This window comes from Harmonia axyridis, chromosome 1, assembly GCF_914767665.1.
Source record: "Harmonia axyridis chromosome 1, icHarAxyr1.1, whole genome shotgun sequence".
NCBI lineage: Eukaryota > Metazoa > Arthropoda > Insecta > Coleoptera > Coccinellidae > Harmonia > Harmonia axyridis.
In genome coordinates this window covers 80,699,350-81,852,782 of record NC_059501.1, presented here as the reverse complement: position 1 = coordinate 81,852,782, position 1,153,433 = coordinate 80,699,350, and the positions used below count along the sequence as shown (strand labels likewise).

General features: G+C 35.5%; 46 protein-coding genes, 4 long non-coding RNA genes, 3 other non-coding genes and 1 pseudogene across 93 annotated transcripts in view; 18 read left to right on the top strand and 36 right to left on the bottom strand.

Moving 5' to 3' along the window:
- The window catches only part of LOC123671426 (neural cell adhesion molecule 2), a 412,137-nt gene extending 188,682 nt beyond the window's left edge, over nt 1-223,455 (top strand). The window contains exons 3-14 of the mRNA XM_045605279.1: nt 25,793-25,925; nt 119,537-119,745; nt 149,144-149,491; nt 153,535-153,680; nt 157,362-157,506; nt 169,717-169,847; nt 182,422-182,581; nt 201,491-201,790; nt 201,925-202,224; nt 215,779-216,036; nt 221,771-221,937; nt 222,788-223,455. Of these exons, the coding sequence (XP_045461235.1) occupies nt 25,793-25,925; nt 119,537-119,745; nt 149,144-149,491; nt 153,535-153,680; nt 157,362-157,506; nt 169,717-169,847; nt 182,422-182,581; nt 201,491-201,790; nt 201,925-202,224; nt 215,779-216,036; nt 221,771-221,937; nt 222,788-222,970 (2,480 nt within the window). The 3' untranslated portion in view covers nt 222,971-223,455. The remainder of the gene's footprint in view (nt 1-25,792; nt 25,926-119,536; nt 119,746-149,143; nt 149,492-153,534; nt 153,681-157,361; nt 157,507-169,716; nt 169,848-182,421; nt 182,582-201,490; nt 201,791-201,924; nt 202,225-215,778; nt 216,037-221,770; nt 221,938-222,787) is intronic.
- Nucleotides 223,456-226,852: 3,397 nt separating this feature from the next.
- Nucleotides 226,853-230,481, bottom strand: LOC123670634 (mite group 2 allergen Gly d 2.02-like). Its single transcript, XM_045604148.1, has 4 exons — nt 230,235-230,481; nt 229,564-229,674; nt 227,267-227,445; nt 226,853-227,042 (listed from the first exon to the last, which is right to left on the bottom strand). Exons 1-4 carry the CDS (start codon nt 230,341-230,343, stop codon nt 226,953-226,955), a joined length of 489 nt encoding a protein of 162 aa, XP_045460104.1. The 5' UTR covers nt 230,344-230,481; the 3' UTR covers nt 226,853-226,952.
- A 1,519-nt stretch (nt 230,482-232,000) lies between these two features.
- LOC123689086 (NPC intracellular cholesterol transporter 2) lies at nt 232,001-240,886 on the bottom strand. Its single transcript, XM_045627885.1, has 4 exons — nt 240,714-240,886; nt 235,790-235,897; nt 232,788-232,987; nt 232,001-232,178 (listed from the first exon to the last, which is right to left on the bottom strand). Exons 1-4 carry the CDS (start codon nt 240,802-240,804, stop codon nt 232,092-232,094), a joined length of 486 nt encoding a protein of 161 aa, XP_045483841.1. The 5' UTR covers nt 240,805-240,886; the 3' UTR covers nt 232,001-232,091.
- An 8,081-nt stretch (nt 240,887-248,967) lies between these two features.
- Nucleotides 248,968-252,177, top strand: LOC123689071. Its single transcript, XM_045627873.1, has 4 exons — nt 248,968-249,209; nt 251,322-251,509; nt 251,606-251,790; nt 251,926-252,177. Exons 1-4 carry the CDS (start codon nt 249,033-249,035, stop codon nt 252,021-252,023), a joined length of 648 nt encoding a protein of 215 aa, XP_045483829.1. The 5' UTR covers nt 248,968-249,032; the 3' UTR covers nt 252,024-252,177.
- Nucleotides 252,178-253,412: 1,235 nt separating this feature from the next.
- LOC123689060 (glutamic acid-rich protein-like) lies at nt 253,413-255,755 on the top strand. 2 transcript variants are annotated; one of them, XM_045627866.1, is made up of 4 exons: nt 253,413-253,562; nt 253,623-254,206; nt 254,453-254,836; nt 255,301-255,755. In XM_045627866.1, exons 2-4 carry the CDS (start codon nt 253,643-253,645, stop codon nt 255,532-255,534), a joined length of 1,182 nt encoding a protein of 393 aa, XP_045483822.1. In that variant the 5' UTR covers nt 253,413-253,562; nt 253,623-253,642; the 3' UTR covers nt 255,535-255,755. The 2 variants fall into 2 exon arrangements, with proteins under 2 accessions (XP_045483822.1, XP_045483813.1); XM_045627857.1 differs by having other exon boundaries at nt 254,453-255,058.
- A 1,008-nt stretch (nt 255,756-256,763) lies between these two features.
- On the bottom strand, nt 256,764-267,332 carry LOC123689051 (zinc transporter foi). The gene is made up of 8 exons (XM_045627848.1): nt 267,110-267,332; nt 266,152-266,659; nt 261,594-261,912; nt 260,617-260,858; nt 260,425-260,557; nt 259,860-260,213; nt 258,988-259,191; nt 256,764-257,899 (listed from the first exon to the last, which is right to left on the bottom strand). Exons 2-8 carry the CDS (start codon nt 266,656-266,658, stop codon nt 257,673-257,675), a joined length of 1,986 nt encoding a protein of 661 aa, XP_045483804.1. The 5' UTR covers nt 266,659; nt 267,110-267,332; the 3' UTR covers nt 256,764-257,672.
- Nucleotides 267,333-268,368: 1,036 nt separating this feature from the next.
- On the top strand, nt 268,369-272,318 carry LOC123683998. Its single transcript, XM_045623057.1, has 5 exons — nt 268,369-268,768; nt 268,865-269,040; nt 269,101-269,294; nt 269,352-269,582; nt 270,637-272,318. The coding sequence occupies exons 1-5, from the start codon at nt 268,530-268,532 to the stop codon at nt 271,021-271,023; spliced, it is 1,227 nt and encodes a 408-aa protein (XP_045479013.1). The 5' UTR covers nt 268,369-268,529; the 3' UTR covers nt 271,024-272,318.
- A 497-nt stretch (nt 272,319-272,815) lies between these two features.
- LOC123683994 (sulfide:quinone oxidoreductase, mitochondrial) lies at nt 272,816-275,014 on the top strand. Its single transcript, XM_045623041.1, has 6 exons — nt 272,816-273,125; nt 273,218-273,548; nt 273,625-273,822; nt 273,887-274,096; nt 274,198-274,384; nt 274,616-275,014. Exons 1-6 carry the CDS (start codon nt 273,058-273,060, stop codon nt 274,918-274,920), a joined length of 1,299 nt encoding a protein of 432 aa, XP_045478997.1. The 5' UTR covers nt 272,816-273,057; the 3' UTR covers nt 274,921-275,014.
- A 1,788-nt stretch (nt 275,015-276,802) lies between these two features.
- On the top strand, nt 276,803-279,915 carry LOC123676202 (guanine nucleotide-binding protein G(f) subunit alpha). Its single transcript, XM_045611955.1, has 7 exons — nt 276,803-277,030; nt 277,531-277,702; nt 277,798-277,895; nt 278,686-278,887; nt 278,952-279,082; nt 279,250-279,436; nt 279,498-279,915. Exons 1-7 carry the CDS (start codon nt 276,855-276,857, stop codon nt 279,681-279,683), a joined length of 1,152 nt encoding a protein of 383 aa, XP_045467911.1. The 5' UTR covers nt 276,803-276,854; the 3' UTR covers nt 279,684-279,915.
- Nucleotides 279,840-280,985, bottom strand: LOC123676207 (coatomer subunit zeta-1). The gene is made up of 5 exons (XM_045611969.1): nt 280,839-280,985; nt 280,541-280,786; nt 280,353-280,486; nt 280,176-280,266; nt 279,840-279,987 (listed from the first exon to the last, which is right to left on the bottom strand). The coding sequence occupies exons 1-5, from the start codon at nt 280,854-280,856 to the stop codon at nt 279,940-279,942; spliced, it is 537 nt and encodes a 178-aa protein (XP_045467925.1). The 5' UTR covers nt 280,857-280,985; the 3' UTR covers nt 279,840-279,939.
- A 111-nt stretch (nt 280,986-281,096) lies between these two features.
- LOC123676191 (serine/threonine-protein phosphatase 6 regulatory ankyrin repeat subunit C-like) lies at nt 281,097-292,272 on the bottom strand. Of its 2 annotated transcripts, XM_045611940.1 has the most exons (3): nt 291,639-292,272; nt 287,691-288,034; nt 281,097-283,179 (listed from the first exon to the last, which is right to left on the bottom strand). In XM_045611940.1, exons 2-3 carry the CDS (start codon nt 288,019-288,021, stop codon nt 281,978-281,980), a joined length of 1,533 nt encoding a protein of 510 aa, XP_045467896.1. In that variant the 5' UTR covers nt 288,022-288,034; nt 291,639-292,272; the 3' UTR covers nt 281,097-281,977. The 2 variants fall into 2 exon arrangements, with proteins under 2 accessions (XP_045467896.1, XP_045467900.1); XM_045611944.1 differs by lacking the exon at nt 291,639-292,272 and having other exon boundaries at nt 287,691-289,794.
- Nucleotides 292,273-296,185: 3,913 nt separating this feature from the next.
- Nucleotides 296,186-297,694, bottom strand: LOC123676213. The gene is made up of 2 exons (XR_006746877.1): nt 297,348-297,694; nt 296,186-296,536 (listed from the first exon to the last, which is right to left on the bottom strand). It is a non-coding gene; the product is annotated as an uncharacterized LOC123676213 (long non-coding RNA).
- Nucleotides 297,695-300,556: 2,862 nt separating this feature from the next.
- Nucleotides 300,557-301,252, bottom strand: LOC123674087. Its single transcript, XM_045608957.1, has one exon. The coding sequence runs from the start codon at nt 301,250-301,252 to the stop codon at nt 300,557-300,559; it is 696 nt and encodes a 231-aa protein (XP_045464913.1).
- Nucleotides 301,253-303,263: 2,011 nt separating this feature from the next.
- LOC123676137 (serine/threonine-protein phosphatase 6 regulatory ankyrin repeat subunit B-like) lies at nt 303,264-309,037 on the bottom strand. Its single transcript, XM_045611865.1, has 2 exons — nt 304,885-309,037; nt 303,264-304,593 (listed from the first exon to the last, which is right to left on the bottom strand). The coding sequence occupies exon 1, from the start codon at nt 306,729-306,731 to the stop codon at nt 305,376-305,378; it is 1,356 nt and encodes a 451-aa protein (XP_045467821.1). The 5' UTR covers nt 306,732-309,037; the 3' UTR covers nt 303,264-304,593; nt 304,885-305,375.
- An 8,313-nt stretch (nt 309,038-317,350) lies between these two features.
- Nucleotides 317,351-321,883, bottom strand: LOC123676131 (annotated as a pseudogene).
- Nucleotides 321,884-322,026: 143 nt separating this feature from the next.
- Nucleotides 322,027-367,086, bottom strand: LOC123676148 (knirps-related protein-like). Of its 2 annotated transcripts, none has more exons than XM_045611871.1 (2): nt 365,823-367,086; nt 322,027-324,437 (listed from the first exon to the last, which is right to left on the bottom strand). In XM_045611871.1, exon 2 carries the CDS (start codon nt 324,026-324,028, stop codon nt 322,907-322,909), a length of 1,122 nt encoding a protein of 373 aa, XP_045467827.1. In that variant the 5' UTR covers nt 324,029-324,437; nt 365,823-367,086; the 3' UTR covers nt 322,027-322,906. The 2 variants fall into 2 exon arrangements, with proteins under 2 accessions (XP_045467827.1, XP_045467836.1); XM_045611880.1 differs by lacking the exon at nt 365,823-367,086 and adding an exon at nt 324,496-325,596.
- On the bottom strand, nt 326,234-343,237 carry LOC123676177. The gene is made up of 2 exons (XM_045611912.1): nt 343,224-343,237; nt 326,234-328,960 (listed from the first exon to the last, which is right to left on the bottom strand). Exon 2 carries the CDS (start codon nt 328,910-328,912, stop codon nt 327,971-327,973), a length of 942 nt encoding a protein of 313 aa, XP_045467868.1. The 5' UTR covers nt 328,913-328,960; nt 343,224-343,237; the 3' UTR covers nt 326,234-327,970.
- On the bottom strand, nt 329,362-330,410 carry LOC123676184 (uncharacterized protein C7orf50 homolog). The gene has a single exon (XM_045611926.1). The coding sequence runs from the start codon at nt 330,315-330,317 to the stop codon at nt 329,610-329,612; it is 708 nt and encodes a 235-aa protein (XP_045467882.1). The 5' UTR covers nt 330,318-330,410; the 3' UTR covers nt 329,362-329,609.
- On the bottom strand, nt 332,050-346,070 carry LOC123681458 (protein PALS1-like). The gene is given in 10 exon segments (XM_045619774.1): nt 332,050-334,232; nt 335,493-335,806; nt 336,435-336,541; nt 339,868-340,170; nt 340,706-340,823; nt 340,826-341,011; nt 341,196-341,466; nt 342,094-342,384; nt 345,414-345,545; nt 346,020-346,070. Coding segments are annotated over 10 exon segments (1,956 nt in total). The 3' UTR covers nt 332,050-334,049.
- LOC123676169 (craniofacial development protein 2-like) lies at nt 338,059-339,838 on the bottom strand. Its single transcript, XM_045611902.1, has 2 exons — nt 338,406-339,838; nt 338,059-338,356 (listed from the first exon to the last, which is right to left on the bottom strand). The coding sequence occupies exons 1-2, from the start codon at nt 339,834-339,836 to the stop codon at nt 338,192-338,194; spliced, it is 1,596 nt and encodes a 531-aa protein (XP_045467858.1). The 5' UTR covers nt 339,837-339,838; the 3' UTR covers nt 338,059-338,191.
- LOC123676162 (poly [ADP-ribose] polymerase tankyrase-2-like) lies at nt 354,597-363,104 on the bottom strand. The gene is made up of 4 exons (XM_045611891.1): nt 362,789-363,104; nt 361,970-362,095; nt 361,558-361,903; nt 354,597-356,623 (listed from the first exon to the last, which is right to left on the bottom strand). The coding sequence occupies exon 4, from the start codon at nt 356,609-356,611 to the stop codon at nt 355,448-355,450; it is 1,164 nt and encodes a 387-aa protein (XP_045467847.1). The 5' UTR covers nt 356,612-356,623; nt 361,558-361,903; nt 361,970-362,095; nt 362,789-363,104; the 3' UTR covers nt 354,597-355,447.
- A 15,889-nt stretch (nt 367,087-382,975) lies between the features above and the next one.
- Nucleotides 382,976-413,932, top strand: LOC123676071 (far upstream element-binding protein 1). 11 transcript variants are annotated; one of them, XM_045611765.1, is made up of 13 exons: nt 382,976-383,168; nt 383,325-383,400; nt 383,517-383,711; nt 386,690-386,929; nt 395,729-396,174; nt 397,593-397,760; nt 398,404-398,674; nt 399,912-400,129; nt 400,823-401,074; nt 402,592-402,804; nt 404,721-404,835; nt 407,464-407,599; nt 411,193-413,932. In XM_045611765.1, the coding sequence occupies exons 1-12, from the start codon at nt 383,082-383,084 to the stop codon at nt 407,586-407,588; spliced, it is 2,406 nt and encodes an 801-aa protein (XP_045467721.1). In that variant the 5' UTR covers nt 382,976-383,081; the 3' UTR covers nt 407,589-407,599; nt 411,193-413,932. The 11 variants fall into 11 exon arrangements, with proteins under 11 accessions (XP_045467721.1, XP_045467746.1, XP_045467729.1 ...); XM_045611790.1 differs by lacking the exon at nt 411,193-413,932 and adding an exon at nt 407,878-409,045 and having other exon boundaries at nt 404,721-404,790; XM_045611773.1 differs by lacking the exon at nt 411,193-413,932 and adding an exon at nt 408,330-409,045.
- On the bottom strand, nt 388,216-389,257 carry LOC123676126. Its single transcript, XR_006746848.1, has 2 exons — nt 388,709-389,257; nt 388,216-388,636 (listed from the first exon to the last, which is right to left on the bottom strand). It is a non-coding gene; the product is annotated as an uncharacterized LOC123676126 (long non-coding RNA).
- Nucleotides 413,933-417,135: 3,203 nt separating the features above from the next.
- LOC123676064 (nucleolar complex protein 3 homolog) lies at nt 417,136-422,289 on the bottom strand. The gene is made up of 11 exons (XM_045611735.1): nt 422,161-422,289; nt 421,783-422,093; nt 421,415-421,578; nt 420,944-421,333; nt 420,691-420,824; nt 420,435-420,635; nt 420,059-420,247; nt 419,820-420,001; nt 418,742-418,995; nt 418,315-418,684; nt 417,136-417,350 (listed from the first exon to the last, which is right to left on the bottom strand). Exons 1-11 carry the CDS (start codon nt 422,167-422,169, stop codon nt 417,155-417,157), a joined length of 2,400 nt encoding a protein of 799 aa, XP_045467691.1. The 5' UTR covers nt 422,170-422,289; the 3' UTR covers nt 417,136-417,154.
- Nucleotides 422,290-423,409: 1,120 nt separating this feature from the next.
- Nucleotides 423,410-424,921, top strand: LOC123676034 (GPN-loop GTPase 1). Its single transcript, XM_045611683.1, has 4 exons — nt 423,410-423,702; nt 423,761-423,955; nt 424,013-424,406; nt 424,564-424,921. Exons 1-4 carry the CDS (start codon nt 423,543-423,545, stop codon nt 424,889-424,891), a joined length of 1,077 nt encoding a protein of 358 aa, XP_045467639.1. The 5' UTR covers nt 423,410-423,542; the 3' UTR covers nt 424,892-424,921.
- A 477-nt stretch (nt 424,922-425,398) lies between these two features.
- Nucleotides 425,399-435,805, bottom strand: LOC123676041 (retinaldehyde-binding protein 1). Of its 4 annotated transcripts, none has more exons than XM_045611722.1 (5): nt 435,648-435,805; nt 429,300-429,476; nt 427,246-427,658; nt 426,413-426,529; nt 425,399-426,353 (listed from the first exon to the last, which is right to left on the bottom strand). In XM_045611722.1, exons 2-5 carry the CDS (start codon nt 429,469-429,471, stop codon nt 426,099-426,101), a joined length of 957 nt encoding a protein of 318 aa, XP_045467678.1. In that variant the 5' UTR covers nt 429,472-429,476; nt 435,648-435,805; the 3' UTR covers nt 425,399-426,098. The 4 variants fall into 4 exon arrangements, with proteins under 4 accessions (XP_045467678.1, XP_045467653.1, XP_045467669.1 ...); XM_045611697.1 differs by lacking the exon at nt 435,648-435,805 and adding an exon at nt 435,289-435,346; XM_045611713.1 differs by lacking the exon at nt 435,648-435,805 and adding an exon at nt 434,398-434,443.
- Nucleotides 435,806-444,023: 8,218 nt separating this feature from the next.
- LOC123676000 (ubiquitin carboxyl-terminal hydrolase 20) lies at nt 444,024-453,521 on the bottom strand. Of its 4 annotated transcripts, none has more exons than XM_045611636.1 (9): nt 453,324-453,521; nt 452,936-453,016; nt 452,758-452,877; nt 452,071-452,311; nt 451,718-452,017; nt 449,808-450,167; nt 448,234-448,443; nt 447,321-447,544; nt 444,024-445,526 (listed from the first exon to the last, which is right to left on the bottom strand). In XM_045611636.1, the coding sequence occupies exons 2-9, from the start codon at nt 453,005-453,007 to the stop codon at nt 444,210-444,212; spliced, it is 2,844 nt and encodes a 947-aa protein (XP_045467592.1). In that variant the 5' UTR covers nt 453,008-453,016; nt 453,324-453,521; the 3' UTR covers nt 444,024-444,209. The 4 variants fall into 4 exon arrangements, with proteins under 4 accessions (XP_045467592.1, XP_045467600.1, XP_045467608.1 ...); XM_045611644.1 differs by having other exon boundaries at nt 451,733-452,017; XM_045611652.1 differs by lacking the exons at nt 452,758-452,877; nt 452,936-453,016; nt 453,324-453,521 and adding an exon at nt 452,602-452,741.
- Nucleotides 453,522-453,805: 284 nt separating this feature from the next.
- LOC123676025 (cilia- and flagella-associated protein 45-like) lies at nt 453,806-457,236 on the top strand. Its single transcript, XM_045611671.1, has 10 exons — nt 453,806-453,973; nt 454,037-454,232; nt 454,605-454,751; nt 454,816-454,968; nt 455,027-455,148; nt 455,283-455,532; nt 455,650-455,823; nt 455,882-456,034; nt 456,832-457,064; nt 457,122-457,236. Exons 1-10 carry the CDS (start codon nt 453,903-453,905, stop codon nt 457,183-457,185), a joined length of 1,563 nt encoding a protein of 520 aa, XP_045467627.1. The 5' UTR covers nt 453,806-453,902; the 3' UTR covers nt 457,186-457,236.
- Nucleotides 457,237-457,702: 466 nt separating this feature from the next.
- Nucleotides 457,703-498,716, bottom strand: LOC123675975 (unconventional myosin-Va). 2 transcript variants are annotated; one of them, XM_045611594.1, is made up of 20 exons: nt 498,515-498,716; nt 477,221-477,548; nt 475,173-475,426; nt 473,814-474,033; nt 473,160-473,398; nt 472,408-472,893; nt 470,312-470,535; nt 468,713-469,336; nt 468,476-468,650; nt 468,138-468,424; nt 467,356-467,903; nt 465,105-465,533; nt 464,031-464,274; nt 463,691-463,974; nt 461,654-461,858; nt 461,453-461,598; nt 460,403-460,596; nt 460,128-460,316; nt 459,829-460,065; nt 457,703-459,109 (listed from the first exon to the last, which is right to left on the bottom strand). In XM_045611594.1, the coding sequence occupies exons 1-20, from the start codon at nt 498,539-498,541 to the stop codon at nt 458,987-458,989; spliced, it is 5,463 nt and encodes a 1,820-aa protein (XP_045467550.1). In that variant the 5' UTR covers nt 498,542-498,716; the 3' UTR covers nt 457,703-458,986. The 2 variants fall into 2 exon arrangements, with proteins under 2 accessions (XP_045467550.1, XP_045467543.1); XM_045611587.1 differs by lacking the exon at nt 498,515-498,716 and adding an exon at nt 479,455-479,688.
- A 5,465-nt stretch (nt 498,717-504,181) lies between these two features.
- On the top strand, nt 504,182-693,184 carry LOC123675919 (probable nuclear hormone receptor HR3). 11 transcript variants are annotated; one of them, XM_045611531.1, is made up of 11 exons: nt 504,182-504,361; nt 512,282-512,591; nt 672,297-672,524; nt 674,672-674,837; nt 678,247-678,428; nt 681,315-681,614; nt 685,388-685,660; nt 686,525-686,749; nt 686,827-686,980; nt 688,576-688,742; nt 690,167-693,184. In XM_045611531.1, exons 2-10 carry the CDS (start codon nt 512,573-512,575, stop codon nt 688,691-688,693), a joined length of 1,665 nt encoding a protein of 554 aa, XP_045467487.1. In that variant the 5' UTR covers nt 504,182-504,361; nt 512,282-512,572; the 3' UTR covers nt 688,694-688,742; nt 690,167-693,184. The 11 variants fall into 11 exon arrangements, with proteins under 11 accessions (XP_045467487.1, XP_045467479.1, XP_045467496.1 ...); XM_045611523.1 differs by lacking the exon at nt 504,182-504,361 and adding an exon at nt 511,619-511,747; XM_045611508.1 differs by lacking the exons at nt 504,182-504,361; nt 512,282-512,591 and adding exons at nt 601,563-601,841; nt 611,502-611,933.
- A 4,931-nt stretch (nt 693,185-698,115) lies between these two features.
- On the top strand, nt 698,116-741,462 carry LOC123671006. Its single transcript, XM_045604634.1, has 15 exons — nt 698,116-698,550; nt 702,702-702,837; nt 702,921-705,103; nt 728,418-728,556; nt 731,267-731,697; nt 733,099-733,701; nt 735,931-736,069; nt 736,126-736,295; nt 736,510-736,648; nt 738,471-738,676; nt 738,906-739,053; nt 739,318-739,529; nt 739,601-739,796; nt 740,294-740,612; nt 740,916-741,462. Exons 1-15 carry the CDS (start codon nt 698,439-698,441, stop codon nt 741,432-741,434), a joined length of 5,652 nt encoding a protein of 1,883 aa, XP_045460590.1. The 5' UTR covers nt 698,116-698,438; the 3' UTR covers nt 741,435-741,462.
- Nucleotides 710,885-710,968, top strand: Trnal-uaa. The gene has a single exon. It is a non-coding gene; the product is annotated as a tRNA-Leu (tRNA).
- On the top strand, nt 737,886-737,969 carry Trnal-uaa. Its single transcript has one exon. It is a non-coding gene; the product is annotated as a tRNA-Leu (tRNA).
- Nucleotides 741,463-742,673: 1,211 nt separating the features above from the next.
- On the bottom strand, nt 742,674-773,893 carry LOC123671007 (transcription factor CP2-like protein 1). 2 transcript variants are annotated; one of them, XM_045604635.1, is made up of 10 exons: nt 773,318-773,893; nt 767,276-767,381; nt 766,586-766,830; nt 766,106-766,329; nt 765,570-765,782; nt 759,608-759,871; nt 759,462-759,520; nt 747,255-747,432; nt 746,005-746,204; nt 742,674-744,473 (listed from the first exon to the last, which is right to left on the bottom strand). In XM_045604635.1, the coding sequence occupies exons 1-10, from the start codon at nt 773,649-773,651 to the stop codon at nt 744,188-744,190; spliced, it is 2,109 nt and encodes a 702-aa protein (XP_045460591.1). In that variant the 5' UTR covers nt 773,652-773,893; the 3' UTR covers nt 742,674-744,187. The 2 variants fall into 2 exon arrangements, with proteins under 2 accessions (XP_045460591.1, XP_045460592.1); XM_045604636.1 differs by lacking the exon at nt 773,318-773,893 and adding an exon at nt 767,529-767,583.
- An 83-nt stretch (nt 773,894-773,976) lies between these two features.
- LOC123671008 (probable inactive tRNA-specific adenosine deaminase-like protein 3) lies at nt 773,977-780,012 on the bottom strand. 2 transcript variants are annotated; one of them, XR_006746035.1, is made up of 2 exons: nt 779,748-780,012; nt 773,977-774,307 (listed from the first exon to the last, which is right to left on the bottom strand). XR_006746035.1 is itself a non-coding variant. In XM_045604637.1 (2 exons), exon 2 carries the CDS (start codon nt 779,119-779,121, stop codon nt 778,135-778,137), a length of 987 nt encoding a protein of 328 aa, XP_045460593.1. In that variant the 5' UTR covers nt 779,122-779,204; nt 779,748-780,012; the 3' UTR covers nt 777,589-778,134. The 2 variants fall into 2 exon arrangements, 1 of the variants encoding a protein (XP_045460593.1); XM_045604637.1 differs by lacking the exon at nt 773,977-774,307 and adding an exon at nt 777,589-779,204.
- On the bottom strand, nt 776,518-776,590 carry Trnar-ccu. The gene has a single exon. It is a non-coding gene; the product is annotated as a tRNA-Arg (tRNA).
- A 559-nt stretch (nt 780,013-780,571) lies between the features above and the next one.
- LOC123671610 (neogenin) lies at nt 780,572-893,247 on the bottom strand. 5 transcript variants are annotated; one of them, XM_045605577.1, is made up of 23 exons: nt 892,985-893,247; nt 794,812-794,977; nt 794,041-794,177; nt 793,773-793,986; nt 793,321-793,545; nt 793,114-793,258; nt 792,334-792,494; nt 792,161-792,276; nt 790,681-791,152; nt 788,989-789,271; nt 788,722-788,931; nt 788,349-788,640; nt 788,120-788,278; nt 787,849-788,054; nt 787,365-787,515; nt 787,124-787,282; nt 786,818-787,012; nt 786,680-786,718; nt 786,200-786,571; nt 785,928-785,996; nt 785,375-785,591; nt 783,500-783,678; nt 780,572-781,913 (listed from the first exon to the last, which is right to left on the bottom strand). In XM_045605577.1, the coding sequence occupies exons 1-23, from the start codon at nt 893,067-893,069 to the stop codon at nt 781,669-781,671; spliced, it is 4,497 nt and encodes a 1,498-aa protein (XP_045461533.1). In that variant the 5' UTR covers nt 893,070-893,247; the 3' UTR covers nt 780,572-781,668. The 5 variants fall into 5 exon arrangements, with proteins under 5 accessions (XP_045461533.1, XP_045461531.1, XP_045461534.1 ...); XM_045605575.1 differs by lacking the exon at nt 892,985-893,247 and adding an exon at nt 880,408-880,468; XM_045605578.1 differs by lacking the exon at nt 785,928-785,996.
- A 526-nt stretch (nt 893,248-893,773) lies between these two features.
- On the bottom strand, nt 893,774-896,144 carry LOC123688738 (aurora kinase B-like). Its single transcript, XM_045627381.1, has 6 exons — nt 895,898-896,144; nt 895,469-895,660; nt 895,276-895,410; nt 894,939-895,189; nt 894,662-894,801; nt 893,774-894,109 (listed from the first exon to the last, which is right to left on the bottom strand). Exons 1-6 carry the CDS (start codon nt 896,020-896,022, stop codon nt 894,032-894,034), a joined length of 921 nt encoding a protein of 306 aa, XP_045483337.1. The 5' UTR covers nt 896,023-896,144; the 3' UTR covers nt 893,774-894,031.
- A 208-nt stretch (nt 896,145-896,352) lies between these two features.
- Nucleotides 896,353-898,991, top strand: LOC123688739 (AP-3 complex subunit sigma-2). The gene is made up of 5 exons (XM_045627382.1): nt 896,353-896,489; nt 897,986-898,163; nt 898,214-898,305; nt 898,362-898,653; nt 898,708-898,991. The coding sequence occupies exons 2-5, from the start codon at nt 898,095-898,097 to the stop codon at nt 898,828-898,830; spliced, it is 576 nt and encodes a 191-aa protein (XP_045483338.1). The 5' UTR covers nt 896,353-896,489; nt 897,986-898,094; the 3' UTR covers nt 898,831-898,991.
- Nucleotides 898,992-899,428: 437 nt separating this feature from the next.
- On the top strand, nt 899,429-923,135 carry LOC123676547 (ral GTPase-activating protein subunit alpha-1). Of its 2 annotated transcripts, XM_045612535.1 has the most exons (24): nt 899,454-899,724; nt 899,852-899,962; nt 900,613-900,630; nt 901,009-901,195; nt 901,653-902,047; nt 902,188-902,388; nt 904,163-904,512; nt 904,567-904,727; nt 905,784-906,018; nt 906,074-906,376; nt 907,815-908,103; nt 908,831-909,142; nt 909,202-909,479; nt 910,131-910,298; nt 910,365-910,664; nt 915,373-915,708; nt 917,290-917,652; nt 917,704-917,962; nt 918,237-918,409; nt 918,591-918,854; nt 919,082-919,240; nt 919,351-919,478; nt 920,148-920,401; nt 922,177-923,135. In XM_045612535.1, exons 1-24 carry the CDS (start codon nt 899,619-899,621, stop codon nt 922,365-922,367), a joined length of 5,541 nt encoding a protein of 1,846 aa, XP_045468491.1. In that variant the 5' UTR covers nt 899,454-899,618; the 3' UTR covers nt 922,368-923,135. The 2 variants fall into 2 exon arrangements, with proteins under 2 accessions (XP_045468586.1, XP_045468491.1); XM_045612630.1 differs by lacking the exon at nt 900,613-900,630 and having other exon boundaries at nt 899,429-899,724.
- Nucleotides 910,988-913,763, bottom strand: LOC123676642 (katanin p60 ATPase-containing subunit A-like 2). The gene is made up of 2 exons (XM_045612756.1): nt 913,160-913,763; nt 910,988-911,946 (listed from the first exon to the last, which is right to left on the bottom strand). Exons 1-2 carry the CDS (start codon nt 913,689-913,691, stop codon nt 911,057-911,059), a joined length of 1,422 nt encoding a protein of 473 aa, XP_045468712.1. The 5' UTR covers nt 913,692-913,763; the 3' UTR covers nt 910,988-911,056.
- Nucleotides 923,136-923,659: 524 nt separating the features above from the next.
- On the bottom strand, nt 923,660-924,846 carry LOC123676479 (putative OPA3-like protein CG13603). Its single transcript, XM_045612415.1, has 4 exons — nt 924,570-924,846; nt 924,351-924,519; nt 924,152-924,294; nt 923,660-924,087 (listed from the first exon to the last, which is right to left on the bottom strand). Exons 1-4 carry the CDS (start codon nt 924,709-924,711, stop codon nt 923,738-923,740), a joined length of 804 nt encoding a protein of 267 aa, XP_045468371.1. The 5' UTR covers nt 924,712-924,846; the 3' UTR covers nt 923,660-923,737.
- A 492-nt stretch (nt 924,847-925,338) lies between these two features.
- Nucleotides 925,339-929,275, bottom strand: LOC123682487 (centrosomal protein CCDC61-like). The gene is made up of 7 exons (XM_045621125.1): nt 928,922-929,275; nt 928,788-928,870; nt 928,592-928,731; nt 926,908-927,069; nt 926,580-926,852; nt 926,211-926,396; nt 925,339-925,738 (listed from the first exon to the last, which is right to left on the bottom strand). The coding sequence occupies exons 1-7, from the start codon at nt 929,064-929,066 to the stop codon at nt 925,414-925,416; spliced, it is 1,314 nt and encodes a 437-aa protein (XP_045477081.1). The 5' UTR covers nt 929,067-929,275; the 3' UTR covers nt 925,339-925,413.
- Nucleotides 929,276-930,003: 728 nt separating this feature from the next.
- LOC123678900 (pinin) lies at nt 930,004-932,515 on the top strand. Its single transcript, XM_045616170.1, has 3 exons — nt 930,004-930,645; nt 930,858-931,152; nt 931,232-932,515. Exons 1-3 carry the CDS (start codon nt 930,127-930,129, stop codon nt 931,786-931,788), a joined length of 1,371 nt encoding a protein of 456 aa, XP_045472126.1. The 5' UTR covers nt 930,004-930,126; the 3' UTR covers nt 931,789-932,515.
- On the bottom strand, nt 932,207-936,211 carry LOC123678910. Its single transcript, XM_045616181.1, has 4 exons — nt 935,886-936,211; nt 934,468-934,655; nt 932,787-932,980; nt 932,207-932,491 (listed from the first exon to the last, which is right to left on the bottom strand). The coding sequence occupies exons 1-4, from the start codon at nt 936,048-936,050 to the stop codon at nt 932,394-932,396; spliced, it is 645 nt and encodes a 214-aa protein (XP_045472137.1). The 5' UTR covers nt 936,051-936,211; the 3' UTR covers nt 932,207-932,393.
- An 81-nt stretch (nt 936,212-936,292) lies between these two features.
- On the top strand, nt 936,293-956,860 carry LOC123678933. Of its 2 annotated transcripts, none has more exons than XM_045616220.1 (4): nt 936,293-936,364; nt 953,239-953,388; nt 955,450-955,629; nt 956,657-956,849. In XM_045616220.1, the coding sequence occupies exons 1-4, from the start codon at nt 936,362-936,364 to the stop codon at nt 956,819-956,821; spliced, it is 498 nt and encodes a 165-aa protein (XP_045472176.1). In that variant the 5' UTR covers nt 936,293-936,361; the 3' UTR covers nt 956,822-956,849. The 2 variants fall into 2 exon arrangements, with proteins under 2 accessions (XP_045472176.1, XP_045472168.1); XM_045616212.1 differs by lacking the exon at nt 936,293-936,364 and adding an exon at nt 952,998-953,181 and having other exon boundaries at nt 956,657-956,860.
- LOC123678919 lies at nt 939,368-942,684 on the bottom strand. Its single transcript, XM_045616191.1, has 4 exons — nt 942,480-942,684; nt 941,961-942,148; nt 940,164-940,348; nt 939,368-939,526 (listed from the first exon to the last, which is right to left on the bottom strand). Exons 1-4 carry the CDS (start codon nt 942,651-942,653, stop codon nt 939,429-939,431), a joined length of 645 nt encoding a protein of 214 aa, XP_045472147.1. The 5' UTR covers nt 942,654-942,684; the 3' UTR covers nt 939,368-939,428.
- On the bottom strand, nt 945,399-950,283 carry LOC123678927. Its single transcript, XM_045616200.1, has 4 exons — nt 950,047-950,283; nt 948,085-948,272; nt 947,185-947,369; nt 945,399-945,572 (listed from the first exon to the last, which is right to left on the bottom strand). The coding sequence occupies exons 1-4, from the start codon at nt 950,221-950,223 to the stop codon at nt 945,478-945,480; spliced, it is 645 nt and encodes a 214-aa protein (XP_045472156.1). The 5' UTR covers nt 950,224-950,283; the 3' UTR covers nt 945,399-945,477.
- A 5,011-nt stretch (nt 956,861-961,871) lies between the features above and the next one.
- On the bottom strand, nt 961,872-979,456 carry LOC123679941 (pantetheinase-like). Of its 2 annotated transcripts, XM_045617525.1 has the most exons (9): nt 979,223-979,381; nt 977,236-977,349; nt 976,211-976,216; nt 975,680-975,790; nt 973,272-973,402; nt 968,670-968,878; nt 966,511-966,743; nt 965,461-965,630; nt 961,872-962,307 (listed from the first exon to the last, which is right to left on the bottom strand). In XM_045617525.1, exons 1-9 carry the CDS (start codon nt 979,295-979,297, stop codon nt 961,935-961,937), a joined length of 1,422 nt encoding a protein of 473 aa, XP_045473481.1. In that variant the 5' UTR covers nt 979,298-979,381; the 3' UTR covers nt 961,872-961,934. The 2 variants fall into 2 exon arrangements, with proteins under 2 accessions (XP_045473481.1, XP_045473490.1); XM_045617534.1 differs by lacking the exon at nt 976,211-976,216 and having other exon boundaries at nt 975,680-975,784; nt 979,223-979,456.
- A 9,826-nt stretch (nt 979,457-989,282) lies between these two features.
- LOC123688697 (orexin receptor type 2-like) lies at nt 989,283-1,028,238 on the bottom strand. The gene is made up of 6 exons (XM_045627326.1): nt 1,028,030-1,028,238; nt 1,022,968-1,023,110; nt 1,022,356-1,022,673; nt 1,009,322-1,009,416; nt 993,819-994,139; nt 989,283-990,005 (listed from the first exon to the last, which is right to left on the bottom strand). The coding sequence occupies exons 1-6, from the start codon at nt 1,028,197-1,028,199 to the stop codon at nt 989,871-989,873; spliced, it is 1,182 nt and encodes a 393-aa protein (XP_045483282.1). The 5' UTR covers nt 1,028,200-1,028,238; the 3' UTR covers nt 989,283-989,870.
- Nucleotides 1,028,239-1,120,612: 92,374 nt separating this feature from the next.
- On the bottom strand, nt 1,120,613-1,127,193 carry LOC123686488. Its single transcript, XR_006748470.1, has 3 exons — nt 1,127,058-1,127,193; nt 1,121,100-1,121,529; nt 1,120,613-1,120,811 (listed from the first exon to the last, which is right to left on the bottom strand). It is a non-coding gene; the product is annotated as an uncharacterized LOC123686488 (long non-coding RNA).
- Nucleotides 1,123,776-1,124,716, bottom strand: LOC123686469. 2 transcript variants are annotated; one of them, XM_045626644.1, is made up of 3 exons: nt 1,124,439-1,124,716; nt 1,124,325-1,124,387; nt 1,123,776-1,124,031 (listed from the first exon to the last, which is right to left on the bottom strand). In XM_045626644.1, the coding sequence occupies exons 1-3, from the start codon at nt 1,124,512-1,124,514 to the stop codon at nt 1,123,832-1,123,834; spliced, it is 339 nt and encodes a 112-aa protein (XP_045482600.1). In that variant the 5' UTR covers nt 1,124,515-1,124,716; the 3' UTR covers nt 1,123,776-1,123,831. The 2 variants fall into 2 exon arrangements, with proteins under 2 accessions (XP_045482600.1, XP_045482592.1); XM_045626636.1 differs by having other exon boundaries at nt 1,124,325-1,124,716.
- Nucleotides 1,127,194-1,127,442: 249 nt separating the features above from the next.
- On the top strand, nt 1,127,443-1,133,624 carry LOC123686481. Its single transcript, XR_006748469.1, has 2 exons — nt 1,127,443-1,127,616; nt 1,127,716-1,133,624. It is a non-coding gene; the product is annotated as an uncharacterized LOC123686481 (long non-coding RNA).
- A 10,893-nt stretch (nt 1,133,625-1,144,517) lies between these two features.
- Nucleotides 1,144,518-1,145,452, bottom strand: LOC123670585. Its single transcript, XM_045604089.1, has 2 exons — nt 1,145,215-1,145,452; nt 1,144,518-1,145,159 (listed from the first exon to the last, which is right to left on the bottom strand). Exons 1-2 carry the CDS (start codon nt 1,145,309-1,145,311, stop codon nt 1,144,528-1,144,530), a joined length of 729 nt encoding a protein of 242 aa, XP_045460045.1. The 5' UTR covers nt 1,145,312-1,145,452; the 3' UTR covers nt 1,144,518-1,144,527.
- Nucleotides 1,145,453-1,153,433: the final 7,981 nt, after the last annotated feature.

Below are 1,153,433 nucleotides of genomic sequence, written 5' to 3'. Positions count from 1 at the left end.
GTTGTTATAAACTATGTTTGCCACTGTGGGATGATATAGGTTAATCCTAGACTCCGTGGCCCCAGGAATCATTCCACATTACTATTATCGATTGAATTATTTTATATTACATTACTTGATTTTGGGCACATAGCATTACTGCTGAGCCCAACTCATATTTTGGTCCACAGTGGGGGTTTACACTGCCCAAAGTATGGTACTTTGAATTGAATGAATGAATTATTTCTTTGTATCAAGTACCATTCGTGAATACATTCTACAAAAGTACTTCCTGTGCTGTGCTTCGGATAATGTTGGGACTGCTGCTGAACACTGTTGGTGCAAATACCTTTTGTACCACATGGGTAAGGCAGTAGATAAGATCTGCAGACTCTGTGGAACTGTTCATATGAAAAAGTCAGTTCTAGATACTAATGAAGTAAAAGCCAAGGCTCCTAAGGATGTCGTCGGTTTCGTTAACCGTAACGACGGCCTACCTGGGTTTGTATGAATAGGTAGGGTTAAGAACAAATGATCAACTTGGTCGCAATTCCCGGCAGGCTAACAGAGTCGTAACAATCCCCGATTCGAAAGAATTATTGAGACTTCCCGGTTCAAAATTTGGTGCAATATCAGTTCTTTCTGAATATCATTTGTAGTTATTTCCTAGCATATCCATATTACACAAAATATTTGGTACGTTACCAGTATCGACTGTCACTCTAGAAAAAATGCATTTCACCCTGAGGAGACAAAAAAATTATTTGAGAATTACAATGGAAAATTAGAGTTTGACTGGGTTCGCTCTGTTGACTATTTATTATGATTTTGAATTCGATAATGTGAAGGAATTCAATATCTTAGGAACATCTGAAAAAGAACTGAATATTTAAAATGAGCCATTTGTTTTATCTTCAGTAGTAGGTATTTACTTCGAGCTCTAGTTCAATTTCCGAATTATGGAATTGATTTTTTCTATTTACTTTTTTATACAACCGATAACCTACAGCCAAAGACCCCTCGCTGTCGCTCAATTCGTTCGATCTTATGTTAAGCCACCCCCAAAAACAAAATCCAGGCTACGTCATTGGTGGACGGACCCATCCAAAACATTATTGCTATTATTTTAGGGGCATACCTGTTTTTCCTCGAATGATTTCAGAATTTCAATATGAAAAAGATCAAACCAATATAAAACATCTACAACCCAGAAGATTTCAAATTAAGAAAGGGAAAGAATATAGGCACAAGTAATAGCTGATAAGTTTCAAAATTTGAAATGCTAATTCAGATAATCGATTGGAGAAGATACTTGTATAAGGAATAATGAGATCCTGTATCTCCACAGTAACGTAATAGAAACCTCTTACAACTCGTTGGAAACATCGATTTCGTTAAAACCATTAGGAACGAAGGAAGAAAGAACCTATAGAGCCAAGTCAAATGGGACTTTTTCTGCATAAGCATCGGTGAATTACATGCCGATCGAGCGCTCGTTATGAACCACTCGGGTATTCCGAAGAAAAATAAGAATGCGAGCTAGGCTGTATTGGACTTCCATTAATTCGTAACTCTCTTGTTTTTCCATTTCAATTAAAAGTGATTGAGTGGTCTTCAGGTTTCCAGCTGATTGAACGTTTTTCTGGTTATGTATAGACGAATTTCCATCGCGTTTTGTTTCATCGAGCGCAGTAGATGGCGTGGATGGAAATTGGAAAAATCAGGATGGGAGTTTGTTTTCATCGTGGAAAATTTGGAAAATGAAGCAATAACTTTCGACAATCAATTTGGGCAATGAACTTATAGAATAGAATAGAAGTTTATTGAGCATAAACTACAATATTAACCACAGAGTTAATGACCATAAGTGGCTTATCTTCAATTTACAGTTTCTTAGTTAAGAGAACTAAAGCAATTTTTATTCTGAGCAAAACTCAGAATAGAACAAAGTGTCACAATCGGTAGTGAACATCATAAGGTATGGATATTGTAATGAGTGAAAATAGAGTGGTGGCTCCAAAAGACACTAGAAATCTCGAAGCTGAAATTTCCCAAGGTAGTGTGCTATCTCCTCCCCAATATCCTATATTCTAAATTCAAGTCAAAAAGTAGTTTTTCAATGTTAAGTCAAGTACTCAATAAATAAATACTTGACAAGACGTTGAGAAACTACGACTTGACTTGAACTTGTGTTTATTTCAAGTAAAACTCAAACAACTTGAGCTACTTGAATATCAAGTCAAGCTCAAGCAACTTGAACTACTTGAATAACAAGCCAAGCCGTGAATCCCTAGTGAGAAAAGTGCAGCAACTGGCTAATCAAAGTGGTGTTAACGTGATATATCCTGAGAATTCCAGTGAAATACTTGGTACTCTTTTTGGATAAGAAACTCATATGCAACTAGCACCTAAACTATAGCGTCCGAAAGGGTAAATCGTGGTTGTCAAATTTACTTCGCTGCTTTGTCGTCGCAGCAACATGTCTGCCCAGAACAAGTTGATCTTGTCCAAAACTATTGGCCGTCTCAGTGTAACCTACCCTTCAACGTGTTGGACTTTGGCGCCGTCAGCGACTAGGGTTATAGATCATCCAAAATGAACTTCTCAGGACTACCTTCAACGTGCCTTGGTTTGTTCGTAATCCACCGCGAGGCGAATCTTCCATTGTTGAAGAAATTCTTTCATAAAATATCAACCCATTAGTCAAACCCTAAACTAAGACGAATCTTCCACCAGAAACAAGCTTTAAAATTTTTTTAGTTCAAAGCAAATCTTTCGACAACCGTCAGAGAAAAGTGCACTGTACTTCTGAAGATTCCACCAAGAAGGCTTTTCAGCCAATGGTTCTACTAAAGGAAACCGGCCATCCCAAGTCCCAGTTTAACCCTTCTCAGATTGGGATAAAAAAAATCGAGGGCTTGAATATTGCAAACAGTAAGTTAGGTTTAGTGTACTTCAAATGTGGAGTCCTAGACTGTCTTTGTAACAGAACATTGTCCATGCAAATGCGAAGTAGAATATAGGGGTTTCATATATGGTTTTTCTCCTTTATGGTTGTGAATTTTATTTGAGTGTTCGCCAAATACTATAAATTTCATGTATGGATAATTCCAAGAATTGAATTTGCTAGTTATGGGGTTTTTTTGATAGATATTATTATCATAGGGTTATAGTATAGAACGGACAAAAATTAATTTCATTAATATTGTTTCCCCAATTCAATAAAGAACTAATCGTTTCAAATGCAATGAAGAAATTACAGATAATTGCTCCAATCCATCAAATTATGGTTCATGAAGGCAATCCCATTATTTTCGTATCTATCGAAGTTTTCATGAATAAAACACAAAGTTACGTCAATGTTGAATGCCATTGTCTTTTTGGATTTAATGATATGGTCCTAGTTACTAGATCACTTTAGTAAATTGGTTGCCTACATTTCGATTTCGACTTCTGGTGAGTTCACCGATTAGAACATAGCATTTGAAAATAATTTGGGCGATTATCTTCATACTGACTGAATAATTACTATCTTCAAATTACAATATACTCATTACTGAGCGGGTGTTCACATGAACTCATGAATATCTTCTTTTATATGAATAAACTAATAAATCAACACTAGAATAAAATAAGCATCGTAAAATGTTTGAATTTGAATTGGGATTATATTGTAATGAGTTTCTTGTAACTAAATTCACGACAGAGCTCATGGATAAAATCTTAGCTGTACGAAACATATTCTCACGTGAGCTTTGAATGATTTCACAGTACCATAGAAATATGAAGATGATAACATCAATGAAATGCTACAATATATCTAAAGTCATTTGAAGGAAAACAAAATATTTCAATTAGACAAAGGTTGTCCTCTCTGGAACCCGAATATGTCGATTTGGTTGAATCTATTGGCTAATATAGTCAACGTTCCACTGCATGCCGATTTGTTTATTTTCATTGGCTGCAGTTGCGCACATCTATCACTTCTTAATTATACTTTTTATAATACGCATGATCCATTGCATTCCGTTGTGTCGATTTGGTCACTTTCATTGCTCCAACTAGCCCATTTTACTACCTGGAAATTTAATCCCTCTTTATAGTGGGAGTTGTACTCATCTTCCAAATCTTATCAATAGAAATGGTTTGGGTAGTTTTTTGGAGCAATTAGAGAAAATTTAATCAAACAGCGATGTAGGATTCTACACTATTCGAGAACATGAGAGAAGTTTTCAAGTACGATTACTTTTTACTTAATTCTGTGGCACATGTTAAAAAAAAATGATGATTCTTCAATCAAATGTATTCCACCAGTTATTTTGGTCGGTAATGATACGTCGATTTCTATCCTAAGAATCATCATACCGATCGTCAAGATGAAAACAACAACAAAATGAATCACGTTCATAACCACAAAACATTTATTTCTATCAAATTAATTCTTTATCGTTTTTGGTCAATCGCCAATGTTTAAATATCGATCTAGCTGAACATACGATTCGAGAATCTTAATATATTCAATTTGTCGACCCTGACAAACAATTGTATATTCCTTTGCTGAGAAAGCAGCCAGGAATTGTATGAAATAGTACCTATCTCCCAGAAGAATCGATGTGAACCGTTATTAGGGAGGTAATTTACATTTAGAAACACGATATTTTATTAAATTATAGCCTAAATTCTGAGAAAAAGATAACCTACGGGGAAGAATTTGATATTTGCATGCTGAATCTGCAGAATAACTTGTCATTCCAGCTCGATGTAGAGACGGAGATATTGAAAGTGCACAAATTGCTTGCTTCCTCTTCGAAATGAGTCGTATTTCAAAGAGTGAACCCCATTTTTTTTTATTTACTTCAATTTCTTTTTCACCTTCGATCTGACGGACAGAAGAATTTCATACAATGCAATATTGACCGTTGACTTCTTTTTTACCTCAGTGTTTCATTCCTTTGTTGTTTAATTTTATAGCAGCAAACATAAAAAGTTACCAAAACGTTTGGTTTAACACTTGTATGGTTTCCTGTGTATATAATCTGTGAAAATTCGGAAGAATATATGTAAAGCCACACTATTATGAAATAATTAAGATTTTCCAGATCTAATTTGCTGGAGGATCCAGATTCTTTTTGTTTCAACGACAACTAGATTGATGGTAAAGGGGATTCATGTTGAGTGGAGGCTGTTCCTCAATTGAAGGTACACATGAAAATGAGAGGCACCTTGGATAAAGTCCCAGATACATTGGCCTGCAAACACTACGTTTTCGAGGAACAGGGTGTTTATGTAGTTCTATTTGTTTTTAATGATTATACGAATCAATCCGATCTTTATTTATCTTCGTTACAGATAAGGTAAATGTGTACCAAACCTTATAATTAGAACTTCATCATAGCTTATCAACTGGATCTTCATAATTCTATGATTTTTTTTAATTGGTTGCAGATACGATGAAACTACAAGGAACTAAAAAGTGTAATACTGGAGCAATTTTTTTTTACGTTTTTCTTAACTGCCAGTGGTTCGCCAAAAAATTTTCTGGAGGAAAGAAGCGGTCAATGTTTCAGAAAAAATATAACCCTGTAAATAAGCGTTCAAAATAAGCATATAACCTGAACGAAACTTCAAATTGAAATATCTATGTCCAATTAAAGTTCAATATCTTCGGAAGTCAAGGTTCTATGAAAAAAAACTCGAAAAAAATCTAACTTCAATACCCTGTTACTCAAATACAAAGGGTTTGCGAGCCCATGTTCATAAGACTCTTTTTTCTTGAAATGATCCAAGGAATCTGTTATTTCCGGTCGTACCTTCAATTTAGGATCACCCTTTATAGGACTTGTACAATTTCGGAAAAAATTATTCTCTACTAAGAAAACAATCAAGTCAATCATACTCATCTGAATGAAGTCCTCGATGAAGCCACATAATGTTTTTCTGAAAAATGATCCGAGAAATCTTAAATTTCTGATTGTGCCTTCAATTAAAGAATACCCTGTATAGCATTTTTCGAGAGACATTTTTAAACGATTTCGGAAAAAAATACTTTTTCGGCAACCGTCGGGGAAGTGCTTACTTCCCGGACGCTTTTTCTCTGAGAAAGTAGCATTACGTACTTTCCGGACTAGGCCGGAAAAGAATCATAGAATCCATAGCAACCGAGATAACGGCTGACAGTTCATATGAAATTAGTTGTCAAAAATTTGCATGTTTTTTGAACGCAATTGCAATAAAATTTGGAAAGCAGCAGCGATAGTGCTATTCTACATGGTTGCCGAAAAAATATTGTACTCAACACGCCCGAAAATGGTTTTTTTGGACTCACAGACTTCCAGAATTTTGCCTATTCGTCCAAAAAAACCCTATTTTCTGGACTTGTTACGTAAATTACTATTTTCGGCAACCGTCCGGGAAGTGCTCACTTCCCGGACGCTTTTTCTCTGAGGAAGTAGCATTTCCTGGCCTAGTCCGGAAAGTACGTACTTCCCGAACTAGGCCGAAAAGAATCACTTCGTTTGTATCATTGTGAATATGAATATCTTGGTAGGTATATTTTCAATAAATGAAGTTGATCATTACCATAGCAACCGAGAAAACGGATGATAGTTCATATGTGGTTTTTTCTGTTTTGTTCAATTTAAATAAGAATTAAAATGTATATGAAAGAATTCGAAATTATCGATTTATGCTCAAAAATAGATTACAATGTGATTTATTCATTAAAATTCTATCGTGTTTCAAAAGGGTCGATGTTTTTTTCAGTTTAATGATTAAGTATTGTGGAGTTATGAAAAAAGGATTCCTGATAAAGCATTCAAAATTCAAATCAGGAATCTCCACCCCTATGGTTCGCACACACGATCGGCTAGCTCGATTGTGATTGGCGACACTGAACACTCCATCTCTCTTGTATTCGGGATCGAGCACAAATACTAATTTTTCTTTCCTTCTATCTATATTCTAATGAGAAAATAATAAATCAATCAAGTCACTTATCTAAATCATGTCACAGAATGTTTTTCTAAAATAAAACTCACCCGCCCCGACAACCACCCCAATAAAAATATAAATTCGGCAAAGCTCGATAACCCAAAAGGCAGAAATAGCGGAAAACTCCTATTTACGTCACCTGCACAAACATCATCCGGAAGGGAATCCAATAATTCCCCAAGTGCATAGACCAAGTCCGCCGATAGCAGGCCGATCGCATCGAGTCCAACAAATGGAAGGTAAAATTGAGCTACCGTCTCTATTAAATTTCCGCAGTCGACCAGATAATCTGAATCCATTATGCATTTATGACATATCCGAGTCTGACGGACGTCGCTGCCCGCTCAATCCGAAAACAGACGTCGATTTCGGTCCAGGCGAAACCATAAATATGCAGTTCCGATAAATCACAGACTATTTTCTCTTCTTTTGTTGGCCTGCGCTGCGGAGTGCGGATACGATGATTAGTCTATGGACGAAGGGCGTCTATTGTCGGTTGGTTGCGTTCGAGTGGCTGGGATGAAGGCAGTCGTGATGTTTTTTCAACTTGCGATATCTGCCATTTGAATTCCAGCCTGAAATATTCGTTCGAATTCTGGTTTGGCTCGCTACATTTGAAGTTCACATTGATTTATCAAATAGTCAATAAAATCACTCAAATTGAATTACTAAAATGTAATCGGGCCTGTCATGTGGCAAAGATGACGGACTAGAAAAATTCTTGAGTGGCGATCAAGACAGGAATTTTTCAGAAATAGAGATCACCTAGTAGGTGGATGGAAGACATAAGGAGAGCAGAAGGAAAATGAACCTCAGCAGCAGCAGAATTTCAGAGACATTCAACCTGAGCATATCTGTAAAGAAAACTGCATCCCTTACAACAAGGCGTTGTGAATTAGCTGTCTACGGTCAGACAGTGAATCAGGTAACGAGTTTCAATTACCTAGGCGTCTACATTAATAGTAGCAAAAACCTGACAAGGAAAGTAAAGAGCCAGGTGAAGGCTTCTATGATATCAAGGTTTTTGAGGGACATCATTTGAAGAAATAAGCATATGTCAATTAACAACAGAATAAGAATCTACAAAACCTGTGTGAGACTTATCATTACACATGCTATAGAAACAAGAACTGAAACAGTTACAGAACGCTTACTCCTGATTGCTGAGATGAGAATACACCATACTTTGGGGTCAATGGATTCGAGGTAGAAGGAGAGGCTTGTGAGATCATGTGGACAGGATGGCTGAAGATCGGATAGCCAAAACTGTCAAGGAATGTGTACCGAGCAGGAGAAGACCTCCAGAAGAGTAGGTACGAAAATTCGAGAGTCACTCAGAAAGAGTCTTGTGTCAATCGGTGCAAGGAAATACTGAAGAAATGTAAAAGCAATGCTTCAAAAAAAGTGCCGAATCATATGCATATGAACGTAAAACTAAACAGCACTCAACGAAATTGGTCTTCCAAGATAAACGAAACGCAACAAAATTTGTAACTCCGCCTGGGGCGTTTTGGTGGTGGATTGAGTAGCTATCAAGCGTCACTGCCGGTCCCAAGCCCGGATAAAGGAGGAGGGTTGTCAGGCGAGGGTAGCATCCTACCTGGCGTAAAAACTATCCTTGCTCACAGATCCAATAATCAGCCTCGGAATAGGACGGATGCAACGGTAATGAACATGGCTAGAAATAGGACAACGAATACGGTTTTGAGAGAAAAGAAGAGAAATTGGAGGAAGAGAATTTTAAGGGTTGCCTGCTGGAATATCATGTCCTGGAATAAGAGATGCCATGAGATACTTCTAGAGATGAGGCAACACAAAGTTGACATCTGCGCACTGTCTGAGACTAAGCGGAAAGGCAGGGGCACTATGAAGCTTCCTGGTTACATCTTCGTTTATAGCGGCGTAGACCATTGTAAGAGAGCATCAGCAGGTGTAGGAGTCTTGATTGCGGAAAAATACGAGCCATTCATCAACGATATCCGATACATTGATGAAAGAATCCTTGTGATGTCATTAAATGCAGAGTCCGGAAGAACACATATTATAAGTGTTTATGCCCCAGACAGTAGTCGGAAAAAAGAAGAAACAGATGCCTTTTACGAAGTTATTGAAGCAGAACTGAGAAAAATACCGCCAACCGAAAGAATAATAATTTTGGGAGATCTGAATGCACGAGTGGGCAACAATGTGCTGCCAGGGATAATGAATCGATTTAACGAAGATCAAATCAACGATAATGGTGAAATTCTTGTCGACTTCTGCGCACGTCACTCTCTGAGGATAAACAATACTTTTTATCCGCACAAACTTCAGCACAAAATAACATGGCAAAACTCCCGAGGTCAGCACTCTATGATAGATTATGTCATATCAAACAGAGCCATACATCCATCCCAGGTCTTAGATATCCGAAGCATAACATCAGCAAATATCGGCTCGGACCACAATCTTGTTTTGTGTAAACTACGAATGAACATGCAGAGAAAAAAACAGGATAAAAATAACATCATAAAAACTAAATTCAACATCGAATCTCTCACCAACGCATCAACAAAAAGCCTGTACCAAACACGTCTCCAACAGAAAATTGAGATAGATGGGATTGAGGAAATAGATGACGTAGAAACATGCTGGATAAAGATTAAGAATAACATCAAAGCAGCGGCGATAGAAGCAATGGGACAGAGACAAATAAAAACAGTACAGAAATCCAACAACAAAGAATGGTATTGCCCAGAAATAAAAGAGTTAGTGAACGAGAAAAGGTCAGCCTACGTCAGATACAGAAGCAAGAAAACATCAGAAGAGAGGAGTCGATATATAGAAGTCAGAAATCGGGTCAACGAGGAGATAAGAGACATAAAGCGGAAATACTGGGAACAATTCACTTCGGAGATGGAACACGACCTTTATGGAGCTCAGAAAAAAATCTGGAGCGTGCTGAGGAGAAGAAGGAAAGAGGTGGCGGAATACACTAGAACTGAGCAGATTGAGAAGAAAACGTGGGAAGAACACTTCAAAGGGTTGCACTGTGCGTATGAAGAGCAGGATGATAATCGCTACAGTGAAGATGCGGAAAATACTGGCATGTCTGAGATCACGAACCAGGCAGTGAATGAAGCGATTGAAAAATTGAAGAATCGTAAATCCCCAGGTCCAGACGAGATACCAAATGAACTCCTTAAGTATGGAGGGCCCGTACTTGGCAACGAATTAAGATCTCTCTTCAACAAAATACTCAACACAGGAAAGGTTCCAGAGGAATGGAAAAAGAGTGTAACAATACCCATTTTCAAGAAGGGGGACAAAAAGAAACCCGAAAACTATAGGGGAATCACCTTGCTGGATTCTACTATGAAGCTGTTTACCAGGATTCTGACGGATATGATACAGCGGCACATGGACATCTCTGAAGAGCAGCAGGGGTTTAGGAAAAACCGATCAACTCTGGACGCCATATACATAGTCCGACAGCTAATAGAAAAGTCCATAGAGTACAATAAGCCCATGTACATGTGTTTCATAGACCTGACGAAGGCTTTTGATCGCGTCCAACTGAGAGATGTCACTCGTATCATGAAGAAGAAACATGTTCCCAGTGATATTGTAAGGATTGTAGGGGAACTAAATCATGAAACATCCACTAGGATTATGACAAACAACGGTCTCACAAAAGAAATACCAACACCAACAGGAATAAGACAAGGAGATTCCTTGAGTCCCCAATTATTCAACATAATAATGGACGATATAATAGAAGATTTGAAGAATACAGCAAGAGGATACAAGCTAACAACCGGTGAAATAAAGATAATCTGCTACGCCGACGATGCAGTAATTGTGGCTGAGAGCGAAGACGATCTACAGAGGCTCTTGTTTAAATTCTACACAAAGGCAAAAAAATTGAACATGGAAATATCTACCACAAAAACCAAATCACTCGTCGTTTCAAAGGAACCAATTAGATGTAAACTTGTAGTTGAGGACCGACCAATAGAACAGGTTATGAGGGTTGCATATTTGGGCGTGCAGATCTCGTCCAATCAGGACAGAACTCGGGAAATTAAAGAACAAGCAAATAAGGCGGCAAGAATATCGGGTGCTCTTAGAGACATTGTGTGGAACAACAAACACATGCGCAATCAAACCAAGGTCAGAATATATAAAACTATTGTGAGACCAATTATGACATACGGTATCGAAACGAGAGCCGATACTAAAGTAATGAAGAACGCACTGCGAACTGCTTAGATGAAGGTGCTCAGAAACATCCTGGGCCTCACATTACGAGACAAAAGAAGAAATGAAGATATTCGCAGCGAATGTGAGGTTCCGGATGTAGTCCGATGGGGTCGCAATAGGCGAAGATTATGGAATGCCCACGTGGAAAGAATGGGCGATGGAAGAATTGCGAAGATTGTGAGAGACGGAACACCGGGAACACGCAGACCGTTGGGGAGACCACCAAAACGATGGAGAGACTCATGGACTTCGATCTCACAGGAGGCATAATAATTGGAGAATACAAGCCACAGGCTTAAAATATGAAGAAGAAGAAGAAGAAGAACAAAATTTGTTTGTATTCAAAGCCCTTCTTGGTTGCCTGTTTCTTCACAATAACCGGACATGTAACTACTGTACCATTAGAGCAACGTTTAATTATGAATGCTAAGTAATAAACGATCATTTGTTTCCTAAAGTGGAAATCATCCATCATCATGACAACGCGAGCTGTCACAATTCAGCTCGAGGTAGTGAATGTCTAAGTGGTCGACACATCGAACTTCAAATACAATTCAAATACGACGGGATAGTATTTCAGAGACAAGATTGATTTGAACTACGTACTATTCCATATATGGGAGGTTCTTGTTGAACAACAAGGGAGGTGCGAGAATCACAACACAATTCTCGCCGATAAATTGAATTTCAAATCTCAAATTCAGCTAGTATTGGCTGAAATCTGAAACAACATAGGTACGTATCTGCGTTGCAAGTCTTAATTATTGGAAATCTTCCAGAAAATTCTCTCTGTCCCTCTCTCCAGCTAAGCGTTTCTGTAGCCCTTTTCATTGACCACCAATAACATACGATGAATGGACAAATTACCGCGTCTTTGCGAACTCCAGTAGCTTAACATGAATTAGGAGCGTAGAAAATTGTTGCGGCATATAGAAAAGTCTTGAAAGAGAATATTTTGAAAAGCTACTGAGCAATTCTGAAATATAAACAGCCACCCTCGTAGCAGAAGGAATTCCAATAATTTCGACGTCGAGATATCTCCACTCATCTCATTAACACCAACACAACCCTTTACTATAGAACCCCGGACCTAAACCCCTGAAACCACCTGGACCCCAACAACGACGCCCCCTATCACATCATCATAACACCATCACCTCATCCCGGACGAGATCAGGCCACTCGAGATAACTCCGCATCATCCAACTACCGGAGTTGTTATTCCCTAACAGAATCCCTGCCTACGACCATCTCCAATCAACCTCACCGTCGAAGAGGACAGTCGATAAGCCTACCCGAACAACGAATATCTCCGGGCATCAGACTGCTCGCACTTTGTTCCGATCGTACATTACCTAATTAGTTTTGGCGGCTCCCCAGCCTCCTGCGCTCAGGATCACCGAAGCATGCCGCGTTATCGGCTTCGGTTTCCATCCCGACCGTGGATCGGTTGCAGGGGAATTGTAGTTGATTTCATTGCGACGGGAAAATCAAGATTTATTTCTATTAGGCCGCAGCTCTCGTGCGCCTTCATTGAATAACGGTGATTTGTGCTGGGTTTTGCCCGGTTGGTGTGCACCGGTGGAGGATTTAGGCCAAATAGAGTGGATTGACGTAGAGGGGTTTCATGTTGAGTAAAGGGTGTTGCTGAATTGGAGGTACAAATGGAAATTATAGATTCTTTGGTTGATTCTGAGAACAAAAAGTGCCATGAACATGGACCAGCAAACGCTTCTTTTTCGAAATACAGGGTGTTTCTTGTAGTTTTATTTTTTATGATTAACCAATTATTCGAATCTTTTATTATTTTTGGTACAGATTGGGAAAATGAGTACCAAAATATATACAGCTTATCAATTGGATCTTTATAATTGTATTTGATTATTATACCTTTCCTCTTCAACAAGTTTTCTTCTTTTTCTCTTCATTTCGTTATATTGGGTCTGTCGATTGGTTATGTGGGATAATTTCTACAGGTATATGATTTCCTGTTGGAGATTTCTGTGTAGTATTTAAAAAGCCTGTCGCTGGTATCCACCATCATCGCAATAATTTTTCATTAGTACCTACATGATAATAATTATTTCTGTTTGATTCGGATTCTAATAAATTGAGACTGCAGTACAAGAATTTCGTGTTATCTGCGTAAAAGTAATGTGCTCCTGAGCTCAAGCGACGAGCCACTAATTTGGTTGAGGTAACATTGCAATTTCCACTGATTCAGAATTTTTAAATTTCCTTAGCATCAATATTTGACGATTTATGCTATTCGAATGTGCTGTAATCTACTCTAATTCATTCACATTTTGTTTTTTTGAAAATTAACAGAATCCACAGAAATAATTGAGTTAAGGGATAAGTATCCAACGAGACTAAAGTAATTCAAATGTGGCAAGTTTCTATTTTGGATGGAATTAGGCCATTTCTTTCATATAAATCATCACCATATTCTGTGATACATCTCAAACAGCTAAAACCTACAGAGCGAAAGAGGAAAAATTCTGCATAAACGCTTTTTCGGAGGATCACTTTCACTGATATTTTTCCTTTTTTTCTCCATAAATAAATAGAATCAGATAAATCAAACAGAGAGAAAGGAAGACAAATAGAGAGAAAGAGAAAGAGAGAGAGCAATCAAAATTAGAATCTAGAGTAAAGGAAAAAATGAAGGTAAGAGTGTACCCAACTGAAGGGTGAGAGTACGAGGTAATTACTGGAATTATTTGGTCTGAACCAATAAAATTGGACAAACAAGGGGTGAAAGGTATTGTGCTTTGTAGGTGTGTAATTATTGGAAATATTATGTATGAATATGGGTCAGACGCAAATGACATTTTCTGATTTATTGCTTTCAGGATTTTTTTATGGCTTCAATAGACTTTTACCATAAAAATGATCGGAGTTGGGATGAAGACAGGATTTTCAGTTAGGATAATTAATGAGGCTTTCTTCATACAAAGAATATCAATGGGCTATTCGTGTTGATTCAAAAATGGTAAACTCCGTTTCTGGGCACTAAAGTGGATGAAGAAAATATTCTTGTTTTCCATGCTTTAAGGATAACAATGGATTGTGATGTAACGGTGTTTACACGTCCTTCAGTAAACATGTTGCAATTAACAGGATTCACAAAAATTGGCTCTCAAAAGATGTAAAAACGTAACCAACCAAGCCTTGATCATGAGAGCAGAAATATTTCTTCTGACTAGTTAGGATTCCTGAAGCAATTTTTAATCGAGAAGGAAATGGTTTTGGGTAATCGTCAGATAATTTTCCAGGGAGTAGAACGCGAGAACTAATAGCCGGAGTAATTGATGATCCTCAAATGAAGCAATTCGTTAAAGATCCACAATTCATCACATCAAGAAACGAGATTGGATCTAATGGTTGGAGTCATTCGTTCAACTAGTACGAAATTTCATTGGGAATCATAATGTACCAAATTGCATTTTGGAATTTTCGGTGGTAACAATAGAATTAAAGTTCCCAAACCACCTAGATCGCTTTCCAAACAACTTGTAAGCAATTTAGTGAAGATTGAGGGAAAAAATTCCATCAGAACATAAAAACTAAGGAAGGACGATGGAATATGCCAAATTTTTTCTCAGAAATAAAAAACTTCCAACAGAAGAAAAGTTCAGCAATATTTCGAGAATGAAAATTTGCGGAAAACACCCGATTACTATGTAATGGTGAAGTCATGGAAATGCGGGTTTCACAAATGATTTCCTCATGAAAATTGACCCTCAGAAACCCACAACAGTTTTCGTTTATCTAGAATTGAAATAGGACTTCCTTTTCAAAAGTTTCCAATTTTGCCCAATCTGTACCAAGAGCAATTGAATAATCGCTTGCACCAAAATGTTCATTGGCCAGTGTATTAAAAATTGAAGGGAGTATTGTTGCAGTATTACCATTGATATTTTGTAGAGAAAATTTTTTCTTGTTGATATTTTTGTTTTAACCCAACTGAAATTAATACCTTCAATCATTTCCCTTGCTTGAAATTAGAATTTTCATCTTCTTCAACCAAAGGTATTCCCTACTATTGCAGAACAGAATCCAGCGTAACCACTCTTTCCTGCCGTCTAGAATAATGAGCTAACTAGAACTTCCATCTGCAGGATAAAACAAACTTCTTACGGAACTTTTCCGCATTCGCGTTCTTTCATTCCTGCGGAGATAGTTGCCGTCCCCGAAGCCACTTTGAATATTCTATTATCGGGTGAAAATGGGACAGATGTTCGAATTATCCCCTCGTTAGAGACCGCGTAAAGTGACAGGAAGAAGCCGAGACCGGGAAATCCAGTTTTTCAGAGATGGAGCAACGGTTTTCCCGAGAGCTCGCATAATCCTGCTGGATGAGATGGAGATTTGGCGACATTGAAGGATATGAACTTCCAGCGTTCAAGCTGATTTGGAGATGGGCGTTGAATATTGAATGGGGATTGGAAGAAAGGTTTATTATCTTCATTTAACCCCATTCTCTTGTCAAAATAGTATTCAGATAATCATCGATTTCACCATTCAAGTGTAGTGAAATATTTCGGATAGATAAATGGAAAATGTTGCGTCGATGATAGCTTTAATTTTCATTTTCTTTCTTTCGAAAGAAGGATTGACCTTTCTTATTGGAAGGGGCCAAAGAAACTGCAACACCCAGAAGAAGCTGTTTGAATTCAATTTTTTTTTTGGTGAAACATCGACAGTTTAGCAAGGAGTGAATGATTAGAATTTGGGAAAAAACAATTACTTTTTGTTAATGATGTTTTTGTCCACTGCGATTATCTGCGCCAATGTCTGTGGGGGATGGGGTAAATTTCCAAGTCATCTACTCATGATCTCCCAAACAAACATGCTCTATAGGCGAAAAATACGGGGATCTGGGCGGCCATGGTAAACGATTCACATGGGTCGCTTCGAAAAAGTTTGAACTAACTCTGACAACATGAGGTCGGGCATTATCTCACTGAAATATTGGATTCTCGAGCCAGTTAAGGTAGGGGAGAACATATGGTTCCACTATTTCTTGAAGGTAACGCAGCGAGGTCATGTTATATTGAATGAAGACTAAAGGTGACCTACTTGCATGTGCAAAGGCACCCCATACCATAATACCTACTAAGTTGTACATGACGCTCAACATCAAACTGAGGTTCACGTCTTTCTTCACGACGTCTTACTCTTTTCCGGTCATCATGTCCACCCAAGGAGAATCAAGATTCATCAGTGAAGACAACCTGATGCTATTACACACTCCAATGTAATCGTTACCGGCGATGCTCAAACGTCAGAGGTAACACAAGATGGAGTCGATAATGCTCCAGTCCGAAAGACCTTATCCGGCGGTAAACTTTTCTGACAGTTACGGATGGCCTTGTTCTCCTAACCACTCATCAGCCAAAGATCGAGTTGTCACAAATCGGTCTCTAATGGCCATAATTCCTAGACGTCGATCTTGAACTTCATTTGTGCCTCTTCGACGTCCGGTGCATACTCTCCTTCGACTTTGGACATTTTCAAACCACGCTTGACAATATCTCATAAGAGTTGTTGGATTTGTGTTTGAACGGTTAGCGATTTTTCGAAATGACAACCCCGCCTTCCGTAGACTAGTAATACGACCTCTTTCAAATTCAATAACCTAGCGATAAATTCCGCGTACACGTGCACTAGGCATTTTAACAACAAGTAACCATCGACTTTGGAACTCCTAAAACAGCAGATTTGTTGTAAAATTTGAAAAACTTGCAAAAAACGACAGAAATCTTCAAGTAACAAAAATTGTTTATATCAAAGAACCTTCACTATTCATTTCTCCGAATTCAATCATCAATTGACATTTGAACAGCTTTTTCTGAGTGTTGCAGTTTTTTTGTCTATTAGTATATTATATATTGAATTTGTAGGATGATCATCGCCAGCTTCAGTTCCAGAGACACAATTTTTTTAATGTGAACTTGACATTGCTGAAGAATCTCATGAGGTAGTTTTTCATCATTGCTGCAGATTTGTAACCATCTTATAGAAGCTTCACATTTTGATTTTGTTATTCTCTGAATAACCATTTTTCAGCTTGGATATTTTGAATATTCAGGATGTAAGAAATCTGCAGAGTCCACTGTGCATAATGAAGTTGGATCAATTAAAAAGATATCTACCGAGATTTCCTTAGGTTTGAAAATACTTCTACCATTTCCAATATCCTAAGATTTTCAGCGTCCAATTATTTTACCAAACCAACTCAAGTCCTCCTACAGAAAAGGGATAAACACAAGGAGAAATACCATTATTAAATCTACGGGTCCCATAAATCCCCAGAAGGGGAGTATAAACAACGAGGCCAATTATCGAGACTTGGAATGACTGAGATATAAAAGTAAACAAAAGTGTTCATCCCACTGTTTGATGAAAGGATTGCTATTGCCATCATCTCTCTAGATTTATCGCCGCTTGAATAATTAAAATGCTGGCCCGAATTCATAACAATCCCCGTTCAGACGCTACGAAACTTCGGAACGACTTCAAAATGACCGAATTTAATGCCCGGTCTCGGGTTATGAATCTGCAGAAATTTCTTAGATGAGTGGGCAAATCCCTTTAATGATTGCAATTCTTAATTGAAATGAAAACGGTAATGGTCGGGTATTCTGGTATATCGGTTGTTTTCTTCGAGATTTATATGTTCGTGGAAAATAGTTTCATTATTTCTTTTTCCAAAACCCAAAGATTTTTTTTTATTTCAAATTGACATTTTTTTGATTAGCTAAAAGAACAATCTTCCACCGTACATCCAATTTGTGTAAACATCAAACAGAGAATCAAGTGAAATTCAATGCTTTCTCTCTACTACAGACGTATCGTCAACTGAGCTGATCAATTTTCATATAACATATTTCCATCACAATCAACAGGAGCAGGCAAATGATAAAATTGAGAGTTTTTCTGAAGAGCTCGCAGCGCATATGATGAATTTTCAGAATAATTCATTGTCTAACACTATAACTACGACTTTTTGGTACAAAAAAAAACAAATATTACACTCTAATGTGTGAATGGATAAAGTTTTCATCTCCAGAAAGTGTGGAATTCATAAGAGTTTTCAATAGTAATCCTGGAATCGTACTGCCAGGGATCTCTGTTGAACTAGGAGTGCCGGAACACCATAAAACAACTGGCCAGAGGCAATAAAGTGACTCTGCTATGGGTACCAGGGCACTATCGTGTTGAAGGAATCGAAAAAGCCGATAAACTTGCAAAAAATGCATCAAGATCAAAACCTGCTGGACCTGAGCCTTTCTGTAGGCTAGAAAAGACTGATATTAGCCAGCGGTCTAGCAATGGGAGTTGAATAACAGAATAACCCACTAGAAAAACATTCCTGAACTTACTCAGGCCAAGAAATTCGTGATGATTTCACCTACCTACGCCAGTAAGCTCTTGAACGAGCCGAGCTCCGGGTGATGATGAGGCTGCTGACGAGCACTGTCGGTACAAATATAATCTATACCGTATGGGAAATTTAGCAGAAACAGCTGAACACATGGTAAGCAAGTGTCCAGAGCTGGCTGGCCTAAAAACCATTCATATGGGGTAGCCGGTCCTGGATAGCCGAGAGGTAACGGCCATGTCCCCTATGGAGGATGTCAGATTTATCAACGCCATTGACGACCTCCTTCGGTTTCCATGAATGAGTAGGATAGAGAACAAAAGTCCACATGGTCGCAGTACCCGGAAGGCTTACCGAGCCACAAAGACCCCAGTTCAAATAATAATAATAATAATACATTTTTCATTTCCGGAAGGTCTTTCAATTTTCCTGGCTGGCTATTTATGTCAAGGGGAGTAGATACTTTCGTTTCTTAGATTCGTGAGTTCTCTGTTGAAAATACTAGAAATTTGACCCTACGCATTATTTTGTGTTATGTTTGATTCGAATTTGTTCAGACCTCAAAATTTGTCAGAAGTGTAACTTAAAAGCTGAAAAGATTTTGATTGAATGAATTTTTTCAATGTTCATCATTTTATATATACTGCGAAAACTCATGAGCTCCTCAGACACACTCATAAATATTAAAAGCAACCGACATAAAAAACAAATTAAATCAAAATAAAAATTATGTGACTCTTTCCTCAAAAACTCAATTCAATCAATTAACAGTTTCAGAACTTCTGAACTTATCTAACTTTAGGTCCCTAAAAAAAACGAAATAATATGATTACAACTAAACTTGAAATAGTTATTGAAATTTTGAAATTTGTCGAGGTTTCCACCTTAGTTGATAATTAAAGGGTATATGTAAACACACCGTTGCTTGCATTTATTGGCAAATTCCCATTCATTACCTCTAATTCGAATGAAAATAGTTCAGACCCATAACTTCCATCATTTCATCATTTCAACGGTTCCCATTGAACTGGACATTTTGAGACAGATTATTACATAAGGTCCTCTTACCAAGACAGAAAGGACACTCCCAACTCTAGGTAGGGATGAAAGTGGCATCAATCCTCAATTAAAACTTAACATCCAATCTGAGGTACATGAAAAGCATTCTCATAATACCTCCGAAGAGTTCAAAGTAGTATTTCAGCAAGGGGAGCCCTACGTAATTGAAAACGAACCTGAATTTCACGAACTTTGACACAGCAGCATGTAGTACATTGATGTGGCTGTCGATCTTTTGTCTCCAGATCTCAATTAACTTCACCTAAATACCTCACAAGTTCGAGCAATTATGGGAGAGTATGCTCGTTTGAGTTTCAGATTTTTAGCTTTGATCTTTTAGACAACCAGACTTCGTTCCATATTTCTGCGATGGAATTTATTGTTCTAATGTGGTAACAAAATTATGGTCCCTGAAACATGATCAATAAATAAGAGCAGGAGCCATAGACCTGTCATCGAATTCAGCGTATTGTGCAGTGTTATGCAGTTTGAACTGCCGGAAATGGACTTTTACACACAAAAATTTACATGGAAGGTAATAACTGTTTTGAGAATTCTGAGATGAATGAAAAAATCAAAGCAAAATTAATCTAATTTGCCATTAATCACGAGGCCATGACAAAGTTATGATACAAGCACATTTATTCCTAGTGAGAGCCACGAAGAAAATATCGTTGTACCATTCCTCCAAAATATTTAACCCTTGCTATGGAGGCCATCTTCAAATTGCTACAGTGGGAAATAGAAAAAATAAACATCGATGAATCTCACCTAAATCATCTCCTATTTGAAGCTGATACCGTCCTGTTTAGCAGCAAAAATTATCTGTTGAATGAGGATTCACGGCTTGACTTGATATTCAAGATACTTGACTTGTGCTTGACTTGAAACCAACTCAAGTTCAAGTCAAGTAATAGTTTTTCAATGTCAAGTCAAGTTTCGATTAATGAATACCTGTCTTGACGTTGACTATTCGACTTGAACTTGAGTAGATTTCAAGTCAAGCCCAAGTTAATTAGCTTGAATATCAATTCAAGTAGTTTGATCGTCAAGTCAAGCCGTGAATCCCTAATGTGGAATGGATCAGCCGATGCTGCAGAAAAGTTTGGCTTAGAAATGAATATTTTGAAAACCCAGATGATTAATCATACTAAAGAAGACATTTACTAACAGACTATTGAGCTGTAAAAAGTAGCAGAATATATTTATATTGGACAAACAATAACTAAAAACAGTCATACAGTGGAGACGAATGAAACTAACATGAAAGGCTTTTGAAAAAACGAGATCCATTTAATTTGTAGCAGTCCTATATCCAGGAGTGGAAAAACAATGACTAAAGAAGAAGAAGAAACCCAACGAACATAAATTGTGTACAGTTGATATCATGCAGAATATCGAAACGGAATCAGAACAGTTCGTATGTGAATTAATTGATTAGTGGTAAATGTTAATGAAACCTTTTCCGTTTGCAACAGCTACTCTTGAAATAATAGGCATTCAGCATTGAAAGACGTGACTCTTGATGTGATACAACTGAATCGTGCAGATCAATTGAGTAATCGAAACTCGATATTTAGTGAAGCAGTCTTAGAGTCATGTTGAAAAGTAAAAAAGTAGGAGGGCATTGACGTGAAGACAGGAGACTATGAAGATTATAGGACAGTACCTGGGTCAGACATTTTTCTCGATCCATGAAAAAAGGACACTATATTCTTATGCAATTGCTCATTCACCGTTTCTTTTTTGAATTCATCCAATAGAATAACTGAGGAAACATAAATTTATGATTTTCCAATAATGAAATCAACATAGAAAGTAATGTATCATTAATTTCAATCAGGCTAGCCCCAACATCTAAATGATCGAATGATATAGAAAAATTGTGAGGTGTGTATTATCAACTCGAATATCATTTACAGAACCATCAAAGCAAAGCTGTATTCCGGAAACTTTTCATTATTAATAAAGTCTCACATCAGGAATGTTAGAATAACACATCGGTATACAAAATAGGAGCTTCCACACAATTATGGCATTTCTTTATGTGGAGGCCATTAGCGTTTGTGGGAAACGTGATGTACATAGTTCTACACTGTTTGTATTGTGTTGCATAGAGTTGCCACAAAATCCATTATTTTCTGAAGGAAATCTGATATATGCTTTGTGCGGTAATGAAGTATCAGAATTATATATTCTCGTTGTTTACTATAGTTTGCTGTGTGCCAAAATATATCAGTATTTCGGTTAAGAGAATGCAAGATTGATATTTCTTTTGAGAGGAGGAACTTTCAATTATTGAATTTGTACGGTAATCATCGCCAGCTTTAGTTCCAAATTCACTAATTTTTTATTATGAATTTGACATTGCTGAAGAATCTCATTAGGTAGTTCTTCATTAGTACCTACTGCAGATGAAATCCTATCGCACAAAAGATTCACATTTTGATTGAATTATTATCTGAATCATCATCATCCATGATATTGCATATCTTCAGAAATGTAACGTCATCAGAAACTCGGATTTTGTATTAGTTAATATTAGAGGTTTTCAGAATCTGCTATTGTCTATCTTGCAACTCTGTTGCACTGACTCTACTATAATTGGACCATTCAAGATGATAGAAAATCATATTTGAAACTTTGAAACAGAGTTAACCAACCAGTCATCAACTCTCTGGATATACTTTATCAAATAAAAGAGAACAGAGGATTTGTTTTCCATCCGTACTCAGACAGTGAATGGTTGTCCTCTCCTGGGGCTATTCCTGAATTCCAAACGAACCGAACTGACCAACGCTACTTCAACACCATTGCCGTCCATCCAGTGGCGGCTACTAGTGGTTATGGGTATCGAGGTTATTACGTCTTGATGTTTTTTTTTTCTCTGGGAATTACACATCGTGAAAACATAATATTATAGAACTTTCATACAGAATTAAAAGCTTAATATTTCAGTAAACTAGATCTGTCCGAGTTAATATTTGGTGTGTTGATATAGAAAAACAAATCAAAGCATAACTATAGAAAATTCAAGGAAATTATCGAAGAAGAACGAAGACATCATTGAGGGAAACTGGGGAGCTTTTGAGAAGTTGTTCATCAATGTGTCAATTGTCCATTGGAGACCATGAGGATAGAAGTGTATATTTCAGGGATCACTGTTTTGCAATACTGATCATTTCATCAGCGTTCCAGGTGTAAAACCAAGGTACCATCTGGAGGTTAACGCAGTCTTAGAGCTTTGTTGATGAATTTTTTCTTGATGGAAAAATCCTGTTTGATATTCTAACAGCACCAGATCGTAGTGAATGATATACTTTGGAAGGATGATATTCTTGTTGAAGTATGTGACGAAGAAGTTCATCTAGAATTAGTAATGTGCTATCTCTTCGAAGGTAGGATGGGATCATGAGATGAAGTACTGATCCAGTTCTAAATCAATGCAACGCTTTATGTGCGGCTCTAATCCAGTTCGTCTAGCTTGTCCTCAAACCGAGGCAAATCTTGTTGTCAACGCAGACACCTTGCCTTATTGTCACTATGCCCATAATTACGACACTATTATTATTATTTGAACTGGGGTCGTTTTGGTTCGGTAAGCCTTCCGGGAACTGCGACCATGCAGACCTTTTGTTCTCTCCCTACTCATTCATCGAAACCCAGAGATGTCGTCAATGACGTTAATAAAACTGAAAACCTTCTTAGGGGCCTTAGCCGTTACCTCTCTGGTATCCAGGATGGGCTTACCCATGTGAATGATTCTTAGGCCAGCCAGCTCCGGACACTTTCATACCAAGTGTTCGGCTGTTTCTGCTTTCGATCCACAGAGCCTGCAAATCTTGTCTGCTGACTTTCCCATATGGTACAAATTTTGACAGTGCACTGTCAGCAGTCCCACCATCACCCGAAGCTCGGCTCGCGACAGTTTCAGGAGCTTTTTGGCGTAGGTGGGTGAAATCTTCACGAATTTCTTTGCCTGAACAAGTCTAGGAGTGTTAGTCCTGCTGTTCGTCTCCCATAGCTGGACCGCAGCTTCATATTGGTCTTTTCCTATCCCACAGAAAGGCTCAGGTCCAGCAGATGTTAACCTTGTTGCACTTTTCGCAAGTTCATCAGCTCTTTCATTTCCTTCAACCCCACAGTGCCTTGGTACCCATAGTAGAGTAATTGGGACACTTAGTCTTTTACCAAGTTTTTTGGTGCCTTACATTGATGCAGAGGGACTGCTCCAGAGCAGTTTTGACGATGTTTCGTTGCATATCTAGCTCACATTGAGGTAAAAATAATATATCTCAATAGTAACAACCAAAGATTGAAGTTTATCCCATAATATTGTGATGACGGTATATTTATGATTGAAAAAAATGACGAAAACCTAAAAAGTACACTCCTTTCACAATGAAGAAGAATATCAATCATTTGGCAATTCTCTTCAACACTACATGAACGAAATTTTCAATAGGGACATTTCGATACTTTGTATTCTTGAACCTTGATCCGTAGCAATGAGATCAAGTGTACCCTTCCCTCCAGAAAGTCACGTGCCGCCACTGGGACCACCCTTTGCGCATCCGGAAATAAACAAGTCGAAAGAGTAGGAAATGCAAATTCTTGACAGTAACCGTCCTAGACCCGACGCGCGAATTCAATAAAGGCAACCCACAAATAAAAAAGGGCCCAGATATTCGAGGACGTAACGTGAAACGTGCACCCCTTTCCCCCCCATGTTGTAAAAATGCGCAATTTCGCGGTCTCTGGTCCTCGCCGATGTCCCTGTGGCCATTCCGTGTTCTTTTTTCTATGCGCTTTTGGTGACGTTCTCCCCCTCCCTTCGTTTTTACGGCTTATCACATTTGGCATTCTCGCCATTCGGTTCGGAAGGAGGGGGGGAAGTTCGGTGATAGATTGAGTTGCTTTGTTTTGACGAAATTCTATGATCACGCTCCGATATTATTCTGTGGTTCGAGGCCTCTGAAGAAGTGTTGAGCTCTTTACCAATTCCTTGCTTTCTTTTATGAAAATAGCCCTTTATTTCCAAATTGAATTCAAGTAAATGTAGCTTAGATTAGCTAGGAAATAACCTTTCTCTAATTCTGTGGTTATTCCGTTCATTCTTCCACATCTTGTAGAACAAAATCGTGCGAGAATATATCAGAAACGCACTGTTTTTATGGTTATATTTTATTATTCTATGTTGGCACTCCGAACTTTCCGCAACGGCTTTATCTGTCAATTCATCAATCTGCCTTAAAGAAATCAGTTCTGCCAACCAACATTTTTCAATGCAAAAATCACTAAATGATACTTATGGAAACATTTCATTAATTTCAATGAAAATGCAATGAATTAGAGAAAATAATGTATAATACTCGTACAGAAGGCTCATTCTACCACTCGTTCATTCCAAAACTCGCCACTTCGTGGCTCGTTTTTGAATTTTGAACTCGTGGAAGAATATCAATGCCTTCTGCACTTGTATTATAAATAACTATTCTACACTGCAATGATTAAGTCTTTTTTGAGCGATCGTTCACTGCACTTCCTCTGCAAATCTTCGTCTCTGGTAACACGGCTAGACCGAATAATTTCGAGCTCGTCTACTTGTATCCCCATACCCTCAAGGCGATGTTAGAATCGTTATTTATAATACAAGTGCAGAAGGCATTTCTATTCTTCCACGAGTTCAAAATTCGAGTTTTCGAATGAACGAGTGGTAGAATGAGCCGTCTGTACGAGTATTATACATTATTTTCTCTAATTCGTTGCATTTTTATTGAAATTGATGAATTATTTCCATAAATATCATTTAGTAATTTTTGCATTGGAAAATGTTGGTTGGCAGATCTGATTCATTTAAGGCCAATTGATGAATTCACAGATAAAGCCGTGGCAGAAAGTTAGGAGTACCAACATCTAATAATGAAATATAACCATGAAAACTGTGCGTTTCTGATATATTCTCGCACGATTTTGTTCTACAAGATGTGGAAGAATGAACGGAATAACCACAGAATTAGAGAAAGGGTATTTTTCAGTAGACCGCATTGTCCTCTCTTCATTAAAGTTATGCGATTTGATATCTGTGCATTTTGTAGTAAGTTGTATGCTCATAATATATTTTCCTTTCAGCTGGAGTCACGGAGCACAAACAGGCAGTTGAAGGAAAAAGCATAGAATTAGACTGTGACGTGAATCCACCTGGCCATGACAAGGTCTACATGGTGTTCTGGTTCGTCCAAGGATCAGGTTTTCCGATATACAGGTGAGAATTTTCATGTACAGTTCATTCAGGAATTATTGACATCGAAGTAGGCCATGAACGTCTAGTCGCGGCTTTATTTCTGGTTACAAAAATATCACTAAAAATTGCTATGGTTCATCATAGAAATAACCAGTTTAAATTTTTTCATCATTTTTGTATCCAAAAGATCCTGAATTTTCGAAATTACGATTATTACGAAGGGACGCATACAGTCATGATTTCATAAATTGAAATTCAGATTATATAACGTAAAAATATAGTGAAATGCTATCTCATTTCAAGGAAAACCAATGAAAAGATATATATTCATTTAAGAGTCGCCCATGAAAGATCCCATTGAAGATCACTAAAATATGCATATTCCTTTTCACCAAAGGCTCTTCAAAAATTTTTGCATTACTGATGGACACTGGATACCAACCTGCTTGCAAAATTGTTATCAAATAACTCTTATGGATCATTTTAACTGTGGTGTCTAAACTGGTGAAGAAAACAGAAAAAACTGGTTGATGAATTTAAATAGTGTAGCTTAGTGAATGGAAAAGCCATATCATAATAAGACAGAAATAAAATTCAAAGAATCCATTTAGTATATGAAAAATTTTGACATCACAGTTGTACTGTAACTTTCAAAATTGAAACCAATTTATCAGCCGATGTGTAAATTACTTTCTGAAGTCACTATTTATTGAAACTGTTCATGACATGAATGATTGATTTATACTAGTTTCTATTAAATTACATAAATTATTTTGCCCATAACAGCTTTAACTCACTCACTAAAAGCATTTTTGCATGAAATTATTTTTAATTTGTGAATTTTAAAATTTTATTGCATTCTATTATTATCTTCAAGTGGGTAAGAGGTGAAGAAATTCTTGAAGTTACTCTTCTGAATATATTTTTTGATTAAATACTCAGTAAAAATTCTATAAAGCAATTGGAATTTATTAGATTTTTGGATTAGTCTTTGAAGAACAAAAAACAGATATAACAATACTTAATTTCAATATAGAATATAAATAAACTATAGATGCAATGCCAAGACTTTGTTTAGCAATTCAATTATAAAATAATTCTCTCTCCATAGATTTATATAATCCTCATGATCACCACTGTTAAAACAAAACATCCAGGTAAAAATACAAATATCCAGCATTCAAAATAGTGCTTCTTCTACTTTTTCCCTTGAATATACTTGAAAAACATTTTGTTTTTTCTCTAGAGTCCACTGTTGAATAATGCTGGCATTTTTCACATTTTGTTGCAAATATTCTCTGTATTCACCATAAAATCGTACTCAACTTATTATATTTTTCGGTTTATCAATAAGAATTTTCCTTTTATTAACTGTTTTGAACTTGTAACCAATTAAGTTTATGTAATGTTTTCTTTGATTGATTAAAATCCAGATGCTTTTTGGTCAAATTTCATCCCGGCTGATATATTGGTTGCTTTTGGCTCGGCTTATGGTAACAATCAAATCATTCAATGATTCTTTGAAGGTGAAATCGTATTGCACAGGTTTTCTTCCACTTATAATCCAGGTTGTAATGACTTGCCATCTTCTTTTTTCAAACAGTACTGTGGGAAATACTCAAATAAACTAATCAATGTGTGTTTGAAATTGATACAACTTTCAAGTTTCAAAATTTCTTCGATCAAAACCAATAACACAAACAAACTGAAATCTAACCTCCTGTCAATGACATTTCCAATGCCAACCCGAAATCTGCAATTCAAAATGTTACTGAATGAGCCAGTACCAACTTAATTTCGATTTTCCAAAGCCACCCGGGATGTCAATAATTCCTGAATGGACGTATTTGAATATCAGCTATATCCATGCTATTCTATGGTTCTGCGGGGACATTATGTATTCATAAAATTACCTACTAACGAACCGGTGACTTGTGAATAAGAACAGATTTCCCTACTACTCAAGCTAAGCAGCAACGAACATCGACCGGTGTTGCAAAATGCTTAAAGTATATTCCCTACATACCAAATCATTTAATAAATCCAAAGATAACCAGTAAAATCCATACTCTTCTTATTAATTCGACTTTATTGGTCAATATAGTGACCTTCAAAAGTTACACATGTACTTCAACGCACTATAGCTTCAGAAAACTTTTTCTGTAGAAATATTCGTGTTTTTTTTGGAATAGGCTTCAATCTCAGAGAAAATTTCTTCATAAAAGCCAAAGTTTTTTTTCTGAAGTGTTCTTTTCAGGCCAACAAATAGCCTGGGAACAATATTTGGAAAATGAGCTGGGTGATCAAGTAGTTGGAGGCGCAATTCATTCAATTTGACCAAGGTTCTCATCGATTCGTGACAAGGAGCCTTGTCTTTGTTGGAAAGAATTTTTTTTTGCATTTTAAGACGTTTTTCTAAATTTCTTCACTCAGTAGATCAAATGATGTTGAGTTTTTAATGTAAGTGATATTCACTGTTGATGGTTTTACTTTTGTCAAGATAGGCAGTAAACAATATACCACATAAAGGGTGTTTTTTTTTCGAGGTATCTAACTTTAAGTTGGCATTACTGTTCAAGATGCCGACCGATTTTACAGCTGTCAAGTGATTTATTCTCAGTTTGGTTTGGCAATTCATCATGAATAGACTCACGCCTGAACAACGCTTGCAAATAGTGCAATTTCATTTCGAAACTAATGTGCCGTTGTTCCTGATTTTCATGAGCGAATTTTGTTTAGCGATGAAGCGCACTTCTGGTTGAATGGCTACGTCAACAAACAAAATTGCCGCATTTGGAGTGAAGCTAATCCTCAAGTGTATGTCGAAACACCGTTACATCCAGAAAAACTGACTGTTTGGTGCGCTTTATGGGCTGGTGGAATCATTGGTCCGTTCTTCTTCAAAAACGATGATGGCCAGAACGTTACAGTCAATGGTGATCGATATAGAGCCATGATTACTAACTTTTTCATTCCCGAATTGAACAACCATGATGTTCAGGAGCTGTGGTTCCCACAAGACGGCGCAACATGTCACACAGCTCGTGCCACAATCGATTTATTGAAAGACTAATTTCACGTTTTGGACCTGTGAATTGGCCTCCTAGATCTTGTGATTTAACACCGCTAGACTACTTTCTGTGGGGCTATGTAAAGTCATTGGTCTATGCGGATAAGCCACAAACCCTTGACCATTTGAAAGACAACATTCGCCGTGTTATTGCCGATATACGGCCACAAATGTTGAAAAAAGTCATCGAAAATTAGACGTCCAGATTGGACTACATCCGAGCCAGCCGTGGCGTTCATATGCCAAAAGTCTTATTTGAAATGTAATGCCACAAGATTATCTTGCGGATAAATGAAGTTTATGTCAATCAAATAATTCATCGTTGTTTTATTGCAATTAATAGTTCTATAGCTCTAAAAAAAACACCCTTTACATCTTACAATACGGATTCCATATCCTTGCTAACTGATATTTGAGATGTTGGTCGCTGTGGACGGCTTTAGCCGATTATCTACCACTCAATCGATACTCTCTTCGACTCAGGAGTCTAGTGACGAATCACTATTGCATCCACTGTCACATATCGATACAAAAAACCCTATTCATAATAGACCATATGCGTTATTGCTTTGGATCAGAGGTGAGGAAGCGCAGCGCCTATTTCGACCAAAGCTTCCTCATAGATAAATATTCACGCGAAATAGTCGATACACTACCTCCTGATATCTTCAACTCAACATCTATCACAGACAACTTCAATTTACAAACGATCCAAGCCATACCTCAAACTTTTTATATATTTTCTGCAATTACTCATACTCACGGAAATATTCAGCTGTACTGTTTCTTCTGGGCCAGCCTGTATGTTAATTTCGTCCTATACTATCTTCTGTACCGATCATCCAATATCAGAAATAAAATCCATACAATCAAAAAACCATGAATTGGTTTCCACAAAGCCTCCCTAATGAAACTGTACTCAATGCATATTTCTAAATTACCGAACACATTAAAATATCATCATCAATCCATTTCTATGGTGTTATTGTAATTCATAACAACGCGTATACGAATGTATTCAATATTTTAAACAGTGTAAAAGTGCCGTGACACCAGTAAATAATGTGCCTCAATTACCCTCTATCGTTATCACAATATTTCATTCTGTATTTACATAATCACTCATTATTTGCTCTGTTCATATGAGACACCGTTGATTAAAGTCGAAAAGACACCTGTGGCACTGCATTACGTTAATTTCATAGCCGTTTTCCACAACTGTTTCTGTCGTTTATTGTGACAAATTGCCCTTGTGAAAAGTTCATGACTTATTTTGGGCTTGAGTTATTATGTGACTTGGATCGGGAGCCTGCTAAGTTAATTTCTTAAGGCTGTTTCGTTTTATATGACGTCGTATATGAGTTTTATTCGATGCTGGCAGTTTACCAGCAGCTTCTGTTGGTAATGCAATCTCTCTTTCTCTTTAATGTTAATTAAGGTTATTTGTTATATGATGAATTCGGTCCATATTTGATGAAATCGGTCACTCCGAAATTGAAGGAACTGAAAAGGCACTTGTCAGAAAAGAAGCACAAGCTCCTTTCATTGGCCCAGAACCTTTATGTGGTATAGGTAAAGGTGCCTATAAAAATTGTTTCAGGAGAAGAAAAAACCGAAAGAGAAACACCCTGGTGGAATCTTCATGGATTGGATGATTTCAAAAAGTTTCTTCGCAAATTCGATACTGCAAGATCCTAGAAGTATCTGGATCTAAGCAAGAATATGCTACACCTCCTCATTGGATTCCTTGAAGGGTATTGCTGCCTCAGGTAGAACCTCATGAGAATGAGTCTAGCAGAAAACGACGAGTGCAGATTCTGCGAGGAGGAAAAAAACTCTACATCACAAGGTGACTGACGGAATGTCTCGCCAACGCTAGTTATCGCAAAAAATGTTTTGGACAAGAGACTTATAGAAATAAGGAAGTAACATCCTTGAAGCCATCCCTAAATCTAAATCTAATACAATCGATGAAAATTCATTATAACCTAAAAAAAGTATCTTCACAACAGTTCGGAGAAAGTAAAACGTACCTCAATGTACTCGCAGAAAGAAACCAGCTCATCCTTATTTGGGTGCCTGACCACTCTGGGATACCCGACAATGAAACACCAGACCGACTAGCCAGGAAAGGAGGGTCAACCCCCTTCACCAGTCCAGAGCTATTTTGTCGCTTCTCAGCCAGTCATCAAGCGATGACAATTGGAGAATGGGAACGAAAGAGGAAGCTTGCGTTCTGACGGACGATTATTGGTCAACGATAGGCCAAATCATTTCTCTCCCTCTCGATGAACTGGTTTGAAAAATTATCTCACTCAATAGGGAGGAGCTGAGGTAACCGACAGAAGCACTCACGGGACATTGTCCCATGAGGTATCATCTGAAAAACATGGGTGAAGCGTCTGAGGACAGATGTCGCTTCTGTCAAGAAGCCACTCAGCCAAACACTTGCTATGCGAATGTGAAGCTGCTCACCGGAAGAGTCTGCAACACCTTGTCTCTTGGTTTTTGAAGCCAGTTACAAATAATGGATGTGGCCCTCAAAAAAGTGGCAAAGGTTGCAACGATTTTGCATGCATCAATTCATGTTGCGCTACTGGAATTTTCAAAGACGCGGTGGTTTGTGGATTCGTCGTGTGTGGTTGGTCGCCGATGAAGCGCCAACGGAAGCCAAAACACCCCTAGCAATCAGTCTTAGAGTTTCATGGGCAATTGTAACGTTACAAGGTCATTGAGACACTATTGCCTGACAGGTAAACAGCGCAAGGATGCACAATAGATCTTTGTGTGAAGGTGCTTGCAAGGTCAAATGATCTTCCGCTCTTTCTCTGGAATAGATTAAATTAGAATCTAATCTACAGGATGAGTCTTTTTTTATTTGAATGACTGATAATATTTGGTATACCTTTTCTCATATTCAATTTGACTCTAAACATATTCCTCAGCAAGCCGAACAAAACGATGTGAACCTCCCCAACTAAAACATAACCAACAAACCCATTCAACAACTCGCCAACTCATGCAGTCTTAATCGAATCAGGCTACCTAATTAGAATGTCGACCTCGGAGATATTCACGCCAGAACCTACAAGACGGGAAAGCCGGAAAATTACCGTTTTATTTATATCCATTATTCCTCCTCGGTGGAAAACGGGCCCAAACTTTTCCCGGAATGACTTCCGACCTGTTTTTTGTTTATCGCGACTGCCGCTGAAGTTGAGAAAGTTATTAGCGGCGTCGAAGCCCACTGCAACTTCAATTATTAAGGGACAATTCTGCTTTAGCTTAAAAATTAAGGCGGCGTCTCAGGAATTGAATTCTTCGGTGTTGTCAGAATGGGACGATCAGTCTATTCTTCTTCGTTTAGTTCTATGCTTCTCGGAAAACTTATTGGAAATTAATTGGTGTTTGTTGTATTGTGGTTCACATAATTATAGAGCCAGAATTACGTCAGAGCATAGATGCTGAAAGTTTATATATGCAATGTCTTCATTGGAGTGAAGTAGAAATGGCTACAACAAATTTAGATCATCATGGCTTTGGTAGATTCTGGTTGATAAAATGAAGACTTAATTAGGTTAAGGCCAGTTGCACCATTTGCCTTAACATTGATTGAAAATGTAAACATTGATTACTCTCTGATTTCTTAAGAAAAATCAGAAAATAATCGATATTTACATTTTAAACAATGTTTAGCCAAATGGTGCAACTGGCCATTAGAATCCATGTGAAAGCTGAAATTTATATATTGTAGATTGTTCATTGACTATCTGGACGAAGGCAAACCATCAAAAGTGAATATTACTTAATGTTATTGAATCAATTTAATGCAGAAATTCAAAAAAAGCGCCCTCAAATACTGAAAATCACTCTTTCTCAAAGACAATGTTCCTGGCCATAAATCGATGAGAACTATGGTCAAATTGAACGAATTGCTTCCAACTGCTGGAACACCGAGCTTACGGTCCACATATGGCCTCAATATGGATTTTTGAAAACCTCAAAATGATGCTGCAAGAAAAGAAATTTCGATTTAAGAAAGTTATTGCCAAAGCTCAAGCCTATTTTGAAAACAAAGACGGATCTTTTCTAGAGAAACTACTATGTTGACGAATAATATAAAATTTGTTGAACAAATTCATAGGTCAAGCCCAGGACTTATTAAGTGATATTTTAGTGAATACTGATCGCAGTGTTGCGCTTCATTTGTTGTTCGTTCAAAATGAATGAAAACCGGTTACTTGCATTGCTGAAACACTGTTATTTTTCAAAGAAAAATAATTGTACAATAAGAGCAAACGACAACAACAAAAATGATAGGTTAAATTTGGCTTTAATGAAGAATTGATTGCCGAGTTTGTAATCTATTCCCGAAGCAAAGACAAATCTTGCTATATATATAAAAGCTGACTATGCTGACCAATGAAGTCAAATTTTCGAATTGATTTTAACTCTTTATGCCTAGGATTTCTTGGATGAAGTGGTGGCTCCTCATTAAAATGAAAATCGGAATTAACATAACCTATTTATGAATTAAAACTCACTCCTCATCCATTAGTACAACCACAAGCAATTTATCTATACCAACTGTGCTAAATGAAATATTTCATCACGAAATTAAAACCATTCTTTCAGTCCACAACTCCCTTAATACCCTCCTCCAATCAAGCAAGCGTGGGATCTCCACCGACCGAATTAAATGCAAATCACTACGCCACTGCTCTGCAGCAACGATGCGGCCCGGCTATGCCTCCACCTCCAAGTTTTCAAACCTCCAAACCCCCCTCGGATATATAATATTCCGGGAAATGTTCGAACCACATGCGCCAATCCTTAAAATTAATTAAGTCGTTGGCCGTAAAAAAGCCACGGTGTGTGTACTCCCTTATCGTTAATGATTGAAAACGTTGCGGAAGTTTCGTTCGCGTCGTCTGGGAAAACGACAAACCCTTAGATCTCGCCGCCGACTTGATGAATAAAACAGGTATCGAGCTGTTGTTAACCTAACGTTGGTCGTGAAACTTGGGCTGTTGGGAAATTAAGTTGAACTGATTTAATAATTCAGATGTTATGTTCCGAGTGTTTCCCGATTCGATACATAATTTCGGTCTTTATTGGGTTTCATGTTTTTTGGAGAACGAGAAGGCGAAGAAAATTCTGGGATTATTTTAAACTGAATAGTATCAGAACTTTATGCTCCGATCAGGTGCTGAAACATAAAATAAAGCATACGTATAGCCTATTGGATTGGTTGCACTAATTTAAAGTAATTTTCTGCAGTTGCGGTCAAGCATCTAAAGCGATAAATGTTCCACTAGTCCTAGCAGCTGTTCTTTGACCTCAGATGAAAACACTCTATCGAAATGAAATGACATGATCATAGTTGGCTCTAATAATTTCTGCAACTCCTAAATTGAGTAAGGTTCGTGTTCAGCTTTGATTTCTCTTTTGGGAATGAAATAACAATCATTGCTGAAGCGTTTGTCAAATGATGAAGATTTTTTTTCAAAATTCCTCATAAAACTGTAGTTTTCATCATAACTTTCAATTCTGAAAATGGTTGACCAAAAACTGTTTCCAAAGATTGTGATGACTCTGCTACTCGCGATGCCACACCAGCAACCTCAACAGATGCTGCAGATCGCTCTTCTCAGTTTTCATATCTGCTATCTTCTTTCTCATCAGCCAGATAGCCTTGATAATCTTTCCAAATCACCGTGCCTCTTTAGTGTATCAATTGGGGCTTTAGAATCTGCCAACAAGGTCACGGATGATAGTCTTTCACAATACGCTATCGAAATGTCCTAACCCAAACATTCAACAATTTTACTCGGAATCTTTCAGAAGGTATTTTTCCAATGGGCTGAAGAGTATACTTCTCATTGCCTTGCGGATGCTACGCCGAACATTCCCTCACCAAACAAGCAGCATCCAGATCTTCTTCAGCACCTACGATCTTCCATATCGGAAGAGAGAATTTTCACCATATCTAGGTTTTTGTCCCTAAATTGATGCGCTAAGCATTCCCCCTATTCGGAAATGGGTGAAAAAGTTGGAAGAGAGTGTTTCAACATAGATAAACCAAATCCTGGACGCCCAAGATTGTTGAGAACGGTATAGAACGTGAGGAAGAGAACGTGGAACGGGTAAATTGGTATGTTCGTGATGATCCCGACCTCTCCATTCAAAAGCGTGCAAATGCTTTGAATGCGTGCTATATTGTGTAGAGTGGTTTTTACGTTTCAAGAACGGTGATTTAGACATGGGAGACCAGCATGACGGAGGAAGAGAGAAAGTTTTCAAAGATGCAGAATTGAAAGCATTACTTGATCAACACTCGTGTCAAAAGTAAAATGAATTGTCAGGATCATTGAGAGTAACGCAGCATGCCATTTCAAAACGCCTGAAAGTCATGGGAATGATTCAGAAACAAGGAAATTGGGTGTCGTACGAGTTGAAGCCTAGAGATGTTGAACGGCATTTGGTTGCTCCTGAATAGCTGCTTGCAAGGCAAAGAGGACAGGGATTTTTGCATCGAATTGTGACTGGAAACGAAATAGTATGTTGTAACAAGTGAGGAAAGTCCAACTTTTTTCGCGAGTGTGAAAGTTTGTGGCACGAGCCTGAAAGGCGAGTGCCGCAAACACACGAGCGAGAAAAGGACTTTCTCCACATGTTGCATACTATACTTTCCCTACAATTGCACAAATTTCAATAATTCAAGTAATGGACTTGATTCAGATCAAAATGGCCTTCGTTGACAGTATGTGCCAATTTATCACGTTTCCATATACAAACGACTCAAAAGCCAAATTTCATTGGTCTACCAAGCGAGGTGTGGGCAAAGTGCCGTAGGGAATAATATTTCCCACAGTATGAGCAAACATAGTTTTGAAATTGAGTAAGCTGTGAAGAATACGCTACTTTCCATAGCAGTTGTAAGAAAGATATAATCATATTATACCAATTTTTAACGTAACAATCAATAATAAATTAGTAGGATCCAGACTCTGAAGTGATTAATACTTTTCTATGAACGAAAACAACAACGAGGGAATCAAACTCAATTGCTCTCCCTCTGGGGAGAAATTCTCAGGTGATCACTCTCCCTCCGCGCGTCCCTCGACTACTCCAAACTATATTACGAAGAAATTAAATACAAAAAGCCAATTTAAGTTCTGTAATAGTCTGTTTCGTTTTAATCTAATAAAACGGTGAAATTACAATACGGGATAAGCCCTGCAAATGGGATTAAAACAAGCCGTATTGGAATTAATGTTATTTTGACGGTCTGACAACGTTCCCCTAATCACTCTTGAATCGTATTGTTTGCGAGATTTTTATTGTTGCTATTTGAAAGTTGGTAATGCTGGATTACGGTCGTTGGCGTCCGGTTTGAAGTTGGATAGAGAGGAATATTTGAACGAAATAGTCGAAATATAATATAAATTTATCGGTTTATCAAAAAAACACTTCATCACTCTGAAAACTTGACAGGTTACATTTTGGAATGTACCAAATTCAAGAATTCATAAAAGCAATTGAAGTTAAGAGCTACTGCGCTAATATTGTCCTAGTTTAGTCGGATCTTTAGTCAGTGAAATACAAAGTTTCTGTTTTTTGAAATCCTTTCTGAGTGTCTAGCTGAAATTGTTATCATAATACTAAATATAAATGTACCTGCATTAGTTCAATAATGGTCTTTCGTGGTACTTTTGCATACAACTTTATCATTCTTAGGGTTCTCAAAAAGATACAATAAAGAATATCTTTCCCCTACCATAATTGGTGTGCAGGCACCATGATACCATTGCGCAGGCATACAACTTAGAGAATAAGAAAAGGAAGAAAAAATTCACGGTGTGGAATATGATTCAATGTTTGTCCCCCAAGTATAAAACTGGGAAGAGGAGAGTTCAGTAAAGTAAGTTACGAGGTGATGACCAGTTGAGTTAGTAGAGTGTTCAAGGATGTTTTCAAGTGCTGTACCACAATAAAGTTCTCGTCGTGAACGGTGTCGACGAACATTTTGTGCTTGCGTATAATGAAGATTTGGTTTGTTCATTTTATTTCAAGTTCTATTGGTAGTCGCAGAAATATTGACTTCGAAAATATCAGTAGGTTATACTATATTACGGTAACTTAGGCTATTAATTACTCAATATGATTTAGATTATCAACTTCCCAACTACCACAGAATAAATTCTCACTACCCCATCATGTACATCCCGACAAAACGTTTTCCGCGAAACGAGAAAAAATTAAACACCACACCAAATTACTATTCCCAACGTATGAACCGGACCAATCTACTACGCCACCTGTAAAAAAAATAACGTTCTGAACGAGACTCACGCTGTTTACAAATTAACAAATTTTATAACCCTTGCGGTTCATCTCACGTCTCGAGCGCCCCCTACCCCCGTCCATCTGAAACCTAAGGGTAGGTACAATCTGTACAGGCCGGGAATTTTTCGCTTGATTAATTAATCAAGGGTTTTTATCTAAACGAGTTTGCTCGACGAGGGGCGGTCGAGATGAATGTCGCAATTCGGCCGCAACAATGGAATTTTATCAGGTCGAATTCATTTTTATCTGGCGAGAGAAGAAAACTCTGTGGGTTGTAGGCGGGGTCGGCTGCTATTTCTATGACTGATAGTTGTGTCGCGGACGCAGGGCTGGAGTTGAGGATATTCCGAAAATAGACCTTACGAATCCTGGTATGATTCAAGTTGGAAAATAATATTTTGGGGAGTGGACACAACTGTGGGAAGCATTTTTGTTGAGCAAAAAGAGGTACTGAAAATCATATATAGGATGGATTTCACACATTTATGCAGGGGACTTTTCAGAGAGAAAAGGATTTTTACTGTATGATCGATCCACTGACATACACTATCCACAACATCGACTTAGTTTGACTGAAAAAAAAATCCATCTTATATGTGTACCTATACAAATATTGAATGAACTACCAAATATTTCCAAATTGCTAGAAAATCAGAATCTATTCAAGACAAAATCAGAAAAATTGCTCTAGATCTGGAACCGCAGAGTCTAAATGACTATCTGCACCATGTTTCTGAGGTGTGCTAAACGGTGTAACGATGTAAGTAAACCTCATTGCTCTATTAGGTTTTTGTATGTTTGTTTATATGAGGTAAATTCAGAAATGAATGAATATAATATTATAATATTTTTATTATTAATGATAAACAAGGCTTAAATTAGCATAGTTATAATGATCCGATTTAGGACAAATATGCGCCGTTTTGTTTCATAACCTTTTGCCATTTTGAAGGTAACATAATTTTGTCTCACCCATAAAAATCGTCGTCCCCATTGACAAAAAATTGAGTCAGTCGATTTTCACAAGCCTCTGTCGAAGCTAATTTTTCACAAGCAAAATTGTTCCCAATGGACAGGAACAGATGGTAATCACTTGATGCCAGGTCCGGAATACTAAATGGATGCATAAAAACCTCCCGCCAATCAAGCTGCCGGAGCCTCTGGCAAGTCATTATCGATGTTTGTGGCCTGGCCTTGTCCTGATGTAGCACAATTCCTCTCCTATTGGCCAAAGATGGCCAATTCTGGATGATTGCCTCCTGCAGACAGTCCAATTGTTGATAGTACAGTTCCGAGTTAACAGTTATGCCGTAGAGGAGCAGCTCACAGTAGATAATTACCAGGCAATCCCACCAAACACACAGCTGAACATTCCTGACCGTCAATCCTAGTTTGGCCACCGTTTCCGCCGGCTCATCTTGTTTCGTTCTCGACCGTTTTCGCTGGACGTTGTCGTAAGTGATCCATTCTTCATCACCAGTCATCAATGTTTGAAATTCAGTAGCGATTCGCAGATCGAAAGTAGGTCCATGAGATTTTTTTGCGTTAATCATTTGGTACCCATACATAGAGCTCCTTCTAAACACCTCCTTTCTGAACAATTGGTCTTCCAGTGCGTGGTGTATCATTGACATCGAAATTACCGGGACGGGATCATAGGAACTAAAATTGTACATGATCGGCTGTTACAGTATAAGGAATATTAACCGTCATTCTCACATTTTCAGCCAACTGGCTTGAATTTTTGCCTTCAATGAAAAAAAAAACTGTAAAATATAGCGTATTTTCTCTCTGCTAGTGTCCATCTTCGACATGCGATCAAACTAAACTGAGTCAACTAATTACAAAACTGTCAAAAAAGTTTGTAAATTACGAAATTTCATCTTTTTTACGCCATCTAATGGAAACCCAGCAGATAACTGAAACCGTCTATCGAAAAATGAATTAATTTCTATTTACTACACCTAATATTTGATTTTATGTTATTTGAGAGCTTGATCATCTTACATGTTTCTAGTTTTCGAATGTTGAATGGTCTCAAACGATTTTGTCTGTTGTTCGATCGTCTGGTTGTCGTTATTCGATAACGGTAACTCGATACTTGAAATAGTTTAGGTTCCGATGTTAAATGAACCCGACTGCGGGTTCCGTAATTACGAGTAATAATGTAGAGAAATTTATGGCTCCTATTGATTACGAACGAGTTTTATTCTGTCTTCATCATCTCAAATAAGGAAAACCGGGACAGTGCATATTCATAAGACCTCAAATATTGTTCTTTCCACAAGCATAATCACTGAAATCCCTATATTGTCATCTCCAACCACAGTTGCCCGTTCCAGTCAACTTTCATTCCAATAAGACGACATTCTTCCTGTTACGCATTTCATTCTACATTCTCAACGAATTCCTTTTCATTTTGAACGAACTTTTGTCATTTTGACCGTATGCTTCCAATTCCACCAACTTTTAATTTCCGAGCTTTTCTTTGATCATGTCTACAGTGAAATAACGTGACGTATATTCAGATATTCTGCACAGATACAACCCAGATTATGAGATGTATCTTCATTTTCTCCGAGTTTCACATCAATGTCAAGGAAATATTTTATGTTCTTCATATTTTAACTGCTACCGACTGAATATAATAATATCATACCGAACAGACAGAATTTGAAATCCTCTTCTATAATGTTGAGGGTTTTCCCTTAAGAGGTTTCATTCTGAATAGACCGCTATCTGGGCAACTGTCACTTTTGAAGCTGAAAGTGGAACGATGTAAAATTCAAGAACGTATACAAATTGTTGAAATCACTACAACAATGGTGAAAATTTCGCAGTAACAGTTCGCAAGAATAAAGAACATTTGGGTTGTTGTGAAGCACCTTATCAGCCAGCAACAGTGAAACTGGTGTGAAAATTTGAGCTGTTTAGACAAGTTACTGCCCGTTGTGTTAAGTTTTCAGGCATTAAAAATTCATCTAACACAAGAACTGAAGCTGGTCGATCACCAGCATTATCGTATCTTCGCTGATTGGGTGATCGAAATGCAAAAAATTGATCCCGATTCTCATGGAAAAAATAGTGATGAGGCCCATTTGCACTTGGGGGTTACGTTCATAAATGATTGTTAAAAAGTCTCTCCATCCTTAACCCATTGAGGGACCATACTTATTCGAAAATGAGGCTGGTGCTACTGTTACAGTGAATGGGTTGTGCTATCAAGCTATAAATAATGATTTTTTCTCCGATTGACAGCAAATATTGATTTTGCAGACACATATCAATCAGCAAAGGATTCCTTCTCCTGCCTAGGCAGCAAATTGATTATTCTCAATGGGAATAAAACATTCGACATTTTCTGAAAATCAATTTTTTTTTTTGCAACCCCCCTTATTTCTGGAGGAATAAGTACTTCTAAGTCGCTATCATTGTCCATTATATGGATATATCCAATATTTTCACAAAAAAACTGTCGGATATTTCGTTGTCAAACTATAATTATTATGGACATATACATTTCAATAGCAACCATTTCAACAATTGCGATTTCAATCAAATTTCACTCCAATTTGTCACTACAGGAAAAATAAAATTTGGAAACGTAATGATTTTTGAATACAATTTACTACATTTATCATTATAAACAATCGAAGAAAAAATTATATATTCCACTTGGCTGCAAAGAAGGTTGACTGCTTTGACTGAATTCCTATGAACTATCAGCCGCAGCAGTCAATCTACTACTTTTCTGTCTAGTAAAACAAATGACTTTTTCAATGCCGAAGTTGGAAGATATTGACGTGGATGACGACAATTATTTTCAACAAAACGATTCCAAATTACGTAAGATAAGATTCCTGTTCGTAGAGAAGAACACAATTGGTCAACTTTTCAATTTAACCTTTTTTGATTTTTCCTTTGGTTCTATATCAATACTTCACAATCATTAGCATTTTTGAATCAAACTAGAAAATCCTTTTAGGTATCATGGCGTCCACTTATAGCGTAAACTTTTGAATAAACATTCATTATATATTATAATTACTCCTGAAATTGATTCACTCTCAGTGACCACGAGTAAACATCAATCAAAAAATGCAAAAAATCAATAGAAACCCCAGAAGTATTGATAAAAAATTTAAAGCAATACGAGGTACGGTTGATCATAGATAGCAAATAGATTGCTATTCTACGTACGACTAATGGTGTCTGTGTTTATCTTCGATACAATCTTGTATCTATTCAAACACTATTGGCGCCCAAAGTGTAACATTTCCAATACGTCATATAGCCGGAATCAGAAAAAAAAACCAATTTGAAATATACAGATCCTCCATATCAAAAAACCCGAATTTAAAACAGTCAAAGTACCCACTCAGAAGGTATGAAGAGAGGCTGCACAGAAAGGGAAAGACGAAATCATCGTGATGTCCCCTCCCGCAAAATCTCCATTGTTCAACACGGTCGGTGCAGTCACAGGTAAAACGCGAAAGCATTTCCCTCAAATCTCTCATTTACCGACATAAAAAAAACCAGCAATATATCTCTCGCCTTCAAACAAACCAGGAACTCGAAGTAGTTGTGCCAAAACATAATAGAAAAGCTCTCTCTCTTGCGATGCTGCAAGGAGCCGAGAATAAATCTGCAGCTTTGCGATGCAGGGACAACGGTGAAAAAGCATATTCCAGAAAAGAAATAACCGGATACTAGCGTGTAATACACTTTGTCCTGCACTTCGTAAGCGGAAATGGAAGTTGTGAATGGGAACGGAACGCAGTATTTGATTGGGGCGGTAAAGAGGGGATTGAAAAGGATTGGGGTCTATTTGGGTGAAGGTTTCTACAAGGCGATCAAAGTTGGGAATGACGGTTTCAGTACTTAAGATCGCAATTTACAAGGTCTCATACAATAAGTGTCATAAATAAGTATAAAATACGAGGGTAATAGCATATTGTGCAACAACTGGGGAAAGTCCAACTTTTCTCGCGAGTGTGGAAGTTTGTGGAACGAGCTTGAAAGGCGAGTGCTGCAAACACACGAGTGAGAAAAGGACATTCTCCACATGTTGTACAATATACTTCTCCTACAACTGCTATAAAAAGTAGCGTTTTCTTCTTAGTTTACTCAATTTCAAAACTATGTATTGCTAATACTGTGGGAAATATTATTCCACACGGCACTTTGCCCACACCTCGTTTGGTAGACCAATGAAATTGGGCTTTTGAGTCGTTTCTATGGAAACGCAATAAATTAGCACATAATGTCAACGAAGGCCATTTTGATTTGAATCAAGTCTATTACTTGAATTATTGAAATTTGCAAACACACGAGCGAGAAAAAGATTTTCTCTATATGTTGCACACTATACTTCTCCACAACTGCAAAAATTTCAATAATTCAAGTAATGGACTTGATTCAAATCAAAATGGCCTTCGTTGACAGTATATGCTTATTTATTGCGTTTCCATAGAAACGACACAAAAGCCCAATTTCATTGGTCTACCATGCGAAGTGTGGTCAAAGTTCTGTGAGAAATAATATTTCCCACATTATGAGCAATACATAGTTTTGAAATTGAGTGAGCTATGAAGAATACGCTACTTTTCATAGCAGATGTAGGAAAACGTCCTTTATTTACCTAATTTCAACACACGAATCATAATTCCATCCTTCCTGTCGACTTGCCAGCACTGCATGTGGATGTCACATAATGCCTGTCAACAATTCTCACAGTCAATGATCAACCAGTGCTCCTTGTATGCACAATGTTCATTTCTACGATGACCTTGTTATTGATATCTGTACACCCAATATAATTTTATGGGACTGTTCCGAATTCAATCTGCCAGCATAGGAGAGAAAACTTCTCGTCCCTCTGCCACCTTCGTCCTTGAGCCTGCCTTTCGCCTTCTAGGAATTTTCTTACGTCCTCTCTACCTAACAGAACATTTTTCTAGGTTATATTATAAATATGCTTACAAAGTTCTAGCTTCTTGCGATTTCTCTCGAATTTTTCAAGTATTACGCCCATGCTTGAAATCATAATTGAGATAGTTTTCGTTGAATAAAGTAGTTCACACGGTCGCTTCGTCTAAATTCGAGGATCCCTTTTCAGAAAAAAATTCGATCTATTTTTGACGTATGTTGTTGGTATTTGAGATTGATACGTCGATGAGTATTAATACCTTCGGATTTTTATCAGTGAGAACCCTTAGGGTATTTTATCATGCTCATTCACCAGAATACCTTGCGATCTGTACTAGTAGTATGGCACTTTTTAAGGATATCAATGGCATCAATCGCCAGTGACGGTTGATACTGTTTGCAGTAGTACTTTGTTGAGATTACTTGACCTTGGATAGCTAGAAGAAGGCCCTCCTACCTGGAGATTTTTCACCTGGTTCGAGACAGTAGTTTGACTCTGCAACGTCGGTATGATCCTACTTCAAGACGTTGAACCATACTGGGGCTTCTCTCCAATTTTTGCAGTTTTTCTGAGATTTTCTGATGGTCATATGAAATATTCTTCCTGTGTTGTTGTAGAGATGTTGATTAATTTGCCTCACACAATGCTTGAGTATCATAGACCTCTGATGTCTGAAATATTTGCGTAGTCTTTCTATTCTTCCTTTAGCTAGTTCTTTGCTATTCAACAGTCCTCTGTCGCCAACCTCCGTTGAGGAGACGGCACAAGAAGAAGAAGAGAGTCCTCTGTCTCATTTGTTTTTTTTTTGCAGAGTTGTCTCCTCAATGATGCCTTTTGGTTAGTGTCTGTCACGAGAGTCTTCATTTATTAACTTGATTATGATCTATTTCCCTCAATCAAAGAACTCGATAAATTTTATGTATGAGGCTGTTGTTATTCTGAAAGAGATTCTGGAACTGATTGAATAGCTTGGAAACCACCATGGAATTTATAAATTGTACAATTATTCACCAAGTAGCCAATGGTTACTTATACACCACACTCACATACTGGGCTATCAATAGAATGCCACTTGAAGAGCATACTATTACAACGACCACGACCAGTCCTGAGTCGATTTACAATACACCACCTCGAACTTTCTCTGAAGATCAAAGATTAGTCTTTTGTTGAACACATTACAAGAACTCCATTCTGAACGCCCAATTTCCTTGTCTCTTTCATTGGATTGAAGAAAGGTATTAATCCATAAAGGTTTCTCTGACTTTAATCTGGCAGTTCTAGTATCTGGGAGGTAAGATACAATTGGAAATAAGTTCGGGTAGAAATGAACTTTTTCCCAAGATTTCTTGACTGAGACCTGTCTTCGAATATGAGGCGGAAGTATATGTGATAGCATCACTCATCATAGAAACACTAAGCTGTGCATCAATTATATGAACATGATCACTATTGAACCAAACAGAACAACAGAATTCAGCAGCAGAAAAACCCAAGGCCAAAGCTACCGTACGAAGAGTGCTGGCATCAGCACCCCATGAAGAACCAGCTAATTTTCGGAGAATATTATTGCATGTACTAGCAGCAATTCCGGTAATATCAGCATTTCTGAGCGTGCCTGTTCGGAACGTGTCACGAAATCGAGTTTGATGTAATGTGGACGTGCGATATTAACGGCGATAAGAGGTTTAAGGAGAACCGACCAAATTGCCGTAGGTGAACCTAAACAGCGTGTAAGTCAAGTGTTTATTGGCCCCCGCGGTCCCTTTGGGAGACATCGTCGTTGGGGCCGCCTTATCTAACCTAATATTCCATTATCTGTTCGCCATTTCTATATTTTGCGTCTGACAGGTGGTGACCTCCTGGGTGTATTTAGCATTTTAACGATCCGCTTTAGTTTATAGTTTGCACGTGTATGATCACCTTTAAGCCAGTAGTTGGTGTAGAATTTCACCCTGGATGGATGAGAAATGTTGGGCACGTCCTGTTGAGGAATTGTTGAGCTATTCGCAACGATGAAACTGGTGTTGAATTCTAGATAACGACAAAGTGTAACGCTTTGGGTTAGGTGATGAACTCAGCTACTATCTAATTTCATCATCTTCTCCTCTGATATTCGAAAAGATCTAATTTTTTTCTTCTTTCTCTAATTAAATGTATTTGGAGATCCTGTCCCAAACTACTCGAAATTTTTGGCTTGTTAGATTTTAAGTGCGAGTTATGTTTGAATATCATCTCGGAAAAGATAATAGTTCTCTTTTGTCCTCCAATAACTACAGGCTATGTTGAAAAAGAATTGTTATTCTATATATTCTGAATTTCATTGCTACTTCCAAATGTAACTTTATCTTCATCCTGTTGGTTTACACTCGAGTCGTTTATTTGTTTTCTTAAATTGTTTTTGTATTTGAATTTGAAACTGCTTACTAATTTTCAGAGTGTTTACTTTGTTATATTGGATTTTCAGTTCTTAGATTTTGTAGATAAATATTGCAATCTGATAAAGGGTCCAGCATATTTACCCGAGTATTAATCTCTGATAACTTAATTTCATTAAGGTTCCCCATTTAACATTATGTTCTTCATAAAATTAACTAGATTCAATTCTCGAAAAGTTTTTGGTCTTACCAAGAATGAAGGAGTCAGTGTGTGGGTATTTAAAGCACATATATTTCCTCGACTTAGGTATCATGAGATTTTTCGTAGTTTTATATTTCTTCAATTCGTAATGAAATTTTTTATTGTTTCATTTCGTTTTTACTGTTCAATTATATCGTTATTTAGGGATGTGTAATTGTACCCAAATCGTGTTTGCTTGAGGTTCCTTAAATTTCACCATTGTATTGATGCTCTTTTTATATATCCACTTTTTTGATTCATATATCTGGCTGCAGAAAACTCAGACACAGGATTCAGCTTCTGGGCAACGGAACAATAGATCTTCATCATACCTTTATTTTCTCCTCTTCATGTTCGTTTGTTATCTAATAAATATCACAATATATCAAAAATAATGTCACGAAGAATGATCTCAAGATTTATCCCATTGTTTGAAACCCAATCCGGGTGGAAGGAAGCCACTCAGGCAGTAAAGACGTTGGAGGGGTCTATAACGGAAGGAAACTTGTTGCAGCAGAATTCGAGGAGGATCTATAGTATATGCGATTTATTCAGAGTGGGGAAAAACCTGAAAAAACAAAAAAAAAGCTTATATTGAATTAAGCATTGATAGTCAAACAATAATCTACGTTGTAATATTACAATATTTCTAATTTGCGATCGAAACAAAAATAGTGATTTCTATAACTTTTCATAATTGTAATATGGTATAACTAGAAAGCATCAATGTATTTTAAAAATATCCGTAGGAAAATCCAAAAAAAAATATATACAAAAATTCTAGAATGACTCGTAAATTACTTCTTTCCCTAGAAAGTTAGAAGCATTGTAATATTACTAACTTCTACTGATCATTCAATCCTTCTGGCACCAAACCCCTTTTTGTTCTACCTCCTCTTGACAAATATTGACAGATCATGAGAATGTCACGTTGAGGTGTTCCCTCTTAAGAAATAAAAAAAAAATATTCTAATTCCGAAATTTTTTAAATGAAGATAATATTTCTTTCATTTATTGTTTCAAACTACACTTGTGTCAAGCAAATAGTAAAAACAAGTAGCATTCAAGTACAAGATTAGAAGATTACTGAGATGTTTGAGTGAGAGAAATTCAATGATATGTTCGAAATAAAGATTTTTCGTCTGAAAATAATTAAGAATATTTCCCTCCTGTCAAAAATTTTACGTATATGGAGAACAATTATCGAAAATTACAGCGATAATTGCATTGTAGGAAGCGAAACAGCACTGCGATAATTGTTCTGTTCATAGATGTATAGTTTCTATGCATCTTACTCAGTTCGAATCTATGGCAATTCCATTCTAAATTAGTTTGACAAGTAATGTAACAGTTCATTCGGGAAATATTCTCCCGAATTACACTCGTGCATCAAAATGACCGGATAATTTCGCATTCCAGCTTATTTTCTTTCAGAAACTGCAATCGGTCATGAATGAACTCATGCAGTTTTTATAACAACACGCTGTCATGCAAAATTATCGGTAATTTTGATGCACTTGTGCAATTACTTACGAGAATATATAGGTATATTTGCATGACAGACAATTTTTAATTCGGGAAAAAGTCCCTCCTCGAGCGAGAATTGAACCCGCAACCCTCGAATAACTAGTTCAGCGCTCTCACCAATTAGCTACCGAGGAAGCTGAAAGTTCCAACTGCATAAGAGAAACCGCTTCTCCTAGAATCAAACGATGGTAAGAAAATAATGTTGAAAGGGAACTAATTCATTATCGGTGATCATCACGATTCATTCAACTGTCAGATGTCGCTATAAGTTCTCTTCAATAATATAATTTCATCTACTCCTATTAATCATATCTTCATTATTCAACTGCTTTAGAGCAATTAATAGTATCTATCAACAAACAACGTGAGTTATAATAACTAACTGCTATAAATCACTATTATAAATTGGAAAAGATGGCTCTGTGCTTCTATTCGGTTGGCCGAAACGGAACATTCCATTGTTGTTATTGAGGGGAGGAACGTCACTTTGACAATGTTGAAGTTTATTGGTAAATATTGAGGCTTGTCAATAAAGTTCTTTCTCTATTCTTGTATTTTAGTATTGATTGTTATAGTCGTAAATAAAGTATAGTCCTCAAGTTGCAGTAATGATCATAACTCACTTGATGAATAACAGCACTCGCCTGCGGCTTGTGCTGCAACTTCATCTGCGTGAGTTATGACTTACATTACCGATCGTTGAATAATATATTATTCTTTTGAAAAGTAAAGGAACAAAAATCTCAAGAGTGAAAGGTTTTTTGATGAAGTTGAGTTCCAATATTTCCTTCAAATCTTTCTACCCAGTATTTCCGATAAATCGCCTGCTCATGCACCCCGTAAAACGTATTCGAATCTCGAATAACGTCAAAAAATATAACGAAAATTCCATCACGATTTGAAATATCGACACGATGAATGCGGAAAACGCATAAATGTTGCCCGTGTGTAATAAAGTGTTATATTCCTCGAAACCATAACTCTTAGCGATCCGCTACAGGACGTATGCGTCAATGGAACGCTCACGTTCGACAAAAAAAAAACGCGCATTCGACATTGTGTCGATGTATGAATCCAGAAACGACTGATCATTCGAAATTAATGAATTGTTAAATTGAACAACGCTACGCGCTGTGAGAGGCCTTCTGTTTTAGTTGGTGTGAAAAGCGTCAAGCGCGCGATATGCGACACTATTTCCGGTAGGAAATCGCTTTTCAAGAGATCAGGAAACGTATTTACAAAAGTTTGATCGGAAAACGAAATTTTTCGAAGCCTTTTGTTCGTACGCAAACGAGAATCGGTGTTGTTAACGTATGAAATGTGTACGCTGTTGGTTATGGTTTATTAATTGTTTTAGCGTTGTTTGGAATCGTTTTAGATGTTGGAAGTTTAAGGTGCTACGTATTTTTATGGCAGTTTACTCATTTCAACCTTCAGAACACACCTCCAACGAAATAAACTCACTTTCTATACATTAAATTACAATTGTTCGAACTATTCCAATATTTTAAGCCTAATTTGGCAAGACCATGAAAGAAATATTTTGATAATTCAATCCATTTGAATTTATTTTTCGCTTCTGCAAAAAATATTTTCTACCATGACATTTTATTCTCGCTTCAATGACCTCGTTAACATGGTAGTCTTTTAAATTTTGAACTCAGTGAATGCAACAATGACCCATGATCCGAAAAAGTTCCATTTTTTGGAGTATATTGTGATCAGTATTATAATAAGCAAGCCAGGTTTCCTCTATTGGAAATACTGATCCGGACAAAAAGTGGTTACAACTTAATGGCTATAAAAGCAGGAGTTTTTAATGAATCTCCCTCCGCTTCCCTTTGATCTACTGGTTCTGCGACAAGAATTGGCCAGAACGCCATCGTGATTTGTCACCTTTAGATTTTTTGCAACTACTAAACACCTGAGCATCAACGTTTTTAAGTCCTAAATTAGAAGCAGTATCAACGAAAAACAGCAACATGGTAGGTTCGTTTGCGAAAAGAGTTGCTCTTTACATATTTCACAGATAATCTTACCCTATAAATATTACAATTTTTCGCTAGAGAAATCTTCGAATGTTGACTCTCAACTAAACATTAATCAGAAATATTTCTCCAGAGATTTCAAAGGTCTTAAAAGGTTATAAATAATAAGTGATGCGAAAGTTAATGGAAGGGTTTAGACGATAGACACGCTTTTCCAAATACGAGTCGTTTATATATATCCAAATTGCTTTCATTAATCATTTGAGAGAGCTGCCTTTGATGTTATGCTGAAAAATTAATCCTCGTTTTTATAATCAGAATATAAAAAGAAATTCCATTTGAAGGCGAATACATACCAATAATTTGTGATTGGAAGAGCGTGTTTATCATCCTGACCCTCCAAATACTCAGAGGACTATCGGCCCACCTTTTATAATAATCATATCGACCGAGGCAGCACAAAATATCGGGATCGACAGCGTCTCCGATTCAATTTCGACGTCCCACGCGCCAGCAGCCAAAAACCCATAAATTCTCAGGCAAATTAGTTTTGGACGGCGTAACCTTAACAGGGCGACAATTATTCACCAAGCATGTATCGACCTTTGAGGAAAGGTCGTCTCCTAGGAAGGGCCATTTATCATAAAGGCAATATCTGATCCTCCCACTGATCGCAAGCAGAGCTTGGCAGCGGACTTTTTATCGATGACTAGCCAACGTACACGTGACTAGTCGATCGACATGCTGCTGTGAAGGTGCCTAGTCACGTATCAACGACCTGTCGATCAGAATTATCAGAATATCAGATCGTCAGTTTTTGTAGATTATATACGAAGTGGAAAAACTTGAGAATATTCTAAGGAAACCAGACATTCCTTTAAAACTAAAGAAAAAGTATCCAACTTCTGTATTATTCCGGTTCTCACCTATGGCATGGAAATGTTGACAATCACAGTCCAGCGAAAAATATTTCGTTGAGACTCTGTTGGTCGGAGAGGTGACGTTATGGGCGTTGCACCACACTCTACTACGGCCTCCTATCTTTATGAGGGTCGCAGACTCACCTCTCCACTATGGTGAGATATAGTGTCTCAGGCAGAGATTGCTGAATTGCCTTACTCAAGAATCTACCACGATCTCAGGACGAAACACTCATAATCCTCAGGGAGAGTGGGCACCTTCCAAAATCACAATTCAAATCTTGACTTCTCATCTCGAGATTGAATTCTGTAAATCTGTTGGTTCCTTCTATATTCAGTAGAAAACATCAAAAAGAATGCACAATGGTTATTTGCTTTTCAAATCCATTGATTATTTGATAAAAAGCAAATCGAAATGGAAAAAACCACTTCTGTATCCTTTCACATGTTCTCCTTTGAATTGAAAAAATAATGCTTAGGATCAAAGAAACAATTAAAATATCAATAGAAATAGTTTATCCGTACAAAAATTGAATACAGCTATAAGTAAATAGAACCAGAGACGTGTGCCAAACAAAAAAATATAGAATGAAACAATTATTTTTAAATGAGATTAATTAAAATCAGAAGCCATTTGAAATAATCGTTATATGACAAGTTTGCTCCAATATAGATATGAATAATCCACAGATTTCAGAGTGACTAATTGAGAAAACAAATTGTCTCTGCTCAATCAAATAAACCCACCTTCAAACTCTTCGTCCTAAGATGCAGGAAGCTCCCTCTGCAGCAGTACCAATTTCTTATCATATTAAGGATAACCCCCGCCCTGTCTCCTCTCCCCTCCAACAGTCTAACCAGAGGAAACTTCTAAACTCCCTCCGCGAAAGCCACAATCTAATCGTTACAGATACTCCTTTGGATCCGTCGATATACGAGTGTTCTTGGTCCAATTCCTCCCGTTCTGTATGTTTGACTTTCCTGTATGGAAACACTGAACACCTATTTACCCGATTAAGGTCGGATTTGGATCTTCCACTGTCATTAACGCTCCTTGTTTATGTTGGACGTGGTCGATTCGGAAGCCAATTATGTCGATATCAGGACCGGTTCAGTGAGGATTTCGGTTATTCATCTAGATATTTCCTTGGAACTTCATGAGTTTATCAGAGATATTGCTATAACTGAATTGAGTACAAGTTACTGAAAACGACGTAATGATTCCATATTATTTCAATTATTTACTTCATTTTTCAATTCATCAGTGTTACACATATTTATAACGGGTGTTTTTTTTTCGAGGTATATAACTTTAAGTTGGCATTACTGTTCAAGATGGCAACCGATTTAATAGCTGTTAAGTGATTTGTTCTCAGTTTGGTTTGGCAATTCATCATGAATAGACTCACGCCTGAACAACGCTTGAGAATAGTGCATTTTTATTTCGAAAATAATGGTTCTGTGCGGAATACGTATCGCACACTACGTCCATTTTATTTTGTTTAGCGATGAAGCGCACTTCTGGTTGAATGGCTACGTCAACAAACAGAACTGCCGCATTTGGAGTGTAGCTAATCCTCAAGTGTATGTCGAAACACCGTTACATCAAGAAAAACTGACTGTTTGGTGCGCTTCATGGGCTGGTGGAATCATTGGTCGGTACTTGTTCAAAAACGATGATGGCCAGAACGTTACAGTCAATGGTGATCGGTATAGAGCCATGATAACTAACTTTTTCATTCCTGAATTGAACAACCATGATGTCCAGGAGCTGTGGTTCCAACAAGACGGCGCAACACAGCTCGTGCCACAATCGATTTATTGAAAGACACGTTTGGTGACGGCCTAATTTCACGTTTTGGACCTGTGAATTGGCCTCCAAGATCTTGTGATTTAACACCGCTAGACTACTTTCTGTGGAGCTATGTAAAGTCATTGGTCTATGCGGATAAGCCACAAACCCTTGACCATTTGGAAGACAACATTCGCCGTGTTATTGCCGATATACGGCCACAAATGTTGGAAAAAGTCATTGAAAATTGGACGTCCAGATTGGACTACATCCGAGCCAGCCGTGGCGGTCATATGCCAGAAATCATATTTAAAATGTAATGCCACAAGATTATCTTGCGGATAAATAAAATCCAAGTCAATCGAATAATCCATCGTTGCTTTATTGCAATTTAAAGTTCTATATCTCTAAAAAAACACCCTTTATAAGAAAAAAGCAATACTGGTATCTTACAAATAAGCTGTTAGAGCAATAAATGGTTTGAATATTAGCCAATTTTTTCGAATATAAAATCCTGACCGTGACTGCCGAACACATAGTTAATAAGTGATTGAAGTTGCTTAAAATAAGAGAATATATGGTAAGGATTCAAAGTGTCAATAATATAATTTGAGATCCAGAAGAGACCTCAATATAACAGAAACGCGGAAGGAAATTTTATTGAACTAAGACTCTACAGCAGACTTACTCTAGCATGGTGGCAGCAGAAGGTGAAGTGTCTGAAAAAAGAGAGCACTCATTCTCATCTGAACAGATCGTATTTTTGTCAGAATTGAGCCAGGCATAATCGCAAACGTGAAGGCTCAATTCACTGAGGACGAATCCATCCTCAAAACAGAAACAATAGAAACTTGTAATATTCTCGATAGGTTCGAATCTCAAATGCCGCTGTTGGGTACGTTGAGAAAATATTGCCATATATTATGCCTGTATGTACCCTGTACAAACATTATTGTAAATTCAACACGATTTACCCGATAGAATCGATTCGCCATCGACACAACTCGCTATAAACATCAATAACAGCATCTAAGTTATGAATAGCTCGTGATCAGCACGACCTGACCCAGTTCGTATCTGCGCTCTGTACCGAGAATAATGCTGCAAATTCAAATTAGCGAATTTCAACAAATAACGCGATGGAGCTACACTAACTCCAATCGAGTCCTGCACACGGTTACAGTTAGCGAACGTAATTAAGTTACCCACGATCAGGCCAATATGTGGATAATTTCCCGAAAATAAGAATCCATGCAAAGGGTTAAATTATGCAATTGCGGCACAGAACCGCATTAGGGAATATGCACTCCTGGATCCAGTTCGATTCAGCACAGGAAACACAATCATTTCAAGTATTTGGTATCAGATTATTGTCATACTGAATCTTCAAGAGGAAATTTCATTTTATACCCTCATAACTGTAATAATTTTCTAAAGAAAATTGAACGTGAAATTAGGCGGTCACCAAACGTGTCTTTCAATAAATCGATTGTGGCACGAGCTGTATGACATGTTGCGCCGTCTTGTTGGAACCACAGCTCCTGGACATCATGGTTGTTCAATTCAGGAATGGAAAAGTTAGTAGTCATGGCTCTATACCGATCACCATTGACTGTAACGTTCCGGCCATCATCGTTTTTGAAGAAGTACGGACCAATGATTCCACCAGCCCATAAAGCGCACCAAACAGTCAGTTTTTCTGGATGTAACTGTGTCTCGACATACACTTGAAGATTAGCTTCATTCCAAATGCGGCAGTTTTGTTTGTTGAGGTAGCCATTCAACCTGAAGTGCGCTTAATCGCTAAACAAAATTCGTTTATGAAAATCTGGAACAACGGCAATCTCATTTTAGGCCCATTCGACGAATCTACGCCTCACTTGATATCGTTTGGCTTCAATGCTTGCACGAGTTGGATTTGTAAGCACGCAAACCTAGATCCTTCCGCAAAATCTTCCATAAAGTGGATGGACACAGATCCAATTCCTGTGCTCGATGGCGGATAGACTCATTCGGCTCTTCCTCAATGCTACGCTCTACAGCAGCAATAGCTTCTTCTGTACGCACCGTACGGCGTCTCCGGAGATGCGAGTTATCAATGAGAGTAAACGTGGTGCGGAAACGTTCCATGGTTAATCGAAATAACTGCTCTGATGGACGATTTTGTCGACAATAAAATGGACGTAGTGCGCGATACGTATTCCGCTCAGAACCATTATTTTCGAAATGAAAATGCACTATTTGCGATCGTTGTTCAGGCGTGAGTCTATTCATGATGAATTGCCAAACCAAACTGAGAATAAATCACTTGACAGTTGTTAAATCGGTCGCCATCTTGAACAGTAATGCCAATTTAAAGTTTTATACCTCGAAAAAAAACACCCGTTATAAGACTAACTCACTACATAACTTTAGCCACAACCGAAATCAAACCTGCCTGACGATCATATAAATTTCTCCAATTCCACATTTCCGTAAACATCGTCGAAATTCTGAGGCAACACATCCAGAATGCCGTTATCCTATATCTCATCACCGTTATTCGCCTAATTCTCCGAACCGTCCGTTTTTAACCACAACTCCCTCGACCAGTATTCGAACGAGGGAATTATTGCCGGAATGTTTCAAATATTGGAGGTGTAATCCGAGTGGAGAGTTGGAATTTCTCAACTCGATATCCCCACCCCCCTCCCCAGAGTCCGTTTATTATACCTCGGGCGTGGATTCAGCTCTCAAGTTCACGTTATGGTTTCAATTTTCAATGGTGGTCGCTGATTTTGGTGTTGCGGTATTAGCTTCATCCCCCGACTCGAAGTTATGCTCCGATACCACCCTGAATATTTTATCGTTGATGCGCATCGCTTTCTTGTTCGTATCGGTGTTGGTATTGGAGCTAGGGGTTTGGTGTTTCGTGGAAATGTGGAGGTGTATTGCGGAATTGTGTTATTGGTGTTGTATAATTACAGTTGTATTGTGTTAACTCTTCAAATCTTTGAATACCCTGCTTACCCCCAACTGTGTTATTTCATTTCATTATGAAGAAGAGATCTATTGCGCATTCAATACTGTGCAAAGGATTAGATACGTGGAGACCATGTGCTTATTCTTTAAAGCATCAATATGACATTTCAAGCTTTCATCAAAAGTAAAAAGTAATTATTTAAAATAAAAATTAAATATAGGCATTTGAAATTTGAAGTATATATTTCGTTTCCATAGCTCTGAAGTCTGATTGATTAGTTAATAAAAGATAGCTATAATTTAATCGGTTCAGAGTAGAAGTCAACAGCGAAAAAATGAAAAAAAGACCCCTACTTACTTCATATCTGTCATATCATATTTTGCATTGGATTGGTTGTACAAGTTATCCTAATGATTTTTCATTGGAATCGCTTGAAATTCTTTCAACCGTTCATTTTTTAACATGACTCATCCTTGTCTTCTAGATTTTTCATGTTCTAATACCAATTAGAAGAATGAGGTTTCACACCTGCTCTTGATTTTTCATCAACATCGTATTGACTTTTTGAAGACATTCATTTTTCTGCCGTCTTACTCCACAAGAACATAGGTATATAAGCATAAATGACGACGGCTAAGAAAAAAGTACTAGCTGGCGCAACTATCGTTGGCGACTGGCAAAAATGGAGGAAAACCCACTTTCAAAAAAAGAACTTCAATCTCCTTACGAAATTGTGTTTTGATACCCTTAAGGCAGGTTTTTCTCCACCTTCGTCAGTCGCTAACGACTGCAACTGAGTAACATCCAGCACCAACAATTCTTTACGTTCATTTCCACAAAAGCCTACTCAACAGTTACTGCACCACCTTTGAACGTATGAACTTCTCGAACCGATCTGCGATTTCTGGTCAACAGAGGATGGATCCATACTCATCTGTGAACTCTACAGACCTATATTAATCGTTCCAATTCACTTACTCATTGGCACATTCCATTCGCAGTCACATATGATTTTGTATTAGTGGAATCATTCTCAAAAGTCGTCGAGAATGAAAGTTGAATCCTCGAAATCTTCGACGAACTGTTTCAATCGAAAAAGGGGCAGACCATCAACAGCGATCATTATATAGCGATATCGGATCGTTTTAAGGATGAAATCGTTGGAAACGGCCCCATTTGAAGAGAAAAAGATGCTGTTCTATCAACACAATGCGCCGTGTCACAAATCAATGAAAACAATGGCAAAATTGCATGGATTGAGCTTCGAATTGCTTCTGCATCCACCGCATTCGCCAGATCTGGCCCCCAGCGACTTTTTCCTGTTCTCAGACCTCAAAAGAATGCTTGCTGGAAAGAAATTAAGCGCCAATGAAGAAGTAATCGCCGAAACTGGTGCCTATTTTGAAGTGAAAGACAAATGGTACTACAAAAATGGTATCGAAAAGTTGGAAGATGGCTATAATCGCTGTATCGCCCTCGAAGGCAACTATGTTGAATAATACAATCGAATTTTGCCAAAAAAAACTACGGTAGATCGGGGACTATTCAATTTACCTGTTAAATTAATGAACGTTCAAAAAACTCCCAATCGATAGTTCTCTCCAAGACCCTTTACAATATGTAAACTATTTGTGTTGCGCCCTGTAGATAGATGAGCTCAACCTATCTTTATATTCTAATGTAAATATATGTTTATCGTCTCATATTTTTCCATGTATCCACAAAATAAGAAGAGTCTTTTCGCCTTGCTAATCACCTAAACCCACCTCAAAAGCTCCTAATTACATCACCATCATATAATAAACTCTTTTTCCGTTTAAATAATGACACAATCATCTCTCTGCGCCCCGCTTAATTTTCGAAAACGCTCCCCGCCGCAGAGGATCCGCCATTCGGCCTCGGTAAATAGGGTTTATTAAGGGTTTAATTAGAAAAATTGCGGATATTACTTTATGAAGAAAGCCCTAAAATCCATTAGGGCCTTAACGGAACCATTAAATTTCTTAAAACCCTTTTTATAAATGCGGCGAATACACTTCGGCTAATGAAAACGGTGGCCATAAATCGAGGGAGGGAACACCGGGCAAAGCAGCGGAGATATCCAGAGAAAAATCCTAATGTGTTTTTCGAGGTTATGAATGGACCCGAAGACGACCTCGTTATGGACCGCAGCTTCACTCCTGTTTATGGGTGGCGGCAAATTTTCAGGGGTTGGGTCTCGATGTGGACAGTCGAAACCGGTAAATGCATGTTGGTAACCCTGAGATATTCATATGTTGTATTTTACAATAGCTAGGAAGTGAAATCAATCGATATGTAAATTTCTTGTAGCTACTAGAAGTTTGTATTTAGGGATTCACGGCTTAGCTTGATCTTCAAGCAACTCGACTCAAGCTCAAGCTCAAGTAGCATGAGCTTGACTTGAAATCAAGTCAAGCTATTACTTGACTTCAAGTCAAGTAGTAGTTTTTCTTTGTCGAGTAAAGTATTTATTCATTTAGGACTTGACTTAACATCGAAAAATAACTACTTGACTTGAACTTGAGTAGATTTCAAGTAGAGCTCAAGCTACTGGAGCTTGAGTTTGAGCACAGTAGCTTGAATATCAAGCCAAGCCGTGAATCCCTATTTGTAGCACAGGTTGGGCTTTTTAAAACGAAACAGACGAGATAACATGTGGAATGAACACATTTCGAAAAATGCTTGGACACGTCAATTTTTTCTCGAAGTGGACAACGTTACAATTCAAATTCATATACATATCGTTCCAGCCCTTAGTATTACAACCCCAACCCCTAAATTTCGAATGGGGAAGATGGAATGAGTGAAACCTAATTTGAAAGGTCTTTCTATCCAGAGTTCTGCATATACATTTTTTTCTCTCATTTGATCCATTGGTTCTCGAAATATTCATATTTTAAGTTTGAACAATACTCGTTTTCCCGTCAAGCACGCTATATAATCAATCGAATTCAATATTAATTTATTTTCCAGTTTTGATGATACTCCGTAACTGTCATACACCAGATATCAAAATACCGTTAGTTTATCTCATTTTATGCTTATGTTCATAAAATTGATGCACAGCTTAACGATTCTATGAGAATTATCAGTGGACGTATTAGATCTACACCTTCACATTGGTTAGGGCTATCACTTCTGCCTCATATTCGTAGACAGGTCTTAGTCAAGAAATCTCAGAAAAAATTTCATTCTTACCCAACTTATTTCCAATTGTGAGATTGAAGTCACCCAAACTTTTATGGATTAGTGGATTTATGGATTACCTTTAATACAAAAGAAATATAGAGTTCAAACAGCAAAGCATGTGTAGATTTAATCTCAGTACTAGCAGAGGAAATGTAAACGATGTGAAAATTTCAACGTATGAGAGTAAAGATAAAAACTTCAGCGAAAACTCTTCCCGAATAGGTGAAGTGCTTGGTTTTTGTATTCGTTCACAGAATCAGTTGACATATTTATATTGAAGGGCTTCCTCTCGTCATCCAAACAGAAAATTCTTCATCCTTTCTCTTCACCAACGATTGATGACTTTATATAATCAAATCTGAAAACAAAAAAAAAACCAGAAAGGAGTAATGAATGTTAGTTCCCATCACATTGATTTGAAGTTAACAACCTACTAAAAAAGAATCTGAAACTGAATGGACAGCTTGGGAACCATTCAAATGGGATGCCATCTGAAGATCATACTATTACAACGACCATAACCAGTTGATTTGAAATACACCAAATTTTCCTAGGGAAATTGAAACCTTGAACTTTCTCTGAAGGTTCAACGATTAGACTTTTATTGAAAATATTACAAGATCTCCAACGCCAAATATCCTCGTCACTTTCATTAGATTGAAGGAAAGTATTGATCAATAAAGAAATAGAAATAAAAACCCTGTCTGCATGAATACATTCTTTCCATTTCAATAATCTGTATGTGAACAAATGTAGGTAATTGAACTTGTTTGTACTTTTCCTTCGCAAATAAAGAAAATCCCAAAGTTCACCTTATCCAAATACCATTCGAACAAACTCCCCCTTGTTTATGTTTACATACCAGCTGAAACTCATTCTTCACAAGAGTTTCCATAAAATCCGAGACCTCCAACTTCACCAGCATTTCGCGCTAAAAACCAATCCCGCGATCTGCCAAATATGAGACGGCCCTCGGATGAAAGTACAAAGTTGGAAAGTTCTATGACTTTGCATTTTCCGAAATCCGAAACAGCACTTAAAGCGCCATCCTAACCAGGACATAGGGTTCATTATTGGGAAGCTCATTCTTCGGCGTTTTTGGGGAGAAAAATCGAGCCCAAATGGATTTATAGGGTCATAAATCTGAGGGCAACTATCAAAACTCCGAAAATAATTCATGGAAGCGCAGAGTTCGACGGCAGATATCAAGGAGCGAGTAGATAAAATGCTTAGGATTGTGATCTTCGACTAAGAGACTTTTTTCCGTTCGAAAACTATGTATTTTTTCTTGAGGAAACACCATCACGTGACATTCTGGTGATTTGCCAATATTTTCCCAGAAGAGGTGGGATGAAAATAATGTGTGGTGTTGCCAGAATGATTGAATGATCAGTGGAAGTTAAGAATATTACAATAGTTCCAACTAGAGATTCATGGCTTGGCATGATTCTTAAGCTACTTGGCTTGACCTTGACTTGATTTCAAGTCAAGCTCAAATCAAGTATTAGTTTTTCAATCTCAAGTCAACTATTTATTTATCAAGTACTTAACTCATATCAAGCTACTTGATTTTTAGCAGTTTTTTCATGTAATGTGCACATCACTAAAAAAAGATTAAATGAGAAGGAACAATGCAGAAAAAAATTTTATTCATTAAACTTATTGTATAGAAGAACCGAAAATATCATAATTTTTTAAATAGAAATATGAATTGAATCACTGTAAATCATAACAAAATTAAAAATAAAAAAAAATTAAGTTTCTTGATATTGAGAAACCTCCAGGCTTTGTTTGATTTCACAATTTTCCATCCAGAATCTAAGATGAATGAGGCATCTTATAGATTTGTCGCCTAACCTATTTCGGGGTTTTGTAACTGTAAGAGCAACTTTGGAAAATTGTCTTTCAACAGGAGCTAAAGATGCTAGCGTTGATAAAATATCCTCGACCATTTTGGTCAAGTTTGGAAAGGTATTTCGGAAACCACCAAAATCTACCAATAGATTTCATGGAAATGTGAGAAAACTACTAAAAACGTCACACTGGCGAATGCTTCAGTCTCTCGACCCTCGAGGATTCCCCTTAAGGCGGCCACTCACGAGGCTCCCATAGTCGAGCGTTCGGATAATTTTACAGTCAGGCAGCTCGGGACACGGCCGCACGACTGTAAATCAGAGAATGAACTCGACTGCCCGACTGGAATCTCTTCGACGCCTACTTCCAAACGCTCGAAAAAACGCCTCGTGAGTGGCGGGCATTATTTAGTCTTAGCGCGCACGAAACTGCAGAAATATATGCCGTGCGACGCGTGCATATCAAGCTCAAATAATGTCAAGTAGCTTGATAATAAATCAAGCAATAAAGATCTTAAATCAAGTCAAGTCAAGCTGAAGTATGTAATTTTTTACGAGCTTGACTTTCAGGTCGAGTATAGTTGGTTAAAATGTCAAGCTACTTGGCTTGATGAATGAATTGAGGTTTCAACTTTCGTTGAAATCTTTTTATAAATTTCCACAAAATTACAGATATTTTCAACTATCAAATATACTATCAAGATGAACTTTCGTGAAGTACCTATATACCGAAACAAGCTAAAACTAACGTATATACCCAATATTTCTCTCTGAGCAGACCCAGTGGAAAGGTAACTTACAGCACGTGGAAAACGTTCAGCCGTTAATGTCGATAATCGGTTAAATTTCCACAGAATCCGGAAAGCTTTTCATTAAAAACAGTGGTTGAGCCGATGATTCGGGAACTATCGCAACTAACTTCTGGTAGTTGAAGGTAATTGCCTTAGTTGGAGGGTTTTTGAGTTGAACTAGGATAATTTATAAGCCCTCGCAGCTGATTTGGTTTATTGCTCGACTTTGGAATTCTGAACACACTTGAAAAGTTTACTGATCGCGTTTTGGTTAATACTTTCTGTCAATGCAGTACGAGGTTTTGTTGATTGATAAAACTTGATTTGACTAGTTTTTCGAAAACTTGGTATGGAGTTGAATCCACAGCAGGAGCAATATTATGCTGGTCTGTTGGATAATATTTCATAGAAATGGAATAGAATATTCTGTATCAAATGTGCAAGAAATAACAAAAAACAAACAAAGAAATCGGAGGCAGGTGCCGCAGCAAAGGAGTAAGAATTGTAGTTTTTGTGCATGTTGCAGAACCCCCAGTGGGATTTCACCAATATCGTATTCAAACGCGGCATTCGAGATCCGAAATATTAACCCTAAAAATTTAGGGTTGGTGCAAAAGTAACTTCGAACTTTCCCACACAGCATACACAATATTGCAGTGAACCAATTCATAATATTTTCCTGAAAAATTTCATTAAAATATTTACCAGAGGTTAACTCAATATTCACGGTATGTTGAATTTTCGATCTATTGTAGGAATGTTTCCCAGAAATTATTGGTGTACAACTTTGCTTCCGCCGTTTTGCAATAGGTGGCTGTAGAGGTAAGTGGTAGTCGAAATGAATAGATCGTAGAAGTCAAATAATAAGCTTAGGTATTTGTTAACATAATGCCATCGAAATATTAGTCGATTTGTTTCTGTATCATAAAGTTATTCTCGATTAAACATATCAGCTTACAAGCCAAATAATTGTCATTTGCAGGAGGTTTTAATTTTCTGCTTCAATATTAAGATATCTACGACAGAATGAATGCTCTCAAATACCCAGGATGAGGCCACTATTAGTGAAAGAAAGTGGCAAGAGTGATTTAAACGCCTCAAGAACGGTGATTTTGACGTCGAAGACCAGCATGACGGTGGAAGAGAGAAGGCAGATGCTGAATTGAAGGCATTACTTGATCAAGACTCGTGTCAAATGCAACGAGAATTGGCAGAATCAATGGGAATGACGCAACAAGTCATTTCAAAAAACCTGAAAGTCATGGGAATGATATAAAATAAATGTATAACCAGTTTTCCACAATAAAGCCTCGAATTTCGGAAAAAACTCACGAAGCGGAGTTGTACGCCTATGTAGTTAGTCGAGAAAAAAGGCGCCAAATACGAAATTACTTTTTTGAATCTAATATCAGTTTTCTGAGTTTTTTTGTTATCTTTACCGGCTGGCAGGACAGAATTACTTAAAAACACGAAGATCGCAGACATTGTGACGAAATGGTAGAGCCATCTTTAAGGAAAACGAGCTCTCAAAAAGCCTTGTTCTCAGCCTTAGAATCAACCTCCAAAAGAATGAAATGTACTAAAACATCCCTCTACACTACACTGAGACTGGGAGATACCTACTCGCTAAAACGAATCCATATCTGACTCTGACACCTAATAAAACTGACTTCGAGACGTTTAATTCCAAGAAGAACTCGACATCATCGCTCAGTCTTCTCATTACAATCCCAGAGTCGTCCGCACAGCCTCCTTTCTCGAGAATATCCCTCGACTACAACCCACGAACGAAGAATTATGTTAATGAAAGTCATGATCATCATTCAACGGCCAGAGATAAAAATAACAATGGCTGGCAAAAGTCTATTTTAATTAAAAACATTTCCTCGGGTCCGCTTTTTCCTCTGTTTCCCGCCGATTTCCCCGTTTTTCCGGGAGCGGCCGGAAAAAAATCTATCGTTATCATAATAAAGATTAAAAGGCCCCTCAGAACGTTGTCGTAACACCGTTCAACGCAAAGAAAATTGCTCACTTAACGTAATGCAATATAATTTCTGATGGGGAACTCTGTGCTTCGACGGAGTTCGATGGTCTTATCCGCTGTTTCTAGTAATTGGAGTGGGGATGATAGTTAATGAGGAGAATTGGGCTTTACCGAGAACTTCGAATATTGAAACGGGGCTTCGGGATGGTTCTGTGCAGGAGTTATCCGGGATTACGTAGAGGTAATTATACTGGGTTTGGGGGAAAATGAACGAAGCCTCTTTCTTTTATCAAGAGCCATTATTATTTTATCGCCTTTGAGTACTTGGAAGTATTTGGGAAAATTGCTGAAGTCTGAAACTTGTGAACTAGTTCATTCGGATACTTACCAATCCTGAACAATGTTGAACTTGAAAGATGGAGAAAACACTGGATTATACAGTATGGTAACGGGTGTTTTTTTTCAAGGTATATAACTTTAAGTAGGCATTACTGTTCAAAATGGCGACCGATTTAACAGCTGTCAAGTGATTTGTTCTCAGTTTGCTTTGGCAATTCATCATGAATAGACTCACGCCTGAACAATGCTTGCAAATAGTGCAATTTTATTTCGCAAATAATGGTTCTGTGCGGAATATGTATCGCGCACTACGTCCATTTTATTTTGTTTGGCGATGAAGCGCACTTCTAGTAGAATGGCTACATCAACAAACAAAACTGCCGCATTTGGAGTGGAGCTAATCCTCAAGTGTATGTCGAAACACCGTTACATCCAGAAAAACTGACTGTTTGGTGCGCTTTATGGGCTGGTGGAATCATTGGTCCGTACTCCTTCAAAAACGATGATGGCCAGAACGTTACAGTCAATGGTGATCGGTATAGAGCCATGATTACTAACTTTTTTATTCCTGAATTGAACAACCATGATGTCCAGGAGCTGTGGTTCCAAAAAGACGGCGCAACATGTCACACAGCTCGTGCCACAATCGATTTATTGAAAGACACGTTTGGTGACCGCCTAATTTCACGTTTTGGACCTGTGAATTGGTCTCCACGATCTTGTGATTTAACCCCGCTAGACTACTTTCTGTGGGGCTAAATAAAGTCATTGGTCTATGTGGATAAGCCACAAACCCTTGACCATTTGGAAGACAACATTCGCCGTGTTATTGCCGATATGGGGCCACAAATGTTGGAAAAAGTCATCGAAAATTGGACATCCAGATTGGACTACATCCGAGCCAGCCGTGGCGGTCATATACCAGAAACCATATTTAAAATGTAATGCCATAAGTTTATCTTGCGGATAAATAAAATGCATGTCAATCGAATAATACATCGTTGTTTTAAAATCTATAGCTCTAAAAAAACACTCTTTTTAATGAATTTTCATCACTTAAGGTCTAAATCCATTAAATATTTTTTGAAATAATGAATTCACCAGCAACTGACCCAATTCACGTCCAGCCGAAAATGATGGCATTAAAATGGAATTTCATCTCTTTCCTCTCGAAAAGAATATTCGCTGTTGAATATTCAGAAAATGCCGGCGAATATTCAGGATAAAATGTTGGAAAAAAACTTCAACGCTGAAGTCGAAAGGAATCTAACCTCATGAAATGTTGTTGCAGTTGGAGTTTCCCGTGAAAGTGGCTGTTGGTTGCATAAGCTTCCACCACAATATTATTTCAGACAGGTAGCTGAAACTTCCTAGTTTGGAAATGCAAATGATGAATAAGGATAGATTCTAGGAAGAAACCGCAAAAAAACTTGTATATGAAGAGTTCTTGTTTCACTCGAAATTTGTTTTGAAATCTCATTTAAAACCTAACTATTCGAATATTGATTATAAATATACCTCCTCATTGCCTATGGTTATGTTGAAAAATCAATGGAAATTCGGCAAAAAGCTGAAATCTTCCAACAAATCGAACAACAAAATGACGAAAGTAATATTGTTTCATCATCATACAAAATATCTACCCAATCATTATATTTGTCATTTGTCATATTGAATTATCCTGATTTTCTATCGATATTCTTGTCGAAATTTATTTGATTCATGAGAAATTCTGCATATAAAGCTTGTAATGAATACCTTACTTCTAAATACAGAATTCCACTAGATTTCCGAAAGATTTCTTGATGGATTTTGCTAATTTACGAACTCGTCTGTTATAAAGGGTGTTTTTTTTTCGAGGTATATAACTTTAAGTTGGCATTTCTGTTCATGATGGTGATCGATTTACCAGCTGTTAAGTGATTTATTCTCAGCTTTGTTTGGCAATTCATCATGAATAGACACACGCCTGAACAACGCTTGCAAATAGTGCAATTTTATTTCGAAAATAATGGTTCTGTGCGGAATACGTATCGCGCACTACGTCCATTTTATTTTGTTTAGCGATGAAGCGCACTTTTGGTTGAATGGCTACGTCAACAAACAAAACTGCCGTATTTGGAGTGAAGCTAATCCTCAAGTGTATGTCGAAACACCGTTACATTCAGAAAACCTGACTGTTTGGTGCGCTTTATGGGCTTGTGGAATCATTGGTCCGTACTTCTTCAAATACGATGATGACCAGAACGTTACAATCAATGGTGATCGGTATAGGGCTATGATTACTAACTTTTTCATTCCTGAATTAAACAACCATGATGTCCAGGAGCTGTGGTTCCAACAAGACGGCGCAACATGTCACACAGCTCGTGCAACAAACGATTTATTGAAAGACACGTTTGGTAACCGCCTAATTTCACGTTTTGGACCTGTGAATTGGCCTCCAAGATCTTGTGATTTAACCCCGCTAGAGTACTCTCTGTGGGGCTAAATGAAGTCATTGATCTATGTGGATAAGCCAGGTCCGAAACGTGTAATTACACGTTTCGGACCTGTGAATTGACCTTCAAGATCTTGTGATTTAACACCGCTAGACTACTTTCTGTGGGGCTATGTAAAGTCATTGGTCTATGCGGATAAGCCACAAACCCTTGACCATTTGGAAGACAACATTCGCCGTTTTATTGCCGATATACGGCCACAAATGTTGGAAAAAGTCATCGAAAATTGGACGTCCAGATTGGACTACATCCAAGACAGCCGTGGCGGTCATATGCCAAAAATCATATGTAAAATGTAATGCCACCAGATTATCTTGCGGATAAATAAAATTCATCTCAATCGAATAATCCATCGTTGTTTTATTGAAATTTAAAGTTTTATAGCTCTAAAAAAAAAACCCTCTAACCTATCCTAAAATTTAAAATTTCTAGGTTTTCCGTTTGAGAATTGTCACATTCACGACTGGACAGGACCAAAAGAAAAGATCAGTTATGTCAGGTTATTTTGTAAATGAATACATAAACCAATTACTACACCTATATGGGAATACAGAGTTTTGCTGGGGTTTTTATCTGTTCTCTTGTATTATATGTTGAAATGTATGATGCCGAGTTCAAATTTCATTTGCTAATACTGAGATTTATCAACACATGCTTCATTGTTTGATATTAACAATTTTTTTGTGTTGCTCTTTCTCCATAGAACCTATTTATCTTCTCGTCATAATTCCAAATGCTCAATGAATGAACTTACAACTTTGATGCAGTTCTTTCAGTCTTAGTTCATTTGGAAAGTTACCATTCGAAAGGTTTTATATTTAATTTGCACGTCGAACTCAGTTTTAATATTCAACCAACATCCTTTCAAATTCAAATTTGACGAGGATCCAATAAAGATAAAAATACGACCTCGAATTCATATTCTTTCCCGAAACAAAACTCGACGGCAAGAAAACCAATGAAACCTGACATGCACGAGTATGTACATTATATGAATAAAGTAGAGATTTACTCTCCTCCTGTAAACACTAAAAGTGCCTTCGAGCTACGCACTACGGAATAAATAATACCAACTTCCCAAGCGCAAAGCCCACTATTCTCGACTTTGTATTTAATCTCCGAACTTTATCCAGGTCCTGAAATATCATGAAAGTGTGTTTACCCAGCGTCCATCTTAAATATTTGAACGCGTCTGGCAGCCAGCGTTCGTTTGATCATCACGAAACGGGCTTTATGAAGTCAGCTCGTTATCTGGGGGGATGATTTGCTCTGTTGAATGGATGAGGGTTGAAGATAGCTGGGATGTTGAATGGCCACAACTACCAGATAAAATCTGCTAAGGTTGTAGGAGGTTGAAACGTCTTTTTTTGGTTCAATGGAGCTTTTTAGTTGTGGATGGTCTGGTGTGAAGTTGGACCAGAAGATTTCGATTCATAATAATGATAGGCAATTGATAATAAAATGATTGAAAAAAGACGCTGAACCTCCTAGTGAGTATAGAGGATAGACGTGGTAGCTAAGTGATAAAAGTAGCGAAATTCGTCAAATAATCTTTTTTTCCTACAACTGTTATGAAAAGTAGCGTATTCTTTATAGCTTACTCAATTTCAAAACTATGTATTGGTCATACTGTGGGTAATATTAATTCTCACGGAACTTTGCCCATACCTCGCTTGGTAGACCAATGAAATTGGGCTTTTGAGTCGTTTCTTTGGAAACGCAATAAATAAGCACATACTGTCAACGAAGGTCATTTTGATTTGAATCAAGTGCATTACTTGAATAATTGAAATTTGTTCAGTTGTAGGAAAAGTATTGTGTGCAACATGTGGAGAAAGTCCTTTTCTCTAATTCTGTGGTTATTCCGTTCATTCTTCCACATCTTGTAGAACAAAATCGTGCGAGAATATATCAGAAACGCACAGTTTTCATGGTTATATTTTATTATTCTATGTTGGTACTCCGAACTTTCCGCCACGGCTTTATCTGTCAATTCATCAATTTGCCTTAAAGAAATCAGTTCTGCCAACCAACATTTTTCAATGCAAAAATCACTAAAATATATTTATGGAAATATTTCATTAATTTCAATGAAAATGCAATGAATTAGAAAAAATAATGTATAATACTCGTACAGAAGGCTCATTCTACCACTCGTTCATTCCAAAACTCGCCACTTCGTGGCTCGTTTTTGAATTTTGAACTCGTGGAAGAATATCAATGCCTTCTGCACTTGTATTATAAATAACTATTCTCGCTCGTGTGTTTGCGGCACTCGCCTTTCAGTCTCGTGCCACAAACTTCCACACTCGCAAGAAAAGTTGGACTTTCCCCACTTGTTGCACAATATACCATTTCTACACTTGTTGCCTAATATATTTTTCCCATTTTTTGCACAATGTACTATAGTCTATTTAGATTTGAGCAATCAATGTACATAATTTTATTCAGTCTTTGACGAGTCTTCCTCGAGCCAAGTTAAGAGGTGTGCCCTCTCTCAGAGGTTTGGTGTTTTGCCCAATCTGTAGCCAAGATTGAAAAAGAATCGATAAACTGGCATAATCGCCACAAAAAGTAGCACTACAAGGAACACCCTGTATCTGGACAACACAGCTCTCATTTTCCTCTACACCTCCAATTTAGGACCAATGTCCCAACCCAGTAATTTGATTTTCATTATATTAACTCAAGTACTTGAAAGGAGTGAATCCATTTTTAACTACCGCCAAGAATCAACCTACAAAAGCAATAACCGTTTTTATAAATCTCCTTTGGCTTTTTCAGCACGTCTGCGTCTGAAGAATGATAGAATCCAAACAAGGTTATCTTTTATTGCAGTTTACGCGTTATCAAAACGTCCTATTGTATGAATATAGCTGACCATTAAATTTTTACTGTTGGAATTATGTACCAGAAGATAAGCAACCGAATGAACCTCTAGCTATCGACAGAAGGGTCAGCACATTGTGCCTGTTTTACAACATAGATCATAACCCCATACTGTCATGATACTTCAGTTTCCAATATCCTCCAAGCTCTAGCATCCTCACTGCGAATCAGGCTACATAAAAAAGGAGAATGGAGTATTTATTGCTTACGCAGTGATTGCCAATGGTGATAACAAAAAAGTTCCAGCCGATGAAGCCTATGAGAATAAGATATTTTTTGTAGTGATTCAACTTTTTGTGGACAACGCAGTTCAATATTTTATGCAGGCACTTTCGGAGAAAAATGTAAAATTGTTGGCTAATAAGCATGGAAAATTTCATAAAAATATTTCTGAAAAACAATGAGGATGCGACAGAATCTTCGACGTGCTCTTTGAATAGAAGTACTAATAGAATTTTACTGGCTAAACTCAAGAATACGATAATTTTTTGGTCTGAACTTGACATCGGTTGCTTCTCTCATTATCTTTGTGTACCCATTTTAAAGTCACATGTCAAAATGATGACGTTAGAGTGAGATGCATGATTTTTGCATTAGCTGACTGAGGTTACAACATAGGTTTGATTGGTTCTACATATTGAATCAATCAATATTATTTCACCATTCGTTAAAATTCATACTTCTTGATCCCTTCTAATGATCAAGTTACTGTAGGCTCATTCATTATCTCTTTAATGTTTGAGTTGATGCACTACACTGGACGATAGTCCAAGGATGAGTTATCTATTATTAGATCGTTTATTACCATTCATTTTAATGATTAAATTCATATTCATTTATAACCATTCATGAATCATAATAGGATGGACAGATTTCCATCATCTTTGATTTTTTGAGATCGCTTTCGTTCCCTTATAAAAGAATAATCCAAAAAAAATTAGAACAGTCGATGAGATTATCAAAAATTGAGAAATAGTGGAGTTGTTCAAACGTTTTTTGGAAATTCTGATGATTAAAGAATCTGGATTGATAATTTTTCAAGGATTATCAAATTTTGATCATCGGTGGTAACTTTCAAATTATTGGATGACGTCAATTATGACATCATTATGTTATGAAGGGTGCTTTTTTTAAAGCTATAGAACGTTAAATTGCAATAAAACAACGATGGATTATTCGATTGACATGAATTTTATTTATCCGCATGATAATTTTGTGGCATTACATTTTAAATATGATTTCTGGCATATGACCGCCACGGCTGGCTCGGATGTAGTCCAATCTGGACGTCCAATTTTCGATGACTTTTTCCAACATTTGTGGCCGTATATCGGCAATAACACGGCGAATGTTGTCTTCCAAATGGTCAAGGGTTTGTGGCTTATCCGCATAGACCAATGACTTTACATAGCCCCACAGAAAGTAGTCTAGCGGTGTTAAATCACAAGATTTTGGAGGTCAATTCACAGGTCCAAAACGTGAAATTAGGCGGTCACCAAACGTGTCTTTCAATAAATCGATTGTGGGACGAGCTGTGTGACATGTTGCGCCGTCTTGTTGGAACCACAGCTCCTGGACATCATGGTTGTTCAATTCGGGAATGAAAAAGTTAGTAATCATAGCTCTATACCGATCACCATTGACTGTAACGTTCTTGCCATCATCGTTTTTGAAGAAGTACGGACCAATGATTCCACCAGCCCATAAAGCGCACCAAACAGTCAGTTTTTCTGGATGTTACGGTGTTTCGACATACACTTGAGGATTAGTTTCACTCCAAATGCGGCAGTTTTGTTTGTTGACGTAGCCATTCAACCAGAAGTGCGCTTCATCGCTAAACAAAATTCGCTTATGAAAATCGGGAACAACGGCAATCTCATTTTGCACTATTTGCAAGCGTTAATGAGGCGTGAGTCTATTCACGATGAATTGCCAAATCAAACTGAGAATAAATCACTCGACAGCTGTTAAATCGGTCATCATCTTGAACAGTAATGCCAACTTAAAGTTATATACCTCGGAAAAAACACCCGTTAGAACTGGGTGGATGAACATTTGGTACCCAAATATTGTTTTTAATATAATAATAAAACTTTATTTATTCGAAATAAGGCATTCAAATTCAGTGAAATAAAAGCAAATTTCAGTGGTGAAAACGGCTGCTGCGTTCATTTACGAAAATTCAGAAATATTCATCCATTCCTTGGACAGCTTGAAAGAAATTTCCAAGTAATATTTTTTTTTTCGACTGGAGCAATATTCAAAGTTTCTGGATCTTTTTAGTCAAAGCATTTCATGTTTCTTGACTGAACGGAGGAGAATTATTATGTTAAGATTTTTATCAAAGACAAAAACATCCTGAATCCTCTGAGTTTAAGGGAATCATCTCCCCACAAAACAGAATGGAATTCGATGTTTATCGTTTCAGCTCTTTGTTCCTCCGTGTTTTCCCAAATATTTGGAACCTGCCCATCCCGTATTCACCAACTCTGTTGGTCCACTCTCTTCGATAAAATATTTTGAAGGCAAACAAACGCCCTTTGTTCAAGGCCCAGTATTCGATTCGAATAATGCATGTTAACGAACTGGGACAGAGACGCCCCCCATTGTAGAAATGAAGCCGATTTGTTTGTTGTTTTCGGTTTTGTTTTTGTACGAAACAAATTCATTGTCGGGTCGTAGAAAATTGGTGTACTTAGCGGATTTGTCGGTCTGCTGATTTGCGTTTCGTTATAAGGGGGGAACGAAGGGATTTTCCGGTGGAAATAAATACACTCATCGTCAAAAATTTTGCCCCTCCCCTAGGTTTCTCAAGAAATAAACAATCTATATTCTGGAAATGTAAAGAATATTCACCACTTTTTCGACTGCTATATATTTGTTAAAAAATCTTTGATTGTTACTCTTTGCTTTATGCACGATGGGACAAAGTAGCAAAAATTTCAACTCGAAATATGAAAAGAAACCTTAGGAACGTAAGATATACCTTTAAATAGTTATATATTCTAAAATATTTTCCACAGCACCCTCAAACGAAATCGTTTCTTATATTTCGAGCTCTGATCAAGTTCATATCAGAGATTCAAGTCCGTATCTTGCCTCTATAAGAATTGGCAGCTTCCAGAAAATTCTAATTTTTTTTTTTTAAATTTCAGTTTTCAGCTTATAACGGGTGTTTTTTTTCGAGATATATAACTTTAAGTTGGCATTACTGTTCAAGATGGCGACCGATTTATTAGCTGTCAAGTGATTTATTCTCAGTTTGGTTTGGCAATCCATCAAGAATAGACTCACGCCTGAACAGCGCTTGCAAATAGTGCAATTTTATTTCGAAAATAATGGTTCTGTGCGGAATACGTATCGCGCACTACGTCCATTTTATTTTGTTTAGCGAGGAAGTGCACTTCTGGTTGAATGGCTACATCAACAAACAAAACTGCCGCATTCGGAGTGAAGTTAATCCTCAAGTGTATGTCGAAACACCGTTACATCCAGAAAAACTGACTGTTTGGTGCGCTTTATGGGCTTGTGGAATCATTGTTCCGTACTTCTTTAAAAACGATGATGGCCAGAACGTTACAGTCAATGGTGATCGGTATAGTGCCATGATTGCTAACTTTTTCATTCCTGAATTGAACAACCATGATGCCCAGGAGCTGTGATTTCAACAAGACGGCGCAACATGTCACACAGCTCGTTCCACAGCCCACAATCGATTTATTGAAAAACACGTTTGGTGACCGCCTAATTTCACGTTTTGGACCTGTTAATTGGCCTCCAAAATCTTGTGATTTAACACCGCTAGACTACTTTCTGTGGGGCTATGTAAAGTCATTGGTCTATGCGGATAAGCCACAAACCCTTGACCATTTGGAAGACAACATTCGCCGTGTTATTGCCGATATACGGCCACAAATGTTGGAAAAAGTCATCGAAAATTGGACGTCCATATGGGACTACATCCGAGCCAGCCGTGGCGGTAATATGCCAGAAATCATATTTAAAATCTAATGCCACAAGATTATCTTGCGGATAAATAAAATTCATTTCAATCGATTAATCCATCGTTGTTTTATCGCAATTTAAAGTTCTGTAGCTCTAAAAAAACATCCTTTAGTAGATTGACTGCCGCGTCTGATTCATAAGAATTCAGCCAAGGCAGTCAATTCACTTTGCTGCCGAGTGGAATATATAATTTTTTCTTCGATTGTTCATAATGATATATGTAGGATATTGTATTTGTAAATTATTAAAATTCCCATTGTTGTTTTATTGCAATTTAAAGTTCTATAGCTCTAAAAAAACAAACACCTTTTATAAGATAGAAAATGAAGATTCCACACTCAAAAAATTGTTCTGTTATATTCAACAAGTTAAGATTTGCAAGGGTTGCCAAGATTTTTGACGATAAATAATTGTTTAACGTCTGTATATCAACAAATTAAATTAAATTAGTAATAATAATAATTACTATTGAATTTTTCAGAATTGAAAAATTGTCTGAATGCCGTGAAATTAATTCAATATTTTTGACGATGTTTGTAAGTCCGGATCACGAGTGCCGCGTTCAAGATCGCCAATGAGCAACGTCAGCAACGATTTCAACGGTTCGTTATTAAAAATGAAAAACCAAAACTCTTCACATATCTGTAAGCACTGGACTTTCCGATCTGCCGATCCGTTATTTCATCTGAGGGGGTCCGTACCCATCGAAATCGCCATCATTCATCTGCGAATGTCAAATTAACCGAACAAACGACTATCTAATGCGTAAGCAATTACCGTTTCGAATTAAACCTTGATTTGTTATCGGCCACCGACCGAAATGGCTTTCTATTGACGGAAACGCCTACATGATTTGTTGCCAGAGTTGTTGATGGTATTCTACGAGCCAGAAATGTTTACCCGGACCTGCACATCCTGTATGCCGTGGTTGTTTTCGTGTGTGTTAACTCCCTACTGATCTCGACCAAAAAAGGTGCTTAAAGTTTTTTATTTCAGGCAGTTGAAGCCAAACCGGTAGCGAAAGAGAATGAACAAATAGTACAAGAGATAAAATTATTATAATTTGAAATTGAAGTCGAAAATTTATATCCTTCAAAAATTAGCTGGTTCTTCATATGGTGTGCTGATCAATATATGTATATACATTTACAATAATTAATTTGATTCAAACTGAGCTCAATTCATGTTTCAGCAACCACTAAACTTAATTCGGAAATGAATGATTCTAAACGGTTTTCTAGTGCCATTATATGACCTGTATGATGCCAGCACTCTTCGCACGGCAGCTTTAGGCTTGGTTTTTTCTGATGTTGAATACTTTTGTTCGGTTTGGTTCATAATATTGATGCACAGCTTTACGTTTCTTTGAGAATTTTTTGTGAAACTATTAGATGTACACCTTCACATTGATTACCAGTTCTATTACATAACGGGTTTTTTTTTTCGAGATATATAACTTTATGTTGGCATTACTGATCAAGATGGCGACCGATTTAACAGCTGTCAAGTGATTTATTCTCAGTTTGGTTTGGCAATTCATCATGAATAGACTCACGCCTGAACAACTCTTGCAAATAGTGCAATTTTATTTCGAAAATGATGATTCTGTGCGGAATACGTATCGCGCACTACGTCCATTTCATTCTGTTTAGCGATGAAGCGCACTTCTGGTTGAATGGCTACGTCAACAAACAAAACTGCCGCATTTGGAGTGAAGCTAATCCTCAAGTGTTTGTCGAAACACCGTTACATCCAGAAAAACTGACTGTTTGCTGCGTTTTATGGGCTGGTGGAATCATTGGTCCGTACTTCTTCAAAAACGATGATGGCCAGAACGTTACAGTCAATGGTGATCGGTATAGAGCCATGATTACTAACATTTTCATTCCTGAATTGAACAACCATGATGTCCAGGAGCTGTGGTTCCAACAAGACGGCGCAACATGTCACACAGCTCGTGCCACAATCGATTTATTGAAAGACACGTTTGGTGACCGCCTAATTTTACGTTTTGGACCTGTGAATTGGCCTCCAAGATCTTGTGATTTGACACCGCTGGACTACTTTCTGTGGGGCTATGTAAAGCCATTGGTCTATGCGGACAAGCCACGAACCCTTGACCATTTGGAAGACAACATTCGCCGTGTTATTGCCGATATACGGCCACAAATGTTGTAAAAAGTCATCGAAATTGGACATCCAGATTCGATTACATCCGAGCCAGCCGTGGCGGTCATATGCCAGAAATCATATTTGAAATGTAATGCCACAAGATTATCTTGCGGATAAATAAAATTCATGTCAATCGAATAATCCATCGTTGTTTCATTGCAATTTAAAGTTGTATAGCTCTAAAAAAAACACCTATTATTTACTGATTTTTCGAAAACTACCTGAAAAGATCAAATATTGTAATAATTATAGAAAATTCAAAAAATGTTTAATGAGTTATATTTAGAAGAATTTAATTAAGTTAGTGAATTACATTTGTATTGTTTTCAATAGCCGAGTGTTAAATAAAGTTTATTATTATTATTAAATGCATATTCTACCAACTTTTTTGCAGATATTAAGAATTTTTCGTGCATATTTCAAGCTTTTCGAGTTGCTCATATAGGACGGTCTTTAATAAACACAATTCTATAGTGAATGCTATCATGCTTGAGCAAATAGATGCATTACGAAGTGGTTCATGCATAAACTACTGAACACAATACAATAATATCCGAGTTTCCGGACTTTAGGAAACCGATGTCCGGCAATCACCCGGAAAGTTAGAATAGATCGAGAGATCCCCAAAATCTCCTCGTCCCTCCCTGATCCCCATTCCGTTCCGTGTTGAAATGCGGTTTCGCCGAGCTACGTAATTATAATTACTGGGACTGGCGCTCGTGGGGCCCCCAATTTCCTACTCTCTATATATGTATATGCTGAAACTTCAACAATTGTAACCTATTATCAAGTATCGTCGGATTTATTGGAGCTTATTGTAGACCCCCCCAAACCCATTATAATTTTCCGCCGTTTCGGGGAGGGCGAAATTGCCATTTTCCGAATGGATCCTCCTCGAGGTTTACAACCATTGATAACACGGGAGTTTGGCCTCTCCTTTTTCCAACAATTTTATGGGATTAACCGGTGTTTTTGGAATTGACTTGGTGTTATGATTGTAGGAAATGAAGGGGGCTGTGTTGGAATTATCTGTCATAGTGTTTGTCATTATGACAGATTCGAGGGTCACATATGGAAGTTGGTAAAGTAAGAGTGTAACCTGATCGGATAACCCTCTCACAAGACGTACCTATCCGAAGATTTCGAGAACAAAAGAGAAATTAAGGATAGCACCCATAAGAACTTAATACTTATATGAGATTGGAATATAATCCTATCACTTTCCTCAATACGTCCCGGGCCAATCCAATGAAAACAAATAATTTCTTGAAAAATAGACTTTATTCGTCGACATAGTCACCTTGAATAATGATACATGTTTTCCTCTAAGTGTTCAATACCTCAACTTTAGGAAAATTTGTCTTAGCTTTGGAAGAGGCTTCATCCTCGGAAATCACTTCTGCATTAGAGCATTTCCTTTCCAGTTTAAGTCTCCACAAAGCTAGTAATCACTGGGGGTCAGATCTAGAAAGTAAACTGAAAGGTCAAGCAGTTGAAAGTGTGTTTTGCTCTATTTGGACAGGGTGTTCATCAATTTGTGACAAGAAATATTGTCTTGGTGAAAGAAAATTCCTTTTTTCTGCATTTAGGGGCGTGTTTTTTAATTTTGTGTACGCGATCGATCCGATAACTTCTTCTATTACTCACTCACAATCGTTTTAATTAGCAAGAAATGAAATTTATCCCAAAATGAGGATGTCACTCGTGATATCATAATCGAAATCTCAATCATCATCTGGTGATGATGATCGAGATTTTGGTCTCTTTGGAGTGTAGTGATAGTCATGTTTCATCAACTGATGCCATAAACCCTGTTCATTCAAACAGCGTTCGGAATCAACGATGCAGCATTACTGCTTTTGATCAGCGGTAAGCAGGGCAGCAACTATTTGGGGCTAAGATTTTTTATCAACAAGTATTCAAGCAGAATAGAGCACTGTTTTTTGATATCTTCAACTCCACCGTTTTCCCATGCAGCTTCAATTTCCAGTCCCTCAAAATCATTTTGTGGATTTTTTTTCAATGTTTTTTGAAACAACACCATTAGATTCGGATGATCAGAGCATTTAGCATCGTTGGTGATTCTTCGATCACATCTTAAGTCAGGATACTAACTTTCAAATTGCTGTTGATGCAGCAGAATCTTAATAATACTCATTAATTCATTGCTTCTCTTGTAAACCATATCTTTCCATGAAAAACAGCGTTTTATCAATACTCCATCTTGTTTCTATTCATCTTTCAAACGATAATCCATTCAGCGTTACCTAACCTTCTATATCTCGATCCAGACTCAACTTTTTGTTCCAAAGTTTTGAAACGTACGTTTCAGAGCTTGGTACTAACAAGAAAAAAGTAATACGGCACTGGCGATACCAGGTACGGAATTTATTGGGATACCTTTTTAGAGCACAACCTCTTTGACTTTCATAGATAATTCAGGGTTCAACATTGCAGGAAATATGTAATATCAGCACGATGGTAACCTACCACACAGGTTGAGATAAATAGATGCTTAAATGAAAATTTCTCGAATGAATGTCAAGCGGGATCAGTTCCATTGCCACCTCGTTCGACGGATCTCAATCCGCTAGATTTTTATTCGTTACCGTAGAGCAGCTCTCTTATCATGTTGAAATCACAACTCATCAACAATTACTTGATAGAACCTTCAGTTCATCGAAATAAGACTTATATTTAAGCCAAAAGTGAAAACTTTGAATACTCTCTATAATCTCAAGAGTTTTATTTCCATTCATCATATTGCTTGTTGATAAGGTGTTCAATGTCAAGACTTTAACAAGAAAATATAGTTTCAAAATGCAGAACGAATGGGATATATTGATAGGAGAAATATGTTCAGAATGAGTGCAGCTATCATCTATCAAAATTTTTCATGTAGCTTGTAGAATATAGAAATTCCGGCAATTTCCATTTTCACCCCCCGAAAACCGGACCGTAAAGTTTCAAACAATCGACGAACACAAAGCTCGTAAACAGTGGAACAACGGACACAGAATTTCATTCGTCATAACTTGCAATAACAGAGAACCATTGCGCACTTTAATTAGGAAATTAATCAGAAAATTTAATGGAACTTCTCGAACCTAATAATAGCGAATTTCACCAGCGAGATCCGTTCGGAATTGCATTTATATCCAACCGGAAATAATCGGAACCGGAAACTGAAAACAAAAAATAAAAACGAGGTGTTGTAAACGAAGGGGTTAGAATGCCGCAATCGCCCTGTCTAGAATTTCCGTTTTAATATCCCCCGGCTGGGTTGGTTTATCTCGAATTTTCCAATATGAGTGCGGGTAAGCAGTAAATCTCACCGGTAACAATTATCAAATATCGCCGGCGACGACCTGGTGAAATCTAATATTTGATATCATTATCCAGGTCCCTCCCAACCTATTTGGGGTTTCTAATATCCACACACTGTTCCGGGCCACGATATCCCGGTATTCAGAGCACAAAAGACGGCGGGAATTGCTGCAATGCTTCCTGCTAGCTGGTTCGGCAGGAGTGGACTAGAGTGGATTTGCATTGAGACGTTTATATTTGTGTTTATTTGCTGGGAAAGTTCTCACGGTTCCTAATTTTTTTTCGTTCATTATTTCAAATGTTAGCAGGTTCTTCATAGGTTGCTGATGCCAGTACTCTTTGAACAACAGCTTTGTCCTTGGTTTTTCTCCTGCTGAATACTGTTGTACTGTTTGGTTCAATAGTGCTCATGTTCATTAAATTGATGCACAGCTTAACGTTTCTATGAAAATTATTAGTGGAACTATTAGATCTACACCTTTACATTGGTCACCAGTGCTACATATAAGGTGTTTTTTTTTCGAGGTATATAACTTTAAGTTGGTATTACTGTTCAAGATGGCGACCGATTTGACAGCTGTTAAGTGATTTATTCTCAGTTTGGTTTGGCAATTCATCGTGAATAGACTCACGCCTGAACGACGCTTGCAAATAGTGCAATTTCATTTCAAAAATAATGGTTCTGTGCGGAATACGTATCCCACACTCCGTCCATTAGCGATGAAGCGCACTTCTGGTTGAATGGCTACGTCAATAAACAAAACTGCCGCATTTGGAGTGAAGCTAATCCTCAAGTGTATGTCGAAACACCGTTACATCCAGAAAAACTGACTGTTTGGTGCGCTTTAGGGGCTGGTGGAATCATTGGTCCGTACTTCTTCAAAAACGATGATGGCCAGAACGTTACAGTCAATGGTGATCGGTATAGAGCCATGATTACTAACTTTTTCATTCCTGAATTAAACAACCATGTTGTCCAGGAGCTGTGGTTTCAACAAGACGGCGCAACATGTCACACAGCTCGTGCCACAATCGATTTATTGAAAGACACGTTTGGTGACCGCCTAATTTCACGTTTTGGACCTGTGAATTGGCCTCCAAGATCTTGTGATTCAACACCGCTAGACCTCTTTCTGTGGGGCTATGTAAAATCATTGGTCTATGCGGATGAGCCACAAACCCTCGACCATTTGGAAGACATCATTCGCCGTGTTATTGCCGATATACGGTCACAAATGTTGGAGAAAGTCATCGAAAATTGGACGTCCAGATTGGACTACATCCGAGCCAGCCGTGGTGCTCATATGCCAGAAGTCATATTTGAAATGTAATGCCACAAGATTATCTTGCGGATAAAAAAATTCATGTCAATCGAATAATCCATCGTTGTTTCATTGCAATTTAAAGTTCTATAGCTCTAAAAAAAACACCCTTTACATATAACATACATATACTTCCGCCTCATATTCGTAGACAGGTCTCAGTTAAAAAATTTAATTTCACCCGAACTTATTTCCAATTATATCTCACCTAACAGATAATAGACCAACCTTCCTTCGAGACAATGAAATTTGGCGTTCGGAATGGAGTTCTGGTAATGTCTTCAACTAAAGTTTAATCGTTGAGCTTTCAGAGAGAGTTCTAGGTTTCAATCTTCCTAAGAAAACTTGGTGTATTTTAAATCAACTCAGGACAGGTCATGGTCGTTACAATAGTATGTTCTCCATTCTATGGAAAGCCCACTATGTGAGTGTGGTGTAAAAGAAACCATCGACCACTTGGTGAATACCTCTACAATTTATAAATTTCATGGTAGTTTTCAAGATATTCATTCATTTTAGTTTTTTTAGAATGGGTAGATTTCATATAAATTTGAACCTCACACTTCCTACAGCTTATACAAACCCGGTATACTTAGCCGTCGTCAAGAGAATTGCTTTTTTTAATTGTTCTTATGCAGCTCATGAATTGGATTTTTCATTTTTCTGATATATATACATCTGAACTATACATTTCGAAGCTTATACAAACCCGGTTCATTGAATCATCGTCATGAGAATTGGATATTCATCCTTTCTATGATAAACCTAGCAGTCATCATTAGTCTTAACCACATGGAGTTGACGGTCAGGAGAGATCGATCAGTTGCGCTCTTTTTAGAGCTCATCAGTATCGCATAATCATGTACTCCCACAATTATTCGAAACTCAGCTCATGATATCTGTAGGAGGTTCTTTGTGTAGGCTAGAGAAAATCCCACTAGTCGTTATTAAAAGCTGTAGCTTTTAATGAAGAGAATTTTCGAATTCAACACGTTGAAGGTGAAAAATCACATCCATTTTAAATTCAATAAGTAAACAGAGTGGGCTCGTACCTCTTTCAGTGACGTAAAACCGCTTCGAAAAATACATCCTCCCTCGAAATTAAGGACGAAGTGTGCCAGCAACAATGAATATCCCACGTGCCGCCCAGAGAAGGTCTTTCATCGCCTGTGGCGTTGAAAATATATGGCGAAGGTTTAGGAAAACATTGACAAATTTCGGACAAAGGAGGCAGTTTTTCTGGAGACATTCCTCCGATCGCACTGGGGGGATAAAAACCGCTGGAGGCAAGGACAGCGAAATATCGAGAATGCTTTGTCAGGGGGAAATCCGTGTGAGGGCGTCAAATAGGCATCATTTGCCACATCATAGACGCACGTAAGGGATTTTACTTCTGTCCCTGTGAGAATATTCAGCGTGATTACTGGTCCTGTAGAGAATATTCTACAAGGTAGATATTGCTAGATTTCTACTGTGTAGCGATGTTGTTTGAGAATGCAAGTTTTGGTGCACGAGATTGAGATTGATAGATTGCTCTCAGAAATTTAATCGATCTTTGAACATGGAAGCTAATATCGGACATTCGCTATTTAAAATATGTCCTTCATTTTTTTTTTCAGTTTCTTCTGTAGAGAGGTTAGGGAATTCACTTGACCAGATAATTTTGTTTCTAGCTGTAGTCAAACCACGTCATCAGGTTCTGAAGCCAGCTTGCTCTTCGTTTTCTTCTTGCAACTCTTTTACCACATGTAATTTCTTCCAATATCAACTGCATTAGCCTATATTTCTCTCTGCGCATGAAATTAACAAAGTACAGCAATTTTCTTGACTTGATGGTCATTATTTTCAGTAGTTTGACTTTTTTAACGCTTTTTAATTTGCCACTTCTCAAACTTTCCATATATAAATAGCATCCCAAACTAAAGGCTTGATTCTTGCCTTCTTTATGGTTCAGGCATTCATTCTATAATGAAACGTTTTTTTGACACACAGGATGTTGAAGTTTGATACTTTTTTCTTCTCATAGCACTCTTCCTTGATAAGATAATAAATTAAAATTTGGCATAGATATTCCAATTTGAAGTTGTCATCATGCGATATGCTAATTCTGAATGGGAATCTATGGGCTTATATTTCTTTTCACTAAATCGGTTGAAGTCTATCCCGATCTTTCTGCCTAATTGCATCGTAACCAGGAGTACAGATTTCACATTCGGATTTCCCTTAAAGCCGTGAAATTCCCACTGGAATATTATCTGATAAAAGACACCCGGATAGTTGATTTAACGAAAAGTTTCGTAAATTGTTTGGACAAAAAGTCATCCAAATGGTTCACCGATAGATCAAAATAAACGGAAGAGGTACTGGCATTGAGGTATATGGACCTTAACTGAGGATCTGTAAAGCCCTGAGAAGTTAGCCCTCTATTTTACAGACTGAGATACTGCCTGTTTACTTATGCTCTCAGGAGTGTCTTAAAATGAACCTCGAGGGGGTGCATGTCTACATCACCACGTACAGTCATACCACGCTGAGATCCCTGGAGTGATGCTGCCAGAAGTCTCTGTTGACATGGGAGTGCCGTAACTCCATAAGGCAACTGGCCAGAGGCAATAAAGTGACTCTACTGTGGGTACCAGAGCACTGTTGTGTTGAAGGAAATGAAAAAGCTGATGAACTTGCAAAAAGTGCATCAAGGTCAACACCGTATGGACCTGAGCCTTTCTGTGGTTTAGGAAAAAACCAACATAAGGCAGCGGTCCAGCCGTGGGAGTTGAACAACAGGATTATCCACTGGACTAACACTCCTGGACTTACTGAGGCCAAGAAATTCGTGATTATTTCACCTACCTACGCCAGAAAGCTCTTGAAGCTGTCACGAGCCGAACTTCGGGTGATGGTGGGACTGCTAACAGGACACTGTCGATACAAACATGATTTGTACCGTATGGAAAAGTCAGCAGATGAGATTTGCAGGCTCTGTGGATCAGAAGCAGAAACAGCCGAACACATGGTATGCAAGTGTACAGAGCTGGCTGGCCAAAGAACCATTCATATGGGAAAGCTGGTCCTGGATACCCGTGAGGTAACGGCTATGGCCTCTAAGGAGGTTGTCACTTTTATTAACGTCATTAACAACCTCCTTGGGTTTCCATGAATGAGTAGGGTAAAGAACAAATGATCTACATGGTAGCAGTTCCCGGAATGTTTACTGAGCCACAACAAACCCAGTTCAAATAATAGTAATTTAACGAAGTTAAGGAGGAGTTTGGATCCACTAATACCTAGTAACAATGAACAACAAAAATTGATATGAAATGAGATTGAACAAAACCTTCCCAGAACATGAAGCCTGCTACATACAAACATGTAAGTCAAATTGGTTTGAATAGACTAAACTCTCATAGAACACACAATAAGACTCTGAGAGATCACACAGAGGACTGGAGGGGCCATGTCCGCCAGTTTAGTTCAATGATGTTTCATGAATAATCCAGCGTTTCTAACGTATAAAGGTAAAAACTCCACAACTCCTACCTTTCACACCAAACTAAAATAAAACTCCCTTCACCCTCCACCAGCAAACTCCCGGCAAGAAACCGTCAAGACGTAAAACAATATCATGCTAATTCGAGGGGAGCTCGGGGATAGAAGCCGGCAGCATCAAATTTCCCCCCCCCCTTCTTTTTCTCAGCCAGTCAATCCGCCGAACTGTCTGGCTTAGGCGAATTATCCATCATGCCGAGTTGGAACGCGCCCGAAAAAGAGGTGGTATAATATTTCCATCCCGAATTATGCTAACCATAAAAGTGCTCAGATCTGCTCGCCGGGTTCCGCAATAAGAAGGGCCGGGCTGAAGAAGAAGGGGTTGATATATGTCGCAGTCAGTTTCGGGGCGCTGGAGACTCCAAAGAATTCCAGAAGGTTATCTTGAAAATTTTATATGCAATTTCTTAGTGAACGGGTGGGGGGGGGTGTACAGCTGAGTTCTCGGAGGGCTGGTTCAAGTCTAGATTCGAAGTGTTGGCAGGGGTTATTTATTTCTGCGAATGGTCTTCTTGAAATTGTAAAATTGTCAGACGGTTTCGCAAGATCGTTCACTGATTATTTCATGAAATTTTTCAAGTAAGTAGGAAAAAACAATTATCCTCCGAATCATAAGGTCCTTTCAATATTTCGTTTGTTTAACAAGTATACTATTGTCGAACTACCTAGAGTCAGATCTCAATTCAATAAAAATATTGCTTACATAATTCTACACATTCTATAGATTTGGCACTCTTAATGAACTTCCTTTTTGGCGAAGCTATAAGGTTATTTGCTAAGATGCTGTCATATATTATTGTTAGAACTCTCACCTTATACTCTGACTAATAATAATACCAATTGCGATTAGGAGATTCAAATCTCCTGATCCAAACCTGATCCAAAAACGACGAACAATATTTTTTTAGGGATTATAATAGTAAGAAGCAGTCCACCATTTACTATTTATTAACCAGAACAACGTACATCTATCTGTCAACAAACTACTGACACACTTGATGCATATATCAGCAATTGTCTAAATTAAAGAATAATATAAGAAAGAAGGTTTACCAACCAACTTATATACTGAAATGAATGAAATTTTCCAGGAAGATTTTTTGAGCCCTTTATAGTTCTGCTTGACGCTGAACTAACCCCCTTTCTCAACAACTGAACGCTACTGAAAGAATGTTTCTCTAATTCTGTGGTTATTCTGTTCATTCAACAAAATCGTGCGAGAATATATCAGAAACGCACAGTTTTCATGGTTATATTTTATTATTCTATGTTGGCACTCCGAACTTTCCGCTACGGCTTTATCTATCAATTCATCAAATTGCCTTAAAGAAATCAGTTCTGCCAACCAACATTTTTCAATGCAAAAATCACTAAATTATATTTATGGAAATATTTCATTAATTTCAATGAGAATGCAATGAATTAGAGAAAATAATGTATAATAGTCGTACAGAAGGCTCATTCTACCACTCGTTCATTCCAAAACTCGCCACTTCGTGGCTCGTTTTTGAATTTTGAACTCGTGGAAGAATATCAATGTCTTCTGCACTTGTATTATAAATAACTATTCTACATCAGAGACAGCAGTAATACCATCATCCTGAATTATCTGCTATACATGGAAGATTTTTAACTAAAAACAGACATGTAGGAATGTATTCAGTCTGGACAAGAGTGGTACTCCCAGCATAGTGTGAAGAAGAATTTGAAGTCTACCAATCGCTCTCTCAAATGGACAAACAATGAAATCGAACGGTCTTTACAAATACCTTGAAATGAAAAAAAAATTAAGAATCAACCATCAAAGAATAAAGGAAGACTTAGCTACTGGATTAATCCGAAGAATCAGAATAAATTTGAAAACAAACTCAGCAGCAAGAACATGATGAGAACCATCAATAGATCTGCATATTCAATCCTTCTATTAAGGTTTGTTCATGGATATCTAGAACCTGAAAATGACTGCTTTAATGATGAAAGCACACAAGAACCATCCGAAAAACAACATCGAGAGGACGAGAGGACCCCTGCCAAGGAATAAAGGAGGCAGGTGTCTGCTGGATATCATGGAATTTGCTCATGGGCATCTGGAAAACTTAAGACTGCAGAGACCAAGGAAATACGTTAGAGGTCTACCAATCATTGTGAGGAGCTGACAAGTTAACACCTTCGCAACGGCACAAGCAGCATGTTTCATATGACCACCAGGCAAACTACAGAAAAACTACAAAGAGGAAACAAGAAGCTCTTCATGGACTATTTCAATGAAGTAAACCAGGACTATGTACCTATAGACATTGCAGCGACGAATTATTGGCTTACATCTAACGGAATTTATCCAGAAATATTTTCTTCAAGACGTGTTGGTACAGTTATGAATAGGGAACGTCATCCAGGATCCTTCGATATTGTACAGGTTAAAGATGCTAATGGTCATACCTTCGCCACCAGGTTGAACAATGTTTTCATCATTGGTAAAGGAAGCAAGGCCTTCGTCCCCCTTCCAAGAGGAAAGGGTATCAAATTGTCTATTGCTGAAGAAAGAGACAAGAGGTTAGCCTCCAAAACCCATTAATTATGGATTTATTATTAAAGCTTCCAAGATCAAGGGATCTTAAAGAGAAACTACTTCTAACCTTCCAAGATCAAAGGATCTCAAAGAAAAACAACTTCTAGCCTTTCAAGATCAAGGGATCTCAAACACAAACTACTTCTAGCCTTCCAAGATTAAATGATCCCAATGAGAAACCACCTTGAATATCCCTTCATTATTATTCCTCCCATTATCCCTCCCAAGAAAGAAAGATCTAAGGCTAGATTTCAACATCATTTTAATCCTGTGCGTCATCATTTCCCCCTGACCTTCACCAGTCGAAAAAACAAAAACGGTAAAACATCAATTCGTTCCGACCAAGAACCTTTCAAATCGAATCGCTCAAATCTAGATGGCATGGCAATTGTTCCCAGCTCGAAGAGACCAACATCTCGCCTCGAATTCCGACCGAATAATGTAATTCTGTCATGTGTAGGACGCATTAACATACATGTTTTTAATACGCCGGCCCAACGAACGAAATTACGGAACGGCCCCCTTGATAGAAGCTTCGCATGCCGGAATAATATTTGTCAGATTGCGTCAAATTACGTCGAATTAAATTAGAGGACTGGAATGACACAAATGGCTATTTATTTCGGAAATTATGTTTATGTATTCGGCAGTTCTGAGGCGTATGCGGAATAATGACGTTTTTTTTCTTTTTGTTTGCGAAAGTGCCATTCACGTGATGGAATTATCGTATGGAATGGTAATGGTTTCAATAACTCTTTACAAACAGTTATTGGGCGGTAATAAAATGATATCTATAAAAGTTCGTTGTTTCTTTTGTATCCACCATGATGATATTCATTCGGCTTTATCAGCATATCTAATTTTTATGGTTTATTCGTTTCCTTCAGAAAATCTGAATGGCCAATAGATTCCTGCTTTTTATAACACCACTACACCTTTTCCAATTGTAATTCAGATATCGTAAAATGTAATTCTCAGAGAAGTAAATTGAATTTCATGAGTTGGAAACAGGAAATTGTAATTCAGAATTGATTACATGTATTTTGAGAATCAATAAAAATGAGAAGTCATATCATTTATTAATAATACTATTACTGTATCGGGGTTGTTGCAGCTCTGATAGCCTTGCGGTAACTACGTCCAAATTGATCTTCTGTTCAAACAAACCCAGGGAGGCCGTCGATGCTGTTAACGAAACCGACGACATTCTTATCATTCTGAGTAGCCAGAATCTACTTTTCCATTTGAGTGGTTCTTAGGCCATTCAGCATCTGACATTTGCATACTATGTGTTCGGCTGTTTCGACCTCTTTTCCACAGAGCCTGCAAATCTCATCTGCTGGCTGAACCATGCGGTACAAAAAGTGTTTGCATCGACCGTGTCCTGTCAGCAGTTACACTATTACCCGAAGCTCAGCTCATGGCAGCTTCAAGAGCTTCCTGGTATAAATCGGTGAAAGCACCACAAATTTCTTTACTTGAGCAAGACCAGTTCCTCCAGATAGTTATTGTATTATTCAATTTCCATTGTTGGAACGTTGCCTTACATTGGTGTTTTCCAGACTCACAGAAAGACCTAAGATCAACAGGTGTTTACCTTGATTTTTCACAAGTTCATCCGCTTTTTCGATTCCTTCAATACCACTGTGGCGACAAGAAGCAATTAGACATAATGTCTGTGTCTAGCCATATTTGTCGTCACAATACTTAATATAAATGTACTTGTATTAGTGTAACAAAGGTCTTTCGTGGTACTTGTGCATACAACGTTATCATTCATATGGTTCTCAGAAATATATAATAGAGAATATCTTTACCCTATCGTAATAAGATTGCAGGTGCCATGATACTATTGCGTAGGTATACAACTTAGAGAATAAGAAAAGGAAGAAGAAATTCATGGTGTACAATATGATTTGATGTTTGTAACCCATATATAAAACTGGGAAGAGGAGAGTGCAGTGGATTAAAGAACGAGGTGATGACCAGTTGAGTTATTAGAGTGGTCATAGAGGTATCCAAGTGCTATACCACAATAAAGTTCTCTTCTGCCGTCCATCAGAGTTTTAATAATTTCCACGAGAACGTGACACCTTAAACCACAATGCCCTGGTAGCCATATCTATGTTAATACCTGTGTTGCATATTTTACTGATACCTCATATTCGGTACTGTTCTGACTTATATACATTTTGGTACTTTATCTGAAATTAAATTGATAACTTCTGAAATTCAATTCACTATTTTTAATTACAACTTCGATTTTCTGAATTCTTTAGTTTTGATGTAATTGAATTAACTATTCAGAAATCCAAATTTTTCTTCTCTGACTCAAACTAAGAAATTAGAACTTAAATAAGAAGATTCGACCAAGAACTCTTGTAATATCCATAAAATGAAATATTTTTTCTAAACCTGTACAGACTTATGCCTGGTTGTCATAATATTTTTGATCTCAATGCCAAAAGTCAACATAAATATGGAAATAATTCCACAGAGATCCTCTGAGAATAATTCAACATTCAAACCTCCCCCCCCTGCTGTCATTCTGAATAGGTTATACGCACTAACAAAGAATTTCATCTGGAATAACGAACCATAAAACAACTCGAAACGTCTGGCCTTTCAGCTCCTCCTAATTTTGTTTCAGTCTACGTCTTCTGTTCCACCTTCTTGAATATTTCATCGATTTACAAGATAACGACGGCCGAAGTTTTCTTTCAATCAAAATGCAGAATAGGACACGCTCAGACCTTGCATTCGTTATGTAGGAAAAGCAACCGTTGACGGGACTAACCTGTCACTTTGAAGGGTCGAATAGGCTCTTTACAGGGTCTTCAAAGGTTGATTGACGGTTGCTAACTAGCTTATTGATGATGCTTAGTTACGTTGAAATTGATGCCCCAGAAATAACTGAAATAGGGTTTGAGGTAGTTTGAATATTGAATTATATTCTCATGGTGAATGACCTTTTACTCAATTTTTAAGTATCTACCCGGAGTTGAGGGAAAAACACTATAATCTCCAATAACTCTACAAACGTGTAACAAACGAATCATCAACGATGTTGAGGTCTTCAGAAAATGAAAGGTATAAACTGGTAGTTATAGTTAGATACTACCAGTTCCTAACTATCAGTTTCAAACCACCAGTTGGTAACTTTGGGTTGTTAATATGACTAACTTGTCAAACTGGATTCAGGTTTTTACAAAACTCAATGATTTCACATAACAACTGAATAAAGTAACAATTTATTTCACAATTCTGGCACCAGCCAACCACTTGAACAAAAAATAAAAATGAATTTCAAATTTGCATAGCTTGACTCGATATTTTTGTGAGGTGTGTTACATTGTTGAATTCGTAATTTTAACTTCATCACTCCATAAGGATAACCAATATGGCGTTCATAAGAAAAAATTTACTATCGTGCTTCTAAAACAATGGAAAACAGAAAAATTATAAACACAGAATTAGAATTCATCAGTTATTCATCTTTTAAATTGGAAAAAATTATAATTGGAAATAGCAGAACGGTATCAACTACAATGAGTCGTAATTTCCGATTGATGACAAGAATTGCTGCGAGGAATGCAATATTGAATTCTTAATATACCTTGACATGAACCATTCGAGCATAATCAGAAGAAAAGGAGGAACATGAACATTTCTGCAATTGACACAAATGAAAACTTTTATTTCATTTTCTCCATTCCAATTCAAGAAGATCATAATTGGAAATAAGAAAACTGATATTCCACCCCTCCCCTCTACAATCAAGAGAATTCAAAAAGAGCAATAAAAGCTGAGCAAACTGCAGAATTAACGTGAAAATAATTTCCCTCCTTTTCAATTTCTCCCTCAGACCTAGGGGTGAGGAGGGGAGAAATATTCAATACGCGTTCGGATAGGAATTTCATCAGTATTCATTCCGTTCGTCAATCAATAAACTCCAATTTCCACGACAACGCCAAAACAAAATCTCATCATCTTGTTCGCCGCCGTGTTCGTAGCGACGGTGCCACAACAGAAACCGACGGTAATAAAATTATACTTTCATTTTGAATATTGAAAACATGCAAATCACGAAGCCCAATAGATGTCTGGATGGAGCCGGGAGTGGCAAATTGGAAATTTGGACAGGGAAGAAACACCACAAATTAACCTTTTCTTATGCAACAGCGGCTGGTGAGATCGGTTGTCGTATCGGATCTCGGATCTGACAGTTTTTTAGGAGTTGAATCGATAATGATATTGTTTTGGCTGCACCTGGAGAGTTCTGAGGGTTATTTCGCATTCCCAAATTTTATTTTTCAATTATACAGGGCATTGAAGAAGGCAGCTCATAGTTTTTCAGCTTACTGCCTGAACGAGAGAACGTGGAACGGGTTAATCGATCTGTTCGTGATGATCCCTACCTCTCCATTCGAAAGCGGAAGTGCTTTGAATGTGGATAGTTGATATAATTTTGAATTCAATTTGTACAAGAATTGGAACCCCAAATTATTTTTCATAATATGTTGGGTTTCATATACAGGGTGGCCATTTGAAAACGAAACAGACGAGATTACAGACGAAATAAAGATTTTCGATAGAAATGCTCGGACAGGTCGATTTCTGTTTCGAGGGGGACAACTTAAGATGTAGGTTACGGACGCATAGCGCTTCAACCCTTGCTACTACAATCCTCACCCCCAAATTTTGAATAGGGAAGATGGGGTGAGTGATACCTCATTTGAAAGGTATTTTTATACTGATTTCAGCACAGTAATTGTTTTTTCATTTTATGCATTAGTTCTCGAAATATTCTTTACTAAGTATTTGAAAATGAAGTGGTGTTTTCATGGCACTTGTAGTGTTTTGTGAAAAATCGACATTTTGAGCTTCAAAACAACCATGACTGTGGCTTCCTTCCTAACTAACTAACGCATGAATATTTCGAGAACTAATGCATAAAATGAAAAAACAATTACTGTGCTGAAATTAGTATAAAAATACCTTTAAATTGAGGTATCACTCACCCCATCTTCCCTATTCAAAAATTGGGGGTGGGGGTTGTAGCAGCAAGGGTTGAAGCGCTATGCGTCCGTAACCTACATCTTAAGTGGTCCCCCTCGAAACAGAAATCGACCTGTCCGAGCATTTCTATCGAAAAACTTTATTTCGTCTGTAATCTCGTCTGTTTCGTTTTCAAATGGCCACCCTGTATTGTGAGAAATATTATTCCTCATGGCATTTTGTTCTCATCTTTTTTGATAGACCAATAAAATTGAGCTTTTAAAAGATCGTTTCTATGGAAATGCAAAAAATGCATTTTGACGAAGGTCATTTTGACTTGAATCAAGTACATTACTTGTATTCTTTAAATTTGTGCATTTGTGTTTTTTTCTACTCGGGGGAATAAGTTGAATAGCATTGTTAGACTTCGCCCCTGAGTGGACTGGATCTATCCAATAAAGGCGTTTATTATTATTAAATATTATAATGTGCAAAAAGTGGGGAACGTATAACTTTTCTCATGAGTGTGGAAGTTTTTGCACGAGCCTGAAAAGCTTGTGCCACAAACACACGAGTGAGAAATAGTATATTGTGAAACAAGTGAGGAAATACCGCAAACCCACGAGTGAGAAAAGGACTTTCTCCACATGTTGCACCCTATACTTGTCCTACTGAACAAATTTGAATAATTCAAGTAATGTACTCAATTCAATTCAAAATGGCCTTCGTTGACAGTATATGTTCCTTAATTGCCAAGTTTCATTGGTCTATCAAACGTATTGTGGGCAAAGTGCCGTGTTACAGTATGAGCAATAAATAGCTTCAAAAGTCAGTAAGCTTTGAATAAAGTTTTTTACAAATAATTTTTACAATCTCCAATATTTCATCGTATTCTACACATCTTCCTAGATAATTCAATAATAGTTAGGAAATGTAACAAAAACCAGACATCAGCTTGTTTCAACTATTCTGAAACCCTTTATGTTTCACAATTTTCAAAACGTGTACATTTCGTGGGTAGTATTATATCAGGCTCAAATAGGCTAATTCCTCCGCTTAAGCGAAATGAATCGATCAATGGAAACAGGAAGAACACAGAATCGAACCCTCGCCCCTCCACAGACGAGGAATTTAATTCGTTTAGGTCAAACAAAGCGTTCGGACGCTTCGGAAAACTTCAAAGGCTAAATTCGAAATTGATTAAACAGCATTTTAAATAGTGGCTTTCCTCTGTCGCTTACATAGATTCCCACTAATCCGACTTTAATAACTTAAAAAGGCGTGGACTTGGTCGAAATCGAATCAGAAATAATTGCTTGATGAAATTAGCTTGGGGTTTTTGGGTCGTTAGCTTTCTGTTGGTTGAATTCGTTGGGAATGATACATTTACATTTGGGATTGCTTTCAGAGCTGGGCTTTTTATATTTTGCCCGACGCATATATCATAAGCTATTCTACTGGAATAAAGTATTTTTTACTCCCTTGAGTAAAAAAGCATTGCCAACTTTTTTCAGATTTTTTATCACGTTTATTCGATATTTGTATTTACATCAAACTTCTAACCACCGCTGATACTGAATGAGGATGGTAGAACCTATTCTCAGCAGAATGAAAATAATACTCCAACAAGCGGTTTTATTTTGAATATCTCTCTATCTGAGTCGATGTCACATTTGAAGCTGTCATCTTTTGAAATTTGACAAGTGAAAACTACGCTATTACAATAAATAAAACGCTATACCTATGCTTCAACAGGGTAGTGATATTGTTGAAATTCTCTACATAAATGATAGAACTTTGTGGTTCAAGTTCACAAAAATAAAGCAATTTTGGGTCGTCGCAAAGCTTCTTCTTGGCCAGCAATGGTTGAAACATTTAGTGATTTGAAAAAATCGAGATCGGCTGCGCAGCACAAGAAAATTTGAGAATGTTGCTGCTGTTGCCCGTGATGTTGACGAAACCCAGGTTTGTCAATCTTAACAAGGCCAACACACTTCCCAGAAAAAGGGCACAAGTCCCTTTCATTAGCCTTGAACCTTCAGATAGTGAAGGTAAATGTACCTACAAGCAAGAGTTTCAGGATAAGGAAAAACCAAAAGAGAAACACTCTGGCGGAACCTTCCTGAGTTGGATTTTTTCCAGTTCCGATCTTCAATACTTTGACACTGCCAGATCCAAGGAGTATCTAGATTTCAGCAGGAATTTACTATACCTCCAAACTGGATTTCCACAGGGCATTGTCGCCTTAGGAAACACCTCATGAAATTGGGTCTAGCAGAAAATGACGAGTGAAGATTCTGTTGGAAGGAGGAAGAAACTTCCAATCACCGGGTGACGGAATGCCTCGCCATCACTAGCCAACGCAAAATCTGCTTTGGACAGGAAACTTTTAAAAGTGAGGTAGTAATCTTCTTGAAGCCATCTCAGCTTGAGCTGAAGAGTACGTTATGGAAGAATAGCTCTGATCGTGGGCACAATAGATTGCTAGGTCACAGTAAATATTATCTAAACAATATTACACCGTTTTTTGTAAAAAAAAAACTTTTAAAGTTCAGTTTGCACAAGAACTCAAGCCTGTCAATGACTAGCATGAGTCGTTGAAATGAATCAAAATGGGCAACAACCAATATCACTTCGTGGAAAGCTATACCTACCTGCATGGTGATGTTGGTTGTTGCTCGAAACCCATTGGGTCTTCCTGCGGAAACCACAAATGGACGGCTGGCTTCTGTTGTGGACTCCGTTTGTTTGTTGTTTTTCTTCAAGTGTTGCTCATCTAACACTTTTTCACCGAAATGATGACCCTCGATAACCTTTCCACAAATGTCAAGTTGTAGCTTATTTTGAAATGAAATTTAACGGGTGTCAACGTTGCATTCTGTCATACTTAATGTCATATAAAATGCGTTGAAATAACATTGCAGACATGTTCTCATCCATTTATGTTTAACCAACAAACATCATGCTAGAAATCATCCCACTCCCTTGGGGCTGCTAAAAAACACAAATTCTCGCTGCAAGCCGATAACTATCCTTCATAAGTGCCGAAATAATCTGCGGAAAAATATTCGCCGGCCATAAAAGCCAGTAAGTCATAAATCGAGGATATTTCATTTATGGCCCGATTTGAATCTAATGCAGAGAACGTAGTTTTATATTTTCATTACTGCTGTTTGAATGTCGGGAAATGAAAAATTGAAATCGCATTAAAGGGAAATATGGAGTTCGATTTTCGCCCGTTCAATTCAACACAAAACAGATGAATAGCGGTCAGGGCCGGCGGGTAAAATTGGCGGTACGATTTAGAATACCAAATAGTGATTTCTAGAGAGCCCCCTATTGAATAGCAGGTATTCATCATAATTTATATGGGATTACAATATATAATTAATAATTTCAACAATTCGAAGGACCAATTGGACATTCCTGAAGAACTAAGGCGTTTTTAGAATCTGAAAATTATATTGATGTCTTTTGCCTACGCCTCTGTTGCATATTTCTTGAAGGTATATGGACATATGATATAGAAGAAGCTAGTGATGAAATTAATCCTGATAATGACTATATATCAATGCCTGGAAAATTGTAGAAGTTCCTGAAGGTGCCAGTGTAGTGGACCATAACTGGGTGTTTAAGAAAAAGCTTAATAGTGATGGTTCGCTACAGTATGCTCGAGAAAGACTCGCCAAAATTCCATCTTGAATCATGACTATAAATAAATAAATTTGATTTTTCTTTGAATTTCAAGGTCCACTTGGAAAATTCACGTTTGAAATTGAAGTCAGTCGAGGAATAATAAACTTCAAAAATTAGATCGTTATTCATGGGGTGCTGATGCCAGCACATTTAGTACAGCAGCTTTGGCCTTGGTTTTTTCAGCTGCTGAATACTATTCTTTTGTTTGGTTCAATAGTGCTCATGTTCATGAAATTAGTGCACAGCCTAACGTTTCTATGAGAATTATCAGTGGAATTATTAGATCTACACCTTTACATTGGTTACCGGTGCTATCACATATAATATCTATCACATATAGTTCAGCCTCATATTCGTAGACAGGTTGCAGTCAAGAAATCTTGGGATTAATTTCGTTTATACCCGATCTTATTTCCAATTATATCCTACCTCCAAGATAGAAGAACTGCCAGATAAAAGTCATGCAAACCTTTATGGATTAATGATTTCCTTCAATCTAATGAAAGTGATAAGGAAATTTGGCGTTCGGAATGGAGTTCTTGTAATATCTTCTACAAGAGTCTAATCGTTTATCCTTCAGAGAAAGTAACAAGTGCAGATTCTGTGGGGAAGAGAAAAAAACTCCGGATCAACTGGTAACGGAATGCTCGCCATCACTAGCCAGCGCAACGCAACGCCTTACTTGATGATCGTTTGGCTTCAATTCTTGCACGAGTTGGATTTTGTAAGCACGCAAACCAAGATCCTTCTGCAAAATCTTCCATAAAGTGGATGGACACAGATCCAATTCCTGTGCTCGAAGGCGGAGAGACTCATTCGGGTCTTCCTCAATGCTACGCTCTACAGCAGCAATAGCTTCTTCTGTACGCACCGTACGGCGTCTCTGGGGATGCGAGTTATCAATAAGAGTAAACGTGGTGCGAAAACGTGCCATGGTTAATCGAATTAACTGCTCTGATGGACGATTTTGTCGACGATAAGATGGACGTAGTGCGCGATACGTATTCCGCACAAAATCATTATTTTCGAAATGAAATTGCACTATTTGCAAGCGTTGTTCAGGCGTGTTTCTATTTATGATGAATTGCCAAACCAAACTGAGAATGAATCACTAAAACACCCGTTAGAAATTAGTTTTGAAGATATCGAACTCCAGACAATTTTCAGTCATGGACAAAGCTATCAGAGCACCATATCAATCGCAAAACATTTCCTATGTTGCACATAACCGAGCCAATCCTGATCAAGCCGGCAATGTCAAACGTTTCCTATAATTCAATCGCCCGGATTGCAATCCCCCTCAATATACGTGATCGTTATATTGCAATTCGACGTTTCGTCGAATCGAATGGACCATTCAAACTTCGAACATCTGCCTGTTCTCGCGTCGATCAGACATAACCTCAAAATTGAGTGATTAATCTGTCGGCGAGGACATCAAACGGCGCGAAGCACCACCGTGACCCGAATAATGCCGTGTTGTAGAGGACCTTGGATCGCTGCAGGGACATTTGTCATTGTCGACGTGGCAAAGGAGCAATTCTTGGAGTGGGAGGCTTCGACGGGGGGATTTTTCCGATCAGGGGAGAAAGGAATAATTGAATTTTGGTCTTTTGTATCAGGTGTGTGAATAAGTCTTTCCCGTTTTTTTTCAAATTTTGAGCCTTTATTGTGAAAAAATGAATTATTGAAAGTATTGGCCATCGCTAGCTACAACTTTTCCCCATCTTTCTGGCAACATACGAATCCCGTTGCGAAAAAATTCGACCGGTTTGGCCTCTATCCAGTCATCCACCCATTTTTTGGCTTCCTCGTAGGAATGGAAGTGCTGGTCAGCCAGGCCATGCGTCATCGATCTGAAGAGATGGTAATCAGACGGAGCAATGTCTGGACTATACGGCGGGTGGGGTAGGACTTCCCATTTGAGCGTTTCTAAGTATGTTTTCACAGGCTGTGCAACATGTGGGCGAGCATTGTCATGTTGCAAAATAACTTTGTCGTGCCTGTCGGAGTATTGTGGCCGTTCTTCTCGCAGTGCGCGGCTCAAACGCATCAATTGTCGTCGATAGACCTCGCCTGTGATCCTTTCATTCGGTTTCAGAAGCTCATAGTAAACCACACCTAGCTGGTCCCACCATATACAGAGCATGAGCTTGGCGCCATGAATATTTGGCTTGGCCGTCGATGATGATGCATGGCCGGGTAGTCCCCATGATTTTCTTCGCTTCGGATTATCGTAACGGATCCACTTTTCATCGCCAGTCACGATACGATGCAGAAAACCCTTTCTTTTATGTCGCTGAAGCAGCTGTTCGCAAGTGAAAAAACGCCGTTCGACGTCTCTCAGCTTCAGTTCGTACGGCACCCAATTTCCTTGCTTTTGGATCATTCCCATGGCTTTCAAACGCTTGGAAATGGTTGTTCGGTCAACTCCCAATGCTTCAGCAAGTTCTTCTTGCGTTTGACACGAATCTTCATCAAGCAAAGTCGCCAATTCTTGATATTCAATGATTTGCGGGCGCCCGGAACGCTCCTTGTCTTCCACGTCGAAATCGCCACTTTTGAAGCGTCGAAACCATCCGCGAACACTTGAATCATCGACACAACCTTCTCCATAAGCTTCCTGAAGCAACCGATGCGCCTCGGCAGCAGATTTCTTCAAATTGAACCAATAAAGTGAAAATTCCCGCAAATGACGTCGACTCGGCTCAAATTTCGACATTTTCACGATTTCAAAAATTTATGATGCGAAAAAATTTCAACTTATGTGTTAGTGTGGAATTGTTGACAGATGAATAAGCTTTGATTATGACATATGTAACCATTAAATACTCGCACAGTATTGGTGGCGCCATCTCTTACAAAAAACGGGAAAGACTTATTCACACACCTGATACTTATTGGAGTAGGATGGTGATCTGTCGGGTGGTAATTATTTATTGATACGTCTTGTCTTCAGTTTATTTCCCTCTTTCTTAAACTTGATCTCTCATTAAATTTGAATTGTATTCTTCTCTTATTTTCTCTTTTTATAGTTTTCTTTGTTCATTGACGTCGGGAGTTTCGAACGACAGTGTATGAAATTCAAATTCAAGCATACAATTGATTTTATAGGGTTTTAGTTTCTGAAAATATTGCGAAAAAGTATGAGGTCTTCCAACAAGAGGTTTCATTTTGATATTTCAAAAAACCGATTATAGCCTGAGAGCAATCGATGGATGTTTACTTCATTGTGAAAAGGAAGGTAGGCCATTAATGGTGGAAAACGACTTCAGCCAAATAGAAGCCACCACTACGGTAGCTGCATCATATCCTGTTCATGAAATTTGCCTGGACCAATTTGCATATTTGCGGCTGAACGTTCTTGATTACGAATCCCATCTTTAGGGTCTTGAAAGGATTGTGGAGCATTGGAATAGACCTCATCTTTAACGTGGTCTGAAAGAAAAAGTAGCCAATTGTGATCATATCTTCTAGAAATCACACGACTTAGCAACTGTTCTTGATAAATTGGGAATGTTTCATTGTTTGTGTGTTAGCAACGTCTTGTTGAAAATGAACATCATCCCATCAATATCTTTCTATTCTAGCCATGAAAAAATAATTTATTATAGCTAGGTAGCGCAATCTATTCACAGTAACATTTGCAGCAGCCTTATTATCGAATAAGTAAGGTTCAATAACACCAACAGCCATAAAACAGAAATAAACAGTGACGTGTTAAGGATGCAGAGACTTTTCAGTAATCATTCTTGGATTTTCTGAGCCCAAACGCAACAATTCTACTCATTCACGTAGCCTCCGTGTTGAAAATGGCCCTCATCATTAAAGATGGTTTTTCGATGAGAAACCGGATCATTTTGATGCATATCAAGGACACAATCAGCAAAGATACGGAGTTGCTGGTTATCGACCGGCTTTATTTCTTATGTTGACTGAACTTTGAAAGTTTCAAACCTAGGTATCAGAACTAAATACGGCATAATGTAGTTTGTGAAATGCCTAATTGTCAAGATCGTCGGGAATCGATAAAAATGTTATCTTATGAATAATTCGAGTATGAGAAATTCTTCTTGCAGTTTATAAATATGTTTTTATCCTTTGTACCCACCTGTGCGATAGGATGCCGATAAAACCATTGACTAAGACATTGCCTATAAACATATGATGAAAAATTCCTATATCTTAATATGTAGTAATAATTTGATTGAACCGTCAACCACTCAATGCTCTTCATCAATCATTTCCCTGAGTTTTTCACACCTGAATGAGTGTACATTTGATATTAGTCAATATTCTACTCTAGTTGTTGTAACCACACCCTTATCCATATAACCTTTACAAGCTTTCCAGAAACTTGAAGTGTTAAATAATCATGCTGATAACAACACTCTACATAGCGTACAACTGGCAATGTCTGTAGAAATTGTTCTATATAATTTAAAAAACTCGAGTGATGGTTTCACATAACAACTATCAACAAAGTTTTCTGACAAATCTGGTTCCAGCCTACTAACCAAACAAAAGTTCAAATTTGCGTTGGTAGGTTCAATATTTTTGTAGAGTGCGATACATTGTTGAATTCGTAATTTTTTTCTTCATCGCCCCATAAGGATAATCAATATGGCATCCATAAGGAAAAAAAATTGACAATCGCGTTTGTGAAACAATGAACAAAGAAAAAATCTGAAGGTACCATTAGAATTTGTATATTGAACAATGACTACAAACCGAATTTCGTGAAGTTACCTCCAAAAACAAATGAGTTATACAGAAAAAAAATCTCGATTTTTTTTTCGAGATATTTCGGGAACCATAGGAGATATTTTGGATCTGTTCACACCAACACACTCATCCCTAAATAACGCAAATTTTTTATAATTAAAGCCACCCTGTATTCCTAACTGTTTTCCATATGCCTTAAGTGCTACTCTAAATAGTTCTAACTCTGTATATTGCAGAAAGATCATAGCTATAAAACTAATTTGAATTCGGATAAGCTGAATTGCAAAGATATTACGTACACTGGAACCTATGCAGGAAATATAAATATCAGAAGCAAATATATTCAACAACCTATGCAGATGAGAAACAGAAGGCTAGAGAGAGGCAGTGTAAAGACTCGAATATTCATGAAAAGTATGTTTATAGAACATCAGAAGTATACGTAGCCGGTATGCATAAGCTTTTACTTTAAAACGACTGGATAGTATTCGCCTTTGAGTATAAATGGCCAGTTCAAGAACTATGAAAATCAACTGAAACTCTTTTCATGTTCGAAAGTCCGATTGAAAGATTGAAAAGGATTTTTTTCCGTTTACTGCTTCGTTTTTAAATACGTATTCCGTTTCAACCAATTTAGGTTTCCATTTCTGATATGAATACAGATATGGATGTGTTGATTCGGTAGCGTTATTGAAGATGTTTTATAGGAATTTGAGAATCATATTGTAATATTTATTTTTGTTCCTAGGACTGGAAGTGAATGGTGTTTTTTTTAGAGCTATAGAACTTTAAATTGCAATAAAACAACGATAGATTATTCGATTGACATGAATTTTATTTATCCGCAAGATAATCTTGTGGCATTACATTTCAAATATGATTTCTGACATATGACCGCCACGACTGGCTCGGATGTAGTCCAATCTGGACATCCAATTTTCGATGACTTTTTTCAACATTTGTGGCCGTATATCGGCAATAACACAAATGTTGTCTTCCAAATGGTCAAGGGTTTGTGGCTTATCCGCATAGACCAATGACTTTACATAGCCCCACAGAAAGTAGTCTAGCGGTGTTAAATCACAAGATCTTAGAGGTCAATTCACAGTCCAAAACGTGAAATTAGGCGGGCAACAAACGTGTCTTTCAATAAATCGATTGCGGCACGAGTTGTGTGACATGTTGCGCCGTCTTGTTGGAACCACAGCTCCTGGACATCATGGTTGTTCAATTCAGGAATGAAAAAGTAAGTAATCATGGCTCTATACCGATCACCATTGACTGTAACGTTCTGGTCATCATCGTTTTTGAAGAAGTACGGACCAATGATTCCACCAGCACATAAAGCGCACCAAACAGTCAGTTTTTCTGGATGTAACGGTGTTTCGACATACACTTGAGGATTAGCTTCACTCCAAATGCGGCAGTTTTGTTTGTTGACGTAGCCATTCAACCACAAGTGCGCTTCATCGCTAAACAAAATAAAATGGACGTAGTGCGCGATACGTATTCCGCACAGATTCATTATTTTCGAAATGAAATTGAACTATTTGCAAGCGTTGTTCAGGCGTGAGTCTATTGAAGATAAATTGCCGAACCAAACTGAGAATAAATCACTTGACAGCTGTTAAATCGGTCCTCATCTTGAACAGTAATGCCAAGTTAAAGTTATTTACCTCCAAAAAAAAAACCTGTTAGATGTTTATTCTCCGAGGGTGGAAGGTGACCTTTTGAGGTTGGTTGCTCTACAGAGAATTGATAGCCAGACAATAAAACAGAATTGATGCAGTCAGTCATTCACGGAATGTTTTCAAAATGGCCAATTTGATTTCAAATCGGAAAACAACGATAATTTTCATAATTTTCTTGATAAACCTTGTATAATAAAACTGTTTACATTATGCTCAAGAGATATGAGGTAGTTAGGAACATAATTTACTCATTAATTATATTAGTAATTGAGCAATAAAATCAAAATTACAAACTTATATGAAATATAAAAATTAATAAAGACAAACCGTTAATCATGAAATTTGAAACAACTGCTATTGTGCTCATACTGAAGGCAATATTCTTTCTCTAGAAAAGGAAGTTGAGTAGTTCACTCTCTAATAATAATGTTGTTAACATTTAATTCAATTTTTCAGAGTTCGAAAGTTCCGAATGGAGTTTTACAAAACATCAGCTAAGTTAAATGAACTTTTGAAGTAGATGAACTTCGCGTAGGACTGATTAACAGATTTCTATGAAGCTTTCGTAAAGAATTGAGTAGTGAGTTTCTAAAACATGGGAACAGTAAAAAATCATAAATGGTTTTTTTTGTGGCAGCATATTCTCTGGAGTATTTGAATTTGAATAAATTCTTAATGACCTTTCAATAATGGGCTATACCTATAAAATGGACCATTGTTCTGGCAGGTTCAGTTAAAACTGAAGATTTTGATTTATAAAGGTTTAATGAGTCTACTTGATGAAGGATATTCAATGTGAATATCAAAAAATCGCGGCAACTTTGTGTCTATTCCTTCACAATTATATATCTTTATTGAATATTTGATTTATTTTTGTCTTGGAGTAAAATTCAATTCTAAAAATGACAAAATTATCAACTCAATTCGAAATATCCCTATAAAATATTCGGTGGAATGTCTAGTATTTTCTTGAATCAAATTTTTCGAGAATGTTGATTTTGATTCAATCAACATCAGGTTGAGAGAATATCGATCACTCAAAAAGTCCGCTTGAAAAAATTAGCTATCAATTAATTGTGTCGTTGAGTTTACAGTGCTTCATGTTATTCGATGATCCCAAGTGAACCAAACCTATGATTTCGAAGTGGATATGAATATCGAATGAAATTTCATTTATATTAACTCTTCATCATCAAAACCTGTTGTTGTTTTTGAAATACTCCCTAAAATGTATTGCCATTAATAAATCTGTCTCTAATAAATAAAATCAGTTCAACGAATTCCATAACCCAGAGGTATCTGTTTAATATTTTAATGCATCATCGACGTTATTAAAATGCTCTGTGTCATTTCCTGAAATTAACCGTTGACAGTGACGAAACCGCTATACAAAATAGCAACATCAAAGCGCTCTCATTTATATGAGACAGGAAATTAATTCCAATTTCATTGATTACATGTTATTTTCATTATTAAACTATGCGCTAATATATTGTTATCAACTCACCCTACTAATGCTGCGCTACCGAATGAAGCTAGTATAATATGTTGATTTCCTTAGGGCTGTAAGGATAAATTATTTCATAGAAATGCGTACCAAGATGGCGTTCCACACAGGCTCTATCTGCAGTAAATTAATAAAACACAGTAGCGACAATACGTTCAAATTGAGCCTAAAAATGGCGAACCATATGGCTTAACCATAGAACTCCAGAATACAATTGACTGAACTGAACTGACTCTTTGTCAAAATGGAAATTATTGGGCCTGATTAATTTATTGTACTTAAATAGAACAAATTTATTCAACTGAAAAATACTACAGCGCCTTGATAAAATGTTCCTTAATTTTTGAATAAATTTCAAAAATAAAGTAAACAGAGAATGTAAACAAAAAGCAGCCATGTTTAGGCTCAGAAACTGACAGCCAATCAAAAAAGAGACCAGGACACTGTGTTTTATTGTGGAAAGTCACTGTAGCTCAGATCAGAGTATAGCTAATATTACCACTGATGGATTACATATTTCCCAAGGTATAAACTTCCAGTAGAGTATGTTTTCATATTTTCTGTGTTGATTTTTCTAGTTGAAATAATATTATTTTGAGAGTGCAAAAATTATGGATTGTGAATTTATGACTTTATCGGATTGTTTACGTTGCTGAAGGCAATCCTATCCATAGAGTTCAAAGTTTTTTGAGTGCTCGTTCTCCTAGCAGATCGTCTTTTCGACATAATATCTGTAATTCCGAATTTTGATACAAGCATAGTCTCAAACGCTAAGGTTCAACTCACTGATGAAGAGTCAGTACTTCCTGTTAACACGATAACATTCAAATGGCAAGTTATAGAAACAAATTTTGAGGCTAGGTTCAGACTTAGAATGTCACGGTTAAATTTGTTTACGAACAGAATCCTATCTGAATATCATAATTATGATATCATTGTACTAACACCTTCACTATATGATATATGTCTTAAATTTATTCCTTTTGTATAGAAATGCAATTTCATCTGAAAAAAGAAATTGAAAACCAACCAAATTGCATATCCTTTTCTCAGAAGAGTAAGAAAAAGATATATGACTTCACATGTTGAGATTGCTACCTCTCTTAATATTACCAGACTAACTTTCCTTTCAGTTAGCCTAAGGTACGACAGTAAACTAGCAAATGTTATATAAATATGCTAAAGGAAACGTCGTTCTTGAAAATAGTGGCAGAATAGCATAAATAGCATAAACTGTACGAAATTCATTGCACTCCAAAGCTTAGTTTCTGCTGCTTTGGATATGCAAGATATTATTTTTCAATTATGATTTTCAACTCCTTGATATTTTCAATTGATAAACAGTTATTATTCATTTCTTAATTCATCAAATTGATTTCGCGAATTGCATTCATTGTCAATTTGAAATTGACAACTGCCAATTCGGTTATTATTAATGTCAATTTAAAGTCGACTAGTGCGAATATGGTTTCGGTTATTGACAGTTTTCTTTTGACTTAAATCAGTTTGCAATTGTAGTTGCTAATTCGATTTCGATTTTTGCCATTTTCATTATGATTACCGTCAATTTGAACTTGAAAAGGTATAATAAATTTCGAAAACTGTCTGCCGAACATCCACGAGCCGCCACTGACACCCTAATGCCGCGTCATTTCGGCCGTACGGCCAAATTAAAACAACGGCGAACGGCCCGTACCGCTGACGCTTTCACACGGAAATCTCGTGCGGAAAAACGCTGGATAATTCTCGTGGAAACCCGTAAAGCCCCACAGGCGAATATGGGCAGGTTTACGTGGCGTTTAAAATACGTTTTTCGCCTTGTTAAGCCATTTCAGGTGGGCTAATTCGTTGGCCGGTGTCGGAGGCACTTTTTCCATTCCCGGACGTGTGTCCGACCTTCACCTCCTTACGAGCGTTTGCCGTTGCCGAGAGGAGAATGGAACGAGAAGGGAACGAACTGAAAACTGATCAAATGCGGAGGAAAAATGTAATTTATGCACAAAAATACTGGAGCACTAGTTCAATCGTTCATTTGCCAATAATTGCACTTCTGATGCATATTTCAAAACAACTGCGGACCTAATACTAACCTATTAAAAATAAAGTTCAAAATATTGAAGTGACTCTTTGCTTCCCCTAGAGATGATGTGGTGTGCTGCTCATATCTCGGAGGCACGGCATCGTTTGGGACATAACCCGACAGTTCTACGGCAAAGTCACCATGCTCCGCTTGATTGTCTTGGCTTGTAGGATGATGAATAATGAAACACTAGATGATTAACATTCAATTTAATAATCCTCCACGTTACAAGTCTTGACATTCACTGCCAACATGTCGGGCATCTACCCTGAACCCGACTACACACAAGAGTACGCAAGACCAAAGTAGCACTCAAATTCAAATACATTACAGTGATGAAAGGTGTATGTAACGGGTGTTTTTTTTTTCGAGGTATATAACTTTAAGTTGGCATTACTGTTCAAGAAAGCAACCGATTTGACACCTGTCAAGTGATTTATTCTCCTTTTGCTTTGGCAGTTCATCATGATTAGACTCACGCCTGAAAAACGCGTGCAAATAGTGCAATTTCATTTCGAAAATAATGGTTCTGTGTGGAATACGTATCGCGCAATACGTCCATTTCATTCTGTTTCGCGATGAAGGGCACTTCTGATTGAATAGCTACGTCTACAAACAAAACTGCCGCATTTGAAGTGAAGCTGATCCTCAAGTGTATGTCGAAACACCGTTACATCCAGAAAAACTGACTATTTGGTGCGCTTTATGGGCTGGGGGAATCATTGGTCCGTACTTCTTCAAAAACGATGATCGCCAGAACGTTACAGTCAATAGTGATCGGTATAGAGCCATGATAACTAACCTTTTTCACCCCTGAGTTGAACAACCATGATGTTCAGGAACTGTGGTTTCAACAAGACGGCGCAACATGTCACACAGCTCGTGCCACAATCGATTTATTGAAAGACACGTTTGGTGACCACCTAATTTCACGTTTTGGACCTGTGAATTGGCCTCCAAGATCTTGTAATTTAACACCGCTAGACTACTTTCTGTGGGGCTATGTAAAATTATTGGTCTATGCGGATAAGCCACAAACCCTTGACCATTTGAAAGACAACATTCGCCGTATTATTGCCGATATACTGCCACAAATGTTGGAAAAAGTCATCGAAAATTGGACTTCCAGATTGGACTACTTCCGAGCCAGCCGTGGCGGTCATATGCCAGAAATCATATTTAAAATATAATGCTACAAGATTATCTTGCGGATAACTAAAATTCATGTCAATCGAATAATCCATCGTTGTTTTATTGCAATTTAAAGTTCGATAGCTCTAAAAAAGACACCCTTTATATGACAAGCAATACTGAGTGTTACACTGATGATGATCTCGCGAAAATATCATTGAAACAGAGTGCTAAACCCGACGTCTTCAGATGGAATCCCCCTTTAGGAACCCGTCACTTAAATCTGCCAGAACCTAGCGCAACGTCATATCGACAGCTCGCGCGATCGAAATGGTCCACAAATTCGGGCCGGTCGTTCGAAAGAAATACCGTCGACGATAGGTGGGGAGACAATTCGCGTCGAAAGTACGGCGTCTTTAGCGTCCCCGGCGGCGAGATAAATGTGTACACACATAAATTTCAGGACGGCGTAAATGAGAATCTTCGTGCCGTCTCATCGATTCTCTCAGGTTTATACATAGGGGAAACGGATGCGGGAAATCTTGTGAGGCCGTAATTCGGAAATCGGAAGAGATTTTTTCATATATCTGGAAATTACTCAGTCGATAGTTCATTGATTTTTTTCCGCAATAGTTATTTATGAATTCACAATGTTTTGTATTACAAACGCTGAATTATTATTACCTCTTCTGACAATTCCAGGAACTAGACATTTCATCCAACATGGTCAACCTAGTTAATTCATAGTAAAGGGTGCGGCAGAGCCGATTGACGAGTTTTAACAGGTCATTGCTCGGGATGTGGTAGAGGCAGGTAGGTTTTGAAGGGGTCTGTATGTTCCTTAGAGACAGTAGTTTTTAGTCAGCATCATGATTTGGACCAGAGTGCATCGATGTTTTGCGTTTGCACGTTTTACGAAAATAACCGTTTTGTGATAGCGACCTAGCGAGCATTTCGACTCCATTTCGGCATTTCGTCAAAGTTGCAGTACCCTTTGCAAACACAATCAAAATTTGGTCTCGTCAACTCGAGGAAACAGGAAGTACACGACGAGGGCAAGGACGTGGACGACCGAGAACGGTAAGAACACCTGAAAATTTGCAGGCTGTTCGAGTAGCAGTCGAACATTCACCAAGACGCTCTGCACGGAGGCATACAATAACTTTGGGAACGTCACACTGATCTTTGAGGAGGATTCTGCATGAGGATTTATCATTCCACCCGTATAAAAACACGCTTGTTCAAGAATTGAGTGCTGCTGATTATGTGAACCGCAAAAATCGTTTTGAAGAAATGATTCAGTGGATCTCCCCAAGAGCAACTTTTTTCAGTAGTGATGCGGCACATTTTCACCTTCCTGGAACAGTGAATAAGCAAAATTTCCAGTTCTGGGCTGCATGTAATCTTCTTCAACTACATGAAAGACCATTCCATTCACCTAAAGTCGCAGTTTGTTGTGCTGTGTCTCAATTCGGAGTGAGAAGCCCTTATTTTTTCGAGAAGGAAAAGTCAGCGTCACAGTTACTTTCCATCGTTATGTGTCAATTTTGAAAACCTTCCTACGGTCTGAATTGGAAGAACTTGCTGACGAACATGATCTGGGTGACATGTGGTTCTAATAGGGTGGCGCTACAGTCCATACAGCTCGAACTTCATTAGCTGTTTTGAGACAGATATTCTATTCTCAGGGATACTGGTCTCACTGAGAATGGACGTGGGTTGACCAGCGTGCTAACTAGATTTTAGCCTCTGCGATTTTCTTTGGGGCCACCTCAAAGATGAGGTCTTCAAACATCGTCCACACACCCTGCCTGAACTCAACCTGCGAATAACCGAAGAAATCTGGCCATACCACTCGAGATATGCCGAAAATCGGTCGTCAACTTCCAAAATCGAATGCATTAGTGTGTCGCTGCTGACGGCCGCCATCTTAGTGATATTGTTTACAAAACTTGAGCAGAAAAACTTCATTTCCTACTGCTTCGAATGAATACCACCGTTTTTCCCTAACGCTTACCATTTTTTTTTTAAGTAGCCCTTTGAAACTCGTCAGTCAGCTCTGCCGCACCCTTTAGTATTGGACAGTAAACGTCGGATTAACTATTCTTCGACAAATATGAGACTTTTGAAATCGTCAATTATTTACAGAATATACCTCGAAGTCAATTTGACCCACAAGTCGCCAGACGATCACAAAAATGATGGAGTTGTTACAAAGACACGGATGTCAAAATTCAATACCGATAAGTTGTAGAATCCAATTGAAAATAAAATCATGCAAGTTCATTCAAGAATAGAAATCTCATAAGAAAAGTCCATTGAAATTTTGATGATAACATTATCTTCATTATTTCGATTGTCTCATTGAAGCCCAAGCTAGATTTGGGGCATTTCTGACTCGACTATTTATTGAAACTGTCGATTTACAGAAGATTTATTCAATACTTCCTTGATTCTAGGCAAAGCTATAAACATCCTTTCATCAAAATTCCCTACTTCATTCCGGAACAACTGAAAATTAAATGGAAACTCTGATCGAAAATTCCTCTAGCAACTTTCCTCGAGCCCGTAAACCTCGTCAACATAATGGGAAACAGGAAAACCCGGAGAAAATCCACCTATTAACATCCAATCGGAAAAAACTTTTTTCGACATCCCTAACGAAGTTTATGGAGTTCCCGCTGCCATTTCAGGTAGGCCATGACCGCACCGTTTGGATCCATCAATTCTCGTTCAATACATTAACACGTCCGTGTTAATTCCGATGAGATATCATTCCGGATCCAGTCACCGATATTTGTACGGTGCGATGATCACACGACCGTATTCCAATTGAAAGTTTATTCATTCTTTTGACGTCCAATGGGACTCTGCTTTTCACTTTTGAGTTTGCATTCTGATCGCGCAGTTGGAGCCTTGTTTTGCAATCGTGAAATACTGGTTGTTGGGGAGAAGTGGAACATTGAATGTTTTTATATGCCTTTTTGGAATATAAGAGGAATTTCAAGCACTTTTGAAAGGGTTGGGGTACGCCGAAAAATATGTAGGCTTTTTCTTATGAACTTATGTCCGGCAATGCTTATTAAGGGTAATATAAATGAAACGGCTGATATTTGGAAAAGAAAATGAAGTACAATTTCCAAAAGTGTAATAACAGCATACGATATTAATTATCTATCTGGTTAATGTATCAGTGAAATGCCATCAACATAACCATTGTCAGACAGAAGATTTCCACGCTATTACGTAGGAATCATAATCGAAAGTAACCTAAGGAGAATGTATGTCATCGAGGGAGAATAGCGATATACAGGTTTCACCCTTATTAGAGATCATCAGTACCGCATAACTCTACCCAAGATGACAAACAAACGAAATAGCAGGCACCTTATTGCCTTATTATATCATTTAATTTGTAACATACCTTGGTAGTGTCTTCAGCATATCTATCTGTTCAGTTTCGACATAATATCAAAGATATTTCTATATCTTTGATATTACGTCGAAGTGGAAGATCTATCTTCTGATAGATCTTCCACTTGCTCTCGTTTTCTCTTAATTCCTGTCGACAATGAGTAGGTCACAACCATTCATCTTGACTAAGAATGAAGTCATTGTTCCAATCCGAAAGCCTATCCAGAATCCCATACCTTATTCAGCAAACATCTAGAACTCCATAAATCATATCTCAGCGACGTGAAAAAAAAAATGTTGTTACTTCATTCATCCGAGACCCCTATTTCTTTCTTCTCCAGTTCACTTTCCATCCCCTGGACGACTATTTACCCCCAAATTCGGTTTAACCTGACAGCCATGCTCTGTTCTCTGAGATCACACGAGTTGATTTATAGATATTGAGCTTCTTTTTCAGGCCATCTGGGTCCCTGAGTAAATACGGGACGTTCGCAGTCTTAGCTCTCGGTTTTCGCATCAGGATCGATTTGTTTATTCATTTATTCAGGAGGTCAAAGCCGGGGTTGCTTTATTTGCGAAGATACAGATGTTTTGTAACGGGATTCGGGGTTGCAGAATGGCGAAGGCGTCGGTTTTCGTTTTATTGCTTAAATGAGTAACGCTCTGTCTTGTTCTCTCGATGAAATTCTATTTTATTTTTCAATATAATTGCCTTTGAGGATGATACAACGATTATAGCGTCATATTATTTTTCGATGCTATTCTTATAGTTCGATTAATTTGCCTTTAGCCTGTGAATAGGCCTCAGTTTCGGCGATAACCTCTTCATCAGCGCTAAATTTCTCTTCAGCGAACATTCTCTTGAGGTCTGTGAACTTTTTATAGTTCTATTTGCCTTTAGCCTTAGAATAGGCCTCAGTTTCGGCGATAACCTCTTCATCAGCGCTAATTTTCTCTTCAGCGAGTATTCTCTTGAGGTCTGTGAACAGGAACAGATCTGGAGAATACGGAAGCAATTTGAAGTCCAATTCATGCAATTTCGCCACCGTGTTCATTGATTTGTGACAAGCAGCACTTTATTCTTCTTGAAATGAGGCAGTTTTCTTTACGCTTCGTAGTAATATTCGCTATTGATGGTTTTTTGCATTTCAAGATGAATATTACACCATGCGTATCTCAAAATACTGTAGCATAACCTTCCCAGCCGACTGTTGTTTCTTTCCACGCTTTGGATCGTTTGAAAATAGTGCAGAATACTTGCTGTACACTCGTCAGTGGCCTTTTAAAGTTTGAACACATCTCTCGTGAGTTCTCCCAGACTAAGCGATCGAGTGATGCTAGCCTGTTCCTTTTTGACTCTTGTTTTTGAGGTTGTCACTACTTCATCCTCTCAGTATCTCAAAGATAAAGTAATTTGAGAGAGCGACTATGCATAGCAGGACTGTCAGAAATTTCAACATTTTAGCCATACCGCGTCATTTCATATCGTTATGTACAATAGCTTGAACACGGACCTGAGACAGATATCGGCTGTTAGAGTTTTTAAGAGTAGGTTGATAGGGTTTCTTTATTATATTTGTTAATTATTCTAGATATGTATTTTTTTGTTGGTAATTTGTATTGAGCTTAGGTGTAAAAATAGCTATAAGCTAAACCTCGCCTCAGTAGATGTACCAATTATGTACAAATGAAGATAAGTTATTATTATCATTATTTGGAGTCAGCTCATCAAGTGCAGTCCACACGGCTGAATCTCGATTAGACTTCGTTGTGAAATAATGGAGCCATATTTCATCCATTGTTACAAATATCATCGCAAAAACTCTGGTGTATTACGATAGAACAGCCTCAGGAGCCTTGGCTATTTCTTCGTCAGTATCCAGAACTGACTGTCCCATATGAGTGGTTCTGAGGCGAGTCAGCTCCGCGCATTTGCACCCTACGTGTTCGGCTGTTTCTGCCTTCTTTCCACAGTCAGCAGATCTCCATCTGCTGACCACTTACCCACAAAAGATATTTGCACCGACAGTGTCCTAACCACAGTCCCACCATTAACCGAAGTCGGTGAAAGCACCACAAATTCCTTTGCCTGAGCAAGAGCCGGAGTATTCCTCCAGAGGGTTTTTCTATTGTCCCTCCTTCATCCATTTTTGGACCGCTGTCTTGTATTGGTATTTTCCAAGCCCACAGAAGGGCTCAAGATGAACAGATGTAAACTTTGATGCGATTTTTGCAAGTTCATCAGCTTTCTCGTTTCCTAAACCACAATGCCTCGGTACTTAGAGGTACTTCATTGCCTCTGGCCAGTTGCTTTATTGTATTACGGTACTCCGTAGAGACAGTCTAGTAGACACCCCTGGTAATATGATTCCAGGGACTTCAGTGTGGCCTGGCTGTACGAAGTGATGTAAATATGCATCCCTTTGAGGTTTCTTTTGGGATACTCTTGGTATGTGTAGGTAGATATACGGGATTAATAAAGATTGAATTTTATAGTTCTTATTACCCAATCAACATGAAATTTTGAACTTTATGGTCTCAGACCACGCCTGCCTGAAAATAACAAAAATACAGACATTGCACCTAAATGAACGTTCTGAACACAAACATCTAAAAATAACCCTTACATCACACATTCAGATGCAAATTCTACCGGTCGCCCTGTTACCAAATAATTTTACAACATCATATATAGGACCCCCGTCTACAAATCGGCAATAAATATCCCCAAAAACCCATTCAACCGACCTGCATAATAAACCGAAACACCGGACCACTCCAAGCCACCTTAATGTCCATCATATTTGCATGGCGTTATAAACACGCCATCGGCTACCCCCCACCCCCTTGGCTCTACCCCTACAACCCCCCTCCAGCCCCCGCACTAGGCCCGCCGTCCTTTCGCTTTGTAATAATTTTATCGCGCAAAGATAAGGGTAAGTGCCGGAATTATTGTTGTTAGTGGGGGGCTTAATTCGTCCCTGATAAATTCAGGGCTTAAGTGATTTTCCATCGGGCGGCGTTTTAAGAACACGTGTAGTCGATTCTTATGCGGAGTCGGGTTATTGAATCGATTTGCATAATTCGCGAACCTTTCATTTCAGCGTTCGAAATCGGGGGGTTGTTCGGGGTAGAAATATCGGTTTGATTGCAGTATATTGGTCGGATGGTTTAGGTCTGGTCCGGGTAATTGTGAGGTTAGGTTGTGGGAGTGGTTGCAACTAACTAGGACTGAACACGAAACATCCGGTTGAGACTAGCCTATAGTTTCAAATGAAGATTATTGGGAATCTCAGAAGATTTTCATATTAGATTGCGGAAAAAGTAAGATTGTATCTGTATCGCGCCTATTTTTTGCAACTACGTATATGTCATTCTTTATTGGTCACATCGAATCATACGATACGACGTTGTGAAGATGTGAGTGTATACTACTAACGCTTCTTTAATACTTCAACCATGGACTATCGTGACAGGCGGGAATACTGGCCACTAAATCCCAATTCCTAAAAAAGTACCATCAAATTGTACCCAGATGGTTCCAAAACCACGACGGGGACTGGCGCTGGTGTATTTGGGACTGGTACCAAATGCTCAATATCGTTAGGCCGATGTCTATGTGCCTTACTGGCAGAGATACTTGTAATAGAAAGATGTGTAGAAATTAAACTAGCAAGAGACTATAAGAAATGTGATAAAGCGTAGGCAAACTATAAGAAAGAGTTTCAGGAGAAGGAAAAAATCGAAGGAGAAACACTTTGGCAGAATCCTCCTGGTTGAAAGACTCCAAAAAGTTCCTTCTAAACTTTGACTCTGCGATATCCAAGAAGTATCTGGATCTTAGTAAAAATACACTACACCTCCTCACTGGATTCCTCACAGAAAATTGTTGCCTTAGGAAACACCTCATGATAATGGGTCTAACAAAAAATGACAATGCAGATTCTGTGGGGAGGTGGAAGAAACTCCAGATCACCTGGTGACGGAATGTCTTGCCATCGTTAGCCAACGCAAAACGTGCTTTGTACACAAAACTTGTAGAAGTGAGGAATTAGCCTTCTTGGAGCCATCCTAGATACTGGAGTTCATTGGGACTCTGGAACTGGCAGGCGAGCAGTAGAATACCTCATGGAGAGAATAGCCCTAATGGAGGGGACAATAGGTCATTGAGTTGCACTGGAACGAACTCCTTTAGTTGAATCTAATTTAGTGTTGAGCATAGAGGTCTCGGACAAATCAATTCTAAATTTTTACTATCTGAAAGGGAACAACGCAACAAAAGCGACCAAAACAATCGAAGATGTATACAAAGCTCATAATCTTCCAGTTCATGTTGCACAACAGTGGTTAAAGCGATTACATTCTGGTGTATTGGAAGTGAATGATTCACCACGCTCTGGTATGCCCATCGTCGTAGATGTAATCATGGTAACTATGGAGATAGACCATCATGTTTGTCGTCGTAGCATCTTCCAGGATCAGAACATAGATCATAAATCGTTTTAAACCATTTGCAAAAATCTGGATTGAAAAAAAAGTTACATATGTTCGGGTGCTACCCATTCGGATGCAAAGAAGAACTCATGGAACGTATTTCCATCTGCGAATCGTGGATGGTGACTCAAGATGAAAAATGGGTCACTTACAACAATATCAAGCAACAGAGATCGTGATGGACACCAAAAAAGTGGCTCATACCGTGACCAAGCCAAAACCGACGGTCAAAATGATGTTACTGAGTGTTTGGTCGGATTTGTAGGGAATACTCTACTATGAGCTGCTCTTCAATGTTGAAACGTTCAATTCTGCCCACCATTTGGAGGTCTCTATCGAACAAAAGAGGCCATCATTGACGATTAGGAGAAGAACCGTGTTCAATGAAGACAACACCAAGTAACACACATCTTTGATGGCGCACCAGAAGCGATCTATGTTCCTATCTATGGCCAACGTAACCGTCCTTAATAGAGCCTTGTGAAATTTTATTGTCTGAGTTTTCTGCCAAAAAGTGCTCTCACGGCCTCTGGACGACAAAGGGAAGATGTTTTTCATATCATTCATGTTTTTTGCATACACCTCACAGCAATCTACGAGAACTTCATCTGAATTCGCAGCCCGTTGGTACTCAACAAAATATTAAACCAACCAAGCATCTCCATAAAAATTCATCACCAGCCATCTATAAAATCACCCCTTCACCCCCTCAAGATTCCTACACGACGTGCAACGCTTCCTCACACACCCCTCCCCTCTTATTCAACCCGATAAAACAGAACGTTTACGACGACTCGACACGAACGGCGTCGAACGTAAAACTACTCGAGGCCTACGTGATTCGGCCGCATATTTGGCCGCCGCTATGCATATTAGGCCTCTCGGGATTGGCCCTTCTCGGACCGGGGGCCTTCAAAATTTCATCGGGTCCGGCAGTTTAGGAATTCCGATATATCGGCCGGGGCAGACGTGGCCTACTTTGGCGGATGGACGTGTCGGTTTGCCCGCGGGAAATTGGCCTTGTTTAGGTCGGGAATACGGGATGTGGCGGCGATTTGAGAGGCCTGGATTTGGGGAAAATGAAAGGAGGCTATGCTCACTCTGTTTCGTGTTGTTCCTGGAATCGATAGAGGGGTTTTTGTAGGTCAGGATTATGTTTGATGATGAGCGAAGGCATCGCCACCTAGACATTCGGGAATAAAAGGGAATGAAGAGGCTAACACACTCCCCAGATGAAGAGAAGAAACACCTTTCATTGGCCTAGAACCTTTCTGTGGTATAGACAAAAACACCTCCGGAAAAAATTCAGAAGATGGAAAAAAATCGGAAGAGAAACACTCTGTAGGAATGTTCCTGGTTTGGAGCATTCCAAAAAGTTTCTTCGAAACTTTGATACTACATGATCCAAGAAGTATCTAGATCTTAACAAGGATATACTATACCTTCTAACTGGATTCCTCACAGGGCATTCTCCCCTCAGGAAACACATCTTGAGAATGGGTCTAGCAGAAAATGACCACTGCAGATTCTTCGAAGGTGATGGAATGCCAGGCCATCGTTAGCCAACCCAAAATCTACTCTAGACAAGCAACTCGTATAAATGGGAAAGCCTCTTTGAAGCCATCCTATCTAGGATGGCTTCAAAGAGGCCATTGGAGTTCATTAGAACTCTGAAACTGAAATGCGAGCTGAAGATCACGTTATGGCGAGAATAGCTGTGATGGGGCACAATAGACCATTAGGTCGCAGTCCTATGGAACCCAAAATTTATTCCTCACTCATCACGTAGTGAAACATAAGTCAATATCAATAGAGAAAAGGAACTGAGACACTTGACTGTACGTTTCACATTTCTTAATAAAAATATATAAAATCTTGTTGACATGCATGTTCCATCGTATTCTCAAAACTGAATATACAATAATATACATATCAGTACATATAAATAACTAAGTTACAGATTTTATTTACTAGATTTTAAAAGTGAAGAGAGGCGGAAATCGAATTGATCATTCACAATTTAGAATTTTGTTTTTGAGCTGAGGATATTTCCAAGAACTCCAAGAGATCTAAACTTCTACTTTTAAAACCTTTGAGTTCTACTAAACTGAACTCCAATATCTGGAATGGCTTCGAGGGGATCACTTCTTCCACTTCTACAAGTTTCTTGTTCAAAGCTGATTTAGCGTTGGAAAGTGATGACGAGGCTTTCCACCACCAGGTGATCCAGAGTTTCTTCCCTCTCTCCACAGAATCTGCACTCATCATGTTCTGCTAGACTCATTCTCATGGGGTGCTTCCTGAAGCGACAATGCCCTGTAAGGAATAGCATACTCTAACTGAGATCCAGATACTTCTTGGATCTCGCAGTGTCAAAACTTTTGAAACTTTTGGAATGATCCAACCAAGGAAGATATCACCAGAGTGTTTTTTTTTTCGGTTTCTTCCATCTCCTGAAACCCTTCTTATAGGTATATTTACCAATACCACAGAAAAGTTCCGAGCCAACGAAATAAGTTTATGCTTTTTTTTGCCAATGTGTTGGCCTCTTCATCGAATTCGAATACATTCCTATTGATAGTTCTACGGTCTCGAACAGAGCAAGAAAGAAGTATCATTAAAAAGCTCCTGGCTTCACGCAACGCTCTTCTAATTTTCTTATTCTATTTCACAGTGTACTCATCAATTATAAATCATCGTTTTCGTCAGATAGATTATTGCCTCCGCGCATTCAGCTGCCAATTGAAATTTCCCGCCTAATTAGAAGCCTCGGTCTCGGAATCCCCGGATCCAATCAACGTCGTAGTATGAAAACATAAATATCTTCCGTTTCCAATGATAAGCCCGATGGATAAGCTGTAAACTACCGTTATTTACGACCCCTGCACGTGACGGGGATGCAGAATGAGCCCTTCGCTAAATTAGAACATCGCATAGCCTCCGGTTTTTCCGGAAGAGAAAGGATTGCGTGGTTGCAAATATATAAATTTCGGTTGGCGCCTCATAGCTGTGGAGAACTGGCGTACTAAGGAAATCAGTAGAATTTCAAGGGAGATTAACAATAGAGGATACCGCTCACTTCATTAGATGAAGTGGCCTTCTGTCAAATTGACTGAATTTTTGATGTTATAGTCCGGGTCATTTCAAACAAAAACTTCAGTAGGCACAAATTTTTTTTTTGCTAGTTTTGACGATAGTGGCCTTTGAGAATTCTCATTTATTCATTGGAGAACATATAAGAAATTTCAGGGGCGTCTAGCTCCAAAACTAGTCTAAACTTTTGCTTATTGAACTTTTTGGTCAGAATGACTTGGACTATAACATATCAAAAATTGCACTCAAAAACAACTTTTCGAATTATAGCAGTGAGGTGTGGACGGAAATCCACCATATACACTCAATTTCATAGTATTAGTTAGTTCCAGAATCCATAAGAAAAAATAGAAAAAAAGAGACTTTTCTTTTCTCATAATTGGAGCTATCTACGTTATATTTGGAATTTGGAAGGAATTACTTTCCTTGAATGAACTTACTACCTATAATAATTGTTCTAAGAACTCACTGATGGCTTTATTCTTTAACGTGGAAGAGCTTTTCGTCATTATAAACTTCAATTCGTTTCGATTCATTCTTTTCCTAGAACTTCGATATCTTTTCTTTTCAATATCTCTCTTATAAACTATAACAGAGATAATATGAATCATATAATCAATTGTAACTTGTATGAAAAATTTGCATGAAATACCTCAAAAATGACTAACAAGTATCTTGAGAGAAATTAATTGATTCACGTGAATCCCATATTTTTGAAGTGTTAAAGACTACTAATAATTCAGTTCACTCACAATATACAACATATAATAATTATTATTCTGAGTACTCACCTATGGCTACATTCCTTAACTTTGAATTTCATCATCACAAGTAATTGACTCATTAGACATCATTTATCTATAACGGAGTATATATTTTGAATCATCAGCACCATTTGATGAAATGAACATAAAATCAAATGTAAATGTTATGAAAAATGTGCATAAATACCTCTAAAATTTCTATCTAGAGAAAAATTGCTTCTTTGAATCTCGTATTCTTGCAAGTCAGTCTCATAGACTAATGAATAATAATTCAATTCACTAAAAATGTTGGATCCTCGAACTCCGTTGGCTTTCGAATTTCATTATCACTGCTAGCAATTGACTGATTGGACATAATAAATCTATAATAGAAAACATATTCAGAATCGTCAACACCCTTTGGTAAAATGAAACATAATATCAAAAGTGAAAAATACCTTCAAAATAATTATCTAGAGAGAAATTGATTGATCTCGTATTATTGCAAGTCAGTCTCATAGACTAATAATAATTCGGTTCACAAACAATCATCGACTGGTAGGCAGGGCTTTGGTTTTTCTATAGTCAAGAGTAACAAGAATAGAGAAAATAATTGAGAACCATGGAAAACAAGCAACACTGTGGTTGAAGTTCTTTGCCATATCATCGAATGACACAATTATTATCGAATCGAAGTGAAAACATGCAAAATCTATAAGAAGATTAGGCACAAAATGGATACATTCAATAAAAACGATATTTTACTTTCCCTATAGCTACGCCCATCTGATGGAGAATATTTTTTAGTGGTAATTTCCATTTTTATTCCTGCTGAGTCTAGGTGAGTGACCTTCATCTGAAATGAATCTATTCCCGGGTCTGTTGAGACTTTTTAAAGTTTCTATAAATTCAAAATTTACAATATATGTATAAGGTTCTGGATTCTGCAAATTTAAATGCCATTTTATTAGTTCTCTTAGTGAATTTTGGATTAGGCAGTAATTCCTTACAGTCCTAAGAGGATAGATCGTTTTATGATTTTCAGAATGTCTGTAATTTACATATAATATAATAATAATAATAAACTTTATTTAGCACTCGGCTATTGAAAACAATATAAATGTTATCCACAAACTTAATCAAATTCTTCATAAATATAACTCATTAAACATTTTTTAAATTCTTTATAACTATTGCAATATTTGGTCTTCTCAAGTAGTTTATTGAAGATAAGTAATCCCCTGCTAAATGTGGATTTAGTATTAACTTTCTCTATGTATGCCTAGAGAGTGTTCCCCAAAGCATATAACCTCCAGATTTTTAAGTAGAGCCCCAATTCTTCACTTTTCTCTATGATCCCACTATGTTCTCTGAACATTACAAGATATTCCCTTTCGTGAGAACAAAAACAAAAAATCCTTTCTTCCGAAAATTCCTGTATTTATTGATTAATGAAAGAACAGAATTGAATTTTATAACGATTTTCATCTGTTAGGTTAATCTAATAGTTTGAAATGATTTTTCAATCCATAATTATAGACATTTATACTAGCAAAAGGACCTGTTTACAAAAAAAAGATATCTGAACTATTATGCCAAGCTACATCGAAAAAAATTGCTAAAATTGGCCAAATGGTTCGAGAGACAATGAACTACCAATTTCGATGAGATTTTGCCCATTCCCCTAATTGTGAATCAGTCGAAAATTTCGAAAATGAATATATTTCAGATGGAAGGTTGGTAATTTTGAGGGGGAAGTACACTTATGCTAGAATCTCTTTCATTTAATTTCCCCTTGTGGAGGTACGGGAGTTAACTTTGGAAATTCAAATGCGATCTCCTGTTTTTTATTGCAGATTCGTAGTTTGCAGAACATTTATCGTTATAGGTACAAGAGACAAGTCAAAGACACTCCCCATATATTAAAAAAATTTCTAGAAAATACTAGAGCACTCAAAACTAGTTGGTTTTGTTACGCCAGTGGTTTAATAACGAGACAATCCCCATTCACACGCCACAACTCCCAACATACCGATTTTTTCACTAACCCCTCTCCTCCACCACCCTGCCACCTCCAAAACCCCAAAATCCCATAAACCTCCACCATCACTCCAAACCACCAATTCATCTTAATAATAATCGCATAGCAGACCCCCTTGTCCCCCCCCCAAACGACCATTCCCCCCCTCCCCAGCTCCCCGCTCGCACCGGCAGCGCGCAATAATTTATTTATATTTCCCCCAGATTAAATTTTCCATCGGTCGGGCGGCCGGTTCATAAAGGACCCCGCCCGCCATATATAATTCCTCTTTGTTGTCCCCGCTCACTCCGAATGAACCGCTGACCATCGAGAGAGCGACGACAATGGCGCTAACAATGCCCCCCTATTGTTCCAGCTTCGACGTGCGGGGCAAGCCACTCTCGCAGGCGAGACACTGGTCGGCGCCGGAAGTGTTCGGGAGCAGGGCTTACTTCCGGACCGGCTCCAGCCCGGCCAAACTCGTCATCGACGACATCCGCAGGCACGACGAGGGCGTCTACCGGTGTAGAGTGGACTTCAGGAACGCGCAGACCAGGAGCATCAGATACAACCTCACCGTTATTGGTAAGTCGGTTTTTGAACGTTCTTTACAGCTGCGGTTTAATGGGTTTAACTGACAGAGTGAAGTTAGCTCCTGGAATCATCGCGGTATTGACGGTGATGCGCAGCTGACTTCACGCTGTCAGTTAAACAATGTGAGAAGATTGGGCCTGATTTTTGCTATTATCTTGGCACATGCTATTACATAAAGAGTGTACAGGGTGGACATACGTGGGTACGCGTGGTAAGCAGCTATATCTCAGGATCCACTCATCGTAGAGACTTGCGGTAAAAAATTTTGCCACTAAAGTGTACAAGAAAACACACTGTAAATTGTTTTGAAGTTCATATCTCTACTGCTAGGGGCGTAATAGCTACCGTCAACTAGAAAAATGAATTTTACTCGAAAATGTTTCATATGAAGTTGAACAAAATATATCATCACTGTAATCCTTGGAAAATTCTCTATCTTTTTGAATTGCCACTTTTGATTTCACGACATCAAATAAGGGTAGGTGAAAGGGAGAAATCTGACTGATTGAAATGCCTGTAACTTCAGTTTGGCTCAACATTTTTGAGCAAATTAATCTCATCTGAAGGATAATATCTTGTTGATTGAGGACAAAATATACTCATGATAAATTTGTTTCTGCTGCTTTCGATGGGGGCGCTAAGTCATTGTTTTGTTCATTTTACTCTTAAATTTCAAATGTAATGATAGGATTTTCTCAACAGAAACAGAAATTCCTTCAAATTTGCATGAAAAAACCTACAGGTTGCAAAGCGATAGTTTCAGGCGTTCTGAAGTTATGGCCGAAAGAATATATTCTTCAACTGATGCATTGCGAAAAACCGAATTGTGTCTTTAGGTTCTGACAAAAACAGAAATCCCATCAAATTTGTATGAAAAAACCTGCAGGTCGCAATGCGATATCTTCAGGCGTTCTGGAGTTATGGCCGAAAGAAGACACAATTTAGTTTTTCAATGCATCAGTTGAAGAATATCTTCTTTCGGCCATCACTTCAGAACGCCTGAAACTATCGCTTTGCAACGTTCAGGTTTTTTCATGCAAATTTGATGGAGTTTTTGTTTCTGTTAAGGAAATCCTATCATTACATTTGAAATTTTGGGCCGAGACAATAAATCGACTTGATTGTTTTCAACGTGATACTGGATGTCGATTTTTGTAAAAATGATTTCTTGGGTGTCCGTATGTTAGACAGAACTTTCAGCACCTCCTGAATATAGCAGATGATTCCTGATGAACACCAAAGCTGACCTACTACCATGAACAATAGTTCCAATACTATGATTCCATCCCAGTAAGCTGCACAAACTTTCTCATAGAAAATTGGGGACCTGATCTTTCACCAGCCTCTTAAGACTTGCAGGGCCATCATTCATGCTCAAACAGAATCTGGTGGTTCCAGTTCAACAGCGCAAGAATTGAGAGGATATTTTATGGAAGACTAGATCCACCTTTGAGATATTAGTTCAAATTTCGTCCTTACTTAAAATTTGTAATTCTCATTATTATTATAAGCATTATTATTTGATGATCCATGTCATTTCGAAGACCTCTTTATGTATTTTCTTCAGTTGTGATTCCACTCTCGACACAAAATTTTCCATGAGGCTTGAAATGCTGTGCCAAATTTCGAGTTAATAGGATCTGTTAACATAGAGATATTGAATTTTTTTTTCTTAGAAACATTATTAAGGGTGGGATTCCACTACCAACACAAAATTAAACACAATGTATGAAGTTCTGATTCTAATCACAACGTGCAAAATTTCAACCTAATCATATGTGTAGTTACTGAAATACTAAAAAAAAAACATTCTGGCCACGATTCAACAGCAATGAACCAGCTCGTGGTCAGAGGCTTTACACAATCAATGCAGGTACCATTCGACGTTCAAGGAAAATTATTCACAGGTCACTTGGCTCAGCGTGCTTTAAGAGCTCACTCATACACTTGTTTCATGACATATTCTTGTGAAGTTGGAGAAAAAAGTACAGTGCATCCCATTTTGGGTCAGACAGCCAGGTTTCTCGCTTGTTATTTAAGATAGAGCCTTGCGGTTTTCACGTTCCTGTCCTACTTTTTCGTGAAACTCAAGTTGGTCTAATCAGATTTTGCATAACTGTTTCCGTTCAAGAGATACAGGGTGATTTTGGAAATTGATACTTTTCGGACCCTCCTTTTATCTCCGAAGTTATTAGGAATAATGCTGAGCTGAAAACTACGTCTGAATCAGAATTCTGCGTAGAATCCAGTGGCGTACTCAATATTTTTTTTCGGGGTATGGTTTTGAAGATTCAACACAAACCTATATTTTTTTTAATGGAACACCCTATATATCATTACTCCGTTGAATTCGTAATTTTTTTCCCTTCAAAATGATATATGATACTATGTAGGTAGGATGTTCAGAAATGTTAAAAAAACACTAAAACGTCAAATAATGATGATTTTTTTGTAAATGGGCCATGAATTTTCTATGTTTCAATAAGAGGATTATTACTTTCGATTTTTAAAATCAGTAGGTCATTGATGACACAAACATCCTTGTTGTTATTATGGCTACTATGCATTTGGGAGCATTGTTTTATCAAGTAGGCATTGGAGGGAAAAAACCAATCTGATCTAGCTGTCATCGCTATAAATTATTGTTATCATTATTGATTCTTCTTTTCCATGAAAAATCCATTGCCCATTAACAAAAAATCATCATTATTTGATATTTTAGTGTTTTTTTAACATTTCTGAACATCCTTTCTACATAGTGTCATATATAATTTTGAAGAGAAAAAAATAACGAATTCAACGAAGTAATGATACACATGGTGTTTCATTAAAAAAAAACATAAGTTTGTGTTGAATCTTCAAAACCATACTCCGAAAAAAAATATTGAGTACGCCACTGGATTCTACGCAGAATTCTGATTCAGACGTAGTTTTTACCTCAGCATTATTTCTAATAACTTCGGAGATAAAGAAGGGGTCCGAAAAGTATCAATTTCCAAAATCACCCTGTATCTTTTGAACGGAAACAGTTATGCACAATCTGATTAGACCAACTTGAGTTTCACGAAAAAGTAGGAAAGGAACGTGAAAACCGCAAGGCTCTATCCTAAATAACAAGCGAGAAACCTGGCTGTCTCACCCAAAATGGGATGCACTGTACATTCCTCTAGAAATCAACATTTTTCTCCATTCCAGACACTGAATTACCAATATCAACAATATTAACATTGACCAAGTACCCTTAAACAATTCAACGTACAGCGAGATGCTAAACTAGTCCAATCTAACTCAAAGTTCAGCCCAGCCAATCAGAACCGATCGTAATTACTACCGAGCCTCAACAATCGACTCGATTAAACGACCTTGCAAGAACCCCAACTACCATAACCTCAAAGGAACACCCAAGGCCTACCCCACACGCTTTTTGCATCGATTATTATCGCATTAATACCGAAATCTAGCGGGCGAACTTCGTATCCAATAAGGGGGCGCACACACACACGCTCCGGCCCGAAATGAACACGTTTGCGATTTCGTTAATCAACTCGCTAATGTTGTAACACGCCGAATTTGCACAGCCAAAGCTTCGGCAAATTGAGCGAGAACCAGCCCACTGTATCCGGAGATAGGAAAACTGAGACTTGTTTTTGTTCGGTATCGCATAAGGATTTCCTTGGAAATTTGTTTCTGGTCCATTAGAACTGACGAGGAGCAAGAAGAAGGTTTCTGGTGGAGGTTGGTTTTGTTGCTTCGGGTTTCTTGTTCGTGCATGCATCTTGCGTTATCGGGTAGGGGTAGGATGGATTTAGTTCAGGGTGACGGGAGAGATGGCGAGATCATCAACATCTTCTATGAAGTTGTTGGGTTAAGGTTTTGTTGGAGGTTTTTTGTTCTATAGTCGGTGAGGTGGAGATTGTAGATTGTGTTCTAAAACCTAAATTCACAGCATTAAATAAAATCCTTTGTGATATACATACCATTTCAGTCCTTAAACTTTTCTACTACATATGCGTACAACTTTGCTTCCGACGTTTCTTCCAAAATTCGAGGCTTTAGTGTAAAAAACTGGTTATACATTTATGAATCAAAGTATTGTCCATCGCTGGCCACTACTTTCTCCCATTTTTCGGACAGCGTATCAATCCCGCGTTGAAAAAAGTGGTCATCTTTTGAAGCGATTCAATTTTTTACTTCTTCATAAGACCGCAAATGCAGGTCATCAAGGCCTTGTGCCATTAATCGCAAAAAGTGAGAGTCTAAGGAAGAAACGTTTGGAGAATACGGCTGGTGGGGTAAGACTTTTCATTTTAACCTTCCCAAGTATATCTTGACCACTTTCGCAACATGTCCCTTATTGTATTGCGTCCGTTTGTCTTTCAGTTCTCGGCTTAAACGCATCAATTTCGTTTGATAACGATCGCCTATGATTGTTTCATTCGGTTTTAACAACACATTATGCAGAAATCCTTTACATATTCGCCTTGCAAGCAACTGTTCACAAGCAAACTAACGCCGTTCAACATCTCTCGGTTTCAACCCGTACAGCGCCCAATTTCTTTGACTCTGAATCACTTCCATGACTTTCAGGCAATTTGAAATGGCTTGTTGCGTCACTGCCAATGATCCTACCAATTCTTGTTGCGTTTGACACAATTCTAGATCATGAATCCTTCTGAATTCTGAATCTTCGAAAACCTTCTCCCTTCCACCACCATGCTGGTCTTCGACGTCAATATAACTGTTCTTGAAGCGTTGAAACCACTCTCGACACGTTCTTTCACTAATAGCAACCTCACCATAGGTAAATACCTATCGTAATCCATCATCTCATATTGGAGTTATAACAAGTTGAAGGAGGAGAAAAACCCTCTTTGTCGACTCCAAGAGACCATCTTCAGACCTTACTAATTGAAAAAAAAAACAGAGCAACATTGACAAGATTTGATAACATATTTTTAGATATGTAAACATTATTTCATTACAGAAAAGTATCTACAGGTTTTCTCCAAATTAATATAAATAGTTTATTGTTTTATACAGAGAGGAGTGGCTTGACGATAACTTCAGTCGATCTACAAGTGCTTTTCGGTTAATAGAAAATCATATGTTCTTCTTCTCGTGATAGAATTGATACAATTATCCAGAAGAGATAGATTTAAACGATCGCAAGACTTCATTTCTTTGGTTACTTCTTCAATTGATAGCTAAAGTAACCTTATTCAAGAGAATCTTTACCTGTTTTTCAAATTACTGAGTTATTATCATCGGATACTTCAGGTTTCAGTAGTTTCTAAAAGTTTAGATGCCATAGGATATAATAAATAATAGATCTAAATTCTAAAAATAGTGAAATGGACTATCGCTCCTCACCTTCGATGGCAGCACATTTCCCTTCGTAATCTAAATAGAAAACAGAAAATAATAATAATAATAATAGCACATTTTCCGACATAACTTCAACTAATTCCACAAATAGTGTGAAATTTTGACTAGGAATTTGTTAGTTTTAATATTTTTTTTATGATCGATTCCACTTTGAGGTAGCTGGATTTTCGCAATGGGTTATTCCTAACCTAAATTCTACTAGAGTATTGGATTTCCTTCTACTATATGGTTGGATTTCCTTATTATCATTACCGACACATTATCCGCAAAGTGCAAAACTCCATCGTCCTAAAAATAATCCTGCAGATCGCATAGCCAGGATCTCCGCGAATTCCCGAAATCCAACGTCCAAACAATTCAGCGCGTCCCCAATTAACACGTTGAGGTTGCATGTCTTTTTCCCCCTAATGAGAACACAACACACTGAATGAACAAATAATTGTTTCACAAATATGTTGATTGCTTCCACTCTAATTGGATGCGATTATTATCTTTCGTGTGTTTTGGAGCGGGCGGAATTTGTCAGATATTCAATCGCTTAAACGCGGTTATGGAACTTGCGAGTTTAATTAATATTTACTTGGATCTCCGGCGAAATGTTTATCTAGTTCAATGTTTCAAATTCTGGATGAAATAACCCAGGGCTGTGAAAGCTAGACTGTAAGAGAGGTGGTATATTGTTTTACAATCTAGGATTTGTTGGATTTAGAGGTGAATTGATTACAGGAGGGGTAATTACATCTGAGGAAGTCTTAATTAACATGTTTCGAAGTGTGGCTTTGCAGTAAAAAGCTCAAGAAAGCGCTGACTTGGCTAATATCATCTTGACATTCTGCTTTGCAAAATGAGCCTTAAAAGGCAACTCACCGCCTTTCAAAACTGGTATTACAGACATGTGCAGGAATAAGACACAATGTCACTTGCTTGAGACATGATTAATTCAACATCTTTATCTTCAACTCATGTTTCATCAACTTCTTTATCTTCTGATTCTTCAGCAATTGGTGCCACAGAAGTGATTGGATTGCCTGTGGCTTCTTATCAGCAGGAGTTACTTCCTTGAACTTTTCAGCAATTTGTTGTGGTTGAGACAAATCTTCAATCTTATCCTCACCAAACACAATATATGTATCACTTACAGGGTTTTTGTATGCACCCCCTTTTTTAACTCCTTTCAAAAAGTGATATTATACATATACATATGCGGAGGTAAAAGACAAGTCAATGTTTCAAAAGACATCAGAATATCAATATCGAATTCTTGAATCTTATTGAAGAAAGACGGTAGAAGATGGCTGGAACAATTTTTCTCAGAAATCCTTGCAATTCATAGGCCAATTGATGTCGTTTAGCAAAAGAGCAGTCTTTACAACTGCTACCAATTTTTTATTTTGTCTTTCCTCTGCTTAACAATAATTCCCAAAAACATCATCTGCAATATTGACAATTTCACAACGTCGATGGATGCCTTGGTTATCATTTTGAGTCATTTAGATCTGCCCTGAAGTATGCTCCTTAGTTTGAACAGTTATAGACATTTCCACAGTATGTGTCCATAGTTCTCATGTTCGATTCACAGTAACTGATAGCAACATTGTCCCAAAGAAGTGTCAAAATAATACAAGATAGAGGACATCACACCGTGTATTTCAATCAGAGTGATGATATTCCTGAGATCCCATTTCCAAACTGTTCCTTGTCATTTTTTTTTTCCAATCCCATAGAATGGCTAAGATCCAGCTGGAATCCTTGATGATCCCTATGTAAGTGTTGCTCATTGTCTTCAATACCCAAATAATTTGGCATAAACAGCACAATAACTTTGCTAATTCTTACCAGATGTTCAAAGGTATTACTGCAATAACAGACTATAGCTGTATGATTTCAAGTTTCTCAGTATGACCTTACTTTTTTTCCTACATTAAACCTTCAGAGGTTCTACCTACAATAAAAATGGTTTCAAGAAGTTCACAGTACCCTGACGATCACTTATGATTGTTCTAAAGGTTATTTCAAAATCAAAATTTGAATTTGAAGCTTGATCCAATTGATTCTGTATCATTATGTGTCTCATTTAGGCATCATTCAGGATCACTCAAAAAGACTTTGTTCAATGGTCTTCTTCTTCATGTTCATCTTCTAGTGAAGATTAGTGATAACCATGGCAAATTCTTTCCTCTTTTGAGTGGTGTGAACCAACATTTGGACATTGATTTCTGTATAGTCTCTCATATTCTTCATCCAGTTTGTATCCTTCCTGGTCATCTTTTTCCCTCTGTTCCACTCTTTATGATGAACTATCTTTGAAACTCACGCTCTCATTGATGCACTTTTCGAATCTCACCATCGACGCTAAGATACTTCCGTTACTTGAATAGAATTGAAAAAAAATCTCTTCCGGTTGAAGTCATCTATCCTTCCGTTCAATTTCTATGAAGGTTATCGCTTTGAATGGCCTCCAACCGCCTCACAGCTGCAACCCAAAATCCCCTCCATGGCAGGACTCAATGAGAGATTGATGGGAAGAGCAATTTCGAATCAATTAGCTTCCCACTGATTATCCCTCTTTTCATCCTGTTCGACTGCACACCTAGGAGGAAAAAATAATAAGCGGAAGGATTATCCTCTTTCTACCAGGGCTGTAAGAATGGGAGAAATATCGAGCAGAGCCGAAAGGCGGTACACGGGAATCAATAAGAACTTCATTATATGATTCTGAGGCTCCTGCCTTAGCGGATTTGCGGTCCTGCTTGCAGCCTCATTCTTCTCGTCAACTGGGTAAGTAATCCCCGGTCGCATCCAATATTCTGATGGATCAGAACCTGAGCGCCGCCATTTACTGCTCGAGCGGTTCGGAGAGTGGAGGGGGGAGTAGTGCTGAACGTTGCCGATATTTTCGTGTTTTTCTTTATCTTCGGTCTTAGAATTGGATGGACGGATGTGTGGGTGAGATTGAGGTTTTTGCGTTTGTTGTTGTCCTCTATTTGCTGATGATAATATTTTTTCCAGTTTTAGTTGAAAAGAGTGGTACGTTCGAACTGAAACATGAAGACATATCTACGCATAGAACTTTTTACGTAATAAAGGGTTATTTTTTAGAGCTATAGAACTTTGAATTGCAATAAAACAACGATGGACTATTCGATTGACATGAATTTTATTTATCTGCAAGATAATCTTGTGGCATTACATTTTAAATATGATTTCTGGCATATGACCGCCACGGCGGGCTCGGATGTAGTCCAATCTGGACGTCCAATTTTCGATTACATTTTCCAACATTTGTGGTCGTATATCGGCAATAACACGGCGAATTTTGTCTTCCAAATGCTCAAAGGTTTGTGGCTTATCCCCATAGACCAATGGCTGTACATAGCCCCACAGGGTAGTCTAGCGGTGTTAAATCACAAGATCTTGGAGGCTAATTCACAGGTCTAAAACGTGAAATTAGGCGGTCACCAAACGTGTATTTCAATAAATCGATTGTGGCACGAGCTGTGTGACATGTTGCGCCGTCTTGTTGGAACCATAGCTCCTGGACATCATGGCTGTTCAATTCAGGAATGAAAAAGTTGATAATTATGGCTCTATACCGATCACCATCGACTGTAACGTTCTGGCCATCATCGTTTTTGAAGAAGTACGGACCAATAATTCCACCAGCCCATAAAGTGCACCAAACAGTCAGTTTTTTTGGATGTAACGGTGTTTCGACATGCACTTGAGGATAAGCTTCACTCCAAAGGGGGCAGTTTTGTTTGTTGACGTAGCAATTCAACCAGAAAAGCGCTTCATCGCTAAAATTGCTAAAAAAAAAAACAAAATGAAATGGACGTAGTGCGCGATACGTATTCCGCACAGAACCATCATTTTCGAAATAAAATTGCACTATTTGCAAGCGTTATTCAGGCGTGAGTCTATTCATGATAAATTGCCAAACCAATTTGAGAATAAAACATTTGACAACTGTTAAATCGGTCGCCATCTTGAACAGTAATGCCAACTTAAAGTTATATACCTCTAAAAAAAACACCCGTTACAAAGTAGAATCAATCAATGAAAGGACACAATATTCCCATGAAGGAATTTTTATTTTATTCATTAAAATCATTCGTCACAGACTCCTCAAATACAAACGTTTCTCAAACATCAAGGTCCGATACAAAACATATTGAGATTTCAATTGTCTTAAGGTTAGGTATGGAAAATTTCACGAAAATTTTTCGACAAAAAAGTATTTCTGGTTAGCCAGACGGCGAAATTGATTTCGAGCTCGAAGCGAGCAAAAAAATTATGATAAGACTTTAAGGCAATAATTGCGCATATTTCCCCTAATAAAAAATAATACGGCCTGTGTAAACCAGTCTCCAACCCAAACATGTCATAAAACTTTCCTTTACGCCAATCGTATTTCACTTTATTCCTTGCCATCAAAGCCGTCGACCGAATCGGCCGGTTCGGAACGAAATTGCCGCATAAACCGCGATGATGCGCGTCATCCCGACGCGTCGCGACGCCTAGCCGTCATAACCCTCCAAAACCACGACGTCCGGTCGTCGACCGAGACCCGGTGCGAAATTTCGAACTGCAAACGACGCCAAATAGAATTTTTCTGACGCGAGCGCCGCCAAATTTGGACGTCCCAGGGTTGGCGTCCCGACGGTACGAGAGGCGTCGCAGATGCCCCGACGCGATAAATATCACTCGGCGTATATTGCCGGCGTCATTAGGAAAATTGGGAGTGTTGGTATTGTTTGTGAGTTTGGAGAGGGTTTTGTATGGATGCGGCTGAGGCCAAATGGTAGGGTGTAAACGGAGTGAATTGCTCACCTTGTATACGATTGACGTAAGAAGACAGATTGACTTCAAGTGTCATAATCTGGATATCACTATAAACTTTACACAGTGATTTATCACTCAATGAAGTATTAGCAGAGGCTTACGATTAGATTGATTATAAAAAAAAAATTCACATAGGTGTATAACTTTGCTACCGCCGTTTTTTTTTTTTAATTCGAGGCTTTATTGTGAGAAACTGGTTTCACATCCATGATTCACAAAGTATCTTTCAACGCTGGCCAATACTTTCTTCCATCTTTCAGGCAGCGTACAAATCCCGCGTTGAAAAAGCTGGTCATCTTTTGTAGCGATACACGAATCGATCCAATTTTTACTTCTTCATGAGACCAGAAGTGCTAGTCAACCAGACCGTTTGCTATGATAGTCGAGCATTCTCATGCTGTAAGATCAATTTACCATGTCTATCGTTATTTTGCGGCCGTTTGCCTTTCAATGCTAGGCTCAAACGCATTAATTGCGTTCGATAACAATCGCCTGTGATTGTTTTGGACGGTTTTAAAAACTCATAGTACACTTCGCCGAGCTGGTCCCACCAAATACTGAGCATGACCGTGGAACCGTGAATATTCGGTTTGGCCGTTGACATGGAAGCATAGCCGGGATATCCCTATGATTTTCTGCGCTTGGGATTATCGTAATGAAACATTTTTTTTCTCCAGTCACAATGCGATGCATTCCGTCTTTGCTTGCAAGCAGATGTTCACAAGCAAACAAACGACGTTCAACATATCTCGGCTTCAATTCATACAGCACCAAATTTCCTTGTTTCTGAATCACTCCCATGAATTTCGAGCGTTTCAAAAAGGCTTGTTGCGTCACTGTCAATTCTTCTTGCTTTTGACATGAGTCTGGATCAAGTAGTGCCTCAAATTCTGCATCTTCGAAAACCTTCTCTCTTCCACCACCATGCTGGTCTTTGAGGTCAAAATCACCGTTCATAAAGCGTTGAAACCACTCTCGGTACGATATTTCTCTTAAAGTGGCCTCACCACAGGTATTTGAGAACTTTCGAAGAGCCCCAGCTGCAGCAAAATGGTACAGCAAAAGTAGATCATAATTTAAGAAAACATTCATAAATCTTGGGAGATTTTGTTCGTTCGAAGTGAGGTAAACCCCCCATGAGTCAACTCTTATTACGCCACTGATCCATAGAATCATTATAAGCATCTAATGTCACTTTCCCTGCCTGAACATGACAGCATCGCTGTCGAAATGTTCATCGAATGGTTATGAAAATTCTGTGTGGTTACTATAAATCGATGAAAACCACGGTAAATTTGAACGAATTATGATTCCAACTTTTTGACCAACCAGCTTATTCTCCAGATCTGGCTCCTAGTGTTTCCTGGCTTTTTGCAGACCTTAAAACAATGCTCTAGGGAAAAAAATTTGCCTCTTGTAAACAAGTAATGCCGTAATTGAAGCATATAACGAATGCAAAGATGGATCTTTCTACAGAAAAAGTATTGAAAAGTTAGATGACCGTGAGAGTACATGTATCACCATTGAAAGTGACTATGTTGACGAATAAAATCAAATTTTCAAGAAAAAATTATCATGTTAATTCTTGCTGCGTTTGACACGAGTCTTGATTAAGTAATGGCTTCAAGTATGTAAGCTTATTGTAAGACATCTACGATCTATTTATTTCCACTACCACTACCACTTACCGTTACAGTCGTCTATTGCAAAACGCCGGAAGCAAAGTTGTACACCTGATAGATTTATCGTATCTGCTACTGATGTCGAGATAAAAATTTTAAAAAATTCTCTAATAATCCTCAGGAAAATCCTTATTATTAAAAAGATCCAGTAATTAAACTGAAAAAAGTTTAATAAAGATTCGATAAACTGGTATAATCGTTATAGAAATAGAACCACCCGGTTTCTCGAAAACAAAGTATTTGCAGGCCCATGTTCATAGGACTTTTTTCTTGATAGTATCCGAGGAAACTCTTATTTTCCTTTGTACCTCCAATTTAGGAACACCTTGTATATTATTTGAAACTGAGGAATTTCTCCATTCGCTTCAATATTGGGTTCGTCATAACATAAAAGGATCATAATAAGTGATGATACGATAAAATTTATGTAAATGGACTATTATGTGAAGGCTCTTGTCGTCACATAAGTGTCATCATCAAATATCTCAGCGTCTACCTGGATTGAAAGATATTACAATTTTCTCGGACTCAATCAATTAAATTTCCACATGAACATTCGATACTCGAATTCTACTAAAACTGAAACGCACAAATCAGGTTGCTATTTTAACCGGCAATGCCCGAAAATGGCACAGTTATGGCAACGCGGCACGCAGGTCGCGGCGTCCACGTCCAAATAGGAGACACGCAACTAAATCTCATTCACGTCCAGCGAACCGGCTGAAATCGCAGCCCCATGTAATCACACTATGGTCCCATTGCATAATAGCCTCCCGTCTGTAATTAATCATTTTGTTTAATTACACTAAGTACAATTAGAACGGCGGACATCAAAGGTAGATGATAACTTCATCAGGAACGGAAGAGAGATCGGAATTTAATCACTTAAGGATGGCTCAATGGACCCCGCAGCATCTATATCAGTCTCCCGCCCTGATCCAGAGATGAATATTTGAGTATAATTTTTATACGATTTGTATAACGAATGATACTTTAACCCTCATCCTGGATAGCGAACCGTTTTTTGTGGGAAAATTGAAACGACGGCTTAGATCAAAAAGACTGGCTTCGTTTAATCATTCCGCGAGTCCATCATACAATTTTGTCTCCGTTCTCTTCGAGTTTATCAATTTCAATATTGGCTAGAATTAGTGATACATACGTTCTTCTTAATTGCTTAAGTCTTCTGAGGTTGTAGATACCACATTCTTATCCAGAGAATCTTCAACAGGCGTTGTTGTCATTGTCAGAAACAGAAATCTAGAGAAGTATCTAGTTTCAAACTACTTTCTCTACGTAACCCTTTACATGGATCTTAGCAAGACTATGCTACAACTCCTCACTGGATTCTTTACAGCGGCGTTGTCTCCTCAGGAAGCACCTCATCAGAATGGCATAAAACGACGAAAGCAACTTCTGTAGGGAGGAGGAAGAAACCTCGGATGACCTGGTGACACGCCATCACTAGCCAACGCAAACAACGCTTTTGACAAGAGAGTTTTAGAAGTGGGAAAGTCACATCCTATATACTGGAGTTCATAAGAACTCTGGAACTGGAAGGCGAGCTTTAGATCATGTAATGGCCCAATAGATCATTAGAAATCCCCCTAAATCAAATCTTACCAATCACATTACTGAATAAGTCTCTACTTAGACTAGCTTGATCTTGATCATTTCAATACCTTCTGTATTGCCTTAACACTTTCTATTTGAGTTATTCCATATTTTCAAAGAAAACATGTTCTGCCAATGCAGATTTATTACTATAAGGATGGAGTATTCACCAGGTACAAAGGCATCAGAATCCTAGATGATGTCAGGTGCTATACGTTCTTTCGGAATGAGATTTCATATTCAATAAGAAGAGAGAAGGCTTGTTTTTTCAAATCTGGCTGAGGCTCTGGGTTCTAAGCATATCTGGAAGGTTCTATCAGATTCATGGGCTACAGGTATAGAGGTAATGTCTCGAAGTATTCATTGACTACTTTTTATTTGTTTTCAATCTACCTAACGAATGTCCTGAAATGAAAAATTACTATAAATCTAATATCTTCCACTCAAGTGCTTACTTCTCCAACAAACTTACAACACCTTAGGAGGTGAGATGACATGTACTGGGTTTGAGGTCAAACACTGTGGTTGTGATGACATTTTCACCGAAATGCCGCAGTTCTCAATTCATGAGTGCACTTCCCTATCGGCTTGGAAATACTACGTGCTAAAGCCACTATTCAAGGTTAAGGATGATGATAAGTTCAAGTAGTCTTCTCTTCTTATCGAATGTACTTTCGTCTGTTTGAATATATAACTCCCAAGCAATCATATTCAGGAAAATGTCAGTACTACAAACCATTTATTGGATGGAGATCCGTTCATTGTTTTAACCCTTTAAGAGTTTACTGAGGCATTCGAATTATTACTCGTATGTAGTAAACTATCTTATTACGGCTTTGAAACTCTTTGGATCTTACCTTGAAGAACAACCTGGTGTCCCACAGTGTTCTATACTGAGACCTATACTTCTTTGAATTCATGTAGCGGAATTGTATGAAGTAGAGTGATTGCTAACATGATCATAATATAATTTTATGCAGATACGCCTTCCTTTTCAACCAAACAGCAAACATGAACTAACTGAACTGTTGAAATATGATTCATCTGGATCAGTTGAGTACTCGCATGAACATAATTTGGAATTGAGGGTTCTTTAGTGAATTAAGATGTTATTTTTTCTGAGATGTATAAGAAACATAATTCTCAGCAGAACTTTTGCAGAAACCTCGGTATAATATTCGATTGCAGATTGAGGTTCATCGAATCACCGAAGTCGATATGTTTTGAACTTTATTATATATAGCAAATAGCTTTAATAGACTCTGCTGTTCCTGAGTTGCACTAAGGTCTCACTCATAACTACCCTTAATGGATTGTGTTAGGAAATACAAAATTCGTGCTGTAGGTTCATATTGGGAATACGATAAGACGATTTGGTCTTTAACAAAATCAATGGCCTTCGGTGGTTGAGCCTTAATAGTTGGATGGCAGTGTTAGTTGGTCGAGTGCTTGCCTCATCTCAGCCTCCATATTTGCGGGATAAATAAGTATTCCGCAGTGGCGTGCTTGATGATTTTGTTAGATATAGTGTGATCATTCAATTTAAATGTAGATACAATTTTCAATAGCTTTTCTGGATTTTTCAAATTACAGTCTCTATACGAGTTGAAGAATAAGTTCAGTGTGGAATGGGCTCTCTACTTAGCTCAGATGGTTTTATTTCATTTGGTTCTAGTTTTAGGATTAATGCCATCTGTTCGCCAGGCCCAGGACTTATTGAGTCAAGTGGTATTACATTAAGGATAAATGAACGACTTTCTTACAGTGAACTTAATCGAATTACCCAAGTTTCTCCGGAATGTCTGTCATCTTCGGGGACCGGTTGATCACTATCGACCTAGCCGCCTAATCGGGACGATAAAAAGTGCAGACATCCATTCATGTGAACTCGAGGCGAGATATTACCTTTCGATATCTCTCCGTAGCAGTTTCGTGGAAGTTGGGGAAGCCCGACATTTATTGCTCCCAATTTATCGTTCACTTACTGCTGCATTAAACTTCCTCCAATGCCGCTTCTAGCCGAAGCATCCGGTACAGAAGTTGCCCCATCAAAGGAGGCGGTTCGTATCTTCATATTGATGTTGGTTTATTTTCTTCGGGGTTGAGCGGAGTTAAATCTTTGAGTGAATCAGTTAGCTTGAGTAATATGCTAGATTTGTAACGATGAAAATCAATATCTTCTTCTCTTCATCTTCGTCAGCCCTCCTTTATCCTCTCGAATTCTAGATATATCTGGTTTGAACCAGAATCGTATCAATTATTTTTAAAAAATGGTTTATGTCTGTATATAATATATCAAATTAATTTTTTAGGCTTGTTATGTTGAGGTTTGTTCGATCTCAATTTTATTTTTTTTAATAATCCTTTCCCACTATTGATAAACCTCTGGCCTAACGAGTTGAAACTAATTTTTTCTTGAAAATTTGATTTCATTCCTCAACATAGTAACTTTCAAGAGTGATACATGTACTTCAACGGTCATCTAACTTTTCGACACTTTTTCTGTAGAAAGATCCATCTTTGCATTCGTTATATGCTTCAATCACGGCATTACTTCTTTACAAGAGGCAAATTTCTTTCCCTAGAGCATTGTTTTAAGGTCTGCAAAAAGCCAGGAAACACTAGGAGTCAGATCTGGAGAATAAGCTGGTTGGTCAGATAGACGGAATCACAATTCTTTCAAATTTAGCATAGTTTTCATCGATTTGTACTATTCCCACAGAATTTTCATAACCGTTTGACGAACGTTTCGACACCGATGTTGTCATGTTCCGGCAGAGAAAGTGACATTAGATGCTTAAAATGATTCTATGGATCAGTGGCGTAATTAGAGTTGACTCATTGGGGGTTTACCTCACTTCGAACAAACAATATCTCCCAAGATTTATGAATGTTTTCTTAAATTATAACCTACTTTTGGTGTACAATTTTGCTGCAGCTGGGGCTCTTCGAAAGCTCTCAAATACCTGTGGTGAGGCCACTTCAAGAGCAATATCGTACCGAGAGTGGTTTCAACGCTTTATGAACGGCGATTTTGACCTCAAAGACCAGCATGGTGGTGGAAGAGAGAAGGTTTTCGAAGATGCAGAATTTGAGGCATTACTTGATCAAGACTCATCTAAAAAGCAAGAAAAATTGATAGTGACAAAAGAAGCCTTTTTTAAACGCTCGAAATTCATGGGAGTGATTCAGAAACAAGGAAATTTGTTGCCGTACGAATTGAAGCCGAGAGATGTTGAACGGCGTTTGTTTGCTTGTGAACAGCTCGTTCCAGGGCAATTGTGATTAGAGACGAAAATTTGGTTCATGACGATAATCCCAATCGCAGAAAATCATGGGGATATTCCGGCCATACTTCCACTTCGAAGTCCAAACCGAGTATTCACGATTCCAAGGTCATGCTCATGGGACCAGCTCGGAGTAGTGTATTATGAGTTGTTGAAACCGACTTGAATAATCACAGGTGATCTTTATCGAACGCCGTTAATGCGTTTGAGCCGAGCATTGAATGCTAACTGTCGCAATACGAAGAGAGACATGATACAGTGATTATACAGCATGATAATGCTCGACCCCACGTTGCGAAAGTGACCAAGACATCCTTGGAAACAATTAAATGTGTCCTCATTCTATTATTGAAATTATACCAAAATTCCATCATCAATTAGGTACTCAAGTGATATTATCCCCAAACCAGCAATAGCTTACTTCCCTCGCTTCCAACGAATCGCCCGAAAATTGAGGAAATAAGCGATTTGATGTGAACAAATGGCCGGCATCCGGCTCATACGATGATCGTTTAATTTCTTTCTTCGAACGAACACGTCGGAAACCCCTGCGATGTTATTAAACAAGATGCGAGGGATGCGATAATTCATAACTGGCTTCTGAACTGGCATACACGACGGCACATATCCGTATCTGGAACTTCATTAAACGCGTTATGTAACTCCGGTTAGACCGGAGTTTGGCGGAAGAGCAGGAAAGGATGTTAAATGAGGATGATAGCTTGCGGAGCGGATGGGGATTGTTTTCCATACCTGTATTGAGAATGGGAAAGGTTGAGGTCAGTGTTTTAAGCCATTGTTTCCTCAACAGAGCATTATTTAATTTCGTCACGAAGTTTGATAGATCTGCAAAAAGTAGCAAAGCCGTAGAGAAAATTTCTAAATACTTAATTACCACATATCTACATATGTCTATATAACTTTGCTTTCGCCATTCTTTCCGAAATTCGAGGCTTTATTATGAAGAACTGGTTATACATTCATGATTTGTCCATCGCTGGCCACTACTTTTTTCAATCTTTCGGGCAGCGTAGGAATACCGCGTTGAAAAAAATGGTCATCAAATGAAGCGATCCATGTCACTTTATCATGTCTCTCGTTGTATTGCGGCCGTTTGTCTTTCAATGCTCGTCTCAAACGCATTGCGTTCGATAGCGATTGCCTGTGATTGTCTCGGTCGGTTTTAACAACTCATAATACACAACGCTGGACTGGTCACACCAAATACTGAACATGACGTTGGAACCGTGCATATTTGGTTTGGCCATCGACGTGGAAGCATAGCAGGGATATTCCCATGACTTCGCTGCTTGGGATTATCGTCATGAACCCATTTTTCGTCCCCAGTTACGATACAATGAAAATCCTGTGTTTGCCTTGCTAACAAGCAAACAAACGCCGTTCAACATCTCTCGGCGTCGACTCGTACGGCACCCAATTTCCTTGTTTCTGAATCATTCTTAGGACTTCCATGCGTTTTGAAATAGCTTGTTGCGTCACTCCCAATGATCCTGCCAATTCTTGTTGCGTTTGACACGAGTCTTAATCAAATAATGCCTGCAATTCTGCATCTTTGGACACTTTCTCTCTTCCACCGCCATGCTGGTCTTCACCGTTTAAGATATTTGAGAGCATTCGATCAGCCTTAGCCGCAGATTTCTCCATATTAAAGCTGAAAATCAAATAAACCTCCCGGAAATGACGAGAATTCTGCTCGTAAGCTGATATGTTTGATAGAGAATGATTATATGATGCAGACACAAATTAACTAATATTTCGTAGGAAATTGAAAAAATGCCTGAAAGGAGAAGCAGAGGCTTCTTCAAAGAAAATTATTTAAATCAGGCCAAGCAGGGCAGTGAAATTTTATTTTGTCAGGGCACCAAAATATCTAGCGGCGCCCCTGAATTCAGCAAATTTTAATGAAGAAGAGTTATTATAGGATGATGAAATTTGTCATACAACGTTCTAATTTCAATCTATCCTGCCGTATAACACATTCATCAAGGGACTTCCGCCATCCTCGCCTCGTCTACCAAATGAAATTCTCCCCAAGCTCGCAGGGAAGATGCCACTTTCTTGTCGCGGCTCATAATATTGTCCTTATTGCTAGGCAGGTATCCGTCTCCTCATTCCGATCTAATAACCTCATTCGTCAGATTCGTCGTGTTCGTAGGCCCTCTACACATCTCTCGTTACAATTACGAGAGGAAATGAATCAACGAACCCCCACCAAAATCCCTTCCCCCTCGGAGTTGGAAAATGGAAATGCGATTTCGAGCAATTTCACCGCCTGACAGTAACAGGCCAATTGAAAAGTCCCCGGTCTACCATAGTAAAACACTTTTTTTTGGAAAAATTCTATTTTATTATTCAAATAGTTGCCGTCGAGGGCGATACAGCGATTATAGCGATCTTCCATCATTTTTGTGGTTCGATTTTTCTTTCGCTTCAAAATAAGCCTCAGTTTCGGCGATTACTTCTTCATTGGCGCTAAATTTCTTTCTACCGAGCATTCTTTGAAGTCTGAGAACAGGAAAAAGTCACTGGGGCCAGATCTGGCGAATACGATGGATGCAGAAGCAATTCGAAGCCCAATTCATGCAATTTTGCCATTGTTTTCATTGATTTGTGACACGGCGCATTATCTTGATGAAACAGCACCTTTTTTTCTTCAAATGAAACCGTTTTTTAACGATTTCATACTTCAAACGATCCAATAACGCTATAGTATATTTAGTATAGTATATTTTCAGTATAATGTATGACATAAAATACAAAAGACATATAATGATCGCTGTTGATGTTCTGGCACTTTTGGAGGTAATCAATGAATATTATACCTTGCGCACCACAAAATACAGATGCCATAACCTTGCCAGCTGACTGTTGTGTTTTCCTCGCTTCGAATTCGGTTTATCGTGTGCAGTCCACTCAGCTGACTGTCGATTGGACACCGGAGTGAAATGATGGAGCCATCTTTCATCCATTGTTACATGTCAGCGCAAAAATTCAGATTTATTGAACTTAAACAGCTTCAAACACTGCTCAGAATCATTAACACGTTGTTGATCGATTGTGAGCTCACGTGGTACCAACAGCTTTTTAATGTACAAATATTCGTTAATGATATGATTTACACGTTCAGATGATATTTTCACAATGTCTGCTATCTCGATCAACTTCACTTTACGGTCATTCGAAATTATTTTGTGAACTTTTTTTATTTTTTCGTCGGTGACAGCTTCTATTGGGCGTTCACTGCGTTCGCCGTCTTCGGTGCTGATTTCACCACGTTTTAACTTAGCATACCAATCAATGATGGTTGATTTTCCTGGTGCAGACCCCGGAAACTCTTCATCAAGCTTAGATTTTGCTTCAAATTCATTTTTCCCCTCAAAAAGCAATATTTTATCAGCACACGAAATTCTTCCTTTCCATCTTTCTTCAAATAACAAAAGTAGCTACACTCACAATGCAATATCTCACAAACTAATGATCGGACTGCTGTCGAATTTTGACACGTATCGTTTGAAGGTTGTTACTAACTAAAATCATAATTATGGATTACTAGCACCGCCTGCTGTGCATCAGACCGGGGTCTTTTCAATTGCCCTAATAGTCCCTTTACACATCTCCTGTTACAAATACAGGAGGAAATGAATCAACGAACCTACCCCCTCCCTTAGGAGTTGGAAAATGGAAATGCGATTTCCTACAATTTCTCCTCCTGACAGTGTTCGAAACGTATTCCACTTGCGCTGATTAATTGCCGTTGATAATTCTTCATAAATTGCTGGGCTCTGGCGGCCTACATGTGTTGCACTTTTAAAAAAAACGACTTAGCCATTCGTTCCGATTCGCGCTCAAAGCGTTGATCTATGCGATTTTTCATTAATTTCGCAGTTTTTCATTGAACGGGAATGATTTCAGGGTTGTTTCTTCTGTTGGATGTGGATGAAGAGATGGGTTTAATGAGTTTGGTCGAAGGGGGAAGTTGTTTTCAATGAAAAGATTCGATGTAGTCTGTCAGGTATTCAATCAACAATTTTTTATCGCTAGATTAGTATATGGACTAATTTCTGTCGAAATCAATGAACTGTTCCAAACGTCAAATACTCTATTTGCCGATGGGTTGTTCGAAATTTCTCCTTCAAAAGTTTATAACTGAAGAGTGTTTTTTTTAGAGCTATAGAACTTTAAATTGCAATAAAACAACGATGGATTATTCGATTGACATGAATTTTATTAATCCGCAAGATAATCTTGTGGCATTACATTTTAAATATGATTTCTGGCATATGACCGCCACGGCTGGCTCGGATGTAGTCCAATCTGGACGTCCAATTTTCGATGACTTTTCCCAACATTTGTGGCCGTATATCGGCAATAACACGGCGAATGTTGTCTTCCACATGGTCAAGGGTTTGTGGCTTATCCGCATTGACCAATGACTTTACATAGCCCCACAGAAAGTAGTCTAGCGGTGTTAAATCACAAGATCTTGGAGGCCAATTCACAGGTCCAAAACGTGAAATTAGGCGGTCACCAAACGGGTCTTTCAATAAATCGATTGTGGCACGAGCTGTGTGACATGTTGCGCCTTCTTGTTGGAACCACAGCCCCTGGACATAATGGTAGTTCAATTCAGGAATGAAAAAGTTAGTGATCATGGCTCTATACAGTCTATACCGATCACCATTGACTGTAACGTTCTGGCCATCTTCGTTTTTGAAGAAGTACGGACCAATGATTCTACTAGCCCATAAATCGCACCAAACAGTCAGTTTTTCTGGATGTAACGGTGTTTCGACATACACTTGTGGATTACCTTCACTCCAAATGCGGCAGTTTTGTTTGTTGTAGCCATTCAACCAGAAGTGTGGTTCATCGCTAAACAAAATTCGCTTAGGAACATCGGCAACCCCATTTTGGGCCCATTTGCAAGCGTTGTTCAGGCGTGAGTCTATTCATGATGAATTGCCAAACCAAACTGAGAATAAATCACTTGAACAGTAATGCCAACTTAAAGTTATATACCTCGAAAAAAAGCACCCTTTATGTCCTCTGTGATGATTTGAGTTTCTCTTAAACGTGTCGCAAATCTCATATAATCGTAACGAATACCAACTCGATTATAGACAATATATTTCGATTATACGAACCTCCTCACTCGACATAGTTCTCTTGACGCAGCTCTCTTGATGTTTCAGCGAAGTACGCCTCGTAAATCGTTGTATAATCGAATATTGTCTATGCTCTTGTGATATTATAACGAAATATTCATCAAATAGATTCTCGTAATAGGTACTTCAAGAGACCTCTCAATACTTTTCCAATCAAGAAAACAGATTATGAGCTGCATTTGCTCTGTTACTGTATCTATCCTCTACCTTAACTGGGACACTGTTAGCATCGAACAGATAACAAAAAAAGTAAAATTTGACGAAAAAAATTCCGCCTCCTTCAAATTCCCCACATTTTCCTATTGAAAATCACCCCATGGATTTCATTACATCGGCAAGAACCTCACAATGGACTCACGTTTGTGCCCGAAAAAAAAAACAGATGGAAGGTTCAAAGGGAAATATTCCAATATTCGTCATTTCTATTCATGGCGTTCCCATTCAATAATCTCAGATGCAAGGCAGGCTGGTTCACGTAGGGAAATACCGTAAGTATCTAGCAAAGCCAGGAAAGCGTATGTCGATTCTTCATGCGAATATGAGCAGACGAAATGTTCAGTAGCGAACTTGACTGAGAACTACGACAATTGAGTGGTGCAATTTTTTTTTAGCGACTTCAAACGCATAGGGAACATGTCAGAATGCGGGTGGTTACAATAAGTTTCCACTTTAGAGTATCGAAGACTGGTTGTGGAGAGAATTCATTTCTTGTATATCGAAATCAATTGACGTTAATCTGTTTTCACTTTTTAATTATATAAATGAAAATTGTTCAGCTAAACAGAAGCTTCTGTCGATTTTACTTTTTGAATAACTCTGGCTGATAACTAAAAAAAATCCTGTGAATAACAGAAATGAAAAGCCTCAAATGTGTAGCGGGCTACACTCTGAGAGATATGAAGCGAAGCAGTGCTGTTAGTTTGGCGAATTGTTCTCGAGCCATGTTACGAGGTGCGCCCTCTCCCAGGGGTTTGGTGTTTGGTCCCGAGATCGCTGGTGGACTCATCAGTTAGGCTATCCATCGATCATTGCCTAAAACACACCTTCTTACATCATCGTGGAGAAGTGACTCTTTTGCAACGCGACGACCCCTTTGAATCCGCCGGGGCCGAAGTAGTGAAGCGCGAACAGCCATAGCGCCATCTGTGAGCAGACAATAGAATAACAAGCCTCTGTAGGAACTATTTTTGTTCTTTGCTCAGGAAAAGAATTTTGTGTTGGTCCAACCGACCTATACCAGGAAGCTCTTGAAGCTGCTACCAGCTGAGCTTCGGTAGTGGTGGAACTACTGACAGGATAGTGTCAGTGCAATTATCTTACCGCCTGTGCAAATATCCTGGGTTGACTGGCCTAAGAACCACTCAAATGAGAAACTCAATCCTGGATACTCACGAAGTATCAGCCAAAGCTCCTAAGTATATCGTCAGCTTCATTAACAGTATCGACAGTCTCCTTGGCTTTGTGTGAATAGGTATGGTTAAGAACAAAAAATCAATGTGGTTGCAGTTCCTGGAAGGCTCATAATGCCACAACCATCCAGATTTAATAATAAACTTTCTGTTGAACTTATTACGTATTTATTTACATTAAACAAACTGGATTATCGATCAAGAGAAGGACTCATGAACACCAAAGGAATTGGTGGTGCTCTTTCGACATAATATAATTTCGAAATTCTTCATCCAGAAAGTAACAGTAGATGATCAATGCTCTTGAAATATTTTGAAATGAATCGTTATAATTCCCAAAACACGCACTTTTGAATGAACAAATATATTGAAAAATAAGTATCGAATAGGATCTTATATGAATTATTTTTAATTGTTTACATATTTGTAGAACACATTTCTCTAGTCTGGTTCATTACTCACGACTCAACCCGTATATTATTGTTACTCGTAGATTAATTGTTATCCAATTTTATACTATTGAAGGAGATTCAACCATTCGTTATTCATTAAAAAGTAATTCAATACCCTTGAAATCAATTTTTAAGGATTAAACAAACCCCTCAGATGCAAACTCCGACTCAGTTGAGACAAATAACGAATTCTCCAACAAACAAAAGTGAAAACCTACAAAAGGAGTCGAGACCGACTTCAAGTTTCAAAGGAAAAGCCTTCTTTATCGCTCTGATGAGGATGGAGTGCGGAATAATTCGAATGAAAAAGATTTAACGATGGCGTTTACAATGGCGGCAGAAGTATCAAAACGAAATAAACAAAAGTTCTCACTGCGCGAAATTTCTAGCCGTTAAATATGGAGGAGATATAGCTTTGCATAAGCAATAAAAGGAGTATCCTTTGTGCAGGAAGGGGCCTTCGTGATAACTCGCCACGTTGGGTTTCATGCGAGTAAAGATTGCGGCCCTGATAACGCATATCGGGCCCATGTCTGTAACCCTTCGAGGGTGGCGATGAAATATGAGCTTACGGTTGAGAGACAAACGAGTCAATTTTCCTGAAATGAGTCAATTGTAGGGTATGGAAATTAATGAAGAAGGTTGTTTTTTGGCAGTATCTCAATCATTCGTCTTCAATATACTACACACATCATCAAAAGTCAAACCATCCCCACCCTATCAACTCTTAACTTGTTTAATGTAACATGACAATTTTTTTTGTGTGAGGAATCTTCACTATCTTACCACTTAAATGAATACAATAAACCAGCAAAAAATGTTTCTTGTTCGGGAGAATACACTCGTATTCGAATTTAATATGTTTTCAGTGAAAATGAAAGTTGTTATATTGAGAATATTCCGTGGAAAATGCCGGTACATCCAATTTCTCAGTTTGACCGGGCAAGAATAATGGCCCTACATCAAGAAGCTTTGTCAAAGCACTAGATTGCGCAACGTTTGAATATTCCACGGACTTCAGAAGGGCGCATAGAGGCCCTTTTCCTGGAAACAGGCAGCGTAGCCTGGAGACAGGTGATAGCAGAGGTACTTTTTAAGGTCCTCTTGCCCTCAAATTTGAGGAATGAGACCGTCTGCTTATGGTACTGGTTGAGCCTACCCGTCTATAGCGATATGATGGTCTTCCAGTGCAGACCTCTGGGTCGACCAGGCACCGGTCACCAGGCTACGCTGCCTGGTCGACCCAGAGGTCTGCAATGGAAGACCATCATATCGCTATAGACGGATAGTCTCAACCAGTACCATAAGGAGACGGTCTCATTCCTCAAATTTGAGGGCAAGAGGTCCTTTAAGAATACCTCGGCTATCACCTGCACATAGAGCTATCCTTCGACAATTGGCAGAACACCGCCAAGACTGGCTTTGTAGCCAGTCTTGGTGGTGTTCTGCCAATGGGGCAACGAACTTTTTCTGGACGAAATATAATTGGATTTACAAAGTGATAGTCGAGAAAAAAGAGTTCGGAGGGGTCCAGGCAGACTAGATGGACTCAATTTCGCCCGAGAAGTTGTGCCTTTTTGAGGCTGATCAATAATGTGCTGGGGGTATAATGTTTGGTCGCCGTACCCCCTTTTTTTATCGTTGAATGAACAATGACTGCTGCCACCTAAGTGAAAACATCAGTGAACCAATCAATATTTCTCTTCGCAACAAATTTGGTGATAATTTCATTTATCAGGATGATAACGCTCCACCGCACTGCACTCGAAGGGATCAAAACATTCTTCAAAAGAGACAATATCCAGAGAATGAACTGGCCAGCATACTCGCCAGACATGAATCCATCGAATGCGGTTACTTAGGGAGAGCAATATCCAATCGCTAACACCAACCTTCAACGCTTCAGGAATTGAGTTCAGCCCTTCAAGAAGAATGGAACGATATACCTGAAAAGTGCATTAGTGACTTGATTCGTGGGATGCCTAGACGTATTGTGCAATTGATTCAAAGACGAGGTGGTATTATGGACTATTGGATTTGGATTCAATTATAATTATCAAAAATAAAAAATCGATAAATACAGATTTTTTCTCATTTTTACCATTTTGTCCCATCCTGCATGAAGCAAAGAGTGACAAACAAAGATTTTCTATCGGACATATTGCAGTTGAAATAGTGAAGAATATTCATGTCATTTTCAAAACATAGATTGTTTATTTCTTGGTAAACCTAAGGAGGCCAGACTTTTGACGTGTGTATGTATATATAGAGGGTGTTTTTTTCGAGGTGTATAACTTTAAGTTGGCATTACTGTTCAAGATGGCGACCGATTTAACAGCTGTCAAGTGATTTATTCTCAGTTTGGTTTGGCAATTCATCATGAATAAACTCACGGCCGAACAACACTTGCAAATAGTGCAATTTCATTTCGAAAATAATGGTTCTGTGCGGAATACGTATCGCGCACTACGTCCATTTTATTTTGTTCAGCGATGAAGCGCACTTCTGGTTGAATGGCTACGTCAACAAAAAAAACTGCTGCATTTGGAGTGAAGCTAATCCTCAAATGTATGTCGAAACACCGTTACATCCAGAAAAACTGACTGTTTGGTGCGCTTTATGGGCTGGTGGAATCATTGGTCCGTGCTTCTTCAAAAACGATCATAGCCAGAACGTTACAGTCAATGGTGATCGGTATGGAGCCATGATTACTAACTTTTTCATTCCTGAATTGAACAACCATGATGTCCAGGAGCTGTGGTTCCAACAAGATGGCGCAACATGTCACACAGCTCGTGCCACAATCGATTTATTGAAAGACACGTTTGGTGACCGCCTAATTTCACGTTTTGGACCTGTGAATTGGCCTCCAAGATCTTGTGATTTAACACCACTAGACTAATTTCTGTGAGGCTATGTAAAGTCATTGGTCTATGCGGATAAGCCACAAACTCTTGACCATTTGGAAGACAACATTCGCCGTGTAATGCCGATATACGGCTACAAATGTTGGAGAAAGTAATCGAAAATTGGACGTCCAGATTGGACTATATCCGAGCCAGCCGTGGCGGTCATATGCCAAAAATCATATTTAAAATGTAATGCCACAAGATTGTCTTGCGGATAAATAAAATTCACATCAATCGCATAATCCATCGTTGTTTTATTGCAATTTAAAGTTCTTTAGCTTTAAAATGTTGACGAATAAAGTCGATTTTAAAAAAGGAGATATGTTTCTACTAGCTAGACCTGGGACTTATCGAGTGAAATGCTAATCGAAAACGAAACCAAAACATCTCCTCCAAACCAGATCAAGCCACCCATTGTCCGAACAAAGGTGTCGTAGAGGGCGCCACGCGTCCTCTCTAATTATTTACACACCCGAAAGATTTCCACCGCATGAAACAATCGGACGCCGCCGTAGAGCAGATGGCCGGACCGATGCAAGAACGGATTCTGCAGAATAATTGAGTAGAATTAGTTGGGCAAATAATCTGTATATATGGGTCAGCCGGCCCGAAAGGCGCATTGGTCTGTTCTGTGCGCGATCCGGCTAACTGGGACCAGTGTGTTCCATTTGTTCGTCTGAAATGGGGTTTCGTGTATAATTAACGTTGCGCCCAGACTAGAGCGATCCGCAAACACTCTTGTGGATCGATCTGAATGTTTGACATTCAATCTGGTGCAGGGGTAAATCGAAACGGTTCGAATTTGTCGGTTCTGTGTGAAATAAGGTGAATGGAAGGGTTGGGAAGGCTTATTTGCCGAGTTGAGAGAGGTTAGTCTTGTTTAAACAAGCTAAAAGGTTCCATATTATCTGCAAAAAGTAATAATTATATTAGTTCAACTGAACGCTACTGAAAAAGTTTTAAACATCAGAGGCAAAAGAAGTACCATTTTCCTCAATCATGGATGGTTTTAAACCGAGAACCACCTGTAAATTATGATCAAACTAGTGGAACATTTTTCGTAGGATGTAGGAATGGCATTGGGTGTAGACTCATACTCTCAGCAAAGTCGCTCTCAGTTGATTCGACGTCCAACTCTCATACCATCTCTTGATCCGCCTGAAGGTCTTTTCCTTTGCAATTCTGTTATCATCTATTCAATGTACGTGATCTATCCATTCTTTTCTTCTCGTTCTCACCCACGTCACCACATAATCTACCTGTCGTTCCTCTTTTATTCGGTCCCTCATTGTTATCCCCCTTATTGTTCGTAGCGTTTTTATTTCGGCATCAGTTGTTTTGTTCTAGATGTTTCAGCTCTAGTTTCTGATGCATATGTGAAAATAGGTCTAACAAAGGCCTTGTAAATTCTAACTGAACTATCATTTGGTGTACACACATCGTCAAAAGTCTTGGCTCAACAGGTTGAGAGTTGATAGGGGGGGAGAGTGGGTTGGCAAAACTTTAGATGATGTGTGTACTTCAGAAACCAAGCAAGTTCAACAGAGGTTTGTCAAACATTGTGTGAACCAGACAAATCAACACCTTTACAATTGCAGAAGGGACATGTTTTATACAACCACCAAACAATCTCAGAAAATCTTCAAAGACGGGGTAGAATCCCCTAGATGGAAGACAATTCTACGAGGCGAACGTATTGCAGCGTCGAACTATTTGCTCACATTAAGTGGAATATTTCCAAAAATGGAATTTTTTCTTCTTGCTTATCAAGATCAAGTGATCTCGACGGGAAGTACAGCAAACACATCATAAAAAATGACTGACGATAGATGACAATATGGGTGTCCAACCAATAGGACAACCAAACCTATTTCGGATGGATGTCAAATGTTTTGAGGTAATGAATATAAAGAAAGTCACGATGCAATAAGAAAGTGATTTTACCAAGAATTGACAACCATATAAGGAGTAATGCAATGTGAAAAAGTACAGTACAGAATGAAAACCATCCTGGAGAATGAACGCTTTGAAATGTACTGGGATCGTCCTATTTTCATTGATTAAACAGTTTTTGACAATAGATCAGTTATATTATTAGTCAAAATAAACATCAGAAGACAGAAATACTCATCCAAAGAGTCCAAAGGAGGTAGAAAAAATTTCAAATTATATTCACCTCGACTTTTATATAAAGCGCCAGCAAGTAATGAATTCAACAAGACTATGCCAATTATAACTTCGAGATCTATGATACGCGTTGAGAAAGGTTTTCCTTGAAAATTTACACGAAGTGATATCAGATACAGGCGCATTCGCCATTTGGCCACTTGTTTATGGTGTAGTGGTTCTGTTTGCTCGAGAGATGCGTTGTGGACTGCGCACATCTCTCTCAATCGGCACTGCTGGAGATATAACCTTACCGTGCGACGTCATAGTCACCATGTATTTAGCAAGATCACTGATTGCCAAACTGATGTTTCCATCAGGATCCCGGGATGAAATACTGTAAATGTTAAAATCAAAATTGATGTTATTATATCGACTTTCCTTCATTTCGTGTTCTTAAGATGAAGCAACGCAAAAACCAAATGATCATCACTCACATAATTCTTTTTTGTTTCAGTTCCTCCAGAGCAACCCACAATCTTCGATAAGTGGGGCAGACAGCTCAACTCAACAGTAGGTCCACACGAGGAAGGCGATGACATAATCCTGACATGCCGAACTGTGGGCGGCCATCCACAGCCCGACGTTTGGTGGATGGTGAGGGAGAAGAATGGCGTCCACTCTTCGGACGTCAAATACGTCCCCATAGATACCAATTACGAGCACAACGCCGGAGACGTCATAGAGAACAGACTCGTCTGGACCAAAGTGAGCAGGGACGACCTCAAGGCCACCTTCGTTTGCATGGCCAACAACACGAACATGACGTTGCCGAAGGTGGCTGCAGTGACCTTGGAATTATATCGTGAGTATTTTCTATGATTTTCGAAAATAAGGAGGGAATGTGAAGAGAAGGAAAGCAAATTTGTTCCATGGAAACAGCAGGCTATTATTTTACTCAAATGTGTCTAACTACCAAGCATCCGTCTTTTGAAATGTGAGTGGTATTCTGTCCATTGACTTCCTCGATGAAGGTAAAACCATCAAAAATGAATATAATAAAACGTTATTCGATTAAGGTCACAAATTAAAACCAAACGTCATCCAAGTCAATTCTCAATTCCCAAACCGTTGGAAACATTGTCAAATTGCACTTTAAACTTCTTGGCCACCCAGCTTATTGTCCAGATTCTGCTCCCTGTGATTACCGCCTTTTTGCAGACGTCAGAAGAATGCTCCAGAGAAAAAGATCTAGCTCTAATCAAAAAATGATTGCCCATTTCAAAAGCAGAAAAAAAATCTTCCCACGTAGGACATGAGTCACTCTTGAAAGTGACTAGGTTGAAGAATAGAGTCGAATTTAAAAAAAACGTGTTTCTAGTGGTTGACTTTGGAACTTAAAGAGTGAAGAATTTATATACAGTTCTGTGATTTCCAAGGAGGTATAGATATTAATAAGCTTCAACTCTTCCCGACCAATGATACATACTTTGAATACTAAGAAGCCACATATCTCCCTATAATGAGATAGTATTTTCATGCGTTTACTCTCACGTTGCCGCCACTGATCCAGTGTTCTATTTTATCATCGATATTCACTATAGCGAGGATAACAAACCGAAAACCCCACCTGATTTGCTCCTTTCACAGCAACATTCATCCCAACAGCATAATAAAAATCTCCATAAAAATTTTCATATAAAATTGATGTCGTCAATCGAACCGTGAAACCTCACAAACGAGTCAACAATGGACCGTCCTAAAACTTTCGAAGAAAATACTCGTGGAATTCGGTGGGGGAATTGTTCCGCTGATAATATATAGAGTCGGGTTGTCTTGGGATGGATGAACCACGTCGTTTTATGGACGAAGGTGATTCGTTATTTTTGGAACGAGAAGAATTGTTTTTTTTTCTTATTTTCATCGGAGACTTCTACAACTATTCGACTACAAGAAGTTATAAACAGCTGAAGGATCAGCACATTCAATCAATTTTGGAATGGTTGGAGCATCAATTTTTGGTAAGCCTATACAATTTCTAAAAATTCTGAGGTGGTGCACTCCTTCAACACGTTAGTCGTGCCTCCACTGTTGCTTGTTTGGGTGAATATGATCTCCTCTTCTTTAGATTTCGAAGATTTACCTCCTGTGATGTCATCTTGGGTGTAGTATGCCTATTTTCTTCGAGCAAATCTGCTTGTGACTGGCACGATCTCCATGTGATGTTCAACCCAGGTTCCAGTCTCATCGTACATGCAGGGTGAAAATATGACACATACTCAAGGGAATATCAGAAAAAGTTCATTCACAGAATCTCCTATAATACTGAATAAAAAAGTGTATTTCAAACTTTGGTGAGTTGTTCTCTACCCAAGATTCGAGGTGCGCCACTCCCAGGGGCTTAGTATTTGTATGATTTCACATATGCCTACTTATGCGTTTCGTCCCTAGCACACACACCGGACTCATCAGTGTGACTTTGGTATATTTGTGTGTGCCGTGTCACAGACGCTTGGGGAATTTATTATTATTGGGAGCCGCCGGGACTCGAACCCGGCACCTTGTCGCATCTCGGTGAGTGAGTCTACTTTCTTAACCTCTAGGCCACCGAGTGCTGTGTTTATTGTTGCTATGTGGAGCTTTATGTGACACCGCCACATGACTCCCTCCCCAGGGACGGAAGAACGAAACTTATGCGTGTTACGAGGTCATCGGTGCAGCCGGGTGATTGCCGCCTAATCAGAGCTGCACCTCACGGCATCGTGCGGACGGTGAATGCCGCCTATTCAGGTCCGCTATACCGCGGCAGACCAAGGAGCACGTATTGCACATCATGGGAATGGGCGTCTAGAGTTTCGTTGGAAATTGCAGATATATGGGAGCTACGCATCAACCTTCTGCTTTCCAGGACACATCGTTGAGACGGTCATTCCCATCATGTCGGGGTCACCAATGTAGGATTTCACATATGCCTACTTATGCGTTTCGTCCCTGGCACACACACCGGACTCATCAGTGTGACTTTGGTATATTTGTGTGTGCCGTGTCACAGACGCTTGGGGAATTTATTATTATCGGGAGCCGCCGGGACTCGAACCCGGCACCTTGTCGCATCTCGGTGAGTGAGTCTACTTTCTTAACCTCTAGGCCCCCGAGTGCTGTGTTTATTGTTGCTATGTGGAGCTCTATGTGAAGCCGCCTCATATTTTTTCCGAAATCACTGGTGGACTCTTCAGTTGGGCTATCCAGTGATCTCTGCCCAAGACACGCCCTCTCACACTATCGTGAGAGGTGACTCTGTTGCAACGCAACGACCCTTCCAAATACGCCGGGGCTGAAGTATCCATAGCGCCATCTGTGACCAGACTGAGTCACTACAAAACTATAAAGTTTTTTCAGATGTAAAACCCATCAAAATACCTTGTATTCAATTCAACTTTTATATAAGATATCGTTTTATGACTGCCTTATCAGCTGATGGACCATAAAATACTGATCCAATCACTCTAGAAGATCCCGAAAAAGACAGCAAAATCGCTGGTCGTAATCTGCAACAAAACGGCCTGATCTGCGTTCCGTGTTTGATAATAATTAACGTCTAAAACGGAGGAGATGTATGTATTCGCCGTTCTAGAGGCATATATTTACCCATTTGATGTTTTCATTCTATTAATCAGAAGTATACGACGCTCTGAAAAATTCCAGCCCATAAATTACCTCTTAAGAGCTTCAGCAATTAGCCCTGATTTATAATTACGTTTCTGCCCAATTAAGGGGGGATTCGGCGAATGGGGGTTGGAGGGTGGTTCTGCCGGGGGTTTATTTACACCACCAGTTATCGGCGGAAAGATGGGCTTTATCGGATTTTCCTGAAAATGAGATGCTTATTCGTTTCGATTTAAGTCATTGTTAGAGCGAATTTTTTGAGTTGGTTGAAGGAAATTGATTGCTATAGAGATAAAAAAAAGGGAAGAACTGACGTGAAGTGATCAGTTTTGGAGCAATTGCGGCTTTGGAGACCATAGATCTGTATGTAGGAGTCTACATGTTCTCCTTCCTTGTTTTGAGTCATTCCCATGACTTTTAGTCGTTTGAAAATGACTTGTTGCATCACTCCCAATAATCCTGCCAATTCTTGTTGCGTTTGACACGAGTCTTGATCAAGTAATGCCTCCAATTCTGCATCTTGAAAAACCTTCTCTCTTCCACCGCCATGCTGGTCTCCGACGTCAAAATCACCATTCTTGAAGCGTTGAAACCTTTCTCGGCACGTTCTTTCACTAATAATTGCCCAACCATAGGTATTTGAGAGCATGCGATGAGCCTCAGCCGCAGATTTCTTTATATAAAAGCAGAAAATTGAAACCCCCCGCAAATGACAAGAATTTGGCTCTTGAGCTGATATGTTTAATCGAGAATAACTTTATGATGCAGACACAAATCGACTACTATTTCGATGGCGTTATGTTTACAAATACCGAAGCTACTCATTATGACATCTACGAACTATTCATTCCGACCACCTTTTACCGCTACAGCCATTTAATACATAACGGAGGAAGCAAAGTTGTACACCTTATACTATGGTTCTTTGGAAATTACACAGCAATCATCACAAGGAGCTAGCGCACTGAAACTCTTCAAATTTTTCACAAATTGAATTACACCTTTCATTTATGACTGCTGCATATAGAAAGGCTGATCAAGTTGTTCTACTGTTCATTCAACAGCAATCTGAACTCAGTTTAGAATTTACCGAAAACGTTTCTTTGTTTTTTAATTTTCAAATACGTTCATTTACTTCTCCGATCGATTCTTCATCAGTTTCTTATTCAAATATTTTGATTAATGTATTTGAGGAATATCATATCAATTAAAAAAAAATGCTGATTTCCTATTTTTTCACAGTGAAGCCACTGACAGCTGAAATAGTGAACTCCGTCAATCCTCTTGTGGCTGATAAAAGATACGAAGTGACATGCGAATCTGCTGGATCTAGACCTCCTGCCATTATCACGTGGTACAAGGGCAAAAGGCAGCTTCGAAGAACTAAAGTAAGTCTTAAAATACAGTAAGGAAATTGGAATTTTGTTCGATATCAAATTTCAAGAATGAGAAATTTTTTAGACTCCTTTCAAGATATATTATTGTAGGGTTGTTATATCGTTGTCTAGGGGTTATAATAAAAAAGGCCGCCGGTACTTAACTATTGTTTATTCACACTAAGTACAATTCAATGTCAATTGAATGTATAGCCACTGAACTTTCGTCTATCGAACTATCGAAGTTATTTTATTTCGTATAATTCTTAATCGTCTAATTGATTATTCGAGTTGATCTAACTAGCTGCGTCTAATATATTTCACGTCGAATCATATGCGTCTATCACGTCGAATTCTAACTATGTCCGTCTATTCCCTAACGTCGAATACCACCCTCGTTCCTATATATCGTACTCCAGTCCCAGTCTTCAGTCTCAAGAACCTCTTTCCCTTACGTCTCCCTATATCGATAAAAACTGCATGGTCCACCGTTTTAGGATCGATCGCGTAGTTTTCTTATAGTCAAGTCAGTAGCGTATCATTCAGTTGGGTGTTAAGAATTCGAATCCCACATTATTTTCTTTGGCAATTAATTTTTGTAATCTTTATAAGAGTTGTCTACCCTATTCTTTGCAGTTACTGTTTCTGCTTGAAAAAGTTCTTGGAATCTTGGAATATTTCAATCAAATTCTTTTGTCAAAAGACACAATGCTCTGTTAGTCGATTTGTTTCCATGAATATTGGAATTTCTGAAAGGAAAGCTTTCCGGTTTTTGAAAAAAAAATCGATATTTCAGAACATCATACAGAAAAGTAGCTCATGATTATAGAATTAAAAACAAAGCATCATCGATCATCTTCAAAGTTATCTAAATACTAAAACTGAAATTGAAATTCAATCAAGAGACAACATTATGTGAAAAAAAAAGTTACAAAAAACGTTCGTCACATTTCACATCTCTTTGCAGAAAATCGCCATTTCGAGCAAGAAATGAGTATTACGATAAGCAGTAAAACGTCCGCACATTAGGACTCACTTTATCGAATATCGATTCTACTAACACCCTCTCGCGCTGAAAATACAACCTCAATTTCCTCCAGATTTTCACTGCTGCTCCCGGGAAAACTAACGGAGAGACGTATGCACGTCTCTGACGTTGAGTCCGAAGCTGTTTTCATCATTTTTAATCCATTTTACGGCAGTCGTAAGCAATCTTGTCGCAAAACGTCCATTACTTTACATCGCTAACGGTACATTCAACAGCCAGATAGGGAATATTCGTCAAACGGCTGCTCTAAATCTGCATTTATATGCAGTGGAGTTAGTGGATCTAGAAGGTGGACGAGATAAAACAGGCGATTTCTGGAACGCCTTCGCGAATTGTAGACGTATCACTTGTTCTTATTTTCACTCACTATTATTTTATCATCGTGAAACATAGGTTATCAAGGTGAATTCTGATCATTCTCAAATTATTTTGATATTTTTTTTAGGTAATTCCTATACAGGGTTGTCTATAAGACCGTTTATGAATCTCTTCATTGTTTGAAAGAAATAATTTGTATTGCTCTTTCTCAAAAGAATATATATATATATATATATATATATATATATATATATATATATATATATATATAAGACCGTTTTGAAAAACGTCATAATTTTGTGCTGAAAATTTGCATTTTGTGGTTTCAGACAATGATTTTCTTCCTAAAATATTTTCGGATCACTACAACTTCCGGTTATATCAGAAACAAACTACTACTTCCTTATTTCAAATGGCACATCCAGTAATTTATTATCTCTTTAAGAACCTTTTTTGATGGCAATTTCAGCAATATGCCAAACCTTGGTTATGGCCGTTACTTGGTGGTAACGAGAACTCGCATTTTTTTGAATATTTCTGCAAGGAAAGTTTTTCCCGAGAAAACCTTTTTCATTTTCGATTCTGCAAATACGTACTATTATAAGAATATTTGCGGTTTGAACCAAAAAAGTACAGAGTGTTTATCAGAAGATTATAAACTTGGATAACTCAAATTCATCAAAACTTGAGATTTTCAAATTACAACCTATATTTTTCATTATTTCAGTCAATTCTACATATTAAAAGAGGTGGTTATTCAAGCAAGCTATATTTATAATGAATACTTCAAGAGTTATCGAGGAAGAACTTCATATGAGGAAAAACCGCAATTTCTAAATGTGTGACTCCTGGAAAACACAGAAAGAAACTAAAATTCGATGTTTGATAACTCAATTTGGCATTTTATGAATTGCATTTCATTCTTTATTGTTATTGTTGAGAAATCAATAAACCAATAAAATTTTCAATTACGAATAATTGATAACAATTCATGAATGTTAAATTCAGTTATCGAAACGTTATTAATTTAGTAAATGAACCTGCACTGAAAAAGGTAGTATTCAGTGTATACCAAAATCGATGCTCACTGAAAGCATCTCGAGAACTATATAGGAAAAAATCTTTGAGGACCTCCGAGATCCCTTTTCTCAAAATAATAGTTTTCAGAAAGCAGATCATAGATATCTTGATCCGTTCTCGAGTTGCAGGAAAAATGACCGTTTCAAATATGTCGCTATATTCTGGTTTCTGTTACGTTTGTTTGTAATGTTTATGGTTTATATGATACTCATAGATCATAGGTTTTGCAAATAAAGTATTATTATTATTACTATTATTTGTATCAATGATGACTGTTTTAGAGATATAATGGAGAGTTGGTGTTTTCCGAATGGAACACCCTATATCTTTCAACGCAGTTTTTCAGCCTTAGATTTGTCGGAAAACATTTCGTTATTGGTTCTCCATAATGACCGTTTCAAAGATAATGAGTATTTCGAATTTTTTTTGAAGAGACACCTTATATAAAAATATTTTTCATTTATTTCGAGATTTAATTCATTTTGTATCTATTGTATAATTGTTATCCAGCCATATAATTTCTAATTAAATGGGATTGACATATATGATTAAAATCATACAATGGACACATTATGAATCAAACCAAGAAATAAATTGAAATATTTATATATAAGGTGTCCCATCACAAAAAGTCAGTCGAAAAACTGATTTTCTTTGAAACGCATGACAATATCGAAAAAACGATGAAGGGATGCTTTGTGACAAATCAGCTGCTAAAAAATTGCGTTGAAAAAAATAAGATGTCAACTATTCCCGATATCTCTCAAACGATCATTGATTTCTATGGACTGTTATGAGTATGACATGGCCATAAAAATTACTGAAAAAAAGGTTTAGAATTTTTTAAATATCAAACAAGAATACAAACCGAGACATAGCGAAATATTCGAGACAGTTAGTTTTCAGAAACGCCCTGTAACTAGAGGAGGAGTTAAGATATCTATGATCTGCTATCTGAAATCTTATTATTTCGAAAAAAGAGATCGGAGGTTCTTGAAGATTTTTTCTCTTACTTTTATAGTTCTCGAGATGCTTTCAGTGACCATTGAATTTGGGACACCCTGTACACCCTTAAACAGAGATCAGAAGACAATCCAAGACATAAAGTACGCAGTTTCCAACTGACAATTGTTCTGGCCTGTAGAATGCCCTAGTGTAAACGGTCCCCCATATCGTTAGTAGTACAACTTTTCCGAACGACCTTGAACCATGCCCTTCTAAAAGGTTTTTCTCGTTATTATTTCCAGGAGGAAACCCAGGAGAACGTGACGATAAGCGAGCTCAGTTTCGTTCCCACTACAGACGACGATGGAAAATTCATAACCTGCAGAGCGGAAAATCCAAACGTAACGGGACTTTTTCTGGAGACGTCATGGAAAATTGATGTCGTTTGTGAGTATTCAAGCTTTAACCGCGTTTTTTCAAATGGAAAAACGTCTATAATTTCCCTGAAATCCTTGTAATTTGCGAATTTCGAGCCGATAATCGATTTGGTAAGATGCTCTGTATTCGTTGGGAAATTCAATGTTGTGTTTTCTCTGATATTTTATGAATGTTTAGATAGAATTTATTTCGATATTTAGTTAAGATTGAATTAATTTCGGTGATACATAATATACAGGTTGTTTCCAAATTAGACGTGAAGCTTGGAGAAAGTATTTGTATGACTCATTTGATGTCGTTTGAGCAATATTTAGTGATAACCAAAAAATCAACAGTTTACGAGATATTTGAGTTCTTGTAATTTTCAAAAGACTTCTCACCTTACTTCATTTTTCGTCAATTTTCCCTACGTTGATCAAATTTGATTATAATTTTGGATTATTTTCGTGTCCAGCGAGAAGTACGGATCTAACTCCGTTAGAGCAGCGAGAAGATTTAGAGTACATTTTAGGAGGAAAGTAACAAATAAAGAAATAAGAAAGAGGGCGAGTGCTTGTATAAGGAATGATGGAGGTTGTTTCAAACATAATTCATGAATACATTTTCTACTGAAAGAATTGTAATAAAAAAATATTTAATTCATTACTTTCCTTTCTTTGATTCTTTCCCCTTTCAAATCAAAATCGGCTGAAACAAACTAGCGCATTGTGACGAAAACTTTTTAAGGGAATGAATATGGAATTTGGCAAGTTTTTAAAATGATTTTGTCATATATAAATTGTGGAAGTTACAGGCAAATTTATATTAGAAATTTACTATTCTCCTCTTCATATACCAACTTTCAAATCATACTAATTCCTATTTAACATATTATATAGCACAGTTTCGCTTTTTCGATACATATAATATCCTTTTCTGCGGAAAATAATCCAAACCTCGAATCAAACTTGGACAATGTACAAAAATATGACGAAAAATGAAGGTGAGGAATTTCATAAAAAACTCAAGAACTCAAATATCTCGGAAACTGTTGATTTTCGGTTATCAATATATATGGCTCAATCGACAGCAAATGGGTGATACTAACACCTCCTTCAAAGTTTTCCGTCTAATTTGGAAACACCCTGTATAATTTTCTTGTGAGTGAATTCACCATGTAGGGTAGCTATTGATCTCGGACCGGGAAAGAAATTTTTTGGTTACTAGAGACCGTCCAACCATTCGCTGTATGGTAAAAATTAACAATGCTTTGCCTGAAGTGGCGATGGGACATATTAAGAAAGCTACACAGAAGACAATCCGGATCATTTACACGCACCAGATCTATGAGCTTCTGAGTGGTCTTACAGAGGTCTAAGAGTCGGAATAGAAAAACATAAACATTTGACCAAATTCGAAATTATATGGAATTCAGAAAAGCACTGACTTCAAATCAGAAAACTTGAATGAACTTCACATATTAAGGTTTCGAGTACGATAATCTTCCTAGTTATAAAGTCTCCTGAAATAGTACCAAGGATGAAAAACGTTCTATTACAGTCGAGAATTATTATGAACACTTATCAGACTACAGTCTCAACCAAACGTTGAGTCTGGCGGATTTCGTGAATAAATAATAATAATAATCATAATAACTGATCTTTATTGATATGTTATCAACAGGCCATCGACCAAAGTCCTTCAGCCCGTGAATAAATAATTTAACAGCAGTAAATGACGAACCAATTCGCTGTGATTACTTATATGATACGTCACCATCTATCATAGTAACCACAGCGGATGAATAGAGTTTGCGGGCAAAAAGTGTTTACGGACAAAAAGTGTTTGCGGACGAAAAGTGTTTGCGGACGAAAAGTGTTTGCGGACGAAAAATGTTTGCGGATGAAAAATGTTAGCGGACGAAAAATGTTTGCGGATAAAAAGTGTTTACGGATGAAAAATACTTGCTTTCAATAATAGATGATTTTTCATTCAGAAATTGAGACGTAAAATGTTACTTTTCTTAGAGGTAGACGAAAAAACTCATTTTCCATTCCTGTCGGCATCAATATTCGGACAGTTGCCTGCTGCAGATATTTAGAGGTATAACTCACGACTCGAAACCCCCAGGGTTCATTTTGAACACAAACGAGAAGACGAGCGAAAGCTCGTATTAACCCCAGTTCACTACACTCTTCGTTTTTTTTTCAAAGATCCGAATTTCGCCATGTTGCCGCTTTTTTCGCATCTATTCGCTTTTATAACGAAGGCCCCTTATGTTGGGATTGGTCATTTCTGGTCGGTTGTATTGAAGATGGGTCTGCCCTCAACCTGTGCGTTTTTCGCCTGAATGGATCCGTTGATTCGATGCGGGGAGGTTGGGGGGAGATAGAGGGGAAACGCGATGCTCACTTGGATTTTTTCGAGCGCCCTTCTACCGACCGGATTTTGTTTGATGGTCAGCTTCCGGTTAGGGGGAGACTTTCGCACAGTTGTATAATTCGGGCATCAGTCGAACTTATACCGAAATCTATTTCGAGTAGGTTATGGAAGTTAGTGGTATTATGTTTGTGGTTTTCTATCCCGATTCAATAGAATCATGTCATATGTTTCGGAATTTATGATTTTATGTCGATCCTCCGAACCGATCACTTTGTTCATTTACATTTTTCAGTATCATCTGGCCGTAAACACCATAATTCTTGAACACAGAAATAGTTTACAAATAAATCTAGTTCTCAATGAAAAAGAAACATATTTTCGCAAGAAATTTCATGCTCTTAATCTTAAATCTCAAATAAATCTGAAGGACAGTTAAACAACTTAGAAATTGTGAGAAGAGTAGATATTTCTTATATGTAGTCTGTGAATCAACTGAGAAAAATTTTCAACTTGTGCAATCATTATTACCATAAAATGTGAGACAGTAGATACATAGCTTCAAAAAGTAACTGCAGGGTCTGCAAGCTATGTAGAGGGTAGGTTATATTGGAAATACAATAACGATTTCAGTAGTCACCATGCAGTGGTCAGGTGAGCCCAGAGGCTCCGTTTCATCATTGGGGGTGGTATTTTTCCAATCTGTTCTGGCCATATCAAAGCAACGGTGTTACTGATCCTTAAACTATTCGGAAATAAATCGATGATCTAAGGGTTACAAAACCTGCAGAATGTCGATCAGATTATTCATAGCTTTCAATATTTCTTGGTAAATTATTACATCAATCTCACTTTCATTAGTCTGAATTGTTTTAGTTTCTGATTTATTGCTTAGGTTTTTGTCTATTACTTATGACAATCAGTTGTGAGTGAATATAGACATGACATATTTATCTGATAATCTTTGTTATTACGGTGATTTTCGCCTTCTTCTCATCAATTTACATCGTACTATTCACAGAAAGTTTTAAATTGTTCTAAAAATCATTTCAATTACTCAGAAGATGGTGCTATTATCTGGTCATTGTCATCATAATGCAAATTGTTGACAATTTCAAATCCACTTGTTTCATCTGCTAATGCATTGCTGAATGCTGATTATTTATCTTACATACAGGTTGTTCCTAAATTAGAGGTAAAAACAAAAATAACATATTCTTTTGATCATTTTAAGAAAAAAGAGTCCTATAAACATAAATGCGAATCTACAGAGTGATATTTTTTTGGAAAAATGCCTCCTTCTTTCCTCTCGAATTTTTTTTGGATGGACTACTGTTACAGATTAGGCAATTGTAAAAAAAACTTCGGTCCAGTACTACACGTTTGGTTTGCTCGTAGTGTTGTCATATCTGCTACCGATTTCAAGAAAAAAATGTCAAACAATTCTCTAGTACTCCCCAAAAAAATGAAATTTTTGTAAAGATCCAGTAAGTTATCGGTGATGAATGAATTTACAATAATTTTTGGTACTTATTTACCCAATATGTATTGAAAGTTTCGGTAAACTGGTATAATCATCTCGAAAAAGTAAGACTACATAAAACACCTTGTATTTCAAAAACAAAGCGTTTGGGAACCCATGTTGATAGGACTTCTTTTCTTGAAATTATTCTAAATTTCTCTCATTTTCCTTCAATACAGGAACATATATATGTTGAATCTTATACGATAAGAATACAATCTTTCCTAACTATAGATAACATAAGCATTGAGAAGGTGGAACAATATGTATATTTGGGGCATATGATTATAAATGGAAAAGAAAATCAAATATTGGAAATTGGGAGAAGACGCTTAGCATGGGCAAACTTCTGCAAGCTGAGTTTCATCTTTAAGGCCAAAAATATTCCTCTACACTTAAAACGCAAAACCTACGACAGCTGTATATTACCAGTGACAACATATGGTCTAGAAACTATGGCAATAACGAAAAAAGTGGCAGAACAACTGAGAGTAACTCAAAGGGCCATGGAAAGGATTATGCTATCATAGGTATAAGCTTGAACACCAAAATACGAAAAAAGACCAGGGTAATTGACATCATGAGTAGAATAGCGAAACTTAAGTGGCAGTGGGTGGCACATGTTACAAGGCAGAGTGTGGAGAGACTGTCACACAAAGTGACTTTTTGGACACCTCGAGAGACATAAAGAAGCATAAGAAGATAGAGAAAAAGATGGATAGACGACATAGTCGATACATCGACTATGCCGGCAAGCAATGGATGAGAACAGCAAAAGACAGAGAAGCATGGAAAAAACCTGGAAGAGGCCTTTGTCCGACACTGGATGAAAGAGGGCAGAAGAAGAAAAAGAATGAAATCTTTCCTAACACCTTTCTCAATTAATGGAATCCACATTTTGTTTATGCTTCGCCTTTCTGATACTAATGAAAACTTCTATCTCATTGATCAATAAGAATCTCAATGTTTTTCTTTATAAAAGATACTTCATTTCGCTTATCCCCAAACAGTAATGAGAAGATCGCAAAAAATTCAAGAAACACGCCTTAATTATCCTAACAACTCAAAAAAAGATTTCCCCCAAAATTCAAGGGATATTCGGACCCTAATATCACCCCGGCCTAACTTCCAAGAAAAGACAAACCTCCCCTTCCCTCATCCCCAACTTCAAAGTTTCCAATTCTCCTCCGAAGAAAAAAAAAGTGAGCCAAATTAAAATGTCGCATGAGAAGTGTACGCGGGTAACAGCCGTAGAAAAATCATGTCCCGACAATTACCGTCGTATGGAAGTAATTATTACGACGCCCCTCTCCACTATTAATCTCGCCTAATTAAAAAGTCCCCGGTTTCACCCCCCCGCGAATGCAACTCACCCCCCGGTTCGGCCAAGTCAGCCAATCGGGGTGCCAGACGAGTCCTGCAAGTTGAAGGAGGGCTTTGTCTTGAGAACTTGGAACTTTTTCGTGTCTCGACCCGTTCCCGGATGAGAAGCTGCTTGTGCAGCTTTTTGGGGGTGTTGTTTGACTTACTACACGTAGATGTTTAAAAATTTGATTCAAGGGACATAGATTTGTCCGGTATTTTCTTCCCAAGTTGATTCCGTTGATGAATCTTCAAACTTTATGCAGGGAGAACATGAGTACGTTAAAATATTCAAGTGACGTGTTCCTGGGATAACTTTAAGAAAAATAGGTCTATATTAACTTGTGTCCGGAAATGTTTCGTTTCGGAGATACAGGGTGTTGAAGCTTGATTGTTTTTTCAAGTTTTTTTCACATAGCACCTTCCCTTCACAAGATATTCACAATTTGGTAAAGATATTCCTATTCAAAGTTCTCATCATGTAATATACTTGTAGTGACTGTCTGCTCACAGTTGGCGCTATGGATGTTTGCGCTAAATATTTGTAATGCAAATATTTTTATGGAATAGTACCCGCTTCTTTCCTCTAGCCTTTTTTGTTTTGATGGAGCACTGGTAGTTTAGAAAAATATAAGAAGAATCTTTGGTTTAGCACTACACTTTTTGGTTTCTTGTTTTCGTTGTATCTGGTACCGATTTCCAGAAAAAAATATTTTTAAACTATTCTCTAGTAGTTTTCAGGATAATCCAACTTATTATAAACATCCAGTTAGTAAGCTGTGATGAATGAATTAATTATAATTTCACGTAGTCTGTAGCGAAGATTAATGAAGATTCGATTATTATTATTAACAAAAAAGTTTAACGGCGTGCAGACAAATTTTCAACTCTGGAAAAAGTACCTCCCCAGGCGGTGCTCTGTCAGCACTCCCACCATTACCCGAAGCTCAGCTCGTGGTAGCTTCAGGAGCTTCCTGGTATAGGTCGGTAAAAACACCACAAATTTCTTTCTCTGAGGAAGATCAGGAATGATTCTCCAGAGGGTTGTTATTCTATTGTCCCACTTCCATTGTAGGAGCGCTGCCTTATATTGATCTTTTCCAAGCCTAGAGAAGGGTTCAGTACCATCAATGAAAATTCGATAAACTGATATTATTATAACTAAAAAGTAGAATTACAAAAAATTATCCTATATCTCGAAAACAAAGCATTTGCAGGCAAATTTTTGTATAGACTTTTTTTCTTAATAATGGTATCAGGAATACACCACTTCAATATTTCAATCCAATTAGGTTACTCTCTGTATTGTCTTCTCTCAACAGGTATGGATTTCCATCTGATAATGGTCTTGCAGAATATTTGCCGCTGATATGTCTGAGCATTCCCTTAAAAGCTTGATTAAAATGACGTGACAACACTGACTGAAACGTTATAGAGCCAGGAAAAGCTTTTTATTGATTTACAAAATCAATATTTGAAAATTACTGACAAATTTAGAGGAGAGGAAGATGAACAATAGTTGCAGGTATATCCTGATTAAACCACTGGATTCTACAGAAAAAATGCCTGTATAATGTTTTTGTTTCATGTTTATAACGCCAGTAATAAAAAAGTTATGAGAATTTTTCATTTGACGCCATTTTTCAATTTTCTCTTATAGCTTGAAAACAGTTTAATTTATGAGGTTGCAGTTTTTGCCAAAATAATTCTCTCAAAACTCGAGCTCAAAAATGTGGCATACATTTTTGTAGCTCGTTGGTATGCTGAAATTCACTCACTAGACAACGACTTTGGGACACCCGATACAATAGATGGCAATAGAACATTCACAGCTGAAGTGATGTTATAGAGATCATTATATGTACCTACTACAATGTACCTACAATATTTAAAACAGTAGTGTGCTCACTTACTCTTGAAAAACCTCAATATTTAATCGGAGATTTCTGAATGAACCAGCCTTTTTGTATTTCGATAGTATTAGTTCCTTCTCCCTTGATTTCCGCATCGTTTCTTTTGGCGCTCACATGGTTTTTTATCGTGTTTTGAGGTTAAATCAACAATAATAACAAGATCAACGTCTATTGACAGAAAAAATGAAAATTTTATAAATATGCCGTTGATTGCTCAATTCCTCGTTTATCGCCACCTCAAGAAAGAAGAGGGAAAAGGGACCTATGCCATGCCGAGTTGCCAAATTTATATCAAACGAAATCTAATCAGTGAACACACCATTAAACATCTTATATGTAACGTAACTTCCTCAGTAGCGTTACACAAATGGTGATGAGCGATATCGTGATTTTAAAATCACGTTGTGAATCGTGACTGTGATTTTTTTTATATCAGTGATTTTAAAACGTGATATTATCACGGTTTAAAAATAACTTTTTGATACAACTACCTACGGTTTTGATTTCTCAACATCTCAGTTATTTTCAAGCAACCTCAGTGCTCATAATCAGACTCTACACCCTGACGACTGCATCAGAACCGCATCCAACGTGATTCCGTCGTTTCGAAGTGAATAAATCGGTTTTGCAAAAAGGTGCCGCGGCGAAATAAATAGTTCTTCGTTTGGCTGCGAAGGTTGCCGGCATCATTTGGAGTCTCTCCATAACATTTTTCATGCAAATTCGTTCTCGTTCGCGGCCGAGATAACGGAACGAATTGCAACGGGAACGGATATATTTTTCCCGGATAATATGCCCCCTGCTCTGCACACCTCTGCGGTTCTCGGCGATGTGGAATATTCGATTCCGGGTGACTCTGAAACGCACGATGTCGATCTTATGCGATTCGTAAAACTCGCTACCTGGTTTTACAAAGTTATTCACTAAGTTTTGGGTTTCTATAAGAAAATAACTAACATTACGTAACATAACACATAACAAAAAACATTACATATAACGTTATATTACACATAACATTACTCGAGTTGTGTACTATATTTTTTCTACGACCGTAATCATTTCGATGAAATCAAAATCGATCAAAAAACTGTTGGAAAATCGCAACACAATCACGAAACGTCAAAAGGTTATGAGCTACGCGGGCTGTTATTTATTCCTTTCCATGGCAACTAAAAAGGTTTTATCTTATTGGTTATTCGCCGTGCGATGTTCTTTATAGATGCTACCGTATTGGTTGTTGATCGTGCATTCTGTTTAGGGTGAAGTAAATCGCACAGTTTTACGTTGCACAGTGCTTTAAATAGGCAGTTACTTAGTTGGCGAGATGTACGAATTTCATCACTTTCTGTTGGGGCAAAAGAAAAACACAATTCAATGTTTTGAAGTACACTTTATTACTCAGTATATTCTCTCTGAATAGTACACACATAGTAAATTGGAATTTCGAAATTGATTCCTCGCATATCTCTTGGCAAAACATAGTTTCAATATCAATAAAAGAAAATAAATAAAACACTTGACTAATACGTTTCACAATTTTTTAGTAAAATTAGAATCTCGTTGAAACGTATTAGTCAAGTGTTTTATTTATTTTCTTTTATTGATATTGAAACTATGTTTTGCCAAGAGATATGCGAGGAATCAATTTCGAAATTCCAATTTATGAGTTTCATCCCTGAAGAGAGAATCTGGAAGGGTTGAAAACTACGCTTCTACAACTATTGTTATCACCTCATAATTTGATGAAAAACGCTATCCACGCATGAATTTATAGGTTTGGAAACAGTTGGAAGTCGCTAGAGGCCAAATCTGGTGAATAAGGTGGATGCTCAACAGTTCGAACTTCAATTCATAGATTTTCTCCATTCTCAAAATGTTGCTGATGAAAAAGAGTTTTTGTCTTCTGCATACCGATTTTCTTTTCACGATTTTCTTTCCTTCAGCTGGTCTAAATGATTTCAGTACTATTCAGAATTCATTTTTTGAATTTTTTCAAGTAATCCACAAACAAGATTCGTTTCGCATCCCACAAAACTGATGGTAATGCCTTCTTGGCCGATTTCTGGACTAGAACTCGTTTCGGACCCGAAAAATCAGACTCACATCACTCTTCAGCCCCTTGTTCTGATTCAGGATCATGGTGATAGATCCAAGTCTAATCTATAGCGATGATTTTGAAGCACAACATCCACTTAATTCTTTCGAAAACGCTCTAAATGTTGCAGAGAAAGTCGCATTCGAATGTGTTTTTGCTCCATTGTTAGCGAATGGGCCTTCTGAAACCCAATACTTCAGTCAAATTATTGCTTGCACTGCCCAATTTGATGCCTAAGGCTTCCAATAAATATCTGTCATAAATAACTCAGCGATTTTCCCAATCGAGATTGTGTATTTTTTCTACGAGTTCTAGTGTTGCCATTTTTGGATTTTCTTGACGTGGATTGTCTTCAAGGCTTGTACGACCACGTTCAAATCCAGTAACCCATCATTCTACTGTACTATAGAGTCGTGCCGACTGATTTTTTGTTTCCAAAAATTAATCAGCTAAACATCGACAACATTTGGTTCCAACAAGACTTGTAATACATTGCACTTAAGTTTCAATTTATTTCAAAATCAATTTGCTGACAATTTCATTTCCAGAAGAGGTCCTGTCAACTGAACTGTTACCTTCTGTCGGTAGAAGACCTCGATCGTCCTTCAGACTTGACTTCTGTTAGGTTGACAATTTGTGTCTCTGCATAGGACGGCTGTTTGGCTAGCGATGGCTCTGTAATTACTTAATGGAAATTCATTATAGATAAAATAATAGAACAAAGTAGTTTCTATTTTTATCTTAAGATTAGTCAAAATTACTCCGTTTCATCACTTTACATGGAACATGGAGATGTTGAAATCGACGTATAAAGGTTCATACGACGAAAATCTCAACGTAAGACGTACAATATGAAGCTGCAGCGTGGCAGGCAAGCAGCTTTTCTCGTCTGCAGCCCTTTGTTCGTTCCTCAGAGACAAACATCTCCGAGACGTATTATTCTCTATCGATGATTTATATGCTACAAGCCCTGAGCCCGTTTTTACGCCATCTAAGGGTCTAAGACGACAATCCGTGACTCAAGTCACAATGGAGCATTGTTTACAGGATCCCCTTGCTTTCGTCGCAGAATCGGGTTCGGTGTAAGAGAACAGTGACGGCGACTGCAGGGGATTGGTTCGCATAATCTATCTTCGAAATGCAATCTGCTGTTTGTATATTTTTCCTAGGGCTGGTGGAAGAGGTGTCAGTTTTTGGGGGAAATCATTCATAGAAATTGATGCCAACCAGGTATCAATCTTCTCACAACAACCCGAATGCAAAATAATAATGATAATGAAAGAATATCTGTTATTCTAATTTCAAGTTACTTTTTCGGTTACTCAGACTCAGAATGTTTTGTAACAGAAATACATTCTCGTGTCAGCTCAACCTATAAAACTAACATATAGTATGTTCAATTCATATTTAACATATTGGAATATTAGTTAGAAATTCCATTGCAAAATCTATCTAACGTACCATACCAGTACCATAAAGAGATGGTTGAATTCCTCAAATTTAAGAGCAAGAATACCATTAAGTGTACCTTAGCTATCACCTGGACATAGAGCTACCCATCGGCAATAGGCAGAACACCACCAACTGGCTTTTACCACAATGGTGCAATATACTTTTTTTTCGTCGAGTCACGATTCGGTTTACAAAGTGATATTCGACGAGAAAGGGTTTGAAGAGGTCCAGGCAGACAGGAGAAATTCAATTCCGCCCAGGAAGTTGTGCCCTTTCAAGGCGGATCAATAATGTGCTGGGGTATAATGTTCCGTCACCGTACCCCTCTTATTATCATTGACCGAACAATGACTGGTCCATCTACGTAGAAAACATCATTGAACCAATCATTGTCCTCTGCGCAAAGAATTTTGAGATATTATTATTTATCAGGGTGATAACACCTCATCACACCGCACACGGAGGGTTTAAAACATTCTTCCAGAGGAGAATATCTGGAGAAAATGAACTGGCCAGCAAACTCATCAGACATGAATCCAATTGAGCACGTATTGGATTACTTAGGGAGAGCAATATCCGATGGACGAAAACCCACCTCCAACTTTACAGGAATTGAGTATAGCCCTTCGTGAAGAATGAAACGATATGCCTGAAAATATAATATATTTTCAGGCATATCGTTTCATTCTTCAATAATAATAATAATATTATTATTATTATTATATTTTTTCTCATTCTTCCTATTTTGTCTCATCCTGCATAGAGCAAAGAGTAACAAAGATTTTCTATCAAATATATTGGAGTTGAAATAGAGGAAAATATTCATCTCATTTCCAGAACATAGATTTTTTATTTCGCGAGATTCCTAATACGGCCAAGACTTTTGACGATGTGTGTATACTATATAAACTATAGTTATTTACTCATTATCATTAATTCAAATTAGCAACTCCTGTCTTGTACACAATAAAATATTCAGAGAGCACCGCCTGGTACACTTCGATTGTAGTGGATTTACCCCTCTGCAATTGATTCAGGAAGATCCTTGATCTTCCTGAATAAAGAAACTCTACAAATTTCGGAATTCTGCACTGCTATTTCTACGGATCTACAACCTACCGAGAAAAGCAGAAACGTCTTTTGAAGACTTAATCTCAAAAGGTACAAGTGAACATAATAACTAGAAAATAACGCGAATAAAATTGCTTTTTCTCGCATTCTCAGCACAAAGATCATCCAAATATTTATCTAAATACCTACCAAGTTTCCTCAACCTAATTAATACTTCCCTGAGTCTAACTAAAGCAAGATAGTCATGCCTAATTATCCTTTTATAGATTCTCCAATATTCTCCTCAAGACAAGTGGATATAACTAGATAATGAAGCGTCCAAAAATTGCACAGCACAGGGCTCATCAAAATATTCATTTGAACACCCATCAAATTTCCTCAACGTAATTAATACATCCCTGAGTCTAGCCAAAGCAAGATAATAATGCCATATTATCCTCTTACAGATCCTCCAATAGTCTCCTTAAGACTGGGAAGCACCCTGAACGCTGACGACATCAAGGAGGGCGACGACGTCTACTTCGAATGCCACGTTAAGGCTAATCCCTTCTGGAGGAAATTAACATGGCTGCACGACGTAAGTACCATCTGTCATAACGGATTTCCATGGAGAGACTTGATTTCAACTCGCTTCGTCGTATACCTACTATGAGTCATCACTATTGATCAATGGGCCCATTAAATAACTGTCAAACAATCAATACGCTCTGAACCTACATCAACTTCGAAAACTGGCGGCTTTTTTCGGTCCGGTTTTGGATTACGACAACCGCAATTGATGATGGTGATCGGACCTGTCCACCCTCCTCAATTTTTTTCAATGCCGGGCTCTGGGGTGGGGGTTTTTGTGGAAGGGTGTTGGATGTTACGTTTCAGAGGTTTATTTTTTTTATACATTCTCGTGTTTGTTTGATGCTTCTTTCGTTATTTTTTTTTATCATTCCAATGCCTACTGCAGAGATAAACTGCAGGTAAATTCAGTTGTTGTTACACATATTATTTACTGGTTTGACCCATATTTGATTTCGATAAAAGGTCGTGAATTTTAGTTCAACATATTTCATATTTAACATATTATTGAGATAAGACAACGCTGCTCCTCTGGTGATCCCGCAAAGTATATCCTGTTATTGCCCTCATTATTCTCATCTCTGCTGTCCGGATTAAACGTTTAGTAACTGTTGTTTCAGCTCTTTCTGCAGCATATGTCATTATAGGACTCGCACAGGTTTTGTAGATTCTTATTTTGCTGTCAATTGTCAAATGTTCATTTCTCCGAAAGCTCGATATCATAGAAGCCCTGGGCACCTGGCTCTCCACTCCCATTGTCAGGTTTTTGCTTCTAGTAATGTTGACGCCTAGGTATTTGAAACTCATTACCTGATTCACTGTCTGATCGTAGACAGCTAATTTTCAATCCCTTTGTTCTTTGGATGTTGTAAGGGATTCCGTTTCAAAGTAACAAGCAGGATTAATCAGTGTGAAAGTTGAATAAATTTGGACAAATAAAGATTGGTAATAAAAAGCACCAAGCACCTGAATGTATAAAAAATGGTGACCTGTTGATTTCGAATGTTTGTATTGCATTTTCTAGATCTTCATGGCTCCAGTAAGAAGAGCTGATCAGAAAACTCTCGTCAACGCTAGTTCCCAAGTCATAGGGTGTTCAAAGTAGACATAGCGATAAAAGCTACAAATGTAATAATGTGTTATCATAATTTTTGATCCTGGAAATATATTTCAATGGTTTTTCGCTACTTTGCACTCTAAAAGGCAATTCCTCATGGATCGCTAAGGTTTTGTAATTTTTTAAGGGTATTTATCGTCTTTATAGATACGTTTTCCGCCTTTTCGTGTAAGTAAAGACTATGAATACCTCCGAAAAATTAAAAGATTTCAGCGATCAATGGAGAAAGGCATTTCTTAGCTGCAAATTATCAAAAAAAACTATTTGAATGTGTCCACTGGTTCAAAGGTAAAATAACATTTGTAGCTTCCTTCATAATATGAGAATATTCAGTGTGAATTTCACTCTATAAAAGAACGAAGATTATATTGGATTTTGACAACTTACTTGACCGTTACAGTCAGATTATTCGATCGAACTGTCATCGTGACCGCCTAAAAATATTCAAGTAAAAACACAGCCACCCTCAAACGACATCAGATATTCCCGATGACGTCCCTGTCAACCATCTGCGATTTCCCGCAGCTTCTCCTGCAAATGAAATCAAAAGCGGGCAGATTATAATCTCCGGCCGGGATAGAAAAACACTTTGCGAGCCGTCAAAGTGACGGCGCCGGGACCAGGACGGATCCCCATTGAATTCGTCCCGGTCCCCGGCGTCTCCTGTCCCTCCCCTACCCCGAGATTATCTCCCTGCCACGACGACCTCACTTGAGTTTGAGGCATCGCGACGATTCCATATCTGAGCGACGTTTCCGTCCGACAAAGGTATCTTGATTTCGGGATCGACTGGAAACGACGTTCCTGCCGCCTTTCATCGGGATAAAGGCGAGAGGATTGGGGAGAAATTATCGGGAATACTAGGGGGAGAGTATTGGGGGAGATGCGCTTCGTTGGGTAGTTTTTCTGCTGTTGACGACGAAGAAAAGTGGGGTTTTCGGGATGAGAGAGGGATGCTAGACAGAATGAGGTGTTGGTCCTTCGAGGTGGATACCTTGGACGAGTTGTGACGAGAGACCTGTTTTGTGGTGTTATGCGTAGATGTCTCTGTCAAGTGGGATATTAAGCATCAGGCCTGAAGAAGACTCTACTGTCGCGTCGATGTTCAGATGATATACCATCGCCATTCAGTAGGTCTCAGTCCTGGCGCAAAGATGGTACCGCCAGTTACATGCCACTTTTGTTTGTTAGTTCCATGCTTCAAAAGGTCTAATGTGATTGAAGCTTATTCATAGAACAAAAACGAATTTTTGTCGCTCCAGAAAAAGGAATGAAAAGTTAGAGAGACATTGATATACTTGTATCATCCTTGTAGGTGACTTTGTTGGTTAAGTGGCGCTTTTGTCAAACTCTCAAAGGATAAAAACTAGTCTCTTGTATTCATAAAAAACTGTTTTTTCATTGGAAAAAAAACTATGAGTTTTCAAAAAGTGGAAAGAGGGTATGCTGACTTTGAACGTGGTCCAAGAACCACCGACCATGCTGAAGGCTTTTGTCGCCCGAATTTGACAGTCGTTTCAGAAAACACGAAAACTAGGTTCTTGAGTTTGGGCGGTTTATCTCTGTGTTTAACACCACCTTCTGACGGTAAGTTCAATATCACCTTATTTCGTTCGATGGATCAAAATCAGAGGGAGGTATTAGCATTGGGATATATGGAAACTGAGGATCTGTGAAGCCTAGGGAAGTGAGCTCTATATTTTACAGACCGAAATACTGTCTGTTTACGTATGCGCTCAGGAGTGTCTTAAAATGAACCTCAAGGGGGCGCATGTCTACATCACCACAGACGGCCAGACCACGCTGAGATGCCTGGAATCGTATTGCCAGGGGTCTCTGTTGACCTAGGAGTGCCATAACACCATAAGCCAACTGGCCAGAAGCAATAAGGTGACTATATCATGGGTCTTCCCACTGGATTAACACTCCTGGACTTACTCAGGCCAAGTAATTTGTGATGATTTCACCTACCTACGCCAGAAACCTCTTGAAGTTGTCACGCGATGGTGGTACTGCTGACGGGGCACTGTCGGTACAAACATCATTTGTACTGTATGGGAAAGTCAGCAAATGAGATTTGCAGGCTCTGTGGATCAGAAGCAAAAACACATGGTATGCGATGTCCAGAACTGGCTGGCCTAAGAACCATTAATATGAGGAAGCCGGTCCTGGATACCCGAGAGGTAACGGCCAAGGCCCAAAAGGAGATTGTCAGTTTCATTTACGTCATTGCAACCTCCTTGAGTTTCCATGAATGAGTAGAGTAGAGAACAAAAGATCTACATGGTCGCAGTTCCCGGAAGGCTTACCGAGTCACAACAACCCCAGTTCATATAATAATAATAATAATAATACATTATTTCGTGAATGGTGAACCGATTTTAAACGTTCCCACTGGGTTGTGCACCGAACATAAATAACTTTCAAACAAACCGATATTTGACATCCCTTCCTTCAAAAAAATGTTGCGGGTTGATGCCATCTTCATGCGATGGTTTTTTCGGAAGAAAATGATTATGGAAATTGGTGCTCCTCAAAACAGAAATTGATCTGTATCTTCTTGATCTTCAAAAATTCTTCGTTTCTGAGTTCTGGGGTGGAAGTCGAAGTTTCGTTTGGACACCCTGTAAGAAGTTATGTAGCGCATGGATCAATGAGTACTCAGAAGCTCCATCCCTAATTGTTTTCCACTAATTCAAAGTCATATGACTCCCTCACGCTCGACAAAACCAGAAAATTCATACACCCCCAAAATTCAATATCCAAAAAGCAGGAGGAACGACGTCCTCAAAGATGACCGATATCCTCACACATTCGAGGCTATGGAAATCAGACAAAACTTTTAATTGGATCACGCCTGACGGATTTCAATTCGGGCGAGTAGCGAGGCCTCGCGACGGGGCAGTAAAAAAATTATGCCGGCCATATAAATATACGAGTGTAAGGAAACGGTCAACAGAATTGACTTTTATTAGTTTCGCACTGGAGGAAATTCTGTTTCGCCGGATTAAGAGGGAGATAAAACGGGGCGAAATCCGATAAGGAAAACCATATAATATCGCGCGAATAGAGTTCGGGGATGGTCCGGAATTTTATGGCGTTCGGAATTTTCGGGAGATTCTTTATGGCATCGGTTGGTTGTTGTTTATTGTTTTCGATGATGAAACGTTGGAGTCGTTGGGTGAGAATTCGATAGAAGCAATGACGTGAGATTGAGAGCGCATTTATACGCTGAGAGAGAAGGAATACCACCATGTGGCTTTCCGCGTACCATTTCGTTCATTTTCTCTCTGGCGCTCCTGCGATGACCAAACTTCGTACGACATATGAAGTTGTACATTCACTTTATCTTTTTTTCCTTACGAAGGATATCAGTGGATGGCAGCACTGTACGACGGTCTATTATTCTTTTCTCAAAATCATAGTTTTGCTTTTTTGTATTGATTTTTTGTGGTTTTTTTCACGATTATTTCGAAAATATATCAGTGCTTTGTACATTACGAAAAGTAAAACGAAAAGTTATCAATATTTTTGTTTGGTACCATTTACAAATTAAAATTATTGTCATGTCTTATGTAGATTATTGTTGGAAGAAATTATGTAAGAACCATATAAAAACCGTTGGTTGTAAGAGGAAAAACCTCTAGTTTGGTTTAGAACTGAGCAGTCACGTGGTTATCAACAGTAGGGGAGACTGGGGAGGGTTGATACAAGGGAAGGTTGTAGACCATCATTTATCAAGAATCGAATACTTTGTTTTCCTTGTATTTATATATTTAATTCCTTGCTGTTCATTCGTAAGAATATACATAGCCTAAAAAAGTGCTCTGAATATCACAAGTATGATACCAGACATAAGGAAATAATCTGCTTACCAACTCACAGAACCACGAAATTTCAACAATCACCCATGTATGCTGGTATCAAACTTTTCAATCACCTACCAGAGCGAATTAAGCATCTTGAATATTTAAGATTTAAAAAAATTATCAAGGATTTATTACTAGAGCAGTGTTTCTATAGCAAAGAAGAATATTTTTGTTTCAGGTTGATTTGAATATTTAGTTTGATTTTTTTCCTGTTTACTTAATTTCTGACCTGTCCTATATAAATGTAAATTTGTCTTATGGGATGCAATAAATGATTATGATTATGATTATGATCTATTTATTTCGACTACCACTCACCGCTACAGCCATCTATTGCAAAACGGCGTAAGCAAAGTTGTACACCTAATATCATTTTTGGAAGACCATCCGGCCTTCATGACGTATCGTATAAATTCCACATTCCCATCAAAAACTACTCAAACTTTTCCGTTTAGCTGACACCACCAGCGGCACCGGAAGTAATATATCAAAGCAAAATCGAAATCATCAACCGTTACACCACCACCACCATCAGCATCGAATTCAATCAGTGAGAATAAAAATTACAAAAAACCATAGAGCAGCAGCAGCCGGCAGCCAAACTCGGGGCAGGCAACCTAAGCAGAATTCACATTTACGACCCTGTTTCGCCTTGTTTGTCGAATGGAAATGAAATATCTGAAGCCGTCCCCTTTGATAAGCAACATTTTTACAACGAATATAACGAATATCGATTCCGCTTTTATTAAAAGTCCGGATCCGAACAGATGCCTCGCTCTTTATTAAATTTTCGACCTGGAGAAGATACGTCAATAGGAAGTTCGGAAGTATGATAGATTTTTAATAAAAAGTTACTCTGTGCTTGCTACTGCAGGTCTCGCAGATGAGTGGAATTCCGACATACCTCAAGGCAGAGTGCTGAATAAATCTTTCTGTAAACAGCTTGAACCGATTACGAGGATTTGTTATTGAAGTATTTGAACGACTTGGTCGTTGCTTGCTGGAAATCTATTTAATTGATATTGTTGGGTATACAACTTTTCGTCCGCCGTTTTGCAATAGAGGAATGCGGTAAGTGGTAGTTGAAGTGAATAGATCTCAGATATCATATAATATGCTTAGGTATTTGTGAACATAACACCATCGAAATATTAGTCGATTTGTGTCTGCATTATAAAGTTATTCTGGATTGAACATGTCAGCTTACTAGCCGAATTCTCATCATTTGGAGGAGGTTTTAATTCAATTTAAATCTGCGGCTGAGGCTCATCGAATGCTCTCAAATACCTATGGTGAAAGAACGCGCCGAGAGTGGTTCAACGCTTCAAGAACGGTGATTTCGACGTCGAAGACCAATATGGCGGTGGAAGAGAAAAGGTTTTCGATAATCCAGAATTGGAGGCAATACTTGATCGAGACTCGGGTCAAACGGAACAAGAATTGGCAGGATCATTGGGAGTGACGCAACAAGCCATTCCAAAACGCCTGAAAGTAATGGGAATGATTCAGAAACAAGGAAATTGGGTGCCGAGAGATGTTGAACGGCGTTTGTTTCTGCTTGTGAACAGCTGCTTGTAAGGCAAAGTCGGAAGGGATTTTTGCATCGCATTGTGAGCGGAGACGAAGAATGGGTTCAGTACGATAATCCCAAGCGCAGAAAATCATGTGGATATCCCAGCCATGCATCTACGTCGACGGCCAAACCGAATATTAATGGTTCCAAGGTCATGTTCAGTATTTATTGAGACCAGCTCGGCGTAGAGTTTTATGAGTTTTTAAAACCGACTGAAACAATCACAAGCGATCGTTATCGAACGCACTTAATGCGTTTGAGCAAAGCATTGAAAGACAAACGGCCGCAATACAAAGAGAGACATGATGAAATGATTTTACAGCATGACAATGCTCGACCCCATGTTTCGAAAATGGTTAAGATATACTTGGGAACGTTGAAATGGAGAGTTTCGCCTCACCCCCAGTGATGGACAATACTTTGAAACATAAATGATTTCCACAATAAAGCCTCAAATTTCGGAAAAATCAATTTCATTTGGTTATGGTTATGGTTTATATTTAAAAAAACACAAATTTGAATTACTTATAATAATAATAATAATAATTATTTATTCATCCTGTAAGACATTTCAACTTATAAATAAACTGATGGTAATAAAAATAATATTATTATACCAATGGATTCTACTAAAATAAGTGTACTGATATTAAAGAAATAACTTTTCATTTCACGTCATTTTCCAATTTTTTTTTATAGTTCGAAAACAGTTGAATTCAAGAGGTTGCGGTTTTCACCGAAATAATTCTCTCAAAAATCGAGAGTGAAGATTTACCATTCATTTTCTACTAACTGAAAAGAGTTCTGAGATCCTTTCACTAGACAACGAATTTGGGACACCCGATACATTTATCATTGAACTACAAAAGAAAGAAACCGAAAACCGTATGTTGGTATTTCCATTTATTTTCGACAAAAATTGGAATTTTCCATTTCCAAATTCAATCAGCTAAGATGTAATGATAAACCATTTTGTGAGATTTACAATGTTTTCCTTTTCCGATGCAAGAATTGGATTGCGGATTGAAAACGGACGCCTCAGAACACAGAATGGTTTGACCTCTTGCATTCAATTCGTGTAATGGGCCGTTCAAACCTCCTCAGCAGGAAGTGTTATAACCCAATTCCTGCCATGCTCTACAATGCAGTCCTTCATTCTGTAATTGTCACTTAAGATTCCGGGGCTTTCGTGGAATCGAACTTATACGGTAGTTCAAACGTACTCTGAACTTTGACCTGGCCCTTCGTATATACTGAGTGTGAATTTGCTGAAACACAACTGACTTTCTCCTGAAATAAATTATAGTTACAAAAATTGTAGAAAATGAATGCATTCTTGTGAAAACAATGGCATAGAGTTCGGTCTGGGGGTAAATTTAAAGAAGACTGCTTAATCTTATTGATAAGAATTCAGGGTGTTCTACAAGCACTTTGAAAAACTATGACAGTTGTCTAAATTTCTTTTCGTATGAATGAAGGGACGATTAGTTTTGGTTTACAAGGATTTGAATTAATTTATATTCGTGTTTGCATTAATAGCAGGCTTACTGAATAAAATACCAATTGACAAGACAACTCTTGTCGATGGTTTATTTAAAATAGTCAGAATAATAGATTTATTTCGCTTTTCACATGAACTGACGTCAGATCAAAAAATGTTTTATATACAAATCTGCATTTAAATCCTTCACAGAAAAACTTGGCTGAAATCGTCTTGGTTTGATAGCTTATGAAATTTGGAAGATATCCGTTGATTGTTGTTTATAGCGTCCTAATTAGGACGTATTGATATATTTTTTTTTAATTTTCTTCCTTTTTCTCTTCTAAATTTCTGACAGATATTGGTATTAGTTAATGATAAAAAAGGGTAACCATTCGCTTCGATTAAATATTGTTTGTAAAAAGTATTAACAAATCAGAATCACAAAAATTATTAATTATACCACTTGGAAATATATAATAGGTGTACACCTGAGGTTCACGGAATACTCACAAATATCTATGGTGAGACCATTATTAGTGAAAGAACGGGCCGAGAGGTGTTTTAACGCTTCAAGAACGGTTATTTTGACGTCGAAGACCAGCATGCCAGTGGAAGAGAGAAGGATTTCCAAAATGCAGAATTGGAGGCATTACTTGATCAAGATTCGTTTTAAAGGCAACAAGAATTGGCAGGATGATTGCGAGTGACGCAGCAAGCCATTTCAAAATGCCTGAAAGCTTTGGGAATGATTCAGAAACAAGTAAATTGGGTGACGTACGAGTGGACGCCGAAAGATGTTGAATGATGTTTGTTTGCTTGTTAACAGCTGCTTGCAAGGCAAAGACGGAAGAGATTTCTGCATCGCTTTATGACTGGAGACAAAAAAATGGGTTCATCACGATAATCCCAAGCGCAGAAAATCATGAGGATATCCCGGCTATGCTTCCAGGTCGACAGCGAAACAGAATATGTACGGTTTCAAGGTCATGCTCAGTATTTGGTTGGACCAGCTCGGCGTAGTGTATTATGAGTTGTAAAAAGCGACTGAAACAATCACAGGCGATCGTTATCGATAGCAATCAATGCGTTTGAGCCGAACATCAAAAGACGTCTTGGCTCACCAGCACTTCCAGTCTCATGAAGAAGTAAAAAATTGAATTGATTCGTGGATCCCTTCAAAAGATGAACAGTTTTTCCAACGCGGGATTCGTATGCTTCCCGAAAGATGGGAGAAAGTAGTGGCCAGCGATGAATTTTATTTCGAATCATAAATGTACAACTAGTTTTTTACAATAAAACTTCGAATTTCGGGAAGAACAGCGGAAGCAAAGTTGTACGCCTTTGTATATTTTTTTTTAAATTTGAATTAAATAAATGCTGATTCTCTTAAGCTGTAAAAGCCTAACCAAGCCCTCACACCCTCCATTGCTACATCCTTACTCAAACCATCAAAAATTCCACCAATCTCCTACTGCAACCCTCCCGGCTCATCAACCCCACCACGTCCCTAATTAGACCCGTCGCGGCCAACCCAGATATCGAACAAATAAGTCTGGCACGCCGACCGTCCAGATTAACGTAGTCCCGATATTAAAATCTCCAAAACTCGGCGCCGCAGTCACGATACAACCCACGGAGGCACGGATCCAACGCAGTACCCCCCCTTCCCCCCTCGCAGAAAACTTTATCGGCTCCCTTTGTTTTACCTTGGCGGAGAAATCTTAGCGGCAAGTTCCCAAACTATCGCGCGGAATAACCCATTACGACCATTGTTGGTGGAAATGCACAGAAGGGAGTTTTGCCCGAGACATTCCAATCTATTCCAGGCAGCCAACAATGCAAACGAACTAATTAAACGAGTCGGCTTTATCATATCAGCCTTAATGCCGAGACATCTGACTCGCCCCGCTGAGCAGAGCAGAGCAGGGAGAGAAGGGGTTCTGTATAGGCTGCTGACACGGTTTTCTGGTGCAGCGGATTACGGTAGGATGGAATGTTGGAATTGGGTTAAGGTTGATGTACGATTCGGTGTGGATGGGAAGTTTGGATGGGAATAATTAGTAAATAATGGGAAGCGTGGAAGTAATGTGTTTTTGAATAAGTGAAATAAAAAAATTAAAACATACCAAAAACCAAAAACCTAGAAAACTTTCTAAGGATTCAGATAACATGGACCACCAGAGGGAGCTATCATACTCCAACCGAAAGAGAAACATCCTCATCATCATCATACAACCCTTTGCGTCTATTGTTGGACATAGGTCTCTCCCATTTTATTCCACTCGCTTCTGTCCTGTGCTGTTCTTTTTATGTCGTCCATCTATCGTGTAGGTGGTCTTCCTCTACTTATCTTGTCTGCTCGTGGTCTCCACTCCAACAATCGCTTTGTCCACTGTTCCCGTCTCATCTGTGCGACATGACCTGCACAGCTCCATTTCAGTTTTGCCATAACGGTGATAACATCTTCTACGCTAGTTCTCCTTCGTAGGTCTTCATTTCTAATGTGATCTCTAAGTGTTACACTCAGCATAGACCTTTCCATCCTTCTTTGCACCACTTTAAGTTTTCTGGCAGTTGCAGTTGTCAATGTTAGGGTTTCGGCGCCATATGTTAAAACTGGAAGCACGCATTTATTAAACGCCTTTCTTTTTAGGTGTATAGGAACATTACCCTTGAAAATATCCTTTAGTATTCCATAAGCCGCCCATGCGAGAGTGAATTTTTTATTCAGTTCAGTTGTCTGATTATCTCTCGAACTAGGAACTTCGTGACCAAGATATATATATATATATAGGCTTCGACCCTTTCAACCTCACAACCATCGATGTCGATGTTAGAACTGGGAACCAGATTTGTATTGAATTTCGACTTACTCATATTAATTTTTAGCCCAATTTCCTCGCATGCCTTCATCAAGTCAGATATCATTTCTTTCATTTCCCCGAGGTTATCAGAAATAAGTACTATGTCATCTGCAAAGCGCAAGTTATTAAGGTATTTTCCGTCAATATTAATGCCTTTTTTATTCCAATTCATCTGTTTGAATGCTCTCTCAAGGACTGTTATGAACAATTTCGGGGACATTGTGTCGCCTTGTCTCACCCCACGTCCAAAGGGTATGCGGCCAGTGTTCTCAAACAATTTTACCGTCATTAAAGCATTTTCATATATGTTGTAAGTTGTAAATAAGTTTGGAGTATAGCCCCCTATTCTTGAAATGCTTGCATAACTCAACTGTATCGAAAGCCTTGTGGAAATCGGTGAACGCCAATACCAAGAGTCTATTATATTCATTTGTTTTTTCAATGAGTGTTTTTATACTTTGGAGGTGGTCATTTTTTCCGAATCCGCGGCGAAAACCCGCTTGTTCTACAGGTTGATAGAGCGAAGGGAAACACTCTGTAGTAATCTTTTTGGGGTGGATAATCCCGAAAAGTTCCTAAGAAACTCTGATACTGCAATATCTGATAAGTATCTCGATCTCAGCGAGAAGATTCCCACCTTCGGAAACATTCTTCAATACTTCAATCCAAGCTTAACTGAATGTTGCATTTCATTATGTATATTACTCATTAGACAACGCACCTCTTGATCTTGTGATAGACAGATTAGCCCAAGAGGCCAAGGTACCGGCAATGGACAAATTAGAAATCTCTAGTCCTCTCTGACCAAATACATACCATCAGCATACCCCTCCTGTGACGGGGTGACAAAGAAAACTATTGTAGAGAAAACCTTCACTTAGATACTAAGTAGAAAAAAAGGTTGGAAATTCCGAGATCCGAACGGACCTCTGCTTCCTATCGATCAAACTCCGAGCAAACTCGAGGTCGGGGTCCCGTACCCGTTTATTACATCCATCATCAAACCCCCATCCCCTCCCTTCCTTATCGCAATATCCGAGTTGTAAAGAATTTATTCCCCGGCGGGAGGAAAAAGGCATTAGCTCGCCGAGGGGACATCAGATGTCTCTGCGCTCGAGGAATTTTTTGCGTGTTCTTTACACGCTTTTTGCCCTGTCGGAAGGAACCTCATCGGACATCCAAGATAATTAGAGATAATCCGTCTTACCCGCCACTGTTCTAAGGCGAAGGAACGGTGGACTGCGGGTTTTTATCGAAAACGGAAATACAAAGGTGGTAAATTTTTTTATTTAGTCCTGTGGGATTACTATTGAATATTAAGATCAGCAGATCCCATAAACTTAAGGAAATCTTTTGAGTAACTGCTTTGTTGAACTGTTTCAACTGAAATTTCTGAGCTGGCGCATAAAAACTTTTTGGGAATTACTTCTCAGCAATTTATATTTCATCTAGCTTTCATAAAAAAGAAAAACACTGGAAATCTTAGATCCCATTGTCTGAAAAATGTATTATAAAAAAATACGGCTTATGGATTTCCACAGGGGTAGGTTCTAGGGTCGATTGAATCCATTCCCACATGAAATCATTGAATATCACAACAAACTCATGTTAATATTCAATGGAGACTATATGTAGGTTTTTATGAATTAACACTGTTTTCTTTCTTCTCTTTCAGGGAGAAATTTTGCCGCACAATATGTCTGGACGTATCATTCACAGCAACCAGAGCTTGGTACTGCAGAAAGTCACCAGGCAAAGTGCGGGCCAATACATCTGTTCGGTTGTGAACAGCGAAGGTGAAACATTGAGCAATGAATTGTTCTTCAGAGTTCAATGTAAGTATCAATTAGAGGACAATTATTTTGCTATTATGTTTCGCATCAGCGCCGGGGATTCACGGCTTGGCTTTATATTCGAGCTACTTGACTAGAGCTCAAGTAGTTTGAGCTTGACTTGAAATCAACTTAAGTAAAGTATTTATTCAAATAAATACTCGACTTGACTTTGAAAACTACTACTTGACTTGAGTTGATTTCAAGTCAAGCTACTTGAGCTTGAGTCAAGTAGCTTGAATATCAAGCCAAGCCGTCAATCCCTAATCAGCGCTAATTGAATACAGTCTGTAATGAAATTTTATAGTTTTAAGGTGTCCCTCTTCTATTACAATATTCTTTCAACTTATACAAGCGTCGAAAACTCGAACAGACTTATTTTTGACCGTGCATCAGCCTTTAAATTCAATGAATTTTCAGATATATTTTCAGATAGGGGGGTTGTCTTTTTTCTAGCCCAGAATCCATGACACAATTGTTGGTTGATAGGAAAAAAGTAAGGTTTTTTTAGAACGAAACCCATTTTCAAAACAAGGCCGACTAGTTTCGATTTCATTCAAAAATCATCTTCAGGGGTACTTTCAAAATGGCTCAAATGGTCTTAGTCATGTCATGAAAAGATGAGATTAAATAAAACACTGCACAGTTTCTCAAGAGGAAACATTCAGTTGTTAGTTGTTTCGGATCGTTTTTCCTTGATTTGTTGTGAAGTGTTTTCATTTTCATTATTCATTCTTTTTTCTTTATACCAAAAATTGTAGTTTTACAAAGGTCTCAAATCTACTTTTGTTTCATTGCATGAAACGTTTGTAATAGTATTTATGTTTTCCCTAGGATTTATCCGGCAGAAAATTCCAGTTGATGTTTTCAGCGGCATAAACCAAATCTGGGTTGTGTCACGAACATCTGAACTTTATCACCATCAATTTCAAATATTTTGGAAGATCTATAGATATTAAACCGAAATAAGTTATGATTATCTGAATTCTATCACTACAATAAATGGAATCGTCACTTTTTCTTCCAGCCAAAGGCTCAAAATCTCAACTAGACGAAACTGCCATCAATGAAATTATCATTTTTCGACATTCGCGCATTAAATGAAATTGATACACCCTGTAATATTAACTTGGAAATAACTTGGAACCGCAAAACGCACAATTGATCATAAAAAAAGAAAAACCCAAATCCATACCTCAACAACCGTCATTACTCCAAGATATTCAGCTCCTCCCCTCTCAACCCACATCGCCCCTCCACATAAGATTAAATTCGATGATAAATCACGTGGAAATAATACCTTTTTGTTAATGTTCCGCATTACCCATCTCCGATATGAACCTGCCAAATCCCCTCCGCGCGCACCTGTCGCAGCGTAAAACGACATCTTTCCACTTCACACGGGTGATTTATCACGGCGGGTCCAAATGTTGGCTCCCCCTACGGCTCCCGCGAAGTGGATAAACACATTCCCGAGTCGAATAAAATCCAATATTTAGACATACTGCGCTCAGTCGGGCGAACTTTGAACCTGGTCTGAAGCTACTTCATCTGCGAATGGAATGGTTGATCGTCTTTCGAAATTCTACTTTATTCGGGAGAAGCTTTGGATTTTTATATTTTGTTCTGAAATTCTAAGCAAAGTTTAATATTTTGATGACCAGCTATGAACAGCGATAAGAAAATAGAACCTTGTTCGGATTTCTATGAACAATGCTCAGCATTCACTACTAGCAATACTCAATAGTTTATCTGAATGTGCTTCGAGTTCCTACTTTCATTTCTGATACATTACAAACCAAAAAGTTACAAACTGAGTTCAACCCCTTATTGAGTTTTTCCATATGAGCTTTCCATGATAGAGTTATGTTTATGGTTATTCCTAATTCCCGCCACTCACGAAGCGTTTTCTCGAGACTTTGGATGCCAGCAACCAGGAGATTTCAGTCGGGCATAGTCAAGTTCATTCTCTGATTTACATTCGTGCGGCCGTGTCCCGAGCTGCCCGACTGTAAAATGATCCGAACGCTCGAACATGGGTGCCCCGTGAGTGGCCGCCTTAAGAGCATAGTTTCAGTACTTATTTTAATCTCATAATCATTTAGGTTTATCAAAGGTAGGTGATTCTGATCAAATTTCTTCATTGCATCATCGATCTTGATTCAGCCATTCAGAGTATATAGGGTGTAGAGTCCACTAGAGAGAAAAATGATTCCTAAACGCACAGAAGGTATATAATGTGGTCCAAAGATATCAAGTTCTTCAGTGATTTACAAAAAATTGAGCGTGGATTTTCATTCATTTTCAGATATTTTATGGAAAATCAATATCAATTGCGATTAAACTGACATAATATCTATTATGTTTGCTGCCATAGGTAGAGAGAAGGACGTAAAGACAATTTTCCATGGTTTTTAGTTTTGTACTTGTTTCAGACCTTGGAATAGTGAATATTTGGTTTGGCTTTCGACCTGGAAGCATTGCCGGAATATCCTCATGATTTTCTGCGCTTGGAATCATCGTAATGAACCCATTCTTCGTCTTGAGGCAAAATTCGATGCCGAAATCCCTTCCGTGTTTGCCTTGCAAACAGCTTCTCACAAGCAAACAAACGCCGTTCATCATCTCTCTGAATAATTCCCATGACTTTCAGGCACTTTTAAATGGCTTGTTGCGTCACTCTAATGATCTGCCAATTCTTATTGCGTTTGACGCGAGTCTTGATCAAGTAATACCTCCAATTCTGCATCTTCGGAAAACTTCTCTCTTCCACTGCCATGCTGGTCTTCGACATCAAAATCACTGTTCCTGAAGCGATGAAACCACTCTCGGAACGTTCTTTCACTAATAGTGCCTTACCATAAGTATTTGAGAGCATTCGATGAGCCTCGGCCACAGATTTCTTCATATCAAAGCAAAAAATTGAAACCTTCCGCAAATGACGAGAATTTGGCTAGTAAGCTGATATGTTCAATCGAGAATAACTTTATGATACAGGCACAAATCGACTAATATTTTGAGGGCGTTATGTTTACAAATACCTAAGCTCATTGTATGACATCTTCGATCTATTTATTTCGACTACCACTTACCACAGCCATCTATTGCACATCGGTGGAAGCAAAGTTTTACACCTAAGACATTGAATAAATGTATGTTTCGATATGAGTTGGTTTTAAACGTGAATTCACCTACTATCCAATAGTTATTTATAATACAAGTGCAGAAGGCATTGATATTCTTCCACGAGTTCAAAATTCAAAAACGACCCACGAAGTGGCGAGTTTTTGAATGAACGAGTGGTAGAATGAGCCTTCTGTACGAGTATTATACATTATTTTCTCCAATTCATTGCATTTTTATTGAAATTAATGAAATATTTCCATAAATATTTAGTGATTTTTGCATTGAAAAATGTTGGTTGGCAGAACTGATTTCTTTAAGGCAAATTGATGAATTGACAGATAAAGCCGTGGCGGAAAGTTCTGAGTACCAACATATAATAATAAAATATAAACATGAAAACTGTGCATTTCTGGTATATTCTCGCACGATTTTATTCTACAAGATGTGGAAGAATGAACGGAATAACCACAGAATTAGAGAATAGTAATTTACGTAACAAGTCCGGAAAATAGGGTTTTTTTGGACGAATAGACAAAATTCCAGGACGAGCGTAAGCGAGTCCTGGAAGTCTGTGAGTCCAAAAAAACCATTTTCGGGCGTGTTGCGTACAATATTTTTTCGGCAACCATGTAAAATAACACTATTGCTGCTGCTTTCCATATTTTATTGCGATTGCGATAAAAAAACATGCAAATTTTTGACAACTAATTTCATATGAACTGTCAGCCGTTATCTCGATTGCTATGGATTCTATGATTCTTTTCCGGCCTAGTCCGGGAAGTACGTACTTTCCGGACTAGGCCGGGAAATACTACTTTCTCAGAGAAAAAGCGCCCGGGAAGTGAGCACTTGCCGGACGGTTGCCGAAAAAGTAACTTTTCGGCACTGAAAACATTCCAGGAAACTTCGTTGCAAAGTGACGGATCAGAATACTGGATTAACCTTCTTTTTGGTCTAAAATTGTCCCAAGAAAGTAGGCATTCTTCAACGAGTTTCCTTGAATTTCCGATATCCAACAAATTCCCCCCCTACCACATTCAACTCAGGTGTTCCCAGAAACCTTTCCCGAATTGTCGACCCTCCCCAACCCTTCCCGAACCCGGTCCAGGGCGATAAATCCGGCAAAAAGCGTCGGAGGCAACATGTGTATTTTTCCATGCGGCCTCGAAATTAAACATCGCTTAAAGGGCCATAACAGTGTGTAGTTTGCGCTGCGGCCAGAACGGTTGGCTGGAATTAGGGTGTAATACGGGCCACTAAAGTGCCTCTAGTGGTAATCAGGAGGGATTAATTGCATCTAAAACAGCCATCCTCCACCGGCGATCTATCAATAATGCAGGGGACAGCCCAGGGTGGTCTTTAGACGACGTCCGACGGTGTGTGTTGCGTTGTCCAGTTGCACTTGTCCGGTGCCGGTTGCGTTTGACGTTCGACATTTGACAGGTGACAAATGACGTGTTGTGTCTCTCGTGTTCTTGCATGCTTGTTGCAGGAGAACATTCTTCCCAATTGTGTGTAATTTTAAGCCGATGGATGATTTGAAACAGCTGAAATGTCCCATACACTAGGGTGTCTTGAGGGACCAATAAAGATTATTATTATTATAAGTAAATGATCAGCAACACACTGCGCAAAAAAATTAACGCACATTATGGAAATCTCAAATTTATTCGACAACTGAAGGTGTTCTCAATGATAATTATTTTTATCAGAATTATGCATGCATATGTTAACCACTTTCAACGTTTTTCTTCAATACAGATGTTTTTTCCCAGCAGGAATAAAAAAAGATTATCAGATTATGAATGTATTGGCTCCATTCTGAAATCAGTTGTTCTCGATCAATAGTTTTTCTTTCGTTTGATTTTCTACACTCGATCGCTATGTAACGCGAAACACGCAATGTGCCCAAGCGGTAGTTTCGCGAGAAGAAGGGTGGACATACACAAGAATTGCAGAAAGGTTTGAAGTCCCATACAATTGTGTCCAGAATGTTGCAGCGATGAATGTCCGAAGACCAGGACAGGGTAGACCACGGGTAACAACTGCCATTCAAGAACGTTACTTGAGAGTTTCTTCGTTGAGACAACGGTTTGCAACCGCTCGACTCCTTCAAAATCAGCTTGAGCAAACTCATGGGGTGCAAATTAGCACTCAGACAATAAGAAATCGCCTCAGAGAATATGATTTAAGGCCTCGTGTCGCGGCTCTTACCCCAGCCCATCGAAGGGCGCGTTTGGATTTTGCGAGAGAGCATATCCATTGGGAAGAGGCTGATTGGGAAAGAGTTCTCTTCACAGAGGTGTCTAGATTCTGCCTCTACCATTGTGATCGACGTTCCCTTGTATACAGACGTCCACATGAAAGATATGCTCAGTGCAATTTCTTGAATACTACTGGTTTCGGGGGAGGATCGATTATGGTATGGGGTGGAATATCTTTGACTGCTCGCACAGACCTAGTGGTCGTTGATAATGGAGCTATGAATGCTGATAGGTATATAAGGAACATTCTTGAAGAGCATGTAGTGCCATTTGCACCATACATTGGTGAAAATTTCATTTTTATGGACGATAACGCCAGACCTCATAGTGCACGCATCGTTCTGGAGTACCTTGAAGAGATTGAAGTCTCTCGAATGGAATGGCCAGCAAGAAGTCCAGATCTCAATCCGATTGAGCAGGTTTGGGACAACCGCAATAGAAGGCTGAGAAGTTCAGAAAATCATCCAGCTACTCTTAATGACTTAGAAATCTGGGAAGGATTAGATCAGAACATTTTAAGATCACTCATTTTGAGTATGAACCGTCGTTGCCAAGCTGTAATTAACGCAAGGGGTGGAAATACCAAGTATTAAATCACTTATCAGCATTCCAGTATTTTGAAAATTGTTTATTTCTCTTCTTTCACATAAGATTCGGTGAAATCCTGAATTTTTCTTCCATTTAATGTGTCTTGTTTCGTTTAAAACCTTCCCGAGAGAACATAAAAAATAAGTTATAAAGCCAATGTAGAGTTTTTTTTCATTAAAATTGAGATTTTCAGAATGTGCGTTGATATTTTTGCGCAGTGTATATCACAATCCGACAACGTAATCTAACCATGTTGAGGACATGTGAAAATTGCGTATTCTCCCTCTATGTATGTTTATTATATATAATTCCAAATATGTACAATTTTTCACACTGAAGTCCTAGCTCTTTAAGCTCTTGAAATGTTCATTCCAATTTCAAAATAAATGATTCTGGTTCCGAATCCTGAATCCTAGATATTCGTTGAAAGTTTTTTTGTTCACAAGTAGATTTTTCATTATTCACGAGGAAACTCAGGCGTTCAATAATATCCGAACCCAACACAGAAACTTAACATTAAAACGATGTTATAAAGGAAGTAAAGAGATAACGATGGTAACCCCCCAATTTCCGATCTAACGCTGCTCCTTACGTCCGTTATAATCCCCCAAAACCGCCCCTAAGATCACCATAACAGGCAACAATTACCGTTTCAATTTTCCATCATGGCCTCATACAGGAAATTGTTATGCATCCGCCCCTTCTCAAAAATGAAAATATATTTATATATCCCCCTATCCTGATGATTGAACGTCGAGATATGCTGAACACGTAGGTGGGATAATATCTTTGGGGGTAGTTGAGAACAACGTGTTCTCGAATTGGGTATTAAGGGGTTTCTTGTGGGGCTATGAAGGTAGGATGAAAGGGGGCAATAGGTGAGAGAAATATTTCTTTGAATATTGATGGTTGATCTTTCGAAGTCGTTGTAACTTACTTTATACGAGTGTATTATCTGCCACTTTTCAAGCTACTCTGCACATAATTCGTTGCTAATGAAGGATTATAGATAATTTATTTATGTATTAATTGATTCTTTATTTCATTAACTCATACATTATCTTACTTTTCATTCTTATATTATATTCATATTTATGTTCTTTTATCTTTATTTATGTTTTCTTCTTCTCAACCAATTCCACCTCTAACTTTTCATTCTTATATCATATTCATATTTATGTTATTTATGTTCTTTTATCTTTATTTCTGTTTTCTACTTCTCAACCAATTTCACCTCTAATTTTTTCCAAATGTATTTGATTATACGCACATTCGATTATTTATGTCTACATTTCGATTTATCTAAATATTAATTCATTACCTAGATTTTTTTGTTTAGTGATATTTGTGTTTTTATCTCTATTTATATTTTTTTTTGTCAGCCAATTCCACCTCTTATTATTTCCTTATGTATTTGATATCAATACATACATATTTTGATGTTTAAAATAGTGGTTTATAATACAAGTGCAGAAGGCATTGATATTCTTCCACGATTTTAAAAACGAGCCACGAAGTGGCGAGTTTTTAATGTTCAACGAGTGTCAGAATAAACCTTCTGTACGAGTATTATACATTATCTTCTCTAATTCACTGATTTTTTTTTCAATTATTGAAATATTTCCATAAGTAAAAAATTTTTCTGGTTTTTCACTTCTCCACATTCTAATGTTTTGTCAGAAAAAAAAAACTTTCGTGAGGTTATTACTGATGTGGCGACAAAAAGCAATTAGACATAATGTCTGTTGTCGTCACAATAGTTAATATAAATGTAACTGCATTAGTGTAACAATGATCGTTCGTGTTACTTGTGCATACAACTATCTCATTCATAAGGTTCTCAGAAAAATACAATAGGGAATATCTTTCGCCTACCCTAATTAGTGTGCAGGCACCATGACACCATTGCGCAGGCATACAACTTAGAGAATAAGAAAAGGAAGAAGAAATTCACGGTTAACAATATTATTTTATGTTTGTAACTCAGGTTTGAAACTGGAAAAAAGAGAGTTGAGTGAAGTAAGTTACGAGGTGATGACCAGTGGAGTAAGTAGAGTGTTCAAGGATATTTTCAAGTGCTGTACCACAATAAAGTTCTCGTCTGTAGTCCATCAGTGTTTCAATACCCACGAAAACGCGATAACCAAAACTGAATTCATTCAGGATTCAGATTCATTTTGGCAGTAGATTTATCGGTATGGAATATCTTATGATATGTACCAAAAGAGACACTAGTTAGTTCGGTTAAAACTCTGGCAGAAGTTCATGGAGCTTCTTTCAAGATATCTTCAACCCTATTAATCAAGTCTGTTGTCCTTGTTGTTTGTCGACCAATTCCACTCTTTCTTTCCACGCTGCCGGTTCCACTGAAAACACTAGCGCACCGTGAAACAGTGCATTGGAAACATTAATAATCAATGGAAACATCTGGTTACTCAATCCTGAATTCCATTAGACATTCATATATAGAATATTTCCATTCGCCTTCAATCTGCTGTCCATTTCTGTAGTGAGATTAGATCATGAATGCCTTTCGGACGTTGAAAAACCCCATTTTTTATTATTTACTAATACTTTTCTCACAGATTTCAAAATACAAATTCTGAATATGGCAGTTTCAAGTGAAATAGAAAAATGACCAAATAATGACATGATACAAGCTGAGCGTTACTTGTTATCACAGAAAATCCACTCTCAATTTTCCACAGCAGTCTTGACCATACATTTAAATGAACGCTCCTTAAAAAAAAAGATATATAATCATGAAATCTATGTAAAACTGAAATATTCCCGCACGATTTGTTCTACAAGGTATGGCAGAATGAACGGATTTTCCACAGAATTACTCACAGAAAAAACATTTTGAGCCCATAGCAACAAGGGTTCCCGATACAATGTTTACTCACAAAGATGTGAGAAAGCAATAACCCCAACTCGAAACGAACTGTCTCCCATTCTTCTCGAGTGCAATTGTCCTCGCACAGATCCACATGAACAAACACATAAATTCCAAGATGAAAACCTACATTGCTGCCAATTCCAACAGTATAAATGGAAAGATAACCGCGTTACGAGGAACGTCAGCTGACCGCAACACATCCACCAATTTCTCCCTGGAAAGAATTGAGAAGAACGTTCATCTCTCGTATAACTCAATAAAAGGATAACATGGTCCCGAAACTTGCGATTCTGTGGTGCAATACCAGAGGGGTCTGTTGTTGTCATTTAGCAAATTACTTTTTAGGATATATAATCGCGCAGATGGTTGATATTGCTATTTGTGACGTATGTCATTTCTCATCCTTGACTGAGGTTATGTTTCTGGTTGCCAACATTGTATGAAATGGGAATGGTCTGGATGCAAGCGTATTGATGTCTGTAATTCTTTTCGTCTCACGTGGACTTGTAGTGTTAATAAGGTTCAGCTAGTTCTTTATTTCTACAGAGATTTTCAGTATACCGATACTGTGACGATTGTAATAATGTCTTGGAGCACATTGATTCATTTTAGCTTTAGGTTTATATATTACCCAATTGCTAAATAGGGTATGAATATAAAGAATGTATCAAGCAATACCTCTATGAAAACTTAAGTACCTCAATAAAATAATTCTACCAAATGTAGATCTTCAACTCATAATTCAAGGAGAAACATTAGGAAGAAGATCCTTTGGAAGGAGAAGAATACTCAGGCTTGAAAACGTGTAAAAATTGTTCAATGTCACTTTATTTGACTCATTAGTGGCTATAGCTCCCAGAATCAAGATATAAATGATGATAGTCAACCTACGCAATGAAGACAGTACATGAAGAAGAAAATACCAGTATATATGAAGTAGCTGCAAGCGACACCTCTGTAAAAACTTGAGTACCAAAATAAAATACTTCTACCAATTCTACCACTCCCACATTTCAAAAAATCATGATAGTAGAAAGAGTAATTCCTAAAGGGCGTTGAGTTGGACTAGTTTTCAGTTTTTATCTTTTTATCAACTAAGACTGAACAGTTGTGAAGCTGATGACAAGCTTTAATACCATCTTTTAGGTGATCTGCCAGGTAGTCTTTTCTAGTTGGTTTTTTGATATTCAGCCCATGTTGTCCATCTTTTCTAAATTTACCAGTCTATGTTGTTTTTCCAACATCGTCTTCTCATTCTTCCAAACTGGAGTTCTTCTCTTATGGTCTCACTCCTAGTTTTATCTCTTAATGCCACGACCTTAAGGGAATTCTAATTTCAGTTGTTCGGCTGATGCTTTTTGTTTACGCCGTTTGTGCTCTTGATCACACGACATATTTTAGTACAGGCCTCTTATATATTATGGCTTTACTCTCATATAGTAGTTCCTCCAGACTATGTCTCTCGGATATCCGGCAATTTTTGAGGCTTCGTTACTAGCATTTGAGTTTCTGTGAGAGGGTTTTTGTAACTACTTGTTATCTACACCCAAATAACCTCACAAACTTTGTTGTATCGATTTGTCGTTTGCTGCGAGTTAACATCTAATGACCATGGATTTCGTATGGAGCTGTTTAAGGGAATTATCAGGATTTTTTGAATGGATGTGTGACGGTGGTTGAAACATGGATTTATCACTACAAACCTGAGCCGTAGAGTGTGAATGATAAGAAATACAATTAGTAGCTGCAGCTAATGAAAGTAAACAAAATCACCCTCAGACAGAACGTGGACTTTTTCAGCCAATAGAAACAACCATATCGACACATTTTGGTTCCAGAGACCACCTGCTAAATACCGGGGTTTATTTGAAAATACTGTTAGGCAATGAATTCACTTGGCCTAAATAAATTTCTGGAAACTGGAGAACCCTTGTTTAAGAAAAATATTCTGGCATCCCCCAAGTGACTTTTGATATACTATAACAAGCCCTAGTTTTCGTATCTGCATTTTACTTCTTAGAAGACTCTCTCTACGTCGAGGTTCATAGATTCCACATGTCAACGAAAAAAACATAAACCTCGTTATTTTTCATCCAGTAAGCGAGTTCATCATTTCTCCACAATACCGATATAGCCTTCCTTTCCAATAAGCCTGGCAACAAGCCTCATCCCACTGTCCTTTCGCCGCAGATTTGCTCGAATAGGTGAAGCCGCAAAGATATGAAATTCGAATCTGGAAATATACAGCGTTAGGACGGCCCGTTCCATTTTCCGAGAAATTGCCGGTGTCGAAAATCCATTTGTAGGAAGCCAATGTATAAATTGAAAGAAAGCCAGATGTTGCGTCGGCACGACAAATTGCAGCATCAAATATGGATCGAAAACTTCGGGGGAGATCGATCAACGTTCAACTCCATCACTTCTTCATTTTCTGTATTCATGTCGCCTCCGAGCCTGATGTCGGGATTCGAAATGGAGATCTGAAGAAGTCGCTTTGATACATATTGGAGTGATAGAATTTTTTCTATTTGTTTTCCGTATAGGTAACTTCCGCGTGAATTTGGAAAGAGTAAGCGTATGGCAGATTTTTGACATATTGTGAAGATTTGAAAGGGGTCTCAATAGTTATTTATAATACAAGTGCATAAGGCACTGATATTCTTCCATGTGTCCAAAATTCAAAAACGTGATACGAATTAGCGATCTTCTGAATGAACGAATCTAAGAATGAGCCTTCTGTTGCATTAACAAATGTTGTTTGGCAGAATTGTTTTCTGTATCATAAATTTGGCAGATAATAGATAAATCCGTGACAGGAGAGGTCTGAAATATAACCATAACCAGTCTGTGCACTATTTCGTTTTACAAGGTATGGCAGAATGAACGGATTTGCCACAGTTTTAGAGAAAAAAAACATGTCGTCCCTGTTTCAAAATGAGAGCAATTTAGAAAAGCACAGTTTAGGTCACAGTAGTCGATTGTTTTATACACATGAAAAGTTCTGATGAACATTCTAGTAATTATTTCACATTTTTCAAATGAATGTTGTTACAACAATATTTAGCAATTTTTCGATATTCTGCTTAAACTTTCTATGGTTCTGATGACGCGATCTTTAAGAAATTTTGCATGGAGATTGAAATTGTTATGTCATATACAGGATGTTTCGCAATTGGAGGTACAAACAAATATGAGAGAATCCTTGGATGATTTTTCAAAATATAGAATTCCTATAAACGAGCAAACGCTTTTGTTTTCGAAATGCAGGGTGTCAAAATTATTTTTTTTTTCATGTTTTTTTCCTTCGTAAAATAAACTTCAATGTAGCATATACAGGGCGATTCAAAATTCAGTATCAAGATTTCTGGGTTGTATTTTTCGGGGCATAATGAGACTTTTTTTCCGTAAACATGTATCCGCAAACACTTCATTGCCGAATCACAGAGCGTGAAAATTTCAAGATTTTTTATTATTTCTTCATAGCTGTTTCACTTTCTGAGATATTTAGTTTTCATTTTTTCGAAGAATGTTATAATTTATATCACAAATCAAATACGTAAAGTTTTTTGTTTGCCTTGTGGTAATATGTTCTTACCTTTTATCAAAAATTTCAATTAAATGTAGCGAATTACAAAAAATGATTTCACTTTTTTCTTGATAACGATCACAGATGCGTAAAAACCACTAGAAACAAAAAATTTATGAACAAAATATACATTTCATGTGTTGAAATCTACCAGCAGAGTACTACAATAAAGTTTATGAGGCGAAAAAGGGCTCAATCCCTGAAAAAATATATTTCTGCAGCTATATTTCAAATTTAACTCGAAAACCGAAAGAGCTATGGAATAATAATGAGAAAAGTTTTGAAACTTGAAATAGAGGTCTAATTTTGACCTGGAAAATACGCTTTTGAAATATTGATACTGAATTTTGAATCACCCAGTATATTCCTATTTGAAGTTTTCATCATGAGCTACTTTTGAATGCCAATTTACAGGGTAATATTTCTTCTGGAACTAGAAAAAAAATCAAACTTAAACATTCTGTATCTCGAAAACAAAGCATTTACGACCCATGTTCATAGAATTTTTTGCTTTAAAGGATCCGAGGAATCTGTCAATTTTGTTTTCGCCTCTAATTTAGGAACATCCTGTACACAGTGTTCTTCAAATGTGCAAATAGTTTAATTAAGTTTAATTAATTAAACTGGTGGATGAATAATCGAGCACTGAAAAGCTCCCGACTTCAAGACCAATACTCTCCTCATTACCTGACCTACGATTTGTACCCATTCCCACTCTGTATACAGAAACTATTCAGCGGACCACACTCGGCCAGCTTGAGAGGGAACACCACTACGTGACTGCTCAGTTCGAAATGAAATCAGAGATATTTCTTCTTACAAATCAACGATTTTTTGGGATTTTCACATAATTTCTGTGATCAGTAACCTACACTGTAGTATTCCAATATTTTAAATTTGCAAATGAAAATAAAAATTGTAATTTTGGTAACTTTTCGTTTTTCATAAAAGGATTGATGATATGGCCTTCCTTCAAAGCACTGATGTATTCTTGAATTATTCGTAATAAAATCCTCAAAGAAATCAGCACAAAAGAAGCTAAATTCATAAAAAAATTCGTGAAGTATTTCCTGTCGACAGATAGTTGGAACTATTGTAATACTCCTAACTTCTACTAATCATTCAACCGTTTTGAGAAAACAGCACATTACTTTTGCCCCTCCTGATCTAAGAGGCATATCAGGAGAAAGCCACACGGTAGTGTCCCCCCTTAAACCGCAAAAACCCTATGCACAATCCGGCAACCCCGACGTTTTAATCCGGAAATAAAAAGCCCGACGTCACGGCTCAACAGAAGAGCCGTCCGAAGATTCCAGGACGTAGGTGAAGTAATGCCTTGCAGCAGCGGAACGACGCAATTTTCCTATGTATATTAGCAAGATTATACGAGGACCGGGCTAACAACACGGCCCTAAATTGATCATGCTCCGCTGGATGGCGCTCCGGAGAAGATTCATTATCGCCGCCGCGCTAGACGGTAAGCTGGAAAACGTCAACGCCGAACTTTAGCCGGGTGATTTATCTTGACGATAGTGTGTGTGCGGAATCCAGCGGCGGCTCGTGGATGTTCGGTATGCAGGTGTTGCATTTAAAAATTGCATACGTCTATTTGGCACCAAGCGCAATGCCGTTGGTCAGATTTGCATTTGAAACCAATCACAGTTCCGGTGCGCGCCTATGGAAGCAGTTTTTGTATGCAGATGAGCCTTATGCTATACCTGAAGTTGCTGCAAAAACTCACGAATATGCGGAAAATACGTAGAATATTTAACTGTGCATGGTTAGGTGCAATATGCTGTTCTGGCAAATGAAAATAAAGAAGAAAATCGAAGGTGCAAATGTGTTTATATGTGTAGTAAAAAAAATCTATTATTTATGCATAAGAAAAAGTCTTTGATTACCATAGTTGGAATGATCCTATGTAGGTCGAATGTGCGCCGTTTTGTTCGATAACTTGTTGCCATTTTGAAGGTAATATCATTATGCCTACCTCATATAAACCCTCATCTCTATTGGCAAAACATTGAGACAGTCGATTCTCACAAGCCTCTGTCAAAGCGAATTTTTCACCAGCAAAATTGTTCGCCATGGTCAGAAACAGATGGTAATTACTTGCTGCCAGGTCTGGGCCATAAGGTAGAGGCTAAATAACCTGCTTACTAAGCTCCCGGACATTCTGAAGAGTCATTTTCGGTGTATGTGGCCCGGCGTTGTCCTGGTGGAATACAATTCCTCTCCTATTGACCAAAGCTGGCCGCGTCTGAGCGGCTGCGTAGATGGATATGGTTTCTCTTGTACATAACTAAGGGTCAGGAGGAGTATAAAAATGAATTGCATGGTATGTAGCAATGAGATCACCTCTCTCAAGTCATGTCCAACTGGCGAAATCATCATGTTGAATAGCATCCATATCATCCTTCAGTGAAAGCCACCAAGTGGGACTAGCAAACTCCAGCATCGGGCGAAGATTCGTTAGGTACAGAAGCTAACATATCCGTATGCTGCATCTATAAAAAGATCGATTTAATGAGTAGCATAGATGTTTATCTATGTTACATAGAGATACTATATGGATGAATCAGGAAAGATTCGATGTTATTATCAATTCCAAATCAAAGTGCTCGTTAACACTCTCCAACAATCTATTGTCAATCACACGGCTAATGGCCCTGGTAGTCGAAGCCGTAGAACTTAAAACTTAACTTAACTTAACTTATTGTCAATAATGAATTGTATTGGAAGTTGTCCCGCCTATATAAGGTATGGCTAATTTGTCCACATTCAGAAGTGAAATACATTGCTATATCAGATGTTTAAGGTATGAAGATCATGTTTGAGGGTGTCAACTCAAGTTAGAGTATAATTTTGAAGTTTCGTGTCATCGACACTTATACTAAGTCTTCTTCTTCCGTCTCCATATTAGGCGAGATCGCCTTGCCTACTGTACGCTCAGGTTTAGGGATTCACGGCTTAGCTTGATATTCAATCTAATTGACTCAAGCTCTAGCCAAGTGGCTTGACTTGAAATCAACTCAAGTTCAAGTCATGTAGTAGTTTTTCAATGTTAAGTCAAGTATTCATTTATAAAGTAACATGACTCAACATGAAAAACTACTGCTTGACTTGAACTTGAGTTGATTTCAAGCTAAAGCTACTTGGCTTGAGCTTGAGTCAAGTAGCTTGAAAATCAAGCCAAGCCGTGAATCTCTACTCAGGTAGTCGCTCCATCTTTTTCTAGGCCTACTCTGATCTCTATGGCCTAGTGGAGATTTGTCACCTGCTATCCTGGCAATTCTTGAATCGCTCATTCTCTCTATGTGGAAGTTCATATCAATATTTTTCTTTAGTGGCCTCTCATTGATGTTTCCCGCTTCACAGGTTCTTCGTATGTTTTCATTGGTTTCCCTGCTGAGAATTAATTTTCCAGCAATCCTTCTTAGCACCCTCATTTATGTTGACTCTAGTAATTGTTTGGTTTTTATAGTATCTGGTCTTGTTTCAGTATGTCATAATAGGCCTCATCGTCGTTTTATAAATTCAGGTTTTGGTTTCAGTCAAGGTAGATAATATCCACAAAGACATCATAGTACCAAGCCTTGGTACAATCATCAATACAACAAGGTAAAAGACAGGTTAGGATCGATCGTCCAAGTAAAAAAACATGCTGCTCCCTAGGGATTACTTATTATTATTATTTGAACTGGGGTCGTTTTGCTTCGGTAAGCCTTCCGGGAACTGCGACCATGCAGATCTTTTGTTCACTACCCCACTCATTCATAGAAACCCAGGGAGGTCGTCAACAACGTTAATAAAATTGACAACCTCCCTAGGGGCCTTGGCGATTACCTCTCTGGTATCCAGGACCGGCTTGCCCATGTGGATGGTTCTTAGGCCAGCCAGCTCTGGACACTTGCATATCAAGTGTTCAGCCGTTTCTACTTCCGATCCACAGAGCCTGCAAATCTCGTCTGCTGACTTACCCATACGGTACAAATGATGTTTGTACCGACAGTGCCCCGTCAGCAGTCCCACCATCACCCGAAGCTGTGCTCGCGATAGCTTCAGGAGCTTTCTGGTGTAAGTAGGTGAAATCTTCACGAATTTCTTTGCCTGAGCAAGTCTAGGAGTGTTAGTCCAGTGAATTGTCCTACTGTTCAACTCCCATAGCTGGACCGCAGCTTTGTATTGGTCTTTTCCTAGCCGATAGCAAGGCTCAGGTCCAGCAGGTCTTAACCTTAATGCAATTTTTGCAAGCTCATCCGCTCTCTCATTTCCTTCAACCCCACAGTGCCCTGGTACCCATAGTAGAATATATTTGTATTTGTGTGTTTTCATTGGTTTCCCTGCCGAGAATTATTTTTCCAACAATCCTTCTTAGCACCCTCATTTATGTCGACTCTAGTAATCGTTTGGTTTTTATAGTATCTGGTCTTGTTTCAGTATGTCATAATGGGCCTCATCGTCGTTTTATAAATTCAGGTTTTGGTTTCAGTTCAAATTCTTGTCAAGGTTGATAATATCCACAAAGACATCATAGTACCAAGCCTTGGTATAATCATCAATACAACAAGGTAAAAGACAGATTAGGATCGATCGTCCAAGTAAAAAACCATGCAGCTCCCTAGGGATTAATTAATGGACACATGCGTTTGACTTATAGACTCACAATTTTTCGGATCGAGTTTATGCCAGTGTCCGCTTCTTATTATCACAATTCATTCAAACATTTGTTGGTTAGCATGAGTCAACATATTTATGTGTTTCAATTCTTAAGGTTGCAGTTATTTTAAAACCGCCCCTGTTCGTCAGCCTTCCGTTAAATCCACCCGGACTGCGCCAGTTACTGCAAATCCAAATTGAATGCCGAAGTAATGGCCTGATTATTTTTCCTCGTTTATCATTTCCCCGTATGACTTTGTGATTTCGAGTGATGTGCCTGCTGGGGTAACGAACGGTCTGGCTCGTTTCGCACGCCGGGCCCGCGATCAAGAAGGCCGGGCGCCACGAAAAGTGCCGTTATCGGCCCCTTTGCGTTCCGTTTGAAATGCGAGCGTTTATGCGTGATTGTCGTAATTTTCATCGGATAAAAAAAAACGTTTCACTACGACCATTAGTGTAATGATTCCGAAATCGTTTTGAATAATGCGCAATGTGAAAATGTTCAGTTTTTCTAGATGAAAAAAAAACTTTAATCATTGATCCATTACCTAAAAGGTGCTTGGCGTTCTTCTGAGAGATGCGCAACATTCGGCGCCATCTCTCGAGATAAAAGTGAGTTACTTTCTACTGCCAGTATCCCTGCCAGTACCGACGACATCACAGAAGAGGAGGTATGAAGGTAACGGGTGTTTTTTTCGAGGTATATAACTTTAAGCTGGCATTTCTGTTCAAGATGGCGACCAATTTAACAGCTGTCAAGTTATTCATTCTCAGTTTGGTTTGGCAATTTATCATGAATAGACTCACGTTTGAACAACGCTTGCAAATAGTGCAATTTTATTTCAAAAATAATGGTTCTGTGTGGAATACGTATCGCGCACTTCTGGTTGAATGGTTACGTCAACAAACAAAACTGCTGCATTTGGAGTGAAGCTTATCCTCAAGTGTATGTCGGAACACCGTTACATCCAGAAAAACTGATTGTTTGGTGCGCTTTATGGGCTGATGGAATCATTGGTCCGTACTTCTTCAAAAACGATGATGGCCAGAAAGTTACAGTCAATGGTGATCGGTATAGAGCCATGATTACTAACTTTTTCACTCCTAAATTGAACAACCATGATGTCCAGGAGCTGTGGTTCCAACATGACGGCGCAACATGTCACACAGCTCGTGCCACAATCGATTTATTGAAAGACACGTTTGGTGACCGCCTAATTTCACGTTTTGGACCTGTGAATTGGCCTCCAAGATCTTGTGATTTAACAACGCTAGACAACTTTCTGTGGGGCTATGTAAAGTCATTAGTCTATGCGGATAAGCCACAAACCCTTGACCATTTGGAAGACAACATTCGCCGTGTTATTGCCGATATACGGCCACAAAGTTGGAAAAAGTCATCAAAAATTGGACGTCCAGATTGGACTAGATCCGAGCCAGCCGTGGCGGTCATATGCCAAAAATCATATTTAAAATGTAATGCCACAAGATTATCTTGCGGATGGATAAAATTCATGTCAATCGAATAATCCATCGTTGTTTCATTGCAATTTAATGTTCTATAGCTCTAAAAAAACACCCTTTATATACGAGGAAAGAGCGTGTGTGAGTTGTGAGGGTTGAAAAGCAAAGCTCAGAGTACCAGCCAATTGAAGACACTCTCTACTCATACCTGGACAAGCTATCCTTAGCGGAATTTGCCTTGACATAAGAGTTTTTCATGTTCTACAAAAATAACGGCATCCTATATTTTTGAATTTTTATAATTTCCTATTTTTTTTCCTTTTCAGACGCTCCAACCTGCAAAACCGACAGAGTAATCGTGGTAGGGGCCTCTAGAGGTGAGAGTGTTGACATAACGTGCGAAGTAGAAGCTGACCCACCTGCCAAGACATACAGGTGGAAGTTCAATAACTCAGGCGAAACTTTGGACGTCGCTGCGGAGAGGTTTGCAGGTACAAGTAATGGTACCGTCAGCATCCTGAGGTACACTCCAGTCTCTGAGCTGGATTATGGTTCGCTTTCTTGCTGGGCCTCCAACGCTGTTGGGCATCAGATCAATCCCTGTATATTTCAGGTTGTAGCGGCAGGTAATGAAAATTGCATTTATTCATGAAGCACCCTGTGCAGCTTTTCATTCCTCAAAAGATGTAGATAAGAGAGCAATATTCAAATTGAGCATATGATTTCATCCAAACTCCAAACCCATTCCTAATGATTTCAGGCAAACCATATGGCGTCAGAAACTGCTCCTTGACCAACCAAACCACCAACTCCGTGGAGGTCTACTGCCTCCCTGGATTCGACGGTGGTCTTCCCCAGTACTTCGTCCTGGAGTTGTATTCTGCAAACGGCAACCGACCAAGGTACAATATGACGTCCTACGTGGAGCCCTACTTCTTCTTGGACAACTTGGAACCGGACATCACCTTCAGGATTGTTGTGTACTCCGTGAACGCCAAGGGGAGAAGTCAAGGAGTGATTTTGGAGGAGGTCACCTTCAGCGATGCTGAGAAACACATAGGTGAGTGTGTTCTTTTTTCTGGGATTTTTTTTCCACAGAACATGCTAGTACACTTTGGGGGCTTCCAAAAAATTTCGAAATATATTAACCAGAAGGCACCACTAAAATCGAGACTAAAATGTAGTTTTTCAAAGGTATCAGATAATCCAAAAGAAAGTCTTGTAAGAACCAAAAACGGTCGGGGTCATGATCTCCACAGAATTTCTCGATTTGGTAAGGCCCCCATCTTCAGAAAAATAAGTCGCAGTGATGCTCCTGTAAAAAATTGGCTAGTAGAGAAACCCAGACAATAGGTGCAACAGTGTCTTGATGTCCTGTCCTCGTTGTTTCATTTGGTTTATCTGTTTCTTCAATTCATTATGTAGATTGTTTATCATTTTACAGCTTGCTCTATGATTTTTCATTCATATAATGAACTCATTATAATATATATTCTGTTTTTTTTCTATTTTGTAAATTCACTACTGTAGTTTTCATATTACTTTTTCTCATCTCTTCACATGTAGAATCATTTTGAATGAAAAAAATGAGTCACATTCACGCCATAAGCAGATTCTCTCTTTGTTCACTATTGTTTTCGCTGAGGGTTGTAGATATAATTGTTATTTCTATGAATGGAGTTATTATTATCATTTTTCTTAAAGATTCAATGCTATTCTGAAAATTGCAACTTTCTGAGTTCTCTTGTTCGAGCATTATCGTGTTTTTGAACGGACAGACAGACAATGAATCTTTCCGTGGAATAAGCACTCAAAAACATTTTTTGAGAATTAGCGATCTACCAATCTATCTCCTCATGGTCTAGATCAAGATCCCTGCAACAGAACAAGGCATCAAGTGCTCTTTGAAATTCAGTCCTTCGCCTTGCAACATCCTCCGAAACCACTCACGTCTAGATTGCCGCTAGATAAATACAATAAAACACCGGAATCAAAACAGAGGATGCGATAAGACAGGAAATAAAACGTCACTCCCGGATGAAATAACAGATAGCGGGCAATCCAATCACGGTAATCTGGAAATGGACCAGGGATCGGCAGGGATTCAATAAGGCTCAGGGAGAGGACACCTTGACGACCCTTACAGCAAAAGGAAGCAAGGTTGTATCGATTCGGCGGTAAATAAATCTGCAGCGGTGATCAATCTCATCTCGAATAATCAACGCGATATTTGATGGCAGCTCCTCTTTAGGCTGTTTTCACACATTCGTCCTCTTGCTTGTTTTCTGTGGTACCATCCGAACGTCTGTATTCATCCATTCGTCAATTTTTATGTGCGAAAAAATTCTCCAGTTGGTCATAATACCGCATGAGGATTCACGTGAAGTTCTGACGTGAAGTCAGGAGCTTGTTCATTATGGTCCCAATTCCAACCTAAAAAAAATTGTTGATCATAGCTGAGTAAGCTGAGTAGCCCAATCCATTCACAGTTACTCGAGCCTCATTTTCGAATAAGTAAGGTCCAATCACAATACCAGTTCAAAAACCGCACCAAACAGTGATACGTTTAAGATGGAGGGGCTTTTCAGCAATCATTCTTGGATTTTCCGAGACCCAAATGCGACAATTTTGTTTATTAACGTAGCTTTAGGGGTGAAAATGGGCCTCACCACTGAAGAGAATTTTTCCGCATCATGACTGCAAAATATTCACCGTTATTGTAGTGAATGTTAACAATTCGAATGTGTTTTTGAAGCGTGTATCGTTTCATTTCTAGTGATGGTCAAATTCCTAAAGATGACCATTAGCGTACCCAAGGGGGAGATAGGTTGATATATCCCCCCAGGAGGAATAACCATTATAAGTCACAACGCTCAATAATTCAATCGTGCAAAAATTGAACCAATGTATTCATGAACTAGCGGTTATATCAAAGAGCTCTATCTGTAGTCGCCACAATCATTATTTACATGCGGGCTATAAATGCCAACTTGATTATTTGGATTTGGAGCAGAAAGCTGTCGGGAGGTATTAAAAAAAAAAGGCTTGATCGCCATAACCTCTGCCTATATTCTTGCCCCAGTAAAATATGTGCACCAACATCTGAAGCAGTATCCATCGGGCTCGAATTACCAAAACACTAGAAGAAAAAGCTCACTGGTGATACCTCACTCCAGGATCAAGAAGACTCAACAAGTCCAAACTACACTGCGGTTAACGTTTATAATAGACTCCCTCGAGATTTTAAAACGCTTCCATTCACTCAATTCAAAGGGAAGGTTAAAAATTTGTTACTCAAGGAAGCAACTTGGAGGAATTTTTATCCTGAAATGTTATGAAATAGTTTACAGTTTGTATACAATACGTTCTCTGTTATATCGGGTGTCCCAAGCTCGATGGCCTATTAGACGTTTCTGGAAAACTAATCATAATTTTGAGCTGAAAATTCGCATATTGGGGTTGGAGACAATGATCTTTCTCCCTAAAATATTTTCAGATCTCTACAACTTCCGGTTATACCAGAAACAGACTACTTCTTCCTTATTTCAAATAGCATACCCTATATATTATTGCATCATTAGATAGCTTTTTTTATGGCAATTTCGGCAATATGCCATACCTTGTATAAAAATTCAACGGTTCATGAGTTATTGGGATTCTTATGAAAAAAAAGGTGGCGATGAGGACTCACATTTTTTTGGATATTTCAGCAGAAAAATGCCTTTTTCCAAAAAATTTGTTTTGTTTCGTTTACGCAAATACGTAGTATTATAAGACTGTTTTCGGCTTGGACCAAAAATGTACAGGGTGTTTATAAGAGGATCATGAACTTGGACAACTCAAATTCAACAAAACTCAAGATTTTCAAATTAGAACCTATATTTTTTATTATTTCAGTCGATTCTACGTACAAAAATAGTGGAGGTTACTTCAGCAAACCCTATACCTAAAATTAATACTTCAAGAGTTATCGGGGAGGAACTTCAAATGAGGAAAAACCGCTATTTATAACTGTGGGAATAACTGTCTGTAACTTCCGTAAAACACAGAAAGAAAATAAAATTCGAAGTTTCCATAACTAAATTTGACATATCAAGAATTGTAATGAATTATTCGTAATTGAAAATTGTATTGGTTTATGGATTTCTCAACAATACCAACGAAAAATTAATTAAAATTCATGAAATGTAAAATTTAGTTATCCAAACATCGAATTTCATTTTCTTTCTGTGTTTTACGGAATTAACAGACAGTTATCCCCACAGTTATAAATAGCGGTTTTTCCTCATTTGAAGTTCTTCCCCGATAACTCTTGAAGTATTCATTTTAGGTATAGGGTTTGCTGAAGTAACCCCCACTATTTTTGTACGTAGAATCGACTGAAATAATAAAAAATATAGGTTCTAATTTGAAAATCTTGCGTTTTGATGAATTTGAGTTGTCCAAGTTCATGATCCTCTTATAAACACCCTGTACATTTTTGGTCCAAGCCGAAAACAGTCTTATAATACTACGTATTTGCGTAAACGAAACAAAACAAATTTTTTTCAAAAAAGGCTTTTTCTGCTGAAATATTCAAAAAAATGTGAGTCCTCATCGCCACTTTTTTTTCATAAGAATCCCAATAACTCATGAACCGTTGAATTTTTACCCAAGATATGGCATATTGCTGAAATTGCCATCAAAAAAGCTATCTAATGATGCAATAATATACTGGGTGTGCTATTTGAAATAAGGAAGTAGTAGTCTGTTTCCGGTATAACCGGAAGTTGTAGCGATCTGAAAATATTTTAGGGAGAAAGATCATTGTCTCAAACCCCAATATGCAAATTCTCAGCTCAAAATTATGATTAGTTTTCCAGAAACGTCTAATAGGCCATCGAGTTTGGGACACCCGATATACCTATTTGTAAATATTTGCTGTTGTGACTTACCATGTAATATTGATAGTGCATTTTTATGCTTGTATCTCTACATGTCATAAGTAAATAGTCAAAGCAGGGCGGCGAAATTTTTTTTTGCCAGGGCGCCAAAATATCTGTCGGCGGCCCTGGTATAGATAATCCAAACGGAATTTGATAGTCAGCACTTGGGAGCCCCGCAACCTCTTGCACCTGTGTAACTGTGCCGCTGATCCAAAGCAAACAGACGAAGCCAAACCCCGTTCCCGACAAATCTGCCTACCTCTCCCTCTCCAGTCACTAATCCCTAATCAATTCAGAGCTCGTTTAACTTGCCGATAATTGCGGCGGAATTGGCGCCGATATCGGACCTGATCCCCGGCCGAAACGATAAAACTGAGGCCAATATGCGGGTTCGCGCCCATAGAATTGTGGACACATTCGTTTGCCCGTCCGCAACGCGGCTTAGACTAATGGCCTTCTTGAGCTCATTCCTATTCTATTATCCCCGATTCGAATTGTTCCCGTCCGGACCGGCCGTACCGGAGTCATTAGGCGCTTCTGCTCGCTTCTGCCCGGATTATTTAAGACTCCGGGGCGTTGATTTTGGTATTAGATCGCGGAGGTGATGAATAAAAACCTGGGGCGTATGCCCGAGTAATATGGGAAGTCGTCGAGTTGGCGGCGGCTCGTATTCGAGGAAATTTCTTGATGAAAATTCTATAATATTAGGTGTAATTGAAAGAAATCCTTCATTTTGCCAATAGATAGCTTTAGTTATCTGTATCTCGGGTTGTATAAGTCCGATCGGGTTCCATTGGATGCCGTTAGATAGATGTGATTTCGTACTACAAAAACTTTTCTGACCGTTTTGTGATTAGTTGACTCAGTTAAGTTTGAAGACGAGTCAAAGATGGACACTAGCAAAAAAACGCTTTATTTTACAGTTTTTCTTCGATAATGGCAGAAATGCAAGCCAGGCGGCTGCAAATGTATATAGTATTTATGGTCTTGATACTGTAACAGCCAATGATTCGCAATTTTGGTTTCGTCGATCCCGTTCTGGTAATTTCGATGTCAAATATACACCACGTACTGAAAGGCCAATTGTCGAAAATATCGATAAAATCATGGACATTGTCGAGTCCGACTGTTAAGTAAACACTGTTTCGATTGCCCAAGAGCTAAAGATTTCAAAAAAACCGTTTGGAATCATTCGCTGCTGAATTGCAATAAACGGACCCATTTTCGAAGCGGTCGATGACTGGTAATGAATCTCTTACGACAACGTCAAGCAAAAACGGTCGTGGTGAAAACGCGGTGAGCCAGCGAAAACGTTGGCCGAGCTAGGATTAAAGGCCAGGAAAGTTTTTCTGTGTTTTGGTGGGATTGGCAGGGAATTGTCTACTATAAGCAACTCCCCTATGGCACAATTCTCAACTCGGAACTTCTAAGGGAAGCAATCGCCCAGAAGCAGCCAACTTTGGCAAATGGGAGAAGAATTATGTTTTATCAGGACAACGCCAGGCCATACACATCGATAGTGAGTCGCTAGAAGCTCCGAAGCTTGGTTGGGAGGTTTTTATGCATCCACCTTATAGTATGGACCTGGCACCTAGTGATTACCATCTGTTTCTGTCCATGATGAAAAATTCGATTCAAAAGAGGCATTTGAATATCGACTGTCTCAATTTTTTGCCAATACGATGAGGGGTTCTATAAGAGAGGCATAATGATATAAGCTTCAAATTGACAACAAAATATTGAACAAAACGGCGCATATAATTATAGATGGTGATTGATTGAGAGTAAATGAAAAGTTATTACACCTCTGGAAGAAGAAGTAATGAAAATGAAAACAAAAAAAGACGTCCAGAAACACAGAAGTGTTACGCCAAAGTGTTCTCTCCTAATCATCGAAGAAAAATTAATGATAAATAAATACGATAAATTAATATGAAGGACGAAAATACTAACGTGAAGTCAGAAGATTTTGAGCGTTCATTTGATCAAGTGCCATTAGCTCTCTTGGATACCACACAATTATATATATAATAGGCTGAAAAGTAGTGCTCATTTGAGGATAACCTAAAAAAGTAGTACCCCACAGGTTCAGTGTTGTCAAGTTACTATTCTTTATAATTGTTACCGAATTGTTATCGACTTATTATGCAGATTAAAATATTTGTAAATTCGTTCGTATAAATACAAATCTTGCATTTTCATGTGAAAACTCAAATCATATACAGGGTATTCCTAAATTGGAAGTACAAACGAAAATGAGGGATTCGTTAGGTAATTCAAGAGAAGTTCTATAAATATGGGTTCACCAATGCTTTGTTTTCGAGATGTAGGGTGTTAAAGTTTGATTTTTGAGTTTTTTCATTCAAGATATTCAAATAAAATTTGGCATAAATGTTTTGATTTAGAGTTTATATCACCTATACTCTGTTTGATTTTCATATTTGTACTATTGGTGACTGAAAAGACCATACAAAATCGTGCAAACATTCAACCTCAAAATTCACCGCCAAGAGGTTCCATCTAAAATCATCATATTTTCAAGTGCTCTCATTTTTAATATCACGTAAAACTCTCCTACCCATTATCCCCCCTCCAGAAAATCATAACGCAGTTACCGACCGCCCCCCCCCCACTTAACCTAATCCTACCCAAATTGAAGTAACTAGATGAATTTCCCTTCTCATCAGACAGTCCCTTTTTTTCACCTTCCGTTTCGCCTCGAGATCTTCCCGGCTCCAATCTCTCCTTTGCGTGATAAATGAAAATTGTGACCTGATAAAAAATTCAATTCGGATGTACCAAACGATTCAGTTTCACGGTACGGCGATCTCTGAAATAAACTCACCTTCATCAGGCTGAAATTGCAGGATTACATTCGAGATTTTCTTGTTTTGAGTATTGTTATCATCGGCTGTGACAGATGCTCTTGAAATGGAAATCCGGTATGAAATCATGAATATTTGAATTCGTATTTTACATATCATTATGTTTTTCGTAGAAGAACTTTTTTCCAAAGACAAAAAGACATTATTAATGGCAAATGGCAAATAAATGGAGGTATTAATAATAATAATAATAATTTGCCGGTACAATCATTTACCTAACGGATTGAAATCGTTAGATGATAAAGCATTCAAGAAGAAGATCGAATTAATACTAATTGAAAAATGCTCTTATTGTACAGAGGAATTTTTCTCTGATTCTTTCAGTTAGTTGTTCATTTTCGTTATTTTATTTTTTATACTGTTTGAATTATTATTATTTTATTGTAAATTTTAAAGTAATTTGCTTTTTCTTTTATTGTAATTATTTTTATGTCGACATGTCCTATACATTATAATATGTCTTAAAGTATTAATAAAGATTGAATTGAATTATTATTATTTATTTTCAAGGATAGTTGTATCGAACTATAACTAATTCGTTAATTCAATGAAGAATATCTCATTAAAACTGATTACGATAAAAATATTCATATTATTTGTTACATAATATTATCTCTAAGAATAACTTCATATTGCATCGAGCTTCACATATCAACAATTCTGCTTTTTGCAATTTCTCGTTTCAATTGTTCTGTCATTAAAGGATTTCAATAATTGGTTTCATTTTAAATAGCCCACTTACTGTGCAGTTCTGCAATCTCATGCGCGCTCAGACTAAACAAGGAGATTCCTCGAGTGCCGAGAGACTGAAGCATTCGCCAGTGTGACTTTATTAGCAGTTTTCTCTCATTTTTATGAAATATATTGGTAGATTTTGGTAGTTATATCTTTCCAAACTTGGCCAAAATTGCCAAGGAGTTTTTGTCAACGCCAGCATCTTCAGCTCCTGTTGAAAGACAATATCCCACAGCTGCTCTTACACTCACAAAAAATCGCAATAGGTTAGGCGACAAATCTATAAGATGTCCTATGTGTCTTAGATTCTGGATGGAAAATTATGGATCACAGCCTGGAGGTTTCTTGATATTAAAAAACTTTATTTTTTTATTATTTTCCTTTTGTTATGATTTATAGTGATTTAATTGTTTCTATTTCGAGAAAGTTCATTTTTTCGGTTCTTCTACACAATAAGTTTAAAAAATAAAAATGTTTTGTACAAGGTACCTTCTCATTGCATCATTTTTTTATTGATATGACGCTACACAATACAACTGCTAAAAATCAAGTAGCTTGATAGCATTCAAGTGCTTGATAAATAAATACTTGACTTGACTTGAGATTGAAGAACTACTTCTCGACTTGAGCTTGACTTGAAATCAACTTAAGCTCATTAGCTTGAAAATCAAGCCAAGCCATGAACCCTAGCCATAACTGAAATTCGTAATATGGAAAATCCAAAAAAACATCAAAAAAAGAGTCGAAAACAAATCGTTTTCATGTTTTTATTTCAATGGGGTCTCTTGAAGTATTTATACTCACACGACATGCATTCTGTTTCATTGCGAAATTCTTGTTTTTTTCAAATCCAAATTTATTCCGTGAAAAAATTTTTATTCCACTATCTACATCAACAAAAATCTCAATAAGTAAACAAAGAATCTAAACCTTAAACAACAAAGCTAATGTTTCAAATTTTACACAAAAATTATGCTAAAAATATTCATGGAACAACAATATCACGACCAAGGCAAAACGTGAACATCATAAAAAAATTCCCCATATCTTCAGAATATAAACTGTTATCATCAGAGAGCAATTCCACCACGAAATATCGCCTTAAGGATATTCATCTGCCCTCACGCTCCATTGGCTATCCAACCAAATGTTCAGTTGGAAAAAGGGAAAACGTAAGAAAAATTCTTTGTGCAAGCGGCTGACATTAACATGGCGAGGACTGCTGGTCTGACATAATAGCGATAAAGCGATAATGAAAGTTGAGCAGACGTCTAGTACTCGTTTCCTCCTTCTGCCTTCAGATGCTGCAAGAATATGCCCTCACCAGATAGATCTTATTTTGATATCCGTTCTCCTTCGGTAGGAATTTTCTTATTACGGAAACTCGAGAGACAATCTGACAAATAGACTTTTCTTATTATTAGTCCAAATAAGAGCAGGATATTATTTGGGGTATAATTCTTTTATTGTGTCTCCGGTTCCTTTTCACCAAAACTGATTACACGATCAATGATTTGAATTAAAAAGCAATATTCCGGTAAGATACCAAAAAATTATTATTATAACGTGTACTACTTTGCTTCCGCCGTTTTGCAATAGTCGAACGTCGAAATAAATAGATGGTAGATGTCATACAATAAGCTTAGGTATTTGTGAACATAACGCCATCGACATATTAGTCGATTTGTGTCTGCATCATTCTCGATTAAACATGTCAGCTTACGAGCCAAATTCTAGTCATTTGCGGGAGGTTTTAATTTTCTGCATCAATATAGAGAAATCTGCGCCTAAGGCTTATCGAATGCTCTCAAATACCTATGGTGAGGCCTCTATAAGTGAAAGAATCTGCCGAGAGTGGTTTCAACGCTTCAAAACCTGTGATTTCGACGTCGAAGACCAGGAAGAGAAGGTTTTCGAAAATGCAGAGTTGGAGGCATCATTCGATCAAGAAGACTCCTGTCAATCGCAACAAGAATTGGCAGGATCATTGAGAGTGTCGCAACAAGCCATTTTGAAATGCTTGAAAGTCATGGGAATGATTCAGAAACAAGGAAATTGGGTACCGTACGAGTTGAAGCCGAAAGATCTTGAACGGAGTTTGTTTGCTTCTGATCAGCTGCTTGCAAGGCAAAGACGGAAGAGATTTCTGCATCGCGTTTCGACTGGAGACGATGAATGGGTTCATTACGATAATCCCAAGCGCAGAAAATATGGGGATATCCCGGCCATGCTTCCACGTCGACGGCCAAACCGAAAATTCACGGTTTCAAGGTCATGCTCAGTATTTGGTGGGACCAGCTTGGCGTAGTGTAGTATGAGGCGAACACAATTAATGCGTTTGAGCCGAGCATTGAAAGACAAACGACCGCAATACAACGATAGGCATGATAAAGTGATTTTACAGCATGACAATGCTTGACTACATGTTACTAAAGTGGTCAAGACAAAATCGGAAACGTTGAAATGGGAAGTCCTATCCCACCCGCCATTTTCTTCAGACGTTGCTTCTTCGGATTATCACTTGTTTCGATCAATGACACACGACCTGACTGACCAGCACTTCTGGTCTTATGAAGAATTAAAAAATTGGATCGATTCGTTCAAAAGATTGCTTCAAAAGAAGACCAGTTTTTTCAACGCGGGATCCGTACGCTGCCCGAAAGATGATTTAAAGTAGTGGTCAGCGATGGACAATACTTTGAATAATAAATGTATAACCAGTTCTTTACAGATAAGCCTCAAATTTCGGAAAAAATTAAGAAAGCAAAGTTGTACGCCCATGTAGCTGAAACAAAGTTGCCATTCTCTAGTTGATGTTTTTCCGTTATTTGAGAAAAGCTACAATGAGAAGAGTATAGTATCTATAAAAACTTAATGATGATGAGTGGTTTTTCATATTCGTACTTTCCAGACTCCTCATTTCAGTGTAGTGGCATTATCAGTTTTATATTTCGACTATAAACTTGATGTAACCACAGTGTGACGAAACAATTGTTGGTTGTATTAAAAATTATGAGCATTTTCATTTCTTGACAAATAAAAATGTATTTTTTTTATTCAAATTAATGTGTCTCGACAACTAGGACAATGACACATGGTTTTTCCTTTATAATGAGTTGAGAGTATCGATATTTGTCGTTCCTCAGGATGTGGCCCAAATACAATGTTTTACGGATCTTTATAAGTTTGAAAATCTCTCTCTTTCCCTACGCAACCTGCTCAACACTTCTTCGTCGGTTGTATGTGTCGTTCATGATATCTTAAGAATTCTACGATAAGTCCACATCTCAAAAGCTTCTAATATATTGATGGTATCCACTTTGAGCGTCCATGTTTCGGATCCATACAAGAGTTTGGACCAGACATAGCATTAAGAGAATCTCAAACGCTGATGGTGAATCGGAGAGAAGCTTCCTTAGTCGCACAAAGCAACTTCTGGCTTGTTCTATCCTTGATTCATGTTAGGATACAATTTACAATTCACCCAACATCCCAACTACCAGAACCTATCTACCTGCTCCATAATTTAGCCTATGTACTGTATGCGCCATATGTACTGTATGTGCCATATATACTGGTTGCGGGACATTTTTTGATATTCTAATGATCATAACCTTGTTCTTTTTTACATTTATCTTCATTCCGAACTACTCACGAGCCTGACATAATACAGTTGAGAAGCAATGCACGGCTTGGCTTAATATTCTAGCTACTTGGTTCGAGCTCAAGCCCAAGTCGCTTGAACTTGACTTGAAATCAACGCAAGTTCAAGTCAAGTAGTAGTTTTTCAATGTTAAGTCAATTGTCTAATGAATAAATTCTTAACTTGACATTGAAAAACTAATACTTGACTTGAACTTGAGTTGATATCAAGTCGAACTCAAGAGACTTGAGCTTGAGCTTGAGCCAAATAGCTTGAATATCAAGCCATGCCGTGTATCCCCAATCAAGGCAGTATCGTCAGCTTATCTATCTGAGACGTCAAAGCTTTTCTGAATCTGAGATCGGAGTAAAGATTGAACAGCAATGGCGACAATACACAATCCTGTCGTACTCCTCTGTAAATCTTTATCAGGTTTGATGTTGAGCCGAATCTTGTATACGAACGGACAAAATTGAATTGGAGGACGGATCACAATCAGTGCGTCTAAAATTCGATCTGTTCGTGGAACAAGCGCTCAAAAACTCGAAGAATCGAGTCGATTCCCCAATGAACAACAAATTGGCTCCCATAAAAGTCGCATCTTGTAGTCAATCGATGCTCCCCACTCAGAAAAAACCTGCATGAACCGGTAATAACAAGCGCGGGGAATCCCCGTGCATCGGGACGTCGTAAAGTTCCGCGAATGCACCGTAGAGCGCGCTTTTATCGGCCCGTCGAGATCGGAATTCCGCTAATCTCCGGCTTCGGTTAACGATTAACCGGAAAATTCCGATGATGGTAACGGACGTTACCGCCGTAAAAGACCGGAAGTTCGTTTTTAACGACGCCGTCGGCTGCCGCAAGCCCCGCCTTCGCCCACCGTGTATAATTTTCGAAGATGGAACGATATTTTTATGCCGCCTGGTCGGTTTGTGATTCTCGTCAGGATCCGAGCGTCGTCGTTCCGGCGATTGTTATTAGATTTCGGGGAGTTTCCCGGAATTTTCCGGTTTTTTCTTTTGTGGGAAAATCGTCGATGGGCCTTCGTTGCTCTGGTTTTTGTGAAGGTGTGGAGAAGGTTGCTGGTTTTCACTGGAAATCCGATTCGTTCAGCTTATCGGATCTTAAATGGCAATAAAAGGATGATCAAAAAACATTTTTTATCGACAGTCTTCAATTTTGAGAAATTCATAATGAGTTGAACATCAGCAATAACTTGGAGGACATACTGAAGTATGAGGCTGAGTCTGAAAAAAGGGTACTGAAATTCCTCAATCGAATAAAATTGTTGAAAAAAATTTAACTTAATTACCCCCAAAATGAGTGTTGAACAATATTGCATCCTGTTCATACAATGTTTCGTGTATTATTTTCATGTTAATTTATTTTTTGTGCTTATTTTTATTCATTTATTTGATTTATCATTTCTTGGTTTATTTATTCATTCATTTATTCATTCTTTCAGAAATTTATACGATCTCCTATTTACGTTATTTTATTTTAATACTGTTAACTACTGTTTGATCTACACTTCTATAATTTAATCTTTATTTATGTTATAAATATTCATGAGTTTCCGTCTGTATTAATATTTTTTCAGCAATGGCTAATGACCTTAGCAGTCGATGCCGAAAATTCCTTTATAAAAGGGGATAAATGTTTTGAGGAAGCTATCGAACTATGCACTCCACTCAATAATTTGTAGACTCTGCGAATCGGACATGGAAACAGCTGAACACTTGATATGTGCCGGGTCTAACCAATAAAAACCAATTTTGTCTTGAAAATTCTACTTTATTCGTCAACATAGTCACCTTCAAAAGTGATGCATGTGTTCCAACGCCCCTTCAACTTTTCATTGCCTTTTCTGTAGAAAAGTTCGTCTTTGCTTTCAAAGAAGACTTCAATCTCGGCAATCACTAGTTCATCAGAGCCAAATTTCTTACTTGGAGAATTTCTTTGAGGTCTGCAAGAGGCAAGTTATCATTGAGGTCAAGATCTGGGGAATTAGCAAAGTGTTCAAGCAGTTGAAAGTGCAATTCGTTCAATTCGATCATGGTTTTCGTCCATAAAATAAATATACAGATAAATAAATATATGAATAAATAAATATGTGAATAAATAGATATATAGATAGAATATGAACGAACAAATATATAAATCAATAAATATGTAGAGTCATTAAAAGCAAATGATGAAGTTTGGATGAAATAAATCAAATTTTTGTCAATAGTTCAGTTCGTTGCAAGAACTGTAAAATCTTATTTTCAGAGTCTGGGTTTCTCTTTAAAATATTTTCCAAACTATTACCAGTGTCTAGTTCATCACGAGTTTCCTATTGTTTTCTTGTTTTTCTTCTGGACAAAGTTCCTTCCAAAACAATTTATCTTTTCGATCTGATATCATAACCCATTTTTTTTTTGCAGCAAACGATGGTGAGATCCCCTTCTCACCAGCCCTCGGTATCCTGATCGGTGCCATTTCGACAATAATAATTGTGATAATAATCATCATCATAAGTGTGAGAAGATCATCGGGTCATCGAAACGCCACAATGGAACACAAAGTCATCGGCGGAACTGTCACTCAGCACAACACTCTTTCTTCCACCAAGCCGCTGTTGAGGAGCTCATCACCAAGAGAAGGAGACGAGAAAGATCCAGACGTTATACCTGCAAAGTTTGGTAAGTGAAAAACCTGATACAATAATTGAATATTATACAGTCATCTTAGTAAGTTCTCCTCGGAAATTGACATACCCAAACTCGTATGAATTTATATTTTAACATCCTAAAAGTTCTCTAAAAACCTACGTATGAAGAGGTGTTTCGTTTACCATGGGTTTTTCGCTATTTGTATTTATTACCAGCTTTATAGATGATTTTCCACACCTGTTGCCTCAAAAATTATCTTGGTGGCGTGTCGAGTATGTATTACAAAGGCTGATTCAATCCTTACTCTCAACTCAGTCAAGTCAGCGGTTTGTTGTTCAAATTCCATGTCTTAGATTCTACCCCAGAGGTAGTAGTCACAAGGATTTAAATCTGGGGATCTCGGTGGCCACTCAGGGTTCCAGCAAATACCTATGACCATTTCACCCAATTATTCCCTCAATTACTCTTTGACTTTACTTGAAGTATGAAAAGGTTCAACATCCTGCTCGAACCAGTAGATGTCAGGATCTCGCAAGTGGTCAAGGGACTGTCGACCATTTATCCGATAAAAAAGAGCCTACTTAGCGCCTAGAGCCCGCTTTTCACTAAGGTTGGCCAGACTGGTTGGACAAAATGCATTGTCAACAGTACAGCGGGTACAAGCTTCTCAACCACCCTGGTGTGTTCATATTGCTTTAAAATAATGCATTTCTTATTTTGGCTTGTCCAACCGGGCTGGTCCAAACTAAGTGTAATGGGGACTTTAGGGTGGTAAATACCCAGGTTTCATGGTATGGGCTGGTATCTCCGAGATTGGAGGCTTGATAGGCCGGATAAATGGTCAACAATACCTTACATTAATTTTCCATGTAACGTGTATGGAAACTTTGAAATCGATTATATCCTCTTGAAAACAATCAAATCATGTATCTAAGACAATCAAGCACTAGTAGTTTTTTCTCTAGAAACGGAAAAAAATGTATTCTTATTGTTATCTTATCTTGGACATAGGGAAAAACCACTTTCTTGTCGAAAATTCAATTTTTTTATGGATTTCTGATAAGATGGGGCTTGTCTCTTATTTATAAAATAGAAAAACTTGAAGATATAAGGAATATTATGCAAGAAGTTTTAGCACTCTATAGCTCTCCTATCGAAAGTTATAAGCTTCGCAAATCTTACCATATGTAGAGAACTTTTAGAATGTTAGAATCTCAGAGTAATAAACATAGATAGAGGGAGCATTTATTATTTTCCGTAAGCAAATTTTGATTGATCAGTGATACGATATTTCACTCAATTCGCGAGTTTCTCCACAAAGAACGCACTTCTTACGTCCCATAGTGAATCAACGTTTCATATTAACTCAAAACATATTGAAATGAATACCTTAAAATATCAGGAATCCTGAAAACAAAATCCAAGCGCGCCAAACGACGTGAAACAACCGATAACACTTGAAGAACAAAAGCTGCCAAACCTTGGATTTCGGCAAGTAGATGCAGAAAATAATAAATAATCTAGTTATTATAAATTTGACAATTAGGAAAATATCGGATTCCGAATATTCAAATTTGCATATTTAATCGCGAATCTTTCTAAAATATATATTTCATTGAATATAATAAACACACATAACGATATAGTAAAATTGTGGATTTGAAAATATATCACAATCCGACAACGTAATCTAACCATGTTGGGGACATGTAAAAATTGCGTATACTCCGTCTATCTATGTTTATTACTCTATGGTCAAAATACAACTTTATAGCAGTTTATGGATGAATATCTCGAATACCGATATACGTATCTAGTTTTGACTTAGATGATTGGATTAATACGTTACATATTGACCGAATAAATAGCATTTGTAAGCCTTTTAGTGTCTGATTGAAATTATAAAGTAGTTACCCACCGCACGACGTTTCAAAACGAATCATCGAGAATCCGTAATTCCCGATCATCGAAAATCCACCCCACATAAAACGGACGCGTACGCGACTGGCGTATCTATCGAGCGACGGACGCGACAGTGTAGGCACGTCCCTCGAATGCCGTATATTCCGGGAGTCGTTCGAATTAGGGCGGTAATCCGAAACAAAACAGTGGACGGATCCGATTGTTGTCGGCGATTCCGAATGGCCGTTTATCTGACTGCATTCAGACGTTGTTCAGCGATCGGAAACAGCTGCTAGTTCCGATAGGGAATAACAATAACAATAACAATAAATTTATTTCAGAAATCTTGTACATAGAATCTGGTACAAAGAAAAGAAATACGTCAGTTAAAGAAAACAAAATCAAATATTCTTACAAAAAAAATCGAATTCTCTCATAGAATAGGGTTCACATTCAATAATAAGTGATTGAATCTCTCTTTTGAATAATTTAGGTTCCATATTATGAAATTTTCTAGGTAACAAATTAAACAATTTCAAACATATATAAGGTACATTAGACTCCGTTATACTCAGATGATGAGAAGGGTATAGGAAATGTGAGCTTTGTCTTGTTCTATTGATGTTTTTAAAATTCACAAAATAACTTGGATTCTTACATACAAATAATAAACATCTATATATATATATACCTCTAACAGTCATCAGTTTATTCGATCTGAAGACACCTCGACAAGATTCTCTGAAAGATAGACTGAACATTATTCTTAAAGCTTGTTTCTGTAAAACAAATAATTCTTGAATGCCATTGGTACCTCCCCAAATAATTATTCCATAATTTATTATGGATATGAAGTTCGAAAAATACAAATTTTTCAATATAGAGATATCAACCTGAGATTTCAATACTCTCAACGTGTAATTAGCAGATCTTAGACGATTTGAGATATGTTCAATGTGTTGACTCCACTTCAAACCTCTATCCAGCCACACACCCAAAAACTTTACACAGTTATTGACCGAGATTTCTGAACTTCCTACATTTATCTTCTCTGGAATGGTCAAATTTGATCTATCTGTGGTGAAAAAAACACATTCCGTTTTTTCGACATTCAACTTTAGCCGGTTCTCAGTGAACCACAATTCCATTTTCTGCATTTCTCTGTTAGAATCGCATATAAGTTGTCCAACATTTTTTGATTTTATAATTTTATTGGTATCATCCACATACATATATAAATTTTGAGAGCTCATATCATTATCTGGTAGGTCATTGACATAGATCACAAATAGCAGAGGTCCCAGTATGCTACCCTGAGGAACCCCATCTCGTGATACTTTCTCGCACGATTCAATCATTTCTGCTTCTATCTCCAAAGCAACACGTTGTCTACGATTTTCCAAATAACTCTTGATCAGCAGCAGTTGATTGTCTCTGATACCATAGCTTTCTAATTTATCCAAGAGAATTTCGTGCTTGACGCAATCAAAGGCTTTGGACAGGTCAAGAAAAAGCCCACATGTTGTTTCACCTCTCTCAAAACCCCCCACAATGCTCTCCACAAGCTCAAACATAGCTGTCTCCGTACTTCTGTTCTTGATGAATCCATGTTGTGATGTGTTGAAAATTCCAAATTTACTGAAAAACTTTACCATTCTATCTGCCAACAATCATCGAGCGACGTTCGAATGTAAGCGGGACTCTCTCTTGCGGATTTTCGCTTAACTAATGCGAAGTACACCGGGATGTTGGTCCTTGTTTCCACTCGAGCATTATGGGATTTTGAATCGATGTGAATTATTAAGGGTTTCTGATGTTTTTCTTGGGCTGAATTGGATGTCTTGAATGATTCTCTTAAAATGGAAATCGAAAAAAAACATTTTATCTTGTATTGAGAGACAATTTGCATTTGGTATCTTACCTTACTTCAATTCCAACCCTAACAGGGTTTTCCATACTTGGAATTCTCTGCTGGAAGAAGTAATATCAGCACACACCTCGATCACCTCCAAGTACAAGTTGGACAATTTTATGGATTTATTGTAGATTCAGTGTCTATTTTCATTTTTTGTTTCCTTTTTTTAATTTGAGCACTATGGAATAAGTCCTCTGCCTTTTCTTTGGTATAATAATAATAAAAAAATCTAATGAAAGTGACAAAGAAATTTGGCGTTTGGAATGGAGTTCTTGTAATGTCTTCAACAAATGTCTTATCGTTGATCCTTCATAAAAAATTTGTAGGTTTCAATCTTCCTAGGAAAATTTGGTGTATTTCAAATCGACTCAGGTCATGGTCAGGAGTGTCTCAAAATGAACCTCAAGGGGGCGCATATCTGCATCACCATGGACAGCCAAACCATGCTGAGATCCCTGGAATCGTGTTGCCAGGGGTCTCTGCTGACTTGTGAGTGCCATAACACCCAAAAGCAACTGGCCAGAGGAAATAAGGTGACTCTACTATGGGTACCAGGGCACTGTGGGGTTGAAGGAAATGAAAAAGCTGATGAACTTGCAAAAAGTGCATCAAGGTTAACACATGCTGGACCTGAGCCTTTCTGTGGGCAAGGAAAAGACCAATATAAAGCTGCGGTCCAGCTATGGGAGTTGAACAACAAGATAATCCACTGGACTAACACTCCTAGACTTGTTCAGGCAATGAAATTCGTGACGATTTCACCTACCTACGCCAAAAAGCTCTTGTAGCTGTCACGAGACGAGCTTCGGGTGATGGTGGGACTGCTGACGGGGCACTGTCAGTACAAACATCATTTGTACCGTATGGGAAAGTCATCAGACGAGATTTGCAGGCTCTGTGGATCGGAAGCAGAAACAGCCGAACACATGGTATGCAAGTGTCCGGAGCTGGCTGGCCAAAGAACTATCACGTGGGTAAGCCGGTCCTGAATACCTAGAGGTAACGGCCAAGGCCCCTAAGGAGGTTGTCAGTTTAATTAACGTCATTGACGACCTCCTTGGGTTTCTATGAATGAGTAGGGTAGAGAACAAAAGATCTGCATGGTCGCAGTTCCCGGAAGGCTTACCGAACCAAAACGACCCCAGTTAAAATAATAATAATAATAATAATAATAATAGGTCATGGTCGTTTTAATAGTATGCTCTTCAAATGGTATTTTATTGATAGTTCACTATGTGTGTGTTGTGTAGAAGAAACCATTGATCACTTGGTGATTACTTATCCAATTTATAAATTAATTATAAAGTTTCCAACCGTTGATGAATAGAAAGAATGAAGAAGATTTTGTTTTGGATGAAGAAGAAGCCTTTTAATATAAATATGTCAGCTTATTCTGCAAACGTATACACCAACCATTCACTACTCTTATACAGGGAGACAGAGTTTCTGCTGAGATTTTTATCTGTGCTCTAGTATCATACGTTGAAATGTATGATGCCCCGTTTACATTTCCTCTGATAATACTGAGATTACATCTACACATGCTTTGTTTTTTGAAGTTGATAATTCTTTGTATTGCTCTATCTCGAAAGAATATATATGATAATAGTTGATCGCTAAACAACATTTCGATGCATCTCATCATAATACCAAGGTTTTGCCAAAAGATCTGGATGCACATATTCTCCCATTGTTTTAATTATTTATCTCAATTATCTTCAAAATTTTTCAGACAAGGCACTATGTATATCATAAGAGCTTCCAGATCTTTTTACTTGCTAACTTATTCATATTGATACATATTCAACTCATGAACTAACTGAGTTTCAAACTAACTGATAACCTTTTTTCCCCGAACTTACTAAAAATATAGTGTTTTCATCTTAACAAATGAATGCGAGTGTTAAGTAATAATATCAAATTCAAAAACTTTCTCTACACATTCAGGTACTCCAGATGGTGGAAGTCTTAAACGCCAATCACCCAATGGTGCCAATATACCTTCAACACTAAGACACATGACTTCTTCAGCTAGCTACGAAATTGGAGGCGGTGTTCCTCCGGCCCAGTGGGTTAGTCCTGTGAGTCAACAAGCATCAGCCCTTAGTGAAAACGTAAGTTAAAGGTTTCTTTCTTACGGCTATATATAGGTTGGTCCATATTTGTATCTCGAAAACGAAGCTTGTTAGGGTATATATTCATATGAATTTTTTTCATGAAAAGAGATGTTCTATACGACGCCGAAGCGATTGAACTAAAATCTGGACCACTCTGTATACTTTTTGCTAATGGTCTCAGAATTGTTCCAAGATGGAGCACTCAATAAGATATTGTTTAGCCTTCTGTTGCAATTCGGTTTCAAACTACAACATTTCTCCCATTAGGAAGAGTCACAATAGTATATTGTGCAACAAGTGGTGAAAGTCCAACTTTTCTTACGAGTGAGGAATACACGAGTGAGAAAAAGGACTTTCTTCACATGTTGCACACTATACTTTTCCTACAACTGCATATCTTCTTATATAGATATAGCCCTTCCTCTAAGAATCCAGGTATGTAGGAATACAAAATCACAGCCTAAACGGGAGCATCTAGAGCAAAAATGACAAGAGTAAGACCCCCCTCGAAATCGTCTCGAAGCCCCAGAAAAACTTCCAAACCTTCGCTTTTCCTCGTGGTTTTCGAGTATACGGGGTGTTGCGGATTATTTTTACATTCAAGTGTCATTCCTTTGGCAATTTGGAAGTACCAAGACTGAAAATCTACTGTGGGTCACAATCTCATATTTGAATAGTCAAGTACGAGTAATATCATTCAATTCAAAATAGCCTTTGTTGGCAGTTTCTATGCATTTCTTGCGTTTCCATAGGAAAGACTTTTCAAAAACTCAATTTCATTGGTCTATCAAGCGAAGTTTGGGCAAAGTACCGTGAGGAATAACAAAAAAAAATTATTTCGTTCTAGTTCCACCAATATTCCAATCCAGTAACTGGAGTAGGCACCTTCCCAAGAGATTCCAGGCCTAAGGACTTGCGACTGGAGAATGGGAACTCTGCAACACTCCAAAGAACATCGGACGTCGAATTCAACGGATTCGCTATAAAGGAGAGGCTGATGGCCAACAGACTTCCAGAGAGTTGTGTCTAAGTCTTAAACCTTGCTGTGTCTCAAAGATTGGAGTTACTGTTCGCTGTAAATTTGTTCAGACCGTCCTGTTTAAGAGAGTGAGTGCCTGGACAGTGATCGCCAAAGTGATGTGAATACAAAACTTCAAGAGCAGAGGGTGCAGAATATTCCCTTGGGGTACACCATCTGTGGTTTCCATATCACTACAGAAACTTTTCCAATTTCGATGTAAATATGAAATTCCTTGCATCACTTTGAGTGAGTCTTTAAATAGACTCTTGATATACTGATTGTAGATAATTTTATTCAAATATCTAATGTGAATACCGTTCGATAAATCATATAAGTCTACGTTAAATTTTTTAAGAAACTATCTTGTCGTTCACAGATGATTAATTGATCATAGAAACGTTGTAGTCGAATCTGGATGTGTACATTGTAAATTTGCGATTTGTAGGTAATTGTTATCGATACTGTTGTAAATTATGAAGTATGTTTTTCATGTATGATCTTTGTGGTACTTATTGAAATGTTATTTTGTAAGACTATCAAACGGATGTCAATGCTTCTGATGCATTGTTGAGTGTATAGCTATAGAGTGTCTAACTTCATATCATGTAACGATCACACATCAATTTTAATTTTTCGAGTAAAGTCATTGGGTCATAGAATATTTTACAGCTTTGGCGTCTCAATTTTTCAAAATGCTTCTCAAATAACACACGTATATTGAAGCATGAATTAGATGGTTCTTCGAAAATTCAGTTCAAGGCACTGAAGTTATCAATTTAAAATTACCATTTCATAGGTTTCATTGAAAAAACAGAAAAAATATATTTTTAAAAACCGACATTAACAGTTTTAAAAACATCAACACAATCACTCTTTGTAAAGTCTTATAAGAGAATGAGTGATGTTCTTAAAGTACATTGGATTTTAGGTAAATCTATTGTGTCGCGTTCACTTTATTTGTTCAATGTTTTTCGTGTTCATTATGTTTTCAAGCAACATTTTATTTTTTCTGGTCTTCTGGTGAAAACCTTCAGAAAAAAATTCTACTTCAATTCCAAAAAAAAAATGATTCCTTTTTCTGAAATGTTTGTATCTTTTTATCCTTCTGGTGTCATTCCTCATTTACTGTTTGTATTGCATAATGTTCAATTTATGGCGATGATTTCATATCAATAAAAAAAAGCATATCATTTCATATCAACCACTTCTAATATCTGATAGTTTTCTTCAATCATCTGAACATAGTTGTCACTTTTTATCCTGTATCTCTCCAAGTATCGTTAAAGAAATCGTGGTTGTAATCTCCATGAATAAAATGTCTTCCAACTAAAATGCTAATGGAGATTTTTCTTAATTTCCAATTATTGAAAATTTTGTGGAAATCTCTCTTAAATGAATAAGAGATTTCTCAATAGTCATACAGATTGCGCCACAGTTAGTTCCCACATTTCAAATAATACTTGAGATTGAAGTTTTGAAGATACTGAAAAAATATTTATTTGCCAAAATGTTTACATGATGTTGTTTTTTGAAGATTTGAAAATAACATCATCTGAACGATAACCTCATCGGGCAATAGGCATACATACAGGATGTTAGTGAATACCATAACTTCGCCGAAATGAGATCAACACTATTTGCAAGCATCTGTTTCGCCCAAAATGATTTCTTTCAATGTGGGAGTTATCCATGGCTCACCCTGTATTATGTATGATTATCATAATATTCCTCAACTAAGGAAGTTACTTTCATTCGAATTTATTGGTAATTTAATTTTGTCGTCAAACTACGCTTACTGTCATTATTTTCATTGAAAATGATTGTGTGAATATTCGATATTTTTGTCTTCAATACTATCTTAGTATTAAGTCATGCTATCAATCATTGAAAATCAACACAAAATATTAAGAGAAGTGCATTCCAATTCTCTCAAATACAACGTTAGACATTTCATCTCTTTTTATGAAGAATCATTTTTGGACATAGTCTGCCTAAATCAATCTAAATGTACATATGGGTTTTAGAGGCTTCATCAAATTGACAAATACATTTCAATGTTTTGTACATATCTCAAGTGAAATAAACTTCGTTTGCTACTTACTGGTGTACAGGGGTTATTGAAATCATCGAAATAATCTAAAATCTACCTACTTAGATACCAAACGTTTTATCACAGAATACAATGAATGAAAAATGGAAAAATGGAACAGCTATCGAAACTAAAAAAATTATGTGCCCTCAATATCCATGAATTCGAAAAGATAGATTATGGATTATATGATAACCTCTGTTGAGCTAGATAAAAGGAATATGTGATATTTTATGTAGAAAAATTCAACAATAAGTATGTTTAGCATATAGATAGGGAATGATATTATTGAATGTATCATGAATAAAATCTAAAATTATTGTATCATTGTCACGTTATTTCATTCCCTTCCTTCTTATAACAGGCCAATTGAAAAGTCCCCGGTCTACCATAGTAAAACACATTTTTTTTGGCAAAATTCGATTTTATTATTCAACATAGTTGCCTTCGAGGGCGATACAGCGATTATAGCGATCTTCCGAATTTTCGATATCATTTTTGTAGTATGATTTGTCTTTTGCTTCAAAATAGTCGATTACTTCTTCATTGGCGCTAAATTTCTTTCCAGGGAGCATTCTTTTGAGTTCTGAGAAGAGGAAAAAGTCGCTGGGGGCCAGATCTGGCGAATACGGTGGATGCAGAAGCAATTCGAAGCCCAATTCATGCAATTTAGCTATTGTTTTCATTGATTTGTGACACGGCGCATTATCTTAATGAAACAGCACCTTTTTTTCTTCAAATGGGGTCGTCTAAACGATTTCATCCTTTAAATGATCCAATAACGCTATATAATAATCGCTGTTGATGGTCTGGCTCTTTTAGAGGTAATCTATGGATGTTATACCTTGCGCATCCCAGAATATTGATGCCATATAACCTTCCCAGCTGACTGTTGTGTTTTTCCTCGCTTTGGATTCGGTTCATCCTGTACAGTCCACTCAGATGACTGTCGATTGGACTCCGAAAATGAAATGATGGAGCCATTGTCATATATCGACGCAAAAATTCGGGTTTATTGCACTCAAACAGCTTCAAACACTGCTCAGAATCATTAACACGTTGTTGCTTCTGATCGATTGTGAGCTCGCGCGGCACCCATTTTGTAAACAGCTTTCTCTTGTACAAATATTCATGAATGATATAACGTACATGTTCAGATGATATCTTCACAATGTCTGCTATCTCGATCAACTTCACTTTACGGTCATTCAAAATTATTTTGTGAATTTTTTTTATTTTTTCGTCGGTGATAGATTCTTTTGGGCGTCCAGTGCGTTTGCGGTCTTCAGTGCTCATTCCACTACGTTTGAACTTTGCATACCAAACAATGATGGTTGATTTTCCTGGTGCGGACCCCGGAAACTCTTCATCAAGCCAAGATTTTGCTTCAAACTGTATTTTTTCCGTTTTTTATCAGCACACGAAATTCTTTGTTTCCATCTTTTTTCAAATAACAGAAGTAGCTACACTCACAACGCAATATCTCGCAAACTAATGGTCGGGCTGCTGTCAAATTTTGACAAGTATCGTTTGAAGGTTGATACTAACTGAAAATCATACGGATTTAATACTTTCACCACCATCTGTGCCTCAGAACGGGGACTTTTCAATTGACCTAATATTATTAAAAAGAACAATTTTCTACAATTAAACACGAAATACTGGAGACTTCAACATCTTTAGAAATAACTGCTTCGACTATACTGCTAACCTCGACCAATCGTATCGAATGAAATCATTTACGTCAAAGATACAGAAAACAACAATTTGCTACTCTGACGTTATTTCAAATTACACAATCATAAGTTAACATTTTTTTAATAGCAGCCTTCCTTAATTCAGTAGTGCTTATAATTACAAAAATAAGAAAAATATTCAATAAAGTGAGGGCACAAAATAAATTCAAGGCAGAATTTTCACTTGGAAGTTTACACACAAAAACGGATCTTCTTCAGTTTCTGCGAATCCCTTCCACCAAATTCGTCCTTCGCCCTAGAAAAGAAATAAAATGTAAATAGGTTGAAAGTAACTAGCTATCATGTTTTTCAGAATAGTCAGAAGAAAAAAAATCTGATAAAATTATAACCTTAGAGAACATTCGGTCAATTTCGAAAAACATGTATTATATTGATGTCCTATGTTGTTTCTTTTTCTAATTTGGATTATATATCCAAGACTTTCGTGTTTGTGACTTTTTTTTCGATGAATAAACTTACTGGCAGTATTCCTTGAGTTGGTACTGTGAAATTGGCAGCATATTGTACTTGAGTATTTTTAGATAATGGACATTTCAAATATTGACAAGCATCTATGGGAGATACATCTACTTCCTTCTTGAAACCCATGAAAAACTGGACTTCAAGCTTAGATTTTAGTTTGATTATTGCTGCTTGATCTGAAAAAAATATAGTGATGTAGTAAATATTAAAATTATGATTAGTTGTTTAATTGAAACGAATTGATATGTGCATTACATAGTACCCACTAGATTGAAGTTTTTCCAAACAGAGATATACCTCTTGAATGTGCAATCAGATAAAAATTATCTTTTAAAAATCACTCGAACAATAAATAAATTGTAGGATCATGTGCGAATTCTGATTCATTTAAACTTTTTGTCTGCAATCTCATCCGCCTGAAATTTAATTTTTTTAATAATGACAATGACTTTTTGAGCGATTAACCCATCATTTTATCACAAGTCTGCAATTTTCGAATTTTTTTGAGATGGAAATAGTTTCAAACGATGAGGTTCGATTCTCTGATTCGATTCTTTCTGACGGCCGTATACTCGATTACTTTCGTATGGAAGTAATATGAAATTTTAAGTTTGATAATCGAAATTCGACTTGGGGTTCCGTAAACACGACAGTTCGAGTTAATTTTAAAGCTACTCGATCGAGATGAAAATTGGCATTTGGATGAAGAACGACCATGGGCGCCCGCAGGGGGGGGGGGGGCAGGGGGGGCCATGGCCCCCCCTGAGATTTTGGATGCCTCATTTTTCAGCACAACACTCTCAATATTACTTTCTCAATCCAAAGGGCACGGAAAAAAGGAAAGTAATAGATTCACAACTATTTTCCGGTTTTCAATGGAATTACATACTATACATATAATCCATAATCGGCAGAGGTATTTTTTGAATTGAAAACTTTTTAAGGCGCGTTGAGCACTTCTTGGCTTAAGAAAAATCATGGAACCGAAAGCACTCCATGCGTGCCAATTTGTTTAAAAATTCATCTTATACACTGCGTCCGTAACCGTTAAGTATGGAACAAAATTCATTTTTAGCTGAACAGACCACTTTAAAAAATAATCCTGAAACACGTCGATTTTTTATTTTAATTTACCGTATTTTAAAATAATAATTCAATATACAGGGTGAATTACTTTCGAGTAATGACGTCAGCGTCATTTTTTTAATGGAACACCCATTTTGTCTCAATTTTCCGATTACTCTGGCTGAGCAGATTCCAAAAATGTATCACATGTTGATTCCAATTGGTACAGGGTGGACAAAAATACAATAGTTTTGTGTGTGCTCATAAAGTGACGCGTAACATTCTTTATTAGTTAAATTAACAATATGATCAAAAATACGGCAATTGGTTTGAATATAACACCCTGTAGTTTGTTACATTTTTAGATCAATAAAAATGTATACAAATAAGAAATAATTTCTTTCATATTCTGTCTGCTAGATCACAAGTACCAAACATGTTTGAAAACCGCTCATTTTTATTAATCTAAAAATGTAACAAACTACAGGGTGTTACATTCAAACCAATTAGCGCTAGACAATAAGTATTTTTTATAATATTGTTAATTTAACTAATAAAGAATATTATGCGTTATTTTATGAGCACACACCAAACTATTGTATTTTTGTCCACCCTGTACCACTTTTAGTGATCTTTTGAAATTCGGAGTAGACGCTGGTGATAAATATAAAAATCACGAAAATAACACAAGGGGGAGGGGGGTATAGTAAGATATCTCGTGTATTTATTTTTTCGTCAAACGCGCGATTTTTAAACAAATATTAAGGTCCTTTATTTCAGAATAAAATAAGATTATAGTTTATACCTGTATTTAAATTGAGATAATATTCAGAAAATTTTAAGATTCGTTGTAGGTACTAAAAATACACGTGCTGTTGAGAAGGGAGAGGGGGTGGTCTTAAACCTCACTACGTATCACCAATGGGAGAGGGGGGGTTGAAAAATGCTAAAAAAAGATCACGTGATTAATGGACAACCCTTTATGGCCAGTTACACCATTTGCCTAAACTTTGATTACTTTCTGATTTCTTTCAAGAAATCAGGAAGTAATCAATGTTTAAATTTTTAATCAATGTTTTGGCAAATGGTGTAACTGGCCATAAGTGTACTTAACAACTTCCTAATCTGTCATAATGACAATGATAAATATTGAAGTAATGGTTAAAAAACAAAAAAAACATTGTCCTTTTCAAATATGGATTAACATTGATCACATTCAGTTCTCTTACATGTATTCCACTTCACTTTCAATGTGAGCTCGTCTCCCATCTTGATTTCACAGATTTTATCTTCTTCACAACCTGTCAACCGAACACTTGCCATTTGGCTGCTATCACTTCCTAAAAAGATATTCAAAAGAACACTTTATGAATTTCGTTATCATTCCAATAAGAAAATATCAACCTTTCGAATATTCATCCAGAGAAGAATATTTTTTTAGTCTTTAAAGAGATTTAAATAAATAAATTTTACTAGATATAATGCTTTTTTTTTCAAAATTTATTTTTTTTAATTCATACAATATATTTTGCTAGCTGTTTATTACTAAGCTTTTGTCAATTATATGTATTTTTGTTTTGCACAACTTATAAATCATTAGAATAATCATGACATATCAAGGCTGGAAATTAAATTTATATAATGTTTTTCTATCAATTGTTGTTGACAAGCTCATCTACCAGTTCATATGATTGATAATTTCGAAATAGTTGCGATCAAGGGGAACTCTGATCCTTCGTTTAAGTTAGCTTATCAACCTTTGAAACAATCGATGTATTAATATTCAGATTTCGCATGCTTTTTAGTTCAAAGAAGAAAAGATTAAGATGAAGAAAATTTTCGAATAACAACTTAATTCATACTCAAGGTAGTTAAACTAAAATACACGAATACGACTTACCACCACAATCGTTATAGGGGATGTCCTCAGGTCCATCCTGTCCACAAATCAGGCTAGGCAACCCCACCAAGATGAAAACCGTCAGTAAAAAAGAAAAACAATATCGCATCTTCAGAACTGATTTTCTCGAAAAATTGTACGAAATATTTGTAGGCTCACTAGGAAATGAAGTTCATAGCACATCTCAGATTATATCAATCAAAAAGTATCAATTCAAGATCGATACCGCTATAAATAAACCATTGTACTACTGTACTCTGAGGATCAGTAAGATGCATATTGTTTATTGGAGCATTTTTATCTTCTTCATGCAATCTTATGATATTCTATAATGTTGCTATTTTAGCATATGCAAAAACCAAATCACGTTGATCTTCATGTTCAATTGTAGTGATTATTTATGAGTGATGATATTACCTAGCTACCTACCTAAATCAATTGATAACGAAAAGATAAAGATACGTTTTTCCCAATACCACTTATATAAGAAATGTGTCATTTTTTATAACAATTTTCTTATCTTTCTGTCTTTTTACTCTACCATTCGTTCATTAATTGAATTAATTTTGAGCTCTTGGAAAAATATCAATGTCTTTTGCACTTATATTATAAATATATAAATATATAAATATATTAAATATTATAAAATTAAAATGTATTTCAAAGAGTTTTTATCATATCTCTGAGCAGATTCGGTATAGTAGGTATTTTTCCATAAAGTTGAATTAATTTTAACCATAATTCAATTAATATTCGTCGCTCTATCAATCTATCTTTTTTTGACCATGAACCAAATTTATCAGATATCCCCAAAAAAAAATTGTTCATTCTGGTGATTTGGGGGACCATATGGTCATGCTATTCCCATTTGTAGCAGTTTTACGGTGCCGTTCTGCCGAGTATAGCACAGCGTGCGGCGCCATCTCTCGGGTTAGCAAGCAGCCACCACAATATATCCGCACTAGTGTAGTCTGAACAGGAAATTTACCAAAATTTTTCAATGAGTAGCTTGAAATGCTTTGTGCTTCATTGTTTCTATTACATTTTCAATCTTTAATCTAGGGTGACTATTGTAAACTTAATATTTTTAAGGCAAGAGGAAAACCAGTAGGAACAAATCCGTACTGCCTCATGGACGTTACCCTTTTGGAAAACATTTTTTACTGAAAAAATTCGAGCACTTCTGAGATATTGAAGGTGTGAAATGTTGTCCCGTTTCATTGAAACCAATATTTTCGCTTGAATGTCTGTTTGAATTGATTGAGTGCAAAAGAGCCAAGAATATTCAAGTTTTATAAGAATGAATCTTGAAGATAATTCACAAGCGCCATCTGTTAGCATTACACTGAAACTACTCTACATATCTAAAGCTTTCTAGAACTGATAATGGCCTGATTACTGGTCTCCTCCACATGCGATAATTACAATAAAATTGGCGGAAGTTCTAGTCGATAACGCTTTTGGGTTATGAATTTTGTCATTAAAATATATTTTCAGCTATTGAAAATGTTGAAAAAATTTGCCAGTTGAAGATTTTCAGTCGAAATGTAACTAGGTAAAGCCACATTGTTGGTGGAACAATTGTCACAAATATTAAAAGATAGGTGAAAAGTGGTAATGACCCACAGTAACAACCTTATTCCTACGCCCTTGATAGAAGGCTCTTACCGCATCATGGTAAATTAGTGGCCCACCTAATGAAAAAAAAACAATATTCCAATTGTCAAGCTTGTGTTGAACTTCAAGGTATGGAATGAAATGTAAAACACAATAAGAAATTTTATTAATATCACTGATGCATGAAGGTAATATTATTTGGACACGAAATATCTCTGAACAGATCAATTTCATCTAAACCTAATTTGTTATTCTGGCCGGCACTTCGAAGCAGACCACATTATCTCCAGTACTTCCTTCTAGGCCCCAATGCACCTCCAATTTGATCTAAAATATTAAAAATAATTTAATACAAGGAAGAAATTTAAATTGGGTCAAATATCTGCGAAATATCTTAGGAGAACAAACATTGTTCAAGAACACAGTAAAAAAACCCATAAGAATAATAGGTTTTGTTAGTGTGTCTTTAAACCATCTCAGGTACTTTTATATGCCCTTTTGTGAGGAATTGAAGAAATATGTAATATATTATTCTACCTTAAATTCTGTCGAATTATTGAAAAATATTTTGTGTCCTTATCAATTTGAACTAATGTAAATATATCATGAGATTGCTGTTAATAATAATCAACTAATAGAAAATTTAAAACATTCTTTCAAAAACATCTAAGACATCTGTTACAAAGATATTCGGACATCCAAACAGACATGAAAACAAAATTGTTCAGAATTAAATGAAATGCATTTTGTAAAAAAAAAGTTTCCAAGTTTCCAATTGGAATCCAAAAAAAAATGTTTTACTTTCCGTAGATTCGAAACCAAAAAATGATTTCTACTTTGGACATGAATGGCCATTTGGAATATATAAAAAATATTAAATATTTGGAATACCTATTTGGAATAAAATTATAAAAAATAATAAATACTGAATATTACCGAGGGATAGATGCTCAAGATATCGAACTGATCCTTGAAGACATACGTTTGGCCCTTCTTCAAAGGACATCCCACTTGCTTCTCTCCACTTTCATCGAATACTGTTTTACAAGCATCAGTACCATCCACACCAATGAATGGAAAAGGAATACCAACAATCTTAGCTGATACCCTATTCACAAGAGTCGGACTATCAAACGCTGAAAAAAATTATTTTTGATTCAAAATTGTGTAGGTGTATTTTTGATCGCTCAAGAAAGTTCTCAACAATTGAAGAAATAATTTCACGCAAGATATAGTTCTTTATGTAGCTCAGGCCGATTTCTCCTCTTTAATTTTGCTTAGAAAATTTTGTTACATTGATAATAATTAGGAATGATCGATATAGCAATTGTGGATGATTTTTTCTGTTCTATTACCTATCTGAATGAACTTTCTTTATTTTTTTATATGGCCAGATTTGAGAACATTTCCCGCTCAAAATTCAAAAATTACAAACATTGTGACGAAATAATGGAGCGATCTTTTGGAAAACGAGCACTCACAAACAAAAAGATTCAACTTGTCGAAAATCAATCTCAATATCAAGGTTTTTCGATGTTTATCACTGTACAACATCAGCAACACCTTATTTATCTGCATAAAAAAACAATAAATACACTCAAAATTTTCCACTATGGTTCATTATTTCTCTTGATGTCATAATAGAGGAGCCAGTACCCGTTGTCCTTCTAAAAATTAATCTTTTGTTTATGTGGCATAATTGATTTCAAAAATATGAAAAGCATGTTATAATTTTCACAGATTTAATTGCGATAGACTATCATAAGTAATTACATTTGCATTTTTATACAAATTTACATTTTATTCATTGAAAACTTGAACTCTCATTGAATTCTGATGCATGCAGCTACTGAAAATCGGAATTTCATAATATCGAAATTATAATTTCAATGTTCTCTCGAATGCAGATCAACCTTTCTAAGCCACTCGTAAAGGGTTTTCCAAAATGAATGATACAATTGGAAATGGTAGTAATGCCTAGAACTTGAATAATTTTTCGACATTTCCTATGTCATTTGTGTTATTCTATGAGGTGTTTTTTTTTCGAGGTATATAACTTTAAGTTGGCATTACTGTTCAAGATGGCAACCGATTTAACAGCTGTCAAGTGATTTATTCTCAGTTTGGTTTGGCAATTCATCATGAATAGACTCACGCCTGAACAACGCTTGCAAATAGTGCAATTTCATTTCGAAAATAATTGTTCTGTGCGGAATACGTATCGCGCACTACGTCCATTTTATCGTCGGCAAAATCGTCCATCAGAGTAGTTAATTCGATTAACCATGGAACGTTTTGGCACCACGTTTACTCTTATTCATAACTCGCATCCCCAGAGACGCCGTACGATGCGTACAGAAGAAGCTATTGTTGCTGTAGAGCGTAGCATTGAGGAAGACCCGAATGAGTCTATCCGCCATCGAGCACAGGAATTGGATCTGGGTCCAACCACTTTATGGAAGATTTTGCGGAAGGATCTTGGTTTGCGTGCTTACAAAATCCAACGCGTGCAAGAATTAAAGCGAAACGATCATCATCGCCTCCAAGATCTTGTGATTCAACACCGCTAGACTACTTTCTGTGGGGCTATGTAAATTCATTGGTCTATGCGGATAAGCCATAAACCCTTGACCATTTGGAAGACAACATTCGCCGTGTTATATACGGTCACAAATGTTGGAAGAAGTCATCGAAAATTGGACGTCCAGATTGGACTACATCCGAGCCAGCCGTGGTGGTCATATGCCAGAAATCATATTTATGTAATGTAATGTAATGCCACTAGATTATCTTGCAGATAAATAAAATTCATGTCAATCGAATAATCCATCGTTGTTTTATTGCAATTTAAAGTTCAATAGCTCTAAAAAAACACCCTTTATAAGATATCTAAACCTTTCAAAAAGTGAACGGTAGCAATGGAAGGAAGGATTTTCTCCATTGTACGGTTCATCATCGTATAAAAAAAGCTATGAAAAAAATGGTATCCAAGGAATGCATTTTAGTGAGTTTGCAAAATATGCAGCAAAAAATAATTCGAACAAATCGAATTCTGACGTTCGAACTTCCTAGATGATTCAACAGAACCTTTGACCTTGTTTAGAACAACGGAACTAAAAAAAAACGTAATCATAGTATATTCTGTTCGGAATGACAATCAGCTATTATCGATCTCTCGATAAATCAATAAAACAAATACTCATGAGATCAATGCTGATATACACATTTGAATTCTTGTATCATCCAGCATTACTAACAAAATTATTTCTGTTCACGAATTCCTTCTTGAAGATCTTTAATCGATTGTGGAGCATTGGCGTAGATCTTATCTCTCACGTGGCTCCTAAGAAAAAAGTCTAAAGGTGTTAAACCACAATATCTCGTTGGCCAATTCTGATAGAAATAACACGGCCAGAAACCTTTTCTTGTGTGGCACGTAGAGCCATCTTGTTGGAAAAAAATTCCTAGTTTGTGGAATCTGGAATACCTAATTCCCAAGATCGATGTGAAATCAACAAACCTGTGTTTTCGTCAGCACTACCAGCTACATCAGCAATATTTTCAATTGTTCTTGAGCGAGGCACATGGATTTGATTCTACTCATCACCTCGCTCATCACTCACTTGTCCCAAAACTGTGACTGCATATTCACCATTTTGTAGTGAATTTCAACATTTTCATTGCGTTGTTGAATCATGTGTCTTTCCATTTTTGGGAATGGCGTAGTTTTTACTTGTCAAATAGTGAAAGATGACAGCTTCAAAAGTGACAGCTGCACATATATATATTCCAAATGATACCTCTTATTGGAAAACCCTTCATTTCGAAAGTAACTTACTTCGATCCAAATTTGCATCTTATTAAATATTTGTATTTAATTGACCAATTTTCGGATACTTTTTTGATTAGTATACTGAATAATATAATTGAAACCTTACCTGGTTTGAACTTGAATTGAGCTTTAACAGCTGTACCCTTTCTTAACCTGCAGGGAACTTTTTTGCAACGTCCAATTTGTATTTCTTGGTCAATTTTTTCAAGACCCTCTGAAAAACAGAATGATTAGATGTTAATTTCGTTATTCTGCTAGGAAGTGAGCAATTTACATCTCAAACCTCATCAATTTGCAATTAACGGATTGAATGACACAAATGACACTTTCGAGATGTAAGATAAAAATCCAGAAAAAATTCATCATTAAAACGCAATTAGATGAAATTAGCACGTTATTAACACTCTAATTTATAGTATTTATTGGTGACATTGTAGCAAATTTTCCTCTTATTTCGTCTTGAGTAATGAACTGAGGATTTGAATTTTCGAAAGCTTACTCGATAAAAAATATTAAAACACGAACTAACGATGATATAATTTACTTCCAAGGTCATAGAGCGACAAGTCGTTATTACATCTAAGTTCAGTGCATCCTACTTTGGGTGAGACAGCCAGGTTTCTCGCTTCTTATTTTCGTGAAACTCAAGTTGGTCTAATCAGATTTTGCATAACTGTTTCCGTTCAAGAGATACAGGGGGATTTTGGAAATTGATACTTTTCGGACTCCTCCTTTATCTCCGAAGTTATTAGAAATAATGCTGAGGTAAAAACTACGTCTGAATCAGAATTCTGTGTAGAATCCAGTAGTGTACTCAATCTTCAAAACCATACCCCGAAAAAAAAAATTGAGTACTCCACTGGATTCTACGCAGAATTCTCATTCAGACGTAGTTTTTACCTCAGCATTATTTCTGATAACTTCGGAGATAAAGGAGGGGTCCGAAAAGTATCAATTTCCAAAAACTCCCTGTATCTCTTGAACGGAAACAGTTATGCAAAATCTGATCAGACCAACTTGAGTTTAAAAACCCTTTTGAAAAGACGAGCACGCCACTGGATTCCACTTAGAAAAGTGCCTGTATAATGTTTTAATTTCAGAGCTCTATCATCAGTATTAGCGGAGATATAGATGTTTTTCGATATCGCCATTTTTCCAATTTTCGCTTATAACTCGAAAACAAAAGAAGGTGGCCAAAAATGAATACTACCCTTGTTAGTTTCTCAAAAAAGAGACCGAGAAGTCAGATTTTGTCTATCTCCTCTGGTTTAAAAGTTGTAGTGCTAAAACATCGAAATTTGCCCACCCTGTACAAGGTGTCGCAAATTTGATGCTCACTGAAAGCATCTCAAAAACTATAAGGCTAAGAAAAAAATCTTCAAGGATTCCCGAGCCCTTTTTTCGAAAGAATACGATATCAGAAAGCAGATGATAGATATTTCGATTCGTTTTCGAGTTACAAGGGTGGTTCTGAAAAATGACTGTTTCAAATATTTTGGTGTATCTTGTTTTCTGTTCGAGATTAAAAAAATTTGAAATCGTTTTTTTCAATAGTTTTTATGGTTTATATGATACTCATAACAAATCATATAAATGAATTAACATTTCAGAGATACCTATAGACCTAAGTTAGTGTTTCTTAAATTTTTTTCAAAGCAGCTTTTAGCCGCAGATTTGTCGAAAAGTATTCCGTTATCGGTTCTTTAAAAATGTCCGTTTCGAAGATAACTTGATAGCGAATAAAGATATCTATATGATCTGTTTTCGGGTATCTGATTATTTCGAAAAATGAACTCGAGAGTCATTGAAGATCTCGAAGTCTTATAGTTTTCGAGATGCTTTCAGTGAGCATCGAATTTGGAACACCCTGTACATGAAGGGATATTTTCTTAAAGGTATAGCGAAAACGTAGTAGGTCGCTGTCACGTTTTGTTTGCAAAACTCGAATGTAAAAAAATACTCACGAAATGCCATTCCATTAACTCTTTAGGAATGCGTAATTCTGCAAATTGAAGATCAAAGAATATTTGCTTGCATGAAAGATCCCCTCAATTCAATATATTCGTCCCCTCATTTGGTAACACTCTGTATGTATCGATAAAAATGGAATTGAGAAACTAAATTATAAAATTTTCAGTATCTTGCATTTTGTTCGATAATCAAGACTTATTATTACTTTCACGGTTATTGTCAATGCCGTTTTATATGTTATTAGCTTTCCATTAAAAACTGAGTAATGAGTGAACATAAATATTGATCAAACACATAAAACTGCAGCACATTATGAATTTGAAAACCTGTTTTTCATTGCCAACCAATGTTAAATACCTAATTTCTATTTTACACACGAAACATCTTCATAATATTTATCTAGAAAAAAAATGGAATTTCCGCTTTAATCGAAATTCTATTGCATATTCAAAATAATTTATTCGTCTGGGATTCAGACGCAGAATCCCTATAACTTTAAGCATTGAATTAGGAGATAGTGTTTTGTGTTTTTGGATCTTTATCCGAGTGGTCTTAAATGTTTGAATTCGACTCACTAAATTTGAGGTTTACATCAACTATGTTAGTCTGTTTGGCCTTTGAGTAAACTATAACTCTCGATCATAATGTGCTAGAAACTCAAAATATTCTGTCAAGGTTCGAAAATCTCGATTGAGTAAGTAGATGGGCAAGATCCTTTTAAGGAGTTATATCCATATGACAATTTGTGGTCTCAATAAAGCAAAAAATACCAACCCAATCGAATTGAACCTTCGGAATCGGATGCAAAATGGTGAAAAGCATATTTATGCAAAATTCCGTAAGAATCTCATCGTTGGAACATGAAAAAAAAATATCTGATAATAATAATAATAAAGTTTATTTCATAAATAAACAATATCTCAGATTTGACTGAAAATTTGAAAACGGAAGATCGAAGAGATGACATGATGAAAGAATATACAACAAGAACGGAATTTTCGCAGAGTTCATAGTAGTAAAATGCAGCATTATTCTAAAAAAAAAATTTAATTTCAATAAAAAGATCGATTTTTTTCGAATTAGACAAATTTATACGCAAAATGTGCTTTTCTCTTGTTTTTGTGACCTCTCCCAGATTTATCTATTATCTGTCAAATTTGTGATTGAGAATAGTTCTGCCAATCAATATCACTCAATGCAACAATCGCTGAATGATATTTAAAGAAATTTTTCATTGATTTCAATGAGAATCCAATGATTTAGGTAAAATAAGGTATAACACTCGTACAGAAGGCTCATTCTAACACTCGTTCATTCAAAAACTAGCCACTTCGTGGCTCGTTTTTGATTTCGAACTCGTGGAAAAATATCAATGTCCATTGCACCTGTATTTTAATAGTTATTTATAATACAAGTGCAGAAGGCATTGATATTCTTCCACGAGTTCAAAATTCAAAAACGAGCCACGAAGTGGCGAGTTTTGGAATGAACGAGTGGTAGAATGAGCCTTCTGTACGAGTATTATACATTATTTTCTCTAATTCATTGCATTTTCATTGAAATTAATGAAATATTTCCATAAATATAATTTAGTGATTTTTGCATTGAAAAATGTTGGTTGGCAGAACTGATTTCTTTAAGGCAATTTGATGAATTGACAGATAAAGCCGTAGCGGAAAGTTCGGAGTGCCAACATAGAATAATAAAATATAACCATGAAAACTGTGCGTTTCTGATATATTCTCGCACGATTTTGTTCTACAAGATGTGGAAGAATGAACGGAATAACCACAGAATTAGAGAAATAACTATTCTCTAATTTGGTGTCGATATGATATACAGGTATTCCTAAATTGGAGGTACTAATGAAAATCAGAGATTCTTCCGATAATTTTAATGAAAAAAGTCCTATAAACATGGGCCCGCAAAACTCTTTGTTTTCGAAATACAGGGTGTTGATGTTTATATTTTTTTCTGAAGAAAGATATTTGTGGCTCTAATTGGGCATTTAGATATTTCAATTCAGATTATATATCGCGTGATATGCCATATTCCATTACGAATCCACAGGGTGATATATTTCCTGGAATTGTACCTGTACTTGCTCCAGAATTCGCTACCAACTTCGAGAATAAAATTTCAAGCAATTCACTGGAAATCCCCAGGAATAATTAAATTATCCAAAAATCTAGTAGTAAACTGTAATGACTGAATTAATTATAAATTTTGGTACCTATTTTCCCGATTTTTAGCAATGATTCATAAATATTCGATTTTGTGGCCACAGTTGCGATCAGAGTAGGTTGATTTTTTTTTTTTCATTTCACACTTTGATTTTTATTTATTTTTAGATTTAAGATATTTTTCACGTAGAAGAAAATTAAGCTTCACCTGAAATTTCCAGTGTTTTTCACCATATTCTACCGAAAAAAACGTAAACTGTAAATATTTCATTTTTTTTCCTCGAACGATTGCCAAGTTTTATCATTGAAAATTGTAAACTAAAACATTTTACCCCATTGATCCTGCCAGCTCAAAAATCATAAATTTCACAAGAAGGAACACATCGAAAAAAATTTGGAAAAATTCATAACTACAGAAAATTGACTGGCCAAAATGATTAATTTTCTCCATATGATAGTTGAATTTTCACGGTAGGTCAAATTTTTGTTTTATTATTGAATATGATGAATGAAGCACGCTGTATAATTATGAATTAATACAATTTTTTCCGCTATTTTTCATTTCATGACAATTGTTTCGTCATACTATGACTTTTTCGGGTCAGACAAACAATTATCATGAAATAAAAAAAGCGGTAGTAGAAAGTTGTTTTTATTTATAATTCCAAGATTAACTTGCGTCAAGTGAATACCGAAACAATCAAATAACCTCTATAATAATCAGGAAATTATGATTCCAAGGGTTGGAAATATTCACAGGAATTATTTGAAATTACTCGAAGACTAATCGTAGAAACTTCTAAACGTCAACCATTGAAACATTCAGATGATATTTCTTTCAAAATAATAAAATCGATCGGTAACTTGAACACTTACTTTCTCCATTACTGCAAGTATCTACTTCAAGCGCCGTGCCTAAAGTAAAATAACAAACAAAGCATGTTATGACAACAAGGACACTTCTCATTTTCACTTTCCAGAGATTCAAACCGCAGCTTCAACTGACTGATCATTGATGCAGGTAGTTGAGATTCTAGCACAGAATAGTGGAAGGTATCCCCGCCTCGTATTACATAGAAATTAATGGATCGATTAAAATACCTTGGTATAAAGTAAATCTGGCAACCAGTTTCGGTTTTAATGAGACTGATTGTTTTCAGAGTCTAATTGAAAAGGAGAGTTCGGCTCGGAGTTACAGTGTGATGCAACGTTGAGTGCATCAACTACAAAGCACACTCCGCCAATAAATTAACGCACCACTAAAAATAAATTAAAAGTTTAATATACAGGGTGTTTCATTGGGAAACGGAAATACTTCGCAGGTGCATAGGTGGCACCAAGGCGGTTCTGAAGATATCCCATTTATTGCGTCTTACTGTCTTCGTAGCCGAGATACAGGGTGTTTTATGAATTTGGCCCGTTTCTTTCTGAGGCCATATCAAACGAACCACCCGGTTTATTTTCTTCATATTTGGTAAATATGTTTCTAATTGGGAGCCCAAACGTATCATGCAATAACCGCCTTGAAAATGCAGGTCCGGGTTAACAAAAAATTATGAATCGTTTGAATCCTCGAAACAACACCCTGTACATCGGAATTTCGAAAATCTGTTTTGATATTCGGAAACACCACTAAAAACTAAACTGAGACGTGTACTTCAAATTTTCGCGCAGACAGTTTTACTGCACAAATTTTCAACTTAAAAGTGACATTTTTAAGAACTTGGATACCTGAAAGTGGTTTGAAGTGATTTTTAACAATGAATTATCAAAAATATTGAACCCATAATTATTTCAACAGGGGTGCCAAAAATCATTTGCTTCAGGCGACAACTTTTCAATTAGCCTAATATAGCCTGTTTTTTTCATCAAATTTGTAACACACTGTAGAGTCTAACAGTTAAATTATCAAATTGGAATTGAACGTACACTTTAGCCTTATCGTTTTTCATCATTTTCTTTTTTCATTCACCATTCACTTCATTATCTTTATCATTAGTCGAGAAACACAATTTTATAGCAGGACATGATTTTATTTAATTGAATTAACATTATCAGCACGGAAGTAGCAGGATGTATTTAGACATCTACACAAAAAGTACCAGTAATTGTTAAATGCAAATGCCTAGTGTAGTATTTTTTGCAAATTATTTTATTAACGAATGAAATATGCAACGGAAAACAATGTATCTTACATCCATAATTAATGAAAATGTTTTCGGCAAAAGGCTTATTGTTTTTAATTGCTTTTTTACATATATTTCATCTGAGACATCTTGTAGATATATTGAAATCTGATTCCTCTTTTTTTTATATATTAAAATTTGAATTTCGATGGCTTCAAATCGTGTTTTTCGTGATCCTTTTTCATTGGTAAAAAAGCTCCCAAAAACCATAGCGTGCATCATTCTTGAAAATCTGTGAGCATAATATATTTTGAATCTTTTTTTGATTTTGTAAGTTTTGATGAACTCTCACAGAATAACTACAACTTGCCAGTGATTTTGCTACCCCTTCAGCATAACGTATATGTATGAAAATTTAGAGCCCAATGCAAAATTCCATCTAGATCACCATATGAAATTCAAACAGAATTATTAAAACCTATTATTGTAGTGACAAAAAATGCAAGGGAGTCTAGGGGGCCCAGGACCCCCTAAAATTTGACATACAAGATCAGCAGAACTATAATTTTTCCGTTTTATTTCAATTTACCTTGGCCCCCCCAAAAAAAATTCACCTCCCCCTTGGCCCCCCCTTGGCCCCCCCTTGTTTTCGAAAGATGGCCGATTTAGATTTTTGCATATAAATGAATAATAAAAGAGATGAATAATTGAAAAATTTTCGTGAAATTTCATGTTATTCGCGTCACCAGAATCATAGAAAATTTAAGCAGAATATCGAAAAAACTATTCAATAGTTCTTCTACAATAGATAAGGACTTAATTGAAATGTTGTTTGTGTATGCGAAATATTAACTCGAATTTTTATGTCGGATCGTATCATAAAATCTCCTCATCTGAATTAAATAATGACATCATAAAAAATCCCATCTCATATAATATATGTGGTATCTAATACATGCATGAATTATAAGCGTTCAAAAGTTGCTGACACTTCAATAAGTGAATGTTTAGAATCACTCACGCAGAAATTTTCACACAGAATGCGTAGAATTTAGAAACCGAAGGATGGGAAGAACTTAATCTATTGTCTTCTCAAGTTTACTGGAAAACTTTCCAAAAAGTTCAGCATTCATTTCCTTTCATTAACTGTCGAATCAAAGTTCATCAATGAAAAAGACCTTGCGATCTGGCGAAACCAAAAAAACAAAATTAATTTCAATCTGTTACAGAATTATTATCTCATATCACGTTTCTATTGTTTCGTTTGAAATTATTTATTTCGCTACGACTATTTACCTACTGAGATTTCTGATAAGAAAGATATACGAATAGAAAATGATAATATGTACCTAATAGGAAAATAATAAATGTTATTTTCAAGATTCAAACGATTCATAAGTTTTTGTTAACCCGGACCTGGATTTTCAAGGCGGTTATTGCATGATACGTTTGGACTCTCAATTAGGAACATATTTGCCAAATATGAAGAAAATATACCGGGTGGTTCGTTTGATATGGCCTAAGAAAGAAACGGGCAAAATTCATAAAACACCCTGTATCTCGGCTACGAAGACAGTAAGATCCAATAAATGGGGTATCTCCAGAACCGCCTTGTGCCACCTATGCACCTGTGAAGTATTTCCGTTTCCCAATGAAACACCCTGTATTATACCCTCCACCTTCGGTGTCGGGCTCTTTCTCCAAAAATGAAAATGAACTCATGCAGTTTTTATGACAACACGCTGTCATGCAAAATTATCGGTAATTTTGATGCACTTGAGCAATTACTTACGAAAATAAACGTCGTCCATCTCAATATCTTCTAACTCTGGTAACTAAAAATCATTCATCATATCAGATCGACAAACGTGGGTTTTCGTCAACACTACGGACTATATCAGCAATATTCTCTGTTGTTCTTGAACGACGCACACGGTTTTGATGCTTCACATCCCTAATGTGTCCCAACAATTCGAATTTTTCCACCAGATTCACTTTTGCCGGTCGATAAGGTGACTCACGACTATCGAAATGTGGTTAAGTTTTGCAAACTGCAAAATTGTCACCATTTTCGTATTGAATTTTAACAATTTCATTGCGTTGTTGAATCGTGTATCGTTCCATTTTTAGTAATGGCGTAGTTTTTTCTTGTCAAATGTCAAAAGGTGGCTGCTTCAAAAGTGGCGACTGCCCAGTTAGCGGAAAACACTTTATACCTACAAATTTTCGTGCGTTTCCAAATTCATGAATAGATTCCTCCAACTTTTCACATAATAGGTTCACATGTCAACGTTTCGCAAATAATTTGGCTTCTTCAGGACTTTCCGAAGAATTACATCCTTTCTAGATATTCAATTCATTCTTCACCCATTTAACCACGGTATATTAGAAAAAAGATGACTTTGATAGATACTGCTCCTAGTCCAAAATTATCTGTTCAAGGTAGGTATATGGAAGAATTACGTAGCTAAAAAAAATTACCAGACTTCATGTACATCTGAGAACTAATATTATTTATTCTCTATCAAAGGCAATTCTTTATCGATATTATTTATAAGAGAAAAAAATCAGATTCTCTTTAATTAATAAGCAATTAATTGAAAAAGCAGATCCTTCTTGATTATTAAGGATCTGATTTTGCTTTTTTCCTCACAATAATATTAGTTCTCAGATGTAAATGAAGTCAGGTAACTTTTTTTAGTTACATAATTCTTCCATATACCTTGAGTAGGTATGATTCACCTTCTTCGACATGAACATCGTTATTGTCGAAAAAACACTGTACCTTAATAATAGATGATGGTTATTTATCAGACGAAAATGCACTTTTCTGAAAAAAAATATCAGTATAGGTATCGTATAATTTGGAATATAATTATATGAAATAAAATTTTATTATTTTCCTACATCAATATCGCGTGAAAACATAATAAATTACTTCACTGTTCAAATGAATATTGAGGAAGTAAAGAGCTGTTTCCTTTTTTTCAACGATTGTTCATCCTTTTTATTGATAATTTGATTCGTCCTTTTCCGGTTTTCTCGAACAATTCGAATGTCCAAACTATTCTAAACAATTTTAAGAGTATTTTACCCTCAAAATTCCAATTGATTCTGATGGTGATTTTTTTTTCATTTTCTTATTAAGAGTTTCATAGCTGTTGTTATAAGGATGTAACTTGGATCGGGTGTCCCAAATTCGTCAGGGATCTCAGAATCCCTTTGAGCTATAAAAAAATGAAGTCCCATTTTCGGGCTCGATTCTTGATATAATTAATTTGGTGAAAACCGCAACATTATGGGTTCAACAGTTTTCAAGCTACAATAGAAAATTGGAAAATGGTGTGAAATGAAAAGTTCTCATAACTCATTTGTTACAAGTTGTATAAACATAAAACAAAAATATTCTACAGGCAAACCTAGCATACCTAGTCTTATCAGGAAATTGAAAACAGATATTGCTTTGATGATTTCAAAATATTTTACCACAAAATCCTAACTGTTATTGTTTCGTGGTAGCGAATTTTTGAAATTCTGTTCGGATATTTGTTTAATTTTTTTTAATTGATATTTTCTCATTTTTTTTTGTTGAAATAGGAGATATGTAATAATAAATCATAGTGTAATATTTTTTGGATTTTAAACTTGCAAGATCGTTCGTGTCAACAAAAGAAATTTTTATCCATTGTATAATACCTATGTAAGGGGATGTCTTACGTGAAATTTTTTTGTGAAACTATTTCCTGTATGCATTTTCTTAAACTTAAACTACAATCGTACTCATTCACTATGATTTTATCGTTGCATATACATCATTCTATCTACAACTGGTGCAATCGTTTATCTATTTTTTTTCTCACAGAAAACAATTAGTGATTGAAGTGCTCAATAACAGTTCAGGTGTTTTTTAATCAGTATGTCGGGATCTTATTGGTATATTCAATAAAAACACTCGAGGCCTGCAGTAAAAACAAAGAAATGTGGAATTTCAGCTGATCCAAATCAAATCACGAATTTTTTAACATTCCTAGATATTTTATTCAAAAGGATCTTCTGCATGTTGCATCTAGATAAGATCAGAAGATATGTACCTATGCATTTCGGAATACAAAGTCCCAGCTCTATTATATGGAATGTCCTCGAAATCGGAAGTGTTTACTGAAGAAAATCGTTCTTATTTTGTACATCATTCTCAATAATGTATATTTTATAATAATTTTGGACTGACTGAAGTTGGTTTTTATATTCTAAAACTGATACGTAAAATTTTAAAATTCCACGAAAGACTTTTTTAATTACAGGGTGAATTATGAACTGAGCTAATTTCATTTTTTATAATGCTTGACTCACCCCGCATATAACAATAATTTTCATTAAAAAGCTGTCTAAAATGATTACCTTGGGGGTAAGCAATATTTGTCGAGCAAAATTTTTCATTCAAGATATTTTCCTACGATTAATGTCACTTTAAATAAATAATGGAGGAATGTTGTTTATTTCGACTCATCCTATATTGTATTATACAAGCGTTGGATTAATAAATTTATTTATTTATGTACCTGACAAAATTAGGATTTTAAATGATTCAAGGATGCCATAAAGCGTATATTAATTGAGAAAGCTTATTACAGTGTGGGAGAATATATGACAGATGGTCATTTCAGATAATCTTTTTTGACTTATTATGTATTAAGATTGTATTATATGTTTGTGTTCATTTTCTCTTAGAAATAGCTTATTATTTTGTACTTCATTATATATGACTTGTTCCTAATTTTCTTTGTAATGTCGAAGGGATCAATAAAGAATTTGTTGTCATTTTTCAAACTCGACACCCTGTAATCGAAAACTAGTCATATCATTGAGTTAGACCCATAGACTTTCTCTTCAGGAAGTCATATTCCACAAAAATTCAAAAGAATTAACCATTAATGTTTCCATTAAGCTGCTGCCTGGACCTTTATAATTTGTATTTGACATGACCTTATTGTTTACCATGCCATATATCATTCAATATCGTTTATTCTGAAATCTGAAGTTAAACCTGACAAACCTCAAAGATACTTAAGCACCTAATCGGTTTAGAATTGATGGTGTTCAATTGCGGTACCTACCCTCACCTTTTCTGAATCATGATGATTCAGCAATAACAAATCAGTCATTTTCGAATTCTACCGAATCGATCAAAGAAGAAAGTGAATTTTCTCTATTTACTACGCCATCAAAATGTTGGGCATATTGAAATATATTATTTATTGAATATAATAATAGAGAAATAGTTTGGTACAAAACCACTTTGATTTGAAGAAATAAAATCATATAAATCTCTCCAAATGAAGGCATAGGTATTGTCACAATACATAAAAAAAATTTGATGGAATAGAATTACCAAGATACACTGCAGATCGCTAATGGTATAAAATGAAAAAAAAATGATATTTGGAAAAAATAGCAATACTGAAACATAGGTCTCCCTATGCTTATTGCATATGCATATTGAAATATATTATTTATTGAATATAATATCTAATAGAGAAATAGTTTGTTACAAAACCACCTTGCTTTAAAGAAATAAAATCATATAAATCTCCCCAAATAAAGGAAAAGGTATTGTCACAATACATAAAAAAATGGATGGAATAGAATAACCAAGATACACTGCAGATTGCTAACGGTATAAAATGAAAAAAAATGGTATTGGAAAAAAATCAGAATGAAAATTTTTTTTTGAGTGGCATAGTAAAAATGGTATGTTCCTGAAAGAAAAAAAATACAGATTGCCGCGACGTCTGGCGTAATAATTTTTTTCGCCTACTCAACACGTATCTCAAGTCAAATTTGCACATTGAAGAAATAATATTCTGCCTTCTGCTCGAGAAAATTAGCGTTACCAAGATAAGTGGTATAATACTAAACTAAATTCGCGCCAACGATGTGCTTTTTTTACAAACAGAAAATTCATGAAAAATAAAATTTAAGGATACCTAAATTGGAAGTTTGTTGCCAAGGATTTCTGAACTTTTGATATTCAACAAAAGGAATGAGTTTGCATCTATTTTTTCATTCGAAAGAATATTTCGAGAATTGTACATATTTGTTACGACAGGTTCTTATCCTAAATATGATTATAGATAGTAACGATACAAAATAATTCCCAAAATATTCATTTGAATGAACAAATAAATGTAAACTCATTCCTATTGTTGAATATCTTTGGAAAGTTTAAAAATTTCATACTTTCAATTCACCTGTAGGTGCATTTTATTATGCCCTTTTAGTTCTAATGACTTTTCTGTGAACTTGAATAGCTTTGAGAAATATTGAGGCAATATTATTCAATATTTTCTTAAATTTTCGACATAATGTCTGTAATGTTCATTTTGAACACAAAAAAGTGATGAAATAAACGAGCAAATTCTTTTACATGATCTGTTGTTAGTCCTTTCCTGAAATGTTTGTTTTGATAAGTCATCACAGAATGAAAATGACTGAAAGTCTTAGTCATGGGTAACATTAAAATGTTCTACACCTGACGAATAGGGAAATATGGATTTTCTCAATCAAAGATCAAATAAGTTTGAGTTTATGATCTTAAAATATACAATGAGATAACTAATGCGTAAAGTTATGTATGCCTGCGATAAAGCTCACTGACCCTTAAAAAAATCATAATCTGTCTGAGATCAGACTTAATCCACCAAAGATTAGCCACCAAAATCTAACATAATCTAGATACCACAATACTTAGAAAGGATTAGCATAGATTTCGCAAAAAAACAATTGTTATATGAAATTATTACAAAAATACATAAAAGCAAGTTCTTATTAGGAAAACATAAAGAAAAAAGGAAGAAATCTGTTAAAAAAACGTGATTCAGCTAAGCCTTATCGATATCGATACATAAACAAAAAACGCACTTGTAGAATTTCCCATATTTCTGATAAAATAGTTTGATTATCTATAGATTCCGCTAGGAAAAATGTATATAAACTCGAAAGGGTACAATACCGGACAAATACATCATTCTAACAGTCATTTCACAATCGAAAAAAAAAAATTGCGATTAAAATGTTTTCGAAATCTGTTCTTTTGTTGATATGTGCGATATCCTTAAGGGAGGTCCTGGGACATGGAATGATGCTTGAACCCCCAAATAGAAGCTCTCTATGGAAATTCTATACGGCCGATAATGACAAAGTTGTTATTAACTATAATGATAACCAAAACTTCTGCGGTGGATATGCAGTAAGTAAAAATTTCTTTAGAAAAATGGATTTTTCCTATCTGATTACATTCCAAACTCTGCATGACGATTCATTTTATTGTTCAGATGGTAAAAATTCAATATTTTTGTCACCTCCAGAAAATTGGGTAACATTGTTAGGCAAAATGAAATAAACTTCCCAAATATAAATTTCAAAAATGGTTAGTTTAGTAAATCATCGTGACAATGATTGTTCCTTATTCCATTATTGTAAATTCAAGTTTTCAGGATATGATTCATTTTATTCAAATCCTCAATTTTTAATCTTTAAATTTTTCTTCGAAAAGGATGATCAATATTATGTCTTCGATTCTGTACCAATGTTGTTTCCATTGTTTCCGAGAAAATTTCAGAACACATTAGAACTCAATATAAGGTAAATTGTTTGAATAATTATCTCCAATAAGTAGATAATATCGGTTCAGTGGTATCTCTTTGTTATTTTTCTTTTCTCCACCAACTATAATTACTGAATATTTCTGTACACTAAGTCCTATACCTAGAATTTCCGAAATTAAGAATAAGTATATATTCTATATATTTATTCAACTGTGTTAATATTTATTTAAGTCATGAGTCATGCGTCATGATATTATTTACAATTTTCATGTTATATGTTTTTGTTTAGGTCATTATTGAACGTCAGTTATTATCTTTCTGCTTTTCAAATATATAAAAAACAATTGTCATCATTATATAAAAGACAAACTTGGAAATATAGCTAATAACTGTCATTTGATGTAGATTCAAACGAATTTTCATCAAGTGAAGACCGATTCAAACCAAATCTTTGTTTCAGTTGAAATATATTAGTATATGATAAAGGATTATTTTTGGATTTACGCACTTCAAGCGTAAACTAAAAAAATTGCATGAGGGCTGAATTTTTTCTCAAATTAAATAAGGGTTAACATAGAAAGGAATTCTTTCTCTCACCTTAATTATCTAAATTCATCGTTGAAAAAATTGCTTTAATGATAATTACCCAATTTTCTCATGTTAACAAATGAAAATAACATGAAAAATCAATTACCTATCTAAGGATTAAGAATGTAAAACTAATGAGCTACGGTATAACGAAAAACGTTGTTAAATAACGGTTCATAAAAAGCTGCAAATTTTGCGTAAATGTCCATTGTTTTTTCTTTTTAATTTCATTTTTATAGACCTTTGTCGATCTCTCGATGATTTATACAGCTTGAAGTAATTTTTTTTCAATCGTTTATTTCAGACCTCAGAACAGTTTAGCTAATAAATAATAACATGTATAAAACTATCAAATAATAAACAAATCAATATTATTCTTAAAATTAATCTAACTGTTCTTTAAATATATTTTTGAATTGTAACACACACAACCCTTTCAATTCCACTAAACAATTCAAGTAGTATGTTGCTATATGTATCAAATGGGAAATCAGATATTTTTTCTGAATATTATTACGTTAGGGATTGAAAGCTACAGTAAAAATTTTCATTTGAGGTTCTAATTCATGATTATCTATCATAAATCAAGATCAATTCCTAGTTGCAACACTGAATACAGTGTCTTCCTACTGATATGGATTATATTCTATTAAAAAAAAAGGTCCATACATCAAACCTATCAAAAAAATTCATAAGAATTTTCCAATACGTTTTTTAGAGGAAAGGACATCAATTATTTCCTAGAGTTCACTTCTCATGAAATATTTTTTTTCAAATTACCACATTTTTCTTGCTCAAATTGGCTTGATAATTGAAGAGGTTTAAATGAATGAACAGTTAGCTAATAAAAAATTAAAATGAACATGTTTTTGGAGAATTTTAATGTTAAAATATAAAAAACCTGTCGATGTGTCCTTCATTACCATATGGTTTCTATATCAATGAATTTTGCACCAATATTTGGAATTAAATACTTTTAGAATAACTCCAGAAAAAAATTGATAAATATGTAATACCATATCATAAAGATATAGGTACTATGACAATACCTAATCTTTCTTGAAATTTTTACAATTCACATATCGGATAGTATAAAATCCAAAAATAGTACTTGATCTATTTCTGGTTCTTTCTGGAAGTGTAGTTATATTGAAATACATTTCTAGACACAATGGGAAACTTTCAATGGAAAATGTGGAGTTTGTGGAGACGTTTACAACGCACCTCATCCCCAGGACAACGAAAACACCGGCTTGTATGGAAAATTCGGTCCTGTCAGAACCTACAAATCAGGTGAAGTTGTGAATGTTACAGTTCTGCTCACTTCAAACCATAAAGGTCACTTCAAATACAGGTAAAAAATCAATCCGATATGGCGGATGCGCGCACAGCTAAGAACTGGGTAGCGCATCCACCAATTTACGTCTTATTAATATGTGGACTTTTTTAGCCTTTGTGCATTAGAAGATCCAACCAAACCAGAAAGTGGAGAAGAATGTTTTCAGGAGTTGAGTTTGGAGAATGGAAGTCCCGCTTATATTGTTTCTCCCACTGATTATTACGTTTACAATAGAGTGAAACTACCTGAAAATTTTACTTGCAATAGATGTGTTCTGAGATGGCATTATACTGCTGGTAGGTTTTATCTGTGTAGAGAGTAACGATGATACAATTTTGTTAAATTTTAACAAAGTCCGTTCAAAAACCAGAATTTGATTGAATATACAGTCACTTTTCTATTACAGAATGACACTGGATTTTTTTTTTCAGGTAACAACTGGGGTTGGTGTACCAAATCTGTTGGAGCAGTTGGTTGTGGTCCACAAGAGACCTTCAGATCATGTTCTGATATTAAAATTGAAAAGTAATGATCATCAAATTGACGCACCAGATTATTCATGAGTAACGAAAATAAGAAATGAGTAAAATAATGAAGAAGTGAAAGTCATCTTTGATAAGCAGCAGTATTACATGTTATCGTTATTTATTCTTTCAACATAAATAAAATATATTTTTTCAATACATGCTTCAATTTTTTCAAATCTTCACACAGCCATTGGGTGTCAAATTTTAAGAGGTGGCAGATTAAGATCATTAATTTTTTATATTGATTGGCATAATTAAAGAAATATATATTAACCACACATAAAGTACGAATTTCGAATATTGGAGAAAAATTAAAATATTTAACAAAAATGATGGAGTACAAATCATAAAGCTAGAATTTTATTCAAAGAAAATGTAATTACTATGATTGTGAACTAAGGTATCGCAATTTGGAAGCGGCAAATCCGCCTTTGGGTGAACAAGTTCATATTGTTACTAACTAGCACTAACTTGTCATTATGAGCATAATTGTTCACACATCGTAAAAAATTACGAAAAAAAAAACTCAAAAATCACAATTAGCCAACAATTAACGGAAGAAACGAATGCATGTAACCATGGAATGGGGCCACATTAAACTAAAATAGAACAATATTATTATTATAACACTCATAAAATAAGAAATAAATATACACACAGCAAATGCATCATGATTATTCAACAGTAGAAAAAAAGACGAATGTATAAGGGCTTCAACTATTATTTTTTTATTAGTTCCCATCAATCCATATGGAAAGTTTCTATTGAGTTTCATTAAAAAACTTCAGAATACTTCACAAATATACTTTAATTAACAGAAGAAATATTCTCACTCAATTCAAACCGAATACTTTGAAAACTCCATACAATAGATAACTTTTGTACATTTAACAAAAATATGAAGTGATTCGTAGCAGACATGAAAAAAAATTTTATATGTACCTGATTTTTTTCAATATAAAAATTTAAGAACCTTTTATAATTAAGGTTTCGAAATGAACATCCAATTCTAGTTGTTTTGATAGTCACGGTGACAATTAGAATTCAATTTCAATAAATATTAATTTTTGTTGCATAATGTAAACTTGATAATAACTCTGAAATGAGTATACTATCCAGAGATGGCCCTAAGGGTAGTTCTAATTTTGGCCGAGTTAGCTCTGTAATCGCAAATTCATCTCAAAGCAATAATAAACAGCTTTTACATAATCGATCAATTCAATTACATCGTATTCACATTAGTCCAGAGATATCTCCTTATAAATATAATATAATAGAATATATAGAAATATAATATAATATATATATATTAAATATATTATATTTCTATGGATATCTCTGCATTAGTTAATTATGGCCTAAATATGAAGTGGTTATTGTAACACCAAGGAGAAGAAGAAAGATTTTTGAGAATATTCTATGTCAGTTACACCGAATTTTTGAATATAAACCAACGAGGTAAAATTGAGGTTAACCATTGCATTCACGTTGTTTCGGTGTGCACGTTCGTTCCTTGAAGTAACACGTTTTTCAATAAGTTGGTAAGTACATAGTAATTTGAATATATTTCCATATTTTTAACATCATTTATTTGTCTGTAGAATATAATCTATACCTAAAGATGAATACCAGTGTGAGTAAAAGCTCTAACAAGAGGAAATCTATTGGCGGTCAAAAAGGATCACCGGCGAAATCCGCTAAACTCGACGATAGCATGAAATCGCCCAAGATCGCTAAAGTTGAGAAAACTTCTGAAATTGTTGAATCGAAAAAATCTCCCAAAAAACAGATTAAACCAGAAAATGGTAAATCACCAAAGAAGCAGATTAAACCTGAAAACGAGGTTTCCAAATCTGAAAATGGCTTGGGACCTAAATTGAAAAAATTCAAAGGAACCAATTCTATTGAAGATAGTGAAAAGAAACCTGCAAGTTTAAACAAAAAAGAAAAGACAGCCAACAAGGCTAAGAAACCTAAAACGAAGAAACCCAAAACCATGGTATCAAGGAAACATTTCTTGGTTGAAAAAATGATGAAGAGAGTTGAGACTGAAGGTAAAGAAGCTACTATTCAGGCCGTCAATAAAATGATTGATTCCATTGTGTCAAAGCCTGAAATAACTAAGACCGCTAAAAAAACTCTGAGGGTTTATAAGCTTATTTTGAATAAGATCTCTGGAGGACAGGTAAGTTTCATTTTATTCTTTCTTATTTATAAATATTAAAAGTTGGCTATCAAATAAAAGTAACAATTTTCGTACTTTGGTAAAAATTTGTTTATTGCTCATTATATTTACAACTTTAACTGAATGCCACCAAGTAATTCAACTTATTTAAGAACTGTTAATTGCTCTTGCTTGTATACTAACCCTTTTTTATCCCCTCTTAACCCTTCATTAGCATTATGAAATTAATTAAAATTAATATTTTAGTCAGCACCTGCCGCTCAACAAACTAAAAAACAAGAAGCTAAAAAGCAAAATCAGAAAAAGGTTGCTGCCAAAGTTGAAAAAGTAACCAAGACTGAAGAGAAAGTAGAACCCAAGAAAGGTAAAAAAGCTGTAGAAGGAGAACCCAAAAAAGATAAGAAAACTGTCTCTAAGAAAGAGGTACAAGTAGAACCTGAAGAAGAAGATGATGATGATGATGAGTCAGATTTTGATGTAGAATCATCCTTCAAAGACGTTCAAAAGACTGAATCCGATGATGACGATGTAGAGGAAGAGAGTGACGATGAAGTTAGTGATGAAGAAGAGGAAACCGACGAGGAAGAAGACGCAAGTGACGAAGAAGAGAAAAAAGTTGACGCTGATAAGGTAATTGCAACTAAAAATGAGAAGTCTCAACCAAAATCACAAAAAAAGTCAAGATATGTCCTTTTCATTGGAAATATCGCTTATGACACAACAAAAGATGAATTAAAACAACACTTCAAAACAGTTGGTGAAGTCGTTGATGTTAGAATACCTACCGACAAGGAATCTAATAGGCCAAGAGGCTTTGCATATGTTGAATTAGCTGACGAAGCTGCATATCAGGTAGGTAGAATCCAATAAGGGATATTTAGCTTTCTGTAAAAGTTCATCATTGATAGAAGATAGTTTCATGTTAATTCTTTGCACTCAATTTTTCAATCCTTGCATTCTTTTATCAACCTTTTGGATTCTTATTCTGATGTGCAGCTTTTTGTTTGGATGTATTTTTTAATTCCGCTACCTCCATTTTATCAATATAATTTAAAGTTTTTGTTTCAAATTTTAATGATATCATTTATTTACAGAAATCTCTGGACTTGAATGGCTCCCAACTTAAAAATAGGAGAATCAAGGTAGAATATACCCAGGGAAAGAAGGAAGGTGAAGATAATTCGAAACAAATTAAAGCAAAGAACTTCAAACTCCATGCTATGCGAAAACAAGGACAAAAAGGAGGTTATCAAAAGGGACAAAATAAAGGCTCTCCTTTCAAAGGACAGAATAAAGGATCACCTTTCAAGGGAAAGAATAGGAAGTGAAAATTGAATTTAAGTTATAACTGTTGAGAATTTATTGTATTTGATATTTACGTACATTTTTTTTGTATCTCATTATGTCACTGATAAATTTTTGTCCTCAGTATAGTTTTAAGTATGTACATTACTTAAATTGTTTATATATTCTTCTTTATATTTCTCACCTAAGAAAATGTAGGTAGATGCCAATATTTTTAATCAGTGAAATAAAATTTATTACTTAATTCATTTGTTTGATTTTTTCTCTTCATTTTATGTTGAGCTCTAATTTCTTGAGATATGGTCCGTATATCTCCTTGGTTAGTAAGTTGGTGGTCCGTATATGTCAAATTCCTCAAAAACCTGTGACTAATTCCTCAAACTTTGGTGAGTTATTTGTCACCAGAGCAACTACTTTTATTCTGGTTAGGATCGGTAACCACGCCCACTCCGGTTGGCAGTTGTCATTTTAATTTACAGATTATTGTTTATAAATATTTTCCGTGACATCTGACACTCTAAAACTATTATTTCAATAATGAAACAAACACCCTTCAGAGCGATTAAGAACTATTAGTTATTTACAAATTAAAAGAAATTAACCACCATTTATAACCTTCAAAATTCTGTCAATCAAAAATTTAGTTGACAGGTGTCAAGTGGTCTGTAAATACAAAGCAGGTTACCTCAAACATTGAAAATCACTAGTAACCGCTCTGAAATTATCGGCGATATATGAACCATACCCTTAGTTGATACAAACATGGTTTGAAGTCAGTAAATTGTTCCCCTTTGGAAACTTTTTAATGTTTTCACAAAAATTTTGCAAGAACCATCAAACCCAGTTATTTTATAACCAGGACTACCTGCCATGAAAACAATGTTTTTTTGGTATCATTTGAACAATTTCCAATTTAGGAACACCCCGTATAAAAAATTGACTTCATCTCAGCAATAGTTTTCACAACGACCCCAACATTAAGAAATCCTAGATATTTAAATCTGGCAATTGAAAATTCCATGCACTATGCAATAAACAAAACCGGAAAAACTTAGAACTTGAGCCAAAATTTGTGTGGAGTCACATTCAAGGGTTGATTCATCCCACTCTTGAACATTTTAAAAAGTCAATTTGTGTTCTACCTCCGTTCGAAAAAAAAAAACACTCGCCTATGGAAACACCCTGTATTTAAATATTACACTTCGAACAAATGTGTCATTTGAAGGAATAAGGTTAAATAAAAACAGTTTCGAACAGTGAATTTCCATGTTCAGTCTACAAAATTGCTCAGGAACTCAATTGAATTTTCATTAAAACATAAAAATATATTAACCCTATTAAGTGTTCTGATATAAAATTACTTAAAATTTAAGTAAAATCAAAAAACAAACAGCTGATCAAAAACAAGCCTCTGTTGGCTAGGACATTCAATAGTTGATCCAATGTCTGAGCAGTATAGATTATTACCTACAAGCCTCTTTGTTATTAAAGCATGTTCAACAATAAAATATACTTAAATCGAAATATTTAAACATTAACAATTTTTAAAATATTGGTTTTCTGATCTCGACAACTGTTACAGAGTTATTGAAGTAACAAAATATGAACTTAATTCTATCGATGCACAGAACGAAATAATTCTCTGGTAAATAGTTGACTTGACCGATACCTAAAAATTCTGAAAAAAAAAAAATTGCTTCGAAACCAATGGGATAAATTCTATTCCCATCACTAACAAAATTCTAAATGCAAACTCAAATCACATAACACATTTTTGTTAATAATATATTTCTTTTTCAGTTATGAATAAAAAGTTAAGAATACAGATAAATTTTCCCTGAGGTCATAGGAATTCAATTCTTATAAAAAATATTAATTATTTCCTCAAAACAAAAATAGTCAATTTTCACTGAGGTTTTCCAATATAAATTTCTCACTGGATCAATTTGGCTTATTTTCGAATAAAACCTACAATTTCAGAACGCTCTTGAAAATAACATAACATCATATTCTGCATGCAAAATGCTGATATACTTTTGTAGAGATGCAAAAAAAATATGACTATCAAAAAACGTACAAATCATCCTCATCTGCTCCGAAACTGGACCATCTGTACACTTTGTAAAAAATGAAGTAAAAACTATTCAGTCTGTACCATTTATTACATTGGTTCTTTGAAGATCGACTTCAGTTCATCCTCGTACAGCGCTATCACTGCCATTATGGCAAAACCACTCAGCATGCCTCCCATATGAAGTAAGTACTGCGTGAAATTATTTTCGTCCTCATGCGAAGAACTCAACTCGGGCAGCATATCCACTAGAGCGATGTAGATGAACATACCCGCAGCACCAGCAAACACCCAGGAACTGGCGTACTCTGAATTACCTGTATAAATAATATTAAATTTTTAAAACCGAAATGTGTAGACCATACAATTGAAAAAACCGATGTAGTTTTCTGGAGTAGATAAAGGGTGTTTTTTTTAGAGCTATAGAACTTTAAATTGCAATAAAACAACGATGGATTATCCGATTGACATGAATTTTATTTATCCGCGAGATAATCTTGTGGCATTACATTTTAAATATGACTTCTGGCATATGACCGCCACGGCTGGCTCGGATGTAGTCCAATCTGGACGTCCAATTTTCGATTACTTTTTACAACATTTGGGGCCGTATATCGGCAATAACACGGCGAATGTTGTTTTCCAAATGGTCAAGGGTTTGTGGCTTATCCGCATAGACCAATGACTTTACATAGCCCCACAGAAAGAAGTCTAGCGGTGTTGAATCACAAGATCTTGGAGGCCAATTCACAGGTTCAAAACGTGAAATTAAGCAGTCACCTAACGTGTCTTTCAATAAATCGATTGTGGCACGAGCTGTGTGAAATGTTGCGTCGTCTTGTTGGAACCACAGCTCCTGGACATCATGGTTGTTCAATTCAGGAATGAAAAGTTAGTAATCATGATGGCTCTATACCGATCACCATTGACTGTAACGTTCTGGCCATCATCGTTTTTGAAGAAGTACGGACCAACGATTCCACCAGCCCATAAAGCGCACCAAACAGTCAGTTTTTCTGGATGTAATGGTGTTTCGATATACACTTGAGGATTAGCTTCACTCTAAATGCGGCAGTTTTGTTTGTTGACGTAGCCATTCAACCAGAAGTGCGCTTCATCGCTAAACAAAATAAAATGGACGTAGTGCGCGATACGTATTCCGCACAGAACCATTATTTTTGAAATAAAATTGCACTATTCGCAAGCGTTGTTCAGGCGTGAATCTATTCATGATAAATTGCCAAACCAAACTGAGAATAAATCACTTGACAGCTGTTAAATCGGTCGCCACCTTGAACAGTAATGCCAACTTAAAGTTATATACCTCGAAAAAAACACCCGTTATACTCATTTATTAAGTTGGTACTTCTGAAGTGTCAATGCAGCCACAAAAACAATTACATACCAACTAGAATTCCAACGTAGTTCCCGAATAAACTCAAAACACTGGACAATAGATTGTAGAAGAGTGCCTGTTTGGTCGTCATCCCAGCTTTCAGTAGCATGGCAAAGTCTCCTAGTTCGTGTGGTAATTCATGACAGAACACTGCTACAGTTGTGGAAAAACCGCCTGCCAAGCTTACGGAAAATGCAGCACCTATTGCTATTCCTGAAAAAAAAAAAGAGATGAATTTTGTCCAAAGTTTGTTAGTCTTCATTGTAGATTTTCACAATACACAAAAAACCATAGACTAACTGACAGATTTCTGAAATCCCCTCTAAATGTCCATCAATGTTTATTGAGCACATGAAAAGGATATTTTCAAGTTGCATAAATATTATTCAACAAAGTAAAATTCACACAAAACACAAAAGAAAAATGCAAATAAGACGTTTTACACGTTATAGCCCAATCCAGTTTGTTTCTCATCACGTGATAGTTAGTATGAAATATAGTTTTTGCACATTTAAAGACAATCCAATCTAATAATGGCAACACTGCCTACTTTTTTTGACATTTCTTTTGCCATTTATGTTCAGTAGATTATGTCATTCAATCATAGAAAGCTACTCCCTTCAACAACATTCAGAATTTGTTGAATTGTTTTATCATTTCTTCACAAATGAGCACTGATTTTGAGTAAACAATTTCTAAACATTGTTGAAGCGTATCCATGATTTGAGGACCTAACCTACTGAACACAAATGACATAAGAAATGTCAAAAAACCATACACAGTGTTGCCATCAAAACAATTTCAAATTCCTTCTAAAAAACCCTTTATATCAGAAAATGACCCTGATACATCAACATACGACAAAAATCAACAACACTTACCATCTGTGAAGTTATGGAGGCCATCACCCATGATCACCATCCAAGCTACGGAAGAAAGGTTCTGTGGTGCAGAATGAACGTGACCGTGAGAGTGAGAATGGCCATGATGGCTACTGCCATGTTCCCTTAGGATTATGGTGATATTATCGTTCTTGGGGGTCTTCTCGGGCAGCATCTTGTTCACTTCTGTGCAAGACGAGAGATTGTTCTCGTTCATACACCCTCCTATATTCTGATTGTCTTCGATGTTTTCAGTAGTGGCCGATTTGGACTTCTTGAACGATAGGTCCGATGTCATATCAACATCGTCCAGCATACTCGAAGCTGTCTTGTCATTTTCCAAGGGACAACCATCTGAAATCAAGTAGGCATTTTATGAGTCTCAAACCCCAACTTTTGATCGCAGGATTACAAAATTAAGGATTTTCAGTGCACACTTAGGTGTACCACAGGGAACAGTATTTGGGCCACTGTTATTTAGCACAGTGATATTCCACTGGTGATATTCTAACCTTTTCAACAACTATATCACCCAAATATTCCTAATGATCGAATGAAAACTTACGTAACTGATGGTTTATAATATCCTGATAACAATACGGATAGGCATTATATCTGTCTACACACTGTGTAGGATTGCTCTCGTTCATATCATCCAAACCATTCGAAAGGATTTTCATGTGAGAATGTCCGTCGGGCTGAAATAAGAAAACCGTAAATGAAATTATCTGTACGAGCAGGACCGATTCAACCATACCTTCTTCTGCTTTCCTTTTCTCCATTTTCCTATAATGAGAATTATCCTCTCCATGAAGAAGAGGAACATCAACCCTGTCATGGCAACGAAGCCTTTCCATGTGTTTTCTTGGTGGGGGTCAAGTTCGTTCCCTTCCAAGAAAACTTCCTCGTGGTGAACATGGTGACCGTGAGTCCCGTGAACGTGAAATTTAGTCATGGCATGAGGCAGCAAATGCAAAAATGCATCACCAGATAATGTACCTGAAAAAAGATAGCGTCACTTATTAATTTTCTGAATTCAATACTGAAAGACAATTAGGGAAGCACTGACGTGAAGTCGCGAGTTTTTCAACATACGTTCATTCATGCGCTGATTGCACCTTTGGATACTACATATATACATACATACTAATATCTATTTCAATGAACAAGCACCCAAAAGTTCCTGATTTCACCTCGATGATCAACTTTTTTTTTTGTTATTTCTTTTATTGTACGAAAAATAAAATAACCTCAAGAACAACGACAAGGTTTGCAGCATCTAAATAGTATATTATGTATTAGACGATATTTTCTCTATTTCAGTCAAGTTTTATGAAATATTGTCAAAATTCGATGAAAAATTCAGATTATATATCCTAGTGACTTTCATATTATATCTTGGTAGTTGGTGTTACGAAAATTGACAGAACGGAATTTGGATATGAATCGTACGTTTCAAATTTTGAAATAATTTACAATTAAGCATTAAATTCGTCAATTATGCCTGACGAAATCGATTTAACACCACCTGAATTAAGAGAAATTGCGAATAATGTTGCTAATAATTCCAATATATCCAAATTATATTATATAGACAATTATTGACGTTTGTTGAAATTTTATAGGATTGTCAGCATAGACAACCCGAAACGAAAAATATAACTGAAAACGATGCTGTAATGAGTTCATTACGATACTGAAATAGAAGTAAGTAAGTTTTCTGCATATGCTTACTTGCGGCTAAAGCAATAAGGTATTGTAATAGGGGCTTATAAAACTTCATCTGCATGATGGGTATCACCACCACCGCCAGAACACCACAGGCGCTGGTAAGAATGACCGCAATGGTTGAATAGACCCAAACGGCCAAGGTGTTATGTTCGTGTGGGCTTTCTTCAGAATGATCATGTTGCTCCTCGTTGCACTGGCCCACCATAAGCGTGTAGAGAATTGCCGGACAGGCATTCCGCAACATCGTGTCATTGATTCTGGCATCTGTGTCTGTGATGTCCGTTCCACTTAACTCTGCGAATATTTCCTTTCTGTCTATGCACTGTAAAATTGAAAATGTTTCGGCATTAGTTATTACCACCATTCATGCACCCCACAGTCCACAGTGCCACAGTGGATAAAAAGTTATGAGACATAATTTTTTTAAATAATTCATTTCTGATCCCAAAACAGTTACACAAACAACTGGTATTACGAGGGTTGCCTTTTATATTTTCGAAATTGGCAACCCTGATAACTAAACGTCAAAAGCGACATTTTTTAGCATAAACTCACTCAGAGCGTTTTATTCATTTGTATCTTTTATGATAGATGACTTTTCGTAGTTTTGTGTTGACCAGTTCAGTTAATGGCAATTAGCTTCCCCGCCTTAGTTAGAAGAATTCCAAGAGCAATTTTTTTTGTTTCTGGATAGTTTCTTAAAATTAACTTGAAAAAAGTTCGAAAATGCGCGATTGTACAATGTAATCAATATCCAATTTTATTGGTAGTAAAAACATAGAAAGTATGAAACTTGTTTTAGATTATAACTTCCTTTAAACTTTTTATTTAGATTATGTTCATCATAACAGATTTACTTCAGATTAGCTTTCGAAGTCAAAACAGAATATTACCATTCATGAAATTAATGTCAGCTACCAAATAAAGTTACGCACCGACTGAAAATTCTTATTAATTTTTGTCCATTATGATTCTAGTACGCATTCATGTAAAAATACTGAAGATTACTTTTCATTCATATTCTTTTTCAAAAGCACCGCAACTATATGATTTCTAAACAAAAAGTATTCCACTCAGCATTGAAGTTTTCATGAACTTTTTCATTTGATTTCCTGACTTTGAACCTTCGAAATGCATGGATCGAGCTCTTGAGCTTGTGTGCGGTATAACTACATTCAATTCACGTCTAAACATTGATCTACCTCTTAATAAATAAGCTCCTAAGCTATTCCATGAATTGTTCATAGAATTTAATACTGTAGTACTATTTCAAACTATTGCGCATACTTTAGGATTATAATTCAGAATTTTCTTATCAGCCAACCTATTGTCACAATAATGATATTACGACTTATTTTTTTCTCAACATCAGCAAAAACAATGCACGTATTGAATACTTATTGTTGTGTTACCATATAATAAAAGAAAGCCAGCTATGGTAAATCCATATTAAAATTGCTGAGACAAAACAAAGATAAAACTTGATGGCGCAAGTGTTACAAATCGTCGAATATAATGGAGACCATTATATGCGTTTATAAAAGAGGCAGCCCGCCATCATCGATGAAAAACACAAATTTTCACATAATATTTCAAGTCAACAGCTTTTGAGCGCTCGTTTATTCATGCGCACTTAGTGATTTGATATATTGGTTGAATTTTCCATGATTCCGATGACGCTAGCCGCACGAAATTTCAAATGAAGCTTGAAATGGTTATTTCATATTATATACAGGGTGATTCACCGCGATGAAAAATTAAATATAATTTTGTTCTGAAAATTTGCATATTGGGATTGGCATTGATCTTTCTCCATGAAATATTTTCAGTCCTCTACAACTTCCGGTTATACCAGAAACAGACTACTACTCTTTCATTTCGAATGGCACGCCTTGTATATTATTGCATCAATAGAGCTTATTTGATGACAATTTCAGCGGTATAAACTCAACGATTTATGGGTTTTTGAGATTCTTAAAAAAAATTAATTGCGAGGACTCCAAAAAAACTTTTTCTGCAGAAATATTAAAAAAGTGCGAGTCTTCGCAACAATTTTTTTAAAAAGAATCTGATTAACTCTTACCGTTGCGTTTATACCTAAGTTATAGCATATTGCAAAAATTGTCATCAAATCAGCTATCTATATATATAATCTACATCCATTTTTCGGTGTTTGGAATCAGCTCTCTAATGATGCAATAATATACTGGGTGTGCCATGCGAAATGAAAGAGTAGTAGTCTGTTTTTCGTATAACCGAGAGTTGTAGAGGTCTAAAAATATTTGAGTGAGAAAGATCATTGTCTCAAACCCCAATATACAAATTTTCAGCTAAAAATTTACCGAGAAAAGCTGTGTTACTTGTAAAGTGGATAGTAATAGGGATTTCTCCTTAATTTTTTTCATTTTGGATAGTCCAAAACGTTAACAGTGAAGTTTGAACAATAATAGAGGTTTCTTATTGGGAATGATAGAAATCTAAAAAGCTTTTATCGTTCAATAAATATTCATGGTTTAAAATGAAAATCACAACATGTTAGAAAGTTTGAAAGTCATGGTAATCTACTTAATTGAGGTAATTACAATGTCTCAAAATTTTACTGTTGTAATAAATAACAGAATTTTATTAGCCTAGGAAAGAAACAAAAGAAATTCCCCATTATTTTTGACTCCTTCTCATCTATTAAAGAAACTTTTTAAAACCTGTTCATATTTCGAGCGCAAATCAATTACATATTAAATTAACATTACATAAATTTCCACACGACATGAATAATATAAACTAATTTCAATTCTTATCATGAATTGTCAGAAATAATTTATTCCAACCGCATTTTAGTTAATGAAGACAATGTCCAAAATATTTTCATTGGATTCTTTCTTACGCCATTTATGTATTCCAAGAATAGTGAGTTCTTGAAAAATATTTGCGCAATACAAAATTGAAATTTTCAATTCGTCTTCAAACCTCAACGAATTTGGAATGAAAAACGAGGGGTTTAACTTTAAAGAAATATTGTTTTTTAAAAACTCAAAAACGAGAAATTGGAAAAATTTCGATTCAAAATGATCATCCTGTATTATTTTTCTACTTTTTGAGCGCTCGTTTCTCGAACATCATTCCGAATTTTGAACCGAAGATGGTCTCGAACAATAAGGTCCGTGCGTAACCAAAGTAACTTTTCAACAGAAAAATTTTAGAGACTCAAAATCTTCAGGGTACGTCCGAATCTCGAGATCGTACATATGGCCCTCGCAAATTTATTCATTTCTCAAAGAATCCTAATTACAGCTCTGTGGTCTCCAACGCGCAATAGGCACATGAATGCAGGCGGTCATGATCTCCTAACACCAAGTCAATGCTTTTATATATTTTTTTTTTATATTTCTAACAACAAAACATTGATGATGCATCAAAGTAGTATGATGGGAATCAACGTTGAATTCAAAGGTCAAATTCCTCTGAAACCTACAAAAGAATGAATCTCTAAAAACAGGAAACATCGGATTTCAATTTCACTCAAGCGTTAAGACCAATTTTCCAAAATAATTACTACTTCTGAGTGCACAATGTAGGTTTCATAGATGTTGAAATTAACTCTAGTTTTGTTCTCATCCCTAATTAAAAACCAAAAATTATTTACCAAATATGATGTTGCAGGGTTTGAACCTAGGGATATTCGTTTAAAAAAAAATTTTTAAAAGCAAAATTATCAAAGCTCGGATTTTGCATGAAAAAATTTATTATATTTATTAATTTATGATGTCAATATTTAATACATCTGAAAAATTACTTCAAATAATGATTTCTTTTTTTCACTTTCATTCGATTTCAATTGAACAAAGCTCAGAATGGAGCAATATATCTCCATTCTGAGCTTTATCTATCTGTGAAAATCCCTAATAAAATCCTTCCAATAGTTTTAAATATTTGCATCTGAAAATTTTAAAACTATTTTTTTATGTCTTGTTATTCATTTCTCAAAGCTCTCTCTAATTTTAGAATAAATTTATTGAATGGCAATACCAACAGTTTTCACTGCTTTATTTTATTTTCAAATATGTAAATACCCATAAATATGTGATCAATACCATAATTTCAAATTTTATTACAGAAATGTAGGTTTATAAGAGTTCACCAGAAAAACTGTATCAGAATTAGATACAATACTATAAAAAATAATTTTATTGGCTACATCCAATAAAATTAAGAAAATAATCTTGGAAATATCCCCTAACTCCAGTCAGAGCGGAACTTTCTGATTCAAGTTAATGAAGTTATACATTAAGTGAGTTTTAATTCCTAACAGTAAAACTAATAACAATGCAGTTTATTGACTACTAAAATGGACAATTGGCCATGCCTTGGACGTTTATTGGAAGCAGGAAAATTTAAAAGAATGTTTCCCCATTTTTTCAAAAACAGGAATATAGATAATTACAATATTCATTCAAGTAAATAGCAATATCCTCTAATGTCATTGAACGATGAATTATTCGAAATGTTTCAATGAACTGTTGGGGGAACGGTTAGCGAAGTAGATGAAATAAATGAAACTTACATTATTTTTTTTGTTTTCCTTTGGTACAGTTGAATTTTCTCTCCCACCTTCTTTATTTGTTTCACTTTCTAGTTGTTTGGATACAATTTGAACAAAGCCAAAACTTTCCAGAAACTTTTCAAATCCTTCCTTTGACATAGTATTTCCATCACCAAATGTCTCGAATATTTTATTTGCATAATCTTTTTCTTTAGAAATATTTGGGGTATTATCACTATTTTCAATATTAATACTGTTTCTTTTGAATAAACTAAGCTTTTTAATGTTTAATGAAGATACTTCATTAGTTATATTTCTAAATGTTTCCACAAACCCTTCTTCTTGTTTTAATTTAACCCTGGACAGGGTTTCTTCAGGAGTTAAAGATGGTGAGTTATTTGAATCTTTCAGGAATAAATCTTTTTTGATATGGGGCGATTCATGTTTCACTGCAGCATGAGAACCACAAGGAGAGTGTGTTGCACAAATTAAGCAAAATATACATACTGACAATACAGGATGAGACATTCTGAAAATAAAAATACTTTATGTAAAATGAAGAAATGAAACTAGGTCAAAACGAAATTTATCATTTACTAGGAAAACCACAAATAAAAGTGAATATTTGTAATTGGCAATCAAACAGTTTTCAACTATAACAAATGAAGAAAATTATTAACTCAAGGAATAAAATTCTGATAAGATCGAGTGGGAGAAGATACTAATTTAAACTAATAGATATATAATTATATCCAAATGAAATATACTTAAAAGGCAATTCTCCAAAATGAGACTGCATATAAATTCGAGAAATCAGCAAAATAGACTTGCTTCTGATCAGATAGAGACAATTTCGTGTAAACACTAGAGAATTTTTTGAAATCGCGGAACTTTGATTGTTAATACACCAAATATTAATTTACCCTAAAAGGATTTCAACAGTTAGGAAGTTTTTTCATATATTCACACTTAGGCTTACCTTTATTTGTTTGAGTTTTTAAATTATTTTATTTTCGAGTTTCGGCATACGAAAATATGATAGATGATAAATGTATAGTGGATGAACGATAGTGCTGCCTCCGTCACTGCATCTTGTGTCACCGACTAATCAAAAACTATCAATTACCCATATCAAAAATGGTTTTAAATAAATGGCAGACAGAGAAAGATTCAATTTACGACGGATATACTGACTGTTTCTTTCTCAATACGCATGCGAAAAATTTCAATTTATAGGTTAGGTGTTAAAATTCTTTATTTTAGAATTCATTCACATTTTTCGTACATTACTAAATAATTGATACAAAACGTTTTTTGTTCAAATTTTGAACCAAATCAAGATAATATAACCTTTTAAATTTATAAACCACATTAAAATGGTGCATCTAAATCTATGGTTGCATGACTTAGATTATTTTGCCTACTAATATTTTATTTGGCCTCAATCAATACTTAGATTCAGAAATCACAGAGTGAAATCCAAAGGAACTACGAAAAAAGCAAAGCTATTATTTTTCCAACTAAGTCAATTTTGTATTTCTATACAAAATAGAAAAATAATAACTTTGATAAGAAATAACAGATTAACTAGTCTCGTAGCGAATAATTTATTGTTTAGGTCTTTGCTTCACAGAAATTCATCTTGGATTTATTAAAAGTAAAATTACTTTATTTCCGCAAAATGTTTCCATCATTTTATCATCGTTGACGAAGCAATAGTAGTTTAAAATAAATTTTGTCGAATTTTACTTTGGATCAATCTAATTCACATCTACATAAATACTATTAAAAATTCTGTAATATGTTTACTTCGATTCAATTCTTAGGTACGGTATAGTTTTTTGGAGGGAGCAGCTCTTAAATACAATCAGCATTCATTATAGAGAAAAGAACTGCGTAACCAGTTCCTCCAACCAACCATTCAGTAAAAAATTAACAGTGCATGTCTGAAGTGGCGATGGGTCAGGTCACAGTAACAAAGCCTATACAAAACACAACCAGTTCTACTTACTCCCACAAGCTCTTGAGGTCTCACAAAGGCCTAGGAGAGTCATAATAGGATGACACAAACAATGTGTAAATTCAATGATTCATGCAGAGGCAAATTCAAGACTTTTTGCCTAAACCTAGTCAAATACTCAACCTAGTCCGATTCTCAACCTGGTCTCGACTCATAGTCAGTGATCACTATTATATTCTCTGCTCGTAGTTCAAATCGTTCTAGTGAATTAGTTCGATTGTAACCTACCGAAGCCTATGTTGATGTTGACAACAGAGGTTAAATTTGTTTCTGATAGATACAAGAATTTCAAGATACTTTAAGGCGAATCTCTAAAAACATTGGAAAATAATTAGACTTCATTATTAATTTAGAATTAACTTTTGTCAGAAAGTGAATCATGTCAGGATCTGGTAGAGGAAGAGGATGGTTAAGATTGGGGCCAAATGCCGTTTCTGTGAGACCAGGACTAGATCCAATTTCAAATGATCCTGTACTAGAGGATAAGAATGGTTATGATGATTTGATCAAAAAGTTCGAATTTTTGAATATCGAAGACGACGGTATCACAGTAAACAACAAAATATACCACATTAGAGACGAGTTCATGAAAAAATGTCCCACAATTAATTTGATAAGGTATTGAACTCAATGTTGTAATTTTTTGAGGTTTGAATACAAATTGAAACTTCTCTTAAAATAATGAAGTGACGTTATAAAAATTTCATTTTAAAGGGAGGCAATGGAAGCTATCCATGAAGAATGTTTGAGAAATGAAAGATTTTCAGAAAAATTTGTCCTGTTCATTTCTTCAGCACATTTTGAAAATAAACAAAAATCTGAAGAACAAATCCTTTGGAGAAATACAACTAGAAAGGAATTTATTTCATGGTTACAGCAGGATTTTGAATGTAAGTTAATTACTTACTTAGTTTTCTTGATTATATCAAGAATTTCTTTTTCAATTTCAGGTAGTGAGAAACGTAGGGATGAAGCTCCTTCAAAATTTTATAATGCATTAAAATTGTGCAGTAATTTTTTTTATAGCATCAAAAAATTTCAATCAAAAGGCTATCCTATATTAGAGGGAATAGCTGTAATGGGTTATATAAACCAGCTGTTGCATTATCGAGATGTGAAAGAAATTAAAACGATCATATATTTAGTGAGTATTTTTTATTATATTTCATTTGTAGCATATATTTTAATTACTTTTTTGCAGGCATGCCGTCATTCATCAATAATACTTCAATTGATGGAAGAAAACTCACCACAATTTGAAGATTTTCTTTGTAAACTTAAACTAAAATTGATCCAGAGCTCTCCAATACCAATGAACAACATTCTCTTATTTTTCACTTATGAATTGATTACTCACAGATATGAACTAACTAAAGAAGAGTTGGAATTTTATAGGAGGAATATAAATAAAGATGATTTCTCAGAGATATCGGTATGGATTTGAATGTTATTAGTAATATGTGTATTTGTGTGGCTTTGAATGTTTAAACAAATAAATTTAATTTTGGCTGTATATTTGTGCCTTATTCAGAATATTCCTTTTGAACCTTGAACAACCAGGACTTCAAAACTGAACATTCACTGGATAACATATAAAAGGCAATATTGTTCAAGAGAAGTATTCTATTTGGGTAATACTAGACTATTTCCAATAAATAGAGTAATATTTCATCAACCATCTAAGAAAAATATAATTTTGAATTTTTGTTGTTCATTGAATAAATTATTCATATATAATGTTTGCTTTTTATGGTAATTAGGCTTCTTCTGAAGTTGTAGTCACTTTCTGTAGTATTTACCAAATGTTTCCACATGATTGTTGTCATCTTCAGAAACAAAAAGTTACTCAGGCTTTTTTTTTAGGATGACAACATTGTTGTCCATATGTTTGTTGAAAGCTTATAAAGGTTTGTGGATATAAACATCCACTTCATAATTATGTTTTTTGCATATTTATTTGTTTATTTGGAATCAAAATGTTAGTATGCTATAAAGTAAATCAATGAATAATAATTATTTTTTAATTATAGCACACTAGCCTGCATATATAAATGCCATAATATTGCAAACTTTCAAGGCAGATTTTTCAACAGAATTATAAATATTTGGGCTTCGTAGTCGTGGTCTATTTGGCGTTTCACCTGATATTTCTCTCCTACAACTAAAATAGGTATCTTCAGAGGTTTCTAGATTGTAAGTGTAGGTGGTTCATATCCTCCATTTTTGGCTGGTTTAGTTCGAATGCGATCTGTTGATGGTAACCAGATGCTATGAACAATTGATGTTTCTTTTCTCCTCTGAATTTTATTGGAACGCTTATCTATTTCAATAGCTGAGGCAGTACGATTGGGAAACCTCTGAAGATGCTTTTTATAAAACAGTTTCATCAAAATACTGGAAAAGCTATTCAAAATATATGTGGAAGTAATTTTCATTGTACCTTTTATTGATTTTCTAGGTTCTCTTTAGCTATTATTTTTTTTCAGGTATTGTATGATGCTCTACCACAGCCATCAACTAATTGTCACGAACACGACACAAGAAAAAAAACAGAAGAACAAAGGGGATGTAAGTTAGAAATGAATGGAGTAGATAATTCATTTTTTCAACAGCCAATTGATCAAGTTAGATTGAACTCACCGGAAGAAAAATCTGTTTCCAGTTCCATATTAGAAAATTCGATCAGGCCTATGGCCCCAGAAGAGAAACTTGTTAATTACAGGTTCGTAAAATCCAATGGGTCATTTTACTCTGATAAAATAGACCGTCCTCGAGAACCTCTGAATTTAAATGGTTTGTCTGAAAGTCTGAATCCACCAGAAAGGGTTGGTAGGCCTATTTTAGGGGTAGGAGCAAGACTGAAAAGAAACTAATCTGTATTTTTTTTATGTGATTATAAATATACAGGGGGTCAATAAGTTCACAGTTGATGATACCTGCTCTGTTTCAAAATTTAAGTATATTTGTTGTGAATGTTAATCTACAGGTATAAACTGTAGATCAACATAATTTCATGCCACTTTTGAATTGAAATTTTTTTATCACCCTTTAGTGTAGATCTATACCAACTTTATTATGTCTTAAAATCTCTTGTTATCAGTTTTCATTTAGCCGCCCTGTATATTAAAAAGACAAAAAGTAATGACAAGCAGAAAGTGATTTTGATTTGACTGAAGATAATTTGGTTGAAATTTATAATTTTTCAATAATTGCTTCGTCATATTTAGAGATGTGTGGATATTTTAAGAACTCCAAACTTTTTATTGTGCACAAATTTTATTTACAAATCTAAGATAATTGTAATGATGCAATGGTTCAAGTATTGTATAAAGGATATCCTTTATACAATGGTTCAAGTATATTCGAGATCCAAGAACACTGACTAGTATAATTTACTAATTTTCGTCATTTTTCATTTCTTTTATCGTTTCATGTGCATTCACACCAATTTGCTTATTATTGAACAAATTATCATTTTCATCAGAAATCATTTCATTTTCAAGCAAGGAATATATTACGGAGTAAATATAAATATTTATACATGTTTATAATATTAAAAATAAACGGTAATACAATTTTATGATCAATTTTCATCTTACAACATATGAATAATTTCCTTTGAAATGATTTGTGATATATTTGCGATTTTATTTTCCATTGATTCGAAATTCACTATTCATGAAGCATCTATACATAATTTACCATAGAAGAAAAATAGTTATTAAATGTCTATAGTATACTATATAATTTTTTCTACTTAGATTTCTTTTTATATTTCACAGAATTTTATGAATGATTTCATTCAATTTATGTATTTAAATGGATGTAATGATTTTCATTATAATTAATTTATTGCTGTATATTTTTTTCGAAATGCCATTCGCATTGTTTTGTTTTGTATAAAGTTGCTACTTTAAATATTTAATTTTTAAGAAATTTACAAATGTCTTTGCTTATCCTTATATCCGGTATCATATGCTATTCAATATGTAGTTATAATATTAATGTAAGTACTTTACAATTTTTATAAAATTGTCATAAATAGATTATAGGATTTTATTGTGAATTGGTAAGGAAGAAATGTTTTGATACTGTTGGAATTTGATTGCAATCTCATATTGGAGTGTTGAATAAGTAAGGACTGATATTAATATAAGAGTATAAAATATTTCAATTGTTTCAATGAATCCCGAATGAATTTATTTTTTTAGCAGACAACTATCAACATTTAGCAATTAACTTTCTTATAAACACCTCGAATTGAATATTCTAACCTGGAAAACACTAGAACGAAAATGAAACTGTAAATTTTATACAATGATTTATTATTTCCCCCTCAATTAATATTTCAAATCCTGAAAATTTTCAGTAAAAAACGATTTATAAGATAAATATGAATATTCAACCCTCTCGGAATCGAACCTGTAGCCTCTAGTGTACTGGCTGAGCGTTTTAAGCACATATGCATATATTCAGAGAGCAAGGGTTTCATTTGTCCAACAATTTACAAAACGGACAAGCTCTAAGAGCCTCAGCTTTTGAGAGAACTCTAGGAGAGTTGGGATAGAAAACATTATTTAATACTCCTCTAACAGATAACTTTGTTGAAATAGGCTAAAACTTTTTGAGCACATCCTGTACATAATGCAAACAAGGGAATTTCACATGATTATCGTAAAGTAAACTGACATATGTGCCAATATAAATATATGGTTCTTGGAAAAATAAACAGGAATTATGATGATATATGGTTAATAAATATCGATAAAAACCTCAGTACTCTGTGATTAAATACGAAGTAATGATTAATAATAATAACAACATAACCCAAAAAGTCATAAAACTATGAATGATTGAAAATTGGAAGATAGCGAATCATTTCATAATAGTTTTGTTCTTGTGAAAGAATGTTGCAATCTTTCAATTTTTCTTTAAAAAAACTTTCATGTACATCCTATCGATTTGCACACCATGGGTAAGAGACGTTTTTCACTTCAATTGAAAATTATTATACCAGCAAAGGTTATCCCATTCTTTTCCACTTTTCAAAGAAATTGCTACTTTCAGATGCAAAGTATTGGTGGTAGGTGGGGGCACTGGAGGCTGTGCTGTTGCTGCAAAACTCTCAAAGATTCTGGGTAAAGACGAGGTTCTTATACTTGATCCCAGTGAAAGGCATTACTATCAACCTCTATTTACATTAGTGGGTGCAGGAGTTTATACATTGAATGACTCTTTTAAACTACAAAAAAATGTATTACCAGATAATGCCAAGTGGATTAAAGATAGTGCAGCAGAGTTTCACCCAAAGTCAAATCAAGTCATTACCACTATGGGCCATAAAATAAACTATGATTTTATGCTTTTAGCCCTTGGGCTCGAAACTAATTATGATAAAGTGAGGAAATTCAATGATTATATTGTTATATATTGCCCTTAGATATATGGTCATCTAAATCATAGTTAATTTACAGATACCTGGCCTGTTAGAAGGTCTTAAAAATTGGAGCGGAGTTTGTTCCAATTATTCCGACAAATATGTTGAGAAAACTTTCCAAGTACTGAAAAATTTTGAATCTGGTAACGCTATTTTTACATATCCCAACACCCCTGTGAAATGTCCAGGAGCTCCTCAAAAAATTTGCTATCTTGTTGATGATTATTTACGTAAAGTATGTTTTAATAATATGAACTGCAATCTGAGGTACATGTTGTATGTATGTTTGATTATTGTAGAATGGAAAAAGACAAAAGTCGAAGATTATTTACAATACTTCTTTGCCTGTGATATTTGGAGTTAAAAAGTACGCTGATGCTCTATGGAATGTGGTTAATAGTAGAGATATTGAAGTGAACCTCAGAATGAATCTTGTTGAAGTCAGGTCAGATAAAAAGGAAGCTGTGTTCGAAAATTTGGATAAACCAGGAGAAAAGCAAGTTATGGAAGTAAGATTAATAATTAATTTTTTCATGATTAAATGATCATAAATGTATATTTCTATACCAAAAGTTTATTTTGTATATATACAATATACTTTTTTATTAAGTATTCAATGCTTCACGTGACTCCACCAATGAGTACCCCATATGCTTTGAGGACTAACAAGGAATTGAGTAACCCTGCAGGATTTGCTGATGTAGATCCTGAATCTTTGAGACACATTACATTCCCTAATGTATTTGCTATAGGAGACTGTAGCTCTTCACCAAACTCTAAAACTGCTGCAGCAGCTGGTAAGTTTTTCATTTTTTAAATCCTTGTTTCCTTACTGATGATGACGACATCATTCTTGAAAGGGCTCTAAGTTAATTGCATGTTTCATTTGTTTCCAAATATTAATTTGGAAAATGAATTTTTTTAATTTTTATATGGTTTTTCTCAGTTATTTCTTTTTTAAATTATTTTGAATACCAAAAGTATCATTCAGAAATTAATTTTTTTCATTCTCACAAAATCATTTTCAGCTGCACAGAGTGCCGTAGTTTTTCATAATCTAAAAGCTGTAATGGACGGCAAAGATGTACATAAAGTATACGATGGTTACGCATCTTGTCCGTTAGTTACTGGTTACAATAAGTGTATACTGGCTGAATTCAATTACAAACTTGAACCTTTGGAAACATTTCCTATAAGTCAAGATAAAGAAATGACCTCAATGTATCTTATGAAGAAGTATTTGATGCCACCTCTTTATTGGAATTTAATGCTTTGTGGATACTGGAATGGACCAGCAACAATGAGAAAATTATTACATCTGTACATGAAATAAATAAGTGTTGAGTTATATGATTTTTTTTAATATATTTTATATGGTTTTATCTTGTACATACAGAGGGAAAAAATATATTTATTTTAAACAATAATTCAGATCTTTCTTTCATTATTTCTATCTCTCTGAGTAGTAATATACGAAATTTATTAAAAAACATGGTACGTACTGTTATCATATTATAATTATTATTATTTGAACCAGGGTCGTTGTGGCTCGGTAAGCCTTCCAGGAACTGCGACCATGCAGATCTTTTGTTCTCTACTCTTCTTATTCATGGAAACCCAAGGAGGTCATCAATGACGTTAATAAAACTGACAACCTCCTTAGGGACTTTGTCCGTTACCTCCCGGGTATCCAGGACCGGCTTCCCCCATATGATTGGTTCTTAGGGCAGTCAGCTCTGGACACTTGGATACCATGTGTTCGGCTATTTCTGCTTCTGATCCAGAGAGCCTGCAAATCTCATCTGCTGACTTCCCCATACAGTACAAATGATGTTTGTACCGACAGTGCCCCGTCAGCAGTCCCACCATCACCCGAAGCTCGGCTCGTGACAGCTTTAAGAGCTTTTTGGCGTAGGTAGGTGAAATCGTCACGAATTTCTTTGCCTGAACAAGTCTAGGAGTGTTAGTCCAATGGGTTATCCTGTTATTCAACTCCCATTGCTGGAACACAGCCTTATATTGGTCTTTTCCTAGCCTACAGAAAGGCTCAGGTCCAGCAGGTGTTAACCTCGATGCACTTTTTGCAAGTTCATCGGCTTTTTCATATCCTTCAACACCACAGTGCCCTGGTACCCATAGTAGATTCACTTTATTGCCTCTGGCCAGTTGCCCTATGGTGTTATGGCACTCCCAGGTTAACAGAGACCCTTGGCAGTAGGATTCCAGGGATCTCAGTGTGGTTTGGCTGTTTGTGGTGATGTAGACATGCGCCCCCTTGAGGTTCATTTTAAGACACTCCTGAGCGCATACGTAAACAGCCAGTATATCTGTCTGTAAAATAGAGGGTTCACTTAGCAGGGCTTTAGAGATCCTCAGTTTAGGTCCATATATCCCAATGCCAGTACCTCTCTCTGATTTTGATCCATCGGTGAACCATATGGATGACTTTTTGTCCAAACGATGTACGTAACTAATTGCACTAGGACGGTCATTTATGACCGTTTATAAGGGCTTTTCAAAATCTACTGTTTTCATATACATGGTATACAAATAGAATTAAAATTCAATATTTTTTTTGCTTAATAATAATAAATTCATATTATATTATATTATTTCCTCGTAAAATATCTCAAGTAATTAAAGAGAGGAGAGCGGTTAACAAAATAATTTAAAAGAGATGGGTTCTTGAACAATTCCTACGGTTTATTATTGGAAATGATGAACTAAAGTAATTGTGCACTATAGTTTTTTGTTTCCCCTCTAAACGTCAATTATTTGGAAAAGTGAAAAAACAAGTTAAATTATTTATGTGAAAAAAATTTCAACATCCACTGGCAGAATTCGAAATTTTTATGATAATACTATCACCGTGAAAATGAGCCTTTAAGTGCTAAGGATCTAAGGACCGAAGATATTCATAATAAATAAATCCAAACTAATTGAAAAAAAATTGTTAACAATTTATATTAACAAATTTTTGCGTAATGAATTGTGGTATTTGTGTAATAGAGAAAATAACAAATATTTGAAGAGTTTTTTAAGTCGTCAATATTCCAAAAATAGAATATTGAACTTAATTGGATCACCTATTGCAAATCTGGGAGTTCACAATATCGGCGGTTATCATTTATTTGCTTTCAAATCTTAATGAAATCGTTGGAATTAAGATAAGATTAACTTCTCTCTATTATCAAGATTAAATTGTATTGAATACCAATTTTTCTAATATGTACCTAACGGAATACGACAAAACAAACTATAGGTATCATGTTTCGATTGTCCCAAAATTTATCAAAAAGACTCTCCAGAAAGAAGAGCTCGAAGATCGTGGAAAAACAATTCAATGAAGTTAAGAAGATACTTCTTCTTGGTACTGGTGAATCTGGAAAGACCACCATCATCAAACAAATGAAAATTCTGCATATAAATGGATTTTCTGAAAGGTAGGACTACATTTTATACATGTCTCATACTACTTTGTCAAAAAATATCATTAATTTGCAAGATAAGATACTATTTAAACACATTTTCTGGAATCTACTTCATCAGTATTAACCGCGAAATCTTTTTAATGTCTGAAAAGATTGCCTATGAGCGATAATTCAAATTTTGAATGTACTGCACCAATTCGCAAACCTTACATAACATTTTCAACACTTCGCCACACGAAATTTCATTTTGAAATGCAAAATTTGAGGATAATTTTTCGTTAATATTTTCATCCATTGCAAAAATCACTTTTAACTCACAAATTCTAGCATTCTAAACAAACCAAATGACAGGTAAAGCTCTAATTCCGCGTGAGTATTAGTTTCGACTATCACTTCAAGAGGGGTTTTTTAATTTATCAGAGTCGATCCTTTAATTTCTTAAAAAACAACATAGTTTTCCAAAAATTCTAATTCTCTTGTGATGCATGTTTCTATTAGAAATTTTTTCACAGAGAGTTGAAAGAACAAATTCCAAACATCAGGGCCAATCTGCATGAGTGCATTTTTGTTATTTTAGACAATATGCCCAAAATATTTCCACCTATAGCTGTTGAATACGAATCATCTAAACCATCTGTGGTTTATTTATTAAGTCTTGGTCCTGATTACTGTTTATTTGAACAGGTAAGACTATTTTTTTCTGTATCTATATTATTGATCGTCATATATTACGTTTTCTCATTGATTATTGTATTTTTGAACAAATGAATATTTCGCAGGAGTATTTTGACCATGTGCAATTATTAGTATTAGATCCTGGAGTGCAGAAGGCCCTCAAAAGATCTAATGAATTTCAGTTGTTGGACTGTGCAGAATAGTAAGTATGTAGGTACAAAAAGATCTATTTAAAGTTTACATGAGGAGTCATTACAACTGACTCTTTTATACAGGGCGAGTGTTCAACTCATTTACACAGGAAAACTGATGGTCGATTAAAGGAAGACCACTATTTTGATATTACATTCTTACTATAGCAAATTGTTTCAGGTTAGAATTTAATGTGTTAAATACTATAATCTTACAGTCTCCAAAAATAACTAGAATATTTTTTGTAGAAAATATCATCAGATTTGTAGTAGTACAACACTAAATTCAAATGACACAAGCGTTTATTTCAAATTGACGTCAGTTAAGTTCTGATCAAGTGAGAATAGGTCTGGATTATACGAGTTTTTGTATTTAGAGCTTTTTTGCAAATTCAATAACCTTTTTTTTCGTCAAATTAATGTAATATAGTTCTGGGGAGTCTAATATACTTGGATGTTAATAAATAGGAAAATATTTTTTATACTGTTGAATAGTTTATGGTTAGAATTCCTGTGTACTAGCATAGTATACTATAGTACTAGTTCAGCTTCCACCCAGTATAAAGGAGTTTCAGTTGAAAGGATGCTTTCTTGAATAAAAAGTAATAAAGCTTTTAAAAAAATACGCTTGCTATATAAATATCGCAGTATATTTTAATGTATTATGTTGGTATAACTGATGTAAACTGCTGTCAATTTAACAAGTTCATAATAATATAATAATCGACGGCGGGAATATTTGAAAAATACAGTATCAGTACTTATTCTGTGTAATATGAACCTTAATTTTTACTTTAACAGTTTTTTAGGTAGAGTCGAAGACATAAGAAGAACAGATTATATACCAAATACGCAGGATATTTTGTTTTGCAGGGAGAAAACAACTAGTATTAACAAAATTGAATTCACTATAAGTAACGAGAAAAAATATGGTAACGGCCAACCAAAATTTTGGATGTATGATGTTGGAGGCCAAAGAGGTGAAAGAAGAAAGTGGATACAGGTTCGAAAAGAGATTTTTCATAAAAAATATTAGTGTCCAATTAGGAGGCAATGAACTATTCTAGGTTTTCGAAGGGATTGAAGCGATTTTGTTTCTAATAGCAGCTAGCGAATTTGATCAACAATTGAGGGAAGACCAAACGAAGAATAGATTTCAGGAATCCTTGACTCTTTTCAACGATATCTATGGAAGTAGGTAAGTTTACAACTATTCAAGTATAAAAAAAATTCATGGTGATATTGCCCATAACATGTAGTTAAACAACAATTCCTACTCCTTGGTACAAGATTGACTTTCATAAAAGACTCAAATAATTCAACTTTGCAATAGGACAAGGAATAATTTTTTTGTGTTTACAACAGATTTCTAAGAACTGCTGGTTTGATCGTCTTTTTGAACAAGCAAGATCTTCTGAAACGAAAGATTCAACAGGGAAAAAATTTGGGAGATTATTTTCCTGATTACAAAATGTATTATTCAAAAAATAAAAACACTTATTTCAACGACGAATATGATAAGGCTAAGAGCTACATGAAAGACAAAATTCTGGTTAGTAATATTAAGAAACAAACTACAGCAAAGAAAAGAACTGCAGTATATATTGTTTTAGGAACTTGTGAAGCCTCTTTCTGTAGAACATGTTGGATTTATACCGGGAAAATTTATCCATGAAGTTATACCAAAAAGAGACGTTTATATTCATTACACAGTGGCAACAGACACAAAGAACATCAGAACAGTATTTGATTGTGTTCAAGAAATAGTTTTAAGACAAACTATTCATCAATTATTTTGAGTAGGAATCTCCAACACTGAAGTTTCATAACAATTACTTTCAAATTAACAGCTTGAGTATGTTAATTTTTTAGCTATTTTGAATGAATGATTGAACAAATGTAAATTATTTTGAATTTATAATCACTTGATTAGGTGTTGTGATACTAGAAAAATCTTTTAACTTATATCATTTTATTACAAGGATAGTTTAAAATTGTGGAATACTTACAATAAATATAATTATATATAAACATTTTTTATTTCTCTATGAATAATTATTTAAGCAACGACCATTTTAGCTGTTCTTTTGCTGATTGAAGGACCTATAAAGGAAACATGCAGTAAGTTTCTAACTAAAATAAAATAACAGAAAATACTCTAAAAGAATCTTATTAGTATAACTGAAAAATAATACAAACTACATAAACATTCAAATCATATAATACAATTTCATTGGAAGAATCATATGAAACCTTATTCACCAAAATATGGAATGTAGTGCATTAGTTACCTGAGCTACAGTTTGCTCTCCTAAAGGAATGTCATCAGTTCGTAAAGCTACTCTAGATACAATTGAACTAGAATCAGCATCCATTATAATACTAGAACCAATAAGTCAATTAATTTCATATTTCTAAATATTAATTACTACATGATGAATTAAATATTTATAATAAATTTAATTTACCCTCCATCACATATTTCATCCATAGCTAACATACAAATATCCAAAGATTCTAGTACAGCTCTCTTTTCAACATTCTTTCTTAGGATTAAACTTATTGAATCATATAAAGCATTCAATACACTCATAAGAATCAACTGCAATAAGAGTCATGATAAAAATGCAACTAATTTCGGGAGTCATATAGATACCTCATTTTCTTGCGAACTTCCCATAACATAAAAGAACAAATCAACGTTGCTTCTATATACACATGTTAATCCATCCAACATTATTATTTCAGCGTTAGCTCTATGCGTTTTATTATACAGATTCTTTTCAAAGGCTCTCTGTTCTTTTGCAGTAGGAAATATATTTTTATCATAATATTTGGCCAATATTCTGTTTCCATCATTATCCAAAATGGCAATACCCTTGAGAGTATATAACGTTGGTTCCTGAAAATCCTTACTTATAATTTTCATAATTTACAAAGCAAAAACGACATACAAGAAGTGATCCTTCCATTTTTCGTAATGTTTAACTCAATACAAAAAGAAAACTTCAAATACGAGTTGGTGTTGGACAGACATCAATACATGCGTGGCTGTTTATATGACGGAAGATGTGACATTTACTGTCACTTGTCAGTGTCAAATATTTCGGTAAAAGTCATAGATTAACGAAGTATTAAAAGTTTCTTCTGATTTGAGTCCTTGCATTCTTCAATTTACATTTTGATCAAAATGTTTTCATGTCATCAACTATGGCTGCCCCATGTACCTCAATTGTCCTCATCTTTACGTTTCGGTGTTTTTTCAACGAACTGTGATGACTTTTTGCTCTCACTCCCACTCAAATTACTTTAGTATGGTGCATGAAACGCCCTGTATCTCGAAAAAAAAAACCGTTTGCGGGCCCATGTTTATAGGACTTTATTTCTCAAAATTAATCTCTCATTTTCGCTTGTAGCCTCAATATATGAACACTGTATAAGTATAAAGTACATCACATACTAAGGACAACACAGTTTAATTAAAGCTATATCTGAATAGGTACTGCTTTGCACTACTCACTTTTGCACTTGTATTCTGTTATTGTTGCAATAATTTTATTTTTATTAATTATCATTTAATGTATTGACATGCGTGTTTTGGTTTTCATAGACTCGAAGGTTTGCAAATGTTGAGAAGTAAACGAATAAAATATTTTTAAAAGTGCATATATTAAAAATATCAAATACTTATAACAGTATGTATAATTCCTTAAAAGCACAGAGTAAATATAATGAATAGGTATTGAATCAGATTTTCTTTGATAGTTATAAATATGAATTCCTATATGTACCTATAATGAAATATATAATAAATAACTATATTTATAGATAAGTAATATTTAGTAATAAATTATGAACTATATAAATAAATAAAAACTTTTTACATAATTCTACAACAATATATAAATATATTCACAATCAAAATATAAAAATAAAAATATCTGAAAAGCAGTTGTTCAGCTAAAGATGATTAAAATATTGAATATCAACAGATGCCGCAATCAACTTCCTTCATATATACAGCAGTATAAATTAACTATTCTTTGCATAGAAATGATAGAGAGTAATTTGATGTTCGAAAAATTGAACGTATTTAAAAATTTTTTTTACTTCCGAGAAATACTTTCAGATGTTCTTTTTTAAAATTACTCACTATCATTTCTATGCACAGAACAGGTAATTTATAATTTAGCTCTGTGTAAAGGAAGTTGATAGCGTTATCTTCAGCAGTCCTTATCCTCCAAGCATTCTCGTATGCTTTCATCAGGCTAAAACGGAATGCTTGGAAATTTTTGAAATTACTACTGATCTCCGATGAGGCATTCTTATTTTTTAAAACTTTAGCTAGTTTGACATCATCCATAAGAAGAACATTTTTAATGTTCAAGCCGAAAGATGATGTCACTTTAAGCTCTTCTGCTTTTCGATACTCATTTTGGCAGAGATTGTGAAGTTTAGATATACTAGAATAGAAGTCTGTGGTCCGATGGTAAGCCATCATCAAATCATTCTCTGGGCAATTTTTACGTACAGCAAACGAAAACATCATTTCTATTATATCTATGTTTTGCCCAAAAACAGCATAGTCCAATGGTCTCCTCCCTCGAATGTTTTTCGCCAGTAAATTTGCTCCTTTCGAAAGAAGAAGATGCACCAGGTCTTTGCTGCTTCGTGAACTGGTGTTCGCCGCTAAATGGAGAGCAGTGTTTTGCTCTCCTGATGTCTTCGCATCTAAGTCAACTCCCCAGTTTATTACTTCCGTAATCAATTCTTCTAGTTGTGAGTTGAATCGATTGCTGTGAACTAAGCGGTGCAACACGTTCAAACCGTGCTGATCTGTGAGTGTTAGATCAGCACCAGCACGGATGAATTTGCGAATTAGGTTATTCAAGGGTAAATTGGGGTTTTTGATGAGGAGGGCTAATGCAGTGTTGCGATCATTGTCTTTTATGTTGACGTTTGGGCATAACGTCAACACATAATTTATGATCAGTCTGTTGCAAGAGACGACAGCCAGATGTATGGGTGTTCTTCCATTCGGGCCTTCAAGGTTTATGTCTCCGCCATAATTGAGAAGGGTTTGAAGTAGGTGACACTTGAGGCTCACTGCTTCATGCATGGGAGCAATCCCTGTAGAGTTTTTTCTGTTCGGATCAGCTCCTTTCTCTAACAATTTGACCATGGTGCTTTCGTTTGCAATTTTTACAGCCAAATGTAATGCAGTATTGCCGTGCAGATCCAAGGGCTCATTGACATCTTCGAATTTCGACAGCATTAGGTCGATAAGGGACTGGTCTATAAAAAAAAATATATGTTACTTATTTGGTCAAATTAGCAGTAAATAAATTGGAATTGGGGTCTAACGACATATCAATTTAAAATTTGAAATATCTGTATCAATGCATGGAATTGTTCAATCTCAATAATTCAGTCGATTAATGTAAATGGAGAATCTTATTATACAGGGTGGCCATTTGAAAACGAAACAGACGAGATTACAGACGAAATAAAGTTTTTCGATAGAAATGCTCGGACAGGTCGATTTCTGTTTCGAGGGGGACAACTTAAGATGTAGGTTACGGACGCATAGCGCTTCAACCCTTGCTGCTACAACCCCCACCCCCAATTTTTGAATAGGGAAGATGAAGTGAGTGATACCTCAATTCAAAGGTATTTTTATACTGATTTCAGCACAGTAATTGTTTTTTCATTTTATGCATTAGTTCTCGAAATATTCATGCGTTAGTTAGTTAGGAAGGAAGCCACAGTCATGGTTGTTTTGAAGCTCAAAATGGCGATTTTTCACAAAACACTACAAGTGCCATGAAAACACCACTTCATTTTCAAATACTTAGTTAAGAATATTTCGAGAACTAATGCATAAAATGAAAAAACAATTACTGTGCTGAAACCAGTATAAAAATACCTTTCAAATGAGGTATCACTCACCCCATCTTCCCTATTCAAAATTTGGGGGTGAGGGTTGTAGTAGCAAGGGTTGAAGCGCTATGCGTCCGTAACCTACATCTTAAGTAGAAACAGAAATCGACCTATCCGAGCATTTCTATCGAAAAACTTTATTTCGTCTGTAATCTCGTCTGTTTCGTTTTCAAATGGCCACCCTGTATTTTAGCTACAGCACGAATAAGCTGATGCGTTTTTGATCAAATAAAATAAATTTACAGAAATGTGTGAATGAGTACGGAACGTCTGGTCAGATTTTATTTATTAACGGATTTACTTTCTCAATAAGAACCACTAATTTTGAAAGCCAAAAAAATGTAGATATCAAATTTTGTACGATTTATACCTCCGAAAATTAATTTCAGAACGTTCTTTGAAACCATTTTACCTATCAGATATAATATTCTTCAACACTATAAGTTCTAGCTCCAATAGTTTCGGAATTATAAATTTTTGAATATTACTATTTCAAAATAATTCGATTATGTATATGTTATATTGTCCAGACTGTATATGTTATCTATATTCATAGGATATGTATTATTTTGTATCAACACATGTTCATGTTCTGCTCTGAAATAAATCAGTATCAATTTAAATCTCGTATGGTTTACCCGAAAGTTATCACAGAGGCGACGAGGATATAAAAAAATTATTATAAGAAATTAAATTTGAAATAAACTAAATTTGTGGAATAAGTGAACATTTTCAAATCATGTCTTTCGGAAAATTTGAAGAATTCAAAGTTTACGAGAAAAACTGGAACACGTAGGTACATAACTCGTATCAAACAGTATTTCAAGGCGAATAAAACGGAAGCAGAACTTAAAACAATTCTCATCATTATCATGGGGGATGAAGCATTCGAATTACTGACCGATCTTTGCTCTCTGGAGTCGCCGGAAAATAAGAATTTCGAAGATTTAGTGAAAATCATGCAAGAACTTTCGCAACCATAACCATCTGAAATTGCAGAAAGATACAAATTCAGACAAAGCAAGCAACAAATGCAGGAGTCAATTCCAGAGTACATGGCAATTTTAAAAAATCTAGCAAAATTTTGTAATTTCCGAAATTCCCTGGAAACTAACCTAAGGGATCAGTTAGTCTTCGGTCTCAGAAATGGAATCATTCGTCAACGACTTTTCACGGAAACAGGTCTCACATATAAATCAGCCATAAATTTAGCCGTCAGCATGGAAAATGCAGAAAAAAAATCTGGATTGATAGAGGGAAATGCTATGAATAAAATCGAAAAAACATTTCTCCAAGGTCCGAGCCATCATCATCAGAAGCCGCCATTTTGTTCTTCACAACGAGGATCACATCAAAAATCAAGCAGTTGCAGCAATTTTGGAAAAGCGAACCACCTGTCCTCCAAGGTCCGAACCATCATCATCAGAAGCCGCCATTTTGTTCTTCACAACGAGGATCACATCAAAAATCAAGCAGTTGCAGCAATTTTGGAAAAGCGAACCACCTGTCCGGCAAGTGCTATTTTAAAGATGCGTAGTGTCATAAGTGCTGTAAATCAGGTCATGTGAGTACCTACATTGTGTAAATTGAAGACGTCAAAATCATCTGTTAAATTCAACAGGTTTGTTGATGTTTCTTGAAACATTATTGATGATGATTATTCTGAATGTTTATTCAATATAAATGATAAATTTAGTAATCCTTTCAAATCAAATGTATCTATAAATTCTAAAATTATCCAAATGGAAATTTACACCGGCGATAATTTATTGTATCTAGTTTTAGGAAGTTGGTGTTAGACGGAAAAAAACTTGTGTTCGAACAAACAATGCTCCAAGATTTTTGTGAGCCATTATTTTCAATGATGACAATAAAAAATTCGAGCAGAATATAAAAAAAAGCATATAATATTTCCGCACCAACAGATCGAGCTAGGTTGAAGTTCGGTTTATTTATCTATAGAAAATCGATCGAATTTTACAATTGTATCATCCGAAACCCCTTGTCTAAATAAAATACTGAACAACAATGGCATCATAGTAAAACATAATATCTTCATTGATCCATTAGAAAATGCATATACACAACCTAAGGGTAGATGAAAGATCGAGGTGCTTTTTTCAATTAATCATAACTTATGAACCACCCTTTACATTATTTTAATAATGGTTTTGTATATGTTTTTCGTCTGCAGTGGGTCTATTTAAAATTAAAAAGTCTCATCTCAGGTTCACCATCAAAAAATTAATAAGTAGGTTACCAGTCGAAACAATATCAATATTTTAATAAATATTTTATTTACTTATTTGGAGAGAAGAAAAAAAATAAGACTAAATGTATTTGGAGATTCCGCATACAACTTTTTTTACCTATTAACTTTGGTTAAATCTAGATGTTTCGATAATTAAGTGGCACAAAATTGGAACGAACAAAAAATTTTCTTCCTCAAATGTTACTCTTTCATAATGTCCGTATTCGAAAACAAATTTTTATCATTTATTAATGAATAAGTTTCACACATTCTGAACAACATATTACAACATTCCTTCATCGAAAAATGAATTATAAAAACGAGGAAAAATGCCCATTCCGAAATAGGGCTAGCTTTATTTTGAAAGAAAATAACGTTGCAACAAATCAACATTTTAACTGAAAATAAAAAAAAATATTAAATTATTATTTAGCTAGACTATGATCACTTTTCAACTATCCCGCTTCATTTCCGTTACGGTTTGTAAGAAACATTTTCTCTTTAATATTCCTCATTTGTTTAGGTTTTATCAAACAATTAAAAATGATGATGGTAGATCTAACATCTCAACAGAAGTCCTTAAAATTCATTTTAATTTGATTCCTGAATCAATGAAGATGGACAAAAAAGTACAGTTGAAAGAGTTTGTAATGTCGAACCAGAAAATTAATTTTAAATTCTGTTGAAAATAACTATACACTGTGTCCGTAAAGTATGGAACAAATTCATTTTTAGTTAAACAGACCATTTTGAGAAATGATGCTGAAACACGTCGATTTTTTATTTTAATTTACCGTATTTTAAAATAATAATCTAATATACAGGGTGAATTACTATTGAGTAATGACATCACCGTCATTTTTTTAGATTAGCTGAGCTAATTCCAAAAATGTATCACATGTTGATTTCAATTGGTACAGGGTGGACAAAAATACAATAGTTTTGTGTGTGCTCATAAAGTAACGCATAACATTCTTTATCAGTTGAATTAACAATATTATCAAAAATACTTATTGTCTAGCGGCAATTGGTTTGAATGTAACACCCTGTAGTTACATTTTTAGATTAATAAAAATGTATAAAAATAAGAATTAATTTCTTTCATATTCTGTCTGCTAGACCACAAGTACCAAACATGTTTGGAAACAGCTAATTTTTATTAATCTAAAAATGACACAAACTACAGGGTGTTACATTCAAACCAATTGCCGCTAGATAATAAGTATTTTTGATAATATTGTTAATTTAACTAATGAAGAATGTTTCGCGTTACTTTATGAGCACACACAAAACTATTGTATTTTTGTCCACCCTGTACCAATTGGAATCAACATGTGATACATTTTTGGATTCGGCTCAACTAGAGTAGGTAATCGGGAAATTGATACAAAATGGGGGTGTTCCATTTGAAAAAAATGACGGTGACGAATTACTCGAAAGTAATTCACCCTGTATATTAGATTATTATTTTAAAATGCGGTAAATTGAAATAAAAAATCGACGTGTTTCAGGATTATTTCTTGAAATGGTCTGTTTAGCTAAAAATGAATTTATTCCATACTTAGTGTATAGACTTTAGACATAGTGTATAATAAATCTAAATATTTTAACTTACCCTTTTTCTTAAAAAGAAAAGACGCTGGTGTAGTCCCATTTTCTTGGTTGTAGTATAAGAAATCTGCCCCATTTTCAATCAAAAACCTCGTCAACTCCAAATCTCTTCTGTGAAAGCAAGGATCACTGCTGACTAGATATAGCGGAGTTTGTCCAAATTGATTCGGAATATCCGAAGTACCGGTAGACTCAATAAGTTCCGATAATTTTTTGTAGTCGTATTCACTGACCGCCTTATGTATATCTTCCATGATCTCGATGTATTTTGAATTTTTTTCGATTTCACTATCAACAACTTGGGTACGTGAAAATTCATCAGTTGAGAAAGACATCTCTCTGCACAATCTGCAAAATATCGAAAAACTCGAAATGAACGTGAAATGTTTCAGAAATGACTGTGTCCCTATGAAACTTTGTCACAAATATATAGTAATCAAAGTCATTCAAGAATGGCAATTAGTTGAGTTTAATTGCTATTTAGGCATTATCTTCGATCAATGGCAAATCAAGACAGAAACTTATTATTTAGTTTGATATTATAATTCAATTTGGTAGGAATGTTCCAATTTATTTTGGTCTAGTAATGCCGTTAAGTCAACATAGATGTTATCATCAAGAAATATTCCAATAATTATTTCGAATCATCTTTAAAGTATACGAAGTATATCTCCCTTCTGAAATTTTCTGTTTTCGTTTTCGAATATGAGAAATTTATAGAATGAAAATAAGAAAAGCACCGACCTAAAATCAAGAGCTTTCGCGTTCTTGTTCAGATTCATATTCAAGTTAATTCTCGAAGAAATATCGCATTAACGAGTTGAACATGAAATTATGTTTTCGACACAACGTTATTTATAACTTTTTTGGTACAATTTTCTTGAGGAAACGGAAAAGCATATAAAAATGATAATTGTATGCTTAGGACTAATTTGTCCTATTTAGATATACAGTGTTTCTAAATTGAATGTCAATATTTATAGGGATGATTTTCGGTCCCATATTGAGAAAAAACTTCATATGAACATATGTCCTAAACGTCTTACCTTTTGAGATACAGTGTGATAAAGTATTCAAAAATAAAAAAAATTAATTCTGTATTCAATTATGAGAAACGGTTTTTATTTTTTTAAGAGAAAACCGTGAATCTGATGAAAAAAGTCAAGTCAACTTTGGTAATAAATGATTGAGAATTTCAAAACTATTTTTCATTTCGGGAAAAAATTGTGGCGTACTATGGCGTACTTATTCCAAATAATAAAATTTGCTACTTAATTAAAAATTAAATACAGAGTGTGCCATTTGGAATAACACCCAGTATGAAAAAGTATCAAAAAGTCAGTACATACCTCCGTTCTTCAAGAATTCACTTTAGAAATCACATTGAAATAAATTCATTCATTTCGAAGACATGTTTGGTAATAATTTTCAAACAATTTGAGAAAATATCTCTAATGGGACCTAATGATACTGTGCTTAAAAAAAATATAAATTTGGAGGAATTGCTTTCGCATTCAGCACTTTGAATTTTTGAACATGCACATTTTTTGTTCTTCAAGGAGAACCTCGTAACTGAATCTGGGTGCCCTCAATTTTTTAGTTTTCCTCCGGAGGGACACGTGCTCCTGTCCCAGGGGAGGCACTGTTACCCCGAAAACGTACCTGAAAGAATCACTGCTTTTGAAGAAAAGATCTAGGACGCAAATAAATGGCGAAGATCTTTTTTTTTCTTGGGGGGGAGTAATCGAAAAAATTTTTTTCGCAACAACGTATACTCATATCTGTAATGTGAAAAAAAGAGAGAAATTACCTAAAAATTTTTTTTTTTTACTCATTCGATTGTTTTTACCTTATAAGTATTGGGTTTTCCTAAAATGGAGTTACGAATGAAAACGAGAGATAATTTTAAGAATAAAAAGTCACATAAATATGAGCCCGCAAACGCTTTGTTTTCGAGATACAGTCTTACTTTTTACTGATGCTTATATCAGTTTATCGAATCTTCATTAATCGTCGCTACAGAATGGGTAAAAAAGTACCAAAACTTATAGTTAATTCATTCATCACATTACTATCTGGATGTTTATAATAATTTGGATTTTCCTGAGAACTATTTGGATTTTTTCTCGAAATCAATTGCAATTTGAAAGAAACACAATAAATTCGTTTAACAAAGCTCAGAAAATTTTTCGAAGCGAATTACTCAGTTCAGTTCTTTGATAACTACAGTATTGAAATTTTATGACGAGAATTATACAAAAAACCGAAAACAATGGGTCAGTGCAAGTGAAATTATGCAAAAATCACAGGTTCACCGCTCACCGATTTTGCGTAGACCCCACAGCAAATTCGAACTCGAAATTTGGGAAAAAATTGAATTTCCATCCAAAAATCGTTATATCTTCCAAATTATTCGTCATAGACTCTTCAAATAAAAACGTTTCTTGATCATCGGGTTCAGATCTGAAACATAATGATGTTTCAAGGGCGTAGCTTACGCCCAAGAGAAGTTATAGCCCCGGGAATTTCAACCATATTTTTTTCGAAAGACCTCACAGTTTTGAAGATATTCGAACTCGAAATTATGGAAAAAATTGACTTTCCATCAAAAATCGTTATATCTCCTAAAGTATTCGTCACAGACCCCTCAAATTAAAACGTTTTTTGAACATCTAGTTCTGATCTAAAACATAGTGAGGTTTCATGGGCGTAGCTCAAGTCCAGGAGAAGTTGCAGCCTCGGGAAATTTATCCATTTTTTGTTCGAAAATTCCGGTTTTTTACCTATAATTTCTGAAATAATGTTCTAATCGCCAAACTGCAAGCATTTTCATGATCTACATAAGCGAATCAATCAATAAAATGGTACAATAGTCCCATGAAGGAACTTTCAACTTTTTTCAATTTTCTAAGGGTTAGGTATAGAAAGTTTTACGAAAATTTTTCGACGAAAAATGTTTCAGGTGAGACCGCTTAATCAGGTATCGTCAATTCTGGCACGGCTCACCGATATTGTGTAGACCACTCAGTTTTGAGGAAATTCGAACTCGAAATTTGAGGAAAAATTAAATTTCCATCCAAAAATCGTTATATCTCCTAAATTATTCTTAATAGACCCCTCAAATACAAACCTTTTTTGAACATCGGGTTCTGATCTGAAACATAGTGAGGTGAGGTTTCAAGGTGAGATCGATTTCGGATAATCAGTGATCGTCAATTTTGACACCGCTCACCGATTTTGCGTAGACCTCACAGTTTTGAAGATATTCGAACTCGAAATTATGGAAAAAATTGAATTTCCATAAAAAATCGTTATATCTCCTAAAGTATTCGTCACAGACCCCTCAAATTAAAACGTTTTTTGAACATCTAGTTCTGATCTAAAACATAGTGAGGTTTCATGTGCGTAGCTCAAGTCCAGGAGAAGTTGCAGCCTCGGGAAATTTATCCATTTTTTGTTCGAAAATTCCGGTTTTTTACTTATAATTTCTGAAATAATGTACTAATCGCCAAACTGCAAGCATTTTCGTGATCTACATAGTCGAATCTATCAATAGAATGGTTCAATAGTCCCTTGAAGAAACTTTTAATTTTTTTCAATTTTCTAAGGGTTAGGTATGGAAAATTTTACGATAATTTTTGGATCGAAAAATTTTCAGGTGAGATCGAATTTCAGCTAATCAGGGATCCCGCATTTGCGGGATTTGATTAACTAACCGCACACTAAATGGGATCTATATATACAGAATTAAAAAATTTTCAACCTTTGAATTGTAGATTCTAGATCTCAAAATATGAAAGTTCAAGATGCATATGAGAAAGTATGGTTTTCGGTAGGAGACAAAGAGGCAGCATATAAGATAATTATTCATTTAGCTTCTCAGAAATTCAATTATAAAAGCACCAAATTGCCACTCGAATTTATAATTACTTCCTCTTTTCATTTTACTCACATTTCCAAGTCGTTTGATGTTATCCAAATATTCCAAATGCAATGATTATTATCTGTGCAGAACTATCATAATTCATTCAATTTATAGCTATTATCTCTTTCGTCTATGTCCAAATATTGGCAGTCATTACTTAGATTGTCAAAATTGAAGTTAATTGCGAAACAAAAACTAATATTTGACAACAAATTCAGTTAATGATTTGTAATTTCTGGAATAATATTGAAATCTTGACCTAAAGTATCACAATGAATATTTTAATTTTGTGTGGAAAATGTCAAATCTGTAAATTGCATTATTTCCACCCAACGAACTTAAGAATAGCTTTCAGATATTTCTATTTGAAATGTTTGTTTCATTATAGTATGCCTTTTTCAGGTGAGTTCTATCTTTAAACGTGAAATATACAAATGAAAACAGCAAAAAATCAGAAAAATGATGACGTTAAGTAAGGAGCATTAATTAAGTGCTTGTTCAAATTAACATTTTTGCTTCATTATAGTAAATTCAGCCGTCTGATGACAAACCTGATGTCAAAACTTCCTTGTTTATGACATGGCAAGAAAATGAGTGAGTTTTAGAATTACACAATATCATTTCCTTTTCGGAAGAATTTTCACGAGAAATGATAAACAGTACCTATATATAATTATAATATAATATTATATATAATAATATAAGGTAATAATAATAATAAGGTGAGATCTTCCGCTTTTGGAATTTTTCATAGAAACATTTTTGCTTTCTATCTATATTTATTTTGTTTTACACATAGCTACTAAAACGTAAACTGTGAAAATCTCGGGAAGGTTAGGTTAAAGAAAAACAGTTGTTCTTCCGCGACAATTCCAAAGGTTTTTCTTGAGAATATCGAACCTAATAATTCTATGAATATCCTTCTAATATTATTCAACAATACACGTTGAAAAAAAGTATTGAATATCATTGACTTTTATGGTATTTAGATTTTATTTTTTTTGGAACTATAGTTTTCATTAATTTGTTCGAAGAATTTGATTGTTAGACTTGAGGAAAAGAGCGTAAATGCTTCTCTGTTTTACTTTGCGAATGAATTCAACTAAAGTGTTCTTGAAAATGTAACATTTTTCCAATTTGAGAATTTTTTCGTTTTTTCAATATTTTCAACTGGTAAAAATGATAAACAGATGATACAATTAGAATACAAGTTATTAAAAATTATATCATGATAAAATATGAAGGGAATTCATAAATGAATAACTAAAATTAAGACATTCAATGTTTATTCAAGTATGGATAAATATGTCATTTACAATAAAAAAATCTGATTTATCTTAACACATAATGAAAATTATCAAGAACATTAAATAAAAAATGTCCAAATAGGGGCCAGTTTAAGAAACAAGTTTATTTGTGATATATGGACGAAAATGTGAATCATAACCTATTTCATTTTTTTCCACAGCGATGTGTCGAACTGTCTCTATGAAAAATCTTTTGCAATTATTTAATTCAAGTTATCTATTCATTTCTAACATTCATTTTGCTGATTTTCAATTCAATTTATCCCATAAGTATTCGTAATTCATTATTTCTAAATCCAAAATCAATTATATAATTCATGAATATTAACTCAAGGCTTCGAATTTATCAAATAAATATTAGATTGATTATATGATAACAACACATAATCAATAAATAGAATAATTATTTGTAAATGAATTTTTTGATTTTCAGTATCGCCCTTTCAATTCTTCAAAATAATTTGATGTATTTTTTCAAATTTTATTCGTATTAGAGTTTTTATTAATTACATTTTTTTCATGGGAAATAGTAGTTAACATGGAAATATTTCTTATTCTTCCAAAAGAAACATAAGCCCTTCAGTAACAGCCTTCAATTATATCTATAATATAATACAATATGAAATAAAGAGAAATATAATTTTAAAAATCTATCTTCCGTTTAGAATTCCAATGAATCCTCCTAAGTCATACTCATATAGCTTTCATCTTGACTTTAGTGGAGTCGTTTCAAGAAAATTAATAAAAAATTGATGAAATGAGCATTCTACAGTCAGCTCTCAACCGTTTACAAGATTTTCAAACGTCAACTCCTCGTTGGTAACAAATCAGTTCGATGCAGTTTGACATGTCGAAGCATAAATCTATAACAATAACAATAACAATATTTTATTGATTTCCCATATATACAAAGTAGAAAGAAAAACAGGTCATCCAAAAAAGAAAAACAAAAAAATATTTCAAATATTGACTACATTATCTCTACTTGAACAATAAAATTCTTCAATGTTGTATGGCTCAATATGTAAAAGAAAACAATAAAGAGACTTCTTCTTCAACTATCAACTTGCTGCATTGCTCCTTGCTCAATATCAAGAACTTGTAGTAGGTTAAAGGCCCACCACTTATATGCATGAACCTCATCTTCTTCAGTTGAAAATCGCATTTCGCGTACAGTGGCATCTTATGACTAGTCTTTCAGCACACGTTTGTCACTTTCTTTAACGAAGTTTAGTCCATTTCTCCCATGAAACCGTGAGTAAAGATTACTGCAACGTTGTACGCAGCCTTCCAATCGAAGGGTTTCATCTTACCCCAGTCAGTTCTTAGGTTAGCTCCGTTTACCAGCAAGATGTGCATCAACAGCGAGTTGTTGTGTCGGTTGTAAGCAAACTGCAAGGCTGACAAATTGCTGTCAAGAGTAACGGCATCCACATCAATACCGTAACTGATGAGATTTTTTTCCTTTCAAATGGGACAAAATCCCGTCAGTATCATCCTTCAATTATATCTATAATATGCCTATAAATAGAATTATAATTTTGAAAACCTATCTTCCCTTCAGGATTCCAATGAAGTCAGTCTTATATCGCTTTCAACTTGACTCTAGTCAAGATGTTTCAAAAAATGAATAAAACATTGGTGATTTCAGCTAACCCTCACCAGTTTACAAGATTCTCCATTTCTATGTAAGTAAGCCAAATCATCGTTGCTAAAAAAACTGAGTATATGCTCAGAAACTTCCGAGGGCAATTTGAACAAACAACTAGGGAAATCAGCTGCTTTCTTATTATCTTGGCGCCATTGGATCCCAGCATACAGCTTATCCAGAAAAAAATCGGAAAATTGCGGAAATATGACAACAGTCTTTGTGATTCCTTTGCGTAAATCATCATCTACGATCAACTTGCTGCAATCCTCCTTGCTCAACATCAAGAACTCGTAGTAGGTTAAAGGCTGACCCCTTATACGCTTGACCTTCATCTTCTACAGCTGCCTTTCGCATTTACTGTAGAGTGGCTGTTTTCACCAGAGAATGAACGCAAGTTTACCACTCTCTTTATTACAGAGTAGTCCAATCCTCTCATAATACCGTGAGTAAAGATTACTGCGTTGTACGCAGCCTTCAAATCGAAGGGTTTCATCTTACCCCAGTCAGTTCTTAGGTTAGTTCCGTTTACCAGCAAGATGTGCATCAACAGCGAGTTGTTGTGTCGGTTGTAAGCAAACTGCAAGGCTGACAAATTGCTGTCAGGAGTAACGGCATCCACATCAATAACGTAGCTGATGAGTGCCCTGGCCAATGCAGATTTGCTGATCGACCAATTATTGGCCAAGTGGTGGAGGCTGTTATATCCTGATCTATCCGTTAGGTTGGGATCACTGCCGAATTCAAGTAGCTTCAGTATGTCCAGGAGCCTGCTTGGTTACTCTCTGACGTAGTTTATAAGGGTGGGAGTGCCGAAAACGTCTTTCTTGTTGAGATCAGGTTTGCAGTCCAAGACTGCGTTCAAAAAATTAGGGTGTTTGGACAAGGATACCATTTGGAGGGTAAGGTAACAATCGCCTCCTATCCTGTTGATGTCCCCTCCAAATTTGACTAGGTGCTTCAACAGTTCCTCGTGACCGTATCTGACTGCTTCGTGCACTGGAGTGTAGTTCATGTTGTTCGCCTGGTTAGGGTTGGCTCCATTCCGTTAGAGGTGCAAGAGGCTAGTTAGACGGACTCCCTCATGTAGTGGCGTATCTTGGGGAAATCGATCCATGATTTATCCATTGATGGAATGAACTCGAAATCGTCATTCTGGTTGCTGTGTGGTTTCACTGGAGGTTCCAAGTTGGGGTTGAGAAGTGAGCTCAGAAATGATGTAGCCATTGAAATATTATATATATATATATAAAACTTTATTTTTCTGACCTTAAATCAGTACAGGTGTACTGGTACCAAGGCTTCAACTCATATAACAAATCTAAATTAACAAATCACTTCTATCGAAAAAAAACAACAAAACAAACAATTACAAACATTGAGGTTAATTAAGTTCTAGGTATTCTCTTAGATTACGGCACATCTCCTTTGGATTGTTTGAGTCAGTCACAGTCACAGGAATCGAGTTATAAGTCATTATGCTCCTATAGATGGGCGTATTTTGTGATTTCACAGTTCTTCTGTAATTGGTTCTAAGTTGATTCTGTGTTCTGATGGGGTAGGTGTGACATTCATTAACAAGTTGCAATTTAGTTTGTGTTTTAGGTAATTTTTTTTGATGTTATATATTAGTTTGACTTGTTCATAAGCTCTCATTTTTTCAATGTTAAATATTGATGTATTAGTGTATAGGCTGTCTGTCGATGTAAAATAATCTAATGCGTACACTGCCTTGACTGCTCTGTTTTGATACCGTTGGATCTGCTCCATTAGGTATTTTGGTGCGTTTCCCCAACAAACTATCATGTATCTAAGTTGTGACGCTATAAAACTTTCATATATCACCCTTCTGGCACGATCATTTAGGAAGTTGGCGCATCTCCTTACAGCACCTATCATTGGAGCAAGTTTGTTTTTCAGTTTTTCTATATGAAATCGCCAAGACAGCTTATCGTCAATCAGCAATTAACCTGGAAATAAAGATAGATTTTGAGGAAATGTCGTTTTTGGAACGCTTTGTCGAGGATGGTTTGTTTCCTCTACCTAAGATGTCTAAAATCACTGAAGACAAACCGTTACTAAACAAAATATCCAAATATACAGTAGAGCGATAAAATGAAAATAAAACTGTTTTTTTCCCTATAATAATCAAGTCCTTAACATATCATATCTTTTTGGAAGAGTGCTGCCCTTGGCAGAGACACATTTGCCTCCTCAACAAAAGTAACTCTACAGAATGAAAAAAATTAAAATTGACTAATCAGGAGAAATGAAAAAAAATTAAGGCAACTTTTTGAAAAATTTTGATATCATGGAGGAAATATTATTTAACATAAACTGACAATTTCAAACCTGATATAAAAAATCGGATTCATTTTTTTGATGCACCTTAGGTTTTATATCCCAAATTGATATTATCTTACTGTACCTATGCATATTACCCAATGAATCACCATGTTTATACCAATACATCCAATTTTGGATTCTACACATTTCAAGAAGCAACTTGCAAATTTGCAGGGAAATTTTTTTTTTTTTTTGATTCTCCATATTTGTTGTTGGTTGTATCAAACTATTAAAATTATGTCACTTGATCTGACATCTCAACAAAAGTCCTTAAAATTCGATCTAATTTGATGCGTGCATTATTCAAAATAGGCACGGAGAGTTACACGATAAATTATATATAGTACAATTTGGAATTTGGTATATCAAGCTGGGGAATTAATTTTTAATTCCGTTAAAAATAACTATGTAATGAATCTAGATCCTTTGACTCACCTTTTTTCTTAAAGAGAAAAGACGCTGGTGTAGTCCCATTTTCTTGGTTGTAGTATAAGAAATCTGCATTTTCAATCAAAAATTTTGTCGACTCCAAGTCTCTTCTGTGGAAGCAAGGATTTCTGCTGACTAGGTATATAGCGAAGTTTGTTCAAATTGATTTGGAATATCGGAATACCGGTACACACTAGTTCAGATAATTTTTTATAGTCGAACTTTCAGTTTTCGTCTTGGAATGTTTGAAAATCAACGAATGAAAATTATGAATGCACTGACGTAAAGTCAGAAGCTTTTACACTCTTGTTCCAATTCGCATATACTGGTTTCGAGAAATACTTCCAGAAATTTTGTTTGACTATTTCCCTCGTCGTAATTTGCACCAATCAGAAACGCGCAATTTTGAATTACAAATGGTTTCTAGGTGGAAAAACTGTTTGGTAGGACCTGTCAGCAGTTTATTCGCGTTTACCCGCGGCAAAACTTGACAGTTGTTGTCACCAAAAATTACAATACCTTTGAAAACAAACGTAATTATAATCTCCAAGGACACCAGAAAACGACGCTCAACAATTTTTTCTGATTTTATTGTCAAGTGCTAGTTAGTCAGCTTATATCGTGAAAATGAGTCGCTTTGGAAGCGATTCTTTGTCTAATATTGATCTGGCGATTGAGAAAAGTATACCGTATAATACCCTCAGAACTCATACTTCAATATGGAAACAGTTCGTGACATTCTGCAAAGCAAAGAACTATGAGCTTACGGAAAACACAACTTTAGAACAACTAAACCTAATTCTGAAAGATTGGGCGTGGAATATGAAGAAGGAAAACGGTGAAAATTACAAAGAACTAGTTGTGAAGACAATGTGGAACACCGTTGCAAAAAAAGGCATAAATGTATTTTGTGAAGTGGAAAATAATTTTTGACCCATTTAAATACATTATCTTTAAGTCTAGTAGGGAAGCTCGTAATGCGAAAAGAAGGAATTTGCAGACGTGTGCAAATAAAAGGAAGTGCAGCTCTACTTCATTGAAATTGGATGAGTATAATGCAATGGTTTCATTATGGGATGAAAACACTCCAGCAGGACTCCATTTGAAAACGAAACAGACGAGATTACAGACGAAATAAAGTTTTTCGATAGAAATGCTCGGACAGGTCGATTTCTGTTTCGAGGGGGACAACTTAAGATGTAGGTTACGGACGCATAGCGCTTCAACCCTTGCTGCTACAACCCCCACCCCCAATTTTTGAATAGGGAAGATGGGGTGAGTGATACCTCAATTTAAAGGTATTTTTATACTGATTTCAGCACAGTAATTGTTTTTTCATTTTATGCATTAGTTCTCGAAATATTCATGCGTTAGTTAGTTAGGAAGGAAGCCACAGTCATGGTTGTTTTGAAGCTCAAAATGTCGAACACTACAAGTGCCATGAAAACACCACTTCATTTTCAAATACTTAGTTAGGAATATTTCGAGAACTAATGCATAAAGTGAAAAAACAATTACTGTGCTGAAATCAGTATAATAGGTAATGCATGCAGAATAATCTGTTACTCAGGAAATAGTCTTGTCAAATACCATTCGGGCATCTAATTTTTCCTGTGAAAAAAATCGAAAAAACACATTGCAAAGTAATATTTTTTGACAAAAAGCATTCGTGCAGGTGCAAAAATCCTCGTCTTCGACTCGGATTTTTGTTGCCACCAGCACTCATGCTTCTTGTCAAAATATTACTTAGCAACGTGTTTTTTCGATTCTTTTCGGAAAAATTAGAAGCCCTTATGATATTACTTACGAAAATTACTCACTATCATTTCAATGCGAAGTACAGGTAATTTTTAGTTCAGCTGCGTATAACGGAAGTTGATATATGTATCTTATCTTCATAGCATTCTGGTATGCTTTCATCAAACGGAATGCGTGAAAATTTTTGAAATTACTACTAATCTCCGATGAGGCACTCTTGTTTTTTAAAACTTTTGCAAGCTGGACTTCATTCATAAGAAGTACATTTTTGATGTTCAAGCCGGAAAATGATGCCACTTTAGAAAAGATTTTCGATATACTCATTTTGGCAGAGATTGTGAAGTTTAGATATATTGGAACAGAAGTCCGTGGTCCGATGGTAAGCCATCATCAAATCATGCTCTGGGCAATCTTCACGTACAGCAAACGAAAACATCATTTCTATGATATCTATGTTTTGCCCAAAAACAGCATAGTCCAGACGTCTCCTGCCTCGAATATTTTTCGTCAGTAAATTTGCTCCTTTCGAAAAAAGAAGATGCACCAGGTCTTTGCAGCTTCGTGAACTGGTGTTGATCGCTAAATGGAGAGGAATGTTTCGCTCTCCTGATGTCTTAAAATATATGTCTACTCCCGAGTTTATTACACCCCTAATGAATTCTTCCAGTAGTGAATTGAAAAGAATGTATTGACATGTTTTGGTTTTCATAACCAGACTCGAAGGTTTGCGAATGTTGAGAAGTAAACGAATAAAAAATTTTTAAAAGTGCATATATTAAAAATATCAAATATTTATAACAGTATGTATAATTCCTTAAAAATACAGAGTAAATATAATGAATAGGTATTGAATTAGATTTTCTTTGATAGTTATAAATATGAATTCCTATATGTACCTATAATGAAATATATAATAAATAACTATATGTATAGATAAGTAATATTTAGTAATGAATTATGAACTATATAAATGAATAAAAACTTTTTACATAATTCTACAACAATATATAAATATATTCACAATCAAAATATAAAAATAAAAATATCTGAAAAGCAGTTTTTCAGCTAAAGATGATTAAAATATTGAATATCAACAGATGCCGCAATCAACTTCCTTCATATATACAGCAGTATAAATTAACTATTCTTTGCATAGAAATGATGAGTAATTTGATGTTCGAAAAATTGAACGTATTTAAAATTTTTTTTTACTTCCGAAAAATACTTTCAGATGTTCTTTTTTAAAATTACTCATTATCCTTTCTATGCACAGAACAGGTAATTTATAATTTAGCTCTGTATAAAGGAAATTGATAGCGTTATCTTCAGCAGTCCTTATCTTACAAGCATTCTCGTATGCTTTCATCAGGCTAAAACGGAATGCTTGGAAATTTTTGAAATTACTACTGATCTCCGATGAGGCATTCTTATTTTTTAAAACTTTAGCTAGTTTGACATCATTGAACATTTTTAATGTTCAAGCCGGAAGATGATGTCACTTTAAGCTCTTCTGTTTTTCGATACTCATTTTGGCAGAGATTGTGAAGTTTAGATATACTAGAATAGAAGTCCGTGGTCCGATGGTAAGCCATCATCAAATCATTCTCTGGGCAATGTTTACGTACAGCAAACGAAAACATCATTTCTATAATATCAATGTTTTGCCCAAAAACAGCATAGTCCAATGGTCTCCTCCCTCGAATGTTTTTCATCAGTAAACTTGCTCTTTTCGAAAGAATAAGATGCACCAGGTCTTTGCTGCTTTGTGAACTGGTGTTCACCGCTAAGTGGAGAGCAGTGTTTTGCTCTTCTGATGTCTTCGCATCTAAGTCAACTCCCCAGTTTATTACTTCCGTAATCAATTCTTCTAGTTGTGAGTTAAATGGATTACTGTGAATTAAGCGGTGCAACACGTTCAAACCGTGCTGATCTGTTAGTGTTAGATCAGGACCAGCACGAATGAATTGGTGGATTTGTTCATTTATGGGTATATTGGAGTTTTTGATGAAGACGACCTGAGCAGAGTTACGATTATTGATTCTGATGTTTAGGCTGAACGTCCCCACATAATCTAGGATTACTCTGTTGCAAGACACGACAGCCAGATGAGTGGATGTTCTTCCCTTTGGGCCTTTAAGGTTTTGCTCCGTCATAACCGAGAAGGGTTTGAAGTAGGTGACACTTGAGGCTCACTGCTCCATGCTTAGGAGCAGTCCCTGGATAGTTTCTATTGTTTGGATCAACTCTTTTCTCTAGTAATTTGATCATGGTGCATTTGTTCGCAATTTCTATGGCCCTATGTTTATGTGTAGAGAATTAATTTTTAATTCCGTAAAAAATAACTAAAGAACCAATCTAGATATTACGACTTACTATTTTTTCTGAAGAGAAAGGACTTCTTATAAACTCCAATCATCTTCGATGAAAGCAAATGAGGAACACTGCTGACTAGGTCTAACGGAGTTTTTCCAAATCTATAATTCCGAGAAATACTTTCAGATGTTCTGTTTTGAAATTACTTCCTATCATTTCTCCTTTTATTTCTATGAACAGAACAGGTAATTTATAGTTCAGCTGCATATTAAGGAAGTTGATAGCTGTATCTTCAGCAGTCCTTATCTTTGAAGCATTCTTGTATGCTTTCATCAAACTGTAACGGAATGCTTGAAAATTTTTGAAATTACTACTAATGTCCGATGAGGCACTCTTGTTTTTTCTAAACTTTTGCAAGCTCGACTTCATCCATAAGAAGTACATCTTTAATGTTCAAGCCTCAAGATGATGCCACACTAAGCTCTTCAGCTTTTCGATACACATTTTGGCAGAGATTGTTAGGTTAGGTTAGGTTCGTGGTCCGATGGTACGCCATCATTAAATCATTCTCTGGGCAATTCTTACGTACAGCAAATGAAAACATCATTTCTATGATATCTATGTTTTGCCCAAAAACAGCATAGTCCAGACGTCTCCTGCCTCGAATGTTTTTCGTCAGTAAATTTGCTCCTTTCGAAAGAAGAAGATGCACCAGGTCTTTGCAGCTTCGTGAACTGGTGTTCACCGCTAAGTGGAGAGTAGTGTTTTGCTCTCCTGATGTCTTCGCATCTAAGTCAACTCCCCAGTTCATTACTTCCGTAATCAATTCTTCTAGTTGTGAGTTGAATGGATTACTGTAAATTAAGCGGTGCAAGACGTTTAAACCATGCTGATCTGTTAGTGTTAGATCAGCACCAGCATGGATGAATTTGTGAATTTGGTTATTCAAGGGTAAATTGGGGTTTTTGATAAGGAGTGTTGCAGTGTTGACGTTTGGGCGGAACTTCAACAAATAATTTAGGTTCACTGTGTTGCAAGTCGTGACAGACAGATGGGTTGGTGTTCTTCCCTTTGGGCCTTTAAGGTTTTTGCTTCCGCCATAGTCGAGAAGGGTTTTAGTAGGTTATACTTGGGGCTGACTGCTTCATGCAGTCCCTGAAGAGTTTCTTCTGTTTGGATCAACTCCTTTCTCTAGTAATTGGATCATGGTGCATTCGTTCGTAATTTTTACAGGCGTATGTAATGCAGTAGGTATTGCCGTGAAGATCTATCGGCGCATTGACATCTTTGAATTTCGACAATGTTAGGTTGATAAGGGATAGGTCTGTAAAAAAAATATGTTACATATTTGATAAAATTAGCCGTAATTAAGTTAGATGTAGTTTATCATTATATTATTTCAATATTTGAAATATCTGTATCAAATAATCTCAATAATTCAGTTGATTGGTGTTAATTGATTGTTTTTTAGCTAGAGCATAATCATTTCTCGACTAGTCTTATGCATTTTTGATAAGATAAGTAAGGCTCTCTGTACACATTATTGAATTCAGTAAATAACGTCAATTAAGTTTGAATCCCAATTGTTACTACTACAGTTAAAAGTGTGAAATGTGGAACCAGAGAATCAAAATTTAATTCCGTTGAAAATAACTATGTAACAAATCTAGATATCTCGACTTACCCTTTTTCCTAAAAGAAAAAGACGCTGGTGTCATTTTTCATGGCAGTAGTAAGATAAATCTTCCTCAACTCAAGTCTCTTCGGTGAAAGCAAGGATTACTGCTGACTAGGTATAGCGGAATATGTCCAAACTCCAAATTGATTTTGCATTTCCGAATTACTGGTACTCTAAGTTCAGATAATTTTTTATAGTCGATATTTCAATTTTCGTTTTGAAAATCCATCCATGTGTGAAATCCATCAAATGAAAAAGATAAATGCACTGACATAAAGTAAGTAGCTTTTGAGATCTTGTTTCTATTCGTATTCACTAGTTTCGAGACATTCTTTCAGAAGTTCTGTTTCAAAATACTTAATATCATTTATGCAAAAAACAGGTAATTTATATTCATAGTTCAGCTGCGTTTAAAGGAAGTTGATAGCTGTATCTTTCGCCGTTCTTATCTTCATAGCATTCTGGTATGCTTTCATCAAACTGTAACGCAACGCGTGAAAATTTTTGGAATTATTTCTAATCTCCGATGAGGCACTTTTGTTTTTTAAAATTTTGCAAGCTCGACTTCATTCATAAGAAGTAAATTTTTGATTAACAAGCCGGAAAATGATGACTCTTTAGGCTCTTCAGCTTTTCGATCCTCATTTTGGCAGAGATTGTGAAGTTTAGATATATTAGAATAGAAGTCCGTGGTACTGAATAAGCCATCATCAAATCATGCCCTGGGTAATCTTCACGTACAGCAAACGAAAACATCATTTCTTTGATATCAATGTTTTGCCCAAAAACAGCATAGTCCAGAGGTCTCCTGCCTCGAATGTTTTTCGTCAGTAAATTTGCTCCTTTCGAAAGTTGAAGATGCACTAGGTCTTTACAGCCTCATGAACTGGTTTTGACCGCTAAATGGAGAGCAGTGATTTGCTCTCCTGATGTCTTCGCATCTAAGTCAACTCCCCAGTTCATTACATCCGTAATCAATTCTTCTAGTTGTGAGTTGAATGGACTACTGTAAATTAAGCGGTGCAACACGTTCAAACCGTTCTGATCCGTTAGTGTTAGACCAACAACAGCTCGGATGAATTTGGGAATTTGCTTATTCAAGGGTAAATTGGGGTTTTTGATGAGGAGGGCTAATGCAGTGCTACGATCATTGTCTCTTATGTTGACGTTTGGGCCGACTTCAACAAATAATTTAGGTTCACTGTGTTGCAAGTCGTGACTGACAGATGGGTTGGTGTTTTTCCCGTTGGGCCTTTAGGGTTTTTGCTTCCGCCATAGTCGAGAAGGGTTTTAGTAGGTGATACTTGGGGCTGACTGCTTCATGCAGTCCCTGAAGAGTTTCTTCTGTTTGGATCAGCTCCTTTCTCTAGTAATTGGATCATGGTGCATTCGTTCATAATTTTTACAGGCGTAGGAATATAATGCAGTAGGTATTGCCGTGAAGATCCATCGGCGCATTGACATCTTCGAATTTCGACAACGTTAGGTCGATAAAGGATAGGTCTGTAAAAAAGAAATATATTACAGATTTGATAAAATTAGCCGTAATTAAATAAAATAAATAATCTCAATAATTAGGTTAATTCAGTTGATTAGTGTGAATAAATTGTTTTTTAGCTATCATAAGATAAGTAAGGCACTCTGTACACATTATTGAATTCAGTAAATAACGAAAATTAAGTTTAAATCCCAATTGTTACTACTACAGTTAAAAGTGTGAAATGTGGAACCAGAGAATCAAAATTTAATTTCGTTGAAAATAACTATGTAAAGAATCTAGATATCTCGACTTACCCTTTTTCCTAAAAAGAAAAGATGGCGGTAGTAGGAGAAATCTTCCTCAACTCAAGTCTCTTCGGTGAAAGCAAGGATTACTGCTGACTAGGTATAGCGGAGTATGTCCAAACTCCAAATTGGGTTTGCATATTCGGATTACAAGTACAGATAATTTTTATAGTCGAATTTTCAGTTTTCGTTTTGAAAATCCATCCATGTGTGAAATCCATCGAATGAAAAAGATAAATGCACTGATATAAAGTTAGTAGCTTTTGCGATCTTGTTTCTATTCGTATTCACTAGTATCGTGAAATTCTTTCAGAAGTTCTGTTTCAAAATTACTTACTATCATTTCTATGCAAAGAACAGTTGATTTATATTCATAGTTCAGCTGCGTATAAAGGAATTGATAGAGCTTGTAAAGGTTCGATATAATAGAATAGAAGCCTATGGTCCTTTGGTAAGCCATCATCAAATAATTCGCTGGGCGTACAGCGAAGTCCTTCTGTCTAGAATGTTTTTCTTGAGTAAATTTGCTTCTTTTGACAGAAGAAGATGCACCAAGTCTTTGGAGATACGTTGAGCTGTGTCTGAAGGAAGTTGATAGCTTCAGCAGTCCTTATCTTCCCAGCATTCTTGTATGATTTCGTTAAACTGTAACGGTATGCTTGAAAATTTTTGAAATTACTACTAATCTCCGATGAGGCACTCTTGTATTTTAAAACTTTAGCTAGCTCGACTTCATTCATAAGAATTACATTTTTGATGTTCAAGCCGGAAGATGATGCCACTTTAAGATCTTCAGCTTTTCGATACTCATCTTGGCAGAGACTGTCAAGTTTAAATATATTAGAAGAGAAGTCCGTGGTCCGATGGTAAGCCATCATCAAATCATTCTCTGGGCAATTGTAACGATACTCATTTTGGCAGAGATTGTGAAGTTTAAATATATTAGAACAGAAGTCCGTGGTCCGATGGTAAGCCATCATCAAATCATTCTCTGGGCAATTGTAACGATACTCATTTTGGCAGAGATTGTGAAGTTTAAATATATTAGAACAGAAGTCCGTGTTCCGATGGTAAGCCATCATCAAATCATTCTCTGGGAAATTTTTACGTACAGCAAACGAAAACAACATTTCTATAATATCTATGTTTTGCCCAAAAACAGCATAGTCCAATGGTCTCCTCCCTTGAATGTTTTTCATCAGTAAACTTGTTCCTTTCGAGAGAAGAAAATGCTCCAGGTCGTTGCTGCTTTGTGAACTGGTGTTCACCGCTAAATGGAGAGCAGTGTTTTGCTCTCCTGATATCTTCGCATCTAAGTCAACTCCCCAGATTATTATATCCGTAATCAATTCTTCTAGTTGTGAGTTGAATGGATTACTGTAAACTAAGCGGTGCAACACGTTCAAACCGTTCTGATCTGTAAGTGTTAGATCAGCACCAGCACGGATGAATTTGCGAATTTGGTTATCCAAAGGTAAATTGGGGTTTTTGATGAGGAGGGCTAATGCAGTGTTGCGATCATTGTCTTTTATGTTGACATTTGGGCATAACGTCAACACATAATTTATGATCAGTCTGTTGCAAGAGACGACAGCCAGATGTATGCGTGTTCTTCCATTTGGACCTTTAAGGTTTATGTCTCCGCCATAATTGAGAAGGGTTTGAAGTAGGTCACACTTGAGGCTCACTGCTTCATGCATGGGAGCAATCCCTGAAGAGTTTTTTCTGTTCGGTTTAGATCCTTTCTCTAATAATTTGACCATGGTGCTTTCGTTTGCAATTTTTACGGCCATATGTAATGCAGTATTGCACTGAAGATCTAAGGGCCCATTGACATCTTCGAATTCGTACAACATTAGGTCGATAGGGAGATCTACATGAAAACAAAATATGTTACATTTTTGGTAAAATTAGCAGTATCGTAATGTATCACTTCAATATTTGGAATATCTATATCAAATTGTTCAATCATCTCAATAATTCAGTCGATGAAAGTAAATTGGGGCGAGTTCGTTTCATTTTTAGTATTATCGCAGTTTTCATTTGTCAAATATCAAAAGACTTTCAAGATAGGCTGATCTGTTTTTACGTAATATGGGGCCATTGTCCTAACATATTCTGCTTGAATTTAATATAATTTGGTGACGCGATCAACATAAAATTCTGCATTAAACTTGAAAAGGCTATTCTTTTGTACACATGTAAAATTTCAACACCATCAGATCTTTATTCTTCGTCAATTTTCCATCGAATTCGTAGTTTTGAAAATATAAGAGAAACAAGATCATATTTACTAAACGGCCAGTTGAATTTTGTTTACCATTTACAAATACATGAATGAATTTTTTCCTCGAATATTATCAAAAAATGTTGATGGCTCAAAACTCGATATATCAAATTTTGAAAAATTCAGAATGAAAACGTCTCTGAAACCATTTCACCAATCAAATAAAATATGCTTCAACACTAAGTTCTAGCACCAATAATTTCGAAATGATGAATTTTTGGATATATATTACCATTACAATATAATTTAAGTTTTATATTATGTTCTAATCAACTCCAAGATGTTTTCATTTTGTATGCCTTTTTTAATGAGATAATCGACGAGAATAGGTCAAAGGGTAAACTCGACACTGCTTTTAATCATTTTGTCACGTCATTCTTCAAGATATTTCACGCACCCAGTTGAAATTTTACGTGTAATATATACTAACAATTTCATGCTGTATGCAAAAATTCATGGAACCTTATATTTCAATTCATCAATATATTATCTACTTCATTGAGAGATGTAAGTACTAAAAGAAAAGTTGAGAGATTAAAATTAGTTTTGGTGGAGAATATCGCAGTTTTTATGGATTTGTTTTAGATTAATTTCCGACATCCCCTGCCTCACCTGCTTCTTGATTTCTCATTCCGATTTTTGTATGTTTTCATTATTTTATTAATTTAATTTTTTTTCACGCAATTGAACTTGCCTAGTGTAATTTTTTTGTGAGTTCATATTATTAGGTACTCTTGGACGAAGTTACACAACACAAGCTTGGCTTAGGTGTCTCTTCCAAATATTGAACTTTGTTTGTATTGTATTGTATTTCACTAAGAACATATCGGACCTAATTGAAATTTATTATGTAAAATGGCAGTTGCAATTCTACTAGCTCGGCCCAATATCGTGTTGACTGCATAACATTAAAAAACTAGAGCAGAATTTGAAAGAAGTATATTTCGATAATGAAGTGGCACTAAATAAAAAAAAAATAATAATATTCTTCCCCAAATGGTACTCTTTAATAGTGAATCTGAATAAGGATTCAAACCTTATTGAAGAACGAGTAATACATACATGTCTGTATTCGGAAAAAATTATTCATCATTATCCACATTATTTATCAACTTCAACTTTCAAATATTATGTACTCGAAAAAATATAAAACAACATTCATTCATTAACAAAAGTCCTAAAAATTAGGTCTAATTTGATGCACGAAAAAAGCATACTATAGTTAAAAGAGTTTGTTATGTTAAACCAGAGAATTTTAAGTCACTTAAAAATAACTATGTAACAAATCTAGATATTTTGACTTACCCTTCTTTTTAATGAGAACTAAGCCTGTGTGTACCGTTTTTCATGGCTGTAGTATAATAAATCTGCCAGATTTTCAATCAAAAACTTCGTTCACTCCAAGCAAGGATTACTGCTGACTAGGTATAGCGGAGTTTGTCAAAAATGATTTGGAATATCAATAAGTTCTGATAATTTTTTATAGTCGTACTCACTGACCGCCTTATGTATATCTTCCATAATCTCGATGTATTTTGAATTTTTTTCGGATGCACTAACAACAACTTGAGTACGTGAAAATTCATCTTCTGGGTGAGACATCTTTTTGCACAATCTTCTAGGTTTCACGTTGAGTTTTTCGACATCGAAAAGCTCAACGTGAAACCTTTCAGAAACGACTGTGCTCCTATGAAAGTTTGTCGGAAATATATAGTACTCAAAATCATTCAAGAATGGCAATTAGGTCAGTTCAAGTGCCATTTAGGCATTATATCCGATAAACGCCAATTAAGTCAGAAACTTATTATTTAGTTTGATATTAAAATTCAATTTGGTAGGAATGTTCCAATTTATTTTGGTCTAGTAATGCCGTTAAGTCAACATAGATGTTATCATCAAGAAATATTCCAATAAGTATTTCGAATCATCTTAAAAGTATACGAAGTATATCTCCCTCCTGAAATTTTCTGTTTTCGTTTTGGAATGTGAGAAATTTATAGTCAATATCGATGTTATCAATAAGAAATATTCCAATTAGTATTTTGAATCACCTGAAATTTTCAGTTTTCGTTTTGGAATTTGTGAAATTCATCGAATGAAATGAAAAAAGAACCTATCTGAAATCGCGCTCTTGTAAATTTTTGAAGAAATTTCGAATTCCATTGCTCAATAGAATACTACTTTGAAAACAACGCCTTTTTGGTACAATTCTCTTGAGGAAAAGAAAAAACATATAAAAATGATAATTGCAGTTATGGGCTTTAAGTTTTTTTATAAAGTGATCATATTGAGTGACTGGTGGTTCCATTTTGGAAGGGGTCATGACCCCCTTGACAACCCCCTCTCCCTGGGACCGCGCTTGATAAAAAGTCATATTGAAAATATCATCCTATACAGAGTGTTTTACCATTGACGCATCGCTCTTTTACGGTTACAAAAGAGATGAAATTTTAGAATTTTTTTCGACACAGCATCATTAGAGCTACATTCTTGAATTTTTTGAAAATACAGAGGATGACCCAAAACATTTAAAGAAACATATTTTTTCTTCATAGAACGGCTTGTCTTTCATTGATTGCGTATCTTCATATGGTCGAAACTATCGTTTTGAGATATTCAGATTTCTTATAATATTCATATTGACATTTCATTATCTTATTTTTATTCATCACCTAGTCTCTTGACTGGATGTGTTCAGCTTTAACCATATCCTTCAATTTTCCATAGAGGAAATAATCAAGTGGGTTAAGATCTGGAGATCGAGAAGGCTATGACACGGCTCGACTCATCCAAGTATTGGGATAAGTATTGTGAAAGTAATTCCTCTCTTCTAAACTAAAATGAGGTCATGTGGAAATATAATCCTGTTATAATACCTTGTAGCATGCCGGGTAAAATATTTTGTAAAAAGTTAAGTAGACCAGAACTTGCTAAGCGACCGTCAGAAATCTGACGAGAAAGTGTGAGAGACAAAGAGGCAACATAAGATAATTGTTTATGTAGCTTACGGAAATTCAAAAAATAAAAACACCTTAATTGCATCTCAAAATTATTACTTTCTCTTCTCATGTTACTTGCATTTGCAAGTCGTTTGATGTTATCCAAATTATCTATGCAGCTTCAGAAGTAACATAAATTATTCATTCAATTTATAGCCATTATCTCTTTCTTCTATTGATTTATATTTGACAAAAAATTCAGTCCTTGATTTGTAATTTCTGGAATAAAATTAGAATATTATCTATCTTATCATCACAATGAATTTTTCAGTTTCTGATGAAAATAGAAAATCTGTAAATTATTTCTACCCAACGAAACTAAGACACTTTGAATAACTTCTATTCGAAATGTTTGTTTCATTACCTATATAGCATTTATAGACTTTTTCTGGTGAAGTTAGGAGTATTAAGTGATTTTCATATTGATTTAAATTATTCACGAAATTTTGCTGATTTTTGCTTCATTATACTCAATTCAGTCGTCTGATCACAAATCTGGTGTCAAAACTTTCTGTGACATAACAAGAAAACAATGACAAAATATCATTTCTTTTTTGTAACAATTTTCACGAGAAATTAAAATCAAGTACTCATATAAAAATAATAAGGTGAGATCTTCCCCTTTTGTATATAATTCATAAGAACATTTTATTTGTATTTTACACATAGCTATATTAAAATTATTAATTTTTTCGAAGAATTTGGTGGTTAAACTTGAGAGAATCAGAGTGTGAAATATGCTCTGTTTTACTTTGTGAATAAATTCAACTTAAGTGTTCTAGAAAACGTTAGATACATTTTTCCATATAAATTTTTTTTTCGTTTTTTTATTTTATTTCAACTAGTAAAATTTATAAACTGATGATACAATTGGATTAAATGCTATTGAAAATTATATCATAATAAAATATGAAGGGAATAAATAAATGAATAACAAAAATTAAAACATCTAATATTTATTCAAGTATCGATTAATATGTCATTCACAATAAAAAAATACAAAATGATCTTAAAAGCAATCACTAAAATTAATAATCACTAAAAATTATCAAGATCATCGAATAAAAATTGCCCAAATACATGAGAAGTGTTTATTTTCAATATATGGATGAAAATGTAAATCATAACCTATTTCATATTTTTTCTCACAGCCATTCTCGAGCTGATCCTATCCTATGGGACAAAATCCCTTCAGTATCATCCTTCAATTATATCTATAAGATGCCTATAAATAGAATTCTAATTTTGAAAACCTATCTTCCGTTCAGGATTCCAATGAAGTCAGTCTTATATCGCTTTCAACTCGACTCTAGTCAAGATGTTTCCAAAAATGTATAAAACATTGGTGATTTCAGCATTCTACAGCCAACCCTTAGTAGTTTACAAGATTTTCAAACGTCTATGTAAATAAGCCAAATCATCGTTGCTAAAAAAACTGAGTATATGCTCAGAAACTTCCAAGGGTAATATGAACAAAGAACTGAGGAAATCAGCTGCTTTCTTATTATCTTGGCGCCATTGGACCCCAGCATACAGCTTATCCAGAAAAAAATCGGAGAATTGCGGAAATATGACAACAGTCTTTGTGATTTCTCTGCGTAAATCATCATCTACGATCAACTTGCTGCAATCCTCCTTGCTCAACATCAAGAACTCATAGTAGGTTAAAGGCTGACCCCTTATACGCTTGACCTTCATCTTCTTCAGCTGCCTTTCGCATTTATTGTAGAGTGGCAGCTCATCACCAGAGAATGAACGCAAGTTTACCACTCTCTTTATTACAGAGTAGTCCAATCCTCTCATAATACCGTGGGTAAAGATTACTGCAACGTTGTATGCAGCCTTCCAATCGAAGGGTTTCATCTTACCCCAGTCAGTTCTTAGGTTAGCTCCGTTTACCAGCAAGATGTGCATCAACCGCGAGTTGTTGTTTCGGTTGTAAGCAAACTGCAAGGCTAACAAATTGCTGTCAGGAGTCACGGCATCCACATCAATACCGTAACTGATGAGTGCCCTGGCCAATGCAGATTTGCTGATCGACCAATTATTGGCCAAGTGGTGGAGGCTGTTACATCCTGATCTATCCGTTAGGTTGGGATCACTGCCGTATTCAAGTAGCTTCAGTATGTCCAGGAGCCTGCTTGGATGCTCCCTGACGTAGTAGATAAGAGTGGGAGTACCGAAAACGTCTTTTTTGTTGAGATCGGGTTTGCAGTCTAAGACTGCGTTCATAAAATTAGGGTGTTTGGACAAGGGTACCATTTGGAGGGGAAGGTAACCCTCGCCTCCTATCCTGTTGATGTCCCTTCCAAATTTGACTAGGTGCTTCAACAGTTCCTCGCGACCGTATTTGACTGCTTCATGCACTGGAGTGTAGTTCATGTTGTTCGTCTGGTTGGGGTTGGCTCCATTCTGTAGGGGATGCAAGAGAGTGGTTTCGTCGTTTAGACGTACTGGCTCATGCAGGGGATTATCCTGAGGGGATTCGATCCATGACATATTCATTGATGGAATTAACTCAGAGCTCAGAAATGATGTCGCCATTGAAAGAGTAATCTGGAAATAAAGATATATATAGCTTTTTTGGAAATGTCGTTTTTGGGACGCTGTGTCGAGGATGGTTTGTTTCCTCTACCTAAGATGTCTAAAACTGCTGGACAGATGTGTTCATTGATTAGGTTTTGTTCAAATTAATACTAGCGACTACTACTTCCGTTTTCTTCCGTGGGTAGCGCTATGTAACGGCCATATTTCCATGGATTGAATCATATTGGAAAGGAAATAGAGATCTTTAAGGAGAGAAAAGAATGAAGTTCTCGGAAGATAGCTTGGACCTGTCAATTCTGTTCTTTACGTGGAATTTTGTTACATAAAAACTATAATCATATAATTTCATCCCTGTGAGCTGCTACCCCGATCCCCTCAAATTTGAATAGCAGATATAGATCGTGAAATACTTTGTTGAAAATTTTTTCAAGATCTGGTTTTACGCTTACATAATACTCGACTTTGAAAATGAAAAGCTATCCAATTCATCTGGACCAGTGATTCTCAAAGTATCCAGGTGGACCCCGGGGACCACAGAGGGCTCGAAGGGGGTCCACGGTGTCGTGAAGAACAATTGGGGGTCCACAAGTTGTTAAGGGGGGTCCACGAAAATTTTTCTGGTTTCGATTGTAAAAAACAAAAATATCGGCTTGGCTTCATTCACCAAGCTGTGCGCTACTGAGTAGTGCCACAATTTAATCCTGAAATTGTTAATATCCAACTTTATTGTGTTATTCCAAAATATTCAATTAACGTTTCAAAATAATACCTAGAATTTGCATGGACGAAAATGTTTTTTTCCGTCTTTATCGAATTTAATTTCATAGGTTGTAGATACCTACCTATATCTACAAGTATTGCAGGGGTCCACCGAAATCAGTAAAGCTTGAAAGGGGCCCACGAAAAAAAAAATTGGGAACCACTGATCTAGATCTTAAAACGTTTACCAATTTCAATTATACAAAGCAGGTGGGGAAAATTTGATGAAAAAAGCGAGATAAGTGTTTTAGTTGAACAAATTTCAAATTAGAAATTTATATTTAATTACTTGTATACTGAAAAAAATCACCTAATTCAGAAAATAACTTCATATGCACATAAATGAAAGCATTTAGATACATATTTCCAAATCACGGTTAAACTTTTTTCCTTCGGATTCATAATCCATTGATCATTCAGCAAGTATGGAGAAATATTATAAAATATATTTTGCAAGGAAAATTTTTCTGTTTCCTAGAAAACCGGAAGTCCAAATGAAGAAACAATAGGTGAGAGATTGTCTCAAGACCTCCTCATTTTGAAAACCAGTAAAGTTTGCAAAAAAAAGTTTTTTTGGAAAAAAATTTTTCCCTCAATAACTTTCCTTGCCTTGATTCGATAGTTTTTCCGATAACATATTTGGATAGCCCGTGAAAAATACAATCATTTTGATAGGTCACTTTTCAATATTGCTCAATGGATAAGCCACAAAATCCTGTGACCCGCTTACGTGAAACACCCTGTACATTGAAATATTTTCCAAACAAAAATTAATTTCAAAATAAGTTGATGGTTTGAAAGCAGAAATTCACAAAAACCTTTTTAAATACATATTATGTAAATGAAAATTGACATAAGAACGTTATCATCAATAAAAAAAAGGTCTTAAAGATATAAAGGTTTTCCTGAAATCATCTGAAAAATTTTTGACTTTGAAGTTATTTAGAAGAATATAATATTACTTTGTGGAACTAGACCTACCTAAATTTTGAAAATTGATTTGAAAAAACATATTTGCTAAAATTTTTATAATTCACGTATTCGATTGTACAGAATCGAAAATTCATATGAAAAACCTAACAAAAAAGAAAACATTTTAATTTTAAGAAAAATTAGGTAATATGAGTTTAAATAGAATATTTCTGACATTCGTTGAATGAAGAGTTATGGAAATTTGAAAATTAATAATAATTGAACCATGCATAAAATTGACAGATTTTGAATAAATGAATCAAAGTTTAACCTATATAGCATCAATATCACTTGTATTAATTGAAATTAAAAACTTTCCACAATATACAAATGAATAACTACGAATAAAAGATAAACAAACTAATGCTGATTGATAAATGTCATTAGAATACTAGATATCAACTAAATGGATTCTGGATTCTTATCAATGGGTTTCTTCCTTATTAATGAAACTCAACTCCCTAAAACATTAGATATTGTGGATTATCTTACAGTTCCCAACTATTCCTTCATTTGCTATTATTGAGAATTGTCATTTAACAATTGAATTCCCTAGTTGTAAATCGAAAAATATAAATCAATAAACACAATCTCCAAAATGGTGAAAATTACAGACGAAGCTTCATGATTTCATTCAGATAAATCTAACTTATTCAACATTTTATATGAACATTCGAAAAATATTTCTTTGTGCAACCACGGGATTAAGCCACTGATGTCAAATAATTACATGATTCCATACAAATCTTAGTGTTCCAAAGTATTATTTGGCACCATAAACTGAAAAAAGTCACGTGACTGAAGCATGCAGAGATACATTACGCTAATAAGGTAAAACACCTTAATAAATGAATGACTATGCTTGTGATGACTGACGTCTTCCTGTATTATAAGATGAAAACAACTCTGAAAAAAATCAAAATTCGACACTATTGAAGCTGAAAGGTATAACATTAAACGAACGAGATGAATTAATTTTTTTAATTTGATCAGAATTCATGGATTGTTTTTTACACCTAAAAAATCATCGAGGTTTTTCCAGTTATTTTTAACTCATTAAATTTTTTTCAGAAAAATTTCAAAAGATATTAAAATGATAATTTCAAAACATTAGACCCAAAACCAAACACTTCTCTTATTAATTGTATTGTAGTAATGAAATTACAATTAAATCAACAAACAAAAATTCAACCAATTTGTATCTTGCAAAGATATGTTATTCGATATAAAAATATACCTTTTCAACTGAAATTTTTCGCACTCATTAATTAACACTCTGTATAGACTTATCTCTGATATATTGTTATTTCTAATCAATAGCCTGTTGATATTATTTATGCTATGAATGCAATAAATTGCTGAACAATAATATGAGAGTTCAATTTTTTTATTTTCGGTTTTGTTAATATTTTTGACTACGTCGACCATAAACTTCCACACAAAGCTTTATTATCTCCACATTTATTCAACTCATTGAAATAGCACAACTTTGATTCCAAATTTCCAATCAGAAAATTATGATTAATTGATTCAGATTTGATTCGATGTATAAAATGAATGAAAACAATTTAAAATGGTAATCTTCAATTACTATAATTCTTAAAGAAATAACAGTTGTTTTACCACACAAATTATTCATTTAAAAGTATATGAAATATGATGGACACTTTATAAAATGAAAAAAATCTACATTAAGCCAGTTGGGTCAGCAATCAATACATACCAATATTGTATTGATGAAATACAAAATGAAAACTTAATTCGACACTCTTAGTTGTCATTGATAACTTTGATATGAAAATATCAAAGCAAAATCAATATACCTATTCATTGTATGGTGATAGTATCTACATACACTGAAGTTAGACATGGTATGAGATCAAAACTGAAAGAACATACTGCAAATATTGAATCGAAATATTCCAAACGAAACATGAAAATACTGAATCAATGTGGAACATTGAGTACAAAAAAAATTCATCAAAATATCAAAGCATTGGCAACTTATTCTTTTATTCATACAAACAACTACATAAAATTATAAAGAAATGAAACATGGGCTAAAAGAATGCTAAGATTGAAAGCTAAAAGAACATTCAATGGAAATATTTAATATAATCCAAGAAAAAATATATAAGTTGATTTGACATTAATAACAGATATTCCTAATTGAACCTGAAAATAGCGATCAATGATTCGCTATTGATGATTCGTCAAAATATCAAAACAAAGGCAACATATTCTTATATTTATACAAACAAGTAAATCACATTATAAAGAAATGAAACTTGGGACAAGAATGCTAAGGTTGAAAGCTAAAAAAAACATTCAATGTAAATAAGTAATATAATTTACTTACTTGTTCCGAAGTATGTAAATGTTTACTAATTAATCAACTGAAATTGATCATACGTAAAAAACTAATAAACTAAACACAGCCTTTGTTATGGCCAATAATGCTAAAAATAAAATGGATCAGAATTACCATAATCAGTGCAAATGACTAGTAAAAACATTATTCAATTATTTGAAGAAGTGAACTCTTTTTAATAAGTGAAATACCCAATACCTATATATACGTATAATTATTATTTATAACGAATATTAAAAATGTTGATAAAAAATCAATCCAATTTGGAAATATCTATTTCGACAGAAAAAATGAAAAATAACTAAGGAGATTAACACAAATGTTGAATTAAATTGAAGATAAAACATACAAGTTTCTTGTTAAATATATACATCATAAAAAAAAAATTAATAAGAGGTGGAATGAAATACATATACATATTTCAAAATATACAAAGTTGACAACCACAGATGAATCGAATTGAAAAATATGTACCATATATTTTGTAATCGATTAATTGAAAATTAACGATACTTTTAAAGTTTTCAATCAAAAAGTGATTCATCCAACCTAATATCTAATTGATTGGCCCTGTCGTAATCTTTTTTTTTTATTGCTGCTACTTTTTCTTTTGCAAATATTCTCCTCATTATTGCTATATTGTGTGGTTTTTGGTAAAATCTTTCCCTTTCCTTGATCTGAAAATGAACGAGAAATCAGTATAATTAATGCCTCAATTAAATGTGTATTGGTTGAAAATGGGAGTTGAAAAAGTAACCTTTTGAAACAGAACCAAACCTTCACTATTCAACATACATATATACTTTTTTTCATCTAGAAATACAATTCTGAATCGACAAAATATTTAAAACAAACCAAAAGAATAACAACGATATCATAATTTTGATAATTATTTTAAATTGCCTCCATCAAGTAGACTTATTTTACCTTTATGATTGATGAAAAATTACTTACAGCTCTTTCAATGTCTTGGGGGTTGTATTCATATGTCATACCGCCCCTAATATGTCGTTGTTTCTGTTCCACCAGTTGTTTGGTTGGAAAAGGGTCTTTGGTAGCTATGTGCGTTTTCAGCCATTGGTGGTATCCGCTACCATTGATATCCTAAGTGTGATGTTCACGAACATCACCACCAAAAGGAATGACTTTGTTTAGTGATAGCTTCTACGGAAAATTCAGAAAAGTTTTAATCTCGACCAAGTCTTTTATGAATCTGTGGTGTTTTAACAAATGCGCTTTCTGTCGGAAACTTTTCGCACATGCCTCACATTTGAAGGTTTCTCACCTGTATGTGTTCGCATATGTACCTTAATATTCGATTTGTTTATAAACCCGCGATTACAAATGGAACATCTATGCATTGGTTTTTGTTTAACAACACTCCCATCTGTTGAATCTCTTGCGTACACACCTGAACAGGGAGATCGTCTTTTTTGGGCTTTGCTTCTTGCTTTCTTGGTGACATGCGGTGTTGTGGTTGTAGGATGAGGATAGTTATGGGCCATGTCAGGTGACCTCATTCTGCAATCTTCCATACTGTGGACATTGACATATGGAATATATCGACCATTGACTGTGAGCATTAGGTTGTCAGTTGTTGAACCAACATTGGCAGGGGGACTGGAGGCAGATATCAGATCAGAACTGTAATTCGTCGAACTAGAAGAATCTTGCCTAACTGGTGGACCGTTCTGAAGTCTATTCTGCAATAATGGCATGAGCGTATTATTCAATATGCTTTGTATTTGCGAGTTGTTATTTGGTGTGTTCTGGTGCTGTCTCATATTATAATCCATGCTACCATTATAATCATTAGGAGGCGTCGTAGGCAATATATACTCCGGAAGGCCTTCTTGTCCTATCAAATTCCCAGTTTGATCTTCAAATCCTTCCATAAGGGTGTCGAATCCCCAACTTTCTCTGGATGTTCCTTCACTTTCAGGATTGGCAGTGTTCACTGTTGTGTCCACCATTGTTGAATTGTCAATGTAGCCATACAGTCCCATACCATTCAAACCGGATATGTCATACGTATTGATCTCCGTCTTGATAGTATTCAAACATTCTCCTTGTGCCATTGGACTGTATGCTACGTAATTAGAACCAGAAACTGAATCTGGATTTATGTAATTAACATTGGCAGTGTCTTCACAGGAGAACATTTCATCAGGATTATCGTTAATGTTATTACATGTAGAACTAGAAACGACATTATGTTCATTGTAACTGTTATAACTGTTGTTGTTTTCTTCTTGGCCACGTTGGGATATTGCGTGGTATGGTGGCCTTGAATACCATTGATATTTAGGTTGGCTGTATAGCCAGTGAAGGGAGGAAGGGGTTTCAATTCAGCCAAATTATTGTTGTTGTTGGTGGGATTAAGCATGTCTCCGAAAACATGAAGGGTAGGTTTCGTTTCTATCTCGTAATCATCTTCGGTGAGGCTATTGACCAGCATACTATCGGTACTTAGGTTGGTCATAGAACTCTCCAATAGCATTTTTCTGTCGATGTATTCGTCTGCGGTGGAATTCTGCCAACTGGAGTAGAAGTCCACCTCGTTTTCATATTGCGATCCATTTCCGCTTATAGACATGCTAGGGGCGGCAGATATGTTGGGGAATTTCATTGTAGCCATCTATGCAATTTTGAAGGATTTGCAATTCGTTAATTTCCGTCTGATTTCGTTAGGAAAAATATCGCAATCTTGAGGATCAGCCTCATTTCGGATTCTGGAATGAGAAGAAAGAAGAATTAGAAGTAGGTCTAGATGGCCATATAATTATTATAAGATTATGGATAAATTTATGTAGGAGCAAATATTGCCAAAAAATAATTATTATAAGATTATGGATAAATTTATGTAGGAGCAAATATTGCCAAAAAATTTGATGAAAATGATGAGACTCATCATTAGAAAACGATGTGAACCTTAATTATTATCATTGTACTTTGGCTAATGTCAAGAAGTTGTTATATTTTCTTTGTATTTTTGTGAGTTCTTTTGATGAAATACAATCAGTAAAAACTATGGGAGATGATTCCCTAAATTAAGGGGCTTGTAGCGATCCTGGTACACCTAAGGATTCGAAAAATCATCGCTTGGAGTCATAAAATCATTATACAATGTGCATGCCTTAATAAAATTTGAATTCGTCTCTAAACAACAAAGTTTTCAAACCCAAGTTATTATATTGTATGCAATTGTCGTACTCGAGAAGTATAACACTTTTTGTGAATGAAAAAAAAAGAGCTCATGATCCAAGACATAAGCTTGATTCAGAATATGTGTATAATGAAATGAATTATGAATTTAATATCGTCACAATGTCTGCCTGACGCCTCTATCTTTGAATTTTGAGTCACGAATGAAGAAAGCTAGAAACTTGACATTTTCACGGTTGCGACCTCAAATACCGCAGCTAAATTCAATAATGGGCAAAATTAAAATTCATACTGGAATTCGAATTCCAAGTAGGTTGTTCTTGAATACGCATAATACTTATTTTATGAAAGAAGTTATGAATTTTTGGTTGTGTGTTAATTTCATAACAGCATACTCGATCGAAATGAAAATTTTGATGTAAGATGGTAATTCAAAGTTCAAAGCCTCATCGAAATAAAAGGAATTTTGAAATTATATTCAAAGTTAAGGTCTGTCCTGTCAACATTTTTCAAATAATGCAATTCAAAACTACCAATAACATGAAAAAAGTAGTTGTGAAATTCATCAAGCAATCCGTTTTAAAAAGAATACAAAGGTGCTCCAGTTGAATTATCAAAATCGTTTCTCACTTTTGCATGACAATAGAAATATTCGATCTGAAAAGTTCACTTGCCAAAACCAGTCAATTTTCAGAATCGAATTCTATTTGATTTTACAGAAATGAAATAACCCTAAGTGAATAATCCGCTATATGTCAATTTGATACAATAAAAAAATGAATAAATAAAACAAACTAAATTTAAAGGCCAGTTTTACCAAAATCAATTATAATGAATTAGTGTCAATGAGTTATTGTGCATTGCAAATTTACCTGGTAATGCTGGTTGAGGATCAATTTTTATATTCAGTTCGAAGTCATGAGCTTCAAAAAGATCGTTGTTTTCAACCGTACTTGGTTGTGGTGGAGGTTTGGGTACTACCCTTGGTGCAGGTGGTGCCATTTCTGGAACAAGTTCAGGAAGTGACTCTTCTGCGTGTCTCAAACTCATGGTAGGTTTCGTGGAACACCTAGTAAAAGCATCATAAACCTGAAATAAACAAGTTTGTTAATAACCATACAAAAAAATTCATCGAATAGATTGATGTTAAAGAGAAGTTGATTTATGTTGCATCTTTCTCCATCAAGATCCACGAGGCTCTCATTTTCAAATATATGTAGGTTCAGGGTGTCCCCCAAAATAGTCTAACCGAAAATTTTGGTATTTGAGAGTGTCGAATAATTTTGTAAATTTTAAAATTATATTAATGAATCTGGTGATGACGAATAATTTCGGAGTAAAAAAGTGTCTACTAACTAACTGTTCAGTTGATTAATGTTTAGATATTAACGACAAACGTTTTCATCATTTCAATATTGTTTATTATTTTTATTATATATTTATTATTAATGCTCTAGTTTTCCATGGGACACTCTGTAAGAATTAGAAAAATATTTACCTTTCTCCCGTTACTTGCAGCGTGTTCCTCCCTAATGGCTTTTTCAGCTTCTTCGATATTTCTCCTCCTATTCCGATCGTTTATATAAGCGATACTAGTAATTGTGGAGGTCCTGACCATATCAAGTTCAGAAGCTCTTTGCTCCAACTCAAACAGCCTCATTTCCAATTCATTGGCCCTGTGGATATCTCCATTGGTCCGGCTAATTCTCTTTCTTCCGCTAATCTTCTCTTTTCCATAGCAAAATTGCGGGGATTTTTTTGAATCTTTCTTTTTCTTTGATCTGAAAATAATCGTTATTCAATAATGATAATATAATAATAAATTGCCTTCATTAATCAGAATGAATAAAAATAATTGATAATTTCAACTTACTACTAGTTCGGGAATGAAACTCTCGATGATTAGTGAAATTTATGGTCCACATAGGCTGAATATTTTTTTCATACGTACTAATTAAATTATTAATAATTACGATCAGAATTCCTAATAATGAAGCTTTATTTTTCAAGATAATAGCTTATTCGACTTTTGTTAATTATAGCAGAAACAATTGATAATACTTTATTTATTATTTTTTAATATATTTTTTCCTATGATTTCAAATCCTCTTTTTATATCTTCTTTACATTCTAGGGGCACATCAGGTTTCCACACAACACCTATGTAACTACCGCCATAAGTGTCACGGAAAAAGACACAGTGATCTCCATAAGTATTCCTTAATTCTTTGAATAAAATTTGAATAGGATCAAACTTTATAACAGGCATATGTTGATTCTCCTTAGGCTCCATGTAAGTTATTTGTGAATCAATTCCATTATTAGATAAGGCCTCGTGTCTTCTTGGATTCAAAAGATATTTTACATTCAAAACATAGTCAAATCCTGTGGCATTTGGTATAAATAAGTCCTTCCAGTAACAAAGAGATTCTTCCATAATCATTTTCTCGAAATAATTCAAGAATTTAGTAGCAAGAACTTTAAGCCTAATAAGTACTTGTTTACATGGAGCTGTTGCTGTGAATGATGAATTTTATCGTCGTATGGGGTTAAAATGAACAAATCTGGATGGTTTTCCCTATTTTTTCCATGTCGGTTTCTAGCCTGAATATCCTTTCCTCTTATAATTCATTATTGAAATTGATTATGATAGGTTGCCAGTCCCATTGGGCTTCTACTAAAAATTTCAAAAACCGTAGGAATGCTTCTTGAGGGGACACAGCTGGATTGTATAAATATTTATGTACATATTGATGTGCATTCAATAATTCAATTAATGAAAGCATTGAATTTATTTAATTTACTTTTCATGTTCGGTCCCAAAGCTAGGATTGCTTGCATGCTGGTTTTGTCGGCGGATAGCGGTATCATCTCCACAGGCAGCAATGCTTTGTTACCGACCATGTTTAAGTTCCTCCGAACGCTACTAGTTTACGGAGGATATCCATCCTTCCGTAAAGTCATTTCTTTAACTTCCGTATCACAATCGCTCTCATCGTCCCTTTCGCTACTCTCTCGAACATCCATTATTGCCGACCTAGAAATTTCACTTCTTGCTGGGGATGATCCACTATCACTGTTGGATTTCATACTCAAGTCAATGGGAGTGACTTGTGTTGGCGAAACTCTGGGTGAGGAATTTTCTATTTCTTCGGGCGTGGGTGTCCTTTGAGACTGAAGGATCGCATCCAGGTGAACACGTTTGCTGAATGCTTCTGTGTTTAGGTTTTGCATCATCCTGTTGTTGTTGGAAGGTTGGGTCGGTTGTAGCAGTCCGTGATAAAAATGGGAGTAAGGTGAGGGTATGAGTAAGGGAGGGGGTAAAAAAGGTGGAGGAATTAGACCCTGGAAGAGAGGTAATCTTCTGGCATCACTATTTTCTAGCGAAGAGTCAGAATTGTGTGATTCTGGCGAGCTGACCGATGGAGATGCTGAATTTTTGTATTCATCCAGACCTAAGAGCATAAGCTCTTCTTTTGTTTTTATGTGTAGGAACGGCGGGGGAAAATGTTGGCTGCTAAGCATATTTAGGCCAAAATTAGAGTGAGGTGGCGGAGGCGGGGTTTTCTCAGGTGGTCGGACGCCTGGCATAGAAGTATAGTTGTTCTGGCTCTGTTGAAGTTGCTTTTGTTGTTGGTCTTGTAGAAGGCAATGGATTTTGAAACAGTTGGATCTTCTGCCGTACCTAGATCCACTCTTGGACATTCCCACTAGGACGCATTTTCTCAGTCTACAAGATTTACAGGCTGTCCTGTTTTTCTTATTTATTACGCATTCTCCGTTATTCTTGCAATCCGATATCGAACTCATGTTGTTGTAGGATCGGCCAAAAAATGACTGAAACAAAAAAAGAATAATTAGAAAAGCTATTTTGAATTTATCGAAGTCATATTCAACAGAGGAATAAGTAGTCGTGAACGAAAAGGGAATTATTAAATTTTTATATTTCTTAATATTTGCATAATTCTTGGTTTTAGGTTTTATTGTATTATGATGAATTATAACATAAATTGCAATGCAGATGCTGGGTTTCTTAATGCAACTTATCGACATAAATTTTCACACAGGCTTAGGAGAGTTGGCATAGAAAACATTGAAAACGAACATAAAAAATGTGACATTTTGAAGGGATACTAGATTTGCAACAACTTCTTGGGAACTGGAGCTGACACAATTCCAGGATAGCGGTATCATCTCCACAGGCAGCAATGCTTTGTTACCGACCATGTTTAAGTTCCCTCCGAACGCTACTAGTTTACGGAGGATTTCTATCCTTCCGTGTAAAACTGCTAGGTGCACAGGAGTGTTTCCTAACTAATTCCATTTGTTAGGGTCGGCCTTCTTGATAAGCATACATGAGACCATCGATTCGTCGTTCCTTAGCACCGCTAGATGGAGCATGGTGTTTCCATCCTTGTCCACTTCATCGTCGATCCCCTTGGGTATGTCTTTAATGTCTGGCCTGAGAAAATATATGTTATATTATATTATATATGTATATGAGAATGAGAATTACCTACCTGTTGAAAAACAAAAAATATTTTTGAATGCTTCATAAAATCCAGGTACCTTCAAATCAGATCTCTTTCTACCAATGTTATCGTTACTCCACAAGAGATTTGATCGGCTTTTTAGTGTTCCAACTTCAAACGTCTGCATTAAATCAAAGCTTCTTTGTTGCTCATATTGTCGATAATCATAACACAGACTTCATACGGAAGATGCAACAAACTTTGAAGGAAACGTGCACAGTCTCGTTTAGCATTACGGTAGCGGAGCCCAATGTTCAATTTATCCAATACCATATCCGAGTAAATGGAGAAATAATCACTGCATCTGATTACTTCGTCTCTGAAAGCTTTCTGATTCACCAACCTGCAGTTCTCGCTCAAGCTGCAGTATAAGTACTAAACATCATTTATTAATAAATATAATACAATATGTATACCAATAAAATGCAAATATCTATTTATCCATAGTAGAAACCATTTCAAACCACTGGCGAAGGGCATCACTTAAGACGTTTGGGAGAGAAACTAAATCTCGAACCAGAATATAAAATGAAAATGGAAACACATCCATGTAATTTTCAATCACTCACTTTCCGTCTTTGAAGGATATTGCACATAACATAAATATGTATGCTACATATCCATGAAGCTGTTGTTCATTTATTAAATTTGTACTGCACACTATCTGACAACATAACACAACTAATTCTAACATCTGGAACAAGTAAAGTAACAAATTAAAGAAAATATCACATTTCTACATTGTCAGCACCTTTAATGATCGTACAGTCGAGCATGGATCCTGAAATATCCTTGAAGTGAACAAAATATGAAAAGTCTTTGAGAAAGTTCTTCTGGTTACACAAAACTGATATTTCCATCGAATAATACTCATTCTTTCAAACAAAATTGTTCGAATTGGCTCGATTAGCTCATTTTTAGGGTAGAATTCCAAATAAAACATTTTTAGTTTCACCTATGCCCAACAAAAGGATTAACATACATACATTCATTTATTTACATTTTATGATCTAGCCGGTATGATATTAGCATTTCAGTATTGATATAAAATTAAATTATAATTCTTTTTGGCGGAAGCCCACTGTCGCGCAAATAATGAAATTTTAGAATTATTTCGAATGTTGAGTGTGCACTTACCTTTTTTTGCGAGTGGACTGTATTTTCCATAGACGAAATAACATGCGGTGATATCTTGCATATATAGCTCTGCGGCGGTTGTTTTTTTTTTATTTTTTTTTTTTTCCAAATATTTTATTTAATTCACATACTGGCACATACGACAATTTTTGACACAAAATTTTCTTAATTATTTTTTAACAGTTTCGTTTCGATAAATTAAAAAGAATCAACGGATCTATTTCAATTACCTGATACATTCCATTTGAAATTCTGAGATGCAAGAAGCATGATTACTATGATGAATACTGTTAGAGACTATATTCTTTTAATTTTTTAGATATAATTCGGAAAAAAAGATAAAATTACTGGTAATTCTGTGAAAAACTTAGCTTTGAAAATATATATTCGAATGGAATGCTGAGTACGCCAAATATCATTACAATTTCTAGGTAGAAATCAAGTAATTGCTCACAGGAGGAAAACACTTTGTAAAAGATATAAATCTCTTTTTATCCTTAATATTTTTATAATTTATTCGTTGAGAGAAATTAATTTCCCGTTTTTTCTTCTACTGAATGAAACTAACAGACATTCAATACTTATGGAAACATTATTCATACATTATAACAATAATGTTGGAATCGCCAATATATGAAAATATGATTTTTTTTTAAGTTCTTTGGGATCTCTTTGATGAAAATAAGAAATTTTGTGCTTATCTAAAAAACATAATAAATTAAATCTTAACCTAATGAGTAAAATTGATTATATACATGACTATAATAATATAATACAATTAGAAAAACAGACAAGTTAAATGAATGGTTTTCAATTAACTGAAATACCTATGTTAGATAAATGTTAATCGCATATGGACAAAAACAAACATTTAACTAGGGACCACTGATTGTTTAACTTCATGGCATTCTACAATACATTCAGTTATTTATTTCACATATATTCGAACAGCTTATTAATTCGATAAAAAAAATCAGTTTGTTACAATGTGATGTATCACTGAAGAAGAAAAAATATGATATGGATTAAAAACTTTTGGATTTCTTAAAATATACAAACTGTGAGGTAAGTAGTAATAACTTTCTGTGAACTATTTGAATATAAATAAATATCGAGCTGCTAGTCAAGAGTTGAAACGAATTTTTTTCTGAAACTTAGTAGCTAGGTATTTCTTATCTTTTTGAGCCTTGTTAATTTGTTATTTGGAAATACATAGTTTACTTCTCTTTCTATATCTACAATCAGAGGAGCCACACAAAAATCAAGGTTCTGTTAACTCGGTATCAATAATTGTGAAGGATATCAGTGTCTGAATTTTTAAATATTTTGTGGATTTTTCTTCCCGATTCATATTTCAACTCAGCCATCTAAGTTGACTTGAAATGTTCCTTCAACCCCTGAGCAACAGCTCATTTCAATAATACTTTTAAAATCATAAGGTACTGTTCAGACTATGAGTACAAACTAAAACATTTGTAAATATATATACAAAGCAGTCAAAAAGCTGCGGTGATGTCTACATTTGGTAGGTATCATCTTTGTATCGTCGGTTTGAACCCAAAGGCTCTAGCATCAATCTGCCTGAGAAAACCAGAATGAAACTCTTGCCTATCCATGTGGCCACTCTTCTTAGAAAACCTCAATACCATTGGCTTATGTGAGGTGTTAGACCATTTTGTTGGCAGATGGAACCATTCACTATGTTTCTCTCTATTTCTATGGTTTTCCCTATGTGCCTTCATCCTCTCGTATAGAGTGGTCAAATTGAGTGGAGTTGGGCTTATATCTGATAAAGTCTTCAAATGATTTCTTTCGTCATTTGGTGAACTGGTAGTTTGCAATTGCACTCCGAATCTATCAGATGAGTAGGTTGTCTTTGAGGGTGGTGATGAAAATTGTGATGTGGGAAATCTCACTCTGTTTGATGAAGGTAAACTAAATATCCAGCTCCCAGTATTACCAAGGGTAGTTCCTTTTGTAGGAAACGCTATTTTATTAAAATCGGCTACCCTTTTAATATCCGTTTTTATTGGTAGACTGTTAGAGGTTTCGTTAGAAGAATCTCCAAGTTGGATAAAAAATTTATTATTGCTGTTGCCATTGAAAGTATCTTGAGAACCTGTAGACAAAACTGCGCCTGTATTCTTGGGAACAACTGTGCTATCTTCCAGAGAGAGCACATTGTCTATTGGGGTGAATAAGATGGAAGCTGTTGTGGTATCTTGATGACTTGGTTTTCTGAAAGGTGCCGGTGTTGAAACCCTTGGTAGAGGTGGTACGTAATCATAAGAATTTGTTCGATTCTTGGGCACCATCAGAGTTGATCTTACTGTGGCCTTTCCGTTATTTTCTCAGTGGTCGTAGGGTCATCTTTCGTTTTAACAACTTCTCTTTTGGTATCGACGAAAGATACTGATGAATCAGTATAGGGGAGTGCTTGGTCCATCTGGTACAGAGTGAGTTCGCTGTCCTGAATACCCCTTTTTTGAGTTGTGCGACTGTCAACATAACCTTCGGTAGAAGCGGCATTTGATGTGGTAGATGTCAAAGTTGTTGAGTCTGTTTTGACTTCTACCTGTCTCTTCGAATCCAAGAAGAAAAGAGCGTTTAACTCTGATGTTGAACCTTGTGTGTTGACGGTTGTTGTTTCTGTTGTCAGCTCTTGCGTTGTTGTATCTGTTCCCATTATTGTTGTAGTTTCAACTTCAGCAACCTGTTTCAAACCAAGGATTCCAGCAATATCAGCCACATTTACTTTTTCCACGCTCAAGGTCTTGTTCATATCCATCTCCTTGTCCAAGGCACTCTGTCCAATATTTTTGGTTGGTGCAACCACAATAGCTACATCTGTTTCTTCTTGAACTGCGTTGAGAGGAATGTTTATATTGAGGGGACCGGAAGTGGTTTCATCCTCATACTCGTAGTCTTCCATTCCTCCAAACTTCTGGTTTAATTGCTGAAGCAAGAAATCCAGGTGTAGCTCTTTGTTCAGCATAATAACTTTTATGCATCTTCCCATTGGATCAGACTGGTACCCTTCGGAGCATTCGGGTAAGCTTTCAGGACCGAAAGTGGGTGCTATAAACACAGATTTTGGGGTAATTCTTCGTTTCAACGTGCTATCCTGCTGTTTGTTCTGGCTTTCATCAATCAGCAACCAAGCCTGCCATGTCAACTCCGTTGATCTTTCGTTGAGAGGTTTCGTCGGATAGCATCTAGCTATCGTCCATACAAACAGGAACATAAATAACGGTTTTGTGCCCTTCATTTTCTTCCTCTTATCTTCTTAGATATACCATAAGTATGGTTCACGTATCTTTTTTGGTTAAAATACCGAACACCCACTTTACCATAATGTTTAGGATGCGAAAAGAACGATTAAATATTTTAAAACTCTTGTCATAACAGGACTCATTGGTTTCATCATGTTAAAGTGCACTTGACACCCAAACAATTAAACATCTGTGGAATAAACGCCTCCTGTACACTATTTTTCCACCTTATTTTCCAATTGATTACAAAAAAAAAAAAAATATTTACATATACCTTATAGATAGGTAAATTGAGGCATATTTCCCCACTATCACTTCAGTTTACTTACTAATAAATAAGTCAACTGTACACATACTTCATTTTTCCACAACTTTTTTAACTTTCCCATAAATATCTAAGATATCTTTGGGTTTTTTCTTGAACTTTTTATGTTTCATAGCTAAGTTCAATAGTTCAAACATGAATTATAAATAGATAACAAGAAGTCATTTGAGTTCTTATAAATGAAAAATTGATAGGATATTTTTACCCTCAAAATAAGGTTTTTGTTCAAGCAGCGATCCAAACTTGTCTGAACCGTTTGCTCGAACGGACCTAGTAAAATACAGCCAGGGATATAAAAATTATTAATATTCTATACAGAAATTTTAATAACAATCAACTAATATTGCTTAGTTCAATCAAATATCTACTCACAAGTTTTGAACAATATCCCTTGCTCTATTGAGTTTCACGTCTTCATTTGATTGATCTTCATCATTTTCTACTATTTTGACAGCCTCATCAAGTAACTTTTGACGTATTTTACCCTGTGAGTTGGTGAAATATTCTAAAAGTGTATCCCAATATTTGGCATCTATTTTCTTGTCATTGTATAAATTTTGGACCAACCAAATCTGCCTCAATTTTTCAAATTTCCATTCAGATTTATTATATTTCCAATTTGATAAATAGTTCAAAGCTTTTTTCTGGCAATCGATATCCGATTCAATTTTTTTTGCTTCCTCCATTTGCTGTTTTTTCAAACGTTTCAAACTTCGTTTTGAAACAGAATTATCGGATTTTTCAGTTACACTTCCGTCTTCATCCTTAGATTTTTCAATCAATTTTTCCTTGCTTAGTTCATTTCGTTTTCTTTTCTTTGGTTTGATAATATCATCACTCTTCACTTGATCATTCTTAATCGAATTCTTTTGCTTAGGCTTCTTGGGTTGACGTCTTATGCCGATTTCTTCATTCTCAATTTTGTTTAAAACAGTGGAAGCATCTATTTTTATTTCTTTCTGTTCCTGTGATAGAAGTGATTCAGCTGTACTTTTGGTTACTGTCTCTTCGTTAAAACAAATTCGCTTATTATGACCACGGTTACGTTTTTTCAATGATTTTTGTTCAACTTCCATTGTGAAATATAAAAAAATATCTAATATTTTTATTCGGTAAAAAGAGAGGTTAACACATTGTTGGCACTAGTTTGTTATTAGGAAGTTTTTTAGTTAGTCTTAGTCATGGACTCGCCAATAGAATTTTTTCCTATTTGTTGCAAATAAGCTTTTGATTCTTCATTCGACTTTTTATTTATCCTCATCACCGTTCAATGGCTTACACTCATCAGGTGTTCCGCAATTTTTGCAATAGTCTTTCGAACTTTTATATTTATCACGTTTTTTCTTTATCTTTTTATTACCTACCATTTTCGAAATTTTCGATTTGTGAAACTTATGACTTATCTCATCTTTATCTGAGTCATCCATATCTAGGTTTTGTATACTAGTTTGTACAGCTACATCTGTCGATGTGCGAGAATTCCTAGATTGCCTACTTGATTGGTTCAACTTTTCACCTCCAGACACAGCAGAGTTTACCGAACTTTGAACCAAATTTTTAATTTCCGGACAAGATGAATTGTCACTTTCGGATCCTGAATTATCGGAATTGGAAGAGTACCCGATTTATTTCAACTCTTGCGTCCCGTCGTAATTCTCAATCTCTTCACAATATTTCTTCTCTTGTCCGTAGTCCTTGTGTAAATAATCATCCGAAAGTGAGGTGGATGAGATATCACCAATTTGCTGTCGTAAAGACTGGATCATAAGCTGATCGTTCAAATCTAAGTTATTGGTGTTACTAACTCTCATATTGAACTTGCTTTCGGAAATGGTAACAGAAACGTTCTCATCTTCACTGCCGCTTCTTGTTCTTCCACCGTGGGATCTTCATTTTCTGCTATTAAACAGGTCTGATAACTGTTGGCCATCCAGACCTGCGTTAGCTGTTCGTCGGCCTAGATTAGGCCTGAAACCTCTACAACTTTCAGTGTTTGTGAGAGCGTTGATAAGTTCCATATGGGAATCCAAGCTGGTTCTGCTACCTCCGTTAATGGAGTTTCTTCTAGATGATCTCCTAGAATGTCTACTTCTGGACTTCCTTGTATGCCTCTTCTCCCTCCGATACCTGCTTCCATTTCTCACCTTCTTAACAGCTTTCAGCTCGGCTATTTGAACGGAAAGCTGACTATCGCCAGAATTACATCTACTTTCTATGCTGACATGTCTCAAGCTGACGCTGACCTCTGAATCGGGTTGATTAGGCACTGCTCCCCTTCTATAGATTAGTTTCCTTAAATTCTCCACCCAAGATGTACTCAGCTCGTTGCTGGAGGCACTGTTTGGGTCAAAATCCAATCCGACGGGATCCGAATGGTTTTGGTCTTCTATTGATATCTTTGCACCCTCGTAATATTTTTTCCTCTTTGCAAAAGCATTTGCAATTACCTTGTGTTTCTGATGTTTGATTGGCACCTCTTCTTCCCAACGAAACTTTCTGAAAATTCAATATTATGCCAATTTTATAATATGTATTTTGTTTTTTTCGAAATTATTCTTCCATTAAGGAAAACCATGCAGTGAATTCTCGATATGATCCTATTAGTTCATTTTAATTACGTGAAAAAATGACACAGCTTTTATCGAAATGAATTTTTATTTTTTTTATTTGCCGGTTTACCTGCTAGGTGAATTGAATGTAGAATTGCCTATGCAGTAATTGCTTTATTATTCCTAATTTTTTTCTTTGAATATTTTAATTTTTAAAGAGTTTTGTATTGCACCACCGTTTTTTCTATTTTACCTATTATAATCTCATGAGTTTTAAGATATGCGGAACTACACACACTTATAAAAACTAAGTGAACAGCAGTTATATTTAAAATAATTTTTTCGTCACAACCACGACATGATCTGAAGAATAGAATTACATATTTGAATAATTTTATATAGGGGGTTCGATGAAGATAGGTCAAAAATTCAGGACTAAAACTAACACAGTTCCTATACCATTTTTTTGTCTATCTTTCAAACAGTGACCAGCTCTCAAGAATTGGGGGGCCAAGATTTTAAGGCCCATCTAGTTTACATTAAATTCATGATGTATTTTTCTGCTCATGCGATAGTTAAGGAAAGGGTGGTTTCCCCAGGTCCCCCTCTAGCTTCGCCACTGCTTTCAAAGAAACTTACTCATTCTTACGTTCCAATATTTTTTCTTGATTTCAAATCGACAACCTCTTACATTTTTATCGGTTTTTTAATGAGTAGAAAATTTTTCTTGACATATCTTCTCCAAACACCCCGTATAATGAAATGTACCTATTCGATCTGATAAAATCTGAACGGTATCAAACCACAGTTTTGGAAAACTCGTACTTATTGTATATAAAGTGATGTTTTAGAAAAATCTCATTGGCTGAATAAACCGAATATTTATTGGATTTTGAGTTTGATATTTTCAATGTAGATATCACGATTGCACTTGTATTTCCTAGAATTATTGCGGAGTTTTTTTAAACTCAAAATATCAAGCACCGATTCTAATGGAGAAAATTTCAAATGAGTTTTTATTTGTTTTAGTTTTTCTAATAGATTTTTTATTGAATTTATCATCATCAGAAATCCCTATTTTTTTTTTAACATTTGTCTCCAAAACAAAAAGATAAATATTTTATATAGTTAATACACAATCTAATTACAATTTCTCTAGTCCTTTGGTGATAATATAATCAAGATTTATTATCTTTTCATAAAATTTAGAATTTTTATCATATATCAAAATTCAAAACTGCTCAATAGAAACTTTTATTTTTCCTTGGATAATTCCTCAAATTATCACGAGCCAAACGCTCAGGAAAACACCAAAATTAACTGCCCAAGGTCGAAGACAGAACACAATATTCTCTCTTTTGTTTTCTTCTAGACTGGGGGGCAAAATACAAAAATTCAACGAGTTAAGGGGGAACACCACCACGTGACTTCTTCGTAGAAGTTAGGAATATTACAATAGTTCCAACTTTCATCGAAAGGAATTACTTTACGTGTCTTTTTAAAAATTAGAGTTTTGCCTCTTTTGTAATGAATTTTTGTTTAGAGAAATTATGAAAAAATCGGTGATTTGTAAGGAGAAATATCTCTTATTTCATTTTGAACCGCGAAGTCACCTGGAGGTGTTCCCTCTTAAAAGCATATCGTAATAATCAATTTAGAATTTGAGATATTTGAATCAATATCTAGGGGGCGATTCAGTTCAGTGTAATATTGAAAAAACAAATAAGATTTTCAAATGATAATTTTGATTGTTGTTGATTCATTTTTTGTTCGTTCCACCGATGCTTCCTGAATTGAATATCATTGCGCCTTTTTTTCAGTACACATCACGGACGATATAACTTTGTTCGCCAGCTTTCGGGACAGTTTCAGATCTGAACTAGACGACTGGGTGAGTGCGAATCTAAATTGTGGGTCGGAAAAATAGATGCACACTTATCCAGCACCGATCCGAGTTTTCGAATATCTAATATAACTTTTTTTTTATAACACCTTTACCGATAGAATATCAAGCGATCAGAAAGAAACTATGAATAAAAATCCCTGAAATTCATTTTACCTCATCGGAAACACTTCGTTTTGTATCTGTCTGATAACCGTAGATTCCTTCTTTTAGAATTCATATTATCCTTGATAGAAGTATTTAAAATTTAAAATAAATCAGTCGACTTATTATTCTCTTATGTACAACTTTTTCTTTTCAGTCTGGTATGCCCATCTTCGAACAGGATTCGTTATCAATCTTTCTCGACGGTATAACTAGGTCACTCTGACCCAAGCCGCTGGTACCCATTGGGGCTCTCTTTCCAAACTGTTGATTTCGCCCAAGAGTTGGTGGTAAGCTCTTTCGGTATCATTGTTGATGATGACCATGTCGAAGAAATGTCCGTACTTATCTTCCATCTCTCGGGCCTTTTCGATAATGTCCTTCAATTCTTCCTCCTGAAACGAACAATGCCATTTTTATCTATATACATAAAAGAGGATCTATGTGAGGGAATCACGTTCAAACGATTGCACCAAATTGGATAATTCTTTTTTTGTTGTATTCATTACTATCATGAGAAGGTTTCTACAACAAAATATTTTCGAAAAAATCGTACAAAATTGAAAAAAAAGGCTTCCCTTTTTCCTTCGCCCGAGCTAAAAGTCACAGAGTATAATTTGACACTTCGAAGGATGCATTTTAGGTTGCCTGACATAAAGTGGACGGTTGAATTGAAACGAAAATGATTTCAGATTTTAGGGTGTAGAATACGAATCCAAAGTCAAAAATTCTGATCGTCTCTAGTTTTTCTAGACTTTACCTAATTTATCTTATACACTGTTGTTTTTTTGTTGTCTTGAAGTGTCAATACGCTCTATTAGTGTGACGTCACACACCGCCATTTTTGGTTCTCCTGTCAGTGTTCGGAATCCAAACAAATAAATTGTCATTCAAATTGATACGGTGTCGTTGAAGGAATTGGCTTATTTTCATGAATAAGAGTATTTGAGGAACGATTTCAGTATTAATTGATGGACAGAAGGAACGAGGTTAATACCAGTAAGTTTGAATCCTGTATCATTCCCCAGATTTTGTAAAAAGTTGAACTTCAAGTTCGAACTTACTGGCATTGATCTCGTGCCTTCAGTCTATCAATTAATAGTAAAATCGTTCCTTTAATAATCTTATTTATCAAAATAAGCCAATTTATTCAACGACAACGTACTTATTTGAATGACAATTTGTTTGTTTGGATTCCGAACACTGACAGGAGAACTAAAATGGCGGTGTGTGACGTCATCACTAATACAGCGTATACTGTCATGTTGCCGGTTCTAACAATTGACATTTCAAAACAAACAAAATATTAATTCTATAGGTTAGGTTTTCGGGTTATATATAGATATTACTGTAAGAAAATGACTAAAGTATCAAAAAATGGAATGGAATTGGAAAATGACTTGAATATTGTACGTATACCCAACAAATAACCTAAAAAACAAAAGTGTGTAACAGGATTTAAGTGAAGTGACCTTGGTTAAAATAATTTTTTTTATTTGGAAGAAGGCGATCAGAATTTGCTCACTGTGGATTCGTATTTTACACCCCAAAATGAGTAAGTCCGGAAAATTTCATCTAGTTTAAAGCGGTATGTAACTTTGTAAATATTTACTCAAACGAATTGTAATAACCTATAATAGGCACAAACTTCTTACCTTGAAAGATTCCCCGCTCCTTATCTTCTTCTGCCTCAATTTTTCCAGACTGGGAGGTGCCACATACACCACGTAAGGTTTCAAATCAGAAGTTCGAAGGATCTTCAAGCTCTGGGGGTGTAGGTATAAGACGCAGATCTTCCCTGAGTTCACGACAGATCTGATTGCATCCAAAGACGTACCATAATAAGCCTTTTCGAAATCCCCATGTTCGACAAACTTTCTCGAAAGGATGTCAGCCTCAAATTGGGCTCTTGTGATGAAATGATAGTCTTGACCATCTACTTCGTTCTCTTTTCTGGCCCTAGAGGTATCTGTTAATGAAAATTCAATTATTATATCTGGGCCAATTGAATTCTAAGAATTTAAGTTATACATCCTCAAAACTAAGAGACATTAGAGCAAAGGTACATACAAGGGTAAAAGCAAAGAATTGACAACTGACAAGTGACATCCAACATGATCGAAAGTGAGGTTAAAATGGTTTCTGTGTGTTGCCAGATTGGGAAATTAATCTTGTATTAAAGTAATGTCAGAAGACATTCTTCCACAAGTTCTAAATTCAAAAACCAGCCACGAAGTGGCGAGTTTTTGAATGATTGAGTGTTAGAATGAGCCTTCTCTACGATTCTTATACATTACTTACTTTAATTCACTGCATTTTTATTGAAATTAATGGAATATTCCCATAAATATAATTTTCTGATTTTGTTTTGAAAAATATTGGTTGGCAAAACTGTTTCCTGTATCGCAAATGTGACAGATAATTGATAGATCCCTGACAAGAATACCAACGTAAAATAATGAAATGTAACCATGAGATCTGTGTGAAACTGAGATATTCCCGCACGATTTTGTTCTACAAGGCAGAATAAATGGATTTTCCATGGAATTTGAGAAAGGATCTTTTAGTATTGATCATATGATCATAAATCAACTTACGAGGTATGGCAGCAGCGAATCTCTCCGCGTCTTCCATGAGCTTCTGTCTGAGCTCGTGCCTTCCAATGTTCGGAGGTCCAATCAAAACTATCGGTCTCTTACTGTTCTTCTTCTTCTTCTTCATCTTACGTTAGGACTTAGTCCTGTGTTTTCTGCAATGTTCCTCATTCTTGGGATGCCGACGTCCAGCTCTCGTACCATCGTTTTGGTGGTCTTCCTGGGAGTCTCGAGGTATTGGGCTTTTCTGTTTTTGCTATTTTGGGTAGTCGGTTGTCGGGCATCCTATCTACGTGGTCTCTCCAGTGTCTTCGTCTTATTCTGGCCCATCTCACCACGTCTTGTAGTCCACAGATCTCTCTGATTTCCTCACTTCTCTTATGGTCGTACAATGTATAGCCCGTTATACTTCTCAGTACTCGCATTTCCGTTGTTCTCAGTTGTCTTTTGGTTTGAGCATTTTCGGCTCGTGTTTCAATGCCGTATGTCATGACTGGCCTCACACACGTCTTGTAAATTCTGACCTTGCTAGCTGTGCTCAAGTGTTTGTTCCTCCATACTATATCGCGTAGGTATCCTGATATCAGGGAAGCTTTTGTTGTTTGGCTCTGCACCTCTTCTTTTAAATTTCTGCTACTTGTTATTTTAGAGCCAAGGTATGTGTACGACATTACTTGCTCGATACTCTTATTATACACTGCCAGCTTGCATCTTCTCGGTTCCTTAGATACAGAAAGGCATTGGGTTTTTTGGGTTGAAATTACAAATTCAAAGTCTTCAAACGCAGTAGAGAAATTGAATATTTTCAAATATAATAATAGTCAAAAAAATGATCGTTTCAAGAGTTTATCATCAAATATACTGAGAGATCTTATGAATTTCATACACTTATTTACATGACTCAGAATAAACAACACATACTGTACCTTCAAAATATTCCCCTCTGAAAACAAATATCACACAAAAATAACATTTTTTAATCATCTATCGATGAATTATTACATAGGGCAAATAGACTGCTAATACATGATGATTTACAAAAATTTACTACCAAAAGAATCCCCAATGGTTGAATTTATACTCAAAATATGCTGAAACATCTACACTCTAGAGATTAAAAATAAATAATTTACAGGATACTGAAACATATCTTTATACGAAAAAAATTACCACACCTTGATGTGCTGGTCAATGCCTCAAGTGTTGCCCTGAGTGTTTATATGAAGTGTTTTTAAATCAATATTCATTAAAATTCGGAACATGTTACAATAAAATCTCAACATGCATGTATTAAAAAATAACAAAATAAAATGGCTGTTATTTGGATATAATTGATGAAATTAACAATGAGTACAATATTTAGTACAATATCCAAACGAGTAATATCATCGTATGATATTAATTATTTATCTGGTTATCTAATGTATCAGCAATATAATTGCCATCAACATAAACCATTGTCAGACAGAAGGTCTCCACGCCATTACGTAGGAATCATAATCGAAATTATATATAATATATTATATATATAATGTTAAACAAGGTGTGCAGCTCCTGAATTAGGTCATCCCCTCCGTATTTCAGCATTTCATTGGTTATCTCGTCCAAACCAGGTGATTTTCTATTGTTTAGTGCATTGAGTGTTTGATATATTTTCTCTTGGGATATTGACCAATTCCCATGTTCTTCCACATCCCCATACTCACATACCACTTTGTTGGTTTTGCCATATGGTTATCTCGTCCAAACCAGGTGATTTTCTATTTTTTTAGTGCATTGAGTGTTTGACGTATTTTCTCTTGGGATATTGACCAATTCCCATGTTCTTCCACATCCCCATACTCACATACCACTTTGTTGGTTTTGCCATATAATTGATGAAAGTGTTTTTCCCAAGTGTCCGATGATATCCTTGTCATTTGTATATGAAGATTTTCTATTATTTTATTTCATGAAAGTAAAACATAAAAGTATATGTTCGTTAACTGGCTTTTTCCTATTTCTTAGCATGTTCCATACCTTCTTTTGTGCTCCATACAGATCATGCTCCATGTCCGAAGAGAATTTTTCCCAGAAGCTTCGTTTTATTGCCTGTATTTGCTCGTTTACCCTATTTCGTACTAATTTATACCCTTCGCATGTTAGCTTCTTACTTCTGAACTGAAGGTATGCGGTGCGTTTTTCTTCAGCTAGCGTTTTCACATCCTCTGTAAACCAGGGTTTCGTCTGTCTTTTACCGTTTGAAGTGGTTCTCCTTCGTCCCAGGGCTTCTTCTGCGGCTGTGATGATGTTCGTCCTCAGTTTTTTCCAAGCGGATTCGACGTCATCAGCTTCCCTGATCTTGTTGTTGTTTATCTGTAGTGCTAGTCTCCTCTGATATAGATCTTTTGTTGAATCATTTGACAGCGATTCAATGTTAAGCTTTTCAGTTTGAATGGCTTGGGTTCTACGCTCTCTTTGTACTTTGTTCCTGATTTTCGCTAGGACGAGGTTGTGGTTGGTTATGGTGTTAGCTGAGCTCAAGACTCTCACGTCGAGTATTTTCGATGGATGGACGTTTTTGTTAGTTATCACATAATCTATTACTGATTTTTGACCTCTTGAGTTTTCGAACGTGAAGCTGTGCTGCGGTTTGTGTGGGAAGAATGTGTTATTTATTCTTAATTCATTTTGTGCGCATGTTTGAATTAGTTGTTCTCCATTTTCATTGATGTTTTCTTCGTTGAATCGGTTTTTCAGTCCTCTTATCACACCGTTACCAACTCTAGCGTTGAAGTCTCCGAGCAGCATGATTTCGTCCTTTCCTGGTATTCCGTCGAGTACCCTTTGCAGGTCTTCATAGAAGGCATCTTTCTCTTCTGAGGGCTTAGATATATCCGGTGCATATACGCTTATAATATGGGTAATACTCGTGTCCTGAAATTTAAATATTGCCTGCAGTATCCTGTCATTGACATATATGACATTTTCTATGTTCGCTTCGAGTTTTCCATGTACCATCAAGCCGACTCCCGATGTAGCTCTTTCGTGCTTTCCTTTCCCGCTATATATGAAAATGTAGTCTTCGTATTTGATGTTGCCTTTACCTTTCTTTTTTGTTTCCGAAAGAGCACATATGTCAACTTTGTGTCTTTTGATCTCTATCAATATCTCTTGATCCTTCTTGTTAAAAGATGTCACATTCCAGCATCCTATCCGCAATATATTCAGTTTCCTTAATCGTTTTCTCCTCTTTCTCGCCATGTCGTTATCCGATTGATCAATCCTGTCCGAGGCAACATTGTTAGTCCTAGGAGCATTAATTGTTTTTACCACAAGTAGGTTGCTAGCCTCACTTGTGAACCCTCCTCCTTTATCCGGGCTTGGGACCGGCAGTGACCCCGATGAGCTACTCAATTCACCCATGGAGAATCACCGGCGAAGTTTCTTACTGTTCGCTCTGGGATAATACAACGATACCTCCTCATAAGTCAAGATTTCGTCTTGATCGTATTCTTCTACGGTGTTGGTAAACATGGGGTAACCCCCTTCGCTATACGCTCCCTTCTTCTTCTTTCTTCGCGCGGTTTTGCCGCACAAGAGGGTGGAAGATTTTCTTTGTGGTTTCGACATCCTTTCTTCGGCGACTAATCTCATACTTTCTCTTTGATGTTGGAACGTTTGGGAGGGGATGAGTCCAGCCAGAGTCTGGTCGTCTTCGCCTTCCCTATAGGCTTGCCACCAGTTGGGATCTTCTTGACTGAAAAAAAGACATGACTTATGAAGGAGAAATACAATTTGAAACGGTTATAACGGCAACACTGTAATATTTTTTGACATTGCAGTTATTGATAGTTTTCGCACTAATTCTACTCTTCTCGGCTCAAAACCCTCAACACGACACTAAAAGAGAATATTGCTGCTGTAGCTTGAAGTGTTGAAGGAGACTCCGAAATGTCGATACGTCGCTGTTCTCAACTTGTTGGCCATTGCTCTTCGACTACATGAAAAATTTGACGTAGATCTTGGCTTATGTGCTTAAAAAATACAGATCCTACGAGAATTAAAGTCATGATCATCGTTTACGTCGCTTTCTTGTTGCTCTCAAAAAGCACCCATTTCATTCAAATTTTCCGGTCACACCAAACAGAATTTCCATAATCACAATTATAAGAACGCGAAAACACCCTTTTAACAAGATTCAAAACAAATTTAAAGTGAAATGACACTTGACAGAATGACAGCATACGTCCCTGAAGGACGTATTTAACGCCCGATGTGGCAACGTTACTCACCTTATAACAGGAAGCACGTCCCCCTTCTGAAAACTGATTCCCAGCTCCCTACAAGGAAGGTACATATCGTCTTCGGGATCGTAATCGAAGTGGGCGCGGACGTGCAGAACCGAATCCTTCCAGAGTAGGATTTCGCTTGAGATGCTGGCACGATGAGGAAGGTCAGTTCGCCATCCATTGTTTGCAGAATATCACAGACTGTATTTACACTTTTACCTCTCATTTCCACCCCATTGACCTCTAGGAGTTCGTCCCCTTCGTGCAGAAGGCCACTTTGGTGGGCTGCGCCTCCTCTGACCACTCGGCCTAGAAAAGAGGGAAATTTTTAGCCAAAAGAATTTTTGCCAAAAGAATGTGTTTTACTATGAAACCGGGGACTTTTCAATTGGCCTGTTATATTTACTTGTGAGATCTCAACTCGATTGGATCTGTCAGGCAGGCAGAAAACAAACTACCTAAGACTAAAACACCCCTAAATTCCTAACTCTACCAATAAAATCATTGTGAAAATTTCTCACCTGATACTTTTTGATGCTGTTCAGTTGTTCCCTGGTGGGTTCAGTCACCGCCGTAGGTGTGGCCGGTGTGATGGAGGTGATATTATTATTATTGTTATTTGTTATCCTCGCTGGGAGTTGTGGTGCAGGAGCTCTGTTGACTAGCCGTCCATCTTTCTCTATCTTAAGATGATCTCTTGGAGGTGGTACAGGTTTTGAACTTGGTGTTTGAGCTGGGGTTGTCGCAGTTCCGTTAAGACCACTCTGTAATGAGTGACTTGCTTAGATTGCACGGAATGGAAAGCCAGCTACTAGAAGACAACCAGGACGCCCTTCGAAGAGATGGAAGGATAGCTGGTCATCAGCATCTCAAGAGGCTATGTGTGAGGTGAAACAAGCCTTTGGCTTCCGAAAAAATGAAGAAGCATTGCCTCCCCAGGAGTCATCTCATGAGAATGAGTTCAGCTCCCTACAAGGAATGTACATATCGTCTTCGGGATCGTAATCGAAGTGGGCGCGGACGTGCAGAACCGAATCCTTCCAGAGTAGGATTTCGCTTGAGATGCTGGCACGATGAGGAAGGTCAGTTCGCCATCCATTGTTTGCAGAATATCACAGACTGTATTTACACTTTTACCTCTCATTTCCACCCCATTGACCTCTAGGAGTTCGTCCCCTTCGTGCAGAAGGCCACTTTGGTGGGCTGCGCCTCCTCTGACCACTCGGCCTAGAAAAGAGGGAAATTTTTAGCCAAAAGAATTTTTGCCAAAAGAATGTGTTTTACTATGAAACCGGGGACTTTTCAATTGGCCTGTTATATTTACTTGTGAGATCTCAACTCGATTGGATCTGTCAGGCAGGCAGAAAACAAACTACCTAAGACTAAAACACCCCTAAATTCCTAACTCTACCAATAAAATCATTGTGAAAATTTCTCACCTGATACTTTTTGATGCTGTTCAGTTGTTCCCTGGTGGGTTCAGTCACCGCCGTAGGTGTGGCCGGTGTGATGGAGGTGATATTATTATTATTGTTATTTGTTATCCTCGCTGGGAGTTGTGGTGCAGGAGCTCTGTTGACTAGCCGTCCATCTTTCTCTATCTTAAGATGATCTCTTGGAGGTGGTACAGGTTTTGAACTTGGTGTTTGAGCTGGGGTTGTCGCAGTTCCGTTAAGACCACTCTGTAATGAATGATTTTATGAAGGAATTGCTGAAAATGCATTAAGTGGAAAGCCTACTTCCGAGACTAAACTCTAGAGAAGAAGGAGAGAAAGATTGAGAACCCTTTCGAATGTTGTTAACAAACAAGAATGTAGTTTTTCAAATACCCTAATATTTTTGCCTTTTTCCTCAATAAACTATTACTTGTTAATGAATCTAGAAAGATAACTAATCTACCATTAAAATCGAGAGAATGATCAGTAAAGGGTGTTTTTTTAGAGCTATAGAACTTTGAATTGCAATAAAACAACGATGGATTATTCGATTACATGAATTTTATTTATCCGCAAGATTATCTTGTGGCATTACATTTTAAATATGATTTCTGGCATATGACCGCCACGGCTGGCTCGGATGTAGTCCAACCTGGACGTCCGATTTTCGATGACTTTTTCCAACATTTGTGGCCGTATATCGGCAATAACACGGCGAATGTTGTCTTCCAAATGGTCAAGGGTTTGCGGCTTATCCGCATAGACCAATGACTTCACATAGCCACACAGAAAATAGTCTAGCGGTGTTGAATCACAAGATCTTGGAGGCCAATTTGCAGGTCCCAAACGTGAAATTAGGCGGTCACCAAACGTGTCTTTCAATAAATCGATTGTGGCACGAGCTGTGTGACATGTTGCGCCGTCTTGTTGGAACCACAGCTCCTGGACATCATGGTTGTTCAATTCAGGAATGAAAAAGTTAGTAATCATGGCTCTATACCGATCACCATTGATCACAAATAAAATTGCACTATTTGCAAGCGTTGTTCAGGCGTGAACAGTAATGCCAACTTAAAGTTATATACCTCGAAAAAAAACACCCGTTAGAAATGGCGGTCTTTGATTGGTCTATCCTAAGTTATTCCAATGAATATCAAAATTAAAATAGCTACAACCTCAGTGTAATTTACATTCAGAGATTAGTCCATTATTTCAGATATTATAGGCTGTGAACTGAAATTTACCAAAAATTTTGATAATATTCTCGAAGCTGCCAAGTCTCATAGAGGCAAAATATGAACTCGAAATCTCAATATGTTTCAGATCACAGCTCGATCTATGAAAAACGTTTTATTTGGGGAGTCTGTGACCAATATTTCAGGAGATATAACGATTATTGTGTAGAAATTCAATTTTTACGTTTTTTTTCAAATTTTCGAGTTCCATAAACTGTGAGGCCTACTAACAATCGGTGAGCGGTGTTGAAATAAACGATCCTCAATTATCCGAAAATTCTTTAGTCGAAAAATTTGACTCAAATTTTCCATACCTAGGCCTTGAAAAAAATTTTTTTTAGGAAAAATTAAAAGTTTTCACATGGAAATTTTATACGTCATATCGATTTATTCGATTACAAAAATGCCTTCAGTTCAGAGATTAGTCATTGACGACGTCAAAAAAACCATGTTGGGGACACTCAAAAATTGCGTATTTTCACTCTGAGACCACAACTTTATGTGGTGAATCAATTCAATGGCAGTTTATTTCAAAGCGATTTGTTAATGGTAAAAACCGTCGACCGGAAATGCAAGGTAATCCCTTTCCGGTACTACCTACCTGTACAGAAGCAGGTCTCCATTGAATTCTTCCGCTGTGACGCATACCAATGACTGGAGGAGACCAACAGGTTTGTTTCGCGTAAAAAAGGTTCCGTTTATGAATTTTATGACGGGAAGGAGTTCTAGGAATAAGAAGTACCTGTTCTAGAGGGTTTTCTTGTGTTGTTTCTATAATTTTTCTTAAATTTTGTGAAATTTTATAGACGGGACTTTTCAGTCAAGGAATAATCTGCTTCCATTCTTTGACATTTTTCTCGATTTCTTTGCGAAGATATTATTTCTACAATTCTAGAAAACTATCGTCTTTGGGAAAAACTTCAGGTTAACCTTTTTCATCAAAATTTAATGGTACTTTAAAATATTTTTGTAATTTATTTCAAGCAGTATTCAAAAAAAGTTATGAGTTTGTCAAGACTTCATCTTCAGTACAGGTTGTTCCTAAATAGGAGATACAAAGGAAAATGAGAGAGAATTTTAGTTTCTTTCAGAAGTTTTTTTCGGGTGTTACAGACTACTCCACACAGTTATAAATTGTGGTTTCTCCTCATTTAAAGTTCTTCCTCGGTAACACCTAAAGTATTCATTTTAGGTATATTTTTGTACAAGGAATCGACTGAAATAATGAAAAATATATGTTCTAACTCGAAAATCTTAAGTTTTGATGAATTTGTGTTGTCCAAGTTTATGATCTTCTTGTAAACACCCTGTACATTTTTTATCCAAACCGCAAACAGTCTTATAATACTACGTATTTACAGAATCGAAAAAGAAAAAAAATGTCGAAAAAAGCTCTTTCCGCCGAAAAATTAAAAAAAATGTAAGTCCAAATCGCCATCATTTTTTTCATAAGAATCCCATTAACTCATGAACCGCTGAGTTTTCACCCAAGGTATGGCATATTGCCGAAATTGTCGTCAAAAAAGCTATCTAATGATGCAATAATATACTGGGTGTGCCATTTGGGTGAATCACCCTGTATTTAACTGCACCTTGAATATTGTAAGAGACGAAAATTCATTATTTTGACAAGGTTCTGTTTGAAATACGAATTTTTGAACCTCTGGATTATATTAAAACAATTGACAGATATTTATGGATGGAATAATAACTTATGGGTGCCTTCTGTTGATTGAATATAGAGAATAATAAATTATTATTATGAACAAAAGATTAGACAACATTCTAACGAATTCAGTTGCCTAATATGACTTCTCATTTGGATAAAGGATGCTTTAATTATTTTTTCTTCATAGGTACCAGATTCCATCAAATGTGATATTTTAGTAGTAAGTAATAGTACTTTCAACGATAAAGTGGTTAATATCTAGTTGTCTACTCATTATATGTGGTGTTATTTCTAATCGTATCAAATTTCTTCAAGCATGCATCTACGATAGAATAGAAAGTGGATTTGTATATTGTGGTTTTCGTCTTTACCTTGACCGCATTAGCTGATATAGGATATTTTGGGGGAGTTTTTTTTCTTTCTATAAAATTATCCGGTACATCTACGGCACGTTCCTGGTCAGTTTCATTGAATGTTACTCCTAAAAGTCGGTCATATGCTACCTAGTATCAAAAAAATACAAAAATAAACAGAAAATCACGAAAAAATTGAGGGAAGATACAATAATTGAAAAAAAAATAGCTCCAAAAAATACGAAATGAAAATAAAATTGGTCAGTTTCATTGAATATTACTCCAAAATAGTAACCTAGTATCAAAAAATACAAAAATAAACAGTAAATCACGAAAAAATTGAGGAAAGATACAATAATTGAAAGAAAATATGTAGCTCCAAAAAAATACGGAATAAAAATAAAATTGGTCAGTTCCTGGTCGGTTTCATTGAATGTTACTCCTAAAAGTCGGGTATATGCTACCTAGTATCAAAAAATACAAAAATAAACAGAAAATCACGAAAAAAATTAAGAAAAGATACAATAATTGAAGAAAAAAATAGCTCCAAAAATTACGAAATAAAAATAAAATTAGACTGTACTTAACTTGTACTTACTAGACTGTGTGTTTAATATACTGAACTGACTTGAAGTACTTGAACTCCCTATTCGATCTATATCCCCACCTCGACATTTTTGTCGAACCATCGAAAAAGGTTGAGAACATAGAAGTGCTACAGATAGAACGGACATAGTTAAAATATCATTATAGCCAGCCATCATTATAAGGACGACTATATATATATATATATATATATATATATATATATATATATATATATATATATATATATATACAAAATGTGATAATTTCCTAAAGTAATTAATAAACAATGGTTTAAGGGGTGTTGGAAAACTTCAATTGTTACTAACTTCTTTATTTCATCAGTCGACGTTTCGATCCTTGGTTGGGATCTTCTTCAGGACTTCTATAAAACAAACAACATACAAATATAACAAACATTGCAGAAAAGACAACATGTTAAAACGCACCGAAATGCGAAGAGTTACCAGATCTTAAGTTGCACTGAATCTTATACAGATTTGGAGGAAAAATTATTAATTAACTTGAACACAAAATAGTCTCTAATACAATAACGTCTCTTTTTTATATCACACACTTCCTTATTCTCTTGAAAACTTATTTTTGAAATTCTTTCTTCATCCATCTGACAACTGCGTAAAAAACGAAAGGGGTTAGGTCGGGTTCATAGAACATCATGTAATTTCTACAACCAAATACTAGGTTCCCCAATGGGGTCTAAATTCAGCCCTTCCATTGCAGAGGTAGTGATGGATTTCCTCCTAGATGGCATCCTAACAGATATCCCCTTTGAGATGCCTTTTATTAAAAAATATGTAGATGACATCATTTGTGCAGTTCCCAGTGATAAGACATCTTACACTCTTGAAAGGTTCAACAGACAGAGTGAGTCTATAAAATTTACCATAGAATTAGAAAATAACAATAGTGTGCCTTTCCTAGATACCCTAGTCATTAGAAGACCTGACAATACACTGATTCTTGATTGGTATAGAAAGCCCTCTAGCTCAGGTAGATACTTGCATTATTTTTCCAACCACCCTCAGAGACAAAAAATCAATATGGTTACAGGATTGAAGAATCGTATACAAAGAATATCACACCCCACTCTGAAGGAGAAGAATATGAAACTATTATATCAGTTGATGCTTGAGAATGGTTACCCCAAGAACCTTTTAAAGAAATTGATACACAATTCATCGAATTCTGGACAGCCACAGAATAATGACGAAATCGCATCCACCAATTTAGATCAGAGAATTATATTTACTTCCATTCCACTGATTAATGTAATGACAAAATCCTTAATAAACTTATTAAAATCTGATAACATCAAAGTGATACCTAGAACTGAATTTAAATTAAAGAGACTTTATAGTAATTTGAAAGATAGGATAGAAACTGATAAGAAAAGCTGTGTTGTATACAGAATACCCTGTCAAAATTGTGATGAGGTGTATATCGGACAAACATCCCAACAACTTAAAAGAAGAATAACTCAACATATCAGCGACATTAAGAATCCTAGAAAGATATGTGCACTGGCAGAACATGTAAGATCAGTTGACCATCGAATGGACTATGATTCGGTGACAGTCTTGGAGTGCGAGGAGAATATGAGAAAAAGATGTTTCCTGGAGATGATTCACATTAAGCGACATGAAAATTCCATGAACTACAGAAAGGATATAGAGAACATTAGCAACATTTATTCATATCTGATACATTCAAACCAACTTAGTGAGAGTGAGTTGTTGATCTCAAGTTCTATGTTCTCCAATGTCAGTTGAAGATCTATGATGTTCTATGAACCCGACCTAACCCCTTTCGTTTTTTACGCAGTTGTCAGATGGATGAAGAAAGAATTTCAAAAATAAGTTTTCAAGAGAATAAGGAAGTGTGTGATATAAAAAAGAGACGTTATTGTATTAGAGACTATTTTGTGTTCAAGTTAATTAATAATTTTTCCTCCAAATCTGTATAAGATTCAGTGCAACTTAAGATCTGGTAACTCTTCGCATTTCGGTGCGTTTTAACATGTTGTCTTTTCTGCAATGTTTGTTATATTTGTATGTTGTTTGTTTTATAGAAGTCCTGAAGAAGATCCCAACCAAGGATCGAAACGTCGACTGATGAAATAAAGAAGTTAGTAACAATTGAAGTTTTCCAACACCCCTTAAACCATTGTTTATTGTTTATATATATATATATATATATATATATATATATATATATATATATATATATATATATATATTACCCACATTGCGTGTGAAGGTAAAAAAAAAAAAAAAAAAAAAAAAAAAAAATATATATATATATATATATATATATATATATATTATATATATATAGCAGTATCGTAATTCATCACTTTAATATTTGGAATATCTATATCAAATTATTTAATCATCTCAATAATTCAGTCGATGAATGTAAATGGGTCTGAGTTCATTTCGTTTTTAGTATTATCGCAGTTTTCATTTGTCAAATATCAAAATACGATAGCTTCAAAAGTGATATCCGCCCATTTAGTGGACTATTCAAAATGAAACGCCTTATTCAAAAACCCTTTGAATGATATGATGCAATTTATTATGAAGTCATTGTTGTCGGTTATTTCATCTAGATGAGGAGTTCTAATGGAACAATCCTCCTAAAATTCAGCATGAACATTCGAGAGACCATTTTACCTAAACAAACTTGACTTCAAGCTAGGCTGATCTATTTTTACGTAATATGGGGCCATTGTCCCAACATATTCTGCTTGAATTTAATATAATTTGGTGACGCGATCAACATAAAATTCTGCATTAGACTTGAAAAGGTTATTCTTTTGTACACAAGCAAAATTTCAACACCATAAGATCTTTATTCTTCGTCAATTTTCCATCGAATTTGTAGTTTTGAAAATATAAGAGAAGCAAATCATATTTACTAAACGGCCAGTTGAATTTTGTTTATCATTTACAAATACATGAATGAATTTTTTTCTCGAATACTATCAAAAAATGTTGATGGCTCAAAACTCGATATATCAAATTTTGAAAATTTCAGAATGAAAACGTCTTTGAAACCATTTTACCAACCAAATAAAATATGCCTCAACGCTAAGTTCTAGCACCAATAATTTCGAAATGATGAATTTTTGGAAATATATTACCATTACAATATAATTTAAGTTTTATATTATATTCTAATCAACTCCAAGATGTTTTCATGTTGTATGCTTTTTTTGAATGAGTTAATAATCCACGAGAATAAAATTTGTAAAATTTTTCTTTTGCGAGGGGGAAGATGTAAAGAAATTATATTTCTTCAATTCTAATCTTACCCCATAGATTATGCTAATTTTTAACTACCATAGACAGAGTCTATGGTGCCAAGGCCAGGGTTATATTGAATACTTAATCCTATGACAATTATTGTTACTAGGCAACATACTGAACAATATCAACAATATCATTTAGATCTTTCATTTCGAATTAATATAGAAAAGGAATTGTTTAGAAAAGAAACTTTAATTGTCGTTTCTTTCTTTTTAGGTATGTTGGCTAGTTAGGTGAACAATGTAATTGTATTATTATAATCTTTGTTTTCAGAGCAACACAATTGTTTTATTTAATTCCTTTTCAACCAATAAGAATTTGTCTTATACGTGTAATATATAATAACAATTTCATGCTGTATGCAAAAATTCATGGAACCTTATATTTCACTAAGAACAGATCGGACCTAATCGAAATTTATTATGTAAAATGGCAGTTGCAATTCTACTAGCTCGGCCCAATATCGTGTTGACTGCATAACATTAAGAAATTAGAGCAGAATTTGAAAAAAGTATGTTTCAATAATGAAGTGGCACTAAATCAAAAAAAAATAATAATTTTCTTCCCCAAATGGTACTCTTTAATAGTGAATCTGAATAAGGATTCAACCTTTTTGAAGAACGAGTAATACATACATGTCTGTATTCGGAAAAAATTATTCATCATTATTCACATTATTTATCAATGACTAACTTTCAAATATTGTGTACTCGTAAAAAAATATAACAACATTCATTCATTACCAAAAGTCCTAAAAATTAGATCTAATTTGATGAACGAAAAAAGCATACTAAAGTTAAAAGAGTTTGTTATGTTAAATCAGAGAATCTTAAGTCACTTAAAAATAACTATGTAACAAATCTAGATATTTTGACTTACCCTTCTTTTTAATGAAAACTAAGCCTGTGTGTACCGTTTTTCATGGCTGTAGTATAATAAATCTGCTAGATTTTCAATCAAAAACTTCGTTCACTCCAAGCAAGGATTACTGCTGACTAGGTATAGCGGAGTTTGTCAAAAATGATTTTTAATATCAATATGTTCTGATAATTTTTTATAGTCGTACTCATTGACCACCATATGTATATCTTCCATAATCTCGATGTATTTTGAATTTTTTCGGATGCACTAACAACAACTTGAGTAAGTGAAAATTCATCCTCTGGGTGGGACATCTTTTTGCACAATCTTCTAGGTTTCACGTTGAGTTTTTCGACATCGAAAAGCTCAACGTGAAACCTTTCAGAAAAGACTGTGCTCCTATGAAAGTTTGTCGGAAATATATCTAGTACTCAAAATCAATTAAGAATGGCAATTAGGTCAGTTTAAGTGCCATTTAGGCATTATATTCGATAAACGACAAATCAAGACAGAAACTTTTTATTTAGTTTGATATTATAATTCAATTTGGTAGGAATGTTCCAATTTATTTTGGTCTGGTAATGTCGTTTAGTCAACATAGATGTTATCATCAGGAAATATTCCAATTAGTATTTCTAATCATCTGAAATTTTCAGTCTTCGTTTTGGAATTTGTAAAATTCCTCGAATGAAATGAAAAAGCACCTATCTAAAATCGCGCTCTAGTTCATATTCATATTAAGGTAAATTTTTGAAGAAATATCGAATTCCATTGCCCGATAGAAAACTACTTTCAAAACAACGCTTTTTTGGTACAATTTCCTTGAGGAAAAGAAAAAACATATAAAAATGATAATTGCCAATAATTGGAACTACCGATTTGTCCCTTTTAGATATATGTATATGACATCATAATAGGTACACTGTGTCCGTATGGAACAAATTCATTTTTAACTAAACAGACCATTGTAAGAAATAATCCTGAAACACGTCGATTTTTTATTTTAATTTACCGCATTTTCAAATAATAATCTAATATACAGGGTGGATTACTTTCGAGTAATGACGTCACCGTCAATTTTTTTTGAATGGAACACCCCCATTTTGTCCCAATTTTTCGAATACTCTAGCTGAGCTGATTCCAAAAATGTATCACATGTTGATTCCAATTGGTACAGGGTGGACAAAAATAATAAATTAAATCTAAGCAATAATTAAAACATTTACGAATACCAAGAATATTGTAGAATAAACTGTCATTGAACACCAATAAATTACTGAACAAATAATGACATTTCACAAAAAAACTATAGACGACTATGTTTTTTTTTTTAAATTGATAAGAAATAAGTTCTTTCATATTCTGTCTGCTAGACCACAAGTACCAAACATGTTTGGAAACAGCTCATTTTTATTAAACTAAAAATGTAACAAACTACAGTTTGTTACATTCAAACCAATTTCCGCTAGACAATAAGTATTTTTGATAATATTGTTAATGTAACTAATGAAGAATGTTACGCGTTACTTTATGAGCACACACAAAACTATTGTATTTTTGTCCACCCTGTACCAATTGGAATCAGCATGTGATACATTTTTGGAATCAGCTCAGCTAGGAGTAATCGGAAAATTGAGACGAAATGGGGGTGTTATATTAAAAAAAATGACGGTGATGTCATTACTCGAAAGTAATTCACGCTGTATATTAGATTATTATTTTAAAATAAGGTAAATTAAAATCAAAAATCGACGTGTTTCAGGATTATTTCTTGAAATGGTCTGTTTAGCTGAAAAATGAATTGGTTCCATACTCTACGGACACAGTGTATATTGTGGCACCAAAGAAGAAGAACTTTCTGCATTAAAATATTTTTTTTTTAATTAAATCGGAAAAAATTGAATAATTGTCCAGTTTTGTGTGCGTTTTCAAGGTGGATACTGTTTACATTTCGTTTCATAATATGCTGTTGTTATAATATTACTAAAATAAATATATGATACTTAATTGATCATTCAAAAAAATGATCTTGTCAATTTTTCTTTAATAGGACTCGAATTGCACCCTTCAAACTGCATGGATCACGAACTTTACGAATCTGCAAATTATTTACCATATTTTAACATGTCGTCTTATATCGCATCGCAATAGAATATGGAAAGTCATATTGAATATCATCCTATACAGAGTGTTTTACCATTGACGCATCGCTCTTTTACCTTTTACCTAAGAGATGAAATTTTCGAATCTTTTCGACACAGCATCATTATAGCTACATCCTTAAATTTTTTGAAAATACATATGATGCACCAAAAATTTAAGGAAACTTTTTTTTTCTTATAGAACGCCTTGTCTTTTATTGATTGCGAAGCTTCATATGGTAAAAACTTATATTCTTATAATATTCATATAGACATTTCATTATTTTATTCATCACCTAGACTCTTGAATGGATGTGTTCAGCTTTAACCATATCCTTCAATTTTCTACAGAAGAAATAATCAAGTGGGTTAAGATCATCTATTTGGGTATATATTGTGAAAGTAATTCCTCACTTCTAAACTAAAATGAGGTCCAGCTCTATCATGTTGAAAATGTATTCCTGTTAAAATACCTTGTAGCATGCCGGGTAAAATATTTTGTAAAAAGTTAAGATGACTAGAACTTGCCAAGCGACCATCAGAAATCTGACGAGAAAGTGTGAGAGACAGAGAGGAAACATAAGATAATTGTTTATGCATAGCTTTTCGGAAATTCAATAATAAAAACACCATAATTGCCTCTCAAAATTATTACTTTTTCTTCTCATGTTACTTGCATTTGCAAGATTGCAAGTCATTTGATGTTATCAAAATTATCTGTGCAGCTTCAGAAGTATCAAAGTTTATTCATTAAATTTGTAGCCATTATCCTTTTCTTCCACGGGCATAGGCAGGTTTCAGTTTCGGAGGGGGTTTTAAGACAAAGGCGTATACAGAAAGGCTAATGGGAGAAATAAGAATTTTTTTTCATAGAAATAAATGAGAACAAAAGAAGAAAAAGATTAATAAATTTTGACATCTCAAACATTTCGGGGGGGTTTGAACCCCCAAAACCCGCCCCCCTGGCTACGCCCGTGCTTTCTTCTATTGATTTACATTTGACAACAAATTCAGTCATTGATTTTTAATTTCCAGACGTTTTAGAAATTTAGTTGAAAAGCATCCCCTTTGTACTTTCGATTCTGCATCTCTTGAAATTATTTTCTGATATACAGGGTGCTTCCAAATAAAATTATTCAACAAATGAGTGATTTTTTAAATGCAACACCCCTTATATTTTTGCATATTTTCGATGCTCTTCAATACCTCTATCATGATGAAAAATATTAGGGATATTTTTCCAACGGTACGGATCTTATTCAAAATTCTGCAAAATTTCGACGAAACGGTAGTTCGGTAAAAGCCCTTTACCGATTTCCAGAAGCGATAGAAATATGAATTTGATCATAATTTCTTTTAACTTAAAAATTTGCCTAGTCATCGTTCGTAAAAGATCAACCTCATTTATACAGGGTGTCCGTTATCAATGAATGAAGAATTTCAAATTGTTCTTTCTCGAGTTCTTCAAATCTAACACCCTGTATTTTTTTCATGATGATGTACACAGTTTAAAACTTCACATTTTTTCAGAAGTAACCTTAGGATTATTTTCACTCCTATGTGTTCCATTTAAAAAATCACTCATTTGTTGAATAATTTTTTGAACACCCTGTATATCAGAAAATAATTTCCAGAGATGCAGAATTGAAAGTACAAAGGGAATGCTTTTCAACTAAATTCCTAAAACGTCTGGTTTGGCAGCTATGGAAGCCTAACGCACTATTGCAGGACCCTGTATAGCATGACTTTTTCAGGTGTCGTCTTTAAACGTGAAAGATACAAATATACACAGCAAAAAATCAGAAAAATAGTAACGTGAAGTTAGGATCATTAAGTGATTTTCATATTGATTTGAATTATTCAGTCGTCTGATTATGAATCTGGTGTCAAAACTTTCTGTGACATAACAAGAAAACAGAATGACACAATATCATTTCTTTTTTGTAACAATTTTCACGAGAAATGAAAAACAAGTACCTATATAATAATAATAAAGAGGTGAGATCTTCCCCTTTTGTATATATTTCATAAGAACATTTTATTTGTATTTTACACATAGCTATATTGAAATTATTAATTTTTCGAAGAATTTGGTGGTCAAGCTTAAGAGAATCAAAGTGTAAAAGATGCTCCGTTTCACTTTGTGAATAAATCAACTGAAGTGTTCTTGAAAATGTTACATTTTTCCATATTGTAATTTTTTTTCGTTTTTTATATTATTTCAACTAGTAAAATTTTTAAACTGATGATACAATTAGATTAAAAGCTATTGAAAATTATATCATGATAAAATATGAAGGGAATTCATAAATGAATAACTAAAATTAAAACATTTAATATTTATTCAAGTATCGATTAATATGTTATTCACAATAAAAAAATACAAAATGATCTTAAAAGCTATCACTAAAATTAATAATCACTAAAAATTATCAAGATCATCGAATAAAAATTGCCCAAATACATGAGAAGTGTTTATTTTCAATATATGGATGAAAATGTAAATCATAACCTATTTCATATTTTTTCTCACAGCCATTTTCGAGCTGATCTTATGAAAAATATTTTCAATTATTCATTCTAGATAGTTTTTCATTTTTGACATTCATTTTGTTGAGCTTCAATTTGATTTATTTCATTAGTATTTAAAATTTATTATATGTAAATCCGAAATTAATTAAATATTTTGTAAATCGTAACCCATTTGTTTGAATTCATTGAATGAATAATTTATAATAAATATAAGATTTATTATTATTGTATTACATCACATGATCAAATATTATATAGTTATTTGTAAATAAATTTTTTGATTTTCAATATCACCCTTTTAATTTTTTGATAATTTTATGTAATTTATTTTTATTCTGTGAACTAAATTCCTTTTAATGTGAAATAGTTTTCAACATGGAAATATTTTTTTTCTTTCAAATGGGTCAAAATCCCGTCAGTATCATCCTTCAATTATATCTATAAGATGCCTATAAATACAATTCTAATTTTGAAAACCTATCTTCCGTTCAGGATTCCAATGAAGTCAGTCCTATATCGCTTTCAACTTGACTCTAGTCAAGATGTTTCAAAAAATGAATAAAACATTGGCGATTTCAGCATTCTACAGCCAGCCCTTACCAGTTCACAAGATTCTCAAACGTCTATGTAAATAAGCCAAATCATCGTTGCTAAAAAAACTGAGTATATGCTCAGAAACTTCCAAGGGTAATATGAACAAAGAACTGAGGAAATCGGCTGCTTTCTTATTATCTTGGCGCCATTGGACCCCAGCATACAGCTTATCCAGAAAAAAATCAGAAAATTGCGGAAATATGACAACAGTCTTTGTGATTTCTTTGCGTAAATCATCATCTACGATCAACTTGCTGCAATCCTCCTTGCTCAACATCAAGAACTCATAGTAGGTTAAAGGCTGACCCCTTATACGCTTGACCTTCATCTTCTTCAGCTGCCTTTCGCATTTATTGTAGAGTGGCAGCTCATCACCAGAGAATGAACGCAAGTTTACCACTTTCTTTATTACAGAGTAGTCCAATCCTCTCATAATACCGTGAGTAAAGATGACTGCAACGTTGTACGCAGCCTTCCAATCGAAGGGTTTCATCTTACCCCAGTCAGTTCTTAGGGTAGCTCCGTTTACCAGCAAGATGTGCATCAACCGCGAGTTGTTGTTTCGGTTGTAAGCAAACTGCAAGGCTGACAAATTGCTGTCAGGAGTCACGGCATCCACATCAATACCGTAACTGATGAGTGCCCTGGCCAATGCAGATTTGCTGATCGACCAATTATTGGCCAAGTGGTGGAGGCTGTTACATCCTGATCTATCCGTTAGGTTGGGATCACTGCCGTATTCAAGTAGCTTCAGTATGTCCTGGAGCCTGCTTGGATGCTCCCTGACGTAGTAGATAAGAGTGGGAGTACCGAAAACGTCTTTTTTGTTGAGATCGGGTTTGCAGTCTAAGACTGCGTTCATAAAATTAGGGTGTTTGGACAAGGGTACCATTTGGAGGGGAAGGTAACCATCGCCTCCTATCCTGTTGATGTCCCCTCCAAATTTGACTAGGTGCTTCAACAGTTCCTCGCGACCGTATTTGACTGCTTCGTGCACTGGAGTGTAGTTCATGTCGTTCGTCTGGTTGGGGTTGGCTCCATTCTGTAGAAGATGCAAGACGGTGGTTTCGTCGTTTAGACGGACTGCCTCATGCAGGGGCTCATCCTGAGGGGATTCGATCCATGACATATTCATTGATGGAATGAACTCAGAGCTCAGAAATGATGTCGCCATTGAAAGAGTAATCTGGAAATAAAGATATATATAGCTTTTTTGGAAATGTCGTTTTTGGCACGCTGTGTCGAGGATGGTTTGTTTCCTCTACCTAAGATGTCTAAAACTGCTGGACAGATGTGTTCATTGATTAGGTTTTGTTCAAATTAACACTAGCGACTACTACTTCCGTTTTCTTCCGTGGGTAGCGCTATGTAACGGCCATATTTCTATGGATTGAATCATATTGGAAAGGAAATAGAGATCTTTAAATGAGGAAAAGAATGAAGATTTTGGAAGATCGCTTGGACCTGTCAATTTTGTTCTTTATATGGAATTTTGTTACATAAAAACTATAATCATATAATTTCATCCCTGTGAGCTGCAACTCTGATCCCTCAAATTTGAATAGCAGGAATGGATCGTGAAATATTTTTTTGAAAATTTTTTCAAGATCTTGTTTTACGTTTACATAATACTTGACTTTGAAAATGAAAAGCTATCCAATTCATCATTCACCAAGCTGTGCGCAACTGAGTAGTGCCACTGAAATTGTTAATATCCAATTTTATTGTGTTATTCCAAAATATTCAATTAACGTTTCAAAATAATACCTGGAATTTACATAATGGACAGAAATGTTTTTTCTGTATTTATCGAATTTAATTTTATAGGTTGTAGATACCTAAATCTACAAGTATTGCGGGGGTCCACCGAAATCAGTAAAGTTTGAAAGGGGCCCACGAAAAAAAAAAAATTGGGAACCACTGATCTGGATCTTAAAACGTTTACCAATTTCAATTATACAAAGCAGGTGGGGAAAATTTGATGAAAAAAGCGAGATAAGTGTTTTAGTTGAATCTAACAAATTTCAAATTAGAAATTATTATTGACCTACTTGTATACTAAAAAAATCACCTAATTCAAAAGGAGTTAAATTTTCGCGATCAAATATTTATTTAACTACAGACAACAGGGATATATTTTCCGAATATTAAATCTGAGTTTTCTCAGGTGGATTTTGATTAAAATTGCTTGAAATAGATATAAAACTACCACTATTTACGAATTCGGTTTTATAATCGATTGAGCATTCAGAAAGTATGGAGAAATATCATAAAAAAAAAAACCGGAAGTCCAAATGAAGAAACAATTGGTGAGAAATTGTCTCAAGTCCTTCTAATTTTGAAAACCAGAACAGTTTGCAAAAAAATGTTTCTTCGGAAAAAATGGTTTTTCCTCAATAACTTTCCTTGCCTTGGTTCGATAGTTTTTCCGATAACTTATTTGGATAGCCCGTGAAAAATACAATCATTGTGATAGGTCACTTTTCAATATTGCTCAATGGATAAGCCACAAAATCCTGTGACCCGCTTACGTGAAATACCCTGTATATTAAACTATTTTCCACACAAAAATTAACTTCAAAATGAGTTGATAGTTTGAAAGATAAAATTCACAACAACCTTCTCAAATGTAAAGGAAAATTGACATAAGAACGTTATCACCGATAAACAAAAGGTCTTAAAGATATAACGAATGTTTTCCTGGAATCTTCTGAAGAATTTTTGATTTTAAAGTTATTTAGAAGAATATAATATTACTTTGTGTACCTACCTAAATTTCGAAAATTGATTTGAAAAAAAAAACTTATTTGCTAAATATTCTGTACTATTCACATCCAAATTCCTGTGATAAATATTTGCTAAAACTTTTATAATTTACCTTTTCGCATCGTTCAGAATCCAAAAATCATATGAAAAAACTTGAATCTTGAGTTGAAAGAACATTTAAATAGAATATTTCTCTAAATCTGTGGTTATTCCGTTCATTCTTCCACATCTTGTAGAACAAAATCGTGCGAGAATATATCAAAAACGTACAGTTTTCATGGTTATATTTTATTATTATATGTTGGTACTCCGAACTTTCCGCCACGGCTTTATCTGTCAATTCATCAATTTGCCTAAGATGCATAGAATACCTGGTGTGTTTACTGATTCGATTTTGTTTCAGACTTTTTGAGAGACCCACCTGTTGCTTTGGTGGTGTGCTTCACCAGAGTGCTGTAAGGTGGCGCTCTTTAAAATTTTTCGAATTCCCGCATCTGCCTGGTGCCGTTTAAAAAGGAAATACTGATTTTAGACACTGCAAACATTCACAATAAATTACAATTCAGTTCATATCGAATTTTTACTCAAATGAATGGAATATAATGACAGACCATAGAATATAAAATATTATTGTTCTATACTCAAAGTTCACGACAAGAGCGTAGAAATAGGGGGATACTAGGGGTAATTACACGGTGCTCCTAAATTGGAGATACAAATGAAAATGACAGATTTCCGGATCATTTTAAGAAAAAAAGTCCTATAACATGAGTCCCCAAACATTTTGTTTTGAGATACATGTGTTGAAGTTCAAGTTATTTTCTCGTATAACCTTCCCTTCACAAGATATTTAATATGAATTGGCCATAGATATTCCAGTTTAAAGTTTTCACTATGTGATATGCTAATTTTGAATGCAAATCTACAGGGTGATATATTATCTGGAAGGATGCCTGCTTCCTTCCTCCAAAACTACTTTGGTGAATGGCTGTTAGTTTAGAAAAATGTAGAAAAAAACTCTGGTCCAGTACTACACTTTTTGGTTTGTTATAGTTTAGTCGTATCTGCTATCGATTTCGAGAAAAATCTCTAGTAATCCTCAGGAAAATCCGAATTATTATAAAGATCCAGCTAGTAAGCTCTAATGAATGCATTAATTATAAGTTTTGGTATTTATTTACCTAATCTGTAGCGAAGATTAATAAATATTTGATAAACTGTACGATACACTAGAAACAAACTGTATATTGAAAGCAAAGCCTTAGTGGGCTCATATTCATGAAACTTTTTTTTCTCAAAATTATCCAAGTAATTTCTCATTCTCTGGAAATCAAGTAGGTATAAATCTGAAAAATCTCCCGTTTTGTCTGAAAGTTTTACAGGTATAAGTAGACACACCAGGTATTCTATGCATCTTAAATTTGCCTCAAAGAAATCAGTTCTGCCAACCAACATTTTTCAATGCAAAAATCACTAAATGATATTTATGGAAACATTTCATTAATTTAAAAAAAATACAATGAACTAGAGAAAATAATGTATAATACTCGTACCGTAGACCTAATATCCATGGACCGAGTGTCACATGATTTTTTAGAAGCTCGTAGAGGAGAGAGCATTAGAAAGAGAAGAATATATGAGTTCTCTTGATTCGAACAGAGATGCTACTGTGGGCAATCTGTCAAGAATCTAAAAGCAATAAAATAGGTGATTTATTACTCCGAGATGGTCAAATGTCAAAATCATCTGATTGAAAGATATAAAGACATGATGTTTTTATACGTTTTATGAACTGAATCGAATGAAATTTACCTACTTTTTTATATTTATCATTTCGATTTGCCTAATTCAATGATGGAATAAAATATGGCATATGTTTGGATGAACTTCTACCATGTGAATCAGGAAAATTGAGAAATTTTAGACCCTACCTCTTTCTGACATTGTGGAAACAAATCTAGACATGATGTTTATACGTTATTCAATTAAATAAAATGTACCTACATACTTTTTTATATATTTCATTTCAAATAGCTTAATTCAATGATAAAATAAAATATATATGATGAAATTTGATCATAAATCAGGAAAATTGAGAAATTTCAGACTATATTTCTTACTGAGATAGAACAGGATTAAATTCAACAATGGCAATGAAATAAAAAAAGCAATTTTTTTCAGGAACCAACAAAACTTATTGGCTATAATGTGGAAATAAGTAATAATATCATTTCTATCAACTTAGGTGTTTCGAGTTGAAATTCTGAAAGTCTTTTCTTCTCATAAAATAAATCTAGTACCAAATTTTGACTGAAAATGTCTCTTCTTCTCACTAGATTCTCCCAAACTAAAAGCCCACTGCCTTGGAAGCAAAATTCGTAAGCTAATATTCACTATCACTTTCGTTATATTCAAATTTCAATAACCTTTGGGAGAGAGTTTATATTTTTCTCTTTCTCTAAGGCAATAAATCAAGAGAGTTGACATACTGCCCACTAGATGTTCCATCTTATTCATTCTCCCGACTTCTCTCTCTAACGCGACGTCCATGGATATTAAGAAGCCAATCTTTCCACAGTATACTAATGCATAACTACGAATAAAAGATAAAAACAAACTAATGCTGATTGATAAATGTAATTAGAATACTGATAAATGTAATTAGAATACTAGATATCAACTAAATAGATTCTGGATTCTTATCAATGGGTTTTTTCCTTATTAATGAAACTCAACTCCCTAAAACATGATTGTGGATTATCTTACAGTTCCCAACTATTCCTTCATTTGCTATTATTGAGAATTATCAAAACAATTATCATTCAACAATTGAATTCCCTAGTTGTTAATCGAAAAATATAAATCAATAAACACAATCTACAAAATGGTGGAAATTACAGACGACGCTTCATGATTTCAATCAGATAAATCTAACATATTCAACATTTTATATGAACATTCAAAACGTCATACTTAAAAATTATAAGATCAGTATATTGGTGGGCATTAATTCAACAAGTATAAGAATGTTTTCTGAAAGGTGAGGATGGTCAAACATTTTTCTTTGTGCAACCACAGGATGTACCTACTGATGTCAAATAACGACATTATGTCATATAAATCTCAATGTTTCAAAGTATTACTTGGCACCATAAACTGAAAGAAGTCTCGTGACTGAATCATGCAGAGATACATGACGCTAATAAGGTAAAAAACAGTGCTTAATAAATGAATTGACTATGCGCAAGCCTTATTTACTTAAGTTTTATATTGATTAAGTAGGCAGACAATGAGATTACTGAAAGTATCTAAGTGAATCACAAAAATTGAATGTTAAATAATTTCTCCAATTACCTTTAGAAATCACTTAAGTCAATGAAAGTCAAGCGTATACACTAACGCACAACCTTTCTACCTGATGATGTATCACAACACTGTTCCTAGAATCCTAGAAAAAGGGCCTTGTGCCTTGCTATTAGCCGAAGGGAAGGGACACGCATGAACTACCAATTTTAAAAATGGCATCTGTTCCACCGGATCATCCCTTCTGTGAGCTGCCCAGTACCGTTATATAGTCCCGGAGGTTTATTGAACTAAAATGCAAATTCTTTGCTTATTGCTGTTAATATTTTTCGAAAGTATGAATAGAGTACAAACTGTTTTTATCAGTTCCTCGAACTTGGGCATTTTGGGTGAGTACCTTGAGAGTAAACAATGAAATATTTATTGTTTTTCACTGTAATTTGTTCTTGGAAAAAATACCTACCTTTTTTGTCACATTTCGAATTATTTCATTTACAAGGTTTTCACCTTCTTCTTAAGGATTACCACAAATTTTACACTTTGGGTTGTGATGACTGACGTCTTCCTGTATTATAAGATGAAATAAACTCTGAAAAAAATCAAAATTCGACACTATTGAAGCTGAAAGGTATAACATTAAACGAACGAGCTGAATTAATTTTTTTAATTTGATCAGAATTCATGGATTGTGTTTTACACCTAAAAAATCATCGAGGTTTTTCCAGTTATTTTGGACTCATTAAATTTTTTTCAGAAAAATTTCAAAAGATATTAAAATAATAATTTCAAAACATTATACCCAAAACCAAATACTTCTCTTATTAATTGTATTGGAGTAATGAAATTAGAATAAATCAACAATTTATTTTCGATATAAAAATATACCTTCCAACTGAAATTTTTCGCACTTATTTATTAACACTCTGTATAGACTTATCTCTGATATATTCTTATTTCCACTGTGGACCATAAACTTTTAGACAAAGCTTTATTATCTTCACATTTGTTCAATTCATTAAAATATGCAAGCTGCAACTTCGATTCCAAATTTCCAATCAGAAAATTATGATCAATTAATTCAGATTTGATTTGATGTATAAAATGAATGAAAACAATATTAAATGGTAATCTTCAATTACCTTAATTCTTAAAGAAATAACAGTTGTTTTACCACACAAATTATTCATTTAAAAGTATATGAAATATGATGAATAATTTATAAAATGAAAAAAAAAATACAAATTAAGCCAGTTGGGTCAGCAATCAATACAATAATACATACCAATATTGTATTGATCAAATACAAAATGAAAACTTAATTCGACACTCTTAGTTGTCATTGATAACTTGATATGAAAATATCAAAGCAAAATCAATATGCCTATTCATTATATGATGATAGTATGTTATATATCTACATGCACTGAAATTAGACATGGGATGAGATCAAAACTGAAAGAACATATACTGCGAATATTGAATCGAAATATTCCAAACGAAACATGAAAATACTGAAAGAATGTGTGACATTAAGTACAAAAAAAAATTATCAAAACATCAAAGCATTGGCAACTTATTCTTTTATTCATATAAACAATTACATCAAATTATAAAGAAATGAAACATGGGCTAAGAATGCTAAGATTAAAAGCTAAAAGAACATTCAATGCAAATATTTAATATAATCCAAAAAATAATATATAAGTTCATTTGACATTAATAATAGATATTCCTAATTGAACCTGAAAATAGCGAATCATTGATGATTCGTCAAAATATCAAAAGAAAGGCAACATATTCTTATATTTATACAAACAAGTAAATCACATTATAAAGAAATGAAATTTGGGCCAAGAATGGTTGAAATGGGTTGAAAGCTAAAAAACCATTCAATGTAAATATTTAATATAATTAACTTACTTGTTCCGAAGTATGTATAAATGTTTACTAATCAACTGAAATAATCATACGTGAAAAACTAATAAACTAAACACAGCCTTTGTTATGGTCAATCTGGCTAAAAATAAAATGGATCAGAATTACCATAATCCGTGCAAATGAATAGTAAAAACATTATTCAATTATTTGAAGAATTTACCTCTTTTTAATAAGTGAAATACCCAAAGAAATACATATAATTATTATTTATAACGAAAATTAAAAATGCGAATAAAAATTTTATTCGAAATTGGAAAGATCTATTTTGACAGAAAAATTAAAAAATAACTAAGAATAACACAAATGTTGAATTAAATAGAACATAAAACATACAAGTTCTTTTGACAATAATATCAGACATCCCTAAAAAAAATATCAAAGCCAAGTCGATATATTTTCTTGTTAAATATATACATCATAAAAAAAAATTAATCAGTGTTGGAATAAAATACATATATGTACATATTTCAAAATATACAAAGTTGACAACCACAGATCAATCGAATTGAAATATATGTATCAGGTGTGTGAATAAGTCTTTCCCGTTTTTTGCAAGAGATGGCGCCACCAATACTGTGCGAGTATTTGATGGTTACATATGTCATAATCAAAGCTTATTCATCTGTCAACAATTCCACACTAACACATTAGTTGAAATTTTTTCGCATCATAAATTTTTGAAATCGTGAAAATGTTGAAATTTGAGCCGAGTCGACGTCATTTGCGGGAAGTTTCACTTTATTGGTTCAATTTGAAGAAATCTGCTGCCGAGGCGCATCGGTTGCTTCAGGAAGCTTATGGAGAAGGTTGTGTCGATGATTCAAGTGTTCGCGGATGGTTTCGACGCTTCAAAAGTGGCGATTTCGACGTGGAAGACAAGGAGCGTTCCGGGCGGCCGCAAATCTTTGAAGATCAAGAATTGGCGACTTTGCTTGATGAAGATTCGTGTCAAACGCAAGAAGAACTTGCTGAAGCATTGGGAGTTGACCGAACAACCATTTCCAAGCGTTTGAAAGCCATGGGAATGATCCAAAAGCAAGGAAATTGGGTGCCGTACGAACTGAAGCTGAGAGACGTCGAACGGCGTTTTTTCACTTGCGAACAACTGCTTCATCGACATAAAAGAAAGGGTTTTCTGCATCGTATCGTGACTGGCGATGAAAAGTGGATCCGTTACGATAATCAGAAGCGAAGAAAATCATGGGGACTACCCGGCCATGCATCATCATCGACGGCCAAGCCAAATATTCATGGCGCCAAGCTCATGCTCTGTATATGGTGGGACCAGCTAGGTGTGGTTTACTATGAGCTTCTGAAACCGAATGAAAGGATCACAGGCGAGGTCTATCGACGACAATTGATGCGTTTGAGCCGCGCACTGCGAGAAAAACGGCCACAATACTCCGACAGGCACGACAAAGTTATTTTGCAACATGACAATGCTCGCCCACATGTTGCACAGCCGGTGAAAACATACTTAGAAACGCCCAAATGGAAAGTCCTACCCCACCCGCCGTATAGTCCAGACATTGCTCCGTCTGATTACCATCTCTTCAGATCGATGACGCATGGCCTGGCTGACCAGCACTTCCATTCCTACGAGGAAGCCAAAAAATGGGTGGATGACTGGATAGAGGCCAAACCGGTCGAATTTTTTCGCAACGGGATTCGTATGTTGCCAGAAAGATGGGGAAAAGTTGTAGCTAGCGATGGCCAATACTTTCAATAATTCATTTGTAACCATTTTTTCACAATGAAGGCTCAAAATTTGAAAAAAAACGGGAAAGACTTATTCACACACCTTATATCATATGTTTTTTAATCGATTAATTGAAAATTATCAAAACTTTTAAAGATTTCAATCAAAAAGTGATTCATAAAAACTCATTCACAGAATGAATGAAAATAATTGATAATTTCAACTTACTCCTAGTTCGGGAATGAAACTCTCGATGAGTAGTGAAATTTATGGTCCACGCTGAATATTTTTTTCATACGTACTAATTAAATTATTAATAATTACGATCAGAATTCCTAATAATGAAGCTTTATTTTTCAAGATAATAGCTTATTCGACTTTTGTTAATTATAGCAGAAACAATTAATGAAAGCAATGAATTGAATTATAAATCAAGTTGATTTAAAACTAATTCCTTGAAAAAAAAACATGAGAATATCACATCAAAGTTAGTTCGACATTAATAATAGTGAAGATATCGAGGCAAGGTGAACATATTTTCTACCAAAATTTTGGTACTCAGCATGAAAAAAACCTTTTCGAATATATATTCACATGATATCACATAAATCTTAAAAACAAGTTTTGAATTTGAGTTGATGAACATATTTTGCATCTTACTGTTTGGAATGAGAATTACCTATCTGTTGAAAAACAAAAAATATTTTTGAATGCTTCATAAAATTCATAAAATCCAGGTACCTTCCAATCAGATCTCTTTCTACCAATGTTATCGTTATTCCACAAGAGATTTGATCGGCTTTTTAGTGTTCCAACTTCAAACGTCTGCATAAAATCAAAGCTTCTTTGTTGCTCATATTGTCGATAATCATAACACAGACTTCATACGGAAGATGCAACAAACTTTGAAGGAAACGTGCACAGTCTCGTTTAGCATTACGGTAGCGGAGCCCAATGTTCAATTTATCCAATACCATATCCGAGTAAATGGAGAAATAATCACTGCATCTGATTACTTCGTCTCTAAAAGCTTTCTGATTGACCAACTTGCAGTTCTCGCTCAAGCTGCAGTATAAGTACTCGTAGAATGTTAAAGGGTAATCTTTTATCTTCGTGTGTTGCAGAAGACTTATCTCCGCTTGGCACTCATCATGGACAAGGTTTAAATCATCTATTCCCAAAATGTTATAATACAACTCCAGTATCTCTAGAGTAGCCCCTTTCATGACACGATCAGCGTAATGACTGACCATGTTGGAACAGCTAAGGGTATCGTATGGACTCCTTCGGGTCATACGATTCTTGTTGTGGTAGAAGATGCCCAAGAGATCCTCGCTTTCTTGTCCGATATCCTCAGGTGTTAACTCCATGACTATCCTGTGCAGCATTGGTGCGTCCGCTCTTTCTCCATAGTCAAGCAGCATTCTGGCAAGTTCCACCTTTTGCCGATTCGAGCGGAGGGCAGTCACGATGAAAAGACCATTTCTACCAGCGCGATCTGTAGCTTTGGGATCGCAGCCATTGTCGAGGAGTCTTCTAATGTCGTTGATCCTATCAGGGTATTTTTTGAGATAGTGCAATAGGAATGTGTCACCTTTATAGTTTTTACTTTTCATGTTGGGTCCCAAAGCTAGGATTGCTTCCATGCAGGTTTTGTCGGCGGATAGCGGTATCATCTCCACAGGCAGCAATGCTTTGTTACCGACCATGTTTAAGTTCCCTCCGAACGCTACTAGTTTACGGAGGATTTCTATCCTTCCGTGTAAAACTGCTAGGTGCACAGGAGTGTTTCCTAAGTGGTTCCATTTGTTAGGGTCGGCCTTCTTGATTAGCATACATGAGACCATCGATTCGTCGTTCCTTAGCACCGCCAGATGGAGCATGGTGTTTCCATCCTTGTCCACTTCATCGTCGATGCCCTTGGGTATGTCTTTAATGTCTGGCCTGAAAAAAAAATTATGTTTTATCGGATTGGAGACGAAATGGCGTTTCGATAAATTTTTAGAGACGTGGTTTGTTCATTTCGTGGATTATTTGAGTCGGTATTGGTCTTGAATGACCCACTGACGAAGAATTCGAGGTTTACATATTATAAAAAAAAATCTTATGTTTTTCTTTTTAAATATATCAACTTTAAGCCAACCCATTCAGTCTATTTTCACTAGTTTTATTTTTCAAGTATGTTTGAGAAAAAAAGCATTTTCAAAATCACTTTTTGAAATTTAGTTTATTTCTTTACATCGATTTCTATAAATATATTCAGGAAAAAAATACCGTCGTAGTATTTATACAACAGAGTACTCAAATTCAAATTTATGAGTAGAAAGTTTATATGCAAAATGATAGTTATCACCTTTTTTGCATTTTTTTCAATGTTTTATCATGAAATTTTGGTGGCAAACTTCAGATTCGAATTCTGTACCCCAGAAACAGAGATAATAAATCGAAGAAATTAAAACTACCCCATCAACTGAGTTTTAGCAGAGATAGATATAATACGCCAATTTTGAACTATCGTTTGAGCCAGGTTTTTCGGACAAAAAACTTTATGGAAGAAAACGTCAGAAGATTAAATTTTTTTTGTATTTTTTTTTAATGTTCCGTCACAGAATTTTGGTGCCAAACCTCAGATTCGGATTCAGAACCCAAAAAAATAAAGGGTGTTTTTTTTAGAGCTATAGAACTTTAAATTGCAATAAAACAACGATAGATTATTCGATTGATATGAATTTTATTTATCCGCAAGATAATCTTGTGGCATTACATTTTGAATATGATTTCTGGCATATGACCGACAAGGCTGGTTCGGATGTAGTCCAATCTGGACGTCCAATTTTCGATGACTTTTCCAACATTTGTGGCCGTATATTGGCAATAACACGGCGAATGTTGTCTTTCAAATGGTCAAGGGTTTGTGGCTTATCCGCATAGACCGATGACTTTACATAGCCCCACAGAAAGTAGTCTAGCGGTGTTAAATCACAAGATCTTGGAGGCCAATTCACAGGTCCAAAACGTGAAATTAGGCGGTCACCAAACGTATCTTCCAATAAATCGATTGTGGCACGAGCTGTGTGACATGTTGCGCAGTCTTGTTGGAACCACAGCTCCTGGACATCATGGTTGTTCAACTCAGGAATGAAAAAGTTAGTAATCATGGCTCTATACCGATCACCATTGACTGTAACGTTCTGGCCATCATCGTTTTTGAAGAAGTACGGACCAATGATTCCACCAGCCCATAAAGCGCACCAAACAGTCAGTTGTTCTGGATGTAACGGTGTTTCGACATACACTCGAGGATTAGCTTCACTCCAAATGCAGCAGTTTTGTTTGTTGACGTAGCCATTCAACCAGAAGTGCGCTTCATCGCTAAACAAAATAAAATGGACGTAGTGCGCGATACGTATTTCGCACAGAACCATTATTTTCGAGATAAAATTGCACTATTTTCAAGCGTTGTTCAGGCGTGAGTCTATTCATGATGAATTGCCAAACCAAACTGAGAATAAATCACTTGACATCTGTTGAATTAGTCGCCATCTTGAACAGTAATGCCAACTTAAAGTTATATACCTCGAAAAAAACACCCGTTACATACGATCGAAAAAATCAAACTAACCCATAACTTTCCTTTGAGGGGCACATGTGAGCACGAATTGACTGGATTACGTAGAGGTAATTCAATTCTAATTTCACATTACAAATTAATTGAACTGAGAGTGATAATTTCATTCACTTTTTACAAATTCCATTAAAAAATATTTTCGAGATTTTGAAAAAAAAGAAATTTTTTTTTGACATCTTCAACATTTCGGGGGGGGGGGTTTGAATCCCCAAAACCCCCTCCCCTGGCTACGCCCGTGGCCTGACTGCAAAAGAGAAAGAAGTTCTAAGATACCTTACCTCAATCTATACACTGAATTATTAAAGTACATTGTTAGATGTTCCGGGTTTATGTACTCCAGGGCTTGTTCAGTGTCGTGCATGGTCGATGGGTTGGCGGTCAAGACCTCTTCCAAGCGGATCATGATATTTTGCCAGTCGGTTCCCGGCTCGTCTGTCGTTTTTTCTTCCATTTGGCTACTCGCAAAAATATACTTAAATATTTTTTTTGCGCGCTCGTTCTCGTCACAATTGTCTGTATTATTCGAAATTCGACTCTGGAATATTTTCAAATTAAGGTTTAACTCACTGATGATGACTATTCAGTTTTTAAGAAAAACTGTATATTGCAATACCAACAAAATTTATATATCAGGTGTACAACTTTGCTTCTATTTGCAATAGATAGCTGTAGCGGTAAGTGGTGGACGAAATGAATAGATCGTAGATGTCATATAATAGGTAAGCTTAGGTATTTTTAAACATAACGCCCTCGAAATATTAATCGATTTGTGTCTGCATCATAAACTTATTCTCTAGCCTAACCTCTAACCTCTTGCGGGAGGTTTTGATTTTCTGGTTTAATATGAAGAAATCAGTGTCTGTGGCTCTTCGAATGCTATCAAATACATATGGTGAGGCGAAGCCACTATTAGTGAAAGAACGTGCCGAGAGTGGTTTCAACGCTTCAAGAATGGTGATTTTGACGTCGGAGACTAGCATGGCGGAGGAAGAGAGTAGGTTTTCAAGATGCAGAATTGAAGGCATTACTTGGTCAAGACTCGTCTCAAACGCAACAAGAATCGGCAGGATCATTGGGAGTAACGCAACAAGCCATTTCAAAACGCCTGAAAGTCATAGGAATTATTCAGAAACAAGGAAATTGCGTGCTGTACAAGTTAAAGCCGAGAGATGTTAAACGGCGTTTGTTTGCTTGTGAACGGCTGCTCGAAAGGCAACGACAGAAGGGATTTCTGCAGCGCATTGTGACTGGAGATGAAGAATGGGTTCATTACGATAATCCCAAGAGGAGAAAATCATGGGGATATCCCGGCTATGTTTCCACATCGACGGCCAAATCGAATATTCACGGTTCCAAGGTCATACTCAGTATTTGGTGGGACCAACTCGGTAGTGTATTATGAGTTGTTAAAACCGACTATTACAATCACAGGCGATAGTTATCGAACCCAATTAATGCGTTCGAGCCGAGCATTGAAAGACAAACCGCCGCAATACAACGAGAGACATATTAAAGTGATTTTACAGTATGACAATGCTCGACCCCATGTTGCGAAAGTGGTCAAGACATAATTGGAAACGTTGAAATGGGGAGTCCTACCCCACGCGCCTTATTATCCAGACGTTGCTCTCTCGGACTATCACTTGTTTCGATCACTGGCACACGGTTTGGTTGACCAGTACTTCCGGTCTTATGAAGAAGTAAAAAATTGGATCATTTCGTGGATCGCTTCAAAAGAAGACCACTTGTTTTCAACGCGGGATTCGTACGCTACCCGAAAGGTGGGAGGAAGTAGTAGCGATGGACAATACTTTGAATCATAAATGTATAACCAGTTTTTTACAATAAAGCCTCGAATTTCGGAAAAACAAACGATGGAAGCAAAGTTATACGCCTTTGTAGCAAACTGATATTTTTTTCATTAAGGACCGTCCCCTGAAGTCTGTTGCACTTATTCACCAACTCCCTGTACATATACGATTTCAATTTAATGATCCTACTTTTTTTCAAAAATTTTTAGTTTCATTCAAGTTTTTTCTTGTTCGATAGATTGAAAAGATGACAATAACAATATGCAACAAACCAAACAAAGAATAGCAATACTGAATTCGATAACCAGACAATTAATATATCGTATCATCAAGTGATCAGAGTCTGAGGAGTCATTTTTATAGCAAATTCAAATGAATTAGCTTCATTTTCAGAAAAAGCTATGTTATTTCATTCAGCTTGTTTCACAAATAACTGTTGAGGCTTTCAGTGAAGATGATTTTTGGAAACTTTCACGAAAATCTATAGTACGTATCAACGTATAAATCACAGTTCCGAGTTTATTATAAACTAGACTGCTTCAATTTCAAAAATCAAGTCTCCAATTCATAAAAGACCATGAACCTTATTAAATGAAAAAATTTGGATCCTAAATAAAAAGTAATGAATGGTGATGAAAAAATGTATTATTATTTTAGTTAAGCGTCGGAGATACGAGTTATTGAATAACTTAATACATTCACAAGATTTCATTTTACATTGCGAGATATCATAATTGAATATTCTCAATAGTTTCAAATCAATTTTGATTTCGTAATGGAAGAGATAATAGTGAAGGTAATCCCCAAATTTCGAAATATATGCATAAAATATCGTGAACAGTTTTGAATAAATAATAAGTTTTAACAAAATAATTACCTCAAATAACTGCCACATAGCTATTCCATACTACCTAGTCATTTTAATGACATAACTTACGTACACTACTACACAAAAAAACGAAACTACCCAATATTTTTTTACCTGAGTGGTACTTGTTGGTACCTCTGAGGTTACTGTTATACTGTGTGTGAATTTTGAAATCGACTTGGAACCATCCCCTTAAACAAATAAACATCTGTTTATTGTCTCCCACTATTTAAAAGGTTACACTTGAGGCATGCATAGTTTTCAAATTTCTCATTATGGCTGTATAGTTTTCAAAACTTCACTAATCGATAATGAAGAATGTGAACTCTAACGGAAGTGTTGACATTCAACATTCAAGCGCCTATTGCGTAAACCAAAGAACTATATACCTAAATATACAGGGTGTTTGTGCGAGAAACAATCAATGTTTCACTAGTGAAACCTCTTTTTCTCACATTACAGATATGATTCGATTACCCGAGCGATTAACCCCCCAAGAAAAAAAAAAGATCAACGCCCTTGCCCAACCCATACCCAATCTCATCAGAATAGCCAAGTAAAGAGCCTCCGAGAAACCTATATTCAAATAAGATACCAAGTTCCATAGAAACCGTATAAGAATCAAGAGCGTAGATCTTTTTTTTTCTTGAGGGGCTAATCCAAAAATTTTTTTTGACGACAACGTTTGATCATAACTGTGATGTGAGAAAAAGAAGTTTGATAACGAAGTTTGAACCAAATTACTCAAAATAATTTTTTTTTATTACCAATTTGGTTGTTCTTACCTTATACTGGATGTTACTAAATTAGAGTTATGGAGAACAATGAGAGATTCCTTGGATAACTTTGAGAATAAAAAGTCCCATGAATATGAGCCCGCAAACGCTTTATTTTCGAGATAAGTACAGGGTGTTTCTAGTGTGTCGTACTTTTTGGTGATGCTTATATCAGTGTACCAAATCTTTATTGATCTTCGCTACAGAGTAGGTGAATAAGTACCAAAACTCATTACTTTCATTACAGCTTACTAGCTGGATCTTTATAAAAATTTGGATTTTCCTGACGATTACTAGAGAGCTGTTTGAAATTAGAAACAGGCACCCTTCCTGAAAAAATGTCACCCTGTGGATTTGCATTCAAAATTAGCATATTACATGATGGAAACTTCAAATTGGAATATCTATGGCCAATTCAAATTAATTATCTTGTGAAGGGAAGGTTCTATGAGAAAAAAACCTAAATTTCAACACCTTTATCTCAAAAACAATATTTTTGGGGACTTATGTTGTAGGATTTTTTTTCTTGAAACGAGAAATCTGTCATTTTCATTTGTACCTCCAATTTAGGAACACCGTATAGATGAAATAAATTCAAAACTGATGTCTTCACAAATAAATTGCAATTTGAATAAAATACAATAAATGGTAGGTAGAACACATCCCAGATAATTTTCCTATGCGAATTACTCAGTTCAATTCTTTGATAACTATTAACTACAGTATTGAAATTTTTTGACGAGAATGATAAAAAAACCGAAAACAACAGGTAAATTTATACCGATGACGAATGCAAAAATCACATATGGCAAATAAGAGGCCGACAAAGGGGATAGATAACGGAAAATACAAACCTCGGACATAGACGTGCTCGTAGTACAATAAAAGTACCTACTCATCTTAAAAGCGATAGTAAACTCATAAACCGTAAAAGGGTCTGATTTCTTACTGCCGTGTGGATTTCGAAGAAAAGTAAAAATGTTCGTTCTTCGTTTTTGCAAGAATTCGCAATTTTATATTTTGAAAATCTTGGGGGCGGGGGGTATTTACCCCCAGTACAACACCCCCACCCCCTATTTCTACGCCCTTGATAGGAATTGTATAAATCAAAGCTGTTACAGAGATTCGTGGACACGTTCACTCGACATGCCTCAGAAGAATATTGTTCACTAACCAAAAACTATGTTTGAAAAAATATATCCAAATTTATAAACTAGGTAAGGCATTTAGCTAAGGTACTAGTAATCAATGTTAGACTTTTATGGCCAGTTGCACCATTTGCCCAAACAATGATTAAAATTTAAACATTGATTACTTTCTGATTTTTCTTAGGAAATCAGAAAGTAATCAATGATTATATTTTTAATCAACGATTAGGCGAATGGTTCAACTGGCCCTAAGCATTCTGAACCCTTATATATATCCCCTTGTATATACAGGGTGTTCTGATTTGTTTCCGACAAACTGAAATGGGTGATAGATCACATCATTTTAAGCAAAAAAGTTCATATGAACATGGGTCCGGAAATGCTTCGTTTCCGAGATACAGGGTGGTAAAGTTGAAAAAATAATTCGCGTTTTCTTTAATATGTTTTGACTGCTTCGAAATCCTTTCATGAAATTATTCCTATTCAAATATTTAATTCAAATTCATTTTGAAAATTTCTAAGGCGAAATGCATGCGGATTTCTATTGCCCACTAATAAGTAGAAGTGGTATGCTATGTAATTGTTGTTTTTAAGTGTTCTGAATATTCTGTTTCCTGAAATATTATGCGTTGTTGGGATGCTTTACGAATACTGAGTTTTATTTTCTTCGAAGGTCTGTAAAATCCTATTTCTCTGTAGATGATTTCTTCTTTGTATGCTTCATTCGGGCCTTTGGTAACCAATACCATTTTCCTGTATTTGTTGATAAGCTATTAACTTAGTTAACTATAATTATAATTAATGACATCTAAACCGAATACACTTTAAATCTGTCATTGTGTATAGCCATTTTAAATCTATTGCCGCAACAATTGTTGAATGTAAAACAATCAATCATTCGAAGATGTCATTTGTGCATTCAACAGAACGGTGGTCATTTCGAACACCTTCTATAAAAATTATTATGTTATTTTGTTTTGTTCTAAATTGTTACTTCTAAAAAATATTTAATTTGAAATTATTACAAATTTGTTTCTACATGTTTTAAAGATTACAAAAATATGGATTTGGCTTTAAATGCGTTTTTCTCTGAAACGGTTGCCCCTAGCAACTTAAATGAGGTATACCTTTTTTAACTAGAAAAGTCAGGGGAATCGATTTTTTTAGTCCAGAATGACGTACAGGGTAGCACAGAAAAGTTGCAACGGTTTAAAGGGGACGAAATGATTGCCAGTGGCGCCCTCTAGAAAATACAACCAAATCGACCACAAATTTGAATTTCTCACCTCAAAAAACCCTATGTACCAACTTGCATGCAATTATTTGGAATCAGTCGAAAAATATTTAAGAAAACGCGAATTATTTTTTCAACTTTAACACCCTGTATCTCGGAAACGAAGCATTTCCGGACCCATGTTCATAAGAACTTTTTTGCTTAAAATGATGTGATCTATCACCCGTTTCAGTTTGTCGGAAACAAATCAGAACACCCTGTATATATAACTGTATAATTACTTATAAAATTTTAAATAAAACTGCTGAATAGTAAAAAAAAAATGTGTTTCGTTCGTGTTTCATTCGATTCGTGGACACACAAATCAACAGAAAGACACGAAACAACATTATTAAGAATTTACTGAAATACTTTTTGCTACCGGGAATTGACCAAAATTACAGTTTACGTTTTGAAATTTCTAAAGCGTAAAAAAATGTTTATGAATAGGTATATGAATATTCAAATCCGACAGTAAAGATCGAGTATCGTAAATATTTCAGGGGATTACCAAGTAAGAAACGTTTTCTTTTTCCTCCAGACGTATTGTAACTAGTCGTAAAATAAATATGAACAATAGGATGAAAACGCAAAATATCGACACGCCTCGGCTTAACTGTTGAAATCTACAAATTCCATACCTGCTGGTACCTAGAGAAGAATAATGTTTTATTGCGCTCTTGCGATCCTCTCCCAATTGTGTTTGCATATTTACAAGCTGTCAATATTTTCGAGCGGTCGTTCGTCCAAGATATTCAAAATTGATACCGAACATAGGTTTTCCTACAACTGCTATGGAAAGTAGCGTATTCTTCATAGCTTACTCAATTTCAAAACTATGTATTGCTCATACTGTGGGAAATATTATTTCTCACGGCACTTTGCCCACACCTCGCTTGGTAGACCAATGAAATTGGGCTTTTGAGTCGTTTCTATGGAAACGCAATAAATTAGCACATACTGTCAACGAAGGTCATTTTGATTTGAATCAAGTCCATTACTTGAATTATTGAAATTTGTGCAGTTGTAGGAAAAGTTGTGGAGAATAGTATATTGTACAACAAGCGGGGAAAGTCCAACTTTTCTCGCGAGTGTGGAAGTTTGTGGCACGAGCCTGAAAGGCACTATACTTTTCCTACAACTGCACAAATTTCAATAATTCAAGTAATGGAACTGATTCAAATCAAAATGGCTTTCGTTGACAGTATGCGCTAATTTATTGCGTTTCCATAGAAACTACTCAAAAGCCCAATTTCATTAGTTTACCCAGCGAGGTGTGGGCAACGTGCCGTGAGAAATAATATTTCCCGCAGTATAAGCAATACATAGTTTTGAAATTGAGTCAGCTACGAAGAATACGCTACTTTTCATAGCAGCTGTAGGAAAAGTCCTTTTCTCGCTCGTGTGTTTGCGGCACTCGCGAGAAAAGTTGGACTTTCCCCACTTGTTGCACAATATACTATTTATTACTCTGAGATACCTACAATTTCGAACTTCATGCAAATTTCAAGCCGATCACATTTACAGTCATAGAAAAATCAAGAATAATATTGGAAACGAATTACCCAATATTCTCGATCGGGTTAAGATTTTGCCTGTATAAGTGCAGAGGCGGCGCAACGCTTGGGCAACCGGGCTTCGCGCCCGGTGAAGCCCCATTGAATGTAACCAAACTGTTCAATGGCACTTTCAATTGATAAATAAGGCCAAATACTAACAATCAGCACACCGATTGGGATTCCACACTTCTTGTATTTTCGTATTCTGTTTCTAAGTTGACGTTCACGGTTGACGTTTTAGCATATTTTCAGGGGTAGGCAACCCCACTTACAGGGTACCTATTGCGCGGCATCCCCACCCTTCAACCAGTTGTATCTTCGAGCGATAAGAACTGCCAAATTCTATTGTCGCCAGATTTTCGAGTGATAATAAGTGCAACGTTGTTTATAGCTCTGTTCAATGAGTCTTTTTTCGAGTTTTCAAAGGTGAGTAAAACGTAATGTAGGAATATATTTCAATAAGAGAAGAAGCGGAGAAGGATTTTGTATTTAATAAATATATCAAATTCTACGAAAATTTGAATTTAGCAAAAAGTGATAAAAACTTTCTCGCGTTGGTTGCTAAATGAAATCTTCATCGAAAGTGCGAAAGTTGAAATTTGACCAATATCAAGCTCTTTCTTTTCGGTATTTGTCTTCATTTTATCAAACAAACCTCGCAAAAATGTAAAACTGATTGAATTTCGTATAAACCATAAACCTTCATAAATGTCAGACTCTTGTTTTCAAAAGATTAAATATTTTCATTTTTGAATTCTGTAAAAGATATCATAGATTAATAAACATAGATAGAGGGAGTAAACGCAATCTTACATGTTCCCAACATGGTTAGATTACATTGTCAGATTGTGACATATTTTCAAATCCACAATTTTACTATATTGTTATAAATATATTGAATTAAATATATTTATATGAGTGATTCCCGATTAAATAGGCAAATTTGGAATCCGATATTTTTCGTAATTGTGGAATTTATAATAAGCAGAATATTTATTTTTTTCTGTATCTATACCTGCTGAAATCCAAGGTTTGGCAACTTTTGCTCTCCTAGTGTCATCAGTCGTTTTATGTCGTTTGGCGCCCTTAAAGTTTGTTTCTTGAATTTCTGATTATTTAGGTACTTATTTCAATATATTTTGAGTTGATATGAACCGTTGATTCACTATGGGACATAAGAAGTGCGTTCTTTGAGGAAAAACTCGCGGATTGAGTGAAATATCGTATCACTGATATGTTTTCATTTCCACGCGCTTTATGTCAATTTGATAGTTCATGTTGGGGACATAATTTGTTTACTGAAAATGACATATGGTCCCTCTATCTATGATTATTACTCTGAGGGTTTTATACATCAAAAATTGCAATTAGTTGAAAAGTCACTTTTGGGGCTTGGATTTATCTATCATCAATTTTTTTATTCATTCAATATTTATTCATTAATTATTCCATTATTATTATTGATTCATCATCAATCTTTTATTTATTGGTTTAAATAATTAATAAATGATTCATTTATTCATATAATAAATAAATGATGAATTAATAATGATTTTATTCATCTATTATTCCTTTATTATTAATTAATTATTCATTAATTATTTATTTATCGATCGAAATCTATGGCGGACAAAGTGTTTGTCGATAAATTTAATTTTTTTTCAATTATCGCGAAAACTCGGTCTCCATATCCAGTTGTATTGCATAATTTGTAAAGAAATACATTAGATGATTAATGATTTTACAGTGTGTATAATTTTCGAATAGTCCACAACTCGATATTGTAATAATTTGAGTTCTATACATGTAGATAAAAATAATATACCTTCATACAGTTCTGTAGACGCGCAATTGGCGCATGAGTGAAATAGCTCTGAAGAGCTCTTACTAGAATGCTTTCTCGAGTTTTTTATTTATAATTTTTTTTTTATTATTTATTATTCATTTATAACTCATAATCTATTATATACTTCATTATTTATATATTGATACAGATTAATTTAACCATTTATATACCTGTCGTTCTGTGTGTCCACATATCCTTGTAGCAGCTTCAACTTCTATAATGCTTATACGATTTTCATGAAATTTGGTATATTTTCTATATGGACCATAGATGATCACATAGAGACTTCAGCTTTTCTAGATGAAGAAAGCGCATTGAGCATACGCATATCTGAAATTTCCGGTATTTTCTTATTTCGCGTCCTTTTTATATGATAATGAGAATTGTTATGGATTTGAAAGGGGTTGATTCCATGAAAATTTCGCCTTTTTTTGACGTATGATGGGACTTGCTGAGGGGCGAATGTGATATAACCAAGATCTTCGTGTTTTACGTTGTTTTAGTAATTTTATTTGAATTTAACGAAGTTCAAAAATTTTGAAATATTTATTTTTAGTACCTACAGTATTTATTATAAAATTATTATTTTATTATATACAGAGTCGGACTGGGCTTCCCCCTCTAGAAAATGACTAAACTAAACCTCGGAACAAACTACAGATAAAAAAAATCCCAGAAAAATTTTCGCCTTCTCGTCTACCATTCATTCACAAAGAAGGACAATAAAATCATCAAACGTGCCGACAGCCGTTATCACTTCTGCAATTCCATTCGAAACACGATTTATAAGCTTGCTTTTTCAGGGATATAGATTGTAAACTTATCACTGAGCTATTCATTCATTTCTAATTTACCCTCATTGGCATATTCTTACCAATCTTACCTATCTTGAAGATGGGAACTCGTCTAGATGACAATACAAATAATGTGTCGTCATTTATGCCGTTGGTACGTTTGCGTACCAATTTGGGTAATTTTTGGGCACTTGGACGGAGAGTGCAATAATAGTTTCATACCTTGACCGCTTGGAACGTAAATTGAGTGTTGCTTGCATTCATTGTTTGGAGTGTCCATTTTGAGGTGTACTTGTTGTGTACTGTTTGAATTTGTTCCTACAAAACATATTCGAGGTGGGTTTTAATGTACTTTTCTTAGTTTTGTTATCGTGAATTTATATAGGAAAGCTGTGAAGAATGTAAGAATGACAATAGACGAAAGCCACACTTTTAGGTAGACATTTTATTTTCATTACGGGATCTAAAAGTTTTCCATCAGGTTATATCGTTCAATCATTCGATTAATCATTTTGATTTTTATTGGAGTTGTGGCTTTGAATAATGCAAAAATCGAGTTGGATATCAAATACGAAAATATTGTCTAAAGATAAAAGTGGCCAAGAAAAGACAATTGTTGGAGGCAGCTTCTGTTTTGAACAAAGCAGAGCTTTTTTCTAATGAAAGGAAAAATGATGCGCCTGGACTCTCAAAAGAGAACGAAGATTCGGAAAAATATGACGATATTTCGAAAAATCATATCCATAAAATTTGTGATGCTTGAAATGGTCATTCTTTTGACAGAGTGGTCCAAAAAGTGACGTTTGAAAGAAAAATCTGGGGTTTTCAAAAAATCTCGATGTATGTTACGCAAATTTTTATGATTTTCGAGTTATCAACCCCACTATTTTAAAAAATTCATGCTTTTTTGTAGTAGGTATTTTTCATTTTTTCTTGTGATAACATATTTTGGAAATGACGTCCTCCAATTTTGATACTTAGTAGACATCGTCTAATCTAGCAAACAGTCTTATAATATTACATATACAGGGTGTTCTGATTTGTTTCCGACAAACTGAAATGGGTGATAGATCACATCATTTTAAGCAAAAAAGTTCCTATGAACATGGGTCCGGAAATGCTTCGTTTCCGAGATACAGGGTGTTAAAGTTGAAAAAATAATTCGCGTTTTCTTTAATATGTTTTGACTGCTTCGAAATCCTTTCATGAAATTATTCCTATTCAAATATTAAATTTAAATTCATTTTGAAAATTTCTAAGGCGAAATGCATGCAGATTTTCTATTGCCCACTAATAAGTAGAAGTGGTATGCTATGTAGATAATTGTTGTTTTTAAGTGTTCTGAATATTCTGTTTCCTGAAATATTGCGTTGTTGGGATGCTTTACGAATACTGAGTTTTCATTTTCTTCGAAGGTCTGTAAAATCCTATTTCTCTGTAGATGATTTCTTCTTTGTATGCTTCGTTCGGGCCTTTGGTAACCAATACCATTTTCCTGTATTTGTTGATAAGCTATTAACTTAGTTAACTATAATTATAATTAATGACATCTGAACCTAACACACTTTAAATCTGTCATTGTGTATAGCCATTTTAAATCTATTGCCGCAACAATTGTTGAATGTAAAATAATCAATCATTCGAAGATGTCATTTGTGCATTCAACAGAACGGTGGACATTTCGAAAACCTTCTTTAAAAATTATTATGTTATTTTGTTTTGTTCTAAATTGTTACTTCTAAAAAATATTTAATTTAAAATTATTACAAATTTGTTTCTACATGTTTTAAAGATTACAAAAATATGGATTTGGCTTTAAATGCGTTTTTCTCTGAAACGGTTGCCCCTAGTAATTTAAATGAGGTATACCTTTTTTAACTAGAAAAGTCAGGGGAATCGATTTTTTTAGTCCAGAATGACGTACAATAACCAAGTCTACTGTTGTGTATTAGCTTGTCTACTCATTTTCTTTGGTGAATTTGTCATTGTTGCATTTTGTGGATCTGTGTGTTGCGAAACGTTTTGTTTTTTCTTGTTTTGTTGATTTGTCAAAGTATTTCTTGACTTGAATTATTCTTCATTCGACCAAAAAAATGCAATTTTACGCTTATGCTGATCTTTCATAGGTTCTATTATACAGAGTGGACCAGATTTTAGTTCAATAACTTTTTTCATGAAAAAAAGTTTATATGAACATATATCATAACAAGCTTAGTTTCCAAGATACAGTGTATTGAAGATTAAAAAAAGTAATCAGTTTTTTACTTATAACTCCAGCTGCTAAAATTATTCAGTGGCCCAGATATACGGGAGCGATTATCCTTTTTTTATTGAAAATCTACAACACCTAAAAATTCAAAACAATAAATGTATCTTATAATACCATAGGTGAAAAACTAATTTTTTTTTCAAACTTTTACCCTGTATTCCGAAAACGAAACTTGTTAGGGTATATATTGAAATGAACTATTTTTTATGGAAAAAGTTGTTCTATCTAACACCAAAGTTATTCAACTAAAATCTGGACCATACTGTATGTATAATAGAACTATTTCTTTGAAATTGACATAAGTAACACCAGTAGCTGTAGAGATTTGGGACGGTTAACGCAATTTTTGAAAATAGATTACTAAGAAGTCTGGATGTTATAATTTTTTTGTGATTTTTTAAATTTGCCTCTTTCTTAAAAAAATGTTTCTGCAGTAAAATTCGAACTTTGAATACAAACATATGAGACTTTCAAATTGGAAAAACAGCTAATAAATCAAAAATTCGAGAAAAACACTCACTAACCGACAACAATACCATGTCATTTACACAGTTTTATGGTGTCTAAGGGTGGAATTGGCTCATCATGAATGGACGAGCGCTCAAAAGCTACTGATTGGATAGATATACTGCGTTAGTATTGTTTTTCCTGATTTTTGTACCAAATTTCATAAAAATATCTGTTATAGTTTTCGATAAAAGCTCTGGACGGCGGACTGATAGATTTTTCATTCGATTTTTGATACAACTTATTTCAAAAAGTGGACTGTAGATATTTCAGGAGAATTCCACAGTTTTATAATTGGTATTAATGAACCAAAATCCGCAAAAAATAACATTTCTCAAACTTGACGGCATAAAATCATAAATTTAAAAACAGTTCTCAATGTTCGAAAATAGATTTGAAACAGATAAAATAACCTTTCACAGAGTATCTAATTCGATACTCGTTATTTTCATACAAAATTCGAAAAGTTTTTCATTGCGAGAAAAAAGAACTACTTTTTTCAACATCATTTACCTGCGTTTCCTATTGAGGAATTTCAACAGCATGTGATACTTTTCCAAAATCTGTTTGGAAACAACTTTAAACGAGGTTGTCGGATTAGGAATTTCGAAAATTCGGAGATTATTGCTTTTGGGAATTTTTTCGGTATGCGACATCTGAGGATTTTTCTGAAGAAAAAATATTCCTAAGAAATAAAAAGGAATTTATGATGAAACGTAAAAAACTCCTTATCGAATAATAGCAAATTTAAATCAAGTTAAAATATATACATATTAAATATCAATGAAGTTATAAGTAACGTTCTGTCAAATTCACGTTGTTTGATTTCTAAGAAATGTTTTGTTAATAGATTCATTTAGCTTGAAAATCCTATCTATGACGGATAAAGGCAAAAAATTTAGAAATTTTAAAGCATATAGTTTCTTATGAAATATTGATACAATTAAAAATAATGAAATTGAACAAGTTATATAAAGTCACGATGCTTCATTAAATAATTTTCAAAGCAAATTCCTAATTCATAGTCGACAAATTCTGTTAAAATTTTTTTTTTGTGAATTTACCAAATCATTTCATTCCATAGAACAACTATATTGTAGTTAAATAATACTATTTTTTTTTATTTGTTCCCAGGTGGACATGTTTATATTGATATGATTATGATTTAATAGAGGTCAGTTTTTCCAAGAAGTAAACGATCATTAAAATCTATGTATCCAGTCAAAGAAGGAGAATCAAATATTGCTGGTTAGCTTACCATTACTAAGCTCGAATAATTTCGCAATTTTTTCTAACACACATGCGTGTAACCATAGAAATAACTGTAGCTACGACTGCGCAGAATTTTTGACGCCTCCTTCGTAGCCATTATTGTATTCGACGCTGTCGTTTTGGAATTATCGCGGGTAGACACCATTTTGTGTTATATTAAATGAATTTTGTTGAAGGTATTTAAAAAATGAGTGATTATTCCGCGGTCGCTCCGCCACCACAGAATTTCAATCAATCATCAGCATTTGCTGCTGCTTTACAACGTGCTAAACAGGTAAATAGTAGAGTCATCAAATCCTACAACTGCCATACCCGAACATCAACATATTTGTAATTGCAGTTCTGTTTTAAGATGGTAATTTACAGTTGTATTGAATGTTAATAGTGGACTTTGTTTTTGGTGAATATTTTTTCAAGTGAATATTTTCAGATTGCCGCTAAAATCAATCCAGCTACAGGAACAACCGGCGATAACAGACAGAAGAGGCCTTTAGAAGAAGGACAAGGTAAGCAACAACTTACATTTTATTTCCCAGGTTCTTTTTTTGAGCGATAGTTTATATCGATTTATATATAACTACTTGGTTATTTTTTGAGATTAACAAATTTGTATCTTCTGTAGAACCGGATGCTAAAAAAGGTCCAGGAAATATAGGCCCACCACCACCTCAACAACAGCAAGGACCACCTTTAGGAGGTCCACCTATGGGCGGAAGGCCTAATTCCAATTTAAATCAGGGTAATATGGGAGGCCCCGGAATGGGGGGACCAACCCATAACGAGGAGATGAAAGTACCTGACAAAATGGTCGGACTAAGTAAGTCACTGATTTCTCTACTGTATGTTGCATGTTTTTAAAATAACCATATTGAATTAGCTATTATTTTGAGTGGACATGTTCAACTTCCTACTTCTTGATATTCTTAATCACGTTACTTAGTCTTTGGCTCTTTTAATAATTCATTGAGTACCAGGAATTTAGTCTATTATCTAGGGAAAAAAACAACCTGTTATGTTCTTATATTTGTGCTTTTACTTAACAGGTGTTGTTTAGTAATATTTCGTTGGTGAGCTAAAAAATTATAAAAATTGTAAATAGATATTACACTTAGAACATTAATAAGAGGAACGGAAATCGCCTTGTAACTGATGCATTTGTTTTGATGCCAACAGTCGTCACTCCTTTTCTGATAGGACACTATAGCAGTAGCGTAACGTAATTCGATTAATTTCGAAATGATCAATTCATGCTCAAAAATAGTTTACAATGTGATTTTTTCATAAAAATTCTTTGTGTTTCAAAAGGGTCAATGTTTTTCTCAGTTTAATGATTTAGCTATTGTGAAGTTATGAAAAAAGGATTCATGATGAAGCATTCAACAATCGAATCAGGATTCTACACGCCTATGGCTCGCATACATAATCAACTACCTCGATTGTGATTGGTGACACTAAACTTTATCTCTCTTGTATTCGGAATCAAGCACAAATGTTTACTTTCCGTTCCTTCTATCTATATTCTAAGGTATTTCAAGTAATCACATATGAGTAGATGATTTGATTAAAATGATTCGGAAGTAATCTCTCATATATTTGCTCTAATCTTTTACCACAATCATTATAACTCTGACTACCTTCTCTGCTTTTAAATTCTTATTATATTCTTTGAAATAATTCAATATAAAATGATTTTAGCTTCATTCTTTCAATGTTAACACTATGCAATATTTTGAAATGATTGAAATAACTTTTGCTTGAATATAAGTCCAGTAGTGAATTAATAACTAATATCACTGTGCATTCGATGTGTGTATTTGTATTACAGTCTGTTTTTTGTATTTCACTATCCCCACCTGACCAATGTGAATAGTCATTCGATGTTCAAGCACGCAATTTGTTCATTTTGAAAAAACATTTGTTTGAATGCAGAAAAAGTGGTTGCAGCTTGAAGCTTTATCATCATTATTTCCTGTTTATCTCCAAACTGGCCCTTCGTATCTACCTAGTTGTTTGTGGCTGCGACTCATCGTTTTATATTTTTTTTAAATCTGAAATTACAGATCAGATTGTACTTGTTCAGATAATTTTAAATCAATTTTCTGTGTGAATAAAAAAAGTTGAAACCTTAAGAACTAAAATATTTCAATATCCACTACTTGGATATGAAATGTTGATAAAACTTTAATACTGGCTGAAATTATATTGTCTTCATGCTATTCACTTGAAGGTTCCTAAGCAATCTATAAACTTAGCTTCTCCCCGAAAACTGATGGTATTATGTTCTTCATAAAACAATGTTTTTTTACCTTGATATAGTTTTTATGATTTCACTCATCAAATATAATAATTGATTCATAATAGTTTGTTTTGATTCATTTAATTTTGTTCTACATTATTATAGCATTTTAAGAATTTCTGAAAACTGCCTTGTAGTGATATCTGATTGATATCTAATTTCTGAAACATGGGATTTTAAATTTTGAATTGTTTGCTGGTAGTGTTCTTATTATTCGTAGACATGATCTAATAAAAATAAGTTACAATACTTGAATACCCAACACTTGTCTTAAAAATAATCAATCGAATGTGAATAATTTGTTTTTTACGAAATTCAATCTAAACATGAAGGTAACTAAATACTTATGGAAAAAAAGATCTTATCCATGTCATATGCTTGTTGGTCATTAGTGTTGATGATGGTAATACAAAGTTGAAAAAAAAAATACAATGAAAAAGATTTGAAGCAGGATGTCTTGAAGATATTTAAAAAACTATCACTATCATCTGAAATGGGGTTTAAATGGATTTGGTCAATTGCAAAACTACTAAATTCAAAATGAAATAAAAATCGCCTTGTATCTCTCGAAAGAATAGTGTATAAACTTGGAACAAATCTTTAGGAACAAATTCAATTTCGATGGGCTTACTGTTAACTGTTAAATTTTTACAAAAGTTTTCATCTTACCCTAGATTAGAACAAATATCTAGTACTTGTTCTGACATAACTAAAAAGTTAATAGTTTTAAGATAAGTTTCTTTCTGAAAGTCTTATACCCTGTAGCTTAGAGAATAAACCATATTATTATTATTTGGTTATGTAGTAACTCTTAGAAAAGGATTTAAATGAGTACTTAGGGTACTTAATGTTAATGAACAAGATTAAGCTTGTCTAGATGAATTTTTCTGTGGGTATCTGGAAACTTTTCGGTATTAATTGTTACAAGATTGTGTGCAACATTAAATGCATGTATCAATTAACAAACAGCCAATGTCTGTGCAGTTAGTAGTCAGTCTCATATTTTTTTTTAATGGAATTTCATATTTATTAATAATGCGAAATTTGATAACATGTAATACACCAAGTTAATTTTTTTAAATGGCGATACTTCATTGATACAAAACTTTCCAATAATAATGTTAGTAATAATTTTAACAGAAGTTTGATTATGTTGAGGTTATGAAAAGTCAAAAGTTGAACAGTTTCTAATTGTTATTTTATCATCTAAACATACAGCATTCAACTTATACTAGTTAATTGTTACGCAATATTTGTTATTTGATGCTGGTTAAATCCACACACATTCTTGAACAGTGTCTAAGATACTAGTTATTTTTGGCCAAAAAAAGAGGAACTAAGTTTAACTAACTTGATACTTCTTCCTTTTGACTGGTCATGTGGGGATTCAGTGTGGGATTGTACAATCTCTTAGTCGTACTTCGTCAGTTTAGAAACTTGGTATCCGCTTCTTTTCAATTTCTAATCCAGCTTACTTGAATAAATTCCTCTCGTTACAGTCATAGGTAGGGGAGGCGAACAAATAAGTCGTTTGCAAGCCGAAAGCGGCTGCAAAATACAGATGGCTCAAGATTCTCTGGGCATGCCCGATCGTATTTGCTCGCTATCAGGTTCCGAAGAGGCAGTCAATAGAGCTAAAGTGATGATCCATAACTTAATACATCAACGTGGTAGAAACGAAGGTCTAGACCAGGGGTTAGGAGGAGATCCCCCTATTGGGGGGAACCATTGCTTTCCAGGTGGCGATTTGCATTTTTTTTTTTCATATGTATTCCTTTTTAATCTCTTTTCCCTTAACATTGGTTGCATGAGTTTCTTCTTGTAGTGAAAGTAGGTGCATGCATGCAGAAATCCATTTCTTTGTGAATGAATAAGATCTTGTGTGTTGGAGTTGCATGATGGGCCCTGAAGAATATTATTTTTTTATTTCAGTAAGGATGCATCAATAGTTGGTTTAAAAGCGTTATTAGTTAAATTAGGCATTAGACTATAAAAATGGTGAATATTTAGTTCATCATTACACACACAGTGAAGCAGATTTAGTTTTCGTTTACTTGTTATAGTGGAATTGTAGTTGAAATTTTGAATTTCAAAATATGTTGCTTCATGGGCGTACCCAGCGAGGGGCAAAAAAATTTAATCGCTATTGAATTTTGTTGCTGGAATTCTCTAAAATTCTTGAAATAACTTTTTCAATAATAAAAAAATACTTGAAAATTATAAAATCAGGGAAATTTATCTTTATTTTATAAAATTTAAAACCTGAACGACCATTGGTTTTTTTTTATTCTGGGTACGCCTTTGTGTAGCGTTATTACCATTTTAAGACTAATCACTTTTATTGGATAAATTCGGTTTTAATTTGATGGGAATTCATTTTAAATTGAAAATTAAATGAGTTATTCTATTTCCATTTTTTTCATTTATAAATTATAATCGTCTCACTTTCAGATTTTTTTAAGAGTCCGTTCACGCGGCGCAAATTCAGGCGTTTTCTTAACTAATTCGGTCGTGATTTTCTCAGGAACGGTAAACGCTATCGAGATGATTCAAAACAATATTGGAAGGTCTTAATCCCTTGTATGTTCGTTAGGTAATAATTTCACTTTAAGTTGCAAATTAATTGTTTTATTGAAGTAGAAAGTACGATTTTCAATACCAATTTTGAATGATTTATTGTCGCTTCAGTTGACCTAAATTCGAAAATCTAATACAAATTGGTCATAGCCTATTTCTTCTTCTTTGCAATGATACCAATTAGAAATATATTACATCATAGTTACTCAAAATTCTCTGAGACGTTGTAAATCTGTTTCGAGTGCCAGAATTGTGAACTAAAAATCGTTGCTCCTCCCTGAGGGGCGTGGCTTGTAGCTATCAGGACCGTCTCTTAGGAAATATATTCTTGAAAACCTGAATTATTTGTTACGAACAAAAAAAAATATTTTGTCGCTTAAACCTGCAAGTTCCTATTCCAGCATTGATTATCTTTAAAGCCATATGTCTGATTTTCATGTTACTTTCTCGAATGAAAAAATGTATTCCTCATGGAAGGTTTCGGATTGGATGCAATAGTCAATTAATTATTTCGGACCGAAGGTTCGTAAGTTTGAGAAAAAGTAGATATCTGTTATTGAAAAAATCGATTCGGATGTAATGATGGCTGGCAAATTACCTTGTTTTTAACATATTTCATATAATACAAAATTTGGGTAGTTCAGAACCTATCTAAGATTCGGTATTGTGCTACTGCTTGAGAATAATACTTTAAAAGTTAACAAGAAGTGATTTCGTGTAAATTTATTAGAGTTATTTCAAGATTTCATTGTCACATCAGATAAACATCAGTTGTAAATAAAGGTTATTCGGTACTCTTTTGTGTACCGTATTATTTCATTGCTGGACAATTTGACAGTTTCTAGGTAGGTTCAGCATTGCATAGGTACCTGAAAGAAGGCATTTAGGAGTAAAAATTCAAAATGGTCTATTTTTGTACCTATTCGTATATTTCTACTTACTCATTGATTTTATGTAGAAATGAAGAATATACCCGACATTGAAATAACCATTTTCAAACTGAAATTCCTAGAATGGTATTCTCAATTTCGGGTTGAGGTATTACTAGAAGTTTTCATATCTATTTGTCCTGTGCAGTTCTCCTTATAATTTTGTTTATGTGTATTGAATTGAACCTTTTATGCAGGGAAATATCTTTGGATACATTCCGAATTGTTTGTATTCAGCAATTTCTCTAAAAGAACATTCTAGTCACTCCGTTATTTTTGAATAAAATTGATCTAATATGCGTTTGGTGAAGGAAATAAAAATAGGTTTTCAGTCGAAATTAGTTTTCGTACGCATTATGTGTAGAATTTCGAAATGGTATGAATGTCCCTTGTTTTTCATTTTCACTGTATAAAGAAAGAAAGACAATTTTTTACAATGATTTCAAAATAAAAGAGTACACAATGAAGTATGTAACAACAACAGTGCATACACGCTATGAAAATTGAAATTCATCTTCGACAGCCATAGAAGCTGAAGGATTTTGTTCCAGTTTACCTATGTACAAAGTGATACAGCAAAATGATTGCCGATGGGGACAGTAGTTGTTACAAAAAAAAAATTCTTGATATTACTCTTGTTATAAGAAGCTCAATTTTTCTGTGTTCATCAACAGTTGAAACCATAGAAATATTGAGACTCTTAGATGGTACAAAACCTTATTATTTTATGGAAAAAAGTATTTGACCATTTTCCATTATTTATATTGATACGATACCATACGATGTTATATATTTTTGAAATCAGGAAAGATTGAGCTTTCAAAAAATAGCATAGAAATCTAGTGTTCCCATTTGAAAAAACATAACTTTGGGTCATAGCTTCATAATTAAAAACCCTTTTGAAAAGACGAGCAGGCCACTGGATTTTACGTAAAGAAGTGCCTCTATGTTGTTTTTATTTCAGAGCTCTATCATCAGTATTCGCGGAGATATCAATGGTTTCCGATATCGCCATTTTTCAAATTTTCGCCTATAACTCGAAAACAAAAAAAGTTAGCCAAAAATGAATACCTACTACTCTTGTTAGTTTCCCAGAAAAAGAGAACTAGAATGGGGTATCAGATTTTGTCTTTATCCTCTGGTTCAAAAGTTGAAGTGCTAGAACATCGAAATTTGCCCACCTTGTATAGTTCAGAAAATAGAATGTACCAATCATTTACTGAGGTACTACTGTAACGAATTACGAGAACTCTCGAAAGCACGTAGTGTTCTAGGGCCGGTGAAGAATGTGATAAACTACAGTTCTCTGCAGGGTCAGATAATTATTGAGAAAATTGTGAAAAACCATACATAGATGAGGGAACATTCCAATAATATAGGGCTGAATTCTTGAGGGGTTTAATCAAAGCAGAAGAAGCTTATAATGAAATTTAGCTGAAAACACAGCTTCAAACTGATTCTGCTGATTGGCATCAGTAGAGGAGGAAATTGTTGACGGCTTCAATATATGTAAAATGCCTCCTATGACAAGTTGTTACTCAACAGTTGAAAGCATTTTACAAAAACATTTTTCTGCAAAAGCTATAGATTCGGGAAAAATAATGAAGATCGTGCGAAGCGTCTATTAGAGAACGAATTGTGCTCGAAGATCACAAACAGTGGAATTTTTATTAATAAAAAATGGCCTTTTCTAGGTGCCTCTTCAGATGGCGTTGTTGAAAAAAATAATCATTCAATTGAAATCAAATGCCTGTTTTCAGCAAGAAATAATATGATGAAGGACGCTATTGAAAGGAAACAAATCACATATTTGGAAAAAATGATGATTAGAAATATCGATTAAAACAAAGTCATAATTATTATTTTCAAGTTCAGGGACAATTAAATATAGCTGAAAGAGAAAAATGCCTTTGTCGTATGGACTTTGAAGGACTTTTTATTTATCGAAGTCAACATCGATGAAGAGTTTTTAGAAAAAAAATTCTATTAGGAATCCCCAATTCAAACTAGATCTTCAGGATAAGCAAAATTGAAGAAAAAAAAGGCAATTTGAAATATATCATTATGAACCAAGCTGATTTTTTTTATTATTATAACAAAGTACTATTCCTCAAAACTGTAGATATTTATGAAATGAGTTCATCAACATTCTCAATGAAATTTTGGATTAGATATTTCAAAATTCACGCCATTTAATTCATAAGGATTTTTACAATTCAAGAAATGAGGATAATGGTATATCAAAGCGTATTTGGATTCTCAATTCGATATCAAGTAATTATGGAAAGTAGAGAGTCTTTCTCGAAACCTAAAAAAGAGTTCGTATTTCTCAACTCTTAGCTCTTATTATAAAGAAACCGTCTTTACAACCATAATCATAGGTGACCTTTTGACAATCATTTCATTTCATCAAAATGTCAAAAATGCGGCCGCAAATTCCGACACGCACTAGTAGAACACGAGAAAGAAACGAGATCATCCCAATGCGTTACAAATTCATTCTCTCTGGGCTGAGGGGCTAATACGTTCACGATATATTCACCACAATAGTCAACGCCCACCCGCTCTAGCCCCTGCACGTCGCGACCCCTCTGCTACCCAAGCAGTGTGGTGTAAACAGACTCTTAAGCATTAAAGATTTAGACTTTTTTATTGGAAATGTAAAATCTGAAGAAGCTTCTGTGTTCAATTATAATTTGTGGAATTAAGAAATGGAAATTCACAAATATTTTAAATTGGTCTTATCAATTTTTTTCTAATGATAACAATAGATTTTTAACCTATTAACTATTTTTAATAGTCTTCATACTGCTGCCATCAATATTTTCGTTAGTTCTGTCTTCTTTGTCACTTTTCTAGGTGAAAAATATTTTTGTTTTTCAATGCCTATTGAGCCATTATCATGTTCAATCGTATTTCTGGAATTGACTTTTGTACCCACGTTGAATTCTCTTTTTACGTTTTTTATTGTTCAAATAAGTTACATAGAAGCGGTAATTTGGATTTTAGAAGAGAGAGAATCGGTCAGTCATATCTGTTGAGGTTTTGTTCATTCATGAAATTTGTCATCGCGTTGATCAGTTCCGTTTAATTATAAATATCCAAGATCTCACAGAAAAAAATTGATTATTGTAAACAAAAAAGTCCGCGTGATGATACAGGAAAACTGTACCAACTTGGCGACAACAAGAATTTCGACAATCTCTTCAAGCTCGATTTTTATGATTATTTCCCAATACAACTTGGATATATTTTTCAAACTATATTGCTTTGTACAAAATTTTTAGTACTGAAAGAGGAAAAAATTTCGACATCTTCTTGATTCAGTTGTGGTCTTGATAGATCATGTATTATGCAATTTTTATATTTTTTCATCTGTTCGTTTTCACCTTATCAGTATTTGGTTCTTCTCTGCCTAATTCTTTATTGCCATTAACATTATTCAAGGAAGGGGGTTCAATTCACAAGGTTCACTACTAGAATTAAATAAAAGTAAAGATTTTGATTATTGATGAATATAAAATATTCTTCATATCGAACGCGTTCATTTAAAAAAATAGAAAATATTTTCGTAGCAACAGTGTATTCTTTATATAATCTCTATTCTGGAACACCCTTATCAATCCCAATTCCATAATATTCACCTGATAATGGCCAGTGTCATAGAAATGACGGCATTCTTATCGTCTTCTATTTATCTTACTCCATCTTTCAATTTCAAAACGATGATGTCCTCGACGTGATTCATTTTGGGTCCATTGCAGTGAATAACACCAGCGGTGATATTATGCTTTCAGTTCTTCCGCTTCCAGTATAAAGTTGAATAACCCTCGTAGCATTTGTATAGAATCATCTGTTCCTGATTTCCGAGTGAAAAAAAAAGTTTGATAAAAAAGTTGACAGATAGTGGATGGGCATATTTCGCAGTACAGTTGTTGGTGAGGACAGTTTAAGATTACAGAGTATTGACGAAGTTTATTTATTTTTATTTCAATCATGAATATTGACGACAACTTTTTTTCTCACATGACGGCTAACGAACTTTTAAAATACTTTTTAGGGGGTGAGTAGTTGACTCAGATTGGTACGAGATTGAGTATTTCTGTTACGTCTTTGTTTATCAATGTTTTTTGAGGTTAGGATCGAGTACATGCTTCAAATTTATGAAAGATCATTGCAACTTTATGCTATTATTGAAATGATTATCCAATATTTATGAATGATAGCTTGCTCAAATTTGAATGATTTATTTGTGGTCTCGATAGTACTTCTTGTATTTTAGGATTAACAACTAAAACCTTATTTATGTATGTGTTCGCTTTGCCAACTTTAACAGATTTTCGTCATTATTATTTCTTCGGTGTAATTATAATAGGAATCTAGTTTTCTGAATGAAAATTTTTCTTCCTTTTTCGAAATATGACACAAGAAGAATTTTTCTGGTAATCTTTTTTTGTCAGTTGATTTTGATGTTTACCAACATTCTGTCAACTATCGACTTGATTATTTGGAGGAGATTCGTTTCATTTTGCGATAAGACCACCTATTTGATGCGTTACTTTTATATTAGAATTTTGTATACTTATAATCAAGACGATTTTTCGTGTATTTTTCAAAAGAAACTTGAAATGTGAATTATTGGCTCCGTATTAAACTTGCTATATTGGAAAAAGATTTGTTCAATTAATTGACACTTGGATTACACTGTTAAGAACGATAAACATCAATTCAATCAAACAAAATTGTTAATTATTCAAGAAAAAAATCGAATCATTCAAAGCTATTATTACGTGAAGATATATAACTGGATTTTGCGAACTTAGGTTACGTCAATTTGAATTTGAACATTTATATTTTTGTTTATTTGCGTTTAGTTTTTTTTAATAAAGTATTAATGATTTATGTTATTTATATTTCGAGAGCCTTTAAAAACGTTATTGAAAACTTAACAACGTCACGTTTAATAACATTTTGGATTTTATTTTTTTAATGCTAATTTTTATGAAATATTTCATTTGAATTATAATATATTGGAAATAATGATATATTCAATTGAAAATATCTTCTTTTGCTAAATAAACATTGGGGAGTCAAATAGCTTATTACACAACTGTACTTTCTTAATATGGTATGTTGACGAAGATGCCAGTATGTTGTCAATTCAATATAAATCTAACAGAACAAATTAAGTCGCTTGGATGCATTTTTTAATCCATACAACTGCTTGTTTGGCTGTGAATCGGTTGTAACCTAACCTCTAAACTTTCGCCTCTCACCCTTAAAAGTTTTTTTATGCAAACGGGAAAGTAACTCTGAGTGAAATATTATTTGCAGGATGTTTATCCATATATTAGGTTTGCTTCAGCAGAGGTCCGGGATAGTAAAGAAAATTCATAATCTGAAGTTGTTCTATGTTTAAAACAGATTTTCTGTTGATAAAAAAACAACAACTTCCTGTAAAATATTCTCTATCTATATTCACAATTAACGGATGAACATTCATTTGTATTTGAGCTGCATTCTTCTTGAGATCGCATCCCACACCTGCTCTAGATTTTTCATTTTTAAGCTGCCAATTTTTGCCCTACAGTTTTTATAGTATCCAATCGGTAGGGCTATTTTTCTCTTCTACTCGTACTCTTTCAAAAATATGGCTTCAGAAGAATCTACAATATATAAAGAAAATCCCACTTGCTTTAGATTTTTCATATCTAAGCTACAAACTTTTGGCCTACAGTTTTCATAGTATCCAATCAGTGAGGCGATTGTTCTTATCTACTTACACTCTTCTAAAAATATGGCTTCAAAAGAATATATAATAAAGAAATACTATTATATACTAAATATGTCTATCTGAAAACTAACCAAGATCTTTATTGGTCTTCATTTTCTTCTCAAAATTAACTTCAACAACGAATTCAAACAAAGATGTTAAGCCCCTTTTATACAAAGTGTAATTAGACTATATGAATACTAATATAATCCAGTCTATAGATTTGGTGTACATCCTACGTAAAGGGTGTTTTTTTTAGAGCTATAGAACTTTAAATTGCAATAAAACAACGATGGATTATTCGATTGACATTAATTTTATTTATCCGCAAGATAATCTTCTGGCATTACATTTTAAATATGATTTCTGGCATATGACCGTCACGGCTGACTCAGATGTAGTCCAATCTGGACGTCCAATTTTCGATGACTTTTTCCAACATTTGTGGCCGTATATCGGCAATAACACGGCGAATGTTATCTTCCAAAGGGTTTGTGGCTTATTCGCATAGACCAATGACTTACCATAGCCCCACAGAAAGTAGTCTAGCGGTGTTAAATCACAAAATCTTGGAGGCCAATTCACAGGTCCAAAACGTGAAATTAGGCGGTCACCAAACGTGTCTTTCAATAAATCGATTGTGGCACGAGCTGTGTGACATGTTTCGCCTTCTTGTTGGAACCACAGCTCCTGGACATCATGGTTGTTCAATTCAGGAATGAAAAAGTTAGTAATCATGGCTCTATACAGATCACCATTGACTGTAACGTTCTGGCCATCATCGTTTTTGAAGAAGTAAGGACCAATGATTCCACCAGCCCATAAAGCGCACCAAACAGTCAGTTTTCTGGATGTAACGGAGTTTCGACATACACTTGAGGATTAGCTTCACTCCAAATGCGGCAGTTTTGTTTGTTGACGTAGCCATTCAACCAGAAGTGCGCTTCATCGCTAAACAAAATAAAATGGACGTAGTGCGCGATACGTATTCCGCACAGAACTTTTATTTTTCGAAATAAAATTGCACTATTTGCAAGCGCTGTTCAGGCGTGAGTCTATTCATGATGAATTGCCAAACCAAACTGAGAATAAATCACTTGACAGCTGTTAAATCGGTCGCCATCTTGAACAGTAATGCCAACTTAAAGTTATATACCTCGAAAAAAAAATACCCGTTATTAAACGGTATGTACTCTTCCACCGCATCTAACCTATAACCAAAAACTAACCGAGCTAACGCATTTTTTTCTCTATTCCAGGAATGAACAATAGCATGGGCGGCGGTGGCCACGGCCCTCCGGGAGGCATGGGCGGCGGTCCAGGAATGGGCGGACCGGGCATGGGCGGCGGCGGAGGTGGGCCGGGAGGTCGTAATTTTATCGAGATAATGATTCCCGGACCCAAGGTCGGCCTCATCATAGGCAAGGGCGGCGAGACCATCAAGCAGCTGCAGGAGAAGAGCGGCGCCAAGATGGTCGTCATACAGGACGGTCCTAACCAGGAACAGGAGAAACCGTTGCGCATCAGCGGCGACCCGCAGAAGGTCGAATACGCCAAACAGTTGATCTACGACCTGATAGCCGAGAAGGAGATGCAAAGCTTCAGGGGCGGCGGTCGTAGGAACAACGACGATGGCGGCAACTACAACGACGGAGGTTACGGAGGTGGCGGCGGTCCCAGAGGCGGGGGCGGTCAAGGTTTTGAGGTAAGTCGAATTGTAGTTGAACTCTTGTAAACTTCTCATAAAGACTATTACACTATGGTGGTGATTCCCATCATACAGACGCAAGTTTTAAAGGGTGTTTTTTTTTTAGCGCTATAGAACTTTGAATTGCAATAAAACAACGATGGATTATTCGATTGACATGATTTTATTTATCCGCAAGATAATCTTGTGGCATTACATTTTAAATATGATTTCTGGTATATGACCGCCACGGCTGGCTTGGATGTACTCCAATCTGGACCTACAATTTTCGATGACTTTTTCCAACATTTGTGGCCGTATATCGGCAATAACACGGCGAATGTTGTCTTCCAAATGGTCAAGGTTTGTGGCTTATCCGCATAGACCAATGACTTTACATAGCCCCACAGAAAGTAGTCTAGCGGTGTTAAATCACAAGATCTTGGAGGCCAATTCACAGGTCCAAAACGTGAAATTAGGCGGTCACCAAACGTGTCTTTCAATAAATCGATTGTGGCACGAGCTGTGTGACATATTGCGCCGTCTTGTTGGAAACACAGCTCCTGGACATCATGGTTGTTCAATTCAGGAATAAAAAAGTTAGTAATCATGGCTCTATACCGATCACCATTGACTGTAACGTTCTGGCCATCATCGTTTTTGAAGAAGTAAGGACCAATGATTCCACCAGCCCATAAAGCGCACCAAAATTTTTTTCTGGATGTAACTGTGTTTCGACATACACTTGAGGATTAGCTTCACTCCAAATGCGGCAGTTTTGTTTGTTGACGTAGCCATTCAACCAGAAGTGCGCTTCATCGCTAAACAAAATAAAATGGACGTAGTGCGCGATACGTATTCCGCACAGAACCATTATTTTCGAAATAAATTTGCAAGCGTTGTTCAGGCGTGAGTCTATTCAAGATGAATTGTCAAACCAAACTGAGAATAAATCATTTGACAGCTGTTAAATCGGTCGCCATCTTGAACAGTAATGTCAACTTATATAAGTTATATACCTCGAAAAAAAAAACACCCTTTATTATTCGACATAGGCGTAATTCGAATTATACAGGTTGACAAATTCTGAATATTTAAAGTGTTTGTCTGATGAAGAAGGTTCATTTAGACTCCAAAACGTCAAAAGAGTTAATTAATTCATAGTGTTAATGTTCGTTTTTCATTGGAAACATCTTTTCAACCTGAAAATTATTGCAATTATTGCGTAGGAGAATTTTATTCGAATTTTTCAAGCTTCCTTCAGAAATTGAGAGTGAAAACTCTCTAACTAGCAAAATAACTGATCCTTACTTTCTTGGGTAGTTAATAGAATTGGTGCGGATGATATTTTTGTACAATATCGATTTTCCTACGAATTCCTAGTACAATATAATTTGATTAATCTGTTATCTTAACGATTGATTATTGCGTTGCAGGTTTTGGTGCCAAGAGCCGCTGTTGGAGTAGTAATTGGCAAAGGAGGGGACATGATAAAAAAAATACAAGCTGAAACCGGAGCTCGCGTACAGTTCCAGCAAGCGAGAGAAGAAGGACCGGGAGAAAGAAGTTGCTTCTTACAAGGAAACCCTAAACAGGTCGAGCAGGTAAGGAAAAATAAACTTTTTCAAACCTAGATAGGAAAAATTGTAGTCATTCAACCTATTATGCGATGATGCATAAAAGCACACTTGATGACAGATTTTCAGGGGTACCAATCCATAAACATGAAATCGTATAGGACTATACGCTCTATTAGTGTGACGTCACACATCGCCATTTTTGGTTCTTCTGTCAGTGTTCTGAATCCAAACAAATAAATTGTCATTCAAATTAGTACGGTGTCGTTGAAGGAATTGGCTTATTTTCATAAATAGGAGTATTTGAGGAACGATTTCAATATTAATTGATAGACAGAAGGAACGAGGTTGATACCAGTAAGTTTGAATCCTGTATCATTCCCCAGATTTTGTAAAAATCCGTGTTTATTAGTTGAACTTCAAGTTCGAACTTACTGGCATTAATCTCGTACCTTTTGTCTATCAATTAATAGTAAAATCGTTCCTTAAATAACCTTATTTATCAAAATAAGCCAATTTCTTTAAGGACAACGTACTAATTTGAATGACAATTTGTTTGTTTGGATTCCGAACACTGACAGGAGAACTGAAATGGCGGTGTGTGACGTCATCACTAATAGAGCGTATTATCGAATTTAGAATTTCCCTACTAACCGACCGATAATTTCAGGCAAGACAAAGGATCGAGGAATTGATCGAAAGCGTGCAAAGACGAGACACAGAAGGTCCGGGAGGACCTGGGGCCGGTAGACGTGGCGGCGGTGGTAGAGGCGGCCGCGAAGGTGGCTTCGACAACAGAGGTGGTGGTGGCGGTAGGAACGGCGGAGGCGGTGACTACGGCGGCGGCGGTTGGGAAGATAGGCGTAACAACCAGAATCAGGGCGGAGCCGAGGTCAGCTTCAACGTACCGGCCAATAAATGTGGCGTCATCATTGGAAGGGGTAAGTGTTATTTGAAAAGTAAAGTGGAGAGAGTCTTGAGCTGCGTCGTTCTATTTTCACATTTTTATTGTTTTTGAAAGATAAAATATAAAGGGTGTTTTTTGTTAGAGCTATAAACTTTAAATTGCAATAAAACAACGATGGAGTATTCGATTGACATGAATTTTATTTATCCGCAAGATAATCTTGTGGCATTACATTTTGAATGTTATTTCTGGCATATGACCGCCACGGCTGGCTCGGATGTGGTCCAATCTGGACGTCCAATTTTCTATGACTTTTCTCCAACATTTGTGGCCGTATATCGGCAATAACACGGCGAATGTTGTCTTCCAAATGGTCAAGGGTTTGTGGCTTATCCGCATAGACCAATGACTTTACATAGCCCCACAGAAAGTAGTCTAGCGGTGTTAAATCACAAGATCTTGGAGGCCAATTCACAGGTCCAAAACGTAAAATTAGGCGGTCACCAAACGTGTCTTTCAATAAATCGATTGTGGCACTAGCTGTGTGACATGTTGCGCCGTCTTGTTGGAACCACAGCTCCTGTACATCATGGTTGTTCAATTCAGGAATGAAAAAGTTAGTAATCATGGCTCTATACAGATCACCTGTATATCACTGTAACGTTCTGGCCATCATCGTTTTTGAAAAAGTACGGACCAATGATTCCACCAGCCCATAAAGCGCATCAAAATTTTTTTCTGGATGTAACGGTGTTTCGACATACACTTGAGGATTAGCTTCACTCCAAATGCGGCAGTTTTGTTTGTTGACGTAGCCATTCGACCAGAAGTGCGCTTCATCCCTAAACAAAATAAAATGGACGTAGTGCGCGATACGTATTCCGCACAGAACCATTATTTTCGAAATAAAATTGCACTATTTGCAAGCGCTGTTCAGGCGTGAGTCTATTCACGATGAATTGCCAAACCAAACTGAGATTAAATCACTTGACAGCTGTTAAATCGGTCGCCATTTTGAACAGTAATGCCAACTTATATAAGTTATATACCTCGAAAAAAACACCTGTTATTTACAATATATTTAATAAGAAAATCGGTTATCATACTATTCTTAGCTCGAGAATACTATCCTTGAATCGTGAGTATAGATACTCTTCAAAGTAACGCCCAACATGGGTAGGCGTGTCATTTGACTGGGTTCAAATGACACGCCCCGCCCCCCCCACAGTTCTCATAATGTGGATGTAGCCTTATTCTGTTCTAATTTTCAGGTGGTGAGACTATCAAGCAGCTCAACGCTCAATCAGGAGCACATTGCGAATTGGATAGAAGAAACCAAAACCCCAACGCCACAGAGAAAACATTCATCATCCGTGGTGATCCCGACGCCATCGAGATGGCCAAGAGGATCATACAGGAAAAAATACAAATGCCCATTACTTTTATTAATTCTGGAGGTCCGCCTTCTATGACAAACAGTATGCCTACGGTAAGGAATTGAAACAACATTGAATATTTTGTTTAAAATTTTCATTTTGTTGAGATAATTTTCTCCGGAATTATTCATCCTATTATAATTTCATCAAGCGAATATTTAGATTGTTTCCAACTTTGAAATGGGGTCCTTGAAGTTTGGATATGCTCTTTGATATAGGATAAAAAATTACCGATTTTTTTTCGTTGTTGAAATTTAGTATTTTTTTGCGACTCATTCATAGACTAAAATATTTTCACTGTCATACATTACAATTCAACTTATTGTCCTTTTCATGAAAATTTCAACAACCGAGTCGCAGATTTACGTCTGTGTCTTCTATGACACGAATTCCATTTTTAAGTTCTCGAATCGGCTGTGGAGCATCGGCATACACCTCATCTTTCACGATACCCAAATAAAAGTCTGGAGGTGTTAAATCACAAGATCTCGGAGGCCAGTTGTCTTAAAATAGTTTGAATGTAACTCATGGACATTATCTTGCCAATAATTATTATTTAATTTGAATTCAACAGACGATTTAATCATGACAATAACTGTAATAAAAAAACTCTGAAACTTGCTGAAAATCATTTGGTGATGAAAGAGCAATATAGGACCGAGAACTGTTGACAAATTCGACTGATCCCTTCAAAAATAGTTTGGATTTTTCCATCAATTCTAACGCTCCGATCTTCACCTCCTTAGGCTTACCCAGGTATGGCACCGCAAGGTTACAATCCCCAAGGTTGGGGCATGCCCGCCTACCAACAACAGCAAGCACCGCAACAGCCTCCCTCTCAACAGTGGGGCAACCCTTCCGCCCAAACCCCTGATCAAGGAGTCGGGGCAAATCCACAGATGAACCCTGGCACTGGCCAGGCTGACTACTCCATGCAGTGGGCCGAGTACTATAGGTCGCTTGGCATGCACCGAGAGGCTGAGATGATTGAACAACAGGTAAGCCCGATAGAGAGTCGCTTGTAGATTATAAACATGCCCAGTAGTTGAACAGTTTTGACTTCCAATAGAGGCGTTCAGTTTCTGAATTCTTTTCGGATCGAATGAATTGGCACTTGGACATGGGAAAAAAGTACTAAATTTCTGGTGTATTTTGCATACTCGAATGGTCTGGTTATGTTTATAGTGTACATACAGATCGATGGTTGTTGTGCTAGAAACGTAATCTTGTTTAACGAACATTTACGAATTGATGTATTTTGAATCTTTTACTAATACGTGTTTGTTTTGTTTTCATTATGATTTATTTTATCCTTTTGTTCTGTTCTTTTTGGTTTACATAAATTGCCTGACCAAATTATTAGAACATTGCGTTTTTTTTTTCCAATAGTTGAAAACGATATTTTTCGACTTGATCTTAATGTTTTTACAAATTTCTCATCATTACAATATACCGGGTTAGAACTATTCAGAGGGCCACTACAGGGATATTCAAAATCGAGATTTTTTCTGTATAACTCATTCACGAACTTCACGAAATTTGGCTTATAGTTATTATCCAATATAGAGATACTAATAGTTTCATCAGATTTTTTCTGTTCTCCATTGCTTCAGAGACGCGATAGTCAAGTGATGATTTCACATAACAACTCTTCAAATTTTTGTACCTAGACTCGATATTTTTTTAAAGTGTGATACATTGTTGAATTCGTAATTTTTTTCTTTATCACCTCATAAGGAAAACCAATATGGCGTCCATAAGAAAAAAAAATTGACTATCGCGTATCTGAAACAATGGAAAACTGAAAAAATCTGGCGATACCAGTAGAATCTCTAATTTGGATGATTACAAACCGAATTTATTGAAGTTATCTTCAGAAAAAAATGAGTTATACAGAAAAAAAGAAAATCTCGCACCATTGGAGATATCTGTCAACAGCAACACACTAAACCCTAAAACGCAACTTTTTTGTAATTTAATCCACCCTGTATCTCTAACGGTTTTCGATATCCCTGTAGTGCCCATCTGAATAGTTCTAACCCTGTATAGTAAAGGATGACAATTTCCTTCCTGGTAGTATGTTCCAAATAATGAAAACTGGAAATATTCGACTTCTTGGTAGAAATGCTTAACTTTATCGTTACGGTCACATAGTTGACTTCCTTTCACATTTTTTACTTATATTTTGTAAAAACAAAGACGTTGAATGAGCACCCCACTAAACTCGACCGAAAACAAGCCGAATGGCTTTTGGGACAGCACAAACGAATCTCGGCACAGCGCTTTCTTTCTCTCCGTTCAATGGACAATGGAATCCGATCCATCCGATGGTTCTAATAATTTGGCCAGGGACTGTATCTAGGATACTGTGTCATCTGATGTGGAATCTAGCAACGTCCATCAGTCGATATCTCTCAAGGTCGCAGAACTGACCGCTGCTATTGGAAGTAACCCCGTAGTGTGGCTTGTAGTAGAGTGAACTGTGCATGTTGAATATCATCTTGACTTTCTCCAGGCCAAAAACAAGGCAGCAACGGGCCAGCCCGCAGCCGTTGGACAAGCCGCGCCTGTTCCTACGGTAGCTCCGTCCGTGCCAGCTGCGGCCCCAGTGGCTGCCGCCTCCGCCGCCAATGGCCAACCCGATTATAGTGCACAGTGGGCAGAGTATTATCGTAGTATAGGGAAACTGAAGGAGGCTGAGGCCATTGAGGCCCAGATGAAAAATAAGGTGAGAGAGAGAGACTATTTTGGGTTCTACTGACACACACATCGGTTTTGATCGGTTGATAGGATTAACCTAACCTCATCAGTGACGTAGCTCGGTAACGCAATGGGGACCCTATACGAGCTGTTGAAATTCCAGAAAGTTCATTCGGTACGGTCCAATCATTTTAGCAGAGCCATGACCTATTAAAACGTTTTCTAGCATCGTTGCCAGACTGTGGATATACACACGCTTTTGAAAATTTGGTGGTTCTAAAAGGAACTTATAACGAAAAAAAATTCACCCATCACTAGGTATGACGGCAATGCCATAGCTGAAGCAAATACACTATATAGTAGTCGATTGAATAAATCGAAACATTGTGAACGAATGTTCGCAGAAGGTGTCGCCTTAGTATATTTAACACTTGATGTGGTGGCCTCCATTTCATTTGGTTATGCGGTTTGGAGCTAAATTCTCATTTGATAATGGAACGTTATAATTTTAAAAATTGTATATTACTAAAAAGGTAGTTTCTATTGAAATGTTTTTCACTCCACTTATGTGTTGTATGTCAAACTGAAAAATATGCTTTTAGATAACATGCACAGAAAACCTGGTGTGTCTACTTATACCTCTAAAACTTTCAGACAAAACGGGAGATTTTTCAGATTTATACCTACTTGATTTCGAGGGATTATGTTTAACATTTCTCTCGATTCTCGGCTCTCGCGACCTTTAAGTATAAAACAATAATATTTTATATTCTATGCTGGTAACAATCTTCTATAATTCGTCATTATTATATTCCATTCATTTCGTTAAAAATTCGATAGGAACTGAATTGTAATTTATTGTGAAAGTTTGTAAAGTCCTAAAATCAGTATTTCATTTTTTAACGGCACCAGGCAGATAGCGGGAATTCGAAAATTTCTGAAAAACGCCACCTTACAGAACTCTGGTGAAGCAGAACACCAAAGCAACAGGTGGGTCTCTCAAAAAGTCTGAAACAAAATCGAATCAATACACACACTATGCATCTCAAGACTTCTTAGTTTTTATGAATCTATGTTCGCCAATTTCTATGTAACATGTCAAAGTGACATTTCATTGATTGAGCTACTTGGTTAACTCTTTCAGCAAAGCCATATTTTCTCTTGATAAAGCGGCTAGAAAGCTATTTTTTTATACTATTTTCTTGGATCAAAATTTTAAACGTGATTGTTCCCTCTGAATATAAACAAGACCTTGTTCACCCTATGGACTATATAAAAATAATAAACCCACAAAAATTATCTGGATGCGGGGGGGCCTCTAGTTCTATGATTGCTACGCCACTGATTCATCAATGAATTTCTACTAGTTAATTTGCTGGTGTCAGATATTTTCCGCACATCCCACTCAATTTGCATTTTAGATAGAATCGAAGGCATGATTATTCCAAATAAAAATAGATACTAGCATAACATTATACAAAACTGTTGCAGATATGAAAATTTCATGAAAACTTATCTTTGCAAGTTTTATTTTGTAATGCTATGAGCATGTTTTCCAATTAACACAGTACTTTAAAATATGTTGTGTTGTCTAAAAATAAAATGAATTGATTTCACTTAATAACTTCTTAAAGTCGTTTCTTTACTTTTATTTCTAATTCAATTCCTAATATTCATGTGTTAGTAAATGATCCATAATATGTCTTTTTTGGTAAAATATTCTTACTGTTCTTAATGTTTAAAAATATACTTGAAGAACTAGAATGTAGTTTGAAAGTATAGGAAATAATTCTACTTTATTACCTACAAAATTTCTGTTTTATTTATGTATTTATTATTTCAAACATGTGTTAGTAAACGATCCATAACATGTCTTATTTGTTGAATGTTTGTTTGAAATTACACTTATGTTGACTGAACTGTAAAAACTTGCCTGATATGCAGCTTTTTTTCCAGAATACGGGACCCATAGGCCAGAATCCGACTGCTCCGGGGCCAGGACAGGCTCCTGCAGGTAGTTACTCCCAGCAACCTTATGGTGCATATCAACCTGCCGGTGGTGCGTTTTTTTTTTTTTTTTAATTAGCTTGCTTTTATTCCTTAGTTTTTTAACTGGTGATTACAATCAACGATTATTTTGCTTCATTGGTATGATTTGCTTTTACCTTGGAAAAATCGTCGGGAGTTTGTAATTCTTCAAGGTCGGTTGTATGGGATTGAACTGGTTATTCATTGAAATTATCAACGGTTAGATTGATTCAGTTCAAAAAAACTGAGATAAATTGTAACACAAATCGTGAAAGCAGATTATGCATTCAGAATTTGTTCATTTCTGATGGAATCATATTAGGCCAATCGAAAAGTCCCAGGTCTGATGCACAGATGACGGTGCTAGTATTAAATCCATATGATTTTTAGTTAGTACCAACCTTCAAACGATACGTGTCAAAATTTGACAGCAGTCAGACCATTAGTTTGTGAGATATTGCGTTGTCAGTGTAGCTACTTTTGTTATTTGAAAAAAGATGAAAAAAAAGAAGAATTTCGTGTGCTGATAAAATATTGCTTTTTGAAGGTAAAAAATACAGTTGAAGCAAAATCTTGGCTTGATGAAGTTTCCGGGATCTGCACCAGGAAAATCAACCATCATTGATTGGTGTGCTAAGTTCAAACGTGGTGAAATGAGCACCGAAGACGGCAAACGTAGTGGACGCCCAAAAGAGGCTGTCGCTGGCGAAAAAATCAAAATAGTTCACAAAATAATTTTGAATGACCATAAAGTGAAGTTGATCAAGATAGCAGACATTGTGAAGATATCATCTGAACGTGTACATCATGTCATTCACGAATATTTGTACAAGAGAAAGCTGTGTGCAAAATGGGTGCTCACAATTGATCAAAAGCAACAACGTGTTAAAAATTCTGAGCAGTGTTTGAAACTGTTTAAGTGCAATAAACCTGAACTTCTGGAGTCCAATCGGCAGTCAACTGGCAAAGTTATGATATCAGTATTCAGGGATGAGCACATCGATGACCTCCAAAAAGACCAGACCATCAACAGCGATTATTATATAGCGTTATTGGATCGTTTAAAGGATGAAATCGTTCGAAAACGGCTCCATTTGAGGAAAAAAAGGTGCTGTTCCATCGAGACAATGCGCCGTGTCACAAATCAATGAAAAAACTATGGCAAAATTGCATGAATTGCTTCTGCATCAACCGTATTCGCCAGATCTGGCTCCCAGCGACTTTTTCCTGATCTCAAACTTCAAAAGTATGATCGTTGAAAAGAAATTCAGCGCCAATGAAGATCACCGAAACTGAGGCCTATTTTGAAGCGAAAGACAAACCGTACCACAAAAATGGTATTGAAAAGTTGGAAGATCGCTGTATCGCCCTCGAAGTCAACTATGTTGGCTAAAATCGAATTTGCCAAGAAAAAAAGGGTTTTACTATGGTAGACCGGGGACTTTTCAATTGGCCTGTTGTTATGGAAGTTAACAAATGTTTTCAGAATAGATGCAATAGATGCAAACGGTTCTTGCATCCTTGGTTTTTATTTCGAAAAATTCGGACCAAACTTCAAAAGAATGATTGTTGAAAAGAAATTCAGCGCCAATGAAGATCACCGAAACTGAGGCCTATTTTGAAGCGAAAGACAAACCGTACCACAAAAATGGTATTGAAAAGTTGGAAGATCGCTGTATCGCCCTCGAAGTCAACTATGTTGACTATGAAATAATAAAATCGAATTTGCCAAGAAGAAAAGGGTTTTACAATGGTAGACCGGGGACTTTTCAATTGGCCTGTTGTTATGGAAGTTAACAAATGCTTTTAAAATAGATGCAAACGGTTCTTGCATCCTTGATTTTTATTTCGAAAAATTCGGACCAAACTTCAAAAGAATGATTGTTGAAAAGAAATTCAGCGCCAATGAAGATCACCGAAACTGAGGCCTATTTTGAAGCGAAAGACAAACCGTACCACAAAAATGGTATTGAAAAGTTGGAAGATCGCTGTATCGCCCTCGAAGTCAACTATGTTGACTATGAAATAATAAAATCGAATTTGCCAAGAAGAAAAGGGTTTTACAATGGTAGACCGGGGACTTTTCAATTGGCCTGTTGTTATGGAAGTTAACAAATGTTTTTAAAATAGATGCAAACGGTTCTTGCATCCTTGATTTTTATTTCGAAAAATTCGGACCAAACTTCAAAAGAATGATTGTTGAAAAGAAATTCAGCGCCAATGAAGATCACCGAAACTGAGGCCTATTTTGAAGCGAAAGACAAACCGTACCACAAAAATGGTATTGAAAAGTTGGAAGATCGCTGTATCGCCCTCGAAGTCAACTATGTTGACTATGAAATAATAAAATCGAATTTGCCAAGAAGAAAAGGGTTTTACAATGGTAGACCGGGGACTTTTCAATTGGCCTGTTGTTATGGAAGTTAACAAATGCTTTTAAAATAGATGCAATAGATGCAAACGGTTCTTGCATCCTTGGTTTTTATTTCGAAAAATTCGGACCAAATCAAATCGGAAAACTTTTTTCTTACCTGTGTAAAAACTCATTTCTGATAATAAACTTTGGGGGTGAATAAACTTAGCTCAGTATATACAACCGACCCTTCGCCAGCATTTCTGCGATTGAATAGACAATAATAGCATGAAATTATTTTTTAAGGCTACTATGGCGCTCAACCCACTCAAGGTGTACCTGCCACTATGCCCCAGTCCGGATATGGTTTCCCGTCATACGGCTATGGAACACCAAACGCTGGAGGTCCCCCTGGCAGCCAGGAAAACTAAGATATAAACTAGTAAGTTGAAATTTTCAATTTTGCCTGAATATACGACAACATTTTTTATTTTTTTCTTGTATGTCGAATGCTATCTTGAAGTTTACAGCGTCTTTTATTTTATTTATTTATTCCTCAATCGTTGTTTTCTTCATGCATTGAATGTGATCCTGTTACACCAATTCAAATTGTCAAGTCTGATCGGTTTTTTTTTTCTTCTGGTAACAGGAGCACATTTAAGATTTCAGGTTCAAGCAACGTACTATACATCGTTATCAGTGTTGTTATATGATTTACAGATTTTAATTTCGAAAACTGGTCAAGGACGGAGAATTAGACGTATGAGATTTCTTATTGAATAAGAACCATAATGCAACACATAACTTTTAAATAATTACAATAAAGAAAATTGTATTTGTCATCTTCAACAAGTGAATCACACAGTATGAAAGGTTCAAACAAAAATTAAGGATAACCACTCCGTTTGAATATAGAATTAATGAAATAGTTTAAGTAATTTGTTCATAATATATTATTTGTGAAAAGTTTGGAAATAATTCCAAAGTTTGATAATTTCACTTTTTTTACTTATTAAAAATCAGAATAAGACATTTTATTTTTATTTAACACACATTTGTTGTAATTTCCTCAGTTCTCTCAGTAGATCTGAACACTTGTGGAAACACTTAGTTATATTATGAAATGTTATGTAACATTCGATTTTATTTTAATATAATATATTTACTTCCAGTGATTGCTGAGCCATCGACATTTTTTGTTTTTTTTTTTTTAATATTTGACTCTTACTTAAATTATTGTGGTAATATGGGTTGAACATTTTGGTAAGACAGAATAGTATCCAAATTGATCATCAAATTCAAAACTAATACATGCATGTTGAGATTTTATTGTAACATGTTCCGAATTTTAATGAATATTGATTTAAAAAAAAAACACTTCATATAAACACTCAGGGCAACACTTGAGGCATTGATCAAGGTGTGGTAATTTTTTTCGTATAAAGATATGTTTCAGTGTCCTGTAAATTATTTATTTTTGATCTCTAGAGTGTAGATGTTTCAGCATATTTTGAGTATAAATTCAACCATTGGGGATTCTTTTGGTAGTAAATTTTTGTAAATCATCATGTATTAACAGTCTATTTGCCCTATGTAATAATTCATCGATAGATGATTAAAAAATGTTATTTTTGTGTGATATTTGTTTTCAGAGGGGAATATTTTGAAGGTACAGTATGTGTTGTTTATTCTGAGTCATGTAAATAAGTGTATGAAATTCATAAGATCTCTCAGTATATTTGATGATAAACTCTTGAAACGATCATTTTTTTGACTATTATTATATTTGAAAATATTCAATTTCTCTACTGCGTTTGAAGACTTTGAATAATTTGTAACTGTTTATATATTTTTTTCCCCATTTTGGAATAAATTATAAAATTTTTTACCCATCCTGTTTTAATATTATATTTCAGCTTCATCAACAAAATGGAGGGAATGACAGCTTCCTCTTTCCTAACGTCTTGAAATAAAATGGTTATACATATACATAATAATACTCATAAAATACTATACAAAATACCTTGCATAAGAGCAATAGCAATATTTTTGTGTTTAATACAATTATTTAGCGATGAAATAACATTCTCAAAACATCTTTTGAACACAAAAAAATTTAATTTTAAATTCATCAATATCCTTCGAATTCACTCTCCATTTTTAGTAAGCTCTATTCTAGAAAATTATCTTACGTTACTGACATCACTTTTTGATCTCTTGTCATTTTTACCATTACTTCTTTTTTATTTTTTCAATTTGGAAGAAATTTAGTTATACTAAAAAGTTTTTATCTCAGATGTTCATAAAAATGAGTAAATTTTGGAATGAAATGCATTAGTTCAAAAATGTTATGATAGAATTCGTGCAGCAACATATATTATCCATGGTCAGACAAAAAATACTTTTTATTTTCTCTGATATCGGGTTTTATTTTAATTTATCTTGCTTTTCAAGACCTTATTAAGAAATCTTTTTTTTTTTCTTTGTTACCTTGTATTTATGTTAACGTTATTTTGTTCGAAGACATGAAAAAATACCATATAGCCACAGGTCAAAATTAGTTTTATCCATGGCTTAAAAAATATGAAAAATATATTTATTACCTTGTTATTGACTTAATTTTTTTTTTCGAAGACATTACAAAAGTGTATACAGCAAAAGATCAAAATTTATTTTATTTGTGCTTTCATAAAATGAAAAAAAAATGTTTTTGTTTTTTTTGTTAACTTTTATTCGAGTTGGCATTATTTCATTTGAAAACTTCATGAAAGAATCTATACAGCCATAGATCAAAATTAGTTTTATCCATGGTTTGAAAAATACAAAAAATATTTTTATTTTCTTTGTTACCTTGAAATCGAGTTCACCTTTTTTTTTTTCGAAGACATTTGCAAAGGAACTATACAGCAACTGATCAAAATTTATTTTATCCATAGTGAGATAATTTGGGAAAAATATTATTTTCTTTGTTTAAGTTGATACATATTTCGTTTATACATCAGAAAAGAATCCATTCAGCAACCAAAATTGGTTTTTGTCCAAATCTTGATTAATAGAAAAAACCTTCTTTTTTCATTTTTATTCCTTTTCAAAAATATTATGAATCCTTACAGCAATATATCAAAATTGTTTTTTCCCATGGTTTGATAAATTAGGAAAAATATTTTTATTTCCTTGTTACCTTGTTTTAATTGACATAATTTTCTTCAAAAAATGTTATGAAGAAGTCCATATAGCATTAGATCAAAATTTGTTTCACCTGCATAATCCAACAAAAAAAATCAATTTAATTTGTTACCTTGTTATTGCTTTGACATCTGGATTTTTTATGCTTATATTGAACTTATGAATATTCTTTTATTATTGCTTCAATAGCTACTACTGCACAAATTGCATATTGAATATTTTTTCACAGGTTTGGATAGTTCCTAGAAAGCTGTTCAACATAGATTTTAATTTTCGATTCTTTAGGTGTTGTTGTTAACATCGCTTTTATATTTTATCCTTCTGTTTTTATTTTGTGGGTATAGTTATTTTTAAATAGTTTCCCAGACTGATTTATGATTTTATGCTGTGATGGTACTATTCATCTTATAACATGACAATTTCATATTTTGATATTCATTGTCCCTGAAATAATAATATTAGTGAAATTTTTTCTAGGTAGAGCACACCTTACGAGATTTTAATTTTATCTTTGTCTCATTTACTAACACATAGATGATTTCTATGTGTGAACTGAAATGAAAATGATTTATTTTTTTAACATTTCTGGTTGCCTGCAAACATGAATATTTCTTATATTTGAATTGACTGACATATCGGTAAACTTGGGCCCAAGTTATCTATTTCTTGTACCATGAATATATAGATTAGAAAATGATTACTTCTAGAGATATACGGATTATTATTATCGCTTAGATTCTGCATCTGTTATATTTGTCTATTTACTGAGATTTAAATCGATTCAGATATCCCTGTCACATTGATTTTATTTTGAAATTTATTTTATTCTGATTTTTATCTCTGTGGCAGAGTACTAAAAACTTTGTGACGGAGAGGAAATGGAGGATAAAATAGAAACGATTCCAAGAATTAATCGATCTTCGATGTAAACCAAATCTAAAATCCGGTCGTTACTGGTATGTCTTTCGAAAAGGCCTGCAGCAACAGTAAGTAAAACCTTATGGAGAACTCTGATATTGATTGATTATTCCAATATGACTGGTATTGGCACCAAAATATTCCTAGAGAAATGATATATGTAGCTTCCTGATCTTGTTTACTATTTGTGGTTTTTGTGGAAAGTTGTCCATCGACTTACAATCGCCTTGTTTGTTGACTGAATTTTTTTTTATTAGCCATCGTTGAATATTTTTGATTAGCTACCTGGAAGTTAGAATATGAGTGCATTGGGTTTTTGAAATCGTCTCGTTTTCTGCTTTTTTGAAGAATATCTATTCCCTTATCTGAAACTTATTGTTTCAATTTGTACATCTCTGACGTATCCAATTTTCTCAGCTTGGTTTTTATGAAATCGATTTGTTGTAGGTCGGATTACTATCAAATTTCTCCTTGGGAATTATTGTTTTAGGTAATGTTTTTTCCTTCGTAAGTTGTGGATTTATTATATTATTAATAATTTTGTCAATATTCTTGGTCAGCAATTCACAATAATATTGTTCCTGAACACTTCATGAAAGTTAGCAATTCGTGAATAGAAACATCTTTGAAATAGTTCCAAAATCAAATCTACAATGTTTCATTTCTTTTTATTCCAAAATATATTTTTCTAAAGAGAATTACTGAGCTATATTGAAAAACATTAGATGTATTCCAAGGGAGAATTCAAACTACTGCAACCGATTTTTTTTTCCGCCTGTAATATTCTCAAAAATTTTATGTTAATTTTGGATCTATACGTTCATGTCTTTGAATATTGACAATATAATGGAATATTAATAATATAGACCATACAATTCATTGCAATAGGAACAGGAACAGTAAGCAACATTTTCGTTTCTGGAATATTTTGCTGCTGCATTATTTGTTATCATTTGGTACATTATTATTGAATCCCTTTTCTATATTTATTTACTCATAGTGAATTCATTCAACCGTTACTAATTAAAAGTTTATCATAATTGGAAACAAATGTGTGATTTTACTAAATATATAAAATCCAAATTTATTAACTTGAATGATATTATAAGTGATCTCATTGACTGATATCCCTATATTCACATAATCGGTTAAAATATTTATGATAATTTCATCATTGGTAAGTATTATTTAACAGAAATATGATATATTTATTGCATTTTTTATAATAAGAAAGAAAACCATCTATTACATAAATTATTGATTAATGAATGAAATGATATGTAGGAAGTTCAAGTTGCTATGCTGTCATTACAAATACTACGACTCGAAAAAGTATCGGAAATTGATCTAATATTCAAGTTTACAATTACAATATAATGAGATCCAAATACTTTTTGGATGTGATGTTTTGTTTTTTATTAACTGTAAACAGTTACTTTCAAGTAGTTTTTTGATTTTCGAAATACTGTCTCGGCGTCTGGACACATTTATTATTAGTGCACAACACCACTATATCAGGGAAAAACATCCCTGGCCAATTTATTAGACGCACTAAGGATTTTTCATATTGCATTGCTCAAGAATAAAAGCAAAATATTTGAATTTAAAATCCATAGCATGTTATTTTCATCTAGGAATTTCATTATACCGTTTTATTTTTCATTTATTTTGATGTGTTGCATTACAATTTTGACATATTGATACCATATTGAGTATTAATCAGTACAGACCTCTTCCGGTAGATATCTTCCGATGTTGCAATCTTGATATAGGTATGATAGGTTTCTTCTGTATAATACGAATTCAAATCAAATTTATGCTGGTAGTTGACAAAAAAATTGTGTAGAAACTATTGAATTTAATTTTTCAAACTTAATAATTCAATGAGAATTCCTTTATAATTCGGGTGTTATTTCAGTTTATTTTTAGTCGTAAAGTAACTGTTATGTATTGAGGATTCACGTTTTTATGAATGAAATACTTGTTGTTAATCTGCAATAAATAAATAAATGAGAAAAATTTATCGAAAGAGAATCCGATCTGAATTCTAAATACTTCACATGCCTCCAGGTTAGTATACAGAACAGTGCCAATTTTTTCACAATAATAATTTCCACAAGCTCTTAGAGCATCCATTTGAAATGATCATTTACCTGTACTTTTTGACTAAGTATTTTAGTGGATTGTGCTAATAGCCGTGCTATTGCCAGTTAAAATATTCGAGAATTGACCGATTTACTAACCAATTCGATTTATTATTGTTTTTCAGGAGTTTTTTTTTGTTTTCTGCATAAAACTCATTACTAAAATATCTTTTTTATGATTTTTTAATTGAAATTTGAACTCGCAAAAGAATTAGTATCACTATATGAAATTAATTAATAATTTTCTATCATATTGCATTTTGCTTCGGCTCATGAACTCGGAAATTTCTTGATAAAATTTCTGTTCCTATTAAATATTAAGATTGATAACACTGGAAAATCACATATCTATTTTCTTTGCGGCTGTTATAATCTAATTTCAGGATAACATAAGTCATGTTTGGGGACTGAGGCTGCTTGTCATTTCCAACATTATGCTTAGAATTATTTAATATTTGATAAAATTTTTAACTCGATTAGATCATTATTGTTACAAAAACTCTCTGAATAAAATTTCTTATGCAAAACATGTTTTTATTTATTTTGAAACACTAAATAACTATGTTCTTCATTCTTAAGTAAAAGGAAGAAATAAAACATCAAAAAATTAATTTTAATGAAACATTTTATTCTGCACAAAACACACCCCTCAAAAGCTGTTCTTTTATTTTCATATTGCATACATCTTCAAAGTTTTGATCTGCGAAAAATATGTGTGAACCACCCTTTTTTTTTCTGTCTTTTCCTTCTTGGGGATTGAAGGCCACTTCTGACATGTCATAAGTTTGAAATAGTTCATCTGGTCGCCTGATAAGAGAATAAACAATTAAGGTAAGTACAGCAATTTTGAAAAAACATTGAAAATAACAACTTAACCAACGAAAACAAAAATTTAAGAGTAATTTTGAAACTCAATTATTTAAACATTTTAAAATCTGGAAAGAAGTATATAATATTGTCAAATCATAATTAAAGTATTTGAAGTCTAGAAATGAAATTGGGTTGACTTTCAGATTATATGGAAATTTATGAAAGTACATCCACACTTAATTTCAAACAAGTCAACGAATACAAGAATATTCTACTAGTAAAAAAAATTAGTTCTTGAATTTAGGAATTAAAGTTGACAAAGGTTCCTCAAAAATCATTTACTATTAGTGAACAACACCACTATATCCGGGAAAAACATACCTGGCCAATTTATTAGACGCACTAAGGATTTTTCATATTTACTTGCATTGCTCAAGAATAAAAGCAAAATATTTGAATTTAACATCCATAGCATGTAATTTTCAGGGCCCCCGCAAGGGACATCAACACCCGCGTGCGGAACATATTTTGGCGCCCCTTAAAGGGGAAGGTGGAGAAAAGCATTGCTTGATAATCGGAATTTTTTTTTTGTTTTGTTAAAAATTTAGTGTAGAATGGTGAAAATCTATCAGCAACCTTCATTGCCTTAAGAACTTTATGGTGTTAGTTGTAACATAATACATTTTAAATGTGTTTCAAAACTTAAGCTGTATTCTTCTATAAATTATTCATAAAGGCATAAGCATTTAATTAGGATCAATCCAGAAATTGAATGGATGTGTTTCTAGATTTGGCTGTATATTGTATAATCAATCAATCAATTTAATCGAGTATATCTTGCTCTATATCTAAGATTGCCAATCCAGAAAATCTTTCTTATTACATGGTAGACTTCAAAAAGTTTTCAATTATTTTTAATTTAGTAAATGATCTCTCACCAGAAGCAACAGACACAGGTAAAGTGAGAAGGATTCTTGAGGCAATACTAAGATTCGGTAGACAAGAAGTTAGATTATTTTCAAAAATATATTGTAGAATTTTTGCTTCAGATAATGAAAACAATCTTAGGGCTTTTATCTCGTTAAATAAATCATTTTCTTTCACGTCAGCCTCTTTTTTTCCTGATCAGTTAGCTTTTGTTGAAGAGCATGACAGCATTTTAATAGATATTTATCATTTAATTTAAGAATATCAAAAATAAAACAAAAAACGTTATCGTAATCAGATATCATATCAAACCTATACTATTTAAGGAACTTAGTGTTTGATCAATTATTTTCAAAAAGAAATTTATTTTAAAAGCGATTTTTGGATCTTGAGGTGCCTCATCCGTCTGTTCATAATCGGACAATTTTGGTTTATAATTTCGTCTTACAGTATATAATAGAGAAAAACCTTGATCTATCTCAAGAGCAGCCGCTAGTTTTCCAGCTTCCGCAAGTTTTTCCTCGAGAACGTTATCATCCCTATAATTTTTGAAATGATCAACTAAATTCTTCAAATAATTTTGGCACACTTTAATGTCAATCGCTATACTTTGCATCATTTTGCTTACAATATTAATCTGGAATGAAACATCATAAGAAATTATTATACTTCAAATAAATTTAAAAGAATGAATATTTAATAAAAGAGAACTTGCTTTATGTCTAGTTTATGTTAAAAGTATCATTTTCTGCTATTTCTAAAAGGCTATCACATATTTGAATAAAATAAAACTTTAGCATCAATTCTACTTGACCATTTAGTATCACTTAGGGGTTTTAGATGTAACTGAGGATCATGCTTTTTTATAACATTCCAATCTTTTTGTGGATGAAGAGAAATATACATAAAGTTCTTGTTCAATATCAAAAAAATCCACTGTTTCATTTGAAACCTTAGCAGCATCATTTTCAGTTAAATTTAAGCTGTGTGCAGCACATGGCGCAAAAAATGCCCTAGGATTAGCATCGAGTATGCGTTTTTGTAAACCAATATCTGGCTATTCCATACCGATTGCGACGTTCGGAAACTTGTATAAATTGCAAGAAGTTTGGAAAAAAAAATTGTTAAAAAAATTTGAAAGAATCTTTTTCGAAAACCTTCAGTCCATCGGTTCTTCATGCGGTCTATAAGACGTTTTGGCGCCCGCGTGCGGTGCACGCGCGTTTGCGGGGGCTCTGGTAATTTTCATCTAGGAATTTCTTTATACCGTTTTATTTTTCATTTATTTCGATGTGTTGCATTACAATTTTGACATATTGATACCATATTGAGTATGAATCAGTACAGACCTCTTCCAGTCGATATCTCCCATGCTGCAGGTTCGTACAAGATTTTGTGATATTCCGCGTTTTGATTGTTTTCTTCGCAGTCTTGAATGACAAAACGGTTTGTTTACTTTGTCCAGAGCATATTTTAAAAGCAGTTGATTATGACCTTTGAATGATGTGTAAAAAAAGGATCTTGATTTCAATCGATCTCTTAATTTCAAGAAGGTTGAATGTGTCTGAAGCTAGCATACGAAATATAAAGAAAGCAGTTGTATCCGGTCAAGAATTAACCCCGAAAAGAAAAAAATATGAAAGAAAGCCAATTTTCACTTCAAGGTCAGAACGATGTTGCAAGGAAATTTGTCTGAAAACAGATTTGCAACATAAAAAATCATCAAATCCAAACTGAAAGTGGCTAATGTGAATGCTTCTGAGCTCACTGTACACAGAAAATTGAAGAATTTTGATATCAAGGCCTGCCGACCTGCCAAAAAACCAAAATTAACAGCTTCAATAAAAGCAAAGCGACTGGATTAGATCATTATTGTTACAAAAACTCTCTGAATAAAATTTCTTATGCAAAACATGTTTTTATTTATTTTGAAACACTAAATAACTATGTACTTCATTTCTTAAGTAAAAGGAAGAAATAAAACATCAAACAATTAATTTTAATAATATATTTTATTCTGTACAAAACACACCCCTCAAAAGCTGTTCTTTCATTTTCATATTACACTCATCTTCAAAGTTTTGATCTGCGAAAAATATGTGTGAACCACCCTTTTTCTTTTCCGTCTTTTCCTTCTTGGGGATTGGAACAGAGGGGTTGAAGGCCATTTCTGACATGTCATAAGTTTGAAATAGTTCATCTGGTCGCCTGATAAGAGAATAAACAATTAAGGTAAGTACAGCAATTTTGAAAAAACACAAAACATTGAAAATAACAATTTAACCAAGGAAAACGAAAATTTAAGAGTAATTTTGAAACTCAATTATTTGAACATTTCAAAATCTGGAAAGAAGTATGTAATATTGTCAAAAAATCATAATTAAAGTATTTGAAGTCTAGAACTGAAATTGGGTTGACTTTCAGATTATATGGAAATTGATGAAAGTACATCCAAACTTAATTTCATACAAGTCAACGAATACAAGAATATTGTACTAGTAAAAAAAATTAGTTCTTGAATTTAGAAATTGAGGTTAACAAAGGGTCCTTATATCACCTCAGTTACTATTAGTAAGTTGGTAGTTGTCATTTTAATTTACAGATTATTGTTTAAGAACATTTTCCATGACATCTAACACTCAAAAACTTCATTATTTTAATTTTGAAACAATTACTCTTCAGAGCCATTACAAATTAAAAGAGATCTACCATTTATTACCTCCAAAATTCTGTCAAAGAAAAATATAGCTGTCGAATGACAAGTGTCAAGCGATCCGTAAATACAAAGCAGGGTTACCTGAAACATTGATAACCACTAGTAACCGCTCTGAAATTCTCGGTGATATACGGACCATACTCAAAGTAGTAATAAGACTAGTTCATGCCGCTAATCTATCTGGTCTACCAATTGCTATTATTATTTTTTTTTTCACCATATGATTTTATCATTATTGGTGTTGTTCTCTTCAGTTAGTACTATCTGGAGAAGTTATATCATATTTCATATTACAGCTGTTATTATTCACAGATGTACAAACGAAATAAAAGCGAATAGCTCATACTCTAAAGATCATTCGTTATTCTTTATAATATATTCGATTGCTCCTTTTTGGTAAATTATTTAATTATTTTTCGTCATCTCTAAAACCACTGAAAGAAATGTTATACTTACAATTTTCCTATTTCTGGCACTAAAGCTCCTTCACCTGAAGATGGTACTCCATGAGATATGTTTTTGACAAGTTTACGCACCACTGGGTGGTAAGACTTATTCAATATAGCCAGCTCGTAAAGAGAAGTTGAAGCAGCATTAGTATATTCTGCATCATCTAATTCAGGCAGGTAGTGACCATCACCAAATGAATTGTCTGTATCCAGAAGGATGTCCACATTCTTGTTCAACTGCATGATATTTCTCACCAATCCTAAAGTTCCCAAAGAACCATGATGCAGAAGATGGAGACTAAGTATTGCTAGCCTTTTAACGAACCCAATCAATCTTTTGTTGGTGATTTTCTTTCTTCTTTTGATCAAACAGTCATCTAAGATTGATAGAAATTAATGATAGGAAAAAATAAAATAAGTGCTGTTTTACTTACTTAAAATTTGTAAAACAATAAGAAGATTATTGTGTCCTTTAGACGAAGCCGTAATTTCAAACAAATTTTTATAAATGTTGTTGTAAAACCTTGTAGGATCTAAAGTTAGAGACTCTCCTTGTCCACTCAATATCGCGAACACAGTTTGAATACAATGCAATTGTTCTCTGAATCCCAACCACTCTTCTTTCAGTAATTTGTCCAATAAATTTACCATATCCATGTAATAATCGAAATTGATACAATGAGCAAATCTGAAAAAAAGTCATTTTGTTAATATTAAATCGTCATAGTTTTCAAAAAATCGTAAAAGAATTGAAAGATTATCTTAGTATGAATAATTTTTGCATACATTTTGCACAAATGTAATTTACCAATTTTGAACAATCATAGGAGAAGTGCTATGATTGCAAGAACTTATTATTTCAGAACAAATAAGATACCTTGTGATTTCTTATTAAAATGCAGTTTTATGTAGCTTAAATTCATAATAGAGGAATAATTCTAGCCTATACTTGTTGCTATATCTTTTGATAAATGAGTTGTTTTCTCCAAAACTATTAATTGTAGCAACAAGAAATTACATTTTTGTCTTTTTTTTTACTTTTAGAGAAAAGGCCTATCTTCATAGGTCGCGTTTTATAGTCTTCGCTATAAAAGGCACACCCTATTTTTTTTACAAGAAGTTGCCTCTTTAAATTTTTCGCAACAGTTTTCAAGTTCGCATTTACAAATTTTTGAATACTTTTTGTTTCCTCAATAAAATTGTACCAAGAAAGTGATGAATGACATTGTTTATTTATTATTATCGTATCCATTCCTTGGAATTCAATAGACCAGGAAATTTTGACTTTAGATTCATTTTCAGAGATTGAATCAATTTATTTCCAAGCAAATCTATATTAAAAATTTGAACAAGGGCGTGAAAGCTTCCGACATGCTTCTCTAATGCATTGTGATATCAAAGTACATTTTTATTAAAAATGAAAATAAATTAAAGTTTGATATCAATATTTCTAAGTAAAGTTAGCCTTACTAGTAATAATTGGAACAACAAATATAAGAAGTTTAAACTTACTTTGCCAATCCTTCTAAACACACACCTATTGCTTTGTTATTCGTTGAACTTTTCAATATCCTAAAATACACTGCAAAAACAATTTTTGTAATTTCAGTTATGTTTTTCTGCTTTGCCTGTTTGTTTTCCTCCGCTTTTGTTTCTAAAAGTTCTTTTTCCAAATATTGTAATTGTTTTTGTCTCTGAAATTAATAAATGTTACATTGCTCTGAGAATTTTTTTTATCATCTACACATTACCTTTCTCTCCTTTTTTGAAATTTGTAGAACATTTTGCTTTTTCGACATCAGTTTCTTATGCTTCATCTCAAGCTCTTTCTCTTTTTCCAAATTCACATCTTTCAATTTTAAAACCAGAAGAACTTCCAACATTTCCACTTTTACGTTATGTGCATGTGTTTTAAGATAATGATTAAGCACTCTTAAAATCTGAAAAAAAAAGGAAAGCCGAGTTTCTAGAACAGGTAAGTACTCAAAAACACTTAACCTAAGAAGAGAATATAAAAAATATTTCAATCCTACATATACAAAATTTTAAATTTTGTTTTGAATTTTTTAGACAGAAAAGCTTGAAAGTCGTGTATAAGAAATAGTCTAATAATGAACAAAAACTCACTTTGAGAGTAATCTCTTCTTTCTTATCTTCTTTGAACACATTTTCCACTGCCGATTTCACTATTTTTCTCAGGGTTTCATCCTTGTGGTTTAGGAAAGGAACAATCACTTGAGTTATATTTTCAGAAAAATTAAAATTAGGATGAGCCACTAATAATTCGCTCATAGCGTTAACTGCAATCTGACCTAATGCATAACCTTCCTGAAAATTTAGCATATTTTAAATTTAAATTTGGTTATTATCACTATCAACTTACCTTAGATAATTTTTTTGAATTTCCTCTATTTTTTTGGAGAGCCATACAAGCCTTTTCCAATTTTTGCAGGAACTTTTTATAGTGTTGTAGGAGTTCTGTCTCAAATTTCCTTAGTTTGAGAGTTGACTTTTTCACTGAAAAAAATTGCTTAAATCACATGAACTAATACACATTTTATAATTTGTACAGAATTAGTAATTATAAGGAATTCATAAAAACTATTAAAAAATAAGCATTTTTAAAATTGACTCACATAATACTCCTTCATCCTTGTGATTCCTAATTCTGTAAGACGGAATAACATCTTTAAATACCTCTAAGAGGGACATTATTGCTAGCTTTCTGACTGTAATGTATACCACAGGTGTTTGCTCATCCATAATTTTGAGTAACATTCTCAAGTTTGTTACTTTCTCCTCAGGATTTTCAAGAACTTGAGAACTCAATACACCAATTTCTAGTTTTCGTTGAGTCAAAGCTTTATTTCGCTGTGCAAAGAGTTGAGCAGCAGATAAAGGTTTAGAAAGGTCAAGATCGTCTCCTAAGCATGCTTCAAGTGAAAATTCACAGGCTTCCTCCTCATCATCTACTTCAGGTTCGTTATGTTCAGATATGTTGTCCTCTTCCTCAGGCTGTTCTTCGGCTGAATCATTAAAATAATAGAAGCTTTAGAGTGTATAAGAAACCATAAGAAAATTTTGAAATAATTTAATTGGATACCTACCTTGTTCCACAACAACTTGTTGATGTACTAAACCCTCCTTAGTTTTGATTGGTAACAGTTTTCTGATTTTTAAAGGAGGAGCTGTTTCTTGTTTATCCTCATAATCATTCTCCAAATTTTCATCATTATCTTCATCATCATTTTTTTTTCTTTTCTTTGATGGCCTAAGAATAAAAGTTTAAAAAAAATATATGATTATGAATACAATAATTTTTGAATTAAATTTAAATTAATAATCTATAGGCGGACCCCCTCATTTAAAAGATAACAACTCTGAAGAAGATTAAATCTGTTCTGATTCATATGATTTTCATAATTAACTTTCCAAGAAATTTAAAGAAGGGTTTTTAATGAGTGTGTTAGCTCACCCAGTGTATTTTATGTTCTTCAGCAAACCATACGAACGACTTGTTATTGCATTTTTTAAAAACTCAACATCTCCATCCTCCATCATTTCAAGCATATTCTCTCCATTATCACTTTCATCCTCAACACTGGGTTCTGGCGGAACAACCTCATCTTTTGAGGGTTTATTTTTTTTGGTCGATTTGAGATTTTTCTTAGAATTAAGAGATTGAGATGCTACTGTATTCGTAAATTTTTGAGGAGCTGCTTTCTGCTTTGTCAGTTTTCCTCTTTTTTGGTTACTCCGTTTCACTTTAGAAATCTTGGTTTTCTTCTATTATGGAAAAAGAATCAATTACAATTTGAATGAACTTATATTATTATATTTAATTATATCTTACCAACGCCATTATAATGTTTTTTCTTGTTTTAAACACTAATATATTACAACAATATCACTTTCAAATAAATGTAAATCTTTAACCTAAATATAGGTTATATTATTTCTAGGTTAAAAATTGAAACTTTCCATCATAGATAAATACAACTTTTTCTATGCTTTTCATGTTGATTCTAACGATGTGAAGTTTGCTGGCCGCATTCCGATGCCAAAGTTGCCGAAGATACACGAACGAAAGCATGGCCCAGAGGCGTGCATGATGTTGAATTTGACATTACGATATAGTAATTACTGAAAAAATTAAATCATAATTTCGTACACCAGATTATTTATGAAATTACAGAAATTGAAACTGGACTTACGAGCCATATGCCTAAATTACGATGGAGAATAAAAAGAAATGATTCATTAACAGAATAAACTAATTGATAGTAGTAGGAAGCTCTCCATATATCTAGGAATATAATAAAAAGAATTATAATAACTTCAAAACCATATTTGTTGGGAATATTCATTACATCTTTAGTCCACCAGTATTCACAACTAAGTTGGCGCTGTTACAGCAAATTACTGCTAAAAACTACAGCTAATATGAAAATATATTTATAGTGTTGCGGTAAACTAGTTATTAAACAACATAAGCAATAGTTATTAAATCTTGAAAAGCATATATTATATAAGATTTTGATGTGCTCCTTGAAGTTCCCCCATTTTCAAGATTAAAATCGCTTGCATACACTGATATCCCGAGAATAAATCCAATCATGAAAAAAAAATGTATAGCCCGCCACTGTTGTTCGGGTATTTACGTCAACTCTAACAACAGAATGAGAGCAGATAAGTTCACACTCTTTGATATATCCATGATTTTCGGGATAATATTTGATTTCATTTTTGTCTTTATGAGTATGTAATTTTTCTAAATAAATATGCAGGGCTTAATGATTCAAAGAAATTTTCAATTATTTTGACAAAAATCGATAATAATTGCGTATATGGTTAAAGTCTTGAAAATGGAAAATACCATCGGAAGTTTTAGATGATTTCCAATGAAAACTGATAAACAATCTTCAATTTAAAAATGATGAATCCCTGAAATAGGATTAAATTACATGTTTTAACCAACGAAGTATTCTAACTAATATAGAATATTCTATTTATCTACTTATCTATGATTCTATTAAAGACATTCACAGATTACGAATAACATATTATCCATAGACCTAATATCAAATTAGGTCTATGATATTATCCGTAATCTGTGTTCTATAGTCTATCAAAATCAAATTTATTGTGATGCTATGTTATTCATAAATCGTAGATTTACAAAGTACCTTTATTTATTTCTTCAATTTTCAAATTCACAATTTATAATTATTCAGTATGGCTGAAGTAAAGAAAAAACCAATATGTGTGATTGTTTTGGGCATGGCAGGTTCAGGAAAAACATCCCTTGTATCAAGATTAAGTAAATCTGAGAAAAAACCATACATCATTAATTTAGATCCTGCTTGTTTACACATTCCATATGATCCCGATATTGGTAAAAATCAATATTTTTATCTAATGATTATAAATTATTCATGTCTGTAACTTTTTAGATATAAGGGATTCTGTCGATTATAAAGATACCATGAAGAATTTCAAATTAGGACCTAATGGAGCTATTGTATCCTGTCTCAATATATTTTCGACAAAATTTAATGATGTTATAAAATTTATTGAAAAATGCCCTAATGAAATTTGTTTAATAGATACACCAGGACAAATTGAAGTGTTCACTTGGTCTATTTCTGGTGAGTTTTATTTTGTTTACACTTTTGTTTTATACATACATACATATTTTTTTTCAGGCCAAATAATTACTCAAGCATTAGCAGCACATTTCCCCACCTTAGTTCTATATGTAGTAGATTCTGTAAGAAGCACATCACCCACTACATTTATGTCAAATATGTTATATGCTTGTTCTACTATGTATAAATATCTTGTTCCTTTCATTACCGTAATGAACAAAACAGATATAGTTTCCCACTCTTATGCAATAGAATGGATGACAGATGTTGATAGTTTCATGGAAGTTCTGGAAAATGATGAGAGCTATGTAAGTACTTTGAACAGGCGTATGGCTTTGGCTCTAGATATATTCTACACTGATCTGAAAATATGCGGTTTCAGTGCACTAAGTGGTGAAGGCATTGATGAATTGTATAATTTAATTGACAAAGCTAGAGAAGAATATGAGACGTAAGTATCTATATTTGAATATTTTGTAGCATACCTTCAAATATTACGTTATAAAGATAATTATGAAAAAGAAGAATATTTAGTTTGATTTATTCTTTTTTTCAATTCTGAACCAATGTTTTGTTCAGAATATATTTTATATGTTGTGTATTTTCAGGAGCTATAAAGTTGAATATCAGAAAATAAAATCAAAAGCAGAAAAACATAATGAATTAAGGAATGAAGAAAAAGATGAGACTTCTGATTTACTTATCACTGATCAGGAACTGAACGAAGTATCAAATGTTTACTTAAGGCATCCTGCAAACGACAGTAGTTCTGATTCAGAAGGTGAAGAAGAACCTTATGACGGTGAATCTACAGAAATAGACGCTGAGTCATATTCCAAACATTTAGAGAATCAGAAACAAATACAAGTGAAAAAAGCCAAAGAAGCTGAAATGACGAAGTCTTCAAGTGCCTCAACATCTAAAAACAACTGTTAATATAGAAATGAATAAAAAATCTAAAGGTTTTGCAGTTGTCAATTGATGTTGTACTCCCCTTTCTTACCCATATTGTAAAGGTCTGCTAATGGAATGGGTATTTTTTATTGGCTTGGAAATCCTATAAGAATTCTCCCCTGTATATCAAAAGTATTCAAGAAAATTTTATCTGTTCAAATATATGAATTCACTACTGATAATAACTTTCTAACACTCAGACAATCAGGAGAAATTTCAGTACTACCACCTTTTGTTGAACCCCACTGATGACACTAATGGATAGGTGACAGTCAATTATTCTGTGAGTAACTGCTGTCGACTCAGTTAATTTAATTTTAGTAATTGTTAGTTGTAGGATTGATTGGCAAAGGTATTTTGTAGTCAAATTTCCTGTTTGAGTTAATTATTTGAGTATATAAATTTATATTATCTTTTGTTTCTTTGAAATTTTTCATGTTTTACAATATTATTGCTGAAAAATAGGGTGTGAATATCAGAAAAACTATCTACAATTCAAAAGCATTTTATTTAGAAAAGTTTTTGATGAATATATTTCATTAAAAGGATCCTATAAGTACAATTAAGTTGAGTAATATTTCTATCCATTTGACTGAAAGCCGCCTCAATCAAGATTCCTCAATTGAAACCGGTAATTTCAGTCGTCATTTAATAATTTTACTGAAAGAAACAGTTCCTTGAAGAACTCTTTGGATCACGTAAATTACTTAAAAAAATTGATGAACTCATCTTGAAAAATAACAATATGTATATCAAAACATTTCAAAAAATAAACGATAAAAATACTATAACAATAAAAAGAACAAAAAACAATCGATAAAGGTAGGTAACTTTATTCCACCAAGGCTAAGGAAAAATTCCTCAACATTTGTTACTAAATAATAAAGTAAATATAAATAAATCATTAATTAATGAAGAAAACTGACCAAGGACTTCGTTCATTTATACAAAATCCTTGAATCAGTTAACACATGATGACTAGACTATAAGAATTGAAAAGAGTTTGACGACATGAAATAGAAGAAAAAGAAAGGAAGAGGAAAATTGACGATGAACATAGAAATGGAATGAAAAGTTTTCTTAAATGGGAGTAAAATATCCAAAATAGATATTTTCTGTATCACAAAGGAAAATAAGCTGCACCTTTATACCTTAAAGTTAAACAGTTAACTTAATACATACTTAAATACTAGTCCACTATTAATTTCTTGAAACTGCCGTCCAAACCAATTCCAAGTTCTTCATTCATCTCAGAAACTAAGGGACAAGATTTTTCATCAATTTCAATGTACATTTCGTCCAAAGCCAACAAATCGTTCCTTTTGGATTTCAAGTGCTTTTTGAATTCTTCCAGCATATCGTTAAGAGGAACTTCACCGCCATATTCTTTGGGTAGAATTTTCTTGTCGATTTTTGCATGAAGCTCATCAATCGATTTGTATATCTGATGAGATGATAATTCAATTACTTTGCATTGTTTTCAAATGAATGTTATATACTTACGAATATCCTGTTTTTGAGTTTTTCATTGAGCAATGAAATTGCAAACTCTATTAGTTTAATAGCGCTGGAACTGATGTTGAGGAAATGGTTGGATTTGTGACGCATTGGAGTAGTGTTCTGGAAAAAGGAGTTTTAATATTAACATCACACTTAAAACTGAAATTTATAGTATAACAGTTGGTTTGTATATGGAAAATAATTACTAGAATGGTCATACTGAATTTTGATAGGATCGTATCATTAGAACCATCAAGATAAACTAATTGATAACAAATACACAATGGATCACGTCATTTATACCTATATAGGTAGAGTTCTCTTTGGACTCCAAGAAATAGGAGATGAATGCACAAGCACTCAAAATCTTCTGACGCACAGTCAGCTCTTACTTTGATTTTTGTTTATTTCAATTTCAACTATTTTTCTAATTTGAACCTATTAGCTTTTTTTCCACCTAATTATTTGATGAATTTTTTTTTTAAATTCAAATTTTTCATTGTAAATAATGGGGGATTAGCTGGTACATCAATTAAGTAAATATTCCACTATTCGCATACACCAATGACACTAATGGCGGTGTCAGTGCTTATATTAATTACAAGTTCTAAAATACCCAGAATTAGGAGAATTGGAAACCTCAACTTTCTCTATCAGTTTGTTTAGGGGTATCCCAGTACTGTCGAGGAGTGTTTATATGGTGTTTGATTATATTTTTAGTAAAATTATAATTTTGGTTCCATAATACTCGAAGAACTTCCATAGAATCTCTGTAGTATCAGGTATTGTATTTGACCAATTATAGAACTATGTAGTTTTCATAGCGAAATGCTTACCTGGATACACCTCAAAATATTTCTGATGTCAGTCAAAGACCAGAGCGATATGTGGGACATTTGAAAACCGCTCTCGTCGTTGATGTAGGTATAACCGTTGATCTGGTTGACCTCGTCGTCCATCAGAGCCTCTGTGACCATACTGTGCACCCTCACCATGTGCGCAGAGGTGAATTTGTGCGGATCAAACTTGCCCGCGTTGCTGAAGAGGATCAACTTGCCCCCATCCCTCTCCAGAAGGGGCACTAGATAACCGGCCTCAACGATCTCAGCCAGCTCTGGATCTTCAGGGTCAAGCTTGGTGAACCATTGTGGGTAGAGTTGGCGGATGGTCAGGTATCTTTCCAACATTTCCGAAGCTTGGGGGACGCTGAACTTCTTAGTCCTCAAGAAACGCAGCAAAAAGGGGGCATCTGGAATGGGAAATGAGTTTAGTTTGTAGAAAACCGTCATAAGTGTCATCAATGAGAAAGAATTATTTCTTTAGGTTTTTAACGAAATTAGAAAGTAGACTTTCTACTGCGATCAGTTTGATATTTTATTATATACTCGGCAAAAAGGGATTCTACCATATTAGCAAATTTGACCATGTCCATTGCTGGCCATGAATATCACTATGCAAGGATTTCAAATTGTCTTGAGCAGATGTGTACACAGTACGTTCTCTGCTGTTGCTTTCTTGGATTTGCAGAGTCTGCCGACATTTCGGTACAGAAGGTTTTATACTTACAGTACCACGTCAGATTGTGGAAGCTATATGACCTTTTTTTTGGGACGGAGAAAACTCCATGAATTTTTTAGTTGCGTCTAGGTGTATTTTTGTAGACGCATCTCTTTTCCAGAGACCCATTGCAGAAAGGCTGGCCTGTGGTGTTTTTTTCCAAGTCCACAGGGTCTAATGGGTGTTATACTTGAAGCCCTTTTTGCAAATTTATTGATTTGTTCATTGCTATCACTGTTTTTTGACTTCTTTATTTAAGGTTCTTTTCAAAATACTCCAACTAGGGCATTGGAGATCATTACAGACCTCAAACCTCTTCATCTCGTGATAAATAGAGGCCATTCTAACACTATCCAGAGAAAGTACTAGCAGTGAAGGAATTAGGAATCAGAGAAAGAAAAAAAGGTTGCGAAAGGGAGTCTACAACCCCAGTTTTATTCGTTAGGGCGCTGTCTAAGTGTCTTTCAGGCAGAGATCCTTGCAATAGATAGATGTGTGGGAACTAACCTAGTAGGAAACAATCAGAAATGTGATATAGCGATACATTCTGACAGTCAGGCTGTAATCAAAGTATTGAGCTCACATATCATCGATTCTAAGATAGTATTGGCGTGCCAAAGAAAACTCAACGAAATAGATAAGAATTAAAAGTTTTTTCAGCCTAGGTTCCCTGTCACTCGGGATTTAAAGGAAATTAGGAGGCAACACACTTGGCAAAAAAGGAGTACAAACTCCTTTCATAGGCCCGGAACTTTTCTATGAGGTATAGGCAAATGTATAACGTCGAATTACAATCCTCAACAATTACAATTACAATTGTGGGCCAACGGTCAGATGAAAAACCAACGAGACTACCGAAAATCCTGGAATTTTTTAATGTTTCTAATTTAGATTTTAGATAGAATGAAAAATATCACGGTTGATATTTTACATTCAGATTGACAAATCTTCTGATATAGGAGAAAATAATGATAAACCATAGTTTAATTTTTTTTTCAAATGATGAACTATTAAAATTCTAATTTGTTCTGCTCTCAAAGCCATTACTACGTACAGTGTATGAGGCTTTGAAAGTCACATTATGATCGATATCGTGATTTTAATCATACATAATGCATAAATGATTATCATTAGATCTCTCGGAATAGACAATTTATTTCAACCTAGTAAACATGAATAAACTCCTGACAAAAACTATACAATCCGATTGTTATCAAAGAAACGCATAGTTATTATGGAAAAATAATCAACCATGCTCTATTAAATCGTTTCACATGTACAAGATTGAACATATTTATTTGTTCGAAACGCACATTTTAAAAGTTCTACTTACCAGTACGACATTTTTTTATATTTGGATGTTTCTCAATCCATTCTCTCAGCTGTTCTAGGGATTGTTGCCTTATGCTGTCATCTTCACGCAGTTCCTCTTGGGCTTTCTTTCTTTCAGACTCTGGCAGCTGGAAGGTGTAATTTTCAACCAGACCATCACCACCCAAACCCATTTTTTCTGAAAACGAAAAAAAATTATGAAACACCAATAAACAATTATGTATATTCGGGAATATCAGCGTGGAAGCGGAATTTATATATTCTTACAAGAATTTTGGCAAAAAACACTTACTACAGTCGGTGGAAAACATTTTAAACATCATTTGACCAAAATCAATCTGGAGAAAATAATAGAAGTTATTCTTTCAAAAATTTTATGGAAGATTGATAGTTAAATTTTATTGGGCATTGGAGATACCAGTATAGCTCAAGTTACTACATTAGACTGCTTAACATTCTTCATTACAGACAACAAATTTGATTCGTCATATCGACTAATAAAGACATATATATTTTATTATTATTGTTCTACGTGAGATCTGTTCTAATTAATATTTAGCATTCATGAATGGAACAATGAAATCTGTTGACTTGTCACCACTGAAAACAGTAAAAATCCTGCAGCTTTCTCATATCTGTTTTTAAGGTCTCATTAGTCGTTTCAATAATAAAAAAATCCAATGAACAACTGTTCACAGAAATTTCGCTTTCCTCTTTCTCTTTGACATATACTTTCACCATTTGAAGACAATTGTTTGAACAAATCTATACAGCATCAAGACTTAATATTAATCAATTGATTGTTTTATAGAGCTGAAGATCCTCTCAAAGTTTTATGAAAAATCTTTATTTTGATATAAGTGTATAAGTGAAGCACGCATAACAAGCGCTCAAACGCTCCTGTCAGTGTTCAATTTTTGAAAAGAATTGGTATAAACATTTTCCAACACTTAAATCACATGAACATGAATCTGAAAAATTCTGAATTTCACATCTGAAAAATGTAAGAAAATTGCAGCCTATTTCATTTTCGCTAGAAAAACTTTTCTAATTTTGTTTCCTTTCTGAAACCCCTTCTTACCTGGAAGTAAGAGAATAAAGCTTTGAAAGAAACGAATACTAATAATGAAATAATTAACCTTTTGTGTTAAATTTGCAACGTTTTTTTTGCGTTTGAACGCTCTCATTAATAATTTCAGCCTTGTAACGGGAGATAAAAAAAAGAGATAATATAAATTATGATTATGCATTGTAATGAATCACAAATCCCTTTGTTATCATTGCGATTGGTTTTGAATATCGAAACGTTATGAAATATACTTCCAACGAGAGTTGGTCACTTTCTCCAATCGGTTTTTTGCTCTCATAAGAAGAACAAGAGGAATCGCAGTGTGTACTACTTCTGTATTTATAGCAGATATTCTTAGGATCGATTATTTGAACCATTCCGGTCTATATTTAGAATTTTTAATTGTTTCCCCGATTGTCGCAATTTTGGGTACCTACAGAATGTATTTTATCTAATAAGATTCGGAATAAAGTGTACGAATGTTTAACTTAATAATCATAAGCGGAGAAATGGAAACTTTCTCCTTAGTTTCTTTATTTTGATTGAGACATAAATGAAAGTTGGGCGATTGGATACAAAATGTTCCGGATGTATAGGTTTAGGCATCTCTTTGGTCGTTTATAGTCACGCACAATTTTTTTTCTATATTTTCATAATGCTAGTAAACACTGTGTCCGTAAAGTATGGAAAAAAATCATTTTTAGCTAGCTGAAGAGACCATATTAAGAAATAATACACGTCGATTTTTTTATTTTAATTTACCGTATTTTAAAATAATATATATACATACAGGGTAAATTAATTTCGAGTAATGATGTCACCGTACTTTTTTTTTAATGGAACACCCCCATTTTGTCTCAATTTTCCGATTACTCTAGCTGAGCTGATTCCAAAAATGTATCACATGTTGATTCCAATTGGTACAGGGTGGACTTAACTCCATTTCTACTTCAAATTAAATCTAAGCAATAATTAAAACATTCACGAATACCAAAACTGCCATTGAAAAATCAATAAATTAGATACTAAACAAATAATGACATTTCACAAAAAACTAGACGACTATGTTTTTTTTTAAATTGATAAGAAATAATTTTTCATATTCTGTCTGCTAGACCACAAGTACCAAACATGTTTGGAAACAGCTCATTTTTATTGATCCAAAAATGTAACAAACTACAGGGTGTTGCATTCAAAACAATTGCCGCTGGACAATAAGTATTTTTGATAATATTGTTAATTTAACTAATAAAGAATGTTACGCGTTACTTTATGAGCACACTCAAAACTATTGTATTTTTATCCACCCTGTACCAATTGAAATCAACATGTGATACATTTTTGGAATCAGCTCAGCTAGAGTAATCCGAAAATTGAGAAAAATGGGAGTGTTCTATTTAAAAAAAAGGCAGTGACGTCATTGCTCGAACGTAATTCATCCTGTATATTAGATTATTATTTTAAAGTACGGTAAATTAAAATAAAAAATCGACGTGTTTCAGGATTATTTCTTAAAATGGTCTGTTTAGCTAAAAATGCATTTGTTCCATACTTTACGGACGCAGTGTACAAAAAAATCATTGTTCAATGAACCAAAAAATTGTATGAAATTTCAAGGCTAAACAAGTTCAACTTTTTGAGCGCTCGTTCTTTCTTGTAGTATATAAGAAGAAATGTATTACTGTTTGCTAGACTTGTATGCTATCGTAAATAGAAATTTTGTCACTTTTTGGTTCCCTTATACCACCATGCTAACAAGTATTGACTTTTACGTTTTCAGTTATCCTGCCATTGTAACACACGTTTAAATTAGTGCTTTTTATCTCTTTTGCATCTTGTGTACTGCTATATTTTTTTTCTTCTGTACTAATTGGGAAATTGGTTTTATCTCGTTGTTAAAAAAAAGAATATAAACAGTTCCCTGGTCTCCTTGGCTGCAATAGACGTATGAATGAACGAACGCTCAAAAAAGCTCCTGACTTCGCGTCAGTGCATTTTTCATTTTATTTTGAGTTTGTTTCTTCCTGATTCACGTCATTATCTTTCCAATGGTATTGTCATTATAGATTTATGGATTTTTCTCATATCAATTTTGTGACAGCATCCTCGCATAACTTTGAAATTTGGAGTGAGAGAGTTCTGATTCGCAACAATTCTGAAATTATCAACTGTCAAATAAGCTTGTCACGTGTTTAAGACATCTTACTTGTCACAGTTGAAAGGATCATTATCCTGATGTAAAATTTATTTTTCGGCAACCGTCCGGGAAGTGAGCACTTCCCGGACGCTTTTTCTCTGAGAAAGTAGCATTTCCCGGCCTTTTTTCGGCAACCGTCCGGAAAGTACGTACTTCCCGGACTAGGCCGGAAAAGAATCATTGAATCCATAGCAACCGAGATAACGGCTGACAGTTCATATGAAATTAGTTGTCAAAAATTTGCATGTTTTTTGATCGCAATCGCAATAAAATATGGAAAGCAGCAGCGATAGTGTTATTTTACATGGTTGCCGAAAAAATATTGTACGCAACACGCCCGAAAATGGTTTTTTTGGACTCACAGACTTCCAGGACTCGCTTACGCTCGTCCTGGAATTTTGTCTATTCGTCCAAAAAAAACCCTATTTTCCGGACTTGTTACGTAAATTACTATTCTCTATTTCAGTATCGTAATGAGATCATTACAGTTCTAAAAAACAGTGCTGTAATGAACTCATTACAGCATCGTTTTCAGTTATATTTTTCGTTTTGTGGTTGTCTCTACTGACTCCCAATCCTATCAAATTTCAACAAACGTCAATAATTGTCAATATTATATAATTTGGATATAGTGGAATGATTTGCAACATAATTCGCAATTTCTCTTAATTCTGGTTGTGTTGAATCGATTTGATCAGGTATAATTCACGAATTTGATGCGTAATTGTAAATTATTTCAAAATTCGAAACGTACAATTCATATTCAAATTCCGTAATCTGTCAATTTCCGTAACAGTCACACCAACTGCCAAGATACAATACAAAAGTCACTAGGATATATAATCTGAATTTTTCATTGAATTTCGACAATATTTCACAAAACTTGACTGAAATAGAGAAAATATCGTCTAATACTCGTTGCAGAAGGCAATTCCAACACTCTTGCGTTCGAATTTCGCATTCGTGTTGGAATAGGAGCCCATTCTGCAACTTGTTTTAGAATATACTATTCCAGCATTGTTATTGAAGGTATGAAGCAGGTAAAATAAAAAATAATATATGATATATGCATCTAAGTGCATTTAGGGTACGCGCAATGTTTCCCTTTTTTCTTTATCGCCCTGTAGGATACAAGTGGAGAAATCTTTCAACCTATTTAACCAAAACAAAGCGTAAGCTCCAAGCTGATCTTAATCCCCTCATCAATCTGTTAACACCGCAAGAAAATCTGTTCAGTAGTTTCGAAGATTCGAGGATAAATACAGACAGACAACATTTTTGAAAAATAATATAGTGCTTTGTTAATATTTATCAACCACACTATTTGATGAAGTCTACTATATTATTATGAGCATTTGCCTAATTTTTGATAATTAGAATAGGTAGGTATATTCATCTTTCGCTATGTTGTCACATTTGTTCTATCTACTCATTCGTGTTTGGGCATCACCTGTAATTCAGTTTGTACACAGTATACTCCAATTTGTCGAATATGAAGTGAGTTTTGCAATTATCATAATAGCTCAAAATGCCCTTTGGATTTTATACCACAATTACGAATTTCAAAAAGTTAAAACATATTATCGAAATATGTACCACCGAATTTTCTTTTAGAATGAAATATTCAATTATTATATCTGAAAATAATTTAAAACAACGAAATCGCATTTGTATACAAAAAGCGCGCAAAAACAATTGATTTGAGATGCGCATAAAAATGTATTTACATTCAGTAATTTCGAATTGATTGAAATTATGGGAAACTCCCATACCTCATGAATATAAAAAATTAAACTATAATCAAAGAATATTAGTAAATTAAAATATACCTACTAGTTATCGACTTGTTGCTTCGTGATTTCATTTTTGTGGAAGGCGATTCACAAAAAAATTGGAAAAAGTATTGAATGAAATATTGAACAAAACTGGAGAATTCATAAAAATTTTACTGTTACTTTAAAATCGAACATTTTTCAAGTTTTAAAAGGTTCGTAAAAAAACAAATATAAAAGACATAAAAAGCAGTTGAACATAGTTTATGACAAAAAAATGAGATATCATAACTATCGAATGGGTGTAATATTCAATTTTCCCATTTCCCCAAAACACTATTTCTCCTAGAAAAACACTTGTAACAATCAATCCACTACGCATTAAAACAAATTGAGCACTCAGCGTAAACATGGAACGACTTATTTATCGAATCAATGTCATATTTATGATATAATAAGTCCTTCATGATTTGAAAAAATCAGTTTTTCAGTTTTCAGAACGAAATATTTAATGGAAATATATGAATAATGATTTTAACAAAAAGAAATCTCATTTCGATAAAACTAGCGCGCAAAAACAATTAGAAGAATTGGAAAGATGCGCGTAAAAATGTATTTACATTCAGATGCACTTCAATACATTATGAATATAAAACATTAAACCATAATCAAAGAACACTAATATCTTCAGATACTAGTTACTTACTTGTTGCTTGTTAATTACATTTTTGTGTATAATAAGGAGCAAGGCAATTTCATGAAAAACGTTTTTTTCAAAGAAAATTTTGTAAAATGTTTTCAATGGACTAATGAACGAAACTGGAAAACTATAGAAAATATTACCTCACCTTTGAACTTGAAACTGAAAGTTTTAAAATGTGAAAAATAAATATAAAAGACGTAAAAAGCAGTTAATAACAAAAATATAATCGTGAGAAAAAAAATTAAATACCATAAATATCGAATGGTAGTCGTATAAAATCCAGTTTTCCCATTTTCCCAAACACAATTTCTCCTAGAAAAACACTTGTAACAATTCACTTCATATTGAAACAAATTGAGCACAACTGAGCGTAAACATGAAACGACTTATTTATCGAATCTATGTCATATTTATAATATAATAAGTCCTTGATGATTTGAAAAAATCTAACCTGAACTAGTTGAACTTATAGGAAATCCTTCTTGACGCACTTATTGGCCAACTAGAGAAGGAAGAAGTTAAACCAAGGGTGCATCGATGCTACCAATCGGAGTTGAAAAAAATGTTTCAAGAGCAATTTAGAGCGGATTGCGCTTCAATTGACTCACCTCTAGTTGTTGATGGTACACAGAACAACACAAGAGTCAATGTTAAACTGAATTCAGCGGCGGTTTCGTGTTAAAATGTTAACTTTCTCTAACCTACTTCTGGTTAAGGAAAGAAATTGTAATTGAGATTCTGCAAATGAAATTGCCTCGGCTATGTTCTCTCGCGCAATGTTTTTGGTGAGACCGTTGTTCTTCTTTTATATATATTGAAAGTGCTCATTATGTGTTCGTTCTTCGCCTTAATTTCGGCTGCGTTCTATTGTTTTTACCGGGATTGGGCAAAGAAGCGCGACTCATTTTTCGGTGCTTAACCCTATTTTTTATGTCGCTCTTGCGAATTTTGTCCGATTTCGGGTATTCTTGTTCTTATAAACTAGCAATTTTGGTATAGAGCCAAATAAAAAAGACATTATAATTTCAGTACGTGATATATAGGGTGATTCACCGGGATGGAAAACTAATCATAATTTTGAGCTGAAAATTTGCATATTGGGATTTGAGACAATGATCTTTCTCTCTAGAATATTTTCAGATCCCTACAACTTCCGGTTGCACTGGAAACAGACTAATACTTCCTCAGTTCAAATGGCACACCCACTATATTATCGCATCATTAGATAGCTTTTTTATGGCAATTTCGGCAATATTCAATACTTTGTGTAAAAACTCAACGGTTCATGAGTTAATTGGATTCTTATGAAAAAAATGGTGGCGACAAGGACTCAAATTTTTTTTGACTATTCTTGCAAAAAAAGTGTTTTTCGAAGAAACCTTTATCATTTCCGATTCTGCTAATACGTAGTATCATAAACCAGTTCGCAGTTTGAACAAAAAAGGTACAGGAAGTGTATCAAAAAATGGTGTCGATGAGGACTCAAATTTTTTGAATTTTTCGACAGAAAAAGCTTTTTTCGAAATTTTTTTTTCTTTTTCGATTCTGCAAATACGTAGTATTATAAGACTGCGATTTGGACCAAAAATGTACAGAGTGTTCATAAGAAGATCATGAACTGCTTGGACAACTCAAATCAAAACTCAAGATTTTCAAATTAGAACCTATATTTTTTATTATTTCTGTCGATTCTACGTACAAAAATAGTCGGGTTTACATAAGCAAACCCTATTTCTGAAATTTATACCTTAAGAGTTAACACAGAGTACAAATTACAGATTCCTTGGATGATTTTAAGAAAAAAAGTCCTTCAAACATGAAAACGTTTTGTTTTCGAGAGATAGAGTGTTAAAGTTAGATGTTTTTCATTTTTTTTCTCATAGAACCTTCTCTTCACAATATATTCAACTTGATTTTGGCATAGATATCCCAATTCGAAGTTTTCATCATGTTATATGCTAATTTTGAATGCAAATCTACAGAGTGATATTTTTTCTGGAACAGTGCCCGCTTCTTCCCTCTAGAACTTTTTTTTTGGTGAACCACAGGTGGTTTTAGGGAAATGTAAAAAAAAAATTTGGTTCAGTACTACACTTTTTTGTTTCTTGGAATTTTGGCCTATCTGTTACCGATTTCGAAAAACATTTCAAACTATTCTCTCGTAATCCTTAGGAAAATCCAAAATATTATATGAAGATTCAGTTAGTAAGCTTTGATCAATAAATTAATTATAAGTTTTGGTACTTATTTACCCAATGTGTATCGAAGATTAATGAAGATTCGAAAAACTGGTATAATCATCACAATAAAGTAGGATTACAAGAAACATCCTGTATCTCGAAAACAAAACTTTTGCGGGTCCATGTTTATAGGACTTTTTTCTTTACATGAAGAAATCATTGAAAACATTACTTATCTCAACCTCATCTATCACTACTGTACCATCATTCTCCAATATAAACTTTTTTTGTGGAGCTCTTTTTTGGGTGTTTGTTATTTCATTTATTAATTTCCATGTTTTTTTACAGTCATTCCTAGATTCCTCTAATTTAAATTTATAATAATGAATCTTTGCCAACTTTATAAGTTTGTTTAAATTATTTCTTAATTTTTTATATTTTGTTTCATCTTCAATATTATGATTTTTAATTGAAATTTTTTTCATATTATCCCTTTCTATTATAGATTCAATAATTTCTTGTGTTACCCATGGCTTACGTTTTCTATATTTACTACTTAATTTAATGGTCTTAGTATGTTTCGCCACTAGAGATAATATTTTATTCTTGAAACAATTATATGATTTTTCGACATTCATATTTGACAAAACATCCCTCCAAGATTCTCTCAATAGTTCGTTATTTAACTGTGTAATTTACTTCCACTTTGTGCCGTTGTTGATCAGATACAATATTGGGCCTCGTTACATTTTGCAACGACAACCCTATTGGATAATGGTCAGTTAAGTAAGTTTTGAATACTATAGGCAAAATATCATCCCTGAACAAGTCAAACTGTTTTATTCTCAGAAATAAGTGATCCAAGCATGTCGACGTATTGTGCGTTACACGAGTTGCCTGATTTATACAAGATATATACCCATTTTGTGTCATTATATTTAAATATTTGATAACATTTATATCAGTTTCCTCTAAAATGTTTATATTAACGTCCCCAATAAATATATCGCACATGGTTGAATCACCTGAAATCCCCCTATTCTCCAGCCCATTCAAGAAAACGTTCAAGTCAGAAGAAGGTGGTCTATATACCCCCATTATACTAAAAGACCATTCCCGCATTTTCACAGTACAGCGCAACAAATTTATTTCATCTAATTCAATTATTTCAGACATAGCATGAAGACTCTTCCTTACATACATCACCACTCCATCATTCTTATTAAAAGTTGAATTATTATAGAAAATATCAAAATTCTCAATAACATACCCATTGAGGTCCTCAATTGTGAAGGTCTCGGAAAGAACTATAATATCTATATTTCTTATATCAAGTTCATTTAAATAGATCAATAATTCCTCTAAATTCTTCCGCAGACTTCTTATATTGAAGTGTATTATATTGAGTTTGTTATCACCAACAAAAAAATTGCCTATCTGCCCTATCCGATCCTCCGATCATCCAAGGAATGTCTCATTTTCCTTTGTATCTCCAATTTAGAAACACCCTGTAACTGTACGCCATGGGTACTGTGTAAATTTTCAAAAGTAACAAAACGGTGCTTAAAAACTAGAAGATTTGGGGTAGGTATTGTTTAATCAAATTTGAAATAGTAAAAAAAGGAAATACAAAGACATTATAATATGTCAATACGTGATGGGTACTTTGGAAATTAAAGTTGAGAATTGTTAAAATTAACAAAACGGTACTTATAAACACTGTTTTGTTTTTTAAGAATTCTCAACTAGATGATTTTTCGGCTCTGTTCACTCCTTTATATAACACCTCGTATAACACAAAAGGAGTAAATTGAGGACGGCATTTGAACAATTATGTTCAATGTTATGATCAAGCTACAATTAAAAAAAAATGCTAAAATCGGCCAAAGGGTTCAAGAGAAAATGAAGTACAAACTTCGTTCAGATTTTGTCCATTCCCATAATTCTGCCGAAGTGTATACAGGGTGTTCAGTGCGACAAACTTCAGGAGGTGAATATTCATGAAAAAATAATGACATTATGCAATATAACTTTTGTCCACAAATGCTTTCGTTTTCCGAGATACGGAATGTTTAAGTTTTATTTAAAAATTGACTATTTATTTCCCAGAAACCGGTCGAGATATGCGAATGAAATTTGGTGGTTTTCAAGAGGTAGTTATTACGCATTTTCTGACATGCAATTGAGAATTTTATATAAAAAATTGGTACGTCACTGAGATATTTCAAACTAACAATCAATTTCGAGTTCTTCGTTCAATTCGTGACAAAAAATCTTTTCTGCCTTTTATTTCGCGCCTTTTTTATGCAAAAAAATAAAACATCTTAACTCTTTTTTTGTATTTCTTTGATACATTATCTAGTAGGGGCGTTGTCGCAAAATGGAATTGAAAAATGATTATCATTTTGAACTATCTCAATGGCTTACTATTTTTTCTATAAAAAAAAATTAAGAGTAGGTAATAAATAAATGTTCACTTTTAAATAAAAACTTCAACACCCTGTATCTCGGAATACGAAAGCATTTTCGAACAAAAGTTATACCAAAACTTTCATTATTTTTCATGCGTAACCACTCCCTGAAGTTTGCCGCACTTATTCACTAACACCCTGTATAATAGAATCTGATTGTGGATCCAGTAGACAGAACTCAAAATTCTCAAAAAAAATCCATTAGATTGTTTTGATAATCACCGTATGGTGAAAGTAATTTAAATTCGAGTTGGTCCCATCAATGGAAAGTAGGTATTACATGTAATCGTTTACATGAAAATTTGGGCATGAAATAACGTGCTCACTACGTTAGTCATGCCTGTTCCACATTTGAGCTAAATAAAAACCATTCTTTCTGTTGGATAGATCTGTATCAACACAAAAAAAAAATTAGAATACGTAATTTTTTCATAGAGATTATTTGAATAGGAAATAACGGATACCTAATATTAACTAGAAATCCAAATATCTCTATGCAATTCTCTCACAATTGTCGTTACCATCAACAGTTAATAAGCTCAATTAAATTATAAAAATCAGTTGCAACATTGAGAATCGTCATGTTTGGAACACATTGTAATTAGTTTTTTACGTTCTTCTTTGACTTCAAACAAAGGAGTTGCTCAAGAAAGGAATCATGGAACACTTGATGAAAGTTTCCATTCTGTCGATGATTTCTGGAATGAATCACGAAAAAATGAGACAAATCAACATAGTAGTTAATCTTTTTTTACCAATAGCAAAATCGAATCAAACTTGACCGCTGATTTGGATTTTGGAATTTTTTTAGATCTTTACGAATAAGATTGAAGTTGACTTTTTTTAAAAATAACAAAATCAATCAAACTTAACCGCTGATTTGGATTTTGGAAATTTTTTAGATCTTTACGAATAAGATTGAAGTTGACTTTGAATCTCAATTGATATCAGCAAATTAAAAACATTTGGATTGTGAATATGTCTAATATTGGATTTTCCGTGAATAGACTGGTCACACCTTGAAATTATCAGGGTGTGCAGAAGTTTCTACAAATGGGTACAAGAAATACATTTAATTGGTTACGCTAGCTTGGCAGTAGAAATTTTCGGTTAGAAGATGAGAATTCTTATTTGGTATTTAGCATCATTTCGCTGTTAATTTGAACAAATATATAAATATTTTATACTTTAACGGTAATTGGGAATGTTTTATGACGGTAAAAAGCATTCATCATCGTTTACAAAAAATATATAGATTATTCTTGAAGATAAGCAGAGATACGAGATCTAATCCGAAGTAGGATTATGGAATTTTTTCCATCCCAGGCAGCAAAAATTGTTTACCGTTATAAATATGATTGAAATACGAGAAATGAACTCTTACTTTCAACAAATTTTAAGGTCTGACTGGCAACTTTTTTGGATTCAACAGAGATTGCTCAAAGTTTAGTTAATTTCTCTACAGTTTTCTATGGCGCTCACTATTTCTCTGTCGTTTCCATAGAGATGTGGTAATTTCTTTATATAGCGCCACCTACGGAAGAGTAGGGAAGTTTGGCCAATCTCAAGTTCAAATCGCATTGAATGTTTTGATCAAATCTAATCAGTGGATTCATCAATATTTCAAGAAATCTTATGTGGAAGTAAGTGGTCCTATTTTATAACTTCCGAAATGCCTTCGAGTTCTAAAGAATTGATCTCACTTGACAGACTTGAAAAAACTGCGATGATATATAAACTAGGAAAGCATCTGAAAAATGTTATTTATTATCGTATTTATGACTTGTAGACTTCCGGAAAAATTGGACTATAGTTTCGGTCGAAATGGATTTCGAAACTATGAAAAGCATTTAATCAATTTAATTTGATCCCAATGGGTTCACCCATTTGAATATTTTATTTTCGATGGTAATCTCTCTAAAATTATACTAAATTCTGACGCATGCAGCCTTCGATCGTCGAAATAACGGAATTTCAAATTAAACTTAGGTCCGATTCCATGCTATTTTATGATTGGTAGGTACCGTGATGTCAAACTAATGTCAACCTATATTCTATAACTTGACATCGATTGTCAAAATCCCTTAACCTTCAAAAATTACCATTCTGACGTCTACCGTCAGATAATATTACGCAATATAAAAATACATCACTATCGTTTCCTACAAAAACTAACTCAGAAAATCTAGACACGCCCACTTATACCCCTCCTCCCTCAAAGCGGTGTTGGAAGAGGAATTGCTCAAATGACCGCATCATACTGTATAAATTAAACTAATGGGATTCAATCTTCTTCTTCGCATTAGACATCCACTCTATCAGAACATATCTCCTCACAATACTGCATATAAGGCAGTCTAGATGATGTGACTTTTTAAGTCTTCGTTTAGCACAAGAAATTGTTATAAGAATATGTATTGTGGCAGATTGTGAGTTTACAACGAAATTTTTGTTGTTGGCTTGCAGCTATTTGAACCTCATAAAAATGGAGTGTGAACTCGACTCTACAACGCAAGTAATAGGTATTTTTCTTCAGTTTAAACTCAACCAAAATATGCAGAATATACAATAATACCACTTCTATCTACTCTTAGAGCACGTTCACATGACAAGCGGTCTACGCGCGGTTGAATGAGCGGTGGATAATTGGATACCGTTCACATGGAACGCGGTTGCCAAGCGGTGACCGCGCGTTGCCGTAACGGCCCGTATTCAGTTTGAATTCTACATTTTGGTTTGAATCTGGATTCAGTATCAGATTTAGGTGAGAATTAAACGTTTTTAAGTTTTGATAGGTAATTATAGATCGAATAGTTTCTATTATTCATCAATTAAAACTGATCCTACTTAAATCATCTTCGTTTTGCCGATGACATCGTCCTAATAAGTAGCAACATGCAGGAATTGAGCGAGATGTTAAAACAACTTTTGATGCTCTGAATAAAGACGGTTTGAAAATTAATGTTTCGAAGACCAAACTTATCAACAACACCACAGAACACATAAACATTGACGGCACACAACTTGAAAATGTAAAAGAATATATATATTTAAGACACAATAAGAATCGGCAAAGAAAATCAAACAGCAGAGATGAAAAGAAGAATCAGGCTAACTTGGATGGCTTTTGGAAAGATGAAATATATATTCAGGAATAACGACATCCCAATAAACCTTAAAAGGAAAGTTTTCGATGCCTGCATATTACCGGTAGCGACATATGGCCTGGAAACTATGGCAATAACTAAGAAGACCGCAAACGGCGCAAACCAGCTGAGTGTGATGCAGAGAGCGATGGAAAGAACTATGCTCAATGTCTGTCTTAGAGACAGAAAAAGGAATGAAGAAATCCGACAAAGAACTAGAGTCGTAGATATTATAGCGCGTGCTGCAGAATTGAAGTGGCAGTGGGCAGGACACGTGGCTCGACAGAAAAAAAAAAGTAAATAAAATTCAACACAAATAGCAGCTAGAATACAGTTGTTTAAAATTTTTCAATAGACTGCCTAATGAAATCAAAGAAATAAATAATTATAAACCATTTAAGAATATAATATTTAATTTATTGTTGAATAATTATAATTAGAACCATATACTTAGTATAGTAGATTTCTGCTATTAAGTGGTAGGTGAATGTTATTTTGATACTATTTCTCTTCATTTGTATTTGTTCTACGTGTATCTCATGATTTCTGAATAAAGAGCTATTATCATTTTTATGTGGTCACATAATAATTTTTTTTTCTTCATTAGCATCTCCTTCACAGGATATGATGACGAGTTCTTCCCAAGCCCGTCTCCTTGAGTTTTTATCTGAATATACACTACTTGTCATGTCGCATATTACAGGAAAATTCTCAATTTCATCTATGAATAATTTAGGAGCGTCCGGTTCCATTTTGAAATATTTCTGACCGAACGGATCGAAGGAAAATACGTAAATACGTCTCTGGCATCTATCAGCTCGTGCCCGCGCGGTCATCTGAACGGTTACATTAGAAACCTATGATCTCAAACCGCGCGCCAACGCGCGGTTACTACGGGCAAGCTCTAGAACCGCGCTCTACGCGCGGTCCATAAAAACGCGCGGAGGCATGTGTACGCTTCGAAGAAAATTCATGTACTTGTAAACGCGCGGTTTCAAACCGCGCGTAAACCGCTCGTCATGTGAACGGGCTCTTATGGAAAACAATATAATGCCAACCACCGCCACATTGAATTTCATTTTTGACAGTTCCCTGAATTGTCCAATAGAATTTGGCGAAATTTCCAGGTTACGTTTAGGGCACCACAAAGTATGAAAACGAAAAAAGGGTTCCAGAACCAAACGAAATTCACGTCAAAAATTTTTAATAAATATTTTCCAGTGTAAATTCATCATTTCAAAACAATTCAAATTGTCTCATAACATTAAACCTATTAAAAACAAAACCATTTGTAATATATTATCTATTTGACAGACAATAATAAAATAGAAAATACAATATGCATCCCTTTTATTGGTGTTATCAACAAACGTTCAAAAATTCGCATCAAACCACACTTTGTTTAATTTCTTTAGGTTTGAATCATGACTAACTTGAAAATTATTATTCTTACAATCAAAACCAGCATTGTCGTCCGAACAATTTGTGGATCTAGATGATAATAAATTACTATTATTAATATTTGGTAAATCATCATCGCCGTTGGAGCAATTCTTGGGCGATTCAACGTTAGGGAATTCTTCTCTTTCTTTTTTATCTTCTTGTTTCGTGTCGTCGGTTTTCTCAATACTCTGCCCCAAATCCATCGGTTCCCCGTGAGAGTAGTTCCTCCTGTCTAACTTCACTTCCTCCCTCCTCCTCAAAGTTGGAATGACAAACTGAATATCGGCTTCGCTGGCTTCCTCCTCGGCATTCTCATGATCCGACACTTCGGGGGTGGCAGTTTTAACCCGAAGTTCTGGTCCACCACCGTATATACTGTGGAAGAACTTCCAAAGGTCTTCCGTAATGCTCACACATTCTTTCGTATTGATATCATTAACGTTTATCTTCGAATTGTCTATCGGACCTGGCGACTCTTGTACTTTCTTACTAACAAACTCATGCCAGTGACTGCACCATGAAGCCGAAAGTAGATGCGTAAGAGGGAGTTTTTGATTTTTGGGTTCCGTTGTGAGCTGATGGAATGTTTCCATTTCTAATAGTAGCCTCTTGTTGAAGGCTTGGCAACACGGACAAACATGCATGCAGGTGATCGGAGGACAGCCCCCGTACACCCTATGAAGGTACTCGTACACAGAGAGAGGGATCACGATTGACAACTGATTCAGGACTAGAACTTTGTCGGGATTCATGGATCCGTGTTGGCACAAAAAATCTGAGTTATCGATGGGTCCGGGTTCTGCGCAGGTGTTGAATCTGTTTATCCACTGCTTGGACACGTAAGCGATCTCCTTATCCAGGTCTTCGATGGTGTCTGACAACTCTATGGCCCTCATCTTGATTGCATCCGCCTGTTGCGTACACTTCCTGTAGAACAAGACGTAGGCCTCGCAGTTCTCGACCTTTTCGGCCGATACTCGAGTAACGTACTGATCGTCGAATTCGTACCACTGGCCGCTGTTCAACGCATAACTTATATAGTGACCACCACCTGCAGTTCCGTGATGACATATAACTGAGAATAGTTCGTAGGATGTGACTTTCGACACGCAGTCACTGTGCAGGTACGGTTTCATTTCGAGACCGCTCAATGGGAAACTAACGGCTAGGGAGATCTTACTGCTGAACATCAGCTCGTGTCGGAATCTCTTCAGATGTATGCAGAGGACTTCGGGTAGCAGGAGAACCTGAAACAGGAGGCGAATTTTAGGAAAATGAGTATAGCAACGATGTTGAGTCGGGAGATTTTTTACGCTTGTTATAACGGGTGTTTTTTTTCGAGGTATATAACTTTAAGTTGGCATTACTGTTCAAGATGGCGACCGATTTAACAGCTGTCAAGTGATTTATTCTCTGTTTGGTTTGACTATTCATCATGAGTAGACTCACGCCTGAACAACGCTTGCAAATAGTGCAATTTTATTTCGAAAATAATGGTTCTGTGCGGAATACGTATCGCGCACTACGTCCATTTTATTTTGTTTAGCGATGAAGCACACTTCTGGTTGAATGGTTACGTCAACAAACAAAACTGCCGCGTTTGGAGTGAAGCTAATCCTCAAGTGTATGTCGAAACACAGTTACATCCAGAAAAACTGACTGTTTGGTGCGCTTTATGGACTGGTGGAATCAAAAATTATGATGGCCAGAACGTTACAGTCAATGGTGATCGATATAGAGCCATGATTACTAACTTTTTCATTCCTGAATTGAACAACCATGATGTCCAGGAGCTGTGGTTCCAACAAGACGGCGCAACATGTCACAATCGATTTATTGAAAGACACGTTTGGTGACCGCCTAATTTCACGTTTTGGACCTGTGAATTTGCCTCCAAGATCTTGTGATTTATCACCGCTATACTACTTTCTGTGGGGGTATGTAAAGTCATTGGTCTATGCGGATAAGCCACAAACCCTTGACCATTTGGAAGACAACATTCGCCGTGTCATTGCCGATATACGGCCACAAATGTTGGAAAAAGTCATCGAATATTGGACGTCCAGATTGGACTACATCCGAGCCAGCCGTGGCGGTCATATGCCAGAAATCATATTTAAAATGTAATGCCACAAGATTATCTTGCGGATAAATAAAATTCATGTCAATCGAATAATCCATCGTTGTTTTATTGCAATTTAAAGTTCTATAGCTCTAAAAAAAACACCCTTTACAAATTTTCCGGAAATTCCACGTGAATCTTCGAACTGTTAAAATAGCATACACTTAGGGTATGGTTCCTATATCACCTTGGTTACTGTGGCTAGTAAGTTGGTGGTCCGTATATGTCAAATTCCTCAAAAACCGGTGACTATTTCCTCAAACTTTGGTGAGTTATCTGTCACCAGAGCACCGTATTTTTATTCAGATTATGTTCGGTAACCACGCCCACTCGGCTTGGCAGTTGTCATTTTAATTTTCAGATTTTGGGGTTAGATTGAACAGTACGTTCGATGCAGTATGCTGGATCTCGCCCTTTCAATTATTTCTATAGTTGTAAGAGTTTTGTTATTGTTTTTCATGAAATTAATTGAATAAAGACCTTTATTATCATTATTATTGTTTATGAACATTTTCCATGACATCTAACACTCAAAAACATTATTATTTTAATTATGAAACAAATACTCTTCAGATCCATTAAGGAATTTTAGTTGTTTACAAATTAAAAGAGATAAACCATTTATAACCTCCAAAATTCTGTCAAAGAAAAATTTGGTTGACCAATGAAAAGTGTCAAGCGGTCCGTAAATACGAAGCAGGTTACCTGAAACATTGAAACCACTAGTAACCGCTCTGAAATTCTCGGCGATATACGGACCATACCCTTAGTCAATTACCTGCAAAGTGTCATGACAAAGCGTAGATGATACTTCAAACAGAATGTCATTTATCAATTTTGGAATTCTTTTGGTCTAAATGTTAGCGCGCGAAAATCGACTCGTTAGAACTAACAGGTTCTGAAGGATGCTGATATTTACCTTGCTGAATTTAATACCATTCCGTAGTTTATTGCACTTTTCACAGCTATACATGTTATCACCTTTCAATTCGTCTGTGCTGAAAAATGCTGCCAGACAATCGTGTAAAGTGATTGTGGGACCATAAAACCATGATTTGAACCAGTTAAATATCCAGGCCATCCAACCGTCTTGTACCGGTATTACAGCTTCAGAGCAAGTCGACCCAGGTTGTAAACTTCTGCCTGAAAGACACTACAGTTTAGAAAGTAGGTAAAAGCGTCTTAACAATGCAACTTTTAACCTAACAGACATACCAACTACTGAAGAATTAAAGGTTAGGTTAGGACTATACGCTCTATTAGTGTGACGTCACACACCGCCATTTTTGGTTCTCCTGTCAGTGTTTGGAATCCAAACAAATAAATTGACATTCAAATTAGTACAGTGTCGTTGAAGAAATTGGCTTATTTTCATAAATAAGAGTATTTGAGGAACGATTTCAGTATTAATTGATAGACAGAAGGAACGAGGTTAATACCAGTAAGTTTGAATTCTGTATAATTCCCCAGATTTTGTTAAAAGTCGTGTTTATTAGTTGAACTTCAAGTTCGAACTTACTGGCATTGATCTCGTTCCTTCTGTCTATCAATTAATAGTAAAATCGTTCCTTAAATAATCTTATTTATTAAAATAAGCCACTTTCTTCAACGCCAACGTACTAATTTGAATGACAATTTGTTTGTTTGGATTCCGAACACTGACAGGAGAACTAAAATGGCGGTGTGTGAAGACATCACTAATAGAGTGTATTCATGTCAGCTGTCAATAACAGAAATACATACTACTGAAGAATTAAAGTTTAAATTTTAGGAATTACATTATGTCCAGTTCACTATATTTTGCATACTGAAAGAGAAGAAATGACACTCACCATGCAACAGAACTAGATAATCCCTGGATGGTATAGGCAAAGATAAATCTTGGAATGTTTCTACACGACTAGATATCCTGTTACATGTTAAGCACTGAACCGTAGATAGTAATTTGCCATCAAAAATATCTGATATAATAGATCGATATTTAATTTGTTGTTGTCTTTCAGAGGTGCCAGGTGCAGAAAAACTTGTACTTGGTTGGCAATCTGCAAGGAAAAACTAAATTAAGCACAAAATTATTAAAAAAAAATTGTTAGCACTTTTGAACATTATGCTGGAGTTTGAACGTAATCTGAGAGTTAACATTGTTTCATCTTGTCATATGGTCAATCTATTCAAAAAACAGGAACTAAAGATTACTGTAGTACGGCAAACACCAAAATGTATATGAATCTCAATAAGAACATCTTATACCTCCTCATTGGCTCAGGAAGCACTGAATAGGATTAATACAAACTGACAAATGCAGATTCTGGAGGAAGAAACTTCTGATCAAATATGCCTTGCAATAGCAAAAATGCTTTGGACAAGAAATCTGTTGGAGTGAGGACGAAACCTCCTTGAAGCCATTCAAAATAATGCTCTAATAATCTAAAAATTCTGAGGATGAAATTGTGGTTACTACAGCATTCCAGTTCTGAACTTAAGGTTTTTTCAATAATAAGTTTCATTTCTATATTGAAAAGAAACAAGTATATTTTAAGAGAAATTAATGAACGTTTATTTCATTGTAAAGTAGAAGGTATACCATTAACAATGGAAAACCTAAATGATATAGACCTTATTTTTCATATGGCTCCAAAGGAAAAAGTCTAAAGATTGAATGATCAGTAGAAAGGAAATACGAATCTTTTTAAAAATTTTCACAAAATTAATGTTCTGCCTCTTTTCTTATGAATATTTTTAAAATACATCAGTGATTCAATAAATGATACAATTTATAGGGATATCATATCATCAATTATTTTGCGAAAAAAGAAAAGTTAGCAAAAGTATTATTTCTTTTATTGGCAAATTGAAAATATTAAAATACTACAATGTAGATTATCAGTGATTTGTAAGAAGAATTATATCTGTTCCCTCTAAGAGTAAACTGAGCTACAGTCGCCGCCAAATATGTTGGCAAGAACTTGGTTGCGCACAAAACTGAAGGAGGAGCTAATGACTGACTAAGGGTACCTAATAAACCGAAGCGTTCCATTCAGTAGCGTACATATAAAGCATAACGAATTTAATGTCATACTATCGTACTACCTGTATATCTTATTCTCTCAAATAAAAGTACCTGTTATAAATGTAAACTTTTTCTATCTTTTCTTATAATAAATGGTTCTACTCTCAATGTCAAATATTATCCTCTGATATTTTTTTTTGTTATCTCGAATAATTCATTGCCAATTCGATTTATTTACCACGCCACTGAGTTAAGCAGTCTCGAAATCAGCAACACCCCAGAACCAATGCCGTAATAGTGCGAAGGAGATAGCATTATCTCTCTCTGCGCCTTAGATTTGCCATCTTATTTGACGGCGACTGTACCTGTAGAGTGAATATAGAAAAATAAACTCACCTATAACACCAGAATTATGATGTCTGGCCTTTAATCTTCTACCGGGGCTAGTCGTGTTGCTTAGCCGTCTCTTATTTGTACTAGTTGGCCTCTCGTTGTCATCACTCAAGCTGGATCTCTCACTGACGCCGGAATCGCAAGTTTCATATTCACCTTCGCTCGAATCATGGCTGGAACTGACAGCGTGCTCGTCCAGTGCTAGTGAGAAATTATCCGTTTCATGATGGGCGTTATCTATTGTGCACTGCTGCTTTAACTCTTCGTGCAATTGGTCCATAAAGTTCCTCAGAAACTCCTGTGTGTCATGTTGGTGGTAGCCTCTGAACATTGGATGGACTGCTCTTATCCCGTAAAGGATTCCTGCAAGAAAGACAGGTTTGATTTGAAAAATGAGAAAAGCACTGAAGAGGAATCAGGAGCTTATGGGCGCTTGTTCCAGAATATACATACTAACTGACAAATAAAACTGCAACACCCAGAAGGAGAATTTGCAATTATTGTTACTTAAATATTGTAGTAGTTTTTTGCAAGTTTTTCAAATTTTACAACAAACCAGCTGTTCGAAGAGATCCAAAGTCGATGTTCAGTTGTTGTTAAAATGCCTAGAGAACGTGCACGTGGAATTTGTCGCCAGCTAAGTGAATTAGAAAGAAGTCAAATTATTGGTCTACGGGAGGCGGGGTTGTCATTTCGAGAAATCGTTAACCGTACGAACAGAAATCCAACTACTGTTATGAGTTGTTGTCAAACGTGGTTTGATAATGCCCAAAATCGAAGAAGAGTAGGCAACGGACGTCGATGGGGCACAAATGATGTTCAAGATCGACGTCTCAGACTTATGGCCGTTATAGACCGATTTGCGACCACTCCATCTTTGGCTGATCAGTGGTTAGGAGAACAATGCCATCCTGTAACTGTCCGAACGGTTTACCGCCGGATAAGGTCTTTTGGACTGCAGCATTATCGCCCCCATCTTGTGTTACCTCTGACGGTTGAGCATCGGCAACGATTACACAAGTGCAGAAAACGTCAACATTGAAATGTGGAATGGCATCAGATCGTCCTTTCTGATGAATTTCGATTCTCCTTGGGTGCACATGATGGCCGAAGAAAGGTTAGACGACGTCGGGGAGAAAGACGTGAACCTCAGTTTGATGTTGAGCGTCATGTACACCGGACAGTAGGCGTTATGGTATGGGATGATATTGCATATGCAAATATGTTCTCCCTCACCTTAACGGTTCGAGAATCCAATATTCCAGCCAATTAATACCCAAACAAAATGTTGCCAGAGTTTGTTTAAACTTTTTCAAAACAACCCATGTGAATCTTTTGCCATGGCCGCCCAGATTCCCAGATCTTTCTCCCGTAGAGCATGTTTGGGACATCATGGGTAGAAGGCTTGGAAATTTACCCCAGCTCCTACAGACTTTGGCGGCCCTGAGACATTAAGTACAGGAAGCTTGGGATAGCATCCCTCAAGAAGAAATTGACCATCTTATTCCATCAATACCGAGACGTGTTGGGGAGTTTATAGATAATTGTGGTGGACAAACACATTATAACAAATTTATTAAAAAAATTGTAAACCCTTAAAATTTAAACAGCTCCTTCTGGGTGTTGCAGTTTCTTTGTCAGTTACTCCGGAGCCATTGATCAGATAAACAAATTTAACCAGGATATTCAGACCCTGAAACTAGTATGAACACTTAAGTCAAGAGCACATTCCGTTTGTACTTACTCTATATTCATAAACCAGAATTGATTTTGACCTGAATTTTTTAGTAGTTTATTAAAGAACACCCTCAGCTAAAAATTCGAAACTCACAGATATTTGAGAGAGAAATATAGCCGGATCTTCTTCTGCAATAAGCGCATAAAAGAAAAATTAAATAAAAAAAAAAAATCACCTTCAGTTAATTTACCTGAAGCAGATACATAACCTCCTCCATTCTTCTTCGTCCAAATTTCACGCATCAGAGATTGATAAATCTTACTTAGTCCTGGCTTCTTGCCTTCACACAGGGATTGAATAATTAGAGGACAGTCCAAAAAGAACCTGGTCAGCGGAGTTGCATTACTCAATGCTTGCAAAGCAGCATTCATATAGCAAGTGTTGCCAATATTTTGTAAACCAACCAGTCCAGCAGGCTTATCTAGTTCTAAATTATCAGAGTCTTCACTATCGGAGGAATCGGTGTAATCTCCTCCTGAAAGTAGAACATTATTAATTCAGAAAATAAACAATTGTTTAAAAAATTACCTGAACCCACATTAGACCCAACGTTTCTCTCCGAGGTATGATGATTTCCCTCTCTTTCCCCCATTGTATTAATACTCTCACAATTTGTTATTGTGGTATTAGGTAAACAAATTGAAGAGTCATTGTCTTGGCAATTACCTGAATCCATATTCGAATCCTCCATGAAAACTTCTGCATTACATTCATAACACCACAACCTCTTAGACTTCAAGTTCATGTGAACACAATGTAAAGGATTTGTCTGAAAGAATATAAATAAGAAAAGGTATTTTTCCTAAACACACCAATATTTAAATATTAACGTCAGTTAATCACTACAAAACTTTGAAATTAGTGGTAAGTATTCAAATTTATACCTTGTTCTGCTAATATGTGAAAGGAATCATTCGAAAGGTATTCCACAATATAATTTGACATTTTCCCCTTTAAATACTGAAAGTGATAATATAATACAAAATAATAGTGTCAATTGATTAATAGTAAGTGAAACTACCTTTATACTAAGATGAATTTCTACCAATATTTACTTACATTAACTTACTAGGATTTATCTTTGAATCAACCACATTTCAAGGCTCAGTTACATCAAACTCAAAAATGGTTTTCGAAAATCTATTTCTATGTTTGAATCTTCAATTATCTATATTCACAACACAAATTCATAAAGCTATTTTTTTCAGTACTCACTGTGAAATGTAGGGTACTGTGATCAGTGTTTTGACCTGAACAAACTAATCTCAAACAATTTTGGTACAAACATATCCAAACTTTTTGCCCAGAATAGTCACAATCAGTGCACATCCAATCCTAAAAGAATATTTTCCTGATTTAATCAGATAAAATGAGAGATCACTATATAAATTACCTCTTTGGATTTCTCTAATTTTGGAATGTTGGTGACATTAACTAAATGACTACAAGAATACTTGTAATTCATCTTGATTCACTGTAAGAAAAGACAATAGATTACATATTTTAAGGTTGTACCTGTCACGGGTAAATTTTGCAGGTGATGAACATAATACAATACGAACTATCATGTTCTTGAAATTGCAAGGTAAGGAACAAAGTGCAAACACTACGACTTTAATTATTATTAATAATAATAAAGAGCTGTTTCTCAGTTGCGGTGAAAACCTCTTCATGTTAGCATTTAATTTGCAATATAATGCCAGTTGCTGAACTACGGTAATACTATCAGCAAAGGGATATTTTATCGCAGATAAACCGGAAAGTTTACTGCTGAAACTTACGCTTCGTATCCAGTGATTTATATTGAATTATGATAGAGATAAAGTATTAAAACAGTAATAATATTACAGAAGAAACAACAAACGATTACTACATCACATCAAAAATATTTGTCAGTTTTTTATTCATTATAGAGAAGTTTTTCAAAACATCATTTCATGTTTTCTGACAATCTTTTCTTAGAAGGAAATTTAAACGTCAATTAATTTGATGTCAACGTCATAAAATATGGCGCGATTGCCGGATGACGGCTAAAAAAATCGATAATCAGTGGTTTGAGGTGCAAGCGTAGAATCATTTCATGAAAAGATAATGCGAAATCATATGGGAGTATGAATTTGTTAGGTGAAATATGTATAATGATTATAGAGTGATTCTTACTAGAATTATCTAAATACTTACCCGATATATTATTAATTAATGGAACGCATCTTTTAGTACAATGGCGGGTTATTCGAAAATCCGTTATGTTGCTATGGTTAATATTATTTTATTTGATCGAATTAATTTTACATCAAAACGATTGATCGTTATTTTACCTATTAATGAACAGAGGAAGAATTTTTTAACATAAACAAGATATGAATACTTGCGGAAAATGCCCTTCAAATCAGAATAAAAAACCTAAAATGAAAAATCCTGCTGAACATGAGTGAGTTTCCTTCGTTAGTTACAAAAAATCGGGTTTAGATCAGCACGTTAAATTCTTTTTCAGCCCTAAAGAATGCGGTCACAGGTTGAAGGGCAGATTGATTCACCAGAAAAAGAAGAATCCAAAGGAATCGAAGAAATTGGTAATAGTTTATGACAACGATCAAGTGAGGGATCTGGTTGTACCTGAAAGGAATCCAACAGATTTGGCAGGAATATGGCCAAAAAGTGAATTCAATAGACTGCAGAAACAGTCTCGAGTAAGTGATACCTTAAGAGCTTTAATATATTCCCCCTACTAGCTTGAGAATATGTTCATGATACTTAAAAAAAAATAAGGAACGATATCTGTGAAACTTATCATGATACAGATATGAAAAAAATGACCTACTAATGATTATCATTAAATATCAAGAAAGTAAGTAAGGGAAAAATATCGGCCGAAAATACATCAGGTAAATACTGTGGTTCTTCGATAAGATTTCTTAAGTTTTTATCCTGAACTTTGATTGTGTGGCAAAATTCATAGGTTTTCTTTTCATCGAAGAATTCGCTTTCTTAATGTTAAGGTCTCATCTCCAGTTACAATGCTCACAAAGGAGCTTTCTTCTTCTTCCAAAATGTCGTTTTAGGTGATGACCATAGAAGAAAAGAAGGCTATGATAGAAGAGATGGAAAGAAAGAAGAGAGAAGAGATGAGAGCCTCCGAAATGAGAAAGGAGGATTTGGCGAAGGCTCAAGTTCATCAAGATCCACATGTAGGAAGCAAACTAGACAATGTAAGATATGCAACAGAAAATCTCAATATTCCACGCTCCAAATTCATGTTTACCAATTACCCAGGTCGAGCTAGACGCTCAAAAGAAAAGCGAGTACCTTCTGGAAAGATCGCACGAGCTCCTCAACGAACAAGACGATAGAGTCAAGGTTGCCAACTGCATTATACTCGCCACCAAGTGTAGAGCCATCAGAAACGCTCAGATTATGGAGAAAGAGGTAAAACAACAGTACGAAGCATCGGAAGGAAGGTAAGACGTGACATTTGCTCTTTCAGTTGATCAAGAAGCAGCTGCAACAAGAAGAACGGAGGTTGGACGACATGATGGAGCAGGCTAGGCAGAGGGCGCTCAGAGAAGACGAGAAGAAGGCGGAGCTAGAAGAACACAAGAACAAGAGGTAAGGCTGCAAAATTTTCTCCTATATTTCACTAAAGGGTTAGGTTAGAAAACAAAGTTCTCGTGTTTAGAGCCAATAAGACTTCCCTCAAGATGATGAGATTAAGTAATTACAGAATGTCACTTGTTATGAAGGTATGGCAGAGAGATCAAGCAGCAGATCAAAGACAACGAGGTCGAGAAACTCCTGGAAGCTGAAAAGATCGAGGAGGAAAGCAGACTGCTGAACAGGGCTTTGATAGCTATGAGGAAGGAGGAGGAAGAGAAGGTTAAGGAGCACAAGGAGCACCAGAAGAGGGTCAGGGAGGAACTGCACCAAGCCAACCTGGACCTGGAAAGGTACAAACTGGTCCAGAAGGAGGAACAGAGGATAGCCGACTTGAGGGTGAGGAATACAATTTTTTTGGCTAGACTGATTGATGTTCAAATATTTACACCATCAACTGCTTTTGTGATATTTTTGGGAAAACCTGATCCACTCTCAACATGTTACACTTTTAAGATCCAAGAGTTCATGCGCCAAAAGGCGGCCAGGGAGGAGGCCAGAGAGGCCGAACTGGCCATGATCAAGGCCGCCAAGGAGAAGGAGATCGCCAGGTTAAGGGCCCAACAACAGAGGGCCCAAGACAAGCAGGCTCTGATGGACGAGATGCAAGCGATCCGGATACAAGAGGAGGTTCGTAACTTCATACAGTTTCTCTTTCTTCTTTCAAAGCTTACATTCTCGTATCTAGGTGGAGAGAGCATGGAGAGAGAAAGAGAAACAGGCAGCTATAAAGAAGGCAGAAGATATCCAGGCGTTGCACGAGGCTAGGTCGAGGCAGATATCGGACATCAGAACTGCACAGGCCATCGCCATAGCTCGAGATGAGGATGCGTTCCACAAGGTGAGTTGTTCAAAGGAAATTGTCAATATCCTACCACTCAATAAGTTTCGTGGAAATGTATTGATTTCAAACTCTAAAGTTCGGAGGATTTTTCAGTAGAGAAGAGATACCAATCGTTCTTTGATCTTGGAGATTCCAGCATTCAATCACGCCGGTATCATTCCAATAAAAAAAGACATAATAAACCACTATGGTCCATATTTGTGTAGGGAATCTATCGATTCCTTCGAAAATCCGAAAGTCCGAGAACTGAAGAAATCGGTGTACAAACTTAGGATGATCAAAGCCACACTCCTAAGGGATCCGTAGAAAGGCTTTGCTAACGGTCTACTAGGAACTACAACTATAACATATGTTCAACACTCGCACTGACAACGAGAAGATTAAAGATTTTAACATATGTTCCCGAGACCGACGAAAAGGTACCTGCAACGACCCAAGTGACCAGAGACCCTAAGGGCCAGTTGCACCATTTGCCTACACATTGATTAAAAATTTAAACGTTGATTACTCTATGATTTCTCAAGAGAAATCAGAAATTAATCAATGTTTAAATTTTAATCAATGTTTAGGCAAATGGTGCAACTGGCCCTAAGAATCGATTAGACAAATTATCATCTTCTTCAAACTCTTTTAGTGGGTTGAAATGAATTGAATAAGTGTTTTCATCCCGTTCTTTTATTTTCCTAAATTATCTTTGGCCGTGAACTACTCTAGTCACAGTATAAGGACCACAACCCACATTTGAAATCTAGTTCAATTGAACTAATATTTACTAGAAAATATGTTTGTTTTAGGTGGCAAAGGTCCAACAAGAACTCTTTGAGAAAGACCAAACGAAGAGAGCTCAACGTAAAGATATGAATTTCAAACACAGAAAAGACATTTTGAAACAAATAAACGACAAAGAAAGAGAGAGAATAAATCATTTGAAAGAGAAGTTCGAAGATGGCAGGGCTTTCAGGCTGAATCAAGAGTTACACGATAACCAAATTTCCGAGTACATCAAGACCAAGGTCTCTAGACTGAGGTAATAATTTAGTAGGATTTTCAGGGCAGGCATATTAACATTTTTTTTCGTTTCTAGAACGGAAGCACTTCCCGATCGTTACATAACAGATATAGAGAGACAACTAAAATTACGAGAATGACAGGAATATTTGTATTTTTTTCATATTATTAATAAAATTGATTATTTAAAAGCCATTGGTTTATTTTTCGACCAAATTTGGTAGAAATGTTCAACTAGTCAAAGTTAGTAATTGATCAGAATTTCAAAGAAATTGAAAAAAATTACGGTATTTTTTATTGATAGTGTCTTACTCTACCCCTAAGAGTTTTCACAACCTTTTTGGCATTCGCCAGGTGATCGATTTCCTCCTGATATATTACAAAGTCACCACACTCCACTGTGGAGGTGGAAGGTGCACATGGCAGGGACCACTGATGCCTTATTGATGAAACCATCAGTGGTTCTTGAATGAGACACCGCAATCCCCTGAGAGGGGCGCACCTCTTGGTGAGAAAGCCTAACCAAAAACTTCTCTAAGCTTAACACTTACAGATGGGGGAGTAAAAACTGAAAATATCTCTGCCGGAAACTCGGTTCTTCACAAACATGGGAACTTGAATAAATTTTCTGAAAAATGAATGAGAAAAAAAAGCCCATTTCATAAATATATTTTATTTTCATTACTGGTTAACACAATAAAATTCTTCAGACTCAACAAGCCAATAGAATACTCTTATACATTTCACAGCAAATAAAACAGTCTTCTTTACAATCTCACCACCCTCATTCACATTTTCAACGATTAAAACTAAATAAATAAATTTGGTAGGTATATAATTGATGATGACATCTCTTTGAGAAATTATATTTTTTATTTCTTGGACGTATACATTATTCAAGAAACTAAAGCTACTAAGATTGTTGAAACGTCCAAGTTTCAATCTCAAAATTGTCCTTTCCTATTTATACATCTAATAATTTATATATACATACGAAACTTCATCACTAAGTACATGGCCCAGGAATTATAATCATTTGGTATTTCCTCACGAATATAAGAATTGAGAGTATTGGAAGAGAACGAAAATACAAATATCATTATGTACCTTATTGACAATTTCATGAATGGACACCAATTTGTTTACAAATAATCAGTTCATTTCAATCGCTGGCTTATTTCCCTAACAAATATTGTATTTTATATTTTTTTGCGTATTTTCTTTGATAAATTGTGAACTGTGAAGTAGCCTCTTCAGAATATCTATACCTTGCTTTTAAGTTGTTTCAATTTAGTGTCCTGAACTTTTTCTTTCTTTTGTATCAGTAGATTTTTTCTCTTTAGATTTCTTTTTCAAATGAAAACGAATTTGTTTAAAAATTGAGTTTTTCTGGCCCCTTGAAGTAGGTTGATCAGTTTTTGGTTTTCTAAACTGTTATAAAATTGTTGAGATGTAGGTTTCAATTGAAAAAACCGAAAAATTCCTTGAATTTTTTGATGTGAAGTAGAATTTTTATATCGAAATCCAACTAATGTATGTTATTAGAGCCAATTCTCAGTTGCTTTATGGTTTCAAAACCTTTAGATTGTTAGGTACTTTTTTCTTATTTTCTAAATGAGATTAAAACTATTCATCTTCTGAAATAGTGGTGATATTTTTTGATTGAACCATTAAAGCGAAAAAGTTTTCACTAATTCTTTAGAAAAATACATTTTTTCTAGAAACTACTGAGCTAAGCATGTCCTAATTGGAAAGATTTCCATTCAATACATGAATAATTCATGAATAAACTGGAAGAATATCGAAAAATTAAGATTTTATATCAAAATATAACATATACAACTTAATAAAAACACCAAAGGGTGTGAAAACGAACATTTTAAATAGAAATAATAGGCAAAACAATGGCATTATTGTTAAATAAGCAGTTTGGCAAGGAACTCAAACTTTTTCTAAAATACCTAAGTCTAAAATCTCTGGTATTTCGATCTTTTCGAAGCAAATATCCGACGGATTGAAGGGGAACTTCAATGGATATAGGAAGTTGACCTCCATCAGACGGGGCTGCAAAAAAGTTTGATAATTTGAAAAAAACTGTGGTCAAGGCAAGAACTTTGGCGTAATTACAATGTGCTAGGTTTTCCAATAAGATATTTCATTTTGAAAAGCCCGCTATTTGGGCATATGTCACTTTTGAAGTTGTCATCTTTTGACATTTGACAAGTAAAACTACGTCATTACTAAAAATGAAACCATACACTCTTCAACAACGCAGTGAAATTGTTGAAATTCTCGACAAACATGGTGAAAAATTTGCAGTCACAGTTTGCAAACTAGACCACTTTTGGGTCGTCGTGAAGCACCTTCTTAGCTGTCAATAATGAAACTGGTTGGGACAAGTTGTGAAAAATCGAAACCAGGTGCGTTGCTCAAGAACAACTGAGAATATCGCTGCTGTAGTGTTGACCAAGAACTAGGTTTGTCGATTCCTCGTCGATCTTGGGAATTAGTCTATGATTAATGATTTTTATGGACGGACTTGGAATATATTGATGTGGACGATCATTGCAAAGATAAGCTGCCTGAACGCGTTATTTCTCAAAGAGGTGATCACAATTGGCCACTGAGATCTTGTGATTTAACACCTTTAGACCTTTTCCTTTGTGGCCACGTGAAAGATAAGGACTCGTTTTTTCATATCAAAATGAAACCTCCTATTGAAAAACACCTTACCTGTAGTAGTTTAAGATTAGTAATAGTGTTCATTGAACTTATTCACTCACCTCTTCTGGATGATGTCTGCGTTTTAACTCCGCCTGCACATTCTGAATAAATCCTTTCGAGATTCTCTTTTCATATTCATCGACCGGTGTGTATAGATTGAGTATTTTGCAAATCATGTGACCAGTTAGATCGCTGCACATGTCACAGATGCTGATAACGTCCTTTTCTTCCTCTTTTCTGGCTTGCAACAGTTGCGCAGCCTGGATTATGGGTTTGAGAGCATGAATACACGTTTCCTGAAAAGAGATAGATAAGTAATTGGAGAAAAAAATTTCGAAAATCGCTCATTTGAACTCACGTCTAAATTTTTGTCTCTGATCCACATCTCAAAGTGAGAAAGATTATGTCTGATCTGTATCCCTTTGGACCAGTGGCACAAATCTTTCCTCAGAAGCAGATTGTTCAGACTTGTAGCACACAAGAAGTAAAACATTTGCCTGAAGATCTGTGATATGACTTCGGCGTCAACTCCATAAAAAGTTAATATCTGGAAAGAAAATTGAATGAAGCATTTCTCAGATAATGACAGCATCTTCTTTAAAATTATCATTGATGTGCAAACTTCTCCCTTACCTTGTGATGATTGGTTAGTTCCTGTAACAATATCGTAATGGGTTTCTGTGAAGGAGAACCGGGAGTTGTGACGCTACCCATCCTGCCTCTCATCGCTCCAGGAATGTTGCCGCTTATACCTTGGATCTCTTCGTGTTCTAAAACGGCTGGCACGATTTGATCCTTTACTGTTTTTATGAGACTTCTTATTGAACCTGAAACGCCAAAACTGTCAATAGTGTTCTTCTCTAACATTCTACTCGGAAATATGATCGCCAGTTCACCAGTGAATCACCAAAAGTGAAAGAACTAGTTTGTGAAGTACGAACTAGAAGCAACTTTCATTTCTCTAACTACGATCACTATAAAATAAGATAGTTCTCGAATAACGAACTGGCTCTTTTCCGAACTACGGATGAAACTAGTTTGCCAACTACGAGCTATATGACATGAACTACGGAAGAACTAGTTCGCGAATAACGAACTGGCTCTTTCTTGAACTATGAACCTTAGGATGAACTAGTTCCCGAACTACGAGCTACGAACCCGTTAATGAACTACGAAAAAACTAGTTCGAGAACTACGAAAGAACTAGTTCGCGAATAACGAACTGGCTCTTTCTTGAACTATGAACCTTAGGATGAACTAGTTCCCGAACTACGAGCTGTATGAATGAACCCGTTAATGAACTACGAAAGAACTAGTTCGAGAACTACGAACTAAGTGAATGAACCAGTTCTCAAACTACGGAGTTCAGGAATGAAAGGACTAGATCATGAAAACTAAGTATAAGAACGAACTAGTTAGTGAATTACGAATTATATCTTATAACCACTTCCAAGACTGGCTCTTTCCCGAACTATAAACTGTGTGAGAAAAGTTTACAAACTACGAAATCTATGGAAAAAACTTGTTCACGAACTGCGAGCTATATTTAAGAACCAATTCATGAACTATGAACTATAGAGTAACTATATAAAAGGACTAGTTCACGAACTATGATCTATATGAATGAACTAGTTCGCGAACTAGGACCTAGATGAAAGAATCAGTTATCAAACTGGCGCATACCTTGACATATCCAAACAGCAATGTCCGAAAGCAGCTGCCGATATTCGGATAGGTCGAAATTCCTTAGACATTTCTCGTTCTGTTTTGGTGTGTTCTTGTGTTGGAACGCTTTGTCTCCGCTATACTGCTTCATATTGTGCAACAGCCTGCAAATAACGAGTGTAAGTGTTATCGCTGAGGTTCTATAGTGTTCTTTCTTACCTCAAAGTATTAGCCAGCCAAAGCACTGTTGTTTCAAAGTCTTCGTATCTTTTCCTCACAACTTTCTTGACGGCATTGGTGAAAGCCGAAATAAGACTCTTGACCTTCTCGTCATCGTTTATGAAATCTGTATGACGGATGCACATGAAAACTATGTAGGCGGGTAGACATGGCAACAGTGTGATCGCCGTCCTAGGTTTGAGCTCTGAAAGAAAGACGTCACGATATATCTTAGAATTTTTTTTTCTGATTGTGGGTTGTGGTCCTTATACTGTGACTAAAGTAGTTCACGGCCAAGGACAAATAAGGGAAAGAAAAGAACGGGATAAAAGCACTTATTCAATTCATTTCCAATCAACTTAAAATGTGTGAAGAAGATGATATTTAGATCTAATCGTTTTTTAAGGGTCGCTGGACACTTGGGTCGTTGCGGCTCGGTCGCAGGTACTTTTCGTCGTTCTCGGGAACAGATGTGAAAATCTTTACTCTTCTCGTTGTCGGTGCAAGTGTTGCACATATGTTGTAGTTGTAGACTGGGGTGAACTCAATTGTATTATTCGCCCTGAAATACCGATTTTCAGGCCGTTTTCCTTTCGACTGTTAGCAAAGCCTTTCTACAGATCCCTTAGGGGTGTGGCTTTGATCATTCCAAATTTTTACACCGTTTTTCGCATTTTGGTTCGAAATTCAACTTATCTCGAATATTTTCGAGGGAATCAATAGATTCCCCACACTGATAATTTCAAACGAAATCAACTAACAAAATACGGGGGTTGATATTATTTTTCTTGGTGTTGCACAAATTGGTTCGAGCGATTCCGTTCTGGTGTAGTGGAGGTATTATTATATTATTTCACGTTGTTGTTACGGTTCTGATAGCTGCCGGGAACTGCGACCAAGTTGATCGCTTGTTCTTAACCCTTCCTATTAATACAAACCCAGGGAGGCCGTCAATACTGTCAATAAAACCGACGCCATCCTTGGTTATTACTTCGTGAGTATCCAGAACTGACTTTGTCATATGAGTGGTTCATAGGCCAGTCAGCTCCGGGCATTTGTTTACTATGTGTTCGGCTGTTTCTACCTCCTTTCCACAGAGTCTGCAAATTTCATCTGCTGACTTACCTATGCGGTACAAAAAGTATTTGCACCGACAGTGTCCTGTCAACAGTCCCACCATTACCCGAAGATCGTGGTAGCTTCAAGAACTTTCTGGTATAGGTCGGTGAAAGTCTCATAAACTTTGCCTGAGCAAGACCCGGAGTATTCCTCCAGATGATTTTTCTATTGTCCCTTCAATACCACAATGACCCGGTGCCTATAATAGAGGTACTGTATTGACCCTGTCAAGTTGCTTTATGGTATTACGGCACTCCCATGTCAGTAGTGACCCCTGGTAATATGATTCTAGGGATCTCAGTGTGGCTTGGTTGTCCGTAGTGATGTGAATAAGCACCCCTTTGAGGTTTCTTTTGAAACACTCTCGGGCGCAAATGTAGGCAGCTAGTGTCTTGGATTGTAGGATAGTAGGTAAATGATGCATCACGCTCTGGAAGGCCTGTCGTCGAAAATGTCGATAAAATCATGGTAAATATGTAGATAGGCCGTCATGTTAGTAGTTGTTCAGGAGCTGAACATCGATCATAAATCTGTTTAGAATCATTTGAAGAAGACTGGCTTGAAAAAAAGCTTGATGTTTAGGTGCCACACGTTGTGATGCAAAAAACCTCATGGGCCGAATTTCCATCTTCTAATTGCTGCTGAATCGTAACAGAATCGACACATTTTTGAAGAGGATGGTGACTGGAGATGTCACTTATGACAAGGTCAACAACAGATATCGTGGTCGAAATGCAACGAAATGGTTCAGAAACTGACCAGGCCAGGTTTGACGGCAAGGAAGGTGTTGCCGTATGATGAAAAAATCAACGTCAACCTCAACCCCATATAATATCTAGTGACATTTTTATAATTCAAAAAATAGCAGCTACGACGTTTCAAAAAATGTCATATCTACTCAAAAATCTTTATACTTACGTATAACAAGATTCTTCATGATATTATTCTGCTCGCCTCTCGGAAAAGAGAACATGCCAAGATATTCCCTTTCTTGTCTCTTAATAGCGTAAACCTTCCGTACAGGCTTATTGACAACCACATCTTTATTATCCATTGTTGCCATATCTATCTGCGACTCTTCCATTTCTATTCCGGCATCCTTGAACCGCTTCGTTAAATATTTGTATTGTCTTTTCATCTTCTTATTGCTTTCGGTTATTGCATCCTTTTGGTTGAGGAGGTCCAAATTCTCATTGGTGAGCCTGGAAATGATTGGTTTGAACCCAACAAGAAGCGACAATTCACATGTTAATCTTACCTAGTTATTTCATGCTGCATGTATAGCTCATTTTCAGTTTGCTGACTATTGACTAGATTTGAGCACAAGACTTTCTGTAGTTTTTCGTTGTCATCACGAAGTCTCGCTATTTCTAATTTGTACTCTTTCTCGTAGGATTTGTACTTGGCTTTTTCATCTTGTAGTTCTAACTCTAATTGTTTGTTTATTGTCTTCTGAGTTTCGTAGGCTAAGGCCAGTTCTCCATCCTCATTTATGTATTCACCTGTGATAAAAATTTTTGTTCATATGATTCAATATTTTATATACATATTTTCTACACCCGAGAGGTATACATAACATCAAAACTATTTCAACATAATCGATCATAACTATATTCTTTATTTTGATATAGTTTTTTCTATTAGCACTATTTTCATTCATTTTTCGTTAGAAAATTTTTCATTAGTCACTGAATGAATTTTGATGAGGCAAATGTTGAAATAATAGATGAAAAACTTCAAAAAAAATAACAGCCTAATTGATTATTATTATAATGATTTGATCGATTGCAGTTGCTTCAGAATTTCACCTAATCAATTCATTCAGAATCTGTGAATTTCATGCTTTCATGCGGCAAACTTGATTTCAGAAGAATTCAAACACAAAAAGTCTATAGATAAAGCAAAATCGAAAGTTTGAATGAACAATCCATGAAAATAAATAAAAAGAGAAATGAACAACACAAAAATAAGTTATTCATAACATGCAGATATTGAAGATATAGGAAAGACTATTTGGAAAATATTTTGAAGAGAAAGTTAACAATCCACACGAGAACTCACCTTCTTCATCGTAGGTTAAACCTGTTTCTGATAAATTTTTGAGAATTAGTAATGGATAACATGAGCGAATATTTTGTGGCTTTAAAATTGTCTGTTTTCTTGTTTGATAGGCGAGATCTGAATTTAATTATTCAATGTTTTTTTCCTATCCCGACTCTCCTAGGTATTTCAGAAGCTTAGAGCTTGTTCGAGTTAAGAGAATCGGTTGTCTTTTGTGGAGGCTTAATTTTTTACCTAACAACTAATCGTTGATATAAATATCTCTGCTTACCTATCCTAGATTTAGAATTGACAATAGTCTTCATATTATTCGTCTGACTAGCAAGGACGCACTTGAGTTGTATGATCTCCTCCGCCTTCCTCTCCAACTCGTTCTGGGCCAGTTTGAGCTGCTCTAGAAGCTGGGCCTTGGCGGTGCCTTCGTTGATGCTGTTCTGGAGTTCGAGCAGTTGCGTTTTGAGGGTTGAATTCTGCATCTCCAACTCTGATATTCTTAAAGAATCTCTGGCGGCGTTCATGGCGTCTGTCACCTTCGGAGTGTTGTCCAGCTCTTCCAGGCGACGCTCTACATGCATCTTATCTCGCTCTACAGAAGCCAGTTTGCGTTGCAGCCTGAGCACCAGGCCGAGGTCGATCTTTTGGTCGCTGTCTATCCTAGTGTCGCTCTCGTTTGAGCTTGGAGTTCGGCTTTCTGGAGACGCTGTTGAGAGAAAATGGTGCGATGAAAATATGTAGGGTATTCCACGAACAATTTTAAGGTTGATAGTAAAACCCAAGAAGAATACCGGCAAAAATGCTCAATATTTCAGTGACAACAAGTCTAACAGACTTTTGGTCATGTATGATGGCCAAGCAAGGGTGAGAAAACTACTTGGGAAAAACGAGATCCTCAATTTTCTATGAAATGGCATATATGCACCACACTGTTGAAATTATAGTATGGTATTGCTTATGGAATGAAGCCACCTTTTGTGTTCATTAAAAGCCACATGATTACTATGCGTTGAGAATCATTCTCGCGATACTTCTGTTGTCTAACTATGTAATCTTTTAACAATGGTAGTTCAAAGTGGTGTGCTTGTACCCCAACAATCAATATCTTTCTACAGAAAAAAAAAGGTATTGAAAAGTTAGAGGAGCATGCATTACTCTTGAAGGTGACAATGTTTCCGAACAAAGTCTAATTTTCAAGAAAAAATATATTTTTATTGTTTGAGTGAAGTTGAGTGAATTGTAATCATATTAGGCGTACAACTTTGCTTCCGCCGTTTTACAATAGATGACTGTAGTGGTAAGTGGTAGCCGAGATAGATAGATCGTAGATGCCATACAATGAGCTTAGGTATTTGTAAACATAACGTCATCGAAATATTAGTCGATTTGTACCTGCATCGTAAAGTTATTCTCGTTTGAACATGTCAGCTTACGAGACAAATTCTCGTCATTTGCGGGAGGTTTTAATTTTCTGCTTTAATATGAAGAAATCTACGACTGAAGCTCATCGAATGCTCTCGAATACCTATGGTGAGGCCACTATTATTGAAAGAACATGCCGAACATGGTTTCAACGCTTCAAGAACGGTGTTTTTGACGTCGAAGACCAGCATGGCGGTGGAAGAGAGAAGGTTTTCGAACATGCAGAATTGGAGGAATTACTTGATCAAGACTCGTGTTAAATGCAACAAAAATTGGCAGGATCATTGGAAGTCACGTAATAAGCCATATCAAAACGCCTTAAAGTCATGGGAATTATTCAGAAACAAGGAAATTGGGTGCCGTACGAGTTGAAGCAGAGAGATAGTGTATGGCGTCTGTTTTCTTGTGAACAGCTGCTTGCAAGGCAGAAAAGGAAGGGATTTCTGCATCACATTGTGACTGGAGACGAAAAATAGGTTCATTACAATAATCCCAAGCGCAGACAATCATGGGGATATTCCGTCCATGCTCTCACGCCATCGGCCAAACCGAATATTCATGCTCATGCTCTGTATTTGGTGGGACTAGCTCGGCGTTGTGTATTATGAGTTGTTAAAGCCGACTGAAAGAATCACAGGCGATCGTTATCGAACGCAATTAATGCATTTGGGCCAAGCATTGAAAGACAAACGGCCGCAATACAACGAAAGGCATGAAAGTGATTTTATAGCATGACAATGCTCGAACCCATGTTGCGAAAGTGGTCAAGACATACTTGGTACATTGAAATGGGAAGTCCTACCCCAGCCGCCGTATTCTCCAGACGTTGCTCCCTCGGACTATCACTTGTTTCGATCAATGGCACACGGCCTGTCTGACCAGCACTTCCGGTCTTATGAAGAAGCAAAAAATTGGATCGATTCGTGGATCGCTTCAAAAGATGACCAGTTTTTTCAATGTGGGAAAGATGGAAGAAAGTAGAGGTCAGCGATGGACAATACTTTGAATCATAAATGTATAACCAGTTTTTTACAATAAAGCCTCGAATTCCGGAAAAAAAACGGCGGAAGCAAAGTTGTATTCCTATTTATATTTCGAATGTTTACCTTCAGTTTTCCAGTCTATATTATCCACTCTTTCCCTATTGGTAGAGGCTGAGCTGGCAGATCTAACCGAACCATAACCATGATCTTCGGGAATATCTAGATTGGTGATGCTGCTGACATCGCTAATATTTCTATGATGCGAATTGGACCTAGTGTCTTGTTGCTTCTCCAACTCCTCATAACGCTGTTCCATCTCGTGGAAATCTTGCAACAGCCTCTGGTAAGCCTGTCTGTCGCTGTCTCTCTCGTTAATCATCAGGTTCTTCTCTTCCTCCAAACGGTTCTCCAACTGCTTCTCACTGTTCTTCTCGTTCGTATTAATCAATTCTTTTAACTTTTCTATTTCTTCTACGAGTTTTAACTTTTCTTCCTTCTCTATTCTCTTCTCGTCAATGAGTTTTTCCCGCTCGTGTACGAGATCCATCTTTTCTTCGATCTCTATTTTTATCTTTTCCTCAAGTTTGTCTATATTTTTATTTTTTTCTATGAGCAAATTGTTCAGATTCTTAACTTCTATTTCCAGAGCTTTGAAGCTTGTCATTTTGGTCCTGAAATGAAATGAATTTGAGCTATTGAATCCCTCTTGCGGTTATCTCCGATAACTACTTGAATCTTAGTTAACTTAAGTGGTTGAAGGCTATTAAAATTACTAATGTTTTATTAATGCCTATCCCAATGATAGGAGACTATTTGGTCTTATTCAGACAAGAATAAGGCTACATTTCTATTAACAATTTAAAATGATATATACTAACAAATGAACAATGAATTAGTGCACTTACTTGAGATCCTTGATTTCTTTGGTGTAGTTATTGTTATTCTTTTCTAAAGCATTATATTGTTTATTCAATTCGTCAATCTTCTGTTGTAAGCTGATGATCTTATTCTCTAAGCCTTTGTTGAGTGCTTTCACGTGTTCAATTGATCTAGCTTCAATCTTCAGTTTTTTGTATTGTTTTTTCGCCAAAAATCTTCTGATCGCCGATTGGCAAATAACGATGTCCTTACTTATCTTATTTGCTCTTTTCCTTGCCAACCATCCCCGCCAATGTTTCTGTATTATGGTGGCCTGAAAATGAACTGATTAATATTGATCTTGGTTCACTTTAAGACAGTTTACCTTAGCGTTATATTTGAGTTTTAAGTATCTTAATCTAGCTAGGTAACCTCTACTGTAAGTTTGAATTCCTATGACAGATTTTCTGAGTCTATTGTAGTGGACTCTTCGTAACCAACCTCTGATGTGTTTCTGCATCATAATTGCAGCTCGTTCTCTTCGGATGCTCGTTGCCAACCTGAAAAAAAATAATGGTAGAGTGAGTAATCGTGTCTAAGTTAGACAGAGTATATAACAAACCTTCTTGCAAGGTAGCCTCTACCGTAACGTTGTAGTAACATAACAGACTTCTTGATCCTCAAGAACTTCTTCTTCGCGATGAAGGCTCTCACAGTTTTCTGCATGATGATACAGCACCTCTTCAGCTTCTCGCTCCTGAGGGTCTCAAGGTAAGCAACCTGCGAAGCTCTGAAGAATATTTTGGTTTTACCGAACTGGTACATATCGGAATTTTTGATGTACTGATGTATGATCTTCTCGCAAGTTCTCTCCATGTTGTTCTTATCGACATCCTTGAATTTGCAGAGCACCCTGTATCGGCAGAAGAATTCGTTGTAGCTCCATCTACTGGGGAAGCCGGCTGCAGAAAGCCTTATGGTCTCTAGGACACCGCATGCCCTGAGTTGTTGAGCAGCTCTCTTAGGGTTGAATTCAAATTTGCGTTTGTCGTCATTGGGTTTTATACATCTGATGTAGTAAGGTGTTGTGGCGTTCAAGGTTTCCATGAGCCTTGTCAGCGAGTCCCTGAATTGGTAACCGACTGTCTTCTTGTGGGATTTCTGAACACCAGATTTCGGTTTGGATGGTATTATTTTGACTTTGGTACCGGGGTTTGCTTGTTTTTGAGCGTCTGAGCAAAATAGTCTAAAATGATACAATTTTATGTTTAGTTATAGTAAATATGTGGAGACGGAGATAAATGTCTATGTAAAATAATTGATTCACTGAATAGGAGAAATAATACAGAAGCTTTTATTCCTAGATATTTTTAATGATGGACCATGAGACTAAGTTGAGAAAGATGGTGAGATATGGAATTCAAAGAGTAGTTAGGTCATACTTGAATGTTCGAAAACAGTGATTTGTTGAAACTGATGAAATCATGGAATCTGAAGAACATATAGTAAAGGAAGGAGTACCACAGGGATCTATCACGGGAGCTTTCTTGTTTATTGTATAAACAAATAAATTAGCGGATGTTTTCAAAAGTTTCCTATTAAGGTATTCAGACGACACATCTTTAGTATTTCAGAAAGCGATCCATAAAAATTGAAACAATTCAGCAGGACAAATTAAGTACAAACAACAAATTGCAGATTTTGATTTAATTTAATTTTTTTTTTAGATGTTGAAGTACTTTTGTAGAGTTTTTGGGATGTGTATTACTTAAGATTTTTGTTCTCATCCGATCAGTTATTTCAGTTGTCATTTAATTTTAATTTTTCCTTCGATATGACCGATTCATATAATGTTGGAATGATTATACTGTGATGTATATATTTCTTAGTGATTAAAGAATATCTATATAGAAACTATTAGATGTATGTTCGTTTGTCCTATATGTTTTCTTATACTGTTCTCCAGATTGCCGACAAACTTTGAGAAGTTGTTGATTACACTTCCACGAATGGTTTATGGCATATCATAATGCCAAAAAACATTTTAAAAACTGATGCATTTGCCATTTTGTAATCATATGCTTTCATATTAATAATTGAATGAGTTAATTTCTATAATGACAATTTTTAAATGCTTCCATTGCGTTTTGAAAAAAAAGAAATCAATTCGCTGCACTTATCTATTGTATAACTTGTTTGTTATTGGTTTGAAATCACTCACCTGCTGACCAGTTTGCTTTTACTCTGCTTGATGACGTTGATTTGTTCCTCAATAACTGTGTCTCTGTTTTTCTCTAAGAACCCGCTGCTTTCATATTCGACTTTTCCGGCAAAGTGGCTAATGGTGAAAGCGGTCCTACCGAATTTTCCTTTTCCGAAGTGAGAATATTTTGCACATTTCATGTACAATTTTTCCGTCCATGAACTATCTGTCCCCCTGGGCATCTGTGGAAAGGCACAATTATATAATTGTAGAGAGAGACTCAACAGACTTTTTCTATATGAAATTTGATATTTGTTTCAGTTCTCAGACTTTTAATTGAATTAAATTGCAATGAAGTTCCAAAATGTTTGTTTTCAGTTGAAATCTCAAACAAAAACATTAAGTTTTGACGCATTCTCAACTTGTTGAATCTCAGAATTTTATATCAAAATAATAATTTTCCTTTGGAATGCGAAACATTTTTTGTGGACCAAGTGTTATCACACCGCGTTTTATGATTGCCAACCAACATTGTGTCTGACAAAATGATGTCAGTCCATATTCTGCAACTTTATTTGGATTGCAAATGCCTCATAACCCTTTGAAAATGTATCAATCTTGATGTTGATGTCACTAGATTATCGTTTTTTCAGAGATGTTTCACGTGAAGCATAAGATAATGCTTTGCCAGACATATCACTAAAATTGTTTTCTGTTGCCTTTTCTGCTTTGAGAAGAATATTGCTCGTGAACAAACTAGTTAAGGAATGTTGAATAATCAGTGTTGGTTTTTGTGTGTTTTTTTATAACTTGCTGTTATTTTTGCGATGTTTTGATTGATTGTGGTTGTCTTATTCTACACCGAACAAATCTAATAACAAAAATTTGTCCACCCGTCTTGCATTATAATTGCTGTAACTAACCCGTTTTATATAAATTTTCAAAAATATTCGCTCTACTTTTTCGAGATCAATTGCATTTAATTCATGGTGGGTAAAACACTGATAATGGTATCTTAGCAGACCTAAATTAAGACGTAAAATTACATTTAATTAGCCAATAAAGATTTTAATGTCTTCGATAGTAGACAGGTAAGCTGAATATCTGCATTGGCTTCTAGAAAAATGAAACGTAATTATAAACATTAACCTGAAGTAATTAACAACCTCATTTTTGGGGAACCGGCTCAAATTGCTTATTCCTTCGAAAATAGTCCGAGAACTGAAGAATTCGGTGTACAAACTTAGGATTATCAAAGCCGCATCCCTAAGGGATCCGTAGAAAGGCTTTTCTAACGGTCGAATGGAAAATAGCCTGATTGCCCATAAAACTCGGAATTTCAGGGCGAATAATTCAATTGAGCTCAGTCCAGTCTACAACTACAACATATGTGCAACACTTGCACCGACAACGGGAAGAGTAAAGATTTTCACATATGTTCCCGAGACCGGCGAAAAAGTACCTGCGACCGAGCCGCAACGACCAAAGTGTCCAGCGACCCTTAAAAAACCATTAGATCTAAATATCATCTTCTTCACACATTTTTAGTGGGTTCGAAATAAATTGAATAAGTGTTTTTATCCCGTTCTTTTATTTCCCTTAGTCTTTGGCCGTGACCTACTAGTTAGTCACAGTATAAGGACCACAACCCACACCATTATACCCAAATTGTTGAAATTTCGGTCAACATTGTTCTATTTCGATAAATATTTTCATAAACATTTTGGATTTTCTTCTCAAAAACTATTACAAAATTTTGACACTCAGGTAGGGCCTTGACCGTGCCATCTGTGTGCCAATCTTTAAATCCCTTTCATAAATTAGAGAAATGATCAGAAATATAACTTGACAGTAGACATCATGATGAACAATTTTCAGAGGTTGTGGGACTTTGAGAATCGATGTCAAGTTGCATATTATAATTCTGATATTTGGTTATGTCGTTATGAGCCAGAATTCAAAAATAAGTTCAATATTTGAACTAAAAATTATTATGGCAGCCCATCGGCATTGAATTTGTGATGATTACATGTTCCTCAACGTCTACTTATACCTCATATAAGCAACCTAACCTAACCTAATCTAAGAATGGCATACTTATAATTGTCACTCACTCTACATTCCTCGTCGAGTAGATCCAAGATCCCCAACTTAACCTCAATCAAATCTATGCACGGCTGGTTGTCATAGAAGTCTATCATCTTCCACTCGATGCCCTCTTTAACATACTCTTCCTGCTCCAGCTTGAACACGTGCAGGTTGAACTGCTGCTGCAACTTTTCATTGGCGTAGTTGATGCAGAATTGTTCGAAGGAGTTGAGTTCGAAAGTTTCGAAACCGTAGATGTCGAGGACGCCTATGAACTTGTGCCTGGGCATGTGGGATTCAAGGCCGCAGTTTAAGATGAGCACTATCCAGTCGAATAACTCGGCGTAGATGTGTTTGGCCAGAGCGTCTCTGGCAGCTTTGGCGCTCTCCACTGACATCGGTTTGAGGAAGATCTCCCGGACTGAGACTATCTTTCTGATGCAGAGCCATTGGCGGAGTTCTTCTGCGTTCACTTCCAGAAGGTCGGTTAAGGCCTTGAAGTGGTGGTCTTCCTGAGAAGAGAACATTGTCACTAATCAAGGTATCAAGGAGGCGCTGGGTTAACAGCTTGTATCGACTACATTGGTTATAAAAATTTCATTGAATTCGAATCAGTATTTTGGAATCATAAAAACAAAAAACACCATATTCACGAAACTCGTGAACTTCAGTGAGTCGAACCATTATCATTTCTGAAAATGACACACATTGTGATGAAATGTGAGAGCGCTCAAAAAGTTAGTCTTATCGTCTTCTAGGGAAATACAATTCTGCTTACCGCTATAACACAGCCTTCCATATCCTCTTCATCTCCCATTTTTATGATGGCATCCTCGAATTTGAGGTTTCCCAAATGTAACAGAGCAGCCAAAATTTTGAAAATTCCGATTTTCTCGTCTTCGGAAAACCCTAGAGTTTTCAGAGCCGTTACCATTTCTTGGAATCTTTCGTAATCATCCACACCTTCGATAAGTGAACTCTTTCCCTGGTTCAGGTAGTAAAATTTGTCCTGGTGATCTGGAAAAAACCACAATATTGTTTGAAAAGTCTTTGCAGGACCAAAAAAATAGTACAGATCCCTATTTTTGAAGCTGCATCCTTTAGAATATTTACTGAAATGTTCTACAAAGAATTCAGAGTATCTTCAAGGAGTTTGGCAGAAGGCCTTTAATGCTTCGATGGTAGTAGGTCTTTTTTTCCTCGGTTGCTATCGAAGGAGGGTACGCTATTAATATATTTTTTGTATATACCCTCAACTTCGTACAAGGTCTGTTAGCATGAAATTATATAACTTCAAATAACTCAAGAACCAAAAGACCAAATGTATCAAATCGTAAGCTTGTGGTCGCCAATCCATGTCACCAAACCAGGAGATGAAGATCAGGAATGAAATAAATTGAACAAATTCAGTTTTTTGGTCATTTTTACTTACCTAAATGAAGTTCTGGAAACTCATTCCTGGCAGAGCATAGTTGGTAGAAGATGTGGTAGTTTCGCTCACCCTTGGATTGGAAAACAACTCTGGATTTTTCCAGCAGATACGTCCTCATTGAAGCTCCACAAATGAGCAATTGGTTGCTGAATTGCAATTCGATAAATTTACCGAATCTCGAACTGTTGTCATTTCTTGTTGTTTTTGCGTTGCCCATGGCCTGAAAAAATAAAATTTATCAGGATGTGATTGCTATTCAATTCAAAAGTTGCGACAGAAATTTTGGTAGGTAATAAAGGGTGTTTTTTTTAAGAGCTATAGAACTTTAAATTGCAATAAAACAACGATGGATTATTCGATTGACATGAATTTTATTTATCCGCAAGATAATTTTGTGGCATTACATTTTAAATATGATTTCTGGCATAAGACCGCTACGGCTGGCTCGGATGTAGTCCAATCTGGACGTCCAATTTTCGATGACTTTTTCCAACATTTGTGGCCGTATATCGGCAATAACACGGCGAATGTTGTCTTCCAAATGGTCAAGGGTTTGTGGCTTATCCGCATAGACCAATGGCTTAACATAGCCCCACAGAAAGTAGTCTAGCGGTGTTAAATCACAAGATCTTGGAGGCCAATTCACAGGTCCAAAAAGTGAAATTAGGCGGTCACCAAACGTGTCTTTCAATAAATCGATTGTGGCACGAGCTGTGTGACATGTTGCGCCGTCTTGTTGGAACCACAGCTCCTGGACATCATGGTTGTTCAATTCAGGAATGAAAAAGTTAGTAATCATGGCTCTATACCGATCACCATTGACTGTAACGTTCTGGCCATCATCGTTTTTGAAGAAGTACGGACCAATGATTCCACCAGCCCATAAAGCGCACCAAACAGTCAGCTTTTCTGGATGTAACGGTGTTTCGACAAACACTTGAGGATTAGCTTCACTCCAAATGCGGCTTCATCGCTAAACAAAATAAAATGGACGTAGTGCGCGATACGTATTCCGCACAGAATCATTATTTTCGAAATAAAATTGCACTATTTGCAAGCGTTGTTCAGGCGTGAGTCTATTCATGATGCATTGGCAAACCAAACTGAGAATAAATCACTTGACAGCTGTTAAATCGGTCGCCATCTTGAACAGTAATGCCAACTTAAAGTTATATACCTCGAAAAAAGAACCCGTTATAAGCTAATGGACTCTCGAAACCAGAAAATTTTCTTCCCAAACTGGGATTCGAACTCCCAACATCAATGATATGGAACAGTGACCCTAACTACTAGTTCATGCGTTATATTGAAAGGTGAACACCCTCTGAAATCTAAAGCCAGCCCACTCGATCTACTCACCTCCATGATAGGACTGCTGGCCAGAACCTTCTTTTCCACCTGGGTTTCTATCGCATTACCTCCAACTGTAGCAAAATACCTCATGATGTACTTCGCGGATACAGTCTTTCCTGCTCCACTCTCTCCAGATACTATGATACTTTGGTCTCTCTGTTCTCTCTCCAGCTTGGTGTAAGCTTCTTCGGCCACTGCGAAGATGTGTGGGTCCAAGTCGCCCATGGCGTGACCTCTGTAGGCCTCCACCGTGTCGAGATCTGGAGAAAAAAGGAGATTTTATCGTTAGCAACATGACAAACAAGAAATAAGAGGTTTTGATGAACACAGCATGTTCAATTTCATTTTCTGAGCAAATTGGAATCATATAACCAAGCTGCCGTAAGAACGTATGTTTCAGAAGTTTTGACACAAATTTCAACTGTATGAAACAATTTGAAATGTCGAGTTGGCTTTGGAATGAAGAGTCATCCAATAATTTGTCATTTCAACCAAAAGTTTGGGTTAGTGCTTTAGCAACTGGTGGTGCGTGACAAGTTAGACGCGAAACTGTGGATAGTAAAAATTACATTCACAACTGCTTAACAAAATGGTTAATTTTATCCACCAGAATGCTCAAGATGATGTCATGTTTTGGTCAGAGATTTTATTGTTAGCAATATGACAAACAAGAAAAAAGAGGTTTTGATGAACATAGCATGTTCAATTTCATTTTCTGAGCAAATTGGAATCATATAACCAAGCTGCCGTAAGAACGTATGTCTCAGAAGTTTTGACACAAATTTCAACTGTATGAAACAATTTGAAATGTCGAGTTGGCTTTGGAAAGAAGAGTCATGAAATAATTTGTCATTTCAACCAAAAGTTTGGGTTAGTGCTTTAGCAACTGGTGGTGTGTGACAAGTTAGAGACGAAACTGTGGACAGTCAAAATTACATTCACAACTGCTTAACAAAATGGTTAATTTTATCCACCAGAATGCTCAAGATGATGTCATGTTTTGGCCAGAGATTTTATCGTTAGCAACATGACAAATAAGAACTAAGAAGGCGGAGTTTTAGTAAAATTCGGGAAAAAATTTCCTAAGGCTTGATTCGAGATGTACCCAGAAGACTTGTTGAAGACCATGAACCTTCACATTCAATTTACAATAAAACTTCTGTTATTTATGAAGAGTAATCAAATCAGTTCTGAAAAATTGTCGGTAATTTATTTTTTCTCTCTAAAAATATATAAAGAAATTTGTGTCAAAACTTTTGAGACCTAGGTTACCATGACATATTTAGCAAGAGACAACAAAGTAATCTGCTATGAGTGCTATGCCATAGTGGTATTGAAGGCATCATGGGTAACAACCTCAGGAAAGGGGATTGGAAAAGAACACTGCAGGTTGGCAGTTGAGCAATGGAATCCCAGGAATAATGTTTCACTTTAGAGGAATACTCCCAGACTTGCGGAAGCTATACATCTATAAGATTCAAAGAATCTCTTATAGCTACCATGAGCTGAGATTTGAGTTATTGTGGTACCATCAACGGGGTACTACCGGTGTAAGTACTTTCTGCACCGCATTGACCTGTTGGCAGAAGAGACTTGCACTGAAAATTGGTCATGGAAACAGCTTAATACATACTATGCAAATGTCTAGAACTGTCTAGCTTAAGAAGTATCCTTCTAAGCAAGCCATTTCTAAATTGTCATGAAGTGATAGCCAATTTTCCAGTATAGTGCAATGCATCTCTAGTAATTTTCAATCAGAGTATAGATAATTCGCAGTTTTGAAAGGTTTCTTTATAGACAATGAATTCCTACATGCAATATAATCTTCTCGAAGTATTAGTGAAGAACAATCATGAATCATGCTACTTAAGATCATAGAATATTGAAGTTTTTCAAATGCGAAGTTGTAACACAAAATGACAGCCAGTTCTATCACTTCAAATATGGCCGCCTGCCAGCTTAAAAACATGTCTGCCCTGTTGGCAAGCTTTTTACTACAGCTTCGAGCTAGAAATGTAAGATTTAACGTAACGACCTGAGGTTTCATAACTCACCATAAATAGGAAGATCATCATAGGGATTTATGGCCACTAAAATGATACCGCAGTAGGTGTAGATGTTCTTCTGCTCGCAGAACCTCACCTGCAGGTTGTAGAGGACGGCCGGTTCGTGGAGGTAAGACAGAGAGGTGAGATCGTTTCCACCTATCAAGAGAGCGGGATTCCGTAAGTGTGGCAGCGATTCCTCATTTTTAACGGTCAGCGTCTTCGTCTCGTTATTCGCGGTGATTACATCTAGGGTCTTCTTGGAGGTAGTGTAGTTTTCCTTCAGTTCAGCCGTTTCCCACTCGCTTTCTGGATGGGGAATCCATACTCTGGCGCCCTGGAAATCGATGGAGTCATTTAGATTTATATTTCGACATAAAGAGAATGTTTTATGAGTACAGTTCTCATTTGGCATATAATATAAAGTTTTCCAATAGGAATAGGAAGACAATAAATTCATTGATGGCTGTCGACCTGAGGTCCTTCTTCCTATTATACTGCATATACATAAATATTTCTGAATAAAAATTTAAAAAAATGTACAGGGTGGGCAAATTTCGATGTTTTAGCACTACAACTTTTAAACCAGAGGAGATATACAAAACCTGATACCCACTTCTCGGTATTTTTTCTGAGGAACTAACAAGGGTAGTATTCATTTTTGGCCACCTTCTTTTGTTTTCGAGTTATAAGCGAAAATTGGAAAAATGGCGATATCGAAAAACATTTATATCTCCGCTAATACTAATTATAGAGCTCTGAAATTAAAACACTATACAGGCACTTTTTAACGTAGAATCCAGTGGCGTGCTCGTCTTTCCAAAATGGTTTTTAATCACGAAGCTATGATCCAAAGTCATGTTTTTTCAAATGGAAACACTAGAATTCTGTGCCATTTTTTGAAAGCTTAATTTTTCCTGATTTCGAAAATATATAACATCGTATAGTTTGTATGAATATAAATAATAGAATATTTCTATGGTTTCAACTATTGATGAACACAGAAAAATTGAGCTTCCTATAACAAGAGTAGTGTCCTTCCATCAATCTGATTATTTCTATGTTTTTTACTAATTCCCTTCATAATTAAATTGTTCAATCATATATGCATTGTTTCATGTGCTATTTGAAATGGGTTGGTACTTGTGCGTATTCATTCTAGAGACCTATGAAAATAATCTTCTGATGCATCCATCTCATTACAAGTCTTTCATTTGAAACAATCGATTCTGTAGATCTTTTCGTTATTTCCGAATCTATTTTTAGATAAAAATGTATAAAATATAACTAGATTCGAATTTCGTAGAAATTAGTGAAAAGCATAGAAATAATCAGATTGATGGAAGGACACTACTCTTGTTATAGGAAGCTCAATTTTTCTGTGACAGAATGATTTTATCCCTTTTTCATTGAGGGTAATAGGGAATTCTGTTTATATTGGTTGGGCTGCCATGTGATATTTATTATATAGGCGGTTTGGAGATTTTTTCCAATGAATATTGACAAACGCAGCGGAACGGAACAACCTTATGTTGTTTTTAAGAATTAAGGATGAAATATGATATGAAAAGGCGGCCAACAAACTGGGCCGAATTGCCGCCCCTCAAATAGAGGCGCCTGAAACGGTCGCTTTCCTATTTCACCCTTAACACTGACCCTGGACCTATTTCGAAAGCAAAGACTAATATTTCTACAAAAAAGGTTATGACAAGTTAGAGGAGTGTTGGAGTATATGTATCACTCTCGAAGGTTACTATGTTGACGTATAAAGTCGAATTATTAAGAAAAAATGAGTTTTTACTTGTTATGCCCCGGACTTATTGACTAAAATGTAATATCGTTAGTATTGTATGGGTAAAGCTAAAAGTCACAGAATTTTTGAACAAAATATTATAAATTCAATTTCGCCAAAACTATTAGGGGATTTATAATCAGACAAAATATGTATTCAACTGTACCTACAATCTGGTACTATGAATTCAATGATGAAATTTACGATGAAGAGTTTTTCGGATTTCATTTTTCAAATGGATACCAAATAAAGCTTTTGCTCTAATTACATACAATTATCATGCTAAGTCTTATAGTTTCCGCCGAAAGATTATTTTCAGAAGAATAATTATAACAATCTATATAATCACATCCGGAGGAAGAATGAGACATTTTCAGCAAGTTTGAATATCACTGTCACAGATGTGTAAAAACTATATGGAAGCAGATTAATAGAATCATCATAATCTCACCATTTTATGAAGTAAATCACCCGTCATTTTCGAAAATTTTTCCTCTATTTCTTCTTGCCACATAAAACGCACAAAAATCAGGTAAAGAACGAGATAAATAGAATACACTACAAATTCGGGATCCAGCTTATATGTCGACATTCTTGTAAAGTCACCCCTATCATTTTTTTCTCGAAAATTGAACTCCCAGCAGCAACAAAAGGTTTTTTTATATTTGTTTTAAGTTCAAAATTCACTGATTACTGCTCGAAGTTTCGCGAATTGTTGTGTTATCAGAAATACAAGCTACCAATCAATAGGGAAATATTTTTTTTATCGAAAACATATTTCCTGTAACCGAGGAAAGCCCTGCTGCAATCATATGTTTACAGTGGCGCGGAGAGGAGTTGGCTGAAGGAAATATGAATTTATACAACAACAATATGGAGCTACTCTTTTTTTGTACGAATAAGTTTCTTCATTTCACCTCGTGATGAAACATCGTAATTTCAAAGAAGAGTATTTTTATTTTATGTTGATATGTTGAGGATGAAGGAGCTTTTAAATAATTATTCTTGGATTTTTCAGAAGCTCAAATGCGACAATTCTGCTTATTAACCTAACCTCCGAGGTGCAAATGGGCCTGATCACGGAAGATGCTTTTTTGATGAAAATCCAAATGAAATAGTATATTCTAAAACAAGTTGCAGAATGGGCTCCTATTCCAACACGAATGCGAAATTCGAAAACGAGCGACGATTGAGCGAACAAGAGTGTTGAAATTGCCTTCTGCAACGAGTATTAGACGATATTTTCTCTATTTCACTCAAGTTTTGTGAGATATTGTCGAAATTCAATGAAAAATTCATATTATACATCCTAGTGACATTTGTATTGTATCTTGGCCAGTTGGTGTGACTGTTACGAAAATTGACAAATAACGGAATATGAATTTGAATCGTACGTTTCAAATTTTGAAATAATTTATAATTACGCATTGAATTCGTGAATTATTTCAGCCGAAATGGATTTAACATCAACAAAATTAAGAGTCTGTCCACTGTCCATATTATGGTCAGTGATAGCGACTTAAAAGTACTTACCCCATTAGAAATAAGGGAGGTGGCAAAAATATTGATTGTCAGAAAATGTCGAATGTTTTGTTTCCATTGAGAATAATAATTTTGATGCCTAGGCAGGAAAAGTAATACTTTACTGATTGATATGTGTATGCAAAATCAATATTTGCTGTCAATCGGAGAAAAAAGCCCTTTATATGGCTTCTCTAATGATTTCCTACATTCCAATTCTACCTTATTTTTATTTATCAACTAACTGTATATTTGTCATCACAAACCGAACGAATTAACAATAGTTACCTGATAATCCAATTCACGTAAAACAATAAAATCCACATCAACTTTGATTGTTTTCTCATTTATTCGTTCCTACTTTCGATATGAGATAAATACCAAGACGTCTGAATTCCAATTGTCTATGATGAGATCTTATTCAACAGCTCGCAGAATCCAACATCCAGATACAATCAATTCCATGCGAATCTAACAATGTGCTAGCATAACAAAAAAGCCAATTTTCAGTTATTATCGCAATCGAACTGAAGTCTAGTTCCCATGCATTTAGGAATTTTCATTACACGTGATGAAATAAATTTTCAGTGAAAGTTTGTTTAGCATGGATCTTCCGCTGTATGAATGAATGATTGTGCGAAATTCAGCATCATCAGTCGATTGTTTCGAATGAACGGAGGAGCGAATAATACGTGTTCGCTTTTGTGTGAAATTGAGGTATTTTTAGGTAACACATTCCGAACAGAATGTTTTATATAAAATTCAAGGGGATTAAAACTTTTCTGAATGCTGAATAATTTAAATATCGAAAAATTGACAACTTTGTATCTATTCCTTCACAATAATATATCTTTATGATATATTCGGTTTAATTTTGTCTTGAAATATAATTCCAATTCTAGAAATGACAAAATTAATTACCAACCAAAAGAAAATTCAAAATAACAAAAACTGTTCAAATTGAGTAAACGGTTAAAAAATTGTCTGTCTTACTTAATGTTAATTTAGTTATTCAATTTGTAGAGTTTTTGTTATTTTGAATTTTCTTTTGGTTGGTTATAAATTTTGTCATTATTTGGAATTGGAATTTTATTCCAAAACAAAAATAAACCACAAGTTTTTGAAATAATTTTGTCAAACATAAATGGTGGAATTCGAAAGTTGCAGACAAATTTATATAAGAAATTTACTATTCTTTTCTTCATATACCAACTTTTTGATGATACTTACTCTCATTCTAATACAACATCTAATACTACATAGATTTGCTTTTTTCATATGTCCTATCATATCCTTTTCTGATAAAAATAATCCAAAATTTCAATCAAACTTGGTGAACGTAGGAAATTGACGAAAAATGAAGTAAGGTAAGATATTTTTTTTAAACAACTCAAATAACTAGCAAAACGTTGATTTTCGGTTATTAATAATCAATCGAATGCAAATGAAGGATACTAACATTTCCTTCATGGTTCATGTCGAATTTGGAAACACCCCTATAGTTATGTGGTATCCAAGGGCGCTATTGGTATATGAAAGAACACTTGCTCAGAAGCTCCTAATTTCATGCCTGTGTTTCCTCATTTTTTTGATTCAGGTAACATGAAATAATATTTTTCCTACAACTGCTATGAAAAGTAGCGTATTCTGCATAGTTTACTCAATTGCAAAACTATGTATTGCAATTGTGGGAAATATTATTCCCCACGGCACTTTGCCCACACCTCCCTTGGTAGACCAATGAAATTGGGTTTTTGAGTCGTTTCTATGGAAACGCAATAAATTAGCACATACTGTCAACGAAGGTCATTTTGATTTGAATCAAGTCCATTACTTGAATTATTGAAATTTGTGCAGTTGTAGGAAAAGTATAGTGTGCAACATGTGGAGAAAGTCCTTTTCTCGCTCGTGTGTTTGCGGCACTCGCCTTTCAGGCTCGTGCCACAAACTTCCACACTCGCGAGAAAAGTTGGACTTTCCCCACTTGTTGCACAATATACTATTTCCTACAACTGCTACGAAAAGTAGAGTATTCTTCATAGCTTACTCAATTTCAAAACTATGTATTGCTCATACTGTGGGAAATATTATTTCTCACGGCATTTTGCCCACACCTCGCTTGGTAGACCAATGAAATTGGGCTTTTGAGTCGTTTCTATGAAAACGCCTAAAATTAGCACATACTGTCAACGAAGGCCATTTTGATTTTAATCAAGTCCATTACTTGAATTATTCAAATTTGTGCAGTTTTAGGAGAGGTATAGTGTGCAACATGTGGAGAGTGTCCTTTTCTCGCTCGTGTGTTTGCGGCACTCGCCTTTCAGGCTCGTGCCACAAACTTCCACACTCGCGAGAAACTTTCCCCACTTGTTGCACAATAAACTATTATAATATGACGATAGCTGCAATGTTTTTTACCTACTACAATATATTTAAAATCATGTCAATATTATTAGATATAAGATGAATGAGATGTTAGTGTGATTCACTTTGTGACATTGAAAGAATAATAATAACCAATTCTATTGATTTTTCAGTGTTTTTCCCACGATAAGAATAAAACCTCCTATACACTTCAAACGTTTCTAATACCTACATTTAACAGTATAAGTACCTATTTGGGTAAGTAAAAAATAATCATTAGAAGCTTCACTTGGTAGTTCGGCAATTTTTATCTGAAAGCGATATACTCTTATCAATAAACCCAGTGTGCCAACAAACATGCTTTCTGACAAGGCTATATAAATGTATCTATTTCACGTGTACATGCAATTAGCACCTATAGTACGTATTTGTTGGGATATTTTAAAGGTTGAACTCGTGTGTACACAAATTGGTACGTTTCGTTTCTTCGTAGAGTGCCAAAAAGGATTTATTACAGCAGTTTCAGTCAGATACCGTTATCTGAATGTGGGAGGATTGTACTTTGCTTACTATTAGGAAATCACTACACGTCCTACAAAAAGGAGTCGACACGATAATTTGCGATACCATCATCTGAAGTATTATGTGCGGTCTGAATTACAAATAGCAGATAATTTTCTACATGAATTACATTTCAGTGTACCTATGTTTTTTGAAGATTTTTTGTTAGAAATGTTAGGATTTATCGATTATTGGACTGAAGAAAAAAATTAATTCAAATTGAAATTACATGAGAGTTATTCTATTTTCATTTTCTAATTACATATACAGGGCGAGTCAATAGTGCTCGATCGGTCGATAAATCTTGGAAATTTTGGGCTAAGAAAATGATTCAAATTTTGACGTAATCGACAGTACTCAGCGCATGAGCTTAAATCATTTTTGACTCTACAGGCTGGTCCGAAAATATTGAAACACGATACTCCCTTGTTATTTCAAGTGAGAATGCCCAATTTTTATATCATACTCATAATTTCTGAAATTTTGATTTCGGAATACCCCACTTGTCATCATTTAACTGAGGTACTTCTTGACGTAGGCCATTTTTTTCGACAAATTGAATGGACATGAAGGTTTGAACTGAAGATCATATCTGAAAAAGTCCCATCAATATATATCGCTCATATAATCTGCTCCAACGTCTGTAAACAATACCTACTGAATTTAAATATGATTGAAATGAGGTGCAGCTCGATTTGAGAAAAGTTTGCAAACAACTGAGCAGATCATATATGAGCGATAAATATTGATGAGACTTTTTCAGCTGAAAATATTTCATTTCGAACGTTTTTATACGTGGTCTCCATTTCATTTTGTCAAAATGGATATTTACATTGTTTTCAAATATTTTGATGATTTCTTTGATTTGGCTTATCTTTAATTGTTATTATCAGTAGGTATTATGGAGTTGAGTGATCTTATCCTCTTGAAACTATATGCGTGGAACGTATATATATATATATACTGCCAGCTTCCATATAAAACATGGAATGCGAAGCATTTTCGGCACAACATGTATCAACAAAAAATGAAGACTACTAGAATATCTGATAGACCATGCCATTTGAATAAATGGATTCATGGAGTTAGTTTTTTTTTAAATTGCAGTGTCTGCTAATGGTTTCATTACGATAATCCCAAGCGCATAAAATCATGGGGATATCCCGGCCATGCTTCCACGTCGACGTGACGGCCAAATCGAATATTTTCGGTTCCATGGTCATGCTCTGTATTTGGTGGGACCAGCTTAGCGTATTGTATTATGAGTCGTTAAAACCGACTGAAACAATCACAGGCGATCTTTATCGAACGCAATCTATGCGTTTGAGCCGAGCACTGAAAGACTAACGGCCGCAATATAACGAGAGACACGATTAAGTGATTTCACAGCATGACAATGCTATGTTGCGAAAGTGGTCAAGACATACTTGGAAACGTTGAAATGGGAAGTCCTACTCCACCTGCCGTATTCTCTAGACGTTGCTCCCTCGGACTATCACTTGTTTCGATCAATGGCACACGGCGTGGCTGACCAGCACTTCTGGTCTTATGAAAAAATGAAAAATTGGATCGATTCGTGGATCACCTCAAAAGATTTTTACAATAAAGCCTCGAATTTCGGAAAAAACGGCGGAAGCAAAGATAGGTACGCCTATGTAGAAATTGAGTATTCTCATTTGAAAAAGAGGTTAGTATCGTGTTTCACCATTTTCAAATCAGCCTTCAGAGTTAAGAATAATTGTACTGTGGATTTTGTCAAAATTTGAATCATTCTCCTAGACCAAAATTTCCAAGACTTATCGACCCATCGACCACTATTGACTCATCCTGTACATATAATGTTTTCTTCTACAATATCTATATAAATCTTTTCTTAAAACTGGTCATATAATCAACAAAGTATATTATTCAAACCTTTTGCGCCGTTTACGTGACTCAATTTGTAAAACAAGACCAGATTTATTGCTTTTTGTATAAGCATAATGTCACATTGCATGCTGTCATCATAATTCAGTCGGTATATTTCATTAAAAATCAAGTGAATGTCGTTTCACAAGTACCGTATTCGGCAGATCTAGATTCGTGTGACTTTTTCCTATTTACTTGATTGAAACTGCCTCTTAGGCGATAAAAAATTATGTAAACACAAAAAGCGGTTCAATTTCTGAGCTAACAAATAAATGTCATTGAATTGAAGTCAGATCTGAAATATTGAATTACGAAATGAATATCGGTATAGGTAAGTCGATATTTACGTGGTGATGTGTTTTTTATATAAAAATTATAGTGTCAATACATTTTTCGTCACAATGTCTGTAATTTACCAATTTTGAGCCGAGAGTGGTCTCAAACGATATGGTTCTAGTCATTTATGAAGAATACTCTGTCAAATTTGATGATTTTTTTCCTTCCGGTCGTAAACATAGGAACTCACGACCAGAAAGACTTAAAACCACGAAATTTTCAGGATAGCTTTGGATCTCAAATACCAACGTTCGTTAATGAACAAAATTTGGCTATACGGGTTTCTTAAATTTGGCCGTTTGAAATTTTGTTTTCCTGTTGAAATCAAAACTGCAGAACTGATTGTGTGTAATATATGTATAGAATATCAATTACAGTTTTCTTGCAAAATTACGTGTTGATAGCTACATCAGAACCAAAAAAATTTAAAGAAGAATATAAAAATTGAGAAAAGCTCAACTTTGGGTTCGTTAGCCAAAAAGCAGAATATCGAAAAAAAGGACCATCATTTCCGTAACAACAGATCTCAGTAGGTTAAAATTGTTTTGTATATGTAAAATTGTCCCTTGAATATTGATGCCGAATTTCAGAAGTATCGTCTGCAACGCAAGGGCGCAATAGGCGCATGTCGAGTGCTAAAATGCTCCCAACGCCAAGTCGGTAATTATTATTTTTTTTAAATGTGGGATCAATCTGAACATTGTTGAGAATGGTTAAAAAAATGCTATCAGTTTGTGTATTTGGGTACTCATTGTATTTTATTTTTATCTAATGTATATTTATTCTCCTATTAGATTTCCTAGTTCTTTGAAAATTGTCGTGATGTTTATTATTCTTTCAAAAACTTTTTGGGTTATCTGTTCTACATAATTTATATATGATATATCTATAGGTTCCTATTATCGTCTTTGTTTTCGATTGTAGGCTGTAATTATGTTATATATCGACTAAATTGAAACACGTTTCATGAATTATCTTTTGTGGAAATATTTAAACCATTGTTTTCTATAATCTGTAATTTTTGGGCATATGGTTTATGAGATGGTATTATCTGCATCAGGTATATATTATAAAATCGTTTAGATTAGTGGATTTCATAATCCTCAAGTTACTCTGTTGTGAATTTAGAAATTTTCAACAATAAAATATGCTGGTTACTTTGATAGTCTGAACAGATTCATTTTTATCAAAAAAGATCACTGGAAAAGAGACTGGTTGAACCTATAATGAAAACAAATGCTTTCGTATTTGGCATTTGATTGTTTATACCTCCAAGTGACGTCACTGGTTTTGCGTGGCTCATAACTGCATGTAGCGACATCCTTGAATTTAACTTTTTCGATTGCAATTTTTTTGAGACACATTCATGCGAATTAAAAATATACATATATGAACTCAATAAAAATCACTGGACATTTTGAGAGGGAATTTAAAGAATCTGTCAGTAAGCCTTCGGTTATTTGTGTTGTGAATTATTGTGAAAATCTTCAATAATGTTTATAGCAAACTTCTGAATAAGATTTGTATTTTTTTCAGGAATTTATATTTTTTTCAGGAAGAGTAATAGGTGCTGCATTTTCTATGAGTTTGACAGGCAGTTTTTCCACAAATGTAGCAATGTTGAATTCTTAAGTTGGTATGTAATTGTTTTTGTGGCAACATTACCATCTGAAAAGCTAGGAATTCACAATACTCGTTCAAATTAGGTTTTTTTTTCTGGAATGGGTCGAAAAATCTTCCCTTCAAAGATTATCAGACGTCTTTGAGGAACAGCCAGTATATTTTTGAAAACAATTGTGCCACCGAAACGAATTTCCGGCTTCAGGTGGGTCGACTAGACAAACATAAAATATTTGCAACTACGTGAATTTCTAAAGATTTCAAAATGAGAATAGCGACCTTTAATGGAGCTCAGACAATGTGATGAATATCTCCTACACACCCATTCTACCAAAATCTGAAAGTGAATGCCTCCACTCGGATGAAACTGGTTGTAAATATTGAAAGGCGAAGTTTGAACCTTTAGAAGGAGAAGGTTGGACAAAAACGTGTACTACGTTGCGTTCCACTTTCGTCTGAATACCAGCCTAGGTACGAGATCGACGAAAAGCTCAAGTTGGCGATGAAAAATTAATGAAAACGTTTGTTTTGATTTATGCTTTTTTATTGGACTAGTTTCATGAGGTGGGCGGTGATGGAATTTAATTGTTTATTGTCTGAAAATATTTTTATTCAAGCGAGTGTTTTATTGGGTTACTGTTATTGACATTTCGAATGTGTTTTATGCTTAGATGCTGCGAAAAAATTGCAATAGACCTATGCGTAATTTTTGAACCCTTGAAGTAAAGGTTTTTTTTCAGAGCTATAGAACTTTAAATTGCAATAAAACAACGATGGATTATTCGATTGACATGAATTTTATTTATCCGCAAGATAATCTTGTGGCATTACATTTTAAATATGATTTCTGCCACGGCTGGCTCGGATGTAGTCCAATCTGGACATCCAATTTTCGATGACTTTTTCCAACATTTGTGGCCGTATATCGGCAATTACACGGCGAATGTTGTCTTCCAAATGGTCAAGGGTTTATGGCTTATCCGCATAAACCAATGACTTTACATAGCCCCACAAAAAGTAGTCTAGCGGTGTTAAATCACAAGATCTTGGAGGCCAATTCACAGGCCCAAAACGTGAAATTAGGCGGTCACCAAACGTGTCTTTCAATAAATCGATTGTGGCACGAGCTGTGTGAGTGTGTGACATGTTGCGCCGTCCACAGCTCCTGGACATCATGGTTGTTCAATTCAGGAATGAAAAAGTTAGTAATCATGGCTCTATACCGATCACCATTGACTGTAACGTTCTGGCCATCATCGTTTTTGAAGAAGTACGGACCAATGATTCCACCATCCCATAAAGCGCACCAAAGAGTCAGTTTTTCTGGATATAACGGTGTTTCGACATACACTTGAGGATTAGCTTCACTCCAAATGCGACAGTTTTGTTTGTTGACGTAGCCATTCAACCAGAAGTGCGCTTCAGAAGTTGTCGACGATAAAATGGACGTAGTGCGCGATACGTATTCCGCACAGAACCATTATTTTCGAAATAAAATTGCACTATTTGCAAGCGTTGTTCAGGCGTGAGTCTATTCATGATGAATTGCCAAACCAAACTGAGAATAAATCACTTGACAGCTGTTAAATCGGTCGTCATCTTGGACAGAAATGCCAACTTAAAGTTATATACCTCGAAAAAAAACACCAGTTACCAAGCTTTTCCTGGAAGAATTGTCTTTGTTGAAATGGGATGACATTTTCACTAATCAGGTAGATCCCGGTCAACTTTGGAATATATTTCATGAAAGATTTTCTCAGACTTTCGAACAGTGTTTTCCTAAAGTCAATATCAATGTATCATCAGCAAGGAGAAACTTCAAACTAACACCTGAATTGATTAATATTAAGAAACAGCTGGATTTGCTCTAATTTCTTTTTCTAGACCTGAATTCAATGCCACATATAAATCCACCAAGAAACAATATGATCTTCTATTATCCAGAACTAAGAAAGATTACTTCAACAGCTTCATAAGGAACTCGGATAATAAGTCAAAGGCTTCCTGGGGGGTCATAAATAGTCTCACAACAGGCAAGATGTCTTCGGCAGTATCTGGTAGTCATGACAATTCTTCTTTGATGCCAGATGATTTCAATAATTTTTTCATTGATTATCCATCTATACTCACCGAAGGCTTGAGTAAATCTCCCAGTGAGGAGCGGGATAGGCTTGGTAATTCTTTTTACATGTTTGACATTTCACACGAGGAAGTTCTGAAAACCGTAAAATCTTTGAAAAGTAAACAGTCATGTGGTTATGATGAGATACCAATGAAAGTTCTCAAACTGTCAGTAGAAGTTATTCTTTCCCCTCTATGTTTTATTATCAACCGTTCTTTCAGAGAGGGCATTTTTCCTGACCTGCTGAAAATTGCCATTGTGAAACCCTTATATAAGAAAGGTCCTGTTGAGCATCCAAACAGCTATAGACCTATTAGCATTTTGTCTTCGTTCTCTAAAATCTTCGAAAAAATTTTGTCCAACAGATTGCTGAATTTTTTCCACAAATTTAATGTCATTTCGATTCATCAGCATGGTTTCGTGAAGAACAGAAATATTGAAACTGCCATATATGAATTAATTAATGAAGTTTTAGTTACCATGGAGCAAGGTGAGGTACCTATGGGATTATTTTTAGATCTCTCCAAGGCATTTGATTGTGTGGAGCACGGAAGATTGCTGGAAATTCTTGAAGATTGTGGAATAAGAGATAATCAATTAAAACTAATGGAGAGCTACTTGTCATCCAGGAAGCAAATGGTTGCTATGGAGGTGGATGGTGAAGTATTGACGTCGGAGGAGAGAGAGGTTACTATGGGCGTACCGCAGGGAAGTATTCCTGGTCCGATCCTGTTTATTGTTTACATCAATCGGCTACCAAAGGCAAAAGTTTCAGCAAGGCACTCAATGGGGATGTTTGCAGATGATACCAACTATAGGCTAAAATCCTCTAATATTTCAACAGCTATTGAAGACTCCAATAATGTACTGAAGTCGGTGGGAGACTGGTTTCGTAACCACAATCTCATCTTGAACATTGACAAGACACAATGTATGTTCTTTTATAGTGAAAGATCTAAGCTGCACCATCCATTGTCTATAAATATTTCAGGTTATAATCTCATGGTCAAGGATAGTATTGTTTTTTTGGGAATTGTAATAGATAAACACTTGAAGTGGGGACCTCACATTGAACAACTTAGAGGAAGACTAAATTCTGTATGTTACATGCTTTTTATGTTGAGAAATCAGGTTGATTTTGATTTGTTGAAACTTGTATACTTTTCTAATTTCCAGTCAATTCTATCATATGGGATAATCTTTTGGGGTAATGCTTCTCATGTTTGTGATTTGTTTGTGATTCAAAAACGGGCATTGAGAACTTTATTAAATTTAGGCTATAGACAGTCTTGTAGGGGTTTTTTCAGAAGCAATAATATACTTACCATCTCTGGTTTGTACATTTATAGATTGTTGATTTTTTTCAGTAAACAAAATCATTATTTTGAATCGTTTAAAAATTTAAATAATACAAGAAGAATGTTCCCTTTCTATGTACCAGTTCATAAGACCACGCTAAGGGAAAAAAGTGTTGAATGTATGGCAATAAACTTATTCAACATATTGCCCTCACAAATAAGAAATATCTCTTGTCACATAAAATTCAGGAAAGCTTTATATGTCTTAATTTTAAGTTGTGAGCCTTACAATATTGATGAATTCAAACAGTTTTGTAAAATTTAGTTGATTAGATAGTTACGTTTTTTGTATTTTGACTTGTTCCATCTTTACTTCTTTATGTGTAATTTTATGGAATAAATAAACATTATTATTATTATTATTATTATTATTAGGCATTCCTAAAAAATATCTCAAAAACCAAATTGATTTATAAGTGAATGAAGATGAGGAAGAGCCCAAAAGCTATTTCACTTCATTTCTTTCATTCATAATTCATTTATTTCCATAGGAATAAAACAGTTCCATAACTTGCTAGTCATGAATTTCCTCAATGAAGAAATGTAGATTGATTTATCACTTCGAAGACCATCAATTCTAAGGCAGTAAGAGCTCTCCATTCTTAGAATCGTCTTAGTGCCTTGCGGCAAACCAACTCAAGAACACTGTTGTCGCGGTTTTACGTCCAATCTCATACCTGATTTAGGTCCATATTGGCGAGCCCAACCTTGGGTTAACGAACTTTGTGAGGAATTTGTCAATTATAACCTCCAGTCCATACGAAATTTTCAATACGAAAAAAATTAATATAAGTTCCTACAAATTTCACACTCATTTCCTTCAATACATGAATTGTCTCAAGTTCCCGCAGGGTTTGTGTGGAAAATTATGTATGGTTTTTGAGCGCTCGTTCCACAGGTCGTCTTTTTGTAACGGGTGTTTTTTTTCGAGGTATATAACTTTATATATAAGTTGGCATTACTGTTCAAGATGGCGACCGATTTAACAGCTAGCAAGTGATTTATTCTTAGTTTGGTTTGGCAATTCATCAAAAATAGACTCACGCCTGAACAATGCTTGCAAATAGTGCAATTTCATTTCGAAAATAATGGTTCTGTGCGGAATACGTATCGCGCACTACGTCCATTTTATTTTGTTTAGCGATGAAGCGCACTTCTGGTTGCATGTCTACGTCAACAAACAAAACTGCCGCATTTGGAGTGAAGCTAATCCTCAAGTGTATGTCGAAACACCGTTACATCCAGAACAACTGACTGTTTGGTGCTCTTTATGGGCTGGTGGAGTCATTGGTCCGTACTTCTTCAAAAACGTTGATGGCCAGAACGTTACAGTCAATGGTGATCGGTATAGAGCCATGATTACTAACTTTTTCATTCCTGAATTGAACAACCTTGATGTCCAGGAGCTGTGGTTCCAACAAGACGGCGCAACATGTCACACAGCTCGTGCCACAATCGATTTATTGAAAGACACGTTTGGTGACCACCTTATTCCACGTTTTGGACCTGTGAATTGGCCTCCAAGATCTTGTGATTTAACACCACTAGACTACTTTCTGTGGGGCTATGTAAGGTCATTGGTCTGTGCGAATAAGCCACAAACCCTTGACCATTTGGAAGACAACATTCGCCGTGTTATTTCCGATATACGGCCACAAATGTTGGAAAAAGTCATCGAAAATTGGACGTCCAGATTGGACTACATCCGAGCCAGCCGTGGCGGCCATATGCCAGAAATCATATTTAAAATGTAATGCCACAAGATTATCTTGCGGATAAATAAAATTCATGTCAATCGAATAATCCATCGTTGTTTTATTGCAATTTAAAGTTATATAGCTCTAAAAAAAAACTCTTTATGAATTTGTCACCGAATGAGAGAAAAAAATTCCACATCAATAAATAGATTATTCCAAATTTGATGTTTCCAAAACGGTAGGAGTTGGTAGGATACTTTTTAATAATGCTTAATATATTTTTTTAAAGTTGAGTACTCAACTGATGAACATTGAAATGAAGTTTTATATCGGAATTTCGAAAATTGATTCACATACATAATATAAACCGTTGTGTATAATTTCTGCATTTGTACCATACGAGAAACTGGTAATTCGACCATTTAAACATTGAGGAACGCAGTCTAACGACCAACTTCCAATTATATGGATAAATACACGAATTACCGAGTTCTACTTTCTAATATAGGTATATCGATTGATTTTACAAAACACAGTGATTGATTTTACCTTCGCAATATTGCGGGTTGTAAAACAAAGAACCAATATACCTACTCAAATATCGATTTTCAAATATAACTTGGATGGAATCAAATTTCCTGTTCAACTTGAAATTGTGTCAGATTCCTGATCTGCATATAAAATAGCACGAACCACGAACCACCATGGTTATTGCAAATGTATTGGAACTTATTCACGCATTAACGACTTTTATAAATTAGCTCTCGTTTGTATCAGGTGTGTGAATAAGTCTTTCCCGTTTTTTGTAAGAGATGGCGCCACCAATACTGTGCGAGTATTTAATGGTTACATATGTCATAATCAAAGCTTATTCATCTGTCAAAAATTCCACACTAACACATTAGTTGAAATTTTTTCGCATCATAAATTTTTGAAATCGTGAAAATGTCGAAATTTGAGCCGAGTCGACGTCATTTGCGGGAAGTTTCACTTTATTGGTTCAATTTGAAGAAATCTGCTGCCGAGGCGCATCGGTTGCTTCAGGAAGCTTATGGAAAAGGTTGTGTCGATGATTCAAGTGTTCGCGGATGGTTTCGACGCTTCAAAGGTGGCGATTTCGACGTGGAAGACAAGGAGCGTTCCGGGCGGCCGCAAATCTTTGAAGATCAAAAATTGGCGACTTTGCTTGATGAAGATTCGTGTCAAACGCAAGAAGAACATGCTGAAGCATTGGGAGTTGACCGAACAACCATTTCCAAGCGTTTGAAAGCCATGGGAATGATCCAAAAGCAAGGAAATTGGGTGCCGTACGAACTGAAGCTGAGAGACGTCGAACGGCGTTTTTTCACTTGCGAACAGCTGCTTCAGCGACATAAAAGAAAGGGTTTTCTGCATCGTATCGTGACTGGCGATGAAAAGTGGATCCGTTACGATAAACCGAAGCGAAGAAAATCATGGGGACTACCCGGCCATGCATCATCATCGACGGCCAAGCCAAATATCATGGCGCCAAGCTCATGCTCTGTATATGATGGGACCGCTAGGTGTGGTTTACTATGAGCTTCTGAAACCGAATGAAAGGATCACAGGCGAGGTCTATCGACGACAATTGATGCGTTTGAGCCGCGCATTTCGAGAAAAACGGCCACAATACTCCGACAGGCACGACAAAGTTATTTTGCAACATGACAATGCTCGCCCACATGTTGCACAGCCGTTGAAAACATACTTAGAAACGCTCAAATGGGAAGTCCTACCCCACCCGCCTTATAGTCCAGACATTGCTCCGTCTGATTACCATCTCTTCAGATCGATGACGCATGGCCTGGCTGACCAGCACTTCCATTCCTACGAGGAAGCCAAAAAATGGGTGGATGACTGGATAGAGGCCAAACCGGTCGAATTTTTTCGCAACGGGATTCGTATGTTGCCAGAAAGATGGGGAAAAGTTGTAACTAGCGATGGCCAATACTTTCAATAATTCATTTGTAACGATTTTTTTCACAATAAAGGCTCAAAATTTGAAAAAAAACGGGAAAGACTTATTCACACACCTGATATAAATGTATAAATTAAGTCTAGAACGTTTGCTGAATACTGAGCGGGTTACAATGAATTTTTCCAAATACGACAATTTCTAAGTTTTGAGTTTAAAATGGTCAAAAGCAACATTGGTTTTATACTGATTGGTTGAGAATTCGAGGTCAAATCAAATTCTGTTTGTTTTCGGCAGTAAACATGATAATTTTCGAGAGAAAATATTTGAGAACTTTAAATTTTTGGATAGCTTTATCTAATATTCAAATGGTTATTTTATTACCTACTGTTATTAGGTAAAATTTCGGAGATAATCTGTAATCACGTTTCCTCAATAATTTGATAAAATCCAGAGAAGCTCTGACTTGTCGTTAACAACTTTCGAACCTTCCTTCATTTGTGCGCCTATTACGCCCTTGTAGACCAAGCAACTGTCTATATGTGATTTATATAATGTTTTATTTGGATCAGACAATCTCCGTGATTTTGGAATGATATTTCAAGTAATTTTTATTAATATTCTGATTGGTTTCGGCGAAGAGGCCAACATGATATTTTTCATGAATCTTAAAATTATTGAAGATACATCCGGTGGCCATAATTACGGAACCACTATTCAAATTTTGCCCATTCATTAACAAATCTAATCTGGCATTTGAAATCCGAGCTTATACTCTGTAAATTTCATTGTTCTGGAAACAAGAGCCCAAAATTAAAAATGCAACCATAAACGTATCGAAATGAGTCAGAACTTACAAAAACTTTCAAAAAATTTGATTTTTCCTGGCGAGAAAAGTGTTCAACATTTTTTTCTTCGTGAGAGAAAGCAGATACGCTACAAAAAAAAACAAAGTTTCGAGAAAAAAGATTGTTGTTTGATATGTTCTGAACTAGCAGAGGAGCACCACAAAAAAGTTTTGCAAGCAAAATGGACATTGTTCTTTCATCATAATAAGATGTTAATCTTAAAGTGTAATATATTTTCTATATTTCAGCTGTACAAACTCGAATTCAACACCCTGTATCTCGAAAACGAAGCGTTTGCAGAACCATGTTATTGAGACTCGGATTGGACATCCAATTTAGGAGCACTCCGTACATCATTTTGAGGTTGATATGATTACAAATTACAATAATAGAGTAAGATAACAACACATATCAGTTTCGGGCAGATAATACTCAATATTCCTTTTTTCCAAATAATCAGCATCAATCTATAACACAATAAAAAATATTTAATAGGTATATCTGGCTCCTCAGAATTCAGGTGATTTCAGATTAGATTATATCCATATACGTCACGTTTTGAGCAAATATTTCCAGAGTTTAATAACGCTTTCAAAATCGTTATCTTCTGCAATGTGAGTCATAAAATCTGCTGTAGAAAGGTGGCATTTCAAACGCAGACTTCCAATAATTAAAATATCGATTTTATGTCACAACAGAAGTGCATAACTATTTAAATATATTATGACGATATGAATGGATAATTCATTCACAAGGTCGAGGCATTTGACAAATTGTTTTCCAAATAAACCAGAATTTAAGTTGACACAAACATTAGAAGGTTGTCGTTTGGACTATCTTCAATTAAGTCAGCGTTGTGAATAAATTAAGAATATTGAATTCGCTGAAAATTTTACGAGAATGTTTAATATTATCTCCCATCTCACGGAATAACTTTGATCATGAAAAAAAATTATTAAGTATCTATCATTTCTTTCTTTCTAAAATTTCGCGACAAAGTGTGTAATTTTCGAAGTTTGAGCCGGGAATGGTCTCAAAAGATAAGGTTCAATTCACTGATGATGGATTCGTCTTCAAATTTAATAACTGTCGAAGGGAAAGACCTAGAAACTGAAAATTTCCAGGATAGGTTTGGATCTCGAATGCCGAGGTTAATTCAACTAATGGGAATAATCTAACTAGGGGTTCCGTGAAATTAAAGATTAGACTGAAATGAAATATTGTATTAAGATTCATTCAAAGATTTATTACAAAATTTTATGTTCATCGCGTCACCAGAAAAGAAGAATTAGAAGAACAGAAAAATTAGAGGACAGCACATTTCATGTTTTTATATTGAGCTGTTTTTGAAAATGCAATATTGGGATTTATTTTCTTCATTTCTAGCCGTTGGGATGAACAGAATTCTAAAAGTAAAGGCTGAATGAAAAGCCGGCTCAAGGGATTGTTGGAATTATTGGTATTATTGTTATGTTCATACTCAAGCGAAGTTAGACAGTCTTCTGTCATTTAATTTTGTTTATAGTGCTCCAGTCTCATCAGTTAATCTCATATAATTCATAAAAATATCACACAAAAAAGCACTCAGAAAATTTGCATTATAAATGAAATTAATATAGAATTACTGACAATGCTTCATAAATTTTCAAAAAAGTGCAGATTTGCGAAGAAAACGATACGACGATAACGAATGCAAAAACTCATCTTATTTTAATGACAACCACTGTACTCTCGTGATATGTATCAGTTAGTTTTTTTTATTTTCCTAAAATTCAAATAAAATCATTGAGGCAATTGTTTTCTACTCGTAATATTAGTGGCGTGTACAACTAACAACGCGTGAAAAAATAAGTCATACTAAAAAAATAAAATATACGTTTTAATGATAAACTGAACTAAAAATTTAAAATTATTAATTTCTAGAAAAAATTATCAACTAGAAAATAAATTTTACTGTATAAAAGCGTAGGATACCTTGTACTATATTTTCATACAAATCGTAGCGATGAAATAATTTCAACAGCTGATGATAACAAGCTCTTCAAGCTGGTTTCACAATAACATTCAGTTTCTCGTTAATTATTTCATTTCCATAATTATTTTTAATTTTTAGTTCGATTTGTTATAAAATAGTTTTTTAAACTGTTGTTTATTATTTCTTCGATTCTGGTTATGTTATTATTACAAAATCATTGTATTGTCATAGACGTTCTTAAGTTTATAGAAATTAATTTTAATTATTCACATTGAAGAGTGTTAAGAATGTATTGAGGATTGCATTTTTTTGACATGAGAATAAATTTGGATAAATAATAAATATTTTGTGTTTCATTGATAAATTTCGTTAATAATGTTACGATCTGGTAGTAGCTTGTAGAATACGAGTAAGGACAAAAATTGATTGTAGGTATATTCAAAACAAAATTCTTCACCATAAATATTCATTCATCGAAAATTGACGCAAAATACAGTTAATTTTTATACAATAATGTTAATTTCAAACTATGTTGACAAATATCAAATTTAATTTTCGTTTATACTCGTATTCAATGAACTAGGATAATATTTTCCACACATTGTAACCACGTTTTCATATCAGATTATCTATATGAAAGACACAAGATAGGCAAAAAGTTATTTAGATTTTCTGTATGACATTGAAAAACATTACGGTTCATTATTATTTCTTCTTTCATCCCAGAATTATGAAATTAATATCAATTAAAATGAGATTGTTTGTTTCAAAGGCCGAAAACGAAATTCATAACTTGAAAACTATTAGGACTAGGACTTTGTAGTAAACAAAAATGCATTGAGTATCATTTATGGTTTAGGTTCTGCAATTAGGACAAAAATTTGTATAAGATATGATACGAAGAAATAACAAACCATTGTCAAAATTCGCAAATTTGTTTTTGGATAAGATAACAATTTGTATTCATTATTCGCCAAAATGAAATTCCAAACTCCAGACTTAAAACAAATCCAAAATTGACATGACAAACTGAGGAATGCATCAATCAGCTGTAGTTATCAATACTGCGAAAATCTGCTTTGTTTTCTTTCACAAATTTTTTACACGAAATGTTTTATTTTCGTTAATCAAAAACTAGCAAATGGCAAAACCTCGATAAATCGAATTTCTCACAACCTGTGTGTCATTTATAAATTTATAAGCAATCAATGCGCTTTTCCTAGGTCAGTTACGTATGGAAATCGGGGGTGCATTTATCGAGTTACCTTGGTGTACAATTCCAGAGTTGACATGATTTCCAAAGGACGGCTCCGGACTATGGCACTGGTTTTTCCGGCGAGTTTCACCGCGGAAAACACGGAAAATCGTTCATTCGTCGGTTTGTCCGCGTTTTTCGTTGAAAAAATCAAATTGTTCGGCGGGACACTCGCAGCACAAAGCGTTCGTATTGCGACTGGATGTGCGAGCCGCTCTTTAACAGGACTGTACTCTGCGCAAGAACCATTGATTAGATCCAGCGACGTCGAAAATTGGGAGGTCGATAGGTTTGTATTGCAGATTCTTATTCAGTTTGAAGTTTGAACTTCATTGTTGTTTTTGGTTTGTTATTGTCAATAGCAGTGGCGCCACTAGAGGGAGGCCAGGGGGGGCAGGGATTGCGCCCCCTAAATTTTTCCTGTCCCTCCCTGAAATATTGTTTGAGCAAAACAATTCATCATGAATTTAACGTAAATTAGATGGACCTTCAAATCTTCGCCCTCCCTAAGGAATTCTAGCCCTTCCTAGCCCTTCGTCCCCTATTCTTGGCGTCGCTACTGGTCAATGTTAATATAAACTGTAGAAGAAAATTTTTCTGTTATTTATGCAACTTTGAGATAAAATGAAGTCAAACAAAATAATTACCACAAATATTTTAACCTGAAGAAAAATGTTGGCGAAACAATTGTTGTTAACTTTAAAATATTTGTAGAAATTATTTTCTTTCATTCAATTTGACAATGAATCCATCAAGAAACCGACAATTTCAATTCCGTACAAAAAATTAAATTCATTGTAGGATCAGTAAGAAGTAAATAATATGCATGAGACGAAAATGCATATATGGAAATACATAATAAATATAAATGACTAGAACAAAAGAAATAAAGTGTTTTACTTTTTAATCATAATGAGAATAATTTCCGTCAAGTAGAGACTGAAACAATTAAGAAAAAAATAAAGTACCTACATTAGATAATTAGATGAGTGAAAACATATAACTTTCTAAAAATATTTATTCAATGAATTTTTGAGAAAGTAACTTTTCGAACTATCATTTTGTCAAATTGGCTTATAAGTTCTTTAATATCCATGATTCAGATCTTGTAATACTATTTCTAACGTAATTATCCCCTCATATCTGCGCCCTTGCTTCATTCGGTTTGTTTTTGTGAATGATAATAATAATAATAATATTTATTCACCAACTTAAACACACTTACAGTTCATCAATATATACAGTTGTATGATAAAGGAGGTGAATGGATACATGGTTACCACAGAAGCTTTGGCTAAAAGCTATCACTTGTACGTGATGCCATTATATAAACCTTAAACAACTTTCAATTGGCGATAGATCAGACTATATAAAAAAAAGACTATAAAAAAAAATTCTGCGATTCTAATTATATATATGAACTCATTTACGCAACAATAATATAAAATAACTAACAATTTACTAAGGTTGAAGCAAAGACTAAGGCAAAGACGAATCTTTTGACATTTATACCTTCGAAAGAGACTATGATGACGAATGAAGTCAAATTAAAAAAAAAGTGTTTTCTCTGGTTGGAGTTCTTAGGTTTTCAGAAACTTATCCGAAGTCTCTGGTAACAGATAATTTCTCAAGAAACTAAAAAAATTGACGACATTTCAAATGTTGATCTTCTATTGAGAGCACTTACATTCCTTCTTGGAACTGGTTTACAGCTCCATCAATTTTCACCTTGCTAGTTTTATTGTGAATGCCATGACCGATTTTATGGATTTCAAATGATAATTAGATTGAGGCGATCTCTGAGATTCAAGAGTCTCTACTAGATCTGGAGAACGTGCAAACTGTAATTTTCGGTCAGTGCTTATATCCAGTTGTTCCACTCATCAATAGAGCGCGCCAGTATAGTTACTTGTTAATGGTCCCTTCGAATTCGGATAACACTAATTACAGAGATTTTGATTGGTTTCTTATAGAATTTCTGGAATGCTTCAGTTAGTGAGAGATAGAGGGCGTTAAAGCATATGTATGTTGGATAGTATATCCTCACAGTTGAAAGGTATCATAATTCAAAAAAAATTCTTTCGACTGCTGCAGGATATACGGGGGATGTACATAAAAAACCGATGAGCAGATGAATGTGTTTTATTTAATCTGCAACAAGGACATATTGGCCACTCATGCTCTCATCGAGTTGAAGAAATAAAATTTTTTTTAATATATTTGATTGACTTGGTCGTTACTTAGTGAATATCTATTATATTGGTATTAAATTGTAGTTTCCATTGCTTTATTATGTAAATAACAGTTTTTATATTACATACATAGTATTCAAAATGTAAGAAAGTAATTAAAATGGAAAAAAATCTGAAGAAGCATGATAAAATAGATAAAATATTAGAATAATTCATAAGTTATATCAACTCCCTCCAAAAAAAGGGAGTCGAAAATAAAAATAAAAAATAAAATGAAAATAAAAAAAGGAAGTCGAAAATAAAAATATTTTCGACCTTCTACAAAACCTCCATTAATTTCATATTGTTTCAATAAATTTTTGTTTTTGTGTTTGCAATCAAGTTAACTTATTGAAATTTGATTGTTCATTTTTTAGCTCTCTTTGAGTTTTCAGAGAGTGGATTCTGTGTTGGGTGATCATCACCTATTTGTATTCCTGTTTATATAAATAAATACATGAATGAAGACATAAATGAATAAATGAATAAATTAATAAATAAATAGATAAATGAAAAAATAAATGAATGAATAAAAAAATAAATGAATAAATCAATAAATGAATAAATGAATGAATAAATGAAGAAATAAATGAATGAATACAAAAATAAATTAATGAATAAATAAATAAATGAATGTTTAAATATATGAATAAATAAATAAACAAACAAAGACATAAATTTATACTTGAATTTATTCTGAGATCCATTCCTATATAAGGTGCACATAATTGAGAAGGAGAAGGAGAAGGAGATAGCCATCTCCATAGAGTGATCTGTTCCTAGAACAACATCGTCCCAATATCTGCGAAGGTAGTGTTGTTTTTTGTCTTTGTGAACATAATGATTTCATCCTTCTTTCAATGAGGGTAATAGGGAATTCTGTCTATATTGGTGGGGCTGCCATTTGCTATGTGTTATTTTTTATACATTATTATACAATTAGTGAAGGCGATATGAAGATTTTTATTGCAGGGAATGTTGACAAATGCAGCAGAGCGGAACAACCTTGAGCATGAAATATGAAAAGGCGGCCAGCAAACTGGGCCGAATTGCCGTCCCCCAAATGGAGTCGCCTGAAACGGCCCCTTCACTGTATCACCCCTAAAGCCGGTCCTGAGAATCATAGAAAATTCAATAGTTTTGACGACGCGTTCAATAAGAATGGACCACGCAGCGCATCAAAGGGAAATTGGCTTAAGGTGAATTTGCTCAAATTTTTTAAACGTTGCAGGACTGGTGATGTTGATCGAATGTCTTCATTGCATTACCTCTCTGAACTCAACCATTAGATTTAATTGATTTCCAGATATTTTGTGGGATATCAATTGCAATTATGATGTTAACATCTCCTGAATGTCTATTTCTATTATGTATGTATTTCTTATCAAACTGCATATATCTTGATGCCTGAAGTTCTGTATAGTCCATAAACTTGATCGTTCACTGTGATAGTTAACTCCGCAGATAGATTATTTTATATTTATCTATATATTTAAATTATACAGGGAGGATCGTGGATCAGAAAATGGTGATAATATACATTTTGGGCTAAAAGTTTATTCATCAAACTATACTTATTATTCAATGTACTATCACCTTCAGAAAGGTCGGTACACATTTTTGACTCATCCTGTGTAATCTAAAGGGTTGAAGTAAGAGCGGTGATGTAATAAAGACTAAAATCAAAACAGCATCACGAGTTCTACAACGTATAAAAAATTCGAGCAAAATTACCGAAAGCCAGTTTCCCTATGGATGCGATGCTTTGACTGTATTTCTTCCGGTTTTTTTCTGACTGCATAAAATACTCTTTCGGTACTCAATATATCTACATATGGGATTTTTGTTGATTAAGCTTGAAATGCAGCACCTACATTTTGGCGCCCTAGGCGACAGCTTACCTTATCTACCCCCTAGCGACGGCCCTGGCTGTTCTGTTGAAGTCTTTACCGAAATTTAATTACAAAAGTTGATGTAAATAAAACAAAACAATAAGAATAAATGAAAAAAACCATGAAAAACCAATCTTTCTCTTCATGTTCCATGCAATCTATCCCATCACTTTCAGCCATAGAGTAATAAACATAGGTAGAGGGAGTATACGCAATTTCACATGTCCCCAACATGGTTAGATGCATTCGGATTGTGATATATTTTCAAATCCACAATTTTACTATATTATTATGAATGTATACATTCATATAATATATATATATATATATATATATATATATATATATATATATATATATATATATATATATATATATATATATATTATAATGAATGAATAAAATAAAATATAGTTATTTGAGTGACTCTCGATTAAATATGCAAATTTGAATATTTGGAGTTCGATATTTTCCCTAATTGTCGAATCTATACTAAGCAGAATATTTATTATTTTCTGTATCTACCTGCTGAAATACAAGGTTTGGCTACTTTTGCGCTCCTAGTGTCATCAGCTGTTTCACGTCGTTTAACGAGCTTGAAGTTTTTTTCTGAATTTCTGATGTATTTAGGTATTTATCTCAATATATTTCGAGTTATTATGAAACATGGATTCACTATGGCTGGTTTTCTTTTTGGAAAAACCCGCGAATTGAGTGAAATATCGTATCACTGATATGTTTTCATTTTCGCGCACCTCATGTCGAAGCTTAGAATATAGATACCAATATTACCAACCAATATTAAAATCAAATGTTTTTTACTTATTCTGAAGTCTACGAGCTTTTGCGTTAGACGGAGTTTGTTCGAGGAATTACATAAAAATTATGTAATTATTAATAACCCTGTATACGGAGTCTTGTAACATCTTATTACAACTCAGGTTCGACAATATTGAGATTGTAATTATTATCTTCAACTTTTTGTAACAAAAAAATCGCCACATTCTTGATTTTCTAAAGGTAAGTAATAACCCTCTCTCTGCATGTTTGACACCCTGTATCTCAAAAACTGTACATTAGATCTTGTTGTGCCCATGGAGACATTTGATCAGGACTTCATAAACTACATTATACTAAATTTTCAGCCAATTCGACTGGGACCCATTTTCCATAGAAACCGTGCGGGGTCCTTTGATAGTTCATATTGGGGAACAAATTCGAAAATGAAATATGCTCCCTCTAATCTATGTTTATTAGCTATCTGAGCTTTCAGCCTACATTACGTCATCCGAAACCCACCTCAGCAGCATCATCTGCGAGGCCGTTCCTCGCGTGAGAAAGACCCAGAGATGAGCTCTCTTGGTCCCCGGCACACACAATCCTGTTGTAAGGTAACTGTACCGGGATCGGCCCTCAATACCGCTATAGAGCCGGTGCACTCTTCGAAGGCACCGTTAGCCCAACGACGGATCCACGAGCGGTAACTTCTCACTGTGTCACTGACCTCCAGTGACTTCCACCTGGCCGCTTACACTCAGTCACTTGGCCGCCATCGCGCAGCAACAGGTGCCTTCTTCTCCACTCGACGGACGTCCTCATCCCTCAGCGGATACCCCATTCGAAATAGCCGTCTAGACGACCCGAGCTGATACCACGCGCGCGTTCCGTACGATCGGTCCTGGTCCTTCGCGCTGGACTCTTGAAAGTGTTTGTGAGGATTCTAGCTGGTTTATGGTTTGTTTGTGATCAGTTTTTGGTTTGGTGGACAGTGCATGGATGTTTTGTTGTTTTGGGGGTGATGTAATTGTTTTTTTTTGTATATATTGTTTGGTGAATAGTGAGTACGATTCTGGGTTTCTGCAATTTTTTTAACCGGATGGTGGATTTGGTTTTCTTGTAGGGCGCATGGCGTAAATTATTTATTCAACAAACAAATGTTGCGAATTCTGCGTTGCATGTTTTAAATGGTGATTTTTGTTAGTGACTTTTATTTCGAAGTTTTCGCGGGTATTGTTATGATTTGTGTGATTAAAAAATTTATTATAAACCTGGCTGAAACTGAATATAACACTGCAAATTTTCCAATAACATTACATAACATAAACTCCATCTTAGCTTTGAAAAAATATTCAGTCTTCAGTTCGCAATCAGTATTGAATTTTATGGTATATTTATTTAAGCAATGTCAACTGTATTCACCTTGAATACGCACACAAAACCGGGCAATTTCTGAACTTTTTGTTGTCACCACTTTGCTATGTTGACGATGTACTTCTTTTGATTTTGCGTATTGATTTCATTCGCAATAAGAAATTAGTTTTCGATTATTCAGCATTCATATAAAATATTGATTTAATAATAATTAATCTTCCAGTATGAAATGAAACATTAGGAATAGACTCTCAATATTTGTTTTTTAAGCAGTCGAAGGATTGTTTTGACAGTCTGGCAATGTCAATGACAATTTCCTCCGATCGCTGACGTCATACCATTGCTAAAACTAAAGAACTATAGCGTTTTCAAATTTTCATTGAGAAAGTATAAAAGAGATATTTTCATCACAAAATTCAGTTATTCGGAATGTCAATATATGAAAAAGTTAATATGTAGCTAACAATTTTTATGAAAATAAAATAACACTTGAATATTAATTTGATTGGATTTCCATCAAAAGAATACTGAGTCGATCAACTTATTTGGTTTATCATTTTGACAGTAACCAATTTAGAACATTAGAACATAATAGGAAAAAAGTATTGATTTGATGTCAGGAGCTTATGAGCGTTCTTTCATTTATACGCATACTGCGTCCTTGAAGACATCATAACTGAATATGATATGAGCTGTGATTTATTGAGATGTCTTTGTTGCCGGTTAGTTCACCTAAATGAAGGCATCTGTTCATACGATCCCCTTGAAATTCGGCATTAATATTTTATATACGGTGTTGCATGACAAAATAATTACAATATATTCAAATGAAATTTGGTGGGTTTCAAGAAGTGTTAGTGCGCATTTATTGAGATGCAATTAAGAAGTTTATGTTCATCATTGGCGTGCATACCGGTAAAGAATGTTCTCTCTTCAAATCTTACGCCACTGGATATTTCAAACTAGAAAGTGTTTTATAATTTCGTGCTCAATTTGTGACAAAAATCTCTCATGCTTTTTCCTATAGGGTGTCGTTTTTAGGTAAAAAAATTGAATATCTTCACGCGTATTTTTAATTTTTTTTTTTTAAGAATTATCTGGTATCGACTCTGGCATGGGACATTTTTCGTCACAAATTGAACAAGGAATTCAAAAATAATTTCTAGTTTGAAATATCTCAGTGACGTAGCTTTGTTTCCTTTTGAAAAGTTTTTAAGAAAAACTTTAACACCTCGGATTATGAAGCTTTTGTGAACAAAAGTTATATAGCGAACTGTAATTATTTTTTCATGCAGAACCACCCTTTGAAGTTTATCGCACCTATTTACTACAACCCTGTATATACAAAATTAATTTCAAGCCTGTAGGATCTGTTATATCGGAAATGTTGTTTTTTTTTCTCAGTATTTTTCCCGATAATGATAAAAAGGCAGTTTTTATGTAGAATGTACCTGAAAAAAAACTGATGAAAATCACGTTTTAACAATTGTTGAGAAATAGGGCAAAATAGTTTTGAGCTGACTTATAAACGAGGAGGTTGGGCTATAAAACCAGTTGGAAAAAAAATCTAATGGTTAGGTTAGAAAGAAAACAAAGAAAATTCTTATGGTTATGGTTGAATCCGCATATGATTTCGATTTATAGAATCTATCTATCCATTCGACAATGTAAAAGAATGAGACAATCACAATAGACCATATGCGCGATATTAGCAACAAATACATAATAATAACAAACTGTTAACGAACTAAGCAGGTTTTGATGTCAATGACCTTGGCAGTAATCCGTGGAAACTAATTATGAAAGACATACGAGGCGGCAAATAGCTGATTTGTTGGAAGAAGACGACTTTTCCAAATAGGTTAGATTTGGCAATCAGAACTTGGTCTAAATTCGTTATGTTGCAAAAAGTGCAGAGTCGAACTTTTTTTTAGGACGAGAGTTAGACGATGGGAATTTGTAGAGTATAATTATATTCTGCACATCCACAGAATCTTATCCAGTTTAGGGTTTAATTAGATTCAGTTAATTTTGTGGGATTTTCGAGATGTTGGGATTGAAGCTTTAGGTTCGTTAATTCTATTCATTATCCGGCAGTTTAGGATGTTTTAACTTGGATGGATTTTTCTATCGGATTCTAGATTATGATTTCATTCAGATTGGATTCAGAGTTCAAATTTGTTGGGATCCTAATTGTTTTCTATACAGGGTGTTTTTGAAATAATACGATTTCAACGAACATTGAATATGCCTTTTTTCAGTTCAAGTTATTCGTCGATTCGTTTATTTTAAAATTAAGTTTGACAATGAAGCCCATATGATAAATGAATATTTCAAATAAGATTTTTCATTTTTTAGCCTTTTAAATGCACAGATCTGATTGTGAGCTAGGAATGTCAATTCAGTACGTACAGAAATTAAAATGATTGAAACCGAGTAAATATACAGGAAGTTGCTAAATTTAAGATACAAACAAAAATGATAGATTCCTTGGATTATTTTAAGAAAAAAGTGTCTTATAAACACTTGAAAATGATTTGTTTTCGAGATACAGGGTGTCAAAGTTTGATTATTCATCTAGTTCCTTCCCTTCATAAGATATCGAAGTTAATTTGGCATCGATATTCCATTTGAAGTTTTTCATCATGTGATATGCTAATTTTGAATGCAATCTACAGGGTGTTTTTTTTTAAACAGTGCCTCCTTTTTTCCTCCAGTACTTTTTTTCGGTGGACCACTGGTAGTTTAGAAAAATTTAAAAAGAAACTGTTATCAGATACTTAACTTTCTTGTAGTTGTCTCACCTGCTACTAATTCCGAGAAAAAAAAATTCAAACAATTCTCTGGTAATCCTCAGGAAAATCCAAATTTTAACGAAAATCTACTTGGTAAGATGTAATGATAAATTTATTATGAATTTTGGTACTCATTCACGTAATATATAGCGAAAATTAATAAAGAGTCGATGAAATGCTACAATCATCACAAAAAAGTAGGACTACAAGTAACACCCTGTATCTCGAAAACAAAGTGTATGAAGACCCATGTTTAGAGGACATTCTTTTCTTAAAATGATCCAAGGAATCTCCCGTTTTCCTTGGTACCCCAAATTTAGGAACAGTCTTTATATAAAAAAATTAATAAATTATTATAAAAAATTGAATGAATAAAATTCTTGCTATTATAAGGTGTGTGAATAAGTCTTTCCCGTTTTTTTTCAAATTTTGAGCCTTTATTGTGAAAAAATGGTTACAAATGAATTATTGAAAGTATTGGCCATCGCTAGCTACAACTTTTCCCCATCTTTCTGGCAACATACGAATCCCGTTGCGAAAAAATTCGACCGGTTTGGCCTCTATCCAGTCATCCACCCATTTTTTGGCTTCCTCGTAGGAATGGAAGTGCTGGTCAGCCAGGCCATGCGTCATCGATCTGAAGAGATGGTAATCAGACGGAGCAATGTCTGGACTATACGGCGGGTGGGGTAGGATTTCCCATTTGAGCGTTTCTAAGTATGTTTTCACCGGCTGTGCAACATGTGGGCGAGCATTGTCATGTTGCAAAATAACTTTGTCGTGCCTGTCGGAGTATTGTGGCCTTTTTTCTCGCAGTGCGCGGCTCAAACGCATCAATTGTCGTCGATAGACCTCGCCTGTGATCCTTTCATTCGGTTTCAGAAGCTCATAGTAAACCACACCTAGCTGGTCCCACCATATACAGAGCATGAGCTTGGCGCCAATTCTTGATCTTCAAAGATTTGTCGAAATCGCCACTTTTGAAGCGTCGAAACCATCCGCGAACACTTGAATCATCGACACAACCTTCTCCATAAGCTTCCTGAAGCAACCGATGCGCCTCGGCAGCAGATTTCTTCAAATTGAACCAATAAAGTGAAACTTCCCGCAAATGACGTCGACTCGGCTCAAATTTCGACATTTTCACGATTTCAAAAATTTATGATGCGAAAAAATTTCAACTAATGTGTTAGTGTGGAATTGTTGACAGATGAATAAGCTTTGATTATGACATATGTAACCATTAAATACTCGCACAGTATTGGTGGCGCCATCTCTTACAAAAAACGGGAAAGACTTATTCACACACCTGATATTATTTCATCTACTGGGTAATTCAAAATTTTGTGTTAAGATCTCAGAAGCATAATTTCAGGTCGAAATAAGTGTTTTTTTTTCCACAGAGCGTTAAAGTTTCAAGATTTTTTTAGTTTTTTGTCTGCAGATCTTTCTGTTTTTGAGAAAGTAAGATCAAATTTGGAAGATCTATAGGTTCGTTAAGTTGTTTTGAGAAAACTTGTAATTCAGATCACAAACGACATACGTAAAATTTTTTGTTTTCATTGTGATATAATTGGTTCCTACCTTTCGTTGAAAATATTAATTAAATGTAGCGAATTACCAAAAATTATTTTACCTCTTTCTCGACAACGATCGCAGATGCGTAAAAATTACATAAGAAAGAAAATGTATGAACGAAATTTAGAATTCATTCCATATGTTAGAATTTACCGGAGGTGTATTACAAAAAAGGTTATGAGGTGAAAAAGGGCTTGACCCCCTGTAGCTTGTTACAACCACTGAACATACTTAAAACGTAACCGATATTTCAAATTTGATCTTAAATTTCAAAAACAGAAAGAGCTATGAAGAAAAAACTGAAAAACCTTGAAACTTTAACGCTCTATGGGAAAAAAAAGTCCTATAACGAACTGATAAATACGCTCCTGAAATCTTGACACTCAATTTTGAATCACCCTGTATGTCTTGTGCAATTGATATTCAAGTGACTCGAGGTGAAAGAAATAATAATCAATCTTTCCATTTCTTTCAGTTTAAAAAAATATTGGATCGATTCGGTCTTCACTTGATGAAAATTCTTTTCAATAGAAATTGAATGACATTTATTCTAATCCCTTTTTCAATTATTTAATGTAAAAATTTTTTCGCTACACAGTAGCTTCTTCAGATAATCAACTGTTTTCAATAAAATTTGAATTTTTCAATAACAGTTATTCAAAAATGTAAAATATTTGAAAGAACTACTGTGTATCGAAACAATTGTTAAAGTGAATAATTAAAATATGACATAGAATAATTGTTATTTAATTTCTATTAGTTTAAAAAAAGTTTTAATGGACGATCAAAATATTTTTTCTCTAATTCTGTGGTTATTCCGTTCATTCTTCCACATCTTGTAGAACAAAATCGTGCGAGAATATATCAGAAACGCACAGTTTTCATGGTTATTTTTTATTATTCTATGGTGGTACTCCGAACTTTCCGCCACGGCTTTATCTGTCAATTCATCAATTTGCCTTAAAGAAATCAGTTCTGCCAACCAACATTTTTCAATGCAAAAATCACTAAAATATATTTATGGAAATATTTCATTAATTTCAATGAAAATGCAATGAATTAGAGAAAATAATGTATAATACTCGTACAGAAGGCTCATTCTACCACTCGTTCATTCCAAAACTCGCCACTTCGTGGCTCGTTTTTGAATTTTGAACTCGTGGAAGAATATCAATGCCTTCTGCACTTGTATTATAAATAACTATTTTAAACTACCAAAAATATTTCTAGAATTCTTTTCGTATGCACACCTAAAAATAAGTATACTCACCATCGAAAATCGACCTCTACCTCTCCTTCCCGCATCAGCTGACCAAAGGTCACTAAAGTTTGTTGATCCTCCTGAACCCGAAAAGGAGAAAGTTGCACCCCCTTAACTCTCTCAATTCTTCCACATGGTCCCGTAATTATGCGCAAAATCGCCTGTCCCAAGTTCAATGTCTTCTATATAACGCTGGCAGTTTGCTATAATACACCCCCACATTTCCACGGACCTTTCCACATTTTCAGTTTCTTTTCGATGGGAGACTCAACGCGTCATAGAGTCTCCCAGACGCACGTGTAAAATGGGCCGGGAAATCGCGGATTGGGAAATGATTTTCAAGTCGAAATGTTCGTTTGAGAGTGTCAGGTAATGATTAGATTATTTATTTGTAGGAATTCCATTCGAAAAATATAGAAATTACGTTCGAATTATTATGGTGAATTGAGGTGCATAGATTCGAAGACGTCAAGATGTTTCTTTACTCCAAGTCATAGAGTCAAAGATTTTAATTATTCCAGTTATTCGAAATGTCAAGAGTGTAAATTGTGATAAGTACTTTTGAATTGTGTTTGAAGCACGAAAGAATTCAAGAAAAGATGTATGCAGATGTTCGAAAATATTTCTATAATTCTATATTTCGAAAATATTACATCTACCGCTTCATATTTATATCAAGAACTGGTAAGAAATGGTATCAGATATTAGATTACTTAGGTCTCTACTTGAAGATAATACATTTTCAAATGTATCTTAATTTCACACTTTAGCGAGATAATTAGAAGAATACTGTTGTCAAAAAACTTAATTCATATTGTATTGGTAGAAATAGTTTCTAATAACCAAACAGAGGTATATGGACTCAGATTTATTAGAGTCTAAAAATTATTTATTGAAATAATTATTATAATCGCGAGTGTGGAAGTAATTTTCACGTTGGGAAAATCCAGGTAATGATTAAATGAGTTTTCTGTAGGAATTCTATTTGATTCATTCACGAAAATAGTAATTACGTACAAATGAATCTGGAAAATTTTGATTTGAAAACGTCTGTGTTTCTTTACTCGATATCACAGAGTCATAGATTTTTAAAAATTAGTACCTAAATAGAAATGTCAAAAGTGTGAATTGTGATAATTAGTTTCGAATTGTGTTTGCAGCAAATCAAACAACGAAAGATTTCAAGAAGTGATGTATACAAATGCTCGAAAACATTTCTATAATTTGGTTTTCAGAGGATATCGAAAATATTATGATGATTACTGCTTTATATTCATATCAAGAACTGGTATTAAAAGATATCAGATACTTAATCGCATGGGTCTTTACTTGAAGGTAATTCATTCGAAAATTTAACTTAAGTTCACTGTTTAGCTCGAAAATTACAATTCATATTGCTCAGGTATGAAAGATTTGAGTAAAATTGAGAATATTTATTAAAGTCATTGCATATAATATGGAACTTTGGTATCTCATCATCTCAGTTGTAGAAAAGATTATTTCAGTCTGAAAAATATTTTAATGGTTATTATCAATTTATTATTATCAGGAAACTACTACAAAAATCCAAAAATCTGAATTGAATACAAAATTCAACAATTGTCAATTGTCGACAAAATTGGTTGACAAAAAGTGTAATTAACGTTAAAAAAATAGCCATTTCAGTGGATGCGGTAATTTTGAGAATTAAATTAATTTTGTATATATCTATCATCATCATAAATTTGCAAATTTGTATATATGTAAAAACCATGCTCTCTAATTTAAGTAGATTTAAGAAGATCCTTCAGCTTACCTTCTGCCTGGCTTGAAATAATTCTTCATTTTTCTACTCCTGCTTCAATCTTACATTCAATTTTTTTCTTCCAGGTTGCACCAACCTTAATGACAGTCACGTGAATAAGATTCATCTGAAAACAATGAGTAATCGTGCGTTATTTGGGATTTTTAAGAAGAAAAAATTTTGACCCTAGTGTGATCAATAAGCCTTCGTTGACTAGTGTGATTTAGTCAACTCAAATTTAGAGTTTTTCGTTGAATTCGTTTTTTTGTTGTTCATTTTGAACTGAAAGCAACACGTGTACCTGAAAATTTCGTAGTCTTCTTACTGCCGATTTGGTTTTATAATTCAAGGACAACAGCAGATGCAGATATTTCACGATGCCAAGTACTATAAGAGGTGAGTTTTTTGTCTATTCTTTCTTTGTAGCTTAAAATTCGAGTACCAAATTTCGGCAATGACGATAACAATTATGAATATCAATTTAAAATCGAATGAAATCACACCAAAGCAATGACCAGCTTTTGTTCGCTAACTCCAATTTTCCAAAAAAGATCAACTTCTGGATTCTCACATAAGTGACACTTATTAGGCCAATTGAAAAGTCTGATCACAGATGGCGTTGCTAGTATCTATTAAATCCATATGATTTTTAGTTAGTACCAACCTTCGAACTATACGTGTCAAAATTTGACAGCAGTCCTACCATTAGTTTGTGAGATTGCGTTGTGAGTGTAGTTACTTTCGTTATTTGAAAAAATATGGAGAAACAAGAATTTCGTGCGCTGATAAAATATTGCCTTTTGAAGGGAAAAAATACAGTTGAAGCAGAATCTTGGCTTGATGAAGAGTTTCCGGGGTCTGCACCAGGAAAATCAATCATCATTGATTGGTATGCTAAGTTTAAACGTGGTGAAATGAGCACCGAAGACGGCGAACGCAGTGGACCCCAAAAGGTGCTGTCAATCAAAAGAGTTCACAAAATAATTATGAATGATCGTAAAGTGAAGTTGATTGGGATAGCAGACATTGTGAAGATATCATCTGAAAGTGTTCATCAAATCATTCACGAATATTTGTACATGAGAAAGCTGTGTGCAAAATGGGTGCAGCACGAGCTCACAATGATCAAAAGCAACAACGTGTTAATGATCCTGAGCAGTGTTCGAAGCTGTTTAAGTGCAATCAACCTGAATTTTTGCGTCGATATATGACAATGGATGAAAGATGGCTCCATCATTTCACTCCGTATTCAATCGACAATCAGCTGAGTGGACTGCACACGATGAACCGAATCCACAGCGAGGAAAAACACTACAGTCAGCTGACAAGGTTATGGCATCAGTATTCTGGGATGCGCAAGGTATAATAATCATTGATTACATCCAAAATGGCCAAATCATCAACAGTGATTATTATATAGCGTTATTGTATCGTTTAAAGGATGAAATCGTTAAAAAACGGCCCCATTTGTAGAAAAACAAGGTGCTGTTTTTTCAAGACAATGCGCCGTGTCACAAATCAATGGAAACAATAGCAAAATTGCATGAATTGGGCTTCGAAATGGTTCTGCATTCACCGTATTCACCAGATCTGGCTCCCAGCGACTTTTTCCTGTTCTCAGACCTCAAAAGAATGCTCGCTGAAAAGAAATTTAGCGTCAATGAAGAAGTAATCGCCGAAACTGAGGCCGAATTTGAAGCGAAAGACAAATCGTACTACAAAAATGGTATCGAAAAGTTGGAAGATCGCTATAATTGCTGTATCGCCCTCGAAGGCAACTATGTTGAATAATAAAATCGAATTTTGTCAAAAAAAATGTGTTATACTATGGTAGACCGGGGACTTTTCAATTGGCCTGTTAGCTTAAAATCCGAGTACCAAATATCGACAATGACGATAACAATTATGATTATCAATTTGAAATAGAATCAAATTATAGCAAAGCACTGACAAGCTTTTGTTCGCTAGAACCAATTTTCCCAAAAAAGATCAACTTCTGAATTCTCACATAAGTGACACTTATGACAAAAAACCCGATACAATCGATTCCCACCAGAGTGAATGAAAATTTAATCATTCAGTAAATTCCTCGTTGAAGAAGAGAGCTTTCGTAACGTTGTGAAACCATGTTCAACGCCCTTTAGTAACCGCCGCTGGTCTTCCGGGAACCGGGGGGGCCAAAATTCCACAGCTTCGTACGGACGCGCGGAAGGCCTCCCAAAAGTCGACGGTTACCATACAGAGAAGAACCCGTTACTTCTTGGGTATCCGAAACCATTTGATTACGCTGCTCGAATACGATTCGTCGTTCGATTTAGAAACAGGTATCTTGTGATTTGAAATCACGGTTTGAATAAGCTCGAAGAATGTGGAAGATATGTCTGGGATCGAATTGAGAATGGGAGAGAATCGTTTTGGTGGTTGTTAAGGGGGTCTCGATGTTTTTTTGTTCTTATTGAGGCGGAGGTTGGCTCGTTATTGAGCTTGAGGAATCGTTGAGTCATTATCGGACAATTTCATAGATTGAAAATAAAAAAAAATATATGTAGAAGGTTGAATATCAATGAAATGAATTTATGTGAAACTATTTACGCGATCCTCACCAAATAGTTTTTCTGAAGAGTTTTCCAATACGAGTGATTTAAAATCACTTTCTGATAAAATGATTGAACAACAAGAGCAAAATACGCGCCTCAAAATCATTAGGAACTTCGAAAATTCTTTTCTGTTCTTAATGGTTGGATTGAAGCAAAACAACTCTGACGATTTACCCTGCGCTCATACATCTTTTCTCGTGTCTTGTTGTCGTTTCACAGTGAGGTAAATTTAAAATTTAATGCGGTCGCGCCTATACGAAATATTTTGCTACTCAGTCAACATAAATACTTTTGAGATAAGGTCATTGTTATTTCGAATAAAATCTCAAATAGATACTTCTCGTGTCATTTCACGATGGCAATATATAACTTTTACAACTTCGACTAGCAAAGAAGATCCTACAACTCATGAGGATCATCGTCTCAAGAAAAAGGCACCAGAGTTAGAATCGATTTCACCATCAATCGATCCAGACAACCGGTCTGAAGCTTTCAAATACTCACTGAGCTCAAGTGCAAAATCTATTGAAGTGACTTTATTGTCACGAGTGCAAGAAGCTCTCCAAAAAGAATTCAGCGACCTACAAAAGGATATCTTCAAAAAGAGATATTTATGTTCTCATTTTCTCCTTCCGATGGTGCCTATCCTCTGTGGATGTTGGCAATCATGTTGGTCCACATGACTTTACTGACAGCTACTCTGAATATTTAAATGGTTGTCATTCCTGTCCATTGATATTCTTTAGCCATGATGGCCGTCGGCGTTTTTGAGAGCGTCCTCCTTCTATCTCACCTTGTAAAATCTGTCGAATTGGTTGATATTTTTCATTGCGCAATAGATGCACTAAATATTATCTCCTGATTTTATCACATTGCAGGATTTACAGGTCTTTTTGCATCTGTTGCTTAACAGTATCATTCGTGATACGGTAGATGTAGGTACTAAAGATTCGCTGAGAGCACCATATTTTGAAGGCTTTCAATCGCCTACATGTTACTTCTTTCAAGGTCCAAGCTTCCACCTCACGAGGAAGAGAGGAAAATACCTATCACCTTGAGTATATTGCATACATTTTTTCTGAGACGATTGAAAGCTGCGCTCCCCTTTTCTATGCTACATCTTATCTCTTGTGAGTGAGTTCTCCGTTCAGACTGCATCCCTGGTATGTTACCTTGTTTCCAAAGTGTCATCATTAGTTGTAAATTGTTTGCCGTTTAAATTAATTTCGTATAAAATACAGACCACTGCCTCTTTCTCAAACAATATCTTCTTCTTCCGTCTCCATATTAGGCGAGATCACCTGTTCATTCTTCGTCACCTTGCCTACTATGCGCTCAAGCCTAGGCGTATCTTGATCTCTGTGGCCTAGTGGGGATTTGTCACGTGCTTTTCTGACAATTCTTGAATAGCTCATTCTCTCTATGTGGGAGTTCCATTCAATCTTCCTTTTTAGCACCCACTCATTGATGTTTTCCGCTTCTTCGTACGTTCTCACTTGTTCTCCTGTCGAGAAAAGTTTTTCCGGCAATCCTTCTAACCACCTTCATTTCTGTCGTCTCTAGTAATCGTTTGGTTCTTGTAGTATCTGGTCTTGTTTCCGCACAGTATGTCATAATAGGCCTGATCGTCGTTTTGTAGATTCTGGTTTTGGTTTCGGTTCTTAAATTTTTGTTACGCCATATTCTGTCTTTTAAACAACCAGCTACTCTTGAGGCACTTGTTGTTTACTATCTTACTTCTTCTTCAACATCGCTGTATCCCAAAAGGTCTATGCCAAGGTACCTGAATCTCAACTCCTGTTGACTAATTCTCCCTTCCACCTCAAGTTTGCATCCAATAGGATCCAATAGGCTTTCTCGATGTTGTCATACACTTGGTTTTGGCTGTAGATATCAACAAGATCAATCGTATTTTGGCGAGTCTTTCTCGAGCCAAGTTACGAGGTGCGGCTACTCCCAGGGATCGCTGGTGGCATCATCAGTTGGGCTATCCAGCGATCTCAACCCAAGATACACCCTCTCACACCATCGTGAGAGGTGAACCTGTTGCAACGCAACGACCCCTTCAAATACACCGAAGCCGAAGTAGTGTGGCGCGAAAACCCACATCGCCATCTGTGACCAGACAGAGTCACTACAGCATACAATTCAGATGTCAAAATGGCGAAAAGCCTCAACACCCGAACGAACTTCTCACCTACTCACCTACTGCGACCGATTTTTCGCATCGGTACCGCCGCAGCACCACAGACGTACCGCGCTCGCCTCTGTACGCCATCATCGGCTCCTCCTCTAATAACACGTGTTGCGAATATTCTATGCGAGCGATTCCACAAACTCCGATAAATTACGGGTCACGATACGCCGCCAAGTCGACGAGGAATTGGGTCAACATGACAACCTCGAGCGTGACATCTTCGCTAACAACGCCGCCGGTCCCGCAATAATTTCTCATTATTCAGTTGGTACCGTTAAATTGCACGGCGTGCGGACTCTCGTATAGTGGATACCTACCGCGGCAAACGCGAACGTCGAGTCGCGATGTATAGCTCGGTGATTATGGGCTTTATTTCCTCTTGTCGTTAGGTCGTTACCATTTGGCATTCGCCGAGAGGATGAAGGAACCCTTTGGCAGCATGGCGATGAGAGTTGGATGTGTGGTTTACCTGCAGGAGGTTCAGGTCGAAGGGTGGGGTTATAATGATGAGAAGACATGATTATGGGGCAGATTTTGGCAGTGTCGTGATGTGTCAAAAAAGTATAGCTATAATATATAATGAATCTTGGGAAAAGGAGTAGACAATCCCAGTTGTCGAGAAGAATACCATTTATTGGTATACACAGATGGTTCTAAAACCACGACGAATACTGGCGTTGGAGTGTTTGGAACTGGCACCAAATGCTCTCTATCGTTAGGCAGCTGTCCAAGTGTCTTTCTGGCAGAGATACTTGCAGTAGAATGATGAGTTGACAGCCTGACACTCAGGCTGCAAACAAAACATTGAGCACGCATATCATCGATTCTAAGATAGTAGGTATTAGAATGCTGAGGAAAACTCGATTAAATAGACAAGGATAATAAGCTCCTTTTAAGGTTGCCGGCTTCTCGGGAATTGAAGGGAATGAAGAGGCCAATACACTTGCCAGAAGAGGAACACAAACTTTATTCATTGGTCTGGAACTTTTCTGTGGCATAGGGCCATAGGCAAATTTATCTACAAGAGAGTTTCAGGTGAAGGAAAAACAGAAGGAGTAACACTCTGGCGGAATTTTCCTGGGTTGGATCATTCCAAAAAAAAATCTTCAAAACTTTGACACTGCGAGATCCAAGAAGTATCTGGATCTTAGCAAAAATATACTAGTCCTCCTCACTGGATTCCTCATAGAACATTGTCGCCCCAGGAAGCACCTCATGAGAATGGGCCCAGTAGAAAATAAAACGAGTGCATATTCTGTGGGGAGAAGGAGGAAACTCCGGATCACTTGGTGACGAATGCTTCACCATCACTAGCCAACTCAACTCAATCTGCCATGGACAAAAAACTTGAGGAATTGAGGAAATAGCCTCCTTGAAGCCATCCTAGATACTGGAGTCCTTTAGAACTCTGGAACTGGAAGGCAAGCTGTAGATCACGGAATGGAAGAATTGCTCTGATGGGAGGCACAACAGACCATCAGGTTGCAAATACAACGGATACCCCTTAAATTGAATACTCGTATAACCTATTGTGTATTTACTGCAGAAACTCGAACTATTCAGACGACTGTTAAAGTTTGATATCACGTCACGCATCATGAACAGAAAGAAAATGTGGTTTTCAAAAAAATAAAGGGCTTTAAGATCGATGGCCGACATTTAAATCATTTCAGTTTTGTGGATAATATTGTGCACAACAGCAGTGACTTCGACGATTTGCAGGAAATGCTTTCGGAGCTGTAGACAGTTGAGCCTTACAATGAACTTGACGAAGACTAGAATCCTGACACCAGAAGAAAGACTAATCGAGATAGCAAATCAAACGGTTGAAAGGGTCCAGGATTATGTCTACCAAGGTCTTCAGATAAAACTGGGAATCGAAAACCAGCAAGGCAAAATTCAAAGAAGTGTCCGTGCTGGCAATCTCAGCTGTACCCTGAGAAATACTGATATCTGTACAAATCAAAAGTTTTCAACAGTTGTATTCTTCCTGTTCCACATGAGGATCGAGGAGATGAGTCGGCGTTGAAAGGTAGAATATGTAATAAAACGAGTAGCTACCATGAAGTGGTCTTAGGAAGGACATATTGCTCGACAGGACGACATTCGTTGGACAAGACAAGTCTACAAAAGAAAAATTTGGAGTCAGAGAACTGTTCAACCATACGCTGATGAACAACAGAGTGCTGTGGGTGAAGGAAAGGGAACAGAACAGAATCGGTTCTAAAAATTTGTCCAAGTTCTAAGCATCTGAAGGTTTAAAAAGTGACATTACCTCCTTTCGAGGTATCTGCTCCAATCTTGTGCCGAAATGCCTCTAGAATTGGAATTCATTATATAGAACAAAATTAAATTCTTTAAATTTTCACTGAACTCAAATTAGTAGCCAAATCTATGGGAAAATTACTCATATTTTTCACGGCAATCATACAAATTATAGTAGTCCACACACAGAGTAGAATTCCCCTTGTAATCATATTGAGTTTTTGTCAGAAGAGAAATTCAAATCCTTATACGAATTTCCGAGTTTTCGATCAAAGATAACTGACGCCCAGATTAAGAAAAGCCGTGAGTTCATTCTGCAGGGGTCAATAAACCACCCTTACAAGAGTTCGTTGCCGGTCGTGGGTGCAAATGGACAGGTAACAGGCGAATAGTTGTGCGTAGAGCGTAAAAAGTAGCACGAAAAACGCAACCACAAAGAATTGGAGGAATATGTTTATTTTTCGAACATGGAAGAAAAGTTTGACTGACAGTTTTTCAGGGCAGGATTGGGGTTAAAATCATCTTAATGGTTCCGGAGGAATATCCATTTGAAATTTGAAAATACCCCTCTTATCGTGTTGATAATGTTGATATACATAAGGCGTTGATAGAATTTAAATTTTTTCCTCATAAGTTGAGAAACGCAGTTCAACGTCATTTCGTGATGTTGAACTCGAATTGCATAGACGTAATGTACTATTCATAGGCTCACGAAGAAGAAAATTCAACAGAAAAGATGAACTTTATTTACTCTAATCAACAATGGTTGAATTACCTACAATTTTTTCAGGTTTCACCGTACAAATACCTACATCTTGATTCATTCACTGACTTAGCAGAATCTGTAGCAGATTTGTGATAATTTACTGATTTTACCTTCTTAAAGGAGACGGCACATAAAGAAGAAGACTGAAGGAAATTTTCCTTACTACCTCAGAATTTCATACACTAGTATTCCGTCTTTTTAGATTTTCTTCTGAGTACTCACGTTCATCTTCTGTGAAAATATTTTTTTATATAAAGTGCTCCATGATTTGTCTACAATAAGCCATTTCCATAATCAGTTATAATATCACAAGAGCATATACAATATTCGATTATACACCGTTTCACGAGACGTAGTTCGCGAAACATCACGAGAGAGCAGCTCGATTGGTGTTTCGCGTACTACGTCGAGTGAAGAGGTTCGTATAATTGAAATATATTGTCTATGCTCGAGTGGTATTGGTTACGATTATATAACGAATAATTTCAATAACTATAATCAAAGCACTGCATTTTGATAATTCAATGATATTATAAAAGTTTAATGAGTCTACTTGTTGAAGGATATTTAATATAAATCAAATAATTCGATAACTTGGTCAAATTTGACATAGTTGGCAAATTATTTGATTTATATTCAATGATATTTCACTGAGTTAGACTTTTATTTTTTGGCGAACGTCCAAGAATGTTACTATGGAAATGATCATAATATGGCAGGAGGCGAAACGCCAAAACGATTATACCAGGTCGTCAAGGTGTATATTCACTTATCAATATGCCGTAATTATGAGAAATTTACGGATTCTATTGGTTCATTAGATCATGGGTTGTATAATCTTTGAAAAACTTCGCGATATATAATATAATTGTTGTAGTTGTTGATATTTCCTTCCTTATGTATTGGATTGACAATTGCAATCTTCAAGTTATCAGGTAAGATTCCATGCTTATTGATGATATATTTCAAATGTGTGGTTATTTAATATTATTTGATATATCATATCCAGTTTTATGTTAACGTTTTACATGTTATTAAGCGATCAAAGGCGGTGCTAAGGATAGGGCGAAAGGATAATCGAACATCAAATCCCAACCGGCCAGCAATCGAACAAAAAAAAAAAACCATAAGACTTCTAAAAGAAATACCGAGACGACAGCGAGAGGTAATCTCTTGTCGAAGGACCATCTCCACCGACGTCGTTAAAGATCTTCTTGGGGGGACTGGGGAGACGGAGGACATTCAACCTGTTTGGGAACACTCCCACAAAAATATTTTCGGCCGTTTCACGCGCGCTGGCCCTCTTGTGCTTCGCAAGAAGAACTGGAAGCTCTCAATCACGAGTTTTAAATAAGAAACGTGTGTCGTTCGGTATCTGGTCGTCGAATATTTCTTTCGAACGTTTCGACGTGTTACTGTCGGCTAGATTCGGTAGTTTAATCAATTAGACGTTTATTTTTAGGGAGATTTTGTTTCGATTCGTTGGGAGCCGAAGAATAGATTCGAAAATTTCTGTTCGCTGCAGTTGACACTGCGTACTTGAAAAAAACTCCTATTTCTTCTGAGTCCACCCAAAGTATTGGAAGTATTATGGTCACTTTTGGGCTTGGAAATTGTCTGCCTGTGTGTCCGCATATCCTTGTAAAACAGCCTTAACTTTTAAAATGATCTTGGAGTCGACTTGAAATCAACTCAAGTTCAAGTCAAGTAGTAGTTTTTCAATGTCAAGGTCCAGTCAAATATTTATTGATCAAGTACTTGACTTGACATTGGAAAACTACTACTTGACTTGAATTTGAGTTGATTTTAAGTCGAGTCCAAGTCAAGTAGCTTGAATATCAAGTCAAGCCATGAAGCGTAGTAGTTTTCCAATGTCAGTACTTGCTAAATAAATACTTGACATTCAAAAACTACTACGCTTCACGGCTTGACTTGATATTCAAGCTACTTGACTTGGACTCGACTTGAAATCAACTCAAATTCAAGTCAAGTAGTAGTTTTTCAATGTCAAGGTCAAGTCAAGTATGTATTGATTAAGTACTTGACTTGACATTGGAAAACTACTACTTGACTTGAATTTGAGTTGATTTCAAGTCGAGTCAAATTCAAGTTAAGTAGTAGTTTTTCAATGTCAAGGTCAAGTCAACTATTTATTGATCAAGTACTTGACTTGACTTTGTAAAACTACTACTTGACTTGAATTTGAGTTGATTTCAAGTCAAGTAGCTTGAATATCAAGTCAAGCCATGAAGCGAAGTAGTTTTTCAATGTCAAGTCAAATGTTTATTTATCAAGTACTGACATTGAAAAACTGTTAGATTTCAACTTGAGTTGATTTCAAGTCAAGTAGCTTGAAATTTGATTATCAAGTCAAGCCGTGGAGAAAGCAAGTAAGGAAAAGTTATAACGGTTTTATTTGAAGAATTGGTTAATCGATGCTTCAATTCTCTTTCATTTTATTCATGTCTTCGATTTTCAAGTAACATATTATTCATATATGCTTCTATAAATAGCTCTGTTTATTAATTTGGCAATCATCTTTTAAAAAGAAGTTTTTTTTTCAAATACACTGGTTTTTCCTGCACTGATTCTGGCGACTCGGACTCGGGATTGCCGGAAGTTCCCTTTTCTTCCGAAGATGGCGCTATTTAATAAAAACGGACATATTTCCATTAAAACAACAGCACCACACAAAATGAACATCAAGTGAAGTATCGGCAATCCAAGAAGGCCAGTTCCTTCAAAAGTATCCACTTTTATCTCATAATACTCGCATCATTATTTCTAGATATTTTACGTCTCTTTCACTAATCGAAAAACGCGAGATATTTATCTATTAATTACTTGCTAACAAAATTCAAATGAAATTTACATACGTCAGTCATGTCCAAGACCAAGTAATAAATAAATAACTTGCCTCTTCAGATGAATGAGACGTTACTTTGGCATGAATCATTAAAATTGTTGAACGTAGATATTCATAGAAGCATATTTGAGCCAAATGTCAGTTTGATATTTAAGACATAAATGATTACATGTTATTAGCAGTTTCTCACAAGAATTTTTGAGCCACCTCTGATTTTTCAGGAATGTAATCTTTTTTTCCATTTTTTCAAAAACGTTTCCACTTCTTCAATCATTTTGACATTAGTTTGTTTCTTTAAATGTATCACTGAACGTACCATCGATAATTTTGGCTACAACGTGTTTGGTGAATATTTCACTACGTATGGAATAAATTAGTATAGTTATTTATAATACAAGTGCAGAAGGCATTGATATTCTTCCACGAGTTCAAAATTCAAAAACGAGCCACGAAGTGGCGAGTTTTTGAATGAACGAATGGCAGAATGAGCCTTCTGTACGAGTATTAAACATTATTTTCTCTAATTCATTGCATTTTTATTGAAATTAATGAGATATTTCCATAAATATCATTTAGTGATTTTTGCATTGAAAAATGTTGGTTGGCAGAACTGATTTCTTTAATTGAATTCAATTGAAGAATTGACCATATTCACAGTCGCCATATTGTTGTGCGACAATACCAACTACCCAGTGTTCCCAACGAAGAAATATTGAGTTTACTCGAATTATTCCACAATATAAAGTTTATAAGTGAAGTTTATGTGTACCTTTTCTGGCTGCTACGCCAGATAGGCTTGTTTGGGACAATATTTCGCAAAAATTCCACATTTTGGAAAGAAAAACATTAGTGAAAGGTGGTTTTATGAACAAATTAACTGTGAGCAAGTGTATAAATGAAGGCTTCGCTCCATTTTTGGAAATAGTCAGTGAAAGAATAATCTCTTTGGCTGATAGTATTTTTGATATTAGCGGTATTTTTCTAGTAAACTCAATATTTCTCCGTTGAGAACACTGGGTAGTTGGTATTGTCGCACAACAATATGGCGACGGTGAATATGGTCAATTGACAGATAAAGCCGTGGCGGAAAGTTCGGACTACCAACGTATCATAACAAAATATAACCATAAAAACTGTGCGTTTCTGATATATTCTCGCATGATTTTGTTCTACAAGATGTAGAAGAATGAACGGAATAACCACAGAATTAGAGAAAAAAATAACAACAGTCAGTACAACATAGATACCAAACATTTGGACGAAATCATTCAACAAACTTTTTTTTCGAGTTATATGAAAAATAGAAAATGAATTTCAGATGGCAGAATCAATCTCTCAAAAAGACATACTTCTTCAAAAGTATCTTCGGTAACCTTACCCAAACCGTGTTCCGTTGAAAAAATCAAATAAATAATTGGTTGTCATGAGATTCATCGATTATTCACGTTCGAAAGAATTCAATTAATTCAAGAGACAAATTATCGTACACGTTTACGTTAAAGCCACAGTCGGTTGCCCACCTTAAACTCACGATCAGGCTATTCGTGTTCTGTGAAATAATTCCGCCCAAAATGTAGTTATTGCGTCACCTCCCATAATTATTTCTGTCATATACACACCCAAAGAGATAGATCTTGTTAGTCATAATTGAAATTTGGGTAATTCTTCGTGAATTTTACAGTTATTTCAATTTACGTCGTTTCAGTTAGTGGGTAATAGCAGATATTTCCTAGTGGTGGAAGAAATGTAGATATACAGGGTTAGAACTATTTAGAGGGGCACTTCAGCGATATCGAATAGCGTTAGAGATACAGGGTGGATTAAATTAGAAAAAAGTTGCGTTATTCAGGGATTAGTGTGTTGGTGTTAACAGATCCAAAATATCTCCAATGGTTCTCGAGATATCTCGAAAAAACTGAAAATCGAGATTTTTTTTTCTCTGTATAACTCATTTGTTCCTGGAGATAACTCCACGAAATTCGGTTTGTCGTCATAATTCATTATGGAGATTCTTATGGTGTCGTCAGATTTTTTCTGTTTTCCATTGTTTCAGAGACGCGATGGTTAAGTGATGATTTCACATAACAACTCTTCAAATTCCCGTATCTAGACTCGATATTTTTGTAGAGTGTGGTACATTATTGAATTCGTATTTTTTTTAAATCATCATAAGGAAAACCAATATGGCGCCCATAAGAAAAAAAAATTGACTATCGCTTCTCTGAAACAATGGAAAACAAAAAAAATCTGACCACACCTAAGAATCTCTATATCAAATTATGACTACAAATCGAATTTTTTTAAGTTATATCCAGAAACAAATGAGTTATACAGAAAAAAAAAAAAAATCTCAATGTTCAGTTTTTTCGAGATATCTCGGGAACCAATGGAAATATTTCAGATCTGTTCACACTATTCCCTAAATAATGCAATTTTTTTGTAATTTAAGTCACCCTGTCTTTCTAACGGTTTTCGATATCCTTGTAGTGGCCTTCTAAAAAGTTCTAACCATATATAATGTACTATTTATTACAACTTGTGAATAATGAATAATTTTCACGTTTCGATATTGTGTTAGCAGATTTGACATTCTGAAACAGCATATTGTGGCAATTTCTGAAGGATTCCTTCAGGACTTCAGAGTCCTTGGAAGGTTGACATATGAATTATTCAGTGTCAACAAGAAGTGTTTTCGAAGGCTTTCGTTAAACAGTTTCTTAATATCATCGAAAAGATATGTTGTGGAGAGGCCTTGAGATTTATATGATGGGTATTTCATACTCTTTCTAACTCCTGAAGACCAAGAACCAAGCATAAATGCCGATTAACTTCTACGCTAAAGCACAATCATTCAAATCGAATAGAAAATTTCTTGAGAAATCGCAGGTTGTTAACATTGAATCCAAATCCCTTCTTGTGAGATTTATAGTAAACAAAAGTCATTGTTATGTATCCAGAAATCTTTTGAAATCTTGATCAAAAATATCTAGAAATGCATTGAGATGAAATCTTCTATCATTCAAAGAATGATAACTAGCGTATGTATCTTAAACTCCACATGAAGATCTGAAGCTGTTTATCTGTCATATCGATGACAGAGGCCAAAATCAACCACCACAAAACAGAAACCTTATAGATGCTAATCTCAATTCACCATTAGATTCTTAAAATACGAGGAGACTAACCGGCTAATTGAAAAGTCCCCGGTCTACAATAATAGAACACATTTTTTTGGCAAAATTCGATTTTATAATTCAACATAATTTCCTTCGAGGACGATACAGCGATTATAGCGATCTTCCAACTTTTCTATACCTCAGTTTCGGCGATTACTTCTTCATTGGCGCTGAATTTCTTTCCAGCGAGCATTCTTTTGAGGTCTGAGAACAGGAAAAAGTCGTTGGGGTCCAGATCTGGCGGATACGGTGGATGCAGAAGCAATTCGAAGCCCAATTCATGCAATTTTGCCATTGTTTTCCTTGGTTTGTGACCAGGCGCATTGCCTTGATGAAACAGCACTTTTTTTCTTCAAATTGGGCCGTTTTTTAACGATTTTATCCTTTTAATGATCCAATAACGCTATATAATGATCGCTGTTGATGGTATGGCCTTTTGGGAGGTAATCAATGAATATTATACCTTGCGCATCCCAGAATACTGATGCCATAACCTTTCCAGCTGACTGTTGTGTTTTTTCTCGCGTTGGATTCGGTTCATCGTGTGCGGTCCACTCAGCTGACTGTTGATTGGACTCCGGAGTGAAATGATGGATGTTTCATCCATTGTCTCATACCGATGCAAAAATTCAGGTTTATTTCACTTAAACAGCTTCAAACACTGCTCCGAATCATTAACACGTTGTTGCTTTGATCGATTATGAGCTCGCGCGGCACACATTCTGCACACAGCTTTCTCATATACAAATACTCGTGAATTATATGATGTACACGTTCAGATGATATCTTCACAATGTCTGCCATCTCGATCAACATCACTTTACAGTCATGCAAAATTATTTCGTGAACTTTTTTGATTTTTTCGTCGGTGACAGCCTGTTTTGGGCGTCCACTGCGTTCGCCGTCTTCGGTGCTCATTTCACCACGTTCAAAATTAGCGTACCAATCAATGATGGTTGATTTTCCTGGTGCAGACCCCGGAAACTCTTCATCAAGCCAAGATTTTGCTTCAACTGTATTTTATCCCTTCAAAAAGCAATATTGTATCAGAACACTAAGTTATTTTTTTCAAATAACAAAACTAGCTACACTCACAATGCAATATCTCACAAACTAATGGTCGGACTACTGTCAAATTTAGACACGCATCGTTTGAAGGTTGGTACTAACTAAAAATCATATGGATTTAATACTAGCACCTCAATGTGTGCAGCAGACCGGGGACTTTTCAATCGGCCTAATAAGAAATAACTCCCTGCTAGCAGACTTGTCGTCGGACAAGTCTCCCCCTCGCAATCTGGACGCTCCTTTAGCTCCCCACACAAGCCTACAGATAATATCGTATTCTCACTGCCGTTGTGAATAAATCAGAAAAAATTAAAACCCAAACTCAATTTACGACCTTTAAATACTGGTCCATCCGCATCTTCATTCTCCGAACGCCGAGCTCATCAGAGATCATCGGCAGGCTCTCCCATGGTCACTCTTTATGGCATCCGAAGCGGCCGGCGGGGAAATTTTACGGCTTCCATAATTGTTCTTCGTCTTCCTCCTTTTATGTCTTCGCATACGCAACGTGTGCGTACCTTTATCTCTTTCTCCGGCCGTGGGCGAAGAGTTTGGACAACACTCGATGGATTTTCGTGGGCATCAACGACCGCCGAACTTTCGTCTCTCGGTCGCTGACCCTCGAAGCGCGTGTATTCGGGAAGTTTCCTTTTTTGCGGCCTGTTCCGGGAAATGAGCACAGATGGCGCCAAGTGATTTGTTTGGAAGAAACCGGAAAATTGTTGAGTCGTCTGGCTCCGCGAGGTCTGCGAGGGGATTGGAGATGTTTTTTCGAGGGGGTTTGTGGATGGGGATGAAAATACTGTGAAATTCGCAGAGAATATAATGCTCATTCGTTTTTGATGTCGAGGAATTTTTTTTTCGTTTCTTTTTCGATATTAAAACAAATCTTTCCAAGGTGTTTTTCAGCTTGAATACTTGGTGGAAAGACGAATCTTGAATTTAGTCATTTTTGGGAAAATACATTGAAAATGTGCCAAGTAGTCCGGGAGCCAGGTGCAAATTTGGTTGATTATTTCCTCTCGATAGATACTTGGTGAGATGCATCAGATAATAGTAATAAAAAGCCTCGTGAACGTCAGCTACGACTCGGTTGGGGGGAGAGAGCGGCGGCAGCCCCCCAAACACGAAGAAAAAAAAAATACATTCAGTCATTTCTTCCCAACTGAAAATTTGTCAAATTGTAGCTAACCCAATATCTGGACGAAAAAATACAATCAGCTGGCTATAGCATGGTGGATTATACGTCAGCTGGTGCCTCAAACATGAAAAAAAAAATATTTTCAATGACAGCTCTGACAGCGACTCTGATACTGAATCAGAGAGTGGAAGTAACTAAATATTATTGTGCAACATGTGGAGAAAGTCCTTTTCTCGCGAGTGTGGCACTCTCTGATTCATTATCAGAGTCGGTGTCAGAGCTGTCATTGAAAATTTATATTTTTTTTCATGTTTGAGGCACCAGCTGACGTATAATCCACCATGCTATAGCCAGCTGATTGTATTTTCTCTTCCAGATATTGGGTTAGCTACAATTTGACAAATTTTCAGTTGGGAGGAAATGACTGAATTTTTTTTTCTTCGTGTTTGGGGGGCTGTCGCCGCTCTTCCCCCCAGCAGAGTCGCAGCTGACGTTCACGAGGCTTTTTAATACTATTACCTGATGAATTCTACTAATTACCGTTTGAGAGGAACTTCGTCATGTATATCTGTTACTGGCTTCCGGACTATAGTTTGTTTTTATGCATTGATATGTAAGCTCCAAGCATTGCCTCGACCAATGATTCATTGTGATTTTTCGATGTTTATGGAATTATTTCTGGAATAATAAAGGGTGTTTAGATTCATCAGATTCGTTCATTTGAATTTCAATTTTCAACAATTGAAGCAGACATACGGAAGAGGAAGTATACCAGTTCAATTGTTCACTCATTTATGACCTCTTTCCTTCAATTCTTAGTTGAACATTATTTGGAAACACTGCGGATTTCTTTCAGGTTTGAAAGCGATGCAATAAATTTCAATAAATGCTAGAAATTAAGTATTTTTTTCACCAATTCCCGGTACTTTTTTGACCTCATAGCATAAGAATTAATTATTGAATTTCAGATTTGAACGATTTTTGATTTGCCGGTTTTATCTACGTCCGGCAAAATATCATGGACAAGAAAATATAAATAAAGAATTACAGGAGGTATGATGTAAATTATTAACAAAATGCAACACTAGTATGACCTCTCCGGGTTTCGTAATATCATTCTTAAGTATACATCAGTATAGGTTATTTTTCAGAAATCATGGGACTCTGACAATCAATGTCAAGTTGGAAACAAAGGTTGAATTTAGTTTGACATTCCTTATGTTGGAACGTTTGTTGCTGATCTTAGAATGAAATCAAATCCATAGCTTTCCAAATGTAGAAGGATAATCTTTCAAAGATTTCAAAATTTAAAAATTCAAAATTTAATTTGAAATCCATATGGAACGTTTCCAAAGTATAAGTACTTAAAAAACTCCAGATTTGAACATTTTAACATCAAGTTTTTCAAAAATCTTGTTTTGTGACAAATTCAAAGGTGAATTATTGAAAATCAAGAGTTTATAAGGACACTATAAGAAAGATAAACAGCCCAAGTTTGGAACCCTGAAGAACTCCATTAACTAACAATTTACCTATTCATTGACAATAATCGAATCACTCAAATACCTCAAATTTAAGATCTGGAAGAAAATATTCAATAGGCAATTCTGCTTCAAACGAAAATTAACTGTTTTTATGGAATATCGTTTCCATTTGCAGTGATAACCCAAATTGAGGAGAGTTCCTCATTCCAAAACCGATCATCCGGAACCTCTCAGCAGATGGCGTCACGTCCCGCGTCGTACTAAAAGCGCCGATACGATCATTTTTAGGTTATGTCGGAAACGTAAAAGCTGTTTCATCGCCAATCGAACCGTATCGCAACAACAGCACAACGGTAGTTTATATAGCTTCCATGCTGGCAGCCAATCGAGAAAGACAGTCCGTTTAACTGTCAGTCATAACTTTTCTGCGTGTGGTCCGATCTTCCGGCGTGGCTTAAAACTGGACGAGAGCGAAAACTGGAGCCCCGTTCCTCAACAACGCTCGATTTCACTCTTGCTTTTCGGTGTTAACCTAAATTTAACCCCTAACAATCGATATGTAGGTAATCTCTTGCTCATTGCAAGCTAAGCCCTAATGCAACATGGACTGAAGCTCCGTGTGGCGTTATAGATTGAGTTTTGTTTGGTCGACAGACAAGGTGGGGTAGTGGTGGCTTGTGGAAAAGCTTTGCTTCTCTTTTTTCGAGTGAAATCAGGTTAGAAGGTAACAGAGTCAAAGATTGCATTGGTACCTACAACGTTTGAATGTAATCGTAAGTGCATTCTAAGTACATAATGGAAGACCTTTGATGTTTATATAGGGTGTTTTTTTCGAGGTATATAACTTTAAGTTGGCATTACTGTTCGAGATGGCGACCGATTTAACAGGTGTTAAGTGATTTATTCTCAGTTTGGTTTGGCAATTCATCGTGAATAGACTCACGCCTCAACAACGCTTGCAAATAGTGCAATTTTATTCCGAAAATAATGGTTCTGTGCGGAATACGTATCGCGCACTACGTCCATTTTATTTTGTTTAGCGATGAAGTGCACTTCTGGTTGAATGGCTACGTCAACAAACAAAACTGCCGCATTTGGAGTGAGGCTAATCCTCAAGTGTATGTCGAAACACCGTTACATCCAGAAAAACCGACTGTTTGGTGCGCTTTATGGGCTGGTGGAATCATTGGTCCGTACTTCTTCAAAAACGATGATGGCCAGAACGTTACAGTCAATGGTGATCGGTATAGAGCCATGATTACTAACTTTTTCATTCCTGAATTGAACAACCATGATGTCCAGGAGCTGTGGTTCCAACAAGACGGCGCAACATGTCACACAGCTCGTGCCACAATCGATTTATTGAAAGGCACGTTTGGTGACCGCCTAATTTCACGTTTTGGACCTATGAATTGGCCTCCAAGATCTTGTGATTAAACACCGCTAGACTACTTTCTGTGGGGCTATGTGAAGTCATTGGTCTATGCGGATAAGCCACAAACCCTTGACCATTTGGAAGACAACATTCGCCGTGTTATTGCCGATATACGGCCACAAATGTTGGAAAAAGTCATCGAAAATTGGACGTCTAGATTGGACTACATCCGAGCCAGCCGTGGCGGTCATATGCCAGAAATCATATTTAAAATGTAATGCCACAAGATTATCTTGCGGATAAATAAAATTCATGTCAATCGAATAATCCATCGTTGTTTTATTGCAATTTAAAGTTCTATAGCTCTAAAAAAACACCCTTTATAAACGCGTCCTTGAAAAACGAATAAAAAACAATCCCATTGCACAATCCTATCCATTCCGCACCGACATATCGCGACCTAACCTCTCCTCCGTCAGGAAGCTAAAAATAACAACAAAAAAAAAAGACAGCTAATTTTTCGGTCAGAGATTTCCAAATTCGTGTCGTTGGAACTTATCGCACAAAAACACAATGACATCATCATCATATTACACGCCCTGCCGTGTTGTACCTACTGGCGTTCATTTGCATATCGCATTGTCGAAAAACGGTCTAACTGTTTCTCTATCTAAAATATTCCTACGCGGGTTGAATGACCCCCCCTTTCGGTTAACGCCACTGCCGAATTTGCGGTCCTACGGCTGACCGCAGAGAGAGGAGAAATTGGACGGTTGCTTTCTGAACAACTTCGTTCGGTTGTCGGATGAGATAAGAATTCGGAATATTTCTATCGGCTGGTAGATGAAGATTCCTGGAAATTTGACAGAGCTGTTTCTGATTTTTTTTAACATAATATAACTATTTCTCTACTAAAGGGTGTTTTTTTTTAGAGCTATAGAACTTTAAATTGCAATAAAACAACGATGGATTATTCGATTGACATGAATTTTATTTATCCGCAAGATAATCTTGTGGCATTACATTTTAAATATGATTTCTGGCATATGACCGCCACGGCTGTCTCGGATGTAGTCCAATCTGGACGTCCAATTTTCGATGACTTTTTCCAACATTTGTGGCCGTATATCGGCAATAACACGGCGAATGTTGTCTTCAAAATGGTCAAGGGTTTGTGGCTTATCCGCACAGACCGATGACTTTACATAGCCCCACAGAAAGTAGGCTAGCGGTGTTGATTCACAAGATCTTGGAAGTCAATTCACAGGTCCAAAACGTGAAATTAGGCGGTCACCAAACGTGTCTTTCAATAAATCGATTGTGACATGTTGCGCCGTCTTGTTGGAACCACAGCTCCTGGACATCATGGTTGTTCAATTCAGGAATGAAAAAGTTAGTAATCATGGCTCTATATCGATCACCATTGACTGTAACGTTCTGGCCATCATAATTTTTGATTCCACCAGTCCATAAAGCGCACCAAACAGTCAGTTTTTCTGGATGTAACGGTGTTTTGACATACCCTTGAGGATTAGCTTCACTCCAAATGCGGCAGTTTTGTTTGTTGACGTAGCCATTCAACCAGAAGTGCGCTTCATCGCTAAACAAAATAAAATGGACGTAGTGCGCGATACGTATTCCGCACAGAACCATTATTTTCGAAATAAAATCGCACTATTTACAAGCGTTCTTTAGGCGTGAGTCTATTCATGATAAATTGCCAAACCAAACTGAGAATAAATCACTTGACAGCTGTTAAATCGGTCGCCATCTTGAACAGTAATGCCAACTTAAAGTTATATACCTCGAAAAAAAACACCCGTAAATAATAACTTATTAAAAAAAAAGACAATGTAGGCAATTCTATCTTCTACAATATTGAAAATGAAAAGAAATAACTGAAAAGCTATAGGAAACGAGATATTCGTAAAAAATATCCAAAAACCATCTTCTGTGAACTTTGACCTCATGTTCGCGTACATCCTACCATATCTAAGTTTTGAGACAACTGCAAGGATGTTCAAAAACAAGTTTATACGAGTTTATAGCTGGGCATCTGAAATTCCGGAATTAGTACCAAGTTACCAAGACGACTGGACCAACAATCAAACGCCTAAAATAATTTCCCTCGACAAAAATAAACGATCATCCAACACTCTTTCATAATAGACAAACCGTTACACAGAGCCCGAAAATACCCAATCCTCAGGATCACGATAATATTCAAGATATCAATTAATACCACAGTTAGGTGTCAATCCACGGGTTACAAGCCAATTCGACTCCTTCCAATGCCAGTTCTTCGGGTGTAATCTTTTATACAAAGTAACGGTGCTGCGGTTTCTTGCCCAGTCTCCTGCATCGATGTTTTCAATCGTGATCTGTTATGATGAAACAAATCGTCGATTATTGCCCATATTTGGCGAGAGTACCGCGAAGAGCTGGGAAACAGGAAACGTTGATCTGATGGGCGAGGCGACCCTGATTTGCCTGTGCACCATTCGGAATTCTGGATGCAAATGATGATAACGCGAAGAATGTTTTGCGGCACGTTTTTCTAGCGTGACTACATGGAATTTTGTGAGGATGGCCACCTTTATCGCCAGATTTGTCACCCACCGAAAATTAGATGTTTAGTGGGCTGATTCTACAATCTTAACTATCGCATTAAAAAATTGACCACTTTCTCTCGTTGTATTGCGGCTGTTTGTCTTTTGATGTTCGGCTCAAACGCATTAATTTCGTTCGATAACGATCGCCTGTGATTGTTTCAGTCGGTCTTAAAAACTCATAACACTCATAACACACTACGCCGAGCTGGTCCCACCAAATACTGAACGTGACCTTGGAACCGTGTACATTCGGTTTGATCGTCGACGTGGAAGCAGTGCTGGGATATCCCCATGATTTTTTGCGCTTGGAATTATGGTTATAAACCCATTTTTCATCTCCAGTCACAATGCTATACGGAAATTTCTTCCGTCTATACCTTGCAAGCAGCTGTTCACAAGCAAACAAACGCCGTTCAACATCTCTCGGCTTCAACTCGTACGGTACCCAATTTCCTTGTTTCTGAATCATTCTCATGACTTTCAGGCGTTTTGAAATGGCTTGTTGCGTCACTCCCAATGATCCTGCCAATTCTTGTTGCGTTTGACACGAGTTTTGATCAAGTAATGTCTCCACTTCTGCAACTTCGAAAACCTTCTCTCTTCCACCGCCATCCTAGCAATTGACGTCAAAATCACGCGTTGAAACAACTCTCGGCATGTTCTTTCACTAATAGCGGCCTAAACATAGGTATTTGAGAGCATTCGATGAGCCTCATCCGCAATTTCTTCATATTGAAGCAGAAAATTAAAACCTCCAGCAAATGACGAGAATTTGGCTCGTAAGCTGTCATGTTTAATCGAAAATAACTTATGATGCAGACACAAATCGACTAATATTTCGATGGCGTTATGTTTACAAATACCTTAGCTTATCGTATGACATACGATGAAATTTCGACTACCACAACCATATATTACAAAACAAAGTTGCACACCAATACGTATCAAAACATCGGAAAAATTTGTTATTTTCGGTTGAAATATCAAACTTCTCTGATGACGCAAGCAAATAATGCTCGTAATTATTTTAATTTTTTTTATTTATATGTTTAATTATAGAAAGTTATGAGAAATGAAGAGTCGAAAATTTGACACGATAACGTCTGCTGACTATGAGATTTCTAAAAAACGGTCCATGTTTCATGTAATGTGTATGTTTCACCTATTTATGCTGAAATTCATCATTAATAATTTTTTTAATGCCCTATATGCTGACAAAAAAATTCAGTAGAATGTGACGAATCATTTTTGGGAAATCGCGATTTTTGGAAATAATTTTGTTTTTAATCTTGTTGTGGGACGATTTCAAGCTGCTGGGTTTCCATACGATCGAATATTTATTTTGCAAGGCATAAGACAATCAATGTTTTGGATGGTTATAAGTCCTACACCATTTGGCGGATTTAGGATTGTAACAAACTTAATAGGAGCATTCAGATCCTGAACGTATCCTGAAAATCTCAAGTCCTTACGTGTTTCCTTTCAAAAATTACATGTTTACCGGCGGCGCCACACAATACTAAAACATTATCGAAATGATAGGCTCACAAAATATCCAAACAATCTAAACAATTAGCGAAAAAGGCCTCCTCCGATGCCCAATCACAAACCCCACCCATATCAACCATGACACCATCAGGTCTTGAACCTTCTCAGCGGCCTTTTTCTGCATATCCCACACAAAAGGCAATCCTCTCCTCTCTCATTACGCCGCCTACACGTCAACAATGGCACCTAATCTCACTCATTGTTGAATATCCAAGCCGATCCGATAATGACAATACGAAAGAAACAGTAGTGCAGGGTTCAAAGTACCGTGATCGCGGAGATCTCTTCTGCTTGGAGATTCGCCAAACAGCGGGTCAGTAGTTCCAACTTTTTTTTTTTCTTACGCTCCGAGACGGTCTCCCACGTTTTCGATACCCCCACAGGTGAGGGGGGCAGATGTATCCGATATCGCATGTGTTCAAAACACCTCGAATTACCGGGAAACAGATGTTGATGATGGACAGCTTGGAGCTGCTTTGGCGTATTCGGATTTTACAGTTAGATCGATCATTTGTTGGATTAACAGGTAGAGGTAACCTTAGACCGGGTCTTTGGTATCGTCTTGTTCTTTTGATTCGGTGATTCCTTTATTTCGTTATGTGCGAATTGTACGGAGATTTGGTTCGAGGAAGCTGCGAGGATTCTATTGAGACGTTAACGAGAATTGTTTGAAGGAAGGAGATACCTGTTGGCGTTCGAAAAAGATTTGAAAAATCTTACGGATGGATTGAATAAAATGAAGATACAATGATTCATTCCACACGGCAAGATCATTTATTAGGCAAGGAATCACAGTTTGCCTATAAATCAGACGTGAAATGAGGAAAATCACTGAAATAACGGTCAGGTTATTTAAGCAAATAAAGGGTGTTTTTTTAGAGCTATAGAACTTTAAATTGCAATAAAACAACGATGGATTATTCGATTGACATGAATTTTATTTATCCGCAAGATAATCTTGTGGCATTACATTTTAAATATGATTTCTGGCATATGACCGCCACGGCTGGCTTGGATGTAGTCCGATCTGGACGTCCAATTTTCGATGACTTTTTCCAACATTTGTGGCCGTATATCGGCAATAACACGGCGAATGTTGTCTTCCAAATGGTCAAGGGTGTGTGGCTTATCCCCATAGACCAATGACTTTACATAGCCGCACAGAAAGTAGTCTAGCGGTGTTAAATCACAAGATCTTGCAGGCCAATTCACAGGTCCAAAACGTGAAATTAGGCGGTCACCAAACGTGTCTTTCAATAAATCGATTGTGGCACGAGCTGTGTGACATGTTGCGCCGTCTTGTTGGAACCACAGCTCCTGGACATCATGGTTGTTCAATTCAGGAATGAAAAAGTCAGTAATCATGGCTCTATACCGATCACCATTGACTGTAACGTTCTGGCCATCATCGTTTTTGAAGAAGTACGGACCAATGATTCCACCAGCCCATAAAGTGCACCAAACAGTCAGTTTTTCTGGATGTAACGGTGTTTCGACATACACTTGAGGATTAGCTCCACTCCAAATGCGGCAGTTTTGTTTTTTGAAGTAGCCATTCAACCAGAAGTGTGCTTCATCGCTAAACAAAATAAAATGGACGTAGTGCGCGATACGTATTCCGCACAGAACCATTATTTTCGAAATAAATTTGCACTATTTGCAAGCGTTGTTCAAGGGTGAGTCTATTAATGATGAATTGCCAAACCGAACTGAGAATAAATCACTTGACAGCAATTAAATTAAATTAAATGCCAATTTAAAGTTATATACCTCGAAAAAAAAACACCCGTCAATATTTTCCCGGTTCAAAATTTGACATTGTGAGGCAATGATATGTTCGGTAAACGAGCTCAAAAAGAATGACTTGCACAAGAAAATAATCATTAAGCAAGGAATATGCAGGATGTTTTCGAATACGACGATGATTTTCAAGGATGTTGATCCTTTAAAAAAAAAGACATTTCGTCAACCAAAAGACTTAAATCTTCAAATTTTTGGACTATTCATCAATTTACTTTTGAATTTCATGGATGGAGATTCTGTAATCTCCAACGAATTCTCAAAATTACATCTTCTTAGAAGAATCACGTTACATAATAATCTAGACATCAAATCTGTTTCCTTTTTAACATTAAATGCGATGTAATTTTCAATCTAACGATGCGACTGACATCATGAACTTTATATCAGCTGTTCGCAGCAGTAAGTCTGCCAACCTAACGAGTGATCGATTTTCTTACGGTCCCATCAATTTCCGTCCAGTGCAGTACTCAGTATTAATTCAACACGAAATAACAACCCCCGTATTTCTTCCCCGTATCGAAAATACCGACTGCGACCGGGAATCGAACGATTTCTAACCTATCCGGGGATGAAGGACCAACGTTCCCGATGCAATAAAACGTCTCTCGTGCCGTCGGGACTGCGGAACGTCCCGAATCCCGAACGTGTGTTCCCCTTACCCATTTTTCTTCAGCACACCTGATCCACGAATTCGAACAGAGCGAGGCGTCGGAGCACCGATCGAAGAGGGCATTTTGCGCTGCTTTCGGGACGTTCGGGACATGCGCGGCGGAAAAGTCTGGTTTACACTGGGAAATTCGTAGTGGAAAAGGGGATTCGATGAAGCTTGATGAAGTATGAAGGTATGAAAGGAAATCGTGTTGATGAGGGATGTTAACGAAGTGGGTTTTTTTCGGTGATTTTTTCACGGATTTTTAGCCTTCGAAATGGGTCGATCGCCTTATGGAATGGGGCTGATTGATTGATTTTTTAATGTAATATTTGCAGAGAATGGCCTCAAACCATTCGATATGCATTGAATAATATTTTAATCATGTTCATATGTCCAGTCGCAAATAACACATCACAGAAGTCCTGGACCCTGGCGCACAGATGACACCGCCAGTGCCACTTTTTTCTTGTTAGTACCAAGCTTCTTCAATAGATAGGTGTCAAAATTTGCGGAACATAGAGTTTAGTCTGGATCAAGATATTGAATATCAAGTGACGCTCCGCCGACAACAACAACAAGTAAAAAGGTGGAATTCTGACTTCAATGTGGTCGAAGAGCTATCGACAATGCTAAACGCTCAGGTCACCCGAATTCAGCTATTTCAGAAAACATTAAAAAATGGTCTTGAGCAATCCTAAAGTGAAGTTGCCTGAGATAGCTTTAGAGTTGAAGATATCAAAAGGCAGAGTGTTCACTATTTTGCGTGACATGTAATCAAGAGAAAGCTTTGCTCGAAATGGGTGCCGTACTTGATCAACGCTGATCAAAAGCAACAAGCATCGTAGATTCCTAACGCTGTTTTGGTTTGTTCACGCGTAATAAACAGGATTCTTGGATCCATACATGTCAGTTGATTCATCACAACACTCTTGAGTCAAAGATAGCGTTAGCTGAATGAAAAGCGGTTTATGAAAGCAGTCCAAAGTGACCAAAATCTCAAATATCAGCTGGCAAGGTTATGACTGTTTTTGGGAATGTGAAAGGTACAATTCATTGAAACTCTTTACAACGGTAAAAAGATCAATAGTAAATAACGCGATTGAAATTATTGAGTGCCGTTCTCAAATGCAAAACGAAATGTCTTACGCCAAGAACGAATTATGCTTGACCACCCAGCTTATTCTTTAGATCTGGCCTCCATTGATTACTAGCTTGCTGCAGAGCCAAGAACATGCTAGAACGAATTATGCTTGACCACCCAGCTTATTCTTTAGATCTGGCCTCCATTGATTACCAGCTTGCTGCAGACCTCAAAATAAGGCTCCATAGAAAAGAAATTTGGCTCTTATTAGGAATTGATTGTCGAGGGTGAAGCATATTTCGAAAGGAAAGACAAATCTTTCTACAGAAAGGTTAGAGAAGCATTGGAGTACAAGCATCATTTCTAAGGGTGACAACGTTGACCAGTAAAGTCGAATGAAGGATGTATCACCATAGTATAAGGATTATACTATGGTATCACTGAAAAGTCAGAGCTATTCACAAAGGAACAAAAAACTGAACAAAATCTTGAGGTGAAATTCATCTTTACTGAACTTGACATCAGCTTCTTCCGAGCGAAATTCTTAGACATTTATGTAACAGAAATAAGGTAGTGAAGAATCAATGGAAATTTGGTTGGAAAAAGATTTCAAACAGTATTAATAACTCAATAAATTGGTGAATAAACCAGGAGACGTTTTGAATTTGTTGTGGTGTAACTAAGATGTCAAAAACACTGGAGTGCTCACTTTCTCTTGCAAAACCTAAATCTTGAAGTGGCGACTTTTGAAGGGACCAGCCTTCTTGGATTTAAATGGTCTCTTTTCACTCGATTTCCTCATCTTTTCTTATAGCGCTCGCGTCGTCTTTCTGTCTTCACTGTCATTTTGAGGTTAAATCAAAAGTCGATCAATTTTTAACATAATGAATGAAAATTTTAAAATGATTCCAATGATTGATCAACCCTTTGTATAGCGCCACCTTAAGGAAGAGAAGAGAAAAGGGACCCACGTCGAGCCGAGTCGCCAGAATTTTCTTACACAAAATCAGTGAACACACCAGTATTTTAGGCATCTTAGATGTAACCTAAAGTATTTCAATTTTGTTTATTTAACCCGACTCCACAGGTCTCTGTGAGACTTCTTAGAGCATAGAGCATGTTCGGACTGTTTATTGCCTATACGACAGTGAAAGGTTAAATGATACGCATAATAACACGCATTAGTTAGGAGTGCAAATTCTAATTTTGCCATTCAAAATAATCGTTATTTATGTTAGAACGTTCAAACACTTTTTTGAACGCTCACAGCAGGAGTCAAATTTACAAACCTAATTTACATTAATGAAGTCGACATTCACGGATAAAAACAAAAATCCTTCATTGACCGACTTCGAAAATAAACCAAAAAAAAAGCCCACTCGGATCAAAGAAGAACTCGCCCCAATTTCTCACCCATTTCTATGGTTTCCCGAATCGGAACACTCCCCCTCCCCCCTCCACCAAAGATCATAACACGCATTCCCGAACCGCGTCGATATCTCCCACCTAGTGTGAAACCGGCTGCGCGCAACCCCTGGCCCCCTCGCGGCGTAGTAGCGAAACTGCCCTACTATCAGCCCCGAATGTATACAACCGGCCGAGAAAAGTCTGTACGCGTTTCCTCATGAAATTTTCCGGGTAACGGGGTCAAACGAAATTGCGTCAGTGTGTGAACACATCACAACGCTTCGTGTGCAGGGTTTTCCCAACCCTTACGGAAAAAAATCGCAGACTACGTGATATCTTCGTATCGTTTTTTGTGCGTTTCGCCGCTTGTTTTCGCAGGTATCGATTGAAAAAATTATTGATCTATTTCCCCCCATCTCCATGTAACGCGATCAACGCCGTGAAAATGGATGAAAAACCGGTTTTTCCCCATCAGCAACCTGGATACGTCCGAAACAGTGGATTTTCTGGTATTTTACACCCAGTTCTTCAATAACCCAGTTCCGATCCCGGCTTGTTTTCTCATGGTCCATCCAACCTTATTCACTCTGTATTGTAATTCAACAGTCTCGACTAGAGAACGTATTTCGAAGCAATAGTTCAAGATGAGAACCCCCTGTCCAAACCTGCATTGATATTAATCTCGAAATTCAAAGACTGTAACCGACTGATTAACCGACTGAGCCATCTGAATCGACTGATCTAACACCAATCGAGCAATTCTCTTTTTGATATTTAAACTCGGTGTCGTTCTACGTCTCTCGAATTGTACTCCCTTTATTCCTTGGAAAAGTCGTAAGTGTTCTTTGATGTTTTTGTAATCCCGATTTTGTACGTATTTTATAAGGTTTTTCTACTGGATTTTCCCACCGCACGATCGTAAAAAATTGATGTTTCTCGCGTTTTAAACCATATTTTCGAGGCAAAGTTGATAATAAACTAAGTCAAAGTGTATACCCCCACGAAGACCACCCTGTATCTCGTTAAGCTGGCAGATCAGGACATCATCACTTTAGAGATACACGAAGTGCAGGATGTCCAAGGATCTCCCCCTGAGGAAGCCAACGCCTCAGGTTCCACCGTTGTCGAAGTCAGTAATTCGGAAAAAAATCAGCCGGTTCAGAACTCGATACAGGCGGCTCAGTCGCCGCCTCAGCAGCAGGCGCAGCAGCCTCAGCAGACTCAGCAGCAGGCTGCCTCCTCGACTGCGACGAGCAACACAGTGATGACAGGTAAATTTTACTACTTCTGTTTCAGATGGGATCAGCGGGGAAAGCTGGGAATATTGTTTTCGAGGATGGGATGAAAATGAAAACTTCCGTTTGTCATGAGAGATAAAGTTAGGGATTGCGAAACCACACATTTGGATGAGTTCTAAGCAAGCGTTAACTCAGCCTTCCACATGATTGCTTCTGTTATTTTTTCGATGAATGTTCGAGCAACTGTTATCGAATTGGCTCAGCACAACTCTGAATGAATTAATTATGTGTATGTTTATTTACTAGGTAGCTAAGTTTGTCCACGGCTAGTGTATAAAGTTTTAATTGTGCATGTATATATTTGGACAATCAATTCGATATTCATTATTCACTAGTGACTAATCATTATTCACCCGCACCTGAAACTTCTATGGTATCAATTCATATTCCTTGAAACGTAACAACCTATATTGATTCTCTAGCGTCAACGCGAAAGATTTTTCTGTAATATAACAATTGAATCATTCAATTAGGTTCAAATAGCGAAGATGACATCACTTCAACACCTCCAGAAATTCAAAAAGTCGTAACTATTTTATAGCTGGACCTTTCACCCTTTGTATGACGCCGTATAATTATATCAATCAATGAAAAATTTCAAATTTTCTCAGAATTTTTCTACGTACTTCACAGAGTTGTCTGCAAGATAAAAACGATCAACTTTATGGACGACCTATTTAATTCCAAAGTTTTCTAGAATTAGTAATAGAGCAATTAACAGGTATAGCATAAAAGGCCACCTTAAAGTGCGTAGGTATTCTATTCGCATATTATAAGTATTATTCACTTGGGTGATTAAAGTTACTAACTTTCGGCCTTTCTAGTGAATAATGAATGTCATATTATGCTTATCTGATAGTAAACTATTTTTTCGTATATAGATAACCTGAGCGTCTGATTACGAACTACGATAGTCATTGAGGTAGCTTCACACCTGCTATAGTGCTATACAACCATTTTTCGAAATGAATAGCTTATATACTTTCTAAGAAAAGCTCTGAACGTTAGCGAACGGAAAGCCGAGGTTTTAGAACAATTTTTAATTGGAGTGATTCCTTGAAAACGATAAACCCTAATTAATAATTGATATATTCTGGTATATTTTTCGTTCTGCAAACATACAACAACATATCGATATCAATAAAAGCTCTGCTTTGAAGAGTCTATAGCCGTATTGATTCTTTCCTTATTTGAACATACGATGTATGTAATAGCTTTGGGGAGTTTCTAAATCTGTTTGAGCTCTTGGGAAAATTTCCTATCGAGCTGAACAAGTCTTTCTACTCTTCTGAGACGAGAGTTTATTACAAAAATCAGTACTGACTTCACACCACTGCTTTCTAAAGATTTTTTTATTGTTTTCCTTAGTGTGCTAGAAAATTGTATAACGTATAAGATAAATCCAAAAATAAATGTCAATATACCTGTTATCACTGAAGAGACTACATTTTTGGGGAAAGTTTATTATTAGATCCAGGTGTTATTTATAACTCTAAGAATATTTCGCTTGTGATTGAATGTTGAAATAGTATTATGAAATTAATTACATTTCCAACTTCAGCTACCTATTGATTTCAGTTCTTGGTATCTTCCTTCGCTCTATATTGAATTATTTTAGATTTAATGTCTTTGGAAGTTGAAGTGTTCCCCGCATAAACATTTACTTTTGTAAAGAACTCAGATGTTTCGTGTAATCTTTCTAAGTACTTCCATTCATCTTTAGATTGTCTTCGGAGTTTGTATTATGAAGATGAATTGAAATTTTCCACTTTGATCACGTATCTGCTTCAATTTCAATGAATGAAGTTTTTTTGATCGTTTTCATTTGAATTTTGAATAATGGGAAAAGAAAGCATATGGAAAATTTATAGTGGTTTTATAGAAAGAAACAAATTGAACTTCTATTTAAGAACTAGATGGGCGAAGCAAGTGGATAATTTCTTGAAATATTCAATACAGCACCATTCGAAACCAAATCTAAATATTTACAAAATGTGATTTATTAACGATGATGTCCTTGTTGTCAGAGAGTTGTATAGCTGAGGGGTTCTCTTGATATTTGGCATGAAGAATAGACCTTATGGTCTATTGTGCACCCCATCAGGACTATTTTCGCCATATCGTGAGCTGTAGCTTGCCTTCCAGTTCCAGAGTTCTGACTCCAGTATTTGGGGTGGCTCCAAGGAGGCTACTTCTTCACTTCCACAAGTTTTTTGCCCTAAGCAGATTTTGCTTTGGCTAGTGGTGGGGAGGCATTCCGTCACCAGGTGATCTGCAGTCTCCCTCCCCACAGAATCTGCACTCGTCATTTTCTGTTAGACCCATTCTCATGAGGCGACAATGCCCTATAAGGAATATCCAGTGAAGAGGTGCAATATATTCTTTGTAACCTCTAGATACTTCTTGGATCTCGCATTGTCGAAGTTTCGAAGAAACTTTCAGAAATGAGCCAACGCAGGAAGATTCCGCCAGAGTGTTTCTCTTTTGGTGTTTTTCTTCTCCTAAAACCCTTTCTTGTAGGTTAATTTTCCTATACCACAGAAAGGTTCCAGCCAATAAAAGGAGTTCGAGCAACTTTTCTGGCAAGTATGTTGGCCTCTGCATTCCCTTTAGTTCCTGAGGGGCTAGAAACCTACACTAAGAAGAAAATTCATCTCATAAGTATCTCTTTAATTTCACAACACAATTGAGTTGCTTGATGAAAACATAACCCGTTCTGTGGTCTCGTGGTGTTTTCAAGCAACTCAGTTCCGTTATACTCGACAGACTAATTCAATAATTTCTGTTATTACTGAATACGGATTATTTCATGAATTTGTCAAAACCTTGCCAAAAAAAAGACACTAATCAGGAGCTCTAGTTCAGATTATGACTCTTGACTCAGATTGGCGAGTGAAGATCGGTGCTTTAAGATCTGTTCGTGACAGTTCGTGTCACATGTTGCCAATTTTGTCACTTGTGGTGTTTCCAAGCAACTCAGTTTCGTTGAAAGCCACATATTTATAAGAAAAATGAAATAACTTGTGATAATTGTTAAATTGTTAAATTTTATTAATTAGGGCTGATTAGTTCACGCACTTGTGAAATGAAGCAATCACTAATCAATAGTTCTAGTTTAGATTATCGATTACACCAAATTTGACTCTTGACTCAGTCAAGTTCGGCGTATATGATCTGTGTATATGATAGTTCCTGCCACATGCTGCCAATTCTGCCACTCGTCCTACAGACTCGTAATGTTTCCAAGCAACTCAGTTTCGCAATGAAATAAATCGACAGAGTAATCGCGAAAATTCCATCGCCTGTGATACTACTCCTAAAAAAACCTTCACCAGGTCCTAGAACAACTCGAAGACACATACTAGCCGGGAAACATCCACATAAAAACAAGCCGATAAAGCAAGATTATCTCATACGGCAAAGGCGTAACTGTCCACTCGGCCATATCTGCAACTCGTCTTGAAAAATGACGTGATAAACGTCCTCCTAACCATCGCGGCCATCATCATCGACTCAAGACGTCGAAGACTCGGCGGCAGCAGTACGTTCAGAAGACAAGTCGAGTCTGCAACATTGCGAAGTTTACGGGAAAGCGGCAGCAGCATCGGCGGTGGGTTCCGTACGCAATCTTGGCACTGGGTTAGCAGCGCTAACGGGATCGACGTAGCTGCGTTCCGTTAGACGGCGCTTCCGTTGTCGTCGTTCCGTATTCCGAACGCGCCTGTCCTGGTACCGTGCCCCCCCGTCGATCAGGGGGGGGATTCAGAATTAGGTGTGATGAGCGTGAAAATTTGGAAAAATTTGCTAATTTTACACTATAATAATAATAATATAATAATAATAATAGTATATTATTCAACGAGCGGTAATGTAGGTCATAACTCACGCAGATGATATTTGCAGCACGAGCCGCAGGCGAGTGCTGTAATTCATCAAGTGAGTTATGACCATTACCGCAAGTTGAATACTATACTTTATCTACGACTATATCAATAAATACTAAGGAAAAAATACAGACTTAGAATAAAGACAGAGGGAACGGGAAATAAACATAATGTGCTCGATCCCGTACAAGAGAGATGGAAACTTAGTGCTACCAATCACAATCGAACTAGCTTCGGCTAGCTCGAATCCAGTACAGAGTACAGACATAGAAATTTATTGAAAAACCTTAATAATTGCCTGTAAAAATGTATTAAAATATACCAAAAAATATTCCCTGTAAACGATGACTTAATGATCTTACTGCTACACCAATCTTGAAAATGTTTTCAAACTCCTTTATATTTTTTCGGGCAATTAATTCTGTATGGTAACATTAGCTGTTTGTCTTTTGGAAATGTATACCCTTATAATATTTCATCTTCACTATCTGAATTAATCGTTTTCAGCAAAACATTCACAATAATTAGATATCAACTTAATTTGAAAACGTGAAAAGTGACATTCCCTCGGACATTCCTCACCTCAATAACAATAATGGAATGTTCCCTTTCGGCCAATCGAATAGAAGCAGAGAAGTATAGAAGCACAGATCCATATTTTCCGATTTATAATAGTGAGTTATAGTAGTGAGTTATTATAAATCACGCTGTTTGTTAATAGATACTATTAATTGCTCAAAAGCAGTTGAATAATGAGTTTATAATTCAATAGGAGTAGATAAAGGTTCTTTATTTTTCTACAGGTATATACCCAGTTACAGAAAATCTTACAACTATCATTACATTTCACCATATAATTAATATGAAGAAAAAAATATATACATATACACATACATAATACATGCATATGAGAAATTAAATTTGACAAAAATTCAGAAGTAAGAATAAAGTAAATGGAACAGACAATGGTGGGTAATAAAGGTAACAAAATCCATACACTAAAATGTTTTCAATATCAAACACCCAAAATTTTCTTAACCAACCATTACACTTCGTTTCAACCAAGTGAATAATCCAAAAACCTCCCTCTAAGAAAAGCAAAACTATCACAATTTATATCACAACAACCAGAAATATCATTGAACAATGAACACATATGCCTTATAGGTGACTGAATAAGAGAATTCGTTCAAGTAAAATACATGATTGGATCTATAGTTAATTATTTCTTCTTTCCACGTAAAATATTTCGATACGCGAAGAAAAAAATTTTAAATTATCAATGTAAACGTATTTTAATGCAGAACCACCGGTGGGATTCGAACCCGGGTAGTTTAAATCGGAATGAAACAAAAATCTCCGCAACTGGAAGTAGTACGTCGCGGTGAAAAATTTTGTGTACAGTATCATCATACCAATACCAATATTTTCAATTTCATCAGCGTGTGTTGCTAATTTCTGGAATAATTAATCATTTTAATTTTATTTCGAAATATTTTTCCACAAATAATCACAAAACGTGTTCCCGATCAATGCGGTAAACCAACCAATTTTTGAACCAAATATCAAGTCAATTGCTCTTATAGTTTTCGAGAGAAACTTTGGACGGTAGACGCACGTTTTTCATTCAATTTTTGGATGCTATACGTTTCAAAACATAAACTGGTGATCTTCAAAACTATAGTGGTGGGCTTCAAAGAGCGAAACCAGTTTTTCCTTACTCACCTTCAATGGTAGCCCGTTTCCCTGTGGTTCACTGTTAACCTAGATACCTGCCAATCCGATATTTTTAGGTTGTATTCACATTTTTCTCAAAATTGCATGAATAATCAGTTTTGCCTGATTCTAGTTTTCCAGTAGGAATGTGCAATTAAAAATGATGATTATGGCAACACTGTGTCCTATTTTTTGATATTTCTCATGTCATTCGTGTTAAGTAGGTTATGTGATTTGAGCATGAAAAGATACACTCTTCAACAATGTTCGGAGATTGATGAATTGTTTCATCAAAATCTGTGCTTATTTGTGAATACTGAAAGAAATTTGAGAAGAATGCATGGAAGACATTATTGTTTTTATCGTCTAACTATTCGTCATATGATAGAAAAATTTGGAAGAGAATTTTCTTTACACGATCCAAGATTACCGGTACCAATAACTGAGCCCTAGTTGGTAAAACTTTGAAATTTGTCTACATTACGACAAATAGTGAGTCTATCAACTGAATACTATCATCCATGAATTCTTCTTGAATTTCTCTCAGTATTCACTAATGAGCACTGATTTTGATAGAACAATTCAACAATTAATTATCTTTGTTGAGAGTATATCATTCCATGATTGGATGACATAACATACTGAACATAAATGACATTAGAGATGTTGAAAAATTTAACACAGTTCCCTTATAACTTATAACCATTTTGAATTATACAGGGTGGCCATTTGAAAACGAAACAGACGAGATTACATACGAAATAAAGTTTTTCGATAGAAATGCTCGGACAGGTCGATTTCTGTTTCGAGGGGGACAACTTAAGATGTAGGTAACGGACGCATAGCGCTTCAACCCTTGCTGCTACAACCCCCACGCCCAATTTTTGAATAGGGAAGATGGGGTGAGTGATACCTCAATTTAAAGGTATTTTTATACTGATTTCAGCACAGTAATTGTTTTTTCATTTTATGCATTAGTTCTCGAAATATTCATGCGTTAGTTAGTTAGGAAGGAAGCCACAGTCATGGTTGTTTTGAAGCTCAAAATGTCGATTTTTCACAAAACACTACAAGTGCCATGAAAACACTACTTCATTTTCAAATATCATACTTAGTTAAGAATATTTCGAGAACTAATGCATAAAATGAAAAAACAATTACTGTGCTGAAATCAGTATAAAAATACCTTTCAAATGAGGTATCACTCACCCCATCTTCCCTATTCAAAATTTGGGGGTGAGGGTTGTAGTAGCAAGGGTTGAAGCGCTATGAGTCCGTAACCTACATCTTAAGTTGTCCCCCTCGAAACAGAAATCGACCTGTCCGAGCATTTCTATCGAAAAACTTTATTTCGTCTGTAATCTCGTCTGTTTCGTTTTCAAATGGCCACCCTGTATAATTCCTAATGGAAACTTCTATACTTATGAGGGTACTTAATGGGTACAAACGGAAATGAGAGATTCCTGGAACTTTTTTTTTTAATTATTCAAGAAATCTTTCATGTTTCTTTGTAATTTAGGAACACTCTGCATATTATGTAACTAATTATCAGAAGATAACTATTATTGACGTCTCGGGAAAACCACGAAATTATATCAGGTTATTGCAAGTCGAAACCAATAACTTCTTGCGTCTAACCAGGAATTTTTGCAATAACCCTACATAAAAATTATCTTTTATCGGAGCGCAAAAACCAAACTTCCCCAAAAATATCATTCCCCTTTTTTTTCATCATACAGCCCGATTATCCACCCCTGCCCACGTCCCAATCCAACGATCGCCGATCCCGGAAAATCCTCGGAAAACCGGTACGCGCGAACGACGCGTCGATCCGGTCGCGCGAAAATCGATCGATTTTCCGTCGTGCCGAACCCGGCGCGGTATTTATGGCCCTGCAACACGACACATAAGCCCGTTATCGGGCGTAATCGGCCGGCAGTAAACCTAATGGCATCGCTCGTTTGATTAGCCATTGACCGGTCGATTAGCCGCGGGAAACGGGATCGACAAAGACATTTACCGACGCGCTTCTCGGCGAAATTCGGCGTTTTTCGTTTGATGCGAAAATAGCCACACACACACACGGACACGGACACGTTTCCGTTGATGAATCGGAAGATGAAAGGGAAAGCGGTTCGGACGTTTCGGTAGGTTAGAGGTGAATGGCGTGCGTTCGACCTTGGGTTTGTCGATATCTGTGAACATAGAGGAGAAAATAAGTGGCCCAAGGGCAGGTCCCTGGGGAACTCCAAAAATGATTTTTTTTTATTCATTTTATTATTCAATGAACGTCATAAAACCTTTCTATCAGAAGAATTATTATCAAAATATCAATCATGCAATATTATCTTCTACCATACAAAAATCTTACAATTATTCAAAACAATCTCGTCTCAACCCAAGGACAGACCGATGAAATATGTCGACACCAAAGGAATCAACGACATTGGTAAACTCTCCACATTATTCCCGAAACTGGAGAATGAAAACAGTAATTCGTTCTCGATAAGGCAGGCCTGGACAGATCGAATCTCCTGACAAATCTTGGGGGAGCCGATAAATTGAACTGGGAGAACAGTTCAGGAGAATACAAAAGTCTTCGAAAAAGTTTAGAGACCAACATGACATTCGCATGAAATCTTCTTGCTCTCAAGGAAGGCAGTCCAAGCTGGACCCGCAACCGACTCTCAGAGAAAGACTCATAAGAAAATGGGCCACTTCTAATTGAAACATATCTGAGGAACTTGTTTATTCTCTCAAAAAGAAGGCTGTCCACGGATGTGTAGGTTGACCAAACAACGGATGAATATCGAAAATTTAAGAGCGATGGTCGTCAGTTTTGATCGACATTTTCGCACATTAGTGTGGACAATGAAAAAAGTAGTAGAGCATAATAATGCTTTTTGTTTCAATTTGTATTTTTTTTGTTCTCGTAAATCTCAAAAATTGTTGCACTAGTTTTATTACTGAGCATGACCATGAAATTGTGAATATTTGGTTTGGCCGTTGACGTGGAAGCATGGCCGGGATATCCCCATGATTTTCTGCGTTCGGGATTATTATAATGAACCCATTTTTCGTCTCCAGTCACAATGCGATGCAGAAATCCCTTCTGTTTTTGTCTTGCAAGCATCTGTTCACAAGCAAACAAACGCCTTTCACATCTCTCGGCTTCAACTCGTACGGCATCCAATTTCCTTGTTTCTGAATCATTCCCATGACTTTCGGGCGTTTTGAATTGGTTAGTTGCATCACTTCAAATGATCTTGCCAATTCTTTTTGCGTTTGACAAGAGTCTTGATCAAGCAATGCCTCCAATTCTGCGTCTTTGAAAACCTTCTCTCTTCCACCGCCATGCTGGTCATCGACGTCAAAATCACCGTTCTTGATGCATTGAAACCACTCTTGGCACGTTCTTTCACTAATAGCGGCCCCACCATAGTTATTTGAGAGCATTCGATGAGCTTCCGTCGCAGATTTCTTCATATTTAAAATTAAAACCTCCGCAAATGACGAGAATATGGCTCATAAACTGACAAGTTTTATCGAGAATAACTTCATGATGCAGACACAAATCGACTAATAATTCGATTGCGTTATGTTTACAAATACCTAAGCTTATTGTATGACATCTACGACAACATTATCAACGATAATTGTCGAAGGTGGTGTTGTACAAATTCAATCAGTCTTTGAATCATTCTCTATTTCAACAGAATTTTATACGCACAGTTGAAATAGTTATTATTGAAGAAATAAAGTTTTACATTTTTCTACATCTATCAGCTGCGCTATGATATTTTCGGAGAATATTATTTCAATTCTATCGTTTGAATACTGTTTGACGAAAAAAAGCATGTCTCATGTGGGTAAATATATCTTTTTTTTCTGATCGAACCAATATTGAGCTATATCGCCTTAGTTACCATGTGTCATAACACACTCATATTTCCCAAGGGAAATATGAAACGTCAGTTCATATTTCCCTAGGGAAATATGAAACTATTTCTTTATTTAGTAACAAAATGGAAACTGCAATTGTTGAAATTTCCACTAAAAGTATTTCCACCAGATACAAAGGAAGAAGAAATATCTTGTTCATAATTATTCGACGACGAGACTACAGTTTTCTTGAGAACATTCCTTGCAGCAGCAGTCTCGGACGATTCTCCCAAAACGGTCTTCAAAGATTGTGATGCTGCAGATGGCTCACCCTCCACACCTGCTATCATCTTCGCTACCTTATTTTTGTGCAGCATACTGTCCGCCAGATAGCCTTCTGCAACAGACGAACTTTTCCAACCACCATGTCTCTTGAGTGTTGTCATTGAGGCTCCCGCATCGGCAACCAATGTCGCGGATGTTCGTCTTCCACAATGACCTGTATAGGTTTTCGGATTATCTAAACCCAACCATTCAGCAACCTTACTCGGAATTTTTCCGAAGGTATTTTTGCCGACAGGCTGAAGAGTACACTTCTTATTCCTATAAGCTACGAAGAACCTAAGAACGCCTTGCGGGCGCAACGCTGAATACTCCCTCACCAAACGAGCAGCACCCAGATCTTCTTCATCAATTATAGTGAATATTCTGTTTATATCATTCTTAGTCTTTGAGACTTTGATTATGATTACCGAACCACGATCTTCGATATCTGAAGATAGCATATTCACCAACTCTCGTGTTCTGCAGGCGCCAAAGATTTCCATTATTAAAACAACCTTCAAAATTATGAATGTAAAAATCTTATCAACAGAGGAAATCAAAATGAAACTTTTACCTTATACATCAAAAAAACGTCATTAGGAGCTTCACTCAAGAATGTCTTGAGCTGCTCCCGGGACAACACTGATGATTTTTTAGGAACGTATCCTTTATTTTTGTTCTTAACAAATGCTTCGACTTCATCGAATAATTTGACATCAGTTTTTTCCTTCAAATGTAGCATTGATCTTAACATCGATAGTTTCGGCCATAACGTGTTTGGAGAATATTTCTGGGACTGGGGATCGAATGAATTAATCATACATCAAGAATAACAAGAATCAGAGCAACATACCAAATCTTGGAAATATGCTAACAAAATACTATCGCTCACACCGTCCACCAATTTTTTTCTTTTCCACTCCTGAAAGCATTCGTACTCTTTACTGTAGGCAGCTTGAGATTTGGCTGGAACCAAAGATTCACGGGCCTTTGCCGCTTGAGTTTCGACGTAGTTCGACATTTTTTCATTAATTTTATTTTTGACAAGACGTCAAAATGAAACCAGTCAACCAAGATTCTCAGAAACATGGCCCATAGCAACGTTAAAAATTTAATTATTACAAAAATATACAATCTAATAATAATTTTTCCTTATCAGATTGTTTCAATCAGAAAAAAACTATTGATTACACCACGGGAAATATGAATACATTTCCCTCGGTTGTCTATACATCCCTCGGGCTCCGCCCTCGGGATGTAACTTTGACAACCTCGGGAAATATACTATTCATATTTCCCTAGTTGTAATAATAGCTATTTTGGTCTTACTTTAATTCAATGTTCTTATCTTGATTTTATTCAGTTGCACCATTTGGAACTTGCTCCAAGTTTTTAAGAAATATTTTTAGACATTGGATGAAATAAATCACATTTCAAATTCTCGAGCAACCCCAAACAAAGAGATTCCTGAAAGCTACGTGTCAAGAATTCAACAAAGATGCAATTCATCCTTTTATCACTTAGGTATAAGAAATGGAATAGCGTGTGCAGTTTCGCCAGTGGCTCAGAAATAAATTGAAGCTGATTCCACACATAAACTTCTTCGCTGGGTGATGGATGCTATCAACACGCCACATCTGGGCGGGATGCTAAGCAACACGAAACAATCGTACCTGTCTATCAAATTCGCTTTTCCCTCAACGACTATTGCAACATGAAAATTATCCGTCCAATCATCGAGAAACCTCCCGGGATGATAATTGCATATATCGGGAGACATTTCGGGAATTGCTTGTGCGTCGTAGTATTTCCTGGAACTTGGATTGTGGGAAGTAAACCTCGACATTGGCCAGCTGGATCACCGAATTCAACATTTATAGATTATTGATTTCCAGTCTATACCGAAGGTAGTGGCAGCTTTGTGGATAAATAAACATTGTTGTCTCTAGACCGTTTTGAACAACTTTGGTTTTTGACGTCTGTGTGTCGGTAAATTCTTGTTACAGATGTCACATTTACAATTTTCATTCTAAAGGGTGTTTTTTTCAGAGCTATAGAACTTTAAATTGCAATAAAACAACGATGGATTATTCGATTGACATGAATTTTATTTATCCGCAAGATAATCTTGTGGCATTACATTTTAAATATGATTTCTGGCATATAAACGCCACGGCTGGCTCGGATGTAGTCCAATCTGGACGTCCAATTTTCGATGACTTTTTCCAACATTTGTGGCCGTATATCGGCAATAACACGGCGAATGTTGTCTTCCAAATGGTCAAGGGTTTGTGGCTTATCCGCATAGACCAAAGACTTTACGTAGCCCCACAGAAAGTAGTCTAGCGGTGTTAAATCACAAGATCTTGAAGGCCAATTCACAGGTCCAAAACGTGAAATTAGGCGGTCATCAAACGTGTCTTTCGATAAATTGATTTTGGCACGAGCTGTGTGACATGTTGCGCCGTCTTGTTGGAACCACAGCTCCTGGACATCATGGTTGTTCAATTCAGGAATGAAAAAGTTAGTAATCATGGCTCTATACCGATCACCATTGACTGTAACGTTCTGGCCATCATCGTTTTTGAAGAAGTACGGATCAATGATTCCACCAGCCCATAAAGCGCACCAAACAGTCAGTTTTTCTGGATGTGTTTCGACATACACTTGAGGATTAGCTTCACTCCAAATGCGGCAGTTTTGTTTGTTGACGTAGCCATTCAACGAGAAGTGCGCTTCATCGCTAAACAAAATAAAATGGACGTAGTGCGCGATACGTATTCCGCACAGAACCATTATTTTCGAAATAAAATTGCACTATTTGCAAGCGTTGTTCAGGCGGGAGTCTATTCATGATGAATTGCCGAACCAAACTGAGAATAAATCACTTGACAGTTGTTAAATCGGTCGCCATCTTGAACAGTGATGTCAACTTAAATTTATATACTTCGAAAAAAAAGCCCGTTATAAGTCAAGAAGATTAGTTCTGAAAAATCACGACTTTGCAGGACGATTTTTTTTCTTGGCTGTGTTTTAGGTGGTCTGTTGTCTGTTATTGCTGCTCTAAGTTGAAGAGTCGCCATAATATATGAGAGCTCTGATATTCAGTATGTAGAAGGTATTATAATTTTTAAGATCATGGTGGCACCTAGATCGTTCAAATTCCGATTCAGCGCTCATAAACAGAGCGAACGTGATTTTAAACAGTAGTTCCTATGAATAAAACATCGCGATCTGTTGAATGATTCTGCGTTTTCGTCTCGATCATTTACAATGGACGCCTGGCAATTCAAAAGAGCCATTCGTCAATTCAAATTCACGCAAGAATAACCGATTGATCAATTAGGAAAAAAGAACAAATTTCACGCTGCGCGAACACATCAGTGTGAGAATGTGGTGGAAAATTTCACATGACAACTCGACATAAATCAATGAAAATGGATAAACATATATGACTAAAAAAAAATTTCCTAGGAGATTTATTTTTCCATGGAAACAGCTGGTATTCATGTTGGAAATATACCCTATTGGCTTTAAGATCAGGAAAGCATACATTTTTTACATTCGGAGTGACTATATAACAAACTATGTGGCTCATTGCATGTATGTATATGATCTTCATGTTAATACAAAATATCAGCAAAATCTGTTCAATGGTTTCTGAAATATGTAACATTTAAAAAAAATAGAAATTCCGTTATTAATACTGGATTTTGAATAATCATTAGTGGAAATAATTAGATATTTTTGTGGAAAAATATATTTCATTGGATCCACAAAAAATGCTCTTCTTCAAATAAACCATGACTTTTTTCCACAAACGTCATTCGAATTATAAAGTTTAGAGAATATTTATGAAAAACCTTCAGATCAGATTATAGATCACTTACGTCCAATTCGCGTTCGACATTCAGTAATGATTTTATCAAATAAAGAAAAGAACCAAAAAAAAAAAAACTAAACAATTCTTGAGGTCAAATTCTCCATCACTGAACCTAAATGCAGCTTCTGATGTGCGAAGTTCTTTCAATAAGTTGAAGTAACAGAAATAAAAAAGTAAGGAGTCATCACATTTTGAATCTTGAATTTTCGATTGATTGTCAATTTATTATCGTTAATAATTTTCGATGGTTAAATTACTCTACACATAATTTCTGCTTAGAGCTTCTGTGAAATGAAAGCAATAAGTTATCAACTGTTGGTTCTACACTTTCTATAATGAAATAAAACTCTTTTTCTAAATGACTATCTTCCTTCGATTTTACATCTATCAATTCTACACAATTTTTATAATGGTATCCTTCATAAGTTTCACTACTTCGTTCTTAAACTAACTCACCGAATGAACTAGCGATACCGGAGTCAATAACCGAGAGATTTATCTCCTGAAAGATTATATTAATACATAACTGCTTGTTGACAGTTAACGTGTTCAATATTGATATTTTTTCCTGCAATACACGTGACTGTATTCCTTTCGAAATTAACATCTTTCGACTCGGGTCTGGAATGCAGTCTATTTTTGGTTTCGAGTCTACATGTTGTGTCATCTTTGCTATCACATGAATTTCGTGAGGATGATGAATCTAACAGCCCATCTTAATGATGCCAATGACATTGTGATGCTTTTTCCTATCCCAAAATAATTCCGGCGTTTGATTGTTTTTCTCTTGTTTATCAATTCTATCGTCCTCGATTCTTTAATATGCGTATGTTAATGTATCGCATTCAAAAACATTCGTTTTTAAATTTTTGCTATACCGTTAAATTTTTATGATTTTTTTTCAACGAATCTTTCTAACCACTTTTAAAAAAGAGTTACAGTATGATGCGTTTGTTACTTTCTGGAATGAATAGAAACTGGTTCTGTTAATATTCTAGTGGAAAGTGATGCAAATTTTATGAATGATAAGACCAATTGTAATTCCTCCCCGTTCTATGGTCGGCTAACATAATGCCAATCTATCGTCTATCTATATTTTGCAACATTGCCACCTAACGATTATTAAAGTCCTGTACTTTTGAAAAATTTCCTGACGTATATTGTAAGAGAATACATAAGAACATAGTCGACCATGTTGATGTAATTTCTCTGGTTTCTGGAATTGTCAGAATTTTCTGGAATAAGTCGATAGTGCCCTATGGTTTCAATTTCAATTGTTTTTCCGTGATTTAGATGTTCCGATAGTAGACGATATTTATTATTGCTATTCAGGATCGACATAATAAATCTAACAAATCAAAAATCATAAAATTAGGTCCAGCCGTTCTCAAGTTATAATCATATATTCTCTGGGCTCGCAGGCCCACCTAGTCTATAAATAAACCTAGCATACAGATCTACGTAGCCTAGAGATCCACCTAATTCACAGATCTACCTAACTCATAGATTTACTTTGCCCACAGATATTTCTATTCAATATTTCTTTAATGTGACAATAGATTTTCAATAAAAATCATGGATGACATTTGTGTTTTATCCGCGGAACCATCTAGTGAATTTCAACCTTCAACTAACCTAGGCTGTACCTAGATTCAAATTTCAAAGATACCCTGAAAATCTCATGACGCTTTTCTTCGAAATTTTTCTTGTTTATGGTACGATCGGATGCATAGAATTGTAGTGTCAATGAATACGTCAACAAGGTCAGATGAAAACCAGGTGATCCGTGATCTCCATATGCCACGGTACCACGAAACATAGAATATAATAATTATAGCGCTCTATCGAACTTGACACATTTACACTGTTCCTACCAATCTGTTCTATGGTCTAGTCAATTGCGGACGTTTCCGGCAAACAGACAGTTCCTTAGCTCGTGTTTTTTCCGCTTGGGGAACGGAAGAATATCCGGCCCACGAAATTCGGCTCTGTAAAAGTGAATGTCCTTTATCGAGCGTGACGTAATGCAAGCTTGCTCGTGACGTTGTAAATGTCATTCGCACGTGTCAGTTCATTAACGCCTGAATTTGATTGGTTTTAAATATGACATGAAATTGCTGGTGGTTCGAATGCGAAATCCCAGAGGAGAGGGGTTGCAAATTTCACAAAAGGGGGGGGTATTGTTTTCGGATCGATCGAAATTTTATGACCACGAAACAGTTATGAGTGTGATTTTAGTGTAAAATATTGTTTTTAGTGTTTCATCATTGCATAATGCCATGTCGAGTACCAATCAGGAATTGTTCGATGAATCACTTAACATATTATGTTTATTACTTATACAAATTCATTGTAACTTCACCTGGACTTGTGTCAAGAATTGACTTCAGAACTAGCCGTGAATGGTTTTTGTCTTGTCTCAACTGGAAATGGTTGCTTCGAACTGGTTCGAAGATTTGAGGTACAAAAAAATCGACCAGATTGAAACTAGTTTTATGCTTTCTATGTTGTTACTGCCATTAAAATTTGATATCAAGAATTTGAGGATTACATTGTGTATAGTATATCCAAAGTCACTTGGAGGAAGCCAAAATATTTCGATTATACAAGGGTTGTCTAAGTTTCCAGAAATTCCTTTGGGGCCAGTGAATTTATTGCCTAATAATACTTTCAAATAGAACCTGGTATTTAGCGGATCGCGATATCCACTTCAAAAGGACATCTGGCCAAGCGTTTTTATATGGACTAGTTCTTCTTTACATTTTTTTTGTTAAAACAGTGGGAATCCTCATGGACGAATTATCTGTTGAATGGTCGAACAGTGTGAGACTCTTTCTCACTAAACCTAACCTGCTGTTTGGAATATACTAGACATAGACTCCTTCATCCAGATCTGAAAGGGGTAAAATGGCAGAAATTGAAATTGCCTGTCATCTTTTGAGAGCCTTTCAGAAAGGATGCATGGCCTGAACGATCTTTTGTTGTAGATTGAGTGATACAGTTCACCATTATTGACTTTCATTCAAAGACTCGATTTGAAGTGCAAGCTTTGGACGCTTGTATCTGGTGGAAGATTCGTCGTAGTCGAGTGATTCTGTGATTATTAGATTGGGGTGTTCTTTCGCCTCCCACGAGTTTTGAGATCGATACCATGAAGAAATGTTTTCAACAGTGGTAGGTTCGCCTCACAATCGAGTTGGGTATTGCTAACAAAGCACGTTAGAGGAGGTCCTGAGATATTTATTTCGCATGTTGCTGCTATGAGAGATCTCTAAGGCAATTTGGCAAGATCCAGTTTACCCATTTGGACGGCATAGTCCAGGTGGTGGTTTGTTATCCAAGATTTTATTTGGGATTCCCAAGGGATATCACGTCCGTACATTAGGACGTGACCAAACGGTTTGGCTAATTTCTGGTATAACAGAAGAGCAGCGTGCTCTTTTCTGGGTTCACTTTTATTTTTCATTTACTGTACCTGAAGATATTTGGTTGCCAATCGGGGGTTTTTGAGCAGGTCATACCAGCAGTGTCATCTGCGTATATGGCTAGAGAAGTTCGGTCAGACTTGGGGATTTCGGCTGTGAATGCTCAATATAAAAGAGGAGACAACACACCACCTTGGGGGACTCCGTCAACGGTAAAAAGGTCTTTAACTCTTTTGGAGATATTTGCTTTGAAGGAGTGATTCTGAAGAAAGGGAGCGATGGTGATGGCCTAGCCATGATAACAGTGGCTAGAGAAGTTCGGTCAGACTTGGGGATTTCGTCTGCGATGTAGATTGCCAGCTGTCTCGCTATCTTTTGAAGGGACTTCCTCGTTCGAGGCCATCACGGACATCTAGGAATGATGAACAGAGTTCAAAGAACGAGAACTCAGTAAGATGAATCATCAGAAATTTTCGAAAAATACGTACAGGGGTAATTCGAAAAGTTTCCCAAATATCTCGACGAACAAGTCCCACCAAAACAATTCCAAAACAAAACGTCGAAACGTGCCCCAATCCCCTCCTTTTCGGACGTCGCTTCGGCGTCGAGACGGACGTGCAAATGCACGTTTAATCCCATTACCCACGGTCCTCCATCCTCTCTCTGTAATCCCTCCAGAAATCATCGGAATTCCGCGTGTCTCTCCTATCGACTCGACTTCCCATCCACAACATATACACGCACGTCCCTGCCCCCGCGCCGCTGCTGGGAAGCCCCCGACCAATGCGGGGTCCGCCAATCGATGCCGTCTGACGTCACGCGCGGTCTTCCGCGTACGTCACGCGGGTCAATAAACTGCCTTGGAAAGGTCGAGAGGAGCCGGGACGTTTGTTTTCCGCGCGCGGTTCGTCTACTGGCCGCGCGGCGGCGCGACCGTCGTCGGATCGATGCCGCGAGGTTCGCCGGAGCGCTGCTAGATGGTGCGATATCGATTGGCGGGCGGAGAACTGGAATAACCCATTGAACTGAACTGGTGCCAGTGAACTCGATGCTGCGGTGGGATCGATAATTGGATTTGGGAGGCCGTTGGATTAGATTGGAGGCAATGATCGCGAGGAGTTTTTGGTGTTTTTGGACGGATAGATGGGTGGGTGCGTGTTTTTCTTCTTCTTGTTTTTGAGGGTTGATGGGCTCGGTTTTTGTAGTTTGGCTGGTTTGGGTGGGTTTGTTGATGGGAACGGAAATGGGTATTCAGGGTGTTTCTAATTGGAGGTACAGAGGAAATATTTGGTATTATATTCAATAATTATTTTTTAAGAGGGAACTCCTCCACGTGGCTGCTTAATTCAAAACGAAATTAGAGATATTTCTTTCACAAATTACCGGTTCGTATGGGGTTTTCACATATTTACCTAAACGATAAGCTATATGGAAGAAAGTTAATATTTTTTATTTACGAATGAAAAACTAAAAAGAATTTGGATTACTTTTCGATTTTCGCAGGAAAAATTGATTATAATATGTACTTTCTACAAAGCACTGATATATTTCTGAAATATTCGTGCAAAAGACCAACCAAAAATCATTAGAAAAAAGGTACCTAAAACTATAATTTCGTGAAAGTCGTCGTACAGTGCTGCCCTCTACTCATTTGCTTCGAAAAAAGACAGGAGCTAAATTGAATGTACAATTTCTTACACCGTACAAAGTTTGGTCATCGTAGGAGCGCCAAACCGGAAATGAATAGGCCTAAAGTTTGACTGATATGCGAAAAACCACGTGGTGGTAATCCCTCTTATTATCATGAAATTTTGCAGGAGACTTTGAATTTTTATTCTACATTTAAATGCAAATTTTCGATTGAATATGCAGTTTAAAAAAAATTTGATTACGGTTGGACAATTGGACGGTCATCCTTGAATTTAACCACAGATTCGTCATCAGTGTGTCACATTTTATCGTTCGAGACGCTTCTCGGTGACCGAAAAGTATTGTGACGAAATGCTAAAGAAATCTGGCAATTTTCGAGTCGAATGCTCAAAAATTCGACATTTGAAGTTATTGATATTTTTAGAATTAAATTTCTATATATTATCGTGAATAAGATTTTGCAATAGACTAAGGCAAAATAATATAGTGTTTGCAGTTCTTATAAAAAAACTCGAGATAAAGTTTTTGCTCGCTCTATAAGAACCATCTTAAGGTCTATTATTTTCGAATTTTGAGCGAAAATTGTCTTATAAGATCTGGATCTGACTAACTGAATTCGTGATCAAAACCAATTTTACCCTTTCGTCCAGTCATAAAAACAGTAACTTCCAAAAGAAAGGACCTAAGGTCGAGCTATTAAGAAATAATCTAGTTGTAAATCCTTCGACCTATGGATTTGAATTCTCAAAATATTATTCGCGCGATTTTGCTCAGTACCTACAATAATAATATATTGAAAAAAAAACAGTATTTTGAGAGAAATCGATGAATCTTTATATCATTGTAAAGGTGTGCCATTAATGATAGAAAACTACATCAGGTAAATGCACATCAATAGGTATCTTCACATTGTTGTTTGTGGTATGCCTCATTCCCAAGATCGACGACTAATGGACAAACCTGGGTTTTCAGTTGTTTTTAAGCGTCGCACAGGGTTTCGATTTTTCACATCACTAACTTATCCCAAAAGCTCAAATTTTTCACCAGTTTCACTATTGCCGGTCGAGAAGGTGCTCCACGACACCCTAAAAGTGCTTAAGTTTTGCGAACTGTGACTGCAACATTTTCACCATTTCTGTATTGAATTTTAATAATTTTAGTGCGTTATTGAAGCATATATCGTTCCATTTTTAGTAACTGCGTTCAAAATGAAACCTCTTATTGAAAAATTCTATAAAATTAGATTTAGTGAAAGTAGATATTTAAAGAAGCATACTTGAATGAAAGGAGCATGTAACACATTAATGAAAAGAAAAAACAAAGAGCGAGAAGAGTAATCGTTTGAATCTTTTAGTGTTTGACGATATTTTCAGCACATATCTACGTAAATAAAAATTGCCAATCGTGAAAGAACAATTTAAAATCCACTTATTTATGATATGAACATCTGTTAATTGTGTCTATTTACATATTTTGTATCTAATTGACTGGGAAGATCAAATGTACCGCAGAAATTCACACTTGTGGGATCCTCAATATAACTAACTTTGAAAACTTAGACTTTTGCAAAGACTAATAATCTAAATTATTCAAAATTGTAAACATACTATGTGATTTCAAGAAATTTCTGTATCAGTTTATAAGTTAGGTACCCTTTATGATTCAGTCCTTCAGTTCATTACAGGACAAAATTTTTTATTTCTGTTGATTGAATTGACTGGAAAATACTGTCATTATTTCAAGGGTAATCATTAGTGCTTAAACCTGTGTTGTTGTTCTAAAGGTTCATTAATGGAAATGTTATACCGAAATTGGACCAAAACTAATGGTAAAGGTGAGCCCCGATGAAAAAATCCTAATCTGTCGATTCGTGGGGCTTATTAATTTTCTCTATCAATCATATCTCCATCAGAAATTGCTTTCAAAACAACCTTATTAAATAAATTCCGTATAATTTAAACCTAAGGCTTCGTCGATTTTAATGAACCGTTCTCTACGCTAGGCCTTTTATCTTTTATCTCGTCGATCTGTATAAGAAATATCGATATATCATTCGACAAAAGAGCAATTAAACACTCGAAATTGCAAATTACGTATCGAAAAGAAAGTTAAAATCGACATTTCAGCCCGATTCTATTTACATACCGCTGTCTGCTTATAACTTTCGATATTTCATAATTCCGCCGAAGGCCACATCAATTTATCGATTAGGTACTGCGAGGAAGAAATGAATTGAAAACGACTAAATGAAATATTCACTACGTTCGAATTTAATTGAAGACGAAACGGATATACCGAGCGAGCTCGGGAGCGAGCGTTTCATTCAAAGGACATACAGACCTTAAGCAGGCGTTTAAAAGGGAACACCATCATGTGGATGTCAATTCAAAACTAAATCAGAGATGTTTATAGGGGATGATTTTTATGGAGTTTTCACATAATTTCCTCAAACAATGATCCGGATGGAAGAAAGTAAATATTTTCAAGTTTCGAATGAAAAAAAATAATTTCAATAACTTTTCGTTTTTCGCAAAAAAATTGATGATAAGTACTTTGTACAAAGCACTGATATATTTTTAAAATATTTCTGAAAAAACCTACCAAAAATCATTACAAAAAAGTTAAAACTATAATTTCATGAAAGTCTTCGTACTGTGCTGCTCTCTACTTATTTGCTTCGAAAAAAAAGAAGATGAAGTGAATGTAGGTACACCGTACAAAGTTTGGACATCGCAGGAGCGCCAGAGGGGAAATTGATGGGTACCAAGTTTTGACTGATACCCGAAAAACCACGTGGTGGTAATCCCTCTTAACATTTCGAGGTATTCGTTCGAGGAAGAAAAAAATCAACTACTCCTGAAATTTTTAGAGTTTACGTTTGAGAATGTTTAAAATGTGTGAAAGAGCTGTTTTCCGAAACTATGAATGCTATGTGCTTGAAATTTATTGAAAAAATCGATTGATATACCGCATGGATTATCTCAGCTTGAGAATACCATTCATCAATTTTGAAAGGAAAAAATTGAGGCAACAAAATTCGATAAATTGATGTCTCGTAAACGTAACACAACATACTCGTAGTCATGTCATTTAAAACGATTCCAAATGCAATATTGTTGGTAACAAATATGAGTTATTCTGATTTCCAGTATTATATTATTTAATCATTAAGGTAGCTTGGCTGGAGGCTCCAACATAGTCAGTGTGGATGTCTCATCGTCTTTGATATCGATCTTCCAAACTATTAATGTGTTCTGATAGAATATTTTCCTCAATTTTTCTCTAAAATCACCCAAGTTTTCTGGAAAGCGATCTATGTAGGTGGATGTGGAGGTAGTGAAGTTTTATGCTCATGTAACAACTGACAACCGAGAATTCTAAAGATTTCCGAAATTGCTTCATCAGTCCTAGCTTAAGATGCAAAGGCAGGCGTAATTTTTTTTTTTGTGACCAAAGTTTTGTTGAATACGTCCTGCTTTCCTTAAATCAAGACATCTTTTGAAAGCCAATTTCTTCAACGCAATGTTCATTGTAGGCTTTGCTCCCCAAAGACTCGAAAAACAAGAATATTTTGTCTAACCATCTTTGCGGTCCAAGGAAGAAGGTTGCCATTTTTAAATCAATACCACTTGCACTTTGATGTTCTTGTATTTGATACTTTTCAAAACTAGTGTAGCAATTGTTTCATATTGCTTCCTCATGGTGATGGTAGTAGACTTACCAATAGAAATTGAACCATATTGGTTTCCGTTATGTGGAACAATATATTTTAAACTACGTTTTGAACTGTCAGTAAAAAGGCACCATCTGGGCCATCTGGAGTGGGTTCTACCAAACTATTTTTACTGAGAATCTTTTCATATTATTTTGATATTAGATACTCGGAAGTACCGATTATCAAAATATCAATAGATAATGAAATAGTAGGATCCAGGCTCGAATGCGTGTTGGTTTGTGGGAGTCTTAATAGGTAGATCTGTGGCGAGTACTAGCATTAGCAGGGCCGCCACCATGACCGGCAAACCGGACATTTTGCCGGGGCACCAAATTTTAGTGGTGCAAAAATGTTTCCTTAATAGCCAATTTTTTTTAAATCAAATAAGCGCTTTCACCTATAATAATGAAAATGAAATAGGTATTGAAATATACCTTTAGAAACTACGTTTTCTCTTTGAGTACAACGCTCTATAATAGAGCGTTGTACTCTCAAATAATTCAGGACGTTTTTTGATAAAATCGACAAAACGACCTTCACAAGGTGATTTTAAATTGAAAATATGCCTGAGAGGAATAACAGAGGATCCCAGAGAAAAATTCAGATAAATAAGGCAAAGCAGGTCGGCAAAATTTTATTTTGCCGGGGCACCAAAATGTCTGGCGGTGGCCCCGAGTATAAGTAATAGTAATTGAATCCTTCATTAATTAATAGTGGTAAGATTGTTCTCTAAAGTATTCTTGTCTCGTCTTCGACCAGGTTTATGTTCCAATTTAAAGTCATTCGAAATTTCGACAGTTTCAACACGAATCCAAACGCCAATTCTTAAACGTTTTCGCAATTCCGTCTCACAACTCATCCAACAAGATAAAACCGGATATTCCATAGAGATTTATCCGACGATTACAACGATCCCAGTTTCATATTTCCTATCTAAACGATCGATCGTTCCGTTATTCTATCTGAGCGAATGAAAAATCGGAACGCCGTAGACACAATGGACGGAGAATCCTCGAATTCTAATAATACGTATTTTTTTTTGCAGGTAAGCGTTCTCGTTGGGAAATTGAAACCTTGCGACAGTGTGCCGATCCAAGGTGAGTGTATTTTCTTTCGGAATCGAATAGCAGCACACTCTGCCTTCTGTCGGATCTTGCGACACACGGTGTTGTGTAGGTCATGCTCTCGTCCTTGCGAGTGTAATTGTAGGCGTTTTGGGGCCCGAAGGTCTCTGGTTACGAAGCCGTATCACGACGATCCGATGGGGAAGGATGTGTCCTTGGATTGTTGGCCGTCATGAGCCGTCTTCGGATTTTGGTGAGATAATATTTAGGTGTACAATTTTGCCACCGACGTTTTGCAATACGCTCTATCAGTGATGACGTCACACACCGCCATTTTGGTTCTCCTGTCAGTGTTCGGAATCCAAACAAATAAATTGTCATTCAAATAAGTACGGTGTCGTTGAAGGAATTGGCTTATTTTCATAAATAACAGTATTTGAGCAAAGATTTCAGTATTAATTGATAGACAGAAGGAACGAGGTTAATACCAGTAAGTTTGAATCCTGTATCATTCCCCAAATTTTGTAAAAAGCCGTGTTTATTAGTTGAACTTCAAGTTCGAACTTACTGGCATTAATCTCATGCCTTCTGTCTATCAACTAATATTAAAATCGTTCCTTAAATAATCTTATTTATCAAAATAAGCCAATTTCTTCAACGACAACGTACTAATTTGAATGACAATTTGTTTGTTTGGATTCCGAACACTGACAGGAGAACTAAAATGGCGGTGTGTGACGTCATCACTAATAGAGCATATAGAGGGCTGTAGCGGTAAGTGGTAGACGAAATAAATAGATCGTAGATGCCATACAATGAGCTTAGGTATTCGTGAACATAACGCCATCGCAATATTAATCGATTTGTGTCTGCATCATAAAGTTATTCTCGATTAAACATGTCAGCCTACAAGCCAAATTCTCGTCATTTGCGGGAGGTTTTGATTTTCTGCTTCAAAATGAAAAAATCTGCGGTTGAGTCTCATCGAATTCTCTCCAATACCGATGGCGATGCTGCTATTAGTGAAAGACCGTCCCGAGGAGTAGTTTCAACGCTTCAAGAACGGTGGTTTTGACGTCGAAGACTAGCTCGGCGGTGGAAGAGAGAAGGTTTTCGAAGATGCAGAATTGGAGGCATTACTTGATCAAGACTCGTGCCAAACGCAACAAGAATTGGCAGGATCATTGGGAGTGACAAAACAAGCCATTTCAAAACGTCTGAATGTCATGGGAATGATTCAGAAACAAGGAAATTGGGTGCCGTACGAGTTGGAGCCGAGAGATGTTGAACAGCGTTTGTTTGCTTGTGAACAGCTCCTTGCAAGGCAAAGACGGAAGGGATTTCTGCATCGCATTGTGACTAGAAAAATGGATTCATTACGATAATCCCAAGCGCAGAAAATCATGGGTTTATCCTAGCCCTGTTTCTACGTCGACGGCCAAACCGAATATTCACGGTTCCAAAGTCATGCTCAGTATTTGGTGGGACCAGCTCGGCGTAGTGTATTATGAGTTGTTAAAACCCACTGAAACATTCACAGGCGATTGTTATCGAACGCAATCAATGCGTTTGAGCCGAGCATTGGAAGACAAACGGCCGCAATACAACATGACAATGCTCGACTCTATGTTGCGAAAGAGCTCGAAATACTTGGAAACATTGGTATGGGAAGAACGAATAATTTTTCCACTGTTCAAATGATTATGTAGTTTACGAATCAAACCATCTTTCGACACTATATCATAGGCTGCAGATAAATCCACGAAGGCAGCTCCTGTTTTCAAATTATAATTGCAACCTGATTCAATGAAAGTAGTAAGACTGAGAACCTGATCAGAACAATTTCGATTTTTTCTAAAACCTCCCTTATAATTCCTAGAGAGCATCTTCAACATATGGTTCAATCCTGAATAGAATCAACCTTTTCAAAATTTTAAAAGGAACACTCAAAAAACTTGTAGGACGAGAACTACTTCAATCAGAAGGATCTTTAACAGACTTCAAGTTAGCAATCACTTTTACTTTGCAAAATTAATTTGGAAAAAGACCTGAACTCAATATGTCATGTCCTTGGTATTGATCTTCTATAGTTTTAATGTCCGAGTGAATCTTTTTTCCTGTTCTTCAATAAAATCACCCAAGTTATTTGGAAAGTGGACTAGGCCGCTGTGGTGGTGATGAACTTTTATGCTCATGTTAAATAATCCACTTAATTTCGGGACACCCCGTGTATATAGTGTCCGCCTTTTTCCAAAAGTGACAATTGACACATCCTTGTTCGTTCGTCGACAAGCATCCAAAGATAAAATCAACACGTCAACATCGCCACTCTTTCAATTCCACCCGATGAATCGGCTGGTTAAATGGATCGGCAACAAGACCAATTCGAATGACTTCTGGGCCAGTTAAAAATAAGACCGTTCCTCGCCCACGTGATGCACCTCGCCGATGCATTTGGCCTACCGAGAAACGTATATAGATAGAGCCGATGGCCAAATCGGTGCTTCTGACTCCTTTCCAGGATGCTTAATTGAGGTGATTTGTCTCCCTGCAAGTCTAGAGATGATATCTCGGCGGATTCGGGATTTTGGCACGATGATAGAATCCTTTGATTGGGGGCAAGTTCTCGCTTGGGTCAGGAAGTGGATTTATCATTTTGCGACGGTGTTATTCGTCTTGGACTGTCTTTGATTTTTGGTGGTGAAAAAAATGTGAAGATTTGTTTCATTTCAAGATTATTGGCTGCGATGGGTCTTGATATTCTCAATATTAATTCTTTGGAACACATTAAAAACCATAATAAACCATAATCTCGCACATTGAAGTTGCTCCCTCTTGTCCTCTCTCTAGAGATGATGAGGTTTTTACTTGTCAAATGTCAATCAAATCGATCAAAATGAAAGCTCTCATTGGAATAGTAATTTGTGTAACAAGGCAGTCAATCTACTTTGTTGCCGAGTTAAACATATGATTTTTTCTTCGCTTGTTTATAATGAAACATGTAGGATTTAGTATTCGCAAATTAACTTTGATAGAAATTACAATTGTTGGAATGGTTGGTTTCTATGGAAATATATATGTCCATGATATCTAATTATAGTTGGACAGGACAAGTAGTACGTCGCTGATTGATATCTGTCTGCCAGATCAATATTTGCTGTCTATCGAGTCTGTCTAATATAGAAAATTTCCCGAAAATTTTTCGACAAAAAAATTTTCAGGTGAGATCGAAATTCGGCTAATCAGGGATCGTTTATTCTGACACCGCTCACCGATTTTGCGTAGACCTCACAGTTTTGAGGTCTAGGAGAAGTTGCATCCTCGAGAATATTATCCATTTTTTCTTCGAAAATTTCAGATTATATAATTTCTGAAATAATGTATTAATCGCCCAACTGCAAGCATTTTCGTAATCATTATAGTAGAATTGACAATAAAATCATTATAAAATCAGGGATCGTTTATTCTGACACCGCTCACCGATTTTGCGTAGACTTCACAATTTTGAGGAAATTTGAACTCGAAATTTGGGCAAAACAGAAAAAATTGATTTTCTATCCAAAAATCTTTATATCCCCTAAAATATTTGTTACAAACCCCTCGAATAAAAACGTTTCTCAAACATCGAGTTCTGGTCTAAAACATATTGAGGTTTCAAGAGCGTAGCTCACGTCCAGGAAAAGTTGCAGTCTCGGGAATATTATCCATTTTTTTTTTTAATTTCAGATTTTTTCCTATAATTTCTGAAATAATGTACTAATCGCCCATCATTTTCGTGATCTACATAGTCGAATCAATCAATAAAATGGTACAATATTTCCATAATGGAACTTTTACTTTTTCTCAATTTTCTAATCTAGTAGGTATAGAAAATTTTACGAAAATTTTTCTACTAAAAATTCCATTTGGACTAGATGGAGAAAAAACCCTTTACCCACAGATCATTCAGTACCAAAATGCAATGAACACTGTAAACTCAATCTTTACATGTATGAAAAAAATGATGTCATCATTCTCCAACAAACCGAAAAAAAAATATGTCACGATCTCGCTCATAAAGAGTGTCTCCTTCAAATAGTTCAAGGTTTGGAGGTTCGTTAGTTCGGATATCTCAAAATCTCGTCCGAACAGCGATTCCCCAGTCCCCGAAAAAGAATATAGAACACCTTTGTTCCCTGTTACTCGAACGTTAGAATTGAATAACGATCGAGTTGAAGTATTTATAGTACCATCTGCGTTATAATTAGCGAAAGGTAGTTAACCGAACGGAGTAAAACGACGATAAGTTTAGCGTTTGACCCATATAGAACCCGCGAGGCACGTATTTCGTCTTCATTTTATAACGGAAGTTTCGAAATAGACTTGCCCAAATTTTTCGTGCACTTCGTTTTGTCTATGGGAAAACTTTAAGGTTTTGTACGTGGGTTCGTAATTTTTCTCATAGAATTTTCAACTCAAACGTTTCGAAGTTAACTCCACTGTTATCCACCTTGTATGAGAGCAAATCTTCATGCAATGGAAAAATAAAAATGGCAAAGGCGAAAAAAAAGCATGCAAAGCAATGTCTTGATAAGTGTTATTCAGACTTTGCTTTATCGACAACAATGGGAAATTTGGCTCTTATGAAGAAGTGATTGCCAATAGCGATTCACGGCTTGGCTTGATTTTCAAGCTACTTGGCTTGAGCTTGACTTGATTTCAAGTCAAGTAGTAGTTTTTCTCAAGTCAAGTATTTATTTATCAAGTACATACTTGAATCATATCAAGCTACTTGATTTTCAGCAGTGTTATTGTGTAGTGTCACATCAATAAAAAAATGATGAAATGAGCAAGAATCTTACAAGAAACACTTTCATTTATTAAACTCATTGTATAAAAGAACAGAAAATATCAACTTATTCCAAATGAAAACATAAATTGATTTACTATAAATCATAACAAACTAAAAAATAATAAAAAAAGTTTCTCAATATTGAGAAACCTCCAGGCTTTGTTTGATTTCATAATTTTCCATCCAGGATCTAAGACATATGAGGCATCTCATAGATTTGTCGCCTAACCTATTGCGGGTTTTCGTAACTGTTAGAGCAGCTCTTGAAAATTGTCTTTCAACAGGAGCTGAAGATGCTAGCTTTGTTAAAAAATCCTTAGCCATTTTGGCCTAGTTCGGAAAGATATTTCTGAAACTACCAAAATCTACCAATAGATTTAATAGAAATGTCAGAAAACTACTAATAAAGTCACACTGGCGAATGCTTCAGTCTCTCAGCGCTCGAGGAATCCCCTTATTTAGTCTAAGCGCGCACGAGATTGCAGAAATATATGCCATGCGACGCGAGCATATCAAGCTCAAGTAATATCAAGTAATAAATATCTAAAATCAAGTCAAGTCAAGCTCAAGTATGTAATTTTTCACGAGCATGATTCTCAAGTCAAGTAGTTGGTTAAAATTTGAAGATAAGAATCTTCATTTGAAACACCGAAAAAAGTCACATTTTCATTCCAAATAGAACAATATCCTAACTCAACCTAAGCTAACCTTGATACAGTGTAAAGTCAAGCAGAAACACAATCAATAGAGCCATATCTATAAGTAAAATTATATCTTAAAAAGGCACAAAAAGTCACAGTTTTATAATATCATAATCTAACAGTGTAAAGTCAGGTAGGAACACAACCAAGAGAGTCATATCTATACATGAAAATCTTCACTTAAAACATCTAAATCACACAAATTCACAAAAAGTCACATTTTCATTCCGAATAGAACAATATACTGTTGTTCTGTCCAGAGTTTCCTATTTCAGAATATCTTCTTTTCAAATTTTAAAAGTTCGTCCGCATGGTGATCTTCGCGATCGAATTCCAAAACAAATTAATTTTGTTCATACATTCCCTTCTCGACGTATCACACTGTATATCAGTCGAGATCAAATACGAGCGGCCGATAAGTGATCTGTGTGTGTGAAATTGAAACGTATATGTCTGTAGAGAAAGGAAACGACCATATTGAAAAGTGTAGATGTCGTAACTTGTTGCCATTTGCTCCAGGCTCCACTGAAAAGAAAGTGATATCGAGTGTGCTTGTGTTATGTGTTCGATCATTCTGCTTCCAATTCTTCCAGTGTTGAAGCTCTCGAAAAAAAATAAGAGATCCGAATCGACTTTCTCGATTAAGCAGTATACTTTTCATTAACAGTTACGATCGTTTTGGTTTATTATTTCCTATAATCAACGTTTGATATCCTTTGAAGAAAAAATTCGACGTTATTGAATTTTTACCGCTTTGATATCTTTTCTAAATTCCGACTATTTTATTTGAAAATAAAAGATTTTGAACTAACTCGGCTAAATAGAATGTTTGATATTTTTAGTCAAGCCACAAAAAATGCTTCTAATGGTTAATCATTAACAGTTATTTATGTACCAACTGCATTAAGTGGATCCTCATGCCCCGAGGGCGACGACTTGTAAATCACCCAACGGCAGCGACATCTCTTAATGAACGTAGAGCATAGAAACTCTTATATCACAATAGTTAATCAATACATCCAAAAATTTGAAAATTCTTCTTTATTTAATTCATATTGAACGTTTATTAATTTACTATGAAATGCACTATCGTTGTCATGGAAAAACTGAAAAGAAGTGAAAAAACTTTGAAACAGAAAAAAGGCAGTAGAAAACTTAAACTAAACTCCAATGACAAATAGTACCAAAAATTTCTGAAGTGAATGGCAGAAAACTGACTTTGATATATTAATGCGAAAGTATGCTGTTCGGATACTTTATTGATCTCCCTGAAACATTTTTCCGAGTTCTTTATAGTCCAAATATCCAATGGTAAAGAACACCTAGGTGATAATTGAAAATAGTGACATCAGACAATAAATTCCAAAATTCTGGCTAGAGAAGACTTTCTGAAATGAATTCATGAGTCATGGAATTGATAGTTTTTAAAGTATAAAGTTGAAAAATATTTGGTGTATTTGGTGGAACTGGTGAATATACTGATAACTTACGTAGAAGTTAAAGGGTCAGTTATTTTGGTTGATGAACCGAACACAAAAACCAATAAAAGCGCATTTTAGCAAATGGTAGAGAAGACGAAATGAATAGTTCAAAACTGATAAGAGAATTGTCCAGAAAAAAACTTTTTCTTATATAGGTTAGAAGAAGTTAGAAAAAACTCATTTGGCAAACTGATGTATCACTGCAAAATATCTAGGTTTGTGTGATCCTGAAAAAATAAACAGGTCACTGTCTGCATCTGCAACTCTTCTAGCAGAAGCTGGAACCAGTGTGACCATGCTGGAAGAAAGCGTTTATTGCTGAAGGCTACAGGGAACAGCAAATCTTCAAAAAATAAATGCTTGCAGGAATATCCTCTGAATCTGGTTTTTCTGCACAGAAAGCTGATAGCCAGACAATGAAACATGGATCTATATTTGTTGCAGGCAATCTTACATTCAGATCCTTCCAGAATTTTTAATTTCAATTACTTCGAATGAAAGACGTTGATACTAGTTTTTTGTTGCTGTCAAGCGTCCCAACTAACGACTAAGGGTCCAATAGAGTGATTTCAATCCATGATGGACTTATTAAGAAATATCTTACCCTTAAAAGAATTGCATTCAGATTGGTACACTAAAGTAACTGCAAAAATATGCTGAAGTTAAATTTTTCGTCGTTGAACCTGAATGCAGATTCTTATGAGCGAAATTCTGTCGACTTTGATGTAACAGAAATAATGAGTTAAGTTGCTCACTATTCTGCACTAGGCAGCTACAGATAGACCTAGATACACTGATGGAATACTTCAAGAAATGGAGATTCAAAGTGAACACATCGAAAACAGTTGCAATCTACTTCTGAGGAACAACAGTAAAGAAAGAGAGCAGGAAATGTCAAAATAGAAAACCAGTCGGTAAAATGGAAAAAGGAAGCAAAAAATCTGGGATTAATACTGGATGAAAGAATGAATTTTAACAAACACATAGAAGAAAACATAAAAAAGACAAGGCAATTGCACGGCAGATTGTACCCATTGCTCAACCCTAGAAGTAAACTTTCTTTAGAAAACAAGCTGAAGATAATAAAAATAGTGCTAATACCAAGCATTACGTATGCAGGAGTTACCTGGTACAATACGAAGGACAATAATAATGATCAGTTGCAAAGTACACTGAATTCAGTAATCAGAACAGCTGTTGGCGCTCCATGGTATATAACTAACCAACAAATCAGAGAAGAACTGAAAATTGAAACTATTAAAGAAATAGTCAATAAACAAAGAAATAAGACAATAGAGACGCTGAAAGAGCACGAGAATAAGGAATTAAGAAAGATAATACAAATTAAAGTAAGAAAGACCGATAGGAGGAAATACCTCTTTCAAAGAACTAAATAGAAGAAAAAAGTGACATGGAGTAGGGAGGAAAGCCTCCTGATCAGACAACAGCAGAAAAGAGGAGAAATGAAATTAGAGGCGAAGGGAATGTAAAGTCCGGACTTTAAACAAAAAAAAGATCTGTGCACAATATTCTGTTGAATCAGGTGAATTGAGTTTGTGCAGTACAACATAAATTTATTGAAATTGTATATCTGAGAATTACCGCTATAAAAGTTTGAAAGTTCAACTAATTGTTATTTCACCTGTTCAAATCGAACATTAAATAATATATATAGAATTAAAACGACCATAACAATCATAAGGGCAAAAGAATCAAAACTGTGTCCTGAACTACCTCCAAACTCATCTACCACGAAGAAACTTCTACCGGCTAACTCTTTAGGACAAATTTACCAATCTCTTCTCTACCTAGCCTGATAAATTGAATCCAAAGGGATGCTTATCTCCCGGAATTTTCCCACCTCCCGAGATACCGCGATATCGACGTAACAATCCCCAGTATCACCTTCGACTTTATCGAGGCTCTTGACCCTCGTTTGTCGTCGACTGAGAAGAAGGATGACTGCAATGCAATTCTCGAGCACGATTTTGAATGCCATTGAAATTTCTGCATAAGCAAGTGTTACACTCCTCCGGAGCTCGAGAGACCACTCTAAACAATGTGGTTACTACAATTATTACATCAGATGGTTTTTTAACGCCCAGCTTCCATTCAAGTGGAGGAGAACGGTTTCGATGTCGAATGTCTTTATCTATACAGGGCGTTGATGATGGATTTGTTGATTGTTTAAGTGCTACCACCCACTTCTGCGTGACGGCGGCAGAGTGTGGCTTCGAGAACGTTGCTGATTCTGCTGAACTGAGCTTGATGGCGATAATTGACGTGTTCTTTTATTTGTAATTGAAAGCTTATTGTGGTAGATTGGATCGAGTGTTTCGCTAAAATGGAGCGTGAAAGTTCCAACATTGATACCTTTTGGGCGATCGTTCTGTTATTTCGTCACAATGTCTGTTATTTTCGAATTTCGAGCCGGAAATGGACCTAAAACTTTCAAAACTGCCCCAAACCCAACTAGGGATTCCATAAAGATTGCCTTTAAAATATTGTGTTTCTGTTAACTTGAGAAAAAGATATTCGATATAGATGGAAAGATCAAGCTGGTCACTATACAGAATCTTCAAAAATTGAAGAAGAATTTTGGGAAAGGAATCTTCAATATTTCTCAAAGTTTTCGAGAGAAGGGGAATATTAAAAGAAAAACTCTGACAGAATCTTCCAGGGCTTCACTCCGAATACTTCAATAGAGTAACATAAAAAAAAATAGGTAGGTCTCAGTAAGAACATTCTGGTTCCTTACAGGGCATTGCCTCCTCAGAAAAACACCTTGAATTAGTTTAATAGGATATTCTGATCACCTGGTCACAGAACACCTCGCTGTTGCAATCCATCCCAGAGCCTGGATCCTACTGATTTGTAATAGATTGATACGTCACAAATCGGTACGCCAACCATCTCCTTACCGGTGGTAACTATGATGGTAACTTTTCTTAAATCCCTTGGACAAAAGTCTTCCATATATATGGTGTATCGATGCATCAGCATCAAAATCAGAAAGAGGCGCAGGTATTGGGGTATGTGGACCTGAAACAAGGATCTCTAGATCCCTGGGAAGTTAGTCCTCTATCTTGCAAACCGAGACAATAACTGTTTATACTTGCGCCTAATAGTGTTCCAAAAGAAATCTCAAAGGGGCAAGTATTTAGATCACTACGGACAGCAAGGCCACGCTGAGATCCCTGGAATCATATAGCTAGGGGTCTCTACTGACATGGAAGTGCCGTAATGCCATAAAGCAATTGGCCAGAAGAAATAAAGTAACTCTACCATGGATACCAGGGCATTGTGGTATTGAAGAAAGGGCATCAAGGTCAGGACCTGTTGGTCCTGAGCCCTTCTGTGCACTTGGCAGAGACCAATATGAGGCAGCAGTTCAACAATGAAAGGGGAATAATAGGAAAACCCTCTGGAGGAACACTCTCGGTCTTGCTCAGGCAAAGAAATTTGTGGTGCTTTCATCGACCTATACCAGAAAGCTTCTGAAGCTACCACGAGCTTCAGGTAATGCTGACAGGACACTGTCGGTGCAAATATCTTTTATACCGCATGGGTAGGTCAGCAGATGAGATCTGCAGGCTCTGTGGAAAGTAAGTAGAAACAGCCGAACATATAGTGCCCGGGCCTGACTGGCCCAAGAATACTCACATGGGAAAGTCAGTTCTGGATAATAGCCAAGGCTCCTAAAGTTTTGTTAACAGTATTGAGGGTTTGTATGAATAACAGTGTTGAGGGTTTGTATGAATAGGTTCCCGGAAGGCTAACAAAGGTGCAACGACCCCGATTCACTGAATAATAATAATTATTATGGTAACTATGGTCATGAGAAGGGAGGGTACTGATTATTAACGTATCAATCGATAATAAATTAGTAGGATCCAGACTCAGATTCTGACACTGAAAGACGATCTGCAGATGATGCAACAGCTCTGATGAGGGTACAATAGACCTTAAGATCTTACGTAATAATCAATGGGCTCGGAAACATCCGCATTGAGTTACAGGTCTGCATAAAACACGATACGATACCTTCCCCAATCTTCCGGAAACGTGCTTCGTCGAGAATAAAATCCATTCAGAAGAACCATATAATCGTTTCTCAGTTCCTATTCCCTCGAACTGAAGTCCGAAGTTGAAACGACCTCTCCGTTCACTCCCAGAGATTCCGAAAACATTCGGAATATCCCCCCATTATGTCACGATAAAGCGACTGCATTTCTCGATGTTTTAGTGGCTCCGAACGGGCAGACGACGGCGACGCTTCTGAGCCATCCGATGGGCGCCAGTGTCGCCGTCGTCACCGGCTATGCCTCGCGCCATGTTTTGACGGATGACGTATTTGGCGCTGGCTGCGTGACTGGAATACGGCGGAGCGGGAATACGGAATACGGCGGAGCGGGAATTTCTGGAATGCCGGCTTATTGGGAGGGCGGCCCGCTGGATATGCATTAGGATAACGGCGCTTGGGTCGATCGTATAGTTGAAAAAGAAGGCTGGATTGCGGATATCTCGAGGCTATCGCATGACAAACGGAGGGTATCGTTCACGTCACTATCTTACCTTTTGGTGAGAATTCGGAGTTGGCAACATCGTGAAAAATAAAGAGAAAAGCAAATTTTGTACGCTTATACATAACCGTAGAGTTTTGTTTCGATATATGTACTTCAATTTTGACTTCTGAACCTAAATATGAAGACAAAATCCTCTAGTCTGTAATATATAGTTTATTACATACATTGAATGACGGAATACTTCAACACCTGATTATAACACAATAACACGATGGACTACTTGGCCAAATTAACACCAAAGGTAAGATTCAGTCTAGTTCATTCATTTGGTGAATTGTGGAGATCTTCAACTAGTTGCCTTACTTGACCATCAAATTAACCGGCTTTTCTGCCAAAACAATTGTCATCTCTACCGGGTGTCCCCCGGTGTTATCGTATACAGACAATATCTAGCGTATTTGACGATATAATAAAAAATACAGAATTGCTTTGTATAACATCAAAGTACCTTTCTAATGATGTATAAGAAAGGTTCGTACAGTTGACAACCCTATGGTAGCTACCCTTCACTTTTCATTTTTATAGGGCATTTGTATAGTCATTCTATTTGGAATACAACGATAGCAATACCTGTAGTGTTAACGAAAACCTAGGCTTGTCGATTAATCGTCGTAGTTCGGCTTTCCACAAACGGGTGGAAATGAAAGATATTGATGTGGATGACGTTTATTTTCAACAAGACGGTACTACATGCAACACAAGCAACGTAACAATCGCAATTTTGTAAGAAAAATTCCCTGGTTGTTTTTCTTCTCGAAGAGGTGATAACTATTGGCCACAGAGATCTTATGATTTAACACCTTTAGAAGTTTCTCTTTGGGGTAATGTGTATGATAAAGTATATATGCCAACGCACAACAGTCGGTTCAAGACCTGTGGAATAAGTTGTATAGATAAGTTAAAGAGAACATACAGCCGCTAATGGGCGAATTGATCTTGGAAAATTTTATGAGGATGATATGATGCTGCAATCGTAGTCGTGAGGGCCATTTAGCTATATAATTAAAAAAATATCCACTGATTCATCTTAAAATATACTAGTTTTTTTCAATATCAAAATGATACCCATTAATTCCTCGATTCTTCAAAACTTTCATCTTTAGTCAAATAACGTATCAAAGGTTGGTCTTTGAAACGTGCCTCGATTCTGTTCCAAATATCAAATTTGTCGGCACATGTTGTTGGAGACAATATTCGTTTACTTAAAATGACGTATGGAAACCTGAGAGTGGTAAACATAGATAGAGCGATCTATGTTTACCAATCTCAGGTTTCCACGCATCTTTAGATTGCAACCTCCACCCTCAGCAACGCGGCACGTACTTTTATTTTCACTAAGAAAACGCCAATTCGCTCATATACTAACTGACAAAGAAACTGCAACATCCAGAAGCAGTTGTTCAAATTTTAGATTTTTTTTGGTAAAACATAGAAAGTTAGATAGATAGTAGCAAGAAGTAAATGATTGAATTTGGAGAAAAAAAATCGTGAAGGTTTTTTCATGTAAATAATTTTTGTCACTTAAATATTGTGGTCATTTTTTGCAAGTTTTTTAAATTTTACAACAAACCAGCTGTTCGAGAAGATTCAAAGTCGATGCTTAGTTGTTGTTAAAATACCTAAAGCACGTGTACGTGGAATTTATTGCCAGGTATGTGAATTTGAAAAAGGTCGAATTAATGGTGTAAGGGAGAAGAGGTTGTCATTTCGAGAAATCGCTAACCGTACGAACTGAAATCCAACTACTGTTATGAATTATGATGTTGTCAAGAGTGGTTTGATAATGCCTAAAATCGAAGAAGAGTAGGCACCGGACGTCGAAGGGGTACAAAAGAGTTTCAAGATCGACGTCTAAGACTTATGGCTATTAGAGACCGATTTGCGACAACTCGATCTTTGGCTGATGAGTGGTTAGGAAAACAAGGCCATCCTGTAACTCTCTGAACCATTTACCGCCGGATAACCTCTTTTGGACCACAGCATTATCGACCCCATCTTGTGTTACCTCTGACGGTTGAGTATCGCCGGCAACGATTACAGTGGTGCAGAGAATGTCAACTTTGGAATGTGGAATGGCATCAGGTCGTCTTTTCTGGTGAATCTTGATTCTCCTTGGGTGCACATGATGGCCGAAGAAGGGTTAGACGACGTCGGGGAGAAAGACGAAAACTTCAGTTTGATGTGGAGCGTCATGTACACCGGACAGAAGGCGTTATGGTATGGGGTGCTATTGCACATGCAAGTAGTTCACCTTTAGTCTTCATTCGAGGTTATATGACAGCGCTGCGTTACCAAGAAATAGCGGAGCCGTATGTTCTCCCTCACCTTAACCGGCTCGAGAATCCAATATTCCAGCAAATCAATACCCGAACTCATGTTGCCAGAGTTTGTTTAAACTTTTTCAAATGACCCATGTGAATCTTTTGCCATGGCCGCCTAGATCCCCGATCTTTCTTCCATAGAGCATGTTCGGGACATCATGGGTAGAAGGCTTGAAAATTTACCCCAGCTCCCATGGACTTTGGCGGCTATGAGACATGAAGTACAGGAAGCTTGGGATAGTATCCCTCAAGAAGAAATAGACCATTTTATTGCATCAATACCGAGACGTGTTGGTGAGTGTATAGATAATCATGGTGGACTAACACATTATTAACAAATTTATTAAAAAAAATTGTAAACCCTTCGTTTTTTCTCCAAATTTCAATAATTTACTCCTTGCTATAATTTGTTTTACCAACAAAAATTTTTTTAAATTTAAACAGCTCCTTCTGGGTGTTGCTGTTTCTTTGTCAGTATATATCGATATCCAGAAGGCCCGGCTGGCGCGATTGTTCTTCCGAATTTCCATACCTACGGAGAAAGCTATACAGTATACAGAGAGAAAGTAACGGGGCAAGGAAACGCACACACACACAAGTCACAAAGCCTTCGAAACGGAATCGAAGACACACGCCGAAATGGCCGTTGCGTAACCATCAGGCGATTGCGAGTTAAATAGAAGGTTGCCGATTGGAATTGCTTTCGTATTAATGGATTCGTTAGGAAAGCAATCGGCCGACTTGATGAACCAGTTAAGTTTTTTGTTCGCAGGACGTTTCACGTAGGATGAAGTATGAAGTTTGTGTGCCGGTTCGATAAGCTTAGCGATTTGGTGTTTTGGTTAATTTGACTATAATACGGTTTGTGACTACCGAGATCTTCATTTCATCTATATTCAGTTTAATCCACTATTTACACATAGGCGTATCACTTTGCTTCTACCCTTTTTTTTTTAAATTCGAGGCTCAATTGTAAAAACTGGTGATACATTTATGATTCAATCAAAAATTATCCATTGCCGGCCACTACTTTCTCCCATCTTGCGGGCAGCGTACGAATCCCGCCTTGAAAAAACTGGTTATCATTTGAAGCGATCCCCGAATCGATCCAATTTCTTACTTCTTCATTAGACCGGTAGTGCTGGTCAGCCAGGCCTTGTAACATTAATCTAAACAAGTGATAGTTCGAGGGAGCAACATCTGGAGAATACGGCGGGTGGGGTGGGACTTTTCATCTTAACGTTTTCAAGTATATCATTCTGTAAAATTACTTTATCATGTTTCTCGTTATATTGCGGCCGTTTACCTTTCAAAGCTCGGCTCAAACGCATTAATTGCATTTGATAACGATCGCCTGTGATTGTTTCAGTCGGTTTTAACAACTCATGATACACTACGCCGAGCTGATCGCACCAAATACTGAGCATGATCTTAGAACCGTGAATATTCGGTTTTGCCGTCGACATGGAAGCATGGCCGGATATCCCCATGATTTTCTGCGCTTGGTATTATCGTAATGAATTTTTCGTCTAGTCACAATGCGATGCAGAAATCCCTTCCGTCTTTGCCTTGAAAGCAGCTGTTTACAAGCAAACAAACGCACTTCAAAATCTCTCGGCTTCAACTCGTACGGTACCCAATGTCCTTGTTTTTGCATCATTCCCTTGACTTTCAGAAGTTTTTAGATGGCTTGTTGCGGCACTCCCAATGATCCTGCCAATTCTTGTTGCGTTTTACACGAGTCTTGATCAAGTAATGTCTCCAATTCTCCATCTTCGAAAACCTTCTCTCTTCCACCGCCATGCTGGTCTTCGACTTCAAAATCACCGTTCTTGGAGCGTTGAAACCCATCTCGGTACGTTTTTCTCACTAATAGCGGCGTCATCATATGTATTTGAGAGCATTCGATGAGCCTCAGCCGCAGATATCTTCATATTGAAGCAAAAAATTAAAACCTCCCGAAAATGACGTGAATTTGCCTCGTAAGCTAACATGTTTATGTTCAATCGAGAATAACTTTATGATGCACACACAAATCGACTAATTTTCGATGACGTTATGTTTACAAATACCTAAGCTTATCATATGACATCTAAGATCTGTTTATTTCGACTACCACTTACCGCTACAACCATTTCTTGAAAAACGGCGGAAGCAAAGTTGTAGACCCAAAAAAAGTAATTTTTGCATTCCTCGTTCAATTTGTGACAAAAATTCTCACAAGCCGCTTTTTCGTAGGAGGAGCTGCAAAAAATAATCGTCACAATAAAATAATAGTAAGATGAAAATAAATAATAATAATAGGTAATAAAACATTTGGAGTTGACAAAGAGAGTTTTTTCTTCTCCTTTCATGATTAAGATACATAGTTCTTGATACTGTAGTAATGGTGTTTTTTTTTTAATGAAAACGATTCCCATACGAAAAAACGCATGGTAGATTTTTTTTACAAATTGAACGAGCATTTCCAAAATTACTTTAAGTTTTGAAATATCTCAGTGGCGTGTATAATTTTTTCCCTTAAAACTGAGAGCAATAAATAAATAGTCAGGTATCAAGGAAAACTTCAATCAAGCAAACGAAGCATTTGCGAATAAAAGCGAATGTTTCAATATTTATTTGAAAAAACTGAGAAAAACATCTTAGGAAATGAAAGCACACTATTTCCTTTTCTACAAAAGTAATATTGTTATATGAGTTGAAGCCTTGGTACCAGTACACCTGTACTGATCTAAGGTCAGAAAAATAAAGTTTATTATAATATGGCTATTTTTATTTGTCATTCATCACGGTATTCATGGTATGATATTGACTATTGATTCATTTCTTGTTAGACAAATAATAATGATGAGCAAAGAATGAAATTAGAAAAGAAAGAGTGATTAGGAACTATCAGGATTAATAATAATTTCTCTCAAATTCCTGACCAAATTAATAATCAACACAATCAATTAACAGAAAAACACTCTACGGGTTCAGACCAGAAAGTACGTGGACCAAGGCACCACTTTTTTATGTGGGTCGATAGAATTCCAGCATGGTCCGCGAAACCGTTGCTGGGTTATTGAACCCGATGAAATTTCGGTAGGTGTAGAATGTAGATAGATAAATTCGTCATGAACGAAAGAGCGAACATGGTCATGCATCATTCCTAGCAGCAATGAATGTGGGTTCGTAAAAAACGTTTACGAGTGGGGTTGATCCCTGATAAAATGCTAGTTGTACTTGTAGCGGTAAATTTTATTGTGCTCTAATGTATTGTACATTCGGGCCTTTTGATTAACATGTATGTAAATGGTTGATGATAACGAATTTTAGTGATGTTTTCGGTGGATAAATTCCAGGTGGATTTGATTAAAATTACGTGTTTGTATAGGGTGTTTCTTGGTTTCTATTTTGTGTAGTAAAATTCTCACACAATTCTGTATCTTTTAAATATTTGAGCAGGCAGATGTTTTCCTTTTCAAATTCGGATTTTGTTCGATTGGTTTTGAAAATATAAAGAGCATGTAACAATCACAAATTTGACTTCAAGGGATGTCTATGATTATATTTGCATTCTTAATAAAATTTTATATCGATATTTTCAGTTGAAATCCCGAAAATATATTGAATTCTTTCGAAGAAATTGTAATATGTATCCTACTGAACGCAAATGACATAAGAAATGTGAAAAAACAATACAAAGAGTTGCCATTACCACCATTTTAAAATGTATCATTCCTATTATATGTAGTATGAAATAGAATTACATGGCAAACTTCGTGGATAGATGAGCAGCAAATTATGATATATCATTCGATATTTTCTCCTTTTTTATGTGCTTAACTTCACATTTATGAATTTTGATTTGATTTTCTATTTCCTTCTTATTGCACATCGAACTCAATTCATTCTTTGCATGTTATTTTTTGGTTTGTGGCTTTCATTGCAGGGCCACCGCCAGGATCGGCAAACAAGACATTTTGCCGGGGCGCCAAATTGTAGGCGCGCAAAGTCAGTTAATAAGAGGAGACATACTTTTTGACACAAAAATGTGTTCTTAGTAGTAAAATATTAAAACTTCCAATAAGCAATTTTTTCGAAATCAAATAAGCGTTCTCAACTATAGTTGTGAAAAGACAAATAGGTACCAAAATGCACCTTTGAGAACTATGTCATCTTTTTACTATATAGACTTGAATAGAGCGTCGTACTTTTAAACAATTCAGGATTTTTTTTGATGAAATTGACAAAACGTCCTTCGATAAATTTGACAAGGTGATTTTGAGTTGAAAAATACTATTTCATATGCAATTGAAAAGATGCCTCAGCGGAATAACATTGACTTCTTTCAAGATAATTCAGATAAATAAGGAAAAGTAGGGCGGCGAAATTTTATTATGCCGGGGCGCCAAAATGTCTGGCGGCGGCATTGCTCATTGTTTCACGTTTTTTTACATAATCATACAATTTTACACAATTTATAATCTATGAACAGCAGTTCGGGTTGTTCACCTGTTGTTGTCCAATTCGAATAATACAAAAATTATAAATCAAATAATTTGACAACTTTGTGTCTAATCCTTCACAATAATATATCTATATGATATATTTAGTTTATTTTTGTCTTGGAATATATTCCAATTCTAAAAATGACAAATTTAATAATCAACCAAAAGAAAATTCAAAATGACTAAAAATGTATCAATTAAGTAAACAGTAAACTAATTGAACAACTACATCAACATAAAGACACAGGCGAGCATTCTACCACTGAACCACCGATGCATCGGTGGTAGACTCATTAAACTTTTATAATACAAAAATTAATAAATAAAGGAAAAATCGTCTGTTTAAGTCACAATACGAAGATTGTGATAGGAAGTCGAGCATGTTATGAGTAGAACTGAAGACTTCAGTGGCAACAATATAGAGAATTTATAAAAAATCGAACATTATTGGAGAGAACCCTATTAAATGACCAAAGAAGTATAGAAGTATTAAAACTCAACTTCATTACAATGATAAAAGTATTCAATGTTATTGGAAGCGAAGAATTGTAGAACTTTAAAGCCAACTGAGGTTCGATAGTCAGAATGTAATATGTTCTAGAAGCAATCCAAAATTTAAACAAAACAAAAATATTCAAGAAAAAACTATTGGAAAGACCAAAGAACATATGGAACAGTTGAAACTGAAATTGGTAAATATGATTGTAGAACTTTAAATTCAACTGAGATTCGAAGATGATGAGAATGTAACAAGTATCAGCACCAAACCAGAATTCTAGTCATAATCTCCATCAGCATCCATCAACCTAACCTCACTCGATCTATCCGCCGAAAGTTGCGCAAACCGCGTCGTCGTGAAAAAAAAAACCAGATCTCGCCTATCCTTACCATTTGTAGACGCTGATCGTAACGGACAACCAGTTCGGGACACAATCGAAATGGCAAATCGATTAATGATCTATACGCCGCTAGAAAAATAATCGTTACGGCCGCTAAAGACCTCTTAATAAGAACGGTCGGAATTGGAACGCGCTCTAATCGAATAAATTCAAGTTGGGTATCGAATTATGGCCATATAAGAAGTTCTCCGGTTGCGCAACCATTACGCGCGTACCGCGTTTTCGTTTATGGACGCCGATCTATGATCTGTCCGATCTCGACGGACCAACGGCGGGACTCGGCGGATTCGAGGCGGTAATTTTCATAAATCAGTCGAAGCGGCCGCAGAAGAAGGTGTGTTTCGTTCTTCGAGAACCTGAATTGTCGAGGTGTTTGATGAGGGGTGTGAAGCTGGATGAGCATGTAACACGTCGCTCAATAAGTCCAGGGCCTGGAGCATAGATGGCACTGCTGGAGCCATACCAATTTTTATCGTTACTACCAAACTTCGAAAGATGTGTGAACATCAAGTTATTAGTTAAGTCTGGATAGAGATATTGAAGGTTTTTTGAAGAATGGAAACAAATGAGTTTTGTGTGTCCAAAAAACACTGGTTTTGATGAAATAATTCTGTGCAAGCAAATCAATGGCTTGATAAGTAACGGGTGTTTTTTTTCGAGGTATATAACTTTAAGTTGGCATTACTGTTCAAGATGGCGACCGATTCAACAGCTGTCAAGTGATTTATTCTCCGTTTGGTTTGACAATTCATCATGAATAAACTCACGCCTGAACATCACTTGCAAATAGTGCAATTTTATTTCGAAAATAATGGTTCTGTGCGGAATACGTATCGCGCACTACGTCCATTTTATTTTGTTTAGCGATGAAGCCCACTTCTGGTCGAATGGCTACGTCAACAAACAAAACTGCCGCATTTAGAGTGAAGCTAATCCTCAAGTGTATGTCGAAACAACGTTACATCCAGAAAAACTGACTGTTTGGTGCGCTTTATGGGCTGGTGGAGTCATTGGTCAGTACTTCTTCAAAAACGATGATGTCCAGAACGTTACAGTCATGGGTGATCGGTATAGAGCCATGATTACTAACTTTTTCATTCCTGAATTGAACAACCATGATGTCCAGGAGCTGTGGTTCCAACAAGACGGCGCAACATGTCACACAGCTCGTGCCACAATCGATTTATTGAAAGACACGTTTGGTGACCGCCTAATTTCACATTTTGGACCTGTGAATTGGCCTCCAAGATTTTGTGATTTAACACCGCTAGACTTTCTGTGGGGTTATGTAAAGTCATTGGTCTATGCGGATAAGCCACAAACCCTTGACCATTTGGAAGACAACATTCGCCGTGTTATTGCCGATATACGGCCAAAATGTTGGAAAAAGTCATCGAAAATTGAACGCCCAGATTGAACTACATTCGAGTCAGCCGTGGGTGTCATATGCCAGAAATCATATTTAGAATGTAATGCCACAAGATTATCTTGCGGATAAATAAAATTCATGTCAATCGAATAATCCTTCGTTGTTTTATTGCAATTTAAATTTCTATAGCTCTAAAAAAAACACCCTTTATTAGTCTTCAACATGACGAATAAAGTCGAATTCTTGAATGAAAATGTGTTTTTACTGGTTAGGCCTAGACCTGGGACCTATTGATTTAAGTGTTATCATTATTTATTATCAACAATGCCTGAAAATGTTCCAATTAGATCGAAATTTTCGAAATATACATTTCGAGTTTAACGAAGTTGAATTTTGCACGTTTATTCTAGTGTGAAGTGATTTCAGTTCAACTAGGATTCTATCAAATTGGAAGTAAGTTAAAAATACCCAATTTTTCAGTGAAAACGTATCCGACCGGGTAAAAAGTTGGCGTCATCAGAATCGTAAAAAAAATCACGAAAAATATCGAGAAAAGAAGTAAAACGTCTTGTCTTTCGGTTAGCGCTATCACCATTTCAACTAAATGAGCGTGCAAAAACCTTCAAATCTTCTGACTCGACATCCGTGATTTCTTAGAATTCCATCTTCATTTCGACCGTCAACTTGAGCGTTTAATAAACAGCACCGCTTAAATCACCGACCTCCACCTGCACCCTAAAAAAGCCGCCCTTAAAATCAACCAGAACCGCACCGTTTCCTAAAATCCCATAGACACTTGCCCACCACTTTCGCTTCAACTTTCGGTTCAACACCCTTTCGACAAAATATATGTGTTGCCGGTCGGTCCACCGCAAAACGCCCCAGCGGGGTGGCGGAACTAAACCGGGGGTAGTAGTTTGACTGGCAGGGGGTCGTAAACATCGGCCACTCATTGCCTTTTGCGGCCCTAGGTATGCCCGAGTTCCGCATTGTTCGGGTAACGGGATTTGTATCGAGCGGGTCGAGAAGTTGATGGGACGAGAATGGACCAGAAGACGTCTCAATCTGGAAGGGTTTGTTTACCCGTAACCGAACGGGTTTTGGGGGTTGTTTGGGTTCGGATCAGATGTCGCCGATGATGCGTTTATTTATTTATTCGGTAGTGTTGATCAGGGCCGGCGTTAGGGGTGAAGAAGTGGAGGGATCGGTACAGGCGCCGTTATTTGAGCGGCGGCAATTCGGCCCAGTTCTTTCAGAACTTGATTCGTAAAAACAATATAAGGTTGTTCCGCTCCGATGCGTTCGTCAACATTATCTGTTATAAACAAATCTCCCAACCGCCTTTATAAAGCCACCTGTACACACACCACAGCTCAATCACTATAAACAGAATTCCCTATAATCCTCATTGAAGGATAAAATTATTATGTAATTGACAAAGACGAAAAACAACTCTACCTTCGCTTTGGGATTATTTGGAAGCCGATGTATACAGTATACACATTCAATATAATATGGAACATTCCTACGATTTTGCATTCGAAACTAGTTACTGTTAAATGCCACATGTTTTCAGCGGAACACATGTTTGTAATCCCAATTAGTTTTCGAAGCAATACTGAAACTTTGAATACGCTACCGCCCTTCGAACATTGTGGTGTGTTAGGTAATCATTCGTCGGTTGTACACAGTGTCATGTGGATGTGAAAATCAGATATGGGACTTGCGTTTTATTGATCGGCGTTCAATATTCTTCATTCACTAAAATTTAATTTTTTTACGCACGATTGCAAGATTATTCATCCGAAGAAGAAAATTCTGTGTTATCATCAGAGCTGGTGCTGTTTTTTTTTTGGTGTGGTCATGTTGTAACTGGTACTTTTTGAGCAGGGACGCCAAAAAAATTTTTACTTCAGGCGCCTAAATTACTCGTGCCGGTCCTGGTGTAGATGAATATTAAGAATTTCATCTGAAACACAAGTTATTCGAATCTAATTTCCACTAATTTATAACGTAAATAACAATAGTTTCGATACACGGTAGCTCCTTCAGATTTCTCACATTAAGAAGGTACATGTTAACAACAAAGGACTGAGGGACTTACGGAAATATGTAAATTATTTTTAGAAAATATTTGAAAGCGGTGAGTTGTTTACATCTGTTCAGTCGTATTTCCATTTTATTGTTTGTTCAATTCTCACGCTTTTAGGTAGATTGGGGCATACCTACTCATAGCCCATTTTGTCCTTTATATACCTGAATATAAATATATACCTATACCTATACCTATATCTGAAGAAGCTAATGTGCGGTGAAACAATTGTTATTTACATAATAAAATAGTTGGTAATTAGAATAACTTGTATTTAATATCAATTAAATGTAGATGGATTTCCACCAAGTAACGACCAAGTCTATCAAATAACTTTTATCGAGAAAAAAATATCTAAAATGAAAAATAAATATCAGAATTTGAATTTTAAAACGTTTCATTTCAATTACTCCATATGGCAATGAATTGAAAAGGATATCAAATATTTTGCTTTGATTCGCTAAACAAAGATAGCTTATAATTTGATCAGAGGCATAGAAACAGAAGAGCATGGATATCATATCTGTCATAACATATTTTTCACTGGATTGGAGGTAGATACATAAAGGCTGTTTTTTTTAGAGCTATATAACTTTAAATTGCAATAAAACAACGATGGATTGTTTGATTGACATGAATTTTATTTATCCGCAAGATAATATTTTGGTATTACATTTTAAAAATGATTTCTGGCATATGACAGCCACGGCTGGCTTAGATGTAGTCCAATTTGGACGTCCAATTTTCGATGACTTTTTCCAACATTTGTGGGTGTATATCGGCAATAACACGGCGAATGTTGTTTTCCAAATGGTCAAGAGTTTGTCGCTTATCCGCATAGACCAATGACTTTACATAGCCCCACAGAAAGTAGTCTAGCGGTGTTAAATCACAAGATCTTGGAGGCCAATTCACAGGTCCGAAACGTGAAATTAGGCGGTCACCAAACGTGTCTTTCAATAAATCGATTGTGGCACGAGCTGTGTGACATTTTGCGTCGTCTTGTTGGAACCACAGCTCCTAGACATCATGATTGTTCAATTCAGGAATGAAAAAGTTAGTAATCATGGCTCTATACTGATCACCCATGACGTTCCAGGCGCGGATCCACGGGGGGGGAACTGGGGGAACGTTCCCCCCCCCAAATGGCCCGGGCACCTCTTAAATGTTGCCGGCCCTCCTAGAATTTGACATACTAAGGCTCGAATAATTACAAGATCATCAAGAATTTCACCTTCATTACATTTTGTGAAAACCCATATCAATGAACGGCAAAAAAAATGACGTCCGAAAATGGCTGGGATCCACATTTCCAGTATTTTGAGTATCTGAAAGTTCCCCCCCCAAAAGTGGTGCCTGGATCCGCGCCTGCTGTAACGTTCTGGCCATCATCGTTTTTGAAGAAGTACGGACCAATGATTCCACCAGCCCATCAAGCGCACCAAACAGTCAGTTCTTCTGGATGTAACGGTGTTTCGACATACACTTGAGGATTAGCTTCACTCCAAATGCGGCAGTTTTGTTTGTTGATGTAGCCATTCAACCAGAAGTGCGCTTCATCGCTAAACAAAATAAAATGGACGTAGTGCGCGATACGTATTCCGCACAGAACCATTATTTTCGAAATAAAATTGCACTTTTTGCAAGCGTTGTTCAGGCGTTAGTCTATTCATGATCAATTGCCAAACCAAACTGAGAATAAATCACTTGACAGCTGTTAAATCGGTCGCCATCTTGAACAGAAATGCAGACTTAAAGTTATATACCTCGAAAAAAAACACCCGTTACAAGCTATCCTACAATAGTCACTGTTGTTATTTTATGCAGCCGTAACGAAACGATTCAATTATTTTTGAAATATGAGTTTTTGAGTATGTAATTTCTGCAGGGTTTAAAAAAAATCATCAATTAAACCCATAATATTTCAGTTTAAATTTGAATTAGCAGTTATAAACGAGATTGGGGAGAATTTCATGTTCTAGAAAACGTGGTTTTAATTGAGACTTTTTTCATTTTTGCGTCACATATTGTACTAACTTCGTTTGATTTTTATATTCTGTTCATCAATTTTGATGATTCCGCTCCAGATTTGTTAGCTGTATTGATTTCATTCTTGAAATTATCGCGAATTCCGAAAAAAAAATTCCGAGCAATCCATATTCACGTAATCGAACGTTTCTCCAGCCTCTTATTGTGGCAATATGCATCTCACCTTTCGAGAAAAATCCCACCAAACCCGAAGATGTAACTGATCCCAACCGGAACTATAAATAGACATCCAATATCGCGAAGATGCAAAATCCTAGGCATCATCCCCGTTCTCACCAATCCAATCAAATCCGCGAGATAACACCCATCGAATCGTATTGCCACTTCCGTTCTCAAGGCACATCCATATGGCCTTAAACACGGGGGTGGTTAAATTATAACCCAAGAACAGTCTTCGCACCACAAAAGGAACCGTACAAAGGCCATATGTCAGGCTAACTGTAAATTTCCCGATTCCGTATTCTCACAACACAAGAAGAGGAAGAGGAAGACCCTTCGGATCGTGGGGATCACCCTGTAACACCCGCTACCTGTGCCCTTTTTGTTGTTGTTGTGTCGTCCCAGAGGCAAGGGTTGCAAGGCGACCGGTTGAGTTGAATTCCCGCAGACTGGCACCTGTGCCAGTCTGCTGCAGCCAGCGATCGATCTGGTCATCTGCAGATGGCATCGATTGTTTTTGTTATCGTGGGAAAAGTACTCGGGATCTCGTCGATGTACCGGTATGATTAACGTTAACAACTGGCTCGGCAACCGTGGGTTCTTTCTTCGGGTTTTGTAGGTGCGTTTCTTGGTGATTTCGTCTTTGGTTTTTCGAGTGGATGCTGAGGTTTCGACGTTGAACGTATTGTGTGGATTGAAGTTGAGAAACGTTTCAATATTTCAATATGAAGAGAACTGACGTCAAGTCAGAAGATGCTTCAATTTCACTTTTCTGTAGGAAGATTCATCTTTGCTAATGAAATAGGCTGCAACTTCGGCAATTACAGTCTCATTAAAGCCAAATTTCTTTCTCTTGAGCATCTTTTTGCCGTTTGTTGTCGATGGAGCAAAGTCTGAATAACATTCATCAAGCCTCAAGTCATTGCTTTTGCTGTTATTCTCGCTTAATTAGCTCCAAACAGTGTTTGAAATCGACGAGGCGTTGTTGCTTTTGATCAGTAGTGAGCAAGCTCGGCACTCATTTCGAGAAAAGCTTTCTCATGGACAATTGTTCACGAAAAATGGTGAATACAGTGCCTTCTGATATCTTCAACTCCACTACTATGTCACGTAACTTATTGCTACTCAAAACCATTCCGTGGACTTTTTTTTTTGAACAATTGGGGAATTAAGGCGACCAGAGCTTTCAGCATTGTCGGTGGTTCTTCTACCAGTTTTCAAATCAGTTTGTTGTGAATAACACTTATCAGTTATTGCTCTGCTTGTATCGTAGTTTTCCCATAAAAAATAGTGCTTTATCAAAAGAAGAAACTCGTTTTTATCCACATTACAAACATAGCGTCACTTAATCTTCAATATCTCGATCCAGACACACGAGTATATCTTTTCGAATGTGATGAAAAATAGGGTGTAGAATAGGATTCATGAACATTTTTTTATTTTAGATCGCTGAGACGATTAAAAACCATTTTCGAATAATTGTACATAAGCGTAAAACTTTGCTTCCGCCGTTTTTTTTTCCGACATTCCCATTTCAACGTTTCCAAGTATATCTTGACCACTTTCGCAAAATGAAGTCGAGCATTTTCATGCTGTAAAATCACTTTATCATGTCTCTCATTGTATTGCGGCCGCATTAATAGCGTTCGATAACGATCGCCTATAATTGTTTCAGTTTCAACAATTCATAATACACTACGTCAAGCTGGTCCCACCAAATACTGAGCATGACCTTGCAACCGTGAATATTCGGTTTGACCGTGGACGTGGAAGCATGGCCGGGATATTCCCATGATTTTCTGCGCTGAGATTATCTTAATAAACTTATTTTTCGCCTTCAGTCACTATGCGATGCAGAAATCCCTTCCATCTTTGCCTTGCAAGCAGCTGTACACGAGCAAACAAACGCCGTTCAACATCTCTGGGCTTCCACACGTACGGCACCCAACTTCTTTGTTTCTGAATCATTCCCATGACTTTCAGGCGTTTTTAAATGGTTGGTTGCGTCACTCCCAATGATCCTGTCAATTCTTGTTGCGTTTGACACGAGTCTTGATCAAGTAATGCCTTCAATTCTGCATCTCCGAAAACGTCCTCTCTTCCGTCGCCAGGCTGGTCTTCGACGTCAAAATCACTGTTCTTGAAGCGTTGAAACCACTCTTGGCACGTTCTATAACTAACTCATTATAGGTATTTGAGAGCATTCCATGGTACTCAGCCGTAGATTTCTTCATATTAAAACAGAAAATTGAAAACTCTTGCAAATGACGAGTATTTGACTCGTAAGCTGACATGTTTAATCGAGAATAACTTTATGATGCAGACACGAATCGACTAATATTTCGATGGCGTTATGTTTACAAATACCTAAGCTTATTGTATGACATCAACGATCTATTTATTCCGACTACCACTTAGCGCTACAGCAATCCATTGCAAAACGGCGGAAGCAAAGTTGTAGACCTAATAAGTAGCTGACACACACTGTATAATTGAGCGAAAAAAAACCAAAAAACAATGCTTTTAATAGTATCTTATATTAATGACTGTTCACATCTTAATTACTCAGAATAGTGATGATTATCCAGGATAACCTTTCGTATTATTTGATAATGGGTAACAAATGAGAATTTTCATTGGCCTCTAGCTTCAAAATTATCCTATAGAAAAATGTTTACCTATTGAACTTTTTGTTTCAAATTACTTGGACTATAGCAATACGCTCTATTAGTGATGACGTCACACACCGCCATTTTAGTTCTTCTATCAGTGTTCGGAATCCAAACAAACAAATTGTCATTCAAATTCGAACGTTGTCGTTGAAGAAATTGGCTTATTTTGATAAATAAGATTATTTAAGGAACGATTTTACTATTAGTTGATAGACTGAAGGAACGAGATTAATGCCTGTAAGTTCGAACTTGAAGTTCAACTAATAAACACGACATTTCACAAAATCTGGGGAATGATACAGGATTCAAACTTACTGGTGTTAACCTCGTTCCTTCTGTCTATCAATTAATACTGAAATCGTGCCTCAAATAGGTACTCTTATTTATGAAAATAAGCCAATTTCTTCAACGACACCGTACTAATTTGAATGACAATTTATTTGTTTGGATTCCGAACACTGACAGGAGAATCAAAAATGGCGGTGTGTGAGGTCACACTAATAGAGCGTATTGAACTTTTTGTTTCAAATTACTTGGACTATAGCATCTCTGCCAATTTGACAGGAGGCCATCTTTCTCTTATAAAGTGTGCGGTATCCTTCCAGGTGTAAACGCACAGAATGCCAAGCTCGTAAAGACTCCTTCTGCACCTCAATGTTTTCCTTCTAAATTTCGGACAAAATTCCCAACAAAGTTCGTTCAGAAAATTCCCACCCTCTCTAGACATTGTATTCTGCATATCAATGAGTTTACTCATCTCATTCTTTTCTTCTACCGTTCACCACCTTATCTCTCATTATTAACAGCCGAACACGTATAGCCCGAGCGGACAGAGATGTTTCTCTATATACCCGCAGTTTATTAACCTTGCACAATTAAACTTTTCTACTGTTTATTATTTCGAGAAACCAAGAAGCGAAAACTTTTACATAACAGTTGATTTAAAACAAACGACTGCGGTCGTGTTATTTTCACTCGCCAGAGTGATACACGTGTAAATTTATTTCAACAAAACGAATTTGATAAGCTGGCATGTTTCACCATTGTGCGTGTGTGTGTACTTTGAGTCGGTTGTCTCGATGACCAAATGACGATGACTCTGTCATTTGGCCCAGTGGACAATGGGAGGAGATATTGGAAATTTGTATGGGGTGATCGAATTGTTTGTCTGACACTATTTTGTTATAACTTTCAATACGAATTTGTCATCTTGGGATTGAACTTTAGATTGGACATTCGATGGCCTATTTTATTCTTTTGGAAATATAATTTAGACTTTATCCTATACACTTTGTGTCAATTTCATTTAACCTGAATGACTGCACCAGCAGCCTATTTTTGTTTTTCTAATGTTTTTTGTCGTTTTTGGTTAATTCTTTGTCCGAGTTATGTAATTGGAGACAAGGCAACTTGGTTTCAGAAACCAAATCATCAAATTTGTCAGAATCTTATTTTTATATGATAATTCACTCAATAAGTGAAACACATTTTTCCTTGAAAACTCGACTTTATTCGTCAACATAGTGACCTTTAAGAGTGATACATGTACTCTAAATTTTCAATACCTTTTCCAAAGGAAAATTCATGTTTGCTTTCGGAATAGGCTTCAACCTCGGCAGTCTCTTCTTTTTCAGAGCCAAATTTCTTTCCCTGGAGCATCTGAGCATCTTTTAACCGTTGTTGTGGATGGACCAAAGTTTGAATAACACTTGTCATTTCTTTGCTAGCACAGTATTTGCCCCAAAAAACAATGTTTTCCCAATACTAGTTTTTATTCTCATTACAAACAACACCAAATGTAGCTTCATTTAATCTTCAATGTATCGATCCAGAGTTAACTACAATCAGAGTCATCTATTATAGACCATGGGCCACCAATATGAAATTTTCCAACTTCCATCCATGTTCTTTTGGCGTTGGAGTATGGAGAGTTTAGCTGCGTATGCGTTATTCCATACGTAACATTGGTAGTTGACACGTTTGATGTGATTTTCTAATGACGTTTTGTATTGGGAAGGTAGACTTGAATCCACACCTTGATTGTTGAACAGAGAAAATGCAGTTGTGGGAGCCTAATCACTTAAAAACAAATCAAACCGTTGTTTGTTTATATTTGTGTATTCCTTATTATCCTTATTACTCTACAAGCAACAGACGAATACCTCCATGCTGGTCAATAACGTGTCTGTAATTGTCGGTGATGATCCTAATGATGTTAGGATAGGTACAAAGTTGTAAAACTTTTCCAATTTAGATTTCACAGACAACTTTCCATGACGAACAAAGGAGCTGCGAATCTGTACCAGAGAAACAGCCTCCGCTCTACTAATTTTTCTAACACATCTTTTCAATTTTGATACTTACGAGAAAAAAGTGGTAAGGCTCTGGCGATGCCATCTACATTTCTTACCAATTTGAACGAATTGATCGGTTGTCCAAATAAACTTCAGTTTTCACCTAATCTGAATAAAAAACTAAACTTAAAACTGAAACAAAACAAAATCACTTATATAACACTCTATTTGTCCATTTAATTTATTTATAAATTGATATATTCTTCAAGACAATTGGCTTATTTTGCTATTATGCCGACGAATTTGTAAATTATGTCACACTAACATGTTTTTTTTTTTGTTACAGGTAAGCGGTGAATTTTTTTCTATCGAAAATCTGAAAAAGGAATACAGGTAAATATTTCAGTACATTTCCAAAACTGGTTACAATTGACTACTAGATGAAAAAAATATAAAAACGATCGATTGATTTAAAATAATACGACAAAAATACAAAATGAGAACAAGAAGGAAGTATGTATGCATACATTATCCTTGATCTTGGGATATCCCTAAAAGCAATGATCAAAAGTATTGCAGTCTGGAAAACTAGAGGGTCTTTTAATGAACCCATCTTTGAAGTTGATTAGGTATTAATTATTATATCGGCATATTCATGAGTTCAACATTATTCAGTGACATTTTCTCGAGGTGCAGTACACATACTATATAGTGTGCTCCAACGAAAACTTAACACCTCGATTTTCCGTCTTTGATATAAAATGTGGGAAATCGCTCTGTCCCATCAATTTCTGATTCGAGAGGGAACAAATTTACCAATCTTCGCATACTCGTAACTGCAACCCCCTGACGGGGGTGAATACTACCCCTTGATTTTGAATAGGGATGAGGGGTGTTAGGACACCTCATTTTGAAGATCTTATCGAATACTATTCTGAATTCCTGAAATTCCACATCAAAATTTCCAATGATAACGACATGACGATCTTCAAAGTCAGTTATCGCAACACCACCATTCCTATTCAAAATCAAGGAGTTATGCTCACCCACGTTAGGGGGTTGAATTTGACGGCCCGAGCGATTTTCCATATTTTCATTTTAAAGTCGGAAAATCGAGGTGTTAAGTTTTCGTTGGTCCCCCCAATATGTTCACGCCACTAATTCGAACTCTATTTTGATATTGAGTTCAAGAAACAAACCAACATATAAAAAAAAACCTACAAAAAACAGATTAATAAACTCTTCAAGTAACTAGATTATATTGACTTTTCTTTGGAAATAGAAAAATAGAAAAAATGATGAATGTTCATTATTTCTTCAAAATCGCATAGTCAGAAAAAAAATCCAATTGGAATGATATTTCCGTTATCAATTTTCAAATTGTCTTGATTCCCAGTAGGTAGTTTTAAGTTAGTAGTAAGTTTTGCAGAAAGTGCAAAAAGAAAAATACAGGACAAACCCGGAAGCGTTCACTCCTAAATCCCTGTATCATTACCCGAGAATTCTTCCTTAATTGCTTGGAAACAATGTGTTCGAACTTATTCATTCATCAATAATTTAACAATTTTAACAGTTTCGATAGTTTATTGACCCCGGCACGATGCGAAAGCCTAGCTGTTGAGCGTCCGCATAGAGGATTTCAGAAAAATACTGTTAATCGTATAATTCTTGTAAAACTCAGAGATGGAAGGAATAACTGTTGATATTTCGTTGCCACAACGAAATATTGCAGCATCTTGTGATTCCCGTGCGTGAGAAAATGAATAATAAACGATTTTTTATTAGGCATTCTATACCCACAATGTATATACATGTATTTATGATTCATAAGGAAGCCGAATGATACCAGTCGTAAAGGTACATTTTTTATTGCTTGAGAATTTGTACGAAGAACCTCCCATCACGTTGGTACCTATTCATTTTCGAGAATCGGTTTGAACTCCGTGATTGGAAGGATGTTCCGAGATTTTGAACGAACGGTAATTTGTGACATTGACAGATATTAATATCGTAGTAAATAGAGATTTTGACTACTTAAGATGATTTTGGGGAAGGAAGATGAAATCTGTATAGAAAGGAAAAGGGAGACTTTTCTTCTAAAACGAAAATAAGTATCCAACAAAACATTTTTCCCAAAATGCACCCCTAGAAGATGAAACCTTCAAAGTATTCTGAAGCAATATTTGTATATTGAAAATATACATTTGCTGCAAAGAGTAATAAACATAGATAGAGGGAGTGTATGTCATTTTTAGTAACAAAATTTCGTCCCCAACATAAACTATCAAATTAGACTTGAAGCGCGCGGAAATGGAAACATATCAGTGATACGATATTCCACTCAATTCGCGAGTTTCTCCCCCAAAGTGAATCAACGTTCCATATTAACTCAAAATATATTGAAATAAATACCTAACTATATCAGAAATTCAGAAAACAAGCTTAAAGCGCGCCAAATGACGTGAAACAACCGATAACACTAGTAGAGCAAAAGTTGCCAAACATTGGATTTCAGCAGGTAGATACAGAAAATAATAAATATTCTGTTTATTATAAATTCGGCAATCAGAAAAAATATCGGATTCCAAATATTCAATTTTGCATATTTAATCGGGAATCATTCAAATAAATATATATCATTCAATATAATATTAATTCATATAGTAAAATGTTGGGGACATGTAAAAATTGCGTATACTTCCTCTATCTATATTTATTACTATATGATTATTTCCAATGAAACAATGTTATTTTGCGTTTGTGTCACTTTGACATCGAAAAAAATTGCATAGATGTTTAAACAATGAAAAATTCTTCAGCTCGAAATTAGTAGCAATTTGTTTTCATTGCCTAGTATCACAATAGGTATTTTGTTATAATTAAATTGGCAATTGCATTTTTGAACCGTTTTCGCTTTCTTAATTTATCTTTCCAAAACGCAATATTTTATCTCTTTCATTTTTCGTATACAATTTTTGTCATATTTGTACCATAATCCTTGTACTATAACTTAAAACCAAGTGCCTTAAAATAAAAACATGCTGTTTGCAAGGTTCCTTGGTAAAAAAATAAGTTTAATTTTATACTTTATACCTTGAGCACTACGTTCCTCGATTTTTTTACGCATATATCAAAAGTTTACTTATACAATTTTATTGTTCACTTTATTAATAATGACTCAAACTAGATTTCTTGTTGACAATTCGAAGATAGGTTCGCTGTCGTATTTTTAAATACTGGTATGACTAATACATATTTTGTGTTTTGTCAACCAATTCTAGGTTTTTTTTTGACACAGTAGTGACTGATGAAATAAGAAGAGATATTTATAATTAACGAATGATTGAAAGAGAATTATAGAATTTCATCTTGATATAAGTAAAGAAAACGGCATTTACATAGTACACAAACGCTGGACAGTTGTATTCAAGTCACCAAACTGAAAGAGACGAGCCCGCAAAAGCAATTTAAGTCATATTTACTTAGTGCAATAACATTCTGTAAAAATATCAGGGAATGCATTTTAGAATGAACCGTTCCTTTTACCTGAACTTATTTTACAGCTTCGATACTACGGTTCACTTACAGCACTATAAGGGATGACATCCTTTTATGACCCAATAACGGCAGTCAGAAGTGACATTGACCACCATAAAAATTGGCCGAGTTTTACTGCTATACGACAACCTGTTAATTTGCCGAATGGACTTCTAAGAAGTATGGTTTTGCATTGGCAGTCCTCAAAGGAGTTTTTGGCCACTCCGTGAATAATTTTATTGATTGTGATTTATTTCGGTTGAGGGATGGTCACTTGAATAAACATTTCGATTATTCTGCAATCGAAGGGGATATGATGTAGAGGCGTACCGAAATTATAGTGTAGTACTTCCAGATGTTGTGGATTGAAATTATTTCATGTTAACCTATACGATTCTTTCGGATGTTGTTCAACTAATTAGTTGGAAAAAGATTGATTTATGTTTCATTAAATTCAAATTTGTTTCAGTAGTCTTTATGGTCGATGGCTCAAATGAATAGTCAAATTTGTTAGTAAAGCTGGGGAAAAGGAGAAATTAACGGAATTATTAAACTAGGAAGTCAATTTTGAAGAGTTTAATTAATAAATTCATTTAAAGCAATACAACCATTTTTCTGTTGAAATATTTCATGATCTATCTAAAATATCCATTATTCGAATCGTTTGATCGAATTTATCAAAAAAATCAGATCATAGATGTTACTGAAAAGCCTTAAATAGGATTAATGCTTTTACAAAATTCATAAAACATACAAGCCGAATATTTTCGTGAGTAGGTTTATTTGAAGGGGAGCATCTTTTGATTGCAAATTCGTTGGTGTACGATCTTCCCCTCAAGGTGACAACAGTCTCAAAAATCTTAAATGAGACTAGACCCCAACTTAAGATTCTTGAGGGTGGTTGGACTCACACGAATTTGCAATATGCTTGGATGTTTTTCTGGAAAAAACGGATGCTTTTGAGAACATTCGACTGGGCTACATTCCGAAAGTATTTGGATTTGTTTCTCTCTAAAATTGTTGAAATTGAATCGGCGATGTCAATTGGGCATCAGGATCGTGTGGTTCGACACCTTGGGATTATTTTATTTGGGTTAACGTGAGCAATCAATTCTTTAGAAGTAATCCACAACCTTTTTATGGTATGAAGGACGGAATTATTCTTATTATTGTTGTAATGGCATCACAATTATGCCAACTTATAATTGAAGATTTTATCGGAAAGTTGACAACTATAGAAATTCAAGTCACTATTATTTGGCATGATTTTATGTGCATATTTAAATGTCAACAGTTACATAACACATCGATTAAAATGAAGATATTTAAAGCAACAGTAGTAGGTGAAAACACTCAAAAAACTAAAAATGAAATGAAGCAATGTAATTTTCGTTAAACTATTTAATTGTTAGCAACAATTGTTTCGCCATACTGTGGCTTCATCAGGTTACATTTTTGACTGATAAGAGTAGCCTAATGAAACTATATTCTTTATAAATAAAATAAAACAAAGTAATTTCCGCTGAACTATTTAATTGTTAGCAACAATTGTTTAGCCATACTGTGGCTTCATCAGGCTACATTTTTGACTGATAAGAGTAGCCTGATGAAGCCACAGTGTGGCGAAACAATTGTTGCTAACAATCAAATAGTTTAGCGGAAATCACTTTCATTCATTTTATTTATAATGGATTTCCAACAGAATCCAGAATATACACAAAAAACGAATCATCTTCGTGAAAAATGGAAATTCATCAAATAACAGACAGGCTCTTGTGTTTTAAGGTATGTTTATTTTCATTGTAAATTTCAGAGATCACTATTTTCTCAATGAATTCTGTTCAAATAAGTTAATTTCGCCTCTTTTCATTGCTGATATTTCAAACATAGTGGTCCCATTTTGTCCTTGTTCAAAGTTTTAAAAAAAATTTGAATTTCCCAATCTTTAGAATAATCTGATAATAATATTTACCTTTAAAAACTCCATTTTTGATCGAAGTTTCATGTAAATATTTTGACACGACGTTTTGAATGAATCATTGGAATTCATAATCAATACACACGCACATAACTGACAAATCGTCTTATTATTCGAATAAATTTTCGTATGGATTTAGGAAATGTCCAATTTCATTAGCATTAAAACAACGAAGAAAGTCTTAGGCATGTTTCACCGTATAAATCTAGATAGATGAAGTATAAAAATATTTCAGGCAAATATTTTTTTTTAAATATTCTTCTTGAATCGGTCATGTTATTTGAAGTATAATATTCTACTCTATGTCTATGACATAGTCCTACTTTTTGCACTATTTAATTGTTGTTCGCTGTTTACTCAGAGTTCAAAGATAAACATGTACCAGAAACCAGTATATTTTGTTGACCTTTTTGGTTCAGCATAGAAAAAATACACAATTGAAAGTTTTATGTGGAGGTTTACTTAAATTTTACGTCATAAATGGACCCCATGACATCTTTATGCGTTTTTGCGATAGATTTAAATTAGATTGTGCCACAATTTTCTAAAAACTTGAGTTAATTGCCGAAATGAGGGTTTTTCATTCGAAAAAAATGAAATTTTTAGAATTAATAAACTCGAATGAACTCTGCGTTCTTCAAAAGACCCCCTTTTCAATCGATTAAACATCAAAAAAATCGCTAATAAAAATTCCCAATTCATCCGAGATATCATCTCCGATTTCCCAGCGATCCGGAGTCTGTAACCGGATACCGCGTATCCCGTACGCGCGGAACAACCCACGGACGCGCGGCACAATGGACCGAACAAGAGAAAAAATCGAAGACGCCTCCGTTATCGAGAAGGGCGCTAGATGAAGGGCCCCCTTTGTCCGAGGACGAGAACTCCGGGCGAAAAAATTTTTTTTTTTTTTGTCGAGAGGACCATCGTCGCGGGTCGGGGCTACGTAAGAAGTACAGTTAGCGCGACGGACGCCTGCGCACGGCGCGCCGCGCGGACGTCGGGCTGTGGGGCCTACTTTCTATCTTATTGTTAGTGTACCGACAACGCTGCCGTCTAGAGTCGAGCTTTTCACGTATAGCTGCCCAGCTTCAGAGAGCTTCACGCGCAAACGCCACATTTCGAAAACAAGCGCGAATCTGTATCAAGGACCATTTAACCCTTCGAAGATGGATTATCCGAGGAAATTCGCGATCAAATGCGTCGTTGTCAGTGAGGAATAAGAATAAGTGTCATCTGTGTGTCTTGGTTCGTTTGGGATTACTCAATTGGTGGATTATTGACTCTAATTTATTTTTGATAAAGGTGCGTAATTTTTTTAAATGTTTTTGAAAAGATATATCCTCTCGTTTTGAGCGAGGCGATGTGCTGTTGAAAGTTCGAACGTTTGGTGGATCCTTGGCATGGATTTATACGTGGTTGAAACTCAAGAGTTGCAACGTTTCGTTTTTGTGAATGAAACAACTATATTTCTACATGTATTTCGTTGGATTTCTTGATGTTACAAATAATTTACGAGTTCTCTATTTTTTATGATGAACTCAGTCCGAGACTCAGTCATTGATTTCGCTAGCGATCTTATTTTCAATTTGTCTTGTACACATATCTTAAAACGATCGAACAAACTTCAAATTTTACACAAATATCGAGTATTTCCTTTATCGATCGAATCAATTTGATTTTTTCACCTTCATACCTGCTACAATAATAACATGCAGATGGGTATTTCAATATTGTTACTTTTTATACATACATATTTGTTAATTCAACTTATAGCTATCTTAATTGATTTCTCTGCAGCCTTGATAAAGTCTCAATATTTAAACGAAATTTTGACTTGGTGCACCGGATTTCAATGGTACTTTTTACTTCAACATTAATAATCCAATTTCAGTACTCTCAGTATTCAATTTGATCCTGAGTATTGTTTTTCTTTGCCACTACCAAAACTTTCACATAAAATTTAATTTTTTTTGGCTATTGTAAAATCCATAATTTGAAATGAATGAAACAGGTCTATCAGCTGTTCAGATCTCCCGTCATAAAATTTGAGAACTTAATACGAAAATCGCTATCATTGATAATTTTCGGGGATAAATTCACCTGTTTTAAAGACTCAAATTAATCGAATTGTTTTCCTTAAGAACCAACCAAAATTGTCCCAAAAATCTCCCCTTTTTTTTTATTTTAAAACGGTTGGATCTATTTTTATTTTCCCTAAATTATTTTCCGTGGAAAACCGTTTTCAACGCTCTAGGAATGAAGGTAATATATTCAAAAAGTGTCAACTTCCTTGTAGTGATTAATTTCGTCTGATTTTTGACTTATTTACCATCCAGAGCTGATAAAACATTTATCAAAGGAAGTGAAATAACACAACCTGATGTATTCGATAGGAGGCTAATTACGGTTTTAATTCAACTGCTCGAATCGTTTAATTCAATTTCGATTAGAATTTTGGGAGAGTTTTTTTGGAGAACTCGAAACAATATGATTATCTTTTTGGAATTATTGTTGCAAACTTTGAATTTTGAAGTCTATTCTATGATCGGATTGAATTGTTATTGATCCGTTTTTAAAATTTTTCCAAGTGATTCATTTCATTTTGAAAATAACTGACTAACTCGTGGAGTCAAATAAAAGTCTTCTTTCTCAAAGCATTCAGTCGTTGTTCATTTAACGGTAACTCTTCGGTCAAAATTTACGACGTTGGAAGTTTCTAATATTCGAGATTTTTATTACGTGTTGAAAAACACAAGAGCCGATCTTCCAGTTACTCTTGAAACGATAGTGATTCGGAATTCGTTCAGCGTCTCTTTCTATTCAATAGATTTTCGTGGAATCATTTGTAAGGATTAGAGAAATAATTACAGTTTTAGTGGTGGTAATATTGAAATAAATGGAACTTTCGAGCGTGGAGGATTGATGAGGGGATAATAACGTATTTTACTAATATCCATTTTATGCTCTTGAAGTTGCCGAATTCATGTCTAGACTTTCGACAGTCAGAATGTCAGAATTTTATGATTTTTTGGTTTATCACTTCCTCAAAAACCGTACAGTTCAGTTATTTGGTATAATTTAATGATATGTGAATTCGTTAGGTTTCGTCATTATTAATGATATATCAATCATAGAAATTTTTCCGTAAAATGAAAACTTTGATCCTCATCATTCAAAGAACCTTTTGCATCCGAGTTTGCATCGCTTTGCATAGATTGTGATAGAGAGAGAGGGAGAGAGAGAGAGAGAGAAAGAGAGAGAAACATTTCTCAAATAGTCAACCTACCTCAGATAATTATGATATTGGTAACATTCATTGTGACAATTGTATTCATTACAAAAAAAAATTTCTAATGCAATTTTAGAAACAATAGTTTCAGGGATATAAAAATAAAAATGTTCAATTAGTTTTTGATATTTACTTTCTAAGTGATAGTTTTCGTACAATATTGGATAATCGGGAGGAAATAATAATTCACTACAATGAATTTGGCCATGGTAATATAGAAACAATTATATTGACACCAAAACATTTCAAAATTGCTTGTTATCTCCTACAAGAATATTTATCCAAATCCAAAAATTATTCGGTAAGAAGCTTTGAAATTCATGGATCGATATCATGAGCGGTATCACAACTGATTTTTGTACCAAATTTCATTTGAAATGCTTGTATAGTTTGCCAGAAGATCTGTTCGGTAGACGGAAGGATTTTTTTTATTAGATTTTTGGATTCTGTACCTTCCAAAACGCAACTTGAGATTTCACGGGGGATTAATTTTTTTTATGATAATCGAAGGGGCGTTATTATTTTGAAAAATTTAGTTATGACAATCGAAATATATCATTGTTTCTAGTTTCAATGTTTTTTTAGCTATTATTTATGGAATTTTTTCGATGTTTTTATGAAAATGAAAATTGGGCCAAGAATTTTCAAAAATTTTACTATAATTATTAACATATTCACTCTTGTATATAATTCTTGTAAGGTAACCAATGAAGAAAAGAAAATTACAAAAATTCCTCTCTCGGAAACGGTTAAGCGTGAAACTGAAGGTATATATTGGTGCGATGATTATCTCAAACTTCTCCCACTCATAGTTTCAGAATGATGAATTCTTAAAAATACCCTTCTCGATATCCTCCATTCAGAATGAAGATTCACGGCTACGTGGTTACAGTTGGAATTTTGACGTGGAAGACCTGGGTTCGAGTCCATAGTCTACCGATATTTTTTATAATGTTAATAACTGCTTTTTTGATGATTTGGGATATTTAATCTCTACGAATAGGCATACACGAAATAAAATTTCTTCCATAACTGCTCAAAATTTACTTTCCACCCCCGCACGCCGAAACGTACCAGGCACATCTTCAGAACCAATTACCCAACTTCCAGCCAACAGATCGTCCCGTTATGACGTGGAGGAAATTAAGTCGCACTCACAGCGGGTCCATACGTCTCTCCACCGCATTAACACAGCCACTTCACTCCGTCTTGATGGGGACGACCGAAAAAAAAACGGCGGAGATGAAATCTTGTTCTCTAACTTTGAATTATATGCCCGAACATGATAAATCATGTCTTAATGCGCGCGACCTAACGACGGTCTGGCTGCCGAAGGGAGCGGGCGTACAGCGGTTCCCGGACGCTGCTCTGGAAGAAGAAGGGAATAAATATGGGAAGCGGTTCCAGAGACCGCGTTACTGGTTATTATGAATGCAATGATTTCCACAGGCCGTTGCAATGGTCCCGGACGACGGAATCGAGAGGTCTTTGAACCTCCCGCGCGTATATGTTGCGTGTGACTATGTTTCAGAGTTTTTCCGCAGGATCGAATCGATGGTCCTTCGAGATCGGATTTCGTTCGGAATCGGATCCTGAGTGATTTCGAGGGGGTTTAAGGGGGTTGTATTTCGGTTCGGGACGTGGATTTGGAGGTGAAATTATACAAGGTGTCCCAAAAAAGAGTTTATATTTGACAAACTATTATTCACCAGTTGTTAAACATTCAATTTTGTCAAAAAAGTCACACTTTTACTCTAATTGATCAATATAATACAAGATGTCTCAAAAGAAAGTTTGATAGGTCAATTGAAAACTAGTAAAACACATTTTTTTTGGCAAAATTCGATTTTATTATTCAACATAGTTGCCTTCGTAGTTCGTTCTTTTGTAGTGCGATTTGTCTTTCGCTTCAAAATAGGCCCCAGTTTCGTCGATTACTTCTTCATTGGCGCTAAATTCATTTCCAGTGAGCATTCTTTTGAGGTCTGAGAACAGAAAAAAGTCGCTGGGGGGCAGATCTGGCGAATACGGTCGATGCAATTCAAAACCCAATTCATGCAACTTTTTAATTGGTCTAATATGTGTAGAAAAGCGATTAAATACATAAACTTCAGATTTAAGCCAATGCAAAAGCCAATGAAGGGGTTTCTGGTTTCTGATACTTTCGTTTTGGAGATGCAGTAGCGGCAGTTCTGCTTATTCGATTGGCCATTAAGATCATGAGGATCTTCCGAAAACAAGTTGTTGGTAAACGTTCATAAGCAAAACCTGGTTTACGAATTCTTACCTTTGAATGTCATCTTGGGGTTTCAAAACTTTCACCAATAGAATTTTTTAGGGGTACAGCTTGAGATTTTTGAACAAAATTCGGTTAAGCGATGATATATGCACGGTCAAAGGATTTGCACGCTTCCGATTGGGGATCATCACGAACAAACCGATTAACCCGCTTCGCGTTCTTTTCCGTTCTCAATAACCTTGGGCGACCAGGTTTTGGTTTATCTATCATTGAACCGGCCTCCTCAAACTTTTTTAATCATCTCTGAATGAAAGCAATACTTGGCGTATCATTTAAATTACAGAATTCCAAATGAAAAATTATGATTTTTAGTTTTTCCAAATGCACAGAAACCTTTCTGCTGCAATTGATGACTCCACCCCAATCTTTCATTAGTAATCAACAAATTGAAATATAATTTGAATTTGTTGAGGGGTCGTTTGCTCTTTTTTACTGGTCGAATCTTTGACAATCGGTATCAGATGGCAGAATATGATTACACGTCAGTTTGATCTGTCAAACTGACGTGTATTTATATTCTGCCATTCGATACCGATTGTCAAAGATTCGACCTGTAAGCGAAAGCTAACGACCCTCAACAAATTGAAACTTATTTTTCGTAACAAATCGTCCGATAAGAACGGTAAACCGAAAGAAACAATAATAATTATTCACCCCAAATTCTCGACGCTGATTAGAGAATCGACACGCGGAGTTCAACAACCGTAGTTCGTCAACACGACAATTTCACAGAAGATTATTCATCGATACACGTGTAACTGTTATGGGCTTAATTCGAGAATTGGGTAAATGGGGTTTGGCGCATCAAGCGTTCCACGCATTATCCTTTCAAATCGTCCTGTTCGGGTCCTGACGCTTCTGGCACGACTTCAATTAGACGGCTCTGAGTCCCTGAGCTTCTCAGATTCGACAATGTGTTCGGATGTCTTAGTTGAGATCGTCTTGAAGTGATCTACCAATTAGGTAGATCTTAATAACAATAATTCTTCTTCATTTCAAATGAGGTTCACAAATAAGGTGCTCACCTTGAATGAAATAGAGTCTAAATATGTTTTAGTGGTTAGCTGTCCAATATGTCATTGGAGAAATATCCCAGTTTATAAAGCTCAAGTCTTACAATCGAAAATTTCAATTTATTTTTGAATGTCCTTAATCGATTTATGTTCTTAATGCTATTTTAAAAATTCTCGGGAAAATTATTGAATGTTCCTTGTCTAATTAAACTATATTTGCTAGGATTTTCCATTTAGGGTCAGTTTATGAATTGAAATATTTGAATTTTGTATTCTTGAAAGGATTTCGCTTGGTTCTTATAATCATGTTATTTCACAATTCTCTACAATTCTCATGGAAAAATTATCTGATTAAAGTTCTACCTTAAATGTTTCACTTGTGCTCTAAAATTCATTAATTGACTCTATGAATACCTCCAGAAATTTAGTAGTGTCTACAATATTTATAACCTCAGTTTCTTAAGTAATGCTGCTTGGTTTGCTTATGTATTTCCTTCTTTTGCTCCTACCAGTAGATTGGTGTCATCCACATAGTTAATTGATGTTTCATCTTCATCTGCAATATCTTCCAAATCATTCAGGAAAATTAGTAATTGAAGTGGCCCCAAAACACCTCCTTGCAGCATTCCACATTCATTCATCAGGTCGCTGGATTCAGCATTGTTTGCTTTCTTGGTGGTTCTCACTTTTTGCTTCCTTTTGGATTGATACAATTTGATTCAGAAAATGCATATAAATGCATTGTAGCAAATGTTCCCGGTTCATTGGTTTGTTTGCTTTTGACAAAGCCAAAAATAAGCCAGTGCTTAGTTATCTCCTTCCAATATGTTCTTTGTTAGTTTAAATATGGCTGTTTGTGTAGATTTTCCTTTCAGGAATCTGTGTTGTGTATTAATGTGTTGATCTTGAGAAGATGTACTGTAGATTTGTCAAGTGTTTAATATCTTCCAATGACTAAAATGATTATTTTCCTTATCTTCTTCTTCATCTCAATTCAAACCTAAGACTTGTGAGTCCAGCTTCAATCCTCGATGGACGTTGATTCTCAGAGGTAGGGGCTTGACTTGATATTCAAGTTACTCGACTTAATTGGGCTTGACTTGAAATCAACTCAATTTCAAGTCGAGCAATCGTTTTTCAATATCAAGTCAAGTACTTGATAAATAAATACTTGACTTGATATTGAAAAACTACTACTTGACTTTAACTTGTTGATTTCAAGTCAAGCCCAAGTCAAGTAGTTTGGATATCAAGTCAAGCCGTGAATCCCTACTCAGAGGAGTATCTTCATCTGCCAGTAGGTCTTCTTGTGCCTGAAATACTTCGATATTAATTCGTCCACTCAAGTAATTTGGAAACAGCTGCCTCTGAGAATTCCTCATTTTTGGAACTGGCCGAGCTGGAGATAAGCGGAAAGCTCCGGATGGAAACCGAGTAATTTTTCCGCGCCAGTAGGAAAACTAACCATTCCGATAACCGGACGCCGGTATCCGAATCCTCATGTTTTCCGGGTATTTTCCGATATTCGCGTCTCCGAGATTCTCCCCCTTATCTGCCGCGGGTGGAGGCCTTTATCTGTGTCGGGACGGCGTTGGAGGAGGACTGCACTCGGTGCATCGCCGGATACGTCGTCATCAGATGTCGGATAATCAATACGACGGGGGTGGAGTGGACCTTCTACGGGGGTGAAAAAAAAGAACGGAAAAGGGTTGTTGCATTGTGACGAAACGTTGCAGTGGGTGGTTGGAAGTCGTTCCTATCTTGATTCAGGACGGAGACAATGGCTTCGACTTGGGAGGGTACGGAAAAATCAGAGAGGGCGAAGAGAAAGGAGAATTTCCCTTCGGTGTTAGGAAATCTGTGTGGAAAATGGGGGTTTTCACGAAGGAAACCGTATGTGGTTGTTGTGGTTGGGTTGGGGTGTTAGGATTTGCGTGATTTATCGGGATTCTTTTTCAATATTGGAATGGAGAGGCAGGGATCTTCACGAACAGAACGATTAGCCGGTCCATGTTTTCTTTCGTTTTTTGGTTTATCTAATGCTGAGCCGGTCTCCGAATGAGAGGAATGTTTGATGCAACATTTGATCGACGAAAACCTCGAATATTGGAGAATTTTTTGTAAAATTCGCGTACGCACAACGAGCGAACAGCTCCCGAGAAACACGTGACTAAATTCCCAAGAGCTTGGCTACCGATTGACTCATCTTCGTACCCCTCCGAATTGTTACGTTCACATAGTAAGTTGATACATAGTATATTCTAAAATAAGTTGCAGAATGAGCTCTTGATATCGCCTTCTGCAACGAGTATTAGACGATATTTTCTCTATTTCAATCAAGTTTTGTGAAATATTGTCGAAATTCAATGAAAAATTCAGATCATACATTCTAGTGCTAGTATTGTATCTTGGCAGTTGGTGTGACTGTTACGAAAATTGACAGATTACGGAATTTGAATTTGAGTCGTACGTTTCGAATTTTCAAATAATTTATAATTACGCATTAAATTCGTGAATTATGTCTGATGAAATCGATTACCACCACCAGAATTTAGGAAAATGGTGAGAAATGTTCCAAATCATTTCAATATATCCAAATTATATTATATTGACAATTGACGTGTGTTGAAATTTGATAGGATAGAAAGTCAGTGTAGACAACCACAAAACAAGAAATATAACTGAAAACAATGCTGTAATAAATTCATTAAAGCACTGTGTTTAATACTGTAATGAACGTACTGAAATAGAGAAACAAATTTACACTTTCTTTTCAGCCTTTTTTACGAATTGTATGAATATATTATGCAAACGTTTAATTTTTCTTGCAAATATTCCTTGGGAATTATACAGGTTAATATTTATCTAGAAGTTTCTCTGTAGAGAATTTCAAAGTTGTAAAAAGAACTATAAATAAACAAATAAACCAAATAGAAAAGCGTGACTAACACACATCCGCTTGCATTTTATGCACCTTTCGTCTAGTACCTACCCAGCTACCACGGTCGTATTGGTATCTAGTGTATTTTCTCATACTTTTTCTATTCGAAATATTTGCAAGTCTAAGCCCACCACATATCACCATCGTGTTGCGAAATGTGTTTTATTTCGTATTTACATGTGCACTATACCTGTGCAAACGATGCTTTATGTGTTGACGGCAATATAAAAATTATTTCTATCGGAAAGCAAACAAATATTAAGTGAAATTCCCCCCCTGAATTGCCAATTCAGTTGTCGGATTTCGATGGAACCAGTCAGATCAGAAGCGAGTGATTTCGTAAACGGAATTGGAGATTGAGAGTTTTGGCTTTTCTTGAGATCGCCGCTTCGGTAACTATGATGGACGTTGTTCTGCGTTTTTTACTTTCACTATTCTCATTTTTCATAATTTTCAGTTATCGAAATTACGTATTTCGAGCAAAGAAAGTTTTGAACTATTATTACCCAGGAATATTTACAAATCGAATCGAGTAGGCGCCGAAGAAATAACATTACAAGGTAATAATAAGCGAGTAGTATACTCTGTTTTATCTATTAATTTATCATTAAGTGATTTTCAATTAATCATTTTATTCCCCAAAAATATTTATTCAGCTTTTAAATTGATACAAAAATGAACAAAGTTATTAATAATAATTATACACTATCGTGAACATTTCATTAATTAGGAGTTGCATCAAAAAATTTATTCTCTTTACAAAATGGGTAGCAGAACATTTTCGAACAATGAGTTTGCGTTATTTCGATAATTTTCAAGTCGATTCCGGAAGAAGAATGAATGACTATTAAAATCACTCTTCATTAATATATTGATTATTATCAATAAATATATTGATTATCATTAATGATTAATATCATTAATTATTATTATTATTATTAATGTGATTAATAATAATAATACTCAAGAATATTTTATGGGTGTAAAGTGTAAAAACCATATCATTTTATATATAATTCGTACACAAAATGCAATTACTAAAATTTCGTTAGCTCGGAAAAACTGTAGGAGATAGATATAAACAGTTCGATGTGAAAATTATATATTCTTGATCTGGAAACAAGAACTAAAATTGAAACAATAAATTCCTGAATTACTATCCAACGGCGTTGAAATTGATAACGCGATATGATGTTGAATGGAATATTTTTACTGATGATGATCAAGGAATATACCAAGGAATTTTGTTAATAGAAATATATCGCGAAAAAAAAACAAAAATAATAATAATAATATCTTGTGTAAAATTTGGAGAGTTTTTAACATGATTTTCCGAGTGTGCGTATGATGAAGTGCCAAGCCCTGCCAAGCGTTCGTAAACGAGAACTCCTCCTCATTAAAAAACTGTGCTTCTTCCTAGGTTATCCCTGACATCGGCCAAATGGGCGTCTTCAGCAAAATGCCCAGACCCGTGCTGATAGCATGAAGAGATGGAGAGTGTACTGTACAAAACGCACGAAAAACAGGCTTTGTAAACCAATAATGGATCGAAGGCACTTCAGTCACATAGGTCTTGGTTGATTTTTTGTTTTTGTTTTCGAATTTTGTTTTCGTTTTATTTTCCACGAAATACTTTTTCAAACTTGTGATAGCAGTGAGAGTGTGTGAACTCAAGATTGCTTGGTTTTTGAAGTGATCTGTGTATGTGATGCAACAATTTTTCCTAGAGTTTTGTGAAATTTCTACGACAAAATGTTCGAAGTTTGGAACAGTGCCAGCACGAAGCTGGAACAAATACACCAAACGCAGACGCAGCTTCAGCAGCCTCATACTTCCAGCGGATCTATTAAAGGTATTTTACTGTTTTTTTCATGTTTTTCTTCTTTGAGAAAAAATTATTTCATGTTATGAACTAAATTTATTTCACATTCAGGTGTTTTGTCAACTAAAGTGAACAACTGTTCATGGAAAAAAGTATAATTTGGTCCAATTGCTCTTCATCCAACATTGAAATAAAATATTTGATGCGTTCGGTTCTCATTGGATGGAAATTCATTTTTTATAGTGAACACAAATTCCACAATATTATAATAAAATGATACAACAATTGTTTCACCACACTGTGGCATCATCAGCTGTTTACATTTTAATTATCAGTGAAAATGTAAACCATCAGGTGTTTATATTTTACTTGCGTCTACAAAATAGTTTGATGATTATTCATTGAAGTCCGTATATTTTTACAGCGAGGTACTTTTTTCAAAACGATAAAATAAATTTGGAGGAATAAGGCATAGGTATTTTGTGTTTCATGAAGTAGTGAAATAGTAGAAAATAAACTGATATAAACGATCAAACTTCAGTGGAGATTGCAAACAATTGCAATGGAAACAAATCTAAAAACACTGCAAGAATTTTCACTATCGTTTATTGCTTTCTCGTAAATTATCTCTCAAATCATTAAAAAGAACTATTAACTAATGGAAAGTTATAAAAAGGAAATGAAAAAAAAATTTAAGAAATTTGAGAGTGCTATAAGGCACTGATATATTTTGAAAATTTTCTTGAATGAAATTCAGAAGAAATCATTACAAAGGAGGCAAAACTCTGATTTTGTGAAAATGTATAAAAGGGCGCGTAAAGTACAACCTTTCGATGAAAGTAGGAACTGTTGTAATATTCCTAATTTTTACTGATTTTACTGTTCTGGCAACATGGCACATTATTTTTCCCTCCAAATATAGACAAATCACGAAATTCTTTATTTCGGAAAAGTTATTTAACTATTATTTTCCTTTCATTTTCTTCAAAATAATTTTTTGACGAAAATTTAACTGGATTACGTTTCGTATTTTTTACTGTTACTTGTGTTGGTCCATTAGGCAACAACCGAGTCTCAGCTACTCGTATTTCGAAACGGTTCGAAATCAGAAACATTCCTACGGTTTTTCCGACCGCAATCATCAACGTGAAAAATCGTCCCCCGATAAGGGAAAACAAATTTGTTGCCACCATAAAACGACCGTATTCTGACATAATCGCACTCCCTAACCGATCTCTCGAACCGTTGTTTATCTCTGCTCGCTGCTCAAATGAGGACGCACAGCATCCATATAAGGTCCACCGTTTCGCGGTAACGCCAGAAGATGTTCTCATTGAAATTCTCTCCAAATCTCGGTTTTGCAACTTCTTAACGCTGTATGGCGTCGTCTAGCTTATGCATTTCGCAGAAAATGTACGGCAGTATGGTAATACTTTGGTTAATTCTCATCGTGGTGTTCTTCTTGCCTTCTGTCGAGATGATACGTGGGATGAATCTGATTTATTCGGCTGCGTTTGCAGGTTTCCTTTAACAATAGGAGTTGTAGTTTGGCGGAGAGAGACAATTCACGAATTCGTGATCGAGCCAGCGGTAACATCGGGGATATTGTTGGCCCAAGATGATACCCTTGTGGGACACTTCTCGTTTTTGTGGCAACTATTGTCGGACTTGGATGCTTTATGAATGTCGATGCATTCGTTTAATTTGTAGGTTGATGAAGTAGTACATTGTGGAACTAATAATTGTTTTATATTCAATTCAAATTTGAAGTATTATGACTGTGAATCTCCCAAAAATTACAAGTTTTGAGCAGGTGAAATAACTACCCTAATCTTGTTAAAGGTTTTTTTTCTATAATCATGGCATTGTCCATGACAAGTTACATTTTACTGTTGAAAATACTAGGTATCAATTTCTGATTTTTGAAAAGTCAAAATTACGTTTCTAAAAATGTGATAATAAATTCCTCTAAAATAAGACATTGCCATAAAAAATTGTACTAACTTAACGAACTGTTATGGATCGTCTATATTATTTGTAATTTTAGAATAGAATATTTAATTTGAAAATTGGGGCCCCACGTTGGGCGCCAATTGTTATTGGATCGAAATATCAAATTTTGAATCAAACATTCTATCGAGCATTCTACTCTTATTCATAGCAGTACATGTTAATTACGTCTGAATAATTTTGATAATGAATACATAAAAAATTTCGGTTCTTGATTCTTGTGAATTGAGTAACTTAGGCGTCTATAAAATCAACCGAATTGGTTTGACAAAAAAAATTCCAAAAAGCTGACTGCTCGTGAACCCATTTGGTCAGCATATTGGGTCATTTTTTGAAGTTTTTGACCTTGGGCCAATTAACAGCAGCCGCAAATTAACTCCATCAGAGTCTTGGAATCTGAATTGTTTATGATATACCCGAGGATATGCCTAAGCTGGTAGTGCTGTATCCAAATTTGCCATAATTAGATTCTCACTACATTTACTTGTTTTATTTGTCAGTGACGTATTCTTCGCTATGTTAAGACTAGTTGAATTATGTGATTTGATCTTCAAATTGGTCAAACTGATCGGACCTGGATCCGCGTCTGTTTACAGGAATACCCCTTAAATAGGTCATGAGTCGCCAATGTCCAGTACACCAAATATCAAACAAATATCGCTCTGGAAGCAAAATATTCTTCAGATCTCAATTTTCCTAACAAAATGCTCGAAATGCATCCGTAAACCGATATTCATAACGTCTACTGTAAAATGACGTTATTTTTCGACGCGCGTGGCGTGGCGTTCGACGAAAAAAGCAATCGAACATCTCGTTCATCTCGTAGAAATTGTCGTTTTATCGCACTTCTTTCCACTCGTTCGGATGTAACAATTGCAAAACGAGAGAGGTTCCATTACTAGCTCATTATCTGGCTGACCTATATGTTGGGGAGTTCAATAAACTACCGAAGATAAGAAGTCACCAAACAAAAAAGAAATACAATGACAATATTTACACACTATTTCATTTTAATTATTGTATGTACAAATATCATCATGTTGATGCGTTGGTGAAACAATGTTGGTTTTTGTTCGACACAGGCCGGAGTGGAATATTTTTCTACGGGTTTTTTTTGGGTCGAGTGCGATATATTGTTGTTTTTGAGAGGGTTATGTCATTGGATAGGTTTACTCTGGAATTATGGAATATTGATCTTGAAAAAAAAAATCCGATTGAATCAGGAATTGAAAAGGGGTTGTTTACGATGGGGAACAATCATTTTCGTAGAATTATTTTTGACTAACCAGCCTTCGATTGAAATATATGTATAGCACCCACGTAGCGTTAGGGATTCTTGGACGTTTGATCAGTTTCGTATTCATGCGATTTTTTTTCACTTAATTTCGACTGAACATTCGACTACAGGGAACCTTTAGTAATCTATGGATCGTGCTATTAGATGTTGACAATTATTGTTATTGAAGAGGGTGACTTGATTAGTTGATTTAATATGTACAATGACATCAGTATAATTAGGTTCTATTCGATTTTCCACATAATCGAAAACGTAAACTTTTAAAATTTCAGGGGAGGTTGAAATCGATCGTTTTCCTCGTTCGATTCAAGGTTTATCTATGAAAATGAAGGGATTTCCAATAAGAGGTCTTATTTCGATATCAAAACACGAGTATACGAGTATATTTCAAGAGAAATCAATGGACATTTGTGTCGTTGTAAAGACGAAAGGTACCTATGCCATTAACGATGAAAGGTATCAACCAAATTGCCACCACAACTACAGTTGCACCATATCCTTTTCATTAAATTTTCCATGACAAATTCGCACATTTGCGACAGTGTGTCCTAGAAGACTTCAAGAATTCCATCTGGTCGTGAATCGATTGTCGGGCATTGGCAAAGGTCTTAACTTTGACGTGACCCCAAAGAAAAGAGTCCAAAGGTGCTAAATCAATCTGTGGCCAGTTGGGATTACCTCTTGTCGAAAATGAACAGGTTCACATCAATCAATCTTTCAATTAATTCCAGCCATGAAAATCATTAATTATAGCACGGTAGCACAATCCTTTCATCTTGATAGTCCCCCAGCCTCATTTTCGAATAAGTAAGGTCCAATCACCAGCCCAAAACCGCACCAAACAGTAATATGTTGAGATTTTCCGAACACCAAATGCGACGATTTTGCTTATGAACCTGAAATTTAAGAGCGTTCACACCTAAGATTAAGATTTAATTAAGGAGGGTTCCGTTTCACTGCTATCTAAAGGTCTATTGTGTCCCCATCAGAGCTATTCTCGCCGTAACGTGATCTACAGCTCGCCTCCCAGTTCCAGAGTTCTAATACACTCCAGTTTCTGGGATGGCTTCAACAAGTTTCTTTTCCAAAGCAGATTTTGCTTTGGCTAACGATGACAAGGTGATCCGGAGTTTTTTCCTTCTCCCCACGGAATCTGCACTCGTCATTTTCTACTAGACCCATTCTCATGAGGTGTTTCCTAAGGCTGTGAGGTATCCAGTGAGGAGGTGTAGTATATTCTTGCTAAGATTCAGATACTTCTTGGATATCGCAGTTTCAACGTTTCAAAGAGACTTTTTAGAATGATCCAAACCAGGAAGATTTAGCCAGTGTTTCTCTTTCGGGGTTTTTTTCTTCTCCTGAAACTCTTTCTTGTAGGTACATTTTCCTATACCATAGAAAGGTTTCGGGCCGATGAAAGGAGTTTGTGTTCCTTTTCTGTCAGACCTAAGTCTGTATGCAAAGTTAAGTGTTATGTCGTTCGTGGAATGCCGAATTCCCAAACCTTTTCCCAGCAGCTCAAAATTTTCCACCAGTTTCACTATTGCCTGCAGAGAAGATGCTTCAAGATGATCCGAGAGTGCTTTTGTTTTGCGAACTATGACTGCAAAATCTTCACTTGTTAATGCCATAAGATGACAGCTTCAAATAGGACAGCTGTCCAGCTATTCAAAATGAAATCTCATATTGGAAAACCCTGTAGTGCACGAAAAACCCAATTCATAAAATACTGACCCATATGAGAAGATTTCAAATGGAATCCAAAAGTTCAAGTCTAGAACCCTGAGTGTTGATTTAGTTCAAGTGATCACGATCATAGAAAAAAAATAGTCTTCTTCATGTCATCGGCCACATACATCCCAGCTGATGCGATCCTCGAATTCCAACCATAAAATCGCGACTCAAAAAAATGTCATACGTACATAACGGAGTTCCCACTTTCTCAATTGCCGCGTTATTCGCCGAATAAAACCGGCGAACGTATCACAATCCTATACTATCTATGTACGCGACCACAGAGTCGCTGCCGGAGAGCGCCGCCGTGAAGTGTTCGGCTGTGGCTGCGTGGAACGGGCCGAGCGCTATCCGTGTCCTTGTAGGAAGTCTTTCAACTTATGGCCTACTTTTCGTCTGTGTACGCCGCTAACCTCGGACCGCCATTCCACGGCTGCGGAACGATGACGATTTATTTATAAACCGCTCGATATAAACACTGTGGAGTTTCTGAAACGTGAGGTAACCGCGATTATGCGTAATCTGTAAGCGAGGTGCATTTCGAACGCGGGGAGATATTTTCGCCGACCTGATGGTCAGCTGATGTCCCGGCTGCTGATGGGGTCCTTGATGATGCCGGTTTGGGTTTGTTTGTGGGAAGCCTGAAAGCCTTTCACTTGGCTACGATGAGTTGCGGGTGTCTTCGCGGTTGTTTTCTGATATTTTTTTTACCACTTCTTTCTTTTTGCGTGTTGTGAAAACCTTGGATTCGAGCTTTCTGTATGTTTTCTCTCCAAGCCTTGTGTCGTTATCTCTCGTCTTCATCTGACGGTGTCAGATAGATTTATTGCGAAAACTTTTTTTGAATTTTATTATCCAATAGATATATTTTCCATTCTCGATTCTCCTTAGTTGTATTTGGTTTTCGCCTTGTTTGTAGCTTTGCTTTAGGCGTTTCTTTTCGTTTGTCCCTATCTTTAGGTACATTTTGTTGCATACGAGGCCTTGTCTTAATCTTTCTTCTTCATCCGAAATTTTTTTCGAATTTTATTATCCAATAGATATATTCTCTATTCTCGATTCTCCTTTACTTGTAACTTATTTGGATTTGAAACTTTTGGCCCTTTTTGTAGGTTTGCTTTGTGCGTTTTTTTCGTTTGTCTCTATGTTTTTATGTTTTTGGTTGCATACGAAGTATACGAAAACTCAAGGATTAAAATACGCTGTGTTGTAAAGGTTGCTAATTAACAAAAACACCATTCTAAGTACTCCACACAACGTTATAGCGATACAATCTCTGAAAATTCCTACCGCACTTGTAGGCATCAATTAGATTACAGCTGAAAAGCCTGTTATTATCTAACTCTGTTGAACAAGTCCAATTTTCTATTTTGAGATCATTTCTTCCAAATCATAGCATTACCTTTTCATATTCTCTATTAAACTAATTTTTGGTTTCAATTTTTATTCGGTACACAAAATTTTTCTTTGATTCGCAATCATTTTGAGATTAGCAAACATATGAACTGTCAAATGATTTTGTCAAAAATAATTGGAAAGAACATTATCCAGATATAAAATTCATTGCCAGCAAGTACAATTTAAAATGGTTTTCAAGGCACAACGGACTAACGGAGTACTATTCATGTTCAGTAGGTTATGTAACCATGCAGCGATACACGTTTAGAAATTGTTGGATTTTTTCATCAAAATCAATGTTTATATGTGAATACTGTGAAACGACAATAAAATCGTTTGTATCTCAGAAAATATATCTATATGCAGTGTGTACCACATTTCATAAAAATATCTGCATTGTGGTAATAAAATAATATTTTTTTTTCTGGAAACTTTACTACCCTGTATCTCAAAAATTAGCACGTTCATGGCATACGATCATGTAGGTTTTTTTTTTTAAATTGCTACGACCATATGTTTTCAGCTAATTGGCAGAAATAAATGTTTGAGTATAAAAAGTGTTGTTGTTCGAATTTGTCATATAAATCGATCTAAAATTTAGTGTAAACCAAAGAGAAACACATGTAAGTGTTTTTCTTTCAACACTTCAACCTAGGCCGGCTTGAGTAATTTTGGCGCCTGAAACAAAAAAATTTTTTGCGCCCCTGTTGAACAAAAAAAAAACAATAACAACATGTGTTCTGCTGAAAACTGAAAATATCTGGCATACAAAATTGTAGAATATTGTGGAAATTTTTGAATGTGTAAATATCAGCTTCCAAATAATTCAAAAACGAAGGTGGTGTTGTTTTTCGTATTATTATACCTCTCTGGATGGGGTAATACCGAGGGTAATACAGAATTCTGTTTATATTGGTTGGGCTGCCATGTGTTATTTCTTATACAGGTGGCTTAGTAAAGGCGGTTCGGAGATTTTTATTGCGGGGAATGTTGATAAACGCTGTGGAGCGGAACAACCTTATGTTATTTAAAAGAATCAAGGATGAAATATGAAAAAGCAGCCTGCAAACTTGGCCGAATCGTCGACCCCCAAATACAGGCACCTGAAACGGTCGCTTTACTGGTTCACCCCAAACGCCGGCCCTGACTACAACCTCACAATGTAATCATTAATCTGATACTTAAGACGTCATCTTCAAAGGTCGGTGTTAGTGTCAGGCGAGGTGTCAGGTCTTCTGAGTTTGATGGATACCAGTTTAATACTTGGATATTAACAATATTAGGATTACAGTGCGTAACCGGGCAGTTTCGAACTCATTTCAAGCTCAACTTCGGAAAAATCTCTCAAAACCGCCCAACTACCTCAGATCGATATCTTTCCTCCCAACCGAACTCAAGTCCTAGTAGGCTCCGAGCGAGACCGGAGTCGAATCGGCTGGATGCCAAGCCATCGCCGGGCTTCATCATCATCAATGAATATTCGCAGTATACGCGTAATAACGCGGAAAATATGGGTGGCGAATGGAGAGCGCATTACTCGGATAGATCCATTTGCTCGACGGGATCCCGTTACGAGTCTGCAGGGGGATCCCCCAAGAGGGGAGAGAGGCGAGTCTTGCGGTGGCGGAGACCGCTTCTCTCCCGGATCACAATGTCTTTGTCTTCTGTAAGCAGGCATCGTTGAAATTTCCGAGCGGAGGCCGGTTCGTCCGTTGTTTGCAAGCGTATATAACGGTTTTCGAGCAACGGTGTTTTCCATTCTGCCATTGTGCGGGAGGACATGTGAATTTCGCCGGAAAATCCATTAGGGAAGATTACTGCGAAGGATGGTAACTTGGGATGATCTGCCGGTATTTGTTGGAGTTTGTAATTTTGGTTATGATTGGGCCTGGAGTCTGAAATGACAATAATTTATTTAGATATTTGCTACAGAGATAAAATTAGGTAATAATAACACTGTCAAATGAATAAAATCTAGGAAAGAACGACACACATTATAAAGTCTATAATGAAAGTACAATACCTCGTACAATACATACAGAAGTCATGTGTTCACGTATCAAAATCAAAGTATCAATCATTCAATAGTTTGTTCTGACAGTGATTGCATTACCATAATTAATTTTCATTCATTCCATTTGAATGATGTATTTTCTATTGAAACTTATCAGCTTTTTTTCAGAAGAATGCATATTATCCTGTTTATTGAGATTCTCATGGATTCGACTTCAAGACCGATATAAATTAATTTGAAAAAAACTCGTGTTAATGAATATGCAAAAAAGCTCTCAAATCTCGAATAATTGATACAGATCCCGTGATGAAAAACAAACTGGATTAAGCGAACGTAAATTCGCGTGAACAAATATATCATTTGCATTTTTGCTTCTTTGCTGTCTTACTGCGAATTTCCATATTTTCTACAATAAATATGCTAATTATTTTGAGAGTCTCAGCAGATAAATCTGACTGCAGAAAGGCCACCGAAAACTAAAGGGAATTTTAAACAAAATTGAACTTTATATATTATATTATTATAATTATGTATGTATATCAAAATAATCTGCACAATTGATTATTATAAAATATTAATAAGTTTCGTAGATGACACTGATTGTTTACATATCCGAGTGACTGCATGCTTCGTAAAATTGCGTTTTGGCGAATTGTTTGAATTTTACTTCATTGATTTTGTAATTTTGTGAAACATTCATTTACTTTTTATGTGCTCGATAAACATCACTAAATAACTCGAAAAGATATGAAAAATTCTTCGAAAATAAACGTAACTATTAATTATATAATTATTATAATATAATATATTAATATATTGATTATATAATAAACGTAACTATATATTATATTAATTAACGTACGATTCAAAACCGGGGGTGTATACCCACCTTAACGGACTTTATTCAAAGGAACGAAAACGTATCATTTTTCCCTTAATCCAATGAAAAACTGCGTCAGAAGCCGTAAAAACTAACGCTTCGTCCATAAACGAATAAATTCAGATGGCGTCATGTCATCATGCACTGCCATATCTATGTATCGACCTAGTGCGCTCACACGAGAACAGGTTTGGAAAAAAGGAAAATGTAATTGGCCGACACCGATTAAGCGTGACGATTTTTCTAGAATTTTAGGATCGTCATTGAAGCAAACGATACAGGTTCGCGAATAACGAAAGTCCATCTGGGGGTGTTGCGTAAGCAAGGCTTGCTGGATGTTGGGTGAACGTACCGACAGAGGGACGAAGTATACAGTAAGTCCAATAATTTATACTTCAAAGTATTTTTTTTTCGAATGGATATTTCTAGGAGCTTCATAGCTTTTGGCTGAAGAATTTATGAAGGACAGTGTGTCTTCAAAAAATAAGGTCTCGAGAATGCTTCTAGCGAGGCTTCTAGGCATACTTCTTCGCAGAAAGTTGATGACCAAACACAATAATCCATGATGATTAAAAAGTAAAATAACTTATTTCCGCTTTATTATTTTACTTTTTAATCATCAAGATGAATTTCCGACAAGTAAAGACTGAGACAATCAAACACAATAATCCATGTTATCCTTCAGAAATTCCAGTTCCATATTGATTCGAATGAAAAAAATAATGTTCATAATTTGTTAATAAAACTTATTAAGGAAAATATAAAAATAATTATTTACGTACAGCCTAAGGGTCATAAAGTAATCAGATAATGCCCAATGGCATAATGTACTCGATAATAACAGTAGTAACTAAGCTATAAAATCAAATTATCAAACGGTATGACAGAACTAATTTTCCAAGATTCACCTCTCTGAAATACTCACGATAGGTAAATGTTGCCAAGTTTACTCATTGCGAGAGTGATTGCTAGACCAAAATTGTGAATAAGTGATCTAACCGATGTCAAATTTCTTACATTGATGAAGACAGAAAATGAAAAAATGTTGTTGAAATATTTATCAACAAAATTATTTCGAAACAAGAAATATAATCTTAAAGTTAGTTCGATCAAATAACTGTCTACGAGGGGTTAGATATTATACTCAACGTTCTACGGATTTTATCTAAATTGATCAATTTTGAAGATAAATCGAGATTTACAGTCGATGATCCGAAATCCATTAAAATTGTAACACTACGAATTTGAAACGTGAAAAACCGAAAGAATATTGTTTGTCGCAAACAATTTCATTGAAACGGTTGCGTACAGCTGTGGGTAGCTGCGATCAGGTGAAATACTATTGCATAAATATCATTGAAAACGACCTCCCGTGAACTCGCTCAGTAAGGTATTATTGTGTTGTTATTATGTTTGACGAAATACGAATAAAAAATTTATGAGATTGTACGCGAGACTAATTTTCGATGGAAGCATTATTAGAGGTTTTTGTCGGAGCCGAGAAATGCAGTCAAGGAACTGAAAAATTGGCGAATTGATTCGATTGAAAAATCTCATTAAGAGTTTATTTCAAGGATAGGATTCGATAAACGTTTTGAAAATGAATTCGATTCGATGAACGATTTTAAAAATGTTTGTTTGTAGATCGACAACTTCAAATTGACCCGCAACAGTAGTGGAAGCTATTATATTAAAAACAAAACTTTTTGAGGGATAAACAACATAGGGTGTAAGGTGCAACTGCAAAAATAATAGAAGCAACCTTAAAGGTTGACGCACCCCGTTAAAAATCAAGTTTGTATGAAAATGCTAAACTTCTAAGAGCTCTGTCAGTTGGACAATCTCGCATGGATCAATATTCTTTTCGCGTCAGCATGTCAAATCGACCCGAATCGACCCTATCGAGTATCCGAGAGTTTTCTGACGCTCCTTCTGTAATGTGAACTATGGGAAAACATATCAGAGCCTTGAGAATTTTCTCCAATTGACGCGTCGCCTAAGTGCGCGTTCATCTTCAGGGCACTCGAACGGTATAGACGCGTCAGTTTCTTCATTAACGAACTTTTTTTTTGATTTTTCAAGATATTGCGTATTTGAGTGAAAATTTTGGACATAAAATTTGGATATTTAGAGATTGTCCACACCATCCACCGATTTTTCATAAAACTCACAGTTTGAGAAAAAACCAAACTCGAAATTTTGTAAAAATCAGTGAAAATTGAATTTCTTCGCGAGAATCGTTTTATCTCGTTTTTCGAATATTGAGTTATAATCTAAAACATGATGAGGTTTTCAGTCCTCATCTTGATTCTAGAAGAAAAGGCTGCCTCGAGAAAATTATATAATTTTTTTTTCGAAATTTCAGTTTATAACCAATAACTTCTGAAATAATGTTTTAATCGCCCAACTTCAAGCATTTTCGTGAGATTTTCGTTGATTTGAATAAATTAATTGCCATTCGAAGAGCTGAAAAATGAAGATGAATCCTATATTTGAGTAGTGATATTTCTGCTGAATTAGTTAATACCAATTTCACTAATACACGAGGCATATTATACAATAAACAATTTTAATAATAATACTTTCATATTTGGTGTGTATTTTAAGTTTTTCTGGAATTGAATGTATTATTATGGAGAGTTTGGTATATAATTCAGGCGTTGAGAAAATCACTAAAAGATGCCTTAGGCCTAACAACCTGTAAACAAAGCAACAGTATGTAATTCGAAAAGCTGCACCGTGCAAACAAATTTTTTAGATCCAGTAGTAGTTTAAAATTTTTGTTCTCATCAAAATGAGTGAGTAGTTCCACCCCTCCCTAGCTAAAAGTCACTATCTATTTTTATTAATGAAGTAAGTATTTTTGGGCGCCGGTGAAATCACTTATGAACGTCTTTGGCCTAGCAACTATCAACCAGACCTACCGTATTGGCAACAGATAGCTATTAATTCATTATTTCAGAAACTTGGACAGTGCAAAAACTTTTTTAACATAGTCGAATTTTTTTTTTTCAAATTTCAAAACATTTTTTACCGAAATGATTAAAATTTCTCTTCGTTAAAAGCCACTTTAGACAACATCCTCATCAGTCTTTCAGTACAACACCTGGTATCGTCCCGTTCCATGTTCTATTTCGAACCGAAATATTACGCAGTCCGAATAAAATATCGTGTTTACACGGTGTAACATGTCGAATTCCGAAGGCTGGAATATTTCGGTTACAAACTAACCGAGAGAGTCGTTCGTGAAATTTTCTACATCTACCTCTCGGTATCTCCGCCGTTACGCAATCAAAGACCACAATAATGCATACGCGGATTGTAGAGGGAGCTGTCTCGAAACCCGTATCGGATCGACTTTCACTTTTTTCGATACGCGCACTTCGCCATTTTTTTTTTCGTCACCGCGCTTATAATAATCGGCATTGTGCATTGTTGGTAGTCCTGGAACGTGAAACGGTTGGCATGTGCGGTTTCGATTGAAGAGAACTGACAACAACCGCGAACGATACACGCATTTGCATTATTTGGGAGTTTCGCTTTCTCGTTGTCAAATCGGAAGTTTTCGATGAAAATTTCATAACATATGGTAAACGTTGAAGATAGAACATTTCTCAATGTTGTCGTAAAATTTCCGCCTTTGGTTACTACTCTTGGATCACTGTCCCTTCTTCTGTCAGTTGGCCGGCCAAATTCAGCCTTCTTGCCCTATGTATATTAAGGCTACAATGTCAAGGTCACCGCGTCGTTATCTCAGCTCATGATTACTACTTCCTTGCATTTCTCTAATTTCACATATCGCTGTGTATATTCCCTTCGAGATATTTCGTCAAACATTAAATTTCTGGGTTTTCTTATTGTTTTAAATTCAAGGCCCTGAATCACGGAGTATATACTTCACATACCCAGAAACAACCTCTTCTGACACGTTGACATGTGATTCCGCTAAATCTATAACTTATTCTCTAGACATTATGTCTACTGATTAGGTACCACCTGCATCTGTTGCTATTGCTTTATTATTTCCTGTAGAGTATATAAAGTATATAATTCAAATATGTTTTTAATCTATTCTTATTTTATTGATTTAATTTTTTTTATATTCAACGGCGAGTTTTTGCAATGTATTTTAAATAGGAGTCATTAACTGTAGGAGTTATGGTGGGTTTACTTCTTTGAAGAGCTATTTGGATCAATATTGGTAATAAAATTGAAGATCAGAGGAAATATACCATTATACATTCAATATACGAACAAGTTAATTTCACACTTCGAACTAAACAACGTCCAGATCTGAACGTTACGAGTTCACAACGCGTTTAGAACAGATTTGGAACTGCACCGATCAGCATTTGCTCAATTCTGCTCCAGTCCTTAACGCTTTGTGAACAAAGCTAGAGAGCTAGTCGCTCAGTTCTTCCTGAAATCAGCAGAACAAAATTCACATCGAACCGTAAAAGTTCCCTGTTTCCACAGAGTAATCGTCCAAGTTCTATGCACGAAACGCGCAAGAGTTATTGGCTTGTAATCAAGATATCTATCTTATATCATTTAGCGAATGGGATTCCATTGTTCTTACTCGATCCAGTCACGCCAAGATATTATGAGATAATCGGCGGAACCCTAATTGAAAACAGAGCTATTGGCATCTCATTAGAAGTAACGAACTCTTATCATCGTTTGAGTATTGAAATTCTACAAGGACTTTTACAGTGTTCTTACGAACAATGGGGTATAACAAGATGTGTACTTGTTGTCGAGTTATTCTTCTATGATTTTCTTCTTTTGATGAATGATAAAAATCTATGAGGAATGGAGCTTCGTATTAGAGAATTGAAAATAAACGTTAAAAAAGAAACAATGATATCAAAATATTTTTTTATGTGATACTAGCTTGTAATTTTATATCTTATTGTTTAGTTACCAATGTCATTATCGAGTATATCGGTCATCATCGGGCATATTCTAGATACTTTATGGCCTTTGGGCATAATATAAATTTAATATAATTTTTAAATCTACTCAATAAGTTCATTCATCTCGAACCATAAAATACAGTTCAAGATTCCATTGGCGTTTATGCAAAAAGGCGTAAACCTTCGGAGGTCGTTTCAAAAAGCATAATTCTATTAGAAAATCATCAATAACTAGAACAAATCAAGCAATTTTTGAAAAATGTTTATACCAATACAAAACTCATAATATCACTAAATATTGAACGTTGAGTTATTTGAAATGAGAAGTCCCTCTGAAGGTGAATAGTCATTTACAGAATATGTTTAGTTTCAAACTTCAATTTGCGGAATTCTATCAATTTTTTTTTGAAAATCGAAACGATACGTTCGAGTTCACTGTCACGTCATTGTTCACTCAAAAAATGATATGAATCCGACCAGTATTTTGGAAGTTCCAAATGTTGTTGATTAGCACTGGAATAGCATCGACATGAACAAGGTATCGAACACCCGTAACAAACCTCATTATATCCTTCAGCTACAGTCGTATCAACCACCACGACGGAAAATGTTGCTACTCTTCAACATAGTCGTGGCTTTTTCATCCCTTTTTTAATTTTAACATGATATTTGAAAATGCGTTCATCATGATGAAATAAAATGAAATTGAAATGTGAATACCTTTGAGTTTTTGGTATTATAGACTTTATTCTGCGTCTTCGGATGAAATCGTAGCTTGATGAACTCTTCATTATTAGTTCAGTTGCCAATTCATAAGAAAAGCTAGTCATACATTTTCAGAATTGTCTACAATGTTTTCCTCATTGCTTCAAGAACAAACAATCATAGTGTTAGGCTTTGAATGATTCTACACTAGGCAACGAGGTAAACAATAAAATGACGAAAGAAGTAGTGAAGATAATCGTGCTAACAAAACAATCAACACGAATCGAATTAATTCAGATTCTAATAGCAGTCATTTAACTACATATGTCGATTATTACAAATAGATTGAATTCCTCATTAGCAATTGTGAGGATTTCGCCATAAATGTTTCTGATTTCTTTCTGACAATAATTATTATTTATGAATATGCTTTATCGATCTAATGTTCCACATGAGAAACTCTCTCTATCTGTCAAATTAAATATATATTTTCGCTCCAAAGACTTATTCCTTATAATTTTGGGATAGTCCATATAAATCTGAACCGCCAATTCTTTAACACCGTCTTCTCCAATAGAGCGTTCGAAAGTTTACTGCGTTTACGAAACACCTCCATTTACGGAAGTAGTAGACTTATTAAAATTCTTCAACGTTCAATATTTCCTATAAAATTGTCGATTTTTTGCAGATATTTATAAGAGCCTGACAAATTACTACTACAGACATTTACCGTGGTCTGCCAGTTTCAGTGACACAACACCTATTGCTCAACAGATAGACTTTCTCCAAAACCGAGTGTAGTTTTTTATATGCGCATTATTTGTTCAAATAATATTTCATTGTATCTTAATGATGGTGTGTGTGTATAAGAGCCTTATATTTCTTAACGTTGAAATGGCTTATAAATTCAAAGGGAATTGAAGTAGATCGTTAAGATTTCAGGTTTAACTTGATCTTTAGGTGGAGTATGTATTCAACAATCATGAGTTTTGAAACATATGCGCACGTACATGGTAATATTCGAGACAATTTCAGATCAGAGTAGATGTATATACAGGATGTTTCAGAATGAGATGTTGACTTTTTGACTGTTGAAGTATCTACAAGGTGGTGAAGTTTCAATTTTGGGAACTTCAAAAGGTATCAATTTTATTTCATTCAAAAACCTTGGAAACAGTTGGTGTAATACTTAGAGTAATAAACATAGATAGAAGGAATATTCGCAATTTATTCATGTCCCCAACATGGTAAGATTACGTTGTAGGATTGTGATATATTTTCAAATCTACAATTTTACTATATCGTTATGAATGTATATTAAATTGAATGAAATATATTTATTTGGGAGATTTCCAATTGAATATGCAGATTTGAATATTTGGAATCCGATATTTTTCCTAATTGTCGAATTTATAACGAGCAGAATATTTATTATTTTCTGTATTCACCTGCTGAAATCCAAGGTTTGGCAACTTTTGCTCTCCTAGTGTCATCGGTGGTTTCACGTCATTTGGTGCGCTTGAAGTTTGTTTTCTGAATTTCTGATATATTTAGGTATTTATTTCAATATATTTTCACTTATAATGAAACATAAAAAGTGCGTTCTTTGTGGAGAAACTCGCGAATTGAGTGAAATATCGTATCACTGATATGTTTCCATTTCCGCGCGCTTCATGTCAAATTTGATAGTTCATGTTGGGGACAAAATTTGCTTACTGAAAATGGCATATGCTCCCTCTATCTATGTTTATTACTCTGGTTAATAACGAATTGGTTTTACAGAGTGAATTCCATCACGAATTGTCAAAGAAAAGAATGACAGCCTGTGACATTTATATCGCTTCAATATGGTCTATAATGACGTCACCAATGAATAATTGGAAAACAGCAGTGGTTATTAATTTTACCTAGTTTGTATCATTCAATTCATTTCAATGCACCTATTGAAGTCGGCGATATTAAATGCAATTTTCACCTGTGTACAAATTTGCGGGTTTCGCAACAGAGCTAATCACTTTATCAGCACTGTTTATACTGTCAGATTAAAAGGCGGAAGTAACTGCTGACATAGGTACGTGTCGAGAAAATGAGGACGATATATTTTTTTTTGTTTCTGACCGATTGGGTGGAATGACATATTTACACGAGATAATGATGTATCCAGGACGGGGATTACTTGGAAAAATTGCGATAAATTAAGACAAAATTGAACACGCGCCGAGCTCTATTTGTTGAAACAGCTGTAAACAGTCTGGAATAATTTTTTTTTTTTTATTTGAAGATCGTTATTATTTTCATTCTTCAAAATCTTGAAATATGTTTCCTCGCTACGAAAAGTCACACTTTCATAATAATACATATATAGGGTGTTTTTTTAAGTTGGCATTTCTGTTCAAGATGGCGTCCGATTTAACAGCTGTCAATTGTCATTTATTCTCAGTTTGGTTTGGCAACTCATCATGAATAGACTCACGCTTAAACAACGCTTGCAAATAGTGCAATTTCATTTCGAAAATAATGTACCGTTGTTCCCGATTTTCATATCATAAGCGAATTTTGTTTAGCGATGAAGCGCACTTCTGGTTGAATGGCTACGTCAAAAAACAAAACTGCCGCATTTGGAGTGAAGCTAATACTTAAGTGTATGTCGAAACACCGATACCTCCAGGAAAACTGACTGTTTGGTGCGCTTTATGAGCTGGTGGAATCATTGGTCCGTACTTCTTCAAAAACGATGATGGCCAGAACGTTACAGTCAATGGTGATCGGTATAGAGCCATGATTACTAACTTTTTCATTCCTGAATTGAACAACCATGATGTCCAGGAGCTGTGGTTCCAACAGGACGGCGCAACATGTCACACAGCTCGTGCCACAATCGATTTATTGAAAGACACGTTTGGTGACCGCCTAATTTCACGTTTTGGACCTGTGAATTGGCCTCCTAGATCTTGTGATTTAACACCGCTAGACTACTTTCTGTGGGGCTATGTAAAGTCATTGGTCTATGCGGATAAGCCACAAACCCTTGACCATTTGGACGACAACATTCGCCGTGTTATTGCCGATATACGGCACAAATGTTGGAAAAAGTCATCGAAAATTGGACGTCCAGATTGGACTACATCCGAGCCAGCCGTGGCGGTCATATGCCAGAAATCATATTTAAAATGTAATGCCACAAGATTATCTTGCGGATAAATAAAATTCATGTCAATCGAATAATCCCTCGTTGTTGTATTGCAATTTAAAGTTCTATAGCTCTAAAAAAAACACCCTTTACTATTTCACAGGAAATATTCATTTACTTATTTACTTATTGTTGTTCGATGATCCAATCTGTGGATTTTTCCTATTAAGAAAATGGAGAAATAACAAACTGAGGGTCCTGAAATCGGTAGCTAGTCTCCAACGACAATTTCAACCTTCTCCAACAGTTCGCCATGACATGAAAACAGGTAGAGTCTGGGTAATAAATTAATGTAATAACTTCTAGAAATATCAACATTACCAACGCAACAAAACAAACACCAGTACTCGAATCCGTTCTGGAGAATCGTTATGAAATGTTATACGCTTGCGATAACCGATCGTCTCATATCCACCGAAAAAATCGATCAGTTATAAAATATGATCGAATGCTTTTCGTATATTATATATTGTTGGTGTTTAGCCTCGAGCCATCTTCGGAGGTTTTTTTTTTAACGGTTAGATATGTACCGACGCAGAGTTGAATAACAGTAAATGGCAGCTATCAATTATTATCTTTTTCGATTATTGAACGAGAGGCGGTGATGTAACAGGGGCGGTACGTGATTGAACGGAATATGATATTAGAAAGTGGGAGGGAATCAAGGGTGCTGGTATCTCAACATATACGATAGGTATCAGTTGGTAATATGTTCGTTTCGAAGGACATGTTAACGAAAACGCTAAGAAAATTTTTTACGTAAACATAAACGTTGATTTGAAATGTTGAAGTTTGCTTTCACTTGAGCGCACAGAATAGTTATTTATAATATACAAGTGCAGAAGGCATTGATATTCTTCCACGAGTTCAAAATTCAAAAACGAGTCACGAAGTGGCGAGTTTTGGAATGAACGAGTGGTAGAATGAGCCTTCTGTACGAGTATTATACATTATTTTCTCTTATTCATTGCATTTCCATTGAAATTAATGAAATATTTCCATAAATTCATTTTAGTGATTTTTGCATTGAAAAATGATGGTTGGCAGAACTGATTTCTTTAAGGCAAATTGATGAATTGACAGATAAAGCCGTGGCGGAAAGTTCGGAGTACCAACATAGAATAATAAAATATAACCATGAAAACTGTGCGTTTCTGATATATTCTCACACGATTTTGTTCTACAAGATGTGGAAGAATGAACGGAATAACCACAGAATTAGAGAAAAGTATTCTTTTCTACAGCGTGCGCATAGTACTAATTTTTCGCATCAATGTGCATGCTCAAAGTTACACTTTCACTTTTACAGAAAAGTCAAACTACTCTAAACCTAATATATTTTTTTTGTTAAAGTCAGTTGTATCTATGTAAAAATTCCCACAAGTCCATGGACTTTTGTGGGTTTTAGGATGTCTATTCATTCATTTATTTATTAATTCATCTATGTAATTGTTGATTTACTTGGGAATAAACATATATTTATTTATTCATTTGTATTAGGGAATCCAATCTCCAAAATATCAATCCTGCAAATCCGCGAGATTAAAATTATCAATCCCGCGGATCCGCAAAAATGCGGGATTGTTAACAATATATATAAACTTTTTGTACTCACCCTATTAAACATGCTCATAAAAAGGTCTTATGCTATTAGAAACATACTATAGCATTAAAGTGTTTATTTTTATTTCATGGCAACAGTTGTCAAGTTTTGCCGTGGATAGATTCGAAAAATCTGCCGACAAGTGCTGTTTCTCAGTTTCCCGACTAGAAACCATTTTTAATTCAAAATTGAGCGTGTGTGATTGGTGGAAATCAAGTCGAGTCGGAGTTGTAAACAGCTTCCAAGTATGCACTCGTACCCTTATTCTGTCTGCATTCAAAAAGGGTCATTTAATGTTTTAATAACTGGTCAAGTGTTGTTCGTACTCGTGCAGTTATAGAAGAAGCCTTTGATTCTGGTACCTACGCAGTACGAATACTACGATTCGATTCCTCTCCTAAATTCAAAGGCGATGGTTCAACGTCTCGTTGCTAGATTAGATAAAGGTACTTTAACGTCATCAGCATAAGTGAAATGGTCTTCAGTTTGGGATTGTGTTTTGTCCTCGGTTTTGTCTTTTAAAGACGTCTCTATTTGCAGCCTGTTAGTCCAACTTCTAATTTAATTTCGTAATGTTCATTTGCTACCTTCTTGGCGATTTGTAGACATTGACTGTTATCCCAGAACTTCCAGATATTTGCCTGGGTTTTCTAAATACGGTACCATACTTATCATTAATGAACGGCGCTCTTTTATCCTAGAAAATAAAGCTTAACCATTTATTTACTCAATGTCGAGTTATATTATAATTACTTTCCAATTTGCTGATCATGAATCGTGGTGTAGTTTCAGCAGTAACTAGTGTTGCATCTTCGACCGTAACTTATGAAGGGTTTATTGCTTTCTGGGACGTTTCAAAAGACGTGTGCACTTTTATTGTCAAATATGCAATTTTAATATTGAATCCCGCAGATCCCGCATGGAAATCTCGCAATTTTGATTCTGCAGAATTTCAGAGGGTTCCTGCATTTAATTCAGTCTATATTCATTCGACAAAATACTATATAACTCAGAAATTTCGATTTGCAACGATGATAAACGTTATTCGCTCGATTCGAAAGATGCAGCACGCCACTGGCGAGACGTTAAAACGAAAATGGTCTTTGCGTAACGCGAAATTTGGAGAGAAGCACGCCTTCCTTATAATTTCCGTTTCGTGGTACCGTTAACTTTCTTCTCTCGAACAGAAGAAAGCCGCCAGGCCAGTTCCAAATGATGGACGCCGAGGTTGAATGACTACGAATTATTTTTTTAAGATTACACTCGACGCCCGAATATTGCGGAAATGAACGGTCCGTGGGATTTCATTCGAAAGATTGACGTTTAGGATTAACATACGTCGAGAGAAATCAGCCGGCAAGTGTTCTTTCTTTTTTTCAGCTAAATTCGGGAGGTTTGTATGATTTCTTTCGGACGTCTATTAATCGCTCGTGTATATAAGACGTATATGTATATTTCCAAGATTATATGTTTTTTTAATTTCTCATCTCCTGGGAGGGAATTTCTGTTGGAAGATTGATTATTTTCATTTATTTGAAAAATATTTTCAAAGTGTTGAGTCGTTCACCTCACACTTTGTATATTTTTCAAAAATTGAACAAAAATACGTCCGCTTGCCATTCAGAGCTTTTCTTGGAAACCAAAAGACCAATTTGCTTGAAATTTTGCTGAAGAATAGGATCCAATGAACTGCAGGTGTTTATTCATGTATCAGTACAATTTTTCCGCAAATATTAACAATTTCAACTTTATAAACGCCTGTTTATTATGTAAGATATTACAGACGTACGTTTTTCGGCTGATGTGATGTGGAAGAAATTAATCAAAGAGTTGGACTTTGGAACTTTATTAACGATAATAGATTGTTATCAACGAAAAAATTAAAGTTATTTCAGGTTGCACCTCACCAATTCAATAACTTCCTTATGCATTCAACACAATCTTGTACAGAGTTGAAATAGCTTGCCAACAAAATTTCTATCAAAAGCTGCATTCATATTCAGAGATGAATTCGTATTCAAGATTTTTCTGCACTTCTTTCGTTCCCTAATGAATATTTACTAATCAACTACTAATAGATTTTTAATTCTATTTCTTGTTTGGTTATTATTTATGCAATGTCGATTGCCGATAAAATTGTATATTTCAATCGGTGAAAAGCATTTTGACGCTAATTTTTCCAATAAGATTTATCGAATTTATAATCGTTATCTAAACCCAAGAACTGATACCAAGAAAATTGAATTTCAAATGGAAAGGAACTTGGTTCGTTATTGATCAATAAAATCGATATTTTCATGAATTTCGATTCGAATTTCCATAAAAACATCAATAATATTTACCTATTGACAAATCGAACAGTCAATTCCTTTATCACCGAACGATTATAATCATTGATATTTCGGAAGTCTCGTGTTTTTATTCAATTTTCCTGACCATACATAAATTAACATTTTTTTCCTTTCCGTTAACGGTACTTTTATAGTTAATAAATGACGAAAATCAAAAGGTATAGTGTTACCGCAATGCCAGTGGAGAATGCTGAGAAAATTAATTCAAGATGACGCGTTGTTCTCGACAGGAACAATGAGATCAAGATAACCTAATTTTTCGTTCAATCTATTTATAACAATGACTGAGACATGGCGAGGAACTTCTTGCGAAAAAGTAAAAGAAATCTGATAAAACTGCGTTTCCTGAAATACGAGGATTTTTCCATTCAAGATCTGGATTCTCCGAGTTAAGATTCGTATAGTTTGTTTATTTGTTTCTGGAAAGTTCCAGAGAAGCACTGAAGCCGGCCATAAGCTTTCACGAGCTTAAAACTTGAGTTGAAGAATACGATGATCCGAAATATAAGGTTTTCAGAAAATATGCTTACCTTATGTTTCAATCTCGGTTTCAATATGTATTACATGTCAAATTCTTTAAATATGAGGTCGATCATTGTCATGCTGTAAAATCATTTTCTCTATTTCAGTATCGTAATGAGTTCATTACAGTTCTAAAAAAAGTGCTGTAATGAACTCATTATAATATTGTACACTCGTTGCAAAAGGCAATTCCAACACTCATGCATTGGAAAAATAGGAGCCCATTCTGCAATTTGTTTCAGAATATACTATTATTATGTCTCTTGTTGTAATCCGGCTGTTTGTCTTTCAATGATGGGTTCAAACGCATTAATTGCGTTAGATAACGATCGCCTGTGATTGTTGTAGTCGGTTTCAACAACTCATAATACACAACGCTGAGCTGGTCCCACCAAATACCGAGCATGACCTTGGAACCGTGAATATTCGGTTTGACCGTCGACGTGGAAGAATGGCTGGGATATCCCCATGATTTTCTGTGCTCGGGATTATCGTAATGAACCCATTTTTTGTCTTCAGTCACAATGCGATGCAAAAATCCCTTCATAAGCAAACAAACGCTGTTCAACATATATGGGCTTCAACTCGTACGGCACTCAATTTCCTTATTTCCGAATCATTCCCATGACTTTCAGGCGTTTTTAAATGGCTTGTTGCGTCACTCGCAATGATCCTGCCAATCCTTGTTCCGTTTGGCACCAGTATCGATCAAGTAATGCCTCTAATTCTGCATCTTCGAAAACCTTCTCTCTTCTAACGCCATGCTGGTCGTCGACGTCAAAATCATCCTTCTTGAAGCGTTGAAACCACTCTCGGCACGTTCTTTCACTAATAGCGGCCTCATCATAGGTATTTTAGAGCATTCAATGAGCCTCAGCCGCAAATTTCTTAATATAAATGCAGAAAATTAGATCCTCCCGCATATTATCTACAAAAGTAGCCTTATTAAAACCATAATAATGAGGCATAATGAGGCCTAAAAACTATATTGAATACTTCTTCTAACTGGACCAATCCCAACTCTCTGGGATGCTCCATTCTGCCACCGTGGCTTTTTTAAATATGTGATATAGCCGTGGCGTATCCTGCATAACCAACATTTTGTACTTGATGTTCTGAACATCGTATGAAGTTAGGGTTTCGAACTAGCTGATAGAGATACAAAAGTTAACTGGGCATCCTCACAGATTTCCAACCGATAATAACAAAGCCATTCATGTCATTTCGAACGTACCAACTTCCGAAAACGCTATAGACGCTGTGAAACGTCCGACGTCGCCTTCAAAATTGTCGATTGCTGTTCAGAACCTCACATATACGAAGGTAGTTATTTCTAGAAGTCGTCATCTAAATAATAACTAGCAACATGTTACACACTAACGTTCGTTGTGCGGTATTTTAGTATTATGACCTGTTTGTAGGTCAGTCATCCAAACGTTAGAAGTACAAGACGGTGATCGGGCAAGGCTCACTTACATACGTTACATACTGGTACGTTGACGTCGTCGTTGTTCGTTTGGATGCTATAAGAGTTATTTTGTGCATCTAAATTCTAAGCGCTGGGCCCGAGGCCGGTGTTGTTGCGAAATTGTTGACGCTGGAATGATGATTGGGTCTGAGGAGAATGATGATGATGATAAATCTGTTAATTGGCCGTGCTTTATGCACGTCTGTTGGTTTAAGTTCGAGTAGGCGCGGTTGAATGATTTGACAGGTTTTTGACAATGAAAGTGATTGATAATATATTTGAAGAGGGGGTCGTTTATTTTGAGGAGTTGGATTATCCAATTTTGCTACGAGCTGTTTCTTTGGTTTATTTTCCTTGCAACATTGTAATCATTTGAGTAAATGACAATGTAAAAAAAATCCTGGCCACCTGACCTACGATAATGATTTCTTTGAAGGTTAATTCATATTTATGCCTTTTATTTCAAAGCAATAACGTTTTGACTTCAAATGTCTTATATCTACTTTGGTATAAGTTAAACTAGGAGGCGGTTCATGTATGATGACCTTTAATATAATTATTTTATATATCGTCGGCTAAGAGTGTAAATCTGCTATGTCCATAATGAACAATTTTACAGATATGTAATACGTCATGTAGATATCCATTGAAAAGTTCATCTCGAGTGTTCATGAAATGCTTTTCACTGAACTAATGTCTTATGACATAATTAAGTAAGAATATACAAATATCAATTAAAACAGTATCATATCATAAGAAGTATCATAAGAAAGTTCTTTTCGACCCGAATACAAAAAACATTGCTTGAATACAGAGTTATACCTTTTTTTTAAATGTATTCTTTCAATACTCAATTGTTATTAGGGATTCACGACTTGACTAATATTCAAGCTTCTCCACTTGGCTTGACTTGAAATCAACTCAAATTCAGGTCAAGAAGTAGTTTTTCAAAGTCATGTCAAGTACTTGATAAATAAATACTATTCTTGACATTGAAAAACTTCTACTTGACTTTAACTTGAGTTGATCTCGAGTCAAGCCAAGTCAAGTATGTACTTGATAAATAAATACTTGACTTGACATTGAAAAAATACTACTTGAATTGGACTTGAGTTGATTTAAAGTCAAGCCAAGTCAAATAGCTTGAATATCAAGTCAAGCCGTGAATCTTATGGTAATACACAATATCCACCAATCTCGTTTTAATTGTTTTTTTTTTAATATACAATATACTGGTCTCTCCATATTAATTTTCACGATAATATGACAATTGCTATTATTCTGTTTGTTGGTCTTAAAGAATGATTTTATAATTTCTAAATCAAGAAAAATCAAGAATCTCGTACTAGAATAATTATGTTCTCGACTTGGACATTTTCACTTTTCTTAATATCACCACTGAAAAAACTGTGAGATTGTTATTATGCACAATTGAATTATTCTGTTCCATTTTTGTCACTGACGAAACAATAAAAAGTTCACATTTGTATCAATTGTCTTTATTTTTATAGAAAATACCGAAGCATTGGCAATAAGATCATTCATAATCATATAATTATTTGATTGTCTTGGTCGGTACTTGGTGGAAATACATTTAATTTATATTAAATACGACTTATTTTAATTTCCAACTTATTATATTCACATAATAATTTACGAATAATACGATAAACATCATCAATTAAAATTTGTTCATTTTTTTTCCTTCTAACTGGTGAAAGGATCATCAAAAATTTTCTGGATTATACGAAACACCAACTACTATTACCAACGTTAAACAGTTGTTGAACTTATCAGAGCCGAATTTTCACATAGCATGTCGCACTCATGACTTGTCAATTAAAAATTACATAACGAGCGTTTCGAAACAGCGTCCTATGAAATGTACATGGGAAAACCGTGGACGGAAACGCTACTTTCGTTAATTCAGTGAAATTAGACAGCGGCGTGCCGTTATTCCTTAATAGTAGCTCGGACTTGGACCGCTATGTCGACTGTATTTATTTCGATGGATATTCAAGCCTGAAGCCACTGTTAATTTGGGAAAAATGCATAAATTGAATGAAGGTTTATTAATAACGTAGCTGTAAATAGTTGAAACGCTTATTTTGTCTAAATATAAACGACCAAAACGGTTCTTAATAATGACAATTCAATTCAATTGTGATACACTCGCAGAATATTTTACTGACAGAACTAACACTTACGTTTCGTTTAAACAATTCATTTAAAATATACTTTTAATGGACTCCTATAGGTAATGATATGCCAATTTCTAACAAATTCACATGATAATTATCTTCAGTCGATATCTCAAATTTTTGAATATCGAAATTCCAGAAGATTGAGATGCCACTTTCGATGTATAAGATTTCAAGGTTGAAATTACAACATTACCGTCACCTTTTAGGCATATATCGAAAGACTAACTACAACTACTTGTTGCAGAAATCAAATGATATTTGTACTGCAAGTAAATTTCACTTTCAACATCGTTTAAAATTGGAAAATTTTCAATGAAAATATTCAAATTTTCCTTCGAAAGCTATTTGTTTGTTAACAAATTGAATAATTAGATATAATTAAAGCAAGTTTTATACTTTCTGTGCTTCTACTGCCAATAAAAAGTCTTAAAAACAGAAAGTATGAAACTGGTTTCAATAATGAACAACTACCAAATGATAATTACTGACAGTTCAATATTTATTTGGATATATTTCGAATAACTATGTTTATACTTGATTTTAATGTCTTTTATTTTTTTCAGGTGAATATCCATTGGACAAACATAGATTATAATTCTCCCCACTGGATTTTGGTGAGGTATCTAAAACTTTTTCATATCTCAATTTAATTGGGGTTATTTTCAATTAAATTTAATATCCATAATATGACTCTATTACATAAACAATTCGCTACAAAATGGCGAAAGCGCAATTTAAAATTATAACTAATTGATTCATAACTCAATCAGCACTTAACTACCAAAACATCGATAGAAATTCGAAAATAGACGTTTATTTTCAACACACTCATGTAATATAATCAAAAACTCAAGCTTATTCCATCGGAATGAAGCTATTTAACATAATACCTACAGCTGCAAGCTTAAGTCGACTCCAAGTGAGAGCTGCTAGCGTAATAATCCGATAGTTGTTTTTAAACACAGCTCTTTGGCGACTTCGAGACCAACAAAGTTGTAGCTCTATCAATTGATATGCGACGTTGTCGGTTCTCGCATGGGATTTTCCTTGGATTTCGGTTTCCGTCTCACTCGAAAGTTTTTAGAGAATATTTCATTCGTTAACGGTTCTACAAATAAGATGTGAAAGGTTGTTTGGATGGGATTTAAGCTTTAGGTTTAATTATTGAGAAGTATCTCAGAATTCAATAATTAATTAATCATTCTTATCTTCTCGGTTATTGAATCAATATATTATTATTATTGATGTAATAGTGATTAGGATTTTCCATTAAATAACTAGAACATCTTAGTCATTATCGAAAAAGCATAACAATGAAGAGATAACAACAGTTTGAAGTTTTCTTTCAAATCAATAGAGTTTAACTATATTTATCTGAAATAAACTTCAAACCTCATACTACTTATGTGGCATTTTGTATACCACATGTTTGAATTAACCAGAACAGCTAAATTTTTGTAGTTTAAAAATCAAAGAGGGGAAATTTCTCTCATTAACAAAACAAGCTTTATATCCATTCCTCAAATAAAACTACGTCATAAGGGTCTACTATCCCATTGAATTTCCGAAATTTCCCAAGAAAATTTCTGCGGTAAAAAAATTTGTTTCGGCTGTCTGTTTTTTTTTTTATTTGATCGTTTTCTTCAATTCGAAGTGGAGTGAATGGCAAGACAAACAATGAAATTCTCTGTTATAAAGCCTTGAAAATCACACAGTAATATTCGTTTCCGACTACCATTTTCCTCATGGACTTATCAAACCGACAACATTTCGTCTAATAAAAATCCTGATTTTCTGGGAAAAATCGACGAGCGCGGCAACGCAGCACCCTCGTGTCGGAATCACGTTCGTCGTCCTAGTAGGAGCAATGACCGAACTCGCGGTCTCAGTGACCCACTTACGGACCATATGGGTCATACACAGTGATCAACGCCAGCTCGGAGAACGCAACTTGCGTTCGGCAATCTGCTGAAAGTTGCTCGCTTCTGGCGAACTGTCAATCGGATTAAAGACGTCCCTTGATTACGTTATCCCCTATTACGACCGTCCACGCTTCTTATGGGAGGGGAAGGGTTTGATTTCGTCGAGGATATCCGGATCGAAGGACCAATCGCTTTAAAAGAGTTCCGATTGGAAATGTGATTCTATGTTTCTTGGAATTTTAAAGACCTTGAATGGACTCAGCGAGGGCCGTTTATGAATGAACGACCTTACGACGTTGAACTCTGTTTCAAAATAGCTCTTATTCATATTCAGGGTACAGAACTACTTTGAAATTTCGTAACGAATTTTCTATGAAATCATAAATTCTTTGTTTTTATATGGAAATAAAAGATAGAATTCGTTGTCTGAATAATTTGGCATATGCAATATATAAATGTGTTTCATTTGGTTAACATTCTAGTCAACAACAAAATAAATACTGAAAACTACTTTCATACTGAAGGGTTTTTCCAATGAATGGTTTCATTTTGAATGGCTCGCTATCTGGGCAGCTGTCACTTCTGAAGCTGTCATCTTTTGACATTTGACAAGTAAAAACTACGCCATTACATAAAATGGAATGATCCACGCTACAACAACGCAATGAAATTGTTAAAATTCATTTCAAAAATGGTGAAAATATTGAAGCCACAGTTTTTAAGCACTTTTAGTTCGTCGTGAACTTCCTTCTCGGCCGCAAATAGTGAAACCTGAGGAAAAATTTGAGCTGTTGGTGGAATTTAGTGATGTGAAGAATCGAAACCGTCAAGATCTTCGGCATTAAATTGCAACCTGTTGCAAAATGGTGCACTCTTGAAAAACTGAATGACTGAATCGACAATCCCTTCAAGCGAGCTCTTCGAATAACCAATCTCTCCAATATTCAACAGAATGTCTTCCACAATCATGCATCAGTTTCGTGATCGTACCGAGACGAGAGTCTAATAACGATAATGCAGTCAGATTCTCAAGTACGTAAAATCCGGAGAGAGAATAAATCAAGCAGTGACAGCCGCCAAACCGTTTTATACCGTTTACAGTCGTGAATTTATTCATTATCTCTCGACAACAATCGCACTCAGATGTGGATGGGTCTTCAGATCGCTGGTAGTCACGTTGGATCGAAGTGGAATGAGATAAATCATGTTTTGAACCATCAGACAGTTGAAACCATTATCGTCGATTATTTCTCGAGATGGAAGCAGAATGGTCATAGAATCGACAATCTATCATCTATGGAGCTGTCAAAGTTTGACGTTTCTCTATCTTGTGACAGCTTCGTTTGCTTCTTAAGAAATACTCTTTTCGATAGTTGTTATGAGCTACAGATATTCGAAGTTTCGTTGAACCACTGTCAAAATTTCATGGATTGTTATCAATACAATATCAATTGTCGTCATACCATGACACGTTTTCAATTTTATTGTATTGCTAGTGGAAACAACAAGAGTTGTTCTGTCAGAAGTTTCATTTTGATTAAAATAGCATAATATATGATGACTTACAGACAATTTTCAATTCCGAAAAAAGTACCATCTCGAGCGGGACTCGAACCCGCAACCTCCAAATCAGCAGTCCAGTGCTCTCATCACCAACTGAGCTACCATATACTAACTGAGCCATTATATATTATGCTATTAAAATTCATTTCACACGTTAACCAATTTTTCGTTTTTCATTTCGATATTGAGAAAGAGAAGAGGATATTTCGAGAGAAATCAGTGGATGTTAATTTCAAAAAGGAAGGTCACCAATTGATGTGCTTTCTGGATGGAGCCACTTGTCATTCCGCCCGCTTAATATTAACGGTAGAACTCTCCTACTAACACTACTCATTTTATGCGTCGACTATAATTTTTTTAATATAATCATCGGTGTTTTATTTCTCTGCAACACGGTATAACGAAAAAAATGATCGATCCAACGCGAATGATAGCTTAAAACGGAGGAGTCTCTCATCTTCGATGAGGGACAGAGTATAGTGTAGGTAATTCGTTAGCCGCTATTCAGGCTGACGACCACGTTATCTGGCAAAATGGCGACATTGTCGTTGCGTGGGAGGAGGAGGGAGGGAGAACAATGGTCTGGGTGTACCTGGAAGAGGAAGGTGGATTCAAGGAAACAGATAGTTCTTCGATTCATCGCTCCACAAAGGTGTATTGTTGACGTCGTTCTTGGATGGTTAACGTTGCTCTTTGCTTCGGTTAGAAGTTGATGCCGATTTCTGCTGCGTGCGTTCGATCCGTTAGCAGAATGGTATCAGGGGAATAAAAAAGATTGAGAGAAGTCCCTTTCCGACGTTTCGACTGTATCAATGATAAATGTGAAAGAATCTGAGATATGATGGAACACCGTTTCCTGCAATGGAGCATTGCAAAGTTTATAGGTTAATAAGGGAATGATATCTGAGACAACTGAGCTTGAATTCGATTTCCAAAAAGCTGAATCCGTATTTTGTTGAAAGTGTGCAAAATAAAGTATAACAAAAAAAAATGCAAAATGGCGAATGCGCGCTCCAGTTCGTTTCAATGTCTGGAATGTACTTTGAATTGAAAACTGCATATTATCCTTTTTAATTGAATGGAGCTTGATGAGGTCTCGAAAATATGGTCGTTCGAAATTTCGTCTTTTTTTAATTTCCAAACTGCAGATTCGATCGAGGCGAAAATTTGCATTTGAATGTAGAATGACAATGTTAAGCCTCGTGCAAAAACTCATGCTGATCTCGTAAATATTGTATAAGAATATCGACAAAAATTACCGAATAATGATTGGGTGAAAAAATCCCCCAATGAATATTGGCTGATTTTGTTGATACGTAAATACGTGAGAATATAACCGATGTAGTTGAAATTTTGTGTATTGATATGGTGTTACCAGTCCAACCCTTTGCAAAACTTCGAGATGATCACATCAACAGAACCTTACAAAAATTCAAGAAGAATAGTGAAAAAGAAATATCAAATATTCAAGAAGAGTATTTACTATTCATGTCAAGTTTCGTGCGAAATTTTGCGGCGAAAGCTTCATCACAACCATTGAAAATTCAAGCAGAAGATCGAAATAAAATGAGGAAAGCACTCACGTAAAGTCAGGATTGTCAGGAGCTTTTAAGCGCTTGTTCATTTATGCACCAATTACGCTCTTGGTGACCGTATATGCTTATAAAGAGTTCTGTTATCTTAAAGCGTGCTATTGGCGAATGATTAAACGAGCACTCAAAAGCTTTTAAGTTACTGTCAGTAGTTTCCTCATTTTGTTTAATGAATACATCTACATATATGTTTGAAGCATCAGGGTTGAGTTTAATTGCATCATTTATAGCTTGAGAAGAGCTGTAATTATTTTCATGATCCTCAATCTATCGGATTTATCTCCGACCTGAATACCTATACTATCAGAAAAATCTAAAAAAAAAACAGAATGGATTCAGTTTCTTGAATAATTATCAAATTCGACACAAAAACGAGAAAAAAATCACCTTAGGTCTTTTCCAGAACGATTAGGAAGTTTTATCATATGAATATAATGATAGGTAATATAAAAATCTTTGAAGTCATCTCGGGTGAGTTACGCCATTTTCAATAACCTTCCTTTTTCCAAAAGTTATGAGAATTTGGCAATCAATGTCAAATTGCAGAATATAGGTTGACGTCAGATTGACAGACTATCAATCATATGTCATAGTGGGATTATACAAATATGGTTCTGCAATATAATTTCGTTATGAAATTCGGGTATTTCAACCTTCATAAAATGCATGTATAAATATTCAATATAAGTTTGAGATGTCAACTGAAAGCATTGATATTGAATTTGTGGTGATTACATGATCTAGCCATATATTTGCGGAATCTATTATGCCACCAAAGCGATAGCCAAATTTCTGTCAGTATTCTGCGTCCACTTGTACAATAAAAATATAAAATTTACACAATCTAATGGAAAATAGATTAATTTATCCTCGAATCGGCTATCTGATGGGAACATATAGTGCTGACACTACTCTTTTCACTTCATCCATTTACTTAATAGTTATTTATGCAATAAGTGCAAAAAGTGAATGTTTATTGCACTCGACGTGAAATTGTCCGACGAGGCCGTTAGGCCGAGTTGGACAACACGTCGAGTTCGAGTCCCGCTCGAGGAGGTACTTTTTTCTGAATCGAAATTTGTCTGAAAGCCATCATATATTATGCTATTTCAATCTAAATGAAACCTTCAACGTCCAACATCTGACAGGACAACTCCTGTTGGGCCGTTAGGCCGAGTTGGACAACACGTCGAGTGCAATAAACAATTTTTGCACGAGTTGCATACAACATTTTTTTTACGTTCATGCAAAAAGCAAAAAATGATTTATTGAGGTGCAGCACTAGGTGTAGGAAAATGAAAAGCGCAACTTGAATACTTTATTATTAATATCGGATCAGTTTTGATTAAGGAGTTATTCTCGGGAAGGCATTGTTTGTTTATCTCTGGCTGCTAACATTAATACAAAATAATATAAAATATGTAACTGTTTAAAACGTATTGCCAATCCCACAGCATATCTGATAAATATGTAGTGGGTTTGAACGTTTATGTTTGTCTTGATGACAGCACGTTGAAGTAGAATTACAGATGAGTGCAATAAAGAACTTCTTTTTCCACTAAATATAGTTCAATAAAATTTTGCTTTTTGCATGAATGTAGAAAAAATTGTTTGTCTTGTTTCACTACGATTTGAATTGAATTATTTCATTCGGTAGCAATCCTTAATTGGAATCCCGCCCTTCCTAAGAAAACACAAAAAACAATCCCACCCCATTTCTTCGCAATTATCCCCTCGTAACAGATTTCCCGGAAAAACAACGTCGAAATACCTACACCCCAGCACTATTCCCGACTTCTAAATGCCAGAGCACACCCCTGTAAGAACTTCCGCATTGGGGCGCTGCTAAAAATCAACCCCGCGTGATATCGTGAACCCTGACATTATCCCCAGGCCGGCTGACGCCAGATAGGTCCGGCAACGTCGCGCCCGGCATTCGATAGCCTCCTCGATTATCGCATATTCAATTAGCGATGTTCGTCAATAAGCGCGTGTAGATGCATCATTTTCGCGAAGAATTTTCCCGGAGACCCCAGCGTCGCGGAAGTATTTTTTTGGCGTGGGAGGTAGATGGATGCTGGATGGGTAGATTACGTTGATGCGTTACGCCTCCCGGCGTTTCAGATCGTGCGTGGAGTATGTGGATGCTAGCGAAACTGGTAGATTGATGATGAGCAGTTAGTAGTTAGGAAAAAGGAATTTTTGTTAGACGTGGCAACATAGCTTTAGTTTAATTTCTTGGGAAGTGGAAATGTTTATGGGTATTCAATTTTATGATTGACTTTCCTGTATTGAAAAATGCCCTCAATATGTAATTAGGTTCTAATACTTAGTTAAGTGCAATTTGCTGTATTATAGCTCGCTTGAACTTTTGTTTAAACACGTATTCTTTATTTTTATCCGTTATTGATGCAACTGGAACGAGAAAATAATATAGATACATCAATTTCGAGGCGAATATTAAGGTATCATAATTGAACAAATTTATCACTGAAAAAATATAGAACTAAAAATGAAAAATGAATTGTGGATAATTTTGTAACAATGACATGTGAAAGATAAGTTTTATTGAGCTAGAAATTGAAAAATGTGGCTTTAATAGCTAGTCGAACTTTCAAATGGATTGGGAATCATAAAAACTGCATAAATAGATGTAATCCTCAGCTACCCCAAATAAAAAAATTCATTCTGAAATTAAATTCCCCAATTTTGCATTTCTTACACGAAATGAGCAGAAATTGATTGAAATATTCATATGATTTATATTATATTTAAAGGACCCCGCACGTTTAGTATGGAAAATGGCTTTCCGTGAATTTGGCTGAATTTTTGATATGTTGTAGTTCTTGATGAACTGATCAGAAAAGTCCTTAGCCACAAAGCTCAAAAATGGACAGTTTTCGAGATATAGAGCTTTGAAAATGGATTTTTTGCAATTTTCGGGGTTTTTGCTCATCAATCGGGGAGCTCTCATTTCTGGTTTTGATGGAATTTGGATGTTCGGCGGCCAGAACCCGACTGAGAAATGATCTTCCTTGGGTATATTAGGCACCGCCATCGATAACTTTTTATACACTGCTCCACATTGGCTATGAAATGAGATACAAAATCCAAGATCTTCCATACATCTTTTCATGCCACAAGATAACGCGCCAGAATAATTCACATGATCGAGAAACGACATATTGTGAGATTTTTTTAAGAGGGACCATAATAACTGAATCCTCATATATCTGATGTCCAATAATATCAAATGTGTTAGCCGAAATGTTCATAACCAGGCATCGCGAGCTGTAATGGGGGAAAATGGAAAAATTATAATCATATATCCTCAGGGATAACAATTGTGATCACTATTGATGTCATTTACATATGATATGTGATTTGTTTCTCACAAATTTCGATAATCTGACAATGGAGTGCCAAGACATTTTCCTCAGAATGTCTCGAAATTGATGATAGCATCTCACAGACAAACGAATCCGTTATTGTTATTATTATTATGAATGTCACTCTCATTATTATATTGTTTTTGATTGATCTACTCATTCATTTTGCCAACGATCATATTATTAGATAGTATTCATTCGTATGTGTGAAGTTCAAAAAGTTCATAGAAAAAAAAATTATTTTCAAGAATTCGTGGGTTAATATCGGAAGTTCCATTCATAGTTAGCTTCCAACACTTGGACTTCTATATTCTACCCGTATAGTACTATATTGCATCAAAACTGCAGACATTTTCACGGATTCGTTTGTCTGTGAGATGCTATCATCAATTTCGAGACATTCTGAGGAAAATGTCTTGGCACTCCATTGTCAGATTATCGAGATTTGTGAGAAACAAATCACATATCATATGTAAATGACATCAATAGTGATTACAATTGTTATCCCTGAGGATATATTATGATTATGATTTTCCCATTTTCCCCCATTACAGCTCGCGATGCCTGGTTATGAACATTTCGGCTAACATATTTGATATTATTGGACATCAGATATATGAGAATTCAGTTATTATGGCCTCTCTTAAAAAAATCTCACAATATGTCGTTTCTCGGTCTTGTGAATTATTCTGGCGTCATCTTGTGGCATGAAAAGATGTATGGAAGATCTTGGATTTTGTATCTCATTTCATAGCCAATGTGGAGCAGTGTATAAAAAGTTATCGATGGCGGTGCCTAATATACCCAAGGAAGATCATTTCTCAGTCGGGTTCTAGCCGCCGAACATCCAAATTCCATCCCAACCAGAAATGAGAGCTCCCCGATTGATGAGCAAAAACCCCGAAAATTGCAAAAAATCCATTTTCAAAGCTCCATATCTCGAAAACTGTCCATTTTTGAGCTTTGTGGCTAAGGACTTTTCTGATCAGTTCATCAAGAACTACAACATATCAAAAATTCAGCCAAATTCACGGAAAGCCATTTCCCATACTAAACGTGCGGGGTCCTTTATAAGAAAAATTGTTTATTCTGACATACTTTGGGAAATCCAGAATTATGGTCTGGGGGGCTGAACTAAGCAATTCATAATGATAAAATATAAATACGAAAAATGTACAAATTAATGAAAAAAAAGAATAAAAATTATTCCATGAATCAATGAACCAGAAAATGTATCTTCATATCAAAAATATTCATTTTATAATAAAATTAATATTTAATATTATTTTTATTACGAAATAAATACAGTAAAATATAAAAAAAAATATAGAAAAAATTAAAATTGTTAGTATCTTAGCTGGGGGTCTCCCCCCTTGATACGCTAGTGCTGATGTCTATTGTCAGAAAATATTACCGTCCCAAGCTTGGTAAAAACTCTGTAGTTTCTGGGATTGTCGGAATCTCCATTCTCTATTGTTTTGTTATTTTTAATTTTTTTTTCCGATTTTTTTCGAGCGAAGAAAAATCCACCAAACCAAGATCATGAAACTTGTTTCTTCAGTGATAAATTGTGTAACTAAACCGATATCATATTGATTCGAAAAATGTTTATATCTCGGTTCATTATTCATACGATAAATCTTCACAATAGTTCTGAAAGGGAATTTTTTTTGTTTCATTCGTATTTGGTAATCATTTGGAAAACTACGTGAATTGAAGTTTTCTTCGTTAAAAGCCATAGAAACAAGTTGCTTGATTGCTCTCTTAAATACTCGATTTTACCATTACGAAGCCTAAAAAAGATCTTCTCATAATACTCCCCAAAGTCGATATTTTCGAATATAGACAAGAAATAATGTACTAAAGTCCAAGCAATCATCCTAACATCCTCGAAGAAATCTCCAACCCGCCCCCCTATAAATTCATTTTTCATATTTCCCCACGTCGTTATTGCTCGAAGCACAGAACCATTACGAGACACACAACACGACACAAACGTGTTTCTTATTGGAATTTCTATCCCTCGAAGCCCCAATTTACTGCGGGATAATGGCCGAAATGGACTGCTATTCGTGATACGACAGTCCCATCGATCCCCGCCGATAAGCCTGTCTTATCGGAAAATTCGATGTCGAAGCCAATGATAACATCTACCCCCTATACCTTCGCGAGGGGTTCGGTTACGTATCGGGATGCGTTGCAACGTCAAACGGTGCGACATCGATATGGCAACAACCATTTGGGGGGTTGAGGGGGTAGTGATATAACCTCGATATACCTCGATACGACTTTTTACTTGGTGGGTAATTATGATAAAAAAAAATTATTTCTATCACATGATTCACTGATCACATTGATATAGATACATGTAAATGCGGAAGTTTTTAGGGGTTGAATATTTGAAGAAAAATAAAAAAAATTTGAAAAAAATATAAGAAGGAATGGCATTTTGTGGGCATGTTTTATAAATACTCAAAAATATTTGTCAATTTTTTTATGATTTTTTTTAAGGGTGAAACATGCAACGTCCATTGCTTTTTTCCTCGAAATTTTGTGATGAAATGAGATTTCTCAATTCAAGAATATGAATTGAAAATAAGGCTTCATTGAACACATTTTCCAACTCTTGTATTGTGCCCGAAAAAATAATATAGTTTCCGTATAAAAAATAAAATGGTGAATTCAAAAAAAAATTTGGAATTTACGGGCTTTTTCAGACAAGAAATAATCCTCTGCTCTGAAAAATTTCTTCAATAACTATTATTTCTATGAAACTCAAGATATAGTGATCAAATATTTTTTCACCAGAAAACAATCAGCTGTTGAAAAAAAATTAAGGTATCTTATTTCTCGAAATATAATAAATATTCACAAAATAATTTAGTCATCTCTTTTATCTATACGATCTATACATCTCTATTAATACCAAAAAAAAAACATTAATTGACAAAAAAAATTATATGTAATGGTAAACATGATTTATTTTTATTGGTGACCAACAGAATAATTTCTTGACTATACCATTAGAGCATGAAAAAATATACCTTAATATCAATTAGGAACCATCCTTCAATATTTTATATATCTTTACCAAACGCTGTGTAATTTATTGAAAGATTTTTGGGAGAATCATTAATAGTATAAAAATAACTTCTTTGAAATTCCAGAAATGATAACGCCAAGATGAATAATTTTGCAAATCTATGTCCGCTAAAAATAAAAAATAAACGTCTTCTTGGAATTTTCTCGAAAGTTTTATTTTGGACTTCTTGTGTATTGTTTAAATAATAGAATATATCGCGAGTAGATTATGATACTCATTATAACCGAGGGAGTAATATTGCGAGGTAATTATAGCCATTATTGCGATTACTATCCCTGCTCCACTATTCTGATTTATTCATTCGAGATTTTCGATTCGTCAAGTACATTTGAATTAGCAGAAGTGCAATTGAATAAACTGAGCAAGGTTTTATTCTGGCTAGTAAAATATTTGCATTTAATTTACCAAAAATTTTTGAAAAATTAGTTCGTGTTGTCGGTGATCACGTACGAATATGCTAATGGCTTTCGATGTTTCTAGTATGATAGCATACCGGAAACGTCGGCAAACGTGAAATATCTGAAGGTTTACAAAAGAAATATTTTGAACAACCTCATTAAGGGTGGTAATCCCTCTTAATGAGGTTATTAAAACTATTTAACAAGACACAATTATAATACTTCCATTATAATAGTCGTAGTTGAAACTGTAGTATGAAATTTGCAGTAATTTTTTTTCATATCGAATATATAAAAATCCAAATGAAAACCATATATTCTCGAATGAACGGAGTAAGATTCAGTTCGTTATCAAAAAACAATTCGTGATTCTTCCTGAAGTATATAACCGATAACAAGCCGTTCACTTCACATCGGCCGAAACAACAAAATGACGAACTTTCGAGAGCTTAATTGAACGAAAGTATTATCTAATGAGTGGGTTTATTCATGTGTTTGAACTGATAGGAATGAATATAATGTAATTTCGGTTCAAGTGGAGGTCCAAGTGCTAACAGGTTGAAAGCCGTTAATCTTAATTGATATTTACACTTTTCGAATTTGATTAGTGGGAAAGATGATTTGGATTACGAAAAGACTGCAAAGTTTTATTAGTTCTTCCTTTCTAACCGAATATGTCAATATAAAATGAATAATAATAACAAACATCATGCTACTTGGTTATTTATTGAATATTATCAGTTATGAACTGTCAGATATTCATTACTCTAAGACTGTTAGATTAAAGTTATGACATCGTGATATGAAAATTTATTTTAAGTATCATTGTATCATCTTAGAAATACAAATGCAGTTTTTTTTTTGTTTGCGAGAAGCACTAGCCGTAATAGTTTTCTAGTTATCAATGTTTGACGATATATGGTTTTCCAATAAGAGGTTTTATTTTGAATAGCCCGCTATCTGGCCACTTGCTACTTTTGAAGCTGTCATATTTTGACATTTGAAAAGTAAAAACTACGACATTACTAAAAATATAATGATACACGTTTCAACAACGCATTGGAATTGTAGAAATTCCATACAATAATGGTGAAAATTTTGCCATCACAGTTCGCAAAACTAAAGCAATTTTGGCTCCTCGTGAAGCACCTTTCGGCCGGCAATAGTGAATCTGGTAAAAAAATTTGAGCTGTTGGGACAAGTTAGTGATGTGAAGAATCGAAATCGTGTGCGGAAAAAGGAGTGAGAATAATGCTACTGTAGCCCGTAGTGTTGACAAAAGCCGAGGCTTTTCGATTCTTTGTCTATCTTGGGATTTATGCTATGATTTATGCTTTTCTATGGCCGGAATTAGATGATTTTGTTGTGTACGTTGTTTATTTTCAACAAGACAGCATTGCGTGTCACACAAGCAACGAAACAATCGCAATTTTGAGAGAAAATTTTCCTGGCCGCGTTATTTATAGAAGTGGTGACCACAATTGACCACTGAGATCTTCTGATTTAACACCTTTAGACTTTTTCTTTGGAGCCACGTTAAAGCTGAGCTCCACAATCGATTCGATTGAAGATAGAATTCAAGTTTTCGAGGACATACAGCTGCAAATGTGCGAATTGGTCATGGAAAATTTCATGAAAATGATTTGAAAGTATGAGGGAAATTTGCTCGTGACTTTTGAATTCCACAATTAATGTATAACAAACATTTTAAAATGCCATAATACTCTTTTATTCTCTAAAAAAAGTTTTCGTTAGAATACATTCACTAGTTTTTTTTTTCAGCAGATTTTGATTTGAAAGAGGAAAGAAGCAAAGGAGGAAAAGTAATGAATTAAATATTTTATTGTAATTAAATACCAAATTTCAGTAGAAAATGTATTCATAACTTATGTTTGCAATGATCTCCACCATTCTTTTTACAAGCACGTGTCCTACTTATCTCTTTGGTTGTTATTTTCTGCCTGACATTTACTCTCAATCATCTCGCTGCTTCGTCTATTCTGACCGTGTTAGATCCGGACTTCTTGGTGGCCACGAAAATAATCCGAAATTATAATCAAATTTGGTACACGTAGAGGAAATTGACGAAAATTGAAGTAAGGGAGAAATCTTTTGAATATCTCAAGAACTCAAATATCTCATAAACTGCTGATTTTCGGTTATCAATAAATATGGCTCAAACGACAGCAAATGAGTCATCCTTACACGTCTTCCAAGGTTCATTTCAAATTTGGAAACACCCTATATGAGGTTTTTTGTGTTTTCATCTATAAAAAACTTATTCGTAGAGCCAATCAATCATATGACAACCATTTCGTGTTATGACGAAAGTCGTCAGCCCGTCGGAAATCGCGCACAACCCGGCAACGTGGCAGACAACGACCGAGAGCGTGTTGTATACGTTGGGGGTCAACGAACCCGCGCCTTAAGTGGGGATTCGATCCTACGTCATCCCCAAAGCTCAGACTTACGTCTCCTCTTCGCGTCGAGCTTCGACAACGCGCCTGACAGAGACGCCCGGCGCCGCTGTCGTCTTTGCCGGAGGCGCATTCCCGTATTACTACACAGATATACGGACAATTCGTCAGGGGGTTCACTTTCTTAAAAATGTCCAAAATACCGAGCGATTTTCGGTCGCGGTACCTCTGACGGCCCACCGTCCCGGAAAAGTGGTTTTCCGCGCGCCAGTGTCGTTTTTCACGTGTGTGCGGTTTTTTTTTCGTTCGACCAGTGCTGTGCCCGGCTCGAGGCGAGAAGGTAGTGCGTGGAACCCGGAAGTTTATTTACGGAACCCGCGATCTGTTGTACTTCGTGATTCGATTTTGTGGAATCAAGTAGGGAACTTAGGCTAGACGCCTTGATTTTATTATCGAGTCGGACTTCCGTGATTTTTTTCTCGATCTCCCTGTATTTTTCCTGTTGTGTGGTTCGAATCGTTTGAGGTTGATTTTTTTTCCTCCTAGTCGATAAAGGAGTTGAATAAAGTTTCTATTGGAATTGAAATGCGATATTGTGATTTAGGTGGTGATGTTATTGTTTATAGTCATTTCAGCTGTTGTTGTTGTTGAACAGTCGGAAGGATTTACGTAAGGCAAGCTTTGGAAGCTGGAGATTCATTCAAATTTGTCAATCTTAAGCAGTGAAAAAAAAAATTTCCTCGGAAAATGAGGTCGAATTTCTTTCAATTCATTGTACTTCTTCAATAAGAAGATTTGAATTTCTATAGAAAATTTTCTTTGCAATCAATGACAATGATCTTGACCTGAATTTCCTATGATGGAGTAAACTGAAAGAAATCATATGATGGCTCACAGCTGAAATTCAGCTGTGATCTATATGTGAACACAATTTGAAGTAGATTCCTACAATAAAATTCAGATGTTTTCAACATAATCAGGAAATTATGAATTAGGTACACTCCAAAAGAAAAATTTTCAACTATAGCTACCTATAAATATGTAAACCACAAATCACCTATGGATTTTGATTCATTATTTCCGATAATAAATCTTTGATAGTTCAAGGAAAAATGAATTCAACTTTCCATGAAATTTTCACAGTTGACGTTTTTGGAATCCGATAAAAAATATTCTCTCGTCCAGAGTTATTTGCATGGAATTTGACACAAAATGTTTCTATCCTCCTAACTTGAGAACACATAATTTGAAAGGCAAAAAATGAAGGAATCGAATTACAATAATACCTATTTTGGAGAAAATTTGTGAGATACTGTCATTAAATTGAAAACGTTTCTGAAGTTATACCAAATGTAATGTTTTTTTCGCAGAGTTCTAGCCCATGTTGTTGTTAATATATGGTATTTTTCATTCAGATTTCCGATTGTATGATGACCCCGTGTTCGAATCCACCCACATTTTCATAAAAAGTGTTTCACTTATATTTATAAAATGATTCTGTCCCATATGTATTTGTTTTTGTTATCGATAAGAAGAAATGATAAAAGAGCTAAAGGTAGATTCGGTATTCGTTACATATGTCATAAAATTGAAATCTGTACCTAATATTGTAATTATTTGTCGGAAGTATGTAAGACATACGATCTTAAACACTATCTCTACTGCATTCCTAACTCTTTCAATAACCAAAAATAAAACACTCACGGTGGAATTTAATCATTTTGCTGCTTTCTTTGGATTCGGTGATCCTAATTATAAACTGTTAGAATCTGAGAGAACTAATTGTGGTGAGAATATCAATTATATATCAGAATCTTTGTTTTCGAGCTAGAAACAAATTTTTCAACATATTTTGCAGACAATATTGAGTAGTAGGATTAGAGGTCACTATATATTCTCCTCGAGTTTTTCACGAGAATCTTCATGGCAAATTTGATTAGATTTTACCATTTAATTGATGAAAATGATGTTATTTTGCATATTTTCGATGTAAAGCAAACATAAAAGAATAGTTTATTGATTTACCTTTGTATCCATATTTAGGTTGAATTGTACTCAAATATGTTTGGTATAAGATACTGTACTCTGAAAAATGTTTTAATTTTGCTCAATAAACTTATAATAATAATAATAATAATATGGCGCTAAGTGACGATGGTTACTCAAGGCTGCAAATCTCTTCTGAAATACTCGATAACCGCGTACCACTCAAGATGGGTCATTGAGTTCTCTGAGGTTACTTAGATTAGCTTTCGATAATTTCTCACAATCAGTTTATCGTACCAACATCGAAATTTCCCAAAGTCATCCAATCTAAATCAGTGGCTAAGATTATGACTCAACAAGTTGATGAACCTATACTTTCCGAGAATTTCAAACCGGGAAAGTTTCTCAGAAATTCGTGCGACTACATCTTATTCCAGTCCATCTGCATCTGGGATGCAAAAGTATTACCGATGCATCATCATAACCAGAATGAAATTTCTCCACTCTCCCAAAGTTGTGACGACACCCGAAAGAATGTTACACGAACAAAAAGTGGATACAATAATAAAAAATGTTAATTAACACCTATCGCTGGCCGAGGGACCAATCATCTTCGAGATTACGTCAAAGAGTTTTAATGGTGGGTATCGAGGCTCGTTCGGTTCACTGGAGTCTGTTAAGTTGGTAGGCGTGTAATAACCGAAAATTCAATAGGGTTTACCGTTAGGAACTGGACGATACATCTAATCGGAAGAGTTTTTTCACAAGTCTGAGGCGATCGACGACAGTTTTTAGAGACGATCGTGGAGGAAATGAATTTTTTCATTGTGTTAAGTTCTTATAGCGAGATTTCACTCAGGACTGTAATTCTAGCGATGTGTTATTAACACTAGTTTTCACATGGAGTGATTATGCGGTTTTGGTGTTTGTGGAAGCTAATAATTATTTCAGTATGATTGTTGGTTGAAAATCTCTGGAATCACTACTGACAAAATTGAAGAATTGTAAACAGCGTTAACGTAATCTAGACATCACAATTTGCTAACTATTGTCTGGTTGTCACTATAGGATTTGCGTGTACAGGGTGGTCCAGATTTTAGTTCAAAAAGTTTGGCGTCAAATAGAACAAATTTTTCTATAAAAAAGGTTCATATAAACATATATCCTAACATGCTACGTTTTCGAGATACAAGGTATTAAATCCACAAAAATCTACATCTGTTTTTCATGTTTCTGTTTTCCCATTAGTTATAAATGAATGCTCAAAAATTGTCATGGTTTGATTAACGCTTTCAGATGGCTTTTGATGGAACATTTATCTCAAACTTAAACAATAAATATTATTTACAAAAATTGTTCAAAATGTGAGCCATTTCTTTTAACACACACCTTACACCGACATCAAATTGGAAGATTTAAATTTTCTAAATGAGGAACCATAATTTATTTTTAAAGGTAGTGTTTGTTTTGTACTCGATTTTCTCGAAAACGGTATATTCTATAAAAAAAATTAAGTTAACTTTTTTAGTAAAACTCTGTTGATTTTAGAAATGAAATAAGTTTTTCGAAAAGAAGACAGGAGCAAACATTTTCAATAGGAAAAGGATCATTGCACCCTTATATCTGCCACTGGATAATTTTGGCAAAAGACACTTACCTAATTCGAAACATTACATGATGCAGACTTCAATACCTAAAAATTAAGACAATGAAAATAATACTACAGTTATAAATGAGCAATTGATTTTTTCAAACTTTAGCAGCCTGTAACTCGAAAATGCAGCATTTTAGGATATATGTTTACTTATTTATATGAAAAAATTATTGAACGGAATTCTGAGCCACCCTGCATTAATCAGAAGAAATTCACCTTTAGGTGTATTAATAAAGCTATCAGTAATCGAGAATATCAATGAGAATTGAAGAAATTGTTAATTACGAATTTATTCTTCAATCGGATAATACACAGAACAATTTTCATTGGGATCGATACGACAGCGTGAAAAATCCTTAATTAGGATAATATTCCGAAACGTGTATCAACTGATGAATGTATCGTTGATAGAGTTCATTTACAATCAATTTGTGTAAATTAATCAACTCGTTAAAACGGGATTGATGAATAATGGATTACAATCTAAATTGGTTTCATTGAAGGGGAATATATTCGATTTATTCATTCGATATAAAATGATAATAAACATCTTTCTTTATATTTCGAAGATGAATATCTTCATGATTGTGTGGAAGCTTGCCAAATGGTACTGGTGTACTTCAGCTTTATCCAATCTTCCATCTGTCAATTATATTTTGATCTGGATTGTCTAGATGTTCCAAATGCAGTGCTTCTTCCAAGCAGTATAAAATAGACAAGACTATAAGTCATTTCAAGTATTCCATTTGTAAAAAAACTTCTGATGCCACACAACGTATAAGAAATTATAGTTTTAAGTGACCCTCTGATCGATATGATTCGATACCGTGGTATTTTTATTTATAATCATTTTGATTCGTCATCCATATAATTTTTTTGATGAACAATGAAAATTACAGAATAACTAAGGCTGTTTATTATTGTTTCTAGATTTTCAGAAATACCGCACGAATTTCTGGAGAAACTATTGGTACCAATCATCTGGAATTGAATATACTGTAATACTGTTCCAAGTGTCTCAAGACACCTCGGCCGTTATAAAGCCTTAAGAATGTTGACATTCTTGCGGCATCTACGAGGGGCGTCTGAAAATTCAACTAGTCTGAGATTCCAAGGAGGCAAAGCCTGATTACCACAATGTGTCGCATCAAGTAGCCTTTGAAAATACTCTGAAGGTATCGATAGTTTGAGTCGTGGTCAATTTGGGGGCAATAGCTGTTAAAGATACATAAGAACACTTTTTTTATTCTGGTTATTGATTTCTAAACCATAAAGTGGACAGTCAAATCATAATTTGAGAAAAGTAAGCAAGTTTTTATGTACCTTTAGGACAAATCAACAAGTGTGTCAGTCAACCTTCATAGTACATATTGAATACTACTCAATACGACACATTTTGTTAGGCGAAAAATTCAAGAAAAAGAATCAATAGCTTTTGAGCACTCACATCTAATAATGTTCTGATGATGCGATGAAAAAACAATTTTTTTATCTAGTTTGAAACTATTTTTCTTCATTTGCTCGCGAAATCCCAATTCAAAAGGATCACTCAATGATTCAGTTTCATTTTCCGATCATTATTTTTTCGAATTTTCTCTGCTTCTAGAACCGCGATCAACATAAAAGTTCGCAAAAAGCTTGAAAGAGGTAGTTTACATTCAATTGCAGAATTTCATCTGGATTGAGTTTGTAGTTTTGAAATAATTAGAGAAATTACATTTCGAACGGCCATATTTACGGAACCCCTAGTCTGTTTTTCTCCATTAATGAACCTTAATGCGACATTTGAGAACCGAACATACCCTGAAAAGTTCAGGTTTCTAGGTTATTCCTTTCGAGAGTTAGTGTATTTACGGCCGGACGGCACTACATAATACAAACTGTCATCCTGACAAAACTAGCGATCTGTTCGGGGAACGGCCGCTCAAAAATAAGCAACGTCTGGCTGCCCTAAGATCTTGGACTAAAAAAAGTTAGTCAACATTCTCACAAGAAAATTTCGGTAAGCCCTTTCGTTAGCCGTTACTTCCGCGATAATTTCTGTCATTCCGGATATCCTTTCCGGCGTGGAGAACGAAACGCCACGGTCTCGGAGTTCACGTAACATGCCCGATACCCCGACCAGATCATATCTCTAATGTATGCAAGTCCAACCTCGTGGTTTGATGAAGCTTATGAACTCCAAACAATCCTTATCAGAGCGCGGAGCTACGTCGCTTGTCAAACGGAAATATCTGGCGTCGGAGTAAATAAGGAAATCTAGAAGGCGATTTGAGCAGGTGCGAGAATATCGATACACAATACGTTTGTTTGGAGATTTGTTATCGGAGAGTTTGGGCGATTTTCGTTTGGTTTGATGTACACAGAGTCGCCAAGGGTTTGGTAGGGGTGAAAAAGGTGGAAATATGATAGGTTTATCGACGGGGGACAGTAGGTTATTGGCCCCGTTACGACGTTGGCGAGAGAAGAAAATATTTTGTTACGAAAGATCTATCTTGTGTTATAACCTTCTTAGAGTTGAGATGAACTGACAAAATGAATAACTGTGAACGAATTGAATGACAGATGACAGAGAATTACTGTCATCTGTCATTGAATTCGTTTGTCTTTTAATTATCAAACCATATACCCACACTAAATGTCATCACATTCAAACCTTCGAATTTTCAGGGGTTATTAAGAAGAATACGTGATTTTGTTGAAATAACAATATCTATTCAAAAATTCATAATGTCGCAACTATTGGGTCTAGGACTTCATAATATAAAATATTGTATTTAGTACAATCTTGGTAGATTACGTTTTTCGATTTCATGTAGAAAGGTTTTTGGAAAAAGGAAATATTTGAAATTCGATTCTATAATATTTTGCCTCGAGAAAAATGGATCATATCCTCTTATTTCATGCAAATAAATCCTATGATTTTTGAGAATAGCTTTGGATTGACGAATTTTCTTCATTTGATTTTTGAGTTCCACAAATTCCAAAGACTTGTTTTGGCAATTTCCAATTCAATTGAACCCTTGCGTTATTTATCGAAATCCTCATAGATTATTAGACTTTTCAGAATGATAAGATTTGACAAGAAAAATGTTATTGAATATGAACAAAAAGGTCAGAAAAATCGAGTATTGCATATCTTTTAATAAGCATGTGATGAAAAATGAATTGATTTGGACGAAGTCCGATGAAGTAAACACAAGTTCAATTTGAATTCTCGTTCTTTTGCGTTTATAGATACAACATTATCTACAATAAAATGTGCTAGTTTTTTTGAGAACCTGTAACAGTTATTAATAAACCTTACATTTTATTCTTCTGTCGTTGTGTTAAAAGATATATGTTTCTATTTCATTCAATATGACTTGAGACTGCGAGCCTGAAGAGGACATTATGTGTCGAAACAATAGGTTAAAAAAAAATCGTAGAATCAAAAGTTCAATAAATAAAGTTCCTCAAAATAATCAAAACAAAATCGACCAAATATTCCAGAACAATATAACCGCTTGATACGATTCAAAAATAAAAAAAAATATCATTCGCCGGAGGTTATCACTGATCCACCAATTTCACGGCTCATCTCATTCCGGAGCAAGTGTATGACCAGCAATAAAACAATTAAAAAAGTTGCCAAACTGATAACGAGGTATTATTTGTTGTCGACGATACCTAATCGGTCGTTCACTCTGCTTAAAAATACCCAGGGCATTGTCACCAGGCGCTCTTATGTACAATTATTCATTAAAACGATGTTATGGTTGACAATTACGACAATTTTGTCAGATTGATTACACATTTCGGATTTTGGATCGTCGACGCTGATTGGTAGGACGTTGTTGAGATGTTTTCGTGAGGTACGGGGGATGTTCGCCAAGTTTTAAGACCAGGATAATTCGTCGTTGTTGTCAAGTTTAACACGAAAGAATGGGAATTGTGGATTATTTTGAAATATCGCGTGATCGATTCGATTAATTTTTGGTTGATTTATTCTCAGAATAAGTCTGAACTCAATAATAATCCTTAGTGAAGATTACCTTGATTTTTGGACGTTGACAACGAAACATCAATTCCCGAAACTGAATATATAAAATATCTAGGAGTTACAATTGATCGACATCTAAAATGGGACAAGCATATAGATATCTTGGTGATCAAACTGAGATGTTTACTTACCAAGTTTAGATATCTCAGGAAGTACTTGGATACAAAAAGCTTGATGATGGTATACTCAGCTTTATGTCAATCCCAAATGGCATATGGGATAATAGGTTGGGGTGGAGCATATAGTTGTCATATGAGGAGGGTTGAGGTGATCCAGAAATGGTTGCTACGAATTATCTACGGAAAGCCTCTTCTGTATCCATCAGATGAATTGTTTACTGTTTCCAGGGTCATGAATCCCCACCAATTATTTGTACAGCAGATTTTAAATGGCATAAGTGAAAAGAAGATTCAACTCCAACTAACTAAGTGTGAATATGAAACACGGAACAAGACGAATCAATACCTTACTCCAAGAGCAGAAAAACGTATAGGCCAAAGATGCTTTGCCTATCTGGCCCCAAGAATATATGCCGCTGTTCCAAAAGAATTTAAGAACATCACAACACTCATTAAGAAGAGAAAAAGATTGAAAAATTGGGTAATTGACAAGGGCAGAAGATATTTTAATTCAATAATAAATCCCCAATAACGCTCACCATTTTTCACTGATTTTTGCTAGAAGAGAAATGAATAAATTACTTACTGGATTCAACCTTCCTCCATATAAGTATATTGATGTAACTTGAAATAGAGAATGAGCTTTTTGATGCAGTGTTATTTGATGACCGAGTAGCTGATAGTGGACATGACCGAATGAGTGCGCCCCTGAGTTTATGATATAATATATGTATATAATTGTATGTATAGAATGGGCACTTATCTATGATCATTACTGTGCTATTGAGTTTTTGTTGATTTTTATATTTTTATTGAAATATGTTAAAAGAATTTGATCTTGATTTGTGAATTTATTTGAATACTGGCTACTGCATTATATATTTGTTTATTTAGAAGTCACGTACAGGCTCACGCCTCTGTGACTATATGTTTATACCCTGTAGCTTACAGAATAAACCATTTATTACATTTTATTCATCAAATTCAGTAATTTCAGTTCAAACCTCAATTTTGTTTCATATACCCTAAATTTTCATGGCCTTCCTAAAAGAACAGTTAATGTATTATAACTCTCGAAGTAAAATGGTTGTTTTATTGTATAAAAAGTCAAAAATCTCTGAAAGCAAAGGAACGAATATACAAATGACAAACGTGATTACTTCAAATTGACGTAATCGCAATAAGTCGCCTAATTTCGGTCGTTATTGATGACGAGATATTAGACCTCTTAATGATTCGATAACACATTTTCTTTCAAATTAATGGTTGTTGTTCTTCAAAGTATAATGTATGAGCTAGGATGACAATAAGTAGAAAAATATTTTTCCAACTCTGTGGCAAATCATTCTGCCTTGTAGAACAAAATCGTACGAGAATATCTCAGATTTACACGATATCAAATATTTCATCAATGTCAATAAAAATTAAGTGGATTAGAGAAAAAATGCATAATACTCTTATAGAAGGGTCATTCTACCACTCGTTCATTCAAAAACTCGCCACTTCGTGGCTAGTTTTTTGATTTTGGACTCTTGAAAGAATTTCAATGCCTTCTGCACTTGCATTATAAATAACTTTTTCATATTGTAAAATGGCCTCTTCCAAACTCGTACACGAATTTTGAATACTACCAATAGAATATTCAAAAAAGCATAATCGAAATAGAATGTTGTATTGATTGTGAGATATGTAAATAATGTTATGTCTGAGGACATCAACCCGACGGTTAAATATACGAGTACGACGAAAATTATTTACAGTCCCTCATGAAAAAAAACATAAATAACGTTGTGCCAACCCTGTGATAAAATTATGCGCAATCGTAAATGTCAATTAAAACCTCAAGTATAAAATTTGAAGATATGGCCACGTGACAATTGACGGTCGTAAAAATAAACGTGAAAATTACTAGACGCTTTCGAAATGAAAGGTTCTGGGTCGATTTGATTCTGAGAATTGTTGGTTTCCAACTTATTTTCGTTAATTTTTTTCCGATAAAAACGCGTTGAGAACGTTGGAAGCCTAGTTTTTCTGGCCGCAACCAAAATTTCCACTTTATTGAAAAGTTCTATAGCTAAAATTTTGTGTCAACAAGTATCGGAAAAATTAGTTATATATAATGCAGCTTCATAGCTCTTTTATCACAAAAAAAAAATAGATTTTTTCTGGTAATACCGTTCAAGTTCGATACCTTAGTAATGAATTATAATATCACAATTTTTGATTGATGAATTAAAAGTCACTTTGAAATGTAAAATTGGAGAACATATTCAGATATGCATTATACTCAGAGTATTAAACATAGAGGGAGCATATGTCATTTTCGGTAAGCAAATTTTGTCCCCAACAATATATTGAAATATTGAATTTGACATAAAGCGCGCGGAAATGAAAACATGTCAGTGATTCGATATTTCACTCAATTCGCGAGTTTCTTCACAAAGAACGCACTTCTTATGTCCCATAGTGAATCAATGTTCCATATTAACTCAAAATATATTGAAATGAATAGTTAAACGTATCAGAAATTCAGAAAACAAACTTCAAGCTCGCAAAAGTTGCCAAACCTTGGATTTCAGCAGGTAGATACAGAAAAGAATAAATATTCTGCTTATTATAAATTCGACAATCATGAAAAGTATCGGATTCCAAATATTCAAATTTGCATATTTAGTCGGGAATCACTCAAATAAATATATTTCATTCAATATAATATACATTCATAATGATATAGTAAAATTGTGTGTAACCATGTTGGAGACATGTAAAATTACGTATACGCTCTCTATCTATGTTTATTACTCTATGATATTATATGTCAGTTTGACAACTAGCAAGTCATAAATAGATTGAAAACCACCAATATGGAAACGCGTTCCCTGAAACCGTACAATTCAAAAGATTACTGTAATCTTCAACTCAAAACAGTGAAATTTATTCAACTATTACCGCACGTGTGCAAGTCTTACAACATAATCAACAGAACGTTTATTCACCCAAACCGCATCGTAGATCAGAAATTCCAAAGAGCAACACGACATAATATCTCCGATAATTAATTTCGTCTATTCATTCACCAAATTTTTCGACGCTCCCACCGCTCATAACGGTCGATAATAGAATCGAATCTAGCCTGTGCTAGGAATCAGGAAAACCTGATCTCTTGCCATCGGTTCCCATAGGTGCAACCTCGGGTGCAACGACATTGCACACGCACGTGCGTTAGAACGTCATCGATGCGTTGGGTGTAGCGCCCGAAACTCGAGGTCCAATGTCCAAAAAAATCTCCTCCAACGTGACCGGGGTCTCACATCACGTCCCAAACCAGTATGTTGAATTGAACGCAACGTTGCCTTCCAAATTCACGCAACTTATATTGACCGGACGCGTGTTGAGAAAATTGTGCCGGGGCTACTAAGTTGTAGGAGGTGGGAACGTTTAAATTATCTTGAACGGAATAATGATGAACTTGAATTTCCTCAAATTTTGATGGAATAAACAACAACTGTTTGATTACATTGTGGCTTAATCGAGTATTTTTTTTAAATTATAGGGAATTACCAGAAAAACATCGAGACGGGGTCAAAAGTTTTTGGGTCAGTAATAATTGAATACATTTCACTGATTAATTTGAAGAATGCGATCATTTTTAGAATTGAAATGTTTTCAAAGAAATTGATTTGTCTATCACTCCGTTCATTTGTTAGATGTTAGATTTGAATATGCTTCTATGGAAATCTATTTTTAACAATTTTTTGAAAGTACCGTCACATAGAAGAAAAACTCATTCTTCTTCTGAACGTTTCAACTATTAATTTCTGAGATATCGTACTTATTCATAGTATATTATTTCATAAGGAGGAGAAGTGTCACTTTGCATGGCGAGCTTGTGTTTAAAATTGATAGCGAGCCATTGAAATGTCACTTCTCCTCCGAATTATTGGGTGTACAACTTTGCTTTATAGATCGTAGATGTCAAACAATAAGGTTAGATATTTGTAAACATAACGTCATCGAAATATTTGTCGATTTGGGTCTGCATCATAAAGTTATTCTCGATCAAACATAACTTTTTCATTCCTAAATCTAACAACCATGATGTCCAGGAGCTGTGGTTCCAACAAGACGGCGCAATATGTCACACAGCTTGTGCCACAATCGATTTATTGAAAGACACGTTTGGTGACCGCCTAATTTCACGTTTTGGACCTGTGAATTGGCCTCCAAGATCTTGTGATTTAACACCGCTAGACTACTTTCTGTGGCGCTATGTAAAGTCATTGGTGCGGATAAGCCACAAACCCTTGACCATTTGGAAGACAACATTCGCCGTGTTATTGCCGATATACGGCCACAAATGTTGGAAAAAGTCATCGAAAATTGGACGTCCAGATTGTACTACATCCGAGCCAGCCGTGGCGGTCATATGCCAGAAATCATATTTAAAATGTAATGCCACAAGATTATCTTGCGGATTAATAAAATTCATGTCAATCGAATAATCCATCTTTGTTTTATTGCAATTCAAAGTTCTATAGCTCTAAAAAAACATCCTTTATAACTAGTTTCATACAATATAGCATCGAATTCTGGAAAAAAAACGGCGGAAGCAAAGTTACGCCTATCTATTTTACAAGAGCGATAGCTCTAGGTTACCGTCGCCTTGGTCCGAATCCAACGTGTACTCATTCATTCGAACGTTTTTTTTTCAATGATTTGAAATCTTTCACTTCGAAATAATAAATCGTAATATGAAATTTTCAGTGTTCTTAAAAAACATTTCAAAACATTCAGACGTAAACAAAAGTTTTCAAGACGAGTTAAAATTTTTCGGGAAATTATTGAGAATAATAAACAATAAGTCACCTTCCAACCGCCCCAACTTACGCACCCGTCAAGGCCGAAATTTTCACGATACGCGTCCTGGCCAGCTCACGCACTCGAAGGCGGCGTAGTTCGAGAGATGTGTCGGTTTGTTTGCAGGCGCGGCCGCCTGAGAGAGAGAGAAAGAGAGAGATGCCAATGAACCCGCCGCGGGTTTAACAACCGCCGAATATCGGCGGAGTTCGAGATTTCGGAGTGTGTATATGTGCTCGGGCCGAGAGATCTTTTGCCGCGATGTCGTGAACTTAGATTTAGATATTGCGGTACGAGCCGTTTGCCCGCTGGCTGTTACGAAATAACGTGACTCCGCGACGGGATAGACGCGCGATAGCGTCGTCGTCTATTCTTGGATTTAATAGGCGCCGAAGGAACTCCGTCGTTAGACGGGCACGCCACTGGCGCTGGAAATTCGGGCTGTTTCGGGAATTTGCCGTAACGTCTTTAGTTTCGACATAAACGGAATTGTTGGTGATTGTTTGCGTTTAGGAACGACGTGAATTTTCGTGACAAGTACGCCGCTGGCTAAAAGAAAGGTTGGAAAGTGGTATGACAGATGCGAAGGTGTAACTTTTACTCCTGATTACGAAGTTGGAATAACTTCTCTAACGGCATGACGTTAAGTGTTAGGTACGCCACTGGCGGAAATGTACATAAATCTCTTTAATTTCTGTGAAGATTTCAGTATCCAAAAAATGTATTTTCTACAAGCGTTCGCTTTCAACTATTTTTCCACGCGCATCTTAAGTCAGAAACAGTCACTTGCATGTACACAGTGCGGGAAAAACCCCTGCTATTTATTTTATGCACGGATATGCGTGCGGGAAAGAAATAACAGGGGATTTTACCGCACGCAAGTATTAAAGAATAAATTGAATTCTGTTATGTTCCTATGCACCGCACGCCCAATTAACGTCAAGGATGACATAACTATGCTAACGACATGCAGAATTACGTCTGTCATTCATGTGTATAAGAATAATTTATCAAATCTTTTGAGTTTCAATTTATTTCCAGCGCTTGTAGAAAATAGTTCAGAAGAGCGGAAAGTGGTACTTTCCTGCATAAAGCCTTCGTTAACCGAACAACGCGAAGCGGAGTTTGGTCAAGTAGTTGAGTGCGGGAAAGTACCACTGGAAAATCCCCTGCTATTTCTTTCCCGCACGCATATCAGTGCGGAAAAGTAATAGCAGGGGCTTTTACCCCACCGTGTGGAAAAATAGGTAAAAGCGCACGCTTGTAGAAAAAAAATTGTTCCTAACCCTTGCGGAAAGTATATTTCCAGCACTCACGGCAGTTCGGTGCGGGAAAGCACCACTTTCCGAACTTTTTGAGAAAATAACTATTTCCTCAAATAATTCTGAAGGTTAGTATAGAAATTGAAAAACCAAACTCTTCGATTTTTCACCTGTCAAAAACGCCTCCAATTTTACACGAGGACTCTTCATTCCAATCACAACGAATCAAAATTGTCGTCAATCCTTCAGAGGGGCCAAAATTCAACGACCTCAAATCTAAACCTGACGCATCAAAACACGCGTCTGCAAACTTTTCAACGGGCTTACCCCTGTCGCGAATCCGACGAATCTGCGGAATTCCCGTGCTGAAATCTTGGACCGGCAGCGTCGCAAACAGGTGTCTCCGTAAAGGTCCCCATCCACGATCGGAATTCCGATCCCGCCGACAGCGCTGGAAAAGAACCGCAATTCGATTAAAAGGATTCCGAGCTAATTAGATTACAATAAACGGCCTAGTGAACTGTGCGGCGAGGGGTCATTGACAAATTAGGCGCTACGCGGGCTCGGGGAACGGTGAAAAGCCCCGCAATTATCCGGTGTTTGTGCCGGCAAGGAAACGATTAAATTTTTATGCTTTCCTCTCTGGACGGGTCTATTCAGGCGTTGGCCCCAAGATTCTGAGTCTTTCACGAGCTTCCTTCGTTGACATACTGAAGAAGATGTCCTTAAAAATTAACAGTTTTTATATGCGGATATGAGGATTCGTTGAACTTCCTGTTTGAGGTTGGAAATGGATTTTGAGGTGGAAAAAAGTCGAAGATGTTTTCAACTAGAATATGGTTATATTCTTTGAATTAGTTATCTAGTGTTAGGAGTAATTTTGAAAGAAAACAACACCGGATCACGATAAAGCGGTATAGCAATTTTTATACTAAATTTTGTTCAAAAATACTTTCGGAAAAGTTCTGGACGGTGGAACTCCCGAACGCCTGAAGCTATCGCTTTGTGACCTTTTGGTTTTTTCATACAAATTTGATGGGATTTCTGTTTCTGTCAGAACTTAAAGACACAATTTGGTTTTTCGCAGTGCATCAGTTTTTTACCGCAAGTCTCTACGATGAGTGGATCCTGAGATATAGCCGCTTACCTCGCTTATTTGCCCACCTGTACAAGTTTCCACAGTTTGCGTATGTTCAATATTGAAATTCGGCTTTAAATTTGAGGGACAATTTGATATCGCTGTAAAAGATGCATCAATTTTCAAAGCCATAAAAACCTTTCTAGCTCAAATTTAAATAGCCTGTGTTTTTCTTTTTGGAACAAAACACATCAAATTTGCGATTACATTAATGAAATTAATTTATATGGCTTTGTGAATTTATCTAGCTAAAATGCACTTTATTTTTAAAAAATCAGATAAACTTCAATTTTTCAACTCGAACTAGATTTCCTTTTCAACAATTCAACTCCACCAAAAAGTATCGTTTGTTCCTGTGATATTTATAAGCAATCCAATTTTCATTAAAAATAAAGGTTAATATATACTATAAAAAAAGCTCTAGTACTTTTACGAACTTTGAAATTGTTACCATGGCATGTTTTAAATTTTTGAATTTATAAAATATAAATGTCAATACCGGCTGATCTGAATCCATCCCAGATTCAGAACCGCCGAATTTCGAGTTCAAGCCCGGTCGAAACGAAAATATATCCGTTCCTCTAATTGAGGCTAAAAGTTTTTTTTTCTCTCCCAAATCGACGCCATGTGTTCCGAACGGAGGGAACAAATTACATGTCATTTTATGACTAATTGACATTTACGACATGTCGGACGGGGCCGAATGTTTCCTCTTCTTTTACTGCTAATTCACTTTTTGATGCGCGAATATTTTCGCATCTGCGATCGGCGGAACTTGTTGTTGGTTCGGGTGCGTTTTTTTTTTATAGGTTTAAGTGCTGGTTTTATTTGGTAACCCGACCTGTCGGCCTGTTAGGTGCGATGGAGTTTGTTTACCCGGTCCGCTTTCAGATGTTGAACAGACCGCCAAAATAAAAAAAAATTAAAATTTGGAGAGGATCAGTCAGGAAGGAGCTTTCGCGTGCCAAAAGCTCCTTCTTTTCCATCTAGCTTTTAGACTTTTAGGTCGCATAAACATTTTCGTTTCACATGAAAATGCCATGCCTTGTAGCAAGAAAGTACCGGGACTGGTCGTTTTGAAATAGACTGAAAGGTGTTATTTGTCGAAAATTTGTTATCGTTTATTTGGTCTTATAATAAAGTAAATAACGTAAACGTTCAGCAAAATATATTATTTAGTTGCTCTGATAATTCAGCTAATCTTATGCTTCACGATCTTACAATGCAAAAACTATCGAACGAAGAATTTGTCTTGAATTCGGCATTTCAAACAAAATTTCATGTGCTGATGCGCAAAAAATGTGAAAAACCCATTGATTCTGCATCACAATATCTAACACAACAGTTCTTTTTAACACTCAAATACCCAGTTACAGGAACGTTCATTGAAATTTAATGCAGTCATCAAAATTTTAATCCTTCAATACGAGGAGCCTTAATCCCTCAATGGTGGATTCAAATTTTAAGGCGGAATTGATTGTTCCTGCAACTAGGGGAATCCCTTTATTTAGAATCGTTTTCTTCCTGATGTAGTGATTCAATTTCTTATAATTTCTATAGTGAGAAATTTCAAATTTTGAAACAACATCAATTGAATCAGTTTTATTGAGGTTATGATGCGGGTATATTAAAATTAGCATATGATTCATGTGTAAGTGTTTTTAAAGCACTTCACATCCTTCAAACTCTGAAGGATCACTTATACGCTCACAATATACTATTATTTGAACGAAAAAGCAACCGAAGATCATACAGGAGCATTGCATAGATATAGTTATCCTTGATGCTAACATAATACAAAACATATTTTTTGTCTAATTCGAGAACAAAATCGTGCGTGAATACCTTAGTCTTACACTGATTTCATGGTTATATTTCAACACGTATTAATGTTGGTACTAGGAACGTTCCTGTCATGAAGTCATCTATTATATTTGTAAAATTTGTGATACAGTCTGCCAGCCAACATTTTTCAATGGAAAAATCACTAAAGGATATTTATGGAAAAATTTGGCGAATTAAAGAAAAAAATTTATAATATTCGTACAGCAGGCTCATTCAAACACTCGTTCATTTTGAACTCGTTCAGGAATATCAAAGCATTCTGATGCACTTGAAGTATAACTATTATTCAACTTGAAACGCCCCATGTTCTATTCGGTATTCTTCATGCTTATTATCTTTATAAGGAATGTATATGGTATATCACGACTTGAATGGATTAAGATTTGTTGCTAGAGAGTCTGTTGGTTTGCTATGTTTTGGGAATGAATTGCTTCTTTTGCTCCTTGGGCACATCTCTTTCAATTCGTCACCACTTTCTGGTCTAGTTTTCTTACGATCTGATTGCTATTAGAAAGGATCAACTTCATGCGATATATCGAACCACACGAGTCCAGAACCACAAAAACGCTATATGAACTCTTCACCACCCAAAATGTTCGTGAAAGCAACCAAATCCATTATCGAAGAGTTCACATAGCGCATGTGTTCATCCACAGATCGCAACCATCGACCGGATCATAGAATCAGGTGTCGACCACACCAAACCGTACGCCCACACGAAACCATCGACTCTTCTCAGTGCCAAAGTGTCTATCGAACAAAACGGCCGCGTGCAATGAGACAAACAACCAGCAGGAACGTCCCTGAATACCTCCAGCCCATCGAAAACTCATCGACGACGTCCACAGACCTCGCATGGTCCGACCATAGAGTCCGCGATGGACAAATACCTATTTTCCAGCGGGGGCGCAGGTCCGGCCTGGCCCAGTAGCGGCCCGTGCTCCTCGACGGAGCCGACCACGTCGACGTCTACCGAGAGGGATTTCGAAGGCTTGAGGATCGAGGAAAGGGAAGAGAGGCGATCTGTCAACTCCATACGAGGTAGGTTCAAGCGCCGGACGGTAGGGGGCCGCAGTAAGACGGCGGTTGCCATGGATTGCGCGCTGCGGAGATTTGCCGAGTTGACCATCTCGGGCGCCCATGGTCCTTCGAGGAAGGGGGATCATCCGGGAAGTCGTAGGGATTTTTCCGGACAAACTTCGGACGACGTCGCGTATCGATCGGCTCTGATCGAATTCGCTAAGTTGGAGGTCGCGGAAGACGAGGATAAGAGCTGGAGGCGAGGTAGGTTGCCTGTCAAATTTTTCTCGGAGGGCTGTACGCCAATTGGGCAAAATCTTTTTTTCACGGATTACGCAATTTTTTTGATTGACGAATCGTCTGAAGAAAACTTCCGTTGCATGTTCACTAATTTTGTATTTCTATTACTAGAAACATGAGATTTCGGATTCGTAAGCAAACATTATTTTCCCGTGTATTTTTGAAAGTCGAGTTTTAAAATAAAAATCTTCTTCGAAATAAAAGAGCGATCTTGAACTTGAGGGATCAATGCATTATAATTATTGATTGATATGAAATATTTCTAAGATTGATCTGAAAGCTGAATTTTTTCATGCAAATAAACGCATTCCAAAAGTATTAATGAATTAAAGGAGGAGGTTGGACATTTTTTCGTTTAGGAATATTATAAATTTCCATTATTAAGAAGAATCAATCGAATTCGAATAAACGTTACCAAAATTTGAATTTGTCAGTATTTATTGGAAAAAATCTGATGATTTTTTCGAAAGATTGAATATTGTTTTTGAATTCTCAGAGCAATACTGATTTTTTTAATTCTGCTTGTTTCAATCTGACAGATTGGGCTATTAGTTAATTAAAAAATTATGACTTCGTAAATTATACACTGATGTTATTTTAATTCAAATGAATTATGTCCAATAAGGAAAATCCTCTAATTAATGATGATTTAACTTCTAACTCAAAAAAAAAATACATGCATTGAATTACGAATTTATTTAGGTTCTCTATTTGAAAATTGATTGCTGAATGAAATTTTACTGAGGTTTTACTCAACTTGAACTCGAAAAACAATTCTGAGTACTCGAAAAAAAATCTGATTTACACATAGTTTAGATTATTTTGGTAATTGAACCAGTTAAATTGAGAATCAAATACAGAAATCATTATAAATAGCACTAGATTGAAGCAAGTCCAATTTTGAAATTTCTCAAACAAAAAACCTATCACTGTCAGTAGAATTAGATCATTCTAAAGTCAATTTCATCAATATTGAAATAATGGAGCAAAAAATTGATACCCAAAGTAAAAACTAGTTCTTCAAATGATTTACAATAATTCAGAAGTTTGTTCAATTAAAATTAATTAAGAAATTAGTAGCCAGGTTCTGATAATTCATTAAACATTATGACTCAAGTTTGTTTCATCAGAATTCTAGTTTTTGCGAGTATTAAACTCTGACATAATTCTCAATTAATACAGTGAAAGCACTCAAAATCTCCAAATCTATTTTATTTACAGTTAAGTTTGAATTTTTGGATAATTGTGCTAAAAGTCGGTATGTTCAACACCTCTTCAGCATTGAACGCAACTTTGAACAAGCCAGACAACCAACAATACACTTCATTGTTTCCTTGCCGACCTAACCGTAGTTTTCTCGCCTAACGCACTGTTGGGGTCTCCACGTTAAAATCACCTCTATCAGCTCTGAAATTTCGTATATTCTCACTGTTTTCGATTTTTAGTGAAAATTCCTCCAACAGCAACAATTCTAAGTTTTGTTTTTTGTTTCAGCACAAATCGAGATAATACCTTGCAAGGTCTGCGGGGACAAGAGCAGTGGCGTTCATTATGGTGTGATAACTTGTGAGGGGTGTAAAGGATTCTTCAGAAGGTCACAAAGTTCAGTGGTGAATTATCAGTGTCCCAGAAATAAGAACTGTGTAGTCGACAGGGTTAATAGAAATAGGTGCCAGTACTGCAGATTACAAAAATGTCTACGGCTCGGCATGAGTAGAGATGGTGAGTTGGAAAAAAATGTATACTAACAAAAACCTTCTTTGGAAAAAATACTTGTGATAAGAATGGAATAAAAACAATTTGCGGTACGAATATACTCAAATATACGCTAGATTTTTTTAAATCTAGAATGTAGATTCTGTAGGAGGGACAAGTTTTAATATATTCAAGAATCTGACTTTCTTACGATTTTCAAGAGCCTAGAAGCTTGACATGAATAAAAACTGTAAATCATAAAAAAATAGGTCTTGGTTTAAATAGTTTTATGGTACAAAATTGTTTTACTAACAATCTAGAATCAATGAAAGTGGGTTCAAACTATGAAATTTGCTCCGAATCAGTTTTATATCACTTAATTTAAAAATCAGTTCTAAGAATTAAATGAATTGAAAATCATGAAACTGCAAATATTGAATAATATATTATCTCATATATTGGAAAGAACTCCTCAACTGTCACATGAATCATTAAATTCGTAATTAGAAGTATAAATTGTTTTTTCAATTTCGTAAAAAGAAAATATGACTACTGAATCAAGATAGCATCGGAAGTTGGCCACTGAAACACAATATATGTATTATCCATTCAAATTCATTGTATCGCCCTTAACTAGGCCACTTCCGCAATGATACACACGCCAACGAATAATTCAATGACTAAAACATTTTTAAATATTTCATTTTTTTGTCTTCTATCTATCTTATAAGAAAGGGCGCCTCAAAATGATTTTTGGTGCTTTGAAAAGAAAAAATCGGACGATGTCATATCAGTGGAATACGGTGGTTCGATGAGTTTTATTGTTTTTTGCAGAAAATTCGTTGTTTTTTACAAAAATGGTGCTTCTCATCGGAATACATATGTACTATTTTCAACGCCAATTGAGCGCCAAAAAATTGAAGCGAACTTCTGAAATCATCAATCATGCACTTACTCAATAGCAGTTTACTTCTGTAAAAAAATTGTTTTTCTATGACATTTGAATGGCTTAAAAAATGCGAATTTCTTCTCTGGAACATGTAGGTCCACCTTCTTAAAAACAATGAATTAATATGCACGTAGTGCATGCGAATGCCTTTTGCAATTTAATCGCGAACAACAGTTATTGTTATTGTGTACAAGGATGAGTACTGCCTGACCTACTGAACGGATTTGCAAGCTGTTCTTCGTAATGATGGTATTTGTTTCAAACTGCCGCACAATCTGCCATGTATGACACTTGGTACGCTTCAGGTGGAAATACCGTACGAAATTTATGTATGCCCGATATGCAACGGATCCCCAGTAAAGTATACGAAACGGAGAGAATATCATTCTCATAAGCCTGGTAATAAATAAGTCGTAAAGCTGAAAACTTATTTTTGTTTGCGTATTCCGCTCACCGGAATGTTGAAAGCAACTTTAAAATCGATATTCTCGTAGAAAACAACATGATCATGTAAAGGCGGCATACCATGCAAGATTTATAGTCGAATAAGTGTTGTATGGTATGTCGACTTTATATCTTGAGATGAGAGACCTAACTGTAACTTTCCAAATGTGTAGATGCATCCCATTGGATGAATTTCGTAGGCTTTAGAGGAATAAATTGAGTTGAACCTGTAAAAGGAATTGGTTGGGGGAACTACCAATTCGAAATATTCATTTCCTACGAAAAATATTGCATGGAATCTTAAAATAATAAAACTTCGTATGATCATTTTTTTCATATTAATTACTTTGATATTCTGTGAGAAAATTCAACTCACTTCTGAATTTCATGGATCATCACACGAATTTAATTCGTGTAACCAAATCCTCTTCAGCGTATTTGGTAACAGACCATTTGAGTCGAACTTATTCAACCTTTAGAGAGTCAAACAATCGCTGGCTTGATATTAAAAGAAAAGACAATTACCATTATAATATTTTTCGAGTATCTTCGGCACCACACACATGATGTATGAAGCCAGCTGCCGCCTTTATGTTGTGATGCAACCTTCTTGCGCAACGGCCATCACATCTTGCCAGTAGAACGGCTATTTATGCAACCAAAAGTATTTTGCAACCTCAACCGACGTTGTTGGAATAAAATCAAACGGAACGAAATTTACATTCTCGACGTTATTTCCCGAGAATCGAATTTAAACGAATTCGTTTTTTTTTTCTTGCAGCTGTCAAATTCGGTAGGATGTCCAAAAAGCAAAGGGAAAAAGTAGAGGACGAGGTACGGTTTCATAGGGCCCAGATGCGAGCACAGAGCGATTCAGCGCCAGACAGTTCGGTGTTCGAACAGCAGACGCCTTCGAGTAGTGACCAGCTCCACCACAGCTTTAATGGGTAAGTTACCACTGTCCAAATTCATTGAATTCGATTCAGAAAAAAAAATAGGACTGTTTGGGGGTTTTGAATGACTATGCACAATGTTGGCGAGTGCTCTTCTCCATAGGCTGTTTACAGATTGAAATCCATACTTTCGAAAGCATTCCATGTGTTCCTTACAGGAGACTGAATATCCGGTAGTAAACATCGATGTCCTGCTTTGGTGGATATCGATATAAAGGATTTTCCAATAAAAGGTTTCATTTTGATAAAAAAAAGAAATAATTATATTTCAAGAAAAATCAATAGGTGTTTATTTCATTGTGAAGAGTAAGGTATGACGATTGAAAACGATATCAGACAAATGGCCTCCATGGCTACGTTTGCTGCACCATATCGTTTTTATGAAATTTTCCATGACCAATTCGTACATTTGCGGCAGCATGTCCTCGATAACTTCACGAATTCCATCTTTAAGGTCTCTTGAAGCGATCGTTGGGTACTGGCATAGACCTTATTTTTCACGTGGCCGAAAAGAAAAAGTCTAAAGATGTTAAATCACAAGATATCAGAGGAAAATTGCGAGTAATAACAACTTGTTTGCCAAACTGCGATTGTTTCGATGATTGTGTGGCATGTAGCGCCGTCTTGTTGAGAATAAACATCGTCCACATCAATACTTTCAATTCCAGCCATACAAAATCATTAATCATAGCCGAATTCCAAAGATTAAAACGAGCAATCGACAGGCCTGGGTTTTTGTCAATACTCCGAGCTACAGCAATAATATTCTCACTAGTTGCCGGCTAAGAATATGCTACACAACGACCCAAAAGTTGCTTTTTGCGAACTGTGACTGCAAAATATTCACCATTTGACAAGGAAAATGATTAAGGACAAACCCGAGAAGTGCTAACCGCAGATACGTGTTTCGGACTTTCGGCTCTCATCAGTACGGTGAAAAAGTGTTAGGATGAGCAATACTTGAAGGAAACAACAAACAAACGGAGGCAACAATAGAAGCCATCGGTCCATTTGTGGTTTCAGCAGGAAGACCCAATGGGTTTTCGGACAACTACCAAAATCACCACGTGGGAAGGCTAACGAGGGGATTGTTCATAAAACAAGGAAAATTAATAAGAACATACCCTCGAGGAGAAGTAGTTACTTCATACACGTGTTTCGGGCATTCATCAGAACGGTGAAAAAATGTAAGGATGAGCAACAATTGAAGGAAACAACAAACAGAAGCCAGCCTTCCATTTGTGGTTTCAGCAGGAATACGGTCTTCCTGCTGAAAGCCCGAAACTCGTGTCTACGGTCTACGAAACTTAAGAGAGGATGGAAATTGATACCAGAAAGTCCCAAAATTTTGATTGAAGCAGATATGAAATAAAAAAAAACAAACTTAAAATAAAAAGTTGGATATGTTTTTACCATTCTTCAAAAGACGGCAGGTTTTAACATTGCAACTTAACAGAACAAGGTTTCTGCTGTAATCTCTGTTTAATTGAATATTAGAGTATTTAGACTAGTATTCTTAATATAGATCTTATACCATTGCACCAGATGATCTACAGATCTAAAGAATCCTCGTTGGATTCAGTCCTATAACAGATAAGTTTCTAATCAGCTTGTAAACTTTCCCCGAATAAAACAACAAACGTCTCTACCAAAATAGCGAAACGATTTTAGAATGTGCGTGCGCGTGGAGTTCGACCACTTTCCCAAAGTTCAGGCGGTGTGTCAATCTACGCATTTTTAACACGACATGCCCGAAGTTTCTATTGTAATTCAACGTACGAATATCCCGCAGTATTTTTCCCACCAACTCCGGCCATTCGCCTCCGATTGATCAAATTCTCTCCTACGACCACAATCAGCCGAAATACTCTCTCTAAATTCGGTTGCAGCAACATCTCCGGCCATCGCCCTCCGAGTTGCATAACTGTTTCCACACGCGCTTGTGCGTAACTGTTCAATGAACGGTTTCGTCTAGAGAGGGGCAAGGAACCTACGCACTCGAGAGTCCCACCAATATTTGGCGTTCGGCATACGCAACGCATATTTGGTGCGTAGAACGAGGCGGCGAAAGTCGACACCAGCGTTGCACAAGTGTTCAAGTCGTTTCTGGAACGGTAAGGATGACTTTTGAATATTGTTGATATATTGGGATGATTGAGATGGATATTGGGATAGTGACGAAGAGGTTACGGAGGTCTATCTGCAGGATCCGGTGTCAGAAATGGATGACGATGGAGATGGAGCAAGAAGGGATGGTGGGTACCAAGGTGGGGTATTTTCGCAGAACTGGGAGGATGAGGAAGTTATGGACGACGGGAGGTTCGAAGGATACGAGGAGGTCTCCGAGCAACCTTTCGGGGAGGACGAAGATTGGCATAGAGGTATCTCTCCCCAGTGCATGAAGGTCATTGTGCACATCTACAGACCTCTCGTGGACGATGACTTCAGTATATTTGAATTAATTGATATCTCTTCGCAGTTTAGGGAGCTCCTTTGCCAGTACAGGCTGACCTCACCACAGTACGGGGAAGTGAAGGAAGAATGGATTAACAAGAGTTCCGAAAAGCATCGTAAGATATCTTCGCAAAACAAGGAATGAACCTACCCAGTACAGGCAGATCTGAGGACGTGAAGGAAGAATGGATTAACAATAGTTCCGAAGAGTCCAGCTAGTGCTCTCCGCAGTACAGGGAAGTGAAGGAAGAATGGATTTAATAATAGTTCCGAAGAGCACAGTCAGATCGCTTTGCAATACAGGGAGGTCCCTCCCCAGTACAGGCAGACCTCTCCACATTACAGGGAATGGAAGGAAGATTGGATTAAAAATAATTCCGAAGCGTATAGGGAGATCTCTCCCCTCCACAGAATAGACAATCCTGTATTCATTATAGAGAGCTATATTCGGAGTTGAAGGCAGCCAAGGAATAATTGAAACTTGGTAGGACCGAAGGGATCAAAAAAGAACGTTTACCGTATGGGTTTTACCTGCATTTGGAGGTAACTTCGTATTATAATGAGGTCCCTGTGCGAAGCAGGTTATCCCCTCGTGAAGGTAAGAACTATAGTTGCGAAGATAGATTGACGGAGAAGATCCATTCGCAGATTCAGCTACAGAACTATCAACATACCAGGGGGTTTAATATATATCTGCAGAACGAGAACATCATTCCTCAGTACAAAAAGGCTAGGGAAAAATCGAATAATGATGAGTCATTTCTTCCGAACGGGTTGTTGATGATTTTCTACGAAAAAAGTTGGATGTTCGTTCCTATATTGGAATGTTCGAAGGAGCCAATTAATTTTATCAAAGAGTTCAAAGAAATCGTGAAGAAAATTTCGGAGAAAAATGTGTAATTTTTAAGTTAGGCATCCTTTTGTTTTACCAATTTATTTTTCGTTCCAGGTATAGCTACAGCAACGACGTGGGCAACTATACGTCCTACTATACGGGAGCTACGCAAGTCCAGACCACTATGGGCTACGACATATCCGCTGATTACGTAGATAGTACAACAGCTTATGATCCTAGTCCGCGTCTTGACCTGATAGACACCAACAGCCTGATGCACGCACTTGGAAATACAGGTGAGTGCAATTATCTTTTTTTCTCTTAGTCATAGGCAGTTATGCAGTTCCACAAAAAAAATGACTCGTTTCTGGGATAGGTAGAAAACTGTTGAATTATTGGGGTTTACTTAAAGAATTTCAGTTTTCAAAATAAATGGCGTTGAAAAAAAAAATTTTCAAACTTTTTACGATCCAATTATTTTTCAGTTTTCTACCTATCCTAGAGAGGAGGTCACCTCCTTTTTGAATGTTGGTTCTTTAAAAACGAATTTGAATTTCTGATTTCACCAAAAGATAATTCCATACCGATTCGATAAAAACAATTCCGAATACTTATGCAATTGTTAATACATCCTCCGAAAGTTCATTCAACCTGAAATTTAGGTATCTTTTATTGTTTTGTACTCATTATCTCCTGAAGTTGACTCTTATACGCGCTTATCTGTGAATATGATGACTTTTCTGGATTTCGAATTATTTTTTCCTAGCATTCATTTTAAGCAAATATTTGATGAAATTTCATTGAATAATTTCACATGGACCATGCATCTAGTACAATTAGTAATTCGTTTTCAAATCCCATTCCAAGGCTCTTATAAATATTTTATGAATGTGTCAAAACTAATCTGGAGTTTAAGTTTTGAAAATTTGAATGCCATTTTATGAAATTTTAAACTTTGAGATTATAAATATTTTTCAGTATTTGATAAAGTAGCTTTAAACTTTAAATTTTTTTCTTTATTCGAAACTATTTACTTCAATTGGTTCGTCGTGATTTTTTTCATCTCTGAAGTTTCGAAATAAACGAATTTTTCATGTGAAAACTCGACAAAGATCTTTGCACTTTATGGTTTTGGTTGGATGACTCTTGAACTTTTAAATTATGGGTTGGTTGGTTCTGAAGCTTCCTAGTGTTTAATTGCTTATCTAATTGCTTAAATCTGATACCTGCCAAAATTTAAATTTTCTTCTTTCAACATTTCATACATGGCTAAACAAGAATAATTTACTACACTGAACAAAAATACAATGGGACTTTGGTGTGCTTGGAAGAAAATATCCTATAATTACTTCTTATCCTGTAAATATCAACAATAAAGACAAAAAGGACATGTTGGTCATGATAATATGATACTTCTAAAATTTTCCATGAACGTTTGAGTAGTTATTTCACATCTAAACATGGAATTTACCCAAAACACCCTCTGCAATGATTCGTTGACAGATGAAAATATTTACGAATACTCAGATGTTGTCCCATCTTGTTTGAATATGTTTTTATTTATTGCTATATTTTAATTTCGAAAAAAATTGTTGCACTTCGTATGGTAGCGTTGTCGAACGAGAAATAAATGTTTGGAATTGAAAAAAATGTTGATTCTATTGATGAATTCCTTCATTCTTTTCATCCGATGAACAGAAAGATTAATACAATCAGAAATCGTTCATCATATTGATGAATTCTCCGCATTGAATCAAGGAACAACTTCAATTAAACCAATGAGATGTTTCATTATTTCAATTAATTTCCACTTTTTAATTCTATAGATCACAATTATTTCGTTTCACTGTAGGCTTCTTCAGATTTTACATTCTTGATACCTAACTGAGATTTTTAAAATGATACTCTTCCGATTTTATGCACCTTTATCGCTGGTTGAATTGAATATTTTGGTGGCTTCTTTCACCTGAACCTATTGGGGACATTGAGTACAGGGTGTCCCAAATTCGATGCTCAATGAAATCATCTCGAGAACTATAGCACTCCGATCTCTATTTTCCAATTAATAAGATATCAGAAAGCAGATCATAAATATCTTGATTCGTACTCTAGTTACAGGGCGTTCCTGAAAAATTACTACCCTTTATCTTGGTTTTTATTCAAGATAATCAAAGAATTTTAAAATGTTTTTGTTAGTAATTTTTATGGTTTTTATTATGATACAAAAAATCATTGAAATTCGTTACCATTTTAAAGATATAGAGGAGAGTTGGTGTTTCTTAAATAAGAAACCCTATATTTCAACGCAGTTTTTAGCCGCAGAATTATCAAAAAGCATAGCACTATCGGTTTTTCAAAAATGATATCCGTTTTAAAGAAATTGAGTTTTTCGACATTTTTAGTAGGACTACTTATATATAAATATTTTTCATTTATTTCGAGATTTCATTCATGTTGTGTCCATTGTATGATTGTAATCAAGTCATAATAATATATAATAATAATATAATATATATAAGGAGTCCCATTTAAAAAATACTAACTCTCCTCTAGTACGGTAATTAATTTCTAATTAAATGGGCACCCTACATATTACTTGAATACAATTATACAAACGACCCAGAATGGAATAAACTCGGAATGACTTAAAAATATTTATATATAAAGCGTCCAATCAAAATAATTAATTGAAAAACTCCATATTCTTGAAACGGATGACATTTTTGCCTTGAAAAATATGGGTGTTCCACACCAACCCTCCTCTATACCTCTAATGGTAATTAATTTATATGATCTGTTATGAGTATCCTAAAAACCATAAAAAACTTTTTAGAATATCTCGAACAGAAACAAAGATATAGCGAAATATTTGAAACAGCCATTCCTCAGAATCTTCCTGCAACTCGAGAACGAATCAAGATATCTATGATCTGCTTTCTGATATATTATTATTTCGAAAAAGGAGATAGGGGTCCTTGAAGATTTTTTCTCTGAGTCTTATAGTTTGGGACACCCTGTACAGAAACTTTCAGCGTGTATACCATGACGTAAGTCTGGCGTAAGTCTGGCGTCCACGGGCCTTTATTGCATGAATGAATAATTGGCGACGTGCGTATATACGTCCGTATATACATGTATATATTTGTATTTGGTGCCAACTAACATCCACTAATAATTCTCAGGCAATACTAATACCAGCGCCAGTGGTGGTAGCGGTACGTCCAACGGCAAACACTCGGATTGCTTGTCCCCCTCGGAGTCCTCCCGGCCCTTCAAACGTCTGGGAGCTTCTGGGGTGTCCTCGCAGTCGGACGTCAAGCAGGAGGGCGAGGCCCTCGTGCCGTCCGTGTACGTGGACAGCACCACGTTCGTGAACTCGCCCGCTGGTTCCTCTTCCGCGCCTGCGCTACTACCGATCTCCGTCAGGATCCAGCAGATGATGGAGGAGGACGAGTGCGAATCCGTCGACGAATCGTTGCCTAGTAAGTGGTCGATGTGTGTTTTCTTATTCTCCTCTTTTTTTTTTTCTTCTCGCATTTTTTTTTCAGTTCGGTTTATTTTTTTGTTCTCTTCGGATATTTTTCATGTTGTTCGGTCAGTTGCGCTTTTTTATTTTTCGTTATTATTATTTTTTTTTTCACGACGTTCAAGAGGTAGTTTCAATGTTGGGTGGATCCAGTTCAGAGATGGAATGTTTGCTTTTTGATTTCAAGGGTTTAATTTTCGTTTTGATTCGAATTTTAGTTTTTCAACTCGTAGTTTATGTGTTTGGTTGTATTATTTGTACTATTTCATGTTAAAACTGGGATATTTGACGGTTCAGTTCTTGTTTGTTTTTCACAGATTTTTCTGTTTTTCGATCGGCTTTTATTATTAATTCATCACTCATCGATTTATCAATGTGTTTCTTCGTTTTTTTTTAAATTTTTATATGTTATTTTATAATTCAAACTTTCAAGGGTTCTTTGTAGATTCATGTTATCGTTTGGTTTTTTCAGTTCAATGATGGGTTGATTATTCGCTTGCTCTTCGGAGTGGTTCATTTTTTAGTGAGAATCTCTTTCAGCCTGTTTTTTAATTATTATATACTGTACATTATTAAAATATATTCATTTCTTGCTTGGTGTAATTACTAATTAGGTGCTCAATTCTTGTTCTTCTGCTTTTGTTTAGGTAGTACAATTGACTTCGAGCAAATAAAGCGCATGTAAATATTATAAATTCGATTCCAATGGACATTTGCAGACTTGAAGACATTTTTCATTTAGTTGAAATTTCTTTTGGTGGTTATTTACCTAGCAAGTGCGGAAAGTCGTTATTTTCCGCACGAAACTGCCGTTGAGTGCGGGAAAGACACTTTCTGTAAGAGTTAGGAACAATATTTTTTCTACAAATGCTTGAAATAATTTTAAACTCAAAAGATTTGATTAATTATTCACATACACTTAAATGACAAACGTTATTCTGCATGTCGTTGCCATTGTTATTACATCCTTGACGTTAATAGGGCGTTCGGTGCATAGAGACATGACGGAATTTAATTTTTTCTTTAATACTTGCGTGCGGAAAAATCCGCATGCATATGCGTGCGAAAATGATATAGCAGGGGTTTTCCCGCACTGTGTGGGAAATTGACTCTTTGTGACTTAAAATGCGTGTGAAAAAGAGTTGAAAACTCACACTTGAAGAAAAATTATTTTTTTACATCCTTTCAAATACAGAACAACAGTAATGAATGTCACTTCTCCTCGATATTAATTTTCCTGGGAAATTTGCACGAACTCGTTGCAGATACACATTGGACGTGTGTAAAGTTGCTACATCTTTAGTAGCTTCAGATCTTTGTGCAAAATACGGTGAAGCGATTATTATCTAGGCTCATTCGAAGCAAGCTTCCGAATGGAAAGGTCGGGATCATCACGAACAGATCGATTTACCCGTTTCACGTTCTCTTCCGGACTGTTGAATCAGTCTCTCCAAATTTTTTAATCATTGATGATAAGAATACAAAATATTGGAGAAATGTTTTCGATTCACGTACGCACAACGCACGATCCGCTCTCGAGAAACGCTCCATAGCGACTTAATTCCCAAGAGTTAAGATCATCCAGTACATTGAACAAATATTTAAACCTACTTTTGAGACTCCCCGTATAAAAAAATATGGAGATATCTGGGAATTTTTGCTTCATCTTTGGGTTGTCCCCAAAAGCTTCAAACCTGTATTCATACTGATTTTCAAATGGCTAGAATTTATCATATGGCTCATACAATAATAAATTGGAGCTTTGATCGAAGTTAACTTCCTTTGAATAAATTGTTAACCTTTCACACAAAAAGAAAACCCTTGCCTTATCCCGAAGTTTTTTTTCTCGACTGCTATCCTCTTTACGACATTCGCTTAAAACGATAAGGCAAAAAGGCGAGAGGAACGGAAACCACACGCGAGTCCAAGAAGTGCATAAATTTATCGCTCTTTATCTGAGTAGGAATTCCTTGACATTGGTCGGAATAAACGATGCAACTCGATATTTTACGACAACAATAAACCAATATTTGCAATGTTACATGCCGGGTTGTGACTGGCGCCACATCGCACTCTTTATTTTTATTCTTTGCCGCTTTTGAGTGTACCGCAAATATTTGATCGATTCGGCAACTGCGAATTCGTCATCGTTTTCGAGAAGAAATATTTGCGCTCGCTTGTCTGGTTCCGTGGCTCTCTCGATTTGTGTGTGAATATGTAATTTTTTCTTTCCGGTTCCGTTTTCGGGACGTGTTTTGAGGATGTGATCGATGTACGCGGTGCGTCTGAAAATTTACTTCGTTTTATAATGGAATGCAGGTACTCCTCATTCCCGCGTGAAATTCAATTATTCAGGAGAAAAGACTATTTGACGGTATAAAAATAAACGCATTTTTTATGGACATTACCATAGATTCGACGGTATAAATTAACTTGAAAAAAATAATTATTGAGGATTGAAAAACGGTGTTTTACTGCGAATTTCTACGTTTCCTGCAATAAAATTTTTAGTTCACGTTTTTAAATGGCTTGTTGCATCACTCCCAATGATCATGCGAATTCTTGTTGCGTTTGACACGAGTCTTGATCAAGTAATACCACCAATACTGCATCTCTGAAAACCGTCTCTCTTTCACCGCCATGCTGGTCTTCGATTTCAAAATCACCATTCTTGAAGAGTTTGAAACCACTCTCTGCACGTTCTTCCACTGATAGCGGCCTCACCATATGTATGTTCAATGAGCCTCAGCTGCAGATTTCTTCATATTGAAGCAGAAAATTAAAATATCCCGCCAATGACGAGAATTTGGCTCGTAAGCTGACATATTTAATCGAGAGTAACTTTATGATGCAGACACAAATCGACTAATATTTCGATGGCGTTATATTTACAAATCCTAAGCTTATTGTATGATATCTACGATATATTTAATTCGACTACCACTTACTGCTACAGCCATCTATTGCAAAACGGCGAGAGCAAAGTTGTACACCTAATATTTTGAAGATTCGATTTTCCTGAAGAAAGGTTATCAAAAACTTTCGACAACAAAGAACAGATTGCTATAATCAAACTAAATCAAAGTAAAATAGGATTCTTTTAGATAATTATAAGTTTATTACTCACGTCAAAATGATCTCAACGAAAAAGAAAACGGTTGAATGTACTTGATTGACGTCCATTGACGTCACTGGTTTCACGTTGCGTAAAATTGCTTTTTTGCGGTTCCCTCAAATTTTGATTCATTGATTGCAATTTATTTATTTATATGCGAATTAATATTATCCACTCAATTGTATTGCATCAATATCACAGAATATTTGAGATGATTCCAAAAATCTGCTATAAAACTTTTGTTGAAATATCCCTATACTTATACGAAATTTTCTCAACTCAAATTTTCAAATTTTCTCACAATCTTGCTCAAGAAATTTCAATATGTATTGGACGCCGTTTCGACAACTATGTAAGCACTCATCGGAATCTAAAAGTCACTGTTGAAGACATCGTTCTTGAACGGACATCAACTTTTCCTTGGAAAAGTTACTTCCAACCACAAATATATTTGTGAACTACTTCACAATTGTTGGCAGTCCGAAACATAAACTGAAAATTTTCGTTATAACCCCTCTTTTTGAACGTTTCCAAAGATCATCATTGCAAAATTATACTCAAAATTTTTCACCAAATTTTGTTTTTCATTTTTCTAATTTTAAACTTTTTTCCAGACCCGGCCCAAATGAGGGAACTGATCCTATCGTCGATCAGGGACGCCTTCGTGCGTTCCTGCCAATTCACTCAGGACCAGCTGCAGGAGATGTTCCGCAAACCGATCGACCATTGCAGACTGCTCTTCTACAAGAACATGTCCCACGAGGAGATCTGGCTCGAGTCTGCACACAAACTGACCAGCGTAGTTCAGCAAATAATCGAATTCGCCAAACTGCTGCCGGGCTTTATGAAACTTTCTCAGGACGACCAGATCGTGCTTCTCAAACAAGGTATGGAACCTTTAGCGAAATACGAAAAAACTTTTTTTGCGATTTCGAGAACAGATGATAGTTTGTTTATATTAGTGGAAAGCTATGTTGTGAATAGCGCGTTATTGAAAGACCTAGACATTTGAAATTTCCAGGGTTCCGTAAATATGGCCGTTGTGCTTTCGACCCGTTGTCTTTCCTTCGTCATTTGCACTTTTGGAAACTGCAAACAGATGCAAGGGTGCAATACACCTACAAGAAAAACTTTCAGAAGAAGGAGAAAACCGAGGATTATTCTAGTAGAATCTTCCTGGGTTGGATCATTCCAAAAAGTTTCTTCGAAACTTTGATACTGCCAGATTAAAGAAGTATCTGCATCTTAGCAAGAACATGCTTTACCTCCTCACTGGATTTCTTACTGGGCATTGCCACCTCAGAAAATACCTCATGAAAATTAGTCTAGCAGAAAACGACGAGTTGAGATTCTGCGAGGAAGAAGAAGAAACTTCCGATCACCTGGTTACAGAATGCCTCTCCATCGCTAGCCAACGGAAAAATTGCTTCAGTCAAGAGACTTATAGAAGTGAGGAAGTAATCTCTTTGAAGTAGTTTCCAGATACTGGAGTTCATTAGAACTCTGGAACCGGAGGAACCAATATCAAGGCCAGCTCTGAGGGTGGCACAAACCATAAGGTTGCGGTGCAATATAATGCCCTTAAATCTAATCTGATCTAAGGGTGCATTTGGCGAGTGAATAAATGTGGAATTAAATTTTTATGGTCCAGTCGAGTGGTCATGATCTCTTGATTTTCTACACGTTTTCATCTATACTTTCCCCAACAATATCTTAAATATTGTCCATTAATATTGTTTCTATCCTTCCAGGAGCGTTTGAGGTAGCCCTCTGCCTGCTATCCCGCTACATCGACCTGACCAACAACTCGATCCTGATCGGGGACATGATGATCCCTCAGGACGCCTTCTACAGCGCGGACACGTCCGAATTCAAGCTGGTCACCAGTGTGTTCGAGCTGACGAAGAGCATAACGGAACTGAAGCTCACGGACGAAGAGCTCGGCCTGTTCGCCGCCAGCGTCCTCATATCTCCAGGTGAGTAGAGACCTCCCAGACAACGGCGGTGTAGACGACGTCGTATTTATTTCATCCCTTTCTTTCGATGTTTCCAGAACGCAAGGGTCTGAAGGGCATCACCGAGATCAGTCGCGTGCAGTACGCCATCTTGAAGGCTCTGAAGGCGGAGCTGGAGAATTCCCACAGCATCCCGATCAAGGGTGACGTTACCACCTTTGATTTTCTGATGACGAGGATGCCCGTTCTGAAGTGAGTATATGGAACTGAAGAGAAAGTTTGAGGCTTCTAAAAGTATTGAGATTGAAAAATTCAGTTCAATAGTTGTAATTTTTTCTAAATTGGAACATGCTACAACTTGTAGTTTCCACTTGATTCAGTATCATCACGCCCTTATTGTATAAAGAATGTTGAGTTATTGTCTATCGATGTCACCACGTTTCTCTGTGTTCAACTTTTCCTGTTGGAAAACCCTCCAGTAGGAACCTGCCATTCGAATTCAATTTGAACGTTCATATCTATACAATGGGGGATACCTATATTTACATAGACGTGCAACTTTGCTTCCGCCGTTTTTTTTCCGAAATTCGAGGCTTCATTGTAAAAAAAACTGGTTATACATTTATGATTCAATGTATTGTTCATCGCTGGACACTACTTTCTCCCACCTTTTGGGCACTGTACGATTGTCGCATTGGAAAGACTGGTCATCTTTTGAATCGATTCAATTTTTTACTTCTTGATAAGACCAGAAGTGTTGGTCACTAGGCCGTGTGCCGTTGATCGAAACGAGTGATAGTCCGAGGAAGCAATGTCTGAAGAATACGGCGGGTGCGGTAGGACTTCCCATTTCAACATTTCCTAGTATGTCTTGACCACTTTCGCAACATGGGGTCGAGCATTGTCATGCTATAAAAACACTTCATCATATCTGTCGTTGTATTGCGGCCGTTTTTCTTTCAATGCTCGGCTCAAACGCATTTATTGCGTTCGATAACGATCGCCTTGAATGTTGCAGTCGGTTTTTAACAACTTATAATACACTCCGCTGAGCAGAAATTCCTTCCATCTTTGACTTGCAAGCAGCTGTTCACAAGTAAACAAACGTCGTTCAACATCTTTCAGATTCAACTCGTACGGAACCCAATTTCCTTGTTTCTGAATCATTCCCATGACTTTCAGGCGTTTTGAGATGGCTTGTCGCGTCACTCTCAATGATCCTGCCAATTCTTTTCGAGTTTAACACCAGTCTTGATCAAGTTCTGCCCTCAATTCTGCATCTTCGAAAAACTTCTCTCTTTAATCGCCATGCAGGTCTTCGACGTCAAAAATCACCGTTCTTGAAGCGTTGAAACCACTCTCGGCACGTTCTTTCACTAATAGCGGCCTCACCATAGGTATTTGAGAGCATTCGATGTGTCTCAGCCGCAGATTTATTCATATTAAAGCAGAATATTAGAACTTCCCACAAATGACTAGTATTTGGCTCGTAAGCTGACATGTTTAATCGAAAATAACTTTATGGTGCAGACACAAATCGACTAATATTTCGATTCTATTTACAAATACCTGAGCTTATTGTATGACATCTACGATCTATTTATTCAGACTACCACTTACCGCTATAGCCATCTATTGCAAAAGGCGGAAGCAAAGTTGTACACCCAATAGTATTTATCAAAAAAAGTTCTTTTTAATTCCACGAATCTACACTCGAGAGTACAAGAGATCAGATGTTGAAAATTAACTGATAATAATTATAGACAAATATTGAAGCATCTCACTTTTCCAATCCTCCTTTCTCATCAAAATGAATGACAAAATAATAAAATCGTTGAATTTTTCAGGGAAATGAACATTCTTCATCTGACTGCTCTGATAAAGTTCAGGAGAGCGAATCCCCACATAGAGTTCCCCGCATTGCACAGGGAACTCTTCACCGACACCGACTACTCCGATAGTTGAGTAAACGGCAGCATCTTCTGAACTGTAGCAGCAGGATCGTGTAGCTACTGTAAGTACACAATTATAAAATACCGACTTTTAAAATCATAAGTGAAGTGTATGTCAAGAAAACAAGGTGAGCCTTATGAAGTATATTGGCGGATTGTTGCCTTCAACTACAAACTGTTCGAGATGAGTTTAGGACTAGACCAGTTGATGACCCGTTCTGAACGTTGTAACTTTATCAGTTTCAGTTTGAACTCTGGATTTGTGCTTTTTCGAATTAACAAAAAAATAAGTTTTGCTCCTATATTCCTTACATCCTTTTTGAAATTCCAAGTCATCAAGAACAAATTCGACGTATTTCACAAAGCATCAACAAACATCGGTTTTAATGGATTTATTCCTTGATGAAAATTCATATTGTTTTGATAAAAATAAATATAAGCACTTTTTAATTTTCACAGATTTTTAATTTATTCAACAATTGTCTATAAAGAATAGGTCACATTGGAAAGTGTTGAATAAATTTTAAATCTGTGGAAATTAAAAATTGCTTATATTTATTTTTATCAAATAAACATCGGTTTGTTTTTTCAGATTTATTTTTCAACTGAATTCGATTATTTCATGTGGTTATGGCCAAAGCTGGCAAGGCCGTATCCCAATGTGTCCGAATTTGCTTCTTATTGCGCTTGTATCATTTCGTAGTAACGTAAGCTTTCCTTTATTAATAGTTGTGAAAATTGTTAATCGACTGAAAAGGAGTCGTTCACAAAATATTTCACCTTTTCAATATCGAACATATCAAACGAAATTAACAGTCACGCTTTGCATCATTACCTTCTAAACGAGTCACGAGCCGCCACTGGAGAAATTTGAATAATATTAGGAAAATCTGTTTTTGAATTTCCGCTGCGACTTGGATTATAGATATGAAAGTTTCAAAAATAATTAGAACTTAATAATTCTTGAATCGCTTATATTCTCGTTTCCTTGATTTTCTTGTTTTCCATGAAATATTTTATAATATTTGTTGGTGCAAGGTTCACCTTTGTGCAATTTTCATACACTTCATAATTTCTCTTACCGTATTTGTTAACTTTTCATTTTAATTTCAGGCATATTATGCCTAGTTATAGTAGAAATAAAATCAGTTAAATTGAAAATATCGAGCTTTCATTGAATTGAACAAGGCCTAAAAAATATTTGTGTGTGTTTGCTACAACTTAATATGTCTAAAATATTTGAGCCCAGCTGTAATACTAATTGTTTTCAAATAACAAGAAATATGTTATTTATGAGAAAAAAATGTTTAAGGAGGTGGATTCCATTGATAGTTTTGCTTCATATGAAACAATATGGAATTAGATAGTCAATTATTTGATTAATTCTTAAAACTATTCTTCAAAATTCAAAGTAGCCAGTTCTTCATTGGCAGCTCGATGTTTAAAAATTTTCCACGTGATTACTTATAACAGTTTTTCTTTTCAGATTCCTTGAAACTGATTGTATCGGCCTTAACTACATAAATATGATAAAGATTAATTTCGTTATAATGAGATAAAAATTTATTGTTGTGACATAGAAATTTAAAAAAAAAGCAGATCTCTATAAGAGAATTGTTGGCGAGACCGCAACCCGGATCTTAAACGCGTGAAGATGTGTTCATATAATTAACAAAAAAAAAATATGTATGTATATGCAGTATCACCCGAACCAGATATTTTCCGTATTAAAAGAAAAATATGCACAGAGATCGACGGACAAGGAACCGGTGATTTGATCGTTCTACGACTGGGAACTACTGTATATAATCCAGGCCCTGATTTGAAAGTACAACTTCGTATTTTTTGAGGTTTGTTGTTCAAAGTTCGTTGATATTTATAAGAGATTTATCTTTTTTGGGGGGAAATGGGATGGGGGAGGTTGTCCTCTGAGATACCCGCGTATTTCAGATCGAACGAAAACAAAATGGCGTGCAATACCACAAAACTCTTCGTTGATAATAATGAAAGTTCTGAATCCTACAAAGGTGCTGACTCGTTCGATACACGTCCAAAAAAAGGTTGCTGTCTCGAAAACGATCCGATTTAATAACAGATATTGATAACTTATGTAATCTGCCACACTTAACACTAAACACGTAAGTTTAAATTATATACACGTTTAGACATATAGATATACAGGTCTTGACAAAATCGATCATGCGGAACCCCTGTCCCCTCTAGACTCTCACTCTTCCCATCTCGGAATAAAAAATAAACTCTTGCAAAATGCACTGATTGCTCTTTAGTTTTGTCACCTCCTGTATATAGGACACGTCGAAAAACGATGGAAAGAATATGGGCGAATAATTGAAAAAAAAAATTAAAAAATAAAAGGGAATCAATCGAGATATCTCAAGACTGCCAATTCCGAAATTGACGACTCCAATTTTCGAACGTTCAAAAATGGGATAAAGTCGCGATTTTTTTTTCGTCGAGAAACGGGAAGTTAGGTAGACGTAGGGTTTTTTAAAAAGGAACGGATTCCACACATCATTTCGTTTTTTTGATTTTTTCGTAAACGAGCGAGGAAAATTTTAGGAATAATACCTGATACACTTGAAAGACTGTAATGCTTGTTATAAGATTGTACGCATAAAAAAATTTCTATAGTTCGTATTTCTCCGTTTTTCGATGTGCTTATTTTAAGTTAAGTTTTACTTGGTGACACATGGTTTTATAAAGATTATATTATATAAAGAGATGTATAAAGTATATTATGAATAGATTTTAGATGATTATTGATATAGAACTATACTGATTTTTTTACATTTTTACGCGATTATGATTCTGTACGTGCAAGGTAGACGGTTCACCTTTTTAACCAATTTTTCGAGAGAAATTATTGTTTCCATCCCCCAATACCTCCCATGTGCTTCAAAGTGAATTATGATTTCCTTATCCGAAGTTTACCTGAAGGACACTAGCTGTCGCTAGTTCTCGTTAAAGATCATCTCCGTAGGTCCGGGTGCAAATAAAGGGTGAACGAAACTTACTACGCCACTGGAATTTTCTTAAAAGATTAAATGTCGACTCGAAAATACGATAGAAGCAATTTAATTAAATGGACATCTAGAAAGATTTGAATATGTCATGAAATATTTTTCTCGAAACCGTTCAAATTATCATCAAAGATCTCAGTTTGGAGTTGATCAAATATTTGCTCTCCAACTTCATCGAAAGTTTGAATTTTTTTTACGAGAATATTTGTGCCTTTGTCCGAACTCAAGCTTAATTCGTATACATATTATTGGAATTTTTGACAAATTAGAAAATTGAGACTGAAATTCGATACTCAAATTTCAGCTTACCAACAAAATTAAATCTCGTCCGAACTGAATACAACGTTAGGTTGGTAGCATTGCTGAATTTGTGAAATTAGCTGTCATCTGTCAAATTCGAGGCCAATATGTCAGACAATTTTCGAAACTTGCCCTTTATATGCACCTGTGGCCAATTTTTAAGATCAATCATCCCCAAGGACAGACATTTAATTGTAGATATATTTATTTTCAAGAAGACTACTTGATTAAAGAGTAAATTTTGAAAATGCCAGATTAAACTATAAATTTAATCTAAGTTTTAGATTTAACGCATATTTTCGTTGACATCAACCAGTGTTGAATCTTGCAGATGTTAATTATATAGGTCCAGTGTTGTAAAACTATTTATAATTTTTTTTTTGTTGTGTGTACCCTATAGAATAACATCACATGTGTTTTTTATATTATGAATATGGATATTATGAAGTTATAGCTTGTATAGAGATTTTTATATAATTTATTAGATTATAGTTCTATGAAATAATTATTGTAAAAAAAGTTTAACATTGGTTGACGTCAATTTTCTATGATAAGAGGCTATTGAGTTATTTTCGTATCTAGCAAACCATGTTGATGAGGACAGATTGTCAGAAATTTTGTTTGGGCGACATGGCTGTGTTATGTACATTATAACAACTTACAGAGACGCCTTTGAACTGTTAACTTTTTGTTAAATAAAGAATTAGTTCCATCCATTCGAATTTTTATTGCATTCGATTCACCATTCATTCGAATATCTTATCATTTTTAGTTGCACACGCATCGTTTTGTTTTTTTTATTTATCGAAAAGTTAACACCTTGTATTATAGCGAAAGTGTATAAATTGGGGATTCATGGTATATGGTTTCAGTGTTTCGAATAAATTTTTGTTCGTCAAATTTCGTTCAGATTTTGTGAAATTCTAGAGCGGGTACTTTAAAAAATCCGTTATAAAAGTTTAGGAATAATTTTACAGGTGGAGATTGTGTAAGCTGGATGTTACTAACATTTTGTTTATATATTTTATTTCTGTTGGTTTTATAAAGTTTTACTGATATGTCGATGTTTTCGTTATGTATTTCGAAAATTTTGTGAATTATGTTTTTTCCACTCGAAACATTCGTTGGTCACGAAAATAGTAAATCAAGTACCTATATTAGAAGTGTTGAAGTTTTATTTATCCCATTTCCTGAGTTTAACAATCATTCTCAACTCCTGTTCATTGTGTTTCAACATAAGTGCAGAGAATTGCCTATTGGAGTGTAAAAATATACAAAAACATCATTATCATTATTTCCAAATGAATAATAAATCATGGAAAAAATTGTGAATGAAAAATTCAATTTTGTCAAAAGATTTACAGTTGAAAAAAAATTTGTGAAAATAAATACTGAAGTGTAATAAATATACAAAAACATCGTTATCATTATTTCCAAATGAATAATGAAACATGAAAAAAAAATTGTAAAAGAAAAATTCAATTTTGTTCGAAGATTATAGTTGAAAAAATAAGTGGAAATAAATACTGAAGTGTAATAAATATACAAAAACATGGTTATCATTATTTGCAAATAAATAAGAAATCATTTCATTACATGAAAAAAAATTGGAAATTAAAAATACAATTTTTTTAGTTTCAGTTAAAAACAAAATAAGTGAAAATAAATTCCTACAGTTCTGTGAAAATACTAGATATCATCCTAATTACTGCATATTTTGGTTTCATAAACATTAATGTCTAGATTTTTTTATGAAAAATTGAAATTCACTCCTAAAATTATCAATATAATCTCAACTGCGTGAATGAACTTTCAATAATTTATTATATGATATTGTAATTATCATTGAATCTATAATTTCGAAAATAATCTTAAAAAAAAAGGAAAAAGTCGATGAGAAAAGTTGCGAGTTTTTTTTATGTAAAATAATTATTTAAGCGGAATATACTAAAATTAAACTCAATTTTGTATCAAGAACTCAGAGTTATTGAAAATCTGTCAGATTTAGAATCTCTCAAAAAAGAAAAATAAGTTTATAGTTTTAATTTCATCAATTTCTCAAATATTCGACTTCAACATTTTTTTATTGAATATTATTTTCACTCTATAAAAATTAATTATCAATCATCCACTTTCAAAATAATTAATTTTAGGACAGTTAATAAATAAAAATAATATAATATAATAATAAAAATAATCTTTTTCGCAATGAAATAAATCTAAATATTCATATTCTTCTGTGGAATAGCATACACATTCTATAAAATTTTGCTGCGCTATTATTGTATTCGTAAAAATCTCCTGAGAAGAACACAAACCATCTCGAAGCAACTTATATAAATGTGCACTAAAAGTGCAATGATGAATGAAAATCATCCAATAATGATGAAACCCATTACATGCATGTTATAAGAGGAAATATGATGTATAATGACAGGTAAGCTGTATGATTAGGAGAAGGATGTTGAAGAAACAGGATATCATTGAGAACCGTCTCAAGGAATCTCTTGAGCACCAACACAAAAAAAGATTCCAACAGGTAAGTATCATAAGGATCGCAATTTTTTAAGTCATGTGGTAGTTGGAACAAAGAATTTGATTGATGATTTATGTTTTCAAACTGAAATGACTGTGTAATAAATTTTAGATATATTTGTTGAGATTCTGGTCAGAAATTCGTTCACATTACGAAGGTGGTGTGGTATCGTGATGCAAAATCCCTGAGTTTTTTTTTCACCAATTCGCTCTCTTATGTTGGGTTTTATCGTAGAATAATAAACATAGATAGAGGAAGTATACAATTTTTACATGTATCCATCATGGTTAGACGAAGTTGTCGGATTGTGATATATTTTCAAATGCACAATTTTACTATATCATTATAAATGAATATTATATTGAATGAAAAATATTTATTTAAGTGATTCCCGAATAAATATGCAAATTTGAATATTTGGAATCCGATATTTTTCCTAATTTTCGAATTTATTATAAGCAGAATTTTTATTATTTTCTGTATCTACCTGCTGAAATCCAAGGTTTGGCAACTTTTGCTCTCCTAGTGTCATCGGTTGTTTCACTTCGTTTGGCGCGCTTGAAGTTTGTTTTCTGAATTTATGATATATTTAGCTATTTATTTCAATATATTTTGAGTTAATATGAAACGTTGATTCATAATGGGACATAAGAAGTGCGTTCTTTGTAGAGAAACTCGCGAATTGAGTGAAATATCGTATCACTGATATATTTTCATTTCCGCGCGCTTCATGCCAAATTTGATGTTGGGGACAAAATTTGCTCACTGAAAATGACATATGCTCCCTCTATCTATGTTTATTACCCTGAGGGTGATTCAAATCATTTCTGTGTTCAATTCCAGTTCATTTTTGACCCTTCCATATAGATTGAAAACTACAATGAACGCTTTGATCGGTCAATCAAAGTTTTATGAAAATCGATGTTAAACTATCAGATAGTTTTTTTTTACAAAATACAAAAAGAAAAATAAGTCATCCACATCTCTTTCAACAACATCAAGAAAAATGATAGACCATTAGGCGCCAATGTTGTGCATCTTCAAGAAAATAAAAAACAATGGTCGAATCTTCCCACAGGACCTACTTATCAAGTGAAATAATATCAAAACCTCAGATCAACCATCCAACCATGTGAATATGAAGCTACAAAGTTGCTGGAGCGTACAGAAGACCTTGTGTTGAGGCATCAAAATGCTTTATTTTCGTGTACATTGAACTTGTTCATAATTCCTTTCTTGGAAGTGTAGATCCATTGTTTTCAGGAGTCAAAAACCTGTATAGACACTCATTTTCTTGGCGGGTTGAGTGAATATTTTTCCATGATTTTCTCAGCCAAACAGGTTCTGCCATTGTATGGAACAATACAATGAAAACATTTTCATTTGGCATTTGTTTATGAGAGCTCGTTCTTCGAAACGATCGCTCTATCAGTTCGTGATAATGTCTGTCTTTTTCGAATTTTGGACCAGTATTGGTCTCAAATGCTGAGGTTCAACTCGATAATAACGAATACGGCCTCAAATTCGATGATTACACATCCGATTGGGTTGAGATTAGGCCTGGCTCTATAGAATAACAAAGTCAAGATAAGTGCCAAATTTTGTATTGATAGCAATAACTGGAACCGTAGAAAATTCAGAAAGAGTTAGGAGAAAAGTAAAGTCCAATACTTCCATGACTACAGATCCAATTGGGTTGATATTTTAGGTGCTTATATTGAATGACATTTTCAAGCTAAGTGAACTCATCATATCATTAGAAGCATAGGAAATTCAAGAAAAATATTGGAAAAGAAATACCTTATATAGGGTGTTTTTTTTCGAGGTATATAACTTTAAGTTGGCATTACTGTTCAAGATGGCGACCGATTTTAACAGCTGTCAAGTGATTTATTCTCAGTTTGGTTTGGCAATTCATCATGAATAGACTCACGTCTGAACAACGCTTGCAAATAGTGCAATTTCATTTCGAAAATAATGGTTCTGTGCGGAATACGTATTGCGCACTACGTCCATTTTATTTTGTTTAGCGATGAAGAGCACTTCTGGTTGAATGGCTACGTCAACAGACAAAACTGCCGCATTTGGAGTGAAGCTTATTCTCAAGTGTATGTCGAAACACCGTTACATCCAGAAAAACTGACTGTTTGGTGCGCTTTATGGGCTGGTGGAATCATTGGTCCGTACTTCTTCAAAAACGATGATGGCCAGAACGTTACAGTCAATGGTGATCGGTATAGAGCCATGATTACTAACTTTTTCATTCCTGAATTGAACGGTTGTTGGAACCACAGCTCCTGGACATCACGGTTATGATGTACAGGAGCTGTGGTTCCAACAAGACGGCGCAACATGTCTCACAGCTCGTGCCACAATCGATTTATTGGAAGACATGTTTGGTATCCGCCTAATTTAATGTTTTGGACCTGTGAATTGGCCTCCAAGATCTTGTGATTTAATACCGCTAGACTAGTTTCTGTGGGGCTATGTAAAGTCATTGGTCTATGCGGATAAGCCACAAACCCTTGACCATTTGGAAGACAACATTCGCCGTGTTAATGCCGATATACGTAAACGATATACGGCCATAAATGTTGGAAAAAGTCATCGAAAGATGGACGTCCAGATTGGATTACATCCAAGCCAGCCGTGGCCGTCATATGCCAGAAGTCATATTTAAAATGTAATGCCACAAGATTATCTTGCGGATAAATAAAATTCATGTCAATCGAATAATCCATCGTTGTTTTATTGCAATTTAAAGTTCTATAGCCCAAAAAAAAACACCCTTTACAAAATATTAGGGAGACTTCTATTCCTAATCTTCCTGGCCGATTTGAATAATATTGCAGAGAGAAATGAAACATTAATTAACAACCAATTGAATGACACCAATCTACTGATAGGGCCTAAGATTCCAGCAGGTACCAAAAAACTTCCTCAATAAGATACATAAATGGCTACTCGAACTAAGAGTGATGTCAAAAAAGTGCAAAATTCTACGAACAACTTTTTCAAATACGGTGTGAATTATGAACTAAACGAATTTCTTGAATAATGTTTGAATCACCCCGTATGTATCATTATTTTTTATTAAAAACCAGTCTAAAATAAGGTAACTTATGGGTAAGCAATATTTGTCGCGCGAAAGTGTTTCATTGAAGATGTTTTTCTACAAGAAATCTTACTAAAGAAATGCCATTTTCCAACTTCGACACTCTGTATCTCGAGAACTAGATTGAGTTGGACCCACAAACTTTCTTATTCAGGAGGTCATAATCTACAACATTCGAAAAATTCAGAAAAATTAACCGATGACAACTTTTTTGAATTAGGCTGCTGCCTGGTCCTTTCTAAATTAATCCAATAGCAGTGAATACAACGGGTTAAAATTCGTGGTACAAAATCCTGTTGCAATTCCCAATCGCGTGCAACTTTTCGCCAAACCCGCTGAAATCGAATTCGCCGTCCTCGTCTGCCTTTCTGAGCTGTGCAGTGTTGTTGATAAAATCCGAAAGAACGCCACTATATAACCGGCTCTATTCTTTTTTAACTCTCATTTCGCTTCTCCATACTTGAATCCAGCGCGTCTTCATCATCATCATCCACTTCGATACCGTCCAAGATCAAGGTTGGCCGTGTCCGGCAGAACTCGCGAACGAATTCGAAAATTCTACTTGGAGTCTACAGATGATTTTTGCGAAAATTCACGCGTAAAACATGTTCATCAGCGTCGGCGATGGTAATTGGATAATTGGGCAGATTAGTACGATTGTTGAATCGTGAAAGGTGCAGGTTTCGGTTTCACGTCTCTGAAACAATGGTCTGAATTGCTCGGACGATTATTGTACGATATTGTGGAATTAAATCAGTGATTAACGATGGGTTCCAGTGTTCGGTTTCGGATTTTGGTGGGTTTTGTGTGTTTGACTGTTGTTTTTGAGTTTGTGCGTAGTATTAAGATTGAGAATCAGCTCAACGTGATCACGAATGGTAAGTGAAAGGGTGGTTGAAAAATCTTAATAATATCGAGTTCGTTCAAGTGACCTTTTGTTTCATCATTCGGTTTTATAAAAATGAGAAAAAAAACTCGTTTGAAGTCGGGATATTTGAGCGTCTTTTGAAATTCGTAGATATTTTTTCACTAGATTTTGTATGTAGGTTTTTGCTTCAATTTAATGGATTTTCCGATAGCAGTTTTCATTTTGATATTAAAGAAAAAGAAAACAATGGATGCTCATTTCAGTGTCAATTTCCAAAAGTCTTGCCCCCCCCTATCAACTCTCAACTTGTTGAATTTAACATGATATTTGTTTGTATATGGAATCTTCACTATATTATCACTTAAATGAAAACAATAAATCAGCAAAAAATGTTTCTTGTTCGGAAGAATACAGGTGTTTTCGAAGTTAATCAGTTTTCAGCGAATAACAAGAGTTGCAATATTGAGAATATTCCGTGGAAAATGCCGGGACATCCAATTTCTCAGTTTGACCGGGCAAGAATAGTACCCTACATCAAGAAGCTTTGTCGAACTACCAGATTGCGCAACGTTTGACTATTCCACGGACTTCAGTAAGGCACATAGTGGCCTTTTTCCTGGAAACCGGCAACGTTGCCCAAAAACCGGTGCCTGGTCGATCCAGAGTAACATCTGCAAGGGAAGACCATTATATCGCAAATTTTACTCGGAGGAATCGAACGATATCTGTAACAACCCTTCGAAGTCATTTTTTGAGGATCTATAGACGGGTAGTCTCAACCAGTACCATAATAAGACGGTTGCATTCCTCAAATTTAAGGGCAAGAAGACCTTTAAGAGCAGCTCAGCTATCACCTGGACATAGAGCTACCCGTCGGCAATGGGCAGAACACCACCAAGACTGGCTTTTACCACAATGGCGCAACGTACTTTTTCCGGTCACGATTTGGTTTACAATGTGATAGTCAACGAGAAAGGTTTTGGAGAGGTCCAGGTAGACAAGAGCGACTCAATTTCGTCCAGGAAGTTGTGCCTTTTCAAGGCGGATCAATAATATGCTGGAGTATAATGTCGCTCTTATATATTATCGTTGAACGAACAATGACTGCTGCCATCTACGTAGGAAAATTCATTCAACCAATCATTGTTCCTCTGCACAATGAATTTGGGGATAATTCCATTTATCAGGATGATAACGCCCCACCACACCGCACATGAAGGGTTCAAAACATTCTTCAAGAAAACAATCTCCAGAGAATGAAATGGACAGCAAACTCACTATAAATTAATTTAATTGAGCACTTAGGGAGAGCAATATTCAATTGCCAAAACCCACATTCAACTTTTCAAGAATTGGGTTTAGCCCTTCTGGAAGAATGAAACGATATAATAATAATAATAATAATAATAATGGAGTTTATTTCGGTAAATAAACAACAGAAAATTTCATTAGCTACTTAATTCGTGGGATGCTTAGGCGTATTGGGTAGTTGATTGAAAATAGAGGTGGTAATATGGACTATTGAATATGGATTAAGTTGAGGAACGATTATAATTAATTAAAAATAAATAGTCGATAAATTTAGATTTTTCCTCATATTTCCTATTTTGCCTCATCCTGTATAAACCAAAGAGTAATAAGCAAAGATTTCCTATCAAATATATTGTAGTTGATGCACAGGAAAATATTCATCTCATTACAAGAACATAAATTGTTTATTTATGAGAAACCTAGGGGGCCAATACTTTTGACGATGTGTTTATGTTTTTAAAATAACAATTCTTAGTCTGCAACAGTCTCTCACGAAAGGCTAAGTGGAAATGATAGTACGAGTATAAACTAGTACTATCATTTCCACTTAGTCTATGTTTGTTACTATTTGCTTCATTCAGAATGAGGCAAAATAAGAAAAAATGGAAAAATCCAAATTCATCGATTATTTATATTTGATTAATTATATTTATTCCACATTCATTTATGCTGCCACCAAAGACCAAGATTTTCAGAGCTAGAGGATATACTCTCCTCTCCTTCCTAATTGAGCTTCCATTGTTTGTGGAAGGAAAAAGGTTAAAACGTTGTCGCCCTCCGTTTAACTTTTGGCATCCTTTATGCATCTCCTTCCAAGACGGTAATTCAGCAACCCCAAGATACCGTCTTGCCAGCACCGTAAATCGACAAACAGAATTGTCTTCCCAAGAACAAGACAATGATCCCCAAACATCGAAAAAATACTGTTACCCAAATTACTCCCTGGACAAAAACACCACAATTGAACAAAGTCACAAAAACTGTACATCACTACGTGATATCCACATACAACTACAAATCACGTATAATTACAACAAATCAAATAAGACTGACGGTTTCGTACGTAGCATTTTTTGCGAATTATCGAATTATAAGTAGGTTGTATCTCATTCGGGTGAAGATACGGTTATTCTTTTATAGCTGAATAATTGCCGCGAATTTGGGACGGAAATTCAAAAGAGCCAGAGGCATCGAAATGCGAATAAATTAGTGTCTTAGATGTTTCGTGTAACATCCGATCCGAGATATTTGTTTTCACCATGTCATTTCGCGTTGTAATAGCTGTTATTCTAGTTTCGAATAACCTGCGATTTTTTTTTATAACTGGATCATCGAAATGGCGAAGAAGAGATTTTGTATTTGTTAATGCGGGCAAAAAATCAATATTTGATTACGGTAGCAAAAAGGAAATGATTATATTCGAATTCATATGACATGATTTACTTATGAACAGCTATGTGGAAAAATCAAAGGGAATTGGTCGATAAAGAGCAAAATGAGTATGTATTATCAATCCGCCTTGAGTTCGTCCCTTTCCAATTAAGGATTCATCAAGTAGCTTGACATTTTAACCAACTACTTGACTTGAAAATCAAGCTCGTAAAAAATTACATGCTTGACCTTGACTTCACTTAATTTTAGATATTTATTGCTTGACTTGAAACCAAGCTACTTGATATGCACGCGTCGCACGGCATATATTTCTGCAATCTCGTGCGTGCTTAGACTAAATAAGCGTATTCCTCCCTCTCCAGCTCTTGTTGAAAGAGTTAGAAAACCCCGCAATAGATTAGGCGACAAATGTATAAGATGCCTCATGTGTCTTAGATCCTAGATGAAAAATTATGAAATTAAACAAAGCCTGGAGGTTTCCCAATATTAAGAAACTTTATTTTTTTATTATTTTTTATTTTGTTATGATTTATAGTGTTTCTATTTCGAAAAAGTTGATATTTTTGGTTAAGTTTTACAATAAGTGTAATAAATGAAAGTGTTTTTTGCAAGGTTCCTGCTCATTTTATCATTTTTTATTGATGTGACATTACATAATAAAACTGCTAAAAATCAAGTAGCTCTTGATATGATTCAAGTACTTGATAAATAAATATTTGACTTGACTTGACTTGAGATTGAAAAACTACTACTTGACTTGAGCTTGACTGGAAATCAAGTCAAACTCAACTCAAGAAGCTTGAAAATCAAGCCAAGCCGTGAATCTCTAATCGCAGCTTGAAAGATCCTGGATGCACTGGATCTTACCCATTCTGCGAGAGAATATGTATTTTGTTTGCAGAATAAAAGCCTTCATTATTATTATTAAATTATTATTACACCTCTACACAGAAAATTTTAACTGGGTAGGATTTTTTGACATTGAAAAATGTTGAAATTGTTGGTTTTTTCGCTTAAATATTCTGCGTGAATTTTCTACAGTTCTGATGACGTGATCAGCACGAAATTTCGAATAAGACTTGATATTGTTATTCTATATAAAATTCTGTTGTCTATTGTCACTGAAATATTGAGTTCTATTCTCCATATTTCTCTTGAATTTCTCTGGTTTTGGAGACGCGATCCACATGAAATTTTGCACGAAGTTTAAAATTGTTATTCAACATCTGAATGCAACATTTCATTTCAATCCAATTCGCAGTTTTGAAATTATCAGGACTGAATTTAACCATGAAATTCGAGAGCCGAGCCAATCCTGCAAATTTTAATCTAATCAGTACTAGCACTTACTCTGGCAACGTTTTAATTGGGCCATTTTTTCTTATTTCATTTAATCCTCGATTTAATCCATGACTATTTAACAATTAGAAGAAAACATTTAATTCAGAAAATTTTCAGATTGCTATGAAAGATTAGCCATCGGCCACAGACTGGGCCAGAGAGATATTTACAAGACTGTCAAAGCCAACACAGTGCCAAAATGCCAGAAAGAATGTACAGCAGAAGGAGACGTTTGCAAAGCCTTCAGTTTCGGGTAAGATTCGATAAAATAATACGCGGTTGCAAAATGGCGAATGCGCCATTAAAAATTTGACTCAAACACACTTTTACTTACAGGATAGGGGAAAAAGGAAACTCAACTTGTGAACTAGGAAGAAACTTCATCAAAGAAACTGCCACTCTCCAACCTATCGGTACCATAGAAAACGTAGATTTCGATTTATACATAAAGAAATTAGGCTGCAAGTTAGTAATCGATCCTCAAGCTTCCAAACCTAAACCCAATTTCGATGACGTAGTCCTTTCACAATCTGCAAGTACGCAGGACCAATACAACACACCCCAGAACAGCCTCAAACCCACTTACCTACCAGATAAACCATCAAGTGCAATAACCGAAGAGAAACCTTCGCAACCAAGCATATACCCAAATGAAGCTTTGAATAAGCCTTCGAACATACCCCAGAAACCAACAGTGGGTTACGGCATCAGCATACCAAATTTAGAAATGGTCAAGCCAGGTTCTTACGGAAACCAAAAACCAACAAGTTCCTACACCAAACCTGACTACAATAGACCTAATTCCCAAAGTAGCCAATTGATCCAAGGGAGTTTGGTGAGTGTTAGTCCTGGTTTACAAAGTTATTTGCATCCTGTTCATGATATTCTCATTGGCGAAAACCCATACTCTTACGGCAAACCTGAGCGGCCTCTAGGTTACTTACCAGAAACTTCAAACGGTGTCCATGGTGATTATGGAAGTAACAACAATTATGGTGAACTATCTGGAGGATACGGCAATCAAGGTTTCATGAATATTTATAAAAAACCTAGTGATTATGACAAATATAAACCTCATGATGTAGGCAGACCATGGGGCTCGGAATTCATTGACAATCCCAAGTTTTTATCACCGTATGACCCTTATTATGATGAAAGGCCTTTTCAAAAACCATATGATGACATTCGACCACAAAGACCTCCATCGAATTCTTATGGAAATGAAAGACCACGTCCACCCACAAGCACATACCCTGACAAACCTGAAAGACCTTCTGATTCATATGGCAGACCTCCTATCAAACCAATAAACTCCTATGATGATGAAAGACCCTCCTATTCTTATAACAAACCTCAAAGACCCTTCAATCCATACGATCAACAATCGACTCACAAGCCTCACACTGAAAAACCATACAAACCAGTACATGAAAAGCCAGACGATGTGATTCCACATCGTCCATACGAGGATCAGATACCTCCTTTTCGGCCTCAAAACCTTAACAGTCCTTATGACGATGAGAGGCCGATAATACCGAACAGACCTAGACCTGGTGGTTATGATTCGAGACCTTTGATAATAGACGATAGAATTGATGGAGGTTATCATACAAGACCTCATTTCGAATATTACGATGAATCGAAGCCGCCTAGGTTGGATTATGAAATTCCAAGACCTATGGGAAACTTTTACGATGATTTTAGGAGGCCTTCAAGACCAGAAGAGGATCATAGAAGACCACTCAGACCAGAAGATGATTACAGAAGACCGTTAAGACCGGAAGATGATCATAGAAGACCGTTGAGACCAGAAGACGATCACAGAAGGCCGTTAAGACCAGAAGAAGATTTCAGAAGACCAGAAAATGATCACAGACACCCTTTAAGACCAGAAAATGACTACAAAAGACCATTGAGACCGGAAGATGATTACAGTAGACCGTTAAGACCAGAAGATGATCACAGAAGACCGCCAAGACCAGAAGATGATTTCAGAAGACCAGAAAATGATTACAGACACTCTCTGAGGCCAGAAAATGATCATAAAAGGCCATTAAGACCAGACGATGATTACAGGAGACCGTTCAGACCAGAAGATGATTTCAGAAGACCAATAGATCACAATAGACCTTTGAGACCAGAAGATGGCCACTGGGGTGATAAAGGAAACTCATATCCAAGACCAGATTTTCATGATAGAAGACCCTACGAGCAAAGAAGGCCCTTGAGACAGCCGGAAGATCCGAATTTAGGGTATAGGAATCCAGATTATCTGTTCAGTGCTAACGACAGACATGATGTTGTGTCTAATTCGACAAAATATGTGAATTCTAACACAGATTATCTGCACAGTTCGAATGTCACCAAGAATGGCAGCGATACAAACAATACAATCGACAAAAACGGTGTGAATAAGGGTGAAACAGTGAAAAATACGACCTTGGAAAATTCGATTATCACAGAAAGCACTGGTGTGGACGGAGAGAAGATAACATCGATTATAACTCCTCTTGATATTGGTGAGTATTCTTTTGAAAGTATCATATAAATGTTACTGAAATGGTGGAAGCGCGAATTACTCAGTAATTCAGGATGAGCGCATCCGCCAAAAATTGGAATTGGTTAACAACATTTCCCCAAAATATATTTTTTATCTGAATAACTGACAAAATTATTTTAAATAACCTATCACATCATTTTTTCTGAGGAGTAGAACCATATAATTAAGGGAGTCTGCTTCAACGACCCTGGCCTTGGTAGTTGAATTGAACAAATTAACAATATAATGATGATGGAGTCAAATTGGGATTCTTGCATTCTGTCGGAGCTTGCCTGCCGGATTTGAATAAGAGGAATTCAGACCAATTTGATCTTCAAGGAAATATGCTTTAATAGAAGTGATTTACTGATAACCTTGAAATTTCACTATTTGTCGGTATTTTGTTGATATCTATTCAGATATGGATTGTTTTGGCTTCATTTCAATTTTCATGGATATAATAAACCTTTTAACATTATTATCAACAAAGATTTATCAATGCGTTGTTTTGGGAATTTGAAAAATAAATAGTCATAAATAAATATTATTGAGCATGATTTTGCTTGGGAATTGTTGAATGAACAATAATTTGTTCAAAGTTTTGATTATTGTATTTGAAACTATTCGCCAAAAATTAAAATCACACCTAAAATTATTTGATAATTTCATTTAGGTATAGGTCGAGCTGAGGTCAAATTATTTCCTGAATAGCTGAAATTAACGCCAAAAACCTTTTTTATTATAGATTTTCCAATGATATAATTTGACGTTTTCAGGCTGAATTCACAAAAGCAAAAGTTTGCTTATAATTCTCCGGTATTTCTATTCTATTTTTCTGTCAAAATATATATTAATATGAGCTTAGATCAAATGCAATTTCCGAAGGTAAATATCAATTCAGGTAATTTCAAAAATCAAAAAATTTATGTATGAATGAAGAAATGTATGACGTTTTCGAAAAACTGTTGATTTGAATCATGAGAATAATTGAAAAACGACAAATTGAAAACCACTATTGAAGACTAACAAAACGAATAGTTTCTATTGATGAAAAAACTCTTGTTCAATATTGACTCATTAATCTCAGAATTAAATCGAAAAATGGTAGTATCTGATTATTTTAATCCACACTGGGAGTGTGGAGAAAACTTCATCTAGTCTCATCTTGCTTCCCCATACTCTCACTTTATACAAAAATTTTTCTTGCTATTAAAATTTTTACAACAGAACAAGGATGCCAACTAATAGATAAATAGAGGACTCATATTGCATCAACTTCGACAAAAAACAAACAATGTATCTTTTATGTCCGGTTAATTCATAAACGCTGCATCTTCAGAAAGCTCTGAGGATGATTCTGCAAGATCTCTCGAATTTACCTCAGATCATGAGGAAATCATTAAATTTATGTTTCCTGGTGGAATTTTGATTCCAGATCTCAATGATGCGAGTTCAGCTAGCATAAAATTGAGCGTGCAGAACAGCAGAACAATTGTTCATCAAGTATACACTACTTGATAGAGGTGCAACCTTCAATGCTAGGATTGTTATCTTCGGATGACGTAATGAAATCGATTTTTTCTGCTAGAAAATTGTTTCAATAGTCATTAGTCATCTTTAAAGGAACGATCCTTAGAAACGTGAATATGCTATTTGAAAAATATATATCTAGAGCATTAACTTAACTAAAATAAGTTTCATACTTTGGAGAAATAGATGCAACTGTTAACAAAAGACTTAACTTATATTACACTATGTAACCAACGAAAACAAACTGCAACCATATTTTGAAACTACTTCATACATTTTATTATATAATGTTGTATTTCTTCGTATAATGTTATGTTATTGTACTTTTGATTTTCGATAAACTAGAGGAATGTGTCTTTGATGCTCAATGTGAATTTTATTTTTCCAGGCTAACACTGAATTAATATAAATTATTATTATTCAATGATTAATTAACCTTTGAAATTGTTTCGAAGAGCAAAATTTTACTTGTCTTAAAATTCTCGAAACATTTCAGATAATATTCAATTTCGAAAAACAGCAAATGCCACACAATTATTCATAATTCTCTGAAAATATTTTAAAACATAATGAAAAACTTATGAAGTGATGTTTGAAGCAGGATTATTTGTTCCGAATTTTGAACCACATGTACCAAACACTCCGAAGCTAATATTTATTCAATAATATTCAGCAATTAGGTACTCCAGATCACTTTTAAATGGCATCGATTAATAATGTAATAATAATAACTTATTATCGTAATTCGAGTCTGAACTTTTCATTCAACGAAAAATGTTTTAATAATTTCCTCGAAAAGCTTGTAAGGAGTACAATTTTTTAAATTTTATTCTTGACTTTACCTTTATACTTATCTCAGTACATTAACTGTCAAAATTTCAGGGAACTTTTGATTTTCTCAGTCCAATTTTAATGTTTGCAAATGGAAATAATGAATCCAAGATAAAATGAGATTGTGAAATTTAAAATTCCTCCATTATTTTTTGTTCAATCAAGATTTTTCATCAACAAAGGGAATAGATTTTCGAAAAAATCATTGGTGTCGCCACTAGATGTCGTTATGGTCTACCTCATACTCAGTGCTCTGAATCCAATTCAGGTAAAACCCTTGAAAAAAAATAAAAAATTTGTCTTCAGTAGGGTCTTGACTGATCCTATGAGCGGATGATGATTTGGTAATCTGATCCTCATGATTAATACCACCGTCAAACTATCCAATCGCAACGGTAGCATTTGACAATTTCTGACGCTCTGAAGACACACTTCATTCTAACAAATATAATTTATGAATTTGCGAAAATGCTTACTGCAAATGTTCGTTAGTTTCGTAATCTTTATTATGATAGAGTATTCTTAAATCTCTAGATTATATTCAATTCTTCCAATTTAATTTACTTTCCGGTAAAATCTAATTAAAAAAATGATTGTAAAGCTTTTTCAAATAGAATATAGAATGTCACAACATTCATAATTTTATTAAGGGGGAACCTTACCTTTCTAATATTAGATTATTCAGTCCAGATTAATAAGACCCTATTGAAACATACTCGATGTTGTAGTTACCGTGACCTAGATCCAGTCTCTGGAATTTTTGTTTTTTTTTGGCATTTACCTGAGTTAGATTCATAGTACAGAGTATGAGGTATACCATAATCTGTTGGCGACACCAACGAATTCTCCGAAAATCTATTGAGCTCCCTTTGTGAAAGAATTGGGGTTACCAAGATAGGTGAATCACCCTGTAGCTTTACCTATAGGCACAAGTAGAAAAACAATTCAAACGCGCCCCTATTGGACCCACCCATAGAGTAATAAACATAGATAGTGGAAGTATACGCAATTTTTACATGTGCCCAACATGGTTAGATTACGTTGTCGGATTGTGTCTTATTTTCAAATCCACAGTTTTACTATATCATTATGAATGTATGTCATGTGGAATGAAATAAAATTTGAGTGATTCCCGATTAAATTTGAATAGTTGGAATCCAATATTTTTCCTAATTGTCGAATTATTAATAAGCAGAATATTCATTGTTTCCTGTAGCTACCTGCTGAAATTCAAGGTTTGGCAACTTTTGCTCTCCTAGTGTCATCGGTTGTTTCACGTCGTTTGGCGCGCTTAAAGTTTATTTTCAGAATGTCTGATATATTTAGGTATTCATTTCAATATATTTTGAGTTAATATGAAACTTTGATTCACTATGGGACGTAAGAAGCGCGTTCTTTGTAGAGAAACTTTTGAATTGAGTGAAATATCGTATCACTGATATGTTTTCATTGCCACGCGCTTCATGTCAAATTTGATAGTTCCCTCCATCCTCTATCTATGTTTATTTCTCTGGGGAAATCAGTACAAACTCAACATTAGATAAATCAAAACCTGGTCGTCCAAAGTTATTGAGAACGAAAAAGGACATGGAAAAGACTAATCGGTATGTTCGTGATGATCCCTGCCTCTCCATTCCAATATTGAAAAAGAATTCCTCTATCTATGTTTATTACTCTGAGGTCCCACCAAATCCATAATCACATCGGAAATCCATGTAAAACACTAATTCAGTTTCAATTGACAAAACGTCATATAATCCTTCACAATGTCGATTACGTCACACCTAGTCCCAATCTAAACCTTAATGACCGACTGTTTACGGTCGTTTCAAACGCCAAAGGCCACAGCTTCCTTCGCGCGGCGGTGTCACATCGTTTCAATTCAAATTGCGCGCTATTGCGAATTCTCTCATAAATCTCCTAACACCGAAACGTTTCGTAGTCGACTTGTCTGTTTTAGAACAATGGAGATGAATGCTAATTAGGAGACCAGTAAGTTTCATATTCTAATTAATTCTTTATCGCGAGGGGTATCGCTGGAATGGACTTGAAACGGTTTTTTGTACATTGTGGTGTTTCTGGGAGATTTGAACGGTCGACCAAGACAGAAACCTTATACGGAATTAGTCGCTGAAATTCAATCGCCAAACCACGATAAAGGGTTTTCTGTTCTGCGGTTTCGAAAGTAATATAACCTAACTTTTACTATTGTTGTTTTTGTTGTTGGAAAACCCTTCTATATGGACTTTGGGTACATAGCATCATTGCTGAGCCCATTTCCCCCCTGGTTTTGGCAAGGGGCTTATTGCTGTCCAGAGTGGGGTTTGTGAGAAAGAAGAAGAAAAAGAAGAAAACCCTGCCATTCAATTTCAATTTGAACGTTCATATCAATGCAATGATCTATGAGATATTTGAAATTTCGATAGATATATTTACATAGGCGTACAACTTTGCTTACGCCGTTTTTTCCGAAATTCGAGGCTTAATTGTAAAACACTGGTTATACAATTATTATTTATAGTATTGTCCATCGCTGGCTACTACTTTCTTCCATCTTTCGGGCAGCGTACGAAAAATCTGATCATCTTTCGAAGCAATCCAATTTTTCACTTCTTCATAAGACCGGAAGTGCTGGTTCCATTGATCGAAACAAGTGATAGTCCGAGAGAGCAACGTCTGGAGAATAAGGAGGATGAGGAAGGACTTCCAATTTCAACGTTTCCAAGTATGTCTTGACCACTTTTGTAACATAGGGTCGAGCATTGTCATGCTGTAAAATCATGTCTCACCTTGTATTGCGGCCGTATGTCTTTCAATGCTTGGCTCAAACGCATTAATTGCATTCGATTTCGATCGCCTGTGATAATTTCAGTAGGTTTCAATAACTCATAATACACTGTGCCGAGCTGGTCCCACCAAATATTGAGCATGACCTTGGAACCGTGAATTGTTTCCTTCAATACAATAATATTTTGAAAATAATCTAGTTTTTGGTATTTATGGTAATTATTTCAGAGGCTATTGTTCTATTTAAAATCTTCATTGTTTTTTTTTGATAATTTTTTTATTTTTCACTAGAGTTGAATAATTTTTTTCTCCATATTGAAGCAACAGAAACAATCATTGAGTGTATGTGTCTACATAACTATGGAGTATGACAAAACGAATTTTGCCTTTTTTGTTTCGTGAAAGATATATATATTTAGGGATCTTGGCTAAATTATAAGAAAAAATTTTTTTCGGAATTAAAATAGGTCTGGTAATGAAAGGGTCAATTGCAGATTTCATCGAGGTGAAAATTTAGATTCGATTGAACAATGATAATTTCAAGCCTCGTGCAAAACTTTCAACTGATCCTATCATCACAACAATTGGACCCAATCGCAAGCTCTGACTACAAGTCAGGTTGGCCGAGCGGTCTAAGGCGCCAGATTTAAGCTCTGGTTCCCGATTGGGAGCGTGGGTTCGAACCCCACACCTGACACAAATTTTTATGTTTGCTCCAGAGGGTAGGACCGAGAAGGTTCTAGCCTCCCTAATCCAACAACTGAAGTGAAGCAGCTTTAGAGCGCTCAAAAGCTTCTGACATCACTTAATTGCTTTTCTAATTTTTTTAAACATTCTCTTTACACGCTATATTTTCTACCTTTTTCTCGCCTTTCTTTCTTATGTTTTCCTCATATGGGGTGGGCTATCTAGCCTTTGCATTTTGAAGTAGTTGTTTCGAATCTGACATCACACTCTTGTTATTCGTAGAAAGACGATAGGAATTAAATTAAAAAAAAAAATATACAGGCGCACAACTTTGCCTTCCTCGTTTTTTTCCAAAATTGGATGCTTTATTGTAAAAACTGGTTATACATTTATGATTCAAAGTATCGTCCTACGCTGGCCACTACTTTCTCCCTTCCCATAAGTTATCACATGAATAATGAGGTTTTGATAACAATTATTACTTGCATTGATTCCCATTATGATATTATAAATTATTTTCAAGCAACTTGTGAGTTCTTTTATGGGAAACCTAAAAAGTTAGTTGATTCACCAATAGATTGGATCTGATAAAATGGCTATGATCATAGATGGGATAGATGGCAAGGGTGGCGAAATATGTGCAGGTGTGAAAAGAAAAAGAAAAATTTGTACACAAGTTAGATCGCCAATAATGTGCAATCGAATGTCCTTTCATTTGATATATCAAAATCCATATATTCCAATTTGAAAAAAAAACAGTTGAGGGATGTGGATCGTAAATTCAAAAAAGCATAGGGCAGCACCTCCTTTTGAAATAAGAATCCATTGATTCGTGGATTTCCCTTAATAATAATTAGTGAAAGAATATTGGTCTGATTGAAGTTACACTCTAATAGCAAATTGAAAATTACTTCCTATTTTTTCAATAAAAAGGCTCATCGCATTACCTTTCATTTGATGTATCACAATCCATAGGTACCTATATTGCCATTTGAAAAAATTAAGTAGAGGGGTGCGGGACGTAGGGATCAGAAATATCAAATTCAAAAAAGCACAGGATAAATTGCTTTTGAAATTTGAAATCGACGGTTGCGAAAATTTTCCTTAATAATTGTTCGTACAAGAATTATTGACAATTTAAGTTACTTTTTTGGCACGATGTATTATGCGCCAAGCATTATTATCTATTGGAACAATGGCACCATGGAGAAACGTTCATAGATCAACCGGTACAAACTTCAACAACACAGGCCTGCTAATGAAAAAGAAACTGCCGTTAATAGAAAGAAAAACAGAGAAGCATAATGATATCTGAAGATAATTCCGTAAATTCACTTTTAAAAGCATTTTACGCGCATGCTCTGAAGGTTTAATTATACACATACAACATATATCCCATTTGTACTAAGTAGCTAAGTACTTTCAATTGAATAGCATTAACTCAACAAACATTTAACCTCACTAAACTGGCGACCATGAATTTCAGTTATCGATAACGAATTGATGACTTGAACACTCGACCAAGACAGAAACCTCATCGATTAGCATTAAAAGCAGTTCATTGAAATAATTAATAACTAACTAAAAATATTTTTTTCAAAATGTTTTATAAGATGGGATAAGAGATTCAAATCTCTAATGTGCCCAAAAATCAGTCAACTTGATTCGAAAAAGAAAAAATACATAAACAGATACCTAATTACCAAGCACATGCATAAATTGCACCGTTCTCAAATATAATTGTACAATTGATAGATACAAGTGCGGTAGACGGTCATTATTTTGATTATTACATATGCCAGGTGCCATTATTTCAACTAGTAGACATTGTTTGTATTATTATAGAAAATTGCATTGTATCGATACTTATTTTTATTCCATTGTTTCAATTACGTAAAATATTATAAAAATGCATGCATATACAATTACTGAGATGAGTAATTAATATATCTCGATTGGATGATTTGAGCAGGTTAGATTTTTTTTCATTATCTCACTTCAAAACTTAATGGAAGCGATTAGGGCTGTAGCATAGTATACATTCCTTATACTATGGCTGTAGTATCTTTTTCTTCCCAAAGATAGAGCTTCGAACTTTCTCCTTCGAAAGTCCGAGTATTTCGAGAAACTTTGATAACTTTGCCGCCAGATGTCACTCTGGTGTATTATATACTGACTACTTATAATCCAATCCAGGTAGAACCCTTGAAAAAAAAATAAAATTTTGTCTTCAGTAGGGTCTTGACTGATCCTATGAGCGGATGATGACTTGGTAATCTGATCCTCATGATTAATACCACCGTCAAACTATCCAATCGCAACGGTAGCATTTGACAATTTCTGACGCTCTGAAGACATTTTTAATTAATGAAACACTAAATTTTTAATCAATATCATTTCATTCATGTAATTTCATCTATTTGATAATTCATTAGTTCTTTATTTGTCATTCATTATTGTTTTGTCTTTCCTTTCGGTAAATTTTGAGAAATAAATTATTGCGTATGGACTCGGTTGGCACAAAATCGTAGAGTAAAACAAATCAGATCAATTAATCAAGAATCAATTCAAACAAGAGACAGATAATCACATTTCAGTAATTTTTTTTTGAGTATTTCATTAGAAACAATTTTTTGATATTTGAATTATAAACCTAAAAATAGTTAGATGTAATCCAGAACGTACATTGGAAACAGTGCTCAAAAACAACATATTTGTTGGCTCACAAATAAGACAATTAATTTAGGATCCTGCTTTCATAAATTCAATGAATCAAGTTGAACGAGAAGCTAGGACATCATTTGTTGCACTAGTAGAAACTTTTCTAGGCAAACATAAAGCTCAAAACTATGTTGAAATGATTAACCAGATGCTTAATAGTTTCAAATCCTTAGGGTGCAATATAAGTATTATAATACACTATTTTCACATCCACCGTTTTCCAGAAAATTTAGGAGACATGGGTGAGAAACATTCAAGAATGTCGTGGAAAAAAAGCTTTCGAAGTGTTGAGTAACTATTTGATTTCTCCAATGTTTTTAAGTACGGCATAATATTGTATTTTGTACGGATTTAAGTTAAAATAATGTAACTTATATTTCTCTAAAATTGTAAGTATATCTTAAAATTTTGAGCTCGTAGGTGAAAATGAATATCTACGTCATTTGAATTCAGGACATCAAATTGATATAGAATTAGCTCAAAAAAACCTCGACACCAAAACAGCTGTTCACTGTGTTATGAGAGTCAATTATTATGGTACTAAAGGGTGTTTTTTTTTTAGAGCTATAGAACTTTAAATTGCAATAAAACAACGATGGATTATTCGATTGACATGAATTTTATTTGTCCGCAAGATAATCTTGTGGCATTACATTTTGAATATGATTTCTGGCATATGACCGCCACGGCTGGCTCGGATATAGTCCAATCTGGACGTCCAATTTTCGATGACTTTTTCCAACATTTGTGGCCGTATATTGGCAATAACACGGCGAATGTTATCTTCCAAATGGTCAAGGGTTTGTGGCTTATTCGCATAGACCAATGACTTTACATAGCCCCACAGAAAGTAGTCTAGCGGTGTTAAATCACAAGATCTTGGAGGCCAATTCACAGGTCCAAAACGCGAAATTAGGCGGTCACTAAACGTGTCTTTCAATAAATCGATTGAAGCACGAGCTATGTGACATGTTGCGCCGTCTTATTGGAACCACAGCTCCTGGATATCATGGTTGTTCAATTCAGGAATGAAAAAGTTAATAATCATGGCTCTATACCGATCACCTACTGTAACGTTTTGGCCATCATCGTTTTTGAAGAAGTACGGACTAATGATTCCACCAGCCCATAAAGCGCACCAAACAGTCAGTTTTTCTGGATGTAACGGTGTTTCGACATACACTTGAGGATTAGCTTCACTCCAAAAGCGGCAGTTTTGTTTGTTGACGTAGCCATTCAACCAGAAGTGCGCTTCATCGCTAAACAAAATAAAATGGACGTTGTGCGCGATACGTATTCCGCACACAACCATTATTTTCGTAAGAAAATTGCACTATTTGTAAGCATTGTTCAGGCGTGAGTCTATTCATGATGAATTGCCAAACCAAACTGAGAATAAATCACTTGACAGCTGTCAAATCAGTCGCCATGTTGAACAGTAATGCAAACTTAAAGTTATATACCTCGAAAAAAAAACACCCATTAAAAGTAACAACGAATAATACGAGTAACTTTTTTTGATAATTTTGTATTCATTTTTTCAAAGGATTTGGTTCTTATTCAATAATGACTTTCCATCAAGTAAGGACCGAATTAATTTCAAAAAAATAAAATATTCTCCTGATTTCTCTACACGATTACATAACCAAAACGAACCAAAACTCTCATATCAAACACTGCGCTCAATCTGAATTCATCAGCACTTACGAACGGAAAGTCAACATAAAACCAACCATTCATCTGAACGCAACTCCACCTTGCCCTTTGTTACCAGGAAAACATAAACAACATCCTCCATCGACAGAATCGCCAATCAATTGACCCATATACCGATCAATAAAACCAGAATCGACAGTTTCGTAACACAAAAAATTCACACGACGAAAATAAAAAAAAAAGTGTGAAGATGGGGACGTCATCGGGAGCAATTTGCCAGAGCATCCTTGATGCGAACGCATAAATTCGTTCAATAAATGTTACAAACTAGTAGAACTGTTGCATAAACCCTCAAGCATCAACGTGGGTTCTCTTCTTGAACATCTTTCCATCATCCGTTCGAGGTATCCCATTGTTTTTTCCGTCCTCGCGCTTTTTTTTTCGTTTCTCGCGAGAGAGTGGGCAGCGACGCTCGTCGATTGTTTTAGTGTCGGAGCCGCCTAAGATCGAGAAAAACCGCGGAAAAAGCGCGAGATGGTCGGGTTTTCTTGGGTGGTGTGATTTCCGCGTTTTTACGTTATGACGTGATTTTTTTTTTGTTTTGTTGTTTGTTCGGTTTTGTTTGTTTTTAATTTTTCGACATGAGAGTTTCGTTCACGTTTGTTGTTTTGCTTTTGTTCGGTGTTGTTTGTGTTTCTTCTGTTATTATCATTGTTGAGGATGCGAAAGGTGAGAAATATCTTGATATTTTCGAATCGAAAAATTTAGGCGCTTTTCGGGATTACTTTGTATTTGGAAAGAAAATATTCAAATTTTCTATATAAATGTATACCTACTGAATAGGATTCTCCGTATATATTACGAAATGCAACAATAAAAGTCAACAAACACAAATATGAAACAGTTTCAAAAACTTTTCAAAAAACAATTTAAAATATAAAAAATTCAAAGATTGCATTTAAAAACATGAAACTTGTACCAATATTGGTTAAACCCAAAAGAACATAAAATTTAAGAAAAATCTTCAATAAGGGACTGCAAATAAGTTAAGAAAGGCTTTGGTTTGAAAGTTAAGGAATGACCAAAATCAACTCGATTTCAGTGAAATTAATAAGGTTTTTTCCAAAATTAGAAACACATTCTTCTATCATACGATCATAGTGGGAGAAGCAAAGGTATGTAGGTAGTTTGTTACTCATTAATGAATTACCTAGATACCTTTATGAAAATATTTTGTTTAAAGTGTAACACCAAAATTTGACTCTAATTGCAATTACAACTGGTCAAATTTTGTAAAATTGCAATCAGAGTCAAATTTTGGTAAAATTGCAATTAGAGTCAAATTTTTGGGAAGACACTGCAAAATCTGCAAATTCTAAACGAAATTTTCAATTGTACTCGACAACCTATGAGACTAATTTATGTTGGATTTTTACCAAAAATAAACCTTTGGAATCCTTAAAAAAATATTTTCTGGGACCATGTAAAAACGATAATATGAAAGTTCAATCGTTTTAAATTTGTAGCATCCGAATCTCATCCACAGACGCTTTTCTAAGAAATAATAATAGTTATCTGCTTATAAGTTAGTACCTACATACAACACTTTTTTATCAATCTACATTGGGAGAAAAATTAATATACAGGGTGTTTCAAATTAAGTCGGCCCAATTGCTAACTCCGTTATTATTGATGCTACGATGTCGGTTAAATGGGAAAACTAGTAGCATTTTCAGTGGTCTTCTAGATGCCGAAAACAAACAAAAAATTGACAGTCGCGTTGTCAAAATATTTCATAACATGATATTTTTGTTCAATGGAACACCCTATATTTTTTCATGCATTTTGATTCGTAATTACATTCTCAACAACAAAGCTCATTTGACTTTTTTTCGTAAAGGTGAAAATAAGACAGTTGTATTAATAGGAAACATTCAAACAAACGGATTTTATAAAGCGCTATAAAATATCGAGTAAATGGTCAAAAACACCGCCTTCTTGTTGAACACATATTTGAGCCCTTCTATTGACACTATTCATTCACAAAATGAATGCGGCTAGCGGAATGGCTTCAAGATGGAAATTATCGTTTTGTCTATTAATATCATATAGCTTAGTGGTGTCGATTGAGTGGTGCTACATAATGATCACGGGTTTCACGAGTTCACATCCCAGCGCACTTTTTTCTTTTTACTGTCTTATTTTGCTATTATTAACAAAATATTATCATTCGTATAAGTACAAAAAATTGTTGTTTGGACAATCATGAGGTTCATTCGCCAAAACAAATAAATTTTCTCTACTAGTGAAAGAAATTAATATTTCAAAATAAGTCGCTCATTTTCCACTTTAGGAAGAAAGGTGATATTAGCTTTTTTGTTGAGAATGTTATTACGAATCAAAATGCATGAAAAAATATAGGGTGTTCCATTGAAATATGAAATATTTTGACAACGCGATTGTCAATTTTTTGTTTGTTTTCGGCATCGAGAAGACCACTAAAAATGCTACTAGTTTGCCCATTTAACCAACATCGTAGCATCAATAATAACGGAGTAACAATGGTGATTGGTGCCGACTTAATTTAAAACACCCTGTAGATACACAATATTCATCAAAATATTTGCATGAAGAACTCCAAATACATATAAATAGGTGTCAGTTAAGGATCTTTCCTCCGTTTCACCGTTAAATGCAATATTGTTTGTACCTCTTCGTTCAAAGATAATTAGATTTTTTTTGTCGTTTTTTGTATTGTAATTTCTTAACACACCAACCTTGAATATTAAATTCACAATCAGTTGGTAATTAAAGTTCCATATCAAAATTCATCGTGTTAGTTTAGCAACCACGGCCAATATTCTCAAGATTCCCACTGTATAGGTTTCTTTTGTTTTTGACGACAATGTTATTTGGTTTTAAAGATGAAACCGATAACAAGTATAGCTATAATTGTGGTATTTTGTGTTTTAACAGATTACGTAATTTGTGGGAGAATACATTTTTTTCATGAAGGTATGGAGTAAAAATATTTTTTGACAAATTCTTATGATAACTACTAAATATCAATAAAAAGATCAAATAGTATTGAGTGTTGTATAAAAAATCAATACGTTGAATATTGAACCGACTACAATTCTATATAATAGGACACCCATTCGACTTGATATTCACTAATGATTTTATATGGAATATTGAGACCTCTTTACGGGTGTACACTACTTTTCTCACTAGGTTCTTCAGTGCAGACTCATTTTAATTCTGTGGATTCTTTTCGATGAATTCTTTTAAATTTCGGAAGAAACTTTTGTATGGCAGTTCAATTTTTCAATTGAGAACCAACCTAGAATTCCTTAAAAATGATTAGAAACTATAATATCAAATGTCACATATGACTCTTCATTCCCAATAAATTATTGTTCAAAATTCTTCCGTCTATGGTAAAGACGGAACAAGAAATGAAAATAATGAGAGATTTGTGATTTTGGATGAATCAATTGTCTCTAATTATTTGAAATGTCTTCAGAGCGTCAGAAATTGTCAAATGCTAACTTTTGTAATTCGCTACATTTAATGAAATTTTTTTAACTAAAGGTAGGAAACTATTACTACAATGAAAACAAAAATTATCTCACTTCAAAACTTAATGGAAGCGATTAAGGCAGTAGTATCTTTTTCTTCCCAAAGATAGAGCTTCGAACATTCTCCTTCGAAAGTCCGAGTATTTCGAGAAACTTCGATAACTTTGCCGCCAGATGTCACTCTGGTGTATTATATACTCAGTAGTTATAATCCAATCCAGGGAAAACCCTTGAAAAAAAATTAAATTTTGTCGACTGGCTAGTTGGAACACGACTCAATTGGACGCCAATTGCAGTTTTAGGTGTATGACCCCCGGTTATACAGTATTGTGTGAAATTGTAGTGAACGGTTTAAAACCATTAAAGTGAAACCAAGATTCGTTAAAAGTTCGGTTAAGAACGACGGTGTGTTAAACACCCGAGTTCTATCTCACATTAAGAAGATGGACCCTAAAGTTTTAATGGAAGCATGTTCTAATTCTAACATGGTAGAAAAAATTAAACTTGACTGGACCGAAGAAAGTCAAGAATTTCAAAGTCCGAAAAGGACATGCAAACACCCAAACCAGCTTACTCAAGCCCCTTCCAATATTGCGACAACAAACAGATTTGGTATTCTTAATGTTGAAGCCATGGATACTGATACCGGCGCCCTACCGGATGTAGCACCCGAAAACGGTAAGAAAATGAAAATATGCCCACCCATTATAGTAATCTCCAAAATAGAAGATTGCCGAAAATTCCACAATATGGTGAAGAAAATAGTCACCAACGATAAATTCACCATCAAATATTACGCTGATGAGACAAAAATTTTTATTAACAATCACGTTGATTACACCAATCTGAGGAAATCATTCAAAGTGGATGATATTAAATATTATTCCTTCTCCCCAAAAGAGGAAAAAAAGAAGAAGATTGTGGTGAAAGCAGCAAGCTTCACCTCCGAAGAAGAAATTAAGGAACGGATATTGAGCGACCACAACATGAAATCAGATGATGTCAGCTGCCTAAAAATGAAAGGGAAAAATGGACAATCCCATTCATTCTTAATATCAGTTCCAAAGACAACTAACTTGAAAGAACTTACGAAAACCAAGGAACTCGACCACATTAAACTTGAATGGCAGAGATACTCGAAAAAATCTAAAGCTCCGCAATGCTTCCGCTGCCAACGGTTCGGCCACGGATCTAGCAATTGTTTCCTCCAGCCAAGATGCGTCAAATGCGGTAAAGACCACCAGACAAAGGACTGCCCAATTAAAGGAAGAACCGATCAAGTGAATTGTGCAAATTGTTCCGGACCCCACACGGCCAACTATAAACAATGCCCCATTTATATAAGGTATGTCGAGTCGCATTCTAATGTAACCGCTCCACCCAAAATTCAAAAACCTAGTCCACTTTCCCCAAAACCCAGTCCACCTATCCCTAAACCCAAACCAATTCTTAAACCTCATAACATGAATTATGTCAACGCTGTTAAGAATATTAACACCCAACCCAATAATTCTAATGCAACAGATTTCCAAGAACTTCTGAGAGAAATAAACGAATTGAATGAGATTTGTAACATATCTCAACTTATATCTCTCATAAGAGAATTAAAAGTTTCGCTGAAAAACAGTACTTCTCCCATGGAAAAAATCCAAATCCTGACTAATTTAGCTCAGAAATATGGATTATAAAAACAAAAAGAAAAATATCAACATTATATCGTGGAATGCCAATGGCATCAGAAACAAAATTAATGAATTAGAAATATTTACGAACGAAAACAAATTTGATATAGTATGTATTCAAGAATCAAAATTAGGTACCACTAAACCTCCCAAACTTCGAAATTACTATTATTACAATAAACCGAAACCGAAATCAAATGGAGGTCTTCTAATTTATTATAAAAAGCATTTAACCCCAATAGAAATAGTAACGCGTACCGTAAATTTAGAAAGCCAGGCAATTAAAATCGAGGATTTTACAATAGTGAATATTTACAATGATCATAAATCCCCATTATGTACAAACGAACTGACAACCCTAATGGCGCTAGGTCATAAAACCCTCATTACAGGCGACTTCAATAGCCGGAATACCCTATGGAATTGCCGGACAAACAATAAAAATGGAAAGTTGCTTCAAAATTTTCTAAGAAATTCAAACTACATTCTGAACTATCCTCATAATTCATATACTTTCTATCCAACAAGAAACGCAAATCCTTCAACAATAGATCTGATGCTCACAAAGAACCTATCGATAAGGGAACCTTTTGCGATCAACGACCTTGATTCAGATCATCTACCTGTATTTTCGGTAATCTCAAACTCCATTGCTTTCAAGACCATTTACAAACAAAACCATACTTACTCAACTGACTGGAAAAAATTTAGAGATAGGTGCAACCATTATATTAAGGTGAATCATCAAATCAATTCCACACCTGAAATAGATGAAGCTGTTGAAAATATCACTACATCCATTCAAAAGTGCTTTAATTCCTCAACTAAGAAAACGCCCGAAAGAAGCAATTATCCAGAACTTCCCTCTGATATAAGGGAACTCATTCGTAATAGAAATAGAATCCGTAAACGCCTTCAATGTAATTTCGACAATAACCTTCATCAAAAATACAAGGAAGCTGTCGACTTGATAAGATCGTCATTATCTACTTTAAAAACAAAAAGATGGGAAGATTTTACTCGAAATTTAAATAATTCAAGTGATATGTGGAAGATGGTCAAATCATTGAAACACAGAGATAGTCCTCGTAAAATTCCACCCCTTCAAAGCCACCAAGGTCTCTTATTCAATGACAAGGACAAAGCAGATCATATAGCCGCGTCATACGCGGAAACCCACGACTCCACGAAATCCCTTTCAAATACAGAAACGGTCAATTTAGTAGATCAAACAATAAAAACTTTTCTGGAACTTCCATTAGTCATATCAGGTGAAAATTTGACGTCCCCTGCGGAAATTAGAAATATCATAAAATCCTTCAAAAATAGAAAAGCACCCGGCGAAGACCGTATCAGCAATAAAACTCTGAAAAATCTACCACGAAAAGCGATTGTTCAACTAACGAATATTTTCAATAGTTGTCTCCGGCTAAATTATTTCCCAACCATGTGGAAAAATGCAATAGTTCTTCCTTTCCCTAAAGCTTCAAAAGACCCAAAATTTGCTAATAATTATCGACCTATTAGCTTACTACCAACAGTATCAAAAATCTTTGAAAAAATAACCCTAGTTCGCCTAAGAAAATACATGGAGGAGAAAAATTTGATTATAGATGAACAATATGGCTTTCGTGAAAAACATAGCACTATTCTGCAACTTGCTAATCTCACAGATAAAATTGCCAAAAACTTCAATATTAACAGAATTTCAGCTATGATTAGTTTAGATATACAAAAAGCATTTGATACGGTCTGGCATATGGGCCTCATTTACAAATTAATTAAAAATAATATTCCATCATTCCTGATCAAAATTATTATATCATATCTAGAAAACAGGACATTTCAAGTCAAAGTAGGAAACGTATTATCCGAAAAAACCCCGATTACAGCAGGAGTTCCGCAGGGGGGATTATTATCACCCGATCTATTCAAAATTTTTATAAATGACATTCCCAAATATAAAAATACAAAAATTTATCTTTTCGCGGATGACACGGCTATAACTTCTGAGTCCTGGTCCAAACCGCAATCAACCAAATATCTTCAAGAGCACCTCACCATTTTGGAGGAATATTACCACAGATGGAAAATCAAAATCAATGCATCCAAAACCAACTTAATTTACTTCACTCATAAAAGACGTTTATCAAACAACAAATTATTGTTATTTTATAACCAGCCTATAGAAGAGAAAAATTATTTGAAATATTTAGGGGTCACTCTTGATAAAAAATTGAATTTCAATCAACATATTCATGAAATAATTAGGAAAACCAACTCGCAACTCAGTAGCGTCTTCCCATTGATTTGTAGAGATAGTAAACTAAGTATAAAATCTAAACTTAAAATATACAAACAGGGTATAAGGCCAATGATTCTATATGCGAGCCCGGTCTGGAGTAAAACTTCAAAAACAAATTATGACAAACTACAACGTATTCAGAACAAATACTTAAGGATTATACTCAATAAGCCTAAAGAAACCAAAACTAGCGATCTCCAAAAAGACTCTCAAATAGACTCATTAGATAATGTTATCAAAAACGAAACTCGATCATTTTTCGGAATCAAAATAACAAAACTGAAAAAGACATCGCACCTCAATAATTATTCAATTCCAGTTAGGAAAATTAAACACAAACTAATTCAACACTTGATGATGTGAATCCAACCCCCTTCCCGATCCCTTCCTAAACCACCTTCTTCTTGTTAACCCAACTGAGCGACAGTTGTTTTCCTTCAAGCACTCGACATGCCTCAGTAAAAATTTACACTCTCTTTTATAAAACCTATGTAAACCATCATCCAAATTTCAATACTAGGTAAAACTTTGAGTTAGGTACTAGTCTGCAACTCATACTTTAAGAAGCATGTAAACATTGTATATATCCCCTTGTATATATAACTCTGTAACATATTTTATAGAAATTTATATTAAACTGCTGTACAGCAAAAAAAAAAAAAAAAAAAAAAAAAGTTGTTTTCCTAAATTTTGTCTTCAGTAGGGTCTTGACTGATCCTATGAGCGAGTGATGTTTGGGTAATCTGATCCTCATGATTAGTACCACCGTCAAACTACCCAATCGCAACGGTAGCATTTGGCAATATCTGACGCTCTGAAGACGTTTTTAATTAATTAAACACAAAATTTTATTTCACTATCTTTCGATCCAATTTTTTACTCCTTCATAAGAATGAAAGTGCTGGTCAGCCAGGCCGTGTTTCATTAATCGAAACAAGTGATAGTCCGAGGTAGCAACGTCTTGAGAATACGGCGGGTGGGGTAGGACTTCCCATTTCAACGTTTTCAAGTATTTCTTGACCATTTTCGCAATATGTGCATTGTCATGCTGTAAAATCACTTCATCATGTCTCTCGTTGTATTGCGGCCGTTTGCCTTTCGATGCTCAGCTCAAACGCATTATTTGCGTTCGTAACGATCGCGTGTGATTGTTTCAGTCGGTCTTAACAATTCATAATACCTTGGAACAGTGAATATTCGGTTTGGCCGTCGACGGGGAAGCATATTCACAAGAAAACAAACGACGTCCAAAATATCTCGGCTTCAACTTGTACGGCACCCAATTTCCTTGTTTCTAAATCATTTCCATCGCTTGAAGGTGTTTTGAAATAACTTGTTGTGTCACTCCTAATGACCCTGCCAATTCTTGTTGCGTTTGACACGTGTCTTGATCAAGTAATGCCTCCATTTTTGCATCTTCTCTCTTCCAGCGCCATGCTGGTCTTCCACATCAAAATCACCGTTCTTGAAGTGTTGAAACCACTCTTGGCACGTTCTTTCCCTAATAGCGGCCCCACCATATGTATTTGAGAGCATTCAATGAGCCTCAGCCGCAGAATTCTTCATAAGAAGCAGAAAATCAAAACCTCCCGCAAATGACGAGAATTTGGCTCGTAAGTTGACATGTTTAATCGAGAATAACTTTATGATGCAGACACAAATCGACTAATATTTCGATGGCGTTATGTTTATAATTACCTTAGCTTATTGTTTGACATCTACGATCTATTTATCTCAACTACAGCCACCTATTGCAAAATGGCGGAAGCAAAGTTGTACACCTAAACATATGGATTGCTTTTATCGCTATGACAGCTTTGAACACCCTATAACTTAGGAACCAGCCTTGACCAAATTCTGCTGATCAGCTGATCTTATTGTGGGCATAAAGATCTACAAAAACAATATTCACATTCAACAAAAACCGGTAAGCATATTTCAAGTGCCTAGTCCTCTCAAACAACAACAGCCTCGAATCCAAACAAAATCGAAAATGTATCAATGTCTCCCCTCATCTTCTAAGCACCATCAAAACCGACCTTCAGCAGCATCCTTGAAGGCGACACTTATAATCATTAGTTTTAAAGAATGAAGATACAATCAAGATTATTTAATTCCCCAATCATAATGATCCCAGTTCTTTTTTCTTTGCGGAATCACGGTATTTATCTTGTAATGATAGGATGATGTCTTACTGAACTATAAACAATAAGCATGACATTCCTCGTGTTCATTTTGCACCGCATCTACCGCCCAGGTATTTTGTCCCAGTGAAACTATGAACAATTCTTAAGAGACACAGTTCACTTGTCAAGATGAAAGTGTTCATTTGGTCTGTGATATTTTACGTATTAATCGTTAGTGAGATAGGTTCCAGTTTTTTGGTGTTGGTAGTGAATGTTAAAAGTCCGCAAGGTATGTATTGATTTTTTGAATGAACGTGGAGGAGTCCTCAGAAATTCAGTTGATAATCGATATTGAATACGAGTTATTTAAATTGCCTCTATATTATTATGTAAATGACAATTGTCTGGATACATACTAGCTGCAGATAGAATAACTAATAGTTATTTAGAATAACCAATAACTGAAAAACTAATTGTTATTTAGTATAACTGAACTAAATCACTTGATATTATTTAAAATCTAGAATAAAAAGGGTGTTTTTTTAGAGCTATAGAACTTTAAATTGCAATAAAACAACAATGGATAATTCGATTGACATAAATTTTATTTAACCGCAAGATAATCTTGTGGCATTACATTTCAAATATGATTTCTGGCATATGACCGCCACGGCTGGCTCGGATGTAGTCCAATCTGGACGTCCAATTTTCGATGCAAATGTTGTCTTCCAAATGGTCAAGGGTTTGTGGCTTATCCGCATAGACCAATGACTTTACATAGCCCCACAGAAAGTTGTCTAGCGGTGTTAAATCACAAGATCTTGGAGGCCAATTCACAGGTCCAAAACGTGAAATTAGGCGGTCATCAAACGTGTCTTTCAATAAATCGATTGTGGCACGAGCTGTGTGACATGTTGCGCCGTCTCGTTGGAACCACAGCTCCTGGACATCATGGTTGGTCAATTCAGGAATGAAAAAGTTAGTAATCATGGCTCTATACCGATCATCATTGACTGTAACGTTCTGGCCATCATCGTTTTTGAAGAAGTACGGATCAATGATTCCACCAGCCCATAAAGCGCACCAAATAGTCAGTTTTTCTGAATTTAACGGTGTTTCGACATACACTTGAGGATAAGCTCCATTCCAAATGCGGCAGTTTTGTTTGTTGACGTAGCTATTCAACCAGAAGTGCGCTTCATCGCTAAACAAAATTCGCTTATGAAAATCGGGAACAACGGCAATCTCATTTTGGGCCCATTCGAAGAATCTACGCCTTACTTGATGATCGTTTGGCTGAATTTGATGAATTGCCAAACCAAACTGAGAATAAATCACTTGACAACTGTTAAATCGGTCGCCATCTTGAACAGTTATGCCAACTTAAAGTTATATACCTCAAAAAAAAACACCCTTTATAAAGAAGTTACTGTGTAGACTTGTAGAGAAACAATTGTTGTTTACATAATAAAGGGTTTTTCGATAAGAGCAGGTTTGATATAAAAACAACGAGTAAATTTTAAGAAGAATCTATTGATGTATATTCCACTGTAAAATGGAAGGTATTGCCTTACAATGAAAAACGATATCAGCCAAATGGGTTTTATTGGAAAATTGAGATTGTTTCGTTGTGGCACTTAGTTCCATATTATTGAAAATAAACGTCTTACACATCAATGTATTCTAATTCGGGACATAAAAAAATCATTGATCATTGCATAATTTCCAAGATCAATGAGGAATCGACAAACCTGGGTTATAGTTAACACGAACTACAGCAGTAAAAATTCTCAGTTTTTCTTGAGCTTTGCATACGGTTTCGATTCTTGACATCACGAACCTATCCCAGGAGCTCAAATTTTTCCACCAGTTTCAGGAGTTTCATGACCGAAAAGTGCTTTATTTTTTCGAACTATGATCACCATTTCAGTAGTGAATTTAAAACAATTTCAATGAGTTGTTGAAGTGTGTATCGTTTCATATTTAATAACGGTTCACTTTTCAAAAGTCACTGTCAAAAGATGACATCTTTCAAAGTGACTGCTGCCCAGATAGCGGGCTATTCAAATTGAAACCACTTATTGAAAAACATTGTAGTTATTTATAATGTTAAAATCTAAAGACGCTACTATGTAGCGAAACAATGATTAGGTACATGGTAATAAAATAATTAACATTAGAATAACTCGTCTCTCATATCAATTAAATGGATTTCCATCAAGTAACGAGCAATTCAATCAAATACAGTGAATAATCTTTAATTGTCGATTTAGAATGATTATTTCCTGCATTGTGAATTGGACCAATCAGAGACCACCATTTTTCGAATAAATTATGTTATGTAACTGAGGGAACAAGACCTTTTTCAGAGTAAATATTTTTTGTATGTTCTACATGATGGTTTTTATTTTGTTGTTCTTCAATAATAATAATATAATTCCAGTTTCAATCTAATATACACTTAAATATTTTGACAGGAAGATATTGAATATTATAATGACATTCATATACAATTGAGTTCAAATTGAATTTCAAGAATTTTCTCATGAAAAACAATCTAAAGCTCACCTTCATGCACAAATTTTAAATTTTAAATTCTGAGTCTTTTCCATCTGTTCCGAATTCATTATGAAACTGTGAACATTTCATTGAGTGATGAGAAAATAATGATAACTTCTGTGTGAAATATACAGGGACTTTGTTCTGGTTCATTATTTCCTAAAATAACAGTTCGAAATTACATCCAAAGTCTACTTGATTATTGAAAAATCCAAAAAAAAAGAAGAAAATCTCATGCAAAATATCATGCTTACGTTCGCACTACTACAATTTTCAATTTCATAATATTAAAAGATATGTATAGGGATAGAACGTCTACGCTATATGCTAACCCTGTCCAATACTGTTTAGTTTTTAGAACTGAATTTTTTTTTCACTTATTTTAGTCCTAAATATGAAATTTTTGATAAATAATTATAGCAATAACAATGCCTAGTTTATTCATGCACAATTTCAGCTAAGTTGGTCAGTTTGCGAAATAATTTCACGAAAATAATGATTCTATAGGTATAAAATCCTCATGGAATTTTGAATGAAACTTTGAATTGTAAAGATTGAGATCGAATATGTCTCGTAGTGATTATTTGACTTTTTCTTATTTCTAACTTTTGAAGAATTGTGGATTGTATTCTCCAGTTGGAGCATGGGCCAATTCAAATATTCAAATATATTTTGCCCAATCTCTGAAATAAATAAGTTGTTAACTATAATAAATATAATATTTCCATCAAAAATGCCTTCAACAAAAATTGAGCATGAGTTATACTTTTCTAATAAAATTGTTATCTTCTAAATATTCAAAAATATCGTGTAATATACTTTGTTACAGCTTGTTTCCGAAGAGTACTAGCAGGCAAAAGAATAGCCAGACGATTCGTTAGAAGATCTCTTTTTTGCGAGAGAGTAGAAGATTGCCAATTGGAATGTTCTGATGAAAAAACATTCACTTGCGAAGGGTTCAATTACAGGTAATGAAAATCCAAAAAAAAATTTCTTCATTAAATATCGCATCATCATTCGCTAGCTTACGTCTTCAGTATATAGTTATAATTAGCCAAAAAAAAATGGGATAACTAATGATGCTGCATAATCAAAACATTTTTTATAATACATTAATCAGTTTTCTGTTGACTCATTTAGATCGATTAAAAAATCAAAGCTAATTATGTTTCAACGCTTCTATTTCTATATACAGTGATGATTCACATACGATTGAAAACAAGAAGAGAAACAAAATTTTACAAAATACCCTGTATATAGGAAAGGAGGTGAATTAGAATACCCATATGGGGTATTTTGGAATAAGCCTTATTTCTTTTAATCACAGTTTTCACTTGTCCCTTCATTTGTGAATCACCCTGTATGTATACATTCCGATACATGATGGAAATTAATAAAAAATTTAAACAAAAAATCAATATCCAGAATTTTTTGACATTAGATTTATATTTCAATAGATATCAAATGGAATTTACTTCAGTTTTTGAATAGTTATTGTTGAACAAATGTGAAAGTTTGAATTTTTCAATATTTTTAACAATACAGCTATGTATATACATCATTGACGCAATTCAATACTATCTACCTATTTTTATATTGTTATGGCTTTTGATGAAGACCACATTGTTTAAATCAATTATTGTTTGTATTAAAAACTTAATTTTTGATACGTTGAAATTCAACCTCAAACAAACATTTAATTCTGACAGTTAACATTCGAAGAAGAAACATTCAAAAATTCTTAAGATCAAAATCATAATTCACGATTTCACACTCAAATATCGAAATATGTCCTAAATTCTGCTCTACAGTTTCACACCTAACTTATCTTTCAAAATAACACGTAGTTATTCCATTATCCTTGTTAGAAGTGGAAAATATACGATTTATTAAATCCATAATTACCATTGTCTACCCAGAACTATAATACCGTTCTAGCATAGACAATAAGATGCTTAGATAGCCAATTTTTTTCCTACTGTAATTTGAGGTGTTCGAAGAGCAGTTGAAGAAATCAAGGCGTTTCAAGGGCAGAATTAAATGTTTCGAAATGACTAATGAAGTGCTGTGAAAATGAATTTTATATTTGATGATGATGGTGGGATTACAGAAATGTAATAATGTTTATTTTTCTCACAAATAAGTACCTATACTTAATACAGTTTTTGGGAAATAGAGTTAGGCTGTACCAAAAAAAGTGTAAATGGCCAAACATTTGTTTTTTCTCATGAAACAATCATGAAAACAATTTTGTTCAAAGTTTCATAGGCGTGAAACTTATGGTTTGAAACAGTTTTTTTTCTAATTGAAGGGTCTTTGGAAACCCAAATAACATCGAAATGAATTAATTCATTTCAATGAGATTTTGAAAGTGAATAAATTCAAGAAAGGTGGTAAGTAATGATTTTTTTATAAACATTGGGAACTCTAAAAGATTTCCAAAATGAGGAGATTTATTAATGACTTATTCAAACGTTAATATTGACCTTATTCTTTATGATACACCCTTTTCTATTTTCCCTTGGTAAACAATTTTTCTAAAATAATAAGATTTACTTCCTAATAAAAAATGTTATACATTTGGAATAAGCATTTGAATGAGTTATCAATGAATCTTTTCATAGAACACCAAGTAGAGTTCTCAATGATTTTCAAAAGTCAGTAATTACCTCCATTCTTCTAGAATTCACTTTCTAAATCTGATTTGAATGAATTCATTCATTTCGAAGTTATAGGTTTTTACAAAACCTTTCAATATATGAAAAATAGAAATATCTCAAAAAATCGCAGTTTTAAAAGGTGTCTTTATCTTTTCAGCAGTCATTTAAAAAATAAATAAGCTATGTTTTACGCTAGAGACCATCGATTTATATGAGATTTTCACTTTGATTCATTTTAAAGGGATAGATATTGCAGAAAGTCCTTATTTATAAATTTTTTCGGAATAAAAAAATTTTATGACTCTTTTATCGAAGAATAAACATATGTATGATATAAATCATACTGGCTTGTGCTACAGCGATTCATATTTATAAAGGAAAGTTCAGAATGAACTATTATTTTTATTTTTTAACTTGCCGAACAACATTCTTCTTCTGTTTTTATGAATTTTCACATAGAAATATTCTTCAAAAATCTTCTCAAAGGCTGAAAATCCGGTTTTTATAAAATTAAAAATAAAGACGTTAAAACGTATTTGAATTATTGCATGAGGTAGAAAGAACGGTAAATCAAGGGAATGTTAGAGATTGCTTCACTCAAACGGTGAAATCTCAAAAATTCTGAGGGTAGAGAACTGGCAGATTACGAGAATGTCACGTGGTATGAACCCCTTTTTAAGCATATGAATTTTGAACAACCTTGGGTTCATATATTCAATGAAATCTGAAAGTTCAATGAAAAACGAGCTGGTCCATAAGAAAAAACATATATTTGGCCGTTTACACTTTTTTGGTATAATCTGGGTATTTCCAAACAATTTGAGAATGTAGCTCTAATGAAGCTCATAGTAATACTGTGTCGAAAACAAAAATCAAAAATTTCAGCGCTTAACCTTAATAGTGTGTGGTTTCAATAGAAGAACACTTTGTATACTGATATTGAAGACGAATATAGCATTTGATTCAAACTAATCCAATCAAGAGTCACCTTGCTACTCCTCACTATCTTCTCCCCCAGGTTAGACCCAACGGGAAGAGGCAAAGGGGAATGCGAACTCCTAGACGTCCCTCTCCAACGGCTAGACATCGGCAGAGACGTCTACCCAGATCGCGACTACGACTACTACGAAAAAGACAGAAACGCAGCATCCTCAAACTGCCGATACGAACCTCCATACCCCGACCACGGCCTTGGAGGCAGACCTCAAAGTCACAGACCGCCATACGACGGTTACCTGCCATACGATAGAAGACCTCCATACGAGAGACCTCCTCCAGATTACCATAAAAGACCTCCCCCGTATGATACAAGGCCAATACACGATAGTAGACCACCATATGGATATGACAGAGATAGGAGACCTGTCATAGATTATGACAGAAGAAGACCACCGGCGTATGACAGAAGACCACCTCCTCGCTATGGCCCAGAGTATGACAGAAGAGGAGGTAAAGATCCACACGGGAAAGAAATACCGGACGTGTTGTGCGTTCATCTTAACAAGAAATAGTTTTGGTTGTCTGAGCGTTTGGCCAGCTGTAAAACTGAAATTAAATAAAGATAAATTTTTCTATTTTTCGATATTCGTGAATGACTCTAAGGTGCATCTGTCATGGTCAGGGTCATTTGAAATTATGAAGAACAAAATTGCGCTTGATATTTCACCTTATTGGTTTGTGTATTTCTTTTAAACCGTTGGAAAACTACTATTCAATTGGATGGAAGTTGAAAATTCAATATTTTTTCTTTTAAATTTGTGTTTTTCAATTGCGAATGTTTTTCCTGCTTGCATTTTAGTTTTGAATCGTTTTTTTAACTCATTTAGTGTTTGAGAAATTCTTTCGATAAATGTTGACTGATCCGCTTGAATGTCTGTCAAAACATTCAATGTTTTATTCAAATTGAACGAGTCTATTCAATTCAATTATACCCATCTAAAAGAGTTATTTCAAGTTTTGTAAATGTAGTTATAACTCTAAAATTATGACGTTTAGTTGTAGAAAACATGATATGAAAAATACTTAGTAGGTATCTCTTGAGGATTTCAAAAGGCAAAAACATACAGACCGATCCATTTGAAATAAAAAAATTCATTATTATTCCAGAAAAAGAAAAGATCTGACAATATAATATCGGCCATATCAAAAGATTATTGCACAGCAGGATCTATAAAAAACGTGCGATCAGTTTTTGAGATGAATGAGGGACTCCATACTTAAAACTCAGTCTGTATGATATTTAAGTGCAAAAAACACAAGAAAAAACATTCCACCACAGAATTTCAAGTCATCTCGTCAAAATCATTCGAAAGAATGTAATACTCAACAACAAATGAGAATTAGATCGATTCAAAATATAGAATCATAAAATGTAATAGATCACGAAGTGTTCTATTCGAGAAACTCAAACTAATGTTGAAGTTTAACCTACGATAATATAATAAAGACATTTTGAAAAGAAAGGTCATAACTGCCCATAGATTCAATCAAGATTTCAGGAGATATACCTATCTTTTAGTTTTAGGCAAAGAGTCAGTAAATTTACAGAATGTAATATTCAACAAGAAGCGGAAATTTGAAAACAAACGAAAAAGTGAAATGCTACTTTCCAACAATATAATATCAGTCTTATTTTCATTGCCATATTTCGCTAAAACGAATAAATAATAATATAAATACTTTATATCATTTCAACATTGAGGTGAGGTACACCAGAGTAAGACAACCCAAACCTAAAGAAATTCCCTAACTTACTCAAGCTTATATGTACCAATCAGCCACAATTCATTATTTATGGTGTAACTTATTCTATTAAATCTTGACAACCTTATACTTCGTTTCATTTTCCAGACATTCCACACTTCCACCAACACAACACTCAAAATGGTTACAACGCTCATTCCCAAATTGACAGGAATGACAACATATACCACGGAACCCACTATTTACCCCCAAACCCTTCACCCAAGCCAATATTCTCCTCATACGACCAAAAACCCTACCACACCAGACCCTACGGTTATGGAGCTACCCAATGGGACAGAAGGTATGACAGACCTAAGTACGACGGTTATCACAGCTATAATGTCAATCGCGACGATTACGAGAAGAAGAACTATTATTATCTACCAGTTAGAGTTGGAGGCACCAAAGATTGGGGCAAATATGGAGGTTCTTACGGAAATTTTGGAGGTGGTGCTAGCCAGTTTGATAAGGATTATAACTATTGGGGTTTCAGCAATAGGAGAAAGTACGAGCCGAGACCGGATAGTGGGTTCAAGCCTTTAGTTCCTCTTCTTCCTCCTCCTCCGGTGAGCAAGCCAGCTAGTTATCTGCCTACTACAGCTTTGGAGATCAACCTCATACACCAAGGGCCAAATATATATAACGAAGGAGATAACCTTATCTTGCCTTTGGAACCAAGACTGCCTGGATATAACTATATCAAAGAAGGTAAGATATAAAACTCTACAAGGCTTTCCATAGAAAAGATATTTGAAATTGTTATGGTGGATTTATGCACCAGTCCTAAGAACTAAGACTAAACCTAAGAACTAAGACCTAAGAATTGAACACTAACAAATCAATGAGGGCGTTTATGGACGTTTCCTAAGAACTAAGAACTAACACTAGCAGGCCAACTGTTAACTAAGAACTAAGGGCTCAGTTAAAATATAGAAGTACACGTGCGCCGCATAGAATTTCAATATTAACGAGTACCAGTTTCTATCATTTTATGTTCTTTATTCGTGTTTATCGATTAAAAGTATTAGGTGTATTTGAAAAAATTAAATTTAATTTTTTCACAATAAATATCAACGTCAAACATCAAAGTATAGAACAAATAGAAAGTAGTTCGAGCACGTACGCATGCCTTAACTAAGAACTAACAAGAGAGTGCATAAACGCCACTGAATTCTTAGGTTTAGTTCTTAGTTCATAGTTCTTATGGTGGATTTATGCACCGTACCTAAGAACTAAGGACTAAGAACTATGAACTAAGAACTAAACCTAATGGTGGATTTATGCACCGTACCTAAGAACTAAGGACTAAGAACTATGAACTGAGAACTAAACCTAAGAATTCAGTGGCATTTATGCACTTCTATATTTTACCTGAGCCCTTAGTTCTTAGTTAACAGTTGGCCTGCTAGTGTTAGTTCTTAGTTCTTAGGAAACGTGCATAAACGCCCTTATTGATTTGTTAGCGTTCAATTCTTAGGTCTTAGTTCTTAGGTTTAGTCTTAGTTCTTAGGACTGGTGCATAAATCCACCATTAGTCCTTAGTTCTCAGGTACGGTGCATAAATCCACTATTATAATGGTAACACTATTGATTATTCATGAGGTGCTGATGCCAGCACTTTTCGTACGGCAGCTTTGGCCTTCTTGGTTATTTCTGCTACTGAATACTGTTGTTCTGTTTGGTTCAATAGTGCTCATGTTCATAAAATTGTATAGCTTAACGTTTCTATGAGAATTATCAGTGAAACTATTAGATATATACCTCTACATTAGTTACCATTGCTATCACATATACCTCCGCCTCATATTCGTAGACAGGTCTCCTTCAAGAAATTTCGGAAAAAAATTTATTTCTGCCCGAACTAATTTCCAATTGTATCTTACCTCCCAGATATTAGAACTGCCAGATTCAAGTCACGCAAAGCTTTATAGATTAATACCTTCCTTCAATCTAATGAAAGGGGCAAGGGAATTTGGTGTTCGGAATGGAGTTCATGTCTTCAACGAAAGTCTAATCGTTGATCCTTCAGAGAAAGATCTAGGTTCCAATCTTCCTAGGAAAATTTGGTTTATTTTATATCGACTTAGGACTGGTCATGGTCGTTCAAATAGTATGCTCTTCGAATGACGTTCTATTGATAGACCACTATGTGAGTGTGGTGTAGAAAAAACCATTGACCACTTGGTGAATACTTTATTTATGATTTCATGGTGGTTTCCAAGCTATCTATTCAGTTTCAGATTCTTTTTTAGAATGGGTCGCAAACTTCAAATCAATATAATGGAAACTAACATATTCGTAACGATAAAACTATTTTGAAATGAGCAATAGAGCAAATATAACTTACTTGATGGTAGATGATTGTAGCTTTAAAGGGGTTTTAGTCTATAGCTCGCCCTCCTGCTGCAGAGTTCTAAGGAATATCAGTATCTGGGATGGCTCAAGGGGATTGCTTCCTCACTTCTACAAGTCTCTTGTCCAAAGCTAGCCATGGCAAGTCACCAGCTGATCTGGAATTTCCAGGCAATTTTTAGATCTCATAGTATTAAAGTTTTGAAGAAACTTTTTGGAATGATCTAACCCAGGAAGATTCTACCAGAGTATTTCTCTTTCAGTTTTTTCCTTCTCCTAAAAGTCATTCTTGTAGTTACATTTATCAATACCACAGAAAGGTTCTAGGGTAATGAAAGGAGTTTGTGCTTATTATCTAGCAAGCCTGTTAGCCTCATCATTTCCCTAAATTCCTAAGTAACTGAGAACCTAGGCTGAACATATCTTGTTATGTTTACCTCTTTCTTTAAGTTTTATTCGGCAATCCAATACTTTCTTAGAGTGTAGTAGGCGATGATGATATAAGATTCCAAAATCAGTAAAAATAGATTTTTCTCGAGTAATAAATAGAAGCAACGAATTAATAAAACGTTATCTATTTTGTAGAATGTTCATTGAGAAGTGCAACCGGCTTCAAGTTGAACAAAGGCATCGTGAAAAAGTTCTATGCTGTACCAAACATTTATGAGTGTGAACTTCTATGTTTCAAGGAACGGGAATTCTCTTGTGCCTCATACGCTTTCAGGTGAGATGATCCGGATAAAAGGTTCCAAAAAAAACTACCTATGTTATTTTTTTTAGATACACCATTAGTCTTTCTGCCCCAGCTGATAACTGTTACCTCAGTAACCGAAACTACAGAGACTTGGACTACTACACTGACCTCCAACCTGATAGAGATTTCGATATATACACAATGAACAATCTGAACAAATGCGTCACTTCTGCGCCAAGTTCCAGAGATGATAGTGGTAAGTGTTTAGGGAACAAAATTCTAATCCTCCTTGAAATTCATATTTCAAAAAAAAAATACGAAAAAAAATTCAAGACTTTTTAAATTAAGAACTATCGATAGCAAATCAGGCTTTCATGATGGTCATCACAAATACAACCTTCAATACATTTCTGTTAGCGGTAAAAACAAAGGAACAATATTATATTCATGTGATGTTGTTTTGATTTCAGATTGTTTTTGGAGAGTTCGCAGTGGTCAAAGATTGGATCATAGGGTACTAAAGGACACCCTCACTGTGAAAACAATAGTAGATTGTCAGATCGAATGTCTGAAGTCCAGGAGGTTCACATGTCGAGCATTCAGTTTCAGGTAATTTTAAATAATTTTTCACCTGTCTGCAGAATTATCAAGATTAAATCTATTCATTTTGGATATACTAATACATGATAAGCACAAACTAAGGGTTTTTTTTATGAAATATTGTCTAATGATGGTCCTTGGCTTTGCTTTTTAGAACTGTAGCTTGTGAACTTCAGTGAAATTTGAAGAAAAGTAATTTGTAAAAACTCACCTGAAAGCGTATTCGATCTGTGAATTCCTTGCACTTTTTCTTCGATAATAGCTTGCAAGTGAACTTTAGATGCAATATTTCATTTCACTTTCTTACGTAAATTTTTTGAGATCACCAAAACCAACCACCATTTTCAACAAGTCATTTTGTGCACAGATCTTAAATTAAATCAGAATATCATGTCTGGCTATCCATATGCTTTCTCCATAGAATTCTTTGAACAGTTTCTAGTGGCATCACAAAATAAAAATACCTTTCATAATGACATAGAAATTTGATTATTTTGTCAATTTCGGATTTTTAATGAATATTTTCAAACGAGAATTAGGAATGAATTTCTATAAACATCTCAATTGTTAAAAGAATGAATTAATTGGGGAACAGCTATGTTGATGGTGATATCTCTATATTTTTGTCTTTAACTGGAAACATCAATGTGATGAGGTATTGTCAATGCTCATATTAATTATTCTATGGAGGTTTGGAGCTTTATTTTTATGTTATGTATGATGTTACTAATTGAAGATGAGTTTTCAAAACTTTCCAGTGCTGTCTGTAACATGGTTGTTTTGTTCCTGAGCATCCTTGAACTTCCCTCATTTGCCTAAATTCTTCCTAATTATATTCCATCGCCTCAAACTCTTTGAGTAATCTCATCATTTCGTAATAATGTTCGTTATTTTTCGTATTTCCAAAAAATGAGGTTCGATTCACTGATAACGAATCAGTCCTCAAATTCGATTCTGTCCGTCCGGCCTTAAACATGATAACTTACGAATGGAAGAAAACTTGAAAATTTCTAGGTAAGTTCGATCTCGAATTTTGTTGTTAAATTCGCTAATGGCCATAATCCGACTAAGATTTCCGTAATAATAGCCGTACGATTTTTTTCTTCCTGTTAGTTTCAAAACTTTAGATTTTATAGAGGTGAAAATTTGCATTCGGTTGAACAATGATAATTTCAAACCTCGTTCAAAACTTTCAACTGATCATGTTATCAGAACAAATGGACCCACTCGCATACTCTGGCTACAAGTCAGGTTGGCCGAGCGGTCTAAGGCGCCAGATTTAAGCTCTGGTTCCCGATTGGGAGCGTGGGTTCGAACCCCACACCTGACACAAATTTTTATGTTTGCTCCAGTGGGTAGGACCACCGAAGGTCAGGGGTTCTAGCCTCCCTTATCCAACATGAAGTGAAGAAGCTTCAGTTTAGAGCGCTCAAAAGCTTCTGACATCACATTATTGCATTTCTCGTTTTTTTATACATTCTCTTTACACGCTACATTTTCTATCAAAGATTTGGGGTTTATTGGGACAACAGTCAATAAAACAGGTGTAAGTATAATTGAACAGTCGATTACACAATTATCTATATTTTCTATCTTAATCTCTTCTTCCTTTCCTATTTTTTCCTCATTTCGGGTGAAGTTAAATATTTGACTTTAATGGAATGGATCGATTAACGCTTGAAAAAATTTGAGAATATCAAAAACTCCATTTCCGTAGTGGTAAATCTTCTCCTCAAGTTTTCAGGAATTTACAAGGAAAATTCAATATAAATTAAATGCCTGCACTAATCTGAGATTATTAAAAATTGCTTCATTTCATTTTTGATTTCAGATTTGGGCCACCATCTCCTGGAGGAGCTGCAGATAACTGCCAACTAACAGACTGGCCCTTCTTTGAGCTGGACCCTAGGGTAGATTTCTTCCCAGAACGTGGTTTCGAGGTTTACGAAAGAGGAAGCTACGGTTATGGTTGCGAACCTTACCACTTTGGTGTCAGAGGCAAACCTCCAGTTGCAGCAGCAATAGAAGTTGACCAATGTGAGATAATTCTTCATCAGTTGTGATTCACTTGGGAGCTAAAGTAACCACATAAAAAACTTCGGTTATTTGTAATTTCTAATGGTGACATCTTTGTTGTCGAAACTTGCAGCAAACAGAAAATCTAATGGACAACAATGTAGTTATATTAGCTTCCAAGTACAATAGCGAATCATCAGATTACTTGAATTATTTCAGTTTTGATAAACTTACGTTTTTTTTCTTTCAGTGTGCTACATTGGATTTGGATCTCCTGCAAGACTCTTGCCGCAAGCTACCAAGAAGGCTTTGAAGGTGCGAACTGAACTGGATTGCAAAACAGAATGTTCGAAATTGAGGGAAGGAACCTTATTCCAATGCATGTCGTTCAGTTATAGGTGAGTGAAGTCAGAATTAGAGATGTACCTAACGATAAGAGTACAAGATTCAAAGGTTCCATGAGATATACAGAATATTACCAAATAAGTGCGAGATTTTAGGTCTTTCCTTGAAAAGGTACACTCTTCCAAAATGGGAAAAAAGAAAATAAATAAATCTGTCATAACAGCTAAAAAGACGCGCACTTCAAATCTTCAATGATACACCTTTAGCATACCATCTATCAAACTACCTGTTTACTACCATTCTTTCCACAATTTTAGGGCCAGTCCACACGGAAGCAGCAATTGTTTCTTGTCTGACATATACCAACGAGATCTCTTACCACACATTGATTACGTTCCCGATCCTGATTCTTGGTTATTTGCTTGGGACAACTTCAACCCTAGGTGTATAGAATTAGCCAATAAGCCCGTACACGATTTCAATTTCAACGATGTAGGTCGAGAAGATTATGGAAGACCTCCTTACTCAGGTAGGTAGATCTCCTCAAATTCCTTCACTGAAATTAGTCAACCTTTTACCTTTTTCAAAAACTTGTTTCAGGAATACACACAGCCCTAGACACTTGGAGGGCATACAGCGTCAGCGGATGGCCATGTAAGAGAGGTCATTTGTGTCAAGAAAACAGAGAGGCTGGTTTCTGGTTCTGCAAATTAGAAGGTGGAGACACCAACTCATGGGACTACTGTTGTAGACCAGACCACCAATGTGGTTATTCTTCTGGCTTCCCTTACCCATGGTAAGAAAGTTTTCTGTGGATATTTCTCCTAATTAGAACTTCCTAGCACAAACATTACGAGACAGCTCTGTGTAAAATTGTGATAGAATCTTAATTTTTCTTTATACCAATGCTGCCAATCTCTGTATTCTCTGAAAAAAAGCCCACAAATCATTGATCAGCGATTTGATGCGTAGTAACAAAAATGTCTTGTAGAGCTAGTAATAGGCGAACCTGAGGCATTTGGTATGTTCAACACTCGTAAATAGAGGCACAATATCTGAAAATTAATGTACTACTACTACTGACCTACTAGTCAGCTTTCAAAAACCTGTTTGTTTTCGCAAAAACTTTTCAAAAATAAATCATTGAAATTAGTACTGTATTATACTCCTACTGTATTATACTCCAAATATGGTCATCAGATCGAAGTATTACACTTTTAATCTACGAGTTCAAATATTCACAAAGCTTCTATCAAGATCAAATATTCATTCTTAATAATCTTTGTTCCACAGGTGTTATGTAGGTCCTGATAAGACTCAATGGCGCAAGTGCAGTGATCGCTACTACCCTTACATCCACAACCTGATAGACAGGTTGGACAACGTTCACCATGCAAAACCATCTTACTTACCAGAACAATCACCCATCAGTTCTTGGGCACCAAGTGGTATTCCTCCTGGTACGCATTACTTACCAGAATACGAAGATAGACCACCACCAATACGACCTCCTCTAGCAAGACCAGGATTTAGACCAGACAGACCACCAGCACCACCAAATGAGAGACCTCCTGGGCCAAGTTTGGATGAGTATGAGATGCAGTTTGACCAAGTGAGTACAATTAGCGTCATCTTGTCTAATAGAACGAATCTGAGTTGTAACCGTAAAAGAAGAAAATCTCAGAATCTACTGAAATCGGAGTTCCACAAGGAAGCATTTTGGGGCCACTACTTTATATAGTCTATACAGAATAATCAAGTAGCTGAAAAATCACGCACTGTAATTTTAAAGAATGCTATTATCATTTATGCTGAAGTGCATTCAGAATTATAAGAAGTAACTAAGTGTTTCGTTAAGAGTTTATCCTTATTATTAATTGTTATACATCTTAAAAGACTCCTTTCCTTTTTTCAGCAATTTTTGGCTCCACCAAAACCAGGAGGATTCGGACAACCCAGACATTGGCCAGTTTCCTACCTACACAAACAGATGCCGCCAAACATAACAGACTCTGAACCAAGACTGATGAAACCTAAGGGAGAAAACTCCAAGTTGACCGCGATCCAAAGTTTGATAGACATAATAAACTCTAACGAGCTGAAGAACGTTCAATATCAGATCACCAACGAATCGAACAGTAAAGACGATATTTTGTTCGTCAAAATACCACTGCCAACCAATTTCACCACCGGACAAGATACAGAAGATAGTTTTGGTAAATTCGAGAAGGCGGATTTAAAATTGGAACCAGTAGATTTGAGTGAAGAGGTTAAGAATAACACGAAGAGATTCGGTAAGGAGTTGGACACCAGTATTTCAGCTTCCAGTGAGAGACGCAGCTTTAATAATTTAGTACCAACATACAGAAAAAGTTATATTACTCGCACCAACGTGACAACACATGGACGTTCTCGTTTTGCGAGAAGTGTTTAGTTTTAATGAAATAAAATTATTCAATAAACTATTGAGTGTTTTTTATTCCAGTTAATCCAAAGCAGAAAGTTGAGCTTGATTCAACACTTCACCAGTAAAAACATATTTTAACTCTCCTCTAACTTTTCGATATCTTTTGTGTAGAAATATTCTTCTTTGTCTTCAACCTATGCAATCACTTCTTCAGTAGACCCAAATTTCTTTCCAAGAAATACCTTTTCACCATTGTTGATGGAACAAATGAATCCTTTCCCTATATTTTGCATTTCTTTGAGGATCAACATTCTAATTGGAAAATTAAAATTATTTCTGAAACATCAAAGAGCCTCCACAAAACTGAATAAGAGTAGGCAAAGTTCATCAAAGGGAACGCCGACAAGCCTGATGAATGTATGAGTTTTAGCGACAATAACCCATAAAGAACTACATTGAGTGGGATTACGCGTCATCTGAGGTAAATACCTCAGATGACGCGTGATTTTACGCATAAATATGCGTAAAATGCATAATGCGGCACCTTTGATGGTTTTTTAAGTTAAATTTGCCTGCATTTGAAACATCAAAGAGTCGGCACAAAAACTGAATGAAAGTCGGCAAAGTTCATCAAGAAGAACGCCAACAAGCCTCAAAGCCTGATGAGTTTTGGCGTCAATAACCCATAAAAAACTACTATGAGTGGAATTACGCGTCATATTTATGAGTAAAATGTGTTATGCGGCACCTTTGATGATTTTTTATGTTAAATTTGTCTGAATTTCTTCCTGTTCTTTCTGACTGAATTACATTCTCATTCGGTACTTCGAATTTCTACACATGGGGATTTTTGTTGATCAAGCATGAAGTGCCGCCCCTGAATTTAGACGCCCTAGGCAAACACCTAACCCCTATAACGACGGCCCTGCAATAAATTCCATCATAAAAAACTGTTTTTTTTATCTAAAACAAATCAACAAACATCTGGAAAGACTGGACTGTCGATAAGACCTATCTTATCGATCTTCCTCCAATCACGTGTGTTTAGCAAACTGTAGATCTTGATCTGCAAAACGACTCTTTTGATCGACAGGTGTTCAGCATATGAGTAGGCGCTTACATTTTTCTTCATACCATTTGACACTTATTTGCGAAGAGATTTCGTAGAGCTAGTTGTCTAAAATACATTCTTGACACTGATTGTGCAGTTGACTTTTCTCAGATTTGAAGACAATTATTCTACAATGGAATAAAAGAAACAAATTGTTCGGAAGCCTATTTATTTTATTCATGATAATGGCACAGAATATTTATCAAGGTCCTTATACATCTCCACATCAAGGCACTTATTCACTCTCGTAAATCAATATAAGTTCTTAGATATATTTTGGTACATTAAAATAATCTAATCAATTCTAAACCAATGAACCCTTCAAATGATATGCTATAAAATCCTGGTGAGGTTAGTGAAATGAACCTAAGAAAATCAAATTAAAAACAAAGCTTCAAATTCACTAACTAAATATACAAATACAAGTGTCTCGACTAAAGCTACGTCATAGCATAAGACATGCAATTACAATACAATTAATTAATCGATAAAATCATAGCTACCAATTATATATCTTCCTATATAATCATATTGATATATTTTTATATTAATCGTAAATCTGTTTTCATTTTGAGGTAATAAAATACATTTCTCTTGTGTAACTTGACTATTTAGGCACTTAAATTCAATAAAACGTTTCTTCGAATAAAATTTGTGTTTAAAATTTTCTATAGAATTAATGATATATATTTTTCAAAAGTTAAAACATAAACGTATAATAAAATATTCTCCTGAAAATTTCAATGAATGAGATTATCTTTAGATTGAAGTTAGCATTGCAAATATTGAAGATCCAATTCTTTTGTGGTAGAATCAACATAATTAAAAAAAAAACTTCAACTTTAAACAAAGCTTACTAACTAGTTTACTTAATATAGTATATTGAATCTGCGAGATATAACTCCAAAAAATAAGACAATTTCAATTGATTCTTTCAAGAATATAAACAACTTCAAACAAAATGAGCAAATAATAATATTTGTATATTAATCAACAAAATATATTCAGCCAATATAATTGATCACAAAGGCACATTGCGAAGCATCTCAATATTACATCTATAGCATAAATGCACATATTTAAATAATTACAATCTACTCTACAATCAGATCCTTAATTCTTCAACTTGAACAAAGAGTGAGGAAATAATGTCAAGGAACTGAATGGTCTATGAGTTTCCGCCCCTTTACTTATGTTAGAATATTCTTATTTGGCCTATTTAAAACTGCACAACCGTTTCATAGATACGAAATATCGATTGAAACAAGTTGGCAATAAATATAAAATATGAACAAAATATTTCAATAGTGAATATTTCTGTTCGAAAAATTCAAATAGGGAACTTGATATTTATTCTCCTCAAAACCAAAAAGCAAACCGAGAAATATCCACAATTAAAAATTTACCCTCTGTTTTCAGAATAATATACATCACAATAAAATCCTTAAATTATAATATACATAGATGATAAGCATAAAGGTTAAATATTAATCCATCAATTCTTCCTCTTCTTTTCATTGAAGGTCGAAGATTAATCACAAGGAATGCATTATCGAAAACTCGTCGAAATCAAAGAACAAAAAAATAAAAATACACTAAACACATAAAGATCTAAAAACTAATTGATGTGCAGAGTATCCTGTTCATCAGCAAAGCTTTCGAAATGGTTTCACTTTATCAGTTTCAAAAGTAGCACACACTGATCTTTATCCTTTATCGTGGTGATGGTAAAGGCACTTTCATCTTTTATGTGATATACAACAGAGTCGGAAACTATAATGTGGATATTATTGGGTCCCTCCATGAACAATTCTTGCACTTGGTTAGGGCTCACACCCACTACGTTGCAGAGCTCGTTCTTGAGGTCTTCCTTGGTGGAAGAAGCGAGGAAGACTGCATGGAAAACTTTGGCGTTGGGTTTACAAACGTAAATCCTTGAGAAGGGCGACACAATTCTACAAAAAGAAGAGAATCATTACTCTGGAGGGCTTTGAAATGATGGTTTGTCTTTTATATTTTGTCAAATGCCAACTTCTTGGAGTATACATTCATAGCAGTGAAAAAAAAAGAATTTTTGATCGCTCGTCAATACTTTGAGACCACATACGACTATATATAATTCTGTGGCCTTCAAGGGTTCAATACGCTCTATTAGTGTGACGTCACACACCGCCATATTTGGTTCTCCTGTCAGTATTCGGAATCCAAACAAATAAATTGTCATTCAAATTAGCACAGTGTCGTTGAAGGAATTGGCTTATTTTCATAAATAAGAGTATTTGAGGAACGATTTCGGTATTAATTGATAGGAAGAAGGAACGAGGTTAATACCAGTAAGATTGAATCCTGTATCATTCCCCAGATTTTGTAAAAAGCCGTGTTTGTTAGTTGTACTTCAAGTTCGAACTTACTGGCATTAATCTCGTGCCTGCTGTCTATCAATTAATAGTAAAATCGTTCCTTAAATATTCTTATTTACAAAAATAAGCCAATTTCTTCAACGACCACGTACTAATTTGAATGACAATTTATTTGTTTGGATTCCGAAGACTGACAGAAGAACTAAAATGGCGGTGTTTGACGTCATCACTAAGAGCGTATCAGAGCATGAATGTACAAGGGCTCAGAAAGCTCCTGACTTCAAGTCAGTGGACAGTGCTTTCATCATTTTTTCACATCTACTCTTATTTTGTCTTATGAAGAAAATATCGAAAAAAAGGTATAGAAATTCTGACTGAATAATTAACTGTGAATTTTTTTGTTTTCAACAGAAAATATGATTAGCAACACGTTACTAAATAAGTCCCAGATCCGGCTCACATATGACACAGCCAGTGCCATACACATTTTTTCTCGTAACCGTACCAAGCTTCAAAATATGTGTATCAAAATTTCAGAACATCAAGTTCCAATTCAATTTACAGGGTTTCGACCATTTCAGTTTGTTTTTAAAGAATATGCAGACAACTAAGTGAAATCCCAAAATCTGAATAACAAGAAATATGAGGAAATTGTTAGCTGATATACGTCTACATATAAAAGAATTAAGAAAAAATAGACCTAACCCTGAAAATTGAACTGCAACATGTTTACTTGAGACTTGAGAAAACACTGAATCTATCGAGTCAAGTCTGGATCGAGAATGTTAAGTGACGCTACTTTTTTGTTATTCGAAAAATGGAGAAAAACGAGTTTCGTGTATCAATAAAAGACTGTTTTTAATGGGAACAAATACTGTGCAAGCAAAAAATTGGCTTGATTAGTGTTATTCAGACTGTGCTTCATTGACAACAACAGTAAAAAGTGGTATGCTGAAGGCTATTTCTAAATCAAAGACGAATCTTTCTACAAAAAGGTGTTGGCGAGATATAATGGCGTGGGAGTACATGTATCTTGAATTTTCAAGAAAAATTGTGTTTCTACTGACTGGGCCCGTAACTTATTGAGCGAAGTGTTATTAAGGATCAAGAATACATCGGTACTTACTTGGCGTGAAGGACGTTGTAGAACCTGACACCATCAGTTTCTCCGCACAGCTGCAAACAGTCGCTCTTCGACAAACGAAGCATATCCTGTCCGCTGTAGTTTTGGAACGTTTCCTCGAACTTTTCGAAATTGTTTCGTATCAACCAGGCCTTGACTTGCTCGGTCGTGTAGGTGACTTTGATGCGTTGGTCGTAGTTCATCTTCAAAAAGGAATGCAAACACAACAATTGAAATAATATGTTTACATAAATTTATACGCGAGCCGCTGATTTCTCAAGACAAAATCACAGGTGAGGTGAATCATCGTTGATAAAATATAGATTACATGTGTATCGGGCATTTGAGGAGACAAAAACGTTGAAAACGAATTTGGGAAATGCCCAACTGTTTAGGTATTATTTGACTAGTGAAATGGTTCATGCGATGCTAGTTTTTACGAAATTTATTTTTGAATATCATATACAGGTGTCAGAATAATACTGGGTGTTGAATTAGAGATTCCTCGTATAATTTTGAGAAAAAAAGTTCAATAAACATGGGCTCGTAAACGCTTCATTTTCGAGATGCAGGGTGTTGAAGTTTGTTTTCAGTTTCAAGTTTTTTTGACAAATTTTCAACTGAAATTTTTGAACATCTGGTGTATTTGTAATAATTTTTCATTTTAATTTCAAGGTGTTAAAATTCTTTTTCCTTCGAAAATTATTATTATTGTTATTGAAAATAATGAACCAAAAGGATCATTAAACAAACTGCCGCATATTTTCAGGGAATTCTAATAAAATGTAATAATCATTAAGCAAATGCTTTACCCAGATTTGTTTTTGAGTTAGATAGACGTCGACAATTATTCAAAAACATTGTGATTATGTTAGAAATATTGGTATCATTTCTGAAATTAATTAATTAATAAGACATTTTTTGAGAGATGAGAGCACTGAACTAGTGATTCGGAGGTTGCAGGTTCGTGTCCCGCTCGAGGATATACTTTTTCTAGAATTAAAAATTGTCAGTTAGCCATCGTATATTATGCTATTGCGATGATAATCGCAATTATTTAAAGATAGGTAGCACTACACTCGATATTAAGACAGCAGAGCCCTATACAAAACTATGATTTTTCTTTCTTTCACGACAAATTCTCGATAATTTTGGGATAGCTTCCATTAATTTTTCTGCTAATTTTTTAGAGGTAAGTTTCAGGCAAACCGCAGTAATTTAAGTAGAAAGTTATTATCAAATAATTTCCTCACCCGTTGTGTTCCATGTTTAGGTTGTTCTGGAACGTTGTGCACCTGCTGTAGAGGAGCAACAACTTGTATCATGGGCTGCTGAGGGTGCTGTTTCAAAGAGGAAACAACCGGAACTGATGATGGAGCAATCGCATGACTAGGAGGAGCTGGATTCGATTTGATCGAGGAACAGGAGTCACTGAAAAGAAACGTTAAAAATCAATGTTGAACGTTTTTAACATAAAATTTTATAAGAAACAGTAAAATAGAGTTACTTTGCTGTTCTTCGTTTTCGAGACCAGAAAAGGTTGTCATAATATAATTGGATTTCTTTTGTTGAATTAACTATCATTTTGAAATTGACAACTTCTAATTTCAATATTGACAGAATGACACTATCATATCTTTTCGAATCGGACCCATAGAATCCACTATAGTGGATAGAGAAGATCTACTTACATTAATTTTACTTGGAAATTATTGTAAAATGATATTTTATTTCAAAAGCGGTTACTATTCTACTATAGTTGTGGGAATAGTTATTTATGATAGAAGTGCAGAAGGCATTGATATTCTTCCACGAGTTCAAAATTCAAAAACGAGCCACGAAGTGGCGAGTTTTTTAATGAACCAGTGGTAGAATGAGCCTTCTCTACGAGTATTATACATTATTTTCTCTAATTCATTGCATTCTTATTGAAATTAATGGAATATTTCCATAAATATCATTTAGTGATTTTTGCAATGAAGAATGTTGGTTCGCAGAACTGATTTCTTTAAGGCAAATTGATGAATTGACAGATAAAGCCGTGGCGGAAAGTTCGGAGTACCAACATATAATAATAAAATATAACCACGAAAACTGTGCGTTTCTGATATATTCTCGCACGATTTTGTTCTACAAGATGTGGAAGAATGAACGGAATAACCACAGAATTAGAGAAAATATCGAACGAAATTTCATTGGAAGATTGCATATCAATTCATGACGTCCTGACTATGTGAAGCAATTTGTGAAGGCGTGTTAAACCTTGTTGAACGTTTCTTTTTAATAAGGTAATTTTCTGAAATAGGTTCGGCAAAATTGAGAAATGCATCATCGGATTCTTATTAGATAACAGTTTATTTACTGCATCAATGAGCTGGATCGATTTACTGCTAGTTACTCAATGGTTGAAATGGTATAAAATTTCTCATAACAATATCATAAAGCAGGTAATAACACAGAACTTGCAGAAACTATACTTCCTAATTTCAAATAATGAATAAGTAAGTATAATACTTACACAAAAACTTGATCTATTTCCATAAAGAAACCGGGGAAAAGAAAGGATATTAAAACGATAAAAAATTAAGATAAGATTACCATAATATTGTGACTGACTGCTATTGAAGAAAAATTCCAAACAAAAGTCCATGCTAAAAAAATCCTATAAAGGGTGATTCACCGCGATGGCATATTAGGAGTTTATGGAAAAATAATCATAATTTTGTGCTGAAAAATTGGGTGTTGGGGTTTGAGACAATGATCTTTCTCCCTAAAATATTTTTAGATCCCTACAACTTCCGGTTTTACCGGAAACGGACTCCTACTTCCTCATTTGAAATGACACAATCAGTATATTATTGCATCATCAGATAGCGTTTTTGATGACAATTTCAGCAATATGCCATACCTTGGATATAAACTGAACGGTTCATGAGTTAATGAGATTCTTTAAAAAAAAATGGTGGCTACTCACGAGGTCTCACATTTTTCTGAATATTGCTGGAAATATTAAGACTGTTTTCGGTTTGGTTCAAAAATGTACAGGGTGTTTATCAGAAGATCATGAATTTGGATAACTCAAATTCATCAAAACTCAAGATTTTTAAATTAGAACCTATATTTTTTATTACTTCAGTCAATTCTACTAAAAAAAGGGAGGGGATTACTTAAGCAAACACCTCATGTTTACGGCGGTCAGGCCGGATGTCATCTCAATTGAAATGTCATCTTTACGAAAGAATTCAACGCTCGGAGTAGTAGCGTACAAAAACATTGTTAGAATTCCGCACATTAGAAACGAATACTCACAAAATTTTAGAAGGAGTGAGAGAAATAGTTTAGTTCAACGATTCCAAAGGTTTATTACTGGAAATAACAAAACAAATCTCATGAAAATATTGTTCATTTTTATTGTAATGTGGTTTTTTGTATTGCAACAATTTCAAGTATCAATTAGTCGAAATGTGAGAGAATTCGAAGAAATGACGCTGTTGAATATTATTGTTTTGAAAAATTGAATTGGTATTTGGTAGAGTTTCTTTTTTACCAATGAACAACGTCTTCCATGCTGGAAAACACTAGGCTAAGATAGTTTGCTAGCAGCATGAGAAGCAAGGTGGTACAAACAAGAGAAGCAGAAGATTTTTATCTATCAACAGGTATTGATAGTTATCCCATAAAGAACACGATAAAATGTTGATACATATTTGAATAAAGTACAAAGTCTTTTATTCTTCATTACCGTTGCTTTAACGTTGGAATATGATCCTTAATTGAATAATATTTTAAGCTTTAACTATTGTATCGAGATGAAACATGCAGATTAAATAACATCAACATGATGAAATTTTATCTCATTGACAGCTGATTCATTCAATGAAATATACGACGAACTTCATATTCAAGGTCTTCATCGCTCAACAACATACATCAAATCAAGGTCAATATTGCTACAATAATAAAGCGGAATGACAGTTTGATTTACCGCTTTTTGTGAAAATTATGTTACCGACCTTAAATACGATCTAGCAACACCAAACACTAGATCTAACGCTATTTTCAATCCACCTCAATCTATTTCACAATTGTACCGGCCCACGAACCGCCCCCTGCGGCACCCCACCCCTTAAATACTCACACCTGCATCGTCCTCACGTGGTGCATCACGTTGTTGGCGTTCCTCTTCATCGCCATCCTAAGGCCCAGACTCCCCTTGCCGCGCGCGGCAGGGCGCACGCACATCCTCACCCTCCTCGCCAGCAGCCTCGTCTCGCCCAGCCGCCCGCCGCCCAAAACGGCGTGCACGAACTGGACGCGCACCTGATAGTCGACCTCGGTGACGGTCATCGTGTGCACCAGCAGCCACAACGTGCGTCGCAAGCCGCCCTCTTCTTCGTCCGCCATACCGGCGGCAGACGTCGTCGTCAGTCCCTACCTTTACGGATCGAGTCGGACCTGTCTCTTCTCTTTACCGCCTTCCTTTCGGAACGGTTTGAATTTTTGTCATCTGACGCGCCTCGTACGGTCCTGCTCTTCGTCCACGCGTGCGAAGGCGTCTGCCTCATGGAAACGCGGGCGTTGGGCCAAGCACTGCTGCTCCCGGCGAAGAAACATTGATGATGACGAACGTCTAGACTGGGCATAAGTTTACGGGCTGAATCCGATCGGATCCGGTAGCGGGTACTTCGTGTGTGCAACGCAGATGTGTCGTCAACGCAAAATCATAGTCTTAATACGCGACGATATAACGAGTAAAACACACTTAACAACTCAATCTGTAGTAGAAACGACGAAAACTTCAGTTTCTACTTCCCATCTTCCTCCTAGCTTTGATTATTTGGAACACTGCGAGAGCCCGATCGCGAGACTAGCGCTAGGCCGGCTGAAGCTTCGAACGTCGACTGACTGGCCCGCTCTGAGTCGGACGCAGAGCGGCAAGGTTACGAACCGCCTAGAACTGGTTAGGTCGGGAGAAATGCAAACGAAGGCGGCCGTGGAAGACGCGGGGCTTTCAATTGGAAACTGCTCTCTCGGTTTATTGAATTGGTGCAAATGCAATTCGTCTATTCCTGGCCACCGGGGGGTTTTTATTGGACGTTGTTGTCGCCTCAATTGCTTCAATTGAGGCGAGCGTTGTTGCACGATGACGACGACGATATTGTCTCTCATTGTGCGCTTCTGTTGTGTTATGTCACACTTTACGCGATTAGCCGGTGCACGTACTATGTGGTACTTCCTCGTTTCTTTGGTGTGCTGGACGTTGAACCTGCCTACTGTTGAGCTTAAGAAGTTGACGTACCTTCGTGTCCAATTGGTGTCAATTAGGACGCCTTATTCGAAAAACTTTGAATTTACCACTATTGTGGTTCATTGGGGGTCTTTGTGTGTTGGAAGGCTAGCCATAGCTCTGTCTTTTAGGTCAAAAATATACGACATAATGCGATAATCAAGAAATAGAAATAGCCTTTCATGCGTTGGGAGAGCTTAGATTAAAAGAAACCCGACCAAGCTAATAAGGCCTTGATATGGACATAAAAGATTACAGAAGATAGTTCCCTTATGTCGCACTGACAATTACCAATATTTAATAATATTTTTATATTTCCTTAAGAGATATCCAAGAGCTAAGGCCTTATGGTTATGTTTACAAGATCTAATATTGCATTACATTTTGGTCATCTCTACGTATTAAATTCTTTTCCATAATTTTGAAGGTGGCACAACTGACCCTTTGGGTACTCCCGGTCCCCGGATAAAGAGATAGGAGGGAGCGTTATAAAATGTCTAGCACTTGACATAAATGTTTCTCTTGAATCTTTTCAGCCATTGTAATATTCAGTTGTCCAATACCCCACCGCAATATGGTACTCAGTTTTCATTCCACAAGAAAATTTGAAGTCGTTCTGTTTTATCAGATACCAATGAAGATCTCAAACAAACATCTTGAAAGCGATATAACTGGCCCTTGAGGTACACCCGAATAAAGAGATATGGGAGGATAGTATTGCAATCTACTCTCCTAGCTCTCAACTTTCATTCGACAATAAAATTTGTCGTTGTAGTTTCATCAGATAGTCTCAAATTGAATCTTAATTAAAATTTTAACGAAATCAAAAAGATATCCCAGAACCTAGATAATCTAAATTGATCTCTTCCAAATCGAAAACAATCAATACCGGATTTATCCTATTTTCCATAAGAAACATCTAGAGAGCACTGACGTCATTCGTGCACCAATTGCTCCCTTGGAGACTGCAGAACTGTATATAGGAGTATTATCATTACGATTATTTTCTTTTTTCTTCTTTGTACGATAAGATACACATCTGTATGATATCTCATAAATCAAATATCAAATAAATTCTATCTATTTGGTCTCCGAAGATGCAATTTGGCTTTACTCGATATTCTGATAACGTAATCAACACGAAATTTTGAACTTGAAATGGTTTTTCAATAGAGGATATCCCAAGTTCAAGTGCATATTAGACATATGGAATTGATTTATGATTTTTCTGTCTGAATCAAGAAATTTTCAAATGACTCAAAAATTATTGCATTAAGAACTAAAATCATTTCAGAATACTATCATTTCTTTTCCTCGCAGAATCCATCTCAATCGGCCATCGAGATCTTGTGATTCAACACCTTTAGAATTTCTTCTTTGGGCCCCGTGAAAAATAAGGTATATGCAAATGCTCCAGAATCGTTTCAAGACCTTAGGATGGAAGATGAAAATGGTTAACAAGATGCTCAATAGTTTCAAATCCCTAGGGTGCAATATGAGTTTTAAAATACACTATTTACACAACCACTTAGACCGTTTTCCAGAAAATTTGGTAGGCATGTGTGAGGAACAAGCCGAAAGATTTCGCCAACATATTAAGGTTATGGAGAACCGCTACCAAGGAAGATGGAAAATGTACATTATAGCAGATTACTGCTGGAGTTTAAGAAGGGACTGTTTCAAAAAACATCCAAGAATGTCGCGGAAAAGACGCTTTCGAAGTGTTGAGTGACTATTTGATTTCTTCAATGTTTTTTTTTTTTTGATTTGTAAGTACGACATAATATTGTATTTCGTATAACTAAAATAGAAATTTCATATCTACTTTTGTTCACAACACTTACGGATTTGAGTTGAAATAATGTAACTTATATTTCTCTAAAATTCTATATTATAAAAATTTCAACTCCTAGTTGAAAATGAATACGTTATTTGAATTCAGGATTGATATACACTGTGTCCGTAAAGTATGGAACAAATTCATTTTTAGCTAAACAGACCATTTTAAGAAATAATCCTGAAACACGTCGATTTTTTATTTTAATTTACCTTATTTTAAAATAATACAGGGTGAATTACTTTCGAGTATTAACGTCACCGTCATTTTTTTTAAATGGAACACCCCCATTTTGTCTCAATTTTCCGATTACTCTAGCTGAGCTGGTTCCAAAAATGTAACACATGTTGATTCCAATTGGTACAGGGTGGACAAAAATACAATAGTTTTGTGTGTGCTCATAAAGTAACGCGTAACATTCTTTATTTGTTAAATTAACAATATTATCGAAAATACTTATTGTCTAGCGGCAATTGGTTTGAATGTAACACCCTGTAGTTTTGTGACATTTTTAGATCAATAAAAATGTATAAAAATAAGAAATAATTTCTTTCATATTCTATCTGCTAGACCACAAGCACCTAACCTGTTTGGAAACAGCTCATTTTTATTAATCTAAAAATGTAACAAACTACAGGGTGTTACATTCGAACAAATTGCCGCTAGACAATAAATATTTTTGATAATATTGTTGTTAATTTAACTAATGAAGAATGTTACGCGTTACTTTATGAGCACACACAAAACTATTGTATTTTTGTCCACCCTGTACCAATTGGAATAAACATGTGATACATTTTTGGAATCAGCTCAGCTAGAGTAATCGGAAAATGGAGACAAAAGGGGGTTTTCCATTTTTGACGGTGACGTCATTACTCAAAAGTTATTCACCCTGTATATTAGATGGTTATTTTAAAATACGGTAAATTAAAATAAAAAATCGACGTGTTTTAGGATTATTTCTTGAAATGGTCTGTTTAGCTAAAAATGAATTTGTTCCATACTTCACGGACACAGTGTAAAATCAGCTCAAAAAACCTCGACACCAAAACTACGTTATAGAAAACGTTGCACTGCCCTTTAGACTTCAGACCGAAGAAAAATCGTACATTTCCACCGTCCCATCCTCAAGGTCTCTAGGCTCTGTTTGTGGCAGATCGCCGAGACTCGCAATAATCGGACCGTTCGGACAGGTTATGCAAAATGATTATTTTGAAACGCGCAGTACGTTCTCTCCTCTTTTGTTTACCCCACGCTGATCGCAGACTTTATCGAATTAACTGGTTCTGACTGCTTCCGTTCCTGATTGGTTCTGGTTACGACATTCGCGTCGGATTTTATATTATCGGGAACGATATACGTACGTCTGTATGACGTCCCGAGTGCTAACGTACCGAACGCCCGTTCGGGTTCCTTTACCGAAAATTGGATAAATCCGGTATGCGTCCGGTATATCGATTGTTTTCGATTTGGAGTAGATCCAAGTCGTGCGCTACGATTCAGATCGCCTGGATATCTGGGATATCTTTGCGGTTTCGTGTATGAATTGCGACCGAGATAAATTCAATCTGAGAAGTTAATCGATAAAATTGGACAAAGAAAAATTTAGTTTTCGTTTTTTTTATAATATCGAAATGAAGCCTCTCATTGAAAAAACCTCTACATACATGTGAAGTTCAACCGCATCAAATCTGTAACACGAAAATGGGAATCTTCAAATATTCTAGTCCTGTTCACACGGTCAACATGAAATTTCGCAGGAGACTATAAATTTACATTCTAAATGTGTAGCTGATTGAATATTATAATGGCTGAAAAATGTGTAAAGCATTCACGTGAAAGCAGAAGCAAACTCAGAGTAATAAACATAGATAGAGGGACCATATGTCATTTTCAGTAAGCAAATTTTGTCCCCCAACATGAACTATCAAATTTGGCATGAAGCGCGCGGAAATGAAAACATACCATTGATACGATATTTCACTCAATTCGTGAGTTTCTCCTCAAAGAATGCACTTCTTAGATCCCATAATGAATCAACGTTTCGTATTAACTCAAAATATATTGAAATAAATACCTAAATATATCAGAAATTCAGAAAACAAACTTCAAGCGCGCCAAACAATGTGAAACAACCGATGACACTCGGAGAGCAAAAGTTGTGTCAAACCTTGGATTTCAGCAGGTAGAAACAGAAAATAATAAATATTCTGCTTATTATGAATTCGACGATTAGGAAAAGTTTTGGATTCCAAATATACAAATTTGCATATTTATTCGGGAATCACACAAATAAATATATTTTTTCTGTGACGGGAAAAAAATTTGACATTTTATCTCTGTTGACAGGTAACAAAATATGACTTTTCACGAAATTACTTTTTTCCCCGGGAAAAAAGTGAGTACTTTTTTCCCGGATATATATTTATCTACATATAGATGAAGAAATAATAATAATTCGACCACACTGTTGATGGCTTTTATTGTTGTGCCAGTTCCGAAAAATAAGCCAATAACATTGTCTCCGAGAAAGAACTGCATGTTTTTTTCATTTTCCATTCCATAAATCTTGAATACGCGGTTTCGTAAATTTTCCGTGATTTAGCTGGCAATAATTTTCGTGACGCTACTTGCGCTGCTTCTATCAACTCCTGTGGAGTCAGAGAAAACTCGGAATCAGATATTTTTTAACTTTATATTATTCAGCAAAATAACTACTAAACAATTTCTACTGAGTTCGCAATTTTTGAAACAAATCACAAAATTAAACTGACAGATATTTGATTACTTTGAAGTTTCCCTTAGCAACGCAGGTCTAATTGCAGCTTACTAGTTCAAAAATTCAAATTTCATATCGATAACATTCTGAATTTTATATATTGTAATAATATGTTCTTTCACTATTAAATTGTCGTTTTTCCTGTCACAGAAAAAAATAGTGTATTATACACGGGAAAAATATTAGATTTTAGCTCTCGGTTTTTTGTCTCCCTCCGCTTCGCGTCGGGAGACAACATAACCTCGAGCTAAAATCTAATACTTTTTTCCCTTGTATAATAAATAACTATTAATTCAATATAATATACATTCATAACGATATAGTAAAATTGTGGATTTGAAAATATTAATATCACAATCCGACAACGTAATCTAACCATGTTGTGGACATGTATTTTCTCGTCAAAGCTTTACACATTTTTCTGCCATTATAATATCTACTTATCCCGGTTATCCGACACCAAAGTTATTGAATCAAAATCTGGATCACCCTGTATATAGGTTATGTTAATCAAATGAAAGGCCATTCGATTGCCCATTCAGCGGTGTGACTAAAATGGAAATGGTTATTCTGTTTCTTTATTAAAACATTAGAAAGAAATTACACCCTGTACTCGTACAGGGTGTCCAAAATTCGATGTTTGCTGAGAGCATCTCAAGAACTATAAGACTTAGAGAAAAAAATCTTCAAGGACCCCGATCTCTTTTTTCGAAATAATAAGATATCAGAAAGCAGATCATATAGATATCACGATTCGTTCTCGAGTTACAGAGCGTTTCTGAGAAATGTCTGTTTCAAATATTTCACTATTCTTGGTTTCTGTTTGAGATATTCGAAAAATTCTTCGTTTTTTTTCAGTAATTTAACATATAACAGATCATAGAAATTAATTATCGTTTTAATGGTTCAGAGGAGAGTTTTAAAAACGCCAACTCTCATATCCCTAAACGGTTATTAATTTCTATGATGTGTTAATCATATCATATAATCATTAAACCGTGAAAATTACTGAAAAAAACGTTTTACAATTTCCACCAATATCTTAAACAGAAACTAAATCAAGCGAAATAATATTTGAAACAGACATTTTTCAGAAACGCCCTGTAACTCGAGAACAAATCATAAAATCTATGATCTGCTTTCTGATTTCTTATTATTTCAAAAAAGATGTCAGATGTCCTCGGAAAGAAATTTTTTCTCTATCTTATAGTTCTCGAGATGATTTCAGTGATCATCAAATTTGGGACACCCTGTATAATTTTTTTTTTTCGATTTACCGTACGAATTTTATATGCTTCTTCAGAAGCCATTAGCACAAAAATTCGTTCGAAGCTTGAAATGGTTATTTGATATCCATACCCAAAATCTCAATTCTGTCAGCTTTGTCGTTACGGAAATATTGGTCATTCTTGTCTATATTCTTCTTGAATTTTTTATGATTACGAACATAAACGATTCAAGAGAAAAAAAAGTAAACATTGTAATAATTTACAGCTTTTTTTATCTATATCACAAATAAATCAAAAGTCAGAATAATCATATTGAGAAAAACCGCTAATAAATTATGAACAAACTTATAGAACACGTGAAATACGTAAATTGAAATAATCAATAGGATTTGAATAATATCTCAATGAATACACGGCAGCCTTGACAATTGTTGCATTATTTGAAAAATATTCAGAGGAACAATAAACAATGATGTTTATTAAAACATCACTGTCAGTTATAATTAGAGTCGGTATAATCATTCCATTCAACAGATAAAAAAGCTATTTGCTGGGAGCTTCGTATTTGAATTGGTCGAGATATTATGGAATCGATTAATTTCAATGTTACATAAAGTAGCGCCTTATCAAGAAACAAAAAATTTTATTTCAAATGATAAAGTTCGTCTCGTACCGCACCTGAAAATATTGTGTTTAATTTGCGAGAAATTGATATTAACGAATTTTATTTTCTTCATTTGATTCTTTTAATTTAATTTTAAAATTTTTAATTTTTAGAATTTCCATTAAAATCAAGGTCCAAATCGTCCATGAATTATTCTTAAATTTCTCTCAGTATTCACAAAAGAGCACTTATTTTGATAAAAACAATTCAACAATTTCTAAACGTTTTTAAAACGTGTATCTTTCCATGATTAAATGGCATTAACTATTAAACACAAATGACATAAGAAAATTTATCATATAATACAGTGTTGCCATTATAACCATTTCAAATTGAATTATTCTTATTGGAGACTTATATGTATATCTAATTCGTTTATGCATTCTGGCGGCCTTTAAAAATTTTACTTTTTATAATACTTCTTTTTTTTGAGGAATATTATGCAACCTTTCAAAAGGAAAAAAAATAGTGGTGTACTAAATAATTAATTATGTTTTTCCTTTATTTTCTAATTGTATCATAGCAATTGGGAAACCCTATACTTAATAATTAATTGAAATATATTCTGAAAGGCAACAATTTTTGTTATCGGTCCACTGAACTTTCTTTCGAGCCGCCTTGTAAAAGGTGTTTTTTTAGAGCTATAGAACTTTGAATTGCAATAAAACAACGATGGATTATTCGATTGACATGAATTTTATTTATCCGCAAGATAATCTTGTGGCATTACATTTTAAATATGATTTCTGGCATATGACCGTCATGGCTGGCTCGGATGTAGTCCAATCTGGACGTCCGATGACTTTTTGCAATATTTGTGGCCGTATATCGGCAATAACACGGCGAATGTTGTCTTCCAAATGGTCAAGGGTTTGTGGCTCATCCGCATAGACCAATGACTTTACATAGCCCAACAGAAAGTAGTCTAGCGGTGTTAAATCACAAGATCTTGGAGGCCAATTCACAGGTCGAAAACGTGAAATTAGGCGGTCACCAAACGTGTCTTTCAATAAATCGATTGTGGCACGAGCTGTGTGACATGTTGCGCCGTCTTCTTGGAACCATAGCTCCTGGACATCATGGTTGTTCAATTCAGGAATGAAAAATTTAGTAATCATGACTCCATACCGATCACCATTGACTGTAACGTTCTGGCCATCATCGTTTTTGAAGAAGTACGGACCAATGATTCCACCAACCCATAAAGCAGCATAAAACAGTCAGTTTTTCTGGATGTAACGGTATTTCGACATACACTTGAGGATTAGCTTCACTCCAAATGCGGCGAAAACGTTCCATGGTTAATCGAATTAACTGCTCTGATGGACGATTTTGTCGACGATAAAATGGACGTAGTGCGCGATACGTATTCCGCACAGAACCATTATTTTCGAAATAAAATTGCACTATTTGCAAGCGTTGTTCAGGCGTGAGTCTATTCATGATGAATTGCCAAACCAAACTGAGAATAAATCACTTGACAGCTGTTTCATCGGTCGCCATCTCGGACAGTAATGCCAACTTAAAGGTATATACCTCGAAAAAAACACCCTTTATATTCGAGTTGTTTTATATGAGTTTCTTCTTTAGTTTCATTAGAAAATTTATTTTTATTTTTCTTTAAGTTGATATCAGACTTTCACATCAAAGATAATCAAACTCACCTATCAGCTGGAGACAGTGGAGCAATCGGCGAAGAAGACAGCACAGCATCGCTGGGGATCTGAAACGAAAAATTTAAAAGAAATATAAGAAATCCATCGAGTTAAATGCAAAAGTTAAAAGGAAAATAAATCACATAACAACTCACATCATTGAGGACGGTACATTCGTAGCTAGGTTGATATTTTTCTTGTTCGGACAGAGGTCTCTTCATTATCTTCTCCCTATCCTGTTTGTGCTTTCTATCGGCCCCCTTCAACTTGAAAACCTTTATCTGACAGGCTGCGGCATGAAGTCTCTTCGTGGTGTTGCTTCCCTCCAAAGTAGGGTAGGTTTCTACTTGGATTCGAAACGGAACCCCTTTTTCGCCACCATGCTTCTTAGGGGTGAATTCTGTACTGATACAGTTGACCTGTAAAGAATACAAGTGTAAACATACATCTACATAACGACACTAATGCAGTAGAATAGAAATTACAATGGAATAATATCAGGTTCGATCAGCTGGTGGGGGTACATGCAACAACAAATAAAGCACTGATTTGAAATAATTGTCAGTAGTCTTTACAGTAGTCAAGTAGTCAAAAAACTAAAAAAAGATCAAAGATAATATATTCGAAGAATATACACATAGAAACCTTCACATAGATAAAATAAATAGTTCACATTATATGGCTATGGTTTAATATCTGTTATACCATATAAAGGGTGTTTTTTTAGAGCTATAGAACTTTAAATTGCAATAAAACAACGATGGATTATTCGGATTGACATGAATTTTATTTATCCGCAAGATAATCTTGTGGCATTACATTTTAAATAAGATTTCTGGCATATGACCGCCACGGCTGGCTCGGATGTAGTCCAATCTGGACGTCTAATTTTCGATGACTTTTTCCAACATTTGTGGCCCTATATCGGCAATGACACGGCGAATGTTGTCTTCCAAAAGGTCAAGGGTTTGTGGCTTATCCGCATAGACCAATGACTTTAAATATCCCCACAGAAAGTAGTCTAGCAGTGTTAAATCACAAGATCTTGGAGGCCAATTCACAGGTCCAAAACGTGAAATTAGGCAGTCACCAAACGTGTCTTTCAATAAATCGATTGTGGCACGAGCTGTGTGGCATGTTGCGCCGTCTTGTTGGAACCACAGCTCCTGGACATCAGGGTTGTTCAATTCAGGAATGAAAAAGTTAGTAATCATGGCTCTATACCGATCACTATTGACTGTAACGTTCTGGCCATCATCGTTTTTGAAAAAGTACGGACCAATGATTCCACCAGCCCATAAAGCGCACCAAACAGTCAGTTTTTCTGGATGTAACGGTGTTTCGACATACACTTGAGGATTAGCTTCACTCCAAATGCGGCAGTTTTGTTTTTTTATGTAGCCATGCAACTACACCTTTTTCAGTTGTAATTCAGAAAATCAAAGTTCAATTTCAGAAACGGGAACATGTATTTCAGAATAGGAATATGTAATTCAGAAAAGAGAAATTGAATTTCAGAATAGTTAATTTAATTTCAGAAAAACGAAATTGAAATTCAGATTAGGAAGTTGGATTTCAGAAAAACAAAGTTGTAATTCAGAATAGTGAATTGAAATTCAGAAAAGGAAAATTGTATTTCAGAAGTTATCAATTCAATTTCAGAAAATGTGATATGTAATTCAGAACAGTATCCAAATACCTTTTGGACCTTGCAGTTTTAAAGTTCCGAAGGAACTTTTTGGTATGATTCATTCCCAGAAGATTCCTCCAGAGTGCTTCCCTTTCAGTTTCTTCCTTCTCCAGAAACTCTTTCTTTTAGGTGCATTTGCCTATACCACAGAAAGGTTCTAGGCCAGTAAGTGGCGTTTGAGCTCCTTTTCTGGCTAGTGTGTTAGTCTCTTCGTTTCCTTCGAAATTCTGAATTACAATTTCTTATTTCTGAATTACAATTTCCTTTTTCTGAATTACAATTTCCTATTTCTGAATTTCAAATCACCAAATCTGAATTCCAATTTATATTTTCTGAAATCAAATTTACCCTTTCTGAATTACATATCACTATTCTGAAATTCAAATTACCGTTTCTGAATATAAAGTTCTTATTCTGAATTACAATTTCCATATTCTGAAATTCAATTTACTATTCTGAATTACAATTCCCATATTCTGGTATTCAATTTACTTTTCTGAATTACATTTTACGTTTTCTGAATTACAATTGAAAAGGTGTAGAAGTGCGCTTCATCGCTAAACAAAATCGGGAACAACGGCACATTATTTTCGAAATAAAATTGCACTATTTGCAAGCGTTGTTCAGACGTGAGTCTATTCATGATGAATTGCCAAACCAAAGTGAGAATAAATCACTTGACAACTATTAAATCGGTCGTTATCTTGAACAGTAATGCCAACTTAAAGTTATATACCTCGAAAAAAGCACCCTATATGTATATATGCATTATATATAGATTTTGCATTTCTTATCAAAGAAGTCATCATGTCATATCACTGGCCTTTAAAATTTTGAAAATTTGTTATTGACTGAAGAACAGTATTAGTTCCTCCGCCATTGATGCTGATAATGGATAAACAAGAAATGAACTAATGTAAATAATGAGATATTGACAGAATAGTTATGTATATTCAATTAAAAATGCCGAGCCCGAGTGCCAGAATTGTCTTGAACAAAATCTAATCAGTAAACACCAAGTTTTTTAGGCATTTATGTTTAATTAATTGATAATGTCCTCAGAGCGTCAGAAATTATCAGAAATCCAAGAAAGCTGGTCCCTCCAAAAGTCGCTACTTTAATATTAAGATTTTTCAAGAGTAAGTGATAAACATTTTAGTGATATAACCTAGAGATCTCCAAATATAAGTTGACAAATGAGCAAGAAATTAAATAATGATAGATTTCTGATATCGTATGATTTAGATGTGTTTAATTAGTTAAAAATGTCTTCAGAGCGTCAGAAATTGTCAAATGCTACCGTTGCGATTGGATAGTTTGACGGTGGTACTAATCTTGAGGATCAGATTGCCAGATCATCATCCGCTCATAGGATCAGTCAAGACCCTACTGAAGACAAGTTAAATTTTCGAATTTTAGGGGTTTACTTTCGTATGGGTTCGTAATTTCTGAGTGAAAGCTGTGCTTTAGCGACATCTAGTGATAACCTCTGTGATCGATTTGAGAAGTTGTTTGATTTTAAGATAAATTCGAGAATGAATTGTTTTGAGATAATAAGTAATTCAATTGATTGAATTTTTTACAGTTATTTCTTTATATGTCGTTTCATAACTGTAAATTTAAATGGAAAAGTAATGGCAATAAATATTATATCGTTATTTACATTTATTGATTGTATTCTCAATATCGATAGCGTTCGCTGGATATAGTTATTTATTAATTTAATTCTCCACATTTAGATTTCGTAACGTAACTAATGAAGTTTTTACTCATCATTTCAAATAATTAATCCTACATATTTTTCACGAAAACAGAAAACTTCTCAAATCATAATACAATTTCGAGACATTGTCCCTAGATGTCTCTGCAGCACACTTATTACTCAGAAATTACGAACCAATACAGAAGTGAACCCCCTAAAATTCAATTTTTAACTTGTCTTCAGTAGGGTCTTGACTGATCCTATGAGCGGATGAAGATTTGGCAATCTGATCCTCATGATTAGTACCACCGTCAAACTACCCAATCGCAACGGTAGCATTTGACAATTTCTGACGCTCTGAAGACATTTTAAGTAATTAAACACAACTTTTCATTCATTATTATAAATATCTCATTAGGAGTATTTCTTTTTCATTTATCAACTCATGTTTTGAGATATATAGACTAGAATTCTTTTGAAAATCTCAATATCAATGTGGCGACTTTTGGACAGGCAAGTCTCCTTGGATATCTGACAATTTCTAACACTCAGAAGACATTTTTAATGAATTAAATAAATACTACTACATCATCACATATCATAAATATCACTATTATTATTAGTTCATATCTTGTTCATACTTCAACGCTGAGGTCGCTGAGTAAGGAAATCTATTATTAATAATGAAAAACAAGGATGATAATATGAACAAAAATCTATTATTAATCGTCTTAGTATTTCTGTTAATTTCTAAAAAACTTTTTGAAATTTTAAGTCATTTTTATAGCAGTATCGGCCACTTTGATTGTATTATTGAAACGCAAAATATTATATTATAATTCTCCTATTCAAATATACATGCCAGAGATTTAGAATATTAATTATATCTACAAGGAGTTTTGCCGTAAATTCTAAACTAATAAGATTTGATTTTCTCTGAGATTACTATTGTTTTTATCATCCTGATGAAGGAGCAAATTGTCTGCAGTTTTGAGTTGAATAGCCCTGTTTCACAGAGTACACAATCACATCTTATTAATTAATTATACCATACAAATTGAATGTGAATTATTCATGTTATCTTCGTGAATGTTCACTATATTTATTTTAAAAGTCAAAATTTTGATTTTGACGAAAAAGAAGTATCCATTCAACGTCAAAGTATTAACAGAAATGAACTAATGGTAATAATGATGAGTCTTTTCTGAAAATTAATAGTTAACTAATGTTTAATTAAGATGTCTAAAATACTGGTGTGCTCACTTACTGAAAACTTTAATCTTCAAGTGGCGACTTTTGAAGGGACCAGCCTTCTTGGATTTAAATGGTATTGTCCCATGTCGAGATCAACTCAACAAACCTTTTGACTTGTGATTATTTCAACTTATGACAGTACAAATGACAACTTTCGAATGATGCTGTTGATAGGTCAATTCTTTGTATAGCGCCAGCTTAATTAAGGAAGAAAAGAGACCCATGCCGAGCCCGAGTCACAAGAATTATCTTAAACAAAATCGAATCAGTAAACACGTCAGTATTTCAGACATTTATGATTAATAAATCAGAAATGTCTTCAGAGCGTCAGAAATTGTGAGAAATCCAAGAAGGCTGGCCCCTCCAAAAGTCGCCAAATTGATATTAAGATACTAGATATCTTAAAACACGAGTTGACAAATGAAAAAAATTATAATATTAATATGAGGTATTTCTAATATTAATTGATTAAGTTGTGTTTCATTAATTAAAAATGTCTTCAGAGCGTCAGAAATTGTCAAATGCTACCGTTGCGATTCGGTAGTTTGACGGTGGTACTAATCTTGAGGATCAGATTGCCATATCGTCATCCGCTCATAGGATCAGTCAAGACCCTACTGAAGACAAGTTAAAAATTGAATTTTAGGGGGTTCACTTCTGTATTGGTTCGTAATTTCTGAGTAATGAGTGTGCTTCAGCGACATCTAGTAATATGGCCTAAATTTATAACATAATATGAGAAGTTTTCTTTTTCCGTGAAAAATAACTAAGATGAATTTTGAGATGATTAATGAAAACTTTTAGTTACGTTATGAAATCTAAATGTGAAAAATTGAATATAAATTTATATATTCAGCGACTGCCATTATTTTTCCATTTAAATTAAAATATATGTCAAATAAATCTCAAAATAATTCAATTTCGATTTTATCTTAAAATCAAAACACTTCTCAAATCGATTACAGACGTTATCACCAGATGTCGCTGAAGCACACCTTTTACTCAGAAATTACGAACCCATTCGGAAGTAAACCCCTAAAATTCGAATTTTTAACTTGTCTTCAGTAGGGTCTTGACTGATCCTATGAGCGGATGATGATTTGGCAATCTGATCCTCAAGATTAGTACCACCGTCAAACTACCCAATCGCAACGGTAGCATTTGACAATTTCTGACGCTCTGAAGACATTTCTAGTTAAATAAACATAATCTATAGTTCATACCGCAGTTTAACCAATAATTAGCATTTTTACAGTCATAGTTGGATCTCGAAAGGATATTAAGAACAATAAGTTCAAAATTACACATACTAAGCTAATAAGTAAAATTTAATTTTACTTATTAGCTTTTACTTTTTTACTTATTTTTATAATAAAACGAAGATAAATTAAACCTTTAGATTAAATAGGCGCTAACCAATGATACCACTGAATGAATGCAATGCCAAGGAATCAAATCAAAATGATGTTACCTTGATGTAAATTCCAACTTCTTTAGTTGGATCCCAGGTGAACTGGATCAAATTGAGGGCACTCGGTGGCTGCACAATATCCACAGCTCCATAAGACAAAGGTACGTCAACGTCTAAAATCCTGTCACCGGGCCTAGCTTTCTGCCACAGCGCCATCTGTTCTTTCTCCATGTACTGCAACCGACGTTCGTGGAAACATATTCTTATCACCGACTGTAACAAAAAATATATAAATTCAAAAAAATCAAACATTGAACAACAAGATTTGAAACGAGAAAAACAATGTTGTGAAGTCAGTTTTGTGCGTTTTACAACCAAACTCTGAATGCACCTACGTAATGATTGGTTATTAGGATATAATGCTTGCCTGCTTCATATATTAAAAATTTTGAGACATATTCAGGAACGCCCGCACAAAAATATCTTCTTTGAATACAATTAGGTTATGTTTATTTCAATGAAAACGAATAAACATATCTATCTATCTATCTAATTAGTGAAAGTTTTGTATTGGGTGTTTTTTTCAATTAATTTACCTTCAGCATTTTTCCCCTGTACATAGACAAATCACCAAGCTTCTTCAGTTTGATCTCATAGCTCTGTCCCTGGTTCAAATAGGTCAGAGTGTCTTCGTTCATCTTCGTAGCAATACTGGTTGCTGCTGCCAGAACGTACTGAAATCGACAATCGTCTGATAGGCTGAAATTTGACGAGGTGACATTGTACTGATCTTGGGACGAGGAAGATCCCACCAAGTTAGCTGGAAGTACAAAAAAATTAAGAAAAGAGCACTGACGTGAAGCCAGGAGCATTTGATCGCTCGTCATCCATGCGCCAATTGGAACCACAGGACTCCACAAAAACTGTATATAGGATGTATATGACATATGTTTTATAATATAAATTAATAAAACACACCTATATATCCTATATAAAGTTCCTGTGGTGTCTAACAGTACAATTGGAGCCCAAAAACTGCAACGAATTCAATTAAACTTATAGCGAAGTATACAAACCATCGAAAGCAGAATGTAGACTCGAATACCCTGATTGGTTCAGAAGTTGAGAGATTGTACTGGTCAGGATCTGCTGATCATTGCTGTTATCGTCTAATGTGTTTCCTCTTTCAACATCTTGAGTGGATGTAGGACTCTGGATGTTTCGTCTGGACAGCTGTTGTTGGATGGCATTCACATCGTGTGTCGGAGATGGTGCTTCCTGTTTGAAAACTGTCAATCCCGAAATGGAGAGTGTTGGCTCTCTGGAAATAAAAAATTATGAATACTTTTTGGAATGCAATGAGAATAAAGAATCTTTTTGGGGTAATATGGTTATAATGGCAACACTGTGTATTATTTTTTGATATTCCTTATGTCATTTGAGTTCAGTAGGTCGTGCTATTTAATCATAAAGAAATAGAGTCATCAATGTTAAGAAATTGTTCAAATTCAGTGCACATAAGTAACTACTGAGAGAAATTTTTCAGTTGATGGACTTGCTATTATTAAATGGCCTCACCTTCTGACACGAATGACATAAGAAATGTCAAAAAAGAATTCAGTATTGCCTTTATAACCATTTCAAATTATATAATTTCCATTTCGAAACTCTTTACTTTTATTCAGCAAAAGACAACTAGTACTGAAATTGTTTCTTGTTCTCGAAACAGAACAAAATGTGAACCTTGGTAAATAAATATTACTAACCCCATGCCATAGGAAGTTCCTTCTAAGGGTGGGAAGGATGATTCAATAATATCTGTATTGAGGTCGGTAATATCATCATGCCATTGAACAGGAATTTTCAACAAACCTGAAAAAATATGCTTAAATTAATAAACCGTACAATTCCAGAATATATTAATTAATCAGAATCAGAAAGCAATGAGGGAAAAGAAATCAGAATATAGAATAAAATGCCTATAAAAATCCAACATTATAAAAAGACAAAGTTTCTAACCCCTTTTATTACAGTGATATCTGAATTTTGGCCAAGCCATAAGCCATGCCTTATTTGATGACCCATAAATCTTACACTCATTTTTTAAAACGCAAGAAAATTTCAATTTTGCACTGTGATCAGATAAACAAGACATAAAATTGATAAGACAAGAGATAGTGTTTATTCATATCGTGATTTCTTTCGAAAAATTAAAATACAATACTATTCTGTTCTTGAAATATTTGTATCCTGAATTGATTAATGAAGTGAAAAAAATTTTAAACACTCAAGATATTCTACTACGTCAAAAAATTACTGGGAATTGGTCAAAAAAAAAACAAAGCAAACATTTTTAATTCATCCACATCTACATTTACACCAATAATTGAAAATTTTTAAGCCAAAAAAATCAAGGATAATTTTGAAAAATCCATATCTACACAGAATTATGAAAATTCTTGGATTCTATTAAATACTAAATTTCTACCCTTTAACAGTCCCAGAGTTATGAATTTTTAAATAGTCCTCTCTGAATATATAACTATTACAGTGGTTATATATAGCATGCATTGTGATTATTCTAGTGGCCATATCTTCGGGGGTCTTCATTTTATAACTAGTTTTTCATTAAAAAATCTCTGTATTTAGAATATTCTTCGGGATAGAACTAAATAATAAAGGATTGCGTAAAATTTGGAGTGTTTTTTCCCTTGAAATATGCAGTGTAGATTATATCACGTTCCTGATCAATAATAATAATAATAATAATAATATAGTTTATTCTGAAATAGATACAGTATAAACGTTCCACACGGAGGTATAACCTGTACGTGATTTACATTTTAACTGAAAAATTACAGAATCTATACGTCCAAAGTATTACATTTCCAAACAGAAAAAATAAACACAAAAAAAGAAACTCTCTTCTCTAACTCTTAACATAACTAAATTAAACTATCATTCGCTTAACATTTCAAAGGATGGATGTTGCATATAAAAAGATTGAACGCTCATGTGACTGGGATGTACATAATAATTTATTGAAATCAGGCCTCATCAACTAGGGATTGATAAGCGAAGCAAAGTAAGCTCTTCCCTTTTCCATTATCCAATTTTTCATTTCTCTTTTATACGCATAAAAACTCTTAATTTCCTTCAGTTTTCTAGGAATGGTGGAATGAATACGGGGTGCCAGGTAAGTGCAACATCTTTGTCCTATACGTTTTTCGGCTCTAGGAACAAGATACTGGTTTTTCTTATTTCTCGTCTCATAGTTATAATCACTTTTCAAGATATTTATCCTTTTCATATATATAGCAAGCAGCATATCCAGTGCGAACAGTTGATGTGGATTCATGATTCTGGAGATGTTATACAAACCATCGGATGGAAACAGAAGAGGTTTGCCGTAGATAATCCGTAATAGCCACTTCTGGATGACTTCTACCCTTTTCATGTGAGTTTTGTATGCTCCGCCCCAACCAATTATTCCAAACTTAATATGGGATTGACAAAGCGACAGGTAAATTACTCTTAGATTTGTCACATCTAGATATTTCTTGAGACACCTGAGACAATAATTAAAAAAATATGAGGAAAGCCTTGACGTTCAGTCGGGAGCTTTGGAACACTCGTCATTTAAGCGCTTAAAAACTCCTGACTTCAAGCCAGGGGTCTACCCATTTTTTTAGATATTCTATGGAGTCTCAGGATAAAAAAGATCAATACAAATTTTTTTCTCTACGAAAAAATTCCCTCCACGCCAATGACCCCCGAAATTCTGCGAGGCGCACGCCGCTGGAATTGCGCCTGATTTTTCCTTAAGTGAACAAGGGATCTCAATTCCCACAAATATTTAACGTTTATAAATTGTGACGGCAAAGAATGGACGCGTCTTCCTCAATTGGAGAGGTCAGCCAACCTTTGGCCATTATTCTCAATGAAAAACACGAGGCGCGAATTAATATATACAGGATGTTCGCCGTTCGGCCCACCGATCCTCGCAAGTTGGAAATGGACCGAATCTTGCTCGTGCGTGAAATAATAGGGGCAGAGGGGGGAGGGGTTAAATTAAGAGCGGATGACGTCACGAAACAATGGCTAATCGAGGCACGTGGAGGAAGATCTCAAGGTCTCCCCCCACGTGGGAGGGAAGCGTTTTTCCTTCGGCTACCAAAACGCTGATTGAAATTGGCATTTAAATATGCGTTTTTTTCACTTCGTCTAATACTATCGAAGATTCCAGAAGATAATTAACTTAACTAGATTTTTCCATGGGCTTTCGACAGTGGATTTCGGACAGACGGTATAATTTAGCGAGCTTTTTTAAAGGAAAAAGGTGCTATCATTATGCTACAATGTGTGATCCTAAACTGGAGATACAAAGGAAAATAAGACATTCCTTGAATAATTTAAAAAAAGTACCAACAGAGTATTTCTTGTAGTCCTACTTTTTCATTATAGTACCAGTTTATCGAATTATTATTATTTTTCGTTACATTTTGGGTAAATAACTACCAAACTTATAATTAATCTATTCATCACAGCCTACTACAAGGATTTTTATAATAATTTGTATAATAATAATTTTTTTCTGAGGATTACTGGAGAATTGTTTGAAATTTTATATATTGAAATTGATAGCAGATACGATGAAACTACAAGAAACCAGAAAGTGTACAACTGGACTTAAGTTTCCTTTTACATTTTTGTATACTACCAGTTGTTCTGGAGGAAACAAGAGGGTAATATTACAGAAAAATATCACCCTATAGATTTGCATATCACATGATAACATCTTCAAATTGGAATATCTATATGCCAAATTTAAGTTGAATATTTTGTTAAAGAAAGGTGCTATGAGAAGAAAACTTGAAAAAAAAATCAAACGTTAACCCTTTATTCCGAAAACAAAGCGTTTGCGGGCCCATGTTGTAGGTTTTTTTTCTTAAAATGATAAAAGGAAACTGTCATTTTCCTTTGCACCTACAATTCAGGAACAACCTGAAGACTTTTAAGAAAAATGTACATTAAAAAAGAGTGTTTTTAACTACACCAACACATATTCGAATGAATAGTACCTATTATCACACGATAAGAGGAGAACTGGATTGGGCGAACAAACAATGACGTCAATTTGAGTAAAACACTTGTGTCAATTGCATTTTCGTGTGTTTTTCTGTGAATTTTGACATTCACCACAATAAAATAATCTAGTTATTCTGAGGACAAATGTATTTTCTCTAAAAACAATGAAAACTTGGGTCATTTAAACCGACATTGAATTCTAACGTCAAATAGATAGTAGAATAGAATTGGATTTATTAATTACAGAAAATAATTCCACAAAAGAAAAAGGATGAATGATGAAAAAGATACGCTTTCGGTTTTTTTATATTTCAAAGTGCTTTTTTGCGGCAACTTTGAGTATTACTTTTTTTTATTACTATTTTTTGAGAAACTTTCATGCGAATTGAAAATTTTTTATGTGCTCAATAAAAAAAGGATTTAAAAAACTTGTCGAATGGTCTATAGGAAAAAACCTCTCAATAGTTTTGGAGATATGCTCAGCTGATTTTTCCTCCGATAATTCGAAAAATACCGATTTCATCGACTTAAAACTCCATATTTACTTTCAAAATAGCAAAGCCAAGATCCTTGCAGAATTTCCCATGTATCGCTTCATTATAAACATTCTTTTTCTTCTCGAAAAAGTCGATCTTACAAACTATAAGCCATATTGCTATGAAATTTTAAGCGTACACGAAAGGCATTGATAACATTATCTGTATCTAAGTTGGGCGGGGTCAGTATTTGGATGGGAAGTTTAATTTCTCGAACACTCGTTAAATCAATTCTGGGCAATTCGTTTGATGGGATGGAATTGATCGACAAGTGTGTCTAATTGAGAACGGAGTTTTCTCACAATTGGTATGGAATACAATTCGATTGAATGGATGATTTTTTCGTGGAAAAGTTTGGTCATGGCTAAAGTTAGAAGATGTTTTGGAACACGTTTTATTTTGACAGATTTTCATTGAGAGTTTTCCAATAGGAATGATACATAGCGAAATGAACATAGATTGAGGGTGTATAAGCAATTTTTACATGTCCCCAACATGGTTAGATTACGTTGTCGGGTTGTGATATTTTTTCAAATCCACAATTTTACTATATCTTTATGAATGCATGTTATATTGAATGAAATGTATTAATTTGAGTGATTCCCGATTAAATATCCAAATTTCAATATTTGGAATGTGATATTTTTCTTAATTGTCGAATTTATAGTATGCAGAATATTTATTATTTTCTGTATCTACCTGCTGAAATCCAAGGTTTGGCAACGTTCGCTCACCTAGTGTCATTTGTTGTATCACGTCGTTTGGCGCACTTGAAGTTTGTTTTCTGAATTTCTGATATATGTATTTAGGTATTTAATTCTATATGTTTTGAGTTGATATGAAACGTTATTCACTATGGGACATAAGAAGTGCGTTCTTTTTGGAGAAACTCGCGAATTGAATGAAATATCGTATCACTGATATGTTTTCATTTCGCGCTTCATGTCAAATTTAATAGTTCATGTTGGGCACAAAATTTGCTTACTGAAAATGACATATGCTCCCTTTATCTATGTTTATTACTCTGAGGAATGATTTTTGGCATTCTTGTTTATACTCATACTCTTCTGCAATTATTTATATACAGGGTGTCCGTTCGTGGACGACCCACCCAGTATACTCATTCTATAGTGAGGATTGAATAATTTCTAACAATTATTTATAAATAAAATAAGGATGGCTTTAATGGAAAGGCAAAGACATATACTTCATTTTGGATATTTCAAATAAATTGTTTCAGACTATTTTTCCCCCCAATATGATTAACTAATCATGACAATATGGAATAATATTTGGTATTTGATATCAGTCTACTGAATGAAAAATCCCTATGTTCTCTAGTTGAATAATTTTGAATAATGGTTCCATTAATACGATTAACTTTGAGCAAAATTTGTAGCATTGTATGGGATCATCTTCAAATTGCTACTCATTCAAATTGTAGTCGTTTACAGTTGCGATTCTTTTATTAATTCAAATTTGATATAATATTCCTAATTTGAAGTTATGACCTAGTTTTATTGTATTTTAATGAAATTTAATTCTTACGGATTTTGAATTTAGTTTTTTCTCGAAAAATTTTAATCAAGTCATGATTGACTTCTTCATGTTCTCATTGTTTCAAAATATAGACAAGCCATGCGTCTGCAACTCTGTATCAACTTTTTCATTCCTTCCATTGTTTTAAATAATTTGTTATTTCTAGGACTATGTAGTGTTTTATTACTTTTTTTGTTATGGACAAATAATCAGTGTGAAAATTGCACTGATTTAAATAAGAGAATATTGATTCAGAAATCGGAAAAATAAATTCCAAATTTTTAACTCCAAAATTATTGATTCAGGTAGCCCTTTGAGATGATCAATATTAATTTAGAATCTTATTTCTGTATGTATCAACCCTTCGAGAAATGCATTTTTGGGGATTTGATTTGTTTATTTTCATCATTTAAAACTCATACTCTCGAATGTTGCACAGTGGAGTAAATGAAATGCGTTTATCAGCCAGAACTTTCAAAAGCTATTTGCTATTGTTTAAAACAAGGTTTGTCGCACTCTCACGATTGTCTCAATATTTCCTTATAGTTTTGTATTACTAATTTACTTATACACCTTTTAATTTTCACATCTTTACTTCTTATTTCTCTCTTTTCGTTAAAAATCAGTACTAAAAACAAAACAAACCTGTCTGCGCCTCCACAATCTTCTTCCCCGCCCTCCTCACGTCCAAGGCCAGCGGATCTCTGGCCAACCCCGAGAAGTTGCCCCTCCTCGCCTTCTGTTGCCCCTCCTCCTGCTGCTGCCCCTCGCGCTCCAACTTCCTCTTGCGCTGACCAACACCTGTCTCCTCCCCAACCGAACCATCACCCTCGTCTATCTTAAGCTCGTTCCACTCGAAACAGTTATCCCCGCTATCCATATTCCTACCCCCGGGCGGCGAAACCTCCCAAGAAGACCTCGACCTCTGCCCCTCCTCCAGCAGTATCTCCCCGTTGCCGTAGTACAGTTGGTACTCCATCACAGGGTGGGCAGCTGCGGAACTAAAAAACGCGAACGCAAAAAAAAATCAAGTTCAACAAAAATCGCCCCTTTTTCGAGAGAGTTCAGCGGGCCTCCGGCTTAGAAGATCACGAAGAAGGAGTTGTACAGCTTCTTTATCCCGGTGGTCTCCCTCTGTCTTCGATTCTGCAAGAACGAGTTGTCCAGCGTTATCATCTTACTCATGAGGAACACCAGCTCAATATCCATTTAAGCGACGGTTGGCGGCGTATCGGGCTGTCTGGAAGGCTGCACCCGTGGTCGGAGGGTGCTGTAGCTGCGGGGTTGCTATCTGCTGGCGCGGGTTGCACTGGGTCCGCTGCCGTTTTGGCGAATCGGCGGTCACTGGGCGTGGAGCGGGCGGTTTGCGGTAGCGTTCATCTGGGACTACTACGGCTTTCGAACGGGTTGGCGTCTTGACTGGGCCGTCGTCGTCGGACTGAGGCCGTGTGATCTCGTAAGTGACTTGGTTAAATTGGCGTCAATTTGTGATGTGGTGAGACGGGGGAGCAAGACGCAGAGAGGCGGTGCGTCCTTATTTGCGGCAGCTGCTCGGTGCTCTAGAGTGGCTCAATTGAGGTCCGTCTTGGCGGCGGTAGTGGGGCGGTTTCGGGAACTGCTCGGACGTCCTTGGAGCTGAAACAGAAAATCTTCATCAGCCGGTTGGGCATTGATTCGATAATCTAATGTTGGCATCTGCAGTTACTGTGTGTCGTTGTTTTGGCGCGTTTGCAGATTTTCTTAAATTTCTTAGTCGTATAATTCGTTTTTATTATTTTAATATTTTTGGTTGGCACCAATGACTATATGTCAATGGTTTTGTTTCTTCTTAAATTTCTTCGTTCGTGCTTTTCGTTTTTATTCGTAACTGGTAGGGGTGCTTTTGAGAAAATTCGATAATCTTATAGCAATTTAGCCGGTTTGTATCGATTTGGACGTTTGCAGATTTTCTCAAATTTGAATTACTTTGCATAAACTTTAGTAAAGGTTGTTTTTTTAGAGCTATAGAACTTTAAATTGCTATAAAACAACGATGGATTATTCGATTGACATGAATTTTATTTATCCGCATGATAATCTTGTGACATTACATTTTAAATATGATTTCTGGCATATGACCGCCACGGCTGGCTCGGATGTAGTCCAATCTGGACGTCCAATTTTCGATGACTTTTTCCAACATTTGTGGCCGTATATCGGCAATAACACGGCGAATGTTTTGTCTTCCAAATGGTCAAGGGTTTGTGGCTTATCCGCATAGACCAATGACTTTACATAGCCTCACAGAAAGTAGTCTAGCGGTGTTAAATCACAAGATCTTGGAGGCCAATTCAAAGGTCCAAAACGTGAAATTAGGCGGTTACCAAACGTGTGTTTCAATAAATCGATTGTGGCACGAGCTGTGTGACATGTTGCGCCGTCTTGTTGGAACCACAGCTCCTGTACATCATAGTTGTTCAATTCAGGAATGAAAAAGTTAGTAATCATGGCTCTATACCGATCACAATTGACTGTAACGTTCTGGCCATCATCATCGTTTTTGAACAAGTACGGACCTATGATTCCACCAGCCCATAAAGCGCACCAAACAGTCAGTTTTTCTGGATGTAACGGTGTCTCGACATACACTTGAGGATCAACTCCACTCCAAATGCGGCAGTTTTGTTTGTTGGCGTAGCCATTCAACCAGAAGTGCGCTTCATCGCTAAACAAAATAAAATGGACGTAGTGCGCGATACGTATTCCGCACAGAACCATTATTATGCTACAGATTTCAAAAAATAAGATCGAACAATTCTCTAGTAATTCTCAGTAAAATCCTAGTTATTATAAAGATCCAGTTAGTAAGTTGTGATGAATGATTGAATTATATGTTTTGGGACTTATTCACCTAATCTGTAAAAAAGATTAATGGACATTCGATAAACTAGTATACTCATTATAAAAAGTAGGATTACAAAAAAAAACCTGTATCTCGAAAACAAAGGGGACAAATGTTCACAGTATTTTTTTTCTTGAAATTATCCAAGGAATCTCAGATTTTCTTAAATGTTTCCAATCGTATTTAGGAGCTTTTCGTTTTTTTTTCTTTCCTGTGGCGGTACGTTGTAACTGATAGGAGTGCTTTGTAGAAGAGTTCGATGTTCTTATGTTGGTATTTCTGAATAAAAAGGTTATCCCAGGGTAGCTGTAACAAACTCTGGGCCACTCTGTATATCACTTAACACTTCACTCAACAAGTACCGGGCCTACCTAATAAAAGCACTTTTTTCATTCAATTTTATTCGTGAACATAGTCACCTTCAAGAATGATAAAGATACTACAATGATTTTCTAACTTTTCAATGCTTTTTCAGTAGAAACATTGATATAGCAATTACTTCCTCATTAGAGTAAGTTTATTTTTTGGAGCGTTTTTTAGAGTCATCAAAAAGCCAGTAATCTCTACGGGCAAAATACTGAATGGGTATTGCAACTATCCCTACCAGACACAGTTTTTGAGTACGCCACTGCATAAAATCATGTGTTTTTTACAATCATGCGAAAAACGTTGATTCGATTGAATGAATCTTAAATAATTGGATCAGACACAGTTTTTGAGTACGCCACTGCATAAAATCATGTATTTTTACAATAATACAAATAATATTCATTTGATTCAATGAATTACAAATAATTAGTTATAGACTTTACAACTAGAAGGTATCTTAAAAATTATTCTATTCCACTTCATAAAAGTCGGTAATATCGAGTCATTCGATTATAACAACAAATTAACGTAATCAATTAATCGGATTGACGAATTAGCAATTCAATAAATCAAATTTAAAAAAAAAAAAACATTGTACCCCTGGTGGGACTCGAACCCACAGTCCCCGGCTTAGGAGGCCGATGCCTTATCCATTAGGCCACAGGGGCCTGCGAGCGTAACAGTGCCCGAGGTTTTAGCCATGATATAAATTTCTTCCAAATGATTGATCCCACCCTACCCAGTTTCCTTCAAACATAATTTATCCCAAACTTGAAACATACTTATTTTTCAACTCTAATAATATGCACACCAATGAACTCATCTTCCGCCTTACATAAATAATCAAAATCGTCATTCAATATAAAGATAAAACAAACCTCATTTTGAATATTATGCATAACTACGTATGCAAACAATTCCAAAATATTTATAAAACAAGATTATTTGTAGGTAATCAAGAAATTCACTTCATACTTCAAACGGATCATCATAAGATTGTGGTAATAAGACGTTCAAACAATATAAACTCTCTAAATTGCCGAAATTACCACAGAAATCCACTCGCAAATAAAAGAAATAATCTTAACAAAATCCGAAATGAACTGGCATGTTTGTTGTTGATGATAGAACGCGTGAAAGCAATATAATCAGAACTTACAATTGATAAAAGACAATTAATGATTGAAAGGCAGATTTTTGGTATATTCTTTATGTATAATATGTAGAATCTTCAGACACTATCTCCATACAAGTTTGTGTTAGCTAGAACGTTAAATTTTAGAAAATTATTATGTGTTTGGAGCAGAGTTGGACAATATATAGTAGATAGACCTAACACGTCAGCAAAATACGTCACCATCTATTTTCATTCCAGACATTAACGTGTTTCGTATTTTCTTCATTATGAATGAAATGTTAAAAAAAACACACGTTGACGAAATCGAACAGTGATGCAGATATTACGTGAAATTGGGCTTGAAGCCAACAAACTTAAAAAATTAATCTTTTTCGCGCAAACCATAATATAAATGGTAAAACAATACAAGAAAACTAAAACTGAAAATAATAAATCTTTATTCATCAATAACACAATCATTTTTTATTAAATAAAATAATAACATAAAAAAAATTGACAATTATATAATGTATATACTCAAAGAAATCATATTATAGAAATAATCTCAAATTCGCTTTGTCTCAATATATTATTTCTCTTTCTTATAATGTTGCTTCCTTTCAATGAAACTTCTATTTTGGTCAATGTCTTGATTAAACATCAATCGTATTTCTCAGAGTTTAAAATGCTTTATATTTAATCTTTTTCCTATAATTTTGCATATATCTACCATTTTTAAGGTGAGACAGACTGTCAGATTGAAGGATTTTTCTCCTTCATCAATAATATACTATGAGCACTTTTTCATGTCAAGAATCAACCCAACGTTATCTTCATAAAAACTGAAACTATTGTCTTTTTCATTTTTTCATTGTAAAATCATGGAAAGACACAACGCTGCGTCCAAAACTATGCAGCGCTTGAGTAATAATAAAAATATTACGATTATGTTTGTTAGTAGCCAAGTTTCTGAATATCCAGTCCGAATTGCCTTAAAACTTATATTAGGTATATTCTCTAGAGGCAGTGAGTTATATCATGAAAATTCTCCATTTTGTGAGTTTCATTTTATATTCTGGCTCAGCCAGGACACCCTCAAGAACTCGAATTAATGTTCTCCTCTTCGACAATGAAAACTTCGTAATGATGATTCAATTCTTTAACCGTGTGAATCTTACACAAACTTCCTAAAGCTCCATTCACACTAGGCATCCTGTAGAAAACGCGCTTTGCACGACTGTGTATTAAGGCCATGGCACACATAACACACGGTTCATGAATAGTAAACACATCATAACCAGTGCACAAATAAGGTCCTTCAGGATCACCATTTTTCGGAGTGAAAACGGAAGCACCAAAATTAACACTACAATATTTTTCTTTCAGTTTCACCAGAATATTTTCGGGTATACCATTTAGGTTCACATTTTCATTTTTTGGGTCACATGAGTTGTCTGCTGTACTCCAAGCTCCACCCATTTGTGTTTTGGCAACGTTATCTATAGCTACCATTATTGAGTGTCTTATAGTCAATTCAGGTCTTTCGTTAAAACCAACTGCTACAACAGAATTGATCTTAGGATCCACAATAACTACTCCAGAGGAACTGCAGAAATAATGTCCAACCTCTTCAGCAATGTCCATAAAAATCGATATCTGTTTGAGTTCCTCACCTTGGAACAAGGTGTTTGTGTGAAGTTTCTCTAAATATTTGTCAGCATGAAAATTACAAGGCCAAGCAGAGTGACATTTCACATACTGTTGCCTTACTAAAGGTGGAGAAGCTGCCACCTTAACTCTGTGGACTTCATTTTTCAATAAATCCACTGGAAATCCTTTATCCTTCAATATAGAGAAGACCTCCTCATCTTTTATATCTGCAGAGGGAAAAAGCAGGACTTGCCTGGCCTTTACACGCTTTAAATGGTTTAATTCCGGTGTTGGACATCGGGCGTTCAATTCTAAAACAACTTTAGAAATGTTTCTTGGATCTGTCACAAAGTCAACAAATACCTCAATTAATGGTATATCTTCCACTAATGAACTGTCTAACACAGATTTAACTTTAATATTTTTAGACATACTCTTGGTTTTACACTGACAAAATCTCTTGCAGTTTGATCCTAGATTTTTAAAAGTCCCCCAGTCTTCTGACCTTTAATTTTCTGCAAATGATGTTTTTAAATTTCAGTTCTAATATCCCTTCGATTTCTACTCTATAGTCTAATTTACATATTTATTACGTTTATACTACTGTAAATATACTCAGTTTCGAATTAAAAACTGGATCTATATTAATATAAAATATTTGTATATTTTTCTAAAAACTACTTTTTCTAGTAAATTTAAAATCTATTGAAAACAATATAACGTAACCTCAAGATTCAATAATGAGACATTGTCTTATCAATTCGCAGTGATCATATTCAATGAAGGGTATTATCTAAAGGCATGTTGAAGGAAAAATATTAGTATATCCTAGAACTAATTAAGATCATTTAACCCCAATCAAAAGCAATGTCACTGGCATTGTGAACATGTAATTACCCTGATATTCAACGATTAACATTGAATAAGAAGGAACTGGTGAACGGGAGTAACAAAATGATTTTTAATTTCATTTTCTGCATATTTACACCTTTATATAATTTAACCAATCAATATTTCCAATGAATCGATTAATAGGTTAGTTGATTCTAAGAACTCACCTGTTCAATTGTATTTTAAAAGTTAATTCTTATTTTTCGAGAAGGCACTTTATATCCTTTCTGGTGAACAATTCGATTAATTGGGGGAATATCTTGATTACTTAATGAATGCAAATAAAAATAATCCAAAATTTTTCAAAGAAAATGTCAACAAAATTATCTGTTCCCTGAGACTGACGTTTCAAAATTCTATGTTCCCGATTTTCATAAATAAACAATCTGATTCTTTGATTCCGTATAACCTTAAAAACTTGACAAAACCTACTTTTTTTAAAATCTATTGAAATTTAATTGTTTCATTAAACATCTCACTAATTAATAAATATCCTAGCCCATAATTTCATTAATGATACTAAAGTAATATTTTGGATACGATGAGAATTAACCTTGAAAATGTCCTATTTCCTGTTAGAAGTTTTCTTCTTCCCAATAACAATTTATTCTCACGATTTTTCAAGGTTTTCACTCAAAATTCCAGATCTTGTTGGTGTAAGATCACGTTTTTTGATTAGAGATTATAACTGGTGCTTAGACTTGGCAGTTCCATTTTTCTAGTTATGTATATTCACAACATGAAGTTATTAAATTCAAGGAACCAAATAATTATGCTGAAAACTTTCACTTTGTTCTCGTTGCTTAGTTCTTCTATCCTTTCTGGTTCTCATGAAATCTCTTAAATTTTGAAATCAGTTATTTTCTGTGAAAGCTAAAGTGAAGAAGTTTATCTTATATTTGGAATAGCAACGATTCTTCTTCAATTTCTGCATCAATCACTGCATGATGCCTAAAAATATACTTACCTTTGTCAGAAGAAAAAAGTAATATAAAATAGTTTGAATTTTATTAAGAATCAGTCGCATACATGTAAAGAGTATTTTTTATTACACCATTGTTACAGTAAAAAATTGTTTCAAATATATATAAATATATATATATTACACTAAAAGTACATTTGTAGACAATATTTAGAAAAATTTCAAACCTAAATTAGACTTGGACATCCAAAGTAGTATGCCTTACAAAATTAAATAAATAATTACGTATCACTAAAAAATAATAAATATAAACTTTCACTCACAAGTAATGAAAAATTTGATTGTTTGTTTTCAAAAATTTAACAAACACATAAATCACAGAATATCTTTGTGTAAACTACAAAACCATTTTTTTTTCATTCCAACAATCTTCACCTATTTGTTTTTTGAATCCATAGTCGTGAATTGAACACTCAACATTGAGACAAAAAGCCGAATGAAATTTTGTTACAGTGATAGCTGAAATAAATCCGAATGTTTTAAAACGATCAAGAAAATGTGTTCCACTTTTTGCTAACTCGAATAAATCTAATTTATACATTTTTTTTATTATTTACACAAAAAAATTTTAGGCAGTTCATCAGAGTATGTACATTGTATACCAAATATTATCTAAAATCATCCATAACATGGCAAGAACACTTCAAGTCTCTTCATGAAATAATGAATTAATTTATATTTTAGGCGTCATTGTTGTAAAAATTCGTTTAAAATTTAGGCAATCTTAACAACATAGCTGCACTTCTCCCATTTACTCAGTCATTGCAAATAACAAGCTATTCTATTTTCCATCGAAAATTGAAAATAATAGATTTAATACGAAGGTATGAGCTGCCGACATATAGGATATACGTTTTTAAATGAGCAAATCAGAATCGTAAAATAGAGAAGTCAATTAGTAAAACTAAAGGAATACATTAATTGATAACCTCAATCAAGTATTATCATTACCAATACATTGGTAGATTCAACACATAGATGGCAGTGAATATTTCTCAATGTAGTAAGTACTCTACATTCTCAGAGAATAGAACAGCTTTTTCAAGTATCAACAAATAATTCTGAAACAACATACAAGTTCATGAACTCACTCCAGAATTCAAATACTAGCATTCAAACTCATTGGCAGTTATGGCATTTAAAGTTAACATTAGGCCTTCCAAGTTGGCCATCTCTTGATTGAGCTCTTCTGTCGAGTGTGAAGGCTGCAACCGCTGTATCTCGTCGGTCGTGTGTGGAGGGGGATTGGAGGCACTGATTCTAGACGGGGGAGTCAAACTGCCCATCTGAGATGGTGGCAGTTTCTTGAATGGCGAACAGTTAGGTCTGATTGTAACTTGGGGTTGAGAAACTGCAAAATTTCACATATTCATTTAGAGTGAAGTGAACTAAATGTCACTAAAACTAAAATTTTCAAATTAGCAACAAAACACTAAAACTTAAAATTGTTGTAATGCCAATATTGTTATTATTTTTGACATTTCTTATGTCGTAACACACAGTGTTGCCATTATAACCATTTTGCATACGCTCTATTAGTGATGACACACACACACACCGCCATTTTAGTTCTCCTATCAGTGTTCGGAATCCAAACCAACAAATTGTCATTCAAATTAGTACGTTGTCGTTGAAGAAATTGACTTATTTTGATAAATAAGATTATTTAAGGAACGATTCTACTATTAATTGATAGACAGAAGGAACGAGATTAATGCCAGTAAGTTCGAACTTGAAGTTCAACTAATAAACACGGCTTTTTACAAAATCTGGGGAATGATACAGGGTTCAAACTTACTGGTATTAACGTCGTTCCTTCTGTCTATCAATTAATACTGAAATAGTTCCTCAACTACTCTTATTTATGAAAATAAGCCAATTCCTTCAACGACACCGTACTAATTTGAATAACAATTTATTTGTTTGGATTCCGAACCAAAAATGACTGTGTTTGACGTCACACTAATAGAGCGTATTACAGGAACCATTCCTCAGAGTAATAAACATAGATAAAGGGAGCATATGTCATTTTCAGTTAGCAAATTTTGCCCCAATATGATCTATCAAATTTGACATGAAAAGCGCGCGGAAATGAAAACATATCAGTGATACGATATTTCACTAAATTCGCGAGTTTCTTCATAAAGAACGCACTTCTCATGTCCCATAGCGAATCAACGTTTCATATCAACTCAAAATGTATTGAAAAGAATACCTAAATATATCAGAAATTCAGAAAACAAACTTCAAGCGCGCCAACCGACGCGAAACAACGGATGACACAAGGTGAGCAATAGTTGCCAAACCTTGGATTTCAGCAGGTAGATACAGAAAATAATAAATATTCTGCATACTATAATTTCGACAGTTAGGAAAAATATCGGATTCCAAATATTCAAATTTGAATATTTAATTGAGAATCACTCAAATAAATATATTTCATTCAATATTATATACATTCATAATGATATAGAGAAATTGTGAATTTGAAAATATAACACGATCCGACAATGTAATCCAACCATGTTGGGGACATATAAAAATTGCGTATACTCCCTCTATATTGCTTATTACTCTATGTTTACATCACACGTAGAGATACCCCTACCCTCCATAATCTAGTGTGCATGAATGAACAAAAAAAGTATGTATTTGGTTTTGTGTAGGACAAATTAGTCAAATTATGCATGAACTTTTATGGGGATCAATGCAGAATTTAATTTTATTTGGAGAACAGTTCAAAGCTCCTCATGTGGCAGCAAGAAAAAGCTAAAAGTTAAAAATAAAGCTAGAAATTGAAGATGAAAGAATAGAAACTAATAAGTAAACGGTATGAAGTTAGTAGAAGAATTAGTGGGTAAGAACGAACAGCAAAGCTACAAGATCGCCAAGTTGTCCGTTCTAGTTGAAGCTACTTATGCTTTTTAAGATATTTACCAATATGTTTTGCTTGGGGTGTGCCAGGCGCGGAAATTGGCGGAGGAGCAGGTACTGTGAAACTTTTCAGGGGATGCCCCTGTCCCTGCAACCTCTTACCACCCTGTGATTCAGCCAATACGCTCATACCAGGCGCGTACCCACTTGTCGAAGGTACATGTGCCACAGGAGGGGCTTGACTGAAAAACATTTTAGCGGGTATTAGACTTTTAATAACGGAAGGATAATAAGTTGTTAGTAATGGGTTAAAAAAAAATTGGGATAGTATAGTTGAATCATGGAGTTTAGATCTAGCGTAAGGTCCACCTACATACACTTTTATTCATGAAAAAGTAACAATGATAATCAGAGCTATCAGAAAAAAGTATCTTAACTACTCTGATTTATCAAAAAAAAAATATATAGACTATCATAATAGTAAATTGTGCAACAAGTGGGGAAAGTCCAACTTTTCTCGCGAGTGTGGAAGTTGCAAACACACGAGCGAGAAAAGGACTTTTCCTACAACTGCTATGGAAAGTAGCGTATTCTTCACAGCTTACTCAGTTTCAAAACTACGTATTCCTCATACTGTGGGAAATATTATTCCTCACGGCACTTTTCCCACACCTCGCTTGGTAGACCAATGAAATTGGGCTTTTGAGTCGTTCCTATGGAAACGCAATAAATTAGCACATACTGTCAACGAAGGCCATTTTGATTTGAACCAAGTCCATTACTTGAATTATTGAAATTTGTGCAGTTTTAGGAAAAGTATAGTGTGCAACATGTGGAGAAAGTCCTTTTCTCGCTCGTGTGTTTGCGGCACTCGCCTTTCAGGCTCCTGTCACAAACTTCCACACTCGCGAGAAAAGTTGGACTTTCCCCACTTGTTGCACAATATACTATTCTCCACATGTTGCACACTAGACTTTTCCTACAACTGCACAAATTTCAATAATTCAAGTAATGGACTTGATTCAAATCAAAATGGTTTTCGTTGACAGTATGTGCTAATTTATTGCGTTTCCATAGAAACGACTCAAAAGCCCAATTTCATTGGTCTACCAAGCGAGAAGTGGGCAAAGTGCCGTGAGAAATAATATTTCCCACAGTATGAGCAATACATAGTTTTGAAATTGAGTAAGCTATGAAGAATACGCCACTTTTCATAGCAGTTGTAGGAAAAAGTAATTTATATGTATAACAGATGGTCGTAGGTGTTCACCTTACACTTATTTTTATTAATGGAAATGAGACTAAATATATTAGAGGAAAAAAGACCCGTTTTTATTGAAAAAGGCTAGTCATCTGTTAATAGTTATTAAATTTTATTGGCATCATATATTTTTTGTGTGAGTTAATTAACATAAAGTGTGCTCAAGCAGAAAGTCGAAGAAACCTGTACAGAATTATTGTATTAACTTATGTTCAGGGTTCTATTGTTGACAAATTGTTTTAATGCAAAGAGATGTGTTGGGAGTGTCTTAATCTATGACAATCTGTTAACAAGTCAGAACAAATTGAATGATATTCAAACCAATACCAAAAAATTGTGAACTGATATTCGATGATCAATTTTTCCCCTTACATCAACGAGTAAGAAGTGATCAACGAGTAAGAAGTGACTACGGCCACTAACAAGTTCATCAAAATGAATGCATTGTTATAAAGTAGATATTTGACAATTATGTATTTACGCACTATATGTTTAGCAGTTTCCTTTTCCGATCCATAGAGCATGCATATTTACTAATTTTCATGTGTCACCCATCGACTTGTCATATGTCATGAATGCCAAATTCAAATTTTGCACTCTCTTTTATAGACTCCTTAGCAATAAGAACGATTTTGAAACATGATGCAGTTATGATAGAAGACAAAATAAATCCTTACCTAATATAGGATGGCATACCCTCAAAGCCAATCGGGATGTTGCTTGGATGAGAAGCATATGGGTTCTCTATAAGAGCTGTATTAGGATGCCCGGCATCCACTGTAACATGAGCTCTTGGAGCACTGTACTGTGTTCTTGTATATGGCGGCTTGCTAGATGGCGTAGAATCTGTACTAGACTGACTGATACCTGCTGTATTGATCGGGGTGGCGATGGCTACAACATAAAACAGGAAACTTTAGATGTTAGAAGATATGACTACATAAGTGCATTCATCATTGAGGTTAGTATTTATTTACAAACTCTATAATGATTATTATCTAGTAAATATTTATGATCACAGCTGTCAAAAAAGTATCATAGCGACTTTAAAGTATCTGTGTAATTGTACCCTAGTAAAGGTATTTTTGACAGCTCTATCTATGATAACCATGGCACTCCATTGTTAATAATGTAACTATTAAATTATTGGTTTAGTGGAGTAATGAAGTGTTTGAATGACAACTAAAATTTGAAGAAAAAGGAAAACAAGCAAAGCTGCATAGTACTTACGTTCCCTGGGCGGCTTAGAATCTACTGGAAACGAGATGGGTTTACTTTTAGGTGTTCTTTTCTTATCGTCTGTAAAAACATGTAGGTGCAAATTGCGAAGCAAAAAATATAGAGTGCAGTGTAATGATGAGAAGATATTAAAAATTATATTAAGGTTTTATGTACATCCTGTCACCAACATGAAGCAATTACCAAAAAAAATTTTGTAAATAAATGTACAAAAACATTGCAAGGACAGAAAGTTCTTAGCTTCAATAGAAATGATCACTTACCCATATAACTTGGAACATAAGTTCTCTTATCCAAAGAACTGGAGTGGATATTATCATGGTTATCATAATCATTTCCACCAACACTCCTAGGCAACGTAAGGGCTCCACTACTACTTGCTGCATCATTACTAGAATGGCTTTTTTCGAGATTCTTCAATTCCATTTGGTCGTGATGTATCCAGAGATCAGGAGGTTTGATATTCTGATTACCCTTTTGGTATCCCTTCTTACTTCTATCTGGTGATGTCGCAGGTGGTGGTTTTCTTTGACAACACAGATAAGCTATGACAATACTACCAGTTGTTACAGCAATAGCACAGCCAACTATGATCAGGTACAATAGCACATCAACAGTAAATATGCTATCGGAATCTGTAAAAATTTGAATTTTTCATGAAGAACAACTATGAATTGTAACCAATTAAATATTCTACAAAATTCAACTTGAAAAGAATTAAAATCAAACAAAAAATGAGTTACCTGAAGCTTGTCCTCTAGAGGAATGTGCAATACCAACAGCTAATAAAGAAAAATAAAATAAATAAAACCGAAAAAGGAACTAAGAAATACTTGAATCATTTACATGCTTCAATAATCAATAAATTTGTTGGTACTTACTTTGCCCAGTTTTAAAAGTAACAACTGTAGAGAATGGACCAACACCTCTACCATTTCTTGCTTGGATTTTGAAGAAGTACTCAGTAAACGGTTTCAAATCTGGTATGATACTGGTATGTTTGTCACCTTTTATTGCCAACACTGACCACTCCCTATCGCTTTTAGCGACATTATCAGTGTAGAATATTATATAACCTGAAATATTTGAGTTTATCAGCTTTGATGGGACTAAAATCTTCTATATTTCTGAATGAAAGTTTCAACTGTGATAAAATTCAATCACTTCACTTTGTTCAATTGTTTTACCTGTTACTCGTGAGCCAGACATTTTAGGTGGTTGCCATGACAACTCCACTTGTTGTGTATCTTCTGTCATGTGAACGTCAAGATCTCTAGGTGCAGCACTGGGGGGCGTGTCCCAAGTGCTGTTAGTTACCACCATACTCCAAGGACTTTCTTTTCGACCTGCAGAGTGTTTATTCATTGAAATAAAATGAAAACAATGCAATATTAAAGTTATTTCAATGGAATAATTTTCTTCACTCACCTCTAACCAATTTGACAGAAAATTCATAAAGAGTATTCGGTTTGAGATCACTTATCATCACATTCAAATCGGACACATTCAAAAATTTACTTTTCAAACTTTTATCAGCAGCATACTTCACCACATAATAACGATTATCATCATTGATTATCTGAAAAAATGTATTCTTTTATTTCCTCTTACCCTTCAGAGATAATTATAATCTTTATTTCTTATGTTGAATATACATACAGATCATATAAAAAAGGAAAACGTTGAAAATAAACATAGTCATTCAAAAAATTCAGAAATATAACAGTAATTCTTATCTAAAAGTGATGACTCAACTCTATTCTTGAAAATGAAAAAATTTCGAGAATTTTGTACTTCTACAGAGGTAACGTATTAAAAATCTTACAACCCATATACTGTAAATCTTTTTGATAATACACAGCACTGTGATTCTTAGTTGCTAAAAAAGTTTTCTCTTGTATTAGACACGAACCTGTTTCTTTCCTAGGGTGGTATCAGTCCAATATAATACGACAGAATCTTTACTCAATACATGAGCTTTAAGGCCTATAGGTGGAATTAGAGGTTGTGGTGGCTCTGGTGGAGGCTCATCTTGAGTTCTAACATTAGCATAAGCTGGTATTCCAGCTCCCATTTGATTACTCACTCTCAAACTTATCACATATTCAGAATTTGGTTCTTCAAAAAAAAAAAAAAAAAATTGTTAAATCCTTTCTAGTATTCATGAGATTCCAACTCCTTACCTAATCTTTCAATCATATAACTCCTTGTTTTATCATCAAGTTCTTCGGATAACATATCTGGGACTCCTTTACCCCATCCCAAGATGTAATTTCTGATTTTTATGTTCTGATTTTTTGGCGGAGTCCAACTTACAAATACTTTGTCAGAAAACGGCCGAACTAAAATCATTCACATTTGCAAATCGGAAATATTTAGTAAAAAGATTCTTTATCCTCAATTTTTACTAACCTGTAAGGGGGCCAGGTTTATCAGGCACTTTGCTTTCATCAAGGACATTTTCATTCGTTTCAGCAGTGTACCAATCCGTTGGAGGTCCTGTACCATTGGTATTCATGGCCCATAACCTTATCTGATACCCTGTTTCTTTATCTAAATCAGTGAAAACGTAACTTCTTTCATTGGCAGAGGCAGTGGTAGTTTGAGCTTTTTTCGAACCAGTCTTTCTCATTTTAATTTTATAACCCGTTATTATACCGTTTTGTGCATAAAGTGGCGGAGGCTGCCAAAGAACTGTTAAACTCTGGAAGGATAAGAAATATGTTAAAAGTCTTGAAGTAATGAATTGGTGGATATCGATAAATTATAAATTGTTGTGACTTACAGTGCTGGCAGCTTCGATTGAAACGTTAAATGGTGGTTCTGAAGGTATGTCTCCAAAAGTTCTAACAATTTTTTCTTCAGTTGCAGCTCCGGGTCCATTCTGATTGACAGCAACAACCCATAAGCTGTATTCCGTATACACTCCCAAGTTATTATTGAAATCCCATTCCAGTTCGTTGGTATCGATATGGTGTTCGATAGATGATCTTGTCTGTAAATTGAATTTTCAATCAATGTCTTGTTGACAATGATAAGGAAAACAACTAACCTCCATATAGTATACTGTGTATTTTTCTACCGTTCCTATCGGATTCTCTGGTGGTCTCCAGCTGACGTGTATAGATCTGGCACCTGTGGCATAAGCTTCGAAGAAGAGAGGTGGACTTGGAACTTGTTCTTCGGCTAATGTGGTTATGGTCAATACTTTGGATGTGTGACCCGAGGCTTTGGAACTGAAGGGCACAACGCGGAAGTGATACACTCTTCCTGGGATCAGACCACCGATTTTGATTTCTTCCAGCTTTGAACGGCTTGAGTTTTGTACCCTTTCTCTGTTGTTACATCACATTATGTTAGTCAGTAAAGTCAATGATGGAATTTTGTTGGTATTTTCAATATAAATGAACATCAAACATTGATTAAATGTTTAATTCTATGTAGTTTCAAATGAATTTATTGTTTTCTCTAAGCTTCAATCTATTATAATGTTATAGATTATTATTGTTTCGTTTTTTTTTTTAACAGAAGGTATCCCGAATCCTGATGAAGAGTTGGCATGGTAATGTGTACAATTTTTTTTTCTTGGGTCATTTGTGTTCATTAGGTTAGGTCATTTATTCATGGTAAGATACAGGCTCCAAAAACGTTTAGAAATTGTTAAATCGTTTCATCAAAATCAGTGCTCATTTGTGAATACTTCTGTTATAGCCTTTTACAAAACTATACTTAATTGGGCCCCATAATATCCTCGAATGAAATGTGGCAACCCTGTAGTGGAAGCAACAAGCCTTGTAGCCCTAATAACGAATTGTGTACACTTCATCACTGCTCATGTTATCAGCGAATCTCATGAGCCATGTGCGACATTATCCACTTGAGGGCAAACATAATCCCACCCCGTTATAACATGGTGAACAACCCTTATTCTCGTCACTTATGAATGCCTCAACCTCGTCGAATTACAAAGCATATGATGCAGTAAATTTTTAATTTTGAGACATTAATTACTGGCTCTTGTCTTTCGAGCTTTGAGGTTTTAATGTTTTTATCCTAACTCTTTTAGAGTACATTAAAATATATGTTTTTAACGGACGATATTTCAATTGTGTAATTACAGATGGATAGGTTGATGTGCGATTGCATAAACGGGAAGTATGGTGTATTACAACAAGAACATTGATACTTCTGGATACTTCTAAATTGTTACAATGTGATATCAAATGCTCTATGGGTATTATCACATTTGCAAATACAGCAGTCGATATTCTTGGGAATGGAAGTAAACAGAGTATATAATAAAAGTCAAACTGATGGCAGTTAGAACTGCTTTTTAGTCAAATTTAATCTGATCTGTCTTAGACCCGATAAGTTTGTTCAAAAAAACCTTTGAATCTTGCACCCACTTCAACACTTAACATTTGGTTTTCACGAGCAACCTGGGGGATAGCTAATTTTCTTTTGAGAATATTCCCTAAGTCACCAGAAGACATTTCAAGAAGCCAATTAGGAAAAAATCCTACTAAAAATTGTTATATCATAACAACAAAGGGCTAACATAGTGAACCATAGAGACTCCAAACAAATGACAACTGACAAGCAGGGCTACCACACCACCCTCATCAGATTTGTTCTTAAAGCTGTAGGAAAGAAGTCCAGGCTGGTATTTTAGGATATTAGTTTAGGAAACTTGTTTCCTCTAGCTGTAAGCACAAACCTATAAAATCACTACTTATCAACGTACCTCTCGCTCCCCTCCTGTTGGTAGTAGACAGAATAACCCTCGATGTCTTCCGCATTGCCCACCGGCGGCTTCCAGCTTAGTATGATGAACCTACCCTTGATCACAGGAGCTTTAACGTCCTGAGGCGCCCCAATCTCAACTCCATCCTTCTTACCGGCCTGCTGCTGTCCTGAAATGGGTTTAGGGTAGGTGGGAAGGTTAGCTTGGAAATACTCAATGTCCGTGTCGTTCGCGTCGCTGCTAACCAATGAGGAGAAGGCGCTCATCGGATTGAAATTTTTCAGGTCATTGGTCGGACCCGGCTTGAAGTTAGCCCTCTGATAGAGGTGGCTGAAGTCGACGTCTGACAGTTTCGCTGTCTTTTCCGATTTCAGACTGGAGAACAACGTGAACGACTGGTTCTTGAGGAGCTTGCCCGTATCGAGGGCTGGCACCTTTTTGGGCGCGCCCTTGTGCTTGACCTTCTTCGACTCTGCGCGCGGAAGAAGTCGAAGACGGTTTTCGATTGTCATGCAGGAACGAAATCAACCATGCCAAAAAAATAAATGAGCATTCGGTGGAAGATGCAGGGGGAAGGGGAGAAGGAAAGAAACAAAATCGAAATTAATAAAAAACGTAAACTAAAATAACAAGTTTTCAGGCAGGGGCGCTTGAAATTGGCAATACCGAACAATATTAGAACATATTTGGAGGTTATATATTTGAACGCCATTCCATAATTGACTCTCTCTGACTATCTCTGTGATATTACAATAAAATGACGTTTCGGCTTTATTGGATTCAAATGGTTGGCCATGTTCGAAATTATTCATCTCAAACAAGTACCGACAGCTGACATTAACGGTTAAAATTTCAGGTTACCTGGTGTTTTCATCAAACTTTTCCGGTAGAAGTTGCTCGCGAAAGTGGCAGTAAACTATTATTCATATCTTTACATTGAATTAATAAAAGCAATGTTACCAAACAATAACCTACTTCAATTAAATCTTCAAATTCAAAGTTCGAACACCCCTTCAATAAAAAACTTAAATCTAAATCAACTGAACCAAAGAGGAGTACGAATCGCAGTACCTACCACTGCGACTAAAACTTAAGGTGGTAAAATAATGCAAGAAGCTTTATTATTTCCGTATCGAAAGAACCATTCATCATAATCTTGTAATTAATATCCTATAAGGGATAGTACAATTTTTCAATTTTATGTTCACAAATAGATCTAGAATCTAAAGTTTTACTGATGGAAATAATAAACCCAACATAAACGAATTGCATGTCAAAAGTACTACTCTACAAAAATGAAAAAGAACATCGGATATAAATGAAGTATTCAAGAGTATGTCCAAAATGAATCTTCTCACTAAACTATTCTACACACAAATAATTATTCATCAACAGCGCAATTTCGCCTAAATTTCAGATGAATATCACATAACTAACAAAACATAAGAAAAATTACTTTATAATATGTCTCGACTCTTACCTGCTTTCAGGACCTTGACATTAGCTGCTGTCTGAACATTTCCTGCAGAGTTGTAGGCCGTACATTGAATCAGTCCTGAATCCCCCAATACTAGCCCCATTATTTTGAGGTTATGGCTAAGAAAAATACCCGCAATCAATAATTTTTTCGGAATAAAAATAATCCAAACTTACCCGTTAACGATTTGATAATAATCGCTAGAAAGTAAGGGTTCTCCATTCCTGAGCCATTCGATTTTAGGCGTAGGTTTACCGTACACACTACAGTTCAACTGAATGTCTTTCTTTTCGAATTCTATTATATCGTCTGGTTTTACTAAAAACCTTGGAGGCACCTAAGAAGAAGAAAAAAATTCAATCAAAATCTGTAGCAAACGAGTTTCAACAAAAAATTTAGTAAAGATCAGAGGTGGGCAGTGTTGAAATAAAGTTAAAACAAATTAATTGAATAATCACACTTATACCTATTTTAAACAGAGAGAAGAAGTGACATGATAGTTATTTATAGTAGCATAATATTTTGATGGCTAACAAACAATTGTTTAATTCCGGAAAAAGTACATTTCCGAGCGAGACTCGAACCCGCAACCTTCGAATCACTAGTCCGATGCTCTAACCAATCGAGCAACCGAGGAAGCTGCAATTCCACCGCATACGGAGAACAACTATTCTCGGAATCTTCTGTTGGCCATCAAAATATATGTTATTACAATAAATTTCAGACATCAACAAACTTTTCTAATAGTTTATTCAAAACGACATGGCAGAATGAAAGGATTTGCCACAGAATAAGAGAGATATTATCTCTAAACAGAATACTGTACGATTTCATTAGAATATAATTACTAAATGGATTTTGCAACCTTTCTAATCAAATTAGGCTAAGATTGATACACTAAAAGAGTTGAAATCGTTTAATTTTAACTTCATGTAGAAAAGAATGATTGAACTCACTTGAACATCAATTGTAGCAGAAGCATCGTCACTATCTTCCTTATTGTGTGCTCGGCATTGATATGTCCCAGTATCCGACTCTTGTATGTTGGTAATCCTGAGAGAACTAGTGGTACCAACCAAACTGTACCTACTATCCAAGTCACTAGAAAAAAAAAAACAAATTCAAAACCTCGTTTTCTAAAGATCTGATTTCAAATTACTCACTTCATGTCGATAGTTACTCCATCCTTAAGCCATTTGATAGATGGCTTGGGATAACCGTTAGCTGCACAATCTAGCGAAACTTCTTGACCCTCGATAACCACCTCCCTATGTGGCTTTGCTATGAAGTTCGGAGCTGTTATTTGGGTGGCTTTGTCGATATCCGCGTCAACCTTTAATATAGCTTTGCTACTTAAATTGTAAGAGTTTAAGCTTGAAGCGTTACATCTGAAAGGATAGTTGAATTTATGATTGAACTAGTTTTGAAGGTATGCTTATGTAGGTACACATCAGAATACATAATTCCCTAAGTTCAAAATAAGGAATTGTCCTTCAAGCACCTAGACCTTACAGTTTATTGTGCCCCCATCAGAGCTGTTCTGTTTTCTCTCTTATATGTTTATTTTTTTAAACTCTTCGAACTGTGGGAGCCATTTTAGAATAAGGATACAAACCTGTAAGCTCCTTGGTCCGATTCAACCACTTCATCTATTTCTAGCGCACCAGAAGGCAGGATGGTCATCCTCAAGTCATCCAAGTGGAACGGCCTCTCGTCTTTCAACCATTTTATCTTGGGCTGAGGCAGAGCCTGGACTCTACAAGCAAAATAAGCCTTCTGGCCAACGAAGACGGTCAAATCTCGTGGACCATCGTGGAAACCGGAGAGACCTTGAAAAATCTTTTGAATTAGAGAAAATGTTTTAGGAGGTTTCGGTTACTTACTGGCTACACTGAGAGTTGCATTACGGCTCACGATGGAACCTATGTTTGGCAACGTCGCCATACATCTGTAGGTACCAGTTAATCCCAATTCTTCGCTGACACTGGTGATGTACAATGATCCATTTGTGAGCTGAGATCTGAATTGATACACAAAAATAGGAATTAATGCTGAAGAGTTTGTTCGACAGAATTTCGAGCTTTCAAGCCGTGGTCTAGTTGTTTTTTCGCTTACTACCCGCGAATGAATATGATATCCGTAGAAATATACAAGCATTCAAATACCATATACCAATAATAACAATCAAAATTAGACAGAATATTTTAAAGATGTACCATTTTTTTCTTGTGAAGTAATAAATTAATTTTATGTTCTTAAATTCAAGAAATAAATTGTTATACTATAGTTATAAATTTATTTCAATAGAAACAACCTCTCAGTATTTTCAAACTGAAACATACCATGAATAGAAGAGAAGAAACACCAATAGTTCATAGTGCCTGGTTATCAGAAACAGATAGTACAATTTCCAAAAATGGCAGAAGTGGAGGGGATAAACCTCCTAACTCCGATCTTTAATCTATAAACCTCTGGAGATTCTTACCGTAGTAGTAAGCGAAACGTCAGGTGAAAAACCGACTAGACCATGGCCACGAAGCCCAGAATTTTCCAATTCTGTTTGAAAATATAAGTTATAAAGTAGAGATAAAACAATTAAAATGAAACATAAAGACAAACAATAACAAGGAATAGAAGTCAGATACGGTACTTACCTATAAGTATCACCAGAAAAAGTTAGTTTTTGCCTGTCTCCATCTAGCCATTGTATAAGGACAGTTGACTGATGTTGCGATGCTTTGACCATACAGTCCAGAACGGCAGATTGACCATTTTCTACCACCGTGTCTGTGGGTTCTATCGTGAACTCGAGAACATGAGCTGTAACAAAATTGTTCATCGTTAATTCAAATATTCAGGGGTAGGTATGATATAAAACAAGAAAAGGATCAATACGAGATTATAATAAAAATTCTTATCATGTCCAAAATAAGAGATACTATAATTTATGAACCATCATAGTAGAAACTCGAACCTTATCAATAATTAACGTTGATTAAAACTAGTAGAGCATTCACCAATTTGCAAATACCTAACTTAACAACATTGATATTCTTCCTCAGGTAGAAATAGGTATAGACAAACTGTTTCCTTGCTAATAACCATCAAGTTATTCGAAAGACACCAACTAAAAAACTCTGCCATACATCTCTGAGCTCTGAGGAACCCCCAGCTCTATATTGTTTTCGCTTGAAAAGTATTTTTCTATTTGGACTGACAATGTTCTATAAGGTGTAGTAAAACGAAATCCATTATTTTTGGATAGAAAACAAGGCTTTAACTATCATAAATTGAATAATTCGATTTAGGTCAAATATGCGCGTGCCGTTTTGCTCGATAAATTGTTGCCATTTTGAAGGTAAAATCATTATGTCTTTCTCATAGAAGCCCTCGACTCTATTGGCAAAAAAATTAAGACAGTCGAATTTTTCACCAGAAAAAATGTTCGCCATGGACATGGACAGATAGTAATCACTTGGTGCCAGGTCCGGACTTTAAGGTGGATGCATAACAATCTCTCAACCAAGCTCCCTGCGCTTCTGGCGAGTCGCTATCGATGTGTGTTATCTAGCGTTGTCCTGATGGAACACAATTCCTCTCCAATTAGCCAATGCTGGTCGTTTCTGGGCGATTGCTTCCTCCATACAGTCTTATTTTTGACAGTACAGTTCCTAGTTAACAGTGGTGTCTTAGAGGGGTAGTATCATAGTAGATAATTCCCTACCAATCCAACCAAACACACACAAAAAACCTTCCTGGCCGTCAATCCTAGCTTGGCCAGCGTTTTCGCCGGCTCACCGCGTTTCGACCACGACCGTTTTCGCTTGACGTTGTCGTTAATGATCCACTTTTCATCACCAGTTACCAACCGCTTCAAAAATGTGTTGATTTTGTTGCGATTCACCAGAGATCCGAAGATGGAAATTCGGTCCATGAGGTTTTTTGCGTTAACTAGGGTAGTATCCATACATCGAGATTCTTCTTGAGACCAGTCTTATGCAAATGGTTCCAAACGAGTTTTATGCAATCTTTAGCTCTTGTTCAAATGAAACAGTAACAGTTGGACTCGACAATGTCCATGATTTAATCGACATTTTTGACAAATGGCCTTCGAGTGCATATTTGACATAGAAATTACTAGAAAGGAAACGACGAAACCAAAATTGCGCGTGATTGGCTCTAACAGTATCAGGACCATAAACACTATCTATATTTTCAGCCGCCTGGCTTGCATTTGCGCCTCTATCGAAGAAAAATTGTGAAATATAGTGTAATTTTTCGTTACTAGTGTCCATCTTTGACGCTCGCTCAAAATAACCTGAGTCAACTAATCACAAAACTGTCCGAGAAGTTTTTGTAGTACGAAATATCATCTTTCTAACGTCATCTAGTGGACTCATACATTGCGAGATACAGATACTAAAGCCATCTATTGGAAAAATAATGGATTTCTCTTTACTACACCTAATATCATTGAGGAAACTACTAAACCACTCCAAGAATATCCCCCTAAAGCCCACCTCGCACCACTTGTCAAGAATGAAATTAACTTTTAACAAATCAGCCGGAAAATTCCTACCTCCGAACCACCTAATATTCTCCCCTCGATTTTTCCTACATTTTCCAGGCCTTATTAAGCCCGCGTCGCGACAAATTTTGGACGCCTCCACCTCCATTAAATCCGCCCGACGGCCGTCGAGGTGTGAAATGGACGCCGGAGACGTGGAAAACCCCCCCCCATCCCCCGGGAAAACGAGTCGGACATTATTATTAAATTCCGCGCGAGCGTTTTTCAGCGCGCACTAGTAGTCCGTCCAATTTTCCGTCGATACTATCCGGCAATTTCGACGGGCTCCGTCGGGACGGCTAAAAGCCCCTATTTACAGTTGGCTTTACGATTTTCCGACGGGATAACCGGTAATAAGTTTTCCGGATCGGACGGGTTTTCGCGGAAAAATTGGGCCAGTCTTATTTCGGGGTGTTTGGCTGAGTGGGTTGTTACCCGTCGGTGGGGAATTAGATCGGGGGGTTCGGGGTGGGAGGGATGGTCGTTAGGTTCTCTTGAAGGGTTTTAAAAATTCGGGAAAAGGCAGTGACGTAGTGTAGGAAATTTCACACGTAGAATACGTGGTTACCGCAATTTTCCGATTTTTGTGAGAAATTTATCGTATAAAAAAAAAATTATGAAAGCCTTGACATAAGCCAGGACCGGTCGAGAATAGTTAATTATAATACAAGTACAAAAAGCATTGATATTCTTCCAAATTAAAAAAAAATATTTGAAATTCAGAAGCGAGCCACCAAGTGGCGAGTTTTTATCGTTTATCGTTTAGTGATTTTTGCATTGAAAAATGAGGGTTGGCAGAACAGATTTCTGTATCACAAATTTGACAGATTATACAACTCGTGTTCTGATGCACCAATAGAATCCGAAAATTTCCCATAGTTACGGCGTATTGATAAGTGAATATACCACTTGACGATGTGGTATAATCGTTTTGGTGTTTCGCCTCCTGCCATATTGCGATCATTTCCATAGTAACATTCTTGGACTTTCGCCAAAAAATAAGTCAAGCTCAGTGAAATGTCATTGAATTTATCAAAATGCATTGCTTTGGTTATATTTATTGAAATTATTCGTCATATAATCGTATCGAATACCACTCGAGCATGAACAATATATTTCGATTATACGAACCTCTTCACTCGACGTAAGTCGCGAAACACCACTCGAGCTCCGCTCTCGTGATGTTTCGCGAATTACGTCTAGTGAATCGGTGTATAATCGAATATTGTCTATGCCCTTGTGATATTATTAGTGATTATTTATTTGAAGATATTTGCAGGACAATAAAAAACAAAAACCTGCTCAGAATAAAGTTTAGCTAGGGAGTAGGGGATCCCACCCACTGGACCATGAATAAGATTTTGTACGATAATATGAGTAATTAATGATTTTTGCGAATTTAAAGTCTCGCAAAAAGGTATTGCAATTTGTAATGCCATCATAATTTCACCCAAACTGGTACCTATATCAACAGATAATTAAGAAAGAACATTTATTGTATTGTTTTCAAACTGGGAGTTTATATTTATCAACGTCCGCCAAATATACATTTCCTGTGTAAGCTTTATTTATGTTATGTCAGTATTGTATAGTTTTAAGATATATTCATTACCTTACTAAGTGGTATATGATTCTGCTTAAAATAATGTTTTTTGATAATCATTTGCTGTGACAAAATATGACACGATACCTTAGTTTCCCAAGTTAGAATAGAAAATCTAATTCATATGATTGTAAACTAGGATATCTAAATTCAGAAGCGGCGAAAGTTGAATGGCCTACAGGCGGCAAATCTGAAAATCCGCCGCTATGTTAAGGACAAAATTATTGCATATTGAGATGTTGGATTCGACCATTCACAAAATTGATCCCAGTCTCCATTGTCACATAAAATTTTCGACTGTCACATGAAGATGTCGCTGATAGGCTCTTCAATCTCCCGGGTATCCACCTCATCATTGTTCCCGTTATATCCACCCCGCGTAATCATTCAGGTAAAACCTAATTCCCCCCAAACTGCGCCGGCCATAATTTCTACGAGGTCCACGAAAATGACGGTAATTAATTCATTAGGACCCCTTTCGAATAAATTCACATAAATTCGTCCCTGTGTAAAGCATGTGGACCGCTGGTCGAATGGGCTCCAGACACGAACGCTTCATATCCAGTGCGTGTTTTCGGCAGTGGCGGCTCGACGGGTTGGAAAGAGATGAATTGAAAATTTGAAAAAAAACTCATTTTGAAGTTAAAATAGATGTGAGATTATTACCCTCATTGGGAAATGAACCAATTGAAGATCACTATTCCTTGAATATTTACATGAGTAATTTTTGTACATTTTTGTATTTTCCTAGGTAGTGATTTTCTTTTTGTCTTTTCTTAATTTTCTCATAATTCTTGGTAATAGTTCATGAAAACATACATTCTCTCATCGTGCTAACAACTAAAATGGACCCCTCAAAACTAGAAAGCCGAGCGAATCTCAATATATTGACAGAAAAATCATAATACGTATGACTTTCGAAATGACAAAAAATAATCACTTCTAGTCTGAATAAATTGATCGTAGATGCAATATTATCAAAAATACTTATTGTCCAGCGGCAATTGGTTTGAATGTAACACCCTGTAGTTTGTTACATTCTTAGAAATAAAAAAGTATAAAAATAAGAAATAATTTCTTTCATACTCTGTCTGCTAGACCACAAGTACCAAAGATGTTTGGAAACGGCTCATTTTTATTAATCTAAAAATGTAACAAACTACAGGGTGTTACATTCAAACCAATTGCCACTAGACAATAAGTATTTTTGATAATATTGTTAATTTAACTAATAAAGAATGTTACGCGTTACTTTATGAGCACACACAAAACTATTGTATTTTTATCCACAATTGGAATCAACATATGATACATTTTTGGAATCAGCTCAGCTAGCGTAATCGAAAAATTGAGACAAAATGGGGGTGATCCATTAAAGAAAATGACGGTGATGTCATTACCCGAAAGTAATTCACCCAGTATATTAGATTATAATTTTAAAATACGGTAAGTTAAAATCAAAAATCGACGTATTTCAGGATTATTTCTTAAAATGGACTGTTTACCAAAAAATGAATTTCTTCCATACTTTACGGACACAGTGTATAATTCATTAAGATAGTCCCGCGTGTGTGGCACGAGCCGGCACTGATTTTGAAATCAGAAACTAGGAGAAGAAATATGGCCCTGTTCCCGAATTGACGAGGTGAATTACTATTTCGATAATCAAGGGGTTACGGGCATATTTGACAGCAGGCGCATTTAATGACATCCAATAAATCCACAGCTTTTTATTTTACCCCCTTCATTGAAGTCTATTTTGTCTACGTGCTTTGTTTGCGTTACAGCCCGATGGTTTTGTATTGTTTCGTTATTTATGCACCGTTATTATTCTACTGTAGGGATTGGGTTGTATTTTTGATCACCGGTATTATTGGTTTATTGTTTACAATAACAGACATTTGGAAAAGTTCCAAATTTTTTCAATCCCTTTGAAATTTTCCATAGTTTACGTTTCGATATTCACACAAAACTTCCATAAAATAGAGATTGACGTTTTGATTTTTCTCGGAAGGAAAGAAATTTTGATAAAATGCAAGAGTAGCATCAAATAACAAATAGCAAGTAACGAATAACATAAAACAACTATTAAGTAACAATTAGCCAAAATGTTATTTTTATGCAGACCAAATAGCAAATAGGAGTAACGAATATATGATGTATGTGTATAAACAGTTTCATGTCATTTAAATGATGATAATTTCATATTTCATTATATACAATGACAAATTGACGAATAAGGTTCAATCCATTAAAAAAAAAACTTCATTCATAGAAACCAAAAACTCCGAAATAATAATGTACTTTGAAGAATATTTTATATCCGATTTTGACAAAATTTTAGTCATGTTTCGGAATCATTGGGTCAATCCTCCATTATTTCCGTGATTGTTCACCACAATGAGTAAATAGCATTAGAGTTAAAAAAACACTACAGATTTTACACCATGGTTTACTTTTCCTATTTCAACAAAAAATTACTGGAAACGCGAAGAAAATAAAATGAAATTATCAATGTAAAAAATTTTAATGAACATCCTGCGAGGGGATTTGATCTCGGATGTGTTAGTTGGAATGAAAATTCCAAAAATTCATAATTCCGAAACTATAAATTTCAGGGCATTGCGGTAAGAATTATTTTGAAAAGGATCATCGCAGCAATACATGATTTCATTTTCATCGTAATGAGTGATTGATTTCCCGAGAAATAATCTTTTTCAATTTGTTTCCACGATTTATTGCTTTGACAATTTTTGGTATCCAACATTTAAAAAAGTTGAAAATTTATGCAGTAAAACTGTATGCGTAAAAATATTAAGTTTAGTTTTTGTGCTCTTTTCGAATGTACTTTCAAAATTTCGATATACGGGGTGTTGTCTCAAGGATCGTCTTGTATTTTTCTGTTAACCTGAACCTGGAATTTCCTTTTAGTTCTTGAGCAATTAATTTGAGCATTAAATAACAAACATATTATGTGCCAAATATGAAGAAAATCTCAGAGTAATAAACATAGATAGAGGGAGCATATGTCATTTTCAGTAAGCAAATTTTGTCCCCAACATGAACTATCGAATTTGACATGAAACGAGCAGAAATGAAAACATATCAGTGATACGATATTTCAATCAATTCGCGAGTTTCTCCACAAAGAACGCACTTCTTATGTTCCATAGTGAATCAACGTTTCATATTAACTCAAAATATATTGAAGTAAATACCTAAATACATCAAAAATTCAAAAAATAAAATCTTCAAGCGCACAAACGACGTGAAACAACCGATGACACTAGGAGAGCAAAATTTGCCGAACCTTGGATTTCAGCAGGTAGATACAGAACATAATAAATATTCTATTATAAATTCAACAATTAGGAAAAATATCGGATCCCAAATATTCAAAATTGCATATTCAATCGGGAATTACTCAAATAAATATATTTCATTCAATATAATATACATTCATAACGATATAGTAAAATTGTTGATTTGAAATTATATCGCAATCCGACAACGTAATCTAACCATGTGGACATGTGAAAATTGCGTGTACTCCCTCTATCTAAGTTTATTACTCTATGAAGTAAACACACAGGGGGGTTTGCTTGTTATGATCCCAGGAAGAAATAAGGAAAATTCATAAATCTTTTGTATCTCGGTAACACAGTCAGAGTACATAAATATATCTAGAACAAACTCAGTGGCTTCGATTCACCTTTCAAGTTTTTCCGCTTCCCAATGAAACATCCTATATTAACCCTAATTTCGAGCTCAATCAGTGAATTTTAATCAACCATCACTCACCAAGAACACAAAGGACGCACCCTGTATACAGACAATACGGTCTCATCTTCATAACGGCAAACTTATTGAATTAACCTTTTAAAATTCCCTCAACAATACCAAGTGACCTCAGTCACCCTTATGTCACCCAGAAACCGAAGAATTTCCTTCATTAAAGTTCAAACTGGCATGGGGGCGAAATCAAGATCTCAGACAAAAACCCTTAATTATTATGGAACGGCAACTTGCATTCTCCGAACGTACAAGCAATCATAACTCAATATGGCCGACTGGCGCGCGTATTGTATAGCGAACGTCCTAAATCCTTTTGAAATTTAATTAAATCCATTCGACGCAGGAAACGAAACATAAATGGGGTACAAATTAAATAAATGGCTCGCCTTACACGGCCGCCCTGTTCACCCCGCCCCTCTCTCAGCGGCGGAGATGTGTACCCCCTAATTTTTTTTTACACCCGAGTATAACGGACAGCTCTAGCATCTGGAACGAATTAAGCCTAGTGATTGTATTAGATCAGACTAGAACTTCTGAAGTGGATTGGAGCGAAGAAGTTATAGTTTCCTAGTGGAGAATTGTCATTTAGGTGACGATGAAAAGATTTAATTGATTATTTTTAATCTTTTTGAACTGTCTTGAAAAATATTCCGAGTTTTGAAAAGATGCAAAAATTCTCTATAGGTGTACCAAAATTCATCAAAATCGGACCTATAATAGTATATTATTCAACGAGCAATAATGTAGGTCATAACTCAGGCAGATGAAGTTTGCAGCACGAGCCGCAGTCGTGTGCTGTAATTCATCAAGTGAGTTATGACTATTACCGCAAGTTGAATACAATACTTTACGACTATAACAATAAATACTAAAATACAAGAATAGAGAAAGAACTTCATTGTCAAACTCCAAAAGTTACCTATAAACGTCAAAATTATCAAAGTGACATTGCTTCCCTCAATAACAATGATGGAATGTTTTTCGTTTTATTTTAGTGAGTTATAGCAGTGAGTTATTATAGCTTACGTTGTAATGAATAGATACTATTAATTGCTCAAAAGCAGTTGAATAATGAATATATAATTCAATAGGAGTAGATAAAATACTAATTACGTTATGAACGCTAATGAGTTTCCACGAATTTCATGTTTGCAGATCTGACACCTTGCTCAATAAATCCCAGCAAGCCTGGAGCACATAAGGCAACACCAGTGCCATACCACTTTTTTTCGTTAGTACCAAGCTTCAAATGATGTCTGCCAAAATTTCAGAAAAAAAACGCTGGTTTTTCATGAGAAACAAATTATGTATAAGTAATGAAAGAAGAAAGGAGCCATCACATAACACTAAACACCAAAATAAGATTCCTGCGTTGTTATGTCTCTTCCGTTTTGTTCTACGTTGTACTCAACCCAGTCCACAAACTTTCTGTGACGTAGACAAATGCACCTTTAAGAAAGTGTTTCAGGATAAAGAATAAACCGAAAGAGAAACACTCTGGCGGAAACTTCTTGGTTTGGATCACTCCAAAAAGTTTCTTCGAAACTTTAATACTGCGAAATCCAAGAAGAATCTGGATCTTAGCAAACATATATTACACCTCCTCACTGGATTCCTCACAGGACATTGTCGCCTCAGGAAAGCAGGAAAGAGTGCAGATTCTGTGCGGAGGAGAAAGAAACACCGGATCACCTGGTGATGGAATGCATCGCCATCACTAGCCAACGCAAAATCTGTTTTTAACAAGAAACTTGTAGACGTGAGGAAGAAGCCTCCTTGAAGCCATACCAGATACTGAAGTTCATTAGAACTATGGGACTGGAAGGCGAGTTGTAGATCACGTTATGGAGAGAATAGCTTTGATGGGGGACACAATTGACCTTTAGGTCGCAGTGAAACGGAACTCCTCAATTATATTTCCACGTTATTGTATCGATGGAGTACAGAAATTAAGAAAGAACATCCTCAAGGCAACAGAAAGTTCTTTTGCACCAAGACAATAATATTTGTAACAAATCGATAAAAACCATGGTCTACTTAAACGAATTTCTTGACCACCCAGCTTATTATACAGAATCTGGCCTACATTGATTACTGACTTTTTGCAGACTTCAGAAGAATGCTTCAGGGGAAGAAATTTGGCTTTAATGAAAAAGTAGTAGTAGTCTATGTTGACGAATAAGGTCGAATTTTAAAGGTTTAAGTTTTGCTGGTTAAGCTCAGGACTTATTGAGTGAATTATTACTTATCTTGACATCTACTGTCAGATAATATCCCAGCACTTGAGTCGCCCATGTGGTTGACCAATTCTCAGGTTTCTGGAAATTGTCCAATTACCAGGAAACGTCATGTCTCCTGTATAGTTTACTCATTCCATAATTTCAATTGTTTCAATGTATTTTTCCTGCAATTGGGAGACAAATCAAAGGCCATAAAAATCGGACCATCATTACTCAAGTTAAAAATGTTGAAACTAACTCCGCATATATTTCACCCAGTATCGAGTCAAAAAACGGTCAGTCCTATCCCCGTCTACGCCACTGGAGAAGCCCCCAAAAAAAAAAATGATTAGAAGCACCCCTTGTCCACGGACGCCCACGAAACGACGCAACGCAAGTTGTACGTATACCGTAAAGGGAATACCGAATATTGCGACGAACATCTGTTCTAGACCATTATGCGACACGACAATGGCATTACAACGCAGTGTGCCATGTTGCTATTAAACATATCGAGTTACCCTAGAAAAAAACGACAGGGGTGGATGGATGACACTCGAAGAAATGGGCCCATATAAAGCGTCAAGATAGTTTCTCGTCCGATAGACAGACAAGGCCATCTCATCTGATCGAGATGACATCGTGCGATCATTGAAAGTTAGTCTTGTTGGTTTTTCATCAGGTTGATGGCGAATGAGGGTGTGTTTGTAATGTTGGTGGAGATGTAGGATTGATTGGGAGACATGTTTGGGGACAATGGGAAAATGTAATCGATTAAAGCTTCATCACATTCTGCTTTCGAGCGTACAGAAGGTAGTGGAAGCATTGCGATCACTTTAGTGGTGAAAACACTTCTTGGTCTACGATTTCCACTCGCAAAATGCATTTCAGACAATCCCGAACAAGGTTAGTTTCATGTCTGTTTGTCGATCTGAGTGTCTACACATCCTTGTAAAAGCCTCAACTTTTACAGTTATTATTGTTATTCGATATTAATGAAGTGTGGTATGAGCATCCAGTTAATGCATTAGGAATTTCAGCTTTTACATATGTATATTTAAAAGGAATTTATACCACGTGGTATTCTTGTAATCTCCCAGAGTTTGACTACTCCTATCTCCTCAGTGTTTTTTGGAGATCCGACCATGATGAGTAAAACAATCTCAAACGCTCCTCTGATTTAGAGTCCTTTTCTCGATTAGTTATTTCAGCTTACGAGTCAAATTCTCGTCATTGGCGGCAGGTTTTAATTTTCTGCTTTAATATGAAGAAATTTGCGGGTGAGGCCATCGAATGCTCTCAAATATCTATGGTGAGGCCGCTATTAGGGAAAGATCGTGCCGAGAGTGGTTTCAACGTTTCAAGAACGGTGATTTTGATGTCGAAGACCACAATGACAGTGAAAGAGGTTGCAGATTTTGAGCCTATGTAAGTGCATTTTTTCATTCTAATACTGAACAAGCGCTCTAAAGACTTGGTGTCAGCTCATTTCTAGATTTCCATATCTTTCTCTGAGAACTTTCAACCAACGACTCAGCCTGGATCTTGGAATATCCTGTAATTACAAAAAAAAATTAGACTTGCTACACGAATCGCTAACGAAACAAAATCACGTCGGTCAACGCCGGAAAAGCCACACGAAAATCCTTAAAACAAACGGGCGGCTATTCCAAACCGGCTCATAAATTTTCCATCAAGTATGACGTGTTCTAAATTCCGTCGACGATCGTCGTTGCCCCGTAAAGCACTCAATTTCACCCCGTTGACTCTTTGTTTATTTTCCACAGACTCTAGCCGCGAAAATCCCCCAAAACCCCCCCATTAGAACATCGATCCCGCCGCCGCCAAATAGCCTTTGTATCCTGCAATCCCGCCCCATCAAGGAGCAGGAGGCGGTTAGCCGAGACTCGAGAATATAGGTGGACTGATAAATATTTATTGGACGGCGTCGTTTGCGGACCTAGCTCGGAAAGTTTCGCGTTTAAGGGTTCCGATACATGCACGTTCATCGGGCGCTGGCTATTTGACTTTTAAATGCGCCGACAGGGTATAACGTGCCGTCTAGTAAAGCTATTCAATCACGGTTGGGGGTTGTCGGAGAGAAGGGAGTAGATTTGAAGGAGATGTAACTTTTGTACACTATCAGTTCAGTTATCAGTTCCGTTCAGGTTTCATTCCAGTTCTTAGTTCAGTTTTCTTTCCCGTTTCATATCAGTTTGAAGAATTGTTTGAATTTTGTAACATGGGAAGGTTGCAACTTGAGAGCTGTGACATTTATCGCTGAAAACATAGGCGTACAACTTTGCTTTTGCCGTTTTTTTTTCTAATTCGAGCCTTTATTGTATAAAACTGGTTAAATATTTATGATTCAAAATATTGCCTATCGCTGGCCACTACTTTCTCCTAACTTTCGGGCAGCGTACGAATCCCGCGATGAAAAAACTGGTCATCTTTTGAAGCTATTCAATTTTTACTTCTTCATAAGACCGGATATGCTGGTCAGCCCTGATCGAAACAAGCGATAGTCCGAGGGAGCAAGGTCTGCAGAATATGGCGGGTGGAGTAGGACTTCCCATTTCAACGTTTCCAAGTATTTCTTGACCACTTTCGCAACATGGGTTCGAGCATTGTCATGCTGAAAAATCACTTTATTATGCCTCTCGTTGTATTGCGGCCGTTCGTCTTTCAATTCTCGGCTCAAACGCATTAATTACGTTCGATAACGATCGCCTGTGGTTGTTTCAGTCGATTTTAACGCCGAGCTGGTCCCACCAAATACTGAGCATGAACTTGGAATTGTGAAAATTCGCGTGGCCGTCGACGTGGGAGCATCGCCGGGATATCCCCATAATATTCTGCGCTTGGGATTATCGGAATGAACCATTTTTTTCTCCAGTTACAATGTGATGCATTCCGTCTCTGCCTTGCAAGCAGCTGTTCACAAGCAGACAAACGCCGTTCAACATCTCTCGGCATCTTTGATGGAAATCGATTCAACACTACCAGAATCGAGAGAAATATCGTATAAAGTAGCAAATCATTTCACTATTTCCAAATTATAATATATAGTGTGTTGAAATTTGATAGGATCGGAAGTCAGTGTGGACAACCACAAAACGAAAAATATAACTGAAAACAATGCTGTAATGAGTTCATTACTGCACTGTTTTTAGTACTGTAATGAACTCATTACGATACTGAAATAAAGGAAGTATAGTATACACTCGCCGCTTCGTCTTATTCTAGTCGCGCGTAATATGCTTCTTACAACTCTTGTTATGTAATATACTATTAAATCTCGTAAAGTTAGAAAATTCCAAATCTGCTACGAATCCAGCAAGGACATAAAATCCCCGACACCAATCTGATATTAAATCTGGCAGTCTGACATTCCACCATACAAAACCATAAAAATAACTCAGACAAACGGAAACCGAAAAAAAAAACAAAAGAAAACTTTTCCGATGAGCTTTTCACTCCGAATGTTTCCCAGCCATCCATTTCCCGACGCGAAAGAAAACCCCTATTTCGTCTGCGGAAACCGCTTGGAAAATGATGCAGTTTAGCTGTGATACAATCAGGGAGTTTCGGCATTATGGAAACAGTTTTCGCTTTTCCGACACGGGTGGGGGGTAGGAAAACTCCGTTCCAAGTTTCAGTTTCGCAGCATTAAAGAATTACTCGCGGGATACTTAACACCTAAGCAATTTACATCTGGCTTATTTTAAAAGTGTCAGAAAGTTACCGGAAGTAATTGGGAACGGTGTTTTTGTCGGTCGTTTTTCCGGGAAAGCCACAATTGAAACTTAATGGAAAATTCGGGTAGTTTAGTTCGGGAAAATTGTATCCGCGTCGTTTTGTTTTACGATGGAAAAATGTTTTTAGTGAGACGGTTTATTACGTTGAATGTTATACAGGGTTTTCCGATGGAAATAACGATTTCAAATGGTTATAATGGCCGCACTCTGTATCATTTTTTGACATTTCTTATGTCATTTGTGTTCAGTAGTTTATGCCATTTGATCATGGATCAAGCTTTAACAGCGTTTGGATATTGTTAAATTGTTTCATTAAAATCAGTGCTCATTCTGGAAAATATAAAAAAAAATCAAGGAGGACATAATTCAGTTAATCTCAACTGTTCGTCCAATTGTAGACAAATTTGAAAAAAAATTTCCTATACACGATACAAGAGTACTTGGTACCATTTGAACACTGATTAGTGATTTGTATAAAACAATTTAACCATTTATAAACTTTCTTGGACCGTGTATTTTACCATTTTTAAATGACATACTGCGAACACAAATGAAATAAGAAAGGTCAAAAAATATTTGTTAGTGTTGACCTCAGAGTAATAAACATAGATAGAGGGAGCATATGTCATTTTCAGTTAGCAAATTTTGTCCCCAACATAAACTATCAAATTTGACATGAAGCGCACGGAAATGAAAACATATCAGTGATACGATATTTCACTCAATTCGCAATTTTCTCCACAAAGAACGCACTTCTTATGTCCCATAATGAATCAACGTATTACCTCAAAATATATTGAAATAAATATCTAAATATATCATAAATTCAGAAAACAAACTTCAAGCGCGCCAAACGACGTGCAACAACCGATGACACTAGGAGAGCAAAATTTGCCAAACCTTGGATTTCAGCAGGTAGATACAGAAAATAATAAATATTCTGCTTATTATAAATTCGACAATCAGGAAAAATATCGGATTCCAAATATTCAAATTTGCATATTCAATCGAGAATCACTGAAATAAATATATTTCATTCAATACAATATAAATTCATAACGATATAGTAAAATTGTGGATTTGAAAATAAATCACTATCCGACAACGTAATCTAACCATGTTGGAGACATGGAAAAATTGCGTTTACTTCCTCTATGTTAACAATTAAAGAATTTTTTTTCCATTTTCTTTAATATTACGTTATTCATAATTATGAATAAAGTAAAAACATAAAAGTATCATAAAAATCGATAATAAGAGAAAGTTGTTAAAATCAACACAAACGACGAGCATTCAATACCGTTAAATCATCACATAACTGACACTTATACAATTTATATAACACACCGTTAAAAGAAGACTCAATCTGCAGACCCTTCAGGTGCTAGCCAAAAACCTACCCGCATAAATCCACTTCGTGCAGTTCCATCCTTACAAAACGCCCTCGAAATGAATTCCAGATATAATGGGATTCATAATCCGCCCCCTTTTCCAATCTCCGCAAAATGATATCCGCCAAAAATTCAACAAGAATCCCTTTTCAGGCCGGGGCCCCAACTGAATCCATTGTGATGCAGATGGACCCGCAGCTTCTCTATTCGCTTCCAAGCTATTGTTTCCGAGGGGCTCGTAGGAGATGCCCGACACGTCCTAAGAAATGGACGTTATAGCTCATCGGCCGATAAGGCCCATAGTGGACGATGACAGCTGACACGTGTGAATTGACAGCTGTTGCTTGCGAAGCCAGTGAAGAGAATGGTGGTTATTTTTCACGATTGAGGTATCATCGATTCTTTTATGGGAAGCTGGTACTTTTGAATTTGTTTCGTTTTGGACTTGTGCTTCCTTCTTTAGTTGACAGTCATTCTCGTTGAAATATTAGGTGTACAACTTTGTTTGCGCCGTTTTGCAATAGATGGCTATAGCCTGTAGTGGTGAATGGTAGACGAGATAAATAGATCGTAGATGTCATACAATAAGCTTATAAGGTATTTGTAAATATAACGCCATCGCAATATTAGTCGGTTTGTGTCTGCATCATAAGTTATTCTTGATTGAACATAACAACTTACGAGCCAAATTCTCGTCATTCGTAGGAGGTTTTAATTTTCTACTTTAATACAAAGAAATCTGCGGTTGAGGATCATCGAATACTCTCAAATACCTATGGTGAGGACGATAATAATTAAAGAATGTGCCGAGAGTTATTTGATCAAGGCTCGTGTCAAACGCAACTAGAATTGGCAGGATGATTGAGAATGACGTAACAAGCTATTTCAAAACGCCTGAAAGTCTTGGGAATGATTCAGAAACAAGGAAATTGGGTGCCGTACGAGTTGATGCCGAGAGTTGTTGAACGGCGTTTGTTTGCATTGCATCGAGGCTGGAGACGAAAAATGGGTTTATTACGATAATACTAAGCGCAGAAAATCATGGGAATATTCCGGCCATGCTTCCACGTCGACCGCCGAACCGAATATTCAAGGTTCTAAGGTCATGCTCAGTATTTGGCGGGACCTGCTCGGTGTAGTGTATTATGAGTTATTAAAATCGACTGAAACACTCACAGGCGATCGTAATCGAACGTAATTAATTTGTTAGAGCTGAGCATTGAAAGGCAAACGGCCGCAATACAACGAGAGACTTGATTTTACGCCATAAGTAGCGGAAGTGGTCGAGACATACTTGCAAAAGTGGAAAGTCCTACCCCACCCGCCGGAATCTCCAGACGTTGCTCCCTCAGACTATCACTTGTTTCGATCAATGGCACACGCCCTGGCTGACCATGACCGTCCGAAAGATGGGAGGAAGTAGTGGCCAGTGGTGGACAATACTATGAATCATAAATGTTCTTTACAATAAAGCATCAAATTCCGGGAAAAAAACGGCGGTAGCAGAGTTGTACGTCTATGAATATATTAAAACATTTCAAAATTCTTCATTCACTAGAATTGAATTTTTTGTACGCACAATTACAAGATTCTGATTCTTCATCGGAAAAAACAAAGTTCTGTGTTATCAGGGAAGCGGGTGATCTTTTTTTTTGGTGTTGGGGTGGTTATCAGGGAGGTTTGTTGATATTGATACTTCTTCATCAGGGGTGCCGAAAAATGTTTTGCTTCGGGCGCCAACATTACTCACGTCGTCCCTGAATCTATACACCCTATGCGCAATAATGGCTATAATTCCTCGATTCATACCTATTCCTCGGGAATAATAGCTATCATTATTGATCCGAGGTTCAATCTTCCATTCCCCGTCTCTTTAGGGGATAAGGATAACTATTTCCCACTAAATTTCATCGTTTCCGATAATTCGCATAACCTTCTTCACCCCTAGACAACGACCATCCATCAGGATCGTCCACCAGGAAAAATTAACCAATACCACGAACCCCAGAATGACATAAATTATTCAGAGATCCCATTTGCGGTCCAAGACACCCCCTCTGGTAGTAGTTCATCGTTGATTTCACCCCCTTCCTTCTCTATCCCCCCGCCACTGTTTGAGGGCGACTTTACGCACGAGATCGAACATAACACAGGGCGCCATAAATTGATTACGTCGATGTTTAATTAACACAGAGAAGAAATTGGATACCGAGAATGTGATATTGCGTGAAATGTGTCGTGGAGGTGGTAAACGAAACCGCTTTAGTAAACAATAGGGGTGGGAAGAAGTTTGTAAGGTTACATGAGGGATGACACATACATAGGTGGGTTGGGTTTGTTGCTTAAAGTTGTGGTTCTTTGGATAAAGCGCGGTTTTCATTTGGATTTTGTTGTTCCAATAAGAGGTTTCATTTCAATATTGAAAAAACTAGTATATTTCAACATAAATCAATCCCCAAAGAAAAAAGTCTAAAGGTGTTAAATCACAAGAGCTCGATGGCCAATTGTGATCACCTCTTCGAGGAATAACACAACCAGAAAACTTACTTTGCAGAATTGCAATTGTTTCTTTGTCCACATCAATATTTTTTCATTCACAGTTGCGCAAGCCTCATTTTCGAATAAGTGAGGTCTAATTGTTCTTAAGCTTAGTCGAAGAGACCAAAGCCCATGTCATCAGACTCTGATTCTGCAGGTTCTTCCTTCTTTCTTTTCTTCAGCAGCTGGGGCTGCAGCACCACCGGAGGCAGCTGTGGGAGCAGCAACAGCACCACCAGAAGGTACACTAGCAAGTTTACCATGTTTTTGTGCAATTTCTTCGTCAATAACTTTTTTGACCTTAGCTAGCTAGAGCTAGAGCTCCAAATCTGAAGCAGTTGGATTTATTTTTCCTCCATAAGAGGCCAAAAGGTAGGCAGCCACTTAACGCATTTTTAAGTCGTTTGACACGAAACGACTACTACTGGAAACGGGAGGTGAAGTAGTCTCCACTAGCCCAAAAACCACACCAAACAGTGACACGATGAGGATGGAGAGGATTTTCAACAATCAGAATCTTAAGAACAACCGAGATGAAGACCCTGAGGACAACCAAAGGATATACACTAAACAATAAGCAGAGGAATGAAATCATTAGAGAAAAGTGCCAAACAGACGATGTTGTAAGGTGGATAAGAAGGAGAAGAAGACAATGGGACCAGCACATAGACAGAATGAGTCCAGACAGGATGGCCAAGATTGCAAGAGACAACATACCTCATGGAAAAAGACCATTGGCAATCTACACCCCAGGAAACAAAAACACGAGGAAAACCGAAATCAAACAGGCAATGTGCCTTCTAAAAGAATAAGAAGAAGATATATTAAAAGAAGGCATCTTCAAATGTGACAGCTGTCCAGAGATAGCGGGCCTCTTAAGATGAAACCTCTCATTGAAAAACCCTTTATTTCAACCTCACATTCGTCAAGCACTAAAGAGCTCCTGACGCATAGTCTCAAACATAATTTTTTTCTTCTTCATTGGACATTTCCATTTTCCGCATGTACTCCCCCACGCTTTTTTTGTCAGCTACTAAAACCGTAAAACCAGCGTATTCCATCGTTATTTAAAAGCTATTTTTCCCGGCAACCTCCCCGGAAAATTTCCATTTGCTCCACATCAAACGCTCTGGCTCGCAGACGATACGAAAACGATTAGAGCAATATTTGGAGAGCCAACGGCGCGCAAGTTTACTCACAGCAGAATCCATCCTGATTGAATTTCCTTTTAATTGCGTTTTTTTTGCTCCTAACGAGCCACGGAAGCAGGAGGAAAACTTGTACGAAGAATTCCAAGGGAACATTCCGGAATATCTGTTTTCCACCTCGGATGAGCGAGATTGGAAAACTTTGAGTTAAGCGGTGTTGACGAGTGGGTAGAGTGTAATCTTGGGGGGATTTCGACTTTTTTCACGGTGGAAATGATGAAAAGAGGAATCGTAGGTCTTTATTAATATTTTTTTTGAGGACCAGAGCAACAAATTCTTGTGTATTTTGCTATTAGGGTTGACCAATAGGAACATGGCAACATTATGTATTATTTATTGATATTTCTTATGTACTTTCTTATTTGTACTTTTTGGAAAGATATGGGACATTGGACCGGATATGGTTCTGCTGTGGTATTGCTACCTATGCATCTTCAGCATGGTGGACAAAAACCGAAGAGGTCACCACACGCAGCCGGCTGCAGAAACTGCAGAGACTGGCCTGGGAGCTATACACACAACTCCCCCCATAAACATGTCAGAAAATGTAGCTTGCTGGAAGCAATACGAATACCCCGCAATGGAAATCTCCGTCCAGAAAACTGGATTGGACCTTCCATATGGTATACCTATGGATCAAAATCAGGAAAAGGCAAAGATATTGAGGCATATGGGCCTAAAACGAGGATTTTCAGATGCCTGGGAAGTGAGCCCTCTATCTTGCAAACCTATACGCTAGTTGTCTATATTTGCGCCCAAGGGTGTCTCAAAATAAGCCTAAAAGGGGTGCGTATTTACATCCATGCGGGCAGCCAGGCCATGCTGAGATCCCTGGAATCATATAGCCAGGGGTCTCTACTGACATGATATGCCTTAATACCATAAAGCAACTGGCCAGAGGAAATAAAGTAACTCTACTATGGATACCGGGGCATTGTGGTATTGAGGAAACGAAAAAGCCGATGAACTTGCAAAAAGGGCATCAAGGTTAACACCTGTTGGTCCTGAGCAATTCTGTGAGCTTGGAAAAGACCAATATAAGGCAGCGGTTCAACAATGGAATTGGGACAATAAGAAAAATCATCTGGAGAAACACTCCGGGTCTTGCTCAGGCAAAGAAACTAGTGGTGTGTTCACCGACCTTACCAGGAAGCTTCTGAACTACCACGAGCTGAGCTTCGGGTAATGGTGGGACTGTTGAAACGATTTTGTACCACATGGGTAACAGATGAAATTTGTAGGCTCTGTGGAAAGGAAGAAGAAACAGCCGAACACAAAGACTGATTGGCCTAAGAACCCCTTACATGGGAAATTCAGTTCTGGATACTCACGAAGTAATAGCCAAGGCTCCTAAGGATGTCGTTGGTTTCATTAACCGTATCGACGTCTTTGGGTTTGTATGAATAGGTGAGGTTAAGAACAAAAGATCAAATTGCTTGCAGTTTCCGGAAGGTTAACACAGCTGCAACTACCTTGATTCAGTGAAAAATAATAATAATATGTCATTTGTGATCAATAGGTTATGCCATTTAATCATTAAAGGAAAGATACAGGCCTCAACAAGTTTTGGAAATTGTTGAATCGTTTCACCAAAATAAGTGCTCAGTAGGGAATGAAAAAAAAAATATATATATTTTTGGTAACTTTTCCTATTTCTCAAAATAATCGATGACATGGTATCCCTATGAAGCACTGATGTATTTTTGAAATATTCGTTAAAAAATCCAGAACAAATCATTACAAAAATGACAAAACTCTAATTTTGTGATTAATTATAAAAAGACTCGTGAAGTACTTGCTTTCGACGGGAGTTAGAACTATTGTAATATTCCTAACTTCAACTGATCATTCAATCGTTTTGACAACGTTATGTGTGTCCCTTCTACTACTTTCTACTTGTGAGAAAATATTGTCCGGCCACGTGGTGGTGTTCCCTCTTGATAATTATTGAAAATTTGCAGCGTCCCTTAACTTGAATAAGCCATAAAATCACCCAATTCATGAATATTCGAATTGTTTTTTTTAATCGACCCTAAACGTTCATTATTGGAAATAAGCAATCAACCGAGGGGCGAAACGCCCCCTTTTTCCATTTCCCCTCCACCCCCTGCCTCAATTATACCCCAGAAAACTTTCCGGGCAATTTCCCCCAAGAAAAACCAAACCAGAAGACGGATCCGAAATCGATACCGTATCCGAATTATTTATCCGCAATTTTTTACCCGAACGTATTAGGTCCTAGCGGCCGATTATGGACGTAAAAAACGCTCGTTTGCCTCCCAAAATCGATCCTATCGCAAGGAACAGGCAAGGCTGGCAAAGAAGGCTCAGCTTAATTTCGGGAGATTTATCATCGCAGCAGTCCCCACCCTTATCCCGCTGATGCTGTGATTCCATCTCGAGGTTAATTGTTCTGGAGCAACGCGGTGGCGAAGGCGGACTAATCCGATATTCTTTGTGCGTCCCCTGGGCTCTCTCTACGTTTCATTTCGGTTTATTATTTCGAAGAAAAAAAGATTTGAATCTCCATAGAAATTTCCACGGTCGTATTCCTGATGAGGGTTTCTTTGGGAATTTAAAGTGAAAAAAGTGAAGCGAGAATATTTTCACTTCATTCGTGAGATCAACTGTTAGAAGTTATTGCTACGTTTTCAGGTTAATTAAAATTATTTTTAGTCCTTAAGGGTGTATACTAACTTTCTCACTTTAGGTCTCTTAAGTGTACAGCGTGAGTCTTTGACTTGTAAAGGGTGTTTTTTTTTTCGAGGTATATAACATTAAGTTGGCATTCAAGATGGCGACCGATTTAACAGTTGTCAAGTGATTTATTCTCAGTTTGGTTTGGCAATTCATCATGAATAGACTCACGCCTGAACAACGCTTGCAAATAGTGCAATTTCATTTCGAAAATAATGGTTCTGTGCGGAATACGTATCGTGCACTACGTCCATTTTATTTTGTTTAGCGATGAAGCGCACTTCTGGTTGAATGGCTACGTCAACAAACAAAACTGCCGCATTTGGAGTGAAGCTAATCCTCAAGTGTATGTCGAAGCACCGTTACATCCAGAAAAACTGACTGTTTGGTGCGCTTTATGGGCTGGTGGAATCATTGGTCCGTACTTCTTCAAAAACGATGATGGCCAGAACGTTACAGTCAATGGTGATCGTTATAGAGCCATGATTACTAACTTTTTCATTCCTGAATTGAACAACCATGATGTCCAGGAGCTGTGGTTCCAACAAGACGGCGCAACATGTCACACATCTCGTTCCACAATCGATTTATTGAAAGACACGTTTGGTGACCGCCTAATTTCACGTTTTGGACCTGTGAATTGGCCTCCAAGATCTTGTGATTTAACACCGCTAGACTATTTTCTGTGGGGCTAGGTAAAGTCATTAGTCTATGCGGATAAGCCACAAACCCTTGACCATTTGGAAGACAACATTCGCCGTGTTATTGCCGATATACGGCCACAAATGTTGGAAAAAGTCATCGAAAATTGGACGTCCAGATTGGACTACATCCGAGCCAGCCGTGGCGGTCATATGCCAGAAATCATATTTAAAATGTAATGCCACAAGATTATCTAGCGGATAAATAAAATTCATGTCAATCGAATAATCCATCGTTGTTTTATTGCAATTTAAAGTTCTATAGCTGTAAAACAAACACCCTTCACAACCATCGTCAAAAGTCTCGACCCCCCTTGGTTTCTCAAGAAATGTCCAGAATTTTGCACGGAATATTACAACTTTCGTTAGCCGCTGAAAACTATTGCTAGTTGCTCCTTATTTAACCCTTCTATAGCAAAGATCATCTCATCACAAGTATAACTACAAGAAACACACTGTATTTTGAAAATAAAAAGTTGCGGGACCATGCTCATAGAACTTTTTTTTTATCCAAGGAATTTCTCATTTTCCTTAGTACCTCCAATTTTATAATCACCTGCATATGTTACCATTATAATTCAATGATATATTTTCTTACTATCACTCCACGATTTTTTTGGCTATATGTATACTATTTGTTTAGACATATCACGAAAATCCTCTTTTATGTTGAATCATAAGCGTGTATTTCAGATCTTGAATAATCTTATGAATTATTGTTTGCTTGATTATCGACACTTCAACTTATTAATCCCTAAAAAGTTATCTTTATTGAGGTTATGGAAGTGATTTCGCACTTGTTTGTGTTGTCATAATAAATTCAATGTTTTATTTATCAAAACATAACCAACAAAACTGTCAAATAATTCATTTATCGCATGTAACAGCGTTGCCAATATTCCACTCAAAAATCTCGAAGCCCTAATTGGACCAAGCTGCATAATACAATAATCTGTCTTATCTGAAAGCCCATCAATCCCGGTGCTTTCAGTTTTGCCACACTAATCCCAGGAAATTTACCTAAGTATTAAGTACACAAAGCGAAGTACAACTCTGTTTGACGCTCTCAGAGATTGCTTTATAATTCCCAATTTGTAATGCAAAGGTGGAAATTTCCCTCATGCAAACAAAGGCTTGTCAATTATGTTTTGTTTTGAACTTGTACGGATCAAACTAAAATGATTTTCGCTGAAATTGGATCTCGAACAAGTACAAGCGTTTCGTTATTACAATAGCATCCTCAGGTGGGTAAAACTGGGTTGAAGTGAGTAATTTGCTTACCCTGTTGAACATGGTATTGTGTTAGATTGTTAGAGGAACAAGTGTTAATTCCATATCCACTAGTTCGATTACAGATTTAAATACTAATTATTTATATTCAACCTTTAGTTCTATTTAAACAACAACGTGAAGAACTTAAGGATGTTTAGACTATATGCGCTATCCAAGAAGGAAGTTTACCATCTTAAGATCGACGAAAATCTCCCTCCAATGTATATCACACTTAATTTTTTGTGGGACAATTGGCTATTTTGAAGTTATTCATTAGATACCCTAAGAGCAAAGCAGCTGTTGGCAATCTTTGTTCATGCATGGACTCCATTTCCTGTAGCGTAGATATTTATTAATTGTTTTTAAATTGTGTTGAGGGTGGTTCAATGTTTTACACAGACAGAAATAAAAGCTTCCTCAACAAATTTTTCATTGGCGTAGATATCAGATATTTTCTAGAGATATTGTATTTGGAATTATCCTAGCAATACAAATTTTCTACTTATAATTGTGTTGTGTTAAATTTAGGCGAAATCGATTCTATAAATTTTGTTTTCTTCATTATTACGCTTCAAAATCGTGTTTTCCTCCCAACTAGAAGGATCAATGCGCTATAGCAATCGCTTTTGTACCAATTTCATGTAAGTATCACTTATGAAGGGTGTTTTTTTAGAGCTATAGAACTTTAAATTGCAATAAAACAACGATGGATTATTCGATTGACATGAATTTTATTTATCCGCAAGATAATCTTGTGGCATTACATTTTAAATATGATTTCTGGCATATGGCTGGCTCGGATGTAGTCCAATCTGGACGTCCAATTTTCGATGAATTTTTCCAACATTTGTGGCCGTATATCGACAATAACACAGCGAATGTTGTCTTCCAAATGGTCAAGTGTGGCTTATCCGCATAGACCAATGACTTTACATAGCCCCACAGAAAGTAGTCTAGCGGTGTTAAATCAAAAGATCTTGGAGGCCAATTCACAGGTCCAAAACGTGAAATTAGGCGCCCACTAAACATGTCTTTCAATAAATCGATTGTGGCACGAGCTGTGTGACATGTTGCGCTGTCTTGTTGGAACCACAGCTCCTGGACATCATGGTTGTTCAATTCAGGATTGAAAAAGTTAGTAATCATGGCTCTATACCGATCACAATTGACTGTAACGTTCTGGCCATCATCGTTTTTGAAGAAGTACGGACCAATGATTCCACCAGCCCATAAAGCGCACCAAACAGTCAGTTTTTCTGGATGTAACGGTGTTTCGACATACACTTGAGGATTAGCTTCACTCCAAATGCGGCAGTTTTGTTTGTTGACGTAGCCATTCAACCAGAAGTGCGCTTCATCGCTAAACAAAATAAAATAGACGTAGTGCGCGATACGTATTCCGCACAGAACCATTATTTTCGAAATAAAATTGCACTATTTGCAAGCGTTGTTCAGGCGTGAGTCTATTCATGATGAATTGCCAAACCAAACTGAGAATAAATCACTTGACAGCTGTTAAATCGGTCGCCATCTTGAACAGTAATGCCAACTTAAAGTTATATACCTCGAAAATAAAACACCCGTTAGAACGAGGACTTTTCAATTGGCCTGTTGTTATAATAAGTGCCTAAATGAAAGAGCTCTTAAAAGTTTTCGAAATTTTTAGTAAATTATTGCTTTTTATATACAATATTTTTTCCATTCAGTTTTAAAGCAATTTATTCCAGTTAGATTCGCCCTGTCTGAACTAACCTTCACCTCGTCCTACCCAATGTAAACCCGGCCTTAAATCTAAGCACGTACCCCAACAAATTGCGAAGTCAACATCTATCCAGATCGGACCAGTAACACTAACAACCCTTGCGGGCGATCCCCAAACGCGATACAAGAGATACACAACCCAAGCGGGAAACACCGGAAAAACGCCTACGAAACACAAATTCGGAAAAGTTATCGACTGACGGAAAAAGTCGTAGATCTAAAGGAGGGTACCCCCGACGCGATTTACCCGAGGCGTGAAATTTCCCAAACGAACTGTAAATCTCGAGATAATCTCGGGCCCGTCTTCGAGAATCAATTTCCACGGAATTTTCCGGACGGCCCCGTTATTTTCCGCGGCCGTGGAAAGCGCTGGGAAAATTCCTGACGATCGGCAGATGGAACGCGAGTTATGGATTTGTGTATTTTATGATCGAGAGGGGTCTGAGAGAGGGGGGGCAGGAGGATGAACGGATGGAAATTATCGGGTGGCGCTGGAAAACGGGGACATGGAAGGGGAGAGGTTATGGGTTGTTTCTGCACGCGAATAAGCGGGACGTCGCGTGGAAAATACGTCGGGACGGGTTTTCCTCTTTGGAATTTTCCGAAAAAAAATTATGAAGAATTTTCCGGATTATGCTATTCGGATGATTCGTGGGAAATTCTGCGAATGTTTCATTGTCTCGCGGCGAGACTCGAATTATCAGGGAAAAACAGAGGAATTAAATATTAATATATTAAATTCGTAGTTGTATACACACATAATCACATCCTCCCTTGTCACACTTATTCACTAACACCCTGTATACAGTAATTCATCCAAATATTGATTGACTTTTAAATTAATTCAAATGATTAAATCAATTTCGTTTTATTGTTTCTGCTAATAAACCTTTGGAATCTACCTCTGGTTGTTTTTTTTTTTTCAAATGCAAAAACCCAATTTTTTATTGAATTTTTGGATTTCAAATTGTAAAAGTGTTAAAATCTAAAATCTTCGAAAGATTTCATAGGCTTATTATTGGAAATAATACACTTGAGTTATTGATTTGGAATTCCTAGATTATTGTCTATACTACAGCACTACGACTTAACCTGATTTCTCGTGATTTTCCTTCCATACTGTCTGAGCACCTTGAGTTCCTTACCTATAACAAAAAATACGAAATTATCAAATATGCTGATTTATTCAATTATATGCAAATTAAATGAACAAGTCAATTCCAATTATCTCAATTAATTGATCATATAAATACTTGGAGTAATAACAGTTGTGCAAAATACAATGGTTGCTTTAGAAATTGACGATCTCGAGCTATGACGATCAATGCGGTAGAACAATTGATTTTTGTATTTGGTTCAGTAAAAAGAAATTCATTATTTTTCCAATAGGTGAATTCAGTTGTGTGTACCTCTCGTTGTATAAGTCCGATCGAGTTTCACTATAGATGGCATTAGAGATATGAGATTTCGTACTACAAAAACTCTTCTGACAGTTTTGTGATTAGTTGTCTCAGTTCAGTTTGAGCGCGCGTCGAAGATGAACACTAGCTAGGAGAAAATAGGCTAAATTTTACAACTTTTCTTGGATAAATACGAAAATGCAAGCCCGGCGGCGTAAAGGCAAAGGCCTGTACAGTTCAGAGCGCGAGGTCCGCGCGGCGCTCTCGATCACTCGTGGCTTTGTTTATGAATACGCTGCATGGCAGACGACAAATTCCAGTGTAATACAGAGCCAATAAATTATATATGTCTTTGTGTCGTGTTCATATTTATACGTGCTTAATTAGGTATTTTGCAACACTGCATTTTCATATTATTTTACATAAATTTGGCATATGATTCTGAATTAAAATTACTTTTTGTTTAATTGAGAATATTGTGGCGAAATACCCAATTGAACAGTATAGGTTTGTCTCGTGAATTTTAAAATCTATTCATTCCTACCTTCATCTTCCTGATGAATGGTAGATATTCGTACAATAAAAGTCATATATACATGGGTCATTATATATTTTAAATAACGAAATACAGAATTAAGTTCAATGTAACTTAGCATTTGGTAGGTTATGCGAAATGTTGCTTCCAAGGCTGTGCTTCCGTTTTAGTTTTTCAATTTTGGAAGGCCTGCCAGCTTGAATTCTCCCAGATTGAGGCAATGCTTTGTTTTTACGTCGCGAAATTGACGTTGGCTGCACTCGAATTTTTCTAGATTTTCTCCCGCATATTCGACTTTTAGCTTCCAAAAAGTTTAAAATTTGGGAAGGGGTTTTCAGGCTGTTCATTACTGCATTAAACTTAATGATGGATAAAGTAGCTTCTGGGCTTTGATTGTCTTCGAGCGTACTTGTTATGCGCTCAAATTCACTGCGCATTCTTTTAATTTCTTCTTTAAATCGGCTTTCACATTCTTCGGCGTTCATTTGTAAATCCATTGATGTTGCTAAGTCTACTTCAGCAGGAACAGAATTAGTTGATTGAACTGAGTTTTCAAAGTTTTCAAGATCAGTTGTGTTTGAATCCATATTTTTATAAAATTCCTCTGGTGCTGAATGCCCAACAGCTAATTTGGCTAATTGTATTCTGTCATGAACGCTTAGAACTGGAGACGTTTTAAATAATATACCAAATTTTTGTTCTATTGCGCATAGGTGCTTACAGAATTTGCCACCTGTGCCTGATGGACAATCACAAAAAGCAATTTTAGCATTCACTGTATAAAATAAATTGGAATCTTTTTCAGATGCAACATGGAAAATTGTATTGTCCCTTTGATAAATAATGTTAATATCTTTTGCTCTAAAACACATATTTCTATAATCAATTTGGGGTTTAGATCTTCTTGAATTTGCAAATTCCAACAATTTTCGCTTATAGTAGTTTTCGAACACATTGATGATAAAATCAACCAATGCACAAGAGTTAAAAACCTTGCACCTTTGCAAAACTATATCTTTAAAAATCCTAATTGAAGCTTCAGTGTAATTATTAGTATTGTTACCTCTTGTTATTATATTATTTCTGTACGAAATACACCATTCTTTTCTGCGGACCCACAATTTCTCCAGATGATCATATAATGCTTTGTTACTTTGCACTATATTATTACTCATCAAGAAATCATAATTCTCTTCTGAATCTTGTAATGTTGGAGCGTAAAGTATGTTCCTAAACATTTCCATCACTGTTCTTCTGTCCTCCTTTTTCACGTTATGGTCAGTTTGCCAGAGCCATCTCCATAAAGCTTGACAAAGATGGAATGTACATAGAAGTAATATGGAGTTCGGAAATACAGCTGATAACGCATTGCGCTCGGATGCACTGTCATCAGTCATAAACACTTTTGGATCGAACTTTCTATTTTCTACTTCGATTGCTTCAGTGGCAGACGCAAAAGCTAAAGTATAATTCGCTTCAGTTTGGGATGTGTGAAGAATGCATGCGATAGGAACAGCCCCTGTTTTGTTTGAAGTGAATAGAAATGTGACACAAGTATTTGTCTGATCGCAAGATCCGCTGGAGTCCACGAAAACCATTTCAGTGCATAAATTTTGAAGAAATGCGCGTCGCATTATTGGAGTAATAACAACTGCGATAAAAGGATTTTCTTTGATGACTAGTGTACCGCCGGATTTCTGCAACAAGGACTGTCTGTTCTTGAGAACTTCTATCATACTTTTTTCTTCTCGACTACCGTACTGAGAGAAACGCCACTTATCATACAAGTACTTTATCTGCCTCTCAGTAGGATTTTCTCTAGCATTAGCAAGAAGATATGCTGTACTTACATTCTGTATTTCCTTCGTTTCTTCAGAACCAGATTCAATTATTTTCATTTCATGATAAAATCTAGCAGCTGACGGAGTCATTCCCGAAATAAAGTATGACTCAAAAATGTCTTGTACTGTCTTGTTCACACGCAAGTATCGAAAAGCTTGTGCCACATTTATCCTATGGGAATGTTGAAAATTTATTTTTATCACTACGTTAATTCCGTCTTTTAACAGCACATCATTTTTTATTGTGTTTCTATTAATTTTTTTGAATTTAATGTCTATTTGTGCTTTGCAATTTTTGTTCCTAACTTCACACGACTGCCGTTTTCGTTCAGCTACTTTATTCAATGATGAGTGTTGACACACGTATAGCTTTCGGAATTCATAGCGAGTTGCATTAGGATAACGTCTTAACGTTATCCAGTTTGTATTGGTCGAGTATGAAAAATCTTTTACCCAATTGTCACATTTTTCATCCACTGTGCCCACTCCTGAAAGCTTACACTGCACTAAAATACTGAACTTTTCGTTGTTGTCCACAGCTGTTATATTGAGAATGTTTACATTTTGGCACAAACGCCCGAACAATCTTTTTAAGGTTGATTCATCCATGATGCACGCGATAGAATCAAGAGAAAATAGAAATTATAACCTATAACAACGTGAACGTGTAATATGCAACTAGTAACTGGTCAATATTACGATTCCAAGTGAGGCGGACGAGGAATTGCGACAGTTGCTCTGTATCGTACTGCGATTTGTCACACGCAACGCAGCATATTCATAAACAAAACCACGAGTGATACAGAGCGTCGCGCGAACCTCGCGCTCTGTACTATACAGGCTTTTGCCTTTACGCAGCCCGGCGCCCGAAAATGTAAATAGTGTTTATGGTCCTGATACTGTAACAGTCAATCATGCGCAATTTGGGTTTCGTAGAGGTAATTTCGATGTCAAAGATGCACCCCGCTCTGGAAAGCCAATTGTCGAAAACTTCGATAAAACCATGGACATTATCGAGTCCGACCGTCATGTAAGCACTATTTCGATTGCCTAAGAGCTGAAGATGGCACAAAAAATAGTTTGGAACCATTTGCATAAGGCTGGTCTCAAGAAGAAACTCGAAGTATGGGTAATACACGAATTTACGCAAAAAATTCATGGACCGGGTTTCCATCTACGAATCGCTGTTGAATCGCAACAAAATCGACCAATTTTTGAATCGGCTGGTGAATGGTCATGAAAAGTGGATCACTCACGACAACATCAAGCGAAAACGGTCGTGGTCGAAACTCGATGAGCTGGTGGAAACGGTGACCAAACCAGGATTGAGTGACAGGAAGGGTTTGTTGTTGTGTTTGGTGGGATTGGCAGATAATTATGTACTATGAGCTGCTTCCCTAGGGCACAACTGTTATCTCGGAACTGTACTGTCAACAATTGAAGGAAGCTTTCTCTCAGAAGCGGCCAGCTATGGCCTATAGGAGAGGAATTGTATCCCATCAGGACAACACCAGAACTCATACATCGATATTGAACTGCCAGAAGCTCCGAGAGCTTTGTTGGGAAGTTCCTATGCCTCTAACTTATAGTCCGAACCTGGCACCAAGTGATTACAATCTGTTCTTATCCATAGCGAACAATTTTTGGCCAATAGGGACGAGGGCTTCTAAGATATTACCTCAAATTTCTGCAAATAGCTGTCGTAGTCTCCGAGAAAAGCTCCAGCTTAAAATTTCAGGTGGGTTAAAAAACTTTTTTTCTTCAAACGATTCCAAAGAAACCAATAGGGATAAACTAAATCCTCTCTCAACACCTACCCAACCCATAAAGCCCCCCTCACAACTTAACCCCTTCACCTCCCCATTCCAAACAACCCCAAATCATCCGATACGTCGATACTCGAGTCACGTATAAAATAAAAATTTCACCGTGTTTTTCTCTCGCTTCTCCCTCATATTTATCCCGACGTCTGCATCATTCGCGGGCCTAAATAACGAGTCTCCCGCCATTCGGAGGTGCCTCCGGGGGCATTGAAATTCGGAAAACTTCGGAACAAACAAGCAAAACCCACCCCTCGGGCCGACAGATTTAATACGTCATGGGGTAGTAAAATCGCGTCGAGTACGAAACGAACGAGTTCTTGATGCTAGTAGTTGTTCTGTCGGGACATTAGATATGCGAGGTTGTCGTCGAAAGTTTGGTGGAAGTTCGGTAGTTGTCGGACGAGGGGAAAAGTTTGGCAACTGCGATTAATTCGGTAGTTTTTTTTTTCGAGTTTTAATTTAAAGTCGACGGGTATTAGGAGGAGTCATAAATGTCTAAGTTTGCGATTGACAAAGTGGGAAAAGTATCTCCTAGTAGAGTTTTTTCGTGACTGAAATTCCAACTAGTCAAGGTTCAACCGAGGGTTCAACTTGCTGATGGTCTAGCCACTTACCTAGATACTTCAAATGTACTTAGGCGTACAACTTTGCTACCGCTGTTTTTTCCTCAAAATTCTAGGCATTATTGTGAAAAACTGGGTATACATCTATGATTCAAAGTATTGTCCATCGCTGGCCATTACTTTCACCCATCTTTCGGGCAGCATACGAATCCCGCGTTGAAAAAACTGGTCATATTTTGAAGCGATCCACGAATCGATCCAATTTTTACTTCTTCATAAGACCGGGAGTGCTAGTCAGCCAGGCCGTGTGCCATTGATCGAAACAAGTTATAGTCCGAAGAGAATACGGCTGGTGGGGTAGGACTTTCAACGTTTCCAAGTATGTCTTGACCACGTTCGCAACATGGGGTCGAACATTGACATGCTTTTGAGCAATTAATACCATCTATCAACAAACATCGTGAGTTATGATAACTCACTATAATAAATCGGAAAATATGGATCTGTGCTTCTATACTTCTCTGCTTCTATTCGATTGGCCGAAAGGGAACATTCCATTATTGTTATTGAGGGGAGGAATGTCCGAGAGAATGTCACTTTAATAGTTTTGACGTTTTCAAATTAAGTTGATATCTAATTATTGTGAATGTTTTGCTGAAAACGATTAATTCAGATAGTGAAGATGAAATATTATATAGGTATACATTTCCAAAAGACAAAGAGCTAATGTTACCATACAGAATTACTTGCCCGAAAAAATATAAAGGAGTTTGTAGCAGTAAGGTCATTAAGTCGTCGTTTACAGGGAATGTTTTTTGGTATATTTTTATAGGCAACTATTAAGGGTACTGTACTCTGTACTCGCCTGCGGCTCGTGCTGCAAACTTCATCTACGTGAGTTATGACCTACATTACCGCTCGTTGAATAATATACTATTATCATGTCTCTCGTTGTATTGCGGATGTTTGTTTTCCAATGCTCGGCTCAAACGCATTAATTGCATTCGAAAACGATCGCCTTTGATTGTTTCAGTCGGTTTTGACAACTCATACTACAATACGCCTAGCTGGTACAACCAAATACTCAACATGACCTTTGAACCTTGAATATTTGGTTTGACCTTCAACGTGGAGGCATGGCCGGGATATTCCCGTGATTTTCTGCGCTTGGGATTATCGTAATGAACTCATTTTCGTCTCCAGTCACAATGCGATGCAGAAATCCCTTCCGTCTCTGCCTTGCAAGTAGCTGTTCACAATCAAACAAACGCCGTTCAACATCTCTCGGCTTCAACTCGTACGGCACCCAATTTCTTTGTTTCTGAATCATTCCCATGATATTCAGGCGTTTCGAAATGGCTTTTTGCGTCAACCCAATGATCCGGCTAATGCTTGTCGCGTTGGACACGAATCTTGATCAAGTAATGACAATAATTCTATATCTTCGAAAACCTTCTTTCCTCCATCGCCATGCAGGTCTTCGACGTCAAAATCTCCGTTCTTGAAGCGTTGAAACCACTCTTGGCGTGTTTTTTCACTAATAGCGGCCTCACCATAGGTATTTGAGAGCATTCGATGAGCCTCAGTCGCAGATTTCTTCATATCAAAGCAGAAAATTGATACCTACCGCAAATAACGAGAATTTGGCTAGTAAGCTGACATTTTCAATCGAGAATAACTTTATGATGCAGACAGAAATCGACTAATATTTCGATGGCGTTATGTTTACAAATACCTAAGCTTATTGTATGACATCTACGATCTATTTATTTCGACAACCACTTACAGCTACAGCCATCTATTGCAAAACGGCGGAAGCTAAGTTGTACACCTAATAAAAAGCTTTGATATTATTCGACTTGCTACCCCTTCAGAGCTGCATCCACATTATGACGAATGGTGCTGTTCGACACATTCGATTTGTTACGAACGCAACGTTAAAATTCTAGGAAAAACTGACAATTTGCAAATCGAAAGTTCTGATCGACAGGTCACCTCTACGCTTCAAATTTCGTAATTATAAAATTGAGAATATTCTATCAGAATTTCAAAACGAATAACCTCAGGCTCAAACCCAACGGCACAAAAATACTCACAAATAATTTTTCACGAGTCAAAAAATCCTGCCAGACAGCAGAAAATAATAACCGGCCGTATTTCTCGCACACAATTTCCATAAAGCCAACTATGACCGTCATCCCTTATTCATCTAGACGAGAATTAAAAGGGATGATTTGTTATTTCTTCTTAATTATCCCCGTTCCTCATAAACCCGACGTTTTACAGGAACTACCATCCCGACCAAAACCCCAGCGGCGGTGCTTCGAAAAGAACACATCACAAGGGTTCCAACCCTCTTCATCCCTCGGGGCGCAGCGTTAGCAGCCCTCGAATTTCGCCAAACGAAAGGCTACGTCCCAAATTAATGCATGTAAAATAATTAGCGCGAAAACACTCGATTCCGTCTGTCTTTATGCACACCCTGTATCGCACGTGCTGTCAGAATAATGAATTATTCCTTGAAGCCTACCGTAACGAGGTTGAACTTTTCCTTAAACCACCCCTTAAGTCGTGTCGCGTGACAAGGGTGGATATAAAAGGGACCCTAAAAATGATGAATTTATATGGGGATATGTTGTACGAGAATTTATTGTTCTGGAATTTCGGGTTATAATTGGGATGTAGGATGTTTGGGAATTGAGCTTAAAATAATTCCCATAACGTTATAATATAAGGCCAATTGAATAGTCCCTGGTCTGATGCACAGGTGGCAATGCTAGTATTGAATCCATATGAGTTTTAGTTAGTTCCAACCTTCAAACAATATGTGTCAAAATTTGACAGCAGTCCAACCATTAGTTTGTGAGATATTGCGTTGTGAGTGTACCTACCTTTGTTATTTGAAAAAAGATGAAAAAAAAGAATTTCGTGTGCTGATGAAATATTGCTTTTTGGAGGAAAAAATACAGTTGAAGCAAAATCTTAGCTCAATGAAGAGTTTCCGTGGTCTGCACTAGTAAAATCAACCATCATTGATTGGTATGCTGAGTTCAAACATGGTGAAATGAGCCCAAAAGAGGCTGTTACCGACGAAGAGCTCAAAGAAGTTCACAAAAAAATAACACTCAGAGCAAACCAGTTGTGGTAGATCAGCCACATACATAATAAATAGCAATGGGCCGAGCACAGAACCCTGTGGTACGCCCTAGTCACAGCCAATTATGTTTTAAATTTTGAAAGATTCTTAGTAAGACAAAAGAATTTTTTCATAAAAATTATAACACGGAATTTTTTTGTTTCAACAATTCATTATCACCTGAATAAGCCTCCAGGCAACTTCATGACTTCATCATACCTCTACCGATCATCGGAAAGCGACCAATTTATAATAACTCATCCCAGCGTTGTCAACAACGTTTGCAAGAACTGTAATTACCATTAATTGAATACCAATCGTATCGGAAACGTTCATTTCAGCCGAGGACACTCCCGATCCACTTGCAACGATAATTATTCGCTGCTCGATTGTTAATTACGTCGCTTTAATGACTGCGATTTGACAGGTCTAGCTTGTAGGGACACAGCGTACACAATATGCTCGTGTTCCTTTGTTCGAGTCGCTTGAAATTATAGGTTTAGGGTGCCGACAGATCCACCTTCGTAGTAAATCCGGCATTTTGTGTGGATTCGAATTTGGACGTGAATAGTGTATTCATTGCACGTGCAAGGTGTTTGAGAAAATGAGATTTCAGGAATTTTTGAGTCATTTGGCAACGTCGCAATTTTTTCCTATTTTGACAAAGCAGACAAAGACGGAAGAGATTTCTGCATCGAATTGTGACTAGAGACGAAAATGCGTTCATTACGATAATCCCAAGCGCAGAAAATCATAGGGATATCCCGGTAATGCTTCCACGTCGACAGCCAAACCGAATATTCACGGTTCCAGGGTCATGCTCAGTATTTGGTAAGACCAGCTCGGCGTAGTGTATTATGAGTTGTTGAAACCGACTGAAACAATCACAGGCGATCGTTATCGAACGCAATTAATTCGTTTGAGCCTAGCATCAAATGAGAGATATGATAAAGTGATTTTACAGCATGACAATGCTCGACTCCATGTTGCGAACAATGGCACACAGCCTGGCTGACCAGCACAGTAAAAAATTGGATAGATTCGTGGATCTCTACAAAAGATGACCAATTTTTTCAACGCGGGTTTCGTATGCTGCCTGAAAGATGAGGAAAGTAGTGGCCAGCGATGGACAATATTTTGAATCATAAATGTATAACCAGTTTTTCACAATAAAGCCCCGAATTTCGGAAAAAAACGGCGGAAGCAATGTTGTACGCCTATATAGGTACACAATTATGAACCTTCGTCAAGTAATAAATTCAACGACATAGGCTTAAAGGAGACTAAATCAGCAGAGTGAATAATAACAATCATAATATGCTACAAGAATAATAGGTCCATGACGTTGATTCTCAAATGATCACAGGTGTTTTAAACCGAATGTAGGTACTTTGACATGACACAACTATTCTGAAATTATTCTACTTTCTCAATAACTTGAAAAAAAAATCATTTGAATTTGAACCCAGAAGTTAGTTGTAAAGTCAACTTAACCTTAGTAAGGTATTGAGCCACTCCTAACGGAACTTTTACGTTACGCCACTGGATCTCAATTAAAAGACGCCCACGGTATCTCACCCAGATATGAAAAAAATCACCGTCATTTGATTATGAGGAACGTTGAATATGTATTAGCGATTTAAAAACATACAATGTACACTGTATAGTTACCAGGTAATCACAAATTCAAAGCAATGCATTTTTTCATCTTGATATCATACTTCGTTATTGACTGCTTCAATTATCTCTAGATCTACAGAGATTGATAGGATCGAATTAATATTGATGGAGTGTTGTAACAAGTTCATTATTATTGTTTTTCCAATTTTTCTTTTGTACCTACCGCCTTCCATGGAATAGCTTGAAGGCAGCGAAACCTGTGTTTTATTATTCATTTATAAAGAGCTGCAAGATGTTGTAACGAAGTGAAATTCGTTACTAGAATCACCCGGTATAATTTAGCCCAGGTTAAGAATTTAATAATTATTTTACTAGAATCACCTAGTATAATTTACCCCAGGTTTAGAATTCAATAATTGTTTTATTAAAATCACCCAGTATAATTTGCCCCAGGTTTAGAATTCCATCATTATTCTACCAGTCATATGAGTAGGTGAAAATAAAATTTTAATTGAGAGCAGTGAAGGTATTTTTCGTCCAATTCAGAAATTTTCATTTGGAATAATTTCTGATTTATTTATTTCATGAAAATATAACGATGCAATTTAAAATATCATCCTATGTATAAAAACTTCCGTGCGACACAGCTACAGACGTTATCTCTTCAATATGTTCTTTTTTACATGTTGTCGTTTGTTTTTCATATTCACACCGCCGATTTTGAGACTCGAAATTTTCCCCTTCCAACCGAGATTACAAGTGAAGTATTTCGGAAAAGGAGAATTATTCTTGCCGGTGTCTTCGAAGTATTAAGATATTTTCCGATTTACTCCTGTCGGCGTCTTCGAGCTATATATTTTCATAGTTATTGAGCGGATTTTCTTGAGTAACAATTTAGAGTTTAATTTTTAGTTTGCAATTTTTCTTTTGAACGTTGGACGTTTTAGTGCCGTATTTTATATTCGTGAATTTGACACTTAGCCCGTACACGAAAAGAATTTGAGTTCGTGTAGTGAAGTGGGAAATTCTTAGGATTGGTAAGAACCGTTTTATTCCTGTCTGTATTATCGGTGACTTTCCTGTGTCCCATCGATACTTTCCGAGTGTGATTTATTTGTAATTTATTTTATTTCTAAGATCTTTCTTTCTCAAGTGGAGTTTGTCTGTTCGGTTCCTTATTGCGAGCAACTCTTATTTGGAACTACCAGGCAAAACTCCTCATCTTGGGGAGAGGGGTCGTTTATTTCCGATCTCCGGATCACTGCGGTCTTTAAGGTTAATTATCCTGTCCGGTCCGACTCGAGTCGTTAATTGGTGGATGCGCCGAGGTATACCGTAAGTGAAATTTATTTCTCAGATCTTTCTTTCTCAAGTGGAGTTTGTCTGTCCGGTTCCTTATTGCAAGCAACTCTTATTTGGAACTACCAGGCAGAACTCCTTATCTTGAGGAGAGGGGTCGCTAATTTCCGATCTCCGGATCACAGCAGTGTTTTGGGCTAATTACCCTGTCCGGTCTGACTCGAGTCGTGAATTGGTGGATGCGCCACAGTATACCCTGAACGAAATTTATTTCTTAGATCTTTCTTTCTCAAGTGGAGTTTGTCTGTCCGGTTCCTTATTGCGAGCAACTCTTATTTGGAACTACCAGGCAGAACTCCTTATCTTGAGGAGAGGGGTCGCTAATTTCCGATCTCCGGATCACAGCAGTGTTTTGGGCTAATTACCCTGTCCGGTCTGACTCGAGTCTTGAATTGGTGGATGCGCCACAGTATACCCTGAACGAAATTTATTTCTTAGATCTTTCTTTCTCAAGTGGAGTTTGTCTGTCCGGTTCCTTATTGCGAGCAACTCTTATTTGGAACTACCAGGCATAACTCCTTATCTTGGGGAGAGGGGTCGCTTAATTCCGATCTCCGGATCACAGCAGCCTTTTCGGCGAATTACCCTGTCCGGTCTGACTCGAGTCTGGAATTGGTGGATGCGCCAGAGTATACCCCGAACGAAATTTATTTCTTAGATTTATTTTGGTGGATGCGCCGACAAATACCCTGATTGAAATCTGTTTCTAAGACCCAACTTTCTCAGGTGGAATCTGTGTGTCGGGTCCCTTATTGCGGGCAACTCTTATTTGGGACCACCAGACAGAATTCCTTATCTTGTGGAGCGGGGTCGCTTATTTCCGATTCACGGATCACCGTGGTCATTTTGGTGAGTCACCCTGTCCAGTCCGACCTGAGATTTATTTTGGTGGATGCGCCGACAAATACCCTGATTGAAATCTGTTTCTAAGACCCAACTTTCTCAAGTGGAATCCGTGTGTCGGGTCCCTTATTGCGAGCAACTCTTATTTGGGACCACCAGACGGAATTCCTTATCTTGTGGAGAGGGGTCGCGTATTTCCGATTCACTGATCACCGTGGTCATTTCGGTGAGTCACCCTGCCCAGTCTGACTTAATATCAATTTTTGGTGGATGCGCCGATACAAGACCTGATTCGAAGATATTGTTCAGGCTTGCTGTTTCTAATAAAGAGGTATCGAACCGGACCGTACGGAACACAGGATAGGTAGCCACATCTGATTTATTAGACTGCATTTCACACGCCAATCTGCATGCTTTCCACGCTTGTCCGCACTTAACCGTTTTTATCATCGCTCAATTTGCTTGCTCACTGCTTACTCATTTCTGCTGCTTGATATACGCCACCTGCTCACCTCGCTTATTTCTCGTTCCGTACCGTGTTGCATTGTAAATATTTGCTTTTGGTGTTTAGTAGCCTTTTTCATTATTGTATATATAGGATAGTATTGTATATAATTTGGTGTTGTACATAAGGGAACGGATATTGTTAAATATAGTGTGTTTCGTCAGGGTGTCTTTTATTTATCCATAGACATTTACTGCCATTTAGCGAAATAAATCACCACTGGTCAATCGCTCTTACCTTAGATTGAATCGAACCCTTCTCCAACTGTTTAAAAGCTACCCAGGGTCGATAATAGTGAGCGACGTAAGGAATTGCGACCTTATAAAACCTATCGCAATTGGCGCCCGAGGTAATATAGAAGGGAAATAGTGAACAAACAACAATCCGAAGAAAGTCGCCGTCACAATGTTTCCATACAAATTTTCAACATTTTCTCATGGACAAATGTTGACTCAAAATTGTCAATATTCTACCTCCTGATTTTACAATACAATATTGAGCTAACTGACCTGCATTTTACGAGCATTTTCAAAATAGGTAAAATTTTTCTAATCCCAAAAATGATTACAAAGCTTGCTCTAGCTGCAATAAGAAAACTTTAAATGATTTATTTATAGTTCTTTTATCCCCCCTTCATAAATTCAATGAATCAAGTTGAACGAAAAGTTTGGATATCATTTGTTGCAGTTGTTGAAAATTTTCTAGGAAAACATAAAGCTCAAAACTATGTTGAAATGGTTAACAAAATGCTTAATAGTTTCAAATCCTTGGGGTGCAATATGAGTATTAAAATGCACTATTTACACAGCCACTTAGACCGTTTTCCAGAAAATTTAAGAGTAAGGAAGAAGGTTTTTTCACCAAGATATTTCACCAAGATATTGAAGTTATGGAGGACCGCTACCAAGGGAGATGGGACATGCACATGATGGCAGATTACTGCTGGAGTTCAAAAAGGGACTGTTCAAAAAAACATTGAGGAATGTGGCGGAAAAGAAGCTTTCGAAGTTTTGAGTGACTATTTGATTTATTCAATGTTTTTTTTGTTTGTAAGTACGACATAATATTGTATTTTTTATTACTAAAATGAAGATTTGTATCTATTTTTGTACACTTACGGATTTGAGTTAGAATAATGTAACTTATATTTCTCTGAAATTGTATATTTTAAAAATTGGAGCTCCTAGGTAAAATGAATACGTTATTTGAATTTAGTATGTCAAATTGATATAGAATCAGCTCAAAAAACCTCGACACCACCATAACAATTATTTGTCTAATATTATTGTCCAACAGAAAAACCTGAACTAAGCTTCAACGCCTTTGATATCCATTTAACCATAAGTAATAAATTCCCTGAAGATCAATAAATACCCGAAACAATTCCCTGGTGGGCTCGGCCGACTTCTCAACCTATTTATCGAAAAAATTACGACGATTCCATCGAGTAGGCCTAAGGTCACGCCATCAAATGAAAGATTCACGACGTGATCTCTTTTCCTCATTGAAATTGATGGTCTAGAAGCCATATAGCTAATGCCAACGCTGCCCTAAAAACTTATTCAATTAAAGGAGGCATTCCCATTGTTCAAACTTCCGATATAATCAATCTAAACTAAGCAAACGGTAGCCGTTCTGGAATTCCCAAAGGGAACTTTTAAGAGTCCGAAGGAATGGTCAATTTGAGAGCGGATGATTTTGTTAACATTTTCACTTCGGGCTGTTTTGTAATTGTTGCCATCGATTTCTTAGATTATTAAGGGTTTATCAATACGCTCTATTAGTTATGACGTCACACACCGCCATTTTAGTTCTCCTGTCAGTGTTCGGAATCCAAACAAAGAAATTGTCATTCAAATTAGTACGGTGTCGTTGAAGAAATTGGCCTTTTTTGATAAATAAGATTATTTAAGGAACGATTTTACTATTAATTGATAGACAGAAGGCACGAGATTAATGCCAGTAAGTTCGAACTTGAAGTTCAACTAATAAACACGGCTTTTTACAAAATCTGGGGAATGATACAGGATTCAAACTTACTGGTATTAACCTCGTTCCTTCTGTCTATCAATTAATACTGAAATCGTTCCTCAAATACTCTTATTTATGAAAATAAGCCAATTCCTTCAACGACACCGTACTAATTTGAATGACAATTTATTTGTTTGGATTCCGAAAACTGACAAGAGAATCAAAAATGGCGGTGTGTGACGTCACACTAATAGAGCGTATAGGAATTATACAATTTGAAATGGTTATAATGGCAACACTGTATATTATTTTTTGACATTTCTTATGTCATTTGTGTTCAGTAGGTTATGACATTAAATCATAGGAAAATATATGCTTCGAAAAAGTTGAAATTGTTGAATTATGTGCTCATTTGTGAATACTAAGAAAAAGGTTCAGTAGTCGGTACTGGTACTTTTGAATGGTGTAAAGAAATTTCTCTTTCGAATTTGTCTACAATACGATGAATAGTAATTCAATTAACTCAATAATGTCGTCTATAAATTCTTCTTGAATTGAAAAGAACATAGCCAACCAGTGGCGGCTAGTGACAGTATAAGATGATGAGGCACATCAATAAAAAAAATTGTTATTATTATAATACCTCTACATAAATATTTCAAGTTTACGAAAGAAGTTGATTCGGTGAACTTTACTTTGTCAAAATTCAGTTTTATTGCACTTAAACAGCTTCAAACACTGCTCGGAATCATCAACACGTTGTTGATTTAGATCGATTGTGAGCTCGCGCGGCACCCATTTTGCACACAGCCTTCTCATGTACAAATATGATATGATATGATGTACACGTTCAGATCATATCTTCACAATGTCTGCTATCTCGATCAACTTCACTTTACGGTCATTCAAAATTATTTTGTGAACTTTTTTTATTTTTTCGTCGGTGACAACCTTTTTTGGGCTCCACTGCGTTCGCCCTCTTCGGTGCTCATTTCACCACGTTTAATCTTAGCATACCAATCAATGATGGTTGATTCTCCTGGTGCAGACCCCGGTAACTCTTCATCAAGCCAAGATTTTGCTTCAACTGTATTTTTTTCCTTCAAAAATCAATATTTTATCAGCACACGAAATTCTTTTTGTTCCCATCTTATTTCAAATAACAAAAGTAGCTACACTCACAACGCAATATCTCACAAACTAATGGTCGGACTGCTGTCAAATTTTGACACGTATTGTTTGAAGGTTGGTACTAATTAAAAATCATATGGAATTAATACTAGCACCGCCATCTATGCATCAGATCGGAGACTTTTCAATTGTCCTAATACAAAGTTCATATCATCAATTTTTTTGCGAAAAACGAAAAGTTACCAAAAAAATTTATATTCATTCGCAAATTGAAAATATTTAGTTTCTTCCTTGTAGATTATTGTTTAAGGAAATTTAGTGGAAAAAATCCATAAAAATCGGTGATTTGTAAGAAGAAATTTATCCAATTTGGTTTTGAACTCAGCAACCACTTGGTGGTGTCCTCTGATAAGTGTTTCATACAGTCCAAATCCAAGGTTCGAATCCAAAGGGATCAAATTCTTATTTTTGATTACCTTACTTCCTATTCCATTTTTTTTTTTTCAATAATTTGACGAATTCAACAGGCACACAATAAAATAATAAAGAACAGAACAGAATTCTGTCCTATTTTTTTTTTTAATTCAACCCCCTACCGAACTTCATAACCACCGAAATGACGAACTACCGACGATCGTTAAAATTCCACGCGCGGCAGTCACGTGGGTTCCGTTCGACCAACACCCCAATCTTCAGCCGCCCCCATCATCTTGGACGTCTCTATCGTAAACGGGGCACGTTTACTCCCTTCCGCGAGGGGGTGGTTTTGCGGCCCACAGAATTGAATGTTTCTCTGGTCCCGGAACTCCATTTTTCAAAGGGAAACGCCGCGTTATTATTGATGGTGGGCCGAGGCGGGACAGCGGTGGAGACGGCGGATCGTGTCCCCCTAAAAAGAGGGGTTGTCGAATTCTATACGGCCGATTCTCGTTTCGTCGATTTTGATGGTGTTAGTCGAATTGGAAAATTGGGGAATTCCCCGATGGGGAATTTTTGAAGCGGTGGTTGATTTATATCTTTGGTTGTTCTCGGGAATATTTTTTAGAGGGGGATGTTCATGTTTTTTTTTTAATTTGGAGACGCGGTTGCGTTATTTTCTCTATTTCGGCTATGCTCAAACACTAGCTTTCTCACTAGGTTCTTCAGTGCAGGTAAAATTAAGTGTAAATTTTGACCAACTAGTAAAAATTTTTGCCTTTATGGTTTCTGTGATTGACGTTTAAGAAATAATGTAATTTTAAATTCTTTATATTGATTCCATTATTCATGTTGAGTGTGCTTCCTAGCATGGAGTGGAAAGTCCATAGAGACGATGCTTTATATTTAGTGCTAATTTCACTAAAATGGACCAAAAAACATTCCCTGTAAACGAAGACTTGATGTTTTTACTGCTACACTAATCTTGAAAATTTCTGTGAACTCTTTTATATTTTTTTCGCGTTAGTAATTCAATATGGTATTAGCTGTTTGACTTTTGGAAATGCATATTTAATATTTCTTTTTCACTATCTAAATTAATAGTTTTCAGCAAAACATTCACAATATTCAGGTATCAACTTAATTTCAAAAAATCAAAATTATTAAAGTGACATTCCCTCGGACATTCCTCCCCTCAATAACAAAAATGGAATGTTCCCTTTCGAATAGAAGCAGAGAAGTACAGAAGCACAGATCCATATTTTTCGATTTATTATAGTGAGTTATAGTGATGAGTTATTATAACTCACGCTGTTTGTTAATTGATATTATCAATTGCTCAAAAGCATTTGAATAATGAATATATAATTCAATAGGAGTATATAAAACCCTTTAAATATTCTGTATTTTCAGGAACCGGTGACGCTGCGTTTAGGAAACAAACATTAAAAAAATGGCGTCATTCGCCAAAATCGCTGCATTCCTTGACCACGCGTCTCCAACACGACTCCCTTACGCCACCATATCGAAAAATTCCCACCGATCTACAATCGAGCGGTAATTAATAAAATTCACTACAACGCTGAAACGGGGAAGAACTCGTCGTCAGAGAATCGATTCCCATCAATTATTCATACGACGAATACCCGGTACCGCGAAACGGGTTATCAATTATGATTATTATTTAATTAAGACTAGTCCCGACGAAAAAAGCCGATCGCCTATCGGGCACTTCGGACATGCGGGGCATTCGCATCGGTAAAAACGCCTAAAAAGGGGAATAATCAACGTTGCGGACGTGCCGCAATTTGCCAACTAGATTTATGTCCCCGAATGGACTCTCTTAATAAGTTCCTTTTACGGGCCGGGGTGGAGCTGGGTGAACCTGTTTTCGGCCAGTCCGGATCTGATGCGGTCAATTCCGAATTTGGCGGGGTCGGAGCTGTTAGTTTTTGAGCGCTCGTTTTTCGAATAAAATGAAGATCATCCTAACATCAGTAGAAATAAAAACTCTGAGAACCATCGCAGAATAGTTATTTATAATACAAGTGCAGAAGGCATTGATATTCTTCCACGAGTTCAAAATTCAAAAACGAGCCACGAAGTGGCGAGTTTTGGAATGAACGAGTGGTAGAATGAGCCTTCTGTACGAGTATTATACATTATTTTCTCTAATTCATTGCATTTTCATTGAAATTAATGAAATATTTCCATAAATATATTTTAGTGATTTTTGCATTGGAAAATGTTGGTTGGCAGAACTGATTTCTTTAAGGCAAATTGATGAATTGACAGATAAAGCCGTGGCGGAAAGTTCAGAGTACCAACATAGAATAATAAAATATAACCATGAAAACTGTGCGTTTCTGATATATTCTCGCACGATTTTGTTCTACAAGATGTGGAAGAATGAACGGAATAACCACAGAATTAGAGAAAAAACATTAAGAGATATAGTCAGAATCAAAAACAACGATATATCGATGATACAAAGACTTCAAAGCACAGACATTGTATATCCACTTTTGCCAATGTGAGGGTAAAGTAACCTAGATAGATCTAGAGTCTGTGCAAATATTGTATGTCTCGAATAACGAGAATAAAGTGTTATGGTACATCTAAGATGCATAGAATACCTGGTGTGTCTACTTATACCTGTAAAACTTTCAGACAAAACGGGAGATTTTTCAGATTTATACCTACTTGATTTCCAGGGATCGCGGGCTTTTCAGATGGCGCATACATCGTTTACATTTGACATTTCTCTCAATTCTCGACTCTTGTGAACCAAGGGCGTAGATCTTTTTTTTCTTGGGGAGGAATAATCGAAAAAAAAATTTTTGACGACAACTTTACTTTAAGAGTTACGAAGGAAAATGAGAAATTACTTGGATAATTTTGAGAAAAAAAAGTTTCATGAATATGAGCCCACTAAGGCTTTGCTTTCAATATACAGTTTGTTTCTAGTGTATCGTACAGTTTATCAAATATTTATTAATCTTCGCTACAGATTAGGTAAATAAATACCAAAACTTATAATTAATGCATAATAGCTTACTAGCTGGATCTTTATAATAATTCGGATTTTCCTGAGGATTACTAGAGATTTTTCTCGAAATCGATAGCAGATACGACTAAACTATAACAAACCAAAAAGTGTAGTACTGGACCAGAGTTTTTTTCTACATTTTTCTAAACTAACAGCCATTCACCAAAGTAGTTTTGGAGGAAGGAAGCAGGCATCCTTCCAGATAATATATCACCCTGTAGATTTGCATTCAAAATTAGCATATCACATAGTGAAAACTTTAAACTGGAATATCTATGGCCAATTCATATTAAATATCTTGTGAAGGGAAGGTTATACGAGAAAATAACTTGAACTTCAACACATGTATCTCAAAACAAAATGTTTGGGGACTCATGTTATAGGACTTTTTTTCTTAAAATGATCCGGAAATCTGTCATTTTCATTTGTATCTCCAATTTAGGAGCACCGTGTAATTACCCCTAGTATCCCCCTATTTCTACGCTCTTGTCGTGAACTTTGAGTATAGAACAATAATATTTTATATTCTATGGTCTGTCATTATATTCCATTCATTTGAGTAAAAATTCGATATGAACTGAATTGTAATTTATTGTGAATGTTTGCAGTGTCTAAAATCAGTATTTCCTTTTTAAACGGCACCAGGCAGATGCGGGAATTCGAAAAATTTTAAAGAGCGCCACCTTACAGCACTCTGGTGAAGCACACCACCAAAGCAACAGGTGGGTCTCTCAAAAAGTCTGAAACAAAATCGAATCAGTAAACACACCAGGTATTCTATGCATCTTAGGTACATCCATAAGTAGGTAGAATTTGCTCATACATACTTATAGTATGTAATAATTCTTCGTCAGTTCAAATTGGACATACAATAGTTATCTGCTCTTCAAACCATCAATATGGTCTATTTGTAAAGTGGAAGATGTGGTGAGATAGGAAAGGAAGAGGAAAAGATATTTGCCACATCAGGTAGAAATAAAAGATCACAACAGATTAGCAGGGAAATCAGCAAGCCGACGACCATTAGGAAGACCACTCAAATGATGGACCTGGATTTCCATCTTCCAAGATGCTGCATCCCACTGAGTTAACCTTCACAACAAACAGACCTTAAGGTCTAATTTTGACATTTGGTAGTCTTCAAAGAGAGCACATTATCGATGCAAGTTTAGGCGAAAAGAACCTTGCCTCTTATCGTTCATTTTAAAAAACAAACAAACACCACATACTGCATGCAGGAAACTGGAAACGCCCATTATCGCATATTCAGCATACGAAAACTCCAGCTGCGAAAATCCGAAACCAATCCATTAAATCAGCAGTCCCAAAGCCCGAACGCGCCGGGAATCAAAACAAAAAGGTCTCCATACCCCTCGGGACGGCCAAAGTTACGAAGTCGGGCAACTGCCTCCAAGTGACCGTAGTCGGATATACCTCCCCCGGGACCCTTCTGTCCTCCCCCGCTCACTCCTGCTGTGTTCTCGCTTCGCGATACGACGCCAGATGGACCCGATGACACCGTCCCGAGAGCAAAAATCAACCCCCCTCTCTTTGCGTATACGCGGGGGAAATGATCGTCCTGCGAAATCCGAACGTCGATTCGGACTTTAGACGATGGGACGTTTGAAAAAAAAAATCGGCGTCGTTGATCGACCGTGCAGATTCGATTGGCCGCGTTAGCTGAATGCGTCTAGGGGAGGAAGCGATTCCCGGAAGATTTGTACGGTATAAATTATCCGGCGTGGAGGACCAGTGATTTTTGTGTTTTTTTCGGGCGGTCGATGTCGATACGGAAGATATAGGCGGTTTTACGTGTTTTTTTTAGGCTGGGGGGATGATTTGTTTTTCTTGTCGAGATTTGGTAGGGTAGAGTATCCTTCAATTTGATTCGTTTTAAGGTTAGGGGTGGTTAGCTGACTGGTTCCTGATTGTTTTTGTTTACAGTTTTTCGAGTTATCATAAAGACCACTTCAGGGTTCAAGATTTGCATTTGGCTGACATACGCTGAGCATCAAATTGGGGACACCCTGTACACTTTTGTGTCAGCGTATATCAGCCAAATGCAAATCTTGAACCCTGAAGTGGTCTTTATGATAACTCGGAAAACTGTAAACAAAAACAATCAAGAACCAGTCAGCTAACCACCCCTAACCTTAAAACGAATCAAATTAAAGGATACTCTACCCTACCAAATCTCGACAAGAAAAACAAATCATCATCATCGTGATTATGCGTCTTAGATACAGGCCGTCCAATCGATACTGCATAATCCTGCAAATAACTCGATAATTAAAATAAAAGTGACATTATGCATTCTGGCATTTCTTGAACTCTGAAAATAACCTGATTTCGAAAGATATCCAATTGATATTCTGTGGTTCAGTAGGTTATCAGATAGATCACTGATGAACCAAATAAGGTTACGCCAATTACGCCACATCGCATCAAATCTCTGCCAATAGGTGTGGCACTTCAATTATCAGTTAAGATTGTTACAAGGATGTACGGACAGACAGATACGAAACCAAAGTTGTTGAGAATAGTCTGAAATGCAGCATTTTGCGATCGGAAATTTGAATATCAGAAACCAAAATATTTCCATCCCAAAAATAATGAGAATGCTTCTCCCACCTTCGAAAGACCCTGAAGCGAAATGTAATAATACACAACCCTCGCAACAGGACGTCAACATACTTCCGTTCATTTTCCGGAAGAACTGTTCCATCGAACTCAGCTCTCGTCAGCCCAACTGTAAACAAGCATCCGAGTTGGCCCAATATGTCAAAATTGATGTTGCCGTCTTCCGTTTATTTTGGAACTAATACCTTAGCTCCCTCCTCCGTCTAGTGTGCCGTGGTAACGTATACGTGTTTGTTTGTTTGTTTTCTCGGTTGTCGCCAGTAATTCACATTATTATCGGGAACGCCGTAGCGCTGCATTCCCTCTCAACATTCGATACCCGCCCGTCTGGTGCATTATTAGATAGGGGGAAGGAACAGTTGTGCTTTTGGATGAGGCCAACGAATCGATATGGGGAAGAAACTCTATGCGCCTCGATGTTCGTCTGTGAGATGGATCAAGTGACCCGTTGTGCCCTTTTTGGAGGGTTATATGTGCGTAATGGAGATGTCGTGGGTGGTGTAATAATACGATAAAGAACTCAAGAAGTTTAATTAATTTCTTGAACGTCCTATCTCTGAACTGATAGCGCTATAATTTGAAATGTTTGTAAATTTCTAATTTCACTCACTGATGGATAAAGCCGTCCATCCGTCCGTGAACAACATTCAAACCTAGAATAATAACGGGTGTTTTTTTTTCGAGGTATATAACTTTAAGTTGGCATTACTGTTAAGATGGCGACCGATTTAACAGCTGTCAAGTGATTTATTCTCAGTTTGGTTTGGCAATTCATCATGAATATACTCACGCCTGAACAACGCTTGCAAATAGTGCAATTTTATTTCGAAAAAAATGGTTCTGTGCGGAATACGTATCGCGCACTACGTCCATTTTATTTTGTTTAGCGATGAAGCGCACTTCTGGTTGAATGGCTAAGTCAACAAACAAAACTGCCGCATTTGGAGTGAAGCTAATCCTCAAGTGTATGTCGAAACACCGTTACATCCAGAAAAACTGACTGTTTGGTGCGCTTTATGGGCTGTTGGAATCATTGGTCCGTACTTCTTCAAAAACGATGATGGCCAAAACGTTACAGTCAATGGTGATCGGTATAGAGCCATGAGTACTAACTTTTTCATTCCTGAATTGAACAACCATGATGTCCAGGAGCTGTGGTTCCAACAAGACGGCGCAACATGTCACACAGCTCGTGCCACAATCGATTTATTGAAAGACACGTTTGGTGACCGCCTATTTTCACGTTTTGGATCTGTGAACTGGCCTCCAAGATCTTGTGATTTAACACCGCTAGACTACTTTCTGTGGGGCTATGTAAAGTCATTGGTCTATGCGGATAAGCCACAAACCCTTGACCATTTGGAAGACAACATTCGCCGTGTTATTGCCGATATAGGGCCACAAATGTTGGAATAAGTCATCGAAAATTGGACGTCCAGATTGGACTACATCCGAGCCAGCCGTGGCGGTCATATGGCAGAAATCATATTTAATATGTAATGCCATCGAATAATCCATCGTTGTTTTATTGCAATTTAAAGTTCTATAGCTCTAAAAAAAACACCCTTTACATAATATTGCAATGAGATGTTTCCTATTGGAGTGCTCGCTTTCTGGACAGCTGTCACTTTCGTAGCTGTTCCCTTTTGAATTAGTTGACTACTCGCCCAACTGCAGGAATTTTCGTGATCTAAGATAAGAAAAAGAGGTTCAAAGGTCCTATGAAAGAACTTCAAATTTTCTCGAATTTTCTAAGGGTTAGGTATGGAAAATTTTACAAAAATTTTTGATATAAAAATTCCAGAATTCTGATTATAAGGGGTCGTTTATTATAACGCCGTTCACCGATTTTCCATAGCTCTAACAGTTCAAGGAAATTTGAACTCGGAATTTTGGAGAAAATCGGTAAAAATTGAATTTTTATACAAAAATCGTGATAACTCCTGAAATATTCGTCTCAGACACATCGAATGAAAATGTTTTCTTAATATCAAGTTCTGATCTACAACGTAATGAGTTTTCAAAACTGTATTTTGAGTCAAGGAGAAGTGGCAGCGTCGAGAAAATTATCAAAATTTTTTGAAAATTTCAGTTTATCACCTATAATCTCTGAATTAGTGGACTTATCGACAAACTTCAGGCATTTTCGTTATCTAGGTAATGGACACAAGAAGAAAAAGAGGATCAAAGTTCACCGATTTTTCGTAAAGCTCCCGGTTTCGAGGAAATTTGAACTCGAAATTTGGGAAAAAATTGAATTTCCCTTTAAAAATTGTTATATCACCTGAATTATTCATCACAGACCTCTCAAATGAAGCGTTTTTCAAACTTCAAGTTACGCTCTAAAACATGGTGAGGTTTCAAGTGCGTAGCCCACGTCCAGAAGAAGTGGCAGCTTCGGGAATATTATCAATTTTTTCTTTGAAAATTTCAGAATTTTGCCCATAATTTTTGGAATAATGTACTAATCGCCCAACTGCAAGCATTTTCGTGATCTACATAGTCGAATCAAACTATAAAATGATACAATATTCCCATGAAGGAACTTTTAGTTTTTTGAAAATTTTCTAAGGGAAAAATATATGGAAAATTTTAAGAAAATTTTTGGACGAAAACTTTTATCAGGTGAGATCGAAATTCGGCTAATCAGAGATTGTCAATTATTTCACCGCTCACCGATTCTTCGTAGAGCACCCGGTTTCGAGGAAATTTTAACTAGAAATTTGGGAAAAAATTGAATTTCCCTCTAATAATCGTTATATCTCCTAAATTATTCGTCATCCTCATCCACCCCTCAAATGAAGCGTTTTTCAAACTTCAAGTTACGCTCTAAAATATAGTGAGGTTTCAAGTGCATAGCCTACGTCCAGAAGAAGTGGCAGCTTCGGGAATATTATCAATTTTTTCTTTGAAAATTTCAGATTTTTACCTATAATTTATGAAAAAATGTACTGATCGCCCAACTTCAAGCATTTTCGTAATCAACATAGTCGAATCAATCAATAAAATGATACAATATTCCCATGAAGGAATTTTTAATTTTTTTGAAAATTTTATTTTATGGAAAATTTTACGAAAATTTTCGGACAAAATTTTTTTCAGGTGAGATCGAAATTCGAGTAATCAGAGATCGTCAATTACGGCACCGATTACCGATTCTTCGTAGAACTCCCGAAATTTGGGAAAATATTGAATTTCCCCTCTGAATATCGCCAATTGTTTTGTTTATCTTCCAATCTATCACTCTCGAAGGACCAAATACTTCTTACGGTGCTCTATTCCCTCAACTTCCGGCAAATCCCTAATTGTTTGATGATATCGCAAACAAAATCTCCTTCCCACCACCCACAACCTATACAAAAATCGTCGCACGAGAAGAAATCATGCCGGACATCTAACATCAACCTCTTTTACACCCACACAAGGCACTTACACATAATTTTCCACTCGTTTCATCGGCCCAGAATCGACCGTTGATCCCCCCGCTTTTCCCACGCCCATCTCTTTTCCCCACGCCAAAATTGGAATTGGATTCTATCCAGAAAAATAATAAGTTCTTCTTTTCGGGCGTGAATGCATCTGGCAAGAACGTATAGCGGCATCAGTTCAACTCGATCGTGGGAGGGTTTATGTCTTTTTGGCGCGGTGTAAGCTGATTGCATCTGAACGTTCGAGTTTTTTTTTTGTTATTGAGATAAGATTAAATTTCCACCGCCGACGATTCGTGGGAAGAGTTATACTGGGTGACGGATTGATAAGGGGGAAAGAGGTGTCAATTTTTGACATTTTGACAGTCGGTGGTTATTTTTAGATTTTGTTAGGAAACCAAGAGACCTACAATTTGGAGTTTTTGACATTGTTAGATGATGGCAGGTTCGAGAGCCATAAGTTGCGTTCATAAAACAGATAATTTTATTATTATTTGTTCAGGTACCCAGATAAATGTTATTTCAAGGCGAGTTCAGGGTCCGCATAGCTCGTTAAAAGATATGATCGGATCCATAGTCGATAGTTCAATTTAACTGAACTAAAGGCAGTTACAAAATGACAGAATCAAAACAATTCTATGAATTTCCTCTTGGTAAAATATGGATGATTCAGAAACTAACAGACCAATTCCACTTAAATGTTGTATTCACAGAAAACTCATAGATGAAGTGAGATATCCAACAATCAGATGTACATCTTTTACGAGAGAAAACATAATCATATATTTGATGATCCTCTGAACAACAGATTATATTTCGTATATTTCTTTAGAACTGCAAGAAGGTTCGATCAAAAGCCAAGGTGCAAGAAGATATCAGAAATTTCCGTTAGATGTCTAGTCTGTTGCAAATGTCCAGGAAAAAAACAATTTCACATGAAATAGGCAAATTTGAATGAATGGTTTCCTTCCATAAATTGAGGCCTACATACAATTTGTATATTATACAGGGTGTTTTCAAATTGAACGTGAACCTTAGAGGACGATCTAGTAAGACTGATTTGCTGTCGTTTGAGTCATATTCAGTGATCAAAAATCAACAGTTTACGAGCTTTTCGAGTTACCCACCTTACTTCATTTTACGTCAAATTTTTCTACGTTGGCCAAATTTGATTATAATTTTGGATTATTTTCGTGGCCAGTGAGAAGTCCGGATCTAACAACGTTGGAATAGACGAAGCAGCGAGAAGACTGAGAGTAAATTTTAGACGGAAAGTAACAACTGAATAAATGAGATAAGAGAAGGTCATCTCAAACATAATTTATGAATAATTTTTCTATTTCAATTTTAAGTTTAATTGTTATTAAAAAATATTGAATGTATTACTATCATTTCTTTGCTTTTTTCTCCCTTTCAAATCAAAATCTGCTGAATCTAAACTACTGCCTGCATTCTAACGAAAATTTTTCTAAGGAAATAAAGAGGGAATTTGGCAAGTTTTTAAAATAATTTTTTTAAACATAAATTGTGGAATTCGAAAGTTGCAGCCAAATTTATATATGAAATTTACTATTATTTTCTTCAAATACCAACTTTCAAATCATAATCATTCTTAATCAAAATCTAATACAGTATAGTTCTTCTTTTTTCATACATATCATACCATTTTCTGATGAAAATCCAAAATTCAAAATCAAACTTGTACAACGTAGAAAAAATTGACGAAAAATGAAGTAAGGTGAGGATTTTTGAAAACCACAAGAACTCGAATAACTCGGAAACTGTTGATTTTAGGTTATCACTAAATATGGCTTAATCGACATTGAATAAGTGATGCTAACACCTCCTTCAAGGTTCACGTCTAATTCTGAAACACCCTGTATAAAGGATTTTCCAATTGGAATGATACAATTTGAAATGATTATAATGACAACACCTTGATGATTTTTTGACATTTATTCTGTCATTTGTTTTCAATAGGTTATGCCATTTTATCATGGAAGGGGACACGCTTCAACAACTTTTAGAAAGGGTTGAATTGTTTTATCAAAATCAGTGCTCATTGGTGAATACTTAGTGATATTTGAGAAGAATTCATGGACGATATTATTCAGTTAATCGACTCACTATTTGTTGTATTGTAGACAAATTTGAAAGTGAATTTTCTTTACACAATACAAGAAAACCAAGTAGCAAGTACGATGCCGTACTTTGTACCACTTTCAAATTTGTCTACAATACGACGAATAATGAGTAGATAATGAATACTGTCGTCTATGAATTATTCTTGAATTTGAAATGGGCACTGACTTTGATAAGAACAATTCATCAACTAGTTCTCAACGAAGTTCAGATTTAATGGCATATTCATCTTTTTTCTCGATAACGATCGCAGCTGCGTAAAAAATTAGAAAAGACAAAAAATGAACAAAATAAAGAATTCGTTTCATGTTAGAATACACCAGCGGCGTACTACAAAAAAGTTCATGGGCTTAGGGTCAAAGGTTAGCTCTTGGACCTTTGGCGCGGAAGCCTGGATTCGAGTCCACCTTCTTCGCATGAATGAGTGTGTGTGTGTGAATAAGTCTTTCCCGTTTTTTGTAAGAGATGGCGCCACCAATACTGTGCGAGTATTTAATGGTTACATATGTCATAATCAAAGCTTATTCATCTGTCAACAATTCCACACTAACACATTAGTTGAAATTTTTTCGCATCATAAATTTTTGAAATCGTGAAAATGTCGAAATTTGAGCCGAGTCGACGTCATTTGCGGGAAGTTTCACTTTATTGGTTCAATTTGAAGAAATCTGCTGTCGAGGCGCATCGGTTGCTTCAGGAAGCTTATGGAGAAGGTTGTGTCGATGATTCAAGTGTTCGCGGATGGTTTCGACGCTTCAAAAGTGGCGATTTCGACGTGGAAGACAAGGAGCGTTCCGGGCGGCCGCAAATCTTTGAAGATCAAGAATTGGCGACTTTGCTTGATGAAGATTCGTGTCAAACGCAAGAAGAACTTGCTGAAGCATTGGGAGTTGACCGAACAACCATTTCCAAGCGTTTGAAAGCCATGGGAATGATCCAAAAGCAAGGATATTGGGTGCCGTACGAACTGAAGCTGAGAGACGTCGAACGGCGTTTTTTCACTTGCGAACAGCTGCTTCAGCGACATAAAAGAAAGGGTTTTCTGCATCGTATCGTGACTGGCGATGAAAAGTGGATCCGTTACGATAATCAGAAGCGAAGAAAATCATGGGGACTACCCGGCCATGCATCATCATCGACGGCCAAGCCAAATATTCATGGCGCCAAGCTCATGCTCTGTATATGGTGGGACCAGCTAGGTGTGGTTTACTATGAGCTTCTGAAACCGAATGAAAGGATCACAGGCGAGGTCTATCGACGACAATTGATGCGTTTGAGCCGCGCACTGCGAGAAAAACGGCCACAATACTCCGACAGGCACGACAAAGTTATTTTGCAACATGACAATGCTCGCCCACATGTTGCACAGCCGGTGAAAACATACTTAGAAACGCTCAAATGGGAAGTCCTACCCCACCCGCCGTATAGTCCAGACATTGCTCCGTCTGATTACCATCTCTTCAGATCGATGACGCATGGCCTGGCTGACCAGCACTTCCATTCCTATGAGGAAGCCAAAAAATGGGTGGATGACTGGATAGAGGCCAAACAGGTCGAATTTTTTCGCAACGGGATTCGTATGTTGCCAGAAAGATGGGGGAAAGTTGTAGCTAGCGATGGCCAATACTTTCAATAATTCATTTGTAACCATTTTTCACAATAAAGGCTCAAAATTTGAAAAAAAACGGGAAAGACTTATTCACACACCTTATATTTTCAATGATTCGTGATATTCTAAAGAATAGTGTAAAATTTGGAGTGTTTTATCAAATCGAAATGGCAAAATTTTATGAAAAAATGTCGTTAATATGAATTGAAACAAATGCCAAAAGCTTCCGATTCCACTTCAATGCATTTCTGATTTTTTTTTCCAAACCCCGATTATGTCTTCTTAACGCAGCAATTTGTAACCGAACAAACGAACACAATTCCGCCTCATTCCGTCAGATAAGAGTCACCTCACTTCACGAAACCCCTCAAAGACTTCCCAGAAGATTACGGAAAGTCGTAGGGCCCGACAGTAAACACCCCAAGTCGAAATACACAAAAAAAAAAAAAATTATCCGATCCTCTCGAGTGATCTACAGCCTTTCCGTAGACGTGTACCGATGAGCTTAAACAAAAGAGGGGCTTTATTGCCACTGTGAAGACTCGAATCGAGCGGAACAGGGCGGCGGAAGAAGAAGAAGAAATGGCAGGGAACTAGAGTGCTCTTTGATGCACACCGAGCTGCTCGCATTCTATGGCAAATAAACCGTAATGTGAGTAATGTTCTTTCGCGGAAAGTTGGGGGTGGGGAGAGATGCACTTCAGGTACGGATTGGGATGGAACGACTAACTTAATTTGGTTTACCATCCTGTAGATAAGATGAAGAAAATAAGGTTTCGATCCGGTAGCAATTGAGATGGAAGGAAATTGAATTTGAGGACTAGCTCGAGGCGAACTCGAATTAAGTGTTTCCATCAAATGAGAAACAACAATTTTTATCGACTTGTATAGCTCTTTCCATTTTTATTAAGAAAGTTCCATAGCTACGCTCGTTTTACAGCGATAAAACAAGCAAGCCAGCAACAAAACCGATAAGATAGTTTTTCAGCGGAAAAATTTTAGCTTTTGTCAAAAAAAAATAGTTTACGAAATGAATATTTATAACCGGTGTTTTTTTTTTCGAGGTATATAACTTTAAATTGGCATTACTGTTCAAGATGGCGACCGATTCAACAGCTGTCAAGTGATTTATTCTCAGTTTGGTTTGGCAATTCATCATGAATAGACTCACGCCTGAACAACGCTTGCAAATAGTGCAATTTTATTTGGAAAATAATGGTTCTGTGCGGAATACGTATCGCGCACTACGTCCATTAGCGATGAAACGCACTTCTGGTTGAATGGCTACGTCAACAAATAAAACTGCCGCATTTGGAGTGAAGCTAATCCTCAAGTATATATGTCCAAACACCGTTACATCCAGAAAAACTGATTGTTTGGTGCGCTTTATGGGCTGGTGGAATCATTGGTCCGTACTTCTTCAAAAACGATGATGGCCAGAACGTTACAGTCAATGGTGATCGGTATAGAGCCATGATTACTAACTTTTTTTCATTCCTGAATTGAACAACCATGATGTCCAGGAGCTGTGGTTGCAACAAGACGACGCAACATGTCACACAGCTCGTGCCACAATCGATTTATTGAAAGACACGTTTGGTGACCGCCTAATTTCACGTTTTGCAGCTGTGAATTGGCCTCCAAGATCTTGTGATTTAAAACCGCTAGACTACTTTCTGTGGGGCTATGTAAAGTCATTGGTCTATGCGGATAAGCCACAAACCCTTGACCATTTGGAATACAACATTCGCCGTGTTATTGCCGATATACGGCCACAAATGTTGGAAAAAGTCATCAAACATTGGACGACCAGATTGGGCTACATCCGATCCAGCCGTGGCGGTCATATGCCAGAAAAAAAACACCCTTTATAATTTGACACTTCTTGAAACGAAAAACAAGCAGGTGAATAATTGCATACAATTAAAAAAAAAACTTCATTTCATCAACAAATAATTTGAAACGAAAAGTGAAAAATTCTGAATTTTCCTCATACACAGTCCGGCCCTGAAGATCTCCGCGCTTCAGATTTGATCTATACCTCACCGAATGGGGGGTGTAAGAAGTGGAAGAACAGGGATAAAATTCAAAGGTTGTCTCCTTGCGATTGACTGGAAACTAAGGGGTAGGAAGGAAGTATATCGAAGGATTTTGTCTTTTATTTTCGTCTGCGAAATATCCGACGGCTTTATTCGTGCCTTTTCATGCCACTGTAAGAAATCCTTCCTTTCCTTGGGATAAAATCTGATATTGCGCCTCTTCCATTATATACAGTAACGAGAAACAAAAAATTTGAGCTTGTAAAGGTGGTCCAGCAATTCACATCAGTGACACTTATGGAAAGACACTGATTCAATTTTGAAGAGAAATAAAAAATTTGGTTTTTAAAGATGATCCAGCTATTCACATCAGTGACACTTATGGAAATACAATTTGAAGACTAAGTTAAATTAATATGGAAAATTGTTTTAATAATAATAAATTTTACTTAAGAACTTTTTTCAATGTTATTGTTGATTCATGCTTCATTGTAACATTCTGATTTTTCATTAATCGATATTTTTCCATAAGAATATTATAGAAGAACAATGGATTCGGTTCTTTCTTTCATTTCCTTCAGTGAACATGTTCGACTGACAATGTTAGGGCCATTCGAATGAGTAGACCAAGTTTGACTAAGTCAACGTTACGTCTATATTTAGCCTTCATCAAGGCTACAGAGAAAACATTTTCTGAGAAATTTTTTTCCTATTTTAAATATATTAGAAAAAAGATACTGTCGAAGACAACTCGATATCGGTAAAACTTTCATATTTGTTTCCACCTAGCAATTCATCTAATTTTAAGTCTACCCTAACTCAATGAGATTTTCTTACGATTTTTTTAAAATCTTGCCACATCATTCTTCGTCTCTTACCTGAAACAAAAAAGAAATACTTTAATTCAAGTAAAAAATTCACTTCAACTACAATTTATTACAATTTACACTTAAACTAGGCAGAACACCGAATATTCATACAGTTGAATATTTCAAATAACCTACATAAAAATAGGTGTATAATAAATTAAGGCGATCTAGGCAGATAACCAAATTACCATTTTAATTTTGGAAACACGAAAGATTTTAGAAATACGTTCTGGAATTCCGTAAGAGATTGCTTGATCGTGAAATTCACTTGCGAATGAGATCGTAAAATTTTGAAGATTTATAGTGATGCTTTTAAACCTCGATTAAGAAGCTTAATGAATAAGTAATTAAAGCCAGATAGGCAGAAACCCCGTAAATTGTCAAGGTTGGCTTGATTATTCGTGAATAATAAGCATAAGCGAGCACACACGCAAATTCGAAATAATTTATTCTGTGGAAGAGTGCTAAACAGGCTTCAGATTATTTTTATGACAAGAATTAGAATATGTTCTCTAAATGAAGAAAAATCAATGGTAGGAGAGGGTTGAAAAGAAAGAGCCTTGAAACTATTGTCTTGAAATTCCTCACGAGCTTTATGTTATCATCAAATATACTTGGAAAACTCTTTATATACACCATCTCGGGTATGCTTATGCATCAGTGCTTTGTACCATCCTGACTCCTTGAGCTCCACTCTGGGTAACGCACCTCGAAAAAAATCATGAGTTTTATTACCTTATCTGCTATTTTTCTGGAATTTTCTAATTTATTTACGAGCGTTATGTTCATAAGTATGAAGTATTTTCATATATACTTCAAATATACTTGGAAAACTCTTTATATACACCTCGGGTATGCTTATGCATCAGTGCATTGTAGCGTCCTGACTCCTGAAGCTCCACTCTGCTTAACGCCCTCGAAAAAAATCATAAGTTTTATTCCCTTATCTGCTATTCTTCTCGAATATTCTAGTTTATTAACGAGCGTTATGTTCATAAGTATGAAGTGTCTTCATATATACTTCAAATATACTTGGAAAACTCTTTATATACACCTCGGGTATGCTTATGCATCAGTGCTTTGTAGCGTCCCGACTCCTGGAGCTCCACTCAGCTTAACGCACCTCGGGAAAATCATAAGTTTTATTCCCTTTTCTGCTATTTTTCTCGAATATTCTAGTTCATTAACGAGCGTTATGTTCATAAGTATGAAGTGTCTTCATATATACTTCAAATATACTAGGAAAACTCTTTATATACACCTCGGGTATGCTTATGCATCAGTGCTTTGTAGCGTCCTGACTCCTGGAGCTCCACTCTGCTTAACGCGCCTCGAAAAAATCATAAGTTTTATTCCTTTATCTGCTATTTATCTTTGGGTGCTTTTTCTCGAATTTTCTAATTTACTACCTGTGCCAGTCTGATCCAGTAGCGTCCAGAATTCATCTGACCTCCGACACATACACGACCGAAGATCATCAAGTAGAACTGAATTGTCATCGCATTATCCTCGTCGGACGGAGGAGTTCCCCCCCCTTGACTCATCGACAACCCCCCCCCCTGTATCGTCCCGGAACGTCAGATGCTCGATTGTCACCTCGAGTGCCACATCAAAAGAATTCTCAAAAACACCGCGGGAAGTCTCCCAGTGGGACGAAAACACGAAGAGGGTGCTTTGTGTGAACTTTCGCTTTGTTTTTACCGATTCAACCTAGCGAGGAATATCGAAAACATGTTTGATAGCGCGCTTCTGTGGTCCCTGCGGTTCTTTTTGTATAGGACGGGAGATGCTTAACGAGTGTTGAAGCTGTGTGTTTTGGTTTGAGGGTCATTATTTTAGATCGATCGATTCGATATTCAAAGTTTTTTGTATAATTAGAGAACTGGAGGGAAAACACTCTGGAGTTTTGGCGCAGGTTTCGGCATGATTGATGTCTTCTTCAGGGCACTGCAATTTAAGATGGAAAATCTTTTGTGTCCAGAATTTTTCGGGACAGAACTTATAACGATTCCTTGTTTGAAGTTTTTTTCAGGGAGGTTGAGAAAACCACTGTATTCCCATTTTTGAATAGTTGATATTTTCGGTTCTTTTATACAATATATTTTAATAATTAAAAGTGCTTTTTGCAAGGTTCCATCTCATTTCATCATTTTTTCAATGATTTGACACTACACAATGCTGAAAATCAAGTAGCTTGGTAGAATTCTAGTACTTGATGAATGAATACTTGACTTGACATTGAAAAACTACTAATTGATTTGATTTCAAGTCAAGCCAAACCAAGTAGCTTGAATATCAATTAAAGACGTGAATCTCTACTCTGAACCTTAGAATATCTTTCGGAGAATGGACTTCTTTGGAAATTTTTCAATTTCCTATTAGAACAACCCCAACATTTTGAATGAACCTCCGTAACGTCAATTCACATTTTCCGAATTAATGAAAAAAAAAAAAATTTCAGATATCTCCAACACCAAAATCATCTCGGCACCACAGAATAATAACTAAAATTGCGACGAAATACTGGCTAAATTTTATATCTGTGATGTTTTTGTGCTAGCCTGAGAGATGGCGCAGCACGCTGCGCATTTCTCGACAGAGCGGTACTGCCTAAACCCAGCCGTTACCATGCTCCGCTATGGATGTGGAGGGTGTATATGGCAGGTACCACTGTAGTTGCCATACTGATGATTCCATCAGTAGCCCCAGGATGAAACACCCCAATCAATCAAATAAATATTCATTCAAGTGAAACTTTCAAGAATTCAACATTATAATGCCACACAATAAATGGTGTACTTCTTAAGTTCTTGTAATGTATTATACCCAACGCCGATTCCTTTGTGTTTACCCTATAAATAGACTTTGTACAATCCATATATTCGGATCCCATTTGGAAGGAACGCTCCAGGTTGATTTAATATGACAATATCCTAATTATAAACAGGTTCATCAAGGAGGATTCACCCAATTTAGGGATATCACTTAAGACCGTTTATTTTCTTTCCACTCGACAACTCTTTTATCCACGACTGACGTTGAGTAAATACATGAGAACTCAAGCCACTGGCTCTCTCTCATGAATTGCTCAATAGGATGTGATCTCCGAAAGTCCCGGCTCACTTTATAAAATAAACATCGCCACGTGTGTTTCCCCATATTGAGACGCATCTGTTTTTTTGTGTGCGTTCACAATCGAGAAAGCTCGTTTCGTATTGTATTGAATATTATGGTGTTTGTTACGATGTGTATTCAATAAGATTATATCCGTGAGTTGAATTTATCATTGGTTGTTATTAGTGAGCGTATTGAATTATATACGGTGGTTTATTGTTTAATTGCTTCTGTACGACATACCCAACTATAAATTGATTATATCGAGCAGATGCATGTGGTGGAAACAAGAAACATTCAACCATTCGAATACATTGAAATGGCTTGCATCGTATTTATCTCACAGATAGAATTAAGATAACAAAATAAACTAAAATATCTTTTTCAGAATTGCAGCTAACTGAATTTGGTATAACCCAGGGAAGTATTTTAGGGCTAATATTGTTTCTGATAATGTTCTGAACAACGTATCTAACAAGAAAGAAGACGTAGAACTGATGAACTTTGTAGATGATACTAACTTTTAGTTGCGGACAAACAAAGAACAAAAATTAAATACTGTCGTCAATTATACACATCAGCTGAAGAATGGTTCATTCAATATGACTCGAGAAGAATACAAATATAATCTTACTTCAGTCAGGTAAAAACAATGAAAAACCATCAGAAATCAATATTAATGGACGAACATTCAAAATAGCAAACCAAATAGCAAAAAATTCAATGTTCTTGGGAATTGATGAGTTTCTGAAATGGTTAACACAATATATTGAATGTATAATGAATAAACTGAATAAGTATGCTATGCTTTGGAGGGCAGTAAGCAATTATTTGAAAAGAAATAAGAAGAATTTAAAAAATTAGAGGCGGAAAATTTTTTTGGGGGACTGGTTCATCTGTGCAATCTGTCTTTGTAAATTGAAAATGTGTTATAAGCATGTTATTAAATATGAAGTTCAGTAACTCATGTAGACGAATACTAGGTATACTAACTATCTATGGTTTATACATCCATGAATGTTTTATTCGTACATAAAACAAAAAAAATAATTTTTCTACAACTGCTATGAAAAGTAGCGTATTCTTCACAGCTTACTCAATTTCAAAACTATGTATTGCTCATACTGTTGGAAATATTATTCCCCACGGCACTTTGCCCACACCTTGCTTGGTAGACCAATGAAATTGCGCTTTTGAGTCGTTCCTATGGAAACGCAATAAATTAGCACATACTGTCAACGAAGGCCATTTTGATTTGAATCAAGTCCATTACTTGAATTATTGAAATGTGTGCAGTTGTAGGAAAAGTATAGTGTGCAACATGTGGAGAAAGTCCTTTTCTCGCTCGTGTGTTTGCGGCACTCGCCCTTCAGGCTCGTGCCACAAACTTCCACACTCGCGAGAAAAGTTGGACTTTCCCCACTTGTTGCACAATATACTATTTCAAATAATTCAAATATGACATACTCAACAAAATCTGTAAACATAAATAGATATAGCATAAACTGCTTATATCCATAATACTTAGCTGGTTACTCAGAAATTCAAAAATAATAAAGAGGTATTAAGAGAGAATACAACCACGTGACTGCTCAGTTCTGAAATATTATAATTTTTTTCCTTTTACAACCACCTATTTTTTTTGGGGTTTTTCACAAAAATTCTGAAACAATAATCTATATATTGTGGAAAATCAATATTGTAAATTTGCGAATGAGAAAAAAAATTTGGTAACTTTTCGTTTTTCGCAAAAAAAAATTCAAGATATGGGCAATGTACAAAGCACTGATATATTTCAAAAGTATTCGTGGAAAAAACTACCAAAAATTATTAAAAATGAGGTAAAACTATAATTTTGTAAAAAAAATAACCGACCGTCGTACAGTGCTGTCCCCTACATATTTGCATCGAAAAGAGAAAGAAGATGAAATGAATGAACAAATTCGTACACTGTACAAAGTTTGGTCATCGCAAGACTGCCAGAGGGGAAATAAATGGATAACAAAGTTTAACTAATACTCGGAAAGCCACGTGGTGGTAATTCCTCTTAACAAGACCAGAACAAAAGTGTTTTATTTATTTGGAACCATATTCACTATGTGAATATTCACAGTATTGAGCACTGATATTAGTGAATGATTAAACGTTTTCTATTCGTTGTTGACGTGTGTTTCTTTCCATGAGGTGTATATTTCCACGCTTAAATGACATAACCTTCTAAACACAAATGACATAAGACATGTCAAAAAATAATTCACATAGTTGCCATTATAACCATTTCGGAGGGTAATTATACTCGAAGCATCAGGACTCCCACTTATAAGCACTTCCAAAGAGGAAAAAAAATCTTTTCCAAGTCAGCCGTTTCATTATGCTAATTCGAAAATATTCAAAGCAGTTTGCAATATACGGGGGTTCGTAAAGCTGTGTTGTATACGCCAGGGTGGAAGCGAGCCAAGTTGGAGTAGATTATAACACTAATTAACAATGCCGGACACAGAGCTTCAAAAGTTAAAACAGACACTGATGAAATATGGAGTTCGTGCTTTGGAGCGAAAACTTTAGAATGGCGTCGCTTAAATAACACACGCTCATTTGTACCAGGACACAATTACTCCTGCCCGGCTTCATTCACAGAACTTCTCATTAATACGAAGTGATGTTGATCCTTTTATTTATAGAGAAGAATGCCGTGATGCAAAATGGCGGATGCGTCAGACTTTCGTAGCAATATTAATATTTCATTTACGGAATGATACGAGAGAAGCACTGTATCTGTTTTTACAGCTTTTTTTGGAAATCGATCTAGGTGGCTGTGGAGATAGTGGACTTTTATACCTATGCTACAACCAAGAATTTAAAAATTTGAAAGCATAATTTCCACTAATTGTTTAATGTTTATTTACTTGTAGGTTAGGATTTGTATTTTGTTTTATTTGACGTTATCTCTTCACATAATGTATATGTTGATGAGAATTGATAAAGCTATCTATCTTATTCTAATTCCCTGCTCATTGATTTCAAAAAAATTGATTAACTTGAAGAAATGAAAACTAGGTGTTAAATTCAGTCTTGGTCATTGATGTGGTGAATTGTGGATCATTAATTCAAATATCAGGTGTAGTAAAAAGAAATCTATTATTTTTTGAATAAATATTACTTTAGCTATCTGTATCTCCCATTGTATATATAATTCTGATCGGGTTCCACTAAATGACGTTAGAAAGATGAGATTTCGTACTACAAAAACTTCACTGATAGTTTTGTGATTAGTTGACTCAGTTTAGTTTGAGCTCGTTTGGAAGCATTTTCATTAGGCTTGTCTCAAAAAGAAGCTCGTTATATGAGTACTACACGAGTTAACGCAAAGAACCTCATGGAACGAATTTCCATCTGTGAATTGCAATGAAATCGGCTCATATTTGAAGCGGTTGGTGACTAGTGATGAAAAGTAGACCACTTACGACAACGTCAAGTGAAAACGGTCGTGGTCGAAACGAGGTGAGTCGGTAGAAATGGTGGCTAAGCTAGGATTGACGGCAAAGGTTTAGCTTTGTGTTTAGTGGGATTGGCAGGGAAATATCTCCCATGAGCTATTAACTCGGAACTGTACTATCAACACTACCGTCTGAAGAAAGCAATCGTTCAGAATCGACCAGCTTTGGCCAATAGGGGAGGAATTGTGTTTCATCCGGACAACGTTGTCTTACCAATAATTCACACTCAAGATAGAAGAACATATTCGAAAAATTAGGTTTTGTTTTTCATTCGTTGATTATCATCAAAACAGCATTAAGCAATAGCTAGAACTAAGATTATATAGCAACATTTCGATTACAAATGGGCAGATTAATGAATATCCTAATAGCAACATCCTTTGAATTGGACAAAATTGAACTCTTTTGATTGGCCAAAAGCTGAAGATTGCACAAAAAACCGTTTGGAACCATTTGCATCAGGCTGTTTTCAAGAAGAAGCTCGATGTAAGAATACCACACGCAAAAAACCTTTATTTACCGAATTTTCACCAGCGAATCTCTGCTGAATCGCAACAAAATCGACCCATATTTGAAACGATTGGTGACTGGTAATGAAAAATAGACCACTTACGACAACGTCAAGCGAAAACGGTCGTGGTCAAAACGCTATGAGTCGGCGGAAACGATAGCCAAGCTAGGATTGACAGCCAGGAAGGTTTTGCTTTCACGTTTGATAGGATTGGCAGGGAATTATGTACTACGAGCTGCTCCCCTACGGCACGACTGTTAACTCGGAACTGTACAATCAACAATTCGACCGTCTGAAGGAAGCAATCGCTCAGAAGCGGCCAGCTTTGGACAATAAGGAAGAAATTGTGTAATTATTATCAGTACAGTTTTAAGCAACACCTAGGACTAATATCATATAGCAAGATTTTAATTATAAATGGGCAGATTAAGGAATATGAGAATAGCAATATTCTTTATATCGGTTAAAATTAAACATAATTTTAATCACCGACGGAAAATTCCATTTCACATCACAAACAACCTAACCTATTGAAATTCCAGTCCAATATTCATATTTCCCCAAGCACCGACAAGAATTCAATTCGAAATATCGACCTACAACCATATTAAATTATAACACCGGCGTGAACACCGAACAATACAATATCCGCTCCCGCACATCGAACAGGATATTATTTTACACGATTGGATAACATCCACCGATCACCCGAAACTACGTTATTGTGCAAAACAACGCGGGAACAAGAAGGCCGTTTGTCCTACCGTAACCGGGAATATTCCCGAGTGTTCCCGGTAGCCCGATTGTTCCAGGTTACAAACGCGTAAATATTAAAACGACGGTCACCTGAACCGCGTTAGAGGATTTTCATTTCCATTTCCCTTTCACTGAACCGACAATAAGCACATTTTCGTGTGTAGAGCCGTTGAATAAATAGGGGGTCCAGCTTTCGTTTGGATATTTATTGTTGTTTATAATTAGAGGTTATACCGATTTTGGCGCCCTCTATGCTTTATCTCACTATTACAACAAATAGAAAAAATAATAATTTTGAAGGAGCACTATTGTGATTTCTGGAAATTTTGCTTTTCCGTCTTTTGCACTTGTAATATACTGTGAAATTCTCCTGTGTTAAGGATAACAGTTATCTGTAGATCAGTACTATCCCCTGAACTCAAGCGACGAGCCGCTAGTTGTGTTGAGAATGTATCTCCAATGTGAATTGGACATCTCTCGAAAGACAATTTTTATTGATCCATTGTTCGTTTTTAGCTCTGCTGACCCAAAGGCATAACAAAACAAGAATGCTTAGTATATGCTTTCTGCTGTCCAAGGAGAAAGTTTATCATTTTTAAATTAACACAAATTGTTCATTGATGTTCTTCGTACTTGATTTTTTCTAAAAAAGTACAACTATTTCATATTCGTCCTTCATGGTCCTTTAGGGATACTGGTAGCTAGCCATTTTGTGAAATATCAAGACTAGGTATGAAGCAGTGGTTTTTGTGGCTGTAACTGAGAGTATTCCCAAGTGTTCCCGATTGTTCCCCGCGTATATCCAGGCTACAAGCGCGTAAATATTAAAACAGCAGTCAGTAGGAGGTGAGCTTTCGTTTGGATATTAATTGCTGTTTCTAATTAGCGGTGATACCGATTTTGGCGGAATTCTAAACTTAATCTCACCATTGACAAACAGAAGAAAAAAAAAATATAATTTGAGAGAAGCACTATTGTAATTTCTAGATATTTAACTCTTCCGTCTATTTGCACTTGTAAGATACCCTAAAATTTTTCTGTGGTTAACAGTTATCTGTAGATCAGTGCTGTACCTCCGCCTGAACTCAAGCGACGCGAAGCGCCGATAGTTTTATCGAGGATTTATCTCCACTGTAAGTTGGATATCTCTTGAAGGATATTTTCTGTTAATTAACAACTGTGTAATTTTAACATTGATTGTTATCTGTAGATCAGTGCTGTGCCTCCGCCTGAACTCAAGCGACGCTACGTGTGGATAGTTTTGTCGGGGATTTATCTCCACTATGAGTTGAATATCTCTTGAAGCATATTTTTTGTTGATTCATTGTTCATTTTAAGCTCTCCTGTCCCAAAGGTATATAAAACAAGAAAGCTTGGTATATATATATATATATACTTTGCTATCCAAGGGGAAAGTTTATCATATTTAAATTTACACAAAATGTCCATAGATGTTCTTCGTATTCGATTTTTTTTTTCAAAACTAGAACACTTGTTTTATATTCGTCCTTCATAGTCCTTCAGGGAAACTGGCAGTTAGCCATTCTGTGGAATATCAAGATTAGGTATGAAGCAGTGGTTTTTGTGGTTGTAACTGAGAGTATTCCCAAGTGTTCCCGGTAGCCCGATTGTTCCCGGCGTATATCCAGGCTACAAGCACGTAAATATTAAAACGGTGGTCTTCTGAATCGGGTTAAAGGATTTTCATTTCCATTTCGCTTTCACTGAACCAACAATAAACACATTTTCGTGGGTAGAGCCGTTGAATAAATAGTGGGTGAGATTTCATTCGGATATTAATTGTTGTTTCGAATTAGCGGTGATACTGATTTTGGCGGCACTCTTAGCTTTATCTCATCATCGAACAAATAGAAGAAAAAACATATTTCGAGAGGAACACTATTGTTATTTCTGGAAATTTTGCTTTTGCGTCCATTTGCATTTGTAATATACCCTGAAATTCTCCTGTGTTAGAATTTCCTTTTATCTGTAGATAAATACTGATCCTCCGCCTGATCTCAAGCGACGAGCCGCTAGTTTTGTTGTTTGTTGTTTACCTCCCCCATCTGTAAGTTGGATATCTCTTGAAGGACAATTTCTGTTGACCGTTATTCATTTTTAGAAAACAAGAATGTTTGGTAAATCTTGGAGAAATTTTATCATTTTTAAATCAACACAAATTGCCCATTGATGTTTTTCGTTTATGATTTTTTTCAAAACTAGTACAATTTTTTCATCTACGTCCTTCATAGTCCTTTGGCGATACAGGTAGCAAGTCATTTTGTGGAATACCCAGACTAGGGCTGAAGTAGTGGCGTTTGCCGCTGAAAACCGGCAATATTCCCCCTTTTGTTCCTGGCAGCCTGATCGTTCCCAACATACAATCGTGTAAATATCAAAACTGCGGTCGGTTGAACCACATTAGAGGATTTTCACTTCCATTCTCGTTCCAACGAACCCAGAATAAGCACATTTTCGTTTTTAGAGCCGTTGAATAAACAGAGCGTGAGCTTTCGTTTGGATATTCATTATTGTTTCTAATTAGCAATGATTCCCATTTTGGCTCACTCAACGCTTACCTCCGAACAAATATAAAAATCGCAGTACAGGGTAACCCCTGCAATTGTATCTATCTGTCAGTATCTAAATTGTGTATTCGCTTGAACTCAAGCGACGCGCCACTAGTTTCTATGAGGATTTACACATTCACCCCCATCTTTACAGTGTAAGTTGGATCAGAATAGGGATACTTGTAGCCAGTCATTTTGAAAAATCTCACGAGTAGGTGAGGCTAGGTAATGCTTTGGTTCTAAAGGGCTGTATGCGCGGTGCACAACTGACAGTCCCGTTGAGATGGGCGCACGTACGTTATGATCAAACAAATGGATAATGTCGTCAATTAAGATCTGTTCGGCTGAGCGCACACCTAAGAAATCTTTGAGGACTCTTTCCATGTGTTTGAATAGAACGGACGTGTGTCGAGCTCAACAGATTGTCAGTTGTCCGCCACGGCTTTAATGTTCATCTTTAAGTTTTTAATGTTTGAAAAGTCCCCGGGTTACCATAGTAAAACACATTTTTTTGGCAAAATTCGATTTTATTATTCAACATAGTTGCCTTCGAGGGCGCACAGGGATTGAAGCGATCTTCCAACTTTTCGATACCATTTTTGTAGTACGATTTGTCTTTCGCTTCAAAATAGGCCACAGTTTCGGCGATAACTTCTTCATTGGCGCTGAATTTCTTTCCAGCGAGCATTCTTTTGAGGTCTGAGAACAGGCAAAAGTCGCTGGGGCCAGATCTGGCGAATACGGTGGATGCAGAAGCAATTCGAAACCCAATTCATGCAATTTTGCCATTGTTTTCATTGATTTGTGACACGGAACATTGTCTTGATGAAACAGCACCTTTTTTTCTCCAAATAGGGCCGTTTTTAATCGATTTCATCCTTTAAACGATCCAATAACGCTATATAATAATCGCTGTTGATGGTCTGGCCCTTCTGGGGGTAATCAACGAATATTATACCTTGCGCATCCCAGAGTACTGATGCCATAGCCTTGTCAGCTGACGGTTGTGTTTTTCCTCGCTTTGGATTCAGTTCATCGAGTGCAGTCCACTCAGCTGGCTGTCAATTGGATTCCGGAGTGGAATGATGGAGCCATGTTACATCCATTGTCACATATCGACGCAAAAATTCAGGTTTTTTGCACTTAAACAGCTTCAAACACTGCTCAGAATCATTAACACGTTGTTGATTTTGATCTATCGTGAGCTCGTGGGGCACATATTTTGCACACAGCTTTCTCATGTACAAATATTCGTGAATGATATGATGTACACGTTCAGATGATATATTCACAGTGTCTGCTTTCTCGATCAACTTCGCTTTACGGCCATTCAAAATTATTTTGTGAACTTTTTTGATTTTTTTGTCGGTGACAGCCTCTATTGGACGTTCACTGCGTTCGCCGTCTTCAGTGCTCATTTCACCACGTTTAAACTTGGCATACCAATCAATGATGGTTGATTTTCCTGGTGCAGACCCCGGAAACTGTTCATTAAGCCAAAATTTTGCTTCAACTGCATTTTTCCCTTCAAAAAGGCCCAATACAAACTACGAAAATGACTCAACGGTAATATCACCTCCCTGAACCTCAGCGACGCAGCATAATCCCAATCGTTCCCAACGGTGGTGGTGGTGGTACATCCTCGTTCGAATCGCGTGATTATTGAATACGCGGTCGCCCAAACCGCGCGCGTTCGGGAATTTCCATCCCAATTTCCCTTTCACAAAATGCCGACAATAGGCGCGTTTCGACGTGCTATACGCCCGTAAATAAATTGGGTGGAGAATCCGCGTTTAACCTTTAGATTTATCGGTCCCTGAAATTTATGGGACGTGTTTTGCTGCCGCCCGCGACACCTGATATGAACGGGGAGGCGAAGAACGCGCTTCATCTGACCGAAATAGAATGGTCCAGGATACCAGGATCGGCATACGTGACTCATTTTCTGGTTAATACAACGCCTTAAATTTGGTTGTGAATTTTTGCACAGCATGCTTGAAAATATCATATTGTTACAGATACATGTATAAAAACACACTACTTTCTATTATTTCTTATTCTTTGGCTATCGATTTAGGTTTTTAACAAACCACCATCAGTCCATATTAAAATACATTTACACTTGAAAGTTTCATTTGAAATAGAATTACCTTTTCAGAAACTAACCTAACCTCTTCACAAACTACAATAATTTGAGGTTGCGTACGCACAACGCGCGATACGCTCCCGAGAAAGCTTTAAAGGGACTGAATTCTCATTGAGAATTTAGTATCAAAAATAATTTAGGAAAGAGTATTTCTTGGAAACGTCTGAAAACGATTTTTTGAAGAGATTTTCTTGATTGAGCTTTCTGAATTATTTGTTGCTAAGACGGTAGGATTGGTTTATTTGTCGACGAACGGTCGATAAGTGGTTTTACCGACGTCTAAATCAATTACCAATGCCTCCATAATAGAACATCAAATTTCACAAAATTTAAGAAACAAAAAGAAAAAAATATCGAGATATTTATTAACAAAATTCTTCAAACATATAAAACATAAACGTATGGTCATTATATTGACGTAGCAAAAATATCTCTTTCAATTGAAGAAAACCTTCGATTAATAATTCAATCGAGGAAAAACATAATTATGTTGATTGGAAATCTTTGATATAACCTGCAACAACTTTGCAAGATGACACTGACGTCATACGTGACGTGGCAGGGAAATGGTAGGGATTAACGGTTTGACGGGGCGTCCTGAGTATATCTAGGCTGCTATGGTTTGGAAGGTTGAACCCTCGTTTCGGAACAGTCATGACAGCGGATGATGGTAATCTTTTTCGCGTTGAAAGTAAAGGGAACATTCGTATTGGGGTTTATTATTTTGATCTAACAGTAGAAACATGTCTTCGCTATTCACTGTTTGATTGAAGGCGGGGAGGTTTCATTTTTTGCGAGCTATGGTTTATTAATGCCTATCATGTCGACACATTATTACATATATGTATGCACATAGGAATATGTGATGCCGTCTGTAAACAGCATAATTTTCTGAAGAAAAAACCTAGAACACTCAAACCAAAAAAATTAATTGAACGTGTTTTTGAAAATCCACAGGGAAAGTAGGTTAAACGGTGGTTTTTAAGAGGGATTATCACCATGTTGTTTTTCGCGTATCAGTCAAACTTTGGTACCCATTCATTTCCCCTCTGGCACTCCTACGATGACCAAACTTTGTATACGGTGTACGAAGTTATACATTCACTTCATCTTCTTTCTTTTTTCAAAGTAAACAAGTAGAGAGCAGCACTGTATGACAACTTTCCAGAATTATGGTTTTACCTCTTTTGTAATGATTTTTGCTGTTTTTTTTTCACAAATATTTTAAAAATATATCAATGCTTTGTACAAAGTACGTATCATCAATTTTTACGCAAAAAACGAAAAGTTACCGAATTATTATTTATATTTTTCATTCGCAAATTAAATATATTCAGTTTCTTCTATGTAGATTAAGGTTTAAGGAAATTATGTGAAAACCCCATAAAAATCGGCGATTCGTAAGAAGAAATACCTTTAATTTCATTTTGAACTGAGCAGCCACATGGTGGTGTTCCCTCTTAACTGTACCAAGTGGCGTGTTCTCGAGAACACGTTTTCAAAAACTCGTAAGAATCGAATAGTCCCGATATATCCTCCGAAATAAACCAACAATCTCTGTTACAATCAGAAATTTCCACCAAATATCAAAACCCGCCGAGTTCTCATCGGCGCGAAATCGACAAAATGACAGATCGGTTCCGCCTCGCGGCTTTCCCAGCAATAAAAACGCCCGATCAGTCGGAAAAATCTGTTATCGGACCCTGGCAGCGTGTGTGGCCGAATATAACCATTATGTTATGGGCCCAGCCGATATCATAACAGATATCGGCCGGTAATTGCGATTTTCGAACGGGCTATCAAATTTTTATTTTCGGTTCGGCGGGCCCGTATTGTTGGGCACGGCATTCGACGGGATCCAGAGTGCGTTGCGTTGTATTGTGGGAAGAATTGAGGTCGTTCACTGTCGACCTTTAGGGTTTTTGTTTCCGGAGAATGGTGGGAAAAAATTGAATATTGGGGTGGTTATGGCGACTCGGTCTGCTGGGTTTCGCATCAACGGGTTTTGAACGCTGTTGGTGAATTTGCGCTCTTTAATGTTCAAGGGGTTGTATCCCTTGATTCAAATTCATTCCGTTGAAACACCACGACGCGATTGTAATAGGAAAGCAGTTTTTTCTTAAATTTAAAGTCTATGTTACAATCTCAAAGTAATAAACATACATAGAGGGAGCATATGTCATTTTCATTAAGCAAATTTTGTCCCCAACATGAACTATCAAATTTGACATGAAGCGCGGGAATGAAAACATATCAGTGTTACGATATTTCACTCAATTCGTGAGTTTCTCCACAAAGAACGCACTTCTTGTGTTCTATTGTGAATCAACGTTTCATATTAACCCAAAATATATTGAAATAAATACCTAAATATATCAGAAATTCAGGAAGCAAACTTCAAGCGCGCCAAACTACGTGAAACAACCGATGACACTAGGAGAGCAAAAGTTGCCAAACCTTGGATTTCAGCAGGTATATACAGAAAATAATAAATAATCTGCTTTTTATGAATTCGACAATTAGGAAAAATATCGGATTCCAAATATTCAAATTTGCATATTTAATCGGGAATCACTCAAATAAATATATTTCATTCAATATAATATACATTCATAACGATATAGTAAAATTGTTGATTTGAAAATATATCACAATCAATTGACATTGATCATGTGTGCGTGAATACACGAATAAATTCGGCTCGATAAATATTGCTGTAAATGGTGAAAAACTTCATATAATTAGATAAAAGTTATACTAAGGTGAAGTTCAAAAATAATCTTGCATCTTAAATAAAAATTATTGTGCAATATCGGTGAAATTTCAATAATAAAGTGAAAGTACACAACTAAGAAACCGATAATTCTGTGGCAAGTTAAAAAACGGAGATAAATTGACATACATCTGTGATATTAAACAATCGATTGTGAGGCGAAGGACTGCGGCTTTTCGAATAAATAACACACCGAGGCGAATAATTGAAATGGCTGAAAGTCTTACGTGCATAACATGCAGTAGAAATATAGGAAAAAGTGGCTATAAGATCCAATGTTGCGGAGTATGCAAGGGGTGGACCCATCTTAGGTGTACAGATATTACGAAAGAGGATATTGCCGGAAAAGAGAAAATAGACTGGACGTGTAAGAACTGCGAAATGCTAGAAGAGGAAGAGGAAGAGGATACGGTGGATGAATCCCTGGAAGAGCTAACTGAAAAATTGAAAAGAAAGAGGAAAAGTTTGAATAAAATGAAGAAAGAAGAAGGAGAAGGCAATATAGAAAGAATGCTCAAACAGATCCTGAAAAAGATGGAAACTCTCGAAGTAGCGGTTACCTTCAATAGCAAGACCATGGATGAAATATTAAACGCTATGGAGGAAATGAAACGAGAAAATAAAGACCTCAGAAAAAAACAACAAAATATGGAAACCACTATAGAAGAAATGGGAAAAGAATTAAATAGCTTGAGAGAGCAGGTCTTAGAAAACGCTGCTACATCAGATGCCCAAAATAGAAGAAAAAATATTATAGTTATAGGACTAAAGAAGAAGGAGGAAATAGCTGCAGTCTTTAACAAGCTCGAGGTCAAAGTCCCAGAGAATGAAATGAAAATAAGACAGTTACCATCGAAGAATCCGATAAAACCAATTTTGATCTCTTTTGATGAAGAAAAGACCAAGAACATGGTAATACAACAGCGAAAGGTGATGGGAGTTTTGAGTACTAGGAGCATGGGATTGGAAGGAGAAGACAGAAGGATATACATAAATGAAGATTTACCTAAAGGAATACAAGACTTACTAAAAAAGGCGAAAGAGCTGAAAAATTCAGGATACAGGTACATTTGGTCGAAGGAAAACAAGGTTTTCTGTAGGAAGGGTGAGTACACGAAAATAATTCATATTCAAAATATTAACCAAGTTGAAGAAATAAAGAAAACAAATTTGAATTAAACATATTCATTAATACCGCATGGATGATTTTGTGAGGGACTATCCATTGAAGCAAACATATACCAGAAATTTTCAAATCACGGAGGAACTCAATTTACATATTAATAAAGAAAACCATAGTAATTTTAGAATTTTACATAATAACATAAGGAGTATAGATAAAAATTTTAGTGAATTCAATGTTGTTTTATCGCGGCTAAATTTTGATATAGATTGCATAGTTTTGTCGGAAACATGGAAAATAAGGGATCTCAATCAGTATGGAATGGAAGGGTATAGCATAATATACAATAATGGGGAATTAAATCAGAATGATGGAGTGGTTGTATTTTTGAAGAATAATTTACAATATAATTTTGACATAGTACAGGTAGGAGAAATGAAAGCTATAGTCATCAATTTAACAAAACTTAATAAAAACATACAGATTATCGCTATCTACAGATCCCCAAGTTCATCTGTAGAAGAATTCAATAGGAATCTCCCAATGCTACTGGAAACCTGCAAAAAGAAAAATAAAAATAATATATCCTTCTTTCTTGGCGATATCAATATAGACATTTTAAAAAATCAGGCATATACAGAAGAATATCTTAATACTATGGGGGAATACGGATATATATCGATGATAAATGATTTTACTCGAGTAACGGTCAATACAAAATCATGTATTGATCACATCTTTATCAGCTCTGATAACGAAATAGAAACATATTTACCTGCTATACTTCATACAACTGTGACCGACCATTATTCAACCTTCATAGAGTTCTCCCCAGAAAAATCTGTGAACACAAATTTAAATAAATCATCTTGCGAAAAAAAATTCATAAACTATAATCAGATGATGACAATACTTGAAGAGCACAAATGGGATAAAGTATATGAAACAAGTGAAGTAGATCAGTCGTGGATAATATTTATAGAAGAACTACAAGAAATTATTGAGAGTTGCTCAAGGATAGTAAAAATAAAGCGCTGTGATAGAAAGAGGAAACCGTGGATCACAAACGGTCTTATTAAAGCTATTAAAACTAAAGATCAATTGTATAAAAATGCCATATATAACCCCAACAACCCTGAACTTTTGAAGAAATTTAAAACACACAAAAATAAGTTAGAAGAATTACTGAAATGCGCAAAAAAAAATTATTATCGAAAAGAAATAGAAAAAAATCAAAACTATTCAAGAGGACTCTGGAAAATAGTGAATAATAAAAAACAAGAAAATAGGATTGCAAGTATAAAGAATGAAAATGGCGAGATTTTGAAGGGAGATGGTGATATAGCAGAGGAATTTAATAAATATTTTATAAACGTTGCGACGAGACTAGCAGAGAAATTCACTTCACATCAAGATCAAGTACTGCAAACAACCCATAAATATTGCAACTCCATTGTTTATTTTGACACGGATGAAACAGAAGTGAAAAAAGTAATTAAGGAATTAAAAAACAACAAAGCACCCGGACCGGACACCATCAAAGCAGAAACCTTAAAAATCATATCTACTCACATTGAAAAACCATTAACCTATCTTATCAACAATAGTATCAGAAAAGGAATATTCCCCCATATCCTAAAAACCGCCGTGGTAATACCACTATATAAGTCGTCAGAACGGACAGAGCCAAAGAATTATAGACCTATATCCTTAATTTCATCAACTGCGAAAATATTCGAAAAAATCTTATACAAACGCACACTTTCTTTTATAGAAAAGTACAAGATATTGGCCAAGAATCAATTTGGATTCCAAAAAAAAAGATCAACACAAGATGCCATCAATTCTCTAGTAGAGTTGATCACTGAAGCCATGGATAATAATGTACCAGCGATATGCATATTCGTTGATCTCTCGAAGGCCTTCGATACGGTTAATCACGAAATATTGTTGCAGACTTTAGAAAGTATGGGGTGGAGAGGAGTATCATTTGATTTAATCAAGAGCTATCTAAAAGGAAGAAAACAAAAAGTCAAAATAGGAAAAGTCTTAAGTACAGAAGAAACAATTACATGCGGAGTGCCTCAGGGGACTATTTTGGGCCCGATCCTTTTTCTGCTTTATATGAATGAATTATTTGCCTTGAATCCTGATAATGAAATTGTGAGTTTTGCGGATGACACTGTAGTCTACTTTACCGCGCCGACGTGGAACCAATTGAAGCTAAAAACTGAAAAAAATTTTGCTGAGATAATCGAATTTTTTGAAAGAAGAAAGTTGACAGTTAACATGGATAAAACAAAATTTATGACATTTACGAGTCTTAGAACTGGAAAACCTTCATTTGATACGTTATGCATAAAAACTAAAGGATATTCTTTTCAAGTAAAAAGTACAGAATATATTAAATATTTAGGGATAATGATGGACTGTCATCTACGATGGAATGAACAAGCGAATCTTGTAATAAAGAAAATAAGATCACTATTAGGTAAATTTAAAAGTTTAAGAGAAATATGTGAGCAAGATGAACTGGCGAGGGTGTATCAAGCACTGGTTGAACCGCATTTGAATTATGCTATACTATCATGGGGAGGGATAGCAAACTCGTATTATAAAGGAATAGAAGTAGCTCAAAAATGGGTGTTGAAAATTATATATCGTAAACCTATTACTTACCCAACAGAAAGTCTATATGAGTTGTCAAACATGTTTACTGTGCGTCAACTATACGCCCGTGCCCTACTTATGCACCAACATCAGCTACAGGTACCTACAAAAAATCGAAAAGATATGAGATCTCCAAATATCCCTTTACCTATGCCGAAGAAAACTATTGGTTTAAAATCACATACTTACCTGGCACCTTTACTTTATAATACACTCCCAAAGAACATTAAGGATACTAGGGCAAAATCAGCGTTCAATAATAAAATAAAGAAATGGATTCGAAGCAAGCCTTCATCATTCTGGTATACGTTCACAAACAGAAACAATTTCATTTAATACTCACTGTTCCAAATGTGTGAAAATTGGTTGAGGTAACCATTGTAATTTTTGTTACTTTTTTTCTCTTTATGGATATTTGTGTACACGAAATTCTTGTTATAAATTTTTTCTATAGGTACTGCCCACGTACAAGTTTTGAACTTTTGTGGGAAACAAAATGTTTATTTTTAATAGGTTTATACTATATTTACTGATTGTATAGAACTTTTTTTGTTAGTTTTGTTTTGGGAAAATAAACATTATTCTTATTCTATTCTAATCCGACAACGTAATCTAACCATGTTGGAGACATGTAAAAATTGTGTTTACTCCCAATATCTATGTTTATTACTCTATGGTTGCAACCGAACATGTAAGTGTCTCTTTTCTAAGGATGTTATGGATCTTCGATTCCGATCGGAATTGAAATTACAATTAGACTTAATGTCTGTGTCTTGCCGAAATTGTTGTCACAATACTTAATATAAATGTACCTGCATTAGTGTATCAATAGTCTTTCGTGGTACTTGTGCAGTCTCAGAAAGATACTGCATAGAATACCTTTCCCCTACCCTAATTAGTGTGCAGGCACCATGCTACCATTGCCCAAGCATACAATTTAGAGAATAAGAAAAGGGAGAAGAAATTCACGGTGTACAATATGATTTTATGTTTGTAACCCAGGGATAAAAACGGGGAAAAGGAGAGTTCAGTGGAGTATGTGACCAGTTGAGTTAGTAGAGTGTCCAAGGATGTTTCCAAGTGATGTACCACAATGAAGTTCTCGTCTGTCGTCCATCAGTGTTTTAATAATCCCCACGAAAACGAGATACCCTAAAAATCTTATTACATTAACTACAAACCGTATTACAAAATCAAACTCTGCAGACAAAGCCACCCAATCTATTTATCTAAAAGAAGTGAGGTTATAACGAACCATAGAACATCATGATCCTTATTACGCGTGCCGGACCATCGACGAGCAAACCTCTAGGCTCAATTCCTCCTCGTCGTAATTAAATTTTTTCTCACGGTACGAACGCTTCTTCGACGCTCACCAAGCAGCGATCATGTTACCTCGAATAGGAAGAATTCCTGACCGTATCTTCCTCGCCGGTCGGAGTTGTCGTTTCTGCCAAGAAAAACTGCCGGCTGGACGTCCAATTAGGCGATCGCTGGCAGATTGACATCGGACTTGCCCTACGTCGTTTTGCAGAAAAACGACGAATCGAGTTGCACAATGTTTCCAATTTATTCATTTCGTGATCGTGCCACTGAGGTATTTGAGGAGGTAATTGGAAACAGTCGGGTTGGTTGTTACGACTTCTTGTACGACGTCCTTTCTGCCACACTTTGGTTCGCTCTTCGAAACGGTTGTTACAGATTTCTATTTAATTAAAAAGACGATATGGCACGAGAGGGCATCCAGGTCGACTCAGGCAGTTTTCTTCCACATTACTCGTCTTTACACACGTTCCCTAAGGTTCGTTAAACGCTTGAAAATATTATGTGGATTTGATTGTAATTTCTACAACTCCTGTAGAATTATACTTGTACGTATGTCTAGTGGGAACTCTGAAAGTCCAGGAGTCTTCAAAAGTCCTAGATTGGTTTTCCATCAATATATCAATCATAGTCAAAAGTGCATGCATCTGAACTGCTGGATGGTAGTTCAAATATGGAGTAGCCATTTTTCATTTATTTGAATAGCTCTAGTATGTTCAAATATAAGACGGAGCAATATAAACATGTTTGCGCATAAATAGAAAGGTCTTCGATTAGGAATAGGAATTGTCCGTCCAGAGTCAAAATTGGGATAATTCTCATAACCTTACAGTCTGTACTCCATATTAAACTACAAATAAAATATAAAAAACATCTCATCATAATTTATGTATTTACACAAAACGTAAAGTTAACGGAGATTCTTCAATTCTATATTTATGTAAATACCAATGATAAAATATGTTTTGTCGCAAATCTAACATGACATGGACAAAATCCAAAACAATAATAGAAATAAAAATTAAAAATACAAAAATAATGAGAAAAATCAGACATGATATGCGAAAAATGATAAAAAAATATCATTCCAATTTCATTGGCTCTCGTCTTCGGTGTCAATTCCAACAAGACTCATAACCACATTCTTAAATTAAAAATTCGCTGATTTTTTTATTACTCTCCTGTGAAATGAATACACAAATAATCAATTTACAATTAAAATTCACATTCCATCACGAGTACGATCCTGACAGTCGGTAAGGTATGAATGAGGGATAGGATTCATGGCTGTTGGACCAATAACAGTTGCCCTATGCGCAAACCATGCGATTTATTCAGTTTATATTGCTCCGTCTTTTATATATTTGAACTTGATTAAAATCAGTCTATACTTTGCCGGTTCAAAGATAAACCAGAGAGCAGAGCGCAAAACCCATATCCAACCTTGATAAAGAGGCTCAACACCAAAGAGAATCACATAACATCGAAGAATTCCTACGTCAAAAGGAGATCAAAGAGCAAACCCAACATAACCTAACCCACCTCACATAATATAAACCACAGAACTCCTCAACATTCATGGAGCTACCGCCCGAGGGGGAGAAATCACAGAAAATCAAATTCCCTCTCGAACGAGACCATCGATTCGCTTAAAACGATAGAGTTAAGATGTCAAAAGGAGATCACAGAGCACGGCGAAATTACGCTTTTACGATCCTCTTATAATTAATGCGCTCAGCCGTCGAATCATTAACCGTACCCCCCCAATATAGACGCTTCGGGTTCCGTATCTCCGACATAATTGAATCACGGCAACACGCCGAAGTCTGCCAATATGGAATTCATCTTTCGTTTAGGCGAATTGAGTCGCGGGACTCGCAACAACGACCCTATGTCGCCTAAGTCGATCAATCACCCCTAACCTAATCAGTGCTTCGCACCGGGAGACGAGATGGAGCAGGGAGGCATCCGCAATTTGCCCCGTACCGAACTCGGAAGGGTTGGCGACGGTGTTGCCGGTTCTGCCGTTTCGACAGGAGATCTAACGATTTTTCTTTTACTTTTGCTGCAGTCGGGTAGGAGTCAGACAGTCGAACCCTTTTTGTCTTTTATCCATTCCAGTAGTTTTTATAAAACAAAATAAACTAGCAGTGAGTGTGGCGCAATTTCTCAATTTTGAACGTGGGTCGTAGCACTAAAGATTTAATTAAGGTGGTTCCGTTTCACTGCGACCTAATGGTCTATTGTGCCCCCCCAATAGAGCTATTCTCTGCATAACGTGATCTACAGCTCACCTTCCAGTTCCAGAGTACTAATAAACTCCAGTATCTGGGATGGCTTCAAGGAGGCTTCTTCCCCATTTCTACAAGTTTCTTGTCCAAAGCAGACTTTGCGTTGGCTAGTGATGGCGAGGCATTCCATCACTGGGTGATCCGGAGTTTCTTCCTCCTCCCCCCAGAATCTGCACTCGTCATTTTCTGCTAGACCCATTTTCATGAGGTGTTTCCTAAGGCGACAATGTCCTGTGAGGAATCCAGTGAGGAGGTGTAGTATAATTTTGCTAAGATCCAGATACTTCTTGGACTTTTTGAAATGATTCAAATCAGTAATATTCCGCCAGAGTGTAGCTCTGGTTTTGTCCTTCTCCTGAAACTCTTCCTTGTAGATACATTTTCTATGCCACAGAAAGGTTCCGGGCCGATAAAAGGAGTTTGTGCTTCTTTTCTGGCAAGTGTGTTCATCCTCTCTAATTCTCAAGTGACCGGGAACCCTGACTAAAAAGACCTTATTATTTTTGCCTATTTCATTGAGTTTTCTTCGGCACTTCAATACCATCTTAGAATCGATGATATGTGAGCTCAGTGCTTTGATTGCAGCCTGACTATCAGAATGTATCTCTATTTCACATATCTGATAGTTTCTTGCTAGGTTCTTTCTATTGTAAGTATATCTGCCTGAAAGACACTTCGACAGCAGCCTAACGATATTGAGCATTTGGTACCAGTTCCGAATACTCCAGCGCCAGTCGTGGTTGTGGAACCATCTGTGTACCATTTGATGGTATTCTTTTTGAGAACTGGGCTTGTGGACTCCCTTTCCCAATCTTCTTTTCTACTTAGTATGGTAATAAAGGTTTACGTGGCACGAAGTGTTATTGGAAAACCCTTTATTTCTCTTATTTCAGACTTCCATCATCGAAAATGAATCTAATACATCTGGCAACACCGGCCGTCAGCCGAATTGAAGCAGTAAGAAACAAAGTGTAGGTACGTTCGAAATTTTAAAGTTTAATGGAAAAAAATAAGGATAGGGAATGATGAGAACGTCCAATTTGGGGTGACTACGGGGACCCGAAGTTTCAAGAACTTGGATCGTTTGCGTATAGCCTGGGGGCTGAGAAGATAAAGAAAATTAGGAACTTCCAAGATGGGAAAATGAATGGGAGGTGAAGTCAGGTGTTAGCGATGACTGGAATTTGAATTATGAATTCCCTTATAAAAAAAAGGTTGTCGGAGTCGGATGACGAATAATGTCTTGAGTTTATTAACTCTTTGAGATTAAGGGATTTTTTATGGGGAATTCTCTTTTATACGATAATGAAATCGCCTATATAAAATATGAGAAAGGTGGAGATGAAATCAAGCTTCGGAGTCAAATGAGGTTCCTTGAAATTTCGGGTAGATCTCTGAATTCAATCAACATCGAACGCAACATGTTGCTTGTTATTCTTTCAAGATGTGGCATATTTATTCACAAATCAAATGTTTGATTTTTTACGGGATTCTACTTTATGGTTAGTGCTACAACTTTTCCCCCCTTTCTGGTAGAGCTCGAATGCCGTTATGGTAAAAGTGTTACCTACGAATCAATTTGAATCTTCGTACAGAACTGTGAGTTAGAGAACATGTATCTCTTTTGAAGGTGTCTTTGTTGACGATTCAGTCGAATTTTCAAGAAAACTTGTGTCTTTACTGGTTAGGACTGAGACTTACTGAGTAAAGTGTTAAGATTAATATTTAATTAAGCAGGTTCCATTTCATTGCGACCTAATGATCTATTGTGCCCCCATCAGAGCTATTTTCTCCATAACGTGATCTACAGCTCACCTTCCAGTTCCAGAGTTCTAAAGTATTCCAGTATCTGGAATGGCTCAAGAAGGCTAATTCCTCACTTTTACAAGTTTCTTGTCCAAAGAACTTTGAAATGACGGAACCAATGACGCCACGTTTTTTCACTTTAGAGCTGTATCTCCGTAAAATTTTTGGCGCTCTCGATAAGCTTCAGCTGTCGTTTTATTTTCGAATAAAATAAACACTTTCTGAAAAAAAAATTATTATTTGGCACAAAATATTCACGCAACCAAAAGTAAATGCCGTCGAAACAAAATCACTAATGAGAAACGCTGTTTGATACAATAAGTCTAAAATGGCGTTTTGAATATGTTAAAATCGACCAGCACTCACTGCTTGAGCCAAAAATTGACAAATAGATTGATCCGTTGGAAGGCGTTCCTATAAAAATAGTTTTCAATTATTTCGAGATTCGATTCATTTTGTGTTCATTGTATAATTGTAATCAAGTAACGGGATGCTTTTCGACAAATCTGCTACTAAAAAAATGCGTTGAAAAATATAAGGTGTCTCATTAAAGAAGCACCATTTTTCCTCCAGATCTCCAAAGATTTAATATTATAATATTAAAAATAATGGCCAAAAAAACCAGCTTCGAAAACATTTTTTATTTTCGCCGAATTTAATAAAAATAAACAGGTATACCTAAAAACCCGGAAACCTTCAGAATCCATATATCAGCGCCTTCCCCGCTTTTTGTCATTCAATATACGACCCGTCAAATCTAAAAACCCGAGAAACGACACAACGAAACAGTGAGGCCAAGAAAAATTGTCAATTACGACGAGCTTCCTTCAACGGACGTTCCATCTTCTCTCTCCCCCTTCTCCTCCTCGCGTCCACCTCCTTAATAAATGAGGAAAACGCGTCCTCAACGCAAAGTGAATAAGTAGATCGATAATGGATGATAATAATTCCCCCCACCAGTCTCTCTCATTCTCGAGGAAGTCCGCGCTTTTGGCGCTGTCGCCGGCGTCAGGTCTGCCAACCTAGTGGGAATTTCATCGGGCCTTGTCTATATATGGGCCATAAATCTTCATATATTAGGGCAATTGAAGGGTCCCCCGGTCTGATGCAAAGATGGCGGTGCTAGTAGTATATCCATATGATTTTTAGTTAGTACCAACCTTCAAACGCTACGTGTCAGAATTTGACAACAGTCCGACCATTAGTTTGTGAGATATTGCGTTGTGAGTGTAGCTACTTTTGTTATTTGAAAGAAAGATGGGAAAAAAGAATTTCGTGTGCTGATAAAATATTGCTTGTTGAAGGGAAAAACACAGTTGAAGCAAAATCTTGGCTTGATGAAGAGTTTTCGGGGTCTGCACCAGGAAAATCAACCATCATTGATTGGTATGCTAAGTTTAAACGTGGTGAAATGAGCACCGAAGACAGCGAACGCAGTGGACGCCCAAAAGAGTCTGTCACCGACGAAAAAATCACAAAATAATTTTGAATGACAGTAAAGTGAAGTTGATCGAGATAGCAGACATTGTGAAGATATTATCTGAACGTGTAGCATTCACGAATATTTGTACATGAAAAAGCAGTGTGCAAAATGTGTGCCGCGGGAGCTCACAATCACAGAAGCGACAACGTGTAAATGATTCCGAGCAGTGTTTGAAGCTGTTTAAGTCCAATAAACCTGAATTTTTGCGTCGATATGTGACAATGGATGAAACATGGCTCCATCATTTCACTCCGGAGTCCAATGTCAGCTGAGTGGACAGTACACGATGAACAGAATCCAAAGCGAGGAAAAACACAACAGTCAACTGGCAAGGTTATGGCATCAGTATTCTAGGATGCGCAAGGTATAATATTCATTGATTACTTCCAGAAGAGCCAAACCATCAACAGCCATTATTATAAAGCGTTATTGGATCGTTTAAAATATGAAATCGTTAAAAAACGGCCCCATTTGAAGGAAAAAAGGTGCTGTTTCATCAAGACAATGCGCCGTGTCACAAATCAATGAAAACAATGACAAAATTGCATGAATAAGGCTTCGAATTGCTTCTGTATCCACCGTATTCACCAGATCTGGCACCCAGCGACTTTTTTCTGTTCTCAGACCTTAAAACAATGCTCGATGGAAAGAAATTCAGCGCCAATGAAGAAGTAATCGCCGAAACTGAGGCCTATTTTGAAACGAAAGCGTACTCAAAAATGGTATCGAAAAGTTGTAAGATCGCTATAATCGCTGTATCGCCCTTGAAGGCAACTATGTTGAATAATAAAATCGAATTTTGCCAAAAAAAAATTGTTTCACTATGGTAAACCGGGGACTTTTCAATTGGCCTGTTAAGTAGATCGATAATGGATGATAATAATTCTCTCTCTCTCGAGGAAGTCCGCGCTTTTGGCGCTGTCGCCGGCGTCAGGTTGGCCAACCGGGCGGGAATTTTATCGGGCCTTGTCTATATACGGGCCATAAATCTTCATATACTTTTTACGTCCGGGATGGAACGACTGGCAGAGTTTTATGCGGCTTTTACTTGAGTTTCGCGTTGTTTGGTGTGCTCTATTCCGGATGGTTTTCCGGTGAATATATATTTTATTTCGGTTGGGGTAGTTTCAAATGAAATCGTATTTCTTATGGCCTGATTGTAGCTTTGTATTAGTCGGAATCGATGTTCTCGATTGTAAGAAAAAAAAACGATGAATATACTCAGGGCCGCTGCCAGGAGCGGCATACCGGACATTTTGCCGGGGCGCCAAATTGTAGGGGCTCAAAGTGAGTTAATAAAACAAGACTTTGTGCACCTTAAGAACTACGTTGTCTCTTTACTTTCAGTCTTATAAATAGAGCATCGTACTTTCAAACAATGCAGGATGTTTTTTGATGAAATCGACAAAACGTCGTTTGATAAATTTGAAAAAGTGATTTCAAATTGAAAAATACGATTTTATATGGAATTGAAAAGATGCCTGAGAGGAATAGCTGAGACTTCTTTAAAGAAAATTCTCATAAATTAGGCAAAGCAGGGCGGCGAAATATTATTTTGCCGGGTCGCTAAAATGTCAAAAAATTATGACTATTCAAATTCAACATTATATTCATTGCTGTTCCCTACTGAAGATGATCTATTGCATCGTCGGTATCTCGTGCTGATTCAAACACCATGTTGTTAAACGGGTCAATCGTAATGTTATAGTCATTATAGTACTTTTTTTGCAAGATTTTGTCCAAAACGTTCCACTTACCCTTCACCGTTGCTTCTTTAAATTCGGTCCCGTCTTTGTTTCTCATATTGACCGCCCAATCTTCTAGTATCAACGTCAATTCTTCTAAGCTTACATGCTCATTCAAATCATATTCTCGTTTCGCAGCAAAAATCCATAAATATTCCCCAAATATATTTGTGACTGTATATTGTATTTTTGAGAATTTTTCTGTTATTAGCGAATTTATATTTTGTTGAACTACGAACTTCCGCATTTCCAAAACGTGACGTTTTTGAAATTTATTTGGCATGAAGGTCTCAAACCCAATCGTGTTGTCATAGTGCACCGAATTCAATTATCAATACATATAATGTTGACATGATTGGGTGAAATTGTTTGCTATGACACAAAATGACAAAATTTGAATGGTTGTTGAACTGTAAAAAATTTTTCATATCAATCGAATTACCAGAAAGACAGACAAATATTCGTCCAGGTTGATATTTCGCAAAGTAACATGAACCTTGTATCTCACTAGGCCCTTTTCGTGTCTATTTTATGTCTATGTCTATTTCTGAGCTTATTTGAGACAGATGTCTGGCACGATTACACTACACTTTTCGAACGATAGTTTCAGGGTTAATTAACTGCAAACCTTGAAGTTATTATGCATTAAAACAATTTTACAATCAACAAAACATGAAGGGAAATTACAATAAGGATACACTGTTATGGACTGTGTGGTTGCATTTCAACCACAATTTGGTTGAATTTCATGCTCGACTCTAGCGTCTAAAGAAGGCCTGAACTTGCGCATTTTAAGCTCAGAAATAGACACCTAAAAATCCTAATGTAGATTTATGAGGTTAACATAAGAATTTCGAGCTTTGTTTAGAATTTATTGTTAAGAGGGTCGTCAGAGAAACTTAAAAATAGAAACAGAATATCGAAAAAAACTAAAATCACCTATTTCAGTGACTAACAGGCCAATTGAAAAGTCCCCGATCTACCATAGTAACACAATTTTTTTTCGCAAAATTCGATTTTATTATTCAACATAGTTGCCTTCGAGGGCGATACAGCGATCTTCCAACTTTTCGATACCATTTTTGTAGAACGATTCAAAATAGGCCTCAGTTTCGGCAATTACTTCTTCATTGGCGCTAAATTTCTTTCCAGCGAGCATTCTTTTGAGGTCTGAGAACAGGAAAAAGTCGCTGGGGGCCAGATCTGGCGAATACGGTGGATGCAGAAGCAATTCGAAGCCCAATGGACTAGTTTAGTGATGTTGAAAATACTATATTTGACACAATAGAATTAAAATATAGAGCAAAACTGATAAATCAGTGAAAAAATTTTGAAAATCCATCAATTAATGACTGAGAAATAGATTATTTAAATTTACGTATTTCAGCGCGGAACGTCTTTGGTCTGTGACGTCACGGCTCTTGCCTGTGATCGCTACACCATAAATTACGTTTAAATACTTACACGTACTATGAAATTATTCTTCCAAGCGCAACTTCAAAGTCCCATAACTTTTTCATTTCTAGAGATATTTCAATGATTCTTCCACATTTTCGTTTCATTTTACTTATATTTTTAGAATAAACCCTCAACAAAAAAATGAAAACTAGTCCATTATGCAATTTTGCAATTGTTTTCATTGATTTGTGACACGGCGCATTGTCTTAATGAAACAGCACCTTTTTTTCTTCAAATGGGGCCGTTTTTTAACAATTTCATTTTTTGAACGATCCAATAATGTTATAATCGACAAAGCTGTTCATCATCTTAGTAACAAACCATATCTTTCACAAAAATAAATGGTCACTTGGTGAAAACCGAACATCCCCGACAAAATGATAAACTTCAGCGAAAAATTCGCAACGTTGTTGGCATTAACACAGACTTATAGGCCAAAAGTGCCTCGCTCCCGCAGCGTCAAAACACCTGAGTACTTTTGGCACAACCTGAGACCAGATGCTCATACGTTTCGATCCAAATTGGATCGTAAAACGTTGTTTAAGATCGCTATTAAATAGCTTTTCGTGCACGTGATGTGCCCGCAACACGAAATTCGCGCTAATTGCACGTTGAACACGACGTCATATACATCCAAGCTCAAACACGATAAAGAGTAGACTAACACGGTGTTGGTTGTCAATTACGTACTAGATTATTATCGATTTTTTTTCATCGGGGACAATTAGAACACATCGGAGAAATTTGGAGTTTCAAGAATTGTTGATTTGTAGGGAATTAGGATTGAGTGACAACGATTTAGAGGGTATTTATGCAAATAACGAATAGCAGATAACACCTGATATATAGCAATTAACAAGTTGAGTGTCAATATTTTTTCTATGACAGTGAATATGCCGCCAATTGAAAAATTTTCAATCAACAATCAACAAATAAAATGGCACTGAAAAACTGTGCATAGGGATTCACCAAGCCAAGTAGCTTGACATTTTAACCAACTACTTGACTTGAAAATCAAGCTCGTGAAAACTTACATACTTGAGCTTGACTTGAATTGATTTCAGATGTTTATTGCTTGACTTGATATCAAGCTACTTGATATTACTTGAGCTGGATATGCACGCGTGGCACGGCATATATTTCTGCAATTTCGTGCGCGCTTAGACTAAATAAGGATATTTCTCGAGCGCCAGTGTGACTTTATTAGTAGTTTTCTCACATTTCTATGAAATATATTGGTAGATTTTGGTAGTTTCAGAAATATCTTTCCAAACTTGGCTTAAATGGCCAAGGATTTTTTATCAACGTCAGCATCTTCAGCTCCTGTTGAAAGACAATTCTCCAGAGCTGGTCTTACAGTTAATCACAAAAGTAATTACTATTCCACTACTCAACCTGTCATTTCGTTATCAATGAAAATTTTAAGCGAAATTTCAGGATCAGATAGTACTCGATAAGATCATCGAAATGAGGTATCGCAACACCCCTCATCCCTATTCAAAATCAAGGGGTTGTATTCACCCCCATTAGGGTGAAAGCGGAAAATTTGTTTTCTCTCGAATCAGAAATTGACAAGTCTGAGCGATTTTCCACATTTTTATTTTAAAGCTTGAAAATCGAGGTGTTAAGTTTTCTTTATACCACACTGTATATAATTTATAACTTGAACGTGATGTTCCACGGAAGAAGATAATCGAGGATGTAACAATTAACAAGAAGAATGCCGTATTTTTCAATGGCAGTGTTTATGAAGCCAAATAACAATTTTTGTTTAACGAGTAACAAATACCATCTGCCGAATTTTCTACTTGAATGTGATTTTCTGCCTGGTTATGAACGTAACTTAACTGCTGTCGAAATCGAATAAAAATATTCAACAAGGGCGTAGATATGGGGGTAGGAGACTTCCCAAATATAACATTTCAGAATTCTAGACAAGACGAAATTTTTCTTCCATCTTGATTACAACTATTGGAAGTATTTCAGAATTTCTTCTACAGAAGGCTTATTCCAAACTTTTGAATTCTATCTATAGTACATTAAACGGTTGAAATGATAAAAAACAATTCAATAAATCAATCGTTTTTGATTCAATTGAAGCTTATAATGTGTCTTTATTATTTCATAGCTTCAGAATAGTTACAACGAAACAGACCAAAAGGAGACCTAAGACAAACCACTCTCGGACAAATTACTATTGCCGCAAGAAGAACACCACCAATTTGAAATACACTAAAAGGAGTCCATTCAACTGCAAATCTCACATTCAATCTCATACAAGACAAATTAATCGTTATTTTGATTGCAATGTGCCTTAATTATTTTATAGCCACAATTCAACGAAACAGGTCGAGATTTTGAGACCCAAGAAAAACACCACGAATTTGATTTCCCCTAAAAAGAGTCCATTCAACTGCAAATCTCATACAAGGCACTCAAAGCCTAAACGACGGCACAACCTTCAACTTCTTTTCATGTCCCCATCCAAAACGGATTTAATCAACGAAATAATATACATATTTTTGAAACTTTCGTATGCTAAAAATGTCACATACACATCCACCTCCGTTGTCAGCGTAATATTCAAATCATTCGAACGTAAATCTTTATGAAAAGCTCACCACGCATTCAAATCTCAAGAGGAATACGAGAAACGCAAACCTGAAAAAACATCGTTAACGAAACAGACAATACACCTGCATGCCTTTTAGGTCGACAATTTTACAGTTTCCATCTCTTATACCGCCATTTTCGTATGTTACTCTTTACGCTCGACGTTCCCTTTCATACCCTACGTACGTACTGTTCTCCCTCGTAGAGAAAATCCCGGGTTTCGCTCAGTTCTGGATATTATACGCCTCCGGGCGTAGGAAACACGGGTGAAACGGACGTATGTATAACTGCACTCTTGGTACACTCGGCGGCATTTATCTACATAAGTGCATAGCCATCTAATTATACTTGCGTTAATAATATTCATACGGGAGCGAGGTATTCAAGGTTTGGGCTGGTCTTAGAGATACACGATGACGTACGTACATTGTGCCTTCGGAGGAAATTGAGAGGTGTGTATGCGGAAAATATCGCTTTGTAGCGGGCTACGCGTATTTCAGGGTCGTTATGATATAGGAGGACTTATGAAGGTCGATATCGAAGAATTTCATATACGATTATTGATATTCGCGTCCTTCATTGATTTATTGTAATAAAGGGTGTTTTTTTTCAGAGCCATAGAACTTTAAATTGCAATAAAACAACGATGGATTATTCGATTGACATGAATTTAATTTATCCGCAAGATAATCTTGTGGCATTACATTTTAAATATGATTTCTGGCATATGACCGCCACGGCTGGCTCGGATGTAGTCCAATCTGGACGTCCAATTTTCGATGACTTTTTCCAACATTTGTGGCCGTATATCGGCAATAACACGGCGATTGTTGTCTTCCAAATAGTCAAGGGTTTGTGGATTATCCGCATAGACCAATGACTTTACATAGCCCCACAGTAAGTAGTCTAGCGGTGTTAAATCACAAGATCTTGGAGGCCAATTCAAAGGTCTAAAACGTGAAATTAGGCGGTCACCAAACGTGTATTTCATTAAATCGATTGTGGCACGAGCTGTGTGACATGTTGCGCCGTTTTGTTGGAACCACAGCTCCTGGACATCATGGTTGTTCAATTCAGGAATGAAAAAATTAGTAATAATGGCTCTATACCGATCACCATTGACTGTAACGTTCTGGCCATTATCGTTTTTGAAGAAGTACGGACCAATGATTCCACCAGCCCATAAAGCGCACCAAACAGTCAGTTTTTCTGGATGTAACGGTGTTTCGACATACACTTGAGGATTAGCTTCACTCCAAATACGGCAGTTTTGTTTGTTGACGTAGCCATTCAACCAGAAGTGCGCTTCCTCGCTAAACAAAATAAAATGGACGTAGTGCGCGAAACGTATTCCGCACAGAACCATTATTTTCGAAATAAAATTGCACTATTTGCAAGCGCTGTTCAGGCGTGAGTCTATTCATGATGAATTGCCAAACCAAACTGAGAATAAATCACTTGACAGCTGTTAAATCGGTCGCCATCTTGAACAAGAATGCCAACTTTAAGTTATATACCTCGAAAAAAAAACGCCCTTTACAACCACTAGTTGAGCCAAGCCGTGAACCCCTATAAGCTCCTGACGCCAAGTCAGCAGATTCTCTCATTTTATTTCTTAACAGTTGGTTCTACTCATGTTTCCTTGAAGTTGCATAAATAATCCAACTTTTTCCACTGAATGTTTAATCACTTTGTAACCACAAATGGCAGACATTCCAAATGTTGCGAACGATGACGTTTTCTCTCTTCCCCCCGTCAGTTCACACATTTCTTGCCTTTTAATATTCTTCAAAAAAAATGTAAATCCCCACACAAGAATTCCTCCAATCTCATACAACACCTGTTTTCTCGCCATTTGAAACGGCTTAGAGTGCTTAGACGATATAAAAGACGGATCTTCGGACACATTTCTCTGAAATGGAACACGTGACCGACACTACTATCCGTTCGAGGATCAAAAACAACGCCATTAAAAAGGCAATTTTCGAATCGTCGACACGCGTTCTGCTAAAGCGCCGCATAGCGGCCCGAAATAGCGACATCCGACCGCCGGCGGGTTAATAGAGCCGTTTTCGCATTTGATACACGGCCTAAAGCTGTTTAAAGCGTTAACGTGGCAGCCAGTTTTCCATCCGGTTACAACGCGCGTTGCGATCTAACGTACTAAAGGTCGCACACACGGAAATGTTCGTCGAAGAAGGCTTAAAGAAAGATTCGGTTACAGCGTACTTTTTACAGGCTAAAGGCCGTCCCCACGGCAGGATCCTAACATAACATTAAATATCGTTAAAATACCGAATGTTATGATATGAAATTCTGGTTGAAGGCAGGGGGCTTGTTGCAATCATTGTGTTTATGCTTATCTATACACTGTGTCCGTAAAGTATGGAGCAAATTCATTTTTAGCTAAACAGACCATCCTGAAACACGTCGATTTTTTATTCTAATTTACCGTATTTTAAAATAATAATCTAATATACAGGGTGAATTACGTTCGAGTAATGACGTCACCGTCATTTTTTTTTAAATGGAGCACCCCCATTTTGTCTCAATTTTCCGATTACTCTAGCTGAGCTGATTCTAAAAATGTATCACATGTTGATTCCAATTGGTACAGGGTGGACAAAAATACAATAGTTTTGTGTGTGCGACTTTTGAAGGGCTAGCCCTCTTGGATTTTAATGGTGTACGCTCTATTAGTGTGACGTCACACACCTCCATTTTTGGTTTCTCCTGTCAGTGTTCGGAATCCAAACAAATAAATTGCCATTCAAATTAGTACGGTGTCGTTGAAGGAATCTGCTTATGCTCATAAATAAGAGTATTTGAGGAACGATTTCAGTATTAATTAATAGACAGAAGGAACGAGGTTAATACCAGTAAGTTTGAATCCTGTATCATTCCCCAGATTTTGTAAAAAGCCGTGTTTATTAGTTGAACTTCAAGTTCGAACTTACTGGCATTAATCTCGTGCCTTCTGTCTATCAATTAATAGTAAAATCGTTCCTTAAATATTCTTATTTATCAAAATAAGCCAATTTCTTCAACGACAACGTACTAATTTGAATGACAATTCGTTTGTTTGGATTCCGAACACTGACAGGAGAACTAAAATGGCGGTGTGTGACGTCATCACTAATAGATCGTATTGGCCCTTTTTCGCTTGATTTCCGCATCTTTTCCTATGGCGCTCACGTCGTATTTCAGTTCATGTCGTTTTGAGGTTAAATCAAAATTCGATCAACTTTTGACAGAACAGATGAAAATTTGAAATGATGCTGTTGATTGGTCAATTTTTTTATATAGGGCCATCTGAAGGAAGAAAAAGGAACCCATTCCGAGCCGAGTCACCAAAATTATAACCATGGTTCTCATCGATTTGTCAGAAGGAACTTTGTTTTGGTGAGAATAACCTGTTTTTTTGCATTTGAGGACTTTTTCCAAATTTTTGCACTGCATCTATCAAATAACGTTATGAAATATTCACTGTTGATGATTTTACCTTTTCCAAAAAAGTAAACCACGTACCAAGCACGTCTCAAAATACGGATACCATAACCTTGCTTGTTGATGTTAAAGGTTCTGTTCGTTTTAGGAGGCTTTCACCAATTTCTTTTCACTCAGCTGAAACTCTATTTAACTCAGGACCTCTTGTCGGGTTTTTCTATTCAAGGAACTTTCATTTTGCAAAAACTCCCAACCAAAATATTAAGAAAATATAAATCCTTGAGTTTTTAATATTCGATTAATGAGTTATGGCCTAGCAAAGGTGTTTAGGTGCTCAACAGATGGTGCCTCACGGTATTAAGCACTAGAACCGGATGATATTCAGATTAAAGTTTCATCGCAACAACAGCTATTCTTTAAAATAGTAAATAGCAAACCTGCACCACCTTATTTTTACCTTTCAGTATTCGTATCGCCTACTACCAACAAAATTCGCTCAATTAGTGATGACGTCACACAACGCCATTTCAGTTCTCCTGTCAGTGTTCGGAATCCAAACAAACAAATTGTCATTCAAATTAGTACGTTGTCGTTGAAGAAATTGGCTTATTTTGATAAATAAGATTATTTGAGGAATGATTCTGCTATTAATTGATAGACAGAAGAAACGAGATTAATGCCAGTAAGTTAGAACTTGAAGTTCAACTAATAAACACGGCTTTTTACAAAATCTGGGGAATGATACAGGATTCAAACTTACTGGTATTATTCTCGTTCCTTCTGTCTATAAAGTTATACTGAAATCGTTCCTCAAATACTCTAATTTATGAAAATAAGCCAATTCCTTCAACTACACCATACTAATTAGAATGACAATTTATTTGTTTGGATTCCGAACACTGACAGGAGAACCAAAAATGGCGGTGTGTGACGTCACACTAATAGAGCGTATTGAGTTATAACCCCGCACAGATGATTAGGTTCTCAACATATGGCACCTCACGTTACCAAGCACTAGAACCGGCTGATATTCAGATTAGAGTTTCATCGCAACAACAGCTATTCTTTAAAATAGTAAATAGCAAACCTGCACCACCTTATTTTTACCTTTCAGTATTCGTATAGCCTTCTACCAACACAATTACCTGACGAGTGTGTACAATTGGAGGAAACTCGTCGCAACCAATCAAAACGAAGATCCACTAACAGTTTCTCCGTTAGCCCCTCCGAAAGTCGATTGTTTCGTGAAAATGCCCGTGTTTGGGTCTGAGGAGCTTTCCCAAATAAAAGTGTTAACAAAGGGAATGTGGGGAAAATCCTCCAACTTTCAGGTCTTGAGGTGGTTCTTACCGAGCGGTCACGTAAAAATCCAATAAACTTGAATTTTACGCGAATCGTAATTGCGTTGGGTTCCGTCAGGAGAGGGTTCGGGGGTCGTTCCCCAATTATATACCGCTAGGTTAAGTGCCTGGTTTGGGAAAAATTAGGTTGAAAAGACTTCGCTTAAAACAACGCTCATTTATGTTTATATACCTCTGTAACTCACCATGTTTATTTATGTTGAATAAACGTTATTATTATTATTATTATTATTCGGGAGGAAATAACCAGGATTTTTTTTTTCAAAAAGATAAACACTTCGTCTTTTATAAAGGGTTTTCCAAAAAGAGGTTTCATTTTAAATAGCTCACTGTCTGGGCAGATGTCACTTTTGAAGCTGTCATCTTTTGACATTTGACAAGTAAAAACTAAAAAAACTAAAAATGGAAAGATTCGCTACAAAAATGGTGAAAATTTTGGAGTCACAGTTCGGAAAACTAAAGCACTTTTGGGTCGTCGTGAAACATCTTCTCGGCCGCCTTTAATGAAACTGGTGCAAAAATTTGAGCTGTTGCTCAGAGTTATAAACATAGATAAAGGGAGGCATATGTCATTTTCAGCAAGCAAATTTTGTCCCCAACACGAACTATCAAATTTGACATGAAGCGCGCGAAAATGAAAACATATCAGTGATACGATATTTCATTCGATTCGCGAGTTTCTCCACAAAGAACGCACTTCTTATGTTCCATAGTGAATCAACTTTTCATATTAACTCAAAATATATTGAAATAAATACCCAAATATATCAGAAATTCAGAAAACAAACTTCAAGCGCGCCGAACGACGTGAAACAACCGATGACACTAGGAGAGCAAAAGTTGCCAAACCTCGGATTTCGGCAGGTAGATACAGAAAATAATAAATATTCTGCTCATTACAAATTCTACAATTGGGAAAATTATTGGATTCCAAATATTCAAATTAGCATATTTAATCGGGAATCACTCAAATAAATATATTTCATTCAATATAATATGCATTCATAATGATATAGTAAAATTGTGAATTTGAAAATATTTTACAATCCGACAACGTAATCTAACCATGTTGGAGACATGTAAAAATTGCGAATACTCCCTCTATCTATGTTTATTACTCTATAGGAAATACCAAACCGAAACTGTCCAAGTACTCCACTGTTATCTCAAACTCGAATCTGAAGTTGTCGTGGCGACGCAATTGTTCATTCTACGGCCTCTTGGACCTTCCCCTCCGGGCTCCGGCAAAAGTAACGTGATATTTACCCAAAACTTCACAATAGCAGCGCCGACTGTCAAGTTATTGTACACATTGCACGTGAAACAACGAGATATTTCTGTAACGTCTGTCTATCTGGCGCCTTGTTACTTCCGTATTTTTGAGGATTTGTGGAAACAGCACGCGTAGATTTAACGTTTAGGCTTTTATTAGACGCAAAACAGATAATACCTATATGTATAAAAGCTTTTCCAATAAGATGTAAAGTTTTGATATTAAAAAAACTAGTATGTTTATTTCAAGAGAAATCAATGGATGTTTATATAGGGTGTTTTTTTTTCGAGGTATATAACTTTAAGTTGGCGTTACTGTTCAAGATGGCTACCGATTTAACAGCTGTCAAGTGATTTATTCTCAGTTTGGTTTGGCAATTCATCATGAATAGACTCACGCCTGAACAACGCTTGCAGATAGTTCAATTTTATTTCGAAAACAATGGTTCTGTGCGGAATACGTATCGCGCACTACGTCCATTTTATTTTGTTTAGCGATGAAGCGCGCTTCTGGTTGAATGGCTACGTCCACAAACAAAACCACCGCATTTGGAGTTAAGCTAATCCTCAAGTGTATGTCGAAACACCGTTACATCCAGAAATACTGACTGCTTGGTGCGCTTTATTGGCTGGTGGAATCATTGGTCCGTACTTCTTCAAAAACGATGATAGCCAGAACGTTACAGTCAATGGTGATCGGTATAGAGCCATGATTACTAACTTTTTCATTCCTGAATTGAACAACCATGATGTCCAGGAGCTGTGGTTCCAACAAGACGGCGCAACATGTCGCACAGCTCGTGCCACAATCGATTTATTGAAATTTGAAAGACACGTTTGGTGACCGCCTAATTTCACGTTTTGGACCTGTGAATTGGCCTCCAAGATCTTGTGATTGAACACCGCTAGATTACTTTCTGTGGGGCTATGTAAAGTCATTGGTCTATGCGGATAAGCCACAAACCCTTGACCATTCGGAAGACAACATTCGCCGTGTTATTGCCGATATACGGCCACAAATGTTGGAAAAAGTCATCGAAAATTGGACGTCCAGATTGGACTACATCCGAGCCAGCCGTGGCGGTCATATGCCAGAAATCATATTTAAAATGTAATGCCACAAGATTATCTTGCGGATGAATAAAATTAATGTCAATCGAATAATCCATCGTTGTTTTATTGCAATTTAAAGTTCTATAGCTCTAAAAAAAAAACCTTCACCTATGTAAAATTAAATTTTACACACTGTTGTAGAAAAATATTTTTTCTTTCGTATCGTGAATGATCCTGAGGAAATTTTGCATACATTCATAGTGAATTTCTATTAAATTTTTAACAAATTTTTTCGATCCATCCCTCATTTATCATCATCATAATACACAAAGTGTTTGAGACGAATTTCCCCTCAAATGAACCGAAAGAACTACTGTAAAATATCTAGACATAATTCTAAAACACCCTGTATATGGGTAGCCTAGTGTGAAAAACCGCCCCACATGACCAAATAATCAACCAATAACTTGAAAATGTTCGACATCGATATATATCCGGATTTCCCAACAAAATTTTTATTAACCTGAACGCGAGGATAATTTATAGCAACCCTAAATCATTAATTATAGTAATCGTCCACCTTTCCAATTTCCGAAGCGATATTTATCTATGTACCTATACCTGAAAGGAAATACAGCTCTACAATTTGAAGGGATTCATAAATTGTGTGTTACGATAAACTTAATCGAAAATTAAAAGACAACAGCTACCTGTATTATTCCAGATACATTATCTCAGCTCTTTGCACTGACTTCAGATAAGCTGAACAAACTTTGTGAGATCACAAGTGCCTAGATTGTAAAAGAATGATCGTTTCATATATTTGTCCGTGAAATAATATTATGTTATGCTTTTTGCATTGAAGAAGTTCTGTATTTGCACGAATTGCATTTTGTTCATGAATATAATGAGTCCTCTGTGTTTCAGATAAATCAGCAGAATTAATGTAGCTTTATCAACAAGATTTTTTTCTAATATATATCGTCGACCTTCATGCATTTATTACTCAATTCATTTCCTATTCGAAAACTGCATCGGACTGCATCACGATAAAGGTACCACAAAAAAAATTAACATTCAGTATATGAAAACCGATAACTTAGAACTTTAAAGTTAAATGCAATCACTACTGTCAGATTAAATACTATTCTGTCCCTATTCTTATACATTGCAAAAAGATAACTTTCTTTGAAATACAACAGCTCGGCAATTTTTCGAATAAACCAGCATAAAATTAAATAACAAAGATCTTCCAAGAACAATAAAATGTTTCAAATATATATTATGAAATTTCAAACTTTGAAGTTGTTTTTAGAACACCATCAACACCAGAGAATATGCTAATCCCACAAGAAAAGGCATAATCAAAACATTTTGTTACCTACCTTGTGAATGTGTCAAAACAGTAGCAACGATAACCAGAAATACAAAACTGTATTCACAAACAGTCACATTATTTAAATAAATCATGTCTCACAAGTTAGAAAGTCACACTAACATAAAAAGCCGTAAAGTTTCTTTGATGAACTTCATGATTTCATACGTCCATCATTTTTAATTAAAGATATTTATCCAGCATCCCTATTGTCAAAACAACCGCAAGCATCTACTTTGACGCCATATTCACTTCTGGGAAATAAAATGTGTGCGTTCTGCCGGCCGCGCCAAATCTCGGAGGCGGAGGAAGAAAGAACCACACCTGTGTGCTCAGACAGAATTATAGATGGCAGCACAACCTTGTCAGTCGTTCGATAAACCGGATGTAGATGACGCCCCAATCTAAAAATGGATACAATGACATATAGAATCTTAGAACATTAATAATCTATCTATATTCTAAACATAGAATATTATATGTCTATGAACTTAATAATCCACAGTGGCGACACGAGTGGTCTCGTTTTTGATTGGCTGCTAATTTCTGAGCCTAAATATGGCGGCTTTTTTTTTAAATTCTTCGTTTACCTGATTTTTGGGATTTATTCGAAATGTCAGTCCCATTTTAAGTCACTCTAGTAGGTACTCTTCAGTTGAATAAAATAAAGTGTCAGTTCAGTTCATTCAATCATATTCGTAAGTTCTATGGCTAAGCCCCGTCCCTTTCGCCATATAGCCCAAGCTAGCCAAAGGCTTTCCATTTGTTTTTTAAATGATACGAAAAATGAATCAAATAATTTTACTAAATAAAATTTATTCATCATTAAAAACTAGAATACAAGAATAATTTATACAACACCTTGATAAAAGATATATGTTTTGGTGTGAAATATCATTACAAATATCTAAATTCTCCTAATGGTCAACTTGTACCTACATAATAAAGATTTCCACAAAAACAAAATTTCTGATTAAAAGAAAAAAGTTGTTATTGTGTTATTAGTATCGATTAAAATAAATAAAAACAGTATATCAAACAAATAAAATTAATAAAACTACATATTCGTCACTATCCACTTATGCTTCATAACCTCCTTTAAACTCATTCGTTTTGCACCATCATGAACCAGCAACTGAAAAAAATAAATGAAAACCTCTGTGACATAGATCTACATATTCAATTTGAGTAAATCGATGAGGATGTTGCAACCACTCATATAGAACAAAAAGATTTGCTTAGTTTGTAAACCAGAAACTTCAGTAAGTTGGAGTGACAAAATATGATCTATAATATGCAAATAAGCTAAAAAAAACTCATATATTTCAAACCTTTTATTGTGTTATAAGGAAGGAACTGGATTGGCGAACTAATGATGACAATTTGAATTAAACACGTGAGTCATTGGCATTTTTGTTCCTTTGCTTGGTTCACTTAATCCAAATCTTGAATGAACGACTCAGTTAAGAGAGATTTACTTTACTATAAAATAATAATGCAATAAAAATTGCATTTTGGCTTTTTTAATGACTAATATTATTCAAGAAATATTTATTTTATTGACAAATATACAATTTTTAGTGCCCAATAAACAATACTGATCTTCTGAATAATTTGGGAGAGTTATATAAATATGTCATCTCAAAAGAAATCAATTCTGAATTGGTTTAATTGAATATACACTCACCTTCGATATCAAATCTTTGGCTGGGGGAGTAATATGATCAGGATAAGTCAGGTCTGTTCTTTTGATCTTTTTATAAGTTTCTTCTGCTTCTGCACTTTCGAATGGTGGTTTACCAACCAAAAATTCATAACAAAGGACACCTGAAAATGGGATGAATTGAAATATTTTTCAAGTTATAATAATATAATAATTAAACATTCCAATAATGCCTAGTAGTTCAAATTATCCAATATTGCTCCTTCAGTATAGTCTTGAAAGTAAGAGAAAAAAGTCTTACCTAAACACCATAAATCTACATAATGTTTATAATCTCTCCCTTCTACCATCTCTGGGGAAAGGTAATCCAATGTACCGCACATTGTATTTCTTGAAGAAGAGGGAGCATGAACTGACCAACCAAAATCAGCTAATTTAATATCACCACTCGATGTAAGAAGTAAATTTTCAGGTTTTATGTCCCTGTGTATTACACGGTTTTCATGACAATAGTCCAAGGCATCAGCAACTTGATATGTGTACTTTGCAGAACTGAAAGCAAGAGCCCAATAAAAATTCACGAAAGAATGGTAAAACTAATAACTGACAACATAAACAATAAAACTATCTTTACGTACAGATGTTCATCAAAATGACCCCCTGGTGCCCTCTGTAAATGACCATATAATTCACCTTTACCAGCATATTCAACAATTATATATATTCTGTAATCATCATGGAACCAACACAACATCTGTAAAATATTAGGGTGCCTAAAATTTTTAAAAATTTTCAATAAAATACTAAATGGCATTAATGCTAAACATTTACTTCAAACGACTTTGAATTTCTATTTCACGTTGAACTTGAGTTTCAACACGTCCTTTGACAATTTCCTTCTTCAGGAGTGTCTTCATTGCAACTACATAGCCAGTCTGTTTTTCTCTGGCAAGAAATACTCTTCCAAATTTACCACGTCCAAGCCTATACCCAATATCGAAGTCATCAAGAGACCAATTGTAACTGAAATAAGTAGATCCTTTAGTAATGAGTTCAATTCGGAAATATATGCATAATAGATCTTAAACTCAGCTGATATCATAAGAAGGTTTTGTTATCATTCAATTTAGAAAATGACAATTCTCCCAAGAGTAAAACTCACAAATTTTTACAAGCCAAAATGAGTTCATTTTCATAGAGAGAAATTCTAATCGAAGTTTTGCCATTCTTCTATAAAATCGTAAAATTAACACATCTTACTCCGGATTGCTATAAGCTTCATGAGCCATCATTTTTCTAGCCATATTTGCTGCATCGGGAATAATACTTCTGTCTAAATTCTTGAAATCCGCACCAATAGATTTCAGTAATTGTATATCAGACATTTCAATTTCCAGCAGCAACTTCCACTCGATAAAATAATAAGCAGCAAGCAGTTAAATCAAAATGTATGATTAGGCTAGATCTAGGTGACCGTTAAAATTAGCAAACAGAAACAGATTAAAATTCAAATTAAACTTTTCTATGCTCCTCTGATTGACTTGAGACTTGTAGTACTTCGCTTGTCTATGAAATTTTTGAAAGCCTATCTTTAAATCTTTACCTTTTATTCATAAAATACGGGGGGGATAAATTATAAGGGGCATTTTTTTCGATTAGAATAAAAAGTTCAATTCTGTAGATTTCTTTAGATTCGAAAAATTATAATATTTGATTATGTTATATGATGGTAGTAGTAATAGCTTCAATAAACAGTAGTTCATTCATCACATTTCCGTTTGAACTTTTCTGTGAGGAAATGTCATAACAATAATTATTTTCCATTAACAAGGAAACAAGTATCTAAACTTATTATTAGAGAGTTATTGCAACGCACAAATAAGCGATCTTTTATTAAAGGATCCTGTAATAAAGGATCCTCTATCGTGGACGTTAAAAGTGAACTATTGCAAGGTGCTTTTAACGAAAGTCAGTAAAGTGACAGATCTTTAAATTTGACATATTTATATTTTGTCACCTTTAGTTTGTATTGTGATAAATAAAATAATTCATTTGGTAAAAGTTCAAAATCGAAAATGAAAGAACAAATAGCGTTAGCAATTTTAGATGGGAACATTATTGAGGAATTGATTTTTCATAATAGATACAGTTGGTGTAGAAAATATATCAAAACCAATTCAAACAAATCGACTAGTTGACTTGGAAAACTTTTACTACAAGTCTCGCAATCATTATCGAAGTTTTTATTTTTATAACTGCAAACTTCATTGTGGAAAATCATGGGCACTTCTAAGATAATTTGAATGCACATAAGTGGCTTTATAGAAATAGTTATCAGCTCTAGTTATAGGTAAGCTGTTACCTGAATTGAACTTAAATTATATATTATATTACCTTAATTCATTTTTAGTCTACCAATTCGTTATATGGGAGGAGCTGTACCAAACTACTGGGGTTTTATCGATGGAACTATTAGAGAAACTTGTTGACAAAGTATCATCACTATGTAAAATATCAGTCTACTTTATGTACTTGTTTGAATGGAAGTCAATCAAGTATTTCTTTTCATGTAAAACCACCAGTATTGGAAGATTATTATGTTATGTATTTTCCCACAATAATTTTGAAATAAGTGTACCTAACATATAATTTTATAATAACATTATTGATAATTAATTAGGTTCTGCATTGTGATTTGCTTTTTTTATGCTATGTTGATCCAATATATAAAAAAGTACTTAGGTAACAAGTTTATTATTTTTCTTTCAAAACAATCCCATTGGTGTGTCCATATTACAGAATAAATTACTCATATTCAATATAAAAGAATGATTTTCAGTATGCAGTAGGATTCTGCAACAATACTACATTATACATATAGGTAAATTCTTATTTCTAATAAAATTCAGGATTTATCAGTATTATTTTTAATTTTTTTAGTAGGATCAAATTAAATATGATGTTTTGTTGAGAATCGTATAAGTTCTTGAAAAATTCGTTATTGAGAGCACATTTTTTTCCTCGAATCAAATGGTTCCCACAGATGCCCAAAATCAAGAAATAAAATGCAAATTTCTCGAAAAGTTCACTTTGTTTACCTAAACAGCTACAAATATTTATAGGTTAGTTCTTGCTGAATAACGACGGCAAATATTCGGCATAAACAGATATCTGTCAAAATAAAGGATCCTTAAATAAAAGTTGGTCGCCTGTATTTAAATAAAGTAAGGGAGGCCTGTATTTTAGATTTAGACAATCCTTAATATCTGACTCAATGCGCATGCGTACATGTCAAAATAAGAGATCCTGTAATAAAAGATCGCTTATTTGTGTGTTGCAATAACTCTCTAATATTACATTATCATCATTGAAATGTGCAATTGAATATTTGGTGCGTTGGAAGCTGCAATAAATTTATATAGTGTCCTTAAGGAATAATAAGGAAATAGTTGAAAAAATGATTAAAGCAATTTTGGTATTTAACAATCATGGGAAACCACGACTTTCAAAATTCTATCAATATTTCGTAAGTAGAATGAACAAAAATTAACTCAAAGTAAAAAAAAAATGTTACAGCCAGAAGACATGCAACAGCAAATAATAAAAGAAACTTTTCAATTAGTTTCCAAGAGGGATGATAATGTTTGTAATTTTTTAGAAGGAGGAAGGTAAGAACTAATTCAAATACATACTATCATTTATTACTATAGTCTTTTCTTTGTAGCCTTATTGGGGGAAGTGATTACAAGTTAATTTATCGTCATTATGCTACTTTATACTTTGTATTTTGTGTGGATTCCTCAGAAAGTGAACTGGGCATTCTGGATTTAATACAAGTTTTTGTAGAAACACTTGATAAATGTTTTGAAAATGTGTGTGAACTTGATCTAATCTTTCATGTTGATAAAGTTCATTATATACTTAATGAACTTGTTATGGGTGGTATGGTGCTTGAGACCAATATGACAGAAATTCTTACTAGAATAGAAGATCAGAATAAACTGGAGAAACAAGAGGTAATCAAAATTATTTGTTAATAGTATTATATCTACTGCTTACTCAATTTTTAGGCTGGAATAATAGCAGCTCCTGCAAGAGCTGTTTCAGCAGTGAAAAATATGAACATTCCCCAGCAGATTAAAGATATCAAATTGCCTGATCTTCCTCAAGCAATAAAAGACCTCAAATTCTGACCTCCACTTCAGAATTTGCGTAAAATAGACTATAGTGCAATTTATCAGCCAGGTGATAATTCTCTCCTAAGTGCATCATCCACATCAAGATATACATGAATCATTGATAGATATATTATAAAATACTGTTTTGTAAAAACTAATAAATATGTATAAGATAATATGTTGTTTTCTGTGAATCTAAAAATTCTGTTGCATGTAATGAACTGAATTCATTTGTTATGCAGTGAAATATATATCGTATTCGACTGGCAGCACCAGTGCGAATAAATTCGAATTTTTGTAGAGCTAAATGACATAATCAGCTCGAATTAATTCGAACCGGTGCAACCAGTCGAATACGCTTATAGATAAACACAACATGAGAATAGATGATATTTTTGTGGAGCAATCCCATAATTCTTATACAATTTGATACTACTTCCATTAAGTAATTATTTCACTATTAAACTTTACTGCTGAAAATGATTATAATTATACAAAACAAATATTGGTTACATTGGCAAATGTAATCAATATATTTTATTTGAACTTAAAAATAGATAACTAATTGATTAGTTCTAAATAAGTTAGTTCTTTTGTTTGTCAACACACGAACAGGTCTAAAGAGGCGTGACAGCCAACGTCAGTAAATAAGTATGTTGTACGTCACAAGTCAACACAAAAAAGAAAATTTTGAAATGTAATATTTACAAATCCTATAAAATCGATTTTAGAATATGTTATGGACTACATTCTCCAATAATCATAAGTTGAAATGTTATTCATTGCATTAACTATAGCTCAAAATGTTTAGTAAGAGAAACCAATTAGATGTCAAAAAATCTACCTCTAAAATACAAGATCCTAAAAAGGATTTGGCCACTAAAATTAAGCACTTGAAAATCATTTTAGGTAAGGTTTCCATTGAATTCATTCCTATGAACTGGAGTATGTATAGGTATCAATCATACTCAAGTCCCTTAACTATTTTTACTGTTCTACTTTTAAATTCTAATTCATGAATATACTTTCATTAAAGATAATGTAGAAGTATCAGAAGCCAAAGGATTTTTTGAAGCCAACTTCAGTCATGTTTACAACATACTGTATGATAGTTTTATTCAAGCAGAATATAATTTGCGACAAAGAGGTAAGTTCTTGAACATTTCTCATAAAGAGCTATAAATTTGTTTTTTCCTGTGAAGTCTCATTATAAAAGTCTTCAGTCTTTTTCTTATAAATCTAAATTTCTGCTCATCTACCTCCAAAATTGGTTTTATCTAATATAAATTCATAATTATATTTGTTGCTGTATTCTCTTAGTGTAAAACATTGAGAATTGATGGAATGTAGTTCATGTGTTTATTATCTTCAACTAACCAACAGAAATTTAAAATACTTGGTTTAATACCTTCTTCAGAATCATTGATTAGTCTAGTAACATTTTCTTGGTCTAGTTATAAAAAATCTAATAAATAACTTCACAGAAAAAAACGTTTCAATTTCTGTATAAATTTTTCACTTATTCAATTGATTTTGATTTGATAGAACTGTTTATACTTCTTTCAGAACTAGTTTGGAACAGTGTTTTGCAGTTTCAAAATGGCTCTAAATATTGTGTGAACAATGTTATCAATTTAAAATTTTCCAGTAGTGGTAGATTTGGAGAATATTAAGGATTTTTTTTTATTTCAATTGAGAAATATACAAATATCCTAGATTCTTCATATCTTTCATTGCTAATGTAAATATAATTCATGCTAACTTTCATCTAATTTATCTTTTATTATTTTCCATTAGAAAACTCTTTTCATCTTGGTAAGTTTGTCGACAATTTCTTAGTGGTATTAATTAGAAAATTAGTGCATGTATAGATAGTATGTGTGCTTTTTCGAAGCAGTATTTGGGAAATACTTGATTTAGCTATAAATTCAAATTTTTCGTTTTTGTATTACATCTGTGTAATAATATTTCGTATTAATGATATGGACTTCAGTATTCCACTGATAATACCATTAATTCATTTTTATATGTTATATTGCTTTGAAAAAATACTTGTCAAAGATATTATTGGTCTAATATAAATATTTATTGATGTTTCACCACTAACTGAGCATGCATTAACAAGCATCTTAATCATGCATTGAACAAATCGTGAATAATACAATGAGAAATATCTGCATTTCATAATTTCAGTTCATAAAGCCCATAAAGAAGAATTAGAATGCGCACTATGGATATTGGAACAGGTATTGAGTCTGTTACCAGAACTCATACACAAAAGATGGCAGATGCACTCTTTAGGCAGAATCTTGAACAAACTACTTCATACAGGAAACTCTGTCAAGTTGAGAAGACAGGGTATCCGTTACTTCTTGATGTGGTAAGAGAAAGTACAATATATCTATGAATTTTAGTGCAATAGAGAATTGGATCCAGGGTTACACTATGGTTTGATAGTGAAACTAGTCGTTCTCCAACTATGGATACATTGTAACAACATATCGGTTGAAAATAAAGTAGATTATTCGTGCATTGAAATGTTTACTGAAAAAATATCAGATTACAAAATGGTACTTTGGTTATCAAACAATTGAAAAGACAATGAATTCATTTATTGTGACCATCCCCACTTCCCCATTGAAAGAGGACACTTGTTTATTTGATATTGTATCACTCAGATGTTTTAATTGTTGCACTGTTCCACTGGACCATGTATATTTTCTGGAATAACATTTAATATCTTATCTTTCCTAGTGTTTTTTCCTAGCCTGTTTATTCATTAAAGACCAGAGCAACAATGTGGAAATGTCAATTGTTCCTGAAAAATTTCTTTTCAGGTATCAAGCTCTGAACGAAAAAGCACCAGACTATGTTGACGGAATGTATGCCTCTTTGGTACCAGGTTTTATCAGTCCATCTGCTGTTACGGTCCAATCGACAGGAATGAGTATTTTCCATGATACTAATGCCTATCAGCCTGTCACATCGGCAGAAATTCAACCAATTCTGCCGCCAACTACATCGGAAAAACCACCAGATAACCCCAGCAGGCTGTTCCTGGAGGCTCTGTTGGAACACATGGTCCAATCTGTTGTTAAACTTGAATGGCACGATAAGCCTGCATATTACAGCCGATGTTTTCATTTTCTTCTAGAGAAGTTTAAAATTTATTATCTGCCAAAAATTTGCCCCAACTTCAGCGTAGAAACATCTCTGTACAACCCCACACTCGGTAAGTGATTATATGAAACATCGTAGTTTTTTCTGTGTTGAACAAGAGTGCAATAACATAACTACTGACTCTAAATGTCTGTAGTTATGTCAGACTCTAAATGTCTTTTGCCCACTAACAAAAAGGTTTTTCACATTCAGATTTGCCAGTAATGAGAAAAGCTGACGCAGAGAATGATTATGTCTATTGCAGGGTCACATTGATTATGTGGCTAACAAATTACGTCCACCAGACAAAAAAAAATTTAGATAATGGTCCTCCTTCAATAGGACTGCATTCCACGCTGAAAGAACATGAGGAAGAGGCACATCATGAATCAGCTCATCCTAGTTTGGATTCGAGTGAGTTAGCAGTTCTTGGTTTATTACTCACTGAACAGTTTTGAAAATAATCATTTCAAATGCACATTGCAATTTTAATATATCAGGATTTATATTATTATAAATTGAATTCTAATGAACTAGCATGATATAAAACTAAATTATATCCGGTTGCACATGTTGATAGTAAATAGTTCAGGGTGGGCAAATAAGCGAGGTAAGTGGCTATATCTCAGGATCCACTCATCGTAGAGACTTTCGGTAAAAAATTTTACCACTAAAGTGTACAAGAGAACACACTGGAAATTGGTTTGAAGTTCATACCTCTACCGCTAGGGGGCGTAATAGTTACCGTCGAGAAGAAAAATGAATTTTACTCGAAAATGTTTCATATGAAGTTGAAGAAAAAATATCATCATTGTAATCCTTGGAAAATTCTCTTTTTTTTTGAATTGTCACTTTCGATTTTCCGACATCAAATAAGGGTAGGCGAAAGGGAGAAATCTGACTGAAATGCCTGTAACTTCAGTTTCGCTCAACATTTTTGAGCAAATTAGATCTCGTCTGAAAGATAATATCTTGTTGAATGAGGACAGAGTATACTCATGATACATTTGTTTTTGCTGCTTTCGATAGGGGGCGCTAAGTCAAAAGTTCATTGTTTTGTTCATTTTACTCCGAAATTTCAAATGAAATGATAGGATTTTCTTAACAGAAACAGAAATTCCATCAAATTTGCATGAAAAAACCTGAAGGTCGCAAAGCGATGGTTTCAGGCATTTTGAAGTTATGGCTACAAGAAGATATTCTCAAACTGATGCACTGCGAAAAACCAAATTGTGTATTTAAGTTCTGACAGAATCAGAAATCTCATCAAATTTGTAAGAAAAAAACCAGAAGGTGGCAAAGTGATAGCTTCAGGCATTCTGAAGTTATGGCCGAAAAAACATATTCTTCAACTGATGCACTGAAGAACTAAATTGTGTCTTCTTTCGGCCATAAGTCCAGAACACCTGAAGCTATCGCCTTGCGACCTTTTGGTTTTTTCATACAAATTTGATGGGATTTCTGTTTCTGTCAGAACTTAAAGACACAATTTGGTTTTTCGCAGTGCATCAGTTTGAGAATATCTTTTTTCGGCCATAACTTCAGAACACCTGAAACCATCGCTTTGCGACCTTCAGGTTTTTTCATGCAAATTTGATGGAATTTCTGTTTCTGTTAAGAAAATCCTATCATTACATTTGAAATTTCGGAGTAAAATGAACAAAATAATGAACTTCTGACTTAGCGCCCCCTATCGAAAGCAGCAAAAACAAATTTATCATGAGTATATTCTGTCCTCATTCAACAAGATATTATCTTCCAAACGAGATCTAATTTGCTCAAAAATGTTGAGCCAAACTGAAGTTACAGGCATTTCAATCAGTCAGATTTCTCCCTTTCGCCTACCCTTATTTGATGTCGGAAAATCGAAAATGACAATTCAAAAAGATAAAGAATTTTCCAAGGATTACAATGATGATATTTTTTCTTCAACTTCATACGAAACATTTTCGAGTAAAATTCAATTTTCTTCTCGACGGTAACTATTACGCCCCCTAGTGCTAGAGGTATGAACTTCAAAACAATTTCCAGTGTGTTATCTTGTACTCTTTAGTGGTAAAATTTTTTACCGCAAACCTCTACGATGAGTGGATCCTGAGATATAGCCGCTTACCTCGCTTATTTGCCCACTCTGTATATCCAATGGACTGTCCACATTAATCTGATTCTAATTCCATAAATTTCACAGATTTGTCACTCCAGATAAACCGTACTCCATCGGACGAGGTACTAGCCTCCCAGATCGTGAGGGAAGTTTTGTATAGTTCCAGGGACAACGTTAACTTCCTCCACGAACTGTTCAGACAAGCATTCTTGCTCAACTTCAACCATGTAATAGCCATCAAGAAGACTATTCAAGTGTATAAGGATTTGATACAGTTGAATATTCCCGAAATGCCTCCTTACATGTTGGAATTACCAGATGACATGAGAATACCAGAGGATTTTGGTCAAGAGAACAGACCTCCGAGATTGAGGAACGATTCTTATTTGGGTGCAATTCACAAAGAAAACTTGCTAGTTAGAGCTGGTACGCAGGTGAGACGACTAGATCGGATTGAAGGTTTTATTGTAATCTGAGACAATTCTTAGAATGTCCTGCAATTGTTCATGACGCATGCCGCAAATGTTTTTTTGCTGGAAATCAATCAGCACATTCCAAAGATGTTAGAAGAACAGACTGACGCTTGCAAAAGGGTACTTAATATTTATCGATACATGGTGATGAACACCAGAATGGATAATAGTACATGGTGAGTCGTCATTCAGAGAATGAAAAAAAAGACCTCCAGTTGGCATGCTTGCTTTCATTTATGTGGGCTCGTATATTCATCTATTTGTAAAGTGTTGGATAGCCTGAAATAGCCTGAAATGATAGTTATAATTCTTAGGTTGGTATTACCTAATTTATAATTAACTGACAGATCCTGACCTTATTTAATGTTACTTCTGTTTTGATCTTCATAAAAGAAAACGGTTGAATCAATAAATAAAACAAACAGTTCACTATATGACACTTGATTACCTATAGAAAGGGTTATATATATACAATTTAAAATGGATGTAATGACAACACTGTCCTATTTTTTGACATTTCTTATGTCATTTGTGTTCATGAAGGTTATGATATTTAACCTTGGAAAGATACAAGCTTCAACAACGCTAGAAATTGTTGCTCTTTTGTGAATATTGAAAGAAATTGAAGAATAATTCATGAACGATATCATTCAGTTAATCAACTCTCTTTTCACTTTCAAATTTGTCTGTAATACAATGGATAGTGAGTTGATTAACTGAATAACATCGTCCATGTTATCTTCTTAATTTTCTCACAATATTCACAATTGAGCACTAATTTCAATAAAACAAGTTAATAATTTCTGAACATTGTCAAAGCCTGTATCTTTTCATGAATGGCATAACCTACTGAACACAAATGACATAAGAAATTTCGAAAAATGAAACAGTGTTGTCATTATATCCAAGTGCTATCATTGATGTATTTTTGTGGCCTCTTTGAATTTAATTTTTTTCATTTTGGAATTTTTTTTTTAGAAATATTTATGCATATTGAAAATATACTTTATTTGCTCGATAAACATCACTGAATAATTTGGATGGATTTGAAAATTTGTCAAAATTAATTTACTGGACAAAAAGGTATCCCACACTTTATGAACAAGTTGGATATACAGGTGCTGAGTGTAGTTCAGTGTTGCACCTAAGAATTAAAACATTTGTTTAACAAACGAATACATTTCTTACGTGAAATAATTTTTGTGCTAAATCAACATATTTGTCTGTTTTAGGGAACAATTATTGTTAGTTTTATTACAAATCACTTCATTAGTGTTATCTGAGAATCCTCCCAAAAAGAAGGTACCGACTCTTGGTGGAAAGTTGGCACCTGCAATTTTCCAAACTCTCATCGTGACATGGATCAAAGCTAATTTGAATGTTATGATATCTCAAGAACTATGGGACAGGTTTCTGCATGTCCTAGTCTCACTCACAAATTGGGAAGATCTTATTAAGGAGTGGGCGGTACGGATTCATATTAAAAAAAATGGAGGCATTACTCAAAACGTTTTCATTCCAGAAAACGATGGACACCTTGACCAGAGTATTAGCCAGACACGTGTACGAGCTAGATCTGACCGATCTACCGTTGGATAGGTTGGCGGAGCAGAAAAATAAAAGAATGGGCCGGAGACCAACCAGTAGACCCGAAAGTGGCCTCACTGGCCAGCACTTTGAAAACAATCACCCAGCCACCGCCAGACAAGACTCTGTCATTAATGAGGGACAAGCTGTGATAAAAAGGAGGAGATCCACCATCTCGAGGAGCTCTAGCGAAACAGATTTGTACGAAAAGAGGAAACATGTAGCCAGACCGAGAACGGTGAGTGAAATTGAATAATAAGCACCGTAATGTGGGACAACTAGGGAATTCAATCCCGCACCAAAATATATATACTCTTTGTACTCAACCTATTAAAGATGCTCAAAAAAAGGTCTTATGCTATTAAAAACATACTAATGTATTTCATCTGTCAAGTTTTGCCGCGGGTAAACTCGAAAAATTTGCTGACAAGTGCTGTCTCACAGTTTTTCCAACTAGAAACCGCTTGTTACTCAAAATTGAGCGTTTGTGATTGGTGGAAATTATGTCGAGGGTCGGAGTTGTAAACAGCTTCCAAGTATGTTCCATCTACATTCAAAAAGGGTCATTTCATATTTTAATAACTGATCATGTGTTGTTTGTACTCGTACAGCCATAAAAGACGCCTCTGATTCTAGTACCCACTCAGTACGAATAATATTATTCAATTCCTCTTCTAAATTCAAAGGTGATGGTTCACGTCTCGTTGCTAGATTTGATGAAGGTACTTTATCCTCATCAGCATTATAATGGTCTTCAGTTTCGGATTGTGTTTTGTCTTCTAAAGACGTCTCTATTTGCAGCCTGTTAGTCCAACTCTTAATTCCATTTCGTAATGTATATTTTATATAAATGCTGATAAACATGAGTAGTGCATAGAAAACCAGTTCTTATAAGAATAAAATAAATCACACAATCAGAATAACTACACCAATGTATGTCATAAGGTTGACGACACAAAGTTTAGAAATTGCCTGGTCCTCAAGTGTATATCGAAACACGGTTACATCCAGAAAAACTGACTGTTTGATGCGCTTTATGGGCTTGTGGAATCATTGGTCTGTACTTCTTCAAAAACGATGATGGCCAGAACGTTACAGTCAATGGTGATCGGTATAGAGCCATGATTACTAACTTTTTCATTCCTGAATTGAACAACCATGATGTCCAGGAGCTGTGGTTCCAACAAGACAGCGCATCATGTCACACAGCTCGTGCCACAATCGATTTATTGAAAGACACGTTTGGTGACCGCCTAATTTCACGTTTTGGACCCGTGAATTGGCCTCCAAGATCTTGTGATTTAACACCGCTAGACTACTTCCTGTGGGGCTATGTAAAGTCATTGGTCTATGCGAATAAGCCACAAACCCTTGACCATTTGGAAGACAACATTCGCCGTGTTATTGCCGATATACGGCCACAAATGTTGGAAAAAGTCATCGAAAATTGGACGTCAAGATTGGACTACATCCGAGCCAGCCGTGGCGGTCATATGCCAGAAATCATAATTAAAATGTAATACCTCAAGATTATCTTGTGAATAAATAAAATGTATGTCAATCGAATAATCCTTCGTTGTTTTATTGCAATTTAAAGTTCTATAGCTCTAAAAAAAAACACCCTTTAGAATAGAAGGACCTTTTGTGATTTCAAAATAACGATATAAAAATTTCAGGCACCACTTGCTAAGCACAGACGTTCTGTGTCCTTGAACAGTTTGATGGTACACGATTCCGAATCGATGGATAGGAGTAGGTCGCCTAGTCCTGCGCCTTCTAGCGGCGTGGAATGCAACTCCATTAAGGACTCGCCTCTCCAACTTGACATGATGGCCGAACACCATCATCATCACTTGGAAAGTCCCTTGTTTGGGGAGAATAGGGGCGTTGTCTGTGGAGGAAGTGTTAGAGGATGGCTCCCCGATGTGGCTGTGATACTTTGGAAAAGAATGTTAGGAGCTTTGGGTATGTTACTATAAGAATTCATATCATGTAACCCGGAGTTGACGAGTGATTAATTATTTATTTTATAATTATTCATTCATTAAGAAATATATTTTCTCTAATTATACAGGGATTAATTGATGTTGCCAGATGTTACACAGTGTCGAAAAATATTTATGTGATAGCTTTTAATGTTTTTGAATTTTTTTCATCTCCATCTGAATGAATGCATTTATTATATATTTTGTTGTATGGTCCGTATATCTATATGGTATATCTATGGTTAGTAAGTTGGTTGTCCGTATATGTCAAATTCCTCAAAAACTGGTGACTATTTCCTCAAACTTCGGTGAGTTATCTGTCTCCAGAGTAACTGTACTGGTTAGGATCGGTAACCACGCCCACTTCGGTTGGAAGTTGTTATTTTAATTAGATTATTGTTTATGAATATTTTCCATGACATCTGACACTCAAAAACTTTATTATTTTAATAATGAAACAGATATCCTTCAGAGCCATTAAGAACTATTAGAAGAAGAAGTTATTACCAAATTAAAAGAGATAAACCATTTATAACCTCCAATTTCTGTCAATGAAAAATTTTGTTGACCATTGACAAGTGTCAAACGGTCTGTAAATACAAAGCAGGTTACCTCAAACATTGAAGACCACTAGTAACCTCTCTTGAATTCTCTTAAAAGGTCTTTATTATTAATATGATATCATTTGTTTATTTCTTTTATTGTAGGTGATGTAAACAACATTGCCGACTCCAAACTCCATCATCAAGTATTTCAATATCTTGTCAAACTAACAGACACATTAATAAAGATCAAGCACAATCAGGGAGTGTCTTCAGACAATTTGAGCACACCGCAACCCCCAGAGTTAGTTCCACCCTTAACTTTGATCCTTCCTTGGTGTTTTGGGGCTCTTATATTACCCGAGGCATATGAACCAGGCAAACTGGATGCTCTGAGGTTACTCTGTACAATTACGCTAAACTGTGATCCCAAATATAGGACTTATTTACCCCAGTTTTATCATTTTTTGCATTTAGGTGAGTTTTTTCAGGAAATTTAATTCAAGTTTTAAATTAATTTGTTTTTTATATTGTAGCTTTAACAGGTCCGTCTAAATCTTACCTGAACACAGCTTTAAAGTATCTAGGGCCGAGGTTTCTCTCCCTTCAACTTCCTGGCTCCTCAGTTCTACTTCTAGATCTCATACACGCTTGTAACACTGTTCTGAATTCTACCGAATCTTTGGAAACTTCTCCAAGGACTGAGGCCGTTTCAATAATAGCCAATTTACTGAGCAAGCCGAATGAATTAAATTCTCTCTATGTTCTACAACCTGAAAGTGATATACATCTCATGGCTTGTCCAGATATCAAGGTACGATATATTTCATTTCCACTAAAAAAGAATTATGCAATTGTATTTTGTTGTTACGACTGTTATGAACATTTTTATATTCTTACTATTGCAATCAGTTTGAGGTTAGAATTCAATATTGTTCCAAATGCGCTATTGACACGACATGACATAAACATAAACTATTTCAACTAGTTGGTTTATCATCATGTTTTTCATTGCTTTTCTATCCCAACTTTTCTAGGCCTCTGTGAAGCCTTTCAGAAGCTTAGAGCTTCTATGATAATGGGTATGCATTATTTGAGTTTTAAGCCTTTTTTATACATTTTAATAACATACTTCTCTTGTCATATGATTTATGTCTAATCCATGAGGATGTCAATCAATGGAACTATATTTTTATGCTGTCAAATAGCATATCCTAACCTTAATAAGCAAATATTGAATGTGAGCTGTCCAAAACACATATACCAACCTAATAAATAACAAGTGTGAAGAAGTGAAGAGGATGTGCCTGATGTTATATTAGCACTTCTAATAAGTTATTCGAATTTTTTTGAATTAATTTAAGCTAGATATACCAATGCAGAAAAATATATAACAATATCGAACAATGTAATTTACCTACTTGTGAATAATATAAGGTACTTAAACTCAACCTTAAATTTGCAGGAGCATGTAGTGAGCATTCTATTGAGAGCAGGGAGGAGAGAAGCTAGAGGAAAAGCGAGATCCATAGCTCTTTCAGCCCTAGGAATTTACATTTATAAAGAATTAAGTAATAAAACATTCCATTCAAAAGTAACAGATGCTATTGACGTTATCTTACAATCACTTAAGGTGAGACAATTCATCATAAAAAATAGCAAATCATATATAATATAAAATAACACTTTTTATTTTTAGTTCAACAATAAAGTTATATCTCAACTGGCCAGTAATATCTTGTTCCTTCTTTGCGATCATGCAACATTGTTGTGGAACCAATATCCCAGACATGGCAACGCTATCATCAGCACTTTGTGCTCTGCACTGTTCACCCATGCTCCCCTAGGTTCTACCGCAGGCGAAAGTGATAAAGCTCTCGGAACTGCCTTGCTTCTTTGCCTTGGTGAGTGGTGCATGAGACTTGGGCCCAAGAAGCTGTTAGTGACTTCTCAATATGGCGAAAATAGGGAGACCACTCTGTTGCTTCAAGTTTTCACAGTGAGTTTCATGGTTTTTATTAAGTATTGTTGTTTCAATATTTCATAACATTTTTAGTTAACACATTTTTTCTTTGAGATTATCCGAAGAAGCATCATAAAAGGTTTTCCAGTAGGAATTATATAATTTGAAAATGTTTTAATGGCAACACTGTTTATTATTTTTTGACATTTCTTATGTCATTTGTGTTCAATAGGTTATGTCATTCAATCATGGAGATGTACACGCTTCTACATTGTTTCGAAACTGTTGAATTGAATATGACATTGTTTGCAAACAACAAGCAATGTGCTATTAAGGAAGTAATCCAAAATAAAATAGGATAATGTTTTAGTTATATTATCGTTATAGACAAATTGTAAATTATTTTGTATTCTTAAACAACATGAAATTCATCTTGAACCGTATTCCATATTCCATTCTAAGACTTTCTTGTAATAATCCTGACTGAGCGAAGGTTTCACCGATTTCAAAGCAGTTGTTAAATCTTCCACAGTAGCGTCCCTTCGTGACCCCACCTTTTTATTCTTGCACACATTTTTAAGTTGCTCTCTGACCAAAGCCATCTCCATTTCTTTACAAGCATTCTTTATATCACACCCCGAAAAGTTTTCAGTGAGCTGAATCAAGTTGTTCCAGTCGTTCTTGTTTTCGCCCCTCAGATTAGAGTAGTGTTTCAACATTTTAACCTTGGCATCTTCGTTGGGCAAAGGTATCAGTATCCTCTTCTCGAACCTTCTTAAAAGGGCTTTGTCTAGTTTCCAAGGAGAATTCGTGGTAGCTAAGATGAAGACTGACTCGTTGCTAGACAGCAAGCCATCCATTTGAACCAAGAGCTCACTTTTAAATCTGCACGAAGCTTCGTGGTTGGTGTCTTTAGTTTCGGAGAGAAGGGCGTCTATCTCGTCTATAAAAATCGTAGTGGGCGAGTAGTATTTAGCCAGGTCGAACATAACCTTTATCATTTTCTCCGAGTCGCCCCTCCACTTGCTAACGAAGGTGCTGCTAGTGACATTTATGAAAGTTGAGTTCATTTCACATGCCAGGGCTTTGGCGAGGAGCGTTTTGCCCGTGCCTGGGGCCCCGTAGAGCAAAACGCCTGTCCAGGTTTGGGTCAGGTTGCTGAAAAGGTCGGGGTAGAGGAAGGGGTATACTGTAGCCTCTTTGAGAAGTTCGATTGGTTTGTCTAGACCTATGCAGTGTTGCCACGTAAAGCCCAGTGTGTTGGGAACCACGTCTTTCATTATCAGGTCGGCCATTTCTCTCCATTCCGGTGTATAACCTAGAAGGAAAAGTTTGAAAGAGTGTCACAGTCAAGAAAGTACTGGGAAGTGGTCTCAATTTCGAGTACTTATTAGACGTTTCTGGAGAATTGAGCCTGTTTAAAATCCGAAAATTAGGATTATGATATTCAATATCCTTTACTAAGTTGAAATGTTTTTGAGATATGAGTACTTCCGGTAACACTCTGATATGATTAAGTATGTATTCAATTCTGAAAAACTTTCTGTTTCAACTGTAGGATTACTCCAAATATTTTTCAAAATACATATCGATAAAAACCCTCAATATCAAGGGGAAAATAATAATTCTTTTACCAAATTCTGGGACTTGAACATTGTAATAACACATGCGTCAGAATTCAATATGTATAATTTTTAGATATGATCTAAAAATAAGCATTATGTAAATTTGTTCAGAAATTCTCTGTTCCCCTGTAAGAAATAAAACGAATTAGGCCGAAAATACAATGTATTATATTCCTCAATATATTCCAATATTATCTTCGTACTCTCAGTCCATCTGTCATATCGAAGGTCATAGTTTTTGTGATTTTAGTCTTCAACATTTCCTGCACTCTTTGCCTACTATTCAGTTTTTCTTCTGGAATTCTCAAGCCGTAATACAGATCTGAGTGAACAGAAAATATTATTTTTTCAGCTACAAATTTAGGTTATATGTTTTCGTTTCTGTCGTTTTATATCATTAGACAAATTTTCTCATTTTAAATTGAGTGATAATTTATTCCATTATTAATTATTATTATTCCGTCATGTGTGAAACACAAGTTTCAAGAATAACTCTTCGATGAGTTATGAATAGCTTACCTTAAGTGACTTAATAAAACACAGTGACGACAATATGTTCAAATTGAGCCTAAAAATGGCGAATGGGGCGGGGCTTAACCATAAAACTCAAGAATACAATTGACTGAACTGAACTGACACTTGATCAAAACTTAAATTATTTGGCCTGATAGATTTGTATGAAGAACAAATTTATTTTACTGACGAATACTACAGCAATGGGTCTTACATTTTGAACAAATCCAAGACGGAGAATGTAAACAAAAAACCGCCATTTTTAGGCTCAGAAACCGACAGCCAATCAAAAACGAGGCCACTCGTGTATCCACGTAGTCACTGAAGTCACTGAAGCCTATCCTTGCTTTAACAACAAGTGATGAAACAGGCCCTAAAAGTCCTAAAGTTTACCTGAATAATCTGCTAGAATTTTCTTTTCCTGTTCCGAATTTTGGGAACTTCTGCGCCTTCCTCCAGCCATCGGCATCTTATCCTGCGACTCTATGGAGATGATCTCGAACTGAAAGTCATCATCCTTGTCTATAACACTTTTTTCCTTCACCTTGCTAACTTGTGGCGTCGACGGCGTCGTTCTCAACTTTCCCGCAGACTGTACCTTCTGCGTCACAGAACCGGCGGTACTTTTCTCACTTAGCGACAACCTCCTGATAATTTGCGGTTCTTTTTGGAACTTCATGTTGTAGTACGTCTGGTACTCTTGCAGGATTATATCTAGGTCGATATTGTCGCACACTGTGAATAGGTCGCCCAGTTCTGCTTCCGTCTTAAGAGCTTCGTAGGTCTTGTGCAAGTTGTTGCCTTTCAGATAATCCAGGATGAGGTACAGGATGGATCTCTTACGGTCTTGATTTTCCCTCTTCCTCAATTCTTGGGACGTGTGAGAACCCACAGATGCCTTCCTTCGTTGCGTGTACTCGGCCATTTCTGGGTTTACACTAAAATTAAAACGATTCAACAACACATCAAAATTGTTTTGTCAATGGTTGGTTCGGTGGAGACCGTTGCTATGAGCTTTGTGTTCGTCTATCGACCATAGATGTCTCCGCTAACAATGTTGTAGAGATCTATAATCTTCATTGAAGTGAAAAGGATCATTGGGATGTGAATACTGGATTTTTCTGTTTTGTGGTTTAATTTCAACAGCATTTTTGAGCGCTCTATCATTTCGCCACAATATCCTTAATTTTGATCTGGAAATGGTCGCAATGATAAGGTTGACGACGAATCAGACCTCAAATTCAATTGTGACCGGTTGTCCGTCCGTAAATACGATAACTCCCGAATGGAAAGACCGAAAAATTATTGGGAGAATCCGACTAGAGGTCTCGTGAATATAGACGTCAGAATTTTTGAGTTCTTGTTCATTTCGAAACTGCAGCCTTCGGTCGAGATGAAAATTTGCATTCGGATGTAAAGGGTGTTTTTTTTAGAGCTATAGAACTTTAAATTGCAATAAAACAACGATGGATTATTCGATTGACATGAATTTTATTTATCGGCAAGATAATCTGGAGGCATTACATTTCAAATATGATTTCTGGCATATGGCCGCCACGGCTGGCTCGAATGTAGTCCAATCTGGACGTCCAATTTTCGATGACTTTTTCCAACATTTGTGGTCGTATATCGGCAATAACACGGCGAATGTTGTCTTCCAAATAGTCAAGGGTTTGTGGCTTATCCGCATAGACCAATGCCTTTACATAGCCCCACAGAAAGTAGTCTAGCGGTGTAAAATCACAAGATCTTGGAGGCCAATTCACAGGTCCAAAACGTGAAATTAGGCGGTCACCAAACGTGTCTTTTAATAAATCGATTATAGCACTGTGTGACATGTTGCGCCGTCTTGTTGGAACCACAGCTCCTGGACATCATGGTTGTTCAAAGTGAGTAATCATGGCTCTATACCGATCACCATTGACTGTAACGTTCTGGCCATCATCGTTTTTGACGAAGTACGGACCAATGATTCCACAAGCCCATAAAGCGCACCAAACAGTCAGTTTTTCTGGATGTAACGGTGTTTCGACAAACACTTGAGGATTAGCTTCACTCCAAATGCGGCAGTTTTGTTTGTTGCCGTAGCCCTTCAACCAGAAGTGCGCTTCATCGCCAAACAAAATAAAATGGACGTAGTGCGCGATACGTATTCCGCACAGAACCGTTATTTTCAAAATAAAATTGCACTATTTGCAAGCGTTGTTCAGGCGTGAGTCTATTCATGATGAATTGCCAAACCAAACTGAGAATAAATCACTTGACAGCTGTTAAATCGGTCGCCATCTTGAACAGTAATGCCAACTTAAAGTTATATACCTCGAAAAAAAACACCCGTTAGAATTCAATTCAAATAGAATATCGAATTGCCCAATATTCCCATGACCACAAAATCGACCGGAGCTGAGATTTTGGGTGTTCATATCAAACAATAATTTTGAGCTAACATCATTTTGAGTAAACGTTATCAGAACTTCTTTATATTCAGATTATTGTCTGATTGTAATTTATAAAGGAATTTAACACTCAGACAATGTATATTCATCATTACTAACTTCTGAAGTTTTGTATGTTCATCTTCCACTTCAGTTAACCTTGCTTTACAGGTCTTGTTCAAAATAGTATCCGGACAGGTTTCAACGGAACATCACGGAGGTCTCAGCCAACCTTCAATGCAAGACGACTTCGATCCCAACATCATATCAGACGATTTGAATAAGGTGGCCTCCCCTGTCTCTTCTCCGTCCAAAAATCAAGTTTGCCAAAAAACCATCAATCTCTGCGCGAAGACAGTCCTCTCCCACTTGGTCACCCATCTGGGTCATTTCCCAATGGCCATCGGTGCTGCCAGGCTCAGTTCTATGGTGGTGGAACATGACGACGTTCCGAATTTGGGTTCTGACGAACTGTCCCACAATATATTCTCCGCCCCCAACATACAGGTGAGTTGATAGGTTTATTCTGCTCATTCATTTTAATATTGGCGTTGAAGTATAAAAAAAAACCAAGACATTGACTTATAGTTCGCTGCCCAAGCATATGCCCGTCAGAATTCTGGTTCTGGACAGTCAAACCTACCCTTAGAAACTTAGCAAGATCATTATTACCATTCATTTTCTTTCAAAAAACTCTTCAAAACCAACTTTTTCAAATTTCAATCAATTCAAACTAAATGATTTAAACAGATGTCATACTTGTTGACTGTCAGAGAAAGGATGAGTCTAAACCAAAACCAAGCCACTTCACTAACCCCATTGAAGCACTAACCTTCACACTCAGTGGTTTCCCAAGGCATTGACTCATAGCTTTTTTTATGCCTGTCAGAATCCTTATTTCAGACAGTCAAACCTATCCTTGGAAACTGACCAAGATTATTATTAGCATTAATTTTCTTTTCAAAAACTCCTCAAAACCAACTTTTTCAAATTTCAATTAATTCAAACTAAATGGTTTAAACAGATGTCATACTTGTTGACTGTCAGAGAAAGGATGAGTTCAAGCAAACCAGTCCAAACCAAAACCAAGCCACTTCACTAACCCCATTGAAGCACTAACCTTCACACTCAGTGGTTTCCCAAGGCATTGACTCATAGCTTTTTTTATGCCTGTCAGAATCCTTATTTCAGACAGTCAAACCTATCCTTGGAAACTGACCAAGATTATTATTAGCATTAATTTTCTTTTCAAAAACTCCTCAAAACCAACTTTTTCAAATTTCAATTAATTCAAACTAAATGGTTTAAACAGATGTCATACTTGTTGACTGTCAGAGAAAGGATGAGTTCAAGCAAACCAGTCCAAACCAAAACCAAGCCACTTCACTAACCCCATTGAAGCACTAACCTTCACACTCAGTGGTTTCCCAAGGCATTGACTCATAGCTTTTTTTATGCCTGTCAGAATCCTTATTTCAGACAGTCAAACCTATCCTTGGAAACTGACCAAGATTATTATTAGCATTAATTTTCTTTTCAAAAACTCCTCAAAACCAACTTTTTCAAATTTCAATTAATTCAAACTAAATGGTTTAAACAGATGTCATACTTGTTGACTGTCAGAGAAAGGATGAGTTCAAGCAAACCAGTCCAAACCAAAACCAAGCCACTTCACTAACCCCATTGAAGCACTAACCTTCACACTCAGTGGTTTCCCAAGGCATTGACTCATAGCTTTTTTATGCCTGTCAGAATCCTTATTTCAGACAGTGAAACCTATCCTTGGAAACTGAGCAAGATTATTTTTAGCATTAATTTTCTTTTCAAAAACTCCTCAAAATCAACTTCACTAAAAACAAATTTCAATGAATTCAATCCAAATGTTTTGAACAGATCTCATACTTGCTACTGTCGGAGAAAGGATGAGTTCCAAACCAAAACCAAGCTACTTTACTCAATTCATTTAAACACTAACCCTCACACTCGGTAGTCCAAAAGTTGGTTTCGGACGTCCCAAAAAAACTACGCTAAAACAAACTTGTTAGAAGGTTATGGGGCGGGAAATACTCATTTTACATCTGATTGCAGCTCTTCATGTTCAATCCTAACGTGATAGCCAGCTTCATTGAGCTACCGACCTTGGATTTGCCTGGAGGTGGAGTGACAGCCGGTCTGTCAACTGCCGATACCCAAGTTCGGGTCCTCCTGAGGGATTTATCCGGTAAAGCGAGCTGGGATGCTTCCATTCTTTACAAAAAACCCGATCAAGAAACGGAACCTTCAGAACCTAAAGTGGCGTCCTACCGTAGTCATATTGAGCCTACGCAATTGGAGAGTTTGATGATCGATAATTTTCAACACGGCCTACCACAAAGGGCTATGAGACATAGGCCACCCAGTGTACTTCCTGATATTTCGAATAGCGCCCCTGATTTGGACCAGTTGGACGATGTAAGACATATTATTCGTTTCTATACTATGTACTGATCTATCTGTTCTCAGCTGCTCCAATATTTGGGGCACACCAGTTCGGAATGCTTGGAGAATCCGCATCGTAAACTTAACGAACCTTCAGAACCACCAATTACAATCGAACTGGAGCAGGAAGCCATCGCGTCTGTGATAAATCAAAGAAATGTAGAAATGGAAGAATATAGGTTAACGTCTCATCTGGAGTGTATGGTTGGACAACCTGTTGTTCGACCCGACAGCAAGAGTGCTTCTACTAATTCTTCTGTGGAAATAACCAGCTTGCAACAAGGTATATAATGAGAAACAAAAAAACGATTTACTTCAAGGTCAATTTATAAAGATATCTGCAATAGTAGTAGTATATTAGTTGTACAAAAATTTTCTAGAGACTTTATCACCCCATATCTTAAAAGTTAAACAGTCACAACATTCTTAAAATGGGTCCAAAAAACGCCCCCTTAAATATCAGCATGTTTTCAAGGGACATACTGTATTGAGAGTCCTTTCAGAATATGAACAGTGCATGAAACATTGACAGATTCTGAGAAAGTAACTTTTTTCAGCGCCTATGGGGATAGTTGACCAAAAAGAGTTCCAACAGTGTCGACTGCTGTTTTCGCAACTAGGTTTAACCGGATGGGACAAGAGGCAACAACTGCATTTACTAAATAAGACTGAACGTTTATTGAGGGAACTTAGGAATTTAGACGGACAATGCTGCAGGGAAACACATAAAGTAAGGTTTTCTTCTTCTTCTGTTTCTCAGACAAGCGCTTTCTCCAATAGCGGCCCTCTATCAGAGTAGGCTTGAATATGGGGGAAAGTAAGGTTAGCTGATATGCATGGTTACCAACACGATAATATCAAATATGCTGTCAATATTACATTCTCATTGAGCTTCCTGAATTTTTTCACAGGTGGCGATAATCTATGTAGGACCAGGTCAGGAAGACAAGAATTCCATTTTGTCCAACCAAGGTGGTAGTGCTCTGTTCGAAGAATTTCTGGCCTCTCTGGCTTGGGAAATCGAATTGGAAAATCACACTGGATTCCTGGGCGGTTTGCAGAGAGGGGGTTCTACAGGATTGAGCGCACCTTATTACGCCACTAGTTTCCTAGAGGTTTTATTTCATGTGGCAACCAGAATGCCATGTGATACTCCCGAAGCTGTACTTAATAAGGTAAGAATGTATGGTTTAATAAGGTAAGAATGTATGGAATTCATCGTTCGAAAAGTAGGCTTAGGTGGATTGTTGGCCCTACTGACTGTTCATCATCTGTCATTTAGTTTATTTCCAGTGGTCAAAAGGGTCAATTACGATGGTACAATAAATTTGGAGGAATATATTTCGTGTTCCAATAATATTTTTTAGGTCGTTAGTATTTTAGTCTTACCTTTTATTTTCAGACGAGACATCTGGGTAATGATGAGGTCCATATAGTATGGTCGGAGCACAACCGTGATTATAGGAGAGATATAATTCCCACTGAATTCTGTGATATTTTAATTATTATTTATCCACTTGGGAATAATTTGCACAGAGTGACTGTCAATTGCAAACCTGATGTAAGTAGAAATTTAAATACGTATTTCCTTTCTGTTTGTAATAACAAAACCGACTGAATATTGTGAAATTAATAGGTTAGAAAATATCTGATTCATACCCATTTTTGTAGGTTCCACATTTTGGAGTTCTTTTCGATGAAGCTATTGTGGAGACCAATATTTTAGCAGGCTTGGTTCGTTCTACCGCAATCTGCGCAAGTAGAGCTAAAAGAACTACCTTAACACATTATCAACAGTAGTGAGTATATCTAGCCTAAATTAATTGAATAGGCTATTTGGCAGTATATAAATATTAACAGTAATTAAATCTCCCCAGCATTGCTCCAGATTGTTGAATCAGTTGTCAAGGAAACGATTTCATAGTGAGATTTTAATCGAAAAATCGTTATCTTTTAAAAAAATTTTCAATTTATGATAATATTGATTGTGATTTTGAAAAAAAATAGCATATGTACCTCGTAAAAAGCACATTCCTGAACTCCAACACTTGTTCGCTTTGGGCAACAATGAACTATTCTCTATGAAAAATCTAACCTCAAACAGATTGCTGTTTACGATAAAGTAGTATTAAATAATATGAAGTTCATCACTTACATTGACATAATCTTCACAAAAGGAAACGGTTGAATCAATAACGAAAACAATCACTTTCATATTCGACACTTGATTGTTTATAGTTCCAAGTGACGTCACTGACGCCATATTGGGTAAAATTGCGTTTTGACGGCCTGTTCATAGTTTTCTTGGTATTCTTTTAAGGAATATTTATGCGAATCGAACTAATCACTTCTTATAAACATCAGCGAATATTTTCGAAATGAATGTATTTGGAAATTTCTCAAATATCGCAATCTGAAAGAGTTATGTGCGAGGATAATATTGATAAATGTTGGCGCCCTTGTTCCAGTTATGAGGAAAGAGCGAGGTCGCTGAAAACTGTCGTAACAGATCACAAGGAGAGTACGATTTACGAAGAGTTCATATCGAGAGTATACAGCCCTGTATGTTCGTCCCTTTCCTTCTGCGGCAGTTCTTCTGGGAGCGTCCTGGGTGGAGACTCGCTGTCGTGCTCTACCACCTCATCGACGCTTGCAGCTGCTCTGTTAGATTCTCACGGACACTCTCACAGGGCCAGCCAGAAAGGAGATCCGAAAGGAAAAGGTACTAAGGGGTTATATAAGGGTTAGGACATAGGAAAAGCAGGAAATAAAACCTCCAATTAAACCGCCCCCTCCAGTTAGTCTCTACTTCATGAAGAATATGTCAATACTTCATGTCGAGTAATTTTTAAGTTATTAGAGGCGGGTTTGTTTATAGAGGTCGAAGATTTTCATGTAAGTTTCATTCAAACATTTGTTATAAATTACTTTTACCGGAATATTATTGTTGTATGATCAAGGGAAAATCTTTATTCAGGCGGAATCTTATAGATGTACATTGATATTAACCTCTCAACGCATACATTTTTTCTTTCATTTACTATTTTTCCAGGTGTAAAGATACAGGCGGTTAAAATTAAAAAAAAAAAATTATTTTTCATTTGTATCTTTTACATAATCATTCAGAATGAAATGAATTTTATAAACCAGTGTCATAATTTTCAATTATTTTTTTCTACTACTAATAGTTGCCAAGTTTTAGCCTCTTCGATCCATAAAATTGTACAAAATCACCGTAAAGAAGCGATTTAGAAAAAATCCAAAGACACAAGTTCAATATTCATTTCAGACAATAAATTTATCCCTCATCTTTCCTCACAAAACTCACCATTTTTGAGATACTCTAGGTTGGACTACATAAAATCAGTGAAAAACTAAGATGTCTAAAATCATGGTGTATGCACTCGCCAATCTTTGAATGCAATGACATTAAACCAAATTGAGAATATTAGTTTTATTTCGTGGCGGCGCCGCAATGTCATACTTGCCATTTCGATCTTTTTTCTGTTAATTTTGACTTGAATTTGATTGATGTATCGAGTATCAAATCAACAGATCTACTCCAAGGATCAGTTTCCTATGTAATATGTATTTCATTAACTTCTCGATATAAGAAAAATGTGCAGAATGTCACTGTCGCAATAGAAAATATAAAATCCACTAATGACAGGAAAAATACAATACCACTGAAGGTTTTCTAAATTTTTTTCATGTAAGGTCCTAATCTAAGAAAACAAAGGTAAGTGAATATGAATTTAGTTGTTTCTATGTTATATCTTGAATAATCTTATTCAAAGAAAAGTGCAAGGAATGATCATCTTATGAATATTTGTATTTCCTAGGAATTTCAAGAAGAAAACAGTGAAAAGTCATCCCCATTTGGAACATCTGCAGTGAAATATTCACAAAACGTTTACTAGAATAAATTCAAATTTTTGAAATAACAAGAATCTGTCATAATTTGTTAATAGCGCTACCTACAGTTCACATAACGAAGCTTAACTAATATTCTCAAAATTGGCAAAACAAAATCTAATCAGTGCATTAACCAGGTTTTTAGACATCCTATGAAAAACTGTACAGATCACAACCCTGAGCAAGGAATTGACTTGAACACAGCTAACGCAATGTTGCCGCGGTTTTTTCATGTATAATCAAAGAACTTCAATGTTCACAATGATTAAGTTCTGTGTTAGTTCGGTTACACCGGGTTTTCAATTTATTATAAAAACGAAGTTTTTCGGATTCTGACAATTTCAGAATCCAGAGAATCATAGCCATGGTCGACCTGAGTGGAAAAAATGGGACTGAAGTAGAGTTCATTAAATTAAATATTCCGTTAATGTCCATGCAATTTTTGGTTGAGGTACTGCCTCATAAAACCAGCCAACACAATAATTTGACTGATTATTGCATTAGATTGGTCAATATTGTCATTTCTACAACCTGCCGTGTATTCTAAATAAAAAGAATTTCAAATAGATTATTTAATTCCAGGTTCTGACATGAATAAAGGTGTATGGTTCAACAGTTCGGACATCTCTCAAAATGTTGAGTCTACTAGTATATCACCAAGGCCACTGAAGAAGATCACCACCAGTTTAAAGCATGTCCCCAAGAGGGTTCACAAACAAGAATCAACTGATACACCGCCAGAAAGTCCCCAACAAATGATAAGAAAAAAATGATAATACCAGTAAGCACAAAAATCAGCAACCGTATGCTCTTATGCTATGAATTCGAAGTTGTTACATTGGAGAATCAAAGGTCTAATTTAAATTAAGAGCATATCATTAAAAAGTTTCTATCGAATAATCAAACTTCTAATTAGATTAACATTTCAAACACCAAATTCAATAACCCTTAATGATAAGAATTTTAAATATGAAGCTATAGGTACAAATTACTTTATTCAAAAAAATATATATATATGGAGAGAGGATTTGAGTAGCCTTCATACAATTTTTATCTTTTGTTATCAGGAAAATAATTGTGCATTTAATTCGCCTTTTGAATTATTCAAGTTTTCATTTTGAACTATTCCAAAAACATTCTGATAAGTGTACGCCATTTTTAAAATGTAGTAATTTATTTCCTTTTAAATTACAAACAGTATGTATTTTGTTATGTTTGATATTTATTTATATTTGGACAGTATTAACAACTGAAAATTCTCTCGAATTGCAACCTATGTCGAAGTTATGATGTATTTCATATTTTTTTAAGCAAATATATAAATATATATTTATAAATATAGTTGTAAGTGTTGAAAAATATTTTTATTTTCGATGTTTTACGCAATTCGAGAGAATTTTCTTGTTGTTCCAGTATTATGGCTGAATGTATGAAGTTTTATTTCCATGTTATGATGCAAATTGAAAAAATGTGTATAATTGTAAAATATTTTCATGATGTACTTATTACTGAAAGCTTTATTAATAAAATTTAATTCACTATTACTTTTTTATATTTTTACTCAAGTAGTTGAAAATTTCAAATCTCTAGCCCAATCGTTCGAGAGCTATCGTGTACTCGACGTCATAATTTAAATACTGCAAATACGTTGTAAATAAAATTTTGTATTTGAATGTAGAATAACAATTTCAAGTTTTATGCAAAATTCAATGTTAATCGCGTTACCAAGGCCAGAGAAAATTCAAGGGAATTATCGGAAAAAACTCAATATTTCAGTAAATATCGAAAAGTTGAAATTCGGCATGTTGATGTTAAACAATTTCAAGCTTCATTCGAGATTCCATGAGAAGCATAGAAAATCCAAAAAGAATATAGGAAAAACCCTAATTTTAAGGACAACAAATCATATCGTGTTTAAATTTCACATATAGAAATTAAACAGTTTGAATCCTCATACACTATTTCGATTGGATTGAATCATCACAACAAAGGGAATTAAATCTGGTATTTCGGGTTCGTCTATATGTAAAATAACAACTTAATTCGAATTAATAAAACTCATTCCCTAATGAAAGAAGTTTTAATAAATTACGATTTTCACATTTTGTTTCTTAAACTGGAAAACATCTTATCAATTCCTACCCTATATGAACACTTTACTTTCTGATCTATAAACATTTTCATATAAATGATTCAATGACTTAGTTAAGATTCCTGGTTTGAATTCTGAAGGTGGATATTTCCAAAATTCATTTTCAACATCAGAAACTACCTTTAATAAAAAACTTGAACCTACATTATTCACTAGTGTAGTGTCAGGTAGTTTACTTTTCACTGATAAATTCAAATTTATTTCTGACTCTTCAATGTTTGGAATTTTTTCAAGAACATGTGATTTAAATGTATAGTTATCATTAATTGGTGGTGGTTTTGATGGAGGTGTGTCATCATTATTGATTTGTTTAGCTGAAATTTTATCTCCAATTTTGGTGTCTAAAAAATCAAAGGAGTAAATATAATTTCTAATCAACTTTATTTACTATTCATTTATTTTTACCTAAATCTCCTAGCCTACGTCGTAACTCTCGTATATGAGTAGCTTGTTGTTCAGTTTGAATAAAGAGTTCTTTAAGGGAAAGTTGAAGTTCTTCCATTTCTTCTTTTCTTGCAGCTTCTTTTGCTGCCTCCTTTCTATATGATCTTTTCAAAAATTGAAAAATCAGTATAAATCACTTTTCAATGAACATGACATTTACCTACTATACTCAGCAACTACAATTCCAGCTGCTATGAAAAATATAATTCCTTCCCCTAACAAATTAGCTCCCAATTCAATAGCCATATCTTCATTATAAATGGGAATACTTACAGGCTTTCCTAAATTTAAAACCCATAGTTTAGCCTTCAACTCACACCAATAATACACTGAAACATTGTGTGGTTTTTATACTTTAATTTTGAGTATTTAAACTTACACTGGGCTGGTGGTAAGCAGACATATTTTCTAAAAACTGGGGATATTTTAGCTTTTTCTTTGATAGCATTAGCTATTGGTTTGCTTATTTGCTTCACCAGTAAAGCACCCAATTTAGCTATAGGAAAAGCCCCCACAACCATCTTGTTCTAGTGAATAGTTGAGATATTCCCAACTACCCCAATTATTCCATCCTCTTGACTCACAAATTTTTGAGTAAAATGACAGATAATAAAGTTAGGTTATGGAATCTGGATGTACCCGGTTGCATCGATCTATATTTTTTATTTGAAAAGAAGGTCAACAGATCAGTATATTAATGTTCTGTGGATCAATATATCATAAAAATTATAAACTGGAGAATTCAAACATATCAGTTTGATTACTGTTTTTATGGATTGATGTTTGAAATACTGGCTTTTATATATTATTTTGAATTATTTTCATTATCTTTGATGTCTATTAAAACGAATATTTATTATATTTTTGCTTTCTCCCCTAGGGTATTACGGTATTTCATCCAAGGACCACTGATGGAATCATTAGTATGACAACTCACTGGTCCCTACCAGATACACCCTTACCTCCATAGCGGAAAATATCTCGGTTGGGTTTATGTCACAAGCGGTGCCGTTTCCGAATTCAATTTTCAATGCTATAGCTCGGGCTAGCGAAGATCTACCATAATATTTTATTTATTTTCCGAATGTCTAGCAATATGTATATATGATATACGTTTTTCACTTCAGTAAATTATTAATACAATAATAGACAATATGTAGAGGGATTTTTATTTTCTTGATCGAATATATAAATGAATATATCTAAATGCTTAAAAAGACATTTCATTTGATGAAATTTTTTTTCAACATCTTTTGTAAAGATTCGATTTTATCTTCCAATTTTTTGAAGTCTGGATCGCTATGTTTAGGGAATTTAATCTTTTTACTGACGCTATCCTTTGAACTACATCTTGATGCTGCTGAGCTGCTCCTGGAATTGTACTTTTCTAACAAAACCGGTGTGTTGATTCTACTGAGGGGCAATTTATCGTTAACGTATATGGATTGCAGGTTCTCATATTTGCGCCTGTTCTGACATTTTGTACTGGAGTTTGAACTACTTCGACTCCTATCTGCTGTTTTCATAAAAGTATCTCTTCTCGAACATCTGAGAATGAAAAGAAGTCATTTGATTCCATCTTAATCCTTCAATGAATTCTTTAAATCTATCAATGAATGCTTTGAGTCTATGAACTCAATAGAACGGTTACTAAGATGTCTAGAAATACTGTTGTGTCCCCTCATTCTTCAAAAAGTTTAAGAAGCTATTGAAGAATTATGTAGTGACCAGCTTTTTTGGACTTGAACAGATTGCTGATACTTCAGTTAATTTCCGTATCGTTTCCTATGGCGCTGATATCAAACTTCGTTGTCGTTTTCATAGAATATTTACATAGCGCCACCTACGGAAGGAAAATGAAGTATTGCTAATCCAGAGTTTGTGTTACTTGAATTGGTTTTAAAAAAAAATCTTATCAGGAAACACACCAGTATTTTTTAGATATCTTGATGGTTACCTATATTATTTTGTTTGAAGAAGTTTAATATAATTTACATTCGACCTGGTTGGACGACTTTACCTTGTGTGTTTTCTATTAGCTGGAGTATTCCAATAAGTATCAGATTTCGATTTCTTGGGTTTGACATTTTTCTCAACTGGAATTCTAGGCTCTTGGTTTCCCATTGTATTTTTTCTTCTATAAACCGTGTTGACACTGCTGTCCGATTTTTTTCTCGCTGGAGATACACCGTCTCCGCAACAAAATCTACAGAATATTCTTTATTTCTATCTGGCGTTCAATTTTGGAAAAACGTTCAAACTTAGTTGTATTATACTCTATGGTTGGATTACGGTCCACATAATATATCGGTACTTATGCGATATATTTCATGTAACGTTCTTTTTCTAGAGAAAAATAATAATCTTATTATGTAATTGACAGACAAACCTTGACGGACTTTGAAACGACCTCAGTTTTTGTTTCAACAGTTTTTCGGAAACCCTCAATTTATCCAGTTCCTTAACCAAGCTCACTTTTTCTTTACGTAACTTTTCGACTAAATTGTGATGGGAAGTTCTTTCGTTTACCACGCTGGTTTCAAGTTTATCCATAGCTTTCTCTAAGCAAAGCACCCTATTTCTTGGTTTTTTATCCATTTCTCTCCTCAGAAGGCATATTTCTTCTTTCAGACGATAGTTTTCGTCAGAGATTTCTTCAATTCTACAATTGACAACTTGATATATTTGAGATTTGTTGAATTGCTTTAAGAACATACTTTCTCTGAAGTGCGTAAATTTTTCTCGTGTCCGTATTACTTCTCCTGTCGTGGGCATTTTCCTTTACTCTTTCCAACTCAGCTTCTAGTCTTTTGATAGTTGCTTGTAAGACCACTGGATCTGGGGGACCGCAATATTCTAGAGGAATTGGGTAACGTATCCTGAAAATTTAATTTGAATTTTCGTTCAATGGGTTTTTGTAAGTACATACTGAAAACTAAGAAATTATAATTTGATAATTGAAAAATGTAAAGTTCAGAAAACATCAAAATCCATAATAAGAAGAAAAGATTCACGAAAGTTATTTCAAAATTAGATGGCGGAACCGTTAAATGATTTTCGCCCAATAATGCGAAAATCACATATACAATAACCGTAACATCCATCGGTAATTTAATAATAATTCACTAGGTTTAATTTTGCTTCATGATTCTAGTACTTCCTCTGGTACATCACAAGACTATCGGAAAAGAATGGATGGATTTCTGGACATCAAGGTGAATCGCTTCCAGATGGCGCTGATGAATAGAGATGAGCGATACCGTGATTTCTAGATCACGTTGTGAAACGTGAACGTTACTTTATGATATCAGTGAAATTAAAGCGTGACGTGATCACTGTTGAGGTTGCTTGTTATTAATATTTGTATGAATCACCCAAACCTTAGTTCGTTTATGTTTGCAATTCGAATTGGTCACTATTATCATTCAAAGCAAAGCAAAATTAATGAAAAATTATTATGAAAACATCCATTTTTCTTACATTTTCAACTCTTTATCTTGTTTCAGCTTTAGTTAGGAACGTAACAGAAGGATATCGAATTTTTCAAATGTTTCCTCAAGTTTGAAGAGGTAATTTTGAAAGATAATTTCAACTTGCATAAATTACAAGTAACATAATTTACATCAACTTCTGTGAAGAAAGTCCAAAGATTGCTGGTTTTTCGCCTATTATTATTATGTCTCTGACGCGTTTTCGTTTATTTTTTATAATACAGTACCATTTATTGCTCCGGTCGGCAACTTCAATATAGAAAGAAATTCTTTGGGGTTCTTTATCGAAGCTATGCATAAAATTAGAATTTTATTACCACCACCAATTATGCAGTAATTCAGTAGTTATTATTTGTTTGTAGCAAGTATTTATTGTTTAACTATGTAGTCCTTCAAAAATACTTCCTAAAGCAGGCGAAGTTGCCTACGATGCTGGGATTGTCAGAAAAATATGCAATTATGTTAGTCAAAAAAGGTTCCGAAGCAATAAGAACATCAGGCTGCCTTCATAATTTACGATTGCAACGGATGATGATATGCCTTGAAAAGATCTGTATAATGTTCAAACTGTGATCCCGTCACGCTCTGTATTCGTTTTTCGGAACCGTGACTACTTGTGACATTCTGATATCAGTGATTAAATCACGGTTCATGAAATATCGCTCATTTCTACTGATGAACGTTGAAATAGTGTATTCTCTATCGTTAATCTACTATGTGGTTTTTATAGAATGGTAATACATATATAATTGAGGCAAACATGATTAGAAATGAAAACAACTTCAACCCAATTGAATTCGCCATAGTCATTTCCTATTCCTAACATAATGGAATAATATATTATTTGACTTCTAATAATTGATTATCTCGCTTATTTTTTGTACTTTAATTAAAATTTACATTTTCATACCTATCGAATTCGACGCAATAAGTCACAATCAAATATCTTCGGTTGTTGTTGTTTTGTCCACAAACTTTTGTTATTTTTCTCGATCTTAATAATTCCAAATCCTCAAATGTTAACAAATCCAAAGACACGCACTCGCTTGTCTAAAAAATCACAACATGGAGAATTTGTGTTATAAAATCATGTCGTACCAACTAACCCTTAGTAAACCAGATTTTATCATTGTTATGAAAATATCAAATTGTTTGAAATTTCCTGTTTTGTGAGTTAAATTTTCAATATCTGAAAAATATTTTTTTTAATAGAAACTACTTTCTTTTTCAATTAACTCACATGTTGCGTCGTAACTACACTGCCATTCTTCTCCAGAATTCTTATCAGTAATGAGTATTTCTAAATTATTTCCCAAAACGTTCATTTTGAAAAGGAACTCTTGGCCGTGAAAGTTGCATGTGGTTACCAAGTTGGGGTCCACCATTTTTTTTGGATGAAATATCTCAGGGTATAATCAAATTTTTAATGTTTATACTCAATTTTGACAATAGTTTTTGAAGTGATTATTCCATTTGGCAAAATAAAATTATGGTTTTGTGTCATATTTTGTATATGAGTGGGACTTCGTATAAATTTGATTCAATGATCAATAATGAAAATAGCACAGTCTTTCAAGAAAAGTACGGATCTGTAATTATCTCACAAAAAATTGTTCTGAGACTATTGTTTAAAAAAATAACGTCGTGGTGTCACAGAATACCTAGAGATACTAGATTATCTCTATGAATGATCTTATTAATCCACAGAGTACCCAGAGAAGGTTTAAATGATAGAATATTAAACTTTATTTCACCTGGAAGATGCTTTGATAACAACTTCTGATTGAAATCTATACTTCATTGGTCCAAAAATGTACGCAGTAATAATAGAACCCAACAAGGTGATAGTTCTCGAAGTGATTTGAGAGAATTGATACTTCTTGGACCCCATGATGTGAAAATCATTATGTATATTTAAACCTTGTTGTAGCCTTATCGCCCTAATCTTTGATTTCGGTTATAATTTCACGGAATGAAAGTAATTTTACACACTGTGATATTGAAAACTACTCAACTTCTCCATAACTTTGCCTGGTAATGCTTAGAAGAATAAAATAAAATTTAATACTCTAAGAGGAGATGAGTTACAAGTCGGGAAAACTCGGTTCCATTAATAATTTCCACTATTCCCTTTCACACAACGTGAATTCCGAAAAAATTACTCCGCGTTTGATTACAGTTCACAGCGCCCTCAACGGTAGCTGGCATTTCTTATCGAAATACTGTGTATAACGCCATTGAAAAAGAATATAATTCATTTTATATTCAATGGTTTCACATTTAATATTATGAGAGTCTATGAGAATTCTATATTCTAGAGCTAACCATCAATACTTTTCTGTGGATTGTTTTCCTGACAGACAGATTGTGGTTATTTATGTGATTTCTTGAATTGAATCGGAAAAATCGGGCATAATTATAAGTGAATTCAAATACGTTTACATAATGACAGACATTTTAAAATCATTCAGTGCTCTGCAATCTGAATTGGATGTTGCTAAAAGTACTTTGAAAGGAGTAGATGAAAACATCAAGCGCCTCATCGGTAGAGACCCATCGGACGTACCTTCAAGACTCCAAACTAAAAGAAACAATCCTTCAAATGAAGATCGAGGTAGACCCAGAAATTTTGGTAATCAGAATGAGGAAAGGCGGTTTAAAAATCCGAGGCTGCGTAGTTTGGTACAAGAAAATGAAGAACCTCCTTTCAAAAAAAGGAATACAAACATATCTGTATTTAAGAGACTTTCAGATAGGCCCATACAAGAAAATCATCAGATGAATCACAGTAAAGGAATGATCAGTAAAGTGATTGTCACTCCAAAGGAGTTTCCTAGTAGACAAGAACGAATGGAAGCTCAAAGTAAAGATGCAGGATCGGTAGCTAGGAACAGAAGAATGTTTGGAGCTTTATTAGGTACTTTGCAAAAATTCCAGCAAGAGGAGACAAAACTAAAAACAAGGGTTTGTATAAATTTTAGGTATACCATATTTTCTTCATCTTCACTCCATATTTGTGAAATAATTTTTTTTCCAAATCTACCTTGAGTAAAACAATCTTTTCATAATTATTGGAAAAATATGAATTTTATTCCATGTATCATATATTATACCCACTTGAAAATCTTTTTCTTTACCTTTTCTTCCTCTAAACCACTTTTTTACTATTGTTGTAGGAAGAGAAGAGAGCGCAATTAGAAAAAAAAATTGAAGAACATGAGATCAAGGAAAAAGAAGAAATTAAAAAGGAGAGACAAGAATTATTCCTGAATAGAAAGAAAAAACAAGCGGAGATAAAAATGATAGAGTTAAAGATGCTCAGAATGAAAGAATATAGTTCTTGGGAAGAATCTCAAAAGCAAAGAATGAATTTTATTTTTACCAAAACTAAACCTAGAATCCATTTCCTTCCCAGAAAACTGAATGAAGCTCATAAAGCTGCTCTTGAGAATTCTAAAGCTGAGATTCAAAGTGAGTATTGCATAAATGTCATATGAAATTTGAAGTTATTACAAAAATGAACAACTATTTTAATTCTCTATGTTTTTAGGTATTATTGATAAAAAACGCGAGAAAGTTCAAGATGAATTACAAATTATTGAAGAGAGAGGGAAAAGGATGTTCGAGTCAAGAAAATTCCAACAGGCCATCAAAGAACAGGCAAGTGAAGATCATGAGAATGAAAATGATATGGATGATGATGTTATGGAACATTTAGATGCGCAGGAGAGGGAAAATGATCAAGTCGAAGAATTAAATAATGAAAATGTAAAAGAAACTGAACCAGATAATGAAAATAATGCACAAAAAGAAAATGGAGAAAAAGAAAATGAAGAAGAAAATGAAGAAAAACCATTAAATGGAAAGATATTTCTGGGTGATCTGAATGGATCCAATGATCAACCCAAAATTATTGAGAACCATAGTACGGAAAATTCTGAAAATTCAGAAAATGCAGATGGAACTAGTGAACACAAGGACTGTGAAATGAATGGACTCAGTAATAGTGAAAGTAATGGTACTCAAGAGGATGAACCAATGAATGAAATAAGTTGTAACAATGAACAACAGGACCATCAAGATGCAGAGGAGGCAACTAGGGATTGAAAAGTGTTATAACTTCGTTGATAACAGAATGTTGTGAAAATCTGTACTTTTGAAATGAACAGAAAACATTCTTTAAGTTAAGTGAAAATATCTTAAATATAACATTTCTATAGTTTGAAATGTAAAGAACTCAGATGAACTCAACATATTTCATTTTGAGGATAATCCAATATAAAAAACATAAGATTTCCTGTTTGAAAAATGATGGACATATTTCTAGTGGTTTTATTATGAATATTCTTATAGTGAAGAAAGTGCGAATGTTTGTCTTAATATCAGTTTATCTGCCTTTATTTTATTTTCCGAGATGAATTTAATTTTTTTTTTGTTATGACAGAAAATTTTGATGTTTTCGAATAAATTTATATTTATGTATATTTATGACACATTATCGTTTGGGGTGGAACTATCACACTTATATCATTGATTCTTTAATGATGTTTTCATAAAAAATTTCAACATAGGGCAAAGTACAATTGAAAGTTGTAAAATATGGTTGTATATACAAATAAATTACATCGACTTTTAGGTACCTACATCAGTGGAATTTTTAATGACATTTATTTTTCTACTAATCAGTTGGTTTATTGTATAAAAATTGTTGATTAGGCTTCGATCTTGATATCTGAACATGATCGGAAAGTTTCTTGTGGGCCGCATCCATCTCCATATGTTCCATCGTCACATTTACCCCAGTTATTACCTGTAAATAAATTTTTTCTGTGAATGATGTTGTATTTTGTAGTAGAATAACTCCTTTCAAAATTTCAAATCTGAACATTGCATATGGTTTATATCCATGGTTTGCAGTAATTAGATATTTGAAAACAATGCAAAATTCATAAGTAGCAACAAATTTTCACATCAATTGAGACAAAACCGATAATCATGCCAATGCTCAAGAGGAGGCAATGTTGACGTTTATTTATACCAATTTATTATATGTATACGTACAATAACAACAATCACGTCAATTAGAATGTGGTGTTTCAACTTACCAGCAGTATAATGCCACCTCAACACACATCTGTCACATGTCAAATTGGGTGGAAGTATAAGAGTACTGTTCACCGTGAAGGAATCACCTTCTTCACCAGGAACGTTGTATTGAGAGCTACCATCACCCAATTTGAGAGGTTTGAAACAGTCTTCTCCACTCTCTGGCTTGCTTGGATCTTCAATAACACACAAGCTGAAACAAATTTTTGAGAATTATTATTTGCGCGTTTTTTAGCTGGAAACAATTTTCGAATTTTGGATGAGAGTGGTGTCAAACGATTGAGTTCGACTCGCTGATCAAGAATTCGAGGACAAAATTGATTCTGTCCGTCCGGCCGCTGTGATATAGATAACTCTCGAACGTAACAAGTAAGAGATATAATTCATCAGCCCGACATACTTTATATAATATAATAATATTGCTATTCACCGGGAGTTAGAAGTGTTAGTACAAATTTTGGTTTTCCTAATAATAATTTAAATTTTTAAAATTTCTTATTGAAATTCGGCAATTTCCACGAATTACTATAGAGGATATACATTAAGGCAAAAATTGTGGTTTTTGCACGACGGGGTCCCACCACATATTTCTCGAACAAATTCGTTAATACTGAAACGAACCGTTTCTGCATCGATGGATTGCTCGTGAAAGTGAGTATGCATGCTTGATCACCTGATTTCAATTTTTTTGATTTTTAATTTTTTCCGAATGAGTTTACGAAGAAAAAATTATTTATTTTTCAGAATTGCGCCGACAATGAAAAGAGCCGCGAATGTGATTATAATAAAAAACTAGTACGCCAGTAGTATTAAAGTAGTAGATCTATATTGTCGGTAGATCCACATTGTCAGTATAGATCCACATTATCGGCAGATCCAAATTGCCGGTAAATCCACATGGCCGGTAGATCCACATTGCCCATAAATCCATATTAGCTGTAGATTCACATTTTTATAGATCCACATTGTTTGTAGTTCCACATTGTTTGTAGTTCCAGTGCACATAAATAATCTTATAATCCCAATGTTCAGATTTAAAATATGCCCACTTCTCTATAAACGTCTAATTGGTTCTCGATAATCGCCCACCCTGTATAAAATCATTAATCGGATACCGTATTTCTTTGAAAAAAAAATGCAATAATATAAGTATGAATTTTAAATGATAGACAAGAGTTATTCGATATTGATAGATCTTTGCGAAAGCAGATTATTAAGTGTAGAATTGTCGAGAATTTACAATTAATCAAAGATTGGACATTATTACCGAATCACCCTGTACAGTTTTTGCATGGAAACAAATAATAAAGTTTTTCTGTTTGGCAACCGTCTTAACCACAAAATTATTATTTTCTAGTCTGATTTGTCGAATTTTTCGGTTATTTATAGGGAGGGCCGAAAAAAATCAAGTACTTACAAGGACAGATCTTGACAGGTATCGAGTTCATGGCAAGATATAAATCTAACATTTCATCGATTATTGAACCTCCGTTTCAACTACTTTAGATTTATTTATTTATTAAAAAAAAAAAAATAAATCTAAAGGAGTTGAAACGGAGGTTCAAACATCGATGAAATGTAAGATTTATATCTTGCCATGAACTCGATACCTGTCAAGATCGGTCCTTGTAAATACTTGATAAAGATTAGAATGGAATTTTAAATCCTGAGAAATTTTACCTATATTTGAAGTTTCCTCTATGGCTGGTGGTAAGGAGTACACTAACATCTATGGCACTACCAGATTTGTAGGTCCTTACAACTCCAAATTTTCCATACTTTCCTGTATTTTCATTTTCTTGAGGATGAGGTTGGTTGTAAACGTCTCCACATACACCACATTTACCTCCAAATGAATCCCATTGGACCTTTAAAATAAAAATGTTTGCATCAGTAAAATAGCAGATAAAAGTGCCACTTGATTTTTAATGTTGAGGTATCGCGAATTTAACTCATCGTCCTGAAATGAGTGCCCCATTTTTGAGTAGAATGAAGGCTTGGTAGGAGAATAATCTCTTCTCGAGGACACACTTCGTCACAGCTGATGTGACGTGATGTTTTTAAGTGAGCTTCTTGTCCCAGATACTCGTTTATCTATTTGATCCTCCTACCGAACATTACGACGTGTCCTAGGAGATACTTCCTCTTTCGTATGAAGAGAAGAGCATCGCTCTTCTCAGGGTTCACTTCGATTCTCCATCGAGCAAGCCACGATTGAGGTCTTGATTGCTTTTTGAAGGTTTTTCGTTGCCTTTTTGGGTTACCACTCACTATCAAGAATGGCGGTAGCGCCAGCATAAACTACCATGGAGGTTTTCTCCATTTTCGGCATGTCGGATACCTGCATACCTATATTATAAATAATAACGGTACCAGCAGAGATCCTTGCGGTACTCCGGTTGAGAGTGTCCTCTTTGAAGAAAGTACTACGTCAGTAGTACTTGCGAGAACACAGATAAGAGACTACAAGGCGGACCATGAAAATTGGAAAACCGGCCACTAGCAGTTTTCATAGCAATCCATACTTTATCAAACGCTTTCACCACATCCAAGAACACAGCCCTTGTGACTTGTTTACGGTCAATTATTCCATTACTCAGAGTAGATACTTGTTGCACAGTGTAGTGTTGGCTTCGAAAACACAACAGTGTAATCTTCAATTCTTCCGTTATTGCCTTCAATCTTTACAGATCTTTTCATTCAGTTTCAGGGATCTTCCCTATCCCCGAGAGAATTCTGATTGTTCTGCGGGAATTTAGCGACTTTGATGCCAGCTTTTTGGATTGAAACCACGTGGGTTTTCTTCCATTCCTTAGGAAGGTGCCTTAGTCGTAGCATAGCATTGGCTATTTTCTTCAATGCTACTAACTTTTCTTTCTGAGGGAACATTCGCGAAGTCAAGTTAGTGGTGCTGTCTAAATATACTTCTTCAGTTTTACGGTAGGTATATAATTTACTAATTCTATCTTCAAGCAACTAAAAGCAAACACAAACCAGAAAATTTGTCAGTGAATTAGGCAACTAGTGAAATGGTACAGATTCTGTCGGCGTTTCCAATTTTGGAAATTCTAAATAGGGTATCTACATATTGCACTTACCGTCATACCACCACAGAAGTTGCCATCATCGTCATAGTTTGGAGGAACACGGGGGTAGAATCTCCACAAGGAACTACGATTTGGAGGCTCTAACATCATCCCATGACCCAAGGTTTCTTTGAGGCAACACAGGCCAATAACAAACAGAATCAATGTTGGCGACATTGTTAGTCACAGAAAAAACTTCAGCAAAATGACAAGTGTACTGCGTTTTACGCTTATATCTTTTAAATAATCAATTGTTATTAAATATCTTCCGATTTGCAAAACCGAAGTCCTTCATCAAAAACATTGTTTTCGTGTTTTTGGAGATCGTTGGCTTAGATAATATGTAGTAATCACGATAAGTTTTTCTATTATTATTTTTATCTCAAGCCTGGACGAGTAAAAAAAATGAGTGAAAGTATGAAACTTGATCTTTGTGATAATAGGTTGTATTTACGGATCTACTTGAGTTTAGAACGCAGAAAAAACCAATGGTGAGAAATGCATTGATTTATCCCGAAAAATACTCGAAGTGTTATCTCTAAAGTTTTTCGGATGCTACTTGACAATTTATTTTTATTAGATCTTTTAAAATTTAACCTTGCCACTTGAAATTCCAACATCTGTGATCTGATCGATATGAAACTCACTATATTTCGAATGATTAATAGTACGTCACTCAATAAGTCTCGGGCTTGGGGTACAGAAGGCACAATCAGTGGCACACCACTTTTTTTTTTGTTGGTACCAAAACTTCAATAATACTTCAAATTTCAAAATTTGGATCGAATTATTAAAACGTCAAGTGACGCTACATTTGTTGTAGTTTAAAAAATGTACAGAAACGAGTTTCGTGTATTGATTAAATATTGCTTTTTTTGGCGGGAAAAATACTGTTCAAGCAAACAAATGAATTGATGAGTGCTATTGAGGCTCTGCTCCTAGCGAAAACAACGTCTAAATGGCGGGGTATTCTGACTTAATAGGTACGTGCTCGAAGAACCTCCAATCAAAGATGCTGAATGCTCAAATCGCTCGAAATCGGCAGTTGTTTCAGTGTATTCACTATTATTGAGCATTTATTCATGAGAAAGCGTTGCTAGAAATTTGTGCTGAGCTTGCTCACCGCCAAGTATAAATAACAACATGACCTCCCTCCCAAAAAAAAAAGAACAGGACTTGCTTCAATGATTAATATAGAACTTTCTTCTTCCGATGAGGAATATTGCAATAGTGCGAAAAAAAATTAAATTCTAGTGAAACATGTGTTCCTTTGAAAACATTTGGCATTCATAATGATTTTATCCCTCTTTCAATGAGGATAATAGGGAATTTTGTTTATATTGATTGGGCTGCCATGTGCTATTTTTTATACCGGCGGTTTGGTAGAGGCAGTGTGTAGATTTTTTATGCAGGAAATGTTGACCAATGCAGTGGATCGGTGCAACCTTATGTTGCTTTCAAAAATGAGGTATGTAATAGGAAAAGGCTACCTGCAAACTGGGCCGAATTGCCGCCCCTCAAATAGAGGCTCCTGAAACGGCCGCTTCACTGTTTGTCGCTGAATCATGGATTCATCACTATACTCCTGAGGCAAAGAAAGAGTCTGCTGAGTGGAAAGCAGTCGGTGAAAGTAGACCAAAATCAAATAGTTAGGTTATGACATTTTTTATAGTATTTTGCGAAGTGCTTGGTACTTCATCGACAAAGGTGAAATAATCTAGAGTGAATATTTCACAACGTTATTGGTTCGTAGCTCTTTGTTACAAGTCGATGAAAACCATGGTTAAACCAGTGGCTGATGATGCTGGCCGCATAATACCTTCCCCTCTTGAAGAAATGCTGGATCCGTCAAACTAAACGAATTGCGCTTCCAACTGCTTGATCACCCAGATTATTCTCCAGATCAGACCCTACTGGCTTTTTGCAGATCTCAAAAAAATGCTCCAGACAAAGAATTCGGCTTTAACGAAGAAATTATTGCTGAGGTTGTAGCCTATTTCGAAAGACGAATCTTTTTACAGAAAAGTTACTGAGAAGTTAAAGTAGCGTTGGGGAACATGTATCAACTCGAAGGTGATACAATGTTGACGAATAAAGTCTTATCTAATAGCCGAAAATAAATGTGAAACGCTGTGAAAATTCATAGAGGTGTAAATGCCTGGGGCCACTAAATTGCCATACTGATTCCATAAGGGGTCTGGGAATAATACATCGCAGTCCTGCGAGAAAAGGGCATCATATAAATTAATTTGTAGTGACACTGTCCTCTCAAAGATGGCGTTTTGGGTTTCACGGCGTTGCAGCAGAGTTACCTCTCCATTATGGTGTGAGAGGGTGTGTCTTGGGCAGAGATCGCTGGATATCCTAACTGATGAGTCCAGCAGCGATTTCTGAATGAAACACCAAACCCCTGGGAGAGGGCGCACCTCGTAATTTGGCTCGCCAAAAACTATTAAATCAACTGAGAACGCTTCGCCTAAATCTTTAACTTGGAAATCATAGGGAATCAAAGAGAACGAAGGGACTAACTTGTCTGTAATACTATGAGAAAGATTTCTAAAGAAGAAGAAAAATGGAAGATATATAGTTTGAACGAAATAGTTTGTACCTACTGTAGGCTCAAAAAAAATATCTGGATCTCAGTAAGCATATGCTGTTCCCCTGGAAAAAGTTCCCCTTAACATGCTAACGTATCAGGATATTGAAAGATGTCATGATGAAATACTATTTTTTACAGAAGTCCTAACATTTATGGCTTTGGAATTATAAATATTCGAATATTCTTATTGCAATATTCTTATTGAAATTACCGTTTGAGGTATTCCTTAAGAAATATTAATGAAAAATATGAATACAGGCTACCAACTGATTTTTCTGATTTTATGACTTTTAAGACTTTTGTATTTCCCAAGAATATTTTAATTTTTATTTCTATATTTTTTCCGAAAGATAAACTGAGAAAATTTCAGTTAATAATTAGAATTTTGACCACGAGCTTTATTACTTTGAAAAATAAAACGAAAATCTCCAAAATCTAAAAAGACAATTTTGTTCTTACTGAAAACTTTATAATACAATTTATTGGTTTTTCCTTCTTAAGAATAAACCTTTAGAGAAGCCTTACCTCCCCTGAATGAAAGGTAAATCCTTGTGTTGGCCAGAGATTCTGTCGAAACCTATGATTGTTACTTACTGAACGAATTTCATGTTCTAAAATTAAAATTTGAAAAAGTTATCTTTTTGGAAACTTGATGATACACAATCATAAATTTGAATGAGTTACAAAGTGTTAATTAAAATTGTTTAGAAAATACAAAAATTTTATTCGTTCACTCCTCGAAAATTACCTTATATTATTATTATATGATTTTTCATTTAGTATTCTGATATTGTCTTGGACATTTTACAGAAAAAGGAAATAATAAACAATTTTGTAAAGTTGTTGGTATTGATATACAATAATAAAATCATATTTGATGAATTAAAAAAAAGAGTTGAAAATGGGAATTCTTTATTGATTTTACACTCAATACAATAATACACAATTTTACATGTCTATGCTTCGATTCGTATATCAGCGCAAGCTCTGAAAGTTTCTTGTGGACCACAGCCTTCTTTGGATGTACCATCTTCACATTTTCCCCAATTATTTCCTGAAATTATAAATAACATCATTTAAATATATATAATTCCCAAGCTTTATGAAAGTTTATTATTTAAGTATGTCTCAATTTTGTAATAAACAAGACTTCATTTAAATCAGGGTTCTTCATCTATAGTTTTTCTGCTCCAGCCACTGGAATTTTTTCCCATATATCAATATAAAGTATCTTCGCTCAAATAGGGGCGCCTCCTGTATCCGCCCCTGGCTCTAGCAGTTTCTTTAATTGCTTCCGAATCCACCCAAGACAGAGAAAGCATTGTAATCACTTTTGGGATTAAAAAAATAACTGCGATTTCAACATTTCCGATGGCGAAATAAATTTCAAAGTATACTGAATAACTTTGGTTTCGTGTCTGGCTGTCAGTCTGTGTCCTGACTTTCACCTAACAGTGCTAACTTCTACAATTCTTATACGATTATTTTGGAATTTGTTATGGATATTCAGCTTGAGCCGTAGATGAATCCATATAAAATTCAGTTCGAAATTCCCGGAATTTCTATATCTTTGTACAATCCTGGACATTTACAATCTTTGTTTTAATTTCCACCAATTCATTTATGAATTTCCTTTTTTTTTCTAAAAGAGTTCGAGAACTAAAAATACATGTGATGTTCAAGTTACAAACCTGTGTTGTAGTGCCATCTAAACACGCAACGATCACAAGTCAAACCATCGGGTAACTTGACTTTGTGATTTATCATCTTTTCATCACGTGAAACACTGTAGTGTGGCCTTCCATCGTCCAAAGTTACAGCTTTGAAACATTCCTCACCAGTCTCTGGAGCATTTGGATTTTCCAATACGCAAATACTGAAAAAGGTATTAGTAAAATAAAAATTAAAAGGCACAGCAAAAAAAAAGGAAAATAGGAAATTGCTTGGATAATTAAAAAAAGACCTATAAACATGGTCCCGCAAACGCTTTGTTTGTGGATACAGGGTGTTTTTTGTAGGTAGTGCTACTTTGTTGTGATGCTCATTTTTTTCACATGTCAAAATATGATATTTTGGTGGTTTCAACTAATAGCAATGTATTCTTCCAGTCATCATTTGGGATTATATTGATATACTACTTCCTCATCGATGATACCTTGTTCACATTAAAACGTCAGAATTTTCTTTGAATTAGTCATTATTGACAGCTTAAAGTGCATTATTGAAAAATGAACACGAACCATTTCAGTGGCATCATTGACCATTTAAATTAATAAAAAAATAGTCTTCTCAAATACTACTCGTTCTTCAAATATTATGAGTTAATTTTCCATTTTCATCACTCAAATTTGTTTATTTGAGGCAAAAACATCAAAAAGAACCCAGTATAGATAAAATCGGTTTTAATATTTCCGCCAAATAAACAAGTTTTCGGGGAAAAGGAAAAATTATCAATATTATTTGAAGCACTCGTGGTATTACCTTTGATTATACCAGTTTATCGATTCTTCATTAATCTTCTCTAGAGATTAGGTAAATGAGTAACAAAACACAGCTTACTAACTGGATTCTTATAATAATTTGGAGTTTCCTGAGGAGTACTAGAAAATTGTTCGAAATTTTTTCTCGAAATCAGTAGCATATACGACAAAACTACAAGAAACTAAAAAGTATAGTAGGTACTAGACCAAAGTTTCTTTTTACATTTATCTAAACTACTAGGCGTCTACCAAATAAAAGTTCTAGAGGAAAGAAGCGGACACTGTTCCAGAAAAAATATCACCTTGTAGATTTTCATCAAAATAATCTTATCACACGATGGAAAATTCAAATTGGAATATCTATGAAAAATTTGAGTTGAATATCTCGTGAAGGAAAGGTGTTATGAAAAGAAAAAAAAAACGTCAACATCGTGTATACCGAAAACAAATGGTTTGTGGGTCCATGTTTATAGAACTTTCTTCTTAATATGATCTGAAGGATCTGTCAGTTTTGTTTGTATCTCCAATTCAGGAACACCCTGTATTTTATATGAGATAGGATTCAATTACAAAAAATCTGAAAAATGATATCATGATGTCCTTGTTTCATTAGAATTTAGAGAAATTTTTTCACAAACTGAATTTCAACCTAGTTGCATCTGCTCACAAAAATATTCGATATTTGAGTTCTATATTCTGCTTGAATTTCATATGGTTTTGTTAGAACCAACAATACGAAATTAATCCCAAGGCTTGAAATTGTTATTTCATATTAATTTACAAAATCACAACTCGGTTGGATCTATTTCAACTGAAATATTGAGTATTTTCTTCGGCTTTGGTTAAAATGAAATCTTGCTTGGAGCTTGAAATTGTTATCTCACGTCTAAATGCATTTTTCCATATTTTCATAGTTTTGAATCTAACACAAAAAAATCGAAAAAGAGGTATCGTGTTTACGGCTGGACATAAATGAATTATAGTACTATTTTTTAAAGTTTTCCCAACCTGTATTCGAAATAGCCCAAATGATTGGTGGTGAGACGTATTTGAACATCGATTATTGAGCCAGACTTGTATGTTCTTGCGACTCCCATTTTGCCATATTTTCCAGTGTTCTCGTTGTCTTGAGGATGAGGTTTATCGTATCTGTCACCACAAAGTCCACATTTTCCTCCGAAAGTGTTCCATTGAACCTGAAATGTATATTGAATTAAAGATGATATTTTTTCGAAATTGGGGGAATTTTTTTTTTATTCAAGATTTTCTACGTATATTTTTGATTTCTGTATTCTACTCAAAATTAAAAAATAATAGACAAATAGGCAAGTTGATAGTATGATGTTTATTTGAAACAAATGCGCAAAAAAAATTGATTGTTTTGTGTAGGTATTATTCCGCATTTTAACAATATGGGCTCAACTTTTTTATACATCCAAAAAAATCGTTTTGGTTTCTGATCAAAAATATACCAATAGCCATAAAAATGATACAGTTTCGATCTAAATACTGAAAAAAAAAACTTACACTCATTCCCCCACAAAAGTTTTCATTATCGTTGTAATTTGGGATAGCTCCAGGAAATTCCTGAGGGTACCTCCATAGAGAACTCCTGTTGGGGGGTTCCAACATCATTCCATGACCAGAAATTTTCTGGACACAAATTACACTAATCAGCAACAAGGACCACTTGAAAATCATTTCGATATTTTTCGGAATCAGATTGAAATTATACAATAGCACTCTTTTATATACGAATTGATCTAGAATCTAGATAATAAATATCTGAATCCTCGTATCTCGATATTTTTCAAGTTACGCGTTGATCCTTGGAAAATTCGTTTTGAAATTTTCATGTTTTCGTTTCCACAATAAAGTTCATCGGAATATCTGTGTGGGATTTCTCAGATATCCATTATTGAAGTTCCCTGAATTTTGATGCAACTGCCTTTTTGAGTTTGGCAGATTTATACCGGTTGCTCAATGGCTAGCTCACTTATTTTAAAAGACTCTGGAAAAATAACAGTAAGGAATATTATAAGATTATGCCTTCAGAGGAGATAGCACACCAACTATTGTTCGATCTTCGTAATCCAAAATGTTATTATTGAACTGTAAAAAGTGGCTTTCTTTCTTAAGGGATATATCACCACGTGACTACTCAGTTCACATCAAAATTATAGATTATTCCTCTTATAACCATCTATTTTTATGGGGTTTTAGCATAATTTTTTGTAACAATAATCTACATTGTAGAAAGATAATATTTTTAATTTGCGAAGGAAAAAAAAATGTTGGTAACTTTTCGTTTTTCCCGAAAAAATCGATGATATATTCAATGTAGAAAGCATTGATATAACGGGTGTTTCTTTTCGAAGTATATAACTTTAAATTGGCATTACTGTTCAAGATGGCGACCGATTTAACAGTTGTTAAGTGATTTATTCTCAGTTTGGTTTGGCAATCATCATGAATAAACTCACGCCTGAACAAAGCTTGCAAATAGTGCAATTTTATTTCGAAAATAATGGTTCTGTGCGGAATACGTATCGCGCACTACGTCCATTTTATTTTGTTTAGCGATGAAGAGCACTTCTGGTTGAATGGCTACGTCAACAAACAAAATTGCCGCATTTATAGTGAAGCTAATCCTCAAGTGTATGTCGAAACACCGTTACATCCAGAAAAACTGACTGTTTGGTGCGCTTTATGGGCTGGTGAAATCATTGGTCCGTTCTTCTTCAAAAACGATGATGGCCAGAACGTTACAGTCAATGGTGATCGGTATAAAGCCTGATTACTAACTTTTTTATTCCTGAATTGAACAACCATGATGTCCAGGAGCTGTGATTCCAACAAGACGGCGCAACATGTCACACAGCTCGTGCCACAATCGATTTATTGAAAGACACGTTTGGTGACCGCCTAATTTCACGTTTTGGACCTGTGAATTGGCCTCCAAGATCTTGTGATTTAACACCGCTAGACTACTTTCTATGGGGCTATGTATAGTCATTGGTCTATGCGGATAAGCCACAAACCCTTGACCATTTGGAAGAGAACATTCGCCGTGTTATTGCCGATATACGGCCACAAATGTTGGAAAAAGTCATCGAAAATTGGACATCCAGATTGGACTACATCCGAGCCAGCCGTGGCGGTCATATGCCAAAAATCATATTTAAAATGTAATGCCACCAGATTATCTTGCGGATAAATAAAATTCATGTCAATTGAACAATCCATCGTTGTTTTATTGCAATTTAAAGTTCTAAGCTCTAAAAAAAACACCCTTTATTATTGAAATATTCTTGAAAAAACCTACAAAAAGTTATTCAAAAGAGGAAAAACCATTAATATGTGAAAAAAATAATCGATCGCCGTACAGTTTTGCCCTCTACTACCTATGTATTGTAAAGAGGAAGAAGATAAAGTGAATATACAATTTCGTGCACTGTACAAAATTTGGTCATCACAGAAGCGCTAGAAGGGAAATGAATGGGTACCTAATGTTTGACACTGCATCGTTATAACTGCCCATGAGACTCTAAAACTGATTTCTAGGGGTGGTTTGGATTATTTGGCAACAAAATTCCTACCAAGGTTATCACGAATTTAATAAAATTAAAATATACAAAGATCGATCCTTTTGACTCTAAACAAATAATATTGAAATAAAAACTTAATTTAAATCAGTTTTTAATGAATTATGGTGCTATTAGGATGGAACCTCTCTGTAGATTATTTTCAGCCTTCTAAACACCAGATCTTAGCAGGAAGCTATAGTACTCCAATTCCTATTCAGCGAAGTTGATGTAATAACACTAATAACGCAAGGTATTACGCAGGTATTCTCTCAGTTTCAGGAACTAAAGTGGTTTAACGTACGTACTATTCCAACTTCTATATCTCAAGGAAGTTCTTCTTTACGATATTTCAATCTCAAAGGAGATTTCTATTGTTTAATCCCGAGGGGGGTTGTACTTCTTGGTATTTCTCAATGTTCCAATCCTATGGGAGGTGACAGAATCCTGACACAATTCTCTCCGATAAATTAAATGCTAAATCTCAAATTAAACTAGTTATGGCTGAAATCTAAAACAAGCAACGTATCTTTCCTGAAGTTTCGATAATTATTGAAAATCTTTCAGACAATTCTCTCTGCTTCTTTATCTAGATACGTGCATCCGTTGACGCTTCATTGGTGACCAATCACACATGACGAATGGACAAACCACCGCGTCTTTGAAAATTCCAGTAGCGTAACTTGAATTGAAGCTGTGTGGAAGCTGTTGTCCAAAGAGAAATCAGTGATCTCCAAAAGGTTATCATCTACATATTAAGAGAAATTTTTTTTAATCGCCGCGGTTTGAATGAATTAAAACCACCCTAAATACAGTCCACTGCCTTGTCGAACTATCTATGGTACGATAAAAAATAGATGAATATGTTCATCATTTTATTAATTAGTAGCATTCAGTAGAAACAAATATGTATGTATATTCATATATCTACATTATTATTATTATTGAATTCTTATATCTGCACAGTTCCTGTAACTTTCTTGAGCACCACATCCAAGTCTTCCACTGCCATCTGGACAATATCCCCAGTTATTACCTATAACATACAGAAGAGCATAACAATAACGTTATATAATTATATGCTGATTATAGTCAGTATTGGTAAAGATACTTGCTGATTGAGTAGATATTCAATAAGAAGAATAGAAATAAAATTTCATTGGGAAAATGAAGATAGCATGGGAAAGGGACTTACACGTAGGCCTATTCTGAATGATTAGGTATATACTGACTGACGAAGAAACTGCAACACCCAGAAGGAGTTGTTTACATTTTAAATTTTTTTCGGTAAAACATAGTAGTATAGCGAGGAGTAAATGATTGAATTCGGAGAAAAAAATCATGAAGGTTTTGTTCATGTAAACAATTTTTGTTATTGTAGTCGTTTTCTGCAAGTTTTTTAAATTTTACATCAAACCAGCTATTCGAGGAGATCCAAAGTTGTTAAGTTGTTGTTGAAATGCCTAGAGTACGTATACGCGGAATTCATTGCCAGCTAAGTGAATTTGAAAGAGATCGAATTATTGGTCTATAGGAGGCGGGGTTGTCATTTCGAGAAATCGCTAACCGTACGAACTGAAATCCAACTACTGTTATGAATTGTTGTCAAGCGTGGTTTGATAATGCCCAAAATCAAAGAAGAGTAGGCACAGGACGTCGAAAGCGCACAAATGAAGTTCAAGATCGACGTCTAAGATTTATGGCCATTAGAGACCGATTTGTCACAACTCGATCTTTGGCTGATGAGTGGTTAGAAGAAAAATGCCATCCTGTAATTATCCGAACGGTTTATCGCCGGTTGAGGTCTTTTGGACTGCAGCATTATCGGCCTCATCTTGTGTTACCTCTGACGGTTGAGCATCGCCGGCAACGATTACAGTGGTGCAGAGAACATCAACATTGGAACGTGGAATGGCATCAGGTCGTCTTTTCTGATGAATATCGGTTTTCCTTGGGTGCACATGATGGCCGAAGAAGGGTTAGACGACGTCGGGGAGAAAGACGTGAACCTCAGTTTGATGTTGAGCGTCATCTACACCAAACAGTAGGTATTATGGTATGGGGTGCTATTGCACATGCAAGTAGGCCACCTTTAGTCTTTATTCGAGGTAACATGACAGCGCTGCGTTAACTTCAAGAAATAGTGAAGCCATATGTTCTTCCTTACCTCAACCGGCTCGAGAATCCAATATGCTCGACCTCATGTTGCCAGAGTTAGTTTGAACTTTTTCGAAGTGACCCATGTGAAACTTTTACCATGGCCACCCAGATCCCCCGATCTTTCGCCGATAGAGTATGTTTGGGACATTATGAGTAGAAGGCTCGGAAATTTACCCCAGCCCCCACGGACTTTGGCGGCTCTGAGACATAAAGTACAGGTAGCTTGATATAGTATCCCCCAAGAAGAAATTGACCATCTTATTGCATCAACGCCGAGACGTGTTGGGTAGTGTACAGATAATCGCGGAGGACAAACACATTAATAACAAATTTATTAAAAAAAATTGCGAACCCTTCGTTTTTTCTTCTCCATATTTCAATCATTAATCAGCTCCTTCTGGTTGTTGCAGTTTCTTTGCCAGTTATTATTGACCAATCCGCAATCCACAGTACATTTCTGACATGGTGATATTTTTGTCAACACTCACCTGCTGTGTATTCCCATCTCAAAACGCATCTGTCACATCTCAGACCATCAGGAAGTTTGACTGCATTGTGGATTACACGTTCGGATACACTAACATCGTAATCGGCTCTGCCATCAGCAAGTCTCAAGGGTTGGAAGCACTCTTCCCCACTCTCTGGTCTTGAAGGATCATGTAACACGCATAGGCTGGATATATAAGAGATATATGTAAGGAAGAGAAAACTAATACCATGGGAGTCTACTTTAGTAAATGTACGGTGTATCCCATTTTGGGTGAGACAGCCAGGTTTCTCGCTTGCTATAGTCATCGAAAATTGGAGGTCCAGATTGGACTACATCCGAGCCAGCTATGGCGGTCATATGTCAGAAATCATATTTGAAATGTAATGCCACAAGATTATCTTGCGGATAAATAAAATTCATGTCAATCGAATAATCCATCGTTGTTTTATTGCAATTTAAAGTTCTATAGCTCTAAAAAAACACCCTTTAGAATATAGTTTTCATTGATAATATCAATATGGAATTCTGTCACGTATAGACAGAACAAGCAAATGAAAGAAAAATAATTTTCCCTTTGTATCTTTTACATGACTACTCAGAATTTATCATTTTTACACTGATGATGTAAAATCATTTCTGAAATACTCCTTAATTAAAAAAAAAAAATGATCAATTCTTCATCGTTCTTCCTTGAACCCACCTTTTCTAATATGGTCAAGATTGAATGCTATGAAATCAGTAAAAAATTCTACAAAATACACCTCAATTTTGTATTCCCACTTTGAGCCAGAAAAGGATCTGAACACAGCTAGAAGCACACTTCGATTTTTTTTAAATCAATTTAAAAACTGAATAAAATCTTGGAAAGTGTTGTTGAAGGGAAAAAATTTCAACTTACCTGTAGCGGAATTTTCCTTTATGGTTTGCAGTCAACTGTATTTTCACATTGACTACACTGCCCGGTCCATATGATCTTACAGGGCCAAACTTTCCATAGCGTCCTGTATTCTCGTTCTCTTGTGGGTGAGGTGCGTTGTAGGGATCACCACATAACCCGCATTTGCCCTTGTACCTGTCCCATTGTAGCTGGAAGTACAGATATTCAGAAATCGACGTTAAAAAAAAAAAAAATATAGATTACGTCGAGACACGTTATTTTAAATAGATAAAAAAAGACTTGTTGGTGTTCGAAAAATGGGTTAGAACGAGTTTCGTGTCTTCATAAAACACACGGTTTTTTTGATGGTCAAAATATTACGCAAGCAAAGAAATGGTTTGATCAGTGTAATTGAGTCCCTTCACCATCGATAGTTGAAACTTGTTATGCTGATTGCTGACTATAAATTTGGCTCTAATTTAAGGGCGTAGATCTTTTTTCTTGGGGAGGGGGGTAATCGAATACCAATTTTTGACGACATTGTTTACTCATGTCAATAATGTGAGAAAAAGAGGTTTGAAAGCGAAGTACTCAAAATAATTTTTTTTAATACCCATTCGATTGTTGTTATTTTATACTGGATGTTCCTGAATTGGAATTACGAAGGAAAATGAGAGATTCCTTGGATACTTTTAAAAATAAAATGGTCGATAAACATGAGCCCGCAAACGCTTTGTTTTCGAGATACTGGGTGTTTCTTGTAGTCCAACTTTTTTGTGATGCTTTACCAGTTTATTGAATCTTTATTCATCTTCGCTACAAAGTTGGTAAATAAGTACCAAAACTTTTAATAAATTTATTTATCATAGCTACCTAACTGGATCTTTATTATAATAATTTGGATTTTCCTGAGAATTATTATAGAAGCCTGTTTGAATTTTTTTCTCGAAATCGATTGCAGATACTACAAAACTACAACAAATCAAAAGTGTAGTACTGAACCAGAGTTTATTTTTAAAATTTGCTACCAGCGGTCCACAAGAAAAAAATTCTGGAGGAAAGGAGCCAGAAAAAAATCACCCTGTAGATTTGCATATTAAATTAGGATATCACATGATGAAAACTTTAAATTGGAATATCTATGCTAATTCAAGTTGAATATCTTGTTGAGGGAAGGTGCTATGAGAGAAAAACTTGAACTTTAACACCTGTATCTCAAAAATAAAGCATTTGTGGACTCATGTTATAAAACTTTTTTTCTTGATATGATCCGAGAAATCTTTCATTATCATTTGTACCTGCCATTTAGGAACACCCTGTAGATATAGTTGATTCAAAACTGATGTCTTCATGAATAAATTGCAATTTTAATGAAGCACGATAAATTGTACAACACAGCCTAGACAATTTTTCGATGCGAATTACTCAGTTCAGTTCTTTAATAACTACATATTGAAATTTTTTACGAGAAGATACAAAAAGCCGAAAACAACGGGTAAGTGTATATCGATGACGAATGCAAAAATCACAGATGGCAAATAAAGGGCGATGACGAGAAAGCGGATAGATAAAGGAAAATAATAAACCTCAGACAGAGACAAGCTCTTAGTGTAATAAAAGTACTCATCTTGAAAGCGATAATATACTCATAAACCGTAATTGTCGATTCAAAGGAAAATGAAATGCTTATTATTGGTTCATTTTATGGAGAAATGTTCGTTCTTCTTCTTTGCGAGATTTCTAAAATTTTATATTGTGAAAATCTTGAGGGGTAATTACCCCCAGTACCCCCTATTTCTACGCCCTTGCTCTAATGAATGAAGTAATAGCCGAGGTTGGAGCTCATTTCGAAACCGAAGACGAACTTTTCTACAGTGAAGTTAAGGAATAGTTAGAGAACCATTTTCAAAGGTGACCATCTTGATGAATGAGTAGAATTTTTTAACAGAATATTTCGTGAAAAATTACATGAATAAATCTTACCGAGAAGCCTCCGCAAAACAACTGATTCATATTGTAATTTGGCACCACTTTATGGTTGTCCACCGGATAATATTTCCATAGAGCACTCCTATTCGGAGGCTCTAACATCATACCATGTCCAAAAATTTCATCGAGGAAAAAAGTGGCAAATAAAAATAATATTTCAAGAACATACATTCTGACTCATATAATATGATTCAAGTTTAACAATACCCGAAAACTGTTTGCGTTTTAATCATCTGCCGGTATTTATACCAACAAAAGAAGATAGTAGAGAATCGTATATCATCAAACCACCTTTGATAATTTTACAGTCTTCCCAAAACCACAAAGGGATTGAAATGTGGAATGTTACATAATTTTAGTATGCATATAAACATTATTTCATCATTATGGAAACCTGTGGAAGTCTCGCAACTGAAAAAACCAACATGATATTTCATTCACATTTGGCCGATGTTCCACTAGAAAAAGTGCCAAAAACAGGTTATTATTGATCGTAAACGTAGATGAATATAAAAGAAAGAAACCCTGATAGTCCAGTAGATACACTGCGCAAAAAAATTAACGCACATTTTGAAAATCTCAATTTTAATGAAAGTTAACTCTACATTGACTTTATAACTCATTTTTTATGTTCTCTCGGGAAGGTTTTGAACGAAACAAGACACATTGAATGGAAGAAAAATTCAGGATTTCACCGAATCTTATGTGAAAGAAGAGAAATAAACAATTTTCAAAATACTGGAATGCTGATAAGTGATTTAATACTTGGTATTTCCACCCTTTGCGTTAATTACAGCTCGGCAACGACGGTTCATACTCAAAATGAGTGATCTTAAAATGTTCTGATCTAATCCTTCCCAGATTTCTCTGAGTTGGATTCCTAAGTCATTAAGAGTAGCTGGATGATTTTCTGAACTTCTCAGCCTTCTATTGAGGTTGTCCCAAACCTGCGGATCGGATTGAGATCTGGACTTCTTGCTGGCCATTCCTCCATTCGAGAGACTTCAACCTCTTCAAGGTACCTACTCCTGAACGATGCGCGCACGATGGGGTCTGGCATTATCATCCATAAAAATGAAATTTTCACCAATGTATGGGGCAAATGGCACTACATGCTCATCAAGAATGTTCCTTATATACCTATCAGCATTCATAGCTACATTATCAACGACCACTAGGTCTGTGCGAGCAGTCGAAAATATTCCACCTCATACCATAATCGATCCTCCCCCGAAACCAGTAGTATTCAGGAAATTGCACTAAGCATATCTTTCATGTGGACGTATGTATACAAGGGAACGTCGATCACAATGGTAGAGACAGAATCTAGAACCATCTGTGAAGAGAACTCTTTCCCAATCAGCCTCTTCCCAATGGATATGCTCTCTCGCAAAATCCAAACTCGCCCTTCGATGGGCTGGGGTAAGAGCTGGGCCTCTTGCCGCGACACGAGGCCTTAAATCAAATTCTCTGAGGCGATTTCTTATTGTCTGAGTGCCAATTTGCACCCCATGAGTTTGCTCAAGCTGATTTTGAAGGAGCCGAGCGGTTGCAAACCGTTGTCTCAAGGAAGAAACTCTCAAGTAACTTTCTTGAATGGCAGTTGTTACCCGTGGTCTACCCTGTCCTGGTCTTCCGACATTCATACCTGTCTCCCTGAATCGCTGCAACATTCTGGACGCACTTGTATGGGAAACTCCAAACATTTCTGCAATTCTTGTGTATGTCCACCCTTCTCGCAAAACTACCGCTTGGGCACATTCCTCTTGGGTCAAATTGCGTGTTTCGCGATCGAGTGTAGAAAATCAAACGAAAGAAAAACTATTGATCACTAGAATTGATCAAGAACAACTGATTTCAGAATGGAGCCAATACATTCAAAATCTGATAATTTCATCTTTTTTTATTCCTGCTGGGAAAAAACATCTGTATTGCATGCATAATTCTGATAAAAATAATTATCATTGAGAACACCTTCAGTTGTAGAATAAATTTGAGATATTGTGCGTTAATTTTTTTGCGCAGTGTATATACATTTTACCTGGAAAAAATTCCGAACTTAATGAAAATTCTACTGGTTGTTTGGGGGGGGCTGTGGGATGTTTCTGTCGAGTTATCCAACACGAGGACCATGTGCTAACTTGAGGAGGGGCTGAAGAACCTCAACATTTTCGGACATTTTTTGGTTTTTTGCTTATAACTTTCAACTTAATTAGTTTTCGACCAAAACGTTTATCTTCAAAGTTGTAGATAATTGAATTCCTTATATAAATATCCTTAATATTATGCAATTATAGTTTATAATTATTTTTATCAAAAAAAATAGACGATTGAAATAGGCGCATGAATGACGAGGGCTCAAAGCTTCTGACATGACGTCAGTGCTTTCTTAATTTTTTATTCGAAATTCTTCTTGATTCGGATGACGCTTTCAGCAGGAAATTTTGAAAGAAGCTTGAAAGAGTTATTTGTCATTAATATTATAATTATATGTAATTATTTTTTTTTCATTTATTTTTTCAAATTCTCAACGAGTTGGTATAATAAACGTTTTGATGGATATGGTACTCAGAGGATTTCTAATATATTCATGTTTTTGGTGAGTAACTACAATGCCCCAATGGCGTAGTTTTCGGGGGTATTGTGTATTCAATCGTCCCTTACCTCTACACCAATGACAATAGGGCCTATATAGGACCATTTCTTGATTTTCCTTACTATTCTTCACAAAAAGTATCCTTTTTAAGAGCCACTGGAATGAGATAGAAAAAACTCCTTATTTTAAATAGAACTAATCACTTCCTAAAGACTAAAGACTTTTGAATCACAGTGTATATATTTAGTTTTACATATCGAAAAATAATCTTTCGACGTTCAGCAATTATATTTACCTTTCATTGACTCGAAATTACCTGTATTGAAATTAAAGTGATCATGATGAAAAAAATTTGATTTTAATTGATAGGCATCATTATTATTGTTCATAAACAGATGACATTACTTGATTATGTACCTAGTTTTGAGTTTCATTTAGAGATCGTTAGTAAAAGTTATTAAGCATAAAATATGAGACAATTTATGTATTTACTGATCAGTTTTTTTGTGTGCACTAATTCGAAGAACGTTGATGTATCTTCATCATTCATCTATCCATTGTTGACAACATTACATTCTTTCTGATTTCAGGTGTCTAAGAAATATGGAATTCAATATTTCGGTCAATGCAAAGATATTTCTACACCATTTTTCATATCTGAAGCTAAAATAAATAATTACTCCAAAAAAAATAGAACTGTTATTCTGAAGGTTGATCTAAATCAAACTATAGCTCCTGAGGTAAATATTAATTCCTTATTAAGCTATTCGGAACCTCAAGTCCTGAAATATCACCCTCCACTTGATGTTCCTCGACCATATTTTTTTACATCTAAACGAACTTCAAAGAATTTTAACACATTCATAAATAGAATTGTAAAAACTTCAAAATTATACAAGGTGTTCATAAATTGGTAGTAAGAATGAAAATGAGCGATTCTTTGGATGACTTTAAGGTGAAAAAGTACTTCTACTTTTTTTTATTGAAAAGATCGAAAAAAATACCACAAATAAAAATTAATTTATTCATTACAACTAACTAACTGGAGATTTTCATAATGATTTGGATCTCGAGAGAATAGATCGAAATTTTTTTCTTTAAATGGGAATCCGATATACGACAACGATACAGAAAACCAAAAAGTTTAGCTAGTAGTGCAAAAAAATAATTTTTGCAGGAAAAATCGAGAATTATATCAGGATAAATATCACCCTGTATATTTTCAATTGAAATTTACATCACCACGGACAGCCAGACCATGCTGAGATCCCTGGAATCGTACTATTAGGGGTCTCTGTTGACCTGGGAGTCTCGAAACACCATAAGGCAACTGGCCATACTGGATATTATTTTGAAGTTCATACCTCTATGGCTAGGGGGCGTAAAAGCCACCGTCGAGTAAAAAAACGAATTTTACTCGAAAATGTTTCATATGAAGTTGAAGAAAAAATATCATCACTGTAATCCTTGGAAATTTCTCTATCTTTTTGAATTGTCACTTTCGATTTTACGACATCAAATAAGAGTAGGTGAAAGGGAGAAATCTGAATGATTGAAATGCCTGTAACTTCAGTTTGGCTCAACATTTTTGAGCAAATTAGATCTAGTCTGAAAGATAATATCTTGTCGATTGAGGACAGAATATACCCATGATAAATTTGTTTTTGCTGCTTTCGATAGGGGGCGCTAAGTCAGAAGTTCATTGTTTTGTTCATTTTACTCCGACATTTCAAATGTAATGATAGGATTTTCTTAACAGAAACAGAAATTCCATAAAATTTGCATAAAAAAAACCTGAAAGTCGCAAAGTGATAGTTCCAGGCGTTTTGAAGTTATGACCGAAAGAAGAATTTTCCAAGGTTTACAGTGATGATATTTTTTCCTCAACTTCATATGAAACATTTTCGAGTAAAATTCATTTTTTTACTCGACGGTAGCTATCACGCCTCCTAGCGGTAGAGGTATGAACTTCAAAACCAATTCCAGTTTGTTTTCTCGTACACTTTAGTGGTAAATCTTTTTACCGCAAGTCTCTACGATGAGTGGATCCTGAGATAAAGCCACTCACCTCGCTTATTTGCCCACCCTGTACATATTTTTTCCTTTCTCAAAGTCCATGAACGGTGACACACTTTCAGATATGGATAAAGGAGTCTATGACTCGTATATTCCAAACAGCCGGTTAGGATGGTTAGGTTTAGTGGGTAAGGGTCTAATTGAATTATTTTGGGTGTGAAGAGGATATGAGAAAAAATCAAACTTTGACATCTCGAACACAAAACGATTACGGACCACAAAAAAGAGAGTTGAGATTTGGGTGCTGATTTGAATTAAAAATTTGAAGCTTCGTGTAAAATTTCAAGCAAAAAAACCACAAAAAAATCAAGATCGAAAAAATAAAGTATATTTCAGTGATAACAGATTAGAAAGTTTGCATGCATATAAAAACTAAGAATTTTAAGCCTCTTGAAATATTTTCTTTTGATATTGTCATCAGAATCATAAAATATTGAAGAAAAATTTCAGAAAGAATATAGAAAAAAATTAGAAAAGCACAGACCTGAAGTCAAGAGCGCTCGTTCATTTATGATCCAATTGAAATCTCAGAGACCACATATATGTATAACTTTCTACACTTACGAGGACTCATGGATGCAATTGGCGCATGGTTGACGAGTGCTCCAGAGCTCCCAACCCAACATCAGTGCTTTCCTCAATTTTTTTTTATTTCTCGATTATAAGCCTTCAAAATTCATAATGTATCCGGAAATATGCCTTTTATGGTACAATTTTTTTTTTAGATTACTAAGCTGAATATTTGGAGATGTGCAAATATCGAGAACCCAGATACGTGCGAACATTATATGAAGGATTTTGTTGTGAAAGGGATATGTGAAAAAATCAACGCAGGCAGCGAGGACCAAATATGGGTGAATGCATTCAAGTATGTGACGCCTGAACTGAAATGTCCTTTGGCACCAGTAAGTAACCTTTGATAAAAGTAGAGATCACGGTATTACGTTAAGGGCTTAAAGGAGGTTTCATTTCAACATTGAAAAAAAATTGGTTTATTTGAAAGGAAACAAGAAAAAAGTCTAACGGCGTCAAATCACAAGATCTCGGTGACCAATTGCGAGAAATAACACGGTCAGGACTATTTTCTTACAGAATTGCGATGGTTTCGTTGCTTGTGTGGCACGTAGCGCCGTCTTATTGAAAATAAACGTCGTCCACATCAATATCTTCCAATTCCTACCATAGAGATCATAGCTCGGTATCGGAATCCATTCACCGTAACAGTTGCACCGGCCTCATTTTCGAAGAAGGGGCCAATCAGACTACTAGCCCAAAAACAGTGACACGTTGAAAATGGAAAAGCTTCTTAACAATCATTCTTGGATTTCTTGAGCCCAAAATGCGACAATTTTTCTTATTAACGTAACCTAAACGTACCTAAAGATGATTTTTCGATGAAAATCTGGATCATTTTGATGCATTTCAAGGACCAAATCAGCGAAGATATGACGTTGCTGATGATCAACCGGCTATAGATTTTGTGTTAATTGAACTTTTAAATCGTAAAGACCTAAGTTTTTATGCAAAATACGGTTCAAGGTCGTTTGTGGAATGTATAATTCCCAAGATCGACGAGGAATCCACAAACCTGGATTTTCTTCAACACTACAGGCTACAGCAGCAAAATGAAACCTCTTGATAAGGGTCCTCCATGATGACGTCAATTTATGGTATTCGTTTGTCGCATTCTTCCCGGGACACTCTGTATGGTTGGGCGTTTTTTTTATTGATCGCTTCTTCGTTTAATAATGAAAATGAAAACAAAAACGATGTCTGTCATAATTTCTCCTCAATCAACGAAACAGCTTGCTTATGACGAATCTTTTCCGAGCGGAAGGGCCATTATGAAAAATTTGCAGTTTTTTTCATTGATTTAAGGTAATGTATGAGATACGAAATTATAGTTTGAAGTTTGCATTGATTTTTTTTCAGGCGCAGTATGTGAGCAAGTTCCAGTTAGATATAAGCGAATCTCTTCTGCTTCGTATTGTACCATTTCCCCCTGGTTTTTGGAAGCTGAGAGGCATTTCCTATGAAAATGGAGAAATGGTAGCATGCGCTGACTTGACCTTCAAAGTGAATAGGGTGTACAAATAATATTAACAAATTTATAGGAATTATTAGAACTTCATCTAGTAAAAATGATTCAGTTTTACTACATTGAATTATTTCCTGCCGATAATTCAATATCATAAGAGCATCTAATCTTTCAGAAAAAATTTAAAAAACACGTGGCTGATTAATATTTTAACAGAAATCATGAGATCTGGTTGCACGAAAGCATTGGAAAAATTAAAGGCGCTAATGATATTTGACGAGACTCTCATGAGACCATAATAACTTGTTATCAAGGGTATTGTAAATGCGGGTAAACTCCCATCTAGAAATCCACAAACCTGAATTTTCTTCAACACTACAGGCTACAGCAGCAATATTTTTAGCTGTTCTCAAGCGACGCACATGGTTTCGATTTATCACATCACTAACTTGTCCCATCAGCTCAAAATCTCCCACCAGTTTCACTATTGCCGGCTGAGAAGGTGCTTCACTACGATCCTAGAATGCTTTAGTTTTGCGAACTCTGCAAAATTTCCACCATATTTCTAGTGAATTTTAACAATTTCAATGCGTTTTTGTGTTCAGTTCCATTTTTAGTTATGGTGTAGTTTTTATTTCTTGAATGTTAAAATATGACAGTTTCAAAAGGGATAGCTGCTCAGATAGCGGGCTATTTAAAATGAAACCTGTTTGTTTATTGATCACCCTGTATGACCGTGCCAAGTAGAGATTTAGAATTTTCATAATGAATTAATTCTTTGTGGTTACGAAAACAAAAAAAAATCATAATGTTCACGTACAGGGTGATCCAATATTTACGAAAATAGGAGAAATCTGAAATTTTCCTAGTCCGGATCTGATCTACTCGAATTCACTAATATTGCAGAAAGGCGATAGTAAAGGGCTTCTAAACTTCAAAATTTGAAAATATTCGGTCGATTAGTTAAAGAGTTATTCAACAGTGAAATTTCACTCATAAGATGAACATCATCCTGTATATCCCAAACGAAGGCACTCAGGCGATTGAAACCTCTTGATAAGGGTCCTCCATGATGACGTCAATTCATGGTATTCGTTTGTCGCATTCTTCCCGGGACACTCTGTATGGTTGGGCGTTTTTTTAATTGATCGCTTCTTCATTTGATAATGAAAATGAAAACAAAAACGATATCTGTCATAATTTCTCCTCAATCAACGAAACAATTTATGAATTCTGAACAGCCTGCTTATGACGAATCTTTTTTTCAATGATTTAAGATAATTTATGAGATACAAAATTATAGTTTGAAGTTTGCGTTGATTTTTTTTCAGGCGCAGTATGTGAGCAAGTTCCAGTTAGATATAAGCGAATCTCTTCTGCTTCGTATTGTACCATTTCCACCTGGTTTTTGGAAGCTGAGAGGCATTTCCTATGAAAATGGAGAAATGGTAGCATGCGCTGACTTGACCTTCAAAGTGAATAGGGTGTACAAATAATATTAACAAATTTATGGGAATTATTAGAACTTCATCTAGTAAAAATGATTCAGTTTTACTACATTGAATTATTTCCTGCCGATAATTTAATATTATTAGGGCATCTAATCTTTCCGAGAAGATGAAAGATTACCTATCATACCACAAGATACAAAGGGCGTTGAGCATGCAAAGGTTCGAAAACTAAATGGGATTAAAAGCATATGAAAACATTCAGTATTTATCAGTAACTAGTTTCGAATGCAGAATCGTAAGAATTTTTCATATGTTGAATGTGTAAACAACTTCCACGTAATTCGAAGTGTTGTTTTTCGTCTTTGTGAAATACATTCCATCCCTCATTCGATTAGGGTAATAGGCAATGCTGCTTATATTGGTTGGGTTGTCATTTATTGAACAGGCGGATTAGTAAAGACTGTTTGGAGATTTTTATTGCAGGGAATGTTGATAAACGCAGCAAAGCGGACCAACCTCATGTTGTTTTTAAGAATCAAGACTATATTTTTTCAGAAATATGAAAGGTCGGCCTCAAACTGTGCTAAATTGCCGCCCCTCGAAAAGAGGCGACTGAAACAGTCGCTTCACTGTTTCACCCCTAACATCGGGCGCCCGGCGAAACAATTGTAGCATTAATCTGAGGAAATTAAAAAGCGTTTATATTTATTTTTATCAAATCTCATATTGAATTCTGCCTTTTGAATCCGAAATTCATATCAAAATTATAATTTTTACCTTCTACCGAATGAGGAATAGCCTTTTTGGACCAATTATAATTTGTCAAACTGACGTCAACGTATCTGCTGCTACTTGACATTGGCTCATAAACTTTTTCTACTGATGTATAATACTGACAGGTAATGTTATAGTCCGGGAGCCAGTAACAGATATACATGACCAAGTTCCTCTCAAACATTAATTAGTTAAATGCATCAGGTAATAGTAATAAAAAGCCTCGTGAACGTCAGCTGCGACTCTGCTGGGGGGGAAGAGAGCGGCGGCAGCCCCCCAAACACGAAGAAAAAAAAAATTAATTCAGTCATTTCCTCCCAACTGAAAATTTGTCAAATTGTAGCTAACCCAATATCTAGACGAAAAAATATAATCAGCTGGCTATAGCATGGTGGATTATACGTCAGCTGGTGCGTCAAACATGGGAAAAAATATATATTTTCAATGACAGCTCTGACAGCGATTCTGATAATAATGAATCAGAGAGTGCCACACTCGCGAGAAAAGGATTTTCTCCACATGTTGCACAATAATATTTAGTTACTTCCACTCTCTGGTTCAGTATCAGAGTCGCTGTTAGAGCTGTCATTGAGAATATAATTTTCTTTCCATGTTTGAGGCATCAGCTGACGTATAATCCACCATGCTATAGCCAGCTGATTGTATTTTTTCGTCTAGATATTGGGTTAGCTACAATTTGACAAATTTTCAGTTGGGAGGAAATGACTCAATGTATTTTTTTTTTCTTCGTGTTTGGGGGGCTGTCGCCGCCCACCCCCCCAACCGAGTCGTAGCTGACGTTCACGAGGCTTTTTATTACTATTATCTGATGCATCTCACCAAGTATCTTTCGAGAGGAAATAACCAACCAAATTTGCACCTGGCTCCCGGACTATTAGAAAAGAGATCTAATTTTGTTGACAACCTGTCAACAAAATCAATTAAAATGTTAACAACGTAAATTGAATTATTTCTTCTTCTTCTATTGGTGCCTATCCTCTGTGGATGTTGGCAATCACATTGGTCCACATCACTTTATTGCTTTATTACTTTATTAGCTGATAATAACAAAAATATCCAAAAGAAAATCAATTCTTTCTTCCAATTATTTATTAACTATGATATTACAGAATCAATCTGAATCCATCGTGTGAATATAAAAAAAAATTAAATTATTATTTAAACATTTATTTACCTGATCCGAATAATAATATTGAAATTCGTAAAGATTGAAGCAGTAAGGTCGTAAGCGTAAGTATTTCTATGGCATATATCAGGTGTGTCACAAGGTTGCCACCTGGATCCCTTAATCTTCATTATGTACATTAATAATGCCTCCTTCCGTTTCCGTACTGTTGGTTGTTTGATTTATGTGGACGACCCAAAATCTTGAATTATGTATTAGAAGTGCCTTGGGGAATCTGTTTTAGTTCAAGAGGATTTGGATAGATTCTTTCAGTATTGTAGAGAGAATTATCTATTTCTCAACCGGAATGAATTTTCTCTAATTCTGTGGTTATTCCGTTCATTCTTCCACATCTTGTAGAACAAAATCGTGCGAGAATATATCAGAAACGCACAGTTTTCATGGTTATATTTCATTATTCTATGTTGGCACTCCGAACTTTCCGCCACGGCTTTATCTGTCAATTCATCAAATTGCCTTAAAGAAATCAGTTCTGCCAACCAACATTTTTCAATGCAAAAATCACTAAAATATATTTATGGAAATATTTCATTAATTTCAATGAAAATGCAATGAATTAGAGAAAATAATGTATAATACTCGTACAGAAGGCTCATTCTACTACTCGTTCATTCCAAAACTCGCCACTTCGTGGCTCGTTTTTGAATTTTGAACTCGTGGAAGAATATCAATGCCTTCTGCACTTGTATTATAAATAACTATTCTCTAATTCTGTAGTTATTCTGTTCATTCTTCCACATCTTGTAGAACAAAATCGTGCGAGAATATATCAGAAACGCACAGTTTCCATGGTTATATTTTATTATTATATGTTGGTACTCCGAACTTTCCGCCATGCCTTTATCTGTCAATTCATCAATTTGCCTTAAAAAAATCAGTTCTGCCAACCAACATTTTTCAATTCAAAAATCACTTAATGATATTCATGGAAATATTTCATTTATTTCAATAAGAATGCAATGAATTAGAGAAAATAATATATAATACTCGTACAGAAGACTCATTCTACCACTCGTTCATTCAAAAACTCGCCACTTCGTGGCTCGTTTTCGAATTTTGAACTCGTGGAAGAATATCAATGCCTTCTGCCTTTGTATTATAAATAACTATTCCATAATTTCAGTTACGAGGAATACAAATGTCCTTAAATTTATTTATACAATATAAAGTATTCGTGATTTTGGATACTAAGTGAAATTTCATTCAACATATATATTAGTGAAAGAACGTGCCGAGAGCGGTTTCAACGCTACAAGAGTGTGAAGCAAGGCGGTGGAAAAGAGAGGGTTTTCGAAGATGCAGTATTGGAGGCATTGCTTGATCAAGATTCGTGTCAAACGCATCAACAATTGGCAGGATCATTGTGAGTGACGCAACAAGCCATTTCAAAATGATGCGATGAACAATACTTTGAATCATAAATGTATAACTAGTTCTTCACAATAAAGCCTCGAATTTCGGAAAAAACGGCGGAAGCAGACTTGAAGGCCTATGTAATTTGAACTTGTATTTCAATTTTATGATTATTATGATTATAATTTGTGAATGCTGTTTATGGGTCGAAATACTTGTTTGTATTTCTGTCTTCAATAAGTATTAATTAATTCTGAAATTGCAATAACACTACATCAACTTTTGTAATTAGGTCATTGAGGCAAAATAAGTAATGATCAACTCTAGTTTTTCAAGATTTATTTCTCAGTTACAACAGTGAAAAAAATAATAAAAGTGTTGATTCTACTAGAACAAGTATTTCAATAATATAAGAGGCAGCATTATATTCGTCATTAGAATTTGCAATGTATTTGCAGCTGATTTAGTAGCAACTATTCCAATTACAACTGGTGTATCTTTTGCTACACTATTATCTATATTGAAAGTGGTACCATCATCATTCTCAACAAACTTGATTTTACTACTATCTGTGATTGGAGAGAGATCGGTGTGTACAATATAGGGCATGAAGAAATCGTCATTTTCTGATGTTGATATGTCGACTTCATCGAATATGGTTTTAACAGCTTGAGTAACGGTACCGCATTTAGTGTTATCCTTGTCATCAGTACATCGTACCAGAGCGCAAACTTTGTAATCTCCATTACCAGCCACCAACCTGGAATCAAATGATTGATTTCACTATTTCTGATGATTTAGTTTGATGAAAAGGGTGTTTCAGGTAAGTGGGTCACTGGATTTCGTGGCTTATCCTTTGAGCAATATTGAAAAGTTGCCCATCACAAAGATAGTATTTTTCACGGGCTCTCCAAATATATTATCGGTTAAACTATAGAACCAAGGCATGGGAAGTTATTGAGGAAAAACCAAAAAAATTTTTTTTTGCACATTTGGACTGGTTTTCAAAATAAAAAGGTCTAAAGACAATTTCTCAAGGATTGTTTCTTCATTTAAACTTCAGGTTCTCTAGAAAACAGAAAACTTTTTTTTCGGCAACCGTCCGGGAAGTGCTCACTTCCCGGGCGCTTCTTCTCTGAGAAAGTAGCATTTCCCGGCCTAGTCCGGAAAGTACGTACTTCCCGGACTAGGCCGGAAAAGAATCATAGAATCCATAGCCACCGAGATAACGGCTGACAGTTCATATGAAATTAGTTGTCAAAAATTTGCATGTTTTTTGATCGCAATCGAAATAAAATATGGAAAGCAGCAGCGATAGTGTTATTTTACATGGTTGCCGAAAAAATATTGTACGCAACACGTCCGAAAATGGTTTTTTTGGACTCACAGACTTCCAGGACTCGCTTACGCTCGTCCTGGAATTTTGTCTATTCATCCAAAAAAACCATATTTTCCGGACTTGTTACGTAAATTACTATTTTACAAAATATACTTAATAATATTTTCACATATTTTCTGAATGTTCAATCGATTCTGAATCCGAATATGTAAATATAGTGGTAGTTTTATATTTATTTCAAGCAATTCCATTCAAAATCAACCTGAGACAATTCAGATTTCATATTTGAAAATATATACATGTTGTCTATGGTTTTATAAATATTTGATTGTCAAACTTTGAAGTTTTTATTCTCGATTATAATAGAAGCAAAAATATAAAGCTCGAATTTTCATTCGAAGGTCTCAATATGTTTACTCTTTTTGTTCTTCAAGAGTAGATATATTGAGACCTTCGAATGAAAATTTATGCATTATATTTTAGCTATTATTATCGAGAATGAAAACTTCAAAATTTGACAATCAAATATTCATTGAACCACAGACAACATGGATATATTTTCCGAATATTGAATCGTCTCAGGTTGATTTTGAATGGAATTGCTTGAAATAAATATAAAACTACCACTATATTCACATATTCGGATTCAGAATCGATCGAGCATTTAGAAAATATTATTAAGTATATTTTGCAAGGAAAAATTTTCTTTTTTCTAGAGAACCGGAAGTTCAAATGACGAAACAATTGGTGAAAAATTGTCTCTAGATCTTTTTATTTTGAACATCAGTCAAATTTGCAAAAAACATTTTTTTTTGGAAATATGCATTTTCCGCGATAGTTTTTCCCGCCTTGGTTAGATAGTTTTTCCAATAACATATTTGGATATCCCGTGAAAAATACTTTCATTGTGATGGGTCACTTTTCAATATCGCTCAAAGGATAAGCCACATAATCCAGTGACCCGCTTACCTGAAACACTCTGTACATGAAATCATCTTTTAATAACCCTTTCAATAGCATGATTTATCATTAATACATTATTGTTGTGGACAATTAAACATAGAAGTGTTGAGCAGTTATCGAATTATGTCAAAACTTCACAGAAATGTGTTTCTTATTTCCAATTTGAGGTCTGTTTAATCTCAACACTTTACTATGTAATGCTATAGAAAAATGAAAACATAATTAAAATCGGGGCATCATCGCTCTGTCGAATTTATTTATGTGTTTTCAATTAGAATCTTTTTTGACGATTACGTTGAACAAAAATGAATTATAGAGCAATATTTATTTATATTCTTCTACGAGTGAAGTTTTTGGAAAAGTATATGGTGTAACAAGTGGGGAAAGTCCTTCTTTCTTGCGTTGTGAGTGTAGCTACTTTTGTTATTTGAATAAAAATTGGAAAAAAAAGAGAATTTCGTGGCCTGATGAAATATTACTTTTTTAAGGAAAAAAATACAGTTGAAGCAAAATCTTGGCTTGATGAAGAGTTTCCGGGGTCTGCACCAGGAAAATCTACCATCATTGATTGGTATGCTAAGTTTAAACGTGTTGAAATGAGCACCGAAGAGGGCGAACGCAGTGGATGCCCAAAAGAGGCTGTCACCGATGAAAAATCAAAAAAGTTCACAAAATAATTTTGAATGACCGTAAAGTGAACTTGATCGAGATAGTAGACATCTGAACGTGTACATCATATCATTCACGAATATTTGTACATGAGAAAGCTGTGTACAAAATGGGTGCCGCGCGAGCTCACAATCGATCCAAAGCACCAGGGTGTTAATGATTCTGAGCAGTGTTTGAAGCTGTTTAAGTGCAATAAACCTGAATTTTTGCGTCGATATGTGACAATGGATGAAACATGGCTCTATCATTTCACTCCGGAGTCCAATCGACAGTCAGATGAGTGGCCTGCACACGATGAACCGAATCCAAAGCGAGGAAAAACACAACAATCAGCTGGCAAGGTTATGGCATCAGTATTCTGGGATGCGCAAGGTATAATATTCATTTATTACCTCCAAAAAAACCAGACCATCAACAGCGATTATTATATAGCGACTTTTTCCTGTTGTCAGACCTCAAAGAATGCTCGCTGGAGAGAAATTTAGCGCCATTGAAGAAGTAATCGCCGAAACTGAGGCCTATTTTGAAGCGAAAGACAAATCGTACAACAAAAAGTACTACGAAAATTTGGAAGATCGCTATAATCGCTGTATTGCCCTCGAAGGCAACTATGTTGAATAAAAAAAAACGAATTTTGACAAAAAAAATGTGTTTAACTATGGTAGACCGGGACTTTTCAATTGGCCTGTTATACTAATTAATCATTCGTGTATTTGATGCACCCGATTTTCAGGTTCGTTCCAAAAACATTCACACTCGTGAGAAAAGTTGAACTTTTCCACTTGTTGCACAATATAGTTCTCTTTGTCAGAGTAAGGAAAAAATTATCATTATTTAATTGAATAGGTTTTCGCTTGTATTAAAATCTACTAAATTCTGTCTTTCAGTACAATTTGAGAAGACGGCAAAAAAAAATTAATATATATATATATACACAAATACCTGAATTTTTCATCTTTATCCCAACTTTGGGATGAAATATTGAATTGGCAACAGAAACTTCCTTTGCATACTTCTGCTTTCTGCACATTTGTTCCATTCAATACGTCAGAATATTCCAGATCTTCATAATCGTATACTAGAATATCGGCGAAATTTTTATCAGTTCCAAGCTGAAAACAATAATGTTGAATTCAATGATGGATTTGGAGCCTTTCGATATATATTTCAGACGCAGGGTTTTTTACTTCATATTCTTTGAGGTTAGTGATGGGAAAAGCGAAATGAATAAGGGTCAGTTCAGATAGTCGCGCGTAAACGCACGATCCACAAACCGCGCGACTAAAGATACAAAGGAGTCATATACAAATGTTCATATGGTCGCGAGACATCGCGCGTATGACTCCTCTGTATTTTTAGTCGCGCGGTTTGTGATCGCGCATTTACGCGCGATCATCTGAACCTAGCCTTAATGAAATAAAAAAAATTAATGACGCACTGACGTTTTCAGTGCGTCATCCACTCGCTTGGAGATCACAGCTCTGTGTATAAGTAGTGCTATTGGCGTCAATAGTTAATTCATTTTCGGTACCTATTCTGCGATTTTGAGAACAACACTCCGTTTCGAATGAAGCTTCAAATTTTTATTTTATATTTACATGCAATATTTGAATTCAGCAGTATTGATTGTTACTAACATACTAGTTTTTTTCGATATTCTACTTGTATTTTTTTTTGTTCTGATGACTCTCCCACCATGAAATTTGGCACGGTTATAGGTATTCTATACAGGGTGTATAAAAATTAACTAGGATATTTAATCTGAATTTTTCATTGAATTTCTTCAATATTTCACAAAACTTGACAGACATAGAGAAAATATCGCTAATACTCGTTGCAGAAGGCAATTCCAACAATTTCGTTGGAATAGGAGCCCATTCTGCAATTTGTTTTAGAATATACTATTGTGAGACTTTGTATTATTTTATTTAAATCCATGAATTTTTGAACGGTCATCAATTAGATTAGCAGTATTTGAAAAAGAATACTTACACCTCCAGCACTCATTAATTTACGTTCTAAAGAAGATTTGCAGGTTGTTGTTGGAACCATATCAAGAGACCCAGACACGACATGACTTCCAATTGCTGGCTTAAGGTACCTGTCTACTGTTTTACAAGGTCCATAGATTCCACTGCCAGTTATTCCATTGTTTATATCGTTCAAACTTGCTACTATCAAATTCACACCGTGTGCTTTAGCAAATCCAGCGTGGACACTTAAAGCTGTGAAAAAAGTTATTATATCTTCTAATATACCTTGTGTGTGTATCACCGGAGACTGTTTAAAACATTCTTCTACAACTGTTATGAAATATCGTCTTTTTACTGTCATTTACTTGCATTCCAAACAAACGATCTTGCAATTTATGCGCAAAAATCATGACTAATAATGACTAAAGCCATGCAGAACCATTTCCGACTATACAGACTGTGCAGAATGATTTTACACATTAATAGTACACATTACAGTCCTTCAAAGATACGGACTAACTCCAACGTTTCAATACAACTTCCGGTTATACCGGAAACAGACTACTACTTCCTCATTTCAAATAGCATACTCAGAATATTATTACATCATTAGATAGCTTTTTTTCGATGACAATTTCGGCAATATGCCATACCTTGGGTGAAGACTCAACGCTTCATGAGTAATGGGATTCTTATAAAGAAAATGGTGTCGATGAATACCCACATTTTTTTAAATTTTTCGGCAGAAAAAAAGCTTTTTTCGAAAAAATTTTTTTTCCATTTTCGATTCTGAAAATACGTGGTAGTATAAGACTGTTTGGGGTTTGGACCAAAAATGTTAGGGTGTTCATAAGAAGATTTTCGATTTATTATGATTTTCAATTAAAAACTATATTTTTCATTATTTAAGTCGATTCTACCTACAAAAATAGTGGAGATTGCAAACCCTATACCTAAAATTAATATTATGAATGAGTTATCGAGGAAGAACTGCTTTTCCTCACTTTGTGGAGTAGTCTGTGACTTCCGGAAAACACTAAAATTCGCTGTTTGGATAACTAATTTTTACATTTCATGAATTTAATTAATTTTTCGTTGGGATTGTTGGGAAATTCATACACCAATACAATTTTCAATTATAAATAATTGATTACAATTCTTGAAATGTCAAATTTAGTTTTGAAAACATCGAATTTCAGTTTCTTTCTGTGGAACACAAACTACTCCACACAGTTCTAAATTACGTTTTTTTCTCATTTAAAGTTCTTCGTCAATAACTGTTAAAGTATTCATTTTAGGTATAGGGTTAGCTCAAGTAACCCCAAATATTTTTGTACGTAGAATTGACTGAAATAATAAAAAATATAGGTTCTAATTTAAAAATATTGAGTTTTGATGAATTTTAATTCTCCAAAATCACGATCTTCTTATGAACACCCTGTAAATTTTTGGTCCAAACCGCAAACAGTCTTATTATACTACGTATTTGCAGAATCGAAAAAAAAAATTTCGAAAGAAGCTTTTTCTGCGGTAATATTCGAAAAAATATGAGTCCGAATCGACATCATTTTTTTCATAAGAATCCCATTAACTCATGAACCGTTGAGTTTTTACCCAAGGTATGGTATATTGTCGAAATTGTTATCAAAAAAGCTATCTAATGATGCAATAATATGCTGGGTGTGCCATTTGAAATAATGAAGTAGTAGTCTGTTTCCGGTATAACCAGAAGTTGTAGAGATCTGAAAATATTTTAGGGAGAATGATCATGTCTCAAACCCCAATATGTAGATTTTCAGCTCAAAATTATTATTAGTTTTCCATAAACGTCTAATAAGGGTGAATCACCCTGTATAATAAAATAGTCGAAACTAGAATAACCCGTAATGAATTTGAATTAAATGAATTTCTACAAAGTAACGACTAAGTCAATCAAATACTTAAAAATAAAGGTTTGAACATTCATATGAAATTTCGTAAAGGAATTGCATGAATGAAAATTTGAACAATCTTGTATACTATAATTATTCTACTTCAGTGTTTTTCTTATTTCTTATGGAACTCGTCACTGAAATTGACAGTAGTTTCAAATCCCACACCAAAAATTATTCAGAAATATTCGAAAACATCATCAGCAAATTTTTTGCGTTACCTATATAAATTTCATTGGGGGCTCACCTGTTCTGAATGGTGCTATTGATCTTAAAGAACTGGTGTAAATGATGGTGGTGGCATTATTTTTCAATAGTTGGTTAACTGGTTCCTTGTAAAGAATATCATCTCCAGAAATCAAACCGATTGTTTGTTTGTTCCATGTGAAGGTTGCTATTTGATCGTCCGATTTGAGTTTATCATCTTCAGTTGTATTAAGATTGTTTTTTCGATATCTAAAATTGAAATTGAAATAAAAATTGAAATAGAAATAAAATGTGCCGAAACTTTTTTCAACTGTTTTCCATTATAATAGAAAATTAAGGCAGACATCGGAAAAAACTTAAAATTAAAATCATAATATAAATCTATCAAATTAATTTCACGGCATTCAAACAATTTTTCAAATCTGGAAAAAGTACCTCCCCGAGCAGGACTCGAACCCGCAACCTCCGAATTACTAGATCGACGCTCCAGCCAACTGAGCCATCGAGGAAGCTGAAGATTCTCCAGAATTGAAAAAAAGTTTCAATGCCGTGAAATTAATTTAATATGTTGATGCACAGTTAAACTATTATCTACCTATTTATCCCGGGCTCGGTAGGTCGGTTGGTCGGAAGATTCAGAAACCTGAATCAAGCTGACATCGCGAGCTGACGATACGAGAGGAAATGTTAAGAGAATCGTAATGATCACTGATGTTGTTATTATGTTCTTTCCAACAATTCCAACTATCATCAACCCTTGCGAATTATATATACGTTCGTAAGGCGTACTAACACTCAATTATGGGATTAGTGGTTCCTCTTTGCGTAGAATCTTCAGCAAAATACAGTTGAAGCAAAATATTGCCTTGATGGAGAGTTTCCAGGGTCTGCACCAGAAAAATCAACCATCATTGATTGGTATGCTAAGTTTGAACGTGATGAAATGAGCACCGAAGAGGGCGAACGCAGTGGATGCCCAAAGAGGCTGTCACCGACGGAAAAATCAAAAAAATTCACAAAATAATTTTGAATGACCGTAAAGTGAAGTTGATCGAGATAGCAGACATAGTGAAGATATCATCTGAACGTGTACATCATATCATTCACGAATATTTGTACAAGAGAAAGCTGTGTGCAAAATGGGTGCCTCGCGAGCTCACAATCGATCAAAAGCAACAACGTGTTAATGATTGTGAGCAGTGTTTGGAGCTGTTTAAATGCAATAAACCTGAATTTTTGCGTCGATATGTGACAATGGATGAAACATGGCTCTATCATTTCACTCCGAAATCCAATCGACAATCAGCTGAGTGGACTGCACACAATGAACCGAATCGAAAGCGAGGAAAAACACAACAGTCAGCTGGCAACATTATTGCATCAGTATCTGGGATGCACAAGGTAAAATACATATTCATTGATTACCTCCAAAAGGGCCAGACCATCAACAGCGATTATTACATAGCGTTATCGGATCGAAAAAAAAATGGTCCCGTTTCATCAAGTCAATGCGCCGTGTCACAAATCAATGAAAATAATGGCAAAATTGCATGAATTGGGCTTCGAATTGCTTCTGCATCCACCGTATTCACCGGATCTGGACCCCTGCGACTTTTTCCTGTTCTCAGACCTCAAAAGAATGCTCGCTGGGAAGAAATTTAGCGCCAATGAAAAAGTAATCGCCGGAACTGAGGCCTATTTTGAAGCGAAAGACAAATCGTACTACAAAAATGATATCGAAAAGTTGGAAGATCGCTATAATCGCTGTATCGCCCTCGAAGGCAACTATGTTGAATAATGAAATCGAATTTTGTCAAAAAAATGTGTTTTACTATGGTAGACCAGAGATTTTTTAATTGGCCTGTTAATACATCTATATTTTTTGACGTATATTCCAATTGACAAATGAAAAAAATGGATTCTCTTTAAAGTTTTGAGGTTTTTCTCGAAAACCCTGTAGGTTCAACTGAATTTTCAATAAATGGAGAAAACATTGATAGAAAATTAAAAATTTTCATGCAAAATCTCATAGTTACTAACATTGAAATGAAGCCCTTTTGAGAACATTTTTTCGAAAGATTTTTTCAGATTTTACATAAATTTTCTGAATCTGAAGTTTTTTCCAAGAATACTCTCTCCCAATAAAACTTAACTAAAAAAGTTCAAGTTAAAAAATTTTCATCTCAAAATGGATTTTAATTCTTGTAGAAATTAGTAAAAAGCATGGCAATAATCGGATTGACGGAAGGACACTGCTCTTGTTATAGGAAGCTCAATTTTTCTGTGCTCATCAACAGTTGAAACCATGGAAATATTGAGACTCTTAGATAAAAAAGGTTTTTGACCATTTTCCATTATTTATATTGATACGAACCATACGATGTTGTATATTTTTGAAATCAGGAAAAATTAAGTTTTAAAAAAAGACACAGAAATCTAGTGTTCCCATTTGGAAAAATAAAACTTTGGGTCATACCTTCGTAATTAAAAACCCTGTTGAAAAGATGAGCATGCCACTGGATTCCACGGCAAAAAGTGCCTGTGTAATGTTTTAATTTCAGAGCTCTATCATCAGTATTAGCCGAGATATAATTTTTTTTTATATCACCATGTTTCCAATTTTCGCTCATAACTCGAAAACAAGAATAGTATTTATATATTATTCTTGTTCAATTCTCAGAAAAAGAGAACGAGAATGGGTCAGATCAGATTTTGTCTATCTCCTCTGTTTTTAAAATTGTAGTGCTGAAACATCGAAATTTCGCCACCCTGGAGTTCTGTAGTGTTCACAGAATTGAGAATCGAGATTTGGATGGTTTTCAGATATTCGGCGTGTTCAGGTGTGGACCCAATCTCTGGTGCCCAGCAATCGCAGATCGGTTCAAGAAGTTCTTTCGTTCAGTGATGGTACAGTTACTATTTGGAGGGCATTTGTTTCGATTGACGTACCGGGTTTTTCACCATAATTTGACCCCCCCTTTAACTTTGTTACTAAAAGAGGTACAAAAAAATTTTTCTACAAAAGTTTCACGAAATCGACTAGTGTTTTTTAATATGATTTCACAAAACGAAATATATACAGAGTGGGCAACATATTGATTGCAACTTCATTTTTTCAAATGGAACACCCTGTATATTTTTCTATATTTGACTAGCTCTTTTTCTCCTGGTTTTGAATATATAACATATGTTTGGCCTATCTCTCTTATTCTGAGTACCACAGAGGTTCAAATTTTAAGAACCACCTGGCATGATCAGTAATCAGTTTTCAAGTGGTAGGCTGCGATAACTCAAAAAAGGGCATTTTAAGAACCACTTGGCATGCTCAGTAATCAGTTTTCAAGTGGTAGGCTGCGATAACTCAAAATGCCCTTTTTTGAGGTATCTCGTTGACAATTTGACTATATGTCATATCGTTGCCAACGAGATAACTCAAAAAAGGGCATTTTGAGTAACCGCAGACTACCACTTGAAAACTGATTACTGAGCATGCCAGGTGGTTCTTAAAATTTGAAACTCTGTGGTACTCAGAATAAGAGAGATAGGCCAAACATATGTTATATATTCGAAATCAGGAGAAAAAGAGCTAGTCAAATATAGAAAAATATACAGGGTGTTCTATTTGAAAAAATGAAGTTGCACTCAATATGTTGCCCACTCTGTATATATTCCGTTTTGTGAAATCATTTTAAAAAACCCTAGTCGATTTCGTGAAACTTTTGTAAAAAACATTTTTTTCGGCAACCGTCCGGGAAGTGCTCACTTTCCGGACGCTTTTTCTCTGAGAAAGTAGCATTTCCCGGCCTAGTCCGGAAAGTACGTACTTCCCGGACTAGGCCGGAAAAGAATCATAGAATCCATATAAACCGAGATAACGGCTGACAGTTCATATGAAATTAGTTGTCAAAAATTTGCATGTTTTTTATCGCAATCGCAATAAAATATGGAAAGCAGCAGCGATAGTGTTATTTCACATGGTTGCCGAAAAAATATTGTACGCAACACGCCCGAAAATGGTTTTTTTGGACTCACAGACTTCCAGGACTCGCTAACGCTCGTCCTGGAATTTTGTCTATTCGTCCAAAAAAACCCTATTTTCCGGACTTGTTACGTAAATTACTATTTTGTACCTCTTTTAGTAACAAAGTTAAAGGGGGGGTCAAATTATGGTGAAAAACCCGGTACATAATTGTTGGTGCTTGATGCTACCATGAATGCACAGATAAACATAAAGCAAGTTATTGACAATATTATTATCTCGTTTCATGCTGCTATTGGGCAAAATTTTTTATTTTTGGACGATAATGCACCGCGCCATCGTGCGAGAATCGTCAATGAAGCTCTGGAAATCTATGGTATTCCACATTTGGCCCTGCCCCCTCTGTCGCCAGACAACTATCCGATTGAACATGCTTGGGATCAGCTGCAAAGAGCTTTGGATTCTCATCAACCACCTCCACATACACTTCAAGAACTCAATTTCCTTTTGTGGAGCAGTATATTAGGATTTTGATTTCATATTTGTGTATAAAAGAAATCTCATCAACAAAAAAGTTATTGATATATTGAATAAAGAACTGTTATTGATAATAGAAATGCCACTTCCTTAAGAATAAATTAAATATCACAATGAAAAACTCACTTGGCTATTAATTTGTCCGACCCATCGAATACTACAGTGGTACTGTACAGGTCATCTCCGTCTGTTTCAAGTACATTGGCCACCAAAAGCGCCTTTCGTTTTTTAGCTGTTCCATCAAGGAAAGTTAAATCCTGGAAGAAAACATTCTGAATTGTAATAACCTGATATTACAACAGCTTTTCCATCACCAACTCGGAAAAAACAAGTCTGTTCAATGTAGTGCAATTTGTATCTATAAAAACAACAACGTAAATTGTTGGCAGAGGCGATATAGCCAGGGCCGGCTTTAGGGGTGAAACAGTGAAGCGACTGTTTCAGGCGCCTATTTTCGATGGACGGCAATTTAGCCCAGTTTGTGGCCGCCCTTTCATATTTCTGAAAAAATATAGTCTTGATTCTTAAAAACAACATGAGATTGGTCTGCTTTGCTGCGTTCATCAACATTCCCTGCAATAAAAATCTCGAAACCGTCTTTACTAAGCCGTCTGTTCAATGAATAACACATGACAACCCAACCAATATAAGCAGCATTGCCTATTACCCTAATTGAATGAGGGATGGTAAGTATTTCACAAAGACGAAAAACAACACGAATTACGTGGATGTTGTTCACACATTCAACATATGGAAAATTTCTACGATTCTGAATTCGAAACTAGTTACTGATATATGCTAAATGTTTTCAGCGGAACATATGTTTTTAATCCCATTTAGTTTTCGAAGCTTTGCATGCCTTACCGCCCTTTGTATATTGTGGTGTGAAAGGTAATCTTTCATCGATCGTATGAGCTCGATTGTAAATGTGAGAATCAGATATATTACTTACGCATTGTTCATCGGCGTCGAAGAAATCCAGGAATTTATTATAGGTAAAAATGTCCGAACAAAAAGAAACCCAGTGAAAACGACTTTAGAAAGAAAACGATTAGCAAAATCACTAGAGAAATCAAAAAAGGCGAATTATCTTCGAGGCAGGTGATGTTTTTTGTTGGGATGGAGGGGGTGTTAATTGATACTTTTTCGGCAGGGGCGCCAAAAAATTCTTTGCTTCAGGCGCCAAAATGGCTGGCGCCGGCCCTGGTCACACCTAGCGAGGTTTTTGCACCAATCAGAAACTTCTTGTTACTACTTGAAGCATCCACAAATCTGGCGAGATTTGCTAGCTTCAACTTGAATTTTTCTTCAATTGTTAAAGGAAATAAACCCAAATCTGTTTATATCAAATAAGAGTACAACTTTGCTTCCGCTGTTTTTTCCGAAATTGGAGGCTTTATTGTGAGAAACTGATTATACATTTATCATTCAAATTATTGTCCATCGCTGGCCACTACTTTCTTCCATCCCTTCTTATGTTCTTTCCAGCGTTGAAATTTTTCACTTTTTCATAAGTGCTGGTCAGCCAGGCTGTATGCCAAAAATTTTTAACAAGTTATAGTTCGAGGGAGCAACGTCTGGAGAATATGGCGGCTTGGGTAGGACTTCCCATTTCAACGTTTCGGTAGGGTCGAGCATGCTGTAAAATCACTTTATCATGTCTTTCGTTGTATTGCGGCCGTTTGTCTTTCAATACTCGGTTCAAACGCATTATTGCGTTCAATAACGATCACCTGTGATGGTTTCAGTCGGTTTTAAGAACTCATAATTAATTGAGCCGAGTTGGTCCAACCAAATACTGAGCATGACCTTGGAAACGGTAATATTCGGTTTGGCCGTCGATGTGGAAGCATGTTCGGGATATCTCCATAATTTTCTGCGCCTGGGATTATCGTAATGAATCCATTTTACTTCTCCAGTCATAATGCGATACAGAAATCGATTCTTTTTTGCCTTGCAAGCAGCTGTTAATAAGAAAACAAACGCCGTTCAACATCTCTCGGTTTCAACTCGTACGGCACCCAATTTCCTTGTTTCTGAATCATTCTCATGACTTCCAGGCGTTTTGAAATGATCCTCCTCTCTTCCACTGCCATGCTGGTCTTCGACGTCAAAATCGCCGTTCTTGAAACGTTGAAACTTGAAACCACTCTCGGTACGTTCTTTCACTAATAGCGGCCTCAACATAAGTATTTGAGAGCATTCGAGGAGCCTCAGCCGCAGATTTATTCATATTAAAGCAGAAAATCAAAACCTCCCGCAAATGACGAGAATTTGGCTCGTAAGCTGACATGTTTAATCGAGAAAAACTTTATGATGCAGAAAGAAATCGACTAATATTTCGATGGCGTTATGTTTACAAATACCTACCTAAGAATTTTGACATCTACGATATATTTATTTCGACTACCACTCACCGCTACAGCCATCTATTGCAAAACGGCGAAAGCAAAGTTGTATGTTCGATTATGAAAGATGAAGAATATAAAATGAATCAGAAATAAGAAACCGTTGAACTTTCGAAACAAACTTACATCATTTTTCATATCACTTATTGTGGTGGAGTTGATTATAACGGCATTCCCTTTATCTTGATTCCTTCCAGTTAATCCATACTCGGGGAAGACTATTATATCTGCCTGGGGAAATATGCGTACATGTTAACTACAAAATACACTTTGATGTTTCATTATTATTTTGAAATGTCAATATATGCTAGGTTGAGGTGAATGGATCTAGATGAAATATAAATGGCCATTTTTTTTAGATGGATTAGGTCCATTCGTGATGAGAATTTGTTATAGACAAAACAATGATATGAACCAATCCCTTTTTTGGGTCAATTGTTTCGCCAAAATTGTGGCTTCATAAGGGCACATTTCGACGGACCGAAAAAACAATAAATTATAGAAATAGGACATAAATTTTACAGTTATATTGGACGTTCCGACATTCGCCGCCCGGGATATCCAAACTATCTGAATACATTCGATGTTTGTTCATTCAAAAGAATATTTTGGGAATTAACCCTGTTCATTTCAAGGGATTCTAAAGGCGGCCACTCACGAGGCACCCATCTTCGGATCATTTTACAGTCGGGCAGCTCGGGACACGGCCGCACGACTGGAAATCAGAGAATGAACTTGACTGCCTGGCTGGAATCTCTTGGATGCCTGGCTTCCAAAGTCTCGAGAAAACGCCTCGTGAGTGGCGGGCATAAGAAGCCTTGTAGTTTTTATTCCATATGGAGAATTTAATATGTATCCAATTTTCTCTTATAACTTGAAAACAGTTGAATTTATGAGGTTGCGGTTTTCACCAAATTAATTCTCTCGAAAATCGAGCCCGAAAATGGGCTATTCATTTTTTTTTTGCTCTAAGGGATTCTGTGATCCCCTCACTAGACACCCGATACATCCATTTAATATATTTTTTTTAAATTTTTTCAGACCAGTCGAAGAATCGTGTTATTCCGATCAATCAAAAACGCGAATGATGATAACACAGATTGATGTTTGAGAAATCTGTAACTCAATCAGAAATTTTGAAGCCAGATTTTATTATTGCTTCGGAACCTATTCAGAGTAGATATTTTTTATCTTCGTCGGCTTTATTATCCAGTGAGGAGGTGTAGCATATTTTTACTAAGATCCAGATAATTCTTGGATCTCAAGGTGTCAAAGTTCCGAAGAAACTTTTTGGAGTGATCCAAACCGAGAAGACTCCGCCAGGGTGTTTCTCTTTCGGTTTCTTCCTTTTCCTGAAACTCTTTTTTGTAGGTACATTTGTCTACGCCACAGAAAGGTTCCGGGCCAATGAAAGGTGTTTGTTCTCCTTTTCTAGCAAGTGTGTTGGTTTACAATATCTTGCTCAAATTTTCTTTGGTTCTGACGAAGGTTTTGCAGGAAGTTTGAAATTATTATTCTATATCTATTCACGGAAATATACTTCTTGGATTGGACCTGCTATCAACATAGCAACTTGTGATATTCAGCTATTTCTGTTTCTTGAAAAAAAGAGTACCTACATGATATTGTTAGTTCTAACTGAACGGGATCTGGCCACCCTATGCAATGTGCTCTCAACTTACTGGTTTTTTGGCATTGTCAATGACATCCAAATAGCTCTTCGCATTAGCTTGAATCAATGAAGGGCTTCCGCCCTTGTCCGTGCCAGGTTGACCTTCTATAGCTATCACATTTATCTGAAAAAAAAAATAGAATTTTAAATATTAAATCTGAAAAAAGTTTTTATGCTAATCTATATTTTTCAAATAGAAATATTCATTCAAAATATTTCCCTCATACATAAAATTTCTCATGACAACAATGAAATCATCGGAAAATTACAGCGGTAATTACACTGCACAACTAAAATTGCAGTTTGAAAATGTCAGGTAAACTTCAAAACGTCAAAAAATGTCGCGTTTTGGTGAATGCCCACTACAATTTATTCAGTGGAATATAGTTAAAAATGAACCAAAAAATACCAAATCTAAGGGACACTATACAGGTATACAAATTGGAGATACAAACGAAAATGATATATTCCTTGGATCATTTTAAGAAAGAACTACTGTAAAGTAAACACGTGATTGTATTGTTTTCGAGATACAGGGTATTAAAGTTAGATTTTTATACAAGTTTTTTTTCTCATAGCACCTTCTCTTCACAAGACATTCAGGTAACTTAAAATTGGCATACATTTTCTAATTTGAAATTTCCATCATGTAATATGCTAATTTTGAATGCAAATCTACAGGGTGATATTTTCCTGAAACAGTGCCCTCTTCTCTCCTCTTTTTTTTTTTTTGATGGGCCACTGGTAGTTTAGAAAAATGTTGAAAGAAACTTTAGTCCAGTACTACACTTTTTGGTTTCTTGTTGTGTTGTTTCTTGTAATCACCATGAAAATCCAAATTATAATAAATATTCAGTTAGTAAGCAGTGATGAATAAATTAATTATAATTTTTATAATTTTTAATGAAAATTCGATAAACTGGTATAAGGATTGAAAAAAAGTAGGACTGCAGAAACACCCGCTTTCTCGAGAATAAAGCGTTTTCGGACCCATGTTTATGATCTCTCATTCAGGAACATCTTGTTTTTGGGACAGTTCATGGTTTTTTGTAAGGCCACAATAGTAATTTACGTAACAAGTCCGGAAAATAGGGTTTTTTTGGACGAATAGACAAAATTCCAGGACGAGCGTAAGCGAGTGGCGTTACTAGAGTTTACTCATGAGGGGAGAGTTATCCCACTTTGAAAAAACCAAATCTTTCAAATTTTAGGACTTTTTTAAAATTATTCTAATCAACGGGGGGCGTTATGTCCCCAATAACCCCCTCTTGTTACGCCTATGATACTGCATATAATTTGAAAATTTGATACAACAATAACAACACATTGACAATAAATTCTTGGAATAAAAGTCTAGAAATGAAAATCCCAGAATTAGCACCATATCCAGTAAAATATCTTTTTTTTTCATTGTGTCAAGCCAAAAATGATATTTTATCGAAAATTTCACTCGAAAGGCTAACTTTTGGCTTAACATGCCGAGAAAGTCTGATATAATTTTTATATAGCAGGAACGATCAAGACGACGAAATTTGAAAAAAAAAAAATGGGAACCATTCCGTCTTTCTGAGCATACCATAGGCACCATGGGAAAATTTTTGTTCATGTTGGGTAGGCTGATCCATTTGTAATATTCGATCCAAAGGAAAATCACAAAACACCAACATTTGTAGCTGTGGCACACAGAATAATGTCTAAGATGTAGATTTTGACGATTTTTATAAAACTGTCGATATCTCGAAAACTTAGACAATTTTTTCGAAATCAAATTAGGATATTCTGGTAGGACCTAAGCTATCAGCGTGCGCTGGATTGACGTCAATTTACAGGACACCCTGTATGTTCGAAAATTATTTAGAATTTAGAGAATCTAATTTTTTTCAGGAGATGAAAGCTGAACAAACAAATTAACAGTTATCTAACATATGGGCGTTTCCCGGTTTGCGTCCCATAATTTCTGTTTTCGATAGAAATCACCAAACCTATGTTTTACTTACAGTTGTTTTAGTGTCATCAGCTTGGATAAGAGCAATTAAAATGCAGCCAACGGCTACGCACAAAAAATTCTTCATCTTGATCACAGTCACACAAAGTCAACCAGATTGCTACAACAGCCAGGTGAAATTGGTTGGAATGCTACGCAATATATGAATTCGATCGGTTATCACCTTTTCAGATATAAATATCGGATATTATCTATCTCGTGATGACTCCCAATTGCCAACATGATATGATTAATTGAAAATTTTGGTTTCGATTGTTTTACGACGATTTCTCTAGAATTCTATTCACTGGTACTCATGATGGGTATTTCAGATACATATTTTCGATGCTTGTTCAAATAGTCTAAGAGCTAGCGATTCATTCGACAAAATCTTTTTCATCGAAGCTAGACATTTTTTAAATGTTTCTTTATTATCGTTCGATTAAGAATACAGTAAGTCAGTAATGTATGGATAATCCGAACCCCGGATAATCCGAAGTACTCCATAATCCGAATTGGTAAAATAATATGTATAAACCGAACAGCCTGATCTCTGCAATCCGAACGGAATAATGAAATGCAGAAGATATGATTCCTTTGAGAGTATCAGGAGAAGGACTAGATCAAGGTTTTGATTCAGTGGAATTAGAAAACAAAGTAAATCGTACTATGATTCAATAGATGAAACAGAAAACCAAAAATGGACACGAGGTGATGACGAAGAAAATTGCCCAATTGTCAATATGATATTATTATTATTATTTATTGAAAATACGAGAGGAGGCAAAAGCCTATACATCTCAGGTACAAATAAATCCAAAAAAAAAAAATACATTGCTAGTGTGATATGATTAATTGAAAATTTTGGTTTCAATTGTTTCACGACGATTTCTCTAGAATTATATTTACTGGTACTCATGGTGGGTATTTCAGATACATATTTTCGATGCTTGTTCAAATAGTCTAAGAGCTAGCGATTCATTCGACAAAATCTTTTTCATCGAAGCTAGACATTTTTTAAATGTTTCTTTATTATCGTTCGATTGAGAATACAGTAAGTCAGTAATGTATGGATAATCCGAACCATGGATAATCCGAAGTACCCCATAATCCGAACGACCCAATTGGTAAAAAGATATGTATAATCCGAACAGCCTGATCTCAGCAATCCGAACGGAATAATGAAATGCAGAAGATTTTATTCCTTTGAGAGTATCAGGAGAAGAACCAGATCAAGGTTTTGATTCAGTGGAATTAGAAAACAAAGTGAATCGTACTATGACTCAATACATGAAACAGAAAATCAAAAATGGACACGAGGTGATGACGAACAAAATTGCCCAATTGCCAACATGATATTATTATTATTTATTGAAAATAAGAGAGGAGGCAAAAGCCTATACATCTCAGGTACAAATAAATCCAAAGAAAAGAAATACATTGCTAGTGTGATATGATTAATTGAAAATTTCGGTTTCAATTGTTTCACGACGATTTCTCTAGAATTATATTTACTGGTACTCATGATGGGTATTTCAGATACATATTTTCGATGCTTGTTCAAATAGTCTAAGAGCTAGCGATTCATTCGACAAAATCTTTTTCATCGAAGCTAGACATTTTTTAAATGTTTCTTTATTATCGTTCGATTAAGAATACAATAAGTCAGTAATGTATGGATAATCCGAACCATGGATAATCCGAAGTACCCCATAATCCGAACGACCCAATTGGTAAAAAGATATGTATAATCCGAACAGCCTGATCTCAGCAATCCGAACGGAATAATGAAATGCAGAAGATTTTATTCCTTTGAGAGTATCAGGAGAAGAACCAGATCAAGGTTTTGATTCAATGGAATTAGTGAACAAAGTAAATAGTACTATGATTCAATAGATGAAACGGAAAACCAAAAATGGACACGAGGTGATGACGAAGAAAATTTTCCAATTGCCTTCATGATATTATTATTATTATTATTTATTGAATATAAGAGAGGAGGCAAAAGCCTATACATCTCAGGTACAAATAAATCCAAAGAAATACATTGCTAGTGTAATGATTAATTGAAAATTTTTTGTTTCAATTGTTTTACGACGATTTCTCTAGAATTCTTTTTACTGGTTCTCATGATGGGTATTTCAGATACATATTTTCGATGCTTGTTCAAATAGTCTAAGAGCTAGCGATTCATTCGACAAAATCTTTTTCATCGAAGCTAGACATTTTTTAAATGTTTCTTTATTATCGTTCGATTAAGAATACAGGAAGTCAGTAATGTATGAATAATCCGAACCATGGATAATCCGAAGTACCCCATAATCCGAACGGCCCAATTGGTAAAAAGATATGTATAATCCGAACAGCCTGATCTCAGCAATCCGAACGGAATAATGAAATGCAGAAGATATGTTTCTTTTGAGAGTATCAGGAGAAGAACCAGATCAAGGTTTTGATTCAGTGGAATTAGAAAACAAAGTGAATCGTACTATGACTCAATACATGAAACAGAAAATCAAAAATGGACACGAGGTGATGACGAACAAAATTGCCCAATTGCCAACACGATATTATTATTATTTATTGAAAATAAGAGAGGAGGCAAAAGCCTATACATCTCAGGTACAAATAAATCCAAAGAAAAGAAATACATTGCTAGTGTGATATGATTAATTGAAAATTTCGGTTTCAATTGTTTCACGACGATTTCTCTAGAATTATATTTACTGGTACTCATGATGGGTATTTCAGATACATATTTTCGATGCTTGTTCAAATAGTCTGAGAGCTAGCGATTCATTCGACAAAATCTTTTTCATCGAAGCTAGACATTTTTTAAATGTTTCTTTATTATCGTTCGATTAAGAATACAGTAAGTCAGTATAATGTATGGATAATCCGAACCATGGATAATCCGAAGTACCCCATAATCCGAACGACCCAATTGGTAAAAAGATATGTTAATCCGAACAGCCTGATCTCTGCAATCCGAACGGAATAACGAAATGCAGAAGATTTTATTCCTTTGAGAGTATCATGAGAAGAACCAGATCAAGGTTTTGATTCTATGGAATTAGTGAACAAAGTAAATCGTACCATGATTCAATAGATGAATTAGAAAATCAAAAATGGACTCGAGGTGATGACGAAGGAAATTGAAACACAGAGTTTTAGGAAGATGAGGAGATATAATTGCTGATGTCACTGAGGAAAATGAAAGCTCTGACAACGAAGATGAACCTGTTCAGAAAGTGTCTACTAAAGAGGCGATCATATCATTTAATTCATGTCTTTGATGGGCAGAAATACATATTTTTATATTGTGTACAGCATTTTTTTTATGAAAATCAGTTTGCACGCTCTAGAAATGATTCTATAATCCGAACGACCTTCGGATTATAGATTATCTTTAAGAAGCATATAAGTATAGGGCAGCACTGTACGTCGCTGGATTATTTTTTTCACAAAATTATAGTTTTACCTCTATGTAATGATTTTTTGTAGATTTACTTTCACGAATATTTTAAAAATATAACTGTGCTTTGCACATTGAGCATATCATAAATTTTTTTGCGAAAAACGAAAAGTTACCAACATTTGTATTCATTCACAAATTAAAAATATTGTCATTCTAATATGTAGATTATTGTTTAAAGGAATGATGTGATAGAGCAGTCACGTGGATGTAGACTACTTTTCTCACTAAGTTCTCCAGTGCTGATTCATTTGATTCTGTGCGGAAATGGCTTGATCGATTTTTCCGATATTTGGGAAAAACCTTCGTAGGTTTAGAATAAAGTCAGAGATTTTTTCATCAATAAAAATTATAGTTATCATGGAACTACAAAGTTTTCTAAAACACCACCATGATCCAATTGTCATTTATCGCCTTTTTATTTAATAATATTTCCATTTATTGATATTCTGAATTCTCAAATGGAAATACACAAGAACGTGTGATTTTTCAAAAAACTCTAAATGGCATTTTTTGAATTTTTTCATACAGAAGTAAAAATTTCAAAAATGTTGGAATTCGTCATTAAAATAATTGATATACGGTTGATAAACCTTTCAAATTTCAAAGTGATATAAAAAAAATATATATATTTTTTTTGAAAAAACATCAGTGAATTTATTCTAAACTGCTATACCAAGGTTTCTTCCAAAAAATGAAAGAATCGGTCCATCCACTTTCGCACAGAATCAAAATGAATCTGCACTGAAGAACATAGTGAAAAAGGTAGTGTACACCCTTAAGAGGGAATAAATTTATTTATGTGCTTTCAATTACAATTTGATTTTGCCGATTGTATTAAACAAAAATGAACAATGAATAAAATATCTCGCTCATACCGCCAGATTTGGAGAAACTGCTAAAAGCATCCTTGAGATTGCTACCCGAAAAGATCTGAAACTCACTCAAAAGGGTGGTTGCTTACTTCATAAGCATGCGAAAAAAAGTTTTAGGACCTAAAGATAATATGCTGATAGCAATTTTGAATAAATTCAAAAAATTTATATTAGCGGATTCAACAAACAATAGAAATAGCTCGAAAAAGAACATAAAGGGTGAGTCAATACTGCTCGATCTGTCAATAACTCTTGGAAATTTCGGGCTAAGAGAATGACTCGAATGCTGATGAAATCGACAGTACTCAGCTCATAATCTTAGATTATTTTTGACTCTACAGGCTGGCCCGACAATTGTGGAACACGATACCACCCTGTTTTTTCAAATGGTATGTCCTGGATTTTTTTTGCCTGTCGGATACCCTAGTGATTAGTCTTCATTTTTTGTTTGTATATGTTGAGCCTGAAGTGAAAAGTCTTTTGAATAATTCTCATTTTATGTTTTGTACGAGGTCTGGTTGTATACTTTCCCTTTTTTCTTAATGCAAATGTATTTATGGAGAGCTATCGGAGTGAATTTTCAAGAGGAGCTTAACCAATAACAAAGCCAAGAAATCGGCTAGCTGTTGACTCCGTAAGAAGTCTTATATGTGACTTAATTCATGGCTTATGGGTTTGAAAATTTTTTGAATTTAATATTTTTAAAATTTCGTTACAATTATATTTTCAACAGGATTATCATTTAATATTTTTAATTTACAGTTTTGTGAATTTTTATAGCGGAAAATATGTTCAAGAAAATCATGCGAATATGTTATATTATTTTGAAAATTGATTTTGGACCTATAAATACGTTTAAGTGTTTTCACTGTTAGTCAAGATGTTTCAAGATTTTTTTATGTTTCTTGTTTTGTAGTAGGCACGAAAAAGGTCTAAGTAGAGTGATGAAAGCCAATTATACAGGGTGCAACATGAGTGACTGGCCATAGCTACTTCTTTGAAAAAAGTGTGCCTTTTAAAGTAAAAATTGAATTCGGTAGACTGAATTATGTACTTTTTCATGTCAATAACGATATTTCCCTACAATGTGTAAAAAATATAGATTTCGAAGTTCAAATGAAAACACTCAATAATCTGAGTACTGCCATGAAAATATTGAAATTACATTAATCGTTTTGAAGGGCTGCATGAAGTAAATAAACCCACAAAATTTGAACAAAATCGGACTGTTGATACATAATGGAGATCAGATATTTAGGCCAATTTGCATGAAACACCCTGTAAACTAACAGTCATAGGACACAAAACAAGCTACTTTCCTGAAAAGCCTGGATGACTTGCATATTCACAACTAGGCTATGGTCAGTCTCTCATGTTAGACCCTGTATAAGCTGAAAATAGCTTAGTACAGTGAAAGAGACATTGAGTGAGCTTTCGAAATATCGTGATAATGATTCACGTAATATCTGAATATGGAACCAACCAACAAATGATAACGTCGCACTTATTTGTACATCTTATCTGATGAAGATAAGGTCACCTAAAAAATAAGTTTCAAAGTAAATCGTCTAACAATTGTTCCCAATTATCAGTAATAATTCATGACTATCACACCAGATAGAGAAATATCATTGCAAGTTATTCAAGGATAGGGCAAACTAGAATTTTTTTTTAACCTCTTTGTTTTTCGCACTTGTTGCAGGAGAGCAGTGTGATATAATTTTGGCGAAATGTCTGTAATTTAAGAATTATCAGAAAGGTATTGAATGTCTCTTTGACGAAGAATTCTGTCCAGCCGGTTGACGTATATCGGGTGTCCCAAATCAATGATAATAATAATAATGCATTGCCTTTATTAAAGAAAAATAGAATACATACCAAGTGTTGAATTTAGAATAGCTACTTTTAACCTTTTTAAAATAAAAACAAAAATTTGTAATTACAAAATAAAAGCACAATTATTGAGAAAAATACGATAAACTAAAATACACTTATATTTTGTTGAAAAAATCAGCAAAAAAGAGAAAATATATACACAATACATATGCAAACATAAACATAAAAAAATTATTGATGACTCACTTAACTCATTCACCCTGGAATTGCAACAGCAACTGCAACATGTTGTTTTAAAAAGGTGTTTTGTAACTACGTTGTAAATGAAACTTCTTCTAATCGAATCGGAAAAACGGAATCTTGGAAAATCCAGAGTATAGGAATGGCGTAGGTATACAACGTTCATGTGAACCTCCCTTGTACATGAGTCTCTCCTTAAGGTAGGGTTGATCAGAGATCGTAAGGACACGATAAACCAGCGATCTTTATTCATTCATTCATTCATTATGGCTGATCATATTTACGAAGGCCGAAAATACATCTGCAGTAGTAATTTTGGATCAGCTGAAGACGATTTTTTGTTGTCTGAATTAAAAAAGGTTGACACAAAACAAGGCAGTAATTCAGAATTCACATAACTAGGGTTTCACATCACTTTTTCCTCAACTGAAAATCAATTATTTTTCTATGACTATAAAGGTGCTTCAGAACAAGGTAAGATTTTTTCAACCAATAGTGATATGTACTCTTGGAAACGCTCTTACAGTCAAAAATATCTCCCAGATTGTTAGCACTGGAGGAGATCTTCAAAGTCTGATCCCTAATCTTGAAAAATGCTGTAACTGTAATATGGTCTTTTCCAGAACGAAAGTCCATATTACAGCATTTTTCAGGGTTAAGAAAGAGATAATGGCTTTTTGAATATATATCCAAAGTAGGTACAATAATATTGTATCTACTTCAAACAAAGCATGTGTAGATGTAATGTAGCAGAGGAAATGTAAATGAGGCATCATAGATTTCAAATTATCATACAAGAGTACAGATAAAACAACCTCAGCAAAAACTCTGTCTCACCATATAGGTGCAGTGACTGGTTTGTGTATTTGTTTACAGAATAAACTGACAATATATGTAAATTGTAGGGCTTCTTCTTCTTCCAAACAAAAACCTCTCCTTTCTCTTCACCAATGGTTGACGACCTTATAATTAAATCTGAAAACAAAAAACAGAAGAACCAGGAAGGATTAATAAATATTAGTTTCCATTATATTGATTTGAAGTTAGCAACCCATTCTAAAAAAGAATCTGAAACTGAATGGATAGCTTGGAAACCACTATGAAATTTATAAATTGGACAAGTATTCATCAAGTGCTCAATGGTTTTTTCTACACGCTCACATAGTTAGCTATCAATATAGGATGTCATTTGAAGAGCATACTATTAGAAAGACCATGACTAGTCCTAAGTTGATTCGAAATACGCCAAATTTTTCTAGGAAGATTGAAACCTAGAACTTTCTTCAAAGGATCATTGATTAGACTTTTGTTGAAGACCTTACAAGAACTCCATTCCGAACGCCAAATTTCCTTGTCATTTTTGTCAGGTTTGCGTGATTTTAATCTGGCAGTTCTAATATCTGGGGAATAAAATACAATTAGAAATAAGTTCGGGTAAAAATGAAAGATGGAAAGATAATTGCTTCAGGAAAATTCAGAAATTGCTCAATTGTTTAATCAAAATCAATGCTAATTTGTGAATACTGAGAGAATATTGGGAAGATGACATTTTGTTAATTGACTCATTTTTGTCGTAGGTATTGTAGACAAATTTGAAAGTGGTACCAAGTACGGCTCAGTACATGATACGCTTGAATCATGTGAATAAAATCAACTTTCAAATTTCTAACCGTTTTATTTTATGTCATTGTTATCATAAAGCCCTTTCCATCATTAAATATAAGAATGAAACAGTGAAATCAATTCTAAAATTAGACGTAGAAAAAAACTTGTGTGAAATTATAAAGTCGTTCGAGGCTCCCTGTAAGTCCTGATTCACTCCCATAGTAACAAAATTGCATATTAGGTACTCCTTTTCATTCGAATCACTAGATATCGATTTTCATGCTGTTAGCTGATAAAATTGTACTTATCATATGATTTTTTCCATATAACGTCTAGTATTTAATACTTTAATAAGATAAATGATTCCACTGAGTCTTGATTAAAATCATTATTGGAAAACCAAATAATACTGTACAAGGTATCATGATTCGATGAAAAACATTATGTCAATAATTTTTTGTTGCATCATTTTCCAATATTAATATGTTATATGTTTTCAACAGACTAATCAGTATATTATTTATAATTATCGTTATCATTATCGTAGCGAAAAATCTATAAGTTATCTTCTCACAAATCTGGCTCTTTTTGGACGTGTTATAGAATATAAAGCTTCGAAATTGCATTTGCGATAAAAATTAAAACAACCTAAGACGCACAGAATATTTTACAATAACAAACTGAGAGACATATGATGTTCAATCTTTATATGTTAGTAAAAAATTGAGGACTAAAACAATGTTGTCTTTTTCAAGAGGGAATTTTCAATTTTTAAAAAGTAGTGACTTGGTGTCATGAGAATTTGAGGACTCGTTCACTCATGCGCCTATTGTTTTAAAATATTATATGAGATATGTGAGATTGTGATATACAGTGTGGTCCAACGCAAACTTAAAACCTTGATTTTCCGGCTTTAAAATGAAAATGTGGAAAATCACTCGGACCCCACAATTTCTGATTTTGATCTGATTTCCATCCCTAACCCTAATCCCTTTCCAAAATCATAGGGTTGTGCCCACCCCTGTTAGAGGGTTGAAGTTACGGGGATGAAAAAAGCGGTCCAGCGATTTTCCACATTTTCATTTCAAAGTCGGAAAACCGAGGTGTTCAGTTTTCGTTGGACCACCCTGTATAAAACAGTCCTAGAACCAACGCTCAAAAAGTTAAAACGTTTTAATGGTATCCAACTTTTGTAGTCTTTGAAGAATTCATGAAATCATTCCATTCAATTTGGATCAGAACCAGAAGAAAATGAAATTTTGGGATGGAACGCTGTTATGTTCTATCTTTTCCAAATGAAATATGCGTTATATCGATCTGTTCAGTTTCTTGTATTATGAAAAATTAATGTTTAAAATATCAAGAAGAAATTAACACGTCGACGTATAAGATGTAATTGTTTTACAAAGGTAGATACATAAAAATCATACAATTAATAGTTTGAAACTTATTTGCTAATCGTAATTATGCTACTTAAAACTATCTAGTGTAGGCTCATCAAAATATTTGCTATGAATTCATTAGCTAAACAATTACATTCACAACTCAAACATATTAGGAGTCATTTGATGCATCATAACTGTATGCACTGCAGAAATTTAAAGACAAAAAAATTAATTCAACGATTTTTATACTTCAGAATGTTCGGTCTTTTCATATCACAATTTGGAAGTAGGTATAACGAAAATAAAACGAATTTTCGATTTATATTTCAATGGTTCATTCTCTACATGATACAAATTCTATTTATATCAGATAATGTAAACTTCAATTTACACAATTAAAAAAAAACAATATTTGATGACGCACAATATGTGAATCGAATATTCGAGTTTGGAAAAATGACATAAACCAAGAATTATTATAACTCTTGTACCTAAAGCAATCGAACATCGGCCAGCAAGTTCAACGAATTTACCTTCACTCGACTTTTTTGGTATGGATACTTGGCTCAAAAAATTAACAGAATACCGTTTCCTGGGACGCTAAACTTAATCCTTTTGTTAAATTTTTGAGATTAAATTTTATATTGTTGTTTTCCAACATGCAGAATTATATTGGGAATGATCTTGTCCTTTTTTGTCACAGTTGGCAAATGATATGGAGAAGAATTATGGAAAAATTCACACCACAATTACCTGAGCAAGATTAACTCATATTAGCGGTAAAATAACAGTAAGTGTGTCTTAAACTCAATTGATGTAATTGATTTTACACTGTTTTTCCCGTTCAATTGATGAAAAAATTATAGTATGCCAATACAATATTTCCTAGGATCAACTTTATCTCCGTTGTTTTATTGAAAAATTGTGTAAATTTTAGTTCATTATATATTTGCCATGAAGTTACTAGTAAAAATTAATAAGAATCTTCTTTATTGAAGACTGGATAAGGAGTTTTCAATGTTTTCATCAATCTATGATATTATAATAAAAAAATCAAATCCAAAATGACGTCTCCTCAAAAAATGTTGAATGATTACAGAAATTAGGTGGAATATTTTCTGTAAATATCGAAAATATAACTGTTTTATACCAGAGTAGTACTGGTCCAATTCATTTTGGGTACATATTGAGTATTACAATGCAAAACATACATAACACTTGCTTCTCTTAAAGTAACACACATTTTCAAACAGCACAAGTTTTTGTTGTTCTTTGGCTTGAGTTGAGTCTGGAGAGTGCGTAGTGTTGGTTGTTGGCCGGCAAAGATTTCATACGTTGCATGTAGTTTAGATGACTTGCTGATCCACTGCTGTCGGCCCACTGAAAAAAAATTAGGAAATTACATATCTAACATAGATTAACATGAACTCATTTTGTATGGAAAGAATTCGTCATCACTGAGTCAAAATTAGATAATTTAATTATATATATTGTGACGAAAGAAAACGGATTTGTTCTGTGAATGAACGCTTAGTTAGTAGGTACAATACTTGTAGAGTGATGCTATCAAAAATTATAGTGGAGTCCAGTAAAAGTATTTTTATTTCCAGAACAGTTTCATAGAGGAGTTATAAAAATTATGATAGTAATCTTTATAACACTATACCAGTCGATAATGTAATAGAACAATTATTGTGAAATTCTAACACGATTGATAAGGAATATGGAGATTGATATCGTTTGATTGCTGTTCATGATTATTTTCTACAGCGATAACTCTCAATAATAATTGATACAATGGAAAATAATGAATAATGGAAATTAACAGCGTCTAGAAATGAAGTTTTCTTAGAATTGAAACTTCGTTAGATGGTGAAAGTAATCCCTACCATTTTTTTTCTTTACAATATGATCTTATCTTGTGATATACGAAATCATGATATCATATCATGAGTCATGTTCTGGATTCCAAGATGTTGAGTGATTATGACAAAAACAAATTATTTCGGATCACTGTAAATAATTATATTACTGTCAATAATGTCATATTTAAAACTTATAGAAATTGTGATCTCATCAACCTTCAGATTGATATTAGGGATTTTTCGCTTGTTACAATGATTTCTAGATAACGAAATGGATGAATATGAAAAATTTTGATGTTTCTTGGAAGGATTCACAAATTTAATAGGTGGGCAACTAATAGAAAGTTGAGAATGAAAAATATTACTTTTGAAATTGCTCGATCCTTTCAAGAAGGATGGAAACTTGTTAAGAAATTTAGAATCATGGATATCATTTGAATGCCTATGTAGGAACCTCTTCTGGGTGCAGAAAAATTGAAAAAATCATGATACATTCTAATATGACGATCTTAAGGGTGTTCAATACCTTGTTCATACCACTGCTATTTCAGTGCTAATTTCAGTGCATTCCAATTCCAAAGTACAGGTCGGATTCATTTCATTTTTTGAGTGAACAATGACGTGATATAGTGAACTTGAAGATCCCGTCTCGATTTCCAAAAAAAAATCGATAGTATTCCGCAAATCGAACTTTGAAATTGAACACTTTCTTTAAATGACTATTCAGCTTCAGAGAGACTTCTCATTTCAAGTAACTCATCCACAAATGTTCAGTGATATTATGTGTTTTGAATTGGTGCAAAAATTTTTTTAAAATTGCTTGATTTGCTCTAATTGTAGATGTTTTTCATATGGAATTATGCTTTTTGGAACGCCTCCCAAAGGTTTACGCCTTTTTGCAACATGAACGCCAATAGAATCTTGGACTGTATTTTATGGCTCGAGATGAATGACACTTTTATGATTTACGAGGGTAGGGTTTCTCTGATTGGCTAAAATTGTGTACATTACTAGTTTATGACAATATTGCACTGAAGAATAGGGAAAGGTAGAAAACTTGTTATGAAATCATTGTTAGAATTAGAAACGATACTGTTCCTAAAATATATATGCTAGCTGATTTTATTCGTAATGATGTCTGGAGAAGTACATTTTGAGCGCTTAGTATCATAAAGAAAATTTCAAAAGTCATAAAGAAATTAAGATGAAAAAAAGGTATCTGGATTTTTGCCGAAATATGGAAAATTATTAATATTTCAGAAATCTGACAAAAAATTCTCAAAAAAAAAAACTTCTTTTGAAAAACTCCCTATTCCCGAAACTCTATCTACAATATTTACCATTTAAATTTAACCCTGAAAATAGGCAATTCTTGATTAAGAAAATTTTCTCGTACTTCCTTCATTAATATTAACTTGAAAAAATTTATAGTAAAAATTTTTCGCTTCGTGCAGCCATTCTTGTATACATACCTCCTTGAAAATTTCATGTCATAAAAGTTTAAGAAATTGCAATATTTTTTTTAAATAATCTTTTTCGTTAACTCAACTCTCTTGATTTATTGCCCTAGAGAAAGAGAACAATATACATCTCTTTCAACTCGAAGAGTTGAACGTTAAATCGTTATTCCAAATTTGAATTTAAAGCAAAGAATTGTGAAAAATATTGAGAATTTTTCTACCTGAAGTAAAAGAAATATTACCAATTCAAAAGATGATTGAATCGAATATTACTTATCTTCACCTATAGCCAATAAGAGTATTGCTGATTCCTATAAGCAATTATTTATATGTATATTATATTTCCTTGAGATATTAACGAGTCCAACTCATTGTTACATTAAATCCTGTTCTGTCCCCACAATGTCAGAAAGAAGTATGGTCTAAAATTTCTCAATTTTCCTGATTCACATGGTAGAAGTTCATCCAAATATATGCCATATTTTATTCCATCATTGAATTAGGCAAATCGAAATGATAAATATAAAAAAGTATGTAAATTTCATTCTATTCAGTTCATAAAACGTATAAAAAAATATCATGTCTTTATATCTTTCAATCAGATGATTTTGACATTTGACCATCTCAGTGTAATAAATCACCTATTTTATTGCTTTTAGGTTCTTGACAGATTGCCCTCAGTAGCATCTCTGTTCGAATCAAGAGAAATCATATATTCTTCTCTCTGTAATGCTTTCTCCTCTACGAGCTTCTGAAAAATCACGTGACACTAGGTCCATGGATTTTTTCTTATTGCCTTCACTAATTTTTTTACGTGTCAAATGTCAAATAATCATTTTGAATTTCAGTAGAATATCAGAAATTCTCATCCAAATAAACAAACCGACAACAATAACCTAATAAATCACATGTCTTATATTCCTATACCCACTTTTGTGGTCTCCAAAGGCGCATAAAATGAGAACTCAAAAGCTTCTCGAATTTTTCATTCTAGAAATCTCATTATGCACTATTTATGATTTTCTCTGTGAAATCATACACTCAGAGATAATCATATATTTTTTTCTATTATCCATATTCGATATACGTCCATGACAGTGGTTCATTGTCATTTCTGTATTCACAATATTTACAGTAATTATCTTATTTAGTAATATATAACTAAACAAATATAACAAATTTTCCTTCTTTTGAAGAAGTTTTCCAAAGAATTTTGCTTACTCATAATAAGATTGTGATATATAAGGTTGTTACATATAATGGATATTCCTTCTGGGGGGTATATATCCCCCTTATCCCCCCCCCTAGAATACGTCACTGTATCTTAACTGAACTGAATTTCTAAAGTTTACAGAAACACAAATTTACTCTTTGCTGGGCTTCATCGAGAGTTGAGATTTTATTAGGGGCAATAAATACCAAACAGGCGGTTCTTCAACTTGAATGGGTGTGCCAGGTACAAATCTACCAAAAATTTTTGGGTAGCTCCATCTAGCGGAATTGCAGTTTCAGCGCAAAGTAGTCTACAACCTTAATGCAGGAATTCTTTAGAGTACAGACCTCATGAGCGCCACCTGCTAGCAAAACACATCAACTACTTCTCAACTCTGTCGTTTCCTAGTTCGACTATTGAAGTTCCTTTTATATTATTTTATTTTAATTCTTCTTATTATGGAAACATTTGAATTTTTTATTATGTTGAAAATTTTAGTCGATTTTCTGAATTGGATGAAATTTGAAGAATGGGAATTTTACAACTTACTCAATCAAATTTATCTAAGGTAGTGTACAAACATAATTATCTATCCTAAACTAGATGTCACCTATAAGTCTACTAGTTATTATTGGAATCGTATCGGTTCACAAACCTGCATGCGATTCCTCTTCCTAGAGAAATGTATTTTGACATCGAAAAGATCTTTGATGGAGTTTCTGAACCTTCTGGATAAAGCACAGTATATGATCGGATTGAGTGCGGAGTTAGCATGACCAAGAAGAAGAAAATACTTTCTGATCTCCATAGAATCACCTGCATCATCATGGTCATCTTTAGAACTGAGGTGTACTTTATGATTGATGTCCATCCACAGGAGCATGATGTGGTAAGGCAACCAACAAATAGCAAAAATGCAGGCAAGAAGGAGAAGTATACAAGCTACTCTTTTGCGGCTTCTGATCAGTCTGTTTCTCTGAAAAAAATTACAATTAATTCTTCTAGACTTTTTTGAGGTTTTCGATTATTTGCAATCTTATTTGGAACTTCAAACGATTGATAAGTGCTTCCGAATGAAAAAATCACTATTAAGCTGTTATTCCTGAAGATTCTTCACAGTCTTTTACAAGTAACATAGATTGTCCTGATCTCCTTGAGTTTTTTGGTTCCTAGGTTGCATTATAGATCCAATCATGTATTTTACTTGAGTACTCCAAGTACGAATTCTCTTATTCAATCACCTATAAGGCATATGTGTTCGTTGTTCAATGATATTTCTGGTTGTTGTGATATAAATTGTAATACTGTTGTTTTTGTTAATAGGAAGTTTTTGGATTATTTATTTGGTTTAAACGAAGTGTAATGGTTGGTTTGGGAAATTATGGTGTTTGATATTGAAAACATTTCAGTGTTTGGATTTTGTGTCCTTTATTAATTCCACCATTGTATGTATTCTCCGTTTATTTTATTTTTACTCTTAATTTTTGTCAAATTTAATTATTATGTATGTGTATATGTATATGTTTTTTCTTGATATTAATTATATGGTAAAATGTAATGATAATTGTAAGATTTTCTGTAACTGGGTATATACCTGTAGAAAATAAAGAACCTTCATTATTATTATAACAATTCGTTATCAATAGAATACAGAAAGTCAATACTGTGGAGGGAAAAGAAACACTGAAAATTAAAGATTTTTTTCGTTATCAAGCAACCTTCAAAACACGGATTTGTTTTTTTGTTCAATTGAATGAAATATCATTTACCTGTTATTGTTAACATTTTCTATTGAAACAGCGAACGAGTTGCCTTAAATAAATTATTCTCACAAAAACTGCCGTGAACAGGTTATGGGCCCAGTAAAAGTGGGATGAAAAAAGGATATACAGGAAAAATTTAAAATCTCTTGAATTATTCTCAGAGTCTCTCAAGACTGATAAGTATTAGTTATATATTAGTCAGAAATTCAATTTTTCAGTTGAAGGAAACCATCAGGAAAGCAAACGGAGTCTTTCTAATCAATTGAGTGCTAATAGCGAAATGAAATGTACATTCAACGAGGGAATTATTAATTCTTTGTGATCCGTTCAATCGTAGGGAATTAATGGAATTCAACACTTCATGAGGCGATAGTCGAAAATTCCTATGTTTCATTTGGGTTTTATGAATTTCGGGATTTTCTTTTCTCGGTTCGTTTTTCTGTTATCACAATGAAAGGGCATGGAAGCGATCATTCATTTTTAATTGAAAGCAAAGAAAGGTCTAACAATGCCCATTCTCCACCCGATTGAAGACCATTATCATTTGATTCTTCATTTGATCGATTCGTTTTTGCGTGCTTCTGATATACAGAGTAGGTCTCTAAGTTTAATATTGTAATCATTTTCTCATAGAATTAATACAATTTCAAATGATTATCATGGCAATATTGTGTATTATTGTTTGAGATTTCTTATGTCACTTATGATCAGTAGGTTATGTCATTTAGATGCTAAGAATATTTTACAATAACAAACTGAGAGATATATGATGTTCAATCTTTACATGTTAGTAAAAACTTGGGTACAAAAATAATGGTCTCATCAGAATTAGAGGACTCGTTGACTCATGCGCCTATTATTTTAAAATATTATATGAATTATGTGAACTACATACAGTGTAGTTCAACGAAAACTCAACACCTTGATTTTCCGGCTTCAAAATGAAAATGTAGAGAATCCCTCGGACCCCACAATTTCTAATTCTGATTTCTGATCTGATTTCCATCGATAACGTAATGACATATTGAATAGAGGAAGAATACAACTATACTAAAAACCTTTGAAATATGTGGGATACGAATAATTTTCTTGAAATAAGTTTTACATTGCCTCTTTCACTATGTTTGCTGTTATTACATTATAATAAATATTTGTCGAATTTTGCGAAAATATTTGAAAATTTTTTTTCAAAACGATTGTTGAATTTCTTCAGAAAATTCAAGATACTAAATGATTGTCAACATGGTTTCATCAGAAACAAGGGTACTGAAACAGCTCTATATGATCTGACAAGAGCGATAATCTGGTCTTTGGAGTCGGGGGAGGTGCCAGTAGGTCTATTTCTCGATCTATCTAAAGCCTTTGACTGTGTAGATCACACCACTTTGCTAGGTAAAATGGAACAATACGGTATAAGGAATAATCAACTCGAACTGATTAGAAGTTATTTGAGTGGTAGGAGGCAGAAAACAACTTTGAATATTGATGGCACTACATATGTATCTGGTGAGAGACAACTGCTGATGGGAGTGCCTCAGGGCAGTATTCTTGGACCCCTTTTATTCGTTATTTACATCAATGATTTTGCTGGTTTATTTGATTTTACACGAACTCATCTAGTAATGTATGCGGATGATACAAATATTTTGATAAAGAATGCCAATATACCTTCGTCAATCGAATCAACCAAAGAGATTCTGAATTGTGTGAGTCAATGGTTTGCACACAATAAACTAGCATTGAACATCAAGAAAACCGAATGCATAATGTTTTCTCCTAGATCTCGGGATTGCTGCACACAAAGATTACATTATAATGATGTTGAAGTAAAATTTAGCAGTGGTATCAAATTCGTGGGTGTATTGTTGGATGCACAGCTTAAATGGGAGGAACACACAGAATATGTCCTGAAGAGACTCTGCTCGGTCGATTATAGTTTAAAAGTTGTAAAAAAACAAGTAGGTGAAAATATTCTCAAAATTATATATTATGCAAATGCACAATCAATAATATCATACGGTATTATTTGCTGGGGAAGCACTAACCTAAGATCAATTTTCGTTGTACAAAAAAGAATATTGAGGAATATGTTTGGATTAGCATATAAGGAATCTTGTAGAGGCATATTCAAGAAAAATAATATACTGACTATTTATGGTCTGTATATATTTAGATTATTTTTGTTTTTTGATAAAAACCAACATCTTTATTGTTCCTACAAGAATACAAATAACTCTAGACGACTAGTACCATATATTACCCTAAACATTCACCATCGCTAACTGAAAAATATATATATATTATAGGGTAGCGGGTAGGAACCCTTTGGGCAGTCCTATCAGGGAAAATGAATCAATCCCTGCCCACCGCAGATTCCAGGAGTTTTCTGACCCGGAAAACTAGTACCTGTAAGGGTCCCATGCCAAGGGAAACTGGCGAAGTCCACAACGGTTGTGATGGCGGAGATGGGAGACATCGGCACGGTGGAACTAGCGGAAGTGGCAACCTTGTCTTGGGGTTTATAACCAAGATATGATGGAGGGCAGCAGTATCCATCATTACCGGCTTCAGAACGGATTTCTCCAGGCGCAATGGACGTATTCTAAAAACGGCTGGGTACTGCGGTGCAGAAGGCAACGGGAAACCACTGCACTACATTCCCAAGAGAATTCTCTCCTCCATAATGAAAGTCAAAGATACGGTTGATAGTTCGTGCTGCGATCCGACTCACACTCGGCGCCATACTGATTCCGGGTCGGATGGTGTGAAATATGCTACCGGCTGCAAAGGTGTGAGGAATCAGGTACCTTGCAGAAATTATGTTACTGGAACAAACACAAATATAAATCTCCGAAAGAAAAGGAAAATTGGGACATGGAACATCCGAGGTCTGGTCCAACATTCTGGGAAGCTACAGATCGTCGAGAGAGAGATGAGAACTTATAATCTTGATATTCTGGGACTGTCGGAAACACATTGGCGGAATAGTGGACATTTCAGAACCGCCGAGGGAAACACCGTCTACTTTTCGGGTCCAGAAAATACGAGCTCGAATGGTGTCGCAATAATTGTGCCTCCAAAGCTGAATAACTCTGTGATTGGATACCGTGCAGTAGATGACAGAATAATACATGTCAAGATACAAACCACCACAACAATAGCGCATTTTGTACAAATCTATGCACCAACATCGACATCCTCGGAGGTGGAGATAGAGGCGTTCTACGGTCGTCTTGAGGAGGTTCTTACCGATATTCCAAACCGTGACCTATTGTTCATCTTAGGCGATTTCAATGCCAAGGTCGGAAAATCTTCAGAAGTCGAGCGCGCTGTGGGTAAGTTTGGACTGGGCCAGAGAAATGAGAGAGGAGATCGCCTCTTGGAGTTTTGCATACAACAGAACCTTGCAATTACTAACACTCTCTTTAAACACCACCCTCGAAGACAATTCACGTGGCGGAGCCCAGATGGTCGAACCAAAAACCAGATTGACTACATTCTGATCAAACAACGATGGAGATCGTCGGCCACAAACTGCAGAGCCTACCCTGGAGCGGACTGCGGAACAGATCACCAACTTTTAGTTCTCGATTTCAGGCTTCGTTTTAAAATAGTGTCTCGGAAACTAATAAGAAAGACCATGATACCGCAACCATCAAAAGTCCAGGATTTTAGGCTGGACATAGAAAGTAAACTCTGCCTAGATCAGGTAGAGAGCGATCCTGAAAAAGGTTGGGAATACTTGAAGAGCATAATGGTTGAGACAGCAAAAAAACATACACCACCAAACAACACAAAGCGCAAACCATGGATTACTGATCACTCATGGGATTTAATTCAACGCAGGAAAGATGTGAAGCGCAAGGCTGATGCAGACCATGCCTATAGGAAGCTGTCGAGGGAAGTCCAAAGACAATGTCGCAAGGACAAAGAGGAGTACATAGCTGGTATATGTGAGGAAATAGAGAGGCATGGGATCAGAAATGAGCCTAGGGAATTATTCAACAAAATAAAACTGCTGACAAGAGAATTCAGACCGCAGAACTGGTCCATTCTGGATGCTGGGGGAAATCTGAAGACTGATATGGATGAAATATTGGAAACATGGAGGATTTACTGTGCAGATCTGTACAAGAGCAGGCAGGACCCACCAGAAATTTCATGGCCATGTAGCTATCCCAGAGAGCCAGCGATACTACTATCTGAAGTACAAGAAGCCATTCGATCATTGAAGAAGAATAAATCCCCAGGAATCGATACCGTACCAGGCGAACTCTTTCAAATGTTGGGCGAAAAGGGTGTACGAATATTCCACTCAATCTGTACGGCTATATGGAGCACGGGAAAATGGCCAACCGACTGGTGTACGTCAATATACGTTCCATTACACAAAAAAGGATCAACTACAAAGTGCGAGAACTACCGAACACTGTCACTTGTATCTCACGCCAGCAAAGTCCTTTTGAAAATCTTGAAAACAAGACTGAAAGCATATTTGGACTGCCAAATACCCCAAGAGCAGGCAGGTTTTGTAAAAGGAAAAGGTACTAGGGAACAAATACTGAATATCAGACAGCTGATCGAAAAATCTAGAGAATACCAAGTACCCATGATAATATGTTTCGTCGATTATCAAAAGGCGTTCGACTGTGTGAACTGGGCCAAACTTTGGACAATCCTGGTACATATGGGAGCCCCTGTTCATCTGGTATCCCTCATTAAAAATCTCTATGAATCAAATGAGGCAACTGTTCGTTTGAGCCAGAAGTTCTCGAAACGGTTTAGAACGGAACGGGGAGTCAGACAGGGTTGTGTTTTATCGCCAGACCTTTTCAATATATATGGTGAATTTGTGATGAGAAGGTCCTTGGATGAATGGTCTGGAGGCATAACGATTGCTGGGAAAAAAATCACCAACTTAAGATTTGCTGACGATACCACCCTCATAGCGGCGACGGAAGAAGAGATGGTGGAACTTCTCAGACGGGTGGAATGTGAGAGCAACAATGTCGGTTTGAAAATAAATAAAATAAAGACTAAAATAATGATAGTCGATAGATTCGGCACGTTACGGTTGACGGGCCTTCTGAGCCAATATGACCTGGTAGACAGTTTCAATTACTTGGGTTCTTCCATAACTAGTGATGGAAACTGCGAAGCGGAAGTACGAAGGCGCATAATCATGGCAAAGAGCGCCATGACCCGGTTAACTAAAGTATGGAGAGACCGCTCGATTTCTAAGAGTGTAAAGGTGAGACTTGTTAGAGCTCTTGTCTTCTCTGTCTTCCTGTATGGTGCTGAAACCTGGACTCTGCGGTCGTCTGAACGTCAGAAAATTGACGCGTTTGAATTGTGGTGTTGGAGGCGAATGCTGCGAATACCTTGGACAGCTCATCGCACTAACGTTTCTGTTTTAAGTGAGTTGAAGATAAGAACCAGACTATCGTCCATCTGCTTGCAGCGCGTTCTTCAGTTTTTCGGTCATATAGCCCGCCGAGATGGAGACAACCTGGAGAAACTAATTGTGTCGGGAAATGTTCCGGGTAAGAGAGCGAGAGGTAGATCACCGACTAGATGGACCGACCAAGTTCAACAAAGTACGACCCGCCCATTCTTTCAGGCTCTTCGAGATGCAGAGGATAGAGCGAGGTGGAAACAACTGACCGAGCGTATAGGAGGGAATCACGATCATCAGCAATGATGGAACGACTAGAGAGAGAGAACTGAAAAACATCCAGAGTATTCAACATCTCTCGGCCTTAACTCATATGACACCCAATTTCCTTGTGTCTGAATCATTCCCATGACTTTCAGGTGTTTCGAAATGACTTTTGGCGTCACTTCTGAGAGATATTCAAGAAGAATTCATGGACAACACTTTTCAGTTTTTGAAAGATGATAACTTCAAAAGTGACATAATATGCCTAGATAGCGGGATATTCAAAATGAAACCTCCTATTGGAATACCGTTTATCGTCACAGCTATGGAAATTGCACTATGTTACTTTTACTCTGTCATCTAAATAGATCACGAGCCGTCACTGTTTAAGACTACTCCAAAAGGAATAATGCAATGTTGGAAAGGGTAAAATCGCATCAAAAACGATAAACGTTGAAGGCACTTCACTTCCCATGATCTCAGCAAACTGCGGTTCAACAGAAATCGGAAACAAATTATTTGCCGTAATTCCATACCGGAAGCAGCATTAATTTGACGTCAAGTTTGACACATCAAACATACGAAGCGATGAACGCAAAGACCCCATTTTTCTATTTTCCTGTATTCAATTCAAGCTATATATAATTGTTTGTGTTTGCTAGAAATGCATCGAGAATTTTCAGCTGCACATGACGTTTTGCAGAATTGGAAATAGGTATCTTCAATGGAATATTGCGATCGAATAGAGATTAATTCTTTAACCTTGTTACATCAACTGGCAACGTTTATGGAATTGAATATACGACGTGACAAGTACTTATACTTGTGGTGTGACATATTTTTTTTCGTGTTTTTATGGGTTCCCACTATCAGCACACAGGGACGGTCTTAGGCGAATCCAGATTTCTGAAGAGGTTGAAAATATGGAAAACTTCAATAAAAAGACCTTAATGAACTAGTTTTTTTAGGAAGAAGAAGATGTGTTGTCGGTTGTCTCCGATAAAAATGATGAGATTCCCAATATTTCAAATGTTGTGCTATCAAGAAAAGCATGTATAAAGTGTATATATAGTGCACTGTGATATTTCATCAATCCTGTCCAAGAAACAATCCTAATTTGAAATTTATAACTCTGCTTCCGATCAAGTGAAACTGAAGAAAACAAACTGAGGAGATGAAGCCAGATAACAGAACGATGATAACAAGATATCTCAAGATGTTGCTTCAAGAAGAAAGAGATAAAAATGAAATATGCAAATCAATAAATCTTTACTGACACTAATAAAAATAACAGATGATGATTTAAAGACAAAAATTCCAAATATAGGACCAACTGAAACCTATGAATATGCAAGAGTGGCTAAATCAGCAACTGGGCAGCAGAGGCTTCTACAAAAAAATCTGTTTGTGGGCCCAGATTTGGACACAGATCATTGAATAGGTATAGAAACAACAATAACAAAATAATGGGTGTTTTTTTTCGAGGTATATAAGTTTAAGTTGGCATTACTATTCAAAATGGCGACCGATTTAACATTTGTTAAGTGATTTATTCTCAATTTAGTTTGTCAATTCATCATGAATAGACTCACGCCTGAACAACGCTTGCAAATGGTGCAATTTTATCTAGAAAATAATGGTTCTGTGCGGAATACGTATCGCGCACTACGTCCATTTTATTTTGTTTAGCCATGAAGAGCACTTCTGGTTGAATGGCTACGTCAACAAACAAAACTGCCGCATTTGGAGTGGAGCTTATCCTCAAGTGTATGTCGAAACACCGTTACATCCAGAAAAACTGACTGTTTGGTGCGCTTTATGGGCTGGTGGAATCATTGGTCCGTACTTCTTCAAAAACGATGATGGACAGAACGTAACAGTCAATGGTGATCGGTATAGAGCCATGATTACTATTTTTTTCATTCCTGAATTGAACAACAATGATGTCCAGGAGCTGTGGTTCCAACAAGACGGCGCAACATTTCACACAGCTCGTGCCACAATCGATTTATTGAAAGACACGTTTGGTGACAGCCTAATTTCACGTTTTGGACCTGTGAATTGGCCTCTAAGATCTTGTGATTTAACACCGCTAGACTACTTTCTGTGGAGCTATGTAAGGTCATTGATCTATGCGGATAAGCCACAAACCCTTGACCATTTGGAAGACAACATTCGCCGTGTTATTGCCGATATACGGCCACAAATGTTGGAAAAAGTCATCGAAAATTGGACGTCCAGATTGGACTACATCCGAGCTAGCCGTGGCGGTCATATGCCAGAAATCATATTTCCGATTATTGTGCAAGAAAGCGGATTATCTAAAATAGTTATTTATGAATAAACTCTCTTATAATCATTATTATAATTATGTACCAAAGACGAAGAACTGTCTATTATAGTCGAGTATGGAAATTAGAAACCTAGGCTAACAAGCAGGCGAGACAGTTTTTCGCCGAGGTGCATATTACATTTTTTTGTCTACCTGAAATACTTTTTAGGGGAGTAGGCACTCACCAGTTTGATGATCTCGAATACGTACCTGTTCGAACTCGATCAGAATTTTAATGAATATAAACAAAATATATTCTGACTAATTTTCAATTAAAATAAAAAAAAAATTCAATCTCAAAGATGAATATTTAACGTACAGTTTGTATAATTATTTATATTAAATTCTACTGTTGAAGAAGATGCATGAGAAGCAAAATTCTCTTGTACCTACAAATTTTCAATTTTGTGGTCTCCAAGGATGCATTTCGGGCAAGAAATGCATCCCGACTCCACGTCAGTTTATTCCCCTCATTTTTTTATTAATTTCCTTTGCGTTTTTCAACCAGGCTCGTATTCTTCAAAAGGATATTCATTTCATCTAATGCAATTCAAAAAAATTTGCCCTTTGTAATTTTTTATATCTGCGCCCATGGAAACGACTTCTTATTGTTCCGTCTACGACAGTTCGAAGGATAATTGATGGTAGTCCTTGAGAGGCCCGTAGAGCATTGAAACAATTAAAATTATTAATGTCAAAGGGAAATTCATTTAAGAAGGGACCCTTAGTGAGAAACTGGAGAGGAACTGTTATTCCCCCACTCACCTTGCTAATCTATGAACCAGATAATATAATTGTTAAAAGGAGAGGGATCGATTCTATCTCAAATGGAAATGATGTTCGTGTTGTTCTACGTAGTATTGCACGCAAGGATGAGTTTGAAAGCCTTCCGGAAGCACATTTCAAGCTGTGTTTTGGATGGTGGAAAAAACACTTTTTTTCTACAAAATTGAAACTAATTTTATTTTGAGGAATTGCAATTATTTCGAGCGTTCAATAAAGGAAATAATATAAATAATAATAAGAAGAAGGCCTTCGACTCTATTCCACATGGGTGGCTGACAAAAATTATGGAAATATACAAGATCGATCCAATTACAATAAACTTTCTGAAATATGCAATGTGCAACTGGAGAACGAATATCGAACTCTCTACGGCGAACATAACTACTAAAGAGATTCCAATAAAAAGGGGAATTTTCCAAGGAGATTGATTGAGTCCCTTATGGTTCTGCTTGGCGCTGAACCCCCTTTCTAGACAACTGAATGCTACTGAAAAAGGTTTCAATGTCAAAGGAAACAGAAATACTATTGCACTCAATCATTTGCTATACATGGATGACCTAAAACTTATAACAGGCAATAAAAACCACTTGCAAATTATGGTCAAACTGGTGGAAAATTTTTCGAAAGACGTGGGGATGAAATTCGGATTGGATAAGTCGTACTATTAGCGTAGTGCGTGGAAAAATCCAATATAAACCGATAGCTCTCTCCAATGGACAGGAGATAGAAGCAATGAAATCGGACGATCTTTATAAATACCTAGGAATGAAACAAAACCGACGAATAAACCATCAAAGAATGAAGGAAGACTTAACAACGAAATTTTAAAAACAAACCTCAACAGCAAGAACATGACGAGAGCTATCAATACATATGCATGTTCAATTCTCACATACTCTTTCGGTATCATTCCATGGAGCAAAACAAATATAGAAAATCTGCAACGCAAAATGAGAACCTTGATGACGAAAGCACACAAGCACCATCCGAAAAGTAGCATTGAGAGGACGACACTGCCAAGGAATAAAGGAGGCAGAGGTCTGCTAGACATCATGGAACTTGCCCATGATCAAATTGAATGCCTACGAACATACTTCAAAAACAAATCAGGTACGTCAGAGATCTACAGAGTACTGTGTGAAGCGGACGAATCAACACCTTTACAACTGCACAAGGAGCAATTGTCATACAATCACCAGATAATCCAAGAAAAACTGCAAAGATGACATTTCAGCGAGGTGAACCAGGATCATGTCGACATTGAAGCGTCGAACTATTGGCTCACATCAGGTGCGATGTATCCAAAAACGGAAGGATTTCTTTTAGCCATCCAAGATCAAGTGATCTGAACAAGAAATTACTGCAAGCATATAATAAAGGATCGAACTATTACTGACGATCAATGCCGTTATGGGTGTCCAACGAATGAGACAATCCAACATATCACGGAAGGATGTCAAATTTTTGCAGAAAATGAATATAAAGAGAGACACGATGCAGTAGGAAATATACTACACCAAGAAATGGCAACTAAGTAAACACTAATTCATTCTGAAAAAGTGCCATACTACAAGTACCGACCGGAAACCATCCTGGAAAACGAACGCTACAAACTGTACTGCGATCGTACAGTTTTGACTGATAAAACAGTCCCTAACAACAGGCCAGATATACTGCTAGTTGATAAACATCAAAAGGCAGCAATACTCATCGACGTAGCAATACCTAATAACTACATGCGTCAAAAAGAGGTCGAAAAACATTTCAAAATATAGGGACCTCGAATTTCAGATAAAGTGCCAGTGGGGAATGATATCAACGAGAACTATTCCAATTATCATCTCAACAACAGGAATAGTACCCAAAAATCTCAAGAGAAATATCAAGCAACTAGGACTTAGTGAGTATATATATTATGTAATATAATGCAAAAAGCTGTTCTTCTAGGTACTGCAAGGACGGTGCGAAAATTCCTAGGAAGCGAAGGACAGGTCCAAGGATCGCGAGTAAGAGGATCAGAAGTTCGACGAGACCAGGGGGACCACAAGAACCGGACACGACCGAGATCTACCCTTCTGATATTTTAAATATCTGGGATTGAGTGAATGTTCCTCTTAGCTAGGAGTGAGAAGCCGACGGCGAGTAGAAATCCTACGCGTATAGGCAAAAGTCGGGGATAATAATAATAATAACCGTCTTTATTGAACTTTCGCCTAATACGGTTATTATTATTATTATTATTATTTCCTTTATTGAACGCTTGAAATAATTGTAATTCCTTAAAATTAAATTAGTTTCAATTTTGTGGAAAAGAGAGTTTTTTCTCTAAGCTGTTTGGTTCATTAAGAATGATTGGAGGTATTAATAAAGGTTAGGGAGGAACATTTTGGTTTGGTGCATCTCAAATGAATAAACAGATCCTTCTGCCTGCTCAAAGCAAGCCTCCATTTTAGCCACCAAATTAGTAACATGTATATAACTCAAAGGACACTGCACACTTTATTAGGGAAAATGGCTTCAAGTCAAATTGGCTGAATTTTTGATATGTTATAGTCTAAGTAATTCCATAGAAAAAGTTCAAGAGGCTAGTTTTGAGGTTAAAAGCCCCTTATAATTCCCAATTGTTCTCCATTATCGAACAATACAAAACGTTATCCTGGATAATCATCACTGTTCTGAGTAATTAAGATGTGAACTATCATTGATATGAGATACTATTAAAAGCATTGTTCTTTGATGTTGTAACATTTGGTCAATTATACAGTGAGTCCCAGCTACATAGGCGTACAACTTTGCTTTCGCCCTTTTTTCCGAAATTCGAGGCTTTCTTGTGAGAAAAATGGTTATACATTCACGATTCAAAGTATTGTCCATCGCTGTCCATTACTTTCTCCCATCTTTCGGACAGCGCACGAATCCCGCGTTGAAAAAACTGGTCATCTCTTGAAGCGATCCACTGATCAATCCAATTTTTTACTTCTTCATAAGACCGGAAGTGCTGATCAGCCAGGCCTTGTGCCATTGATCGAAACAAGTGATAGTCGAAGGGAGCAACGTCCAGATAATACTTTCGCAACATGGGATCGAGCATTGTCATGCTGAACAATCATTTCATCATTCTCTCGTTGTATTGCGGTCGTTTGTCTTTGAATACTCGGTTCAAACGCATTAATTGATTTCGATAACGATTGCCTGTGATTGTTTCAGTCGGTTTTGGCAACTCATAACACATCACACCCAGCTGCTCCCACCAAATACTTAGCATGATCCTGGAACCATGAATATTCAGTTTGACCGTCGAAGTGGCAGCATGGCCGGGATATCCCCATAACTTTCTGGGCTTGGGATTATGAACCAATTTTTTCGTCTCCAGACACAATGCGATGCAGAAATCCTTTTCCGTATTAGCCTTGCAAGCAGATGTTCACAAGCAAACAAACGCCGTTCAACATCTTACGGCTTGAACTCGTACAGCACCCAATTTCCTTGTTTCTGAATCATTCCCATAAGTTTCAGGCGTTTTGAAATGGCTTGTTACGTCACTCCCAATGATCCTGCAAATTCTTGTTGCGTTTGACACGAGTCTTGATCAAGTAATGCTTCCAATTCTGCATCTTCGAAAACCTTCCCTCTTCCACCGCCATGCTGGTTTTCGACGTCAAAAACATCGTTTTTGAAGCGTTGAAACCACCCTCGGCTAGTTCATTCACTAATATAGCGGCCTCGCCATAGGTATTCGGGAGCATTCGATGAACCTCAGTCGCAGATTTTTTCATAAAAAAGCTCGTAAGCTGACATGTTCAATCGAAAATAACTTTATGATGCAGACACAAATCGACTAATATTTCGATGGCGTTATGTTTACGAATACCTAAGCTCATTGTATGACATCTATAATCTATTTATTTCGTTTACCACTTACCGCTACAACCATCTATTTCAAAACAGCGGAAGCAAAGTTATACACCTAGTATTTATAACCGAAACAAAATTTTGAACTGCCATATTCACAGAATCTATAGAGGGTGCCCGCCTTCCTCTACCCGTGTGTCAAGGCACTCTTGGTCGTTTGTGTTCCTTGATAACTTCTTATCACCAGCGAAAACTCCTGTCAGCCACGTATGGGACGCTGAAACGTTACGCTTCCAGTTTCTTTATCCTTTTTAACAGTTGAATAATGGCGCTGTTCTTGACGTTAACGTACTTCGATTTCGTAGTCGTTGACGTTATATCTTCCTATAAATAAACGTGTTCGAGCAAGTGAAGGAGACAAGTTAGCAATGAAGGTGAATTGGAATTAAAGTAGTGGACGGCCAGATCTATGTTATTGCTTTTAAGACAACATAGTTTCGAAACGATATGAAAAGAATATTTGAAACAACACAAATGTTATAAGTGTTTAGTCACCGTTTTTTTTCCCGAAATTCGAGGCTTTATTGTAAAAATCTGGTTATACATTTATGATTCAAAGTATCGTCCATCGCTGGCCACTACTTTCTCCCATCTTTCGGGGAGCATACGAATTCCGCGTTGAAAAAACTGGTCATCTTTTGAAGCGATTCACAAATCGATCCAATTTTTTACTTCTTCATAAGACTGGAAGTGCATTGATCGAAACATGTGATAGTCCGAAGGAGCAACGTCTGGAGAATACGGATGATGTCATGCTGTGAAATCATTTGATCAATGTTTCTCGTTCCATTGCGACCGTTTGTCTTTCAATGCTCGACTCGAACGCATTGCGTTCGATAACGATCTCCTATGATTGTTTCAGTCGGTTTCAACAACTCATGATACACTTTAGAGAAGGTTAATAGGTAATCACTAGGGGCCAGACCTAAAAAACAAGCTAGGTGAACGAATTGCTTTGTTCAACATGACCATGGTTCTCATTTAAATGTGACAAGGACATTGTCTTGGTAATACAGAATTTTCGCACTCAGTTGATCCATAATGTTATGTGATATTGTTTTACTTGTGGTGAAAATTGTCGTCAATAATGATATAAATGTACCTGCATTAGTGTAACAATGGTCTTTCTTGCTACCTGTGCATACAACTTTCTCATTCATAAGGTTTTCAGAAAGATACAATAGAGAATACCTTCCCCCTATCCTAATTAGTGTGAAGGAATCATGATACCATTGCGCAGGCATACAACTCAGAGAATAAGAAAAGGAAGAAGAAATTTATGGTTTACAATATGATTTTATGTTTGTAACCCAGGTATAAACTGGGAAAAGGGGTGTTCAGTGGAGAAAGCTACGAGGTGATGACCAGTTGAGGTCAAGGATGTTTCCAAGTGCTGCACCACAATGAAGTTCTCGTCTGTCGTCCATCAGTGTTTCAATTATCCCCACGAAAATGCAATACCTCAAATACTTTTATCAAGAGCATCAATGAAAGTACGTTTTTTGTATTGTATTTGTATTCTTTATAACTTTTTTTTATGTATTCATAATTTACACTTCTTTGTTGCATATTAAAAATAAGTTTTGAAAAATTGTTTCATTCTGTTTGCGAAACACTTATTGAAATGAATTGTGCTTCAGTATGATTAGAGGAACAGAAAAATAGCAAAAACCGTTTAAAAAAATATGTATTTATTTGTGTCTTACCTGTTGCATATAACAAGCCCCATCGTTATCGAATGGAGGTGCCGAAGAACACAATGTTCTGCCCATCATGGAGTATCCAAAAAACATTATTACCCCTGAAAAATAATATCGTTACTAACCACTCAAATACTCAAAATTTTGACTATAATTCATATAACAAAATGGAAAAATAGTTGGACAACGTTGAACCTCAGGTTGTTCACGTCAAAGGTTCGAGCACCAACCTGTGAGTCATAGCTCTAACTCAAGTAACGGGTGTTTTTTGTCGAGGTATATAACTTTAAGTTGGCATTACTGTTCAAGATGGCGACCGATTTAACAGCTGTTAAGTGATTTTCATTTTGGTTTGGCAATTCATCGTAAATAGACTCACGCCTGAACAACGCTTGCAAATAGTGCAATTTTATTTCGAAAATAATGGTTCTGTGCGGAATACGTATCGCGCACTACGTCCATTTTATTTTGTTTAGCGTTGAAGCGCACTTCAAGTTGAATGGCTACGTCAACAAACAAAACTGCCGTATTTGGAGTGAAGCTAATCCTCAAGTGTATGTCGAAACACCGTTACATCCAGAAAAACTGACTGTTTGGTGCGCTTTATGGGCTGGTGGAATCATTGGTCCGTACTTCTTCAAAAACGATGATGGCCAGAACGTTACAGTCAATGGGGATCGGTATAGAGCCATGATTACTAACTTTTTCATTCCTGAATTGAAAAACCATGATGTCCAGGAGCTGTGGTTCCAACAAGACGGTGCAACATGTCACACAGCTCGTGCCACAATCGATTTATTGAAAGACACGCTTGGTGTCCGCCTAATTTCACGTTTTGGACCTGTGAATTGGCCTCTAAGATCTTGTGATTCAACCGCTAGACTACTACTACCGCTATGTAAAGTCATTGGTCTATGCGGATAAGCCACAAACCTTTGACCATTTGGAAGACAACATTCGCCGTGTTATTGCCGATATGGAAAAAGTAATCGAAAATTGGACTTCCAGATTGGACTACATCCGAGCCAGTCGTGGCGGTCATATGCCAGAAATCATATTTAAAATGTAATGCCACAAGATTATCTGCGGATTAATAAAATTCATGTCAATCGAATAATCCATCGTTGTTTTATTGCAATTTAAAGTTCTATAGCTCTAAAAAAAAACACCTTTTATTTGCGTAATTCTGATGGTCATATCGAAAAAACTCGCCACTTCGTGGCTCGTTTTTGAATATCAATGCCTTCTGCATTGCCACTTTGCAATACTGAAACAGATTGAAGGTTTCCAATATGTGTTTTTCAGTGCGAAATGCGGGTTCAATATTCCTGGAAAAGAGTTGAGTGAACAGAATCAGATAAAATATGAGTCCCATGTGTGAAACAGTATAGAAGTGGGTGCTGAAGCAGTGAGAAAGGCAGTCGGAAACTGCTGCAAGCTATTGAAACCATTCAATTCACATACACACCTTTGGGAATATGAAACGTTTTGGAACATGAAAGCGGTAAATATATTATGTTCCACCCCAAAGAACTTTGTCACATACAAATGCTCAGTAAGGGAGTTTTCACTTTCAGGATACTCAATATCATTTTCTATTTGTTTCAGGAAGTGAAACTTGTTATGATTATGCCTATCATTCCAGATAAATCCGAAAAAAAAGAGAGTAAGTTCGGCTCTTGAATAACATGAATGAGTTATTAATGGGACTAGGGTTTCCGCGAATATGGCCATTCGAAATTTTATTTCTCCTCTCAATTTTGAAATTAAAATTTTGATGTGGAATAACAGTTTCGAACTCCGTGCAAATTTTGTGATCGCATTACATCGAAAAAGAATTAAATATTCGTCTTCAAATTAAATTTTGTCAGGTAGCAAATAAGAATATGGAACTAGAGAAATGCTGGAGCACATCATGTATGACTCTGGAGAATAAGCTGGCCAAGCAGTTGAAACACGCAATTCGTTTAAAATGATCATAGGTTACATCGATATATCACAAGGAACGAAAGAAAATTTTTTCTTTAGATTTTAGGAGATTTTTCTTGATTTCTGCACCCAATGGATCCAATAACGTTAGATGAATAGTATACTATGCACAACCCAGAATACGTATGTTATAACCTTGTCAGCTGATGGTTGAGATTTTAATCGTTTTGAACGGCTTTCAACGACTGTTTTTCACTCAGCTGACGTTCTGTCAGTGTATTGGAGTCTAGTGATAAAATCATGTTTCATCCATCAAACATTCTGTTAATTCCGAAATGTTGAATTCGGGCGACCAGAGTGATAATAACAGATAATAAGGTTATTCAGAAATCTGGATTGTTCAAAGAATGACATCGAATACAATGAATATAGTACAGAAATATTGAACATATTTTGAGACAGCGGAATGGAGTAGAAACTTTAGGAAATTATTCCCCCAGATTTAATTCCCATTGAGTATAGCTTGATACGCTAGATATGCTTTTCGTTCCAGATTTCTCAACTTTCAATTGTTTTTTTTCCGATTATTTCCTCAGAGGTCGAGTATAGAACTAATTTCAATGTAGTCTGTGTACATACAACAAAGTTTTCATAAAGGTTGGTTATTTTTTTCCAATTCATTGTGAGGAATCATAAAATATGTATTATCCTGAGAGATTTGAATGCTGTAATACCTAATTAGTTCTCAGCTATGAATTTTTTAAACTTGAAACTTTGGACGAAACACCAAAGCCAGGCTTGTGTTGTGTAACTTCGTCCAAGTGTACCTAATAATATAAACTCACAAAAAAAAATTACTCTAGACAAAATCAATTGCGGAAAAAAAATTTAATCCATAAAATAATGAAAATAACGGGTGTTCTTTTTCGAGATATATAATTTAAAGTTGGCATTACTGTTCAAGATGGCGACCGATTTAACTGTTGTCAAGTGATTTATTCTCAGTTTGGTTTGGCAATTCATCATGAATAGACTCACGCCTGAACAACGCGTGCAAATAGTGCAATTTTATTTCTCGAAAATATTGGTTCTGTGCGGAATACGTATCGCGCACTACGTCCATCAGCGATGAAGTGCACTTCTGGTTGAATGGCTACGTCAACAAACAGAACTGCCGCATTTGGCGTGAAGCTAATCTTCAAGTGTATGTCGAAACACCGTTACATCCAGAAAAACTGACAGTTTGGTGCGCTTTATGGGCTGATGGAATCATTGGTCCGTACTTCTTCAAAAACGATGATGGCCAGAACGTTTCAGTCAATGGTGGTCGGTATAGAGCCATGATTACTAACTTTTTCATTCCTGAATTGAAAAACCATGATGTCCAGGAGCTGTGGTTCCAACAAGACGGCGCAACATGTCACACAGCTCGTGCCACAATCGATTCATTTTAAGACACGTTTGGTGACCGCCTAATTTCACGTTTTGGACCTGTGGATTGGCCTCCAAGATCTTGTGATTTAACACTGCTAGACTACTTTCTGTGGGGCTATGTGAAGTCATTGGTCTATGCGGATAAGCCACAAATCCTTGACCATTTGGAAGACAACATTCGCCGTGTTATTGTCGATATATGTTGGAATATGGAATAATATATACAAATGTTGGAAAAAGTCATCGAAAATTGGACGTCCAGATTGGGTACATCCGAGCCAGCCATGGCGGTCATATGCCAGAAATCATATTTAAAATGTAATGCCACAAGATTATCTTGCGGATAAATAAAATTCATGTCAATCGAATAATCCATCGTTGTTTTATTGCAATTTAAAGTTCCATAGCTCTAAAAAAACACCCTTTATAAAAAAATCAGTATGAAAAATCAATGAGCAGGTGAGACCAGGGATGGCGGGGATTTCATTGTGTAAAAACCTAAAGAAGTATTAGTTGATAGGAATGTAATAAATGAGGAAATCAGTGATCTGCACAGGAGATATTTAACGCTCGTTCATAAATGAGCCAATTGCTCTCTTTAAGAAGACAGATTTGTATAAATTTGCTTAAATTTCCAATTGTTCTGATGGAATTATCTTCACAAAATTTCATTCAAAGCAAATTTTGGTATAATTTTATGAATTCTCATGAAAAATCCCGATTATCGATTGATTATTCACAGAAATATGGGGTATTTCTTTGCCAATATTCTCCTTGAATTCTCTATTGCACCGATGCGTTATCCATCATGAAATTTTGTATGAGGCTTGGAATTGTTATTTTATATTACATACACATAAAATTTTAACTCGATCAGATTTGTATTCACGGTAATATTGGGTATTTCTTCTTCAATAAATTTCTTGAATTCTCTATGATTCAGCAAATGTACTCAGCTTGATATAGTTCTTTCTTATGAACATACAAAATCTCAACTCCGTCGAATGTTTAGTCAGAGAAATATTGGGTTATATTTTCGATATCCTTCTTGAATTAGTTTGGTTTTGTTTATGTTATTCTTGAATTTTTTTCAATTATGATAACGCTACCAACACGGATTTTTGTAAGAGGTTTGAAATTGTTATTTTCTTTATACAAAAAAGATTTCAGGTAGGTCGATTCCGAAATATTTTTTTATATCATCTGCTTGAATTTTCTATGGTTCTATTAGTGGAATCGACGAATTCTCAGCCAAATTTTCCGGGTGCGCCCTCTCTCAGAAGATATTCGTGTTTCATCCTAGGACCACTGATATAATAATCGGTATGGTACTCTGCATGCAAAATAATATATACTTCAAATCTTTCTTAGTATGTGTCAGTGTCAAATGAAGAATCACTTACTCTCTACTAAGATTTCTGTATGGGAGGCGACAATCAAGATTTTCAAGTGTTTCAAAATTCAAAGATATTTTTTACAAAATATCTAGCTGAACTGCATCAAATGAAAGAGGATCGCATCCACCAATCATTTATTGGAATTCAATTCAAGAAAATTATAGAATTTTATTTTCAAAAGCCTCAAATAAAAACGCTTTTCGAAGATTGAGCTATGATCTAAAACATGATGAGGTTTCAAGTCCGTATTTTGTCTCCAGGACTAGTTGAAATCCTACACACTAATGGTGGATTTATGCACCGTACCTAAGAACTAAGGACTAAGAACTATGAACTAAGAACTAAACCGAAGAATTCAGTGGCGTTTATGCAATCACTTGTTAGTTCTTAGTTAAGGCATGCGCACGTGCTCGAACTACTTTTTATTTGTTCTATACTTTGATGTTTGACATTGATATTTATTGTGAAAAAATTATATTTAATTTTTTCAAATACACCTAATACTTTTCATCGATAAACACGAATAAAGAACATAAAATGATAGAAACTGGTACTCGTTAATATTGAAATTCTATGAGGTGCACGCGCACTTCTATATTTTTATCTGAGCCCTTAGTTCTTAGTTAACAGATGGCCTGCTAGTGTTAGTTCTTAGTTCTTAGGAAACGTGCATATAAACGCCCTCATTGATTTGTTAGCGTTCAATTCTTAGTTCTTAGGTTTAGTCTTAGTTCTTAGGACTGGTGCCTAAATCCACCATCAGTGATTCCCGCCATATACACCTACCATCTCCATAGCAGAACGTTGGTGACTTTGCCGATCATCCGAGTTAAGAGCACTACAAAGATGTCGAATATCGAACGATCAAAATTTACATTATTATTCATATTGTCTTGTATTTAAATTGGAAAAATCATTTCATACAAATATTGAGAACGAATCGAATACGTTCCATTACTTATGAAGCAGTGAATACATAATAGAACGTAATAGAATTGCAAAGTTTAAATTCCGAAGAAACGTTCTCTGCAACATCAAAGAAGTTCAGGGTCTTGTCGAGGCCAATTAGCTAATGGATGTCGACAATGGAGAAAAATTATTGCATTCTTTTTCCGTTTTCCTTTGAAATTCAATTGGATGAATGGGCAGTCGAACCTGAGAATACCATGCGAGAATATTTCCTGCTACCAATCCCTCAAAATCATATAAGAATCGAGGTTAATACATATTGGTTGTGTCGATTTGGACGAGGGTTGTGAGGGAAGTCGAAAGTTTGGGGTGAATATCTGAAGAAAATAAAGGGGTTCGAAGGATATACATATCTCCAAGGAGTTTATCTTTCGGTTCGTTATAATTAAACACAAGATTATTTGAATAAAATATTATTAATTATTAAAACAATATAAGATGCATCAAATATAAGTTTTTATCAACGTTTCAAAAAAATTGTATTTTTAAACTGGCAATGAGACGTTTCGATCGTAATATCTTGAAAACTTAAATTGTTAGAGTCTATTGAAAAGGGATAACTAGCTCTCATTTCCTCTTCTTCTTCAATTAAAAAATCTATCAGTTTAATAATATCATGAAACAAAATTACTCCATGTTGCAAGCTCAGTAGGCAAAAAGGTGTTGAAAACCCAGCATTTTGAATTACGTGCTTTTTGAAATGCCAGAATGATGAGTATAAAACGTAAAATTGAAAAAATTATTAATTTCATTCTTCATTCCAAACATATATTTGAACATTTGTTGTTCACTTAAAAAAGAAAAAAATGAAGGTGAAATACTTAGGCGTACAACTTTGCCTCCGCTGTTGTTTCCGAAATTTGAGGCTTAATTGTAGAAACTCGGTATACATTTATGATTCAATGTAATGTCCATCGCAGGCCACTACTTTCTCCCATCTTTCGGGCAGCGTACGAATCCCGCTTTGAAAAAACTGATCATCATTTGAAGAGATCCACGAATCGATCCAATTTTTTACTTCTTCATAAGACCGGAAGAGCTGGTCAGCCAGGCCGTGATCCATTGATCGAAACAAGTGATAGTCGGAGGGTGCAATGTCTGGATAATACGGCGGAAGGGGTACGACTTTCCATTTCAACGTTTCCAAGTATGTCTTGACAACTTTCTTATCACTTTATCATGTCTCTCGTTGTATTGCGGCCGTTTGTCTTTCAATGCTCGGTTCAATTGCATTAATTACGTTCGATAATGATCACTTGTGATTGTTTTAGTCGATTTTAACAATTTATAATACACTACGCCGAGCTGGTCAAACAAAAACTGAACATGATCTTGGAACCGTAAATATTCGGTTTGGCCGACGACGTGGAAGCATGGCCGAGATAACCCCATGATTTTCTGTGCTTGGGATTATCGTAATGAACACATTTTTCGTCACCAGTCACCATAGTTATTTGAGAGCATTCGATGAGTCTCAACCGTAGATTTCTTCATATTAATGGGAATAACTTCATGATGCAGGCAAAAATCGACTTATATTTGGCGTTATGTTTATAAATACCAAAGCTTATTGTAAGACATCTACGATCTATTTATTTCGACTAACAGTTACCGCTACAGTCATCTATTGCAAAGCGACGGAAGCAAAGTTGTACACCTAATATTTAGGAGCAGTTTATGTTATATTATGTCAAGTAAAAAATTGCAAATTTGATCTCTTCCAAAACACAAAGGATTCATATGAAAAAATTTTTCAATAAATGTCACCCTAAAAGGTGACGAAAATTCCTGAATTTCAAAATCATTCATGCAATGGATATCCCATTGTGTTCAGTCAGCTAATTTTTTAGAAACACCCGGTACGTGTAGGATAATATCTCAATTTTTCAAAGAAAGGGTAATATGTGAATAACTAAGAAAAATTAACCTATCTCTAGATGAACAAATACTTACATTTACTTGGTAAATGTGCAAGATGAAAAGCGATAAAAAGCGGAAAAGACTTGTAAACATTGCGATACTAGATATCTAGCATTCCTTCGTAGTAACATGCCTCCCTTCGGACGCCAATCTTTTTGACAGAGCTTACAAGATTTACCGTACAAGAAAGTCACAAAATTTATTCATGTATTCAAATTGAACTGAGTCTCCCTCTGCTTCGATACAGCAGGATTTATTGAATTTGGACGATTTTATATCCAGATTCTATTTGATTCTACCGAGTGATGCCAGCCTTTGGCATTCGTGTGTAATTTCACAGTTTTTTGTTTATGATATCTTATCTAATGACCTTTCAATAATATTAATGTTCAACAATAAATAGATTCATCGAATTGAAATACAGAGTGGTTCAGATTTCAGTTCAATAATTTTGGCGTCGCATAGAACAATTTTTTTCATGAAAAAAATTATATGAACATATATCCTAACAAGCTTCGTTTTCGATTTAGAGGATGTTAAAGCTTGAAAAAAAAATTGTTATTTTTAACTCATTCATTGTTTTAATTTTTAGGTAATGAAGTCTAGATAATATAATGTTCCGAATTAGGCAAGTGACTCATGCAAAAATTATCCAGCGGCGTAGATATAGGGGTGCGACTATCCTTTTCCCATTGAAAATCCACGTCACTGTATTTTTTCCGGCTTTACTAAAAATAAAGTGTCCAGAACATTTTTCATAGAATGTAACGTTTTCGACATAATCGAGTTCAAAGCAATCGCTATACAGGGTGTTTCCAAATTAGACGTGAACCTTGGAGGTCGTGTTACTATGACTCATTTGCTGACGTTTGAGCCATATTTAGTAGAAACCAAAAATCAACAGTTTACAAGATATTTGAGATCTTGTGATTTTCAAAATATTTCCCACCTTACTTAATTTTTTCTTTATTATAATTATGGATTATTTTCGTGGTCAGCGAGAAGATTGAGAGTACATTTCAGGAGGAAAGTAACAACTGAAGAAATAAGAAAGAGGACACGTGCTTGTATAAGGAATGGTGGATGACATTTCAAACATAATTCATGAATACATTTTCTACTGAAATTTTCAGTTAAATTGCAATAAAATAGTATATTATTCAACGAGCGGTAATGTAGGTCATAACTCACGCAGATGAAGTTTGCAGCACGAGCCGCAGGCGAGTGCTGTAATTCATCAAGTGAGTTATGACCATTACCGCTAGTTGAATACTATACTTTATCTACGACTATATCAATAAATACTAAGAAAAAAATACAGTCTTAGAATATAGACAGAAGGAACGGGAAATAAACATATGTGCTCGATCCCGACTACAAGAGAGATGGAAACTTAGTGTCACCAATCACAATCGAACTAGCTTCGGCTAGCTCGAATCCAGTACAGAGTACAGACATAGAACTATATTGAAAACCCTTAATAGTTGCCTATAAAAATGCATTAAAATATACCAAAAAACATTCCCTGTAAACGACGACTTAATGACCCTACTGCTACAAACTCCTTTATATTTTTTTCGGGCAAGTAATTCTGTATGGTAACATTAGCTGTTTGTCTTTTGGAAATGTATACCTATATAATATTTCATCTTCACTATCTGAATTAATCGTTTTCAGCAAAACATTCACAATAATTAGATATCAACTTAATTTGAAAACGTCAAAATTATTAAAGTGACATTCCCTCGGACATTCCTCCCCTCAATAACAATAATGGAATGTTCCCTTTCGGCCAATCGAATAGAAGCAGAGAAGTATAGAAGCACAGATCCATATTTTCCGATTTATTATAGTGAGTTATGGTAGTGAGTTATTATAACTCACGATGTTTGTAATAGATACTATTTATTCCTCAAAAGCAGTTGAATAATGAATATATAATTCAATAGGAGTAGATAAAAATATTTAAATCATTACTTTCCTTACTTTGCTTCTTTTCTCTTTCAAATCAAAATCTGTTGAAACAAAACTAGTGCCTGCATTCTAACGAAAATTGTATATAAGTGAAAAACTGATTTTTTTTTCAAACTTCAACACCCTGTATCTCGAAAACGAAGGATGTTAGGATTTATGCGTACATTAACTTTTTTTTATGAGAAAAGTTGTTCTATCCGACGCCAAAGTTATTGAAACTAAAATCTGGACCACCCTGTATATCAGTGGCGACGCCAGCTTTCAAGAATAGGGGAAGGGCCAGGATTTCCAGTACCATATGATTAACGTTAAATTCATCAGTTATTTTTTGCTCATGCGATATTTCTGAAGGAGCAGCAAAAATTTAGACAGGGGGAGTTTTTGATACATTAGGACCACATTTAGACCACATATCTACCTTATTTAGTGATGCGATCACCATGGGTGCAGCTGACACATGAATTAACGAGTGCTCGAAAGCTTTCCATTTTACTGCAAAAAATCAAAAAGCCGTTCTCCACAAGATATTCTGTCATTCAGAAGAATATCATAGAAAAAATTTATTTTCTCTAATTCTGTGGTTATTCCGTTCATTCTTCTACATCTTGTAGAACAAAATCGTGCGAGAATATATCAGAAACGCACAGTTTTCATGGTTATATTTTATTATTATATGTTGGTACTCTGAACTTTCCGCCACGGCTTTATCTGTCAATTCATCAATTTGCCTTGAAGAAATCAGTTCTGCCAACCAACATTTTTCAATGCAAAAATCACTAAATGATATTTATGGAAATATTTCATTAATTTCGAAGAAAATGCAATGAATTAGATAAAATAATGTATAATACTCGTACAGAAGGCTCATTCTACCACTCGTTCATTCTAAAACTCGCCACTTCGTGGCTCGTTTTTGAATTTTGAACTCGTGGAAGAATATCAATGCCTTCTGCACTTGTATTATAAATAACTATTCTCGTTCTTTCTATGTCAAATAATTTTTGAAGTTTTACTCATTTCTGCTAACCTCAATGATAATAATTCATATTCTAGTTCAATTTTGAATATAAAGTAGTGAAATTTTGTTTGATATTTATTCTCGAATATCCATTCCAGAATGTTTCATAAATATCCTAGTTCTCCGTTTCAATACAGTCGAAATGTAAACTCCAATTCGATACAAATTGTAAAAACGAAGAAGTAGGGATCTCGATCTTATTCCTATGCATCTGGAAACAAATCCTTCTCAAGAAATGTCAAAGTTTATCTGTTCCCAGAGAGCAGATCCTTGTTTTCCTGTATTACGTAGTCCCTGCTCTGTATTTCTAGGGTTCAAATGGAACAGCCATTGGCATTTGTATCCGAGGGAGCCCTAAAACTTTTCAGGAATATGATGATTATACGAGGGCCTATAACATATAAACCCAACTAAAAGACACTATGACAGTGACGGCTAAACTTTTCAACATTTTACCACGTGAAATGTTCCATTTCGTTATTTTATCAACAGGCACAGCTACACAGTCTTTGCAATACTACTTCTTGATGTGGTGAATATTCATGCGATGAACTATGCGAGATATAATGCCTTTTCAACATTTTTTTGAAAGAAGGGGAGTACAAGCAGGCTTGTTAAATTACCTATTAGGTGTACAACTTTGCTTTCGCCGTTTTGCAATAGATGTAGCTGTAGGGATATGTAGTAGTCGAGATAAATAGATCGTAGATGTCATAGAATAAACCTTGGTATTTGTGAGCATTTGCGAGAGGTTTTAATTTTCTGCTTTAATATCAAGAAATCTGCGGCTGAGGCTGATCAACTGCTCTCAAATACCTATGGTGAGGTCGCTTTTAGTGGAAGGACATGCCGATAATGGTTTCAACGCCTCAATATCGATGATTTTGACGTCGAAGACTAGCATGGCGGTGGAAGAGAGAAGGTTTTCGAAGATGCAGAATTGGAGGCATAACTTGATCAAGACTCATTCAAACGCAACTAAAATTGGAAGGATCCAGGATTTAGACACAAGGAAATTGGGTGCCGTACGAGTTGAAGCCGAGAGATGTTAAACGGCGTTTGTTTTCTTGTGATCAGCTGCTTGCAAGGCAGAGATGGAAGAGATTTCTGCATTGCATTGTGACTGGAGACGAAAAATGGGTTCATTACGGTAATCTCAAGCGCAGAAAATCATAATGATATTCAGGCCATACTTGCACGTCGACGGCCAAACCGAATATTCACGGTTCTAAGGTCAAACCCAGTATTTGGTGGGATCAGCTCGGTGTAGTGTATTATAACAATCACAGACGATCCTTATCGAACGCAATTGATGTGTTTGAGCCAAGCATTAAAAGAAAAACGACTGCAATACAACGAGAGACATGATAAAGTTATTGTACAGCATGACAATGCTCAACCCCATGTTGCGGAAGTGGTCAAAAACGTATTCTCAAGACGTTGCTTCCTCGGACTATCACTTGTTTCGATCAATGGCACACGACTCAGCTGACTAGCACCGAATATACAACACAATAGTTTTGAAACCTAAGGCAGTTAAATATGGCCATTGAAACAAAGAACGATTAAATACCTGGACGCCACAGAAATTGATTATTGGAGACGAGCAGCGGGAAGATCTACGCCCAAAAAAAATAGGAACGGGAGAATCCTCGAAATTATGGGTGTAAAACAGATCATAGTCGAATAAGTGAGATTAGAGCAGCTGGAATGGTATGGACACGTCCAGAGACTGACACCAGAGAGACTCCAAAAACAAATATTAGACTTGGTACCTGCGGGAAGAAGGGAGAGAGGAAGAACAAGAAATAGTTGGAGGGAAGGTATCTATGAGAAAAGCAGGAAAGAAGGCCAATGAAATGATATCTCTGATTATATCATTCCACAGAGAAAACCAAAAACTCAAATAAGATTGACCAAAAATGACAATAAGTGCATTTCGAGATTTCCAGAATGAAAATCATAGAGAACTACTGACTTATCTTCAGGAGCTCTTGAGCGCTCAACATTCATGCATCTATTGTGCTTTAGAGTCCTCATAACTGCATATGGAAATATACGAGAGATGATTAGATAGATAGATAATTATGTTATCTTTGTCGATTAGTTTATCTGGATAAGTAATTCTGTTGGTACGGTCTTTATGATATTGCGGATGCTATTGTAGAGATGACGCTGCACGCTGCACATTTCTTGCCAGAACGTCACCATATACACGAAGGTGTTTATAGTAGGGCCCATTGAGTTCCTATAATGCAAGAGGGCTCACCATAAAGATTAGTTGAGAACGCCTCACCAAAACTTGAATGAAAATTTTTAAAAGGGAGTCGTGGAAATGCCGCAACATTTTAGGTTCATAAGGAACTAAGATTTTGAAATATTTTACAAAAAAAACTCACCTGGTATTGCGAAAATGCATACGAACCATATAATGCCCATATTCTTTCTAGATATCAGACTGAATTTGGACCAATTCTCGTAGCAGAGCGCTATATCTATATTAACGTTTGGAAAAGAAAACTGTTCATTGTGTAAGTCCACAATTATATACATGGGGAATAGAAGTATCAACGAGAAAGACCACAAGCATATGATGACTATAGTGGTGGTCTTCTTGTTGAAGCAGCGGTTGAAGAAACCCAACGGCTTTGCTATAGCAAGGTACCGATCCAGCGCCATTGCGGTTATTGTGAATATACTGGATGATACAGCAACACCTGAAAAAAAAAGAGAAAGTTTAAGAAATTTAGTAAAGAATTGCAAATTCAGAGTGTGAGGTATTCTAGCTGGTAAGTTCAGTTTATGGTCTTTCAATAACTAAAGTTCCTAATCTGAATTCTAATATTGCAACCCTTCGATATTTTCAAAATCTTCACTATAGTACCACTAAAGTAATCCCTAAAATTTGATTGATTAATCAAATTTTCTCATATTTCTACTTCCAGTATCATAAAATTGTATTTTTTTTCACTCTTGAAAGCCATATTTTTCTGAGTGAAACCTTTACTCACATTGTAAATATGAAGATATTTTACAGGGATATCGACCAAAATCATAAGTCGATTTATAAGCTTCTATGGCTGCCCTTGGCATGCAGATCAATGTCACCAAGAGGTCAGCAACAGACAAATTCACTAGAAAGTAATTGGTCACACTGAAACATAAAAATATTTCGAGGTTAATAAATATGTTGAGATTTAGCATCAGAAGTTTTTGAGCACTTGATCATTTATGCCCCGTGAAAATCACAGAACTGCATATGTGAGATGTGATTTTTTTTTATGGTGTCAATGATGTCGATTAATGCAGTTGGAACCGAAGTAATAATCAAAGAAAGAGTAAGTGAATTTTGTCCCAACATGAACTATCAAATTTGACATAAGGAGGGAAATGAAAACAATAATCAGTGATACGATATATCAATCAATTCGAGGGTTTCTCCACAAATAACACAATTATTTAGCCCCATAGTGAATTGAAGTGTTATATTAACTCAAAAACTCATAATGATTAATCAACAGAGCGAGCCCAGTCAATCTCTCACTCTTCACTGTATGTGTACAACTTTGCTTCCGGCGTTTTTCTGCTTCAATATGAAAAAAACTGTGGCTGAGTCTCATAGAATGCTCAATGCACCTATGCTGAGGCCGCTATTAGTGAATGAACGTGCCAAGATTGGTTTCAAAGCTTCAAGAACGGTGATTTTGACGTCGAAGAGCAGCATGGCGGTGGAAGAGTGAAGATTTGAAGATTGCAGAATTGGAGGCATTACTTGATCAAGACTCGTGTCAAACACAACAAGAATTGGCTGATTTGGTGGGAAAGACGCAACAAGCCATTTCAAAACGCCTGAAAGTCATGGGAATGATTCAGAAACAAGGAAATTGGGTGCCGTATGAGTTGAACAGCTGCTTGCAAGACAAACACGAAATGGATTTTCACATCGCACTGTGACTGGAATTTCACAAAACGAAATATATACAAAGTGGGCAACATATTGATAGCAACTTCATTTTTTTAAATGGAACACCCTGTATATTTTTCTATATTTGACTAGCTCTTTTTTCCCTGATTTCGAATATATAACATATGTTTGGCTATCTCTCTTATTCTGAGTACCACAGAGTCAAATTTTAAGAACCACCTGTTAAGCTAAGTAATCTGTTTTCAATTGGAAGGCTGCGATAATTCAGAATGACCTTTTTAGAGTTATCTCGTTGGCAACGATATATAACATACGTTTGTCATTGAATAAAACTATTCATCGAATATGCACTACACAGAAACGGAATAATTTGAAATATTTTTGCTTTATGTGGAGAACAATAAGAATAAGAAAGCAACAAGGAGATAATATATGGAGTTGCAGCCAAATCATCCAATTCCAATTGATAGTGAAAAACGTATGTCATATCGTTGCCAACGAGATAACTCAAAAAGGGGCATTTTGAGTTATTGAACTTCCACTTCCACTTGAAAACTGATTACTCAGCTTGCTGAGTGGTTCTTAAGATTTGAAACTCTGTGGTACTCAGAATAAGAGAAAAAGGCCAAACATATGTTATATATTCGAAATCAAGGAAAAAAGAGCTAGTCAAATATAGAAAAATATATAGGGTGTTCCATTTGAAAAAATGAAGTTGCTATCAATATATTGCCTACCCTATATACATTTCGTTTTGTGAAATCATTTTAAAAAACATTAGTCGATTTCGTGAAACTTTTGTAGGAAACATTTGTATGTACCTATTTGATCAACAAAGTTAAAGGGGGGGTCAAATTATAGTGAAAAACCCGGTACAATACTTCGAATCATAAATGTTCAACCAGTGTTTTACAATAAAACCTCGAATTTCGGAAGAAAACAGCGGAAGCAAAGTTGAACGCCTCAGTAACTTGTAGACGAAAACAAATCTGACTTATATATATATTAATAGCAACAAAAAATGCAGAATGAGTACATATACATCATACATCATGTACATCATGTACATGAGTACATACATCATCTGTCAAAGTTTGTCATAGAGCTTGCTGAACACACTGTATAGATGTTTCGCAAATACGAAAATGTTCAAATTTCACTTTCAACACACAATTCAATTCTCGATGACAAATGAGAATAAATCTCACAACTGGCTTGCCAGAAACCTATAAATAAATCGAGTATACTCAAAATATTCTCGCTAACATTAGAAAAGATGAATGAAGGTGCATTTCTTTCCGCACCTATAGCATTATTCATTACCCTACTTAAAACCATTCCAAATCCGATTTCAACGCATCAAAACACACCTAAACACTTTTATTATGAGCCATGAAAAGTGAATTCGCGGGCCCTAGAGAAAGCAATCGAATATATTGCGAATATTATAAATTATAAAGGTTGTAAATCATTTCGCGCCAATTCCGCCGACGTCTACGACTATTCCAGAGAGAGAAATACAAAACACAGCCACGTCAAATGTTTAGGAGGATCGAAATAGTTCGGTGTTGTATCCAAACACTCTCAAATTTATCGGCCAGAAAATGTTGAAAACAAGCAAACTTTGCCGGGTTATTTATAGGGCTTGAATGAAATTCCGAGGTTGAATCCATTAAAAAAAACTTTATGGAATTTGTTTCCGCAGTACTTCACGTTTCAGGTAAACTATTCGACAAGGAGGTGATAACAGGTGTTACTGAAATAGATTCTTGAAGTAATCGTTATTGTGAACTCGAATTCTCTACAATTCATTTTCTATTCGTGTTTTTTTTTTGTTATATTTAAAAGTGTAGATTAGTGGCTGGTGGACCGGAAATAAGAATAAAATTCCGACGTTTCAATCTTTAATTCCGGTCTTTCTCAAGGCTAGAAAGTAGAATATGATTGTGATTAGGTGATAGTGATTAGTTGAAACAATATTTTCTCACATACATGATTATGAAACTAGTACATTATTGAAATGTGACAAAACGGGTGTTTTTTTTCGAGGTATATAACTTTAAGTTGGCATTACTGTTCAAGATGGCGACCGATTTAACAGCTGTCAAGTGATTTATTCTCAGTTTGGTTTGACAATTCATCATGAATAGACTCACGCCTGAACAACGCTCGCAAAAAGTGCAATTTTATTTCGAAAATAATGGTTCTGAGCGGAATACGTATAATAAAATGGACGTCCATTTTATTTTGTTTAGCTCACTTCTGGTTGAATGGCTACGTCACAAAACTGCCACATTTGGAGTGGAGCTAATCCTCCAGTGTATGTCGAAACACCGTTACATCCAGAAAAACTGACTGTTTGGTGCGCTTTATGGGCTGGTGGAATCATTGGTCCGTACTTCTTCAAAAACGATGATGGCCAGAACGTTACAGTCAATGGTGATCGGTATAGAGCCATGATTACTAACTTTTTCATTCCTGAATTGAACAACCATGATGTTCAGGAGCTGTGGTTCCAACAAGACGGCGCAACATGTCACACAGCTCGTGCCACAATCGATTTATTGAAAGACACGTTTGGTGACCGCCTAATTTCACGTTTTGGACCTGTGAATTGGCCTCCAAGATCTTGTGATTTAACACCGCTAGACTACTTTCTGTGGGGCTATGCAAAGTCATTGGTCTATGCGGATAAGCCACAAACCCTTGACCATTTGGAAGTCAACATTCGCCGTGTTATTGCCGATATACGGTCACAAATGTTGGAAAATTGGACGTCCAGATTGGACTACATATGCCAGAAATTATATTTAACATGTAATGCCACAAGATTATCTTGCGGATAAATGAAATTCATGTCAATCGAATAATCCATCGTTGTTTTATTGCAATTCAAAATTCTATAGCTCTAAAAAAAAATGCCAAAAAGAGACATCTAAAATCTGGAAAAAAAACCCATTGGGATTCATCATCACACTATTCATGTGAATTATTCTTTGCTTACGAGTTCAGCAAATTGTTTTCTCACATTATGTGAAAATAAAAATATTTGTCAATTTCATGAGCAAGGATACGAAATTTTATAATTGAATGATATTATATGATTTCAAATTTCTATAGCCTTAGAAGAACTGAAGGTCCATTTTCACGATGATAATACAGGACAACAACACCTTACTGATGAGGTCTGAAAGCCCGAAACACGTGTCTACAGTTAGTGCTTCTCCTTGATGGATATGTTCTCAAATCGCTTTTAAACAATTTCCTTCATTATTTCTTCGATATAGTTATTGCTCTGGGCTCGGATGTCACGCAGGTAGCTTTAGCTGTCTACTATAATGTTGAAGTTAGTTGTTGCTCGAAAACCCATGGGTCTGCCTACTGAAACCACAAATGGGCGGCTGGCTCCTGTTGTTCATTCCCTTTATATTTGTTGTTTTCCTCCAAGTGTTGTTTATCCTAACACTTTTTCACCGTACTGATGAGGGCCGAAAGCCCGAAACACGTGTTTACGGTAATCGATTATTCTTGAAGGATAGGTCCTTAAATCTTATCTTTGCTTTTAAATAATTCCCCTCATTATTCCTTCCATATAGTTATTTTTATATTTTGGCGAAAGAGCTCGATTTTAAAATAGGAAGGCTCATGCAATTTTCAGATAATACATTTTCTTGTAAAATTGTCGGTTATTTTTACGTACTTGTGCAATAATAACCGAAAATATTCAGATATCGTAAAGCATTCATTATGAATCTATAATATACGTGGTATTTAATTTGAAATAAGGAAAATTCTGAAAAATAACCTTTTTCAAAATTATGCAAGCTGTTGTTTATATTTGCATATCACCGGTCCATTTCTAATATAGTTCCAGAGATTAAATATAATGTATAAATTATACATACTTGAAAAATTTTGTGAAGAAAATTAACACCACCTAACGTTGGTACCAAGTAAAACTGTTTTAAAATGTTGAAATGAACAGTTTTTGTTTTTTAAGATAGTTACTAAAATAATTGAAAGAAACAAAAAGTTTGAATAGAATAATGTGATTAATGTAATAATGGGAATACAACAACTTGAAATGAAAAAATGAAAGACAGACTAAGAAGAATAACTACTAACAACTACTCAATAAATCATCTTACCTCCTCATATATTGGTCCTTTATAACGACTATAATAACCAGACAGTTGGCAACAAGAGCGGAGAGAAAGACAGGAATGTAAAGGGCGATGATGCCATATTTCTCACCCGACAGACTTTGTTGGATAATTTCTTCCCAATTGAGGTTGCCATCATTTTCCCCCACTGACATCGCAGATGAGTTAAGGATTCATCCTGAAAAAAAAAACAGTTTGTTAGAAATCTCTGGATTTTACAAGGACAAGAAAGACAAAAGTTTACTCTTGTGCTTTTTGAGGCCAACTAAACTGATGTTAAAACAAGTACTTAAACAATTTTTCAATTTGAAAAGTATATATTCACCTCTGAATATAAGGAGTGTTCGGTTATAACTATAACACTTCACTCAATAAGCGTCTAACCAGAAAAAATACATTTTATTTCAAATTGGACTTCTTTCGTCTTCATATAGTCAATTCAAGAGTACTCAACGCTTCTCTACCTGTTCAATATCTTTCTGTAAAAAGATAATTCTTTGCTTCCGAAATAGGCTCCAATCTCGACAATCACTTCTTCATTAGAGTCAATTTTTTCTGTAGCATTCTTTTGAGGTGAGCAGAAAGCTAATAATCACTGAAGGCCAGACCTAGATGGTCAAGCAATTGGAAGCACAATTCGTTCAATTTGAGTTTTAAAACACGTTAACTTCCGCATAGGATTTTCAATGATTTTTCAATATTGCCATCCTGTACATACAGCCGGAGGTCAAATGGTAAAATATGAAAACGAAATTCTCTTGTACACCTCCTGTGCAGCTGGCTACCAATACAAAATCATTTAGGTATATAAAAGCAAATTCAAAGTTAGGATATGTCCATAGTTTCACAATGATATGTCAATATTCAGTGCGGAGAAAAGCACATAGCAATTTTCGTTATACGCCAGTGTCAAGTCACTTGGCCGCCGGCTGTGCAGGTGGGAGTTAACGTGTTAATAGATTTATTAAAAGGAGCACATTGTCATGGTAAAAGAGAATGTAATATTCAATGTTGATAGTTTTGGATTTGTCAAGAAAGACAATGAACAATATACCATGCACGTTCGAAAATTCAGAATCCTTAACCTTGCAAGCTGATGTTTGAGAGTTCCTGTTTATTTCACAAAGCTCCAAACAGCGTTAGCAATCGACGATTCGTTGTTATAACGAGCGTTCATTAAAATTCGTGGTCAAGAGTGCTGTGGAGAAATTAGAGTGGATTTTCTGTGATTACAAGTAGCGCTTAGCTTGTACTTTATCACTAACATTTGTTTACATACTTCGAATCTGGGAACAAGCTAAGCGCTACTTGTAATCACAGAAAATCCACTCTTACTTCTCCATAGCACTCTTGACCACGAATTTGAATGAACTTTAGTTACTTTTGATGCAGGGCTGAGGAAGGCTGCAAAGCTTGTTCATAGACAAATGTTGACGCAAAATAGTAAATACACTGCCTTCTGATAGTTTGAACACCATTGTTATCTCACGCAACTCAAATTTATCATTGTTCAAAATCACTTAGTGAGCTTTTTTGATGTTTTCTGAGACAACTGCCAAATTCGGGCGACCAGAAAGTTCAACATCGTAGGTGGTACTTCGAGCACTTCTGAAGTCAAAATATCATCTTTTAACCATTGTTGTCGATGGAGCATAGTCTGAATAACTTTTGTGAAGCCATTGTTTTGCCAACATGGTATTTTTACCATCAAAAAACGAAAGTCGTGTTTATTGTTCAATGTAGCGCGACTTAACCTCGATCCAGACTCAACTCTTTGTTCCAAAATTTCGACACGCATCTTTAGAAGCTTGGTATTAACGAGAAAAATGTGGTACAGCATTGGCAGTACCATTTGTTCACCACTTATTGAGTAAAATGAAAGTTATTCAAAATTGAAGAGTTATCGTAGTTCAAATGAAGAGTACTTAGCCTGTTAAGGTTATGATACACTTTTGAATTTAACGAAAGCGTTTGACTCAGCATAGCTTCTGACAGTTCTGACACATTGTTTTGACGTCCCCTCGATGAAATATAAGGATAAACCATAGAATAATAAACTAAGATAGAGGGAGTATACGCAATTTTTACATGTCCCCAACATGGTTAGATTATGTTGTCGGATTGTGATATATTTTCAAATCCACAATTTTACTATATCGTTATGAATGTATATTATATTGAATGAAATATATTTATTTGAGTGATTTCCGATTAAATATGCAAATTTGAATATTTGGAATCAGATATTTTTTCTAATGGTCGAATTTATAATGAGCAGAATAATATCTATTATTTTCTGTGTCTACCTGCTGAAATTCCAGGTTTGGCAACTTTTGCTCTCCTAGTGTCATCGATTGTTTCACGTAGTTTGGCGCGCTTGAAGTTTGTATCCTGAATTTCTGATATATTTGGGCATTTATTTCAATATATTTTGAGTTAATATGAAACATTGATTCACTATGGGACATAAAAAGTGCGTTCTTTGTTGAGAAACTCGCGAATTGAGTGGAATATCGTATCACTGATATGTTTCCATTTCCGCGCGCTTCATGTCCAATTTGATAGTTCATGTGGGGACAAAATTTGCTTAATGGAAATGACATATACTCCCTCTATCTATGTTTATTACTCTGAGGGATAAACGAGAAATGAAATTCGTAAAACGCTATCTAAGAAAATCTGTTCGAATAAGATGAGTAGCAATTTTCCCAGACCCTGCATAATATCTGGCACCAAAACCCTTCAATGTGCGTATTTTGGCACGTACTTGACCAATTCTATACCACCCCATATTTACCATTTCCCGAACCTTTATACGATTTATCGCTGGAGGGACGCAATCCCAGATATTTTTCTTCGATTTCGGAGAACTCCAATACGATTCCAACTCCCACTTTTTTGAAGTAACATTTCCCCGATATGGAAACTTCGGATATAGGTTCGAGACGAACGATCGGAAATTGCTGACTGAAGTTGAACAGTATGTGTTGTGAGCAGTGCATTTTTCATTACCATCTACTGTGGAAAATATCTGAAGCAGATATTTACACTACATCGAGTTCAGGTTAAAGTGGCTGAGGGAAGATTGTTGAGTTCCCCCCTCCCTCAAATATCGGATGGGATGTTTCCCAAGGAAATATTGAGGGACTAAGGGGTCGGCAGGATAGTGGGAAGAGGAATGTGAGAGGTGAGTAACTTGTAGCTTTTGCTGGAGAAAGCTGAAAGAGCACGGAGCTGGGATGATAATGATGAGTTTGAACATCACTGAGATAGCTAAATGTCTATTTGATTTTACCTTTTTTTTTGCATCTAGTCCAGTAGATAAATACATTTTACCTGGAAAAACTTCTACAGGTTGTTTGGGGGTGCTGTGGGATGATTCAGTCTAGTTATCCAACACGAGGACCCTGTGCTGACTTGACGAGGGGCTGAAGAACCTCAACATTTTTGGACTTTTTTCAGTTTTTTGCTCATAACTCCTAAACTAAGTTGTTTTCGACCAAAACGTTCATCATCGAAGTTGTAGACCATTAAATTTTCTACCATTTTGTATTCACATACTTTTTCGTGAACCCAATATCAATTGAGATACAGTCGATCAAAATAATAATCCAGTGACAAAGCAAAAAGATTGGGGTATGCTGGAAAAAGCTTTCGAACTTAATGAAACTTCTACTGGTTATTTGGGGGTGTTGTGGGATGACTCTGTCTAGTTATCCAACACAAGGTCCCTGTGCTAACTTGAGGAGGGGTGTTATAACGGGTGTTTTTTAGAGCTATAGAACTTTAAATTGCAATAAAAAAAAGATGGATTATTCGATTGACATGAATTTTATTGATCCGCAAGATATTCTTGCGGCATTACATTTTAAATATGATTTATGGCATATGACCGCCACGGCTGGCTCGGATGTAGTCCAATCTGGACGTCCAATTTTCGATGACTTTTTCCAACATTTGTGGCCGTATATCGGCAATAACACGGCGAATGTTGTCTTCCAAATGGTCAAGGGTTTGTAGCTTATCCGCATAGACCAATGACTTTACTTGGCCCCCAGAAAGTAGTCTAGCGGTGTTAAATCACAAGATCTTGGAGGCCAATTCACAGGTCCAAAACGTGAAATTAGGCGGTCACTAAAAGTGTCTTTCAATAAATCGATTGTCACACGAGCTGTGTGACATGTTGCGCCGTCTTGTTGGAACCACAGCTTCTGGACATCATGGTTGTTCATTTTAGGAATGAAAAAGTTAGTAATCATGGCTCTATACCGATCACCATTGACTGTAACGTTCTGGCCATCATCGTTTTTGAAGATGTACGGACCAATGATTCCACCAGCCCATAAAGCGCACCAAACAGTCAGTTTTTCTGGATGTAACGGTGTTTCGACATACACTTGAGGATTAGCTTCACTCCAAATGCGGCAGTTTTGTTTGTTAACGTAGCCATTCAACCAGAAGTGTGCTTCATCGCTAAACAAAATAAAATGGACGTAGTGCGCGGTACGTATTCCGCACAGAACCATTATTTTCGAAATAAAATTGCACTATTTGCAAGCGTTGTTCAGGCTTGAGTCTATTCATGATGAATTGCCAAACCAAACTCAGAATAAATCACTGGACAGATGTTAAATCGGTCACCATCTTGAACAGTAATGGCAACTTAAAGTTATATACCTCGAAAAAAAAACTCCCTTTAGAACCTTAAAATATCAAATAATTTTCAAGTTGAGTATTCCAAATTAGCGTTTATTGTGTTTAATGTTATTGAAATGTAATATTCACATAATAAAAACATATTATTATCATTATTATTATTATTATTGATACTGTTAACATTCCATATTTTGAATGTTTCCTAGTTGACAAATACAGAACACAACAGCAGCACACTATAATACCAAAAAATTACCATCAGAATGAAAAATTTAATCTAAATGTAACGCGCCTAAAGCAATTCTTGGAATATTGTGTGGACTTTCACTAAAACACATGAGAAGTGGAATTAATGAAGTTAAGATAAACCTATTCAAATAACTTCTTTCCCCAACTGATGAGCCAGCAAGTTCCATTACCCATGAAAAAAATCTCAGACGTGACGATGTTGCAAATATTCATTTCTGTGGCTCTCTTCAACAGGGTTGCATTCAGTCAAAGTACCCAATTTTTTCAATATTGCAGGTGATTTTTCCAAAGAATAAACAACTTCAATATGGCGCATTTTACGAGAAAATACGGGAAATACTTCTATTTTTCAAATATAATAAATATTCATGCTCATAATGACGAAACAAGAAGATGTGGATGGATTCTTGTGTTCGCAGAAGGTTTACCATTTGCGAGATATAAAATGAAAATAAAATTTCACCCTCATCAACACTTCAATCTGAATAACCACGAAATAGGCTCGACTCGAGCGAACTCTTCATTCTGAAAGTGGTATTAATTTTATTAAAAGAACACAAATTCAATCTGCGCTATAATCTATCCCACTTAGACTTCCTGTCTGCCGCTCCTTCTCTTGCCGGAACACGGTGGTAATATCCGGTTGAACCGGATTTTTACACAGCCATTAATCAAGCCACAGGACGAATGGAGCATCCTTCCATCCAGACTTGGATCCTCAACATTTTGCGTTGCCTAAATCTCAAATGGTGTGAGGAAATATCTACTCCTATTGAATTATATATTCATTATTCAACTGCTTTTGAGCAATTAATCTATTAACAAACAACGTGAGTTATAATAACTCACTGCTATAACTCACTATAATAGATCGGAAAAGAAGGAGCATTCCATTATTTTTATTGTGGAGAGGAATATCACTTTGATAATTTTGACGTTAACTTTTGGGGTTTGTCAATAAAGTTCTTTCGCTATATTGTTATAGTCGTAGTTGAAGTTTAGCATTCAACTTGCGGTAATGGTCATAACTCACTTGATGAATTGCAATCTTCATCTGCGTGAGTTATGACCTATTTTACCCCTCTTTGAATAATATACTATTATTTTTGAGGTTTCGTTCTCCGAACATACAGAGTGTTTCTAAATGAGACGTAAACCTTGGAGGATGTGTTAGTATGACTCATTTGCCTCATAACCAAAAATCAGTAGTTTACGAGATATTTGAATTCTTGTGATTTTTAAGAGATTTTCCACCTTACTTCATTTTTTGTCAATTTTTTCTACATTGGCCAAATTTTATTATAATTTTGGATTATTTTCGTGGCTGTCCGGATTTAACACCGTTTGAATAGATGAAGTAGCGAGTAGATTGAGAATAAATTTCAGGCGGAAAGTAACAACTGACTAAATAAGAAAGATGGCACGTGCTTGTAAAGGGTGTTTTTTTTAGAGCTATAGAACTTTGAATTGTATTAAAACAACGATGGATTATTCGATTGACATGAATTTTATTCATCCGCAAGATAATCTTGTGGCATCACATGTTGAATATGATTTCTGGCCACGGCTGGCTCGGATGTAGTCCAATCTGGACGTCCAATTTTCGATGACTCTTTCCAACATTTGTGGCCGTATATCGGCAATAACACGGCGAATGTTGTCTTCCAAATGGTCAAGGGTTTTTGGCTTATTCGCATAGACCAATGACTTTACATAGCCCCACAGAAAGTAGTCTAGCGGTGTTAAATCACAAGATCTTGGAGGCCAATTCACAGGTCCAAAACGTGGAATTAGGCGGTCACCAAACGTGTCTTTCAATAAATCGATTGTGGCACGAGCTGTGTGACATCCGTCTTGTTGGAACCACAGCTCCTGGACAACATGGTTGTTCAATTCAGGAATGAAAAAGTTAGTAATCATGGCTCTATACCGATCACCATTGACTGTAACTTTCTGGCCATCATCGTTTTTGAAGAAGTACGGACCAATGATTCCACCAGCCCATAAAGCGCACCAAACAGTCAGTTTTTCTGGATGTAAGGGTGTTTCGACATACACTTGAGGATAAGCCTCACTCCAAATGCGGCAGTTTTGTTTGTTGACGTAGCTATTCAACCAGAAGTGCGCTTCATCGCTAAACAAAATTCGCTTATGAAAATCGGGAACAACGGCAATCTCATTTTGGACCCATTCGACGTATCTACGCCTTACTTGATGATCGTTTGGCTTCAATTCTTGCACGAGTTGGATTTTGTAAGCACGCAAACCAAGGCCTTCCGCAAAATCTTCCATAAAGTGGATGGACACAGATCCAATTCCTGTGCTCGATGGTGGATAGACTCATTCGGGTCTTCCTCAATGCTACGCTCTACAGCAGCAATAGCTTCTTCTGTACGCACCACGGCGTCTCTGGGGATGCGAGTTATCAATAAGAGTAAACGTGGTGCGAAAACGTTCCATGGTTAATCGAATTAACCGGTCTGATGGACGATTTTGTCGACGATAAAATGGACGTAGTGCGCGATACGTATTCCGCACAGAACCATTATTTTCGAAATGAAATTGCACTATTTGCAAGCGTTGTTCAGGCGTGACTCTATCCATGATGAATTGCCAAACCAAACTGAGAATAAATCACTTGACAGCTGTTAACTCGGTCGCCATATTGAACAGTAATGCCAACTTAAAGTTATATACCTCGAAGAAAAACACCCTTTATAACGAACGGAGGGAGTCATTTTAAACATAATTTATGAATATATTTTCTACTGAAATTTTGATTTTAATTTCAACAAAAATTATCGATAATGGGAATGGACATCCGAAGAATTCCACATCATTGAAGATTTAGTTTTTATGAGGTATAAATCCAAGTTTGTGGACTCTCTGTGAATCTCTTTTTTCCAATCGATATTATTCCTACAAGCTATCAACCAAAAAGGAACCCAACAACGGTGAAGTTTTCCAACTAAAACTGAAACTGAACTGTCTATTCCCAGTGGTATCTCTCCAGCAGAAATTCGATATAATTTGCTTCGTGTGATTTCCAAATTCTGTTTGATGCCCAAAGTTTCGAACTATATGATCAGATGCTATTAGGTGAATGTTCTGTTTTTATTTTATATTCAGCCTTCAGCAACCAACCTTAAATTGTACAGGGTTTTTCAATGAAAGATTTCATTTTGTATAGCCCTCTCGGTAACTGTCACTTATGAAGCCGTCATATTTTATATTTGACAGGTGAAAACTACCATTACTTGAAATGGACCCATACATGCTTCAACAACGCATTGAAACTGTAAGTAAAAGTAAAGCACTTTTGGGTGTTGGTAAAGCATCCTGGCAATGATGAAAATGCTGGAAAAATTTGAGCTGTTGGGATAATCGAAATACCGTGCTCGTTGCTCAAGAACAATTGAGAATATTTCTGCTGTAGCCGGTAGTGTTGACGGAAACACAGGTTGGTCGATTTCACGTTGATTTTGAGTATTAGGTTGATAATTGATGATTTTTTCGCCACAATTGGAAGATATTGACCTGGACGACTTTTATTTTCAACAAGACCGTAATACGAGCCGGATATCTTATCCGTGTTATTTCCTGAGAAGGTGATCATAATTGGCCACCGAGATCTTGTGATTTAACACCATTAGATTTTTTCATGGAGGTCACGTGAAAGATAAGGTCTATGCCAATGCGTTACAAGTCTTGAATAGGACTTCAAGAATGAATTTCTTGAAATTTTTGAGGAAATACAGCCGGAAATGGGCAAATTAGTCATGGAAAATTTTATGAAAAGAATATGGTGCTATAACCGTCGTTAAGCTGATATCTCTCAAAATATACTGCTTTTTTTTCAATATCAAAATGAAACCATTTATTCTTCTACTCCTTCTTCTTGCTTATATGAGCTGGTAGTTCATATAGGTAGGCGTCTGCCTGTTATTAATTAACCATTTATTGGAATACGCTATTGTTTCATATTGTTCCAAAAAATTTGTAAATTTGATTTCATGATTCATAACTTTAGACAAGATTTATACTAGGTTTACTTTAGTAAATCTGGCGCCCAACATAAGTCAATCTCATCGTCGCCCTAACAATCTGAGCATTTGACAGGCAGAAGTGTAGTATATTACATAACAAGAGTTTTTAGAAGCATATTACGCTGGACTAGAAAAAGTTACGCACGACCTACGAAGCTGAGAGTGCATAATTCTAGGAGTGCGTAATTGTTATAAAACCCGAGTTGTGTACTATACTCTTTCTACGACCGCATTGATTTTCATAAAAACTTACTCAAATCCAGAAAAAGGTGGCAAATCGCAACACAATTACGAAATGTCAAAAGGTTATTTATTGGCTACGCGGGCTGTTATCAATTCGTTTCCGTGGCAACTACTGACTGTTTTATCTTATTGGTTATTCGCCGTGCGATTTACTTTCTTGTTGCTACCGTATTGGTTGTTGATCGAGCTTTCTCTTCACGATAAAGTAGTTCATAGTGCTCAAAATAGGCAGTTACATGGCGAGATGTACGAATTTCATCACTTTTTGTAAGAGGAGTAGAAAATAACAGGTTACAATGATAGAGTCATAGAGCGATCTGTTCTGAGATAAGCTCTCAAAAAGCGATGGTTCGAATGTCAGAGATTATAGTTAACTTTTTCAATCCCCATGTTTTCTAAATGGACTTTGTGATCCTGAACCCAATTACAGATTTCCCAAAAATCCCTATCCCTATAGTATTACCAGGGGGTTAATACTGGAATATAACGCATACGCCCATTCGGCGTTTGATATTACTTTTTTGTTCAGGGAGCGTGTTGCGTTATTCTAATTATATTCGTTTGTTTCCCGGTTCATTTTCGGATGTTTGAATGGATATTTCATCTTCGTTAAGGTCGACTTGTTGTTTCATCCAATTATTTGTTCGCAATTCGTTGTCTCTGTTGCTTAGAGCGAGAGGACCGTATTTGGGATATCGATTCTAGATCAGGAAGGGGAATAGAATTCTTGTGTTTATGATTCCCTATAAAAATTATGGAATCATAAATCCATAATTACTTTTAATGAGCCTTTGATGTCTGCATTCATCAGGAAATGCTTTGAGGGTATTGACATAAAGCTGTTCGGAAAATATAACCTCGGATCTTCGAGGCAGTGGCGGCCAATTTAATATCGAGTTTTTCTTAATCTTGAGAAGTTTTATATTTTGATATCAAATTAATTTTGTCGATGACCTGATTTAGCAGTACATAAATGTGTGTTGTCATCCGCAAATGTTACTAAATCCGATGGATCAGCAGTGGCATCAGGAATGTCGGTTATGTATACAAAGAAGAGCAATGGATCCAGTATGGATCCTTGGGGTACACCACACTCTATATTGAATGAAGATGATCCCAGTTAATTTTGATGATTTTTCGTTATGTGATATAATAATGCAAATCTGCAGGATGATAGTTTTTCTGGATCAGCTCCCGCTCCTTTGCTCCAGACCTTTTTTTTTTGGTGGACTACTGGTAGTTTAAAAAATTATTTAAAAAAATTTCTGTCCAGTATTTTACTTCTCACTTGTAGTTTGGTCGTATCGGTTGCCCAAATCGAGAAAATAATTTCAAAAAATTCTTTAGTAATCCTCGGGAGAATCCAAATTATTATAAAGATCCAGTTAGTGAGTTGTGAGGAATGAATTAGTTATAAGTTTTAGTACTCATCTACCCAATCTGTAGCGAGAATTAATAAAGATTCGATAAACTGGCATAATTATCACATAAAAGTAAAACTACAAGAAACACCCTGTATATCGAAAATAAAGCATTGCGGGCCTATATTTATAGGACTTTTTTTTCTTAAAATCATCCAAGGAATCTTTCATTTTTCTTTGTACCTACAATTTCAGGATCATAGTGGCAATACATGTTTCCGATTCCATTTTATGTTACCAAGTTTCGGAGAAATTTTTTTTGTTGCTTCATTTTTTCCTCGAAAATTCATGGACCATGTTTTTGAGTTTTTGATGAATATTTGTTTACCTCGAATGATTCAAAGACTCATCACTGATAACATTCTGTATGATGTAATGAGCCTCAAAATTGGATTACTAATGAAGCTAGTACTGCTTTTATTATAATTTCTTTTTCTAGTTGACATCCTTTGGATTTGAGGAAATATTTATCCATAAGGTGAAACTCTCATTCATATACTACTGGAAATAATTTTATTTTCATGGAGCGTTGTCTTTTGCATTGTTTGCCTTTAGGCACGACATGAGAATTCTTTAACAGATTTCTGAATTAAACATTTTTGTACTTGTCAGTTTTACGACAACATTGGAGGATAATCAAGATGAAAGAAAGAGTTAAATTTATTAAAAAAGCGACCTGCTGTGTGCATTTCCAGTTTTCCTGATGAATGAATAATTTGAATGGGGAGAATTGTCATACTACTGTAGTGATAAATTCAAACGAAATTTGATAGACATCTCAAATGTTGGAGTGGTTGGTTGCAATGTATGTCCATAATAATTATAGTTTGACAACTTGTGAAATATCTAACAGTTTTTTGGGAAAATATCGGATATATTTATATTATGGACAGTGATAGTGACTTAAAAGCAGGTACTCACTCCTCCAGAAATAAGAAAGGTGGCAAAAAATATTGATTGTTAGAAAATGTCGAATATTTCATTAGCATTGAAAATAATCATTTTGCTGCCTAGGCAGGAAAAGTAATACTTTGCTGATTGATATGTGTCTGAAAAATCAATATTTTCAGTCAATCGGAGAAGAAAACTTTTACTGAGAATTTTTTTCGATATAAGATTCAGTGACTCCTGCAGGGGTAGATTCAGGGCATTGGAGTGCTCACAGTTTACAGTTACCGACATGAGTGTCTTCTATATCTTCATAAAAACAGAATACCTACCTCAGAAATAAATGTCATTTCACATGTAAAACAAGAACAGCCAATATAACTTATCCCCTCCATAAGCTTTCTCTAACCGAAAATAATACATCATATTAGTGTATTTTCAAAATTTTCAGTAAATTACTTCATAATATAAGAACGATAGAAAATTCTGAGGTTAAAGGTTAAAAAAAAAGATTCTCAATTAATTTGGAACCATATAGCAAAGGAGATTATTTCATATATGTAATTGTAATCAATCTTGACACTTTTACATTTTGTAAGTACCAGAAGTTTATTGTAAGTGAGAATTTAAGTCTGAAATGAAAATTTTCTGTACTCTGGAGAATGTTTTATTTTTGGTCAATAAACTAACAATAATCATAATAATAATGATATTATTGGTCTTCGACATTACTATGACCTTTGTCTTCATAAAATTAATTAAAATATGCCGAGTTCTCGCCTCCTCTTCCAGACAGCATTTACTATTTTTTGTAACGATTCCTAACTGCCAGTTATTCACTTAATAGTCATAAAATTGCAATTATCTCTTCGAAATTTTCACGTCGCATCCTACAGTTGACGGAATACGAAACGAACCATTGTTTCTATGAATGAAACTGTTGAATGAAAATCCCCAATAGGTTGTTCAGTCGTGCGTGAACTGAATGAAACTAGAGCCCCATTTTTAGCTCACAACCAAATCGCCAGACATTCCAGTTCAAAGGATTCATCCAGAGAACAGCGTGAACGGAAAATAAATGTCCCAAAGTTCAGATCGCTTTTCATTTTATATAATTATCTCTCCTTGCCACTAACGTCCATTAGGGGGAGTTTTCTTGGAAACTTCCCAATAGAGGGTGGTTCAAGTCACTTCCTATAGCCAGGAATTCTCACCTCAGTGAATTATTAGCAAACTGGGACTCTGCCTTGTCGACGTCTACGATGAAAATGGCAATTTCTTGTAGGTTGACGTGATTTTTTCTGAACTCTCGACTCGGAAGAAGATGGGAACTGCTCCAGACGTGTATGGTAATAGCTAAAGGCGCCGTTACACAAGGGCAGATGGGGCGGAGTAATAAATAACATATTTGATGGTCTCGAGTCTTTCTTGACGGAAATTCATTATCAAATGAAATAAAACGAAATAAATATGAAAAAATGGCTGCTTACAACTATTTCATTCATACAAATTCAAATAAAATGAAACGTAATAAATTTTTTTTATTTCAGTATCCTAATGAGTTCAAGTACTGAAAACAGTGCTGTAATGAACTCATTACAGCATTGTTCTCAGTTATATTTTTCGCTCTGTGGTTGGCTATACTGACTTCCGATTCTACCAAAATTCAACACAATGGATATAGTAAAATGATTTGCAACATTATTCGCAATTCCTCTTAATTCTGGTGGTGTTAAATCGATTTCGTCAGACATACATAATTCACGAATTTAATGCGTAATTGAATTATTTCAAAATTCGGAATGTACGATTCAGATTGCTTGGTCTATCAATTTTCGTAATAGTCACACCAATTGCCAAGATACAATACAAAAGTCACTAGGATGTATAATCTGAATTTTTCATTGAATTTCGACTATACTTCATACAACTTCACTGAAAAAGATATAATATCGTCTAGTACTTGTTATAGAAGGCAATTCCAACACTCATGCGTTAGAAATTTCGCAATCTTGTTATAATAGGAACTCATTTTGCAGCTTGTTTTAGAATATACTATTCAACTTGTATTTTATCATTCATTTAACCAAGTGCTACTGTTAATTTCCAATATTCTTTATAGTGAATTATTCATTTTATTTGACTAAATAATGAACTTGTTGCGCGAATATTTCTTCTCGGTTACCATTTATTCATACATGTTTGTGGCTTCATACCTATTTTGTTTGTTTTACTCTTTAGCCCTGATGGAGTCTAAATATATAGGCAAAACGATGGTTGAGTCGAAATTGGTCTCCTAATTTCAAGTGAACTCAACTTCAACATTTTCACTCCAGGACTTCAAAACAATGAATCAATTTGGATATTTTCTTAAAAAAAAAAGAAAAGATGAAACTAATAAAGACATTGAACCCGGAGTTTTAAAGTTGATCTGCAATTATAGCCCTATGGTTCAAATCGTTAAACAGAAAGATCATTCAAGAACGGAACAGATAAAAAAATCATTTAAAAGAGTGAACCATACCGTTAATGATAATTTCAGAAATCTCCAAATAGAAAATGAAAATACATATTCTTCAGAATGAAAAATCCCCTTTGTTCTAATACTTTGGAAATCCTCTAAGCGGCAAATGTCCATTGAACCTGTAAATATTTTTTTTGGTTCACGGATTTTAAAGTCAAGATTCACCTTTTGTTACCTATATAAATTGTTGCACAATCACTGTTTTGAATCAGTCGAAATGTAAAATTAACCTGAATAAGTCACTACGCAGGCGAAACAATTATTTTGTTTTGTTTCATCATATAACAGATTCTTGTTATTACATATGTAAAAGGCAAGTAATTTGTTTTTTAAAATGAATTTTCTGTTATATTTATTAGTCATGAATTAACTATCCTACTTTATACCCCTCTCACAGTGTTTTTAAACACTGTTTGCATGAAATATTGTTGAAAAGGATATTAAATTCAATTTATGCAATACTTTCATTTGAAAAAATGTGTCGCATCGTGAAATTTTTTATTACGGCGCCCATGGTAATAGCCCTGCCGTGGCAATAAGATCCTGAAAGATGTTTGACGTGGAAATACAGTATTGTATAAAACAGACATGGAAATGTCATCATGGAAAAGGAGCAGATGGCGACAGAACGGTTTTCTGGGATTAGAGAGGATTTTCGATTTAAAGGAGACAAATCGCAAGGACAGAAACCACTGCAAGTTATTTGAATCCATGACAGCAGGAGAAAAAGCACTGTGATTGTTGAAAGAAGTTTTGGAATGTCCACGTGAAGTAAGATTTGTTTTAGTATCGTTTTTTCAAACTTGGTCGAGAAGTGGTATTTTTTATTTGGACCGCATATTTGCCTGAATGAATGTATTCTCTCTCAGAGAGTCAGCAAGTTTGCCATCCATTACGAATATCTGGTTGAAAAAGTTTGTCAAGTTAATTTCGAGGAGTTTTCGGGAATGAGAGAAAATAAAGGCAAATAATAATAATCTTGCTGAGTTTTCAGAAAAATATGATATGTTTTGAACATATTCTCTCTTCATTGAAGATTCTTTGGAATCCACATTTTTGGAAAACTCGGAGAACTTTTAGGTGTACAACTTTGCTTCCGCCGTTTTGCGCAATAGATGGCTGTAGCGGTAGGTGGTAGTCGAAATATTTAGATCGTAGATATCATACAATAGAAGGCGATTTGTGTCTGCATCATAAAGTTATTCACGATTAAACATGTCAGCTTACGAGCTAAATTCTCATCATTTGCGAGAGGTTTCAATTTTCTGTTTTGATATGAATAAATCTGCGGCTGAGGCTCATCGAATGCTCTCAAATACCTATGGTGAGGCCGCTGTCAGTGAAGTAACGTGTAGAGAGTGGTTTCAACGCTTCAAGAACGGTGATTTTGAAGTCGAAGACTAGTATGGCGGTGAAAGAGAGAAGGTTTTCGAAGATGCAGAATTGGAGGCGGGATCTTCGGGAGTGACGCAATAGGCCATTTCAAAGCGCCTGAAAGTCATGGGAATGATTAAGAAACAAGGAAGTTGGGTGCCGGACTAGTTACAGCCGAGAGATGGTGAACTGCGTTTGTTTGCTTGTGAACAGCTGCTTGCAAGACAAAGAAAGGATTTCTGCATTGCATTGCATAAAACTGGTGACGAAAATGGACGCACTACGATAATCCCAAGCGCAGAAAATGATGGGGATATCCCGGCCATGCTTTCACGTCGACGGCCAAAATGAACATTCAAGGTTTCAAGGTTATGCTCAGTATTTGGTGGGACCAGCTCAGCGTAGTGTATTATGAGTTGTTAAAACAACAATCACAGGCGATCGATATTGAACGCAATTAATGCGTTTGAGCCGAGCTTTGGAAGACAAATGGCTGCAATACAACGAGAGACATGATAAAGTGATTTTATAGCATAACAATGCTCGACCCCATGTCGCCAAACTGGTCAAGACCTACCCCACTTGTCTTATTCTCCAGACGTTGCTCCCTCGCACCCTCACGACCTGGCAGATCAGCACTTCCGGTCTTATGAAGAGAAAAAAAATTGGATCGATTCGTGGATCGCTTCAAAAGACGAACCGTTTTTTCAACGCTGCCCGAAAAATGGGAGAAATTAGTGGACAGCGATGGATTCAAAGGAATCATAAAAGTGTAACAATTTTTTTTAAAATACAGTCTCGATTTTCGGAAAAAAAACCGCGGAAGCAAAGTTGTACGCCCATGTATATAAATTTGCGAAATCTCAAGTCAATCTGTTCTATAATCACGGAAATATGAGGCATTTATTGTTTTATGGAAGTTATATTTTGGATGGTTATGGTGTGATCTGATCTGAATTCTGCAAAAAGCTAGAAATTTTCATTTCATATAATTTAAATATTCAAATAATCAATTTGAGAATTTCACAAAGCTTAAAATAATTATTTCATATTTACACCCACAATCTCAGCACCGTCAATCAAGTGGTCATACGTAGCTCTCAATGTTCTTCTTATTCTCTACAATGCTCCTTGATAAAATGAAGTCATTTGTCTCTTATATCCTCTACTCTTGTAGATTTACCAGGATCTCAAATTGAATAAGGAAATACACGGCTACAAAATATCCACACATAATCCACTCAAAACGGCAATGTTTTCTCCAAGAGGCCACCTCCGGAATTTGAAACCTCCCTTATTGAAAACACGAAATTGATTGACTCTAAAGAACCGCAGCATAATTGGGTAGAGCAGGCTGAAAGCTTTGTCAGGCACATAACAAGCGAACGCCCTAGAAATATTGCCTCAGATACATCAGTGCGAAAATTGGCAAACACAACGGAACCAATAATATATTAAGTAGAACTATTCAGTATCTATCCTACTAACTTGCGGAAAAAGCCTTTTAGCATGGAGAGCAACAGGCAGTGGCGGCGCAAGACCAAATGAAGAAATTGGCGACATACGCTTTGCGAAGTTCGTTACTTATTCCAGTCAGAAAGAAGAGGACAGGTAGAGTCACTACTTCTTTTTCTCGTTAGTACCAAGCTTCAAAAGGTGCGTGCCCAAATTTTGGAATATAAAGCCAAGTCTGGATCAATACATTGAAGAAAAAAATACTGTGCAAGCAAAGCATTGGCTGGATAAATGTTATTCAAAGTTTAGACTCTGTTCCATTGACAACACTGGTTAAAAAGTGGTATGCCAGCTTTAAACTTGATCCAAGTAAAACCGACGATGCTGAACGTTCTGGTCGTCCGAATTGGGCAGTTGTTTCAGAAAAGTTTTGAAAGTCCACAAAAAGAGTTGAAGTTGCTTGAGAAAGCGGTGAAATTGTAGGTATCAGAAGGTAGTGTATTCAACATTTTTCCTTAACATTTTTCGATAAGAAAGCTTTCCTCGAAATGGGTACCATGTATGCTCTTAATGCTTCGTCGATTATGAATGCTGTTTGGAGTTGCTTAATTGTAATAATAAATCTTTATTATACCCAACAGGAGAGTTCCCAATTAGATAGAACAAATAAATAAGCATCTCATAAACAAGAAAATGACATCCTAAAAATCAAAAACTAATATAAAATTAACTACAACACCAAAACTATAAAAACACATCAAAACCAAGCTAGAGTGCTATTCTCACAAAACCGTTCCCTCCGAAGTATCAGATCTTCTTTTTGTTTAAGGTCCGGAATTTACATTCCTTTCGCCTCATTTCTCCTATTTTCTGCTGTTATCTGATCGGAAGCCTTTCCTCCCTACTTCATGTCACTTTTTTCTTCTATTTAGTTCTTTGAAAGAGGTATTTCCTCTTATGTGTCTTTCTTATTTTGATTTGTATTATCTTTCTTAATTCCTTATTCTCGTGCTCTTTCAGCGTCTCTATTGTCTTTTTTCTTTGTTTATTGACTATTTTTTCAATAGTTTCAATTTTCAGTTCTTCTCTGATTTGTTGGTTAGTTATATACCATGGGGCGCCAACCGCTGTTCTTATTACTGAATTTAGCGTACTTTGCAACTGATCATTATTATTGTCTTTCGTATTGTACCAGGTAACTCCTCCATACGTAATGCTTGGTATTAGCACTATTTTTATTATCTTCAGCTTGACAGTCTGCCTCGCCTTTTTCCTGTTTTCTTTTATCTGTTTGTTAAAATTCATTCTTTCATCCAATATTACTCCCAGATATTTTGCTTCCTTTTTCCATTCTATCGTCTGGTTTTCTATTTTGACGTTTCCTGCTTTCTCTTTCTTTACTGTTGTTCCTCCGAAGTAGATTGCAACTGTTTTCGATGTGTTCACTTTGAATCTCCATTTCTTGAAGTATTCCATCAGTCCCTCCGAAGTATGATGGTCCGAAGAGTAGGCAGACCAAATGTCAGCGGGCACCTGGTCACCACTCTCGGTACCTGGATTTTGACTCGGAAGAGCAGCTGTTCTTTCACTAAGGAGCTTCTGTGCAAATTCTTCGCACTGCAGGGTCTGACATGTAAGGAGAGTTGAAATTCCCATTTCCTCCGTGATACCCGAAACATCAGCACCACGCTGATACCTCCCTGTCCTCCTGAACATGACATACCCTAGAAATTTCCTCTGAATTCGCTCAACCAGAGTGAGATGAGTTGTAAATATTAGAAACCATATCAAATTGGCATATTCCAACTCACTAACAAGCGAGAAGTTAACGCTCCTGAGAGCAGACAAATCATCAAATTCCCCAAAGATTCTGAATTAAGTGGAATAAGCAGGATTATTCGCATCGTTACGTGACAGGGCATGAAACATGGATTCATCAAGACTCTCCTAAGTTAATGAGAGCGTGAGCTGAGTGGAAAACAGTCGGTGAAAGCCGTTCTAAGAGGCCATAACCTCAGATCATCTCGAATCAGCTGACAAGGCGATAGAATCCTAATTTTGAGACGTCTATGATTTAATTCCTCATTAATCACCTTGACAGAATCGATTGAGTGAAGAAACTGGGAAAAACAAATACAGAAGAAACATTTCTCTTCCACCAAGACAATGTTCAGTATCATGTATCACAAATCGATAAAAACCATGGTCAGATTGAACCCATTGCTCTTTCAACTGCTTCATCACCCAGCTTCCTCTTCAGATCTGACCCTCAATGATTACTGGTCTTTGCACACCTCATAAGAATGCTTCTGGCGGTTGTCTTCATTTTTGACTCCTAGCGCCGCCCCTGGCCACACGCACCTTGAGGGAAGTAACTCGAAAGTTTCAATCGATACTCCCATGAGACACACTATTGTCGAATTAAGCTCGTTAGCTCAGGCATACTGGAAAATAATTAAATGCGATGATACTCTATCAAATCTGTTTCGAGTGATTATTCTGTTTGTGTTAGAATTACGATCGAGTTCATCAAATTCATATTCTCCACGTTTACCGAACTATCCCCGCAGGATTTGTTTACATTTGTTGAAACTCACACAGAATTACGAATGTAGAGTAGTTGATGTACGAGTTGCGATCCTGGTGCTTCCAGCTAAAATCACGTGATAAATTTGAGACGAACATCAAGGTTGGCTGCTGGCACTGGCAGATGTGAAAAGAGGAGGGGGGGGGGACACGCACAACAAATCCCAGTGCGTGAAATGTATGAATCCCTTGAGAAATGTTTCCTAATTGATGTTCTCATTTTAAATAGCCAGATCCCCAAGTCTGCAGAACTTCTCTAGCCATATACGCAGATGAGACTGTTATGATGGCCGATTGGCAACCAAATACCTTCCAGCTAACATAAGCCGTCTGGAAGTATGGTGCAATAAATGGCTGATTAGAGTGAAACTAGAAAACTGCGGTACTCTTCTCTGGTCACTGAGATTATTCGAGCCGTTTGGCTACGTCCAAATATACTGCTCCACAAACGAAAGTTACGGAAGTTCGAAAATGTTGTGACCATTCCAAAGGTTGCCCATTCTTATCCTACAAATGTTCATTTATGACAAATGAAACGTTTACTTTCTTATAACGGGTGTTTTTTTTTCGAGATATATAACTTTAAGTTGGCAATACTGTTCAAGATGGCGATCGTCAAGTGATTTATTCTCAGTTTGGTTTGGCAATTCATCATGAATAGACTCACGCCTGAACAACGCTTACAAATAGTGCAATTTTATTTCGAAAATAATGGTTCTGTGCGGAATACGTATCGCGCACTACGTCCATTTTATTTTGTTTAGCGATGAAGCGCACTTCTGGTTGAATGGCTACGTCAACAAACAAAACTGTCGCATTTGGAGTGGAGCTTATTCTCAAGTGTATGTCGAAACACCGTTACATCCAGAACAACTGACTGTTTGGTGCGCTTTATGAGGTGGTGGAATCATTGGTCCGTACTTCTTCAAAAACGATGATGGCCAGAACGTTACAGTCAAGAGTGATCGGTATAGAGCCATGATTACTAACTTTTTCATTCCTGAATTGAACAACCATGATCTCCAGGAGCTTTGGTTTCTACAAGACAGCGCAACATGTGACACAGCTCGTGCCACAATCGATTTATTGAAAGACACGTTTAGTGACCGCCTAATTTCATGTTTTGGACCTGTGAATTGGCCTCCAAGATCTTGTGATTTAACACCGCTAGACTACTTTCTGTGGGGCTATGTTAAGTCATTGGTCTATGCGGATAAGCCACAAACCCTTGACCATTTGGGAGGCAACATTCGCCTTGTTATTGCCGATATACGGCCACAAATGTTGGAAAAAGTAATCGAAACTTGGACGTCCAGATTGGACTACATCCGAGCCAGCCGTGGCGGTCATATGTCAGAAATCATATTTAAAATGTAATGCCACAAGATTATCTTGCGGATAAATAAAATTCGTTGTGTTATTGCAATTTAAAGTTTTATAGTTCTAAAAAAAAACACCCTTCACAAGCCGAAAATTACTGAACATTTCATTTCAACTCAGAGAACATCAATCTAATCGCATACCATTAATATGTGATATTTGAATTTTTTTCTTTCAATTACTGTTCGAATCCCGGTCTTGGTATGTATATTAAAAATGATAAGAAACGCCTATATCAACTCATATGATATGAAGCTCTTAACAAATCGAGGAATCGAGACTCTCATCCGAATTTTATTCCAGTCTCATACCCCAGTGGAATTAATAATGGTGCAGTATACTGTTGGAGATTTACGATTATACCTTGTCGAGTTCGTGTAGAATTAAGATCTTATTCCCTTATAAGAGAATTTCCTTCGGATTTTGAGACATGGGTGAATGGAGAATGAATAGGAGTTTTCTGAATCCGGTAAGGTGTTTCAATTCATCGGGAAAGTTTCTGTTCATTATGGAGCTCGTTACATTTGAACTTTTCGGGGATATCTATCTTCTAGAATCGCGTAGGATGTTTACATTTCAAAATACAAATTTTATACGCGAAGTGATCACTCTTAGTATTGAATGAAATTTTAAGAAGTGAAAGGGACAGCAAGGGTTTACTCAAGTTCATCATCACCAACATAGCAGACACCTTTTGATGAACATTTGAAGAAGAAAACTTCAGACAGTAATTTCTGAGGGGATTTCAGAATACCTTTGAACTGAAAAAAAGGCACATTTCGGACTTGTTTTTTGAGAGTATTAATTTGTAATAACTGATTTCTGAAACGTTCTCATAACTTCTTTATTACTAGTGCTATAAACATGAAACAAAAACATTCTGCTGGCATTTTTTGCAGTAGAATCTATTGGCGTTTTCATTTGTTTTTTTTTAGCAATTGGTTTTGAAGCAAAAATATAGATTGTGTACACCACAACAAACTACTCTCGGAACTAAAAATATATGGATTCGATTATGCTGAGAACGCTTCAGCATGAGCCCCATCACCATGGGATTGCTCAGGGATCAATTTTTGGACCGGTCTTGTTCCTGTTTTATGTATGCCACAAATTGAATTCACTTTATTTGTTGATTATACAACTGTCTGAGTGTGAATGTATGTTATTCAATTGATTATTTCAACGGCTTGACTCTGGATGAAACTGTTTGATGTAACCCAGTTCTGGAGATATTCTTTCACCCATTTATTCATCTCCTGGTTTTTGAATCACCCTTCGATGACGTGTTCACACGTGCAGGTGCAGGTGCAATGACTGGTGTATATTCGATTACAGAATAAGCTGACATATTTATATTGAAGGGCTTTTTCTTCATCCAAACAAAATCTTCCCCATCCTCGATTTAATATACACCAAATATTCCTAGGAAGATTGAAACCTAGAACTTTCTCTGAAGGATCAACGATTAGACTTTTATTGAAGACATTACAAGAACTCCATTCCGAACGCCATTTCCTTGTCACATTCATTAGATTGAAGGAAGGTATTAATCCATAAAGGTTTGCGTGACTTTTCTAGCAGTTCTATAGGGTGTTTTTTTTCGAGGTATATAACTTTAAGTTGGCATTACTGTTCGAGATGGAGACCGATTTAACAGCTGTCAAGTGATTTATTCTCAGTTTGGTTTGGCAATTCATCATGAATAGACTCACGCCTGAACAACGCTCGCAAATGGTGCAATTTCATTTCGAAAATAATGGTTCTGTGCGGAATACGTATCGCGCACTACGTCCATTTTATTTTGTTTAGCGATGAAGCGCACTTCTGGTGGAATGGCTACGTCAACAAACAAAACTGCCGCATTTGGAGTGAAGCTAATCCTCAAGTGTATGTCGAAACACCGTTACATCCAGAAAAACTGACTGTTTGGTGCGCTTTATGGGCTGATGGAATCATTAGTCCGTACTTCTTCAAAAACGATGATGGCCAGAACGTTACAGTCAATGGTGATCGGTATAGAGCCATGATTACTAACTTCATCATTCCTGAATTGAACAACCATCGATGTCCAGGAGCTGTGATTCCAACAAGACGGCGCAACATGTCACACAGCTCGTGCCACAATCGATTTATTGAAAGACACTTTTGGTGACCGCCTAATTTCACGTTTTGGACCTGTGAAGTGGCCTACAAGATCTTGTGATTTAACACCGCTAGAATACTTTCTGTGGGGCTATGTGAAGTCATTGGTCTATGTGGATAAGCCACAAACCCTTGACCATTTGGAAGACAACATTCGCCGTGTTATTGCCGATATACGGCCACAAATGTTGGAAAAAGTCATCGAAAATTGGACGTCAAGATTGGACTACATCCGAGCCAGTCGTGGCCAGAAGTCACATTTAAAATGTAATGCCACAAGATTATCTTGCGGATAAATAAAATTCATGTCAATCGAATAATCCATCGTTGTTTTATTGCAATTTAAAGTTCTGTAGCTCTAAAAAAACCACCCTTTACAATTGAGATCGAACTGATGTGAATCAATATACGGTTAACTCCAAAACTTTCTTGGATAATCTGGAGCGGAAAAGGGGAATCAAATTTAGTGGAATTTCCGTAAGACTCGTGTCAAACCAGAAAACATGTTCTTCAGTGGTGTACGTTCTCAGATGCAAAGGGAGTATAGGATGTAACGGAATGCCTTTGAGATGAAAGATACCTTTCGAATAGACGCAATTATTCATTTACTTTGTGAGTTCGTTTGAGTGGGTTATGTGAATAGTAAGAAAGAGGATTCTGATTTCAGGAAAATTCGATTACGTGAATAGAATGCTTTTTGTCCCCAAGTCTATTAGTTGATGCGATGTGGGGAACTCTTTAGATTGGAGATAATGTAGAGGAAATCGTATCATGTGAGAAACACTTTACATTTGTAGATTGAAATGCAAAACACGAACATGTCCTTCTAAAAAGTCGAACCGACAATGAAGTAGTGGCTTGCTTAATCTTTTCATCGACGAAATTCCGTAGGGAAAATATAAATGTAGGATTTTTTTGTTTCGGAGCATTACCACGGGGATCTCGTCATTTGTGGGAGGTTTTAATTTTCTGCATTAATATGAAGAAATCAGCGGCTGAGACTCATCGAATGCTGTCCAATATCTATGGTGAGGCCGCTATCAGTGAAAAAACATGTCGAGAGTGGTTTCAAGCCTTCAAGAACGTGATTTTGACGTCGAATACCAGAATAGGGATGTAAAAGATAATGTTTTCGAAGATGCAGAATTGGAGGCACTACTTGATCAAGACTCGGGTCAAATGCAATAAGAATTGGCAGGATCATTGGGAGGGACTCAACAAGTCATTGCAATACGCCTGAAAGTGATGAAAATGATTCAGAAACAAGGAAATTGGGTGCCGTACGACTTGAAGGCGAGAAATGTTGAACGGCGTTTGTTTGTGGTTTCATTGCGATAATCCCAAGCGCAAAAAAATCATAGGGATATCCCGGCCATGTTTCCACGTCGACGTCCAAACCGAATATTCATGGTTCCAAGGTCATGCTCAGTATTTGATGGGACCAGCTCGGCGCAGTGTATTATGAGTTGTTAGTACTGACTGAAATAATCACAAGCGATCGTTATCCAACGCAATTAATGCTTTTGAGCCGAAAGATAAACGGCCGCAATACAACGAGAGATATTATAGAGTGATTTTACAGCATGACCATGCTCGACACCATGTTGCCAAAGTAGTTAAGACATACTTGAAACGTTGAAATGGGAAGTTCTTCTCCACCCGCCGTATTCTCCAGGACGTTGCTCCCTCGGACTGTCACTTGTTTCAATCGAAGGTATACAGCCTGGTTGACAAGCACTTTCGGTCTTATGAAGAAGTAAAAATTAGATCGATTCGTCGATTGCTTCAAAAGATGACCATTTTTTTCAACGCGGGATTGGTACGCTTCCCGAAAGATCGGAAGAAGTAGTGGTCAGCGATGGACAATACTTTGAATCATGAATGTATAACCAATTTTTTACAATAAAGCTTCGAATTTCAGAAAAAAAAACGGCGGAAACAAAGTTGTACGCCTATATAATAAAAAAAGAACTTCCAGATATGTGGAACATTTATTAGATAGAGCACATAATTTCGACATGTTACATATTGAAGATGAAAACTTCAGACTCAACCAATGAAAAACTTCAGAAATTAATAAATTTTGTCAAATGCACAAATAGACTTGATCCGATAACCTCTAATGAACATTTTTCGAGAACTTTATTTTTGGAATATCAAATTCTTATCTTCCTTACAGCCACAAATCTAGTAACCACAGAAATTTAGTTTCACATTATTTCTTAATTAATCAGCAGAACTGCAATATTTTTTGAAAATATTATATCACTCATTTCGTTTGAATGCATTTGCGCATAAATGGCATATTTAATTCGGAGAAGAGCACCTTTTGAGACCTTGCTGGAATCGTCGAATACCCAACTTCACCACACTAAGCCACACTTTAATACTTCCAGCGCTTTATACCTCCACATAAAGTTGCATCTTATCCTCCTTCCTTAGAATCCCTTTCTCAAAGCACTGCTCTGAAAAAGCAAGAAAACCTTTAGTTGACTCACGTTTTATCATCCGAAGAGTGTGATTTGAGCCAGAAATTGGAGACAGCAATATTTTCTCCGTGTCAATATTGATACACGGTAATTTGTTCGCTTGAATCGCTAAGGCCCTGTTTACCGTTTGAAGGCCCCGATGCAGCTAATGCCTTGCGTGGAAATATCATCTAGTTCGGGGAAAAAATGAAAAAGTCCTTCCTGCAAATAACGTTATGTGCTTTTGATTTTGAGGCAGGCTCGGATTATCCCCAGGGAAAACGTTGGAGTTGTTCTGTCGAGAAAATACCGACGTTAACTTGATGAACGACAAATGGGACGATATAAAATACATGGAGTTTCTACCGTATTACAAATCGTCAAACTGGTATGAAATATTGAGGAGGCAACAGATGCTGGAAGAACCTCCTTTCGCGCATGGATGACCAGAGAAATAACATCGGTTTTGATCTATGGTCGATGTCGTTCATGATGACCTGAATGCCTTGCAGCTTCATCTGCTTTTCTGAGTGATAGCATGATGGGATTTTCTCATTCTCCATCACATGAGAATTTTATCAATCATCTACGTGAAGTCGTATTTGAAACACTTTGTTTAAAATAATAAACTGTCAATATTTGGGGATATTGAATCATTTCGTTTTCCCTCCAGCAAAATCCAATTGTCTTTTGAAGTGAAGGTTTACCAATAAGAGGTTCTATTTACAGTGACTTAATAAAACAGTGGTGACAATTCATTCGAATTGAGATTAAAAATGGCGAACCATATGGCTTTACCATAGAACTTAAGAATACAATTGATTGAAATGAACTCACACTTTGTCAAAATTAAAATTCTTGGGCCTGATAGTATTTGATTGTATAGGGTGTTTTTTTTCTAGGTATATAACTTTGGTATAACATTATGAGTTGGCATTACTGTTCAAGATGGCGACCGATTTAATAGCTGTTAAGTGATTTATTCTTAGTTTGGTTTGGCAATTCATCATGAATAGACTCACGCCTGAACAAAGCTTGCAAATAGTGCAATTTTATTTCGAAAATGATGGTTCTGTGCGGAATACGTATCCCGATTTTCATAAGCGAATTTTATTTAGCGATGAAGCGCACTTCTGGTTGAATGGCTACGTCAACAAACGAAACTGCCGCATTTGGAGTGAAGCTAATCCTCAAGTGTATGTCGAAACACCGTTACATCCAGAAAAACTGACTGTTTGTGCGCTTTATGGGCTGGTGGAATCATTGGTCCATACTTCTTCAAAAACGATGATGGCCAGAACGTTACAGTGATCGGTATAGAGCCATGATTACTAACTTTTTCATTCCTGAATTGAACAACCATGATGTCCAAGAGCTGTGGTTCCAACAATACGGCGCAACATGTCACACAGCTCGTGCCACAATCGATTTATTGAAAGACTCGTTGGTGACCGCCTAATTTCACGTTTTGGACCTGTGAATTGGCCTCCAAGATCTTGTGATTTAACACCGCTAGACTACTTTCTGTGGGGCTATGTAAAGTCATTGGTCTATGCGGATAAGCCACAAACCCTTGACCATTTGGATGACAACATTCGCCGTGTTATTGCCGATATATGGCCACAAATGTTGGAAAAAGTCATCGACTACATCCGAGCCAGCCGTGGCGGTCATATGCCAAAAATCATATTTAAAATGTAATGCCACAAGATTATCTTGCGGATAAATAAAACTCATGTCAATCGAATAATCCATCGTTGTTTTATTGCAATTTGAAGTTCTATAGCTCTAAAAAACACACCCTTTATATAAAACAAATTTATTCAAAACATACAACTCCGGGTACGAATCCCGCCACTGGATGATATGTTTGTTGATATTTTCATATTCTTTAATCATAAGTCGAAATATTTTGTGTTGAAAGGGGAAATAATAAACTATAGTTTGAAATTTGCAATGCTTTTCTTCTTTGGTATTTGGTGAAATGAAATAGTAAATAATTGTATGAAATGCATACTGAACTTTGGATATTTTAGTAAAGTAAGACCTATTCCAACGATACCGAAGGTTTATTATCGTAAATAATAAACCAAAAACGATGCTCCACTAAAAATAACATCAACGTTTATTATTTCTACTCTTCTCCAACGAATTCACGACAACTTATGAGGTTTCCAAGATTATTTTCACTACTCTTACCGATAGTAGAGAAATATCGTATTGTTTTCATTTCTATCATGGTGCAAGCAACATAAACATAACTGAATTTTCTTTGAATTACCTCAGGAAACCATTTATCCAATTCTAATATCATAAAACACATTTCATCTAAAACTATCACATAAGAAATAAAAGACGTAACACCTGAAAGGATTTTTATCACCGAGACAGACATACGACTAAAGGTGATCATCAACTACAATATCCATAAACAAAAGTTTTTAATAATCATAAAACTCCAAATACCGAATACAGTAGTTGTATTCTTACAGCTTAGTAATTGAGGGTTTGTCCATATTATCCTGCAGATTTCAAATGCAGGCATAATCAAGGATATTATCACTGTTAAATCCTGCACAAGCATAAACAAGAAACCACCTGCGGTCCGCATGTTTGCACGCTCGTCAAAGCTGCAACAACTCGGTACGTGGGTGGATTTCCATAACAGCCTAGACATTGGCGACTCGTCGGGTGAAGCCATAGAATGATGCCATCACTGTATGGTCTATCAGGGGATGAGAAAAAAATAATAGTTTTAAAACTGGGGTGAAGTAGGAAATGTATCCAGATCCAGATTTTCGTCGATTCTTTGCGTTGAATTCGAAGCATGCACTTGAAATAGATTGAAAATCTATCGGCATGTTCTGTGTTTGTATTTCAACAGGTGAATGAAGTCAGGAGTTATTGAGCACTAGTTCATTCATGCCCATTGCCCTTTAGTATACAGGGTGAGTCTTTGACTTGTTCATCAATTTCAACCGAATACTCCTGAGGTCAAAGAAAACACTTTTTTTTCCTTACCAGAATATAGTTTTTTAATGATGTAATGAATCTTTTTCGAACATAAAATTTTAAGAGCGAGAATACTCACTTAACCTAATCTGCTGCTTCTTAGGTTTCGGGCATAAAACTTTGTGTTTGCATTATTGTGCTGGGTTATTCGGGCGTCCTTTATTCGGATTGTCTTCAATTTGATGTATTTTCTTGAGTTTTCTATATATTTAGGTCATCGTTTCGCATTTGATCCCTGGTTCTTTTGCAGTATGTATTCATTCTTCTTGCGTCTTCGGCAGGATCGTAATCAATTAATTTTCTCAAATCTATCTAGTTAAAAAATTAACGAATCCTGTTATATGATACAGAAGTTGACAGAATTTTGGACAACTGATCTGCGCATTGACACAATCCTTTCTGATGATAGAAATTTACGAAGTAGTTTAAGATGAAGGTACTAAATACACATAAGTACTTTATAGGAAGCCTAAACATATGAATTATGCATCGATTTCAATGTTGCAACCTTCAAAACAGGATCCTAATTCATTGGATATTCGGTAGAAGTAAAAAAAATCTCTTTAAATGGTTGTGGCACTATGATTCTTTGACTTCTAAGAAATTACCAACCGACAGTAAGTTATTCCGGAAACACTGTTACACTCCAAGAAGTTCTAATTCACGCATGCGAAAGACACACCGCATTATCAAAAAAGATCAACTTCTAATGGAATATCCAATGTCTTAACCTGCGTGCCCCTTCCAAGTTTCATCAAAATCGGATCAGAATTGAAGATGTTAAGGCTGTGTCAAGATATGCGAACATACAAACCGGCAGACAGATTGACAGACAAGTAAACATACATATAACCAAAGTTGTTCAGGATGGTTTGAAATTCCTTCTGAAAGTGAAAATTTTGGAATCAGAGACTCGGAAACAAAAATTTAGCTGTCTATAAAATTTTGCTGCTTATAAAAATTTTGCTGCCTATAAAATTTTGCTGGCTATAAAAAATTTTGATGCCTATAAATTTCAGTACCGAAAGCACCAATTCAATCAGCTTCTCGGATCGCATCGACAGCTTCCAATGTTACGAGCCTTCACTGTTTTTCAATAAAGATATAATCTCCCATTCTCCGCAAAGTATTTATAGTTTTTTAGCTCATTGTGTGGGTTTTTGATCGATATTCATTACAGTTCCTCATCCTGTGAATGCCGATCGAGTTAACGTCCGTTAAATGTACGTGAAGTTCCCGAGAAATACGACTCCCCAATGTAGGCGAGGCGACCTGCAAATTGCCCGGACAAAAAGTAAACATTCGGCTTTCACGACATAAATTACTTTATTTCGGGAAGGAAAGCATTATAGTGCAGAAAAAAAGCATGCCCCGAGGATATATGAGCCTGTTTAAGGGTGTATTTTATGGCCGCACAAAAATTTATATCGAATTATATGGTCATAAAGTTTTTAATTGGAGGTTATGTTAGGTTAGGTCTGGAAAATCTGGATTTTATAGTGAATGCCGATGAATTGAGATTCTGAAGTTGATCAAACACAATAGATTTAAGTCATCAAACTAAGCCAAAATCGAATCAGAGACCCCGAGATAACTGGTACATTAATTAGAGTATAATTTTGTTTTGTTGAATTTTGTATATACGATTTTTTGTTGATATAATTTTCTGAACTTTTTACCCTTTCAATTGACGAAAACTGTTTTATTTCCTAATCGTAAACTGCGAAAATTGTATGAGTTGAATTCTTTTCTCGAACGATTCATGGGATTTATTTTTGAAAATAATAAACCAAACTCAGGATAATTATTTCATCTAACTCAACATCCGATACCAGAAATTGGTCAATATCTACATAATTGAGTTTCCTGAATGAAATCATAATGCAAACATACAAATGTAAGAACAGATTCGTTCGAAGAATCAAACAATTAATTTTGGGTTGTTTATATTCCAGAAATCGTATTGCAATAAAGCTTTTCGTTTACTCTCCAGAGCTTTTCTAGGAAAAGATAGAAGCGAATCGAATGAAATGTGGAAAAGTTAGACCTTTGCGAAGATTGATACCATTTTTCTGTTGAGATCTATTCAATTAAAACCATTGCCTGTGGAAAAAGCTTTGGGCGATAGATATATGGTTTTTTTCTGGTTATTGGATTTTACCACACTTCCGCATAAAAGCAAATATAACTGTGAAAATTCCAATAGATTTTCATTTTGAATCCTGCACTAATGAAAGAAAGAAATAGGAGATGTTGAAATTTTTTTATATTGTATTAAGTTTGATCTACAGACATTGTATTTTCATTCGAATTGATGATTTTTCCTGTATTTATCTCAAATAGTGTTTCAGTGTACGAAATGTGGCCGAAGAAACGTAATTTGTTCTTCATGAACTACCATAACCTACATATCAGGTGTAGTAAAAAAAAGTATTTTTTTTCTAGTTTCTTGCGTCCTATAAATCCGATCGGGTTTTACTACATGCCGTTAGAAAGATGAGATTTCGTACTACAGAAACTTTCGTGATGGTTTTGTGATTAGATGACTCAGTTTAGTTTGAGCGAGTATCGAAGATGAACAGTAGCAAAGAGAAAATACGCTATATTCCACAGTTTTTCTTTGATTGATGCGAAAATGCAAAACCAGACTGCTGAAAATGTAAATAGTGTAATAGCCCTGATACTGTAACACCCATCAACCACGCGTAATTTTAGTTTCGTCGATTCAGTTCCTGTAATTTCGATGTCAAAGATGCAAAACGCATTGGAAGGCCAATTATCGATAAAATCATGGACATTGTCGATTCCGATCATGTGAGCACTGTTTTGATTGCCCAAGAGCTAAAGACGGTACAAAAACTGTTTGGAACCATTTGCATAAGGCAGATCCCAAAAAAAAAAACTCGATGTATGGGTAACACAGCAGTTAACTCAAAAAAACCTCATGGATCGAATTTACATATACTCTCGCTACTGAATCGCAACAAATTCGACCCATTTTTGAAGCGGTTTGAAGTGGATAACTTACGACAACGTCAAGCGAAAACGGTCGTGAGCCGGCGGAAACGGTGGCCAAGCTAGGATTGACGTCCAGGAAGGTTTTGCTGTGTGTTTGGTAAGATTGGCAGGGAGTTATCTACTATGAACTGCTGTCCAACGGCACAACTGTTAACTCGGAACTAAACTGTCAATAATTGGACCGTCTGAAGGAAGCAATGGACCAGAAGCTGTCAACTTTTGCCACTAGAAGAGGAAGTTAGGATTTTTTGAAGCGTCTTCAATTTATAAAAACGTAATAACACAAAAACTATGAGTTTTAGGCATATGAAACTTCCAACAGACCTGGTTTCATTTATTCCATATTATCTGAAAATTCATTAGATAGAAAAAAACTTCGCGAATTTTAGCGCTTAACTGTAACAGAGCGTCGAGTCAATAGTGGAACATACTGTAAACATCTCAGATACTACTATCAAACTGCTGAATACTCCTCAGACCAACGGAATTCTCAGAAACAAACTGTTTAGAGAGTTGCAACCATATACATATTCAATCAGTGCTTGTATGTTGTATGTTACACGCATTCAATAACATACTGCAATGAAAGAAGCAAAACAGACTAGACCCAGTTTTCAGTGATACTAATTGGGTACTATTATACAACATCTACGAAGGCTGAAACCATTCACTTCAAATTTACCCCTCTGTTAAAGTTCTGGCCTGCAGGAATCAGCTATGAATGATCACAGATCCGCTGCGAAGTCAGACTACGTTCTGTGGATTTTATTCACAGCGTCCTAATTTAACACACCCCTACACTCAGAAACAGAAGTGGCATGATTTTGGAATATGAACGCCCCAATTAAACTGAAATGGTACACCTCACAAAGTTAGCGTATCCTTGTTTATTGCTTCATATAGTTCGTTTTCTTCTCTGCTTCGAGGCATGCAAGTTGAGTATTATGTTCGGATAATTTGGTTCATTTTTTTTTATCGATACTTTGAATGAGAAAAGATCGTATAGGGAGGGTTTGAGGAAACAAGGGCGTAGATCTTTTTTTTTCTTGGGGGTAATCGAAAAAAATGTTTTTGACGACAACGTTCACTTATATCTGTAATATGAGATGGAAAGGTATGATAGCGAAGTTTGATGCGAAAATTACTCAAAATAATAGTATTTTTTTGATTCGGATCCTATATTAGAGGTACGAAGAAAAATGAAAAATTCCTTGAATAATTTTAGGAATAAAAAGTCCTTTATATGGGCCCGCAAATGCTTTGTTTTTGAGATGCAGTTCATCGAATCTTTATCTTCTCTATAGATTGGGTAAATAAGTACCAAAACTTATAATTAATTATTTATTCATCACAGCTTACTGGACCTTATAATAATTAGATTTTCTGACAAATACTGATGAATTATTCAACAAGAACCGACAAGAAACCATAAAGTGTAGTACCTATTGGATCAGAGATTATTTTCACATTTTTCTAAATTACCATTGGTACACCAAAAAAAAAGGTCCGGTGGAAAGAAACGGGCATCCTCCCCAAAAAAAATCACCCTGTAGATTTGCATTCTGAATAAGCAAATAACATGATGAAAACTTTGAAATAGAATATATATGCCAAATTTAAGTTAAATATCTTGCGAAGATGAGATGCCATGAGAAAAAACTTGAATTCTGACATTTGTATCTCGAAAACAAATCGTTTCCGAAGCATGTTCTAGTACTTTATTTTTTAAATAAATCCGAGGAATCTGACATGTTTGTTTGTACCTTCAATTTAGCAACATCCTGTATAGTCAATTCAAAAGTAATATCTTTACAAATAAATTGTAAAGATATTACATTAAATTGTAAATATAAAGAAAAGTACTCGTAAATAGAGTATTGGTTCATTTTATGGAAAAATTTTCGTTTTTCGTCTTTGAGAGAAATCAGAAATTTCATATTTTGGGAATCTTGGGGAGGGGGTTAATTACCCCTAGTACCCGCCATTTCTACGCCCTTGTGAGTAAAAAGGGAAAGATTCTATCGATTTTGGCGTTAATATCCTAAGAAATAGGGTACGGTTATAAAAGAAATGGGGATAGCACTTACTTGAAGACATAAGTTTTTGGGCTCTCATTTATTCATGTATCAAGTATGCCTTTGGGATCGAGAGACCTGTAAATGGTTATATTTGTGGTCTCCAAGGTTGGAATTTGAGAATGAATGAACAAACTCTTGAAAACTTCTGACTTTACTTCATTCATTTTCTATATTCTGCTCTAATTTTTTATGACTCTGAAGAACGCATACGAATTTGGGCACGCAGCTTGAAATAATTGTTATTTTATATACAGGCTGTTCGTTATTTGGAGGTTCAAGCGAAACGAGAGCTTTCTTGGAAAATTTTGAGAAAAATAAGTTCTTTAAATATGAGTCCGCAAACGCTTTGGTTTTGAGGTACTTACTGTTTCTTGTGATCTTTTTTTTAATGAGGAACTAAAAAGTTCAGTACAACATCAAAGTTCCTTCTTAAATTTTTTCAAACTACTAAAAAAAAAAATCTCTGGAAAAAAAATGCGAACTGTTCCTATAGATTTGCAACCAAGATTGTCATATCACGTGATGTAGAAAAATTTGAATATCTTTGCTGAATTTCACCTATATACCCTCTGAAATGCAGATGTTATGATAAAAAATAAACATGAAAAAAAACTTTAAAACCCTGTATCTCGATGAGATAACGTTAGCAAACCAATGTTTCAAGGACTCTTTTTCTTTAAATTATCCTGGAAATCTCCATTTTTCGTTTTAACCCTCAATTGGGAAATACCCTATATACAAGCAAAATTTCAACTCGGATGTCTCTTGAAATGAATAAACGAAATATATTTTCTCATGACTGCATTTCGTCAATTTTCCAAGTGCAATGAGGATTTCAATGAAAAAAACTCAGTTATTTATGCAATTAATAAATTTCTACCTAACCTTAATTCTGAGCACATACCGACGCATGCACCATTTTGCATCCACAAGAAATTTTATTTCTTCCATTTCCACCGAAGAATTGATGTTATTCATCTATTATTGAGAATTCAAATTTCAGAAGCATTTCTCAGTTATCGAATGAAACATCATCTGTCTCATATCGACATAAATTCGACGCAAGAAGTGAGAAAACAAAAAATTCCATGTAAAATTACAAAGTATTAACATTTAATATGATTAACTACTTTGGGCACTTACTACTTACGAATTATTTCAAGTTCAAGTTAAGATCTTCACTCCGTAGATTACAAAGTTTGCGTTGAGTCATTACACTTTATCATCTGAGCCCTCATCTCTATTTAGATTCTTACAGACAATTTCCTCATGAATAATTTCACCAAGAAGATATTACAGAAAGCGTTATTACTTTCACTTTACTCAGTTTGAACTTTACGACTTTTGTCGCTTCAATTCAATTCTAGACCTTGTAATTTCATTATATCGAAATTCCAGATTCAACATAGTCAATTTTCTCCCTTTATACAGGGTGGCCCACATAAAACATTTCTGTAAGGATAAGTTATTCTGTAGAAGATTATCGATTATCATTTTTAGAGGACATCTTGTGATTTCAAATTTCTGAGTGTACGATCTTTCCTTTCATAGGGTTGAAAACATCTTTGTAACTTTCACAGAAAGATCTCAAAAATTAAAAAAAAAATAGAGAAAAATGAATGAAATTATTTTTAGTTCACGTCCACAAGGAGTTTTTAGTAATACCATGATTTCTTCAGGTGAGTACTAATTATAATTCTGCAATGTTTTTCACATGTTTTCAAATATTGCACTCTCCATATGGACAGAGGGGCTACTGAAGTTTTTTTTTTGGATTTTCAAGAAAATTTTTACCACACATTTTTTGATTTTGATGAGAGAGGATCTGGTCAAGTCTGTTCGGTCATTCGATTAAGTTTGTTTTATATGAAATCCTCCAATTTCTTCAAATTATTGTTTTTATCAATATCTATATACTGCAAATAATAATAGAACAAACAATAAAATAACTCTTCAATTTGGAATAGAGATGGTGGATATGCCCCCAGAGCATTCACTCTAGAATTTGTGGGGGTCAATAGCTTTCATTTCCTGAAGAATCTACGTGACGGCATTTCCAGTTTCTCAACCAATAAATAAATATGTCGCCTTCTTCAACACTTATCTCGGCTCGGACCTTCGAGTATTCGAATTATGTATTCCTTGCCGTATTGGCTTTATTGATTATCGGTCAAGAGAGAGAAAGATGACCAAACCTGTAAATAGGATTAGATACTCATCAACACCAATGAGCTACATGTCTGTGTCATAATTGATATCAATCATTATTAAGGACTTGAGGAGCTGAATTGGGAGCCATCTACACTACAGAATTTCAATTAGTGAGCGAAGGATCGGATTAATGATAGGTTCGGCATAAATTACTTTCTCGATTTTTGTGGTGTAATCGATAAATTCTTCACGTTAAACTATGGAAGAATATTAAATTCTTCAAGGGATTTTAGTTAAATTTTTATTTCATACATTGTCACCACAGTTTATTCCCTGTTCAATCTGCGGTGAATATTTAAAATTTTATGTTAGTATTGCAAAAATCACTGTCGAATATGAATGAGATGAAATTATCAGATTCAATTAAGTTCTATCGGAATCGAGGAAATAATGTTCAATACGAGCAGAAGACCATTTTAATACTCGTCACTTTTCCAATAGAAATGATAATGATCCCAACATTGTATTGTGCATTATTTTTCGACATTTATTATGACCTTTGTGTTTATTAGATTATGACAATTAATGATAGATAGAAACACACATCAACAATATTTAGATATTGCTAAATTGTTTTGTCAGAATCGATGCTCATTTGTGAATACCAAGAAGAGTATAGGAATAATTCAAATATAGGAATAGTATATACAGGGTGTTTCCTAAACATGCGGCAAAAATTCAGGGGGTTGTTCCTTGGACTATTTTAAGCATGTTTTGTCCTTGAATGATTTTTGAAAAACCTCTTTGTTTCGAAGATACAGGGCGAACAACATTTTTCATATTTTTAAAATTAATAATAGTTTAAATAAAAATGCGTACCGCACTGTGTTTACTAAGTAGGTACAATTTATTTTTAAATTTGTTTACCAACATTCCAATTACTAAAAACGGCCAGTTTTTTGACTAAAAATTGATAAGTGCAGATGGTAAAGGAATACAGATTAAACACGGTTTTCATTTGAATTCGTTTTGTGATGTATTAGCAATTTTTAGTCAAAAAACTGGCCGTTTTTAGTAATTGGAATGTTGTTAAACAAATTTAAAAATAAATTGTACCTACTTAGTAAACACAGTGCGGTACGCATTTTTATTTAAACTATTATTAATTTTAAAAATATGAAAAATGTTGTTCGCCCTGTATCTTCGAAACAAAGAGATTTTTCAAAAATCATCAAAGGACAAAATATTCTTAGAATAGTCCAAGGAACAACCCCCTGAATTTTTGCCGCATGTTTAGGAAACACCCTGTATATAGTATATTGTATAAAAGTCACTTTTGCGAAAATTTTTCGACAAAAAAATTGTCAGGTGAGATCGAAATTCGCCTGATCAGGGATCGTCAAATTTGGCACCGCTCACCGATTTTGCGTAGACCTTACAGTTTTGAAGAAATTCGAATTCGAAATTAGGGAAAAAATTTAATTTTCATCAAAAATCGTTAAAGTATTCGTCACAGACCCCTAAAATAAATACGTTTTTTGAACAACTAGCTCTGATCTATATTATAGTGCTGTTTCATGGGCGCAGCTAACGTCCAGGAGAAGTTGCAGTCTCGGAAAATTCATCCATTTTCTGTTCTAAAATTTCAAATTTCTTCCTTTTATTTCTAAATTAATGTACTAATCGCCAAACTGCAAGCATCAATTGAATGCTACAATAGTCCCATGAAGGACCTTTTAATTCTTTTCTAGTTTCTAATTTTTCGACAAAAAATTTTTCAGGTGAAATCGAAATTCGGCTAATCAGGATTCGTCAATTTTGGCACCGCTCACCGATTTTGCGTAGCCCTCACAGTTTTGAAGAAATTCGAACTCGAAATTAGAGAAAAAATTGAATTTATATCAAAAATCGTTATATCTCCTAAAGTATTCGTCACAGACCCCTCAAATAAAAACGTTTTTTGAACATATGGTTCTGATCTAAAACATAGTGAGGTTTTTTGGGCGTAGCTCACGATCAGGAGAAGTTGCGGCTTCGGGAAATTCATTCATTTTTTGTTCGAAAATTCCAGATTTTTACCTATAATTTCTGAAATAATGTACTAATCGAAAAACTGCAAGCATTTTCGTGATCTACATAGTCGTATCAATCAATAATATGGTTCAATGATCCCATGAAGGGATTTTTAATTTTTTTCAATTCTCTAAGTGTTAGGTATGAAAAATTTTACGAAAATTTGACATGATGATGCAGACACAAATCGACTTATATTTCGCCATCGAAATAACATAACGCCATCGTTATGTTAAGGAATTCCTAAGCTTATTGTATGAGATCTACGATTTCTTTAGTTCAAACACCACTTATCTCTACAGCCATCTATTACAAAATGGCGGAAGCATATTTGTACACTTGAAGGTGGCAGGTTCTGGTGATAATATCCTGCTGAAATTTTGAATGAACCTTTGAATGAATATTCAAAATATTAGAACCGAATTTCAACGTAGTTTGATACGTTGTTAAGGAAATATTGAATAATTTCTTTCGATATTCTGCTTGAATTTTCTATGATTCCGCTAAGCTGATAGAACCAATATAAAATTTCTTATCGAGCTTGATATGATCAGCTGTAAATGATTATTTCCATATACTCCGGAAATCTATGCTATCCGATTTTGCTCATTAGTGAATTTTCGTTCTGATTTCATGATCCGTGCCACCTCTGAAAATTCAAGGTTTCACGTATTTTATATTCACGAACTCAACAGCACCACGAGTCGTCACTTTGTTATTTTTCAACGATAATATATAACGACATAAAAAATGTGATATATCATTTCTGGTGAAAAGAATTTCAGTGAAATTCTATCAAGGATGTGAACTACAGCTCCAAGAATTCAAGAAGTTTTCCCTTCTCATACGTGAAAAGTAATCAAAGACACCTTGTACGAAAAAATATTTTTGCTCCGATCGGGAATTCTGTTTATGACAGCAATGTCATCAAAAAACTGATTTAAACAACAATACATTTGAAATTCAAATATTAATTCGTAAAAAATGGTCAACATCAACACAAAAAACGTCTTATATTTCGACGTTAAGCTGCTGAAAAATTGCAATTAGTAATTGGAGAAATTAAAATGGAATCTGTCAGCTCTGGAAAGTTTTTGCAGTTCGTCATTGTCCCGAAAGTTAATTGATATAGAAATTTCCCCGAAAATAAGATTAATGAGCGTGTTTTTCCATGAAGAATTGGAGGATGTCAAACATTTACATTTGCTGTCAAAGTTTATCATCCCATTTAACCCCACTTTAAGTTACATATGATCTTTCCTTGGGAATATTCAAATGTGAAATCATAATATTGTGTTATGTTTTATGTAGCAAAGTTTCGGGTAGATTGATTTAGAATACGGGCTTTCCAAAGTTTTGGTCGTTTCCTGTAGAGACGTTGTCCTTAAGTAGTCGTGTTTTGTTACTCCAGTGGTGGCACAAGGGTTTCTTGAAATAATTTAGACTTACGCATGAAGATTATATAGGGGCATTTGCATCTATTTTGGTTTCATTTTATGAGGTTTTCGAATTTCTCAGCTCACTTGAAATAGGTTTTTGTCTTTGAAGTTTCGTTTTCTTAGAGTTTCATAAATGAATTTTCCTACAACTGCTATGATAATTAGCGTATTTTTCATAGCTTACTCAATTTCAAAACTATGTATTGCTCATACTGTGGGAAATATTTTTTCTCACGGCACTTTGCCCACACCTCGCTTAGTAGACCAATGAAATTGGGCTTATCATTCGTTTCTATGGAAACGCAATAAATTAGCACATACTGTCAACGAAGGCCATTTCGATTTTAATCAAGTCCATTACTTGAATTATTGAAATTTGTGCAGTTGTAGGAGAAAGTCCTTTTCTCTAATTCTGTGGTTATTCCGTTCATTCTTCCACATCTTGTAGAACAAAATCGTGCGAGAATATATCAGAAACGCACAGTTTTCATGGTTATATTTTATTATTCTATGTTGGTACTCCGAACTTTCCGCCACGGCTTTATCTGTCAATTCATCAATTTGCCTTGAAGAAATCAGTTCTGCCAACCAACATTTTTCAATGCAAAAATCACTAAAATATATTTATGGAAATATTTCATTAATTTCAATGAAAATGCAATGAATTAGAGAAAATAATGTATAATACTCGTACAGAAGGCTCATTCTACCACTCGTTCATTCCAAAACTCGCCACTTCGTGGCTCGTTTTTGAATTTTGAACTCGTGGAAGAATATCAATGCCTTCTGCACTTGTATTATAAATAACTATTCTCGCTCGTGTATTTGCGCGAGAAACGTTGGACTTTCCTCACTAACACAATATACTATTTCCATAGAAAAATAATAGTTAATTTTATATTTTCTAATGATTTCTAATTGAATTTTCATGAGCAAATGCGTTGTACTAGGAGTAAACAGGATTTACAATTTATTGGGAAGAATACATTTTTTGAATTATTTCCGAGCGAGGATTTGATCATTCGAATCACACAAAAGAAACATATAGGAGATAAAGTGGAAACACCAAATGAAACGTTAAAGAGCTTGAAAAAGGTTATTATAAATTTCGAAATCAAACGAGAATATATCGGCATGTTACAGGGTTGGAATGTGAAAAACAATCTGGAACATTTAAAAAAACAAAAATCGTTAATAGAAAGATGGAACAGCAAACATTGAAAAACTGCAATGAGTTGAAAGGATCTCGTGTATTTACTTCCGATGATCTTACAACAAGAGAAAATTGTCAATGGAAGCGAAGGCTTTCTTGAAAATGAGAAATATTTGTACTTCCTTTCGTGTCATCTACGCTATAATAAAGGAAAAATACTCTGAAATAACTGGAGCTGAGGATGTTATTCTAGTTCTACATTCTGCATTAATATGTTTCATGATGTTATTTTGCTGGTGGAGTTTTGAAATCTTTTGATTGAAATATTAGTTTGACTTCTCTCAGGAATAGGTATTTCTATCGGATATTGTTTTTTAATTTTTCGAATATACTGTGGGTAGCAACTCAAGATTTTCATATTGATTCGGATTTATGTAATACTAGGAGTAATACAAATTGTCGGAGGTATTCTATTTGATCGTTTTGGTTTATGTAAATGTCAGAATGATGCTACATAACACAAGCTAATCATAGGATCTCATTCGGTCATATTTGTGTAATATTACGTTGATAAATTTTATTTGATTTGATCTATATTGAATGCAGAAAATCGTCAAGTTGCCTTTCATGGCTCCACCACTGGTTGATTCCTATTCCAATATAAAGTGAGGACTAAGCCTGAAGTACCCCTCCCAAACTGCGTTAACCAGCTAAATTCACTGTGCTCCTTCACCAACAGGAAGTTTGAACACACCATTTCCTTTTAGTGTCGATTCATCTCAACGTTTGCACATCATCGTTCGTCCCATCATCATAACATCGCCTGAGTTTGGCTGGTTTTGAAGGTTTTCGAACTTCACTCGAATTTTCCAAGAGAAATTCACCAGACGTTATGAGGAGTGAACTAATCGATAAATTACTGTTTTTGAAGACAAATCCGAGTGGAAATTGGACCAATTGATACTAGCGACAAATTAAAATGAACATCAGGTCTATACTATTTATTTTAACGTAGGAAGTTACCATAATAAAAAGAATAAAAAAAACAATTTTGGTTCTTCTTTACTTGTGAGAGTTTAAGAACAAAATTATATTGTACCCTTAACTTAACTACTCACTATACCTTTTCAACTTCAAATTGAGAGTCAACAATATTAAATTGGGAATAATCAAATTTAAATTGGAACTAAACACATTCAAATTGGGAGTAATGAATGTCTATTTGGGACGACATTTATTGCTATTCAATTTTATATTTCCTATGATATTCTGCACGCATCTTTGTATGTCATGTATGTGCTTTTTAATTGATTTCATATCTTCATTTTTAATATCACTCAAACTTTTGGTATACAGTCACTGGCTATTTACTTTTGACACAAGGAAAGGTTTCTGAATTAAGATTTTTTTTACAAAGAATTTACATAATAATAATAATAATAATGTTCATTCATTTAAAACGAGAAATGAACATAGAAATGAATGATGTCCCAATTTGAATTCGATCATTCCCAAGTTGAATGTTTTTATTTCAAATTTGAATGTGTTAAGTTCCAATTTGAATTTGATTATTCCCAATTTGAATTGTTTCAGTCTCAATTTGAAAAGGTATAGATTATAGAATCTTATGAGAGCTGAAATGACAAATATTGCTTTCGGTATCATTCTACCATGACATGTTTTCAATTTCATAATTATATGGTTTCAGGATTTTGAAGATTATTTTTTCAATTCTTATTTCCTGATTTCTTGCTTTCAAACTTCATGGATCGTGTCCTCAAGATGGGATGAACATTTTTCTACTAAATTTTACATTACAATTTTTGAAGCTCAAAAACAATCTGGACGGCAAAAGGATGGATTTTGTTGATTTGATTTTTGGATTCGCACATTCCGAAAAGCTGTGACAATTTCAAGAATGTTGAGTTTTTTTTTCTCGGTTGAAGTTGTTCATTTCCAATAATAATTCATAAAAACTATATCTGTTGAAATAAAAAAACCTTCTCTGATAGTTCTTTACCTAAAATCCATTCACATTTGAGATCTAACTGTCAATTATGATATTTTAGATTTTTCTTAAAGCGGACATCCCTCCAGATACTGTCTACTCCGGACTCTGGCTTCGAAAAACAGAAATATGTAATATATCGATTGAACTCGTTTTCTGCGATTCTGGTGAAATTTCCCAATTGAAACCTAAAACACATAAAATAGCAATGCCTTCTTTATCCTCTATTTCCAATGTAATTACTCATGTTTTTCCATTTCATTTTTACTGCAAATGGACATTTTATGCTTATCGCCAACATCAGATCCGAAATATTTTCAACTGCATTTTCACAACAGGGAACAATGAATGTGAATAAAGTATCTTATTTTCGCGAATTAATAAATATTAAACGATGATATCGATATTGGAATAATCGAGTATTGATTACCCAGATTACTCATTTTCGAAATTTGGTAGTTTTTCGCAGAGATCGAATGATTGTTGTCATTAGGATGCAAATAAATTGCACCTATCAACGGAAATGGATGCATAATATGATTCTGGAAAATTCTAATTACACATGAGAGTTCATCATTCGATATGAATCGAAAAAATATTCATTATTCAAATTGAGCTGAGCTAAGGAAAACATTGTTTGAAGCCAATTTATTCATTTCAGTTTTTGAAATTCGTGAGGTAGAATTTGTGAAATATATATTTGTGCATGGTGGCGCATTCGCCATTTTGTTGTTTATTTTGCCCTTGGCCCAAATAATCATTGTCATATTCTGATAATTAAAGTTGCTATCATCGATAACCATATACTATATAATAATCGGAAATTATATGCATCTTCGGAAAAAAAATATATATAGGAACGGGTTTTTTACTACTTCTACCTACGTAAAATTCGTTTATTTACTTAGTGGAAAATCAGCACATGCACCAATTTGGTTTATAAAGGATGTTTTTTTTTAGAGCAATAGAACTTTAAATTGCAATAAAACAATGATGGATAATTCGATTGACATGAATTTTATTCACCCGCAAGATAATCTTGTGGCATTACATTTTAAATATGATTTCTGGCATATGACCGCCACGGCTGGCTCGGATGTAGTCCAATCTGGACGTCCAATTATCGATGACTTTTTCCAACATTTGTGGCCGTATATCGGCAAACACGGCGAATGTTGTCTTCCAAATGGTAAAGGGTTTTTGGCTTATCCGCATAGACCAATGACTTTACATAGCCCCGCAGAAAGTGGTCTAGCGGTGTTAAATCACAAGATCTTGGAGGCCAATTCACAGGTCCAAAACGTGAAATTAGGCGGTCACCAAACGTGTCTTTCAATAAATCGATTGTGGCACGAGCTGTGTGACATGTTGCGCCGTCTTGTTGGAACCACAGCTCCAGGACATTATGGTTGTTCAATTCAGGAATGAAAAAGGTAGTAATCATGGCTCTGTACCGATCACCATTGACTGTAACGTTCTGACCATTATCGTTTTTGAAGAAGTACGGACCAATGATTCCACCAGCCCATAAAGCGCACCAAACAGTCAGTTTTTCTGGATGTAACGGTGTTTCGACAAACACTTGAGGATTAGCTTCACTCCAAATGCAGCAGTTTTGTTTGTTGACGTAGCCATTCAACCAGAAGTGCGCTTCATCGCTAAACAAAATTAAATGGACTTATTTTATAACTTAAAGTTATATACCTCGAAAAAAACCACCCGTTTCATATCGCCAAAATTCTTGGACCCATCTCTTCTTCACATAAAGTGAAAATATTTCAAATTTTCCCGCTTCTGTGTAGTAATATTCGATGAATAGTTTCATTCAATGACGAACGTATGTCATAAATCGTTGCCCACGAGATAACTCTGTGAAACTCTGTGGTACTCAGAATAAGAGGAAAAGGCCAAACATATGTTATATATTCGAAATCCGAGGAAAAAGAGCTGATGAAATATAGAGAAATATACAGGGTGTTCCATTTGAAAAAATGAAGTTGCAATCAATATGTTGCCCACTCTGTAAATATTTTATTTTGTGAAATCATTTTAAAAAATACTAGTCGATTTCGTGAAACTTTTGCAGAAAACATTTTTGTGTACCTCTTTTAGTAACAAAGTTAAGGGGGGGGGGGGCAATTTATGGTGAAAAACCCGGTTTGTCGGAATGGATCCATAAGGCTCAGTTGTCTGATCTCATTAAAGAAGAATGTTTGGTCGCTCAATTTCCAGTACCACAATATGATGAAAATTTGCTTGAACCAATTTGCGATCCAGGAGACCATTAAGGTCATTTCCCAGATGCATAGCCATTCTTCTGTCATGTGCACAGGAACGCAGCGACTGACTTTTGGGTCAGTGGCGATTTTTTTTTTTTTGAACGAAATCAGAATTGGTTTGGAGAGAGTGAAGGCAAAACGAAAGACTACCTTTTGCCAGATAAGTCATTTCATACCAAGGGGTATGCTTGGTCGTCATCGCAGCTTATTCCCATTGATAAGGCGATAGATACTTTAAAAACATTATTGAACCCATTATTTATTCTCTCTGACATAAAATTGAAGCCAATTTTATTTTAATGGATGACAATGCAAGGCCCCATAGCATGAGGAGAGTAAAAAAAGCACTAGACAATGCGAATATTCAAAAATTTCCGTGGCCAGCATCTTTGCCTAACATGAATCCCATTGAGCACATGTTGGATTTTGTTCAACGAGCAATCTCAAACAGAATTGATCCTCCTAGCATTCATACTCACCACCCAAGAAGAATTCATTCTAGCATGTAAATGTAGTTGTCCAATTTTACTGAATTTTTAAAAACTGTTCATATTTTCCAAATCAATAGTGCTTCCCTAACGAAAGCAGAATTTCGGACAGATCAACGAGTTATTAATATGAAACTATATTTTTGAAGAACTTTCCTTTTCCAACCATTACCTGGAAATTTACTCACCTTCAATATCACCCTTGCAGATGAATTATAGCAGTGATTAGGGACGTCAAGTCATTATTGATGAACCCTCTGGATATAAAATCACGCCTGAGCAATTAGTATGCTGATGAGTATGATAATAAACTAATTAAATGAGGAATATTTCGCACCAAAATGACACGATCAATAGGTACCCTAAAAAGTTAATTTATTATGGAATAAGGAAGAGGCGAAATTATACAAAGACAGTCTCTGAGTTATTGCAGGACAAAATGTATCGTAATAATTCTGATGAATCAAATATTTCTATGAGAATTAATTCCAAATATTTTGTTTTTCAAGGATGGGTAGGAATAGATTGATACTAAAAATAGAAATTCAAGAATAGTACTGACTCGGTGTCAGAAGCTTCCTAGCGTTCGATCATCCATGCGCCTATCGAAGACCACAAAACTGTTATATGAGATAGATTAAACGATTCTCTTAAAAGAAGTGTTATTTGAATGATTATTTTATGTTAAAATATCTACATTTTTCCTATTTAGACATTTAAAATGACACTTATCAAAACTTATTGACGTTTTGAAATGTTTTACATAGTCCACGTAAATAATCACGAAATGTACAATAATTTGCAATCAATATCAGACTGAATTACTTGAACTATCACCTATTCATCGTCATCAAATTAGGTGTACTAAATATAAGAAAGTTTTGGAAATTGATGTCCCAAACATGCTCTATGGGCGAAAGATCGGGGGATCTGAGCGGCCATGGCAAAAGATTCACATGTGCCGCTTCGAAAAAGTTTAAACTAACTCTGACAACATGAGGTCGGGCAGTATCTTGCTGAAGTATTGGATTCTCGAGCCGGTTGAAGGAGGGGAGAACATATGGCTCCACTATTTCTTGAAGGTAACACAGTCTTGACACCTTGAATAAGAACTAAAGGTGACCTACTTGCATGTGCAATAGCACCCCATACCATAACGTCTACTGTCCTGTGTACATGACGCTCAACATCAAACTGAGGTTCACGTCTTTCTCCCTGACGTCGTCTAACCCTTCTTCGGTCATCATGTGCGCCCAAGGAGAATCGAGATTCATCAGAAAAGACGACCTGATGCCATTCCACATTCCAATGTTGGCTCTCTGCACCACTGTAATCGTTGCCGGCGATGCTTAACTGTCAGAGGTAACACAATATGGGGTCTATAATGCTGCAGTCCAAAAGACCTTATCTGCCGGTAAATCGTTCGGACAGTTACAGGATGGCCTTGTTCTCCTTACCACTCATCACCCAAAGATCGAGTTGTCGCAAATCGGTCTCTAAGTCATAGAAGATGATATTGAACCTCATTTGTGCCTACACTTCTTTGATTTCGGGTATTATCAAACCACCCTTGACAACATCTCATAACAGTAGTTGTTCGTACGGTTAGCGAATAATTTGACCTCTTTCAAATTCGCTAAGCTGGCGATAAATTCCGCCTACACGTGCTCTAGGCATTTTAACAACAACTAAACATCAACTTTGGATCTCTTCGGACTGCTGGTTAGTTGTGATATTTGAAAAACTTGCAAAAAACGACTACAATATTCGAGTAACAAAAACTGTTTACATGAAAAAACCTTTACGGTTTTTTTCTCCAAATTCAGTCATTCATTTCTTGCTTACTATCTGTTTTACCAAAAAAAAATTAAAATTTAAATAGCTTCTTTTGTGTGTTGCAGTTTCTTTGTCAGTTAGTATATTTTGAAGGGTGAATAAGAATTGATTGTTACAAAGAACAAGTATAAGAAGTTGACCAATTCTAAGGAACGGACTAATCGAATTAATCAAGTAGATATAATAGAAACTTCAGAGAACGTCGATGGAATGAATTGCCAAAACAAACAAACTAAGGATGATTGATCTTGGGAATTTTATTTGTTTTCACCTCATAAATTCTCTAGATATTTACTTATATTCAATGTGTGCCATTCATCTTCTGAAGCTTGTCCAAATTACTTGAACTTCTCGATAGTTCTATCCTTGAAAATTCAACGAAAGTGATTTCAGGAAGTGAAAACGAAGTTGTTTTCCACAACAACTTTGACAACTTGTGAAATATAGTTTTCATGAGGAATACTTGCTCCCGTTTTTGATTCAATGTTTTATTTATTTTTCCGGGACATTGATTTTCCCGACCTATATTTTCTCGAATATCTTCGAGGCATAGGTAATTGAATTTATATTATTGGAACTACCCGAAGAATGCTTATATTAAAGAAATTTTGATATGTTCTGGAGATGAGATGAATATTTTCCTCTATTTTCAACTATATTTATATATTTGATAGAAACTCTTTGTTTGTTACTCTTTGTTTTATGCAGGATGGGATAAAATAGCAAAAATGAGAAGAAATCTAAATTTTCAATCTCAAATGTTCTTCTTTACTTCTGAACATCCTTGGATAGTTGGAAAATCCTAGCGGCAAGCTCCAATATCCTTATCTATTTTTTATGACACTATTCTCTACGTCGTGTTTAACATTTCCTATTATAGATTTTGTATACAGGATGTTTCTAAATTGGGATACAAACTAAAATGACAGATTTCTCGAATCAAAGAAGAAAAGTCTTATATAAAAGGTGTTTTTTTACAGCTATAGAACTTTAAATTGCAATAAAACAACGATGGATTATTTCATTGACAAGAATTTTATTCATCCGCAAGATAATCTTGTGGCATTACATTTTAAATATGATTTCTGGCATATGACCGTCACGAATGGCTCAGATGTAGTCCAATCTGGACGTCCAATTTTCGATGACTTTTTCCAACATTTGTGGCCGTATATCGGCAATAACATGGCGAATGTTGTCTTACAAATGGTCAAGGGTTTGTGGCTTATCCGTCTAGACCAATGACTTTACATAGCCCCACAGAAAGTAGTCAAGCGGTGTTAAATCACAATATCTTGGAGGCCAATTCACAGGTCCAAAATGTGAAATTAGGTGGTCACCAAACGTGTCTTTCAATAAATCGATTGTGGCACCAGCTGTGTGACATGTTGCACCGTCTTGTTGGAATCACAGCTCCTGGACATCATGGTTGTTCAATTCAGGAATGAAAAAGTTAGTGATCATGGCTCTACACCGATCACCATTGACTGTAACGTTCTGGCCGTCATCGTTTTTGAAGAAGTACGGACCAATGATTCCACCAGCCCATAAACCGCACCAAAGAGTCAGTTTTTCTGGATGTAACGGTGTTTCGACATACACTTGAGGATTAGCTTCACTCCAAATGCGGCAGTTTTGTTTGTTGACGTAGCCATTCAACCAGAAGTGCGCTTCATCGCTAAACAAAATAAAATGGACGTAGTGCGCGATACGTATTCCGCACAGAACCATTATTTTCGAAATGAAATTGCACTATTTGCAAGCGTTGTTCAGGCGTGAGTCTATTCATAATGAATTGCCGAACCAAACTGAGAATAAATCACTTGACAGCTGTCAAATCGGTTGCCATCTTGAACAGTAGAGCCGACTTAAAGTTATATACCTCGAAAAAAAAATACCCTATACATGGGCGCGCAAACACTTTGTTTTTGAATTAAAGGGTGTGAATGTTAGACATTTTTCACGTTTTTTTTCGAATAAATCCTTCGTTTCACAAGAAATTCAACTCAAATTTGGAATAGACACTCCAATTTGAGGTTTTCATCATGTGATGTGCTAATTTCGAATACAAATCTACAGGGTACTAGGTTTTTTGGAGGAACATTGGTAGTTAAGAGAAATGTAGAAAGAAACTTTGGTCCAGTACTAAACTTTTGGTATCTTGTACTTTTGTCGTATATGCCACGGATTTCGAAGAAAGAATTAAAACAATGGTCTAGTTATCCTCAGGAAAATACGAAGTCCGGTCAGTGTGCTGTGATAAATAAATTTATAATGAGTTTTGTACTTATATACTCAAACTGTAGAAAATATCAATGAAGATTCGATAAACTGGTATAATCATCCCAAAAAAGTGACTATAAGAAACACCCTGTATCTCAAAAACAAAGCGTTTGCGGGTCCATGTGTACAGGACTTCAATGTTTTTAAATTATCCAAGGAATATTTCGTTCTCCCTCCTAACAAATATTAAGGGATAGCAATAATTATTTTCTGTATTACTAAACAAGTAAAATAAAACGAAGTAATTTCCACTATGTTATAGTTTTATTTTATTTATAATGAATTTCCGCCAAGTAAGGACCGAATCCATTAAATAAAAAAACTAAACAAGTAAATAAAAAAAATTAATTTTCATCGAGTGTAGATCAAATCAATCAAACGTTTCAGAATCCATCACACGCAAATGTTGCGTGAGAGCTCTTCCCCATATTTTTCATTTCCGAGTGGATAAGCTAGACCCAATCATGAAAGCAATCTTCATAAAAATGTTCATCAAAATATTATTTATTAACTGTATAATCTGGCGTATATGATAAGCTATATATTACGATCGCACCGACGTTCCTTGAGAGGCTCACAAATATAATCAGGTGTGTTTAAACAACTTGAACAAATATAATAAAAAACGTCCATTTACGCGGCATCGCCAATAAAGTTAATTACTGAGAATAAGGTGACGAGACAATACAAAGACATAAAAGACTGGACTCGTCCGGTCATCTAGCAAGCAAAAATTATCGAAGGACGCTGAAAGATTGCTTGTAAAACGCCGCAGACGAACATAATGGAAGATCGCTCGAAGCAACGGTTGTTTCCGGCCAGGGACGTAGCGAGTGGGGAGCGAAACGCTCTGGAGGGCATCCGAAACAAAAAAGAGAAGAAAATAATATTTTCAAAAAATCATTGTTAGGTGAATATTATACATTGGCCCCCATTTGATTTATAGACATAATATTATTAGTTAAATGTTTGATATCTCTTTATGTTTCAAATGGTATTGGTTGTCCTCTAATATTCTGAAAACCTACAAACATCAATGTAGTTTGGCTTTATAGGTAACATCTTTTAACAATTTCAATATAAAAAAATTCAAATCTCTATCCAAATGTGGTAGAAAATACCCTCAGAGTATTAAACATAGATAGAGGCAGCATATGTCATTTTCAGTAATCAAATTTTGTCCACAACATGAACTATCAAATTTGACATGAAGCGCGCAGAAATGAAAACATATCAGTGATACGATATTTCACGCAATTCGCGAGTTTCTCCACAAAGAACGCACTTCTTATGTCCCATAGTGAATCAACGTTTCATATTAACTCAAAATATATTGAGATGAATACCTAAATATATCAAAAATTTAGAAAACAAACTTCATTCGCGCCAAACGACGTGAAACAACGGATGACACAAGTAGAGCAATAGTTGCCAAACCTTGGTTTTCAGTAGATAGATACAGAAAATAATAAATATTCTGCATACCATAAATTCGACAATTAGGAAAAATATCGGATTCCAAATATTCAAATTTGCATATTCAATTGAGAATCACTTAAATAAATATATTTCATTCAATATAATATACATTCCTAACGGAATAGTAAAATTGTGGATTTGAAAATTTATCACAATCCGACAACGTAATCTAACCATGTTGGGGACGTGTAAAATTGCGTATACTCCATCTATCTATGTTCATTACTCTGGATTTATTGTAATACTATTTCTGATGAAGGGTCTTTTCCACTTATTCAGCTCAGAGTATTGCATCAAAATTACCAAAGAAATTAAACAAACAACAAAATCAGTAAATGAAACGATCCAGTGTCTTATATCAATAGAATTATATCGATCAATAGAAAGTAAAATTTAATTAGAAAATTCGATTAAACATTCTCAAGAAAATGGCCTCACAAAAGTTTATATTATAGATTTTTAAGAGATTTATTTTATGGGAGAAAATACTGTGCAAGCAAAGCAATGCCTTGATGAGTGTTATTCAGATTCTACTTCATCGACAACAATGGTTAAAGGTTGATATGCTGACTTTGAACGTGGTCGAAGAATCCCCAACGATGCTGATGAACTGAATTCGGTGTTTATTCTCGAAAACATCAAAAAAGTCCATGAAATGTTTTTCAGCGATCGTAAAATGATATACGAGTAGATTAAGATAGCGGCGGAGTTGAAGATATCAAAAAGCAGCGTATTCACTATCTTAAGTGATCATTTGTCCATGAGAAGGCTCTGCTCGAAATTGCCACGTTTGCTGACCACTGATTGAAATCTACAACGCTTACCCTCATCGTTTTTCAACATTTTCTTTTTGATTCACTTCATTATCCCTCTTATTACTCAAGGAACACCATTTTATATCATTACTCGATTTAATTGAATTAAATTAACATTATCAACTCGGAAGTAGCAGGTTGTATCTAGATATCTAGGCTTTGTAGCAGGCTATGAAAAAAGAAAAAAAGTATCAGTAATTGTCGAATGTAAATACTTAGGCCAGTGTAGTATCTTTCGCAAATTCTTTTATTATCGAATATGCAATGGTAAACACTTAATCTTACATGCGAAGAATGTGCTCGAACAGTAATATTGTTAGTGTTTGAGGAAAATTTCATGTTAGTCAAACAACCATTTCATTTAGTTGACTCTTCGCACGGAACTTGTGATCATCAATGAAAAACTTACAACTAAAAAGTACATATTGGAGATTTTAAAACCACATATAATGCCATTTGCGCTATATATAGGGCAAGGATTTTTTTGTGCAAGATGGTGTCAGGCCTCACGCCCTAGAGTTGTGAGAAATTATCTAGAGGAAGTCGGTATCGTTACCAGAGTATGGCCAGCTCGGAGCACGGATTCAAATCCCATACAGAATATCTGGGATATTCTTGAGAGAAGATTACAAGATGAACGTATATTGAATACTTTGCAAGACTAAGTCAGAGACTGATTGCAATTTGGGAAGACCTGGACCAAAATGACATAAAGTCTATTATTTTGAGTATGGGCCGTCGTTGCCAAGAAGTTATACGTGCCAGAGATGAAAATACTCGCTACTGACACTATCGTCAACTTTTTTTCCTTTTATTTTGTTTAATTTTGTTGTTGTTGAGTTTGGACCTTCATTTCCCATAAAATAATGTACTGCTATGAAATGGTGTTTCTCAAGTAATAGGAAAGATAATGAAGTGATTCAAAAATGAAAACGTTGAAAAAAAAAATAAGGCTGAAGTGTAATTACAATTCCAACTTGATAATATAACTGGTACACTCCATAGAGTGCTACAAATTTAATGAAAAAACATACTATAACTGCAACACCCGGTATTTGTAAAATGAAGCTATTAAAACGAGATTATGCGGATGCGGTTTAAACACTAACATAAGGAAGAAAATGAGCTGCATTTAAAAAAAAAAGTCCAAATCGGACAAGTAAGCTTTGACATAAATGTATCTTAACCCTCGACAAATTTGAGTGGTGCGTTAATAATCTATTGAATATTATATTCTGTGAAATGGCGTTTGAATTGAAATGAACATTGAGCAATTCAAAAAGGTGATTGAGAAGAGACACTCGAATTCTCGCTACGCCATTGCTTTTAGTAGGTACCTACTACAAGGTTTCGAATGCTTTTTTTTTTGTTCTGGAGTCAATCTATTACGAAGGGCGCCCTTTGGATGTTATTGGTCCATTGTGGGGATGGAAAGAACTGATCTCATCCAAAGCAAACATGCATTGTAGACGTACGATTTTAATCAGGAATGAGGTGAGGCATCTTTCGGTGAAAGAAATCGAAGAAAAACATTATTCGCGTCCTTGAGACGTCAAAACGATCGATTTTATTTTCCAATTTGGGATAAAGGCCGACGTTCTGTTGGTTAGAGGGTGTTTTAGATTGTTGGATAACGGGGACTCTTCAATGAAGGGGTTGTTACCTTTCGTTTCGTTATTTTCGATGTTGAAGTCAGTCCAATACTGAAATAACTGTTTGATTTCGCGTTTTTGACTCTTCCAGGTCGATAAAATGGCACATCCTTCTTTAGAACGACTATGTCAATCCTTCAATTTTCAATGAAAAAATTCCTAGTCCAACGCGCATTTCACAGCCATAAAACTTTGATGCCGGCAAAACCAAAGGTGCGTCAAGTTGGTGAACCACTACCAGAATTTTGGTATTAAATTGTTTTGGGTATTTTGTGCCAATTTTTGCCGTATAAAAAAAATTTTGCGCCCATTTAGTTTTCGAGATATTTCGAGTTTTTTCCGTGAGTCACCAACTTGACGCTGTGACTCATACATGGAAATTTTAAATTTTTTTTGATTTGGGTATTTTGTGCCCATTTTGTGCCAATTTTTGCCGTATAAAAAAAATGTTGTGCCCATTCAGTTATCGAGATATTTCGAGTTTTTCCCGTGAGTCACCAACTTGACGCTGTGACTCATACATGAAAACTTTCAAATTTTTTCATTTGAGTATTTTGTGACCATTTTGTGCCAATTTTTGCCGTATAAAAAAGAATATGTGCCCATTCAGTTTACGAGATATTTTGAGTTTTCCCTGCCACTTACTTGTCGGACGGAAATTTTCTTATTTAGATAAATTGTGCTCAATTTGTGGCGTATGGTATGGATTTTGTTCCTACAGTTTTCGAAATATTTGTACTTATTCCAGTGCGATGGATAAATGTAGCACACTTCATCGACGAGCATTGTATTATAAAATTATGCTTCGGATAAATTTGCATTTGCTCAACCTCATATACTAATGCGTATAAATATGTGTCTCAAATGAGATATTTTTGCCTTGCAGTGCATATTTACTAATTTCCGGTTTTATTTGCATATTCTCAAGATAAAATTTCATTTCAAACCAATAGAAACAAGCCAAATAGAACCATACGTCGAGAATATATTTGACAAATCCCAACCAACTTTTATGAGCTATTGACTACTCAACCCCTAAGGAATGGAGTGTTTGGATAAAATATTTATCCCGATTGCTGATATAGGTAACTAACATCTAAGCATTACAAGGGAACACATAATCGATGTCAACTTCATCATAAGGAGAACATGGAGAACTTTTTTTCATAAGGAATTAACTCATGAACTGTTGTGTTTTTACCCAAGGTTTGGCACATTTCCGAAATTGTCGTCAAAAAAGATATCTAGAATGATGGAATAATATACTGGGTGTACCATTGGAAATAAGGGAGTAGTAGTCTGTTTCCGGTATAATCGGAAGTTCTAGAGGTCTGAAAATATTTTAGGGAGAAAGATCATTGTCTCAGACCCCGATATGCAAATTTTCAGCTCGAAATTATGATTAGTTTTCCATAAACGCCTAATGGGCCATCCCGGTGAATCACCCTCTATACAACATACATTTATGGAATCGAAAATAATATTCTCCCTCCATAATATTCTCCCGATATTGTCTAATATCAAATATGAAGCGAAAGTTACATGCCCGGATACATGTACTAAAACCCACTCAAAATGATACAATGAAATCATGTTAGCCAACTCAACAGACTAAAGCACTTTCAAATACACATGAACGGTCGAATTGTTTTTCAACTCGTGAAAATAGCGATTTCCACCCTATTTTGTGTATAATGTAGGTATACACTCAAAGCGGAATGCAATTGGCTAAAACATAAATACATTCTATCCAACTAACACAATTTTGTACTAGACGACAAATGAGGATTTTGATGAGATGAAATCCACAATTCAACGATCAGCTATCGATGTTCAGTTCGAGAGTTTGTCATCACCGTCTATTATTCAAAATCAGGAAGTTTGCGAGGGCGGAATTCGAATAACTTTCCAACTTTGGTATTGAAGGGAAGTTAGGAAGAATTTGTGTTTGTAATTCTATAAGATGAAACTCACTTCGTGCTGATTTTTGAGCGTTCTCTCTGAACTGATCGCTCCATCATTTCGTTGCAATGTATGTCGTTTTCAAATTTTGAGCCGAAATAAGTCCCCTTTCATTTTATGAAATTTTTTTAATGAAATATTCATTTTATGAATGTCCAGATTGAAAGGATTGAAACCAGAGGATGAAAGATAATCGAAAATAATATCTACTTGCTAAACAAATTATCAGCTTCGACTACAAAAAGTTACAATACGTTTACTGATGATATATAAAAACGAAATGTACAGAAATATAAAAAACCACAAGAAGCAAATAAAACAATACCTACAAACATAGATAAAATTGAAATAATATAGATAAAACTAAAAAAACGTGAAGATAAAATTGTCCCAACAGCTCAACATTTTCTAACAATTTCTTCACTATTGCCGATATAGAAACTTTTTCACGTCGACCCGGAAGTGTTTTAGTTTTGCGAACTGTGACTGCCAAATTTTCACCAATTTTGTGGTTTATTTTGAAAATTTCTATGCGTTCCATTTTTAATGTCGTAGTTTTTGTTCGAAAGTGACAGCTACTCAGATAGCGGGCTATTGAAATGAAACATCCTATATTGGAAAACCTTTTTTTTTTATGAAATATTGTATGTACACGATTGAATAGTTCAATACTCAGTTTTGTACTGTGATAAATATTATTCCACACGGCAATTTGCCCACACCTCCATTTTTCATCTCCAATCACAATGCGATTCAGAAACCCCTTCCGTCTTTGCCTTGCAAGCAGCTGTTCACAAGCAAACAAACGCCGTTCAACATCTCCCGACTTCAACTCGTTCGGCACCCAATTTTCTTGTTTCTGAATCATTCCTATGACTTTCAGGCGTTTTGAAATTGCTTGTTGCGTCATTCCCAATGATCTTGTCAAATCCTGTTGCGTTTGACACGAGTGTTGATCAAGTAATGCCTCAAATTCTGCATCTTCGTTAACCTTCTCTCTTCCACCGCTATGCTGGTCTTCTATGTCAAAATCACCGTTCTTGAAGCATTGAAACCACTCTCGGCAGGTTCTTTCACTAATAGCGGCCTCACCATAGGTATTTAAGAGCATTCGATGAGCCTCAGACGCAGATTTCTTCATATAATAAAAGAAAATTGAAATCTCTTGCAAATGACGAGAGTTTGGCTCGTAAATTGACATGCTTAATCGAAAATAACTTACACAAATCGACTGAGATTTCGATAGCGTTATGTTTACAAATACCTATGCTTATTATAATAACGGGTGTTTTTTTTCGAGGTATATAATTTTAAGTTGGCATTACTGTGATATATGAGATAGTGACCGATTTAACAGCTGTCAAGTGATTTATTCTTAGTTTGGTTTGGCAATTCATCATGAATAGACTCACGCCTGAACAACGCTTGCAATTAGTGCAATTTTATTTTGAAAATAATGGTTGTGTGCGGATAACGTATCGCGCACTACGCCCATTTTATTTTGTTTAGCGATGAAGCGCACTTCTGGTTAAATGGCTACGTCAACAAACAAAACTGCCGCATTTGGAGTGAAGCTTATCCTAAAGTGTATGTCGATACACCGTTACATCCAGAAAAACTAACTGTTTGGTGTGCTTTATGGACTGGTGGAATCATTGGTCAGTACTTCTTCAAAAAACGATGATGGCCAGAACGTTACAGTTATTGGTGATCGGTATAGAGCCATGATTACTAATTTTTTGATTCCTGAATTGAACAAGCATGATGTCCAGGACCTGTGGTTCCAACAAGACGGCGCAACATGTCACACAGCTCGTGCCACAATCGATTTATTGAAAGACACGTTTGGTGACCGCCTAATTTCACGTTTTGAACCTGTGAATTGGCCTCCAAGATCTTGTGATTTAACACCGCTAGACTACTTTCTGTGGGGCTACGTAAAGTCATTGGTTTATGCGGATAAGCCACAAACCCTTGACCATTTGGAAGGTAACATTCGCCATGTTATTGCCAATATACGGCCACAAATGTTGGAAAAAGTCATCGAAAATTGAACGTTCAGATTAGACTACATCCGAGCCAGCCGTGGCGATCATATACCAGAGATCATATTTAAAATGTAATACCACAAGATTATCTTGCGGATAAATAAAATTCATGTCAATCGAATAATCCATCGTTGTTTTACTACAATTTAAAGTTCTATAGCTCTAAAAAAAAAACACCATTTACATATACGATCTATTTTTTTCGACTACCACTTACTGCTGTTCCAATTTATTGCAAAACGGCGGAAACAAAGTTGTTCACCTGATATGTTCGAACAAATAATTCCAGTATGCTTCTTTCAGATTTATCCTAATACTTATTACTTATGCTGTCTCAGTTATTGTCGGTGCTTAATTCATTACCAATTTCTCGAAATTGAGTACAGTCGACAAGAAAATGTTCATCCAAGTTTATAACTTTAAAAGACCTCGTGTAGCAGTCGAAAAACCACGAAATGTTACCCCTTTTCTGCGCCAATGGTCCGAAATGACCCTAAGCCGACCCTTTTCCTTCCCATTCCAATACGAAACAAATCTGGAACTGCACCGAGTCTCCAATATCCCCTACTCCCACCACCAGCCGATTAATCGAAGGATTTGCCCGCCATAATTAAATTAATTCTCAAGTTCTTTCCACTCGGAATACCCGCAGCATCTTTATCCTGGACCATCTGTCGAATCTGGCTGTACAATAGGACTCCACAAATTAAGTTGTAAGTCGCGGAGGCGAGATCTGAAGAGAGGGCTTGTTGACTTGACTCTCTGCACGACTGATTCTGGGCCCTTAACCTCTAGTGATTATTCCTGCAAGATACGGCGAGGGAGGGTGAGCAATCACAGGGTACGGGATTATTCCTGTACCTCTTTCTGTGGGACGTATTTGGGAAGTGGGACTCGGTTCTGAGGTTGCCTAGTTTTAAGGTGGGAGTCAGATAGGTCAGTTATTGATCTGGTGTATTTTATTTTTTCGCAAAGGTATAAATTTCTTATAGATCATATAGGTTTCAGTTGATAATGTTAAAGTTCCATTTTATATGCAGTTTTCGACTGTCTGTGAAAGTATAAGAAGTACAAAATATTGACATATAAATTGAGGAAATATAGGATCACTTTTTCAAAGGTTATACTACCTTTGGTTTCTTATTTCCTCTCTCAAAGTTAGATATCTCAACTTAAAAAAAAATATAGTCGTAAGTCGTAACTAATATCATAAGGGTGTACAATCAATGTTGTCATACAATAGGCTTAGGTATTTGTAAACATAACGCCATCGAAATATTAGTCGATTTGTGCCTACATCATAAAGTTTTTCTCGATTAAACATGTCAGCCTGCGAGATAAATTCTTGTCATTTGCAGTACGTTTTAATTTTCTGCTTCAATATGAGGAAATCTGCGACTGAGGCTGATCGAATGCTGTCAAATACCTATGGTGAGGCCGCTATTAATGAAAGAACGTGCTGCTTCAAGAAAGGTAATTTTGACGTCGAAGACGTTGGAAAAGATAAGGTTTTCGAAGATGCAGAATTGGAGGCATTACTTGATCAAGACTCGTGTCAAACGCAACAAGAATTTGCAGGATCATTGAGCAACAAGTCATTTCAAAACGCCTGAAGGCCATGGGAATGATTCAGAAACAAGGAAATAGGATGGCGTACGAGTTGAAGGCGAGAGATGTTGAATAGCGTTTATTTGCTTGTGAACAACTGCTTATAAGGCAAATACAGAAGGGATTTCTGCATCGCATTGTGACTAGAGAAGGAAAATTGGTTCATTATGATAATCCCAAGCGTAGAAAATCATAGGGATATCCCGGCCATGCTTCCACGTCGACGGACAATATTCACGGTTCCAAGGTCATGCTCAATATTTGGTGGAACCAGCTCGACGTAGTGTATTTTGAGTTGTTAACACCGGCTGAAACAATAACAGGCGATCGTTATCGTACGCAATTAATGCGTTTGCGTCGAGTATTGAAATATAAACGGCCGCAATACAACAAGAGTGGAAATTAAGACAAAGGAAATAGTAAAATATAAATGTGAAAAATTGAGGGCGATTCCGAATCAAATATATAATTATTTTGGTCTCGACTTGCTTTCAAATTGATACTGATTAAACGTGAAATAACTTTCTTGATGTTATTTTACTTTCACTTATTAGATGATGCATTATCAATAATTCACAGTTTGATTCAGTTCATTATTTTCGATATATGAACAAACTCATAATGGCTGTCTTATGATAGCTTGAGAAATTTAAATAATAATACAAGTCGAAAATATTGTTGTGATAATTTTTTTATTATTATAATCTGGTGGATAATTTGCTGGCAGTTATCATTTAGACATGATTTCCGCCAAGGTCGAGAGTTCATTCAATAATTTGAGTTTTTCACTACTTTTTCAAATAAATCTGGACGTATAGCGACAATGGTGGTTTCGATATAGGCTTTCAATTCTTCAAGAGTAGCTCGTTCGTTGGCATAAACCAATGAATTAACATAGCCCCCTTAAAAATAATCAACAGGCGTTAAGTCGCACAAACGAAGAGGTTAACAGAACCACTTCAGGAAATAAAGTTGTCATCAAATTGATTTTATAATGAATTGATGGTTAAGCCGTCTTGTTGGAAACAAATTTCGCCGATGTTTAGATGATTGCTTTTTGGAAACAAAAAATCAATCCGCGTGGGCTCGATAGCGCTCTTCACTCACCGTAAGCGCAGATACTTCCTCATTTCGAAAGAAACAGACCTATGATGCAGCCGGTGTATAAACCACACCAAAGAGTCAGTTTTAATAGATGTAATGGTGACTCGTTAATGGATTGAAATTTGTAATTGCTCCATATACGGTATTTTCACTTATTGACGAAGCTTTTGAGCAGAAAGGAGCTTCATCACTAAAACGAATTTTATTTCGCCCTTGAATTTTGCTGCCCTAGGAGACTGCCTACCCCCTAGTGACGGCCCTGCATAGACAACAACCATCGAAACTTCTGATGCAACTTAAAAATACCCATTGACATACATCATACAATTGCATAAAAATAGTTAGGAATTTTTCTTGAGTTTATCAATTTCTTTCGTAATATACTCCTTATAATAATTACTGAACCACCTCAATTTCTCATTTACTCCAACTGAAAGCTGTGTATGAGCAGTTCAACAATTCATTAAAGAGTTTCCTGAAACGTATAGAGAAAACGTCAATTCGATATACACGATAATGAGAATTTCCTTCAATTCAATCCAATCCAATCCTACTCTAATAACATTCACTTTGATATATTTCGTTTCACTCAAGTATAGAATTCTTAATTTGGTTTTTTCATTTAATGAATTATATCCGACTTTCGAGATCAAACAAATTCTTGTAATCTGGCTTATAGGGTTTTACAGAGAAGAGAAAAATGATGTGAAAATCCAAAGTTTTAGAAGAGTTCCACTGGGACTTAGGAGCTTTTTTGCTATGCATATTTTATAAGAGCATCGCATGTAGATAAGTGTTTGAATGCATCATCAAAGATTCAATATTATGATCTCAAAGTAGATATACGCGTTTTCGACCTTGTCTTTTGTTGTGAGGGGTCTTCGACTGAAATACATAAGGATTTACATATATTTAATACATAGTGTTCTGGAATAGAGAGTATCTACGAATATTACCGAAATTCTTAAAAGCTCGATTATTCGTTCGCTAAATGCTCCTTTGGAGACCACATAATTGTATTCACATAACCAAAGCCCAGAGGTTCCCGTAAGAGCTTACTGTTTTTTCGATATGAATCTTGAATTTATTATCATTTAATGACACAATCAAAATCTCGACTCCGTATATTTTGTAGTTACAGAAATGGATAAATATTGTTTCGATATTCTTTTCTATGGTATTGTTAAAAATTTTCATGTACTCTGAAAATTATCATCTTTACGGTAGGACGGAAAGACGAATATGAATTTTAGCACATAAGGGAGGTAAACCTTATAGTTTGAGACCATAACCACCCCAAAATTTGAAAATTACAGACATAGTGACGAAATATTAGTCTGTTCACTATGGGAAGACCACATAGTCTGAGATTTGCTGCTTGCCTTTGTAGGAATTCGTTTTAATCGGAACAAAAAGTTTCAATTATCGGACAAGACAAATCAAAATAAAAATGAGAGAAACAAGATGTAAGCTTTCGACGTTTTTCTCATTTCAAAAGAACTAATAAATGATAATTAATTTTTCATCTGAGAAACGAAACAAGATATTTCAAACGAGATTTTCCTTTCTGACTGACAATAATCGTCATAAAATACGCTCAAGATTGATTAACCCTTTTGAATTTGACTTTGATAAAAAGTCGATCTATGAAAAAATGTCACTGCAAAGAAGACAAATTCAGATGGCAATATTTTTTCCACATTTCGATTATAAATGCTCTGGAAAATGCGAATCAGTCGCCAAAGGAAATCTAATATAATCCAATTCCACTTCAATATTCGTACCGGTTACTAGCAATGGCCGCCAGTGGCGTACTTACCGTGAAAACTAAGGAAGCACAGCCCTAACGAATTCGAAAAGAACAATAATTAGATTTATAATAAAAGTGAAGATAATAAAAATAATTTTGATTTGCACTTATTCCTCACTTCTTCTGGTCCTCCCTACGAAAAAACGATGTGTTGGGATGAGCGTACGCTGTGATATCCTAGCTCACTCTTGATTTATGAAGCTTCAAATAACCAATTTCATGTAACAATTATCAAGGTACAAATAGGGAAAGTCAGATCAAATATTAATCTTGTGAGCTTGTCATTTGAATCAATATAACCTCATATTCACTTGCCAGGCCGGCAAAGATGATAAATTCTCGCAGAACTACCATCGAATCAGTCTTCTCGGGCATATGGATGATTACGGAAGTGGTCATTTTGAAAAAATTGAAGTAAATAACTCAAGAAAAAAAGATCATACAGTCCGAACAGTTCGGTTTTCAAAGCCAATACTTCACAATGCAACAAGTGCTCCGAGTAGTGGAACAAATCACGGATGGATTTAAACGCAAACAAATCACAGAGGCTGTGTTCGTGGATGTGGCCACAGGGCCCCCGCAACCGCGCGTGCAACGCGTGCACCGCACGCAGGCGCCACACTAAAAGGGCGCCAAAACCTCTTATAGACCGCATAAAGAACCGATGGACCAAAGGTTTTCGAAAAAGATTCTTTCAAATTTTATCAACAATTTTTTTTCCAAACTTCTTTCTTGCAATTTATACAATTTTCCGAACGTCGCAATAGGTACGAAATAGCTAGATATTGGTTTACAAAAACGCATACTCGATGCTAATCCTAAGGCATTTTTTGCGCCATATGCTGCACACAGCTTAAATTTAACTGAAAATGATGCTGCTAAGGTTTCAAATGAAACATGAAACATTGGACTCTTTTGATATTGTACAAGAACTTTATATATATTTCTCTTCGTCCACAAAAAGATTGGAATGTTATAAAAAAGCATGATCCTAAGTTACATCTAAAACCCCTAAGTGATACTAGACTACTAGAGGGTCAAGTAGAATTGATGCTAAAGTTTCATTTTATTCAAATATGTGATAGCCTTTTAGAAATAGCAGAAAATGATACTTTTAACATAGAAACTAGACATAAAGCAAGTTCTCTTTTATTAAATATTCATTCTTTCAAATTTATTTGAAGTATAATAATTTCTTATGATGTTTCATTCCAGATTAATATTGTTAGCAAAATGATGCAAAGTGTAGCGATTGACATTATAGTGTGCCAAAACTATTTGAAGAATTTCGTTGATCATTTCGAAAATTATAAGGATGATAATGTTCTCGAGGAAAAACTTGCGGAAGCTGGAAAACTAGCGGCTGCTCTTGAGATAGATCAAGGTTTTTCTCCATTATATACTGTAAGACGAAAGTATAAATCAAAATTTTTCGATTATGAACAGACGGATGAGGCACCTGAAGATCCAAAAATCGCTTTAAAAATAAATTTTCTTTTTGAAAGAGTTCCTTAAATAGTAGGTTTGATATGATATCTGATTATGATAACGTTTTTTGTTTTATTGGTGATATTCTTAATTTAAATGACAAATATCTATTAAAATGCTGTCATGCTCTTCAACAAAAGCTAAGTGATCAACTGAAAAAAGAGGCTGACGTGAAAGAAAATGATTTATTCAACGAGATAAAAGCCCTAAGATTTTTTTCATTATCTGAAGCGAAAATTCTCTTGAAATTCTACAATATATTTTTGAAAATAATCTAACTTCTTCTCTACCGAATCTTAGTATTGCCTCAAGAATCCTTCTCACTTTACGTGTGTCTGTTGCTTCTGGTGGGAGATCATTCACTAAATTAAAAATAATTAAAAACTATTTGAAGGCTACCATGTCATAAGAAAGATTTTCTGGATTGGCAATCTTAGATATAGAGCAAGAGATACTCGATAAAATTGATTGATTGATTGATAATATAAAAGAATTTGCAGCAGCCAAATCTAGAAAAACATCCATTCAATATCTGTATTGATCCTAATTAAATGTTTATGCCTTTATGAATAATTTATGGAAGAATGCAGCTTGAATTTTGAATGACATTTGGAATGTATTATGTTACAACTAACACCATAAAGTTTTTAAGGCAATGAAGGTTGCTGATAGATTTTCAACCATTCTACACTAAATTCTCAATAAAACTTTAAAAAATTTTTCCGATTATCCAGCAGTGCTTTTCTCCACCTCCCCCCTTTAAGGGGCGCCAAAATATGTTCCGCACGCGGGCGTTGATGTCCCTTGCGGGGGCCTTGTGTGGCCAAAACGTTTGATGAAATATGGCACAAAGGACTGCTATACAAACTGCTTGTGGCCGGTTTCCCACTCTCTATGGTTCAACTGGTAGCCTCTTGCCTGCATTCTCGCAAGTTTAGAGCCAAAGTTGATGGAATACTGTCTTCAGAGAGGTAACTTTCGGCCGGAGTTCCACAGGGATCTTTGCTGTCTCCGTTATTGTTTACATTATATGTATCCGACATGCCGATGACAAAAAAGCCCCGAGGAAACACAAAAGACCAAAGATGGCACTTCCCTAGGAAGTGTGTTTTAAGCCACATATCATCTGGCTCAGAGATTGTGTGATTTTTATACAAACATTTGGCCTACTGCCCCCAACTAGAGCAGGTTACAATACTTCACCAGAAAGGAATAACAGTGAGAAGGAGCAGTAAGAGACCAATGGCCTAACTGCAAAATAGAAAGAAGTTCAAAGTGACAAACAACTTTTCAAGTCTTCAATGGAAAGATTTTCACTTAATTATTGTAATTTGCTTTTTGTCATTTGATGCTGTGTTAATGTTTCTTCACATTATTCAACGCATTTTTTTATGTAAAATGTTCGGCCTTCATGTGTATCAATCAATTTCGTATAAATTCTACTCGGCCTTCACTGCACGTGAAATTGAGGCATGTTGTGTGAAATTCCAATTATAAGTTGTTTTGAACATTATTGGTTTGTTATTTCGAATTTTAAATAAACTTTTGGAATCTTTCGGGGAAAAAAATTACCCCAGCTGAAATTTTCACAGTTAGGTTTTTATTTTGAAAAATATGAACCTTTTTCAGATTCTTACTCAATAAGAGAGCTAAAAAAAAAGGAAATGAAGTTGACTTTCATAAACTTTGAAATGAAGATAAGGCATCTTCCATAGTTTTCAAGGTCTAGATACGTCACTGTCCAATAGAGGGAACTGAACAGATAAAAATATCTCCCAAGTTTACCATCCTTATCGGCATATGCGGTAGCTCCAGAAATGGAAATTAAAGTAGCTTAGGTACACTTTTTAATCCTGGAAAAGCCGCGGCAAATATTTATCCGCAAATATCTCCGACAACTAGATCAATTTATCAGATGGAGCATTTTTTTCCAGCGTACCACCCCATGACAAGGAAAAAGAAGCGATATTAACGTCATAATCAACATGCTTTAGTATCGAGGAAATTCACCCGAAGCAGAATTCCTAGAATATCTTTGCTGTCGACGTTCATCCCTTTGCTCATTAACATTTTCATTCGCTACACAGAGCTAGAACTGTTAAAAACATGGTAATTCCATACTCCAATCTATAGACGCTTGTGTGGCTGAAATAATTTATTAATGAGCATAAACCAACAAGGGATGTCTGCATTTGGATGTGAAATATCAATTTTAAGCCTCGTGGAAAATTTCAAGTTTATTTGTTTATGAATTTCACGAAGCGTATCGAAAATAAATGATCTATTATTCACGTGGCCACTAAATAGACAAAGTTGGATCTGCCTGTTGCTAACAAATCATAATTTGAAGCTTCGAGCAGAATGTCAAAATTTGACAGCAGTCCGACCATTAGTTTGTGAGATATTGCGTTGTGATTGTAGCTACTTTTGTAATTTGAAAAAATATGGAACAAGAAGAATTTCGTGTGCTGATGAAATATTGCTTTTTGAAGGAAAGAATACAGTTGAAGCCAAATCTTGGCTTGATGAAGAGTTTCTGGGGTCTGCACCAGGAAAATCAACCATCAATGATTGGTATGCTGAGTTTAAACGTGGTGAAATGAGCACCGAAGACGGCGAACGCAGTGTACGCCAAAAGAGGCTGTCACCGACAAAAAATCAAAAAAGTTCACAAAATAATTTTGAATGAGCGTAAAGTGGATTTGATCGAGATAGCAGACATTGTGAAGATATCTTCAGAACATGTACATCATATTATTCACGAATATTTGTACATGAGAGAGCTGTGTGCCGAATGGGTGCCACGCGAGCTCACAATCGATCAAAAGCAACAACGTGATAATGATTCTGAGCAGTTTTTGTAACTGTTTAAGTGCAATAAACCTGAATTTTTGCGTCGATATGCTCCATCATTTCACTTCGAAGTCCAATCGACAGTCAGCTGAGTAGACTGCACACGATGAACCGAATCCAAAGCAAGGAAAAACACAACAGTCAGCTGGCAAGGTTATAACATCATTCAGTATTCTAGGATACGCAAGGTATAATATTCATTGATTACCTCCAAAAGGACCAGACCATCAACAGCGATTATTATATAGCGATATTGGGTCGTTTGAAGGATGAAATCGTTAAAAAACGGCCTCATTTGAAGAGAATAAGGTACTGTTTGATCAAGACAATGCGCCGTGTCACAAATCAATGAAAACATAGGCAAAATTGCATGAATTGGGCTTCGAATTGCTTCTGCATCCACCGTATTCGCCAGATCTGGCTTCCATCGACTTTTTCCTGTTCTCAGACCTCAGAAGAATGTTCGTTGGAAAGAAATTTAGCGACAATGAAGAAGTAATCGCCGAAACTGAGGACTATTTTTAAGCGAAAGATAAATTTTACTACAAAAATGGTATCGAAAAGTTGGAAGATAGCTATAATCGCTGTATCGCCCTCGAAAGCAACTATGTTGAATAATAAAATCGGATTTTGCCAAAAACAAAAATGCGTTTTACTATGGTAGACCGAGGACTTTTCAATTTGGCCTGTTACTATTGTACTACAAAAATTAAAATAAATTTTTAACTGAAACTGTGAAACTCATAAAGGAATGGGCAAAACATGTTCTAGAATAAACATTTAGATTTCTTGTATATAAGAAAATGGTGAAAAAAAAAGAAAACAATTGAAACAAAATGTCTGAACTTCATGTACTTTTGTTGATAAGTATATTTTCCAATATAAATCTCAAAACATTTGGATTGATAATAGATGCAATTCAAAGATTTCGATATACCGATATAACATGAAAATATATCAACCAGGGTTACCACCGTATACTCAATGCATCTTGCCATCCAACTTGCCTCCAGATAAGGAGAACGGAACAATATTGTGTTGTGCGGTTGAGCATCGCCGGCAACGATTGCAGTGGTGCACAGAACGTCAACATTGGAATGTGGAATGGCATCAGGTCGTCTTTTCTGATAAATCTCGATTCTCCTTGGGTGTACATAATGGCCGGAGAAGTGTTAGACGTCGTCGGGGGGAAAGACGTGAACCTCAGTTTGATGTTGAGCGTCATGTTCACCGGACAGTAGGCATCATGATATTGGGTGATATTGCACATGCAAGTAGGTCGCCTTTTGTCTTCATTCGAGGTAACATGACAGCGCTGCGATACCTTCAAGAAATAGTGGAGCCATATGTTCTCCCTTACCTTAACCGGCTCGAGAATCCAATATTTCAACAAGATAATGCCCGACCTCATGTTGCCAGAGATTGTTTAAACTTTTTCGAAGCGACCCATGTGAATCTTTTGCCATGGCCGCTCAGATCCCCCGATCTTTCGCCTATAGAGCATGTTTGGGACATAATGGGTGGAAGGCTTGGAAATTTACCCAATCCCCCATGGACTTTGTCTGCTCTGAGACATGGAGTACAGGTAGCTTTCTCAAGAAGAAATAGACCATCTTAGTGCATCAATGCCGAGACGTGTTAGGGAAAGTAGAGATAATTGCGGTGGACGAATAAATTATTAACAAATTTATTAAAAGAAATCGAAAACCCTTCGTTTTTTTTATCCAAAGTTCAATCATTAACTCCTTGCCATACTATTTATGTTTTACCAAAAAAATATACAAATTTAAACAGCCCCTTCTGGGTATGCAGTTTCTTTGTCATTTAGTATATATCAACCAGTGTCACCACCATATATTCATTTCATCTTGCCATCCAACGTACCTCCAGATAAGGAGCATGGAACAATATTGACGTCATAATCAACGTGTTCCAGGATACCAGGATATTCCCTGATAGCATGCAGATACCCCGTCGTCTTCTCTCAACGAGTATGGTGGTTAGCATACGCGAGCTTTGTATATTTGCGCGACCGAGTAGATAATCCAGTAACAGGTGAAGCTGCACCTATTTGCCGGTATAGTTTACTCGAATATACGGCCGCAAATTTGGAGCAAGCGGAGTCAAGTGGTTTTCTACATGTAGATTTCTAGGTACTGGATCTGTTTGTTGTTGGTTTACAAGATAGTGTTTGCTCTCAGCGATACAGGTTTCTTAGGGATGATTGACAAGGAAATTCATGCAATTATGGTGTTTGGGAAGAGAAGGTTACATAGTCTATTTCGAATTGCTGTTGTCTACTTGAAAATGTGATGAAGAGGAATTGGGGAAGAGAATTCAATGGAATTATTCGATTAGATCTGTTGGAGTTGATGTCTTCCTGTACATGATGTTATAATTGGTGTTAGAGTGAAATGTTATTTGTGTTTGTTTATAACAAAATATTTGTTATACTGATATTTTAAAGTGTCTTTTAGCGTTATTCGGGAGAACTGGGTCTTTTGAATTCTGAAAATTGAAAAAATGATGAGTTTTCGATATTCTCTACAAAGCTGAATTTTTTTTCTAAGTACTTCTGGTTATACAAGAAATGAACAGTTCTAAAAAAAAATATTTTTATGAAGTTTTTCCTCTCTATGTAACCCACGGCTATGCTACAAGAAGCAGGGATAATTATGATAGATAGATAGATAGATAGATAATTTATTGATGCTCTTTTACAAAAATTCATTGTATTGCACACGTCACAGGATTCGATAAAAAGTACAACTTCGAAATGATATAAATCATTTCTCATCATTGTCAGAATATAAAAATAATAGAGATAACTTAACATAGTTATACAATTCTTAAATGATACAAAGTATCATTGTCAAAATATAAAGGCATTACTCAATAAAGTAATAACTTCGAAATTGTATAGAGCATTTCTCATCAATGTCAGAATATAAAAATAGTTGGAATAACTCAATAAAGTTATACAATTCTTAAATGATACAGAGTATCATTGTCAAAATATAAAATATAAATGCATTACTCAATAAAGTAATACGACTATGAATGATATGGAATACCATTCCTCATTACAAACATTACTCACAAAGAATAAATTAATTTAAAAGAGATTAAAATTGGAATAACTCAATAAAGTTATACAATTCTTAAATGATACATAGTATCATTGTCAAAATATAAAAGCATTACTCAATAAAGTAATACGACTATGAATGATATAAAATACCATTCCTCCTTACAAATATTACAACACAAAGAATAAATTAATTTAAAAGAGATTAAAATTCAAACTACTGGACAGGAACTCTTGGACACTCCAGAACGCATGCTGCCGCAAAAATTCACCAACAGTTTGCTTATACTTTTTGAGACTGAGCCTTTTCACCTCTTCAGGTATCTTATTAAAAAGTTTATGTGAAATGAAATTAGGTCCATTCTTGGATTTTTCTAATCGCATATACTTAGATTTAATGTTGTTTCTATATCGTGTGTAATAATCATGGGTATCACCAAACTTCGGAAGATCCCTGTTATTATTATATGCATAAACAAGACATTCATATGTTCCGCCAAAACATCGCCTGGAAACGACCAAGCAGATATTTTTGTTTCTAGGTACAAAAATGTATAATCACTTACCAGCTGAGGTGAAATCACTACCACCAAACCGATGTGAGCAAAAAATGAAAAAAATACCTGAGCGACAATGTGTTCTATAGTATAGAGGAATTTTTGGCGCACGATAATTATACCTAGTTGTCAATTTATTATTTATTATGTTGTTTGTGAATTAAGTATTGTCTTATACACAGTGTATGTTGGTTCACAAAAATGTTTTTGACAGACCTTGTAAAATTGAAGGTAAAATAAATATATGGTATGATATATGATATGATGAAGTTTCCAATTCTGAACGACTTTCGGTTTCAACTGTGGCATTATTCTTAATGACTTTCGAAATGAAGAGTTTACCAATAATCACTAATAGGTTTCATTTTGAACCGTACGAACAGAAATCCAACTACTGTTATGAGATTTTGTCAAGCGTGGTTTGTTAATGCCCAAAATCTAAAAAGAGTAGGCACCGAACGTCAAAGGTGCACAGATGAAGTTCAAGATCGACGTCTAAGACTTATTGCTATAAGGGACCGATTTGCAACAACTCGATCTTTGGCTGATGAGTGGTTAGGAGATCAAAGCCATCCTGTAACTGTCCGAACGGTTAACTGCCAGATAAGGTCTTTTGGACTAAAGCATTACCGACCCGATCTTGTGTTGTGCGGTTGAGCATCGCCGGCAACGATTACAGTGGTGTAGAGAACGTCAACATTGGAATGTGGAATGGCATCAGGTCGTCTTTTCTGATGAATATCGATCCTCCTTGGGTGCACATGATGGCCGAAGAAGGGTTAGATGATGACGGGAGAAGGACATGAACCTCAGTTTGATGTTGATAACATATTCATCATCAAAGTTTACATATACATAAACATACGTATGAGGGACTAATGATATGAATATTCAAAAAATAGAGAAAACCAAGTGAAATGGTTTTCTGTGAGTAAATCGTCATATACACCGGACAGTAGGCGTTAAGGTATGGGGTGCTATTGCACATGTAAGTAGGTCACCTTTACTTCTTATTCGAGGTAACATGACAGCGCTTCGTTGTCTTCAAGAAATAGTGGAGCCATATGTTCTCCCTCACCTTAACCGGCTCGAGAATCCAATATTTCTGCAAAATAATGCCGACCTCATGTAGCCAGAGTTATTTCAAACTTTTTCGTAGCGAACTATGTAAATCTTTTACCATGGCCGTCCAGATCCCCTGATTTTTTGCCCATAGAGCATGCTTGGAACATCATGGGTAGAAGGCTGAAAATTTACCCCAGCCCCCACAGACTTTGGCAGCTCTGAGACATGAAGTACAGGTAGCTTGGGATAGTATCCCTCATGAAGAAATAGACCATCTTATTGCATCAATGCCGAGACGTGTTGTGGAGTGTATGGATAATCGAGGTGGACAAACACATTATTGAAGAATTTATTAAAAAAATTTGTAAACCCTTCGTTTTTCAATCAATAACTTCTTGCTATACTATCTTTGTTTCACCAAAAACAAAATTAAATTCAAACAGCTCCTTCTGGGTGTTGCAATTTCGTTGTCAGTTAGTATATTTCGTGTTTTGTTATATTCAGGGGTGAATCAACAGCATGAAAATTAATCTCTGAGCAAAATTTGAATTACGACCCTGTTCTTTCATACGCCTTCTCACCAGATAATTTTCAACCTCGTTAGATCGACTTTCGACAAAATTCTACACCAAATGTGCCATGCTGGAACTGGAATCGATGATCCATGAGTAGGTGAAACCCCTCATTCACATCGTTCACCTCGCATGGATATGATAAATTGAGGAAAATTAGATTTATACGAGTTTCGCAAGAAATATGAGGCATCGAGATAACCTACGATGCATCGTGAATATTCCTACGAAATTCGGGATATATTTTGGTCCTTTGTAATATTCTTTATCGCTGGAAGAAGGATGGATTCTCACCTTTTTTGTCCGAGGTTTTCTATGAGAGCCCATTTGAGTTCTGGGTTGAATAGACGTCTTTTGTGTGTACCGTGATTGAAACGTTTTTTCTATGTGAATTTTTTCTAGCTTCTGTTTGTGTTTCTTGACAATTCAGTACTTTTCAATTCTCGTTGCGTTGCTATATAGTGTGTTACCAAATTAAATTTACAGGGGTGACGAAAAGTGAAAGGGGTCTTTCTAAGAAAAACTCTTAGGCCTTTCCTTGAAAGGTTATGTCCTCCTAGGGAAATGTGGAAAAAATTGATTGGAGTAGAAGGAATGACATCAGTGTATTACCAATGGAAATCCTACCCACGAATTTTTTTTAAAGTTGTGATCTTTCAAAAGCATAAAACAATCAACCCCTATTGCATTTTCCACCTGGACTTTTTTGAGATACAAAATTTCTCAATTTAAGACCATGTATTGAAAATAATGATAAATTCCTGAATTTTTCAACCCGTTTGTTGTATTTAATAAAATGTTTTGAATTAAGAGTTTCATCTTGAATGGCTCGCTATCTGGGAAGCTGTCATCTTTTATTATTTGACAAGTAATAACAAAGCCATTACTAAAAATGGAACGATACACGTTTCAACAACGTACAAAAATCAATATCAATTTCTATTTATTGGTTCACTGTTTCCTAAAATCGTTAAAATTCACTGCAAGAACAACTCAGAATATAACTGTTGTATCCAGTAGTGTTGACAAAAACTCAGGTTTGTCGATTATCCATCGATCTTGGGCTTATTACAAACGACAATGCAGAGAGACTTAGGTCTTAAGGCTTTTAAGGTTCAATTAACAGAAAAACTCATGCTGGTCGATCACCACCAATATCGTATCTTCGCGAATTGAATACATCAGTGCGCTCGACTAGAAGGCTGAAAGAATTATCTGAACTCTGTAAATTCTTAGATCGGTGTAAATCAAATGCTCTAATCCTAAACTTAAATTATTCCTTCCAGAAATAGTAAGAATGATTGCTACCGGAAAGTAATCAAATGTAAGAACATTCAGAACATGCGAAATTTTAAGGTGTACTTACACTTAGATAGTAGGTACACTGGAGATAAGAGGTTAGGTTTTTATACTATTAGTAGGATTAAGGCAACACTTCCTAATCAGTCAGTTGTGGATGTTTATTATATTTTAGTTTTTGGATTTCTCAATTACAATGTTTTATTATGGGGTAACTATATTTATTCTCATAGGGTATTCATCATTCAAAAAATAATTGTAATACTAATTACTAATAATCGAGTTGAAACCTAGGGATACCTGTAGATATATAGAAAAAAAAAAATAATATGTACTTACTTGAGCTTCACTGTTTATACTGAGGGGTTTGATTTACATGAAGGAAAATGAGCATTTAATGGTGAAGCCTTCAAGATTTCACAAATACTCCCTAAGGAATGTTACTGCACTCAGCATTCATATTCATAATACATCAAAGTATGAAACAAGTCCTGTGTATGAGGCAATTTCATTTCATAATCATATTTCAACTTCAATTAGACAGTCGGGTATTAGAATATACAAGAAGATCATAGATGTTTTGATTGAATCTAAAATAGATTATAGCTTGAGAGAGTTATTAGATGATAATGCACCTATATTTGTAAAATTTAATTAGTTATTTTTTCATCTCTTCGTCTTCTACATATTCAATTGTCTTGAGGGGTTAATAAAAATTCTATCTCATTCCATACAAAACACTAAAAAAAAGGATAATTTTGACGTTCTAGGCCGAAAAAGTGAATTTTCTAGACTGAAAACAGTCCAGGAAAGTAAGTTGCATAGCGACCAATCAGAATACTGGATTATCGTTTTTTGTGGGAGGAATTTGCTCCTAAAAAGTAGTTATCCTTAGATGATTTCATAGAAAAAAATTATTTCCTCATACAATCATTGCTTAAGAAAACACCGTGAAGAAATCAATTGAAATTGGACAGAAACTCATTCTTGAAATTTTTTTGAGTATAGTTAAATTATCTATACATCAATATGAGTTCTAATACAAATGAGGAGCTTCGAACTTCTCTATTCAAAGGATGGGAGATCACATATTAGGTAATTTATACTGTAATTAAGAGCATACAAATGATCAATTTCATTGGAATCAGCACATCAAGTAATACAATATATTTACTCACGCACCTAAATGGACTCACCCAGTTTCAACATAGCTCAAATAATTTTTAGGCTTGCCGAGCAGACGACAATGATGGCAAAGCGAGTGCCATACGTCTTTTTTTCTCGTTAGTACCAATATTGAAGGTTGTGATGCTTTATTCGTTGTTGTTTGAAAAATGAATAAAACGAGTGTCGTATATTTCTAAATGCTGTTTTTCGCTACTGTGCAAGCAAAGCAATGGTTTGATAAGTTGTTATTCATATTCTGCTCCATCGAGAACAACGGTTAAAAGATGCCCCAGGAAAATTAATTTGAGTCTGATGAAGATTGTCTAGGATGGAGCTTTTTTCGAAACCATAGACGAATTCCATACAAAAACGATTCTGAAAAATTAAAGAGCGGAGCCCACATTCGACGCTTACTTCAAAAACATCTCGAGAACTATAAGACTATATAACCCTGTATATTACATGATAAAGTTTGCGTGGTGGAACGATTTAAAAACATTGTTTTTCAATAGGTATACTGTTTGTACCTTGTTCAAGAAATACCAAAATATTTCCCGTCAATTTCTTAGAACCAAAAATGAACAAGAACTAACAACCGTTTATTATTGTTTTCTTGTACCTACAATTTAGGGTAATAATGAATGCTTTTAGTCCTCGAAACTTTTCTTATCAACAACCTCCTAGAATTTGCATCTCAGCACGTGAAGCGAATGAAATTCACATTCTGAATATTAACATTTAAGCGCAGTCGATTCGATAACATGAAATTTTTCTCTTCGGAAAACAAGTCTCAGTTGAAAGCAGGAAAACAATCTTAGAGGACAACTCTAATTCAATTCGAAACTTCATCGGATTACAGGTTCTAACATCGGAATCCTGTCATTCATTGAACATTTAACTTTGAGAAGAGAAACTCTCTCGAACAGAAAGAAAGTTTTAAAGTGTCATAATTTTTTCGTATACAACTTGAGGGTTGAATTTAGGAAAATCTAGTACAAAATGGAAACGATGCCGAAGTTCAGTACAAATACTAACAAGAAAAGTTACTCAGCTATCGCGTAATTCATTTTCATTCATTTCATCCCCCACTCGAAAATATTTCCCACTTTTGAAATTTAGTTGGGTTAAGGTTAGGATAACAAGGTTAGTAGGAATGATTTGCTGAAAATTTCTTGAATTCACGTCAACTCTTTTTGTAGATATGTTTTATAGAATAGTTAGTTATAATACAATTTAAAAAGGGGCCATGAAGTGGGAAGATTTTGAATTGAAGAGTGTTAGAATGAGCCTTCTGTACGAGTCTTATATGTGTATTATTTTTTTTAATTCACTGAATTTTTATTGAAATCAATAGAATATTTCCATAAATATTGTTTAGTATTTTGGGTTGAAATTGAAAAATATAATATATGATGATGAGGTAGGAGAATTCCAAGTAATAACATATAATTATAAAATATAACCAAGAAATCTGTGTGATTCTGGTAATATTCTTGAACGATTCTGTTCTACAAGACGTGCCAGAATCAACGGATTAGTCAAATAATTAGAAAAAAGTACTATCAGATGGTGGACTGAGAAGTTCGTCGTCTGATTCTTCAGAGTAATAAACATAGATAGAGGAAGCATATATCATTTTCAGTAAGCAAATTTTGTCCCTGACATGAACTATCAGATTTGATGTGAAGCGCGCGGAAATGAAAACAAATTAGAGGCAAGATATTTCACTCAATTCGCGAGAGTCTCCACAAAGAACGCACTTCTTACGTCCCATAGTGAATCAACGTTTTATGTTTCATATTTACTCAAAATATATTGAAATAAATACCTAAATATATCAGAAATTCGGAAAACAAACTTTAAGCGTGCCAAACAACGTTTAACAACTGATGATACTAGGAGAGAAAAAGTTGCTAAACCTCAGACTTCAGCAGGTAGATACAGAAAATAATAAATATTCTGCTTATTATAAATTCGACAATTAGGAAAAATATCGGATTCTAAATATTCAAATTTGCATATTCAATCGGGAATCACTCAAATAAATATATTTCATCCAATATAATTTACATTCATAATCATCATTGTGGATTTTAAAATATATCACCATCCGACAACGAAATCTAACCATGTTGGCGACATGTAAAATTGCGTATACTTTCTCTATCTATGTTTATTACTCTATGGTTACAGTTTAATCCAATCAAACTTACGAGATTGATACAATCGTACCTGTCAAATAGAAAATTTAGGGAATATCGATAGTGCCAGGCCAACGATTAGAGAAATAGAAGCCGGAGTTCCCCAAGGATCGGTGATAGGACCGCTGCTGTTCAACTTATACATGGCAGACATACCGTAAATGAATAGATGCAAGATAACCCAGTTTGCAGATGACACTGCCATATACTATCACAGTAGAATGCGGAAAACAATCACTAGGCAGCTACAGATAAACCTGGAATACTTCAAGAAATGGAGATTCAAAGTGAAGACATCGAAAACAGTTGCAATCTACTTCGGAGGAACAACAGTAAAGAAAGAGAAAGCAGGAAACGTCAAAATAGAAAATCGGACGATAGAATGGAAAAAAGGAGCAAAATATCTGGGAGTAATACTGGATGAAAGAATGAATTTTAACAACCAGATAGAAGAAAACAGAAAAAAGACAAGGCAATTGCACAGCAGACTGTACCCGTTGCTCAACCCTAAAAGTAAACTTTCTTTATAAAACAAGCTGAAGATAATAAAAATAGTGCTAATACCAAGCATTACGTATGCAGGAGTTACCTGGTACAATACGAAAGACAATAATAATGATCAGTTGCAAAGTACGCTTAATTCAGTAATCAGAACAGCGGTTGGCGCCCCATGGTATATAACAACAAATCAGAGAAGAACTGAAAATTGAAACTATTGAAGAAATAGTCAATAAACAAAGAAAGAAGACAATAGAGACGCTGAAAGAGCACGAGAATAAGGAATTAAGAAAGATAATACAAATCAAAATAAGAAAGACAGATAAGAGGAAATACCTCTTTCAAAGAACTAAATAGAAGAAAAAAGTGAAATGAAGTAGGGAGGAAAGTCTTCCGATCAGACAACAGCAGAAAATAGGAGAAATTAAATTAGAGGTGAAGGGAATGTAAATTCCGGACCTTAAACAAAAAGAAGATCTGAGTTACGTTCGAATGTGTTCTTGTTCCGTTGTTAGCGGTGGTGTTACCCATTCTGCACACAACTTTCTGAAACTCATAACTTCAGTCAAAATATTGATTACACTGCCTAATGAGATGCATAAGACTTTTTCTAAATCTCTTTCCAATACGATATTGTATATTTTGTCAACTATTTCTGGTGTTGTTGCTGTTTTTAGACGTCCTTGGCGTGAATCGTCTTCAAGGCTTGTAGGACCACAATAAATTTTCTTCGATTTCAAACCTTCCATTATAATAGTTATTTATAATACAAGTGCAGAAGGCATTGATATTCTTCCACGAGTTCAAAATTCAAAAACGAGCCACGAAGTGGCGAGTTTTGGAATGAACGAGTGGTAGAATGAGCCTTCTGTACGAGTATAATACATTATTTTCTCTAATTCATTGCATTTTCATTGAAATTAATGAAATACTTCCATAAATATATTTTAGTGATTTTTGCATTGAAAAATGTTGGTTGGCAGAACTGATTTCTTTAAGGCAAATTGATGAATTGACAGATAAAGCCGTGGCGGAAAGTTCGGAGTACCACCATAGAATAATAAAATATAACCATGAAAACTGTGCGTTTCTGATATATTCTCGCACGATTTTGTTCTACAAGATGTGGAAGAATGAACGGAATAACCACAGAATTTGAGAAAAAAATCTGTGACACGTCGATACTAAATGGCTTCATTAAAAAAATCGCCTAATCAGCTCAACCCATTGTGTCTTTTCAACTCAGTTCATATAATCGGATTTCGTTCAAAGACCAGACGTTTACATAGTAGGATTATCTCCTATCCCTATTTTATTATGATTACCATGCTGCACGAATCTAAGGCGTTAGTCTATAATGAGGAAATAGTAATTTGTGCTAGTCAGGGAAAGCTCCAAATAATCAACGGCAACTAGAAAGCCCATCAAAAGCGATACTCTGGGTAATGAAAATAAGAAGTATACGATACACGTAGAGAATTGATTGCCTCGGAAAGCAAGAAAGCAGGGAACCTCAAATATTTCCTCCGATGTTTCATGACAACAGTTACAAATGATGAGAGATCATGTGAAGAAATATCTTGTAATTTTGTATGAAACTTCATCCGACTAAAATTTTGCCGCTTGATTCTGGGAAATGGTAGGATAGCTATAATTTGGCTGAAATGTATTTTCTCTATTTCAGTATCGTAATGAGTTCATATCAGTACTAAAAACAGTGCTGTTATGAACTCATTACAGCATCGTTTTCAGATATATTTTTCGTTTTGTGGTTGTCTATACCAGTGACGGCTCGTGCCCTCGAGATGTGGGTCGGCCACACACACACATATATATATATATATATATATATTTTTTTTTTTTAAATTCACACTAGCGTGGTTATATATATATATATATATATATATATATATATATATATATATATATATATATATATATATATATATATATATATAAATATATATAAATTTTCCCACACCCCTTATCATACTTATAACTATATAAATGAATATATATAAAAATATAGATTTCCACGTCACCCAAGAGGACGGGTTGGTTTTTTGTTTTTAATGGGAAACCTCACCTAGAATAGCCCTATTATAACCCAATATAAAAATGTAGTTCTCAAATCAATGAAAACTGAAATAAAATGAAACTCTTGAAAAAACAGAAATAATAAAATATTCAATTATCAACATAAAATATATATTTGAATAAACATAGAGAAAACCTCTCACGAAAACATATAAATAAATGTATAAAATATAAAAAAATCATATAAAGACCACAAAAAATATTGTGGAAATGACCGCATGTATTCTGGTCGAAAATGTATGAGCTTGCTTACCCTTTATTCATTTTTATAGATCAAATCAATTCGACGATCTTTCTTTGTCGCGAAGTCATCAATTATTTTCTCGAAAAAATGTTTCCTCTGGCTAGTTCTTTAACTAAACCTCTTTCGATTGATATCAGTGCCAGGTTATTTAAACGGTCTTGAGACATCATGTTCCTACTGAAAGATTTTATTCTTTTGAGCGCTGAAAAATTTCTTTCTACTGACGCGGATGTTGGTGGCAGGGACAAAATCATACAAAATAACTTATATAATTCAGGAACATCGGAAACAATATTATTTGAGAAAATGAATTCCGTAATACCATTCAGCATATTTGAATTGCCGAAGATAGCATTGTCCCAGTACATGATCAGAAAATCAATACCTAACTACTATCGAACGGCATAAATAAGTTTTTTTCTGATTAAGACGTTATATCCCATAATCAACCATTCATTTGAATATATTTATTATATTTTCATGATCTGAAAATCAATAGCTACTATCGAACGGCATAAATAAGTTATTTTCTGATTAGGACATAATGTCTCATAATTAACCATTCATTTAATTATCAAATATTTGAAATAAACTGTAAAAAGTTGCTGCTTGACGCTCTGCAATAGGATAACCGGCCAGCCGACCCTGTGTATTGGGAAGCGACCTTACATCGAGTTGTTGTGCCGTTCTACTGAGTGGTCGTATTCTGGGCGTATGTCGTAGTATCTTTTCCTTTACGTAGCGCTCTCGGTAGCGCTGGTTCCGCCATCGGCTCTCGGCCGACCTAACGTGATGAGATGCTTTCAGTGATATTCCAGGAGTTGCAATTGTATAATTGTAACATTTGTGTTACATTTCAGACCTAATGTTACGGTGTTACGTACAATTCTGGAATAACTTGTTTGGGGTGATGTTACGAAAAGTAACCATTTACGATTGTGGTTTGTTACAATTTATGAAAGGGAATAACAACGCTGGATGCTTTGGAAATCGAATATTAGGTGGGTCCGAAAGAAAATATTGGCCGGTATAAGTTATATTTTCCTGTTCTGAGTGGAAATATTCATTACCGAGGGAATTTGGATATCGAAATCGATAACTCCGATTGAGTTTGAATGAATTGAATATCTAGAACTATTTTCTATTTCCTGATAATTTTTGGGTCGGCCCGGCCGACCCTGCCGACCCTGACGAGCCGTCACTGGTCTATACTGACTTCCACTACTATTAAATTTCAACAAACGTCAATGATTGTCAATATAATATAATTTTGATATAATGAAATGATGTGCAACATTATTCGCAAATTCTCTTAATTCTGGTGGTGTTAAATCGATTTCGTCAGACATAATTTACGAATTTAATGCGTAATTGTAAATTATTTCAAAATTCGAAACGTATACGATTTATATTCAGATTCCGTAATGTGTCAATTTTCGTAACAGTAACACCAACTACCAAGATACAATACAAAAGTCACTAGGATATAAAATCGGAATTTTTCATTGAATTTCGACAATATTTCACAAAACGTGACTGAAATAGAGAAAAATTTCGTCTAATTCTCGTTGCAGAAGGCAATTCCAACACTCTTTCGCATTCGTGTTGGAATAGGAGCCCATTCTTCTTAGAATATACTATTCGAAGTTCAGGCGGAGCCCTTACTGTTTCGAAAAATAAAAAATTTTTATTGCATTCTTCAGTAACTCGTCAGTAACTATTTGTACCACCAAAATTTTCGTTTGTACCTGGTGGTAAAACATCTCATTTCACTAGAGTGCTTCCTTCACGATTTATTTTGGATAGTGAAAGAACATGCCGAGAGTGTTTTCAACGCTTCAAGAACGATGATTTCAATGTCGCATACCAGAAAGAGAGAAGGTTTTCAAAGATGCAGAATTGGAGGCATTACTTGATCACGACTTGTGTCAAACGCAACAATAATTGGCAGGATCATTAGGAGTGACGAAACAAGCCATTTCAAAACGCCTGAAAGTCATGAGAATGATTCAGAAACAAGGAAATTGGGTGCCGTACGAGTTGAAGCCGAAATATGTTGAACGGCGTTTGTTTGCTTGTGAACAGCAAAGACGGAAGGGATTTCTGCATCTCATTGTGACTGGAGACAAAAAAATTGGTTCATTAGAGCGTAGAAAATCATAAGGATATCCCGACCATACTTCTACGTGGACACCCAAACCGAATAATCACGGTTCCAAGGACATGTTCAGTATTTGGTGGGACCAGCTCGGCGTAGTGTATTATGAGTTGTTAAAACCGACTGAAACAATCACAGGCGATCGTTATCGAACGCATGCAAGCATTGAAAGACCAACGGCCGCAATACAACGACAGATATAATAAAGTGATTTTACAGCATAACAATGCTCGACCCCATGTTGCGAAAGTGGTCAAGACATACTTGGAAAGTCCTACCCCAGCCGCCGTATTCTTCAGACGTTGCTCTCTTGGACTTGCACTTGTTTCGATCAAAGGCACACGGCCTGGCTTTACAGCACTTCCGGTCTTATGAAGAAGTAAAAAATTGGATCGCTTCGAAAGATGACCATTTTTTTCAACGCGGGATTCGTACGCAGCCCGAAAGATGGGAGAAAGTAGTGGACGTCGATGGACAATACTTTGAATCATAAATGTATAACCAATTTTTTATAATACAGCCTCCAATTTCAGATAAAAACGACGAAAGCAAAGTTGTACGCCTATATATATTACAATCTTTTAGCATTGTATCATTCCCATTGTTAAATAATAAAGTTCAGTTTTAATATTTAGGTAAAAAAAAGTTTATCTAAATCAATTATAATTCATCAATTAGCCCCGACACGACAAACTCTCAGGGGAAATATCGGAGATTCGAATTTCATGTGCCAGACGAATCCAACATCTCTGATTTATTCCTTCGTAGTCTTTCAAGCGGTAAATGTGAATTAGAGATTCGCTCACCTGAATCCGAATTTCATTATGCGATTAAGATTCCTAAGAATAATTTGCTCCGGGAGAGGAGAAGAGAATAAAGTAGAGTATTGTTAATGCTTTTTTTTTTGCTCGATCGTACTTTACTCCGTAACAAAGATTTGATTCCCTTTTATCCGTCATCCTGTTATTAAATCAACATTCTCTCTTTGAGATGGAAATTTCGAATTGTTGAAATTTGGATACCCATTTTTATTCGAGATTTACGGATTGAACAAGTTCATTTCGAATTCAATAGGAAGAGAATTATATTATAATTATTCTAAATCAAATAATTTGACAACTTTGTGTCTAATCCTTCACAATAATATATCTGTATGATATATTCAGTTTATCTTTGTCTTGGAATATATTCCAATTCTAAAAATGACAAATTTAATAATCAACCAAAAGAAAAATTCAAAATGACTAAAACTGTACAAATTGAGTAAACGGTTAATAAATTGAACAACTAAATTAACATAAAGACAGACGTACGTTTCGGAATTTTTGTATTTAATAATACAATTTTTCCTCATCAGTGCCTTATAGTTCAACGGAATTATTAAATTTACAAACTTACCACGTGTATATCTACCTCAACAAAATTGCAAGTAAGAAACTACAAACTAACTAAACGTATCGGTTGCTCTGGTGAGGATTCACAGAACAAGCCATTACCTAAGGTAGTCATAGATTTCTTCATTGTTATTCTTTTGAAATACATATACAAATCGACATTTACAATTGAATAAACAATTTCAGAAACTTTAAATTTATCAATTGGTTGATACTGACTCTCTAATCAATAAATGATTACATCAAATTATAAAAGTTTAATGAGTCTTCTTGATGAAGGATATTTAATATAAATCAAATAATTTGACAACTTTGTGTCTAATCCTTCACAATAATATATCTGTATGAATATATCATACAGATATATTATTGTGAAGGATTAGACACAAAGTTGTCAAATTATTTGATTTATATTAAATATCCTTCATCAAGAAGACTCATTAAACTTTTATAATTATAATTATTCAATGATAGTTTAACGAAATGACAACAAGCTTTCACAGCAGATCGAACTTAGGAGTGAATAAAAAAAAACACTGCGCTTATTGCACCCTCGGAGACCATAATATAACCATATATGTGGCCTCCAAAGGAGCAAATAGAGGATGCATTCATCTGATTTCGCATCAGACCTTTTTTTTTCTTCGATATTCGTTTTTAATTTTCTTGAAATTATTATTCCTTATACAGGGTGTTTCATTGGTGAATACATACGTTAACTTGAGGTAGAGCCAGCCTAGACGAGTCCAAAAAACCTATGAATGATAGGTTAAATCAACTCCATAGCCGAGATACAGGGTGGTTTATGAATTCACCAATATTTCAAATTCTTCATAACTTTTGAACCTCCCTGTACATTCGATTCATATTCGGAACCCATGATTCACACCATTAGGTCCATTGATTCACCTTTAAATTGATCAGAAAATTCCGTTCTGTATTAGAAAAATATGGAAATTTTCACAAGCTGTTATTATTCAACACCCACCCTATATAGTGGAATATTGGAATTTGATGTAAATATTCGAAAAGAGTAAAAATTTTTCAATGAAGATCAGTATATTTAAGTGCACGTTATTTAACTCATCGAAAGTTTCGGCCAAAAATTCACTTCAATAATGGAATTTCACAACTTCTCAGAAAAATCGTACATTTAGATTAAATTGAAATTTATGATGATGTGGACAGCTTCAAATTTGGCGTAGAACTTGAAATTATTATTTTTAATCAACTCCGTGGGTTTTGTGGTTCTTCTCAGATTTTCCATGATTCTGCTCAAGTAATTGATATGAATCTTTCCACGAGGCTTTAAATTGTTATTTTTAATTATTATTTGTAATCAACTTCGTCGGAAATATTGAGTTATTTTTTTTCGATATTCTTCTTAGATTTTCCATGATGCTGCTCATGTAGTTTTGCACTAGGCTTCAAATTGCTATTCTACATTGGAAAAATAGTAATTTACGTAACAAGTCCGGAAAATAGGGTTTTTTTGGACGAATAGACAAAAGTCTGTGAGTCCAAAAAAACCATTTTCGGGCGTGTTGCGTACAATATTTTTTCGGCAACTATGTAAAATAACACTATCGCTGCTGCTTTCCATATTTTATTACGATTGCGATCAAAAAACATGCAAATTTTTGACAACTAATTTCATATGAACTGTCAGCCGTTACCTCGGTTGTTATGGTTTCTATGATTCTTTTCCGGCCTAGTCCGGGAAGTACGTACTTTCCGGACTAGGCCGGGAAATGCTACTTTCTCAGAGAAAAAGCGTCCGGGAAGTGAGCACTTCCCGGACGGTTGCCGAAAAACATATTTACGGAACCCCTAGTCGTATTTTGTCCATTAACGAACTCAGCCGTGGCATTCCAAACAGATATAATCGAATTTGAGCACCGATTCAACATCAGTGAATCAAATCTTATCGTTTGAGACCATTAACAGCTCAAAATTTGAGAATTACAGACATTTGTTTTGTTCGTTTTACCGTAGAAGTCGGTTTTTCAGTTATTTCTTACACTAGCATTTGTCCCTAACTTTGAAATTTGGGCAAGTTATGTTTGGAAACAATTATTATTGTTATGATTTAGACAGTGGTGAATATTGTAAGAATTAATTCAAATAATGTCAATGATGAGTAAAAATTGTCGCCTATTACATTCAACGTAAAATGAATGAAAAGCAAATATTATACTAGCGCTAGTTTTTGTTTTGTGTTGCCATTTTAGGCATTATTGAAAATAGTGGCTTGAAGAATTATAATTGAGAATATTTTGTTCCACCACGAATTTAAATTTTGTATCTACTGCTAGTAACACTGGCACTTTAATCATAAAATACTGCTATTAAATGATAAATTTTGGAATTTGTATCATAAGAGCATTGAATCTTTGATGCTATCATTATACGATGCAGATCATTTTTGAAAAAGAAAAGAATTACGAATTACTAATTACAACAAGCTCTCAAAAACTCTTATAGCTCAGAGCACACTTCACGAAACTGAGATGTTTAGACATAAGAATCATAATTATGTAATTTCATTGTTATACTGCTTACAAATCTAAAATTAAAGCTACTGCCATTTTAATATTATGGCAAACTAATAATGAAAAATGATTACCAAATATTTTATGAATATATCGTGAAATATATGCAATTTAATATGTAAAAATATTTCTCATCCAGATTATTTGTGTTTTCTGTTTAAATCGTGAGTTTTGAAATGATATGTTTTATACAATTATTCGAATGCATAATTGTTGATTTTTTAATAAAGTTTCGAATATTTCTGGAGCCAATGCATTGTGAATCAGTGTATATGATGAATCGAAATATTTTCAACTATTATGATTTGACTGTCATCTAATCGTCACAATATCGTTTGTTATCGCACTAATATTTTTTCGCTTTATTACTGTACTAATGTGTTAATGATTTCAGATTGAACTCATAGTAGACAACTTCAATTTGAAAACATTAGGAATACGACTATATACTAATTCACTCATGGTAAACATAAACAACAACATTTTTAAAGTTGGATAAATTAATGTCATATGCTGACATGTCTAAGACTTTACTAGATATTTAGTGAGTGTGAACATCTTTTATGGGTGTTATTGCATTTATATCTTCAGATTATAAATAAAAAATCTCCACTGCGGCTGCCAGAATAGTCACAACCGTTCGTTTTTTTATCTTCAACAGAAGTTTCAATAACACCTTCAGTGAGTCACGGTCAGAAGAGCAGCTTCAGAATGAACCAAGAAAGATTTTGAAGACCGCCGAAAACGGTGCCCAGTATATTCCATCAGATTAGGAAAAAGGAAAACTGGCAATAAGTCTTGGAACATTACCTATGGCTTTTATTGCTTGATGCATTATTCTGCTCTATATCTAACAAAGAATCGTAGAAGGTTGCAAGCATCCGGTCTTATTTAAATATATTTTCTGACCACTTCTACAAAATACAAACCCTCAATATTTCCTGATTCTCCACACAACTTTGTTTTAGTTGTGGAAATATCGATTGGAAAACATACCTACTCTTTTGTTTCTTACATTATCTACAAGTAGATTTGAAATTTATTATCGTCCACATCAGATGATTTTTAGCTCTAAAAAAATTAATAATTCACCACTATGCAGATATTTTGTCTTTAGTCACCAACAAAAATGTTTTTAGGTACATCCTTGTAAATACTTTTGATTTTTTGAGTAAATAGAAATCCAATTTCCTTTTTTGTAATGCTATCAAGTTATTTTTGATATTTCGTTCTGATCGAGAAGTATTTGTTCTCAACATTGATTAATAACGCCAAAGAGATGAGTTTCTCTTGATTAATTCAAACATTTCAATTATTCTTTCTTGTTCTTGTTGGTTATGTTAAGAATTTTTTTTCGCTGTACCATTTTTCGTACCGACCAAATATACATTGATATCTCTTAAAAATTCAATATCTTTGAAATGGATGTATTTTTGAAAAATCGATAACGGGATGCTTCAGAAAAATTTAGGGTGTCCCATTCAAAAAAACACCAAATTTCTTTTATATCTCTAAAAACGGTAATTGATTTCTATGGTCTGTTCAGTATCAAATAAACCATAAAAACTACTGGAAAAAACATTAGAATTTTTCGAATATCTCTAAAAAAAAAACAATATATAGCGAAATATGTATTTGAAACAGTAATTATTCAGAAACTCGAGACCTAATCAAGATATCTATGATCTGTTTTCTGATATCTTATTATTTCTAAAGAAGAGATCAGGGATCCTTGAAGATTTTTTCTCCAAGTCTTATTGTTCTCTTCTTCTTATAATATATGAGTCTATATTATTATTGCACTCTTGTCCTTCGTACGTTAATAAAAACTATATTCTACCTTTTATGTAAATAACCATTCTCATTGACTTGCATCAATAATGAAAAAATTTTATTCAATTTTCAAATATTCCCACTCAGAATCTGCCTAAGTATCCAGTGGCGTAACAAGAGTTGACTAATGGGGGAAATTTACCCCCACTTCGAAAAAGCAAAATCTTCGAATTTTTATAATTTTTTTTTATTATTACTTAATTTTTTTTTCAATTCTTCTGATCAATGAGGGGGTTATGTCTCTAATAACACCTCCCCTCCCAGTCATGCCAATGTATGTATGTATCTGTATTTCTAAATTTCCAAAAAATACGAATACTCACCCAAACGAAAAAATCAGATTTTTTTCCGGAAAACTCCTCCAGGCCAACTTCAACCCCACTCGGCTCCAGAACCCGAAAATATCTTACCGGAAACTGGAAGAACCCGTCACAAAACCACGCAACATAACCGCACGGACCTGTGCGCACTTATCCTAAACCCGTCTGGTTAGCGAAAGCGCGGACGAAACACTGAACGGAAAGGTGAAACCAATTTTCAGACGTGCTGGAAAGACATCTGTGAAGTTGGCGCCGACAACTTGCAACTTTTCCCGATGATCGCATATTTATGGAAGGGGTTATTCTGAGTGTACGCAATGTTTAGTTTCGCCTACGACCGAAAGCGTCGGAAAATTAACACATGGTCCTTCGAATGACGATCTGAGATGCGGTGCATACGTTAGATTTGGGATTATCAATCTAGCAGGCGGTGGACTAAGGAATCTAGATTCGGAAATGATACTTTGTGATGATAATCCCAAGAGGAAAAAAATCATTCTGAAATAATACAGGGTGGCCACTTTTTTAATGGGATTGTATTGGTAACTTTTAAACCATAAGAGTTAGAAGGTCGGTCAAATGGAGAAAAAGTTGCATGCATAGAAGCATTATCAAGCAGTTCAAACAAATCGAGATTATCAGGGCCGGTTATTGAGACATCATAAGAAAAGTAAATTATGTCATTTTGATTTTTCTTTTTTTCCCACTTCATTTCAAATATCATCAAAAAATGTTACAGGAATTTTTTATTCGACAGTATATTTTCCTCAATTTGACGTAATCAGATTTCTTATCCAACGTTTCGTACTCTCTGGGCCACCCTCAACCCGATTTTTTTTAATACGGACCTGCATATTTTATGACATTTTTTGAAATAACTTTTAACGCTGAATTCAACGATATATCATACAATGTCATTCAAAGTGGATTTCCAGGTGATTTTGACCCTTATCCAATTTTCTTTGGGTCGGATCTGTATTACCTTTATTTAGTTTAATTAACAACATGCAATATGCAATAAATTTCGATAAGAAAATCAACTTACCCATCTTGAACTAAATGGAACATATTAGAATCAAAGCAAGAAACCAGTATACTGGTTTCTTGGTTCTTCTTTTATAATGATCATTTAAATATTTCAATTCATAATAATTAAACGAAAGTATCATTTAATGAAAGAAAAATCAAAGGATTATTCAAAAGTAAATGAAAATTGATGAAGTAAGTGTTCGAAATGTCCACCATTTTGTAAAATGCACTTTACGGTTCTGGAACCCATACTTCTTATGCATTTGCTTGTTTGGTCTCCTTGAATACCTTCCAAAACATTCTCAATTTTCTCGCGAGGTATCACCACTATTGTTGTATTTGCCATTTGTGCCATTGAAACAAATTACAGAATCGAACTTCATTTTGAGATCATTACGGCTTGGTATTCAAATTTGAAATCATAGTAGGTATTCGCGTCTCTTGACTATTTTATTAACAGCAGTTTTTGAAAAATTCCATTCACTGGCCACAGTTCTCGATTTTTTTTTTCTGGGTTCGATTGAATTTGGGTCAGAACATTGTATCGTTGATAGACTTGTTTTTTCTTACATACACACCATTAAATTTGGATGAGGGTCAAAATCACCTGAAAATCAACTTTGAATGACATTGTATGATATATCGTTGAATTCAGCGTTGAAAGTTATTTCGAAAAATGTCATAAAATATGCAGGTCCGTATTGAAAAAAATGAGGTTGATGGTGGCCCAGAGAGTACGAAACGTTGGATACGAAATCTGATTACGTCAAATTGAGGATAATTTACTGTCGAATAAAAAATTCCTGTAACATTTTTTGATGATATTTGAAATAAAGTGGGAAAATAAGAAAAATCAAAATGACATAATTTACTTTTCTTATGATATCTCAATAACCGGCCCTGATAATCTCGATTTGTTTGAACTGCTTGATAATGCTTCTATGCATGCAACTTTTTCTCCATTTGACCATCTAACTCTTATGGTTTAAAAGTAACCAATACAATCCCATCAAAAAAGTGGCCACTCTGTATACTGATCGCCCAACTACAAGAATTTTCGTGATCTACATAGTCAAATCAATCAATAAAATGATACAATATTCCCATGAAGGAACTTTTATTTTTTTTCAATTTTCTAAGGGTTAGGCTCGAGGTTGGGTATGGAAAATTTCACGAAAATTTTCAAAAAAAAACTTTTTCAGGTGAGATCGAGATTCGGCTAATCAGAGATCGTCAATTCTGGCACCGCTCACCGATTTTTCGTAGAGCTCATGGTTTTGAGGTAATTTGAACTCGAAATTTGGTAAAATTTTTGAATTTTCCTCTTAAAATCCTTATATCTCTTGAATCATCCGTCAGAGACCCCTTAATGAAAATTTAGTTATTTATTTATTTATTTGTAATCTTCTCAAGGGCCATACAATATTTAACCCAACAAATCCTACATGGGGAGTCAATATATGATGTAAACAATAGTATAGAAGAAAATCTAAAGAATAGACAAATAAATATACAGTACAAAATATTCAAGTACAGTCAAATAATCAAATAATATGTACAGGGTGGGCAAATTTCGATGTTTTAGCACTACAACTTTTAAACCAGAGGAGATAGACAAAATCTGATACCCCATTCTCGGTCTCTTTTTCTGGGAAACTAACAAGGGTAGTTTTCATTTTTGGGCTCCTTCTTTTGTTTTCGAGTTATAAGCGAAAATTTTTTCAAATGAGAACACTAGATTTCTGTGCCATTTTTTGAAAGCTTAATTTTTCCTGATTTCAAAAATATATAACATCGTATGTTTTGTATTAATATAAATAATAGAAAATGGTCAAAAACCTTTTTTTATCTGAGAGTCCCAATATTTCTATGGTTTCAACAGTTGATGAGCACAGAAAAATTGAGGTTTCTATAACAAGAGCAGTGTCCTTCCGTCAATCTGATTATTTCTATGCTTTTCACTAATTTCTACAAAATTCGAATCTATTGGGACTCTTAGATAAAAAAAGGATTTTGAGCATTTTCTGTTATTTAAATTAATACAATCCATACGATGTTATATATTTTTGAAATCAGAAAAAATTAAGCTTTCAAAAAATGGCACAGAAATCTAGTGTTCCCATTTGAAAAAACATAACTTTGGGTCATAGTTTCGTAATTAAAGACCTTTTTGAAAAGACGAGCACGCCACTGGATTCTACGTAAAAAAGTGTCTGTATAATGTTTTAATTTCAGAGCTTCATCATCAGTATTAGCGGAGATATAAATGTTTTTCGTTATCGCCATTGTTCCAATTGCCGCTCATAACTCGAAAACAAAGGAAGGTGGCCAAAAATGAATACTATCCTCGTTAGTTTCTCAAAAAAAGAGATCGAGAATAGGGTATCAGATTTTGTCTATCTCCTCTGGTTTAAAAATTGTAGTGCTAAAACATCGAAATTTGCACACCCTGTACAAGACAAGATTATCTAACCAACCTCAAATGTTTTGATATAGTCATATTTTAAAAGTTTCTCTGTATGAATAGCTCTATCCGAAGTTTAATTTTCCACATATCCAATGCGTTGGTGGACTGCTTCATGACAGTGAAGTTATCAAAGTTGCATATTATGCTATGAACTCAGTTCTACGTCGACACAATAGTTTAACTCGAAAAATTCCTGAGGCTTCATGACCGAACTTCATTACTGTAGAAATAACTTTCTAACACATACTATCCAACATATCTTTTGGAGTATTTCCATTATCTCACTTTTTTATGACTCTACAAAGCTCTGGAACAACCACAGAACTAATTTAATTACGAATCATCGTTCAATTAATTAAAAAAATTGACTTCAAGAATTTATGTTCAGCTTGGCTGACAGAGTGGTCAATCATCCCCGATAGATCATCGATCAACCCCATAATTTTTTTAATTTTATTTCCAATTAATTTTCCATTATTATTTATCAGCGAATATCTCAAATTTTAGTACAACATTTGTAAACGGAGAGCTCCATTTGGATCAGAATTTTTGAAAAAAGTAGGAGCTATATTGAAAAAAAAAATAACCTGACAGGTAATATTAACCAATGTGTTAAAACATCTAACAGAATTTGCGAATCAAGAACGGAATTTAGATCTCAAATATCACAACACTGTCTGAAAAGAAGGGTATGAATTTAAAAAGTCTCTAATTCTTGAAATGGTTTTAAAGAAAAATGTCATATTGATAGTTCACATTTTTTAGGAATATTTATCACCAAAACCAGTCATGAGAGTGACGAACTCTTCGAAAATATTCACTAATTGAAATTAAAAGGAGCCTTATCTAATGTAGGTACCTACAATTTGAAAACATCATTCAGAGAATGACACAGCAAATTTACATTAAGAAACTAATTACCTCAATTGAAATCGCTTTGTGTTTCTGAACAGATTTGCAGAAACCTTGCCTGGTTCGGTCATAAAAATATCTGAAAAGCATTAACTATGGGCTTAATTGTTGACAGTGTCCAATTCATTTCACACAACTATGAATTCGACAATCTACTCTTTTGAAGAAATACCATTTATTGCCCCATTACCTGCTGACTTCATTATATTTATTACTATCTCTTGAAGAATAACTGTATTCGTTCTATAGAAATGAAATAGGTATTCATAATGATCTTATTTTGGCCAATATTCGAATTTGTTTTAAATAAGAGTTTGAATTCAAAGAATTCAAATTGAAAAGAAGAAACATTATTTCCAAAGCACTTACCTATTCAAAATATTTTCGAATAATTCGAAAGAATAATTCAAAAAAAGGAGAGAAAAAACGTTTGCCGGAAATAAAATACAATTATATTCCTCTTCAAATTGGCAGCATATAAATATTTACATTCTCACATGATTTGAATGAGACACAATTATTATTTTCGTAGTATGAAATATAAAGTGAATATGATCAGTTCAGAAGTTTTATCAGATTTTATGATTTTTGTCATTTAGTTTCATAAATTAAATTATTAAATTCATAAAAATTATACCATATATAAAACAATGAAAATTTCCTTACCTAGTTCAACATATTGAAATAGTAGGTAAATACCTGAGACTAATAACGAAACCATCAAAGTAATGATTCAAATATATACCTACTGAAAAGGATCGAGACATAATAAAATCAAACAGTGTATAATTATTCTAGTATTTATATATCTTGATAACTATTTACATTGATAAATTTATTTACATTATTTACATTATTTGAAACCTTATACAATATTAGAATATTGTATAGCAGTAAAAGTTCTGATAATGAATATATTGAGAAATTTTCCAGATATCGCGGATAAAAACGCGAAATAATTGATATTAATTCAATTTATGTAGACATAAATTAAATTAATTATTAATATCAATTATTTCGCGTTTTTATCCGCGATATCTGGAAAATTTCTCAATATATTCATAATCAGAACTTTTACCCTCAAGTTCCTTTCCAAATATTCTTCTTTTTCATTAAATTTTTTCAAAATCATTTCCAAAATTTTTTTCTTTTCTTGTTCACCCCTTTCCTCATCAGGTGAGGACGTTTCTATTGAATTATTTCCTCCATCAACGCCATCCATTGAGAGGGCCTCAAATTCTTCAACTGAAAAACACAAAAAATTAATTATAAAAAGTACAGAAAAAATTAATAAATGATATTTTATAATGCTGAAGGCTCGCACTTCTAGATTGTTCTACAAATTCCAAAAAATTCGGTTTTTTTGCAGTGGTCCAATTGGTTTTTCAACTGAAGTTTCCTCTACAATTGCGGTAAAATCTTCGAAAATACCTACTGTAGTTGTAGGCAAAACAAAATTTACTTGAAATAAAAACTAAACTACGAATAAAAACTTATTCTAAATATAATAAAAAAAAAATTTAAATATCTCACCAAGATCGTTCCAATCCCTCGTTTCGTTGATTAATTGATCGAAATCATCAGAGGATGCCATCTTCAAAATATTTAGTTAGTTGTTTAAAAACAGGGAATGATAAAACTCACTACAAACGGACTTGTTTCTTTCGTTGCAGTCGAAGAATACACTGGTCTCCGCTCTCCACTGAATAATTACTGCCATTAAATTCCAATAAAGTGACTAAATCTTTTTCATAAATATTTTGGCCTTAGTATTTGTCTGCCAAATAATTCACAGAAATAAGTTGTGTTAATTTTGTTTATTATACAGATTGTCCGGGAAATTGTGGTAAATGGTTAATCTCTCAGATTTAGATAAAACATAAAAAAATAAGATTACAAGTTCACATCATTTTTTTTCCTAGTGGCCCTCCCTAAGTAGATACGGCCTCCTAAATCCATTTTACTGGAATAAATTTCAAATTACTTAATATAGTAAATAGTTGAGTTTATTCTTTCTTTTTTTCATATTATAATTTATATATTATATATAATTATTATATATATATATATATATCTATAATATATATCATATGAGATAGGTATAATTTCAGATAGAGAAGAAATATTTATGTAGGTATTTCAAAGCGTATTAAGGGCATATTTTTGAAAAAGATATTACGGTCTGTGCCCAAGTTTGAGCTTATTTGTTTTCTAGATTCAGAATATTCATACTTCTTAAGATTATTCAATGGTGATGTTTTTGTCTGACTTTCGAAATTTTGATGAAAATGTATCAAATTTTGTGAATTCGGGGAATAATGACCAGTTGCACCATTCGCCTAAACATTGAAACATTAATTACCCACTTTCCGATTTCTCTTGAAACATCTTTTAATTTAATCACCGGTTACACTAAACAGGAAAATTTGGACGTTTAGTTTCAAACAGGGATCTGCGCAACTCAAAACGTCAAAACGTATGTGATTTCTAGACATAACCATATCTATACATCACTTCTTTATGGGCATAACCTGATTGTACAGGGTTATTCATTATAAATTACCCACCCCTTATCAGCGTTATTATTGCCTACAGAAAAAAAAAATTGAATGTAAAAGTTGTGTGCTTTTAAGTAATTTTTGATAAAAATGCTATCAAAAACCCAGCAGATTTCAGGGGATACAAATTTTTTCATATTTTTTTCAAATGGAACACTCTGTATATTATTGAATTTTTGGAATATTCTTTTTTCCTGATTTCAAAAATATACCATTTGTTACCCCTATCTTATACCGTTGTCGTTATTAGACGTCGATTAATGGCGAATTCACTTAGTCTTAACATTACTTAATCATAAACTTAAGATGAAACTATAATTTTTATGGTTATGTTCATGCACGCGACTTAAGGACTTAAAACGTTTTTAAGAGAGTCATAAGTTGGCCAACTTTCAATTAAAGTGCAAATCAGGTTCTGCGCATGTTCATCAGACATCTTAACGAAGACGAAAAATTAGAAAACGATTATTAGATAGAGGAAGATGCTAGAAAGAATCGTCTTCGTCATGAATTGATGGCATTTAATTGAACATTTCAGAAAGAACATTTGTCAGAATATTCACAAACATGTTTTATTGTTTGAATGTCTGACAAATGTTCTTTTCGAATTGTTCAATTAAAAGCCATCCGAAAGAATTTTAATACACTACATCAATTTTTGTACTTTTCTTCACCACTAATGGGAAATTTTGAAAAATAAATTTTTGTGAATTTTCAAAAATAGTTGTACTCGATTATATGGGAAATGATTCATTCTATGAAAAAAAATCACGATACTTTTTTTTAGTGAAGCTATGTTGATTTCAGGAATCAGGAAATGAAGTTACATTAAGAAACTAATTACCTCAATTGAAATCGCTTTGTGTTTCTGAACAGATTTGCAGAAACCTTACCTGGTTTGGTCATAAAAATATCTGAAAAGCATTAACTATGGTCTTAATTGTTGACAATGTCCAATTCATTTCACCCAACTTTGAATCTACTCTTTTGAAGAAATACCATTTATTGCCCCATTACCTGCTGATTACATTATATTTATTACCATCTCTTGAAGAATAACTGTATTCGTTCTATAGAAATGAAATAGGTATTCATAATGATCTTATTTTGGCCAATATTCGAATTTGTTTTCGATAAGAGTTTGACTTCAAAGAATTCAAATTGAAAAGAAGAAACATTATTTCCAAAGCACTTACCTATTCAAAATATTTTCGAATAATTCGAAAGAATTATTCAAAAAAAGGAGAGAAAAACGTTTGCCGGAATAAAATACAATTATATTCCTCCTCAAATTGGCAGCATATAAATATTTACATTCTCATATGATTTGAATGAGACACAATTATTATTTTCGTAGTATGAAATATAAAGTGAATATGATCAGTTCAGAAGTTTTATCAGATTTTATTATTTTTGTCATTTAGTTCCATAAATTAAATTATTAAATTCATAAAAATTATATCATATATAAAACAATAAAAATTTCGTTTCCTTGTTCAACATATTGAAATAGTAGGTAAATACCTGAGACTAATAACGAAACCATCAAATTAATCATTCAAATATATACCTACTGAAAAGGAGCGAGACATAATAAAATCAAACATAACCATAACCATTTACATTAATACATTTATTTACATTATTTACATTATTTGAAACCTTATTCGAATATTCTACATTAATTGAAATAATTATTAATATCAATCATTTCGCATTTCTCAAAATATTCATAATCAGAACTTTAACTCTCAAGTTCTTTTCCAAATATTCTTCTTTTTCATTGAATTTTTTTACGATCATATCCAGAATTTTTTTGTTTTCATGTTCATCATCAGGTGAGGACGTTTCTATTGATCCATCCACTCCATCAACGCCATCCTTCGAGAGGGCTTCAAATTCGTCAACTGAAAAAACACAAAAAATTAATTATAAATAGTTAAATAGTAAAAATTGATTAATGCTATTTTATAATGCTGAAGGCTGGTACTTCTAGATTGTTCTACAAATTGCAAAAAATTCGGTTTTTTTGCAGTGGTCCAATAGGTTTTTCAACTGAAGTTTTCTCTACAATTGCGGTAAAATCTTCGAAAATACCTACTGTAGTTGTAGGCAGAACAAAACTTACTTGAAATACCAACTAAACCACGAATAAAAACTTATTCTAAATATAACAAAAATCAAAATATAAATATCTCACCAAGATCGTTCCAATCCCTCGTTTCGTCGATCAATTTATCAAAATCATCACAGGATGCCATATCTTGAAAATATTTAGTAAAAATGTTTGAAAACAGGGAATAATACAACTCACTACAAACAGACTTGTTTCTTTCGTAGCAGTCGAAGAATACACTGGTCTCCCCTCTACACTGAATAATTACTGCCATTATATTCCAATAAAGTGACTAAATCTTTTTCATCTCTATTTTGGCCTAAGTATTTGTCTGCCAAATAAATCACAGAAATAAGTTGTGTTAATTTTTTCTATTATACAGAGTGTCCAGGAAATTGTGGTAAATGGTAAATCTCTCAGATTCAGATAAAACATAAAAAAATAAGATCACAAGTTCTCATAATTTTTTTTTCCTAGTTGCCCTCCCTACGAAGCTACGGCCTCCTAAATTCATTTTACTGGAATAAATTTCAAATTACTTAATATAGTAAATAGTAAATTTTATTCTTTCTTTTTTTCATATTATAATTTATATATTATAAATAATTATTATATATATCTATAATATACAGGCTGTTCTGATTTGTTTCCTACAAATTGAAACGGGTGATAGATCACATCATTTTAAGCAAAAAAGTTCCTTTGAACATGGGTCCGGAAATGCTTCGTTTCCGAGAAACAGGGTGTTAAAGTTGAAGAAATAATTCGCGTTTTCTTGAATATCTTTCGACTGATTCAAAATAATTGCATGAAAGTTGGTACATAGGGTTTTTTGAGGTGAGAAATTCAAATTTGTGGTCGATTTGGTTGTATTTTCTAGAGGGCGCCACTGGCAATCATTTCGTTCCCTTTAAACCGTTGCAACTTTTCTGTGCTACCCTGTACGTCATTCTGGACTAAAAAAATCAATTCCCCTGACTTTTCTAGTTGAAAAAGGTATAATACATTCAAGTTGCTAGGGGCAACCGTTTCAGAGAAAAACGCATTTAACCAAATCCATATTTTTGTAATCTCTAACACATGTAGAAACAAATTTGTAATAATTTTAAATTGAATATTTTTTAGAAGTAACAATTTAGAACAAAACAAAATAACATAATATTTTTTAAATAAGGTGTTCGAAATGTCCACCGTTCTGTTGAATGCACAAATGACATTTTCGAATGATCGATTGTTTTACATTCAACAATTGTTGCGGCAGTAGATTCAAAATGGCTATACACAATGACAGATTTAAATTGTGTTAGGTTCAGATGTCATTAATTATAATTATAGTTAACTAAGTTAATAGCTTATCAACAAATACAGGAAAATGGTATTGGTTACCAAAGGCCCGAACGAAGCATACAAAGAAGAAATCATCTACAGAAAAATAGGATTTTACAGACTTTCGAAGAAAATAAAAACTCAGTATTCGTAAAGCATCCCAACAACGCAATATTTCAGGAAACAGAATATTCAGAACACTTAAAAACAACAATTACATAGCATACCACTTCTACTTATTAGTGGGCAATAGAAAATCCGCATGCATTTCGCCTTAGAAATTTTTAAAATTAATTTAAATTTAATATATGAATAGGAATAATTTCATGAAAGGATTTCGAAGCAGGCAAAACATATTAAAGAAAACGCGAATTATTTTTTCAACTTTAACACCCTGTATCTCGGAAACGAAGCATTTCCGGACCCATGTTCATAGGAACTTTTTTGCTTGAAATGATGTGATCTATCACCCGTTTCAGTTTGTCGGAAACAAATCAGAACACCCTGTATATTATATGAGATAGGTATAATTTCAAATAGAGAAGAAATATTTATGTAGGTATTTCAGAGCTTATTTAGGGCATATTTTTGAAAAAGATATTACGGTCTGTGCCCAAGTTTGAGCTTATTTGTCGTCTGGATTCAGAATATTCATACTTCTTAAGATTATTCATAGGGGTTGTTTTTGTCTGACTTTCGAAATTTTGATGAAAATGTATCAAATTTTGTGAATTCGGAGAATAGTGACTAGTTGCACCATTCGCCTGAACATTGATAAAAAATTGAAACATTAATTACCCACTTTCCGATTTCTGACCGGTGAAAGCATTCTAATAATAATAATAATAATGTTTATTTCCAGAGACACATTTTAATACATTACATCAATTTTCGTACTTTTCTTCACCACTAATGCGAAATTTTGAAAAATTAATTTTTGTGGATTTTCAAGAATAGTTGTACTCGATTATATGGAAAATTGTACATTCTATGAAAAAACTCACGATGCCTCTTTTTAGTGAAGCTATGTTGATTTCAGGAATGAAATCATTTTCCCGAAAAAAAGACAGTGGTGTAGATTTTCGGTAGGAAAATGATAATCGCACCCTTATTTACGACACTGGATAATTTTGGCGGGAAACACTCACCTAATTCGAAACATTACCTAATCTTCACTCCAATACATAAAAATTCAAACAATAATGATAATCATACTAGAGTTATAAATAAAAACCTGATTTTTTTTCAAACTTTAACTCCTTTATATCGAAAACAAAGCTTGTTAGGATCTTTTTCTCATGAAAAGAGTTGTTCTATCCAACGCCAAAGTTATTGAACTAAAATCTGAACCACCCTGTATACCTTTCGATATATTTATCTTCATGCCTACATGTCATCCTACTACATTGAAAAAAAATGTATTGACTACATTTACTGTCTACCATCTACTTGAAATGAAAATTTGAAAATGAAAAATGCAAATGCACCTACCTCATATTGAATTTCACAGTATTTGATAGATTTAATATCGGAAAATATGTAATCATCAGTTTGGAAAATTCAATTACCACTGTTTCATATCATATAAATTTTTACTAGTATAATATTTTATCTTAAACAATTATTTAAAAGGCGATTTCATTTTATTTGCCGATTAGAATTCTATCTAATCGTGAAATTTTTAATCGAATAAAACAGTAAATGACAATACTGTCATTATTATTTGGTTAATATCATAGACCTAATATCTCACACACACACATTTGATATTAGGTCTATGGTTAATATGAAATACAACAGGTGTTTGGCAGACTGCGCAAACGGAACAAAGTTTTTTATAATATTCCTACGGATAAGTATCCACATATGCCTTCATTCGTGATCTGTAGATTCTGTAGATCGTCTGCCTGAAATGGAATAAATCGATTATTTGATATTTTTCCTTAGCATTCATATGATATATCTACATAGGTACCCACTGATTATTTTGTAATATTGTTTGAACCAAAGACTCTTTGGTTATTGATTACGAGAAAACCTTTAAAATGAGGTGAGTTTCATTAAATGTTTCAAATAAGTTTCTTTGTTCTCACATATGGGAAAAAAAGTCTTATAATATATGAGTTATTTGTCTGAACTATATTTGTAGGTTTTTTCGACGGAGATAATTATTGGAAGAGATAATTATGGAAGAAGTTTTTTTTGAGGATACCTGAAACTGAAGATTATCCATTTTACACCTCTTCTCAGCTGCCACCGTCATTTTGACTAAATCCAGCATACAAATCTCAAGGCCAGTAATTTCCAATTTCTATAAAAAATGTGGAGTTCTTACACTGTACTTTTTTGAACAAACAATAATTTGGTGCAGTTAGTTATCTAACTGGATTCAACTTGAATAGCAAAAACTGTGAACGTTGTGTCATTGATTTTAAATTTAGCGTGAAAACCTTTTTTTTATTCCTTCTGGAAATTGTGAAGGTTTCACTAATTGGACATTCAACCATATTAATTTGCTATTTTGCTGTCGATTTTTAAATAGTTTTTACATTGGTTTTAAACCTAAAAATTACGTGGAGTATTTTAATGGAAATATTGAAAATCCTGTGAATCTATAACTAATTGCTCACTGGCGAAAAACTATGGGTTATATAAAAATAATTAATGGTTACACCATTTTGTCTCATTTCAATTTATCAGATTTATTGGTATTTTTTTGAGAAAGAACAATACAAAAATTGTTAACTTCAAACGATAAAGCATGTGTCGATAAATCTCAGTATTAGCAGAGGAAATGTACATTTCAAAGTTTGATACAAGAGTACAGATAAAAACCTCAGCAAAAATTCTGTCTCCTCGTAGAGGTCTAGTGTTTGGTTTATGTATTTGTTCACTGATTAAGTTGACATAATTCAATGAAGGCCTTTTTTTTCATCCAAACAAAATACTTTCATCCTTTTCGCCAGAAGTTGATGACGCAAATATTATATTCGAATCTGAAAAAAAAAAAGGAAAGAATCAGAAAGAAATGTTAAATGTTTTAGTTCCACATCAAATGATGTTATAAACAACAATAATTTGAAGGATGATTTATACATCAATTTTTGTCATTTTCATTCTGATTCAAGTATGAATACTTCTCATTCTGCTATTGATATACAGGGAGTTTCGTGAATAAGAGTACATGATTTCAATGTGAAAGCAGGAAAATTTTGATAGTATGAATTAGTGTTCACACAAATAATGAGTGCATTCGTTTATAATATACTGGGTGTTTTATGCATTTCAACGAAAATTCCCAATTGGTATAACTCTTCAAAGCTGTTGAATTTCATCAAAATTTCAAAGACTATTTCTAGGATAATGACCAATATTATTCGGACTGAGAAAATTTGATATAAATATAATGCTGAAGGTTTTCATATTTGATTAGATGTTGAATCTAATATAATACCTATAAAGCAATCATTTTTCAAATTACAGATAAACGCGTATGGGTCACATTAAATTCTATGTCTATGTTGAATTTGTCACGGAATTCCATGATTACTATAACTTTTATATCACCTTTATCGGCCTCAACGCCCAAATCAAAATCATTATCCATCACCATAACACCAAAAATGAATGCACAAAATCCTTCAACATCTGATAATCCAAATGAGTAATTTTTAAATGTTTTCTGTCAAATCTGACATTAGTTAAGTTCCAAAGCTCCACTTACAACGGTTAAGCCAAACCAATTCTTGGGCTTTAAATTCAGAATAAGTTAAGGTTCGCTTAGCGATCTGTGGAGTGTATTAAGCGAAGCTTTAGTAATTTAAGCTGATCTTATGATTACAGGGTAACCTGTAGAATCGGTCATAGCCATTTAATTTAAATTAATTAAATGAAAATTGTTTCGCTACATAGTTGCTTCTTCAGTTTTTACATTTTGAATAACTGAAAATGTTATTCTAATAATAAAAATTTGAAATAGAATAACTCTCATTTGATTTCGGTCAAAATAACAAAATTATATCTGCATTCTTGAAAATAATATTTTTCATTTATTTTCATAAATGGCATACGTAAAAATATAATCCCATATAAAACAATAAAAATATTCTTCTCTAGTTCAATATATTGAATTATTGAATAGGTACCTTAGATTGCTGAAGAAATCCCATGAATTAATCGTTCAAACACTGAAATCCTGATGAGGAACAGGAAATAAAAAAATCATACAATCCATTCAAGATATTCAAAATGAATTTTTTTATATTCGTTTAAATCAATAAATTTTCCAACTTACAAGTTATAAACTTTTTCGAAAGAGTATCCAAATCATGTAACTCAATTAATTTCGTGATTTCACGTTTATTATGATGTATGGTAAAGTTTTTCGTTGAATTTATTAACAATCATTTGCCTAATTTTTCGATACCCATTCATCTTTTTACCCATTTTCAGAAAGTGGAGTTGATGTTTTCCATTTTCGTTCAGGATTACAACTTCTTTGCTTGATAGAGCTTCAAATTTATCAACTGCAAAAAGACGTGAAATTAATTGTGAATTGTTAGAAAAATATTATTGTGATGACATTTCAGAATGCTGAAGGCTTTCACATCTAGATTCTCCTACAAATTCAGAAAATTCCAGGTTTTTTAGCCATAATTAACTTATTTTTGATAATATTGGAATTTCTTTTAGATAAGAGTTTGAAATCAAAGAATTTGAATTGGAAAAAAGAAACATTATTTTCAAAGCACTAACCTATTCAAAATATTTTTTATGTTCGAATAATTCAAAAGAATAACTGGAAAAAAATATAGACTTTGCCGGAATGAAATACAATTATATTCCTCTTCAAATTGGCAGCATATAAATATTTACATTTTCACATGATTTGAATGAGACACAATTATAATTTTCGTAGTATGAAATATAAAGTAAATATGATCAGCTGAGAAGTTTTATCAGACTTTATGATTTTTTTCATTTATTTTCATGAATTAATATCATAAATAATAATAATAAATAAGTTTATTGAAGCAGAAAAATATAACGAAAAACAGTTTCTGAAAATACAATTAAATACATAAAAATTATACCATATATAAAACTATAAAAATTTGCATTCCTAGTTCAACATATTAAAATAGTAGGTAAATACCTGATACTAATAACGAAACCATCAAATTAATCATTCAAATATATACCTACTGAAAAGAAGCGAGACATGATTAAATAAAACAATTCATTATTATTCTAGTATGTATATGTCATGATAACTATTTACATTAATAAATTTATTTACATTATTTGAAACCTTATTCCAATATTCTACATTAATTAAATTCATTATTAATATCGATTATTTTGCGTTTTTATCAGCGATATCTGGAAAATTTCTCAAAAGATTCATTATCAGAACTTTTACTCTCAAGTTCTTTTCCAAATCTTCTTTTTTTTCAGAGAGTGGAGTTGATGTTTTTCATTTTCATTCAAGATCACAACTTCTTTGCTTGGTAGAGCTTCAAATTCATCAACTGCAAAAAGACGTAAAATTAATTGTGAATTGTTAAAAAAATATTATTGTGATGACATTTCAGAATGCTGAAGGCTTTCAGATCTAGATTCTCCTACAAATTCAAAAAATTTCAGGGTTTTTTAGCAGTATACGAAAGTGTTTATACACTGATATTTTGTCTACAAATGCCTTAAAACCTCTAGAAATATCCAGCGTAGTAGTGAAATAACGAAATTTGCACTAAATATCAACTTAACTACGTATTAAAATTCAATAAATTTCTTTGCTTCCATCTTCACTTCTTTTTTTTTTATCGGGTGACGTCGTTTTCACTGTTGATTCATCTTTTTGTTCTTATGTCATGAGGACGTTTCTATTGAATTATTTGCTCCATCAACGCCATCCATTGAGAGGGCTTCAAATTCTTCAACTGAAAAAACACAAAAAATGATTGTAAATAGAACAAAAAAAATTAATTAATGTTATTTTATAATGCTGAAGGCTCGCACTTCTAGATTGTTCTACAAATTAAAAAAAAAATTCGTTATCAGGTGAGGACGTTTCTATAAATTCATCCGCTCCATCAACGCCATCCATTGAGAGGGCTTCAAAATCGTCAATTGAAAAAAAAACAAAAAATTAATTATAAATAATAGAGAAAAAATTAATAAATTATATTTTATAATGCTGAAGGGTCGCACTTCTAAATTATTCTACAAATTCCAAAAAATTCGGTTTTTTTGCAGTGGCCCAATAGGCTTTTCAACTGAAGTTTCCTCTACAATTGCGGTAAAAATATCTAATTCAATTTATGTAGACATAAATTAAATTATCATAATTATTAATATTAATTATTTCGCGTTTTTATCCGCGATATCTGGAAAATTTCTCAATATATTCATTATCAGAACTTTTACCCTCAAGTTCTTTTCCAAATATTCTTCCTTTTCATTTAATTTTTTCAGAATCATTTCCAAAATTTTTTTGTTTTCTTGTTCACCCCTTTCGTCATCAGGTGAGGACGTTTCTATTGAATTTTTTGCTCCATCAACGCCACCCATTGATAGGGCTTCAAATTCTTCAACTGAAAAAACACAAAAAATTAATTATAAATAGAACAGAAAAAATTAATAAATGATATTTTATAATGCTGAAGGCTCGCACTTCTAGATTGTTCTACAAATTCCAAAAAATTCGGTTTTTTTGCAGTGGTCCAATAGGCTTTTCAACTAAAGTTTCCTCAACAATTGTGGTAGGAGAAAAAAAACTCACTTGAAATACCAATTTAACCATGAATAAATTCTCATTCTAAATATAATAAGTTGAAGATTATAAAAATATCAACACGATCATTCCAATCGCTCATTTCGTCGATGAGTTTATCGAATTCGTCAGATGATTCCATATCTTCAACATATTTCGTTAGTCCTTCCAAGGATTCGAAAACAGGGAATAATAAAATTCACAACTAGCACACAAATTTTTTTCATCACTATGTGGACAGTGGGAAACCACACACATTGTATACAATGAGCATATCATTGATTAGAAACGATATCGAATCTGAAGACCGTATATTCGTTTCCAATTCGGACTTTGAATCCCACCAATTTACAATTTGAAAATATGAAACTGAAAAAAAAGTGTAGAATTTGATGTGGCAAATATATCTACTAAATGGCAGACTTTTGGCACATTTACCCATTAATTTGAAAAAACCTGAAGAAATTGCCTTCAATCTTTTCAAAATTACCGCTTCCGTAATTTTCCTCATTATGAGATTTTGCAGAACTTCATTCTCATATTGTACATAAGTTGAATGCATGATTTCACGTTTTCATTTATGATATCTGGAAACATTTTTCTGAAAATTTGTGAACGAAACTTCAGCTCTTAAGTTTCTCTCAAAATATTGAATATTTTCGTTGAATTTTTTGACAGTGATCCAAATATAATAAGTTGAAGAATATAAAAATCTCAACAAGATCATTCCAGTTCCTCGTTTCGTCAATAAGTTAATCGAATTCGTCAGAGGATGCCATTTCTTATTTCGTCTATAAAATTATGAAATTCATCAAATTATACAATTTTAGCTGAATATTTCGATAATTTTTCTGAAGATTCGAAAACAAGAAATTATAAGAAATATTATTCAATAACTTGCTTCTCACTGACCAGTAAATGAATACACTATACTCCATTGAAGAATTAATTCCATAATTATTCTATTCCAATAATCTCCCTAAATTCTCCTCAAATCTGTTGCATTTTTTGGAATCATAATCATAATCATTATCTATGAAGAAACGCCTTTATTTTTTTCATCACTATGTGGACAGTGGGAAACCACAAACATTGTATACAGTGAGCATATCATTGATTAGAAACGATATCGAATCTGAAGACCGTATATTCGTTTCCAATTCTTACTTTAAATCCCACCAATTTACAATTTGAAAATATGAAACTGAAAAAAAAGTGTAGAATTTGATGTGGCAAATATATCTACTAAATGGCAGACTTTTGGCACATTTACCCATTAATTTGAAAAAACCTGAAGAAATTGCCTTCAATCTTTTCAAAATTACCGCTTTTGTAATTCTCCTCATTATGAGATTTTTCAGAACCTTATTCTCATATTGTACATAAGTTGAATGCATGATTTCAAGTTTTCATTTATGATATCTGGAAACATTTTTCTAAAAATTTGTCAACGAAACTTAAGCTCTTAAGTTTCTTTCAAAATATTGAATATTTTCGTTGAATTTTTTGACAGTGTTCTAAATATAATAAGTTGAAGAATATAAAAAATCTCAACAAGATCATTCCAATCCCTAGTTTCGTCGATGCGTTTATCGAATTCGTCAGAGGATGCCATCTCTCTTAAATATTTCGTTAGTCCTTTCAAGGATTCGAAAACAGGGAATAATAAAATTCACAACTAGCACACTTGTTACATTCGTACCAGTCAAAGAATAAACTGGTCTCCTCTCTCCACTGAATAATTACTGCCATTATATTCCAATAAAGTGACTAAATCTTTTTCATCACTATTTTCGCCTTAGTGTTTGTCTGCCAAACAATTCACAGAAATTAGTTATGTTAGTTTTTTTCGAATAAATATCAGTGCATTATACTAGATGTATCTTCTATCGAATGATTGTTTCTTTCAAAATTATATCACCATATGAGATAGGTATAATTTCAGATAGAGAAGAACTATTGATGAAGGTATTACGAAGCGTATAACGCTTCAGGGCATATTAAAGTTAATAATTGAATATAATAAGTTGAAGAATATGCATATCTCAACAAGATCATTCCAGTCCCTCATTTCGTCTATAAGCTTATGATATTCATCAAATGGTACCTACCATTTCAGTTGAATATTTAGATAACTTTCCCTAAGATTCATATTCGAAAACAAGAAATGATAAGAAATATTCTTTAATCGCATACTTGCTTCTCACTGACCAATTGAAGAATACACTGTTCTCCATTGAAGAATTACTGCCATAAATATTCTATTCCAATAATCTCCCTAAATTTTTTTCATCACTATGTGGACAGTGGAAAACCACACACATTGTATACAGTGAGCATATAACCAATTCACAATTTCAAAATATGAAACTGAAAAAAAAAGTAAAATTTAATTTGGCAAATATACTAAATGGCAGACTTTTGGCTCGATTACCCATTAATTTGAAAAAACCTGAAGAAATTGCCTTCAATCTTTTCAAAATTACCGCTTTTGTAATTCTCCTCATCATGAGAATTTTCAGAACCTTATTCTCATATTGTACATAAGTTGAATGCATGATTTCACGTTTTCATTTATGATATCTGGAAACATTTTTCTAAAAATTTGTCAACGAAACTTCAGCTCTTAAGTTTCTTCCAAAATATTGAATATTTTCGTTGAATTTTTTGACAGTGATCCAAATATAATAAGTTGAAGAATATGAAAAATCTCAACAAGATCATTTCAGTCCATCGTTTCGTCGATGAGTTTATCGAATTCGTCAGAGGATGCCATCTCTCTTAAATATTTTATTAGTCCTTTCAAGGATTCGAAAACAGGGAATAATAAAATTCACAACTAGCACACTTGTTACATTCGTACCAGTCAAAGAATAAACTGGTCTCCTCTCTCCACGGAATAATTACTGCCATTATATTCCAATGAAGTGACTAAATCTTTTTCATCACTATTTTCGCCTTAGTGTTTGTCTGCCAAATAATTCACAGAAATTAGTTATGTTAGTTTTTTTCGAATAAATATCAGTACATTATACTAGATGTATCTACTATCGAATGATTGTTTCTTTCAAAATTATTTCATCATATGAGATAGGTATAATTTCAGATAGAGAAGAAATATTTATGAAGGTTTTACGAAGCGTATAACAATTCAGGGCATATTAAAGTTAATAATTGAATATAATAAGTTGAAGAATATGCATATCTCAACAAGATCATTCCAGTCCCTCATTTCGTCTATAAGCTTATGATATTCATCAAATGGTACCTACCATTTCAGTTGAATATTTAGATAACTTTCCCTAAGATTCATATTCGAAAACAAGAAATGATAAGAAATATTCTTTAATCGCATACTTGCTTCTCACTGACCAATTGAAGAATACACTGTTCTCCATTGAAGAATTACTGCCATAAATATTCTATTCCAATAATCTCCCTAAATTTTTTTCATCACTATGTGGACAGTGGAAAACCACACACATTGTATACAGTGAGCATATAACCAATTCACAATTTCAAAATATGAAACTGAAAAAAAATGTAAAATTTAATTTGGCAAATATACTAAATGGCAGACTTTTGGCTCGATTACCCATTAATTTGAAAAAACCTGAAGAAATTGCCTTCAATCTTTTCAAAATTACCGCTTTTGTAATTCTCCTCATCATGAGAATTTTCAGAACCTTATTCTCATATTGTACATAAGTTGAATGCATGATTTCACGTTTTCATTTATGATATCTGGAAACATTTTTCCAAAAATTTGTCAACGAAACTTCAGCTCTTAAGTTTCTTTCAAAATATTGAATATTTTCGTTGAATTTTTTGACAGTATTCTAAATATAATAAGTTGAAGAATATAAAAATCTCAACAAGATCATTCTAGTTCCTCATTTCGTCAATCAGTTAATCGAATTCGTCAGAGGATGCCATTTCTTATTTCGTCTATAAAATTATGAAATTCATCAAATTAAGTATACAATTTTAGCTGAATATTTCGATAATTTTTCTGAAGATTCGAAAACAAGAAATTATAAGAAATATTATTCAATAACTTGCTTCTCACTGACCAGTAAATGAATACACTATACTCCATTGAAGAATTAATTCCATAATTGTTCTATTCCAATAATCTCCCTAAATTCTCCGCAAATCTGTTGCATTTTTTGGAATCATTATTTCAATGAAGAAACGCCTTTATTTTTATTATCACTATGTGGACAGTAGGAAACCACATACATTGTCTACAATGAGCGTATAACCAATTTACAATTTCAAAATATGAAACTGTATATGAAAGTGTAAAATTTAATTTGGCAAATATGCTAACTGGCGAACTTTATCTTCTTGGTCTACAAATCATATACATTTTCAATAGTTCACATTCATTTAAAATGGATTTCCTTTCAATTTCTTATTGAATGTGCATCTATTCCTGATATGTATTGAAAGAAAACAATATCATACATTTCTGTTCAATATTTTCAAATAATTAGTATTTACATACAAAACATTTCAAATTAAACATTCGAGACTGAAAGTAGAAAAGCATTATATCCATTTTCATTAGATATATTTCAATTGGCTCTTCTTTTTTTTCCTTTCGAAAAACAATTTCTCCATTTTTTTGCTAAATATCTTGTCTTTTACATTTTCTCTATATGGAAGCTCATTTTGAGTGGTTTGGTCAATGTACCTACTCTCTTTGGAATTCCATAGTTTCCATAGCATATTTTTCTCCGTAATGTTAAATTTGCCATTATTCGTGAAAATTTGCTAAATCTACTAATTTATTAGTTTTTTTTTAAGTCGCTGTTTAGCTTCAAATCGGCTAGACCATATTGGGCCAATTAGAGACTTTGTTCATCCGTATATTATCTCCAAACTAATTTGATTCGATTATTTTCTAAATGATGCCTGATCTAATCTGAGATTTTCAGATGAAATTATGATTGGACTCCTGACTATTAAGAGTTTAGGTCTTCTCCTTCTTGTGTTTCATCATGTCATTAAAAGACAATAACTCTGAGTAGTTTCAGAAAGTTAATACCTTCAAGATTTTTTTTCTTGGATTTGTAGCAAACTAATAAATTAATTAATTAATTAATTAATAAATTATTAAATTAATTTCACGGCATTCGGAAAATTTTTCAATTCTTGAAAAAGTACCTCCCTGAGCGGGTCTCGAACCCGCAACCTCCGAATTGATTCATATTATTATTGATTCATAAATTTTTGAATGAATATTTTTGCTGAAATATATTCGATTTAATCTTCTGAAGATTCAAATTAAAGTTCAATGAAATTTGATTGCATGCATAATAACTACCTCTTGCAACCCACCCAACCCACCGGTTTCAGAGCAATAAATAACTGAGTTACTGAGAAAATGAATAATTTGCGGAAAGAAGTCATATAGCATGTAGGATTTCACATATGCCTACTTATGCGTTTCGTCCCTGGCACACACACCGGACTCATCAATGCGACTTTGGTATATTTGTGTGTGCCGTGTCACAGACGCTTGGAGAATTTATTATTATCGGGAGCCGCCGGGACTCGAACCCGGCACCTTGTCGCATCTCGGTGAGTGAGTCTACACTCTTAACCTCTAGGCCACCGAGTGCTGTGTTTATTGCTGCTATGTGGAGCTTTATGAGATGCCGCCACAAGCATAATCTCATTATTTTTTCATGCAGAATCACATAAGTTTTTCACACTTATTCACTAACACCCTGTATAAATAACGAATAAAGATCTAAGGTTACCATCATAGTAAACAACAGAATGTGTATTTCAACATGCCACAATTATTTACTTCATGAATAAATACAACTATAAACCAAACATTATTTCGAAACTATTTTGACTAGTGTTAACGTCTCCTCAAATCTGACGGTCTCCTACGGAAAACGATAAGAAAATTTCAATATGATTACAGTAGAACCTCGATCATCCGGCCTAATGGAGGGGAAACGGTTCCCGGATAATCGAAAAACACGGACAATCGAAATTCCTCAAAATACGCACAACAACTATGAAAATTAGAGAAATGTATGGAGTACAATTATTTATTAAGCAACAAAATCAATAGAATCATAATACCATATAAAAATATACAAATGAAAAACAAATCATTGCATTGGTACCTATAATACATCGAATGTATATATTTTAGTTGAAAAAGTATGTAATTTTTGTCTGTCTTTTTTTTATTATTCATCTTGAGACAAATGTGAGCCCGAATTTTCCTCAAGTGGAGGACATCAATATAATCCGTATCATTTTCCTGCTCTAAATAGTGCATCAGACCATTTGCAAATCTCAACGCGTCTTTGGCAGAAACAGTGTTTCTCTAATTCTGTGGTTATTCCGTTCATTCTTCCACATCTTGTAGAAGAAAATCGTGCGAGAATATATCTGAAACGCACAGTTTTCATGGTTATATTTTATTATTATATGTTGGTACTCCGAACTTTCCGCCACGGCTTTATCTATCGATTCATCAATTTTCCTTGAAGAAATCAGTTCACCCAACCAACATTTTTCAATGCAAAAATCACTAAAAGATATTTATGGAAATATTTCATTAATTTCAATAAAAATGCAATGAATTAGAGAAAATAATGTATAATACTCGTACAGAAGGCTCATTCTACCACTCGTCCATTTAAAAACTCGCCACTTCGTGGCTCGTTTTTGAATTTTGAGCTCGTGGAAGAATATCAATGCCTTCTGCACTTGTATTATGAATAACTATTTCCTGTGTGGAAAATTCTTCAACACTTTAATCGACAATCATCTGTATCCATACAGTGGTTAGCTTGGGAAAATTTTGATGCGATTTCTGAATCATCCAGTATCTGATAACCGGGTTCATTTAAATCCGAATTTAGCCATTCCTTAACATCATCGACTAAAACATTTTCAAATTATACCAAATTATTACTATGGCGCATGCGTAATGAATTGAATCCCGGATAATAGAGTGGATGTCTGCTCGTAGAAACGGATGAGTGAAAATGTCGACGAGCACGGATTACAGAGTAAAACGGATAATAGGAGAACGGATAATCGAGGTTTTACTGTATTGAAATCTTGAGTTTACTTGAGGCTTTTAACAATTTTTTTCATAGTTATATTTTGTCGATTACTAAAATTGATTTCTGTAGTAACATGAAAATTTAAAAAAAAAAATTGTAATATTTTTCGTTATTCAGAAAAAATATATTAACTCATATACTCGCAACAGAAATGTCAAAATATGAAAAGTCATTTTCTCCCTGCTAGTATTGACCTCAAATTTTACTGATTTCCGAAACTTTTTGAATTTTTGGAGGCAAATAGATTAATAAGTCGAAATATTCGCAATTTGAGGAGGATTCAAGCAATAAAGCAATTCATTTTTGAAATTCAGATAATCTTGTATAAAAGATGTGTCAATTGGCTTCTAATGGTATTCATTTAAATACTCGAATAAAAACATTCTTGCCTCTCCAGAGTTTTTCTCGAAACGTATGAAATCTACTTACATGGAATTTAATGCAAAAATCATTTGTTTTATATCATTTATCCTCCCTGTTGGAGAACATGATCTCTACAAACAAAATGAATTCAAAATGTGTGTTGCCAGGATTCTAATAATAAACACAATATTTCCTACCATAAGCTTCTAACTCCAATTGTATTATCAATAGAATTAAGTTCATCAATTAGTAATTAAATTATATGAGGTAGATACATATATGTAGGGAATGGTATATTATATTAACAAATTGTTCTATGTGAGTACAGGAACGTACCACAAATTGTATCACAATATATAAATAAACTATTTTTTTACTTGGCTTTTGATTTGTATTGATCTAAGATGAACCTTTAGATGAAGTAAGTAGGTTTGAGTTCCTATGTTGCAATAAATTTTTCATGAAGCCTTATTCGGGCTGAATTATAGCAAAAGTATCAAAATGAGCTGAATATTCCGAGTAGAATTTAAATACATATGTTACTTGTGATAACTCAGTAAAATTTGAGAGAAAAATGGACTGTATCTACAAGCGTAATGGAGCGACAGCGAAATATTTCTTAATGTTGCAAAATATTGATGTGAAAAATGCGGTCCACAAAGATGACCAAATCGGACAGCAGGTTCAAGAACAAATAGTCTCTGGAACAAATCCCAGCTCTTCACAGGGCCCTTGATGCGGGTTATCAGCTTCAACTTTCTGATTTCTGGTTTCGCGAGAGCGAAAAGATGAATAATGCGGGTGATTCAAAATCGTAAAAATTTAAGAAAATAAAGCGGAAAGTCAATAAAATATTAGGAGAAGTCACGCGGAATTTTGCGAACTAGGTACGAAATCAATCTTCAAATCTATATTCAATCCATATGTATCTTGTATTATGGACCGAGCCATCAGTATTGACATTGTTTATGCGCGAGTCTATGATATTTCGCTATCGATCGAATTCCATGATTCTCTCTTACACAAACAATGGAATACAAAAACCTTTTTTCACTTCCAAATGTCAGGTACATTAATATGAGCCACTACAAGTGTAATATATAATATAGTAAACAACCGAATGACGTAGATCTTTTTTTTTTCTAGAGGGGGGTAATCGAAAAAAAATTTCTGACGGCATTGTTTACTCATATCTATAATGTGAGAAAAAGAGGTTTGATAACGAAGTTTGAGCCAAATTACTCGAAATATTTCTTTTATTACCAATTCGATTGTTCTTATTTTATACTGGGTGTTCCTGAATTTAAGAGATTCCTTGATAATTTTAAAAATAAAATAGCCCATAAACATGAGCCCGCGAACGCTTTGCTTTTGTGATACAGGGTGTTTCTCGTAGTCCTACTTGTTTAACCAGTTTATCTCAAGTCCAAAAACTTATAATTAATTTATTTATCACAGCTACCTAACTGGATCTTTATAATGATTTGGATTTTCCAGAGAATTACCATAGAAAGCTGTTTGAATTTTTTATCGAAATCGATTGCAGATACGACAAAACTATAACAAACCAAAAAGTGTTGTACTGAACCAGAGTTACTTATTAAATTTTTCTGAACTACCAGTGGTTCACAAAAAAATAATTCTAGAGGAAAGAAGCGGTTACCTTTCCAGAAAAATTCACTGTGTAGATTTGCATTCAAAATTAGGATACCACATGATGAAAACTTGCAATTTGAATGAAACACAATAAATTGTACAACACAGCCCAAACAATTTTTCGATGCGAATTACACGGTTCAGTTCTTTGATAACTACATATGGAAGTTTTGTGAGGAGAATGAAATGTATTTCAACCATTTGTCGAGATATTCTGAGTAACAAAAGGAAAAAATTAACCATAGTATGCACCATGATCTAAAATTCGATGTATTGAAAATGGCATCTTCCTGTATGTATTAGCATTCACCAAAAAATAAATCATAATAAATAATCTCCCGAGAAAAAATTGATAAGATTCATTCGTTCCATGCAATCTGAAAATTCAATTGAAAACTGGGTTTCATAAGAAAAAGCATTTGGTCTTTCACACATTTTTATTACCCACAAAACATTCCTATTTTGAAAATATCATATAAATCACAGTCGACAAATTCACAGATAGACAAAAATCACATTTATATTATATTTTTCAAGGCAGAACCGGCCAAGAAATGATAAATAAGTTATATAAGGCCACTATTTTAGAAACTTCGAGATTAAGTTTTTTTGCTAAAGATGAAGATATGAAATTGCTTTGTGACACGGTATCTAGAATTTCTCTGCACGATATTAATATTGCCTTTGAATCAAAAAAATTAATTTTAACTGTTGGTAATATTATTTGAGATCTTTTTGAAAATAGAGAATTAGTCGGATTATTTTCTAGTATTGAAGTGAATATCGAGTTTGGTTGATAGGTTTTTGACTAATCGTTTTCTTCTACCTGAGCAGGTAATAGATAGATGCGTCAGTTACCCAGAAATTTGGAGTTTTTCTATTGTTATGGAGTAAGGTATTGTTCCTTTTCTTACAAATACGACAATTAGAAGGTGATTTGCATTTTGTTTGTAAATGATTATTCATTAAGCAATTAGTGCAAAGCTTGGTTCTTTTAACTTTTTCTAATAGTTCGTTTATAGACATTTCTAAGAATTTATGACATAGATAATTGAAATGATTTTCAATTGTTTCAAAAAGTTGACACCTTTCAGACAGAAAATCGATCAACTCTGATATTGTGGGTAGTGTTTTGTTATCTGAATTTGTGTTTACGAATTCTCTCCATTCTCTTTTGGTAACTGAATCTTATTTTCATGACAATATGTAAACTGAAAGAGTATCCCAGCTCTCAATGTGTCACTTGTGTTGTTTGAGGGAGGACATAGTACATGAGAGGATTTCGTTTACACATAGTTAAAAATATTGAGTCTTTGCAAGAACTTGTCTGTATTATGGCAGCTAATGTAAATCATTTATCGAGATATTCTGAGTAGCGAAAGGAAAAAATGAACCATAGTAATGCACCATGATCTAAAATTCGCAGTATTGAAAATGACCTCATGAATTTAAGTGATGAAAACAATGAATTGATATTCTAATTTTTTTGTAATTCAAACTTCAGAAGGAAGATTAGGTACAGAATTAAAAATCAATTATAACTTATATTTTTCATTTCGATATATCTAATCAAATATACATAAAACAAAGGTGAAAAAGGAAAAAAAATCAACAAAACATCTCTATTTTAAAAATATAAATCACAGTCGAGAAATTCGCTGATAGACAAAATTCACAATTCCATTATATTTTTCAAAGCAAAACTGGCCAATCGGCTACGCGCGTGGCCACGCCCACAAAAATTCCAATGGTACCTACTAAGTGAAGAATAACTAATAAAGAAGTTACATCGAGCAAAACGAAGAGAGTTAATAAAAAAAAGGAAATACGGTAAACTAAACCGTGATGAAACCAATGAAGCTGAAATTGACAAAAGAAAGGATCACCAAAGTCAACCAATGGAAAAAAATAGCTTCCTTGATAGTAAGATATGTAACATAATAAATACTTTGATGAAGAACAAAAATAAAATTTACTTTCACTTTTGAAGTAGTAAAATGGCTTTTTATTGTCGGCAGTGCAAAAAATAATTTTTGAATCAGGTATCAAACTGAAATTACAATTATCTAAATTGGATTTACATTTCTAGATTAAATAAAACTATCTAAATTAGAAAAGACGTAGTGGGCATGACCGTTGAAACTATGGTGATCCTACCATGTGGGCATCCCTTGTAGGTGCTTTTCGCGTGGTAGAATACTTTGATATAGCTTTTTTATTGTCATTTTGTTTTTTGATTTGAGTCCTGATCGATTTCATCTCTGGTTTCGCAATGAATAAAACCATTAAGGTTTTTTAGGTGTTTCATTTTTTTGCTCAAAAATAATATGATCATTGATATTTATATATTAATATATTTCAAGGAAACTCCAAACACCACCTCAAAAAAAAAGAAAAATAATTTATAAGAAATTGATGGTTAACCAGCTTTTGAAAAGCCGAAGAAGTGTATTTCTTATCTTTCATTCTCTTATTCTTGTTGTTTATTTTGAAATAATTGATATTCAATTTGATTTTAATGTTTTTTTGATCACATTGTAATTTGATGTTGAAGCGTTATATTTCGCAGGATATAGCAAATTATTTATTCGAATAGTGTTTATGGCATCATCCTGTATGTATTCCAATTCACCAAAAAATAAATAATAACAAATAATCTCCCGAGAAAAGAATTGATAGGGTTCATTCGTTCCATGCCATCTGAAAATTCAATTGAAAACTGGGTTTCATAAGAAAAAGCATTTGGTCTTTCACACATTTTTATTACATACAAAACATTCCTATTTTAAAAATATCATTTGAATCACAGTCGACAAATTCACAGATAGACAAAAATCACATTTCTATTATATTTTTCAAGGCAGAACCGGCCAAGAAATGATAAATAATGTAAATAAATAATGTAATAAATAATGTAATAAATTAGTAAAATAACTATACAAATATTTATATACATATGAATAATATTCGAAATTAAGCTGGAAAATACATATTTACTCTAAAAATACCATTTAAATCACAAATAGAATCATATTTCGAATACCTCTTGTATTGAATCACTTCAATCACACACATTTTTCCATAATTTCCACAATGATAACTTAATCCTCATATTCTTCTCAAGAAATTTACTTTGAGTTGCGAACTTCTTTTCCACTACTGTTTTCAGGTAATTTGCCATTTGTTTCTTTGGATCAACCACTCCGTTATTACCTAAATCTTGACTGGCAATATTGTTGATATATTCTTCATTGACATCTTTGAAATCGATGCAACATTGAGATGATAAGATTTCATCTAAATTGTTCGCTAAAAAACAAGCTCTTTGAATCTGTTGGATGATTTCTTCATTCTTTTTCGAAAGCTGGTCCACATCTCCATTTGTTTCATGAAAACAACAAGCCATTTGAGTCGAGTGGTTTTCGTATTTCTCTTCATTCATATCGTTCCAATGCCGAGTCAATGGATCTGATTGAGTGTGGTAGTTTGAAAGAAATCTTTCATTACCATTATTCGGGTTGTGATACCCATAATATTCATACTGCCATGGTATTTGTAATTCTTCGTTAGAGTTTTCCATTGTTATGTCCATCTCATTACCATTATTCGGGTCTTGACATTCATACAATGCATACTGCGATGGTATTTGTAATTCTTCGTTAGAGTTTTCCATTGGTATGTCCATCTCATCAGCTGAAAAAGATTATGCTAATTAAGCTTTTAAATAAAATATTTTGAGAAAACTTACCAGAATTTTGCCATTCCATAGATTCGTCGAAACGATAATAAAGTTCATGAAAAGCGGAATGTATCAGATTTATCGTTTCACTCATTGGTATTTCCATTTTGGAACGTGTGTTGATGTCAGAAAATAAATAAAACACAGAAAAAGAGAACGTCAAAATTAAACCAAACAAAATTTCAAACAAATCACATCGTATACCTCTGTGTACTACGACTTGCCTTTCGACTATGAAAATTCCAAATTGTTCATGTATTTATCTACAATTCAAAATGGGAAACTTTTGTGAGACGTAGCTAATTTCAATACCCCCCCTCTCTCGAAACTGAAACCTGGCCACGCCTTGCCACTCCCACCAATGGTACCTACTAAGTATAATTCAACAAATAAAGAATTTACATATAGAAAAACGAAGAGAGTAAATAAAAGAAATATGGAAAACACGGTAAATTGAACCGTGATACAAACAATAAAGCTGAAATTAAGAAAGAAAGGATCATCAAGGTCAACCTAGGAAAAAAATTGTTCGCTTGATATGAGTGAGTAACAAAATAAACACTTTGATGAAGAACAAAAATAAAATTTATTCACACTTTTGATGCAGTAAAATTGCTTATTTATTGTCGGCTGTGTTCAAACTATTGTGATCCGTTGTAGGCGATTTCCGCGTGATAGAATACTTTGATATAGCTTTTTAATTGTTATATTGTTTCTATATTTGAGTCTTGATCTATTTGATCTTTGGTTCCGCAATGAATGAAACCATTAAAGTTCTTTAGCGTTTTTCACTTTTCTGCCAAAAACTAATTTGGCAATTGATATTTGGAAGCAAATACATAGGCACCTCAAAAAAACGAAATAAAATTAATTAAGAGTGAACTTGGATTTGGGGAGTCTAAGAAACGTATTTCTTTTCTTATTTTCTTCTATTCTTGTTATTGATATTGGAATAATTGAGATTTAATCTGATTATATTGTTTTTTTGATCTCCTATAATTTGACGTTGAGAGTTTGTTAATTGCTATATAGCAAATTATTTATGCCAATACTGTTTCTGGAATTATCCTGTTATGTATTCCAGTTCTTCAAAAAATAATATAAATAATGAAATTTGCAATAAAAAACAATTGGTCACTAAAACTGTTTTGTTACACCCTGTGTATTTCGAAACTATTTGAAAATGTAGCTCTAATGGAGCTTATTAATATTGTGTCGAAAAAAAAAATAAGAAAATTACATTGCTCTAAACTAAATAGAGCGTCACTTCGAACCCTATTTCTATTTCTATAAGAATGCAGTGAAATAAATCTGATCATTCTCTGAGAAATTTGATCGATGTCTTTTGCAAAAATTTACATATTATTATAAATTTAGCTTGAATTGATTTATTTTTTTTTACCCAAGTTTGACACACTTTACTTCTGCTATTGAAGCAGTAAAACTCTCGAAACTGAAACCTGGCTCGCGTGAGGCCACGCCCACAAATATTCCAATGGTATCTACTAAGTATAGTTCAACTAATAAAGAAGTTACAACGAGTCAAATAAAGAGAGTAAACACAAAAAAATGGAACACACGGTAAAATAAGCCGTGATAAAAACAATGAAGCTGGAATACATAAGGATGTATCATCAAGGTCAACCTAAGAAAAAAATTGTTACCTTGATTGTGAGATATGTAACAAAATAAATACTTTCATGAAGAACAAAAATAAAATTTACTAACATTTTTGATCCAGTAAAATTGCTTATTTTTTATCGGCTATGCTGAAAAAAATTTTTGAATCATATGTTAATCTGAAATTACAACTTTCTCAATTGGATATAACTTCCTAAATTTGAAAAAACGAAGTATGCATAACCGTTGAAACTATGGTGATGCTACCACGTGGACATCTGTTGTAAGTGCTTTCCGCGTGGAAGAATACTTTGATATAGCTTTTTAATTGTCATTTTGTTTTTACATTTGTGTCCTGCTCGATTTGATCTTTGGTTCCGCAAAGAATAAAACCATTAAGGTTTTTTAGGTGTTTCAATTCTTGCTCAAAAATAATGTGATGACGTAATGTTGATATATGAATATATTTCGAGGAAACTACAGTTACCTCAAAATAAAATTGATTGATTGAAGAAGTGTATTTCTCCTCTTACATTCTTTTGTTATTGTTCTTCATTTTGATATAATTGAAATTTAATTTGATTGAAGAATTATTTTGATCACATGTTATTTGAAGTTATCGGTTGGCATCGTGCGGACGGTGAATGCCGCCTATTCAGGTCCGCTATACCGCGGCAGACCAAGGAGCACGTATTGCACGTCATGGGAATGGGCGTCTAGAGTTTCGTTGGGAATTGCAGATATATGGGAGCCATGCATCAACCTTCTGCTTTCCAGGACACATCGTTAAGATGGCCATTCCCATCACGTCGGGCTTGCATGCTGTGACGACGGAAACACGAGGCTCGGCGTGCCATCGGCTCTAGTGTCCGACGGACACCCCAGTAGCCGTAACGTTGAGCGGGGCAGTGAGTCGCCTCTGCGCTCCAACGCCGCAGTTTTCCGCCATCACGTCGGGGTCACCAATGTAGGATTTCACATATGCCTACTTATGCGTTTCGTCCCTGGCACACACACACCGGACTCATCAGTGTGACTTTGGTATATTTGTGTGTGCCGTGTCACAGACGCTTGTTGCATCTCGGTGAGTGAGAACACAGTCTTAGCCTCTAGGCCACTGAGTGCTGTGTTTATTATTGTTGCTATGTGGGCTTTATGAGAAGCCGCCACAATTTGATCGATGTCTTTTGCAAAAATGTACGAATTATTATAAATTTAGCTTGAATGGATTTAGTTTTTCTTTACCCAAGTTTGAAACACTTTACTTCCGCTTTTGAAGCAGTAAAACTCCCGAAACTGAGACCTGGCCACGCCCACAAATGTTGTTCCGGAAAGATCCAGGCTCGTTCAAAATTCCGTCAACTTCCTTGCAATATACTAATTTTCAAGAGTGATTCTAATAAGAACTCGCTTTTGCGAGTATTTCACTCTTAGTCTTCTCTATGTTCTAGAGATCACACGTTTACAACACAGAAACACTTAAAAACATTAAAGATCATAACAGAAAACTCACCAGAGGACTGGGATCAATTCTCTAGAACTCACTACTCTGACTCGACTAGTTGTGGTCACTCTCGAATCAATTGTAGTTCAATGAATCAATGAAGTTCAATTCCCGAATGTAGTTCTCCAACTTTATCACGATTCAAAGGGAATACTTAGACCAAATCAAGTTACATCGGGCAAAACGAAGAGAGTTAATAAAAGAAAAGGAAAACACGGTAAACTAAACCGTGATAAAACCAAAGAAGCTGAAATTGACAAAAGAAAGGATCACCAAAGTAAACCAATGGAAAAAAATGCTTCCTTGATAGTGAGATATGTAACAAAATAAATACTTTGATGAAGAACAAAAATAAAATTTACTCTCACTTTTGAAGCAGTAAAATGGCTTTTTATTGTCGGCAGAGCTAAAAATAATTTTTGAATCAGGTATCAATCTGAAATTACAATTATCTAAATTGGATATAAATTTCTGGATTGAATATCTGTCAAAATTAGAAAAGACCGTTGAAACTATGGTGATGCTACCATGTGGGCATCCCTTGTAGGTGCTTTTCGCATGGTAGAATACTTTGTTATAGCTTTTTATTGTCATTTTAATTTTCAATTTAAGTCCTGATTCATTTGATTTTTGGTTCCGCAAGGAATAAAACCATTAAGGTTTTTTAGGTTTTTCAATTTTTGCTCAAAAATAATGTGACCATTGGTATTGATATATGAATATATGTCGAGGAAACTGCAGTTACCTTCAAAAAGAATTAATTAATTCAAGAAGTGTATTTTTTCTCTTACATTCTGCTATTCTTGTTGTTCATTTTGAAATAATTGAAATTTAATTTGATTATAATGTTTTTTTGATCACATGTTATTTGAAGTTATCGATTGGTTTTTCCATGATTTGGCAATTAAGCAGTGAAATCGAAAATTGGAAAAAAAAATAACAAATGCAACATCAGCACTGAAAAAACCGAGTGTAAGTGACAAAATGGCGAATGCGTAGGTTTCAAGTTGTCTATAATGTCGGTAGAAGCTACGTAGCTTTACGGGCTTCCTTGAGCCAGGTGCACATGAACTGAAAAGTATTCGGAATGCCGTAATAATATTTCATTTTCTCCCATTGAATTGGATATTCATTATTCAACTGCTTAGTGAACTAAGTACTAAATACAAAGCATCGTCTCTATGCTCCATGCTAAGAAGCACATTCAACATAAATATGGAATCAATATAGAATATTATTTAAATTACGTGCGTTTCTTAAATGTCAATCAGAGGAACATGTTGCTAAAAAGACAAAAACTTTTAGTGGTTGTTCAAACTTTACAGTCACTTTTTTTAATAAACGAAATCAGTGACTATACAACTAGAATTTATATACTATTATTATAGGTTAAGGTTTGTCAATAACGTTTTCAATTTACTTGTGTCTTCATATTTATTGTTATAGTCGTAGATAAAGTAAGGTATTCAACTTGCGGTAATGGCCACAAAACACACAACTACATTACCGTTCTTTGAATAATATACTAATAATATTAATCAATATTATTATAATAATTTTTTACTGTGCCAAGCTATTATATACTAGTGGAATAAATTAAAGGATCAAAATAAAATTCGAAATTTTTAGCGGTTTTTCAAATTGCTGTATTTTCGATAACAATGGTCGTATCTCGATTAGAAAAGAAGCTTTTTGAAACTTGAAGTTTTTAATTTAGAGATCTCATGATGACAAAATTTTTCAAGCAATGTGTACCGCTCAATCCTAATGAATACAGTATCTAAAATTCCTGCGAAATTTTTTCAGTTTTTATTTTTGGCCCACAGACTTGGAAATTTTTTTTCGAACTTAACCACTATATTGATGAGATAACTTATACATTCAGCTTCAATATACCGTTTTCAAAATTTCGATACGAGCATTTCTCTGAAATATCGAACATTGAATTGAAAAGGACCTTTTTGTCTTTAACCATCAATATCTCACCAATCAATGTTTGCACAGAAAATTTAGGGGATGTCTTGAAATCTTGAATGAATTCTCTACAAGAAATAGCTATGGTATTCTCGGAAAAAAATTTTCTGCGTTCTCTACATTAATTTGAAAAGTTGATAAAAAAAGGGGCTTTTAGAGGCTATTTGTATAATCAAGCGCTGAATTGAAAATATCAGAAAAAACATCAATGTTGAGTATGCGTTCCACAGTTCAATATCATCACAAAAATCCCAGAGAATTTTTATTCAATCCATGTAGCGGACACCACGAACTGCCAAGAATGGCGTCAGTGTACAGGGTGGGCAAATTTCGATGTTTTAGCACTACAACTTTCAAACCAGAGGAGATATACAAAATCGATATCGAAAAACATTTATATCTCCGCTAATACTGGTGATAGAGCTCTGAAATTAAAACATTATACAGTCACTTTTTTACGTATAATCCAGTAGCGTGCTCGTATTTTCAAAAGGGTTTTTAATTACGAAGCTATGACCCAAAGTTATGTTTTTTCGAATGGAAACACATCGTATTATTCGTATTAAAAAAAATAACAGAAAATGGTCAAAAACTTTTTTTTACTTAAGAGTCTCAATATTTCTATGGTTTCAACTGTTGATGAGCACAGAAAAATTGAGCTTTCTATAACAAGAACAGTGTCCTTCCGTCAATCTATTTCTACAAAATTCGAATCTATATTTATTTGGATGTATTAGGAAGATTATTTTCATAGGTCTCCAGAATGAATACGCACAGGTACCAATCCATTTTAAATAGCATATGAAACAACGCATATATGATTGAACTCAACAATTTAATTACGAAGGGAACAAACAAGAAATAAAATTTAACCTAATAATGACAACAATTGCACAATGCACAGTCGACACATCTTCTCGATATTTCGCACCGAATTCAATAGATGAATATTGGAAACTGTGTTCAAACAACCTAGGAAAATTTCTCCGAGTTCATTTATATTTTCGAAACTATTTTAATGAAATATATATAGATTCGAATTTTGTAGAAATGAGTGAAAAGCATAGAAGTTATCAGATTGACAGAAGGACAGTGCTCTTGTTATAGAAAGCTCAATTTTTTTGTGCTCATCAACAGTTGAAACCATAGAAATATTGGGACGGTTAGATAAAAAAAGGTTTTTGACCATTTTCTGTTATTTATTTTAATACGAATAATACGATGTGTTTCCATTTGAAAAAACATAACTTACCCTTGTTAGTTTCTCAGAAAAAGAGACCGAGAATGGGGTATCAGATTTTGTCTATCTCATCTGGTTTAAAAGTTGTAGTGCTAAAACATCGAAATTTGCCCACTCTATACAGTGTCATGAAGGTTTTATCCGTTTTCGGAATGTCGGATACATATATTGTAAACAATAACAGACACATCAGAGATCCTTGCGGAACTCCGGCTGAAAGAGACGTCTCTGAAGACTCCATCCACTCTGGCTCTAAACTTGCAAGAATCATGTGAAACCGACCGCAAGCAGTTTGTATAGCAGTTCTTTGTGCCATACTTCATAGTTATATGTCAAAGATTCTTTCACAACATCGACTATAGCAACCAACATCAGAAGACACCAAACTGATTAATCAAATTTGGTTTTTTCATGTATCTTTTCTTGTAACGGGTGTGTTTTTTTCGAGGTATATAACTTTAAGTTGGCATTACTGTTCGAGATGGAGACCGATTTAACAGCTGTCGAGTGATTTATTCTCAGTTTGGTTTGGCAATTTGTCATGACTCACGTCTGAACAATGCTTGTAAATAGTGCAATTTCATTTCGAAAATAATGGTTCTGTGTGGAATACGTATCGCGCACTACGTCCATTTTATTTTGTTTAGCGATGAAGCACACTTCTGGTTGAATGGCTACGTCACCAAACAAAACTGACGCATTTGGAGTGAAGCTAATCCTCAAGTGTATGTCGAAACACCGTTACATCCAGAAAAACCGACTGTTTGGTGCGCTTTATGGGCTGGTGGAATCATTGGTCCGTACTTCTTATAAAACGATGATGGCCAGAACGTTACAGTCAATGGTGATCGGAATAGAGTCATGATTACTAATTTTTTCATTCCAGGAGCTGTGGTTCCAACAAGACGGCGCAACATGTCACACAGCTCGTGCCACAAACGATTTATTGAAAGAAACGTTTGGGGACCGCCTAATGTCACGTTTTGGACCTGTGAATTGGCCTCCAAGATCTTGTGATTTAACACCACTAGACTACTTTCTGTGGGGCTATGTAAAGTCATTGGTCTATGCAGATAAGCCGGATAATTCATCTTTTGTGTCAAAGAGAGCATTAGCTGAGTGATAGTTAGTCGATGAAAGCTGTCCAAAACTTTCAGAATCTATTTTTACTATTTACTATTCATGACATGTAGAGATACAAGCATAAAAATGCACAATCAATATTACATGGTAAGTCACAACAGCAAATATTTGCAACTAAGTATATAACAGGGGACAAATTTTATACAAACTATAAACATTTCAGCATAAAAATTCCCTCTAGTCGTAAATTGCTTCCTTGAGTAACAAATTTTCTACCTTCCCTTCAAATTGAGTGAATGGAAGCGTTTTAAAGTCTTGAGGGAGTCTATTATGAAGTTTAACCGCAGTGTAGTTTGGTCCTTGTTGAGTCCTCTTTATCTTGGAGTGGGGTATCACCAGTGAGCTTTTTCCTCTAGTGTTATGGTCATGGTTATTCGAGCCCGCTGTATATTGCTTCAGTGAATTTTATTTGGTCAATTTAGTGTATAAATAAAGAAAAAACGTCCTCAAATTCAAAAGAGAAAAATTTCATTTCACCAAGGCAATCCTCCTTGTTACAAAACAATGAAAATCAAGGTCAAATTGAACGAATTGCCCTTTCAACTTCTTGACATCCATATTATTCTCCAGATCTGGCCCCCAGTGATTACTGACTCTCAGCTGACCTCATAAGGAAAGGAATTTGGCTGTAATGAAGAAGTTATTGCTCAGGTTGAAGCAGAGACGAATTATTGTTATTGAAAAATTAGATAGATAGATGGATAGAATGTATCATTCTTGAAATTAAATATGTTGACACATACCTAC

Coding starts and splice junctions, on each gene's coding strand:
- LOC123676202 (XM_045611955.1), top strand. CDS start 276,855: ATGTTTCGATTGTCCCAAAATTTATCAAAAAGACTCTCCAGAAAGAAG. Junction 279,083..279,249: donor AACGATATCTATGGAAGTAG/GTAAGTTTACAA, acceptor TGTTTACAACAG/ATTTCTAAGAACTGCTGGTT. Junction 279,437..279,497: donor ACATGAAAGACAAAATTCTG/GTTAGTAATATT, acceptor ATATTGTTTTAG/GAACTTGTGAAGCCTCTTTC.
- LOC123676184 (XM_045611926.1), bottom strand. CDS start 330,317: ATGGAAGTTGAACAAAAATCATTGAAAAAACGTAACCGTGGTCATAAT.
- LOC123689071 (XM_045627873.1), top strand. CDS start 249,033: ATGTTTTCGAAATCTGTTCTTTTGTTGATATGTGCGATATCCTTAAGG. Junction 249,210..251,321: donor ACTTCTGCGGTGGATATGCA/GTAAGTAAAAAT, acceptor ATACATTTCTAG/ACACAATGGGAAACTTTCAA. Junction 251,791..251,925: donor GAGATGGCATTATACTGCTG/GTAGGTTTTATC, acceptor TTTTTTTTTCAG/GTAACAACTGGGGTTGGTGT.
- LOC123676025 (XM_045611671.1), top strand. CDS start 453,903: ATGAATACTTGCGGAAAATGCCCTTCAAATCAGAATAAAAAACCTAAA. Junction 455,149..455,282: donor GAAGAACACAAGAACAAGAG/GTAAGGCTGCAA, acceptor CTTGTTATGAAG/GTATGGCAGAGAGATCAAGC. Junction 457,065..457,121: donor ACCAAGGTCTCTAGACTGAG/GTAATAATTTAG, acceptor TTTCGTTTCTAG/AACGGAAGCACTTCCCGATC.
- LOC123671007 (XM_045604635.1), bottom strand. CDS start 773,651: ATGGAGTACCAACTGTACTACGGCAACGGGGAGATACTGCTGGAGGAG. Junction 767,382..773,317: donor GATTGTGGAGGCGCAGACAG/GTTTGTTTTGTT, acceptor ATATTTTTTCAG/GTTTGTTGAAAATTCCTGTT. Junction 766,831..767,275: donor GGAACTTCCTATGGCATGGG/GTTAGTAATATT, acceptor TTTTATTTCCAG/AGAGCCAACACTCTCCATTT.
- LOC123676041 (XM_045611697.1), bottom strand. CDS start 435,331: ATGGGAAAACTGGATTTTATACGACTACCATTCGATATTTATG. Junction 429,477..435,288: donor ACTACCATTCGATATTTATG/GTATTTAATTTT, acceptor TTTCGTTTTCAG/AAAAAATGGGTTTGGGTGGT. Junction 426,530..427,245: donor ATATTTTGAGGTGTATCCAG/GTAAGCATTTCG, acceptor TCCTTTTTCCAG/AACACTACTCCAATGCGTCA.
- LOC123676162 (XM_045611891.1), bottom strand. CDS start 356,611: ATGGCGACATCATTTCTGAGCTCTGAGTTCATTCCATCAATGAATATG.
- LOC123689051 (XM_045627848.1), bottom strand. CDS start 266,658: ATGTCTCATCCTGTATTGTCAGTATGTATATTTTGCTTAATTTGTGCA. Junction 260,859..261,593: donor CCTTATTGCTTTAGCCGCAA/GTAAGCATATGC, acceptor ATCTTTTTTCAG/GTACATTATCTGGTGATGCA. Junction 257,900..258,987: donor CTACGTTGGAATTCTAGTTG/GTATGTAATTGT, acceptor TTATTTATACAG/GTAATTCAGAGTACGCCAGT.
- LOC123678919 (XM_045616191.1), bottom strand. CDS start 942,653: ATGATTTTCAAGTGGTCCTTGTTGCTGATTAGTGTAATTTGTGTCCAG. Junction 942,149..942,479: donor ACTTTTGTGGGGGAATGAGT/GTAAGTTTTTTT, acceptor TATACATTTCAG/GTTCAATGGAACACTTTCGG. Junction 939,527..940,163: donor TAGATGGCACTACAACACAG/GTTTGTAACTTG, acceptor TTATAATTTCAG/GAAATAATTGGGGAAAATGT.
- LOC123676642 (XM_045612756.1), bottom strand. CDS start 913,691: ATGGCCGAGTACACGCAACGAAGGAAGGCATCTGTGGGTTCTCACACG. Junction 911,947..913,159: donor AATTCTAGCAGATTATTCAG/GTAAACTTTAGG, acceptor TTTTCCTTCTAG/GTTATACACCGGAATGGAGA.
- LOC123671008 (XM_045604637.1), bottom strand. CDS start 779,121: ATGTCTAAAAATATTAAAGTTAAATCTGTGTTAGACAGTTCATTAGTG.
- LOC123683998 (XM_045623057.1), top strand. CDS start 268,530: ATGTCAGGATCTGGTAGAGGAAGAGGATGGTTAAGATTGGGGCCAAAT. Junction 268,769..268,864: donor CCCACAATTAATTTGATAAG/GTATTGAACTCA, acceptor TTCATTTTAAAG/GGAGGCAATGGAAGCTATCC. Junction 269,583..270,636: donor ATGATTTCTCAGAGATATCG/GTATGGATTTGA, acceptor ATTTTTTTTCAG/GTATTGTATGATGCTCTACC.
- LOC123688697 (XM_045627326.1), bottom strand. CDS start 1,028,199: ATGTCAGTGGGGGAAAATGATGGCAACCTCAATTGGGAAGAAATTATC. Junction 994,140..1,009,321: donor GGGCTTGTTATATGCAACAG/GTAAGACACAAA, acceptor AATTTTTTTCAG/AGAAACAGACTGATCAGAAG. Junction 990,006..993,818: donor GGAAGAGGAATCGCATGCAG/GTTTGTGAACCG, acceptor ATTTTTTTTCAG/TGGGCCGACAGCAGTGGATC.
- LOC123678910 (XM_045616181.1), bottom strand. CDS start 936,050: ATGTCGCCAACATTGATTCTGTTTGTTATTGGCCTGTGTTGCCTCAAA. Junction 934,656..935,885: donor ACTTCTGTGGTGGTATGACG/GTAAGTGCAATA, acceptor TTTATTTTAAAG/GTCCAATGGGATTCATTTGG. Junction 932,492..932,786: donor GAGGTGGCATTATACTGCTG/GTAAGTTGAAAC, acceptor ATTTATTTACAG/GTAATAACTGGGGTAAATGT.
- LOC123689060 (XM_045627857.1), top strand. CDS start 253,643: ATGAATACCAGTGTGAGTAAAAGCTCTAACAAGAGGAAATCTATTGGC. Junction 254,207..254,452: donor ATAAGATCTCTGGAGGACAG/GTAAGTTTCATT, acceptor TTAATATTTTAG/TCAGCACCTGCCGCTCAACA. Junction 255,059..255,300: donor CTGACGAAGCTGCATATCAG/GTAGGTAGAATC, acceptor ATTTATTTACAG/AAATCTCTGGACTTGAATGG.
- LOC123676137 (XM_045611865.1), bottom strand. CDS start 306,731: ATGTTGTACGAATTCGAAGATGTCAATGGGCCCTTAGATCTTCAGTGC.
- LOC123689086 (XM_045627885.1), bottom strand. CDS start 240,804: ATGAGAAGTGTCCTTGTTGTCATAACATGCTTTGTTTGTTATTTTACT. Junction 235,898..240,713: donor TACTTGCAGTAATGGAGAAA/GTAAGTGTTCAA, acceptor TCTGTTTTTCAG/AGGGTCTTGAAAAAATTGAC. Junction 232,988..235,789: donor TCAATTCAAGTTCAAACCAG/GTAAGGTTTCAA, acceptor AATTTTTTTCAG/CGTTTGATAGTCCGACTCTT.
- LOC123676169 (XM_045611902.1), bottom strand. CDS start 339,836: ATGGGTGAATTGAGTAGCTCATCGGGGTCACTGCCGGTCCCAAGCCCG. Junction 338,357..338,405: donor AAAAGCCAGTTAACGAACAT/ATACTTTTATGT, acceptor GAAAATCTTCAT/ATACAAATGACAAGGATATC.
- LOC123686469 (XM_045626636.1), bottom strand. CDS start 1,124,514: ATGGCAGTAATTATTCAGTGTAGAGGGGAGACCAGTGTATTCTTCGAC. Junction 1,124,032..1,124,324: donor GAGGGATTGGAACGATCTTG/GTGAGATATTTA, acceptor GTGTTTTTTCAG/TTGACGAATTTGAAGCCCTC.
- LOC123675919 (XM_045611489.1), top strand. CDS start 670,574: ATGGATTGCGCGCTGCGGAGATTTGCCGAGTTGACCATCTCGGGCGCC. Junction 674,838..678,246: donor CTCCACCACAGCTTTAATGG/GTAAGTTACCAC, acceptor TTTTCGTTCCAG/GTATAGCTACAGCAACGACG. Junction 681,615..685,387: donor CGTCGACGAATCGTTGCCTA/GTAAGTGGTCGA, acceptor ACTTTTTTCCAG/ACCCGGCCCAAATGAGGGAA.
- LOC123676479 (XM_045612415.1), bottom strand. CDS start 924,711: ATGGTTGTGGGGGCTTTTCCTATAGCTAAATTGGGTGCTTTACTGGTG. Junction 924,520..924,569: donor CTGCTTACCACCAGCCCAGT/GTAAGTTTAAAT, acceptor ACAATGTTTCAG/TGTATTATTGGTGTGAGTTG. Junction 924,295..924,350: donor GTAGTTGCTGAGTATAGTAG/GTAAATGTCATG, acceptor ATTTTTGAAAAG/ATCATATAGAAAGGAGGCAG.
- LOC123676547 (XM_045612535.1), top strand. CDS start 899,619: ATGTTTAGTAAGAGAAACCAATTAGATGTCAAAAAATCTACCTCTAAA. Junction 901,196..901,652: donor ATCCGTTACTTCTTGATGTG/GTAAGAGAAAGT, acceptor ATTTCTTTTCAG/GTATCAAGCTCTGAACGAAA. Junction 904,513..904,566: donor TAGTTAGAGCTGGTACGCAG/GTGAGACGACTA, acceptor GACAATTCTTAG/AATGTCCTGCAATTGTTCAT.
- LOC123678933 (XM_045616212.1), top strand. CDS start 953,119: ATGAGACAATTTATGTATTTACTGATCAGTTTTTTTGTGTGCACTAAT. Junction 953,389..955,449: donor ATCAAACTATAGCTCCTGAG/GTAAATATTAAT, acceptor TTTTTTTTTTAG/ATTACTAAGCTGAATATTTG. Junction 955,630..956,656: donor TGAAATGTCCTTTGGCACCA/GTAAGTAACCTT, acceptor ATTTTTTTTCAG/GCGCAGTATGTGAGCAAGTT.
- LOC123676000 (XM_045611636.1), bottom strand. CDS start 453,007: ATGAATTACAAGTATTCTTGTAGTCATTTAGTTAATGTCACCAACATT. Junction 452,878..452,935: donor AATTAGAGAAATCCAAAGAG/GTAATTTATATA, acceptor ATATTCTTTTAG/GATTGGATGTGCACTGATTG. Junction 450,168..451,717: donor TTCAGGTAAATTAACTGAAG/GTGATTTTTTTT, acceptor TCTTTCTTGCAG/GAATCCTTTACGGGATAAGA.
- LOC123676207 (XM_045611969.1), bottom strand. Junction 280,487..280,540: donor GAAGTTCGCAAGAAAATGAG/GTATCTATATGA, acceptor CTCTTATTGCAG/TTGATTCTTATGAGTGTATT. Junction 279,988..280,175: donor GAGAGCAAACTGTAGCTCAG/GTAACTAATGCA, acceptor TTTCCTTTATAG/GTCCTTCAATCAGCAAAAGA.
- LOC123679941 (XM_045617525.1), bottom strand. CDS start 979,297: ATGAAGAATTTTTTGTGCGTAGCCGTTGGCTGCATTTTAATTGCTCTT. Junction 965,631..966,510: donor AATTAATGAGTGCTGGAGGT/GTAAGTATTCTT, acceptor TATTGTTTTCAG/CTTGGAACTGATAAAAATTT. Junction 962,308..965,460: donor GATAAAGATGAAAAATTCAG/GTATTTGTGTAT, acceptor ATTTGATTCCAG/GTTGGTGGCTGGTAATGGAG.
- LOC123671610 (XM_045605577.1), bottom strand. CDS start 893,069: ATGATTTATTTAAATAATGTGACTGTTTGTGAATACAGTTTTGTATTT. Junction 792,277..792,333: donor TATTATCAAATCGTTAACGG/GTAAGTTTGGAT, acceptor TATTTTTCTTAG/CCATAACCTCAAAATAATGG. Junction 781,914..783,499: donor ACCCCAAGCAAAACATATTG/GTAAATATCTTA, acceptor GAAATTTTGCAG/TTTCTCAACCCCAAGTTACA.
- LOC123670634 (XM_045604148.1), bottom strand. CDS start 230,343: ATGCGATATTGTTTTTCTTTTTTACTGACGGTTTTCATCTTGGTGGGG. Junction 229,675..230,234: donor CCCCTATAACGATTGTGGTG/GTAAGTCGTATT, acceptor ATATCTTTTTAG/GAAGTGATAGCAGCCAAATG. Junction 227,446..229,563: donor GAAAGTGAAGTGGAATACAT/GTAAGAGAACTG, acceptor TATTTTTTTCAG/ATCAAGCAGCAATAATCAAA.
- LOC123676191 (XM_045611940.1), bottom strand. CDS start 288,021: ATGTCTTTCTCAACTGATGAATTTTCACGTACCCAAGTTGTTGATAGT. Junction 283,180..287,690: donor TTTTCTTTTTAAGAAAAAGG/GTAAGTTAAAAT, acceptor TTTTTTTTATAG/ACCAGTCCCTTATCGACCTA.
- LOC123676148 (XM_045611871.1), bottom strand. CDS start 324,028: ATGTCGATAAGTTGCATTAAGAAACCCAGCATCTGCATTGCAATTTAT.
- LOC123676071 (XM_045611765.1), top strand. CDS start 383,082: ATGAGTGATTATTCCGCGGTCGCTCCGCCACCACAGAATTTCAATCAA. Junction 383,401..383,516: donor GCCTTTAGAAGAAGGACAAG/GTAAGCAACAAC, acceptor TATCTTCTGTAG/AACCGGATGCTAAAAAAGGT. Junction 396,175..397,592: donor GGGGCGGTCAAGGTTTTGAG/GTAAGTCGAATT, acceptor ATTGCGTTGCAG/GTTTTGGTGCCAAGAGCCGC.
- LOC123688738 (XM_045627381.1), bottom strand. CDS start 896,022: ATGTCTGATATACAATTACTGAAATCTATTGGTGCGGATTTCAAGAAT. Junction 895,190..895,275: donor GGTCATTTTGATGAACATCT/GTACGTAAAGAT, acceptor TCTTGCTTTCAG/TTCTGCAAAGTACACATATC. Junction 894,802..894,938: donor TGTAGATTTATGGTGTTTAG/GTAAGACTTTTT, acceptor TCCCATTTTCAG/GTGTCCTTTGTTATGAATTT.
- LOC123674087 (XM_045608957.1), bottom strand. CDS start 301,252: ATGACGGAGCAAAACCTTAAAGGCCCAAAGGGAAGAACATCCACTCAT.
- LOC123676064 (XM_045611735.1), bottom strand. Junction 420,002..420,058: donor TTTCAAAAAAGGAGAGAAAG/GTAATGTGTAGA, acceptor TATTAATTTCAG/AGACAAAAACAATTACAATA. Junction 418,996..419,819: donor TGTTTAGAAGGATTGGCAAA/GTAAGTTTAAAC, acceptor ACTTTTTTTCAG/ATTTGCTCATTGTATCAATT.
- LOC123670585 (XM_045604089.1), bottom strand. CDS start 1,145,311: ATGGAAATACCAATGAGTGAAACGATAAATCTGATACATTCCGCTTTT. Junction 1,145,160..1,145,214: donor TATGGAATGGCAAAATTCTG/GTAAGTTTTCTC, acceptor AATCTTTTTCAG/CTGATGAGATGGACATACCA.
- LOC123688739 (XM_045627382.1), top strand. CDS start 898,095: ATGATTAAAGCAATTTTGGTATTTAACAATCATGGGAAACCACGACTT. Junction 898,306..898,361: donor AATTTTTTAGAAGGAGGAAG/GTAAGAACTAAT, acceptor TTTTCTTTGTAG/CCTTATTGGGGGAAGTGATT. Junction 898,654..898,707: donor ATAAACTGGAGAAACAAGAG/GTAATCAAAATT, acceptor CTCAATTTTTAG/GCTGGAATAATAGCAGCTCC.
- LOC123683994 (XM_045623041.1), top strand. CDS start 273,058: ATGTTGCAATCTTTCAATTTTTCTTTAAAAAAACTTTCATGTACATCC. Junction 273,549..273,624: donor TCGAAACTAATTATGATAAA/GTGAGGAAATTC, acceptor GTTAATTTACAG/ATACCTGGCCTGTTAGAAGG. Junction 273,823..273,886: donor TTGATGATTATTTACGTAAA/GTATGTTTTAAT, acceptor TGATTATTGTAG/AATGGAAAAAGACAAAAGTC.
- LOC123675975 (XM_045611587.1), bottom strand. CDS start 479,595: ATGTCGACATATAAGCTGGATCCCGAATTTGTAGTGTATTCTATTTAT. Junction 472,894..473,159: donor TGGAAGGCTGTGTTATAGCG/GTAAGCAGAATT, acceptor TTCTCTTCTCAG/GAAGACCACCACTTCAAGGC. Junction 465,534..467,355: donor TATAGACTGGAAAACTGAAG/GTAAACATTCGA, acceptor TTCTCTCAACAG/CGTCTCCAGAAAGCCGAACT.
- LOC123678900 (XM_045616170.1), top strand. CDS start 930,127: ATGACAGACATTTTAAAATCATTCAGTGCTCTGCAATCTGAATTGGAT. Junction 930,646..930,857: donor AGACAAAACTAAAAACAAGG/GTTTGTATAAAT, acceptor CTATTGTTGTAG/GAAGAGAAGAGAGCGCAATT. Junction 931,153..931,231: donor TTCTAAAGCTGAGATTCAAA/GTGAGTATTGCA, acceptor CTATGTTTTTAG/GTATTATTGATAAAAAACGC.
- LOC123682487 (XM_045621125.1), bottom strand. CDS start 929,066: ATGGTGGACCCCAACTTGGTAACCACATGCAACTTTCACGGCCAAGAG. Junction 927,070..928,591: donor TATTGCGTCGAATTCGATAG/GTATGAAAATGT, acceptor TTAAATTTTCAG/GATACGTTACCCAATTCCTC. Junction 925,739..926,210: donor GCTAATAGAAAACACACAAG/GTAAAGTCGTCC, acceptor TTTCATTCTCAG/ATGTTCGAGAAGAGATACTT.
- LOC123671006 (XM_045604634.1), top strand. CDS start 698,439: ATGGGTTCCAGTGTTCGGTTTCGGATTTTGGTGGGTTTTGTGTGTTTG. Junction 705,104..728,417: donor TATAACTCCTCTTGATATTG/GTGAGTATTCTT, acceptor ACTTTGTTACAG/CTTGTTTCCGAAGAGTACTA. Junction 739,530..739,600: donor TGGAAGACCTCCTTACTCAG/GTAGGTAGATCT, acceptor AACTTGTTTCAG/GAATACACACAGCCCTAGAC.
- LOC123676034 (XM_045611683.1), top strand. CDS start 423,543: ATGGCTGAAGTAAAGAAAAAACCAATATGTGTGATTGTTTTGGGCATG. Junction 423,956..424,012: donor GTTCACTTGGTCTATTTCTG/GTGAGTTTTATT, acceptor ATTTTTTTTCAG/GCCAAATAATTACTCAAGCA. Junction 424,407..424,563: donor GCTAGAGAAGAATATGAGAC/GTAAGTATCTAT, acceptor GTGTATTTTCAG/GAGCTATAAAGTTGAATATC.
- LOC123676177 (XM_045611912.1), bottom strand. CDS start 328,912: ATGAAGGGCACAAAACCGTTATTTATGTTCCTGTTTGTATGGACGATA.
- LOC123678927 (XM_045616200.1), bottom strand. CDS start 950,223: ATGTATGTTCTTGAAATATTATTTTTATTTGCCACTTTTTTCCTCGAT. Junction 947,370..948,084: donor AAAGGAAAATTCCGCTACAG/GTAAGTTGAAAT, acceptor TTATATATCCAG/CCTATGCGTGTTACATGATC. Junction 945,573..947,184: donor GAGATGGGAATACACAGCAG/GTGAGTGTTGAC, acceptor TGTATGTTATAG/GTAATAACTGGGGATATTGT.